The sequence below is a fragment of the Camelus dromedarius genome, chromosome 12, assembly GCF_036321535.1.
Source record: "Camelus dromedarius isolate mCamDro1 chromosome 12, mCamDro1.pat, whole genome shotgun sequence".
Classification (NCBI taxonomy): domain Eukaryota; kingdom Metazoa; phylum Chordata; class Mammalia; order Artiodactyla; family Camelidae; genus Camelus; species Camelus dromedarius.
The window spans coordinates 28,176,213-29,311,749 of NC_087447.1; the positions used below are offsets into that span (position 1 = coordinate 28,176,213).

General features: G+C 39.2%; 5 protein-coding genes, 1 long non-coding RNA gene and 1 other non-coding gene across 19 annotated transcripts; 5 read left to right on the plus strand and 2 right to left on the minus strand.

The window, feature by feature from the left end:
* Positions 1 to 68,450: 68,450 nt before the first annotated feature.
* LOC135322661 (uncharacterized) lies at positions 68,451 to 330,469 on the minus strand. 4 transcript variants are annotated; one of them, XR_010383374.1, is made up of 7 exons: positions 330,324 to 330,469; positions 323,997 to 324,071; positions 226,166 to 226,292; positions 81,151 to 81,215; positions 80,293 to 80,435; positions 73,861 to 74,065; positions 68,451 to 69,450 (listed from the first exon to the last, which is right to left on the minus strand). It is a non-coding gene; the product is annotated as an uncharacterized LOC135322661 (long non-coding RNA). The 4 variants fall into 4 exon arrangements; XR_010383375.1 differs by lacking the exon at positions 323,997 to 324,071; XR_010383376.1 differs by lacking the exon at positions 73,861 to 74,065.
* Positions 330,470 to 335,552: 5,083 nt separating this feature from the next.
* On the minus strand, positions 335,553 to 536,578 carry METTL15 (methyltransferase 15, mitochondrial 12S rRNA N4-cytidine). 5 transcript variants are annotated; one of them, XM_064492485.1, is made up of 8 exons: positions 536,408 to 536,479; positions 534,314 to 534,551; positions 531,208 to 531,494; positions 455,675 to 455,811; positions 400,396 to 400,587; positions 396,198 to 396,376; positions 353,296 to 353,363; positions 335,553 to 335,804 (listed from the first exon to the last, which is right to left on the minus strand). In XM_064492485.1, exons 3-8 carry the CDS (start codon positions 531,475 to 531,477, stop codon positions 335,790 to 335,792), a joined length of 861 nt encoding a protein of 286 aa, XP_064348555.1. In that variant the 5' UTR covers positions 531,478 to 531,494; positions 534,314 to 534,551; positions 536,408 to 536,479; the 3' UTR covers positions 335,553 to 335,789. The 5 variants fall into 5 exon arrangements, with proteins under 5 accessions (XP_064348555.1, XP_010998605.1, XP_064348554.1 ...); XM_011000303.3 differs by lacking the exons at positions 335,553 to 335,804; positions 353,296 to 353,363; positions 536,408 to 536,479 and adding exons at positions 366,267 to 369,408; positions 536,509 to 536,578; XM_064492484.1 differs by lacking the exons at positions 335,553 to 335,804; positions 353,296 to 353,363 and adding an exon at positions 366,267 to 369,408 and having other exon boundaries at positions 536,410 to 536,463.
* Positions 536,579 to 536,754: 176 nt separating this feature from the next.
* KIF18A (kinesin family member 18A) lies at positions 536,755 to 610,060 on the plus strand. The gene is made up of 17 exons (XM_064492486.1): positions 536,755 to 536,882; positions 545,006 to 545,378; positions 547,637 to 547,794; positions 550,704 to 550,808; positions 551,222 to 551,332; positions 552,428 to 552,625; positions 554,535 to 554,711; positions 556,136 to 556,210; positions 556,423 to 556,535; positions 560,698 to 560,860; positions 567,461 to 567,625; positions 572,500 to 572,621; positions 577,896 to 578,128; positions 600,628 to 601,066; positions 601,764 to 601,871; positions 607,102 to 607,211; positions 609,502 to 610,060. Exons 2-17 carry the CDS (start codon positions 545,054 to 545,056, stop codon positions 609,582 to 609,584), a joined length of 2,685 nt encoding a protein of 894 aa, XP_064348556.1. The 5' UTR covers positions 536,755 to 536,882; positions 545,006 to 545,053; the 3' UTR covers positions 609,585 to 610,060.
* A 16,330-nt stretch (positions 610,061 to 626,390) lies between these two features.
* Positions 626,391 to 626,463, plus strand: TRNAA-UGC (transfer RNA alanine (anticodon UGC)). The gene has a single exon. It is a non-coding gene; the product is annotated as a tRNA-Ala (tRNA).
* Positions 626,464 to 851,641: 225,178 nt separating this feature from the next.
* BDNF (brain derived neurotrophic factor) lies at positions 851,642 to 902,502 on the plus strand. 6 transcript variants are annotated; one of them, XM_064492487.1, is made up of 2 exons: positions 851,642 to 851,765; positions 901,239 to 902,502. In XM_064492487.1, the coding sequence occupies exons 1-2, from the start codon at positions 851,763 to 851,765 to the stop codon at positions 902,001 to 902,003; spliced, it is 768 nt and encodes a 255-aa protein (XP_064348557.1). In that variant the 5' UTR covers positions 851,642 to 851,762; the 3' UTR covers positions 902,004 to 902,502. The 6 variants fall into 6 exon arrangements, with proteins under 6 accessions (XP_064348557.1, XP_064348560.1, XP_064348559.1 ...); XM_064492490.1 differs by lacking the exon at positions 851,642 to 851,765 and adding an exon at positions 852,519 to 852,764; XM_064492489.1 differs by lacking the exon at positions 851,642 to 851,765 and adding an exon at positions 852,800 to 852,847.
* Positions 902,503 to 1,017,158: 114,656 nt separating this feature from the next.
* LIN7C (lin-7 homolog C, crumbs cell polarity complex component) lies at positions 1,017,159 to 1,026,662 on the plus strand. The gene is made up of 5 exons (XM_064492494.1): positions 1,017,159 to 1,017,220; positions 1,020,398 to 1,020,516; positions 1,020,782 to 1,020,853; positions 1,022,406 to 1,022,615; positions 1,023,205 to 1,026,662. Exons 1-5 carry the CDS (start codon positions 1,017,184 to 1,017,186, stop codon positions 1,023,358 to 1,023,360), a joined length of 594 nt encoding a protein of 197 aa, XP_064348564.1. The 5' UTR covers positions 1,017,159 to 1,017,183; the 3' UTR covers positions 1,023,361 to 1,026,662.
* A 12,956-nt stretch (positions 1,026,663 to 1,039,618) lies between these two features.
* Positions 1,039,619 to 1,132,963, plus strand: LGR4 (leucine rich repeat containing G protein-coupled receptor 4). The gene is made up of 18 exons (XM_031459859.2): positions 1,039,619 to 1,040,354; positions 1,088,562 to 1,088,633; positions 1,105,969 to 1,106,040; positions 1,107,321 to 1,107,392; positions 1,115,332 to 1,115,547; positions 1,116,420 to 1,116,491; positions 1,118,247 to 1,118,315; positions 1,119,206 to 1,119,277; positions 1,119,465 to 1,119,536; positions 1,119,876 to 1,119,944; positions 1,121,479 to 1,121,550; positions 1,122,718 to 1,122,783; positions 1,123,654 to 1,123,725; positions 1,125,374 to 1,125,445; positions 1,125,723 to 1,125,848; positions 1,126,662 to 1,126,777; positions 1,127,048 to 1,127,131; positions 1,129,369 to 1,132,963. Exons 1-18 carry the CDS (start codon positions 1,040,170 to 1,040,172, stop codon positions 1,130,643 to 1,130,645), a joined length of 2,856 nt encoding a protein of 951 aa, XP_031315719.2. The 5' UTR covers positions 1,039,619 to 1,040,169; the 3' UTR covers positions 1,130,646 to 1,132,963.
* The last annotated feature ends 2,574 nt before the right edge of the window (positions 1,132,964 to 1,135,537 follow it).

Consider the following 1,135,537-nt stretch of genomic DNA (forward strand, 5'->3'; position numbering starts at 1 on the left):
AAGCACACAGAGAAACCACAGAGAAGCATGACATAAATACATGCATTTGTCTGTACATATATAAACGAACTATCAAACTTTGAGTGGGGACCAAGTACCACAGTCAAAACAGATGAACATTCTGGGGAGAACTCTCTATGTAAGGACAGTAATTCCCAGGGGAAACAGATGATGCGTTGTCAGAAATGGCTTGAAGACAGAGGAGGGAAGACATGAATCTATTGGCCCTGGGATATAGGGTAAGATACAGCTTAGAAAGGTAGGATTTAGAGCAAAATGTCTCAAAGAACTTTATAAATTCTAAACGTAAATTGATCTTTAGATCCCATCAGGGCGATGTTGTGCAGCTTAAATATTACAAGGCTCCTTCCCTCTCTCTTTGAGACAACTTTGGTCTCCCTTGCCTTTTTCACTCCTTAATGCCATACCAAATCCATGTGGCCGTTAACCCTGAACAGTTGAGAAATTACTTCTTTTGCAATAGTTTGAAATTCGCTGATGTTATGAAGTTTTCATTATATGTTAAGGTGTTTGTCACCCGTATCTCTGGCTTGTGCTAAAAAATGAATTTCAACATCTGATGTTTTCATTTTAAAAAATAATGCCCTGAATCTAAAATAATGAAAACCAAAAAGTCCAAAGTTTTATTTTTAAAACTATGGGAAGGGTATTAGTCGTCTTTCCCATGAATGACTCTAAGGATGCTTTCCTTTCATTGACGGTGGGCACGTCTGAGGAGTTGCTACAGATTACCCTCTGTGGAGAGGCAAACTACTGGGTGAATGATGAGGAGACTAAATGCAACTACTGGGGCATATTGTGCCACTTAAAAAACCACCCCAAGACTTAATGTCTTTAAATCACTAAAGATTTGTTATTTTCTATAATTCTGAGAGTTAACTGGGCAGCTCATAGTGGGCCAGGGCAGACGGGGCTGAATGATGTTGGAAGGACTCACTGACATCTCTGATGACTGACTCTACATTAATTAGAGGGATGGTGGTAACTTGGTTATATATCTCTCATCATCCAGAAGGCCAGCACAAGCTAATTCACATGGTTGGTGGGCTCAGTGCTTCCCCAAACAGCATGAAGATAAACTCCAAAGTGTAAATGTAAGCACTTTTCAAGACTCTGCTTGTGTCTCATTTGCTAAGAACCCTTTGGCCAAAGCAAGACATGTGGCCAATCCAGAATCAAGAGGTAGAGAAATAGACTCTGCCTCTTGATATAAGTTGCATTGTTAAAGGCATGAATACAGGAAGGAGAAGAGTTTGGGGTCCTTTTGCAATTTACCACAGGAACCACAGAGGAAGGATGACTTGTGAAACTAACCTTTTTCTAGGTACCCTACAGAAAGCCAGTGTCCAAAAATTGTTTTAGAAGATTTTTTGTGGTTTCTTGGTACCAGGAATTTCCCTAGAATTAGAAAGAGAATTTCCTGGCATGATTCAAGGACATATTACAAGTCATTATCATTCCAAAAAGAAACTTTGATGCGTAGATGAATACAAACAAAGCCTAATGGAAGATAATGGAACTTCCTGGGTGGAGAAGGGATGCAGTAACTAGTTGGAGACTAGCAATTCCTGGACTGTAGTCATTCCATCTGGTGTTACTTGCCCTAAATTGCAAATCCATCTAGTCTAAATAGTGGCTTGAGATATTTCAAAAAGATCTAAATACAAAGACTCAATATTAAAATAAACAAACAAAACTGTACTAAAGTAATAAGTTTATTTGGTCACAGTAGCTAAACTTGCTATTAACATATCACAGTGAATTCTAGGATAGATTTTTGACCTGTTTCAGATTCTGTATTCTATAAATTTTAAAAGACTACTTAAATAGTAGTTTCTTAACCATTAACAATATAATTTGTGGTTAATGACAATTTCTTTACCATTAACAATATAATGTTATATTCATTTACCCTCAATAATATAATTCATAGTTGTAACCTCAGACCAATATCTTGTTTTTCTATTGTTCAAAGGATAGTCTTTATGAGCTCAGGACTTCCTTGCATTGATGACAGAGGATGAACAGCACATTCTACAATGAAACAAAGTGTTCCTTCAACATCACCACATTCATAATGAAAGCCAGTCAAGTTTGAAAATATTTTCTTTCCCTTCAATCAGATATTACTGGATTCACTACTTTATGAATCTATTCTCACCTGGTCTACTTTCCTTCTAATTTTTAAAAAAATAGTTAGACTAACAATACTTCCTAGTCCTGGAACTTGAAAGAATATTAACACTTTAAAAAATGTAATTAACCTCTAGTTCAGAGATATTTGCAAGGTTTATCTCATTTGTCAACTCTAATAATTTAGTAGTTGCTGCCAGAATACTATATTGAGAAGGATTCTGAGGTCATGTCTGATCTCAGGAGACCAGAATGCAGTGATTGATTAGTGATGTCTGCTATGCAAACTAGTAGAAAGACAATGTAAGTGCCATCTACCTGCTAATCTTGCTCTGGATTAAATTTGTCATTTTAAAGCCTGAGGAACAGACAGCAAAAGGGACTCATCCAAGGTCTCACAAAACTCAATGATAAAAATAGTCCAATCTAAAAACCCATCTTGACTTCTAAGCCAAGATTTTTTCGGAGTAGACATCTGTTGTTTTTCAGCTGACCATAATCCACTTTGCACTATTGTTATCAGTTCCTCATTGTGTGCCAATGTAGTTGGAAAACAATTCCCAGTGCTTGTTCCCATCTCAAACCACAGAAGCTGGGGCCTTTCTCTACCACTCCTGGCTGTACCACAGGACAGGCCAATGAGCTAGGCTTTGTTGACAAGGCATTTGTTCTGGGACTCTGAATCTTGGATGGAGAACACAAAGAATGAGGAAGTTGGATGATTCTAACCATCGCAACAGCCCATGGATCAGACAGTTGCTGCAGTGTGACTTTCACTGCACTTCCTGCAGCCTGGCCTGCCAAGCTCCATTTTCTAAGCTTGAGGATACCAGCCAATTGTTAATTATGGGCATCCCTGCTATTTTCCCAGTGCATCTCCTTTTAGTTAAGGCCAGAGATGGTTTCTATTGCTTCAAACCAGGAATCTTGACTGATGCTTTATTCAGCTCTTGTCATGAGCAAGTATTAGTGATGGAATGCTCTCCTCAGTCAAGTCATATATTTACATGTATAACCTCTGAAATTGAATAAAATTCCATTTTTTCAATGTGTTCCATTGGAGAAAATGGAAGATATGGTTATTGGATGATTAAAAACATCTACAACCATGTCATCTCAGTTGGTGGGACCAGTGCAATTATTCCATGACATTGATCTTCAAGTCTCATCAATATTATCTTATTTATTCAACAATAATCATGAAAAAAAAGCAAAAATTAAGTAACTGAATTGAAACAAAGACTTTCTACATTTAATGAGAGCTGCTTGGAGAAAATTCCCTCACTTTTCTCTACTCTATGCTCAGAATATATCACATCTGTTAACTGTTGGTTGTAAAGAATATGTATTTCTAAGATTAAAGGCTGGTTTATAGATCTCTGTTCACATAAGTTATAGCAAACTCATAAAAGTCTTGCTATGTACAAATTCTGTGCTAATGCATTTTTGGCAAATACTCTACTCCTAAGCTCTGGTTTACCTATCTGCTGTCAATGAGAAAAGGTAAGAGGACGTGTTGTCCTGGAAACTGATAATGTACTTCCATCACATTGGTATCTCTTTGAGGCCAACTCATAGAGTATATAATATTCTTCTTGGCTATTTACATTAAGACTCCATTTAAAAAAAATGTCCTTTAGCCTTTCTGTCTTCATTTATGAAAAATGCTACATTAAGAAATTTCTACTTGCTTTTCCTTCTTGTCTCATATAGAGATTCATGTGTAATCTTCAAAGCAGTCTAAAAAGAATGGCACAAGCAGTCAAAATATTTACATATTTCTCTGTAAAATATTTCATAGAAAGATTTAACAGGCATAAGTAAGCAATGACAAGCATGTTCACTTATCTGAATAAAAATACTTTGAGCCGATTTCTTGGCACTGAGAGGAAAGCTGGTTAAGTGACATCTCCCGTTGTGGAATGCAATGATTAAACCAACGAGCTCTGTTTACCTTCTCTAGGAAGGTCAGTTTGATACAGAGTTGTTTTCAGTAATGCTCAATGTACTGTACCTGAAATTGAAGAATCTGTCACTAATGTCAGTAAGTAAAGCAAAGATAAACATTGAAGTTAAAACAAAAACTACAGGAGAATAAATAGAGGGAAATAAAGCAAAAGCAATAAATCATCACCAATCATAAAACAAGCAAAAAACGAAATTGTATGAGAGTATAGTAATATATATGAATAATTTCACATAAAACTGAGAAAACAAGGAGTGCTCAAACATTAAGAAATCTTACATTTGAAGGTGATAACTTGGGTATCTCAACACAGGGTTTTATGCAATGATTTTTCTACAGATGAAGTGGAGTGTTTTTCCTCTTCATGAACTGTGAGAGAAGCATGACTGGAGAATGCTACCATGATCTCTTGCAGGATCTTTCTTCAATAAAGAGAAGAATGAACAGTGGCACTTACTTATTGATCCCAAGAGATAAATGCCCAAGCTCACAAAGCCCTGCTTATTTCCCAGAGGAGCAAGATCTAGTTTCACAAGCTATGGAGAAAGCTTCTAGATTCTCCTATGCTGAAGTCGCCAGCATCTAACAGCAGAGAGCATGCTGAAGGGTGTAAAATGATAAATACTGGGCATCCGGAAGACCACATTCCAGCCCAAATTCCTAACCCATCACGGTGACCTGAAATTCACCTCCACCTCCCACTCTTCTTTACCTGGCAATTGAAGAAAATTCCTTTCCCTCAATGTGATTTCAAAAGTGGAATGAATCAAAAGTTGATAGCCTTTGCAAAGTACCCTATTTTGGCAAGGAGTGGTGAGTTGGAATCAAAATGCTGGATCCACTTCCTATTATGCCAGAAAGGGCGGGCTGCCACAACCTCTTCCCCGACTCAAGACTATCATAATATATTGCTTATTGGTGAGAAGCCTCCTTGTTAGCAGCTCTGATCACAGAGGTTTCATTCTAATCTATCTTAAATTGCTCAGCTTGGAAATGCATAGGCAATAATTCTTGTCTAGCAGGATTTCAATAGTCTCATAAATTCTACCTTGGAAAATATTCAAACCAAGGCATCCATTCACATTCTTCACCACCTTATCCTCATTTGCACAGACTAAGATATCAAGTCAGGTCTCTTAGAAGATGAAGTTCTGGTTGTTTAGCATCTAGGGTTGAGTCTCTGCCAGTAAAAAAATAAATAAATAAATAAATAAAACATGGTCAAATGAGGCAAGGTTTCCATCCTAACCCAACTGCTTGGGATTTAAAAGTTGACAATCTGCCCCTTCCAAAATGACTCTCAAAGGAGTTGATGGCAGTTGTCAATTTTTGTCTTGCATTTAATTTGTTTTTGGAGGCATTCTTTAAGCCAAATGGAGTTGCCTCAATCTTTAAAAATATAAATGTGTTTTCTCCCTGAGTTCAGAGATATATTAAATGTTTTGAATTTTTTTAATAAAAGAGGAGATTAAAAAGCAATGTACAAATATTGAACTGTGGTCAGGATTTTTGAAAAACTAAGAGAGAAGAGACAATCATATTTCCCTGAACTTTCCCTGCCTATACTCCCCCATTCTGCCCCAGACTATCCTGGGCTGTAAAAGAGATTTGACCATCAGGAGATGTCTCAACTCTTTGTTGAAACAAGATAAAATATTTGTATAAAAAAAACCTCCTTATCTATCAATTTGAAAGGCAGCATGTGTATAGGATCCATTTACAAGATGGAGCATGGAATTTGAAGTCCGAGAGATCAGGGCTGTAGTCCCAGCTCCAGCAAGTCATAGCTGTGCTATTTAATTGTCTGAGCCTCTTTCTTCATCAATACAATGGGATTAATAACGGCATATACTGCATGAGTTTGTTGTAAATATTAAATGAGATGTCAAATGTACAGTGTTTACTAGTTGTTTTGGATAAGGCATTTACAAAGTATTAGTTTTATTAGATAGCTAGATAGGCTGATAACTGTTCCTACGAGCCTGTGCCAGGATGCACGCCCACCTTCCAATTCCCCGGGTCCCTAGGCTTCGTTTACTTCATCTCCCCTGGACTGCTGTCCTCCAAAAAGTGGTAAACTCATTTATTCTTTTGACATTTACTGCCAGCCCTCTGGGTACCAGGCACTGTGATATGTGCCCTGAAGGCAAAAAGAGCCCGCTGTACTGTAGTCCCTGTCCTCAAATAGCTACCTTTCAGGTGTGTATGTGAGATGGGGCCGGCGGGAGGCGGGGAGTTGACAGCATTTATAATGTGTGCAAAGATGATCATGATAGAGAGGCATAGGAGCTACTAATCTGCCTTCTGTGGGGTGGGGTGGAGGAGGTGGCTAACTTTACGAAGAAAATTTTGGCTGAGGTGAATATGATTTCAGAGTTAATTCCCAGGCTGGGGAGCAGCAACATACAAAGACAGTGGTCTCCTGCAAGAACAAGGGGGTGGATGCGGTTGGAGTTCAGGGATGGTTCAAGAAAGTAGGAGTAAGCATACAGTTGGGGTACCTCCTGGAATTACTGAATTATAAAGCTAGAATGAACTTCATGGAAAATAATAATAAAGGCGGTATCAGCGTTTGTTATATGCCAGGACATTTTACATATTAACTCCTTTAATGCTTAGAAGCAGTCTATGATCTAAATAGTATTATGATCCTCATTTTAGAGAAGAGAAAACCTGAGGTATAGAAAGGCTAAGCAATCTTCCTAAGGATATCCCATCCAGTAAGTAGCAGAGCTGAGACTCAAACCCAGTCGTTCTGGGTCCCGAGCCAGAGTCTCACCCACAATGGTATTCTGCCACTTTGTTTTTGTGTTTTCAGTTAAGGTAGCTTGTGGCCAAGATAAATGATTGGAGCCCTTGGCAAGTGAGTGACCTCCTGCTACAGTGGCCTTATCAGCACTATCCTGACAGGCTGCCACCAGGGAAACAAAATTACCTAACTGCCTAGCCATCTAGAGTTAAAAGTAACATTAAATCCTGGTGGTTAAAATTAGCCCACAGAGTGTGCTCATGATGGTTATGGAGAAAAGACAGGAAATCAAGCCAAAAATACAAACCAATGAAGAAACAAGGTGTGGAGGATTTGGCGGAACTTCATGCTCTGTGTATCAGTGACCCCTTAGAATCACATTCCTTGCACGGGCACTGCGCTGGTATGTGTCTATAAAATGGGGGAAATTCCTTCCTCATAATGCTGTGAGGATCCAATGTCATGCAATGTGTTAGCCTTAGACAGAGACAGAGTAAAAAATGACTGTTAGTTTATTTCCTTCCTTTTTTCTTTTTTCCACGTCTTTCCATTCTTTAATTCTTTCCTTCCCTCCTCTTTGTTCCTTTCCTTTCTTTCCTTCCTTCATCTTTGTCTTCCTCCCATCTTCTCTTCCTTCTTAATTTCCTTACTCTTCTTCTTTCTTCCAAATTACCATCTAGTAACCCTTCCACTTCCCTGAATCATTTTTTGTCATTGCATCTAGTTATAAAACTTTACTGACAAAAAATAAAAAGAAATATACCAATTCTGAGAACTGCTGATGATTATTCACAAGACTACAAGATGACTAAGATAAAATTATGATGATCTAATGTCATTTAAAAAGTTCAGAATCCTGGTCAACATTGAGCTACATCCATTCATGGTGTCCACTATGAAATATATTAGACTCTCAAGATATCACTTATTTATAATATTGTACCCCTGCCCTACCACTCAAGGTCAACTGTCTGTTAACTGATGTAATAAAATCATCATTGAAAGAAGAATTTCAACAGTGTTACAATCAAAGATTTCACAGTTGAAAGGCATCATGACAGGAATGCATTCCCAAACCTTAGACTAACCAAGTAGTGAGTCTGAGTTCAAAAAAATATACAGTCATTCTGAGAGGTCTTTTCTTTACCTTAAATTGATACATGCATTTTATGCAGGGAAAAATACTTTTATGATATACCATCCTAGTTACATACATACTTAATGATCCATGAATATGTATTATATCCATCTTTTCATTTATATACACACAATATCAGTAGCATGTATTTTTACAACACTTATCTTTACAAGTTTGAAAGTCATGATTCCAAAAGAAGTCACAATTCACCTAATTTTTTTCACATTCTATCCCTTAGCTATTTGTCTTATGAGTGAAAGTACGAAGCAAGTAAGTAATGTATTCATATGCCATCTCCTTGGGTGTATAAAGGTTAAGAGAAATTGATTACAAACAAATGAGATCTGTGACAAAGGCAGAGGAGTAAGGTGCCCAGCCCCCCCCCAAATTAATCAGCATATAAATTAATCTTGCTTCCAAACAAAAAGTGGAACAGGAAACATTGTCATCAATAACCTACTATGCCAAGACATTCTCTAGGTCGAATACTAATGCGTATAAGCAAATAGTAGCTAGATAAGTAATACAAATCATTAAAAAGTTAAAAGAAAAACTCTGAACATTTTCTAGTCTGTAAACTATACATATTTTAAACATTATTATTATTACCAACAGTAGCGCTGTCAGTAATGGGTCACCATTTATAGAGCACTTACAAAGTGCCCCATACTGTGCAAAGAACTTTCCGTATTTTTTTTTTCTAGTTTTCACATTCACCTTGCAAGGTAAGTACTATTACCTTCATCTTATATCCAACAACTGAATCTCAGAGAGTTTGTGTTTTACACATAAAGCTGCGAACTTATGTCTCTCTGATTTCCAAGGCTAGCCATACTCCACAATGTAGAGAAAGACTGAAAATATCTTTCAAAATCATATGATTTTGGTGACAAAGTCTGTTTTTATAATCCTGGTGCTCAATGACCGACTGTTACCTTCAGTTTATTTCAGAAGTTATACATACTATTTTTAAGAAAAGTTCCATATTGTCTTTTAACTACCTAGTTTGACCTGTTCTAGAAATCAACTTCTATAAAAGGATCTAGACAAGTGAAGGCTGGAGATGATCACCTGAGGTGAAAACAGTTTCTAGGGGAAGGAACTTTCCTGAGGAGGAAAGATTCTTTGACGGTGACCTCACCCCATTTCACTTCACACACGGAGTGTTTTCCCCAGTCCCTCATATTCTTCCTCTCTGACTGCACCTCAATGCCCTTCTTCTGTTAAGGATAAGAATACATGGAAATCTTATCATTTCAAGCCCAACAAACACGTATAATTATAAAATTTTCTGAGGAAAAAAAAGTAGCCATTCATGGCTAGTAATTTTTAAACAGACTATCATGCATTAGGGATTCATAGGAAATTTGCAGTTTTGAAATATTGACAGTAAAATTGCATACGCTATGATTGAGAAAGAAAAGGAAGAAATTAAATATTTGTGTGACTATGAATAAACTATCTAAATCAGTTAAAATCATATTTTGTAAGTTTCCAGTTGCAAGGTTATTCAAAACATCCTTGAATAATATCTTTAAAAAACGTTAGATAGCTAAAACCTCAAATAACCTAAATGTCCAACACAATACATTATGGTATCTATCCATGTCATGCTATATGATGTAGCCACCTATATGGTAATGTTGAGCTGTGTTTATAAGCAAGAAACACATGGGCATTAAGTCATTAAATGGAAAAGTAAGATTATAAAAATATTAAACATAGTATGAGCCCATTTAAAAAAGCATATTAAAGATCATACTTTTTTCATTAAGGTAACATTACTTTTATAAGTTTTGGATGTATGAATTGTTTTGATAGTTTTCTTAAGTCATAATCTATTGTATTTACATATTAATGGGGACAGTTAACATGTAATTTATGGTAAGATATATCTAAGGGACATTTCATAAAATTCAGTAGCCACTCTTAATATAAACTATTTTAAGAATTGAAGAGTAATTACCTAGATATGGTGGCAAATTTTCACCATAGTGAAACAAGCAATGAACATTATATTAACTATTAAAATGCCAAGGTCACTCTCATTAAAACAAGGGGAATAGTGGAATGACCAACATCCCAAGTATACAGCATTGCAGATAAGCCAATGCAATAATAAAACCAATTAGCTGTATAATTCTTGTAAACAAAAAGACAAACATCTCTAGTTGCATGATTTTATAGTTGAAATAAACACTATAAAATGTATAATAAATACTAGAAAAATCTGATGAGCTAACTGGATAAAAGAAAACTATTTTATATTATTTTTCTTCATTCTAACAACCATTGAAATATGTGTACTTCAAAAATATTTATATTTCAAATATATATATATAAAGCCTTGTTGACAATAGTGGTAACACTGTAACACATCTTGTACTAAATTTTAAAAGGTAAAGTTATTAAATATTTTAAATAGTCATAAATAAATGACCTGAATAAATAGAAAGACTCAATGACATCTGTACTCTATTCCTGAATTATAAGACAATATTATAAAAATATAAATATTCCCTTAAGTTAAAATATATTAATATTAATCAATACATATTAAGATTAAATTAAGAAACCCCAAAATTACATTCAAATCCCCCCTTCCCAACAGCTGACAGACTCTGAAACTACATTTATATAATATTATATATATAATATATAAATATATTATATTATATATTAATATTTATATGGTATGATATGATATGATATTATACATAGGGTGAGGTCTAAGTAACCCAAAATAAAACAGCAATTGAGAGGCTTAATTTAATGTGATTCCATTAAGAATTCAAAACTTTAAAAAGAAAATGGAGAGATTATTTTAAAATACATACAAAAAAAATAAATATGTAATAACCTCTAAGAAACATTTTGTTATAGAGATGAGAGTAAATACCCTATCACATATAAAATTTACTCTTCTGGTTATTGAAATCAAATCAGTATGTCATTAGCATAAGCAAGGACCGAAAACAAAGTAAAAGAACAGGAGACAGTTAAAAAATAGACACATAAATCGAAGTATTTGTGGAAAGAAAATCATAATTTATTTAATCAATGATCTTATTATAAATAGCTATACATCTTAAAATGAAAGAATTAAATCTCAACTTTGCAGCATAAAATATTAAATTTCAGAAGGATTAAAATATAAATGTAAAAAAACAAAAGAATTGTAGTAAATTTAGGGAGATGTTTATATAACATAAAAGGTAAGGGAACTTTTCATCAAACAATAAACCCAGATGCCATAAAAAGCAACATTAATAGATAACTGCATGAAAATCAAAATTTGAATAGAAAGATCATTGAAGCAAAGTTAAAATAAAAATAATAGACTATAAGAATTTTTTTAAAAAAGCCTTAACATTCCTTTCTTCACAAAGAGTTCCTATAAATCAATATTAATGAGATAATATTTAATGTAAAAAGAATATAAACTTAAAAATCACACACATAAAGGTAGGCAAATGGCCAATAAACTTCAGAAATATGTTCAGCTCAAGGGTAAACTGAAAATATCATCAAATCAACGTTGACATTCTATCATTAACCCACTTGAGTCCATTAAAATTTTTAAATGTTAATCACATTTTCTTCTGGGAGCTGTGGGAAAGCAGTAATTAAATATATTTCTAGTTGGAGAAAGAAAGCACTGTGCAAAGTAACACAGCAGCAGCTAATAACATTTAAAACATGCACCTTGACTCAAAATTTCTATTTTGGCAAAGCTATGCAACAAATAAAAGCATGTGATTGTTATTACAATCAGATACTATGACATGTGATAACTGTAAGGTATGTCCACAAATATTAGTTTTTACAATAATTATGTTATTTTAATAGAAGTAGTCAAGTTTTAGTAAAGAAAAATACTTAAAGATGGTGCTTAAGCAGACAGAAGTTTGAGTTCAGGGCTGCCAAGAGAGATAAGATAGATTTTTAAGAGAAGAAGCCTGGAGAGTGGAGAAGTTCAGAGAAGAAACCCAAAAATCTACATTAAAATCCCCCTTTCCCAACTGCTGACTGACTCCTAAACTGCATAAGTATATGAAAATAATATATATTATAAATACCCATGAATAATATGTAAATTCTATTATATAGAGAATGAAAGTCCAAATAACCTGGAATTGAGAAGCTTAAGAATGAATCTCAGCAGCCACATGGTACCAAGGAGACAGAAATTAAAGTTAATCCTTGCCAAAATAAAGAGGCATTTGCAAAAATGTTTGAATTTCTCAATCGTTACCTCAGAAGGGTGCCATCCTAGGATTAAGTGCTGTACTCTATGTAAGGGCAAAATTTAAACAGACCTATGTTGACAAAGCCTAAAACCAAGTCTGACCAGGACTCTAGTGATCTGCCAGTTACCCATGGACCTGACAGAAAAATCTTCACCTGCTTTAGATAAATGTCCATCACAAGAGCACCTACAATGTTTCATCCATCAAGTCAAAAGTATGAAGCATGCAACAACAAAAAGCAAAACCCACAAAGAAACAAAAAAACATAATGAAATGATTGAAAGTTTAAAAAAAAATAGGCAATAGAAATAGACCCACAGATGATTCAGATATTACAATTATCTGACAGGGACTTTCAAATAACTATGATCAACACACCCAGAGAAGTAGAAGAAAATTTGAACAAAGTAGAAGAAAAAGGAAAGAAATTTAAAAGAGAATTGTAATTTCTAAAAAGTAACCAAGTGAACATTCTGAAACTGGAAAATAGGAAGTTAAAGATCATAAGTAACAAGTTCAGAATTAATGTGTTAAGTCTACAAATAATTATCTTTATTGCTACAAGGACATTATTATGGGGATTATCTTTTTTTAAGTGTAGTCAATTTACACTGTTGTGTTAGTTTCTAGCATATAGCACAGTGATTCAATTATACATATGTGTGTGTGTATATATAGATATATATGTATATATATATCTTTTCATAGTCTTTTTCATTATAGGCTATTACAAGGTATAGAATATAGTTCCCTGTGCTATACAGTTAGACCTTGTTGTTTATTTCTTTTAGTAGTTAGTACCTGCAAATTCCAAACTCCCAATTTATCCCTCCCCACCCTCTTTCCTCCCTGGTTAAGTTTGTTTTCTATGTCTATGAATCTCTTTCTGTTGAAATCTGCAAGTAATTATTGAGCAACTACTCCAGCCACTGCTATAAGAGAAAGGGTTAAAACAGTGAACAAAACAAAATCTTCTTCCCTCTTGGATATTATGCTTTAATGAGGGAAACAGAAAATAAACAATGTAAGTAAAAAAAATCATCTAGTATATTAGAAGATGATAGCCGAAGGTGATATTAGAAGGGAAGGAGAGGCTGAAAGGGTTACGGTTGAATGAAGGAGGTAAAAGAAAATGACATATAAAATATGAAGAAAGGCCATCCTGGCTAAAAGAATAAAAGATGTAAAGAGAGTGCTGATTTGTCTGCTGAAGGAAAAATAAGGAGTTAAGTGTGGTTATAATAGTAGGCGATGAGATTATTAACTACAAGGGCTGTGGCTTTACTCTGAGTGAAATGAGATGGTATTACAGGGCTTTCAGTGTAACAGTGACACTATCTGACATACATCTTAACATTCTGCATTTGAGATTACACTGTAGGAATTAAGAGCAAATGTGGGTAGAATACTTTGGAATCTATTGGTATAATTCAAACAAGAGATGATGGTGATTAAACCAAGACGGGAGCAATGAAGAAAATGAGAAATGTTTATATTCTGGGTATATTTTTAATCAAGGGCCAACAAGGGATATCAGATAGCAGGGACTTATGGGTGACTCCAAATTTTTTGCCTGATTAACCTGAAGGAAAGGAGTTACCACTGAATAAAATGGAGGAAAAAGAAACAAAACTGAGTACAGAAGGTTTAAGGGTAGAGGAAGATCAGGAGTTGGGTTTTGGAAATGGGGAGTAGGAGACAACCATTAGACATCTAAGTAGAGATGTCAATGGCCAAGTAAAGAGTTAGGTACATGAAACAGAAATTTGGGGGAAATGTCCAGACAGAATCCAAATCCCAGGAATCTGGGAGCTATTGACATACAAATTATATTTAAAATAATGAGACTGGATGAGATTTCCAAGGTGTAGTAAGCAGAGACATGTGAAAGATTTAAAATTATTATTCCCTGAAAATGAAGAATAAAACAAGGATAGAATATATGTTTGTGGAAAGTAAAATGGTTTGCTGTTAGAAGTGTCTTTTTATTGTCACATTCTTTTTTGCTGTGAGCTACCACAAGATCTTGTATATACTGAAAAATTGTGCTCTACACTGGAGTTTGACACAACATTGTAAAATGACTATTACTCAATAAAAAATGTTAAAAAAAAAAGAAGTGTCTTTTTAGATACCTTCTCTCATTTTATCTGATAATACAGTACCACCTAGATATACTTTTAATACTGAATGATCTTTTAGCATAGGTTCATCTTTGCAGGATTCTTGTGAATCAACTTATTATTTGACACCTGGTAAGTAAAGAGGGAAATAAAAATCACACATTTATTCTGCCTTTCCGATCAAACTTTACCATGCAGTAACCAAATGGTAAGTAAGAGGAAAGTTTTCCTTAATAAAAGTATTCCAACTAATAATACAGAAGAATTGGAATATCACTATTTGACATCCCCCTAATTATAAGCAGATCTAGGCATTAAGAATCCATGACTACCAAACTTTAAAATGAGAAAGAAAATGACAACATGGGCCTCCTGATCCAGGCCAAAAAAAAAAAAAAAAAAAAAAAAAAGAATAAGTAAATCTAACCTAAATCTTATCAAACTATGAAGTCCACCCGCCAAGTCCCAGGAAATTCAAAAGTCTGAGAGAGAAGTCGATTGTTCAGAGAGGAGGAAGGAAAATGGGGTTCATCTGAAATGTCCTGAGCAATGCTGATAAAGAAGGTAGCATGTGAGTTAGACTCTGAATGGTAATGATGATTTCAAAAAGAGAAGGAATTTAAAGGGGTTTTTCATGTTGAAGGAACAGGCTGAGCTGGGACAGGCAGAGCGTGATGTATCTTTGAGATGTCAGTTGTCTACGTGGCTGAGAAAGCAGTTTAGCAAAATAGTTGAAACCTTGCTAGAAAGTAAGGTTGGAAGCGTGTGTATGTGTGGGGGTTCCTAATCTGTACTTTCTAAATTTCCGAAAGCAACCAAGGAATTGTTACGTAATTATATTTCTATACTTACATACATTCAAGTTTTTAAATGTGATTAAATAGAGTTTTGAGCCAACTAATGGAAGACTTCAAAAGCCATGATCAAGTTGTGTTACTTTTCCCTGCCACCAGTCCTGGTTGTGCAGCTAAAGAGACACTTAGCTGCAATTCTGTTCCATTAAATGTTGATGCTATGGGTGTCACTAGTCATAAATTTTAGAAAAAAAAAGTAGCTTTTTCAGGTACCAAAAATCATTACCGTTAGTGAAATGTGCAATTTGAAGCCTAGTTTAAGAAATACAAAATTCCTGCTTTATCCTCAGGGAAGTCTTCCAAGCATACTTAATGTTGACACCAATACATTTTTTAAATATTTGGTGAATGTAAACAGAGTCAATACAGTTTGATATAAGCTCCGATTAAGACAGATATTAGAGTTATAGCTTGATTTCCAAACTGCTCTTCATCCTGCAGATTGAGAATGACTTAAAATCTGATGACTGATAAAACATGGCTGGCTAGTCAAACGGAAGGAACGGAGACAAACGTGGGAGAAAGGATGAAAATGGAAGGAGTGATCAGCTAAGAAGAGGGACGCTTTAAAAGACTTGAGAATTACAGGGACTTGAGAAAAACACAGGTCTCTTAGTCTGGTTGCTGGCGGAGGGAGGCCAAGGTAGGGTTCAGGGAGCCAAAGCAGGTCTGCTTAGTCTGTTACCCAAACTGGCTAAGAGCAGACACACTTCAAGGGGTATGAACAATTTTTAGCTGAAAAATGGAACTAAGGTCCGTTCAAAGAAATGGTGACTGACTCAAGAGCAGTGTTTAAATCAAGAGATCTGGGTCCAAGGAGATGTAAACTAGATGGAGGGAAAGGATAGGGACATCAAAAGAAGACAAAAGAGATCATGACCACCTTTGAGGAGAGCATAGATGCCAAAAACTTACTGGGTTTTTTCTACAGGGAAAGTAGTTCTGCTGATACAAAGGGACAATGTCAGAATAAACCCTTGTATTTACCATTAATATGTTCTATCTTAGGAAAATCCGCCCCAATTTTGTGTTTTCTCAAACTTTCTGACCCTTATCAATCAATACAAACTTAATGCCAAGTAATTAATATTCATCTATGTTTCTCCATGCCTATGTTATTTGTATAATGTGAAATTATTTATGGACATTTGCAGTGTCTTTCTTGTTGAGGGCACCATAACATTCATTCATCCAACAAACATTAATTGGGTATGTACTCTTTGTAAGCTCTGTTGTTACTGTTGGATGTGTAGAGGTGAATAAAGCAGACTTCACCTCTGCTTTTATGGAACACATTCCAGTTGAGAGATGTGAGCATTAAATAATTAAGATGGTAACAAATTCAGGGTAGAGACTTAGAATCATTGGATGTGATGGTGACTGCATGGCTACTTCAGGTTAGGGTGGTCAGGAAAGATCTTTGAAAAGGTGGCATTCAAGCTGCATCTTGAATTATAAGAAACAGCTAGCTTAATGAGTGTGATTCAGTGTCTAGATGAAAGACAGGGAGTTAAACAAAACATAGGTTTTGTGATCTGATACCTTGGAAAATGTTTGGGAAAAACCACAGGTGTTTGAGTCAAATCTCATGTATACCTTGAGCCTCTCTTTTCAGAAGTGTCTCTAAAAGCAAAATGCCCAGAGGGAGATTTTTAAAAGTTTGGAATCTCCTCTAACAGAGACATATCAAGAACAACTACTAACTTGAAAAGAAAATGTAGATTTCTGCAGAGCAGAAGAGGTGCAGCCATCCTGTTTTTATTGTATAAGCTGAGCTTCCTGGGTGAATTTGATACTTGCTAACATCCCCCGCATGCCTGAATGAAATAATGAGACATGTAGGAGATGAAGGTACAAATCCAATTTCCCTTTTGCAACAAGACAGAGTCAGTAAGTCTTTGCCTCTTTCTTTATTTGAAAACTCATCCATATTTTACCTTCCTTCATAAACAATGTTTAGATAAACTCAGTGAATAATGGGGTTGAAAGGAAATTTTAAAGGTCATCTTGTGTGTACCCCTTGCTTCAGGCGAGACTGCATTCATGCCCACCCAAGAAGCTGTCTTCTCTTCTGTCAAGTTTTGTTTTGGATAATGTTTATTTCTTCCAGGGGGGAGTTGGGGTAGGGAGGAGAGTAATGAAGAGCATGTTTGCCTTAAAAGCACAGGCAGAGTTATTTTTAATGTAGGAGCCCCCCCCTCCCTGTAATGCCAGGGGCAGAGTATTCTCCAAACGCCTTATACACTTAACTTGCAGCTCTAAATGTATTTGTGCAAATCTCATGAATCATCAAGGCTTTTGAAAATATTTATAGGGAGAGAAACTCTACCCTTTTCATTAGAGTGAGTAAAACTCACATTTGTATCTCGCTATTGTTTAAGGAGAACAATGGATGGGTGGATGAAAGAGAATGTCAGCTGGATCAACAAACAGCTGTTCCAACAGAAGTCCTGCTATCCTATACAGTAGAGCAGTATTAATTGCTGCCTTCCCGGAGTCTTTTAAGGATGCTCAGCCAACCCACAGTACCCTATTGAACTAAAGTCAAAAGTTAGGGCTGGAACAAGACTTTCATCATGGTGGCGCCTCATCTCCAGAGAGAGAGCCCTGAAAGCCTTATCTGATCTCCTGAGAAGACTCCACCACCTTCCAAGGCAATATAGTCTAGTGTCCTTTTCAGATGACGTAATTGAAACTTCTGCTGTGGCAGCATAACAGAGCGGCCTCATGCCCAGGCTTTGATGGAAGAAGTGACTCCCATTTCATGTATAAATATATACCCCTTATACTATTTATAGGCGCTTGGAATATTGTTTTTTTCTAGGCCAAAGAAATCAAATTTCTTCTGAAGGCACTGTGGTATTGGATAAAGGTTATAGCAATTGGACTCAGTTTTGGATGAGAATCCTGGCTCCACCATTGTCCAATTGGATGAGTAACTTACTGTGAGACCCAGTTTACTCAGCTTTCTCAAAGGGCTGTTGTCAGGATCAAATGTGACAATGAGTAAATCATCTATAACAACATGCCTAATACATATTAGATGCCAACTTTTATCACTGTCTACCTACCTTTTTCCTTTATCAATGGATGTTTTTCTAGTTTTTAGTTGTTGTTAAGTCATAGAATTTAGACAGAGGTTCAGTCATCTAAAAGCCATAAATGATAACTGTATACTTCATTACCAATTCACAGATGTTTTACTTAATTAACAATACAGTATGAATATTATGAATTCCTGTTTTGCTGATGATCCCAAATGACCCACAAATTCTTTTCTGCAATCTTCTTAAAGCTTGCCCTGTGTAATATATATTCAGAGATGATTTTTCTTTTCTTTACATAGTAATTACAAATAGTATTATATCACATGCTCACATTGCTCAAATTCCTGAGATATTTAATATAAAATATAAATATATAAAATATATATATAAGTATATATATTTTTTATATATAAAATATATTTATATACATAAAATATAAATCCTTTTCTTTTGGAGTCAGGTAAAATATTATTGCCCTAACAATATTGCTGGTCACCACTCTGTTATCCAGAATATAAAAAATTAGTAAATAGGGCCATTGTAAATACCAATTTTGGGGGTAGAACACAATATATTTTGTGGACACTATGCCTAAAAATGTGCTTTTAGATCAATTTTCTTCTACTTATGAGTCATGCCACATTTTTTTTTTTTTTGGCTCACCTATAATGTGCCAGGCACTGTGGCAAGAAATTTGAAATGACATATACTTGTAGACTTCAATTTAAAGAGGAAGAAAAAGCTGCAAGCTTGTAAGTTATAACACCACTTGGCAGATGTAAAAGCAGATGTACAAGCAACGTGCCAAGAAGCCATTGAGATGGGATACTTGAGGTAGTGTAGACGCAACACAGTACAACAGATTTACCAGCTACGAGATTCTAGGCTATCAATCCACATTTGTAGTTCTCAGTCTCCTCATTTGCAAAGTGAAGATTATTATTATTATTATTATTTTTATCAGGGAAGTTCTAGCACTGTTTCGGGGTCTGTTACAGAGTTCTTTTCTTTCCAGAGATCCCAGATCCCTGATAATAGCAGGGAATTCCAGACAGCTATCACAAAATCAAGTGTTTTGATCCAAGATCATCTGAATCGTTAGTTTTTGACCTTAGGATAAAGTGCAAACTTAACAGCTTTCCACCACCCTCCTCTGTGTTTCTCTCCTGCCTCATGATTCACCACCTTCCTCCGATGAGGAAGGAGGCAAAAGCATTTCAATCAGAGAAAGAACATATGCAAGTAAAATCTCAGAGACATGAAAAGTTGAGGCACATTAAGGACTATTTGGAAGCTTAAGGTGGCTGGAGAGATGGGAACCATGGAAAGAGTAGCAAGAGGTGGTCCAGTGAGGTAGGTGGAGGTGAGATCACATATCAAGATAAAGAAGACGAATTAATTTAATAGGCAAAAGAAAACTAAAAGAGAGAATTGGTTTCTCAGTTTTCATTTTGTTTTGTTTTGGATAGAAGCAAGTTCTCATAAGATTTTTTTTTTTTTTTAAGATCCCTCTGATAGTGGTGAGGATGGTGAACAGAAAGGGTTAAAGGTGGAGGCTGAGAGGTCAGACAGTCAACGAGGGAAGAGTTCCAGGTAAGGTATGATAAAGGTCTGATGAAAGTGTGTGCTAAATTAACCTCCTTATCACAGGGCCAAATAATAAAGTGTTTTGACAATTATAGGCAACCACCAAATTCATGTTATAATCTGTCCCAAGAACATGTCTTAGAAATACAGGGCTGGGAGGCATCCCCCACTTTTCCATATCATCTTTCAATCCTGTCTACTTTGGGCAGTGAGTTTTCAGAACCCAATTCTTCAGTTCAATAAGACTGCCTAAATTTACTGTCCAAATTTCCAAAGATGATACATAGATTCTGATACAATCTTTTTATAATCCCTTTAACAATTACATCGTCCTGGAGAGCCCTGCTCCATCCATCTCTTGACAATGAGACTGAATCCTATGATACTATAATGTCAGCTCAGTTTTAAATACCCTGCCCTTTGCCAGCAAATTGCCTACACAAAGACTCAGAAACCAACCCCAGTTTTAACCCTATCACAGTGTATTGTGGAGGCTGTTTTCTTCACTGGGTTTACAGTGGATGACTATTATACACCACAGGACTCCAGAACCTGGGACTCTTCTCAGATAAAGAAATATAACCTAAAGTGTCTGCCGGATTCAAGGCTCTGTTAGCTGCTGATAAAGCTAAGAGGATATACAGATCATCACAGCCATTTCACTCCCGCTAAAGTAATAGTCAAATGTCATCTAACAACAGGCCACCGGGATTAGACTGGATGGCTTGCTGCGATGGTCCATTTTAGCCCTGACCCAGTCAGTGTTTCTTTCGGCAGTTTAAGACCAGTGGTGTCAGAACATTGCATGAGTCTATTAAGATATACCAAGATATTTACTCTTTGCTCTCTGTTAAAATGAAAGCCTTCTTTTTTAACCTTTCCCTCGATTTATCTGACATGCTTTCCCATTAAAGCACCTACACACTCCTTGGGAACAAATGGCGATTTACCATTTTCCACTACTAACCTTCACGACAGCTATAGATGTTTGACAGCGTGTAACTTAAACATTTCCGCAGAGCTTAGCATATTTTCTCAAGAGCAATTGGCGGAAGTGAAAGGGAAACAACATACTTTTCAGTAAGCAGTCTGTACGTAACTGCCTGCATCTCTGCCTTTTTCCCTTCCTCTTCTGGGATGTTGCCATGGTGCTAAACTATATATGTTGTGAGTGCTGCTGTTTACAATTTAAAATGAAGTTATGTACCTATTACAGGAAATCTGAGGGAAAATATGGAAAACTGGAAAGAGCAAGAAAAATACTATCTCTAATAAATTAATAATCATTGCTTTGGAACAGCTCCATACAGTATTTTTTGGTATTAGTATTAATAAAATTTTGGAATTTTGGTGGATTTTTGTTTTGTTTTTAGTGTTTTTATTTTGGTAGGATCCCACACTAATTGGTTATACTCCGGAATCTTTAGGTTGCAAGTGATAAAAATCCAAATTGAGTACAAAAAAAATAGAAAAAAAAGAAGAAAAAAGTTCATTCATGTAACTTAGAAGAACAGGGGTAGATCAGATGTTCTTCTCAATTATTACAAATAGGAAAAGTTCACACAATGTGGCAAAAGAGAGAAAGTGATTTGATATCCTCTCACTTACAATCTCAGAGGAATGAGCTTTCCTGGCTCTCAGAGAAGGACCCCGGTTGATACTGGATCCGTTGCTAAATTGGGGTTGACCCCTCTGTAATTCTCTGCATTAGGAAGCCAATGGTAACGATAAAGGTGTTACACCCCTCAAGTGCGTTGTTGTAGAAAAAAGATTAAGGATCAATTGTTCATCCACAAGTAATGAATCAAACTTTATAAGCCAATATGATATCACTTATATGTGGAATCTTAAAAAAAGAGGGGGGGATACAAATGAACTTATTTACAAAACAGAGACAGACATACAGACATAGAAAACAAACTTATGGTTACCAGGGGGGAAAGGGGTGGTGAGGGATAAATTGAGAGTTCGGGATTTGTAGATACTAATTATCATATATAAAATAGATAAACAACAAAGTCCTACTGTATAGCGCAGGGAACTATATTCAATACCTGTTATGGCCTATAATGAAAAAGAATATGAAAAGGAAAAAAATATATATATATATGAATCACTATGCTGTGCACTGGAAATTAACACAATATTGTAAATTGACTATACTTCAATAAAATAATTTTAATTAATTAATTTTAAAAAGAATTAAGTAGCTTGAGAAAAACTCCAAAACTTATATACCAGTTGACTTATTGTTGGAGATTTGGGCTGTCTCCATTCTTTTACCATTTTAAATAATGCTACTTTGAACATAAAATGTTTTCTAGATTTAGAATTAAATAAGACCAATTTCTAGAAGTAGAATTACTGGTTTAAAGGATATAGTTCATTTTAAGACCCTCAGGACACTGAGTATCACCAAAACAGTTTCCTAATGCTGGCTGGACCAGCTGGTTTATTTTAGCATGAACTGTCCAGTGGTCTGCTTGTATCAGCTCGTGTATTTACAGTTGTTAGCACTAAGCACAGTGCCTCACACATGAAATGCATTCAACAAATGTTTCTCAATGATGAACAAAGTGATGCTGGTGTTGAGAGTCCAGGGATTTTCCTAATTAATCTGTATTTAGGATGAAGGCATGAAAAGGAAATTCCTTTTATACACAAGCAGGACACTGAAGACAAATGACTCAGAGTAAAGTAACTCACCTCATTCATTAACTATAAAGGGTAATTTAAGTTTTACCTGCCTGTCTGCTGCCTGCAGGAGCTTAACCTACTCCATATGTCCAAAGAGGATTAAACAAACCAGTGTTTAAGGAAGGAAGCCATTTGGTGCATGTAGTGGAAAGAACTCTGGAGTCATGAGACTTAATCGCCAGTGAGGCTCTTAACCTCCCTGAGTGTGCATTCCCCTGTTTGATCAATAGAGCCAAGAATACCTGTCGTGGCCACTTTTCCTGGCTGCTATAAAAATGAAAAGGTAATTCATGAGGAAATTCTTTGTAAATTGTAATTCTGCACAAATAAATTATTCTTACAATAAATTATTGCAAGTTCAGAAGAGTTGCTCTGAAGTGATTTGAGGTTGTAGATTTCTTTGAAATCTAGTTCAAGTTATCAGCTCTGTCTCCCCAAAAAGGCACATACTTTTAAAAATTATACACAATTCCAGGGCGTTCATGAGATTCTCAAACTCAAGGGTACATGAAAATACAACAAAAATGTTTTCCTTGCTCATAAGCCATTTGCACAGTAGTCCAACAGACACACATTTTAAAAAGAGACAGAGAAGCAAACAGGATGTGGTGATTATGGATGATTGTAAAGAAGAGCTCGCACTGGGAAATCAGAAGCCACGCAGAAGACCATGGAGGGGCTTCATGTGGGGTAGTTTTTAACAAAGGGCAAATGATGTATGGTTTAGAGCTATCTGGTATACAACAGAAGTCAAGAAACATATATACCCTGTTATGTCTGGGCACTACGCGGGGTTTTGGACACATAATATACATAAATTAGACATATTTATTCATCTTTAGTTGCTTCTGCTACAGAAAAATATAAATAAAGAACAAATGAAGAGAATGCAGTAAGATAAAATCTAGTACTTTTGCTGGGTGGGGGGTGAAAAAAGGTTTTTGAGAAAGTGTCATTTGAGGTTGGTGTTAAAGTGTGGATAGAATTTAAGTAGAAATAATAGCATTTGGAAATAAATAGCACACTGAAACAGTACGCTACTATTACTGGAACATTATGAGGGTACGTGGCAAATGAGGCCATGCACCAGGGAGTGGGCCCAGAGCGCCTTTCTAAGGAGGAAGCACTTTACCCTGAAGACAAATCCAGACTTGCTTGAGGATAAGGATAACCAAATGTTTTACTAAAAAGAAAATAAACAGATTCCCCAACTCCCATCTTCCAAGATTTTCATTCAGAAGGTGGGTAGGAATCTCTAGTGTTTACCAGTGTCCTGGGGGAATTATTATTTTCAGGTAAGTTTAGAAAACAATACTGGAAATAACAAATATTCAATGAGGGATTCTAAGCTGGGACAGGGTAATGTCAGTCCTGGAATTTGTGATTATTCCTTTGATGGCAGTGTGGATGATTATTAGATGAAGTTTGAAACAAGAACATGCCCCATAGTAACTCATCACAAGATGGAATAACTTTTTTATATCTTGCTTAATCCTTGTTCCATTGACTCCTGCTTTATCCTAGTGGAGATAACCAATGACGGGTCATGACTCTCTTTTTCTAACCCATTCTTTATCATCTCGCATCCAAGTTTCCTTTCTGACTTCCTTTGGCCTTCAGGGACTCAGCCAAGTTTTCTAAAGCTTGATTTTAGGAACAATTTGCTTTAGCTCAAGCTTTGGCCTCCTTAGGTCTTCTCCACATTTACCAACTTCTGAAGCTTATTTACAACACTAAGCCAGTTTCTTAGTTACTTCTGCGCTCTTTTTATGGCTTGACATTCTGTTTACATTCATGTCTTAAACAGCTAAACAACAACAAAAAAATGATGATGCATAGTCAGCCAACTCTGTCATTTATTCATGCAACAAGTATCGCTTGACTTTTGCATGCTAGGCACTATACTAGACTCTTGGAACCCAAGGAAAAGTACCAATAAAAGTTCATGCCTTTCTGAAATCCACAGTGTTGAGGTGGGGGAGCAAGAAACAAATGAAATTGCCAAAAACAATGTACTTACTTTTAGAATCGACAGAGATGAAGTATTTTGGAAGCACAGAGGACAGGATTATGCTAATTTGTGGGGTCAGGGAAAGTTTCACGAAGAAGCTACCATCTGAATCGAAGGACTAACAGCAAGTTTCAAAGTGCATGGGGATGTGGAAGTAGGGAGGGGAGCAAGGCCAGCTGCTTTCATTTTAGATTATCCCCGATTCCTGTTAAATTTTCTCTAGACACTTATGCTCACGTTTCCTTTTTGCTTCATAGTTTTAAGTCATAGTTAGGTAGGACAACAAATATTTCCCTGGGTTTAAACCAGGAGAAATATACAAATTTGCCCAGGTTCAGTCAAACATTCTATAACTATTGTCTGAGCCTTGCTTTGGAAACCAAACCTGAAACCAGAGAATTTTCACGTGGTTTAAAGTTTCACCATCAACAATTCACATGATACGAGGCCCAATTCATGTATAATATAAGCAGGTGTAAAATTTCAGCCACAAGTCACTATAGACATATGTTGGATGGGCTTTGAACTTGGCTTCACAAAAATGATTTGTGCCGCCACAGGTGAAATATTTCCGCTTGCCATCATTGCAGGGATTCTCCCTTCCAACACACACACCAATAGCCACTGGTCTAACTGTGGAAATAACACTTGCTGATTTGCAAAGCTCCATCAGCAGGTGCACCATCTCCAAACTGACAGCCTGGTATGTCGAGGCATAACCATGGCCAGCCACAAGCTTCGTGAAAACTAACACAACGTTTTAGAATAATGGGAGATGATGAAATGGATCTGCCGTGAGGATTTAATATGTGATTTTAAAAACCACTAACATATGAGGAACCTTTCCAACTTACAACCGTGTGGAAAGTAATGCAATAATATGTTTGATTAGAAACTACTTCAGGATGTATTAATGTAAGCACTTAGCAAGTCTCTCAAACACACCATTCTGCAGTGAGCATATAGATTTTTTCAAACATCTCCATTTCCACGGAGGTTCTGATCTAGCTGATTGCTCTAAATGCAAGGGAATTTCTACAAACTCTTTCATGCACACTATATTCAAATCCCTTGATCCCATTTTGTTTTGGTATTTTTAAGTGGAAAAAAACAGAACATACTTAAATCTCTGTATTTCTTCATAAGCTGTGCACATTAGCCTGTTTCTGAAAGTATTTTTCCTTTTCGAATCCTTGTAAAACAGTCATTTAACACTATATTCTTTCCGTCTGATTCTCTGGGGATTCTGATTTACTTTGAATTCAAAAGAGCAAAAAGGGCAAAAGACTCCATCAGATAATAAATCAACAGTTAACCTGGAAAGACTTATGTTTAACTAGTCTCCGTGGCAATGTTTGAGTTCATCCAGTCTGACATAGGAATATATGAGAGCCAAGAAGTAGAGAAAAAAATGTAAGACCCAAGGGAGAAAGAAAAGAAAAGGAAAGGAAAGGAAAGGAAAGAAAAGAAAAGAAAAAGGAAAAGGAAAAGAGAAAGAAAAAGAAAAGAAGATTTATTTCCCTAAATAAGAATAATTGGAAAGTGCAGAACTTCAGAAGTTTTATCAGGACTATGTACCACTAAGGTGGGTTTGGGAAAACAGAAAGATAGGTAAACAAAAATGAGAAAAACTTGCAATAGTAAAAGTAAACATAGGTTTCTCATCCATGGACAGAGCCTCATCAGGAATGAACCAGGACGCCTGACAAACTCCCACTGCAGTCTGACCATGAGCAGAATGCACACTGAGAAGAGAAGGCAGCCTGCAGGAAGGCAGGACCACCCGCGCTGGGGCCCGCCTGCAGCTTTTTATAAAAATGCACATACCTGGTCACTAATCTGAAAATCGAATTCTCTGTTGTAAACTGTAGACTGTCCCTAATACTCCTACTCCAAGAATCTGTTTCTTTAAACAAACAAACAAACAAACAAAATACAACAACCACCAAAAAAAAAAAAAACCCTATAGTAATTCTCTCACCAGCCATGGTTGAAAACAATGCTTGAATTTCTGCCTTCCTGATGTCCATAATCTTCACGAGTGCCATGAGCAGTCTTCCCACAGAGCCACGCCAGTGCCTGGACGCAATGAAACACCTTCCTCGTCATCCCCAGATGCATCAGGGCTGCTGTAACAAAGTACCAGGCACTAAATGGCTTTGAGCAACAGAAGTGCATTGCCTCACTGTTCTAGAAGCCTAGAAACCTGCGATCAAAGTGTTGGTGAGGTGGGACCCTTCTGAAAGCTAAGAGGGTGGATCTGTTCCATGACCCTCTCCTAGCTTCTGCTGGTTTGCCAGCAGTCTTTGGCATCCCTTGGCTTGTGGCAGCATAACTCTTCACCTGGCACTCCCCTGGCACTCTCTCTCTGTGTCCAAAGTTTTCCTTTATATAATGACCCAGTCCTATTGGATTAGGGCCCATCCTAATCATCTCATCTTAGTCTGATTATCTACAAAGACCCTACTTCCAAAGAATGTCACATTCATAGGTCCTGGGAGATAGGGTTCCGATATCTTTTTTTTTTTTTTTTGGTGGGGGGGACACAATTTGAAATAACAGTTTCTTTATTCATTCAGTCAGTGAGTATTTATGAACCAAAGTCTATGAGCTAGGAAATGTCCTAGGCAATGAATGTACCAAAATTATCAAGACAACGTCAATATAACTGAATTTTCTATAAGGTGTTGATCTAAGTATGTATAATAAGAAAAATAAACACACTGTATTCCTGAGAATGAGAAGCTTATTCATTAATTAATTCACTGATAAAGTCTATCATGTAGAATACTGTGTTAGGATCATATATGAAGAGAGAAAACATGGTTTCTGCCCTCAGGATGCTAATACTCTTAAGGAACACACACACACACACACACAGGATTGTCTATTACTGTGTGATACATGCTAGAATTCAGGAATATATATTATGAGAAAGCAAAGAAGGTACATGTAAGTGAAGCACGAGGAATCAAAAATTGCTCCCAAGAGGGGAGAATACTGGAAATGTGTCTTGACAGGTATGTTAGGTTAGGGGGACAAAGGATTAAGGGTATTCTAGGAAATAGAGGCATCGAAAAAAGCATGTAGAACAAAGCAAGAAGACAGGAAAAAGCATGAAATATTTGGGAAACTGTGAAGGAATCAGTTTGTGAAGGTGGACATGGGAATGTGATGGGAGAAGAGGCCTCTGACCTTCATCCGGGAGGTTGTGGAGTCAAAAGAGGGGAGTGATGGGACTGGATGTGTGTTTCAGGAAGCTCGTCTTGAGAACAGGGTTAACGATGGGATGAAGGAAGGCAAGGCTGGAGGCATGAAGGCTTCTGAGATAGTCCACAGAAGAAAGAAGGAGGACTTGAACTAAGGATGTGGCCACAGGGCAGAAAAGAGAGAGAGAGAGAGAGACAGAGCTTTGGGAGATCAAATTTCCAGTGACTCATTAAACATATGAGGAAATTTTCCACCTGGGACAGGAATGAGGGAGAAGGCTGAACCTAGAAGGCATATGTTATCAGAGAATTCAAATTTTGTTCCCTACTTATGGATGCATTGTATACTTGCTCTCTGAGATGTTTCTTCCATGAACAAGAAAGAGCTCACCTTTAAAATTCAGTCCAACATCACATCTAGAAAGTTCCCCAGTTCATCTCTCCCTACTCTCTTCTCCTAGTACCTTTTCTGTCCTTCTTGTGAACCTGTGTCTACATTTTTTGAAACAGCACATTCATATTGCCCAGTGATTCAGTCACTTGTAGATACTCAAAACATATTGATGGAAAGAATTTATATGTTTGATATACTTTCCTCCAGGCCATATAAGTTTGGCAAGTTAGACAATATTCCATTAAAATGAATACATTAATACAACCTAAACCCTGTATGACCGGAAGAGCTAAGCTACAGTTATCTGAAAAATCGGATAATTTTAGCTAAATGTAGCATTGCTCTCTCGTACTTGATAGAAATTAATCAGTGTTAGTACTTAGTAAGTGTTGACATGGGAAATGATTATAACAAGACTTTGGCCTCTCAGTTCCTTCTCTTTGCACTTCAAGCTGGAATACAGGAGTAGGAATACTGGATTACAAATGAAAGTGGGTTCGAAATTTCTGCTGTACAGCACAGGGAACTATATTCAATACCTTGTAACAATCTTTAATGAACAAGAATAGGAAAATGAATATATATATATATATATATATATATATATATATATATATATATATGCATGACTGGGACATTGTGCTGTACACCAGAAATTGACATCTTGTAACTGACTGTACTTCAATTAAAAATCATTAATTTTTTAAAAAGTGAGTTGGATAGACTCTTTCAAAATATAACAGTAGCAGCCACAGCACCTTCTCCCTTTTAAATATTTTTTTCCTAGCATACGATCCGCAGGAAAGTGGCTTCATGTGTGCCCCCAACATTTCTACTTTAGTTAGGCTTTTAATGTGTTAATGAGGTTCGTTGTGGAAGATTCTCCCAATGGTTAATGCTGGAAGCACAGCCCACCCAGTTTCTTTAAACCTTGGTTCCAAAGGCATTACAGGAATATATGAATGAAATGAAAATGTTTTGAAACCCTATTCTCTTTAATAGCCCAAGCAATCATCAGTAAATTGCAGACTTTACAGGTATAATTTTCAGTAAGGGTCAGGGAAATTCATTCATTAGAATTACGGGAGATAAAAGTTTAAACGTCTCTGTAATATTTATAGGAAAAGTGTCATCAGGATAGAGCGGCCTTAAATCACATTCATTCATTATTAAGCACTCCTCTACATTTCTGAGTGAAGTTTCTAATGGGATGAAATCTCCTCAGCTGGGATAACGTCATGACCGTCTATTTATAGCCAAGTTGTCTTTGGCTGTGGAAGTGCCTTTTTAGGTTGGGTATTAAAGCAGGTTTCCCCTCTGAAGGGAGACATCTAACTTTCAATGAAAGTTACCCATTCCTTAGTAAACAGGAGCGTTCAGCACAATTGGAGAGACCTACTAACTATAACCATGTAACACCTGGCATGGAAGCTCAGTACTAAGTCAGGTATGTCTGAAGCGCCGTCTTTGACTGAGTTTTATTACGTTTCAGTTTTAAGGGTTAGGGTTCCACTTTCTATTTTAAAATGAAAAAACAAAAACAAAAACAAAACTCAGAGACCAAAAAGATTTTTACTTGTACAAGAAAATCACGTTGAATGTGTTTCCTCTTTACCATTATAGCAGTCTGGAGGTCAAGCAGACCACGCTCTCTCCATATCATTAAAGGTCAATTATCACTCTATTAATGTTAATTCACTTCCCACACATACCTGCGCTTCTGACAATAACAGCCCTCTCAAAACCCTCACTAATAAATTGAGTACATGCTGTTTAAATACATAAACCTGAAGACCCGTGATCCATCTGTTCATTTCCTATTCATAAACGATATCACCTATGCAATTATTTGCTATTCAATTTGCAAATTGTGCCTTTTGCTGAGGAAGCCTCAGGGTGCAACCAAGTCATTAATTATGATATGTAAAATATTTAAAGCTTGTGACAGCACTACTGAAACATAAGAAGAACAATACAGCAGGAGCAGAACTTAAAAATAGCAATAGGCAGCATTCTTTGCCTGTGCATCCCCGTCCCAATTACACTGATAATTCAGGCATGAGCAAGGATAATTAAGTCGTTCCTCCACTTTGTTCTAAGTTGTAGATCTGGCCGAATACCAGCATCCGTCAGGGTGGATGGGGATCTTCTTTTAAATACGCCCAGAGGCTAACAAATGTTAAGTGAAAAGAATAATGAAATGTACCCTCAACAACTGGTAGGAAACATTCAACTTCATACAATAGGTATTTAGTCCAGGTATCACCTTCTTTATCAGACCCCTTTGGCAGTATCCGCTAAAACTTTTATCACATGGAAGAGTTTAAGAGCCAGCAGCCAATCAAAGACATTCCAAAAAGTGTCCTTATAAAGGGTGAGAAAGGCAGATTGACAAGCCAGCCTATAATGAGAAAAAAAAATGGGAACCAGAGGATCTGAACTATAAACTCTGCAGAAATGAGATCAGTAGAGGTTAGACAGAACCTTCATGAGCCTTTTAAAGATTGTTGATCAGTCTGGATTCCATGATTTCATTCCAAATGATCTGGTGACTCAAAACATAAATTCTATGGACTCCCCCACCCCCGCCACCAAAGAGGACATCCCTGCAGCAGCCTGGTCAAGTCACCTTGGAAACAGGCCCGTGATGGGTGACCTTGGAGAAAAGATGGAAAGTCAAGGAAGCTGCAAATACAGTCGCATTTTGCATGTAACCTGTTCTGAAACCAAAATGTGCCCGTGGTAACTTTTCACCCTTCAGAATGGTACCCCAAACTAAGTTAAGAAGAGTTCTTATAAAATGAACAAAAATTATGTTAAAGTGAGAATTTTTCAAAGGGGATGAACCTTCACTATGCATTGATCGTATCCTGGGCCTCAACATCAAAACCTTGTATCATCCTCACAAAAACCCTGGGAGGCGGGTCTGAGACACCCACGAGGAGGCAGCCAGAGCCCCGAAAAAATTCAAATCAAAATTGGGTTCCAGAGTCCTCTGTGCTTAAAGTAATGGTTTTTATAAATAGAAGTTCTCCTTTTCTATCTAATATCTGATACCAGATTGTTATTGGCAGTTATTCCCGTGGCAAGGGATCACTCAAACCTATTATATCAGAAATTAAAATTCAGAACTCAGTGTGTTGGTGTTCACTGCATTTAACATTGGTTTTCTGCCACAGTCTGCCATCTCCCCGTGCGAGTGTAACCAGGCACACAGACACTCAGGCCTCCACGCCCACCGCCCACCTTGCTCGTCCCTTCTGTGCATGCAGCTGTCAGCATCCCTCACTCATGTCAGTATCCTGGTACACCATCTACTACAGAGATGCTTTTGTTGGTTTATCTTCATTCAGGTCTATAATGTTATCGGCCTTTTAAAAAGCTCTTTCTCTAGAATAAGCTTTCCTTTAATACTTCCTTCCCGTCCTCTGTCATCTCTTCTTCTCTTAAGAGACTTTTGCTACTCATTGTTCAAGGCTCAGCGGTCAACTTTTCACAATGGTTAGTCTCTCACACACTTGGAAGCCAGTGACTTTGCCGGAGGGTCAGCAGTTAAAGGCTGGGATATGCATGGGATGGGCCCTGAGGTCCCATGTTACATAAAAGAGAACCAAGAATCCCTGCCGACTGGGGATTCTGTATCATAACGTTGTTCACACTTTGCCCACAACGAAGTTTTATAAGCTTAAGTAAAATATAAAGTTCCAGACTTATATCTCTTTACCAATATGAGACTACAGACTGATTACTACACCACCTTCCACCCATAGCTTAGTCTCTATTTGGAATTAGTTCTTCACCCCTGACAATTTCCCTACATAAATGTGTCTACGTTAATGCATTCTGCAGGGTTTTTTTTTTTTCCTTTCTTTTGGCATTTCAAAACCAAAGCACACTGTAAGTCTGGGAACCATGTGTTTTAGGGAACAAACACTTCTCACTCAGGGTACACCACATCACAGCTACAGATGACCCACAGCACACAATCGCCAAATGTGTTTGACAAAACCCATTCTTGTTCACTATATAATGTATGAGCAGTAAATCCTGAAAACATTTTGAGCCACTTGCCTTTTCACTTAATGCTGGGAACATTCAGATAGAAACCAAATAGTCACTATAGTGCTCTTCTGTGCTCCAGCCAAGTGTACTTGCGGCCTTTCATTCCTTTCTCGTGGTCACGCAGTCGGTCAAGCTGATTCAGAGCTGGGTCGCTCTCAGCTCTCCTGTTCACACCTGGAGAGGGATTCGTTCTCAGGTGACAGAGCTTGGCTCCACCTCTGGCCACAGAGATCATTCTATGGAAGATGCTGTTTCCTCCACCTTCCAGCTCTTTTAAGTCCCCACCAGGGCTGAAGTAAGGGATTAGCCCAGGGCAGGAATAGTTCGCTCTGGCTCTGAAAGTATGTTTAATGTCTTTTAGTGAAAATCTTTGCAGGCTTCATCGGATGGATCTCAGCTTCCTCGGTATACAACAGCTTCCTTGGGGAAAACGCAGTCAGAGAACACGGGCAACCGTGCCTCACGGAGATACAAAAGGGTTTTGATGGAAACCAGAACCAACCATGTGACAAGGCGAACCAGAAAGAGAACTGAGTCTGACACTCAGGCTAGGCGCAAAAGGCTCTCAACAGACCTGGGGAGGGTGGGAAAGGGTTTATGGCGAGCTGTACAGTGACTGAAAATGAATAAGATGCGTGCATTTGACGATACGGGCATCAAAAGACCAATGATCCACTGTGCATGGACAAGAATTCAGAAAAGGCCATCTGTTTTGGAAATATTGCATGGAAACTGTCTTAATACCCCACAAGCATGAGAAAATGCCTGAAAAGCTGGCAACGATTGAGAACTTTTCAAAGAACTTTTCCAGTTTGGCCCAAATTAATTAGAATTAACAATTTCTCTCAAGGAAAAGCTAATTTGACAAGGGAAATGTAGGAGAATCTAGGCAGAACAAGAATTAATATATTGAAACATTTCTCTGCACGTGTACACACACACTCACACACATAAGTATTTATGAGACTTAAGCACTGAAAAGCCAACTGGGATATTTATTCTTTAAATCAATATTTTAGGCAAATAAACAGTCTGCATCTGATTCATCTTTCACATCTTTTGAAAACCATCTTATACTTTCCACTATAAGATATCAAAATTTCTTCCACTCCTCTAAAAGACACCTGTAGCAATGTCCTGTTGACGCTATTTTTTTTTTATTCTCCACTTTGTCCACTTGTCTTCATCAAAAGAAGTGATTATAAAGTCTACTATTTAAATCAGATAGCCTCCCTAAATTACTATATCTATTCCTCAAAAATGAAAGATATATTTGTGAGGATTTTTTTAAAAATTGCAAATTCACATCTCCAAATAAAACAGCAGCATATTCAATCTTCCTTATCACTCTCTCTTCAGGTTTATTAAAGAAGCAAAACTAGTCAGGCAAATGTCTGCAACCGTAACTTTCCTCATTGTGAAAAGTCATGTTGACCCTTCATTATTTCATTCTAGCCTGCTCTTTTCTAGTATATTCAAAGAAAATCCTCAAAGCCCCCGAGTAAACTTTTGACAAGGATGTCACAAAGAACCAGCATTCCTTTCATAACCCATTCTTTCCCGCCCAACGAGACGATTCTAGTTTTTTAATATTGTAATTTCCGATTATAGATCTCGTGTGGTTTCACCAGTGTTCTAGTTTCTATCTTAACAAAGTAAAGAAATACATTGGAATCAGAGGAAAAGGAAGTAATAAGTGTGAAGATAGCTATCTTCAGAGTCATGAGGATTAAGCAGGATAACAGCATAGAAGGTGACATTAAGTGTATTGAAGACATTCCCTAATTTCCCTCCCCATTATTTGCTTCTTACAGTGCTCTCTCTCTGTTTATTACCTGAGGCAGCATACTCTAGTATGCTAAGAATATTTACTTTGAAATCAGATAAATCTGTATCAAACTCTGATTCTGCCAAATGACAATGGATAAGCACTCAACCTCTTTGAGGCCAACCTTTATTATTCCTAAGAGATGGAAACAATAATGCTTATGGCCCAGAGTTTCAGCGATTAATAGAGTAACACACTTAAAGTTCCTAACCCAGGCACTGGCCTATGGCAGATATTCAGTAACTTGTACCTATTATTTTTATCTTGATTTTTTTCCCCCTGATGCCCTTGAGATTATCTGCATTTTATACTTAAGGAAACTAAGGGCAAAGAAGTTAAGGGACTCCCCAGTGGCTAGAAAGAGGATGAGGAAGAAAAGAACAAGCATCTTTTGACCTCGGGCTAGGTCACCTCTTTCCCAAGGGAGGGATGCAATCATGGTGGTCCAGATACACAGACATCATCTGGACCGCGCTATCCATTGCTGGCAGAACCAGAGGACTCCAGGACAGTAAACAAAGAGCCTGAACCACATAAAGACATTCCATTCAATCGGTGAAAAGCCCACTATTCATTTAATGAACGAATTTTAGTCAGGTACATATTCAAGGGGAAAAGTCACTGTAATTTTTAGTCTACTGTGAATTTAAAGACTTAAGAAGAGCCATGTCAACTCTTTTAAACAAACCTTACAGTCAGATGCTGAAATAATCTCCTCCGTGTCATTCAGGTTGATTGTCTGACATCGTTAGGGTGCCGAATATTCAGATTTTCTATCATTCTTTTCTTGGTGTGCTTTTTTTTTCAGAATTTTTCTCTTATTTAGTTCTCATCCCAACTAACGTGGACGTGAGACTCTGTCTCTGAATTATTCCCAGTACAGCTTAAAAGGGACAGGTGAATGCCATTATTTAGGCTTCTACTATCAGCTGGTTCCATGTTTGGTTTACTAACAATGATAGTCAGGTTAGAGAATTAGCATATGTAAAACACTGACTTTCTCATTACTTCAAATCTGACATTCGCTGTGAGTTCACTGAGTAAGCAGACAGCAAATTTCCCCAATGAAAATGTCAGATAACAAATTACATAATGGCAAGGTCCAAGTTTCAACTATTGATTCAACAAAACTCCCCAAGCACATGTACATACCATTCTTTAACACCACCTTATCATCTTTATCACAAGCTCATAAATTACTTTAACAAGTGCCATGGTCAAATAAATCCTTTTTTTTTTATTGTTTTCAAAAAACTATCAATCACATAGACCAAAGTTAAAAAATATATATCCATTCCTACTAAGTTATAGCACAAGCATTTAACTCCCAAGAATAGATATAACCCAGCGTGTCTGACTGTTTTTAATCCCAGCTTGATAATTATTTTAAGTTGTGTTCATTTCATTTTACCAATGGATTCTTTTCTCTCTTATTTTCTGTCTTTCCAAAGCAGTGAATGCCCTGGACTACCTCTGCCACAGTTTACTTGGGAAAGTCCTATCATTGCTCAAACCTCAGTTTCATCATCTCTAAAACAGAGGCATTAAACAAGATGAGCCTTCAAGATATTTTCCGACTCTAGTGCTCTTGGATTTTGCCTCTATTGAGGAAGCCAAGCACAAGCTATGGAGGTTACTGGGAACTCTAAATCTGCTCTTGGCTCTCTATGTCCTCCTCCGTTTCTCTAAGGCTTTACAGACATGCTTCATGTGCTTGCTGAATCAAATAATTACTTCTAGGTGTAATATGATATAGAACACATAAACAAGCCAGCACTTTGAATAGCATTGATGAGAAGAATAGATTTAGGGGTCAGACCAAGATTAGAGTCCTGGTTTTGCTATTCAGTTAGTCTATGATCTAGGGTGAGTCATTCAATTTCTCTAAACATTAGTTTCCTTATGTGTGCCTAATAATAATATTTACTCTATGATTTAAGTGTTAAATGAGAAGTTGGGCATAAGGTTCTTAAGTGGTTCCTGGAACAAGGACCCAACCACGAATAATTTTTTTCTTTTTTTTAAATTTTAGTACCTTTTCCTATTAACACGGAGGATATTTATTCCCAAGTCTTTTTCACTCAAACTAGTTTGAAATGAACATATTCCTTTCCCATTGGAATCCCCCACACTTTATCCCCAGAAGTAAAGTGTTCTGGTTTCTTCAGTGTTACACTTTTACATGGAGCCTTGGAATACAGGAAATGTTGGGGGAGAGGATTCACCTTTATAAATGGTTCTAAAGGTGGCAGAGAATAGTCCCATAGAACCTTGAATTTAGGGCAGAAAAGGAAATTATATGAGCTGATTATGGCTTAGAAGAACCTCACCCCATTTTACAAAGACAGTACATATTCAGCAAATATTTAATGAGCTCTTGCTCTGCCAGCAATCCTGGTTCCCGCCTTCATGAAACACATATTTCAGTAAGTAATCAAGAGAATTCCAAGGAGTCTGATGCATATACCAGGGTGAAGTTCACTGTAATAGGAAAATGCATGGAAAGGACACCCATCCCAACTACCTGGGTCAGGTAGAGTGTCCTGGAGACCTACAGGATGTGTAGGAGTAGTCAAGGAAGTAGAGAAGGATTGTTTTGGGGAAGAGAGTTAATGTATTTTCTATTTTCAGTGTCCTATATTCCCCTTTTAGAAAGAACTAACCTCAAAGAATATCATTTGTTCATCTGATCAAATGATTGTGCATTCATGTGTTTAACATACGTTTCACCAAGAATGTCCTACATTCTAGAGTCAGCGCTCAGTGAGCAGAGCAAAAGAGTAAGTGAACAAAGTAACAAATGCCCTGCTCCCTTGAAGCCTAATTTCTAAAGCAGGAGTCAGACAAGAATGCAACTAATTAGACATACAACACAAGGTTAGTTATTGGAGTTTTCCAGGGAAAATACGGTGGGGAAGGAAATGCTATAGTTTTTGATAGTGTACGGGCAGGATAGGTTTCAGCGGAAGCAGCAGTTGAGTAGAGATCAGTCAGAAGTATGTTGGCCCAATAAATACCTAGAGAAAGAATATCCTAAGCAGAGGGATTCCAAGTGCAAAGGCCTCGAGGCAGGAATATGCTTGGTATTTAAGTAAAAAGGCCATGTAACTGGGTTGCTTCCTGTGCGCCATGCACTGTGCTGGGCAGTGAGTGGTCAAGGGTAAGACAGAAAGCTCTGGTGATCACAGAGCCTGGGGCCGAGACCGGACAGAGCCTGGGAGATAGACACAGGCATTCATTGACTAATAACAAATAAGACTGGAAGTTTAAAAAAAGCTACAAGGGAGACAGGCACTTAGGACAATGACTGCACATGGTAAGGTGGAAATGACAAGGTCAGAAGATCCACGACAGACCTCTCTAAGGAAGGTAAACATTAACTTTGTCTGTTTTCATGGAATTATGGGATCACAAAGGCACAGAATACAGGGACCAAATCTGCTTCAAATGGCACATTCTCTCTTCTGATAGACAGACAGATAGATAGATAGACAGACAGACAGAGAGATGGATGGATGGGTGTTACAGACTGAACTGTGTCCCCTGAAAATTCATACGTAAAGCCCTTACCCTCCGGTTTGATTGCATTTGGAGATGAGCTTTTCAGCAGCTAATTAAGGTGAAATGAGGTCATAAGAGTATAATCTTAATTCAGTAGCTCTTGTGTCTTTATAAAAAGAGGAAAAGACACCAGAGCTTGCTCACTCTGTGCATGTTCAGAGGAAAGGCACTGTGAGGACCCAGTGAGAGGGCAGCTGCCTACGAGCCAGGAAAGAAGCCTAACCAGAGCCAGCCCCAACAGTATGTACCTTGATTTTGGACTCCCAGCCTCCAGAACTGTGAGAAAATCAGTTTTTGTTTAAACCACTCAGCCTGCGGTATTCCGTCATGGCAGCCCAAGCCAGCTAAAACACGATGCATGTATCTATCTCGATATATGATTTGTCTCCTGTCTCCCATGCCCTTGCTCGACTTCTTCTGCTAGCTGCTTCAATGAGCCGGGCTGCCTCTGGGTGGAGGGAGGAATTACCTGCTCCTGCACTCATGTGAGCAACAACCCCGTCCCAGCCTGGACTGCGGCTCACGCAGCCACCAGCAGCTGCAGGAGGTTGTCTTCAAATGGAAGTCACCCGAGCCTCTGTTTACTCACTGCCTGAGGGTGCATAAAGGGAAAAAGGGGAAACAAAGAAAAATAGACGAGGAAGAACACTGTGTCCAGGTCAAAGCCTGGACACCAAAGGATTGTTAGCGGAGTTACTTTCTGAAGTCAGCACGTTCTCTCTACTAAGGCAAGAGAAAGGTAGGAGAAACCCTTCATCTTTATGTCCCTCCGGAGGGGTGAAGAAAAACATCTTTCTTCACACCAGAAATAGTGTTGGAAGGTTTAAAAATAAGACCTTAACTTTCTGCAGAAGACAATAAGAATAAAATGGTTAATGTTTACTAGATCTTTTCTACGTGCCGGGCACTGTGCTGGGTACACAACATAGATGATCTCATCTGAAACAAATAAACAAAAACAGCTAACATTTATTTAACCCTTAAAATGTTTCCAGCACTGTTCTAAACACTTCTCACATATGATCTCATTTCATCCTGCACAACGCGTCACAAGTCCCACGTCATAAGGGAACTGAGGTTTAGGGAGAGTGCGAGTAATTTGTTGGAAGGGCAACAGCTGGCAGCCTGCAGAGCCGGCCTTCCATCCCCCGGCTCCTCTCCAGTATGTGGCCTCCGTGACTCAGCAGAATGTGGGGAGAGAGAAACTCAGAACGCGGCCGCACCAGTCATGGTGAGGACACTAGATCCAGAAAGAATTTAGCAAGGACATCTCATCTGAATGCAGATGCATCCGTATCACTAGGAACTTGCTACATTTGATCAGAAGAACCATAAAATGTTTCTTCTCTGCCTTGATCCTGAAGGCAGCTACCGAAGCACATTGAGAAATACACATGGTGCTTTATTCTGCCTTTAATAGCGCCCCCCCAAAAAAACTGAGGGGGCCAAATAGGAGATTTCTTTTCACACTTGGCCAGATATAAAATGACAAAAACAGCTGAAAATACTTTGGGGAATTATATGAGTCCCCTGAGGATGGATGTCAAGGTCTGCCACTAATTGTGTCAAATTTTCTATTGCTCTGCAAGAGGAGCATGTTCAAAATAATGAACATTTGTACTGAGGGTTTAGCTGGAGGAATAGCTCACTGCTGTTGATGATGATTGTTTTGTTTTGTACTTTTAATAAGCAGAAAGTTGTGTACATCCAGACTGTTAAAAAGACCCTTTCTGACCTCAGTACAGCTTTCAAAGCAGACACATCAACCCCGTTCAAAATATCCTTGTTTACTTTTCTCAGTAATCCACTCAACACTAGTAATGCTCTGGAAACTTGTTTTTGAAAAAAAATAAACTAACAAGAATGAGTCGAATTGATAAAAGCCTACAAGATGTAATTTCAGAAGGCAGAACAGAGGTTTGAAACTACCTCCTCAGAGGCTGTAAACAATAAAAAGAAAACCCTCATTGCACAAGAAAACAAATTGATTTACATAATTAAAGGATGCGTTAGGTTCAGGATATAGATCATCTCTGCTCTCCATTGCCTGGGGACAAAATATCATGTGAAATGAGATAATACATTTTCACATCTTATTTGCACTAAAGACATTTTGAACACTCCCCAGATCCAGAACATTTGGTGGAATTTGGTGTGTTCACAGCTGTGGCTGAGTTCTTGTTTTGCCTCGTAATGCCGTGCAAATTCCATATGTTGTATATGTCAAAACTGAAGATAATTTTTCTTTTGATTGAATAAACAAACAAACCCTTCTTCTCAAGGAGAGTTTTACAGAATTGGGCAGACTTTGAAGCTTTGTGTGTGTTGAGAAGTATTAATAACCTGATAAAACGCACCTGTGGATCGTGAATGGCAGCATATGGCACGCAGATGTGCGAAGCACCACCTCCCAGGGCATGTCTCACTGGCTCTGAAGAGCCAACTAGATGCTGACGAACCCTGTGTATGGAGGCAGAGAATGGCTTTCGTCTCAGGAAAGCAAGATCTCACAGATTGTGGCAGTAAGTGCAATTTCAAATGGGCATGAAAACGAATATATGTATGTATATGTATGACTGAAGCATTATGCTGTACGCCAGAAATTGACACAACATTGTAAACTGTCTATACTTCAATAAAAATAAAAATTAAAAAACATAAAACTGACAGTCAAAAATGTCAGACTATCCCATGACCCCTTCGTGTGAGCTCATGGAAATTAGTGCGGAGAAAAAAACCTCAACTCGGGTGCCCGTTCTATCAGTGATTGAAAATCTAGGTTTGCATATCTGAGGCCTCATTCCAGCTCTGCCCCTTCAGCTGTGTAAGTTTTTTACCTTCCTCAGCAAAGAACTACAGATAATCATAGTGCCTATTTACTGAGCTGACAGAAAGTTTAAAGGATACTTTTATTTTAAAATGTCTATCACATTATTTAATATTTAGTATTGAAAACTCTAAGAAGTCCAGTGATAGAGGATCTGTCTAATACACTATCTGTGCAATACTTTGTTATAATTCAGTGTTTTCACCTTATAGATCGCAGTACAATTTGCAACCCTATACTCATAACGTATACATTTAATAAGAATTGCAGGGAAACACACCAACATGTTAATTGGGTTTGTGTCTGGGGAGTGAAATTTTGAGGGTGTTTGATGTTTCTCTTTGTTGGTCATGTCTCCTATAATGATCTTATAATATATTTAAAAATCAGAAAAAATATATTACCTTATAAAATGAATGAATGAATTTTGCTCGCCAAGACAAAATGTGAAATTGGCAGAAACAGCCCTCGAGCGTTGCAGGCAGTACCACACTATGCTGGTTAAAAGTCAGACCTTCTACCTGAACCTTTGCTCTACTACTTACTGACTGTGTTACCTTATGCAACTCAGTAACCTCCTTGTCCCTGTTTCCTCTTCTCTACAAGAAACAAAAACAAAAACAAAGACAAAAACCTACTGCATGAGGTTGTTGTGAAGGTAAAATAAAACTATACATGAAACCTTTTTACACACTGCTTGTCACAAAGGAGATGTCCAATAAACACTTCATAAATATTCCACATTCCTAAAAAAAAAAAGAGAAAAATAAACTGATTTATAAAACAGAAACAGACTCACAGACATAGAGAACAAACGTATGGTTACCAGAGGGTTAAAGGGGGTGGGAAGGGATAAACTGGGACTTCGAAATTTGCACCTCTCGGGGAGTGATGGAAATGGTAGCTGTCTTGATTGTGGTGGTGGTTTCTTCAGTGTACACATCTATCAGAATTCATCACATTGCTTGTCTGAAATATGTGTAGTTTACTGTACAGGCATCATATAACAGAAGTGTTTTTTTTTTAAGTTCAATAAATAAATAAATGAATATCCACAGTCAAGTGTATTGCAGCATTTTAAAAACCTAGGAAGATCATCCCTTAAGCATCTATCTCTATCGTTTTATTTCCAATTTAAGAAAAATGATGTAAAACTTGAAAATAAGGCCAAAACATTCCTGCATTCCCTTTCAAAGCCACACAGGACTACTGTTGAACAAATCCACATGAGGGTCCATTTTTGCTCTGGGGAAAGACAACTGTGCTGGATCTGTAATTGTCTTGATTAGGGCTGGACTTGGTAGAGTGAGATCTGAACTTGCACAAGATGGATAAGCTGCAAATTATTTTTGTCCAGTAGAGAAGCAAATAATTTCTCTTCAGTAGGAAACAACTCCAAAGGTTAAGATTTTATTATACTGCAGGACATTAATCAGTTTGGAATCCAATTTTGCTGCCTGATTTTAGCATTCTTTTTTTCCACTGACTATATATATATAATTTCTTTTTCTCATTTTCTCCTTTGAACTAGGTTTACCATCCTGCTGCTTCCCTTATTAATGAGCTAAATAAATCTTTGACGCATGCTTACCGTAGATTGGTAGGAGAACCATGTTGTTAACTTATTGAAAATTATACTTTAACACTGCTTTTTGACATTTTTTTCATTAGAGATTCAAAATATATAAACAGACATTGACCTTTCTCAGCACAGCTGTGAAGTTTTATTAGTGATGAATATAGCACCGGGAAAGGAACACGCCACGTGGATCTCATATCGGGACACCTGGGTAACCTTCTGGGGAGTCCTATCTCTGACAATGAAATACACAGGAAACATATTTTGGAATGGGGAGATGGGAGAAGGGAGCTGATAACGAGTAACTTTAAGTATGGACTTCGACTCAGGAATCCTACTTGAGACTGTATCTCTTGGTCTATTAAGTGTGCTGGTGGCGGGTGGAGGCAGGGAGGAGAGGGGAGTGGGGGAGGAATGGGAGGAAAAGAGCCATATGGAGAGAGAGGTTGAGTACCAAAGGCAATCCCTACCTGCTTCAAACTTTAGCCTGGATTTAGTCATTCCTCAAGATATGAACATTCTTGAAGTGTGGTCTGTGGACCCACAGAGGTGCCCAAGAACCTTTAGGCACAAAATCAAAGTGATTTTCATAACAACACTGTGATGATATTTGCTTTTTCATCGTGTAGACATTTGCACTCGTGGTGCCAAAGTAATGGTGAATTACACTGCTTTGTACCTTAAAGTGACAGTAAACACTAAACTCACTAAACCTGTCATCATTATGGTCTTGACGAAATGAACTCACAAAAAGAAATCCAGTTTCACTTAAAAATGTCCTTGACAGAACAATAAAAATTGTTCATGTTAGTCAATCTCAATCCCTGAATATATATGTTTTTTAATATTCTGTGTGACGAAATGGGAAGGAATAAAGCAGTTCTGCTAAAAATGAAGATGTCTCTAGAAAAGGTACTTGTGTGAGTGAGTTGCAAGCTGAACTAGCTGTTTTTTCTTTTCCCTTGGACCATCATTTTTAACTGACAGAATGACTGACAAACTATGGTTATTCAGACACGGGTATCTGGCAGACACTTTCTCAAAAATGAAAGAAGCAAGCCTGTCACTTTGAGAAAAACAGCCAGCAATGTCTACTGTCAATGAGAACAATTCAACTTGCAAACAAATATTAGAATTTTAGAGAAGTTGTATCCACCACTGCGAGCCTGACAGCTTCATCAAACTTAGAGACTTTCCTGGTGAAATAAGTGGTACAATTTATCTTGCTGTGGAATGGAACGAGTCCACATTTAGAAGCACTACATAACTCAGTGAACTAATATTTTCCAAATGACCCTGAGTTATGTTAAAAAAAATTATGCATGGTAAAGAAAAGGATGCATCCATAGATAGACCAATGGACTTTAATATACTAAGTCCCACCTGTCAAGTTTTGGTATAGTATTAAAGAAAAATGTCCTCAGTGATACATGAAAGATACTTAAAGTGAGTCACATAGCATTAGTGGAACAGAAAAACAATATAGCAGGAACAGAGCTTAAAAATACCATTAGGCGTTAGGCAAGGCTATCCACAATAATCTGAAATGGCTAGTAAAGTACGCTCCCCTTTTCTAACTACATTATCTGTGTGATGTTCAGTCTTCTTTCTATGTTGATATGAAAACCACGTAGTGTGGTAGATTGAGTGCAGAAGCAGATATGAGAACCCAACTGTTACCTATTAGGCCAGATATGAGGAGCATTGGAAAGAATTTAAAACAATGCTATTCTCCTCATTAAATTTTTTTTGTTTTGAAAAAATATATCTACATTTTACTTTAAAATGTTATTTATGTTAACATACACTGTTTATTATTGTTTGAAAATTATTTTAAAATAAATATGTATATTTTTAATTGTATTTATATTTTAATATAGAAAGTATCAATACATATGACATTAAAAAAAAAAAAGCTCTTTGGGCATCCTCAACAATTTTTAAGAATGTAAAGAGAGTCCTGAAAACAAAAGGTTGGAGCAGCACTGCTCTAATATACCAAAGCAATAAAGATCTCTCCATGGTCAGCTAGGTTTTTCATCTAAAGCACAAAATAATCTTTTATCTGACTTAGCATTAAAGAATAAGAAGTTTAGGAACCTGGGACATCACATAGCTTGGGAATAATTTCAAGTCTAAAAGTTCTCTGAAGTTTTCACAACAGGTTGGAAGGCAAACAATGAAACTATGGTTTGATGAATAATTTTTATTTGTTAGATGTCTGGGAACAGCTCATATTAAGTCTTCCATTTAAACAGACACAATGCTTTTTAAAAAAAAGTATTTACTTTATGAGGATCTACATAAAGGGCTTTCCTTGACAATACTGTTGATATTAATTCTATTCCTGTGTGTTAATCTGTGTCCAAACATACAAATGTACCCAAAGTTTGCACAGATGTCTGGAATAGGAGGCCGAGGGGCTACATTTTATTTTCAGTTGGTTCCAAAATGGAGACAACATCTTTATCAACCTGGCAATAGAGGTTTTAGAAATCCCGTCATTAAAACTCCTTTGTTGACTTTATTTATTGTAATGAAGTTTCCATAATAGTCAAGAACCACCGTATTTCATTTAAGTGCCAGTTAAAGTCCTGGAAAGCGATCGGTAACATCTCTTACACAGATAAGCTTCCCTGATACGGTGGCTATCACCTTTTAAAACTGACGTATATGTGTTCTTCAAAAGCCGAGAAATAATCTCTTAGAATGTGAATCCAGTACATTGAGCCATGCTGGTCATCAGAAAAAGAGTGAGGAAAAAGCACAAGGGTACCCAGTCTCACACTGACTGAAAAGGTCTTTTCACAGTTTTCATGGTCAAGTAAAATTAAAAATGATGCTGCTGCTGATTGAGATGATGAGAGAAAAAGACTATGAGGTGGTGGAGGAGGAAAACAGAGGATTTCTTACTTCTCATTTTGCCAAGTAAGGGCATTAAAAACAAAACCAAACAAAAGAAAAACCTCTTCTGTCTTCTAGCTCCACTATTTAGTAAAAGAAAAGGCATTTTAACATCCAGAAATATGTAAAGGATACAATTTCTGAATAAATGGCAATCTTTCATAAGTTAAGTTAGTTTATACTGATTGGATGGATGGACAGATAGATAAAATGTGTATGTATAGTTATATACCGTAGGTATATAAGAGCACACACACACACGCACAGACACAGCACAATGCCAGGCACTAGAAAATGTCTGATGAAATTACAACTACTATAACTGGGTTTTGTACAGTTAGCCTTTTAGTGGAGGAAGGAATAGCAGGTATAATGCTAACAGGAAAAGGTGGTTATAATTAAGAAATATGTCTGGACTTCCTGGAATTTGCTTCATTTTATATTTTTCACTTCAGAAAAAGTTTGAAATCACTGAAGATAAATCTTCATGTTTCCCCTGCAATCTTCTAAATGGGTTTCCAAGAGTACAGAGTGAGGAATCTAAAATAACATTAAATGATATTTCCGGATGTACCTACCACTGTCGGAGACCTTGGAGTTATGTCAAAGCAAGAGTTGTTTGTATTTTCTTTGGAAACACACTTTTCAAGAGATTACCGTCAAGCAGAAAAACTTGCTCAGAAATGAAATTAGCAACAGGTCCTCAACTTGTGTATAAATAAGTTGCTAGTAGGCATACAATTAGAAAATAAACTTTCCATACCAGGCCTTGACGTTATGTGAATTTAGCACAATATTCTAGCCCCGGGAAGTTCAATAACTTAAAATGAATGCCTTCACTTCCCTCTCCCATATCCACCTCAGACAGCATATTAACCATGCCTCTCCCTTCCAATCAAGTGCGGATAAAAGAACCCCAGAATCCTTTTTTAATTTGACACTCGAGGCTGAGACTACCAACTGACCAGATTTGGCGGAAGGGATGAAACGCATTGGCTGTTCCTAGTCTAAACTTTTTATTTCAACATCTATAGACATTGTCAGTGAAGATTTTTACTCAACATTTTTCATCTACGCATTGGTTTAATACATATTTATTGAGTTCCTCATATGTGGTGAACACTTGGCTTAAGTGCCTGGAATATGGAGGCAGTTAGGATGAATTTACCTCAAAAAGCTTACAGGCTGGTGGGAGAGATAGAAAATAAATTACTAATTACAGTGCGGGGTGCTAAGTGCTGAGTGAAGTATACTAAAGGCGCGGTAAGGACACAGAGGAGAGATACCAGGCCCTCTTTTAAGAAATAGTTTTGGAAGACTTTTAAGAAGAGATGACCCTTGTCTGAGTCTTGAAGGATGAGCAGGACTTCACTAAAGTTAATGGAGGTGGCAGGAAAATGCATTTTAGAGAAACGGAAGAGCATTTGTGAGTCTATGAAGTTGTAAACCAGAACGGAAAATTCTGAGATGCGAAGAATTGCTAAGACTTGGAGGAGTGGTGTTGAGGCTTATCTATAAAGAGTGGTTTAGGTCATAAAAGCTTTCAACGCTGAACTGAGAAATTACAAGTTCCTCCATAGCTTAACAAAATACAAATGTGTTCAGGATCTTATGCACAAGAAACAAAATTTTTCAACAGGTTTAAAACAACAGGTTAGGAACAAAACATACATAAAATTATATAGAATATCTAGAATATAAACACAGATACCCATGTAGACATAGATATAGATATACAGCTACCTTAATATTGATTTACAGTATTAAAATGAGACCCCAGTCTATCCCACTGATCTGACTACATGCTCTGATCGAGCATGTAGATATACATTTACTCAGATTTCCCTGTAGTTTTTTCCATTTTATGGAGGACAGTGTTGCTGGTGGTAATTCTACATTGATAATACAGTTGATAGGAGCGCTGAGTCCTTCTCTGGCAGTTTTACACCAGCCCCTTTACAAATTCTACATTGGGAGTTTTACTCATTGCTAAAGTAATTTAGCCTTCATGATGCAACACTTAAAAATATGTTAGAAACTAGTTAATCACTAAAGCAGAAGAATAGAAGAAATTTGCCCTGTAATTATCAGTGTATGGTATCTCTCCTGGGGGTTGGGAACCAAATGATCTGGAGCTGTTTCCTGGGATGAGCCGCCTAACATCGCAGAGCACCAATTCTGTATTTTTGAAAAGGAGCCTAGTAGCACGTTCCTGGTAGAGCTGCTGTAAAGACCAAACAATCATGATACTTAGGATAATGTTTAATGAGTTCTCCTCTCGAAGTTTCTACCTCTTTGTAAATTACAACTTCATCCTTAAGACAGTTTCCCACATTAAAACCTTTGGCCCTCGACGCCTTTCTCTCTCTTTCACACCCCATGTCTGGTCAGTGAGCAAATCCTCTTGACTCCATTTTCAAAATACGTCTGTAATCTCATCCTTTCTCACCTTCTCCACTGCTTCACTCTGATCCAAGCCAGCATCCTCTCTCCCCTGGATCATTCAACAGCCTCCTTCTCCACTCAGTGGCTGGAGTGATCCCACTCACGTGCACATCAGATGACACCTCTCCTCATCTCTAAACGCCGAGCCTGCTCAGCACTGGAGACCGCCTTCACGGCGACCCGCAAGGCTCTACCTGGTCTGGCCCCCTGCTCTCTTTGACCTTCTCTCCCTCACTGTCTCCCTTGCTCCCACCATTTCAATCATCTTGATCTTCTAGCTGTTTTGTAAACATGTCGAGAATGCTCTTGCCTCAGGGCCTTTACCCTGGCTCCCTTCTTGGACTAGAAAACTCTTCCTGCCAATAACTACGAGACCTACCATCCTTATTTCATTTCTCCTCTTGAATATCACCCTGTCATTAAGGCTGTCCACAGCTGATCTGTATAAAACAGCATTCTCGCCCCGGGGGTCCCCTAGTGCCCACTATCCTGCTTTATTTCTCTCCGGGGCCTCTTCTCACTATCTGTAATCACCTTCAGGGCAGTTCTGCACTCCTTCCAAGCATGTGCCAGCATCATACTTGCTACGCCCTTTAACATTAGGCACAGATATAAGACTTGCCTTTGCCAGTGGAATGTGGCATCTTGGTAGGAGCTCTAAGAGTCACTGAACAGTTCATCCTGTTTCTTTTGAGGATCATGGTGCACAGGTCAAGACGGAGCCTCTGTCTGAATCCCTATATAACTGTGAATCTCAGAGCCCCTGTTAACTTGCTTTAAACATGTAGTGTGAGAAATAAACTCTTAACTGGGGTAAGCCACAGAGATTGGAGGTTATTTTTTACTGCAGCACAATCTAGGCAATCCTGACTAATACATCACCCGACACATATTTACTTTTCCATTTGTATATTGTTTGATTCTCTTATCAAAACATAAGCTTCATGAGGGCAGGTTCTTCAGCTATATTGTTCACAGTTACATCCCTGGCACAGAGAATGATGTGTGACACCTACTGCATTCAGTTGACTGAAGAAATGAATTGGTCAAATAAATGAATATATGAATGAATGACGTCTTAATATGAGGCAAGCACTATTCTAAGGGCTTTGCGGCTCCTATTTGATTTCCACACTACCACCCTCTAAGATCCCATTTTTCAGTTAAGAGAACTAAGACAGAGAAGGACATGGTGCCTGGCACAAAGTAGAAAATCAGTGAATAGACTTCGTCTGTCTTTCCTGAGAGGGAATAGGAGTAATTGGTTTTTGATTCCTTCACCAAATAAGTGCTCAGTTAATGCTGCTTAAAGAATTTGAATAAATATAGTATCATAGAATCTAGTACTACAACTTGAAAGATGATTCATTTCTACCCTCAGTGTTCTCTAAAAATGTCATATATTAAGACAATTTTATGAATTACCTGAATTATTCTAATTATACTGGTATTATATATTCACATTCAAGTTAATAGTCATTCATAATATTCAGGGCCTTCCTACGTGGGTATGTATTTCATTTTCAGGCTAAACTCAGGACAGAGGCAGTGGGCAAGTTTTAAAAAGCTGCTGAGGTGTCTGGAGGGCAGACACTCCTAGATCTGAATTCCAGCATGGAAACTTCTAGATGTGTGACTACAGATAAGTGACTTAATAGCTCTAAGTGTCCATTTCTTCACTATAAAATAAAGATATTAACATCTATTAATAATGTCACTGTGATAAGTAAATAAAATTGTGTAATATAAAATGCTCAATAGAAAGCTGATCCATAAAAGATAGTAAAAAGATAAATAAATAAATAAATAAATAAATAAATGTGAGTTCCTCCCTCAACCCCTGCCACTGCACTGCTCTATGCAGTGTTTCCTAAAATGTTTTCTGGGAAACACCAATTCTATGGGATTTAAATTGCTATTACTATATGAAAATGAATATGTATGTGTGTGTGTATGTGTGTGTGTGTGTGTGTGTGTGTATGTGTGTGTGTGTGTGTGTGTGTGTGTGTGTGTGTGTGTATGAGACTGGAACATTGTGCCGTACACCAGAAATTGACACATTATAATTGATTGTACTTCAATTAAAAAAGAGGAAAAAAATAGGAAAAAAACCCACTGTTACAAAAAAAAAAAAAAGCTGTTTGCTGGAATTGTACATTTAGGGGGCTATAGTATTATTCCCAACTGCATGGGTTCTGGAGGCACCTTGCTGGGGGACCCATCCTATTTACTAGACGTGCACTATGGGCCACTTTCTCAACCTCATGGTGACTTAATTCTGTTATCTCTAAAATGTACATAATAACTGTAACTTAGAGAATGATTTTAGGTATTAAATAAGATCAATATACACTGGATAACCATAGAATCTGTCATTCCAACCAGGATGTTTTTTTCCCAACATTTTATTTTGAAAAGTTAAAAGAACTTTTATCCACCATCATTCAGATATATATAAATTATATATATATATAATCTTAAATTCTATGATTAACATTTTTTCTAAATTTCTTAATCACATGTATATCCATCTATCTATCTTTTTTTTTTCTAGGAAACCTTTGAGAGTGAAGGAGATGATATATTATGCAAGGACAGGCAGGTAATAATGGGACTTTCCCAGACACACCTGGATATATGGTCTTTCTATGTGTAATTTACCCAGCACAGTAATTGGCCATGGTGAACACTTAATAAATGATAGATATTATAGCTTCTAGTTAAATTTTGAAAATTCTTTTATAGCTTCTAGTTAAGTTCGGAAAATTCTGGATTAAACAAAGACACATAGCATTTTGTCCTGTAGGAACAACCCTGAATAACTTTCTGATTACTTAATTCAATGACTGTCTGAGACTGCCTCCATATGACTGCAACTTTTATTTTAAAGTAACTTAAATAGTCAATGATTTTTAGTGGTCACTGTGGCATCTCTGTCCCACCTCTGCAACCTTGAGAAAAGTAATGAAACCTAAAGACCATCTTGGTGAAGAGGCATAAAATGGTATCTACACAGCTCACCACATTGCAAAACAAAGTTCCCTTCTGCTCGCAAAGCTTCCCAACTGGCCACTCAAAAGCTGTCCTACTCAAGTTCAGCTTCCAGCATCCAGACACTTGTTTGATTGTTTGCAGCTGAGTGGTTTACTGGGGGATTAAAGAGTGGGCTCGCTAGCTGGGTTTGTAGACATCAGCCAACTTGGCCAAGGAGAGGTCTGCTTAGAAATCAGTGTGATGTAGAGAATAACAATAAAAGTAATAACAAAACACAACTACCATGTACTAAGCACTTAAGATATGCCAAATAGTGAGTTCATCTTTCCACGTGGAGGATCTCTGGACTTGACATCTAAAACCGGGGTTATGTCTCTTCTGTGTGATTATGAGACTTTCACTAGGTGGCTTAACCAGCTCATCTATAAAACCTAGACAAGAACACCTGACCACCCTGCCCCTCAGGGTTGGTGGGAGGATCTAATATGATACTGTAGATAAAAGGCCTCTGTTAACCACAGATTGCTATACAGAAGGTGTTGTTTTATTTTGGGTTTTGGTCCTCTACCAGTATTTGGCAGAACCATTTATGGTTTCTACCAGTTCAATAATAGATACTAATAAAAAATTTTAAGTTTATATGGTCTAGGGAATTTTTACCTGGGAAAGGAAAAACATGCTTCTTTATTATAATAAATAATAAACATATAATAACATAATAAACACACTTTTCCCACCACACATAACTCTTATGACACATCAGCTTTAGGTTCTGCAACCTTGAATAAGTCCTATGATCCCTAAATTCCTCATCTTTAAAGCGGGGATGCTGTCACCTACAATACAGGTTTGTTATGAGAATTAAATAAGACAGGATATGTAAAAGCAACGATGAAACTGAAAGCATTACCCAGATATGATATAATTATTCTTTCCACGTACCTGAATGTCCACAGTTTCTGCAAGGTAGATAATTTAGACTCTAGAACTTCTTATAATTAGCACTTATGAAGCTCCCAGAATGGATATATTTTATATTCCATTCAAGGAGGCATTTCACTTAATTTTTAATAGTCTGCAGCATTTCTAGACAAATCCAAGCTGGACTACAAAAAAAAAATGTAGTATGTCATAAAATGTTCTGCAAATGTGCATTAAATATCCCAAAGACCCTCCCAAAGTAATGTTTGTAGCCTGATCCCATTTACCACTACTAAGTGACACTACTTGGAAATATTCCTGTCCCACACAGGATGTGTTAAATTATACTGGCTGAGAGATCACGTTTGCAGGCTAAGTTAAATATGAAAAACAGTGATATTGTCTTGTGTCTCCACCCAATATGTTGTTTTAAGTTTGTGAAATATGCTTTCAACAGAAATGAATCTTGCAATGCAAAATTAGCTTCTGGCCTGTGACTCTGCAGCCTTTTTGCTAATAAATATCTTTAAAGTCATCTTGTACTGGCATTATTATTAGTGAAAAAAAAAAAAAAACCAAAACAGAGAGTGAGAGGTCTGGAACAAGGAGAAAACTAGGAAGAGATAAAAGCTCTAAGAGTTTTTGGTGCATAAATTCCAAATATCCTCTGAATGTATTTCCTTATTTAGTCTCTTAATTTTACTCCAGAAGGGGGTATGACATGGCAGAAGGAATGAGTTTTGGCAGTAGGGTTTTGAGGGTGGGTTTGCATCTCACGTTCATCTCTTAACCTTGAGGCAATCTGTTAAACTCCCCACCCTCAGCCCTGTCCATACGATGGGTATTGTGATTGTTCTTCCTTGTTGAGAAGCTCAGGTCATGAGGGATCCAGTCCACAGTCAGCAATGAATGACTATTGATGAAAGAATAGCAGTTACCTTCTTTTTCCTCTCTTTTTTCATTTAGTCATTCATTCTTTTTATATAATGTAAACAAATTCCAATATTTGGGGACACAAATACTTGTTTTGTTATTTACTTCTTGTATGAATTGACTCTGAATTTCAAATTCTTCACTGGTAACACTGGGTTCCACGGAAGTGCCTCTGAGCTGCCCTAGGGGTAAGCATAGGGCCACTGAAGGAAGAGGATGGGCATATGGCCAAGTTCAATTTCTTCAAATACCTTTTCAATCTCCTTTTATCTTTCTTCTCCTTCTGGGACCCCTATTATGCATAAGTTGGCATGCTTTATATTATCCTATAGCTCCCTTATATTGCTTTCATTGGTTTTTACTTGCTTTTCTGTCTGCTGCTCTGATTGGGTGAATTCTGTTATTCTGTCTTCTAAATCACTTACTCATCCCTCTACATTATCTAATTTGATTTTGACTGCATTTAGCTCAGCTTTTATCTCAGCCATTGAGTTTTCTGTTTTTAATTGTCCCCTGTATATAGTTTGATTTCCTTTTTATAGTATTCTCTGTCTCTATTCATTGTGTCTCTTATTTAGCAATGTTCTCCTAGGGCAGTCTATCCAGGAAATGAATATATGGATGTTCCTATATGACTGAAGCATTGTGCTGTACACCAGAAATTGACATAACATTGTAGACTGACTATACTTTAATAAAAATATAAAAAAAGAAAAAAAGAAATAAAAGCAAAAACAAACAAATGGGACTTAAACTTACAAACTTTTGCACAGCCTATGGAATGGGAGAAAATATTTGCAAATGGTGAGACTGACAGGGCTTAATTTCCAGAATATATAAACAGCTCGTACAACTTTAAAAAAAAAAACTGAATCCAAACATGGGCAGAAGATTTAAATAAGTGATTCTCCAAGGAAGAAATACAAATGTCCAATAGGCACATGAAAAAATGCCCCAAACCACTAACTATCAGAGGAATGCAAATCAAAACAACATTGAGGTATCACCTCACACCAGTCAGAATGGCCATCATACAATAGTCCACAAATGATAAATGCTAGAGAGATTGTGGAGAAAAGGGAACCCTCCAACACAGTTGGTGGGAACGTAGTTTGGTGCAGCCGTTATGGAAAACAGTATGGAGATTCCTCAAAAGACTAAAATTAGACTTACCATATGATCCAGCAATCCCACTCCTGGGCATATATCCAGAAGGAACCTTAATTCAAAAAGACACCTACACCCCAATGTTCATAGCAGCACTATTTACAATAGCCAAGACATGGAAACAACCTAAATGTCCATTGACAGATGACTGGATAAAGAAGCAGTGGTATATTTATACAATGGAATACTACTGAGCCATAAAAAAGATAAAATAATGCCATTTGCAGCAACATGGATGGCCCTGGAGATTGTCATTCTAAGTGAAGGAAGCTAGAAAGAGAAAGAAAAATACCATATGATATCACTCTCACTTAGCATAAAAGCCAAAGTTCTCACAATGGTCTTCAGACCCTTGTTTACCTCCTTCCTGTTCCTGCATCTCCTACTTCTTCTCTACCTTACTCATTCTCACTTTAGAGCTTTTTCTGTAAACTGTTCACTCTCCCTGGAATGTTCTTCCACCAGATAACCACATGATTTATCCCTCATCCTTTTCAAGTCTTTATGCAAAGATTATCTTTCCTTATTATTTACTTAACATTGCAGCAATTACTTCCAACATCCCATATCCACTTTCCCAGCTTTATTTTTCTCCATGGCTCTTCATCTGCCAAAATAGTCCTCTTTTTTTTTAAAGTTATTTATTTTATTTATTTTCTGGCTTCTCCCAGAAAGTAAGCTTCATGAAGACAGAATTATGTCAGTTTTGTTTGTTCCTATAATCCTGTGTCTAGAAGAGTGACCACAGTAAGAGCTCAACACAGATTTGTTTGGTGAATGAATGTTTCTAAGCTAATAAGGATTTGACTATGGTGGCAACAGTGACTTGAAGGAAAGAAAAGTAAAAGCCAAGGGAAAAGCTAAATGAGGAAAAAATCAGAAGTTCTATGGCCTGCTGGACATAAGTTAAAAAGGAGAAAGACAGAGGCTGTCACCCTAGCAACTCATTGTCACTCATACTTCTTATTGTGGGTACATAAAACTACTATTCATATAGGTGTCACCTTCTGTGAAAGTAAAATTACTTAAATGAAGAGAAGGAAGCTTCCTGTATTCAAGAAAAGATCACTTTTCATAAGGCAGATCCTCTCAAGGAGTTAAGGAAGACAGACAGTAACTCAGCACTCCAAATTTCAAAAAGTTTTATATATTTTTTATGACAGAATTATTGTCCCCGTTGTTTGGGAAGAAAGCAGGTCTGAATGTTAAATGACTTACTTAAAGATAGTGTGACCATTCCTTGAGCACAGGGAACCTGAGCATGTTCTTGGTATTTCTGGTACCTAGGAGAGTGCTCCGCATTAATTAGCACTTAATTAATTAATTAGCACTCAATTCATTATTTAGCACTTAATTCAGACTTGGAGAACTGATTAGGACTAAAATGCATGGAGAAAGTGAAGAATTCAGTCTCCATAACAACATCAAAATGCTATGATCTCCACTACTCTGGTGGTTTGACAGATGAGTTGTATTTTTTCAGGTGATGTCATATGCTACTCAATCAGTTGTTAACAAAGGGTTTTGTAACATCTAAATTTTATGCTCAGGACAGTACAATGGATAGAAATAAATCATAATATGTGCCATAAACATCAAAAGAGCTTGATGAATATGTATGTATTTATTGAAAAGCATGTGGTCTCTTGTCCTCAAGAAACCTCCAATTCAGTTGGGAAGGCAATAGTTGCATACCAGGGAAAAACTATATAAAAGTCTGATACATTACCCAAACAAATTATTTCAAAGACGAGAAAGACTGTAAGTTGTCTAGACATTCATGCCGATAAGAAAAAAATAACGTAGGAAGAAAGGCTTTATGTAATAAAATAAACTAGTCCCCATTGGGGAAATAAAAGGGAGGAAGCTAGGAACTGATAAAGTGTCAGATGGGGGGAGGGGGTTGGGGAAGAACATTCTAGACAGGAGGACCATCAGGAAAGAGTATTCTAGAGCACATCACAAACAGTGAAAAAGATGGCTCTTCCCCCATGCCAGAGGAAGACACAATCTCTCAGAAGACACAATGGCCAGCACTTACTTGAGAAACAGCCTCTGGGTCCTCAAGTCTTGCCAGTCCTCGAGGTGAGTGATGACAGTCAACTCATTTTTAACTTCTCCGTGGTACAGGGAAGAGCCAGAGCCACAGAGAGATGGAGAGAGGGAGCAGCTCTCTGAAAGCCCTCTTGCAAACTAAAGGAAATAAAATCATTGAGGAGGGAGAAAAGGAAGGCTGAGTACCTCTAAATCTTGACTTCCCTCAGCAAAGCACCTTGCTTTAATAAAAATGAAATCTTCACAAGTTATACATATTTAATTTACTGATTCAAAGATGAGTCAGAAGAGGAAAACAATAGTTGTGAACCTTTCAGTGGTAGAGAAGGATGCTCTCTAAAGTGTTCCCAAAGCCTTTCCGAGGTCAGACTCATCCTGAGGTTGCAGGAACACAAAGGATTTGTATGCATAGATGTGGCTTGGTGAGCCCAGAGTAATCATAATTCTTGTGTAGTAGATGTCATTAATCAATAAGAGGGGATATAAAAAGTCACACTCCTCCCTCCCTGTGCCAGGAAAGAGGATGGCAGTCCATTTCCGGATGTATGCCACAGCCGGCACAGTGACTCATCCTGTGCCAAAATACCACAGGGACGTGAGGGGAAAGGGAAGAACTGAGCACTGAGACCGGCCAAAAAAGCTGTGGCTACCACCATCAAGCTGAAACAAGCCTTGTCTAACAGCTGCTAGAATAAGGGTTCTGCTGAATCAGGGGCCAGGAGGGGCTTCAGTCCAAACCCCTGGTTTTACAGATGAGCAGACTGGTCCCAGGGGAGGACATGACTAGTCCAAAGTTAGAAAGCCAGTGAGGGGCAGAGCTCAACTTAGAGTCCAGATCCCCAGAATGGGTCTTCTGTGCCGCATGTAACATACTTCATCATGGTTGCACTAACAATGAAAACATCTCAGCCAGCTGTGGTCCAGAAACCATTTACATGTTGGTTGTTCAAACTTCGAACTATTGCCCCTGTAGAAATCACGGTGTGTGTGATGGTAGTTTGGGGAGCTGTGATGGAGATTTAAAGGGACTGGAGCTGAGGATGGAGCTCATGATGATAGTTTCTAGGTTAGCCTCAAAGCTTACTTAATTCATAATCTATTGGAAGCTACAAATAAAATCCCATTACTATCAAACCCTGACCATAATATTTCTATGGAACGATGCAGTTGGAAGACTGGTGCAGAAGGCAGGCATGTACCTCATACCCTGAAAGCAAAGCCAACCACTCTTCCCAGAGTCTCTTGGGAGACTGAGGCTTTGGATGGAGGAAGGAAAGAGGAGACAGCCATGTGTTCCAGTAGCCTGTCAACCCGCGCATCAATAGGAAAGGCAAGTCTGTCAGCCCTAGGTGTCCTGACAGGAGGATAAAAGAGAAGCCCAGCAAGGGGAAGAGCCTGGCTATGCCAAGTTCCTATCCAGACATAGGCTTAATTAATAAGTCTGGCTCTCCAGGTCCAGATGTTTGACTGACCCACGACATGAGCTTTGAACTGAGCTGGATTCTTTCATACAGTCCAACTTATAAACAAAAGCTGACAGTTGTTAAATGGCTGGGGAGGATTGTCTCTAATATCACTAACAATAAAAAATAAAAACAGCTAAAGATTATTATTTACCTCTTATGTGCTAGGCAGTATGCTAACCGTCTTCTGTATGTTATAAATAGTCTTTACAACATGTTTTAGGTTGATGAGATCTCCATTTTATTGAAGATGAACCTGAGGCTCAGGGTAATGAAATAATTTATCCAATAAAGCTAATAAATAAGAGATGGAGGATTCTAACTCAGGACCACCAATTCCAAAGTCTAGCCTTCTAAACATGTCATAAAGACATCCAGGCCATATTGGACTCTACCAGTATGGCACTGGACACCAGCCAAATGTCATCAGCCTCCATTTATACCCGGGGCAACACTGAGATAACATGTGGCGAAGCTAGAGAGTGGTGTACTTCCATTCATCAAATGTGTTCATCAAATGTCTGGCTGTGAGGAACCAGACATTGTGGAAGTTACTGGAACAATAAGACAGACAACGTTCCTGCCCTCAGAAAGTTTCAGAACCTTATCTTTGCCAAATGTACTCTGCTGAAGTCATAACTCTTTGTTATCCTGTATTTACAGATGAAGAATCTGGGGCTTAGAGAGTTTAAGAAAATTGGCAAGATTGTCACATTGGCAAGAAATGGAGGAACATGATTCATCTGAGAGTTAGGTTCATCTGACTTTGAGTCCATGCTCTTGCTCCCACACCCCATTCCCATCCTCGAAGCTGAACTTGAATGGTCAGAAAACCACCAGGTCGTCTTTCATTGAGGAGCAGTGGGCATGAGGGAGTCTATCTTTAGCTGATCAGAGGAAATGCATCTGTAACCTCTAAACAGGCCCGCCATTCAGGGAAGGTGAGGCAAGCTCCAAACCACAGAATGGAAAGATGGAGGCTTCTTGGAGCAAAAGAGAAGGGGCAATAGAGCACGCCTTCTCAGAGAAGAGGGGACACGAGATGGCAGCTAAAACCCATCTCTAAGGAAGCAGGGAGCATGTCTCTATTTACAAGGCGGCAGAGCTCTGTGTTAGAACCTGCCTACCCAGGAGCCTGCATAGAGAGCTTCATGACCAAAGAGATCCATGGTAGCCTCTATAGTCAAAGCATTAAATCTCTGAACAGTGTGCTTAACTGCTAAGCACACACTACTTGGTGGCTTCAAGTTTGTTGTTTGCTTACAACTGTGGCATTACTATTATTTGTGTTACATCTTCCTGAGACGGGGGATTCTGTCTTTCATTCCTTTGTCTCTCCATGATGAGTAGTTTGCACAGAGTGAGGGGAAATCTTCACCAAATGCTTGTTCACTGATGTATGCACTGGTCTGTCCACAAATCAGGCACCATGTGGAGCCAGTTGATGCTCTGAATAGAAATACAGAGGTGGCCCATCAGTGGTTACACTACAATGCCCCCTACTTACTTAAGATTGGTGGCAGCAGCATCTATCTGAAACACAGCCACAAAGCAGAACTTGGGAGGGGAAAAGTGTGGAAAAGAAAGAAAAATAACTCTCACCAAGGCCAGGTGCGTTTTGCCACAGGATGAACTGGAGTCAACCTCAGATCGCTACAAAGGGTCAGAGGGCTCTGGGATTTTAAACGTTTTTGTTTAGTACCATGGACAAATTAGCATCAGTATTGGTTTCCCAGACCCAAAGTTTAGTATCACCAAGTAAGATGAGGGAGAAGGGTGATCAGTACTTGAAGAGAGAGACCAGAGAGCTAACAGCCTATCAACTGCGTAGGTGACAGAAATGGTAAAATTACTTAAAAAGAAAGAAACTCTAAAATGTATCACTTAAAGCTGAGATCGTTTAGTTTTGTTACAACTGGTATTCTACCCCCATTCCAGTAATCTCTGAGGCTATACCTTTGTACAGTGAAATTTAGAGTGTTTAAGGACCATATCGATCTGGTCCAACCAGTTCATTATTTAGGTGATAAAAATGAAGGCCAGAGAAATAAATATCTTGTCCAACATCATCCTGTTAGTTACTAAAATTCAATACGCTTTTAGCACAAACAAACTACACTCTGGTATATATTCATACAAAGAGAAAGACACGGAACATTAAAAAAAATAAAATTCCATCTTTGCCCTCAAGGGGCTCCGATCTGTTCAGCGGAGCATTGATACTACTGTACAATCCCCTGGCTAACATTTCTCCGGCTCAGCATGGGTAGAGAAGGGATGGACACACGACAAAGAAAAGGAAAGGGGGCGTAGAGACATCAACCAAGTCTAAATTCCTTACAAAACCAATGTGACCAACAACTGCAGGATTTTACTAATCCAGGCTAGCATTTCTAACCTAAAAGAAGGTAGGGTTAGTGGGGTTAATATGTTTCATGTGTGTTTCGTGATCCGTTACTCACTCCACATGACCATGAGTTCTTTTTAAGGGCTCACAAAACACACATGTAATAATCCACTTGGGAATTTTGCTGACAATTAATGTGACATCATTTAACTTATACTTTCCAGAATCTATTGTCTCTTCTGTAGAGAGAACTAATACAAAATTTGAATATGAGGGATTCATGCAGCCATCAAAGGGTTACGGAAGTACCCCCCTCCGCCGCCCCCAACTGCAAAAGTAGAAAGGTACTGCCACCAGGTGCCAGCAGGGGGCAGCAAATAGCAGTTGAGGATGGGAATTTAGGAGGAACTCTTGAATGAAGGATGGGTAGAGATTTGGGGGTAACCAGAACAATTTAGTTATCTCGTCACAGAGAATGAATAGAAAAACTAAGAAAACTGAAACTCAGAGAGTTTATGGATGTACCCCAAAGTCATCATCAACGTAGTGGTGGAACCAGAAGGGTTAAGTTATATTTATTGCCCTTTATAAAAGCAGAAAAGTGTACCAAACACTGTAGGAACGTTCTCACTGAAAGTAGTTAGTCTTTGTATAAAAGTTAATGAGTATGAAGAATTGACTTTTTGTTATCCAGAAAGCTCACTTTTCTGGAACACACTAACCACCAAGGTCACTATTTAAGTGAAGTTCCACTGAACTAAGATTCTCCGTGTGTGTGTGTGTGTGTGTGTGTGTGTGCAAGTCTGTGGGTGCCTGCATGACGAGGGAAGAAGGGAGGGACAGAGAGGCAGATGATCTGCCCAAACCTATTTTCCAAGTTTTCCCACAGCTTCCTTAAAAATCAGTTCTTCTTCACCTAAAGGTGTCCACACTTCATCTGAACTCTAAGGTGAATTTCTTTTAAAAGTTTTATGTGATTCCATTCAGTGACTTTTTCAGCTACATCAGGATGAATAAAAAAAAAATTTTTCCAGTCTAAAAAAAAAAAAAAAGCGTGCTATGATTTTTCTCTCCACTCTTCTAACTTAACAAACAGTAGAGGCTAGGACGTTCAAGGCTGGCAGAATCCCAGTGCTCCCAGAAGGAAATCCATGCCAAATATTCAGGAAAACCATGGTTAAGTATTTTTTTTTTTTTTTAAATTATGAAAGCTTGAAATGCTAGGTCTCGGCACAGGGAGCACACTTCATTTCCAGTGTTGTGGGGACCCTTTGTAAAGTCAGCTCTGCTGAGGGGCTCCTCGGGTAGGGTGCCAGCTGTTCCGGTAAGACCGAAGTGCTGCTTAGAGGAAAGGACAGAGATAGTAAAAACAAATAATTTTAGGGAGGGTTGTCAGCTGTGGATTTGCTGTGATAAATTGCCTTCATTTGGTTTCCTGAAATTATGAAAGCAGAAACGCCTAGGTCATTAAAGATTTAGGGAGTTGTGGGAAAGGAGCAGAGGTGAAAGGGAATTTGAAGTTGTTCAAAAGAACTCCTCAGCCCGTCCTTCTGTCTGGTCCCTCACCTCTTGCTATGCACTCTACATCCTGACCACGCTCCTTTTTCCTCCCAGGCCATCCCAAGCTTTCCTGCCTCCCAGACTTTGCTCTCACATCGGTGTACAAGGCTCCCGCCCCCACCAGACTCACGGTGCTCTTTCTGGCAAACTCCATAAACTTCTATTCATATTTCAAAGGCTGATCTGAATATCCCCTTTTCTGGAGGAATTCCTTGATTTTTCCAAGACAGAAACAAAGACAGAACTCTAAGCACACCTCTGTTATAATATGTAAAATTATAATACCTAATATTATGATTAACTTGGATATGTTGTCTCCCCAATTAACTGTCCCCTCTTGGATGTCAGGGACTCTGTCTCATGAGTCTCTGTGTCATCAGCATTGTGTTGTGTGGCACATGGCTGCTGCTTAACAACTTGTGAAGTTAATGAACAAGCGATGCTCTTAATTACTTCTGACAAGTGTTCGACAATGCAGATTCTATCAACCAATAGTTCTTTGCAAATGTACTGGTAAGACTGTATATTTTTAACATCATGAGAATTAATACTCAAGTGTTTTGAGTAGACCTCATTGCATCTTGAGGTATTGAGTGGCTTCTCAAAGGAGATTCTGTTGTATTCCTTGAAAATTTAGTATTCTAGGATTTAGAAGACTGATGTGACCACAGCCAGTCAGGAAAGAATATTTAGTAATATGCTGGGAGCATCACTAGAGGAGTGGCGTGGAAACTCGTTTGCAGAGATGGCCTCAAGTCTCTATCGAGGGGATATAGACTTAATTTAGCACATGCTAAGAGTTCAATAGAAAAATTAATGAAGGAATAAATAAATGACTAGAGAAGAATCTGGGAAGGGAACTGTGCTTTCTGTATTCTTCTCCCAGTTAAGAATCTGGGCAAAGATTGTTATCATGATATTTGAACAGAAGGGCAGGGAGTGGGACTTTGGCAAACTCTTGGATCATTTGTCAGCAAAGCTTTCAAATTCACCAGGAGGACTTGAGCTACCAACTGGAAAGTCTTCAATGTTCAGTAGGTGTGTTAAGGAAAATAGAGGCTTATCCAAAATAAACGATGTCAGGACCAAATAGGATGATAGGGTATTTCATAACAAAGGGTGAACTTGAACAAACCATTCACATCTCTGAGTCTCAGTGTTCTCACATGCTAAGAAAGAGCCAATGTTAGTAACTTTTCAAAAGGTTTTTTTTTTGAATTAACTGAGATAACCCATGTAAATAGCACAGGGCCTGAAACACAGTGAGCACTCAAGTGCTAGCTAATCTTGTTGCTAACAACAACAATAATAAACCTCAGCTCTGAGAATGCTAGTCTGCCCTTACAGAATAAAGTACAATTATTTTAGTTTGATATCCCTCAGTGATCTAATTCCAATTTCCACATAGTCTGTTACTTTGGGATCTGCTGGACTTGAGGTGACTTGTCTATTTATTTTGCTTTTTTCCATGGACATGAACAAGGAGATTGAGACAGATCAAAGAGTTTCCCGAGCCCTTTATGTTTTATCACATCTGATTCCAAGCACCACCCGCACTAATTCATCCCATTGAAGGAGGTGAGAATCTTCACTAGCTGGCTCTGCTCAGTGGGTAGCAGTTGGGAAAACAGTAGACAATACATGGAGAGGTTCTGTCTGCAGCTTACAGCTTGAGCCACTCTATAAAGACCTCTCCAGCCAAAGAAAGGGTGCTCTTAAACCGTTTTCAAAACGTTCCTTGGGGAAAGGATTATGGGCCCATAAATTGGATGTGGTTTTCAGAAATTATCCCCTCCAATGCTAAAATTTTATTACAACTTCCCTTTAGCTCGTTTCCTTCATGTAGTTTGGATTCAAAGATACGAATTCTTCCTTAATCTATTCAAGGAAATATACATATTGGAAAGAGCCTTATCAAAGGCACCTCCTGTAGGGAAAACAAGAAATGTCCCACGTTCTTTTTTAGCATAGTGATAAGCATATTGTACAGAAAAAGACACAACCACCAAGGCCTGTGGAGCTGAAAGTATCAGTTAAAAGGGTATTCAGTCGCAGGTAACAGGGATTGGATTAGAGCAGCTTAACCAAATAGGACTTTGTTTCTCTCCTGTGACAAGAAATATGAGGCAGGCAGCATAGTGCCTGCGTGGCCCTTCAAGGGTCCCATCAAAAATTCAGACCCATTCTACCATCTTGCTCCAACTTCCATGGGGGTATGGTTTTTGTCCTCATCGTGCAAGATGACTTTTCCTCCTGACACTGTTTCTGTGTTCATGGCAGAAGCAAGGAAAGACGGAAAAGGAGTGAGGGCAAAGTTGCTTGCCAGTTGAAATGGTCCCTTTTGGACAGGAATATAATTGCTTGCCCAGAAGCCTCCCACCCCGACTAGATCTTTGCTTGAATTTCATTGGCTGGGACAAGATCATATAATCTTGCCTAGCTGCAAGGGATCAGGGCGGGTGAACGTTTTTCAATGGACACACTGACACCAAAACAGAGTTCTACTGATAGGAAGAGGAGGAATAGTGACATCAGATAGGCACTTAAGGACAATAATAATCCATTTGCTCCTGAAGGAGGACAAAATTGTTACAGTGTAAGTGCTACTCGTCAGATTACCCTGGGATCTCCGACAACACCAACCCTCTCTTCACGACAGAATGTCTACGTGATGCCCTTTCCTTACCTTGACATTCATAACACTGCCCCTCTCCTCCTGGGGAGGCTTTCACTGAAATCTTTCTCCTGTTTTATGAGCCAAATCAAAAGGAATTCAGAAGCCTCGTGCCCACACCCTACCCCTTTCCATTCACAGGGCAGTCAGCATAAAGTTTCTCATCTCTCTAATAGCTGCAGAAGGATATATTAACATGTTAGCTACATCTCGTTTTATCATAATCACTTGTTCATAGTTAATTATTAATAACTAATATTTATGATCTGCTATGTTCTATTATCGTGTGCTTCATATGCATTATTTTATTTTATCTTCACAACAACGCTATTCTTACCTTCATTTTACTGATGAATGGGGGACCTGAGTTTTGAACCCAGTGTCAGAGCTTCATCACTATACTATTCATTAATGTCTCTCCTAAAATAATTATCATCTTTTCTGAAGATAAAGTTTAATTTACATATGTGTATATATATATATAATGTGTATATATATGTATATATTGCTTTTTTTAAATTGAAGTATAGTCCATTTACAATGTTGCATCAATTATTGGTACACAGCATAATATTTCAGTCAAACATATACATGCCTTTTCATATTCTGTTTTATTATAGGTTACTACAAGATATTGGATATAGTTCCCTGTTCTCTACAGTAGAACCTTGTTGTTTATCTATTTTATATACAGCAGTTAGTATCTGCAAATCTTAATCTCCCAATTTATTCCTTCCCGCCCTCTTCCCCCCGCCCCCCCGTAACCATAAGTTTGTTTTCTATGTGAGTCTGTTTCTGTTTTGTAAATCAGTTCATTTGTGTTAAAGACTGCTTCTTAAACTTGAATTTCTTCATTCTATTCTTCATAACCCTGAGCTTTGTTCACTATAGAAGCTCAATTAATGTTTCATTTTACAGATAAACAAATTGAGAGTGAGGGAAGTTATTAGTCACAGAGCCTGGGCAAGAACTGTGTTATTTTTTCCCCTACTTCCAGTCTACTTGTTTTTACACTACACCGTAATGTACTATTCAAGCTTTCAACAACTAGTTATTAAGCACCTATCACGGGCCAGGAAGATGCTACATTTTGCCTAAGTTTAGGGTCCCAGACTGAAGGATTATAATCTCACTCACTAGGAGAGAACCACCACCAAAATCCTGGAAAGGATGAGAAGAAATGTTTTCATCTTTCAGCGTAAGGCTGTGAAATTGTTCCTACTTTGGGGTCCAAGGGAATGCTGGGATGAAATTTATCAACTTTGAGGACATTTATCATTTTGTGGGGTTTTCTGTCCTTCGTTTCTCCTCTACTCCCTATAGACCGTTCCGGATGTCATAACAGCAAAGCAGCTCCACAGAAGACATATGTCTGGAAATCCTCTGTGCTTCCTCTCCTGGGCCATGAGTCACACCGCCTCTCCCCCCCAGCCTCAGGATAAGAGGACCTCACAAGACTTTGGGTATGTCAGAATTGTCATTATTTGCTAAGCAACTTTTTTTCTGGGCTCTGTTGTCTTTGAAACCCTTTGCAAAAAGAACTTCAGACAACCCAAGCTTTTATGCCAATGAAAAGGTAAAGAGAAGCCTTTGCTCCTTGCCTTTGGGGAAGCCAAGCCCTCCATCCCCTCTGACATCCCAGAGGGCCTGACCAGAGGGTAGCTGGCATTGAACTCTCTCTGTGAAATCTCTTCACTGCAGGGGACCTTGCTGACATCGAAGTCAGCATTGAGATTGTCTATTTCTTCAGAGCTGAAGTAAATGCCCAGGTATACTGATGCCCTCACTGGGGAGAAGGGAGGAGGAGAAATTCAACATGGCCCAGCCAACTCCCTACAGAGAAAAGGACACCTGGCTGGGTGTGCGAAGTCATTATGAACATGGCCTCCAGAGCTCCTTTTGTGATCATTGCATAAGTGACAAAATATACTTCCTACCTCTACAACATGGACAAACTCTTCACTTTTTCTTTTTCTTAGTCCTTTTTTTAGAGAAGCTGAGGTGAGGAAAATGCAGACTTACCGAATTACACATGCTTCTAGAAACACATTTCAACAGCATTTTTTTTTCCTTTGAATCTTCACGTCCACTTTTGAGAATACAGGGGGATTTATGCAAGGCTGATGAAGATGACTTCTTTTAAAAGATCTGGCTCAGTTTGGCACTCACTTTGGGGGAAGGAGGGTAAATAAGATGTCTGAGTCGGAAAAGCCATGTGTGCTCACAGAAGACAGCTTTGGTGCCCCTTTTCACATGCCCTTGGCCCACCCTGATTTCAGCTGTGGCTGTAGAGGGCAGTTTCCAGAGAACTGAGACTCACCTCCCTCTGCGAGCACCCCTGTCTTCAGCTCTGCCTGACAACTTTCTCTGAGGCGACAGGAGTCCATTCCCCTGGAACGACAGCCTAGAAACGCAGGAATTAACCCCCTTGGGCTAATACTCAACCAGTGGAGGCAGGAGCTGACAGGTAAAAGCACGCACCGGCCTCCTTCCTTCAGATGGACACTTCTGAGGAACACTTAGATCTCAGCTGCCCCAGGAGCTTCCTCAGTAACTTCCCCTAACTTTGACCTTTTCTCCTTCCCTGTCTCTCTCTCCCAGATCCGTCATCCCTGCTTCCTGGGACCACCTCGTCGGCTCGTAAGTCCCTATCATAAGTTCTTTTTTTCCAGTAGAATCCAAACTTAGACACTGGTAGTAGATTTAGATCAGTCATCTGGAGAAATTCATGATGGGAGAAAAATAATCAAATCACACTCATTATTTGACATTATATAGGCTTAGAAAAAAGGTTTGATTAATGTTTTACTCACCACGTTGACAGCACTTGAAAGCAGACTACAGGTGATGCTATTCCTGGAACAACTAGTCTACCATAACAAAGGATAATGTAAAATGAATTAGCGTGAAGATTGCATATACTAAACCTCCCTGGTTCCTTTCTACTCTTACCCAAAACAGACCTTTCTGCCAGGCATAATGTCTTCCAATTTGGTGGCCAGCCGATTACAAAATCATGCGTTCTGAAATTTAACTAATTTCCATAGTACACACATGTTCTAGACTATCAAGGTATTCGTAATTCCAACAAGAAAATGCAGTAGTTCTCACTTTGCCATGATCAGGCCTTTGTCATAGGCTGATATGATGCTTTAGGACTCTGATTCAGATGCAGCTTGTCTGACAACATGTGATAAGAGACTGGTTAAATGCAGTTCAGCTGCACATTGATAATTATCCTCATCTGGTCTGGACACAGCACAGGAATACTGTGATTGTCCTATTCATCTTATTATGTTGAGTCAGAATGAATTAAACATCAAGCAGATTAAAAACATGTCACTGAGGTCTTTGTTTTTCCCTAGTTCCTCCCCTTGAGGTCTGCCTGTGAATGACATTCCATGACATTTAGCACAACAAACCTTAATAATTTTATTTACTTATCCTACATAACTAGATGCATGTTGAGGGACAACATGCTTCATTTGGAGTTGGCTCTCCATCAGTATATTCTGAATGACAAGTCAATCCATTAAATAGTCAATAAACCAAAATAGAATTAGAGGGAGAGTCCACTTGAAGACTTGGGAAATCCCAGCCAAGTTCCGAGCACCAAAAGGGTTGAAATTGCTATAGTCTGTCTATTTCTCCTCCTCAGAGTGGAAGGTGAAGTCCCCAGAACTGGGGAAGTTTCTCAGTTAAAGCTTCCTTTCCTCCTGTCCAGAGCTGCAAATATGTGTTGTCATCAAGTCCCAGAGTCAGCTCCCAGGCTGCTGTGGGATCCTGCCCCTGGCCCTAGGAGCCTGTCTGTCTGGGACCAAGAGTTAAGTTAAATGAAGCCAATTGGCAATCCAGTCTGCTACCAGCACGAACAGCTTTGTTATGTCAAAATGGTTCCTCTGCTTATTTCTCCCGAAAATTTATTTCCTTGAGATTTTGCCAGTCTTGCCAAATTTGCTGAGCTGGGAAATGCTTGGAAAAGACCGGAAGGAATGCTTCAACTCTGCCATTGTTGAGTTCTGTCTCCACTTAGAGAATCCAGCGGTACACCCCAAAGTGCAGTGTGTTCATGAGCTTCTTGTAGCCACAGCATGAAGTCTGTCCTTGTAATCAAGCTACCCATTCCCAGGGAGCTCACAGATCATGATGTTTCCTTTTCTGGCTGTAACTTAGTGCTTGCCATAGCTCAGAGTAGAATAAACTTCACACGGCTTATTTCATTTAATCTTCATAAGGCTCCTCTAAATTTGCTCCATTCTTACTATCTCCCTTTAGGAAACTCAGGTTGACAGAAAGTAAGGGATGTGCCCCCAAATAATACAGTGAGAAAGAGGTGAAGATAAAGCTGGGATGTTTATGAGGTCTGGGTACTTGTTTTCAGGTGGGTCTTTTGATTTGATTGGGTAAGGGTTATGACATAGCACTTTAGGACTGGTGGATCTAGCAAAGGAAGGATTTTAAGACAGGGTTTCAAAGAGTCTTTGAGAGTAAATAATTATTTCATGCTTCCATGGCCTTGGAAGAATAAAGTCATGGTAACATAGAACAGTAAGGTGTGTGGATGCGGACATTTTGGGTTCTCATTAATGTCAGACGATTGGTCTTGACTTACTATTTGGGAAATACAGTTACAAGACTTATCATTAAAGGATCAAAGACTATGTGGAGATGGATGTTTCCTAGGCTTAAGTACCTGCTCGAAGTGAAAATTAGCCACTTGTGATTAAAATCTATTTGAATAATAGCCTCCAAATTCACAAACTTACCCGCAAACCTCCAGAATGAAGATCTTTCAAAGGAGAAAAGGGTCTCCCATACCTGGAGATTGGGAAGGAGCAGACTCCTGGAGGAGAAGAAAGAATCCATTACATTCGTTCAATTCATTCTATTCATTGAGGATTTCCAGACCCTAGAACTGTGCCTGCCGTGTAAGATACGCTAAAAAAAAAAAAAAAAAAAAAAAGATATGTTGAATTTCTCTTGAATGAACAGTAAGATGATAATAAAAGTTAATATTAATATTTAATGAATGCTTACTCTGTACCAGGTCTCAAGCTAATCATTGATACAGATGATTAAATTCATTCCACCTAGCCACCCCAAGAGATGGTTATTTAGTTCCTATTTTCCAGAGGACAAAATAAAATTATAGACAAAATTAAAACACCCCAAACTCACAAACAAAGATGCAAAACCAGGATTGGAACCTAAGTTCTAACTGTGGAGCTGAGAATGCTGAGGCTGGCAACTTACTTGCCACACTATGAAAAGAAAAGAGCAAAAGAATATTAGATTGTGAGTTGGGAAGAAGAAAATTACACAGTGTAAACCTTGACTGTAGGATTTCTGTGTTTGGAGTGTGTGTAAATTCCCATCCTTGCTGTTTCTATTATGGCATGTTTTTTTTTTTTAAAGTTTCCTTCATAATTTGTACAAACTTTTATTGTCATAACAAACATAACAGTGCAAGGCAATTCCTGTTTCACAAGGTCCTTCCTACTGGACCATAAACTATTTGAAGGAATCTTATCTCTGTATCCGTAAAACCTGGCATAACGCTGGGCACAGATTTTACACTTAACAAATGTATCTGTTGAATAAATAGCATGACGCTCTCATAATAAATAGCAATAAACACTGTGAATGCTTTTCAGTGCTTAGGGTGTTTGTGTGTGTTGGGGTTTGAAAGAGTCCTGTAAATAATACTGTTAACTCTTTACTCCCCAAATCCTGAACACATTGAGAAATAAGACAGAATAATAAAGCATCCTTGTAATTGGGAAAGCTGACTTTGGAGAATGCAGCTTATACTTGCTGGTGGATGGGCTTCTTTATCCTAAACTCCAAAATGAGCAGACATCTGTGCAGCCACAGGTAGTTCTGGAAAGCTGTCGGCTTCTGCATGTAGGACAGGGTCTTTCTCATTAAACGCACACAGGCAAGGCATTTTCCTGGAAGAAAAAGGAGAGAAAGGAACTGAACTATTCAAATACACTCATCAGATTAAGTCTCTCCTGGATCTGGGGAAAGAGCCAGTGAGAGGCAGGAGGACTGTGTTTCCATCCATGTGGAGGAAAACAGTAGGAAATGGTTATGGTTTCTCCCAACTATGTCCCAGGACAACAAAGACAGAGGGCATCCTGAGACTACTCGTCCACTGATGGAAGGTCTACTAATTTTCCTGATGAATCTAGTGTCTATTGGTGTAATTTCCAACACTATGAGGCCGATAACAAAGGCTTCCTCTTTCAGATTTTATATAAAATACATAGAGAATGCCAAATCTGCTCCCTTAAGACCATATTCTCCCATTAGAGACGATTTCTTACTCATCCTATGGTAGGTGCTGAAGGAATGCAAGAACCCAACAATCCATCAGTCAACCCATCATTTACAAGGGCGACCTTGCTTGCGATGGAAACGGTTGCAGGTTAGTTTAGAGCTGCAGTTTCCTCCCAGGAGAGGCTACATGAAATTTTCGACCACCATGCAAGGGGAGTTCCCCCGGGGCTCACAGCAGTGATGTCAGCTTGGGCAAAGCGCTGGTACCATTTACTGGCATTTCAACAAATAAAATGAGTGAAGGAGGAAAGAGCAATTTTATTTTTCAGATAAAAAATCCCGAAAACCAGCATCACAGGGAGACTTAGACTTCAACTGTTTCTCTTACTGGAAACCATCTCTTAAATAATGCAAAGAGAAAGCTGCATGTACATCCTCAAAGAGTGAGTGTTATGGAAACGCAAAAGGCAGGCCGACCAGATCCCGGAAAATCCCAGCGCTGCTCTGGGGCACGCCCAGGCTGCCGGGGTGCGCTCTGCCTGGGCAGAAGTTTGTGCAAATAAGAGCAGCCCAGTGCTCAGGCCGGAAGCAGAAGGATCCACTCAAGCATTCTTATCACCTCAAGGTGCAAAAGATGCGTGAGATTAGCATCAGATTCTGAACACATCAGCCTTTGTTCTTGGGACTAGTTTCTTTGTTTAGTGATTGGACATAGCACTTCAAAAGGGAGACATAGAAGTCATCATAGAGAGGGGGAGAAAAAGGGACTGTGGAGTTGGAAAACTCAAGATCTGAGTTCTAATTCTTTACTGATTGTCTGTTTGACCTTGGGCAAACTCCTTAACCCCTTTGGGCCTCAGTTCACAAATTCTTAAAATGGGAATACTGGCCCCTGCCATGCAGGACCATTGACATAAAAAAGGGAATAATTATGTGGCTGCATTTTGCACACTGGAAGGTGTGTTAAGACTGTCCATGGTCAGCAACTGCCTAGAAAACCACCCGGAAGTAGATCTGAAGTCATAGCCAGGTCTGCCGTTAACAATAAAGGTGGTTGCTGAGCTTTGATTTTGATCTTCCTCCCTTTCCTTTCTTGTGACCTACCCACTTGTCTTAGCATTTCTGTACCATTCATTTCAGGATCTACTGCCCCTACAGCTTCCCCTGGCGTTTGCCTGGGTGACAGCATCTTAGCTGATGGAGTGAGTAGCTTTCCCTTCTCCCTTTCTTCCTCTAACCAGAACTGTCTGCTGTCACATTGCCTCAAGACCCCTGCCTTCCGTTAGAGAGAGAAGACGGGGGACTCATGCTGAGTGAGCTACTCACTGAACTAGGCACTGTATAAACACTGTCTGATACAAGCCTTCTCCAAGTGTGCTCCCTGGAGTGTCAACACCTCCTGGGGACTTGTGAAAAATGCAAATTCTCAGGCTCCACTTCTGGCCAGCAGAATCAAAAACTCGGGCGTGGGGTCAGCCCTCTGTGTTTTAACAAGACTTCCAGGTGATTCTGTGAATGCTCAAGTTTGAAAACCACTAATCTGATGCAACTCTCCCAGCAAGCCAGCCAGATAAGCACGGCCGGCGTTATACAGGTGAGGAAACTGAGTCTGAGAGGTTGAGCGACTTGTCTGAGGTCACCCTGCTTATAAATAGCAAGGCTGAGATTCAAATTCAAGCCAGTCTGGCCACAGAGCCTGGCTCAAGTCCATGCTGCCTCCCACAATACCGGGACAGTCATGACTGGAAACGGCATCCCATTCCTCGGAGATAACGGTTGTATTCCAGCAGCCACCTGGCGTAAAGGCTGGAACACAAGGTGCGGGATCGCCAGCATAAACACTCACATCCTGACCATGCACCTCCTCGCTCTGCAATTGCAGGGAATTCATTCACCCTCTGAGCCTTAATTTCTCCATCTGTGCAGCTTTAACTTGATTCTATTTTCACAAACTTCTCCCGTCATTTATGGAAAAGTACATGACACTGAGGCACTGCTGCAGATAAACTTTTTGTGTTTTGATGCTCTTTCGGGGCATTCGAGTTCAGTTGACCCAGAGGAGGAGCATACTCAGCTGTCGTGTCCAAAGGAAAAGGGGGAAAAGCTATGAAATAAATGTGTTGTCCACCCCCTATGCCCATTATGAGCAAACAAACTCAGCTTCTTAATGATCCGAGCTTAATTGGTGACAACAAGATCTCTTATCCAAGACAGGAGGAGGTGGAATGAACACTTTTGTGCTTAAAAACTGAAAGGGAAAAATAGCTTAACCTCTAGCTGATGTAAAAAAAAAAAAAAATGTGTTCAGGTCTGCAGTGGACAGACACCAGAATGGAGCCTGACTTGGGATTTCCCAGATGGCTGGAGCTGTGAAGTCTGACCCCAGCCTGGGACTGACAGACTCAAGGGCCTAGAGTTGTCATCTTGGGAGAATAAGCAGGGGTACTTTTTTTTCTCCTTAGCTCAGGTCTAGATGGAAGAAATTTAATCTTTCTCATTCAGTGAATCTCAATTTCCTCATCTGTAAAATAGGGATGAAATAAGATAATGTTTCTTGAATTGCTTTGAAAACAATGACATTTATAAGTTCAACTTCATTGGCAATTCATGTTCATTCTTATTGGCTACCGAGAGAGATGTGTTGAGGAGGATTCTGAAGCTCACTGTCATAGCCAACTAGTAATAAATAGCACGGGCATGGTGCAGTGGGATAGGCGGTTGCCTTTAAGATAAAATCCAAACTCCTTAACGTGGTTTGAAATAAAGATCTCTGTAATTTGGCTGGAGTCACCTTCTCCAAGCTCGTTTCACCTCTCAGTCACTCACTTCATCCCCGACCATGCAGTATGCTCTAACGAAAATGAGTGATTTCCATTGCCTCAGAGGCAGCATTTCAATCCTGTTTCTTCAGACTGGGATGTTCTTGCTCTCTGCCTCTTTTCCTCCCAACCTTTACCGCATTCTTACTCCCCATATATATACCATGCGCCCACACACATGCAGCCCACACACATGCAGCCCACATTTTGCATGGCTAGTACCAAGTTTATAGCCTCCTGTGATACACTCCCTGGCACCCCATCATAACCCTGAAAGGTGATTATCTGCTTGCTTGTCTTTCTCTGAGCTGCAATCTCTTGTGGCCACTGATTGTGTGCCTGCTGTCACTATACTCACCCCCAGAGCAAGCCCTGAGTAAATATTGTTGAATTAACTAAATTAATGTATCAGTGATATATACGCAAGATGGTCAAGGTTGCAAAGGAAGGAACTGGAATCTTTGTATTTTTCCCTACGCAAGCCTGAAGCTGTATGCAATTGAGTTATTACATTCGTGCCTCAGTTTCCTCAACTGTAAAATGGAGAAATAGTAGTACCTACCTAGGGGTGTTGTAAGTATAACCAGAGAATACTTGGAAAGTGCTTGGCACTTAGGGAGCACCACATAAATGTCAGGTACTAGTGTTACTACTTGTGATCAACCAGTTGTTTTGAAATCACCAATATCTGGACAATTCCTTAATCTTGATCATAACAAAACAGTGAAATTTAATATGTAAAAGTCTTTAAAGTTAAGTAGTAAAATGAGAAATAGCACCTTGAGCACCTAATTCTGAAGTCTGAACTCTCTCCACTGACGTTACACCTGCGATAACCAGAAAAGCCCATTTCATAAGCACTTACACACGATGCATGGTGAGTACACAGTAAACTGAAACTGACCACAACACAAAGTGCCACACACAATACAGCCTGTGCATACCATTTTATTAACATTTAAGCCTATGTTGCTTTCTACCTTTGCCTGCTCTAAGCTGGTAGGCAAAACCAGTGCCTCATATTACATACACCACATACTGAGACATTAGAATATTAAATAATTGTGATTGTCTATGGCCAGTAAATTTATTTTCTCACTTCATCTGTTACCATCTATTATCATCTGCATTATCAGGATTTTAATGTTCTCGAAACACAATTACTTAACAATATTAAGCATAATATTAAGTATACATATGGTACTGGATTTTAAGGAAGGTAAATATTGAAATCATGGCTGAAATCTGGTCCAAACTTACCTCCCTAGGGCTTTGCCTGATTGACGTTCAAGTTCAGCATAGCCTGAAACTCTGCACTAATGGTATGTCTCCATTTCACACAACACATGTAGAAACAGCGTCAGCTGAGGAGTATCGAACACCAAGGTCTTTAATCAGCTTAAATTTAAATCAAAGTTCTCATTTTCGCCCCACTCTGTGGAAAATGACACAATGTCCAGGTTCCCTGCAGGATCAAAACTCAAATAATATCTCATATGCCGATAATAAGTGAAAAACTCAAATGCAGATCTATTACTGTAAATCTACAAAAATTATAGATTGTAAAGAGAGTAAGAAAGTGAAAACTCATGTTGGGCTGTATTATAGCTGATAAAGCTATAAGTTTATGCACTCTTACCAGCATGTTGGCTTTAAGTAAGTTTCCTTAAAAAATAAATCTGTTGTCATTTCATATAAGTCAAGGTGTGAGAGAGAAGTGCTAAGTTTCCAAGAAATGATAGACCAGCCCTGTAACCCTTGAGCAGAAACTATCTGAACTTTTTAGCTCCACACTTAGCAAAGGGAGAGGTGCTTAGTAGGCCCTCAGGAAATGTCTGTTGAGTGGATCTGAGCTATTAGAAAGGAGAATATCTGATTCCTCACAGGATCAGCCCCTTCTAATCGGACATGCAATTTATCTTGAAACATTTCTCAAGTGGTGCTTAATGTCATAAACTCCTACATCTTCTCCATGGAATGCCTTTCAATTTGAAAACCCAGCAAGTCTAAATCCAAAGTTTATCATTTCAAGTGAGTTTTCCTTCAAACAGCATAGAGGGAATCGGCACTTATTGGCAAATAAGCATCGTAAGCAGAGTTCAACTCTCAGGATAATTTCATTTTCTAAAGGAAAAATGTGTCTGCGCCTGTACAATGGATAAAGCTAATACTGTCAAGTCAACAAGCAATGAGTAGGGAATACTGATATCGTTCATGGTACGATAGGAAGAAAGAACATGGAAGGAAGAATGATTGGACAAGTTCACTCCCTCAGAACCCTCTGTATGGTATTGACACGACCTTAGCGAACAGGAGGACTAAAAAGGACAAAAGACTTGGTTATTAAAAAGGATCTGTGAGCTTACAGAACCCTGCAGATCCTACAGAATCCACTTAAAAATGTGCCGAGTAGTGAGTCTGTCACCACACACGCTCCAAAGACATATGGCCAATAGGTTGTTGGTAAATATTTAACACACTGAAATGCAAGACTCCGACACCGGCTGGCTAGGGTTACAAAGACGTGGAGCCATGCTGACAAAGCCAGGGCCGGCTGGTGACAGCGATGCCCTGTTACAAAGCTCATATCTGCAGACTAAAATTAAAACTCACTCTATTCATATAACACAACTCCCTGCAGGAGACCTCAGTGGATTTTCTCTTTAGTTAAAGCTGTCTTCTACGGTTCAGCAGCTTCAGTGCAGGGGGAAATTATTTTGTTGGACCTTCACATCTGCCTTACATACTCAACAGTAACTCGAGTTACTGTTTGGTCTTGGAATTCCAAAGTCCCCAACCCAGTAGGGGTGTTTACCTTTTGTCAAATTTGTCACACTCTCCTTATCCTCATAATGTGAGAAAGGGTCTGGGCTAGCTGGTCCAACATGAGGGAAGAACACTGATCAGTGATGTATTAATTCTCTTTTATTAAAGATCTGAATTTTGGATGATGATAACCATGGCCCAAGTGATGCACAGTCCTGAAGAAGTTTTAGAGAAGAGGCTCAATTCATTTTACTGCGCTTCACACATGTTGCATTTTTTTTTTTAATGACTCTGTGTGATGGCAACTCTACATTTAGCCAAGTCTATCAGTGCCATTTTTCCAACAGCATTTGCTCGTTTCATGTCTCTGCGTCACATTTTGGTAATTCTTACAATGTTTCAAAACTTCCACCAGCAAAAGGATTATGACTTGCTGAAAGCTCAGATGATAGCATTTATTAAGCAATAAATTATTTTGAATTAAAGTATATCTGCTTTTTTTAGCTATAATGCTATTGCACACTTAATAGATTACAGTGTAGTGTAAACAATTTTTATGTGCACTGAGAAACTACAAAGATTCGTGTGACTCAGTTTAATGCGTTTTTCACTTTATTGTGCTGGTCTGGACCCAAACTTGTGGCATCTCCAAGGTACACCTGGTATTCAACAATCCACTAATTTGGAACATTCATCTCTGACTCCTACCATCCAATACTATTGACTTACACCAGAAATTAAGGTCATAAGGAAAGTAACTGGAGAAGGAGAGAAACGTTAATAAATATTATTAGTTACTATTTTTGACTGCCTGTTTTGTACCAGCCCCATGCTAAATGTAGGGTATATATTATTTCCTTTAATCTTTACAATAACTTTGTGTAGTAGGTATTATCTCCATTTTATAGAGAAGAAACTGAGACTCAGAAAAAGTCATCCGTCCCAGTGGAAAAAGCCCAAAATTAGAATGATTGGTCTGTTGAAAGCCTATGCTCTTTGTCACCAAACCACGACGACAGATTCTCTGAGTCCTCCAAGGGGGAGGGTCTTATGGGCCAGGAAGCTAGTACAGATGCGAGAGGCAGGCTGAGAGTAAGACAGAGACACAGACAGAAGACCTATTTTTCTCGTTTTTAATTCTAAAGGGAAAAACCAGATTAATGGTGATTGAAACTTTGTCTTAATATCAGGGACCCAATAGGGGCAGGGAGGTAGGGGAGCTGCGGTGAAGCCAGAACTGGCAAAGAAGGGGTGAGTCTCACGGGACTCGATCGTGCCCCAGTGCTGACCGTGTGCTGAGGTCAATCCCAGGACAAGGTCCCAGGACCAGGTAAAAGAAGACTGTCAAGGGTCTGGAGTCAGCACATACCAGGAAGAAGGCTGGTATGACGAGCAGAGCTGAAGGGGGAGAAATGTGCAGGAGTGGGTGAAGGGACTACGTCCTGCCAGGAGTGACCTTTGAATGTGCTGGAGAGGCTGGCTCTGCATTCGAAAGTGTACATTTCATGGTCTTACCAAGAGGACATTTTCCAAGGTCACTGGAGAGTGGTGGCCACATAGTATATGAGATTTATCTTTGGCTTCAGTCTTTCCTTGTTTCCCGGATACCACATAGTTATGAGACACACATGAGTGCACTCAGGGGCTAGTGGATGAAGCCCTTTACTAATTATTTATGGCCCTCCTAGTGTCAGGCTTTGGCATCTGTTCTGATCTCATTGCAAGTCAAAGTATACCCTGTCTGTCCACCTGTCTATCTGTCTATCTCTCTCTCTCTCTCTCTCTCACACACACACACACACACTCGTGATAGATTGGCCATTCTGGTCAGTACTGTCATCTTTAAGACCAGCCTGACTTACAGCCTCAAGGTTTTCACTGGGATCTTATCTCCCAGCCAACCAGCACGGCTGCCTGGGGGTCAGGTGACCAAGTCTGTGTTGCATTACTCATTGTCAACATTTCAGCCAAACGAGGAACATATGTAAAACTTATAAGCATTCTGGCATCACTCTTAATTAGTAACCACGATCTGAGCATTTGTTATTTAAGCTCATTTAATTCCAGCCAGATTACAGCGTGTTGCAATGCAGGCTGCCTTCTGCATCATCATGCGAGGTTCCATCAGCAGGCTTCAGGGAAGCATGAAAAGTCACATTTAATCAGTTCTCAGAGCATTACTCTCCTGAGCTGAGGGTAACGTGAACCACCAGGGACTGCAGCTCCGGCCACGGTAGACCAGCAGGCGGCGCCAGCAGGGAGGAACGGCTGCGGGCCAGTGCACCTTAGTGACTGCACAGGCCTTTTTAATTTTCCACCATATGTTACATAATAAACATCATTTAGGAACCATGCTCTTGTGAGTGTGGATACTCATTCACACAAGTGATCAGAGAAAAGAAATAATATTGTTTCCAATAAAGATGGTGGGGTCAGGAAATGCCATCATCGACCTGAGAGGAGTGTAGGATGCTTAATGAAGATTAATGAATTTTTAAAAATAAAAACAAGTGTCATGTTATGGATTCAAAGGCTCTCAGTTGGTCATGTGGTTGCATGTCAGGGGACTTGATGTACTGTGGTCAAAAAAGTTACAGCTCTTTCTAATAAAAGGCAAAACTTTTGAATGCAGAATCTGGCAAGGGTTGTCTCTCCACAGACACGCAGGGCAGTCTGTGCCAGGGTGCAGAAAATCCGGAGGAGCCAAAGGGATCAGGAAAGAGAAAGATGTCCAGTAAACTCTCTCTCTTCTCTCTGCCAGGGGGAGATTATTCCAGGACCTTTGCATTTGGAGAATGACCTGGCTGCAAGGTCCATCCTGTGAATTAGGGGGGGAAATGGAGAACTGGAGAAGTAAGGGATGGAGCACAAGGGGAGAGAGGAGACAACTGAATGTGGGTGGGAGCAGTGCAAGTGTCCTGTGGTCTGTCTCAGCACCTCCCTGGGAAGTGTGAGCCCTGGATTCGAGTCCTAATTCTACTCCTGTAGAACCTGGGCCAATTTCTTCATTTCACTGGATCTCATTTTCCTTATTGGTCAAATAAAGAGTTGAATTGTAAGACCTTAAAGATCCTGTCTAATTGGAATATTCTCTTATTATTTTAAGTGTTGAAGTCTGACTTCTCTATAATTCTTAAGTGTTTGAAATAAAGCCCTGTTTAAACAAATTTCCTCTATTTTAAAGCAAAAAAAAAAGTACATATACATACATACATAAATGAGCTTTAAGAAAAAGGTTTGTTATACCTTAAAACTAGTCTCAGTGAATCAGCATGTATTTAGGACCTTCTTTGTGCTCCATCCTCTGATAAGAGCTGCTGGAGAGATAAGAGACATACAAGACAACTCTCATCCTCAGGAAGCACACAGACCAGCTCAGAGAACACATAAATACATGGGAAGCAATGAATAAATGAGACAGCGTGGGACAGAGTGACAAATTGTGAAGGGTCAGTGCAATGGATGTCAGAGAGCTGACTGGTCAGCATGAGCTGCGCCAATCTTAGACAGATCTTGGGGGAAGCAGAACTGACACTGGGCTTTGAAAAATATCTACAGAAGAGTGAGCAGGGGATGGCTGATGTGCGGGTGGGGAAGTCATTTATAATTCATATCATGGATATAGGCAGGGAGAGGGGCAGAAAAACAGCCTAGATTATAGAGAAAGAGTCATGTAATGAAGCAGTGGGAAATATGAAAATTATTTGGAACCAAAAGGAAGGCCTTAAAAGCCAGCAAAATTCAGACTATTTATCTCTTTCTAGTTATTATATATACTGCATATATGGTTGGTTTTGAACATACCTTTGACTTAGGCTATTGTCTCACAATATATTGGGCTATTTTAATATTTTCATAAGCGTTTGTCATGTACTATATATGCTGTATAAACCTATTATTAAATATCTGTAAAATATCCTATCAGTCTAGGGCTGCTTACATTTGAATCCCCGCCTCGTCACATGCTACTTGGGTGACTTTGGGCAGGTGATTTAACCTCTCTGTGCCTCAGTTTCCTCATCTGTAAAACTGGAATAGCAACAAAAGTCTCTGTGAAAATTAAATGCATTAAGATAGCAACAGGGTCTAGAACAGAATCTGGCACAAAGTAACCTTCAATAAATGTTCGTGCTTAAAGTAAACCAGAGAGGGAAAGAAAAATATCATATATCACTTATATGTGAAATCTGAAAAAAAAAAAAAAGACACAAACTTATGGTTACTGTGGGAATGGGGGTGGGGAGCGATAAATTGGAAGTTTGAGATTTGTAGATACTAACTACTATATATAAAACAGATTTAAAAAAAAAAAGGTCCTACTGTATAGCACAGGGAACTATATTCAATACCTTACAATAGCCTATAATAAAAAAGAATATGAAAAGGAACATATACATACATGTATATAAATGAATCACTATGTTGTACATCAGAAATTAAAATAACATTGTAAACTGACTAAACTTCATTTTAAAAAACAGATTAAAAAATGTTAGGGCTTTGGTAGATTTACCATAATTTACTTAACCGTTGCATAAATTCAGGAATTTACATTGTTTTCAATTTTCCACCATTAAAAAAGGCACTGCTGTTCACCTCAAAAAGCTTTTTTGTTATTTAGAATTAGCCATTTCTTTAGGAGAGAGGTTCCCAGAATTGGAATTACCAGAGTCAAAGGGTGTGAATATTTGAAGATGCTTGTTACATCTTGCCAAGTAACTCCCCAACGGGCTGTGCAGCCTTGCCTGCGTGAGGAATTGTCTTCACAAAGAAAAAGAGAAGTCACCACGTTGACAGAGAGGACTAGTATATTGGTGGTGTTGGTTTAACTTGCATTCCCTTGATTACTAGTGAAAGTGAACATCCTCCCATCTTTGTGAACAAGCAATATTTCACTTTTGTGAATTATCAGCTCATGATTTTTACCTGTGAATCTGTTGGTCTTGGTCATCTTCATATTGCCTTTTCTTAGCATGATTTATTCAGTTTGTACTTGGATAATACTTATCAGACACTGATGCATTCTTCCATAGCTGACCTCACATCATTTAATCCATGTGTTTCCTCTTCTGTGTGAGCAAGAATATTATCTCGTTAAGTCCTTAGCATCTATTCCAGACAATTCTTAGTATCTGAATCAATGCTCTGTATACAATAGGTATTCAATACATACTTGATAAACCACCCGAAGAGTGTCATTTTTCTTCATCATGCTGATCAACAGTTTTCCAAAATTTGAAATTCATTTATATTTGTAACCCTTAGTGCATGAGTCTCAACTATAGCCACGGGCTCTTTTTAGTGTAAATGCCACGCTTGCACCTTATTACAAAGAGTGTATTACTGAGGTTTGGTCAGGAAGAATTTGTGTCAGTTTGAACTGCTGTAACAAAAATACCATAGACCGAGTGGCTTAAACAAGAAACATTTATTTCTCACAGTTCTGGAGGCTGGGAAGTCCAAGATGAAGTCTAAGATCCAGCAGATCTGAGGCCTGGGGAGGGCCTGCTTCCTGGCTTGCAGATGGCTGCTTTCTTGCTATAGCCTCAGCTGGCCCAGGTTGCAAACTCTCACCTCTTTTTCGTCTAATGAGGACTGTAATCCCACTGTGGGAGCTCCACTCTCATGACCTCCTCCAAACTTAATTACCTTCCAAAGGCCCCACATCCTAAAACTATCTCATTGGGAATTGGGGTGTCAAGATATGACCCTGGGAGAAACACAAACATGCAGTCCATAGCAAATAGTACTCATTGATAAAGCCAAATAGTATAATCAGATTACCTGGGCCCAAAGTATCACTTCCTCGGTCCAAAATCTTAATTCCATTATTCAACAAACTCTCCAGCCTGAAAAAAAAAAAAAAAAAAAAAAAGGAGAAAGAGAAGGCATTATTTCCCCCTAATACTTTTTGGGCACGGAAGTTTTGATGGATAGCAGCGGAATAATGAAGTGCATATTCTCCTGGACAGTCTGACGTAGGCAGGGGAGGCAGAGTGGCCTATATTTCATGAAGCGGAACGTTGACAAGGGCCAAACTGCATGCTCTCAGAACTCAGGTCATTTCATTAGCATTTGTTATTTTTATACATTGGTAGTTGTGGATGTCAATGGCATTTTAATATCCCAGAATGTTCACAGCACCAATACACTCACTCCCACTAATATTTCATGGCTCATGGATCATTTCCAAATCAAGAGCCTGGCTAATAATATGTCTTAACACTTTCCATAACAGAGTGAGGAGGAAGAAAAAAAGATACCCTCTCCTGGGTACACAATATACTCTCCCACTTAGTTTATGATAACCAACATTATTTTTCATTTATTTTTATGAGGTTTATAGGACGCATTTCCTCCAGAGGATTCTGTTCAGAATTGCAAGTACTTAGGTGATTTGCTCGCATGCTATTAATTTTTACTTACTCTTTTATAGCTTTAAAGTATTTTAGACTCAGGGATTGCTGGACCATATCCTTCCTAAAGCCCCCACGCAGATACCAAGCTCCTCTGTCAGTCTTTATTTTATGACCAACACTGCCATGCCACATAACTTAAAAGCAGAATTGGTATGAATTAAACTCTCTTCCCTACTTACACTACATTACTGCACCACACATTACACCTTGTTATATGGGAGACATCTGTTGGGTTGGCCTCCCGGTTTCCTGCTGTGACAAACAACATCGTAGAAAGTCACAGATCACAGAGTGACAGTCCCATACCCACCTTTCACAATGTCACCCATCCTGTCTGCAACTGATTGGCTCAAAGGGAGCCACTTGACATGTGGGGCCAAGCAGAGTTTTTCCTAAGAATTTAAAATTAGGAGCAAGACAGAGTGGGGGAGAAAAGAAGAGTGAAAAAGCATTTAAAAGATGGATAGGTAGAAGATGAGAGAATGGAGGGATAGAGAGATTCAGAAGCCCTGTAAGAGGCTTGACTGTGATATAGAATCACCTTTCTGTCACAGGTGGAGCACAGGTGCCTGTGTCCCCGAAGAGCAGGGATGCAGACCGGGAGGGAGGAGCAGAGCCCAGGGTGAAAAGAACCTTGATGGCTTTCTAGGCCCTGTGTCTGATCTCTTCTCTAGTTTCAGTTACATCTTTGCCTTTGGCCTTAGTAAGACAATCATTTCTTCTTTTAATAAATTTGCTCTCTTTAACTTAGTCCAGATCAAAGTGGTTTCTACTGTTTGCAATCAAAGCATCCTAATACATATGACTGCAGTCAAAGCATCCTAATACATATGACTGCAATCAAAAGCATCTCAATTCCTATGACATCTGTGTCTCCCCCGTTGGACCATGAGTTTCTTGAGGGCAAGGACTCTATTTTACCCATCCTGATTTTACCCTAATTGTCTTTTAGACATTTAAATGTCATTTAGACTCTTTTATAGTACCTGGCAATAGTATGTGCTCAATTAATATCAGTTAAAATGTTGTTAAATCATCGAATTATTCCACAGATAACCAAGAACGTCACATTAAAGAGACCCATTGAGAACATTTTGGGATAAATTTGGCAAATATTTAGCAATTGCCACTTCAGCTTGCCACCTTTGAATGATGAAGAGGTCAGATATTTTCAGATTATTTCAAAATTCCTTTCTGGCAAAAAAGAAAAAAAACCCACAGTATTACAGTTTTTTCTTCTCTCAAAATGCTCCTGACTAGTTTAAAACAATTGATACCTACACATAAATTTTTTTTAAAAACTATGACTCTGCAATTTTCCAATTCATAATAGGTGGCTGGCTACTCATTTATTCTGCAAACATTTGCTAAAACCTTACCTCATGCTAAGTTCTGTATCAGTAATGAAAACGGAAAGGGAAGAGATTAAGAAAGTCTCTGATCTAGAGGTATTTTCTGTTCAGTGGGAAAGAGAGTTACAAAAACACATAATTACAATGTTTGACAAGGTTCTGGAATGGAGGTCCCTACGATACGTAATGCAAAGCAAAACTCAGTGGAGGGAAGGATGGAGAAGCCTTTCCAAAGAGATCAGTTTTGAACTGGATATTCAGTGATAAATAGGAGTTTACCCATTTCAACAAATTTTAAAAGTCTGCACTGGGTTTTACAGAGCAGGATATAAACTAGCAAGGGTTGGGAGGTGGCTTGGGTCAGTTGTGAAGGCCCACATTATAAGTCACACTTTGGAGTTCAGAAGTGATGATGAAATGATGACTTTCAAAAAAAAAAAAATTGAGGGTACGAAATAATCACACATGGGTTTAAGTAATTATTTAATAGATGTGTTTCCTGCGAATTTTCTAGGTGCCAGGCATTGTGGTAAATACGTTATAGATGTAATACCGTGAATCTAAGAGGGAAAAAATAATTCACTTAAAGAACTATAAGGGACATTATCCAAAATGATACACACTGAGCATATGCTGGCTGTTCCCAAAATGCTAGTTCCGTTTCTCTTGATCTTAGCCTTAGAACTAATCCACTGGACAGCTAGCTCTTTAAGGGCTAATGCTGTGTTTTATTCCTCTTGGAATTGGAGGTACACAGTAAGAAAGTAATAGAAGTTTTGATGAATAAATTGGCTAACAAATTGCCCAGCTCTAGTGAGTGGCAGAGGAACAATGGCGAGTGATCTCATGTACAGCCAGAAAACTCTCACTGTATCTTCTCTCGTATTTTCTGCTCTCATCCCTTTACTCCTCCCCAAAGACACTGCCGCATGATGATAACAATTAAGTGTAAAAATAGGGGCATCAGGGGCACATGGCCAGGATACCAGGTTTCTGGTCTCATCTTGCTACTTACGGGGCACACACACCTTGGACGTGTTAATCACCTCTCTAGAAGCACCCTTGCACCTCATGGGAATCTACATTCCAGAGCAGTGGGGTCACTGAATAGTATGTAATGTAAGTGAAATATTAAACTACTGAATGAATGAAAGTAAGTGTGTGAAATGATAAAGAATGGGTTAAAATAGACAGAGCCATTATTAACACAGCATCTTGAATGATATGGACATAGAAGGAGGAGACGACCATGATCAGGAGGAACCAATTATTTTCAAGCACTTCCCCAAATCTCTACTTCCTGTGTCTTTTAATTCCTCCTCAACCAACAGACTTTAAGCACCTCAGACTCCATCTCCGGGGATGAAGTTTAACCAGCACGAATATTTCTACATAATGTGTGCAGGGCTGTCTTTGGTGGGGAAAGTCAAGATTAAAATAGCATGGCTGACCCGCCTCTTCAACTTGACCATCCTCAATCGATAGCTACACCGTGGGGCTTCAGGACAACCACTGGCTGTGGGCGGAAAGTGTCTTCTGCCCGTAGGTCTGGCATATTGAGCCAGGAGCCCCAGTGGAGGAGAAGGTTCATCTTCTTTAGAAATATCTAAAATAGGCACTTGCCAAAGGCAGGATGGCAGGCCGCAAGGCCTCCTGGCCTGTGAAATATTTTGAGAACTGACGGAAATTGTATTTCCAAATGTGAAGTTAGCAGAGAAAGAGGTACTTCTTTTTTTTTTTTTTTTTTAAATGGAGTCCCTGGGGACTGAACTGAATGCAGGACCCTGCCCATGCCCAGCATGCGCTCTACCACTGAGCTATACACTGCCCCCCGAAAGAGGTGCTTCTTATTCCTAATGGCCTAACTTCCAAAAGAATCCAGAAAATCACAGTAAGGTCAAATAGAAAACCGGGGAACCATTCGATAAAGGCAAACCAATGCTTGTGGCTCATCCCTGAAATCAAGACATCCAGATTCCAGGCCAATGCCACCACTTACAAACCTGGTATCCTGAGGCCAATAATGTACGGTCTGTGCGTCTCTATTACTTCTTACATAAAACAAAGATGTTGGATTAGAAGACTAGATGTTGGGATAAGTGGCAGCAGTAGACTGGCTAACTTAAGTCTGGAAGAAACCCACTGGAAAGATTCGGGTGGCTCACAGAACTGAGAGAAGTCCTGGAGACCCAGGCCAGGAAAGAACAGGGACCAGAGAGGCGCTGGGGACCCTGGGAGCAAGAACTCCCACAGAGCCTAACCAGGATGCTCATGCTGGGACACAGGAGCATCCGCCTCCCTTCATCCTTCCTTCTCTTCTCTTTCTCCTTCTTCTTCTCCTGCTTCTTCTTTTTCTTCTCCTCCTTCTTCTTCTTCTTTTTTTCTTCTTTGCTGTCTATCACTTCATATATTCTTAAGAGGTAGAACACACTAACCTAATTTACCATTCTGCCTTCCCATTGCCAGGTAAGAGCGATAGTATATTATAAATCCAATTAAATCTGCACATGATGCAGGGAGAGAGCATTTCCCAAAATGAAACACAGCTGCTGTAATCAACAGAAGGTAGAGTGGACTTTGGGTGACCCCAAATTCACAAGTGGTAGTAAGCAGGTGACAGGTAAGTTCTTTAAGGCTATATAATGTCCTAGGAGTCCATTTAGACTTATCATGCTGTAAAAGAATCCCCACAGAGGTAACCAACAACACAAAAAGGGGGGTATACTTAAAGGCAAATGGCAACTCCCCCAAGGGTCTGATTTAGTGAGACTTGGGTGGGCCCATGAATGTGCATTTGGAACATTCTGGTTCCCAAAGGGGTTCTGATGTCAGACCAGGTTTGGGAACCACTACTCTCCTGTTTAACAGGAGAGGATGGAGCTAGAGACAGGGACAGGGCTGGAGATGGCTGTCATTACATTAGATAATATGTGAAAGTACTCCAAGGGGAGACAGTATGTATCTCTCTCCAGATGTGACAACCAGACACCATAAAATCACAGCTCCCTACCCTTCTTCTCTACCTTACATGCTAGGCCTGGAGGGCAAGAGAGAGGAGTATTACACAGTACAGTTCAGCCAAGCAAAAGCAGCAAATACCCTCCCACTCTCCTTTATTAGAAACACTTGATTTAGCAGTCCTCCTCCCTCCGGCTGTGCTCGCTGCTCCCCCTCCCCACTCGTACACCGTATGCTTTTAATCATGCCCCCACGGCCTCTCTTCCTGCAACATCCCGGGCAGATTAAACATGAAAAACAGAAATCTGAGAACTTGGAGCAAACATGGAAACTTGTGATGATGGTGGTAACCAGCAACCAGGCTGAATTCTCCAGCCTACAGGCAGGCGAGGAGATTGTTTGGGGCCTCAATATAACTAAGCCCACTGTGTACAGATTTTTGGTGAAAGGGGTTAATTGCACTCCATGTGCCTTTTCTTAAAGATTTCCCTCATGGGCTTCTAAAAATCCATTCTAGAAGGTGCTCTTAGAGAAAACCTAGCTCAGATTTGGATGTTTTGTTTTGTCATTCTTTTCCCCCTGAAGTTTTATAATTGCTATGTTTAGGGAGTTTATGAAATCTTTCACGTGCTCCAAGATATTAAGTTATATAATCATCTTAATTTTTCTAGAGAAAGTATATCATAACTTTCATTTTCACAAAGACTTCAAAAAACACAAAATCCAGTCCAACTCACACATCTCAGAGGCTATAAACATCATGGCTAAAGTCTTTAAATTCACAGACCAGAAAGATCTGCTTCAATTCCTTTCCCCACCACATCCAAGATGGGAGATTCCAGGCAAGTCACTTCTGAATCTGTTTCCGTAGTCATTTGTGGTAATAATAATATCTGACTCATAACATTATCTTACAAAGTAGATGAGTTAAAAATATAAAGTGATGGCACAGTACCTGGCTGTCTTAGCCCATTTAGGCTGCCGTAACAAAGTACCATAGACTAGGTGGCTTATCAACACAGAAATTTACTTCTCACAGTCCTAGAGGCTGCAGAGTCCAAGATCAAGGCGCTGATGGAGTCGATGTCTGGTGAGAGCCTACTTCCTGGTCCGCAGACAGCCATCATTTTACTGATTCCTCACATGGCAGAAGGGGCAAGGGAATTCTCTGGGGTCCTCCTTCATAAGAGCACTAATTCAATTCATGAGGGCTTTGCCCTTATGACCTCTTAAAGGCTCCATTTTAAAACACCTCCACTTAGGGCTTTAGATTCCAACATATGAATTTGCAGGGGCTGCAAACATTCAGTCTATAGCAATGGCACTCCATGAATGTTAGATTTCATTCTTATTATTACGACTACTATTATTATTATTGGCATAGGAGAGCTTGAAAGCCAAAGGTGATCACAGATCATATGAAGGCAGGTCTTCTTATTACCAGTAAAATCCACCAATAGGAACAGATGCCTAATTTTACTGGATTTATTGGGATTCTCTGGCTAAGAAGGAAAAAAAATCATAATATCAGAAGAAACATGTTTGTGGCATGGCCCATATCACATATGACAGGCTCTGCTTCTCTTAAAGATAAGTTCACCTAAAACACCAACTAATGAAATTCACAGATTCATAGCTTCACAAGATTCATGGGACTTCAGGAGTCATTAATCCCAAGCATTGCAATTCAGAGATGGGAGACTGAGGTTCAGACAGGTCAAGCATCTGACACAATCAAGGCCAGTTTGGGGGATAAGCTAAGGGGCCAGTTTATAGTGACCTAAATCATCATCCTGGGTCCCTGTTGTGTCATCTACAACTTTGCCTAAGAGTCAGAAGAATTGAGTATGAATCTGGGGCTGCAATATATACACTAAATCTTCATTATCAGAATATTTATCACGTGTAAGGCCCGTGAACATTGAGGAACTGAGCAGTAAGACAGACCAGGTCTGCGTCCTTAGGGAACTTACATTCTAGAAAAGGAGATACACACTAAGCAACAAATCACATGGGGAAATGGACAGCTCAGGGTGCTTGGCATGCACAAGGTCCTGGGCTCAGTCCCTAGTACCTCCATTAAAAAATAATAATAAATTAAATTAAAACTAAACTAAAATAAGAAATTTAAAAAATAAAATTAAAAAAATGACAAAATTGTGACTTAATTAAAATTGTGTTGAACCGACTGGGTGGGTCTCATACACAGGTTTAGTGTGATCATGACCCAAGCTAATGCCTGTGGGCACGTAACAGAGTCAGCGCCTCCCACTGGCTAGCTATTACGTCATCATACCAGCTTCCCCAGCCCCTACCTTGTTTGCCAGCTGCTATTTTATGTGTCAGATACTTCAAGTCAAGACATTTCATTTCATGAAGTGAGTTGGTTTTGAGACCAGTTTGGCAGAGGTCACCAGGATTTTCATTTTTTCCACAGACATCATGGAAATGCTTTCATGTTTTAGATTTCTTTAGCGATCTTCTCTAGGCTGTATTCATTTTACCCCTAAGTTCTGAGGAAGCTTGTGTCCTTTGACAGGTGAAATCATGAGTGACTTAAAATAAAATAGCTTTAAAAAAGAATTAGACACAGAAGGATGTTTCTTTTCCTTCACTATTTAAAGAGGTGGGGCAGAGAGCAATAGTCCAGGAGGTTCTTTTTTTTTTTTTCCCCCCAGTGCTGACCTAAGAGGCCAGGACTCTGAAGTTAAATTGTATCTACACTGTATCTCTAGCAGCCTGACTGAAGCACTGCCATCCCAGGCTTTATTCATCTTGCAACCGTCTCCCTGCATCTCCATTCTTCTCTCTGCTCCACTCTGACACTGCGTATCCTCCCCTGCTTCTCTTGTGAAACCCCCACCCTGCTCAAACCCCCAGTTCTCTCCCTATTTGCTGAAAGATCAGGTTGAACTTCTGCTGACTTTCTAATCCCAGCCTGGCCTTCCACTCTCTTGTGTGGCCTTGGGCTAGCTCCTAATTGTTCTAAGCCTATTTGCTATGCATGTAAAAGGGACAAAAATACCTGCCCCAGGAGGTGACTGCAGGATTACATGAAATGCCATGAAATAGCTCACAAGGCGGCATTCAGAAAGTGTTAGGATGTTATTCCTTTTCCTTCTTCTAACAGAGCATCTGGCCACAGATGGCGGTTTTCTGAGGATGTGGGCATAGCCTGAGGCCTCAGGACTACCCAGGCAAATGAGAGAAAGGACAGCCAGCAAGACCTGGAGCCTCTGGCCGGCTGCAATTACAGCAACTCCCTCTACACCTCCTCCAGGCAGTGGGGCTCCATGGACTGGTTTTAAAAAATAATTTTAGATCTAAACTGAGCTGGAAAGTGGGAAAGTTCCATAACTGTGAAGGTAGAGGTAGGAGTGCACCCATGACTTTCCTCACTTCTGACATCAGCTGCAAGCTTCTCAAAACCACCCCCAGATACAGTTCACTGGAAGGGCTCAGAACACACTGAGAGCAGGTGTAGTCACAGCTACCATTTGTTATGACTAATGGATACAGATTAAAAATCAACCAAGGTACAAAGAAGACATACAGATGGCCAACAGATGCTCAACATTGCTAAGCATTATGAGAAAAATGAAAATCAAAACTACCATGAGGTATCACCTCACATCAGTCAGAATGGTCATTATCAAAAAGTCTACAAATAATAAATACTGGAGAGAGTGTGGAGAAAAGGGAGCTCTCCTACACTGTTGATGGGAGTGTAATTTGGTGCAGCCACTATGAAAAGTAGTATGGAGGTTCTTTAAAAAACTAAAAATAGAGTTACCATATGATTCAGCAATCCCACCCCTGGGCATATAGCTGGAGAAAACTCTAATTTGAAAAGATACATGCACCCCAATGTTCATAGCAGCACTGTTTACATTAATAACCAAGACATGGAAGCAACCTAAATGTTCATCAACAAATAAATGGATAAAGAAGATATGATACACACACACACATACACACACAGGAATATTACTCAGCCATAAAAAAGAATGAATAATGCTATTTGAAGCAACATGGATGGACCTAGAGATTATCATACTAAGTGAAGTAAGTCACAGGAAGACAAATTATTATATGATCTATCAGTTATATGTGGAATCTAAAAAACAGTATAAATGAACTGATTTGCAAAACAGAAACAGACTCACAGACATAGAAAACAAATTTATGGTTGCCAAAGGGGAAGCAGTGGAGATGGATTGCTTTGGGAGTATGGAATTAACAGGTGCACTATACCATATTTAAAATAGGTAGAAACAAGGATTTACTGTATAGCACAGGAAACTGTATTCAATATCTTATAATAAACTATAATGGAAAAGAATCAAAAAAGAAGATAGATATATGCATATATCTGTATAGCCAAATCACTCTGCTGTATACCTGAAACTAACACAGTATTATAGATCAACTATACTTCAATTAAAAAAATCAGCCAAGGTAAAAGGTGCATAGGGCTGAGTCCAAGAGGGTTTCAAACATGTAGCTTGAAATTGTCTTCTTCCTGTGGGGTCAGGGCAATGTTATTCCCCTGCAACCAATACTCAGAACACTGCCATTACCTGAACCTCAGTATCCACAGTTTTTATTGGGGGCCTATCGCCTGTAGACGTGATTGATTACCTATGTGGCAGACCTCAGTCTCCAGTCCTTCTGGACATAGACCATGTGACCCAAAGACTGCACCCTAAATCTCTTTGTTAGACTATCCAGTGTTGCCCAAGAACCCCAGACAAATAAAGGCATTCCTGTCAGGTAAGACATTTCAAGACTACCTCTCAGAAGCTGAGGACAAAGGCTAGACCTCTCTTTGAGGAGGTTCAAATTCTTTGCTACATAGAAATCTACTCTCAAATGCACACTAGCTACTCTAGATAAGTCATTCAGGATCTGCCCCACCTTGATCTTTTATTCATTTCCCTGCCTGGAATTCCCCATCTCCTTCTCTCTATTGACCCTTAGTTCGAGACATATTTTGAATCATATCACCTCCGTTACAACCACTGGCTCATATTGCTCTCTCACTTTTCTTATTTCCAGTGATGTCTTTTATCTACATACTTTCTAGCACTTCACTAAACATTTATTATGTGTGCAATGTTTGAGGCAAAGACAAGGGAGAGAGAGAGAGAGAAATGACCATATGCTGATCCCTAATTTAAGGGAGCTTAACACCTAATAGGGCAGGCAGGTTCTTTTCATTCACTTATTCAATGAATATTCATTGCATATCTATTCTGTACTGGGATCTAAACTAGTTGTTAAAATACATAATTATCTAGAATTACCTACGAAAAAAAAAAAAAAAGAGAGCATGTGAGTGATATGATCAGATTCTAGTGGATCTGGGCATCACATTAAACAGTTAAGCTTTATTCTAGAGTCCTGTATGTTCTGAACGGTGAAACATTTACCCTAAAATTATCTTTGGTGGTATGTTAATAAGTCTTTTTAAAAGTTAGTACTTACGTATTTATTTTAATGAGTCTCATATAAAAACATTATGTTCCCAGCATATTCCAACCTTTGATTTCAGTTATTATTGCTTAGATCAAGGAAAATTTATAAAGAGTGAGCCAATTTACTTTATTTAACAATTACTGTGGCCATATTTGCTGCACATCAGCAGAATCAGCTCTGGGTATTGATGATACGCAGCTATGACTAAACTCAGGTAATCAGGATTAGAATAGCTGGAGTTTGGGAATTACTGCTAGAGTAAATGGAATGGTATGCTCCGATGTGGCTTTACGGAAGGGCTCCAAGGGCCCAGGGTGGAACATGGATCAGACTGAGACTGAGCTAGAAAGACCAGTCTATTGGAACCATTCTGGTAGGAGATAAGGACCATCTGATTTAGAGCAGAGAAGTGGGGTTGGAAAGGAAAGGAGGCGATAGACCTTTAGCAGTCTATAGGACTTGGAGGATGGACCAGAAGACTTGAGAAAGAGAGGAAAATTTAGGAAAACTCTCAGGTTTCTAGTTTGTGTGATCCAAAAGATTATAGTCATAACCAAGATAAAAAATATGGAAAGAGAAACAGGTTTGGAGGGAAAGACAATGAATTTGTGTAGAAGGTACTATGAGTCCTCAGCACATTCAGATTTATGAAATATTATCTGTTTCATGTGAACACATTTTCTCTTCAATTAAAATTGAATCAAAACAAGAAATAAGTGATACTTCTTTTTTAGATATGCCAGAAAAATGTTTAGTGAAAGAGCACAAGCTTTTTATTGGAAGGCTTTGAGTGTCCCAGTACAAACTACCTGTGTGATCCAGCCTAAATTGTTTAACCTGAGTCTCAGTTTCCACATCCCCAGAATGAGATAATCATATTGATATCTGCCACACAAAATGTAAACAGCTACACAATTTTTATTTGGGTGGCGGTTGGGAGGTGGTCTGATGTTGAATAAGAATTTCTTCTTGAATTGTCATGGCTCACTTACCAAAATACCAGGACCACAGTGGTGAGAGGAGACCAAGTTCAATAACCAAGTAATATTTCTCTCCCAATCTAACTTTCAAAAAGCAAAGCTGCCTGGTGACTGTATCCAGACGTCAAAAAGGAAACAGATGTTTCTCTACTTAATTTCAAATTTTCTTCATCCTTGAGAAAAATAAGACTCCGTACCTCAGATTTACTGCATAGTCAAGAGGGCTTCCTCCCCTGCCTCCCCTGCCTCCCCCTCACCCCCTGGGCTTGGTCATCTGAGGCTATGCCCAAGCCTGGTTCTGATTTGTATTGTATGTTTTAATGGCTAACTGATGGGTAATTCTCTAATATTTAAAAAAAGTCAGACTCTCCAAGTATAAAATAAAATCCATCCAGACACAACTTAAACAGTGTGTTTCCAACGTGGGAAAAATGTCAATAAAAGGCTTCCCGGAGCCTCTTTGTGAGAAGGCAGAAGGAAAACATTAGGCTACCCAGGGAGAAGTGAGAGGATTCGCTTTGCCTGCTTCACTCAGTAGGTCAAAGACCGCAGTGCTGGAGAGCACAAGTCATTTCTAGTTGCCAGGTAACCCTGCAGATCCATGGCCCATCCTTCTACACCTGACCTTAGTGGATTACACTAACAGATTCTCTCACCTGATGGCTTTCTTTTTGGTCCAGCCAATGGGAATCTATTATTAAACTCTCCTCAAATTGTCCAGTCTGCATGTAGTGTCTGTGTCCTGCTGAGACCAGACTGAAACACTCATCACAGGAGTTAAATAAGACTCAGGATGTAAAAGCCATACCCCCAATATCAGTTTCCTTGTTGCCAAGGTGTCTGAAATCCCCACACTGCTAACTCCTTTGGATCATAGAAGGCAGCATTGTTCAAACCACATGTGGCTACTGAAAATTTGAATATGACTAATACAGCTGGAGAACTGAATTTAAATTACTTAATTTTTAATCAAGTAAAATTTAAATAGCCACATGACCAGTGGCTATCACACTGGACAGCACAGCTCTAGAGAAAATGCAATTATTATTTGAAAAGAACCATACCTTAACTCTTTGCTGGTTTTTTTTTTAGTGTTTATTGCTAGTATTTCAGGTCACTTCTAAATCCTAAAGTCATAGGCAGGGGCAAAGGCATCCTTATCTATTTCTTTCATTTTTATCTCCCAGGATTAAAACCCAAACCCACTGTGCAAACCAGAATGGGCTGCTCTGTTTGCTCTCCTGGATTTCCAGCCACTTCATCTCCACCTCAATGTCTTTAACAAACTTACTTTCTTCTTTCTGACAGTGAGAAGGAGTAGTATTTCCTGAGTCAAGGTCTTCATTCCTCACTTCCTTTGCTGGACCACCCTCCTGTCACTTACCTACTTCACCTACCATCGCTCTGTGGGTGGCTCCCAGGTCTGGAACTAACTCTCTTTCTAGATGCATTCACTGTTCCTTTGTTATTCTTTCACCAAATACTTTTTGAGTATCTACTCAGGTATTGAGCGTTATTTTTCAATAATAATTGCTACAGCTTAATAACACTAGCATCAACAATAATAATGGCTAACAGTTATTTAGAATTTTCACCTGTCAGGCGTTTTTCGAGAGCTTTACCTGTATAACTCATTTAATCCTCATACGACACTGTAAACTGGGGGCTATTACTATCCCCATTTAAAGGACAAAAAACAGGTACAGAGAAATTCAGAAATGGCCTGAAGCCACACAGAGAATAGGTAATAAGAGTCAGCATTTAAATCTGGATAGTCAGGCTCTAGAAGCCATTCTCCTTTTCTGACACTATATTGCCAATGGCCACAGCCCTGGAAGGCAGCAGACCAGGAGAATCTCCATCCATCTCTTCCTAGAAACCATGTGCTAGTATCTCTTGTACTAGGCACATTCACACTGTACCCAAATCCAGAGGCTAGGACTCTTTCTACAATTTTCTAGAAGCCAGAATATCTGAATTAAGCTTCCATGTAAGACTTTTGCTTTTCTTTTATCTAAAGGCATTGGTGATAAATATTATTAATGTGGATCCAGGCAATTCCCTTAAACTCAGAAAATAGCATTTGGATGGGAGAAATCTGATATTATTAAGACAAAATGTTGTGAGAGAAAGAAAACCACCCTCCCCACCCTGGAAGGCAATATGCTGTGATGTATAAAAGTTGTAAAAAAAAAAAAAAATGCATGCTCTGTGACTTGGCAATTTAATTCTAGAAATATATTCTGAGGAAATAATCAGAAATGTGCAAATATCTATAAACAAGGCTGTTCATCTGCAGCATGATTTATAATAATGTCACATTTGAAATAACTGAAATGTGTAGCAAAAGGAAATTAAATATTTTTGTATCTATAAAATATGTATCAGGCAGTGATTAAAAATAAATCTACATATACATTTATAGTAAAAATGATCATAATTTATTTTTAAAATAGCTTATAGAGTCCATATTACTATAATCACTTTTTTGTTTAAAGAATTATACATATGCATAAGAGAATTATAAAAATCTGAAAGCATATATACCAAATGTTATCTCCAGATTGGAGAGTCGTGGATGGGTGATTTTTATACTCTTCCCTTTTCTTATCAGTATTTCTAATGTTAAAAAATGATGTTATTTTTTAAATTAAAAGTCACCAGTTTCCCTAATAAAAGACATACTAAATTTTCTACTGAAGCCAAGTCAGAAGTGAGTGTTTATTTACCAGGGCATGCTTATTTCTAAAAGTCATTGTTCTATAGAAATCAAAAACAAGTCTGTCCATTGTAAATGTAAAGCCACCAGTTACACAATAGTCAGGGTCTAATTTATGGATACCTTTCATTGCCTTTTCCCTTAATTAAAATTTGATGAAGGAAGGCTGATCGACTGTTTCCTGACTGGATGGATAACAAGGGAAAGAAACACAGATAAATAAATAAAAATAACTGGAATGCAGATCTCTGTCTGGTATTTCTTGGAGATATGATCTCAGAAAGAGTTATTTAATCTTTTATTACCTCAAATTAGTTTCCCTGTATGTATGCAGAGATAAAAATTGCATATATTTTAAAATAAATTTAATGAGAGTAAAACAGGACACGTATGGAAGAGGCATTCTGTAAATGTAAAGTGTCACATAAATGTTAACCCGGGATGGGTGATGACATTATTGGTTTGTTTCTTTCTCTTGTCACTAACTTTTTCTGGACCTTGAGCAAGTCACTTAAACTTGAGGATCTTCATCCTTTAAACACGGGGTTGAATGGGACTGGTGACCCCTTGGGTTGTTTTAGATTCTGTCATTCTTATTCTGAGATTCTACTGGCCTTTTGTGGGTCATGACAGTTTCTTCCAGAGCCCTGGAAGATGATATGGAAATTGAGCTCATAGAGCTTGGCAAGAAACACCAAGCAGACTTCAGTGCTGATGTGATGATGGGGAGGATGGCTTTAGAAGAAATGCTCTGTCCCAGCATCCTCTGAATCATTTCCTCTCCAAGTGAGGCCAAAGACAAAGAGCAAAGAAATTCTGCAGTGACTGTACACGTGGAAACAGAATTGATCCCCAAGGAACCTCTTGGAGAAAGCCATGCCCGGAGGGTGAGCTCTGACCCCTTGAAGGCTGCCTGTGCCTTCCCCAAAGGCTGACTGACTCTGTCACTGTTTAACTTGGAAAGCCCTATGGTGAAACTCAGCGGTAATGACTCTTTAAATGTATTTATGGTAGCAAAAAAAATGTGTGTGAGAACACTGAGCAGAAGAGTTCTTCTGACCAGAGGATATGTTACTTATAGAAAATAACTTCTGGGGGAAAAATGCTATTTTCTTCACTTGCAAAAGGTATAAAAATGCCCAGAAGAATAGAATATCAGAAAAGAAAAGGTATTTTAGTGATCAGTTGACTCATTCAGCCTTCTATAAAGGCGGAAACCAAGACTAAATAGGGGGAAAGAGGAACAGTAAGGAAAATGAGTTACTCAGTGCCTTCTGTGTCCCACTGCTGAACAGGACCTTAGTACATATCTCTCATATGTATGTATATATAATATGATATATATATCACATCGTATAAATGTGTCAGTGGGCATGATACTGAGATATGTAGATAGATTTTATGATTGTATACTAACCCATAAAATAGATATAATTAACCATCTGTTTCTTTAGCAAAGAAGCAGAGGTTAAGCTAGACTGAGTGACGTCTCAAGGTCACAAATCTAATTAGTGGCATTTTGGGCCTTTTGTCCTTGACAATCAGAATCAGAGGAGAGGAAAACTTTTTTTTTTTAACTTTTTTTTTTTTTCCAACTTAGAACATCCGGCCCAGAGATGAGTAAGCAGACACTAAGGTACTTTTTTAACTTCCTAAAGATATAACAACTTGGATGCCTCTAAGTATCAGCCAGCTATTCCTTTATAGTCTTGCTTTCTATCCTGGCCACTGGCAAAGTGGCGTTATTATCCTGTGAGTCATCACGCTAATAAATAAATCTAATTTGAAGATACCCCGTCTTCACTTTCTGGCACGATTTAACCCTCCCCACTTCTTCTCATCCTTTTCCTCTCCCAGCAACAATCCCTGGTGTCTAAGAACAAAATGTCACTGAAGCAGTTGCACGAAATAAAGAGAGGACAGTAAGATCCTAAAATATTGCAGAACCATGACTTTGGAAAGGAAACATTGGAGCTGTTTGAGATGACTTAGAAAGTGAGTGTCTCTGATGACAGGAAGAAAGCAAACATGCAAAGAATGCAGAAAGGAAGAAGTCTAAGGCTGTATGAGAGTTTGCAATGAGACGGCCATCTAAAAATTACTGGAAATGGTACACGGAGGAGTGGTCACGAAACAAGTCCATATTTTTTCAGTGCTTCTTCTAAGCTCCCAAAGCTATTTCTACTTTGGTTTGTGATTTTATTTATCTTTTTTCCACTTTGGCCATTTTTCTTCCCATCTATATCTTCAAGGGCAAGTCAAGGATTATTGATTAAAGAGGTGATATCCAGGGCCGATCCCGGAGCTTGGCTTAGAGAACATTTTCACAAATATTTGCTGACTGCAAAAATAAGGTTTACAGGAGTAGGACGTAAGTGAGGTGGTTGAAGAGTTTCTGTCTTCTTAACAGTCCTTCCTTCAGGGAAATGTCTCTCTCCAATGCTACAATAATTCTTCTCACTTCACAAGATCCAGGCCCACACTGGCCCCAGGGCTTTGAATCCCACAACAGCTCAGGGCCTCCCAGGCCTCCCAGGTCTGGTAAACACATGTGGAATCTAAGCCAGACCAATCAAGACTCTCCTCAAACATGTTGCAAGTACAATCGGGACCATTCTTTCTTTTCCTGACTTCACGAACTCTAACGACCAGGTACCTTGAACTGTCATAGGGCCTTTGGCTAACAAGAGAGAGAGAAAATGAGAGAGGGTGCTGGTGCAATCCTGCAAGTACTTAGATGCAGCTCTACATGAATAGTCCCCTTTTGCTTTTCCAGTCACCTGAGCCAATATATTCTCTGACAAGCTGAGTTGGGGTTCTCTTACTGGCAACCAGAAGAGACCTGGCTAGGACAACAAATCACATGGCTTCATACAGCCCGTTTTCACAGTTTAGATTCTGTCATCCCATTCAGAGATAAATGGAAAGGATGAGCTCCAGGCTCATAAAAAGTCTGCGTAAAGGAACCAACTAAAGGTTTCATGAGTGGTCTATGTTAAAGACAAATATAAAGAAGACTTTTCTAGGCCTGTGAGAAGAGGCTTAGTAAAAATCGTAACAGAATATTTTCTTTCCAAGTCTCAAGTGATGGAGCGTATATATTTAATCTCTCACGTGCTCTCCTAGTTACTGGACAGTCCATGTGTCACGGAAGGATTACCAGAAGTGAACTCAGGAGACCCGGGCTCTGTCAGCCACTAGGCTGTAGCTCACTCTACCCTCAGACAAAAGCACATTAATCCTTTCATGTCTCACATCCCATACTGGTGACAAGGAAATAATAGTAGCCATTTCATGGGTAGTTGTAGGAGTTAAATGAAATTATATATGAAGATAAAAGGCTGACTCAGTGTCAGACATAAAACATTTTGTGCACATCTCTAGCATATCAATTGAATTATGCAAAAAAATATTCACTGAATGCCTACTGTGAACCAGGGTCTATTTTGGATGCTCAGGTAAAGTGGTGATCAAATCAAGGCTACTGCCTTGGGGATGCTTACATACTAATGGAGGAGAAAGGCAGTAAGAAAAAAGAAATAATATAGTATAATACAGTATGATGTGATACGATGTGATATAACATAATTATCAGGAATGGATAAATGCCATGAAGGAAAATAAAGCAGAGTAAAAAAAAAATACCACTTTACATAAGGAGGTCATGGAAGACATTACTAAAGAGGTGACTTAAACAGAGACCTAGACGAAGTGATGAGCATATGACTCTGTAGGGTGGAACATTCCAATGACATGGCTGAGGATCAGGTAGGAGGCCTCTGAGGCTGAAGCAGAGTAAATAAGGGAAGAGTGGCAGGAAATGGCACATATATCTGATTTTAATATAATTGTCCCCTTACTCATCTGTTTGCCACATTCAACTCTAAGCTCCTAGAAAGCAGGGACAGCATCTTCTGCATCCACATTCCCACTGCCCAGCGTAATACCAACAAAGAAGAGATGCTAAAATGCTCAGTGAGTATTTGTAATAAACTGTGCAGGATCTCAATAAGTGATCATCAGGTTTGGATCTGAATGATACATTTGTTTAGGCCAGATGTGACATGCTTTAACACTCATAACTACAAAAACAATATTACAGGAACAATAGTCAGTTTTGTGCTTGGTGTTATTCAGTCAAATGAGATCACCTACGTGAAAGACGCTGAAGTGTCACACAACTGCTAGTGGGCATATTTTTGTATGTGGCCCCTGATGAATTTAATGAGCTAAATATGCTCCGGATGTTATCTTATGGCTTCTGTGACTGAGCTATGCTAAAGGCAAGAGAAAACACAGCAATGAAAGGTTGTGAAGTGAGGTGAATCCACAGGACTGATTTACACAAAGTCATCCTTGTTGAAAAACAAAAATGGTTAATTCCACAAGTGACTCCTTTGTCACTGAAATGACCAAGCAAATTCACACTTGCCTGATTCTCTCATTTCATCTAGATACCGCCCAAAGATGATGTTCTAGATATTTTGGGGAATAGAGAATCTTTTCTATTTTAATATACTTTTGAAGTTTTCAATGCTATTTTAGTGAAATCTCAAAATATTCTTCAAACAAGACTCATTCAGAGAGGATCCATGAAATGACTAAGGTTCCAAGTCAGGAAAGAACATCAACTCAAGTCTTACAGTTCTCAGTCTACTGCTTTTTTCATTCAAGAAGGATTCAGTCACTAGTATGGATTGAAAAATCACTAAAGCAAATGTGAAATTAAAAGTTCTAAAAGTAGATCAATGTAATCATTTAAAAATATTTGAGGTAGGATTATTTTAAGTAGGAGACACAATCATTATCTTAATTTTATAATCATATTGAACAAGTCATGAAAAATGCAAACAAAAATTGCACCCCAAATATAACAATTTGTATTTATCCAGAATCTCATCAGAATAGAATAAAACTCAGTTAACTGTAAGTACATGTTTATTTTCCTTGCCTAAGCTATACTTTAATGAATTTACATGGTACCTAAACAAGGCAGTATAGGAGGTCTTCTTCCTGTCAACATATATTATAAATCCCTGTAATTATAAGACTGTGTGGGAAAGAAACTCATTATAAAATAAAAATATTCTTCTGTGGTCACAGAAGAAATTTTCTCCAATTTAACATTGCTTCTTTCTTACTAGTAGTGTCTTTTCCTACTTTTTACATTATCTATGAGGGTCACATTCTTCTGTTTTTAAGATATTAAACATCCAAAAATACAATGCAAACACAATGCAAATATACTACAAATAAAATTACAAATCTTGCAAGAGAGTCATGGTTCCATGAAGTATACCTAGTTCTCACTGCAGAACTTCTCAAATTCTCCTAGTCATTGACTCAGGAGAATTTGGTAAAATTAGACCAGTTAGTTAATATAAAAGAAAAAAATTAGCATGGGTGATGAGATATGCATTCCAAAATAGAAGCTGTTGAATATCAAAGGATTAAGATCAGTTCTATGGAAAATTAGTGCCATTCAAGAATATTTTCATCAAAGTAATCCTCTTAATTATCATAATGCAAAAGTCAAATGTGAAGTAAAGTTTGTAATATTGTACTATCACAGAATTATGCTGGAAAAGTATGAAAAAAATGAAGTCAATACTCAATATAGTCTTTGTTCTAACACTGAGCACATAGTTGTGATTATAATTTAAATGTTAATTACAAGATAAACTGTCTTCAAGCTTTAAATATCATAGAAAAATATAGAAGCTGCTTTCTGATCCTTCTAGAAGTCACCTCCAAAGCAACGAGGGTGACACAAAATCCTTGTTTAACAAAACCATAGCTATTTAAAATGTAAACCAAAATATACAACCAAAGAGGACAGAGACACTAAAAAACATACTAGGGTATGGAAAAACACCAAATAAGAATATCTGTAGCTTTAGAGTTCAAACAAAGCCAGCATATATTACTCTCCAAAGTATGTGGCATATTTTGAAAAACAAATCTCATCAGAATACAAGGAAGGAAAGAATGTATAAGTGGTGTTGGGAGCTTCTTAGAATCAACTTAAACATGAAGCCTAGAGGAGCTGGGAAGAGAAAGACCAAGTGTAAAATATATTGGAAAACAGCCTGCTAGTGAGGCAAGAAAAAGAGGTAGATTTATATTATGAACAATACTAGAACACAAACTTAAGGTTAAGAAAATTCACTTGTACTTCTGGTTCAGACTATAACTTGTGACTCTCCCTTATATTAGCTACCTGCAAAATTTCCCGTTCCTTTTCTTCTTGTAATATCTTTAGGCTTTCAGGTGAGAACTGAAAGAGAGAACTCACCTGAAAGCCTAAAGATATTACAAGAAGAAAAGGAACAGGAAAAAAAAAGTCAAACAAATGTCATGCACCAGAAACTTAAAAGCAGAAAAAATTGTGACAGAATATATTACTATGATTTTTAAAAACAATATAGCAACAACTTCTATAAAACAAGAGCACAAAGGAGAGATACAAGAGTTTAGGAATGCTATATAATAAGGTAACAGAAGATAAAACACTGGTGTACAAAGTTTAGAAAAATGTAGAAGAAAAATTAAAGTTAAACTAAAAGTAGCACAAAAAAGAGTAACACTTGAAAACACAGTTACGGACAGTGTACAGGAATAAGAAAAGTGAGGAAATAAAATGAAATGTGAATAAGAGATAAAAATATCAGAGAAAAATGATAGATATGAATTAAATGTATGGAGCTACATAAATGCACGATTGGTGATCTCAAAGAAAAGAACAGAAATAATAGGCAAGAAATAAGGTATATAGAGTTGCAATTATTAAAAAATTCCAGAAATTTTACAAAACAGAAATTTAATTTTACTCATTAAAAGAGAATAATGTGTCCCAGGTAAATTTGGCAGAGAATGATTAATACATTCCAGCAAATTTTCTGAACTACAAAAATAATGAAGCATTCCTTTGAATACCTGGGAAGAAAAGATGAAGTTCTTTATAAGGGGAAAAAAATATGGGCTGGTCTCACATTCTTCCACAGCCTCATTTAAAAATAGAATATAAGAATCTGATGCCTTTAACAATCTTCAAAGAAAAAAGAAAAAGAAAGACAGAAAATAAAAGAAAGGGAGGAAGGAAAGAAAAGGAGAGAGAAGGGAACAGAAGGAAGGAAGAAAGGAAGAGCAAGAAGCAAACAAACCAGAAATTAACAACAAAAAGAAAAAACAAAAATTCTCCTCTTAGAAGATCATAACTTCTTTCTTGACAACTATTAAATCAACGAAGCAATAAAAATTAAATCTGTAAAATGTCTTGAAAATAACCGTAATTAATTCTATACCTATTGAATTCATGGAATAAAACTAAAGCAGTGATTAAAGAAAAATTCATAGTCTTAAAAATTATGTTAATGAATAAGAAACAAGGAAACAAGTGAGTCATTGGAAAAATATGATTAACCATTACTTAGTAGATAATAAGATTTAAAAACATAGTTATTTCCATAGATGTGGCAAAGGCAATTCAGAAAGCTTAACATTCACCCTTGAAAATATCTGTTAAGAAAATAGGAAGAGAATTCAGAGCCAGCATCTTAAGTAATGGAAACATCAGGACCATAGCTATAAAGTAAAAAAGTAGATAAGAATGTCTTTATTATCATCAATATTTAATATTTTTGAGGAGGAACTAACCAATGCAATTAGGAAAAGAAAAAAAGAGACATATATAAACATTTAAATGGGGAATATAAAATCATTATTACTTGCACACACACAAAAAATATTTTGGAGGAAAACACAGAGCATAGATGAGAAAATAGTATAAATTTAAAAGAACTAGTATGGTAGTTATATACAGAATTCATATATAGAAAACAATAGCCTAAATAAATGCCGATAAAAACAATTAGAAAAAAATGAATAAAAATATCTCATTTACAAAACCAACAAAATAGATAAATTCCAAACTTAAGAAAACACTTGTAAGGTCTACATGAATAAAACTTCAAAATGCTAATCATGGACTCAGAAGTAGTAGAAAAACAAATGGAAATGTTTGCCATGATCTTGAATAGGAAATCCAAGATCACAAACTTCATTTTTCCTTTAATTAACCAATAAACTCATTTTCAGAGTTTACAAAAACAAACAAACAAAAAGTTTTGGGGAAGAAAGAAAATAGAAAAAAATTATATTTTATAGGAACTAAATAATAATCCAGTTTTTTTTTCAAAAGAAGGGTGCTGAAAGCGCACAGCCTTATAAAATATTAAGACATTATAAAGATGCCATAATTCAAACAACATGGTGTGTTCATTGAGATGGTCCTTTCTGGATCTTTCCTTGAAAGAAAACAGAGTAGCTTTAGATCCACATAACCTGGGATCCATTTAGAAGAAACTCTGGGATCTAGGAGCAAAGATTCCCCATCTTTTGGCATACTGTAGCTTAAGAGTAATTTCTGAGTTGGTGAGAAGAGAGACAGTTAGCAGGCACCAATGATTATTGAGGGATTGGATCACTTCCTCACAACAATCATTCACTGGGCAGTAGCAAGCCCGGTATCAGACACTAAGAGACAGAGTTGTATAGCATATACATAGACCATCTATTCTAAAACAACTATACTCCTCTCCTCTTCAAAATGTCTTTTATGAAGTTGGAAAAGCCAATTACATACTTTCTCAGTCTCCCATACAGGGGTAGCCATGAGTAGTCATTATGAGGGGAAGTACAATGGGGGCTTTCAGGAAAAGATATTCCCTCCCTGGTAAGAAAATGGTGAGGAGAAAGGCTCTCCCCAGTGATGCAGTCCTCTTGATTTCTGACTTTGATTGCATCTATGACTTTTAGATCCATCACAGACATCTTGGGTGTATGAGTGACAACATATGGAAGCTGCTTATCTCCAAACTTCTTTTTACGTTATGGGAGGAAAAAAAGTGCTATTTGGTTAAGCTACTGTGAGTAGGTGTTCTGTTATCTGAAATGGAAAACACTCCTAGCTGGAAAAACAAAAAACAAAAAACTTTAAAAAACCCCCCAAAACTAGGCAGATATAGTTCCTACTTCATGGAGTGTAGCATAATGAGAAATATTAAAATACAGTGTCAAAAAAATCTGTTCCAATTTTGTTACTAACCATTATTTAAAATTGGTCTTTGACCATGTTTGAAAATCATTCTTATTCACTGATTTGTTTTAACTTATATAAATTCCACAAGTAGGTCTAAATTATGGGCTTGTGCATGTGTGTATGTGTGTTTGTATGTGTGTGTTTGTGTGTGTGTGTTTGTGTGTGTGTGTGTATACATGCATGCACTAGTGCCCTACATCACCAAATTCAAAGAATAGGTAAGGGGTTGAATGGATGTCTGTGCCCCAGCTGCAAATGGTATGAATAAAATCACCTCTCTTAGGTGTTCTGAAGCGTGAATTCCAAATTCAGTAGTTATACCATTGAGTTAGTGGGTAACTGGAGGGGTCATCACTAAATTCTCAAAAAGAAAAGACATGGACCACCTGGCTTTTTCATTTCATGTCCTTCACTGAAGAGGCATGAGTAAGCAGCTCCAGCTTCAAGTTGGCTTCCCTTCACTGGCGGCCTAAGGCTTCAACTAAGAGGCTGCAGTTTTTATGACTCACTCAGGGGGAGAGGATTTGCCCTGAAGGGTACAAGGACAATCGCTCACATGTATGCCCAAAGCCAGCCAGATTCTCCATGCAAAACTCTCTTCACCATCCTCTGTCATGCTTATTATCCTTCCATCAGCTGGAAGACAGAGGGCCCCCTAGAATGCCAAGCTGGATGAAGTAGGCACCCCATTCATCACTGGACAACTGGCTGAGGTTGACATAATATATACAGATTAGATTGCAGGCAGAGATAACCCTTCATGGCAAAGGCTCACAGCTGTGTGGTTTCCCAGACACCCAGTGCTTAAAAGACAGGTTGATCTTTTCAAGTTTGGCTTCTCAAGATACATGTTCATCTTACCAAGGGAACAACAACAACAAAAGAACATTCTGCTTATGAGTTCAACACAAAGTCTCTGCCTCACCTGTGGATATGCCATCCACCTTCAGATTTCTAGTCTAAAGTGAAGTCAGCAAGACACTGTATATAGTTCAAGATATAGTCCACTCACTTGCTGAAGTACATGTACCATGAGATCATGTATTTGAAAAATCCTTTGAAAAGGCTAAAACAATGTATTGATACATGGTATGAGTACAGTGAATCCTAACAAAGCAAAGATGGCGTTATGCCCTTGTTCAAAAGACTTCAAAGCCTCCTATTCCTTACAGAATGAAGTCCTAAGTCCTTATTAAGAGGGACTATTTATTCCTCTTTCCATGAGTCTTTACAAAAAACACGAGGGTACTTCAGGTCCACTTTCCAAAAGGCAGTGATGTTAGAGACACACTCTTTGCCCTTCTTTGGTGAAATGATTAACATAACTGGTAAAAATCATAACCAGAGGTGAGGCCACCCCACTGCCCAAGAGAAGATCTTCATTTTTGTGCTTCAACTTCATCTCCTGCAAAGAGATGGGGGGAAGTCTGGGTCATGTGGCCTCAAGACTTAGGCTTAGCTCTTTTCCAATCTAATTATTTCCAGAGAGTTTTATCTAATGGTGGTTCCTTACCCCATCTGGCTCTTCAACCAGAAACCTGGAAGTGAAAAGCGTGAGAAATAGTGCTCAAGGACAAGCCTATGCTGAGGTCCCAACACCATCGAGGCTCTCTGTAGATGAGGGAGGGGCATTCTAGGCTGAGGAAACAGCATAAACAAAGGCAGCAGACAGGAAAGAAGAGGTGCATTTTGGGAATGTTCACTAAGCTGATGTGACTGTAGCATTCAAGAACCCAGAAGGTGCAGTGACAGATGAGAATGGAAACATGCACCTCTGTGGGTTCTGGAACAGATCTATGTAATAGATTGTTGAAGAAACAAATTAAATCATTTAAAGTTTACAACAGTCCTGTGACACTGGTGATGTTATACCAGTTTGAGTGGTGACTTCTTCAGCTGAAGAAACTGTAACAGTCTACCTTCAGAATTTGTACTCTTAACCATTATTAGGCTAGCCCATACGTAGTGACTGGGAGGTCTACATCGAGCACTAAAATTGAAGAGTAGAGAAAACAGAAAGGAATAGAAGAAAGAAGAAAAAGTGGGAGAGAAGAAACCAAAAGCCTGAGGTAATAATTAAAAGAATGCATGATCATGTATCAAGTTAAGTTCTCAAAAGAGAGATGTGAGAATAGCTGGATTTCCACTGTAGACAACATAGTAGTAACAACGTTGTGATAAAAATGACTTAGATCTTTCCCTCCCCAGAGGTTCTCCAATAGTAGGGGCTATAATGGCTAGAGGACTCTGTTGAAAGCAAAGTCACTATATTCTCCCAAATCAAAATAGTTTAGTTCCTGCTTTGTCTCTACCCGAGTACAAAGCAGCTGAAACTTGCCTGATGGTCTTTTCCAAAGAGACACAAGATGGGACAGGAAGTCCCTAAGGCCACCACTGGAAACTGCAGTAATTGAGGAGAGATGCTATCTCCTGTCCTTTAGAAGGGGAAAGGAGTGCTTCACTGGCTCTCTTCCTGAAGCCATCTCAGGGGAAGGGCCCTAAAAGAATGTTCCTAGAAGTTGGGAGTGTGGATCAAAAGAGGAGACTGACACCTCATTCCTGATTGGGATGTCCAGTCAATGTCTGGTTTTGCTAACCTGTTTCTGAGTTGTTGGGGTAGAAAAAAAGAACAAGAGGAGACAGAATTGTGATCCACTTGGCAAGGGTCCCCAAGTTTACAAGAGGTACAAAAGATTAATCTCCCCTTTGTCCTAGAGTCCCTCAGAAAGGATATTATGCTGGAGCTGCAAGTTTGCTGGAGGCAACTACCTTGTGGAGCTAAGAGGAACAGCCCTCAAAGGACTGAGTCCTGAGGTCACCAGCTGGAAGTTACCAGAAAACCAAGGGGAGCTTCACAAGTGGCCCCTAAGACTTCCTAAGAAAGATGATATCATAGCACACAAGGAGCAGAAGCTACAAAGCCTATAAGGTAGAAACTACTAGGAGTCCTACCCTTGATATTGATTGAACTGATCCCAGACACTTCAATGGCTCCCGCCAGGTCATGAGGCTGCCCAGAAACAAAGCCAGTGCTAATCACATCTTCTTATTTATTGCCTAATGCTCACTTCATCCCTACTCTTCAAGTCACCTTGTCTCCATGTCAGAGCCACAGGAAAAACTTGGTATTTCAGGTTATTGCAACAGAGTCCCAAAGCAAATACTGGCTAAGCCACAACCATGGTCACTGCCTAGAAATGTTCTCCTCAAAGCTAATTCTGGTTTGTAGAATGTCCAGTCAGAGCTATACTTCCCCATCATGCTGAATTACAAAATACAGCAATATGACTGACCTTCCTCTTAGCACCAGCCACCGTGGGCTAAATGGCAGTAAAAAACAGGCTCTCACTGGCATCATTGCTGTGAAAATGCCAGCAGCAGGTAAAGATGGGGTGGAGCTTATCTGAAAGGTGCAATGTGGCCAGAAGTTAAACTTCAGCTCCAGAGTGGTTATGATGAATAAATTTCTTATACTGAAGCATCAGGAAAAATTTTACAATATGCATTACACCCCAAATCATGGTAGTCTTCTGAGTCAGAAAGCCACAGTGGAAGAAGGAACTGGATTCCTTCAGGCACTTAAGCCACACATTCTTAAAATACCTGTCAATAATCTTCCTAGACTGTAAGAGGTTGGCCAACAGGGACCAAAGATGAGACTGTAAACCATATTAGTATTTTCATTTCTATCTTTTATAGTATATTTCAGGTAATACCAGAGAAGATTTTTGTGGAACAAAGCCATGTAGGAGGCTCAAGTGACCTTTTCCCCAACCCCTGTGTTAGTCCATTGCAGACTGCTAGATGGTATCAGAGGGGAGAGAGATTTATTAGGGGAGGGAGCAGAAGAAGGTAAAGAGCGCCCTCAGATCAAGATGTAGGTCTGACACCTATACACGGAGAGAAGGAAGGAAGGAGGATTGGGTAGAGTCTTAGACAGCAGCCCAGTTTCAAGAATGTTTTGTCCAGGCCAGTGGGGAGTCCTCCAGCCAAAGCTGCCCACTGGAGGAGTCCCACATCTCTGCAGAGTATCTAGAAACATCCTACAAGAAGAGTACCTGGGAGTCAACACATTTAGAGGGGCAGCAGCTCCAACCACCAGTCAGTTGTGTTCCTTATAGTGGGAGACCTGAATAACACATTTTCATGGTCACCACATTCCCAACGATAACAGTCAGGGCTCAGAGTTCAAAAAAACCAGAAATCAACTCTGGCTCAAGTGTATCAAAAAAAGGAATTTACAGGAAGGTACTGGGTAGCTCACAGGATTTATGGGAAGGCTAGAGGAAAGACTTAGGAAATGGGCTGGAATCAAGGTTTTGCCTCAGAAAAAGTCTGATCAGAATGCTGCTGCTGCTGCTGCCACTGGACGCCAGACTCCACCACTTTCTCTGCATCGTGGACACCACCACTCGCCCCCCCACTGCCACGACTAGACATTGGATGTCACTGCCTCCACTGCCACCGGCTGAATAAATTCTAAAGTGCTGCCATTTCTCTGTACCACTGATATATATTCAACATACAGGAAGGGAACACCTATTTGGTTTGGCTTCATATCCTGGCCACCAGGTAGGGTTGGCAGATTTAGCAAATGAAAATATAAGATGCATAATTAAACTGAAATTTTAGATAAACAATGACATTTTTAGTATAGGTACATACTATGCAATATTTGATGTATACTTATACTGAAAATATTATTTGTTATTTACCTAAAATTCAAATTTCACTGGGTGTCCTTTAATTTATCTTCCATCTCTACCCCCACGAACCAGCAGGAAGGGAGAGTGAGTGTCTGGTTTTTAGTGTCTGGCACATAAGGCAGTAAACCCTGCCTTCCATCAAGATTGACACAACGGTGAATTCTCCAAACGTGAGAAAGAGATTATTATGCTATGCTGTCATTGACAGGAATATCTACTTTTCAGAGTCAAATCAATGTGCATCCCTTACCATAATCAATATAAAGGGAGACCCAGTTATCTAGCTACTCAGGAATACATTTTTAACCCAGATTTCTCAAGAACAGGATGAAATGGGCAGAAAGCAATGTTTGTTCTTGCTTCTCATGGAAACTTTTTTTTTTCTGATGTATAAGTACAAAGCATTTGATATTTCACATATTTTTTAATGTTCAAATCTGAGCTTCATCCAGAGACAATAACCTGCAGTGGCACAGATACCACTGACTACAACTCCGCCTGCCAATTCCTTTCGGCTGGTGAGGGTTTTCCCAGACATAGGTTCTTTGAAGAATTTTATAGATAGAGTGAGTACTTTGGGCAGGGGCTGTTACCCTGGGACTTTGATGAAACAAGGTTTCAATGAGCACCACATGCCCTGCAGAAGCGTGAACTCCGGGAACCCAGCTCTAGTCCTAACAGAGAAGTACGTCCGCTAGACCCCAGCACCGTTCTGCCTGGGGCTGTGCTCTTCGAGTGGATCCGACACCTGGGCAGGAGTTAAGCCCAGGGAGGGCTAGAAGCCTCTCTGAAATAGCGCACATACAAAGGGGAAATATTATTGTCCTTAAAAAACACAGTTCCCAGATAATCAGAACCATGTGTCTCAAGCCTACGGGGCTTTGTTCTCAGCAGGGTGTCAGATGCTCTCCAGCCTTGGAATGTGCTTTCTCCAGGCAACCAGTACCAGGCGGAGGAAAGAATCCACACTGAGCCCTTCCCCCAGGGCATCTCTGGCTCCAGGGTTCCCCCCAGGGCAACCAGATCACTTCATCTCTGTCTTTTACACATTCTCCTATCAACCTTTTCTAAACAGAAAAGAGGAAAATGATGTTTTCGTTGTATTGTTCCTTCCCAAGTGACACCTCACCTTGTCTGGTCAGTTTCCAAAAGAGCCTCTTTTCAGAGCCCTCTTTTGTGTGCTGGGTGGAGAGAGGAAAAGGGATTTCAAAACTCTCACTGTGATTTTACAAATCACAAAAGTATTTAAGATGATCCTATTTTGTAATCACCCTCCAGCCCCCGACAAACACACTTAGATAGGTATCAGACTTAAAATCATTTTTTGCTTATTTTTATTCACAAATATTTAAGTATATTTATCACTAAGTGCTTGTCATTATGCTAAATAGTAGTGATGTAAAGATGAAAAAGATAAAGTGATCCCTGCCTTCACAGAGTTTTCTTCTTTAATATACCCCACAGAAACAAATATAAAACTTTACATACAGTTCATTTTAATTAAACTAGTATTTGTTGAGTGAATTGGAATTCCCTAGGAGATTAAAGTGTCTAGGAAAATAAAATCTTATTGAAATTGTGGTAGATGTTCTTCCTTCTTCTCCTCTTTTCATCCAGTAAATATCTATTAAATGTTCACCATGTGCCCTATGAGCTCTGTGCTAGAGTCTGGATATCCAAGAGTGAACAAAACCATTGCTCTTGTGGAGATTTCAGACTAGGGGGAGAGAGACACATTAAAAGATCATTCTCCTGCACTGCTGGTGGGAATGTAGTTTGCTGCAGCCTTTATGGAAAACAGTATGGAGATTCCTTAAAAAACTAAAAATAGACTACCATTTGATCCAGCAATCCCACTCCTGAGCATATATCTGGATAAAAACTCTAATTCAAAAAGATACACGCACCCCAATGTTCATAGTAGCACTGTTTACAATAGCCAAGACATGGTAACAACTTAAATGTCCATCGACAGATGACTAGATAAAGAAGTTGTGGTATATTTATACAATGGAATACTACTCAGCTATAAAAAAGAATAAAATAATACCATTTGCAGCAACATGGATAGACCTGGAGATTGTCATAGGAGGTGAGGTAAGCCAGAAAGAGAAAGAAAAATATCATATGATATCCCTTATATGTGGTCTAAAAAAATGACACAAATGAATTTATTTACAAAACAGGAACAGATTCAAGGACATAGAAAACAAACTTGTGGTTACCAGCAGGGAATGGTGGGTGGAAGGATAAAGTGGGAGTTTAGGATTTGCAGATACTAACTACTACACATAAAATAGATAAACAACAAGGTCCTACTGTATAGCACAGGGAACTACATTCAATACTTTGTAAAAATCTATCATGAAAAAAATATGAAAAAAAGTGTAAAACCGAATCATTATGCTGTACACCAGAAATTAACACATTGTAATTTGACTATACATCAATAAAAAATTCCTTAATTAAAAAATTTAAAAAAAAACAAAAAAAAATCAAAGATCATTCTCAAAATGAAATCTTAACTGCAAACCGTGATACCATTTATGATGGTCCATATTGGTGGAATGAATAAGTGAATAAGGGGTACCATGAAAGCATTCAACAAGGATGTCTGATAAAGCTGATGAGGCCAGGGAGTTTAATTCAGCATATGAGAGTAAGAACAAGTGATGGAGAGAAGGAGGAGTGGGAGAGAGCCAGGTACCAGGCTACAAATTCATAAATTTTGTGTCAGCCTTTTGAGGTATTTATTATTATCCCCATTTTGTGACTAAGGAAACTAAGACTCAGATTTGACATCATTTGCCCACTGTCACGGGGCCACACAGTCATGGCGGAGCTCGGATGCAAACCTGGGACTGCGTGACTCCAGAATTCATGTTCTTTCCATCACACCTCATTTCTTTTCCCTACACTGAGCAAGAGTAAACATCAAGACCTCATTTCCTACCAGCCCAGTGGACTCAAACACATTCCCCTCTCGGCAAATAACTCACAAGCTTATGCAGATCGTGCTCCTTCAGTCAGATGATTGCTCCAAAGTGACCTCCTCAGAGAGGCCTTCTCTAACTACACTCACTACAGTAGTGCCTGTCACCCTGTTTACCCTGCTTTATTTTCTCTATACCACCTATCTACATGACAATGAATTTGATATTCATTTGTTGTCTCTTCTCCACTAAAATGTAAGCTCCTTGTCAGATGGGGACTGCATCAGGCAGGGTCTCAGCAGGACAGAGAATTCCATTCTAAAGGTCTAACCCAAAGGATTCAAAAATAGAAGTGGACATTTTACCCAGCCAGAAGCAGTTTTGAGGAAAACAATGAGAAAGATTGAGACATCCAGAATCAAACCAAAGCCAGAAGGCATTACCAACCCTAGGCCTCGGGGGAGGCTCAAAGGGAAGAAATGATGCTCCTGGAATCAGTGGTTGCTGGAGCTGAGAGGAGGGGCTGGGGGGCAGCAGCTGTGCTCATGGAGGAGACGACCAATGCTGGAGCTGAGAGCCTGCGGCAGGGAGAAGGCCCAACCTCTCACCACTCTACCCCCAACCCTGTCTTCTGCACTGACTCTCATTGGCCCAACCCAAATAGAATCCAGCCAGCAAGGTTGTGCAGGTGGTGCTGTCTGTTGTGGTCAGCATCTCAGGTACAGAACAGGGCAGAGAAGGCAGAGGATCGATCTGGGAGTGGGAAGGAGTAAACAGAGAATAACCAGGTACAAGGATTTTGTTCATTTTGTCTACCTCATTTTCTCACCAGAACACTGCCTCTCACACCTTGAGTGCTCAATAATATGTATGAATAAATAAAAGAGAAAGAGAAAGACAAGAGACTGACATCAGAGCACCCATCAGTCACCCAGGAGTGGTTCGATGGGGACTTCTAACCAAGTGGCAGACTTGAGCCTGGAACAGAAAACCAGACCTGAAAGCTGCTTCTAAGGAGGGAGGGACAAGTTTTGTTGGTTCAGTATTAAACACTTCTACAGAGTGAAAGGCTAGCTGAATTGAGAGACATGAGTCACATGCACAAATGGTAAAGAATGCCTTCTGCATGCAATGTAAACTGACACCCAGTCACTCAGAGGGTCTAAGCTGGAGTCAAGGGGGGAGCTGGAGGTCAAGTGTTCATGCTGGCTGGGATTTAGTTGTGGATCATCAAGGTGCAAGCAGTGGAAACCCACTCAAATCAGCTACCTAACAAAAGAGGGGAATATACTGTGAGGACACAGGGCTATCTCAAGAGATCTAAAGAAAGGGGATGTAGAGAAGGGACCACCACAATTACTCCCCATCTCCAGGGATGGATGGTTCAGTCAGTCATTCAGCAAACACTTATTGAACTCCCATGGTGTGCCAGGCAATGTGCTAGATTCTAAAGAGGACACAACAAAAAGAGCATCATCTGTGCTTCTCCGCTCACGTTTGAATCTTCTTTTGCTTTCTCGCTACCTCTCTCTCAGTGGTTTTACCTGACATTTTTTTGTAGAGACAGCCCAAATAGTCCTCCCTCACACCATTCCCTTATGCCTTTTGAAGTCTATGCCTGCAGAAACATGAAGTTTCTGCGTTTGAATTCCAAGTTCCAAGGAGAGAATCTAAGGAGCAGACTGGATAGTTCCACTCCAATCATGTAATTGAGTAGACCAGGGGTCAGAGCTACTTGTTTCTCTGCCTGCTCAGCAGGGATGAGAGAGGCATACTTTGTGAAGGGAACACAGGCAGCCTTTCCAAGAAGAGCCTGGAGGGAGGAGACATCATTAGTGCAACGGAGCATCTTCACCCAGTCAGTCTTTATATGCCATTTTCATCCATTTGTACACTCCATTGGAATGTGTTTGAGTCCAGTGGGCTGGTAGGAAATGAGGTCTTGATGTTTACTCTATTGCTCAGTGTAGGGAAAAGAAATGAGGTGTGATGGAAAGAACATGAATTCTGGAGTCACGCAGTCCCAGGTTTGCATCCGAGCTCCGCCATGACTGTGTGGCCCCGTGACAGTGGGCAAATGATGTCAAATCTGAGTCTTAGTTTCCTTAGTCACAAAATGGGGATAATAATAAATACCTCAAAAACTCAAGGCCAGGAAATTAAACAGGAGATGAGAGGGTGCACAGATGAATGAGACACTCTGGCTCTGTTTGTGAATACCCTGTGAGAGGAACGCACACCCTCTGAGGACTGATTCCTCCACTTGTTTATTGCATGTTCGGCATAACTCATCTAATAACCAATCAACACTGCCCTTTGGGGCTGCCACAGACAATAATCAGCATGATATATGGCAAAGGAAAAGGAAGGACATTTGTTCCTTTGATTAAGTTCTGACTAAATGAGCAACTATAGTGAGGGCAGGCAGATTAAATAGAAATTCCTGGCATTCGTCCATATTAATGAAAACATCTATATTATAATTAAATGTACAAAAAAACTCCTCTAAAATGTGGAGCCTGTAGAAGACGGGGTGGTTCACTCTCTGGAATCTTACTTGTGTGGCATTCAGTGGATTATTGATTCTTGCCAGTGGCAATAGTGGTAATGTTCAAAAATTTTTAAAATATTAACTATAATTTAATTCACTCAAGCTTTGCCTTGGAAGAGCTGGAGAGAGGCAGAAATCCAAGAGAAGAAAGTCACATGTGATTGTGCCAATTTCTCAATTTCATTAAAAAAAAAGGCTCCCAAGATGCTCCTAACCATAGTAGGTATTGTCAGGATTAGAGGAATTAGAATCACAGATGAACACACAGGCCCTTATGTGTATCTTTGCTTTCAGAGGAGTCATATTAAAAAACAGGAGGTAGACGTTGAAGCTGGAATCAAAGGGCTTGGTGAGGCTCATGGTACAGAAAAGGCAAGAATAACTCATCCCTCCACCCTTAATCTGATCTTTAAAACCTGTAAGACCTTGCAGGAGGCAATAGACAAACAAATATCTGTTTCTTAAAGACTCCTAGAACCAGCAGCAACCTCAGCCTTATCAACAACAGTTCCCTTATTTTAAAGGTGAGAAAAATTGGGACCCAGAGAGATGAACACACGTCATCCAAGGTTACAGAAAGTCACAGGTCTGCCTTGAGATCTGAATACACCCACTACAATATGCCTTGTGGTAGGCAGAATTCTGAGATGACCCCCAGTGACCCTCATCCTTGTATAATTCTCTTGCTTTTGAGTGTGGGTGGAACCTATGAATATGATAGCACTTCTGTGATTATGTTACATTTTAATGTAAAAGGAAGATTATCCTGGGTGGACCTGACCTAATTAGATGAGTCTTGTAAAAGGCTGGTCTTTGGCTAGCTGCAAAAGAGGAAGCCTGAGAGATACAGTCTGGCTTGCCTAGAAGAAAGCAAACATCTACTTTGAGAATTACCCGAGGGCACTGCATGACACGGAGCTGCAAATGGCTTCTAGGAGCTGAGAGCTGTCTGTGGTCAACAGCTAACAGGAACACAGGAACCTCAGTCCGACAGCTGTAAGGAAATGAATTCTGCTAGCAACAAGTAAGCTTAAAAGAGGACTCCAAACCGCAAATGAGAACTGAAGCCCCAGCCAACATCTTGATATCAGACTGGTAAAACAGTGAACAGAGAATCCAGCCATCTCATGCTTGGACTTCTGACTTATGGAAATTTTAAGACAATAAATGAATGATGTTTTCAGTGGCTGAGTTTGTATAAATCTGTTATGCAGCCAAAGGAAACTAATACACTCCTCAAGAACTTATCCAGGTAGGGCTTTTCTGATTTCAAGGAGCCAAAATTTTATCAAACCAGCTTGAGTAGAATAGAAAATGGTTTCAGGAGAGGAGGGGCAGTTATGATAAATACACAGAAATCTCATAGAATCTGAGAATGAGAACAAAACAGCAAAATGAAGCTTGGGTTCTTATAAAAGTTTTTGCAGTGGAATCAGCCACCTCATCCACTCATGCTTGGACGCCATGTTCCAGCCACAGGAACTAGTCACAGTTACTTAACTACACTTCCCTTCCTCTATGCCATAGGAGTACACAAGTTTAGTCTTGGATGCACAGTCTGCTTGTCTGGCCATAGTTGCCTGGAGTGTTGTATTGAGGAAGGGTTTGAGACGGATATTTGAGATCGACAAGAATAATGAACTAGGGTAAAGTAACAGGTAGTGACGGACTGAGCCAAGGCAGGGGATGGCTGATAAGCCTGCGTGCCGTGGATCTGCTAACTCCACATGTGCCATTGTTCATGGATCTTCAGCTGGAAATGGCCACTCCTTATGCTATCCTGCTACCCTGAACTCTACTCATTAGTCAAGGCTTCTCCAAGAAGCCAATCCCAATTTCTCTTTGCTCTCAACCATTCACATTTAAGAATTACTTTCTTTCCTCTGGATCCTAGAGTACTTTCTCTCTATCTCCATTTTCAGATTTAATATTATTATCGGTTGAATTGTGTCTGCTATAAAGATATTTGAAGTCCTAACCCCTAGTGCTTCAGAATGTGATCTTTTTTGAAAACAGGGACTTTGCAGATATAATTAGTGAGGATGAGGTCATACTGGAGTAGAGTGTGCCTTTAATCCAATAAGTCTGGTGACTTTAGAAGAAGAGAGGAGACACAGAGACACAGACAACCTTATGGAAAGATGGTCATGTGAAGACAGAGGCAGAGATTCCAATTATGCAGCTATCAGCCAAAGAATGCCTGGGGTTACCGGAAGCTGGAAGGGAAAGCAAAGAAAGATGTTCCCCTAGAGGCCTCAGAGGGAGAGGGAACCTACTAACACCTTAATTTTGGACTTCCAGCCTCCAGAACTGGGAGAGAATAAACATCTCTTATTTTAGGCCATTCAGTTTGCGCTACCTTGTTATGGCAGCTCTGGAAGTGAATACAGATATTCTATTGGTTTTGTGTAAATTTCTGTCTTCCTCATAAAACTCTAAGCTCCTGAATACAAGGTTCATGTTCTACTCATCTTTTTCTTTCATGACAAATATGCTCAGTAAATTTTGGATAGATGGATAGATAAGTAAGTGGATAGATTTATTTATTAACCTATTTATTATTTGGCAAATATATAATGAGTACCTGGTATGTGTCAGACACAACTCCAGGCCTTTGGGTATGTGGCAGAGAACACAATACATTTTTAAAATCTGACCTCTAGAAGCTTACAAATGAATGAATTAAATATGGATGTATGGATAATGAACAATTGCCAAAAGGAACTTTAGGTCCTCCATACTGAGCAGGACTGGTTCAGGCATCTGAAATCACTAGACCTGCAGAGTGAGTTTAATAAATTCAGTTTCTAAGGTTAAAGCAGTTGTTCTCAATTGGGGCCATTTTGCCCCCCCCCCCCCCCCGCTCCATCCCAGGGGATGTTTGGCAGTGTCTGGAGATATTTTTGGTTGTCATAATGGGGAGGGAGGGCTACCAGCATCTAAAGAATACAGGCCAGGGTTACTGCAAAATGTCCTTTGATGCACAGAACAGATCCCACAGCAAAGAATTAACTGCCCCCAACTGTCAGTACTGATGAAGCTGAGAAACCTTGAGCTAGAAGAGTCCAGGGCACTGCTGTAGCTTTTATATTCTCATGATTCCATTTCAAGTATCTCTTCTAGGGAAGATATAGGAAAGCAAATGAATCTGCAGCATCTCCTATTAGCTAAGCCCTGTGCTGAGATATTTACATATGCCAGTGTACTTAATCCCATTTTACAGATGATGAAACCAAGGCTCAGAATTTAAATAAATTTCCTAAGGTTGAACATTTAGTAAGTTGTAATATCATCATTAACTTAGGTCTGATTCCCCACATCACAGCTGCCTTGTTCAGTAGAACTTCCCTGACTTGAAATTGGAATTGAAGTTGAACCCTGGGGGTGAAGATATTAAATCCCAAACAGTAGACAAAACTCAGGCTCCTGGGAACATTGGGGAGGAAAGAAAAGTCTGGAGTACAACTAAAAGAGGGCGTGGGGAGATTGAAAATTTACATTTACTGATGCTCTCCTAAAGACAGGAACCAGATACAGACATAAGTAAGGAAAGGTAATTCTCTAATAATACAGGAGTTCCAGAAACGAGTGAGAAAAATGGTGGAAGAGGAGGAGAGATACTTGAAATGGAATCATGAGAATACAAAAGCTACAGCAAATAGAAAAAGATAAACAAAAGAATTTACTGAGTAGAGGGGCTAGAAATGCAATTGATATATTTGTCCGCTCACCTGGTATCTAGGAAGTACCGACTTTGTGCCAGGCACTGTGCGAACACTGGATTATATATTGGTGAACACATAAATGTGGTCCCTATTATCATGAAGCTTACAGTCTGGCGAAACACTTCAAAACATTGTCCTATAATAGGGCTATGTGTATGTGTGTAAATATAGACATATTTAGTCTCATTTAGATTTAGTGGCAGTCAGGAAAGCAAGAGGCTATTATGCAACCTCGAGTTTCCATGTTTTCTTAAATTACGCATCTTCTGTCAGTCTCTTTACATGCTTTCTTCAAGGGTAACAGCGTAATGATGATAATGATCTTCTTTGTGTTCAGAAAGATTGCTCAGCGGCCTCTGATGAGGCTTAAGGAGTTAGGGAAAAAAAGAGAAAAAGAAGACTGGGTTTGAAGTGGCACATTAGAGGAAATTATCTGGGAGGATTAAGCTCTTCAGAAACAGAAAGGCTCTTTCTAGAGTGACCTAGTTGAAATGATTTAAAATATATAATCCTAATTTTCTTGCTTTTGTTCCCATCCTCATATCCCCCTCCCACAGAGAATTTCATAACATTCAGTTTGAAAATAAGTGATTAAGGAAAATTATGGATTATTTTGGAGAGGCCCCTGATAAATCTGTGAAGCAGGTAAACTCTGTCTTCAGAGTCCATTCATGCCCAGGGACTAGAAAGGAGCCAGCCCTTTTCTAGGGGTTGTGCTCACTGAATATTTGCTGAATGAATGAATGAATTCTCCTTCCCTTCAGGAGCTTCTCCCATCCTTGCAAGATACTCAGTACCCTCTCACTCTGATGACTGCAGGGTCACTCTTCGGTTTCTGATACCAACCATTCATTCACGTATTCAGTGAGAACTTACTGTGTGTCAGACACTATGTTACCAGAAACTTCATGACAGAGGCATCATTATAGCCTCTGCCTGTATTGGCTTATTTAGCTTTGTCACCTAGGAAAACACTTTAGATGTGTAGATGTGCACTTTTTAAAAAGGAAAACATCTATTTTTTAAAATCTAATATATTTCACCGAGAGATTCTTCCTACTAAAAGGAATAGATCTCTACCATGAAAGAAATGCAGTAAAGAATGCATTCTTCCAAAAGAACACATCCCATAGCCCCCCATAGCCCTCCACCCCCCACCCCCACCCCATAGCCGATTGCAGGAGAGAACAGAGACTGATACAACCCAGAAAGCTTGGGTTCAACAGAGACAGCATCTGAGCGGCCATCTGAGCTATCCAAACTCAAGCTAATACAGAAAACAGGCAGTTGAGCAATTTTCTCAGTATAAGACAGAAAACCAAAGCTCATGATACAGAATTATGATGACTGTATTTAAAGGGAATTTCTATACAAGGCTAACAGATTGCCAACTCCAGAAGCACCCTCATCCCACGTGCAACATTAGTAGCCTAAACTCTGATGCAACAGCTTAACATAGATCCATATGTAATGACAGCAGAAGAGGTCTACAGTCTTTTATTAAGGACAGAGAGCAATCTGAAATAAAAATGTATTAAATAATGCCTTGTTTTCATATACATAGACTATATACATATATATAAGTATATGTTGTTAAAAGGTAAACTTTAAGAGTTTACTTGAGCAAAAATGAATTTGAATCAGGCTGCATCCAGCCTAGCAGTTAGAAAGGAGCACCAAAGAGCTGTACAGAATGAAAGACTTTGATGGGCAGAAGGGAGCAAGGCAGCTATACTAGGCAGAAAAGTGGGCTTCTTACTGCAAGGTTATTTCCCTTTAGGGGCTGGCAGGGGTCTATCTGGCTGATTACCAGTGATAAGGAGGGGATTCCTGATGGACTGGTGTAAGGTTCTGTTTCTGGGCGAGCCAAAACTGTAATTAATCCTTCAGTTGGTGACTTGGGGCTTAGTGTAAGTGACTCCATTTTGGGCCTGTTATCTTGTTTTCAACAATATGTACAGATGTACATGTACATAAAATTATTCATTCTCTATAATAGTTTTAAATCTTCTGTGGCATTTATTATTCATTTTTAAATTTTAAAATTATTTCTTAGCTCTGTCTACTTACCTACCTACCTACCTGTCTACCTCTACCTGTCACCAGAATGTCAGCTTCAAGAAAGTAAGAACCTTGCCTCTTTCTTATACAGCAGTATCACCAGTCTCTGAACACAGTCTGGCACAGAGTACACATGCAATAATTATGTACTGAAAGAAAAAAATAAATGAGTACACGTGTAAAAGCATAGAAAGTATTTTAGAAGAAAACTGTAGTCACGTTGGGGACAGGGAGCTTGGTAGGTGAAAAGAAGGTATGAAGGAATCTATTTACTTAATATTCTTTTATATTTGTGAATGTTCTACAATAAGCCTGTATTTTAAAAACTAAATAAGTAGACAATGGAGTTTTATAAAGATTTTTATAATGGAATTTGATCAGTTTATACAAAGGTTATAATCCAACTTTTTGCGGTTGAATTGAAAGTCTTACAACATGCAGATCACCACTCCTAACAAGAGTATGCAAGAAGAAGAGGATTCGATACACAAATAAAAACGGACAGAAAATGGGATAGGAGGAACACAAACAACATTCAGTCATCATCAATGAATAATTTTGTCATCTTTAGAAATTCTTGTTAAAACTTCTAGGTAGGTGGATCCTTTTGGAATACTGTGGGGAAGCTTCTAGAGCTGGAATGCAGTTAAACCATATGGAACTCTGTCTTTTAAAAGGCTTCTGAGTATGTGACACAGTACATTAGACCCATGAATTACAAAGATACATAAGATTCCTTTTCTGCCTCAGAGGAAGAGCTGACAGGTAAGACAGATAAGTGAATAGAAGTAATGTGATACAATGTCCCAATATTTGCACAAATTGCTATTGGAGCTGAAACCACATTAGTTCAAAGCATGGCGTATTGTATTTTGCAATTTAGTGTTTTGAAGAAGGAATAGGAGTTTGCATATTAAAGATTGTTGGATAGTTCTTGGTAAATAGTCACAGCCCTGCTTATGGCAGCAACTAATGCTCTTGAACTTTTGACATATAGACATTGGCCGGGATCCTAATAGATGTTTAGCAAGGAAAGGGGGGTCTCAAGAAAGTATCCCACTTCCTCAAGCCTTTCTTGTCTAGATCCTATGTGATTAGCTAATGTGAAAAAAATACATAATAAAGGCTAATAATTCCCTTGCTGTTTACTTGCCTCAAGATTAACATTTTAATTTTTGCTCAAAACCCTAGTCCTTTATCCAGAGGATGAATGAGAAATGATGGGTAGGTCATACCCATGATGGATAGGTAAAATAAGGGAAGAATAAAGAGCTTGCTCTTATTCAAATTGTACCACGTGGAGAGGTGAACACGCTGTTATGCAGAATAAGGGTTATCAGTGGCAAAGCACCTTTCTAATGCCTCTACCATTTCGTGTTCTTACTACACAAAGCCACTTGCAATTTTGCAAATATTTACATATTATTTAGGGTTTCCACTCTTTTTCCCACTTGCAGCAAAACTCTATTTAGAAATTACCTCCTCTCTCAAGAATTCCCCAGCTCTCCAATAGAGTCTGTCACTAGTCCCTTTGGGGTCCTCTCTAATAGTCCCTAATCCACTGTAATGCAAGTTTCTTATTTATATTTCCCTTCTTCCCGACTACACGATCATCTCCTGGAGGACAGAGATCACTGTGGATCACTCATTTGTATTTTCAGCAACTACCACCTTGTGTGGGACAATGGCAGTGCATAGAACAGAGAGGAATTGGACAATAGGAAGGAGTTCTTCAGCCAGCATCATCAGCTAAGAAATGATGTTTGTTTAAATAACAAATCCCAGGCACAGGTAATTCTCCAACCATACTGAATATCACATTCTAATACTCAAAGTTCCAATGTACTAAGGGATTGTATTTTAAACCTAATTGTCGACCCCCTCTATACTCAAAACTCACAACTGTTTCAATGGTTCTAATCTCACTGAATGGTACCATGACTCACACAATTGCCCAAAAGACTATCAGGCATCATATGAGGTAAATATCAATTATTAACCTCCCCAGCTGCTTTTCACTCTCATTCTGATAACCATGCCATGAGTTCCTTGTAGAGGAACCATTCCTGGTTGACTCTTGGCCTAAGTGTTTTGGGAGAGCCATCACAGGGCATGGGCAGATAACCTGGTCTAGGCCAAACCAGGCATATTATTCCACTGGTCACAGTGATTTGTTTCAGGAAAGAGCATGACCTAAGTCAGAATAGCAAAGTGGAAGTCTAAGTTTCTTGACAGTTGTTTGGCCCACTGGTGAAGTGGAACTCTCCTCTGAAGGACTTAGTGCGGGGATAATGTTAGCCTAAGGCTACCAGGGGTAAAACACTGAGCCTGGCACATTAGCACCAACCCAGAGGAAGCAGTGCAAAGATGGCTCCTGAGAACAGCATCAGTGCGATGCTACACCTGAAGATATTTCAATTACTTGAGTCAACATACTCCCTTTTCATTTAAGCCTTCAGTATCTCTCCGTTACTGCCTGGAGTATAACTTCCAGAACTAATACCACATTCAGGGTGTACATATATATTTTAAATTCTTGATACATTTGAATATGTTGACTGCCTAAAAAACCATTCTGGCTGGGGAGAGACTGCCCTTCCAGGGCTAAGCAATTCTTAGAGAGCAAGGATTCAGCCTGCAGCAACCCTTTAATCTACAAACAACCTAACCCAGAGCTTTACCTCCTCTCTCTGGCCCACATACCCCAGGAGACAATATTCCTCTGCCTTAATCATCCAACCTACAGTCAAATACCAGGCAACTAGAGACCACCCCTGGAGCCTAAAGTCCCCTGTAACTTTTCCAACTAACCAGTCTCTTGTCCTGTCTTGCCTTTCCCGTGGAAACCCTGTAAAGTCTGTGGCCTAAACCTTTGCCTGGCTCCAGTCTTCTGCTTCCTGACCACCCCAGGGTCATCCCCTAAAAGCACTATGACCTCTGTCATCCCTTGATTTTTGTCCATGCAGTTCCCTTGCTTTGGAACTATTTCTCTGCTGCTTCCCCTTTTCCAACCTAATTCCAGCTAGCATCGCCTACTTGTTCATAAAACTCTGCTTAGACAACAGTGTATCTGGAAGGCTTTCCTGCTGCACTACCCCCAAGTCTGGGTGGGGCACTCCTCCTGGCTGGTACACAAGAATCTTGCGCACACATCTCTCACAGCACTTATCACTGAACTATAATTCGCTGGCTTAATTTTTCTGTTTCCTCCATTTACAGGAAATGCCAGGAAGGCAGGAACTGTGTCTTATCCAGTGTCGTATCCCCAGTCTCCGATACAGGGCTTGGCATAAAGTCAGTACCTCATAAGCATCTGTTGACTCCATGATAAGTGACACAGTAACTTGAAAAAATATTTCATATGAAAGTTGATAAATATTTCCTCCTAAAGATGGGAGTCAACCTTAGCTGCTGCCTCCCCCAGAGCTGAGAGCAGGTCTCATTGCAGCAGAGGGAAAAAATAAGCAGGAACAGATGAGGTGGCATATGCAGCTCTTTGCTCTTTTCCTGCAGCAAGAATCCACTTTCGCTTTCAGGTAGCCCCCCCAACGCCCCCCACCCCAGCTGCTGGGCGGTCTGTTCCGTGGCCTCTTCAGGGAGCCAGGAGGGAAGACAACTTGGCATGGAGTGAATGAACTGCGTTCTGAGGAAGAAGAGGGGAATTTCCGCTGCATTGCTGGTCCAGCCACCCTGCCAAGTGCCTGGATTTGTTGGGTGATGGGGAGGAGTGAGGAAGACTAACAGACAAGCCCAAGCCAGTGGTGCATTGCAGCTTCCAGGGACGAAGGAGCAGCAGATGTTCCCTGGCTGCAAGCTGTGAGGAGGAGTGTGGGAGTGAAGAGGATGGGTCCTTTAGGAAGCCAGCCTTATCCCAGATCTGGGCAACTCAAGCCTTTCCGTGTAAGTCTGCTCGAAGAGTGCCCTTTGCTGAGGGCCCACCGCTGCCAGTGAACCTTCCCCAGGTGTCCAGACCACAGTAATCTCTCTGCCTCTCCTATCAACTACTGTAGCACTTACTGACCGTACATTTATTGCATTGGTACCAAGTACTGGCCACTCTGCCACAAACAGCAGTGGGTGAGCGGCTGTGCATTTTAATTAACTAAAAAAGCAAGTCCTGACTTACCTCGCCAACTGAATTAAATGGTCAGGGACCACACTGTGTACCTCTTTACATGCCTTTTATATATTTGCGGCATTAAGTACAGTGCTGAGTTTGAGATACTGAGAATCACTTAACAGATGAGTGAATAAATCAGACTCGAGTATGATTTATTTATTCATCGAAAGGCTCACTATAGAGGAATCTACTATATGGACACAGTCCTATAGGAATCAGCCTCTCCAGACCTGAAAACACTGGCGTATCAGTGGCCAGTCTTCCCTTTAGCCTCAGCCAGATGACATCTGATAGACTGGATCAGGTGCTGGAAAATATGAGCTTCTCCACAGGTCCTATACCATATGCCATCTATCTATGTCCTCTCGTGTTGACAGTTAGTTCATAACCTGCAAAGCTATCCCCAGAGTGCCTGGGCTTAGGGTTAAGGACTACTGCTGCTAGTTCCTGCCTGGTCTAAATCGGATCAAGATATGGCTTACAAACCCATAGTGCAATTTCTGTTGTTCCAGAGAAAGCATGTGGCCTCAGTTCTTTGGCAAGTGTGAGTGGACCCTACCCTCCTGTAATATAGAAATTGTTGTATAATTAAGGCTTCTAACATATTCAGAGAAAGATGCTCTAAGCCCTTAGGGCTTCAAGGATGATCAAGATATTGGTCTCCACTCTCAGAGAGACTGCAGTCTAGAACTCACTCTTAGCAAAGGGTGAGATGACCAGATAACAGGAGTTCAGAAAAGGAAGCAACTACGTCAAAGGCAAAGGGGCTTGAGTCGAGCCTCAGGTAATCCTTGGGATTCAGTTAGTGAGAGAGGTCAGTTGGTGAGAGGTCGTTCCAGCCAAGAAAACTGAGAAAGCCCAGGTATATAAGCAGGAATGTGTTAGACTCTTCAGGGGACAGTGTGAAAATCAATCATTTGTGCAAAACAGCTATGTAAATGGATGGTTATTCACCTAACAAATATTCACTACAGAAGTCCCTCTGTCAAAACTTGAACCTATTACTACAGCTGTTTTAGGGAGCTGTTGGAAATCTGCACTCCATCTTTTAGGTTCTGCAGCGCGAGATGCTTGTGAGACACTGCATTCAGCGCTGAGAGCTAGAACAGTGCTTCTTGAACCTTAATACGCACCAGTCATCTGGAGATCATGTCAACATGCAAATACTGCTGCACTGGATCAGGGGACGATCCTGAAACCCTACATCTCTAACTTGCTTCTAGATGACATGCTCCTACTGTCCACAGGCCACACTTTGAACAGCCGAGTACAGGAACATCTTTCACGTTGCCGATGTAACAACACAGATTTCCCATGAAACACACTAGATGATTGACTCTTTGAGGGAAAAGATAATATCTTGTAAACTGTGTACAATGATGACTACATAATCAGCTTTCTTAAAAGGTGTACAATAATAACTAGATACTCAAACGTTCTTGATGGCTGCTTACCATTGAACATAGAGTTCAGTTAGAACAGAAAAAAAGGATTTTTATGGCCTATGACAGGAGTCAGCAAACTTCTACCGTGGATGAAATCCAGGCCACCACTTGCCTTGTAAATGAAATTTTATTGGAACACATGGCTGCTTTTATACTGTAATTGTTACTGAACGTGATACGGCTGCTCACCGCTCAAAAATCAACACCCGAGAGAAGCAATATTGATAGAAAGGAAAGTTGCTTTTAATTACAATGCCGGCAATCTGGCGAGATGGTGGGCTCAGTATCCCCTAAAGATCATGCCCGAAGGTCTGCTCAGCCATGAAAGTTTAAGAGGAAATAGGGGAGTGATCTCAGTTAATCATTCAGATAGGGGGTCAGAGTCGTCACCACACCCCACTGCATGCAGGCTGGCCACGCAAGCTTGTCAACTCTTTGTGAATTTTCCTTAATGCTATCTTGCTCACAGTTTGTTCACAAGGTGAGATTACTGAAGGGGAAGCTAAGGAGGAGATCCGGCCATCTATTAATTACTTATTCTCCTCTACTTCTATGATCTAGGAAAGAACCAACATGTTAGGTAAGGTATTGTGTGATCAGAAGATCAGGGGGTGCCTGGTTTAAGGTTAGTGGCAAGACAAAAGAGGCCTCCTGCCGAGAGCTCTTTCCTGCAAAGAGTTCTTTCCTGCCAAAAGTTGCTTGCAAATCCCCCCTTGTCAGAAACAGCATTCCATCTCTATGGGATTATGGCCGGAGGTCTGTCTTCTGTAACTTCTTCATGCTGACATAGGGCACTGTATTCTCAGAATAGAAGATGTCAACATGGGTCTGTAGCATCTCTTTGCTGACAATTTTCATTGGCCACTTACGTATATGGCCAGAACAAACCACAGTTATTTTGATGCCCACAAAGACACAGATCATTATGAGTGATAGTGTGAATCCCATTCTCTGGAGGCCAGTTCTTCGGCACTGCTCAGGATGGAGCCCCTTATATCATGGCTGTAGTCTGGTCTCCACGCAGGTAGCTTTTTCCCTCTGGTGCAGTTATAGTGTCTGTAAAGCAGCTCAGGAAAGAGCATCTGACAGTGGAAGAGTCTTGTTGTCTTAATCATAATATTAGAGTTAATTAGTTGCTACAGAGACTCTATGAGGCTCTCAAGGTCTAAAATATTTACTATCTGGCCCTTTATAGAGAAAAGTTAGCTGACCCCTGACTTATAAGTTGAGGACATGATTTCTGAGCATCTCACTTGTTCTGAACTTGGACACCCAAGCTGCCCTTTCAGCTTTCTGCTCTGAAATCCAAAAGTCTTTCTCAGGACACTGCTTTGAAGTGGCATAAAGGCCTCCTCAATTCTCTTGGCAGGAGAAGGGCTGGACTTGCCCAGGAAACACCCACATCGTGTGGTGGGTTGGGGAGACCTTGGGAGACCTGAATCAGGAAGGCTCACATGAAACTCTCAGCAAAAGTCCAAAATCCTTGTAATCCTTGTAACATATTCATTTCCTTGGTATCAGGTACAAACTAATACATGCTGGTTCATGAGGGGCAGGCTGGTTCTGAGGGAAACCCAAGCCAAGGCAGTCTTACTCTGTGGGTGGTTGGTTACTCTTACCCATCCTGGAATCTGGACCAGACTTTGTGGTTTGGCCCATCTCACTTGATAAAAAGCCAATCCTCCTGAGATTCCTTGTTTCAGGTTAGATACTGTCTGTTCCAACTTGGCATAGAATTGCGAGAGCTTTAGAAACACAGGAAACAAGCCCCTGACCAACTGCTGGGGAAATGTAAACAGTCCAAGAAAATAGCCATTTGCCTGGACTAGCCTGTGGCACTGGCCTAGACTGGCGGCTGGTGGAGACCCAGAGAACATTAGAAAAGATGTGTGGTAAGGGGGGATGGGGGCAAACGTAAGGTTCCCCTCTGAGTTTGATATAAGGAAAAATAGAGGCCTCCTGAAAGGTAAACTATAAAATCAACAGAAAATCAGAATAAAAATACGAGAAGTCACATTAAAGATTCAGAAGAGTTCTTCCAGGCACCTAAGACTTGACACCAACCCAGAGGAAATCATTAGCACACTGAAAGGGAAGAACGTGTCTGACAACACAAGGGCTGCCCAGCAAAAGGAGCAGAGTGGGGGAGAGCTGGGGGAGAGCTGGGGTAGCCACTACTGTGATGCCCATCTCTGCCCAAACCAGGGAGGCGGGTGCCCGGGACAAGGGCTTAGCTCATCTCTGGGGGATTTCTTACTTCCTTTCCCCTCCTGCCCTCCTTCCCTCCCCCCTCAGTCCTCTTGCCCTCTCCCTCATCCACGCCCCCCCTTCCCTTTCTTCTTCCCACACGCATGTATGAACGCTATACTACCCGGCCCTGTGCTTTAGAGGCTAAGAATACAATGTTAAAAAAAATCTGAGGCTCTGCTTCCAGAAAGCCTGGACGTCTAGTGGTAGAGACCAGCATTAATAACATAATAAAACATACACGTGTATAATCACTATAACTAACCCGTGTGATAAATGTTACAAAGCAACAAAGTACAACCTGACATCGGGGTCTTTACACTTGTTGCTCCTCCTGCCTGGAACTGTTTTTCTCCAGATAATGCTTAAAGCTCTCTCCTCACTTCCCTCAGGTCTCTGCTCAAACATCATTCTCTCAGTGAGACTCTCCCTGGGAATCCTGTGAATAAAAGAGCAGCGTCTCCCTCCCCCTCCTCCCTGCCACCACTTACATTTTCTCCATCATACTTACTACTTTCAGATATTCCATGTATAAATACGTATGTATTTAGGTGTGTGCATGTGTACACACATGCGCTGTGTGTGTACAACGTCCTGTTATCTTTTGGTTGTTCCATCCTGTGCTATGTCTCTCGTCACAGGAGGCCACAGGACATAGACTGCACTTTGTTCATCACTCTGCTGTCCCCGGTACTCACAGGGGGCACTAATACAGCTTTATTTAAAGAAATGAATAAAACTACAGATGACCTGACACACATTTTTTAAAGAGTTAACTAGGCTATGGGAGAGAAAAGTCACCGCGGGCAGAGCAGAGCAGGTAGGGAGGCCTCAGAGAGAGAAAGCAGGCCAGGAAGATGGAGTGAGGCTGAGGGAAGTCATGTCAGGCTTTACGAAACAAATTGTTTCTCCCCCTCTATTCCAAGAGCAATTCAAAACCACTGAAGATTTGAAGCCAAGAGAGGATATGTCCCGATTTGCAGTTTTAAGATGTGATCCTGGCCACCCGTCGGACAGTGGCTCAGCGCTCAGCGAGATGCCACAAAGCATTTGAATCACGCGACGGGCTCCCCTTTCTCTGATTCCCTGCTCGCCAAACACTGTTTGATAAGAATTTGGCTTTCTAGACTTTGACAAAGAGACCATGATGTGCGTTTCCTCACGTACATGAGAGAGATGTGCGCCAACATAAAGGGATGAATATTCTGTGTTGTTTGGCAGCCTCTTTGAGCTCAGCTTCTGTGAGAGCCTCTTGAGAGATGAATCCTGCCTCCTTGAGCTGAAAAGCCAGGCTTCTGAAGCAACAGAGATGACAGTCAGACCTTGACCTCAGTCCCTTGGCCAAGATGAGCATTTACACTGCAGCCCCTTGGTGGCCCACCAGCAGGCCTACCCTGATGAATCCCCACCTCCAACCCTGCCCTCCACCCATATCTTTGGGCTGCTAAGCAGAAAACCACTGTTTAATTCTAAACCAGGCCGGTGAGAGCTTACATGAAACGATGGGCCAGGTAGAACTCAGTCACCTGGGGGCTGACCCTCAAAGAAGGAGGGGCCATGCTGACAGAAATGTAGTGGTTTGACAACTCTGGGCTTTCTTCGGGGGACCCCAAAGGAGCACCCATGAAGATCATTACTCTGGGTGATGACAAAGGTAACGGATAAGGCGTTTGTGTGACAGCAAATTGAACTAGTTACTTTGAGGCTCTACTGAGCTTATTTGGAAAGAAATTTATGTGCTGAAACCGTGAAACACAAACAATGAAGTAGCCACATTCACAAACGTGCGGAAAGGGCCTTCTGAACAATGCAGTGCTAATGACGGTTCTGAAGAGTAAACAACATCTCATCTTAATGCAGCCTGACTCCTCCAGGTCTTCCTGCCAGAACATCTAAAGAAAACAACCCTGCACATCTTCCAAGATGTTCCAACACTCACTCTGAATATGGCCCTGAAATCCAAGTTCTCCTGGTCAGCAGGACAACCCCATAGTTATGCGACACCAAAGTAAACAAGACAACACTTAATGAATTCTTTATACGCGGCATCCAGGACACTCATGTCTGTATAGGGATTTTTTTTTTTTCCTTTTAATTACTAAAGAAAAGAGTCACTTCCTTCAAGACTGGAGGTGAAGAGACATTAATTCTTCTCCCAGCCTTGCCACCAGCTGGCTATGAGACCTTAAAAAAAATCTTGAGCTATATAGTACATGATATTCATTTGTTTCTTCATTCGACAGCCTTTGATTCTTTACACAATGCCAGACCCCATGCTATGTTCTTAGGGAATAAAGATGAATACAAGAAATCCTTCCCCTCAAGTTGCTCCAAGTTCCTTCAGGGAGATAGGCAAGGAAAGCAAATGTAGCAACAGCGGCACAATGAGCTCTACACCAGAAATATGTCCAGGGTTTTAAGTGGGCTTAGAGGCCAATGCAACCCTGCCTGCGGGAGGCTGGGCATGCATCCAAGAGGAAGTGGCAGCTGAATTGAGGTTTGAAAGAAGAGTCAGAGTTCATCAGGGCAGTAGGGTGGGCCTTAGGGAACAGAGGAGATTCCAAGCAAAAGGCACAGCGTGAACAATGGTGTTGGGGTAAGAGAACAAGTGTTTTGTTGAGAGAAGCAACACATCTTACATCTTCAAGAGTACCATGGGTGTTCAAAAATTTTCTCCTAGAAGAAATAAAAGCAAGAATAAACAAATGGGACCTAATGAAACTTACAAGTTCTGCACAGCAAAGGAAACCAGAAGTAAAACAAGAAGAAAACCTACGGAATGGGAGAAAATTTTTGCAAGTGAAACCGACAAAGGCTTGATCTCCAGAATATATAAGCAGCTCATACGACTCAATAAGAAAAAAATAAACAACCCAATCCAAAAATGGGCAGAAGACCTAAACAAGCAATTCTCCAAGGAAGACATACAAATGATCAAAAAGCACATGAAAAAAATGCTCAATATCACTAATTATCAGAGAAATGCAAATCAAAACTACAATGAGGTATCACCTCACACCAGTCAGAATGGCCGTCATTCAAAAATCCACAAATGACAAATGCTGGAGAGGCTGTGGAGAAAGGGGAACCCTCCTACACTGCTGGTGGGAATGCAGTTTGGTGCAGCCACTATGGAAAACAGTGTGGAGATTCCTCAAAAGACTAGGAATAGACTTACCATATGACCCAGGAATCCCACTCCTGGGCTTGTATCCAGAAGGAAATCTACTTTGGGATGACACCTGCACCCCAATGTTCATAGCAGCACTATTTACAATAGCCAAAACATGGAAACAGCCTAAATGTCCATCAACAGGTGACTGGATAAAGAAGATGTGGTATATTTATACAATGGAATACTACTCAGCCATAAAAACCGACAACATAATGCCATTTGCAGCAACATGGATGTTCCTAGAGAATGTCATTCTAAGTGAAGTAAGCCAGAAAGAGAAAGAAAAATACCATATGAGATCTCTCATATGTGGAATCTAAAAAACAAAAACAAAAACAAACAAACAAACAAAAACAAAGTGTAAATACAGGACAGAAATAGACTCACAGAGAATACAGACTTGTGGTTGCCATGGGGGTGGAGGGTGGGAAGGGATAGACTGGGATTTCAAAATTGTAGAATAGATAAACAAGATTACACTGTATAGCACAGGGAAATATACACAAAATGTTATGATAACTCACAGAGAAAAAAATGTGACAATGAGTGTGTATATGTCCATGAATGACTGAAAAATTGTGCTGAACACTGGAATTTGACATAACATTGTAAAATGATTATAAATCAATAAAAAATGTTAAAAAAATAAAATTAAAAAAAACAGAAATCCTAAAAAAAAAAAAAAAAAAAAAAAAAGAGTACCACGGGTGGAATGAGTTGTGCAGGGTGAAGAGGAACAAAGGGCAGAGGAAGGGACCTTGTACATTACGCTGCAGCCTCCCACCATCTCCCCTTGGCACTCGCTGTGCCTGTACGTGCTGACTCCCCTTTCTGCCAGCACCTGTTACCCCGTCTGGGTGCTTTCTCTGGTCTGGGAGCATGTCCTCCCCATGCGCAGAATGAACTGAAGTGCTGAGGTGCTGAAGCCAAAGCCCAGACACCACAATGATGATGGTAGCTGGCTAAAAAACGCTCAACAAACTCAGCCTCTGAGATAGCTTCTACACAGTGCCCTGTGGTCCCCAGTGTATTCATAAGCACATGAATTCCTTCCTTCCCTGAGTCACTTCCCCTCTCGCCTAACATTGCTCCCTGGAATCTTTGTCCCACCAGTGGCTTCCCTCATGGATTTCAGCACAAGTGACTTATTTGGTGATGCTCACAGCATGCACAGCAGAGCAATTACTGAGACGTCCGCCTCTTGAGGGTTGGGATGGAACACCAGTGGAAGGCTTATGTGAGAGCTCTAGCATCTTAGAGGCATGGAGGCAACATTAATTATAAAGATGGTGAAATTGGCTGGCTTGTTTCAGTGGCAAGTTTCACAGAACTCGGAAGAACAAATGATAGATCAGCCAACTGCCTACTCAGAACATGATGAGAAAGGCAGAGGGTCTCCATGGCAGCGCTGAAAGGGACTTAATTTCTTGCAGGTGCAAGGCAAACTGTGCTGAAGAGTCAGGCCCAAGATTTGGTTGTAAAGAATGATAGAATTACCAAGGAAGCTGAATTCTCAGCTCCTGCAGGTCCCCTATGTGAGGGTCAGGGCCCCAAAGGGAAGGAGTGGGACCCCGAGACCAGGAATAGGGCTATTTTGGTATATCTGGAGAACATTCAACCCTCACATCCACCCTCAACCCTCTAAGCTGATAGAAGAAGCTGCTTCCCTGTAGATAGAAAAGAGTGAATTTTCCATCACCTGGAAACCATGCAAAGCCCTGATTTGAGGCAGACTCATTATAAGATGATATCCCCCTTAGGATCCACCCTTGTCTCCCTCATTGTTTTGAGAAAAGTTGGAAATATATATATTTGACCAATCAGAAGATTTATTTTTGGATTATTTGTGAGTACAGCTGTGTCTTTTACTGTATACTGTTAAAAGAACTCATATTTTTCAAATATTTTGTATGAATTCACTGGAATTTAAGATAGATTTCATTATAAAGAATTATGCCCCTCTGCATTATTTACTTAATGAAGGTAAAAAAGGGGCGAACAGAAACATGGCCTTAATGAGTTCATTTTTCAAATAAGATAGTACAATAATGTCAAAATACACAGAACATTTCGATCATTAGAGAAAATTTTATTGGACAACACTGGCCTATAGATATATAGGATTTACATCATCAAGTCTCAGCATGGCCCAAGCAGGTTTTTATTGAAATGGGAAGCAAGACCAAAACAGCAAAATGGCAATTACTTGGGATTTAAGGTTATTACGAATAGATTGTAAATGTTCCAGAGGCAAGGTAGATGGGCAGCTAACAAAGATGCTGCTTGACTTATAAAATGAAGATATTAAAAATAAAAATACACTTCTCAAAACTCATGAACAACTCTCAAAACAAACCAATAAAAAAAAATGATTATAGATGTGGACGGATGCATCGCCAAAGATGATGGATAGCAAATAAGCATGTGAAAAGAGGATCAATATCATTAGTCATTAGGAAATGCAAATTAAAACCACAATGAGATACCACTACATACTTAATTAAAAAAACTAAAATTACAAATACTGACCATACCAAGTGTTGGAGAGGATGTGAAGGAACTGGGACTTTCATGGATACATCACTTGAAAAACCAATTGGCAGTTTCTGAAGAATTTAAACACACACCTATCACGTCATGTAACCATATACTCCTAGTTTACCCAGGAGAAAAGAAAGCATAGGTCCCTCCAAAGACTTATACATTGATTTTTAGAGCTTCTTTATCTGTGATAGCCCCAAACTGTAAAAGCCTAAATGACCATCAGCCTGTGAACGGATAAACAAACCATGATTATCTTTGTAATGCAATAGAACCCAGGGATAAAAAGGAATGAACCATGGATACACAGACAATATAGAATGGATTTCAAAATAAGGCATCAAGTAAAAGAAATGTGGCTATTTCTCTCCCTAGACAATGTGTAGGCTTGTGTCTTCTTGCTATAAAAGCATTAAATTCCCAAGCTCAGTGTTCCTCAGCTGTGTTGCAAACCCACCATGTACAGCATCTGCCTAAGATCTGCCACGTTGGTCCCATGGGATTTGAGCAGTGACAGTGGCAGGAATAGAGGCTATGCAAAGACCCAACAGTGTGGTGTCACATTCACCAAGGCTAATAATATGGCCAACCCTGTTGCTGAATATTCAACCTATTAGCATCAGATACCAACACTGAGTCCTTGATGTAGTACCATCCTTCAAGGAGACCAACCAGCCATTTGTTAATAAGCTGATTATCAGACTCCACTCTAGAAAAGACGATTCATCCCGAATGAAATTGATACATATACTGGGTAAGGATTTTCCTTTCCTGCTGGTAGTGTCTTGGCCAGCATCACTATTTGATGGTCCACAGAATGTTTATTTTACTCACCCGTGATCCCATATAGTATCACCTCCGGTGATAAAATACTCATTTTAAGACAAAGGAAATGTGAAAATGGGTGCATGTCTGTGAGATCAGCTTTTCTACCATATATTGTATCATCTGGAAGCTGCTGGCCTGACAGAATATTGAAATAGCCTCTCAGGGAACATCTAATGGACCAATTTGGGGATGAACTCTGCAGAACAGGGTATTACTCTACAAGATGCTGTATATATTTGTAACCAATGGCCACTATATGGTGCTGTGCTTCTAGCAGGGAGGATACAAGGATCTGGGAACTCAGGAGTGGGGACAGGATCTGGGGATGATTGCTTCTGGTGACCCACTGGGTGAATTTGTGCTTCCCATTTCTACAATTTTAGATTCTGCTGGTTTCCAGGGTGGGAAAATACTTCTACCAGGGGACACAGAAAACTTCTTCTAGCTCTAAAACTACAATAATTGTTGCCTGGTAGTAGGCAGGGCTCTTTATTGGCAGAACCAATTGTCAGTTTCTATATCATTGGCAGTAATCAACCCAGTTATCATGTGAAGGTAAGACTGCTGCTACATGACTGACGTACTAAAAATTACATATGGAACTCAGAGGATTCACTGGGGCACCTCTTGTTACTTACAGACTGTCGATAAACACAGAACCATTAATTTCAGCAACAGACTGACAAGGGCCCAGTAGTAAGGAACTTGAACCCTTCAGAGATGAAGGTCTGAATCACCGTATGAGGCAAGCAACCTAGACAAGGAGAAGTGTTGGCTGAGGATGAAGGGACTCTAGGTGGGTGGTAGAGGAAGATGATAAATATCAGTAGTCGCTTCAGGACCATCTATAGCAATGGGGACAGTAGTTTATGCCACTAATCCTCTTTTTTATCTTTATTAAGAAATTGTGACCATCCACCACATTGAAGAATCAGTAAAGGAACAGGATAAACTTAATAGAGGGCACTAGTCAATCCAAGAGGGGAAAGTGGTGGTTTGTCACAAACGCTGTCGGTTCCCTACCCACTACTCAATACACTCGTTGTTCCCGCGTGTGCCAATAGATTCGTACTGCAAACTCCCATGATTTCGCCTGAGGGCTTTCCCTCAATTGCAAGCCTGACCCATTTGTGGGTTAGGATGAAACTGTTGGAGAGCAAACCTCCAACTACAGAAGTATTCCTGGATGAAAGTAAACAGAAAAATATTTCAGCTTCCTGGGCCCTCAAATGTAACAAATCAGAAGCAACTCCAGCTGGCCTCCCCGAGGTTCCCTGTAAGACTGAGCACCAACTGCCTACAGCAGTAAAACTCATATTAGCCAATCTTATAGCCTCATCTTTTCTTTGTCTTACTTCCCATCAGGTGAGGGATGTGAAAGGTTTTGTGAAGGATTTTGAATTCACTGACTTCTATTCTAAAGCTCTATAGTTTGAAGACCAAATCCAAGACTTAACCCCTTCAGGACATTTCCCCTCACGAGCCCCGTATCAAAGGGAGCACATCTTAGTTGTCCTGCTTTCTCCACACCGACAGTACGGATTACTTTCATACAGACTTGTTTTGCTTTCCTGTTGCTTTAAAATGCCTGTCTGGTCTCCCCAGCTAGATACCTTCTCAAATCATATCATCTAAAGTAGTGAGTTTCCAAGTATTTTAGCCTCAAAGAAATAATAATAGCTTCACCCAAGTGCTCACAACAATCCCGTGAAGTGGCTTCTATTATTATTGTTCCTATTCTGTAGAAGCGTGAACTCTAAGACTCAGGGATATTAAGTCATTTCCCCGAGGGCACTCAGCTGGTAAGCGGAAGGGTCAGCCTTAGAACTCAGGCACTCTGTCCTCTTAACCATTTATCCTCTACTGGTTCTCAAGGACTATTTTTAATCTTGTTTTTCCTTCACAAAAACTTTGTTTTGAAACATTTGTCTGTATAAACTAATTAGCTATAAATTATCTAATTTTATTAAGTAATAATCAATTTGCTTTCTCATTTTTTTTAAACCAAAGATATATAGAATTTCTAACCACGGGGTTGCGCTAACTGGTGTGATCACTAGACTGTAATCTCTGTGAAAGCTATTTCTTGAATGAATGAGTGAATAAATGAATGAATGAATTTAAAAGCTTACCTTATATAATCCCATCCAAAATGAAATACACTGATCTTTAAATTAGCCTCTACAGCTTGGAAGTAGATAGTTTTGTGTTAGGCTATTCCAAAATCAAATATCCAAATAAAATTCAAGGAACCCCATTATCACTTCGTGGAATTTAAATGATCCAAGGATTCAAAATGGTAACGCCTCATCTGCTGGGAGTGTTTTTTTTGTTTGTTTGTTTGTTTTTTGGTTGTTGTTTTGTTTTATGTTTTTAATCTTTTGTTCTATTGGAGATCCTCAAGCCTTTTTGCAAAGAGCAAAATGGGTTCCTCAGGAATACGTGGGCCAGGCCACAAGGGTGAATCATGGAGCACTCAGTCTCACTCGCACTACTCCTGATATAACTGATTTCTCTTATTTTCCATTTGTTTCCATACGCCACAGGCACAGTGATCACTTAAAAATATAAATCAGGCCCTATCACTCCACTACATAAAACCCTCAGGGGACTGCCCATTATAGTTAAAATTAAATCTAAATTCCTTGCCATAGCTAAAAGACGATGAAACATGCTTTCCAAGCAAATTACTGAATGATTCTTTTTTCCCTTGTAAAATGGAATAATCCCCGGAAAATCCATGACATTTAATGGGTCTTCCTATCAAAGAGACTTATTCACCATTCAGTCAGCCAACAGCAGCCCACTAGTGCATTTCTTATACGCACAGCTTTTCAATTGGTCTCGTAGTGCCTCACACCTGAACATGGATTGATAGTTAAAGATTAGCAGGCCTTTTAGGAAATCTTCCAACATGAAGGAAAAATTTCAAACAGGCAAACAAACAGGAGAAAACCAATCAACCTATAGTTAATATCTTTGCAATTAAGAAACGATATTGAAGGTTTGCCTTCAGTAAACAAGGAGAGGATGTCATGAAAAAAAAAAAAAGGAACAGGTAGGAAGAATAATATACTCTTGGCAATTAGAAGGATCTGAAATAAAACATCCAATAGGAGATTTAGAAGAGAGAGTCACGGAAATCACACAAAACAGCAAAGAGAAAATGGGAAAGAAGACAGAAAAACAAACAAGAAAAGAATAGCAGAGTGTCAACAGAAGAAGTTCAGCATCTCACCAATGTGGTCACTAAGGAGGTCTAAAAAACAGAGAAGTGATGACCTCATCAGAGAAGGGACATAAGAAAACTTTTCAGAAGAAAAAAAACATGAATCTCCAGAACGAAACAGAAGGGGGAACCCTAAGAGAGATAAATATTTATTTACCGTAAGACAGGCAGTTAATAGCTAATGTCTAAAATTAAGAAGCCAAGAAGTAGCAGTAAAAGCATCTTATTTAAAAATTTGGAGGTAAATACCTAATAAACAGGTATGAGAGTTGAAATGGATCTCTCCGAGAAGCAGATCTGGAGGTTAGGAAAGGGGCAGCAAGAGTGGGGAGCAAGGGATTGCTGGTTATATATGTAAACACATGTGCATATTTAAGGCACCAAGGAAAGCATATCTTTGAATATGTATATATGTATATACATATAGAGTGTAGAGAGTGTGTGTGTATGCACATGTATTACTTTGATTAAAAAATAAAAATACAGTAGAAAAACAATTTTTTAAAAGACATTTTTCCCAAGACATGGTTTCTCTATCCTAGCTCTATTGGCTTTTTTGTGGCAACTTTTGGGACTGTTTCCATCACGGTATTCCTTTGGAAATGATGTGACTAATTTAATTTGGGGTGTCCTGACAGCATTCTGATGGAAGTGATCTAAGGACCATGCTTTGGGAAACTGGTCTATTCCAAAGAACTCCCTCCAACTGTAAGCATTTAAAGCTCAGCCGGGCAATTTAAGGCAAACAACAACACAACAGAAGTAAAAAACTTAGTTAAAAGTTACTTTAACTGGTTTCTTTCTTTGTCCATATTTTCCCTCGGAATTTTGTGGGATTAGCTGTGACTATGCGAAGTGGCTGGTCAAGTGTTCAGGCCCCTGGGCACCACCATTTCTTCTGTCTATCCTGTGTAGATATGACTGACAGCATCCAACACAGAAGTTTCTCTGGTATTAATAACTTAGAAGATACCCAAGAAGTGCTTATGGAAAGGAGGAAAGAAGGGAAAAGGAGAATGGAATGGAAAGGAGTGATATGGGGAAACCAACCAACGTTTTTATAGCTGAGATGCTGTGAAATTAACAGCAATCCAGTAGTTGGAGGTTGGGTGTACACATAGAAAACAGTCTGATTGTTTTGACTTTGATAAAAGACCCTCAACCTGTAGTTATTGAGCATTTAAGTAAGTGCCCAGTACAAGATACAGAAGAAAACAAACAGAAGCAATGACTAATGCCCACAAGTATTTTAAATCCTCTTCTGGAAAACAAAATTCACAAACGTGAAACAACAAACAATTGTGTAGCTACTATACAATGTCATACAGGCAGTAAGTGCAAAAGGAATTGGAGGTCAAACCAGCCAGAAATTAATGGAGAAAGAACCTTCAAGAAAGAATTAAAGACAATGTGTGGTCTGGGAGAAAATATTTGCAAATGGTGCGACTGACAAAGGCTTAACTTCCAGAATACACAAACTGCTCATACAATTCAACAACAAAAAAACAAACAACCCAATTAAAAAAAATGGGGAGAAGACCTAAACAGACATTTTTCCAGTGAAGACATATAGATGGCTAATAGGTACATGAAAAATGCTCTATAGTACTAATTATCAGAGAAATGCAAATCAAAACTACAATGAGGTATCACCTCACACCATCAGAATGGGCATCATTAAAAGTCCATGAATGATAAATGCTGGAGAGGGTGTGGAGAAAAGGGACCCTTCCTACACTGTTGGTGGGAATGTAACTTGGTGCAGTTAAAACAGTATGGAGTTTCCTTAAAAAACTAAAAAAGTTAACATATGATCCAGCAATTCTACTCCTGGGCATATATCCAGAGAACACCTTCATTTGAAAAGATACATATATCCCAATGTTCATAGCAGCACTATCTGCAGTAGCCAGGATGTGGGAAACACCTAATGTCCACTGACAGATGAATGGATAAAAAAGATGACTAGATAAAGAAGTGGTGAGATACATATGTATATATACACACACACATATATATATAATATATATATATATATATATACATATAATGGAATACTACTCAGCCATAAAAAGAATGAAATAATGCCATTTGCAGCAACATGGATGGACCTAGAGATTATCATCCTAAGTAAAGTAAGTCAGACAGAGAAAGACAAATATCATATGAATCACTTACACATAGAATCTAAAAAAAGACACAAATGAACATATTTACAAAACAGAAACAGACTCACATAGAAAACAAACTTACAGTTACCAAAGGGGAAAAAGAGGGGCAGGGAGGAACAAATTAGGAGTTTGGGGTAGCATACACAAACTACTATATATAAAATAGATAAACAACAAGGACCTACTGCGTAGCACAGGGAACTATATTCAATAGCTTATAATAAACTATAATGAAAAAGAATATGAAAAACAACATATGTATGTATAGCTGAATCACTATGCTGTACACCAGAAACTAACACAATGTTGTAAATCAACTATACCTCAATTTAAAGAGAATTAGACCTGAGTGGTAATAAATGTATACCGTCTCTATGAGAAGCACCAGAGAATGCATGGCAGAGCCAGTGTAGAGAAGGATTCAACTGGGAGGGAACTAAACTAGTTGAAAATTTATGGGCTTTGGAGCCCAAGGATATAAACATGTTGCAAGGGTTTTATACTCTAGCTGAGAGTTTCCTATGAGCCCTCCTGATTCAGGTCTCCCAAGATCTCCCCGACCTGCTACACTATGTGGGGGTTTCCTGGGCAAGCCCAGTCCCTCTCTTGAGAGAAAATTGAGGAGGCCTTTGGGCCCCTTCAAAGTTGTGTCCTGAGAAAGGCATTTGGATTTCAGAGCAGAAGGATTAAAGGACAGCTTAGGTGCTTAACAGCCAGCGAAACACTGAGAAATCATGTCTTCAGTCCTATATTAGGAGATAAATGAGAGTCTGCAGCTTACTGACAGCATGGGGGAGGGGGGAGTTCCCCAGGCTCTCCTTCCTCATCTGCAAAATGGGATAACTGCTCCCCAGATTTGTTGGGGGGATTTGATGGCACAACTTACATTTTTTTAAAGCATAAATTCTTCTTTCTCTTTTCCGGATTGGAGCAGAGTTCTACTCATGGTGAGAAATCGTGGGAGGCTGTTGGTCACAAACACCTGGTCTAATCATCCGTCAAAACCACCACCTGCACAGACAGGGCTGTACATTATTCATTAGGTTCTGACAAGTTCTTCGGTTGTTTTATCCTGACCAACTCAAGTCAGTCCAAACAGTTTGAGGAAACAGGCTGGGCCTGCGCATTTTGGCATCCCGGACAAGGGGATCGTCGGGGAGAGGATGGAAAAGTACCCGGCAGTGCCTCCTGACTGCAGCTTCCTACCGGCGACATCCACCTCTTGCTGACTCTGAGTCACCAACAGCAGGCCTTCCCTCCCCTGCGGCCCATCCGCCCGTTAGGCCGGCAGCTCTCCTGCGATGCTGACTTCCCTTGCTCGCTCCCACACGTGTGCTCAAGGTGGAGGCAACCCTAATGAGGGAACACAGCAGCTGCAGCAAGCGTTTCCTTCTCAGCCAGCAAAACGAGGCCTGCGACAGCCTCACCGTGGAGTCTGCCGGCCTCAGGTCACCCCTCAGACAGAGGAAGCTCCCGTCCTGGGGCTTGGGGCCCTCCCAGAAGACGGGGAACCGCCTGAGCCCCAGGCTGGGCTCTTCGGGCCCAAAGGCACCGGAGCTGCCTCTCTGGGAGGGAGGAGCCCCTGGAGACGCTCCGGGGACCTGTCCTGGGTACGCCCGATGCCGTGTGATAAACGAGCACCGGGAGGAAGTTCACCGCAAATTCTCCTTGAACTTCCTCAGCCTGACAGCAAGGTTCTCCATAATCAGCCTTTTCTGGTCTATTTCCCAGAACGTCCCTCTGCTCCCCATCAGTGTTTCTTACGAACCTGACTAATCAGTCATCAGGCTGCCCTGAAATGCTTCATAAAAGCACAGGTGCCGTGATTCTGATTCAGTAAATGGGAATGAAGCTCAAGGACTCTGTACGTAAGAAGTGCCTCGGGTCATTCTGCTCAGACAATGTGGAAACATGGTGATAGCCCAGCGGTTGTCAGCGTTCTTCGTAGGCTGTCCTAAGGCTGGTTAAGGTGTTTTGATGGTCACTTTAAGAGAGGGGACTAGTTGCAGCAGGGAAAACTTAGAATCTCAAGAAACTTCCCTGTTGTGTGTTGTACGGTGTCCCCACAAAAGATGAGGTGACATCATAACCCCAGGTGCCTGTGAATGTAAATGGGGTCTCCACCGATGTAATTTGTTAGGATGATGTCTTACTGGCTTAGGATGAGCCCTAAATCCAACATGGCTGGTGTCCTAATGAGAGGAGGAAGTGGAGATTCGGATGCAGAGGCACACAGAGACACAAGGAAGATGGCCACGTGAAGGCAAAGGCAGAGACTGAGAGCTGTGCTGTTACACGTCAAGGAGCACCAAGGATTGCCTTCAGCCACCAGAGGCTAGGAAGAGACAGGAAGGATGAAGTGTTCTTCCACAGAGCTTTCAGAGAGGGAACGGCCCTGCCAACACCTTGGTGTCATCCTTCAAGCCTTCAGAACTGTGGGAGGATAAATGTGTTAAGTTACTGAGTTTGTGACAACTTATTACAGCAGCTGTAGGACACTGATACAACCCCTCTGGCTGCATTCTCTCTCTCTCTCTCTCTCTCACACACACACACACACACACACACACACACACACACACTTTAACTAGGGCAGCTTGGTTAGTTTGATTTATGTTATATTTTGGAGTTCAGCATAACCTTTCATTGGGGGAAGGAAAACAAAGGTGTTTTACTACTAACCAAAGTTTGAAAACCTACCACTTTGGCCAGACAGAACCCTAAACCATCCCCATACACATTCTGAAATTTTTTGATGCCATATTTGTACTCATGATGTTCTTAACATCTGGATGCTTCACCTGTTTTTCCCCTGTTAACATATTACCCATCCCTGAAGCACAATTGAACATGATCTTCCCCACCAAGTCCCTGATAGCCCTTCATTTAGACGTGGCTTCCTGCCTTTGCATGCCAACGGAATTTTTAGACCCTCTCCTACTGCATTTACTTTATTCAACATTGTGAAATGTCCCCATCTTGACTGCATTCTGGAATCTATGTCTTACCCAGTTTTGTATCCTGCTCCTCAGTCCCACCCAGGGCCTTATAAAGTGTTTTCCACATACCAGTTGGTTTCCTATGAACATTTATTCACTAGAAGCTGATGGTAAAATTTTACAAAGGTCCCTGTTACTCTGGGTTAAGTGTGCTGCTTAGGTGTGAATGTTTTCTGATGTCTCACATACAGCAAGCTGCTATGAATTACTTTATCATAACTTTAGTAAAAACTGCGAATAAGAATAACTGAACAGAGTGTCGAGTGGGGGCAAACACACTTTAACTTTGTAATCTCGCTTTATTAAGGAATTTAAAGGGAGAAGGGAGAATGAAGTCCTTTGAAAATATGATGTGCCAAATAGACTTTATCCAATATACCCCACTGCTAGAACATAATTCAAAAGTCCCAATTCCAGTGCTTCTAGTTTAAGGAAATCACTTGGTGCATTACAAACACAATCTATATTATCAACTTTTCCCATGATCTTATGAGAAAACAAAGTTTTTGCAATGTCTCTCAAATAGATATAAATCTCAAATTCCCCCAAATCCTTTCTGCTCCAAAAAATATGCCTGATTCTCAAAAAGATTCCCTGGCCATTTTCTTTGCTATAAGATTGTTTTTCCTTATTGAAAAAATGGTAGAAATATTTGATTCCATCCTAATAATCCAAGGCAATGGATTCTTACCATTGGAGCAAAGCAAATAATAAAAAAGTTTAATCCATGAAATGGTATGATTAAACTTGAAATTGTTACTCTCTTCATTGTATTTTGATAATGAAGCTCAACCAGCTAGAATCTAGGTAACTAGAGCCTTCATTCTGACATATTTTACCTTCTACATTTAGGAGATGGAGTCTGATGATCACAAAACATGTTGATTTAGGGATCTTAGGTCAAATTCCAGGATGTGTCAGTTTCGTTCTATAGTCATCTCTGTATCTTTCAACCTCGATGGCTACCTTTACTGTTCCTTAGAGGCTTCAAGAGCAGGTTCCCCATCTTTAAGTCCCCTACACCTACCATAAAACCTGCTATATTGTAATTGTTCAATGAAAACCTGCTCAGTGATGCAGTCTTTATTAATCTAAGGAAATTCTGAGGCCTAGCAAGATTTTCAATCTCCCATTAGACTGAAACGGGAAAGGAAATTTGGACATTTGTGAAACAAGCCAATCAAACAAATCATCAGAAAATATCATTGCTAAGAACCCCCCAATCCTCAAAAATTCAAGTTAACTGAGATTTTTTTGTTACCTAATGACCATGAACAGAACTCAAAAAGGGCTCTTAATGTGCAGCATACTTTCATCCCAATGTGCTGTGGAGGAAAGGGGTGGGGTTTCTATTCTGGTTAATTGGCTCACAGCACCATTCTTCAGGTAGCAACAATATTCTCTATTTAGTCATCAAATGATCTCCATCGGGTTACCACGTCCTGGTGCTTTTCTATTTTCATAAGTGTTCTTTCGTCACCAACACATTTTTATCCTTCTTAATATTTCCAATGGCATCACTTCACTCTACTAACGTAAAAAACAAGCAATCTAAAAATTACCCTCTGCTGTTTCCCACTCATCCACAGAGAGTGAAGTTGCCATTTACGGACACTTGCTGTTGCCATGTTTTTCAGAAAGTTTGCCATTCCACAAGCTGTTTTTAGCCCCCATACCCACGACACTTCTACAGGCATTTAGTATTTCTTTATCTGATGCTTTTCCAAGGCAATACCTCCGCCTCCTCATTGAATCATGCGGGCTGTCTCTTAATCAAATGATATTTTTTGAAGTGTTTCCTCGCTGGAGCCCACAAGGTTGTTTCTCATATTTCCCCCTACACCTGCTTTGTACCCTAACCCAAGGAGAACTACTTACGTCGTTTATTGTCCTTTTTGGAACAGAAATATGATATTTGTCATTTTCCCATTCTCCACAATTTCGCCCAACAGTTGAAAGTATCTAAAAATACCAACTAATACTTCTTTATTTTCTCGCTCCCCAGAAATGATACGTTTTCTCTGTTTGTATCTGATGTTCCAAAAAAGATTGGCCAGATTCAAAATTGGGTGGTACAGTGAAAACAGCTTGAAAATTAGCAGCGGAAAGACTGGTTCCAATCTCATTTGTTAGAGGTGTGACTTTGGACACAAGGACATCTGAACCTCAATTTTCTCACCTGCAAAATGGGAAGCAATGATTTATTTAACAGAGCTGGGTAAGTGTCAAATGCAATATTGCGCTGGAGGTCACAGGTCTAGCATACTGTGTGACGCATATCAGGGAAACAAGAGTGTCTCCAATTATAGAGCTGTCATGACTGTGGCAAGATGGTAAAACTAGTGCCTGCACAGAGAATAGCTATTCATGCTCACGATGCTATGGTGTTGACATAAAAAGAAAGTATTACCTTAAGGTTAGAAACAGAATTCTTAAGAAGGAAGCAGTTTTTATTTAAGAGAACATCTTGATATGTCTCTTAGGGGTAAGAGATGAAACCTATCATGAATGTCAGAAAAAAAAAAAAACTGTAAGTAGCTCAACCACTCAAGATGAAGAGACAAATTTGGGGGATAGGAGAAAGCAGAGAAGGGAAAAAGGAGGAGAGAGGAGAATGGAGAGAGCAAAGGATCTTGTTGAGAGATTGGCATCTGAGTTAGCCAGTGTGGTCAAGGGACTTTTCAAAGAAGAGAAATGGAAGAATGGCCAATAATCAATTTTAAATTATTTTTATTTTGTCATGTAAGCCCCTTCTGTGTCCTCAAAGCCTAACTCTCACACAAAGTTCTGGAGGAGAGCCTGTTAATTCGGGTTTTGCTGTGGAATGGTTCTGGACCCCAAGGAGCGGAGCTAGGATTCTCCCTTTATGGAAAGAGTACTGAGCAGGTGGGGCATGTGTGAGATGATGGAATCATCCATTTGTGAGTGCAGGGACTCAGATCCAGAGAGGACCATGAGAATACAAGCCCCCTGGGGTTTGCAGAAAACTTAGAAAAGATCATCGATTTCCCACCGGACAGGAGAAGAGAGCTCAAGTACTGTCATCTAGACCAGATTGGCAACTGCTTTCTCTGAAGGGTTAGATAGTAAATCTTTTAGGTTTGTGGGACATATGGTGCTATGCACTGAACTGTGCTCCTCTAAAATTCCTATGTTGAGGCCCTAGTTATGTAGCCCAATGTGATCCAGTGTAATGATATTTAGAGGCAGGGTCTTTGGGAGGTCATCAGGTTTAGATGAGGCCTCATGGCAAGATTAGTGCCCTTATAAGAAGATATACCAGAGAGCTTGCTTTCTCTCTCTCTCCCTCTTCATACACCAAGGAAAGGCCATGTGAGCACATAGCAAGATGGAAGCCATCTACCAGCCAGAAAGAGAGTCCTGCCCATGCTGGCACCTTAAATTCGGACTTCCAGCCTCCGGAACTATGAGAAAATAAATTTTTGCTGTTTAAACCACCCATTCTATGGTATTTCATTACGGCAACCCAAGCAGACTAGGAAATGTGGTCTCTGTCATTGAAGCAGGAAAACAGACCTAGACAATATGTAAACAAATACGTGTGATTATGTGTCAGTAAAGTTTATTTACAAAAACAAGTGGCTGGCTAGATTTGGTCCATGGACAGCAGTTTGTCAACTGCTGTTCTAGCCCATGGGTCAACAAGCCACCTTCCAAAGACCAAATCCAGCCAGCTGCCTGTTCTATTTATGGTCTTATAAGCCAAGAACTGATTATATTATATATATTTTATATGAGCACATTTTAAGTGATTATATAAGCATCTATGTAATATTCAATATTTTGTTTCTGGTCCTATAAAGCCTAAAATATTTACTATCAGTCTCTTTAAGAAAAAGTTTGCCAAGCCCTGAAACATAAGTTGACATCTAAGTTCCACGTACATTGGGTCAGAATTTCTGTCCCTTATGTTAAGGCCCAAAATTGATATTTTGAGAAGAAAATGTGGTGGGAAATGTGTTGTGAATTCTTAAACTTCCCCTAAAATTCATCTGCATCTCAATAAAGGCACCACCAAACACACAATTAAGAAAGCACATAACCTGGGAGTTTTCATTAACTCTCTCTCAAGCCTTTAAGCAATCGGATGTTACAGTGGTCCATGCTGTCATCCATCTCTTACTCAGATTACTACCGTACCCTCCTCCTCTTCCAGCTCTTCTTCCCATACCCACCACTACCTAGTCCATAATAGAAGTCAGAGGGATTTTTTTAAAGTTCCATCTTAACCCTTTACATAAAATCTTCCAATAATTACCCTATTGTGTTTAGAAGAAAAATCCAAAGTCTTGATGATGGCCCGCAGGATCCTGGAAAATGTGGCCCCGACCTGCCTCTCAAAAAGAAGATTCTGTGATCTGAGCCCACTTCATTTTGGTCCCGTCTTATTTTCCTTCTGTCAGTTCTGAGGACCTGGACATGCTCTTTCTTAAAACAAGAGCTTAGAACATGCTTTTCCTTTTGTTGTACATACTCTTCCCCTAGCTCTTCACATTGATGACATGCTTTCATCATCTCGTTCTCAAATTAAATATCACCTCCTCAAAGAAGACTGTCCTCTCTCTGTAAAGTAGATCTCCCCTGATCATTCTCCATCATAGTACCTTGTTTACTCCTAAACAATGAGTTTACTTTGTAAATTCCATGCACAGTATCTCCTTCACCCAGTGCCATGCTTGGCACTCAGCAGTAGACACTCAATAAGCATGTACTGAGTAAATGACAGCACATAGAAAATTCACATGAATAGTCACAAAGCCACCCAACATTTGTATCATGATTTAGCGGTTTATAAAATTTTCCAGGTGGATTAACTCATTTAATCCTCATGGAAAATGTGCAAAGCCTCAAGGGTGCACAGCTTAGTAAGAGAGATGAAAGAAACTCTGGTAACAGGCAGAATGTGATGAGGGCACTGAGGGTGGTAAAACTAAGTTATCCTGTAAAGAGAGAAAAACTCTGGGGCCCGGGGTCATTAGGAAAACTATGTGAGAGTCCAAGGGTCGCCGTATCAAAGTGCTACAAACTGGCTGGCTTCTAAGAACAGAAATGTATTCTTTTATAGTTCTGGAGGCTGGAAGTCCGAAATCAAGGTGTCAGAAGACCTCTGCTACCTTTGAGACCCTGAGGAGAATCCTTCCTTGCCTCTTCCTAGCTTCTGGTGGTGTTCGTAAACCCTTGGCATCTCTGGTCTTGCAACTGCATCACTCCCATTACTGCCTCTGTCATCATATACTGTTCTCATGTTTCTCTATCTGCATTTCTGTTTTTAATTCTTATAAAGATACCAGTCATATTGGATGGGGGCCCATCCTAATCAGTTATAACCTCATTTTAACCCAATTACATCTGCAAAGACCCCATTTCCAAATAAGGTCACATTCAAGGTACTAGAAGTCAAGACTAGAAGTCTTGAAGTCTTATCTTTTTGGGGAACACAGTTCAACCCATAATAGAAAGCTTTCCAGGGGAAGTAATAAAGGCAGTATCTGGAAGGCAATCATACTAAAAATGATGCAAAAGAGGATTTTATCAATCAGATTTCTGAAACAACTGCAAAAGCTCAGTAACTTACAACAATAAACATTTTCTTGCTAACCAGTCTGTGGGCTGGCTGAGGGAGCTCTGCTCCAGGTGGCAGGTCAGGTTCAGGTCTTCTTCAAGTCTCCCATGCTGGGACCACTGGCTGCCTGGGGCTTGCTCTTCTCACGTTGGATTACCAAAGTGCATGAGGTCAGGCACTCCAGGCAAGCACATGTGAAGCCTCTGCTAACATCAAATTGGCCAAAGCAGTTCACCAGACCTAGGCCAACATCCAACAGAGCCAGGAAAGACACCCTGCTTACTTTCATGGGAGGCCACGGCAAAAGGAATAAAGAATTAAGAATAATTGTCCAATCTTCCAAAAGATTATCACCAAATGTATTCATTGTCTCTTGGGGCTCTGATACTTCCCGTGAAGCTCAGAGACAGAGACCCTGCCTTGAACTTTCTTCTGCAAGTCCTCAAAAAGTTCTTGCACATTGGGATCTTTATTTACACTGTGCCCCAATTACATGTCTCAGATGAGAAATGTCCCAGGAATTTAGGTGTGATGGAGAGGTCTCTAGAACTGATGAGAGACTCATATTCCCAGGCACTTACATTATATAGATGTGTTTTTTTCTTCAGTAATAGCCAAAATGGGGTTTGCCAATGTGATATATAAGAAGGGTATTGGAGGGAGAATGTTTCAAGAGCCCAAAATGAGAGGACAGATATACTTTGTACGGTCATTTGGAAGAGAACAAGTCAAAGAACTAAGATCCAATCAAAGCTCTTAAAGAAATGTTGAGTCAGAGTCAGGCAAAAATTACAAAAGTATCAAATCTAAAACACGGAATGGGTTCAAGTAGAAACCAGACAGGAGAGTGAGGGAAGTCACACATCCTTAGTTCACCTTCAGTGACTGGGATGTGTGCGGTCCACGGGCATGTCAGACTGGCTGAAATATATACTCAGGGTACATATGTTCCATCAGAATACCCAGATTGCAGAATAACATGCAAAACTAGTTTTGTTTCACGGAAAGAACCCACTCCACTCCTGGAAAGAATGTACTATTGGAAGGTGATGACAGGTTAGAGCTTTAGGGAGAGAAATTCCCTATCAGTTAGTATGAAATGAGTCAAAGGGATCTGACTGTGTATTTAAATAAGTTATCAGGCCACGATACTGACAAAGGAGCTTCATAGAGCCAAATGAATGCAAACCTCTGTGTTTTCCAGGGTATGATTATTAGGAGGTGAAACAGCAAAATGAAGGGCCTAGAAACTGTGGCATCTGGGAAATGCTAAAGTTACTGGAGATACTTCAACCTTGGGGGCCCACAGTGAGTGTCTACCTGTATGTTAAGGGCTTTTTGATGGAAGAGGGAGCGGACCTGTTTCCATATGTCTCCAAAAAGTAGGTGGATGCTACATTATCATTCCAACCTACAGAATGAGAGCAAGTGAGCTTTCTGTAAAGTCTATATGGTGGGGGTAGGTAGGATGAAGCTGAGGGGTATAATTTAGTCTGGGTCTCACATTCACAAGAGCCTTGATCAAAACTCAAGGTTGTGAGGTTGTGTGTTTAATCACTGTGTTTCCTTTGTGTTTTTATATGTGTGTCAAAAAATATTTATTTAGTGTAATTATTATAAATGTAAAATAACCCTTGGCATTCTTTTCTGTTTATATTTTACAAATCTCCAAAGGAAACTGACTCAAGTCTCAATCTCTAAGAAGGGCCGGTTTCCTGTTACTTACATGGTTCAAAAGGAGAAGGGCATCTCTTTATCTAGGATGTGGTCAAAGTGATATGTGCGCTGAGTGTAGTACTGGACTAGATGCCTGAGATTCCATTCAATACTGACATTTTTTCATTCTAACTTCTCCAGGCTATACTTTCTTGTCTACAAATGAAGGAGGTTAGACTAGCTCAGCATTTCCCAATTTCTTATCTGAAGCAACACCACCTATTCTTGGAAGGCTCTTGGTCCTATCTTCCCAGCACACAACCCCACAAGAAGGTAGATAACTTACACTCCTCCTTCTGGTTTTAATTTGAATGTCAGTTCCTCAGAGCTAACTTTACTAGTTTTTCAGATTAGGCTAAGACCTCTGTTAGAAACATGCCTACCTCACTTAAATTCCATGAGCGGCTGGACTGATTTATCATCATGCCAGTATCTAGTGCAAGCACAGCATCCTATAAACAGCAGAGACCCAACAAATAGTTGTTAAATAAATAAGCAAATTGCTTAGAATATTAATAGGTGTTAAATGAAAAAGGGCTTTCATGGTCAAATTTATTTGAGAAACATTAAATATTCTAACAGATTTCTTTATTACTATTTTTAAAGCCTAGTATGTGAACAACTGTAGAAAGGATATATATTGTGTTTGCTCAATTCTAATGTTTATGTTTAAAACAATTGCTTTTAAAGTAATTTTTTTACTTAAACTGTTAAACAATTTACTTAAACTTTTAAACAATTTACTTTTAAAAACAATTCTACATTTCTCAAATTCTATGTGTTCCTCATAATACAGTATTTGATATGCTTCTTCCCCACTCTGCCACAGTGCTATCAAAATCTGTTATTAAATCTTAGTAACCATTTCCTGCAATTCATGGTGTCATAGAATTAAAGAAATCCATTAGTACAGAGTATTTCTCAAATGTAGCTGATTATGGAACCCTTCTTTACAGAGCTTCCCCTGGGACTGTGTTCTGTGGTGTACATTTTGGGAACTAGTGGAATAGAAGGCCCCTCTCTAATTTACTAACCTTTGAGTCTATTGGCCAGAATTAGGAAGCAATAGCCACAGGTAAAAAGAACAACAAACATGACTACTGAGACTTGAACAGTCCAGAACCCACTTAGTAATCTCAAACAAATCACTTAAGCAATCTGACTCTCAAATATTTTATCAGTAAGAGGGACAATGATGTCTCCCTTGCTTGCCTCATAGGACTGTTATTAGAGAATCACAGAAAAGTTAAATGTAGAGAGGCCAGATTCTGGTTAAAGACATTAGAATGAACAGTTTATGCTCCTCTCTTCCCAGAGATAAACTGAAATGAAAGTAAAGTGATTATTTAAAAAAAGAAGAAGGAGGAGCTGGATGAAGAGGAGGCAGTAGAAGAAGGGAAAACAGCAACATTGTGGAAGCTGGAAGGCAGAGGCATGAGTCATAACTGATTCAGCAGACCCTAAAATGCTGAAACCCACAAAGGAAAGCAGGTAAGGGACTTAATTTGTACCCCTTAACCTCAGGATGTATTTGTAGGAATAGAATCCTTGAGAGGGTGAAAGCAAAAACAAGACTTGAAGTTCTTCCCATTTGAGGAGAAAATGAAGAAGACATTATCTCCTCCAGAAAGAGAGAGATAGAGAATGAAAAATAAATGTCCTAGAACTGACACAGGTTTCCTTATGGGAAGTTATCTGCTGAGTGCCCAATGCAGTGGATAAAAAATACACGTGGCCACTATACGTCATCATAAAAATTTTAGAATTCAGAAGATGAAGATAGCTGTAAAGCTCTCTGGGGTAGGGGGTAGGTAGGAGGGAGACTCAGAATGGAATCTAACTTCTCGACAGCAACAAGTAAGTCGACACTTTTCCTGACATGTTTGATGATATTAATAAGAGGTTTACATTTATACAGAGGGGTTAGAAATGAATTAGTGACAGGTACATAGAAAATAAATCAAAGAAAACTAAGACATTTATTTATCCTGGAGAATAAAAGATTTAAAAAGAAAAGACAACTGTAAAAATGTGTTCATATAATTATAATACTATAAACATGGAACATAAATTTAACGGTAAATTTTGATGTGACTGTATTCAAAGGAAGATTTATTATTTTTCTATTGTGATGGAACAAATTTTCACTAACTTAGCAGCTTAAAACAACATACATTTATTATCTCACATTTCTGTGGGTCAGGAGTTCAGGCACAGCTTAGCTCTGTCTCTGCTCCAAGTCTCACAAGGCTGCAGTCAGGGTTTAGCTGGGCTCCATTCTCATCTGGAGGCATGACTGGGGAAGAACCCACTCTCAAGTTCATTCAGGTTGTTGAGAGAATTCATTTCATTTCCTAGTGATTGTGGGATTCGTAGTAGCTTTCTTCTTCAAAGCCAGCAAGGATGGAGAGAGTGTGTCTACTACTAAGAGGAAGTCTTATGTAACATAACATAACCATGGGAGTAACATCCCACCACTTTGTCATATTCTATTGGTAGAAGCCAAACACGGTCCTGCCCACACTCAAAGGAAGGAGACTATGGAAGGGCATAAACACCAGGACATGAGGATCACTGGGGCCACCTTAAAGTCTACAATACACCAAACAGCACACAGGGCAGCTTCTTTTTTTCTGATCTTCATAGTAGCATGACACGGTGTAGTTAGAAAGATCTGGATAGAATCGTAGCTCCTCCATTAAAAAAATATGTGTGAGTGTGTGAGTGTGTGTGTGTGTGTGTGTGTGTGTGTGTGTGTGTAAAATATATATTTACACATACCTTTAGTAAATTTACAAAGTTGTGTAACTATCATCAAAATACAGTTTTATAACATTTCCAACCACATCAAGAAGATCCCTCATGCTCATCTGTAGTCAAATTCCTGTACTCACCCTCATCCCTGGGCAATCACTGTTACGCTTTCTGTCCTTATAGACTTGTCCTAGCTCCTCCGTTTTTGCCACTTAAATGACCCGGTCTTGTGCCTAATTGCCTTCAAACCCATCCTGTATCTTGCATCCTCTCTGGCCTTGAGGACAATGGTATCCTGTTGGTGGCTCTTACCATCTCATAAGAGTCAATAATTAAGTATATGGGAATTTTGAATTCCTGTTGTTAAACAATTGGTAACTTAAAACTGGCTCTAGTGGGGGTATTTACATTCTAGCAAATACTACGAATCAGGATATTTTTGTTCTGTTTTGTTTTGGGGGGAACTGGCTTATCAGCACACCACTGTTTGGCTTCCTGTTATTGCAAATTCCTGGATTACCTCCTGTTATATCCATCCTCTGAAATGTCTCCCAAGGACCTTTCCCTCCTTGTATTCACATCCTAATCAAGTCCCCCCTCACGATGAATGGGGCTGACTTGTGTAACCACTAGATTATTTCAGAAATAATGATGCTTGACTATCAAGGCTAGGTCTTAAAAGGCATCGTGGTTTCTGCCTTACTCTCATTTGAATCATTCTCTCTGGCTGAAGTCAGCTGCTCTGTCATGAGTGGACCCAAGTAGCCCCATGGAGAGGTCCACGTAGTAAGGAACTGAGGCCTCTGCCCAGAGCTGTATGACTGAGCCGCCCTGGAAGCAGCCCCTTCAGCCGTGTCCAGCATTCAAATAGCCACAGCCCAGGGTGGCATCTCGACTGCAGCCGAGTGAGAGGCTCTAAGCCCAAAATCAGTAATATTATCTAACCCACAGAACCTGTCAGATAATGAATTATTACTGTTGTTTAAGTAACTAAGGTTTAGCGTAATCTGTTATGCAACAACAGGTAACTAAAATAGGTTTTGGTACTGCAGGGGTCCCCCAGAAGGACAACCAGTCACAGCCCTTTTTTTTGACATCAGAGAGGCCATTTTGGGCCTAAGCCACCTTGTGATCTAAGTCAAACCTGGCCACAATGCTTGCCCTTGAACAGGTCTCAGTAACTGATGATCTTTAGAGAACAAAAGAATGCAGAAACAGTGTCTGTTATCAGGCGAGAGAAGTAACAATAACAAGGATAACATGTCAGTTGTGAAGACGCCCAGTTCTGTTTCAGTGGTAAAGTGCTCAACCACCAGAGCACCTGGAGCCTAAGGGCTGATGAGGTTGACCTCTTCTGACCCTGGTGACTTCAAGAACTAAAGCTTGGACTCTGTCAACTGCCCCAGCCCCTTCATGAATATGCATGTCCCTTAGCTTAAAGCTTCCCTAATCTTGCTGCTGGGGAGACAATGCTTTGGGAATGATCTTCGGTGTTCTCCTTACCTGCTGCAAGTGATAATAAATCCTTCCTTCTCCTGATCTTTGGCTTGGCGTGTCTTTTGGCTCAACACTCACCAAGAGGCAAACCCAGTTGTGGGGTAACAGAACCAAGAGTGGGGTACTACCAATTCAAAGGCTAAAATATGAGAGTGGCTTTGAAAATGGGCAGTGGGCAGAAGCTGGGAGGAAAGTGACAGCCTGAAGCATCTGTTAAGTAGAAGCCTTTGTGGAGGTTGCAGGTAAGGGCTTACAGGAAAGCGAAGACAGTATTACTCAGACCTGGAGGAGAGGGGAGCCTTCTTACAGAATGACAGCAAGCTTAGCAGCACTGTCCCCTCTGATAACATGAGAAATAGGAAATGTACCTAATGGACTGGGTGACCTAGCTAAGGAGATGTCCAGGCGGAGCAGGAAGGTGCTACTTCACTTCTGCTGTTTATAGAGAAATGCAAACAGAGAAAGGCTAAAGGCAAGACCAATAAAACAGAGACAAGGATTGTTGAGTTTAAAAATTCTCAGTCTCTCCAGATGACCTATGATGCTAAAATTAAGAAATGGCTTCTGGGCAAAGATCAAATGTAGGACACTTTCAGGGAAACACAATCTAAAAATGAAGCCAAAGGTATGTCCTCAGGAAGATGCAAGCCTCATAGAACCACTCAGTCAAACAATAGAGCTTAAGGATATTGACCCTGAGAAATCTCAGCAGAAGCCCAAGGGAGAGAAATCCTTATCTCAGAGATATTTGCTGGTGTGACTTTTGTCTAATATCTCAGAAAGAATAGAAAAAGAAAGTGATCTTTATTCCTTGGTCCTATAATACTCACCAACCCTGACTCAGGCGGTTGACCTGGAGACTTTGCAAACCCTAAAGAGACTTCCATCTCAAAGACAACTGAGCAATGTATGCCAAGTGGCTCCAGAGGGCCCAGGACAAGTCACTGTGCCAAAAGTACATATCTGCTTCTCATCTATGCATTTAGAAATGAATTTTTAACTGTTACAATAGTCTGAATTCACTGGCAGAGTGGTCATTCCAATCACTGGCCCTTCTTTCCTCAGTGGCCCCATATCCACATTAAGGGGAAGATATACAGCTAATATGAGGAAGGGGTTAGCTCCTTGCAGCCATAATATTTTACTCATACACAAAAACAAACCATCAACTACATTGTTCCCAGAAATTACAAACATAATGAGATAGAGAGGGAGGGGAAGGAAGAGAACAGGTTGGGAGTTTTTGGAAATTTTAAAATAAGCTATCTCTACCCTCACCTCCAGTGCCTCTCCCATATGCACTAGGAGTCCCTGAAAGAATCAACTAACCTTAATTCATGAGTAGTGAGATAATCCAAAGCAGCTCGAAATTCAACTGGACAAAGAAGTTCTTAAAAAATGCAGAGCGAGAGTAGAGGCACTGTGCTGTCCTAGCAGAAAATCACATAAAATAGCAAGTCCTCCCCAAACACCAAAATAGAAGGCTGCTGTGTGCAGGATCAGTAAATTACCTCAATTAAGTATGTACAGTAGAACAGGTGTCAAAACCTGCTACTTGAGTAAAAGAGTAACTTAAAGGTCTGCTGGCATATTGAGGGCTGTCTCTTTCAGATATAGGGTTAAATGAGAATTTCCCCAAATGACTAACATAGTTCCCCAAGTCTAGCTTCTCTAAGGAGTGGGTATTTTATCCACAAGAACAAAGAACTTCATGAAGTCAAGAGACATTGTAATTTTATAAATAAATTGTACAGAGATTTAAATTAATCAAAGATGTCCTTAACTATGAATGGAGGTCCACAGAATAGCTCAGGTAAGGGGAGAGGGTGTGGCTCAGTGGTAGAATACATGCTTTATATGCACAAAGTCCTGGGTTCAAGCTCCAGGACCTCCATGAAAACAAACAAACAAACAAATCTAATTACCTCCCCTCAAAATTTAAAAAAAAAAAAAAAGAAGAAGAAGAGCTCAAGTAGCAATGGCTGTGGTATGAAACCATGAAAGAAGAACCCCCTGGGCTACTCAAACCATTTTCAGCCATAAGCAGCAAATGGCAGGCATTTGGGAAAGCATTTCCAGGACATAAGCTCATTTTCTACAGACAATAATAGTAACAATAATGATGCTGATAACGATAGCTAAAATTTACTGAATGCTGAATATGTACTAAACCCATGTAATCTGCTCATCAATCCTCACAATCACACAATGGGCTGAATTCTAGAAGGTTTCCCAGCTTGCATATAGGAAGAAACTTAGATGTTAAGTACCTAGTCCAACATCACATGGCTAGTAAATGAAAAGCCAGGCGACGAATGTAAGCTCAGGCTCTTAACCACATCAGAGGGAGACAGTATACAAAACTAACTTGTGAAAAATTAGACAAGTATCAAACTATTCTAACCATAAACATTAGAGCTCTGGTATAAGAAGGCACAGACCAGTATAGAACACACAGAAGAAGATAAGCACTTAATAGTTTCCAAAATTGTTGGATGTAAATTTTATTTCAGTTCACTGTAAGACTGCAGAAAGAAATGGAGTTCCTTCCAACACGTAGATCCATTCATTTATACACAGAGTCTCTTTTTGTCCTCGTAAGTCCTGAGTTTGAAAACCACTCCAGGTATTATTACCTTTACATCTGAAATAACTAACTAAATAACTAGTGTAAAATACCTAGGATGATGGCTTAACTACTACAATCATGATTACAGAACAATTATAAAGCAATGCGGTCTAACCTGATGTGACCAAAATGAAGTGCACAGCTCTCTAAGTTCATTTAATTGAACGTGCTTATACCGCTCATACAAAATATCTTGTTTTTACTGACTATTTCCACTAGTGTCATTTACTAAAGTTTAGCAAAATATATGAAAAGGATTATACCCATAAATTCCAAAATTACCTAGACTTTGAGCTATCTTCTAAATTCAGGGCTATGATTTTAGTTGACTGCGTCTCTAAAGAAACTTTCCGCACAAGTGAGACTGGCCTCCTAAATATACCTTGCACATTCTTAACCAGTCCTCTTGTGCATACCCTCCCTGACTCTGAAGGTCATACCATTTCATGACTGGGTGGACAAGGAGGTAACATGCACCCTCAACAAATCACTCTCAAGAGTTGTCTTCCACTTCCCAACCCTAATTGCTACAGATGGGGCCACTCAGAAAGCATCTGTAATAACAGCTGAACATTATGAAGGGAATTTTGCCACGCTGTAAAAGGGCCTAACTGCCAAAATAATTTCCATCCAACCACTTCGTTCTGGGAAAAAAAGCAGGGGTGGGCAACCTAACTTTGTACTAATAGGATGGGGTGGATATTTCTTTGTTGGGAGGAGTAATCTAAAATTGAATGCTCAGTGTCATTTGCAGCAACATGGATGGACATACAGATTATCACACTAAGTCAAGTTAGGCAGAGAAAGACAAATATGACAACACTTGTACATGGAATCTTAAAAAAAATGGCACAAATGAACATATTTATAAAACAGAAACAGACTCATAGCCATAGAAAACAAACTTATGATTACCAGCGGGGAGAGGAGGGAGGGATAAATTAGGAGTTTGGGATTAAGAGATACTAACTACCATATATAAAATAGAAAAACAACAAGGTCCTACTGTATAGCGCAGGGAACTATATTCAATCCCTTGTAATAACCTATAATGAAGAAGAATGTGTATAACTGAATCACTATGCTGTACACTAGAAACTAATACAATATTGTAAATCAATTTCAATAAAAAATAAAATAAAGCAAAATAAAATAAAATTGAATGCAGATTCTAGTGAACGATTAAACTCTCTAATAGGACATCTTGAGGCTTGACAAGTATAGGAATGTAGATTTTTCTTTCTTTTCTATAAAACACTATAGCTATGCTAACCTAAAATTTATAGAAACCAAAACATCTAATTCTCTTATGAAAGAGAAGGATCATTGGGCGTTTCTGTGGCAGGTATTGCACTAGGCACTGAGGACTATGACGGCTATTAGACAGTAAGCTCTTTAAGGATAAGGACGATGTCTGATATTCTTCTGTATCCCAGGTGTCTAGTATGTTGCTTTGAACAGTTTAACGAATTAAATAAAATAGATTTTTAAAAACTATCCCTAGTTTTAAAACACCTGCTTACAATTTTAAAAAAAATTATTTCTAAATGTCAGATAGGATATAGCTTGTTTTTCAGATGGGTTTTAATTGGACTTCAATCCTTTGACACAAGAAAGGAGAATCTAAAAAGTTGACAAGATTGGCCTTGGTAAGATGCAAACCTCAAGGCATATTCTGGTGGATCAAATTCTCTTTTATCTTACTTAAAACGCAAGTGCTTAAAAGAATGTGGCCTTGGGAAATTGTTTAGTAAGACATGAAAGTGCAACTCAAGAGGTTGACTTTTGAGAGGACAAACAGGACAAGCACGGTCCTGCTTCGCCTCCCCTATGGCAGGTCTCCTAAAGAGTGCCCAGAATTCAGAGAAACCCCTGGAGGAGACAAGGTGCAGCCAAGAGACCTTGTATGGAATGAAGAAGACATGGGAGGCATAAATGTGAATTTTCCGCAGAAATAGAGAATAACAACGAAAATGCTCATGATCTTTCAAAGTGGCAAGGTGGTAGTGGTGGGGAGGCAATTGAAAGAGATGGAAAAGTTCAACCATGATATTCCTCTGGAATTTGGGAATCTTTTTTTAGGTAGTAAAGCAACTCACTAAACAATGTGTTCAATTTTCTCTGCATCAGGTTAAGTCCTGAGGGATACAGAATTGAATACATACCATGCAATCACTCACTAAGACATAGGAAACCTGAAACATTTAACATCTTTGCCCTGACTATGGTTATTTATATATTTAAGGTTTATACCCCATCGATTCCAAAAGAACTTAAAGCAACCCACTGGCTAAGACAAAATGTAACTTAAAGCAAACCAGAGATTCCCCTTAACTAAGAACAATTTCAAGGTAAAGATGCTCTTTGTGCATCTTTGGATACGTTGAGCAAACATTCTAATACATTTGATAAAATTTGGCTCTAAATGTTCTGATAAACCTGACAAAAATGCAAAATCATTAATTTATAGCAACCCCACTTCTCGTCACAGGCAAGGATTTAAATATAGAGTCAGAACTTCTCCTGGAATTAGAATCAAGGAGGAATTTATCATGTAAAATTAGCAAGAGGGATACATGCTATCGGTCACCTCAGTTCTATAAATGGATAATTTTTATATCAAACCTCTACAGAAGTAGAGAGTATCATAAACTAAAAGTCATTTAGGGCACTTCATCAGAATAATAAAAATTACATATTTCAAATACTTTGCTTGACTTAATGCAGAGATAGAATATAAAGTTCCACAGGTAATTGGCATGTTTATTAAATATCAGCTGTCTTAGGAGAGCATTTGGCTAAATTTATAATCAAATGCCCTAGTAATTGTCAATGGTATAAAAAGTCTATATTACTAATTAATGACAATAGTAACTAATGAGTGCAGAGGTTTTTTTTCAGTTTATCAAGCACTTTTTACAGCCATTATCATATTAAAATTTTATTGTAACCCTTTAATCAGGCAGGTATCAGTATCAGCCTTCTTTTAGGGACAAGAAAGGAAGGCTTGGAATTGTTATGTAATAGATCAGGATGGTGTATCTGGTAAGGAATAGTCAGAACGCAAACCCAGGTTTTAAGTTTTACTATTTTATGTCCCTAAAACTGCATGTCCCTTTTACTACATATTTTCTTGTCATCTCTAGTTAAATATCAACCAAAAGTACAGTTGTCTCATGAAAGAGGCAGATGTGGTTTGCGACCAGATAGAAGCCTTACTTTAGTAAGCTTTTATCAACAAGGTGGAAGGAGATGGGAAGAGGAGGAAGGTCCTGAAAATATAATTTGTTGGGAGGTGATCCAAATTGTGCCAGCCTTGTAGGCTGCTGTAAGAAAGAAAACTGTCCTCTTCTCAATCATGGAAACCAATCGTTGAGAAGTCAGAGTTTGATAACATATAATACAGACCAAAATATCTTCTTTTTTTTAACACCTTTATTATGGTGTGGTTCCTGTACAGTAAACTACATATATTTCAGATGTACAGTTTGATGAATTTTGATAGATGTGTACACCCATGACCACCACAGTCAAGATAGCTAACATTTCCATCTTTGTTAAAATTGCTTAACAAAGACATTGAAACTGTCCAATTTTCCTTAACAAACTTTATCCTCACTTCTGTAATTCTATAACAGTTTTTACTGCCATCAGCAACTTCCTTCTTAGCACAATTGCTGGAATGTTCTTTTGGGGAAGACATAATTTTCTAGCTCTTTCCTATTGGTTGAGGACAAAGGTAAGTTCTGCCAGATGACAAACTCTCCACTCAGTGCCCCTGAGCTAATTCTCCAGGAAACTGGTGGTATTTATTCCTCCAACAGACTTTCAGAGGTAGAGGCCAAGTTATAGGATTCTATAACTTGTTACAGAGGACACTATATTTGTTCTTTTAACTTATCTTTTTGCCCTAAATCTACACATTCCTCTTTTTATTCATTCACTGACTTATGCTGCTAGGCCTGCTAGGATGGGTTAACTCCAAAAGACAAAACCAAATATGTGATTCTTGCAGGGAAAACAGCTCCTGATAAACTGCTCTTTAAGGCCTATCCTTGCTATAAGCAACAAGACCACTTTACCAGTGTCAAAGGACCTAGTCTTCTCAGGAGGGTGTGTGAATGCCATGCACGTCAAGCCTGTGTGCCTCAACGCTGCAAGTGCTAGAGGACCGATGGTGAACCGACTCACGCATGCTGAATAATGTTATACGTGCTGACTGCAAGGACGTGATGTAGACAAACTTTTTTTTGACAAGGCAAACTGTAGAAATGAGAATGCCAAATGACCTGAGAAAATTCATGAAAATTCTCCCTCACAGAATGCAACAGTCTTTGTGTATTTCTGAGGGATCTTTAAACAAACTCATTTAGGATGACTGAGATTTTCCAGGTATAAACCAGGGATGTTCAGATGACTTTCCCACAGTTAGATTAGAAACAGACTGCATCAGAAGAGACCACTGTAAGATTTACAGAGTAATCATTTATTAATTCAATAAACATGTATTGCATAGGTGGCTACAACATATAAGGACCAATCTTAAGGGCTAGGGATGTAGTAGTGAATCAGACAGATGAGTTTTTTTCCCTCACCAAGCCTATGGTCCAGTAGAGAAGATAGCTAGAAAAGGATCACAGAGAAGCTCTATACTTGGAATTATTCTGAGTGCATTGCTGGAAAATTAGAAAGGGGCTGTTAGCAACCTGAAAGACAGAACTTAGACTGGAGAACTGAGTGATCAACATAGACCTCCTTGCAAAGTTCCTTCTGAGGGAAAGCCTAAAATGGTGTGGAGGAGTTAGCTAGGTGAAGGACGCAGGGATGTGCGTGTGCCTGTGCATGTCAGGCACGCAGCTGGGAGCTGAGAAGACGAACATTCCAGGAAGAGAGCACAGCAATGTGTGATGGCACCAAGGGGGAAATGGGGAAGCTTAGAGTGAATACAAGGAAACAGGTTGGAGGCTATGACTAGAGCTCATGCAAGAGATTATTACTGAACTTAAGTTGTGGGAGTGCAGATGGAGAAAAGTGGATGAACTACATAGGAACTGGGAAGTGACTGGATGTGAAGGAGGGAAGACTCTAGGATTTGCCCACGAGTAACTCTTTGGAGAGAGGGGCCATTTTCTGAAATACAGAATAGAGGGAAAGACGTATAGGAGCAAAACTGAAGTCCTAAGAGCAAATTATGAGTGTATACACACATACACACACACACACACACACACACACACATATAAACTATAACTTTTTGGCAAACAAAATTATAGAAAAGTTGTACGCAAAAACAAGCAATACTTGAATGTGAAAATAAACGGAGTAAGTATACCAACATACAACCAATCAACCTAAGGGTCCTTTAACTAATATTTTATGAGTAACTTGCTTCTTAAAGTACTGTTCTAATGTGGTTGTTAAAACTTTCTCTAGAACACCTGAGAATATTCCTAGGTTAAAAGAAAACATGAAAGGGCTTTTAAACCCTGTGTCTCAGATACCAGCTTTCCAGATGATAAAGTGTTGGTCTTGCCCATCTCTGAGAGGAAGGGCGGATGTGGTCTGAAAAAGTTAAGATTGGTCTAGCCAATGCATATTTTTCATTTTCTTGAGGCTGTAGCTCCCAAAGAACCTCTTCTGTTGCAAGTAGCATTAAGACAATGTCACATAACTAGGTAGGCTATTTGAAAAAATGACTAGGACTTACAAAGTGTTTTGGATGTGAAGTGGAGAAGATGTCCAGGTTTTGAACATGAGTTAAAAACAACAGTAAAATTTATAAAAACTTTATAACTTACAGAAACATCACAGTATCCAGAACATCTTCATCTTCATCCCATTTGATTATAGTTATTATATTTCTCATGGGGAAAACATGATGATAAGCTAAAAATCCTACAGAATGAACTAAATTCTGGAATGCTATAACTACTGTGCCCCCTTAAAGCTTGAAAAAAAAAACATTAAGTGAAGGATAAATTAAAGACATTCTACTCCAGACAGTGGATAGCAAACTTGCCAAACCAAGAAACACTTTCTCCCAAGAAATAGCTCAGGCCGAATTTATTTATAAGACTGAAATAGATTAAAAGATGACACATCTACAGTGACTTATTAAGGGAAACCCAAGATTTCAAGAGCAAAGTCTCCAACATTAATGGGGGGGGCGGTGCAAGGAAGATGAAAACCTACTCTCCCACATCACAGCTGTTGGTGTCTGTATTATCGATGGTTCTAGGCTGGTGGGACAAAAGGTCTGCTCCGAATTGGCAGTCCTTCTGTTCTCATTATGCCTGTTTCATCACTGTGTTCTAGAAGAAGATAGACCATCAGCACCAACCAACATCTTCTCATTCTGGAGTCATCTAAAAATACCTGCAGACGGTATTACCCTGCTGTTACCTCACACTCCTGCCCATCAGCCATAGCCACCTCCTACCTCCCGCTCACTAATAGCACAGTCCTGTATCACCTCCCACTCAGCCAAGCAACACTACTGTAGCTGCTTTAGATACACTCATATCTATATATACAGTCTCATATATAAATATATATTCAGACATATACTCATGTGCACGCAAAAAAAAAAGTGGTTTTACAAAAGAAAAAGGAAAAGCTAGTTCTGTGAAAGTAGCTGCACTTTTTGGAAAGTTAGTGTGATACACCATTTAGGATGCAGTTCCTGTGCTGTCTGGGTGTCCATCCAAATGCCTGTAGAGAGGCATTTGCTAATCCCAAACATGAGAAGCATTTGTTTTTATTAACCTCTGACCCTTGAGCAACTGAGGCTTTTATTTCCTAAATATATTGCATTATACTTCCTGTTTCTTCCTTTTAAATATTGAAATCATATTAATTTTTGGATCAGGCTGGTGCCTCTTCTATTTTAAGGATATTTTTATGCATATTGTGAGTACTGAGTAGCATTCAACAAATATATATGCTACTACTATTTCTTTTTACTGTTTTCATTTATTATTATTATTATCATTACCATCATTATTATGTAGTAACCCTCTGAGTTATTGCTATGTCATTTGGAGACAAATGAGCGAGATAAAAAGGACTTGGGGAGCAGAAACAAGACAGAGAGATGCTTGTTCTCTGACAGCAGCAGCAGGCAAAATCACTACAAGCAGAAGCAGAGCAAGCACGGCTGCAGCTAGGAGCAGGGATCCCATGACTCCTCAGCGCTCCCCAGCACCCAGCAACAAGCCCGTGTGAACAGCGCAGAGTAGCACCTAGGGCTATGGGGAGTAACTGAGATCACAGTTGGGGAAGCACTTAGCGGGTGAGAATGTCATGCACTGGGGGGGGGGGGGTTCTATTACTGCTTCATCAGATCATCTGCACTGATCATTAAGCAGGCAGTGGAGCGGGCACTGGGAAGAGAGAACTAGGCTGGTTGTCAAAACCCAGGATTCAAATCCTAACTCTGACACCAACTTCCTCAGCAGCAATTCTGGGCAGATCTCTTCAAATATCTGAGCCTTAGATTTTCCCATCTGGGCAATAGATACAACTCCCATCTGCCCTACAAATTATTGTAAACATTTCATTAGATTTGTACTGGAAAAGCTTTAGAAAGTATACCACAGGATATGGCTGTGTGTTTATGGTTGAAAGATTCTACTTGGATACAGTCCATATCCCAAACAAAAAGAAGTATCCTCCACCCCAACCCCCATCCTCCCTGTCTCAGTTAATGACACCGTATCAGCAGAATGTAAGCTCCACGGGGGCAGTGTTTGGAACAGTACCAGGCATATACTGGTCCCTCAATAAATATTTATTACATTAAAAAACTGAATCTACCCAATTGCTTAAATGAGGGCATGTTGTCTTTGATGCATTCTTGTCTTTTGCTCTGACTTCTAATAAATTGCCTCCAAATGGCTCTGACACCTGTCTATGCCAGTCTTTTCCACTCAGCAGTATACCAGCAAAGGTTTAACAACCAGCTCTCAGGGAAACATTTCTGGCATTTGCCAATTTCAATAGTGTAAATATTCCCACTATGGCCCATTTCAAGCAACCAACATGATGACATGTTAAGTTGGGAATAGGTGCCCACAATAGACTCTCAGGGCTGATGTGAGTCAGCTCCAGCTCATCACGGCTTCCACCATTCACATCCTAGTCAAGATCCTCACCTCTAGTAGCCTGGCTTGATTCCTGGATGGTCCTCATGGTAACCCACCATCCATGCTGCCAACACCATGATCTTTCAAACACATACATCTGATCGTGCTGTCTTCCTATTTAAAAACCTTCAATGTTTTCCTCTTACTTACATAATAGATGTCAAATACGTAGTATGACAGACAAGGCAATTCCTAATCTGAAAGCAGTTTCCTGAGACTTCTTCAGTGCCAACCTGTACTCCAGCCGCACTGAACATAGGTTCTTCAACACCTTCTGTATTTTTATTTCTCTCTGCTTCGGCTCATGCTGTTCCCACTTCCAGTGAGCACTTCCCTTTCCTCTCCACCTGGTAGACCACCTACGTATGTACTCTCCAGGCCCAAATAAAAAATCATTTTCCTCCTGAAAACGTACTCTGATTAGTACTTATTTCCTCTTCACCCTTCAGTTACCTCTCAGCCTGGGCAGAATGAATTCCTCACCCATTTGCATCTCTATATCATTGTATCTATACTCACGATAGGAAAACAAATAGGAACTTTTCTTATAGTTATTTGCTTATTTCTCTCTTTCCTGCTGATCTGTGAACTCTTCTTAAGCAGAACCTCACCCTTTATGAACCTTCAGAAGATACTTAATTGATGTCTTTGAAAACACTGCTACTGAAAAAACTCTGTGGACTGCCAGCGTCAACTTCACCTGGGACCTTGTTGGAAAAGCAGAATTTCAGGCCCCACCCAGACCTACTAAAGAAGAATTTTCATTTTGAAAAGACTTCCTGGTGATTCATAAGCACATTAAATTTTGAAAAGCTATATTAAAACTTGAAAAGGTCTAAAGAAAGATAACTAGGGCCAATTATTGATGAACTTGACAGCTAGGCAAAAATATTAAAATCTTTGGGAAATAGGAGTCTACTGACAGTTCTTGAACTGAGGACAGGAAGCAAGAACACTATTCATAGGTAATTAATCTCTCAGCTTGGGTGAGATGGTTTAAAAGGACGACACTAGAGCAGCGGTTCTCAACTTCAAACAATATATCTCCCCTCTCCACATCAAGGAGTATTTGGGCATTTCTGCAGGCATTGATGGTTATCACAGTTGGGAAAGTGCTACTGTCATCTGGTGAGTAGAGGTCAGGAATGCTGTTAAACCTCCTACAGTGCCCCTCACAATGAAGAACCTAGAATATTAATAGATCACAGGTTGAAAAATCCTGGAATAAGAGGAAGTAAAGGCAAAAGGCTAATGTAATCATACAGGCATGTGGTGACGAACCATCACTGGTATCGAGGTGGTGGTAGATCAGCTCAGAGGAAGGGGAAGAATTAAGAGTTGCTGTGAAATAAATTAGCAGAATTTAGTGATGAAGGCTGAAAGAGAGGGAGGTAGAAGACAGCTCCAAGTCTTCCACTTTGGGTGAAAGGAAGATGGCAGCAACGCTGGCAATAATAGAATCAGCAATAATAGATGCATGAAAGCAGGATGCGGAAGGCTTCAGGCAGGTCACAGGGGTTCCAATTTCACTAAACTTCCTACTGAGCCCCTGCTAAGTTACTGGGGCTGTGCCCTTTCAACAACAATCCTTACAGTAGCTATGAGGAGATTTTTCCCTGCTGAGGAAACTGAGGTTCAGAGAAGTTATCTAACTTGATAAAGAAAGAATTAAGCCTCAAACCTACAACTTTTGACCCCTAAACCCAATATGGTCTTCTCTCTAACAGAGCAAATGGAATTTTATCAGCTGCTGCTCGTTCATCACGGCATGGCTGCCTATTTGAAAAGGTATTCAGAGGCAGTTTCGAACTCATCATCAAAGAATGTCATTATTGATTAGAGATGCCTGTCATGGAACGGGAGGGAGGCATGAGGGCATGTATGCTGTGTATTTGTGATGTTTGTTCTGTATTATGTGGACTCAGTCAGAGTCAGCGACTATAGACTCAGTCTTTCATATATTATATGGCTCAGACATAAACATTTGAAATTAACATCATTTTAGTTCTAATAGTTAGTCAACTTTTACTCTTCCATATAATATCACTAAATCCCTACCCAATGAACAAAAATAAGGTGGCATTCAACACACGTTATTAATGTCAATTAATAGTGATATTATCAATATGGACAAATTATTCATGCCATTGGAGCAAGAACAAAGCTCTGATTTTGCCCAATTTTATAATACTTTATTCTTTAGAATATCTTTTCTATTAAGATAAAACCAAAATTATTTTAAGTTTATGTCAGAACTGGTGATTAGGGGATGAACCACTAATTGTGGGGCCAAGAGAAGAGATCTGAATTAGCAAAAAGGAAAGGGAAAGCTGAAGACATTTACCTGTTCTATGCTTTCTTTACCCCATAAAGTTGTACTCCAATTTCCTCCCTGACAGCCTCTACTCTTTGTTTAGGGCCAAAGAAAAATGATACCTCCTTTTTGTATCCTACCTTGACCCTTCTGGATAGAATTAGTTTTTCCCTCATTTGAGCTTTCATAGCACAAAATATATACTTCTGCATACTACACTATATTAATGATTTATTTTTATGTTTCTATCTCTTCTAGGGTATGACCTGCTTTAAATCAGGGGTTGTTTTTGATTCATTTTGTAGCCTTAGCACATAGAGCAGGACCTGACTCCCAGCTGGTACTCAATAAATGCTTGTTGAATTCAATTAGTACAAAGTCAGTCCCAGCAAATGAGTGTTTCAGGTTGACCTTTTGCTGCATCTTTTGCTCCTTTCAAATGTACCTCATCTTCCTAAGCTCTTTGCATTGATGTACACTGTTTAAATGAGTTAGGGAAGAACAAAGAGAGATGGGTATCTGGTTCTTTCACTTAGAATGATGACTTTAAGGTTTATTCACTTTGTAGGATGTATCAGTACATTTATTTTTATGGCTAAATAATATTCTATTGTACAGATACAGCATTTTTGAAATTCGTTTGTCTCTTGTTGGACATTTATTTGAGTTGTTTCCAATTTTGACTATTATAAATAGAGCTGCTGTGAATATTCAACCACAAATTTTTGTTTGAATACCTGATTTCACTTATATGAACTAGCCAGATTAGGTCAATCCATAGAGACATAAAGCACATTAGTAATTGCCAGGGCCTGGGGGAGGGGAGGAATGAGGAGTGGCTGATTAATGGGTATAGGGTTTCTGTCTGGGATGATGAAAAAGTTCTTGAACTAAATAGTATGTGGGTTGTACAACACTGTGAATTACTTAATGCTGCTGATTATATACTTTAAAAGTGTTAAAAGTGTAGATTGTAAATTTTACATGAATTTTGCCACAATAAAAAATATTTTTAAGAGATAGATAAAAAAAACAATACAATTGGACCAGGATTAGCTACCAGGAGAATAATTCTTTTGTTCATGAACAACATTCCATCTACACTTCTGCAGTTCCCCTAAGTTTGCATGGAGAATCTGCAGTTCCCCTAAGTTTGCATGCAGAATCTGAGATATTATTTCCAATGCTGATGAAACCCTTATCTAGTGCTTCTGTTGGTATCAAGGCAACAATTTTGTACAGCAATTTTCCAATATATGTCAGGAACTATGACAGCGTTCATGCCATTTAAACTTAGAATACTTCCACGGATTTATTTTAAGGAAACATTTCACAAGAATAATATAGCTATGTGCAAAAAAATGTTTATTACAAATGCCTGGAATAATTGGATGCTGAGAGGAAACCCAACAGCAGAGAAGTGTTATTTAACACATGCAACATTAACATGATCAAATGTCTATGTAAACTAAATATCTTATGTTAGGTAAAAAGGACAGAATACTAAGTTTTTAATTTCCTGTGAGTACAATTCTGTTAAAATGTATGCAAGCAATTGGAAGAGAGTTGCACAATGAGATGGAAAGTGCAGTAGGACTTAAAATGACTTTTTCCTTTTTAAAAATTCCTCGACTATCCCTTCAGTTAATTTTTCATTCAAAAAGTTATTTTTGAGCAACTATAATGTGCCAGGCACTGTGTTGAGAGTTGTGGCCACCATGATGAACAAGGAAGTCAGGTTTCCTGCCCTCAGCAAGCTTTCATTCTAACAGAGAAGATAAACAGAAGCAAATAATTTACAAAGTTAATCATTTAATTGCAATTGTGACAAGTGGTAGGAAGGAGATGTATAAGGATTCTAAGAACAAGTGCACGTTTCATTTGAGGTCTCTGTTGGATTTTTTTTACTGGAAATGTTTAGCAAACCATTGACTATAAGTGTCTAGAGGTGTAAGATGGAAGGTCAGTACCATCAACACAACTTAGGAGGTAATTAGCCTTTGATAGTAATTCAAGCCACAGCAACTTCTGTGACTGCCTAGAAATGAAATAAAGTGAGAAGCTGAGAAGTCTTAGGAATAAGATCCTAAAGAATTCCAATAAACAGGAGCAGTCTAGAGTAGTTGTCAAGAATAGGGATTCTGAAATTATGTTTCCTAGGTTCAAATCCCCAGCTCTGTGAGTCGCTTAACTTTTCTGTGTCTCAGTTTTCTTATCTATAAAGCCAGGAAAACTTCTCATAGGGTATTATAAGGATCTACTGATATAATATACATTGGGTGCTTAGAAGGGTGCTTAGCATATATTAAAAGCTATATAAGTGTTGGTTGTGTGAAGGTCAGATATAAGATGAGAATCTCCCACAGAATCCTTAAAAAGAGTAACCAAAGAAGTAGGAGATAAAAATCAGGAAAGTAAGGCAAAAAGGCGTAGATAAGAGTGTCAAATATTGCTGAAAGTTTATAAACAGTGAGTATGGGAACATTTACATTTCATTTATGAACAGAGATGGTGGTGGTGTAGAGGATAGGGGAGCAAGATTGGTGTGTGATAAGGAGGGAATTCTGATTTGTTGTCTCCTTTTTCTAACAATAATAATATTGTTATGATTTTTTAAAAGGAGATAAAAGAAGAAGTAAAGAAAAACTCGGAGTTAAAAGTGACTTATATACCGTCACTACAGTATTAGAGCACTGTGAATCTGACTACATGTCCACTTTACAGTGAGTTTTGTACTTTCATATGTTTTCATCTTGCTAATTAGTTTCCTTTTATTCCAGCTTTAAGAACTCCTTTCAGAATTCCACTCCTGGATATACATATCAAGAAAAAAACAAAAACACTAATTCAAAAAGATATGCATCCCAGTGTTTATAGCAACACTATTTACAATAGCCAAGGCATGGAAGCAACCCAAGGCCCAAGCTGCAACAGACAAATAGATAAAGAAGATGTGGTATATATGTATAGTAGAATATTACTCAGTCATAAAAAATAAAATCCTGCCATTTACAGCAACACAGATGTACCTAGAGAATATTATGCTTAGTGAAATAAGTCAGACAGAAAAAGACAAATATTGTATGATATTACTTATATGTGGAATCTAAAAATTAATGCTGATGTATGTACAGGCAAAACAGAAACAGACTCACAGACACAGAAAATGTACTTGTGGCTCCTAAAGGGAAGAGGGGAGGAGGGGACGGACAAATTAGGGTTACGGAATTAATAAATGGAAACTACTATGTATAAACTAGATAAGCAACAAGGATATATTGACTTGCCCAGGGAATTATAGCCACTCTCTTGTAATAACTCATAATGGAGTATAATCTGCAAAAATACTGAATCACTCTGCTGTACACCTGAAAATAATATTGCAAATCAACTATACTTCAAGAAAGAAAAAGAACTCCTTTCAGTAATTTCTTGTAAGGCAGGCCGAGCGATGATGAACCCCCCTCAGCTTTTCTTTATCTTGGAATGGTTTTATTTCTACTTCATTTCTAAAGGACAGCTTTGCCAGGTATAGTATTCTTGGTTGGCAATTTTTTTTTCTTTCAGCACTTTAAATATAACACCACACTCTCTCCTGGCCTGCAAGGTTTCTGTTGAGAAATCTACTGAAAGTTTTAAAGGGGCTCCTTTGCAAGTTTTCTGCCATTATTTCTCAAAACAAGCTTTCTGCCTTTCTTTTTTCTCTGCTCCTCCTGGGAAAACTTTCAGTTTTATAAGATAAATAAGTTCTGGAAATCTACTGTAAAGCATAGCACCTATAGCTAACAATATTATATTGCACACTTAAAATTTGCTAGGAGGGCAGATCTTCCACACACACAAAAATGATATTAATATCAAAGAGGCAGGGGGAAACGTGGGGAGGTGACGGATATATTTATGTCCTTGATGGTGGTGATGGTTTCACAAGATTATACTTATTTCCAAACTCATTGATATGAACAGATTTTCCATGTCAATCATCCTTCAATAAAGTTGTTTTTAAGAAATCTCGCAGAGAGCATCTTACACAAAGCATCAGTGTGGTCTCCAGCCCTAAATGTCACACAGACTATAGCAGCACGTAAGAAATTACTCTTTAGAATGGTAACTGTGATCATAACCTTTTTTTGCTCTGCCACCAGGCCTGAATGTAAAGGCTTAAACATTTCCAACATCTCTTTTAAAGGCCAGCCCTTAATTGTTGTCCTGGCTTTTCCCTGAAGCCCCTACAATTCCCTTTGTTACTGTCCAACTGATTGAGTTACAGAGGAGCTGGCCAGATTGATCATCACAATTGCTCTCGCTGTAATCACATTTGGACCCAAATCTGACTGGAGTGAAAGTGTGAGAACTGAGACCCTTTTGCCAATAATGAGGAATGCTTTGGGCATTTCTAGTTTGAAAAAAAAAAAAAAAGCTAACTGCTGAGTGCCAAGAAACAAAGGGGGTTCCATGATATGAGAGCGGTAAATGCGACAGTGATAGAAGGGCTCTCAAGTACCCTAGCCATGTAGGGACGGGCAGGAGCTAGGAACAGGCAATCTTGGGTCTCTGGGTAGGACCTCAGGGTCCAGCATCACCAGTATCAATGGGACCAGTCAAAGCAGGGAATCAAACACTCACAGGTCAGACGAGTCCTGCCCGTAGCAAATATGGACTCTGGGAAAATCCTAAAGCACACAGCCTGATCCAAAATCTTCAAAGGAAAAATGAAAAGGAATGAAAAGGAGAAGGAAGGGGAAAAAGGGGAAGAGATAGGAAGGAAAGGGATGGGAAAAGAAGAAAAGAGAAAGGAGAGAAAGACAAGGGAGGGGAGAAAAGGACAGAAAGGAGAGCAGAAGAAAAGAGAAGAGGAGAGGAGAGAAGCACTGAAACTAAAAAGGGCTTAGACTGGCTGGCAGCTGGGCAGCAGAGAACTGCTTGTTTATGATTTCAGCCACTTCCTCTTTTGTAAAATGGGAGCGGGGATGATGACGACTTCAGAGAATCGCCCTGAGAGAATTAAGTAACACAGTGAAGGTACCTGGCACGCAGTTGCTCCGCAGGTGTTGGTTTTCTGCCTTCCTCAATGGCAAGTATTGCTCCAGCAGCTGCCTAAGGATTTTTATGTTGCTATTTTTAATTGAGGCAGCCAGGCCTACATGTTGGGCCTGTCCAGAAAGACAAGATTTTAATTTCAGAGAAACTTTAACCCATGTGAGGAATTGGCTCTACTGGTTTCAAAGAACCTAATGATCTGACCCAGTGGCTGTCAGTTCTATTGTAGCACAGACCAGAGGGGAAATTCTATCCCTATATAGAGCCATCTTAAGAATTTCTGGATAAACAGCTTAGACATTCAACTTTGTCATTCTGCAAATGATCATACTTTAATCCTATATCCAGGGTCCCTCAAATATGTCTTAGTTTCATTCCTCTTAGGTTTCATAGGGTCTTAGGTAAATCAAACTTGTGTTAAATTTTTGATGCCCATACTTCTTAGAATACTGCTCAGCCTATAGCCTTGAACCATAATATTCATTCTATGTGCTCTCACGCTTGATCATGGCTGATTGGACCAGTGACAAACATCTGCCCAAGACTGGCCAATCAGATTTCTGTTTCCGTGCATTTGGAATCTGGACACAAAAAGTTACTACACTTTGTGGCAAGCCAAGCAGAGAGACCATGCAGAGCAAAGACCACCAAGTCCGGGAGGTACAAGCCAATTGTAAGTGACTGGGTAGATCAATCTCCTGTGAGAGAGGGATGAAAAATTTGCCTGGAGGAGTGATGAGAGCCAGCATGCCTCTAGAAACAGCGAGGACAGAGAGAGTGGTTGGCTGATGATTTTCCAGATCCCTTGAGGCTTGGCTGCAATTCTAGTATTTTACTTATGGATAATTTTCCTATGGCCACACAATGAGCTCCCTTGTTCTTAAGTTATATGAATGGATCTCTTTTGTTGTTATCGTGTTTCAACCAAACATGCCCAAGACACCAGGCCAAGAGTACTATCTTTGAATCAGTCATGGCGTTGAAGGTCTCCTGCCAGACTGTCTTCACTCTACCTCCCACCTGCTTGCAAAAGTTTCCTTCCAAAGGCAGTTTCTGCCCTCTGGCTGTGCTCAGACCTTTTCTGAAAGAAAAGGCCAACTGCCTAGCTTCACGACTTTTGTCCGCTGCATCAGTCATCCTCTTAACAAGGCTATGAGTGACAGAGGGTGGGACTGCATTTTGAAAATAAAATAGAAACTTCTGAGAGTTTTCAGAATATAGAAAGAAAGAATATAAAATTACATATGATACATGTGCTGTAATTTTCCATTTCAGGAAGGAAATGCTGAAAATTCTAAGAAAGTGTCTTTAGCTCTAATTCTAGCCCTGCTGCATTCAAAGTAATGTGACCTTGGGCAATCACAGCTTAGCAAAAATTCAGCGTTTTCATCTTAAAAACAGGGATATTATCCATCCTATGTTACTGTAAGGATTAAATGAGAGAATGAATATGAAAATAGTTTGTGAGCCATTCAGTGTTATACAAAAATAAGGCAACATCATTTCCTGTACAAGAAATATACATAAAGATCTGGGCTAACAGAAGTATCTCAGATAGTAATACCAGTAAACTCAGAGGCTGACATTTTTAAACTGAGATATAAGTGACATAAACATTGTATATGTTTAAGGTTTACAGTGAGTTGATCTGGTACACTTATATATTGCAATATGATTACCACTGCAGAATTAGCTAACATGTCTTTTATGTCACATAATTATTATCTCTATTTTGTGGTGAGAAGAATTAAGATCTAGTCTCTCAGCAACTTCGATGTTTTTAATGTAATGTTGTTGACTATAAGCACTATGTTGTGCATTAGATCTCCAGGACTTATTTATCTACCAGTTTTAAGTTTAAACTCTTAAACAACATCTCTCTGATTCCCCTACCTTCCTGGTAATCACCATTCTACTCTGTTACTACAAGTTCAGCTTCTTCAAATTCCACGTGTAAGTGAGATCAGACAATATTTGTCTTTCTCAGCCCGACTTCTCTCACTTAGCATAATACCCTAAGGTCAATTCATGCTGTTGCATTTCTTATGGCTGAATAATATTCCACTGCATACACAGGCATATATCAGAGACATTGCGGGTTCAGTTCCAGAGCACTGCCATAAAGGGAACAGCTCAATAAAGCGAGTCACAGAATTTTTTTTTGGTTTCCCAGTGAATATAAAAGTTATGTTTACACTATGCTACAGTCTTTCAAATGTGAAATAGCATTATGTCTAAAAAAGTGTACATACCTTAATTTAAAAATAATTTATTGCTAAAAAATGCTGTCATCTGAGCTTTCAGCAATTTGTGATCTTTTTGCTGGTGGAGGGTCTTACCTCACTGTTGACGGCTGCTGACTGATCAGGGTGGTGGTTGCTGAAGGTCGGGGTGGCTGTGGCAATTTCTTAAAATAAGGCAATGAGGTTTGCTGCATTTATTGACCCTTCCTTTCACAAATGATTGCCTTGTAATATGAAATGCTGTTTGATAGCATTTTACCTACGGTAGGACTTCTTCCAAAATTGAGATCAATCCTCTCAAACCCTGGCTCTGGTTTACAAACTAAGTTTATGTGACACTCTAAACCTTTTGTTGTCATTTAAACTGTCTTCACAGCATCTTCATCAGGAGTACATTCCATCTCAAGAAACCATTTTTTTACTCATCCATAAGAAGCAACTCCTTATCCATTAAAGTTTTTCATCATGAGATTGCAGCAATTCAGTCACACCTTCAGGCTCCACGTCTAATTCTAGTTCTCTTGTTATTTCCACCACATCTGCAGTGACTTCCTTCACTGAAGTCTTGAACCCCTCAAAGTCATCCACGTGGGCTGGAATTAGCTTCTTCCAAATGACTGTTAATGTTGCTATTTTGACCACTTCCCCTGAATCATGAGTGTTCCTAATGGCATCAGAATGGTGAATCCTTTCCAAATTTTCATTGGACTTTGCCCAGATCCATCAAAGGAATCACTACCTATGGCAGATACAGCCTTATGAGATGTATTTCTTAAATAATAGAACTTGAAAGTTGAGATTACTCCTTGATTCATTGGCTGCAAAATGGATGTTGTGGTAGCAAGCATAATACAACATGAACCTAGTTGTCCAGCTCCATCATGGCTCTCGGGTGACCAGGCACATTGTCAGTGAGCAGCCATATTTTGAAAGTAATCTTTTTTTCTGAGCAGTAGGTGTCAACAGTGAGCTTAAAATATTCAGTGACCATGTTGTAAATAGATCTGCTCTCATCCAAACTTCATTGTTCCATTTATAGAGCACAGGCGGAGTGGATTTAGCATAATCCTTAGTGGCCTTAGGATTTTCAGAATGGTAAATGAGCACTGGCCTCAACTGAAGGTCACCACCTGCATTTAGCCCTAAGAAGAGAATCCACCTGTCCTTTAAAAGCTTTGAGTTCTCCTCCATAGCTATGAGACTCCTAGAAGGGATCTTCTGCCAATATAAGTCTGTTTCATCCACATCGAAAATCTATTGTTTAGTGCAGCCACCTTCATTAATTATCTCAGCTAGACCTTCAGGATAACTTGCTGTAGCTCCTACATCAGCAGTTGCTACTTCAGCTTGTACTTTTATGTTGTGGAGATGACTTCTTTCCTTAAACCTCATAAGCCAACCTCTGCTAGCTTCCAACTTTTTTTCTGCAGCTTCCTCACTTCTCTCAGCCTTCACAGAATTGAAGAGGCTTAGGACTTTGCTCTGGCTTAGGCTTTGGCTTAAGGGAGTGCTGTGGCCGGCTGCATCTCCTATTCAGAACACTCAGACTTTCTCCACACCAGCAATAAGGCTGTTTTACTTATCATTCATGTGCTTACTGAAGTAGCACTTTAAGTTTCCTTCAAGAATTCTTCCTTTGCATTCACAACTGGACTAACTGTTGGGTGCCAGAGGCCAAGCTTTTGGCCTGTCTTGGCTTCTGACCTGCTTTCCTCACAAAGCTTAATCATGTCTAGCTTTTGAGTTGAAGTGAGAGATGTGCAACTCTTCCTTTCATTTGAATAATTAGAGGCCATGACAGGGCTATTATTTGGCCTAATTTCAATATTGCTGTATCTCAGGGAATAGGAAGGCCTGAGGAGAGGGAGAGAGTTGAGGGAATGGCTGGCTGGTCATGAAGCGGTCAGAACACACACAGCATGTATCAGTTAAGTTCACCATCTTACACGGGAATAGTTCATGGTGCCGCATAATAACTACAATAGTAACATCAAAGATCATGGATCATAGATCACCCTAGGAATTACAATAATAATGAAAAAGTTTGAATATTGCAAGAATTACCAAAATGTGACACAGAGACATAAAGTGAACAAATGCTATTGCAGTGTACACCAGTAGACTGGCTCTATACAGGGCTGCCACAAACCTTTCATTTGTTAAAAAAAAAAAAAACACGCAACGTTTGAGATGCACAAATGTTAAGCAAAGCATAATAAAACAAGACATGCCTGTATTTGAAAATCATTTACTTTCAAAACAGTAGAGATTCTCTTTCCCTCCACCATCAAAAAAAAAAAAAACAGAAACAAAAACAAAAAAACACACACAAAAAAACAGCTTCCACTGACACACCAGCCACTGCTATTTTGCTGTTTAGACTAAGATGAAGAGAAGGGAGAGAAACTGAGCGTCTGTGTGGATGTACAATATTCCTGAACCAAGAAACCACATAAAAATATTCAAAAAGTTTTACTGGGCAGTGATCTCTATGACCTGCTCAATTATCCATGCATCAATTAAAAAAAAATGTAGGGGCTTACAATGAGCTTACTACCATGAGAGGCATAGTAAGGGACTAAGGGAGAAGAAGGAAACGACCCTGTTCTTATCCTCAGAGTTTCTTCTTAAAGTCAGAAAGCAAGACAATTTCATTTAATTCAGCACTCATTCATGCATTCATTGCACATATATTCAATCATTCAATCAACTAACATTCATGAAGATACTACTCTGTGCTAAAAATAAATTGCTTCAACTAAAGTGATTTTTAAAGAACATCCCAGTTCCTATCTGCAAGCAAGAAATAATCTGGTCAGGGACAGAGGTAAAGAAATAACTATAATTCCTTCTTTTCTTCATCGTTCTTTCCTTTATCTCTCATTCCTTTTTTCCTTCTCTTGTCCTTCCTTCTTCGTCTTACTTCCTTTTTTAAAAAATCCAATTACTATTTATAGAGCCTTAAATATCTGACAAGCTCTAGGCTCTGTGCTCATAACCAACAGGACAGACAAAGGCAAGTATAGGCCATGGTAATTAGCCTCAAAGAAGATCCCTGCCTCCTGGTGTTCACACCCTTGTGTAATCCCCTTCTGGACTGATCTATGCAACCAATAGGATATTATGGAAATGATAGTTTGTGACTCTTGAGGATAGATCTTAAAAGACACTGTCACTTCTATCTTGCTATCTTGGATTACTCATTCTGGGGGAAGCCAGCTAATGTTTCATAAGGATACTCAAGGAGCCATCTGGACAGGACCATGTAGCAAGAAACTTAGGCACCTTGCCAACAACCAGCAGTGATTGGGTAGGTATGTGAGTGAGCTACCTTGGGAGCAGATCTTTCAGACCCAGGTGAAACCATTAGATGACTGCAGTCCCACTGACATCTTGACTGCAACCTCATGAAAGGTTCTGATCCAGACATGCAGAGAAGATACACACATTGAACACATAAGTACAAATGTGAATAAGTAGGCATATTATGAGATATGTTATTGTGGAGCTGGGAACAGAGTACACACACAGAAGTGGGTTACCCAACCCAGCCTAGCAAGATTGAAGGATGTTTCAGAGAAAGAGGCAAGAGCCAGGTCTTGATAGCTGATTTAGTGTTAGCCAGGCAGTGGGACCTGCAAGTGTAAGGCTATAGAGTTGTGAGCAAACTTGGCAGAATGTAGTTGATAAGAGTGACTACTATTTTTGAAAGGAAAGAAAATAAGATTGCTTTCCAGGTATTAAACCATAAAATTCTTACTTATGAATTGGAATTGAGATATTCGAAACAAACTTTCAAAGAAAGAATGGCTCATGTTCAATATTATTAATTATCAGAGAAATGCAAATCAAAACTACCAGTCAGAATGGCCATCATTCAAAAGTCCACAAATGACAAATGCTCGAGAGGTTGTGGAGAAAAGGGAACCCTCCTACACTGCTGGTGGGAATGCAGTTTGGTGCAGCCACTGTGGAAAACAGTATGGAGATTCCTCAAAAGACTAGGAATAGACTTATCATACGACCCAGGAATCCCACTCCTGGGCATATATCCGGAAGGAACCCTATTTCAGGATGACACCTGCACCCCAGTGTTCATGGCAGCACTATTTACAATAGCCAAGACATGGAAAGAGCTTAAATGTCCATCAACAGATGACTGGGTAAAGAAGATGTGGTATATTTACACAATGGAATACCATTCAGCCATAAAAACCGACAACATAATGCCATTTGCAGCAACATGGATGTTCCTGGAGAATGTCATTCTAAGTGAAGTAAGCCAGAAAGAGAAAGAACAATACCATATGAGATTGCTCATATGTGAAATCTAAAAAACCCAAACCAAAACAAAACATAAATACAAAACAGAAATAGACTCATAGACATAGAATACAAACTTGTGGTTGCCAAGGGCATCGAGGGTGGAAAGGGATAGACTGGGATTTCAAAATGTAGAATAGATAAACAAGATTATACTGTATAGCACAGGGAAATATACACAAGATCTTACGGTAGCTCACAGAGAAAAAAATGTGACAATGAATATATATATGTTCATGTATAACTGAAAAATTGTGCTCTACTCTGGAATTTGACACAACATTGTAAAATGATTATAACTCAATAAAAAATGTTAAAACAAACAAACAAAAAAACCAGTCCAAAAAAAAAAAGTTTAAAATTATAAAAAAGAAAGAAAGAAAGAATGACTCTGATACCTGTAAACAGCTTAAGAATATTAACATATGTAAAGAAATAATCATAAGATGTTCCCAGAGGATGAGGATGAGTGAAACAGTAATAGGTCATTGTCTATCCAAGTCTTGTCTATAAGGGTGGGGAGGGGAGGATGCTGTCACGCTAACACAAGTACCCTCAAAGGGGGATCCCGATAGTGGAGTGGGATCCAACAGGCAGTCACAATTTGAAGTTATGGAGCAAATGAGAACCATGTAACTTATTCCTTCTGCTCTGATACTATGTTCTTAAAAGGGTCATATGTTCGTGTAATCTACCTAATCCAATGGAGAGTTATGGATCTCATAGTAATTTAGTAAACTGGCATTCTGGCTTTATATATCAGGTCGTGACTGTGGGTAGGAATAGTCTTGAGAACAGATTTCTGGACCCTGCAAGGATGTAGGCCAGACTAAGGCCTCCTTAGCCAACTGACTGGGTGGTGAGCTGGTCTTCCTCTAAATACATTTTTACTGTATCAGCATACTTTACCTGCTTTTCCAGGCATGATGGCAAAGAGCAAGAACTCTCGAGCCAACACCACTTAGATTTAAATCTAAGCCATGTGAAACTGGGCAAGTAACTTAATTACTCTGTGCCTTTTTGTAAGCTATTCTGTACCTGTGTGCAGGTGGTTCATTCACTTATAAAGAACAAACAGGGAAAGCAGAAGACAAAAGATGAGAGGCCACATACAGATGGCCTTGGAACTTAGACTTTATCTTAAAGGCAATTAAGACCATTGAAAGATGATAAGCTAAGGATTGGTGATTAAATGTGCTCCATAGACAGTTCATCGTGTAGGAGGTAGAGGATGACTTACGAGGGGTGAAAAACTGGGGTAAGGGAAAGTAACTAGGTGATAGTGGTCGCAGTCCCATGAGACAGCGGTGGGGATTGAAAGAAGGGTATGGATTCGAAAGCCACTTAGGAAATATGGCAATCATATAGACATGGGAATCAGTTAGACATGGGGTTGAGGATAGCACTGCGGCCAAGCTGGGTTAAAATACAAGCTCCTCCTCGCGGGACCGTATGTCAGCTACTTTTTCACTCTGTGCCTTGGTTTACTCATCTGCAAAATGAGGACATTAAAAGTACTTACCTCACAGGACTGTGTGAGTATTAAGGTTTCATTAAAAGGTAAAATGTGAATTATAACGGCACAGACGTCATATGGTCGGTATGATGAAGGGCTTCGAACAGGGTGTGGCATATAACAGATGCCATGGGAATGAGATGAGCCTAGGTGATTGGCTTGGGTGAGTGGGTGGGTGGTTATGTGAATGGCTGAGATGGGAAGGGAAGAAAAGAAGCAAGAATTTCAAAATAATGAGTTTGAGGTGCATGTGCCATCCAGGTACACAGGTGCTGCACGTGTGTGTGTGTGTGTGTGTGTACGTGCAGGCTCACACATGCATGCTTACTAGTGTCACACACAGTGATAAATCTGCATACATTACCTTATTTACAGAAGAGGTACCTATTACTGAAACAGCAATTACTGTAAATAATATATTTTACAGATGAAGCTGAGATTTTGACCAAGCATTTCAGTATCAACCTCATAAGGTCATTATAATGACTGAATAAGAGAGTATGTATAAAGTAGCTGCACAATGGCCTGGCACCCAGGCAGAACCCAGAAAACAGTCATTATTAACATTGGCAGTGCGGTTTTGTTATTGCTAATGTGCTGTGTCTGAGGTTGGACAGCTACTGAGTAGCACGGTAGGGATTCAAATCCAGGACTGCCCAATTATAAGGCAGAGGCTCATAAGACCTTAAGTCTCACTGTTGTTGCTGGACAGTCTGGTTGAAAAGAAAAGAAGTTTTCAATTGGGATGAAGACTGCCTTGACTAGAACAATGAAACATCAACTCAGTTTTAAAATTCAATCGGGAGAGGGGAGTTGGGAGAGTGCCCCAGGCAGGAGCGTCAGGGTGAGCCGAGTCCTGAAGGTGTGAATGAATAGGAGACAAACCATGATACAGGGAAGCCCTGCTGGAAAGTGTCAGATCCCCAAATATAGATCTGCAGACCAGCTGGGTACTAATCTAACTACTCCAATGCCCTACAATTAAGTTCAAGCATTGCCTCTAGGACTGACTTGCAATGAAACTTTAGCTGTCAAAAGGAAAGCAGCCAGACCCGTGTTTGCTTGGTGCTGCTTGCAGGAGTTACACTCGTAAGAACTCGTGGGAGGTGCACATGGAACTCCCCACCCACTGGGGTTGATAATCCGAGCTAATTGTACACATTTCCAAAGCCTCACGTGTGAGAAGGAAAAAATAAAAATGTTCTCTCAACATTTTTGAAGTTCATAAATGTGGCAAATGTTCAATAACTATATTTAACTCCCGCTGCAAATTCCCTGGCTTTTGAAATATACCAAACCGACAATTTCATGTGCTTGACAGGAAAGGCACACTTTCCTGCTCCTTTTTCTTTTATCTTTCTAGGTGACCATCCATGCCCACCACTGTCTTGAAGATCAGGCTCAAGGTTTACCTTTTCCAAAAGTTGTCCCTGGCTAAACACACCATGATTTGAGATTTTCCTTCCCTTGCTTAGCATTTTGGCGTTGGGTGTGAGAAAGGTCCTGGGGGCAAGTAGGGCCATGGAAGAATGGGAGGAAAAGCATCCACAGGCAGAAAAGCGGAGGTGGTCAGGATTGGCTGCACCTAGAATTTTTCCTGTTGCACTGTCAACATTGCTTCAGGCTTTTTCTCCTCAATGTGGGGTCCTTGGACCAGAGTCATCATGAACGCTTGCATGCTTGTAAAAAAATGCAGACTCTTAGGCTCCGCCCCAGATCTATTGAATCAAAATTTTCATTTTTACAAGCTTATCACACTACATTACAGTTGTTTGTTTCCCTGCCTGTCTCCCTCTACGCTGTGAGTTCCTTCAAGGATGAACTGCATTCTGTGGATCCCTAAAGCCCAGCACCTAGCCCAGTGCCCAGTAAATAGAAATAGCACACATTTTGTGCTTATTTGCCAGGTGGTGATATATATACTTTCTTTCTCTTTCCTTCTTTTCTTTCTTTCTTTCTTTCTTTCTTTCTTTCTTTCTTTCTTTCTTTCTTTCTTTCTTTCTTTCTTTCTTTCTTTCTTTCTTTCTTTCTTTCTTTCTTTCTTTCTTTCTTTCTTTTTCTTCCTTCCTTCCTTCCTTCCTTCCTTCCTTCCTTTCTTTCTTTTTCTTTTTCTTTCTTTCTCTTTCTTTCTTCTTTCTCTTTCTTCCTTTCCTTCCTTTCCTTCCTTCCCTCCTTTCTTTTATTGAATTATAGTCAGTTTACAATATTGTGTCAATTTCTGGTGTACAGCATAATGTTTCAGTCACACACATACATACATACATACATTCGTTTCCATATTCTTTTTCATTATAGGTTACTATGAGGTATTGAATATAGTTCCCTGTGCTGTACAGAAGAAACTTGCTGTTTATCTATTTTATGTATAGCAGTTAATGTTTGCAAATCTTGAACTCCCAATTTATCCCTCATTGAATCTTTACAACAACCCTGTGAGGTCACCATTATTTCCATTTTGCAGATAAGGTAATCAGGGTTCAGAGATCATAAGTAACTCACCTAAAGTCACAGAAATAGAAAGCAACAAAACTGGCATTCAGATGGAACCCTATCAGACCGTGCAAGGCCGGCCTCTTCACCAGGATTTTATACTATTTCCCTAGATGTTTGACAGATATCTATGAAATTAAATAGAATTTGCCAGGCAAAACCACAGCTGAGTCTGTGCTGCTTTCTGTCGTGAAGTGAAAGGACTGTGGCTGCAGTTTTAATTTGCCACGCAGTTTCCCAAGTGCAGAAGCATCATGTCTGCATTCACTGAAATGGCCAGTAACTATACTAGGAATTCTGTATCTCCCACCCCTCTCCTCTTGGAAGATCTGCAAGTGTTAGTAAGCCCTGCAGACAAGCAATCCGTCAGGGAGAAGGCAGCTCAGAGTCCTTAAATAAAACATTCTCACAGCCTTCCGCGGAGAGCATGGAGACAAATACCGCGGATGTGAAAGGTGTCGCTGGGATTACCAATGACGTGCTAATGGCTGCTCAGGCAATCTCCGTACCTCCTGCGCTCTGAGTCACCCGCTCCCTTTGGAGCCTGCGCTCACGTCATTAAGGGACCAAGAGCTATTCACAGATCACTGACTAAAGGCAAGCTTGAGCCGGGCCTGCACCCCCCGGCCCTCCAAAAGACTAAGGTCACCGACAGGAGGCCGCGGAGCTTTTTATCACGGCCACAAAGAAGAGAGAGGGAAAGATAAAGCTTCCTCTCTTCCTCTCATCCATCCCTTTGGCTGTAGTTTTGCAGATGCGAACTTTCCTCTCGTTCCAGAACATGTGGGAAACTCTTTGCAAGGAACAAGCAGAATCTTGAGGAGGGTGATACACTTTTGACGGTTCGTTACTATTCGAAAAAAACTTTGATGCTATTTTTAATTCTACAGACATTTCATTACTAATCAACCCTGGAACTTTCAGTTTCTAGAATACGTACACACATTTCCTCTGTTTAGATTATTTGTGTGGCTGCTTGGTTGAATTTACTGTAATTTCACTTGTTTGTTCTCACCACAATGGGAGCATCAAAAAGACTAGGAAATATAAGTGTAATATTTCCGGACACCACTTTCTCTACTAGCCTGAATTAATCCTTTGAGGTAAAACATCACTTAGTTTTCCCACTGGGCACTTCTCCCTGAAATAAAATCACAGGTCTGCTTTGGTCATTCTGTCAATATCTGTGACACTTAGATATTTCCAAGTCAACTTTCAGGGAGTCACAACTTGGCAAGTCCAGAAAGTACTATATTTAGCTGCAGTTTGGGAGTGATTTGGGAACGAAGACTGAATCTGAAAAAGCAAGGTGGGGTAGAGTATTTTGAGATGAGGGAAACAGGTAATAACTACAGGCTTATTTTTTTTTCCTGAATAAACCCAGGATCTGTTTGATGGCCACTTTTATCCTTTCTCAAAATCAATCCAATGATTTATACAAGTTTGAGTTCTTCAAGGTTAATCACAGGTTTTATCCTAGAAGATAATTTTCCTAATTGGCAGAAAATAAAGCTATTCGTTGTATAAAGCAGACTAGCTGGTGATACATTTTAGTTTAATTTGCTTTCTGTGCTAATACCCAAGCATGTGAAGTTAAGCATTTGGTTAGTGCAAAAAAAATCACCACAGAACTTTTAAGATCAGTCATCAAAGTGATAAGAAAAGGGAACAATTTTTTCCAGACTTCTTGAGCTCTGATATCCAATTTGAGCGCAGAGTTCTCAGTGCCAATTACATGGTTCAGTCAAAGAATGATAGTGGAGAAAAAAAAATGTAACGTATTTCCCACTTCTATTAAAATAAGAGTCAGGTTTAATATAGACACGTTTTTCCCTAGATGTGGTGAATAGAACTTTCTCCTTTGGGAAATGTCATTTGGAGAAAAAGACATCTTTTTGAAAAAATAAAAATTTTAATTTCTAAAAGAACTTTTACAAAGGCATAATGGGATCAATTCTGCTTGTAATCATGGGAACATGATCAGTTTATTTAGGGAGTTTGAGGAATCTGGTGTGTTGAAGAGCCATAGGGGATTTCCTGATTATATGCGCTTGATTTTTGGTTTTTAGGTTTATTTAAAAAATACAAACACATATACACCCAAATTATAAATTTTCATTGTTTTAGAGTTACGTATTTTAGAGAGGGTCACCAGAACTTACATTTCATTCTGTTTTCCCCAGTGATTGATGGGTCCTGAGAATAAAGTCACGCTAATATATAGCATCAGACTGTTCTAGAATCATCTCAAGGATGATTTCCAGGTGGTTGGAATGGTGATGAGAGAGCAATTTTTGCACAATTCATCTGCTGACAATGAACTAATAATTTAAAGAGGTTCCTTGGAAATCCACTAGAATGATGGGGCAATGGAGTATCAACAAAATTATCTTCACATGTGATACCACTGTGGAAACCCAGGGTCCCTGTCCTCTCTGAGGATCTGAGAAAGAAATCACCACCAAATACTTGCGCTGTTCTACACTCTTATCCCCACAAACTTATTCAATACTTTCAATAACCCTATGAAGAAGGAATTATTACTCTCATGTTACTCGTGAGTTTAGAAAACTTAAGTAATTCACAAGTGAGCATTTCAAACTGAGCATTTCAAACCTACCTTGAGGAACGTGCATAAGTGTGAATGGATAAGGGGAAGCTGTTTATAGAACTTCCCGGAAGCCCCTTGCAAATGTTTCTCTTGAAAAGAAGCTAGATTCATTACAGCAGTTGCCTAGAGCACGTTTAAACTACTTTTAAATATATTAGCTCAGGAAATAAATGTTCTTGCTGCTTCACTGTTTAAAAAAAAAAACTGAAATGGATCTTCAGTCTCTTTTGCTGCTTACCATATTTGCCACATATTTTATGTCTGTTCTTTTAAATAGGGGGAGGAAGTACCTGGGTAAGGGAACACACCTACAGATAGCCAGAGCCCTCGTAAACAAGTATCAGATGGAGAAACCAAAAAGAATTGAGGCTTTGGAATTAAGGCAGACCCAGATTCTATGTAAGCCCTGCCCCTTTTATCTTGGTGATCCTGCTGAAGTTACTAACCACTCTGAGCATCAGTCTCCACATCCATAGCATTCACTCGTGGAGAGATTGTAAAGATTAACGAAGAAAAGGATAGACTTAAAAAAAAACCCCAAACCCCCGGCATTGTGTTGTTGCTTGACAAATGTCAGTTCTCTATTGCATGCTTGGCGGTGGGTGGGGGGGGGTGGGTTGTCCAATGGCTGCCAGAGGTCCCAGGACCAGACCAAAGAGATGGCTTTTAGAGAAACGCTGACAAGTCCACATCCAACTCTACCTTAGCTGAGCCCCAAGTCGAAATTCACCCCCGAGAGAGCAGAAAGCCCTGAGGACTTAGAGATTCACAATATATTTTCTAATTTCGGGTGACCTTATGACAGCATCTTGAACATTATACTAAAAGTCTTTTAGCCAGCTTGATAAATTTTGGAGATTAATGATTAGAAATAATTTTGTCAAAGATTTAACACTTCACCACATGAGCTGGAAAGATTAACCTCTTTTTTGTGTTATTATTATAATCTTTATTATTATTGCTAAAGATAACTGGGCAATAATAGAACATTTAAAAATTAATTTATCCTCACAATCTGAAACTGATGGGAGCCCATTCACAGTCTAAAGAGAAGGTCTTACGTTTCTAATGATGGGGATAGAGTCATCAATGCTTCAAGCGTCAGTTCTTCCTTGTTAACTCCACATTACAGCTTGATATTTTGGGCCAAGGCAAGAGTACCTATTTATGTCTTAAATATATTAGGAACTTCATCATTACTGTCTTGAAGTGTCACATGCTCATCGGTCCAACAGAGACGCTATTGAAATAAAAACTGAAGATAAAGCCGGAATCACTCCATTTTCCTAAGTAACCTCATGAGTTCTTGAAATGTGGAGTACACTGTTCCCTCATTCTTCCATTCAGTCGTACATAACAAGTGCCTACCTTGTTCTAGGCCTTGTACTAGGAATTCTAAGAAAAACAGATCCCTGGCCTTAACGAGCTAACATTCTAGAGAGACTCCCTCTGAATCAAGGTTTTTCAAAATTGGCACTATTGACATTTTGGGTCAGCTGATTGTTTGCTGTGGGAACTATATCCTTGCACTGAAGGATATTCACTCCTGACCTCTACCACTACCACTAGTGCCAGTGGCACCTCCCTTTCCAGTTGTGACAATCCCAAAATATCTCCAGACATTGACAAATGTCCCCAGGGAGGGAGTTGGGGGCAAAACTGCACCGGGTTGAGGTCCTCCAGCCTAGATGCATGTACCACTAAGTCACTGCTGGTGGTGGAAGCTCCCTGTGCTGTTCTTGGCCCAGGTCACCCAAATTTCCTGATTCAAAAATAAATCCTAGGCTATTTTTGGTTTCCTGGAAGTTTATGACACAACATCTCAATATAACTCAGATGAAGTCACACACACACTTCAGAAATTTAAACCTTTCCCCAGAAACTTATTATTTTCAGGAAAAAAAAAAGTAAGAAACTAAATACAATCGCCTGGGAGGCTTTGATATCTATCAAACCCAATAATGGACACACTTTAGGGAACACCGTTGCTTACAATGTAGCTTTTGCAGAAGGCATCATAGAAGAGCAGGTACCTTGTGACCACTGGAGAAATTTTTACCCACCCATACAACTCTGTAATGATCTTTATATATCCTTCAACTGTGTTCCAAAAGTGTCACACAACTTAAAATATATTATCAGTCACCTGAAACTAAAACAAACAAACACAAACAAAACAGAAAAAAAAAAAAAAAAAACAGTCCATCGTTTGGGATCATTAGGATGTGAGGTGCAGCAAGTGGCAAGTGGACTTTCTCCTGAGCGTCAGCTCAGCTCAATCGGTATGGGCTGCCTGGAGGACTGGGCTGGGAAGCGCTCTCAGATTGCACCTGTCAGAGGAAAACAATGCCATGTGTGATTAGTGACGTCTTTTCTGTCCACTGAATAAGAGAGTAAGTTGTGTATACCTGCTCTGTGCCATCCCCATCCTGGCTCCAGACACCATTTTCAGTGATGATGTCCATTATTTACACAGACTGGCTAACTCCATAGATGAGTCCATCAATGGGCTTGCTGGATCCAGCTCCGCCTAGCTCTTCAGTATTATGCATGTTATCCTACTTGTTTCTACTAAACAATTTGTAGGACTGTGTTTTTCTTTCTAATAGGTTATATCACAAGCAAGCAAAACTAAAGCTTGCATCTCAAGAAAATGATTAGGAGTGATACAGGCTTCTTTGAGAATTTATTGATCTTTCTTCAGGTTTTCATTTTTGAGAGGTATAACCTAGGAGCATGGATGTATGCCATCGATGTGATTTCTAGATTCTCCTTAACAGTGTGTTATTGAAATCTATATATCCCTCCCTCCATTTAAATATTTACTTATTAATTTACTCACTTAATAAATATTTAAGGCCATCAATGTGCAAGTACGATGCCATATGACTGAAACAGATTTGAACTCTTTCCATAGGGACCTTAAACTCTAGCAGAAGACATACATACACTATAAGGTTACAGGTAAAATGACAAATGTCATTGCAGAAATTAAAAAAAAAAAAAGAATTGCAGGAAGACTAGAAGGTCAAGATTACTTTCTGGATGGGCTATTAGCAAAGAGAATGCCTTGGAGCAGGTCTTGAAGTAGTGGTAAGATTATACTGACAGAGACAGAAGACCTTCTAGGCAGCAAAGAAGGCTGCAGTAAAAGCAGAGAAGGGGAAAGTTTGGGGATACAGATTAAAATAAAAACAGCAAGTAGCTCATTCTGAATGGAATACAGTATTAAAAAAAGAGGTAACAGGAAATAAATTTAGAAAGACAGAGTGAACTCAGACCTACTATGAGTCTAAAATCAGAGTAGGGAGACATAATCTTTTAACAGATGAAGTTCCAATTATACTGATTGGCAGAGAGAGTTGGGTCATAACTCCCTTCCTTTTTAATTTATGTTTTGTGAACATGATTCAGTTGTTAGGAGAATGGGCTGCTTGCCCACTTACCAAAGGAAACCAGGCATCCTCATCCTCCTCTATGCTGCTGACAGTTTTATTTTTATAAACTGGGTGTGGCCTTAAGAAAAGAACTGATTTTTTTGGCTAATTACCAGGCACATTGTTGTTTAGTATACTGTACAAAAATAGAAATCATTTTATTGGGTATTCATTCTTTCATTTTAAATGCAGACTTAAATATTGACTTAAACTCTACACGAGACAGTTTTTCAGCTATCTGGGGGTTTCTTGCTGTCTGCTCTTGTAAAATGGTAGAGTCCTTGAATATTCTTTAGGGAATATATATACTGAGGTGATATGACAACTGAAGCAGCGAAAAGATGAAATTGTGATAATTACTGTGATTGAGAGTTTACTATGTGACCAACATTATGTGAATTCTCATTTAATTGTCCATTCTGTAAATATTAACAGAACACCTACTATGTAGAAGATGTGCTAAGCACTGGGGATAGAATGGTCAGTAAAGACAGAGAGATTTCTACTTTCAAGGATCATAGAGTCCACTGGGTGAATTAATCAAATGATCATAGTAATAATGTAAAATTACAAACTGACAACAGAGCTGTAAAGATTCAATAACAAGAGTCTCAGAAAACACATAAAAAAAAGAAAAGAAACTGAGAGAGATAGTGAGGTAAAGAAAGGGTAATTCAGGAGGGTTATTAAACAGAAGTGGGATGGATAGAGGGAAAAGCATTGTGATCAAAGGGAACACAAAGGTTCTGAAGCAGTAGGGAGCGTGGCATGTTTGAAGAATTCAAAGCAAGCCAGTAAGTTGGAAAACAAAGAGAGGTGGAGAGAAGAATATGTGATGAGATAGGTAAGGTGAGACGAGGTGAGAATTTGGGAATAAATCTATGAACAAAAAGAAAACAGAAAGGTTTATAAATTGGGGAGTTTAGAAGAAAGGAATCTGATCAGATTTCCATCGTAAGAACATTATTTCCACTGCAATGTGGAAATGGAGAGAAACAAGACCAAAGTGCAAGTGTGAATTCTTCGAAGGCTATTACAGTAAGCTGGGCAAGAGCTGAGGGTCTGTGCTAAGGAGTGTGTAGGAGACACAAAGGGAAGAGAGAGAGAAGTGAATGGCTCTGATAGACATATACGTGGTGACATTGGCAGGATGGAAGGATGGGGAAAATGAGGAAAGCAAGAGGGGTGGTAAGGATGGGATATAGGTTCTAGAATACAGAACTGGATATACAGTGATGCCAGTCATCCCTACGAGACAGGAAACAGCAGAAGGAGTCTGATTTCATAAGAAAGGAGCAACAATCTCCTCATAAGTTCCCTTTGATACAGTGCAATTGTTAAGTCCATTTTACAGATAAGGAATCTGAGAATCATATAATGGAAGTGCCCCTAGTTTCTTTTTATAAATGACAGAGCCAGGATTGAAGCCTAGGTTTATATGACTCTAAAGTCTTCAGAATTTTGTTTTTTAGATTAATACATTGACTTCTGGTTTTTAAGGTGCAGAACTCTGGGATCTCAACCAATGACTTTTCTAAATTCTTGAGCAGACATAAACTTCCTTTAGAAAAAAAAAGTGTGGAAGGGGGAGGGGCTTTTTTTCCCCTTTTTCCTGGATCTACTTCTATATAAAAATGACTTACCACTGTCTTTTCATTCTTCTACAATGTTGCAATGGCTGCCTTTATGCATAACTCCTTATTCATATTTAAGACTTTACATGGGCGCCGCAGCACAGGCAGTTTCTGACTGAATACTCTGTTGTGTGCTGGAAGGACCAGGAATCTGTGTGGTTGCTGGTTGTCTGTTCTTTCAAACGTTCAGTTGGACAAATGAACATTAGTAGTAAAACTGTAATAGTAACTGCCTAATAGCATCACTGCAAGAATTAAATGGCTTAAAATAATCAAGCACTACCTGACACACAGTAAGAGCTCAGTAAATACTAGCTGTTGTTACTATTACTTTTATTATTAGTTATTTATAGATCTGGGTCTTGCTCACTTCCAGCTTACTTCCTTATAAGAACCACCTCCTTCCTCAGAAATGCCCCTGTTTCCTCCTCTATCAATCCATCATTTCTTCATTTAAAGCCTCATTTAAGATTCACCAACTCAGAAAAATCCCTGCCAGCAAAATTCTCATCTATTAATTCTTTTGACACGCCTACCCCTGTTCCAGGTACTGAGTGCTTCAGTCCACAAAACAAAGTTGTTGCTTTCCTAGAGCTTATAGTCTGCTGAAGAGGGAGAGTCACTAGAATCAACAAACATCAAGTATATAACTTGTCATCTGTCATGCAGTATAAATTCTGTTTAAAAGGGAAAGAAAAGGATACAGAGAGCTGTGGTGGGACAGGGGTGCTATTTTACCTACGGCAGTCAAGGGAGGTCTCTTGATTATGTGACACGAGAGTCGATAGCCAAATGAAGCCACAGGGCAAGACAAGTGGGGAGAAGGCAGTGGAGTGTGCTTGATCTGATCAAGGAACAGCGAGGTGGTCGATGGGACTGAAGTAACAAGAAAAAGAGAAGGAGGTTGGCGATGAGGTCGGGGATGCAGGCAGAGTCAGATGACCGACCAAGCAAAGAACACGGCAAGGTATTCTGGGTAACATGGGAAACCACTGGAGTATTTTAAGGGAGGAGGAATGTGATCTCACTTAGGTTTTACACTTAAAACACCATCACTCTGGCTGCCATGGGTAATAGACAGGAGGAAGGTAATTGTGTAAACAGGGAGCAGCACCATATCCAGGGGAGAGGTGGTTTTGGATTGTCCCGGGTGATGGCCCTGGGAATAGTGTGGGGTGACCAGATCCAGGGTGCACTTCAAAGATCCAGACAACACGACTGGTTGATAGATTAGATGTAGATTAAGGTAGGGCATGAAAGAAAAAGAGAGAGAGAGAGAGAGAGAGGAGGATGAGAGAGAGAGAGAGAGAGAAAGAAAGACAGATAGACATCATGTATTATACCAAGATTTGGGACCTATGCAGCCAAAAGAATGGGGTAGCCATTTACTGAGATGAAGAAAATTGTGAGAGGAGACGGTTTTGGAAGGAAAAAGAAGATTTCAAGTTTGGACACATTAAGATGTAGATGGCTATTAGAAATGGAAGTGGAGTCCAATGGGCAGCTAGATAGAAATGACAGTATATCAGGGGAGAAGTCAGAACTGAAAATAAAAATTTGAAGTCATCACTGTCAAGGTGGCATTTATAGCCAGGGACTGAATGAGATCACCTGGAATGAATGTGGAATGAGAAGAGGTCAGAGGACCAGGTCCTGAGGCACCTCAGTGTCTGGAGTTGGGGGAGAAGACGGCTGAAGGAGGCTGAAACAGGAGGAGAATGGCGTTCTGGAGAACATGTTTCAAGGAGGAGGCAGCAATTTTCTCAAATGCTGGTGATGATACAATAAATAGTTCTAGGTCTGAGTGCCTCAAGTTCTGTGTCATTTTTCTACATTATTTTTTCACCAGCTTACAGAAAATCTATTCCAAGGTTGACATCTGACAGCCATTGGGCCAGATTTACAAACAAAATATATTTTGTTTGACCAGTTCAGACTTTGTTTTAAAACATTGAATTTGAAAGACTTTACGTTAGTCATGTGCTCTGCAGTGAACCAAAGGCCTTGAGGTTTTGTTTAAAACAGGTGTATGCGCCTGGGTCTCACAGGCATTTACCACAATGATATCAAACACACACACACACACACACACCCCCGACATGGTAATTATTGTACTTAAACTTCTCCTCAGCCATAATGTAAAAAATGTAAAGGCATATATCCTTTGAAATTTCCCATTCTGTCTAGTTCTAGTGTCTATGGCAAGGAGAATTATAGCCTCCAAGAATATTCCATGCCCTAATCCTAGCACTTTGAATGTGTTACCTTCCCTGGCAAAAGGGACTTAGCTGATGTGATTAAGGTTAATTGGTTGACCTTAAAATCAGGAGATTATCCTGGATTATGGAGTGGGCCCAGTGGAATCACATGATCATCTAAAAGCAGAAGAGGAAAGAGAAGTCAGAGAGATTTGAAGTATGAGAAGAATTTTCTCTTGCTTGTTCAAAGTTGAAGAGGGCTCCGTGACAAGCAAATGGGGACCTCAGATCCACAACCAAAGAAGCTATATTCTAGAGGGGTAGGGTGTAGCTCAAAGGTAGAGTGTGTGCTTAGCATGCGTGAGGTCCTGGGTTCAATCCCCAGTACCTTTGTTAAAATAAATAAATAAACCTAATTACCTCGCCCCAAAACAAGCAAACAAACAAACAAAAACAAAGAAACTATATTTGACCAACAGCCTAATTGAACCTGTCAGAAGATTGCTCCCCCAGAGCCTCCAGGAAAGAAAGCAGCTCTGCTAACACTTTGATTTCAGCTTTTAAGACCCTGAGCCAAGAACACAGACAGGTTATGCTGGACTTCCAACCTACAGAACTGTGAGACAATAAATGAAGGTTGTTTTAAGCTGCTAAGTGTGTGGTAATTTGTTAAAGAGTAATCAAAAATGAATAGAGTGCATCCTTTAAGAAGTATCAACACTGAAGTATATCCCTGGTTATCCCAAGTCTATCTTCTTCCAGGAAGACTTTTTAGATCACTCGCTCTGATTTTCATCCTCTAAGTTCAGAGCTATTTGTACCATCTAACAACAAACTTGTTGTTTGTCTTGTTTGCCTAGTCAGTTTGCATGTTATTTCACTTTTCATGTTGATTTTCATAACTTCTAGTATATAGACTGGAAGTTTTTTGAAGGCAGGGACTGGGTCTTCTATTCTCAAAATCAACTTCTCCAAATCTGATCTGGTCAGGTCACTGTGCTACTTAAATTGCTGCATGGCTTTCTGTCACCATCAGCACAAAGTTTTCCAGGCATGACCAATACAAGTGGCAGAGCATGCTCTGGTCCCTCCTGCCTCTCTAGCTCCATCTCATAAGGCATCATGGCACCTTCCTGCTGGATCTGCAACCCCAGTGGCCTCATCTCAGTCTGTCTTATTGGCTACGTTCATTCCTGCCCCAGGGCCTTTGCACAGGCTGTTGCTTCTGTATGGAACTCTCTTTCCTCCCTTCTGTACTTGGTAAATTCCAACTGCTCCTTTAGCTCTCAATTCAGTAGTCACTACTTCTTAAGAGAAGCCTTTCCTGGCCTCTTTTACTAGGTCAGTGAATCTGTTTATAAGTTTTCATAGTATCCCTCTTTCCTTATTTAAGTAAGCAATTTAACACTCGAATCTGTGATAATCTAATTAATGCCATGTTACCTCCCAGTGAAAATTTCAAGATGGTTGAAAACAATCTTTTTTTGTTCTTTGGCATATCCCCAGTTCCTAACAGGGTGTCTGGCACATAATAGTTGTTTAAAAAAAATATTTGTTAAATAAATGCATATATAACTGTGGTCAATCCCCCCAGCCCCACATTGTCCTAAGCCCTGGAACCTGTGATATGGTAGATTACATGGCAAAGGGGAATTAAGGTTGCAGATGGAATGAAGGTTGCTTATCAGCTGATCTTAAAATAAGAAGACTATCTTGGATTATCTAGGTGGTCCCAGGTAACCACAAGTGTCCTTGAAAGTAGAAGAGGAAAGCAGAAAAGAAGAATCAGTCAAAGGAAGATGTGACTTGGGAAGACAGTCATGGACAGAGATGCAGCACTGCTGGCTTTGAAGACAGAGAGACGGGGCCATGAGCCAAGGAATGGGGCAGCCTCTAGAAGCTGGAAAATACAAGGAAACAGATTCTCTCCAAGAGCCTCTAGGAGGAACACAGCCCTGGCAAGGCCTTGATTTTATTCCAGTGAGACACATAAAGTGTCTTTATGTGTCTAACCTGAAGAACTGTAAGATAATACATTTGTGCTGTTTAGGCCCCTAAATCTGTGATAACTAACTTACAGGAGCAATAGAGAATTAACACATTAACCCACACCATTGCTTTGGCCACAGAAATTCAATCCATTTCCTGATAGACTTCAGCTCAAAAAATATTTATTGAGTAAAACTGAATTGTTAACAATCTAGTGCACTGTGACAAAATGTATACAACTTAGAGCTGGGAAAAAGTCTTTAAAAATGTTACCTCTAACCTCTCTCCTGTAATACAGATTGAAGCTCAAAGAAGGAATGTAACTAGCAAAAATTTATACATCTAGCTGGTGGGAAAGCCTCAGGGAGACCACCTATGCTGTGAGACAATGAGAAGAAAAAAATGTTGAGAAGAGTTAGGGAAACAGCTTTGAATAATCTGTTCTGCATATGGTGATCTCCATGAGTGACAAGTAGTGCTGTATTTTTCTGCCTTGCAGACCAAAAAGCTAGGATGTCTCTACTCAAGTTTTTAAAAGAATACTAAATAACAAATACAATAACAAATAACAGATTGGCTGCAAGAGGAGGAAAAGTACTCTCTGAGTAGGATTTGCCACATGGGATTAGTGAGTGTCTCATTATCTGTTGCTTGAGTTTAAAAAAAACTGCTCACATCATATAAATAGATTCCTTTACTCTTTGGAACAAAAATTATGTGTGTTTAGGTTGTAAAATGCAATGCTGGCAAGCCAGAGAACTAGCTACGATGTTAATGAGTATCAGCGGTTTCTTTCAGGTCGTAATGTAGTCGGCCATCGGTTCATGTCAATAGTGTGACTTGCTTCTTGCCAAAGAGTTAATTTTAAATTGTACTGTTTGAGACCCAGATACGTGTGTTCTGTTACCTACCAGATCTAGAGGAGTTTCAACAGATAAATGACAAGCTGGTGCAAATCATCAGCGTACTCTGAGACTAAGGCAGAGTGACAAATACACAGATCACCTGCGTCAGCAGCGTCCTTAATGTCAGCAGCGGACTTCAGTGGGAAACAGTCACGAGAAGGAAAAAGTCTTGGGACTTTCAAACAGTGGACATTCTAAAAAGACAACCAGTCACTGTGGAATATGAATATTCTAGTCTTGGTTTTTCTGTTAACTCAGTAATTTTTTTAATCTGACAAACTTGAATGGAAAACATAATTCCTGCCATAACACAGGTATTTGCAAGCCTTAGTAATGTCAGTAAAACTGACTCTGGTTAATAGAAAGGGTTATGCAAGTGCAAATTATTATTAAAAAGACTGTGTACAAATTAGAGAAAATGACTAATAGTAACATATTGTTCTGGGATGTCCTCCCCCAAGCAAGGCAAAAAATACCAGTCAACTAGTCAGCAAGGCTTTATTTAGTATTTAATCTGTTCTCAAAAGTATCCAAGCCTAGAGATGCAAGAGAAGCAGGTGGTCACCACATTTATGAAATCAATTAATTCTAATGGCTAAGGCTTATGGAGAACTCACTATGTGCCAGAAAATTTTACCTGGTTTAGTCATAATCTTCACGCCAACACTGCAGTGTGTAAATTTCCATTCCCATTTTACAAACGAAGACCTATGGGAAAGTTGCAGAGAAGTCAAGCCTCTTCCCCACTTATACAGCCAGCACATGTGGAGTCCAGACTAATTCCAAAGCTGGTGTTCCTTCCACTCACTCTGCTGTTTCACTTGTTTCTTTTCAGAAATGGTGCAACACGTTGCCAAGAACCATAGATTTCAGAGGTTTGTCTTAAAGCAGACTGTATACAAGTACTTGCACTGCTCAGTCTATCAGCAAGCCTGTTTGCTGTCTTTGAGAACCAGTAGAGTGTGGTGGCTAAATGGTAAGACTTTGGACTCAGAGTGCTTGAGTTCAAATCACATTTCCTCCAGTTGGGGAAGTTGCTTGATGGACCTCAGATGTTTTTATTTCTATTACCTCACTCATAGAGTTTTGGGGAGGAAACTCACATGCACCGCCAGCTTCCTTATAGGGTGGTTTTGAAGGTCACACAGAGACAGCGCTGCCTTCTTCATTGTGTGCATATGTGTTATGAGATAACTCAATGTGTGTGTATGTGTTATGAGCTAACTCACTGTGTGTGTATATGTTATGAGATAACACATACACAGCACTAGAGCCACACCCATAACTGACATCCTAGGATTGTTAGTTATCACCAGTGTGAATCAAAGCACGAGGGAGTAAATAAGGGCATTTGATAGACAGGATTGAATGAATGAAGCAGAAAAAATTAAAAGGTTGGTCAGATTTGCTCCCTTGCTGAGCAGTCATTGAGCAGGAGCCCAAGCATGTAGTAGTCCATGGAAATTAATAAGATGCATTTTTGGTCTTCAAGAAGCTTCTAAATCTACCTGCATTTACCATTAGGGCCCCGGTGAGCTTGTGGTTGTTCTCTGGAGGTTCAGTCAAACCTAAAATCCACTTGTTTCAACACCATACTTATTCTTTATCTTCAGCCTACACTCCGATTGCCCCTCTCCATTCCTCCTGACCTCCTTCTTAGAACACCAGCTCTCTTCATCTATTCCTACCCTCCAGTCAATCAAAATTGCACCTTGAAAATCACAAAATACCTTTCAGTCCATGTACAGAGACCTTTTCCAGTTTTCTCCCAACCAAATCCTCACACTCAAAAGTTCTAAGTTATGAAGCTTTTCAAACATGTTACTGTTTTATTCTCCCACCTCCATGCCTTCTGATATCAGGGCTCTGATCCTTCCACATCATCCTGTTGTCATGTAATGACTAGTTCTTCCAGATCCAGCTTAAACAAAACTCCTATATGGAGCTTTCTATGATTTGTTCAAGGCAATTCCTCACTCTTCTGTGCCCCTTCTGTAGCCGATACTGACGTCTGTGATGCTCTCATCAAGTTGTAAAGCAACGGCCTTGGTTTCTTGTCTCTGCCAAATTCCTTAAATGCTGACTATGCCTGGTACCTGGCTCAACAGTGGCCATTTGGACCATTTAATTAATTTCTACTGCACTCATATTTTATCCCACTGAGTTAGCACTTGGCTTTGCATACACTACTTGATAGTAATGTTGCAGGAGTACGACTCATTGTGTGGGCAAAATCTTAATCAGTAAATCAACAAATAATTGGTGGAGTGATGTTTATCTTTCTAGCTCAAGTCCTCTGAGGCAGAAAAAGGAAGTTTCTAAAGAACTTAGTACATAATTGGGGGAAAACAAAACTAGACCAGACTTAGGTGACTAGATTCTTAATTATAAATCTCTTTCATATTTTCTTTTTTATCTCCTGAACTGTTGTCCACAGTGATAGTGCTTGGAAGATAATCACTAAGACGTTGACTTGTTTTATCTGTTCTACAGTTAGTATCACTGGAGACAAAAATTTTCTGTGCTTAGATACCAGAATTACAGAAAGGCATATGAATGCACGGATGGGTGAGCAACTATTAGAAAAGGAAGACGTTGGGGAGCCATTAAAAACAAGAATTAATTCTGAATAGGAAAAGGAAATTACCCTAACGGGTAAGTATAAAAGCAGCATGAGTGCTCCTTACATGAAATGAGAACATTTTATACAAGAATTTAGAGCAGTAAAATCCATCCTTACATTTTACTATCTTACAATCATCCTTTCTCTTTGATCATTGTAAGACTATAATTTATAACCATTATTTAGCTTATCCATATAGATTTTTCTGGTAAAGAGTGGCAGAAGACACCTAGGTAAAAGCATATAGATCAGTGCCTCATTCAACCTGGAAGAGAATTGTGAATATGTTCTCTCAAATGGGAGACAAGGAAATCCTTTTCTGTTTTCTGCTCTGGCATCTCAAGAATGCAAAGTGACTGGCAAATGAAAACTATGCTCTTCTCTTCTAAAGCTGTCTGGTCCAAGGAATATTCCAGGGTAGACCTTCTGGTCCATCTACTCTTGACTCTTAAGAAAAGCTAAAATATGGATATTAATACATCCATGGTATTTTTTTAGTCCTGTACTCAAAAAGTATTGAGTATTTCCTAAATGTGAGGCAGTGTGCCAGTTACTAAGAATAATAAATGGAAAACTAAAGATAAATAATAAGAGTTAACAATTACTGAGTGAAGAACTTTGCAGGAATTATTTTAAGCCGTGTGACAATCCTTGAGATATTAGTATTTTCCTTATTTTACAGGTAAAGTAACTGAATCTTAGGAAGATTAAATAACTTTTCCAATGTCATATTACTTCTAAAGTGATAAATTTAGGATTCAAATCCAGGAATGTCATATTATGGAGGTAAGAGATTTCATGGAAGAGATGACATTGAATTAAGCTTTGAAAGATGAACAAGCGCATTAGTTAGATTATGCTAGGATATGCTGTGGTAACAACCAATCCCAAAATCTCAACAACAATTTCTTTTTCTACTTGTATTTCATGTCCATTGTGGTTCAACTGTGTGTCTTTTATATTCTGCAACGACAAAGCATGCCCTGTTTGGAGCGTACTTGATTGATAGCAGAGGGTTAAAAAAAAAAAAAAAAGAGTAATTGACAGGACCATGCAATGGCTCTTAAAGCTTCTACTCAGAAGTGACTTAATCTAAAAAATACAGCACACTTCCAGTGAATGTAACAACAATAACAACAACAACAAAAACCAGACACAAATATAGAGAACAAACTAGTGGTTACCAGTGGTGGAGCAGGGGACAACACAGAAGTGGGGAAGTAGGATGTTCAAACTACTGGGTGTAAAGTAGGCTCAAGGATGTATTGTACAACACAGGGAATAGAGCCAATATTTTGGAATAACGGTAAGTGGAAAGTAACCTTTAAAAACTATAAAAATTAAACATTTTTAAAAAAGAAGTGACAAGTAACTTTCATTCACATTTCATCAGACAAAGCAATTTACAAGTCAAGTCTGCTAGTGATGGTGTATGGAGGTAGAATTCTCTTATGGAGAGAGACAGGTCTTTGGGAATTCTGTTGCAGAAGGTTAAGACACATGGAAATGGGGAGTAATTTTCTAAATAGAGGAATATTCTGAACTTGACTCCAATCCCCATAAAAGGCACCACGTCAGCACTTAAGGACAGTGTAATTCCAAGCCCATATGAAGCATTATTCAAGAGGTTCACAAGCGGACAATGGTTTGGGAATATCTGTGGGCTGATCTGATTCAGTCAGTTTAAGAGACAGTCACTGAATGAGCAGGGAATCACAAAGAGAGAAGGCTTAGGCTTTGCAGCAGAACAGGAAATTTCTCCTCCCTACTGTGTGCCTAAATGTCTGGCAATCATGACAGTTTAGACAGTGACACCAAACACCGCCATCTGCTCTGATCTACTCTCACAGCTTTGAGATGGGCTGGGCATCCAAAACCACCTGTCTAAGCTCACAGCCCTCAGATCTGAGTAAATTGGCCACTTACTGTCCACAGCATTGAAGTAAGAAAGGCAGTTCTTCTGTTAACACCATGTTTTCGCTAAGGCAACCTACACAGCTGAAAAGATTTTTCCCTTGGAGAACAACTGAGCCCCTGAAAGGCTGAGATTGCCTTAAGGTTAATTTCTGAATTTGATCCTGGGATCAAGAATAACATATGGGCTGTTTTCTTTAATTTTACAATGAATTCTTCCCTCCAAGGGGACCTCATCTAATACAATGCCAAAGAATCCTATGATTATAGCAGAAATACCAGGCAAACTGAAGTTTGGTTTTGACATCAGATAAATCTGCACCATCTATGTGGTGACTGGTGACCTGGAATGAACTTCAGCTTATCTCTGTGCCTTCATGGCTCCCAGATCAAAGTCAAAACTGTCTTACCTAGAACGTTTCAAATCTCCAGCAGTAGCTTAATTATATTTTAATTTTGACACATTAGAAACCAAAAAAGGATAACAGATGTCATTAGAAAATCAGTTGGCCTGTTGGAGCTTCCATGGCCTCATCTGAAAACCGTAGAGCAAAGACTTGAAGCTGTATGACCTCGGTCCCATGTTTACCCTTTTTGGTTACTTGACAGAGAAAGCCCTGAGGGGTTTGCTGCTTTGAGGAAGGACAGCCAAACATCAACCTTCCAGGATCTCTGAGTGCTCAAGCAAAAGTAGAAACCATTTCACACAATCCTCTAGGGGTGAGAAAGCAATATTAGAAAAACCAAGTGCCTAGGAAACTGGAATTCTCATAAGTGTTTCTTTAGTCTGAAGGGAATTATTTTAGATAAATTATGATCCTACGGACTACTGGGGGAAACTTTTCAAATTGTAAGACTTCCCTCAAGCTTACCAAACAAACAAAGCATTAACCCCCCAAAATAATAAAAGAAATGCCCTTTTAATCTGAAAGAGGCCCCCTGAGCCTTACCCACAGAGTGTGTTCAGTTCATAGAAATTTTCAAAGCTCAGTTGCATGAGAAATTCTATCTCCTTGACTTGAAGCAAACTTTGGAAGTATTTCAAAGAATTTTCACAGGTTCTTAGCAAGCTCCAAGTCAATGGATTTCAAATATTTCTCCCCTCTCTGTGTCCCTCTGAGCCGTGGGGAGAAAGGAAAGTCTGGATGATCAGGATCTGTTTTACCCCTCTGACCCTTCCATCAGAGCACGCTGCCACCATATGCATTACACCTCGGACTACCATCCACATGTTCTCTTGAAGAAGGGATTCCAGTATTCTAGTGCTTTGGGGAAAAACAAAATGACTTGAAAACCACTGCTCCAAGTAGGAAAAATTAAACAGAGAGGTTAAAATGCAGCAGGTTCCGGTGTTCCCTAGCTCCACCAGGTCTGTAAGGAACAGCCAGGGATGGGAGAGCGGTAAAATGATCTTAGGAGAAAAGGCAGCAGGAAAGGGAAAAGAAAGCAAATGCGCGTTGCCCCTGGCAGCTGCTCAGAAAGGTCCCATTCTTTGCTAAACATTATAAGCAACCAGCTGGGCTTGTCATGCCCACTTAATAGCAGCACTTTAAGAAAGTGTTGTCATTTCCTTGTCAGACTCATTTCTCTACCCTCTATTATCTTTTCAAAATCATATTACAAAATATTATGAGCTTCCTGTATCAGACACTTTGGTTCTTAGTCACTCAATTATTAAAATTGTATGATTTTTTAAATTGCCATTATGTGTGGGCTGTCTTTACCAAAGCGACAAAGCAATTGAGTTAACCCAAATGGTGCTATGATTGCAGGATCAGAACATGGAAAATTATAGCGTTGGAGGGGAAAAAAAAAAAAAAAACAGCTATTTTGCATCAGTGCCAATAAAATCCTGGGAAACTCACCATGACACCATTATGCTAGACAGAGCAGAGCAAATGCTCCCAACGAACGTATTTCCATGCTGAGTAATAGGAAAACGACGCTGTGTAGGGCAGTTAGTTCTGCACCAAGTTACTCGTCTGTAGTAAATGAGGCCCTCCGGGAAAGGGCTGGGCCCCGCGTCCCACGGCAAGAGCAGCTCTGGCCCACTGTCAGCCACTTCTCACTGTACCTGTGCCCATGCGCCATGTGGCGCACCTGCCGTCAGAGCGGCTGGCCTCTGGGGCTGGGTCCTCCGCCTCTCTCCCTGGACAGCTGTGGGCAGAACTCCACGGACACTGGGTCGTGCAGGACCCTTCCACAGGCTGAGCTGGCTTTACAAAGTCAGCTCCCGGGGCTCGATGAGCTTCTGACAAGACCAACCTGAAACGGATGGGGAATGCGCACATGCCCATACAACATGACTTTTTTTTTTTTTTTAAAGAAGCCAAGCAATATTCCCATTGCCTGACATTGGCTTAGGTCCCGCTTAGTTCCCCAACAGAGACAGCTGGGCTTACTTGACACCAACCTGCAAATTCAGCTGCACTCCAGACTCTGGAGCCAATCTTGCTGCGTGTCAGAGAGAATGATTTACAATGGCCCAGGCAAGGAGCTTAACCTCAAATGACCAAAGGGGTTCATGGGATGTAAAAATGGAGAGAGACGTTACCTAACTAGCAGCACGGTGGGTGGTGGAAACTATGGTCAACCTGAGAGTCCATGCTCATCTGAAGGACACAGCCTAATGCAGCTCCGACAGACTCTTATCAGGACAAACACAAGACCACCTTTGGCAGAGCTTCCAGTGTGTTTGTTTTTTAAGACATCAGACATGCGGATTTTCATGTAAAACTGGATTTGAAGTAAGCGAGGGTTTTTGTTTTTTAAAGCAAAACGTGTTTGCTCACTGTATTAGTCTCCTATTGCTACTGTAAGAAATTACAAGTGCAGTGGTTTAGAACGACACAAAGGTGTTATCTGACAGTTCTGTAGCTCACAAGCCCAAAACATGTCTCACAGGGCTGAAAGCAAATTGTTGGCGGGACTGCATTGCTTCTGGAGGCTCTAGGAGATACGGGGTTTATTTGGTTTTGTTTTGTCTTGCCTTTTTCGGTTTCTAGAGGCTTCCTGCATTCCTCAGCTAATAGATCCTTCCTTCATTTTCAAGGAAAGCAACAGAGCATCTTCAAATTTCTCTCTGACTTTGACACTCTTATTTCCCTCTTATAAAGACCCATGTGATTACAATTGGTCCAACTGGATAATCCAGGATAACCTCCCCATCTCAAGATCCTTAACTGAATCACATCGTTGAAGTCCTTTTTGCCATGTAACATAGTCACAGGTTTCAGGGATTAGGGCGTGGACATCCTGAGAATGCCTACCACACTTCCGTTTTGCGGTGGTCTAGGCAGCTTAAAAAGAGCCCAGAGGCTCAGCCTCACAACAGCCTCGTGCCCTGTGCTCAGTGACTAGATTCTAGTACCAGTCACGTCTCTATTCTCTGCCCCCAGTCTTGTTAACACACCTTCTTGCCCTTACCACATCCCCTAGCTTCAAAGGCCATACAGTGATCGTCCTGACCCCATCTAGAGTGTGGGATTGAGTTTACCAATAGGAAACTCTTGTTCCCAGGCTTTAAATTTTTACCACTGTGACTTTTTCTTACTGCCTGGATCATCTCCAGAAATGTCTGCTACTCTCTCTACTAAACAGATTTCTGCCCCAGGAGTTGTAACTTCGTTCTTTTGGGTCCTGAAGCCAGTAACTCTCATCTTCAAACCTCTGAAATTACAAACATCTTGGGAAGGATTAGACCTTTTTACTTTGCAGAACTTCACCAAGCATCCTTCGAGAATAGAGCCTGGGATGGTTCCTGGGCCTGAGTGGGTGCAGTGAGGATGGAGGAATGGGGTACTCCAAGAGCTGCTCTAAGGATACATTCTTACAGGATACTTCCTTCACCACACTGACTACACAGGCTCAGATTTTGACTCCAGTTACCAAATCGAAAGTATTCTAATGATGTATTTAAATGCAGGGATGTATCTCTTCTAATAAAGGCAAGATCTCCCTGGACCTCCCTGCTTATAACAAAAGTCCCCTTGTCTCCTTCTCTCAGGGGAAACAGGGGGATGCAGTAGCCAAGCAAGGACCAGATTCCTGCAGGGGCAGAGAAGAGAGAATGAATATTACTGACATTGGGCTATACTTCCCCTTCAAAGTGGTAATGAATTTACCAAAAATTGAAGACCAAGGCCACAGTGTTTTATTGAAAGGAGTTCTAGATTTCCAGGCTGATCAAGGGGAAGCAGAATTTAACTTTGCTTCATGATAGACAGTGGACCACCCTTCCCAACAGAAAAGGAGAACGGAGTCCAACCAGAGGCTGCTGCCGCTGACGCATCTTTCTTAGTCTCTTCCCTCCCCCGACACTTCCTCCTTCCTTATTCTCTTCTCTGGGAACTTCTTTCCTCTTGGAGTCACTATATAAAAGGAGTATTTGTATTTTCTCCATTTGAGAGTGGGTTTTGTTAGATGCCCTTTGACCTGCAGCCTCTCACCCAGAACATAGCTGTGCTTTCCCTGAAGAGCCCGTGGGACCCCATGAATAAACTATTGCATTCAGCCTATGCCCACAAATAGCAAAGACTGTACACAGAAGTCACCGACTGCTGGACCCTCCGCTGTGTCTGTCCCAAAGACATGTCTGAACCACATTGTTTGACTGAACTGTCAACATTTATAAAATCAAGACATTTCAGTATGAAAATCCAGATAGCCAGATTCTCTTAAAGCAGATGATCTGGCTTCACTAGATCTGCATTCCTGAGGGCAGTACACTCCTGGAACTAAGTGGTAGCTGACCTTTTAACAGGCCGACTCTCCAGTTTGGCCCAGGTAACCGAGAAGCCCAGTTTGCATTTGAGTTTGTAACCCATGTGGTCGAATGTAGTGGTTAAACGTATGCAGTTAGACAGGTCTACGTCTGATGCCTGACTCTATGTGTAACAGCAGAGGCCTCGGAGGGCCTTGGGAAAGCCATTGGTAAGAGATCAGACTCCATTTCCACACGAGAGGAAACTCTCTGAATTCTTTTATTACATCTGCATATTCTCACACAGAGAATTTCTAAAAACTAGTTGACATGGATTGGTTCTTGGAGATCGCCTTGTCATCTACAGATTAGTGATTTGAAATGACTTCTCTTTCCAATTATACTTATTACATCTGGCCCACCTCCAATGTTCCATGATGCAGCACTGTGAGTGGGCTGTTGCTTTTTCTGTTTAATACTTGCAAACTCATAGCATGGCCAAGATGATCATTTCGTGGTGAAGGATACAATAACAGGGCCAGGCCACCTCACCCACACCACTCCTGGTGTCAGCTTCCTGGGGTACGGATTCCATTTCAGACTGCAGCATCTGCTCAGTATCACTTTCAACAGAGTCCTGAGGTTGGGGAGGAAACATTTCATTGCCAGATGCATATTTAAAATTAAAAAATAAAATGTTCTCAAGAGACTGTTCATTGGGCCATTTTATTTTCAGGATGCACAGGAAATGTCTGTCTGACCAATTTGAAACAAATGCAATTGACCTTTGAAGCACAGAACCTGAGTGATTTAGAGAAAGGAGAAAGAAACAGTTCAGCTTAATGCTATTAGAATGAGTAACAATGGTGACTCTTCTATAAGACCTTTAGCTAATAAAACCAGAATGTCCCTTCTCATGGTTATTAAAAGACTGGATATATAGCGATATGAAGATGGAAGAATTAGTAGCAGGAGTCCAGTTACCGTATCCCAGAGTGAGATCATGAGGGAAGCATGACATTGCTAGGCAACGCTGTGCAGTTAAACAAGTTTTCAGTGGCTCAGCGTGGTGGAATAGGTAGGAAACAAGATTCAAGACAAGCACAGGGAAGAAGGATAAAATTATTTATTTTAATAGGGTGAGGATGGAGGGAACAAAGATACCCAAGTTCGTCACAGCCAGATTTTTGGGATATAAAATGTGAATTCTAGGGGGGGAAATCTAAAAAAATTAAGGACTCTAGAAAGCTTTAAACATTCCTTTCACCAAATTAAAGATGATTTTTAAAAAGGAAGACTGGACGTATTAGCCAGGTGTTATGCTTTATATCCATCAGATCATGGTAAGAGTCATTACACCATGTTTTTTACAGGTGAGGAATGAGGTTTGGGGAGGTGAGTCACATGCCCAGGATTAGGAGCAAGAAACAGAATCACTCCTGTGTGATTCCAAAGGTCATGCTTTTCCCATTATTCTATGCTAAGCCCCTTCATTTAAGAATAACTCTTAAATAGTTACTCCAAAATGTAATGTAAAAATAACTCTTAAACACGGCTCTTTAGCTTTTCTGAACCTTCAAGATTTCCAAAAGCAACATATTTTGCCAGGAAAACACGTTACTGTGAATAGTCAGTTATCATTCATTCATTCATTCATTCAGCAACTACTACCTTCTCTTGCCCAAGCACTGCTTCAAGCACAGGAGATACAATAATGGAAAACGAGTTTCCTGTCTTCTTGGCATTGAATTTTAAAGGTTTGAGAGACTTGCAATAAATTAGTAAAAAGAAAAAAAAGATTATATTATCTTAGGTGAAGATATATGCTCTAAAGAAAAATAAAGCGGGCAAATGAGATGGGGCAGGGCGGGCTAGATCACAGGTGATCAGAGTCAGCTTTCCTGAGATGTTACCAGTCTACTTTCTATTACTAAGAGCACTTTTTTTTTTCTGCTATGACTCTTTTTTTGATTATTTATTTATAAATTAATTTGTTCATTTAGTTGCCTGTTTTTGCATTTCTACTTTGAAGAGTTGTAAAAATGTACTTCTCTTCTAACATCTTGCCTTGATCTACAATTGCATTGCTCTTCCCAAAAGAATACTCTGAAAACCAGGATTTCAAATGCTTTGAGACGACCTGCTCCACTTCAGTCATCACCTCCTAATTGGTGCCCTGCTTTCCACTCTTACTCACCCACTGTCCATCCTCCACACAACAGTCATGGTCTTTTAAACATACAAATCAAACCATAGTTCCCATGGAACTTAGAAGAAAATCCACCATGCTAATGTAATGCTGCTATCTGGCTTCTATCTCTTCTCAAACTTCGTCTTGTACAACCTTTCCCTGTGCTGCCTACCTTATTATTAGGCACTGCTATAATTAGGAATTTCATTGCAACCATGGGTTGAGGTCAATATTCGAATGGGTCATCTTAAACATTCTTTCAAACTAATTTTTCTTACTCCTCTGTTCTGAAAAAGAAAAAAGCAAGCAAACAAACAAAAAAACCTAGTAAGTAAAGTTCTAGTTCTTCTGACTGGAATTCAGAACTCTACCTTTCCAATCGGGCTTCTCACCTCCCTCCCAGCGTATGTGTTTCCTGCCACCCAAACTCACATGTGATTAGTAACCTATTCACACCTTCCAGTTCCCCCCTCTATTCTTTTATTTCTACCTCTGAAGTAATTACCCACTCTGTCCCTTTCTCATTTCTAATTATTTACATCTTATCTAAAGTTTTAATGCCTGGGTCAGCTATCAACTCCTCCAATAAAATCTTGACTTTCCAAAGAAACAGAAGTTCTTCATCATCTGCCATACGGTACATCTTACTTTCTAATTTGTATTACCATTTTCTATATTCATCTTATTTTTTCTACCAGCCCATAAGTTCCTTATATTGAGCAGGGTAAATGATAGCTGTTGTGCTAAGCAATCTCATGATCTCAGTGGCTTCACAAAATGAATATTTGTGGCTCGTATCACGTTTGAGTGCGATTCAGTAGGGACAGGGCAGAGGGGGTTGGGGAGGACAACTTGCCCTTGGTCATTTAGGATTCCAGCTCATTTAGGAAGCTCTCTGGCAGCAAGGAAATGGAGAAAGCACAGAGAAACTGTACTCACTCTAGACAGCCTTGGTCTCACTCATGAGAAGCGGTTGCATAGCCTTGCTCTAGTACAAGTGAGCTGGGAGGGTAACTTAGCAATGTGCACAGAAAGAACAGGGGATGTATTTGGTGAATTAGCCAGTCTCTGCTACAGCCCCCAATTAGAGATTCAGCTGAACTCCCCCAAAGGCCTACTGTAGTGCCTTCAATATTAAATATTCTCAACATTTACTCCCCAAAAGGGCAAGATTAATATGGTAAGAGGACTCTGATGAAGCTTTCATTTCATATCCTCTCCTCATGCTTCTCTTACCAACTTTGAATTCTCCATTCTTTCACATGGAAGGTTTGAAGGATAGATTTCTGGATAATTATGCCCTCCTGTTACAAGCAACAGAGTCAGCACCATATACAAATATTCTCTGAACCCGGTCATTTTCCCTTGTGCCCTCCTGTGGTGCCTCAGATGTATATATCATTTGTGTTATGATATCTAGAGCCAACATCACATAGAATATATTTCTATGAATTACCAAAATATAATGAAATTTAAAATGAACTTAAAAAATATATAGCAGGTAAATAACACTAACTTACTCTTCAGTAAATGGAAAACCATGAAAGAAATTTCAAAACAATTTGGGAAGAATAGCTATTAAATACTACATGCCAAAGACTGTGAAACGTAGCTAAAGCAATACCTAGAGGAAAATGTACAACTCTGAATACATTAACCAACAAACAAGACATATTACAGAAGGGAAACAACCAGGATGTTAAAAGGGACAGGTCATGATATTGAAAGGAGGCCACAATGGACAAGGCTGTACAATCAATACATCTGAGTGTACCATAAGCCATGAAGACACAACGGAAGGTAGATGGGCATGAACTGTCTTGCTCAAAAGGGCTCTATGCCAAGGTCAAGTGCCCTCCAGAAAGAGGGTGTGGGGTGCATTTCTGAGAGCACAGCTAGGAAGAGTCACACTATGTCACAGCAAAGCAAGTATCCCTGACCAGGAACCAGAGCCATGGGAAGAGTCCTTCAGACCTTCTGAGAAACACACAGAGGTACCCCATGAGCGAGCCAGCATTTAGATCTTTGTTTCCTAGAAGGAACCACCAGTCAAAAGAAGATTAAGACATCATATGTGTGGCAAGCATTTGATTTGGTTTATAATCTTTTCTCTAATCTCACCTTCCCATTTCCAACACCAGAGAAACTAGAATTAAAATAGTGATGAGGGAGAAAGGAAAAGGCAACAGACTCTCCTCTCCACTCAGACTGAGGCCTGACCAAAATCAAGCTGTCAAAAGTGTGAACACCAGATTGATCTGAGACTGAATTTTAAACTACACCAAACAAGACTGGACCCTTTAATACCTGACCAGGTGTGTGACCAGGACGTGACGGGAGCTGCCTGAGACCTTGCTAAGGGCTGGGGAAGGGAGATTCAGCAGAAAATGTTTGAAAGAAGCAATTGGAAAGATAACAGTAAAATTGCTTTGTGTTTGTATCATGCAGGAATCAAACTGTTCTGTAAACTAGATTTTATTAAAGACAAATGATCTAAGCATTCAACTCAGGAACTAGAAAAAAATTGCAAAAGAGTAAACCAAAGATATGAAAGGAAAGTAATAAAATGTTAGAAACTGATGAAATAAAGAACCAGAGAAGAAAAAAGACACTATAAACCAAATCAAGAGCTGGTTCTTTGAAAAGAATAATAAAAGACAAAAGAAATTTGACAGATTTGTGGAAGCAAAGATACAAATAAACAATTAAAAAAGAGGAAATAACCCTAAAAATGAGAGATTTTTTGAAGTTATGTAAAACATGAACAACTGAACAACTTCACTGAGTTACATTGAAAAATGTAGATGAGATTATGTGATGCTGGGAAAACTGGACAGCTACATGTAAAAGGAAAAGATTAGAACATTTCCTCATACCATACACAAAAATAAACAAAAAATGGATTGAAGACCTAAATCTTAAGACCTGAAACCGTAAAACTCCTAGAAGAGAACATAGGCAGAACACTGTCTGATATAGTTCATAGCAATATTTTTTTTTTGGATCTGTCTCGTAAGGCAAAAGAAATAAAAGCAAAAATAAATAACTGAGACCTTAATTAAACTAAAAAGCTTTTGCACAGTAAAGGAAACCATCAGTAAAGTGAAAAGACAATCCACCATTGGGAGAAAATATTTGCAAATGGTATGACCTATAAGGAGTTAATATCTGAAATACATAAACAGCTCATACAACTCAATATCAGACCAAACCAAACCAAACAAAAAATAAAGAACCCAATTAAAAATGGGCAGAAGACCTGAAAAGACATTTTTCCAAGGAAGATATACAGATGCCCAACAGGCACATGAAAAAATGTTCAGCATCACTAATCACCAGAGAAATGCAAATCAAAACCACAAAGAGATAGCACCTCACACCTGTCAAAATGGCTATCATCAAGAAGTCTACAAATAACAAATGTTGGTGAGTATGTGGAGAAGAGGGAACCCTAGTACACTGTTCATGGGATTGTAAATCGGTGCTGCCACTATGGAAAACACTATGGAGGTTTCTCAAAACACTAAAATTCCACTCCTGGGAAAATATACATGTACCCCAATGTTCATATTATTTACAGTATTATTTACAATAGCCAAGATATGGAAGTAACCTAAGTGTCTATCAATATATCAACAGATGAATGGATAAAGAAGATGTGATATATACATAGATAGATACAAAATTAAATATTACTTAGCCATAAAAAGAATAAAATTCTGCCATTTGCAGCAGTGTAGATGGACCCAGAGGGTATTATGCTTAGTGAAATTAGTCAGACAGAGAAAGACAAATACTCTATGCTAGCTCTTACAGGTGGAATTTGAAAAATAAAACAAATTAATGTATATTACAAAACAGAGACAGATTCACACATACAGAGAACTAATTAGTAGTTTCCAGTGGAGAGAGGCAAGGAGGAAGGAGTGAGATAGGGATAGGGGATAAAGGGACACAAACTACTATGTATAAAATAAATAATCAATAAGAATATATTTATTAGCACAGGAAAATATAGCCACTATTTTGTAACAACTTTAAACAGAGTATAACCTATAAAAATATTGGATTTCACTATGTTGTACACCTGAAACTAACATAATTTTGTAAATAAATTCTACTTCAGTTTAAAAAAAAATGCTCTCCAAAGAGGTATAGTGGAAACATCCAGATGTGGGATTATGATTAAAAATAGAATGAAAACAGCCTCCCTTAGAAGAAGTAAAACTTGATTCAAAGTTACTGGATAGCTGATAATACAAGTAAAAAATGCTAGCATCTATAAATTTTGGGAAGTCTTGAGATTTGAATTTTATCTTGACCACCTGATTATATTCATATTTACAGAAAAAAATATAAACAGCAAAAAATTCATTAAAAGCCTGAAAGGAGCTCATTACCAAAACAAACAAACAAACAAAACCCTCAAAAAACTCAAAACGAAACTTAGATGAAATTACTAAATATGCTGAAAAAGATGAAAAAAATGTCAAAATAGGCATATGATAAAATAGAATATATGAATATACAAAACTCATTAAAGAAATTATGATGATAAACATTTTTAAAGCTTCCCATCTTCTAAAATCTCCCTCAAAACTCTTCAGACCCAGATAGTTGCATAGGTGAGTTCAGTAAACTTTAAAGAAACAGATAACCATCATATGCTCAAGTTGTTCCAGAAAATGTAAAAGCAATAAAAGTTACTCAACCTATTTTAAAAGGCTAGTATAAAATCTATATTTAAACTACATAGTCATAAAAAGGAAAGAAAATTTGCACTAATTTTATTTATAAACATGGATATAAAAATCCTAAATTAGCTAATGGAATTCAGTAACATACTTTAAAAAATTAAGATAAAAGGGTTTTATTTCAGAAATTCTTGGATTGCTAAATATCAATCAAAATGTAACTTACTACATAATGCATTAAAGAAGATAATTCATGTGGTCACTTTAATAGATACAGAAAAGGCATCTGATAAAACTAATGCTTTTTTTTTTAAACCCCTTAGAAAACAAGGAATAGAAACTCTTAACTTGATAAAAATAACAGTGATGATAATAATAGTAATAATAGTTTGCCAAAAACTAGAGCAAACATTGTACATATTGTGAAACTTTAACTATATCTTTTGAGGTTGGAAGTAGACAAGGATATGTGCTGTCATTTCATTTGTTTAACATGGTGCTAGAGGTCCTGACCAGCACAGTAAGATAGCATTCAAGGAGAGAGAGACAGAAAAAGAGAGAGATTAAAAAAGAGAATGCAAAGTCATTACCATTTTTAAGACACAACAAATGATGTTATTTACATGAAAAAATAAAGAATACCAAGAGACAAACCATTAGAATAAGATTTGACAAAAGTAGCCAAGACAAAATCAATTAGTAGCATTTGTCTTTAACAGTAACAACCAGCAAATAACATGTCAATTTTTAAAAATGTCCAGGAATTAAAGTAACAACACTGCTCAAGATCTGTGTGGAGAAAAATTTTAAACTTTTTTAGATGACTTCGTCCACCTCTCCCCTAAAAAGTTGAATAAATAAATATATTTCATTCATAAAGATGACAGCATTGTAAACATGTCAACTCCACCAAACGATATACAAATTTAATGTAGTTCCAATATAAAAAAACACAGAGAAATTTGACAAATTTATTCTAATTTTTTAAATGATGAATAAACATCCATGAATAAGCCAGTAATTAACATGTCATAGTTGTCAACAGTGTGGTCCTGGTAGAGAGTATTAATAGAACAATGGAATATGGTAGAAGACCTAGAAACAGATCCATTAATACGAGACTCTACCATATGATAGAGGTGGCATCAAAGATCGGTGGGAAAAATATAAATTATTTAGAAAATGATGACAAGAAAAAGTGTCATATTCCCTACTTCACATACTACATAAAAATAACTCTCAATGGATTAAAGACCTAAATGAGAAAAGTGAAGTTATGAAATGACACAAATTGAGGTAGATGATTTTTGTTACTTTGGGACCAGGGAAGGATTTCTTTAAAAAGACTCCAAAATCACAGACTGTGAGCCAAAAAATTAATGACATTACATAAAAATTAAAGACTTTTGTTTAATGAAAATCATTGTCAAAGTTAACAGATGGGTGGCAGACTGAGGAAAGATATTTACAATATAAAAATCTGACATGAGTTTAACATTCAAAATATACAAAGAACTCCATAAAATCAGTAAGAAACCTATAGAAACACAATGACTAAATGGTCAAAATTAAACCTACACAGTTAATAAAAGGTGATTCAGAATAATAAAGATTAAGTGAACAGGTCTTCAATCTCACTAGCACTCTGAGGAATCCTGAAAGCAATAATAATATATCAATTCTTACCCAAAAATTTAAAAAAAATTAAAAAGATGGATATGTAAAGTGTTTCTGAGAACATCACAAATGGGAAGAACTCTGACTTTGCTAGAGGAGGGTAACCTGCTATAATCACTATGAAAAGCTACATAGATTATAATTTAGTAGTCCAGCTCCTGAGTAAATAGGCCAAAGAAATTTTCACACCAAGTCCACAAGAATACATGTGCAAATGGGGTAACAAATATAATCCTACCCTATATCTAGAGTAAGAAAATGGACATTTTTTAACAGTCCTAATGACCATCACAGTTCACTCCTGTGGTCACAATGTTGGGTTTATTCTCCTTTGTACAAAGAATCCTTAACCCTCCCTTTGGGGAAATAATTTTATGGTTTCATCTAATCATGATATCAGTTTCTATATCAATCAGAATAGGATAGGTTTTGCTACCGTAACAAACATCTTCCAAATCTTACTGGCTTATAATAGCAGTTTATTTTTATTGGTGCAGTTTGTGTACTCTGTGGCAGGGGATGGCTTTGATCATAATCACTGCCTCTAGGACCCAGGCTGACAGAGCAGGAATTATCTGCAACATGGTTGGTCACAGAGGCAGAAGCAAAGCACAAACTACACATATTTCTACCTGGAAGTGATGTGTGTCACTTCCACTCACATTCCATCAACCAAATTAATTCAAATGACTAAGTCTAAGTTCAACACAGTGGAAAGGAATACTCCTCCACAAGAATGAGCAGTCATCGTCCACCATAGTGAGTGTTCACTGAGTTAGTGTATGTGTCTACCAAGAAGGGCAGTGAGTGAATAATATATGACATACACCTGTTGTTTCATGGAGCCCTTAGAGCTGATAACACATTTCAATATATTAGCAAAGATAGATTTACCTGTGTATTAAGTTCAAATTTTCAAAAGAAATAATCAGAAATTACAATGTGTTTTTTAAAAACTCATTAATGAAACAACAGTTACATATTTCAAGGGAAAATACATATCTTCATAAATATATGGAAGGTCAATTGGAAGAAATCAATACATACATTAGATTGGGGTGGGTATAAATGAGGAATAGGGGAATAAGTGAGTATTGAGTGATTCATATAAAAATAACAATATAAAAAATAGTGCCTCAAGTCTATTCAATAGATAGTTATTAAAAAAGACCTCTATGTCCCCTTTCAAATATAAATAAGTGATTTGAGAGAGGTCATTTATTAAATATTATCTATCATATATACCTTCTGTTCAAGAAACGAGCAGATGTGCTTTTATCTCCATCAGACTCTTAAAGAAATGAGATATGGGTAATGTAAGTTTTTTTCACAGGGGATAGGAGTGTCATAAAAATGCCTGGCACAACAGACATTTAAGAAGTGGTATCTCTTTTATACAGAGAGTGCTTTGCTATCTATAAGGTATTTAATCATTGTAACAAAGTAAGGGTTTATAAGTGCAATTTCATATATGAAAAAACTAATAAGAAAGGAGGCAATGGAGTTGTCCCAAGTTTATAATGACAATACAAAGCCAAATTATAATAGAAATTTCCAACTTGTGAACTATTTTATTGACAAATAAAATTACAAGGCATAAGAAGTGTATATCATGGTTTGATATATGTATAGTTATGAAAAGATTCCTTCTGTCAGGTTAACACATCCATCACTATGTACGGTGAGAACTTTAAGTCCTGCTCTTTCAGCAAATTTCAATTATATAATACAGTGTTATCAACTATAATCGCCTATCAAAATTCCAATGACATTTTTCACAGTAATAGGAAAAACAACTCCAAACCTTGTACAAAACCACAAAAGATCCTGAACAGCTAAAGCAATCTTGAGAAGGAAGAACAAAGCTGGAGGCATCGCACTTCCTCTAAACTATATTAAGAAGCTAGAGAAATCAAAACAGTATGATATTGTCATGAAAAACAGACATATAGATCAATGAAACAGAATCAAGAGCCCATAAATAAACCCATGCGTGTGTTGTCGTTAATTTATGGAAAAAGAAACAAGAATATACAATGGGGAAAGGATAGTCTCTTCAATAAATGGTATTGGGAAAACTGGACAACCACATGCAAAAGAATGAAACTGGACCCCTACCTTACAACATGCACAAAAATCAATTCAAAATGAATCAAAATTTAAATTTAAGATCTAAATCTCTAAACTCCTAGAAGAAAACATACTGGGGTAGACTCCTTAACATTGGTCTTGGCAATGATTTTTTTTTTTTTTTTTTGATTCAACACCAAAAGCAAACGCAACAAAAGCTAAAATAAGCAAGTGGGACTACATCAAACCAACTTGTGGTTTCTTGTATAACTTTCATTTGATCCCTAACACTGAGTCTGACACAAGGAAAAGAATTCTTTGCAGCTCCACAGAGAATGAGGTTTGAGTCTGGTATTACAAGAGTCTCTAAGTAGCTCTCAACCCTCTTTCTTGTTAGCTCTTGAATAGTTACCTCAAGGATAGTGCAACCACAGCCTTGATGGACACAGAAATGACTTGTGGAACTCTTCTTTTCCACACTGTTAAACATTGCCCCCAAATACAATTTGTTCTGGTGCAACTTCCCACAGGCACAGTAAAGGCATTACGGTTAAGTAGTTCACATAGCTCAAATACTGCCACACCTTACTAGGAAAAACAAGTGTATACTACAAACACTTAAAGGCATGCTGCCAAACATTTTCAATAAGTAAGAAAATGTTTTGCTTCAACAGACATAAATATCTTTAAGGCAACATCTATGGTAAAATGTTAAATTAACTGGGCCAGGCAAATAACTATAGAATGGCATACGATTTGCAAAGAATAAAAGGTAAAATATATTATGAAATGCTAAACTGGGATCCAAGAAAGATTAGGTATTTATCCGAGCATGAGAAAACCTTGAATTATGAGTATATAAGACTATATGAGGGTAAGGTCAAGGCAATAAACAATTCGGCTCAAATAGCCACACCATGTTGGAAAACAACCGAAAAACTATAGGTGCAATTTAATCCCTTCAAGTGTGCCACTAGAATCCCCAATATTTAAAACAAACACTTTTGAACCCAGTCTTCTAGATCAGGAGTAGGGAAATCACAGTCCATGGTCTGTTTTGTAGGACCTGCTAGCTGAGAAGGATTTTCTATATTTTTAAAGGGTTAAGAAGAAAAATATGGGTAAGAAAGAGAAGAAAGAAAGGTAACAGGGACAATACATGGCTCACAAATTATAAGATCTTTAGAACATAACCCTTTACTGAAGAAAGTTTGCTGACCTCAGTTCAAGATCAATGAAAGACTGGCATGTTTCTGCGTTGGCAAGGTATAGCATTAAAACCCGAGGAAATTAACACAGTGGTATTGTATCATTTACCCAAAAAGCAAGATAAAAGCCTATAGCAAACTAACTTGTTTACTTGTTTGCTATTGTCTATGGCTGCTTTAGAGCCACAACAGCAGAGCTGAGTTATTGTAATGGAGACAGTCTGGCCTGCAAAGGCAAAAGTGTTTGCTATTTGACAATTTAACAGAAAGTTTGCCAACTCTGTAATAAAGCACAGTAGTAAGACTCTTGCCACCATGTAATGTCCTTTTTTATATTGGTAGGTTCTGCCTCTGAAGAACCGAGGGACACAAAAGCTTTTTCTAAGTGTTGTAACCATGATGGCTACATCTCCTTTCATGGCTTGGCCCTCTTAGCTTCTCCTGTTCTGTGCTCCCTCACGTGGCTCTATTCTTTGCTACTGGAAATACAAACAGTTGTGAAGGCACAATCCTGGTCAACACAGACACCAGTCCTGTTGATAACATGGTTGGTAAAATTCAACCAGACTTAGATATGCCTACCTCAGACGATAACTGAGATTCTTTAGTGGAAACGTTATATGAGTAAGACTTGAGTTGAATAATTCCACAGTGGATAAATGGGTGTGACCATATGGAGAAAGGTACTGTAAGAAATATATGTATATATATATAGTACAATACAATCATCTTTTCTACATGGGTTTGGTTAAGGACATTGTCATTTATATCATATTATTACATAATTGAATGTCTCCTTTAAGGGGTTTGTAGGAGGACACTTGAGAAAATGTCTCAGAACTTGGGAACTCACATGCTTTTATTGTGTGGACCATATGTATATGGTAACTGATTGTTCCATGTATCAATTTGTTGCCTCTCAGCTCTAAATTCACCCTTCATTGCCTGCTATGCAAAAATGGATACAGGCTCTTTAAAAATGTTTCCTTTGCCAACTAGCGGGATGTTAAACTTTGTCAATAGAAGGCACTGGAGGGACACTGCAGAGGGAAGGGTTCTCATGTGTTCTCTCAGCAGGCTCCTGAAGGGCACACGGCTTCCTTGGTGCCCAGAAACCATACTGCAGTCAGCCTCTTCATCATCAGACCTCTCAGCATGTTCAGCTTCTCTAGTGTGTGTCAGCCAAAGGGACCCACTGGCCAGCAACTTCTCCTGCATCCCTCTCAAACTGTGGCTGGTGTACATGTTCCTATGTACAGCTTTCCTGAGCACTCTAGAGAACAGATTTTTGGCAACTTCCAAGAGGCATACTACCAACACCACAGTGACCTCTCTGCTATCCCGGGAGCTGCACTATACCCTCTCCACAAGGTCTGGATCTCAGCTCTGAGGGTAAAGAAGAAGGTATCTTCGTTAGGTACTCTATCTCAGCCTTAAGGGCCATGTCTTCTCCTTATATATGCTATTCCTATATTTTTAGGTGTTCCCTTTATTTCTTACTACCCAATGCCTTTTTACTCCAACCTCCAGGTAGAATTAATTATTCTTCATATTAAACTTTCTCTGTTAAAATTACTTCATGGTTTCTCTCTCTCTTCATTGGACTCAGACTAATACACTAATTATTTCTCTTATTTATTAGGGTGCTGGAAAATTTAAGAGTTAAAATGCCTATGTACGTGTGTGTATCCACTTAGCGTACATTCACATACACACTCATATAATGTATAATTTGATACACTGAAATATCTTCTTTTATATATGGTTATATATTCTGTAGTCTACAGAGAAATGAATTATTTTGAAAGTACTATTTGAATGCTTCCTATGATGCACGGAATGATGCAAGTATTAAATTAGTATACAAACAAATACATCTGAGAAGTTGTGCTAAGTATAAACCATTAATTATACACATATTAGTGTATGCTTAGCTTTCACCACCAATCCCTGAAAAGTTGATAATCCAAGGATGACTATTTAAGGATTTTAGTCCTGCCTCTGGGGTTGCCACATTGCACAGTTGGCTCTTATGCGTTGAAATCTGGATTCATTAAAGTCGTCTGACTCATTGCCGTGACTCTTTCTAACACTGAGCTCACATATGCTCTTACCACCCGCTTTGTGCTAGTGGCACCTGCTTGGCTGCTTTGACTACAGCCTTCTCATCTGCGTGAGCAGTTCTGTTTCCTGCAGGAAATGCTGCCACTTAGGCAGGAAAAGGAGTGGATTTATCTAAGAATGCCGAGAGAAAAATCACCACCAAGGAATTAAGCAAACACTCTTCAATGGTGTTTCCTGCTTCTCCTTGTAATATACCCCCTGGCTACAACCAAGAAGCCATCCCTCATAGCTTTACTTTTTTTTCGCTGTTGACTCTTTAGGGAAGGAAGTACTAAGGAACCTTTTAAGATCACCAAATACAGCAGTATCATAGTTGGAAGATCTAAATCTTATGCCTGAGTGTAGACATTGAGAGATTAGGGTAGTCTTGATTGCATCAACCTCTAAACCATCAATTTAAAACTAAGTACGAGCTTATAATCAAGAACAAGAATATGAATTTCAGCATTTTAAAACATCTAAAGTTGAGAATTTACTCTAAATTCTACTGTAAATGTCCTACAATAGACAATTAGTCAAATAAATCATGGTTTTGCCCTACAACACTGGCATATCATTGTTAAAAGTGAGGTCACAGAAGAATACTGAATGACATGAAGAAATGACCTTCATATATTATTAGGTTAAAACAAAAGGTATTATGAAGTAGTGAATATAAATTTTTTAAAACATATGTATACCTACAGATACACATGCATACCTACAGATATCTTCATGCAGGTGAAGCAAAAAAATTTGGATGGCCATTTTCTGAGTTATAGGACTGAGTGATTCGTACTTGCTTGTGCTTTTCTGAAGTGTTCGAATTCTATAATTAATTTGAATTTTTTCTATAATTAGAAAAAATACACATTTTTAAAAGGCACAGGAATGATTAAATTCAGGCAAAATTTGCATATTCAGGGAAATCCTATAATCCTAGATATAGTTACGAAATAGAAATGCTCCCTTGTTTGGTTTTCTTGGTATTTATTTTAAAAAAATACTTCCTAATGAAGATTGGTTGCTGATTTCATCAGATCAGGGAGCAAAAAGTAATCTCCAGAATCAAGGCTTTTAATCAGTTAGTCTCAGTTAACCAGTTATTCAACAGAATAAGTCCCCAAAATCACAGTCAGCATGGGATGGCTTTAGTCAATAGATGCATGGATAGATTAGAGAGATAGATGATATATGTAGATGAGATAGATAAACAGAGATAAATAGATGATAGACAGATAATGTCCAATAATGTATTTGTCATGGATTTAAAGAACAGGAAATTAATGTTTTTAAAAGGCTCATCTCCTCCATGGAGGCAGTGTTGTATTTGCCTAACCAGAGATTTTCCTCATCTGTAAAAGGGAGACAAAAATAGCCATGGAAATGAGTAAATGAATGCTAATACATAGAAACAAAATATTAAAGCAGATAAGTTGCTCCTGATAGGAATTCATGTCTTAGGGTTAAGGAGATGTGCATCATTCTCTATCTTTTGCTATTTGTTATTTGATCATGTGCTTGTGTAGGAACTAATCTTAACTGAGCACCCATGAAATTATGAAATGCCAGATATTCAGCTAAGCATTTTAAGAATAATAGCAATAACTATAATGATTATTAATTAAAACTACTACTGCTACTATTTTTAAGTGTTTACAATATGTCAGGCATTCTGAAAAACAATCAATACCATCGTATTTCATGTTCTCAACTTCCCCATGAGGTAGGCATTGTTATTTTCAGAGGAGGAAACAGAGAATCAGAGAAATTGAGTGATTTGCTGAAAATCACAAATATTTGAAGCAGTATGTAAATGACTATATTCTTGATTCTCAGGTCTGTTCTCTTTCCACTGTATTAAGCTACTGATTTTCACATGGCTCAGTGTTTTGGGGTGATCTTAAAGATATTCAAACTAGACACCTGAGTTCCTTAAGCCCAGGGATGTGAGGATCATTGGCAGAAATGAGTTACCAAGGGCTATCAACATTGGTTAAACCAACAAGAGAATGAGACAAAGGGAAACATGGGGTGGGATATAGAATCAGACTCTACTCTTATTTTCCAGGTCCATGGAAGCTCAGAAGGGGTAGTGGTTTTTGTAATTATTTTGGACCCTCACATAGATAGCATAGAACTACCCAGGCATAAATTGCTTTGTGAAGTCAGAAATCTCTGAAAGAGATAGCTGTAGATAACCCTCTCTGTTCAAAGCAGTGAACAGTAAACACCGTTGTTGAATGAAAACTGTGAACGCAGTTAGAATGCACAAATTTCAGTTGTAAATTGTCTTTTTAACATCTATGTGAAATAGAAAAATCACTGGATGAACAGCTAGAAAACTAGATTTCTAGGACCAGTTCTGTATTTCACGGCCACATCCTTGTTCTTCAGACCCTTCCTCTGTCAAGTGGTTGTATGAAGATCTACTCTATGTACTTCACAGAGTTTTTAACAAGATGCTAGTGACATAATGAGTTTGGAAACATTTTAAAGACTATTAAAGATTGTGAGGTATGTGTCACTAGGAACATGTGTCGATATGAAAGACATTTTTTATTATAAATAATTTCTTCAGTGGAACTCAACTTTTCAAATTACTTTTGAGTTTTTATTTTCTTATTACAAAAATAACATATTTTCACGGCTCAAAGTGTCAAAGCTACAGGAAAAAAAGTAATTAGAAGTCCTTTATGTCGTGGTGGGCTGAAGCTGCCCAAACCAGTTTGTGAAAATCAATTGTGTGTGTCTCTTCCCAATTATGTGTTCAATGACATTGTGTTGGTAGCTTGAAATCAACCATGATGAGATTATTTACACCATGGAAATTGGCAAAAGTCACAAAGCTGGGATTTCTTTTCTGGAGAACCAGTTGTTAAACATTTATTAGTGCACCACTGCTAGTAATCCTTTGCACTTTCAGTTTAGTGAATCTTAAATCACATTGCTATCCTTGTAGTAAGTCAAAAATTGAAGGAGATTCAAAAGAAGAACCAGATAGTCCATCTTCAGACTTTAACATGCCATCCTCCAACAGAGAAGGTAAAGAATATCTAAATAAGCAATGAGAAAACATGCTTTATGAGCCCTAAAGACCTGCATTGGGTTAGTTCTTTGCATTAGTTGAGCATGTGAGTGGGTTACACAACTGATGTGATTTTTCTTCTTCCCTCCCTCCTTCCTCCCTCCTTCCTCCCTCCCTTCCTCCCTCCCTTCCTCCTTTCTTTCTTTCTTTCTTTCTTTCTTTCTTTCTTTCTTTCTTTCTTTCTTTCTTTCTTTCTTTCTTTCTTTCTTTCTTTCTTTCTTTCCTTCCTTCCTTCCTTCCTTCCTTCCTTCCTTCCTTCCTTCCTTCCTTCCTTTCTCCCTTTCTTTCTTTCCTTCTTTCCTCCTTCCTTCCTTCCTTCTCTTTTCTTTCTCTCCCTCTCTTTCTCTCTTTCTTTTAATTCTAACCACTAAACACCCACAGTTACAGATCTTTAGCAACTTTGCTTGTGCCCACATTGTTTCATTAGTGTCTCATTCCTAATGAGAGCATTTAAGAATATGCATCGATGGCCAGGAAGTAGGGTTATTAGCTTTCCCTTAGACATTTGATCTTCCTGTTCAGGATCCAAGTTATGCACAGTTCTAAGACACTATTTTGGTAGCAAATAGGACCTAGAGTGCCACCCCCACTTGCTTTTTATCCCTTTATTTTATGGAACTATTTTCATAGCTGTCACCACCCCAGAACATGAGGAACTAATTTTCCAGGGATTTCAGAAGTTCAGTGAAGACATTTGAAACATAAGACTTATTTTCTCCATACTTACGGTGTTCAGTCCATATACACAAAACTTTAAAATGACATTTTGTCCACCAGAGGGCACTCATATTGTTCCAAGTACAGAGTTAAGAATTAATGGCGATTTGAAGAGAAATCTGAGTCAGAGAAACGAAAGAACCTTCCCAAACTACTCAAGTCTCAATTAAATGTCCAATAGGAGAATAAAAGAAAGCAAATTTTCTTTACTCTTTTTTAATTTTCTCTCCTTCTACTCTGTTACCACCACTGCCACCATCCCTGCCCCACCATACACAAACAAAATCTTCTTAAGTATCCTAGTTAATAAGAAAAAAAGAGAAGGGATCAGGGTGAAATTTTGTGTTCCACACTTTCAAAGTGCCAGCTTTGCAGGAGGGTATATTTTTCTTTCAAATGTGGGAGTGTTGGAAATGTGGGAGAATATCAAGAAACTGGTTTTTGTGAAGTTCCATCCATGGCGCTTTAAGACGATACAGCTCAAGTTGCTTTCCATCACGAAGCTGATGCTTTGATGACAGGGCTTCTGCCCTTGCCTTGGAACTTTACACTTCTCGGGCACTAGAAAAACCAGAGGCCACCACAAGATTGCGGTCTGGCTTGTTGACAGCCTCAACCACAAGTTATGACGATGTCTCACTAAAGCAAAATAAACTTGTGATTTCTGAGACATGTTGTGTAGCTCATTAGTGGTTTCAACTAAGTGCTGTTTATTGATCTTAAGATCTCTCTCTCTCCTCAACGCAAGTAGACTTTCACCTATGGCTCCATCTTTTCCAAACACTTCAGCATTATGAACCCACCAGTAGACCCTAGTAATTGCTAAATTTGAGCCACTATATCTGAGGTAAGGATTCTACCTCATTCTGGCTACGTTACCATGTCAAACTTCATCCATCTGTTTTTCTACAGTAGGGGCATTTTTATTCACACCTTTCAAAATTAGGCGGATCAAAAAATCCATTAAATCTTCTCTGCGTCAGAATTGCTCACCAATGAGAAGTCTGAATTTCTTCTCTATTTTAAAAAGTGCTCAGTTAAGCCTGTTTAGAATGATCTAAAATCTACTTAGTATCTGTCCAGTGCAAACACACATACCAGAAGCATTTTACAAAAGGAGTAAGTAGTGAGACAATTTAAACTTTGTGTCCATTTAGAAAGTTGATGTCAAAGTAATTATCAGAGAATTGCTAATGAACACTTACAAGCTTGAACTTTATAGCCTGGCCCAAAGTTGCCAGGTACTGAAAAGCTTTGAAAAAATTGGCCCTTTAGCACTGCCAAGACCAAAAGCAAAATTGGCCCACCTTCCACAATTCACATCTGGGTTCAGTTTGTTCTCAGTTAAAAGAGCTTAAGCCATAGTGCTGCCTTGGTCTCTGTTCAGATGGGAAAGCAGCAATGTTATAAGAAAGGAGCAGAAATCGGTGAATATCTTTTTAAGTCCTTGCTTGAGGGGAAAATGGTATTTTATGTTTGGATATTCCTTATATAATTGCCTGGTATTAGGGAACTGACTGGTTTGTTTTTGGATAGTGTGTATTGGGTTTAGATGGTCCTTTTTTGAAGTATGCAGTTTACTGGTCAGAAGCCTTCAAAAATAAAGTACATTATTACAAGGGCTTTAAACTGAGTAGGATTAAGATGAAGAGAATTAACTTTCTTTCCAATGCATGAGATGAGATGCAGAAAGAATTCCATTAATTCAGGTTTAACATGAGAAATACAGTAGATATAAAAGCTATTTTTTAATATACATAGAGAGTGGGGAATAGCAACAAGATTAAGCAAAATGTAAAAGGGCCATGATTTACATGGAGTTATTTTTTTACTAGATCTTATGAATGTGACAGTTGGCAATTACTTTGAAAGTCTGAATTTTTTGTGGGTAAATTGACTTCAAGTTTGAACAGATTTATTCCAGAGAGAGAATTATCATAAGATGTGTTATAATTTCAGTGACTAGATGAAAAAATCTAAGTAGGTCTCTATTTATTAAATAACAGTAATTATAGTAAGAAAATAGTACATCTCACATCCATTGCCTCTTTATCCTTCCAGTGCCCTAGTTAGCACCTACACCTTTTGTCAGATCTCAGTTCAATTATCACTTCCTCAGGAAGACCTTCCAACACCTTGATTAGTTCAAATCTCCGCCTGCTCATTACCCCCAGCCCCATGATAAGCTTTCAAAGCACCATGCCTCTCTCCTTGTAGGAATTAGTAAAGTTGCAGCTTCACATTTATTTGTGTATTTCTTTGACAAATGTCTATCTTCCCATTGAGGTACAAGCTGCCCAAGGACACAGACTAGTTTTGCTCTCCATTGAGTCACCAGCATCCAGTACAGTGCCCGGCAGGCAAGAGGGACTCAACGCTTATTTATTTATTGAATTATGAATGAATAATCAGGGGAGGCAATCGTGAGATTAATGCCATATTACAAAGTAGTTAATAGACTCAGAAAATCCATTTAGCTAACCAGAGATAACAGTCATTTAGTAAAAGAACTGGCTGGGACTCAACCCTTTGTTCTACTTTCTTTTCTCAATGTGTGTCTTATCAGAAAAACTATGAGCCAAAGCATTACAACTCAAATCAGTACAACAAAAAGTATAAATTGACTACCAAATCTGTCTTCTAGCAGGGTAGTAAGATAAGTCAAGTGACTATCAGCAACATTCTGGGTGAGTGATTTTTTGCAAATTGTATCATTCAACCAAATGAAAATAACACCTTGGAAAATTTATATTTATTTTTTAAAAGAGAAGAGAAAGTGATTGTATTTTATAAAGTCTGCATCTGCTTCCTAAAAATAGATTTGTTAAACAAGAACAGGATTTTGATTTTTTTTTTTTCGCTATACTTTCAACATTTAGTTTTGATCACTTGACACTTAGAGCATCTAACAGACAGGAAAATTACGACTCAGAAAGGAGACTTAAATTGCATGAAGCTTGTAATAGGGCTTGTACTAATTTTCTAGTTTGTTTGGGCTGCTGTAACAAATACCACAGACTGGGTGGCTTAAATAGAAATTTATTTTCTCACCGTTCTGGAGGCCAGAAGTCCAAGATCAAGGAGTCAGCAGGGTTTATTTTTTCTGAACCTCTCTCTCTCGCTTGTGGATGGCCATCTTCTCCTTATTGCATTCATGTGGTCCTTCCTCTCTGTGTGTCTGTGTCAAAGATAAAGGAAGAATCTTGAAAATAGTAAGAGAAAAGTGACTCATCACATACCAGGTAGTCTCAATAAGATTAACAGCTGATTCCTCATCAGAAGCTATGAAGGTCAGAAGGCAGTGGAATGACATATACAAACTCCTAAAAGAAAAATTAAGAAAATTATAAGGAAATACTATGAGCAATTGTATGTCAAAAAATTAGATAACCTAGATAAAATAGGAAAATTCATAGAAAGATATAAGCCGCCAAAATTCTCACCATAAAATTTGAGGTCCTTTATATTCTTGTCTATACCTAGTAGCTTCATCTATCATCACGCCCCCTTTAATTTACTATATCGCAATTAGTTTGACTCTCATTCAGTTGCTGGCATTAGGGAGAACACAATGCTCTACTCCTTTAACTTGTGGATTGTTCCCTTCTACTTTTGAGAACTTAATTTAAATGCAATTTCCATAAAGATACTTTCTTGAACATCTTATCACTGCTCATTAGGTAATACTACCTGCTCCATCAAAGATAATTTTCTTTCCCTCAAATGCTTGGTAGCTTACTTGGCAGGCTTCTAATCTAGTTTACAGTAAGTTCCATGTTCTAATAAACATGTCCAAGTTTCTTTCCTAGATGGAATTCTCAATGCTGATTTGAATCTTTGCTTCTGAGCTCTCAGGGCAATGTATCTCAACTGAATAGCACATATGTTGAGGCCAGCCGAAATTACAGACTTGAGTGGGAAGGCCACGTATCCTTAATCTGATCTTTACTCCAGAGCACTGTATAAATTAGATGCTGCCACTCAAAACCTCTTTATATCTCACTTATTATGTTTGGGGGTCTTGAAGCAGGACTTTTTAACCTAAATTTGAGATTCTCATTATTCTCTTATTGTCTGACAACTGTTCAGTTGTTCCTGGATTTATTGTTTTTCTTGGTTAAAGGAGGAAGGAAAAGCCAATATACATGATTATTCTGAGTCTTTCCAACTATGTCCAACTACATCTGAGAAACAGAGTTTCTCAACCACAGCACCGTTGACATTTAGATCAGATAATTATGTATTTAAAGGATCTATCCTACATATTATTAGATATCTATTAGCATTCCTGGCCTCTACCCACTACAAGCCTATAGCATCACCCTCATCCCTAGTTGTAACAAACAACAATGCCTCTAGACATTGCCGAATGTCCCCTGGGATATAAAGTTATCCTGTCTTTAGGTTATCATAAGCAATATGTTTACTAAATATCTGTTCAAATTTAGAGCATGGGCCTCCATTTTCCCAACCTCTGAAATTTTCCTAACTGCCTAGCACATTACTGAGAGGTCACTATCATCCATTTAAAATATTTGTTATAGAAAGCATCACATTCCAAGTTCTGTGGAATCATAACTAGAGAATTAGTTTCTTTATTATGTAGTAATTCTAGCTTCAGAATAAAGAAATACCAACATTTCTATAGTTTGGCCAAACCCAATATAAATTCATTTTTCACATGTAATATTCCAATTCTGGTATTTGGTGGGAGGCCTTCTATGTGGGGTTTCAGAAACTCCAGTTGCTTTCAATGTGTGGTTTTGCCATTTTCAACACAGAGCTTCAAGAGTTACCATGTTCACGTGTTTCAAACCACAAGCAGAAAGAACATGAACTATCATATAAAGGAGGATGTTACGGGCGAGGCTAAGGTACAAGGAAATAGGTTTAATGATAGCTCTCAGTGTCTGTTATTTTTACTCATCACTATATCTTCCCGCTGTACATTGTACTTCTTCTTCATGCCACTGATCAAAATTATAATAAATTATTTGAGCAGCTATTGGTTTCTTATCCATCTTGCTTGAAGGGCACTACACTCAGTAAAGACCAGAACCACATCCATCTTGCTTGATGCTGTATCCCTAGAACCTAGCAAAGTTCTTGGCATTTAGTACTTTCTAAATAGGTTTGTTAAATAAATGAATAAAATGGATGACTCTTATGATAGATATGGTCCTCAAGTTAAATATAGCCTAGTAAATATTTACAATAATGAGTTGTTCTTTGTCATGCACAGATCTGGGCATTGGTCAACAAGAGAAAATGTCTGTCTGTCTTAGCAGAATAGCAAAATATCCTAATGAAGAAGCAGGAGGATGGAGATTCCTGCAAGCAAACCTCTGAATTGAGTGCAGCAGACTAGAGCTTCCTCTCTTGATTTCATGATTTTATGCTTACCCTGTTTAATTCTAGTATTTGCAGCTGGTAAGAAGAAAAGGGAGTCTGTAGTTTCCAGGGTCCAGCTTTTACTGATCATATTGGTTCCTGAGGCTCCTCCTGCTGTTTGTGATGCTTAATTTTATGTTTCAACTTGGCTGGGCCAGGGTGCCAAGATATGTGATCAAATATTATTCTGGATGTTTCTGTGATGGTGTTTTTAGATGAAATTAACATTTAAACTGGTAGACTTTATGGTGGTCAGATTGCTCTCCACAATATGAGTGGAGAGCAATCTCACCTCATCCAATCAGCTGAAGACCTAAATAGAACCAAAGACTGGTGACTCCCGAGCAAGAGGGAATTCTGTACAGATAGACTATTCAGACTTGAACTGCAGCACTGGGTCTCCAGTCTGCCAACCCACCCGGCATATGTTGGACGTGCCACCCTCTGTAATCATGTGAGCCAATTCCGTAAATAAATCACAGTATCCTATTGGTTCTGTTTTTCTGCTAAAGACTAATACACTGTTCAGATACATGTTTTGATTCCAGACTTCCTTCTAAGTAACAGTATTGCCCTTATTCTTTACATGAATACCAACTTTCAAAAGAGTGCATAGAATTGCATTCATGTCTGGAATGAAAAGTAGTCTTTAAATCTGTAGGAATTAGATTCCACTTATCTATTCCCATATTTGTTTATTTTAAGAGGTTTTCAAGGCTCTTGAGGGCAAATACTGTATCATATCCATCTGTGTGTCCCCAGAATCCAGCCCATAGCAGATTTTAAAAAGTGTGTTGAATTAAGTAAATGAATGAATGAATGGCTCAATACCTATATGCTAAAATACAGGTCTTCATCACAAACCTTTCCTCTCATTTGGCTCAAGGCAAGAAAAATCCTAGTGTGACCCCCCAAACCATCAGCTTTGTCCACTTTCCCAGATTTCTGATTACTTTAAGTATATTGTGGTTGTAGAAAATTTTTTAATGTGTTCCTTCAGGGACAAACTGAGCCAAACATATAGGGCCTGGGTTTCTTGTTTTTTGTTTTTTTCTTTGTGTGTGTGTGTGTGTGTGTGTGTGTGTGTGTGCGCGTGCGCACGCGCGCGCGTGTGTGTATTTATAGCAATACTATGGAGAGTCAAATGGTATACCTCATGCAATTTTTCCAGCATGGGCTGACCTGAGTTTAGTTCTAACTCTGCCACTTTTTAGTCATGTGAACTTTCAAGCCTTAGTTTCCTCTTCTGTAAAATGGGCATAATAATAATAATGATACTAACAAAAATAATAATAATACCTACATCATAATGCTGTAGTGTGAATTGAATGAGATTAAGAATATAAAGCATTTATCAAAATTCCTGGCCACAGCAAGAGTAAAACAAACACTAAGTATTAATAGCAGTTATAGGTAGACCTTATTTTATTGTACTTCACTTTACTGCACTTCACAGATATGGCATTTTTTTAACAAATTGTAAGTTTGTGACAACCCTTCACTGAGCCAATCTATCAGCGTCATTTTTTTCCAGGAGAATTTGCTCATTTTATGTCTCTGTGTCACAATTTGGTAACTCTAACAAGATTTGAGGCTTTTCCACTATTATTCCATTTGTTGTGGTGGTCTGTGATCAGTGATCTTTTTTGTTACTATTGTAATTATTTTGGGGCACTATCTTTTGTGCCCACAGAAGGCGGTGAACTTAATTGATAAATGTGTGTGTTCTGACTGCTCCTCCGAGCTGCTTTTCCCCCATTTCTCTCCCTTTCCTCAGGACACTCTTTTACTGAGATACAACAATATTGAAATTAGGCCAATTAATAACCCTACAATGGCCTTTAAGTGTTCAAATGAAAGGGAAAATCACACATATCTCACTTTAAATCAAAAGCTAGAAATGATTAAGTTTAGTAAGGAAGACATGTCAAAAGCTGAGACAGACTGAAAGCTAGGTCTCTTGTGCCAAATAGTTAGCCAAATGGTGAATGCAAAGAAAGTTCCTGAAGAAAAATAAAAGTGCCACTCCAGTGAATGCATCAATGACAAGAAAGCGAAACAACCTTATTGCTGATTAGAGAAGGTTTTTAGTGGTCTGGATAGAAAATGAAACCAGCCACAGATTCCCTTAAGTCAAAGCCTAATTCATAGCAAGGCCCTAACCTCTTCAATTCTATAAAGGCTGAGAGAGGTGAAGAAGCTGCAAAAGAAAAGTTTGAAGTTGGCACAGGTTGGCTCATGAAGTTTAAGGAAAGAAGCCATCTCCGTAACACAAAAGTGTAAGATGAAACAGAAAGTACTGATGTAGAAGCTTAGCTAGAAGATCTAGCTAAGAAAATTCATGAAGATAGCTACACTAAACAACAGAGTTTCAATGTAAATGAAACAGTCTTTCAATCGGAAGAAGATGCCACTTAAGACATAGCCAGAGAGGAGATGTCAATATCTGGCTTCAAAGCTTCAAAGGACAAGCTGACTCTCTTACTGGGGACTAATGCAGCTGGTGACTTTAAGTTGAAGTCAATTCTAATTTACCATTCTGAAAAACCTAAGGCCCTTAAGAATTATGCTAAATCTACTCTGCCTGTGCCTATAAATGGAACAGCAAAGCCTGAATGACAGTACAACCAATTTACTAATTATTTTAAGCCAATTGTTGAGAACTACTGTTCAGAAAAAAATATTTCTTTTAAAATATTACTGCTCATTGACAAGGTACCTGGTCACTCAAGAACTCTGGTGAATATGTATGAGATAAATGTTGTTTTTATGCCTGCTAACGTAACATCAATTTTGAAGCCCACAGATGGACTTCAACTCTTATTATTTAAAAAATACATACATTTTATAAGGCTATAGCTGCCACAGATAGTGATTCCTCTGATGGATCTGGGCAGAGTCAAAGGGAAAACTTCTGGAAAGGATGCACCACTCTAGATGCCATTAAGAACATTCATGATTCAGGGGAAGAGGCCAAAATATCAACATCAACAACAGTTTAGAAGAAGCTGATTCCAACCCTTATGAGTGACTTTGAGGAGTTTAAGACTTCATTGGAGGAAATAAGTGCAGATGTGATGGAAATAGGAAAAGAACTAGAAGCAAAAGTGGAGCCTGAAGATGGAACTGAACTGCTATAATCTCATGATAAAGCTTTAATGGATGAGGAATTGCTTCTTGCGGACAAGCAAAGACAATCGTTTCTTGAGATGGAATCTATTTCTGTGAAGGTACTGTCAAGACCATTGAAATTATGACAATCAATTTCAAATATTACATAAATTTAGTTTATAAAAACAGAGGGAGGATTTGAGAGGACTGACTCCAATTTTGAAAAAAGTTCTATTGCGGGTAAAATGCTATCAAACAGTATTTCATGTTTCAGAGAAATCATTTGTAAGAGGAAGAGTCAATCGATGCAGCAAACTTAACTGTTGTCTTATTTTAAGAACCTGCCACAGCCACCACACCTTCAGCAACCACCACGCTGTTCAGTTAGCAGCCATCAACATGGAGGCAAGACCCTCCACCAGCAAAAAGATTATGACTCACTAAAGACTCAGATAATGATTAGCATTTTCTTAGCAATAAAGTATTCTTAGTTAAAGTATGTATGGTTTTTTTTAGACATAATGCCTTTTAATAGTCACAGAACAGTGTGAATCTAACTTCTATATGCACTGGAAAAGCAAAAAAGTCATGTGACTCCCTTTATTTTGACATACACTTTATTGCTGTGGTCTTGAACCCAAACCCTCAATATCTCTGAGATATGCTTGTGTTGTGTCCCAGAAAGGTGCCAAGGTCAAAGGCAGGACATCAGTCCCAACATTCTTCAACAAAAAGGTAAGCTAAGAATAAAAGCTATTACTTAAGTAATGGTGAGACAGAAGAGGTTGAGGAAGCTAAGAAACTGGGATCTGAGTGAAGCAGTCAAGTGGAAGTTGGTCTAAATGAGTTCTGAAAACAGAGTGATATCATCTAAGGCACTTTGTGCATATCTAGGATGCCTTTATTTGAGCAAACCAGTTTATCTAAAGATACCAGAGCTAGATGGACAGGCCCAGTGTCCTAACCACTTTTCAACAAATAACTGGCATATCTGGGGTTCAGAGCTAATGCCAGAGCCCATACCTCCCCAGAAAACCGCTTCTTCCCATCCGTATTAAGGCCCAGAGCTTCCCTACCTCGGATGCTCTCAGTGTCTGATCCAATTGTTAATGATGCAGTGTTCATTTCACTGACTCATTATTACACACCTGCAGGAACCAGATGACATACTCAAATTGGGAAAATGAGGTGAGTTTAATAAAAGGAAACTTGCCAAAGTTATGGGGAGCACACAGGGAAACTACACGCACTGCCCCAAGCCAAGTGACAGAGGATCACCATACCCACCCCTAGGCCTGAAGAAGCAAGGCAAGGGAGCCACGAGGGAACCTGGACTGACAGAGAGAGATAGAGAAAAATGACTGACAGAACTACAGCCTTTACTTGAGGGAAACACCCGGCCCGAGGATGTGGATGGAACCAGAGTGGTAACTGCCTGACCTCGCTCCTCTCCCACCTACGGGTCTGCTATTGCCCCACCCATGCCCAGCCAGAAGCCAGAAGACAAAGGAGCCCAAGGTCAGCTCTGGGATTCAGAGCCAGGCAGGAAAGGGTAGAGAGTCAATCGGGAAGAGCCACAGACATCAGATCTGGCACATTATTGCACTTTCCCAAACCTCTGACACGGCCCCAGAAGGGACTGTAATTTCCTATGGCTGCTCCAAGATAAAGCCAACAGCCTGTCTTCTTTAATATCCTCCTCCACATCACCAACCTGTACACCCAACTCTCTCACATCAGAGTGAAATCTTCCTGCATCCGTACACTGCTCTTTGGGCTTTCCTTTTCCCAACTGCCTCCTTGTTTACTCATAGAAAGACAGTACTAGTGTGCACACCCTCCGCTGCCTTGGGACAGGCTCTGACAGGTCAGAACTGGCTGGATGTGTCCATGCTAGGACCTCCATGCTGGGACCTCCATGACACAATAAAATATGGTAAGAGGTATTTGGCCCTAAACAGCAACTGATTACAATGGAATCTTCCTTGGATGAATTATATACATCAAGATTCTGCAGGGCCTCAGGTCAGGATTCCGAAATGTCAATAGTCATTGCACAAAAAACTGTACAAAATATTATTCTTTTCTTTTAAGGGATTGATTATTTGCATCATGGATAAATAGCACTTTACTATGTGTTTCATATTAATATCTCCAAAGGTTTTTATGTTGTTGTGTTTTTTTTTTTTTTTCAAGTTTCATAGTTTTGTAAACCAGCCTTGAAATTCCTAGTTCTCAGTACTGGCCAGAACCCAAAATGGAAACTGAAAACAAAGAAAAGAAACTGTTTTCCTAAGTCAGAATACAGAGGCATCAGAAATCATGAGAGATGTTGGAAAATATTTTCAGACTGCTTTCACAACTCTTGTTAGCCTAGTTCATTGATACCACCATTGAAATTTACCTTGACTGAGCTTTGAAAACTTTTGAAGTTCCTCTTCCTAAATGAATACAATTCTAAACTCTGTGAAGAATGCTAAGTGTTCCTCCTCCCTACCATTACACTGAATTGAAACTGTATACCATGTCAGAAACCCTCAAGTCAAGTATAAAGAATCACCTTGAAGCCACTAATTACCAGATAATGTGCAAACCAAAGAAAAGATTTATATTTATAGATGAATAAAAGAACTCACAGGGTGGCCTAGCACTAAATTATTTTCTTGGGACCCTTGTGGAGGCAATGTCTCTTGGGTGCCAAGCCTGGCACTAGGCAAGATGGCAAAGCTGTTTTCAGTCACATGTGCTCCATCCAGTTGTCCTTGTAACTTCTATCAGGCTCCCAGGGCTGCCTCACCCAGGCCTCCCTGATGACTCAGTTTCCTTCTAATTGGAACATTTTGAGGCAGGAAGACTTCTTTCTTTGGTTGCCTATCTTCCTTCCTAGATAATATGTTGAAAATTGTTGGGTATTTTAACTCTAATATGTGGCTTTAAGGAAACCTATCCATGATGGAAAAGTCCTGGGCAAGGGATCAGGGGGGCTAGGTTCTCATTTTGACCCTGCCACTAAAGGGGACTGTGATCTTGGCATAGTCACTTTATCTCTCCGGGTCTCATTTCCCTCTTCTGTCAGATGATGGTGTTGGATTATGTCAGTGACTTCCATACCATTTTTCTTAACCTATGTTCAAATGAAATAGTACATGGAAACTCAGTACGTGAAGCAGAAAAAGGCAGAGCTACTCTGGTTTGAAGGGAAGGTGATTTCCACCAATCCTCTGCACTTGGCCATAACACTTCCCCTTACCTCTTAAATTCATTTGGCATTCAGAGTATTATCTTTGGCTTGTGTGTGTGGTTCATGATCTCTGAAGTTCTTATTAAGCAGAACTCTGGGCCCCACCCTTAACATCTACTAAATAAGCCTGTGTAGAGGTGGGGCTCAGGAATCTTCTTTTAAACAAGCATCTCAGGTAAATCTCATGGACACAAAAAGTTGAGCACATTGGAAAGCACCAGACCAGATATTTCTGAAATCTTTTTCTATTCTGACACTCTAACTGTGGTTCTCAGTATTTAAGCCCTTTGAAATCTGATGAAAGCCATGGATCTTCGCTCTGAGAAAAGTACAAACACACTCACACACATGCTTGCATGAGCACATACATGAACTCTGTCTAGAATTACAGCAAGCTTAAATATCAGTTATGTATCTCCTTTGGTGTCCATCGTGGACACTCTGTGAGCCCATAGTTAAAATCCCTATGGTATTTATGATCTAATAGAAATATTTCAGGATGAATGTGATGATTCATTAGAGAAGGAACCCTTCTAGGATTAAATCAAACTTTCTTAGCTGCTGATATTGTACTAAACCAAATGCTGTCTCCAACTTAAACCTCTAACCCAATTTCCAACTTGTTCAAAGTACTTAGTACTTCCTTTTCGTTTTTTTTGTTTGTTTGTTTGTTTTTCTTAATTATCAGGAATAGTGTCATCCTGAATTTTCCTCAAATATTTCACTACAGGTATGAGGATGGAATGGCTGAACTCCAGCAAACCAGCTGACACTGTTCCAAGATTCTTGCTGTAAGAACTTTCAGTTCCCAACTGCTTTGTTTCTCAAGTTGGATGCATAGGCATTCTTAACCATGGAACAAGAGGGTCATGTCTTCCAGTAGGAACGATGAAGCCACCTCATTGCTGAAAGCCCAGACATTCTTTTCAGAGAACCGAAGAATGTGCTTGGAACTACTCTTCAATCTGTCAAACAATAAAACTATGTGGTGGTGCCAAGCACCCTTATAAAGGGCTGAGCCAAAAATATTCATGGACCATGACAAGGAGCAGGACGGTCCCTTCCCCAGTCTCCTTCTGTTTTTCATATGTCACCCAGATGTGCCATGTGGAGTGGGAACTCCAGCACACAACATAGGCGAGATTCTGTACCACCTACATGAGTTCTTTAGGCTTTTTTTAAAAAAAAAACTTTCTCTTGCAATTTGACCAATTTTGGCTTTCATTCTTCTGCTGGCCCAACAGCAAAGCCCCTCTCCAAGTCAGCTCCCCCACCTACATACTCCCAGTCAATAGGGAACCACTTAACTACATGAACATTAACTAATTTGAAGTTCACTTTTCATCTCAACACTAATAGGAGAGGAGGAATGTGTTTGTGTTTGTAAGTTTTCCATGTGGGTTAAGTAAAGATTGTTTGCTCAAGTTTGAAGCTGGGAAGACAAAGAAAAAACAAGGCCCGTGTCTTGTCTTGTCCTTTGGAGGTAGGCAGAAGAGCCATTGTTCCCAGTGCAGCTGAAACTTGTGGGCCGAGAAACCACCGGATTCTATTCTCTGAGGTTTCTGAAAAATCTCCCCACAGACTTATCATTGTCAGCGACCGTGGCGGGCTGTTTTGTTTTGCCTTTCATTCCTTATTTATTGCCAAAGCAAATAGCAGTGACAGTTGAGAATGGAAAGAGTGGCAAGACAGAGTGAAATATAGGAATAAGGCATTGATATAAACAAGAGCAGTAGCTAAAAAGGGAAAGGAGTTCCTTCTCCTCTAAAAGCTCAAAGTGCCTTTCATCATCCAGCAAGGCTGGACTGAAAGCAAAATTATTTTTAAAGGTAAACAGATAGAAAGTGGCTCATCCAGAACTCCAGGATAGATTTCTACTCTCTCCCACAAAGAAAGTGTTCCCTTTTTATTCTTAGTAGGTAAGACGAGGCCCAGAACAAGGGGGAGAAACATGTTGGGAAGTAACAAATGGGATATATAATATTAAAGGAGAAGCTACAAGGTGCTCAAAACATAACCCTACCTTTCATACTCTCAAGAAAAATTATACCCATGTAGTGGTTCCCCCCCCCCCCCCCCCCGTAGCTGAGTTATGGCCAACATAGGGATGCTGCTGTTAATCAGCTTACTGGGGATTCTGAGTTTTTGATGTTGGTTTAGTTGTTCAGTGGAATATACAGCACCTTCTATGTTTCTCCTTACACTATAGTTATCATGACAGGTCAGCAGTCTGTATTCTGAATGCCCTGATTTTGTCCCATTAGGAAAAAAAGAAAGGTAATATAAAGAAGGAATAGGAATAGGGGGAGGGTATAGCTCAAGTGGTAGAGCACATGCTTAGCATGCAGAAGGTTCTGGGTTCAATCCACAGTACCTCCTCCAAAAATAAATGAACCTAGTTACCTCCGCCAAAATAAAATAATTACATAATAGAGAAGGAAGGTTTCAGTGTCTCCCATCACCAAAGTGATAGACTCCTAGGTCCTCAACACGGTCTACATGGACCTCCGTAATTTGACCCTGGCTTATTGTTGCAGGTTCAGGTTCTAATATTTTGCCTCTTGAACTATATGTTCCAACAATTTCACAAACTTCAATTTCCTCCCAATCATTGTTGTACTTTAGGCCTCTACAGGTTATCCTATGACATTCTATCTCCCTAGGTGGCCCTCTCCCCTTACTCATTCTTTTCCCTCTATCTAATCCAACATATCTATCAAGACCTAACTCAGGTGTCATCAAATCTAAGAAGTCATCCTTTTTTTCCTCTAGTATTTTTTAATTGACATATACAATGTTGTGTGAGTTTACAATGTTGTGTCAGTTTCTGGTGTACAGCATAATGTTTCAGTCATACACATACATACATATATTTGTTTCCATATTCTTTTTCATTACAGGTTACTATAAGATATTGAATATAGTTCCCTGTGCTATACAGTAGGACCTTGTTGTTTATCTATTTTATATATAGTAGTTAATATTTGCAAATATTGAACTCCCAATTTATCCCTTCCTATCCCCTCTCCCTTTGGTAACCATGTTTTCTATGGCTGTGAGCGTGTTTCTGTTTTGTAAATAAGTTCATTTATACCTTTTTTTTTCAGATTCCACATATGAGTGATATCATAAGGTATTTTTCTTTCTCTTTCTGGCTTACTTCACTTAGAATGACAATCTCCAGGTCCATCCTGCAACATCCTGCTGTAAATGGTATTATTTTATTCTTTTTTGATGGCTGAGCAGTATTCCATTGTATAACTATACCATAACTTCTTTATCCAGTCATCTATCAATGGACATTTAGGTTGTTTCCATATCTTGGCTATTGTAAATAGTGCTGCTATGACCATTGGAGTGTATGTATCCTTTTGAATTAAATTTCCCTCTAGATATATGCCCAGGAGTGGGATTGTTGAATTATATGGTAAGTCTATGTTTAGTTTTTTAAGGAATCTCCATACTGTTTTCCACAATGGCTGCACCAAACTACATTCCTAACAACACCCTCTCCAGCATTTATCATTTATGGACTTTCAAATGATGCCATTCTGACTGGTGTGAGATGACACCTCATTGTAGTTTTGATTTGCATTTCTCAGATAATTAGTGATATTGAGCATTTTTTTCATGTGCCTATTGGCCATCCATATGTCTTCATTGGAGAATTGCTTGTTTAGGTCTTCTGTACATTTTTGGATTGGATTGTTTGCTTTTTGTTATTAAGTTGTTTGAGCTGTTTATATATTCTGGAAACTAAGCCTTTGTCAGTCGCATCATTTGCAAATATTTTCTCCCATTCTAGAGGTTGCCATTTTGTTTTGCTTATGGTTTCCTTTGCTGTGCAAAAGCTTATAAGTAATTAGATCCCATTTGTTTATTTTTGCTTTTATTTCTATTGCCTGGGTAGACTGCCCTAGGAGAACATTGCTGAGATTCATTTCAGATAATGTTTTGCCTAAGTTTTCTTCTAAGAGGTTTACAGTGTCTTGTCTTATGTTTAAGTCTTTAAGCCATTTTGAGTTTATTTTTGTGTATGGTGTGAGGGAGTGCTCTAACTTCATTGATTTACATGTGGCTGTCTGGCTTTCCCAACACCACTTACTGAGGAGACTCTCTTTTCTCTATTCTTGCCTCCTTTGTCTAAGATTAACTGACCGAAAGTCTGTGGGTTTATTTCTGGGCTTTCTATTCTGTTCTGTTGATCCATATGTCTGTTTTGTGCCAATACCACACTGTTTTGATTACTGTAGCTCTGTAGTATTGTCTGAAGTCTGGAGGGGTTATTCCTCTAGCTTCATTCTTTTTCTTCAGTATTGCTTTGGCAATTCTGGGTCTTTTGTGTTTCTATATAAATTTTAGGATTACTTGTTCTAGTTCTGTGAAAAACTTCCTGGGTTATCTGATAGAGATCACAGTAAATCTGTAGATTGCTTTGGGTGGTATGGCTATTTTAACAATATTAATTCTTCCAATCCAAGAGATTGGTATATCTTTCTTTAAGTCATCTTTCATTTCCTTAGTCAGTTGTTTGTAGCTCTCCATGTATAAATCTTTCACCTCCTTGTTCAGATTTATTCCTAAGTATTTAATTTTTTGGATGTAATTTAAAAATGGATTGCTTCTTGTCTTTCCTTTTCTGGTATTTCATTGTTAGTGTGAAAAATGCAACTGATTTCTGTATATTAGTCTTATATCTTGCTTCCTTGCTGAATTCTTTTATTGGCTCTAGTAGTTTTTGTGTGGAGCCTTTGGGGCTTTCTATATATGGTATCATGCCATCTACATATAGTGACAATTTTACCTCCTCTCCTCCAATTTGGATCCCTTTTATTTCTTTTTCTTGTCAGATTGCTATAGCTAGGATTTCCAATACTATGTTGAATAGAATTGGTGAGAGTGGACATCCTTGTCTTTTTCCAGATTTTAGTGGGAAGGCTTTCAGCTTTTCACTGTTGAGCATTATGTTGGCTCTGAGTTTGTCATAAATAGCTTTTACTATGCTGAGATAAGTTCCCTCTATACCCACTTTGGTTAGAGTTTTTATCATATAAGGGTGTTAAATTTTATCAAATGCTTTTTTGGCATCTATTGATATGATCATGTGATTTTTGTCCTTTCTTTTGTTGATGTGGTGTATCACATTGTTTGATTTGCATATGTTCAACTATCCTTGTGCCCCTAGGATGACTCCAACTTGATCATAGTGTATGATTTTCTATGTGTTGTTGGATTCTGTTTGCTAATATTTTGTTGAGGATTTTTGCATCTATGTTTATCAAGGATTATGGCTTGTAATTTTCTTTTTTGGTAATGTTTTTGTCTGGTTTTGGTATCAGGGTGATGGTGGTTTCATAGAATGAGTTTGGGAGAACTCCCTCCTCTTCAATCTTTTGGAAGAGTTTGAGAAGGATTGGTATGAATTCTTCTTTCTATGTTAGGTAGAATTCCCCAGTGAAGCCACCTGGTCCTGGATTTTTGTTTGCAGGGAGGTTTTTTCTTATTGCTGATTCTATTTCCCATAGGAAATCATTCTTAATGCACCAAATTACTCCCTCACATGGGATTAGACACCTGGGCCTGACATCCTCAGAAGAATTACCATATTTTACTGAAACTATTTTTGTGTTTATCTCCTATACTAAATCATGTGCTCCTCAAGGACAAAGATGATGTTTTATTTTCTTAGTATTCCCAATGCCAGGCAAGAAGTAGACAGTCAAATTTAATCAAAGAAAAAAGTATGGAGTACTAGAGGCAAAAACAATGGAGTTCAATTACAAAGACATGATAAGCAAGTTTGTCTTGTATCCTCAACACATGTTGAATCTAACTTTTATGCTGCCATCTTCATATTTAGTCTTCCCCGGTTGCTAGCACAGTTCCTTGGTAAATGTCATGGCATGGTCCCTGTAGCCTGGCTTTCCACGCGCAATGCCCACTGAACTCCAATTCTTAGCAGTCTCTGCTCCAAGTCTTTTAGTCTGAACAAACTCGTTCTCCAATAGTCCCACCCACCCAATAACAGCCAATAGCTGGCATCTATAGCAGTGCTGACCTAGGGCCAGAGAGAACCCACTTTCCCATTCCCTACCAGTCCATGATTCCCTTCACAATTATTCTAAATGACTGTCTTAAATTTGAGTTTCCTTTAATAAAAATGTGAGAAATCTGCAGGCGGTAGTTTCACTTATTTGACTGAGTCTTGTTCATCTCTCTTTTTTAAGAATTCAATGTATTGTCTAAAACACAGGATACACTTGATGAATAGGAATTAATTAAGTAAGTATAATTTACATGGTCCCTTTCAAGGTTATGATTAGATGTTTTGTAGCAGAGCTGAGTACTTGTCTACTAAAGTGTTTGCTCCACACTTCACAGTGTCACGTGGGTGATACAAAGAGGTTTCTTAGCCAGGGACTACATTTCCCAGCATCCTTCACGTCTTTTACAGCCATGTAAACAGATTTTACCAATGAAGTGGAAGTAGAAGACACATATGACTTCTGTGATCCAAGGCTTTAAAGGAGTGTTTATAACATCTTGCTCTTTTACACCTGCTGGTTCAGTGCCGATGACAAATGAACCCTAGAACAAAGGCTGGCAAAATCTCTATGTAAAAGGATAGATAGTACACATTTTATGCTTTGTTGCCATATGATCTCTGTCACAGCTACTCTACTCTGCCTGTATAATACTAAAGCAGTCACAGACAATACATAAACAAACATTTGAGGTTGTGTTCCAATAAAACTTTACTTACAAAAACAAATGGAGGGCCATATTTAGCCACAGGACACAAATTGCCTATTTCTGCCTTAGAGAATAGCAGAGCATGAGATGGAAAAACCTCGAGTCTCTGACCCCCACGTAGAGGAAAACCAGCAACACAGACCAGGATTACAAGTCCTGGCTTATTACATGAGTATAATAGTTAACTTCTATTTTGTTAAGACACTGAAATTTTAGGGCTTATTTATTTAAAAAGTCAGTATTACCTTTACTAATATATAATCCTATTATAGAATAAAAGAATTGAGAATAAATATGTAAAATTAGAAGAGCCACCAAGATGAGCTTAAGGCAAGGCCACAAAATTTTGTTCTCTTGCTCACGTGTTCCCTGGTCCATTCTGATTCCTACGATCATTTTTTTTTCTCATGTTTTTCTTCCTACTCTCCTGTCGCCTATCTCATAACCTATGATATGTTCAAATCAAAATGAGGTTAAACATGATATCTTACTTTAAGACTGTACTGGCTACACTTAACTCTGTATTACACATTATGTCTTTAAACTTAGTAGCAACATGCCATGGATAACCTGGTAAAGGAATATAGTCCCTATGTGCCACACAGAAATGCACTGTGGTCCTCTGTGGACAAAGCCGTTTGGTGATCTGTGGGAAAAGTAAAGGCCTAGCCCCTTCTTTTGTGTTAATGTCCATTAGAGGGCCCTAAAGCAATGCAGCTTGAATTTAATGTGCCCTGGAGTGTAGTAAAATTCTCGTTTAACTTCTAATTACAATGCTATCTCAGCCAAGGCATCAAACATATGTCCAAAGTCTGGAGGGAGGGGGGATTAGGAAGTTGGTGGAGAAAGGGAGATGGAGGGATTGACATTTTTGCCAGAAACAATTTGAAGACAAAGACTCATACTAATCTCATAACTGTTCCTTCCCTCTGTAAACTAAAGAATTGGAAGTTGGGTATACCTTACTAGGCTTTCAGTGCAAGTAATAGCAAATTCAACATCCAAATCAACCAGATCTAAGCAACAAAGGGAATCTGTTACCTCATTTAAGTGAAAAACGTTAAGGTGGGGTTTAGGAATGGTTTGATCAGGGCTCTGGCTCTGTTTCCTTACAATTCACTTATCTCTGTCCTACTTATGCTAGTTATGTCCAAATGTCTTCCCCTGTAGTTGCAGCAGCTCCAGGCTTTACAACTATACATCATGCCATTTAAAATGAGAGGGTGGTCGTATCCTTTTTCTAATCATAGGTAAAATAATCCCTTGTTCTGACTTGATTACCCTGGTCAGGTAGGTGACGTGTGTTCCTTGGCTTAGACCTGTGGTCAGTCCCTGACACAACTGCTATGCCAAAGGGGATGAGAGAATGCTAATTGACTTTTTCTAATTAGGACCCACCCAATCTGCATACTAACTATGTAAAAGGAGAAGGGTAGAGCAGATCTGCAAAGACAATCACAATGTCCAGCTCACCAAGTCAAGGTCACCACATCTGGCCCCTTCCCTGGAGTCTCCCCTAGGACATGCATCATGTCCTCAGGCAGGTAGATTCCATGCTACTGTACCCTGCCAACTTGCCAGACCCTGCTTTGCTGCCTTGGGAATGAAGAAATCATTCCTGTTTCACTGCTGAAGGAATTGAGGATGAGAGTTAAATCATCCTCCTAAGATGTTGCAGTGAACAAGTGGTACAGCAAGAGGACAGATACAGCTCCACCTGACTCAATTCCATGTTCTCATGCCCCACCGTGATGTCACTCACCCTAACATAAAGGTAAGTCAAAGTTAGAGGATATTATTGCCCCAGCCTGGCCTACCATGTTAGGAGAGGTTCCATCTGAACTGTGAGCTCTGCTCTGCTTCTTTACATTTAATTTTTGCTATTAAGTAAGTCCGAAAAAATGCATTCTTGGTCCTTGCAATCATCTAGGTGTCTAAGTACAATCCTTGCATTGGAAAGAAAGTACATCTGTGAAGGTGTGCATGTGCATATGTCCTACTTCCCAGTGTTCTCAAAATCTTAACAGTAGGTGGCTTACATGGATTTTGTTTAATTGTGAAAAAGTTCCACAAGTCTATGGCACACGGCTAGCCTCCCTCCAGAAACTCTCCAGTGTGCCCCACAGAATCACCCTGGGAGTGTTACGTAGTACTGATACCTGCCTACCTAACTTGTCATTTCCAAATTAGTGCCCACATATATACCTGTTTAACACACAGTGCCTGGAGAAAGATTTTCAAATCTTCTCCAGTCTTTAACTTCATCATCCTCAACAGTCTGAGCAGTTCTAAGGTGCGCTCAGAGTATATGAGTACTGTGTAGGGCTAAGCGTAAGAGGTGAAACAATCCCAAATTTGCTGTTCAGTTTACCTACCTGATAGACACGACTTTGGGCAGATTGTTAACCTCTCTAAACCTCCATTTCTCTTATCTATATAATTGGAATAATAATAATGTATATTCCATATGGTTGGTTATCATGAACACAATGTCTGGCATATTGAAAACATTCAAAATATGTTCACTGCTACTGCTATTATAATAAATACTGATGTTTATTTGTATTATCCTTATAATTATTAATTAGAATTGGCATTTTACTCAAATGACCACATTCATTCTACTTCCTTGCTGTTGATTATTAGCTGTGTATAATTTCCATCTTCTTAGTATACTGCCTTTGGGAATCTACGCTTTAATTCAGATAAAGGTCCATTTTCCTCTTTCATATAACAGGAAAATAAACAAACAGATACAAAACATATTATTTTAATATCTTGGCTATTTACTTTCTGATTTATGCTATCCAGCACTGTGCTTAAAGTCTTTCTCCCATTTCTCTTTTTGTTAGCTAAAGTAGCAGATCTTCTTACAATTTCCTTTAGTAATTACTTTTGGTACTTACCACGTCTAAGCAACTAAGACACGGGCCCTGTAAAGAAAATGTCATCTCTACACGGTCAATAGACCCAGGTTTCAATGGGCTTAACCTGAAGCTCTGGTCCGCCCAGCTCTTCAGTGTTACATCCCAAGGGCCTCGGAGCTAATGAAACATGTTGCAACCCTAATATCTACTTAAGCAGATTGAATGTGGCCATCCAGGAAAATTACTCCGTTGTCATAGTAACTTTTTTTTACTACTTAGGTCAAGAAGAATAGAATGTAGGAAAAAAAGAAGAAACCTGGCAGCAAACCCTACAACCTAAAATAAAGTTGTGGGAGGTCTGAGGCAGAGGCAAAGACAAATGAGGGATTTAATTCAATATGGAGGAAAACACCTGAAATGCAACGAGCTCCCCATAACATGCTCTCACTTAGTCTGTTTAGCCATAAGGTTGGGGGTGTCTCAGCGATAGATTCACAGACCGTGAAGCATGGAAGAGCTCTTAGGAAATCTAATTCGAGCCCCTCATTTTACAAATAAAGAAACAGAAGCCCAGAGAGGTGTAAAGCAATGTACGCAAGTTCGCATGCTCAGTTATTGGCCCATGCTTCAGCAGAAACAGCTCTCCTGCCTTCCTGCCCAGGGTTGTTCTATTCATTCTGTTCCTGAGATTTAAGGGCATAAAGGAACCATCCAAAAGACCTCTTGGAGCCTTTGCTATTATATTTGTTTTTAAAAAATTATAAAAGATTGACTCAGTGCAGAAGAAGAAGGCAGATTAGTTCTTAAACTGCTTCCATGATTGGCCAGTTATTGAGAAGTTGGCGAGATGGCATTCATCATACATCAACCACACACTGACTCTGTATTAGGCACTATGCTGGCTCCTGGAGATCTAAGATGACGCGGTCAAATCATGTAGGCCACTCACAGTTCTTGCAAAAGTAGAACACCTTTATGTTTACACTGAGAGCCAAGAGTTTGAAAATCTCCATCTCTAAGGGATTTATTCTCCATTTCACAGACCTTAGAACATATGGCAAAGTTATGGTCCTAACAAGAAACAGATGCGGCCTGATTTTAACTCTATGGTGCTTTCAGTGCTGAGAAACAGTGAAAATTGCAAAACAAGTGCAGAGAGGCATTTTAATGTTATTATCACCAGTGAAAAGGTGGATACTAGCTGGTCAAAAAAGGGTGGCCCAGGAAACTGAGCCAATACATAGCATGGTCCAGCAATACAATGACGGACTCCTCTGTGTACAACATTTAAAAGATGTGTATGTAGGTCAACATCACTGAACCATGTCCATCTTGGCTCAATGCCAATTCATTTGATTTGCCAGGCAGGACCAAGTATTTTGGTCTTATCCCTTAATGGTGCCCCTTGCCCTTCTTGGCTGAACTTTTTCTTGGCTAGAAAGAGTCCTTTGATTCCAACTAATTGCTGAAGAAAGTAATCTTGGTACCCATTCTCAGGCACTCCTCAAGGTCAGGAGCAATCTGATGATGATTATCCAAACTTAAACCCAGCAGGACTTGCAAAAGTTGAAAGGGAACCTCCCTGTTGATAGCCATGAAGGCAAGTGGCTAAGGAACAAGGAGATCTCATAGAGATGTGGAAACATCAGTCTACACCACATCAGTGTAAACACCAGTGAAAGCATGGTCCTGCCATGATACTTTGTAGTGGCTTCTGTTTCTTTAATCAGACTTTCAACTGGGAAAAAATTGATATTGATATATGTTCCTTGAGTAGACAGGTACATAGCTGGAAAAGAACAGAGTAATGGTAACAAGTGATAGTGATGATAAATTCTAGAACAAGGATAACTGATGGTTGTAGTCATGCAGTCAGTCACTCATTTACTGAACCAATATTTGTTGGGGAGCTACTATGTACCAGATTCTGTTCCGAGTGTTAGAGCTACAGCTGTAAACATGACAAGGTTCTGTCCCTCATAAACCTTATATCCTACTGACAGGAGTTATAAAATAAAAACTGACTAAAATAAAAATTCATGTTGTAATAAATGTGATGAAGAAAATAAAGCAGAATGAGGAGGTATGGGATGATCCAGGCAATAACATAAGTAATTAAAGACGGCCTCTCTGAGAAGGAGATTTCCAGGTGAAGGGAGAGCCCTGAGGATGGAATATGCTCGGACTGTTTGAAAAACAGAAAGACAATCATGACTGGAACTGAGAAGGCAGGAAAAGAGTAGCCGGTGGTGAGGTTAGGGATTGGGCAGAGACTAGACCACATATCACTTTAGGGGACACGGTAAGGATGTTGGATCTTTTTATAATGAGCTAGGAAGCTACTGGAGGGTTTTGAAGAGGTGAGTTAGGTGATCTGATTTATATTTAAAAACATCACTCTGACTGCTTCATGAAGAATAGACTGAGGAGAACTAGAGCAGAGTGAGAGAGAAAAATGCAAGGGAAAGTTTATGATAATCTGGGCAAGAGATGATGGCATCAGAGCCTGGGAAACTGCAATTTAAGGGGTAAGAAGTAGTCAGAGGAAGAACCAACAGGACGTGTTGATGTACTGAATATGAAGCAGAAGAGTAATTCAAAGGTCATTTCTAGGGTTGAGAACTAATCAAAACTATTCTGAGATGGGAAAGAATGGTGAAGATTTTTTTGAAGATGGTAATCAAGACTTTTTTATTCGAAGCACTGAGTTTTGGAAGAGTACTGAATGTAAGAGGAGAGGTCAGGTAGGTGGCCGGATAGATGTCTGGAGCTCAGGGAAATGGTATGGTCTCAAGGCGGAGATCTGGGAGTCAGAATGTACACATTGATTGCTTGGTTGTGGCTGCTGGAGCACTGTCTTAAGGATTCTGAAGTAATGTCTGAACCCAGTGGGAAAGAACGCTGAGCTTGGTTAGTAAGTCAGGTACCAGTAATCCCCGTGATTCAGATAATTTGAGCACAGCAGCAGGGATTACAGGTCAAGGTTGCTGCTAGGAAGGCATGCAGCAATACATAAATGGGAGAGGTGTTTACACAACAAGATACAGACGAAGACTTCAGGTCAGACAGCGCTTCGGTATCAAAGGCGGCAGAATGGGCTGTAGAGTAGAGTATTAACAATAGTTACCATTCACTGAGTGCTCACTTTGGGCCATCTACATCATGACTTCATTTAATTTTTATAACCATCTTGAAAAATAGGCATTATTCTTTTGCAGCAACATGGATGGGCCTAAAGATGATCATATTAAATGAAGTCAGTCAGGCGGAGAAAGACAAATATCGGATATCACTTATATGTGGAATATTAAAAAAATGATACAAATTTTATTTACAAACCAGAAACAGACTCACAGACATAGAAAACAAACTATGATTACCAAAGGGGAAATAGGCAGAGGGACAAATTAGGATTTGGAATTAACAGATACACATTGCTATATATAAAACAGATAAAAAACAAGGACCTATTGAATAGCACAGGGAATTATATTCAATTTCTTGCAATGAGATATAATGGAAAAGAATCTGAAAAAATATTTCTGTCTATGTATAACTAAATTGCTTTGCTGTACACCTGTAACTAATATTGTAAATCTACTACATGTCAATAAAAAAATAAAACTAAAAGCAAAAACAAAAATAGGCATTATTTATCTTGTTTTATAGGAAATTAAAAGAGGATTTCAGCAACCAAGTTTATGAAGCTAGTAAGTGGTGACGTTGAAATTCAAAATCGTTTGTTTAACATCTAAGTCCATGATCATGCCATTATATGAAAGGAAATATCAAAATAGGGACCAAGTCAGAATAGAAACTGAGCCAATATGATGAGTACAAACAACTATAAGATAGAGGCAACGAGGCCCCCCCATGAGGGAGACCCTATGTCACTCAGATGACAGAGGCAAGAGGTGAGCACACTCTGAGAACTCATTTTCATTCATTTATTCCACTAATATTACTCAACTCAGAACAGCCATGGTGGGAGAAGGCTAGAGAAAGACCGAGTCTATGAGTTAGAGGGGCCTCAGTATGAGGAAGCAAGGGCTCCCACAAACTTAAGGGCAAGAAGCTTCCACCAGAGTGAAAAAACATCATTTCCTTCACCATCTCTTGGCTTTGCAGCCAGGAGCTGGCAAAAGCTTAGGCACAAGGGTGTGCACCCTTCTTCTCATGGCTCTTTAAGGAAACCCTAGGAGCACACAAACACCCAACCACTGCCATCGCTCAGCCAGACCTTTTCGTAGACCAGGAACCTACAGTATTTTATTAGCTACACCAGCTGACGTATGGATCCAACCAGAGAACAAAATTCAATTCAAATTGGCAATTAATAATTGAGTTGCCGGTAGCATGTACTAGCAACTATCCTGTGATTTCCAGATGAATAAGGCATCCTTGCTACCCTCATGGAGGTTACTATTCTGTTTTTAAAAAATGGTAATATATGGACACATGCATGCATACACACACACACACACACACACACACACTCACACACACACAATTATAAGAGGTAGAACAGTAATGTCTTTAGAAAACTACAAAGAACATGTTCTCAGAGCTTAGAGGGATTAAAAATGCCCTGTAAGGAGACTGGGAAATGCTTTCTAGATTAGTATTTGGGAGGTTTTTGTTCTGTTTTTAAGGAGGGGAATTAGCTAGACAGAGATGGCCAGAAAGAGCATTCCAGGTAAAGAAAAGCGGCAGGAAACTATAGCTTATGTTTAGGAATCAGTGAACCTTCCTGCCTTAATGCTTTTTTAAGGAAGATGGTCTGGGATGCAGGGAGGTATTTCCATATCCTTCTTGATGTTTTTTCAGTTTGAAAGGCTTGATGGCTAAGTATGTTGGAGGTGGCAACGCCTATTTGAGAATTTGCTGAAAGCGATAGATCTTCCTTCAAGAAACATATACCTGAATCCCCAGGTGAAAAGTCACAAGTTAGACTCTTCCCTAACTTTTTCAAAAACTCTGGCTATCACTTTTCCAGGAAAATCCATATCCAGCCAACTTTCTTCCAAGCCTAGTCCTGACTGTTTACACCAGAAGCCAATGTGATTAGCTTTAACCGAGACTGGAAATGGCCCTTCTATTTGTTCTGTTGTAATTAATGCATGTCATCTACGAGCCTGCTTAGTCTGGTGGCACAGCACGAACTGAACTGGAGGGCATTGAACACCCTCCTCCTTAGAAAGGCTCCCCAGGGAATGATGACAGTTCCACTCTGGCCAGAGAAAGGAGGAATTAGTGTGTGTTACATGACTGCAGCCTGCAAATGAAAATTGCTCCGTGGCTATTTAAACATTTGAATTGGTTCAAAATCAAATGTGTGTACACAATCTTGTCCCCAGTGTATATATACATTTATGCATCTTGAGGATAATCATTTGAATTCAGCCTTTGCCACACTGCACTGGTTCTCCTGCTTAACAGAGATCACACATAGACTTGGGTCTTACCTAATAGTCTGAGTACATTATCCTCATTTTTGTGTTTCCCCAATTAGACTTCACCAGAAGCTCTAGGTAAGAGTGTAAACTATTAGCCTACAGGGCTTGTTTGGCTCATAGATTTATTTTATTCAGCCCATAATTTTTTAAAATCTTAAACTGTCCTTACATATTAAAATCAGTAAATTACACATCAAATTCCAGGTTTCTAAGGACATTTTTTAAGAATCTGGAGATCTGAAGATAATAAGCATATTTTTACATAGCAACAATCAGTTTAAGATGAATTACAATTGGCCCCTTTAGAAATAGCAGGGGCTCTCCAGTTTGCCACAGCCCTATTCAATACTGAATTATGTCTGAACTGCTTCACAAATTTGTATTAACTGCCTGGCCCCTGAACACATTGGAGGTTGTGATCCCTAATCTAAACCTTATAAATGATCAGGGTAGTATAACATAGTACTTAGGAATACAAGCTATGGAATCAGACCTACCTGGATTTAAATCTTTACCATTTATTGGTTGGACAAAATGAGTTACTTAATTCCCAAGATCCTCAATTTTTTATCAGTAAAATGTTGAGAATATCTATCTTACAGGGTCTCTGACTAAGGATAAAATTAGGTAATGCTTGAACAATGCTCAGTATGTTGTCACCTGGTAATAGTAGTTTATGGATATTAAATAACTTTTCATTAATAACAACTTTTCCTCCCTAGAAAATGATCATACCTTTTTTTGCCCATTGATGTAAGGCTTAGTCATGTGACCGGTTTTAACCAATGAAATATAAGCAGAAGTGAGGTATGTCACTTCCAGGAATGGCCAATTTGTGCTTTAACACTTTTGCTGTACCACTGCAACTGACCATACTCCAGACAGTGGTCCATCCAATGCCAAGTCCTGCAAGGAGTTCAAGGACAATGTGGAGGAGAGCCCCTAGCTGACTCTTGACAGACATGGAGAATTAATGAGAACGAAACCATTTTTCCTTTAAGCCATTGAGATTTCAGAGGTGTTTGTTGTTACTACAGTGTAACATAGCCCATCCTGACTGATATTGTAGTGGTAATTATTATTTTTATCACTATAATTATCATAATTATGACTGTTATTCAAAATTATTTTCCTTGCCAGGCCTCTCTTTCCTTTATTTCCTGGGCTGCTGGCAAAGAGAGCAGGAGATGCAGAATCTCTGCTCTGTTCTTTGTGGTCAGCTACTCGTCCCCCTCCTTATTGCATCACCCACTTTGAGCTTAATTTGCTGTCTTCTCACAGCCCTCAACACTCCCAGTGATCATGAGGCTTTAGAAAAGGGAAAAACACCAAATCATTCCTCTTTACACTAAGATTGCCTCTCCCCTTTCAACGTGAGAGGGACTACAATTTTATTTATAATTCATAAAGATGTGCAAAGAAAATGCCAATTATTTTTATATTTAATTTCACTTTTCTCCAAAGTTCCTATCCTTTCAGGTAGGAGTAGAAAATTATCTTAAGACAAATTCAAGAAACTTAGCTTGATTTAATGGTATTGACCCAAAGTTTGCAAACTAGCACTTGTAAGCCCACTATTTGTGTCAATAAAGTGTTACTGGAATGCAGTCATGCCCATTCGTTCACATATTGCTATGGCTGCTTCCAGGCTATAAAGGCAGAGTCAAGTAGTTGCAATAGAGTTCATATAGCTCACAAAGTCTAAAATACTTGTTATCCATCTTTGTGTAGAAAAAGTTTGCTGATATCTAATAAAAACTTTCTCTTTAAGTAAATGACCAGTCACTTTGGAATAAAATTTAGTCTTTCAGATTTTTCTTTCCTCATTCAACTACTTTCCAGGATGATATCTGGGTTTTAAAGGGTATGTGGTCTCTGTGACCATAGTATAAATAGAGGAGGAGAGACCAGGTTCTCAAGTGCACGTGGTACCCTCTGGATTCTTGCTCATAGCTACTGTACAGTGGCTAGTATGGATGGTTCCTGGACAAATGACCACTGACAAGAGACTAGTCTTATCACTGAGTGGCCTGTTGATATTCAGTGTCAAGTTTACAACTGGCCTCTACAACCATGAGAAGAAACTCTTGGTCTCTTCTCCTTTTGCCAGGTCAGTGTATGGTAACTTTCTTGACTACAGATGATTCTGCAGATTCCATTGAGGGCCAGCTGGAACTCTCCTGCAGTCCTCAACTTCAGGACTACCTTTTCTTTATGCCAGGAATCCCTTCTGGCAAACTCCCCAGATGAAATCTCAAGTAATCTCTATATACTATCTCAGGAACATGTGGGAAATCCTAGGTCCTATGCAAGCTTCATGAGAAACAAGGATGGTTTGAGAGGGCTATATTCAGGCTTTCTCTCTGTTTAACCATTCTGTGATGTCTAGTTTCAAGTAGGGTAGATGACCTATAAGGAAGCCAGTTTCCAGCATCCTAAGCAGAAAAGGGAGCAGAAATCTCTCAGCCTTCAGATTTCCTCTCATCCATCTAATATTCTGTTATTTCATTCTAAAGGAGGGAGAGTGGGACACACAGTTGGCCATCTGCTGCTTCTACTTCTGTCTCTCCCCAAATCCCTTTAGCTGATATGAGTATTTCCACCTTGTTCTTCCTGTAAATTCAGGATGCCTATGAATTTCCATAGAACCTTATAATTGAGGCTCCTAGCCCAGGACCTTAATATATCAAAAGGCAAGATGAGGGAATGTGAAGATAAAAGACATTTAGAATATTAGTTTTCTCAACAAACTGGGGCATGAATACTATTGTATTTTTGAAGCTTTGAAAAATCCTAATTGGGATGTCAGAAGCTGAATGTTACCATTTTTTTTATTCCTGCTGAAATATGTAATTGATGTAGCTCTTGGGCTTGCTGGGGAGAAAGTTAAATACACTGAAAGGCATTCGAAAAATGCTGCTCACATTACACTCACACAGGATCAAGTCCATCTGAAGGGATCAAGCATCCATAAAGAATATAAAAGAAATTACATATGGAAACCCTACCACCAATGTAGAGGGACCACCTTCAAGCTTCCCTTTAATCAAGGTTATTGGATATACCTCCATCTGCCATATGTGGAGTAGGTATTTTGCAAGGTGAGATTTTCATTCAATTAATGGGCACTTCTTAGCCCATCTTTCCCTCTCTTTAAAATAAGGTGGTTGAACTGGAAGCTAATTGAAGTCACTCTCAGCTCTGGAATCAATTTCAAAGTGAGGCAGTGTAGAACAGTAGTAAGAGGACACTGTCCAGGGTCTTACAGCCCTGAATTTGAATCCTGGCTCTGCCACTTAGTAGCTGTGTATAACCATTCACAGCCACTACCTAAGTTTTTATATCATGGGCTTCTGCTCCTAAGGGATTAGGACTACATGTGGTATTTGATTATTTCCTCCCATCCAGACCACATTGTTTTACATTATGGGTTTGCCACGGGCAAAAAATAGCAACCCCAACCACCTGCCCTTTAAACAAAAATATATTTATCACTTTTAACTAAAAGGACAATTGCTCTACCCGGAATACCACATGCATCAGCGAAGTCAGATTCTGACTTGGCAGACTGTCAGCATCTCGTCGAATATCCCTCTCTTCTTACCTTTCCCATTTGATTGCTGAAGGTCTAGCCCTGGTTCCCGGACTTGAGCCATGCAAAGAACTCAGACCCTGAAGCTCTGTAGGGTTCCCTGTATTTATAGTTCCTGATTCCTGAAACCCTCCCACAGTGTCTTTTTTGTGATTATTTTATAATATCTCCAGACTGTGAAGTCACAACTCAAAATGGTCATGTATTCAGTGATCACTCTAAGAATTATTTTGCTGAGTAATAGAAAGTTGGGAAGAGATGGTGATGCTAACTATCATCAGGCTTCAGGTTATAGGAAGAATCTGGGATTGGCCACCATTTTGATTGGCATCAATCTTGGCATGGGGATTGAAAGACAAGTATTTTCCAAAGAGTAAAGAGAGCTAAGGAAGAAATGATATCTGTTTTTTATCCTTTGCCGAAACATACCAAAATACTTCTTTAGGTTAGAAATCACACCGTTTCCATAGTTACTTATGAAGACCTTTTTATTACTAGGGAAAAGAAAGGATGGACAGGCCATACCTAGAAGTCATAATGACAATTATCATGTGAGCATGTTTGCATGTATGTGCCTATGTTCACTAGATGTCTGCAACACTCCTCAAGGACTATTACCCTTGTGACCCTGGACACAGACGTTCCCACTTTCCTGGATGGAGAGGACAAGAACAGCCTAGGGGGAATATCAGTTACACTAGGGAAAGGTTCAAGGGCAGGGTAGGATCAAACAGGTCTGCTTGAAACCAGCAGATGTACAGGACAGGTATGATTAGAAAGCAAGGGAGAAAGCCAGAGGTCATATGAGGGGCAAAATAACATATGCCAGATCTCACTTTCTACTCATATCAACCCTGTGAGATAGGAACAGACAAGCTTGCCCATGGTTGTATGGCAGAGTCAAGATACAGAACCAAGCAGACAGACTTCAGACCCTGCTCTCCCTCTCCATCACTTTGACTATTCCCTCCACCTCCTAGCATGCAGAATATAAAATCATAAGAGGAGAAATAAGAAGTAGCTGAGATGAGAAAAAGTTGAGAAACGGAGTAAGACAATTGTAGGGCAAGACAGTGCAGGATGGAGGCCAAGCACAATATCTCGGTTTCTATGAAGGTTGTTTTCCTTGCAGGTCTCTCACTGTATCATGAAGAATCTAAAATGCATCAATAATTGAATGTTAGGAATTTCATAGATCGTTAGTCCCAGAACTATTGCCTCTAATGAAAAGACACTGAGAAGGAGGCAATGCTTTTATAAATGAATGAATTCCCAAATAATAAAGGTATCTGGATTAACTGAGGGCATTTTAGTGAGGCCAATACAAAGGAAAAAGACAAACAGTGTCAGGAAGGAGACTTGAGGCCTTTGAGGAATCTTTGTTTCTTTGATAATCACTAAGATGGTTGTTCAGTTTTTTCCAGATATATAGATAATTCAATACTACTGAGTACCTCTGTTAGGTACTTGAGTAAAAGAATTTGAAAGAAATATTGATAAGAAATGGTTGTCTCTGCACTCAAAGGACTTATAATCCAGTGGGATACGTATATGAAAATTTACGTAAATTTTTTTCTTTAAAAAGGGGACATGTGGAAGGACATTCAAAGTGTATAGAATGTCATTCTCCCTCCTTTTTTGGCACTGATTGAAATTAAGCTTCTCTCACCACTTATATCACACATATCCTTATATTACAGTTTCCATGGGGACTGAGAATTTATGTGGTGTGACAAAATGTCATTATATTTAAGAACCTTGGTGTATGAGGCAAACACTAATATTTGCACCCTTTGGAGCCACCAGGAGAAGGTTTCTGAGGAGTAGAAAGCTAAAGAAAAGTGAGTAACATTTCACTCCACTTTGTTACGATTTGTCCTTTCTCTGAACTCTGAAATAGAATTTAGCTCTTTATCATAGCGTCTGCTAACTGTTCCCCAGTTGTTAACTTGGTGTCCTTTGTCCCCAAACTAGGTTATAAAACTCTGAAGAGCAGAGATTGAGTCTTCAGTGTCCCCTGTTCTGTCCTCGATGCCCAGCTCAATGTCAAACGCAGAGGCACTGCCTGGTACTGGCTCCCCTGAGCTGACTTAAAGGGGAAATACCTCAGTCAGGAGAGAGAATAGGGAGGTTCAGAGGAATGTGGTGAGGAAAGATTAAGATAGGTCTTGCAGGCTTAATGATACAGCCTCGTATTTCGGAAAGACCTGAATTTTCAGGGAAAGGTATGCAAATTGCACAAATCAGAAACAAAGTTAAAGGCAGCCTAGAGAGTCAGGTGACTGGCTGAGCCTCAATTTCGTGCTTACTTCATGATTTACTGGCACACAAAGAATATATTGGCCTTCCCTTAGTGCTGTTTCACTGTAGAAATTATTAACCCAGGAAAGACACAATCACTGAGGTGTTCACTGAATATTTGCTCAGCCTCTCAGGTGTCCAGCAGGGCACTGCTCATGTGCCCATAAGCTCTCAGGTGGCCACAAAGGGCAGCAAAAGTCACAACCCTTGTCCTTGGTAAGCCTGTATTTTAGTGGCGGCTCAAATAGCCCCCAGGATATTCACCTGTGTTTCCCTCTGCCTTTCTCTCACTCTTTCTTCTTTTCTTTTTACAGCAGTGTTGAGAGTCTGCTTGGTGCCAGGATCAATAGTGATGCTACATGACCAAATAACATTAATAAAAAGTTTGGAGTCTCCCATGCATTCGGAAGCCAATGTCTGAGAAATCTGGTGAGCCATAAGGGAAGAAGGGCAGAGACCAAAGGAGAGAAAATATTGCTACATTTGGGCTCATTTCTCAACAAGGATCTTTTCACGCCTTAACTTATTTTCCCTTTTCACTGAGCTTTCCAACATAATCTCTTCTTTGGGCCTGGATTGTGCCTGAGTTTTTCTCTAACTAAAGACAGCAGAGATTCTGGTGGGAGGGCCTCATTTGGCTTTCAGAAAGATGGTCTGTTTGGGTTTAAAAGTTATTAGAAAAGACTATGGGTCTTTGAGCTTTCTTCCCAGTCTCTCTCTCTTTTTTTTTTCCAAGGGATTTGTTTGAAAATTACTTGAAATCCTTGAGTTTTCAATGAATAACTGAAACATACAAGCAAACATAAACTTTCAGGCTCTGACTTGGAAAGAGGATGTAGATAAGAATTCCTCATGATTGGCTGGAACAAGCCAGAAATGACGTCAGATGGGGGCAGAGATGCTGGTGGAGACACTCATGACTAGCATGCTCAGCACCTACATTAGGGGCGAGCTCACAAATTAGGGGGACCAGCTGGACTTTAGTTACTGGAGATTCAAACCCAGTCTGCCCTTGTCCTCCTTCATCCTTTGCTGTCACCCTACAGCCCACGCTCTGGTCCTTCTAAACTACTGAGAGCTTCTCAAAGACTTTTCGTGAATTATCTACTTAGCATCAGTTCTTACTTCCGCCTGTATGTGTATCTCACTCAGAGCCTCAGCACAAGCGATTACACTGCTTTATGTGTCTTTGTACTTGAATGTCTCTGTGGTTTCTCCCTCCTACTAACCTAGGATGTTCAAGTTGGAACCATGGTGGTTGTGGAACCATGTAGTGTTCACTCTGAATCTCTAGAATTTAGCACAATGACCAACACAAAATAGATGCACAGTATATATTTGGTAAATAAATGAAATTATGATAATAATTGATATTTGTTCAGCATATACTATGGGCCAATTACTATGATAAGTGTTTTGTACACATTAATTAATTAAATCATCACAAAGCCCTATGAGGTGGGAACTGTTATCCCCCTCATCTCAACAACTTCTTTGTGCTTTTTGTTCTTCTTTGTAAAGGGAGATGACAATAGGACCTACAGAGATAACCGAGGCACAGAGAGGTAAAGTGAATGGCTCAAGATAGACAGCTAGAGCCTGAGGCAGAATTTGAAGTTGGTCCATTCGACCCCAGAGGCTAATGTCCTGCTCACCACACTACACTGGGAGTGCTCAGGTCCCTTCTGAGATCCAGGTACCTTTTTATAAAATAAACTCAGAATGAGTAAAAATGTAGTTAAAAATTGTCAGTGAATATTTCGATGATATATTTTCAATAGTAACTTGACATCTAGAATAATAGAATTTTAGAACCACAAGAAAGGTGGGAAAGCATACTGTCCAGTGATATTCAAACTTTCCTAGCAGTGGGACCTTTCCTAGGCAAAGTCTTTTCCAGATTAAATCTTTAGCAGAAGCTCAAGAGGTAAAAAGAAATGGCAATGAGTAGTTGAGTAGGAGAGACCTCCTCCTGCTCCTCCATGGGCAAGCCTGAAGCATCTTAGTGAGTACGTAGAACTCAGTTTGGATATTACTGCTCTAGCCCAGATCCCCTCAATTAAAAGATGAAAAATCTAAGATCCTAAGACACTGAATAATTTGCCCAAGGACACACAGCTAGTAAGTGGCAGAAACCAGGTCTTCTGGCTCCAAGATCAGTGTTCTTTCCACTGCATCATGCCAGTGGAATTGACTCCCAACCCTAGCTGCGTGCTACCAAAGGCTGTCCTAGTTATCTCATATTGTGAAGGATGTAACAAAATTCTCAAAGCGATAATTCTTGAAGTGATAATTTACTTTAAAAATCTGTGACACCATATTTTTGGTGTTGATCAGAAAATGGGACAAACTTCATAGACTCATGATAATAAGATAATGCCAATGCTAAGATATTGCAAATCTGAAAAGGCTGAAGTTCACGGTAATATTCAACCAGGAAAACTATACCCACATATTCAGACTCTGACCTTGAACAACTAATCCTTGGCAAATCCACAATCCATTAGTTTTACGCAGTTGTATTTGGTGGGAGCAGCCAGTGAGTCGATGTTTTTCAAAACAAGGTAATGAAAGCCCAGTGTTTACTGTACTAACGTGGGCTCCTCTCTGCCCAGAATTTTCAGAATTTTAATAATAACCAACGTCAATGTTTAATTTAAAGCTAGAGCACGCTGGTTAAGAAACTGCTAAAAATAATCTGCTTCATATTGACGGCTTTGGCTTTGTTGACTCATAAAATGTCAGGGTTGGAGAAAAATAACTAACGGAAGCTTCAGCTATGATTGTACCTTTAATTATTGATGCTCCATTCTTAGTCTTCAGGCCCAACAGCTAAGATGCGATGTGACGGAACAGAGGCCATGTGATGAACGAAGCATGGGAGGCTCACTCTTGAGGCTGTCCACAAGACTTCTAAACTTAACAGCTTACAATAAAAATTATGGAGTCCCAGTACCAACTGACTTCATAGTATTCCTTCACATTGGATGGTAAGAGAAGGTGCGGGAGCATGTGAGCTGGCAGATTTGGGAAGCAGAGAAGAACCAGGAGATGCCTATGACCTTAGTACAGCCAAATGTGAGGGTCTGTGCTTGTGAATTTACAAGACTGGGTGCCAAATGGACTCCTCTAGTTTACAGCAAAGACTCCAGAATTACCCACGAGATTCAGGACTCATCAGAGTTGAGATGGAACAGTTATGGGATTAAGAATCAGCAGACCTGAGTTCAAGTTCTAGCTTTGCCTTATATCAACTACAGAGCTGTTCAACCTCATAGTGTGCCTACCTCATCATGTACCTGATGTATCTAAAAAGTCCTCACCGACCTTCAGCTACCAATTACTGAAGCCAGGCACCACGCTAGGTGCTTTACATACATTAAACTGTTACGTGCTGTACTCATAGAAGGGACTAACACTTTTATCTTTGTCCCCAGGTAATGCTGGCCAACTCCATGAACCCTGTACTTGCACTCATAAAATGAAAAGCTAGGATTGATTTCTGAAAATCCAAATGGAGACATGACATAGGCTTTCCAGGAGGTATCTACGTGCAGGTGAATCACGAATGGCTCATGACAATGGGAATAAGTCAGCATTTAAGGTTTTTTTTTTTTTTTCCTGGTTTCCAGTTTCCTTTTCTAAAATTTATCAATTTCTGACATTTTCACACAGCAAGAACACACAGTCAAAGGAAAACTGCGCACTCGTCACCCCCCACGGAACCTGAATCAATGGCTCGCAGCTTTGAGGTTCAGCAGGCGCACGAAGCCCTTGGACACTTCAAGAGCAGTGAGAGAAGCGCCTGCTGCAAGATGTGCCTCTCAATTCTGCCGGCCTAACAGCCCAACCCCAGGCCCACCAGGGGGTGGGAAGGCATCACAAGCTGCTTCATGGAGCTTCTAGAAAGCCAGAATAGAGAGGGTGGGTCTGAATAACAATACCTGGACCGGCCCCAGAAATATTTTCATGTAACACCAGTGCCAGCTGCACATGGAAGTACTTCTTCCAAATCAGGAAAGAGACTGTCCTGAACCAGCCGCATTCTTGGGTTCAGATATATTTGCTCCATTCATCATCCAGCCAGTCAGCTTTTCCCGAGTGCTACCTTGTGCCAGCCTCCCGAAGGCCCGTACTCTATACAATAGAATGGGGGGAGGCGGGAAGTATAAATAGCTAATAGTGGTACCAGGGGTTCAATCCTAGGTGAACAAAGAAGAAAGGAAACTAAGCCAGATTATGGGGGAAAGGGGGTCCAGAGGAGTGTCTCAGATACGGTTGCCAGACTTAGAAAATAAAAATAGAAGGCACTAGTTAAATTCGAATTTCGAACATACAACAAATACTTTTTTTTTAATATAAGTATTTGGGGCCAACATGAAGCATACTTATCTCAAAAAAATAATTATCTGTTGTGTATCTGAAATTCAAATTTACCTCGTGTCCCACATTTTATTTGGCAATCTTCTTCCCAAAGGAGTTACCTGGCTGAGTCTTACTTTGGGAAAGGACTGGAGATGTTTCAGCCATAGACTTAATTTATTAAGAATGAGGTTGAGGTGACTCCTGATTGTACAGGAATGACCTTTCAGATTCTGTCTCTCTATCCTTACAATTTCTGGTGCTGTTTAACCTTAGCCTTCAGGTTCAAACCCACCTAGGCTCTAATGCTATCTCTTCTGATCAGAGAAGCCAGTAACCCAGGTGACTCAAAAACACTGACCTTGCCATTGGCTCTGCTCAGGCCGCGCACCTGCCATGACCAAAATAAGCTCTGTGAGATATATGAACGAGCGATGACAGTCCTAGTTACTGAGTGTTTTCTCTAGTCTTTGTATCCAAGCTCCTATCTCGTCCCCCAGTCTCAGGAAGAGGGTCCTTGCTAGAATCAGGTACATAGCAGATACTCAATAAACATTAAACGTTTGGTTCAGCAACATGAAGAAATGGGCCAGAAGTAAAAGCTGGGCCCAGCTTTGCATTCTTAACACAACTCTTCCCCCTCACTGGCCCTTGGTTTACTCATCTGTAAAATTAATGGGTTAAAAAATACACATCTGTCTCCCTGGCTCCTTTTAAGTCAAGTCTGAGCAGTTTGCCTATGAGTATATCCAGAGACAGCCCTATGTATCAAAAAAAATCCATAAAGCTATTTAATTTCCCTTTTAGGAAGGCCAGGATTTAATGTGTAAAGATAATATTGAGCAATAACTCATTGGGAAATTACTTTTGCTAAACTTAGGCCATGTTTTAATTTCATAAATTAACACAAATCCTTCCAAATTTCTAATCCTGGGACCAGTTTCAAATCCTTAGAGCCTCCCTATCTATACAGTGCTCCAAATAAGCCAAGCCTTTTGACAAAAATTATCTATTTATGCACAGTCTTGGTCATGAATCCTGCCTTCTTAGCCTCATTATTTTAAAAAGCAAACACTTTTCTTGAACAAATAAGGACTTATTTTTTCTCCTTTAGTTTTCTTCAGTTTCTTATGTTAGAATTAATAGGCAAAATATGGCTGAGGTTTTCCTCTTAACATTTATTCAATTAAATTAGTGGCACTTGACCCAAACTACACATTAAGAAATACCTGGGGAGGTTTTAAAATGACTGAGGCCAAGTTCTCACCTTGGATGAATTAAATCAAAATCCCAGCTGGAGGAGACCCTGACTTGCCAGTGATTCTAAGGGGCAGCCAAGATTGAGATATACTGAATTAAGACACCAAAATTGTTTCCACGGCATTAGATGTTTATATTATCCTTGTGAAATATGTGAGGCCAACAGTAGGTCGTCTGGTCTGGGAGCATTATGCAGAGGTGGATTTGCAGGGAAAATTAATGTAGATGTGACTCTAAGGCTCTCAGGCCACAGACGACATTTAGCTATCATGTTGGTTGGGTAGAAATGAAGATCACTGAGAGGTCTCTTGGGGTTTAGGAAGAGTACAATTCTAAAACCACCACACCTGCAACGACACATGAGCATGTAAGAGAAGAAACTGACATCTCCTCCCATGCACCAGATTGCAGACCCTTTCAGAACCCTCTCTCTCAGCCATTACACCTCATTACTCATCACTGAAAACATAAATACACTTCTTCAAGAAAACTGACTTTCTCCCTCAATCCTTAGGCTTTGCAAGCTTCCTTTGACTTCCTCCTCCCCTTTCTTCTTTCTTTTCCTTCTTCCTTTTTCACTACTACCATTAGCACCACTGCTAGCATTTCTGAAAGGGGACATACAGTGAAGGGAGAAAAGGCAGGAGCAGGGTTAACTGCACAGAGAGACCAGTAAATAGAAGTTCACTTTTTTTTTTCTTCTCCCGGTCCAATTCTGGGGGTATTCTGAGAGTTAACATGTATCGCACACTTACAGTATTCCAGATTTCTCTTCACTTTCTCACCTTCATCTAACCCTTGCTGAATCCTTTGCAGAGTTACCAATATTATCCTCACTTTGAATTGAGGAGCCTGAGGCTTGAAGACGTGAGATTACAGGTCCAGGGTCACACACCTAACAATTAGCAGAGCCAATATGCACCTCGATTACTATTTCCTCCATGATCAGCATCCCCAGCCATTGACAGATGTGATCTCTCTCTCTGAGCTCCCACAACAGTTTCCCTTTCTAGGTACAAGTTTTGTCCTGTTTCATGTTGTGGTAATTTCTGAACCCCATCCTATAGATCTTTACTCTGTCACGGTACTGACTATATCCAATTTATTTGTGTTTCTATTGTGCCAGTACAATATTTGGCATGGGACATATCCAATCAATAACAGGTGAGAGCTGAATGGATTTGGGAGTGAAGGAGTGTATGTTCAATAGCTGACAATTTTCTCTAGCAGTTTATTCTCTGAAGTACCAAGGAAGCTTTTGAGGAAAGGATTTGAGACCTGGAAACTCTTGTTTTAAAACCACAAGTTCAATTAATCAAAGATGTTCACTGCACAGGAAGGGGCTGGGGTACCAATCAAGTGGCCAGTGCTGGAACTGGGTTTTAAAGGTTCTAAATTTAGGAAGGATGCTATGCTAGCAGCTGCCTAAAACAAGAAGAGCTAGCAGGATCAGTTCAGAGATGACAAGTTTATTTTACATCACATATCTCGCCCATTGCATCTGTAATGATGGCTTAAGGAGCTCTTTTGGAAATGATCAGTGACTGCCTCCAGGCTCAGCAGGAAAGAGTATGGTGATTGATTAGCAATGTCTACCAAGGGTATGGGAAGGGGAGAGAGGGTTGCAGCCATGCCACATAATTTATCTCTAAGCTTATTCACATTAACATCTCTTAGTGAAGGTCTTCTTGGCATTTGATTCACTAGCCAATACAAATACTGAATTCTAAAATCCAGCAGATTAAAGACAGAGAAGCAGGAGATAGCATAAAGAGGAAGTAAGGAGAGCAGGTCTAGGGATATCCACAAAAATAGTCTTGTGGGGTCAGAGCTATTAAGAATTAGCTGAGGTATCTGGGTGCACCAGGCACACTTAAAGGACCAGAATCAGCGTGGATGGAAATCATGTAATAGGAACAACAGTTCCATTACAATAGAAATCCAGCCAAGCTGGACAAAGCACAGCCACAGCCTCTGCGATTCCAACTTGCACATCCCAGAGACTTAACTTCTGTGAGTGTAAATAGATTAGATTCTGTGGTGAGCTAGGCTGCTATTCATTTAAATTAATTCCAGATGACAAACCAGAAGTGACTAAAAACAACATAACACTCTTATTGCAAAACTCAGTCTTGTGTTATCCTTTAGAGATAGAAAACATTTTAAATAAATGTAAGAATAGAAAGAGTCAGTGACAGAATTTAAATAATTTGCTATCAATTGGTTTATCATAACTACTTAATATTTAAATAAGCATAAGTTAGCTCATGAAATGTGTCTCATTTTAAAATTCTATTCTCAAAACTAAAAATGTAAAAGACAGTAATTTTGCTTTAACTGGAATTGCTACCTCCAAGCATGGTAAGACTTGTTCCTGAAGAGGAAATGCAATTTGTTTTGAAAATATTGGTGAAATAAGCGTATTTCTAAGTTGCTAATAAATGTATCTGTATAAATGAGTGTATATGTGTAAGGCTACTGGTCAAGGTGAGACTATAATGTGAAATTGCTTGTTGCCCTGACTTTGGTGTGGATACTTGGCCAGAGTTCAGATGTTAGTTATAGTTCTCCATTGTACCCAAAGGAGCTAAAAATTCTGGCTTTTTGTGATACAAATAGAGATAAGTTGTTCCTTTCTTGTGGCTCCAATCATCTTAATAAATGTGTTCTCCTTCTTGCTTCCAACCTGTAGATAATTTATCCAGAAGTTTCTAAAATTTCATGCAGTGCAACAGTACAGTGCCACAGATGGCCAAGGAAAGGATCTGGAGTGTGAAAGAAGGGACAGAAAATGAAATGGAGAAAAGAGAACTGGGTGGGTAGCGATGGGGCATTAGGTAGGGCTAGATTCTATGCCTATGCCTGTGGTCCTGTCTACTTTCTAGGCAAGTGTTTCTTTCTATAACTTTAAAATAAACTTTTTTTCCTATTAGAAAAATGAGACCCATTTACTGTATTAAAATTTTTAATAAAAATATAGGAAGGCAAAGAAAACTGCAATCATATCTATATAGCACTATTGAACAACTTAAGTATATAACTTCCCAGTCCTTAAATACATATAATAAATACAGTATGAACAATAAATGATACTGTATATACTTCCTTGTAACTTTTAAAAAATAAAAACATATCATAAATATCTTTCTAGGTCAACAAATATTTAATATATACCTGATATACTATTCCATTGCATTAATGTACCATAAATTGCTTACCTATGCAGTTACAAGCATTTAGTTACACCAATTTTCACTATTATAAATGCTGCAATGAATGTCATCTAGTAAAAAGTTTGTGCAGATGAATGATTATTTTCTTAGACTTTTTAAAAAAGTAGGTTCACGTGTTTCAAAGGGTGGTGCCTTTTTAAGAATTTTGAAATATGATGCCCTTCAGAAGGGCTGTGAAAATACCAGTCAGAATGTCCATCATTCAAAAGTCCACAAATAATAAATGCTGGAGAGGGTGTGGAGAAAAGGGAAGCTTCCTGCACTGCTGGTGGGAATGCAGTTTGGTGCAGCCATTGTGGAAAACAGTATGGAGATTCCTCAAAAAACTAAAAATAGACTTACCATACGACCCAGCAATCCCATTTGTGGGCATATATCCAGAGGGGACCTTAATTCAAAAAGATACCTCCACTCCAATGTTCATAGCAGCACTATTTACAATAGCCAAGACATGGAAACAACCTAAATGTCCATCAACAGATGACTGGATAAAGAAGTTGTGGCATATCTATACAATGGAATACTACTCAGCCAAAAAAATAATAAAATAATGCCATTTGCAGCAATATGGATGGCCCTGGAGAACATCATTCTAAGTGAAGTAAGCCAGAAAGAGAAAGAAAAATATCATATGATATCATTCATATGTGGAATCTAAAATAAATAAATAAATAAATAAATAAATAAATAAATAAATAAATAAGACAAATGAACCTATATATAAAACAGGAACAGACTCACAGACATAGAATACAGACTTGTGGTTGCAAGTGGGGAGAGGGGTGGGTAGGGATAAACTGTAAGTTTGAGATGCACAGATATGGACTGGTATATATAAAATAGATAAGTTTATACTGTAAGTTTATACTGTATAGCACAGGGAAATATATTCAATATCTTGTAGTAGCTTATGGTGAAAAAGAATAGGAAAATGAATATATGTATATTCATGTATGACTCGAGCATTGTGCTGTACACCAGAAATTGACACAACATTGCAAACTGACTAAACCTCAATAAATAAAATAAATAAATGAAAAAAAAAAGAAGGTCTGTGAAAATAAATGCAGTTGGCATTTCACTGCAATCTCACCCAAACTGCATGTTTGGTGTTTAAAAAAAAAAAAAAACAACAACTCTTTGCCAGATAAAGGGAAATGACACTGTATTTCTTCTCTTAATTTTCATTTTATGTGTACCTTCCTAAAGGTCCTTTTGCAGATCTATTCTTAGTTTTCCACGCCTGCCTGTCTACAGTTAGCACTAAAGAACGTGGCCACAGCTGACATAGCTTGGTGCTTTTTCATCCTTTTATTCTCATGGAAGGGCTGATTCTTCCTGACAAGGGGAACAATGCCCATGTGCACACTTCCAAGCTGAAAGGGTAAAGAAAGATAAGCTATCGTCTACAAATTCCTGGCATGGCAAGAAGACACTCTGAAGATACATTATGGAGAAGACAGCTGAGACTGTAAAAGTTCTTTCTGTCAGAGAGGCTCCCAGCTTGGATTTATTGCCATAGACACTGAGAGGTTACTTTTGGCCAACCAGGTAGATGGCCTAGAGGGCAGATGGCCACCTCTGCCACCAGAGAGATGCGGGCTTCATTAACAATCCTGACAGCATCAGATGAAAGAGAAACAGAAAAGGCTCGTTCTCGTTGGCACAGACAGGAAGAAATCACAGAAGTCCACTCAGTATCTCCAGGGCCTGTCAATTTCTCAACAAAGTGACAGAGCATCTGCTTGAACCAATAATCTAAGAGAGGCAGAGGGAAAAAAAAAAGAGAGAGAGAGAGGAAAAACTTATTCCCAAGTTCCTCACCTGAGAAGTCATGCCCAGGTGAAAAAGGTTAACAGAGGAGCAGGTCTAGGATGACTAACTCAGCCCCTGGACCACCAAGGGCAACCACAGAATTGCCCACACCAAGCACCAAGTGGCCTCGGATGAAGGAAAGCTCAGGAGTCAGAGCTTTGAACCTTCCTTTGCCATATCCTATATGTGAGACCATGGATAAGTGATCCCTTCCTCTAAGCGTTCATTTCTCATCTATAAACTAAAATTAAGAGTACTTTTCTCATAGCGCTTGTTGTGGATTGAGCTGTATCCCTCTCAGATTCTTATGTTGAAGTTGTCACCTACAATGTGACTATATTTAGAGATAGGAGTCTTTGAAGGGAATTAAGGTTAGATGAGTCATATTGGTTTGGCGGTCTTATCAGAAGATGAAGAGAGAGAGATCTCTCTCTCTCTCCATGCACATGCACTGAGGAAAGGCCATGTGAGGACACAGTGAGAAATCAGCCATCTACAAGGCAGGAAGACAGCCCTCTCCAGAGCCCAACCATGCTGGCACTCTGATCTCAGACTCCAGCCTCCAGAACTGTGCGAGATAGAAGCCTGCTGTTCAAGTCACTCCAGTCTATGGAATTTTGTTATGGCAGCCAGAATTGACTAATACAGTATTGTCAGGGGAGAACTAAACCAACCTTTGTATAGGAAACACATATCACATATTAGGTGCTCAATGACGTTAACTTTACACCTTTCCTATTCCCTCCCCCCCTCCTCCCTGTAACCCTCTCACCCAGATATTTTGCCAAGCATGGACTGGAGTTCCAATACAATTTATTCTGCCCCTACCTCTTCGCATTCCTCCTCTGACCTTAATGTTTCCATCCTCCCTCGTCCTAACAACTAGTCTGAATTTCTGAATGTTCCCTAGTTTTCAACTAGTTTTCTTATATTTTCTAGCACTCAATAAGAGTAGGCATATTTAGTCATACTTTCCTCCAAATAAACGGCTGAAACAAAAATGCTCATGCCGGCTATGACCCTTCGCTGTGGGGTGAGGAGGAGGAGAAGGGAGAGGGGAAAATTCCTCTACAGATTGTAAGATGTCACAGACCAGGACAAACTTGACAGCAGGGACCCAGCACCAGAGCAAGAGAGGATCTGAAAAGAACCCAAGGGAAGTCCCTCTCCAGGTCCCAGCTTAGCCCCACTTGCCTGGAAGACAGAAACAAGTCATCAGAGATACCTAAGTCTCATGAACAGAGACAGCAGGAACCTGGGACACTGGACCAACAGCAGCGGCCAGTAAACCCTGAGGCAGGACACCAGACTCTTTAGAAAGTCCTTGCTAAGTATCTTAGGGAAATCTGAGCTGATGTCTTGGGGTCACGTCTCACTTTCTATGCCTCTCATTTCTCCACTCAGAACTACTGAGTTCCCGATAAGAAAAGCAGGAGGTTCTGGTAAAAAATAAGTGAGCGTGCTGGTGGGAGCCAGCAGAGACACTGTCAGGGTGATGATGAGAGTGCCTTGATGTTTTGAAGCCAAGGGAAGTGGACCCAAGATGCAAAGCCAGGACTAGATCCCCACAGGGAGCATCCGACTAGATGGCCTAAGTAGAGGCTGAATGGAGAATGGGAGGAGCTGGAAACCCCCAGCAAGACCCTGCCACGGGCAGCTCTCAACAAGCCAAGTGGGCTGAGCACCCACTGGGGCACCACTTCTCCATCGTACTCGGTGTGTATCATCAGGGCAGCACGCCTGTGAGTTGCATGAGAGAGGCAGGATTTCCTAATGGTTAGGAGAGTCGGCTCTGACACCAGACTGCCTGAGTTCATGTGTCAGTCCTGCTCTTTATTAGTTGTGTTATCTTGGGCAAATTACTCGACTTGTGCTTTGATTTCTTTGCACATAGTGGAGGATAAAATTAGTACCAATTTAACAGAGTTGTTTGTGAGAATTAAATAAAGTATAGGTAAAATACTTAGAATATTTTCAGATTTAGAGTAAGTACTTAATATGTGCTATTACCATTATTATTATTACTATTGTTGTTATTATTGTTGTTGTTTAATCGTCATCATCAGCAACAGTGTATATATCCCTCTAGATCCCAGCAGGGAGGAATAGCTAATTAAAAACAAAACTTGCAATCTTGCCCTTACTCAGGATGACAGTCCTATCACCTAGCTCTCTCTTTTCAAATATGTACCAATGTACCATTTAGTTCAGCTTACACAAAAATAATACATACTAATTGTTATGTATCTACTTTATACTAGGGACTGGGTTTATATAGATTCTGATATTTAGTCTTCACAGTAAGTCTAAAAAGAAACACAATCATCATCTCTTCCAGAGTAGGCTTCAGGAAACTGAATTGCAGCCCAAATCCAGCCCACTGCCTATTTTATAAACAAAGTCTTACTAGACCTCAGCCAGCCCAGTCACTTACATATTGTCTGTGGCTATGTTCGTGCTATGGTGGCAGAGTTACTAGCTGGGACAGCAATTTTCAGAAGAAGTTTTCTGATCCCTCCTCCAAAGAGATGAAGACACGGAGACTCAGATACAACCCCCTGTCCAGGATCACGCGGCTAGCTTCAGAGAAAGTGTTCAAGCCCCAGCCTGCCTGAGCTCAAGCTCAGGCCCTCAACCACTATTTTACACTCTCCAGAGTTATTGGTCTTCATGTAAAGGCCAGGACAAGTCTCCAGGGCTTGATGAGATAAGCAGAGGGTGCTACGAACATCAATTAGTCGTGTAAATATCCGACATCAGGCCCATGAGTCAGCAGCATTTCCCGCCATTGCCACCCACCAGACAGGCTGGCTGTCTTCAGTCATCTTGTCAAATACCAGGCAAAGCATAGTGAGCTCAAAGCACAGACTTCCTGTTCTGCCAACCGTATTGCTCCAGGCACACTGGTCTCAGGAATAAATGGGAAGAAATTCCTATTAGTGCCCCTTCTTCTATAACTCATACAGTTCCTGGTCAGCAGCATTTTTACTTTCACACGAATATGCCCATGTGTGAGTAGGAAGGAGAAAGGAGAAAGGAGGGAGAGGCAGATCCCACCTGAATCCCAAACTGGTCAGTCCCACCTGATTAGCTTTAGATTAAGTTGTCCTGGATGATGGTTCAACTTGTAGCCGGAGCTAAGAAGGCAGCATGCTATATTGGAAAGAGATCTGGATCACGAGTTCAAATAATGCCTCTTGAACTTTAGCATGTTGACAAATTATCTGGGGAGCATCACTTCCTGGGTTTGGTGCCCAGAAATGCTGACTTTATAGACAGGGGCCAAGAACTTGCATTTCCATCAAGCTCCCAGGCGAAGCTGAGCTATGCTTTGAGTAGCACTGAGCCAGAAGTACTGGCTCCAACCAGTGACACACTATTCACTACTTAAGAAATCACCAAAATTTCCTGGGCTTTGGCTTCGTCACCTGAGAAATGGAGCTAACAAGCTAATAAGCAATGGAAGAGGAGACCAATGCATAAGTTGCTTTAATATTTACTAGTAATGAGAATTAGGAGTTCCTGAACTACTAAGTTCTGTGCCCCCCAGCATCTTACCCGACACGTTATCTCTGATCTTCGTAACAACCTTACAAGGGAAACAGAGTCATCATTAACTCAGGAATCCTGAGGTTCCAAAGAGATACCTTGTCTAAGAGCCGCAGCTAGGAAGTAAAAGAACTTCAATTCTAACCCAAATTAGAATGTCGCCAAAGCACACTTTTAAGTCCCTCAACTAGGCGTAGTCTCCTAACTCTACCTAAAACTGCTTAAGTGGTCACTTGTACCCAGTATGCAGGAGAAAGTGGGGGCTCCTGACTGCAGGTAGCAGCCACAGCTCCCGGCCAGCAGAGGGGTGAAGACAGCTTCCCCACTTGCCCTCTGCTGATGATGTTATTTGACAGAGTGCTTGAGACTAGTGATTACCCACTCTTAGAAGCAATCATTTCATCCTTCATCCTTCAATGACCAGCAGCAGGGGTGCCTAGGGCTGAGAGAACTTGCAGCAAGGGCGGAAAAAAACAAAAAACAAAAAACAAAACAACTTTCAAAATCCAGGGAGCTCAAATGAACACCTCTTGAGAAAATATATTTCAGAATTAAACGTTTAATGCTGGGTTTTCATTTCCTAACAGCAATGGGCTGTGGAAACAAGTGCCAAAGAGCAGGAGGAGACTCGCAGCAACCCTCGCCAATAACAGAAAATTATTTGTTGCTTCCCAAAGTGGTATTTGAGCCCAGCGGGCTGCACTTAAGATGTGACTGGATAATGGCTGTGTGACACACCCCTCTAATGGAGCTGTCACACAGGCACCACAGAGCAGCCCGAGCTGCAGCTTCCAAGAAGCTCCTCCAATGCCAGCCTCTTGCTTGTGCTGCTCTGGGCCGGCATGGAAGGCGAGCCCCCTGGACGCTTCAGTGACGCTGGGGGATGTTATGCTTAGGTGCCAGAACGAGCTACCCCTCTCATTTGATGCGTGGGAGATCAGAGAGTAAAATCCAACCAGAGTCACCAGAGCCAGAGACAGAGATTGGTCCCCTTGTGGGGACATAGTGATGCTCACAGTAACTAGAACAATTGGATGGTGGCCCTAACAGAAACCTGTTCTGCCGCTTATGTTATTGGGATAATCTCTACATGAAATCCCTGCAGATAGAAAAAAAAGTGTATTCATTTCCTGTTGGGCTGTAACAACGAATTACCACAAATGAAGTGGCTGAAAACAATGCACGTTTATTGTCTTATAGTTCTGGAGGTTGGAAGTCCAAAATGGATTCCCCAAATCAAGGTGTCAGCAAGGTTGCCTTCCTTCTGGAGTAACTGTCCTCATGGATATGCATTATGGAGCCTTAACCAATTATGCCATAGTTCAAAGGGTATGTAACCTTAGCTGACATCTGGATTATAATTACATCAATAATGTGACACTGTCTGCCTAGAACTACTTGTTCATCAGCACATTCCTTGATGACTTCTTTTCAAGAAGACTGAAATTACGAAAACATTCTAACATTAGCTAAAGAAGCCTTATTCCTCCTCTCTCATCTTCCTGCTTAAATCTTGCCTCTTCAACCAGGTAAGCCTTGTCCTCCCCGTAAGTCACAACTCCTATCCGGGGACTCTTTTCTCATTAAAAGTACAAAGCTTCAGGAATATCTTTAGGGACCAAGATCTATGCATCAGGGAATTATGAGTGTGCAGACTGGACCCAGTGTCTCTTTCTTTCTGACACTGTCACAAGATGAAAAGCTTACGACCAAAGCAAATCCACTGTCTCTTCATTGCCTTCAAATTAGTATTAGTCACAGCTCACAAACTGGAATTTTAAAATCTTAAAATCTTAAAACAGGGATGAAGATGTGAAACAATAATAAACAATTGCAAAGCTGTACCACTGGTTATATTACTCTTATTCATTTTGCTCTGGGGGATTAAAACTGAGGATCACTCTGTTAAAATCAAAAGGCTACAAAATGCTGGAGCCAGCTTGTTGTTCGATTTCCAGGAATTTGGTGAGCTGATAAATACAGCTATTATTAAGATGCTTATTATATAAATTTATAGCTAAGTAATATTAAAAGCAAAGTCAACACATTCTCAAATCTCATCACTCCTAATGACTGATTTTACTACATTTCAATATGATATATGTTCTTGAGGTTATTTATATTTTATTGCAGCTGTGAGGTGGAAATATTATGTAATGGTGCCCTGCTACCATCCCTTCCCAATTCTGCATTCCGTGACATCATGTTGTAACTTAAAGTCAGCCATGGTGGGAGTAGTCACTGCCTGGAAATCAGCAAACTCCACAAGTCAGGGCTTGCTTTTTAGTTCGGCTGACTATCTAGACTTAAGAACACAGTGGAGAAAATGTTAATAATGAAGATTACACTTCAAAGTATGTCATGTCTCTAATTGTTCAAGGAAATAATCTTCCTGTCTTCTAAAACTTTATTCAATTCAGCAAATAAGCTGTACACATCACATCACTGTTAAATCACTGAAGTTCCAACATACGTCTTCATTTTTTCACTTTTATCTTATTAGCTAAAGTAAATGAAAATATCAAACCACATTCACATTGGAATTCTTCAGCTGCAACAGTAGATCAGGTAAGGATAAAAGAGTTCAGCAAAAATCAACAAAAATACTCTGTGAGAATCAGTTCACTATATGGAATTTAGGAAAAAGGTGACTGTATATTCCACTATTTGTAATGCCCATACTTTGTCTCAGTAAAAAATTTTAATACATTTATAAACATGTATATATCTATATTTGTATATACACATACTCTTTTTTTTTTTTTTTTGTAGAGCTGGTGATTAAATATTTACTGCCACTTCACTGGTTACATTTTTCAGAAAGAGAAACTTGCCCACTAAGACAAGACACAAAGAAGAAAGTGAGTACTCTAAGGCCATATCATTCATTTCTAACAGAGGTTCGTGAATATGGACCTAGAGATGAGGAAAGAGATTAGAGGGAAACTGGATGGAACCTATCTTAGAATTATCGTAAAACCTTCTGTGTGCAGAGTAATCAGAATTCAAAACTATCAGAGACTAACTTTGAATAAAATCTTCTCAGAGCCCAACTAAAAAGGCTCTTGAGAAAGCCAATTCTCATAGAAAAGGGAGCTAATGGGAACTCTACAAAGGTTCCTCCATTTTTTGTCCCTAAGATGTCACTTCCCTCTTTGGATTCTGTCACTTTTACACGCTTTGTCCTTTTGGGTTATCTGGCTTTCCCTCCTCTCTTTGTCCTACAGAACATTTATGGACTGTCCCTCCTCCGAGGGCAGGAGTTGTATCTGTCTTATTCATCCTGTTAACCCTAGCACCTGGCATAGTCATGACATACAGTAAACATTAACAAATATTTATTGAAATAATCAATATTTAAAACAAAATGGAAACATGACCCTTTCTTTTATGCTTAGTTCAACTGATCATGGCTGGAATTTTGTAAAGATATCACAAAAGCAAACACATACACTCACACACATGCACCCACAAGAGAAATAAACAAAATTTTAAAAGGTAGAGCTCACGAAGCACAAGTTTACTTTCCTGTAGTAAGTAATAAGAATGCCTGCCATGCACAAGACCTCTGTTCTGTTTTCATACCTTGCCTTAACCACGTGGCCTCCCTTGGCAGGTTCCATAGTTTTCTGCCTCCTAGGAGCTAATCTGACTTAATCCTTTTACAAGTCAAAGGCAAATCAAAACCCAAACTCTTTTCTATTCTAAACCATCCATGGCCTCTGGGGGACTCCCAAGAATTTGCAGCTCATTTGTTAAGTAGCTATGATAACATACTGAACTTTCTTCAAGTTACCAGTTTCACTTAATCCTTTGTGGTTTTTAATGTTCCTGGAGAAAAAATGAATGTCAGGTGGTTACCATGAGTATCCAGAACAGAACAAGCCAGAGAATGCAAGAGACGTTTCCAGGCAAACCAAAATCAAAAGCAGGGACAGCAGCTCCATTGGCAAATATGGGACACGGAAAAGTTGGAGACAGAAGCAAGAGGCTCTGGAGGTAGGTAGAAACTGAGAGGTGGTGAACACGAACAACAGAGACAGAAGTAAGTCCAAGAGGCAGCATAACTGCCATGACTGAGGCCACAGACCCATCTCAGATTTGTCTTGTATTGGCTCCTGTTTGAATGATATGGTGATAGGTTGTCTAATTTAAAGGCAGAAAGCCATGTAGATTCAGGCCCGCCCATTACCACCTCTATGAGTAGTCTTTAGATTTATAGCTTTATGCTAGAAACAGAGCTTGAATTGAAATATATATAGTTGTATATATTTTATTTTGGTTACATAGTTAGCATTTTTACCAAGGCAAGAGGAAGGTAATTTCTTCACAGGATATCTCCTTAAGCTCTACAGCTTCATTAATGACTGGAGGTTCCAGATTTTTCAGGAGTTCTATTCTTCATCTAATTAAAATGTTAAGGTCACAGATCTAGGTCTAAAGGAATAAAATTACAAGTTTATAGGTGGGATAGAGAGAGTTTGGTCATGGTAATGAACAGGTAAAGGATAAAACAACTTTGAAAAGAAAATTTAGGATCAGGATGTGGCATGCATCCATCAGAGAGATCACTAGCATGTAAGAACCAGGTCTTCATGGAATCAATTACCACTGGATGCATTTTAAAATGGAAAATAAAATTGAAGGGTGACAGCAGCTCGAGGTTGATCCTCAACAAATTCCGTAAAGAAAAGCCGAAAAATCTTGAAATGATAATAATATACTTTAAAGTGGAGTTCAAGGAAAATGGGTGGGGTTGAGATGAACATGGGAAAGTATGAGGGGCTGTTAGTGGGAAAAGGTCTCAGGATTGATTCTCCGAAGTGATTAAAGATGAGCTGAGGGGGCAGGTTATAGCTCAAGGGGCAAAGAGCATGCTTAGCATACACAAGGACCTGGGTTCAATCCCCAGTGCCTCCATTTAAAAAATAATTAAATAAATAAACCGAATTACCTCCAACCCACTCCCTGCAAACCAAAAACTAAACTAAAGTGGGCTGGGGCTTCTTGCAACGGATAGCACCTCAATCTTACAGGTCTTTAAGCAGAAAACGTACACATTTTTGCCAGGGATGCTACAGAGGATATTCTTATATGGATGAAGTGGGAAATGAAGGCTGTTATATTATTTTAGTGGCAAGACACAGAGTTCCATTCAGGCTAACTTATGTTTGTATGAGGATTATTGTGGCAATAAGGTAAAGAAAAATTTGCTAGATATTCAAGAATAGAAATTGCAATATGGTCACACCTAAAGAAACTGGAACAAAAGGTTATTCTGTATTTGCTGAAGTTCTAGGGACCTGAGAAGCACAAGTCTGGGGAATTTAGTCTCAAGTCGGCTATCAGTAGTGTGATTAAACTCTTGGCTAGCTTCCCCGTTTGTTTCTCTATCTGTCTCTTGCTTCTTCTCTTATTACTACCTGACTTCATTTCCAATTCCATTCTCCGCTTGTCCATAGTCTCTGCTTCATCACAGCTTTGACTCACTCGTTACTTTCTCAGTCGTGTCTACCATGGTCCTCCTCTACTCCCACCGCTCACAAAACAATTTGTTCTATAGCACAAGAAAGTGCAGTACAGAAAGGGAATTGATTATTCCATTAAAAAAAATCATTGTTTGGTTGAGCTTTTAGCACTAAGATATAGCGTGGAACATCAGTTAGCTGTAAGGCTTGCCTACATTTGGGTCATAGCCTCACATCTGACCCCAGCAACAGTGTCCCGAGTAGAATGAGGTCACGTGGTAAAGAACTCAGCAGCCCAGGGCTGGCCACTCAATGTGCTCTGCAGACAATGTAGTTTCTTTTAGGAAAGAAGGGTGAGTGTCCTGATTAACCCATTTAGAAGAGTGGGTGGGAAGAAAATGGAATAAAGATGTCTCTAAGGTCTGTCTCAACTCTCAACCTGTAACTCTGACAGCTGGAAGTCAGTATACAAGGAAGATAAATACAAAAACCACACAGCCAAGCTCTGAAGGGACACTCACAGACGATATCAAATAAGAATTCTGGCGGTCCTGTTAGAGGCACCACTATCACCTTACCTGCCATCTGGGGCATTTGAACAGCAGCCAAACACTAAGAAAGTGAGGTTTCACCCCTGAATGATAGAAAGCATTCCTTTTTCCCAGGAGTGAAAAGACAATAGTCCAACCCTGCAGCCTGATGTTTCTGTCAAGGTAATAGCTCAGACAGTGTGGAGAGGCGGGCAACGGGCTGGACCCAGCACACGCGCTCACGCTGAGACGGCAAGCCAGGAATATTTTTCCTAGAGAGCAGTCCGGTGGGGAGCCTCTGTGAGAAAGTGAAATATAAATTATTCATTTTCTTTTCTTTGTCAACTACCCCCAGCAAGCCCGGTTTTGCAGAGGCAAACAGCACAGAAGATGGTATCAGGACAAGATTCCCGCAGGAAGCTCAGCGGAAGATCACCGCTTCCCAACAAGGAGACGCAGCACAGGGGCCGGCAGGCAGCCTGGATGGCAGCAGGGAGGAGAGGACTGCCCCCGGTCTGACTGAGAGCCAGACTCACACACTCGTCACGGCTCAACCACTTACTGACTGGGCACATCATTTCAATTCTGGCGAGCTCAGTTTTAATAGCTGTAAAGAGAGAGTTATCTGAGGGTCTCCTGGAAGAGCTGGTTCTGAAAAAGCACGTGGTCAAGACAAGAATTCCTTCCTGACCAGCCAGCCTCCTTGACCCAATGGAACTCTTTAAATACAAGAAAATATCAACTAGACCCTGCAACCCTGGGGGCCCCCAAAAGAGCACAGTTCACAGAGCAAAGCACTAAGGGGTGGTGAAGAAATTCACTCCTGAAGAGTGGCTGCTGCCTGCAGAAGGATCCGGACCAACAATGGCATCAGCAGCTGGGTGCAAGGAGGCATCAGACCACCAAGACCATTTTTCAACAGCAAAACCATGTGCTTGGGACAGCAGCAACCTAGATAGAACCTAGGTCCTGCTTCCGGACTGATCATCTCTGCAGGTCTTTATTCGTCTGCAATTTGAAAGGAAGCCTGGGCTCCTTGGACTGAGCAAGTAAAATTCTTGGACAATTTATAGGGGAGAACCTAAAAATAATCTGGTGAACACTGCAAAAGAACAAGAAGTTGCCTTATTCACACCACCAAGCTGGTTAAGAGGGTCACGTAAATTTCATTTGGCAATTCAGACCTTTGGTTAAGGCAGACTTAAGGCTTCTGCCTACTTTGAGAGCCTCAGGACCTTGCTGCAGTCCCCAAAAGGAGGTACAAATGCTAAGTGACCTGTAGACCCCTCGCTAATCCAGCTCCAGTTCAATCACCTTCTGACTATCAAAACATGCTCTCACGGTTAAATAAGTTAGTATACAAGGAAGATGAATACAAAAGACACGAGGGGAATGGGAGACCTCTGCCTCTTAGTCATCTGCATTACCAGCTAGTCATGTTGCCTTTGTTGTCTCCATAGGTTAAGTATGAGGCACTCATTCTGAGACCCAGGAGGGTCAACGAGCAAATATTACCAGCAGTATATGGGAGCTTAAGATTGTATTGACACAACAGACCATTCACCTTCATTTGACATGTTCATTTAAAGTTCACCCTTCACTGCCTGGCCAAATCCTACATACAGGGAATTTCTGAGTCAACAGCATTTTCGAACCAAATTTCGAACCATTTTCTCATAAAAGTGTAGTGCTCTCCTGACCATCTTCCACTTGTCTCTTGGTGCAAGGACTATCCGGCTACATCATCTCTGAATGCCTACAGTTTACACCAGCAGTCATAGTTTCATCTCTTAGTAGCCTGCCTTAGACTTTAACACTGTCAGGCTATTTGTGAATATTCTCCTGGAAAAGCTGGATTTTGCTGCTTGGGTCACCTTCAGCTATCTTTGGGAGCTGACTTTCTCACAGCCACGCATATACCCAGATTCATGAATATCTATTTATTTCTACAATATTTTAAGGGGGCTTGCTCATATTTTTCAATTATGGTCTTAGTGACTTATTTTACAGAGTCCTTTGCGACATCTAGTTATCTTGATATTTTTTTTAAAAGTGCTTCTAACATGTAGTTTCAGAAAAAGAAAACTTCATAAACTTTTTTTTAAAAAAGTAACATAAATTCATTCTTTAAAATAAACCAAATAGTTGAATCTGTTACCTAACAGGAGCATTATAGATATGTCTTGTACACTATAAAATGCAATAACATTTATTTTTTGGATTAAACAAAAAAATTACGGTTGGAAAACTTAAATTAGTATGTATCAAAAGGGGATAAGACAGGATGAGAAAAAATGGAAATAAATATCTGCAAAATCTATCCCTAATAATTGGAAAAGCACACAAAGTTATGTTAGTTTATTCCATAAAAACTAAAATATACATACATATGTGTATGTGTGTATATACACATGTATATGTGTGCATCTTTTTATGTCTGTGACAGTACGTGCCCTGGAGCTCACTGCCATCTGGGAGGACAGAGAGACAAACCAGTGGCATTCTAGAAGACTCCTAGAATCTTCATAGAAGTGGAGTGGAGGCACTGAAGAGAAGATGTCAGTTCTGCCCTGGGGTGTGGGAATGGGGAAAAAGAAGGGGTGTGGTACTGAAACTTCAGAGAAGGTGATGCAGAGAAGTGGAGTCCTGAACAAACAGTGGTTCTCAGTAAGCAGTCGGTGATGGAAAGCAAACACCCTGCCAGGTTATAGTGTGTAGGTGGTTCACCAGCATTAGATGAGTGGAAAGGCCAGGACAAAGACCAAGATAAAGCCTGATGAGACAAAAGCAAAACTACACGGAAGTTTTAATGTCATTCTTTGTCTTTTGTGAAGAACCTTCTATTCCATTCTTGGGTGACATCCTGAATCCTGAATCTGATTGGCCCACAGTGGTTAATGCCATGCTAAAAGGGATTCTGGGACCTCTTCTGAGATCCCAGGGGAAAACAGCTATGATTACTCATACCATAAACATGTCCAAGTTTATCGTGAATGCTGGAGTGGAACATGACAGAACATCCGTCAACCATTGGGCATTGCAGCCAAAACAGGTTAGACATGTGACAAATATTCCTTGACTGATGAACAGGGAAATATCATCCAATTTGCTCCCCCTAGAAACAGGAAGCCCTAATTATCCAGGATTGGTTTAACACACAGCATCCGTGACACAGCAGTTTCAGCTGCATTCCCCAGGTGATTAGTTTCCTGACTTTCCTTGGTGGCATTGTCACCATTTTCTAGGTACTCCTGAGAATAACTGAAGTTCAAGACCAGTATGCTCTCCAGAAAAATTTGTTAAAATACCAACTGGAAGGAAATCCCTAAGTAACCTATACACTGAACAATAGTGTCTGAGTAACATGTAGACATGGGTATTTCAGGGTCATCTCAGAACCATCTCAGATGTCATCTTACTGAATGTCATTCACATCACCCTCATCCACTTGCACTACAAGTTTTTCTGGGAGGAATCTTAGGCTATGTGTGCCTTCCTAATTTAAATCTCAGAGCATTTTTCTAGCTTGTCTTCCCCCATCATTTATCCCTTCACATTTATTTAAAACCTATGATGTGCCAGGCTCTGCAACCTACCAGGTCAGCAGATCTAGAGCCTGCCCTCTTGGAACTCAAAAGTCTAAAGAGAAAATAGACATTTAAAGAAAAACTTATGTTTTCCACTGAATGTTCAGTCTCCAGACTTCTCCAAGGCCCATGTTAGCTACAACTTCACAAGGATGTCTTGCTCATGCTTCCTTTTTCAACCACAAGGAACTCTTATTTCATTTTTTTGGTATGTGCCATGATTTTTGTTTTCTCTCCTTTTAATATCTCTGCAATAGTTTCTTTACTTTTTAGCCTTTGGCATTACATCCAATCTCTCCTTGAGATTCTCTCTCCAGCTAGTCCTCTAAGGGCCTTTCCCTGTGTGAGGTATTATTATTGTTGTTGTTGTTGTTGTTGTTGTTATTATTATTATTACAGGCTTGATATAGACAGATGTCAAGAACTTGACCTAAGATAGAAACCTGGGAGGTCAAGGAACAGGAGTGAGCAGGATAGAGAATAGTACAATGCTTTTAATATTTGGATCAGCCTACAACATTATAATCCCAGGCTTTACTGGAGATGTTAGAGGTTAAACTCAGCTCCCTAAGAAGAAGGAGGCAATGGTGTAACAACCGTATCTTCTGTTTTCTGTATTTGATGCCTTACCAAGTTGGGGCCTTGGAGAGGGATCACACCTCCCAGAATTAGCCAATCCCTAGAGATAGTAAAAGACTGGTTTACAGGCACACCTTTCATATGCAAACCAACCAATCCAGAGCCCATATCCCCACCCCTCTTTTGTCAAGCTTTCACATTCAAGGCCACAATCCTCCTGTCCTGATCACCCCAGATTCAGGTACCACTAGATTCAGACCACTAGGCACAGCCCCTATGCTCCAGAGACCACCTAAATTATTCAAACTATCCAGTCTTAAATCTGTTTACCCTGTCTTGCCCATTCCTTGTCACAGAAACCACAGTAAAAGCTCTTGCCCACGTTTTCCCATGAATTCCCTCTGCCCCTGGCCAATGCTGTGCTTGCTCATATGAGCCCCATTGCATGACATGCCCCCTTCTCTTGGGATCTGTAAGTATAACGATTTGTTTTTTCAATGGCAACTGTCTCCTGGTTTTTTGGCCTTGATGTACCTGAATTACAACACAACAAAGTGCGCATTTGAAAACCAGTGGTTCTTGGACTGAGCTGCTTTCCTTAAGACTTTTTCAACTGGGAATGACCCAAAGGTTGCCACAGACCTTGGGCTTCTTCTAAAAAAACACGTCTCTGGTTTACCCTATGAGAATGGGTTTTGTGGTGGCTGTGAGAATGTGTCTCTCAGCCACCTGACTGTAGGAAGTATGATGGACTTTTGGTCTGAATTCCATCAATCCATTTTCATGCAGGCCATATTTCCCACAGGCTACCCCCAATCAATGACTAAGGACTGAGCAAGGCAGAGACATTGGGGCAGGCCCATTCCCTAGGAGACCAGGGACTCCTCCGACCGTCAGCTTTGGCTTGGGGACACCCTGACTGCCTTGCCTAACTTTCATTAGGATGCCACTGCAGTCTAAGATGCTTCCACCACTTCCCTACCTTCCCTCTCTCCTTCACCCAGGTTCAGACCTGGATCATGTTCTGCCAATTTAAGCAGCCTTTCAATTTTCTCTCAGTTGTTTCTCCCAATAAAATTCTTACTCACTGAATTCTCTACTTGTGTCTGTTCCTTAGAGGAAATGAAATACATAAATGTAGAACCAGTAAGAACTGGAATGATTCCAGAACAGCCTGTTTTTTGTCTGCTCATCATGAAGAGATGAACTATGCAAAATAAATGATCAGTACCCCATTAGAGAGTCAATCAATTTTTAGCCTGGAGTGAATTAAATTCTGGTTAACAGCGATTCAGAATGTTTCACATGTATGAATTTTTCTTTCTTGGGGGCATAGAAAAACTCTTGTGTCAGAGTCTGTTCTTAATGCTGAAGTCTTTTAGAAGAATGAAAGAGAGAGAAATAAAGAAGGAAAGAAGAAAGAAATACTAACTTTAGCAAGGTAAAATGCATAATGCTGTCCAGGTGGTCCAAGGATTTAATTTCCACTGTCAACACTGAGTAATGGGCTCAGAATCCAGTGACCCAATGATTAGGCTCTGACCCATGCATTTTTAATAACAGCAAGTGTCCCAGACATACATTTTATTTCCCTAGGCCAAATTCCTGCTGCCACCATCAGGATGATGACTGCATGTTTGAGATGATATCAACATGGAATTTATTCCCTAAGCAGGAACAGTGGACACCAGATAAACAGGCCTCGGCACACCAACAAAGGCCTCAGCTCCCTTCTAGGCTTCCCACCCACTATTCCTATTGAGGGCACCACTTTTATTTGCTTGTTTGGCTTTGTATCACTAATTTTAAGGTAGGAGGCAATGTGTATTCCTATAGCACCATTCCACCTTGGTCACAGCTGGCCAGACCAGAGGAGGACAGCTTTTCCACATTCAGCCAATATGTAGGCCAACTAGAAGGCTAGGAGACTGTAAGACTAGTGGGCTTATTCAAGACTTCTGCCATGAGGATGAGAATGACAAACTGTGTACCAGTCAGATCATCTCACTCAGAACTGTGAATTTAAGAGAAAGAGAGAAAGAGAGGTAAGTAGTTTTACACCTGGAGGAAAACTCAAAAAAGAAGAAGTGTATGCAAGAAACGATGGGTCATGAAATGGCGAAGCATCAGTCTGGGGAGGTGGCAGAGGTAATCCTGCTGTTAGAACGGCACTAATACTCAGAGACAGCCTGCTTCTCAGACTTCCTTCCCACGCCAGCCTGGTTGTAGGATAATTCCCATACTGCCTTAGGCCTTGACATCATCAACAATTTACTGTGTCTTACATGTTATACTTATTTTTACATTTGCAAATTTTGAGCGAGACTCTGCTCCTTGAGGGGAGATTACAATTACCTGGAGAGAGAAAATTATTAAAAATACAGATTGCAGTACTCTCTCCTGGAGATTAAGATTCAGAAAGAGGCCTGGGCTGGAGAACCAAGAATATGTCTTTTTACAGTCTTGCAGATGACTATGGTAATAGGCCAGATGTAAAAACGACTGACCCAACACAATGAACAGACAATTCAGGTTCCATAAATGACAAAAGATTCGTCAGAATGGGTACACGATGGAGAAGGGCAAGGACGCATACACCCCATCCCTAAGTAAAGGGGCAGCAATATATTAGTTCTAGGAGCCTCTTCAACAACGTGGTGGTTTGGATTGTCATTCACAGAACAGGCTCCCTAGAGAAGGGTGACACCATCACACAAATCAAAAGTAAGGACGTGTTTTCCAGCAAGCACGAGGGTACTTATGGAGGCAGTTGTATCGAATAGCCAAAGGGGGACTGTCACGGGAAAGTTAAGATCTATATTCACTGCACAAAGACCACGTACAATCTGTAAGTGAATCCAATCATCTGAGGATCAGTGTCTAAATCATGCAATTAAGAGCATGGGCTCTGTGACCAGACAGATGTAAATTCAAATTCCAGCTCTGCTCTCCACATACACAATGTACAACTTTCGGCAAACTTCTTAAGCCTTCGTGGCTTCAGTTTCCTCATCTATAAAATAACAATAACACTGGTGCTTTCCTCAAAGGGTTGTTTTGTAAATTAAATGGGGTAGCCCATTTAAAGCATTCAGAACAGTATCCAGTGCATCGTAATTGCTCATTAAATGTTGTTTTGTTGTTGTGCTGCTGCTGTTGTAAAAATAATAATAATCATTACTTGTCCTAAGACTCCTTGTTCCTTCCTGTCCTGCTTGTCAGTTCAGTCACATACGTCTTTGTCCTGTTCTTAGCACTGTCGGCCTAGATGTTTGCCTCTGGTAGCTCTGCGACTCTGACTTGAGTTCCCTCATGGAATCTGCTTGACGTGTACCCCAACTAATTTCCCGAGCCTCATGAAAACTCAGGTAGGATAGCTTGGCCAGTGTGCCCCTGCAAATCCAATACCAGCGTGGCCTGCCTGACCCCTGTAAGATAGAGATTCAGAAATTGGGTAGGTTACAGCTTTCTTAGCAGATGAATGACTTCTTCATTAAGTGCTTTAAAAGCAATTAAGTCCCCAAGCTGTTATCTTTCCATGGTGAGCTCCACAGAATGCCAGGTTTCTCTAGTTTCAGATATCTGATGTAAATAAAAGAACAAAGGCTTATAACAAATCTTTTATCAAGTTCTCCATGTGGCAATTATGGGGACCGTTCCTTTTATTCATTGTCTCCATTTAAATTGCTTGACTTTCTCTGGAGAACTTGTACTTCGAAAACGCCATATTTTCACAAAGTTTCTCCTGCAAGCCTGTGACTAGCAGGAGTCCCAGCTGGACATTCAGTCTTTTTCAACATCTTAGTCTCTTTCACTGTATTTGATCTACCTCTCCTGAGCCCAACCTTACGTCATTCAGGAAAATCATTCAAATAGCTTTCGCCTCAAAGTGTTCCATTGAGTTTTTTTTCCCCCACAGAGAATGAGGTCTGCTCTGATTAGCATAGATTCCAGCCAGTTCTTTTTCTATGATCAAGGACAATTTTTTTCCACCTGTACCAGGAGGTTTATAATCTACCAGCTGGAAACATTTCCTCTAAAAACAACGATGTTAAAATCTACAGGGGTCGGGGTTATAAAGAAATATCTAGCACTACCTTAGAGAAGCTTATATTATATCCAGACCTTGATTCAGAATGTGTTATGTTCTGTTCCAGAGATGACAAAAGCTTTAGCAAAAAAGCAGTCTTGTGGGATGGGAGAGCTGGAGGGCCATAACACCCACGTGAAGAGATGACTACAATCAGAAGCACGCAAATCCCAGAAGTTCTCTCAACCACTTGTGCTCAAACCTTGCTTCACAACTCAGAGTAATGATTGGTTATTCTATTGATTCAGACCACAAAGGGGAACTGGACTTCCCTGAGAATAAAAATGAACAAAAAAAATTTCTTATAGCAGTTAGTGTTTAAAAATGTCCCACAGTGAACCACAGCTTTCAGTATCCATTGCCTTTGTGAGAGCCCCTCCCCTTGAATCTAGGTTGGGGCTTTGATTTTCCTGAAACAAACAAGGTATAATACAAAGAATGCTGCATGTCTTCAGTTTCTGCCTTGCAGCCTCTGCCTTGGTCTCTTGTATGCTTACTGTAGGGGAGCAAGCCTCATGTAACAAGTCTGGCCTGTAAGCGAAGACGCCATCTTGGACGTCCAGCATGGTTGGACACCTTCTGATGCCTCTAGCCCCAGGTGCCACCTGACTGCAACACATGAGAGGAACCAAGAACTAGCCAGCTGAGCTCATTCAACCCACAGAAACATGAGTGATAATAATAAGTTGTTAAGCCACTAAGATGGGGGCGAGGGGAGAGAGATGTGGTTATACTACAGTAAATATTAGAAAGAATATTCTAAAAATTTGGAGTACTGACTCTAAAGCGGCACCAGCCCAGCATTATACAGGCATTTTTAGGTGAAAATCTTGGAAACAAATACATACTGACTCAAGCAACAAAAAGAGGATTTACTGGTTCAGGTAACTGAAAACCTTAGCTGCAGAAAATTCCAATCATAACTAGATCTAAGTCTCAAATGATGTAGTAGAGGACTGATCTCACTCCTTTACTTTTGCCTTTCAGTTGGCGCTACTCACAAGCAGGCCCTTTTCCTGTGTTAGCAAAGTGACCATCAACAGTGCTATGCTTGAAGTTTAACCTTTGGAAGTCCCAGGGAAAGAAACCTTTTTTTCCTCAACAATTCTAACGTTGGTGTAGATTGACCTGGCTTGGGCCACAAGCCCACTCGACAAGCCAGAGATGAAATCAGTACTTTTCATATGCACACAGTCTAAGACCAAAGAAGGCCTAAGAAGGAGTAATCTCCTAAGCAAAATGGAGGACTTACGGTGGCTGAGATATCACCTCAGGTTCAGTAGCAGAAATTCCAAATTTAAAACGGCTTAAAAAATAAGTTCTTTTCTTTCTCTCACATAAGTGCAAGCAATGTAGCACCTTTCTTCCTTGATGGCATCAGGGGCCCAGAGTTTTTTTTTTTAATCTTATTGTTTTGCCATTATTAATACATAGGTTCCATCTCTTGGCTTAAAATGGCTGTTCCAGCTTCATCATCATGGTCATATTTCCTCAAGTAGGAAGGGAGAGAAAGTAAAGGGAGGGATGCAAAAGTCACACATTAAACTTCTGCTGACATTCAGTTCACCAGAACTGAGTCACCTGACCATGTGTGAGTCAGGAAATGCAGTCTTTATCAATGATCCTTTGCCCAATTAAAATTTCTGTTACTACATAAGAAGAAATTTCTGGGAGACAGCTAGCAATCTCTAACGTGCAATTACCAATAGAAAAGGGAATAACAGCTAAGTCAGAAACAATCATTCATTGCATAAATATTGAAATGTCTATGATTCTAAGATTTTTTTTTAACACTATGGGACTGTTTCTTTCTTGAAAATTGTTATTAATGGCATCACTAGTATTAGTGACCCTCCATTTCTCTAATAAGAGAGACTGCATGGTGATTCCATTTTATTTATTTTTATTTATTCTCTCTTGTTGTTTTTGTTGCTTTTGCTGGGTTTTTTTTTTTTTTGAAGTTTGTGCATAAATTTTCCTTTAAAAAAGTACACCATGTAAGTTAGAATGTGTTCATGAGCCTGACACTCAAACTTAGCAAATGTTATTATGTTTTAATAGAGGCTACAGACCTCTTTTTTTAGAAAACAAAATATTACAGATAAAATTGAAATCCCTTGTGTTATATTCCCATGTCCCACTCCTCTCTCTTCCTCTCTAGATGCATCCTACTTCATGAATTTTGTGTGCATCAATGCACATTATAACACTGTCTCAAACAATAATAAATAATGATAGCAAACATAGCACTTATTGTGTGTAGGCATTCTTACAAGTGCTCTGCAAATACTAACTTATTTTATCCTTATAATAACCAAAAGGTAGGTACCATTACTATCATCATTTTACAGATGAAATCTGAAGCAGAGAGACATTAAATAACTTTCAAAAGATCACATAAGCAATAGTGGTGGAGCCAGTATACAAATCCATGCGTGCTGACTCAGGATGGAGTAGATGCTTTTAAAATTATTAGTAGAAAATAGTCACCATGCCTCAGGAACAATAAGTGGTATTGTTCTGTGCAAGTCCTCTCTTTAATTTCAATAAACATTACCATTTGTAGCATTCTGTGACATGACATTTTCATGAAAATTTTATCTTGATTCCCTGTACTCTTTCCCAGGAGTTACTCTCAGCCCATGAGGGAATATCTCAGTTATAGAATTTGTGACTGGAAAAAAAATCTTAATAAAATATGTAGTATCTTTATTTTATAGATTAAGGAATTAAGATGAAACATAGGCTAAGCACTTATCCAAAATTTCCAGAGCCAATCAGAGTCGGGATAGGATTGGAAAGCAAGTCGCTTGGGGTATATCAGTGTTAAAACACATAAGGATATTAGCTGCATTGGAATGGAATGGTTGAGATGTCGTTTAAGTTTTATGCTGAGATTTCTAAGTTCAAGCACTTAAGGGGCTGTTCATACACAGTCTGCAAGCTAGGTAGTCGAATAGTAAAATAGCCATGCCCTAGATCTTGTTTTATTCAGAGTGGTAAAGTGCAACAGACAATATTTTGGAAGGGAAATTCACCTCTCTGGTTCCTTCTCCTTCAAGTCACAGCTAAAACTTCACCCCTTCAGAGAAGCCTTTCTGTCCATGCCACTAAAACATTCCTCTGGCTCTATGTCATATTATTTTCATATTTTCTTCATAGCATATACTGCCTTAAAAAATTAATTTACTTGCTTTTTTCTCCTCCCCACCCGCGCCACTGACACCCCCCCCCCCACTCAACCCTTGCATCAGAACATACAATTCTTCTAGTCTCTCTTTTCACCATTCTGTGCCTGTTGCCTAATATAGCATCTAGTTCAGAGAAGACACTCAGTACCTGAGTGGGTGAAGCCAAATCCAGATGGCAAATGGGAGTGGAGGGACAAGATAGCTACAGACCCTCCGCAATGTACGAAGGTGAGTGATGCAAGAAGCACACTGAGGAGGACTTCCAGACAAGGGAGCAGAGACCTGACGGATTACGAGCAGGTGACCAAAGGTTAGACAACAGGGGCTGCGCCAAGGAGGATGAGACATGCAGTGAAGGGAGGGGGCGCAGTTAGGAGCCCTGGTTGCTGAGCTCTTCCTGAGTCAGCAGGGTAGGAGTTGTCTACAGAGGTGTTAGGCAGTTTGAGCTTTGTTTAGGCTGAGAACAAAAGTGTTTCTGATACACCAAAATCTTTTTCTCAAATCTCTATGTTGCCGCGATCTGGGGTCCCTCACCCCCACCCTCTTACCCGCTGCCACCCCGGCATGAGCCTGCCCATGACTAGAAGTAGTCCGGAGGGTTGAAGTGAGTCCAGCCGTATTTCACTCCCCCACAGTGCCTTCTCCATCAGATGTCCTCTGCACTAACTAGAATAACGGACCGATGATCATTTAGAAAAGTTATCTGGGGAAATCCTCAAAGGCAGCCTGCCAGAGTCTGGGAAAGAGACATTTCAGGGCAGGCCACCAGGGAGATACTCTCATACACTTTCCACCAAAAGGACTTAAGGTTTTAAAAACCTTCCTAGGGCAGAAAGTGGGTCTGCTGTGGTAGTCTTCTGCAACGCCTCCTCCCCAGCAGACCAAAAGCTCTGTGTCTCTTGCTGAGACATAAGTCTCAGCTTCATCAGTCTCCAAACCACGGAGCCTGAATACTTCTCTTTTACCCACCTCCAACTGCAGGCATGCCCCAGACCAACTTCTAAAAGGATAAACTAAACCTGTGTCAGAATAGAGGGGTGACAATTTGCAAATAGCTGAGGGCGAATGAAGTTCTGGAATTGTTGCAAATATGCAGACAGTCGGGCCTTATGAATGTACAGAGAGGACCATGGCACCTCAGTCATATGGAAAGAGTAAGATCAGGATTGAGACTAAATTTGGAGCACAAAATTACCTAGTTATGGAGACAATCAGCCTCTAAGGCTTTCTTGTCTATGCTGAAAATTGCACTAATATACCCCAGGCATCTTGAGGAACTGTGCTGACCTACAGTGTGACCGTGGTCTCTGTGTTTCTCTAATGAACTGATGTGTTCTGATGGTTTGGGCCAATATTTAAGTGAAGATAATTGTTTTCTTCATTTCAGGAACCCATTCTATTTCTGAAATCTTTATTAAACTGAGTTTCTTTTTTCTGTGGTTTATCTGAAAAAGAGGTTTGGCAGAAATCTGTTGTATATCAGCTAGGCATCTTCATTTGGAAACAGTCCTCCAATCTCCCATCACCCAATTTATCAAATCTCTGCAGGAACTCCCTGCCTCACCCTGCACTCTGACACTGGCCGCAGGTGACTGATCCAGGTGTAGGCACCTGACCCAGAGCCCATGTTGTGGACCCAGCTGTTCTCAGACCTAGTAATATTCATATTCTTGGGTTCCTACCTTTTGGTCTAGTCTAGTTCAGGTTGAGTTTCTGTCTCTTGCAACACAGAATTCTAATTAACACAGGAAAGAACGGGGAGATGGAATTAACATATAGTAAAATCAATGAGTACATAATCAAAGATATTTGAACATAGTGGTTCGCAACTGGGGGCAATTTTTGCCCCCTCAGGGGACATTTGGTAATGTCTGGAGACATTCTGTGTGTCTGTGTGTGTGTACAAGTGTGGAGACAGGGTGCTACAGGCTAGTAGTGGGTAGAGGCCAGGGTTGCTACTAAACTTTCTACAATGTACAGGAAGCCCCCACAACAAAAAATTGGGCGGCCCCAAATGTCAGTAGGACTGCTACTGAGAAACTCCATTCTAAAGAAAGCCTTTCATTCATTCAGTTTTTCTCTTATTTATTCAACTAACATTTGTGAACCATTTATAATGTTCTAAGCACTAAGTTAGTAGCTTTGTAGGCATGGACAATATGACCTAGTCATTGACTTTGAGTGGCTCACCATCCGAAGGGAAGGACAGACAAACTGACCAATAATTATAGTACAGAGAATATGCAATATTCAAGGTATGCATGGTGGACTAAAGCAGCAGTAGAAGGGTATCAAACTCACACTGCAGAGAACAAGGAAGCTTCCTGGAAAAGATGCTAGCTGAGCTGACTTTTATGGGATGTGTAATGTTGAATGAGACAGAGAAGAGGGAGAGACAGAAAGAGTTTCCATGTACAGAAACACAAGCAGTTGCTCAAACACCAATTTATCCATTCGTTTAGCATTCATTCATTCATTCCACAAGCATTTACTGAGAAAGGAAGTACAGCATAGAGGTTAAAAGTACAGACTCTGAATCTAGATCCACTTTGCTTCAGATCTGAGCTCTGATTTACTTCCTAGCTGTGTAACCTTGAGCAAGCTGTTAACTTCCCTGTGATTACATTTCCTCATCTGTAAAATAGGGATAATAATAGAATCTTCCTTCTGGAATTGTGCACAATAAGGGAATGAACATGTGTAAAGTGCATTTTAGAAGTGTTTGTTATCATTTACCTTGTTATTCAGTGCAGACACTTGCTAGGTACTGGAGATAAGAAGATAAATAGCAAGCATTACCTCAAAACATATAGTCAATATGAGGTACAGTAAAGGTGGAAGTATGGAGTGCTACCAAATTATACAGGAAGGAGCACTGTATTAATAACCAGAGGCTAGATTAAGTCAAGGCATCAAACAACCCTCAAATCATAGTGCCTTAGAATATCAAATGGGTACACATTATATTTCTGCTAAATTGCTGGAGCTGTGCTCCAAGTCTTCTCTCTCAGGGACCCAGATCAATAGAGCCTTCAATAACACAGAGTTGGGCAGTTGCCTTGAGAAAGGCGGGTGGGTATTTATTATAAATCACACCCTGGTTCTTAAAGGTTCCTGCCTGGATGTGACACACTACTTCTGCTTACATTTCATTGGCCAGAGAAAGTCACATGATCACAACACACTTCAAGGTTGAGGGAACATGCAATCCAACCAAGTGTCCAAAAGGAAGGGAATGAGAGCTTTTGGGAATAGCCTTAATAATGACCACCTAAGTTAGCATTACAGGGTCAGAGGAACATCTTTTAGGATGTAGCTGAAAGCCATAGTAAAACAGGAATTAGCTAGGCACAGGCTGGAATTGGAGTGATTCCAGGCATAGTGTTGCAAAAACCAATTAGGCAGAGTCCAAAAGTTAGGTGGCCAGAGAGAAGGCTGAGAAGCTGTCGGGCTGGATTATATAGGACCTAGTACATATATGTGGAATAAACAGAATGAAAACCATCTTGAAGCAATGATGGCCACGAATAAGTTTGAGCATTAGATTTGCATTTCAGAAGATGGTTCTGTTTGTGATATGTAGACTGGATTAAGATAACTAGACAGGGGGTCTAGATCAGGGGATACCTGTTAGGAGAATCTTGCTGTGATGCAGGATGAACCAAGAGCTCTCCAATGGGAGCAGAAGCATCAAGGGTGATTGCCAGGTTTCTGATCTGGCAACCAGTAGATGGGCTGATACCATTCACTGAAGAGAAAATGTAGGATGAAAGGAAAGATGAAGGGCTTAGCCTTAGAAAGATTATGTATGAGAGGCTTTTACATTATCCAAGTGGAGATGTCTCATAAGCAATTAATTTACTGGTGTGGAGCTCAGAAGGGACACTTGAATAAGAAAAATAGACTTGGGGGTCATCAGGATGTGAAAGTTAATTGAAGATACAGGGGTAATAATATTGTTCTGAAAGGATGTGAAAGCAAAAAGAGAAAAAGGCACAGGATCTCCTAAAGAACACTAATATTTAAAGGGCAAGAAGGGGAAGAGTGTCTCGGTGAGGAGGCTGAGAAAGCTGGCTGGAATGGGGAGGAGGGACTAGGAGAGAGTGGTACCAAGGAAGTAAAATGAAGAGTGTTTCAGGGGGGGGGGCACTAGGGTCGATGACGCTCAAAGATTCAAATAAGGAAATAGCAAATGGGAAATTTCTGATAAGAAAATGCCAATTGGAATTTGGCAAGAAAGAGCTCCTTGGCCGTGTTGCCAAGAGCAGCATTCATGCAATGATGAAGGTGGGAGGTAGATGACATTAAAAAGATGAGTAAACAGGAGAGAAGGAAATAGAGCCTGTGTGGCCAGATCTTCCAGAAAGCTTGGCTGTGATTGGGAAAAAGGTTTAAATATATCTATTTAATGTTAGGCCATGAAGTTAAACCTAGGACAGTTTTCTTGCCTTCAAGGAACTTACAATCCAGTAGGAAATAGAGGATATATCTACCCACAGAGAAAAATAAGGCAAAGAGACACTGAGCCAGAGAGTTTGGAGCTCAGAGGAAATAGTTCTCCCTGGTGGTAACGCCTTCAAGAGCAAGTCTCAAAGAGGAAGCAGAACTTGATCTGGTCCCTAAAGAAGGAGCAGACCTGAAAAGGAGAGGACATTCCTAGGAGGGGAAAGAATATAGACAAAAGTACAGACATGTGATAGCATTGGAGGAACAGAACGCAGTCCACTCTGGAGCAGAACAGTAAATTTAGAGAGGATCCATATTTCATCATTTTCAAAAGGTGCCCTGGGGAGCCCTAAGGTGCCCACAGAGGTGTCCATAAGAAAATAAACATTCTAGATCAGGGGAGGGTAAACTATGGCCCATGGGTCAAATTTGGCCTACCAGCCACTTCTGTAAATCATGTTTTATGGGAACGCATCTATTGGTTACCCACTGTCTACAACTGCTTTCACAGTACAACAGCAGAGTTCAGTAGTTGAGACCGAAACTCTATGACCCACAAAGCCAAAAAATCATTACTATTTTCAGAAAAAGCTTGCCAACTCCTTTCCTAGGGAATGGAAGTCTTTCTGTTCTTATGGTTAAATCCTCTTTATTTATTTTCATCATTATTGGTAGGATCTTTTACAAAATACTTCATAGATGGTCTTGCATAGACAAATGATGATAGCGTGACATGAACTAAGGCCTTCTGTACTATTTCACAAATAAAACGAAATAAATGCCTTGCATTCTTCCTTTCCTTCTAAAGTACAACATAAGCAAACATGACTGCATGTTGCTGAGAGGATGCCAGCATTGTCGTGAACTTTCATTATCCCATGAGGCTGCAGTGCAGGAACGACTGGGGGAAAGCTCTTCAGTGCTCACCCAGATCCAGTTTTACTCTCCTTCTGGCACAAGGGAGAACTACACTTGCCCCACCTCGCACTTCCACAGGGTTATGTGTTTAGTTCTACTCAGTGGTAGATGTGTGTGTTTCACTATTGGACAAAGCACTTAATTGCCTGGAGGGAGGCCCTCCAAGGATAATTTTTTCCCCTACCATGGCATTCATGGTAAAGGTGTTGAGAGCCAGTATTCAGTATGCAGTAGACTAAATTAGGAAGCCTCCATGTGGAGATTAGTAGCCCGAGAGAGCCACCCGGGCCAGAAATAGACCTTGTATAAGGAGTTATCTCTCATGGTCTTAAGTCCCTGAGATTCTGGCAGTGTTTGTTACTGCAGTAGAACTTATCCTATCCAGACTAATGTAATGTCCTGCGGATTTTTTATTGGCAGAAGAACGCTTTCCTCCACACTATAAAGTCCCATATTTACATGCTTTAGAGCATTTCAATATTTGAAACGTCATAGTTTCTCTCTTTCTTCAATGCCAGGCTGTCATTTTAAGCAGTTATCAGCATGTCCCACATTCACGTTCACTTATAATTCTCTGATCCTAATTTTCTGTAAGCTAATAAAGCAGACATGTAATCATTATAATCATTTCTAAAGTAAAATGAATTTGAAAGAAGTCCTCGAGGGAATTTCTTGGGATCAAAATGTTTTAGTAGCATGAGTGGGTCCTATGACACCCATTTTGACCATTCAGAGGTCTTTTTTTTTTTTTTTTTTTTTTTACTTCTTTTCTTGTTTTGGGTGGTGTTCTAGATCAGAGAAGCTAACAACCAGTAATTTTTGGATAAGACATAAATGAATTACCATATGCTTAATAAAACTTCATGGGATTGTTCTGGAAATTTTCAGATTCATCTTAGGTAGGTCTGATATATATATATGTGTGTGTGTGTGTGTGTATAAAATTTTTCCACATCTTCACCCTACATGTCTGGCAGGCTTCTCAAAATACACTTATCCCCCTCTTTATAACAACTTTCTCAGTAACATTTTTTATTATCCATAAATTCATTCATCATCAAAACTCTGTTGTCTTCTTTGATTCCTCCCTTATCATTCCCCCAACAGACAGTAGATCATGAAGTTTTGTTGATTCTGCTTTTGAAATATGCTTCAAAAGCCTCAGCTGACATACAAATCCCTCCACAAGTCAGCTTCATCTTACTTTTAATGGACGTTTGCTATTTTTCTGACCAGTATCTGTTTCCATCTATTTGAGTAATAGCAACCAAATAGATAATGGAATTTAAATTTCCCCCATCAGTACCATTAGTTTGATGTGTAACAAAGTTGTAAAAAATCACATGCTGTCTCACTGAACTCTAATGTTTAAGGGAATTAACTGAAAATGATTCACCTTAGGAGGCTGCCTGAAGAGACCACCATTAGTTTCTGATGCCCCAGTTCCTGTCTACTTGGAATCCTGGTTCTGCAGCATTTCCCATGATTCTGTGTTTGCTTCCAGTGAATTGAGTGTCTGGGTGCAATTATGAGTGTGTGTGTGTGTTTGCATTCATGTGTGTGTGTGTATGTGTGTGTGTGTGTGTGTGGTGGGGTTGGTGGTGTATGTGTGTATGTTTGGCCTAAGTTCTTCCATTAGTTTCTGTTGCTTGTAACCAGAGATTTCTAACTGGTACACTCCCTTCTAACCTCCTCCCACAGCTCTCCTCACATATCCTAGATTCCAGGACCATAAGAACTTGAGTAATTTTCACAGCATACTATATACTTCATTCCACTTTCAAGCTTTTGTCCTTAATAGTCCCTCTTCCCGTAACACCTTTTCTTCATTTCTGGAAAATTACAATTCATCCTTTAAACATTAGCTTAAATATGGAAGGAAGGCAAAATTAAGTGTCCTTGTTTTTCATGTACTCATGGCAATTTTCACATCTTTATAACTTACAACAGGGTATTATAGCTAGTGATTCACATGTCCAACTCTTCCAGGAGATGCTGAAATCCTCAAGGACACACAGGCAAAGTTCAACAAATATTTGTTGAACTGAATGAACTAAATCACATCCAGAGATATTTTTTTCAAAAGATGGCTCTCTTCTTTTCTTTGTTAGTTTAAATGTTTTAAAATTTCCAATCGTCTTCTCTTTTGAAAACTGTATCCTATTAACACTTTATAGTGTTTAGAATTAATAACTGATGAGATGTAGAAAGCAAAAATAGTTGTCCGACTTCTCTCCCTTCTGTGGTTCCCTGCCTCTCTCTTTTCCACTGGCATATCACATTTTGATGCCATTTTTTGTTTCCTTCCAAATTCCCTTGGCCTCTGTCTTTGCAGAAATACACAATGACCCATTATGCAGTGAGTTACGTTGTATAACAAACAGGATTTCCCTCCTCTCCTGAGACCATGTGGAAGAAGAAAAAAACCCATGAAATCCTTAACAAGGCTGCTAATATGAATGAAGGCCAAGGATACAATCCCTGAGGAAATTCTGAAGAATGGATACAGTTGGACTCCTCCTGTTAAATCACTAGTGAATTATTCAATAAAAGCAAAACATAAATAAGAAAATGCCAGGGGTTCCTGTCTACCTTCCTGAAAAGATTGATCCAAAGCCCCACTTTGCAACTGTTCAAATGAATTACCTTCAATCAGAGAAGCAAAACACTAATCAAAACTAGGGAAGAAATAAATGGAATTGGTTTTCTCTTTGTACTACTTAATGGTGTCTGTCCTGTCTCATCTGCTGCCCTTCCTGATTGACCAGGGAGTTAGTAAATATCTCTTTGGTATTACAAGTCCCCATTCTTGAAGAAAAAAGAAGTAATCTTTTTCACCTGACCTCTTGAACCTCTTCACCTTAACCCCTCTGCCTATACAATGAATTCCAGATTCCTGACCTCAGTACACAAGGTCCTCCATGATTCCATCCGGCCCCAAACTACGTCCTCTCCCACTATCTCTGCCATTCTATTCCAAAAGCCAGTAACTTTTCCAGTTTATCCAAAGTTTTTTGATACTCTTACTTTCAAGCCTGCTACATTTTTAAACTGGAAAACCTTTTCTCTTTATCTTGGAGTCATATCCTCCCCATCCTTGTTTACTCATTTCAAAGACCTAGTCCCTTACTCCTCTGAACCCTCACAGTGCTCTAAACACATCTCCATGTTCTGTGTAATTTATCTCTTGATCTGTTTTTCCCTACTCAGACTCGGAGCTCCTTGGGAGCTGAGAGCATATATCAATCACAGTTCCCAAAATAGAATAGATGCTCTAATATTGGTTGGATGAATTAATAGTTACTTACTTCTGAAATAAGGTCACGGGTTGTTGCTGAGGGTGAAGGAAGTACCCAGTTAACGGTACACATACAGTCTTTTTTTTCCTACCCAGTATGAAAAAGGAAACCAAAAGTTAAGTTTCATAACACAGACCATCAGCTCTGAGCTAGGCACCACAATACAGAGATACAGTCTCAGCTTTGAAAGTTCACAGTTTTGAAGGAAAAAAGCTTTAAACTGGTACATGTTACAAAATAATAATGGGGTTAAAACGTGCTTATTTTACCTTTCTTATCATGGGAAAATAAATACGCCATCTCTGAGGCCCACTGAAAAACAATTCAATGACCCATAAGCCAATGGGCTTCATGGTGCCAGAGAGAAATTCATTGTTTTTTGCTATGACAGTTAGTGATCATGGTATCTGGAAATTAACACCAACAGAAACTGAAGGAAATTTCTCTATGTGCCCATAAGGGCATAAAGGTGCTAATCTATAAAATTGTAATGGACACCAACAATAAATGACAAGGGATAAACATATACTTATCTCCAACTGGTTCTGTTTAAAGGAAGAGGAAAAATGAGGTCAATGACTTCACTCAAAAAGCTATTCTAGGTAAAGCCTTTCTAACATGAGCATAGACAGAAATTGGTTATTTCAGCCCAGATTCCAACAGCTTTAAAGAGCTCTCCTCTTTAGAGGGTAACATTCATTTAAGGGATCTTTCAACCCATACAATTTCCCAATTCCTAAAATTGATCATACGAGCAACTTGATTCCAAAAAGTGTTAGCACTTCAATAATGGTGGTAGACAAAGAAACAAGAAATCACTACAAACTATTTCACTGGTCCTGAAGTTAAAATATAATACGGCACTGTGAAAAGTGCATAAGCTTTAGAGAGACACAGTTTCTGGTTCTGGCTTTGTCTTTCTCTGGTTTTCGCTTTCTGCCTATGGAAATTTGAGTAAGATTTTTAGTCCCAGTGGACATCAGCTTCCTCATCTGAGGAACTGAGATTTTTTTTTAAAAGCCCACTTCATAAAGGCTTGTGAATATTGAAAATGGTATTATAAGGAACCTAGCCTAGTATTTACCACATGGTCACATATCAAGTAATACATACTTTATAAAAGTATACTGATTATCTAATTATAATTAATTGAATTATTTATTACTGTTCTGGATAGGGAAGACCAAAGTATAAGGGAGACACTACCATTGTTCCTGATGTTTAGTAAAGACACAGTAGAGGAGAAAGTTAAGGATGAAGAGTTGAGATAAAGAACAAGACAGGAAGGAAACAGGTTGAGAAAGCTGGAGCATCTCAAGAGCACTGGCTCATTGGAAGGGGGTTTATAAACATGTCAGAATGGCTAAAAAGTCCAGGATCCTAGGAAGAACATAAACAGAGACTGCATAGAAGAGTGGATTTCTGAACATTTCACCTGACTTTTCACTCCACTAATGGACATCCTTCCTTCAACAATAATCCTCTAAAATGTCCTGCATCTACAGTGGTGTAAAGAAAAGAGAAATGTATTTTTCTAACCACAGATGGTCATACAGATGGACGGGAAACCCCTCTGGATAGATATAGGCTACATGTTGTTGTGAAGAGCATCAAAGAAGTAGCGTAGGCAATCAATTTGTGGACCAAGTGAGATAGTGCTCCAGGATTTGTATGTGGTGATACCTTTTCCCCCAGTGCAAGGCCCTAGGAAGTTAAGGAACAACAGTTCTAAGGTGAGAATGCAACACACCATGAACTGTCTTATTACCCTGACTTGAAAGAGACACAGAATCTTCTCTCTAAGCAGCTGTGTGAAGAGCTCCAGGCTTTGGAGGGAGAAAAGACTGAATTCAAATCCCTCCTAAGATACTTGAGAGCTGTACGATATTGGGCAAGTTTTTCTATATCTAAATTTCAGTTAAATGAATAGAATAATCACTACCTCACAGAGTCATGTACAGATTAAATAGCATAATTATGTAAATTACATATCACAGCCCCCGACTACACAGTATACACTCAAAACTCAACAGCTGTGTCTGTTACGTGGAAGAAGAAAAGAAATGAAACATTGTCGTTTGTCCATTTCTGCATTTGGCACTAAAGGAATTCCACAGAATCTTGAAGATGAGGCTTCACAAAAATGAATAAATCTAACATCTAAACCTCCACCAGTTTCAGTGAACCCCACTGGAGCAAAGACTATCAGAGAATATTGGATGGAATATGAGCACAGCTTTAAAACTTCCCCAATTTTCTCTAGGGAGATGAACTCAGGTGTGGTAACGTTCTTCTGCCCACTCAAGGTGAAGTCTTGCCAGTTGTAGGAAGCCCTAAGTGGGGGCTTTTCAAGACTCCTATATACCCAACAAGACCACTCTGAAACTCTAGTATAATCGAATTATATATTTGTAAAAACTGTCATCTGAAATTAACACCTGGGTCTGGCTACAAATTCGCCTCACTTCATTCTGCTCACGTTATGTTTTAGTGACCAAGCGTCACACTTGCTGATCTGCTGGCAACTGTGCAGTGATGCCCAGTCTGCAGGTGTGTGCAAACAACCAGCTCCTCCTTACAGCACCTGTGGAGGGCGGAGCGCTGCTGGCCTGCCTGGTGAGAGCCTGACTACCTCAGCAATGTGGGTGGCTCAGGTACCTGAGTTCTAGGGGACATCTAGCAAATAGGAGCCTCAGACTTGGGGATCAGAGCACATCACAGCCGTGTGAGCTTTGGTGTCCTCACGTATCAAAGGTAGATAAAAACATCTGTCCTCATCAACCTTTCAGACTGCTTGGGTGGATCAAAATATAAACAGATAGACATTCATGCAAATTCGGTATAAATTACGAAGTACTAAGGATTAGAACAATATAAGCAACACTGTCACTATTTCTTCTTACAGGTGTTTAAAATATATCTTATAAGTGCCTGGAAACAATATATAATCTAGCATTGAGAGAGGATGAGACATAAATGAGGATGGAATCTGTTTATGTGGGTCTTCCCTAATACCATTAGTATGTGGTGCTTATATCTCAGACATTTGTTTTTGAAGAGGTAATATTGTGGCCCTAGAAAGCCCCTATCAGAGTAACGGGAATGATTTTGCCTCTCCTCCGTGCTTCCCAGAAAATCTGTGAGCACCAGTATCTTCTCGGGACATTTCCTTTTTGCTTAAGCCAGCGTGATTGGCTACTAAAGCTTGCAACTAAGAACTCTGACTGGTATACACGGTATAGTGGAACGACCTTTGGGACCAGGCAGAGCTGGATTGACATACCAGGTCATCACTTACTAAACTTGGACAAGTCACTTAATCTCTATGAGCCCCAGTTTCTAATCTATAAAATGAGAATGAGAGGCCCCTCGTCACAGAGATTGTGTAGATTAAACCAGCATGTGTGAGGAGAGGGAATAGGGTGGTTGGCACCTAAAGAGGTTTAATGTATCACAGTTGCCTTTATTCTCCAGATCAAGGATTCTTTACCTTGCAGGGTCACTCACACCTTTGAAAATCTAATGAAAGCACTGGGTCTCTGATCCAAAAGTGATGTGCATATACATATTCACACAGCCTCTTCCATAGAGTTCCAGAAGTTCATTGGCTCCACCGAAGTCTAATAAGGGGCCCAGCAAAATCGAACAACACCTCCTACTATACATGGTCACTTAAAACACACACACACACACATTTTCACTTCAAGTGTTAAATACTTGCTTCATCTCTGAGCTCTTCTGCCACTGCTACTACCAAGACTCAATAAATGCTCTTCCTTTCACAACGAATAACTACGTACAAAAGGCTTTTACATTCACCATATCACTTAATCGTCAAAAAAAAAAAAAAAAAATCCTGAGGTCTATCTTGTCACCCTGTTTTACGTATTGGAAGAGTAAATGTTTATTTTTTATTTCTCCACCGTAAATAAGCCTCACGAGGACATAGCCAATACTGTTTTAGTCCCCGTTGTTTGGTCAACAATTTATACTGCGGCTGGAACATGGCAGGCACTCAGGTGCTTATGTGAAATAAATGAATGGAAAATATAAAAAGAGGACTCTCGTTTCCTGAATGATAAGATTCAATAATTTGAGGCTAAATCAGCACAAAGTTGCAACCCTATTAGAACTGCCTTGTGGACCTACCCCAGTACCATCAGAGATATAATGAACTCTTGGTAAATGTTTGGTTGATGGATAAGGGATAAATGCATTAACAAATATCATCTCCTTTCTAAAAATGGAACCTTGAATTTCAACAAGTTTCTGAGTCCTTTATATATTACTGCCCAAAATGTAGCTGCTTAAAGCAACCCTTTTATTTTGCTTTCAGTTTTGTGGATCAGGCATTTGGGAAGGGCTCTGCAGGCTGGTTTATCTCTAAGCTATATGGCACCAGCTGGGGTGAATGGGACTTAGAAGATCCATTTCCAAACTGACTTCTTCACCCAATTGCCTCTGCCTTGGCAGGAAGTGGTCTCAACTTGGCCTCTCCCTCCTCATGCAGTGCCAGATTCTCCTGACTTTGGTTCTCTAGCAGGGTTGTCAGACTTCTTACGCAGCAACACGGGGCTCCAAGATGAGGAAACAAAACCTGCAGCCTACTTAAGCGTTATGTCTAGAATTCAAATAGCATCATTTCCACTGTACTTTATTGGTCAAAGCAGTCACAGGCTGGTCTTAATTTAAGGGGTGGGGAAATAGATCTCATGTCTTGATGGGAAGGATAACAAAGAATAGGAAGCCATTGTTAATCTGCTAACAGTTTCTTTAACCAAGAAAAAGTTCACAAACATTAAACTATGGAGTGGTTCTTGTTGCCATCTTCAATCAGACTTTTGTCACGGAGTAACTTTCATTTCCCAAATATCAGTAAATAATTCTATAAACCCTTAGATTAAAATTCAATGAAGTTTGGATGCATATCTGAATTAATTTCCATGCTTCAGTGAGCAGGTCTCAGGAGTAACATAGGAGTGCCTGTGTTCTAGTTATTTAAGGTAATTTAAACTTCTCCAAATCTGGTGGGATCAAGCAGCCCAAAATATCATTACAGCTAAAAATTTACTCTACAGTAAAGTGTCATTGCAAATCAACCAACCTCCTAGGCATGCAAAAAATTCAGCACTGCCACTTTTAGGATATTTTAGCATCTCAACAGGGAGTATGGCTAAGTAAGAGCTAAAATAGCACAACAATCCCTGAAACCACACAGAAAAAAGAAAAAACAAATAGCACAAACAAGCACAGGGCATCATGGACAATCCCAAAGAGAACTGACGTTTATTCTCAATGCCAGTTTCTAGAGGCTCCATATTTTAAGGAGTTTTACTTCTGAAGGTTTTAGCCATACCTATTCCCACAAATTGAAATTACTTCCACAGGCACAAAGATTATTTTCTTATTGTGTCATGATCTTAATCTCTACCTGTGACAAGCATTTATACTGCATATTTATTTTCAGTGACCCAGGCCTTTTGCTATCTATTAATTGCTCAAAAAGAGGAACTGTTTGATTTTGTTAAATGCACACTTGGATTATTTTGGTTCATTGGAACTTTCAAGATAATGGCTGAGTATATCGGGGAAGAAAACACTTTATAAATATAAGACTTGCCATAACTAAGGTAGATCTAGACACAAATGTGGAAACCTTAGAATATAAGAGCAAAGGAGAGAATGAACAAGATGGGTTTAACAGAAGCTATAGATGTTAATCCCAGAGAAAGCATCTGGAGAACCGTTCTGTTTCTGATGGGGCACAATGTCCCAGCCCCAGCATCACAATCTTTCATTCTTGAAACGTTCACTAGAATGCAAGATCCATGGGGAGTAAGATTTTGGCCTTTTGCTCATTAATGCATCCTAGACACTTAGAACAACACCTGGCATGTAATGAGCACTCAATAGATGTTTGTTCATTTTTTAACAAATGAAGCTCATGAGGACTGGCCGAAAAGGATCCAGGAGGCTAACTGAATGTGGGTGTAGTTACTAGGTATGTATTCATGCAGCAGGAACTCTGTCCATGGCATAAGAGAATGGAACCAAGATACCTGCCAACACAGAGGCAAGCCTCAGGGCCCTTGTCCACTGGATAGTGTGTAATGAGGGGCTCCTCAGTGCAACCAACCAGAGTTAAGAAAAGAGGACACAGGCAGAAATCTTATTCTATGATGAAACTGGGCAAAGAGGACAAGTATGAGGCTGTTGCATCCCTACCATCACTTGGACACTCAGATCCTAAGCCCGGTGAGTAGAAAGGGGAATGGGAACAGAGTGGAGGAAACACCATATGATCCAAAGTGTGATACATGACATAATGCCAAGATTTACTCCACTCAAAGGATAAGTGCAATGTGAACAACATCATTATTCACTCTCTTTTTCATTTGATCGACTCAGGAACTAGGAGCCATGTGTGAGACAATTTGAAGCAGTGAGCAGGCATAGGTAGAAGGAAAAAACAGAGATTGACATAATCCATCTTAACGCCTAAGGCAAGACATTCCATAGTCTCTCTCTCCTCCTGAGATATTCTGAATCTGAAGAATTTTTCAATAAGAAAGCCCATAATATCCAGCCTTCAAACATTTTAATGCATCAAGAAGAACTGATTTGGGAAATTATTCATGGTAAGTTTTGCATGAGAATTAATACAAAGCAGTATAATATAATAATACAATTAATATAAAACAATATAAAACTAGAGAAGGAAACAAATCTCAAAATCCCAGTAGACCACAAGCTAATGAGATCTAGCCATTGGTTTCTATGGCACAAAAAAGAAAACTAAATGGCAAAAAAAAAAAAAAAAAAGTCAAAGCTCATGCTTATCTTATTCAATGCTCTATTATCAGCCCTGCCAATAGTGATGAATTTATAGTGAATGAAGGGAGTCTGGCCTTGTATATGCAGGACACCAGCCTAACGCTGTCAGAAGTTCTGTTCACCAAGGGTAACAGATGCTGTGTTCCCTTTTAGGAGGGAAACCTTTCTGCATGCCTGATCACCTGACTCTTTGCCGGCCTGTCCTTTCCACGAGCGTCTCCTTCTTCCACTGCATCTTATAACCTGACCTCATTAGAGAACTACATCCAGTTGGGCCCCAAATTAGGAAGAAAAGCATTAAACAATCTCAGATGCTCAAAGCTGATCAAGGACAAGAACAATATGAAAAAGAAGGACATACAGTAACACACATGCTCAGGAAAAAAAAAATCAGAAAATATCCAAACGATACCAGAGGTAAGTAGTGCAATTATAGGTGATTTAAAAATTTTTTTTCCTTTATGCTCTTTTCATGTGTTCCATAAAGAACATGTATTATTTTTATATTGAGAATATATCATCAAATTGAAATATATGGTATATGTGTATACGATCCCATTTTTTTAATAAAAAGAGTGTGTGTAGGCATATATGCTTGTGTTTGTGTAGAAAAATTTGGAGCTTCAGACATCAAAGCTATAAATAGTAGCCATGTTTTGGAAATGGGATTGAGGTTGGGGGAAAAAAAAGAGACAAATTTTACCTCTTTTCTTTTATTTTTCTGTAATGTTTGAATTTGCATTTTATAATACACTGCATTATTTTAAAATTTAAAAAAGTAGGTGACTAGAAATGATATTCTACAGTGTCTCCTTGGTAGTCAGACCCATGGAAAATAAATCCAAATATACACTTAAATGTATTATTGCTATAATAATGTGTAGTTTTGAATGATAATATGTTATTATACCATTATTGCTATTATAACAACACATTACACTTGTATAGGTTAAGTTCCTTTGTTTTATTCCTTAGGGTAGACTAAACAAAACAAACCTGAGGGACAAGTGATACAATACAGTTCTCTAAACATAATGATGGGCTTGTGACTTATACATGAGTCCTTCCTAAAAACAGAATGAGAACAAAGCTTAAGACCTGCTCCTTGAGGAACTTAGCTGAGTTACAGGGAAGACTTCACGCAGAGAGGGCAGTGGCACCGGTGTGGGTTAGCAAGAAGCACACACAGAATTGCTTTCCCTGGAGGACTTTAAAAATAGGCTGGCATGTCTGGGTGAGTGGAAATGTGCTTCTGCTGAAGGCCAAGCAGATGGACTTAGTGACCCCTCAAGGTCGCTTCCAGCCCTGGGACTCGGGTTTACAACCCCTGCTCAGGCATGAGAGCCCTGCTTCGCCCGAATGGCCTCACCTGTGTTCCCTGGCTGCCTTATCTCCATGGGTTACAGATGCTTCCCGCATCCTGCTACATCTAGAATCCTTGGGCCCAGCTCCTATCCAGATAGGGACCTAACTGCAATCTCTAGCAAGAAGATGGTTGTTCAGAAGCAAATTCAAAACATGAGGTCTGCAAAACCCAAATTAAAAGACATACTATAAGATGACTGACCTGTAATCTTTAAAAAGTCAATGCCATCTAAAACAAAGTAAGGCTGAGACACATTCTGGACTAAAGGAGAACAAAGGAAACTGAAAGGAAACTAAATTAATGGAAACTAAATGCAGTATATTATCCTGAATTGGATTATATAATGGGGGAAAGGACTATAAAAGACATAATTGGGCCAATAAATGAAGTTGGAATGTATTGTATCAATGTTCAATTTCCTGGATTTGATAACTATACTATGATTATGTAAGAAAATCCTTGTTCTTAGGAAACAGACACTGAAGTATTAAGCAGTAAAGATTAGCTAGGTAGCTGGATAGATAGAGATATAAATAAATACATACACAGATGATAAATAAAGTATGACAAAATGTTCAAAATCGGTGCATCTGAAAAAGGATCTACAGAAGTACTTTGTACTAATATTTAAACTTTTCTGTAAATTAGAAATTATTACAAAGAAAAAATTTCTAAAACTGGGCTCTAATGTTGGTACTATGACTTAGGTTTCACTCCCAGGATTCCTGCCTTCTTATCTGCTCCTAACCACTAGAAACCACGTCTATCTTGGCCAGCCTTGGACTCCTCCCCATTTTGTCCTAATCTCTGGGACTGCCACAGTTCTGCCTCTCAGCTTGTGTCCGCTGCTCACCCTTTCACGTCTCTAACTCCATCCCTTTAGGATCAGAATGATGGAGGTGAATCGGATTCAGGTGTCAGTGTGGGACGTGGTGAGAATCTGTCAGATTCTCTGATACACTCAGAAATTATGCTGACAGGATTTCCTAATCAATTTGTTGTATGTTATGAAAGAAAGAGTGGAGTTAAGAATGCCCTCCAGTCCTCTGGTTCAAGAAATTTGAGTTGCCATTTTCTGAGACGGAGACACGGAATGGGAGCAGGTGGCGAAGGATAAATCAAGGCTTGGATTTGGGGTATGCTACCTTTGAGATGCTAGTTAGACATTCAGGGAGAATGTTCTAGGCTGTTGAATATAAGACTCAATCTCATGGTTATGGATATAAATGTGAAAACTGTCCACTTAGAGACGGTACTGAATGCTATGTGACTTGATGAGACCACGAGGAATAGTGTGCAGGTAGGGAAGAGGTAGAAGAGAGTCAAGAACTGTCCCTGTTCAGTGAGACATGAGGACGAGAAGGACAACTGAGCAAAGGAGACAGAGAAGTAGCAGCCAGATGAGTGAGAGGAATACGGAAGTAGTGCTGTGCCTCAAAATCAAGCTGAGGTGTGGAATATCACGTGGAAATGATCAATGGTGTCAAAAGCTGCTGATAGCTTAAGTGGTGATTGCCAGTGTGTGGTAGGACTGAGTTTTTTGTTGTTGTTTTCTAACTCTGCCTTTCTGATAGAAAGCAGAACAGTAGTTGCCTAGGGTGGGGAAGGGAGGTCATGCAGATAATAAGAAAGGAATATCAAGGAGCTTCCGGGGTGACAAAAGTGTTTTCTATCTTATCTAGGGTGTGGGTCACACAGGTGTGAACACTCTTCAAAACTCATCGAACTGTACACCTAAGATCTGTGCATTTCACTGTGTGCAAATTACACTTCAATAAAAAATAAAAATAAATTCTATTTTTCATGTCTTTGCATTTCCAATATTACTATAATGAACATTCATTACTTTTATAATAAAAACTAAACATTTAGAACCGAAGGTTGGATTACTGCATATGTCAAACGTCTTTGAATTGTAAAGGTAAGAATTAGCAGGATATTATTTCTTCCCTCAACCAAAAGCCAGTGTAAATAATAATTGAATAGTGTACATAATGAAAATTTTGCCACGAATTTCCCTAGGGGAAACCCACCTCTGCAAGTGAAAAACTAATTCTTATAGATAAACCAGGCAACATCTACTTTGTCACAGGTCAAGACTGGACAGTTCAGGTGATGAGCGAGTTTTGCATTTCACAAATCCAAAGCAATGGAAGCTAATATCAAAATATAGTTTTGTGTCCTTGAGTAAGTCAGCTAAATTCTGTGTCCAGATTTTCTCCAAAATGGCAATAATGTCTGCATATATCAATCTCACAGTCTTGAGACAATTCTATGAGCTAATGATCATGAAAGCTATTTGGAAATCATACAGAATTTTGCAAGTTCAAGGCCTGGGAAATATTAATACAACCTAAGGCCATGGGCAGTTCCACTTATTTCAGTAAGCTTACAGGGAATCTTCCCACTGAAGGTAGACCTCAAAACCTCCTTCTTTCCTGGAAAAAGAGTGCAGAGCAAATGCCCCAATAACTGTGACTCTGAAACACTGGCTTTCTACAGCTAGTGAGTTTTTGCAGTACAATGTGAAGCTTGTATCTTGAGACTTTTCAAATGATCCCTTCCTCTCTTTTGCTGTACATCCTCCTCTGCCTCCATTCTCATTAGAATGAGAGATTCTTGTCTTCTTGTAAGTTAGTTGAGAAAGAAATTTAATTCATCTGAAAGGCATATGAACTTCCATGTTCAAAAATGAAATTTCTTCCTTCCCTTGTAAAACTTACTCCATTTCCTGTGTACAAAGCATCTCAGTACATTTCTATCATCTCCAGAAGCTGCATTTGAAAGATAGAAAATAATTAGTGTTTTTCTAGAATAAAAAAGCTGGACCAAAGAATTAGAGAAAGGACAAGAATAATACCAAGCAACTTGGTTGTGGGTCTTATCTTACTGGCAAATGGGTGTCATGGAAGGTTTTTTAAAAGAAGATTGACATAATTTTTAAGAAATAAGTGATGTGTTAGCAATCTTGATTCAGTCAGCAGAATAGACTGAAAGGGGTCAAGTAATAGAGAAGCTCCCAGATGAAAGTCTACTGACATGGTAGACCGTGAGGTCTTGAGGGCAGTGAGAATAGAACAGGAATAGGAAAGTCAGAAATAGAATACAGGCATGAAGAACATGAAAATATGGTTTAGGACATGGTGAGTTCAAGATCACAGTGAGATGCACACAGAAGCATCAGGCACATATAACCGAAAGTGCAAGGCTAGGAAGCAGAAGAATGGCTTCACGCATAATTACTTTGGGAAGAGCGTTCCATTCAGTGTGGTCATTGAGGGTCTGTAGAGTTGCCTTTACCAAAAGTGTATATGGATTCTATTTATTTAATAACACATTTAAGCTAAGATATCAGAAATATCTTTCAGGATGTAAACAATATTGAAAATTACTGAGCTACTTTACATTCTTTTTTCCGTATTTTTCAAAACCTTTTTTTTCCCATAGTCTTCAAAATTCAGTGTGCATATGTGTTTATCTGAATTTATGTGTGTACTTACAATGACATTATCAAGTTTTTAGTATATGCCAGGCAATGAATATAGCATTTTAGATATATTAATATAAATAGCTGAAACAATTTTGTGAAATAAGTATTATGAATATTATTCTCATTTTATGAGTTAAAAGTCCTAAGATTAAGTAACTTTTTTTCAAAACTATTCAGCACTTAAGTGTCTTTGAAAAGGTTATCTAACTTCTTTAAACCAAACATTCTCATCCTAGAGATCTTGAACTTAACTTATATTAAGATTTGTGGAATTTTTTTTTCCACTTTCTTTTCTGGAAAAAAAATTAAATGCTAAAGCTATTATTATCTAATAACTATCATGAGCAATTTTTCATATTTTAAAATAATATTCATATTATGATTGTAATGACTGTGCACTAGAATTCATATGAATATACAACAACTTATTTAATCATTTCTACTCACAAGTGGGCCTTTTGTATTTAACAACACAAATAACTGGCTCATCGGTTTGACTGGGTATGCAAAACTACAACAAAATACATGTTGAAAACTAGATTGATGATCTCAACTCCCAATATAGCTTTCCTTGGGGAACAGCAATATAGCTACAGCACTCCATCCCACACCACACTAATTGCCACAGTCAGTGTCTTAGCCCAGACATCAAAGAGACTTGGCAAAAGCCTCCATATCTGGCCAACATAGGCACAGTTGACAAATACAAAACCTTAGGAGCAGACCTGAAGACAGATATGCCAACTAAACACGGAAAATGATGCCAAGTCAGAACCTTCTCTTGTATCTGTCAACTCCACAGGTGGGCAATGAACCGGCATGCTCTGCTAGCATGTGGCATGTTTCCAAACCCAAGGCTTCTCTTCCAATTGAGAACCAATTAGGCTGAAAGTGCTTAACGATTAAATCCCTCCTCTTGGTATGTCCATAGTCCTACAAAATTCCAACGGATAATTACAGTAGGAGTAAAAGAGATCAGACTTACGAGTGCTTATAAAACACATCTGCAACTACCCAAGGCTATGTGATGTTAGTAGGATTATTGAGTACTCAGTGAGCACCTTTTCTCCTCTGCCTCCCATTGGTCTCACCCACAGGGATAATGGAGGTAGACAGATACAGAGTTCTAAGTGAAATATTGCACTATTAAGTTTAAGTTTTATGCACATAATCAGATATGGTACTCCAATAGATGAAAGTCAGTTATTCTAAATTGCATTAATTGCTTGGCTTGGGAATGAGTTTTCCTGAGATCTCATGAAGCAGACCTATCCCACATACCCCTCCATTTCTGGTCTCCATATCTTGGATACATGCCCAGCATAGTGAACTTCATTATTGTATAATAATATATATATGTATACTTTTTTTTCTAGCAGCAAGCTTAGTGGGAGGATTCTCAGAAATATATAACACATGACTGACAACCTCCTGGGATTTCCTAGGAAAGAAGTAATCTTAACAAAATTGGAAACTTTCCTGCACACCTTAGTCCTTTTACAACGTCAACGGTTCCCTTCATGGATCCTAAAAACCTATAAATTATTACAAAAAAAGAAAATGCTCATCCAGTCAAGATTCTGAAGAAGTGTCCAGAGACTTCTAGTAAAAGGTGACGATTTCTCTTCTGCCCCAACTCGATCCTAAACGGACATTCACCACAGCACCTATAGCACCTTACGGCATTTTTATTTTTGCATTCTGCACACACACGCATGTGTGTGTACACATGCAGACAATTACTGTTTCTAAAACTGTGGGTTTACAGAGCACCAATAGCAGACTCATGGGAGTGGAGTGGTTAATAAAGTACTTTCCTGGGACCTGCTCCAGCCAGTTCAGCTAAATTAGAATATCTGGAGAGTGGGAAGTGGGATTCAGTCAGACAATAAAATCTAATGACCACTGCTCTGAACTGTAATTCTCTAAAGCACAAGGAATAGAAGACATTTGGGATCAAAGGAAGGACTTTTGAGATCTACCAGGTTACTCCACCCAGGACACAGGTACTAGTCCATTCTGCCTACAAGGACCAGACCAGCCCCACTTGGCCTAAAAAGTCTCCAGCATCCCATTTGTCTTGTTAGAAATTCTTTCCCTTTGAATATGAAGCTCCTGGTGAGCGCAGTACACAATTTCTCATTCTCATTGTCTGGGAGAAGGTCTCTGAGCAAGAATGAAATTTGGGATAATAAAAGAATTGAGTTCCTAAGCTGTTTTAAGGAATTACCTTTAAGACTAATCACAAAACAATGTCCTAGTATAACGTAGACTGGAACTGCTTAAAATAGGAATGATGAATCTGGATTTCCTTACTTTCAATTCATTCAGTAATTCATTTACTCCCTCATTTATTCATTTTCAATTCAATAAATATTAATTGAGCACCTACCATGTACCAGGCACTGATAGAATGGCTAAGGATAAATTAGACAGACAAAAGTCTCTGCCCTTGTGTGGTGTAAATTTGGTTCATTTATTCACTCATTCATTTACTCATTCATTTGTTTAACAAATTTACTAAATACACTATTTGGAAGCAACTGTGATGTATATTACGAAGAATCTTTAGCCAAATTATGCACAGGCCATGCCCTCAAGCAGCTTTTAACCTAGCTGCTGTATCAGAGTTTGAAATAATTCTTTCTAGTACTGGGCAAAATAAAATAAATACTAAGCCCCAGAATGAAATTACTTCTGACATCTGAGGAGGGGTTTGAGCTAAGCCATAATGTGCAGCAGATTTTGTCACACAGATATGAGAAGAACATTCATCAGCTGAAATGAGAAAAGGCAAATATGAGTATCTAATATTTGAGAAAAGGTGTAATAGGATGAAGTTTTATAGAGTGGGCTTAAGAATTGGAGAAATAAACATCAGAACAGGTTGAAGAATAGCTGGCTAAAGATTTAGTCTACATTGCATCTCTATATGTATGTATTCTTTTTCCATTTATTCACTAATTACTTATTTAAAATATTCTTTGGGCACCTAATATGTACCAGATGTCATACTAGTGAATAAATATAAATGAGATCTGATCTACGCCCTTGAAGACCTCAGGGACCAAGAGAGAAACAGTGGGTACAGGGCACGTGTGCCACTTCTGCTCCTCTCACGCATGGATGAAATCACTAATAACATAGTACCCCTTTCTATGGAGCCTCTGAATGTTTTAAAACATAGTCTTCCATGCAGGCATTTCAAAAAAATCAATTTTAGTGTATGAGCCATATGGAGGAGGGCTGAGATTTCCCAGTCAAAGCTCCTCTCCATCAGCCAGATCCCAGAAGATCCCCCAACCTACCACAGATAAAAGAGCACAGAGGCACTGAGATTAGCACAGATCTGCAAGATCTTGTACCAATGCACAGACTTGTAAGAAATAATACATGGTTGTTACTTTAACTCACTAGGTTTTGGAGTGGTTTGTGATGCACAGTAGCAAAATGACAAAGAATCTGGCAATGTACTTGGGTTCTGCCATAACAAAAACTTTGTGTATGTGATATTGGCTTTGGGTCAGACCAATCAACAGAAGCTGGAATAATGGGGAGGAAACTGTTAAAAGAAACTGGAAAAATGGTGATGCATTCCATATAATGGTGAAACAATTGGTAAAAATGTCATGTATTGTAACTAAGAAGACAGAAGATGTAGTAATGAACTTTTGGACTTGAACAATGAGATTTCCCAGGCAAAACCTTCAAGGTGCCAAACAGCTCTTATTGGATGTATCTGATAAACTGCTATAAGGAGATGTTCTAAAGAAAAAAAAGAAAACTAGCTAGTTTATAAGCAGAACATAGAGGAAATAAAGAGGGTTCATGATTTTCTGGCAGAGAACATAAAACTTTTTCATCTCTAGCCTCTCTGGGAAGCAGAAAATTTCTCAAAATAAAATACCACCTGGGGACAAAAGATCAAATTACAGGTGTGGCTATAAGGCCCTGTGTAAAGATCTGTGAAAGAATTAAGGGAAAGCCTGGTAGAACTTCTCTGCAATACTGAAAGACTTTTAAAGTTGTGGCTTTTAGTTCATGGAATAAAATCACATCATATTCAAAGGAAATCCGCAGTGTTTTTAATTAGGCTGGATTGGCAATGTTCTGTTAGTATGGACTAAAAGGAATTGAGACTGTAGAAAAAAATGTCTCAAAATTGTAGAAAGACCTTTGTGCCCCCACCTCTCTACAGGCAGAAAGTAGAAATGCTTCCCAATGCCCTCTTCAGAAGGAGCTAAGGAGGGTGAAAAGGAAATGACATGCCAGAGAGCTGAGCCACAGAGGACCATGGACTGGGAGCCATTCCCAGAGAGCAGAACTGAAGTCTAATCAAAGAATATCCCCATGTCCACAGTAGGGGAAATTGGCAGAATTTGCACAGAAAAAGTTTGGGATTGCTATGGGTGACTGCTCTGTACATTCTTTTCTTTCCCTTTCCAAATGAGAGTATTAATACAGGTTATTCTGTTCTCATTTCATCACTATATGGTGGGTATACATAGTGTGGATAATTTTTTTTAGTGTGTAACTTTCTGAATCAAGAGGAATTTATATGAACCTGATGTAGATCATAATACTCTAGACTTCCAGCATGATGCCATGACTTGAGATATGGGAGGGTCTTGGGATGGGAGTGAACATATTTTCCATGTGACATCATGTTAGTAATTGTGGCCAGAAAACAGACTATGGCAGATTGTTTGAATTAGAGGCCCTAGGTTTCCATGCCTCCTTATATCCATGTTTTTTGGGAATGTTTTCTCATTCTAACCCTGGGCTTGACCAGTGACTTGTTTAGACCAATGAGAAAAATCTTATACCAGCAGAGACTTGAAGAAGTTCCTGTGCATTTCTTCCTTCTCTCTTTTGATCCCTGACATTGCCATTAGAACATACCTGGGCTAGCCTCCCAGAAGGAATGAGAGACACATAGAAAAGAACCTATTGTAGATGTGACAACTCCTAGTCAGCCTGCCAGCTGACTGCACTCGCCCAAGAGAACCTAGTCAAAGTGAGCTGAGCCTGGCCCAGATCAGCAAAACCACTCAGCCAATGTGTAAACTCATGAGAAATAATGGATACTAAGTTCAGGGTGGCATGTTACACAGCAAAGGCAAATTGATATAGATAGTATGTGAGATGAAATCTATTTGCCATCTCAGTACTAAAAACTCCCTTTAATTAGGCTAATTTGAAAAATATTCCCTATTAACAGGTTCATCTTGTAATGATACCATAAAATGTCAGCCAGATAGACACCTCTAACTTACAAACATTAATAAGAATAGCAGAGAGACTACTACAGTGTAAAAATTCAACAAGTCAGTGTCTGAAACCTTGAAAACAACCATGGTCAGAGATGTGATTATTCTATTTGCAGCCTCTTCACTATAGGATGATGCCCAAGGAGGCCACCCGTTCCTTAGGAATAAGGCTGGTTTAATTATATTTGGTAATTAGATATCTCTTTAATAAAAATCACACTTAGGACAAATGGGGGATTCTTAGTGGGATTAGAGAAGAAAGGATTGACCTATGAGGCATAATCAAAGGAGAAACCAACTAGTCTTATGGTCTGACTGTGGATGGGGAAGCATGAAAAATGAGGAATCAAAGATGGTAAGAACCCAGTAATTAATCTGCTTAGAAACCTTCGATGGATCTTTGGGAATTTCTGTGATATCCCTCTAAAGTCTAAGCTTCATGAAGGACTGGGTAATTAAAAATCATCATTATTATCCTCACAAAAGCTAACATCTATTGAGTGTTAATGTTTGTTACACACCAGGCAGTGTACTGAGAAATTTCCCTTCATTAATTGTCTTGTTCACTCTTTACAACAACCCCAAAAAACAGGAACTGATATTACCCCCATTTTATAGATGAGAAGCTGAAGTCTTGGGAGCTTGAAGTAGCTTACCCACGGTCAGCCTGCTAGGACACAGTGGAGTTTAGAGTTCAAACAGAGGTTTGTCTCTGACTGCAAAGCAGTTACACTTTTTTTTTTTTTTTTTTAATTGAAGTGTAGTTGATTTACAACGTTAGTTTCAGGTGTACAGCAAAGCGATTTAGTTACACACATACATACATATATTTTTTCTTTTCAGATTATTTTCCATTATATCTTATTACAAGAAATTGAATATAATTCCCTGTGCTATACAGTAGGTCCTTGTTGTTTATCTATTTGTCTTACTCTTAAACATTACCTATGCTACCTCTCATTAGAATACTTATTAGCTCCCCAGTGTCAATTCAGGTTTAGCAAATGGTAGATACAATACATATTTGCTGAATGAATGAATGGAAAAAATAAATAAAAAAGATAAATGAATAAAAAAATGAGTAAGAAAATGATAGTACCAATGACAGAGGGGGGAAAAAAACTGAGAGAAGGACCTTAAGGAAGGAGTAGGAAGACTTTGGACATTGTTATGCTAATAAGAAAATGACAATTCCTGCATATGTTCAAGAAGAAATTAATAGGATGGGATTTGAGAAAGAAATTAAATGAACATGGGTTTTTGACATTGTCAGTATAAAGGTAACCAGGTTATTTAAACAGGAGTGACTTTTGCAGATGTGGAGGCAAAAGGCAAAAACAGAGGGAAAGGGGGTCACCAAAACGAGCCAGTGGACAAGTTCTGGGAGTTTACTGCTAAGAAGGACTATTTCCCAGTCATGGTCAAATACAATCATACTATAAAGCATTCTTCCCAGGGTGCACCTGCTTCCATGTGCACTGACCCAAATTAGCAAGAACAGCTGAGAATTCATTGATTATGTCCCTACTTGTACTATTCACTGTGCCAGACCCTTTATATGCATTCCATAATTTAATCCTCACAGCAACACTTTGAGATTGATACCATTCCTTCCATTTTACGGGTGAGGCTCAGCCAGAGAATGATCGTTCAGGTAGAAAATGGCTGAGAGGTTCAAACTTCGATCTAACACTAAAAACCCTTTCTTATTTTCTTATACCATGCAGACAGAACTGCCAGGTTACTGACTGAAAGGGAAAAGTTCCCCCTTTTGCCTTCAATGGACAATGTTGAAGAAGAAACACCTCTAACACATTCCCCCTCTCCCCTCTAACACATTTCCAAGGAGAGAAAAGAAATTGAGTGGTTATTTCCAGTCAATTGAGTGATTATATCAGCAATTATTGATCCTTATACTTAATTCCAAAAAGAAAGAAATACACCCAACTTTGATTAAACTACCGCAACACCATGCAGACTATGAGACAGAGAAATAAAATAGCAGTGAGCTGCTTTTCTTTTCCAGCTCAGTGTCTTTATTCTTTTGCATCCTCAATTGATATCCAAACCACTTATTTTGCCCATGTCAAACTATAAGGTTTGACAAAGAATTTGGTCATCCTATTATAATCCCTTGCATGGCACAAAAGAGCATTCTCCATGAGGTGGATGCCAAGTCACATAAGGTTTTGGAGTGGAAAATTGGAGTCTTTCCCGCACCCATAGTTACATACTCTGGTGTTAATGGAAGGATTTCTCCAATCCTAATAAGGGCTGGGAGGGAGTCAAGAATCCCGTGACGAGCTCCCTGCAGAAACACAGTTTGCTTGTTGTCCAATAAGCTGTTAGTCTGACTTTTTCTTGGACTGACAGTATAGATTTCACTAGACATAAACATCCTCATTCCCCTGTTTAAAGTATTTTTATAAGCAGACAACTTCCACCAATGTTCTAAGGCACTTCTGACTTTCAACCTTCTTTAACTGTCATTTAAGGACATGCATTATGTCCTCTAACATTATAGATTTTGATAGCAAGAACTCTCTAAACAGGAGTTTCAGTGGTGGCAAGATAAAACTGAGAATAGAGTCTTAGTTTGAGGGACTTGTTATATAAAATAGGGTAAGGTAAACAATAGGAGGCAGATCCAGCTGTAGTTCTGACAGTCCATCAGAAGTGCAAACCGTTCTGGAAAGGGGTAGCTGTCCAGGCAGGCAGGCAGTGTCATAGTGGGTCAAAAAGTCAGGCAGGTAGAACAGGGTGATGAGCACTCCAGACACAGGTAATACAAACAGGTGGTCAGCACCGAGGGTTAGCCTGGCCCCAGCAGGGACTGGGCTTCAGGAACAGAACTCTAGTCATCAGGATATGGGGTGGGGGGATCTGTTGGTGACAAATGCAGGCCCCATTCTCAGAAGTACCAGGGTCTTGGAAAAGAAATAAAGACACAAGGGAACAGGACAGAAACTCTAGCAGTGATTTGACCTCATGAATGCGGAGGAGTTGGGCTTGTTAAGGAGATCATGCCTGATCAGAAGGAAAAATGAGGTCCTGAGCTCTGAAGCCAGATTTAGGGCAAGATGTCTCCCCAACCCCAAGTCTATGCTGGTCCTCAGCTTGCCTCACAGAGTCATTTTTGTGGTTTAGAGGGATTAAGCCAATCCTTATAGTGACTTATTGATAACACAACTTTTTATTTCATGCCAGGTTCAAGTCCAGAGCACTGAGCATGTAGAAGACACAATTACAACCATACGTAACTAAGTGTATTCTATGTGCTAGACACTAGTCTAGATGATTGACATGTAGTTTCTCATTTAATTGTATCCTAAGAAATATACACTATGACTCCTATTTGAAAGACAAGGAATCCAAGGCCAGGTAGGTGAAGTAAATTGTCCGAAGTCATGCATTTAATAAATGATGATGCTGGAATACAGATACAGACAGCTTAACAACAGAACCCAATCTTTAAACAATATTGCCAATCTTGTTGGTATACACTTTTTACAGCAACAATTTGCTGAATTCGTGTTATATGGCAAAGTCTATGCTAGATATTATAGGTACCATTAATGCCCTTAAGGAGCTTGGATTATAGTGGGAAGAGAGATGTATTAAAGATAGTAACACTTATTCCTGGGCCTGCTGGGAGGCTAGAGGGTGCTCTGAGAGCCCTTGACACTGGGACCAGACACTCCCTCAAAGTGAGACCTTCTGAGGGATGATTAGTGACAGAGGATTAGTGGTCATGAAAGCTAAGGATGGAGAGCAAGAGGAAAAAAAACCCCAACTTCCTCAAAGTCCCAGACGTAAGAAAAAGCTTGATTTCTTTCAAGTTACTGTGGACAGGAGTGAAGGGTATATAAGAAGGTGGGAGGAAGAGATAAGAGATGTCACCAGAGAGATGGGCAGAGCCTCATTATGCAGGAACAGGGAGGCCACATTCAGAAGTCTGAATTTCACTCCAATGAAAAAGTCAGAAAGGAGTTAAGAGGAGAGTCACGTGACCAGATGTGCATTTTGAGAAGACATTCTGGTTTCTGTGTAGAGAGAATAGATAGATGGACAGATGGACAGATGGACAGATGGACAGAAAACCAACTCTTGCTCTTCATACTCCATGAAACCAGTCCCAGTAGGTTAAACTGCTCCTGTAGCCCGCCTGCCCCTTCGTCTTCTAGTAGGGCCTAGAGCACAGAAGACAGCCCCAGAGGCCAAGTCTACCAGCAGCAATGCTATCACATGGAAACAATGAGTGGTTTTCATTTAATGATGGTTTCCTTCCATGCTCAGCATGGCCCCTCATGCTCCCATCCCCAGCCAGGTAGCCCTCACTGGTTTCTGAGTCTCCATGCCCAGGTTTTATAGCTCTGACAGGCCATCTACAACCCTCCAAGGCTACTCAAGTAACTGTAAACGTATGTTTTCTGCTCTCCCCACATCCCTGCAGTAGACCCACAGACTGTGGCTCAACACAGAGGAAAAAAAGTCCAGAAGAGGTCTGGAATGTTCATTGTAATCCCAACCACACAAAAGGTCTTGGTCTAATGTGATAAGTCATACCTTCGACATCTGTCAGGGGAAGAATTGAAAGGGCCACATCTCTTGTTCTGTGTGTGGCCAAATGGTTTTCTCCCAGCACTAAGCAAGCCCATTTGAGGCACAGGTTGGCCAGGGTCAATTCCTTTACCATCACACACATTTCAACAATCCAGGTGCTCATGGAATATAAAGTTCTATAACCGACAACAAAGAGAGAGCTTTGAAGAGCCTTTTAGAAGGAATTATGTCTACAAAATCCTAATTGTTGCACTGACCTTATGCCTCTCTTGTGTTCCTACCACCTTCTTTGTTACAGTTATGTACCTTCCCTACACTTTTACCCCATCTTATCCTCCATGCAGAGGACCAAATAGGAGGGAGGGGCCTACAGTAGTTGCTCACTTTGGGTACCTGTAGGCAAAGCAAGAGGTGATGATTTTAGTTCTTTTTCACAAGATCATGCAGCCTAGAAAAAGAAAGGGCAAATGTTTAGAAAGAATAAAACAAGCAACAGGTTAGACATTTTCACTCCTTCTCTGTAAGACTAAGTTATTTTTATTAGCAAGATTAGTTTAGAAAACTTTATAACCACTGTGACTACAAAAAATGATGCAATATTAGCATCATACCAAAACGACAGATGTAAATGCCAGTAGAGAGAACACTCAGAATAGCGTAAAGGGCCCTAAAAATGTAAAGATCCATGATGAGATTTCTCATTAGTCCCATGTAGCTATGACATCGCACCTGTAGTCAATATTTTGTCATCCACATTCAAAATAGAGCTGATTTAAGAACAAACAAACAAATAAGCAAGCAAACAAACAAAATAAACCTTCACTCAGTTTCCTGAAATAGAGAGAGGGAGGAAGGAAAGGAAAAAGAAAAAGAAAGGAGGGAGGGAGAGAGGGGGAGAGAGAGAGAGAAAGAAAGAAAGAAAGAAAGAAAGAAAGAAAGAAAGAAAGAAAGAAAGAAAGAAAGAAAGAAAGAAAGAAAGAAAGAAAGAAAGAAAGAAAGAAAGAAAGAAAGAAAGAAAGAAAGGAAGGAAGGAAGGAAGGAAGGAAGGAAGGAAGGAAGGAAGGAAGGGAAGGGAAGGGAAGGGAAGGGAAGGGAAGGGAAGGGAAGGGAAGGGAAGGGAAGAGAAGGGAAGGGAAGGGAAAGGGAAAGGGAAAGGGAAAGAAGGAAAGAAAGAAAGGAAGGAAGAAAGGAAGGAAGAAAGAAAGAAAGAGTCTAGCCACCGATCAGGCTAAGGTGATGGGATAAAGCCCATGCACTTCATTCACACAGGAATGTTCCTGGGCTCACATTTGGAGTCAATTTACTTATATTTTAGGCAAAACTTTAGAGAGATGATGGTCTACTTTCCCAGTTCAAGGTATCCTGGAGGCAGCAGGTCACCAGGGAGACACACACTGGCAGCATGAAAAAGTGAAAGCTGGCAGCCCAAGAGTTGATGAAGATGGAAAAACTCTGAAAAGTTGATACCAGAACCCTAATATAGAGCTCTGCACTCAACAGGCTCTATTACAGCCTGTTAGAATAATTTATGATTGAGTCAGAAAGACAAGATCGAATTAGAATGTTCTATTTAATAAAGCAAGGAAATATATATACATTTTCAAAGATGTTCACCAAAAATAGTTTAAATGAACCTATTTTTATACATATGAACCTTGTAACCAGAACAACTCATTTCCTTAATATTCTAGATGGAAAGTTAACATTTTACTGTACATTGGTTATGTCCTAATTTCAATCTCAAACTACCTGCCCCTCACTGACCAGGGAGACACATTCAGGAAGCACAATGTCATTATGCTAATACTGCCCTAAGCTTAACAAAATTAGGTAAATGTGCTGCCACCACCCCCAAAATAGAATCACACATTGCTACCCCAGCCCCAAATATATGACTCCAGAGTTATCTATGCCCCTGCCTGCTGCCAGTCATAACCAATATATTTTAGTGTATGTGCTGATCAAGTTTAAATCTGATTTTAGCAGACCACTTAAGAAGACATCCCTCTAGCATTTTGTGATTCAATTTATCTTTGAATCCCTTGAGTCAGAATCTCAAGAAATCACATCACTTGAACCTTGAAGAGAAAGACAACAGATTGACTGGGACCTAGAAGATGGAGCAAGAACCTACAGAAATAAGATTTTGCACGAGTCTTTTCACAAACATTAACAGTGGAAAAATCAGGGTCACCAAAGCCAGAGCAAACTAGAGATAAGAATGCTGTACTAATGGTCAAGGTTTCTAGACACCATCAATATTGAAGTGAGAGTGAAAAGGAATAAAAGAAGACAAAAGATAAGTGTACAAACACCAGGAATCACCATCCACTTGGGGACAGCATGCCAAATTTTTTAGCACAGTGTCAAGGAGGAAAGAACCCCACAGAGAAAAGGTTTGCAAGGTCATTCATAAAGACTCATGGGCAGTGCTATAGGTTGGAGAAAGGGGGTGTTTCAGACAGGATAATGCTATAGTGAACAACTTCCACAGTTCAAAGCTTAAAACAACAAAGGTCTCTTTCTTTCTCATGACACATGTCCACGTCCACGGTGGGTCAGCTGGGGCTCTGCTCTATGTTGCCTGCTCTCCTCACCCTAGGATCTCGGCTAACAAACCAGCTGTTATCTGGTCATTACAGTTTATAGTGACAGAAGGAAGGAGAGGAAGTAGTAAAGCATGTGTTGACTTCTAGGACCTCTACCTGGATGACATTTTGGAGGGAGGGAGGTAATTACGATTTTTAAAAAATTTTATTTAATTTTTATTTTTTAAATTAATTAAAAAAATTTTCAATGGAGGTATTGGGGACTGAACCCAGGACCTTGTGCATGCTAAGCATGCACTTTACCAGTGAGGTAGACCCTCCCCTCCCCTGACGACTTTTAAGGGAGTAGGAAGTACAACCGTCCTGCAGAGGGGCTTCCAATATTGATGCACTGGATTGTGGTCACTGGAGGCAGTTGGGTAAAAAAAGACAAGCTGTCCACCAGAGATCAGGGGTCTTCACACTTGAGCATACGTAAGAACCCTGTGGAGGGTTTATTAAAACACAGCTTCCTGTGCCCCAGCCCCAACCGTCCTAATTCAGAGATCCTGGGTGGAGCCCAAGAACGTGCCTTTCTTTTCATACAGGCACGCCTCGTTTTGTGCTTTGCTTTACCGCACTTCCCAGAGTCTACATTTTTTACAGATTGAAGGTTTGTGGCAACCCTGCCCAAGCAGGTCTATCAGGACCATTTCTCCAACAGCATTTGCTCACCTCACAGCTCTGTCATGTTTTGGTAATTCTCGGTAATTCCTGCAATATTTCAAACTTTTCTATTATTATTCTATTTGTTGTGGTGATCTGCGATGAGTGATCTTTGATGCGACTATTACAAAAAGATTACATCCTGCTGAAGGCTCAGATGATGGTCGGCATTGTTTTAGCAATAAAGCATTTTTAAATTAAAAAAAAAAAAAAAAGAATGTGCCGTTCTCACAAGCCCCTAGGCGATTCTGACGTTGCTGGTCCACGGACCATACTTCGAGTAGGACGGATGCAGAGCCATTGCTGGGAAGCAGCTGCCCAGACATGTGTCCCAGCTTCACCCTTGCATCCAGGTGGGGCCAAATAACAAGTTCTCACCAAAGAAATATGAACAAAAACATGGTGTGTCACTTCTTGAATTAACGTGGTTAAAAAGCCTTTTTTCTCCCACTTCCTTCTTCCGTCTGTGTTCTCCATGTTGATGCCCGCGGCAATGTTACAGCTCATGTTTGAAGTTAAAGCCTTCATCAGCCTGAGCCACCTTCCCCCCACTGACAAGAAGCACCTGCATCAGATTACTGTGGGGAAAAGAATAAATTTCTATCATGTGAAACCACAAAATCTGGGGGTTTGTTTTTCACAGCAGGTCATATTACTTTAGCTAACAGGGGAATGGGAAGAGGGCAAGAGACTCTGGACCCCCTGCTCTATATTTGTCATTTTACTCTCCTTCAATTACGTGAGAAACCTCTTCTGCCTCCTTAACTTCTTCAAATGTCACCTCCTTTTGTCCCCCTTTACTGTATCTGTTTTCTTCTCAAACTCACTGTGGTAACAGATAAAATTAAATGGATTAGGATTATGAGGTGGAAACACTCAGAATCATTTTAATTCCTGCCTAAGGTACTATCTATAATTTGCTTATTTATAGTTTATTCATTCATTTAACAAAGCCCAACTCCATGCCTACTTATATATCTAAGACAATCCTGTTTCCAAAAACGGCATGAGTGTCGCCCCGGTCCCTCCCATAACCATGGTGGATATTGAAAATATAGAAGTGCTTTTTCTCACTGAGTCCTGAGGAAAAGCCTCCAAATCCTTTACAGCAGGGTGCTTCAAATAGCCACTACTAATAAATCCATAATGGTGGTTTTACCATGAAGGGATAAAAAGCAATATGTATCCAAGTCATTTCTATTTCTATCACTTGTATCAATATATGGATTTTCCCAAAGATGTTGCAAGAAAGTTTGGTCTCCTGTGGTCACTCAATCTACTTCTAATATGTTTTCCTGAGTAATGGAAGCTGTAAAGGCCAAACTACATTTGCAGCTAAGTTTCCACATGGACTTAGGTTCCACCAAGCAGATATACCACACAAGACTTGAAATGCAGAACTCAGCACTGTGAGATAGCAGTCTTATATGAAGAGACTGGGCCTTCTGGCAGACACAACTGCAGAAGTGTTTGGTTCTTCTAAGGCATTGTGAAGAAGGTTCTACAGGCCCGGATCTTGCATCAAAGTTATAGATCAACAGGTATCTGAGGCAGTCGAATTTCTCTTAGCAAGTCCCTGGTATGGTTGAGCAATTCATCAGGCTACATTGTTCCTTAGTGAGCAGGTTCTGCCCTTAGATCCAGGCAAGAGGGGCTCCTATTCTGGGACCAACACTTTAGAGGCTCTTACTCCGGCCACTGCCTCCCAAACGCAGAGTGAGAAGTATGTAGGGCCAACCGGACACACTTAACCGGAGTTCTAGCCCCAGACTGTGCCCCAGGAACATGGACCTGAATTCCTTACCCAAAGAGCCCTGAGCTTTCTTCCAGGATCTTTGTGGGACTCTTTCCTGAGGCCATTCTTCTGAAAGTGTACCACACTACCCATGTGGACACCTTTAGATCTGAGAGTGGCCGCAGAGTGGCTTGTTGCCAGGGGTATAGATAGATCTTGGACCTGTGGGCTCTAGCATCCACACATATGCAGACGAGTGTCTCTTGTAGCCCATGGAGTCAGAGATGGGAAGAGAAGGACTGAGAGCCTGGGCTGGGGGCTGAGATCATGCTTTCCCCATGCCACTGTGCTTTGGTGAGGAACCCCAAGGAGTCTGAGAATTCGAGTTAATCTTGACTTTTCGGGTCATTTCAAAGGTAAATTTCCCAAGGTGTGAACACAGCACATATTTAATTTAAGTTTGAAGCGTATGTCTAAATTTTAAGTATTTAGACATGTTATGTGGGTATCTTCTTGAGCTCTTGCCCCAGATCCCACAAATTCTTGTAGCAGGACTATTTAGTTCTCTAGCCTCTGATATGCTCTGTAAGCTACTTTATGCTCTGTAATAAATCCCTTTCTGTCTAAACTACCCAGAGTGTATTTTGTTCTCTAAAGCCAAGAACTCTGCTTGTTATGCTTCCCTAGATGCTTAGAAAGGGGCTGTATTTTCCTTTTCTTGTAGATAAGTCTACATGAAGTCCAAGAATATGGTTCTCTTTCGGTATCAACCATAGCTTCTAATTGTTGTGACTCTTCCTGATCCCAAGGCTCTGCACTACAGTAGAGAAAGTATGGAAGGTTGGATGAGAGCCTGGGTTGAAGATTCAGCTCTGACCCTTACCACGTGTGCACTCTGAACAAGCCATTTGTAATCTCTCTGAACGCTAGTTTCTCATCTGAGAATTGAACAAGATAGTGCGTGTGCCTATCTTTCATTGACCAGCAGCATTCAGATGCAACACTGACATTTCTAATGCTCGAACTAAAGAAAAGAGTTAATAATAACTGACTCCAGAGGTATATCTCCTGTGGTGTATTTTCAGATGCTTTTTCTTTTGTTTACTTCAAAAACCTCTGCTCCAATCACTTCCCTCTGGAAAACTAATTCCACTGACCTCACTTATGACTCCATTAGGAAATACTTCTAGAAAGTCATTCAAATGTTTCCATTTGCCAATTCCATTTTGGTACTTTGAGTTCGAACTCCTTATGCTGCAGGAAACCATTTTCTTCCTTGCTTTCTATTTAAACTCTTCAACACTCGTCAAGCATTATTATGTCATACTCACGCTACTCAGGGATTTAATCACACACTCCATCCACTTCAAGACATATTCATTTTCTGGAGTATCCAATGACACGATCTGCAATAGCAGAGATAAGGTTTCAAGCATTTAAGGTCCTCTTGGGTTTTCTTGACTTTCTGAATCTTAAGGAATCTTTTTGAGTTAGTCCTGTAGCAATGCAAGCTTAAATAGCTTTCACAAAATGTTATGTTTCCTTTCCATTATATTTTTCAGATTAAGAAACTACTACAACAGTAGCCCTATGCTAGCAGGAAGATAAGCTTTTTGTGCCTCATAAACTTGGAAAAGGGAACACACAAAAGTCATTTTATCGTAATCCTTCAGTTCTGTATCTAAAAATCCACGATGGCATGAGCAAGAACTGCATCAGGTGATTTCTATTTTTGAAAGATTTTTCTAGTTTCTAATAGTCAGTGTAAAGTTGCCCCCCACCAAATGTGATTGGAATTGTAGAACCATTGAGATGTGGCATCAAACTGTTGAAACTCCATAGAACCTTAGAGAAAGTGCTTTAAATTCTGGAAACACTCGATACACCTGTAGCTGGGAGCTTGGGCATGTTGGCTCCATCCTTATCCTCCTTCAGTTCAGCTCTCTGTGAGATGGGGAGACTGAGCCCTGCAGTCTGTTTCCCAGGATCCTGTATCAGCTGTCTTCTGGCTGAGTTTTAACAAAGCAAGACACTGGAAGGAGATAGAGAAGCCAGGGCATTTCTCCTCCTGCCTCTCTAGGGAGGCAGCTTCTCAGCAGTGGCCTCTCCTCTGCTGCTCCAGGTCCTTGGTTCCCTTGCTTGACGGGTTTGTTAATTCCGCCTTCCGTCTGACAACCCTCTAGGCAATAATACTGCTACATGTTTCATCTTTCCAGCCTACAGATGGTAGCGGTTTTCTGCTGTTTAACTTTGTATTACTTTACCATCCGCTCTGTGGTTCTCAGATATTCCATTACCTTTGTAATAACTTTCCTGAATTCACTTCACTCTATTGAAAAATCTTAAAGCAATTTCTGTTTTCCTGGTTAGACTCTGACTGATAATATAATTCACTGAATTTTGAAACAATGCACATAATTATTAGTGCACCAATAAGAATGTTAATGAACTTGGGTAGGATAAGTCACCTTACAGACTTCTTAGGACCTAACATGAAGTGAAACATAAATTGTGGAAAAACTGCCCCAGCAAGAAGAGATCAATGGAATATAAGGTAACAGTGTAATCTAGGGACTTGATGGTCAATTTTTTTTTCCTTCCAGGTAAAATAATATCTAGGTAAGTAGTGAATGCAACAACAGTTACTGACCTATTTAAAATTCTGAACTTAGGCCAATAGGCTTATTATCTAGTATGGACTGCATTAAGATGTTCATTACAACAGCTCACAGTAACACCTGAAAACATTATGTCTGACTTGTTAACAAAACGAATGCCAAATATGTAAACCAGCACGTGGAAACATTTGATTTCATTTTGATCTCATTCTTTCATTTATACATTGAGTACCTACTGTATACCAGTCATTCTTTCTAGGTCCTATAAATACACCCCTGAGCACATTAGAAAAACCTATCCCTTACTTGCGTGGAGTTTATGGTCTGGAGGAGGTGGTGGCAGTGTTTGGACCAATATCAACCAACAGTTTAAAAACCTCAGAGGAAAAACAGCCAATCCCCCCTTTCTTTTTCTAAGTCTAATCTGTCATCTTAAATCCTAAAATGAAAAAAAAAAAAACAGATGATCTTCTTACCTTCTAAAATATAATAATATATAAGGGAATTAGATTTGAAGTTTGGCAAGTTTTGATTTGAGTTCAGGCTCTTTACTTTCCTGGCTGTTTAAATTATCACGTTTATCAAGGATTTCTCATATAGGCTCCCTAGAGTAATTCTAAAAATAGAAAATTCACTCCTGGGCATATATCCAGAAGGAACCCTAATTCAAAAAGACACCTGCACCCTAATGTTCATAGCAGCACTGTTTACAATAGCCAAGACATGGAAACAACCTAAATGTCCATCGACAGATGACTGGATAAAGAAGATGTGGTATATTTATACAATGGAATACTACTCAGCCATAAAAGATGACAACATAATGCCATTTGCAGCAACATGGATGGCCCTGGAGAATGTCATTCTAAGTGAAGTAAGCCAGAAAGAGAAAGAAAAATACCATATGATATCCCTCATATGTGGAATCTAAAGGAAAAAAAAGAAGACAAATGAACTTAAACATAAAACAGAAACAGACTCACAGACATAGAATACACACTTGTGGTTGCCAGAGGAAGGGGGTGGGAAAGGACAGACTGGGAGTTCAAGATTTATAGATACTGACAGGTATATATAGAATAGATAAACAAGCTTATACTGTATAGCATAGGGAAATATATACAAGATCTTGTAGTAGCTCACGGTGAAAAGAGTATGAAAACGAACATATGTATATTCATATATGACTGAAAAATTATGCTGTACACCAGAAATTGACACACATTGTAAACTGACTATAACTCAATAAAAAAAAATAGGAAATTGTGTTGAGAATAGAGATATTTAAGTTTGGAGAACTGAAATAAGTTTTTCATTTCATTTACTTTCATTTGATTTTTGCTTTTCAGCAATTGACCATGATGTGCTTGTGGATTCATTGTTTTTGTTGTTGTCATTGTTTTTAACAAATTTGGGAAATTTTAGGTCATTAATTTTTCAGATATATTTTTCTGCTTTATTCAGTATTTCTACTTCTGTGACTTTAATTACACTTTTATTAGACTGGTTTATATGGTCCCATGACTCATTAAGAATATACCATTTTTTAAAAATCTTTTTTGTCCCTGTTCTTCAGGTTGGATAATTTCTATTTTTCTATCTTTAAGTTCACTGACTTTTTTTTTCAGTATCCAATCTACTATTAATATAATCCGATCAATTTTTAAATTTTAGATAGTATACTTGTTAGTTCTAGAATTCTATTTGGTTTTCATAGTTTCCATTTTTCTGATGAGATTTACTACTCTACATTTCCTAAAGACATCTTTTCTTTTAAATTCTTAAATATATTTATAATAGCTAATTCAAAATCAGTATCTCTAATTTCAACAACTAAGTCATCTGGGATCTGTTTCTTTTGGTTGGTTTATTTTCATGATTACTGTTCACATTTTTCTCTTTCTTCATATATTACACAAGACATTTAAGACAATACATTATAGTGAGTTTGATTATATTATCTTCCTTAAAAAGCTATTAAGTTTTGTTCTTGCAGGCAGTAAAACCTCTTTATTAAAAAAAAAACTGCTTTTATGATCTCACAAACTGCCTCCTATTCCTTTAAATACCTCTGACATATTCTTTCTGCCATAAATATTATCATGACTACAGTCAAAGGAAAAACGGCTATACAAATGCTCAGCAATTCAGAAGTCATGAGTGTTAGAATTTAAAATCCATTTCATCCTTTTATTTCAAGGTTAGCTTCTATGTGGAGAACTCACTGTACAGATTTGCATATATATTATTTTGTATTACCTATAAAAATCATATTCTGAAGAAAGCAATATAAATTTTAAGTGTAAACAGCCTTAACAAAATCAGTTTGTAAGAACATCTTAGTTTAAAAAGCTTAGTTTGTAAAAAATAAAAATAATCTAAAACAATTCCAGGGAAGGAGTCTTAACACGTTCACGGCAGCTGAATTAGAGGAAATAAGAACACTAATTTGGAGGTAAAGGAAACAAAACTACTTGGCAATCTCTGTTTGATTGACATATGTATAAGGATTAAGTGAGCCCATATTGAACACCTGTTCTATTCCAGTTTGAGCCAAAGATTTAATAGTATTTTTGTTGTTGTTTTAAAAAGAACATATTTGTTGGAAAAACTCTTAGATACTTAAAAGTATAAAGAAAAAATTTCAGTCTTCTCAGAAATAAATGCCTGAACATGTTAAGTTATTTCCTTCAAGTTTTGATATGTATGTATAGTGTATATATGTGTGTCTGTGTGTGTACTGGGTAAAAATCACATATATATAACAAAACTGGAATGATGCTCTCAATATAATGCTTTATCTTATTTATGTCACTAAAAACATTACATGGACTTTTCAACAAGATTAAATGGCCTTTGAGAAATGTGATCTTTAGACGGCCAACAGGCACATGAAAAGATGCTCAACATTGCTAATTATTAAAGAGATGCAAATCAAAACCACAAGGAGGTATCACCTCACACCAGTCAGAATGGCCATCATCAAAAAGTTTACAAATAATAGATGCTGAACAGGGTAGGGAGAAAGGGAAACCCCCATACACTGTTGGTGGAACTATAAATCGGTGCAGCCGCTCTGGAAAACGGTATGGAGATTCCTTAAAAAACTAAAAATAGACTTACCATATGATCCAGCAATCCCACTCCTGGTTATACATCCAGAAAAAACAAAAATTCTAATCTGAGAAGATATGTGCACCCCGATGTTCATAGCAGCATTATTTACAATAGCCAAGACATGAAAACAACCCAGGTTCCAATCAATAGATGATTGGCTTAAGAAGATGCCACACACACACACACACATATATACACACACACACACACACACACATACACAATAAAATATCACTCAGCCATTAAAAAAAGAAATGAAATATTGCCATTTACAGCAACAGGGATGGACCTAGAGAATTTATACTTACTGAAGTAAGTCAGCCAGAGAGAGACAAATACTATATATCACTTATATGTAGAATCTAAAAAAAAAATACAAATGTATCTATATACAAAACAGAAGCAGACTCACAGACATAGGAAACAAACTTATGGCTACCAAAGGGAAGAGGAAGGGGGAAGGAACAAATTAGGAGCACGGGATTAACAGATACAAACAGATGAAATAGATAAGTAATAAGGATTTACTGTATAGCACAGGGAATTATAGTCAATACCTTGTAATAATGTATAACGGAATATAACCAGAAAAAATAACTGAATCACTATGCTGCACACCTGAAACTAACAATACATAAATCAATTATACTTCAATTAAAAAAAAGAAAAATGTGATCTTTGATAGTTGTCTAACATTATATGGATAATTTACTTATCCATCTCACTAATATACGAGATTATGTTGTTTCCAACTTTTCATTATCAAATAAATTAAATATGATTATTTCCATACAATATATTTCTGAAATGGAAATAGTAGGTTGATGGATGTGAAGAGAGTTAAGAAGGCAGGACATAAAGCCAGTGTAATGGAAAGAGAAAAGCTTGAAACAGAAACAGAGGTGGTTTTAGTTAGCATTGTTTATATAACTCAATTGGAAAGGATGGTATGCCAAGGCAGCAGGCTTTCATAAAATAGTTGCTCTGCACTTCCAACAATCATTGGAAAATGGGAGCTTAGACTGAAGACTTGTAAAGCTACAGCAGGATTCTTTATAGTATGTGCCGTAGAACATCCACTGTGTGGGATTTTAACAAGTGTTGTATTAAAGAAGTGGTGTGGGTGGGGGTGGGTATGGCTCAGGGGTAGAGTGTGTGCTTAGCATGTACAAGTTCCTGGGTTCAATCCTGGGTACCTCCATTAAAAAAAAAAAACTAATAATAAGTAAATAAATAGACCTAGTTACCTCCTTCCCCAAAAACAAACAAACAAACAAAAAAGGAGTATTGTGAGATACATTGACTTTGGGAAATACAGACAAAGCCAAACAAGATTTTCACTGTTATGTTTTACTGCAGGACTTCCCAGAGCCTTGAAGGTTCTTATGTGCTTTTTAACACGTCAGAGACTAAAACATAGAACATTTCCCAAAATCTTTTGTTCATTAAGTATCTTGGGAGAAAAGCGTTCCGTGGAACACCAAATTGGGCAAAAGTACTCCAACAGAATTGAGGAGAAGTACATTATAGTCAAGGTCGGTGGAAAAACCATATTAGATTAAGTTCTATTAGGTTAAATGGTTTTACAGCAACATTGCCACGTCTTGAAATCTTGCTTTCAATTTATATTCCTTATTTATCTCTTTCAAAATGCCAAATGACCTATACCTTTCTTTTGTCAGTGCATAGCTCTAAACAAAGGTAAGATTTGGCGGACTGTGAATTTTATTTCCCTATGACAAATTTTTGTGGAGTAACATAGTCACAAAATCCCGGCCTAGTTGTTAGGACAGAGTGGTTGGCTCTGCCACCAGCTAGCTTTGTGACCTTAGAAATTAACTTTGTTTGGCACAGATGTAAAATAAAAGGTCTGTTCAATGAATGATTTGAACTAGATGTTCAGACACTTTCAATCATTCTCACCTGGTGTCATTCACGGACTTGAAGATCTAACCAGCTTCTCTCTCTGGGATCTGTCTTACGTATCTTAGGCTGTGATGGTAATCTTATTCTCTAAGTCCACAGCATTTTTAATAACGAAGCTATCCTATAATGACATAAACCAAGAGAAAGACAGTTATTCAACTTCCTATCAAAAATTCAAAAATAAAAACATTTCTGTTCTGCCTTTTGCCTTCAAAGATATTTGTGCCCCAGAGATCAGGGACCTTGCTAACCTACATTTTCTGCATTACCTCTGTAGTTCCAGGTTGGCCAATGGGCTACTTGTGCTTACAGTAGAGATGTTTAACCTGGATCCTTGAACCCTATGAAATTGTGTGTAACATTTTCTCTTTATATGTGGGAATGTTTATCTTTCTGGGAACACACTCCAACTTTCAGTAGATTTTCAAATGGCATTTTAAACCCTTCAAAATAGTTAAAAATTATTGTTTATAGGTGTCCTAAGGTTTTTGAAGAGGTACATGAAGTAAAAAAAAAAAAAGGCACAGATTAATGCTGGTCTAAGTTATTACTACACTAATTTACCCATCATCAGAATGTGTGGGAGTAGAGACCTCAGGCTATAGAAATCAGCATGATTGCAAAAAGACAAAAAAAAAAAGCTATTTAGAGGCATCTTCTCTTCTTCTTTGCTTCTTCAAGCCCCAACCACTGCATGGAAAAAAAAAAAACTGTAGGAAAAATGTCTTAATGGTATGTTGTAAAAACAGCCATTAACCAGCTACAAGATGTGTCATCACTGGCAAAAGCAGAGATAACAATATTTGTCCACATATTAACCTTGCTTTTAGAGAGCTTAAAAAGAAACATTTCTACAGGATTGTTCAGTGTCATCAGAGTGCCTACGTCATAGTTCACTGTGACTGGTCCTTTAGGGAAAGGATTCTTAAGAAAGCCTGGCTGTAGGATACCTTGGCCATCTTTACTTAATCTGATTATTTTCGTCATACGCTGTCTTCTGCATGCTCTCCGACTGCAGGTCTCAATTTATTGATGCCTATTCTAGATTAGAATCACACATATATCTCCATACACCTCTGAACATCATCACTGTGTGTGACAGCAATGATGATGAAAGTGTGAACAATGATGACTACAGCTAATATTGAGCTAGTATTTAGTATGTGCCTTACAGAAAGCTTTTAAGGTAGTGATTATTACTAACATGTTCACAGACAAGGAAACTAAACTATAGAACGTAATTTAGCCTGGATCATAGGTGGCCAAACCAGGATTCAAGCCCAAATAGTCCTAGGCTAGAGCTTATTATGCTATTTGACCTTTAAGATGTAACTCGGGAATTTGCTTATATCCTCCTCATTTTCCATTGTTCCAATTTTCCCCATGTTTCTTCTCCCTCAGTTCTCCCACCCAGAATGCCCTCAAGTTACTTCTAGATTCAACTACTAGAAACAGCCAGCATTTTCCCTTGGCCCAAAAGACATGGTCATCTCAGTTCATGATATAGGACCTTGACTGCCATACTCCTTGTTGGCCAACTGTGTCTGAATCTAGTCTCCTGTGACCAGAATGTTGCAATGGCCCTATCGAAGTTGGAGTTAAACTCTGAACAGTCACATTTTACAGATTATATGTTGAGGTTTTATAGATCATCTGCAGAAGACTCAGTGTCCTGGGCTTGCCAGGAATAGGTTCTACATCATATAAGGCTGTTTCCCAAACATTGGCCATTCCCATAATACTTTTGTGATATTTTTCAGTCCTGTGCCATCTCTCCTAGTATTTATGTAATATTTGGATTTAAATACACTGTTTTTTTAGGTAAATAGATATATTTATAAATAAAAGTTTATTTCATCACAATAAATTGAAAACTAGTATCATCCAATCTAAATAGAGAGCAATTCAAAAAGCAAACAAGACAAAACAAAACTATGTTGTTAAATTTTACCTAGACTTTATTGCTTTCTAAGACTCTGAATATTGAGGCTTCTTTCTCTTTGTTAAAAAGGGAAATTATGTAGTATTAGAAAAAAACCAGTACTAAGCTGATATTTCTCTTTGATCTAATCAGAAGGGTTAAAGGGGAATGAAAAAGAGAAAAACTTTTCATACTATACAATTTATTCTTATTAATTCTCATACTATACAATTAATTCAATGCCCTGTCTGCACATTACCTAAAATTCATCGTGAACAAACCTGTTTGGTAGAAATACAATGCACATCATACATAATTAAAAATTTTCTACTAACTACATTAAAAAATAAAAATAAATTGGAGAAATTAATTTTAATATTTGATTTAAACCCACATATCTAAAATATTATCATTTCAACACATAATCAATATAAAACTTATTTATGAGATATTTTACACTGCTTTTTTATATTGTCTTTTATATCTGGTATGTATTTTACACTTATAGCACATCTCAATTCATATCAGCCACACTTAAAGTACTCAACAGTCACATGAGGCTAGTGGCTATAGGATTAGATAGCACAGAATCTCTACACTGCACACTTTAGGAAAAACAGGCTGTATAAGAACGCCTGATCTCCAGGACCCTTTGTGGTTAACATGGTTATGACCCCTGGAAGCCAGTTCTGGACCTTTCCATACCTTGGTTTCTGTGCCTTGAAAATGAGAGAATTTCACTGACTGTCCCTGGGGTTTCAAGCTCTCCTGCTTTACTGACTGCTATTTGTTTCTTTCCTGTCCCCACTCCCTTTAAAGCTTTTTTCTTTAAAATCATTTAAAGCCTTATTCTTGGAAACCTTCAAACAGCAAGATGCACCATCACCCTCCAAAGAGTACACATTGTTGCCACAGGAGAGCAGATACAGGGATGAGTTACATCTGATGGTTACAGTGCCTGAAAGCAGCCTCCAAAGGAGAAGCAAAGCACATCCCAAGAGTCAGTGTTCATTCATTCATTCATTCATTCATTCATTCATCTATTCATTCATTCATTCAACAGCATTCATTGAGCCTGCTCTGTATCAGGCTCCATGCCAGGTGTTGAACATAGAAAATTGAATAAGATATGATCTCATCAGTGGGAGAATGGGTTGGGAAAAGTTTGGTGAAACAGGTACTGTTGGCTGAACCCCAAAGCTTCAGGAGCATAGAAGTGTGACAATCGAGGACTCCCTGGAGAAGGTAACATTTAAATGGACTCTTGAAGAACAAATAGAAGGTAGCCAGGCAATAAGCAAAAAAAAAAAAAAAAAAAAAAAAAAAAAAATGTGCTAAGCAAAGGAAGCAGCAGGTGCAAAGGTCCAGAGGCAAGAGTCATATTTGGGGATCTCAAAGCAATTGTTACCAAATTTCAAGGTGGGGATGGTAGTGAAAGTTGACAACGGAGAGATAGGATTTGAGGGGTAGATCTGGAAAGGTCTTGGATGATATTGAAGGATTTAGACTTTATTCTGAGATCAGAAAAGAACTGGAGACTATAAAAGGGTAGGGAGAGAGGTGTGTAATATTTATATTTCATTAGTATCTCTTTGGCTGCAGATCAGAGAAGGAATGAGAGACAGCCAAGGCTGAATGACAGCAAAGGAACCAGTTAGGAGGCTGCTTCAGAAAAAGAGGCTGATGGAAGGAAATGCATTGGAGAGACATTTAGGATGAGAATCCATGAACTGAATTGACTCATTACCACCGGTAAGGGACAGAGAAGAGGCAGAATGAATGATATTCCAGGTTTAGGCTTAGACAATGGTGACATGCCCTAAAATAGGGACCGGAGGAAGGGGAACAAATCTGTTCATAACAGATTTGGAATCTAGCATAATGTGTAGAAGTTCTGGAATCTCCCAAAGCAGCTTAGGTAGGCTTTGGAAGGCGTCAAGCAAATAACTGGATGCTTTCCTTAGGCGAGAGTTAGACATGTTGATTTCACATTTATTAACAAGGAAACAAATGGATCATAAATACAGTAATGTGAAGCTCTACTTTATAGTTTAAAATTTTAATTTTTTTTCATGGAGACCTTGAAGCATACTGAAAAGAAGATAAAGTTTTTATAGCAGTGACTTTTCTGAGCTACCTTTGAAGTCTCTTCCTCTAGAGTAATTTAGACTCTGGACTCTGGAGGGAGCAGGGCTTTTTCAGTTTCTCTCAGGCAGCCAAAATGAGGATTGAGATCTTCATCAAAGCCAGAAGAGAGTGAGGAAGGGCCAGGTACAGATCTATAGAACACTCGGAAGGCATTCAGCTATTTATCCCCAAAGTGTGGCTGTTTACAATCCTTATTGCAAAGACAAATTAGAAAAAGATGTTAAACAGATGAGATGGCAGTCATCAAAATGATTACAATAAAAGAGCAGAGATAATACAAAATAAAAAAATCATAAAAAGAATCCTGAATGATAATTAAATAAAAAAAATAGGTTAAGGTATTACTTCTTGAGGGAGGTCTACAAGGAAAGGCCCCCCAAAAGATCACCCCAGGCAGATATTCTTAGGCAGAATCAGCTAATTCTTCTTCATGGTAAACAGTTCTAATGTCTCTGAAAGTCACTGATTCCCTAAATTAGGGATTTCATTAGACTGAAACCACAAATATGGCTGTCTCACATTCACTTGAAATCAGTAGATTTTTGTCAAAATTAAAATGACAAGACACACCACTGGGCATATCATTTATTGGGGAAGGAATTACACCAAATTAAAATCTTCTGTTTGCTGTAATGAAAACTTGTTGGCTATTTTTAAAACAGAGATTGATAATGACTTCCTCTTGACAGCTGTCCATGTGCACTAATTTTTGGTCACCCTGGTCCAATGGAAATCTTTGCAGTTAAAAAGACTTCATATAAGTTACTGCTCTCAAGTGTTTCTAATTCTGTTCAATTCAATGTGAGAGAAGCTGTTTAGGGGGAAGATGCTGGTCTTTCCAAAGTTAGTGTTCTGAAAACACGTTGTTGTGGTTAGTGAGCATTATACGAGCCATCTAAATTTAGCAAACACTTTCATTCCCTTACCCAAGCCCACCCACAACAGTGAATGAAACTTTGATTTCCTCCACACTCATCTGGATAATGTAAACCCCTCGGGTTCTACAAAGCCTGTGAGCAAGAGAGCTAAATGCAGAAATGTCAGGAAAATATGTAACCTCTGGACCTAAAGAAGGGTGGGGTGGGGGCAACTCAGCCTCCACTGACTAATTCAAATTGGTTTTTAAACTGTTTCTCACCTTATCCACATCAGGTCTTCTTTGTTTGCCCAGAGAGCACCTGGAAAGATGCCTAATTCAGGGAAGCTAGCTTGCTGTTTATCTGAGGAGCTGGACCTCAGCGTTCACGGTGTCTCACCTTTGAGCTGAAGGTCAGTGCAGGACTTCAGAGCTTCCCTCCATGTTGATGACTTTGAGGGCAGTCATGCTTTCTTAAAGGCTTAAAATTGTGTAGGCTTTAAGTGGAGCTTGGATTACTGAGGTTGAATGGAAGCTGTCATACGGTATAGGACTGCAGCGGAGAAAAGAGGAGAAAGTTTTCTTTATACAATGCCACACATAGCATGTTATCAATAAAGGATGGTTGCATAAATAAACGGTGGCCATCTCTAAGCAAAAGGCCAAATGTATGATCTAGAATCAAATCTGCATAGCAGTTTTTCTCAAACTTTACTGCTTAAGTGCAGCAAAGAATGTGAGGAGGGAGAGAAAAAGAGAATAATCTAAAGACTAGGTAAAACCAGCTCACTGTAGGAATTTCTTTGAAGTTTTATGTCCTCTCTTAAAAGTTCATGCAAATTTTATAGTCTATACTGTTCTGTATAAATATTTAGTTTATGACTTCAGGTACCATCTTGACAAACAGTCTGAGAAATGGTAATCTGTCATTCTCTCTGATCATGTTAACCAAAGAAAAGTTTAGAAAAAGACTTAGGGAAGGACTTATACGTACTTTGAATTTATATACCCCAATGTCTGTTACAAATTACGTGTAAAATTTATTTTATTTTATTTTTGGCATTTCATTATCAATCAGCAGATGCATTTTGATGTTTTCAAAGATTAGAAAGATTTTATATCTTAATATACTGAATTCTTTATCATGGTACATAACAAATTAAGTAAGTAGCCTTCTATTAAGCACTTGGTGTGTATCTGTCACTGCTATAGTATTGAATCAGATATTAAACAACTAACTAATATTACAGAATACATGCTATGAAAATAATTGATTTTTAAAGAAAAAAAAAAAACCTTGAAATTTGTACACATTGCTTTATAACAACACCTTTGGCAAATACAATATGAGTGAATTATCTAGAAATTTTCTCCAGAGGAATAAAAATAGTTTCATTTCCCGTTCTTATAGCAGCTGCTACAGGAGAATAAAATTCCTTTAGTCTTAATACACTGAAAATGATCCACACTTGCACCATAAGTACTGAGTTCTAATACTGAGTATACCTTCAGTACTGAGTTCTAGTTCTGAGTTTTAGGCAAGTGTGATAAATACTAAAAGAAGTAAATTAGATTTCTATTGTTGAATTAAAGAATGCTTTATTAGTGTTACCCAAAACTTATGGCTGAAACTAGTTTCTTCCTGTGAAATATATATATATGACAAAACATGATTCACAGCACAGATGTAAGTCAAGACTCTAACTGCTCCTATATATATGTGTACACACATATATGCTTATATATACTTATATATATATATACACTTCACTTCATGTTTATATATATATTTATATTGATACATATTTTCATGGGGTTATCCCATAACAATACTCTAAGTATAGTGACTTTCATAGGTCATGTTTACCAGGAAGCAGACAAGCAGATTTTTGGGGGAGTACTTGCAAGGACAACACATAGAGGGGAGTGAAGGAAGCAGAATGGGGCAGGGGGGAAGTCAAACTGCAAAGCAGTCACTGCAAAGGCCCAGTTGATCCTACTGGGAGCTTTACAGCAGGTAAAACCCTGCAGAGCTGTCCCAAATCAGGGCCAGGAGCAGACTTTTCTATCTCCTTACTGACCAGGGCCATAACCTTGGGTGTGGTGGCTCCCTTTAAGATGAGTCCAGTCTCCCAGGAGGCCTCAACTCTAAGCTGTTAGTCACCAACACACAGCAGGCAGGGGAACTGGTGCTTCAGTCCTGAAACAGGTGGGATGGGGCATCAGGCCAAGGCACCACAGTGACCACTACAGTAACCTCTGCTCAGTCTCCAGGGCTTAGAGAGGAACTCAGCTGCTTTTTCCTAGAAGGCACACACAGTATTAATTACCTTGCTGTCCCCGTGCCTTAACATAGTATTTGACACTACGGAAATGCTTAGTGAAACTTTGCTGACTGGCATTCCCTTGAAGACCAGAGTCAGGCTTATGTCTCACTTGACACTAAATTCCAAAGACAAGAAATCTTGGGTCCCTGAATCCTGAAGGCAGAATCAGGTCTCTTTTGAAACCGACAGGAATTGTGGGTAAAGGATAATTGCCCGACAATGTCAGAAACTGCAGCATATACAATAGACATGTGGAGGAAACTCCTCAATGGATTTCATGATATTCAGTTTGATTGTAACTATGCCTGATCAATAAGGATCAACTCACTGCTTCTACAGATTTCAATAAGTGGTGTGTTTGATGGGGAGGACTCTGTCAAGGTGAAATCTTAAATACGATTATTTTCCATAAATGATTTAATCCATCTGCTCATACTTGATGCATATCTATTGTGTATCAGGCTCTGTGATATGTACATAAAGATAAGTAATACATGACTCTTTCATAGTCCTGGGGAAAGACCAGCGCAAACTAATGATTTTAGGAAATCAAGGTAAGAATTTTGTCGGAAAAGCTATAGGAGCCATGGAACAGCAACAGTGTCATTAAAAAGATGAAGCATCATTAATATATTTAATGTGTAAAGCTCTCTTTCGGCGGAGAATCTTGTTATAAGAAAAAATCTAATATCTCCAGTGCATGCGGACCTCCCAGCATGGGAAGATTATAACTGAAAAACTCCATGAAACATTCTAGGAATGCTTTAGTGTTGAGCACTTTTGTCCTCTGCCATCTCCAAGACCGCACTCCTTTTTACAACTTCCATCCCCCGCTGCTTGTGAGCCAGAGTATGTCAGTGAAATATCAAAAAGAGAACAGAAAAGAAAATTAAACCCAAATATGACTGAACATGATTGTCAGAGCTGTGCCAACTGAATGACGCCAAAGGTCACACACATTCCTCAACATTTGTGTTGTTGTGGATGGAAGTTTTTCTAACTCTGCCTGCTCCTTTCCAACTGCCCCTACAAGGATATTTTTGTTAACCATCTGTTAATTAACAGAATTGGAATGCTCGTGTGTCATGAAACCTGTGACAACCAAATCTAATTACTCAAGATCGCTCCTTCTTTCCTTTCCCTCCCTGTCTTCTTCCTTTTCCCCTTCCCTGATTAATCTTTGAGAAAAACACGACAGACAAGGATAATAAGGCATGATGGACGTCAGACACATAAAGAGGTAACGTATACATTTAAAAATGACCTACGTGCATTGTATGTACATACATATATGCATATATATGATGCACAAATATATACATGTATATGTATACATATAAAATGCACACATTCTGTGTTAAATATATGTCATATATATCATATATATTATGCACATATATAATATATGGCTTCTGAGGAAAGCTGGCCCCTGTGCAGTGAAGTCTTTCAAACAACCCTGAAGAGAGGCCTACATAGAAAGGCCACCTGCCAATCGCCAGCCCCAACTTGCCAGCCATGTGATTGTGCCACCTTGGAAATAAATCCCCCAGTGCAGTTAAGCTTTCAGATGGCTCCGGCTGACATCTGGCTGCAACCCTGGAAAAACTCCCAAGGCAGAACTACCCAACAAAGCCATTTCCAAATTCCTGATCCATAGACATTCCCAACAATAATAAATGATTATCATTGCTTTAAGATACTAAGTGTTGGGGTAATTTGTTATGCAGCAATAGGTAACTAATAGAGTTGGACAAGATTAAATAGGTTAAGGTCACATAAGCTGCTGAGTGAAAAAGAAAAGGGTTGATTTCAAGGATGAAAACAACAGCAGAAGCTCAGGATGTGTGGGGAGCTAAAAGTGAAGTATATGGCTGAATTTCCTTCTTCTTTAAGGCTGAATAATATTCCATTGTATGTATATATGTATATACTATTTTGTCTTTATCTGTCAATGGACATTAGGGTTGCTTTCAACTCTTGGAACTTAACAAATAATGCTTCAATAAATATGGGTGTGAAAATATCTTTTCAAGATCCTGTTTTCAATTCTTTTAGATACAGAATCAGAAGTGATTTTGCTGGATCATATGATAATTCTATTTTTAATTTTTTGAGGAACTTCCATACTGTTTTCCATAGCACTGCACCATCTTACCTTCCCATTAAAAGTGCATAAAAGTTCCAATTTCTCTACATCCTCACCAACAATTTTTATTTTTTGTTTTCTGTTTTGTTTTTTTGATAGTGGCCATCCTAATGGGTATGAGGTGATAGCTCATTATAGTTTTGATTTACATTTCCCTAGTGATTATGATGTTGAACATGCTTGTTGGCCATTTGTTTATCTCCTCTGGAGAAACATCCATTTAAGTCCCTTGCCTATTTTTTAATCAGGTTGTTTATTTTTTTGTAGTTGAGTTGCAGGAGTTCTTTATATATTCTGGATATTAACCTCTTATCAGATATATGGTTCATAAATATTTTCTCCCATTCTGTAGGTTGTCTTTTTATTCTGTTAAATGTTTCCCTTGTGGCATAGACGTTTTTAAGTTTGATGTGATCTCACTGGTCAGTTTCCACTTTTGTTGTCTGTGCTTTTGTGTCATATTCAATAAATCATTACCAAATTCAATATCATGAAGCTTTTTTCCTATGTTTTCTTCTAGGAGTTTTATAGTTTCAGGTCTTACATTCAGATTTGTCTTTGTCCATTCAGGCTGCTGTTACAAAATACCTTAGACTGGGTGACTGATAAATAACAGAAATGTATTTCTTATAGTTCTGGAGAATGAAAAGTTCAAGGTCAAAGCACTGGCAAATTTGGTGTTCAGTGAGAGTCAACTTCCTGGTTCATAGACCGCTGTCCTCACATGGCAGAAGGAGCGAGGGGGCGCTAAGGAGTTTTTTTTATAAGAGCATTAATCTCATGCATGAGGGTTCCATTTTCATGACCTAATCATCTCCCAAAGGTCCCACCTCTAAATATCATCACTTTGGGGATTTGTTTTCAATGTAAGAATTTTGCAGAAACATAAACATTCAGTTTTTAACACTGGCCCCCCAAATTCATGTACTTCTCACAGGTAAAATACATTCATTAATCCCAGAAGCCCCCAAAGTCTTAACTTATTCCAGCATCAACTCAAAAATCTAAAGTCCAAAGTCTAATCTAAATTTCATATAAATCAGATATGGGTGAGACTCAAGGTACGATTCATCCTGAGGCAAATTCCTTTCCAACTGTGAATCTGTGAAACAAAACACGTTATGTGTTTCCAAAATACAGTTGTGGTAAAGGCAGAGAATATATATTCACATTTCAAAGGGGAGAAATATGAAAGAAAGAAATGACAGGTCTCAGATAATTCCAAAACCTAACAGGGAAAATTCCATTAGATCCTATGTCTCAAGAACAGTACCCTTTGGCTCATTGCTCTACCTTCGAGACTCATGGGGGTAGCAATGTTACCCCCAAGGCTTGGCAAGATAGCCCCACAGCAGGTCTCTGCTAAGGCCCACTGCAGTGGTTCTTTTAGGTCAGAACTGAAAGCCCATGGCTCTGGGCAGCTCCATCCTTTGAAACCTAAGCAGAGGCAGCCATGTCCCTGGACCCATGTACTCTGAGGGCTGCAGAGATGGCACCACACAGATGCTGCCAAAATTTGCTGCCTGCACCGTGCTGCACTGGGGTCGAGCACAGCAGCACCTGGGGTGGCTGAAGAGCATGGCGCTGGAGAGCCCTTCATGTGAAGTAGTACTGATGGCAAGGGCTGAGGCTCTGCAAATGCCAAGAATCTTCCCTTTGAAACTGCCCTGCCTTCTGGGCTTGTGATGGGAGTGGTAGATCTGATGATCTCTGAATTGCCTTCAGGGTCATTCCTCCAGGGTCTTAGAGAATAACTCCTGGCTTCTGTTGAGATGGCTGATCTCTACCTATTTCATTAAACTGTCTCTTGGTCACACCCTTAGTGTTTCATTTTTTACAATATGGAGAGGCTGAGAATTTAAGTTCTACTTACTGTTTGTTTGACAATTCCATCTTTAAGTCAGTTCTCTCTTCTCAAATTTTACTATAAGCAGTTAGATGTGCCAAGCCATAGCTTCAATACTTTGCTTAGAAATAGTTTTAGCTTTAGCTGAATTGGATATTTATATCCAATTTCATTACTTGAAAGTTCCACCTTCCACGAAACACTAACATGACACAATTCAGCCAAGTTCCTTGTCACTTTATAATAAGGATGACCTTTCCTCCAGTTTCCAATAACATGTTGCTCATTTCCATCTAAGACCTCATCAGAATGGCTTTTACTATCCATATTTCTACTAACATTCAGTTCAAGATTATTTAGGTAATCTAAAAAGATTGAGTATTTTTCTGTGGTTCTTTTTTTCTTTCTGGGCTCCCACACGAGTCACCCTTAATGGTCTGTTCATGATAATGTTGGCTTTTTCTAGCATGCACTTTGAAAATCTTCCAGCCTTTACCCATTAACCAGCTCTAAAGCCACTTCCCCATTTTTAGGTATTTGTTAAAGAAGCACTGCACTTCTTTTTTTTTTTTTTTTAACATTTTTATTGATTTATAGCAATTTTACAATGCTGTGCCAAATTCCAGTGTACAGCATAATTTTTCAGTTACACATGAACATATATATATTCATTGTTACATTTTTTTCTCTGTGAGCTACCATAAGATCTTGTATATATTTCCCTGTGCTGTACAGTATAATCTTGTTTATCTACTCTACATTTTGAAATCCCAGTCTATCCCTTCCCACCCGCTGCCCCCTTGGGAACCACAAGTTTGTATTCTATGTCTAAGAGTCTATTTCTGTTTTGTATTTATGTTTTGTTTGTTTGTTTGTTTGTTTGTTTTTAATTTTAAATTCCACATATGAGCGATCTCATATGGTATTTTTCTTTCTCTTTCTGGCTTACTTCACTTAGAATGACATTCTCCAGGGCCATCCATGTTGCTGCAAATGGCGTTATGTTGTCAGTTTTTATGGCTGAATAGTATTCCATTGTATAAATATACCACCTCTTCTTTATCCAGTCATCTGTTGATTGGCATTTAGGCTGTTTCCATGTCTTGGCTATTGTAAATAGTGCTGCTATGAACATTGGGCTGCAGGTGTCATTTTGGAGTAGGGTTCCTTTTGGATATATGCCCAGGAGCAGGCATATGGTAAGTCTATTCCTAGTCTTTTGAGGAATCTCCATACTGTTTTCCATAGTGGCTGCACCAAACTACATTCCCACCAGCAGTGCAGGAGGGTTCCCTTTTCTCCACAGCCTCTCCAGCATTTGTCATTTGTGGATTTTTGAATGATGGCCATTCTGACTGATGTGAGGTGATACCTCATTGTAGTTTTGATTTGCATTTCTCTGATAATTAGTGATATTGAGCATTTTTTCATGGAAGCACTGTACTTCTTAGTACCAATTTCTGCCTTAATCTACTCAAACTACTGTAACAGAGTACCACAGGTGGGTGGCTTTTATAAACAACAGAAATTTACTTCTCACCATTCTGGAGGTTGGGAAATCTAAGATCAAGGTGCCAGCAGATCTGGTGTCTGGTCAAAGTCAGCCAACTACCTGGCTCATGAACAGCTGTCTTCTCACTGTGTGCATATAGGGTGGAACAGGTAAGGAAGCTCTCTAGGGTATCTTTTATAAAGGCATTAATCTTATGCATGAAGGTTCCATCCTCATGACCTAATGATCTCCCAAAAGACCCACCTCTGAATACCATCACATTGGGGATGGGGGTTTAACAGATGAATTTGGGCGAGGGGCACAGAATTCAATCTATAGCAAGATGTTTAATCTGTTTTGAGTTACTTTTTATTCTGGAGGTGGACATTCAGTTTTCCCAACACCATTTGTTGAGAGACTATCCTTTTCCTATTGTGTAGCTTTGGCACTCTTGTTGAAGATAATTTGACCATACACATTAGAATTTATTTCTGGGCTCTTGATTCTGTCCCATTGGTCTACATGTCTGATTTTATGCCAGTGTTACACTGTTTTGATTACTAATGACTTTATTTTATGTCTTGAAATTAGGAAGTATGACACCTCCAACTTCATTATTCTTTCTCAAAATTGTTTTGGCTGTTTGGGGTCCTTTGAGTTTCCATATGAATTTTGGGATACTCCTTTTTCTATTTCTGCAAAAAGTGCCATTAGAAACTTGAAATGGATTGCACCGAATCTGTGGATCATTTGGGTAGCCTGGACATTTTAGCAATATTGTCTTCCAAACAATTAACACGGATGTCTTCCCAATTATTTATCTTTGATTTTTCATCACCTTTTCACAGTTTTCAGTGCATGCCTTTTTTCTTTTGTATTAGTTATCTTGTTGTGTGTGTGTGTGTATGTGTGTGTATATATATATATATATGTATTTATTAACCAGGGACTATATTATCAACAATTCGTATATATTACTCAAGTTTTCCTTGTCTCTTTCAACACTATCTTATTTAAGGAGTGTTGAAGTTTAGGAAAAAACACTATGGCTTGAGCAGGTGGCAGGCACAAGGCTTTGCCAGTAGCCCCAGGTGTCCTCTCACAGTCGCCCACATTAGAGTTGTAGGCAGCCAGAATCAGTGGAGTTGGTCTCTGTGATTCCCTTACTTCTTGACCTTCTAACCTTAGCTCCCCAGCCTCAGTCTCTCTGTATTAAATGTCTTCCTGCCTAACGTTACTCCAACGGTTTTGATTTTCCTAACCAAACCTTATTTATTAAACTGAAGATGACTGGAGGAGAGATGGGCCTATGTCCCATCCTCAGAGAACATGCCCATGCATTACCATCAAGAAGAGACAGAGGTCTCCTGAGCTGCATTTCAGGACGTGGCAGAAAATGAAAACTCCTTGTGACAGTGTGGAAGGACCCTCATGTCAGTGCCTGAAATACCTCTTCCCAAATGAAGGCTGCAGGAAATTCCAAGTGCCCCTGCTTTGAGGGTTTGGCCCTCCCTAAGGCTGATGGATTAGGGCTCACTCTGGAGCTCATCTCTTCTCATTTGGAAAAACTGTCCCAAAGGCTCCCCAGAAAAGTAGGACTGGAACTGCAGGGGCTCCTCATACCTTTGGGGCTGAGATGAGAAACCCGGATTGGGCTCCATTATGGAGCAGGTGTTCTTCACTTTCTGGAAGGCCTGTGCCAGGCCAAGGCCTTGGTGCTACAATAGGTGGGTAGTACATAAGACATTGGAGCAACTGTCATCTTTCTTACAGTAGACAAGGCAGGTTGCACCCAGTGCACACTGCAGCCTTCATGGTGGCTAAGGTGGGCTCCACGAGAACTAGCAGATCCTTGGCTGGTCATCAAACCCTGGCATTCCAAGGTCAGCTACACCCAGGTGGTCAGGGCCAGGCTGCTAGCATGAGACACTGATGCAGCAGCTCTGTCATGGTCACTGAGCATAAGTTCCTGGAAAATAGCAAAAGGACTATGTGAGCCAATGACAATGGTACAGGTAGGGAGGCCCCAGTGGCCTCCCAGCAACAGGTTTTTTCCAGGTCCATGAGTTCTGAGTTAAGTTTATTCCTAAGTATTTTATCATTTTTTATGCTATTGTAAATTAGACTTTTTCATTAATTTAATTTTTGGATTGTTTATTGTTAGCTTATACAATGCCACTAATTTTTGTGTCTTGATTTTGTGTCTTGCAACTTTGCTGAATTCATTTACTAGTTCTACCAGTTTTTTTTTTGTGTTAAATCTCCTGGGTTTTCTACATATAAAATCATGTAATCTGTGAACAGAGGTAATTTTACTTCTTTCTTTTCAACTTGGATGCCTTTTATATCTTTTTCTTGCCTAATTGCTACAGCTAGGACTTTCAGCACTATATTGAATAGAAGTGTTACCACAGAGTGGGCATCTTTGCCTTGTTCCAGATCTTGAAAGAAAAGTTTTCAGTTTTTCACAATTAAGTATGATGTTAGCTGTGAATTTTTCATATATGGCCTCTATTGTGTTGAGGTAGTTTTCTTCGATTCCTGGTTTGTTGAGTGTTTCCATCATGAAAGGGTGTTGGATTTTGTCAAATGCTTTTTCTACGTCCATTGAGATAACTATTTAATATCTGTCCTTAATTCCGTTAAAGTGGTATATTACATTGATTTTCACATGTTGAGCCATCTTTGCATTTCAGTAATAAATCCCACTTGGTCATAGTATATAATCATTTTAATGTTCTGTTGAATTTGAGGATTTTTACATTAATACTCATCAGAAATAAAGGCTTGTAGTTTTCTTATATTATTTTGGTCTGGCTTGATATCAGAGTAATGCTTAACTCATAAAATAAATTTGGAAGTGTTCTTTAAAAATTTTTGGAAACATTGAGAAGGATTGGTGTTAATTTTTTTCTTTAAATATTTGGTAGAATTTATATTTACCTTTATCAGAGAGCTTTCTATTTTCTTATACTTTCATGTTACATTTAGTGTCCTTTGGTTTTAACTTGAGACTACATTTAGCACTTCTAGTAAGGCAGATCTAATGGTGATGAACACCTTCAGGTGTTGTTTATATTGTTAGATCTTTATATCTCCTTCATTTTTGAAGGACAGTTTTGCCAGATAGAATATTCTTCTTGACTGGCAGCTTTTTTTTTTTTTTTCCTTCAGCACCTTGAATATATCATCATATTCCCTTCAGACCTGTAATGTCTCTGCTGATACATCCGTTGGTAATCTAATGGGAGCACTCTTGTATGTGACAAATCACTTTCTCATTCTGCTTTCGAGATTATCTGTCTTTGAATTTTGACAGTTTGATTTTAATATATCGCAGTATTGGCCTTTTTGAATTCTTCCCAACTGGAGTTCTTTGGGCTTCTTGAATTTGGATGTCCAATTCCTTTCTCAGATTGGGAAGTTTTCAATCATTGTTTGCTCAGATAACCTCTCTGTCCATTTCTCTCTTCTCCTTTTGGATGTATTTATTGTTTCATTCAATGGTGTCCCATGAATCCCTTACGCTGTCTTCATTTTTCTTCATTCTTTTTTCTTTTTGTTCTTTTGACTCAATAACTTCAATGTTCTTTGAAAACCCAGTATCAAAATATTGCTCACAGGAAGCCTCACTACACAGGGTCTACTTTCTTCCTATGTAAGGGGCTCACTGCCCCATGAATAAGCTCATTCTAATTGATGTACAGTTCTAGGTTTCAGAAATTGAATTCTTATTTTTTTCTTTTTCTGCAATCTACTTCTGTATAGTTTCTACTCATTGTTTCTATAGCTACCCTTAGGAGAAATTAGAACCAATAAATCTGGGTTTTTTTTTGAAATCACATTGGACAGTTCTTTGTTTAAAGATGGATATAATGACTCACTCTAGTTTGGTCTGGTTTTAGATGAACATCTCCCAGCCTTTCTGCCATATGGATCTAAGGCCTTCTCTCCATCTTTACGCCTTCCAGAGTCCAGTTTGCTTTTGCCCTTCCTAAAATTTTTCTCCAAAAATCCCCAGAACTGAACACAGAATTCCAGATGGCATCTGACCAGTGTGAAGTACAGGAGAACAATTATTGCCTACCATGAACTCACTGTCCTCCTGACAATGGGTTCCTTCTTTAAGTTGGTTGTGTGTTTTTTCTTTAAGCAGTTAACTTAAGTTAAACTTGCTTTTTTTTTGATTCCTCATTTATTTTTCATATATAATGATATCAATCCATATCTTCATTGTTCTGTGCTTGCGAAAGGAATCCCACAATTCCCAGGCTCAGAGTCCCAAATGAGGAATATGGTTAAAGTAAATATTTATTAAATAAAATAGCAATACCATAAGACTTCATGACCCCTTCTCCTTTTCTTTCCCAGGAAGGAAAAATGTGCTTAAAGAGAGGATAAATTTCTGGTAGTGTATTTATTAGAATTCCTCCTTAAGAAATAACAGAAACCAAATCTAGTTAGTATAAGAAAACAAAAGTGGGGAAGAGGGCTGTATTTTAACAATAAACAGATGCTTTACAGATCTTGAAAGCGGCTTATATCTAGGTCTCATCAATTATAGGAAGGCTTCTGGAACCAAGGATTTTTCCTTCTTCACATCATGCCTGAGCTTCCCTCTCTATAGCTGATTATTTCCATTTATCTACAAGTTGGATCTCTTCACTTCTCTTGTCCTCCAAGGGAAGTGGGTATCCAACAACTTCTGAGTCTACATTGTGTGGTTACAATACAAACTAGCAAGCTCCTTCTCAGGTCCAAATATGAATTACCATGAGAAGGATTAGGATGGAGAATCTGCTTGGTTCATCTTGGATCATGGTTTTAACCTAGTTCCAATCAGCCATGGCTGGGCAGTGAAGTAGGATGGAAGGTGAGGTGGTAGAATCATATAATGCAAATATACCTGCTAAGTCCATCTCACACTTGTATGGGGGAGAAGTTCCAAGGGAAGGAAGACAGCAAGTGAAAGAATAAATTTCTGAATCATTAGAGATGGGCTACAAAGAGATGTTATGGTGATTGTATCCCTGGAAATCATAAAGAATGTAAGGCTTTAGGATGTGGTTTAGATACTCCGTTAAAGGCAAAAGAGACTGTCTCTTAGCATCTCCTCCTGCTCCATTACTCCAGATCATGCACCCTTTCTCCTGAGGGGTGATATTTTTTTTCCTATGTCCTTAAACACATCTCCAGAATTAAATTTGTTTTTGGACCAAACAGATAAATTGACACAGGCATCAAAGCAAAAGAACTGAACTTCTTAGAAATCACTCAAGAAAACTGATGTTAGTAGGACTTGGAAGTTAACATCTATATAAATATAGGTTAATTCATTGTTTCATTTAACAAACCCCACTTCAATGCCTCCAGCTAAGTCAGGCTCTGCTAGGTTTGGGAGATGCAAAAATAAATCACATATTCTCTCTTAAGACACTAATATGTTGTAAAACTTGTCACATAGTTAACTATAAAACAATGAAAAGTACTACAATAAAACTATATAAAGGTGCTGACAGAGTCTAGAGGAGACAGTAGCAAATATCAGCATGAAGGTCTCAAAATCTGGATATCTGAGATTCCTGGTGGAAGTGGTATACTGTCTCCATCTGACTCAAAGTGCTCTTTTCAACAAGAAGCGCTTCTTCCCTCTCCTGAATAATTTTTATTGTTATACTTCATGCTTCAGGGAAAGTTGCAAACCTGGCGCATTATTGTTTTAATGGATTCTGCAACAAATTACCACAAATTTAATGGCCTAAGACAACAACTTTTATTATCTCACAGTTTTGGTAGGTCAGAAGCACAGCATGACGTGACTGGAGTCTGTGCTTAGGGGCTCATGGGGCTAAAATCAAGGTGTCAGCCAGGGCTGTAGTTCTCAGCCTCCGGAGGCCCAGGATCCTCTTCCAAGCTCGCTGGTTACTGGCAGAATTCAGTTCCACGTCGTTGTAGGACTAAGGTTTCCATTTCCTTGACACATGGTTCCTTTTATCTTTAATCCAACAATAACACATAGAATCCTTCTCATATTTTGAATATCTCAGATTTCCCCTTCTGCTTTAAAGGGATCATGTATTCTCCCTATCTTACTGGTTAGTAACCTTAATTACATTTATGAAGTCCCTTTCGCCATGTAACATAATATATTCATGGGTGTAACACCAAAGGGAGAAAAGGTCTTGGGGCCAAAATTCTGTCTACTATATCTCACATACATACAGTATTCCTCTGTTTGCTGGCTGATTTCTTTTGAATCACTACAAGAAGTGACCAGTACCCTAGAGAGGGGTTGTACTAAACTCAAAGGCAATGCCTAAAGAAATTGCACTAGGTCAGATAATCAAAGTCACTTGGTCCTAATTTGTGGTTTACTCTCATTCAAACCTCTCACCACATCTTAGGGTAGTCAGTGAAGACAGAGGCTGCTAACCGAGCTGGTTGATATTTGCTGAGCAATTGCCATGAGTCAAGTACATATAATCTTCACAATACTCCTGTGAAGGAGGATTATTATGGTGATTATGTGACAGATAAAGCACTTCAGGTATAAAGAGTTAAATGGCTTGCTCAAGTCTGTACAGCTAGGACGGGGAATCCTGGGATGTGAACGCAAGGTTATGTGGCTTGAGAGCCAAAGTTTCTGATCACCAATACTGGTTCTACTGGTAACCAGACAGAGACATTATACATCAACTTCAAGGGAAAGAAGAGGAGAAGGGAGGGAAAATTTTATGTGTCAAATACATTCACACACACTATCTCATGGAATCCTCAGAAATACTCCATTTAGTGATACCTTCCACATTTATAGAGGAGGAAAACTCAGTCAGGTTAAGTGATTTTTCCAAAGATCCTAGAATTTGCAAGTGGTAAAGCCAGAGAGCCATGTGTAAATCCAAGGTCTATGGTCCTTCAGTCTACTGTACCAGCCCTGGAAGTGACACACTCCTTCCAAAGTTAAAAGCAAAAGTTCTGCTTACCAGGAGCAGAAAATGAAAAGAGAAAAAATGTTCTGTGTGCAGTGAGCCAGGATATTATTAGCAACCGTGAGGTTCTGGACATGTCCATGGAGTCAGGCCCAAGTGTGGAGCCAAATGTACCCAGTCTCCTCAAGAAATGAGTCCTGAGGCCAGCATACCTGGGCCTGTGTCAGCCGTGGCCATGCCAGGTAATGCTTCTTCTTCCCAGGAGTACATTCTAGTTCAGCCAGGATGCCATCTGGGTCTCCGATCAATTTCAAGATGAAAAATGATGGCTTAAATGTAGGTTAGCTTGAAATACCAAGAGATGCTGGCATTAACTTGTAAAATCATTCAAGATTACTTTACAAAATGATATCATTAGAATGATGCTTTGTTTCCCCAGGCCTTAGTTTGGCATGGTTCATCTGGTCTGAAAATGCTCTGCCAAATGAAAATTCATGCTTTGCCAGGAGCGGCCTTTGGAGGTCAGAGAATGCTGGGCCACTGTCCACCCAAGCCAGAGCTTCTGGGTTGGCTTTCTTTCTGAAAAAGCCCCTGGCCTTTAGAACCTCTCCTATAGAGAGAACTTTCTCCTACCTCCTCTTTATGCTTTCATATAAATATGCCTAAGCAATTTTTTTCTCAGAAAGAGCATAAACTTTAATTTTCTTTACTTTTTCGTTACTTCAAAATGTTCAATCTAACCTTCCCATAGACTTTCATATACAGTGGACTCATGTCATTCATTCTACGAATAATTAGTGAGTGTCTAATGTGTGTCAGGCACTGTATTAGCTACCTTGGGCATTGCAGTAAACAAGACAGACAAGGTTTTTGATCTCAAAGTTCTTAAAATCCAAATCTTCAGGAAAATGCAAATCAAAACCACAATGAAACATCATCTCACACTTGTTAGAGTGGCTATTATCAAAAGACAAGAGATAACAAATGTTGACGAGGATATGGAGAAAAGGGAACCTTTGTGCACTGTTGGTGGGAATGTAAACTGGTGCAGTCACTATGAAAAACATTATGGAGGCTCCTCAAAATTTAAAAATTGAACTACAGTGTGATCCAGCTATTTCACTTCTGAGTATTTAAATAAAGAGAACAAAAAACTAATTTGAAAAGATCTATTCACCCCCATTTCACCACAGCATTGCAGTCAAGATAGGGAAACAACCTAAGTGTCCATGAATGGATAAATGGATAAAGAAAATGTCACACACACACACACACACACACACACACACACACACAGTGGAATAGCATTCTGCCATTAAAAAGAATGAAATCTTGCCATTTGTTACAAAATGGATGAGCCATAAGTGAAATAGGTCAGAGAAAGACAAACACTGTATGATCGCACTTATATGTGGAATCCAAAAAGAAAAACATGAGCTCATAGATACAGAGAACAAATTGGTAGTTTCCATAGGCAGGGAGTCGGGAATGGGAGAAATGGGTGAATGGGGTCAAATGATACAAACTTCCAGTTATTAAATAAATAAGTCACGGGGAGGCAATGTATGGCATGATGACTATAGTAACACTGTGTTGCATATTTGAAAGTTGTCAAGAGAGTAGATCTTAAAAGTTCTCATCATGAGAAAAACAATTTTCAATGTTGTATGATGACAGATATTAGCTAGATTTATTATGATCATTTGGCAATATATACAAATAGCAATTCATTATGTTGTACACCTGAAACTAATATAATGTCTTATGTCAATTATGCCTTCATAAAAATATTGCAAAATCCAGTGGGAGGGTACAGAACATAACACAATAAATACATGGACAACATGATTACAGATTGTAAAGTGATATGAGAGATATAAGCAAGGTTATGAGCTACCAAATATTCAACAGAGGCAACTTTAGACAGAAAGCAAGGAAAGACCTCACTGAGAAGACGACATTAAGCGAAAGCCTCAAAGATAAATAGCAAAGAGCTGGAGGAATAAATACGACATACAGAGAGAAGAACACTTGCAAAGGCCCTGGGGTAGGAAACAGCTTCGTGTGTTTGAAGAAGAGAAAGGCAACTAGTGTGCCAGGAGGGTAGTGAGTAAAGGAAAAAGATGGTGTGAGATAAAGTTGGACAGGTAGGGAGAATCCAAAACAAGTGCAGCCGGCAGGCAATGGCATATATTCTTTCATTTTGATCCTTCTACAAACCTGTTAAGTATTAATAATTTTTCTAGCAATGAAGAAACCAAGGTTCAGGGATTTCTACCAACTGAATGGTGGATTTCCTCCAAAGACAAAGAAGGTTTGGCCTTGCAGAGCTACTATTAACCTACTAAATAGTTCCAAATTGCCACATAAGTGTAATTCTTCAAGTGGAATTTTTGTTTCCAGGTCCTTGGATTGTCGGGGCCCAGAAAATTCCCAAACTTATTGACAAGTAAGAATTTTTGCAAAATCTTTCAAGAGAGCCACCTTTAAATTGGTGAAGTAGGGGTGAAATTATATGTCTATGTGTATCTAAAGCTGATAATTGAAAACAGGTTCAGGGACAAGCAGACAAGATCATCTCAATCACCTTTGTGCCGATGATTTTTAAGGTCCTCAGTCTCAATATCCTACCCAACGCCAGTTCCATTCTTCCTATGCCTTTTCACACTGGTTCTCAACACCTTTTCTTGGTAACATAATTTGACATACTCAAAACATACAGGAAGAGATTAAAAGTTCAACACTGATTTTAAAATAAGTTTCATAAAATTGAAAAAAAAAATGCACCTACTTATAGCACCACTCATCGATTTCCCTTAAGCTCTATGTAACTGAAGGAGTAGTCATGTTTACTGCTCTGACCTTTTTTGCTTCTGTTTGTGGAATGAACTGAAGTAAAAGGTAGTTTTATTTTTTTATTAATACTGTTGCCCTCAAACCATTCTACCGGATCTTTCTTCTCTGTCCTCTCAGGCCAATTCTATAGCTTTTATGGCCATTTCTAGATAATAATACAACAGTATCATTTTCAAATATTAAAAATCAACCTAAAACAATATCTAATCTCTCCTCCCATTTTAGATTCCTCTCCTCCTTAGTTTGGAATGACGCAAGAATTCTATAGATTAGCAGTGGGAAAAGGGATGTGGCCAACTTTTTTTACTACTCCAATATCGCATTTACCATCTTTCCTTCTCCCTCGACCGCGATGTTCCTGTAGGAGCACTAAAGTGAGAGCACCATGTTGACTGACTCATGGGTCAACAATTTTTGCCTAAAGAAAGGTCAAGCAGCATTTTCTTACCTGTGCTGTGAAGAGGTGCAGGCTAGGTCCTGGGGTATCTCTCAAAGAGCCCGGTGTCTCAAGCTCAGCTTGCAAAGAAAGAAAGTAAATTTAATGTAGCCAGAATAATAAATGGCACCATAATATCTATATCTTATCCACAACCTTATAATTTTCATCTATAGAGCCAGTTTCATCTTTGTAACCGTGACATCCTTGTGAGGAAACTGAGGCAAAGAGAACAAGTAACTTGCTTCATGGCTCCAGGCCACGTGAGCCTTGAGCAGAGCTTATAAAACATAGTCCCTCTCAAGCTTTGGCTTTAGAACCTTCCTAATCAAGAGCAGTCCTCATGTAAGATCTCTCAGTGTGCCTATGATTAGTTTGCTCAGTTGTAAATTCCCTGTCATGCCTCATTCAACCACTATATATGACTGGTGAATATTGTTCTGTCACACTAAACTGCCTTAAGTTTATACTTAAATGATGCTCAAATGCAGGACACATGTGTACTACAGCTTAGGCAGCAAACTGTACAGACTTATGAGGATTTTACTCACGTACACGTGGATAGTGTGCCGTGATTTACAAAACACTGTGACACACACACACACATACACCCCCCCCCATCGATTTCCCTAGTGAGGCAGATGCTCACTAGGGTATTTTTTAGCTCTTTGAAAAAAAAAAATTCCAGATATTCATGTTGTTTATTTATTTGTGTTGATAAAAGATCGTTTCTGAATTTATAGCTTTAAGTTGTCTGTCTCAAATTCCATTAGGTTTTCCTAGTAAAGCAGATTCTACTGCTGTTGCCCTATACTCTGTAAAAAGAAATTACTGGAATTTATTCCACTTTGCAGGATGGCTAAAATTCTCAGATTGAGGTAGGATATGGAAAGTGAGTGATTTCTGTTAATAGAAGTTGCTTAGTAACCAATGACCTAATGTGAGCATATTTTAATAGTTAAGGTAGGGAATGTTTATGTGGGAGTTTATAATTCCTTTCTCTCAAAAATAAAATAAAAAATGCTCAGTGTAGTTTATTTCCCTAAATAGAGCATAATCTCCTTGGGGACACTGTCCAGACAGTGAGGGAAACCTGTTGACTGGCTGACTTTATCACTTTGTGCTCATCTTTGTGTTTTTTCACAATGTGCTAACTGCAATACAAAACTGGGTCAGTTGCTGGACAACAATAAGATATGAACGCAAAAAACAGGTAGAGCAAAAGAAGGATTATATTACCATTTGACTTTTACCCCAATTTTTCAATTCAAAGTAATTTTCTTTCTAGCTGGACTTTACCATAGGAGGAATAATTGAGTCAGCACACTTAGATTGATAGTGTTTAATTCGCTGAAGTTGTAGAGTATGGTTGGCTCTTTTATTTTGTTAATGCTAGTTGTAATTTTATAATAAAACAATGTTTATTAAAAATCATATTCAGACTATGAAATAGGAGTTTTACTCTCGTTGCTTTCCCTTTTTTCTTCCCATTTCTTTCAAGTGCCTTTGAAATTGTCCTCTTGCAAATCAGTGGATTTATGAGTTTTGACCATCATCCATAAGGTGGCAATAAGAATTTGTGGCCAGTTTTGTAAACAGTTCCATGGAGATCATCTCTATTTTGAATGCAGCCATTGTTTCTTATTTATCTATAGCCCCTGGAGCACAGAGCACAAAGTAGGTATATAAAAGATGCTTGAAGGATGAGTACATGTGGAAAGAGTAGAGAAAGGAAGGCCGTAGCTTGTATCCAATACCTTGAATAACACTGGTGGCCATTTCCACTGTAGCAACAGCAACCTTTCTAAAGGCAAAAGAGCAACTCTGCAAGAAGTCCATGAAACAAACTGTTGTGCTCAAACTCCCACCGTTTATGCCTCCTGTGCTGCTCTACACTCCTTACAACATCTTTACCATTTTTAATCCTATTTAATTTATTGATTAACACTTTTCTCTTCCCTTAAAATATTTACAAAGGAAGCAAAATTAATTCTGATATAAATAAGAAGAGTGGATGCCTACAGTGGATGGAGATTGACTGGCCTCTTTTAGGGAGATAAAAATACTCTGTATCTCAACGTGGCATATATCTATATTTGTTTAAACTCATTGAATTGTATACTTAAGAACTGTGCTGATTAAAATATGTAAACTTTTCCTCAAAATATAGTTTAAAAAATCAGGTAACTTTAAACTCATTCACAATTAAGATAAAATAATGTTGTTAAATTCTAGATAGAGCCTTACAGAAGGCTCTAAGCCTGAAGCCTGCTCTCTTTTTAATAGAGATTGATATGTGTTAAAAAGGTCTAAAGAATGCTAGCAGTTATGTCGCTTCTCCTCTTCTGCTTTGTTTCTTTCTTTTCTTTAAAAAATATTTATTAGCATCCTTCCTCCTGTTGTGAAATAGCCATAAATCAGGCCTGACATGGTAAGTTGCAGGCCTGTGCAGAGGAGGCCAACCTCAGCACGGGGCAGATCCACTGATAAAGAGGGTAGTGGCCCAGCAGTATCAGAAATTGGCTACATCCAGAGATATTGAGCAAAAAAATAAACATGTCAAGAATAATTAAGAGTTGGGGTTCTCACTATTGGAAAGGGAGTTACAAATACAGAAGAAGATAAAGCTAGAATAAACACAGCTGGCATTGGATTAGAATTGGATGTACCAAGGTAAGAAATAGTTCTTATAGACAGACATAGAAATAAATGTAAATGTAAATGTATAATTAGTTCCTAGCTATCTGCTAAAAGGGCCTGGGAAAAGCGGTGTCTCAGTAGAAATGAACACCTAGTGATAATATCTTGGTTTCAAATACTGAAATGACTGGGACTCCCCGAAGAAATGACTGAATCCAGGGCAGAGACTGGGAAAGAGCATGATGACCCTGGAACATCTCTGCTAACAGAAAGCAAGAAAATGATCAAAGAAGGATGAAGACATATCAGAAAAACAGAAGTAAACTTGAGGGGGTTCCAACTGGTCAAATCAAGGACAGTTGGAGCATTAAATTAAATGATATAATAACAAATTGTTAACTCATTGAATAAATTAGTACTCCACTGCTATCAATACATAAGTGACAAAATGGGGAGAAGAGAAAGTTCTTCCTTATGGTAGAAAGTCTCTAATTAAATGTAGAAAGAATAATGGTTTTAGAAATCCGCCATTTGGCAACAAGCATAGTGATAACTAATCCAGGTAAGAAATCTCAAAGGACACTAAAACTAGTGGGTGAAAGTGAGATAGGGAATGAGGTTTTTACACGGTTTCAAAGTATCTCCCCATAAAATATTTGTTGATTACAAAGGGAAAAATATTAGAGAAACCTGGTGGATACCCTCTTGTTCAAGTGATCAAAATGACCACCACCAGTAATGGGAAAAATAGACTTCATGAACAACTGATAAGATATAACAAAAAGAATACAATGTGATAGTCTGACCAAAATTACAAATATTGGACAAATCCAAATTGAAAAATATTCTAAAAAACAACTGGCCTGTCTTTAAAAATGCCAAGATCATGAAAGCTAAGTACGGGTCCAAGAGGAGGACACTGTAGTCTTATAACATGACATTGTATAAACTAGAGAGTGAATCATTTTAGGCACAGAAGATGGCATTTTCAAAGATGTAGAGTCCTAAGTACTGTAGCAAGTTGGGCGTACCCAGACATAGAGGGATGATAGGGGCAGCTGGGGAGATGAGGTGGGACCAAATGACAAAGGGCCATTTCCTCTTCTCCTTGTGTATTGTTATGAGTACATGCAGTCTGAAAAATTGAAAAAGGTATTTGAGTTGATGTGTTCATCCAGGCCCTCTGAGAAGCAGACTCAAGGACAGAATTAAATGTGCAAGGAGTTTATCAAGAGAGGAAAGGAGTTTATTATGCAAGGAAGTGAGGAAGCTGAAGAAGTCTGGGAGAGTCATCAGGCTGTTAAGTCTGACCTTGTGTGAAGAAGAGAGGTAAGGAAGGTTGGATGGAAGGTTCAACAGAGCCATTGGTGAGTCCTTCAGCCCAAGTTGGCTGTCAAGTACTCCTGTGTCTCCCAGGAACAGGTCTGCATTAGCATTCCTACCGCACTCAATTTGTGATGGGAAGCAGCCCATGGTAGGCACGGCCTGGGTGCAAACACAGAGATGAACTTCAGAAAGCGGCAGCTTGGACCTTAGTCAGTTATGCTCCCTGTAGTAGGAGGTAGCATGCTCATGATCACCACCTTTGAGTTTTGGATGATGAAAAGGATTTAACTGGCAGAAGAGGTGAAGGTTATTACAGGGAGAGTCGTGAAGGAGCTTAAATTCAGGCATTTAGTACTTCACCTTGTTCTTTTTGAAGCAGCAGTTTTCTTTTAGTTACTAAGAAGTCAGGCATTTTTGAGCTGAGCTGTGTGCACATTTATCAGGCTGCAGTAAATAAACATGGACACCTAATCCTGAAGAACCCACCAACTTGCTTCGGCTTCTTAATGTGGTTAAGTCTTCTGTTTTTTGTCTGGGTCACCTGTGGGGGCTAACTTAAACATCATGTAACTGTTTTCCTTTTCTCTGGAATTATTTTGATCCATCATTGTAACACACATTGTTTTACACTGAACAGAAATTGTTTTTTAACTGCCTTTCACTAATATAACAGGGAAATACATTCTATTTATATGTGGTAGAAAAACACATTTTTTTCTTAAACATTAGGTTCATGTTGTAAAAGCTGGTAATGAAGTTTAGCAAAAGGGTTCTTTGATTTTGAAAAGGTTGGGAACAACTGAAATCAACTGATCCTGTTAAGGTCCTATTGAGTTCGAAAAGACTGAATCTGTAACACAATTTCAGGTTGCTTTAGTCTATTTTTAATTGCAAATTTCCTAAACCTTATTAAAGAAAGGAAATTATTTTTCTAGACTCATTTTATCAGGTTTGGAGTCCCCTCATTCTTTATCAAGTGCTTGAAAATTTCTCCAAATTGCGTAAGTAACAACTATAAATTGTGACTCACTGCATTTCTTTCAGTGAGTAATGCAATTAACACTGCAATATTGTACCCACTATTTTTTTTAAAATTCTTATTAGCATTTATTAACTGCTAGCATTGAGATTTTTTTTTTCACCTTTGAGAAAAAGATTCAAGATGCCCATTACAGCTTTAACTTAACAGTAACAAACTTAACAACTGTGCCCTTTCCTCAAAGGATGATGTGTCTGTTCCAAATGATGCCATTTAAAAACACAACAGAGTACTTCATTGGGTAAAAAACTGGTGCCTGGAAGAACTTTGGGGAATTTTTTTCTTTCAATGGCAAGAAAATTGCTACTCTAAAGACAAAGTGCATATGAGAAAAAGCTTAACTGTGAAATCATGCTAAAGATGTGTCTGTAAACTAGCTTCTGCGTATGAGCTACAGTTTTGGCATTTAGTCTTCAAGACTATTCAGGTAAGTGCTCTAAAAATACCTGAGTAAAACAGCAGTGTTTCCTTGGTGTGTGTGGTGAAGGGGATGAGGAGGGAAGAATAATCCCTCCCCCTCTTTAAAAAGATAGTAATTAACTTCAAATATTTTTCATTGCAAGCACCATTCCTGGCTTCATGTATGCCGTGGCTACTTGTTCCTGGTCAGGAATGCACTGTTTTATCCAGAATTTACACTCAACCTCTAATGCTGATCTGAATGGCAACCCTGGTGTAGTCAGCCTGAAGCGATTTTTAGGGAGGATGTTAGGATGAGTTCGCTTGATTTAGGACGTGGATACAAAGATCTATTTGGGCTATTTTATTTTTAAGGCTGCTCTGTAGCTGCACCAAATACATTGGTCTTTTAGAGAGGAGGAATGAAAAGATGTACCTTCTTTATGGTCAGGGTTGCTTCACTGCATGACTTCAGGGACTACAGCTTGTATCTTCCTCCATGTGTGATTCAGTGCAATAGAAGAAAACATTTGTTCATCTATTTCTGGATAGTTATTATGGGGGAGAGGATTTTTTAAAAGGCGAAAAACTAATCACTGCTATAACAAAGCCAGATATACAGAAAAATTGTCATCTACTCCAATTTTAAAATTGTGCTGTCCAATACAGTAGCCACTGGACACCTATAGGTTTCAAGAACTTAAAGTTCCTGAAATATAGCTAGTCCAAATTGAGATGTGCTGTAAGTGTAAATATACATAACAGATTTCAAAGACTTAGTACAAAAAAGAATCTAAAATACCTTATTTTTATATTGATTATATGTTGAAATATATTGGATATGTTAGTTTAACTAGGTTATACTATCAAAATTAATTTTATTTATTTCATTTTATTTTTCTCAATGTGGCTTCTTGAAATTTCAAATTACAATGTGGCTCAAGTTGGTAGCTTGCACTATATCTTTATTGGGCAGCACTAGTCTAGAACATTTGATTTACTTTGGTCCTCAGAAATCACTTCATCCGTTCTATTCTTTGCATCTAGCACAAAACTGCAACAGGGGCCCAGATTAGCCTTGTTGGGACACTCAGTTTGGTTGATGCCAAGATTGAAATCCTCTAAAGGAATGAAGGAATCAGATGAGGTTAAAAGCTAGAAATTATCAACATTCATCTTTTGAATACTATAGGGAATAGAAGCAGTGAGAGTGGGCATCCTTCTCTTGTTTTGGATTTCAGCAGGAAAGCTTTCAACTTTTCACCATTGAGTATTATGCTGATTGTAGGTATGTCATAAATAGCTTTTATTATGTTGAGATATGTTCCCTCTATGCCCACTTTGTTAGAATTTTTATCATAAATGGGTGTTGAATTTTATTAAATGCTTTTTCTGCAACTATTGAGATGATCATGTGATTTTTGTCCTTTCTCTTATTGATGTGGTATATATCATGTTGATTGATTTGTCCTAGCCATAGTAATTAGTCAAGAAAAAGAAATAAAAGGGATCCAAATTGGAAGAGAAGAGGTAAAATTGTCACTATATGAGGATGACATAATACTATATATAGAAAACCCTAAAGGCTCCACACAAAAACTACTAGAGCTGATAAAAGAATTCGGCAAGGTAGCAGGATACAACATTAACATACAGAAATCAGCTGCATTTCTTTACAATAACAATGAAATCCCATAAAAGGAAAGAAAAGAAGCAATTCCTTTAAAAATCACATCCAAAAAATAAAATTATTTAGGAATAAATGTGACCAAGAATGTGAAAGGTTTATACATGGAGAGCTACAAAACACTGACTAAGGAAATTAAAGATGACTTAAAGAAATGGAAAGATATCCTATGCTCCTTGATTGGAAGAATTAATATTGTTAAAATGGCCATACTACCCAAAGCAATTTGCAGATCTAATGTGATCTCTATCAAATTATCCAGGCAGGACATTTTTCACAGAACTAATCCTAAAATTTATATGGAATCACAAAAGACCCAGAATTGCCAAAGCAATACTGAAGTAAAAGAATGAAGCTGGAGGATTAACTCTCCCAGACTTTAGACAATACTATGGAGCTACAGTAATCAAAACAGCATGGTAATGGTACAAAAACAGATATATGGATCAACAGAACAGAATAGAGAGCCCAGAAATAAATCACAGACTTTTGGTCAATTAATCTTTGACAAAGGAGGCAAGAATATACAATGGAGTAAAGACAGTCTCTTCAGCAAATGGTATTGGGAAAATCAGACAGTCACATGTAAATCAATGAAGTTAGAATACTCCCTCACACCATACACAAAAATAAACTCAAAATGGCTTAAAGACTTAAACATAAGATAAGACACTATAAACCTCTTAGAAGAAAACACAGGCAAAACTTTATCTGACATAAAACGCAGCAACATTCTCCTAGGGCAGTCTACCCAGGCAATAGAAATAAAAGCAAAAATAAACAAATGGGACCTAATTGAACTTACAAGCTTTTGCACAGCAAAGGAAACAATAAGCAAAACAAAAAGACAAGCTATGGAATCGGAGAGAATATTTGCAAAAGATGAGACTGATAAGGGCTTAATTTCCAGAATATATAAACAGCTCATACAACTTAATAATAAAAAAACAAAAACCCAATCTGGCCAAAAATGGGCAGAAGACCTAAACAAGCAATTCTCCAATGAAGACATGTAAATGGCCAAAAGGCACATGAAAAAATGCTCAATATTGCTAATTATCAGAGAAATGCAAATCAAAACTACAGTGAGGTATCACCTCACACCACACAGAATGGCCATCATTAAAAAGCCCACGAATGATAAATGTTGGAGACACTGCAGAGAAGAGGGAACCTTCCTACACTGTTGATGGGAATGTAATTTGGTACAGTTGTTAAGGAAAACAGTCTAGAGATTCCTCAAAAGACTAAAAATATCCATGAGTTTGTTTCTTTTTTGTTTTATTCATTAGTTTGTTATATTTTTTAGATTGTACATAAAAGTGATATCATACAGTATTTGTCTTTCTCTGTCTGACTTATTTCATTTAGCATAATGGCCTCCAAGTCCACTTATGTTGCTGCAAATGGCAAAATTTCATTCTTATGGCTGAGAAGTCTCCCATTATATTAGGTTGCTTTCAAATTTGGGCAATTGTAAATAATGCTATGAACACTGGGGTACCTGTATCTTTCCAAATTAATGTTTTTGTTTTATTTGGATACATCCCCAGGGGTGGAATTGCTGGGTCATATGGTAATTCTATGTTTAGTTTTTTGAGAAACCTCTATCCTGTTTTCCACATTGGCTGTACCAATTTACATTCCAACAATGCACAAGGGTTACTTTTTCTCCAAATCCTTGCCAACTTGTTATTTGCATTCTTTTTGTTGATAGCCATTCTGACCAATGTGAGGTGATATCTCATTGTGGTTCCCAAATATTTTCAACCTAAGGTTGGTTGAGTGTGCGGATGCAGAACCCACAGATATGAAGGGCTGAATGTAAATCCAGTTCTGCTTGGAAGAAGACCACCTCATTCATTTATTCAATCCTTTGTGGTCTCATATTATTTTAACCTCTACTATAGAATTAAACCTGTTATATTCCAACTTTTTAGAACTTACATATCTGTCCCAATTTATATTACAATGTAGCTCTTATAACAAGGGGCACATCATTTCTTTTCCCTTTTACCCACAGCACCTAGCAGAAAGATAATAGATATTGCTGAGTCAGATAATGAATTAATGGTTGCCTGATTTCTACACATCTCAGAATAAAGGATAATCAATGAAACAAATACGGCTTTAATGATTAAAATTTAATGGCGGGCTAAGTAAAAGGCTAGAGTGGTGCAGTTTTAGTCAAATGGCCAGATTGAGCATTTGACCCCAGCTCAATGTTCACAAACTGAACTAACGTACAGAAAGATTGCACAGAGATTGTCGCTGTGATACACTTCTCACAGGCCTAAACAGTGCTGATTCATTCACCACAGTTTGTTTGCAAGTGAAGGAAACAAACTTTAAAGTTAGAGAAATATAAGCAGTCTTAGATCTGGGAGTCATCAGAAAATGTTTGATGCTTTAAAGAACTGACTGAAAGTTAAACAGGTTAACGTGACATTTCAAAGGGATTTTGAAATTCAATAGCTTTCTCTAGCAGCTGATGTTTATTCTCTGGTTGGAAGGCAAATGTTGAATTTCTTCAAAGGAACAATGATAGATTCTAGAATAACTAGATAGGTTCAACATTCACAATAGTACTTTTTTCCCTTCTCCCTAACCCCTCCCCACTCCATGAAAATCATATATGTATGTACATAATAAGAAACAGGAAAACCATATGGCTGGCTCTTAAACATGCTTTTCTTCATCATCAAAGGGGTTTTTGTGTGAAAACAACATAAATTCAGAAGAAATAGGTATGGTGCCATTAAAAAAGAAAAGAAGGCTCATAAAGAATATATGTAAATCCAGGAAGTGAACATATTCTTTTTTCTTACCATATCAGCACTGAGCAGAAATTTAAGATGTTTCCCATCATTTGAGTGAAAGTCCATGAATTGCACAGTCTCTTTCAGTTGTATATTTGTTTTCTTTATTTTTCTTTATTTATTTAAGTATGGTTGATTTACAACATTAGTTTCAAGTAAACAACATAGTAATTCAAAATTTTTATAGATTTTACTTCATTTAAAGTTATTTAAAAAGTTGTATTTCCCTGTGCTATACAATATATTCTTATTATTTATCTATTTCATACATAGTGGTTTGTATCTCTTAATCACTTACCTCTATCCTGTTGTTCCCTCATTTCTTCACCCTACTGATAACTACTAGTTTGCTCTCTATACTTGTGAGTCTGTTTCTGTTTTGATATATACATTTGTTTTCTTTTTAGATTCCACATATAAGTGATAACATAGAGTACGTGTCTTTCTCTGACATTTCACTAAGCATAATACTCTCTAGGTCCAACCACCTTGTTGCAAATGGCAGAATTTCACTCTTTTTATGGCTCAGTAATATTCCACTGTATGTCATACATCTCTCACATCTTTATTCATTCTTCTGTTGATGAACACTGAGGTTGTATCCATATGTTGGCTATTGTAAATAATGCTGCTATGAACATTGGTGTACATGCATATTTTCCAATCAGAGCTTTCATTTTCTTTGGAATATATGCCCAGTAGTGAAATTGCTAGATTACATGTTCATTCTATTTTTAATTTTTTGAAGAATATCCATACTGTTTTCCACCGATTTACATTCCCACCAACAGTGTACAAGGGTTCCCTTTTCTTCACATCCTTGCCAACGTTTGTTATTTATGTTCTTTTTGATGATGGCCATTCTGACAGGGGTGAGGTGATATCTCATTGTGGTTTTCATTTGAATTTCTTTGATGATTAGTGATGCTGAGATGAAGCAATTTGAAAATGATACCAGAAAATGGAAAGATAACCCATGTTCTCGGACTGGAAAAATATTGTTAAAATGGCCATTGTACCCAAAGCTACCTACAGATTTAATGCAATCCCTATCAAAATACCCATGATATTTTCCACAGAACTAGAACAATCATATCATTTATATGGAACCACAAAAAAAGGACTAATCCTATTTAAAAACAAAGCAACATAAAGGAATGAGGAATCATACCATTTGATTGTTTAACAATACAAATCCTCACCTTGTGAAAGGCAGGCAAGTATTATTGGCCAAAGCACAAAGATGGAGTTTAATGGGCAGGAGCTAGAACTGAAGAACTAGGAATGGAGCATGTCCTCCTCTTGTTTGATTTCAGTTTTGTATTCTAGCTTCTGGGCAGGGATCTCTTTAATAGGGTGTATGCTAATGGTGGAAAACTTGTACTTAAATACCTTGTATTTAAGGTAAATAATTGCCTAAGGAGATGTGACATTACTAAAGAGGCAAACGTCTACTTTGCATATCAGAGCATTACATTTTATTTCTTTACTCTGATGAAACAATCTTGGTAAATCATGTGAGAAAAGAGTGAGGTGACAAAAAACTCTGTGAAGAATTTTAACGTCCATCTAAATGAAAAGTATTGTGAGCTATCATCATCGCATGCTGCATAAATAATTCTACTGAACTTCTCATGTTTTTGAAAATTTATGCTGCAACAAGATCTAAAAAAATAAAATAATTTGTATTTAAACTTTCTCTTAGTATTCCTGAAGATCACGCTGTGTGTTACCAAACATTAGCTGGAAATAGTAGCTGTAAACAGACGAAATTTGAGAAAATAATATAAAAATAGTTACGCTTGTTATACAATCTAGCCTCTTTAGAATATGATGCTGATATTTTACAAACCATGCTTCATTCAACATTGAACATATGGCATTGTGCTTCTGAGAAAAATGTACCTCTGATCAGGATTTCTGTCAGTAAATTTATATTTACCAAGCACCTCACAAAATTCCCTTTACATTTTAATGCTTATCTCTTGCTATTACTGAATATTGCTTACATCAAAAATATCTATTAAAATACTGCAGCAATCACAAAAACTCAATAGAAAAATAGCTACATTAAAATAAATATTACAGGATTTTAACCAGAAGCAATTTTTAATTAATTCTTATCCATTACTAAGAATCTAACATGGAGGGCTTAATTTGTGAGAGTGCATGCTAATATTGCCTAATATATTTTTTTCCAGAGTAAATGTGAAACATAAGTGAATGCCATCTCAGTAGACATAAGAAATTCACATATGAATGTGGACAGAAAAAGGGATAGGGAAGGAGTATAAAAAGAAGGAGAGAAGAGAGAGAAGTGCTTTTGATTTCTTCCTAAATGCTCAGTCTTTAATATATGCTTATTGAATGAATATATACATACATTTCTTTTTTTTTAAATGAAAGTGATCATACAGATTTTGTATTTGTTGTACATTTGAATTTTCCATTAAGAACTGTCTCATACTTCTTGGATAAAAGACTTCAAATAAAATTTAAATTGTTTTTTAAAAGTCTATAATATAGACTCATTATTATCTCTGCTTCTTATTTAAAAAAATTAAAAAAAAGGAACTTTATAAACCTCTTAAGATATGTAATATTCTGCAAAGACTAAAGAAAATACTACTTTCAAATATTTGCAAGTGAATTTTAAGAGATTTTAGTTAACCTCAAAAACCCAAACTGAGTTAGGCATACTGTATTCTCTTATAAACTGTGGGCTGTATTATAATAACATAGTTCAATATAAATGAATTTAAGCACAAACCACATATCATATATTATATGAAATAGGAAAAAAAATAGATACCATTAGAGTCTCCCCCCAAAATTTACCCTAGAAATTTCAAAAAGAAGATTACATAGTAACTAACATATTTTCAAAACGAAATGAATATACAAAATAGAGAAATCAACTAAAAATTGTGTGCCGTTATTAAATTTCATTTCATAATAAACAATGAACTAAAATCTGTTAAGCACTGGCGTCCTACACAGTGGAATCAATGCTATATTAAAATGATTAGTAGAAGGCAGCCAATACAGAGATTCAGAAATACAAAACAATTGCTTGTTTTATATCATTTATATTTTATTGAAAAAGCAATGTACATTTATTTTAACAATCAGTTTTTATTTTCCATATGTATTGTTGGAATTTCCCCAAACCATTCTCCAGAGTTAATCACTTGAAGCTCATTCACGTATTTTATTATGCATCCGACAACTAAGACTAAGAAGCACGAAAGATTGTGGTAAACAGTCTAATTACAGAAAATAGCTGATTTACTTTTATACTACAACATTTTGAAACAAATTTTGTGTTTACTGAAGCAGGATTTTTTTCATGCATATCATTCAAGATGTTTTTCACAGTATTAGTTTCCTAGGGCTGCCATAACAAATTACCACATATTGGGTGGCATAAGGTAGCAGAAATTTATTCTCTCAGTGTTCCGGAGGTTGGAAATCTGAAATCAAGGTGCCAGCAGAGTTAGATCCCAACTAAAGACAGGGAGGGAGAATCCATTCCATGCTTCTCTCCTAGCTTCTTATGGTGGCCAGCAACAATTGTCCCTTGCTTGCAGATTTATCACTTCAATCTCTGCCTCCAGCTCCATGTGGCACTCTTCCCTTGTCTCTGTCTCTCTTCTCCTCTCCTTATAAGGGCACCAGACATATTGGATTAAGGGCCTGCCCTGTTTCAGTATGACCTCACCTTAACTACATATGTCTGCAATGACCGTAGTTCCAAATAAAGTTACATTTTGAGGTTTTAGAAAGGACATGAATTTTGGAGGGATGTCATCTAATCTAGTTGGTCAGTTTCCAATTAACATTAATGAAAAAGTTCCCGTATTATATAGGATGCAAAAATGATTGATGAATAGGTGAATCACTGTTGAATATTAGATGTGATCTTTTATTTTCTAATCAGATATTCAAGAGATGGGAACTTTGGGAATCTTTCTCATTCGCAAATATGACTGACATACAGAGAAACTTAAAAAATTCTTCAGGAAGGATTCAGAGGATTAAGCTAGGTACATTCATTTGTTTCTAATTTGAGCATATTGTTCTCTAGAACATTTTATAATTCTGATTTCACTGTAGAATTGCTCAGATTTGAATAAAGCATATAAATCAAAAGTGGCAAACAAACTTGGGAACTAAAGCGAAATATTGCAGAGGCAATAGATAAATTCTGATAGTGCAGATAAATTCTGAGGTAAATCCAAGCAATTAATTCTTTTGCCCATAGAGTTATGTTGATATTTTATTCACTTGAATTTCTAAATTTACAAATTTAGAATCTGTAATATAATTGAGAAGATGAATTTTTCCTGTATTTGAATAAATAGTTTCCTGAGCAAATTAATAGTATAAATATGACTTCAAAGGGAACGAACTACATAAGAAAATAATCGTTTACATGCACCTTTAATCAGCATGCCCATCCACCCTTTGACTGTCATCTCATTCTTCGTCCTGGTCGTAAACCAAGCAGCATATTGTCAGACCTGATTTCCTTCAGTAGATGAAATCCCTACTAGATGTACTTACGATACTTTGTACTGCTTCTTTATGGCACTTACTACTGTGTCAATTTTATATAAATTTTTGTGTTTATTTATCTACCATTGCCCTCCTCCACTAGACTATAAACTCCATAGGACAGGTACTGTAGGCTATGCATATTTTACTGCCTTTGTTTCTGCCTAGTTTAGTACTTGATGAATAATTGAGTTAACTAGTAGTGCATATTTACATATAAAAGTTATGTGAATTATGAATTAATTTCAGAAACTTGTTAAAGAATCCTTGACCAAGTGAACTTCTCCTGAATAAACATTATACAATTACAGTTATTATATGTAAGTTAAAAAATTAAAGGTGCATTAATTTTAATATCTGGAATACATCATATACTTTTCCATTTCAAATAGACTTGGTTTAATTATTTTGAATAGCTCAACTAAAAATGCAGAACTCAAATGATGAGAGATTTTATTATTTATCAAAAGCATTCTGGGCTATTATTAAAATAAACATGACTGATTTTAAATATAAGTTGTGTGAAATATTCTCTGTGAGGGCTATTAAAGCAATTCTACATTTTTAGTTTATGAAAACATGGCATATATCGTACTGAAAAATCCCTTGAAAACAATAAACACTAATCTCAATAATGAAATTTATCAGTATGATACATTTTAAAAATAATACTTGAAAATTTTATATTTGCATAATACCTATATTTGAGAAAGTTAGAGTAGTAATTAATTACCTCCAAATAGGAAAATTAAAATTCATTGTATGATCATAATTAAGTATTTGATCCATAGAGAGTTTGTTGCAAATCTGAATATCTAAATTCAGAATTTGGGCATGCAGATATAATCTCTTTTAACAGCTTGAATTTACATATTTAGATAAATACACAAGATTATTCTCCTTCTTCTTTTTAAAAAATTTCCTGGTTAGAGAAAGGACTGCATTTCAGATGTCAAATAAAATGCTAAGATGAACACATTTTTCCAGTTTTGAGATGCTGTTGTTCCTTGACTTGAACTTTCTGTGTCATGCTGATATTTCCTATATTTTCTTTTTGAGAAAAAAAATGCTCAATACTCCCAATTTCCACACATATATAGTACTTTTCTATATATATCCCACACTTTCTTATATTAAGCTGTTCAGGATTATCACATTAAAACATTAGGAGAAACTGTGAGGAACAACTTGAAGGATCAGATAATAACTTTCTCATAATTTGATAGCTGCTCTAAGCTTAGCTGAGCGCCCTCTGGGGTTATCCTGTACATCTTGATGTTCTGGAGTAAGTACCTTCTTGTGCATCAATTCCCACATTAAAGGGGCCTTTCCTATAGAGACTCCATCCTTGTTTCCATGATCTGAATCCAGCTGTGATTTTTGTATCACCTTCTGTCTAGCACTTAGGTTAAACCTCTCTGTCATGCTTATCCCAAGCAAGAATCGTTTGATGATGCGATCCTCCAGTGAATGAAAGGAGAGGGCAACAAGGCGACCACCAGGTCTCAGAAACTTCTGAGCTGTCTTCAGTCCTGTGTAAAGTTCATTGAGCTCATTATTCACAAATATACGAAAAGCTTGAAAAGTCTTGGTTGCAATATGAGTAGGTCGTTGTAGCAAGTCTTTTCGTGCATAAATAGCAGAGGGAGGAAATGCACCTACAAGCAGATTACGTAAAAACAGGAAAAGAGGACAAACAGGTAACATTAGTATTTTCCACTGTAAATTAACTGGGTTGTGTTGTATGTATGTTTAAGAAACTAAGTTTCCTTGGAAAATTATGGCATTTCATCCATGCTTCCCTGTTTTATTTCCAAGCATTCTATTAAAGTTTAAAACTATTGTGTCAGAAACATCTTTCAGAACTCTTAAGGGTAACTGGAGTAAACAAAAGCAGAGAAAGAGAAAAGGATGATGAAATATTTGAAGAAATAATAATGAGTCACCTCCCATCTCTGATTAAAAAAAATATTAACACTCAGCTACAAAAATTTCAATGAACTCCAAATAAAATAAACAAAGAAAATTGTATTTAGGCACATCATAATCGAACTACTATAAGCCAAAGATGATAAGAAAAATCTTGAATACAACAAAGAAAACAATACACTAGATAAAAGAGAACAAAAATAAAATTATCAGCTAATTAATCATTAGGATAGTTGAGGCTATAGGATACTAGAATGACATTCAAATTGTTGAGGAAAAAAAGCCTGTCCTCCAGAAGGCTATTCTAAAACTAATATTCAAAATAAAACATTCAAAGACATTTTCAAATAAATTAGAAAATGAGAGAATTCATTGCTAACAGCTCTAAATTCAAGAAATGCAAAAAAAAAAAAAATAGTTCAGGCTGAAATAAAGTGACATCAGGTGATAACTTGGATAAACAGAAAGCAATGAAGATAAGAATGATAGAATATGAAGTTAAGAAATACGTCTTTAATTTCTTAAAAGAGAGGACTGTCTTTCTGTCACATTTAATTCCTTTAAAAGGCAGAACTCTTTACGTACAACTATAACACAATATTCCTGGGTTTATAATACAGCTATAGATATGTACTGTATATGACAGCAATAACACTAAGGATGAGAATGGGTAAATGGAACTACAATATTACAAGGTTTTCATATTTTATTGGAAGTTGAAGTTGCATATTGTGGTCCCTAGAGCAATCAATAAAAATGATGCAAAGAAATAAAGTTAGTAAGTGAACAGAGAATAAAAATAATCCACAGAAATATTGTTTATCACAAAAGAAGGCAGAATAGAAGAACAGGACCCCAAAAATGAGACAAAGAGAAGATAAACAGCAAAACGGCAGACAATAAATCCAAATATAAAAGTACTCACATTAAATATAAATGTACTACACTCCAATAAAAATGCAGAGACTGTCTGACTGAAATGTGCTTTAAATATAAAAACAAATAAAAGTAAGCAAGAGGCTATGCCGTGTAGAGAATATGCATAAAAAACCCAGAGAGATTATATTAATACTAGATATAATAAACTTAAAAAAAGAGAATTACTAGGCCCCGAAAGAAGCATTCCCTACTGAGAAAATGGTCAAGACAGCAGGAAGACACAATTGTAAATGCATATGCATCAAATAACACAGTTCCAAAGAAACTTTAGACATCTCAGGAAAAAGACCCACATTTATATAGGCAATTGTATTTTGACCCAGATATCAAGTTAATTCAATGGAGAAAGAATAAATCTTCAACGAAAGTGATTATCTATCCAAAACAAAATGAACTTCAACCATTACTAAACACCACACACAAAAATTAATTAAAAATGGATCATGGATCTAAGAGTAAACACTAAAAACCCTAAAGTATATTATCTGACAAAATTTTCTTGTTCAGAATATATAACGGGAATCTCACAACTTAATAACAGTTCACATTTTAGTAATCTGTAGGTCCAGCAGAAAAGTATGTTAAGACGCATCTGATTAATCTTCTTAGGGAACTGGATGAGAGAAGGGGAGAAATAACATCTTACATATACCAAAGAGCTGAGAACCTGGCTATGTAAAGATAACTGAATCAGTGTTATGGGTTCACTGTTTCCTCTACAAATCTACTTTGCTGAAAGGCCAGAAAATGTTACACACTAGGGAATTTATCTTCCAACAACCAGGTTTCTCAGAAACAAAATGTCAAAGTCAAAGCTGAGGAAGGAGGTAACTTCTTTCCATTTGCTATTCAATTTTTCTCTATTTTCTAGAGAAAGAGCTTTGGTCACTGAGAAATATGCTTCAAAACATTCTAGGTGATATCATATGGTACCATATGGATAAACAATAAGGTCCTACTGTATAGCACAGGGAACTATATTCAATATTCCGTAACAAACCATAATGGAAAAGAATCCAAAAAGGAATACATATATATGTATAAACAGACATGTGTTTATATACATATCTGAATCAATTTGTTGTACTCCTAAAAACTAACACAACATTGCAAAATTAACTATACCTCAAAAAAAAAAAAAAAAGACCCTCAAATTCTAAGGATCTGAACAAACATGGAACTTTTCATAATTTAGAGCCAGGATTAAAGAAACCTTCAGGAAGGTTGCATTCCTGAAGACTGTATGTAATTCAAAACTTGCATAATTCAACACTAATTTTCTCAAAGGGGAAATGTAATATAAAATACATTTTAATATACATGGATTTTAATGTGAAATAGGTAAACATTCGTGGAGCACATGGATCAACAAATACTGTAGGATATTTTTGCTTTAAGACTTAATAATTTTTTTCTTAGCATTTCTAATATTTTGTAGAAATTAAAAACATGGCTCAACATGGTAACTGCTTAACTTTCTTTGCATTTATCACACGTCAAAAAAAATATATATATATATATATTTAAGGATATGGTTTTTAACATGGCACACTTAATTAGCCATGCCTGGCTAAGCCTTAACTAAATTGATGTAATGATAGAAAAGCAGAGCTTAATTAATGCTTCCTTGATATTATCACTGAACATATTTTTGAAAACTAATAATATGAGAATATGTTAAAATAACAAAATAATGTCAAAAACTCCCATCAAAGTTCTAATATAAACAATAGCATTGGCTTATTTGACATGACAAAGTATGGTAGGCACTTCTGTTTACCCGCTAAAATGGCACCTTCCTGTGGCAGAATTATAGTTTATAATTCATTCAGCCAGCTAGCTGTGAAACGATGAGATTCTTGACTACTTCTTTTTGTGAGGGAATCTGTTTTTATTTCTGAGTATTCACATAAAGTGAGACATTATTAATATTTTATATTATGCAACCCCAAGTTTATATAATTCATGCTCACATTAAGCATGCCTATACTATATATGAATCTGGAACTCACAAATTAACACTACTGTGATCAGATGAGCTTTTTTTTTTTATAAGGTGTAATTAGGCCTTCCCTTTGCCATACCATAGAGAAAGAAAATAAGAGCTTTCATTTATATTTAGGAATGGATTGTCCTGAAGATAATTCCGATCTATGAAGCTTTTTTTCTGGGGCTTTCTTACTTCTGTTTAGGAAATTCTAATCTGGACTATGTCCACTGGGTTTCCTGGACAGGATTTCTAGGAGTGGTTCTATCAGCTTCCTCAAGTCCCATCTTTAGGAACCAGATCACAAGGGACAGCAACAGGCAACATGTTTCATGGAGCTTTTTGGTGCTATTCTGGGGATCAAAGGCACATATCTTCCCTTCCTTTACAATGGCACTTTTGTGTCTGTAATTTGTAGGAAGAAAGGTTGATAATGCAGATTGTGTAAAATGAAATAAAAAGGAAACGAAGGTATATAAAACAGTATATGGTAATGAAAATTAAAGTAGCAAAAACAAACCAACTGGCACTGATACAGATGAGAATATAAGAAAAGACAATCCTACTATCAATCATTGAGCGAGGTTCTTTGTCTGAATTAGAGAGTTCAAAGACAATCAGTAAATGTCCCATTCCTCTGAGGTAGCAAAGATGAGTTTCACTGTGAAAGTCACTGGTCCGACAGCAACTTTGCCACAGAGTTCTCTCAGGAATGTACAAACTAGGTAGGCACATTTGTCTGCAAGTTATCAGTGGGGGGAAGATTCAAAAATTATACGAGGTCCAATGCCTGCCTATGTGCTGGACTCTGAATTAGGCCATGGGAAGAAAGCCATTAGTGACACTCTGTCACTGTCTCTGAGGAGCTCACTGTTTTGCAATCCTTCTTTACTGCTTTCTCATCTCCCATATCCTATTATCAGAAATAGAAACTGGTCTCTCTGTTTTTCCATTTCCTGGGTTTAATCAGTCTTGTAGGGATAATTTATTTGATTAAGGCACAGAGTAGGTGGTTGAGATGGACTCAATCACTGTTTGGATCATTTGGTTTGGTACTGAGAGGAATCTCCTTTCTCTGTCTTACAGTCCATCAGTGGACTTACACCAGGCCAATGTCTACCAGTTCTGCATGGGAAGAGGCGTACTCATCCTTCATGTAGCACTTACCACACACTACTGTAATGACTAGTTCCCTTGTCTGTCTCTCTCACTCGACTCTGATCTCCTTGTGAACAGGAACTATTTTGTGTTAACTCTTATATCCCTCCCACTTAATAGAGGAACTTATGATTCTTAACCCTGACTGCACATCAGACTCCCCTGCAGAGCTTTTTAAAAAATAAAGGTACTTGGCTCTAGTCCAGATCTACTGAATCAGTTTCAGGGTTTTATTACACAGGGATTACTACTTTTAAAAAGTGTCACAGAGGATTTTGACTTGCTGCCAAGATTAAAAACTACTACAGTAAACACTCAGTAAATATTTGTTGAAAAGATAATGAATAGATAATGAATGAAAAAAATGGGCAAGTGAATAAAAATCCAGGACCATAATTACAGTTTCATTCACATCATTGGATGGATATATACAGAGTATAATATTCACTCACATCAATCAGTGACTAAATTTTTAGTAACAGAAAACATTATGAATAGAATTTTAAAATAATGTCATGAAACAGGCTGCATCCTATATCCTTTTTGGCCAAATGTGACTGTGGGTACCAAATTATGATTTTAATGGGGCAAATGAACTCTCAAATTTGCTAGCAACTTCATTTTCTCAATACAACTGTATGCATGTATTTAATGATATCTGATACTGACTGAAAATGTCCTTAATGAATTAATCATTCGCACATGCAATGGAGCACCTGCAAATAATTTGAAACTTAGGAAATGTAAGCTTTCAAGCCTTTATTATCTGAAATGAGCAAGTGTGCAAGGTGAACTTTGCTGTTGTGTATTTTCTCTTACAGAATAAAATGAGACATGAAAATGTCCTGGTAAAATTTGGAAATTTACATTAAAAAATTCACTGAGATCTTCAGTGATTTAAGTTCAAATTTTCCTCCAAAGATTAATGCTCAATATTGTTGAGATTTTTTTGTAAATTTTTTTCACTTACTACCTATGAAATCCTAAACCACAAGTTTCCTCAGTTCTTCAAAACAGCAGAACTGTTTTCCTCCTAATACTTTAGCAAAATTATGTCAGTAAAACATACTACAAAAGGAAGTTAAAAGCTAATATACATGTGAGTAGCAAGTTGTTTTCAAGTTAAGTATACTTTAAACAAAATGTATATTTAAAAGTAAATGAACATTAAATCCACTATGGGATGACAGAGTCTAAGTTCAATACAACTTTGAGACATTTTTTGGTACTTATCTCTCTAGAGCTAGAACCTAGCTGTTCGAGAAAATTGTTGAAGTATTTTGCCTCATTCTCATACTGCACTCCATTTTCACATTCCAGATCAGGTTTTGTGTGTGTGTATGGTGTTATTTTTAAATTCCTGATAACTTCATATCCTTACTCTTTTCTTTCTCTCATATCAGCAAATTCTGATGGTTCTTTATCTGGAATCATCCAGAACCCCACCACTTCTCACCAACTCCACTGCTCTCACCCTAGTCCAAGCCATCATCATCTTTCACACATAACCACCAGACACTTTTTATACAAAAATTACATGCCATTCCACTGTTCAACACTACGAGTGTCTTCCTATCACAGGAAATGGGAACTGAAGTTCTTACCTTTGCCAAGTGTTCCTACGTCACATTCAACCTCTGCTTCTTACCACCCCCATTTCTCCAAACTCATCTCTTGATCTTGAACCCTGTACTCTTAACTGAGTCTTGGTATGGTCCAGCCTGGGTCCCCTGTGCCAAGAGTACCGATCTGCCTACACATACCTGGATGGCTTACTCCCAAATTCATTCAGGTCTCCTCTCAAACACTGCAGAATTAGAAAAGAAGAACAGCTCCCTGTCACTAGAGTTCCCTTACACTGCTTTATTTTTTAATAATACCTTATCAGGGATAAATATTTATTTATTTACCATCTGTCTTCCTCCACTGGACTATACAATCAGTGATAATGGACTTCATTTGTTCACTGCTATAAATCTTTTACACCGAGAAGAGCTGATGGATTGAAATAGTGATTGTATTTGTTCATTAAACTTATAGTCATTGTTCAAAAAAAAAGCAAAAAGACATATTATCAGTTGTATATGAAGTAAAATATTAACATGACTACCCCTTAAATTCTATCCCAAGGCAACCAAGAGGTATACTTTCTAAATTTTTTCTTATAGGTATACATGACATTTTATATATAAATGTATGTATATGCATATATGTATTTATTTGTAAGAAGGGAATGATCTGCACAATATATGTAACTTGTTCTGTTTACTTGCCTTACTTTTAAAAAAATAACTTCAGTTGTACAGGTACATTGTAATTCATTTTGTTCCATTTAACAAATGTTTGTACTGTCAAGCACATTACCAGTTAACTGGGAATGGTAATTAATATAGAGGCAGTGTCTACTCTGGTGGAGCTCATATTGTCACTAGAGTAGGAATATTTAGGATGTTTTCTATTTTTGCTATCACACACAAAAAATGCTGCAGTAAACATGTGAACTACATATTTTAAAATTCTACCTGGCAGAAAAACTTTACAAAGTAAAAAGTCACAATCTGGGAAAAACACTTTAACTAACAGTATGAACCTGTGGTAGTATGTCTATAGATTAGAGTTGTTAGGTCAAAGGTTGTTTACGCTCACTTAAATTTGAATCAATTTCTAAATTTACTCTCTAAATAGATTGTACCAATTTACCTCCATCAACAGTGTTTGAGAGAATCCATCTCCCCACATCCTCACTAGTACTAGAAATGATCACTTTAAAAAATCATGAGTAGTCTAATAGTAGTCAAATGATAGCTTAAAGTTGTTTTAATTTGCATTTCTTTGGCAATTAGGAGAACTGGGCATCTTCTCAAATCTAATGACTATTTGATTTCAGCTATGAACTGCTCGAACAAATCTTTCGTCCATATTCATAATGTGATGTTGCCTTTTTTCCTTATCAATTTGGAAAAGCCATTTATAAAATAAAGATATTAACCCTTTGTCTCTCATATATAGTTGCAAATATTTCCCTGGAGTGTGACTATCTTCTCACTTTGTAGATTTTTTTTTTTATTGTACAAAAATTAAAGATTTTCTTATATAGATTTTTTTCATGTCTTTTTGATTTTATGAAGTTTGGAAGGCTCTCTCCAGTCCAAGATTATAGATATAATCAACTCTATGTTTTTCTGTTATCTTTCTGGTTTTAATTCTTAAATTCAAATATTTGAGATTAAAATGTTTGGGATTAACAGATACACATTACTATATATAAAATAGATAACAAGGACTTGCTGTATAGCACAGGGTACTATATTCAGTTTCTTGTAATGAGCTATAAGGAAAAGAATTTGAAAATAAATATATATGTGTGTATGTTTAAAACTGAATCACTTTGCTGTACACCTAGAACTAACATTGTAAATCAACTATACTTCAATAAAAAATAAGACTTATAAAAAAAATTAAAAAATAAACTGACCCACAAGAAATTTGTTTTTTAGTAGGGTATGATGTAAGGATCTCACTTTATTAAAAAAAAAAACTATATGGCTAACTGCCCTATTTATTAAATAGTTTATTCTTTCCTTACTCATTTGAAGTATGGCTTTGTACATACTTGGCATAGTCACTTTATGAATGTCATTCACACATTTACTTATTTATTATTCTCAGCTGTAAAAGGGAGTAAGTGATGAGGGGATTGGATATGTTAATTTGAGGTTCTGCCAAAAGAATTCCACCTTCATCCTGGACTAACAGCAGAGTACTTGAGACAGAGGGCTGCTGAAAACCCCTGAAGCACCTGAGTAATGCTTATTGGATTTGGGCATCAGACTAAAACACCTCAGCATCCAAAATGAAGTAAAACATTTTCCTTATGTACAAATTAATGGTGTACTTCTAAGTTTACAAAGTAGTATTTAGGCCTTAAAAGTATAGAGACTTAGCATGGCACAGGAATGGGAAATCACTCAATTTTCTGTAGTTTGATCTTGACTTTAATACTGATGCTAAGAATTGTAAGGTCCTTAAGTTCATTAATCTAAACCTTCCAGGTTGCATTCACCTGTCTAGGAGATTATTTTCTATAACTAAACTTGTAGATTCTTCTTGCCATCCAACTATACATAACACATTTTAAGCACATACTTTTTTTCTCTGCTCTTTTTTTATTTCTTTGCTCCAGTTTTCATGGAACATTTTTCTGTACAGGTTATCTCCTTTCCTAAGCATGGTTCCACAAGGATAAAATATATTTGTGAGTCATTTTAAAACAGGCCCTTTGTTTTTCACAGCTCCAAAAAACCCAGTAATTACACCCTGAATGATGCACATCAGTAATCACATCATTCATTCATTTAGCCAATATTTACTATGCACAATGTACTAACCACTAGGGATCAAAATGTTTATGAAGACATAGTCCTTGCCCTCAAGAAATTCAAACCTAATGAAGAGAATGATATGTAAATATCAGATCAATAGGATTTTCTAAACTACTGTTTTGAGGAACAGTAACCTTGTAAACTACAGCACTTGCACATGCAACCAAATACCAACGTGTCTGTTGTCCAGTGAGTTTGAGAAACACAGCGTGCTACGCTCCTCTTTTGGAGACCCACAGTTATCTATTATCGTGGTAAAACCCTGAAGGTAACCATTTAACTTTGTTTACCTAGCATGTCCAAACTTTTCGTTTTTAATAACAACTACCTATTCCACAGAATTTGTCTTCTGGGTAACACAATTAGGAAAATGTTAAAAGTAGGTTGGGTGTTAATCACTTTCCACATATCTTAATTATGTCATTAAATCCCTATAATTCTGAGAGGTAAGAAATAAATATCATTATTTTCACTTAAATGCAAAAAACAAAGGGGTTAAATGTATCATCCCAAGTTCATAGGAGTAAAATGGGAACTCAAGTCTTTTAAACATGAAGTCCTCTCCAACACCTCTTTCTTTCTGTAGTACAGAGTGAACCTAACTTCCCCAGAAAAAAAGGCATAACATTTCTGGCTAGTTCATCTGAGACACACATTCTGAGAAGCCCAGATTAGCATTAGCTCATCTAAAAAGAAAAAAAAAAAACCAACTTATTTTATTATATAGGTTTTTAATTTTTCAGTTTCCTGAGGATTTTCTTGAGTTTTTAAATGTGCCCAAAACAAGGCAACAAATTTAAGGTTGTATGTTCACTAAACCACCTCATCTCCTCTTTCCTGATTAGAATTTAAGGAAGTTAAGATGAAATCACATGGTTTAGAGAGATTTCGAGAAGCTCTGATTCCATGTCTGGTGTTTTATATAACAATCTCATTTTCTGAAAGAAAATGAGTGTGCAATCTTTACTCTAAGCCTGAATAGCCTTTTACTGAGAGATGTTGTAATGGAACCCAAATCACTTTGCATCAAGTTGCAAGAGTTTGGCTTTCTCTCCACATTTCCCTTGGGAAGATGTGCATTGTCAGGCCTAAAGACTGCGCATCTGGTGAAGGCTGCAACTGCCCTGGTCTCTTACCCTGGGAACAGTAATGAATACCTTTGGCTTTTGTCCTTTTCGTTCCATTGAAAATAACGTATTGTTAGCTCAGGTTATTAGACTGGGCATTTGTCTCTCTTTTTCATCAGCTTTCTTGATAGTGGGTTTAAAAAAGAAACAGTTGCTGCTGCTGCCATTATCAAAAGACTTCTGGGCAGGTACTAATTACATGATTTTGATTAAGAATCTAGACTCATCCAATGCAGTACATACTGGGCTTTTCCTGACTCACTTGATGGAAGGGGACCCCTTACAGTTGTTTTTATGTCCTAAAAATGAATGCTTAATATTCTCTGGCTAAACAAAATGACAAAATGAGGGGACAATCTTGTGTACGATTAGAAATAAAGGACTCAGATGGCTAAAATCTTGGGAAATTAAACCCAGTTCTTTCTATTTTTTTTTTAAAGTTTCTTGAGAAGTGGTGAAAGGGAAGACTAGAAGATTTTTCCATATGTTTGCTAGTATGCATCTCTTGTAGATGCACAGTTATAGCAATGGCAAGGCGTGCTCCTGCTCTCATTCTGTCTAGAATGCCCTTCTCTTTTTTACAGTTTATGTCTACTCATCCTTAATACTCACTAAGGGGCAGCCTTCTCCAGGAAGCTTTCGCATTGACCTTTTAACATATACATTATCCAACTATTTACTGCTCAATACTATTTGTTTATTAAGCTCTACTAGGTTGTAAAGAGTCCAAGAACATTTCTTCTTTTTCTTTATATCTCCAGTCCCAGGTCTAGGGCCTGGTGCACAGTAGGTGGCAAAGGGGAAAATCCACTAAATAAGAGATACTCTTCCAGTCCCAGACAAAGATCAAGATGTACCATAAATGGTATTCGGATATGGAAATTCAAAAAATTCCTGAAACCTTGGTAAGATTTTGTGTGCATGTGCAGATTTATGTGGAGATACTCTAGGGCGTCCCTCAAATACTCAGATATACCAGGGACTCCAAAGTAGGTAACTTCCTGATGAGAACATACTGAGCTTACTGAGTTTTCTGCTTACAACTTACCACTTTTAATGATACCACTAAATAAGCCTCTACATTTATCGAGCTTTAATCTGCTGTATTTTTCTTTAACTCTAGAAATACCACCACTTAGCTCCATCAGAAGCATTGGTTGAGAACCCCCTTTATGCATGATGGCAGAAGTTGGAAACTGTATCAGTGAATACTCGGTTTTCCTCTGACTCACAAGGAATTTCATATTAAAAGTAAGAGAAAACCTTGCTTAGTAACAGTCTGCACTATATATAATAATAGAACACAATTTGTATGTGGAAGTCATTTCATTCATAAAAAACACCATGCTTCTGGCTAAATAAATGACGTGAGGTCTCAGAGAGAAATTATCATTTTTAGTTCTGGGATACCCTTATGCTACTTACACTTTTTAAAATTTAATACATTCACATGTTCAAATGTATTGAGATTTTTAAGCTTGTGAATGAAATTAGCAACGTGCTGTGCCTGTCAACGTGATGCATTGCAATTCCCCCTGAGTGGTAGGGTTTAAAAATTAATTCAGCTCTTGCACCTGTTTGCCGGCATTCGTCTGTTGAATTTCCATCACATTTAATAAGTCTCTGTGACGCAACTCGTGTCCTTTTGCCTGGGCTCCTTTAATATAGTGTTAAATTCTCACCCATCTGAAATTCAAGTAATATTACAAATTTCAAATTGTTAATTAAAATCTGTGAACTTCAATGGTTCTGGATAAAACTGGCTTTACTCAGTGAGGTTATTTTTAAACTTCTTCAGAGTCTCATCTAATCCTCCACTCCTACCAGGTTAAACCTGATGACAACATGATCTCACCATGGGTGGCTGAGGCTTACAAATCTTCATACAATAGGGAAAAATCAAGTTATAGGCTTGAGCAAAAAAGTTAACAAGGAACATTATCCACTCAGATGAAATAAAAAAGATGGCTCAGAATTAAAAGAATATCAAATTAAAGGATTGATATTTTTCACATATGATTTTTCAATAAAGCTAATTCTATACTACCTCTATCTTAAAATGCTTAGCATAGATGGGGCAGCTCAAGCTGAATCATGATTCCTATTACCTATTTAGGTGGTCAGTATTAAATTTACTTGTTGTATCTTTAAGCCAGTATTGAGGCCTATTTGCCAGATACTGTGAACACAAAACAGAGGTCTAAGCAGGATGTTTGAGTGTATTTAAAACCCATAATAAGATACCTTATTTGAACCTTTAGGAACAGACTATCAGGCAGGCAGTACTACCCTCAGAGTTGGGCCATACACTCTCAGAGTCAGGAGATGCTAACAGGAAAAGGTATTTAACAATGCCCTTCCTTTTCTTGTGAGGTCAGCATATACTCAGTTAATCCTCATGCTCCAAGATAAAGATGCTTGCACTCCTGTAGCAGCATACTTCACCTGCAATGGAACACTTCTCAACTGAATTACAATTATTAAAATAAAAAAATCTCTCCCACTGAAATATGAGCTTCCAGAAGGCAGGAACTGTGTGTTATTATCATTTTTCTCAGAATATGCTTGTTGAGAGACTAACAGACAATCTCACTGAATTAAACAATAGAGGATCAATTTCTCCAAGGGCCAATAGCATATGAATTTTACTTAATCATAGTCTATAAAAATCTCTTTTTTTTCCTACCATATCCAAATCCAACACTGAACTTCCCCCTCCCATCGTTTATTTTTTCTGGATGCTCTAGCCTACTAAATTGTTCTGGGGGCAGTGCTTTGGATAATGTCCAGTGAAGGCTACTGGTTTTTAGAAGGATGTATACTAATTTTGAAAAACAACATTTCAAGGGCTAAAGGCATATATATAGGACATTAATCTCGCTTAGGGGATTTAAGCTAGAAGGAAGTACCTCTCCCTGCTCCCAAATCCCTTAAATATGCACAAAAATATTTATTATGTGGCTTTCAGTAACACTCTCCGCTAGGAGGTAAGCCAAATACTCAATAATGAAGATCTGATAAAATTAATTGTGGTATTTATTTTAATACTTAATGTGTTGCCATAAAGTAAGTAACATGTAAAACACTAAGTGAATAAACTTCAAAATTATGTACATTCAATCATTTCAACTCAAAAAATGTGAGCATAAATAAAATTAAGAGATAAAGAGAATATGCAAAATTATTTATGTGTTATGGTGGTAGAGTGGTATAGGTTTTTAAAGTTTTCACTTCAATTTCTTAATGTTGTAAGACTTACAGATGAGAATGCTTTTATAAGACAGAAAATCTTACATTATCTTTATGATCATGAATTTTAATTATTTTTTACATGTATTTGTGAAGAAGGTTCTATCAACTAGATAGAGAACAACTAGATAAGGTAAATTCTTCATACTGGTTAGCTTTTGTCAAATTCTATCATGTGCCAGACACAAGGGTAGGTAGTTTTAAAATACAATTTCTAATCATCACAGCCTTCTTATATGTTAGGAAACATTATTCTTACCTTAGAGAAGATAAGAATAATTATGTAACTTGTCCAAGTTCACACAGAGAGTAAAAAGCAGGGCTGAAATTTGAATCTGAGTTTTGTATAATTCCAAAATGAATTTCTTTTTCCACTATTCAGTGACACAATAGAATGAAGAGACATGAACCCTGACTAAAAAGGCAAATGGGTAAGCAATATAGCTAGATAGCAAACTGGCTTGATAATTGAGTCTGTCATCAAAGTTCATTTTCCAACTAAAGAGTACAGTGATGAAGTCAACAACTTATAAACCCTACCTGTCAGATTATCATTCTCAGCTTCAACTCCTGAGATAGGTACCCGAAGCACACACAACTCCAGATTAATGCTTCCCAGGGGACTTTGCATACAGGTTAATGTTCTCTTTTTTTAAAAAAGAAGAAAATGTAGCACCTTCAACATTATTGCAATGATGCTCCCTCTAAAACATTTCATTGGATAATAATAATTAGGCAATAGAAGCCTCCATTCAACAATAATAATTTATATTATTATTAATAATTACCCACGTTCTCTTTTCAAAATCAAGCCTAGAACTTACTGTGTGAGGGCTAATTTTTCTCCTGGTTAAAGAGATGCTGACGCACCTTGAATGAGTTAGCAGCCAGTCCGTCTTTAAAGTTTTTTAATGTGATGAAGAAAAAAGGGGGGGGGGAGGGTAAAGTAAAAGCAGGGAATAATGTTTTCAACAAAAAAGGGATGCCTTCCCCAGTCTTCGCCTTTTCTCACACTACTCCTCAAGCTTCAGGTTCCCAGTTCATTGACTGCTACATCTCTGCCTGCTGACATCTTAACCATCCCTTCAAAGAGCAAGATAGCTGCTGCTTGTATAGGAATTCTCTCCTGGTGAATCTATTTTACACTTTTTTGTAGCATTTGTTCTATTCACTCAAATGCTCTTACTCACTCAATAACCTGCTCACTCACTCATTTTTATGTGTCTATTCAAAAAAACTTAAAAAAAAATAAATGTCTACTAGAAACGAGTCTCTACTGGGCATTTAAAATACATTGACTGATTTAGATATCCAAGAGTCCTGTGGGCTGCTTGTTATCATCTGTATTTTGCAGATTAAGAAACAGAGATTCACAGAAGGTAATAAATGTCCAAGTTTACAAAGCTAGTAAATGACAGAGCCACTTCAAATCTACCTGATTCAATAGTTCTTGCTTTCTCTAACCCAGTATGTTGAGTCCTTTAACACACTTCTTAAGAGATGGATGCTGAGGCTATTCTGGTAAATTAGATATGGTCACGCCACACTTAAAGAGTTTACACAGTTCATGACGGAGACAAAGTATAATGAAGAAAATGCTCATTAGATAAATGAACAACATACGGAAACGTGAGCAACTTCAGGAGGATGGTAAAAAGGAAAGTCCAGGAAAGATCCAAAGTAATGATATATAAACCTGGTCTTGAAAGAAGTGGAGGGATTTTTTTTTTCTTTTTTGAGGGGAGGGAGGAGAAGTGAGGAAGGATATATCTTGCAGAGAACGATCATGCACAAAAGGAAGGAAGTGAGAAAGCAGAAAGTGAGTTCTCACCCTGAACAGTGAGCAGTTTGGTGTAGATATGGAGGGCTGTCGGGGGGAAGGTCAGTGGAAAAACTAGGTTAAAAAGATAGGCAGAAGCCAGATCACGAAGGGCCTTGTTTTTCATGTCAGGGAGTTTAGATTTTGTCCTAAAGATTATAGGGAATATACTATTACTATATTGTAATATTATATTATTATACTGTAGCAGAAAAGGTTAGTTAACCATTAGAATGGTTTAGCTTAACAGACACAATAAATTGATGCTTCCAATTATCAAGATTATATGCTATAAAATGTCACATAATAGAAATAGGGCAATGAGAATTAACCTTCTAATCAAACACAAATTGTGACATGAAACATGAAATTAAAAAAAAGTAGGAGCAAGTGAAGCCATACGTAAGAGAGGAGAAGAGAAAATATTAGTGATGGAGTAAGATATAGGAAGGCCTCAGTGTCTTTGTTTATGCTTAGTTTCTTCGTCTTGGTAACACTTTTCCCAGACTTGTCACTTGCCTACTTATTCTTCCAGATTTTGCTTAAAGGCTGCTTCTTCACAGAAGCCTTCCTAAAATCCCTAACCAGGCTAGGTTCCTCCTACTGTGCTTTCTCTAAACCCTGTACATTTATACTAAACCCTATATGTTTATACTAAATCCTATATGTTTTCATCATAACATCTATACAATTTATAATTATCTATACAATTTATAATATATCTATAATATTTATAATTATCTACTTGAATGATTACTTGCTTATTACTTATTTCTCCCTCTGAGGCATGGAAAGATTAAATAACTTGCCAAAGTTACACAACCATTAAGTAGCAAAACCAGAACTTGAAAGCAGTTCTGCCTGACTCTAAAGCCTATATTCTCCCATCATGCCATGTTGCCACGAGGAAGTTAAATGTTAAACAAAGCGCTTTGGTAAGTTTAAATCAAAGATCATATCCAACTTGGGAGATCAAGGATAGGATCATGAAAAATACAGAGTGGCATTAAGCCGGACCTTAATGGTAGAGAGGTTTTCAACCATGGAGATAGGAGAGTTTTTTTCCCAGGCAGAAGGTACAGCACAATCAAAAACATAAGTAAAGAAAGTGAAGGACATATTTGGGGGGAAAAGGATAGAACAGTTAGGCAAGAATATGGAGGATGATGAGAAAGAAGTGTAAAAAGAATATCTCAGATAAGAGAATGGGCCCAAAGCTATCAAGCCTAGGAGTCTGGGATCAAACATATCAGCAATGGAGAGTCACTGAAAGTCACTGAAGTAGGGAAATATGACTTAGGAAAATTGGACTGGGACAGTGGGTGGTGATAAAAATCTGGACCTTGGCAGCGGGGGTCGGGGGTGGTACTTCAAGATTCCCAAAGAAATGGACAAGAACAATACTCCATAGGAAGAGTTAAAGATGCAAAGTAAAAGATATCTGTGTTAGCAAAGCACAGATGAAGGAGTAATAAAATTGGGCACTGAATGGTAAAAGATTAAGTAGACACTGTCAGGACTAGGGCTTAGATGTGTCTTTGACTTCTACAACCTAAAAGAGCTTACTAACATGACACTTTGGTTGGTGATTAAGTGGGAATGAGGAAGGGAAGAGATGAAGCAGCAAGTATTAAACCACATGTGGTGTTCCCAAAAGGGATGTGTTTCTGTCTGCATATGTGTATAAAATTAGCAGATGAAACACATAGGAAGAATTAGAGATAATAGAAAAAAGGAGCATAAATGTGAAATAACCATATATGTTGACTACATTTAAAATAAATTAAGATTTAATCAGTAAAGATGATAATGAAAGAATAAGAGTACTTAGAAAAACAACAGAACTTTAAGAAACAACTAATGTATTTAAAAATTCATCAAATGGGCTAAACAGCAGATTAGATACATCTTAAAAGAGACTTAGTGAACCAGAAAAGGATCTTACCCAGATGGTAACACAGAGACAAAGACATGGGAAATGTGAGAGACATGCTGAATAATTGTTGCACAGGGGTTGAGAGAATAAGAGAAAGTAAGTATGGGAAGAAATAATGTCTGATATTTCCAGGATTGAAGAAATATTAAAGCATTTCATTCTGTTTCATTGACAAAAACAAAACAAAACAAAACAAAATAAACAAACAAATGAAAAAAGAGTCACAACCAAATATATCACAATTAAATATCAATGATAGGAAAAATCTGAAAGGTAACCAGAGAAAGAAAGGACCAACTGTAAAATAACAACAAGTAGACTTTTCATCAGCCATAATCGGTATCAAGAGACAGTGGAATATTATCTTCAAAAGTAATGAGCGATAGTCATAAACCTGCTGACTCTATAACAACTAAATTACCATTCAAAAGTTAGGGCAAAATAAAGATACATCTAAGCAAAGTATGAGAATGTACCACTCGTAGATCTTCTCTGAAATATCCCCAAATATATACTTGGAAGGAAACTCCAGAAAGGAGTAGGAATTGTAGCTAAGAGGAAAAAAAAGTAAACATGTTGATAAATAAGCACTAATTGTGAAGATTACTATCAAACTAGGAAAGAAAAATTTGTGTTAATTCTTAGAAGATGAAAGCTTTGTCTTGATCATTTATGTGATGGCATTAGTGCCTAGCACAAGTGGACTCACAATAAATACTTGGTGGTTAAATTAATATATAATGTGTATATGAAACAGATGTCTCACCTCAATGTTAGGTCAAATTCCTGCTTTGCTAATGAAGAAATTGAAAATATAGAAGACTGACAGTACTGTATGACATATTAAACCTGACTTATCCTTTAGAGAACAGGAAAAATATTACAAATGTCAAGAAAATTATTACAGTTTCTCTTCATATTGAAGGTCTGTCTCCCTAATAATACAAAGTGCCTAAATGCTGAAGAAATTACTTGGTTATGAGACTTTCTATTAGTTGTCTCTAGGCTCATCTATTCTCTAAACAACACAAGAACTATGAAAAAATGGACATTCATTTATTCATTCAAATATATTAATTAAACACATATTATAAGCCAAATACTGCATCAGGTCTGGAGGATGCAGCAATGAAGAAGACATATCTAATCTTTGCTCTTATAGAATTAATAATCTAGCTGATGAGAAAGCCATTAAATGAAAAACCTTACATTAGGAGATTATAGAGTCAGTAAATACTTCCTGTTGCTTACTATGTGTTATATGTAAATAAGCACTACATACAAATGTAGAGGAAAACTACCTGTTCTCCAGTTTATAATATGGTAGCAGTGATCCCAAGTAATTAAAAATATGAGACAATACATAGTCACATAAAGATTAAATGGATAAAATAAATTAAAATGTTTGAAAAAATCACACAACTGCTCATATTCTTGGCCAAAAAAAAGAGATAAGGGAAATATAAGAACATATGAAAAATTAATATAAATTCCTATTTTTTTAAATTTAGACAAATATCTTTTTCAAATACTTTTTTTCATAACTTCTCACATTCAGCACAAAGCAAAAGATGTCATAGAAAATAATTTGGAAGTATTATTCTTAAGTTTTAGTTATGATTGAAGTGTGGCCATCAAAATTACTCTTTCATTGACTATTTCCCCTCCCAGCCATAGGAAATAAAGTCTTTGATCTCTGCCAACCTATTAATATTTGGGGTTCTCATTGTTTGACATTCTTTTGGGATGTTTGAACATTTTAAACTTTGAAAATGAAAGCAGAGGCTTGTCTTCAAAGAATGTTCCCAACATATAAATATAATTGCTGATGCCCGAAACCACTACTTGTAGGAATGGTGCTGCACACTGTTGATCTTCCCAGTACTGTTGGGTGACATAAAGACATGTTCTTATACTTTTGATCTAGACAAGCTCTGAATCATGTCAATCTGGTAGTACAATTAATATACAACTGCTTGATCTTGATTCTCAAATGGAGAGTTCTTGTAAATATCTACCATCAAATTCTTAAAACTTCTTAATAACTAGTTATAGAAACAAATAACCTTCCTTTTTTTTTTTTAAGAGAGAAAAACAAAATGCCCAGGCTATTTATAAGCATCTTTACAAAATTACTATCAATGTGAAAACTGCTAATATGTAGAACATACAATGCCAGCAGATCACTTTAATTGTCACTTGCAGAAGTATATGAAGTATAAAATAATAAGAAATGTAGTAATGAGGTAAAAGAATGCATTTCCTTTCTCTTGTTCCATAGAAACAGTTTGAATTCAACTATAATTAGGAAGACGTAGAGGACCTGGTTACGCTGAATCAAGAATCTGACCCAGCTCAAGGTCACATCTAGGACAGAAGATCCCAGGATAATGGAGGAATTCCAGAAATTTGGAACTGTATTGGGTCCTGGAATAGGATCCTGAATCGTCATCTTCTATTCCTCACAGCCTTCTGAAATCTTGTCTGCTTCTTCATTTATTTGTTCATTTATTTTTTTTTCATTTCTGCAATAATTCTAATGGGTGTTAGGGACTTTTCTATAAATAGCCATATCTCCCCCTAGAAGGCCCAATTCAAAGGTCTCTTTGTCTGTAACTTCCATCCAACCCCTCTCCCCAATAACTCAAACCCTCTCGCCCTATCAAAATCATTTGCTCTCTTCTCTGGATTCCCATACCTTTTTGTCCATGACTGTTACATGCATTATTTATTACAGGGTGGCAGAGTGAGTTGCTTATATGACTATCTCCTATACGAGTATGTGAGATCCTGGAAGACTGAGCTGTTAGATTCTCCAGCAACAGGTCATGCTGTACCTTAATCAGAAGAAAGGAATTTACAGTAGTGTTGTAAGTAAGAGCACAGGGTCTAGAATGAGATTACTAGCTTCCAGGTCCAGCTCACTGGAGAAGAGACAAATTTCCTAGCCTCTTTGTGCCTCCGTTTTCTCATCTGTAAAATGGGGATAAAAATAGTACCTACCACATGGGTTGTTGTAAGGATTAGGGTTAATGCATGAAAATAATTTAGGATAGCACCTAGTATTTGCTCAAAAAGTGTTAGTTAGCATCATCATTATTATTACTATGATTAAATTAGGGTTGGGCCACAGTCACTTGGGATTGGCATTTCCTGTTCCCCACTTGGTACTTCAAACTGGGAATAGCCACATTTTTTTAGAAGGAAGATTTTCAGGTTTTATCCTTTCTTTTTTTTCCCCCTTCACATTTCATTTCATTCTCTTCTGAGTTGTACTTCTTGTACAGAATGTCTCTTGGAAAGATTACTTATTAAAATAAGAAATAAGTTTACTTATGAAATGTCATTTGATAATTTAGTTGGCATGAAGTTACCACATCAATACACACAGTGTGTAACAGATTGAACTAAAGAAATTTAAAATAAATGAAGAATAAGTGTATTATCATAGGCAGTGGCAAAGACAACTATGACTCACTGGCAAGCCATTCAAATTCAACTGTAGGTTTCACCAAACCATTTTTCACTAGAATGATAATCGAACTCTTTGACATCTTCATTTATTTCTTAATCATGGCAATGCTAATATAGTGCTTTTTGGGTAAGATGGAGGAAGCAACATGTAGGTTATTAAAACAATAAAATAATGGCAAACTAGTCTGATTAACTTTATCAGGAAAAAGTTTATGTTCCATTAAAATTTGATAAGAATGCCTATTTCTTAATGAATGCTTTATTTTATTTTTTTTTACTTAGAAAATTTCTCTCTGAATTAATAAAACTTTGCTGGGAAAAGGTAGTAATTTCAAATGCAAGTTGAGGCATGAGCCATTAATACTACTGTGGAAAGATACATGTACTAATGCAGAAAAAGACGATTATCTTACCCTTTCAAAAACTCACATAACCTCTAAGGGAAGAATAGCTTGGAATGACGGATCAGTCTATGAGAGATCACACTGATTGGCTGTAGACAGGTATTCCTGGGTGGAAGATCACACTCAGGGTTCTAACTAATGTACTGTTTGCTCTCCAAATCACCCCAGGTCTGGATAGAGAGAACAAAATGCTTACAAGTATATTTGCACTTTAAAATTCACAGAGAACTTTCCAAATACCATGTCATTTACTGATTGTAACAAGAATTAGTTATCTTTATTTTCCAGATGAGAAAATAAGGGTCAGAGAAGACAAGTAACTTACTCAAGTTTACAAAGCAAATAAATTGCAGAGCCAGAAATAGAACTTGAAGATTTTTGATCCCATGTCCTGGGGAGTCTCACTTATTCCCCAAGCTGCTTTAATTGATAACTGAGGACTGATGTTTAGGTCCCCGAATCTTCAATGTGAAGGGCAGAGTACAACTGATTCTCAGTAACACCTAATAAACTATACGTTTTTCCCCCTGAATTTTCATTTTACTTTGGCTGAGAATGTACACATCTTTTTATTGATTTATTTGTTCAACAAGCATTTATTAAGCTCTGGCCATGTACCCAGTTCAAGAGTCAGAATAAAGGTTATATCAAAGTTTCAGTCAGGGAATAATAAGTCTATATGTTTAATCAATAAGGATCAAACATCTAAGAAGCTTCCTCCTCTCTCCTTTTTCCCATTTAAAAATTGCAGTGATGAGCCTTCTGTCACTGTTTGATAATCAATAGAGTAACCAACTACTTTGTGAATTTGAATCTAAATTCCAATAACCTGAAGAGGTATCTGCATACTTTGATTTTCGCATGAGTTTGGAAGCTGCAAGTGAAAATCACTATTAATTTAAGTGAAACATAATGAGTAGGGTTATGTTTACTAAGTAGAAATAACAAAGATCATCATCATAAATATTCACTTTCATTTTAAGATGAGAAAGATAAGGTCTAGAATTGTTCAAGTTTACACAGAATGCAAGTTGTAGAACCAGGATTTGAACTAACATTTTTACATTAAACTAGATTTAATAATTAAGATTAAATGGTGATTTTTTTTCTTGATGTATCCAGAGACTGGAAAGAGAGCAACAGATTATAGAATAACTCTAAAATAAAATATCAACAGCCTATTGAGGAAAACCATCAGACTTTATCCAAAGGGATGCCCAAAACCAATAAGGCTACACAAACCAAATATACATCAATTCTGCAAAATCCAGACCACAGACATTTTGTTAAAATTAAGTGCCTACATTTTCTTTATCCTGAAGAGCTTGAGAAATTTTATATGTATCATTTCCCATCTTTAACCATTCTTAATAAAAATATTTTATTAGAGTATTGTTTTCCTTGATGGTATCCTAAAATAATAAGAGTGGAATAAATGTCATTTCAACTTAAAGACGAAAAAACTAAAGTACTGGGAAGCCAAGGTGTTTTTTCTAATTTAGCTGAGTACTTTAGTGTTAATGTTGTTAAACCATATTGGTATGGGAGAGTCACTGTTTATAACCTAAGAGACAGAGCATTAATTTATTACTAACATGGATGTTACCTTACTGAGTACAAACTTTATAAAAGGAGAACCAAGTCCTGATCTATATGCATTTTATATTATGCATAAACCTTCAAAAAAGTATTTACCAAATGTCTTTCAAGGGTCAAAACTATGGTAAACACTAGGGGCACAGTCATGAGTAAGAGAGTCATGGCAGCACCCTCCCAGTGCTCACCATCTAGACCAGCGCTGCCCAATCAAAATATAGTGTAATCCATGAATTAATTTAAAATTTTCTATAGCCACATTAAAAAAGTAAAAAGAAACAGGTATAGTTAATTTTAATACTGTGTTTAACCCAATACTATCAAAAATATTACCATTTCAACATATAATGAACATAAACATTTTTGATATACTAAATTCTTTATTCAAACTAAGCCTCAAAGTCTGGTGTGTAATTTGTATAGATGGCACCTCTCCATTTGGAGCAGCCACATTTTAAGAGCTTCACAGACACACGTGGCTCGCTGCAACTGTATTGGACAGTACAGGTCCAGGGGAAAAGATGAATAGTAAGCAAGCATGAGAACAGCATAAATGCTATGGGGGGGAATGCAGTGCTATGGGAGCACAAAGGAGAGAATCTCAACTAATCTGCGTAGGGCTGGGAAAAACTTCCTTAAAGGATGTGACACATCAATTTGGTTCAAAAGAAGAGCTGACATTAGCCACAGGAAAGGGTCAGTTTAGGGAACCTTCGCGGAATGAATATCATACATAACATTGCATATGTTAGATATTTATATGAAAATTTCTAGTAGTTCTGAATAGTATGTATAGTCAGTGAAGTCCTACAGGTTCTTTTGGGAATTATCTTATAAATAACTAATTTGGTAATTTACAAAGTAATTCATAGTAGTTGTAAGTCTTCTGCTCCAACCTGGAGCCTCAAACCTGTCTTCTGGAGATTTGGAAGAATAGCGGAACCGTAGTTATCTGTACTGGCAAAATTCACTAGGCTTTATTTAGGTTTTATAAATACAGCTTAATAACTTGAATTATTATATAATTCCACTAAGTAAATTGTGATTACAAGTGTGGTGATCTTTCTTGTCCTAATGGCTTATTAACTTTTTGAAAGCAAAGGAAGTGATTTATATATTCACCCATACATGGATTTTACTATATGTCAGGAACTGTGGCATATTTCCCAGAGTGCTTGATAATATTGAACATATTTAGTGTGAATTTATTAGGAACCAGAAAAGGCATTCAAATATAGTCACTGCATATTATAGCCTGCCAAAATACATGTTGGTCAAATAAAGATACGGCTTGGGAACTGTACTGGGTTGAATACTGTCCCCCAAAGTTCATGTCCAGGGAACCAGTGAATGTAACTTTATTTGGAAATAGGATCTTTGCAGATATAGTCAAGCTAAAAGGAGTACATACTGGATTAGGGTGGGCCCTATATCAAACATGACTGGTGTTCTTATAATAAGAGGGAAATCTGGACACAAAGACAGATGCACAGGGAGACTATCACGTAATGATGGAGGCACAGACTTAGTGATGCCTCTGTAAGAAATACCAAGGACTACTGGCAATCACCAGAAACTAGGAATACTCAAGGAAGCATTCTCGCCCAGAGCGCTGCTGATACCTTGGTTTTGGACCTCTGGCCTGCAAAACTGTGAAAGAATAACTTTTTGTTCTTTTAAGCCATCTAGTGTGTGGTACTTCACTACAGCAGCACTACTAATACAGGAAATTAACACAGGAACCTTCTTGGGCATGCCACTGCTTCCCATAATTCCTTCATGAAGTAGCTCTCTTAAGAGACTTCTATTTAATGGACTTGACAGATTAATCCCTTTCTCTACTAAGCAAATTGTCTCAGGGTTGTAGCCCACTCTCTAGCGTTCCATACAGTACTGCTCCCACCAAAAGAGCAGTATGCTCACAGCCCAGAGCGCTCACTACTGCCATCACATAATTTAATCAAATAGCACAGGAACTCGTGAAATATGAATGCAAAAGGAAAGACAGCTGCTATTTCCATGAGTACTAAGTTCGAGACTGAAAATTTTTCTCTTGATTAAGGTGAGTCATAAAAAATGAAATCATTTGACATGAGTGAGGTAATTACTAAGATAAAAATAATGAAAATCTAGAAATTATGCCAAGATTGCTTTGTAAGTACCTTTAAATCCTTACTTCATTTTAATAAAAATAAAATCACAGCTTGTAGAAGATATGCCATAGGTATGGTTTATATAAGAATGGACTTCATGGGACGGCAATCAGGCCCCAGCCACGTGTCTCTGTCTCTCTCTCTATATATATAATTCTTTAATTCTTCACTTGAATCAACTTTTTCTATTAGCCACACAGTCATAACTTCAGACTACTTTAAGTAGAGGTTTATTACACCATGTTTTTATTCCGTCACTTATTAGCCTGTAAGCTTCATGTACACAGAGAGGCTCTATCTGAGTTGTTCCCCTTGTACCTTTAGTTCCCAGTAAAATGCCTGGTATACAACAGCCTCTCCCAAAATATGTTTTGAATAAATGAGCATAAAATGGAAATTCATTTTTTTCCTGTTTCTCCTTTTCTAAAGAATTATATCATCAATTAAGTTGTATTAATATGGGCTGATTTGAGCCATAAGAATGGACTTACAGAGAACTCAATTTTTTAATGGTATTTTCTAAAATGGTGTTTTACCTACGCATATATGAATATTCTCATTTTTAGTATATCACTAGTCTTAGTGCTAATATGTTTTTCACAACATAATCTTTCTGAAAATATTTCAACTGTTCATATCTTATATCTTCATATAATCTCTATCTAATACCACTGTGTTATTTCCCCAAGTTTGCAGATTAGGGTTCTGAGACAGAAAAATCAGCTTAATTTCTTTAAGGTAGATTCTCAATTATGCTTCAAGCTCATGAACTTTCAAATTCTAGATTAGTATTGATGTTGCCATTGATGATCTGTCCCCTTGAGGAAACAGCTGACCCTCCCTGAGCCTCAGTACCTTCGGTTATTAGACGAGGTTTTTAGACAGGATGATCCCTAGGATGCCCTCTAGCTCTGAGTCCTCATTTTCAGCACTAGAAAATTCTGGATTTTCTTTTGCATAAAAAAATGTGACTTCTCACTGTTCTTCTTTCCAAAATGGAACACAGAGAACACAGCTAGTTAAAGAATGACAGAAAGGATAAGGTGGAGATGTGTTAGTGAGTATGGAGTGGGAAGGAAGAAAGGGACACAAAATAGTGGGTAAATGTGATGTCAGCCTGCTAAAGTAATCTCTTTTGGGAAAGAAAATCATGGAGTATTTTATGCTCACATAGCCTACAAGAATTTTACTTTTACTTGCCAAAAGGAATCTCAGTGGTAAGTTGGAAGTGCCTTGAGGTATGTAGCTTAAAAAGTAAAGACGTGGTCAACTCTTTATTATTAATAACTAAGTAGAATATAACCTTATTAAATTATGAATTTATTATTAAGTTTTATTCCTTAAACTATGCATAATATTAAGACAGAAGCAACCAATATTAGGTTCTTTTTATAAGCTACAGAAACATTCCTTTTGTTCTACTCCTTTAGCTACTTAAAGTAACTTAATAGGAGCTATTGAAAGAAAACTTGTTACATTTGGTAAATAAAAATGATGTAGGGTTTCAGATGGTCCAACAAGATGAAGAATTTACCATTGGAATTCTGTTAAATAACTGCAGGAGTTGTATTTTTGCCTTGGAAAACTTTCATCATGGAACACAGCTGTGAAACAACTTTGGCTTCAAACAGAAAGGCTATAATAATGCGCCTCCTCGCTAGACTTAGGTTCAAGAGGTTTATGGTGGCGAGCAGCAGAAAAGATGAAATGTTTCAATAAGCCCCTCAGGCTGATTTAGTTAGCATTCACAAAGTGGAATAACCTATACATCACATACCCTTTGTTAGCTGGTTGTTTAGAATAGATGTATGAGTCACTGGATTTTATTTTAGCAGTTGGGCAATGCAATTCTCCTTTTGCCCAAAATATTAAAATGCAGAAATGTGAAACTAAGAGAGGTGATGTCAGATCTTATACAGGATGCTTATCAACCACTGTGATGGACTAAGAAATTCTGCTCTTGTCATTCCACATTTCACCTGGGTAGGCACAAATGATAAATCACATCATGCAGAAAAGAAAAAAATTCTAATATTAAACTAATCAGCAGACTACAGTATATTTTTAAAAAATTGTGTGTGGAGGAGAGGTGTTAAGGGGGAAAGCTTGCAAAACCAAAAGAAAGCTGGCGTAAGAGAAGGATAGGCAAGATTCTATCCTTCATGATTTCAAGTATAAATGAATCCCTTTGGGAGTTTGGGGGATTTATATATATACATATACATACACACACACACACACACACATATATATATATATTTCTCTCAGACACTGCTCAGAATTAATGAGGGTACCTGCAACGACGCTGGCAAGCTGCTGCGTCCTGGTGATGGGGTAGATGCTGCGTGCCTGAACGATTGCTGAAGCGATTTTCTTGGCGTGCTTCTCCTCCCCGTATGTTCTCAGGATGGATGCAAGCGCCTGTTGATCTAAAGCGTTCACAACATCAGCTGCGGTGGGCATGTCAGGGTACCTACGCATAAGAAGAGCCAATTAGTTCACTGACGTCAGTTTTCATTAACAAGAGGTGAAACTTTAGAGTCCTGAGACATAAAGTCAGGCATACACGCATAGTCTAAGAGGGCTTCTAAGGTTTTTAAAGTCACAGGCTTAAATCTTACACAAATGAAATAGATTTTCCATTTGAAATACCTATCATTATGGCAAAGTGGGGCTGTGTGACATTCATCAAGGTCAAGGGCAGCAGGAAGATAAAATATTTTACTAGCCTTAATTCAGAAGGAAGTCATTATTGCGTATGCAGATTTCCCCTAAACTAAAATAATGGGAAGTGTTCTGGATTTAGTTTGTTCAAAATTTAAATTACTGTTTGAATTTTTTTTCCCTACTGTAGAAGATCCAAGGCTGACTGATATTTAAATAAGCCCAGATCTCAGGAATTTAACTAAATTCAAGACTGTAATATAACTGACTACTTATATGAGGTCACGAATTGAATTTAGAAAGTCTACACAAGACACTGCTGGTCAGTTTCCCTCACAAAAACTACAACAACCTTAACGGTAATAACATGTATTATTTCAAATTGTTAACAACATTACCTTATATATCCATGACTATAGTCACCATGGGGTAAAACCTGGTAATCAATAAACAGTACTAAACAGGCCTAGATGATGATTTCAGGTGGAGGAGAAAATAAATACCAACTTCTGGTCAAATAGAATAAATCATAGTAACAGGAAATAGCATTCACTCTGTCAGACCATTCCAGTTTACCTTACTTTAGGGAAATGGGTCAAGGAATTAGAAGTCATGAGCTAACTGAGATCTTACTTATTAGAAAGACATCTTTGCTAACAGTACAGTTACATCTCTTGTAGTTAGTATGTTGGATTGATTGTTGGTACCACACTGGGATGACCTTAGGTAACAAGGATATGGTAGCTTTAAGGTCTGAGTATTAAATCAGAGTGGGCTTGCCAAGCAACACCTGAATCCCTCCTTGAAAGTACTATACTGCACCTTATTAACATGCCTAGTGCCTCCAGGGGAAAATTTTGTTGTTGTCCTTGGCTTGTCCCTATTTTGCCATGACCTGCATATCATGCTCTCTCTCCCTCCCTCTGAAGTGTGTGTGTGTGTGAAACCTTATTTTCCAGATCCTGTGATTCTTTTTTTTTTTTCCTGGCTGGCATGGTACCCCCAGACCAATGAACATGTTAAAAGGTACCCTGTTTCCATCTTGATAGGCTTTGCTCCTTCAATAACAGCTTTAAGGATAAAGACTGGTCTTTCGAGTCAGATCAAATTAGATTAGAATCATGGCCTTACTACTCATATTGTGTAAACTTCTGAATCTATTGGAGCCTCAATTTCTAACCTGCAAAATGAAAGTAACAATGTCTGCCTCACAAAATTGTTGAGAGAATTAAGGGTTAGTGCAATCATAAAATACATAGTAGACTTGGCACAGAGAAATCAATGAATGTCAACGTCCTTTAGATCTTGTTCATTCCTAGATATGCCAATTGTCACTCTTTGCCTAACTGACAAAATCCCTGCTAGATCTTATCTAGCTGCTAATTTAACAGCCCGAAGCACTGAGCATCAGAATGAACCTTGTTAGAAATGATGATAAATTCAGACTCACAGGATATAGTCCAGTTCTACCAGGACAATTCTAAGATTAGTATGGATGTAATTAGCAGCTTTTTAAAAATAATACCTTTATATTTTTCAGCGAAAAAAATTAAGAGCATTTTGCTCAAGTATAGTTCAGTGGATAATAGGCATAATTTTATTTTATTCTCATGTTAACATTAACAACAGCGTAGAAGTTTCCATAGGGCTTCGTGGGAAAACTCTGGAAAGCCAACAGGCTGCTAGGAGGCTTCAGATAGGCATTCATATAGTGCAAAACTCAAGGAGTCAAAATCTGCCCCTCTATAACAGTTAATAGATCTTCTCAGTCCTCCAGAGATCACCAGCTTACAAATGACTACACTCATAAGAGAAAGAAAATATTAACATAAGTGGCAATTTATTTATTACCTTCTAGTAAAGAACATAACTGACAACAGAGCTAGACACACAAGTCCTTGAAGCTGAGAATTTCTTTCTGCTACATGAGAGCTTTATTATAATCTGAAAGCTGGTGTTGAAATTGAGATAGTACAGAATAAACTATGCTGTAAGATTCCAGGGTTCAATGGCAATGGGCTAAGAAAGGCTCTTGCATCCATCTTCATCACAGGGAAGTATCACCTTCCCAGATCTGCTGGTCACATTTTTTGGCTTGGACTTCCTCTCCCCATAACACCACTTAGGTTAGCACCGAACATATTTGCATCTCTCACTTTCCTTTTTCTGTGAATTCATGTGAACCAGCTCCTCCCTTCTGAATGCCATGTAGTTTCTTCAGATCTGTTAACATCTCTGATTAGGTTACAGTCTATGGTATCTGGAAGCCATCCTGCTTTTTAAGATGTATTTGATCAACACCAATCTTATCCATTATGTAATGACTTAACAGTTTAATTCTCAAGGGTACTCTTATTTGCACGTTCTTAGGGGAGAACCTCAGGAACCCTCATACACTTTGCTGTTAAGTCTTTACATTAACAATATGGGGACTTACTACTATTAACTAGAAGCTTTGTTCATTGTATTTCAGAAGGCATCTTTCTTAGCAAGACATAGGAACAGCAGAAATTTGCTTGACATTTTATTACCTCTGCACAACAACCTCAATCTCCAAACATGAGAAGATATTTGACCTTTACTGTTAGTCACTGGTCTTTAAAGGACTTTTATTATTTTCTTTTATGATCACATTCTTCACTCTATGAATGCCAATTTGTGTGAAAGAAGGTATAAGACTCAGAATAAAAAGGTTCCAACAAGTACAGGTCACACTCTAAGTTAACAGGTCGTATCAAAACATGGGGAAAAGGCTATATGAGAATAATTACCATGAGACAAAGAAGTGTGTGGGGAAAAAACTCAAAGTCAACTCAATATTAAATTGCTGACTTAAATTTCTTATATATAAGTTCCTCTGACAGATTGGAAGAAATGTTGGAAAACCTCTTTGTTTCAGTAGAAATGTTTGTGCATGTCTAGAAATGCAGATTGGTAACAGAATAGATTACAAATTTAGATATAAGAAAGTCTAATGTTCTTCTTAGAAAGTAAGCTTTCCAAAGGTAGGGGCTATGATAATAATTTGGTGGAGGGCAGGGGGCATAAAATGAGAGAGAAAAGCATGGTTAAGCTCTGTTTTGTAGGTACAAGCTATTCAGTCCCTGGGCCAGTGTTGGGCATAGAGATAAGTGCTAATCTAAGCTTTTAAAACCAATTTAGATTTAAAAGAAATTATCCTATGCTTTCCTAGAGAGTGACCCTCTTTGTGTAATTTAATACATATTACCGATCTGAATAATGGAGAACAAATGTGTTTCCAGGGTGGAGAGGAATGAATAGGAGGTGTAAAGCTGTCTAATACACGTATTATGTCTGCTATACCTTAAATTCTAGTTTCTCTAGAGAAGGAGGTTGAACCTAAGTGACTGTACAAGAAACAGGACAAAACACAGAATCGCTGACCTCTAAGATCTTGCCTTTTATGCAGTATTCAAAAGAATACACATTAAATATAGTTCCTTTCACTTCTCAAAAGAGGCATAGGTGGGCCTGCATAAAAAATGGAAGCATTGTTTCAGTATCATATTTACAATATTGTTAGTAGTCTAAAAGATCACACTGTATCTGTAAAAAAGAAAACCAGTGTGAAAGTTATCCTCTTCACTATTCTATGTAAAGACAGAATAAATTTTTTTTTAGAACTCTAAATCTAGAGAAACACCAAAGTCTATAATGAGTAGCAAACAAAACTGATTTATTATGTATGGATAGTGTTAGGTGTGGGCGTGTGATGGGAATTCTGCAGTCTTAAAAGGAAATTAAATTCAGAGTGTTTTTGAGAAATTGATTTCTTGTTGTGAGAAGAAATGCTTTATCAATACTCACCTGTCACCATCCATTCTCATGTCCAAGGGACCATCCTTCCGAAGGGAAAAACCTCTTTCAGGGGCATCAAGTTGCATGGAGGAACACCCAAGATCCAAAAGGACTCCATCCAAAGTCCCTGGCTGCACTCCAGCTTTGATTAGTAAGGCTTCTGCCTCGCTGAACTGGCCTAGGATGGCTCGAATCTGTTTACTGGAGACCCAAGAGATGGAAAAAACACTTCTGTTATATTGATGTCTTTCTTAAAGGTCTAGGATCAATGAAGGGGAACACATTCTATTATTAGTTTATTTAACCAATATGTATTTACTAACCACATGCTTTGTACTATATAAAGACATACGAATGTGCAACTCTACATCTTTGGTTTTAACATCAGAGGCGATTTAATGTGATCTTATTCTTGCTAATAAACACAATTTATTTTATAACTTGATGAAGGTATATAATAAATTCATGAATTAGAAAAATTCCCTTGTCAAACCAGTACTCTTATTTTTTCTTAAAAAAAAAATTCTTAAATCTATAGGCCAGGAAAGAAACAGGCCAGTCTATCAAAAGAATAAACTCTCATGCACCGTTGGTGGGAGTGTAAACTGGTATAGCCACTATGGAGAAGAGTGTAGAAGTTTCTCAAAAACTTAAAAATAGAACTACCATATAATCCAGCAATTCCACTTCTGGAAATACATCCAAAAGAAACAAGAACACTATGCTGAATCAATACCTGCACCCTCATGCTCACAACAGCATTATTTACAACAGCCTAGACAGGAAAGCAGCCTAAGTGCCCATCAATGGATGAATGGAAAACGAACCTAGGAAATTTAGATATATACACATATATACATACATATAAAACAAAATATTATTTAGTCATAAAAAAGAAAAAATCTTGCCATTTGTGACAACATGGATGGACTTGGAGGGCATTATGTTAAGTGAAAAAAGTCAGACAGAGAAAGACAAATACTGTATGATTTCACTTATATGTGAAATCATAAAGAGAAAGAGAGAGAGAGAACTATACTCATAAAAAAAGAGATTAGATTTGTGGTTACCAGAGTTGGCGAATGAGGAAAGGGGAACTGAATGAAGGTGGCCAAAAGGTACAAACTTCCAGATAAATAAGGTAAATAAGTACTGGGGATGTAATGTACAATATACAATATGATGACTAAAGTTAACACTACTGTGGGGTATACATGAAAGTCGTTAAGAGAACAAATCCTGAGAGTTACTGTCACAAGGAAAAAAACATTTCTTTTTCTTTTTTCTATTTATATGAGATGATGGGTGTGAATTAAGTATTGTGGTAATCATTTCCTAATATACATAAGTCAAATCATCATGCTGTACACCTTAAACTTATACAGTGTTATATGTTATAATCTCAATAAAATTGGAAAAAAATAAATGAGTAAACGAATTTAAATAAAATAAGTAATAAAACAGAAATCACAGGAAAAAAGATATGGCAAACATCTTCAAGACAACCATTTCAGCTTTCTCTATTTTTTCACATAATTTAGGATAGGCGTACCATGCAGCTGTACACTTGAAGAATGAAACTATGCTTAAAATAAATGCCTTCTTGAAGAAGCAATGTTTTAGCTCTTAGCAGGGATTTTGAAGTGAATGGAGCATTCAGAATCAACAGACAGGCAAGGAGTTGGGATCACCTTACAGCTATATTAATTCTCCTTCCTACACAAAGTGAGATGCTGCCTTCGGGGTTCTTCAGAAGCCTTAAGGCAACTGGCATACATTTTGGAAACGGAATGAGAAGAGCAAAGTTGGGCAACACTCCCAAGACCTCATTCCCTCTGTCTACAGGTGTGTGGAGTGTGGAATTCAACAGTGTTGGGGAATTTGTATTTATGATATTGACTTACATGTTATGTTGTTTAAAGAGAACTTCACAGCTCATTGGTAATTTTTTCTCAGATTCTGAAGGAGAAAGTGATTTTTGGATTCACTCACCAAATATTTATTGAATATCTGCTACGTGTCAGGCATTATGCTAGTCTGAGGTATATACAGATTAATAATGCACGGCTTGGGAGCTTTGAGCTGAGAGGGAGAGATGTATAAATAAATAGTTTGCAAAACAACCTGATGGGTGCTTATAGGAGAGAAAGACAGAAATTGCTATGCTTGTATTTGGAAAATATAAAATGAATCTTAATCCTGGCACTGAAAACAGAAATAGTAGGCTCTTGGGATTGGAAAGCAACTCACCAATATTTTTTTCTAATCATTTAACTGATGTTTGAAACTTTTCCCTCTCCACCGTCACTGCTAGGGGGAGGAGGGGGAAAAGAGTCATTGTTTTAATCACTTTTCATTCACCTCAGTGAGGAAGGAAGGGAGTCCCACTCTAAGATCATGGAAATGGTTGAGCTAACACATGACACCTGACACTGGACAGATGAGATTGACAGGAGTTTACTAATTACCTATTTCTCACAGTCCAGGGGAGGAGGGCACCACGTACCATGCATGCTACTCAGGTGCCACACTTAGGAACAGAGCAGACAAACAGAGGATGTGGGAAGCAGATTTTATAGTATCAAGAGGGTGGGATGCCCCATGCCCATGAAAGGATGCATTGGCTTGTTTGAGTAATTCCATGGGCTGGCAGGGAACTGAACCCTGCTACTCAGGGATCAGCAGGTATTGTGCCTGATCCATTTAATAAGGAGGGGTGTTTGGCTAGGAAGCTTCTCTGTGGAAACATAGTGCGGAGAACTTGCAGATAGGCCGTTCGAGGTTCTCCCAGTTCTCCCCAGATGTCAAGAACACAGAACTTCAGGCTTAAGTGTTAGACCTTTCACCTAGTACATGTTTGAACATTTCCAGTAATAAGAACTCACTATGTTTTTTTTTTTTAAGACAGTTGTTTTTAGTTTTTTTTTTTTTTTTATTTTTTGGTGGGGGGGTGGTAATTAGGTCTATTTATTTTTAATTTTTTTAGAGGAGGTACTGGGGATTGAACCCAGGACCTTGTGCATGCTAAGCATATGGTCTACCACTTGAGCTATACCCTCTCCCAAGACAGTTGTTTTTTAGTTAAGTTGATGGCTATCTCCTCACTATTTCTAGAACTTTTGTCCCTGGTATCAGTCCATGTAAAACAAGTAAAAACCCATGGCAGCCTTTCACTTATCTATTGTTAGCTATTGTAAGGGATAGTTGCCAGTCTCTCTATTCCAACAGGACCTCAAAATTTCAGTCATGTACTTTGGGAGAGACCAATCATATCTATGATGGTTTATATGTCAAACTGACTAGGCTGTAGTACCCAGTTATTTAATCAAACACTAATCTAGGTGTTGCTGTGAAGGTTTCTGTAGATGTGGTTCACATTAAAATCAGTTCACTTTAAGTAAAGGATGTTACCTTCACTAAGTAACGCACTAAGTGTGCGTCATCCAATCAGATGAAAGGCCTTACGAGCAAAAATGAGGTTTCCAGAGAAAGAAGAAGTTCTATCTCAAGACTGCACTAGCAGCTCCTATCACAGTTTCCAGCCTATTGGCCTGCCCTACCATTTCAGACTTGCCAGTCCCCACAATCATGCGAGTCAATTCCTTGAGATAAATCTCTTTTTATATATATACACACACACACACATATTACTTATAAGTGTGTGTGTATCTCCTACTGGTTCTGTTTCTCCTTAGAATCCTAACAGATGTGATATCTCAGCTCGAGAAGTACATTTCTGATTAGCTAAGCTAATCTGCACACATGATCCCCATGGTTTCTATAATTTGTTCAGAGACTGGCATGTGTCACAACTCTGGCTAATGAGATAGATACAAGAGATATTTCCGAGGGATTTAAGAAAAGAAAATTCCTTCTTCCAATGAGCTATTAGAGGAAAAATGTTTCACTTGATATAAAAAAGCACATAGCCCTGGTCATTGCCAGCAGATATCTTGGTCCAAAGATTGCAGAGGGTGGCAGCCAATTTGGCCAAGACTGCACAAGTCAAAGTAGAGAGAAAGATTAACCAGACCACTAGATTGAACCTCACCTAAAATCCAACTTGTCTCTGAACTTCTGAGTTACACGAGCCCATAAATGACCGTTGTTATTTAAAACCAGTTTGAGTTGTTTTGTCTTTTACTTGCAAAGGAAAACATCATAACTATTACAGCGATCAAGCTCAAGTCTTCGTTTCTCTAAATCATAATCGCTTGTTTCTTCTGCTATTCTCCACACAAAAATCTCTCACCATGCCAGCTGCTCTTTTCTGAATGTGTCCCTATATTTGAACTCCACAATGCTCAGCACAGAATAAATTCTTGTCTCTTTTGTTCTAGTTATTATATTAGTACACCTCAAAATCAAAATAGTTTCAGAATTTATTTCACACTGTTGACTTATACCCTCTAATACCCTTGAGTCTTTCTCATGCACACCACTGCTAAGCTTGTTTCCTCCATGCTGTACTTGTGCAGTTTTGTCTTGTTGACTGTAGTAGTACCACCCCTGCCCTACACATTTTCTACAACCCTTTAGGTTCCAGGTATTATCTTTAACCACATAAACCTTTACACTGCAGCAAAAGCCTCAAACAAATCACTACTGCCCAGTCTTAATTCCCTAGGCATTAGGCCTATTATCCTGCTTGAAGTAATAAGTTTATAAAATAAAAATCGTATCTTATAGGGGATGTTTGCATTCTTGGATGCACCCAAACATAACTATTTAACACATAATATTCATATCGCTTTATCTATGACTATGAGTAACAAAAATGTAATCCTTGTAGTTCAAAACTAAGCATAATCATATACAAGAATGAGAATATCTTACAGGAATAAAAGCAACCATGAAGCAATACCACAAAGTAAATCGTGTGTTTAAGGCAGTTTTCTTATGCTGTATCAGTTATACGTTTCTAAAATTAGATTACTCTCAGAGTAAAGAAATCATCCACAAAGTTTACCAATCAAATGTAGCCTCAACTTCAGACCCTGGGGCATTATTTCATATATGCAATTATATTGAAGCTAATTTTTGTGGATTTCATACCCATTTTTGTTTTCCTTTTTCTTCTGTCTTTCCTCTTTCCCTTCTTCCATCAGGTCTTCTCTCTTCCTTCCCTCCCTTCTTCCTTTCTTTCTTCCTTCTTTTAGTCAAATTTAAATTTTTTAGTATTTTTGCATATGTAGTTTACAAGCGTTATGAAAGAAGTAACTTCTGAAAAGTGTGAACTGTCCAGAGAGGATCATGATGGTCACAAAATTAGAGCCAAACAAGGGCATTCAGCCATAACTACAAATGCACAATTTGTTCAAATCATTGTCATCATCATTCTAGTATCTCCAGAATGTAAGCAAAATGTTGCTTGAGACTCAAAGTACATGTTACATGAGAACGATTCTACAACCCAACCTCAAGAAAAGTAAGGCACTGAGCAATAGCGTGCCAATAATACCATGGTTGCTGGAAGCCACTTTTAAGGCTCTCGTTATGATAAATACTGTTACTCTTGACTCTGGGAAGTCATCTGCACTTGGAGTACAAGTCTGTTTGTACCGTTTTGTTATGAAATACTCTAGTATATGCTGAGGCTGGTGACATAAGAGTAGCTACTATTCAATATGTATTTGATTTAGAATTGAACATGGAACGTCATTATTCCCCTAGCTGCATACAGTCTAATGACAGGGGTTAAGGATAATTATAAAAGTGGATCCAACTCATAGGGTTGAACATCTTACAGTTAATGTGAGTACTTACCCATCTTGGATTTAGAATCCCCAAAATCCCATGGTTTATAAAATACTTGATATAAAGAAGTACTTTTGCTGCCCAGGGATAAATAAATTTTAGTTTCATGGACAGAAGATTTATTTGTGTAGAACCAGATTTAAAAAAAAAAAACTGGGCTCTTGGATAAAGTAATTTAAAAAATGTGAAGCCTGAACAAAATTTTCAGGCAAAACTTTGATTTTGAAAACTAATTCTTTCCGAGCAGGCTACAGAAGAAAAACATCACTATCATATTTATCCTTCTAGGATTTAATACTCCTCCATCATAACCAACAATATTAAATAAATGTTTAAGTCATAATATACCTCTAATCTCAAGTACAGTAGTTGATCTCACCATAGTACACAAAGGTGGAATTCAGACATACACAACTGAAAAAAATATAAAAATGGTCCACAAAAATGATTTATAATGATAGTCTTAATTCTCTCTGTATCATGTAACTTTTGCTGGTTGACAAACCACCCCAAAACTTAGTAGCTTAAAACAACAATCGTTTATCAGCTCATGTTCTGTGTGTTGGAAATTTGAGTTGGGTAGCCGAGTGATTCTTTTGATAGTGGGCTGACTGAGGCTTAGTTGATCACATTTGGCCTTACTTAAATGTTGGGAAGTTGACTGGGATAAAGATGGTGACTGGACCATCTGTCCTTAAGCATTTATCTAGCTAGTCTAACTTTATTCACAGAGTGGTCTGGTTCCAAATGTAGCAAGGTAGGATGACCCCAATACACAAACAGTTCAAAAGTTTCTGATTATGGCCTATTTTCTAATATCCCATTAGCCAAAGCAAGTCCATTGCTCAGTTCATATTTAAAGGTTATAAAAACAGACTTCACTTCTTGATGGAAAGAGCAATGAGAACACATTACAAGGGGGTACATACAGAGAAGAGAGAAATTATAGTGGACATTTTTTCAAACAACATACCACACTCTGTATTTAGAAGTGAATTTGACAGAAGGAAGAAGTAAACATTTTTTCCCCCTCTAATCTCCTAGATTCTCTTCTGCTGATTGAGACTTCTGTGCTACAGGGTAGCTTCTTACAGGCATCACAAGAAATATGTGGTGGTGGTTGGTGATTGATGCTAGAATTCAGAGGTAGACTAAGGGTTTGGGTTCTAGTGCCAGAAATACAAATCTGAGCAGAGATTAACCAGGAGTCCATGGCACAGGGGTCTGACAAGGACTAATACATAATAACCTGGGGGAGGGGGTGCCGTGTGATAGTTTGGGGTCTGTAAGAAAGCAATGAGCAGTCATGTTAGCATCAAGTAAATGTGGCAGCAAATAAGAGGGCTCTTTTAGTCAGACTTTTTCTAAAAAAAAACCCAAATCATTTAGCTAAGAAGGAATTGAGGTCTTAAACAGGTGTATGGAAAGAGATTCAGGCATGAAAGGATAAGTTAGAGACGTAATTTAGTAGAACTGGCCCAGTCACTAAAACTGAGGCATCAAGTCAGAATCAGCAGCAAAGGCAACTTGATGTTAAGTCACCTAAGCTACAGACTATGCGATCTTGAGTCCATTATCAGGAATTCCGTGGTGAAATATGAGGGTACGGGTACACTGACCCAGCAGGTGGATATGCACAAAACTCTGGTCATATGGGCCAGCATGACAAACAGAGCAATATAAGGCAGAAGAGAACTAACATTTCTTAAGAAGCTGGCAGGAATAGTTCCCAGATACTTAAATTTGTTTCAGGGCTCACTTCGACAGACACTTTAACCACTCATTTTCTTTGTGCATTTAGGGGCATACCTAGGTGATAGCATTCCATAAGAGGATAAGAAGAGCAAAATCCAAACTGGTTTTTTTGGGGGAGGGAGGGTGAAGGTCTGCTTATAGCAGATCCAAGCTCTTCTCACATTCGTATCAGCATTAATCCATGAAATCCCAGTGTGCTACCTGTTTCCTAGTCATTAAATTTTATTGGTCTGTGGGCACAAAGGAGGGGCTTGGCTGCTTTTATCACATCATTAGGCCCTCCACACAAGGAACTCAGAGGGAGCCAAAGCGGTGGATGAAAGTGTAGTTCATATTTGAGCAATGGTAAGAGCAAACATCTGTAGCACACTTTCTAGGTGCTAGACCATGTGCTACGTGCTTTATACTCATTAAATCACTTCATTGTTATGATAATCCTATGAGGTAGGTGACATTATAACCCACATTTTGCAGATGAAGAAACAAATACAGAGAACAAAGTCACTAACCCACATCATATAGCTAGTAAGTGGCGGAATCAGAATGCAAACTCAGTCCAGTCTGGCTCCAGAGTCTGTGTTTTAACCACTACATTGTAATACTTCCCAAGTTTCTATTTATTTAGTGCAATTTCAGATCTCTAACTCTTCACCACTATAACCTTGTCGTGATCCGCAAATCTGCCTAGTTTGTCTAATTTTTTTATTGAAATGCTTTAATTGTTTTTAATATTTGCCATCTCTTCCTAGCTACAGGTCTGCAGATTCAGCACTCAACAAATATTTGCTGAATAAGGATTATCTACCAGGTGCTAGGTACAGGAATATAAAAAGGAACAAAGCACACAATATAGACAAGTGTATATACAGATGTATATAAATCACTGAGGAGATGGTTTACTTCTTAACAGTGGTAGAGTAGAAAGGGGAAACTGCATCATAAGGATTATGTTTTTATTTATTTTATTTTTATTTCGGGGGGAGGCAATTAGGTTTATTTATTTATTAGTTTATTTATTTATTTAAATGGAGGTACTGGTGATTGAACCCAGGACCTCATGCATACTAAGCACATGCTGTATCACTGAGCTATACCCTCCCCTCCTTAAGGCTTATGTTTAAATTTTGGTTCTGCTATTTATTAACTCTGTGGTATTGAGATTAGAAATGTAATTTATTAGAACTGGCCCCATCACTAAAACTGAGGCATCAAGTCAGGATCAGTTATTTAATGTCCCTCAGTTTCTCATGGTGTTTAAAACAGTTTTTCCTCTTTGAGGTAGCCTAGTATGGTAGAAATATCTGAACAAGTTGTGGAGTTAGACTGAGTCAGATTGTTAACTTTTAAATTATTTATCTCTTTAAGATTCAGATTCTTCATCTGTACCATGTGGACAACAGAGCAATTCCAAATTCACAAAGCATCTGTGAAGGGTATGTTAACTAATGTGCATGCGAGAACCTCCGAAGATACCTAGGCAAAAGAAGGCCCTCCATAAATGTTCTCTCTCTCTGCTCCAAGCTACTGTTCTTAGACATTCTTCTTATGATCTGGTCACTGTACTGCCAATTGAAAGTTGAGAACAATGGCAAGGATGTGCTCCAAGCGCACCAAGTATAGGGCATACTGGCTATGACCTTTCGACTATAAAGAATTTTCCTCCAACCTCTTTTATACTCTGCTATTGGACTGTATTTCTCCTTCTGTTTCGCCATGCTCCTGTTATAGTTTGAGAACTGTTCACTTTTTGATAGGTTAATGCTTACCATACCACATAAAGCTCTGAGATATTTTGATTTTCATATTAATTATGATAACTTTTAATATATTATTTAAAGATATCCTTGCTCAAAAATTATTCCCATATACTGTAGAGGTAGAATGAAAAGACATTATTTTTGCCCTACATGATCTGCTGAAAATCTCTGATAGTGTTATCTTTACTGGCCATTGTCTTTCCCATCAGGAAATTCTTTCTAAAAATTGATTTAGTCATTCATTCACAACTCATATATTGACTTGAATAAAATAAGTTTTAGAAATAATAAAATGCAATTGTATTTCTATCTCACAGTAACTCTTTCAAAATTTATTCAGTGGAGTAATATTCCCCTGTTCTGGAATAATAGGTTAGCAGGACCCATAACTTTTCCATTCCCTAATATTTAACAGACAGCCCTATGGCTACTGTGAAGTGCAAACACAGTCAGCTCAGAAATTAGACTACCCAGTGCTCAGTCACAAAAACAAACAAAAAATGAATATTAACTGAGCAACTACTAAATGTTAGGGACTGTTTTAGGCACCAATGATTTATCTGTTTTATTTATTTAGGCACAAATAAATAAAACAGATAAGTCCAATGACTGCAGAGCTTATGTTCCATGGGATGGATAATCAAAATCAAAGACTTTAATTTCTGTCTATAGCAAGTTAGCTTGATCAGATCAACCTTCCCACTAAAAAAAAAAAAAAAAAAAAACAACTAGAAAAGATGGATAAGATAATTAAAACTATCTATCTGAAGGGGCCAGAGAGCTATAAACGTAGCTGAGACTTGAGGAGACAAAAGGGAAGTGTAAACAAGTGAGCCCAGCACTGGTGTGGTTTTTCCCTCAAGCCCTCTGTGTACAAGTGGAAGCTGAGAGACGGAGAAACTGAGATATTCCGGCAGCCTCAATGGATAAGGGAGAGAAAGACTGAGTTTAGAACCCATCTAATGGATGAAACCGGGTAATAGCTGCAGAATTTCAGTTGCAACATAGAAGGGCTAAAACTAGTGGAAGGGACCAAAAATAGATCATACAAAAACTGAAATCCAGTTTTCAAACAGTTCAATTCATACTGAAATGTTCCTAGATGAACTGTCTGCTAGAGGAAACAACAGATGATATCTGGAGAAAACTATCTTTCAGACTCTAAAAACAACTCTAAGATTTCTTAAAAATGATATGTGAAATCAAATTAAAAACTACTAGATAAACCCACCTTAAGGAATTGATAGTAAAAATAGATATACAGGACACAGAATACAGTTATCAGAATGGACTTTAAAATATTAATATGTTCATGAGAAGAGAGGACACAGACAATTTCAGCCTAAAAATGCCTCTACAGAAAATACCAAAATGAAAATCAGACCAAATGGAAATAGAAAAATACAATAATTGAAATTAAGAATTCAATAGATAGGTTTAAGGGCCCCTTAGAAATAGCCTAAGAAAGGATCAGTGACATGGAGGACAGTTCAGTAGGAAGTAGTAAGACTGATAAGGCAGTGGAAATGATTTGGAAAATACAGAACAGAGCATAAAAGACATGTAATATGGTAAGGAGATCTAACATATGTATAACTGGAACTCCAAAGGAGAGGAGATAGGAAATGAGGTAAAAGCAATGTTTAAAGACATAATGGCCAAGAATTTTCCAAAATCATTCAAGATTTCAAAACCACAGATTCAAAATGCAGAACAAATTCCAAAGAGGATACAAACATACTTTAAAAAATATCCAGGACCGTGATGGTAAAATTTGTGAAGACAAAAGGAAATTAAATATTAATAATGACCAGAAGAAAAAATTACATTAGATATAGAAGCAACAGTCAGAACAGAAATAATAAAAACCAAATGACAAAAATAACTGACAAATTGCCTACAAAAGTGAAAAGTAAATAAAGATATTTTCAGATAAAGAAAATAGAGATAATTCATCACCAACAGACCCATACTAAAAGACAAACTAAAAATGGTTTCCTTTCGGTAGGAGGAAAATAGTTTCAAATGAAAGAAAGGAAATGCATGATGAAATAAAGAGCAATGATATCTGTAAATCCAGGTGACTTCTGACTGTATAAGATAATAATAATTTCCTGTAGGTTCAATATATATGTAGAGTTAAAATATACAGCAGTGGCACAAAAGGCAAGTGTGTGGTAAATGTAGTGAATGTTATCCAGTCCTTGCAATTCCAATGTTCAGGAAGAGGTTAAAGTACTAATTTATATTTGACTTTCATGAAACAATTATGCGTATTTTGATCTCCAGGGTAACCTTAAAATACAGTAAAATAATGTGTAACATATGAGCAAACAGAGAGAGGAGATGAAATAATAATAACAAAAAAACTGGCAGTAAAGAAGAAAAAAAGGAACAAAGATCATGCTAGACACATAAAAACACATAGAAAGATGGTACATAGAGATCTAATCCCAAAACCCAAATATGTCAGTAAATTATATTAAACATTTTTGTACTAAATGCTTTAATTTAAAAAAAGATTTTCAAAATCCAATGACATACAGCTTAGAAAAGCAACTTAACCACTTAGACAAAGAGAATTTGAAAATTTAAAAAATGGAAAAAATGTTCTGAAAACACTACACAAAAGAGAGGTGGTGTCAAATACAGCAGACAGAAACAGTACTAGAAATAAAAAGAAGTATTTAATCATGATAAAAGGGTCAAATATATTATATGACATGCCAATTACAAATCTCTATGCACCTAATAATAAAGTTTCAAAATATGTAAGCAAAAAATGATAGAACTAAAAGCAGACAGATAAATACATAATCATGATGGCAGACTTAAAAATATATCACTCTTCCAAAGAAGACATACCAGTGGTCAATAAGCACATGACAATATGTTCAACATCGCTAATTATTAGAGAAACGTAAATCAAAATCATAGTGAAGCGTTACCTCACACTGGTCAGAATGGCTATTGTCAAAAAGTCTATAAATAATAAATGCTGGAGAGGATGTGGAGAAAAGGGAACCTTCTCACACTGATGGTGGGAATGTAAATTGGTACAGCCACTATGGAGAACAGTACAGAGGTTTCTTAAAAACTAAAAATAGAACTATTATATGATCCAGAAATTCCACTCCTGCGTATACACCCAGAAAAAATGAAAACTCTAATTGGAAAAGATACATGTACTCCAATGTCACAGCAGCACTGTTTATAATAGCCAAGACATAGATGCAACCCAAGTGCCCACCAACAGACAACAGGCTTAAAAAGATGTGGTATATATACAGTGGAATGTTACTCAGTCATAAAAAGAATGAAATATTGCTATTTGCAGCAACATGGATGAACCTAGAGAATATAACGTTTAGTAAAATAAGTCAGACAGTGAAAGACAAATACTATATGATATAACTTATATGTAGAATCTAAAAAGTAATACAAATGAATCTATATAACAAACAGAACAGATTCACAGACATAGAAAATAAATTTATAGTTACCAAAGGAGAGAGGGAGGAGGGGAGGGACAAATTAGGAGTGTGGGATTAATTGACACAAGCTACCATACAAAAAATAGATAAACAACAAGGAGTTACTATAGCACAGGAACCATATTCAGCATCTTGTAACAACATGTAATGGAAAATAATCTGAAAAACTGTATTTGTGTGTTTGTGTGTGTGTATATATATATATGTATGTATATATACATACATACATATATATATATATAAACTGAATCACTTTGCTATACACTTGAAACTAACACAACATTGTAAATCAACTATACTTCAATAAAAACAATAGTAATAAAGACAACAGCAAGTTAAACTCCTGAAAAGAGGCAGAAAATTATAAACATAAGAGCAAAAAATTACAGGAAAATAATAGAAATAATTAAACAAAAACCAAAAGCTTTTTGAAAATACCAAGGCAATTGTTTAATCCTTTATAAGGATGATTTAGAAGAAAGAATGCACAAGTTACTAATACAAGGTGTAAAAAAAAATGTTACTAAAGATCTTACAGGCATTAAAAGTATAATAGGGGGGCATTATTAAGAAATTTATGCTAATAAATTTGAAATTTAGATCAGATGAAGAAATTCCCAGAACAATCATAACTTACTAAAACTGACCTATGAAGAAATGTAAAATATAAATAGTCCTAAAACCATAAAGAAATTAAGTCTGTAATCATAAAACATTCCACACAGAAGACAAGAAGGCTAAATGGCTTCAGCATGAATTCTTTTGAACATTTACAATAACACCAGTATTACATAAACCCTTCCAGAGAACAGAAAAAGAGACATTCACAAGGCCAGCATAACATTAATACAAAATTAAACAAATGCATTACAAAAAAAGAACTAGAGGCCAATTCTCTCATGGACAAAACAACAACAATTATACAACACAAAACAGGAGCATTTCAAATCCAGCTACACATATGAGGGATAACATAAGGGATAATATCACTAGGTTGATATTCAGTTGGCAAGATTTGTGAAGCTGTTGAGCATGCAGTACTACTGAAGCTAAGGAGAGATGTCAAGGCTGGAGAGACAGTTTTTGTAATTGTCTTAAAATAGTAGGAATTTGACAAATGTTCATTTAATGAATATATAACAAAATTTTAAAGAGGAGGAATTCTTCTGGTATGAGGCCGATATTATCAGGAAATAGATATGATACTAAACGAACTGTTGAAAAATGCAATTTTCCCAAATACATGATCTAGAGACGGTTTCATTATACTTAGGCCCCTCATAGGGATGTTAATCTAATTTTATATTATAAAAGACTTTAAAAAATGAACAAGAAATAATTCTAATAAAATTTTCTTGGTGAGAACTGCTTTCTTGCTTAATTTTCTTAACATTGTACTTCACTTTTTTTTACATGAGATTCAAACACTGAACCCTTGGTTGCATGTAATTCTCACAAAAAGATATCTATTTCCTCTGCACTTAAACTCCCCTGCCCGCCCTGCCCACCTCATTCTCTCTCTCATTAAGGACTGTATTGTTCCAATGCTTAGTGATCATTTCTTCTTCCAGATCGTAACTGTGCTTATTGATGATTCATCCGGCACACAGTACATGCTTTGTAATGTCATTGGTCTTTTTATCGGTCTGCCTAAGTCTCTTAAGGGTCATGTGGGCCAGGCTATACACTACTTGGTATCTGCAGTAGATTATCTGAAAGATTATTAGTGTTCAATGAACATTTTTTGATGATGAAAATGGTGATGATTTTAAAGGCAATAATATTTTTTAAAGACTTCAAAGATGAGAACACTCAGTAATAGTATAACTCAATGTTTTTTTCATCATACTTAAATGTGATCAAAGGGCTAAGAAAGAGATGTAAAATACATAGTACGCTGATATAAGCTTTGGAAAGAAATACTTATGCACTTAAACAGTGTGGATCCTGTAAATTTGATGCAATACACACTTATTAGGGAATACGTTTAAGACATTTATTTTTCACATTTTTAAGAGTCATGAGTTGCTTTATGGAATCACCTTATAACCACAGTCAATCATGTTAGGCCTTTGTTCATGATATCTTGCCACTTACATTATTACAAAAGAACTTTAATTTTAAGTTTTTGTTCATGATATCTTATAACCTGTATTATCACCGAAGAACTTAAATACAGTCAAAGGAAAAAAATGCTGGCATGTTCTATTAACAAAGGAACTAAAATTCACAATTCATACTAACCAAAGCCAGGGAATTCAGTTAAGGTTAAATTTAACTCATTCAATGAGGAAGAAAACTTTGAAGTGTTTTACTTTGAAGGATGGTATTACAATACTATTTAAATAAAATTCCTTTTGGAGTATCCTTTTTTCCCTCCGGGGCACTTTAAAAAGTCCCAGGAAAAAATAGCATTTTCTTTTATATATAGAAGGATTTATTTTATGTGCAGTCTGGTTTTCCATGGGTAATAATTTTCAGACAGTATTTGCAAAAATGGCCTTTAAACTGTTCCTTCAATGATTTCTAATATGTCCAGTTCCTTATGCTGGATAATCCCACTCCCTTCATACCACCCTCTTACACAATTTCCTATAAAGTTTAGTGTGGTAGTTGAAGTAAGAAGTGTCCATCTCTCTGAAAAATCAGTTTCTAAAACTTACACCTTCTGAAGTAGTTTTGATGAATTCAACCTCTAAATAATCACCATGCACATACACTGACTGCCAAAACATCCCATTGATTCTATCAGTATTCAGGAACTTTTCTCACGACTTAAACATTAACAGTTTTGAATGTTTGGCATTGTTGATGCAGGATGCTTGGATGACTGCCTGAACCCAGGTCTGAAGAGGCCAGATGATTTAATTTAATGGTCTCTAATTAAGGTGAATATCAACAATCATCTGGAGAGTGTTTATAAATTATGGATGTTTTACTACCGACCTAAAGAATTAACATCAAGACAAATATGCTGTATTTTGGGGATTGTTCTGAAGGGTTCTCATTCATAGCCCTTCTTAAGGGGCAATGGTTAAACATGGCCAAAAAGAAAAGAGGTTTAAGCACGTCTATCAAGACCACAAGGAATGGTAAATTCTTGAGGCTGATGGCAGTTTTTATACACTAAGTATGCATGACAAGTATGAGTAAGACACATTAAATGCTTACTGTTATGGTAAAGGATAACAGTTGCCACATAGGGTAAGGGATGGCAGTTGCTAGAAACTGAGGCTTGGGAATTACGTGAGAAAAGAGAAATTCTACTTACTGGTGGTGAACAATAAGATTACTGACAGACAGTAAGTCCTATAGGAGAACTAACTTGTCCTCACGCATCAATTCTAGTTGTAAGCCATTGGCCTAATTCTAGAATGTAAGTCTGAAATTACCAATTCCTACCATAGTATCTTTTGATGGATGGACTTTAAAATGGCACCTTAAATTCGGTATAAAGAAATACAAATCACTAAATACAACCAAGTATTTTAAAATGAAGGTAAAATCTATAATGGAAGTCAGCAGTGCCTTTCAAATGAAGAGAGTAATCATTAGCTAAAAATTCAGACCATGAGTCTGATGTTTGAATTTTTAAATTAATGTACCTTTTTAATCTACTCTATACCTGTATTCATATACTCTATGAATGCCTAAAATAATATTCATTTTAATATAAAATAATGTTTAATTATAAAACAATGCTCAGTTTAACAAGTCAAACTGATGCTCCAGGAAGATACACCATGTTTCTCCTGTAGTTTTTGAATACTCACTGGCAACACTTACGACAACTACTAGCATATTAAAATGATGCATCCAGAGAAGGAAAAGAAAGCAGGCAAATCTTTCTGCTGTTGGCAGTTTTCAGTAGCTCAGAAGATTATGGGAAATAGCTATAGGTTTTTAGTCTAAGGAAAAGAAAACATGGCCTTTCTGACCTCTTGAAAAAAATTCATTAAAATTTTAAGAAATTTCAAGAAATTGATAGATTTTAGTGGATTTTCATTGCCTTTTTAAATTCAGTGGTACTAACAAAATTCATTCCCTCTGTAAATGCAAAGTAATTAGCTGGGTGTGGGTCAGAAGCAAATTTTTTAGCTATATTATTTTCCAGTGGCATCTTGCTGAAGAGACTTTTCTGCACTTTTCAGTTGCTTAGTTTTACTTCTGTGACTACTGTGCATCATTTCTCATTTCAAAAGGATATTTGAGTGTATACTAACAGGAGATGACCTCACAAACCAAGCATGAGTTTAGTTTATGTATATCTTGGGTGCTGTTATTTTGTAAAAGGGTGATTGGGTGATTAGTTTCAAATCTGGAAGTTCAATGTAAGGATAATCCCTAGTATCTGATGTTTTTTGTGTCAGGTTAATGTTGCCTAATACCAATATTCTCTGGTCTATACGATTTCACTTCCTACATTATTAGCTTAAAATACACTACATGAAATGAAAGATTTTTGTATGTGGTTCAGTATGCTGAAGTTTGTATTTGTAATCCATTTAATAAATAAACATATAGTGTTCAAATAATTAGAAAGATTTTTAAGGAGTTGACTACTAAGCCAATTAAGTAGATTTTATTATTTAGATATTATTATTAAGTTCAGATATAAAATATATTTTCAGCTACCTAGTATGTTTATATATGACATATAAGTTAAATTATTCAAAAATCTGGTGACTGTGGCTTGAGGAACGTAAAAATAATGTCAATTGTTGGCCATAATAGATTTAACCTTATAATTTCTCTTAATTCAAACCCTGTATTACACTGCAGAAAGTAGAGACTGCTGGTAACACTGGAAATATAAAAATGACTTTGTCTAACACAACTTTTTTTTCTTAAGGAAATTCCATAGGAAGTTTCCACATAACTCTGAGTATATGTGGAATCCAGTAAGAAAACCAAATCAAAAGAAAACATCATCTATATTTTTAAGTTTAAATTTTGAAATGTTAATATTCTTTATGCACAGATATATTCTTTTGAGATTTTTAAGGGAATCAGTCTGCTATAGACATTTTCTGAACACACTTATGTGACAGGTACTATGTTAGATATTAACATATTGTCAAAGAGTTTTAACAGTAAATAATAGTGCACAATTTTATGAGTCACAGAATGTTTTAACTTGGATAATCACATTTTGACCTTCAACACAATCCTATAAATTATATAATATAAACACTTTTCTTCTCATTTTATAACTATTAAAACTTGAGTGTAGAGAATATTTTTCTAATACATCTTTCTATAAAATTATCTAGCACACTAATAGGGAACAGAATGGGTGCTCAATAAATATTTGATAACGAGTGAATTGTTCAAGGTCACATAGCTAGTAGTGATAAAGCTTAGAATTAAACTCAGGTCAGTTAATTCCAAGACCAAGATGTCAAAGTATTACTATAGATAGCCTTGAGAGGTTGATTCAGGGCATCTGTGTGCACATCTCTCTGATGAAACTGATTCAACAACTTCTTAATATAGTAATTCTTGAGCTATGTATACATTTTTTAAAGAGGTGGAATGACATGCCAGGAGAAAAGGTCTATTTATTGCTCTAGTTTTAGCATTCACCCTTGAAGAGGAGGAGGAGGCAATAAAGAAATGGATTTATAGAGATTTAGCATCTGTGTCACTAATGTGGATGGTTAGGTCACAGCAGGTATGATCAGATTCAAATTATCTGCCTGATGAAAAACGTATGTGTGCTTGAGAACAGCAGCTATCCAAATATCAATCTTGAATCAGAATTAACTAGGTTAACTTCATACGAGCACAAACAGGATTGCTGAAGGGACTACGTATCTCAACTTTAAATAGTGTGACAATAAAATCTGAAACAACATGGTTTTTCACTAAGTACTAAAAGGAATTCATTCAGACTTTGGTGTCATTTATTTAGCTTATTTCATTTGTGTTTAAATGAGTTTTGCAATAAATATTTATTGAAAGGCCATTTTCAGGATCTCTGGGCTGGATGTCAAAATGTCCATAAATGCGACGTGTCTTCAGGCAAATCATTTCTATAGCTGGGCCTGTTTAATCATTATAAAATGCCAGAGCTATACTTAATACTTCTAAGATACCAGGAAGCCCAAATCCAGTAATTTTTATACAATAATAGCTAACATATTGAACCCTTACTATGTGTCAGGCACTGTTCTCAGCAGTCTCTTTGAATAAACCATATAATCTTGAAACACACCTGAGGTAGGTGCTATTTTATTCCCCCATTGTACAGATGGGGAAACTGAGGCAGCAGAGTTCAGAAACTTCTTGAAGGTTTACATAGCTAGGGAACAGGAGAGCTAGGGTTCTAACCCAGGCAGTCAGGCTCTGAAGCCTGTAGTACTAAGCACTATGCCATACTGCCTCTACAGACAACAAGAGTTACTAAATCCAACAGCACAAAGGATAGCTGCCAGACAGTGAGTTAAGAGTTTTATGTTTGTGATTTCATTTAATCTCTCCCCAGAAAAATCACCTTTATTATTATATACCTATTTTTAAATTCAGGAAACTAACTCAGAATTTTGAAATAATCTGCGCACTGTCAGAGGTAGTGGCAGGCTGAGATCCTAATCCTATTTGCTCTCTTTCCATTGCTTCTATTCTTAACCACTAGGCAATATTACGATGCTTCGTAAGAAATACACTTCTTTCAGAGTTGCATCTCAAGAAAGTCTTGGTGGGTTGCAGGAGAAAACGATGTAGTTGGAAAAATTATAATATGCTGAAAGGGTTACCAATATGGAGCTCTCTTACTAAATTTATACATAAGCATTTGAGTTTTCCAAGGAAAAACAATCATGGGGTTAACAGATACAAACTATTGTATATAAAATAGATAAGCAACAAGGATTTACTATATAGCATAGGGAACAATATTCAACATCTTGTAATAACCTATAATGGAAAATAATCTGAATATATATATATATGACTGAATCACTTTGCTGTACACCTGAAACTAACACAATATTATAAATCAATTAAACTTAAATAAAAATATATGAGAATTAATAACTAGATAATACATTAAAAATAATAGTACTAATAATTATTGAATTTGGGGGTCTGACATTGAAGTTTGAGAGAATAACTTTCTCTCCTCAGATTAAATGCAGGCATCTCCTTAACCGATACAACTGAGTTATTCCATACACACAATTCTGGCAATGTTTTATACAGGATTTTGAGAGCAGCTAGGTTACTAAATAAAAAACTAAAATCTTTTTCCTCTTCTTAATGCCAAATGGTGGTCCCATCAGATTCAATTTGAAATGCACTGGCAGAGCTCAGCATGTAGCTGGCGCTTGGCTGGCTCAGGAGTCAAGGGACTTTAACTCCATGCATGGATGCACAGCGCATATTTTAGTACCTTTGGGAAAAAAAACAGTAAAGCTAAGTAGGAGGAAAACCTGTCTGTAACTGATTACATTGCATTTGTACAAAATGGTATTACCCCCATCACTTGCAAAGAACCTACTGTTGGTAGTAAACAAATGAAATCCTAAGGAGTCCTCTTAAAACAGGAGCAACAGTAATAATGCCAACAAACAGAACTATGCAGCAGCCACACCCACTGTAATAATAATAACAACATGCAGCCAATCCCCTTCCATAAAATAGTAATCAGTCATTAAGAAAAATAAAACCATAATATTTGGCTTTTGAGAAAAAGTTTGTAAAAGGCTTTATATGTATAATGTTAGAATATATACACATATAAACATGTTTAAATATATATTACACATCTGAGGAATATAAAGCATGTGCATATTATATCTATACACATGCATATATATTTATGTATTACATATAATTGTTCAGTTGTAAGAGGGAAAGAAATCTAATTGGTCCAAATCAGTCATAAAATTTTAACCATGTTTCTGCAAAAAACAGCAGTGCCAAAGGGTAATGCATCGCTAATGGTTTCCAGTGGAATAAATAGCTACTCTGACGTCAAAACTTTGTTACACTCCAATAACTGGCTCACTTGGGGTTTCAGGTACAGCAAGTTACATGTCAGTTTTAAATAAAGTTACAAAAATAGAGTGCCTGGTGAACCATATTGTCGCTATGCAACCTGATATGTTATGATTTATATCCAATAAAATGTTAACAAAGGTGATAGATTATACCAAAATAGTATCTGGTGATTTAAGATGCCCTGCTCCTTACATATCAGATTAAAAAATGCCATATTTCACTCTGCCTTGTCCTAAAGTGCTATGTAACTGAGTTACTCACTATTAGCACAAGTGTCAAATTAGAAATATTTACATGTCCCAAAGACAAAGTGATTCATGTACTAGGTAAATATCCCTTGATAAATATAATAATAAGGTTCTAACCAGGGACATAGAGCAATAAGGAACAGTAAATCTACAGAATGCAAAAAAATGGGTTATTATGTAAAGTCCGTGCAGGAATATCAGTCATTTATTCAGAAAAGATATTGCTCAAATAAATATAGGAATTTACAATCAAAATAGAGCAATTGTACTGCCTTATCCTAGAATTAGACTTGAAACTGTAAGCTTAAAACCCCTGAAAGATGTGTTCCAATTATGTATTATATTTAATAACGAAAAGATGCTAATTAACACAGTCGGTTTCATTTTAAAGTGGGTGTAAATGAGATCTTACAAGGCTTGAAGAATCCATCAAACAGAATATACAACCAGAATGACAATGATTTTTCTATAATGGTGTCTTGCTATGGACGGTGCAGAGGATTATTTGTACAGAGAAGGGGGGAAATAGAATTCCTATTTCAGAAACAATATTCACTGAAATAATATCAAGCTAAGCAATATATATTCAAGCTACTGATGACAGAAATTTATGTGCAAAAAAACATTAAAATTCTAGTATTATTTCTATATTAAAATAGAAAATATTTTATTCTTATATGTAGGCATTCATATCAAGTTGGTTTAACCATGCAATAACTTATAAATCCACCCAAATATATGTATTTACTCTATTTCCTTATTTTCACTTAATTTGTGTAAGAGAGACAAAGAGAATGTGATTTAGGCAGACAAATCTAAGTCTCTAGAACAGCGCCCCTCTCATGCAACGTTCCAGGTACTGTTACAGGCTACTGAGAATTATCACCACACAAAACAAAGAATTCTGCCTTGTGAAGTCAATATTCTAGTAGAGGTGGGAAATAATAACAAATATTTTAAATTGTAAGGTTTAACAGGTGAGAAGTGACATCAAAAAATAAAAAACAAAGTGGAGAAGAGTAAGGTCAGAAGTATTAGGGTTGTGATTTTAATAAAGTGGCCCGGTAGGCCTCACTTCTCGAGAAGGTGATGTTTGAGCAAAGACTTGAAGGAGGGAAAAAGAGAGGCAAGAACATTCCAGGCAGAGGAAATAGCTAGTACAATGGCCTTAACCCAGAGGCATGCCTACTAATTTTGAGAAATAGCAAGGAAGCCACAGTGACCAGAGCAAAATGATAAAAAGACAGAGAGGAAATGAGAAGGCTGAACATTGTAGGGCTTTGTGAGCTACTGTAAGGTCTTTATTTTCTATGAAATGGTTATTACTGCAGAATTTTGAGCAAAGGACTGACATAATCTGACTTAAGTTTTAAAAGGATCGTTAATGGCTGCTGTGTTGAGAATACACTGAGGAAACAAGAAGGTTGGGTAAGAGGTTACTGCAGTGATCCAAATAAGAGATGGTAGTTAGAACTAGGGTGGTAGCAGTGGCAGTGGTGCAGTCTAGATAGTCACAGTGTGTTTTGAAGTTAGGATTTCTGGTAGACTGGATGTAGAGTGAGAGAGAAAGAGAAAAGTCAAGGATGACAACAAGGATTTTGGCTAAACCAATAAGAAGAATGGGGAAGGCTATAAGTAAAGCAGGTTTCAGGCAAAGGTCAGGTGTTCAACCTTGCTCACATCAAATTTGAGATCTCTTTCTATATCCAAATGGAAATGTCAAAGAAGCTATTTAACTATACAAGTCTAGAGTTTCAGAGTGAAGATTAGTATGAAGATAGTATTTGAAGCTGTTAAACTTGATGAGTTTACCAAAAGGGGGAATCTAGACAGAGAAGAAAACCAGCGAACTACAACATTAATGCTGAGGAAGGAATACGGATGAAATTATGACTGACGTGGTATATTTATTAATTGTAATAATATTCATTAAGATGCTCATCAGATACTGTATCTGGGGCCCTCAGGCATGTGTGACTAGATGCCAAGTAAAAGATAATAAAGAGAAGGCCTATAGGATTGACAGTCTCATTTACTCATCAAGTCTCTCAAGCTTTTCTCAAAGAAAGTTATTTATCTCTAGTCTTTCTAAGATGGTGCCAGTGAACTTCTACCTAAGCAAGGTAGAGACTTCGTCATCACATTCCACAGGCTATTAATTTGGCTGGATAATTCATATCTTGTAAATTTAAGGAATTCAAGGAGAAGAAAGAGGAAAGGTGTGAAGGGAATGAGGAACACACCTGCCTATGATTCATCAAAAAGAGCGTGATCTAAATTTACATTTATAGACTGTAAAGCACCTATTTTGTTTCATCACTGTTTTCTATAGTATCAGTCATCTTTGGTAATTTGCCTTTACTCCCATTGCACCACAGAATTCATGTCACTTCTCTGATGGTCTCATTCCATATTTTACAATTGATCATCATCAATCACAGAGGCATGTACTTTAACTGATCAATAATACAGCTATTATTATACCAGAGAAATAAGGTGAAAGAAACACTTTCATATTTTTTTCTTCTAGGTTTGTTGGGAAATAATTGACATGTAGCATTGTATAATTGTAAGGTGTACAGCACAATGATTTAACTTACATACATCATGCAATGATTATCCCAATAAATTTAGTAAGTGTCCATTATCTCATACAGATACAAAATTAAAGAAATAGAAAAAAATTTTTTCCTTGTGATGAGAACTCTTAGAATTTACTCAACAATTTTCACATATAACACACAGTGTGTTAATTATGTTAACTATGTTGTATATTACAACTCTAGCATATATTTATCTTATAACTGGAAGTCTGTACCTTTTTACTACCTTCATCCAATTACATCCTCCCACCTCATGCCTCTGGTAACCACAAATCTGATCTCTTTTTCTATGAGTTTGTTTGCTTTTGAAGTATAATTGATCTACAACTCTACGTTACTTCCTGGGGCACAACATAGTGATTCCATGTTTCTATACATTTCAAAATGATCACCACAAGTTAAGTTACTATCGCCATACAAAGATGTTATGTTATTGCTGACTATATTCCTTGCACTGTACATTTTATACTCTTGACTCATTTATTTTGTAATTGGAAGTTTGTACCTCTTAATCTCCCTCACCTATTTCTCTCATCCCTCACCCATCCCACTCCCCTCTGGCAACCACCTGTTTGTTCTCTGTATCTATGACTCTGTTTTGTCATATTTGCTCATTTGTTTTTGTTTTTTAGATTCTGCATATGAGTGAAATCACATAGCATTTGTCCTTCTCTGACTTATTTCACTTAGCATAATTCCCTTCTAGGTCCTTCTAGGTCCAACCATGTTGTCACAAATGGCAAGATTTCATTCTTTTTATGGCAGAGTAATATTTCACTATACATATATGAATGGATAAAGATGTCATATATATGTGTGTATATATGGTACTTTAAATTTTATATATATATAAAGCATAGGTATATATACATACATACAAACCACATCTTTATCCATTCATCTGTTGATGGACACTTAGGGCGTTTCCATATCCTGGCTATTGTAAACAATGCCACAAAAAAGATAGGGGTGCATATAACTTTTCAAAGTAGTGTTTTCATTTTCCTCAGAAAAATACTCAGAAGTTGAATTGCTGGATCCTATAGTAGTTCTTTTGTATTTTTTGAGAAACCTTCATACTGTTTTCCGTAGGAGCTGCACCAATTTACATCCCCACCAACAGTGCAGAAGGGTTCCCTTTTCTCCTCATCCTCGCCAACAGTTATTTGTTGTCTTTTGGATAATAAGCGTTTTAACCAGTGTGAGGTGCTATTTTATTGTGGTTTTGATTTGTATTTCGCTGATGATTAGTAATGATAAACATCTTTTCATGTGCTTGTTGACCATCTGAATGTGTTTGGAAAAATGTCTGTTCAGGTCCTCTGCTCATTTTTAAATTTGTTTGTTTGTTTTTTTGATGTTAAGTCATATGAGCTCTTTGTATGTTTTGGATTCAGTCTCACTGGAAGTATCATTTGCAAATATTTCTTCCCATTCAGTAGGTGGCCTTTTCATTTTGTTCATAGTTTCCTTCGTGGTGCAAAATCTTTTTAATTTGATGTAGTCCCATTTGTTTACTTTTCTTTTTGTTGTCCTCGCCTGAGACATATCCAAAAAAATATTGCTAAGACCAGTGTCAAAGAGCATACTGCCTTTGTTTTTCTCTAGAAGTTTGATGATTTCGGATCTAACATTTTAAGTCTTTAACCCATTTTGAATTAATTTTTGTGTATGGTGTAATGACACTGACTAACACACAGTACATCAGTAAATATCGAGGAGAAATAAGAGTATACTCTTACCCAGTGATGTAGGGGGTGGCTACCTGAATGTCTAACAAGCAATCTGTGAAGGTCATTAGGAGGAGCCATATTAATATACGTTCTCAATGCATGTCCACGCACACACACAAACACACAATAAGCTCTCTACACTTATCCATACATACGCATGTATATATTGTGTGTGTGTGTATATATATATATTATTTATCTGTCTCTGCCCACTCACTCATCCACCCATCCATTCATTTGTCTATCCATCCTAATAAGACCATATTCTCTGAAATGGAAAGTGGCATATAAGGAGAGTATCAAGTTTCAAAATGATCTAGTAAGAGATAACCTGTTTCTAATGGTTTATAAATGTAACACTTCTTGAAAGTTCAATGGAAGGTTATGAAAGATTTAGAATTTGGGGATTTTAGTTTGTGGGTCTGATATTTATTTCAGTAAACTCATTTATTATCTATTACCATGCCCAAAGAGAAGAACTGTATTCTTTGGGGGGTTCTAGGAAGTAATGAATAAACTGATACAGTGATAGGGTCTAGGTCTTTAGTTAAGATAAGACACAATTCTTGAAATCCAGTAACTAGAACATTTCTGGTGAAAGATGGCAGGATTTTAAATCGATTTACCGACCCAGATTAGGAAGAAATAGATCTATTTATAGTAGTCACATATTTTTTATTCCTGTCTCTAGAAGACCTATAAGAAATATTAAAAATCTTAGGTAATGTGCTCTCTTAAAAATGGAGGAGTTATCTTAGGAGTGGTAATATGAAATATTTAACCTCTAAATGATGAGCTAAAAGTGAGAAACTCTCATGAACAAAATAGCTACCTTCTGCAAAGAAATACTATTTTAAGTACTTTCAATAACTATGACAGACAATACAGGAGTTTTTGATATAATTTTGTTTTGGTTTGGTTGGTACTTTATTTTCCTTGAGCCAGAGAAAATACAGGTCTAGGTCAATGGGGATTTACCAGCAGGGAAATAAAAATACCAGAGATTTACAGTTTCAAGGAATCCTCAGGTGTCATATTCCCATCAAGGAACCTTGTGAAATATCCCATTTTGTTTATGGATTCCAGATAATGAAAATCAAATACATGCCTTTACATTACCACTCCTGCTTTCCAAACCTATGGGAAGTCTTCCTTCTAAGGCCAGGACACTTGTTTAAAAAAATGAACCAGGGACAGCAACTACTAATGAGCAGGCTTCAACACTCCAATTAAATTCCATTTGCCATTCCTACTCTACAGACTATGATTATGGTCCAACCACAATAAATTATAGGACTTTTTTTTTTTTTTTTTGACATCTAGGTAAGAAGTGAGACTGCCAGGCCAAAAACCTATAATTCCTCCAGGTCTCAGTTGCACAACATGTGTTCTCATAACCTGGGGCTCCCACGTTCTTCCCTATTTTAACAAAAATGTTGTTAATTTTGCTTAGAAAGGTATCAGTTTCCTCTTTAAACCCATGTGTTCACTCAACTGTAGGGAGCTCTTTTATGTCTTTAGTCTTCTCTGGGAATCAATCAATTAACAAATACTTATTGATCACCTACCATGTCCCAGGCAACAAACAGGAGAGACAAATAAGGACAACAGGTCGATGAAGTGAGGGGGAAAAAGATACTAGCCTTTACACACATAAATAAATAGGATAATTTCAGGTACAGGTAAGTGTTACAAAGAAAGTAAGAAGGGGGAAATGGTAATTTATGGTGAAAAAATATGAAAATGAATGTATGTATGTTCATGTATGACTGAAGCATTATGCTGTGCACCAGAAATTGACACAACAGTGTAAACTGACTATACTGCAATAAAAAATATAAATTACAAAAAAAGGCGGGGGGATGGAGAACAGTGACGGTAGAGATGAAGAAAGAAGCTACTTCAGCTTTAAATGAAGGAAAAGTCTTCACGAAAGGCTGAAATGTTTGAGCTTGAATGATGAGAAAGAGGCAGCCACGCATTGGGAAGGGTGTTCTAAGCAAAGGAGTAGCAGGAGCTAAGTACTTGATATGGAAATGAAATTGATATGTCCTCGGTACAGAAAAGAAAGTATGGCTGGAACATTGTGAACAAGGAAGAGCTTGGAGAAACAAGAAGTTGCATAGATAGGTATAGCTCATTTAAGGCAGACAGAAAAGTCAGAAGACTTTTGCAGTAAGCGAGGCTAAAGGTGATGCAGATATCCTAAGTTCACAGAAATAGGGATGGTAAGAAGCAGCAAACTTAGGACTATATTTTAGAGTCGTCAACACGCATTAGTGAGGGAGAGGAGTCGTAGATGACTTCTTGGTTTTTTGGCCCAAGCAACTGAGTGCCAATGACTGAGACAAGAAATAGAAGATGATCTTGGTGGGGAGGAAAACATATTTAGGGTTTGGCCATGTTAAGTGGCAATTTTAAGCAGCTAAATAGACTAAACCTGAGTTGAGTTTAGGGGAAAGGTAAGGGCTAGAAATACAAGGTATAGAGGCATCAGTGAAGAGACGGACTTAGAAGCCATCAAACTCTGAAAGAATGTAGGCAGAAAAGGAGGCCAAAGACAAAGGCCAGAGGCACTCCAAAATTAGAAGTCTCTTGGAGGAGAGGGATACCAGGAAGTGGATTGATGAAGAAAACCAGTGACTCTCAGGTCATAGAAGCCCAGAAAAAACATTATATCAAGAAGGAAGAAGTAGTTATTTCAGCAAAGTGAGGAGGACAGGAGCTCAACTGGAGTGGTTTAAGGAGCAAATGGGAAGAGAAGAACTGGAGGGAGTGAAGAATATGGACAACTTTTTCAAGGAGCTTTGTTGTAAAGGGAAAAGAAAAACAAAGCAAAGCCATAAAGGAATGTGGGGTCAAGAGAGGATTTTTTAAACTATGATATTAAAAATTCTTGTTTACTGATGAGGATACTCCCAGGGGGACAGAGAGACTGATAATGCAAGAAAGGGAAAATTTCAGGAGCAAAGACCTTAAAAAAAGAAAAACAGAGTGGGATTCAGTGCTTCAGTGTAAAACCTTACTCAAAAGAGGCATTTTTCCATTGTAACTAAAGGGAAGACACAGTGGCTACAAATACGGTTAAGACTGTGTAACTGATGGTAGACATATGACACAGTTCGTATCTTACTGCATCTCTTTATCGGTAGGTGGCAAGGTCACTGGCTGAGAAAGAGAGCAAAAAAGATCTAGAGATTTAAGAAGAGTAGAGGTATAAAATACTTGTCCAGGAGGATGGGAATTTACTGGCAGAAATAAATGTCCATTTGAAATTAATGATGCCTTCTTTGTTAGCTAAAATTTCAATCCTTCCCCTTTCCTCTCATAGATACTTCCTACTCCCTTTCTCTACTGCATATTCTTTTTAACACTTGTTGATAACATATATTTTACCTCCCACTAGAATGTATGTCCTAAGAAGGGAAGGATTTTTGTATTTTTTTCTTCACTAATACACCCCAGCATGCCTCACACACAGTTGGTGTCCAAAAATATGAATGGATTGAATGAATTTGGGGTAATAAATTTGAAATAGTTCAGTTAGTACAATTATAAAGAAATTTGTGGGTTATGTGAGACAATATGACAGAGGAAGAAAGGGAAAAAGACGAGTAATGACATAAAGGGGCTGATGGATAGTGAAAAAGAATTGCGGTCATTGGAAACTGACTAGAAGTTGGAGTTCACCAAGAGGCTGAAAAACAGTGGGAGTATTTGAGAAGGGGATCTAGAAGGACAGGAAGTCATGGTCAGAGAGTGGGATATTTAAAGAAATTTTAGAGAGCTAGGGTATGATCATGTGAGTAAATGATTGAGGTGGGATTAAAAAAAAAAAAAAACTGTCATTAGAGTTAAGGAAGCTAGGAAACTGAGACCGGGATATTGAATAGAATTCTGGTGTGTAGACTGGTCAGTGACATATTTCTAATGTTGATTCCTGGAACACCAGGTACCTAGTAAATATGAAGCATCTAGGGCTTTGTGAGTTATTACAGGGTAAGTCTCTTACAACATTATATTACTTCTGAATGGCACGGGGAACCTCAGGGCCCTGGAGTACTGACTCATTTATAAAAGAAAACTGATGACCTAGCAAGAATCAAATTGACCTTCAACAATTTCTTGAGAGAGAATGTTACGAGCTTGGAGTTAGTTGAGAGGCTTGGTGTCCTTAAAGCTAGCAGATTTATTAATTATAAAATATACTGCTGAGAGGGTTATGTGTGAAGAGTGAAGCAAAGTTCTGGCCAAAATATTAAGCTTATAATTTAACAACAGGGGGCTGGGCCAAAAAGTGATCATTCACTTTCACCCTTTACTTGAGAAGAGTAGATACAGTGGGGTGAGAACATGGTATGAGAAACAAAGGTAGTAATTCGGCCGTCTCTTCGAATTAGCTTCAAATATTCCTCTAGTTAGTAAAAATACGAGAGATGTGCACTACTAAGAAGCAAGTGGAAGGCTAGAAAGTCACAGAGCCTTAAAGAACAAGATATATTTCAGATGTGACTGAGGGAAGGCTTTGTTTAAAAGGATAAAAGAAAAATCCAGATGTGATAGTTTTGATTCAAGAATCACCCCTTTCCGAAAATATCTGCAGAAATCCTTGAAACTCGTTTCTTACACCCCAACCACAAATAATGCAAGTAAGATAGGAAAGTGAAGAGCTAAAATTGACAGGGTGGTTGACCTCATACATTTTATTAGTGATGCAGAAATAACAATGTTTTGAATGCTACTGACAAGTCAAAGGTCACTGATAACAAGAGAGAAGATGCTTTTTCTGGCAGGTGAAAAAAAGAATTGAAGGTGAATTTCTAGATAAGAATACCAACCAAGAGAAAGTTGCTTTGGCCTTTGTATCAATAATTAATTTTGCTGAATCAGCCATGCATACTGCCCAGAAAGTTACACAGTTAGGCTCTTCTACCCCTACTTTTATGAGCAAGAAGCAAATGTTATAAGAGAAACATCATTTTTTGATGGAAAATAAGTTCTAAAATATCTCCTTAGTGTCGTAGCAAATTAGTACAACATCATATAATAACATCATTTGTTTAATAGGGCAAGGAAGCTAGATTATACAACATAATAATGAGCATAATGATGAGCATTACCCGTTTAATGATGTAAAGAAAGGACATATCCATTAATGAACACTTACTGAACCACTAACAAAATACAAAGCAACAAGAAAATATCAATATTTAAGAAGCATGAACTTAACCGTCATAGAAAATAAAACCTAATTTAAGAAATGATATATTTACATGTTATAATGTAGTATTAGGTGGAGTACCAAAGGGGTATTTTAATTTTTAGCTAAGTACCTAATGGTGAGAGGTGGAAGTAGCAATTCTAATTTTTATTCACCTAATAACAGAGCTTCAAAATATTTGAAGCAAAAACTAATAGAACTGCAAGAAAAAAAAAAAAAAGACAAATCCACAATTATGGTCAGAGATTTCAATACCCAACAAAAAACCAAAAACAAATAAATAAATACAAACGAGCAGGAAAGAATACCACAGAGTTTACAAGGATGACTATGAGTGAATTTTTCCGTACGTCTTTCTTTGATTTCAAAATGTTTTCCATTGGTTTTATTACTTTTACAATAGAAGAACTATAACTGGAAAAGTTATATAACTTCAGTAAGCTTTTCTGGGTAAAAAGTATCATGCTTTGAATTTAAAACCATCTGCAGTGGATCCATCCCCATGTGAAATGCCTTATTCTCCAATTTATTCATTGTCACACACCTATTAGATCCTTTTATACACCACTGTTTTAAACAAAGAGGATTGAAAAAAAAATCCTTATGTCAAGATATTCCAATGTAGAAGAAGAGGCAAATAGGTAAAAGCTCTATAATATAATAAATGTTATGACAGAGATAAAAAGTAGGTGCTAAAGGAACACAAAGAAGACACCTGATTTCGACTTAGGAAGCCAAGGAAGGCTTGCTACAGTAGTAGGAGTTTCTTAGGTGAAGGAGCAAGAAAGGTGTTATGGATACAATATACAGAAGCACTGCCGTTGGCATAAAAGAAAGATAGGCTTTCGGAATGGAGTGGTAGACAGGGACTATTTCATAAATGGCTTTTTAGCCCCTGACAAAAGGACTTTAAATTTCATCCTTAAAAGATGAGAAACCACTTAAGGTTTTTAAACCTGATGAAATTTATAGAATAAACTAATAGTGTTCTCTTTCAAATACTCATTGCGGTCTTCAACTTAATATAAATTACCAAGAATTTTATAGAAGCTATTATCAAACTCAAAAATATTATTCTGAACAAGTTAAAATTTTAAAAAAGTGACGTTATAGCTACTCTGTGTTAATTTATTTTAACCAGCCTTTGTTGGTTAAAATAAGCTACTTAACAGTTTTCCTTTGATTATATTTCTGGTTAATTTCAATCCCTCGGGTGACTTGTGAGTAAATCATTTTTTTAAAAAGTGATTTTAAAAAGCCTTGTAAAGGCTTATTAACTGTTAACTAACTTTATCTATAAGTCAACTTCTGTACTTCTAAAAGTTGATTATGGGACAAAGATGTCAGTAGCTGAATAAGGAGAGGATGAATTTTTACTTCTGGATTTACATCACAGTATTTTCTTTCCTCCGTAGGAAATTCTGTTTGAATTACCAATCAATCTGAAAATACTCTCAGGTTCTGGCCTTATATAAGGCTTAATTCGCGGGTCAAATTATAAAAGATGTTCACTGATGTTTACAGCATCAAAGTATGAATCAACTCACTTCATAAACCAATTAAAAGGTGTACTTAAAGTTTTTTTTGAAAAGTTTCTTTTCTTGAACAAATCTTGTCCTAAGAAGTTAACAAGTCACAAAACAAAAACTCTATTACTATAAATTGTGACAACTGTGGCAGTATTTACCACACTTCAAAATTTTAAATTCACATATTCCATTTTCAATAATTTTCCTCTTGAGAAATTATAGGCATGTACAAAGTTATAGGAAAGAATATGTCCATCATGGATAACTTAATAAATACAAAATTATTAATGAGATCTTTTACATTCTGTTTCTCTATACCAAATCTTTGAAATCCAGTGTGTATTTTACATTTCTAGCACATCTCAATTTAAGTGCCAAAATTTCATCAGAAATACTTGATCTGTATTTAGAGTCCATAAAATTTAGTCAAAAGAATAAATTCACATGTCTTCAAAAAGATGTGAGATTTCCAATAATTAAATCAAGTGTTAATTTTTTTAATTTAAATTAATTAAAGTTAAAAATTCAGTTCCTCAGTCACGTGAATCTCATGTCAAGTGCTCAGTGAGCTGCCACATGTGGCTAGTGGCTACCATAACAGACTGAACAGTTCTTGAAGAGGTCTTCCTCACTGACAGACATCACCCATGTGCTTCACTAACTTATCATAGTAGGAGATGTAAGCTTGAAGTCTGAAAGGTGTTCCATAATAATATCATAAAAATTCAGGTTGGTTTTCATGGGAACAGTAGGAACAGTGGCTAGAGTTCTATTGCTCATGTCTTTTGGCCTATAATATGTGACATATAGAACCTATTACTTGCTAGGCACTTTTAAAATCATTTAACATTTATTGGCTCAGTTTATCTTCTTAACAATGGTATGAGGTAGACAAGAGGTTACCAAACTTGTTTGGTTCACAGTACACTTAGTGCCTCAGTAATTTTTTCACAACACCCCCAGAACAAAACAAATATCGAAAAATTCCATATTAAGTAATTAAGGCCAAGCAACTTAATAAGTATTATATCTTAAAATTTATTCACTTGAGATATGCATTAATTAAAGAAGAAATGCTATTTTTATTTTATTCTTAATCATAATTACTTACTAAAAGTCTGTGTACACCTGTTAGACAATGTACAACTTTTCAAACCTTGGCATCAGGTTGAACAGTACTATCCTTACTGTTTCATATTGATTTTCACATGGTGCTTATTTTTTAAATCAAAACAACCAATGAAAATCCAGCTTTGCAAAGATATGACATTGTTGAAAGAAATAACGTGTGATGTAATGCTGAAACTGTGAACTAACTTGAACTAATAGTTTGGCTATATACAACAGGTGTTGGGTATCACTGTTTCCCTTGAAAATGTAAAACATGTTTTTGTGGCCACATGAGTTCACTTAAACTTCTTGGTTCACAGTTCCAAAAGTGGAGAGGTAGTTAATTATTCTCACCGTTTTACAAATGGGGAAATAGGAATGGAGATTAAGTAATTTTCCCAAAGTCTCCTAATGAGTAAGGGTAGAGCTATGTCTTGGCAAAACTATGTTGTATGGGTCCATCATCTGCAATTCTTTATTCTGCTTTTCTGATTTCCAGCCCAAACTATAAGAAGCCAAATCAGTTAAGAAGGCATAACAACCCTCATCTAGCTGGACATTGGATCTATCTTCTGCCCTTCTCTTGCTCTGCTTTGTGTTTTAGGAGAGCTAAACTCTGTAGTCTGCACTCCCCAGGATTCCATCAGGGTCATGCAATAGAAGATGACAACAGATCAGAAGGCAGGAGGAAGAAAGAAGACAGGATATTTCCCTACCTCTTCTCAGTCTCTTTCCCACAATTCCAGCTCTGGACAGGTGACCTGGGTTCTTGAACTCTACAACTATCTCTTTGCCTTTGTCTCTCCAGCCCAGGATTAGCAGTGGCTTCTGGCCTTGCTAATCCCTAGGTAGCCTCCCTGTTTGGCTTCTCAGATCTTCAATTACTGTGTACAAAGGCCCTCAGTCAGAGAGTCTCCTTTTGTCCCCAAGTCCTTCTGATACTTGCTTATAAATACTCTTTCCAAGAAGTATAAGATTTAAATGACAGATAGAGTAGTTCTCAAACCTGGACATACCTCAAAATAACCTGGAGCAGCTTTTAGAAATGCAGATTCCTGGACCATAATGAAAACAAAAAAATAAGGGTTAGACCCTAGGAATTTATATGGTAGGGGGTGGGGCAGGAAGGAGAAGCAAACAAACAAAAAAAATCAGCCCCAATAATCTTATGTAGCTGAAATTAGAACTATTTAATCCCAGAGCACATGCAAAATGATTATTAAATTGACTCTTCTGTAAATGATACCATATTAAAATACAGGCAGAGTTAAAAAAAAATTCAAGACAAGAGAAAAACAGTAGTTATAATAAACTGTTACGATTAAAGTATAACAGTGAAATAGATAGCCTTGCATACACTTGCCAGATGAGGAAATGGAAAATTATCCTGACTGCCTGCAATCTGATATGCTTGCCTAACTAACATATGCAGCCAAGGTTCTGAACTGAGCACTAACATGCCGTTGCTTTTCTTCATAGTTTTTTTTTTTTTTTTACAGTCTACAAATACATCACCAAATTTTTATTTAGTTGCTTGTTTTTGAACTTCTTAAAAAATGTGTGCTAAACTGGCTGTCCTAGCCATTTCGTAATTTGAGCAATCGGCTGAGGCCTCAGTCATTAGGAACCAGAAATGAAATATCCCCCATTGTGTCCTGCTCACATTTCTGATCCATAAAATTAGCAACATAATAAAGTGGTTGTTGCTTTGTTGTGTGATGGTTTGTCATGTACATATAGATAACTAGAACAAGGTTTTAGTAAAAACTTATTATTTGTTCTTTGAATATGACATTTTCCTGGGGAATACAGAAGAGGAAACAATCGTCTCAGAAACATATGTATTGAATTAGGCCAAGCTATGCATGGTTAGGATGAACTTTCTTTCAATGATCAGTAAAACTGAAGACTTGTCCCTTACTTTATGTATTGCTACCATAACCCACCTGGACATCCTGGAATGCTTTTCTTAGTTTGAAATACCCTTTAATACTCATATCTTTGCTTAGGCATTTGAATGCTGTAACACTGGCCACAGGAAGGAAACGAGAATAAGACAGTTTTCCTCTTAAAAAAGTAGCTGAAATGTCAACAGTATAGCATTTTATTAAATCAGGTAGAAAGATAAAAGGACCATCAACTACAGCAAATCAGGAAAGCAAACACATCTGTTTAAGTTTTTAGATATTCTTTACCACTTGAAGTACTTTAATCATATCAAATACCACGTACCATAAATTCTATTGCTAAGACAGAAAAAGTATGACCAAAAGAAGTCATGAGACTAATGCTAACCACACCAAAATTTCTGTTTCTACTGGAGCGGACCTAATGGGAAACTGCTATATTTACACCAATGATGGCATCAACACTCCATACAATTTAGGAACCCTTCTTTGGCATTTATTTTCAAAATCATCCAAAAATCCCTCGAGAACGCTAGTTTTAAACATAATATTTTTACTTTGATGCGTTTTTTTCTTATCCTTCAATTATGATACAGAATTATATTTTTCTTAATAAGGTCTCCTATTAGTAAAGAAATAATAAAAAAATGATCATTCTCAGCTAGAAAGTTTAATCCGTATCACCCCTTTCAAAAGAACAAGCACTCACTCAATAACAGACCTATGTTTACAAAATTATTAAAGTAATATGATGTCTGGGAAAACAATGTAAGAAATTTGATGTCTGCCAGTAACCAACTCTTAGAGAAAGCAGGGCTAGATCTGTGGAATTTAACTCTCTGCAAGCTTAGCACACGCCTCCCCTTTATAGCAGACTCAAAGAAATTCCTCCAGGGTTCACAGAGAACACTTTGAAAATTACTAATTAGATCAGCCCTGGAGGTCCTTTTCCCTAATTCTTCAAGACTGTTGTTAATATTTATTTTATCATGTGGAATTAAAAGAGATACAGAAAGTCCAATTAAGGTAAAACTGCAGTTTTATCTACCAAAAAAAGGAAAGACAGTGATGAAAGTGAAAGCTATAACGGACAGACATAGAAACTCTCATATGACTGATAAAATTCTTTTTTTACATATGAAGAAATGAAACTCTTATACTCTAGAAATGATGCTTTCTAAATTATCATCAACTAAAGTTTACTATTTGGAAGTGACCTTTAGCTCTCTCTCTTTCTAAGATAATATCTGCACATTAACAGTATATTTCAGCTATTCTAACTTAATTCAAGAAACATATTTTGAGCACTAAAAATACAGAAGTGAATAAGACATCATTTCTGTCTTTGAGTTTCTGTCTCATACTCCAAAGTAGAGATGGTGCAAAGCACCAGAGGAAATCAATGAATCTAAATATAGTAACAGGAATTTTAATATGACTAAGAATAATTGACAAACAAGTGCATGTTAATAACAGGTAAACGTGTATAGTACTTTTATCAAATGCCTAGTTTTGACATTCTTACAATTCTAGTGAAGACTGGAATTTTAAACAGAGTTTTACTGATATTATTTTAATAGCCCCCTTGTTTCTACCTTCCTTGCTTCTGCCTTTGGCCCCTTGAGAGTACTCTCAACATAGCAGCCAGAGTGATGCTTTTAAAACATGTCAGACAATGTCACTCATTCCTGTGCTCAAAAATCTGCAATGACTTCCCATTTCACTCAGAAAAAAAGCCAAAGCTCTTTCAATTGCCTACAAAGCTCTGCCTGATCTGTCATCTGAGCACCACCACCCTCCTTCCCACCCATGGGCTTTCTGACATCATTTCCTACTCTTACTACTTTTACTTGTTCATTATCTACTTCCCACAGACTTTCTTGCTTTTTTTTGAACAGATGAGGCATGTGTGGTATAACCCTCATGGCTTCACCCTGCCCTGGCTGCTCCTCTCCCTCACTGCACATCCTCTCAGAACTATCCTGTGCTAATTCCTCACCTCCTCTGAGTCTTTGCTCAAATTTCCTCTTCTTAATGAGATCCTATTTACCCTACTGAAAATTGCAACTAGCTTTGTCTACATTCCCCCGCATTCTCAATCCCCTTTGTTCTGTTCTGGTGATTTTCCATGGCATATATCACATTTCTCACATAGACAACTCACTCATTATATTTATTATGGGTTCTGCCATGCTAAGATTAATTCCTCGGGGCAAGGCTCTTTGTCTGATTTTTTTTCACTGAGTTAGCCCAAGCACAGAGTAAACTGCCTGGCACATTGTAGGTGTTTAACAAATATATGTTGGACAAATGAACAAATGACCATGCTTCTAGAAAAATATTTCAAGAAAATGTTTCCAGAGTACTCTACTATTTTGAAAAATCTGATAAGCTCTTACCTTGCCAAATAATTCCATTTTACCTTTTTTTTTTTTTTTTTCAAGTCTGGGACACATCAACACATTAACAGGGTTCTCCATTATCTAATTTCTCACCCAGGTATCTTTTCAAGCATGCTTGGAATATTCAGAGAATAGGACAAGAGGCTGGGAGGTTGGTCAGGCTAGAATGGAGTAAAATGAAGGTGGGCACAGAGCAGAGTGACATAATCGAATTTGTTTTTTTTTTTTTTTTTACAGATAATTTGTTCTAGTGCTGAAAAGACTACAAAAATATTATAATGGCAGAAGCAGGGAAACCAGTCAGGAAGCAAAAAACCAAGTAGGAGATGATGGTGGCGTGAACTACAGCGATATTGCTAAGATGGTAAATAAGGGTCAGATTTTGTATATATTTTGAAGGTACAGCTAATAGGAATTTGAGACAGAATTGTATGACAATGTGAAAAAGACAAAATATTTTTTTTTAATTAAAAAGTATTTTATTTTATTTTCCCTGAGCAAACAGAAAAATAGAATTGCCTTTACCAGATGGTTAGATTCAGGGCAAATCAGGCTTTAAGGGGAAAATCAAGAGCTTTGTTGGATATGTTAGATTTGAGATTTCTATTAGACAGCCAAGTGGAAATGTTAACTAAGCAATCAGATGGATCTGTCTAAAGATAAAAAAAAAAGAAAAGAAAAGAAAAGAAAAGAAAAGAAAAGAAAAGAAAAGAAAAGAAAAGAAAAGAAGAGTCATCAATGGGTAGATAGTTTTTAAAGCTCTGAGACTGGATAAGATTACTAAGGGAGTGAGTGAAAACAGAAAAGAGGCCTATAGACTGATCCCTGGAGAAGCACAAACTTAATGAGAAGATGAGAAAAAACTTGTAAAGGAGTTTCAGAAAAAGCTAACCGATCAGGAAGGGGGAAAGCCAAAGAATCCAAATAAAATAGTCTGAGGAAGGAAGACATGGTCAACTACATCACATGACGTTGATGGCTCAAGTAAGATGAGGACTGAGAATTCACTATTAAATTTGGTAATGTGGATATCACTGGTGACTGGACAGGAGGAGTTTTGGTAGACTTGGAAGGTGGGGCAGTTGAAAGCCTGACTTGGGTAAATCCAAGAAAGAATGGAAGGAGGAATTCAAAACAGTGAATCTAAACAGATCATGAAATAACTACAACAGAAAAGTGAATACACCACTCATGTATTTGTACTTGAATGTTAGCTGGGGGATTGACTTCAAAAAATAACAACAGAAGAGGTAACAACAATTAAGATTTATCTAAATAATTAAACCTTATTTTTTCACTTATGGTATCTCATTCATCCTGAAGAAGATGAGGTAACTGCCACTAGAGTAACCTGCCCAAAGCCAGATGGTCAATAAGAGGAAAAAGCTAAAGGTAGTCTTGTATTCCAAAGAGACTTTTATTCTTTAGATAAAAAAAAAAATCATCCACAATCTATATGAGTACTTGAATGCCACAGGGGAAAAAAATAAGAGCTACAGTTCAAATGGATACAGAAATCTAATACTGAGATTTGATCATTTATATAAGCAAAATCATTTTAAAAGTACCTGTTCTTATTCTCTATATTTTACTTACATTTAAAGAATTCTACTAATATTAATATTCAAAGTTTTAGCCCGCATTTATCTATTACTATCTATACTATTTAATCAGTAAGGCAAATACTTTGTGTCCTAATCTAAAACAGTCAGACTCAGAAGTAGAGAATAGAATGGTGGTCGCCAGGTGCTGGGAGGAGGGCGCATTGGGGAGGCACTAGGCAAACGGTACAAAGTTTCAGTTATACAGTATGAATAAATCCTACTGTACAGTAGAGAGCCTATAGTTAACAATATTGTATTATGTATTTTAAAATTTGCTAAGAGGGTAGATCTTATGTTACGTGTTCCTATCACAAAAATGATAATAATAAATAAAGAGGATGGGAGTAAGCTTTCCGAGGTGACGAATATGGCATAGATTGCGGTGATGGTTTCATGGATGTATACTTATCTCCAAATTCATCAAGATACTTTGTGTCATAAAATCAGGTACAAAGGAGTCTTACTGACTTATAACGTGCTCCATTTTTGGTATTTATGTTCATTGCTTTTGATAATATAAATACAAATTTTAAGCCACTCAAAATAAAACCATATTCATGCCATCAGGTGTGGTTTTTCTGTGTGAGAAATCTAGATTGTTATTAGGTGTATAATAAGAAAATAAAGACTAATTTTGGTTTCCACTTGAACTCCTTCCATATAGGTAGATAACTTTCTGAAATTCCAAGCTGAGACAAGCTCTTATTCTATTTTTCTCCATGATGCGTATGCTGCTACTTTAGTAAGAGAAAAAATGGGTCAAGCCCTGTTAGATATTCAGAGAGTGGGTGGAAATCCTTTGACGAACTTTCTGGGGATGCCTCTAACATGGGAATTGCTGTTGAGATTCCAGGAGAAAAAGAAAAAATTCTGTCGGTAGCAGTATCTCTTACAAATGAACCCTTTCACACCCACTAAAAAGAAGGTTAGAAGGATGCCTGAAATCTAGCAATTAACCAATATCATTGCAAAGTTTTAGTGCAGAAAATCCTACGCTGAGCCTACACATTGCACACAATATGTTCCTTTTAATATACATGCTGATATGAAAAATAATTCTCCAAGATACAAAATAAGTTAGGGTGTTAATATAAAAAGTATTTTCTAAATTATTCTGTGTATCCCAATATCTTTAATTATCACATGATAATTTAATGTCAGATAGATAGTATTAACTTTTTTTTCCTTTAAAAGACATGATTAATTTTATTTATAGAAGTTTGACATTTTAAATATGAATTTTTCAGTATCAGTGAAAGGAAAATAGACCAGAATTAGTGGAGAATGGAATAAAATTTCTTATAACATATGATATCTAAAGATCTTTTCACAGTGGGAATATATATTCTCATATAGGTTCCCTTGGTGTGCAGGACCCCAAGTGGAAACAGAAGTAACAACTAACTGGTTTCTAGATAGTAAAAGCTGGTAATAAGGGCTTTAAGCTAACTGGGAGGTATACTGTATCTAATCTGAGTTTATCTCCTAATATTTCTTAATAAATATTTAGTGGAGTTGAATCTGCAGTTAGCTCCTTAATTATCTCTAGAACCTAGATCTAGACCAACAACATTATTTTAAACAGTGGTTTGGAGATTTAGAAGGGTTCTATTTATGTTGTGAAAGAGAAAGCAGATAAACTCAGCAAACTGCATCTAATTTCTTCTTCTACACATTAATGCAGAAAATGGAAAATCATCATCCATTCATTTATCCATTCATTCATATGACATTAACTGAGTATCTACTACAGAATTTTGAAATTACAAAGTCAAGTAAGACACAGCCATACTTTAAAGAATGTAAAATATATGGAAGTAAACCAATGGAACAGTGTGTTAAGAGCTTGGATAAAGATTGTACGTGGTGTGATGGGGAAAAGAAGAGGGATATTAAATCAAACTGAGAGAGTCACTGATGACTTCCTAGAGGACACAGTGCTTAGTCTTGAAAGACAAGTGGGGTAAACAATGCTCCAGGTAACTGAACATCACGGAGACGTAGAAAGCAGTATGACACAACATGATGAGTATTTTATATAGAAGTAGTTTAATATTTCATGGAGGATATGAAAAGACTGGTATGGACTCACAGGAAATAAATGCAGACAAAAGACAGTAGCCAAATCCTCAAAGGCCTCCAGGGTAAGTCAGAAAGTTTAACCTCATCTGGAAAGCTATGGTTTATCATTGAAAAACTCTAGGAATTTTACCATGGAATAAAGCCCGTGGTATAGAAGTCTTACTTGAACAGCTCACTTAACTTGACCAGTGATACCCAGTTATCATAGACATTTTACTTGTCCTATGAAATGTCCATAATTTGTCCTATGTAATGGGTATCCCTCCTTCTCACAAATATATGTAGTAATGATACTTTATTTAAATAATAGTCAGTTGTACCAGGCTATAAAAATTTATTTCCATGATAGCTAATATTTCTGGGTCCTAACACTCATTATTCTCTACTGTAAACATCTGTTTAATATCTAGCTTTCCTGATAAAGTAGAAAGGGATTATATTGCTCTTTTAACCAGCTATATTCCCAGAATGTGGTTTAATATCTGCCCTAAAATAAATTTTCTTGAATTGAACTAAATGAGCAACAAACAATACTTGCAGAGAAAATAAGAATACATATTCCAAAAATAATTTAAGTTTGGGTTTAGACTACATTTGGCATTTTCACCTTCCAGGAGATTTAGCTACCTGATAGCATCATTGGTTTACCTATCTATTAGATAATGAGCTCTCTCTCGTGGTACTGAGGCCTTCTCTTGGGCTTCTGAGTATTCCCCAAACCCAGCCTATTTCCCGACACACAGCAGGCACTAAAATGAATGTTGAATTGTGCATTAACCTTAGATTGTATTCTCTCAGGAAACAAGCATAAAACACTAAAGTAGATAACCCAATCCAACAGCTGTTTGTTTCAGTTTTACTTTAAATAATAGGCAAAAGTGAGGGTGTAGAGAATAGGAGGATTATACATGTAATTATAGCACACTTATTTTGATTTAATTAGTTTATGACGCTAGAGAAAATACAACTATTGTTTTCATTCTTTTAATAACTCAGAAGCCCAAACATAAAGGGTTTCACTAAAATTTTCTCATATGTAATAAAATATGACTCTAAATATGTATTGCTTACCAAGATAAAATAAAATGAAGTCTTTCTAGGTATAGTCATTCTGGTGCTGAACAAGTTGCTATTCTTATCCTGGTACCATATGGATATGTTCAAATGACGTAGGCAATAAAAATGGATTATCTTAAGTTTGTGAAGAGGTAATTCATATTCTCATAGTTACGATAATATGCAACATCATTTGCATTTCAAATATACATGTTGACCTCCATGTATCAGTTTTGTAAACTTTAAATCAAATATTCTAACTGAAGAAATAAATCTACAACATAACTTGGGAATGAGTATAGAGGTGTTAATTATACAGGTCTATACAGGTCTATAGTTAAGTCTCTGTTGTCAGAAAACAAAAATCAAAGAGTTTATTTGAAATAAACACTTGCAGACTTTCTACTCATGCCAGTAATAAGCTAAGTAATATATAAGAAGAAATTAGGTCTACAGAAAATGAAGATACCTCAAGAATTACTCTTCCAGAATTTTCAGTTTTCAGAAGAAGGAGGAGCTAAAACTTAAATCTGGAAAAACTTCAACCTTCTTTAATGTGGAAAAGGTAGCTTTTGGGAAGCCAGCAACATATGGATATAGGAGAGAGCCAAAGAATGGGAGACACATAGGAAACATATTGTGATTGGTTGATGACATTCATAAAATATTAGTTATTTTGACCTGAAACCAAAAATTGATGGATAAATCAAAACTGATAAAATGTTAAGTCTGGGCTGGGAGTGAGGAGGAGGAAGACAAGGATACAGCTCATTGGAGCAGTGCTTGGAGCTTTGACAGATGTAGTCTTCAGTATTTATACTAACAATGGGAAAGAAAGCTTGTAACACAAGGGAGATGCCAGAACATTGTGCAAGGTGAGGAAAATTGGATGCAGTGTCCCATACCTCAACTCTTAAATCAGTTTTGATATGTGCATGTTAAGGAACCAAGCAGGTTAAGACAGGAAATAAATGCCAATCATCATTTGGTGTATGCCACTGACACTTTCCAGACTTAGAATAATGATGATAGTAATTAGTGTAATTATATATTATCTTATATAATAATTATTATAAGAAAGCATCTATAGATAATATCTATTAATTTTATGCTAAAAATTTAATTACATAATATTATTTAATCCTCATAACATATCATGAGATACATATTAACAGTAACTCATTTTAGAGATAATAATAAAAACTCAGAAAGGTTAAGTCACTCATCTAAAATCCTATAGCTAGAAAGAGGTAGAATTAAGACTCCAAACCAAGACTTTGACTCCAAAGTCTAGACTGTTTCTCCAACAATGCAGATGGATATTTGTCACAAGTCAGATCTGGATCAATCCAAAGGGGAAGGATCCAACTAGAGATAAAGAAGGTTCAGAGAACTTGTGAGTCTGTAAAATTTTTGGCAAGAAAAAAATGCACATTCAAGCAGAGTAACTAAAAAAAAATTTAATAAAGACACTATTTACAAAGGTATGACTAGGTTAAGGAGCAGCAAAAAAGGATGTGAGAAGCACCCTGAAGCTAAGAGGTGAAGAGGCAAGAGCAAGGAGTGGTGACCAAAGCCCCAAAGAGCCAGAGATGCATGTAGTAGGAGAGACTATGGACAATGAATTTGAAGAGGAATTGGCCACTGCTAAGACACACTCTGAACTCTTCTCCTCTGCCCTCTGATTTCCCGCCAGTTGTGTCGCATTTGCTGAACCCAACCAGAAGCCAGAAGACAAGGAAGCCTGTTGATAAAACCATAAAAGTCATCTTCCCAGGATCAGTGTGGACACGGGCAGAGAGAGGAGACTATTCAGCACACCTGGTAAGAATTCAGGAGACTTAGAAATTGAGAAAAGCAGTTCATTTGGTAAACATGGGATAAGGAACCATTTTAAGCCTATTCATCATCCTTTCCTAAGGTACTATTATAATCCCAAGTCAGGAGAAAAGTTCAATTATTCTCTGTCTCATACACTGTATATGTTTTGATTACAGATATTAGGCCTTTATCTCTTACTTTATTTTTACTTCTATTCCAGTACCCAACCATATTTCCTTTCTTCAGAGTCAGTGTATCTATTTTACATTCTACTTCATTCATTGCAAGACAGTTAGGCAAAGTACAGGTTAAGAGATAGCAATTTTCAGGGGGTTCTAATTCTCTACACAAATTAGGGTTTCCAGGCAACAGGATCCTAGAAAGCGTAACTGTCATCCACACCACTGGTTTCTGTTTTGTTTGAACCATAAACAAACACTTGTTAATTTCCACATACATTCCAACCATAGAACTGGGTTCTAGGGATATGAATATACACTAGATGAAATTTCTGTCTTCAATGAACATTTAGTAAACAATGTGAACAAACGTGGAATGTAGCCATTTGGACAGCCAATTTTCAAGAAATTTTGATCAAGATACATAGACAAAAATGGTTTAACTGAAATCCCATACACAAAAATACAATATATATATGTGTGTGTATATGTATATATACATATTATTTCATTGAAAACAAAACTTAATTTAACTTCATGTTATGCAATAGGATATTTCCTCTTCTATTCCTTTCCATTCTATAAAATGCTGATCAAGGCCCAATACAATGATTTCATGACTCACTAAAAGGACATAACAGTGTTCTAAAGCTAATTTCCAAAACATTCCTAGGAAACAGGTACTATTATTATCCTCATCTTAGAGATGAGGAAACTGAGAAACAGAGAGGTTAAGCAATTTATCCAAGTAAAGTTTTACAGTGAGTGAATCATAGCTGGTATTAAAATAAAAGAAGCAGTCTAGCTTCAGAGTAAAGAAGGAAAAGAAAGGTCAAATATTAAAGCTGCCAAGACTTGAGGGAGAGCTAAAAGGCCCTTACTGTTGATTACACACAAGAGATGACGGAAAGGAAACAGTTAAGTAAGACTAGTGCCTGGACTCATTCACTGGATGAATGAATGTATATATGTTTCTCAGTTGGTGCCATTCTCCCAGAGAGAGACAAGAAGAGGTGGAGTAGATTCTAGAGAAATGGAAATTACTGAAAGTCATCTGTAAGAATTCAAACACTCTGCAGGAATCAGGAAAATGGCAGAATTCAATGTACTTATTCCTTGTCTTCTTTATACTGACCGAGTCAGGAATTCTTGAAGGTTCTTTTAAAATTTAGTGTCACAATACTAACTTCAATTTCACCTATAAACATGCAACATAATTTTACTTTGGAATGAATTATTTTAATCTTTTAGAATGCTATTAAAATAGGAAGCTAGGGACCATTAAAGCAAAGTAGAAATTCTAATAGGATGATCAGGAAAATAAAATCTTCAAGGCCCAATCACCATCAGCTTTTAGGTAGAGTGGCAATTCCTAGCCTTCTAAACAATCTTATTGAATCCTTTCCAGTTTTACTCTCCTCCAACCCATTCTTCATGTAGTGGGCAGAATAATCCCTTAAAAATGCAAATGTGTCAGTTTCCTGTTTCAAATACTGGTGCCTTCCCATTGCTCTTAAGATAACATCCAAAATCTTTAACAAGGTCCTGTATGATCTAGTCCTAGCCACTTTTCCTCTCCCTCTATCAACCCTTCACACTGCTCATTTTATAGTCCCTTCAATATGACATTCTCTTTCCTGCTGAAGATCTTTAAATACTGTTCTCACTACTAAAAGTGCTCCCCCTTGCTCTACCGTCCCTTCCTCTTTACCTAGCTATTAGTCATTAGTCTTGCAGTTCTGACTTGAATTCACATACTCAGGTAGTCTTTCCAGATGCTCTAAACTAAATTAGAACATACTGCTCTTAAAACATACTATACTCATATTTGCTCTTAAAACTTACTGTATTCATTCTTAGCCATAATCACAACTGCATTTAAATAATAAATAGTGAAAGTATCTGTTTGCTATCTATTTTTGCTTCATTGTAAACTCTGTGAAGGCGCAGACTGTATGTCCTAATCCCCTTAGAACCACTAGAACTGTCAGACTTCCTGAAAACTGCTTAGTACGATACATGTTTTCTAAAGCCTTGGAACTAAGTGTTTAGCAAACCAGAGAGCCAAGTACTTTCAACCACCGACCTCCGCTCCAAACACCTTCATTTTGCAAGATTGATATCCCTGGTACAAAAGTTATATTTAATAGTACTCAGTGGGGCAAAATACAATATCCTGTTCTAGTGATGTTTTTATTATCAAAAAGAGTGAAAAAGTGACATCTTGAATCGTTTAAAAATATCTGGTTAATTTTTCCAAGTTTTCTTTTTTTCATGCTTGTTTATTATATTTATAAAAATTCTTTCACTTTGATGATACATCGCAGAACTGACCTCCTATGGGTTAGTAAGATTAAGAACAGCTATGTTTCATATCTTATCCTTGCAGTCTAAATTTTAACGAGATAGGGCTATTTAAGATAGTGTATTCCTTTACATGATTTTCACATTGGTCCTAGAGACAAAATGCCTGGGTTTTAGTCCTGGCTCTGCTAGAGAATGTGACTAAATTGCTATTTTACTTATTTATGTATATATATATGTATTTTTTTTTCTTTTTTTAGTGTGGTAGAAAGAACACAAGCCACAAGCCTGAAGAAATGAGGTCTAGATTTGCCTTTACCCAGGTTTCCTGTGTGAATTAAAATAAAAATAATAAATAGTGGCTGAAAAGAAAGAGAAGGTAAATGGTAAAATTCAAGCACTAGAGAACAGACTGCACAACTTGGAACGGATCACATATATGTGTAATTTAGAATAGATCATATTATATAGGTAAATGTACTTATAAATCTCCAAGTTAATGACCATGGACAAACTGTAATAGAAAAGATGGAGGCCAGCTACTGATACTTATTTTCTCTTTAAAAAAGCAAAACAGTGGAAGTTCAAATAGTATTAATAACTTAATGTTCCTCATGGATGACAGAATACAGGAAAAATACCTCTTCTTACCAAAGATAAGATTAAATCTTGGTTAAAGGGAGTGAAGCTAGTTAGTTAAAAGGTTAAGATTGTTCCATTCACAGTCATTGGCTCAGAGACACAAGAGAGCACTTGAAGGAATCATTTAAACTGTGTAGATATGAATACTCTGAAGATGCTGGGGCCATTTTATCCCATCACCTCTTCATATCCAGCCACAAATACCTGTATCATTTGATCTATTTAGGGATCATAATTATATAATGCGAGGGCAGAAGTGGGTAAGTGCTGTAAAAACGTGCCCTGGATATGAAGAATCTCTCTAGTATGAGAAGTCTAGAAGAGCCAAGAAGTAATACATTATGTTAATAGTAGCTTCTATGAACTGAATTCTCCAGTTAGAAAAAGAAAATAGAACTCTCTTTCCATTGGCAGATCCTAGAAAAGGAATCCCAAATGCTAAAATTTTTGCAATAAGAGACAATGTACCTCAAGTAATTTTCTAGCTTAAAATCTGAAGTGAAGATTCTAGGCCCACATGACTGAGCAATGAGTATCTCAAAGGAGAATCTACCCAAACAGTAAAAACTACACACATAAATAAATATACAACCAAGATGGGTGTATGAAGAGATTCTGGAAGACAGAAGGAGAACTCTGTACTCAAGATACAGAGCAAAAGCATACTTTTGAAAGGATTTATTACACACACACTAAAAGTTTAGAATGCGTATACTTTGGATTTCATAAATCTCAAGACAGGTCTGATGACTATAAAATAAAACATTAAAACAAGATGATAGAACAAGAGGAAATAAAAAGGAATTGACAGAAAATAACATGATGAATTAAGTAAGGTTACAGGGAAAGAAAACTTCCAATAGTTGAATTAAAACTTAAGAGGCAGTAAAAACCGTAAGTCACAGTGTAGAAAATCAAATCTGTAACATACAGAATAACTTTGAAGAGATTCCTATAATACTGGGGCAAAGCAAAAGTAGTGGAAAACACTAAAAAGAAATAAAGGACGTGTGGGGCAGATAATACTCCAATCAACAAAGAAAAAGTGCTCACAGGTTAAAAAACAGAAAATAGAGTAGCGGGGGAGTAACTAACACAAAAACTTCTTTGTGGAGAAAAGACTTGATCAATAGACCAAAATTACTCACACAGTATATGGAAAAATAATAAAAAGAGACCAATTAGTAATATTTCTTGGTGAAATTTATGAATATCAAAAATATTCAAAGAAATATATCTAGTAAGCATCCATCCTGATAATGGAAAGAAGTGAGAAGCAGATTACCCAGGAAAGGAAAAAATACAGTGGGTTGACCTGACTTCTCCACAACACTACATTTTAGAAAAAAAAGAGTAATATCTATACAACTCCCAGAATATTACACTAAATCAGTTGTTGCCCATATGAAAAAGCATTAGTAACACAGTCCCAGGTAGACAAAGGCACAGATGCTTTTCTTTTGCATATTTATAGAAAAACGACATGTAATCGACTGGGTGAGAAATGAGCCTACATAAATAACCAAAAATGGGGTTTATAGTATTATAAAAAGGCTAGTGGAGTGCATTGAAACAAATTCAATCAACTTAAGTAAAATAACTATTTTAGACATGACTGTTATAAACAATGCAAATGCTAAGTAATAATTATCATAACAGTAGATATTAATGTTTAAAATCCAAAATAATATTTTAAAAGGCAGGAAGGAGGGTGAGAAAGGAAAGGGAAATAAAAATGAGAGTATTACATTTTCACTTTACATGTGGTTGTTAAACAATAAATATTTTTTTCTGCATATTTAACAAAAAAAGTTTAAATACTTTTAATCTTAAAATTTAACACTAACATCAGCCAGTAGTAAATTAAAAAATTTAAAAAGTCATCCAAATCACTAGAGAAAAGTCAAAAACAAATACATATACATGTAAAATGGACAAAAGAAATTTTAAATAACAAAGAAAATTTCTAGAAAATATAAAGCAAGATAACATAGAAAGAGCAAGCATATCTGACTTAATTATCCTTTACAGAAAACATACTCAGATTTGTTTACATAAAGTATATCTGGTATTTGTTGTTTATAGGAAGTACATCTAAAATAATAGTAAGAATTAAAATAGTAGCGATATGGATATGGATAAGGCTATATTAGAATTAGAATTCTAAAAATGTAAGTTATAATTACATTAAGGAAATATTCTACACCAATAAAGTTATTCTTTAAGGTAATTTAATTAAATACGAATGTGCTGATAATGTATAAGTAGAATCAAATATTGTAAGCTATAAAAGTATATATGTATGAAAGCATATATTACCAAAAAACTTAGAAGGAAAATATTCCAAACTGTTAATATTGGTAGTGAAATTATAAATTATTTTAATTTTCTTCTCAGTGCTTTTCAATATTTTATCATTTTAATTAAGAAAAAACATTAATAAGAAACAAAATGCTGTAATCAATCGAAAGATATATCATGCTTCTGGATTGAGATATAGACTAAAGATACCAATTCCTTCTAAACTAATTATATATTTAATATAATTGATCAGAATGGTTTTCTAAACTTGGCCAAGATATTCCAACATTTCAGAAGTATAAAAAGCAAAAATACTCAAAAAGTTCAAGCAAGAAATAGCATACACAATATAAGGAAATATCAATAATTAAAAAGAAGGAAATACACAAAATCATTATTACTAAAGTGGTAATTACTAAGTGAGTTTAATTTTTTTCTTCATAGTTTTCTGCATAAGTTTGTCCCAATAAGCTTATCTACTTTTATAAACTGTTGAAAGTAATAGATTATTATATTTTATAATCTGTCTAAACTTACAGTCAAATGATGGACTCAATTATGATTTTCATTTTTTCTTTATACATGTCTATATTCTCTAAACTTAGTATACAGAGCACATATTATTCCTAAATTCAGAAAAAAATTGTTTTAAAAAATTGTCTTCCAACATCCATCTTACACTGTGGTGAAAAGTCAGCCAACACCCCACTGCTCTAATTTAATGTGTTTCCTCTTGTACAGTCTTCAGAGGCAATGGAAAAAAGTTTCAGTTTTCAAACAACAGGTGATCTGACCTGTCATCTTTTCTGAAAGAGCTAAAAACAGTTAGCCTAAAATTCAGCCTTCCTATGAATTGCTTAGTTTTCTGTGAAAATGTTAGTTTCTATTTTTGACTTACTTTTGACAGAGTGAAGAACATGAGATTTTTTTCAAGAGAAGCACAGCCTCCTCTTTGACAACAGCAAAATAAATAAATAAATGAAAGAAAGAAAGAAAGAACCATATTTCCTCAAAAGATATGCACATTGAAATGACAAAAGGTTTCCTTTATTGTGCACTTTACTACAAGTTGTAATTACATATGTATTTTTAGGAAGATAATCAATCTGTCTATCCTTCTAACCAACCATCCATCCATCTATCCATTATCTTCAGCAATAATCCCTAGCCCAAATTTGTGTTTTTCTTTCTTGCGTGTATTTTTATAAATGTATACATAGATATTTATAAATAATGTATAGCATCAATTGGCATTTTCTACTTCACATACATATGAAGAAATGTGATCATACAATCTCACGGTTTATTTCTTTTAACCATTGTTTTCTCTTTCTCCATACTTCCTCCTGCCATTAATTTCTTCTTTCTCAAGTTCACCATGACTATATATATACACAAACTATATATATATATACACAAACACACAAAGTCTGTAGTAAGTCTAAGAATGTTTCCTTATATACTGATTCTTTTATTTGGATGGGATAGATTCTAAGGAGGTTATGTATTTTTTTCAATAATAAAAGAGATTCATGAAAAATGGGTAAGTATCTTTTTTCCCATATCTTCACTTTCAAAATTATTGTCCTTCCAGTCTGTTAAGTATAAATTATTATATCATTACTATTTTAATTTCATTCCCCTCCTCACTGCTACTTATGTGAAGCACCTTTTCATACCTTAACTTTATATGATTGGCCCTTCTATCCTTTACCCATTTTTCATATAGGATTTTGTTGTCTTATCAATTTTGAAAGAACTCTTCCTATATGATAAACATTGATGGGGTTCAGGACAAGCTACCTCAAATATATGGTACCTTGGCATACTGAATATTTTTTAAACTGAAGGAATTTGAGAAACAGCACATGCAGGAAGAACTTTCTGACCTTTCCTTAAAGCAGGTCATAAGACCCTCCTGTGAGAGAGGCCCTCCCTACACCCAAAAGAAGGAAACCTTCTTATCTCTGAAAATGAAGAGACTAGAGGCATCTGATTAAATGGGGCTTGCAAAATTTTCCCTAGGTGACTTAGCTCATACCCTTTGTCCTATCATAATTTTCCATAACTTTCCACTCTTCATCAGATCTAATATAAAAATGATCTGGTTTAGCTGTGTCTTTGAGCCCTCATTTCCTTATGAAGTCTCCTGTGTCATGTAAAATTTGAATTTATATGTTTTTCTCTTGTTAATCTGTCTTCTATCAGGGATCCCAGCTGAGTACTTAGAAGGGTAGAGAAAAAAGATATTTTTCCTCCTCTATAATATTAATCCTTTTCCTATCTTTTATACTACCAATATTTCTTTTCTAAGTTAACTGTTTAGAAATTTTACCATACTACTTTTGCCATATATTTTAAAATTTTTTATATAAATAGATATTTCTATTATTTACTTTTATAGATTTATGATTTCTCATCACAACTAAGACAGTTTCCTACCCTTAGACTGTGTGTATATATATGTATATACATAATCTCTTCAATTTTCTTATAGGGATTTTATTTTTAATTTTTCATACATTTTTACTCTATCTGGAAATTATTTTTGAATCTGAATTATAATAGGGATCCATTTTATTTTCTTCAAGTTTGACAGGCATTATACCAACACCATTTATTTAATAATGCACTATTTTCTCAATGAATTAAAATATCTTTATCTTCTACTAAATCCTTTTATATAGTAGAATTCATATCTGGATTCTCTCCTCCACTAATCTACTTGCCTTGTCTTATGCCAATACCATATTGATTTCATTATGGTAACTTTATAGCATGATCTGAAATCTGGTGAGGCAAGTTCTTCTCATTTTTTTCTTTTTCTCAAAAGACCTTGTCACTTCCCCCATATGTACTCAAGAGTATATTATCCAAATTAAAAAACACACACACACATCAGTTAAGGTGAAATCAATTAAGACACTTCCTGGAAGTACAATAAATGCATATATGCAAGTGTGGAAAACTGGCTTTTTAATAATTCTAATCCATTTTACCCCTAAACAAATATGTTTTCTTTTTCGTTCAGATCTTGTATGTCTTTCAATAAAATTATATAGAATATATATATATAATTATCTTTACTTGGAATTATGTCTTTCTTGTTAAATTATTAAATATTTATATAGTTTTAGGTACTTTTAAGAATGGAATATTTTTTCCCATTTCCTTTTCTAGGTAAATACTATTTGAGTAGATTTTACTTGTTTATCGAACCATCTTATTGTATCATCTTAGTAATTTTATAAGTCCTTTTGGGTTTTTAAGTACTGAGTCAAATCATTATAAAAAAGAGACTATTTTAACTTTTTGTTTTAGTTTCTTAATTACATCTGCTAGACTTTCCAAAATATTGATTAAAACACTTATAGAAGTTAATCCATACTTACAACCTGATTTTGACTTAGATTGTTACAGTATTTCACCTTTTGAGAAAATAATTGCCATTTGCCCTTGGTTATAGGATATGTGTATTTAAGCAGTTTATTTATATTCCCTTTTAACTTAGAGATTTTAATAAGAATAGCTAGTTGATAATTGTGATGCTTATCAACCATTGATTGACTGATATGGAGCCATTCCTGTATTCCTGTATAAAATCCTAATAGGTCATAGGTATCACTCTTTCAATTAAATAATTAAATAATGTGTGAATTAGATATGCTATTATACTTTGAATTTTGCATTTATATCTTCAGTGATGTTGGACTTTTTCTTTTTTCTTACATGCTAGCAGGATTAGACATTAAAAAGATACTGGATTCAGTATACAATGAACTTTAACAGCTTTCCATATTTACCATGATCAGGTAAATTCTTTCTTACTCTTTAAGAGCTAAATAACAATTGCAAATCTGGTCATAGTGCATTTTTCTATGTACTTTAGTTACCTTTCTAATCTCTTTTATGATAATAACTTATGGAAGTTTTATAATTATTGAGTCAATTTTAATAATTTATATTTTGCTAGGACATAATTCACTGCATCTAGATTTTATATGTTGCCACAGAATTGCAGTTATAATATCTTATAATTTATCTTGTCTATGACTGGGTCTTCTCTCTCAATCTTAATCATTATATTTTTGCTCTCTGTTTCCTTTAACAATCAGGCTGAAAAGGGATTTTGTCCTTTTCAAAGAATGATCACTTGGGATATTTTTATCCTTTATCCTTTCTTTGTCTGTTTTCATTTTCTTTGATTTGAGCTGTTATCTGTATTAACTCCTTCTTCCTGCTTTATATTGATTTATTTCATTACTCTTTAATTAATTTATTAAATTAGGCAAAAGAATTATTTTGAACTAAAGAAGTCTCAGTAAGATTTGAGATAAGTAGTATAGTTTAATAAAATGAGATTATTCGGTAATGGGTAAAATACATCCTAAATCTGCCTCTATTAAGAGATGTATGTCTTTTAGCAAATCATTTAATATATGTAGCTAATAGTTTCCACATGTGTAAACTGAAAAGAGAATACAGAGTCTCAAGATTCCTGTTAGGTAAAAAATTGCACCTGATAAAACTGATAAATTATAAGCTCCATTTGAGAAAGTAAGGTGTTTGAAGGAATGAGATACCTTGGGAATCACTGCCTTCAGAAACAATAACATCTAAGAAAAAATCAATTTTTTCTATGATAGTGAAATTTAATGGAGACTTATACACATTCTATAAATGTTCAGGTCATAATCAAGTGAACTCCTAAGATGTTTCACAAATATGAATGCCCTAGTACAAGATCTTTTTAAAGAAGGTGCATCTAAGTTGGACTGCTTAAAATGACAGAAAGATTTAAAGAAAAAAGTTAGTACCAGGTCATAAAACTACATCCTCATATTTTCTTATAAAAAAAGAACCTAATGTTAAATAGTTTTTAGGTACCCCATAAACCCTGTGATCTTGCTAACAAAAACCTTGGTATGTTTATTTACATTTTTATTGGGAGAATTCATCACACTGATAGATTTACAAAGAGTCTGGGACCTGAGAGAAGCTGAAAAACTATTCTTAGATTAGTAATCCAACTTTCTACCTTTAGTCTGTGATTAAACCTTTCTATGGTTATAGTTCTGCTACTTCATGAAAGAAATCTTTCTATTGTTCGACAGTTACAACTAGTAAAAAACTCTAGTTCACATCAAGTCAAAATTTACCTCTAAAATTTTCATCTATTTTGTTGATTTCAGTCTCTGGAGCTTGAGAGAATAGAACAAGTCCCGATTCCAGAAAATAACCCTTTACATATTTGGAAATAATCGTCTTAATTTTCAAGACATTTTTCTTATTCAGGCTGATTACTTTTAAACAATACAGCATAAGGATGTAACTTACTAATTCGGATTTTTTCTTCAAAGGAAGATGCTTTTACCACTCAGGAAGATAATATTTTATATTTTGTAAAAGTTCTACTTCTGCAGAATTCTTACAAATTTACTCCACTAAATCTGTGGTAACTGTAACTCATAAAATACCTTAAAATTATTTTTAAACTATGGGTTATTTGTCAAAATATTATTCATGGATGGATTTCAACACATCTTCAAATTTTAGCCAAAAATCACTTTTGTATTAATATTTACTAATTCACAAGGAATAAATGTAGTAATATTATTTTAAGTGGTTCTAAAAATACCATGTACATTAATTATTTTGCAGAAAAAAAGGCAGAAATACTTAGTGAAGCACATCAAATAAGAGAGGACAAATTCCAAGATGGTAAACCAAACTCTGTAATAGCACCAAAATGAAATAATTATACAAGAGCATTACTTACGGATAGAATTTTGAAAGCTGTTCAGCTATTGCATAAGCTGCTGGGTCTCTGTCTAAGGCATACAGAGTAATATCTGACTCCTTCTGCAAGATGGCTTTTGTATGTCCTCCTGAACCAAATGTCATATCTAGAAAAAACTAGCCAACATAGAAAAAGAAAATTACCACTTAGCATGAACAAAATTTACTCTTGCCAGCTACCTTAATTTCTAGATACACATAATCCTATTCAGAGCTGATAGCAAACAGAAAAACAATTACAATTGTTTTGCCTAGAGTTTGGTTTGTTATACATGAGATGTGAATCAATTATGAATGATCAATCCAAGAGAATCTGCCAGAGTATCAGAAAATGATAATCTCCGGCACAAGCTGGACAATTCAAGACGAAATTTATATTTCCCTCCATAAGGTCAAACTGGCCACAGTGTTGTGTTGTTAGCTTTTTAATAATGCTTTCAAGCACCTGGCTAATAATATTTCCAACAATTTCTCATCATTTGGAGGTAGTTTACAATTAGTGTGGCTGAATTACCTCAAGTTCTATAAATGCTTAACATTAAACATAAAGATATTCAAAAATACAGAGAGAGCTAGAGCGTGTGTGCACAAGAGAGATTATACCTAACAATAGTCCCAGGACAGGTCTTTAAAAATCTAACCTGAAAAAATAGACAAATTAACAAATCAGAACTGGAAAAAGCCCTAGGCTTAAGGTAAAACACCTGGGGTAAATTCTAGCTCTGCCACTAAGCAGCTATGGAACTTAGGAAAGGTCACGTAAAATTATAGTGTCTTTAGACTTCTCCAGAGTTTAAAAAGAAAAAGAAAGTCTGGAAGATACCCCAATACCTACATAACTGATAAGGTGACATACAGTTTCTCATCTAAATCGAGACACTTTTGAGAGGGAAAGATTTGCCAGGACAACAGGATATGATGTTTGAGAATATGTATATTTAAATGCCTGGATCACTCTAGATACAAAATAAACTTAATTGGATCTGAATCTATTTCTCGGCTATATCATTTGGCCACACTATTTTAAAAAAAAATAGGTCACATTTGAGCAAGAAACCAGACCTGGACCATGAGAAATATATGTGTGAACAAAGCAGTTGATTGTAGCTAGTTTGGAAGTCAAGACACTCAGCACAAACCCTCAAAGTTATGCTCTTAGTTGAATGTGCCCTCTCAATAAGCTTTACTGCTCTGATGAAAATAAAAACAATTATTCCAATAACATTGAATACTATGACAAATAACACACTATAAGCCAGACTGTTAAACATATTTAAACATATAATTTTTAAAAAGTTCATGTGTACATTGCACAAAGGAAATTCCTATAATGGATGTGAACATTTCCCTGCTCTGAATGTTATAATGTATTTCAGGGGAGAATGGTCAGAGACAAGGCACAATTGTGCTTTGATTTTTTTGTTACAGCTACCATGCTGAGTCCATCCTCTGATCAGGTCCTCAGAAAAGTTAGCCTGTTATTCAAAGAATAATATGGGAGAAAATCTTCTGATCAAAAGTGAGAAGAGGAGGGATGTAAAATAAAGGAGAGATGTAAATGTGGTAAAAATGGACAAGCACTGCTTTTTAACATAAATGTGTTAGCATAACTTAACCTTGCACTTCTATTACTGTCCGCACAAAAGTTATGGCTACACATATTTTTTTACCTTTTTAAGCAGTAACTTTAAAACAACATTTAAAGTCTTATTATTTGTATGGATGTTAGGAGTATATTCTCAAGATCAAATAATTTCCTTTCCTGGTCTATACACTTATTTTATGCATCTATGAACAGGTAAAAATCTTCCACCATAGCTTACCTTAGTTTTAAAATTGCTAGAGGCTTAGCCTAATTTAAATAAAGAACTTTGCCAGGCAAAACTATAAACTTCTTGTTATGCCTCAATTGTATAACCCTGGATTTAAACTAAGAGTATATCAAATAAAATAATTTACATATGATTACCTTATCCCAAGCCAGGAAAGTCCCAATCAATATTTAAAAAGAAAAATCCTCATTATTAAAAATATTCTGGAAAATATGAGATGATGCTTATAATTTACATGATTATTTTTTATATATCATGATTATGACCTTGGAAATGTACTGACAATCAAGGAAGTTTCCATAGGAAAAAAATAATCTATTATTACCAGTCAGGTGGAACACAAAGCAAAAAGTGGGAAACAAATGGGACTTATGAAACTAGAAGTGAACCCCACCAAATGTCCCAGGTTAATAGGTGATTAGAGCCATCGATTTTCAGTTTTTAAATTCTAATATACACTGCCCATCGAATATAGTAAGAGACCTCTAGGCCTTGTGAGTCACTCAGCACTGCAACTGAAAGGGAGCCAATTACAGCTTCCTTTCTCCTGGGTCCTTAACTTGACATAAGAGCGCATCTTTTAATTTGTACAAGTTGATAATAAAATAAGGAACTGGACAAATTTTTTGTTTAACAAAAGCATAAGAATAAATAAATCTGAATGTTTCAAAACAATCCTTTTATGAGTCTCAACTATGCATATATTCAAGTGTATAGCTTATGCTCCAACTATATCTGGAACTCTTTCTTTGAAATTATCTGATATAATTCATTTAAAAAGCCAAACTCATATTTGATACGAAGAGATTTTTCTGGTAATTTCACTTATCACTTGTATAACTCTGTCCAACTCAGTTTAATTCTCTGAGCTTCGGATGCTTTGTCTAAGAAATGGGGATAAAATATGACCCTGTTTACCTGAGAGGTTTATAAAGATTATCTTATTTCTTCCTTATAACCACTGAGTAGATGTTAGTAAATTTTACCTACACAGAAACTAAGATTACACTAAGCTAGTAAGTGGCAGAAGGCAGGAATTGAATATAGGTGTATTGGGCTCTAAAACCTGTGTTCTTTCTGGCACCACTCTGCCTCTGCATTAAATCAATAAAGCCTATATTTGCACACTGCTTTATGGTTTCCAAGCATTAATGTTTTCCTACTTGGTCTAACAAAAGCTCTGTAAGAGCATATGAACAAATGGCATTATCCCCATTTTTACAAATAGAAAAGTCAGGTGCAGAGAGATAATGTGCCTTAAAAGATCGTATTACTAGTAAGTGAGGGAAAGAGAATTCTAAACAAGGTCTCACCAACTCTGAATTCTGTGCTCTTCCTGAAAAAAAAAATGAAAGAGAAGAGGGGAGTGAAGGAGTGAAAGAAAAAAATAAGAAAACAAAGTGGATGGTATAAGAAAGAATCATGGCAGAGATGGCTTTACAAAAATTATGCAAGAAAAGTTTAATGTTTTATAGATGACTCATTCCCATTGGAATTTAGGCTCTTGAAAACCAAGTTCTTTCTTTATCTTTATGCAGCAGGTTAACGCTTGAGATATGTATATATGTCTCTCTCTTCCTCTTCTCTTTTAAGCAGCTGCCTAGGTATTCAGAGCTTTAGAATGTATATTCTTTGAGGATTTTTGCATAGAAGAAAGAAAAAAAAACTTTCTATCTTTCCTGTCATTTGAAAACAATCACTTTTGTACCTTTTAGTTACAAAACAACAACAAAGTTCAGAAAGAGAGAATGCTAGTTACTCTGGGTAGGTGGTGTCTTTAAGGAAAAGAGAGATTTCTTTGAAATTGGGTAAAAGAGAGAAGGAAAACATGAACAAATTCCAGAAAGGTGTAGGACCAGTGAAGTGACTGACAGGTGATAAGATCTCAGAACAGCTGGCTAGATGATGAACTAAAGGAGGATGGACGCTCAATCATGGGATTCCCAGTGCTACCAGAGATTTCCATCCTCTCTGTAATACAGAAGTAGAACCTTTGGTCGTAGAGGGTCTAAGCAGGTTAAAACAAAAGGCATCTTAGGGTAACTAAGTGTGGCATGAGGTGAGTAAGAAGATGCAGGGCCTCTGCATAGCTCTGGATGGTGTGTGGGGTCTGGGGGATAAGTGAATTGATGATTTCTCAGCACAGGGACACTGGGGATCAGAATCAAAATGAAAGGGATTTAAAGGGAAAAAAAATCCTATCATTTGAGGAAGAAAATTCATCACAATTCTCCAACTTTGCCTCCAGTTTAATATGGTAGTAGGTGTTAAGTATATATTTAATGATGTGATACAAAAAATGAGCTCAGTCTCCCAATGGAACTACGATAAAGACAGCAACACTCATTTGTGCATATGAATTCAGAAATACTCCTCAACATATAAGACTCATTATGATAAGATCACATAAAATAGTCATAAGATGCCCAACTTTAAAGTCATTCAATATCAATGTATTCCTAATATCACTGTCATTAGTGAAGAGAACTTTTTCAGAACATTAATAATGATCTGTAATTATATAAATCTATAGCATCATGTTTTTATTTGCTGATCAGTCTCCTTTACATTTGAAATAAGAAGATGAACATCTCTTATTTTAGGTTAGCTCTTTTAATCAAAACAACTAAATGACATTTTATCCCCATGGTCTTCTAAATATCATAGAAAGGATTAGATTCTACTTTTCCCCAAGATGAGTCACACTTGAAAAGTTGAGCTACGGCTGTGGATCTGATACGGACAGGATACAGATACAGACTTTCAGAGCTCGGAGGGATATAACAGACTATGCCACCTCCTCATTTCACTTATTAGGAGACATAGGGCGAAAGAGGGTAGGAGGTAACTAGTTGAGGGCAAAGCTAATATTAAAACCCAGATCTCTGCTCCTTCCACTTCAACTCATAATACTCCCCCATAATAATCACACTGAAAAGAAAAACCCAATTATTCTTTGAAAATGTATTTTTTTCTTGTTACAAAGATAGGTACAAGTGGGAACTCTGCACCTTAAGCCTCTAACACAGCTAAAAGCAGTCACTGTTCTACCATTTTAATTTTCTTAAGACTTTATGATGATAAATCTGTTGAATTAAATTCCAAAGACAATTATGTTTTATATGTGGGCTAGAAAAAAATGTCTGTCCACTATGTGTAACAACTGGTGAAGACTCACTTCTTAAGTTACTTTTCAAATTGATCTTGAAATTAAAAACAAAAAAATTAACTTAAAATCATAGACTCATGGATGATTAAACCTAGAAGTACCCACAGAAATAACCCAAGTTTAATTCCATCGTTACATACTGCTTTTTCTAGACTCTATCTAGCATTACCCTTTCATATCTCTCAAAAGTGATATCCTTTAAGACAGCTAAGGCTGCTCTTTGAAGGGGGAAGACTGACAGGAATCAAGGGATTTGCCCAAGATCATCCTGCATAAATAGTTACTTAATTGATTTTTTCCCCAATCTAAGACTTCTAATCATTGAAATTTTCACACTGGAACAACGCTGTTAAAATTGGACATGAAAACATTTTTAGCCATGAACAGTTCAAGGGCAGATCTTCCAATTTTGTTTAACTAATGTTGATTAGTCATTTCCAACCTGTGCAAATTTTTTAAGTAAGTTCTTATCTGAATTTGGAAACAATATGACCTGATTTCACTTTAAAATTTCTTCCTATGAATATTTTCCTTTCTGGCAATTACTAATTCTAAGTTTTTAGAATTAGTCTTCTGAAAAAATTTTAGTTAAATCACCTATTTCTAACTGGTTTCATTTTGAAATACTAAAATGTCTCAGGCATGTACTTAACTTTCTAGATTTTTTTCAGGAGGTAAATGAATTAAAATGCACGGCATTAATTAATAATCTGTATATTTACTGAACATTCAGTAAGATAAGGCCATATGAGGTAATACAAAGATAATAACTTATGGGCCTTCCAGTTTGGTAAGAGAATTTAGACATGTACAGAAGTAACAACTAGTAAAGAGAAATCAACAATATAAGAAGTGTGTGTGTGTGTGTGTGTGTGTGTGTGTGTGTGTGTGTGTGTGTGTGTGTGCATATATATATATATATATAAAACATTTTACCAGGAGTAAAAAAACATACTAATTTTAATTACTCACACTTTCTTCTCACTCTCCATATTCTCCAAATCAAATTAGATACCAAGTCCTGTTGATTTTCCATAAAAATTATCTCTTAAATCTTTCCACTCCTATTTTTTAACTCAGGCCCCCATATTTCTTTGCTTTATTATTGCTCATAATAACTCATATCCATGCCTCTAATCTCAATTCTAATTCTTCTTGCTACACTGTTAACAGGATATCCTTTCTAAAATAAAATTGTAGCATGTGACATTCTTATTTAAACTTCATCACAGGCTCTCCACAACTACACGATAAGAGTCCAAACTTCTGGGAAAAATGGACACTAGTCTTCATATTCTGGCCTTTACATTTCTTTCCAACGTTATCCCACTACTCCCAGACATGAACTTCACAATGTATTCTCTAGCCATACAGGAGTACATATAATTATCAAGCATAACAAGCTGTCTTATGCCTCCTCTCCCTTTGCCTTTCCATGTCTCTCAAATTTTATTCTCAAACAGTTAAGAGAATCCAATACATCTTTAGCTGTATTCCAACTATTCCAAGAGTTGAAAGTACAGTAGCAGGCCAAAATAGGCATGGGTCTTACTCTCATGTAGCTTTCAGCCTGGAGGTCTTAGTATCTTCAATATACTGTTCCTTCTTTCTAGAATAACCTCTGAAAGATGCCCCAGATATTTGTGTCCCTGGTGCCAAACAGTAACACATGAAATATAATCAACAAATAGCTGCTACATAAATAAATAAGAACAAGGAGAATTAGATCTTAACAAAGGCAAAGACATAGGAAAGGATATGTCAGATATAAGGAAGAGTAAGGTTGACTGGAATCCAGGATTTATTAAAAAGAAGAGGGTGGAAAGGAGAAAAAGGGAGAAAACAGAAATGGAAAAATGAACAGCTTTCATGTATGCTCCAGATAGTGTGTTATCTGTTGTGATATTTGTTCCCTGTCTTAATCCTCACAGTAACACTGCTGTAAGATGGACAAACCAGGAAGTAATGCAGGAAAGGTAATGTGAAGTCAAACTGCATCAGTCCTAAAAGGCCGCGATAAGTAATTTGCACCATATTTACTAGACACTGAAGAGCTTTGAGGACTTCTTTTTTTAAGCACAAAAAATAATATAACTGCCAATATCAGATGGAAGTTAGGGTGTGAGAATACAGAGGTAATCCGGGTAAGAGAACACAAGACCTTGAACTGGCAACAGGAATGGAGAGTAGTAACAAATGTATGTACATTTATTTCTTGTTTATTTTATGCAAAACACGGTGCTAAACATTTTTTTTGTGTTACTCATTCATTTTATACCTAGGCATAAATACACACACATACACACACACACACACACATTTAGTTAATTGAATGTGACTGTCCAAACTGCACTCTGAGCCAAGTTACTATGATTATCACTATTTTACAGAGGGGAAACAGGAGGTTTAGAAAGGGTCAGATAAGTTGTCTGAGGCACAGTTAATGAATAGTGAAACCGGATTTTAAGAACAATTCTGTCTCCTGAAACTGTACTACTAACTACTTTTTTTTGGTTTTTTTTATAGAGGTACTATAGTAATTAGATGTAGTGTGTGGAGAAGTGAGAAAAATTGTTTAAATGATCACAAAGCATGCTATCTAGGTAACTAAGAGGACAACAGGCACGATTATGCAATTATTGTGTGCCAATGCTCACTATGCCACACACTTTAAAAACCTGATCTAATTTAATTCTTACCACAGCCTGTACGGTAGGTAAAATAATTCCACTTTACAGATAAGTATATTGGAGCCACTTTCTTAGGAAAGCATGAATTGCTGGTACAATTAGAGACAGAGGCAGAAATAAGTTAAGCATACCCTGCCACCTCCCAGTTAGTGTTAGAGAGGCCAAGGAATAACTTCTTAATCCAGAAGAGAGAAAACTGAAAAATATGTGAAGACACAGGCAGCTTGATAGGATAAAGAGGTTTAAGAATTTCAAATGGGAATAGAATAACTCTTTGCAGTAAACTTGAAACAGTGAAGTGAGGGACACTGCCAAACAGAGATTGTAAAGTGAATAATAAAAAATAAAATCCACAAATGTAATAGGGTCAATTATAGTAGCATTAATTCACAGAGGGAGCAAGAAGTTTGGTTTCCAAAAGTATTTAAAGAACATTCAATTCTAAGTGTATTTTTAAAAGCTCATCCTAATAAAAAATATTAATACATGCAGAAAAAAAGTAAGATAAATAATTTTCATTATATAGATATACACTATGCAGCCTTTGGGAATATTGTGCCCCAAATACAGTGTACCTGGCATACTTTTACCAAAAGCAACAGCAGAACTCCTTTGATGTAACTAATGAGACAAATGTTAACAGAGAAGAGCTAGTTATTTGGATATGATATGATATATCATGATATGTGATATATAATGGACATTATGACTACAAAAATTCACTAGAAAGAGTGATCTGCTCTATAATGCCACTGAAATGGTTATAATTGCTAAGGAGATACTGTTCTATCATGTGTACTTAAATCACTCAAGACTATCAGTGACTTCTCTCAGGCTTTACTTAGGTTTTCTGTCTAATCTCTTGACAGGCAAGACACTGATGCATTGGCAGACCTAAAATAAATTAGAACATGTAACTGTGAGCATAGAAGGCCACCAACCTTATAGTCAGCTAACATTCTGAACAAACCTTTTTCCGACAAAACCCCTTGATTTATTGTCTTGTCAAAGTCTGTTGAGTATCTGTCTGCTATGCGCTTATTTTGTTTTATTTGTATCTATTACATGGGCTTACATAAAAGGAAAAAAATCTCAAAATAACATAAAAGTCATACCACAAACAAAATAATCCATGTATTGCAATAAATTTATCTCCTTTCTCATTTTGTGAAGAGTATTGGTGTCACTATGATGATTCATTCTGCCTAAATTCTGCAAGCATTTCATCTTGTAGCTTAAACTCTAATTCACAAAAGAAATCTTGACTTATAACAAAACTTATTTTTTCTCTTCTTTATAAAGTATGTTCTTCAATTGTATTAAATTAAATATTTGGAGTATTCATCCTTCCTGGTGATGAGTAGCTTTTACTTCTATCTGTAACACAGAATGAATTTCAGTCATAAGCCCCAGGCTCATACAAGGGACTGCCACGTGATCAGCTTTCAGATACAATGGTTGAATTAACACAAATAGCTAAAAATAATATGGCATGGGTGGTCTCAACAAGCGCAATTTCACAAAGGTCTCAGGCCAAGACAATGAAAATCTGTCAGTAAGTTTTTTAAATAAGAAAAATAGTTTTTAATCTACACCATCAAGAAACTCATATACCATATTCTGGACACACTTTCCCATGAACAGTACACAACTACTGAGAATGCTATACAGTTATTTTCTTCTAATAATAATTAAATATATACTGTTTATAGTATTTGGAAAAATGTGAAAATAATGCAATACTGAACTCGTTAACAAATGTGTTCAGCATATTCTCTTTTCAAAAAATTTTGGTGGGGGTAAGACATTTTACTAAAGGTGGTTTCAGCATGGTTCTAATATTAAATTCTTAACATCATTAAAATAAAACCAATAATGGAAAGATTTTCTATTACTTGGCCTCCAAATAACATTAATTCTATACAAATCAAAGCAGACCAATACTACACTAACATGAAATCCTCGTGTGGAGTAGATGTTAAGACAGCAAAATTTAAGACATGAGAAAAAGTCTCATAAGTTAAGAAGAGAAAAGTCAATCAAGAAATTGCCTTTAAAATAATTCAAAATGATTAGAAGAGGCAAGTTTAATAAAATCTAAATATTTTACTGCTTTTGTGACTTTCAAGTATTATTTGAATTGAAAAGCAAGATATAAATGAGGCAGCAGGGTATAAAAGAAAGAGACTGAAGGTCAAAATATCTGATTTCTGATCCAGAATCTATTATTTAATGGTCATAAAAGTTGGGCAAGGTACTTAACTTCTCTGAACCTCAATTTCCTCATGTGTAAATAGAGATAAAAATACATTGCTCTAGTCCACATCACCAGGTTACTGGGATATGCAAATAAGACAATATGCATGAAGGAAATCTGAAAATGGTATGGTGTTATATAAATAATATTGATAAGATGTATTTTAATAATTACTCTCAAAAGGCCTAAACTCCATAGTAATTTACACTAAATCTAAAAGTAACTTAACACACAAAAAACATTTCATAGCTTCTGAATTTGAAGAAACACTAACGAAACCTTCATTTGGCAGATGGTCTTTTAAAGAAGCCTCTCAATACTGTTAACACTTCTAGATGGAGAAATTTCAAAGAATTTTAAATGCAGTAAATATCACGTATGATATATCTGAAATAAGAATATAATAAGACAATTTCATAATTAGTCTGACTTTCCTATATGCCTTAAAACTAAGAAAATATCTTTGAATTATCTTATTCAGTCCAAATTAAAAGAATACAGCTTACTAGATGTCTTTTACTTACTATTTAAAATCGTATTTTAAAAATGTAAGTATTATTATTACTTTTCTTCTTCAGAAAGTAATACGTTTAAAATTTTTATTATTGTCGTTTAAAATTTTTATTATTGTCCTTTAAAATTTTACCACACTACTAATCATATTTTGTGTGTAAACAACTCCATGTAGGGACAATGAATTGGTCAGTGGGGTTAATTTAACTATATTGGTATTCTGACCTATTACTAGAAACAAAGCATCCAAAATTTCTCAATTTTTAACTGACCAGGAAGAGTTAGCCAATGGGTTCATTTAGAAAAGGGTCTCAGAGGGAAGGTATAACTCAAGTGGTAGAGGGCATGCTTAGCATGCAGGAGGCTCTGGGTTCAATCTCCAGTACCTCCTCTAAGAATAAATAAATAAATAAACCTAATTACCTCCCCGCACCAAAAAAAAAAAAAAAAAAAAGGTCTCCACTCTACATAACCTTGGAAAGGTCACTTAATAAAAGTAAGTCTTAATACTGCTGTGTGAAACAAAGAGATACTTCATATGAAAATGCTTTGTACACTATAGATAACTACATAATACATTATTTTGCCATTAAACACTTGATGGTGACAATAATGGCATATCTAATTCTACCTCAAATGTATTTAGAAATATTGTCTTTCAAAACACCAGAGATCAAAAATCAGAAAATTAAGTCAGATAGTCAAAATGATTTATTGCCTATAAAAATAATTTAACAACATGAGAGTCTCACTATAACAGATCTACCACCTGTTGAATTTCACTACATTGAGAACCTCAAAAGCCTACATCATGGTCTCTGTTCTTGGACCAGTGACCATGAAACCTGTGTTGTGTGCCTCTTGAACCTCTCCCAGGTATGACACCACAGCCCACTTTCAAAAAGTACGGTTGGAATACTTGAAGCAGCAATAGTCCAGAGTTACAAAGGTACTTAAATGCTAAATATGAGCATTACTGCAGAGGCCATTTAGATTTCTAAACAATAAGTGTAACATGCAAACCACTATATTTCTAAGCACCAGGACTATATAAGGTTGGAATACAAAGGGAACAACTTCTTAAAACAAAACAAAAACTATAAATTGCTATAACAAAGGGAAGCCAGTCTTCCCTATGTATGTCCTACTTTTCAGGTGGTTTTTCTCAGTTAATTCTATTTATTAAACAACTAAAAAAGCCCAATATTTCCAATCCATTTTAAATTAAATCATCTTAAATCATGCCTTCTGGATTTGAGGAGGAAACACTAAAAGTCAATTTCTCCAACTATTCTTTCAATCCTTCACCTAAAATTAAACTTCTAATCTCAACTCTCTATCTCCAGTTCTTTATTTATGTTGTAATAAACATGACTCCAAAATAAGTCAGAAATTGCTTAAAGCCTGGAAATCTTTTAGTTATGCCAAATTATGTACTACAGAACGTGTTACCATTTGCTGTGAGACAATACCATTTATGTCTTCATAATACAAAGTATCAAGCCCACTTATCTGATATAGTCCTAAGATACCACAAGATAGACTATGTGATCTTTGAAGGAATCTGTGACCCTTAAAAAAAAAAAAAAAACGGAATAATAAGTAAAGAAGAAAGTTCAGTAGCCTATGTTTGAGGTAAAACATAATATTCCATAAAATTTCAGATGATCTGGTTAATCACTTGAAAAAGGCTTCAAATATATAATCACTGAGTATATGTTTGACTTCCAAACAAAGGTCAGGAGTAAGCTAATGTAAAATAATAAGCATTAAAATATTAAAATTAGATCAAGAAAATTCTCCTTATTCTTGCTAGAAAGAGAAAATCAGGCAGAAACCACCAGCATTTTCTGTTAATTAAGATATTTTACTGTTAGAACACAATGCTAAGCTATTTTCTGACCATTAGTTTTCACAATAGGCTTAAAATAAACCCAACTTTGCCTTTTAGGAGTTTATCATATTTCAGATATGTAATTGTTGTTACTTCTTAAAATGTTATTGTGCCAAAAGAACTCTTCCATAATATATTACTACTTGCCTTTTTATACTTGGAGTTCATAATTAAACACTAGAATATTACCCACAGACCTGAAATATACCACAGATTTACGTCCATATACTATTTTTATAAAAATATTTTTAAGTTGTAAAAAAGAATACTATTGACTGCTCTAAAAAATTTTTTCTTTTACACAAAAAGGTAAGCCCTTGAGAGGTAAATTTCTTTATGCTAATATAAAGTATAAACAAAATTTAGGTCTTTTTGTCTCTAAACTTCTATTCCAGGTTTTTTCTAAGTCTTCTAATTTTAATTAATTGTTGAATTCTCAAGAGTGTCTCACAAAGGACAAAAAAACTAAAACACAAAGGAGGAAGTAAAAGCAATTTGAATTACCATGATACACAAACCAAAGACATTATAAGAAAAGAGAAATTCACAAATTTCATCAAATTATATAGAAAAATCAATGTTTGCGTTAAAATTTCAGATAAAATTTTAGGTAAAAGTATTGTCACCAATTTTAAATTCTACAGGCAACTGTAAAAACATCTGTGCTAGAGTTCAATTCTATAAAATGCGTTATAACTTCAGGGATAACTTTAAAATGTAAACCTTAATATGATAGTCACACGAAAGAAAGACCACTTGCCCTCTGGGAGATATGCAGTAACTCTCTGCTGCCAAGTAAAGTTATTATTAGTAGGCTCAGTGTTATACCTTCGTTATACAGTATAATGTAAATGAAATCTAGGATAATTCTCATTACTGCCAGTCTGCATCTATTGCTTTGTTTGAACAAGTGGTAACTAAAGCAAATGAGCTAAGCATAGCAAATACTGACTTCATCATTAAAAATGTTTTTTAAAACATCACTTAATTTTATTAAGTATTTTACTTTGCATTAATTCACATTATAATTCTACCTAATGTAAACATTAGTTTTATGTCTTCTGTCATGATCATTTATCTAGGTTTTAAAATACATATAATTGAACAGATAATTATTAAACACTTCATTTATAAGCAACATGCTTTAAATATATATATAAATGTGGCTATATGACTTCAGACAAGACACTTTACCTCTCCAGGCCTGAATTTTCTCAACAAAAAGTCAAGAAGATTTGAAAAATGATCTCTTCAAGCTCAAATATTCTGTAATTCTAAAATAAATCTAAAAAAAACCCTCTAAAATAAAGAATCTAAACACATCTGTGACTATAAATTAAGAGATATCTCCTTTATATTAAAAAAAAATTTTTATGTCTGCAGCAAACTGGATTTTTTTTTTTGGAGGGGGGATTAGATTTTTTATTTTCATTTTTATTTTTATTTTATTTTTATTTTTATTTTTAATGGAGGTACTGGGGATTGAACCCAGGACCTTGTGCATGCTAAGCATACACTCTACCACTGAGCTATATCCTCCTTCTTCCTTTGCATTTTTAATAGTGTTAAATAAACTTGAAATAACTCTAGTATAACTTAACAAGTCAAGTGAGCAAGAAATTTAAATTTAAAGTTAGTAATTTATCAAAATACTGATAAATGTTTGAAATGGTGATTTTTTTCCCTATAATTTTGTAAAATAATAGTTGATCTTTATTCATCACCTATGGAAATATAAATTACCTTTGTTATTGTAAGCCACAGGAAAAAGGGATCATGTGAGAAAGGGATTTTATTCATGTTCTAGGATAAATGCAAAAAGAAGCCATCTATGTCCCTTCTCCAAATAAGTGATTATTGTCACAGGCAAGAGAACTATTAAGGGAAATTAGAAGCCAGAGGTTTCTCTTTATAAGAAGTAATCTTAAAATCATCAGTAATAAACAACATTAAATCAACTTTTGAATAACTATTGATCAAGAAAAAAATTTAAAGAAGTCAACAGTGTATAATCAAATTTAAGAGCAGATCAATTGCATTAACTCAAAATAAAGAGCACTGCAGTGGGCTCTAGCAGGATTCCTGAAAAGAAAGATTATAAATCAATAGCATTGCAAATTTATATGAAATCTGTTTCAAAGAACTTTGTAGTAATGGCCTCATAACTAAGTGCTGTTGCAATGAAAACACAGCTGATTATGATCTATTTGGGAGTCTCATTTTATTGAAATTTCCATTACAATGTTATTTGAACAAATCATAAAATACTCTTGTATGGCATCCTAGTGATATTTGATAAAATGTGAAGTTTACTGTGCTGGCTAGCTAATCACTGCAGGGAATCATCAAATGGAAATGACTCACTCATGAAAGTTTACTCCTATAATTGTTCACCAGTTGTACACTTCAGCTGATGGAGTACACATGGAGTCAGGAAGTTTTAAAACTGGTCTCTGTTATTTACTACCACTTGCTCCGTGGTTAATTGACACTTTAATAAATTGATCCAGATGTGTTTCACATTTGTCAAAAGAACTCAAGGTGTATATATAAGGAGTTTATAAATAAAACTAAAGAATTCAATTTAGAATTGAATTTAGAAGTTACAGCTTTAGGAAAAATCCTTAGAGTTATTTCATGGTCTCTTTCTCCACAAATAATATTTGATATTGACTTTAGATATAATCCTATCTTTATCTATTATAACATTCTGTAGGCTTCATTTCTTTCTTTGGGAAATAAAAAATGAAGATACACAGGACAGAATGATATTAAATTAAACACACAAATCTGATTTGGTAATTAAAGATATTAGTGACTTTGCAGTAAGGTTTATATCCCCAAATTTCAATATAGTATGTTAAAGAAAGAAAAGAAACTTGGAATTATGAATCCACATAGAATAATTTAACATTTCTTGTGGGGCTCTGAGGGAAATAAAAATTCAACAATACTTACTAGCACAGTATTTCAGTCAGCTTATAGTACCACTCACATGCTATATTTTATTACAAGTTCAAATATGTTCTGGGAAATAAAACAACAATAAAATAAACTACATACCTAAATCAGACATTGAGCAGATGATGGTAAATGATATTTCATGAATGTAAACATAAAAAATAAGCTAAGGTAAATGGGTTCTAAAAAATAAGTTTACATATTTTAGACTATTATTTATATGAATAATCACAGTTTCCCTTAGAAAATAAATATTATTAGTCTATACCAAAAGAAGTTATTGATGACATTTCCCAGGATAAAAAGAGAAAACCTAAAATTCTATCACTTGTGTTGACTTGGGGGAAATTACAATAATAATCATACTTCAGACGATATTGTAAAAATTATGGCTCAGCCTAAAGAATGTATGGGTAATAGCAAGACTCTGAAGCTAGGTAGTGGAATATAAACTCAAGTGAGTCCTAACACAGGCTTTACAGCTAAAATTATGCATCCTTTTAAAACAGACATCTCGTATCTTTGTTTCTTCTGTACTTCTACTCGACAATTATTTATTGTTATAAATATAAACTAGTAAGTTAACATTCATGCATGAGTCAAATTTTTACACATTCACTTGATATCATTACATCATTAACTTTTAGTTCACAGTAAATGAATTCCAGTAAACAGTATCTCTAAATAAATCCAAAAAAAGATCAAAGTTATTTAATAATTTACATTGTCAAAAATCACAATGAATTAAATACCATCTAGGCCTTGCTTTAAGACACTGTCAGAATATTAAAATATCTTTCCAATGATGTATTTAAATTTATTTTCAAATGACATATGTGATTCATATATTGTTTGGTGAATCAAATGCCAAAAATAGGCTGAGTCAAGTATGATACATCCCAGAATATCTTCCCATTGAAAAAGTTAATTTTGTGATATGGTATATACAATTTTGTGATATGGTATTCATTGTATTTTCAAGTGTCATGAAAACTAGTATAACAAAAGACAAGGAACAGAATATTAATCAATTCTGGTTATGGGCCAGGCTTGTGGGAAGTCTAAAAAGAGAACACGGCTAAAGATGAAAAATATCCAAGACAGCAATGCTTGAATGTCTAAACTATATTATAAATATTCAAATACAACCCTTTTATAAAACAAAAGGTATATTTTATCCATAAACTTGATCACTTACTTGTGTGACATAAGTTAAAACCTTACACTTTCTCATACACAAACAATATAGTAAAGCTGTTTCCCAAAGTATATATGTGTATGTGTATGTGGACATATATACTTTTTATATATGTGAAATAAAGTGATGAAACTACAATCTCTAAAGATCTTTCCAGATCAGAAGAGATACTTTTTTCTTTTTCTATTATTATTTTTCAAGTTAGAAAATACTTGTTATTTGGAACACTTCGAACAATAAATAACAAATAGTGTCTGATATGCTCTACCTTTTTCAATCCTCATAAGGATCCTGTGTTACACTTTATTAATATCACCTCCTTCCCTACCAGCCCCACTTCATCCTTTCTAAGAACTATATGGTATACCAGTGTGCAATCTTACCATTCTATTTAAGCATTTCCTGAATGGTACATTTTAAAAGATTCTAAAAATCTCCAGCAACCTAACTAAAGACATGCACACAAAGCTCAGCTGGGATTTATTTAGCTAGTCAAAGAGGATCATAATCAATGTGAAAGTTTACAAACTTACCTACTTCTGTTCAGAAGAACCTTTGGATTTGTGAAGAAAGCTTAGATACTTTTATATTAATTTTTATTTTTAAAGAGCTATCACAGACTTCAGAAGCTTTATATTATGTATTTCTAAGAAATTTCCAGAAAAAATTTATTTTAGCTTATTCTGTTTAATTTCATCAAGAATAGCACTGTTACATTTTTATGAGATTTCTTTCCAAGTGTATTAATGCAGAATTCACCCTGTGTGATTACTAGAATGAAGATACGTGATTGGTAAAGTGGTTTATTTCCAAAAATACATACTTAAAGATTCATCAATATGAGTATGTTTTCACAGGTTCCACCATCCTATTCTATCCAAAGAATCTCCTTGCTTTTGACACGTATACTATATACATGGATTAAACTTACTTAACCACAGTATCATCTTCCTAAAAAAAACTTTTTTAACGCTCTTTCACTGTGGTGTTGGGTGAAATTAAGACTGTAAAGGCAGTTATTAAAGATAAACAAAAATACTGCATTTCCAAAAGATTTACAAAGAATTATTATCCAACTAAATATGATCAAGCTTAGATAATTTAAAATTTTTTCCACACTGTTAACCTATGCCATTTGCATCCATAATATAAGTACTATATATTATTGTATATAATGAAAAACAAGACAATTATGGTTATTCATAATTAAGCCAAATAAGATTTATGAGACAATATGTTTTCATCTAAAGGGGTGAACCAGTAAAACAATTTTTATTATAAATATAAAATCCAAATTCATAAAATTACCCTTCTAAAAACTTAGTATTATATATTGAAAAGAAAGATTATCAAGAAAACTTTAATAGATTTCTTAATCTATTGAAGAAAAAGAAATCTTAAGCATGTAGACATTAAGAAATCATGTATTTTTTTTGTTGACTGTAAAATATTTCACAGTTATTGACAATAATACAGAATTTTGTGAAATAGGTCGCCTACATTTGCTTTCCAGTAACTTTCTCTTCAGCCCACTCCAGTCAGGTTTTCAATCCCAACCACTTTCCTAAAGCATCTCCTTACAAAATGACCAATGACCTCTATTTAGGTGAAACTCTGTTCTTATCTTACTTGACCTCAGCATTTCACACAATGGATGATTCATTCCTCAAATTGCGTCTTCCTTGGCCGTGGTATTAGATATCTTCTATGGCCTAACTTTTCATTTGTTCTCTAAAACTCAAAAGCCCATATGTCATATTTGTCATTTCTAGTTGGATTTCTACCATACATCTAAAACTTAACACGGTTGTAAAACAGAACCCTTGATTCTACTATATTTAAAAATATATACATGTATGCATATATAAGTATTTATATATTATATGTAAGTGCATATATAACATATAAATGTGCATATTTTTATATATTTATTTGATTATGTATTAATTATGTCTCCCTTAGTAGATCATAAGTTTCATAAAAACACAGATATTTCTTGTTAACTGTTATATTCTCAGGGTTGCAATCAGTAACTGAAACATAGTTAGAGCTCCATAAATATTTATTAAGTGAATGAATAAATAACGTGCAGGATTAGAAAAAAATGATTCTTCACTTTTCTTTTAACTTGGGCCTTAAAATAATGTTTCAAACAGTTTTAAACCTAAAACCATTAGTGGGTAATAACTGATAAATTATTTTATTTCTAAATGCAGTATAGGACAATGGATTGCTTTGATTTTAGTACAGAGTCAAATTGATCCTGAAGTATCAATAATAAAATAATGACGATAATTATGATGATGATAGCTACTAATTGTTCAATGGCTATTATATCCTAATTTAAAGATGCTTTTTTATATATTTAATCCTAATAGCAATTCTAAAAGACAGGTATAATCATACTTCCAAATATAAAGAATAAAAACAAGACATAGACACTGAGGTTCAAGATGAAGCAACTTGCCCAAGTTTTTAAGAGGTGGGGCTGGGATTCAAGCCCAAATCAATCCGACTCAAAACTCAATGCTTTTAGAAGAAATTTGTGCTCCAGTTGCCTTTCTTTTAAATGCTAATGTTTACTTATTTGAAACAGAATTCAATTTAATAAAAAAAAAAAAAGAAACTATCAGTCAACTGCTACAATACCTAACACACTGCAGGACAGTAAAACAAATACAGAAAAAATATGACCCCTAATCCTAAGGACCTTATTATATGTAATTTGAGACCATTATAGGTAGATTTCAAATCAGAAAATATTTTAAGAATATATAAAGCAAGTATTTTATGCTTTCTAAAAATGCAATATTCCCTTTTCTTATAATACTTGTTTTAAACTTAAAGACATTAAGTAAAATGTGGATTAAGTAGGATTAAACATTAAGAACAAATTTCCAATATATCTCCTTTACCCAGGAACTGCCTATCAGAGCAGTCACAGATTTTCTCGGCCCATTTCATGAAAGATGGCTTTCATGGGTTACACATACTTCTCAGGGCCAACTCTGTAAGGAAGATAGACTATGGTTTGATTCCAAGCCAGTACCTATTATTTACCCTTTCTCTCCCCTATAAGAGTGTATATTGGCATATTAAGTGATACATTACAGTAAAATTAACTTGAATTAGCTACAGTTTTTAAAAGTTTAAGTAAAATATTGCAAAATTTTGGTAGTAATGATAATAAGAATAGGCTAGTTGACAATTATAAGTCAAGCACAGTCCTAAGTACTTATATGTAATGTTTTTAAATATTAGCGACAAATTACTTACAACTGGTTATGACTCATCAGTGTGTCTCTGTACATATGTTTGAGACCATGTCTTTATATAACAGGTTAGTTATTCATGTCTCTCAGTATGAATATTTTCTTTATTATTTATCTTGCCTTTTGCCTGTTTTCTAGCTTCACAAGACAAATAGAAAAGACAGAAAAGTAAATTTACATCAATCAGTATTATTACCTCCAATCGGTATTGTCAGAGTTGAGACGAAGGAAACAAAACCGAGTGAAAAAAATCAACAATTTAGCGTCTATGTATAAATTTCATTTATTTATGCTTTTACTTTCTTTACCAACAACAACTAAAGAAAAACTGGTAACAAATACTCAACAGCAATTTATTAGAATTCATTTTTCTTACTCAAGTCTTGGAAACCACCAGTAGAAGAAAAGGCCTAAAAGTTTAAATAAAGTACCAAGGAACTGGGGAAATTAGTGTTTAAAATATGTAATTCTTTTCATTTGTATTGCTTATAAAAATCATCTTGTTTCTACCTCACTTTTTGTCAACCTCAGAAAAGAAGACTGTTAAGAAACTTTATGCTAATTCTCTAGGGAGGAGACATACAAAGAGAGGATTGAGGATTACTATACTTAAATGGCAGAGGTCCCAGGCCCTTCTTAGTCATTAAATAACAACCCTCACTGATTGGGCCAAGCCAGTGGGAAAAAAAAAAAAAAAAAAAAAGGAAACAGAAAGCAAAAACTTAATCACAGTTTCAGATAACTTTTTTAAAAATAAACTTTATTTTTAGAGCAGTTTTAGGTTTATAACCAAATTGGCCAGGTTACTTTTAAGTCAGTTTTGTTGAATCTATATCATGGAAAGATTAACGTAACAGCAGTGATAGCAGAAAAAAGAAACAAGATATTAAAAAATGTTTCAGATCTACAATTGCCAAAACATATCAATTTGAAATGAAAGATGTGGAGGAGTCAGTATTCATTTGCTCATTTATTCACTCAATAATAAAGACTTCATGTATACACTTACAGAACATTATAGACTACCATAGCAAACAGGGAAGACATCACAAGCTCTCAGTTTAAACAACTGAGTTGGATTATGCTTCTGTCAGCTGAAAAATGTAAGATATGAGGTAACAGGATAAGAACTTGACTTGGAACCTTTTGAGTCTGTCAAGAGTATTTAACATCATTATTCATCAATGAAATACAAATTGAAACCAATGAAATACCACAACACACACACACAACAAAAAAATCCTAAAATTAAGAACACTGACAATACCAAATAGTGTTGAGTTTGAGAAGCAATTGGGACACTCATACACTGCTAATAGAATTGTAAAGAGATTAAACTACTTCGTAATACTGTTTAGCAGCATCCACCAAATGGTAAATATTTACTTACGCTATGATTCAGTGATTCCACTTTTATGTACATATTGCAGAAAAATGGCTGCATATGACTACTCAAAGATATGCCCCAAAATGACCACATTAACTTCATTCAAAATAGGCAAAACTGGTAACTACTCAAAAGCCCATTAGTAAGAAAATGGACAAATAGATTATTGTATGTGCATAGAATTGAATACCACACTGCAATTTAAAAAAATAATGAATTACTAATCCTATCAAAATATAAATGACTATCACTAACATGGTGAATGCAAAAATCAGCCATAAGTTAGTATATATTTTATGATTTCATTTAAATAAAATTCAAAAACCGGGAAAAGGAGGTGATAAAGTGAGAATAGTGGTTACCTCTGAGGTAGCCTTCTGGATACCAGGATGTTTTATACCTTCACCTGGGTAGTAATTATAAGCATATACTCATTTATAAAAATTCATGAAATTGTACACTTAAAATATCTGTATTTTCATGCCTGTATGCCAGACTTCACTTAAAAAATGTTACTGAAAAAAGAATATATATATATACAGAAAATTAATAAGGGCTAAATGTAATAATAATATATATCGAACCCATCTAAATAGAAAAAAAAAAAGAGGTAAGATTATAGATTTCAACCCACAGTTATCAGTGATTATATTAGATGCAAATGAACTAAAAGTTCCAATTAAAATATTTCTCGATTGGGTTTTAAATATACCCATACATGTGTGCACATGCATACACACAGTTTGAATCAGTTCAAAAAGATTTTCTTTTATCATACACTGGGTAAAAATAAAATGCATTTGGTTTATAGAATTAGTATTTTAAAATGAAACATTTAAAGTACAAGGAGAAAATATAAATGAATATCAATATAATTCTGGAGTGGGGACAGGCTATCCTAGCATGAAAATAATAACAAAAAACAGTCAAATGAATGGAAAACAGACTGTCTTTCATAAAAATTAAAATTTCTGAGACACACACACAACAAACCTATAAGGACAATTTATAGATAAATTTTTAAAACTTGGTAAAATACTTTCAGTGAATACGATCTGAAAGTATTCACGTCAATAATATTAAATTTTTGCTGGAAACAATAATAAGATTATTAACACCTGAAATTTTATTAAATGGGCATATTAAAAGACATACATATAGACAATTAAAATGTTTAACTTCTGACATAATAAGGGAATGAAAACAAAAATAGAAATAACATGCTCTTGATAAAAAAGGATATTACTTATTGGTCTTGCAGGAAAGACCCCCAGTAACACTGCTGGTAGAATGTCAACAGGTAGGTATTTTCTGGAGGGCAATTTATGATGTATCAAACATCATAAAATGTACATAACCTTTGGTCTATGTCAAGTAATTATTGCCAGTGTAATAATTACATAAAAGAGTTAACAGTTTTCCATGAAATACTGAACAATAACAAAACGTGGAAATAAGCTGAATTTCTAACAGCAGTAAATTGTTTATGCGTGATATATTTTTATAGCAAAATACTATACAGTAAATGCACTTTTTATTTATGCTTGTTAATATGAAAAAATATTAATGATGCTTTGCCATATAGAAATATGCTGGTTCAAGAGCAGTGTGTATGTGTATGAATTCTTACAATGGCAAATCCTAAATAAGCAACCACATAGCTAGTAGAATGTCTGGGCAGGCAAAGGATAATAGAAGCAAATTAAGCAGTCAGGCATCAAATTACTTCCACCTCTATGGAAAATGAAAAGCAAGTAACTTGTGTTAAGTATTTCTTCTGAAAGCAGAAGTACTGAAGCCCTAAATCAGAGATGTGATAATATAGTAAAAGTTATAGTCTTAAATTAGTCCCTGTCTTAAATTCCTGTCCCATATGCATGCATACAACAAACTCATGAAGGGTTGTCCAACTCTAAAACAAAAATTCATCTATCCATCCATCCACCCAAAGCAATTGAAGCCATAACCTCTCATCAGGCTTTTACATTGTATGTTCCTTCTCAGAACCTAAAGAAATTCTAGGAATAAATTCCAATAAACTCCATCACTTTTATTACATCAGATGGGGAAACTGATGCCAAGAAAATCAAGAAAATTAAGAAAGTATCGAACTTCAAATGCTTTCCTAGTTCATCTCATCCTGTGAGTAATATAATTTTCTAGTTCCCAGAGTTCTGTGTTCTGATTTTCACTTTTTATTTTACTTAATCCACACAACCCAAATGTTGTGCCTACACTGCCATATTTCCTATTAAATACAGCTTTTTATATGCACAGAAAACATTTTAGTTGGAGTCATCACACAACCTGAAACACCTGTCTCAAATAAAACATCTGCTCTACCAGAAAATGTTTCAAATTTGAAGTCATTTGCATCAATCATCTTTGTAGAAATCAGCATTTTTGTTGATTCAGAGTCAAGTACTTTAAAAAAATTTAATTCTACTGTATATTTTCAATGAAGAGCCCCTATTCACTGGTTGATATTTATACAATAAAATGTTAGGTATTAATTCTTTCTTTGCAAAATATACATTTCATTTGACTATTTCAGCAAAAGTTTATATAAAAATGTTTTCAAAGTTTTGTATGTTCTTTCAGAACTTATCAAAATGTTTCATTTCTAAAAAGACTTACCAAATATCTTAAATAACGCAGAAATGTAAGAAATAAGTACAATATAAATCAGCTTTTACTTACATAGAACTTTTCTCCTAGTATGTCCACCTCAGAATTATTAAATTTGTAAAAGGCAAGACGTTTATGAAACTCATAGCTTTTCAATTTTAAAAAAACACTATTTAAAAACTTAGACTTCTGATGCCCTTTATGCAGCTATTTTATGTTGACAAGAATAACAGGTAATATTTATTATTGGGTATGTAATCCGTGCCAGGAAGTTTTCTAAGTTGGTGTTTTATATGAATGCTTTAGTTTATTTTTTACAAAAACTCTACATAGTACTGCCATAACCCCATTTTACATGTAAGATAACAATCTCATAGCGGTAAGATCAATGGCCCAAGGTCACACAGGTAATAACTGGTAGCACAGTCAGGTCCGCTTGGCTACAAATACCAGTACTACTCTACCTCCATTAGATATTATATGATGTACCATCAAAAAAATTAATAGTGTAGAAGAATAGTGGATGATAATAATAATTGCAGACAGTTATTTAGAACATTTTCTAAATGTTTAGAAAACTCTAAACACTTTCCAACACTAACTGATTTAATCCCTACTGTACCCCTATTATTTTATAGATAAGGAAACTGATGCACAGAGAAGTGGAGTAACTTTCCAAGGACACAGCTAGTAAGTTATAGGGCCAGGAATCCACCCCAGACACTCTGGCTCCCGAGTTATATTATTAATGATGATATTATAGAAAAAAGATATTTAAATTTTTTGCTAACATATAAAAAAGTATGAATAGTATGATTCCAATTCTGCAAGAAAAAGAAAAATCATATAAACACAGGAGTTTGGAAAGATATATGCCAAGAGGATTAACAGTGGTTATCTGATTATAGGGGTACTTTTGGTCTTCTTTAAACTTATCTGAATTTTTTAAGTTTTCTAAAATTAATATATATTTCTTTTGAAATGTCAAAGTAAAACAAACATTTTTACTATTTTTTTTTTTAATCTGTGATTTCCTTCCACCACTATCAATATTCTGGCCTTCACTGTCTTTTATCTGTTAATTAATCTCCCCCTGTCCAGTTTTCTTTCCTACCTCTAAACACCATACTAACACTAAGTTAACATTCCTATAACAAAATGTAGAACTTATATTATCATCACCTAAAAATATATATGCCTACATATATTTGTTTACCCATTTATTTTCTATCTCCTTCAGCAAAATGTGCGCTCTTTTGGGGCAAAAAATTTTCTTGTTCATCAAGAACAGATACTGTATGGTATTACTGCAGTGATCTAAGAAAAAGATGGTAGTGGCCTAGATTCAGGCAAAGGCAACAAAGCAGGTTGAAACAAATATATTTGAGACATATTCTAGATGTAAGTTCAACAGGGTTTAATGACTATTTATTAGGTAAAGGGAGTGAGAAAAGATAGAAATTCAAAGGTGATACCCAAGTTTTTGGCCTACACAATTAATTGGTCACACCATTCACTGAGACATGAGGAAGTGCAAGTTTGAGAAAGTTAGTAAGAGTTGTGTGGAATAATTTTAATAGATGCCAGCAAGAAATTTAAAGAAAACCTCCAATTCAGAGACAGATGTATGATTCAAGAGTCCAAAATGGATGTCTTAAAGAGAGAAATGTTTGGAACAAATACCTGAGTTAATATTTCATAATGTACGTATTACAATAAGTTCTAAATAGTACTTATATTTCAGCAAATTCCAAATAGATTCAGTATTTAAAGGTAAAAATAAAAACACACAGTATTAAATAAAACTTGGTTATAAAAAAAATGAAGTAGGGAAGTCCTTGCTTACTATGATTAAAAAATCCAGAAATAATAAAACAAAAATATCCTCTTTAAGCAAAGCCAAATGTCAAATGGGGGGAACGTATTAACAACTCATATTACTAATGAATAAAAAATCTTCCTAATATCTATAAAAAGGCAAAGATTTGTAATTGCTTGCTTATATATTAAGATTCTCTAGAAGACATATAAGATATAAAGATATTAATAAGGATGATTACCTTTCTATAATTGGAGAATTCAAATATTTAAATTAAAAATAAAAAAATTTAAAAAGCATATTAGCTAGAGAAGAGGGAGTATAAAACAGGGAGAGCAAATATGCTAGAACAGAACCTAGAAAGAAATCTCAAAGGACTTTAATTTGTGAGAACAGACAAAAATAAAAAAATAGAGCAGAGACATCAGTATGAATTCATGGTTAGCTTAATAAAGATACACATGATTACATATAGAAATGTTTATAGATACGTGTATAAAAACAGGTTAGTATAAACACATTTATTTCCTTTCTTTGTTCTGTCAGTTTAGTGGGTATAAAATCAAGGACACCCAAGTAGCAATGAACACACCCACCACCCAGACCTTGGTTTTTAACACCATTCTCCAAATAAAGGAGAAATAGATGATTCTAGGACTCAGGCAGGATGTATACAAAGTGAACCTGTAGCATTTCTAGTGATAGGAAGTAAGAAATTAACTAAGTAAAAATACAAAAAGCAAAAACCTTCATTAATGAGGGTGTGTCAAAGGGATATAGGAGCCAACTGACAGAGCTCCCAAGAGCAAAACAGAAACAAATCTGAGCAACAAAATAAAGTACTGAATTATATTCCAAATATAAAATAGATACCCATGAGTCCATGCTGGTATAAATAAATGACTGAATTAATTTAAAAATGAGGGAAAAGAGAAAAATATTGCATGCAGAAGAAATCCAAATAATTTATGTAGTTACCCCACTCCCAAGGAAGGGAGCATAACTCTCCCAGCCCCTCGAGTGTTAGCTGTGTGTAGTGATGTCCTTCTGAAAAGTACAGCATGGAAAGGGAAAAAAAGTAACTTAATAATGGTGAAATCTGCAAATATTCAGTCAGGTGATGAAGTTTAAATAAATCGTGTTAAATAGTATTGATGATATATACTCTTATCATGATGTGATTAAAACAGCAATTTACCTCTGTGGTCTTCCTTCCCCAAATCCATAAGCCCAGTCTAACCATGATAAAAATACCAGACAAATCCGCTCCCCCCCACAAAAGCATTCTACAAAATGCCTGGTTAGTATACCTCAAAACTATCAAGATCTTCAAAAACAAGGAAAGGATGAAAAACTGTCATAGCCAAGAGGAGCCTAAAGAGACGGGACAACTGAACATAGTGTGGTATAATGAATAAGACTCTGAAACAGGAAAAGGACATTAGGTAAGAGCTAAGGAAATCTGAATAAAGTATGGACTTATGTTAATGATACTCTATTAATGTTGGTTTATTAATTATAAACAATATACCGTATTAATGTAGAATGTTAAATAACATGGGAAACAGATGCAGGTTATATGGGAACTCCCTGCAATATCTTTATAAATTTTCTTTAAATTTTCAAACCTCTTTATAAAGCCTAGGTTCAAAAATCTTTAAGAGTTTTCATGTCCAAATCAGCTGCCCCAATCACTCATTAATTTCTTAGAGTCTCATAATAAAGATGCAAACTAAAATAAAATACCAACGTGAAAGGGGGGAGGAGGGAAGTAGTCAACAAAAGATAGATTTTCTTCTAAGCCCTTCATAACTTGCTTTTCTTTCCTTGGGCTGCAAAACTTTCTCATAGTCCAATACTGCTATTTTCTATTTATTCTTCTTTGAGAAATGCATATAGACCTGATATTAGGAGACAATCAGAAATTAAGAACTGTTCTCAATCCCCTCAAGAGGCTGGTAGTACCTAACGCAGTGTCTGAGGCAATGGAGAAACCAACTCAACATCTCTCAGCATCAGTCCCCTCGTCTCTAAAACAGGGATTTAATAACTATTGGGCTATTGTGAAGATCAAGTGTAATACAGAATATAAAGCAGTTAGTAGAATGCTGAAACATGGTGTAATAAATGGAATCTATTAGAAATAACAGGAAGGTAGAAAATAGTGATGGATCAAATAAAGAAAATTAGTATTCTCTAATGCAATAAAAAAAAAGTAAAAAGGTAATAATATATGAGCTTTCATCATCAAATTAGCAACCTGAGACATAGTTGCCATGATGCCTTTGAAGGTATTATATTCAATAAACCAATCATCCCCAATATAACACAAGCTGCCAGAACAATATGAAAAGGGGACTGATCTATTTATGTTCTCTTAAAGTAGATCAGCTCCAGTGCATTTAGATGGGCTTGATGCTAAAATTGTGCTGCATTCCTTTAATTAAAAGTGGATTATCAAAACTGAATAAAAAATACAAACATATCTGGAAATTTAATCGCTTTAATCTATATTAATGATCTAAGGAATTTAGAGTTTCTATACGTTACCTAGACTCACAAATATGCACAAAGGAAGAAAGCAGTTCATTTTATGACATAACACTCTGCAAAGGTAACTACCTTTTCAGATAGTCTGGCCAAAGTGTTCATTTCTTAGTAGCAAATACCTCTTCACATGCCTAGAAAAGATAATGAAAAGGAAAAGAAAAGGCAAGACAAGGCAGGCAGCCAGACAAAACACAGCTCCCTAGAATATTTATTTTAACTTTCTTCATTTCCGAAGCCATATTTATTTCGTGATGAAAGACAAAATCACGTTTTTCTGAATCAGAAATATCAATTTCTGTAATTATGGCTGAACTAAATTTAAAAAGAGCAAAGATTTGAAAGTTTCTTAAAATATGTAAATAATCATAAAAATACTAAAGAAATCAACCTTAAAGAGTGAAATTTTCAGTTAGGATCTTTACTATGTCACTATATTTAGTTAGCATCACTCCAGTGATGATAGTCTACTAATAATAAAAATGTGTTAAAATGAAATGTCACCTAAAATGTTTAGAATATTATTCATTCTCATTATTAAAAACTATGATTAAAATAATCTCAGAATTACTTAGAAGCAGGATATGCTTTTTAATCATATTTTTAAGCTATGTTAAAAAAAAAAGAACATTTGTCAAACTTTTCACATATATTCTCTCTTGTGAGCCTCACAACAATACAAAGTGATACGTAATATTGTCTTGCAGATAAGTAAACAAAGGCTGAATAAAGTTAAGCCACTTACCTAGCTGCATGCTACAAGTCACATAGAGCCAGGACTAAACTCAGGTCAGCTGATCTTAAGTTCAGTGTTCTTTCCATGCTCCAATCATCATTTTTTACTTACCTTTCTCTCATTTTAAAATTAATGCATACTCCCCAAACTCTATTTAAGATCATTTATTAATAAATGAAAAGGAGTAAATTCCCCAAAACAAAGATAAGAGATGTTAATACCTGTTCAAATGACAGTGCAAATAAGTAAAAACTGACTTGTCAGAGCCTAAGAAGCTGAAGTAGGTGCCAGCTTCCATAGAAGATGGGGAAAGAGATAGGATAGAGAAAGCAGAAGCAGTTGGAATTCATATAGGATCAGTCAGAGCCCGTCTTTCCTCCCACTACCCTTTCTAAAGGACAGAAAATTCATTCTCTGGAGAAACAGTCCAAACAGACTGGTCTCGAAGCACAGCAGAGGGCAGAGAAAGGTGTACAATGAAATCGAGGCAGTTGAATGCAAGTCCTCTTCCCTTCCCTAGAGACCCCAGGAACTCCCCTCTACTCAGTGTGAGTGGGTGGGAGACTGGGGGACTCTTCTCTGGAAAAACTGACAAGCCCAAAAGAAAAGACTCACCAGTACTGATACTTGGATTCTCCCAACAAAATAACCAGATCTTGGCCTGGTTGCTCTCTACAGAATTCCACAGGCTACATGCCCTACCCTCACAATCACAGCAGCCCCATTCAACGACCCACAGATAGCCCAGGGTCACCAGACTAGGAGAAAATCATTAGTTCACTAGTAAACAAACAAGCACAAACTTTGCTTCTGTACAAGTTTTAGGAAATATGCTCAGAAATCACTTGATTTAAAACAATCACCACTCTGTTGCAGCAGAAAGAGAACAAGTAGAATTATTCTCATCTGGTAGGAGTTTGCACTGAATTTTAGAAATTATGCTTTTTCCAGAAACACCTATATTGACTTTGAATCATTATTATTAACAGCCATAGATTTATGGTTAATGTAATTATTAAATATTTCACAAATCTAGTTACTTAGAACAAGTTTTAATTTTAAAAAACATTATGTTCACCATTAAAAATGACTAAAATTTTTTTAAAAATTTAATAGAAATCACCTCCTGTGATTCTACAGTCAGTAATTTTGGTATATCACCTTTCTATGAACCTACATCAGTGTTTTAATGGGTGTTTAGTATTCTTCTATATCACATTTGCCTTGAATTTCTAAATTAATTTTTAAAATAATGTTCATTATAGAAGAATGTAAGTGGAAAAATCCCTTACATTATAAACATTAATTTTAAATCTGATGCTTTCAAAGATTTGAATAGCCAAGATAAAAAAACATCTGGAGAATCTTTCTTCTGTTAAGTTTTCAAAACACATAAAATGACAGCCACATCTGATTTTCCTTGAAACTTAATATCCAATTATCTAGTTCTTTGAATTCATCCTCAGAATTCACTCTCAAATCTACTTTCTCCTCCCCATTGTAGCAGTTATTCCATTAGTTAAATTCTCAGAATCATCATCTAGATTATTACATAAGCATTTTCATTAATTCTCTACCAGTCTCTCCCCATTTTGATCTAATCTCTGCTTGGCCCTCTTTTCTTGTTAAGAAAACAAATCTAAGCATGTTAATCCCCTTTTAAAAGATGCTAATGACTGCCTCATTGCCTACAAGTTAAAGTGCAAATTACAGCTGCCCTTGGACAAAAGGGGTTGAGGATGGAACTGTGTTTGTTAAAGGGAATTTCATTGTGTCTATTAATGTTGTATTTCTTTAAAAAATCAACTAAAGGAAATTAAGACAAAATATTAACTCAGGGGTATGTGAATAGGGGTGTTACTTGTCCTATAATTTGTGTTTTTCTGTATTTTAAAATTTCTCAGGGGAGGGTATAGTTCAAGAGGTAGAGCACATGCTTAGCGTGCACAAGGTCCTGGGTTCAATCCCCAGTACCTCCTGTAAAAGTAAATAAATAAATAAGTAAACAAACCTAATTACCTCCCCCACCAAAAAATAAATAAATAAAAATTAAAAAAATAAAATAAAAATAAAATAAAATTTCTCTTTAAAAGAAATCATCACTTGGATTAATAGTTCTAAAAAAGAGTGAAAGCAGGGAGATTATTCTTCTTAATTTCCCTACCATATATGACATACATCACCAGAATTTCTTATTTTGTAGTATTTTTTTCATTTCTCACTTATAACAGTAATCACTTGCACTTAGTTTACGTACACACCCAGTTCTACACTGGTCAGGCTGAGGGTGTCATTGTCTTATTATTTTTTATATTTTTAGACATCCATGCCTGAACATAGAAGTGTTCCATAAATAAGTGACAAAGGTAAGAAAGGCTAGAAACATAAAGAGGGAAAAAAGAGGAAAGGAAGGAAAAAGAAAGAATAAAAAAATGTGAGTATAGGAATCTTTTCTTAAAGGTAGGCAAAAATTGAAATAAGGGTTTTAAATAGTTTTCATTACAATTGGCAAATGACAATCTTCTAAAACACAAAGTTTCCATAGATGGATGCTAACCAGTTTTTCTCCATGTTTTCAAGACTACACTGAGGAAATAAAATCATTTAAAAAGTTAATTTACACTGAACAAAAGAAAATCCATGTAAGCAGAACACAATGATAAGATATTGAAATAACATCTGAGAAAGAGTATTATGATACAACATAGCTCATAATACCAGAAATGGGAATGCTAATCAAGAAGAAAGCTAAAAAAACAAGAACTGGGGCGAGAAGATATATTCTGTACTTCCCCCTAGTTTTCCTAAGATATTTCCTGTGCACTTACGTTGTTTTCCAGATTAACCAATTTAAACTATAAACTCACACTATCATTGAGAACACAGAAACTAATCTTACATCATTATCCAAGATCACTAACAGCAGAGAATTAGATAATCAGCAATAAAGTATAGCGTTTGCACAATGCGGGAGAAAGAGGAAGTGCAAATTAGTTATGTATACAACTAGACTCAGAAAACACTGAAATAATTATAATCTAGGTTTTCAAAGCAAAAGAAAACCACATATGTCTAAATTTGGGGAGACAACTATACACCATGATACAATATCTGTTTTACTCTCCTTCAAGCAGAAACATTTTTTCCAGATAAATACATTCTACACCACCAATACTGGAATGAAATCCGTGGTTACAAGGTAGTCAGACTATGGGATTAAAGGCAATGATGCATTATTTCTAGTTTTATGATATCAAGAGAATGATCACATCATGATAACATTACCTTCTAATGTGCCTTTTGGTTTAAGTAATCATTTTGTTAACAGATAAACAGTTTTTAAATGCTTGTCTTAGTTTTAGATCAGTAAAGAAAGATACAATAGTGAGATTGTGTGTGTGTGTAATAAATTAAATACCAAAATAAAGTACCAATGAAATACAGTGATTTCATTTTGGCAGTGGTTAATCCCCAAGGATAACTAATATTTATGTTTAAAGAGCTGTATATGCGATAATTTGATGCATGTATTTTCTTCAGACTTTACTATTATCTCTAAACTTCATATCAAAAATTTTTAGATGATTTTAAGCCCATTAGAAAAATATTTTGGCTTGCTTCTTAAAAAAAAAAAACTTTCCCAAAGAGACATAAATTATAATTTGGAAAATGCATTAAAATTATAATGAATAATAAATAATTCTAATAAAAGAAGTTATGTTAGTTGTGGCAGGTTTTCAAATTGAAGTTCCTATTTTAATGAACAAGGAAAAGGGATCTGATAACAGATAGAACATTGAAGAATTAACAAAACAGCTCACTATATTTTAAAGATAATTAAGTTCCCAAGGGAATAGGCCATTTTGGGTCAGGTGATTCTGGGAAATATATATATATATATATATTTATATATACATACAAATTTTTATATATACATATATAAATTAAAAATATATAAATTTATAAATATATACAAAAACAAAATAATTTTACCTAAGGAACTAAACGTTAGAAAATGTGTTTGCTATGTGTAATGTTTTCTGTGTGACATGTAAATGCTATGTATATACTTTGTGTTTAGTTTCAGATATACACATATGGTTACCTTCATAGTTATATATAAGAAAAGCATCCTATTAAAATTAGATAATCAAGTAACAGCATGTGGAGAGAGTTTTGAAAAAAGAAATGTGGAACAGATTTCAGATGACAGCAAAAGCAGTGCTGCTGTGGAAAGAAGTTTTGGCAACAAGTGCAGAAAGATGAGCACATGGGAAGGCAGCCATGAAGCCTGACAGCATTCTGGGAATAAAATAATAATATTTAGAATTTATGCCATACTTTTTTTTTCTTCAAGCATTTTACACACATCAACTAATTAATCATCAAAACACCCACATGAATATTTCTCTCCTCATTATCACACCCCAAAATGATGAGTTACTTCTTCTTAACTACATAGTACAAATCATATTTAAAATTTTTTACTTTTCACACTAAACTTTTCTGCAATATTTGTCTTTCCATCTAGAACTAATTTAATCATTGCTTTTGGTATTTTCAACAGATTCTGTTGCCCCAAACAAATCCAAAATTAGATTGCTTGTTTCTGATAGATTTCCTTTGAGAGTGACATCAGGATTTATTAAAAGAATGGCTACAGCATGGTTGCTACGGCTCACATTCAATTTGATAGAGTATATTCAAGTTCAGAATGGGTATTGGACAAATAAATAGAATATTAAAAATTTCTAGAAATTCTGGAGGAAAAAACACATGCTTTGATAATTTTCTTGAGCTTTATAACATTACTGAATGACTGCTTCCCAAGAACTTACTCATCACCAAATCCAATGGCCTTTTCTAAAATGCTCTTAAGCCTGTGATATTAACTACCATACTCTTGTCCTTGGCCTTCCATGAAAATGTACACTCCGATTTACTCCATTCACCAATTCCTATTTCTTTCTTTTAACTGCTGCTTTTAAAATGAATGCGCTCCTCCATAGGAATGGGCTACTTCATAGGAAGTAGGTTCTTGAACCAGATTTGCCTGAGTTTGTATTCAAACTCTTCCACTTAATAGCTATGCGAATTAAGGCAATCTCTCTGTGTTAGCTGTTCTATCTGTAAAAAGGAGATGTTGGTAATAATTGTACTACACCCATTTCATAGGGGTTGTGTGAGAAAAGGTATGTCAAGGAGATGTACAGCGCATGGCACATAGTAAACACGAACAAATGTTAGCAGTGATGATGATGATGTTAATTTCTATTATTACTATTGTCTTCTTTATTATAATATCATCTAATCTTACAGCTTCAATGATTCCTCCTTTGTGAATGATCTTCAAAGGTAAATCTTGTTGATGTAACCTTTTTCTGGAACTCTAATTATCATTTTCACCTACCTGCTGAATATCTCCATTACAGTGCCCTGCCAACAGCGCAAACTCAATAGACACCAAACTGAACTCATCATGACACTAAAATTGTTCTTCTTAGGCTTTTTTATACATGTATAAGAATTTCAAACTACAAGTCATAGTTTATTACTATACCACCCTATGTCACAAACCAGACAAATATTTTAATGTTACATTTAAAATAAGGCCTTACTCATTTTCTCCAATTTGATTTTGTCTTCTCATGTTTTCCTACTTTGGCTAGTGATTACCTTTTTACTCAAAAAACTAAGAAATGTGGTCTGTTACTACTTATTCTAACATCACTTTTTATTCTAGTGTCTGTCTGTACATTAGCTCTTTCAACTTACTATCTTTCTTGTATGAAATATTATATGATCTCTGATATATCTTAACTCCAAACTTCCACTGTATCATTGTTTTCCAGCATTTACATGTAACACTTAACATTTACTATGATTTGCTTCCCTTTATTTCTTTAAATTATAGTTGGTACATTACATTTATTTGTTATTGTATATACTTGGCTATATCTTTAGGATGAAAAAAGATACTACAAAATATTTATAATAAAAAGGGGATAATAGGTCTGACAGAATTGAGAATCAATGCACTAAATGAAGAGCTACATCACAGAGTTCTATTGCCTTGCTAGGTTTATTAACGGAAGTAATCTTTGCTATTGGTTTGTATATTTTAATATTTTGGCCATTTAGTACATTTTATATACTAGGAGTAGGGCAATGATAAACATTACCATTATTATACTAATTTACAAATGCCTATGGTTTATAATTATTGCAAAATCTCAATCATCATACTGATTTCATATGCACAAATTCTATGCCAGAATTAAGTATATCCACTCCAATATTTAAAGAAAAAGAAGTTTTTGGAAAACAGTAAGGGTTACTTTTAAGCAGCCAGGGTCACACTGAGAATAAATTCAGCAGATCAGTATATATTCCTGCACTTATGAAAGATATCAAGGAAACAATTCTTGAACAGATTAAATTTCTACAAAAATTTGAAATCTGAAACTTAAGCCAGGTCATTAATTGTAGAATCCTATTGTCTTAACAGAAGCAATTTTGAAAGTAGAATAATAACCTGATATTAAGAGAAAAATCATGCCATCGGTTCCTCCTTAATTGATTACTTTCCAATGATAGACCTGTAGCTAAGAATCATTACATCTTTCATGAAATGAGGAGATGGGGGTTTATAATTTCATGAACAAGGGCTAAATATCATTTCTTTTATATCTATCATGGATTAAACAACCATGTTTTTCAGAAACAACTAAAGTGTCTGTTTTTGCAGAATTTTGATGCAAGGATATCTTCTATTCTTTTATGTGTGTTTGAAAGCCATTATCTTCTGGGTAGAGCCATCAGATTTGCTGACTAAAGCTACCAGAGAATAAAAATAATTATCCATACTATCATTTGTAAGTTTCTCAAAAGATAATACATAATTTTATAATACAAGAAGGGAAACAAATTTGTCTACAGACAAGTTTGCCAACTCACAAAAATTATTTTTTGGGAGTTTGTATCATTTAAGAAAATGACTTTGTCCAAATGTTCATTCATTGTTTTATTCCCTCCCCCTCCCCTGGGAATAAAGCACTGGTAATTTTTAACTTTCTTCAGAAAAAAATGAGAGTGACTTAAAACATCTACAAAGTGATGACATAAATGTTTATGGGCAAAGATATTTATCTATTTGAAAAGGTCATTTTTAAAGACTTCAAATATTCTACTGTAATGACTATCCACAGTCAGGAAGAATTACGGCATATTGAACTGCTGAAGATACACCTTCCTAATACATTGAGATATGTTAATGTTGAAAATCAAAAACAAAAAATACATTTATAACATGAACAGAAAAATGAATTTCTAACCATTCTAGCTATTTTCAAGTTAGAAAATGTTCCCATGTTGTATATGCCTTAATAGAAATTTCAGATCTTCATCTCATTTTTCTTCTCCAAATAGGTACTTTTTCCAAGATCATGTCTCCATAAGGTAGAAGAGATGAATGAGATTTTCTGCAAGGTCCCTTCCAAATCTAATTTCCTACCCTAGGGTACACTTTAAACCCTAAAGAGTAAGAGCAATAACACATTAGAAACACGTGGGAACATACAAATTTTTCCAAGCAGAAATCTTTCTTCCTAAAGAGGAATATTGTACATATTCCCACACATAGTCTTCAATTCCAGTCATACTGATTTCTAGTAATTCATATTTATCACAATGAAGTCTATGCTATTAATTACTGCACTTATTCTCAAATGGCATACAAATAAACTTAGATTGGTCAATCTGCTTCTTGATATAATCCTGATAAGATTCTTAGTTAAAACCTTTAAAATAATTGTTAACTCTAGCAAGCATTTATTCAATGCTTACCAAGCACTGTCTTAAGCTCACCAAATAATCTCCTTGGTACAGCTCTATTGGAGTTCTTATCCTCATTAAACTTAAGGAAACTGAGGCACAGGAAGAAGACAGGATTTGAACTCAGGCAGTCTTCCTCCAAGTCCCATTCTCTTAATCTCTTTTCTGTGTTGTCCTCTCTTCTTTGGCCTTTACTCAAATCTCCAGCTTCTAAATTCAATATGGTCTCCCTATCCCTCCATCTCACACCTCCTAAGAGGGCCTATGGGCTGTTAACTCAAGCAGAGACACTCCAAGAAATCTGACAGAGGAGGAAAGGAAAAGACAAAGTAAATTCTAACACAGTTAAAAGAGAAAGGATGCATTACTCAAACTGTAAAGTAGTAAAGGCTGGTTTTGTTTGTTTTTGACAGATCAAGAATTGGCTCTAAAGGCAATTTTGCTGGAATAAAGGTAGCATTTCCTAAGGTTGCTTATTCTGTATTAGGCAGGATAATACATTTAGATTAGTATTAGGAGCCATAATATTTTAGAGTTGTAACACATTTAAATCATCTAATCCAATCTCCTTCTCTGTCTACCTCTTTCTATCCTCAAAAAGAAGAGGCTGAAACTTAGCAAAGTTAGGTGGTTTTTTTTTCCAAAGCCTACAAAGTTAGTGGCAAAATCAGATGAAGAACTAATGTCGTATTCTTATTGGAGGGTAATACATTCCACAGGTCCTTATCATTGGGGAATTACTGCATATAGTATAATATTGAGGCAGAGAAAGACCTCAACAAAATGAAGAAGTCAAGAGAAGCTGGGACTGGTGTTGCCTACAGTATGTCACATTCATACTACAGACACCTAGAGATCCACCTTACTCTTATCCTGCTTTCTCACTTCTCTTTTCCCTGTGTTCTCAATTCTGATCCTGCCATAATAAATGCCATTAGGAGGTCCTTCTTTCCAGCTTTTGTAGCTTTTTAATTTTCAGCAACCTTAATATGGCTCTCTGTTCCTCAAAGAACTGGATAAAACTTGCCTACTCTTATCTCATAAATTCACTATCAATCCACAAATTCACTTAAGTCATATGCTAAAATCATCCCGTATTGAAACTGACACAAATTCAAATGCACAAATTAGAACGAGGTTCCTCTGAGAAAGAGAACTGAGAAAAATAGAGAGACTGTGTAAGAGGGAGTTAAAGGCAGTAGCATTTGTAAATGTATACTATATATCAGGCATTATAATTGGCATTTTGCATGTTATTTCTTAAAATGAACACACCACCATGAGATAGCTCTTATCAACCTATTTTATACATAATATTACTAAAGCTTAAAGAAACCAACTTGTCCAAAGTAACATAATACTAAATCACAGGCCTCTGAGATCAGAAATCTGTTTTATTCAAACTCTTATTTAACATCAAAATCTATATACTTGTCATACACTCATTCAAAAGCTGCTACATGTCTATTTCATTTTATTAAAATTAACTCTAGAACCAGAAGCTGGAGCTTATTTAGCTCTTCATACAAAATAATAAAATAAAGCCCAAGAATATAAAGTAATTTACCCAAGATGACATAACGAGTTAATGGCAGGGCAGAAACTACAAACTGCTAAAATTTACCATGAACTTACTACCCTATAATATAAGTAGGTATTATTACAATCCAAATTTTATAAATGAGAGAGCTGAAGCAAAGGGAAGGTAAGTGGCTTGTCTAGATCATAAAGCAAATAATAAAAGGAAAAACAGAGGTTTGTCCTATTTAAGGACAGTCTGCTTCCACAATCTGTGTGCTTAACCACTGTGCTGGAACCTGACTTTTAACTGCAAGTTGGATCTCCTAATTCCCTTCCCAGCTCCCTTCACTGGAGACTTAATGAATAAAAATGCCTGCTTGAAAATAAGATAAACTTTGCACTTATGAGTTACAGATAAAATAATCAATAACAGAAACATCAGATAAGACTCCTCAGCTGAAATTTCAAACAGCTCCATTATTTCAATTGATATTAGATATTCATATTAAAATGCAAATGAGTCAATTTATGGAGATTAACAGAAGCTCAGATTTTAAACCAGAACTTTCCCAAGCACTACTAATTTCTGCACTTAGCTCATGCTTCCAACTCTACCACATGGATGTTTGCTAAACGAGCCTAACGATTAGAGGCTCTGTCCAGAATCATTCTAAATTGGGACCTTAATTGTTTCTGTTTCATGAGTCAGTGGGTGTAATATTTTATCTGTTGAATTTTCTAAATGCCAGTTCCATCATGTTCTGAGCACACTCTTTTGCCCACTCAGTAGACTGGGTCACCAAGACAAAACTTTGGGACAACAGGAAGATGAAGTTTTCTAATTCTTTAATTATTCTCCTTTATAAGCAACCAAGAAACTAACATTTTCATGGGCTCATCTCTCTCTGTCTCTCTTTCTCTGTCTCTCTCTCTCTCTCCCCCACCAATTAACCAACCTCAACTATATAAATCACATGTTGGAACATTTCTTTTTAAAAATTAATTTCTAGAATAAAAAAAGTCCCCCAAAGGCTATGAATTTAAAAAAAAAAAAAGGTTTCATAACATATTTTTTCCCTTTTGCTCTCTGTGAACTGTCAAACTATAAAAAGAATGTGGTATGACCACCATATGGCTATCATTAAATACATAAACAAATCTCCATTAAAACTGACTGGAAAGAAAATTTTCCATCCTGAACCCCAATTTCTTCCTGCCATCTATTTGGAAATGAGAAATGAATTCAAGAGAGGGGAGGTTACAGGACAGTTTTGGAAAGCAGCTTAAGCATAATGCTTATGAACCAGAAGGGAACCGGCAACGTGGTACAGCAAAAACAAACGAACAAAACATGCATAAGCTGTGAGGCATATAAAACTAATTCTATCACTTTCCTCTCTATGAAGTTGGGCAACTCACTTTACTTCTCTAAACTTAAATTCACTTGTCTAGAATGTACATAAGGTAGCAGGTGTAGCCAAGGGGACAGAAGGAAAGTATAAAAGTCTCGGGAAACAAAGCAGAAATAGAGATATACTAACCAAGGTTATATAATGTGAATAAAGCAGACACTCATGCCAGGGGTTGACCCTATTTCAGGAGCAAGTAACTATTCCTGATTATTGAAATCTAAAGGAAGATGGTGGGACCAATAATAGCAGGGGTAAAAGTTAGAAATTAAAGACTCCTTTTCAGGAGAAAATTCAGAAAATACAGGTCTTAAAGAACAGCCATAAACCTACTTGCAATCCTAAACCTTGCTGAGCAGAGAAACAGAAATTTACAAGACTCAGGAGTAGTAATTCAGTAAATAGTTACTGAGTGAGGCACTGGGCTAAATGTTGAGAAATACAGAGTAGATATGATCTCTCCGGTTGTAAAATAGGAAACAGGTAAGTTAACAGACAATTACAAAAGTGTAGTAAATGCCAGTGGCGAAGAAAGAACAATGTGATAAATGACACCATGGAAAAAAGAAGGGACAGGGCACATGGGGAAGTCACAGAAACATCACAGGTCTGATGGGGGTGGCAGAAGAGGAGGCTGAAGTGGTAGAATGGGCCTCATGATAAAGGAACTTGTTTATATTTGCCAGGAATTTACAGTCCATTAAACCAAGAAATGCAATATGATCAGATGTAAAGTTAGATCCGTTCAACAGCAAAATGGAAGATGTATTGAAAGTAAGTGATCAATTAAGAGGTTCTTGCAGTCATCCTGCTAAGAGATGAGAAGGTAGTGATGTGGTGTTTTTAAAGTGAAGGAAGGGTGAGGATAATCCAACGAAGAATACCTATTGGGTTTTGAATTCAAGCACCAACCAAACAAATAAATTATATAGTACAATACTTAGAGCTATAAGTTAGCTTTTAATTCAGGTCCAAATATTTGTCTTGTGAAAACCAAGAATTTCTTCCAATGAAAAGCTTACAGCCATAAAAAGCACATTTCAAATAGGGAAATCTTTTCTTATTACCTATTTTTTGATTACTGTTCTTCTGTCTGAACAGATGGGAAATTCCTTCTCTTAATCCAACTGAGGGCAGAAACTTCAAATGGTAAGAACTTTCTGGCATGGTTTTACAGAGTGCTTAAATCTATTCCAACAACATAGTGTGGGAGTATTTCTGCACAGGTTGGAACAGTTTCAGGCTCATCACTACCTTCTGAGAATACCTTTGATAAATAAAGCCTTAAAAGACAGTTAGTCTCAACTCTCCTGAATAGACAGCAATTATTCTCTTCCGTTTTTAACACTCTAATCCTTATGGGTAGGACTCCCAATCTGCTGATACCTAGAAGTGATAGCAACATATCCTCCTCCTTTACAACGAAATTATATAAATGTTAGGGGGTTTTTGTTTAGTTTTTTTCTTCAGGAGGTGTATAGGGGGGAATCTTTGATTTATTAAAATCATCCCCACTTCAAATTAGTATAGGTATTCCTAAAGTACCTTTCCGAAATCAATATCCTCAAGTTTCTCTTTAATTTTTGTTCTCACTGTCTCCATTTCTCTATATCCAAAAGAATAGATACTGGTTTGTGTGTTTGCATGTGGAAGAGGTGTTAGTGAGAAGATATCAGTCCATTTCCTTTGCTCCCACAAGATCTCTCCCACAAATCCACCTCAATGCCATGGCACAAATAGAGAGAAGTGAAAAGAAAGAACAAGGAAACAGGCAATAACAGGGAAGGGAAGGCAAAAGAACCAGTAACAGTGAAATATGGACCAAGTTGATGACGGATCAGTACTATACTGGTGCAGTATAATTATCAAATTGGAAGATATCTTAAAATTTTTCTAGTCCAACTACTTCGTTGACAATTTGTCAGGAAGGAACAGTAGGAGACTAGAGGGTGTGAGGAGAAGAGAGACTGATTAAGCCTTTCAAACCTAGTCTGGCAAGGAGTTTAGGACTGCCTGCCCAAGAGATGTATCCTGAGCAATGACAGGCCTGTAGTCTGTATATCTGAAATTTGAAGAGACTACATTGGCCCTAGGTGGGTAAGGAACGTAAAAGTATCAGATATTACCCAACTTCTTTTTCTAAATTCCTCAGTTATCTCAATGAGTGGTTTCCAATTGTAGGGATGTTTTCTTGCCTCAGAATTTTATTTATTGATTCTCAACTTATGAAATGCAAATGAACTTTAAATGAACTTTAAACTCTGTTTTGCTATCATTTTTTTTTATATAGGTCCTTTTTGTAGTTAAAATAAGTTTTCTGTTGGAAGCAGATGAATCCTAGGCAGTCATTTACCAGTTTGGTTTGAGTAATCCATCAGAAATAATCCAATGAAATAAAAGGGATCGTACTCTCATACGATCTTTAATCCATCCTCAACTACTACTTGCCTAATCTCCCAAAATCATGTATTTTCAATTTAGAATCATACCTTTCAATAATTACTAATCCAAAACAATTATTTAATCTATAAAGGCACAGTGTCCTGGAAGGGAAGATGATCTGCAAAGTCACATAGAGTTGGCACTGGAACCCAGGTCTCCTGCTTTCCAGTCTCAAAAATTGCAAGCTACAAGAATGGCCCTGATGTAGTACATCTGCTAACTGGCTAAACTTGCTAGATTAGAATAAATTATGTAGTTTCACCACCTCACCTCCCCACCCCAACACACATGCATGCACGCACGCACGCACGCGTGCGCGCACACACATACACCCCCCCCCCCGGCTACATCTATATTCCAGTATGTTTTGTCATCATATTATTGTCATTTCTGTATCTCTATCTACGAAACACTGTTTATGAAATGCTTCATGATCAATGTCTACTTTGATCATCAGAAAATCCTATGACATAGGTTCTTCCAAGTAGAAAAGGCTAAAAAAATCAGAAAAGAGACTGAAGCCAAGATATGCTGGTAACAAAACTTCAAGCTACTTGAAATAAATTCAAGTTTTGGGGCTAAATAAATAGCAGGATAGGAAAAATGAAGAATATTATTCCCTTGCCCAAAGCTGTCGCACCTAGTAGTGTCTTATCCTGGCAGTCAAATTGCTAAAATATCTGGCACCAGTCCACATTTCTGATCTCATATCCCACACCCTTTTATGCAGTATTATAATTCTTTAGGTTCCCTTTATATGCTATAGATTCAGTAAGTTATAAATTAATGGATTTTTCCTGAGATCATAGGGTTAAGCATAGAATATGTAAACTCTATGATCGCCACTACAGTTCTAAAACATAACACAAACTCAAGAATAGTTTCTGACATTAATGATGACCACAAGCAGAACTGTGAATACCATAGGTAAGAAAGGAAGAAACTGGAAAAGATTACAATAAGATCAGTATATTGAATGTGTTGGTGACTAAAGGAACATGGTGATCTATTGGCCTACAGCAAGACAGGTATGAAGAAGCTAGCTTAGCTTTGGTACAAAAAGCCAAAGACTTAGGCAAGCTCTTTTGTACAGAAGTGCTAAGAATAGGGCTCCAGAAACAACATTATTATAATGAAGAATATTATTGGGAAAAGTATGACCAAATATTACATGATTAAATAATCCTGAAAAGAACATAGAATTGGTAAGTATACTGACTCCAGATATTAGAGAGAGGACAAAAGAAAATGGGGAGTGAAAAGGAGGGAAGAATCGAAGTAAAGAGATAAAAAAGAAATATAGTAGGGAATGGGGATTTCCTCCTTCTTAGTGAGTCCTTGAAGATGAAAAATGTCATGTCTTTGAAGAGAGCAGCATAAGATATGGTAATGAGGCTCCCATAACCTACTGAACTTTAGATGTCATAAAATGGCCAGAAAACTGAGCTTTTTCCTTTGTAATTTAAACATTACCAAGAATCATCCAGCTGTTTAAAATCCTTAACAAAACTCCAAAACACCTGGTTAATAAGATTCAAGTATCACAATTTTGCTAGGAAAAAAAGAAAAACTATACATCAAGACATGACTCAAGCAAAGAAAAAAAAAATGCAAGGAATTGGTAAAATTAATCATTGGCTAAACCATGAGAGAAAAGTAAAAATAAAATGAGGGTGGGTAAGAATGCTGAAAAAGAAAAATCTGTTGTGGGGTAGGGGAAGAGTGAAATAGCTGAGGGAAACTAAGAGGTACAAACTTTCAGTTACACAATAAATGAGTCATGGGGATGAAATGTACAGTGTAAGGAATACAGTCAATAATAATGTAATATCTTTGTATGGTGACAGATGGTAACCAGACTTACTATGGTGATCATTTTGTGATATATAGAAATATCGAATCACTATGTTGTGCATCAGTAACTGACACAGTGTTGTAGGTCAATTATACTTCAAAAAACAAACAAACAACTCATAGAAAAAGAAGTCAGATCTGTAGTTATGGGTGGCGGTGGAGGTTATAAAGGCAGTCAAACAGTACAAACTTTCAGTTATAAATTAAATAAATACTAGGGGTGTAATGTGCAACGTGATTAATATAATTAACACCGATGTATATTATATATGAATATTGTTAAGAGAATAAATCCTAAGAGTTCTCATCACAAGGAAAAATTTTTTTTCTTTTTCTTTTCTTTTATATCTGTATGAGATGGTGGATGGTCACTAAACCTACTGTGGTAACTATTTCATGATGTAAGTCAGTCAAATAATTATGCTATACATCTCAAACTTACACAGTGCTGTATATCAATTATACCTCAATAAAACTGGAAGAATTAAAGAAAACTGTTGACCCTCAGAAAATAGACTCTAACTGGTGATACTCTTAGGCAAAAGAGTGTATAATCCAGCATTTTCCAGTATTACATGTGTAGAGCATTAATTTCTTTAGGCACATTTACAATGTTCTTTGAAAAACAGACAAGTAAGAAAGAGGTGGGGGTGGGGGGAATTCTTTGGTTACATAAGTTTGTATAACAACATGCTAAACAAACTTAAAAACTCTTTGTTTTTTCTTACCTAAGATTTTTATATCTAGCACACAATGAGTCTCCAAGAGAAGGATAGATTACGCTGTGTTTCTAAAACTTATTTAACCATAGAATTTTTTTAAAGCCTATCTCATTAGAACAGACTTAGGGGAAAATGAATGAAAAACTGAAAGGTCAAATGGTTGCCTTTGTTCTTAAACATTTCGAAAGAGTGAAAAGAACAAGGACTATCTACTGTATTCCAAAAAAATCTAAGATCAAATTGATTATAAGATGCGGTATTAATCTTATGTACCATGAAATAAAGATGCTGCCAATTAAATTATGACATATCATCAACTGTAAAATGTCTCAATTTTAATCAAATAACTTCAAAAGCAATATTTAAGAGGAATGATTAAAAGATATATAATCTATTTACTGTCATATAGATTGGCCATTGTGTGTCTAGATCAAATGCTTTTCCTAAATTTTTCTTTGGCATAGTACCAAACTTGCCATGAGACAGCACACAAAGGGCTGCCATAAACTGCCTAATGTGTTTATTATACAGATATTGTTGAAGACTTTGAATAAGTTACTTACTAGCTGGGCTTCAAATTCCACATTTGATTATGGGTAAATAATTCCCCTGTCCCAGGAATGCTAGGAAGATTTAAAGAAATTATATATGTAAAGTGCCAGGAAATTAGTACAAACTTAATATGTGAGTTCTCTTCTTTTTCTTCCCCCAGCACTTTATCATTTTGCCAGAACATATTTGACCGCTTTAGCCAAAATCTCTTCCTGGTCTTGATTTCTTGTTTAATCTTCCATGAAGAAAACCTAATCAATTCCCCTTTGCAGAATCCTTCATACAAATAAGTACTTGTAAACAAATATAAGTACAATACAGAAACAAAACCTTTCAAAAACATGTACTTTTTAATCAGTTTATTAAGGTCAAATTAATGAAATGTAAAGGAATCTAAGCCCATGCCATTAAATTTGTTTTTATTAAATAAAACACATAATGTTTAGTTGGAAAGCAGGCTCTTATTTGACAAATCAATATAATATTATTGTATGAACTAGTTTCTGTGGAGCATAAAAGACTTCTCCCATGGACTGATAAATTAGTAAGCTAAAAAGAAGGAACTGTATTGAATAATTTTTAAGGGGAAAAAAGGCATAGAACAAGGGAGAAATTAAACATAAATGACATAGGGTTCATCAAAGGGCTTTAAAAAAATCAACATGATAACTATAGGTCTATTCAACAGATTTTTTTTTTTTTAAATCATAAAGCAAAACAAAAACCTAAATACCAAAGAACCATTAAGCAAGTTGCCAAAAAACAAAATACTTTGGTGGGATGTCAATCAGTAACACTGAGCTGACAACTGTGCCTTAATTAATTTTGAAACTGTTTCCAATTAGTTAGTATAGAACAGGAGAGGCTTCATGCTGCCTGTGACTCAGCACGCTGACTCATCCACCAGAACTTTTCTTACAGAAGAAACATCCAAGCACCCGCCAGGATGCAAGATCAAAAGGAAAGAGGGTTCACCAGCCTTCTTAGTTAAAGGCCTGTGATAAATTTAGATGACCGGAAGGATATGCAACAACTTTCCAGAAAGGTTTAATAGTCAGAAATAACTTGAAAAGTTTGATTTGTTAGCAAAACAATGAAAATATATTACTTTAAAATCGCTATTGCAAATATTTCCATAAAGAATCCTAGTTTTTAAAATTATATAGAGGATATAAATAACATAACCAATATTAAAGTATTGAATTAAATTCACCTATTCATATGTAAATATTTGATATTTCCTAATTTCTTCAAATAACAGTGAAAACAAAATTTAGACATTAAAAAGGCCTAAAATCATCATATACAGTTAGCCCACAGAAACTTTCTTATAATTTTTTTCAGGTTCAGTTTATCTTTAAGAGTGATCCAAAATTACTGACCTTTCTAGAATTAATAAATGCCTTAAATGGTTCTTAAAAAAAAAAAAAAACTACAAAAAATAAATAAAAGAATGCAAGTAACTAGCTTTCCTCATTTTTAATCGCAAAATTTACCTCTACCTAACTCAAATATTTTGTTAACTCACAAAGTTACAATACAGGTAACTATTTTTAAAATAGTTTAGAAATGCTTTTGGGTTGGGAGAGAGAGAAAAGAGAAATGAAAGACTACACCCTGCAGGGAAAACAAAGAAGACCCTTTATTCAGAAACTGGAATCTAGGAGAGGGGTGCTCCACAGGACACAGCCAGTCTCAATATCCTGGAGAGCCTAGGGGATCCAATGAGAGAAGTCAAAGTTAATACCGAATCAGTTCCTCAACAAATTGCCAATAAGAGATCCATTATGCTGTAGATGTCTATATACAATTTTTAAATGCCTTATGATTAAAAAAAAAAGAGATGATTTACAAAAATAAATTAGTACAGAAAATTAAAAAGTAAAGAAGTGGAGATATGAAGGAAATGAAGATGGCAATAAAGACAGAAGAAATAAAAAGGTAAAATTAAAATCAGCAATAAGACAGTTACACAAAACATAACATAAAATACTTATGTCCTTTGATAAAGACAGACCACAAAATTTATCTGAGTTTCCTAGAAGCCACTGCAAAGAGAGAAACATATGCAGTTTCATCATTGGTTATATCCACAAAAAATTAAACATACTTATGAATACACATACAAAAACAAACCCTTAGTCATTCAAATAAGATCGCTCACTACTGCACATTAAATAAATTTTTCCTATCAGTCCTCATAAAGAAATCACAGAAAACTATCTCCTCTTCCATCCCTACAGTAAATATAACAATGAATTTGAAAGTTGCATTACTTTTAACATCCCTCAATATAAGCTATGGAATAACGGCAAAGCACAGTTCAGTTAAACTAATTGTAAGAATGTGAAAATGATATGGTCCAAATACACTGCAGCCCTTCATAAATTTTATTTCCCCCAAACTTTTTATAGGTATTAGATGGCAGACAGTTCAAAGTCATAATCTAAGACAAGAACCTGGAGTTTAGCTAGATGTTATTTGCTAAAGAGCAAGTCTATATATTTTGACAGTAAGCTAAGCAGGAAAGAAATGTGCTTGATACACACATATGAAACCTACTGAGTCTAATGAGAATATCTGCTTGAATTCATTAAACACGTGCTTAATAATTTTCATTACATAAAAGGTAAGACAGTACTTAGTGGAGATACAGCGGTGAACTTGTCCACCATCTTTCCAAAATGGAGGTTAGAGTGCTGAGGACCATATGCAATTAAATAATTTCAGCAATGATAAAGATAATAATAGAGCTGAGCAGCTGCTGGAGAAGAGTATAACCTGAAAAAAAATTGTCAGAAAAGGCTTCCCAAAGAAACCATTATCTAAGCTGAGACCTGAGACCTGAAGCAGCAATTAGCTGAGCGGTTTAGTCAGAACTCAATGAAGATCCCAATCAGTTCTCCTCTTGGCTCATCTTCCTTACCCCAACCATTAAATGATGGAGCTACTTAAGGATCAAGATATTCTTTCATTTACTCAAAGACAGAGCAAAATAAGCCCATGGCTTCAATTTTTACTCATATGCTGAAAACTCACTGCCATGACAAAAATCATTAAGGGGTCACCGTTCCCAGAGGCACTCCCTAACTCTCCTCTCCCTAAGCCATCAAAGGAACATCTGGCTCTGTGTTCCCAGTTTCTTTCCCCACCTTCCAGCGCAAGGAAAGCCCTATGTTATCAAAATAGGAAAACACAGTTACATCAATTTAAATACTGAAGAGCAAAGAAAATGAAGGATGAATCAGAATAAAAGTTAGCCTGGATGGGGCTAGACGGGTAGCTCTTCAGGATTTTTAAAGAAAGAGGTGGTAGAGCAACTGCACTTGATGAAGACAGAAAATGGGAAAAGGAACAAGAAATTATTATAGAAAGTACTGCTAGGAATTAAGAGCTCCATTCATAGTTTTGAGAAATGCATTAAAAATTTGCATTATTTTGAAATAACTGTTATTTTAACAAATTGTGTTCTTTTGACCACAACACTCCTCAAAGATTGCATCACATGAATTATGACTTCATAAGAAATAAACCTGACAAATTTTGGTCTCATGCTCAGACCTTTCCTGAGTTCCCAACTAGCTCTTAAAACTCCATTTTGGCTATCTGAAAAGCATCTAAAAATATGTCCAAAACAAAATATAAACTCTTTCTCAAAATACTGAGTCTTTCTCCATCCAATGACAAGGCAATAAACCCACCTTTAACAGCTCCCTCTCTCTACCTCTCATGTCTATCTCCTCATCACCACATTCTGTTTAATACAAAACCTCTCAAACCTGCCTACCTCTCTCCATCAAAATTGTCACCACTCTAGTCCAAACTATCAACATCTCTTTAGATAAATTCAATTTTCATCCACTCTTACACAACCTATTTCCAGCCTATTGCCTTTATTATCCACAAAGCTATCTGAATGCTCTTCACAAAATACATATCCAATCTGGTTCCCCCATGTCCCCTGCTGAAAATGTTTAATGGATTCCCACTGCTTTTCAAATAAAGACCAAAATCCTTAATATGGCCTCAGGCCTAGCATTTTCTGATGAAGACTTCACCTCTTTCCAACTTTTCTTTGCTGTCTACACTTAGACACACTGGTGAGGTTTCTCAAAAGTATCCTGTCTTCTTCCACAACAGCATTTCACATGCTGTCCCTGTCAGGAATGTTCTCTTCTGTTCTTCAGATCTAAGCTCTAAGACTCTCCCAAACACCCATACTAAATCAGACGTCTGTAATTTGCTCTCACAGTGATGCATACCTTTCCCTTATGGCAATTACCACAGTTGAAATTCTGTTCTTATTTACGTATAGTATTTCTCTGTGCCGCTAACAAATTACCCTAAATTTAGGGGTTTAACACAACAAACATTTATTATCTCACAGTTTCTGTGGGTTAGGAATATAGGATCATCTGGCTTGGGATCTCCCACAGGTTACAGTAACAACTTTGTCTGAAGCTGGGACAAAGACGGCTTCAAAGATGGCTCACTCACCTGGTGATGGTGGTTAGCAGTAAGCCTCAGTTCCCACAGGATGCTTAAGTATGGTCACTGGCCTCCCAGAGCAAGCAATGTGAGAGATAGCAAGAAAGAAGCCACAATTTCTTTTCTAACCTAGCCTCTGAAGTCATGCACCACCATGTCTGCAATGTTTTATTGGTTACACTGGTCAACCCAATTCATTATGAGAAGGAATTATGAAAGAGCACAAATACCAAGAATTGAAAGATCAATGGAAGTCATTTGTAGACTGGTTATCATAGTGTGTTAACTGACCTTTTTTTTTTCAATCTCCCCTAATAGATAAACTCTAGGATCTAGACTGAAGTGACTACAGTTAGCCTGAAATTACCTTGAAGTCTTGTGCTTAATCTGAGTCACAACTGCCATCCCTAAGGCACCCTATTTCCTGCCATGTTCCAAAAATATCCTCTTTAAAGCATTCTACACCTGCTTCCTACCCTTCAACCACTATTTCTAGCCCAACTACTCCAAGAGATGTTTTTCAGTCAATTTTTCTAAATAGTCCAAGAGAAAATGTTACAAAATTATGTATCCTAAGATTTACCTTTTGTATTTTTCTTAAATCATATTACTCTTAAGTAATACTGCCAGGTAGAATTTTCTTTATGACATGATACATTTTAACAAATATCATATATTAAAACGTTTTATTCTGTAAGATTTAGGAGCTGCATTTAATTTCCTTATGCATCATTATTCCAATTTCTGTGTACTTTCAAATCTGAGATGAAAATTGAAAATTAAAAAATATACTTCCTTTTAATCATATCAAACTCTAATTGATTTTTGGAATAAGTATTCAACATTTTATTCAAATAAAACATACTAAAATTATAATATAATTCAGTAGGGATGTAAGAGTTTTTTTAAAATTTGATTTTCACAAATCTTTTCAGGAACTTGTCTAAAACAAACAAGCAAACAAACAAGCAAAAATACTATGTTATGTATCAAAGATAAAGAAATAATTCTCATCTAATGTACCACATCACATACCAAAATGAATTTTCAAAGGACAGATGTTTGAAAAATTCACTTTAGGGTAAATAAAAACTATTATGGCTTATAAAAATCTCATAAGGGAAACAATGCCTCCCACCCATGAACTTAAAAGCAGCTGGAATTACTTTAATTGATTTAATAAATTTATTTTCAAGATTATTAAGGGTCTATGATAAAATGAGAAAAAGGATGGAGAACAAATTATTTTCTACCAGTTTAAAACATAGACTAAGTAACGTATTAAGGTTAAGGTGTTAAGGGACAAGAACAAATTGGATTTTATGAAATATCTAATTTTTCTCACTTAAAAATGATATATACTTTAATATAAAAGAAATGTAATGTAATAAAGATATGCCACCTGTGCATAAAATAGTGATATAATTACATAGTGCCATTTAAATCAGCTATGTGACCATTATAAGTGTTCCATTTCAAGACCAGCTCTGACCTTTATGGGGAAAAAAAAAAGGTTCCTTTTTTTTTTTTTTTTAACAACTCTGGCCTCTCTGCAGGGAGACCCAAGAAGCATAAAAATTAATGCTAATCACAATAACTTCCATGGCATGGGCATATCCCCCAGGAAATAGACTGAAATAGGAATATATTTCACAAAGCATGTGTAGTTCAGGAACTACTCATCTTCAATATCAGGGATTTTACTTCACAAATAAAGCTAAAAACCTTATCAAACCTCATTTAACTATCTGGGCAACCTTTTTTTTTATAATGTTAATTTTTATTTAAAAAAAACTGTTCAGTATTACAAAAATCACCTACTTTAAAATAAGCACAATATCTAAACAGCACACTTGACTAGGTTTTAAACACTGATCTTTCAAAAGCAATACTTCTATTTGATTAGGATCACCAGAATAAAATTGCTGCAAATGAGATGATTCTTCCAAAATAACAAAAACCCTTAACAGTTGACAAGGGTGGCACTACTACAAGTTTATCAGTTTGAACAAAATATGAAACTACAATGATTCCACTGCATTTTAGTGCATTTGGACATGTTCACAAGCAAACACAAAAATTCAATGATTACATTTTTATGCAACATATTTACTGATGGCAAGAAAAAAATCGAGAATTAAACATTTAAATGGGAAAGATCAGGTATTTGCACCTGTTTTCAGGAATGCTTGGAAGTACAGTAGAAAGAAAGGAAAATGTTAATGCAGTTTAAAGAGAAATTATGCTGAAATTATACTCTTCACCAAATCCAGTCAAGAATTCTTACTGCACCAGGCAACTAAACGTTAGCATAACATGGCTACCAGCTACCTCTGAGCTGGAGTGGCTTGGTGGAAGGAGGTAATGAGGACAGAGGGTGAGACTGTAAGAAAACTTTATTACTTTGCACCATTGCAATTTTATATCAGGATTTTACAGGTTTTTTGTTTGTTTGTTTGTTTGTTTTGTTTTTGCCAAGTAATTCCCTGCTTCACTTCCCTATCAGACTAGATCACTGTGCAAATCAGGACCCTTTTCCTTGGGTCTAATCCACATGCTACTGTGTCTTCTTTGCCCTAATGCAGTGGTGCTCAATGGGAGCATTGAGAAATTCTATTCAGGCTATAAAAAAGAATTGGAGGATGTCACCAGCATTTAACATGTGAGGTACAGGAATGCTGCATGCCCTGCAGTACACAGCACAGTGCTTCAATATAACCTATACTCTACATAACACACAGTTCCCCAAGGGGAGGGGGGAGAAGGAGAACAATGATCTGAGCCTGAAACCAAATTTTTATCTCATTCAGTACTTTTTATAAGGATTGAATATATACTGAATTTCCAGGAATGCAACTATTGTATACATTGAGAGAAACTGTACCAAGAATAGCTCTCCATTTCAGAAAATCAAGTCATGTTCAACAATACCATTTGCCATATTTAAGTGGTCAATACAATAATACCTCTTTGTTGGCCTGCATGTGCAGATTTGCATTCCGTCATTCTGCCTGTAAGTACAAACCTCTGATATTTCGATAATATGTCCATCTCAAATCCAATGACCTTCACCTCTCACAGTCAGCTGCTAAACCTTTTCATTGGCCCAACATGTTCTAACCGAAATTTTAAATTCAAATATTCTTTGACCACAACTACTTCACTTCTCACACATGAACATCCCCTTAACGTTCTTGTTCTCTATCTCTCCCTCCCCCAACCATACTACTTGTTCACTTCATCTCTCATAATTCAAGCATATATCAACACTTGAAAAATATCAATAATCAGAACTATAGATTATTTTCTCTGTACCAGGCATACTTCACACACTAAACATTTATTAACCCTCACAATATTCTAATGAGGTAGAAACTATAAGTATCCCCATTTTTAGATGAAAATTGAGACCCCGAAAAATAGTGTAATTTGCCTGTGGTCACACAACTAATCAGTAGAAGAGTCCCAGATCCCATGCTCTTAACCACTATCCCACACTGCCTCATTTCTCAACGACTATTCTAAATTTTCAACAACCTCCTTAAACCCCTCTTCAATAATCTCTTCAAACAACCTTCTGATTTACAGACAATATGGTCTTTGATCTCTTCCTGAAATTAAAGGCACTCAGACTAGGTTCCTCTCAATTTTTTTTGACCCATTACCCACAAATTTATCTTCAGTCACACCCATCCTATCTTCAAGCCTCAAAAGAGGAAATAACTCTCTTCTACTCAAGGCCTATCTTGTACCTGTGCTCTTGAACCAAGACTCTCCTCTGGCTTTTAGCAGACATCTCCTCTCCTATATCTTCAAACTTTCATTCTGGCCTACTTTACCCTCATAAAATTAAGGAGGATGCTACCTACCCACCTACCCCGACACATACATACATACATACATACATACATACATACACACATAAAACCCTCCCATGATATACTACTCTCCATATTCTCTCCTACTTTCTTCATCCAGATTCTTTTCATATCAGTTAATACTTGCTCTCTCTTCCTGTCCCTTCCATACAGAAATCTGATATTCAATGAACTATAACTCTATTGAAACTACTCTCCCTACGGTAATCATTTAACTGTCAACTCCAAACAATATTTTCTAGTCTCCATCTTTCTGAAATCCGAGCGCATTTGCCATTGTTGATGGCTTGAGTCTTAAAATTCTATTTCCTTGGCTTACATGCAGCCAGAAGTCTTCTGGCTCTCTATTCTTTAGAGAGAGAGCCATTCCTTCTCTTTCTTTCCTTGGGTCATTTTCTTCTACCAAATTCATAAAACATTAGTTTCCTCTGGGTTCCCATCTGTGGTGCACAATTTTTTTACATGCAATAATTGAATGACTTCATTCTTTTTTTTAGCTTCAGTACTGCCTTGCTGAAGACTCCTTAAATTATTATTTCTAATCTGCTCTTCTCCTTCTTGCTTCAGACCATTCCAATCAACTGCCCTCTGGACAGGAACACTTAGATGTCCTTTAGGCATCTCAAACACACAAACTCAAAATTTAATTCATCAACTTCCCCCAAACCTGATCTTCTTCCATTATTCTCCAAATTGTGTAGCAGCAACACTCTCCATCTGGTTACTCACACAATAATGACAGCAAGGTTAAGCTTTTTTCCATTTATCCAATCCACTGCCACAACTGCTGATTTTTCAACTCCTTTCTTCAATACACTAATTATTGCTGTTTATGTTCAGATATCTATTATCTTTTATTATCTTAACTGAATATAAAAAAATCATCCTCATTGCTTACAAATTCACCCAGCATGTAGCCATCTGAGTAGCCTATAAAAAATGGAAATTTAACCAGGTCACTCTGTATCTTAAAACTCCTCAAAGATTCCCCACTGCCACAAGAAAAAACTTCATGCATCTGGATCCAACTAGCCTACTGGTATTTTCTATCTGGAAAATAACTTAAAATGTTGAACTCTCATCTGATTACAAAGCAAGGAAAAGGGGACACACACACGCATACATACACACATCTCTATAACAAGCAGCATACAATTGTAACTACTGACATTTAGCATATTAGTCAGAAAGCTTATCATGCAGTCCCTTCCAGAATATTTTCATTTTATAGAGACTCTTGATGACACTTATTGGTAGTATATCCTTAAAATACAGAGACTGATGACAAGTCATTCCAAGAGAAAAAGCGTGCGGTCAGTTCTGGAAAGGAAAAAAGGTGGCATATTCATACTTGGTAATCTGAGAATGATAGTTTAATTAAGGGACTATTTTCAAAGATGTGGACAGAGTTTAGGGGACAGAGAACAGGGAATAGTGCACAGTTCTAGAGGATCGTGCAACAGCAAGAGACATTACCATCCCTAAGCCTGAATGGCAAGAAGAGTAAGTGATTATCAATATCTAGAGAGGGTTAGCTATATAGAGAGGGCCTCCTGACAGGAGGTAAGGCTTTCGGAAGAGGAAAGCAGCCAACTCAAGGCAACACAAGGAAGTGCACCAGTGGATAAGTATCATGACTTCACTTCCCCCTCACCCTCTATCTCCACCTGGTATCTCCCATTGGTGTAATTCAACCAGAAGCCAAAGAGCAGGGGAATCAGATGATGTAATTGGTAAAGGTCAGCCTCTCAGGACACATACCATGATGGAGAAGGGTAGAGAGTGGTTCTGGAAAGGTAAAGAGAAGATATCCAGCCATTTATGAAATCAACTCTGATAATTACAAATAATCTGTTACAGTTTATAAGAGCCCTTAAAGAGGATATAGTTCCAAACTCTTCCTTTTCCCTATTAGGAACCAAGGCTTAGACAATCAACTGACATTTCCAAGACAGCATCATTACTTAGCAGTAACACATGAAATGGAGGCCAGGTCAGATGACAATTTCCATTCTGGTAACTTCGCTGTCCCCCAACACAGTGCCAGACACATAAAAAACATTCAATACTTATCAGATTGAATTTGTTAAAGTTCTTTTAGAGCATACAAAAGAACCAAAAGTAATTTGATATGACATCATTATGTTAGAAAAAAAAAAAGTACACAAACAAGTATCAAATTATATGAGTGTGCCTTTCTTCTGCAGTCTAACAAAATCAATATATAAAATGTCATGAAAACTGGGGGAAAATCTAAACAATTTGAAATGTTCAAGATAACTGTCGACCTAAAGTCCACTGATCAGCTGTGTAAATAAACAGTATAGAAAAGATCCCTTATTTCTGAGTCTTGAGAATAAATTAACATAACAAAAAAGAAAACCATCAAAGGCTAACTGACATAGTGCACACAATTTAATGTTTTCGTACTCTTCCAAAACAACATTAGTACTACTTTAAATTACAGTCTAAAAAATTCTGTTGATGGTCACCCAAATCATTTAAGGTAATAAAGTAATAAAGCCTTACCAATAAAATCTGAATAATCAAAAAAACTCAGAAAATTTATAGGAGAATCTACACTCACATTTTTACAGGAAATCACATATCCCCAAAATTAAGCAAAAATAAAAATAGGGAATGAATAGTTTCTGCTCACATTTGAACTTTTATGCAAAATACTAGAAAATAAAACCACAACCAGAGATTCATATAAAATGTCCATTGAAAAACGTTTCTGTCTCTAGCACTGATATTATTTGAGGGAAAACCATACAAAATGTCCAATTTTTAAGAATCTTGAAAATAAATGTTTATAGCAAGCATACACATTTTATGTTAATGTTTAGCAACTGACAATACATTTACAAAAACTGTACTCTCTGAATGCCTTTCTTAAATATCAAACATCACTTTCAATTTTGAATATTAGGTAAATTTAAGCTAACTTACACTTATTTAAAATATTCTTATAGACAATGAGTGTAGAATAAAGCACCTAATAGCAACATCCATTCAATTAGAATTCATCTAGAAATTAAACATTATTCCTGGTTAATTGTTTTTCTACTCTTTCTTTTTTTAACTTGGTCTATTTAATACAATCAATACATAAATATGAAAAAAGGGCGTTTTTTGCCTTGGTTAAAATAGTTACCATAAGAAAATGCCTGCAGAGCGTTCAATGGAAACTCACATGCAAGAAGATCCTTCCTCTTTTCCATTAGGTATGAACATTATAATTCATCAAGTAGATTAGGAAAGATAAAATTAAGAAATCATGTTCACAACTCAAGTGGGTGTTCCCTGCCACTTAATTTACACTAAACACAGGCTAGTCTCTGAAAGGTAATAAGGCAACTAATAGGTTGAACATTAGCCAAAGGCATTGAAGCCATAAACACATGAAAAGAAATACAACAAAATTCAAATAATTGACCAGAGATGGGTAATCTCCAAACTAGCAGACTTTGAACTGCCTGTGCAATTTCTTTAGTTTTCTTTTTTGTAAATAAATCTGTCAGGATTAGTAGTAATAATAGTGTTAGTTTGATTAGTTGGATCTACGTGGTAATGTTTATTATACATAAAACAACAGCAATGAAAAGTTCAAATAAACTAAAGTCACTTTACAACATTTAGATCTCTAGTTGAAATATAATAATGCATATATTGTGGACTACCAAGTGGGTGTCTTAGAATTTGGATGAAATGTTTTTAATTATAGCAAGGAAAGAGTTAATCCTAAATAAGAAAAACAGTCCAGGTATTGAAGGTATTAAAAATCATTTTTACGTTTTATTTGCTCTATTCACAGAGCAGGGAAAACAACCTTTTTCTTCAAGACCTTGGCCAATGGGCCCAAAGTAATGAAGTAGATTAGAAGAGGCAAGCATTCATATTCCAACTTACTCCACATATTTAGCCACTTCTCTTATCCCTTCTTTTTCCACCTTCCAAATTCTTTTACAGTTTAAATATTCAATATAAGTATTATCCAAGGTTTCCTTCTTTTTGCCTTGACAATTACATTTATTCTCAAAGGTTTAAATGTCACCTGTGTGGTACATTCAATCACCGTATCTAGTTCCTACCTCCAGTTTCTCATTTCTGTTAGGGGACATGTCAAGTGAAAGCCCCCTCTTCAAACACAATCATCCATTTTTCCATTTCTAATCCCAGGTGAGCTTCAATTTTAAAGATTTCTTGACAAACCTCAGGGCACTGAGAGAGAGGAAAGTATCAAGTCTCCCCAACTCCAAAAGGTAAAGTCCCATATCATTAGCATGCCTTACAAACTCCCTCATGTTCTGAACTTTTGCTTTCTTGAACAAATGTTGCTTTCTCATGACTTTCTGCCTTTGAACAAATAGTTCTCTCTTCCTAGAATTCCCTTCCTCTCCTTATCTATTTAGAAAATTCCTTGTTATTTCTGAAGATGCATATAAGCATTCCTCTCCTCTGTGAAGCCCCAGGTGGAAGTTCCCCTTACTATTATCCCAAAGCGTGCTCGCTCGCTCATGCGCTGTGTGTGTGTGTGTGTGTGTGTGGGTGTGTGTGTGTGAATGTTTTATTCCAGAGAGCTCTTCTACTTCAGGCTTTTACTAGAACCTAACAAAGTGTCTAACATAAAAATGGTACTTAATTCATGTCAGCTTCATCTTGTATTTTTTGCCTCCTAAATCTCTCTCTCAAATCTTTCCATTCCTCTCCAAATTCACAACTATCACCATTAATTATCTTCTGTTAGGACAAAAGCCTTATAGTGTAGACAGAATAGTCTTCTTAAAAGGCAAACCTAAACCCTGACCTTCATCTCCCTCTCCAGCCTCATCTTTGACCACCTCCCCTTTGCATCTTTAGCTCATTCAGTGGCTTATTTATAATCCTTCATTCTTATCATACTCTCACCCAGCATAAAAACTTTACACATATTCTCTCTTCTATCTGAAGTGAATTCAACATTCATTTATGATAAAATACTCTCAACAAAGTGGGTATATAGAAGGAATATAACTCAACATAATGCAGGCCATATATGACAAGCCCACGGCTAACACCACACTCAATGGTAAAAAGTTGATAGCATTTCCTCTAAGGTCAGAAATAGGACAAGGATGCCTACTCTTACCACTTTTATTCAACACAGCATTGGAAGTCCTGGCCATAGCAATCAGACAAGAAAAAGAAGTAAAAAGAATTCAAACTGTAAAGGAAAAAATAAAACCATCACTGCTTGCAAATGACATGATACTATACATAGAAAATGCTAAAAACACCACCAAAAAACTAGTACAACTCATCAATGACTTCAGTAAAGTTGCAGGATACAAAATTAATACATAGAAATCTGTTCTGTGTCTATACACTGACAAAATACTATCAGAAAGTTAAATTAAGAAAACAATGCAATTTACCAGCACATCAGAAAGAATGAAATACCTAGGCATAAATCTAACTAAGGAGGTAAAAGAACCGTACTCAGAAAACACTGAGAAAAGAAGCTGAAGATGACACAAACAGATGTAAAGACATACCATGCTCATGAATTGGAATAATTAATATTGTTAAAAATAACCATGAAGCCATAAACTTCTAGAAGAAAACACAGGAATTATGCTCTTTGACATCAGCCTTAGCAATATTTTTTTTATGTCTCCTCAGGCAAGGGAAACAAAAGCGAAAAAACAAATGGGACTACATCAAACTAAAAAGCTTTTGCAAGGCAAAGAAAACTATCAACAAAATGAAAAGACCATATATTGAATGGGAGAATATGTTTGCAAAGGATATATCCAATAAGCAGTTAATATCCAAGATATACAAAAAAACTCATACAACTCAACATCATCAACAACAACAACAACAACAACCACCCAATTAAAAAATGGGCAGAGGATCTGAAAAAACATTTTTTCAGAGACACACAGATGGCCAACAGGCACAAGAAAAGATGCTTAACGTCACTAATAATCAGGAAATGCAAATCAAAACCACAATGAGCTATCATTTCACATCTGTCAGAATGGCTGTTATCAAAAAGATAACAAGTAAGTGTTGACAAGGATACAGAGAAAAGGAAACCCTTATACACTGTTGGTGGAAATGTAAATGGTACAGCCACGATGGAAAACAGTACGGAGATTCCTCAAAAAATTAAAAATAGAACTACCATAAGATCCAACAATCCCACTCCTGGGTATTTATCCAAAGAAAACAAAAATGCTAATTGGAAAAGATATATCTACCCTATGTTCACTGCAGCATTATTTACAATAGCTGTGATATGGAAGCAACTTAAGTGCTCATCAACAGATAAACGGATAAAGAAGATGTGGTATATACATACAATGAAATAATACTCAACCATAAAAGAATGAAATCCTGTTATTTGCAACATGATGGCCTAGAGGGTATAATGATAAGTGAAATAACTTAGAGAAAAACACTGTATGATTTCACTTAAATGTGGAATCTAAACAAAAACAAAAACAAAAACAAATGAATAAACAAAACCAAATAGAAACAGAGTCACAGACACAGAAAACAAATAGGTGATTGCCAGAGAGGAGGGAATTCGGGGAAGAAGAGAAATAGATGAGGGAGATCAAGAGGTACGAACTTCCAGCTGCAAAACAAATGAATCACAGGGATGAAATGTACAGCATAGGTCAATAATATAGTATTGTAGTATCTTTGTATGGTGACAGATGGTAATTAGACATACAGTGATCATTACGAAGTGTATAGATATACTGAATCACTATGTCGTTTAACAGGAACTGAAATAGTGATGCAGGTCAATTATACTTCAAGAACACACAAACAAATAAACAAAACAAACTCATAGGGAAAGAGATTAGATTTGTGGTAACCAGAGGTGGGAGGTGGGAGAGAGGTGGAGATTTATACCTCTAAAGGCAGTCAAAAGGTACAAACTTCCAGTTGTAAGATAAGTAACTACTAGGGATGTAATGTACAACATAATAAAAATAATTAACACTGCTGTATGTTATATCATTAAGAAAATAAATCTTGAGTTCTCATCACAAGGAAAAATTTTTTTACATTTCTTTAATTTTGAATCTATATGAGATGATGGATATTTACTAAACTTATTGTTTCATGATATAGGTCAAACCATTACAGTGTACACCTTAAATGTATATAGTGCTGTACATCTCAATAAAACTGGAAAAAACAAATGGTATAGTTTTTGCATATAACCTAAGCACATTCTCCCTTATACTTTTAAATCATCTTTAGATTACTTAAATACCTAATACAATGTACGTGCCATGTAACTAGTTGTAAATGTTTTGTAAACTGTTGCCCATGAGCTACAAAGTCAAGATTTCCTTTTTGGAACTTTCTGGAATTTATTTTTCTGATTATTTTGATTTACAGTTGGTTTAATCTGTGGATGTGGAAATGCACATATGCAAATATTTATTCTCTTTCACAGCTGTGGAAATTTCATATTCACCTTGACAACTATTTGATAAATTCCTGTCTCCTTCACTAAATTTTAGTAAGCTCCTCAGAGGCTAAGTCCAGTTCTGCTCTACACTGTATCCTCAGCATCAAGAGCAGGCGCCTGTTACAGTGGAAGCTCAATAAATATTTATTGACTAAATGAGGAAATCATCTCATTTTCACACAGAAACTCAGACCTAACAGCTCACTGTCGTGTTTTTCACTTTTCCCTATCCTTTCTTCTCTTCACCCAATCACTTGCCATATCTATCTTCTTAATATCTCTCTTACCAGTACTTTCTCTCCATTTCTCCATTTGATAACTATTTCAGCAAATATTCATGGGGCACCTTCTATGCTTTGAGGATACAGTTGTAAAGAAACAGACAAAAACTCCATGGAGCTTATATTCTAGGATGCCACGGAGGCAGGGTATGGGGGAGGGGAACAGACAGTTAAGAAGTAAGATGAAAATGAAATACATAGCATGTTAGTGATAAGTACTAAGGAGAAAGATTAAAAAGCAAGGAAAGGGGTTATCAAATATTGCAGGATGCTAGTTGAAATTTTACATAGGGTATCCAGGGATGGTGTCTCTGAAAACATGTCATTTGGATAAAGATTAGAAGTGAGGGAGCCAGTCATGTGGATATCTGAAGGAGGAGTATTCCAGGTTTTCTGACTTAATAGATGTACTAGCTACTTTCAACTAAACTCTTCAGTTTGCTTAGATTAGCTCTATTGGAAAATTAAGCGGAGATGACTTTGCTAGAAGAGCACATACTAAGAAATGAGCACCAGGAGAAAAGATTAAAAAGGTACCCAGAAATACATAGCCATGTAGGGATTTAGGGAAGGGGGAAATTAAGGCACTTAGAAAATCACTGTTACATAGTACAGAACAAGAATGGACGTTCAAAATTACTACCTTAAATCAATCAAGAAAACTTTAATTTAGCTGAATATACTCTAAGGTAAGTAAGGTTACATTTTGGAAAGACTTAGAAGACTTTTTACCTAAAACCCAAAACAAAACAAAACAAATGAATAAAATAGTTATAGTACTTTAAGTAGTAACTGCAATATGCAATCATCCTAACTCAAAATCAAACACAAGTGTTCAAAACGGTTTATTGTTTTCTCACTTAACTAGTTAATTCTTGTTCCCCCATTATCACAGAAGTTCAGTGAAAAGTATCAGAGACCTGCAACACTGTGATTAACATCCTAAACTGACATAAAGATCCAGAAAGGAATGCAGTATTGAATCTTATTTAAAATGCAAATTAATATCTTGGTTTTAATATCATAATACAAATATCTGCCTTTTCATATCATAAAATCTCCTACTTTGTGGATATAATTATATAGTATTAACTCAATTAGAGTTTGCTCCTGTATCAGCAAAACGAGCATCCATAAAATAGATTACCTTTGATTTTTCATTTCCTATTAGTTCTGTTAACCATAACTTAGTTACTTATCCTGTCATCCAGGCTGCCTTTCCCTTACCTTCTTTAGGAAACTCTAAGCTATTTTTGGAGCATGCCAGGTCATATTGTTTCTTCAAATGAAGAAAAATGTGTACCCTTCTGTGGTCTGAATGTCTGTATCCACTCAAAGTTCATATGTTGAAATCCTAACCCCCAAAGGTGATGGTATAGGAAGTGGGGCCTTTGGGACGTACTTAAATCATGAAGATAGAGCCTTCATTAATGGGACTCGTTCCTTATAAAAGAGGCTCACAGAGATCCCCAGGCCCTTCCATCACGTGAGGACACAGCAAGAAGGCACCTGCTATGAAACAGGAAGAGGGCACTCACCAGACCATGCTGAGACCATGATCCTGGACTTACACCCTTCAGACTGTGAGAAATAAATTTCTGTTGTTCATAAACTACCCACTCCATGGTACTTCGTTATAGCAGCCCAAATGGATTAAGATATATCCAGTGCATGGTCAATAAATATTTATTGATTAAATTGGTCATGAACAAACAAAATTTTGATTTGTATGGTTACATCTTCAGAATAGTAAAATTCATTCATTAATCATTTATAAAAACAATAACTTTTTGGATTTTTTGTTCCATGAGTAATTATGGAAAGTCAGTTACCGTAGATGTATCAGAACAGAACATACTGAAAACAAACAAAAAAATGAACAAACAAAAAAATCAGTTTTAAACTGATACTTGTTTATCTTTATCCAATTGCAGAAGGCTTGGAAATAATATATTCAGCATAATTGAACCAAAATGGTGTTAATCTACACATAGAGATTTTACAGGAAATGGACAATTTGTCACTAACACTATTTCTCACACCTGGCTTTCAGAAGGCATAATCACATTAAGAAGAACTGACTGAATATTCCTGATACAAGTTTCTCAAAGAATTTCTAAGACTTCTTTGAAGAAGTCCTGAATTAAAATATTTTATTTTGTATGTTATCAATTATTCAATTAAGCTAATGGCTCTTCAGGAGAAAATTTAACTTTAGAAAAATCTGGGCAGTTTCTATTATGAACATGATGTTACGAAAATATTATCCCAAGAAAACATTATAAAACATTTCTCTCTCACAGTTATCTAAATTCTCCCTTCTGAAATATCTCACTTTGTATTTAAATTCTCAAGTAGTCCCTAGCAAGAAAAGTTGGTTTCATGTTCATTCATTAAGGTAGTTTACTATTTTAAAATTAACTTAAAATTAGAGCAAAATCAAGCCTTTCTATTAAAAAAAGATATTGCTCAAAGAAGAAATCATCTTAGTGAGAATATTCTGTACTGGTAGAAAAGTTAGTCTTTATAAGTCTTTTTTAAATGGTGGAGGGGAAGGTGGGTGACTGGATTTGCTTTAACTCTTTCATGATTTCTGCTACAAAGGAAAAGTAGAACCAAAACCATGGAGAAGAGATACAAGGTAGTGAGGTGCTGGAAAAGAAGGGAAAGCATAGAGAAGATGGAAATTCACTAAGTCTGTTTCCCTTTCTAGTATTAACACTGTTCCTTGAAAACAATCTCTTATAGTTTCCTTCTCTTGACAGCACCCTTTCTCTCCATCTTCATTTCTAAGCCTCAAACACCTGATGGCTCTAGTCAATTTATCCTATACCTTTCTTTGAGCAACTCATCCTCTTCTCCTGTCCTTACAAATAGAAGATTTCAGTGTCAAAGTGAAAGATCAATCTTGGAACAAGCTCTGAAAAACCCAGTGAGCTAACCATTGAGATGACCAGGACTCCTCTGCAGGGTATTATGATAACAAAAGCAAAAAGCTCCAAATGACTATGCACTGACATAGCTCCTGGCGTGCTTGGGAAGCTAGTGATCTATACTCTAGGGATATTAGGCCAAACTGGCTGAGCTAACGTGTTAAGGGGTCTAATACAGGCCCTTAAGATCTTGTAGGCTGGCTACTAGATATATAATAATTAATACTAACAGTGGATGAAAAAAAGCACACCGTACAATCTGGTGATTAGCTAGAAGTATTCAAGTCCAACCAATATCATTTATTACCACGTGGTTCCAGTAGAACAGAAGCGCTAGACGTATTTCATCTTCCTATTTCTACATTTAACATGATACTTTGTACAAAATGCTACTGAGATCAGCACTAATGAAAAGCAATGACAATAATATATGAAAGTGGTTTGCAAACAGTAAAATCTTCATCCAGAGTTAATTTATTTTGCTTTACAAATAGAAAAAAATATATAACAAAAGAAAGAATTTTTTCTGGAAATTTAATTATAAATATAGAAAAATACTGTATACTACACAGAACAAATGAATATGACCAGGATATAATATATTCTTAAAATCAGCACACAATGCAATGTAACAATATCTCATATATTAAATACTCAAACCAAGTAAAAAGTTTATACAACACAAGAAAGTAAGCAGCTATTAAAAATGCATATAAATACTTTCTGAAACAATATTCACCAAAGTAAGTAAAATCTTTAAATGCATATTACCTCCTGGTAAATGGTATTTGTTTCAACCAAAGGACACAAAAACTAGCACCCACAAAAAAGAAGAAAGAGAGAGTTCACAGATTGTCACAAGATGAGTCACCACAAAGCTCCACAACTTGGTTTATCATAAAATAACGTTTTAAGTATGCTACTTACAGCTAAGTAGTTTGTTATATATGAGGAGAAGGTAGTGGAAGAAAAGTAAAACAAAATGTTATTAGAACTCACAAGGTCAAGGTACATTTCCTACCACTTTTCACAAAAATAATATGGAACCCAGAAAAACAATAGGAAAAGACAAAACCACTGAACCTAGCCACTTGCAGTAACTATGATTAGACTATTGATCAGGGACTAGTGCTGACCTAAATAGAGAGTAACCAGTACTCAGGATGACTCATGCAAATGTGCTTTGTGAACAGAAAAACCTAACGCTTCTCTTTCTTCCTATGAGCTTCCCTTACAGAACTGACCTTTGTTTTCTTCCTGGGTCTCTATCTACTGAACTAGAAGAATGGCTCAAATAAATTTAAAATTCAGTACATATGTCTGACTTTTTGAAATGGAAGATCATCTTTGCATCCATGGAACCACATTTATTTTGGGGTTATATTTGAACCGGAAGCTGTAATTTCTAATTACCTTTTAAGTTAGACTTAAAACAAAAAATTCTTAAATTTTTATATTTTAATAGCAAAAATACAGTAAAGATTTAGCTTCTGGACCAGAAAGAAGATTATAAAATTATAATTATAAAAATTATTAAAAAATTATTATAAAAATATTTTAAAATTATAATTTAAAATTATAAAATTATAAAAAATTATAAAAAAATAATTTAAAACCACTGGATAGGCAAGAGAATCAGTTAAGTTACTGATCTCATCTATCCAATGTCCTTTATTTATAATGAAGAAAATTGTACACAGTGATAAAAATGCATTAGTTCACTGGAGGAAAGGCAAGAATATTCTCATGGAAGCTAAACTTACTATAAAGGGTAGATATACATTCAGGAAATACATCGTAATTATTAAAGATTTCAATATAAAAACTAATGTAATTATAAATATTTATTTACATAAATGCATATAAAATATATATGTAAAATAAATATTTTAATAGTACCACATCATCACAGGAAAATAAGCATAACAAGTTATTTTCCTTTTAATTATAAATGATGCATTTACTTCTAAAACTTAAAAAATTGTTAAAGAAAGTAAGCAACATTTCAGACATGACTGAGTAGCTCATTTAGCTAGACTTCACTTTTTCATACATGCCAAATAAAAATTGAAAAAAACCAGAAAACTCATTTCTGCATTTTTCACATTTCTTATAACATAATATGAACAAGTATTTATAAATAATATTAAATATACGCATTCTCATTAGAGAATATGTATCAAATTTATCAGTGGGATCCATACTCCAATATGGCCCACATCAAAATCAAAGAAGAATTTTGAAATTTGATACTTTGAGTAAGATGAGTTTAACTAATACCTATTAGAGCTTTGATAAACTGTAATTTTTATAACAAAAATCTTTGATAGAAAAAATTTTAATTAAATGATCAAATATAAGAATTCAATATTTAATTATCTAATAGTTTTGTGTTTACTACTGTTGACTCCCTAAAAAAGATTTTAAATACCTTAACAACAGTAATGTAAACTGTTCATCACATCACTGGTAGTGCAGGCTACTTAAAATGCTACTAATAGCTGAGATATCAGATAACAGATAAAATAAATATGGTACTAATAAAATATTGCATATAATAAACACAAAGCTAATCATTAAATCTAATACCAGTTGGATTTTTAAATATATATTAAAGACATCCTTTAGAAGTACACATAGAAAAAATCTGCAGGAAAGAATCTGCAATAGTAAAATAAAAGCAAAAGTATTTATTTTACTTAAATGTTTGCATATAATTATAAAATAATCACCTACTTCTAGAAAACATAAATAAATATTAAAAAGAAATGTGTTTTCTTCAAAATGGCAACTTGCTCTTTTTTAAAACAAAATTTTTATTGTGTTAATTAAAATACACAATGCATGTAACATAAACTTATCATCTTAACCATTTTTAAGTGTACATTTCAGTGGTAGGGATTAAATATATTCATCATATTATATATAGCCATCACTACCATCCATTTATATAACTCATTTTATCTTTTCAAACTTAAACACTATACCAATTAAACAATAACTCCCCATGCCCCTCTCCCCAAACCCTTGGCAACCACCACTCTACCTTCTGTCTCTGATTTTGACCACACTAAATACCTCATGTAAGTGGAATCATACAGTATATGTCTTTGTGACTGGCTTATTTCACTTAGGAAAATGTCTTCAAGGTTAATGTATGCTGTAGCATATTGCAGAACTTCCTTCCTTCTTAAGGTTGAATAATACCCCATTTTATGTACATGCCACATTTTGCTTCTCTTCATACATCTGTGAACAGTTGGGCTAATTCCATGTTCTAGCTATTGTGAATAATGTTGCTATAAACATGGGTGTACAAATATCACTTCAAGACCTTTCTTTCAATTCTTTTAAGAATATATCCAGAAGTGGAATTGCTGGATCATAGAGTAATAATGAATTTTAAATTTTTTGAGGAACCACCATATTGCTTTTCACAGTTGCTATACCATTTTACGTTCCCACCAAGAAAGTATGAGTTCTAATTCCTCCATATCCTCACCAACACAGTTTTCTGATTTTTTGGATAGTAGACATTCTAATGGGCATGGGGTGGTATCCCATTGTGGTTTTGATTTGCATTTCCTTAATGATTAGTGATGTTGAAAAGGGTTTTATATGCTTATTGGCCATTTGTATATCTTCTTTGGAGAAATGTCTATTCAAGTCCTTTGCCCATTTTTGAATCAGGTTTGTTTTGAATTTTAAGTTCTCTATATATTCTGGATATTAAATCCTTATCACATGTATGATTTGTAAATATTTTCCCCCATTCTGTGAGTCACCTTTTTAACCCTATCTTTTGACCCACAAATTTTTAAAATTTTCATGAAGTATAATTTACCTATTTTTCTCTTTTGCAACCTGTCCTTTAGTGTGTATCTAAGAAATCACTACCAAATCCAATGTTGTGAAGCTTTCGTCCTATGCTTTCTACTAATAGTGCTATAGTTTTAGGTGTTATATTTCGATCTTTCGTCCATTTTGAGTTAATTTTTTTCATTTTGAGTTAATTTTTTATGTAGCGTTAGGTAAGGGTCCAGTTTCATTCTTTTGTGTGTGAATATCCAGTTTCTTAGCACCATTTGTTGAAAAGACTGTCCTTTCCCTATTGACTGGTCTTGACACCCCTGTCAAAAATCATTCAACCATTTATGCAAGAATTTATTTCTGGGCTGTCTTTTCTATTCCATTGGGTTATGTGTCTGACTTCATGCTAGTACCACACTCTTTTGATTACTGTACTTCTATAGTAAGTTTTGAACTGAGGAAGTATGAGCCCTCCAGGTTTAGATTTTTCAAGGATTTTATCAAAAGGCTTTTTCTGCGTCAATTAAGATCATCATATGGGGTTTTCTTCCCCTTCATTTTGTTGATGTGGCATATTACACTGATAAAATTTTGTATGTTGAACTATCCTTGCATTCCAGGAATAAATCCCACTTGGCCATGGTGTCTTATTTCTTTTAATGTGCTGCTGAATTCTGTTTGCTAGTATTTGTTGAGGATTTTCGTGTCAGTCTTTATACAAGATATTGGTCTGAACTTTTCTTGTAGTGCCTTTGGTTTTGGTATCAAGAAAATGCTGGCCTTACAGAATACGTTAGAAAGCGTTCCCTCCTCTTGTTTTTTGGAAAAGTCTGAGAAGAACTGATATTAATTCTCTGTTAAATGTTTAGTAGAATTCACCAATGAAGCCATCAGGTCTGGGGCTTTTCTTTATTGAGAGATTTTTATTACTGACTTAATCTCCTTACTAGTTACAAGTCTATTCAGATTTTCTATTTCTGCATGATATATTTTTGTAGGTTTTGTGTTTCTAAGAATTCATCCATTTAATCTAGGTTATCCAATTTGTTGGCATACAACTGTTCATAGTACTCTCATATGATCCTATATGATTCTATTGCTGTAGAGTTGATAGTTATGCCCCATTTTCAATTTAGCAATTTGAGTCTTCTCTCTGTTTTCTCTTAATTCATTGAGCTCAGATTGTCAATTCTGTTGATCCCTTCAATTTGGTTGTATTGATTTCCCTATTGTTTTTCTATTTTCTATTTAACTTATCTCTGCTCTAATCTTTATGATTTTAGGTTGCTGATTTGAGAGCTTTCTTTTTTGAATGTAAGCATTTGTAGCTATAAATTTCTCCCTTAGCACATCTTTCACTCTGTGCCATTAGCTTTGGTATGTTTTGTTTTTGTTTTAATTTGTCTGTAAGTATTTTCTAATCTCCCTTGTGATTTCTTCTTTAATCCACTGGTTGTTTAAGAGTGCTATTTAATTTCCAAAAATTCATGAATTTTCCAGACTTTGTTCTGTTATTGATTTCTAACTTCATCCCACTGCGACCAAAGGAGATACTTTGTATGATAATCTATGTTTTAAAATCTATTGAGACTTAATTTATAACCTAACATACAGTCTGTCTTGGAAAATATCCCATGTGTAGCTACAGTGTTCTGTACATGTCTGTTACATCTAGTTGGTTTAATGTGTGAAGTCCTCTATTTTCTTATTTATATTCTATCTGGTTGTTCTACAGACTATTGTGAGTGGGGTACTGAAGTTTCTAACTATTATTGTAGCATTATCTCTTTCTCCTGTCAATTTTGTCAGGTTTGCTTCATATATTTTGATGGTCTCATATTAGATGTATATATAAATAATTATAATTGCTTTCTCTTCTTGTTATATTGAGCCTTTAATATATTTATTACTAAAATGCCCTTTTAAATTTAATTAAAAATTCTCTTACTAGCTCTATTTAATTAAAAATTAAGCTGAGATTCCAGGAAAAAAAATTTTTTTAAGGACAATGATGTTGATTTCAAAGTTTTTAATTCAACAAAATACTTCACTGTTCTGTAATGCATAATGGACTTTACAACAAGTAAATTATATAAACAAATTTATACAATACTGGTTTTATCTGTTTTATATTTTGGATGGATTGTTTATTAGAGACGGAAAAAAGGAATGCCACTGTTAAAAAAAAGTGTATGAGAAACAATATTCCATGGCTACTCCATGGTACCTTCCAGGATAGAAAAACATAAAACACAGGCCTTAACTAGGGAACATCAAATAAGCCAAAGGAAAAATTTACAGACTGTACTAATTTTCATAATTGTCAGGCAAAATTCTTTCCATTATATAATTCACAGATATCTAATGGCATCAATCATGAGTCATAACCAGTGTTATTCACAACAGCTGGAGAGAGCCAACTATACATATTTCTTCCTAATGCTACATTCAGTGACACCAGGTTAAAAGCTTGAAATGGGCCATGGTAGGAATTTGTATTTCATGGAAATTAGCAAACAAAATTATTCAGGGTTTTCATTTTTTTTAAATCCATACCCTATCTTGACCCACAGACCAAGTGTTAAATATTTACCAGCACTACACTGGAAATATCACTCTTGAAGATACTTTGATACAAAGGTCACTTAACTAGCTACATGAGGTTTTAAGATAGAAATATTTTTCAAATAAACAATGGTAGAATTTAATGTAAAAAAAAAAATTGCCTCTAAGAAAGCTATATGTTAAAAAAATAAAGGAGAGGAAACACTACATCTTAACACAGTCCATTCCATCTGACATTTAAAATGTTCTTTCTTCAGAAAAAAACATGCATCTCCCTACATGTGCTATAGTACTGGTCCTGTCTCTTATAAAAGTTCCTAACTTTTACAATAATTTGAGGTCAAACAAAATAAACTCCTCCTTTCTGTGATTGATCAGCCTTTAATATTTAGAGAGAGTAAACCTTTAGTCCCAGGATTTTCTTTTTGATGTTTATTCTCTATTTAAAGATTATAAAGATTTAAAGTGAAACAAGTGAAATACTGCTACTGATCTTAAGAAAAATCCATTATATAGAACACAACAATTTTTTTATAAAGAAAATTATCATATCTTGTACCATGACAACTTTGGTGAACCAAGTAATTATGAAATTAATATTAAATGTTAGAATACCAAAATAGGTAAAATACTTATTTTGAATGGTTAGAATATTCTTAGCCTGATATTTATCGCAATCAATTTTGCATCAATTAGATACTAGCTCATTCTCTCAGCCCTCATATCTATTCCTTTACAAGGTTTCTCCAGTTACTTCAACGGACTGAGCCACAGAGGCTGGAATCATATAAAAGTCTCAAGCTTGAGAAGCTACCTCAGTACCCAAGGGAAATTCCTTTTACCTGTGACTTACATCTATCCTCCAGTTTACTTTGGCTTTTACTCATTCTCTTAAAAATTGCAAACACACCATGTTACAGGCCTTGTGCTAGGCACAGGAGATATAATGATATAACGGTAAAAAAAAAAAAATAAGCATGACTCCGTGGAGGGCAGTCTTCAAGGAGAGATGTCCATTGAATAAATAATCTCATTAAAAATTATAATTATAAATTATTATAAGTGCTATGAAAGAAAAGTATATGACTCTACGAAGGGAGATTGGCCTCCTCCGGAGGCTCAGAAAAAGCTTCCCTGAGAAAGTAAAATTTGACTCAAGACCTGAAGAATGGCAATGAGGAAAGTTCAGGAAGAGAAAACAGTACTGTTTCAGTTCTAAACATGTCGGTTCCATCTTTGGTGGAACTTTTATTTCCACCTTTGCTGTCTCCTGGCATTTTCTCCTGAATTTTACTATATCTATCCCCCAATGCTGACCCATCCTACACCCACAATAACAACAACTAATGTTTATTGGGCTCATACTACTTAGGCGACATCATTCTAAGCAATTTACATAAATGAATTCATTTAACCCTCATAGTGACCATATAAGATAGGTTGTATTTCCTCATTTTACAGATGAGAACTCTGAGGCACAGCTATGATAAGCTACCTGTAAAAAATGACACAGTACTGGTATTTGTCCTTGCATGACCATCACGTCCCTCATAACTTACCACTCTTACAGAAACTGTGAAGCACCAAACTACATTGGCAATACTATTGGGCAAAGAATACCAAGTCTTCTCTATCTCCCAAACTGCTACCATCCTCAACTAGGCAGGATTATGTTTATTTTCTCCAGCTTTCAGAAATTAGGAACAAGAAATTGACCAACATAGCCTATACTAAAACATCTCCAAGAGCCAAGAAAAGTGTTTTTAGAACAAGTAATACTTCTGTCTAAAAAGTTACTCACCTAGAATATAAAATAATGAAAACTGGACAAGGAGAATTATAATTTATTTAATTTCTTCTGTACCTCCCAAGGAAGAGGAAGATAGGAACTTTTTTCTTTTAAATTCAAACTCATAAATACTTTGCCTGTATTTGTAAAACTAAATTAATATGCAGTGAATTGGCTATGATGCAGAAAAACATCCCAAAATCAATTACTTTCTTTAGGTAAGCACCTTTTAAATATGAAAGAAAAGGAAATAATTATTAAATGACCAAGGTCTCACTCAAAAATACATTTAGGTATTTTTTAAAGTTCCTGTCATGATCAAAAGTTTCATTTGTAAATTCATCACTGAAGGTGATATGAAAAACAGTAATTAAGTGGGTGATTGATACAAGTGGATGTATGACTCATAGTTTGCAAAGGAAAATGATTTTTGGGAAAAGGCTTAGGAAGAAAAGAAGCAAATAATGGATTTTGGAAGAAATGAAGACCTTTCCTGTCCAAGGACTGTCACTAGTTCTTTATTACTTGAAGATTAAGGGAATAGTGAATAAAGCTGTCTGCCAGACAGCAGAAAAGGAGAGAAATAACAATGGCTCTAAATGTACCTCACATTAAAATTTTCAGAAGTAACATTCACAAAATTAAACTTTCTATAAAAAGTTACTAGAAAACCAACTTAAATCAGAACAAGGGAATGTCAAAATAAATCAAGATTACATTTGTCAGGAACTTGAACAGAATGAAACAGCCGGGTAGGTTAAGTTGTAGAACTGCCTAATTTTACTCCACTTGGTTTTTGAAAAAGGCAGATCCAATACTGAATTAGAAGGAGACTTAAGGGGTTTATTTTTGTTTGGTTGTTTTTCTACTTCATGGGTTAATGCAAAATAAATATTTGGTTTTTGATACTAGGGTTCAGCAAATTTATACAATAAGCTTTGGTTTCTGGCTCCAGAGATCAAATTCAAGTATAGAATTCAGTTCTACTCTTTTAATAACTGCCCTTTCCCTCTTCACATATACCTCTAATGTATCATATATTTATAAATATTTTTTACTCGTATTTAGGTATGAGTATTAACTGCTATCCTTGCCCTCTGAGTCTTTAAAGAAAATGAAGAGAATTTCATTTAGATGAAGTCATATTTAACAGGCAGTTTTATCCAATTTAATTTTTTAACTTACATTTTAATGTGTATTTTGGAGTCCCTACTATGTGACAGCATTTAGCCAGATGCTTCATACACACATTCTCATTTAAGAACATTGGATTTATTTCATTATATATATACTGTCTGAGGATAAGGTAAACAGAATATTTTTATGATGAAGCCACCTAAGTCCTATTACTGATGGTTTCTTAAGAGCTGTGTGGGGAGGTGGGATGGGGGAGGATTGTTCACACACCCATGCATGTTACACAATGGATTCAAACCTAGACAGCCCTGTTATTGAATCTTTACTCTTAACAATTAAGGCACTGTATATTGGAAAAAGAAGTAAGGTGTGACTTTTAAAATGAAAATAACTTTTTAAATAATAATAGTAGCTTCTAGAAAAGAGACCATAGTTCTGAAGTCTGTATGCTGATTATTATCAGCACAAAGTTATAAACAGATATTAAAAGAAAATGTACTATGATAGAGGTTTCTTTTCCTTTTGTAAATGTGATTAATTTTCAGAAAGATTCTTGCTTTTTCTTTTTGGATATTGTATTACCTAAGATTTTTGCAATCTCTGTATTGATTTTAAAGATTTTCATATCTGATCTATATAATCCAATCAGCAGCACTATAAATAAGGCAAGTGTGATGGTTAATTTTATGTGTCAACTTGGCTGGATCACAGGTACCCAGATGTCTGGGCAAACACCATTCTGCATGTTTCTGTGAAGGTATTTTTTAGATAAGATTAACATTTAAATTGCTAAACTGAGTAAAGCAGATTACCATCCAAAACAAGGGTGGGCTTCATCTAATCAACGGAAAGCCTTGCTGGAACAAACACTGACCTCCTTGGAACAAGGAGGAATTCTGCAGGCAGACCACCTTTGGACTCAAACTACAAATCTTACCTAGGTCTCTAGCCTACCAGTCTACTGAGTAGATTTTGAATTTACCAACCCTATATAATCAATCAACCAATCTCTCTCTCTTTTTATACTCATACACACACCATACACATTCTATTGGTCCTGTTTCTCTGGAGAACTCTGAATAAGACAGCAGGGTAGTTGAAAACTAAGCCTAAGAAAACAGGGAACAGGAATTCAGACCCTTACCTTTGTCTTTAGTTATTCCTAAAAAGATACCAAAATTCTCAACAAGCTATAGTAGAATTTGGCTTTCATACCATAACCACTCAGCCAGCATAATGTTCTTTTCCTCTTAAAACTGTTAATTGATAAAACTAATCAATTCTGGAAAACAATCTGGCAGATCCTCAAAAAGTTAAGCATAGAGTTACCATATGACCCAGCAATTCCACTCCTAGGTACATGCCCAAGAGAACTGAAAACACGTCCACACAAAAATTTATATATGAATGTTCATAGCAGCATTATTCACAGTAGCCCAAAAGTGGAAATCTAAATCTCATAAATTGATAAATGGATTTTAAAAATGCCATATCCATGCAATGGAATGATTGAGGAATAAAAAGAAATGATGTAAGATACATGCTACAACATGGATGAATCTTGAAAACATACCAAGTGAAAGAAGGCAGGTACAAAAGGTCACAATGTATAAATTCATTGATATGAAATGTCCGGATTAGGCAACTCTATCTAGGTAAAAAATAGATTAGTGGTTGTCAGGGGCAAGGAGAAGGGGGTCAAAGAGGAGTGAACGCTAATGGGTATGGGGTGTCCTACTAGGGAGATGATAGTGTGTGTTAGTGGTGATGATTGTACAACCTTGTGAATATGCTAAAAATCACTGAATTGCACACCTTAAAATTGTGAATATTAAGTGAATTCAACTTAACAATAAAAGAATAAAACAACCTAACAATAAAAAAGTGTTAGAAAATAAAATAACTAATCAACTTACCTGCCCTTTTTGTGGTGCCAAACAACGAATGACTTCATCCACCATTACTGGAACATGTAATTTAGTCATCGCTTGAGAATCTCTGTCTTGAGATCTGTGTAATTCCTGAGTTTCAGTTTGATCTGTTTGCTCCTGGGCTTCATATTCATTAGATCTTTCTGCAGTAGCATGTATTTTTTTTGGCAAGACACCCAAATTAAATATGCCAGATTCCAACCAGCATGAAAGAAAATTTTTAGAGATCCTATAAAAATCTGGGGATCGAAGCATTCTGTAGATCAACAAATCTAGAAAAAAATTTAAAATATCATGATTGTTGGATTTTTTAAAAAAAGAATGTTACAATACTTGGGGGAAAGCAATTAGTATGCAATATTTTACACAGAAAATATGTAAAACTCATCATCTCAAACAAGTGAAGGTGACTACTCTGACCCTAAACCTGGCAAAGCAAGGAAATCAAGACAACCCCAGAAACTATCTGAAAATACAATTTTTAATGTGACCTGATAAGCTCTGACACCATCAATGTTTTAACCATCAGAGATGTGAAAATTGATTAGTCAGCATTTTTCTGAAATACGCTTTTTTGAATTTTAAGTAAGTCTAAAGAATGGGTTCAATGCATCAGAACTGTTAATTTGAAAGTTATCATGACTGAAGGGGTTATGGGAAGTGATCAGTCTGTGCAAATCTTAGACTTGTTATGGATATTCTCTAACGAGATCACATCACTGTAGCCTCTATCAGTGAATACACATCATTTGAAACTATAACTTTATAAACACTCCACTGAACACTTTTTGGCATTTCACTTTCACCTTTAATTATCTGTTGCTTGCCCCTCAAAAACAAGCAAATAAATAACTGATACATTCCTTCACTTTCTCATACTTGCTCCATTTTATTCTGTAATTCTTTAAAATGCAGAGGAAAAAAGTATTTATGTAAACATCTTAACAGAAGACCTTTTGAAAACATTATGCTCTTTATCCATTTAGTTGCAAGCAATATTTTAGATATTACCACAGTAAGTAGCAAGTTAACATCACTCTTCCCTTTATAGTCACAAAATCAGAAGTACACTAGGTGCTTCATAAGTGTTTTCTTAAAAAAAAGGGGGGGGGGGTTGGGGAGAGTCTACAGGATTAACATTTTTACCAAACCCTGTTTCTTGAATCAGGAAATTTCACCTGTCTCAATGACCCTACCAAAAACCATTCTCAAAATATTTCAAGAAATACAAATCTCACTTAAATTTGCTTTCCCTTCCTTTAGCAGTATAAAATGAATAATGTTAAAAAGTCAATCACATGTAATGACCAGAAAATAAAATATATATTTGCTATTACATAAATATAATATCAATAAGATGTTACCTTGAGGATAGTATGTCAACTTTATAAAAGCCATAATCCACAGAATTGTTACAAATGTGACACAAAAAAAATGTGGCCAAAAAAGTTAGAAATGAGTGTTTTAAGAAAAATTTTGGATGTTCAGCAGTAACAACTTAGCCAAATTATGAACTATGCCTTATGTTTTTCCAGAAAGCTTACGTAAGTAAACCAAACTACACTTTAACCTAGTATTTCTAACATATTTCAAAATAAAAGCTAACACTTACTGAGCACTAAGTATCACTTACTATTCTAAGCACCCTACATGTACTAACTCATTCCATCCTTACCCCAACTCTTAGATGACGGTACTATCATTATTTATATTTTACAGATGAGAAAACAGAGAAGTGGTTTGTCAAAAGGTCAAGTAACCAGAAGACCCTTAAAGCTAGAACTGTAACACCAGCATTCTATCCCCAAAACCTTTTATCTTAACCTATATGCTATAAACATAGCCCACTGGCTCTATTTAATATACTCATGTAATTGAATGGTACTTTGATTACTCTATGTAATTGTAGTATCCCATGAATTAAATTCTTTTTTTTTAAGCAACAATACCGTATTGCTTGGTCCTACTCACTTGGAAATACAGAATACTGGGGGGCATCCCACAGAGAACATATGTACAATAGTGGACTCTGGAGTGTTTAAACAGTATGACCAATAACTTATTTGATTCTTTTGCCTATCCAATGTATTTAAACAATCTACACTGTATGCTCAGATTTTGAATTTTTTTAAAAAAACAAGCAAACAAATAAAAAGCCCATCAGTTCCAATGTAAGAATCAGAACACACAGGAAAAAGCAAGTACATAGAAAAATAAAATGTTTCTTTGACCAGCATTTAATTCTTTTCTTCCGCATTCAATTTCTTTGTATTTACTCAAATACGCTCAAGGTACAAAGCCTGTAGATTTTACAATGCACTAACTGGCTACTAATGTGGGTAAACATGGAGAAAAGGGTTCAATACTTGATCTTCCTCTTCGGTCGTTTCTTTAAATACCTCCCTAAAAATGGAAGGGGGCACGCCATAAAGGGAGCTTTCCTTCCCCCTCCTCTGCAGCCCAACCTCCTACCAAATAACCAAGAGCACTCCTGCAGTCCCCTAAGAACTAGCCACCCTAAATGATTTAAGAGTTCAAGTTCTCTCTGGTCACAGTATAAGAAGCAGGAAGTCGGGAAACTCAACCTCTAGAGCCAACTCTGTAGTTTCCTAGGTAAGCCATTTAACTTTTCTCTGCCAGCAAAACTCAGTTTAAACTACTGAGATTACAGAATTAGCCAGGTTACTCTTTTAATTGTAGGAGCACAAAGATAAGTGAACAATATTTCCTCAACGGTGCTCCCAATTACCGTCATTGCAGTTCAACTCTCCCAACAGAGAAAAAAACCCTTTGAAAACGTAATTCCTAAAGCCAAAAGCCCGACCTGGAGGCTGGCACCCGAACGCAGAGAAAGTGAAAGAGGTCCTAAAGGAAAGGGAAGAATTCATCCTTTAGCCTAAGAATTACACTGTGACGAAGGGAGCAGTTTAGAAACTTCAGAAATCAGCAGGAGTGTGTGTTGAAGGGAGGAAGCGGGAGAGTGAGGCGCGTGTTTCCTTTGTCCTGTGCGAATCCGGCGACCCCTGAAGTTCCCCCAAAGGCGTGAGGCGGGCTCCAAAAGGGCTCCGGGACTCGGCCAACTTCTCCTCACCTGAGGCATGAAGATTTCTCAGTTGGCCTCTAACTCGGGCCAGCGACGACCACTATGGTGCCGGAGAACCTGAATTTGCCGCCAGTCCAAGTCCCAGCCCTGGGGGAAACTTGCAAGGACGGACAGATTGGGCCCACGTCCGCCCCAGTAACCGAGGACCGTCTGCCTTTGGTTCCGCCGCTTCCAGTCCCCAGCTGCCAAAGGGTCCTGCAGGCGCTGGGGTTTCCAAAGAGTGTTCCTGGGGGAGGGGTGGGATGTGAATAAGTCCTTACCATTGCCAGGTTCAAATTCACTTTAACTTTTTTTTTTTTTTTGGTCTGATGCAACTTCAAATCTAACTTTCCATTTTATCCTCTCTCCACTCTTTCCAGTTTACTATGAACCTGTGTTAAATTTGTGTTCTCAATAACACGGCGCATTAGTTATACTCCAATCTTTAACAAAAGGTGGCGATTTCTGTCTTCTTAGCACTACGTGTTTGTAAAGTTTGGAATCTTTTCCCTTCATTTCGTACAAAATACTTCAGTCTCTTAATCTTTCTGTTATACTCCTCAATGTCTTGCCAAACTAAAGAGAAGCCATCTGGCACAGTAATGGCATTGATTACAACGTTAAAATTTCTCTGCTTTGACTAAATCTACAAAACCCTAAGAATATGAACCTCATCATCTGAACACTGCTAAATGGTAAAAGTTATACTTAAAGTAAGTACTTGGATTAGGTGTGGAAACACCTGAGAGACTAGTCAGCCTTATACAACGTGAGTATCAAAAACGACAAAATTAAAAACACTTCCACTTATTCACCTATAAACAATGCAATTTTACAAATATTGGTAAAACATGACTATTTTCAGACTAGATTAAGATGGTATCATAATATCATTTAATCTATAAAGTATTTCAGAGACAAATGACTCAGTTCTGAATTGGCTGGTTTGTACAGTTCAAAAGAAATATTTTCCTTCCGAGAATTTCTGAAAACTTCAGTTTTTTCTTCAGTAAAATAAACAGTATCTACATCTTACGGGCTGTTTTGAGAATTAAATGATTATATAACATATATAAAATTGGTAAAATGCCTAGGACATCAAAAGTAAGACACTATAGAGTGAGTGCATATTTGAAATAAAATTAAAAGCTTTTCAATTTCACTATCAAACTCAGCACCACACAAATCACTATCTCATTAGCTAAAATACATGTAATACAGCCAGCAGTTAGTAGCTTTATTGATGCTCTATTCAGTGTTCAGAAACATGCATCATATATAATGAATCATATACAATACATAGTGCTTCTGATTTTCTTCAATAGGAAACATCTATAATATGAGGGTTTCCCCTACATTGTTTCACTTACAATAGTCTGCATTTGGTGTTGTGCTGTCCTAGATATATGGTGATATTGAATCATTAAAACATAAGCTCCAAGTGGGCAGGGATTGTGACTCAATCATGTGCTATTATGTCCTTAAAATCTACAATATATAACTGCTAAATAAATGGGTACAATAATAGCAGTATAAAGAACAACAATGAAATTCAGAGCATACTATTAAAAATACCCTGAGAAATAAAAGATGAAGTCTCTTAGCAAACACATTTCCTATTTTTTTCCAGTTATTTCTTTTCTTTTTAAAGTTTACATTCTAAAATAACACCTACAACCTAGGACTTAAAAACCCATTGCATTCAATAATGAACTAGGCCAATAAATTTAAATGAATTTATTTTGTAATGCCATCATTAGAAAGAAATGTAAAAAACAGCCATACACCAAATAGTTTCCGAGTCAGCACTAAGGGAGAAGGCCTAAGGATCCTGAGAAATGAAGCCTGAGGCCTCAAACCAAAAGCACTGGACTTTAAATTAGTCGAGGCGAACTGATCCTAGTTCGGACCAAGTGACAGTGGCTGAAAGGAAGGGTGTCTTTACAGCTTCCAGATCGTGGAACCTGTGGCCTGGAGGCCTCATTATTCAATAGAGAAAAGGAGAAAATAAACACCCAGATCCCATTAATCCACCCATCAGGCTCCGCCTCTCCCTCTCGCAGAGGACACACGCCAACCCCTACCCGCACCCGTCTCACTCACACCCTGAACCCTGGGACCGGGCCCCGCGCCCGCGGTCTGAAGGCGCCTGAAGATCCCAGGTGGCCGCCTCCCACCTGCAGCTCCGGCCTAGCCCCGCCCACCTCTGCCACTGCCTCCGGAAGCATCCGTGCGCGTTGCCACGGTGACGCGGGGCCAGCCTGCTTTCACTGTAGCGCGCGGATGCGACTCCTGGCGCCAATCTGCAGCGCGCCACGGCAACGTCCTGCGTGATGACGTCAACGAAGACGGCAGCCAATGAAACGAGTCGCTGAGGAAGCTGGCTTAGGTTTGAATCTCCTGGCTAAGTTTGAATCGCCGGGAGGAGGACATTGAAGAGAAGTGTCGCGGTAACCTCTTCTGGGCCTGAGGTGAGTGAGAGGCAAGAGGAGAAAAGTCCAGCCTCGGAGACGTCTTTTTGGATGACTTGTCTCGCTGGAAGCGGAAGGGTCCCGCCGCCTTAGGGATAGAGGACCAGGTGGGCTTGTTGACAAACGGAAGCGTTGAGTAGGGGCGGTGGGGGTGAGGATGAGGGTGGGGATGGTTAGGGTCCCTGGAGAGAAAGTGAAAGGGAGAAGGAACTCGAGAACCCGTTAGTTAGTGGCTCTGCCAGATCGGGAGTCCTCGACTGTCTGCAGGAAGGGCAGGGATCGCCACCCTGAAATTCTAAGAAGTCGGAAGTTTTAAAGGGCATCCTGGCCCCTTTTCCAGACTTTGGCAGAGGACTTTAACTGTCCAGCACCTTACAGTGTGAAGTTCCTTCCGGACTCCAAATTCACAGTATTTTGTTTCAGACACAGATGTAAATGTAACTCTGGGCGTAACTATCAAATGAGGAGCCTTGGTTAACCGACTTGGAAACTTTTCATCTGGCGAGGTTCTGCTGTTAGCCTGGCAAAGATCAATCGGGACTCTGCCCTGAGCCCCAACTGTAGCATCAAAATAAGACCTGCCAGTATTTCCTGACGGGATTACTGAGAATTAGATGGGCTATGAAAGAGACACTGGTTGACAAAGTGCTCTGCAAATGAAAGGGACTTCTAAGCACTTAGAATCAGCCCTTCTGAAGTCTGCTCTTAGTTTCTGCAAGACTCGCCTTGAGGAGCTCATTAGGCTCTCAATTTCAGAGAGGTCAAGGCTGACTGCTCTTTATGTGAAGAGATTATTTGACCAGAATTGAATAATTTTGTTGTATGATATATAGTTTAGATTGCCATTAACAATCAGGTAAAATAAGGCATTCTACAGGTTTTAGTTGATTAATGTTATTCCACCCCAGTCAGCACCCCACCTTGGATTCTGGGAGGTATATATGAACTTTGTTGCTAGAGAGTATAAGATCCGAAAACTAGGTAGTGCTTGTTATTAAGTTTCTACTTTTGTAAGTTTTGTCAGTTTGAGTAAACAAGGATTATCTGCCTTTAACAGTAATAGTCTCCTGTTATTAGACAAGTATTTAAAAGTTCATAAAATTTTCATTTTAAAAGTGCATCTTGTCCCTCTATAAATATACTATGAATCAATTAAGGTACACGATAAAATGACTTTTGTGCTGTCAACTCTATGACAATTAGGAGGAAAAAATAGTCCATATATTTTCATTCTTCCCTGATGCTTGTAAGTTAGTAGAAACAATGGCTTTAACACTAAGTTTATTTCCAATAAGAAGTTTAAATTGCTTAGAGACTATAAATGATAGTGTGAAAGGTAGTTCCTGGTCCTAAAAATTGTGGAATCTGAATGTAACTTAGATTTGAGTTTGTATTTAAGAAATAATTTATAACTGTACCAGTCTACATTCAAGAAAATGTGTACATTTCTGTTCCATTGCTTGAAAGCCCTCTGTTCTGATTCCAGTAGAGCACAGTTGGTAAAAACGTGGACTTTTTGGATTTAGACCTGGATCCACTTTCTGGCTCCTCACTTTCTAGCTCCTCACTTTCTAGCTAGGTCATCTGGGAAAAGTTCCTTACCCTAAAGCTAACTCTGTTTTTGTAAAATGGAGACAGTAATAGAATCTATATGATTTCTGAGGATTGAATATGGTGATGAATGTCAAATGTTTACCAGTAATGCTGGGCATACAGAGTGTGCTCAAATGATAATCGTTGTTCATTATTACTAATTATCACTATATCGACCTAGTCCAAGCATTCTCAGTTAATAGCATGTTTGCTGAGAAAAGATACTGTGTGATATCCAACAGGCAATGAGAAATCATGGACTTCCAGTTTTATTTCAACATTCCTTCAAGAGCTCCTACACTAGGCCCAAAAGTTTCTATCAAAAATAGTAAATAAATAATTTTAACTTCTTCTATTGGAAAATTTCTGGGGGTTATATATTTGCATCATGGAGAGCAGTGATTAAATAAATCCCTGACCTTTAGATTCAGTCATTCTGAGTTCAAATCCCATGTCTTGTGCTTCTAATAGTGTGATGTTAACCAGTTAACTTAATCTCTCTATACTACAGTTCCTCCCTCTATAAAATAGACATGATAATAATACCTGTATCATAGGATTGTTACAGGGATTAAATGAGAGCATGTAAATTGCTTAACACATTTCTGTTTGTAAAATAAGAGCACAGTAGAAAGTATGCCATAATCGTTAAGTGAGAGGTTGTGTTTAAGGTAAACTTTAATGTTTTTTGTTTTGTTCTGTTTTTGAAATAAAAATACCTAGACTTGTTTAAAATCCTAACAGTACAAAAGGATATAAAGTAGAAAGTGAGCCTGGCTGACACCCAGACGTTCATAGTTTCCCACCATCAAGCAACTGGTGTTTTCAATTTCTTGTGTTCTCTTCCTGAGAGAGCCCAGGCATGTACAAATATGTATGTATCATTTAAAGATACAACTGGTTGAATGCCAGGTCCACTATTCTGCACTTGTTTTTTGCACACGTATCTTGAAAATCTATTAGTTTATTCGTTCAGTTATTCAACAAGTAGGTAATCAATCTTAAATACTTGACAAGCCCTGTTCTAGGTTTTGGGGTGCAGATGAAGTGCATAGTCTCACAGTGCTTACATTTTAGAGGGGAAAAAAGCAATAAATATGTAATCAAATAACATATATTATCCAATGAGTCTAGAGAGGAAGAAAATAAAGCAGGAGGGGATTGGAAAGGCAAAGGCAGGGTGACATTGTTTTGAATGGAATCTATAGGGAAAGCCTCTGTGAAGTGACATTTGAACAGAGACCTGAATGACTAACTGAGGGATTAAGATTTGCCAAAGAGAAGAGAAAGTGCAAAAGCCATGAGGTGGGAACAAGACTGAAGTGTTAAAGGAACACTGAGAAGGACAGTGTGACTGAAACAGAATAATCGAGGGAGAGGATAACATTTGAAGACAGGAACGGAGAGGTAGACAGGGGCCAGATGTCGAACTTACAGGGCAGGCAAGGAGTTTGCATTTTATTCTTATGCTGAGAGGTCATTGGAGAGTTGAGCGCAGAACCACATGAGATACATAATATGACTGCTTTTGACAAAGTATCAGTATATGCACCCAATAAATTAAATAAATATTATTACTATACTTGCATATAATCTTTCACTTAATTGGCTTAAATTTTTGTCTAGGGTTAACAGTACCTAGAAATATAAGCTAAGGATTTGGTTGTTCAGCTTGGTTTATATTAACTTGCAACTATTGAAGAAAATTAGGTTTTAACACCTCTTTATTAAATATAGCAAAAGAATGAGCTGTTCTATATAAGTCAATCTCCCAGAAAATTGAATGTTACCCTTTTTAAGTGAGTGTTTTAACCATCTTCAGTGATTAACATAAAAGATGATCTTCTCATTTTCCTAATTTTGTAAATAAGAAGTTGGCCACATACTCAACTTTTTTTTTGATGCATCAGGGTCCTCATTGTGCTTTCCTGTCATTGCCAATCCTTGTACAGTACTGTGAGATGTTGAGATGTGATCTCTTAGAGAGATATATTGCTTACTTGCCTCCGTCCATTTAGGAGTAAATTGCTTCTTGGATTCTGTGTCTACTTTTTACAGTTTATTAATTAATTTATTCATTAATCAAATATTTGAGAACTTAGTATATACCAGGCACACTACAAGAGATTAGAGATACAAGGTAAAGTCATACAGTCCTATTAGCTGTTATTTCTTGTCACTTTCTTACACCCTTTCCTAATCATATGCAATAGTCACACAATTTCAGAGCTAGAAAAGGTCCTTAGATATCATATAGTCCAACCTTATTGTTTTATAGATTAGCAACCACAGCCCCTGCATTAGCTCCTTCATTACTCTTTCTTTCATATTCTACCCAATCTAGACTAGATAAATACCTTTCTATTACAATGGACAATGATGTTGGAAGTGTTTATCCTTAATGTTTTAGTCCCACCAATGAAATCCTACCAGCTTGCTTTTTAGATTCTATTCAACAAATACCACTTAAAAGTAAATATGACAAAACTGATCAGGGGCTGTGATACTGTCTTCTGAATGGTTATCCAAAAAAAAAAATTCTTAAATCGACACTATTATTATTATCGCACAGATAACAATATTTAGACTTTTCTTTTGCCACTTCTTAGTAAAGATGGTCAAGGAATATGTTTTCTGTGTGCCTTTTTCAGAATCAACTAGATGTCCATTTCTTTTACTTAACCATGTTAAAAAAGAAATCAGGCATCATGTTTTAATGTAGGAACAACCTCATTAATCTCTGAAATCATCAGTTTATTGAACATAATTGAACATGATTTTTACATTCAATAATTGCCAGTTAACTTCAAAGTCAAATGTAAGCTCTATAGCCTTGCATTCAAGATTTTCTAAATCTGGTCCCACCCTCATCCAGTTTTATCTTTTTCATGTAACCCTTTCCCTTCCCTTTTATTCTCTCCAGCTGCAGTCAAGACTAAGCACAGCTAAACTGAGCATTTCTTTAGATGCTGCAGATAGAATTAAAACTATCTCAAACTAAACTGTTGAAAGAAATGAGATTTAAGCAAATTGACCACATAGCCAGCTATGTCCTCTGCACAAGCTGTTTCCTACCACAGGCTTTTGGACTGGCTACCTGAAATATTCTTGCCCCAGAGAGCCACTTACTTGCTTGCTCCCTCACTTAAGTCTCTGTAAAAAGCTACCCCACTAGACAAAATTTTCACAACTGCCTTATCTAAAATAGAATCCTACACATACATACACCCTTTTGACCCTCTCTATCCCAAAGTTCAGAAAAATGCCTAGCATGTAAAAGGCACTCAATAAATATTTATTGAATGCAACACTAGTTTTCTTTCCTGAAATGTTCTTTTTTAAACCTACTTAGTAACTCCATCCTTCAGCTCTCAGCTCCAGTCATTCCTCTCGGAAGCTTTCTAACTGTATTAATCCCCCATTACAGTCTCACACAGCACTATTAACTTTTATCTTATAATGCACGTCACAGTTACACCTTTGCACATTTGTGTTATTGTTTTATCAATGTCTATTTCCTTTACTACACTATAGATGATGATGATGTTGATGATGATGATAATAATAATAGCAGTAATAACAGTAATAGTGCATACTCTGTGCCAGGCATTGTTCTAATGCTAATCCTCACAGGAACTCTATGAGTTAGCTATTAATGTTAGTCCCACTTCACAGATGAGGCAACTTGCCCGCTGTCACAGCCAGTTAGTAGCAGAACTGTGGGGTTAACCAAAGCTCTTTACAACTTTAACATCTAACAGTTAACTTATTGAATTAATGAGTTAATTAATAAGAGGTACTTTCGAACCTTGAGATTCTACGATCTGTTTTGAAATAATCACCTGATGTTTTATATATGTTTATTTAACCATTTCATTTGTGTATATTTTATCTGTCACTTAACGTCAAAGCACTGTTGAATATTTCTAAAAGCTTTTAGAAATGTGTATGGAGGCCAGTTTTTGGTATCACAAGGAATGTGAAACTCTATTATTAGCCTTTAATACACCAGGATCAAAAATGCTAAAATCCTGTAATATTGAGACAGTTCTGAACAAGGAAGAATTATCCTACCCAAAATGCTAGTCATAAGCCTACTGGGAAACACTAAAAAGATAGGCCAGTATCTTTGGGAAGAAGAGGCAGGAATGGTGGCAGATAGGGAAGATAACTGACATTTATTGAATGCCTTAATACACTTAATACTCTTTTATCCTTCACAACAGCTATGAGGTATTATCTCTTTTATACAAATTAGAAACCTGAGACTCATTGAGGCTAAGTAGCTTGTCCAATGTCATAGAAGTGAGGTATAAGCGCTTTGTGGTACTTGGCTAGACAGAAGTTCAAGGATGAAGAAAGAGAAGGGTACTAATTCACCTGGGACCTAATTGTTAGAATCCTAGTGACCAGCCTTTCCATTTCAGTATTCTCTTTTGGGAGAAGGACAGAGTCCTGAAAAGGGAGTGCAATGTCCAGTGTCTTCTGCTTTTAAATTGCTTTGGCCTTACTTAAATTCTTTCCAAAAATATATGGTTTTGTGACATATTTTAGCTTTATCATTGCTGTTTTTCTCCCTTTCTAAAAAACAAACAAGATACTTTTCTTTTAAGCCTTCTCCTCTACCCACACCAACTAACATTTCTTAGTTCACTTTTGCAGTAATGCTTCCAATATTTGCTGTCTGAGTCTTCTCCCATTCAGGCCTTTGTCCTACCATTTCCCCATAATTTTCATTCTCCTTTGCCCCTGTGTTGCCAAATCCCTTGGTTACTTCTTAGTAGGTACTTAACCTATTAGCAGTATTTAGCACAACTGACCATTCTCTCCTTGATTTAAAAGCCACTGCCTGCCCGCCCCCTGCCAAATCTTAATGCCATGTTAAACTTTAAAAACAGTGAAAAGTTTCAAACGGTAATAAGACTCTGAGGACAACCTTTACTTTCTTCACTTAGCTGCCAGCTGTCTTGACCTTTCTGCCTGGATGTCAATTAAAATTCTCAAATTTAAGATGTCCAGAATGAACTCTTTATCTTTCTTACCCCGAAACCTGCTCTATCCTCTGTTCTTTCCAGCTCAGTTGATGACTATTCTATTCTTCCATCATTCAGACCGAGAACCTCGGAGTTATTTTTGAGCCCTGTCTTTCTCTTATTCCCTACATCTATCAGGAAATTCCTTTGTCTTTACTTTCAGAATGTATCCAAAATCTGACCCCTACCCTGTTCTGAGTTGACAACATCATCTCTTATCTATATTACTTCAGTGACCTCAGTAGTCTCTATTCCCAATAGTATGTTATCTGCATAGTGATCACATTATATCACAATGTAAAACATTGAATGGTGCACACACACAAAACCTGATAAATCTCTGAAATATCAATCAGACCCTGGGCTTCCACTTTAACTCAAACACTGTAGCTAAACCATGTATAATCACAGCTAGGCTACCCAAAAACGTAGCTTTGACTTTCACAAGAGCTCTGGGAATATTTGGGTCATGGGAATGGACAGGAAAGGATCTCTCGGAATTATATTAAGGTAATGAAGAGAGAGCTTTGGCTTACTATTTTTAATAAAAGTGATCTTGGCTGCAAGCCTCTTGGCAGTGGAAATTGACACAACCAGGCTTGTCTCTACCTGCATCTCAGAGACCTATAGTATTAAAAATAGTCCCAAGGATGTATCAGTTATCTACCCCATGTATAAAGGTGATAGAAATGGTGTATTCCCCCATTGTGTGTTCAGAGGTCCTAATCTCTGAATATAGATCCTAGTTTCTGTTCTATAATGATGCAAATTTAAGATTCATCAATGATAGCAGGGTTAAAAATTATACTCTGACTATATGACTACATCAAATAAAAACAGTAAAGATAAACTAATAAAGATCAACAATTTGGGAACCTCAGCTATCTGGAAAATAATCTAGGATCTAAAAGTTAAGACCAAGTTGGGGGGAAGCCTTTTAGAATTTACTAACTTAGTTATTCAAGTTTTTATAGAGCGTCTACCATATCTAGGCAGTGCTTTAGGCTTGGAACACATTGATAAGCAAAACAGATTTTTTTTTAAATGCCCTTAAAGAGTTTATAGTTTAATTAAAAGAGAGAAAGTAAACAACAAAAAGTAAGTAAGTAAAAAATACATATTCTTTTAGGAAGTTGTAGTGCTTCGGGAAAATTGTAGAGTAGTATAAGGGTGATTAGGAATAGGATTAGCAACTGTAATAAGAATGGGCAAGGGGGCAGCATTTGAGCAAGGGCTTAAAAGAAATGAGGAAGTTAGTCATACAGATATTGAGGAAAGCACTTTACAATAGAAGAAATGGCTCATGGAAAGACCATACTGGAGTGCTTGATATGTTAGCTGGAATGGAGTGAGCAAAGGGGAAAGTAAGTAAAACATGAAGTGAAAACTGAAAAGCACTTCGACTCTGAATATGATTAAAGAACCATAGGAAGGTTTCAAACCAAGGAATGAACTATATATATAGAAATATATATAGAAATATATTTCCAGTAATATTTACCAGGTGAGTGGAACAGAATTAACACCTTTCTTATTTTAGTGAGTACTACATGCTGGTCATTTTGCATACAAGTAGAAATAATATTAATATTTCTTAATTTCAGAGAAATATTCAGGCATTCACATAAACAGAGGAATCAAGGTAATCAACAATGTCCGTCACAGAGGAAGACCTGTGTCATCACATGAAAGTAGTTGTTCGAGTGCGTCCTGAAAACACAAAAGAAAAGGCAGCTGGATTCCATAAAGTGGTCCATGTTGTGGATAAGCATATTCTAGTTTTTGATCCCAAGCAAGAAGAAATCAGTTTTTTCCACGGGAAGAAAACTATAAACCGAGATATTACAAAGAGACAAAATAAGGATCTTAAATTTGTATTTGATGCTGTTTTTGATGAAACTTCAACTCAGTTGGAAGTTTTCGAACACACTACTAAGCCAATTCTTCGTAGTTTTTTGAATGGATATAATTGCACAGGTAATTGCTGCAACTGGGTTTTAATGTTTCCGTCTAATTTCAGTTTTACATTAGAGGGGACATCTACTCTTTCTTCTAAATATGATCAATTTTAAGATGCTTGTTTGCTTTAAAAAAAAAGTTCAGCAAACGTTCACTGGTAAATGTAGATTTTCTTTGAAATATAGTAATCATATATAACATATATTGTTTGTGAAACTTTTTCTTCCTGGGCCTTGCTTTGGTTCCTGTAGATGGTCATCCTTTCAGTTTCCTGTTATAAAACCACATGCTTCTCGTACTCAGTGTCAGATTTGTCACAATTTGTATTCATAAATTTACCTATAGAGCAATCCCGGAGGAATAGTGGGGCATTTCTGAACACTTGGCAATTTCTTTATAGCACCATTTTTCTTTATAGTACCTTGAAATAAAAAATATTAAAAGCCCGTGTTAATTGAATATCATGTGCTGTTTTAGCATATCTTTATCCCAAAAATCATCTCTAGTGCTCTAGATAGACCTCTAATAATTTGCCTTTCAAAACAGCCATGTTGATTTCCTAGAAAGAGAGATTTTAATTGAATGCTTACCAGGCACTTCACACCATTATTAATACCTTATTTTTGTAATTACCATTATTTATGGCATTTTCTTTAAGATACCCCCAAACTATAACATGTTTCACTGTCTTTCACTGACTCATTCACTTTTATTACAGAAGACTTACCCTCTAGGTCAAGCAAGAATGGAATGTGGTTTATTGATTAGAACTGCTTTGATTTTCATTTTTAAGCAGGTATTCTTTTTCCTCATTCATGAAACTCCGTATTTTCTCTAGAGATTTAAAATTTTTTTTCTTGACTCCAAATGAAAAAATCTCTACCAAAGTAATACTGAATCTTTGGTGTCTTCTTGGTTTCACTTTATATTCTTGCCAGCTATCTTAAGACTTCTTGACGTACTGCTGGTTTACGTGAAATAGAACAAAATGAAACATGCATCAGTTTAATTCATTCTACTGCAAAGTATTTTTGTAGTATGTTAACAAACTTAGCAGAGAGGTGTAACTTATAAAAATAATTCTCAAAAGCTTATTGCCCTAGCTAGATATTCTGTTGGGTATGTAATTCAGAGTGGATTTTTTTAATTTTATATTTTTTGCACTTGAAGAAACACATCACTTTTATGTTGTACTGGATAGAATCTTGAAAACAAAGTAATTTGCCCAAAATAAAAATTTTAAAAGGAATTTTGTAAATGACTTCTATCTAAAATTCATTCATTCAGCAAACTTGTCCTGAGTTACAAGTTTCTAATTCTTCCCAGCTTCCTCCCCCAACTTCCCTGTGACGTGAAACATGGTTATTGCAGGGTTGCTTTTTCGTATTTTGGTATGTTTGTCACTTTTATCTGTTTTCATAAGTATACATTCATCTATTCAAAGTTATTTATTATTGAGTATGTCAGGCACTGTGCTAAGCACCGGAGTCTACTCTGTGCCAGTAGGTGTGAGGGATGCATGGCCTTTGGTGTGGTGGAGCTCATGGTTAGAAATACAGTGTGGTACGTGCTCGAGTAAAAGGATGAGGGCTCAAATGAGGGAGCAGACGTTTTGACTGAAGATGATTAGGGAAGGCACAGGAAAGTTGACGTTTGTGCTGAATATTTAGAGCAGGTAAAAGTTTTCCAGCTGGATTCAGTAGAGGGACTCTCCAAGACAAAGGCAGTGGAATATAGAAAAGGAACAGCACCTGCAGAGAACTTGAAATAACCTAGTATACCTAGATCAGAGGTAGAAATAGGCTGGAGCGATATCCAGGTGTCCTCTCTTAGAGTGCCTAAAAATATTTGTAGGTGAAGCATTTGAACTTTCTCATATAGGACTGGAACAATTAAGAAGGTTTAACATATTCATATTTTGTTTTCTTAAAAATAACTGTACAAATTCTAAAGGACAGATTAAAGAAGACTGAGACTAATAGATGAGACTGATAATTGATTAAAATTTGTAAGATTGTTATAGAAGAAAGGGAGGAGGTGGGGGGCAGATGGGTGGATGATAACACCATCTGCTGTATTCTCAATATTGAATATAGGAGTAAGTCAATTTGTGTTAAAATTCTCAGGTTTTAAGGTTAACACTGTACATTAATTTTGAATCTGGTGGATTTATAGTTACCATTTAGGATAGCCAGATGGAACTATTAATAGACAGTAGGTACTGTAATGTTATATGTCATAACAAAAAGCTTTGATACCTTTTCATAAAAACTCAGTCCTTGCGTATGGTGCCACTGGAGCTGGGAAGACCCACACAATGCTAGGATCAGCTGCTGAGCCTGGAGTGATGTATCTAACAATGTTAGACCTTTACAAATCCATGGATGAGATTAAAGAGGAGAAGATATGTAGTACCGCAGTTTCTTATCTGGAGGTAAGTTCGCAATGTCATTTTTTACATTAATCAATAGTACTGAGAAATCTTTTTTTAAGAAGGTCCGTGGTACATTCAAATTATTCCATCATGCAGAAGTCTTCTCATAAATATATATCTTTAAAATTCCTGGTCTTAAGTATTTGTTATGCATCTTACTCTTTTCCTGTTAAGTATTTTATTCTGCCATAACTTCTGATTTATGCAAAAGTAGCAAGATTAGTACGAAGAACTTACAGATAACCTTCACCCAGAGTTCCCAAATATCAACATTTTACCACATTTGATTTTTCTCTGTATGTGTGTATGCAATTTTTTTCCTGAACTATAACTTAGACTTATAAAAACATGCAATTTTCTTTTATAAACACTGAATAATTATCAAAATCAAGAAATTAACAATGATATACTGTTATCTAATCTATAGACCTTAATGCAATTTTACTAGTTACTCTTTGTGTCCTTTATTGAAAAAGAAAATCTAAGATTATGAATTGTGTTCATTTGTGAACTTAAACCTTAATCTGGATTTTTATTTCTTTGTATTTTATGTTACTGTCATAAAGCCCTTAGTTTGGATTTGTCATGATTGCATTCAGGTTATGCACTTTCAGAAATACCATAGAAGTGGCAATGAATTTTTCTTATATGACATCATATCAAGAGGCCTATGTAATTATAATTAGTTAGTCCCATTACTGACTATGTTAGCTTTGGTCAATTTTGTTATGCTGGTGTCTACAAAGTTTTCTACTATAAAGATACTACTTTATCCTTTATAATTAATCAGTAACTTATAAGGAATCAATGTAAATATCCTCTTACTCCTCAAACTTTCATCTATTAGTTTTACCATCCACTGGTGACTCCTGCCTTAATTACGATTATGTTGGAAGATGATAGTGATTTTTGAATTCCATGATTTCATATACATTTATTCATTGGCTTTCTAATATTAGGAGGGCTTTTCCTTTCCTTTACTGTATCATTGTGGATTTATGGAGTCTTAACATTATTCAATAGATTATAATCCCTTTCTCTAACTATTTATTTATGTGCGCAAGTTGTGCCAGATTTGGCCAGATGCAGCTCCTTCACACTGTGTCTTGTGTCCTTTTGACATACCCTATCGTTCTTTGAGGCTGTTACCCTCTTAATAGCTGGCATTCAGCAAATCATAACTAAGTGATTGACATTCTGACTTTGTGTTCAGATAGTGTTTCAGAAACCAGTGCAGAAACATAGGTCCCTAATTTTACTACCTGTCCTTTGTGGTATCGAGAGTAAATTTCTAGTTGTCACTGCTGTTATATTGACGTCTTATAGCTTGGTTTCTACTGGGAGAGTTTCTTCACTTTTGAAAAAATTGATTATGTTGCTAAAAATTTTCTTGTTGGTCTTTAGAACTTGGTGATAAAAGAAAAGTAAAACTCATTTCTTATAGTTAAGTACTGAAAAGAATTGTTCTGAACTTAATTAGGAAGGGAGCATGGACGTACTCATTATTTCTTCCTTAGATACTTTTGTAACTGTGAGAATTTTGAAGTTTGGTTGTTTATAATGTTTTTGATTGTTTTTCCTTTTTTAAAATCTGCTTTCATTTTATTAATGGTAAGGCAGTGTCCATTCTAATAGTTTTCTACTCAGGCTACACACCAGAATTGGCTATGGAGCTTTTTAAAAATAGACATGCCTAGGCCTCACCCCCTGGATATTTTAATTTAATTGGTGTGGATTGTGGCCAAGGCATCTATGTTTTTTGAAGGCTCCCAGGTGATTCTGATGCACGGACCAGCTTGAGAGTGAATGTTCTAATTGTGTATTTTGTATGATTGAAGGGGGTAAGGGGAATCATTTAAAAAGTGGCTGCTGCTTATCAGAAAAATGAGAACCAAAAAATTTATCTTTCATATTATCTTTTTACTACTTTTAAGAGTTTATTACATTTAAACATGGTTATCATTCATTGTAGAAAATTTTACCAGCAATGAATTACCACTATGGACTATTTATTATAATATAGATATTACACAAAATAATTCTTAAAGACTTAATTTTATATGTGGTTTTTTAAAAATATAATCAAGTAGTTGTAATTGTCATTTCATTGGCAAGAAGAAAACTTAGTACCTTTAGTAAATTCATGAAATCAGGTCAATAGTACTATTTCTGTGCATTATTTATAGAAATTACTAAAAAAAAGTAATTCTCAGAGACTTAAAATACAGATGTGTATTCAGTGCCATGCAGTAGAGTGAGGATATCAGGCTCTGATCCCTGCTCTGCTATTACCTTTGTGACTGTGGACAGATCACTTAACCCCATCATTCAAATTGGGATGTGGGTGTGTCCCATTATGGAACTTATCATAGAATTATGTGTTAAACTTAATGTAGTTGAAGGATAATTGAAATAAATACTATCCATTTTTGAGTGTGGGTGTTTTTTAACTTTTAAGCTTTAAAATTTAAAACGTTTGGACTAGGGCATTATGAAACAATTTGTATCTTTTCTAGTAAGAACCATGTGACTTCTATATAACTTACATTCAGATTGCTAGAGTTTTCCAAGACAGTGTGTCTCTTATATTTCCAGGAAATAAGAAAAGGCAATTTCAGCTATCTTATTTCTTTTTCACTGTAGTCATCAAGTTGGTAATTATGGAGGAGGGTATAATGACTGCACCTTTAAATTTTAAGTCCAAGTGTAGGTAATCATCTGTTTGCTCAGATGTTAAGCAAGTAATGACAATGTGTGATAGATGGGGTGAAGTGAATGGAAATGAGCTGCTGCTTCTCTTTGAGATAAAATTCTAATATAACCTTAAATAAGCAATATGTACAGGTGTGTGTGTGATGCTGTCACTGTTGCTTTGACATCAATGCTAAAGTTGTCCTTTTTATTTTAAGGTATATAATGAACAGATTCGTGACCTCTTAGTAAATTCAGGGCCACTTGCTGTCCGGGAAGATGCCCAAAAAGGGGTGGTCGTTCAAGGGTTGACTTTACATCAGGTGTGTTTTATAAACTTCTTTTTCCCTCGTTTGAATAGCAAGTGTGGTTATTTAGCTATTTACTTATCTTTAAATAACCAAGTGTAGAGTTAAAATCATCAGGGTATATCTTTAGTCTTACTTTGTTTCCCTTGGAAATAACTGAATGGACTTTTCTCTTAAAAATCTACTTGAACATTTAATATAGTGTATTATTCTGCTTAATGTATTTATATTTTATTGGAGAGATTAGATGGTATCTTTTATTTTTCATATGGCACCAAAATACTAAGCAAATGATACATAGTATTTCATGGGATTTAAATTTATGGAAAGCATTTTCTTAGCTTTTATTTTGCTTGTTGACAGTTTATTTAAAGACTTAAAGATAGATGGCTAATTTGTATATTTTTCTTTTATTTAAACTTCTTTAGCCCAAATCCTCAGAGGAAATTTTACAGTTATTGGATAATGGAAACAAAAACAGGACACAGCATCCCACTGATGTGAATGCTACATCTTCTCGCTCTCATGCTGTTTTTCAGGTAACAGGTTGCTAGACTATTGCTCATAAAACTGAATGAGAAATAAATGAACCCAAATTTATGGATGGTAATTTTCACACATACAAAAAAAAAAAAATCTCTTCATCTGTGGACCTCTCTACTTCTCAGCGATCACTTTGCAGCTTTGAGAAGATTCTATCAAAAGTATTTAGATTTGAGATGACTGTCAAGAATATTTAGAATTGACATGTTGTAAATTAGAAATGTAAATTTTTATCTGTAAGAAGATAGAGAATAGTAAAGTGGTAGTGTTAGATGTTGCAGTGTTTGTTTTTTTTCTGAGTTGGTGAAAATATTTAATCTTTCCAAAAGATAATCTTAGATTCAGAGCAAACTTTCTCTTTATAGATCTAGATTTACAGAACAAATAAATGGGGAGATACTGATTGAGTTTTCAAAAGATTTCACCATAGTGACCATGTAAGTAGTTGCATTCTTTAAGGAAGCATGTGATTCTGTTGATACAGTACTTTTTAGGAATACAATTCTAGAAAAAGCTAAAGCATAGGGTCTTAGTTATTATTTGTAGTTTCTAGTCCTTTTAAAATCCAAATGATTATATAACTTAATTCTGGATTATGCTATGTGAAACTCATCTTATAGAAAGAAATTGTTGAAAGTTATAGTTGAAAGAATTTAGATCTGAAGCAATCAGGTCATTTAGAAAGTCTTCAGGCCACAAAATTTTAATCTTTTCTTTTCTTACCACTGACTCTTGATTTATCAGTAGTCTTGAGAGAAATGTTTATCTGGGACACTGAGATTTCCCCCAAAATGTCTTAGCCCTTGCTTTATAAGGGTTACCAGAATACAAGTGGCAGTTGTTTTTGACCTATCAGGACAGGAGTTAACTTGCCTTCTGGTACCCATATAGGAAACCTTCTTATTTTCAAATTTTTCTTAATGTTGGTGATTACTTTTGGTACTCTTGGTTATCAGTCAGTCAGATTATACCTTGTTCTTTTAAATGAAAATAATTAATTTCCTGCTGTTTTAAAAATAAAGTGTACATTTCCCTTTTAATTTTGTTAACTCTAGTTCTCATTTTCCCTATTCTCCTGTAATTTCATAAAGATTTATTTGAGACAACAAGATAAAACAGCAAGTATCAACCAAAATGTCCGAATTGCCAAGATGTCACTCATTGACCTGGCAGGGTCTGAGAGAGCCAGTTCTACCAGTGCTAAAGGGACCCGGTTTATAGAAGGCACAAATATTAATCGATCACTTTTAGCTCTTGGGAATGTTATCAATGCCTTAGCAGATACAAAGGTAGGTACTATATGCTTATTTGTTTAAGTATTTTGAGATATTGAAATATGTATAGTTCTTAGAAAGTTATTTTTAACATAATTTTGTTTTTAAGGTCTACTATAAATCAGATTTTAAGAATATAACAATAATGTTTATATACAGAGCAAAGACCTCAGAGAGCCTATTATTTCAAATAAAGCTATGGGGAGTGCTGTTTTGTTTTTTTAACTTCTAGTTTTATAATCAGAATTTGATGAATATAAGATTGATAGTTAATATTCTATGGTACATTCTCATCATTTATTTGAATTTGATTTTTTAAAATTCCCATTTAATGGTCACTACAGAGCAAGCAAGATAATTGAACTGGCATGAAAACAAAAAACGCATTTCAGAAAAGCTTAATTCTGGTCTGGTTAGTATTTTATGTACATACTGTAAAGTTGTATTAAATATTAAAGTGTTAGTTTTTCTTAGAGAGAAAGAGGAGTTTTAAGGTAGAAAATGTAATTAAATCACCTAATCAGATAGTGTTTGCTAGATGACTTTAAGGCATTTAAAAATATTTTAAATCTACTGTATGCTAGAAGTACTTATTAGAACAGAGCATATTTGATAACTTCTGTATTTGTAAAAATGACTTCCTTGTTTTAAAGTTAAAATATGGTAATTTAAGTTAAAGCCAAACTCAAAAGCTTTAGGAAAGTTACTGTTAAACTCTTCAAAATGTTGCATTTTGATCTAGTATGAAGTAAATTCAAATGATTTGGGAAGTCTTTTTTAAAAAGGCAAGTTACTAAAATCACATGAAGATTACAAAAGCGAGATATATTTTATATTCTAAGTTAAAATCTCAAACATGTAGGCAGACAGCAGGGTATAGAGACTGACTGTCTAAACTTAAGCCATTCATGATATTTTTTCCATATACTTATTTAATTTTATTAGTTGACTCCATCTGAGCCATTTACTAGTCAGTGACAAGCAAAATCATTCCAAGTAGCACCAACGGTGCATCTTCCCCAGTGATTGGGAAAGACTGCTATCTATGGTGGACAGCATAGTGTACTGGGAGTTAGGAGACCTGGGGCCCATTCCTAGCTTTGTGAATTACCTGCCATGTGACCTGAGGCAAGTCATTTCACTTTTTGCCAAGCTTCATTTTTCTCTTCTATAATATGAAAGGTTTACATTGGATAGCATAAAGTTGCTTTAAGCTTAACACTGTACTGTTCTGTTTGTATATAGAAGTGGTAGTGTTTGAAAAAATTATTACTTTAAAATCAGAACTATTAACTTTTAAGTAAAAGAAAACCTAGAAAAATTAAGTTCTCTTAGAAATGTTGTGTTTTCAGATAAAATATCTGTAAGATTTTAATTATAATATATTTTGTATTCATGTTAGATGGTTATTTAAGGAGAGAAGTAGCTCTATGCCATGCAGAATTCTTATTATTCCTCTAGTATATTTCTATAGGGCATATATTACTTTTGTATTTTAATTTCTTTTTAAAAAATGAATGGAGTTTTTTTTTTTAATAGACATTTTTGTTTCTGAATAGTTTTATAGAAAAGTTGCTATAAGGATAATACAGGAAGATTTTGTTAAATATACCCCACACTCAATTTCCTCTGTTAGCATCTCACATTAATATGGTCCACTTATCACAGCTAATGAAGCAATACTGAAATTTTATGATTAACTAAAGTTCATATTTAATCAGATGGAGATACAGTTTTTCACTGGGATATTTGTTTTATATATTCACTGAATAGTCTCATAAGATTCATTATCATCGTTTCAGTCACTAATTATATCATGAGTCTGGAAAAAGTTGGGCAGTGCTTAAATTCTTATAGTGAAATGGTAGCAGGTTTGCATTTGAATGTGGAAAATGACATAAGAATTCTTTTTTTGTTCTTTCAGAGGAAGAATCAGCATATTCCTTACAGAAATAGTAAGCTCACTCGCTTGTTAAAGGATTCTCTTGGAGGAAACTGTCAAACTATAATGATAGCTGCTGTTAGTCCTTCCTCTGTGTTCTACGATGACACATATAACACTCTTAAGTATGCTAACCGTGCAAAGGACATTAAATCTTCTGTAAGTGTTTACTCTGCCTTTGTTGTAAGGGTATTGGGTGCATTTTCTTCTTTTCTATAATTCCAGCAAAATATTAGAGTTGTATTTCTACTAATGAGTTAGGAAACAGTTAGAAATGTGTTTACTAACCTCATTAATTGAGTATTAACTGAGACACTTAAACCATTAAGCATCTTGATTACATATATAATAGATACTGTTACATTTAGTCTTTGGGCAGCTAGGATGCTTTAGTGCCTTTCTTTCTAACTCTTTTCACATCATGGCATGTGATATTTTGATGGCAGCTCAAGTAATTGCTGAAGGCTTTAACATATCAGTTGCAGCCAAGGCTGGTACTCTGCCTAGCCCAGCACCAACACTTTCTACCTGAAAATCTAGGGCATGTTAGCTAATCTCTCCAAACCTTAGTTACTTCATCTGTAAAGCAGATATAGTATCTGCCTCAGTTTGTAAAGTAAATAGCCTTTTAAAAATTATTTCCACGCTCATGATACTGATGTAACCAGTCTGTGTAGCTCCAGCAATATAATCTTGATTGATTAGCTCAGTAATTTTGCCAGTAGTTTGGGGTAATTTTTTAAAATGTAAGTTAAACATGATGTATGTGTAAAATCACAGGATCTCAGGGTTGGAATAGAACGGGAGTTCAGCTGATGTGATGGCTTCTCTTCCCACTTACCCTTCTGCTACTCCCATTGCATGAAGATAAGGAGGTTGTTATCTTCCTTAGAGAAATGTTTATATATTGTTTGTACAATAAATTGGGAAAGGTTGTACTATATGGATGTACAAAAGTTTTTCACACAGGCTTTTCATGCAATCCTTACACCAACCCATTGAAGAAGTCATTTCTACCTCTACTTTACAGTTGAGGAATCACATGTTCAGAGTTTTTAAGTGTTAAATTCTAAGTTCAGTGAGAAGTGGGCAGGGCCTCAAAATCAAGTATTTGGATTACATGTTGAATATTTTTTCCACTGTTCCATAGCTGCCAAGAGGGCCATACTTTTATAAAATGTATTAAGAACTCATTAAAAACTACTTGAACTTATAAATGGATGGAAATTAAAATTACCTGTTTCTTAGAAGTGAGGGGAAAAGATAAAGAAAGTGGGCAATTTTTATTATAATGTGAGTGAATGCTTTGCAAGTTCTTAAAAGTACCTTTTTTCAGATAGTAAGGCGATTTCTTTATAATTTCATTTATATTATTGATGTGCTAATGTCCACAGCACATCCTCTTGTCATAGATTTTAAACATCAGCATAATTTATCACGATTGTCACATAATCATAATCGTCACAAATTCTGAATTTATAGAGAACTGAATTAATGAAAATATAATGCCATTTTGTTTGTGTATATAACTCTGTGATTGTTATCTCTATATATACATAATCTTAATTTCTATTTTTCAACAGTTGAGAAGCAATGTTCTTAACCTCGACAATCATATAACTCAGTATGTAAAGATCTGTAATGAACAGAAGGAAGAGGTATGTCTGCCCTTTACATTATTGCTAATCTCCCTCAGTTCGCCATTTATGGGATTCTGCAATCTTTATTGTCTAAAACTTTGATGTGCTTTCCTATTACAGTTGAAATCTGGCTTGTTCAGTTATTTTTCACAGCTAAACTTTTTCTGTGGCCATGCATTATGAAGACAAATAATTTGTTTTGTATTTTAACTACTGTTTCTCTTTACTAGATTTTAATGTTAAAAGAAAAACTAAAGGCCTATGAAGAACAGAAAGCCATTACTGATGAAAATAACAAAGCAAAGTTAATGATTTCAAACCCTCATGAAAAAGAAATTGAAAGGTAAAAATGTCGTTAAGATCTCATTTTGAGGATTTTAAAAAATTTAGTCAGATATTTAAAATTTTAAATTTAGTCTGATGTTTTACAGTATCATCACCATTTGTTGTTTGTCTTTATATATTCTCAACTGAATTCAGGAAGTCACCGTTTGGTCTTATATTGCACACTTTGGAGATCAGGTAATTTAATCGTGATTATACAGATAAAGAGAAGAAACAAGACTTAGGTATAAGTTGGAGAAAGTAAAGCCAAGTATGTTACTTATGAAATTAGTTTTTAGTAGATTTCATATTTTTCTTCTGTGGTGTCTTAGTCCGTTCTGGCTGTTGTAACAAAATACCACAGACTAGCTAGCTTATAAACAAACGAACAGAAAGTTATTTCTTACTCTTCTGGAAGCTTGAAGTCCAAGATCCAGGGTGCCAGCCTGGTTGAGTGAGGGCCTTCTTCCAGGTTGTAGACTTCTCACATCCTCATGTAGCCAAAAGAAAGGAAGGTCTCTCTGGAGGATCTTTTATAAGGGCACTAACACCATTCATGGGGTCTCCACCCTCATGACCTGATCATCTCCCAAAGGCCCCACCTCCCAATACCATTACCTTGGGTATTAGGTTTCAACATATGAATTTTAGGGGACACAAACATTCAAGCAATTGCATCTGGCATTATCATTATTTATATGATTCATGTAAATCCTATCTACCCTTTTCTGACTTTATGTAACTCTTAATAATATACTTACTGAGTTTAAGCAGTGAATTATTTGAAGGGACATCTCTCAGTGATTTAAATTGATGCAGAAATTTGGTAGATTCCCTCTAAGCTTCTTAGCTGGTAAATTTAAAAAGAAAGCTGTTAGTAATATAGTACTCACAAGTCCTTTTTTCTAAGCAACTTAGACAATTTGTAGGTTGTCCTGATGGGACACTAGTTCAAAAGCTGTGAATCTTGAGTAGTTCTAAGAAGACATTAAGAAATTCTTGGATCAAGCAAGTTTGGAAATTATGTCTTACTTATGGAATCTAAGAGATTTCTGAAGTATATTAGCATATTAAAAGCTCTAAGAGGCCCTGTTACTAAAGGAATCTGTTCAACTTTGATTAAAGTTGAATAAAGTTAAACTTATCTAACATTCTCCAAAGGTAATTTTCTATTATCATTCATATGAAAAACTAACCACAACTTAAACCACTGATTATTCACAATGTTTTGGAACAAACTCTAGAGTTTGTAGAAGATGTCTTAGTGTACATGAGGAAGGCTAGTCAACAGTGACTAAACCTATTTTCAAGTACAATACCTTTTTAAAACTGGATTTGTATATTAACGTTTTCATAAAATATCCTTAATTTTGAAAAAAAATCATTTCTTCTGCCTCAGTTGACCCCAGATGCTAAGATAACTACTTCTAATAATAATAATACTTTATTTTTGGAGTTGGCTTTGTAGGTTTTGATGATTTTTAGTCCCATGTTAATTTCATCTGATCTCTACAACAACTCTGAAATTTGAAATGGAGTATTGTTTCCTCAATTATCAGTGTAAGATTAGGGCGAGAACTATTTATCATCCCTTTTTAATTCTAATTCTTTTACTCCCATACTATCCCATTTTACAGAAACCAAAAGAAGTAATTAAACAGTTATTTCTCTCTGTCAGTGACAATATAGCATAAAGTTGACCCACATATTGTTATAGTAGAAGAATTCTGTTCATACCGGAGATTTTCTAAAGTGTTTAAATTATTTTCTGTTAATCCCCTTAGCAGCCCATTGTCAAGATAAAATTGTTGTATTTTATAGTCTTTTGAAGCTTTTTGTTATATCCCACCAATTTTACAGTGTCTTTTAAAAAATAACTTAAGTAAAATTGATTCCTCATTATTCATCTAGTCTTAACAAAGAAAGCTTTTAACTCTGATATATTATTAGTTGTTGTATTATTATTTCATTTTGTTAGTCAAAAATGGTATTGGTCCTCATTCAACCAGATATCTCTTTGTTGATGCAAGCTTCTTGACAATTAAAGCAGTCACCAACTGCTCACATTTGGTGTCATTGCTTACATGGAATTGCTCAGTGCTGCTTAACCAGATCTTGTTACCAATTAAAAACCTTACCAGTTAGTAGACTTTTCCAGAGTTGATGGCTTTAAATTATTAACTCTTTTTTTCTGGTAAAATGGCTCAAAAGGGAGATGGCCTGAGCTATGAAATAAACTTTGGTGCTTTTCACATTTCAACCCAACCAATAATAAAACTTGAAGTTTTAATTCACTCAGCAGGTTGAATAATTTACTTGTATTTATAAAGAAGGTAATAATAAAATTATGTATCCCATAGCCTTTGTCATTTTCTCTCAAAAAATCTGTCTTCTGAAAGAAATATATGAAATACTTTTTATCATATCAGTCATATAATGTTGCATAGAACTTGTTTAAAGCCATGAATTTTCAAGTGTCTTTAAAGAAATAACATTTTTATGAGGTTTAAATAAAGGAAAGAATGTGCAATATTTGCTTTCTATCAAAGGTCTTTGGAAAGATAATATTCAAAAAAAGCATAAGAAGAAAGTACAGTTGTTCTTTATAAAGACTAATTATAAAACTTCACTTGTGATTATACCAAGAAAATTGTCTAGAGTTCATCATGTGTCACTTAAGATTATTAGTAAAGATTTTGGTTTTCTAGCTACTTGAATGTTTTAAATGACTAGAAAATAGTTATTATTAGTCATTCCCTTAGAACTCTTTTTTTTCAAATGATAGTTTTTTTTAAAAAACAGCTCTCTAGAAACCTTTGATACTAATTCCACTACTTCCATCCTAAACACTAAACACCACCAACTACAAGTCTGAACCATAAACTTTCAAAATTGACCAATATTTAACTATGTCCTTGGGTGAAATGTTACAGAAAAACTAAGAAATTATCTTTGGGCATAACCTAAAGATAACTTATCAAATCATTTACTGGCATTAGCATTGTTGTAATATAATACAATGAAATTGCAATGTCTGTACATACTTCCTATGAAATATTTATCAGTTTGACAAAACTGCAGTGAAGTCGATGTATTGTGGTTTATATTCATTCCCAACAGAGTTTCATTAAGAACTACTGACGTAAATTGTCAGTGTTTTTACCATAGATTCTTACAAATATACCTAAAATTCTGGCCAAAGAACATTTATTTTTAAGTGTATCTGCTTTGTTACCATTTTATTTTAAAAGCTTCACAGCTAATCTTTCTTTGAGAATTTTGCCTAGGTATAATTGTTTTACTGTTTCTGTAGCTTAGGCCTGATTTGTTACTTAAAAGTGTAAATATATTTTTATAAAATCAGAGTATTGCTGTGACCAATGTTCTGCTGACCCTGGGGGATGCAAGACTGCAGGTTCCATTTAGGGCTTTCACCAAAGTGAATCCGCTTTAGGTCTGTATGCATTTGAGGAGATGTGAGTCACACTCCCCAACTTTGATTCCCTATATCTGCATTGCCCTTTGGAGGAAGCACAGTGGAGCGGCTTTTCTAGATTTACCACATTATAAACTTGAATGTTTTGGGTCCTGGCAGTGTCAGCTGACTCTTAGCCAGACTGTAGGGGGTACCTAACCGTATGGTGTGTTTTCACTGTAACAAGTTCTGAAGCTAAAAACTGACTATCTCACTTTCCCTAGGGGGCCATAGAGGTACCATATGATTATCCCTCCCACTGCTTGTTTATACACAGTGAGCCAACAGCAAAACAGCACACAGTACTGTGTTGCTTCTGGGGCCTTGTTCATTGGGATAGTGCAGGTCCAGATTATCATCCTTTTCTTAAAAACAAAATATTTTCTTTTTGGTTAGCAGGTAGATTATGTAAACAAAATACAGTATATGACTAACACTAGAGGCCTTATAATACCTATATCTTTTAATAACATGATCTTATTTGGAGGAGAGAGAGGGAAATCCAGTGTTATAAAAATAATTTTCATAACCCTTTCCAAACATTTTTGTAATTTAATAGGAAACAGTCAGTCTAACCTATTTGCCGTTTATCACTGAGTCTAATTCTATGGGTGGAATATATGCTCTTGTTCATATATTTCTGTTTAAGTACACTTGTATTATCTGTCACAAAATAGTGAGATTCTGTGTGTTTTATTTTTGGTAGATTTCAAGAAATTCTGAACTGCTTGTTCCAGAATCGAGAAGAAATCAGGCAAGAATATCTTAAGTTAGAAATGTTGCTTAAAGAAAATGAACTTAAGTCATTCTATCAACAACAGTGCCATAAGCAAATAGAAATGATGTGTTCTGAAGACAAAGTAGAAAAGGTATTTAACAACTTTATCATTAAATTTTAGAGAAGGTAAAAACATGGGGGCTTATAATTCCAGAAATTTAACAGGATATGTTATTCAATCACCAATTCTCCACAAACATTCCTCTAGAGGAAATCTAACAAATATTGTTTTAATTGTATACTTAAATGTACAAGAAAAAAATTAAATTCCTAGGTGTCAAAATCAAAAAGGAAACAAAAAATCTCTACAATCTCAGTTACAATTACAACAATTGCTTCTGTGAGGGTTAGTGAAACTGAATGAGAAGTTAACACACTCAGAGAGAGCTGGGTACCAAGGTAGGGCAGTGAGAGCAGTCCACTCCAGATGTAGGCAATACTTTGCAACTTAGACCAATGGGATATTTTTTTCCCCAGGGAAGAATATTTTGTCACTGGCATTGATAGAATTTCCATTGCAGAGTGCTAAAAAAAACCCAGATCAACTTCCAATCAGTTTTATTATTTAATATAGTAATGCACTTCCCTCCCCTTCTGCATACACAGACCACTTTCACTACCCTGCTTTGATGTACACTACTACTTAGGTAAGGGACTCAAGGGAGACAGGGAGTTGGAAATAACAGCCCCCACCAGCCCCACATAAAGCCAGGAACCTTAGAGGCCTTCACCCTTCGTTTTGGAAATGCACCAGGAAAAAAACATCTTACCAACTAGCACAGGAAGATGAGGAGCCAAGATTAGGGTAAGAAAAAAAAATCTCATTTGAATACTGTCATAATAAATACACTTCATAGGATTTGAGGTTTGAATTTCTACAATCCATACATTGTTTAGCAAATCCCTAGAGTGAGAAATTAACATAGAAAATGGTATCAGAGTAGTGATAATCTGTAAGGAATTGGACAGAAGCAATACAAACTCAATCTAGTGAAATAGATCCTCAGTTCTAACCACTAATGAGAACTCCCTATCCAAAATTACAAAACATGTGGTGAAACAATCCACCACAAGCAGGTCAGCTGACTTAGCAAATATGACAGAATCCCCAAACTTCATATACTATAGCAACCTGATAAAAACTAAAAAATGAAAAAGTCATCAAAGAAAGAATTAACAATAAAGGAATCAAAGAAAAGAAGGAACATATATATGAGAAAAAACAAATGAAACTTCCAGCAATTAAAGATTTATTTACTGAAATTTAAAGTTTCACTTCATAGATACAATACTAGGCAATGTTTTAAACACTTTACATACATTAATTCATTTAATTCTGAGAAAACCCTATAACACATGTGATATTATCCTTGTAATTAAGATGAGGAAACCAAGGCACAGAAAAGTTATTCTGACCAAAATCGCACAGCTCATAGAGTCAGAGCTATGATTTGAACTCCAAACAAGCTGCCTCCAGAGTCTGTGCTCTTATCCCTATGATTTACACATGTTAGATATAGCTAAAGAGAGAATTAGGGAACTGAGAGATGTGAGGACATCATACCAAATATAAAAAGGTAGCAAATGTGAACAAGATGTTGTTACATGAAAGATAGACTGCAAAGTCATCCATTTATCTAATAGATATTCTGAAGGAGATCTATTAGGGGAAAGGATAATTTACAAAATTTAAGCCTTAGAATTTTCAGGGCTAATAAGATGTCAATATGATGTAAATTCAAGAAACATGTGCTCTAAGCAGGATAAAAAAAATGTGTACTTGGAAATGTGCCACTTCAGATTATCAAAGATCAGAAAAATAAACATTTTGAAAATATTGGATTCCTCTAGTTTTGGTGTTCATTGATGATAAAGTTAATTGTGTTTTTATGTATTTTATGTAGTTTAACCATGTAGGTAATGCATGAGATGCATTTACATATTACTTGTTAAAACTTTCCTCTTGTAAATAACTTCCCCGTCCACTTAGACTTCTGCCCCAAGTGAGCCTTCTTTTTCTACCTTCCCAGAAGTTAACAATACATAAAATTTTTATTTTTTTTTTAATGTCTGAAAGCCATCAAATTTTAAATAGTGCTTTAAAAAACTAGCATTTTAGGGTTTTCTTCAGCATATGAAATGGGAAAGATGTGATATGCTAAGAAATTAATTATAAGATGTTAATAAAAATGTATTAATACATGAGTTTATCAATAGCTGTTAAACTACATTATAAAATTAGTTAATCATTTACTGAATATACATTTGCTATGCCTTATTGAAAATGCCTTTATTTTTAAAACCACTTTACTGGTATATATGATTGACATACCAAAAAAGCCCCATAAATATTTAATGTAGGCAACTTGACGGGTTTGGCGATAATATACACTAGTGAAACTGTCAGCACAGCCTATGCCATAAGCCTATACATCACCTTCTAAAGTTTCCTCCACCCTCTTTATTATTAATAATAGTGTCTTAGTAACAACACTTAGCATAAAATCTACCCTCTTAACGTTTTTTAAGTATACAACAATAGAATATTATTCAGCTTTTACAAAAAAAGAAAGAAAATCCTGCCAATTGCAACATAGATGAACCTGGAGGACATTATGCTAAGTGAAATAAGCCAGACATAGGAGGACAAACCCTGCATGATATGTACCATTTATATGAAAAATCCAAACAAGTCAAACTCAGAAGTAGGGTCAAATGGTGGTTGCCAGGGGCTGTGGGAAGGGAAACCAGCAAGTATTACTCAAAGGGTACAAAGTTTCAGTTATGCAAGACAAATAATCCCTGGAGATCTACTACTGTACAGCATAGTGCCTATAGTTAATAATGTGCTGAATACTGAAAACTTGTTTTTAATTTTGTTTTTCAAATGCATTTAAAATGTTCTGCATATCCTTTTAGAGCAGAAGAAAAATGGAATTTATATCTTTGAGATTTATTGCTATGTTTGTACTTTAACTTTCTTGAACTGCAAAATTTTTGCCAATATTTTTGATAATCTTCATGACTTCCAAGTAACAGACTATCTCATATTTAATATATCAGTTTGTTGTAATGAACCCCTTTCATATATTTACTAAGTGAATTCTGAAATAGTACTATATTACATGTTCTAATAATTGTGTATATTATCTTAATTATTTGCATGTATTATAGAGTAATTTTCAATGAGGATAATAATTCTTTTCAATTTTATGTAGGTATCCATTAAATGTCAATTATATGAAGGTGCAATTATCTGATTTCTTGAAAAAAAAACAAGAAATTTAGTCATGAGAAGTTAATACTAGCTTAACATCTCAACTTTTGACACCAGCTTTTTTTGAACCTTTTTGTTTCTATGCAAAGCATTGTGCTAGACACAATAGAGGTAAAGAAAAGTAAGAGACATTATATAAGCTTCAATTATTTAAAAGCTAGTTGAAGCAATGAAATTATATAAAAATGACATAGCACTATATGATTGTCACATCAGTAGTAGTATAACAATAAAAACAGCTAATATTGAGCATTAATTATGTGCCAGACACTTTTCAAAGTGCTTTTGCATGGGTTAATATATTTAGTATTTGTAACAAGCCTATGTGGTAGATCCTATATTATCACCATTTGTGAGCAACAGAGGCAACTGAGAATTCAAGTAAGCTATCTCGAGTTATATACCTAATTAACATAGCTGAAATAATATTAAGCCTGGCCATCTGGCCTCAGAGTCCGCACTTTTGATCATTTGGCTGTACTATAAGTACTTTAAGTGTTATAGCTATTCAGAGGAGAAAACTGTGGCTTCCAGTTGTGGTGAAGAAAGGCTTCTTGGTGGAGAGATGAGATTTATGCTGGGCCTTGCATGAGAATATCAGTGGGGGGAAAAAAATAAAAAAGAATAGTGTATTCTAAATGGGACATCGGTTTGACCAGAGCACAGCATATTTGTAGGACAGTGTGTGTGGAAGTGCGTAACTATACTCAATGCTTCCTGCGAATTCCCACTCCTTTACTTGTATCATTGATTGATTGCAGTACTCTTTGTCTCTGAATCTGAAGTTGCCAGAGTTAACCACTATGAATAGATTGGAGATGGCACATGATATAAGACTATTTGCCATATTGGGAGTTATTGACAGTCAATTCCAGAAGGGGTAGTGAGCCAAATTGTGGAAGCTTTGGTTGCCAGGAATTTTACAGTCTGTTTTTGCAGTCAAAAGGCAATCTTTGAAGCAAAGGATTATTATATTACCAGAGCTTAGGATCAGACTGCCATTTTTTGAACCTTAGAATATTAGTACAATTAATGAGTTTGGTCTATTTAATCCCAAGATAATTTAAATAGTGTTTATTTTACTCTCTTTGACTTACCGCATTGAATTTTGAATGTGTGTACTTAGAAAAGACACAGAGTAAAGGAATGGGTTTGGCTGATTTCTTTAATTATTTTCTGTTTGCATGTTTTTTCTTCTGCTTTTTTCAACCCACTTACCTTTTATGATATTTTACTTTTGGTCATTTCAATCCACGTTCCAATTTGTATAGTCGTTCTTTGAGACCAGATAAGCAAAGGAGATAAAACCTCTTAATTTATTCGTTATAAACTATTGAAAAACAGAGGAAGCCATCTAGAGGCTGAGTTTGTTTGTTCTCACAGAAGTGTCACACTATAGTTTTACCAAACTGCTTGCTGGGGCAAGAAATTTTATATCTGTTTGGGACCCTCCAAAGAGGTTTACTATCGTAATTGCTAAAATAATCTCATTGATTCAGCTATAAATGGCTCTAGAGTATGGACTCTGAGATTAGTATTAAAGTGAAGCTCCTAAGTAATTTCATGGTAGTATAAAGATAATATGCAAATTAGTTTTAGTGAAATAATGAGTTTATTGTAGTCCTTTAGCACAAAGCAATAATTAATACTTTAGAATTATATGTTTATTCTTACTCAAGACCTTTTATGGTATTCTGGAGATTTGTTAATAAAATATATGGAGCTTTTTAGAAACCTTAATGGGAAACAATTTACTTTAATGTCATGGTTTAACATACATATTTTAGAATTTATTTCCAAACACTTACCTGCTATTTATTTCAGAACAGTAATTCAATAGAAATTACCCTGATGGAAAATGTCCCCATAGAGAACCATTATAGAGAATACAATTAATGGACATTAGAAGTAGATTTTTTGAGATTTTCTGTTGGAATCTTTTTGATATTAAATATTGACTGCCATAAGACCTGCAGATCATTTCCTGCTCTGATTTCTAAGACTTGGTACAACATTTCTAAATGTTAAAGCAAAATAAAGATAATTTGATTTAATTACCTTTCTTCAGGCTGGTACAATACTTTTATGTTCATTTTTTCAGATGAGGTGACTAAAGACCCACTGAGATTGACTTACCTAAGTTTTCACACTTGCTGAATAGCAGAAGAAAGTCAAGAAACCACATATTCTATCTTCTGTTATATCAGTGGTTCTAAACTTTTCAGGTTTCAGGACCTCTTTCTCCTTTAAAAAATTTTTTTAGGGTCTCAAAGAGCTTTTGTCTATGTGGATTTCATTACCAGTATTCTATTAGAAGTTTAAACTGAGATTTACAGAAATATATTTATGTTTTAATTAAAGAATAATTGATTACCCATTGCATGACAACATGAGTAACACTTTAATGAAAAATAACTGATTATTTTCTAAAACAAACAAAAAGAGGTAGTGAGAAGAGCAACATTGTTTCATATTTTTCCAAATTTCTTTACTGCTTACTTTTCTCAAAAATGTCAACATATCTTTTTAAAAGATAATAAGAAAAAATTAATCTCCTAAAGAGAGTAAGATCTTTAATCAAGTTCAAATGTAGTTCCTGCTTTTTTTTCATTCTTATATTCCCTACTTCCCAAATGAGCTTCAAGTGCTTGTTCTAATCTTTGGAAATTTATTATCTCAGGATCAGCTATCATATCTGATGAATATTGAGTTCAGTGTCTTTAGGCAAGTTCAGAGAGGTCAAGCTGTTCTGGCCCACAGTGCTCATGATAGTATGCAAGACCCTTTGGGTGAAAAACCAGAAGGCCAGTTTTGATCTCAATTTATGTCCAGATGAAACACCAAAAATATTTGGAATACCCATTATGGGTCCTGAACCAATGATAAGATATTTATGAGCACTGTGATATAAGCTCATTTTCTCTCATTTGCAATAGCAGTCTAAAGGACTTGGAAGCAAAACCAGAATTACTGAACACCTCACTTCTTCATATCTTTCAAATTGAAGGAAAATAAGAGCAGGACTTGCATCCGCTTTGTTTTGAGTAAGGACATCATGGGACTTACCAGACCTTGTATGAACCTTTCAAATACAACATTTAAAGGAATGTATTTTAGCACCAAAAAAAAAAAAAAAAAAAAGTTATACACTTCAGTTTGGCCACTGTATTTCTTAAAGCCATAAACTCTCAACATGTAATTTTATAAAAATGACTCACAACTCAATTTCCTGTTTTCCTGCAAGCACTACTATTGTGAGATTTCAAGGGAGAAATAGCTTTAAGTACAAAAGTATAGCCTAATTTAATAGACTACGGTAGCAAACTTAAAAGGAAATATACCACTGTACTAATAGTATCACATACATCAAATATCATAAAAATTAGGTTGACTATTAAGTGCATTATTTTTCAGGCCACTTGCAAACGAGATCATAGACTTGCAATGTTGAAAACTCGCCGCTGCTACCTAGAGAAGAAAAGGGAGGAGGAATTGAAGCAATTTGATGAGAATACTAATTGGCTCCACCGTGTCGAAGCCGAAATGGGACTCTTAGGTCAGAATGGTCATATTCCAAAGGTATGTATGTGTTTGTATATTTAGATTTATTTTGTAAGAGCTGAGCTCTTTAAACTCATTGTCTTCATTATTGAGTAAATATCCTTCACAACTTTTGCTCCATCTCCCTGAGATTTAATTGACTCATTTTACTGTTTTTAACTGAAGATACCTTCTGTCTTCCTAATTACCTACTAGATTTGCCTTTTCTGTACTTTCAGAAGAGTAAAGTTACTTTTAAATGTTATTCTTAAGTGAATGCATCTTTTTATGAGGTACCTCTTAGGTTAGAATGAAGTAATTCTATTTCAAACTGTACTTGAGTTTTTATCATATAGGTAATTTAAGTTTAATACTTGATATTTTGTGCAAAAATAGTTTTAAATGTCATCAGCGTTGTTTGTATTATGGCTGAAGAAAGCTGGTTTGAAAGCTGTATGTGTGTATGTTTATGTACTGAACTGAAGAGATTCCATCTAGAATGGCAAAAGGTTATATTTATTAAGAGTAGTGATGAGTAGTGATGGTTAATGGCTGAGTCAGATCCGAATTGTGTTCAACTGCAACACTGTAGAAATCTGACTTTAGTGCCCTTAGCAGTTAGGGCTATATTTTGCCCACTTAACAATAATTATTCTTGAAAGTATGCAGTTCATTCCGAACATAGTACCTCCCAAATTTCATCAGTGTCATCATTATACTTTTCATTTCATAGTTGCACTATCACTATTCCATCTTTAGTCTTAAGTTCACACTTAGGCCGAAAGAAGAAAAGTAAAAGAAAGAGGAGAGAGAGATCTGTATTGGGAAAGCAAAAACTTTTCCAGAAATCCCTAACAGGCATATCTTATTGACTAGAATTGTCATGTCGCTATCCCTAGATGCAAGGGAATCTGGAAGGATGAGTGTTTTTGCTGGACACATTGGCATCCTGAACAAAATTAGAGCTCTCTTAAGTAGAAAGAAGGGGAAAATAAATATGGAATAAGTAGCTAGCAGGCAACTGCTTCAAAGTAATTTTTATCTAAATGCCTAATACTTTTTTTTTTTTTTCCCCTTCGCTGAGGCACGGGGGATTGAACCCAGGACCTTGTGCATGCCAGGCATGCACTCTACTACTGAGCTATACCTCCACCCCTCTAAATACCCACCTAGCACTTTAAAACAATGACTTCTTTATATTCTGTTTTTTTAAAGGAGGGACATCTAAAGTCTTTACTTTGATGATGCTTTTCTGAAAGTCTATATTATGTATTAGCTAATTGGCATCTAGTCCTCTGGAATCTTCAAATTTCTAGAGAAGCACTAGACTGAAAATAAATACAGGTGAAATGAAATATTAAATATTCAGTACAAAGGAATGCAGCTAGTGATGATTAATATTCAGAGATATTACCCAGTGCATCATGACTAGGGAAGTGGATGTAAATGGCCATCCTTTTGGCATTAAGACTCAGACTGAAAGGAGAGGAAGACTAGCAGAAGTAGTCAGTGATGACAGTTCAAGGCAGTGAAAGGAGCAATGAGCAGCAGATACTCTGTCTCCTAAGAAGAAAGCCAAAGATAGAGACTGAATAGTTCTTTAGTGGGGAGATTCATTGAGGTCAGCCAACAGCTTAATCTATACCTCAGTAATTCTACAGATCCTCAAAATATCTTGATAAAGCATGCAAGGCAATTAGCTCAGTAGATTGGGAATTAAATATAGTACAAAGCATACTGTAATGAGATTTTATAATGTAACTTAATTGACAAAGCTTTAGAATATTTCCTACAGGGAGAATGTAAATATGGGAAAGAGGATAGACTTTGGTCGTAGTGTGGTTGATATTATTTGATAGTTGTGTTGAATACTAATTCTAATTGTGTGACTTTAGACAAGTTATTTAACTTCATTGTCTTAATTTCTCATCTTTAAAATACATTGAAAGCGTTATGAGCTTAAATGAAATGCTGTACACAAAGGCATAGCACCACTTAATACATAATTGATGGTTGATAAATAATAGTTTAATAATATTCTAAGCAACAGCATCATAAATATCAAGAGCCAAAGAAAGGTGTACATAAAAGGGGTGCAGCAGAGTTAGCTGCATTGTAAAATTCATTTTCTGTTTTGACTGCAGAATAGTGTTTCTGATCCTTTTGGGTCATAGATGCTTTTGAGAATCTGATCAAAAGAGCTTTATAGATCTTCCCCTAGGTAGGAGATTGGGGGAGTGGGTCACATTCATACAGTTTTGCTTTTTTTTTTTAAGTCATTTTTCCATTAATACAAAATTAGAAATATCTACTCTAGAATAAAACTAAAGCACACTTATTTTATTTTATTTTATTTCCTTTTTCAGTTTTATTAGGTAGAATTATTACAGTTTGACTGCGCATATACATTATACTGCATGTAAATACACATATACAATATACTGCACATTTTTTTAGGTTTCATATATGTACTGATCATTGTTTCTAAGAACAGATTAGAGCTTTAGCTTTTTAAACTTACATAGTTATCAAAGGAATATAGCCAACCACAAAATAAGAATCAACAGAGTGCAGTAAAGCTCACTTATTTTAAAATGTCATATTCATCTTGAGATTATATAATATATTACCTGACTTAAAAGAAGTAAACCAAAGAAGACACTGATTAATCAATAAATTATAATAGGGAATAACTGGGCTTACGAAAGGTAACTTCTGAAATCCCATGCTACATCTGAGGCATCTAAAGCTGAGGAGGCTCATCATGGAAGGTGACAGCCTCCACCAGAGTACTAGGAGAGTATGCAGGCCATGCTCTGGATGTAAGTTTTCAGAGAAAACAGCTGATGCCCTGGCCAAACAAATGTTTCTCCTTTGGTGCACAAGAGCTGGTTCTCTTGAAAAGGTAGCAGGTGCTGAATTTATAGTAGTTTTTGGTTTGCTTCACCTATCTATAACGTTCCACTTCTTTGTTAGAGACTATGTGTTATCTACTGGAATCTTAACCTCTCAAATGTATTCAGTTCTCTGTACCTGCCACCACCACAACCCTAATTCAGACTCCCAGCCCCCATTATTGGACTGCTACACTTGGTCTTGATGTTCCCATTCATATTCTACTGCAGTTCATTCTCTCTACCACAACCAAAATGAGCTTTCTAAAAGGTAACTGATCATCTCACTCTTCAGTGCTTTTTCCCTCGTGTAAAGTCTCCGTGATGATTTCCTAGGCCTCACATGGCACCCGGATACCTCTCAAGTTTTATATATCACCTCTTGTTATAGTCCTTGCTTCAGCTATTACTAACGTACTTGTAGCTTTCATAATAGGCCATGCTTTTCCAGGCAGATTCAGTCATTACTGTATCAAGACAAGAAAAAGATTCAAATTATAAACTTGGTTTTCCAAAGATGACAAGCTAGCCAAGACCTATTATTGACTAAAATAATTATATAATCAAGGCTTACCTCTTTAAGAGTGATTTGAGAAGATAATATCAGAGAAAGTATATAAAGAAGGAATTTTTTTTAAAAGAAAAGATAGAATATTTGTCAAATATGTTCATATTTTTAGGATCATTGAATTTTCTGACTGGAAGAAACTAAAGAAATCATCGAGTCAAGCTCTTAAATTTTAGTCAAATAAACTGATCTCCATAAACACCATATTTTTGGTTTAAGGTAGTATTTGTGTCATGGTTGAGCCGTCTCTAAAATCACCTGACTCATAGGCCAATGCTCTAACTCTATTATCCTGACTCCCTAAAGAGAATTTTCTCTAAAATACTTGCTGTATTTCTTGAAATATAATCATGAATCATGTGAATAAACAACCCTCAACTTTAATATATCTCAGACATTCTTTTCCCTGTCATAGTGCCTATCACTGGCATAAGAAGTATTACAAAAAAGAAAAACAAATAGTAACTTTAAGCTTATAGCGAATCTATGGCCAGCTGCAGGTTGGGAAGGAATATTGAAAACCTAACATGGATTATGGGAATTATCCATAGGAAGAAGCTTCTTGGCACAAATCCCCTGTTTATGGAATTTTTGTCTCAGCTCCTAACAGTGTGTGAGACATTTCACTCCCTTTTATTTTATTGACTAAAGTTTTCCAATTTGAGAGTCTAAGAATGCTATTGGATTATTACCATTCACATTTTAATGTAACTATTTAGCTGATGTTTTCCATACTTAAAATTTAGTAGATTTGAAAAAAAAGAACATTAAGTAATTTTAGGTGGTGGATTAGGGAACATTTGGGCCTATGCACATTAGGCTTAGGAAATGGGAGCCTACAAAAATGTTTTTACACTTTTGCTCTAGGATGAAGCTTATACCAAGATTGGGTGAAGGTAAGAAATTTTTATTGCATGCATCTCCAGACACTGTTCACTAGGGCTGTAACACTGAACTGGTTTGACACAGCCCCTATTCTCATGGTGAACCTTACATTCTAGTACAGAGAATCTATAAACAAATAAATAAATGGAACTGTTACTGATCAGTGCTATGACAGAGACTATTGGGGGTAGACAATGGCCATCTTTAAATGTAATGCTTAGAGAAGGCCTTCCTGAAGAAGTGACATTTAAGCCAAACTGGTCATATTCATGTATTTTCACAGTATTATGAACAAGTTGGATAAACCAAGAAACTGTCATTATAATAAAATTATTCTGAGTTCCTGACATTCAGTTTCTGAGAAAACTTGAAGCTTAATCTCATTTGTAAGTTATAGACTACCTGTACCAGAACAGTTAAGTTTTTCAAATTGTTTTTAAATATACTATTTCATATGAAAAGAAATTGAAACTATTGATACCAATATAAAGTAAGGTTTATTCAAATTGATTGGAGTTTAACATTTTTAAAGGAATCTGAAGTATAGTTTATATTATTTTCTCCAGGAACTCAGTAAAGAACTTCATTGTCACCATTTGCACCTCCAGAACAAAGATTTGAAAGCCCAAATTAAACATATGGTGGATCTAGCTTGTCTTCAAGAACAGCAACACAGGCAGACTGAGGCGTAAGTACATGGATTTACCTATTCTAAAAATTTTAACACTGTAGATCTAAATAAACTGAAGCATAGAAGTTCAGTTTTTCATTGCCAGAAAATTTAGTTTTATCTAATACAAGATATAGTATTTTTTAAGTGTTTGGCAATATCAGAAAGCATGCAGAGTTAAAAAACACTAAGAAAGTATAAAAACTATGGTTCTTTTCTTCTAATTTTTTACAGTGCTTTATAGTTTCAAAAGCATTTTTCTTTAAAAATTTGTAATTTTTATGTATTATATGTCATATAATACAAAATTCTAAAAATGCCTCTGCAGTGAAAAGCAGTCTCTTCTGCTTGTCCTCTGGCCATCCTTTTCCCCTCTTAGAAACAATTACTGTTAATACCAACTGAATTTTTGAGTAGCCAGGTTTTTTTCATAATTCCAGAATGATTTTTTTGCTGTCATTAAAATAAAGTTATTAAAAATGTATGTTTTTTTAACATCAAGTGTCCCAAATTTTAAGTGATGCTATGGTAGCTTTTTCATGCTCCCTCTACTAACTCAGTAGTAACATCTTTTAATTTTTGAGATATAATATTAAAAAGGTATGACTTGATCTTTATTTTATTACCTTGGATACATCAGTCAACTTCTTAGGTGTCACTTTCATGCTTTGTAAAAATGAGAAATTTATTTCTCTAAGGGCTTTCTGCCAGTCTAAAATTCTTCTGGAGTTCTTCTAGTGTTCTCAAATAACTGGTAATTAATTTTCCATACTTTCAATTTAAGGGAAATTATATTAGCATAGTTATTTTAAAAAGAAGAAGAAAATGGAAAGGAAAAACTTTAGGGAAAAACTATCCTGGGGACAGAAGCTCCCCCTGAACTCCTCATACTTTCTATATCTGTGCCTACAGTAGACACTGAACATTCATTTACTTGCACTCACACCAGCTGCAGGAGTTATCAAAGAAACATTATTTTAGCCATACTGTATTTGATGTATCAGACAAACAGATTAATACATATAAGATAAATTTTTGCCTCAAAATGGGCAAAAAGATTTCTAACTCTTACTTATTTAGAAAATTGGTGAACCAAAGCATTACAGAGGCAATTCAACATAATAGTAGGAGTATGAGTTTTGGAGTTGGTCTTCAATTCTAGTTTATATTAGCAATAACCTTGCATAATTTTTTTTTAACCTCAGTAAGCCTTCATTTTCTTATATGTCAAAATAAATTTAAACTTTCTTTATAACAATTTTGAAAGGCTTAAATAAGATCAAATAGTAGATGTGATAAACCATCTTAGCCTGAGCTCATAGAGTAGAGGTAAAAAAAAAAAAAATTTAGTGTAAATTCAAAATGCTACAAGAAAAAATTTTCAATCAAGAAAACTACATAGCAAAGTTATCATTCAGAATTGAAGAGAGATGAAGAGTTTTCCAGACAAACAAAAGCTAAAGGAGTTGTCATCAATAAACCAACCTTATAAGAAATGTTAAAAGGACTTCTTTAAGCTGAAAACAAAGGGCACTAATTATTAACAAGAAAAATATGAAAGTATTAATCTCACTGATAAAGGTAAATATATAGTAAAAATAGTGGATTAATTACTTACAAAGCTAGTGTGAAGGTTAAAAGAAAAAGGTAGTTGTTGTAACTACAATAATTACTTAAGGGGTACACAAGATAAAAAGATAAAAATATGACATTGAAAACATAAAATGTGTGTCAGAGGGATAAAAGTCAAATGTAGACCTTTAGAATGCATTCAAACGGAAGTGGTTATCAACTTCAAATAGACTGTTGTAAATAAGTTGTCATATGTAAGCTTCATGGTAACCGCCAAGCAAAAACCTTTAGTAGATACACAAAATATAATGAGAATGGAATCTAAGCTTAACACTAAAGATAGTCATCAAACCACAAAGGAATAGAAAAAGAGGGGAAGAAAGGAACAGAGGAACTACAAAACAGGCAGAAAACAATTAACAAAATGGCACTAAGTACGTATCTATTAATAATTACTTTAAATGTAAATGAACTAAATGCTCTAATCAAAAGACGTAGAGTGGCTATCTATTGCTGCCTACAAGAGACTCGTTTCAGACATATAAACATTCACAGACTGAATGCCAAGGTATGGAAAAAGGTATTCCATTCAAATGGAAGCCAAAAGGAAACTAGAGTAGCTATACTTATAACAAACAAAATAGGGTTTAAAACAAAGACTGTGTGATAAGAGACAAAGAGGGAAATTGCATCATGATGCATGGAGTCAATCCAGCAAGAGGATATAATATTTGTAAATATTTATGCACCCAACATAGGAGAACCAAAATATATAAAGCAAATATTAATAGGCATAATGAGAAATAGACAGCAGTACAGTAAGTATAAGGGACTTTCATATCCCACTTATATCAGTGGATAGATCATCCAGACAGAAAGTCAATAAGAAAGCATCCACCTTAAACTGCATGTTACACCAGGTGAATTTAACAGATACGCACAGAACATTCCATACAGAAGCCACTGAATATACATTCTTCTCAAATCTCAAATAAGATATTCTCCAGGATAGATCATATCTTAGGCCACAAAACAAGTCTTAACAGAAGAAGCTTGAAGACTGAAATTATATTAAGCATCTTTTCTGATGACAGTGATATAAAACTAGAAATAATTACAAAAAGAAAACTAGAAAATTCACAAATAAGTGATTAAACAATATGCTACTGAACAGTCAGTGCATCAAAGAAGAAATCAAAAGCATAATCAAAAAATATCCTGAGATGAACAGAAACAGAACAAAGCCTAAAGTTAGTAGTAGGAAGGAAATAACAAAGTGAAAGAAATAAGTGAAATAGATGAAAATAAGTAAAATAAGAAATAAAAAGTGAATTTTAAAAAGTTGGAAAAAAAAATCAGTGAAACCAAGAGCTGGTTCTTTGAAAAGATAAAATGGACAAACCTTTAGCTAGAATCACCAAGAAAAAGAGAGGCAATATGCCAAAGAATAAGACTAGACTTCTGTCTTATACCATGCATAAAAATCAGCTCAACGTGGATTATTAAAGTCTTGAACGTAAGACCTGAAACCATAAACACTGAGTAGAAAATATAGACAGATAAAAATAACTGTCATATAATCCAGCATTTCCACTTCTGGGTTTTTATCCAAAGAAAATGAAAACACTTAACACAAAAAGATATATACACACCTGTGTTCATTGCATCAAAAACCAAAACCCAAATTTATAGATACAGAGAATAGATTATACAGATTAACAGACTGGTGGTGGAGTATTGGAGGTGAGAGGGTGGGGAATTGGTCAAGGGAATCACAAAATACAAACCTCCAGTTATAAAATAAATAAGTCATGGAGATGTAATGTACAGCATGGCAACTATAGCTAATAAACATTATATTGCATATTTGAAAGTTGCTAAAAGAGTAGATCTTAAAAGTTATCACAAGAAAAAATAACTCTGTAACCATATATAGTGACAGATGTTAAATAGACTTAGTGTGATGATCATTTTGCAATATATATCAATATTGGGTTCAAAAATTTTAAAATGAATGAATGCATAAATATATACATACAAACAAACATACGTACATGCAGAAATGCATACATAATTAACGTGGGTCCCTAAGACCACCTCCATGTTTGAGAATTTACTGGAATGACTCACAGAACCCATCATATAGTTGATCCTATAGTTATGATTTATTGGAGTAAAAGCATGCAAAACAAAATTAGCAAAAGGAAAAGGTGAGTGAGGTAAAGTCCAAAGGAAATCAGTTGCAAGCTTTCAAGTGTCCTCGTCCGGTGGGCCTACACAGGATATATTTAAGTCCCCTGGCAAAACATTATGACACATGTGAAATGTTGTCTGCTTTGAAATCCCATTAAGGCCGACATTTATTAGGGGTTGGTTGCATAGGTACCCTCTGCCTAGCATGGACCAAAATTCTAGACTTTACAAAAGGAAAGCAGTTGTTCAGTGTAGACCACGTTGTTCCTACCGTTTAAACACGGAGAGCCACTCTTAATAGTCCTGAAAATGATCAGAACCCTTTCAGAATCCATGTTTCAAGATGCCAGCCAAGGACCACCTTACTGACAATCCTTTCCTACGATGGCAGCTTCAGGCCTGCTATGCTAACTCTTCTCTGCGCAGCACCTGATTAGTATAGGTGCTCAGTCAATAATTGTTTTTATGGACTTTCTGACTAATGAATTTTCCCAACAGTTGTTACCTACTTGGCTTATTAAATGGACTACTCCACACCATCACCAAAAAGGAAAATGTCACAAACAATTTATTTGTACTGCTATCCAAATATTTAAGATTCCTGGATAATAAAGCAGTTATTTTCTTGTGTATTAAAATTAATGCCTATTCCTTTCCCACTTCCCTATCCATATTTCAAATGTTCTATTCTCCTGGATGTTATGAGTCATGTAGAACACTAGGACTAAGTCATTTCAAGATTATTCATGTTGTTTATCTTCCTATATAAAATTTAGGAATCATTTATAACTTTTTAGCTGTGGCATTTCTTTAGTGAACACTCTACATAGAGGTCTAGTACATACAAAAATACATTTAGTACTGCTCTGCTTAACAATGACAGGCTAGATTCTGAATCAGAGCTAAGAATTCAGTGCCATATCAATTTCCCATACCCACCATACTTTTCCACAATTTTCTTCTTTGAATGTCATTGAAAGCCATTGTGTTAGCCCTTGAGGAACTAACTTCAAGGAAAATGGAGTTTTGTTTGTTTTTTAAATCTTACATGGCTAAGATGAGTCTTATCATTTTAGAGTATATTAATATTTCATTTCAATCTCATGGCATTTAGTAACAATAAAACCAATATCTTTGATTTTGTGAATCACATTATGCTTTGCAGAAAGCTTTTATATGAATTTAACTCATTTAGTTCTGAAAACAGTCCCCTGTTGAAAGTAGTGACTGTCCAGTTGTACCCCACGTTACAGAGGAGAAACCTCAGTTAGTGCCTTGTCCAGGTCACATAGAAGCAAATGAAGACTGAGACTACAGCCCGGTGCTTGTAATTCTCATCCAAGATTCTGTCCACTCTATACTTAACGTATTAAGAGTATGTGGAAATATTTGATTGAAATATTCTTAAGGAAAATATGCACAGGGAACCATTTTAATCATCTGCAAATACTTTGGATGTTACATAGAACTGTAATAATATATTTAAAATTTAGTGTTTATCTCTCTTTTGTCACTTTTTGTATGTAGAGTATTGAATGCTTTACTTCCAGCCCTAAGAAAACAGTATTGTGCTTTAAAAGAATCTGGGCTGTTAAATGCTGCTTTTGAGTCTGACTTCAAAGAAATTGAACATTTGGTCGAGAGGAAGAAAGTGGTGGTTTGGGCTGACCAAACTACTGAACATACAAAGCAAAATGATCTACCAGGGGTTTCTATTCTTATGACCTTCCCACAGCTTGGACCAGTTCAGTCTTCTCCTTGTAAGTACAGCTTTTATTTCAGTAAATAAATAAACTTTATTTCTAAGGAGTAGCCTCTGTTATAGTATCAATCAACAAGACAGTTAATTTTTTAGTAGATTTGCTGTTTTGTGAGAATTAATGGGAGAATTAACTTAAGAATCATTTTAATTAACCAGCATCTTTCAAAAGTGTAAGAGTAAGTATGCTTGATGGTTTAAATGACTAGCATTAATTTTATTTTACCTGTTTTTGATTAAATAATTTATTTCCACCCTTCTTTAGAATTTAACCTCTATTAATAACTGATGATTATAATTAAGAATATTATATTCTCTAACACATAATAATCTTGTATGTCCTTGAGATCAACTAACAGTGTAGAATTTACTATTTTTCTGTTGGAAGATCACTTGATGTCCAGAAATTACCCAGTTTCTCTTGTTAGTAAGTATTGCTAACTGTCAGTAGATTTTAAGAGAGTTATCAGGTAAAATCTCTATAGGTTTGTGTCTTTGATTTTCTTTCTTTTAGTATGATCCCTTCCTGGAAGAACTGTCATTCAAATATTTGCTTTGTGTTTTTTTTCCTCTTGTATGCTTACTTTCTGTTTCAATGTGGATTTTGTCTTCTAGTTCATTGAATCTGCTCTTATCTTTACGCTTACTTTTTTCCTCTACTTTCACTAGTTTATGTTTCTGTTTTTATTTTTTTTTTCTAACTGATAAAGATGAATGTTTATTAATTTTCACCTGATTTTTCTAATTTATTCATTATGTAAATAGATTTCTCTCTAAACACAGCTTTAGCTTCATCCCACAAGTTCTGATTTTCCATTGTTTTTCAGTTCAAAATATTTTCTGATTTCTATTGTAATTTATTCTTTGACCATTGTAGTATTTCTTAATATTGAAAAGCTAAGGCAAATTCCAGTCTTTTTTTTTTTTGGTTATTGATTTCTAGCTTAACTGAATTTTATTTAGAGAAAATACTTTGTATGATGTTAAACCTTTGAAGTTTATCTCAGAGCTCTGTAGGTCAGAAGTCTAACAGGCTCAGTTGGTTGCTCTGCCTAGAGTTTCATGGGCTAAAAATCAAGGAGTCAGCCAGTGGGGACTCCTACCTGGAAGTTCTAGGGGAGAATGTACTTTTAGGCTCATTCTGGTTTTAAGCAGAATTCAGTTTTGTGGGGTTGTGGGGCTGAGGTCTCTGTTTTCTTGTTGACTGTTGGCAAGGCAGCTTGAATTCCAAGCAAGTCCAAACTTGCTAAAGTACCTGGAACTAAGCAAGCACTCAGTTTTTAGAAGTCACCCATATTCCCTATCACATGACCCTCTTCATCACTTCATCTCCTAGCCAACAAAAGCAGGTCAAGTCATTCTTATGCTTTAGATCTCTCTGTCCTTCCCTTCTGCCTCATCTCTCCTGCCTATAATTAGAGAAAGTTCTTCGCTTTTAAGTGCTCATATGATTAGATTGGGTCCACTGGGTAATCTAGGATAATCTCCCTATCTCAAATTTCATAACCTCAGTTACATCTGCAAAATCCCTTTTGCCATGTACTATAACATATTCACAGGTTCCGGGGCGAGGGCATGCGCATCTTTCTGTGGCAGAGAGCATTCTGCTGCCACCCATTTCTCCTTATAGTTCTGTCAACTTTTGCTTTCTATATACTGAATTTGTATTATTATTCCTGTATATTTCAGAGTTGTTACATCTTTTATTGCAAAATGCTTTTCTAGTAATTTTTTTAACTTGATGTTTACTTTGTTTAATATTAATGAAGCAACCCCACTTTTCTTTTGCCTGATGTTTATCATTTTCCATTTCTTTCACTTTGAATTTTTCTATAATTTTTATTCTAAACGTGTCTCTCATAAACAGCACATGCATAATTTGGTTTTGCTTTTTGTTCTTATTCAGTCTTTATCTTTTAGTTGAACTATATTATTTTTATACTTGATGATTTTATTGATATTTGTGTTCAAATCTACCATCTTGTGATTTGCTTTCTAATTGTACTGCTTATTCTAAATTCCTTTTCTTTTGAATTTTCCTTCGAAATGATGGAGTAATATTTAATATTCCATTTTTTCATTTCTGTGAGCTTGGAAGCTATAACTGTTTTTATATTCTTTTAGTTGCCCTTGGGTAATATTATGTATCCTTGCTTTATCAAAGTCTGTTTATCAAAGTAACCATTTGTTACTATAACCCTCTTCTCACTGCTAAAAACATTAAATTCTTTAATTACATTAATCCCTCCCCTCAAGATATATACATATATATATACACACACACACACCCCATATACATTGTTACAATGTATTTTATTTTTCTATATATCAAACTACAGTATTATTTTTATTGTGTATACAGTCAGTATTCATATTTACTCTTTTTGTTGTTCATTTTTTTAGCATTTCTGCATCTCCCTCCAAGAAAATTTTTTTTCATCTAAAGAACCTTTTGCATTTCCTTTATAGTGGATATGCTGATGTTGCATTTTCTTAGTTTTTATCCATCTGAAGTTATATTTTTCTGACCTACTTTCTTGAAGACTATTTTGCTGGGTATAGAATTCCAGTTTAGTATTCTTTTCTTGTAGCACTTTAAAGATATCATTTCATTATCTTCTGGCTTTTGTTGTTGCTGTTGAAGTCAGCTTTCATTCTAAGTGTTGTTCACTTGAATATAACCTTACTTCTTCAGGCTTCCTAAAATCTTTTCTCTTTGTCTTTGAATTTTAGTAGTTTAGCTATATTGTGTCTAGATATAATTTTATTACTATTTCTCTTACTTGGGTTCACAGAACTCTGAATTTGTCTCTGCATTATTTTTCATCAGTTTTGTGAGGTTCTTAACCATTATATCTTCAAATATTGCTTCTGCCACTTTTGTTGTCATCTCTACTTATGGGACTTCAATTATATTGCATGGTGCTTTCTCATTGTCTTATCTATGCCTTTTACTCTCCTGCTTTTCATTGTTTTTTCTCTTCCAGGAGATTTCTTTTCACATATTCTATAATTTCTCTTCAACTGTGTCAAATGGTTCTTAAATCCATCAAGTTCTCAATTTCAGTTTTGTTTCAGTTCTAGAATTTCCATTTGATTCTTTCTGTAGTTTCCATTTCTTTGCAAAAATTCTTGTTGAATATTGTGGGTGAAGTCTGTGTCTGAGAATTCCAATCCTGGAACCCTCTGAGTCTGTTTCTATTCTCTTTCTCCTGGTTCTCTTTTACGTGGTCTCATTTCCTTGAATGCATGCTAATTTTTGTGCATCACACATGTATTTGCAGAATTGTTTATAGAAATCCTTTGAGGCTTCTGATAATGTTTTTCTCAGAGAGGATTTACATTTGCTTATTCCAACCCCTGGTGGCATTAGCAATCTGAAATCATTTCAGTCCAGTTTTAGGGACTGAGATAATTTGAAACTGAGCTGCAGTTTCTGCGAGGGCCTGCCTGCTCCTAGTTCGCACTCTGGAGATTAGCTGTTCAGGACCCCAGTGCAAAGCAAGGAGGGTCTATGAAGAACTCCCTCCAGTAGGCCCTAAGTTCCAGTTCCAGCATCCCAGTCCTATAAAGCTCTCAACAATGTTGCTAAGCTTTTCTGCCACCTCCTCCAGCATCAGCCAATAACCTCGAAGGGAAAACAGCTGTAAATGCAGACAGTAGTCTCCTGAGTCTTCAGCTTCCTCCTGATTCTTGCCTATAATTCTTCACAGTCTTGTTAGCTCTCCTGTGCCTTCAAGCATATGTTTTTTATGTTTGGCCCAGAGTTTTTAGTTGCCTTCAGTAGAGAGGTTGGTATAAATTACCTAGGTCTCAATTATTAGGTTTCCTATATCTTTACATTTAGATGACAGAGAAGTTGAAGATATATGTATATTGTATTCTTTTTCTCTTAATAAAGCATTATCACCATTAGAACTGACCTAACTGAGATCTTTGGAAAGAAAACTTACGAATTTTTTCAGATTCTCTCATACCTTTTGGGCCTTGCTTCTTTATAATGTATTCAAGATGTTGGAAAGGAAGTAGAGTTTTAACACGAAGATTGAGAAATGCTGACCACCTGCTATATGATGGTCATTATCCCTTATTTAAAAATTTATATTTCACTTACAGTGTCTTTGCATAGACTATCCTTATCAATAGCAAAACCAAATATTTCTTTGGTTCTTCTTTTTTATAACATGTTCAAAAAGAAATACTACTGAAGTCGTGTTACATTTTATATGTATGTATTTCCTTTTGATAATGTATCAGAAGGTGGGTTTTGTTTTTATTATGTTTTGTTCTTAGTTTGTTATTTTAATATTCAAATGATTTTATAGCTTACCTGTTTGCTTAGTATATCTTGTTCATTCCATGAATTATGTGTGTTGTTTTCATTATGAAGAGAGTCAAAGATGAATAACAGGGAGGGGGGTATGAAGTGAGTCCACTTATAAATATTTATTTTTCTTTGTCTTAGAATATTGAAGTACCCCATTTAAAAAAAAGTATAAATAGAGAAATTTATGTTTGCATCTCTAAAGACATGAAGCAATAGCCAGATAGCATATGTTATTAAAATTGTTATAAATGGTATTCTTAACAAATTTTCAAAATAAAATTTAACTCGAGCAAAATATAAGTCAAATGTGTCTCATTCATCTTAAGCTTACATATGTGTCACTGACTTTTTCCTGTATTCTCATAATGTCAAGTGGTTTTGTTGTTAAATTTCAAAAATACTAAATGCTATAGAGTTTGAATATTTTATTGGTGCTTTATAAAGCACTTACTAGACCAACTGCATTGTTCTTATTTAAAACACACACTGTGTTTTTAAAAGCCTGGTGAGATTAACCGTGGCTGATTTAATATGTACTCTTGTTAGGCATTTAGGTTGTTTAATAAACTTTTATTATTATAAGTAATATTGCTGTGAGCAAATTGTCCTGGTCCTCATGTCTCTTTACCTATATGATAAATTCCTAGAATTGGAAGTTTCTATTATATATTGCCAAGTAATTACCCCCTTCCCCTTATAATTGTACAAATTTTAACTCCCATCAGCAGTGTAAGAAAAGAACCCCTTTCTCCTTTAACCTCACCACTTTTTAGTGTTAAAATATTTTCAATTATTAATTTTTAAAAAGTCATTTTCAAATACACATAGAAATACAAAGAAAACCATAATGAGGCCCATGTACTGTACCCATCATCTAACTTCAAGAATTGTCTCATGGCTAGTCTTAAGATCCCCACGTACTTTCCTCTACGTTATCTACATCTACACTAGATTATTATGAAGGAAAATTCAGGCAACATATCATTTCTTCCATTTACATTTTAGTGTCTCTAAAAGAAGACACAATGCCCTTTTCATACCTAATGTTATCAGTGTTCAAATTTCTTCCATTGTCTCATATAATAATTTCTTTTTAATATCAATATCCAAATAAGGCCCATACCTTGTCATTGGTTGATGTATCTATTAAATCTTTTTAAATTTGAGGTTCTCGCTCCCTCATCTGTCTTTGCTAATTGCTTATTGATTCTTTGCCAATTTAATAGTCATAAATAATATCTTTCCATTTTTCTTTTGTTTACTAGTGTATGTGAGTGTATTTTTTCCCATGTATTTAAGAACGTATTTTCTTTTCTGTGAATGACCTAGCCATCACTTGAACATTTATTTCAGCATTGTCATGTATAGTAAAAATTGTTACTTATTTACAAGAGCTTAAGATATGGATATTTACTCATTCATACAATAATATTTCTTGAATTTCTGCTATGTGCCAGGCACTTCTCTGATGTTAGGCATACATCAAAGTACAAAACAAACTTTCTCACACTCATGGAGCTTACATTCTAGTGCAGGGAGAAAGACAATGAGTATAATAAGTAAACTGAACAGATTCTTAAGATGGCACATGCTAAGGGAAAAGCAGTAAAGGAAGTTCAGGAGTAGGATAGGAGACAGGTTGCTACTTTAAATAGCATGGTCAGGTTAGACCTCAATGATAAAACCTGAAGGAGTTCACAGGGTTAGCCCTGTAGGTATCTGGGGCAAGAGTCATTTTCAGGTAGTGAGAACAAGCGGTACAAAAATCTCTTAACACAAGGTGTTTGCTTGGCCTTTTCAAGGAATGGCAAGAAGGACATGTAACTGGTATGAAGGAAAGCAGACAGTGATGAGATCATTAAGATAAAAGGGAAGAAGGCACATAGAGCCTTGTAGGTCATTATAAGGACACAGCCTTCTACTCTGCACAAAACAGGGAACCACGGCATAATCTAAGCGCAGAAGTAACAGTCAACGTTTTAAAAAGATCCCTCTGGTTTCTGAGTTGAGAATAGGTTGTCATATGACAGAAGTTTGAAACAGGACACTACTGCAGTAACCCAAGTAAAGGATGATGCTGGCTGGGCCAGGTGGGTAGCAGTAGAGTCGGTGAGAAGTAGTCAGATTCTAATATAGTTTGAAGGTGGAGCCAGCAGGATTTCATGACAAATTGGATTTGGGCTGTGAGAGAAAGAAAGGTCAAGGATGACTCTAAGATTTCTGAACTTAGCAACTGAAAGAATCAAGTCACCTTAAAAGAGATGGGAAAGACTTCAGATGGAGCAAGTTTCTAGTGTGGAGATTATAGACGATATTAGTTCAATTTGGAGCATTTTAAATTTGTCTAAGATACATCCAAGTGGAAATATCAAGTAATCAGTTGGATATAGGAATCTTGAGTTCAAGAGAGAAGTCTAAACTGAAATACAAATTTGAAAGTTGTTAACATTTAGATGATATTTAAAGCCATAGGACTGGATGAGATCACCAAAGGATATTAAATCTTTCCAGTAACATACGTGTTTCAAATATATTCTTCAAGTTTATCATTTACTGTTGTTTATTTGAGATGTCTTTTTTAATACAGAAATGTAATAAAGCAGCCTCATTTTTTTTCCCTCTCTGCCTTTGGAATTATTCCTCAAAAGGCCTTTTCATCCATAGGTTTTTAAATGTTTGCTTCCATTTTCTTCTAATTTATTTTGATGTAAGATAACAGGCAAGACTCTAACTTGATTTTTTCCAAAGAGCTTGTCATTTTTATATAATTTAATATTGTCAGTCTATCCTTGTAGTACCTTTAATTTATATACAGTAAGTAGTCATGTATAATTCTGCTTATTCGATTTTTATCCTAGTCTTTTGTCTATTTGTCTATCCTAGAGCTAGTAACTATTATTTTAATAACTAATAGTTTATAGTATTTTTTGATATATAGCTGTACTAGTCCCCCTTTGCTATTCTGTTTTTTAAGTGATCTTGGCTGTCCCTAAGAAGTAAATGTCAGAATAATTTTTTTTCCAATTCCAAGGAAATAAGATCTTTTAAAAATTTATAAATTAATTTTGTCTTTAAATTTTCCCACTATCAAATCTTCTAACTCTAGAATAGTTAATCTCTCCATATTTATATCCTCTTGTATGCTCCTCAACAAAGTTTTAGAATTTTCTTCGTATATGTCTTGTACATTTGTTGTTAAAGATATCCCTAGATTTTATATTTTTGTTATATGGACTATTTTAATTTTTCTTATATTAATAAGCCAATATTACTTCATATTCAAGAAGAAACTTTTTAATTTTGTTAATTTTCGAGGGGAGTGTATAGCTCAGTGGTAGAACACATGCTTAGCATTCACAGGGTCCTGCGTTCAACCACCAGTACCTTTGTTAAAAAAGAAAACAAAAAGAAAGGAAATAAATAAATAAATTTTGTTAACTTTAATGCTTTACCAATGTTATTACTTAATTTTGAGCTAGATATTTATTTGACTTGAAATCTTTGCCTCCATACTGCGTGCCTATTGACCTCAAGTAAAACATGCATCTCTTTTGGGTGGGAAAGCAGAAAGTACACTCACTGAGTGCCATGCAGGATGGGGGTGCTGGCAGCAGGGTTTATTTATAGAACTGATAAGATTTCTGACATTAAATGAAAAGTCAAGATTTCCTCATTATCCATCTGGAAACTCACAGTAATATTTCTGTCTCTAATCTTTTCTTAAATTTTGCACCCCATGTCAGTGGTTTCTATCTTAAAGTACAATAGAAGATAGTAGTAGAACCAGAATCTTATAATACAGATATTCTGATTGAATATCGAGTTCCAATGTAAGTTTGAGTTTCCCCTTTAATTACTTGACTACAAGGAAATTTCATTTAAAAAAAAGAAAATCTCTATATTAATTCCTCATATAATAAATACAAAGCAGCAAAGTGTTTATAAACTAAATCTTTGATATATCTTCCTATTTGGCAACAAAATTTAATCATTACCAATAGACATTGGAAGTTATGCTTGAAGCCCTAAAAATATTTTATTTGGCCCTTATCTGCTTGTACATAAGACAGTGTTCAGTTATTCATCTGTAACTGCAAATATTACTGTAAATTAAAAGGTTCTTTGCATTGTCTTTTTCTCTTCTCCATCTTAAATAAGCATAAATACTAGGAAATTGAGACTGAGAAGAAAACATAGGATCTGTTTCCCAGAAACAAGTATTAAAAGATTATGGTTGATTTATTATTAGACCGCTGGATTAATTTAAAGGAGTATGTCAATTCTTTAATATTTAGGAATATGTATTCTCTATGATATTCATAAACAGCTGATATTATCTTTATAGGCATTAATACTACAATAACCATAATAGTGTCTTATGAATGCATTATAAAATGTTTATTAGTTTGGTTAATTCAGTAGTGCCTTAAAGTTACATGTCTTTTAAATAGTTAAAATTCATTCACCTGTATCATTTACAACTATGAATTCCATGAGTCACAAGGCTGTTAAAAAGAATCTAGATTTATGATTAGTACAGTAATTGTATCAATCATTTGTAGCCTAGACGTGTTTATTGAAATGCATATATTAATATTTGATTTCACTTTAGAACTTTGCCAACTAATTTTAATTTAGTATCGTTTCCCAAAATACTTGCTCACGTACATATTAACTTGAGTGCTAGCAAAAGAAAAATCCTTGCCATCATTTTGTACCAAACCTCAATTAGATCTAATCCCATTCATCAATGTCTCCCTGTCATGAACCCTACTTTGCAGACTGTGACTCATGTTTGCTAAATACTGCTTTCTGCTTTTTACTGTACTAAGGTACAGCTCTGTAAATCTTCTAACATTTGCAGTCTTAAGCTTTTGATAAATTAGTTCCTCTGGGTAAAATCATTCAGGACACATGATATGGCACATCAAAAGATGACCCCAGAAGGTCTGCCCATTTTTTAAGAGGGGATTTTTAACTCATTAGTGATAAATTATCTCGTCTCTTTATTTAAAGGAACCATCTGTGGAAAATTTCAAAAAGCTGAAAAAAAAAGTATAGACCCCTCCTACCTAAGAAACCACATGAAATTGACAGTTCTTGTGTTTTAGAGATTTATTTAAACAGAGAGGGAGTGAATAGAATGATGTTTCTTAATTCAGTTTATTTTAAAACACTTTGAGAAAAATCTGATGTAAGAAATGAATAATTATAGTGATATCTAAACTATACTCCGTTTCTCTGATCTTGCCCTCTCCAGAGCTACTCTTCACACTAAAATGACCTTCCTAGTGGAGTGCAGACCCCTTACTTAGGAGAGCGTTAAAGGCTTTCCCAGTCCAGTGTCAAGCTGCAGACTCACTTCCATATGGCACTTGGTGTCCCAACCTTCTCTTAAACGTCCTTTCATTTTCTTGCCTCTGCAGTTTCCAAGCTTTTCCCTCAGTCTTGAGTGCTGCTTCCTCTCCATCCCACATCCTAACCCATTAAAATCCTTAGGCTCATTGAGAGTCCAATTCAGGTACTGCCTTTTTTGTGAAACCTTCCCATTAATAAGTTCTCTCCCCTTTCCTGCACTCAGTCTTGTACATTTCCGTTGTATTTTTCATTCCACTGTTGTAGCAATTATCATACCCTGCCTTCCCTCTGCCCAACAAACTCTTGACTTCATTGACAGTCAAAAACAGTTTTTTCATCAATTTATTTTGAGGTTTATTGCTCCTTTCACTTATGTTTTAACCTTGTTTTGCTTTTTTTCACTGAACCACTTGTGATACACACATTTTCCTATTAAATATGAATTTGTCATTTTATTAGCTGTGTATTACATTTGCCTAATCAGTTGCTAATGAACATTTAGCTATTTGCACTTTCTTGCTGTTATAAGCAACACTCTACTAAACACACTATATCTCTGTGTGTGTGTGTATGTATTTTGCAAATTTGTCTAATTATTTCCTTAGGCTAAGCCTCTAAAAAGTAGAATAGTTAGATCAAAGGGTCTGTACATTTTTAAAGCATTTGATATACATTGTCAGGTTATTCTCCAGAACTATTCTAACTGTATAGTCTACCACCAAAAATGGGTAGTGAAGGTGAACATTTTTTTTCATGTGCTTTTGTCTATTTGTAGTTCATTCTGAATTAATTACCTGTTCATTTCCTTTGCCTTATTTTTCTGTTATCTTTCATTTTTCTTATTTTGTGAGAGTTCTTTCTTGATAGATGACCACACACACACATATGTACATATATATATTCATATAAGAGCTCTAAACCCTTTGCTATATATGATACTTTTTTTCTCTTATTTATGGTGATTTTTAATTTTTATATAACTCAATTTTAAATTCTAAAGGTATTTATCTGCATTTCATTCACACTTATGTTCTCTTCTAGTGGTAGTAGTCAGGTGATAGAATCTCAGTTTTGGGGGGTTGAAGTGGTATGTTGCCTTCTATTCATATTTTTGGGTCTGTGAAGAAAATTTTGTATTTTTAGGTCTTTATTTTAATTATATTTATATATGTTATTACTTTGTATTACTTGGTTTCTTTACATGACTTCCCCCTGGTAACTTAACAAGAGACTTCAGTTCTGCCAACAACAAATATGATTAATATATGAGCATGTTACTTTCTTACTATGAGCAACAAATTATAAAATAAGGAAGTTTTAGTGAACATTAAAATCATCTAGTACTAAATTCTGGTTCTATTTATGAGATGAACCCCATTGTGATTTTCCTGGTTGGCTATAATTAATAAGGGATTAGGATGACCATTTTAAAATGGGAACTCAGTAAAATAAATAGATATTGCTAAACTACATGATTTTTATGATGTGAGAATGTCATAAAGTAAGAGTTTATATTGCTTGGGCCTTTCATTTTTTGCTACTATGAAACATTTATGGGTAAGTTTTAAGTTCCTTTTTCTCTGTAATAGGCATTGGTTTAAAATTATTTAGTTTGTTATTAATAATACATTGATTTAAGGGCATTTCTTATAGTAATTAAAAGAATTCATTTAAAAGTAAGAAAATACTGACATTTCTTAAAACTACTTTTAGGAAAATTGACATAAAACAAGTCTGTTTTTTCTATTTTCTATTAAAATACATGACATAACAAACTTCTAGTATTCACTTAATATTTCTGAACAGTGTGCTTATAATGCTGTTTCTTGATTTATCTATGTTTAGTTATTATCAACTCATTCTAAGGGATGAAGATTTAGCTCATTTACAGGCAACTTTGTTTCTTCCTGATCTGCTAATGTATGAGGATATTGTATATAATGTATAATTATCTTAAATTATGTAATATCCTTGTATATTAGTAGGATCATGTAAGAAGTGAAATATATGTAATATTATATATATACACATATTTATGTAACATTTAATCCTAAGGGCTTGTTAAGGAAATTTTTTATGCTAAGTACAAATAAATATCATAAAAAATCTTTTAAAAGTAAAACTATACTGACATTTCTTAAAACTACTTCTAGAAAGATAGACATGAAGCAACTCTGTTTTTTCCTGCTTTCTACTGGAAACATTTCAGAGTCCTTGGCCAGATCTGTGGGATAGGCTTCTTGGAGAATTGAAATATTTGAAAGATAGAAATAATGAAAAACAGCTAGATTGTGCTCACAGGTCGACTTAAATAGCTTAAAGAACAATACAGCCAGTAAACACAATTTTAGATGTTTCCTTTGAGGTATAGGCAGTTAGTTTCTCAAATGTCTTTTTCATATACTTCTTCATGAGACTCTCCTATATTTCACTAAAAGAATCAAAATATCTGATTTATTGCTTTTATTGCATTGCCATTATTTGATCATATTCCTTAAAATTTCAGAAGTTTGGAGGGTGATAGCAAATAGATTAATATCTAAACTTTGTTTACTTCATTAACCATTTAACCAGTCATCAAATATTTACTCATAATTTCTTTTAACCACTTAGCAAATATAATTTAGTGGGCATGCAAAGTAATTCTAATTTCATTATTATTTTCACTGTTTTTGTTTGGATATTAAGCTGTTGTTTATATTGATAGCATATTTTATTCTATGCAATACAATACGAACTATGCATACATTAATGTACTTATGTTGTAATCTAAGTAACGTATTAGAATTTGGACTATTACTGATGAAAATTGTATTTTTTTCACCATCTAATCTACAACGTTAGTGCTTGCATTTAGAGTTCGTTTTAAAAGTGGTTTTAATCCTTAAAAGTATTTTGAAATGCTTCTAAAACTTGGCAGTCTCAACAAAATGTTTTTGTCTGACTTCCTTTTTAAGTCTCTGTATGGACTTACAGTAAACAAACTTTTTAAAACGGGAATCTCTAGCCATAATGCGGGAACAGATGAATAGAACACTAACCACTTTATCCTGAAATGCACATTTTCAGTTGTATATAAGATGTCTTAAAACATCATATAAATATTTTAAGATGTTTCCTAAACTATTAATGGATAAGTATTACAAAGACTAGGGTTGGATTCATTAAGCAAAACTTATCCTAGGGCTCTTCTATCTTTCAGTAGCCCTATCTCTGATTACTTTTAAAATCCTGGTTTAAACTGTAGTACGTAATCATTTTGAAAAGTTATATTATTTAATCATATAACTTCATTGCCTATCCTCTTCCCTAAATTAGGAGTTGATTGGTTGATTGATAAATCTCTAGCATTATTATGTGCATTCTTGCTAAATTGTCACTTTTAAGAAAAGCTTCATGACTCTAAAAATAGCAATAGGGTATATGATATTGTTTTTTCATTAATATGTGCCTTTAATTATGTGAGATATTAATAAGCCTTAAGATACTCTTGAATTTCAAGATAGCTGTATTAGACTTTTATAAATAAAGCAATATCAAAGTTGTTTTTCAATTAACAGTTTCTCTCTGGGTAGTTCCCAAACTGTTCTTTAGAATTATTTAAATCCCAGTTAATTTGAAAATAATAATAGAAAATTTCTTGATCCTTAAAGTGACATCCTCTCAGTTTAATCATCTGAATATTTCTCAACAAACCTGTAAAATTAAAGTATATCTTATCTTAATATGGAATCTAAATGTGAAGATAGGTCTAAGAAATATAACTAAAGCTGGAGATCTTTAGGACACTTAAAATATCTGAGAACAGGTTGATTAATCCATATCCTCACAGAAAATGTGTCTTTTATCTCTTAGCAGTTTTTGCTATCTACACTTTATTTTTATTTCTACCATTATTCTCTATAAACTTTATAGCATATCAAAATTACACATGCCAACACTCAGATTTCAGAAGTGGTGTACCTGTTCCCTGAAGAAAAGGAATTTTTCTGCATTCCTGGGATTTATAACTTTTAATCCGTTCTGCCCATTCTTAACGTAGTGAATGATTTTCCCTTTTTTGCTGATTGAGTCACATTTTTATTGGCTCTCTTTAAACGCTACTAAGTAGATAATTGGCCTCTTTCTTTTTGTTATATACTAGGGGAAACATGGGTTGGAGAATGAGGTGGTAAGCCAGTGGTGAATGGGACTAAGTAAAGATCTTCCCCACCTCCCTTAGGCCTAGAATGTTCATTTTACCCTTCTGTTTGATTGCCCATTTCATTTCATGCTATTTGCTTACACCTTTCAGTTAGACTTTTGAATGTAAAGCTTCACAGTTTTGACCCTACTCACAGTCCACAGATTTTGAGTAAAGCTCTTCCAGGACAAGCAAGAGATGTAATCTTGGTCTGCTTTTTCCTTTTATAGTCCCAAAATTTGACTATTTTTCTCTTCATTAAAAACCCCTGCATGTTTGTGCATATATATGTGTCTGTTCTTCTGGCCCCCTTCCACTCCCCCTTCCCCTCCTTTTTCTCCCCCTCTCCACCTCCACCTCTTTTAAAATTCAGTTTATATTTTTATAAAAATAATACCTGTATGTTGTTTAGAAAGCTAACAAGTACTATAATATTTGTAGAAGTATTCTTTGCCCTATTGCTGCCCGCTCCCAATTCTTATTCCTCTTTTAGCTATTTCTTTTGATTTTTCCTCCTAATTTCTAAATTTCAAATTTATATTGCTGATTTCTGTTTGTTTAAATTTTTTCCAATTTTAGATATTATCTACTCATTTATTATTTTAGAAGATAAGAATTTAACTCATTTACAATGTATATACATTTTCTTCTCTCCCCTTTTTGCCCAAGCAGTCTTTCACTTTTTTCAAAATAAACCCCTAGAGTGTTTTTAAGTAAATATCATTCCCTGTTGAGCCAAGAAATGTGTAAATCCTCTTTCGTGTACAGTTTTACGATTTCTGTATGTAGTATTTGACATTTTCTCCATCCTCTTTCTTGTTCCCCTTTATTCTACAAAAATACATCCTCCAGTAGGTTCCAGATAATGGGTGCATAGGAAGTAAAATCTTTTTAGACAATACATGTATGGAAGTATCTTCATTTTCTGATTGTTTGACTAGGTATAGAATTCTGGGTTGGAAATAATTTTTCTGAGAACTGAGAAGACATTGATTTTGTGATTCCAGTGTTGCTGTCAACTATCATGCTGTTTTTATTCTCCATACTTTGTATGTGACTTTTTCTCCCCGAGAGATTTTGGGATCCTTGGTATTCTGAAATGTCACAGCGCTATTCCTTGGTGCTGGTCTTTTTTAAGTCATACTAAACAGTTTGTGGACCTTTCTTTCTCAGAAATGTTCGTCTATGTATTTATGACATATACATGCTTACATGCATAAACCTCCATAATACTTTTCTTCCTTTCTTTCCGTTCTGTCTTTGGAACACTTAGTAATCTGATGTTGGATCTCCTGGATTGATCCTCTTATTCTGTTATCTGTTTTTTAGTATTTACCTCTTTTGATTTATGTTTTTTATGTTTTCTTCTTTCTGGGAGATGTCCTCAACTTTAACTTACAACCTTTATTTTTACTTTTTTTTCCCTCTCATTTTAAATTTCTCAGAACTCTTTCTTGTAATTCAGTGTTTCTTTCCATAGCACTTTGGTTTTGTTTCATGAATGTAATAATTTCTCATCTCTCTAAGGATATTAATTATTGTTATCCTAAGATACTTATCAATTTCTACATTGTCTATTTTCTCTCACTTTTTTTTTCCTGTGTGTAGTTGTATATCTTGATTATCATGTTGAAATCATATCCTCAAATATCTGATGATCCTGGTTGTGTTCTGTGTACCTAGTTAGGTCTTTCAGCTAATGAGCTTTGCTTTGTGGCTATCTCCAGGAAATTCGTTAGTTTGAGGAAGCCTGAAAATGTCAGTACTTAGTTCTTTTGTTGTTTTTATGGTTTATCTAAAAAGAAGTATTTGATTTCCCATTTAGGGGATATATAAGATTGGCTACCAGTATTTTAGAGAAGCAGGAGAAAAACCTGCATACATTCATTACTGAGAAATTATTTATTCTCCTTAGTGTCAGCTGTGTATATGGGCCCCAGGTCTGCAACCTGTCCAGAGAATAAAACCTCATGTCTCTTAACACGGTGACAAAGGAGCAGTTATCTGGCAGTACAGGTGATGGTGATGGGGCAAGGAGGTTCCTGAGGGAGAGGGGGCCCTACATTCCTTATACAGACTTTCAGCCAATTCTCCGGTTTTTAGCTTCACCCTTTGCCTTCAGAGACAACCTCATGCCTCCAATTCCTGAGAAAGTCTGAGGCTTGAAAGAATTTGGTTTTTTAATTGGCTTCTTCCCTCCTATCCCTAACATTCCTCTTTAAAAAAAAAAAATGTTGTTTGTAATTTTATAAAAATAGCATATATTTATTATAAAAAGTAATTAAATCTTTAAGGAAGGAAATTAAATTGCTCAGAATTTCCCCAGCCATTACCTATATAAGTGTTTTAATGGATTGTGTCGTATTTCCTTCTGCTCTGTTTCCTGTGACTTTTCTCCCCTTTTTGTTCACAGGATCTGTATGTACGTTTTGATTTGGTTTTGATAGTTTTTTGTTTGTTTCTTTTTCAAAATTGGGATCATGCTGTATGTAAAATTTGTTTACTATTTCATTTCATGAACATTTTCCCAAATCATCAGATAATCTGTAAAATGTGGCTTTATAAACAGTGTAATTGTGAATGCCCCATGTTTTATTTAGCCATTGTCCTAACTGATTAAATTCTCCCTGTGGTAGGAGCTTGGTATAGGTAGAACATGACACCTGGATTATCAAGAAAGCCTGAGTTTGTGTGCCAGCTTTGCCACTCCTGTATATTATCCTCTTACTGGTCCAGTGAGTTTCCTCTATGCTGATTAGTAGTATGCTTTTGCCCATAATTTGCTGATAATCAAGTAGATATTAAGGTCCAGAAATAGAGGGGAGAATTCATTCCTTTTCATGGCTTTCACAGCCTAGGGAGGTAGAAAAATCAGGTCCTCAGGTAACCTCAGCTAGAAACTTTGCCTCTTTGCCCAACATGTGTGGTGTGGCCACCAAGGCTGGGAACAAGGCCCATGGGATTAGGCACTTTCTGTTCAGTGTTCCTTTCTGCACTGAGACAGCTGGACCAGGACCGAATCTTTGGGCCTCTTAGTGCTGCTGCTAGTGTTCACATATCACCATTTTACTTTATAGCATTGTCTCACCCTTTATCCTACCTACCCCCTCATCCCTGTTCCTCATTTAAGGAACTTTAGTGCCATCTGCCAGTGTCTTTTACTTAACTCCCGGGGAGAGCATTGAAGGATGAAGTGAGGGAATATTATATGTTATTCTCTCCATGCCTTCCTGTATTCCAGTTCTAGCTACACAGTACCCTTCATGAAGGCCCCTAGAGTCCTGGTGTGCAGATGATACTCCTCCGTTGTTACCAGCACCAGGGCAAGTTTTCTCCTATTTCTTTTTTTTAAACACCTTTCTTATGGTATGATTCCTATACAGTAAATTATACATATTTCAGATGTACAATTTGATGAATTCTGATAAATGTGTATACCAATGAAACCACCACCACAATAAAGATAGCTAACATTTCCATCATTCCCCAAGAGGTGCAAACTTCAAATTCCCAATTTATCCCTTTCCACCCTCTTTATCCTCTGGTGACCATAAGTTTGTTCTCTGTGTCTGTGAGTCTCTTTCTGTTTTGTAGATCAGTTCATTTGTGGCCTTTTTTTTAGATTCCACATATAAGTGATATCATGTGGTATTTTTCTTTCTCTTTCTAACTTACTTCACTTAGAATAATAATCTCCAGGTCCATCCATCTGCTATTTCTGTTGTATGGTCATTTTAAAGGGAATCTGGGAGGGGAGTTGCGTGCTTCTACTTAGGTTACCACTGTGGTTAAAATTGGTTGTCTTTTGCAAAGTTAGCCTTCATATCCCTTCTGATACTACGGAAGTTTCAAAGGCAAGGCATATAAGGCAGAGCCAACCAAGGGCTGGTTCTTCTAGTAAGAAATACTTCAGGTATTCAGTGCCTTTCTAACTTCCTCCTCTACCAAAAAGAAAAGGTTCTAATATCATGTATGTCATGTATATTATTTGATGAATGTATTCTTTACAGGACCACATTTTGCTTTTACAAACTTCACTAAACATGGGTTTAAAATACATAGGTTCCTTTTTAATGAATTGAATGCATAGGATAATTAACAAGATATCGGGAATGGGGCAGTCAGCTTTTGTATCTGAAATCATAGTATGTCTGTGTCTGAACTGAGGGTGAATCTGTTTCAGTTGTTTGGGGATGTCTAGAGACGAATTTGCAGAGAAAGTCCAGTGCTCAACCTAAAGGGAGATGCCCTTTCCCATCACTCCGTTAACTTAAATCTTCCCCTCACGTCACCCTTTGTACAACTTCCTAGGAGCCAAAGTCTATTTTCAATAATTTTTCTTCTGTCTGCCACCCTTGTTCTAGAACCATTTCCTACTTAGCCTCCTTCTCCTTCTTTCCTTTTCCCTGCCCCAGCATGATAAGAACACCCATCATCTCTAAATAAGAAATCATATCCTCAAACCCTAAAGTGTATCTACTGCCTCAGGTCCACGAGCATCCAAACTAGAAAGGGAAGGAAGCAGGTTCGAAGACACCTGCATTTACTTGGATCAGAGCTCCTCAAGGGGGCAGGACCTCAAGCCTGATGAGTAGGGGTGGGGAGAAGAGAATGTCAGTAATAAGAGAATGCCAAGTATGAGGGAATGATGCTTAGGACCTTTTGAACTTTTCTGTAATTGTGCATGTGGAAATGATTCATGGTTTCATGGAAAGTTGTCAATTTCTGTTAAGTTGTGTAAAATTAATAAATACTACTCCTTTATATGAATGCCTTATCTTTGTTGCTTAGTGTCAGGCAGCTAATCACACCTATGTATGTCATTGCGTATGTTCTGGATTTACTTTATGTAAGTTTACCTGATTGTCTGATTACAACACCTTTCCACATCTCTGCATCACTGCTACTACCACTCGAGTCCCAGCTCTCATTATTTCTTGCCTGAGCTATAACAATAGCCTTGTTACTGAGTTTCTTGTTTCTTGCCCATTCGTATTCTCTTCTCCACCCAGTAAGCAAAGCAATCTTTCTTTAAAACATAAATCAGATCACATCATACCCATGCTTAAAATCCTTCACAGATATCCCTTTGCACTTGGAATAAATCCAAGCCCTTATCTTATAAATAAACCCCAAAACAAGCTGGCCACTGTCAATATCTCTAGCTTCTCAATTCTACCCTCCCTCTAACTCACTACACTTCAGTCACACTAGCCCTCTCTCGTTTTCTTGAGATCAACAAATTTATTGTCACCACTGGCTGGACCTGAGTTTCAACCAGTCGTTCATGTACCCATGGATCATAACCATTTAAGGGCAATAGAAATGCAGTACACCTACAATACATTGGGGAGTTAAAAGTTCCAAGAGATGGTCTAGAAATAACAGAATTTTTCAGACCATAAGATGTGTACTACCTTCCATACTCAAGTGTATGATGTGTAGAATGGTTCCTTAGATGGAGAGACCCTGGAGAGAAGACTTGCCGTCCTCCCAAGCAGCTGCCACTCTTTTCCATCCCAGTTTACAAGAGCCTACCTTATAACAATGCATATTTAAGTTCCTTTTCCCTCCTGTGTGGCACGTCCACTGCTGAGGTATTTCCTTGACTAACTATCATCATCTAGAAGGGTCTCTTATTCTGAAAGTCTGTAACTACATGATTCCTTTTCTCACTTTATGGGCCCTTCTTTAAAGAATTATAATCTGCCTCCAGGTTCATTGTTTGTCATTTCCATTCTATAGGCCCAAGAATTGCAGAATCCTCTTAGATAGTATTTTCCCAGGCTGACTTGGGAAACTTCACGTGCCCCAAGCCTGCTTTTCTGGAAAGTTACTGCACATGCTGTAATGGAAAAATACAGCAAACCTCTTTTATAGACATAGACCCAGCATATCCAATAGCCCCTAACCCAATACTCTCCAGTTTGCCATACCTGCACAAAGTACGCCACTACCTAACTAGCTAAAGGAGAATGACTATTTATTATTATAATTATATATTCTGGAAATCATATTCAAAATAAAATTATGTGCTTTTAGTTTTCACTGAATAAATGGAGTCATTGTCCCCTTACAGTTAAAGTGAGTTGACTGTTGAATTTTAATTTAAGCCTTTAAATCATGTTTTGCTCTGGTTATCTTTTGAACCTTTCTTAGCAACTAGTCAGCCTAAGTAGTCCTAAATTGGCCATCTGTTTTCTGCTCCCTTCTTACTATTTTATCTGTACTTAATAATTGAAAGGATCAAAGGAAAAGAACCCTCTGGATTTGTATTTTGTACATGCTGTATGTCTGTAGCATCTCTTTCAGGCCCAGTAAAACAATGATATTGGTCACATCTTCATCTTTCTCCTTCAAGTTATCATATCCTATCAAGAGAGCAGAATTATGGGTAAAGATATGTCATTGTAAGATTACTATTGCTTTCATTGACAAATTGTTAGTCAGTCTGATTATATCAAAACTTGATATTGAGCATATGTTTAAATTATCCCATAGAACAGGTGGATATCTCTTTGGTGTATAGAAGACCCCCCCACCCCCGCCGCCTTTTCATGCTCTTTGTAAGCAGCAGGGAAAATGTGGTCTGCTCTCATGGGAATTTGCCCACTGCCACTCCAGAGATTACCCCTCTGTAGATACATGCAAGAAAAATAGTTACTCTGGATAATCCTTATCCCTTGAGATGTTCTATTCCATTGTGTTCTAAGTTTTAGAATGTTGTTTTGAAGCCTGCATGTTCAAATAACACTTAGATGTGCCTGTTTTCACACCACCTTTGGTTTATATTACAATTTATCATCAGCCTTGTTGAACTGGATATCTGATAAAACGAAAGTGAGCTATTGTTTGAAATGTATTCTCTTAGTGATAACGATGCATTAGGTATTGATGGAACACTGGAAAGAAAATTACAACTTACCTTGTGAACAGCGTAATAGTAGCAGTTGAAGCCTATATTTCTAGAGCCTTTCCTTGAACCTTAAGTGTTTTATAGATATTATCTAATCCTAGAAAATTCTCTGTACACAGAAAGGTAGTATCCCCCTTTTTTCTAGGGGATATTAATGCCTATACAACAAGTGAGTTGTCCAAGGTCAATAAAGTGAGTCGCTGGTGAAGCCAGAAATAGAATCCAAGTCTCCTGACTCCCAATTCAGTTCTCTATCCTTGATACAGCTTTCTATCCTCTGTGTACCCCTGCTGCCTCTCACGGGAAAAGAAGTTAATCTTCCCACTATTAATAGCCACCAAATTGGTGGTAGCAGCACAGTGGAGAAAAGTAACTGTCTTTACACTGCAGCATTAGTATAAAAATATCTGGTAATGGAAAATTTGACAAATGTCATGTTAAAGGGAGTGGAAAATTATTTTAAGATCTGGATCTCATTTATCTAGTTCTCAGAAAAGTAAAATTCCTTAGTAGAACAGGGATCATATTTTCCTTCCTGCTTTTAAATTGTATTTCCTAGAGGGTAATTGTCAACCTAGCCATCTCAGAGCCTATTGTCAACCAACATAATAAGAATAATGCACGTACTGTTGATGATTGTTACAAGTGTACTTCTGACTTGATTGAACATTTGAATTGCTTTATTGAAATACATAGCACTTAATCTATTCTGCTTTCAGTGTTATTTAAGTTAGTATTATATTGTAAAGCAAATATAACATTAATTGGAAATTTTACTGCATGATTTGAAAACATGGGCAGAACTACACATTATAGTCACCTCCCTAGATAGCACACTCCAAGCAAAGTTACTTCATGTCAGATACCATGAAGTTCCCCAGAATGAAATAGGCAAAGCAGAAAAAATAAAAATTAAGAAATGTAACATAAGGACATTGGAGCTGATCAAGTTTATTGTTATGTGTGTAATTAGGTCATTATTTTGTACATTTTTTTAAAAAAGATATTTGAGAAGTCTTTAAGTACTTAAGTATTTAGGCTTGTGTGCTTAAATATTTAAGGTTGTGTAGTACTGTGGGAATTGACACTTAAGTTTAAACAAAACAATTTGTCTCTTAATTTTGGAGCAAGGAACAAGAATTCCCCTACTAAAAATCTCTAATATTATATTTCTGTTTAAAGATTACTAAGCATCTTTAAACAGAAGAATGACATGATCAGAATTATTAACTGTAAGTGTAGGAAAGGTGGGATTGGTGAAGATGAGAAATGCAAGGAAAAGGTAAAAAATGCCATTATTTGGGGACTCAGGTAACTGAAAAGGCAGTGGCAAGAGGATAATTAGAAATAAGAGAGTGTAGAACAGGAGAGTCAAGTGCAAATCCTTAGAGAGATGCCTACATTTACTGGTTGGAGTTTGTTTCCATAATTACCCAACATCTCAGGATAGCTATATCTATAATTTAAGATTGAAATTAGCCATTTGGTATTATTTTCTGTTATAGAATCTCTTTATGATGAGTTTATTAACTTTTTTAAAGTTACTAGCAGTAATTTTCTTCTTTCTAACTTACTTTCTTTTAAACTTTTATCAATTTGGCAGAATATATACTGTATCATTGTGTTTTTGTTTTTTTTTTTTTTCCTTTAACTGATAGGGTTATTGGAAAACTGTTTAAGCAAATTATTGAGCTTCTTTTTAATTCTGTTGAACAGGCACATCTTCAAGTGAATCTAATGTGGTTAAAATTCCTCCACAAAAAAGAACCCGAAGAAAATTAATGCCTTCTCCCTTAAAAGCAAAACATGCTCAGAAGTCTACACTGTCTGAAAGTATGCAGCTCAATGATTCTCTCAGCAGAGATCTTCAGCCCATTGTGTATACTCCAGAAGACTGTAGAAAAAGTTTTCAAAATCCATCTACAGTGACATTAAAACCATCATCACATACTACCATCTGTCAGTCCATCAGCTCAAATGTAAACAGTGATAATTCCCTGAAAATGTTACGTGAAGTAGATCTCCCTCTCCGCAGAAGAAAAGAGTATGGACAGGAAGATTTGGAGTCTACATTTATTATATGTGAAGACAACAGGAGCTTGAAAAGTGAATTACCTGAACAAGAATCACTACCAAACAATAACATTTTACAAAGGTACAAAAAAGGAGTATTTGCCAATTCTTTTGTTTTATTTACATAGCCTTAAACTATTAGCTTGCTTTTTCCTCTGTAGCTATGTGTAAGGTCTATTTCATAGATCAAGTATGCTATCTTGATTACAGAAGCTGGTGTTTTACCTTCATTAAATCTTAATTGTCTTTCTCTCTAAATATTAATCCACTAACACAATATTGTAGAGTCTTTAATTTTAAAACTTAATTGATTGATCTTCATTAGGCTTCAAAGGAGACCTTCAAATGCTAGAAGGCATCACTGGAGGACTACCAGATGTTTGTTATTATTCATTAGTGTCTTCACTAAAGGAACTACCCCAGTTTCTATGATGTTTAACAAGTCTCAGCTTACTCTGAAGTAGTCCTAAGTCCTGTGGTTGACTGGATGTCATCCAAGCAAAGACATATCCTTCTCACGTAACCTGAATATTCACAATTAATCCAAATATGGGAAGAATGGTATCTTCACCTTTCTATGCTGCAATCTCTTGACATATATCTATGGTATAAAAAAAGAGAGAAGAAAGCCCCTGACAATCCAGGGAAGTTTTATAGTATTAAATAATGTTTATCTGTTAATACAAAGTGGTGTTTTAATTATGGAAGTTTATGCCCCCTTTTTGGTCCATAGTACAAATCAAAATTACTCTTTTTATTTTTTATTATTTGATATACAGGCTTGCCCCTTCTTCATTCTCAACTAAACATCCTCTGCCGATACCAAGCATAGTACCATCCTACATGGCCATGACTGCTGCTGCCAACAAGAAACGGAAACTGACCAGGTACGATTAAATACAAGCTGGTGCAGTCTTCATACTTACGTAAGATCATCTTCATATTTTGTTTCCTGTAGCTTTTTTAATTTCTTGTAATTAGACTGTCAGTTCATATTTAAGCATATATATAATAAGTTGCTCTGAAGGTGGCACTAGATTTATACTGTCAAAGGGAGATCTTGATAAAGCCCAAGTATTTCACTTATTATTTGTATAAAGTATTCCATATTTCAGATTATTAAAAATAAATCCAAAAGTCTCCTGGCCTTCAAAAGGGTCATTTAATTTTAACTTTTCTTCTGCTGACAATTTTTTACTCACTTGGTATTTTTCCCTTTAGCTATTACTGAATTTCTTCAGTCCTAAAATTATATTATTTTAATGGATTTGGATATATGAGTAAAATATAATGAATGAATAGACTTCTGTTTCTGGCTCTGACACTGTACCTTGTATCAGACCAAGCCACCCATTAAGAACAATTATAAAAGCTGATAGAATACAATGAACAGCTGCTTGAAGGCACTAGAGAACAACCAACACAACCAGGACTTGAGGGTCTAAGATCCCAGAGAAAAGGAAAAGAAGGTGTGCCTTCTTTTTTAAAGTTAGGATTTGCTATTTCATGGCATCAAGCATTGAGGCCAAGCAGAAAATAGATGCTCAGAGCTATCAGCTGCTCAATGAGCTATGAAAACAAAGTCGTTCTGTGTAGCTTTTGCCCTCAAGATACTTGCCAGGTAGTAAACTCTATGGGATGAGGGGCCGAGAAACCAAGCTAAAAGTAGCTGCCAAGAGGCTAAAGTAATAAGCAGAGTTTTGATCTTCTCATGGGGCTGGGATACAAAAATTGTTGTTCAGGGATCATCATGGAGAAAGATCCTGTTAAACACCCAGCATATTATTTAAAACTCCTAAAGGCCTATGCTGTAAGAAAGAATAGGGCATATTGGCAATAGACCAGTTCTTGAAAGCCTCAAACAGACCTTAGATAGTTCAGTCCCTTTTTGGATCAAGGTGATCTATTTCTATTCTGCATTCTTGCAGAAGAAAATTAAATTGTCTCTGAAGAGTATGTCATCTACAGCCCCTACAGTTTTTCCATCCACAATGCTTAGCACTTAAGCAAACTTACCAAGTATGCCAGGAGATAGGACCAAAGGACTGAAAATCAAGAGAAAAAAACAAATTAGAGAAGTAGTGGTGCAGATTTTGAGATTATCATATAAGGACTTTAAAAATTTAACTGTGATTAAGCTCAACAAAATAGATGATAATTTCCCAAAGAACTGGATTCTATTAAAATGAATCAAATGGATACTCTAGAATTGAAAAATAGAATTTACTGACATTTCAAACTCAATAAATCAATTTAACAGATTATGTGCAGCAGAAGAGAGTTTAGTGAACTGGAAGATAAATTATAGAAAAAATACAAACCAATATGCAAAAAGATAAAAAGATTAAAAAAAATAGAGAAGAGTGAAAGAGACACATGGGTCACAGTTAAAAAGGTCTAACATATATGTATTTTGAGCCCCAGAAAGAAAGAGAAAAAGAATCGTGGAAAATAGTATTGAGAAGATGTTGGCTAATCATTTTCCAGAACTGACAAAAAGGTAACAAATTGCAGGTTCGGCAAGCACTGTACACCACAAGCAGCATTAATAAAAGAGAAACATACCTGGGTACATAGCAGTAAAACAGCTAAAACTCAAAGACAAGGAAAGAAGTCTTAAATAATTGAGTTCAATGACATGAAGTCTATTATATGGTCTTTATATCCTGTAATGCTGAGTGCAATGACAGGATGGAGTGAATGGATATATTGTAAAATGGATCTGCCTTGCTTTACCTCTTTTTCTTTTACATATGATTATGGAGAGAAGAGTATATCTTAAGATAACTCTTTTTAAGTTTTGTATTTTCCACCGTGAACCTGTTATCTGGGTTACTGTAAACAAATTTACAAGTAGCCTATTTATTTGTGCCACATAGAGTATCATCTCCTGGTTGCTTTTAGGATCTGTCCTTTTCCCTCCAAAGTACAGCAAAGCCTTGGAATGTTTAAAATTTATGGATTGATTTTTCCTGAATATCTCTGACTATCCATGGCACTTACAGTTTTGCATTTTGCTATGTCACAAACTTGAATTCTGTAGTTATTCTGGCTCATCTATGGCAGTCAGTTACTGACTGAGTGAGCCTAGCTAACCAGCAACATCTGTTTCAACCATCTTATCACTAATTTTCATTGTGTCAACAATGTCATTCTCTTCATTAATTAATATGGAGGACGTTTTTTGTTCTTCACTGGTGGTGTGCTCTGTTGTATTAACTAAGATGTGGCAGAAGTTTATAGCTAAGAATAAATTTTAAGTGTAAACATAGTCATGTCAAAATCAAGTGATTTTTCAAGAAATGTCCAGGTATGTAAATTATGTATTTGGAGTGGTTTTAGAAAAGTTAAAGGGTTTTCACATGAGCAACTAACATTGTAAGATAATATTAAAGGACATATAAAGAAAGTGAGATTTCTTATAGCCTATTAATTGCTCTATTACATTCCCTCTGGTACCAATAATTAGATCCTGCCGTTAACTAAGGTTAAAAGAGATTAACCCTAGAAATGTACATAATTACTTTTTAAAAAATCTTCCTTTCTCCCAATTAAATCTACACAAGCTTGAGAGTAATAAACTCTGGTATTTTCCACTTAGCAGCTGTATGTACATACTTGGTGTGTATATATTCTGTTATGGTTTTTTTAAATGAGGAAGGGAAGGCTCCATCTATGTATACATTTATTTTGTATGAGTTTTTCTCATCAAAAAAAAAAAAAAATAGAGTCCAGAAGCACTGGGTATTCCAAAAACCCACCAGACTGAATTTTTTGGTAACTACTTAACCTGAGAATTTCAGGTATATAATCATTTCAACTTGTATAGTCACGGTAACATAAGACTATTTTAACCAAATGAATCAGTTTACCAAATATACAAATAAAATAGATATATAAATTTTTATTTATTTTTATTAGTCAATTTGCTGTTTTGCTTGCTTTATGCTAGTTTGGTTGGTTTTTTCGTTTGTTCCACAGTCTTAGTACCCAGAAATGGTCTCACATTTACATACATTTTTGGTTTGTTTTGCAAGATGTATATGATTCCAACTAAAAGTTATCTTGGCATGAAAGAATATGGACATGCATTATATTCATTAAGCAGAAACATTCTACCTATGTAAGGGAACAAAAAGCTAAATCTTAACTTTTATTAATAAGTATGGAAATATATGTGGCATACAACTAGAAGACTCTTTAGATTTCTTCTCAAGATAGCCTTTAACATAATTTGAATTTGTAACCATACCAATTTTAGGTCTTTTTTATTTTATGATTGAACATAAATTTATAACATAAATGTTAAACATTTCATCAGTGGGCTGACTATGTTATCTAAATCCTAAAAATGTTTGAGTGTGTTTTACTTATATATAAATACATTACTTATTTTATTAGGCTTTGATTTTATTTCTAGAAATGCGAGTTTTATTCAAATAAATTTATTCAAAACCCTAATTTTCAAGTAAAAACAAAGTGAAGAGTCATACCATAAAAAAAATAAAGACAACTTTTAAGATAAATAGCAGGGAAAACAACCCTTTTCAAAAATAACCAATGACATTAATCTTTATTGAAGAAATAAAATCACCAAATGACCAAAAGGGATTTTTTGCCTTAAACAGCTGATACATATGCTATCAAAAATGTGTGTTTAGTATCCAAAATAGAATTATAGTAACTTACCAATTTATAGTTTATTTACCAATTTTTAGGAATAGAATTTTTCTACAACTGAATATGTTTACTTTCATAATACAAGTACTTCTCTATAACCATTTTGGGAAGGTAATTATTTGCATTCTTGAGCAGTTTAAGCAAAATCACCATTATAAACACCATAAACATTTCTCTTATAAGTTCTAGAAAATTGAAGTACATAGGTTAACCTATTTTTCCCAGCATTCACTGTGTTCATGCCTATTTCTCTTTTTCTTTTTTGCTATGGTATTAAATTGCCATTTCAGACTACTTTCAATGAGCATGTAACTAACCTGTATTCTCCCTTCTCCACAAACATAAACCCACGTAGTTAGGATTGCCGGAACAAGTTGTTGCCATAAAAGGGAAGCCTCCAGTTGTTAATCCAACTGACAATCCAATTAGTATCAACCTGTAAAATGGTATATAATATCTTGACTAGCCAGAAATTTCCTAGAATTAGCTTATTTGAATCAGTGTGGAGGGGGGAATGTCATCCCCCACTCAATCCCCAACCCTGCCTATTAAAACTTGATCCTCTTTAGGGCTGAGAAGGTTTGAACTGCTGTTTTTCAGGGCCCGGATCAAATTCATCTCATCCACAAAATCTTCCATTTTTCTTCCTTCTTCTAAACTCAGGAACCTATAGCTTCTTGTAGTTTGAAAACCTGTGGCACTATTTTTTACTCTACCTTGTGTTTTGTTTATTTGTCTTATAATTCCCCCTCCCCACTGTGTATCCATTATGTTAGTTTTCAGGACATAGGTTCTTTGTGCCTTATTCATTTGTATATCTTGTGATATGAGGCCACAATAGGTGTTTAGTAAAACATCAACTCAAATTGAGTTAGAAATTTGACCCATTGATAATGTGAGATTGATAAAAATTTTTGAAAATCAAACAAATGAAAATAGGTCATTCTTTTCGTTTTTCTTTCTCTAATTGCAATAATCAGAGAGAGAGTTGCAGTCGATTACCATGCTTTGATTTAGAAGCAAGTTTTCCCAACAATGTCACTTGTTTATATTCCCCAGATTAGGAGTCTTGCTCCAAATGTGTAACATGAGTTTAGTTTTTCACCTCGTTGCAATGTGCTCCTTATTGCTATACTTTGAATAACAATATTTGCTTCTATTCCAGCCCAGCACCCTGGAAATGTTCTGTTAAAGAATTGTGACATACATCTGTAATTGTAATCTCTGATTTGAATAAAGCATCATTAAAATCACATACAACTAAATTTCCCTATGGGCCAAAAATTTATTTTGTGTCTCCAGTTACATCTGTGGGATTTTACAACCTAATATTTTAGAGTAATCACTTTTTCTTTAATCATTACTGCATGTAGAATATGTGTTGGAACTTAGAGACATAAAAAATGCTTTACTAAAATAGAAATTTTTCCCCTGAAGTTCTACATCAAATACTTCGTTAACTGCTGAGGTAAATTCTGGATCTGCCAAACGTGTTCATCAAGATAATTCAAGTGATAAACATTTACAAGAAAACAGACCAACAGTGGGTATGTCTCAGCTCTTATTTTGATATTTAATAACATGATTAATTAACATATGGATAATACTTTACATTTTTTGCAGTGTTTTCATAAGAATCTCCTTTTATATACTCATCACCTTTATTATACTGTAAGTGTGGTTATCCCTGTTACAGATAAGAAAACTTAAGACACAAAATAGAAAACACACTTATGCAAGATTACAGAGAGATTTCATGATAGAGCCAAAACTCAGAGCTGGATCTTCTAACTCTGTATTCTACCACCTTTTTGTTTTCCATACTGCCTCATATTACAGAAGAGTGGGTAAATAATTTAACTAGTAATTGAAATAAGTAGCTAACTATGTTATTTAATAGGTTAGTGATTAAGTATATTTTACAGATAACTATATCCACTTGACATTTTTCTCTTAGCCTATTATTTTTAGTAATTTGGCCTCTGACTCATTGGGCAATTATTGTGAGGCTCCAGTCTTTACCCAGTTACAATTATATTGCTACTCCCATTAGCAAGTTGAAAAAAATACTGATAGAGGGGACTGCATCCTCTCAGTTTCATATGAAGGTCACATGAGTCCATGGTAACAAACCACATCTTCAGTGAAGCTGGAGGTGCGTAGCGCCAACCCGTTTCTAAGCCTTTGCGCCTAGACCTCTATCTTTCTGATGCTGTAGTTCCTAAGACTTCAATCAGGAAGTATTTATTTACTGCACACTCTCTATGTGCAAGGTTTTTTGTTTGTTTGTTTTTATGATAAATACGAAGATCGTTAAGACCCAGTTTGGTTTTTCTGTAAAGGGACTTATTATTATAGTACTTGAAATTTAAAGATTTCATGAGATAATGTGTGTTTCTAAGAATAACATGAAAACTATTGTTACTTTTTTTTCTGTCCGTGCTCTTTCATTAGAGTAATACAAAATTTCTCAATCGTTTTGCCAACCTGTATTGATAAATCCTTACTTCTTGTGGTGGCCAGTGACAGTTACTTTAAGTTCAATGAAAATGTCTTTTGTGCAGATTTAAAAGCCAAACAGTAAAGTCCTGAAAAGTAAAATTTACTATGATTATTTGGTTTAACATGCCATGTTTAATAATGTTTAATAGTGTGTAACTGCAGTTGGTGATATGTCCTGCCCACTGGTCTCCTGAAAAAGTTCTCCAGGAAGTCATAATCCTGCAGCCAAGTAATACGTTTGTAATTCTCAAGTGATAGAGATTTAGGTTTCCTAATATGCTTATTGTCTAAAAGTAGTGTAAAATGCACCAAATACCTTATCTGTAAGGAGAGATGAATTTTTTTAAAAAGTCTATAGAAGAAAATGTAAGAGATAATACTAAATACAGTACTTGCCAAAGAGGAAAGAAAAGCTAAAGCTGGTTAAAAGAGTATATGTTGTTAAGCATAATAGAGCACTTAGAAAGAGGCATTAGTTTAAGGGAAGATAAAGGTTTATGTACATCAGGGTATCCGAGTGAAAATGCCCAGGTACACATCAGGAATTACTTGAAAAGCAGGAGAGAACTGAAACTGCCTTCCTTAGAATGTATTCACCTGCGTTCTCCAGCTAACAGTGTACGAATAAAAAAGCAAAGGAACGTCACTGGGAGAGAAGGTCACTCTGTTTACTGAGCAGTTGGAGAAACAAGAAATAGTGTCAAGAGAATAATGTGCCCCTAAAGCTAAAACCTAATGTGACCAAGAAAATGGATGGGAGATTAGACTGACCCATAAAGAAGGCACCTTGTTGTAACTACACTTCAGTGAGTAGAGAATCATTGTGAACATTGACAAAGAGCCAGAAGGATGGACATAAGTAGATAGAACACAGTTGAGAGGCAGCCATGAAAGGATAAAAGGCTGTGGGATCAGGATCAACACATTGGGAAGTACTGGATTCAAATGATACTTCTAAACTGGTAAAATGTAGCAGTGTGAGAGTCCTAGGGAAATAATCCAAAGAATGAAAAAAAAATGATGATGCACAAAAGATAATGTACAAATACAGTCTTTCCTTTGTTCAGAAAGAACAGAAGTCAATGTGGTGGCTTATTCACTGACTTTGCCTACTGTCTGTGGGGAGAGGAAGGGTGTACTTATGCGTGCACTGAAACTTTAGTTTACAATGTGGAGAAATGAATTTCTACTTTCAAACCAAATGTATTAATATTTCTTTGTTGGTGCTATGTTTTAAATCATGCTAATTAACAACTGTGAAATTTAACGAATGGTGAAAATTCTTTTTGAATGATACTTTTACCATATTTATATATCTTTTTATTTCTTCTCTAGAATATAAACGAAACATCCATAAAGTAAAGCCAAGCATGGTTAGAAAATTTGGAAGAAGTATTTCAAAAGGAAATCTAAGATAAGTCTCTTCAAAATCAAGGAAAATGAAATTGATGAGGCAGCTTTTAAAAGGCTTTGTTTGCAGTGCCCTCTCAGAAACTTGTTTGAAAGAAGACCATCTTAAAAGCTAGCTTTACCCAAATACCTTCAGCAAGCAGAAAACGAAATTCCTTCTGTTTTGTTCTTTTGTATTCCAAGCAAATATAAAATTTCAACAGAAAAGGTGTGTTTTACATTTCTGACATATTTGCTACCCTTTAAAATCCCTTGGTCAGCATGGTGGCAGCTCTGTTTTACTAAGCTACAAGTTGATTAGGACATTTTAGAAAACAGTAGAGTTATCTTTTCCTTACTGGTTTTTTAAAATAAGGAGAATTTAGAAGTGATAAAATTACGACCTAGGTCTTACTTTTTTTAAAAATCATATATGACTTTTCTTTCCAAAAATACTTGGATGTACAAATGTACATATATGTGCCCGTAAAGTTGTTGTAAATATTATTTAACTAGTCTTCATGAATAAAATACTGATATTGTTTCTTGATAATTGATATATTAAAGACATAGATTTTATAGTGCTTGCTTTTCTGTCTCGTTGCTACCCCTTTCACACCTTAAACTCTTATTTTATATGAAATGAATTTTGTAGATTTGTGTTTCAGATTAGATCAAGATATGTGGTACTAGAACCAAGTCTGAAAATAATGCATATGTTCCTTAATGATATGAAGAAAATGTTTTAATCACTTTTTTCTACTACAGGAAGTATATGGAGCTGCAACTTAATCATATATCCTTGTTCACCTCCTTTGTTTGGACTGTTTATCTTCTGAATACAACAAATATTTGGTTAAATGCACTTTGAATTTTATGTGGCCAAGGAACTGTCCCGTCAAATCAAGCAACCATTTAACAACCAGCTGCAACATTTTAGGCCTTTTAGTTATTAGCATGTTTTTGACTTGAAATCTAGTTGGAAGAGTGTGAGATGGAATAGTGATCCTTGAAGTTCCTTCCAGCTCCAACACTCGTAATTCCGTATCCATAAAAGCACACACGGGATCCGTCGTAGGGAGATCCTCCGTGCGTGATTTGTGTTTTCCCTTTGTCATTAGGCCTTTGGTTGTGTTGCCTATTTATCAGTCACTCTAGCCTCTCTATTATTCCTTTCCATCTATTTTAGGTAACTATATGTCTCAAAAGACATCTTTTTACCACGTACTGCTGAATGGCTAGCTTGCAGGATTAAGTGACCCTACCTCATGGTCCACCTCATACCATACGACGTGAGTGATTTTCTTAGATGCCATTTTTGTCAGCTACAGATTTCGCCTAGTTAATAACAATGCCTTTGCAATGCAACCATGTTAAGGAGAAATTAGAGGGGATAAATGTTAATAAATGTGGGAAAAGAAAGCTGTTGAATATATGAATAAGGAGAAAATATATGAATTTAAACTAGAACAAGGTACTGTTTAAGTCACTATAAAACAGTTTTGAAATGAATTTTACTTGTGTGAAAATTAGTCCGGTAATAAATATACAGCTCAATGAATTTTCGCAAAGTGAACAAACCCATGTAACCAGCCCATCGATCAAGGAATAGAGAATTATCAGTGTCCTAGAAAGCTCTCTTGTATCCCAGCTCCCTCTAAGGATAACCACTATCCTGACACCATAGATTGATTTTAACTAAGATAATCTTTATTTTTCTTAAAAAATATTATCTTGTTCCAGAAGGAATGGTAAACAGTAAAATATGTGCTTCCTTCCCCGCCCCCCACCCAAATATCATTACCAGTTGTAACTACTGGTAATAGTTATTTATTTTATTTGCATACGAACCTATATACTTGGTTTGCGTCATACTATTTCTTTTGCAATTTGTTTTTTTATTCTCATTTGAAAGCAGCGTTGACATCTTTGTAAAATTTTTAGGTATGAATTTCATAAATACTGCTATCAAAGATTGATTGCTCTTAGTGACCACTGACAACAAATAACTTTAATGTGGGAAATCAAAAATAAGAGAAAAACCTAAAGAACATTCTCTTTTGACTAACACTGTGCAGCACTTCTGAGAATATTTTGAAGTATGCACTATTAATTCTACACCATGATGTCCAAAGTGTATTCCACAGGACATGGCTTACCTGGGTACTCCACCAAGAAAAGTTTCCATGTCAAAGAAGAGTGGGAAATGGCAGCCTGCTAGGACGTTGATCATGCACATTGACGATATAAGCCCCTGGAGTCTTGCAATCAGAATCTTACTTGATTTAACACAGTAATTCCCAAATTCTTTTGAAACATCAAACTTAAAAAAAAAATTTTTGAGGCTAGTACAATGAACCTTCATATAATCATAGTACTGAATCCAGTTACCAAAATTCTCCACATTTGTCTGGAACATTCCTTTTTTCCCTTGTCTTTTTTTTTTTTTTTTAATTTTCTTTGCTAGAGTATTTTAAAGCACACCCCAGATGTTTCATTTTCATCACTACATACTTGCTTATGAATGTGTTAATATATGGCCATTTTCTTATTTAATACCAAAACAAATACATCCTTTTATTAAAGCACTCCTAGTAATATTCCTAAAAACACGCTTTGAATACCAATGTTCTAGATTAATAATGGCTATAAAGTTAACAGAGGACTAGAGAACAGGGTTACAATGATAGAGATTTAACTCAAAAGAGTTACTTACCAGTTTGAAACAACCACTTCAACACATTAATGCTAACTCCAACCTTTCTCCTTTTTACTAAGTTAAGATAATTAAAACAAAGTTTGGTTTTTATAGAGTAACATTTTTATAAGTAAGTTTATATTATGCTCTCCTACTTTTTTAAATTAACAGAAGAACTTGTTCTTATGTGCCTGGATACTATAGTAACTTTGCTTACCAGCCAAAAGTACAAAACACATCAAGTATGATGAATGACAGTTAGCCCTGCTATACCAGGGCATATACGTTCCTAAAATTCACCACACTGTGCAGAATTGTGCAATAAACACTCAAAAGCTTTGCCATTGACATAATAAAAGAAAGACCGGAACCTAATATAAACAAGCCCAGTTTCACACATTAAAACATTTAAGAAACACATAAATACTACTATAAATATGGCACTTTGCCTTGAAAAAGAAGTTTGCTTGTGAAAGTGAGTGTCGGAGGGTTGTAGATTAAAGTGAAGTGATGGAAGGCCAGGTGATATGAATCAGATAGAAATTTATAACACCACCTGGTGTGGATGGCTGTGGCGCATTGTACTTGAGAGCTGGCTATGTTTTGTTAACTCCTACACGACTGGGTTCAGCTACATACAATTTTCTATGTTCACCTAGTATTTCATCTGGATGAAATCTCACATAAACAAACACAAAATGCACGTTATGCTCAAACTGTTCCCATATATATTAGTGGTGTCAGCAATTTCACATTTTCAAAACATTATAGCAAAAGTGACTATAAATATTGAATTTATGTTTAACAATCTGAAGAGAGATTGGTATTCATAAGAAATGTATTTTATTTGGAATTATTATTTGATTCTTTCACACTGAAATAACTCGGATATCTAAGATAACTGCTCAATTAGAGCTTTAGTGTTGATGGAGATGCAAGTTCTGGAATCAGATAAAACATTTTAACCTTATTTTGAGAGAGACTTCCAGTCAGGAGCCTTATAAAGTGTCCCATCACTTGTGGAGGGCCTATCAGTCAATAGCTCTTAATAATAATCTTAATTTTGGGGGCTCTTATCATGTGATAAGTGCTTTAAATGCATTTTTCATTTATTCCTCATAACAGGCCTTTAAAGTCAATGTTACAGATTCACAGCCCCTCGTTTACTATTCTAAAACTTCACAGATTTTGAAAATCAGAAGTTTTTTGTTTTTGTAATTTTTGGCAGTAAAACCTGACTTCCGCTGATGTGAGACTATTGATGGTCTTTATCCCACTTGGTGTGAATGTTCAGAGGTTTCACTGCAGAAATATTAATGCCCGATTATGGAGTGTTGCCTCAGACCCCCCCAGATGATGTTATGTAAGTACAGCATATATATTATATTGCCTTTCTAAAACAAAAAAAATGTGAATTTCCAAACTCCTAGCCACAGTTATTTCATGTGATGGTTTATAGACAAAATATATTTATTTTTCTACTTAGAAAAGAAAAAGAAGACACTTAGAAAAGTTAAATAATTTGCCAAAGATCTCAATAACCAGACAATAGCAGAGTTGGGACTTTGAACTAAGCTTGGTATAAAGAGTTGCCGTCATCCCTAGATAATTCACTACCTCCATCTGCAGTGGGGCTAATACTTTGCATATAGATAACTATACAAAAAGCATCTACTGCAAAGAGCAAATTTCACTCCCATGGTCATCTGTAACTTTGTGGAAAGATTTACTCAATGCACTTTACAGTTCTAAATAAACTCTATTTAGTTCATATTGTTTACATCAAAAACAAAATTTAAAGTTTTACTAGTAAAGTATTATTAGTAGCAGTCTTTAGTATCACCAAAGACATTCACAAATCCTATGGATTGATTTTTCAAGGACTATTCTGTGTCTTTTGCAATCAAAAATCACATACTACTACTTGTTGCATATTTACAACTTGTTGGCAGCTACTCAAGGTAAGCTATATTATAAAATCACTGGCTTATATTCTGAATGTTTTTGTGTTAAGACTCTATAATCAAAGTCTGAAGACACAACTTGGACACTAAGACAAAAATATAATCTTGTGTTTCAAGAATCAGCACAGGACAATTGTTTTTGAAATGTATATATAGAGTACTAAGTTCTTCCTCTCCTGTAACTTCCCCCAAAAGGCAGTAATTGACAGATAGTCCATATTTCTCAGAGTGAACATCATTTAGGAAACCATTCAAGCTTTGCAAATGGCAAGTTCTGCATAACAGCCACTGTAGGGATTAGTCCATCAAGTTAAGAGCTGTCAGGAAAGGTTAGTTCTGAGATATTTCTGTCGTGTGTGTGTGTGTGTGTGTGTGTGTGTCTCTACCTAAAGCAGATGTAAGACAAAATAAACCAGCAGCCATAATAAAATTTCAAGAATAAAAAAGTCGTTTATTATTCTACTTTTAAAACAGATGGGAGGTGAAAGATGTCTATTTGGTATAATTAAGAAGATTAGTGACATGAGAGGAAAACAGTCCTATGATCAGAACTTTGGACAAAAATACTGTCCTCAGCCTCATTTCTCATCCCTGCAGAATATTCTTATTTTCTGCAAGCCACTTCTCAAATATGAAATGCTGAGAATCCTTTCTAACACACCACCCTTTGCACACATCCCTTTCTCATTCTCCCTTCATGTGGCTGCTTCAGAATCAGTATGTTTTTTTAAAATTGTTATTCCCTCCCATCCTTCCCAGTAAAATTATTAATGTAGGTTAACTCCCACCCCAATTTTCAATCAGTTCAAAATGCTACTTGAAAATGTTCTTTCATTCCAAGTACATTGCTCCCCTGAACTTCGTATTAGGTAAAAAATATATATATATATATATTAACCTATTCAAACTAAGCCTGAAAGAGCACCATATTGAAAAAATATTAATCTATTCAACCTAAGCCTGAAATATCTTGCTGTATGTTCTCTCTGCCTGCTTCGTTTGCTTTCTCCACATAAATCTACTTTCATTCCACTTCCCCATTCAGTTTCAAGACAGCGGAATCATTATTCCCCAGTTAGCTCTGCCCCTACAGTTTGAAGAGAATCTACTTACTTAGAGTACATCCCTGGCCATGAACAACCTTTTTACTGTCTTGGGCTACAAAACATTACCTAAAATGCCCCCAACTCAGAAAAAAAGTCCCCAGCTACCACTGAGCTTAACAGAGAATTACAGTGGGGTCTGTGCCTATTAAAAAGATACTTTCCAGGTTTGAGTATGTAAGTCCAAGTTAGAGGGCCTCTACTTTTTTTTTTTCAAAACTTCAATTTAGCCTATTTCAGCTATTTATCATTTTACCTATAAAATTTGGTTTTCTGTATGATTTAGAGATCGAAGTAAATTTCTAACTTTTCATTATCAACTTCACTTGTGTTGCAGTGTTGTTGAGATTTATATTGCCACATGCCTTGGGATCATATTTCCTGTAGGTTTTTAGTTATTTACTAAATTTTGTTCATTCCTACTAGCCTTTACTTTTCTTCCCAAAAATGCATATAATTTAAAGCATAACCTCTTCTCATTATAACATATAATTATTCAAGTGTTTTGCAAGTTAGAGGATCAAGTATTCATACATGTCCACAGAGTTGTCATTGTGACGTTTTAGTTCTATAGCAGACGTTTGTTTTGCCTGGTCCACCTGATCTGAGTCTGATGAAACCATCTCACTTGTTCTTTCAAAAACCACTCTTCCTCACTGAGTCCTAATGGAATTATCTCTGTGCATGTGTGCCCTCTCGTACACACACGCGCGCGCACGCGCTCACACACACACACACTCCCCCAGCCCATCCTGACCACTCAGTGTAGTGCATCTTCCTGGTAATGATGATCAGTTCCAAGAGGACTTCTGATCGAAAATTCAGAGTCTTCTCTAAGAATGGAGGAGAATTTGTTTCCTTCCTGGGTTACAAGATACTAGGATCAGGTAAGCCTAAATCTGACACCTTCCCCAGCTTCATGGAGAAAGCTGTCTTCAGAATGAAGTCAACAAAGAAAAGCGAGCAGAGCTGAGAAAAGGAGAGAGAAAGCTCTTGGTAACATTGGTTGAGTTCCTTTATCCAGATTTACCTGAAACTTGGTAGATTCAACCCCTGTACTACCCAATTCCATAACCCAATGTATTCCCCTTTTTACATGAATCATCTTTTTTCTTTCTTTTTTTTTTTTAACTTTTTACTTTGAGATATAGATTCACTTGAGGTTACAAAAATAGTACAGAGAAGTCCTGTGTACTCTTTACCTAGTATTTCCCCAGTTGTTTGTACATAACTATAGCATAATATCAAGCCAGGAAATGGACATAAGTATAATATGTATGCACAGTTCTATTCCATTTCATTGCATGTGCTTTTTAATCTAACCACCATTGCAACTGAAATTCAGAACTGTTCTATCACCACAAAGACCTTCCTCACGTTACCCCTTTACAGTCGAACCCACCCATCCACCCACCATCCCTTACCCTTGGCATTCACTGATCTGTTCTCCACCTCTGTTATTCTGAGAATGTTATCTGAATGGAATCATGCAGTATATGACTGTTTGAGATTGGCTTTTCTCAGCTTAATGTCCTTGAGAGATTCATCCTTGCTGATGCGTGTATCAGTAGTTCATTCCTTTTTATTTCTTTTTTTACTTAGTATCCCATGATGTGGATATACCATAATTTAACTATTCACTTTTTGAAGGACCTTTTGGTTGTTTCCATTTTCGGGCCGTTACAAATAAAACTGCTATGAACATTCATGTACAACTTTTTGTGTGTCCAGCCACTTTTTATTGATTTTCTGTCACTTGCAGCTGAAAGCATTTTGAATAATACAAGCAGAAAAATGACAGAACAGTATAGGGGAAAAAAAATGTTTTCTCCATCTTTACATATTCCTTCATTTGATCTTAAAACTTTATCCAACATTTATTTTCTCCAAGAGGAAAGAGAGAAACTTCTTCTTCCCCATTCTTATTTTTTCTCCCCCAAAGAGAAGTAATTTGTCTAACTGGGGACAGTAAAATCCCAGCATCCATCATTCCACATTGTTCTGCTGGGCTGGGTTAAAGTGTGGAATGTTACTACTCTACTTCATGTGTAGCCTGGCCTCTCACTACATTCTCTTGAAACTCCGCTTGCCTCCTCATGGCCTGTGTTCTGTCAGACTTTATCTCCATGCAGTAAACAGCCAGGGTCAGGACGTAAGCCGAGAGCCCCACCATCCTCTCATCATTTCCATTCTTGCTCATTTGCACTCAAAGAGCATTGGGTAGGCTGTGTTCCTTCATGAGACTGGCTGGATTAAAACTTCAAGATCTAAACTTGGAGAGAAGTAGTACTTCATTAGTACTTCATCCAGATCTCATGTCTACTTCTCAGTGGGCTTTGAACCTAGAGGAGAAGAGATGTAAGTGATTAATTTTTCCCAAATCTCCCAACATAAAATGCTTAGTTGTACTATGTAACTTCTCAAAGATAAGGCAACATTTAAGTTCTTTACATAATTAAACTGAAATTGCTTTTGTAGTATATCAGAGTGATCACTTAAACTCAGATCTTTTCATATTTACCCTATCCCTTCTCTCCTTTTATGTATAAATAATATACACCAAAACTTCAAACATGATCCTCTGAGTTTCTGAGTGAAATCACTCCCCATGCACAGGTGACCCTTAACGACATTACCCAATTTCATCTTTTGAGTGCCTATCCTCAAGTTTCCATTCCCAGTTCAAACATACTTACCTTTTTTATAATGATCAGTTCTGCCACTTTTTTGCATTGTTTATGCTACTGAAATGTACAATTTTTACATTACTATTCTTTACTTATTTAGCTAATAAAATCCCACCAATTTTCCCTCATAAACATCCTTCCATCTTTTCCTAATATACTGAAAAAAAAAAAAAAAAAACCCCAAGAATTGAAGAATGGGCATCAACAAAAGCTTGCATTTCTCTGTCTAACCATCATTGGCACATAAGCAGCAAAGCCAGAAGGAGACAGAAGATATTAAAAAGAGATATGTGTGCTGGGAAAAGATAGAACATTCATCAATAATTATAATAACATAGGCCTATATATTTTGACCATCTTTCTTGTGGATTTTTCCAAAATCAGTGTTTAGCTCCAAGCGAATGCATCTGCTGAAGTCATCTATTTTGCTGTTAATTTGACAAAGCCACCCTGAGACTTTCCCACTAGAATATAAATCATTCAAGCATTCGGGTACTTACACTACTGAAGGCCCAAACTCCATGATTCTAGTTCTTGCTTTCAGAGCCTATGATGAGAGAGGCTTCCCTCTTGCTTACCTTTTCTATTTTAAAGCAGTGACCAAGCCTGTTAGCTCGTTGTAGTACCCAGATAGTCAAAGGTACTCTCTTAAATACTTTAAATACCTGAATGATCTTGACTCTAAGAAATTTACTGTTGCTATTCTCCATTTCATAGGAAATTTAAAAGACAAGCCTTGAGGACTAATTGAACTAGATAAACTATGCAGGTGAATTTTAGTGCTTCTTTTTGACCGACAATACTTTTTGATTCCTGTTAACAATGATTTTCCCCGGGAGACTGCTTCCTCATGACTGACTGTAAGTTTAATTCTGTAGGAGATGAACTTTGGTTTTATTTAGTAGTCATTGTAACTCCCTAGATCAACTCATTCTCCCTCCCCAAAAAAAGAAATGATGGATAACAATTCGTGATATTAAACATCTTTTGTAGGTATTGGGTGGGTTTCATCATCTTTCTTTCCCACTATTGGAAGTTAATTTTTAACTAAGGGTGGTGGGAAGTGATGGCTGTCAGAATTAGTTGGAACTCATTTCTAAATTCTCCATCTGTCAGTAGTTCAGCATCATTGCTCATAGGCCCAAGATGATACAGTTGATTGCAGAGAAATGACATTTCCAGGTGAAATTCATTTACAAAAGTAAACTAATTCCCAGCAATGACCTTAATGACCATTAGAAAGAGTTCCTCATCAACCAAAAGCAAGCTGCAAAGGGTAAATGAATGCAATCATTCACTTGGCACGCACCAGACATGAAAATTTTCTAGTTTTTTTTTTCCCAATTCATTTAATGCTCATTTAGAAACATGCACCCAAAAGGACTTGATATTTCATTCTTTTATAAACTGTAAACACATCACAGTGGTATTTGGATATCTTACAGACTTTGTCTGTAAACAGAAGTTGCTTCAAGGCATATTCCAGATACTTAGTGGTACAAAATTTTAGATGCTTAACAAATTCTTCAGATAAATGGCAGCAATTTTTAACATTTGGATAGGAAAAGCACATTTGGTACAATGACTGTTATAAATGTTTACCTTTTCGTGACCATCACAAAGAACACGTAGAACACGTTTGCAAGATAAATCCTGAATTATAGGTAGTTTCGTGATACCTTGAAATATATTTATATTTAAATGAAAGTTCAAAATTCTAGACCCTCCCATAGTATCTAATGCCAGATGGAATGTAACATAATATTACACAACTTAGCATGACTCAGTGATGCAGGCAGCTTGGATGTAGAATATTTTTCAATTAGAAGTGTCATTAGAAAGAAAAATACTGGGGTTGGGGGAAGGGAGAAAACCTATTCCTGAATAGCCAATTCTTCAGACTATTATATTGATGAAGTCAGTTGTAGCTTTAGCAGACTTGTAGCAAAATGGACCTTCTGTATTCAACCATGTCTGTTTGTGATAGGGCCAATCAGCCTGCACACAGGTGTGTATTAAGAAGCTTTCATAACTGGTTGAAAAGTCAAATAAATGAAAATAAATCATTGATGCAAACATGAAATGACCTATACCTTAGATGAAAACAAAAAGCTGCGTCCATCCAGTGGATAAGCTCTTCTGCATTCCTTACCCTAAGATGACCGTTTATCTGGGACAGGGATCTCAGTTGTGTCAGTTCAGGAGCCTAGGTGTCCCTGGTGCCTGGAACCCAGGGGAGTATGTGACTAAATGTGACAGAGAGACTCAGGAGGCTCAGGGGAGACCAAGTCCACCAATAAGATAATAGATAGGGATGAAGTGAGACATTTAGGAAGCAGAGCTACTTCAGTGTAGCAGAATGTAAAGATTTGTGCGGATCACTTAGATTTTGATTTTGATATTAAATATAATTAAATTCAAATATCAGTAATTTAAACAAAAAAGTATATATATAAATATTATGTAAATATTCATAAGGCAATTACACTTTGAAACCTTAGATTTGGCATTATAAGATTAACCTACACACGTGAAGTTCAGAATGTCATTCATGTGTTACTTTATTTAACTAAAATCAGAGCCGGTAGTCTAAGAGGTTTGTGTAGCCATGAATGTTGTAAATAAGCTTGCATTTCTTCAGGGTGAGCTGTTTCTATTTAGAGTGTGAAAAACAGGAAAGAAATTATTTTACTTAAAAAGAATAAATCAGTATTTAATATTCTATCGCATTCTAGTCATGCGTTGTTCATGGCAACAAGACTATAAGCTCTAAGAAATCCAAGATCATGGTGCTTTTGTTCCCCCTTGTGCCCCAAAACCACAGTACCTGATGCTATGTTTTCCTGTGTTCAAGAAATCCTATGGGAGGCCCTACTATGTATGGTTCATGTTTGGCATTTCCCAGAGGAAAGCAAGCTGCTTAATTACAAGGAACGCAAGTCCAATGCTGTACAAATGGCACAGTGAATTTTTTTCACCCGCTTTAAAAAATAAGTAATTTATATCTTACAATTATCTTTTAAAATATGTTCTGACTTCTCCAGAGTGGCCTGGGTCGTATGTTCTATATCTCTCAGGTGGTGAATGAGTCATGTAACTTGAGAGGTCTGCCATTTTTCCCCTCTGTGTGGGCAGTGGGACATGTGGCCATGCCATTCTTGGCAAGGCTCTCATTTTAGCCCTAAACATTGAATTGTTAAGTAATAGCTTTGGTTGAAACTTTTTAAAAAATCACATCTTAATATATTGAACTTTCCTATAATGTCAAGATTATTAAATAATCATGTAGAGTTATAACTGTAATTGTTTACAGGATTTTTTAGCTAAAAGTATTCTTTTATTTTGTTGAATTGAAACACATGCTACATATCTATTAGACAGCTTTTTAGTAGTTCTGTGTAAGTTTACCACTTTAATATGTTTAAAAGTCTAGGTTCTGTGCTATAGCCCAAGTTTCCTATGTCTATTGACTCATAGAAGAAAGAAAAAATAGTCAGATTTTTATGTGTAAATAAGATGTTTCAGTTTTATGAGTAGGAATCAGATGAAACTGCTATCATCTCTAACTGTCCAGTATAATTTCAATCAGAATTGAGGAACTGGGGTGCCCTGGTTATTTGAATTTGGATTTAACCATTTTTTTAAAGTTTCTGATGTAAAGGTTTCTTGATTTTGACACTCATGTTGAAAATTGATACTAGAACCTTGGAGTCAAAAAAGGAATATTAGTAGTTTCTCATCTATCCCTCTATACCGTTCTGGAATCCCTTCTATGGTGTTATTGCCTCTTCCTGAAAATTTTAACAGATAGGAAATTAATCTCTTTGCAGGATAGCACACTCCATTAATGCAATACTTTGTTAGAAAGTTCTAATTTATGTTGAATCCAAATCTAGCCCACTGAAACTTTGGACCATTTTTTCTATTCTGTTCTTGAAAGCAATAACGCTGTATCTTTTGCGCCCATTTTACCACTTAACACTTAGTGTAAAATCTGTTGTGCGGTATCCTTAACCATTATTACAAGTACTTGATTACATCACTGGGAAACATTCAGTTTGTGATTGCTTATGTTGTATGAGTCAAAAACACCTCATACAAAATGCGAGGAAAATACCTAACTACTGTTAAGGAAACGACAGGCCAGCCAAGAAACAAGCACCACTCGGAGGGTTGGAGTACTCAGATGTATTACGCCGGCGGGCTCAGAGGGGCTTCTGCTCCGAAGCTCTGAGCACCTCTAAGACGTGCGCATGAGGTTTTATAGGGTAAAGTACAAGCTTGTGGTATTCGGCCAATAGGCATGGAACAGCTTTAGCAGTATCATTATCACAAAAGTGGAGGCAGGGAGGCAGCAAACCAACATTCCAAAGCCAGATATGTATCTTTGAAAACCCAGCTGGCTAGCAAAAAAAACATGAACAGCAAACCAACACTAATTAACCTAGATTTACAAGTTAGTCCAGCAGAACTCAGATCAGTATTCTGATACTTAGATTTGTGTGTTATCTTGTTAGCCCAGCCCAGCTTTTTTCACATTCTTAGACTTGTGAGTTATCTTGTTAGACCAGCCCGGCTTTTCCTTCACACTACAATAGCTTAAGAAATGAGGACTGACTTTCTCACTTACTAGAAATCTAGAGAGAACTAATTACTGATATTTGTTCAGCTGCTTAGCAATGCTCAGGAATTCTTTCTCTGCAATCCCCCAGGTCTTTCTTGTCACTTCTTGTGTTCAAGGCAAGAAGAAAAGGAAAGTGTAAGGTTTTCCCAGGTTTGTCTCTTTTTTTCTCAAGAAAGCAAAAGCTTTCCCAGAAAGATTCCAACCAGACTGTATGGCTTATTTACTGTTCTGTTCCCAGCCCTTAGCAGAATGTGGCACCCAGCAAGTCATCACTAAATGTGAAATTAATACACGAATGAATGTTTTACATCAACATCGCCATATGAATGAAACTCTAGCTTTAGAGGAATTCAGGCCAGAGCAGGGATAAATATAAAATCGAAATATACAAAGCAATCAAAAAGCTCTCACTCCTCTTTGAAAGAGGAAAGAAAACCACCATAAGGAAAATACTAAAGTGAGACTTGTTTACATGTTATTGCTTGCTTTCTAGTCATTCAAAACTGACAAAGGGGGTTCTAACGGAACACATTTGGTAACAATTGTTTTCAAATAAAACAACAATAGTACACATAAAATAGTGATCAATAAGTTGTTGTTGTGGAGATTTTCCTGGGGGAATCTCAAAACACAAAGGATAGAAAGAAAATACTAAATGTTTCCAGGAAGAATAAAACCTGGGAGCTTGTTTGAAATTCAAATCTCAGACCACACCCCAGACCACCTGAATCAAAATCTGTATTTTAACAAGGTCCCCAGGTGATGTGTAATGTGCACATCCTTCCATCTATCTTTTCTCCACCATCACTTTTTCTTCATTAAATTATGATAGAATAAAAGTTCTGTTCTTTTACGTAATCCTCCTGGGAGTCTCAGTATGGTTACTGTAATTTTGTAGACATCATTCATAAAGAACTAAATAGTATGACTTGATCCTAGTGAAGGAAATGTAATACTCGACATCGGAGATTACACTATTGACTTTTGGGGCCCTCTTAGCTTTTGGGGCCAGATTGCTTGTTGTTACAAAGGGCGATCCTGGGCACAATAGGATGCTGAGCAGCAATCCTGGCCTCTACTCACACGATGCCAGTAGCCATCCCTGCTCCAGTTGTGAAAACCAAAAATGTTCCCAGATGTTGCCAGGTTTTCATAGGGAGCAAAATAATCCCCTATTGAGAAACAATGGTGAAGGAATATAAAGCCAACTAACAAACCGACTTCCCTGATGAACTGTTTGCTGGTTCATTCTTTACGGAGAATAACTTTAACCCAGAGGCTATGCTCCAGGAAGGAGATAACAGGCGGATAATCTCAGAAGAATGGACAGACCCTCCGGAGTTCCTCCTGAAGATTCACTGAGGTTAAGAGGAATGTAGCACCCTGTAAAATGCCCTGAGTGTTACCATGTTTTCTGTTCCATCCAGTTTTTCTATAAAACCTTAAGACCCCAACCCCAAGAGGGGCTCACAGTCTTTAAGGCATTATCCTGCTGTGACTCCCTTTGCCTGGCAAAGCAATAAAGCTGTTCTTTTCTTTGCTCCCGAAACTCTGCCTCTGAGTTTGAATTCGCTTTTCAGGGTGCAGAGGCTGATCTCTCAGCAACAATTGTCTCTACGAAGACATTGCCCTTTGACAAAGATTCTTCCCAGAGGCTTCTCTTAGTTTCTTTCTAGCTCTTCCTTTGCTTCTCTGTTTATATCCAGCCACCACTGGGTACAGTATTGCATGTTAGTCTGTTTAATTAGAAATGTTTTCTATTTTGCAATTGCATCTTCTTGAGTAATTTTTTTTTAAATAAAGGGCATGTGGACAGTAAACTTTCTGAGTTCTTACTTATCCAAGAATATCTCACCTTGGCTCTTACTACTGATTACTAACTTGGCTGAGTATAGAATTCTGTATTCAAGTACCTTTTCACCCAGAACTTTGAAGACATTGCTTTACTGGCTTATGCAGTGTTAATAATGTAGAGTCTGATACCAGTGTTATCACCATTTCCTATGTATTTGGGTGTAAATCTGCTATCTCACTATAAGTTGAGTTATATGAAATCCACCAATATTTGACCATTTTCTTCCTACAAACCAACAATTTTTTATGGATCAATCTAATACTTGCCTTCTTGCTTGTTCTATATTTCCCTTTGCCTTCTTGGTGGATGATTTTTCTTACATTTTGGATTATTTTTATTACATTTTTCTCTCTTAATTTGAAAGTATTTCTATTAGTGATCACATTAGAAATTACAATATGCATCACTGACTTACCAAAGTCCAATGACTTATTTTTATCTCCTCCCAGACAAGACAAAGATCATCACACACTCCTTTTACCCCCTCTGGCTTACGTGCTTTTGTTTTATATATGCATTTGTCCTATACATTAACTTGCAAACACAATTATCATTGTATACAATGTTTATTTAGATTTAGTCTCATCATTTTACATTTTGGTCAATTTTCATTCCTCCTATATCGTCTTGCTCCCATAATGGGCTTTTCTTTTGGCCTGAAAACTCCCCTTTAGTCCAGTTCCTTTTGTGAATCCTATGAATTTTTATTTACCTGGGGCTGTCTTACTGCACTTTTATTGGTTTTTTTTAATTGAGATATAATTAACATATAACATTGTAGTATTTTTAGGTGTACAACATAATGATTCGATATATGTATATATTGTGAAATGATACCACAAAAAGTTTAGTTAACATCCTGCACCACACAGTTACATTTTTTTCTTGTGATAAGAACTTTTAAGATCTACTCTCTTAGCAACACTCAAATATACAATAAAGTATTATTTACTATAGTCACCATGTTGTACATTACATCTCCAGAACTTATCACTGACAGTTTTTATCTTTTGATCAGCTTCACCCATTTCACTTTATTCTTAATGAATATTAACTAGATATAGAATCCTGGGTTGCCAAGTGTTTCTTTCAGCACATTATGACTTCATTCATTGGTTTCAATTTTAGCTTGGGAGAAGTCCCGATGTCAATCCTACTGTTGCTCTTTTAAAAATAATCTGTCCTTTTTTCTGGATGTTGTTAAGATTTTCTCTTTATCTTTGGCCTTCTACAATTTTGCTGTATGTGAATGTAAATTTTTTTCTTTTCTTTTGTAATCCTGTATGGAAGTCACAGGACATCGTCAGTCTGCGCATTTTGTCAGTTGAGGGAAGTCTTCAAGAAGGATTTTTAAATGTTCTCTTTAACTACTATGTTTCATCATGTTCATGATACCATCAACGATAACTTGTACCATTAATTTATGTAACCAAGAATAGAGAAAATAAACCCATGCCCAATTGAACTCTGACATACACCTTTGTCATTTAAAATGACATTTATCTTATACTTGTTGTAGAAGTTTTTTTATTAGACAAAATTGTGTTATATGTCATTGTTCATACCTATATTAGTCAGAGTTCTCCAGAGAAACAGAACCAATAGGGCGTACATATTTATAGGCAGAGATATATTTTAGGAGTTTGCTCATGTGTTTGTGGAGGCTTCGTGAGTCCAAAATCTGCTGGGGAAGGCTGGCAAGCTGGAGACTCTGGAGGGATACAGTTAGAGTATTAAAGCAGTCTGTTGGAGAATTCCTTCTTGCTTAGGGGAGGTCAGCCTTTTGTTCTATTCAGACCTTCAGTGGATTGGATGAGGTCCACCCACACTATGGAAGGCAATCTACTTTACTCCAAGTCCATCGATTTAAATATAAATCTTGTCCAAAAAAAACTTCACACAGAGGAGGGTATAGCTCAGTGGTAGAATGCGTGCCTTGCAAGCACGAGGTCCTGGGTTCAATCCCCAGTACCTCCATTAAAAATAAGTAAACAATATGAAAATGAATATATTTATATTTATGTATGACTGAAAAATTGTGCTGTATGACCAGAAATTGACACAACATTGTAAACTGACTATAACTCAATTTAAAAAAAAAAAACAGTAAAAATAAATAAACAAACCTAATTACCTTACCCCTCCTCCAAAAAAAAAAAAAAAAAAACTTCACAGAAACATCCAGAAAAATGTTTGGCCAATCAGGGTACCATTGACACATAAAATTAACCATCATAATACCCAACAAAGAAAATAAAAGCTAAATGAATTACCAACACAGGTATTCCTGAAACTTCTTCCCATGAAGAATCCAAGTCTTCTGAATCACATTTTGGCTACTGTCTATGTACAGCATTTCCTCAAAGATTCCATAAAGGAACTAAAAGCCATCAGTGATGGGCTCTTAATCTGGCTTTGAAATTATGTACAACTAACCTATTACTGACTAGTCCTTGGAAAATGTTGTTAAGCACATCTGATTGATCTGCTTCACCCCCTTCACCACAACTGTTGGTTTACTAGTGGTTGAAAAGAGTGTTCCACAGTAGTCTCTGGAATTTTCCTCCAAGCCACTGACCCCTATTCTGAAAGTTTTGTTTTCACTTTTGATATTCACCTACACAGGCAATGATAATTGATAACTGCTGTACAGCCTCCAGAAAAGTAAAACACATCCTGATTTTAGAAAAGATAAAATGTGAAAAAAAATACGCATGTTGGTATCAATGAAATAACTGATAACCTCTGCCTTTTCTTTCTCTCCTCTCTTTCCGGAACTCCCATTAAATGCATACTTAATCTATATATTTAAGCATCTTTCTCCTATATCTTCCGTTCTTTCATTGGTGCTAAATCAGAGCTTTAGGGTCCTTAATTTTCATTATTGCATTTTTCAAGTTCTAGTATTTCTAGTTGACTCTCTTGCAAATAAGCAATATACCAATTTTTATGGTTTCCAGTTACTTGCCAAAGTATTGCAGGTATCGTTTTGTGGTTATGTTTTATGAAAAGACAAAGGGTTTTTTTTATTAGTAACTGAATGCACTATGTGAAATATAAACCATATTGCATGACTTGCAATTACATACAATGTACTGTAAATATTTACACACAGCAGATCATAAAGGATTGATGATGAATTCTGCTATCTGTTTCTCATTTTCCCCTGCCAAGGAAGTAGTAGAACTTAGTGGTTACAAGCAAAGCAAGTTAGACAGGCATGCATTTGAGTTCTGGCCATCGAATCTTAGGTAGTTACTTCTTTGAGTCTCGCTATGGGTTATCAATACAATTAACATAATAACAGTCGTGATCTCAAAGGGTTATCTTGGATCAAGTTAGAGAAAGTAAGTATGGATCGAGTATGTAGAGCACTAACGTAGCACCTGGCACATAGTCAAAGTTGGATAAGTGCCCTCTATAGTTATTAGGAATTTGGTGATAACCAACCCCTTATCTGGAACAATCTTTGTCTTCCTTCCGGAATCCTTCACTCCAGTCACACGTGCATCACTGGTCCTGCAATGCTTGCTGTCTCTTCCAGAATCTTTCCACTGACTCTTGAGCTTTGTTGATGCATTTGCCCAAAAGTTAGTGCTTAAGGTACATCTTTGATTCCTAGGTCTTTATCCACTAATTTATAACCTAGAAAGTCTTGCTTCCTCCATCCTGCTCTGCAAAACCCTGGCCATGCATCACACTGCAGCTTTCTGTCTCTCTAATGGGAATATTCTCATCTGCAAAGAGCCTTGCTAATTGAGGGGATAGAGAGGAAGAAGAAAACAGCAATGGGAGGAATTGGAAAAGAATGTATAAATTCCTTCTGGCAATGTGTCACTTCCCGTGCAGGGTCCAAATCAGAAACAGATCCTCCAATGCACGGAAACAAGGGTGGTGAGATAACTCCTGGGCCATTCCACACACCTGACCCCCAGGAGAGATCCACAGGTGTTTCCGTTGTGCTTTTTATTTACACACGCATTTCAGATCTCCAAGGGGAGGGGGCTGTGTGCCCACTAGTGCAGCCTGAAAGAATTATATGGGAACCCTGGGCCATTAGAGAAATGGAAAATGTCAGCTGCTGTGTGGAAGACTGTGTTCAGTGTGGACTAACCCCAGGAGATACTCCACTGCTGTAAAAATGCAGATTCCCTAAAATGACCTCACCTTCTTTTTTGCCTTTTTCTCCTTAAAGTTGACTACAAACAAGTTCCAATTAGTTGAGTCTAGGGTAATAAAAAATGTAATTTCTATGAGTATAGAAGTCATGCCTCATTTATCTCTATATTCCCAGGGCTGCCCCAAGCCTGGGACATTATTGCTGCTTCTTAATGCATAAACAGTGGGATTGTTGGATTTGGTCTACTCCGAATGATTTAATCTATGACTAATCTGTGTTTAAAGGGAAGTAACAAGACATGCTTCATTACCTGCAGCATAACTTTTGATGAAGAAAAAATAAAATGTTTCTAAAAATACTACTAGGTAGTGTCAAGATATTTACTACAATTATTATTTGCATAACTTGGGATCTTTAGTAACTCATTTCTCTGCTCTGTTGGAGCTGTCCCATTCTCACAACATTATGTAGTGAAGATTAATATTGTGTGAAAAAAATTGTAATTCTTTCTTTAAAAATTCATATTTGGTTTAACCTATAACATAAACACAAATACTGGTCCCAGCCCTCTTGGAGGAAATTTCACTGTACTATTTCGTTTTGTTACAAATGTTTTTCCCAGTCCTTGCCTGGGAATAATAATCACTGGGAAATATTTAGTGCCTGGCTGTGTGCATAGCCCTAAAGGAAATGTGATAATGGTCATTTGGGGGCAGAAATCAGATCCCACTCGTTATTGGCATTCCCCCATCCAAGGCTAATCCCCCACCTCTCCCGCCCCCTCCTGCAACCTTTTCCAGCAGATACAACATTTCTAACACTTGCCTCCCTATCTCCTGCCTTCTTCAGGCTCCTTTCTCTTAACTTGGTTCATTAGTTCAATACACTTTCAATACATTTCAATGAAACACCCACCATATGCCTAGCACAAAGCTGGGCACTGGGACAGGTGCAAAGAATACTAAGACATTGTCTCGCCTTCTAGATTCTAGAAGGCTGCAGTATAGTCTGAGAGATTGACATGTAAATAAAATACCAGAATACATATGTGTGGTAACAAAAGCATCTAAAAAGTTGCCATGGGAGCACATATGGTCAGGTACCTCACATCTGACCTAAAGCAATTAACAGCCCTCCCTTCTTCCTTTTATTGTGAGCTTCTTGAATTAATATTAACATACATATATCTTGCTAAGTGCCAGGCACTGTGGTCAGTGCTTTTATCTATGTTATCTCTTTATTCCCACAACAAATCCAGAGCTAAATTCTATTATTATTTTCACTCCATGGATGAGGGAACAGAAACAAAGAGGTGTTCTATAGCTTGCTGTAAGATCACAGAGCTACTAAGTAGGATGTTAGTGCAGATGTTTTCAGTTGCAAGGAACAATGAAAACCCTCAAACTGGATTAAATAATCAAGGGAATTTATTGGATTATATAACTGAAAGAAGTAGGATGGGCTTCAGGTAAGGTTTGGTCCAGCAGCTCAGTGATGTTACCATGGGCCTGAGTTCTTTCTCTCTTTCTCCTTTGCCTTCCATCCTATTGGCTTTATCCTTAAGCTGACTCTGCTTGTGGTAGTAATAGAATGACTGCTGCAGTATCCTGCACTGCACGCCTCCTGCTTCTTATCCAGAAGGAAGAAGTCTGACTTCCGGCATCAAACAAAGATTTTGAGCTTCCCTTTGGTTCAGTCACTTCTCTCCTTGAACCAAACACAGCCTCAGGGAGAATGTAATGCCGGGAGATAATGCATGTTGCCTCCTGTACCATAGAGTTACTAGGAGGATTTGGTGGGATAATATATGTCAATACTCAGCACTGTGTTGGCATTTGGAACTGCTCATCAAGGTTAGTTATTGTTGTTGTTGTTGTTGTTGTTGTTGTTGTTGTTATCATTATTAACTACTCTGGCAATGTTATATATTATCATGAATGGACTATTAACGGAGATTCTTGTGAGGGTTCAGAAGAGAATTCTACCATCTGAATGTTTGTGTCCTCCAAAAATTCATGTTGAAATCCTAATGCCCTATATGGTGATGTTGGTAGGTAGGGCCTTTGGGAGGTGCTTAAGCCACGAGAATGGAACCCTCATAAACGGGATTACTGCCTTATCTAAAAGGCTCCAGAGAGTTGCCTAGCCCCTCCCACCATCTGAAGACACTGCGAGAAGGTGCCGACTATGAACCAGGAAGAGGACTCTCACCAGAAGGCAACCATGCTGACAATTTCATCTTGGACTTTTCAGCCTCTAGAACTATAAGCAATAAATTTCTGTTTTTATAAGCTACCTAGTCTATGGTATTTTGCTATAGATGCCCAAACAGACTGAGATAGCCATTGTTATTGTTACTATTTATTATTAACTACTTCGTTACATATTCTTGTATTCAACATCTATCCATTCATTCAACTAGTATTTACTGAGCACCTTTAATACACCATGTGCTGAGGATACAGCAGTGGAGAAAACTAAGTGCCTGCTCTCCTGGGGCTGACTTTCCAATAGAAGATCAATGAATAAATAAACACATAATTTAAAAAATAAAAATTGAATATGTACTCAGTGAAGAGTAAAGAGGGATGTGGGGATACAGAGCGACATGAAGGGTGCACTTTTATGAAGAATGATCAGAGAAGACCTTGCTGATGAGTGACACACAACTTTGAGCCTAAAGAGTGAGCCTGTGCAGTATGTGGGCATCTGAGAAAAGAGCGTTCCCAGAAGAAGGTACAACAAATACTTTCATTCCTGTGTTTGCTTGCTTCTAGCTTTCAGGGATCCAGGAAGATGCAGAAATCATAGAAAATTTCTGGCAGTATCCCCAGTACCAAGGTGGACTGTTCACAGCAAAGTGCCTGGAAGTCACTGTATTATTTCATGTGTCTTAAAGCCCGTGGATCTCTGCCACTGCCCAGGAGGCAGTAACATATCTTCAGCTTGTCCTCCTCCTTCCAACTTTGCACACTAGTGCTCTGGGGGAATCTGTGCTAGTCCTCTGCTAGCAGAGTTTCTCAGAAATGTAGTTTCCAGTCTTGCGACCTCTTCACTACAGAGGAAAGCTTAGAAGGGGAAATGGAGCTGAATTGGCAAAGACGATTATGGGCACGTTTATGAATGCTATTTTTGAATCTTATAAGTGGATCCTAGAGGGTTAGATGAAGAATATGCCCCTTATACTTATATTCCATGAATACCATTTTTCTCAGCTAAGATTTTGATGGGAATTAGGTTGCAGACAATTCAAACTCTGGTGCGTGCCTGGGACCTGGAATTGGGGGTGACTGAAGGGTCATCTATTTTTGGTCCTATCTGTGAGAATGATAAGGCCAAGAGTCTATTATATAAAGATTTAAAAGCATGGCCAGTGGTCTCCATCGTGGGCCATACTCAAGGTGAGCCATAGAGTTGCAGTAACTGATTGTATGTAAACCCTGGCCAAGTGTCAGGTATTAGTCTTGCTGGATTATGAGTAACTGTGATCAGGTAATACAGTTGCCCTTCAGATATGTGAAAACAGCAAAGCCCTGGGGATAAGCTGGTAGGTGATGACAGCCGACTGGGTCTGTGTGTACACTTGACTCGCAGTAAGTATTTACCAGATGGTACCCTCTGACATAGTGACAATGAGTGAGACATCCATAGACCTTCACTCTGTTTATTTAATCTGATTATAGCTTCCTGTTGTTCTCTGACCTGAGAAATACAATCTTCCATTTAATTCCACCAGGTGGGATTGATTATTCTTGAGGCAAAAACTACTAGAACTTTGAGTAGCTCTACCCAGTCAGTCTATGTCCCTGACATTAAGGGTCCTGAGGTTAAAACATGTTTGGTGTTGAGTATTTCACTGTATAAATCTTTCAACAATCAATGGAAATAACATTGTGGCTGTCTTGAGTGTTGCTTCCGTATTTCACATCCGTTGCTTCCAAAAGCAGGAGTCCACGTCTTAACAAACCACATAAACAAAGACTCTGGAGAAAGCAGCACTTGGACACCACTTGACATTTGCCACCAAGAAAAGCAAGCCAAAGCAGTATGCTGTCTTCTGCCTGAAAAACTCAAGGCCTAATTCAAACGTACCTTCTTACTGAAGGCCGTTCCATCTGTTCAGGTCAATACTAACTCCCTGTTCATGCAATTGATGATGCCCACAGCCATAAAAGTGATGGAAGTAGATGACATAGGTTCAAACACAGAACCACGGCCCAGATGGTCAACCTCCATTACCACACCTATAATGTAATTATCTTTTGGTTTTTCTTTTGCCACTACATATGAACTCTGTAAAGACAAGGTTAATGCCCTGTTCATCTTTAAATGCCTTACATCAAAACAATGCAAAAATAAGTGTTCAATAAATGAATTTTCCATTATACATGGATGAGTAAATGAATGATGTTTTTCCACTTGGACTGGGGACATGAAGGAGCTTAAAATTCTTGTCTAGAAAAAAATGGTATCCCCTGATCTCTGCTCATTGAACCAGCTGTGGCCTTTTGACTTCTCATCAATCCTCTTGTTACCTGATATCCCTTAGTAACTGGGCTCTTGAGGAGGAGAACTAGGCAAAGAGCCTGATGTAAATAAGTAAGAAGTGAAGGGGGATAATATTATGGAACTAAATCTTAAAGAGTTGTTAGGTATCAGTTGTTTGAGAGGAGAAAAAAATCTTAATTTTAAATTTGGGGAATATCAGTGCAAAAAAGATGATAATGTTTCAGATTCTTTTCACTGATCTCAAGGCTTTTTCCTATCTGTCGTCTAATTTTTGCTAAGGCAGAAATCATGTGCCCTGTGAAACAGAGAGGAGGCTATTCCACACACAAACAGCTATGATAAGGAACACAGCTGAGCCTAAGGAAAGAAAAAAATTTTTTTCAAAAAGGAGGAAGCACTGGAGTGGGAAGATTGGGGTTCAGTTCCTGGCTTTGCCCATTTGTAGGTGGTGATCACAGGGAATTTACTTTCACTTCATTAGCCTCAGTTTTCTCATCTGTAATATGGAGCTAGATTTCTATCTAACAAAGTTGTCATAAGAATTAAATGAGACTTTAAACATGAAAAATACCTTCTAAATGATAAAGTTCTATATAAATGTGAAGGGTTTTTTTTTTTCCAAAAAACTTGATGACGATGAAGGCAGACAACATTTATATAATGAGCATCTATCACCTTAAAAATCAGAAAAAAATATCGTTATACTTAGCTACATGTGTGTACCTCGTGTAAATTTCAGTCCAGAAGCTCAGGAGCACAGCATTGCAACTTTGCTATAGTCAAACTTAATCTACATGTAGCATCCTTCATCTCAACTTTGTGGCACAAAACTTAGTTTTGGTCAGTTCAGGGTAAATCAGCCAGGTCAGTGGTTGCATCTGTGTTTCTGAGGGAGCTTATGAGGTGTCACGAATCAGAAGTGGTTCCTGGTCCTCAGTCATCAGTTGTCCCTGCTGGCATCCATCCATAACATATGTGTCACCTATCATCAAGACTCCACCTGGCTTCACTGGGAAGACTGCTTTCTGGAATCTCTTTACTGGAAAAGCCCTATTGACAAAAATATGTCCTCATTTGCTCTGGGTGGTGGAGACTGCACAAGGACACATCCCATTCTCTGTCAAACTGAGGCCGGCCCTGAAATGTGTGTTATCTAAAAGAAAACAGGGACAACATTTAAAACAAGCCACCGTAGAAATCTCTACCCGTCCAAGGACCTTAGAGATCTGGTGAACACTCACCCTCATTATGCCAAAGGAGGCCCGGAGAGCTTTGACTTTCTCATGGTTGAACTGAGGGCATGGCTGGAATTTCCTCTTTGAAACCGTCATGCAGTGTGTGTGTGCCACCATCCGAGAGAAAACAAGTAAGTACACCAGTCCTCAGAATTCAAGGAGGCAGCTATCCCATAAATGCTTAGTAGTTTTTTTTTTTTCTGGTCTTCTATTTAAACAGCAACTACAATTTGAGTTTCTTTGGGATAATATTTATATTATTGGTTTGAATAGTCTTAAATCCTTTTCAGCATATGGTAGACTATAAATATGCAAACAAATGTGTAGAAGAATTTGTGCTCTGAGCACAATCTAAAGTCTTACGATTGAATGCAGCAGAGTAAGTCAATTAAATTCAACATTTTACTGAGTATGACCATGGTGACAAGTCCTGAACTAGTTTCCAGTTCTTTACAAAATAAAAGAGACTGATGTGGTCCTAAATGTTCACAATGCAGTGTAGAAGTGTTGAGTCCATGTGTCTTTTCTGGCCAGGAATGGGGCATAGGGTACAGTATGTGGGAATAAAAAGGAGGAGGAGAATCAAAGCTACCATTTATTGAGCACTGATGACACACCAAGCACTGACCATTCAATCCTCACATCTCTGTATGGAAAGTACCAGCACATGCTCCCCAGGCTCCCCACAAAAGACATCAATGCGAACCCTGCACTTCAAAACACTAAATACAGCCTTTGTTGCCTCTCAGTGAAATATGTTTTTAATACAATATATTCCCTTCAAAGATGGGATGGAGGATGGTAGGGGGTGGTTTGGGCAATGTATTTTTATTTTTACATTTTAGTTCAGACTGGAAAGTTGGATTATTGCCAAAATCAATCAAGAACACATTTATTACTTAACAATGTTTGAAATAATATCTGCAATGTTTAATGTTTCAATAAAAACCATGAAATTCTTTCAAGCTCAAACCAAAACAATAACACAAATATAAACTGCATTTCATGCTCTGTTAATATTTCACTGTGTGACCATAGATGAATACTTCTCTCTCCCGTTCTGTCTGTCTCCATCTCTCTCTCTCTCCCGCTCTCACTCTCACGCTCTCCACCTTTGTTTTATCACCTGGCAAACAAGGAAATTGAAGTAGTGTGTTAAATCATCTCTAAGTTCTTGTCATGTGATTAAGGATAACTATGTTATGCTTGTAAATAGCAAGTGATGATGAAGGTTTCTGATCCCCGCCGTTGTATATTGTGATGATTATGGGTAGAGTTATTAGATGTGGTTTCTCAAAGGGGTAATTTGATTGTGACAAGAATAAGGATGCAGTGGCAGCGCTTCCCTTGTGAAGAGGGTACCAGCATGTACTCACAACCAAGTCTTGAAAGTAATAGCTGCTGCCACATACTGAATGACAGCCACGTGCCGGGCACTTGCAAGAACTTCTGAGAGAGCTGTCTTGGGTGCTGAAACAAATGCCCAGAAAAATCAAATGACTTGCCCAGGGTAACATAACTTGTAACTCATAGCCAGTCACATTAATACTTTATACTCATTCAGAAGGCGTTGCCTGGGTGGTAGCACCAGGGATCGCCTGGCATCTCTCCACACGACACTGGGCCAATGTGACTAATCCTGAAATTGTCTTGGAGGCAGGGATTATAGCTTCTCTTCAAAAATCCAAAATCCAAGCCTACATTTGAGCCTGGCAATAACAAGCTGGAACCAGGGCTGCTCCCTGCCTATACTGAACCTTTGCACAAACTAGAAAAAGGGCTGATGGAGGCCAGTGGCCTCACAGCTTGGTGAGAGGAGGACAGGCTGGATTTCACCCTACAGGTGGAGAACATCCTCTCTGGTTGATACGATCCTTAGCATTCTCTTTATCCTTCCCAGCTCCAAGGCCCAGTGCCAATTAAACAACTGAAAATCTATGGATTTTCAGAATTCTGTACCAAGCCCACTTTACTCATTTCTCTTATCCCCTGGCACCTGTAGGTTTTTAAATTTACAACCCTCACTCTAATGAGTTATGGAAGAAGAGTAGCATGTTGGTGTTCATATGTATCTACAAGACACTCAAAAGACATAGAATTGCCAACAGGCAGGCATAGGCTAGAGTTACCAACCATGGCTGCAGTTGATCCCAATCGTCTCACAATTTCCTCTGCTGAGCTTAAGTTCCTCCATTCCATGGGCCTACTTAGACTTCCAACACCTCTTGAAGGGCCTCTGAGCCAAAGGCAGCTCCCCTGCTCACTCCATCTACTTTGCCCCAAGCTCACAGCTCTGACACTATTGATTTACTCTTACTTTCTCATAAATGCCCTGAGGGTTCCCTTTACTGCGCTCTCCTCATTCCTCGAGTAGTACTGGCTCATACTTCAATGCTGTCGCTGCCACGTTTTGTCATTCCAACTGGATGCTGCTCTTTTCTCAATTACAGTAGCAAGCCCTTGGTTCCATTAAGCCTCTTGTCCCCTGTGATTGGTTGAATTGTGTTCAGGAAGATATGTGGAAGTCCTAAGCCCCAGTACTTCAGAATGTGACTTGATTTGGAAATAGGGTCACTGCAAATATAATTTTACTATTTAAAAAAAAATTTAATTGAAGTATAGTTGATTTACCATGTTGTGTTAGTTTCTGGTGTACAGCATAGTGATTCACACACATATATATATTCTTTTTCATCTTTTTTTGATTGTAGGTTATTATAAGATACTGAATATAGTTTCCTGTGCTATACAGTAGGACCTTATTGTTTATCTATTTTATATATAGTAGTTTGTATTTGCTAATCCCAAACTCCTAATTTATCCTTTCTCACCATCTTTCCCCTCTGGTAACTATAAATTTATTTTCTATGTCAGTGAATCCCTTTCCATTTTGTAAGTAAGTTCATTTGTATAATTTTTTAGATTCCACATATAAGTGATATCATATAATATTTGTCTTTCTTTGTCTGACTTACTTCACTTGGTATGGTAACCTCCAGGTCCATTCATGTTGCTGCAAATGGCATTATTTCATTCTTTTTATGGCTGAGTAGTATTCCATTGTGTGTGTGTGTGTGTGTGTGTGTGTGTAGTCTTCCACCTTATTTATCCAATTTTCTGTCAACGGACACTTGAGTTCTTTCCATGTCCTGGCTATTGTAAATACTGCTGCTATGAACACTGGAGTGCATGTATCTTTCCAATTAGAGTTCCCTCTGGATATATGTCCAGGAGTGGGACTGCTGGATCATATGGCAACTCTAGCAAATGTAATTATTAATATGAGGTCATAATGGAGTAGAATGAGCCCTTAATCCAGTATGACTGACATTCTTATAAGAGGAGAAGAGACACGTAGAGAGAACTCCATGTGAATACAGAGGCAGACACTGGAGTGATGTATCTGGAAGCCAAGGAATGCCAAGGATTGCTGACAACAGCCAGAAGGCAGGAGAGAGGCAAGGAGAATTTTCTTCCTCAGTGCCCCAAGCAGGGACCAACTGCCAACACCTTGATTTCTACCTTCTAGCCTCCAAAACGATGAGGGAATAAGGTTCTGTTATTGTAAACCTCCCAGCTTATGGCAGTTTGTTAGGGCAGCCGTGAGAAAAGAGGATACTCAGCTTCATCAAAATCAGTTGCAAGTCTGGCAGCCCAGGCCTGGACTGGTAAAGCGTGTGCCTGGGATCTGTTTTTAAAGGACAAGGCCCAAAGGGGACCCCTTGGCTTTGGCCTACTTTCAATAGTCTGAGTGAAGTGAGCAGACAGGGAACTGTAATTTTTCCTTTCTGTGTCTTAAACATAAAAAAGTCTTTGTTTTTCCCTAACTCGCGGTCTGCCCCTCCACTCCCCACCCGCCCCCAGCATCTCGCTCGGAGTGTGTTGAGAGCCGTGTCTGCCTGCGTGGATGTTCTGACTCACTCCCTTTCAATAACACCCTCTTCCTTGATAAATCAATACCCTAACCAAAGGGATGGCACATTTAGGTCATTAAGCAAAGTGGCCATGGCAGAAGAAATGAGATGCAGCTTCGTTTCCGAGGCGTTTTTGCTTTTGCTCTTGTTTACCTGGAAAATGTAGTAAAGGTACAACTTCTAAAAACTGGCTAATGAGGAAACTGATTATACGGATCTGGGATGATTGAGCAAGGAGGCCAAGAAAAGGTAGAGAAGGAGCTCTCATGGGATAAAAGGGATCCTCTTGGGCAAACCACATCCCCTCTGTGAACTTCAGCTGTCTTGGGGTGAGGGGTGGAATAAAGATCCTCTTTTCTGAATCTCTGCTCTAGAGTTCTATGACTCCACTGTCTTAAAATAAAGGCAGCATTCAAATAATATGCAACATCCTCAGGCTTCAGGTCCACTCCTCTTTAGGGCTTGTTCATTAAAGGCATGATCATCTTTGGATGATGGCCTTTGTCATTCTTGAGACACATTACGGATATTGACCTACAATGCCTGCCTACCAGTGGTACAGAGAAGCTACAAACGGCACTATCACCAGTAAATGGAGGCACAGAGAGTTTCAGGGAACAACATTTCAAGGAGGATTGCAGACAAAAACTACTAGGTAAAGAAATTCGGGTGCAGATTTCCATGTTGAATCTTTTCAATTCTCTCTCTCTGTTTCTCTGTCTCTCTTCTCTTTCTCATACCCTTTCTCAGGAAAATGCATTTTATACATTTTTATGAAAAAAAGTATCAAGTGAAGATAAGCAAAAGGAAGACACAAGAAACATGCATAATCTCATCACTGAAAAAGAAATACTATTAGCAGTTTGGTATTTGCTTTTGGATGTATCTTGGCGCACTTACATGAGAGTGTGAGTGACACAGAGAGAGAGAGAGAGAAATACAACTTCCAAATCAACTTTGCAAAGAAATATAAGAATTTTCATGAACTTTTATAAACCCTCAAAAGTTTCAGGAGCACAACTTCATTCCAGTTAGAATATACTCAGAAAGTCAATAATACATTTTAATCAGCGCCAACAGCTCCATATTTATGGGGTCTCTGAGAAAAGCAATTTATAGTGTTGATCTTTCATAAGGAGACCAGATGGCCATCTGTGGGCAGGTCATGTGTCATTTGGGATAACCAAAATAGGTAGATAAATACACCAAGCTCCGCTGAAGACCAAGAGCCACAAGGAGCTTTTAGTTCCATCATTGATTGGACATTTACTTAACATCCACTGTATGTACGGTCTCATGGTTGACACTGAGGAATGACCCAAAAAAAGGATCATAAATTTTCTCCCCTCTGAAGAAACTTACAGTGTAAGTTTAAAATAAGTAAGTTCTGGAATACACTTTTTTCAAACTAAAATCTTATACTAAAATCAATGTATAAAATAGACGAAAGCAGACTGTTCTGGAGGACGCAGAGGTAAAGACCTGGAGAGCCACCCATAAGTTTTTCCCAGGTGGCCCCTAAGAACTCCATAAACTATAGAGTGAAAACCAAGAGGTCCAGAAGGTGCAAGAAAGCAGAGATGGGTTTGTGATTATGAGTGTTGTTGGTCGTGGTGAGGAAACCAGTCAATAGGCCCCCTCTGTGTGCTGAGCACTCTTACTGGGGTTTTGTCTCTAGCAATTAATTTAATCCTTCCAACAATCTAGCTATGTAGTTACAAGCATTCCTGTTTGATGGCTAAGGAATCTGAGGTATGGAAAGATAAAATGACTTACCCAAAATCTCATAGCTATATTTGGCAGGCCTGAGATTCAGACGCTAGTCTAGCTGACCCCAACATCCATGACAACTCTCACACCTAACTAGAATGCAGGAGTTGAACACTACACATGGGAAGCAGTAGAATTACAGCTAAAAGTCTGAGCATAACCAAAAAATTCTGGGTGTAGCCATTGGAACATGACATAGAAAAGAATGCATCTTCCAGGCAGACCGTACTGAACAAAGGTTGATCTGTGCTGATATACACACTGTATGAAAACCCTTACTGTTTAGAAAATCTGCCTGGCGGGGGAAGGACTTGATTTAGAGTTAAAATAATGCTTGGTAGCCTCAGAAGATCTTCCTCCCAAATACTTAATAATTACTATGTTTTTTTAATGTATGTCCACAAATTCTTTGATACTCCTCCCTCCAGGTATTAGAGCTGGGTTCCTCATTCCCCAAAAGTTACAAGATATGGGGAGTAAGTTAAATACCAAAATAGGGCACTGAATTAAGCTGTTCTGACAATTAAAGCTAAAAAGGAAATATATTAGATTTCTTCAATGATGCCGTTCCCTGACAAAAGAAATCCAAATGATTCATTTGCAGAAGCAGAAACTTTTTTTTTTTTTTTCCAGTTACCACCTTTAAGGTAGTAACAATCATGTAGGGTTCTTTATTAGCTCATTGCTGACCAAACAAGAAACTTTCTAAAAGACACAGAGAGGCTGTCCAGACAGCTGATCCCTGTACAGCTCTTTATAAAAGGTCTTCCTGTTTACAATCAAGTTGTAACTCAATGAAGGCATTCCTGCAGGGGGGAAGATAATGTGAACCAACTCGTTTGTTTTATGACTCTCTGAATTGATTCAGAGAATATTGCCTTGAAGAATCGAAAAGAATGGATAGTTAAGCACTGCTTTTATCACATCTCTCTTACTAAAAAGGTTTGAATGATTCTCTATTACCTACAGGTTTAAAACTAAATATTCTAGTAAAATACTAGATACTAAATACTCTAGTAAAAGAGCTGTACCTCAGAGACTTGTTAGAGAATCCCATCATAAACTATTTGAACCCCAGCATTTGCCAGAGGTTTGTACATTACTGACTTGGCTGTTAGCAGTATCTCGTGGATTTGTTAAGGAAGGGATGGAGAGAGGCTCAGTTGGATTGGACCACAACAGAGTAATGAGTTGGTTTGCTCCTGGGTGGTTCTTAGTGCCAGGTGATATAGGGTTACCCTGGAAAGGTAATGATAGGAATAGAAGGGATGATGGACATTATATAACTTCCTTTATTTATTAAAACAAAATACTTAAAGGGGAGGGTATAGCTCAGTGGTAGAATACGTGTTTAGCATCCACGAGGTCCTGGGTTCAATCACCAGTACCTCCATTAAAAATAAACAAACAAACAAATCTAATTACATCCCCCTGCAAAAAAAAATAGAATTTTTAAAATACTTAATGAGTGCCTAACAATGTTCTAGTTTCTTAGGTTGTATCCATAAACAGAATACATACATACACACCAAGACTCTACCCTTGTGATATATTCCAATGGAGAGAGACAGAGAGTAAATAATTAGATGAATAAGTAAGTTTTATAATGTGTTTATAAGTATGGTGTAAGTGTTATGAAAGAAGAAGGAAAAAAATAGAGGCAGGTAAGGAAGATTGGGAACACAGGAGGGCAGGATGGAATTTTAAATGAGCAGTCAAGGAGGCCTTCTTACAAAAGGCCAGGGCCCTGGCAGTGCCAGGAGTTGAGTGAGCTGGGGCAGAGGAGTAGAAGACGAGGTCAGGGAGGTGTGGCAGGTCTCACAGGCTCCTGTAGGAGCTTTGGAAGCCCCAGTAAGTTTCTGAGTAGAGGGATGACTTGCCCTGACTTAGGTTTTCAAAGGGACTCTCTGGCTGGGGCAGATAGAAGTAGGGAGCCCAGTTTATGAAAGAAGATCCATGGTGCCATGGAATTAAAGGTCAAGTGCCAAGGACCGTGTTATGAATGACCTCATATGAGCTGGCCAAAGAAGCTGTCACAGCGTGAAGGTGACGAGAACAAAGCTCTTTCCTAGCCTTCCTGGTTGCACACTTATTATGTGGGTAGATTGGACTGGAGAGCAGTTTCTGGGTGGCCTGGTGACCGTGATGCTGGCAACCTTCCCTGCGCGTCAGGCCTCAGTCCTGTGGTCATATGCGGATGCCGTATTTTCACATTTTTTAACACATGGGAGTCTTTAAAATCTCTTCTGTGGCTTTTTTCTCAGGGCAGAGATACCCCCAGTGGGCTTCTTTATTTGGCCCTAGGGCTGGGGAAAGGGAGCATTTCTCTGGACAATTCCAGTCTGTTTACTGGATTCTTTTAAAGTGATTCTCAACACTGTTTCTATGTTGGGGAAAGGCCAGTTAAAGACGGGTTAAGGAGGTTCCAGCTAGCTCATCCTCCAGCAGGCCTTTAGAGCAACGCTGTCCAATAGAAAGATAATGCCAGCCACGTACATAACTTTAAATAGTCTAGCAGCCACATTTTAAAAAGTAAAAGGAAACAGATGAAATTAATTTCAATAATTATTTTCTTCCACTCAATAAGTCTAGAATATTATTTCAGTATGCAATCAATCTGAATATCACTAAGAAGATATTTTAAATTCCTTTTTATACTAAATCTATAAAATCTGGCATGTACATTTTACACCTCTAGCCCATCTCAGTTCAGACTAGCCCATTTCAAGTGCCTTGTGTGATTAGTGGCTACTGTACTGGATAGCACAGCCCGAGAGCTTCAGATCCCAAGACACATGTGTTTCTCCGGGTCAACCACCTTTGCACACAGCCGTTTGGTGCACCCAGTACTAATGATCCATAAAGCTTGGACTATGAAATTGGAATTTGGTAATACATCCCTAACTGCAGTCTGTCTCCTACTCTCATACATAAATGAGAAAGAGTTTTTCCCAAGCTTATTACTGTTATTACAACCGCTGGCTCTATCTTTGGAACGTACACACTGTTCCCGCCAGTACGTACTTAAAGAGTGAACAGGTACTCAAACCAGCAAAGGGTCTTCTGGGACAAGGGTGATGGGCTCACTTGAGGGGTTTAGCCCCCACAAGATGTGAAACTCCAACACAGGGAAAACAGATCTTTATTTGAACCAGGTTTTGTCTAGTTCCTACTGTCAGGTTAATTTATGGCTAAGGTTTGGTGTGTTTTCGACCAAAGCAATTTATTTTCAGGCCCCGTCAAGAGTCTCCATAGTGCCTGTCAATGATGACTGGTCCTGGCTGGGGGAAGTCACTGCCATGAACCCAGCAAACAGAGCAAGAACGCGGGCTCTAGCAGATACTTGTCCTGGGCGAGTTACAGTCTGAAGTGAATGAAAGGCAGCTGAGAGGTGTCTCTGCATGGCTTAAAAGAGTACTTTTTACTTCCTCCTGAAGTCAAATTCAGATTGTTGAATAAATCCAGGAACAAAGTGCTAAAGTTACCAAACGGGTCAAATCAGTAACAAGGGTGTGGAGGACAGCAGAGGAAAGAATTAAGGAGATTTATAGGTATTTTACTGGGCTATATGCATCTTAAGGACTGGGTCCAATTTGTCCCCCTACCTTTTTGTTGAGTGAATGAGTAATTAATACATTTTATTATTCTGTGACTCAGGACAACAACTGGTTTAAACTCGTGTGCCTTTCACAAAACCACGTAGAATTCTAAAGATTATATAACTGGACCAGATGAACTTTAAAGTCTTTGTGAGACTCTGTGACTCTGTAATTTAACTGAAAATGTGTTAATGAGTATTAAATATCATTAGGCCTGAGAAATGCAAGCTTTATTTTAGTTTTGGGGTAGTTACTGGAATTAACATTTGTCAAATTTTTCTTGACCCATGCTAGCCCAAGAGCTGACCCCAAACTAATATAAATATGAGACTCTACTGAGTGAGGAGGGCTTTTTTGGCAGTTATTGTGGGTGGATCAAGCACTGGACGAGGAAACCCACGATGTAAGGCCCTAGCCCTGAAGCTTTGTGTCGCAGGAAATCACGAGGACCTCTGTGAGTCTGGTATTCATAACTGGAATAGATGATCTGCCAAATACGCTGGGCTCTAACTTTTCATATGAGCTTAAGTGGAGAAGCTGCCCAGGGGCTGTGACAAAGAATTTTAGGTCCCATAATTCCTCAGGCATTATATAGGATCCTTTATTCTCACCAGCTTCTCTGGGTCCAATGTAAATATGCAGAGTGATTCATATTTGCAGCAGTGAAGGCCATCAAATTCCAGGAAATCCAGAACATTCTGGGGAACTCAGGAGAGAAGACATCAGTTTGAATAGTGAGCAGTTGACAGGCTCAGGAGCAGACATTCCCAAAACTGAGCAGGGGGGCTAGTTTTCCTCTAAGCTGTCTCTCCCCACCCAATCCACCTTACTGCCAGAGTAATTGCCCTAAAATCAAAGTCAAATCTAGTCATCCCCTAGTTCACAAACCCTAAGCAGTTTCTCAACACCTGCAGAATGAAGTATAAACACCTTTGTGAGGGATTTCACGCTGTCACCATCTGACCCCAAGTCATCATTCCAACCTCATATCGTGTTACAGCTCTCCATGCACTCTGGGTATATCCCAGCCCACCAGACATCTCATCATTCCTTTCCCCCCCCACATCTGTATCTGAGCTACAGAGGCCTCTCTTGCCTTTCTGGTCTATCAAATTTTTCCTCATTCTTCAATGACCCTCTCAAATAACTGACCCACTCAACGTCTACAGTCCACCAAGCACCCTTGTCTCCTGTAACACACTGCTTACATCTTAAAGTTGATTTAATTTAATTCTGCCTTTGATCAGGACTCTTCATACATATCTGTTCCTCCCTCGCCTGCAGCTTTATTTCAGATGACATAGATAGTGTCTTCTTAATTTTTGTTTTTCCACAGCTCTTATTATTTGGTCTTAATCATTGCAGGTGGTAAGATAATGTTCGTTGGATAAAAGAATGAGGAGCTGATGTATCTCCCACTTGAACTAGCATTCCACCTGCCATTGGTGGGATCAGATTTGTGGTAAATGCCTCACTGTTTGAACAAGAGGGGTCTATCTGGAAGAAGGTCTTTGTGGGAGGAAGAGATTCAAAAGATGTATTTGGATGCTGGCTGGGGAGGCAATGTACCCAGGGGTTAGGGCCAAAGACTGCAGGAGCTTCCCCAATATCCATTCTCCCCTTCTCTCTTGATAGTAGAACATCCAGGTTTTAGCTGAGCTCATGACTGTCTAGAAGACTACGCTGCTTAGTCATCCTTGAAACCAGGTGTCAAGGTTTTCACAAAGGAATGTGAGTGAAGAATATGAGCAGCAACATCAGATGTGTGCCTTTAAAACAGAAGGAATGTCCTTTACTTCCTGTTTTCTCCCTTTCCCATGTATAGGATTGTGGAATCAGAGGGAGTGGCAACATATATTTGATCATGAGGATGAGGGAAACTTCGTAGGGTTTGTTGGTATCACGTGTTCCATCTGCAGCCTTCCCCATCTCACCGTGATGGCAGCCTCATCTTTCTAGTTGCTCAGGCTAAAAATCTTAGAGTTATCTTTGTTTTTCCTCATTTTCTCCAAGAAGACCTATCCTGTCTATCAGCAAATCCCATTGTCTCTGCTTTTGAATATATCCAGAATCCATCCACTTCTCACCACCTCTAATGATCCCAGCCACCATGTCCTTTAACCTGGATTATGACAACAGCTTTTTATGACTTCACAGCATTTACCCTACCACTCCCTTCATCAGTCTGGTTTCAGTAGAGAAGCCAGAGTGATTCTTTTAACCCCTAAGTCAGAACAACTCACCCCCTCGAAACCCTCCCAAGGCTTCCCACCTCACCTGGAGTTGAAAAGTCCTAGCAATGGTCTGTAAAGACCTTCATGGTCTGGTCCTTTTACCTCTCTGACCTCACCTACTACTTTCTACCCACTTTTCTGCGCTAGCTTGCTGTTTCTTGCTGCTCCTTGTCCACCTGGTACACTCTGGTCTCAGGGTCTTTGTCCTGGTTGTCCCTCTGCTTGAAATGATCTTCCTCCATTTAGCCATATAGTTAACTCACGCACCTCAAGCTGCCTGTTCAAATGTTAACTTCTTAACCATGCTTACCCTGAAAATCCTATTTTAAAATTGTAACCCTACCTCTACCCCCATCCTCCTCATCACTTACTTGCTTTTTCTCCTTAGCACTTAACCACTTTCTTATATACTTTGCAATTTATTTATATATGTATCTATTGTATTTGCCTCCCACCAAAATATAAACCCCATATGGGCAAGTATTTGTGTATAAATATCCATGCTTATATATTTTTTCACCAGAGTATCTCCTGTGCCTTGGTATATAATAAGCACTCAATAAATATCTGTTGAAGGAGTGAAAATCACAAAGACTCTGGAGCCCCAGTGTCACAGAGCTGTAGTGTCAGCCCCAGATGGTTCTCTGACACAGAGAAAACTTTCTGCTCTTGTCAAGTTAGGTCTCAGTTACATAGCAGCCGACTCCAGGTCCTAAATAATACGAAGGTTAGGAGCTTGGGCTTTGGACTCCAGAAGACTCCATTCAATCCGATCACTCCCCTGCTTGATACCCTCTAATGGCTGCCCATCACAATGAGAATAATTTCTGATTTTCCTTATCAGCCAGTAAGACTTGATTTCATCTGACCACCAACTTCCACTTCTTTACATACTATTCTCCCCCATGTTGGTTTCTTCTTGAGGGTCTTTGTATCCACTTGTTCTACCATCTTTCCCCACCCCAAGCCCCAGCCCTGGACAAGACTACCTCCTTGACATCAGTTCATCAGCCACCACCTGAGAGTGGTCCTCCTTAGAGATCCAACCTAAAAATAGCACCTTACCATCCCTGCCCCAGGATCACTCTCCATGCCTTCACCCTGCTTTGCATTCTTGATAGCACTTAGCATGAACTTCTAATTCTTTGCCTCCTTGTACTGTCTGCCTAAATTGGAAATTAGAGTTTTATCCATCAGCTCCCATCCCCTGTTGGTTGAAGTTTGCATCCATGGTGACAGTTCCTTGCACACTTGTGAGCTGTTTGTAGGCCAGCATATATCCAGGGACAGAAAACAAAGATGCTAGGTGAGCTTTTGAGATGAAATGCTGTCAGTGCCAAGTAATGGAAGCCCTCAGGGAGCAGCTTGACTCAAAAATCTGGTTGAGAGCTGGGAGGGGGTACCAGAGGCTTCTGGTACATATTAGTATTTCCCAGTGTCCCCCAAAGATGTATGAGCTTTATGAGAAAAAGGGCTTTGTCTCTAGACCTCAATTCTCAGGGCATAGAGCAGTGCCTGGCCTTCGCAAGTACTCTGTACATGTCAGTTGAATGAATTAATTACATTCCTTAGCCTTTTTTTTTGTCTCTTTCCTCACGTAAAAGGGGATAATGATCCAATTGATCTTGCAAGGTTGTTGTGAGGGTCAAATCAATAAACACGGAAGGTGCTTAGCACAGAAAAAGATCACAATCAACTGTAAGCTATCGTGATTTAGCTGTGTGCTTTCGAACTAGAGAAGATCACTTACTTCTTCTAGGCCCTGGTTTTTAAATAATCATAGTTTTAACTTTCTCCAAGTTGGAATAAGAGCAAAATTTGAAAATACGTGTGGGTGACAGTGTTGTATAGATATACATTGTTATTATTACTCATTATCCATCCTTTCAAGTTGCAGAGGTTAGTTACAGCTGGAAAGGCAGGCAGAAATCCTTGTTCTCATGAAACTTCTAGTCTAATGAGTGAGACAGACAAACAGAATATATATACATTGAACTGGCCCTGAATCTTTGTGTCCTCAGCAATCACTTCACTTCTGTGGACCCAAGTATTCATAACAGAATTAGATTATCTGCCAAATCCTATGGGCTCTGACGTTTTAAAATATAAGCTTAAGTTAAGGAGCTGCCCAGAAAATGAGATTCTCACAGAGACCTGACAGAGAGGAGGGAGCAAGCTGAGTATTCTTTTCAAATGATATCATTTAATTTACCAATCATGATACACTGATCAATGCCACGGCAGCAAACAGCTCAGTCGCTCTGAACATCAAAGGTTTACCTTTTGCTCATACTACATGCCCAGCCTACTTCATCAGGGAGCTGTTTGATGTTGTCCTCACTCAGGGTCAAAGGCTCTACCACTTGAAATGCCATCAGTTACAGAGATAGTTAATAAAGAAGGCTGGAGAGTTGCACACTGGCAATTAATTATTCCAGCCTGAAAGTGACACACACCGCCCCTGCCTACATCTGTTGACCGGTCTGATGGCCTTGCCCAAGTGCAAGGGGGCAGGAAGTACAGTCCTCCCATGTACTTGAAAGGGGGTGGCAGCAGAGCGGGGCTGGATACAGATGAACAGTGGGCATTTCTACTACATTTAATAATCTGCTTTTTCCACATAACAAGATATCACAAAAATATTTCTAAGCTGGTCAATATATGTATATCAGTATTTTTAAAATCTTTTATTATGGGAAATTTCAAACACACACAGAAAAAGAATAGTATAATGAACCCCAAGATGTCCATCACCCGCCAACACACCACTACTTCTAACCACTAAAAAAGCTTTTATTGTACAAATACACTTTATTTATCCAGTCTCCTGTGTTGGACATCTGGGTATTTCCAAATTTTGCCACTATAAAGCATACCGCCATGACCATCCTTACTCATAAGTTGTCACTTTCTTTATGATAAAATCCTTAGGCCCTTTTAATGACAACCTCCAGGCCCACCTTCCTCCCTACGTACTGACTTCCTGGGTCACTACTCATTCCCAAAGCAATGCAGAGTCCCAGGATAAAGGAAAGGACAGGGCAGCAGGTCATGTCCAAGCAAACTGTTTTCCTATTTTCAACAATACTCTAGACCTATATGTATTTCAAGCAAAAGATGATTAATACATGATTTTTCAGTCTGAATCAAAGTATGATTTGTGATTTAAGAGTTTAGCATCTCTTAAGGGATTATTTAATTAGAAAATGTTTTAAAAGTTTCATTTCTTCCCAAAGCTTCCACTCCCTAAATAAATCCCCTCACTGGAGAGAACACTTGGAGTGCGAGCTGCCTCATAGTTTAATAGAAGACATGACTCTTGGTTTCAGGCACACACCATCTAAAGCTACATGACTTCAGTCATGTTATTTAGCCTCTCCAAGCCTCTACTTTTTTTTTTTTTTTTTACATTTGTAAATTGGCTTTTCTAACTCACAGGTTTATTTTAACGTGTAGGTAACATGGTGGTTATGAAAACATCTGTCACTGGGCCTGGCATATGATGGGTGCACAATGAAAACTTCCTTTCCTTTTTTATTCATTCTTTTCCCTTTAATTGGCGGGATCTACTCAAGGCACAATCAGTGCCATGACTTTGAACGACAGCGTTCATGTGATAGTTCTTAGCAAGCACATATCGTCTGGAGAACATGTCTGGCAATAAGCAACATTGTTTGAAAATGAGTGTTTTTCCATGACACCAAAACTAAATTTTGGAAAATTCTTTCAGGTAAGCCTGCTCTCTGGAAAATTCCCATTCCCTCATTTGCAGCAGCCAAGTGCTATTTACCCCAGGACCCAACACCTTTCAATTTGTTATTTTCAGTGTTAATAAATGATTTAGTTCATTTCCTGTTTTCCTCAGCATCCCAACCTGCCAGCAGCAGTCACATGCCGGCCTTAAAATAACTGTACTGGTCAACAACTGAGTCAAATTATTAGTAGGAGACCTGTAGCTGTGTTACACAGCCAGCTCAGCTGGAAGTGGGCAGACATGGCTGCTAGCGTGCAGCTGTGTGATTTGGTGAATGCAAGTGAAGAATAGGTTTAGGAAGGTTAGGAAAAAAGCGTGTTGTAAAAGTCGAAAAGACATGTTCAAGAAGGCTCCATCTGGCTCTCTTGGTCTCCTGAGTACCTGGGAAACCCCAGTAGGGGTTAGTAAGTGCACCTGGGTGAGTGGACACTGGGAGGGGAGTGAGTCTTCTCCAGATTCAAACTTGCTCCCATCTATTTTTCAAAACCCTTCCTATTTTTTAGTAATTTTCATCATTTGGGATTCCTTTGCTCCCATTACCAATTTTTTCTTTGTGTTTCTCTCCACACCTAGTGGAGAGGCTAGCCCACCTGGAGAGTTTAGTAAATGTTTGTTGAATGAAAAAAAAAAGGTACAGAAGAACTTCTGCAAAAGATACAAGAAGCTAAACTTTGTTTGTAAGAGAAAGAGAGAGATGGAGAGAGGGAATGATGGAATGTGTACCTTTGTGAGGGAATACTTATATGAGAGACTTTGAAGTTCTCCCCACAAGGTGGACACCAGACCACACTGTGGTGCACTAAGATGTATACTTATCCATGGCTTTCTGACATTGAAATTTAATTAAGAAAACTCTAAGCAGCATTCAAATCTGGTTTTTCACAGTGATTTTTGATGACGAGCTGTGTTTTTTTCATCCTTATTGCTTTCAGATAGACACAAATCTTTGCCTCCTCTCCATTTTTATCCTGTGTGTGTGAAATATGATTCTTTTCAGTATTCTTGGGTTCTTTTGGAATCCAGACTTTTCACTTCCTCCACATCTGCTACGAAACCAAATATTGATTAATGTGACCTATCAACCTAACCAGTTAAATGAGACCAATGACCAATTTCTATTCTTGGATTTTTTAAAGAGCTTCTATCATTTTTTTCCAATCTGTCTCTTAACTGGGTGGGGTTTTTTGCAGGGGAGGTGGTGTGCTATAAAAAGATTAAAGGAAAATGATACTAGCAGTAAAGTTCTCAACTACATATAGGGCTTCAATTCCAAACCTTTTGACTAACATTCACCCAGATCATCTCACTAACTTCAAGATAGAAATGTTCCTATCTTTGCCACTTTTGCCCTATAAAAATTACAATGGGATGTGAAAATACACAAAACCTAAACTTCTGCAGAAAGTAGCTCCTATTTCTTCAAAAGGCTCATAAATATGACAAAGAATAATTAGCAATAAAATAAGGCCATCACTCAGTGATTCCACAGGATAAAAATATACAAGAGAAAAAAACTGTAACCCTCAAAGTCTGATATTCAAACTTAGACTAGGGAAAAGATGCTTAACTAAGAAGACTAGGAGAGTGACTCTTAAGTTATAGTATTACTTTTTCCTAGAGTAGGATACACATGGAATCTGTGTGTGACAAGGAGGGGCTATTTACATAGAACACGATGAGACCGGGACCTTCTGTGGTTTGTCCAAAAAGGAGACCTGAATGTATGTATGCAAATAAGCAATCTTCCTCAAAGTAGCCACCTCCTTAGAAAGGCTTAATCCAAAATAATTGCCTTCTTTAAAACTTCAAAATTACCTTAAAGGTCTGTGTTACAGTCTTTGGTATGCCCTTAATAGCTGCAAATAATCCTTTGATGGGGGATTTGACATTTGGAAATATTAACAATCTTTAGGTACCAAATTGCATAGAAAGAGTAGAACAACCTAGGGAATGTCTTTTTTTTTTTTTTTTTTTTTTTGGTTTAAAAAAAGAAATAATTCTGAGGTATTTGGATTAATTTTTCCACACATGTTAAGTGACTCAAAGCTCTTCCCAAGGAGGTAAGAGAAGGTTTAGAGCAAGAGAAGCCTCAAGCAAGTGAACTTGTGGCCTCCTAATGACATAATTTTGAGGGAAGCAATGTTAATTTTTTTTTTTTTGTATTTTTCCCAAGTTTTATGTTGTTAATAACTGCACATCCATAATCTAGCTTGATGCTTGTATTGGTAGCCCGGTCTCCTCATGGAAAACATGGGAACAATGTAGTCTAAGGAGGCTGTTTCTAGGAATGTGTATGTTAAGCCACTGAGAGGTTGCTCTGGAGATTTCAAATAACAATTTAGATGGCGAATTCTCTTGGAAAAACTTCTGTCTGGAGGCAAAGGACTTTGGGCCCACTCCAACACCACTATGAATTTACCAGCACTAAGTGGTCTGCATTCGGTATCACCATTATGCAGAAAGGATGGTGGGAGGAAGCAATTATGAGTTAACACGGTTCCTAAGGAGGCTGCATGCTACACTTCCCTTATTGATTACAAATGAACAATTCTGCACAAAATTTCGAATTTTGGACAAAATAACCAACCAGCCAACATCTTCTTCTTGATCCTTTTGGTTTGATAATGAATCTAAGGACTAGTAAGTCTGAACCTATGAGACTTCCCTGAAAACGAGAAACCACCCTTGCCTTTAGCAGAAAGCCACAAACTCAGCAAATAGAGTCAGTCTTTGCACACGGCATGTTTACTTCTACCAACTGAGAAGTCACCCTATTTCCTGTTCGCTTCTGCTGAAAGTAGAATCTGTTAAGGTTAGCCAGAGCCCCGGGGGTGGGAGACACCTGTCTGTCTGTCTTGTGTTGCTCTGCTATAGTCATGGCACTCCCAGGATCCTGGGAGGCAGTGGTGAGTGATCCCTCTTATGTCTAGACAGATATTCATAATGAAATAGATGTCTGGCTCTTGAAGCTAACTTCTTAGTCTGCACTTATTTAGGTTTACAAAGGCCCAAATAAGAATGGATGACATTGTCTTGGGTGAAGCCACAGAGACTAAGAGGAAAAATGAACAGGGGATGGGGAGAGGGGAAGGAGATCTGCTGAAAGTCAAAATGTCACCGAAGGCAGAACAGCGACTTTAGTAAGAATCCTGCGTGTTAAATCGTATTGACCTGGAAACTATTCTTCAAGCCCAACTTTCCCAGACATCCACATAACCTGCCTTGATCTTCTTAATGCCCTCAGAGGACTGCGAGTTTTCTTAATGGCCTTCAGCATTCTTAGGACCCTTGATGTTAGCAGAAGCTAGAGCAAACCTCTGGTGTTTCATATTACAAAGCGTCCATGACCATTTTATGAATTTCATCATAAGCAAAGCCAGTTGGTTGAAGAATGGGCTTTTGCTCCCCCCCAGCCCCTCACCATTTTTTCTCGTTCCCAATCTTCCATCCTCTGGCATGACATTTGAAAGGGTTTTCTCATGACCAATCCACTTCTGTTAATGAAAATACATCATCCACTAGTTGGCCAAATTTAATATCTCTGCATTACCTAGAAATAAGGATGAAAGACTAGAACAAGTTAAAACAGAGTGAGATGAGATGGAAGTACTTTCTAAAAATGCCTTTTTTTTTTTTTCCTTTTTAAGCTTTACCGTCATCTGCCTGCCAGGTGGATCTTATTTGGATAATATAGCACAGATGTACCTTGTTGTACCCAACAGATGAATTCCTGAAAAGCTGCATTTGATAGAATTTTTATAAATTGAATCACATTTGCCTGTAGACTTGCATTAGAGTAACAGAAGCCATTATCCACATTTGACTGATCTTCAATTGGCAGAGGCCTCTAACTCTCGAGCTTCAGGTTTCTCAGCCAAATCTCTATGTCAAACAGTTAATGATCTGGAAATAATAAGCACTTATGTGAGCTAGGGGAGCACTATACTTAAAGGAAATTTGATTGTATTCCTCTGAAAGTAAAGAATCTTTATTGCATAATGTGACTTCTCACTCACGGAGCCTGAGACCATCAGGAACTTTAGAGACAATGCAGTCCAGACCTCTCTCTCTTCCAGATGAGGAAACTGAGGCCCTGCATGTTCATTCATCGTGACAGCATGTGACAATAATATAATATGAAGGGAGGTACACTGATTTGAGGTTGGAAGCATGGCATTCAAATGTTCTTTTCCCAGTGTACTAGCTGTTTGGTTTTGAGCAAGCTATCAGAACTTTCTGAGTCCAGTTTCCTCCTTAAAGTTTCCTTTAAGACAAGGATTGTATTACCCACCTTGCAGGATTGTTGTAAAAATTAAATAAGATAATGTATATGAAGTGGTAACGTTGCCTAGGTTTAATGTGTCTTTCTCCTCTCCTCGGTTTCCCTTTTTTTGATTTTTCAAGTGATGTGTTTTTTAAAAATGCATTTATTTTAAAAGTTGCAAAGGAATAATGCTGGTTACTGAAATTTAAAGAAAGTTTAAGAATATTGAAAAGCAAATGGTCCCCCTCCTGAGCGCATTTCCCCAAACCTCTTTCTAAAGGAAAGCAGTGTTAACGCTTTGGTTTGCTTAGTATCTTTTCAGAATTTTTTCTTCACCATCTTTTTAGGTGAAACACATTTTGCACTAAACACATCCTATACTAATGTCCTTATGAGGACCTTTAAAAAGTTTTGTGTCAGTCTGCTATTGCCATAAAAATGCTGTTTAACAGGACAGCCACAAAGTCTCAGTGGCGTACAACCATTAGCATTTATTTCTCACTCATACGTCTGAGGGTCAGTTGGGTGGCTCTGCTGATGTCAGCTGGGTTGCTGGGCTTGGCTTGACTCTGAGTTCAGCTCAGGTCTGCTGCATGTGTTTCTCTTTCTTCTGGGACCATTAGGGCACATAGAGCATATTCTTTTCTTGGCAGAGGGTGGAGGTTCCCTAAGAGATGAGTGGAAACATGTGCTGTCTCTTAAGGACGAAGCTTGCCATGGACCTGCTGTAACTCTAAGCCAAATTTCATTGGTCAAAGCAAGTCACATGACCAAGCCCATCCAAAGTTGGGTAGGGAAGTAACTCCCTCTCTAGGAAGAGGAACCGCGTCCAAGTCACATGGCAAACAGCATGGCTAGAGGGAAGAGTGGACAGTTAGGAACAGTAATGCAGTTCTCCCATGGTCACAGCAAGGGCAAATCCACTTGAAAGCAAAATGTGTCCCCGTAGTCAGACTATAAACTCTTGGTGGGCAAGAACCATGATTATTTTGTGCCTTGCTCTACTTCCAACATCAGATTTGGAGATTGTCAAAGGAAAAAAAATTGGTATTCAGTAACTATTCGTTGAATGAATATTGAGAATCCTGGTCCAGGAGGGTCCAGGAGTGTCCAGGGGAGTCCAGGAAAGAAACCAGGAAGAGTAAACCAAAATGTTACTTGCATATATTCATGAAGCTCACTTTTCCTCCAGAGCTCAACATGCATTTATCAAAATGTGGAATTGGCAGCCAGTCTCCTGAGCAGGCCAGAGGTTCTGGAGTTGGCCCTCCATCAGAGAGCAGTAATTTTTATGCCAGTGTAACCTTTGCTTAATTGCTCTGGCCTGGCCATCTGAAAATGACAAGCCCATCAGTGACGTGTGGAACTATAGAACGACCCGCGGTTTGCTTTTAAATATCAGCAGTGTAGCTGCGATGTTTGGCTTGAAATTTTGATGTGGTTTCCAACCCAATTGTCCTTTATAAACTGTGGTGTTAACAGACAGAGATGGCAAAGGGAACATCTGGGGGTCACCTGAAAGGCAAGCAGCCCAGACTATGCAAGGGATTGTTCCTGAGCAGAGAGGAGGAGAGGCTGGGCAGGAGTCTGGAGGCTGGTTCCTGGCCTCCAGTGCACAGGGCTGGGATCCCAGGAACCTGCCTCGATGGCCCTTCAATCCCCTCCCCCGCTCCCCTCAGGTTTACCTCCCAGCCATCCATCCTTTTAGTGTGTTCTTAATGTTATCTTTCAGATAATCATAGTGTCATTATATAATTAGCCTATTGTGAGTCATTGTGTTTTGGCACTTTGTCATTTTGCAACCTAGCTTCCAACACAGTGGCATAACCTGTAGGCAAGAGACACTGTACATGCAAAGCAGCAACTCGATCCTTCTTCCCATTCAGGGATTTTTTTTTTCTTTCCTTTCAAGGTGCCAGGAAGAAAGAACAGGCCTCTTTGTAAATCCATTATCTGCAAAACAGGGCCCCTGACAAACACGTTTGCAGAAAAACAAGAGCTTTGTAAAAAGCCTTGTGTTTTGGCACTGGAAGTCAAAACCATGTGCCAGGGGAGTGCTGTGTTGCTCTGTAACTGGCAAAGGTTTTCATTCCTACACAGAGCAGCAAGAGGGTCGAATTGCAATCTTGCCACTGATTCCCTCCCTGGGACATCTCACTGAGGGTGATTCTGAACTGAGGCGTTGTACCTGCCGGCCTTCACATAGGCTAATTAGCATGACTGGGGGTGATGGGAAGGCCTCTTCTCTCACAGAACATCTCTGAAATCAGCCTGCCCACAAATGCTGTTGTCTGGGCCTTGTATTGATCATAATAGCAACCATGTTTTGAGCATTTAAAATCTCAGCCAGGCAGCGTGCTGAGTATTGACATATACAACCTTAAAACTCCCCCTGAAGGGTAGGTACTATCGTTATTGTCCCCATTTCACAGATGAGAAAGCTGAGGCTCCAAAAAAATTGAGCAATTTGACCCAAGTCTCACAACCAGTGAGTAGCTTCACAACCATTTGAATCCACATTCTCTTGAGCCCAGAGCCCCGTGCACACCACTCCTTTGGGATGAAGGTTATCCATTAGTGTATATTGACTTTTAGTATTTACTCGACATGCTTACTTTCACTGGCTGCTTGTGGGTTTGGCAGGGATTAGGGAAGGACTGGTATGAGTAGGGGCCAGGCACACCACTCAAAGGACACGAGGACACCAGTGAGGAAGGGATGAGGATAAAGCATTGAATGGGAAGGTGATGAGGGATGAAGAAAGTCAGTGGTATCAGCATCCAGACTTGGTGTGGTCCGTACCGGGGAGAACCATCAACTTCACCAGAAAGTCAGCCTCCCCAGGGCAGCACACTTCTGTCTATATTACCCACCCTCGGAAGAGTCCTGGCACTCCAAGAGATGCTCAGTAGATGCCGCTGAATGAATTAAACTCCCAGGGAAAGGGGGAGAAGCAAACTCAGATGCTTGCAAGGTCCAAGTGATTGTGTAGTTGAGTGATGCTGGCCAGATTAAAAATGAACACACAAACATGGCACAAAAGTGGCAAAGGCTAAGAGGGACAAAAGCCCAGAGAGTCTGTGTGTGACTTCCCGAAGTCACCAACCTGGTGAGTAGCAGAACTGTTAATAGCACCCAGGTCTCCTGACTTTCTTTCCAGCGTTTTTTCCATGACCCCTGCTCCTCAAGCTTACAGATGTGTACTTCTTGCTCCACAATCACAGATTCGCTGAATTTAACCCATTGCTCTCATTTTACAGTGGGGAAACCAAGGCCCAGAGGAGGAAAGGGACTTGCCCAGGACCATGTAGTAGGCGAGTGGCACAGTGGGGTTGCTGGCTATTAGCCTAAGACTCTTTCTACATTTCCATGGGTTCTCAGGAGGTACCCTGGCTCTGTGAGCAGCCAGAAGCCTGGGAGAGTAGGGTGGGCTGTTCTCCTACCTGAAAATCAGGACACATTTTAAATTACAACTGGGGAAGTAAAACACTGTTAAGACAAAAACTGGATGTATATTAATGGTGGTTCCCTCATTGAGTCAGAGAATGTTAGATCTGGGAAGGGCCTTTCTTTAGAGAGCAAAGAATTGGCCACCTTCATATTACAGATAAGGAAACTGAGGCCTAGAGAGATCAATGAAGAATATTTTTGTCATTTACATTATGATACTGTCTCTTCAGTGTCATCCAGAAACCAAGGAAAGAGAGACAGAAAACTGAAGCCTGATAGAACAGAAGTTAAGCTCTTATCCCCTGCAGTGAGCAATTCTCTCCCACTCACCAATGCCCTTTTCCTTTGGAGCATTTAAGGAAGAGTAATCACCAGCACAGATGGGATGGGGTTTCATAAAGGGATGCTAGCAGGAGTAGATGGTGGCTGGTCTCTTTGTTTCTGCATGAAGGAGCAAAGACTTTGTCCTCATAGACGATGCTCTTCAATGCTTGAGAGATGGGAATAATCCCAGGAAGGCAGAAGCCTTGAATTAACCTTGGAAAAGAAAATTAGAGAAGACAAATTTGTGGCAGATGCTCCTGCAAGCCCTCTTGCAAGCCCTCTTGCATCGTAGAATGGTCAACCAGGAGTCTTTAATGGTGAAATCTGGCCTGGAAACTCAGGAGCTAGCAGGTCCATAAATTGTCTCATCTCATTATCACATCTGGTGATTTTTGCAGTATTGGCTTTTTGTTTTTTCCCCCAAGAGAAACTAGGCACCAGATTTTTTTTTTTTTTAATTAGGAACTGATTACATTTTTTAAAAATGCGGCCTGGGGCAAAAAAACAAAAACGAAATCCTGTATTTGAGATCAGAGTTGGCTGCTGGATTGCTACATTGGAATCTCTGTTTTGGAGCTTGGCTGAGCTGACCAGTCAGGGCAGAGGTTAGGTCCTCAGTGATTAAGATAGGACAAACGAGCAAGACGTGTGGGAGGTTCATTTGGAGCCTCTGGAGACATTTAAATTGTTTTGAAGTTCCAACTCTTCTTTCCTTCTGGGAAGAGAATATACTATTTGTGCTGGAGACACTTTTGTTGTATAGAAAGAGCACTGGCTTAGGAGACAGGAATTCTAGTCCTGATGCCTGCGGTCTTTGGTTTAATGACCTTGGGCAAATCTTTGTCCTTTCTGACTGTTTGATCTATACAGTGAGGTCCCTCACCCTGCCTTAACCACCTCAAAGGTTTGTTGGTGATCAAATCACATAATGCTGTGAAAGCACTTTGTAATCTATGACACCTATGCAAACAAGATGTCTTAAAATTCTGTGGATCACCTTTTATAAGAGGAAATCATGATATAATGGAAAAAGCATAGATTTTGAGTCAGATGGAGCATGAGCTCAAATTCTAGATTCCCCACGACCAGCTCTACTCCCTTGATGTTTCTTTGTTTTGAGGCTCAGTTTCCTCATCAACAAAATGGGATAATAGTGTTTCTCTATATAACACTGTTGTGAGGATTAAATGAAACTATGTGTAACAATTAATGTCCATGGAATACATTAGTGGGCACTTGATAAATATCATTTCCTTTCTAAATTTATAATTAGAATTCATTGACTCAGTGGGGCAGGCATTATGAAAGAGAATTAGTATTTAGTAACTTTCCCTACTCTGAAGAGATATGATGTTGAAAAAAGAAAAAGAAATTTAGTAGATTAAAAAAAAAAACCCATTAAACTCTGAGAATGAAATGAACGGTGGTAGAAGGCTGTTGTGGAGAGACATTTAGGGAAAGCTTTAGGCAGGAGGTGATATTTAACCTGGTTTCTTGAGCATGAGAAGACACTCCCAAGGCTTACGACGGGCAATGGCAGTGAGTTTTCCAAGCAGAGGGACAGCATGGGTAAGACCCAGAAAGAGAGCTAGAGCAGGCTACATCTAGGAAATAAAAACGTGGGGCACTCAAAGTATCTAAAGCATAGATCCTGGGGCTGTGAAAGGGAGGAAGGACAACCAGAAAGATAGCCAAGACTAGTTTGTGTTTCTCAGGAGTTTGCTTTATTCTGTAGACCATGCGATGCCATCCAGAGGTTTGACACAGGGAAGAAACATGATCAGACTCACTTTGTAGGGAGAACATTCTGGTTGGAGCATGGAGGATGGGATGGGCGAGATGTAAACTAGAGGCAGAAGGACCCATCAGGAAGCTGTCGAACTTGGGTAATGGTAGTGGGGAGGGGCGGAGTCAGGGAAGACCGGATAAACATCTTGAAGACTAATGCCAGATTTGAATTATACTTCTGCAATACGGAGAAATTTTGGTATATTATTTCTGGGGGAAACATTTCCTTTCCCAATTGGACTACTTTTACAACGATTATTATTCTGGTCAATGAAGGAGAATGTAGGAGGCTTTAATTGGCTTCCTGACTAGACCAATTTTTATTAAGATGGTTGACTAGGGAGACCAGTGGTAATAGATTCCATCTTACTAACTTCTGTCTATGTCTCTACTTCTGGTAGCCTCTTGAAATAATAGTATGTGACTTCAGTATGTTTCATCATTCTAAAATAAAGTCAAATGATTTTATTTTACTGTGAAACTTAAAGCCATCAGACATCATTAGTAATACCAAAAGGGGTTATATTAAAGTTTAATGGTAAAATTTTAACATCTGTTATGGTCTCAGGCTTTACTGAACTTTTCAAACTTTCAAATGAAAAAATATCAGACATAAAGTGAAAGTACCCTGAATGAATAAAATAACCTTGTCTCCTTGGCAATTCAGGAAGAGAATGGGAGATAAATTCTATCTTCAGGGAGAGATAAAAAGTAAAAAATTAAAGAGATCTTCTGCACTGAGTATATGAAGGGCTCCTGTTAGGGTTGGTCTGTGCCATGTAAATTCATTTTGTTTTAGAGGGAAAAACCTTGCCTACGTAGTTCTTAGGTTCTGTTTTCCAAGCCTTAGCAATCAAAGTCCAATACAAAACAGATGGCCACTGGAATGGGGCAATTCAAGAGGGTTTAATGAGGGATAATTACAAAGGTTTGGACAGGATTAATGAAAGTCAAAAAGAGATGGTGAAGCACCGTGTGGCTAGTAACAGCCTGGGGCCAGGAGCCATTACCAATGTGAATCTTTACTTTGGAAGTTCACCTCTTAACCTTTTCCTAGCCCAGAATTGAAGGAAGAACAGAACTAATCTATCATTTCCCTAGGAGAATGTAAGCTTATCAAGGGCAAGGACCTTCGTCCTTTTTTGTTTCCTACCCTCTCTCCTGCTTCTAGCTGGAAAGAGACACCCAATATGGATTGATGGCGAATGAATGAAAAATTTATTTTGAAAAAAATGTATTGAGAAATCAAGACATCTCTTGGAACTGTAGCAGTTGAGAATTTACCCATTTACAGTTCCCAACAATGTATGTTGAATTTGTTATACTCATTTTGGGAGTTTGAGAAGCTATGTCCAGATAATGTCCAGAGATACTGCGTCTTTCTGAAATTGTCTCCAAAATGTTGACCCTGACCCATCTCAGAGATATGCTTGTTGGTGTGGCATCTGGGAGGCGGAGACCTCGGCCTTGGCTCTGGGGCCATGGCTGCCCAGGGGAGGAGAGCTGAGCACTGTTCAATGTGTGAGAATGCCAGTGTGCTTGCTGGCTCCAGCCTGAGGCAAGTGTCCTGTCTCACTAGCCAGGCAACCCCTCTCTCCGGGCCCTCAAACTCTCTCTCTTTTGTGTAGATAATGTTTTAAGGTTTACTAAGGACCAAATTCTGTGTTTCACCTGAACTGACAGCTTAAAACCTTGTTATTTTTCTAGTCTATGATGAAAAAAGAAAGATTGGATTCAGGTGGATGGATTTGGTTACCAGTTCATCAAATTACAGGTATTAATTGCAAGTTACTACACCTTAGCATCTGATACCCTTAAGATGTTTAAATAGGCACTATCTCGTTTCTCCAGGGGGCTAGCATTCCATAGCAAATGTATTCTCTAACTAGTTACTTCCTAGAGAAGCAGCATCAGAAGGACATTTAATGAGAGTCATTTTATTTTTATTTTGACAGCACAAAAAATGTGGTTAAAAGGTCTTTAAAGGGAAAATATCCCACTAACAATCCCCACCCTATGTTTTTCTTACATCATATTTCCTTCTAAAATGTGTTCACTTACGTGAATATTTTACACAATTAAAAATCACACCTTGGAAATTTTATTTCTCTTTTTTCCCCTAATCTTATCCTGCAAATGCCTTTTATGATCCTATGTATACCTTAATTTATTACCGACTCCCCCTGTGTTAGACAGGTAGGTTGTTTCTAATTCTTCTGCTACTACAGGTCAAAATAGAAAAAGGCATTTTAATCCAAAGTTTAAAATAAATTTATTCTGTTATATTATTTACGAAGGCTAAATATACAGAAGAGAGATAGCTCTGCCGGATGGAATTAATTTGAAATTTGATAGCCCTCTGATTACTGGTGTTATTCTGCTCATCTGGCTCTGGGTAGCTCTTCTGTTTCTCGCCGATCCATTTGTATACCATGAGTAGACATAACTCAGGTTCAAAACATCTACCATCAAATACACATTATTAATGTTTTCCCATGTTTGGTTTGCATGAGGGAGAAATACGTTGTTGTGAGTTAAGCCTTACATGTTACTTCAGAAGAACCTAGCCCATGCTGATACACATGTGAATTCATCTGAATAAGCTCTCAAAGCATATTTTATTTGGAGGATCGAAGAGTATTAACATCGTTAATGATGCTTGGTGGGTGTATTGGTTGGCTAGTGCTTGAAACTGTGTAAAAACACTCCGAAACCCAGTAACTTCACACAATGCTCATTCAACCTCATGGAGCCAACCTCTAAGTTGAGCCCAGCTGGGCTGACTCTGTGTATCTCTGATCCTCCTCCCAACAGCAGCAGGTTAACCTAGTCTTGTTCTTCAGAAAATGGTAAACGCATTAGAGGTCACACTTAACCACCCAAAAGCACACTTCAAGCCCCTGTTTGTATCATACTTGCTAATATCCTGTTAGTCAAAACAATTCACATGGCTGAGCCTGAAGTCAAGGGCAGGGAAATACACTCTGCTTTTGGGAGAAGAGCCAAGGGGAGAAGTAAAGAATTGGGACTGATCATTCAATCTACCAAAATATGCAATGCTGCAGTGCTTACCAAAGATTGTACCAAACTGTTTTTCTTTTGTAAATGTTGCATTTTCCCGCAGTCTCCATGGTGTCACCGATGTTTTCTGCTTGCTAACACAGTGGATGGAAAGTAGTATCTCTGTGTTACTTTACTTTTTATTTCTTTAAATAGCATAAAGAGAAACATATCCCCCATGCATTGGAATACTTCATTTGTACTTCAATGGGGACAATTCTGGAATGAAAAAAAAATGCCCTTTTCTTTTTTTAAACTTTGTCCTTGTAGCTGGTTGTTTTGAATGTTACAGTTAGACAATGAGAGCATTGCAGCTTTTCTTACTGCTGGCGCCCTCTGTGGCCACAAACCCTGTTTGCAGACCCCTTTGAATTTCTTGAGAACTGACCTGATCAAGAAGTGCCCTCTAGGTGGGATGTTTCACGGGACATGGCGACTTCGTTCTGAGCTCCAGGAAGCAAAATTCATAACCTTCATTTTTGTAGAGACAATGACAATGCCTGACACTTTGTGGAATGGAATAAAGTAGAGTGATCTGGGCTGTGCTGGTCTTGACAAACGTTTGAAAAATATATTTGGGTTAATTTTGGACTCGTTAGGATACCAGAACTCACTCATTTACCTGAAATAATCAGTAACAAGTTCAGAGGGTCCTAGTCTGAGAACTACTTTTAACTCTACAGGAGAGCTTCCTTTCCCTACAGCATTCTGCTCTTTCCCTATGTATTCTGTCTATAGTGTTAACTAGTATAAACGTCCAAGTGTGGAACCAGTTCACCTTGTGACTGAGACAGTGCTTCCCCTCAGTTACATACAAATTTCTAGCCTGTTCACTTCCCGGACATCCTACCTGCTTTTTTCACTTGACTGTCTAGCAGGCATTTTATATTTAACCTGTCAAAAATTGGGCTCTTAGCGTTTCTCTTTTCAGTAAATGACAATGCCATCCTTGCAGGTGCTCAGGATGGAAAGTTAGGGGTCATATCTGACTCTACTCCATCCCTCACACTCCATATCCAATCCAATATCAAATTCTCTCTGCTCTTCCTTCAGATTAGAACCAGAATCTGACCACTCATCACTACGACCACTGCTACAATTGTTTCTCATCTAGAATAGTTCTGAATGAATCTTGCTTTCACTCTTGAGTGAAACTCTGTTCTCCACACAGCAGCCAGAGTCATCACTCTAAACCCTCAATCAGATCAGACCACTCTGCTCAAGATCCCTCACCAGCTTTCACTTCACTCTGATTTAAAGCAAAAATCCTTACAGGGGATGGAGACATTGTCTGTCTCCCTCTCCCATCTCTTAGACAATATCTCTTACTTCTTTCCTTGTTGCTTATATCTCTCCAGCCATACTGCCTCCCCATGTTTCTGTGAACATTCCAAGGATGATTCTGCCCCAATGCTTTTTGCCCTTGTTTTTTCCTTTGCCTCTCCTGAGCTGTTCTCCTGGATAGCCTCCTTCAGACGTCTTATGTTAGAACCCCTCCCTAACCGTTCTTAGGGCCCTATGTTCCTAACCCTACTTTATTTTTATCCATGGTACTTACCACCACCACATTATGTAGGTATGCATTGATGCATTATATGTGTACTTGTTCACTGTCTGTCTTTCTCACTAGATTGTCAGCTCCATGTAGGCGGGGCTGTTTTGCTCACGACTATGGCTTCAGTTCCTAAGCTCTGGTATGCAGTACATGCTCAGTTAATATTTGATGAAAGGAACAGTGAACGAAAACATTGAAATACTTCAGTGAAATGCTAATTCCTGGAACTTTCAGTTCTTCTCATACAAGCCTTTGGAAATTACCTGGTTGGCCCCAAAACTGATAACAAGGAAATCATAGCACAGTTCAGTCCCCGCTGAGAAGATGAATTCCATTACTCACATCTGTATAGGGTTTGGTTTGCAGATATTTAAAGTGTTCACTCACGCAGACAGTTCCTTCCCCCTCTCGTACCTTCCTGAATTCTAAGAATTTCTTTGTGACTCATGAAGGTTAACACTTTTTCTATACAGTTCCCTGTTGAATAAAGTATCATAATAAAGTTAGCATTGAAGAAATTGCTAAGAAAGTACTTTCATAGCCATTCTGCCCATAGAGTGACTATGACAAAATGATGGAAGGGATGCTGGAAGAGCAACTGAAAGCCCTTAGGTAAAGTATGCCTGGGAAGGGCATGTATCTGATATGGATGAGCAAACGCATGGATGCACAAATCATCACCAGCAGGTTTGCTGAATGGCTGTTTCTTCCCTTTGGGAAATGTCTACGATGTTTTAGATCCTACAGTGATGACCAAGGATTCTCTTTCTCTTCCCCAACCCACCCTTCATTCTCCAAGCTTAAGTCTTCCAAAATCATATTCACTCCATTGCCTGCAAGCTTTTGTTCCTGCTCTTTACTGTGCCCAGATCCTCACTACTTCTCACCCTTAAACATCCTTTCTTCTGTAATTGGAGGACTGAATGTCCTGGACCCCTTCTGTTTGGGTGGAGCTATGACTGGATTTGGCTAATGAGTTGTGACCAGAATTGACATGTGTCACTCCCAGGCTACATTGCAGGGCATGGGTAGCTCGAGACCCTCCTGAGCTATAATCCCTGTGTCACTGCTGGTTGCTCCATTAGCTTGGATCCCTTGCCAGCCTGCAGTGGATCCATAGCATGAGTGAGAAATAAACCTTTGTTGTCTTATGCCATTGAAGTTTGCAGATTGTTTTCATGACACAGCAAAACGTTGGCCTACCCTGACTAATTCACAAGTCAATGGACCCATCCAATGTCCCTCCATAGCACTGTGGAATTTTCCCATTCTTTAGACTTACTACCTCTTTACCAGCTGGGGTAGGGGTTATGTTGATCATCTTTGCTTATATCCGCAGTACTGGGGACAAAATGTGCTCAGTAAGTATTTGTTGAGTTAACTTTTGTGTTTTTACCTAAACATCTCTGAGGGTTTGAGCTTACAAAGAAGTGGCAATGATGTGAAATTCCTAGCTAACAGAAAGCTTCAGTTTGATTCTTTATTTGAATTAGATCCTTACCTGTCTAGTTAACCAAAACCAAATTGGCCAGCATCAGATTCTCCTTCTCTCCTCTCCGTGAGACTTCTGCCTTTGGGAATAGTTGGGAAGTCCCAATACAGACCGAAAGACCCAGAGGGGAAGATGAAAATCTACCTCTGTCCTCAAAATGGGAAGGACCACTCACTGGTTCCAGAAGTGATGGGCAGAGCATGGGGTTTGCATGAAAGTCCTCCTCATTCAGGAGGAGTTCAGGAAGAATAAATGGTGACCCTCAGCCTGCATCACCGGGCAAAATTTCAGTGCCTTCCTAAGAAGCGGAAAGAGGAAAAACAAAGTAGAGAAACTAGCTGTCAGCTCATCTGAGAGACAGCTTTGATAAAAACCTTGAGGACACACACAAATGAGAAGGCTTATTTCATGAAACTTGATTTATAAAACCAGAGATGACAAATGGCATGATTGGGACAGGTTAGTTACCAAACATGTGTCCTTCCTTCCTTCTTTCCATCAATAAATATTTACTCAACAGAAATAGTGGTAGACACTTTGTATAAAGAGAGGAAAAATTCACAATTTAATAAGGAAGGCAGACAAGTAGGAAACAGCTAAATAATTTTACAAGAGCCAAGAAGTGGGAACCACAGAAAGCGGAATCACGTAGGAAGGGTCCCCAACCCAGCCTGGAGGGTCTCACATTTCCCTGTGTGTTCTCCTCTGTGAACTACTTCGATCCTCATGAAATTCAGGATGGAGGGTCAGAGTGCTGGAACCAGCAAAATGTGCTCATTCTCCCCTCCCTCACCCCTTTATAGCCCCATCAGCACGGCTCCTGACACATGAAGCTCTTTTCCTTTGTACTTGGAGTTCCTTCACGCTGCAACGATCACTTTTCCAGCCTCCTTTAGACTGGTTCCTTCTTATCCAGGCCTGTGCTCCAGTGTCCTTTCCTCAGACAACACCTTCCTGACATCCCTGTCTGGAGCAGCCTCTTCCCATGCACACTTAATTTTCTCCTTGCACTTCTTTTTCTTCCTGTTCACTTCCTTACCACGAGCAGTCATACTTTCGGTGACTTGCTTACTTATTAATTGTCCCCCAGGCTTGAATTAAAAGTCGATGAGGGCAGGGAACATGTTAATTTTGGACCCTATCCCATCTCCAGTACCAGAAATAGGACCTCAGGCATGAGGTGCCCTCAATAAACAGCTATGGAATGACTGACCTACTGAATGAGTGAATGAATGAATGAGCAAAAGAACAGATCACAGGAGACCAGAAACAGGGCATGGATCAAGTGCATCAAGGTCAAGTAAAGCAGGGAAAGGTAGGGTCAGCAGGTAGGTCAGGCCTGGGCAGGAAAATCTCAGACTCCTGGGGGACCAATCACGGGGTCCAGGCAAAAGGATCAGAGATGGAGGCTGAAGGCTGGGAAACAAGTGGTAAGGCTCTAGCCAGGGAGCTGGGTTCGTAGGTCATGGTCCCCAGCAATGAGCATGAGCTGAGTGAAACCAAAAGCTTTCTGCCTGGGGCCTGAGCTCATCTAAAGCAAGCAAGCAGAGACTGACAGGGACCCAGGGTGGGATGCCCGACTACCCCATAGCAAAGAACTTCTGAGTTTACAGCCACATTGCCTCAACATCCTTGCCCCACTAGGTAAAACACCGACAGCCTCAGCTGGGCCAACTGTGGCTAGCTTCTGACATACCAGAATGACAAGAACTGGGGGTGCTGTGACTTTTGTCTGTATATATATATACACACATAAAAGGACAGATTTTTGCAGGCACACAGATGTTCGATTTAATCCTGGTTCTATCACTTACTAGCTGGATAATTTAGGGAAGTTTACTCAACTTCTCTGAACCTTAGTTTGTTCACTCGGTGGTACCAATACCTAGCTCTCTCAGTTTTTGTAAGCCTAAAAAAAAGGAATAGCATAACCCATGGACCGAAGTGCTTCACCTAAGGTAAGCACAAAACAAACGGTACTTTTGTAAGATGGAAGTATGCTTACATGAGGGAATATGGTTCGTGCCTGCTTATAGCAATGGGTGCAGAACTACGTGTATAATAGCTACTCTCCCAAGACCGCTTCCACTGAGCCACTCCTGCAGTGCCCACACTCCGGTGAAGTCCCTTCCTGAATACAGGTTAGCCCTGGGACTTTGACCAGCGAGTGCAGCAGCAGACGTGACACCATGCCAGTTCTGAGCCTCAGCATTAAACATGGATAGCTTCCACTTTGGGGAGCCCCAGGCCACCGCTTAAGAAGTCTAGCTACTCAGGTGAAGAGATCACCTGGAGACTCCGTGCAGAAAGGAAGAGGCCCTGAGTATCTGGAGAGACAGGCCTGACTGCCGTAGGGTCCCAGCTGAGCTCAGTCTTCCAGCTGCCCTGCCAAGGTGCCAGACATGGGAGAGAATTATCTTGGATATTCCAGAAGACTTCCGCCCCTGCCAACATTTGATTTCAGCTGCATGACAGACTCCAAGAGAGACAGCAAATAAACTCCCATGCTGAGCCCAGCGGACCCACAGAAATGAAAAAGATAACAAAACAGCTGTTGTTTTAAGCCGTGAAGTTTGGGGGTGGACTGTTTTGTTTCCCTGCAATAGACAACCAGAGCACGGAGGTACCTAAGATTTAGTCACCAGGAGCTGAGTTTTCTCATGGCTCCTTGCCTGACCTCGGGTGAAGACAAGGGGCTCCCTGCAGTTATGTTCCAACATGTGTCCACACTTGCTAACTGCCTTAGCAAGTCCAACTGATTTGCCAAGGCTCCATCTGCTCTCCAAGCTCGAACCCAGCACAATTTGAACTAGTTGCCTCTTTCAAGGTCAAGAGGTAGCAGCTCAACAAAATGGGTTTCAGCTGGAGTTTGTCGCTCCTGTTCTCAACCTGAAAAGTAATCCCATGATCCTATCCTGAGTTTAGCAGGCCTGGGACGTGAGAAGCAGGAGAGAGGTTAGGGGGATGTCACAGATTGCTCCTGTCTAGCAACTGGACAGTAAACCTGAGACTGAGGGACCTTGTTGAGATGAAAACCAAGTCGTAAACGAGGACCGCCCGGCCGATATTGGATTTCACCCCTCAGACAGGAGGGTGAGTGTTACCGGTGTTCAGCCCATTCTGAATGGCTTCAGAAGCCTGTGTTGTTGAAAAGCTAGTCGGGGAGCTATTATATTCATTGGGCAGCAATTAGACTAAAAGTGCCAGGGAACCAGACGCCCATCGCTTGTTCCTGTGGAGGCAGATTTCATTTCATCAGGCGTCATGGGGTCGTGCGGAGAAAGGGCGGAGGGAGGCTGGTGCCTGTAGCAGGGGCTGGGGGGTAGGTTGGAAGGCGCCCTGTCAGCCCCCTTTCTGTCCTCTGTCTTGGCCTCTGAAATCTCCCCCTTTCAACAGGGGTACCCCTTCAGCCCCAGCACCCTCCACACCATTGTTGTCAGCCAATGAGACAAGCCGGGCCAGTAGAGACAGACTGACGGGCAAGCTCTGTGAATGTCTGGATCTCAGGGTCTAAAGAATCAAGCACCGAAGTGAGGAAAGTTGCTTTCAATAATTGTGGGTGGGACAGAGAACCACTAAAACGTAACTTGACGGTTTAAAAAGTTTATTCTGACATCAGCATCATCAGTTCAAGTCCTACTTTTGTCACATACTCGCTGGGTGGCCTTGGGTGAGTTACGTAACCTCTCTGTGTCTCTACTTTCTCATCTATCCAATGACCATAATAATGGGGCCAAATAAATGAAATCACTATTTAAAATTTTTTTGAATCACTATTCAGAGGATTAAGTGAAATGGCTCACGGTGAACACAAGCACAGGGCCTGCAAACAGTGAGCATCAATAGGCGGTAGTTGTTTTTCTTCCTAGCAGTGATAGTACCATCTGCCTTGCTTCCCGTGAAAGAATTCACTATTCCCTCCTTCGTGCCTTGGATTTACTTCTGTTACTGTACTTCTCACCCTGTCTTATGATAGTTTCATGGTAGCCCTTCCCTTGTGCTAGGGATTATTCTAAACACTTTAAGTATTAAGTCACTTAATTCTTGCAACAATAATATAAAAGGTAGGACTATCATAGAGGTAGAGAATGTCATAGCTCTGCCTTCACAGGTGAAACAACCAAAGCACAGGGAGAGGTTCAGAAATGTGTCCCAGGTCATACAGTAAAAGCTGGAGCAGGGATTCCACCCAGGCTGTCTGATTCCAGAGCACACATGGTATGCTGCCTCCATCTCTTCCCGTTTCTTCCCATCCACCTCCCCTTTTAGACTGAGGGCGGGGACAGTCTTCCTCATTTTCGTGTTGTCAGTGCTAATGCCACACCTGCCACAGGAACAGCGCAGTGTGGAGACCTGTTGAATTGAATGGCATCCAGTCTGAGGCCCGTCTCAAAATAAACCAAGATAAGCACAGGTGCGCACAGACAGGGTTCAGAGGTATGGGGCTTGAGGCTGCGATGCCAAGTGCATTTTCGGGAAGGAGAGTGGCACTCTCCCTGCTCAGGGTGCCTGTTGCCTCTGGAACAGGTCCCTGCAGAACAAACACTGAACACTATTTTCTCTTTCAGTCTTTTTTCCTAAAAGCAAAAAATCCTCTACAGATTTCTTTCGGTTAGCAAAAACAGATACTAACGTTAAGTCTTTTGTAAAAGTGAAGTGATGTTAAAGCGAACTTGGAAAAAGTAGGGGGTTACCTGTACCTATTCCTTAAGGCCATTGTGAGGACTGAGTGATGCACTACATCTGAAATATATTTGAATGTGGTGCACTTTGTGCTTGTTAGCCCTGGTGCAAAGAGCTATGGACCAGTACACTTTCCCTTTCTTCTAGTAACCATGTCCAGCCCCCATCTCCTTGCTTTGGGGATCTGCATCTCCTCTTCTACCTGTGATTCTAATGGGGTACCATGGTTAGACATATGACCCATGACTGGACAGTTGTGGTTCCACAGCTCCTTGGCTAGTTCTAGAAGTTCTAGAAGTATGTATCCAAGGTGGGCCAATCAGAATCTAGGGAATCCCCTGGGATTATTTTTTTTCACACTAAAATCAGGTTGGAAAAACTTCCCTCCACCCAGGCCACAATATTGCTGAATGTAGGGCTGGGAGCTACTCATGGTTAGGTTTCCCACCATGTGGAAAATGCCTTCTGTGAAAAGTGAGGTCTTGGCAGCTCTGAACCTGGTTATTTCCCCTCTTGTGAGTTAGGTACTTGAGACAGTTAAGTCACTTGGTTATGAACTGATATACAACTCAGATTCAGTCTGGATTGACGCCTTCCACCTGGACCACCACTCATGTGACCTTCATGCGCTCCTCTGAGACTTAAGCACGTCATCCAAAAAATCCTGGTGTGCTTATCCCTCAAGATGTTGAAGGGTTAAAGTCAGATAGTGTATGTGAAGTGCTCACCCCTGCTTGCCCCCAATATACAGTCTAGTATCTATTCAGTCATGAAAGCAAGTCCATTTAGATCTCAAACAGCATTTACTTGTCAAAGTCACATATTCAGATTTATTTCACTCTAGCCAATTAGTTGATATTCCTGAAGTTTGGATGTCAGAATGGAAGTACTATACCACCAAGATACAAAGAGGAGGACTAGACACTTTTTGCAAAGTATATTCTCAAAATCACTTGCATCTATAGATCTAGAGGAAGAAATTGTGTTTATTAAAAAATCTAAATTCCTGAGTTCTACTCCAGACCGTTTGAATAAGAATCTCTAGCCTTGGTGTCTGCAAATAAACATTTCCATAAGCTCCCCGAGTGATGCTCATACCTGCTGAAGTTTTAGGCCTACCATGTTAGTGGAAAGGGCACCAGCAATGAATTAAGAGACCTGATGTTCACTTTAAGGAACCGCTTAATTAAGGATGTGTAGAAAGTTTGATGTCGAACTAAGAATGTATATAGTTCATGATGTTGTATGATGTATTAAGAAAAAAGATGCAGAACAATCTGCATAAGATGCTTTCATTTTTAAAAATGACTTAATTTTTTATAGCAGTTTTAGGTTCACAGCAAAACTGAAGGAAAGGTGCTTTCATTAAAAAATATATGTTGCATAATTTATGGCATAAGCATGGAAAAAATTGGAGGATTCTATATCTAACAGTAGAAATTATTTCAGAGGGCTTACAAGGCACCCTGACTTCCTACATCTATTCTGCTTGGGTATTTTTAGTGCGACTGTGTTACTTATATCATCAGAAAGCAATTATAAAGAGTCAGTCTATCTATCTATCTATCTATCTATCTATCTATCTATCTATCTATCAACTTTCTATCATCTTTCAACTTACCTACCTCCCTATTACCTGTTCATCCATCTACCATCCATCCATCCATCCATGCAACCATCTCTGTGGAAAAAACATCCATGTAGGCTGGAGACTGAAGTCCCAGTTGGGCTTCCAGCTTATTGGATTACAGAGAAACAATGCAATGGTTAAGAACTTAATTCTTGGATTCAGAGAGACCTGAGTTCCAAACCTGATTCCATTCCTTTTTGGTGACATGATTCAAGGTAATTCTCCCCATTCCCTGAGTCTTTGTTTTCTCATTTGCAAATGAGGATAAAAATACCTATCTCATCTTCCAAAAACCTTTAACCTTACTCTAATCATGAGAAAAAAAAATCAAACAAATTCCAGTAAAAGGGCACCCTGAAAAATACCTGAACAGAACTCCTCAAAGCTGTCAAGGGCATCAAAAGCAAAGTCTGAGAAACCACTGCAGCTGAGAGGAGCCTAAGGAGACGTGACCACTGAATGTAATGTGGGTGCCCTGGATGGGATCCTGAAACTGACAGAAGCACATTAGGGAAAAGTGAAGGAGATCTGGGTAAAGTATAGTATTTGGTTAATAACAGTGTGTCAGTATGGGTTCATTTATTATAACAAATGTTCCATATGAATGTAAAATGTTAACAGTAAGAGAAATAGGGTGTGGGGTATATGGAAACTCTCTGTCCTGTCTTCTCGATTTTTCTGTAAATCTAAAACTGTTCTTGGAAAAAAAAAAAAAGAAAGAAAAGAAGTACCTTCCTTATAGGGTTTCCACGGGGTTTTTTTGAAACAAAGTTACAGCTAAGTCCCTTGGTCATCGTGAAGGCCAAACAAACAGTATTAGTTACTATTATAGTGTGTCCTGTCCACTGACTGGGCTCAGTGCTTTGTAAAACCCTTCCCAGCTCACAGATTCTGGGGCTCTCTCATTCCCTCGCCCTTCGCCTTTCTGACTTCAGTTCCTCAGACACGATTCGCCAGGCGTGATTCACGTCACCATCCTTTCAGCCTCTGTGGATTTGTCTCAGAGACGCTGTACCTGGCTAGTTACTTTCTTCATTATCCAGCCGCGCACTGCACTTGTGATCGTTCAGCAGGTTCTCTTATAAAAAGATTGAGAATTAGAATGACCAGCCACACACACATCCCCTCAAAGACCTCAGAGTGTTTCCAACCACATCTAGATTATGATGTCAAACAGAGGGGGCCGCTACTGTCCCTATTACTTCATCAGCTTCTGCGCATCCGTGCCTGTGAGAAAAAAGGCCGCAGAGAGAGAGGACAGGGACCAAAATGTGTTCCAAGAGAGAAAGAACTCCCCCTTCTCCCCTACCTAAATCCAGGGCCCTCAAGCCAGCTTCACATCCCAATGGCTCCCTTGGAACCGAACTATTTTGTGGGGCCCTATCAGCTCGACCCCAAGGAGGGACGTGAACTAAGTGCAAGCTGAAGTGTGTGTGCTTTTCTGTGGAGCCCCAGAATGACTTGAGTCTCCTGAATGGAATTTCATACATGTGTTGGGTGAGGTGATTTATTGTGGGAGGTAATGGAAATTAATTTCACTTTGAACCCGGGGCACCAGAAAATGCCTAAGTGCTGAGCCATTTTCTGTAAGTAGGCTATAAAGCTGCTACTAGCTTCTGACTGGGCGGCGAGGTGGCGATGACCACTTGTAAAACAATGAGCTGGGGGAGGAGGTTAATGGGCCCTGGCCGTCAGGCAGCCTCCAGTGCATGCCCTACCAGCCCCTGCTGTCACGGGACTCTTAGTCTTCTTGGCGCCACAGATAACAGGGATGCTGGAACAGTCCCTGTATGCAGAAGGAGAGCCAAAGGAGAAGAGAGGGGAACATTCTTCAGGGGCCAATGACCGTGTTTGACCGGGGGTGTTTGGTTGGGTGGGGTGGCCCCATCCTGGGAGTTTCCTTAGTAGGAAGCAGAATGGCTCAGAGCTAAAAATGGGCCCTGAGGAAATTCTGTTTCTAAAGATGGCCTCAGTCAGGCTGCCACTGCTGAATTTGAGAAGGACAGTGCTTCCCAAGAGAACTCTTCTGGGCTCCAAGGTCTCCCACTCCACAGTCTTCTTGTTTTTGTATTTGTTTTTTTTTAAATTGAAGTGTAGTTGATTGACAGTGTTACAGGTATATAGCAAAGTGATTCAGTTTTATGCATATATATATCCTTTTTAAAATTATTTTCCGTTACATGTTATTAAAAGATATTGAATGTAGTTCTGTTTGCTATACAGTAGGTCCTTGTTGTTTATCTACTTTATATGTAGTAGTGTGTATCCATTCATCCCAAACTCCTAGTTTATCTCTCCCCCTCCCTTTCCCCTTTGGTAACCATAAGTTTGTTTTCTATGTCTGCAAGTCTATTTCTGTTTTGCTGCAAATGGCATTATTTTATCCCTTTTTATGGCTCAGTAATATTCCATTGTATATATATACACACCACATCTTCATTGATTCATCTGTTGATGGACATTTAGGCTCCTTCCATGTCTTGCCTATTGTAAAAAGTGCTGCTATGAACATTGGGATACATGTATTTTTTCAAATTAGAGTTTCATCTTTTCCAGGTATATACCCAGGAGTGGGATAGCTAGAAAATATGGTACCTCTATTTTTAGATTTTTTAAGGAACCTCCATTCTGTTCTCCATAGTGGCTGCACCAATCTACATTCCCACCAGCAGTGTAAGAGGGTTCCCTTTTCTCCACACCCTCTCCCCTATAGACTTCTGATTTAGGATTTTCAAAAGATATCCCAGCCATTATTAGAAGGCACAAAATCCAGAGAACATTCTAAGGCCTCCAGTGAAGCTTTTCCACAGACCCTGTTGTTACGTCACAATTGTGAGGCCTTGGTTAGAAGACCCTCAAGGGTTTTCTGAGGAAGGAGGCTCCTCTTGGAATTCATATGGAATTCAAACATGTGCTTACTGTATTAAAGAGTCACTCACTAACATGCTATATAAATATAAATACATACGTGTATATAAATTATCTCAGTTATGTTTTTCTTCATTGGAATGTTTTGATCACTATCAAATTCCTAGAGCTTAGAACAATGCCTGGCACATAACAGGTCCTCAGCTGCTTGTTGAATGAATGAATGAACCATACTAAATGGGGGAATATAAAGATGAATGAGGCACAGTACAGGCCTTTAAATAAGTTCCAACTTATTGGAGAAAGCAAACATTGATTTCATTCATCTATTTATTTATTTTTCCAGCAACTATTTAATGAGTGTTTACTAAGTACTAGGTGCCACTCTGGGATTTAAACAGTGAATGAAATGTATCCTGGATCCCACTCAGAACCAGGAAAAGCTGAGCTTCTGAGAAATCATGATGATTTGATCTGCTCAACACTGTGTATCTTATAATGAATCAGGTTTCCCTTTTTACATTTTTCACATAGAAACTCAGAGTTGATTTACTAACTCAGATGTGGTCATCACGTTTGCATTTCTGCTTTTCTGTGTACAAACTTTGCCCTCTGACTAGTGTACACCATTTCCTTTTCCTCTGAGTTTTTTCATTTTCTGTTGTAGTTTTTTTTTTTCTCTTTGTAAGAGAACAACATAAAAATTATAATCATATAGTACCTGAAATCCTTTAGGGAATGATATGGAGCATGGAACCATACAAGTAAAAGTGTTTTGGGTCTATTTGTAGATACATCATGTGACAACAGTGGTCTAGATTTTCACCAAATTTGGAGATTGTTTGGGACCACTAGCCCCATACAGTCAATGTGTTGTACATAAAATTCACTCTAGGGAGTCATGAGGGGTACTTCAAAAGATGGGCATTTACCCTTTTGAGGAGCCAAAACTGAGAAACCTGAGGTCTACATTACTGACCAACTAGAAAAGATGTACCATAAATATTAAGATGCCACAGTCAGAGATAACAAATGTTAGTTTTAGACTGAAGTCCCAAATTAAAAGTCACAAGTTCAAGACCCTTCAAATCGTTCTTTCTGCCACGGGCCACACTCTGTAATTTGCATTAGGGTAAAGAGCAGCGGGGATTCATTATTTAAATAACAATTCAATGACTAATGATCTATCTCAGCAATCTAGGAAGGCCATCTCAAAAAGAAGTAAAATAAAACTAAGAAATATTTGGACACTTTTAAGGAGACCATGAACACTGAAGAAAAATGGACCATGAAGAGGAAGAAGTCTAACACCCCAAATGCAAGACAGAGACAGGTTGTGAAGCTAATGAAGCTTAAGGTTATGGCTTATTTGTATCAGTCACTTCCAGGTCTCTGGGGAGAAATCCTGTAATGTGTTCATGCTGTCATGTGTCTTGTAAGATTTGCAGTTCTTTATATTCAACTGCATTCAGTTAAGAGCACCCTTTCGCCCTCACCCTCCTCTCTCACTCTTCTGCATGTTGAGTAGTATTGGAATGACCATGTGCATCTTGGAGATCCTATGGGGAAGTTGAATTGGAGACACGATGAAATTGGGACAGCTGGTACCTATTCACATGGGTCAGGGCCACGTCCCTATACAGTTACATTATGATTGGCCATCCTGTTGCAGAGGGAGCTTCAAGGAATAGTTCTACGGCCTTCTGTGCTGACTTACTTGGTGTCGTGACATAAAGATTCAAGGCCAGAGGTCAAACCACGATATGAATATTCCCTCCGACACCCAGCACCAGAAATATGTGCAGAGTGGAGAATATGTGGAAATGAGGTTTGGAATGTATGCAGCCAGAAACTGGTCTGTGAACACTTCTTCCCAACTTTTACAGCTTCATGAAGTTTTTCCTAAATTTGACAGTTACCTAAAATGAGCTGTAAAGCTGAAAGAAACTTTTCTAAACTATCAATAACTTGAAGATATTTATATTAACTGAACTCCAGAAAAATCACACCTGACCTTAATATAGTGAGACCGCTGGGAGGAGCAGTAAGTGACCTTAACCCTATATTGTAGCGGCAGCTGGAGGAGTCTAGGCTGGGAGGAACCAGGCTCTTGGCGTCTCCGGGGTCCCCTAGTGAACATCGCGGCAGCAGAGAAGGGGGGAATGGGCAGCCCTTTCACAAAAGTGGTCCCTGCGTTTGGGGACTGGGCTTTCTGAAAACTGAGGGCCTGGGCGTGTTTTAACTCTAACTTGTCACGTGATGATTTGAGGCTTACAAGTTTCGTGTGTTGCTTTCTCGTGGAGAAGAACAAGGGAGACGCAGAAACTGGGGTGAAGAGAGAGGGAGGCATTGGTCCTTGTGCTGTCCTTGCCGCACCCACTCTATTCTGGGAGGAAAGGATTCTCCCAGCAGTAAGACTTGGACACCTCAGCTTCCTTGGCAGAAAATGACATGTAAACCGAGGAAGGAAAAGCCTATTTTTTCCCAGGCATATTTGGATCTACAACTAGTTGAGGTCATGAACCCACATGTGAAAATAAATGGCAGTATTTCTTCCTTGACACAGATGGGTTAAGGAAAGAAAGAAGCTTCAGTAGAAATGCTCCTCCAGCAAGAACCGTCAGAATGCTGAGAGCCAGCCCTCTCTCACTGCCTCAGCCAGGGGGGTAACGGTGTTAGTCAGAGTTCTCCTGAGAAACAGAACCAAAAAGGTATATGTATCTAGACAGAGACTTATTACAGTGAGGGACTGTAAGCAGATAGGGTTGGGGGATCCCTGGAGAAAGAGAACCAGACATGGCTTTCTTGACGTAAGAGAAGCCATTTTGGGCCTAAGCCACTTTGTGATCTAAGCCTGGCCATAATGCTTGCCCTTGAACAGGTCTCAGTAACTAATGATCTTAGGGAATGAAAGAATGCAGAAACATCACGTGTTATCAGGCAAGAAATGTAACAAAGCAAAGATAATATGTCAGTTGTGAAGACTCCCATTTCTGTTTCAGTGGTAAAGTGCTCAACCACCAGATCACCTGTAGCCTAAAGGCTGATGGTGTTGACCTTTTCTGACCCTGGTGACTTCAAGCAACTAAAGCGTGGACTCTGTCAACTGCCCCAGCCCCTTCATGCATATACATGTCCCTTAGGTTAAAACTTCCCTGATTTTGCTGTTGGGGAGACACTGCTTTGAGAAAGATCCCCAGTGTTCTCCCTACTTGCTGCAAGTAAGAAATTCTTCCTTCTCTCTATCTTTGGTTTGGCTGTGTCTTTTGGCTCAGCAGTCACCAGAGGTGAACACAGTTCTCGGGGACAGTATTGGCTCACACAATTATGGAAGCTAAGTCCCATGATCTGTTCTCTGCAAGCTGGAGTCCTAGGAAAGTCAATGGTGTAGTTAGAAGGCCTGAGAGCCAGAGAAGATGGTGTAGATTCCAGTCTGGGTCTGAAAGCCTGAGAACCTGGATCACTGAAGGCAGAAGAAGATGGAAGTCCCAGCTCAGCATGAGTCAATTCAACCTTCCTCTACCTTTTTGTTCTAGTCGTGCTCTCAATGGACTTGATGCTTCCCACCCACTTTGGGGAGGGCCATCTGCTTTACAAAGCTCACCAATTCAAATGCTAATCTCTTCTGAAATACCCTCACAGACACACCCAGGAATCGTGTGTAACCAGCTATCTGGGTATCTCATAGCCCAGTCTAGCTGACACATAAAATTAGCCATCACAATAACCCAGCCTTCAGGCCTTGTCCCTCCGAGCATCAGAAGCCAAGAAGTAGTCAGAGAGGCCTTTCTGGTCTTGCCTTTCCATTAAGGCTTGCATTCTGGAATTCTCAGGCAGGAGTTTTAGTCGTCGGTGTCCATCTCAGAGCTTGCCTGTGACTTTCAGGGACAAAGCAATAGTGCAAAATGATCAGCTTCTGTTTGCTGGGTTCTGTGAACTCTGTGGACATACCCTCAGGATTCCATGAATTATTCACGGAAAAAAATTTTTAAATTTATTTCTATAGAGCTCTAAAAGAAAATAATACAGGTAAAGCCAGGCAGCCTGGGTGGGAGCCCCGGCTCTGCTACTTTCTAGCTCTGTGACTGTTGGCAAGTTATAAACTTCCCTGAACCTCACTCTCCTCATCTGCAAAGTGGAGAATAAGGCCACCAGCTGATGGAATTGTTATGATGGTGGTGTTTGGCCCTTAAAGGAACTCCAACACTGTTAGTTCTGTATCACCCTACCCACCTCTGGCGCTTCAGTTTTCTTCCATCATAGGTACTTGGTCTTTTCCAGATGCACCTTCTCCCAATTTCCTCACTTGGATCCTTAATCTCATGGCTGAGCCTCCCTGATTCAGGAGTTTCAAAATGACTACCACCAGCTCCCTCGTGGCTGGCTGTGGACAGAAGTGGCCCGTCTTATGTCTTTCCCACTTAACAGCTACCACCGAGGACAGTGCTTCATTAGGGAAAGAACTGCCCTTGCTATACCAGTATTTCTCCAGTTTGAGTAATGCATGGATCTACTTTAGAGGGGAAAATTATCTCACAGATTTTCAGCGTTGACAAATTATTTTTCATAGCATGTAATTTAAATTTGTACAACATGAAACCAAACAAACTCCACATGCTTCTAGTCTTTGTAACATATAAATAGAAAACCAATTTAAAATCAAATATAAGCAAACTATAAAAGCAGTAAAATTTAAGTGAACGTTAATATGACATATGATATAGTGAAACTAAATTGCCACTATCTGTGTTGTGGGGTATGTTTACAGTATGCGTGCCTTAGAATTACTTAATTCTCTTACTGCTTTATATATCGCAAGTACTATAATCCTTTGTACAACGTGCTGTGATACTGTTCAGTGTTCACTTGGTGCATAATGATTAAGATACATATTAATTCTGTCTTCTGTTAATAGCTGGCAATAGTTAAGTTAGTACTGTCTAATGATACTACCAAACATTTATATAGCACTTACTATGTGTCAAGCATTGTTCTAATATATTAAATCATTTAACCCTCACAACAGTCCTATGAATGAGACACTTTAATTATCTGCATTTTATTCATGAGGAAATTGAGGCACGAAAAGACACCATAATTTGCCCTAAGTCACACATATAGTGAGTTACTGATCTGGCTTTTCAACCCAGGCACTCTAGATCTAGTATCTTTGTTCTTAACCAATAATAGTCTTTCAAGTAGATTGTAAATATAAACACAAAGTGAACATGGCCATTGAAAACAGTACTCTGTTCTAAGCACTCTATGGTCATGGAAATCATCCTACTGGATGATTGAAATATACCTATATTTACCTGTATCTTTTTTAGGGTTCTGTAGAAATAAATTTCTAAAAAATTTTTCCATGAATAACTCATGGAATCCTGAGAGTATGTCCATAGAGTTTACAGAAACCAGCAAACAAAAACAAAGACACTGAAACAGATTAAACTGTGGATAACACCTTTTAGCACTCAGGAAAGCTAAAACAGTGATCATAACAGCATATTTTCTTAATCTGCTTGATTTTCTTAACTTCTTTGTATTTGCAGGAGATACTGGGTTTCCTGGCTCAAATGATTTCAAGCCCAGCGTGGACAACCATTTCACAGAAATACTGCTCCAGGGATTCATGCGTCATTGGCTGGAAGGTAACACTAAATGATCTCTAAGTTATTTTCAACTGTGAGAAACTATGATTTTAAAAAAGCACCGTGAGCTCTAGAGCTGGGAGGAGAAAAGGAGGAGGTAGGATTATGAGTTGCCCAGAGAATTGACCCTGAGAAGTTGTCCCCTAGGGACCTCTGAGAAGGGCCTGCATACTTCAGGGTCTCAGAGGAAGCTGGTGTCAGACTTCTGAGGAAGAGGTTCCACTCAGCTTGCTGGTTCCTTTGTTGGGGCAGCACAAAGCTGGTCTGGGACTGCCAGCAGGAGCAGAGTCTATCTCAGAAATTCAAATTTGCTCTAACATGTGAAAATCAATCAAATGTATTTGCCACATTAGCAAACTAAAGGGGAAAAATCATTGGATAATCTCAATAGATGTTTTTTCTTTTTAAAAAGCATTTGACAAAATTCAACACTTATTCATGATAAAAGCCGCGAGCAAACTAGGAGTAGATACGAAATTCCTCAACCCGATACAAGACATCTGTGGAAAACCTTAGGCTAACATCAAAGTTAATGTCAAAACAGTGAATGCTTTTACACTCAGAACAGAAACAAAATAAGAATGTCTGTTCTCATCATTTCTATTCAGGACTGTACTGGAAACCTAGCATATGCAATAGGCAATAAAAAGGAATAAAGTTCATATAGCTTGGAGAGGAAGTAATAAAACTGTCTTTATTCACAGACAACAAAATTGTCTGCATAGAAAATTCTAAGAATCTGTAATAGAGCTATTAGAACTAATAGGAATTTTAACAAGGCTTCCGGAAGCAGTGTTAATATATAAAACAATTGTAATCCAGTGTACTAGAAACAATTAAGAGATAACATTTATAATTATAACAAATATAATTTACAACAACATCAATAAATATTGAATATTTAGGGATAAATTTAACAAAATGTGTGCAAGACCTGTCCAGTGAAAACTAAAATACATTGCTGAGAGATCAAAGACCTAAATGATTGGAAAGAAAACGTATATTCGTACACGAGAAGTTTCATTATTATTAAAATGCCCATTGTTCCAAACTTGACCCATAGATTTAACATGATCCCAATTAAAATCGTTTTATTTTGGAGAAGTTGGTAAGCTGATTCTGAAATGTATACACAAATGTGAAGGACCTAGAAAATCCAAAACAATTTTGAAATAGAAGAACAAAGTTAGACCTGAAGTCTTACTACAAAGCAACAGTAGTTAAGATGTGCAGTATTGACATAAGATCAGACATATGGAGCAACTGAGCCAAAAATAGACTTCCATAACTTCCATAAATATGGTCAGTAAATTGTTGACAAAGATGCCCAGGTAATTCAATGGGAAGAGTCTTTATAACTAACAGTGCTAGGACCACTGAATGGCCACCTGAATCAATCCTGACCCTTACCTTATATCATATGCACACAAAAAGAAATCTTAAAATTAGTCATATACCTAAATGTAAAAACTAAACACAAAGCTTTTAGAAGAAAACGTAGGAGAATTTTTTTTTTTGCAACTTTGGGATATCTTCGAACACAAAAATCAATAGTTATTAAAAGGAAAAATTGATAAATATAGACATCATTAAAAAAGTTAAAATCTCTGCTTATCAAAAGACACCATCAAGAAAATGAAAAGATAAGCCATAGAGGAAGAAATCTCCACACATATATCAGATAAGAGACTTGTATCCAGAATATATGAAGAACACTTAACAATTCAATGATAACCCAATTAAAAATGTACCAAAGATTTGACCAGCCATCTCTCCATAGAAGATGTACGAGTATTCAGTAAACACATAAAAAGATGTTCAACATCATCTGTCACCTGGGAAAACTGAAATTAAAACCACAATAAGAGACCACTACACAACCATTAGAATGGCTAAAGTTTTTAAAAGCGACAATACCTAGGTTTGGCAAGGATATAGAACAAGTGAAACTCTCATTCATTATTGCTAAGAAAGTAAAATGATAAATTTGTCATTTAAGACAGTGAAATTTGTACGAAAGTAAAACAATTTGAAAAACAAGTTTAGCAGGCTTTTCCTTTTCTCTTTTTTCTTTCTTTCTTTTCTCCTTTCTTTGTCTTTCTTTCTCCCTGTCTTTCTTTCTTAAACAAATTAAGCATACACTTAACCTACCACATATTATCTGATTCTGTCCCTTTGCAATTCTAGAAAAGACAAGATTAATCTGTTATAACAGAAAGCAGGTCAGATTTTGCCTGCAGCTGGGTAATAGGGATTGATTGCAGAGGGACATGAGGGAACTTTTTGGGTTTCAGGAAATACTTTATATTTTGATTGTGGTGTGTTTATATAGGTATATACATTTGTCAAAATTCATTGAACCACAGACTTAGAAGATACATTTTATTATATGTAAATTAGCCCTCAGTAAAGTTGCTTTGAGAAATTAAAAGAATTTGAAAGGGATGATAAATTGAATGGATATAAGATAAACTTTTTATTAGTTTGTTAGGGCTGCAAGACAAACTACCAAAGATTAGTAGCGTAATCAACAAATATTTATTTTCACAAGATTCTGGAGGCTAAAAGTCCAAGATCAAGGTTTCTTCCGAAGCCTTTCTCCTTGGCTTGCAGGTGTTCTTCCCGTTTGTCTTCATATCATGTTCTTTGTGTGTGTGTCTGTGTCTTAATCTTTTCTTCTCATAAGGACACAAAGTCACATTGGATTTGAATCCACCTGAATGATCTCATTGAACTTAGTCACCTCTTGAAGGGCCCTATTTCCAAATGCAGTCACATTCTGAGACACTGCAGGTTAGGACTTAGACCTATGAATTTTGAGGGGATGTGAAGGAAAAGCTGGGCTGGTCTAACAAGATAACTCACAGGTCTAGGAATGTGAAGGAGAGGCTGGGCTGGGCTAACAAGATAACTCACAAGTATAAGTATTGGAATACTGATCTGAGTTCTGCTGGACTAACTTGTAAATCTAAGTTTATCAGTGTTGGTTTGCTGTTTATGTTTTTTGCTAGCCAGCTGGATTTTCAAAGATACATATCTGGCTTTGGAATGTTTGTTTGCTGCCTCCCCACCTCCACTTTTGTGATGATAATGCTGCTAAAGCTGTTGCATGCCTATTGGCCAAATACCCCAAGCTTGTACTTTACCCTATAAAACCTCACGCGCACGTCTTGGAGGCGCTCAGAGCTTCGGAGCAGAAGCCCCTCTGAGCCCGCCGGCGTAATACATCTGAGTACTCCAACCCTCCGAGTGGTGCTTGTTTCTTGACTGGCCTGTCGTTTCCGTAACAGGGACACAGGTCAGCCTTTCAAGCTTATGGAGGCAAATGTATATTTTTACTTAATAAACTTATGGTGACTGTAATGTTGGTGAGGCTGAACTGGGATGCCACGGGACTCTCAAAAAATGGCCAGAAAACTTCGTGTCCACTTTGTGGATCCTAGCCCAATCAAAAAATGAAAAAAAAAAATCATAAAGTAGGGGGAGAGAAGGATGAGAAAACAGTTGCTTGAATGGTAAACTTTCAAGCAAATTTATTAAGTGATGAAAAAATTTGGGAGTTTAAGATTAGGCTGCCCATTATTATCCTATTGTAAGGGAACGTTTGAAGGACCCCCTTCCTGAGCCATAAAGTTCCCAAGTGCTTAGGGCTGACACTGAAGTTATACCCTCTTGAAGTTGTTTTTTTTTTTCACCCAGAAGGAACCAAAAAGGTTATACTTATGTTTCATGGCATAAACAGAACTCTTCAAAAAGGTGTTTCTTGTTCAAGAAAAATAATATGAAGATAAAAGTCATTTCAGATGTCAAATGGGAAACCCAATAAGCTGATTTTCTGTGGCACATTCCCATGGAGGGAAGAAGAGGAGCATCTGAGGGAAAAATGAAGGGCATCACAGTATAAAAGAAACCTCTCTGTTATTGATAGTCTCCTCAGAAAGGGTAAGAATGATTTAACCCTCTTGGAAGAATAGTTTGGGCTGAGCGATTACCTTTGCAGCAAAGGTTAAGCAATAGTGAACACTACCTTTAGAATGAAATCATTAATAAAATCCCTTCTGAACTCTGAAATATGTTATTTGAGGCCAATTAAGATTTCCTTGCCAGTGACACCAATCCTCTGGCACCTTTGAAAGAGCATTAGCACCCACAGACATGTGGGGGAACGTGTTCAGTGCCTCCCAATAGCTGTTGGAAAGTAACGAAAAATCAATCCATTTACAGACACAGCAAGGATACAGGAGACACCTTCATGGCTGTTTCCATTCCCAGTCCACATCCTGGAGTCCCAAAGCAGCTCACTAAAAATCAAATTTGAATAATGACGACCTAGGCTTCCTAGCAGAGAGAATGAGGAGCTTTTCAACTGTCCTTTGGGTTCACAGACAGTGAGATTAAGAATATTATTTGGGAAACAGAGCTCGAACAGGGAAAGGCTGACTCTTCTCTTGGAAGTACTGGGAAGCCACCCTAAGGAGGGAGAGAACCAAGACGCATGGGTTTCATGTTAAGGAAGTGGTTTGGTGTGGCAGCGTTGGGAGTGAAGTTAGAAGACTTGAGTGGGGGAGGCTCAGCACTCCTCAGACTACTGGGTGGTGATCTGTTTAAGGCCACTGCTATTGAGGTTTGCATATTCTTGGGGCTAGCTTGATGGGCATGCAACCAGGACCCTGCCATCAGAAGAACCCCACTTTTGGGGTATAGTGTTCTGTGGTCACCATCTTGAAATTCTTAATAACTTTATCTTTGATATTGTATTTCATAAGTCAAGTCCAATGAAACAATAGAGTTTGTTCTAAGGACTTGGAGTCTCAACTCACATTTGTCCTGCCTCCTGCTGCCTTCCTGCCTCCCCAGGGTGGGTTCTCAGTAGCCCACTCCCCTGCCCCCAAGTGCCAGCCTGATCTCCCTTTCTCCACCTCGGCCCAGTGACTACCGTTGCCCTCTGCCTCTGGTGGGGGGGCCGGGCTGCAAGCACAGTAGGAACCGAGTTGAGGTGGGCGTGGCAGCACGGTGCCAGCCGTTCCTGGCATTACCTTGGCTGCCCCACTCCCAGTGCCGAGCAGGTCCTGGGGCAGCAGTTGCAATCCCCTGGACACCAGCTGTGCGCTGTGAGTGAGCTGGGACCCTGGGCCTGTGGGAAGGGCAGAAGGACTCCCCTGCCTCAAGACTGGGCTCTGCGCTTGGTGGCAGGTGGGGACCCCCTGCAGCAGGTGAGGGGCTCCTTGCAGCAGGTGGGCTGCTCGTGCACCTGACAAACTGCAGAGCTGAACTTCAGATGCCTGTGAGGGTCTGCACTCACCTGGTGAGAATTCCCAAGCCTGAGGGAATGCAACATTAAATAGCAAATAAAAATACAATGACAGATTGAGAAAGAGAACCAAAGGCTCGGGGAAGTATTGTATTCTAATACACCTTTAACACTTTCTTCCTGCTTTTTTGGGTAAGTGGCACACATTTTCCTTTTGTACTGGGATCCTCTAATTATGTAGTCATGTCTGCATATTCCCCTTAAGAAGCTGAGGCAGTAAATGCCTTTTAGAGAACATTCTCTATCCCTTAACATGTGCACGTCCATCTTGGTGGTCCTGTGACATCTCTCTGAGGTGGACCTCACCTCTGAATCCAGGCCCCTTGCTAGACCCATGCCTTGGAGATGCCTTTCTGTAATCCCCCTTTGCATCTTCAGTACCTCCCTGGCTCCAGCCCATTTCCAGGTACTGGTGCCCACCATCAGCCTGATTCGTTCTGTTCATTAACATCTGTCTTCTGATTTGGGAACCCAGAATTCTCACCTCTCTCCAGACATTTGTAAAACACTTGGTATAATGGAAAGGACATGATATTTAGAGTCACATGGCCTGGATTTACTCCTGGCTCTGTTATTCACTAGATGTATGAACCTGGGTGATTTGTTTCACCTCCCTGAGCCTGATTCCTTATCTGTAAAATGGGCCACTAAACCCTGCTGGCCATTGATTGCCCAGGAGGGCGGGGCATCCAAAGTCAGATCCTGGTATCTTTGCAGATAAGATCAGGACTTCCATAGCTGCTTTACCAGATGTGCTCGAAGCCTTCGTCCCCAAGACCTTTAGGTCAGCGAGCTTATCTAGGCTTCCCATCCTCATCAATTTTTTTTTTTTTTTTTTTTTTAACCGCTAACCAGTCTCCTCATCTCCGTCCCAGGGCTTAGCATCTAGAGTCGCTCTCTTTGCCTACTCCTTTCCAAATGACCTGTGGTTGGGACCATCTGGCAGTGGATTGATTTTGGTTTGACCCAAGATGTCTCTCATCAGATAACCACCTGTGAATTGGAAGGAGGCAACAGGCCAGTGAAGTCCCCCCCAGCCCCAGAACCACCCCCTCACCTCAAGCCCCTTGCCTAGCTCAGATTCCCAGACCCTGCCCATTGCCGAGACCCCGAAGACCTCTTCTTACACGAAGAGAGATTTAGCATCCTTGCTGTGCTTTTGTTTTATTGCGTTCCTTGCCCAATCTCCTTTTTACCTGTGATCTGTGCAAACTAAAGGCACAATGTTTAATTACACGGTCAGCTAATCATTGTAAACGTTTAAAAAGAAACATTGCTGTTGCACCAGGAGACATCACATTTCCAAGAAGCCCCTTCTGCTAATGAGCTCAGAGCTGGAGATGGTGGAAACATCCACACAGGCGTCTTCCTCCTCCCTGGGAAGAAGACCGCAGCAGCCAGCAGGCTGTCCCCATGGCTTTATAGGTGGGGAACCACAGGCATTCAGACGCTGAGTGAAACTCTTGGAGATCAGAGAGATTTTGTGAATGAGGCTCTCAAACATGGGCTGGCCTGCTTCCCGCATGGTTTTACAATGGCTGAGATTTATGTCTTGGCTTTTCTTGTCAGAAGCCTCCAAGTCACCATACGATGATGAGTCTAATCCCCAGGGATTTGGGTGTGAAGACAGAATGGTTTTGGCTGCCCTCCTGTCCCCTTCACGTCTCTGCTTTACAGCAAAGGCAGCGTTCTTGAGTCAGGCGGGATTCAGACAGGAGGTCTGCACCTGGTTGCCAAACCAGCCTGGGGGAAATCTGCGTGATTATGGGTTTTAAAAATGACCTTCCTGTGGTTCTGGCTCTCAGCTGAAAAAACCCACAAGTTAGAGGGTCAAGATTACTTGTGGTCTTTTGACAATACACAATGAGATAATCCCAGTAGAGGACATTCACAGTCTACTTTTCTTGCCTAGCGCAGGGCCTGCCACAGTATTAGGAACTCAGAAATTTGAGTTCAAAGGATGAATCTATTCAGTCTGACCTGAGAGTCAAGACAAGGTGGTGCTTGCAATGAGGACCAAGGGCCCTGTCATGGGCATAGGAATCCGAGAGCCCTCAGCCATTTGGATGCTTTTATGACAACCCCCTTCCATCTGTTCCACCATAAAGGCTATGCACCCTCCTCTCCGCCTCCATGACCACTCCCTTCATTAAAGCCCTAATAACCTCTAATCTGGACCATTGCAAACTTCTCCTATTTGTCTGTTTACAGCATTCAGCAGCTTCTTCTGTCATTCCAACACTTCCTTTCAAACTGCCTCTGAAGTCCTATTTCTAAAATGTAAGGCTAATTACGACTCTCACATGATCACAATCCTTCAATGGCTCCCTATTTCCCACTACGGTGTTCTCAGCCCTTCACATCGCCCCCACAGCCTCTCCTTTCTCTGAAGTGTCAGATTCCCCCAGACTCTGAAGACAGAGTGCCTTGTGTGCTGAGAAGAGTTTCCTGCCTTTGTATTTGGTAGTGTACATTAGCAAAACAGTGGGGATTTAGAAATTTGAAAATGCTTTGAATGAAATATACTGCCTACCCAGTGATTCTGATATTTCCTTCTAGAGACACATCATGTTGAAGAATAATTGCCCTAGGAGACAAAATCCATGCCTTGAGTACAAGCTTTTTCATGATTGGGTCCCTGCTGTCCTCTATAGCTTCATCTCCCACTGCTTGCCAGCTCACCCCTCCCCTCGTGTCCCCATCAGCTCCTCCTACTGGTCACTGGGAATTGCCAGCAGTTTACCCACTCTACAGTGCTGTTTCTTGCCTCTGTACCTTTGCACGGGCAATTTTCTCTGCCGGAGCCAACATTTACTGTATGCTTGCAATGTACTAGGCACTATTTTAAGAGATGTACATGTTTTAACTCTTCTAACCATCAGAACAATCCAACAAGGCACCTCAATTGTTGATCCTATTATAGAAAATGAAACTGAGGCTCGGAGAGGTTAAGTAATTTACCCCAGACAACAAAGCCAATGGTGATAGAACTGGGGAATGGGATACATGTGGTTTGCTTTCAGATTGCATGTATTTAACCACTGAGTGGCATCTGTCTCTTTGGTGGCTTCCTAACAAACACTTCTTCATTCTTCAATACTCCACTGAAATACCACCTCTTCCTTGAAGTCTTTCCTGACCTCTTTGAGTAGAGCTGAACATACCCTCTCTTGTGCCCCACTGAACCCCGCCCATAACCTCTGGGATAGCTCTTAAAGGATGGAAGGCAGTTATCAGTCCCACATCCCACCCCTGGACCCATGGGGATTTCATCTGTGCATCTCTAGTTCCTAGGCTGGCACATCCCAAATGCACAATAAAGTTTTGTTGAATGGAACTGCACATCCTTAACATATGAATCATTTCCTCTTTTAGCTTCAGCTTTGTGAATCAGCCCTGCCTCTCAGTTATACTCAGCATCCTTCTTCTGGAATATGTTTTTAGCTTTAGAGAACACAAGAGCAAACTTTCCAGTAATAGGAGGAATCGTGAGGTTCAACTCTAGTTAATCCTCTTTATTGAAACATGAGGGCCTGCAAGGTAAAATAACATAAACCACGTAGCCCGCAGGTAGTGGAGCTAGAATTCCAGCTGTGACGGCCCATCTTCAGGGCTGATGTGCTCAAGGCCATTCCATATATGCTTCTATCCCTAAAATCGAGGGCATTTTTTCTGTAGTGTCTGGACAGGTGGATTGAGGCGGAGCATCTTCTCATCTGGGGGTTAAGTATTAGTCTTTAACTTAAACAGAGATTTTTATCACATTTATCTGGGATAAAGCCTGAGTCTATGTACTCCCCAGGTGATTCCAGTGGGCAGCCAGTGTGGAAGATAACTGGGCTAAGCCATGCTCTCTGAGACCCCACATTCCAGTAGTTAGCCCTGGTTTCAATTTGATTTGATCATGACACCCAGGACCCTAACTTAGGTTAGGCTTACTTACCAAGTGGGTTAAACCAGTGCTGTACGTGCACATGGATGGGCAAATCTTTATCCCCATTCTGCCCGGTATCAACTCATTTCTTGCTCAGCACCTTCCCCAGAGCCTGGAAGCCCCAGGAGAACAAGGACTGTGTCTGACTTGTTCTGCACTCCATCCCCAAGCATCCGACACAGTTCCCGGCATGTTGCAGACACCTAGTAAAGAGGTGTTAAATTAACAAGTAGATGACTCATAAGCACTTGTCTACAAGGGTCTATGTGGTAGAAAAAGCAAGGTCTTTGGAGTCAGGAAGACCCAGGTCATAATCTCAGTTTTACGTTTCAAGAGAGTTTCAGGGATGTTCTAAAGTGTGTTAGACAAAAGTAACACAGCATCAGAATTACCTTGCAAAGTCTTTATGGGAGGCTTTGAGTAAGACTAACACAGCCAGTATTTCTTCTGGAAACAACTCTTTATTTCTCCAGTTGAGCAACAGACCGAGTTGGCCTGCATTTCAGAGGCAAGTCATGAGAAATTGCTACCTTTAAATCCTGGAATCATCCTCAGCTTGGCAAGTGACTTCGTCTCTGAGCAGCGCACAGGGGAGGGAGAGCCCCGGGCCAATAGCAGTCACAGCTCCCTGAGCGTGGGGTAGGAAGACGAATGGCCCACACGACTTACACGTGTGTATGAATGTCATTCGTACTCCCTATTTTATAATAACATAGTTTTAATATAATATATCTGTTTATTATTTTACATTTCATTTTATTGTTTTATTTGCATTCATGTAAATTGAATGCTCATATAAATTCCCAGTTTGCTTCTTTGTCAAGCAATATAACTAGTCTGCTCTGCAAACTAAACCAGAGAGGGAGAAGGGGAGCCACGGGAACCAGCCCCAGGGCAAGAGAGCTGAGGCGTGCTTTGGACAGCACACTCTCTTTTCTGATTTGCTCCAGCAAAACTCCTTTGAGAATTCTATCTTATCTTCTCCATTTAATTAACAAAATGCTCTTGCAGTGTTAATAGATGCCAGGCACTATTCTAAGTGCTTTATAAATATTATCTCATTGAAGCCTCATAATATACCCCCCCACCATGAGTATGTTATCCCTCTCATTTTACAGAGGAGAAGACTGAGGCAGGGAGGTAGAGTCATTGGTCCAAGATCGTTAGCAAGTAAGAGACAGAACTGGGATTCCAACTGGGATAGCTTGGCTGCAGAGTCCGTGCTCTTTACTGCAGCTCTAACCTGGCCCCCCTGCTCCCCAGCGACCTTGCCCTGGACCTCACCGTCTGTCACAGGCACCATTCACCAGCCTCTGTACTGATCCCCCGTCTTCAGTCTCATCGCCCTCAATCCATCCTCTGACTTTACATCCTTCCCATTGTTTAATGAAACTGCTTAAACGCAGATCAGAAGATGCAGCCTCTGCTGTCGTACCTATAGCGGGATTTGCCTAGGTTTCTCCGCAATAATATTACAGCGTATGGGACAAACTTTGGGGGGAAATGCTGTATATGCTTCCTCTTCTTGGGGAGGGAGGCCTCTTAGTGTGTTCTGGGAACTGCAAAGTCTGGGAGCGAAGAGCTCACCTCGGTACTACCCAGCACGTCCCGAATTTACTGGCGGGCAGACACTGTTCTTGCAGTGGCTGCTCCCATCTTCCAGTGTGCGTGTTTTACAGAACAGATCTTGAGAAATATTGGCCTACAGGATAAAGTATAAACTCCATATTTTGTCCAGAAAGGTCTCCTTTAAGATCCAGCCTGATTTACCTTTTCACATTGTCTCTGACTACTCTCTCCCTTCTTTGCCTCACCGAATTTCCCTTCTTTGAACCTGCTATCCCCTTTCTTTTATATATATATAATTGAAGTATAGTTGGTTTACAATATTGTGTTAGTTTCAGGTGTACAGCATAGTGATTCAGGTTTTCTGGCAGATTACATTTCATTAAAGGTATCAGGTATAATTGCCTGTATTATACAATAAATCTTTGTTGCTTATCTATTGTACATATAGTAGATTGTATCTGTTAATCCCTCATTCTTCGTCTCTCCCTCCTTTCCCCTCCCTCACCCCTTTGGTAACCATAAGTTTGTTTCCTGTGTCTGTGAGTCTGCTTCTGTTTTGTATATAGATGCATTTGTATTTTTTTTTAGATTCCACATATAAGTGATATCATATAGTATTTGTCTTTTTCTGTCTGACATTTCACTAAGTATAATATTCTCTAGGTCCATCCATGTTGCTGCAAATGGCACTATTTCATTCTTTTTTATGGCTGAGTAATATTCCATTATATATATCACGTCTTCTTAAGCCAATCATCTGTGGATGAGCACTCGGGTTTCTTCTATATCTTGGCAATTGTAAATAGTGCTGCTATGAACACTGGGGTGCCTGTATCTTTTTGAATTAGAGGTTTTGTTTTTTCCCAGGTTTTTGCCCAGGAGTGGAACTGCTGGATCATATGGCAGTTCTATTTTTAGTTTTTTAAGGAACCTCCGTACCATTTTCTGGACCATCCCCTTTCTTTCCTCTGTGCTTTGCTTCTGGCATTTCCTCTGCCAGGAATGTCCCCTTCTTTCTCCCCTGGTGAACTCCTAGTCACTTGAAGAGCCAGCTCCAATACCCCCCACTCTCTGCAGACTTTCCTACTCAGTCCCCTTTCCCTCACTGCACAGTGTGATTAATACTGACCCCCTCTGGCTCCTCATAGATCTTTATTCATATCACTGCTTCTTTTAAAGCCACCATCTTTTCTGTTACTCTTCTTTTATCTATTATATCACTTTTCTTTTAAAGCCATAATTATTGAGTACGTCTTATGTGCTAAGCTCTGCATTAGGCATTTTCTGTGAATTATTTTTTCATTTCTCCTTCATAAAAGCTTTGAATTATATATGTTATCATTATTATTATTACTATTTTATTTGGATTTTAGTGAAAAGGAATCTGAGGTTCAGAGAAGTCATAAAGCTAAGGTCAGTTTGCTCATCTGTCATTGGATTTGAATCCAGATATTCTTGGGAACCCATTGTATTTATGTTAATTCCACACGTCCATCTTCTTCCCTGTAATATGATGGTTTCAAGAGTACCAGCTCTTAAGTCATTTCTCTACCCTTAGCTTCTAGCACAGGACCCGATAAGAAGAATGTAATAGCTACTTGTGTTTCATAAATGAACAACTGGAGGTAGGCATTTATAGATGGGTGGGAAATGATCCAAGTGGTGACTCTCCATCCTTAACACTTCTTTCCCCCTGATCTCCAGCCCATCAGGCGAGGCCCTTCTCTCTGGCCGGTAACCTCTGACTGCAGAGAGAAGTAACCTACAGAATCTCGTCTCCACAGCCCTCATCAGAGAAGGGATGTGCTCTGGGTCTCATGTACTTTGCTAAGATTGTTTATTTAAGTTAGTGTTTATCAAGTACTTCCAGTGTGTCAGGTACTGTTCATAGTGTTGCACGTGCATATTCATCGTTACCAGTCTGATGTCAGTGCTGTTACGACTCTCACCTTATAGATGAGGAAACTGAAGCACAAATTGGTGAAGACACCTGTCCCAGCTCCCACAGCTCATGAGTGGTACAGCCAGCATCCCAAGGCAGACAACCTGGCCACAGAACCCACACTCTCACTCACTGCTCAATACAGCCTCCCAACAGCCTTTGCAAAGAGAAAATAAAAACAACCCCTGGACAGAAAATGAAGTTTCTGTTCTGTTTTGGAATTTGGGTGGTCAGTTGGCTGATCTCCTCAGTGGATCTACTGCTGGCTTACCCACATTTCCAAGGAACCCCGCTGAGGTGGGTGCCCTCTCAGCAAGAGGTTATATTAAACAACAAAATGATCTATCTATATGTCTCTGCCTCTTTCTGTCTCTGATTCTTTCTGTCTCTCTCTCTCTGCTGACCCCACAAGGCTTTCTCTTCTTTCTCCCTCTTTTCATCTCTCTCTCTCTCTGACTCCTTCCTTAGTCCCATAGCTCAACACACATCCTTAATAACTTGGGAGATTCACTCCTTAAAAAAAATAGAGAATTCAGGCTTTACAAGCAAATTCCTTTTGGTAGAAGTGGGTGGGAGGAAATCTGCCTCTGTTTGTGGAGGGATTATGTTGGAGGGGCAGAAGTAGGAGCCACGTCAGGGGAAATGCAGCCTCCAGAGCCGGAATGAGCCTGTCGCCAATTGGATAATAATTGTGTCATTTATTACCTTCTTGTCTCAATTGTGTCTTTTGAATTTCCTGACTCTTAATCCAAGAAATCTCTTCTCAGTGCTCAGGTGGTAAATTATTTATCTGCCTTTCTTCCTCTTTCAGTAACCTCGTCTCCCAGTGGGAATGCAGCAGTTACTAGCAACTTGCCCAAGACAGAGTGCTGTAGAGCAGAGCCAGGGGTGCTGAACCCCGAGCATTCCCAGGGATTTCGAGTCACGGTGATGAGTTCCAGGGAGGCAGTGATGAAGGGTAGATAGGAACCCAGGCTTTAGAACCAGACTGTCGGTTCAGATCCCAGCTCTGGCCCTTACATAGACTGTGGTTTCTTGGGTGAGTTACTTGGTTTTCTCATCTCTAAAATGAGGATGTTAATAATGTCCACCTCATAAGGCTATGAGGATTGTATGTATTATGTATGGCACTTAGAAGGGTTCCTGACACAGTAAATGCCTTATAAGTGTTTGCTTTTGCTGCTATTGTTATTCTTATTGGTAGTAGTTGGTGAGTGGGGCTGGTTAAAAGGGAAGGAATTCTCTAAAAAACATTCTATTTATTTTCATTGACCCTCCTTGGTTTCATCTCATCAAACATTTCTTGATCAGTGTCTGGCCTAATGTTGAGAATTTAAAAAGAAATAAGATCCCAAATTAAATAAATACATAAGTAGATAAATAAATAAGTAAATAAATAAAAAGATAGATAGATAGATAGGTAGATAGATAGATAGATAGATAGATAAATAGATAGATAGATAATTTATAGGGACTGTCTCATCACCCAGAGGCTTAATCCTCCTTGAGAAGCTGGATGTATTAACAAGTAACTCCAATAAAATGTGTTACCTGCTTAGATAGTGGATGCAGAGCATTCAGGGACACCTCATTGAGAGGAGAATGTCCAGTCTCAAAATACACCAAAGATGAATGAGATTGGAGTAGGTGAAATGAGATAGGAATGGAATTCCAGGGTGAGACCATGACATGAGAACACCATGGTGCAGGAAACAGCTCACTGTCAGTGAGGCACTAAAGCCATGAGGTACTGTCAGATCACAGCAGAGAGTTTAGGAGATGAGGCCTGTAAGCAAAAGGCCGAATCATGGATGGAATGCCAAGTATTCTTGGAATTTACCTTGTTTTGTTCCATGAAAAGATCCCAAAGAACTCACAGTTCTTATCTCAGGTAATAAAAACTCAGAAGAATGGTTTCCCCATTCATCACCCCTGGGAAAGAACTCTCTTGACAAAAGATCGTTCTCAGTGGCTATAATTAGGAGGTAAGCACTTTACCCCAATAGGGAGGTCCATTCCCACCTTGGACTTGAAGAGAGGGTTCTGGATGTTCTGGTTATGTATTTCCACCTAAAAAAGCCACTCCAAAACTTAGTGGTTTAAAACAAAAATTTATTATCATGTTTCATGGATCCGCGGGTTGACCTAGCTCACCTGAGTCATTATCACTTAGTGTTGCTTGTGAGATTGCAGGTGAATGTTGGCTGAGCTACAGTTATCTGAAGGCTCAATAGGGTTGGATGTTCATTCACATGACTGAGACTTGGTATTCGCGGTCGGCAAGAAGCTCAGTTGGGCTATTGACCACATCCTCTCCAGATGGCTGTGACTTCTCACAGCATGATGGGGATGGAAGGTGGATTTCCAAAACGGAACTTCTTAAGTTAAGTAAGCATTCTAGACAGCCCAAGAAAAAACTGCAAAGAAGTCATGGTTCATCTGCATTACTTCCACCATATCCTCTTGATCAGTGCAGTCATAGGGCTCACCCAGATTCAAAGTGGTGGAGAAATAGACTCTGCCTCTTGATGGAGGAGTGGCAAGAATCCATTGTAGAACAGCATGTGGGATGAGAGATATCATTGCAACCTTCTTTGGAACATACAATTTGTCGCACTGGTACAAGGAGGACACTCCCCAAGCATGCTTTAGAAATATACTGTCATTAAGAATAAGTGCTCTGCTCTGAGTGGCTCTGATATTCCAGGCAGGGAGGAGAGCCATGAACTCACACTGAAAGTAAGTCATCACTTCTAAGGGCTCTTGCATGGAGGAAAGAACCCTGGATGAGGGGACCAGAGACATGGGTTTGAGTCCAGCTCTTCTACTTATTCTCTGAGTGAACTTGAGCTAATTACTTCTTTCTGAACCTCAGTTTCCTTGTCTGAAGAATGAGGACATGGAAAAAATAATCTAAAAAATTTCTGTTTTAGAGTCACCTAGGATTTCAACCATACTATAAGGGGTTTGTTTTGCCACAATTGTGTCCAACCTCATTAATTCTGTTATCAACAGGCTCTCTTTATGGAGGTAGTGTGACATAATAACCTCAGTTTGTCCAAGACAGTCATGGATTAAGCCTGTTGTTTCAGTGAAATTGTGAATAGCACCCTCTTTCACTCCCAGAAGCATCACAATTTGGATTATAAATTATATGGTCACCCTCACGATGGGGCATAGGACAATGACTGTTACCCTCTGTCATTCTACGTTAGCCATGGGCCTGTGTCGTTACAGAAACTTCATTAGGTATGAGTACTGACTCTGAGCCTAGTGTCTTCTGATTGTAAGCAACAGAATTCAATTTAAACTAGCTTAAGCCAAAAATGGAATGTATTGACTAGATACTAAAGTATCTTGCAGAAGTTAAGGACAGCTATGCTCTGGGGGTCTGAAACAAGGGAGATAAATGTTATCAGGTGCCCAGCAGTAGTATCTTTAGGTCTCTGCTTTTGTGTTTCTTTCCAGATTGACTTTCTCTGATTCATCAAGTTCATGATGATCAGAAGATGGCTGTCTGTGGTTACCATTTGTTACCCTCACTCTTGGTTACAGCCATGCACAGAGACTAACTTATTACTAACTCCAAATTCCTTGAAAAGGAAATATGATTAGTCTACCCTTGGCCCATTTTGCTAGGAGTGAGTGAAGGACAAAGAAGACCCTTGGGGCCCACCCAATGGTATAGAGGAAACTCTCAGAGTAAATGGTTGTGTTAGTCCAGGTCCTGCGAGAAGTAAATGCCAAGACAAGATTAAGTTGAATAAAGTGTATTATGGGAAATATTTGTGTGACAGAATGGTAAGGGAGCCAGGTGAGAGCCATCAGATGTAAATATTATCTCAAGTGAAGGGGAGAGAAAAGGAGGGAAGGGGTGAAAATATCTCAGACTAGTTCTAAGTCCAAGTTTGAAGTTTCAAGGAGAGTTCAATAAGACCACTGTGGAGTCCCCAGGCCAAAGCTGCCCATCAGGGGAGACCCATGTCTACCAGGAAGAGATCTACCTTAGTATCCCTGCTGGATTCAGTCATTGGCTAGAAGGTCTTAGAAAACATGACAATTCATTTCATAGCTCAGCAGCTTGGGCCCTTGGTTGACCATACTCTCATGGGTGAACATCTGAGAGGCGCATTCCCATGGTCACAACAATGGTCATGAGGAATACAGTGAACACCCAAAAGGTGTCTAGTGTAGCTGATTCCCCAAAGTGTCACCCAAAGCTTGAGTAAAAGCTTTTTTGAGTAAAAGATAGCTTATATCCTAGACCCAATGGGAAGGCAGGGGAAATAACAGAAGGCAGAAAAATGAGACTGGAAGCTGGCATTGGGAAGCTCTAAGATCAGCCTTACTTTCATTCAACAAATGTCTATTGACTATGTGCTACATACAATGCTCCAGGTTCTTGGAATACAGTGGTGAATAAGGCAGGGATTCTATCTGCAATGTAATGAGGACTAATAGACCAGGGAGGCAATGGCAATATTCTATGAGAAGCGTTATTACAGAGATAAACCCAAGATGCTGAAGCTTCACAGAAGACGACACTTAAGCTTGATGAATCTTGGTCTATCACGGAAGGCTGATGGGGACCTTAATGCTGTGTAGTCTAACCTACCCTCATGTTACATCTGGGGTTGGTAAAGCGTCTTGTTCACAGTCAGGTCACCCTGCTGGTTACTGAGGGAGTTTCAGAACTCAAGACTCATGAATTCCCCCTTGTCTATGCTCTGCATCTGATGGCAACTTAATTACTGCCAGTCCTAGGTGAGCATCCGTTCCTCTCAGCAGAGCCAGGGGTTGTTATTATTTGCTTTCAACCTATCAACACCACCACCAAAAATATAGATGATTAAAAACCAGGCTGATGATGCTGCCTTTTAGAACTCTTTGAGGGTTTCTGAACAATCAGGAAACTTTAGCCTGTATTTTCAGAATATGCTGTCAGGGAAGGTCATCTGAATCATATCCATCAAATGTTGGGGATGACTCACTGTCAAACAAATCTCACTTTTAAAAACTTGTCTTTATAAATACACAAGAAGAAATCACTCTTGTTGCATTTGAAAGGGTTCTTCATTTCCTCTACCTCCCCTTGTGGCTGTCACTCTGAGTCCCCTAAACAAAAGGCCTGCAGGAGAGGTGCACACCCCCTGGCTGCCACGGCTTGACTGGCTTCAGGCACCCAAGGTCCCCTGGCGCACCTGCCCTCCCCTTATTTTGTTCTTCTCTGGCCCCTTCAGGGCTGACTCACTAAAGCCTGAAGGCTTTGATTCCTCAGGGTTATGGCCCGTGGGGAAGGGAAAGAGCTGCATGCTGGAGCCAGGGGTAATTAAAGAAATGCGTGTAGCCTAATGAGCGGCTATTGCACCAAAAAGGCCTACAGTCAGTATAGGCCAAATAGTGAATGTTCCCAAAGAGAAACCTGGAGCTGCCTTTCCCTTTGTTGGGTCATTAGCAGGGAGAGGGTCTTCCAGGCCATTGTATTGGGTACATTTTTTTCCAGACTCTTCTGTGTGGTTCCCATACCTGAACGTCTCCTTGATGGAAGGAGGGGTTTGCAGAAACAGCCCACTTTACTCATCCTCCAACCATTAGATAAGCTTTGTTCAATTTTACCGGAAAAATAGACACATCGACTGCATCAAAGTTCAGATGATGGCAGCTCTTTGGCATATAACTTCAGGAGCAAACACGAAACAAATAAACATGAACAGGCAAATCCCTTACTCGTTGGCCTAGTGTAGCACATCCCTCTCCTCCCACATCTGCCTTTTTCTTTCTTTCTTTCTTTCTTTCTTTCTTTCTTTCTTTCTTTCTTTCTTTCTTTCTTTCTTTCTTTCTTTCTTTCTTTCTTTTCTTTTCTTTTCTTTCTTTCTTTCTTTCTTTCTTTCTTTCTTTCTTTCTTTCTTTCTTTCTTTCTTTCTTTCTTTCTTTCTTTCTTTTAATAGAGGTACTGGGGACTGAACATAGGACCTTCTGCTTGCTAAGCATGTGCTCTGCCGAGGTATAGCCACCCCACTACCTTTTTTAAAAATTGTATATTCCTGTATAAAATAAGGAAACAAAGGAAGAAAAGAAAAGCCTGTAATTCTTCCCTCCCTAAGATTTTCACTGCTAACATTTTGGTGTATATCCTCTCATACCTTTTTGTCAGGGCCAAATATATATACATATATACACATACATGCTTTTAGAAAAATTAATCTGGAGCAGGTTTCCATGTTAAAATATTTTTACACTATTTTTAATGGCTATGTAACATTTCTTTATATAGATTTACCATGAATAATTTGACCAATCTTTTATTGGATATGTGTAGGTTGTTTCCCATTTTCAGGAAAGCCCTATCGAACTTCACCCCCAATCCCTCCCAGTACAGTGGAAGTTTAGTTCAGCAAAATGGAAAAATACTGGCTACTTTCCTCTAAATCGGTAATTCTCAACTAGGGGTGATTTTGCCCTCCAGGGGACATTTGGCAACATCTGGGGACATTTTTGGTTGTTAAAACTAGGGGACTGCTCCTGCCATCTGATGGGTAGAGACCAGAGATGCTGCTAGACCTTCCACAATGTATAGGACAGCTCCCTATAACTAAGAGTGATCCAGTCTAAAACATCAGTTATACTGAGGTTGAGAGGCTGCTTTGAATACTGGTCTAACTGTAGTTATAAACTCAAGTGAGCTGTCCATTAGAAGATCTCCATGCTGGTCCCTTCCTTCATAGTTTCTTATCACTACCTTTCACCTCAATCCGTCAAATGCAAATAAAGCATTGCGCCAGCCACAGAAGTGACAGAGATGCGGCTCCTTTCGCGCACTGAATCACACCTTGCATCGCAAAAGCTCTTTTTCCGGATCAGTGGAAACTGCTTTTCCTTGTCCATGTTGCTCTTAGCAACCGAACTCTCAGTCTTTATTCAATTACTCAGCCTGCAGTCATGTGCTTTTGAGCTACATGGTCCATCTTAGAGCCACACCATTTTCTACTCTGGCACCCAGAAAAGCTCCAAAGCCTTGGCTTTCCTTACCAGTCACTCCATTCCCCATGTCGGGATGAATTTACTCCTTTCCCCTCTACAATGGGGGCTCTATAATTTCTACCTTCCCTTCTGTCTGTGAAGGTATCAGGGCCACAGGTATCCTTGCCACCTCCCTTTTTCTTCTAAGAATTCAGAGTCCATTCTCCTGTCATTGGCTAATCCTTCCACGTGTGTCTAGGACTGCTCCCCTTTGGGCCTCTTTTGAGCCCTTGCCTCAGAGCTACGACTTTGCCCTCTGTAGCATTCTCAAGGGCTCTCCACTAAAGCAAAACTACCTCCCTGTTTCCTTCTATGCTAGACTGGGTTTTCTCCAACTTGACTAAGGCTAGACGCCATTTTCCCCAGGATCCTCTTCCTCACGTGGCTTTGGTCATTGTTTGCCAGTCTAGGAACTAGCATAAGATTTGGAAGGCAGAGGTGAACGGGAAGGTCGCCACAGTTAGACAGGGTGACAGAGGAACAGATGCAGAACCGCCCAGTGGGCACCAGCTTGTTCTAGTTCAGCTTCTTGGCTGCCAGCCCTGCTGACCAACACATTCCCCGGACCCGCCCGCAGACCCACAGAGCCGGCAGTCTCCACAGACCTCTCCAGGAGCCCCGCTTAAGCCAGCAGACCTGCCCCTAGGATCGCCCTGCCAGTTCCAACTCTTCTGCCTGCACTGGCTCTTTAGGTAGTTGGTTTAGTGACTGCTTCTCTGACCCTCCAACTCCCTCCTTCCCCCGCTCCTCCCACATTTGTAGAGGGGCTGATCTCCGTAATAATTTCCATATTACTCATGGTGGCTGTGCTTTCCTGAGTGGACCCTGTCTGATACACTTGTACTGACCATCTTCAAAGAGAGAATTCATGTCATAAACTCATAATCACTCTAGGCTCCTCGTTCTGATCTTCTCTTCCTACTGCTTTTACCAAAATCACCAGCACCCTCCTGTTTTCTGAAACTGTCAGACATGCTACAGTTTTATTCTTACCTTGTACCTTGGCAGCCCCTGACCCTAATGTTCTCTCTCCTTCTTAAAGGTCTTTTATTTTTAGCCTCCAGGAGCTCACTAACAGCAGGCTTCCTTTCCCTGTGGATGCTCCTTTTCCATCTCCTTTGGAGATTTGTCTTCCTCTGCTAGACCCTTAAATGTTAATATCCCATGAGATCCTCAAATCTCTTCCAGTTTGGTATTGTCTCATCTCTACTCACCTCTTGTCAGCTCCTTTTCCTTAACTAATCCCTTTCACTCTTAAGGCTTCCTTCCATTACCACTCATTTGCTGATAACCCCTACATCTATGACTCCAGCTCAAACTTCTTTCTTAAGTTTCAGTCTTCCATATCCTACGAAAGATGGAATGTCTCTACCTGGATAATCTTAGCAGAAGCCTAGTTTGGGGGCTCTGCTGGAGAGCTGAGCTCATTCCAGATCCCTGTTGGGCCTTAACATGGTTAATTCATGCCAAGATAATGAAGTTTTGACTGCAGGTGCAGGAAGATCCCCAGCTCCTGGTCCTAGGCCACCTTGGTAATAAATGGCCTTGGGCAAGTTTCTTAACCTCGTTGGTTTTAGTTTAAGTATCTTTAAAATGAAAAGAATAATAATTCCTACTTCATAGTTTGTTTTGAGGATTAGAACACTGCCTAGCTTTTAGTTTGCTATGAAATTGTTTGCTATCATGATATTACTCGTGTATTTTCAAATTTCACTGCTCTTCATGTCCAGTGGCATTGCCTTAGTTTAGGCCATCACTATTCTCAACTAACACAGGAGCCTCTTAACTGATCTTAACTCCAGTTTTAGCCCCATAAAATTTATCCTCCACAGGGCGGCCTGAGCAAGGTTCCTAAGATGAATCATTTCTGTATAAAACCTTTCAATGGCTCTCCATGACCTAAAGAATAAAGGGCATGGTCCTTTACTTGTCTTACATAACCCTGCACGTTCCGCCTCAATCTCTCCACTCCCACCGTCCCCGTGGATGTCTTGTGCAAGGTCTGTGGGTCCTCAGGGTTCTGCATCCTTGTTAAAACCCCCTCCTCTTTAGCACCATCCCAAAATCACTTCCCCCGTTTAAATTGACAGACTCCAATTTGAAGTTTGTTTTAGTGTTTTCCCCTCTGAAAGATTATCCTTCAAACCTCAACTCATTCCCTGAGGCCTATTACACTCACCCCTTCCTACACACTCCCAGGCCTTTGGTATAGAGTTTTAATAGTAATGATCTGTTTACTACCAATCTCTCATATTAGACTGTGAAATTTTCAAGGGAAAGGACAATGTCTCATTGATCCCTATGTCCCAGAGTCAGCTCAGTGCCTTAATAAATGTTTGGTGAACAAATGAATGATTGAATGTAAGCCCTTTGGAAATTCAGGCTAAGTGTGGGATGCCTTCAGGCAATGCTGTCCAATGCTCAAAGTGAGGACCGAGTCTTGGCAGGGAAAATTTCCTTCAGAATAATGCTCTGTGGAATTTGTTTCAGTACCACGTAAGATCTGGAAGAGCTCATCCTGTTTCCTACCTGCATTAGCCAGCTTTAATACTTCCCAGTTGTCAGTATTCATCCCACTAACATTTATGGGAACTCCTCTGGAAATGCCCTCCTGTAGCCACAAAGGCAATTCACCTTCTGCAACAAAATCCACATGGCTATTTAGTTTTCGCATATTTATTTTCCACTCATAATACCATTGACTACTGAAGTTAGGGCACTTCCAAAAATTAAAAACCAGTTGTGGGTTGAGGCTTCCAGAGATCAGTTCAAAAATTTCTTCCCCTTCCCCACGTTCAGACTTACCTTTCCCCTATCCGCTATCATGGCCAAGCACTTGCCCCACACAGGTATGGTTGTTGGCCATCTCTCAGCCCCTTGAAGACCATGTCCAGGCAAAGTAAGCAAGGACCAGCCTTCTTCCTAGAAGCCACAGGAGTGAGAATGAAGGGTCTTGGAGTATAAGTGGAAGGATCTCAAAGCATAATTTGCAAATCTCACGGTGCCTCTCAGTTGAGACATTCTGCTGCCAGAAGGTCCTTGCTGATAATACAAACATACTCACCGGAGGTGGTGCAGGAGAGGGCTGGAATGGTACCTTTGCAAAAAGAAATAGAGCCCGAGGACATTTGTAAAGAATAAAGCACAGAGAAAGATCCCGGCCAGGAGAGGTTTGGAAATTGGAGGGTGAACATGAAATGGGAATAGGAGGAGAAGTGGTTGTGATGGGAACTAGATAGTAGACTATTTTCAACATAAAATGACTAATGACTTTGGTGCCCCAAAAAAAGCAAAAGCCCACAAACTCCACTAGGGCTACTGTTGTTTCCAGGTTAAGAGTGACTGTATTAACAAAAGCTAACATTTTGGGAGCCTGATATGTCAGGCATTACACTTCCAAGTATTATCTCATTCAGTGCTTATTGCAACTTTATACGGTAGGATTATAATTATTTCTGTTTTAAAGATGAGAAAATTGAAGCAAAGAGAGGTTAGGGAACTTGCCCCAGGCCACATGGCAAGTTGTCAACCCAGGGCGTCAGATGCCCACCTTAGCAGCTCTCAAGTGCTAAGCTCTACTGTAAATTGAGACTGGAGCCCAGTGGTAAAATAAACGATCTCCAAGAAAAACTGAGCCAAATCCCTCCTCTGGCCCCACCGTAGTTAGAGCCTGGCTATAGCCGTGCCGTGCATTCTCTCCCTCTAGCAGGCAATACACAGCAGCACACCCTTGCCTCTTCAAACAAAAGTTAAAAGAGGGGTGCAGGCTTTATCCAGGTTTTTGCTCTGCTCGTTCTGTTTTTGCTGGCTTTCTGAAATTTTGAATTCTGCCTCAACCCTTTTCCACTTCTCCTCAGTGCTAGAGAAACCAACTTGTCCCATTTTGCCCAAGAATATCTCAGTTTTAGCACTAAAAATCCTTGGGGCCAGGAAACCCCTCTGTCCAGGGCAAACAAGAGCGGTTGGTCACCTTACCCCCGACCCTCCATTCCAACCTCTTGCCCTTCTTTCTACTCACTTGATCTGACTTCTTGTCCCCTGGTTTTCCCATTTATTGGGCAAATTTTGGTTCTACTTACACCACCCAGTAATGTACTTTCAAATTTTTACACAAAATATTTCAAACACTCTTAATATCTCTCTGAATATATTCCCAGAATGCCATATATGTGCATGTCCGTATTTTTTAATGTAGTTTCAATTCCTATGCATGCACCTGTGAGTTCCCTCTGTTCTTACTGTCTTTAACCATCGTGTCCAAGGACCCACACACAATGAATGTGTCGATCTACATCTGATTGATATTTCATCTAGCTTAACCTACTGTTATGCATGTAGACACTTCCAACTGTACTATTCTCTCATGGTGCAGGGGAAAGAGTACTGGCCTTAGATGAAGAAGTCCCAAGAATTAATGCCAGTTATGCCCCTTACTACTTTGTTTTCTCGTGGATACAAGTGGATGCTGAAAATATTTTCCCCACTCAGCTTCCTGAGCTGTTACATGGCTCAAATGATACCGTGAGTAGGAAAGCCCTAGGTAAACTCTAAGTCACATTGAAAAGGATATTATCATCATGAGAGGAGTCACTGTAGGAGACAGGCAAAAAGAAGAAAATGAACAAGCAAGCTTATTTCTTAAAGAAAAACATCACTTAAAACCATAGTTTGAGTCCTGAACATTTTTCTAGGGGTATGGAGATACATATTAGTTTTATAAAAACTCTATTCATATTGCTTTGCATCTTGTTATTTCTTATTTAGGGAACTATGGTGAATGTCTTTTCGCTTCATGTTAATAAATATTAGCCTGCATTATAATTGATAATGGCTGCATAGTGTTCTGAAGTATGGAAGTAGCATGACATTATAACAATACCATAATTGGAGCATTTAGGTTATTTTTAACATTTTCACTATTGTAATATATTAAGCCATGTTACAATGAATACTTTTATTTACATTCTTAATTATTTCCCTAGGATACATTACCAAAAGTGGAATTTCTAGGTCAAAAAATCAAAGATACATTAAATCGCAGCCTTGGCACATGTTGCCAAATTTCCTTCTAGAAAGACTGTAGCAACATACATTCACATGAGAAGTTCACATGGAGTTTATTTCTCCATACCTTTGACAACACTAGATATTATAATTTTTATTTGCTTGTCAGTTTGGTAGGATGGAAGTGGCATTCTTGTTATTGATTTAATACCATTACTCTTCATTGAGGGCAACATCCTGTTTTTTATTTTGCTTTTCTAACGGGGTGATCTGTAATATTAAAAGGTCTAAAGTTCCCTCTGTCTGTTTGTGTTACTCCAACTATTATAAAGAAATACATATTTGTATTTGACTTTTCAGTGGTTCTTCTGAAAATTTTAATATACATATTCAAATATACTTTTAATGTGTAGACTTAATAAGTATTTCTCTCCTTCTGACAAGCTAAGAACTTTAACTTGCTTTTTCACATCCCTCTGGTTTTCCCACTTCCACCTCCCAGTTCAACAGGTTTTCCCCTACCTATAGCTATTCAGTCTATGGTCCATCAACCCACAGCGAAGTTCTTATAGTCCACAATGAAGGAGGATGAACTGTGCAGTGGGCAAGAGATAGCAAATTACTGTGCCAATTAGCTCAAAAGAGGCAACTTAAGCAAAATAAAGTAGACTTTATTATTTCGTCATCTCATCTACCTCTCCAAAGTGTACTAGTCAGTGTGTTTCTCTGGAGAAACAAAATCAGTAGTGTGTGTGTGTGTGTGTGTGTGTGTATTTATAACAAGAATTAGATCATGTGGTTATGGAGGCCAAGAAGTCCCACAATCTGCTGTTTGCAAACTAGAAAATTAGGAAAGTCAGTGTTGTAATTCAGTCTACACCCAATGGCCCGAGAATCTGGGGGCTGATTATATAAGTCTCAGTCTGAGTCTGAAAGTCGAGAACCCAAGCGCCAATGTCCAAGAGCAGAAGAAAATAGATGTTTCAACTCAAGCAAAGAGGATGGATTTGTTCTTCCTCCACATTTTTGTTCTGTTCAGACCCTCAGTAGATTGGATGATACCCATCCCCATGGGGAGAGTGATCTTTACTCCCTCTATTGATTCAAATGCTAATCTCTTCCAGAAACACCTTCATACCCAGAAATAACATTTTACCAGCTATCTGGGCATCCTTGAGCCCAGCCAAATTGACACAAAAAATTAACCATCACAGAAGGGCGTAAAGGAAACAGGCATCCAGAGGGACCAGAACCAAGAAATCAAGAACAACTGAGAACTCAGTGTGCATTTCTCACCTCCTATCTCTCCTCTTTTTGGTGCTTCAGCTTCATCTTAAAACTTTTCTCTGTTACCCAAACTTACCATGCAGAAATCTCCACTGTGACTCAAGAGATGCCCAAGATTGAGACTGGAATCTCTTTGTCCCAATTCCCAGTTCCCAGGAAAGAATATAATTGACCTGCTTTGAGTCAGGTGACAACTCCTAGACAAACTGGCTAAAGCTAAGGGTGGGAGTTACAGGACAGGCATTTGGCTGCCCACTTCCGTGGAGTGTGGTCATTTTCCAGGGAAAACTCAGTTCGCTGGACGTCCAACAGAGTGGAACCCCTAGAAAAGCAAAAGCATTATAGCATTAAAGTAAGACCATTGGAGAGAGAATGAGATGTAAAGATCAGCAAGTACATTGACTTCTATCTGAGTAGCTTTTTCAAAATAAACCTGCCTGGGCTCTACCCACACCTACTAAATCTGAATCTCTGGAGTAAAGAAAAGTGTGGATAATATCAGCTAGATAAATTGAGGCCTACGAAAGAGAAATAATTTGTCTCAGATCACTTAGTGATTAAAGTTGCAACTGGGATTAGAACACAGGACTCTTTGCAAAGAAGTCTTGTCTGTGCCCACCGTGCCAGACCCATACATGCAAGAGCCAGGACCTGGGTGAGGCAGAGGACTAGGAAGTCCATATGTGATCTTGCAAGAGGGAAATGAAGCTGGAAAAATGCAAAAGTTCTGGGCATGCAAAATTGCTCCAGGAAGAAGAATTTTCCTAGATTTTATTATCAAAATGCTCTAAGCTTTTGTGGCTTTCTTAGGTCTGTACAGTTTGTCCTCTGGGCTCCAACCAGTCAGACATGGCTAAAGGAACTGAAGGATGTGGAGTGTTTGGCCCCTTTCATATAAGCACAATCACTGTTGCTGGGGCTGAAGGCAGTAGTTATTGGGGTGAACTTAGTTCTTCTCTTCCAGTCTCCAGTATCTCTCGGCTACCTATCTGTCAATCAACAGTTAACTTTTAGAAATTGGGCCTTAAGTGCGTAGAATGGGATTAATCATAATCAATGGTTCTTGACTCACTGTCACCATTAGTCCAACCATGGCCATCTTTTACTTCTTGCTTCATTTGTTTTTAACAATAAAACAAGCCCCTCTGAGCCCACCACCCAACACAAACACCAGGAAGTTGGCGATAACTTGTATAAACCTGTGCGTTCCTTCCCCTCTTATCTCCTCACCTCTCCTCCTTCTTCCACCTAACGTAGTTGCCAACCTGAATTCTGTGTTCATCATTTGTTTGCTTTTTTTAAAAATGTGGTTTTTATCTCATCTCTATATATTCCTAAAATCTAGTTATTTTTAACTTTATAAAATGGCATTATACTGTTCAAAATTTCTGGACAGACTATTTTTTACCGAAAATTATATTGCTAAAGGGAAAAAGGGCAACTTCACAGCAGAGAAGCCTGGCAGACACTGTCTTAATCAAGGGATCAAAGTGAGCTTCATCAGCAATGGGGCAAATCAAAATCATGTGCTTGGGAGGATGCAGTGAAAAGAACACAGCATTGCTTCTGGGACATTCTTGCCAAAGATACATAACCTGAATCTAATCATGAGAGAACATCAGACAAACTCATGTTGAGGGACATTCTATGAAATAACTCTGCTGTAATCTTCAAACATATAAAGGTCATGAAAGTCAAAAAAAATTGAGGAACTGTTTCTGATGAAGGAGACTAAAAGGATATGACAACTAAATGTAATATGTGATTCTGAACTAGACTCTTTTGCTCTAAAAGGCATTTTTGGGGGGAGGGGAGGGTATAGTTCAAGTGGCAGAGCACATGTTCAGCATGTACAAGGTCCTGGGTTCAATCCCCAGCACCTCCATCAAAAAAAAAAGTAGATAAATAAATCAACCTAATTACCTTCCTCTGCAAAAACAATTTTTAATAAAAATAAAAAGAATTTTGGAAGAACTGACAAAACTTAAATGAGGGTTGAGGATTGCATGGTGGTCAAATATTAACATAATTTCTTGATTTTGATGATTGTGCTGTGGTTATGTAAGAGAATGTCTCTGTATGTAGAAAATGTACTATAAAATATTTGAGGCTGATAGAGTATCAGACTGGCACTTATTTTCAAGTGAGTCAGGAAGAAAAAAAGGCATCTGGACTATACTTCCAACTTCCCTGTAAGTTTGAGTTGGTTTCAAAGTGAACAAAGTGAAAATAAACACAAAAAGTGTATTACTAAGACGCACCCAGATTTTTGCATATCACTGTTATTCTTCTATTTTGACTGCTGCATAATACTTCACCATGGTTCATTTATTCTGTCTCCCATTGATGGAGAAAATAGACCTGAGAGTTTAGGTGACCATCCTCAGGTCATGCAACTAGTAGTCATCAGAGCAAAACATCAGCCCAGGCCCTTTGCTTCCCCAAGTCAGTGCTTCTCCCACCAGGTTGTATGGAAAAAGCCTATTGGAATGATGATCATCACTAAAAAACCTTGATGGTAAACTACACTCAACTCCTGATTGACCAGAAAGGGGCGAGGGAAGGAGACCCTCATGAAAGTCAAAGAAAGATTGAAGAATCATCAGCAATCTAAATCAGGCTTTAAAATATTCCACAGTTGAACTCCTATTACCTGAAATCAGAAGGGCTGGGAGATCAAGGAGGAAGCGGTATAGGTTCTAGACCCTGCTCTGATTCAACAAGAGAACCAACTCCATTTTCTGAACCCACTTAGGTAAGAGAGCTCATTTCAGGTCCCTGTTGCACCTTAAGCCATGGTTCACACAACCCAGATAACCAAGCTTTGACTGCAAGTGCAATGACAAATCGACCCAATCATTTGTCTAGGTTTGGAAAAGAGATAAATGTTCTAACGGAATAGGAAGGCAGGTTAGTCAAGACTGCCCAGGGCCAGGAAGTGAGAATGTATAGTGTCAAAGAGACCAGTGTGGATTCAGTAGGTGATACAGCGTCTGGTATATAACTAGGTCAAAGTTTATGTCAGGGATACTCCCTCAAACATCAGGAATCATGAAGAAATTCAGGACAGGATAAGAGGGTGTTGCCTATTACTGGTGGCAAGGCAGCTAAGCTACAAGAAGCCCCAGACATCCACAGATAGGGACCAGAACCCAGCCTCTGCCCAACCTCAGTAGGTCATTTTTAAAATTTCTGATCGTCTGTTTTCTCACATCTGTATGAGAGGATTTCATTGCTTGATCTTTCAGCAGTTTTCCAGTTTAGATATTCTATGAGCGCTTCTATACAATACAGAATGAGATCAGAACTACTCACCTCTTCCAAAAGCACAAGAACGGTCTTCCTCCTACCCTTCCTCACATGGTCTCTGGATGCTTTGTGGAACTGTAATTTCCCCATCCAGGATACACACTATTTAGAGCACAAAGGATGCACAAAGTTGAGCAGGATTTCCCAAGGTGGTCCTACAGACCATGAATCCCATAATATTCCCTTCAAATAAAGCTTCATAGTAATAGCAGAAAAGACCCCATTTACAACAACCACAAAAGATGAAATATCTAGAAATAAATTTAACAAGAAATATGTGAGATCCATATAATAAAAAATTTAAAACTCTTGAGGGATTCAAAAAGGCTTAAACAAACGGGGAAAAAAGCATTCTATATTGTTAGAAAGGAAACTGCAAACTCAAAAAGATATCAACTCTCTGTAGGTAATCTACAAGGTTAGAACAATCCCATACATATACCAAGTAGAACTGTTTTAATCAGACAAGCAAGTTTTAAAGTTCATTGTAAAAATAAACAAAAATGTATAGCCAGGAAAATTCTTAAAAAGAAGGGTGACAAGTGAACAAGCCTACCAAATAGTAAAACACACTATCAAGCCTTAATAAATTAAAACAGTTTGCTATTGACATATGAATGAAAAGTGACCCATGAAATTATTAAAAGTTTGGAAAGAGACCTAAATACAGGAACTTAATAAATAATAAAAGTTGTATTTCAAATCATTGGAGGCAAGATGAATTATTGAATAATTGTTGTTGGCACAACTGGTTAACTATCTGGGGGAAAAATGGATGTATAAACAATATTTTATTTCAGTATAAATTTCAAAAGAATCAACTATTTAAATGTAAGAATGAGAACATAAAAGTATTAAAAGAAACTATGGATGAATTCTTTACAACTTCAGAGCAGAAAAAGCTTTTAAACTATGATTTTAAAAATCTAGGAGTCTTTAAAATGAAATTAATAATTTTGTTTACATTTTAAAAATCCTGGATGGCAAAAAAAAAAAAAAAAACACAAAACAAAACAAAACAACCCATCATAATCAAAGATAAAAGGCAAAGAAATAATTAGGAAAAATATTTTCAATTCATATAACAAAAGGCTAATTTCTATAATACATAAAGAACTTTACAAATCAATAAAAACAGACCAACAATCCAACGAAGGGCAAAGTTCATAAAGAAATCACAGAAAAGTAAATGTAAACAGCTCTTAAATGTATGAAGAATGTTCATCATTCTTAATAAGAAAAATATAAATTATTGCTACACCAAAAAACAAACAAACAAACAAAAAAACCACTCTTCACCTATCATTTCGGCAAATCTCCAAAAATTTGATATGGCACTTTCATACTCTCTGTATTATATATACATTGAGTGAGGATTTCACGTCGGAATTTGTCTCACACATACAAAAATATCTACATATGAGACTATGTATTACAGCAATGTTTCTAATAACTTAAAATTAGAAAAAATTACACATTCACAAAAGTTAGAATTGGCACATCCATGAAATGGAATGCTAGTGTCATTAAAATACAAGGCGCTTTGTGACGTACTAACATGGAAAAATATTTGGTAAGAGAAGTAGGTATATCCTGATGTTTATAATATGACATCATTTATTTAGAAGTAGAAACTATACATACATATTTGCTATGTATGAATATAGTATTTCTAGAAGGATATACAAGAAAATAATGTTGCTTGTGGAGAGATGAACTAGATGAAGAAAAAAAGACTCTTGAAGTGTATACCCTTTTATACATTTTGAATTTTGAACCATATGACTGTATTACCTACTCAAAAATTAAATATATGAGACTTCTACAGAATTATCCTTTCTCTAAGAGATCAACAATGAACACCACCGAGATAAAGGCTCTGAGAAATCCTATAATGAACTTGTTTAACTGCTTATTCCAGCATTTCCCAAACATATTTGATTCTGAAACTCCTCTGCTTAATACCTGTTCACATCCTGTGGTGCACGCTATGGTGGGAAATGCTGTCTCAGGCCCTTGAACTGTTCAGGGTTGCCCCAAGCCCTATGTCCTCAGTGGAGAGTCCTACTCAAAGGACCCCATTCACAATAACTAACTCTTAAGTGGAATCCTATGGGGAGGGAACCAATTATAGTTTCATCTCCTCCTCTGAGTGAATGGGAGAAAATCTCTTTCCTCTATCTACACGCTCTTTTCTATACCAAGCCAGAATTTTCAGCTGTGTTTTTTTTAAAAAACCAAATGTACTACATCATTTGATAAGGAGAATGCACATCTAGCCTTTGGCCATGTGAGCTTACGCATGCATAAACAAGGCATCAGGGGAGAGAGTTGTTAAACAATAAACATGAAGTGGCCAAGTAAGTGAAAGTCCTTTTTTTCACATTACAACCCAAAGGAAAAGAAACACAACACTTCTAATGGTATTTCCATATTGACCTTCCCTGTTGTGCAAGATTTCCATATAATTTACACACTTGACATCCCCCTGGCTATTGAGTTTAAATGAGCTTTTCAGATTGAGAAGTCAACTTTTTTTTGGAGCATGCCTAAATAGGGTCACTCTTTGGTACCGTTTGTGTTGACTCTCAAAGGGAAATTGTTGCACCATTTGGAAAAGTCAGCGTCAGGAAAAGCCCAACTAGAGACCATTCCTGGTCTTAATTAAGAGCAGAATGTCACAGAAGTGAGAATGGAGAGCTTCCCAGAATCCTAATACAGCTGGCTGAACTTCAGCAATGCAGAAGTAAAGAGATCATCTTAACAAAGTGGTTCTCGAAGGGGTCCCCAGTCCAGCAGCATCAACATCACCAGGGAACATGGTAGACATTTTAGAAACTGAGTAATTATAATGCATGCTAGACTTTGAGAACTATTGCTCTAACAGAAGAGCCCCTAGTCATCATCCCCATGTAAGAGTGCTCAAGGTCCAAGAAATGCTTCTTGGGAATTTGTTTTTAAGTATCCTTTAAGTCCTGGTTTAGGGATTGAGTCTTTAGACTCATATTAGCCATTATCATTTTGGAGGAAACAGTGGGGCTTTATTTCTGGAAGACCCTGAGATGCAATTACTCCTATTTGAAAACAAGAAGAAGGATGAAGTGGAGAGTAAAGATGAGGAAGAGAAGAGGAAAAAGAAAACAAAAAAAAAATCTGGGCTTCCTGGCTAAGAAAATTGGCTTGTAGAGCTGGTACCTAAAAGAGTAACAACAGTAAAAATATTGCAACAGGGGAAACAGCTAGACTGGAACTGATATTCAGGGATGACTAGAAAGTGGACCCATGTAGCCACCTCAGCATGATATCTATGCCATGATGAGTTACTTGGAAGTTGAAGAGAGGAACTTCATTTCTCTCTCTAGAGAGGAAATGACTCCCAATCCTTAGGGTCAAGCCCCCGTGGGCACAGGTTTCATGTGGAAGTGTGGATGAGTGGGGCGTATTGGGAGCAAAATAACAAATGGTTGTAAGTGGACACCAGAAAGAGAATTCATCACAGTGGTAGGAGTCTAGCTAAAGGAACTGAACATTGTCCCAGGGCTCGGGGATGGAGGGGGAGCTGTTGGTACTCAACCCTTTCGGAAACTGGTTCTTGTATCTATTCTCCCCACTTCTCTGCTGGTGTGTAATCCCCTTGTGCAGAAAAAGGGCTAAGTGTGACGGTACAGAGCTGTGTCTTTAGTCTCTGAAGTCTGGAAAATTCTCCTGGTAGTTCAAGATTTGCAGATACTAAGTACTATATATAAAATAGATACTACTTACTACTACTCTCCCTCCTGTACAGCACAGGGAACTGTATGCAATACCTTGTAATGACCTATAATGAAAAAGAATATGAAAAGGAATATATATATATATATATATATACATATATATATATATATGTATAAATGAATCACTATGCTGTAAACCGGAAATTAACACAACATTGTAAATCGACTATACTTCAATTAAAAAAAATGTACTGGGAAAGGCACATACTTTGGAGTCAAACAGATAAAAGTTTAAAGTTCGACTCTGCCATTTACCAGTTTGTAATCTTGGATAAATTACATCATTTCCCTCATTCTCATCTGTGGAATAGACAAGCCAGCTTTGTGGGTCTGTTTTGCACTGCAATAATAATAAAACAAATGATCACTTTTGAAGAACCAGCCAGGTGTTCCACATACATGATTATCTCAATCTATCTTCATAACCACACATTGAGATAAATATCTTTTTCCCTTTCCACAGATTGGGAACAGCCCCAGATGGGTTAAGATATTAGCCCAAGATAAGTGGCAGAACCAAGATTTTCAAAGTCAGGTTGAATCTGACCCAGTATCCATGGTGCTTCCACTGTGAGGCACTGTCTGTCAACAGTGTCAAGTACAGTGTCTAAAAGGAGGGGTCTACAAAGCTTAACTTTCTTTTTTTCCCCTTTCCTGCAATACTCTTCCTTTCACCTTCCAGGTCTGGCTGGCACTCTATGCTCTTCCAGATCACCTTTGTCAAAAGTGATGTTCTTTTGCCTTCTAACAGTGGTGACCCACACCACTCATGAGCTGTCTTTTGATTTCTCATCTACAGCCTGTCTACTGAGGCCAGAGAAGGCTACTTAAAGTGCCCACTGTCATCTCTCTTTTCTCTAGTGCCTGCCTCTTCCTCACCCCTAAGCTTGTAGACTTCTTATGCACTGGTCTTATCTTGTGTTCTCTGCCCCCGGGCCTCCCTGGTGTCTTGCATACCCTGGTCGCACTGAATTTGTTTAGCTCCACCTCATCTTGTGTGTTGAGAGCTGTGGGTGGGAGGACCTGGAACCTCTCCAGTTGCCTGACTTGAAGAGAACTGCCCCTGTTTTGGTGTCCCTGTTTCCCCACCACCATCACCGTGTTCTCTAGTTTTTCTATGTGGAGGCCCATAGTAACAGATCTCCTAACTTGTCCTCTGCCTCACAGCATTCACTGTTCATACATACCCAGTAATAAATAACAACCTAGATGATTGTGTCTGGTAGCTAATTGACTGTGTGACACAGGCTACCAGCCTCTGGGGCAGCACAGCTGGCCGCTTGTAATTAATCACCCTTATCCCAGCCTGACTACCCAGCTATGTCGAATCACAGAACAATTAGGCGTTTTCCGAGTGGGTGTCCCTGCCTGGGTTGGGGAGGTGGAAAACATCATATTAGTGTAGCTTATTGTACGTTTTCAGAACCATATTGATTCTATGGGAAATCAACGCTGTGCTGTCATTGTGGTAAATGCTGTAGGAATTGGCAAGATCTGGAAGAAATAATCTGTACCCTCCAGGACCACATAACTAAGTTGGGGATAGAAGACAGAATTAGAGTAAGTCTAATATGATAGATGTTGTGTAAGAGGTATGGGTACATTCCTCTGAGGTGAAAGGGTGTGTTTTGATTGAGAAATGGGGTAGTTAGCAGCATGAAAGATAGAATCACAATGTAGTACAGAGGTTCACATTAGAATCACCCAGGAGAGCAATTCAAAAACATAGGTTCCCAAACCTACCCAGTACCTACGGAATCAGAATCTCTGAGGGAAGATAAAGTCCGTAGTCACTATCTAGGTGTTTGCGAAATCCTGATGTAAACATGATTTAGGGCAGCTATTCAGCCCCGGGTTCTGAAAGCTTTGACCTACTCTCATAAGGCTGGGTCACACCAGTTCCTTGAACCATGGACCCCCTCCATCCCAGCCTGCCCCTGCTGTAGCTCACTGAACCAAGGATGGGTATTCTATTCAAGCTGAGTTCCTTTAGACTCGAAATCAGAAATTCTAGCAGAGTAGCTGAGTATGCTGGACCTCAAATGTGAGCTGGAATCTGGGGCTAAGGGGGGGCAAGCATTCGAGATCCATGCACAAAGAGGAAGAGAGACAAAGTGGTTCTGGCCCTGAAAACTTTTAAGTTTCCAGTCCCAGCCCTTTATGAGAAATTTATACTTTTTGCACTAAGTTTCATGAGCATCTCTGTTTCCTTATAACTTTATTAACTAAAATTTGCTTGCATACGTTTTCCTTTCTCATAGGCATTATAGTTTATGGGGGACAGAACCTGAAAACTGGAAAGATTTCAGAAGCCAGCTTTTCCAGCTTCCCACCCAATGCAGGATTGATTCTCTCTACTCTACTCTACTTGAAATTGCTTGACACCATGTTTGACAGAGTAGATGCTCAAAAATGTACCTGGGTCTTACATCTTCTGAGAAAGGAAACTCAGTCCCTCAACTTTGGATGCTCTGACTATTAGAAAGTCCTCTTGTTATTGGTCCCAGATCTTCCTAGAGCCATGCACAAAGAGGTAAAACCAGGTCATAAGCACAGCAAACATACAGATCTCTCCTGCTCACCAACCAGAGGCAGTGGTCAAAAGTGTCATGGTCAAAAGACATGGTCAAACGCGTCAACTCTGCATTTAGGCCATTTGCATTTACCCCTTGGCTCTGCCATCTGAGAAAATTGCTTTTGTTTGGAACCTTATAAAATGAGGAGAGTACCTAACTTATACGGCTGTTGTTAAGATTACACGAATAGCATGTAAGAAGTACTTCAAACACTGCCTAGCACTGAGTTTTCATTTAAAGACATACTCACTCTGTGCCAGATAGTGTTCTAAGCACTGTACAAATTAATTAACTTATTTATTATTATGTCTGCTCAAAGTAAGTGCCAATGTTATCCCTACTTTACAGGTGAAGGAAATGAGCCATGGAGAAGTTAAGTGATTTACAAATGCAGGGTAAGAGGCCGAGTTGAGATACAAACCCCAAAGAGAGACCATCCTCTAAACTACTATACAACGTAGCATTTGGTAAGTCTTTCTTATTGTTATTGTTAGATGTGTGATCTTGAGCAAGTACTTTGGTCCCTTGGAGCCTCCATTTTCTCATCTGTGAACTGGGGAGAGCACCGATAGATGTTGCAAGGCAATGCATGAGGACCATCTGACATAGAATGTGAAACATACAGTAGTTGTCAAAGGATGTTCACGCTCTCTCTCTCTCGGTCTTCTCACTTCTTTAAATCTCCTTAGATTTCTCTCTGTGTTTATAAGAACATTCCCCAGCCCAAGGAGGCAGAGTCTGATCTAGCATAAAACATGATTAGCTCCAGTTTTTCAGTGGCTGGTAGCTTAGCTTCACTCTCCTGAGGCTGTGTTGTCTGTACCTTGGCCCCTTGGACGCTTGGCTTCAATTTCAGGGGGTTCAAAAGATTACTCCACCCCTCTCCCAAGCTGGAATGCCCCAAAGGCCGCTGTGGAGGACTCTCCTAGCGCTAAAGGGCGTGTCTTTCCATTTACTGAGTTTCTGCTTAGATGGGAAACTTCTGAAATGACTGGAATGCTCTTTAAAACACTCTCCATTCTCACTTGTCTGTTCAAAGTCTTTATCCTGTGGACACACCCAAGTCTTTCAAAGTGGTTTTAATGTTGGTAATTTACAAAAGACCCCAGAGTCATTCATTGCCGCTTTTGTGGTTGTGCAGGCTTTCATGGAATGGTTTAGCACATGGAAAACAATGTGCTAGTGACACCATTTATTCTAGATTTTGCTAGTTTGATCTGGTCTGAGAAGACAGAGGGCCAGCTGCAGATTTGGGGCATGACTGTGTCACATCTTCTTGGGGGCACATTTCCTCCTTTCCCTTCCTACCTACTGTCTCCCAGAAATTGATAGTTGAAAGACAAGGATTCTAGTTCCCTTGTTGCCCTTCCAAGCTCGGTGATGATTAAAATCAGGGGTCAGCAAACTTTTTCTGTGAAGGGCCAGGCAGTAAATTTTTTGGGGTGTGTGAGTCATATGATCTGTGTCTCAATTACTCAACTCTACCATCGTGGCAAAGCAGCCACAGATAATATGTAAACGGATAGACCTGGTGTTTCCCAATAAGACTTTGTTTATAAGGCAGCAGGATGGACATCCAATTGAAATCGTAATGAGAAGCCCCGTCATTGCAGAAAGTTCAGAAAAGACAGAAAGGAAGACCAAGAAGCAGCAGGCAGCTTATTGTAGTGGTCAAACACAAGGACCCCGGAGTCAGCCTGCCTGCATTAGTGTTGTGGGGCTTTGAGTAGGTAACTTAATTTCTTCAAACACCAGCCTCTGTATCTATAAAAATGGGAATGATTATGGTATGTTCCTCTTAGTGCCAATAGGAGAATGAAATGAGATAATCTAGGTGAGAAGTGGAAACCTATAGGCAAGCACTCTGTGGGTCTTGGCTGTCAGAGAGAGGCCAGCAGATCACCGTGGGTGAGTGTGAGCTCACAAACCAGAACACCTGTGTTTGCAGCCCAGCTCTGCCACTTACGAACTGAGACTGAGGGAAGTTACTGTGCTTCAGCTCCATCTGTGATAATAGTCACTGTCTCATAGGAATATTAGTCAGTCTCAGTCAGTTGGAGTTGCTATGACAAATATACCATAGACTGAGTGGCTTATAAACAACAAAAATCTATTTCTCATAGCTCTGGAGGCTGGAAGTCCAAGGTCAGGGTTCCAGCAGGGTCAGGTGCTTTCAGGCTTCAGACTGTTGACTTCTCATTGTGTCCTCACATGACAGAAAGAGGTCTGGAGAGCTCTCTGGGGTCCCTTTTCTAAGTGTCTTAATCTCATTTATGAGGGTTCCACTCTCATGCCTGATCTTCCCAAAGGCATTGCCATGGTGGTGGTTTTCAGTTACTGTTCTTTCAAATAATATTGTGATCATGATCTTTGAGCACACAGCTCTTTGTTTGTTTTTAGATTCTCTCCTTAGGACAGAATTCCACTACAAAGTGGAATTACTGGGGCAAAAGAATTTGCATCCTTCTAAGTTGTTGTATGTGTGTGCAAATTACTTTCCAAAATGAATGCACCAATTTACAGCATGGCCATAGCATTTGCATTCACTGGACATCAATTTCCTCATCTGTCAAGTGAGGGTACTAAAGCCTGCTTGGTCTCCTTTACACAATTTTATTGTGGGACTCCACGTGTATGTTAATATGATTTGGAAACTGTCATGAGATCTATCACTGTAGTCATTTCTCTTTGGTGACAGCGTCTGATTAGGCCAAGTGGCATGAGAGGTAGGAATGGTGTTCTAAACATGACCTTCCTCCGGGCAGCTGAGACTCCCCGTGGTGCACACTGCCGACACATCCAATTCAATTCAGGTGATGGTACATGGCGGCCCTGACCAGCCTTTCAGACTAACCCCAGTAAGCAACTGTTGCCGTGATTTCGTGACTGGAGTAACTAGTGTCTTAATTTAGGCTTTCTAAAGAGGAGCACTGCTCACTTAATAAGAATGATGTGGAGCCTTCTCCCAAGTGGAAAACAAGCTAACACAGTGGCTGAGGAACCAGCAACTCTCCCACTTCCAGATGTATGGGTGCTTATGAGTTTTACATACTTTATTACATATTAAGATAACTCTCTATCAGGTCAGCCAAGGCACCAGAATAAGCACCAAATTTTGAATAAGGAGACCCAGGCTTAATCCCCTAACTATGGCTTATTTGTTTGACCTTGGGCATGTTGTTTCTTTTCTCTGAGCTTCATTTTCCCAACGTTTAAAATAAGACAACTTTTACTAACCTCTCAGAATTCTTGGGAGATTTAAAAAAGATTAGACTGTCAAAGCACAAATTGAAAATCTAGCAAACTGCCACATATTAGGTGTTCAATAAAGGATAATAAAAGATAAACATGTTAAAACACGTATATATTGCATATTCTTGGCAGTTGCTCAAGATTATTTGTTAATGTTGTTTCTGTAACAATCATTTGTTTGTTGAGCCAAAACTTTGCTTATTTGTCAACTTGTCCAGGAAGCATTTCTGGAATCCTTCTCCAAACCTTACCTCATGTAGAACTAAAACCCGATTGAATAGATGCACCATTATTTTTTAAATAATTTATGGTTTTTAAAAACAAATTTGAGTTGTTGTTTGATTTTATAATAAATAATATTTTGATGAGTATCTGCATAAAGCTTTCTCCATACTCAGGGATTTATTTTGTCTTCCTTCATTTAGGATAGATTCCCCAAAGTGGAATTACTGGGTTGATGTGTATGTCTGCTTTTAATGCTTTGGCTATATATTTTCAAATTTCTTTTTAGAAAGTTTTTAGTAATTTTCACTTATATATCACTCACGTGACTAGAATTTTAACCTGACCCTAATATATGTACCTCCCACTTGCATCGTTTATAATACCAGTGTATCATACTTTTCCCATGTTTCCCCCATGCAACTGGGATCTCCTGGGGCCAGATTTATTGAAATATGTTGAAACGTGAATGAATGAATGAAAAGGAAGTAATGAAAGAAAGGAGAAAGAAGGAAGGGAGGGAGAGATGGAGGAAGGAAGGGGCAAGAAATGAGAGAAAGAGAGAGATCAAAGAGAGAAAGAGGAAGAAAAGAAGAGAAAGAAACAGAAAAAGTGAAAGAAAGAAAAAGAGAGAAGATAAAAAAGGAAAGAAAGGATAGCTATAAAGAAAGAAAGATTGACCTAGAAGACTGTGCAGAATGAGAGAGATTAAGTATAGAAAGAGTTTCTGCCCTTAGCTGCCAGCACTAATTAAAGCCTCCTATAGAGCACTTTTCCTCGAAGAGAGGGAGGGCGACATGTCACATACCATAAGGCGCATATGCATGAGTAAATAAATTGCCAACCAATACATTTTTAAAGGGAAGCCATTATGCTTATTTATTGAAGCTTTCAAGTATTACGTTGGATCCTGCAATGAAGTAAATTATTAAGCATCTCTGTATCTACTCTGAAACGTATCATGGCTCCTTCTTTTGAGCTGTGTTTCTGTTTCGACTGAGTCCTTCTTCTGGGGCACATGGAGCACCTTCTTCTATTTATCACCTGAGCTCTTCTTAAAAAAATGCCGGAGACCACCCCCTCCCAGTTTTTGCAGGAACCCTAGTACAGAAATTCTCTGTGCCTGGTTGATATGAATGTTGAAAATCAAAGGAGTGTTTGTCTTATGTATTTTTCCTGGGGCCGCTTTCTCCCAGTTCCCCCATTTTTCTACTACGTTCTCTTAATTTCTCCTCAGAGAAGATTGTTTTTTTCCGAAGCCAGACATTGAAGATAGCCGACCCGGACTTTGAATGCAACGGGAGTTGTCAGTCATATGACTGCTTCCCCAACCTGCAGAGATTTCACTGTCAAAGTGAAGGCAAAAATAACCACACGACTCAGTCAAATGAAAGCAAATGAAAGGGCTAGAAAATTAGAAAAGGTTTCCAAGTCTATTTTTATAAATGCTCTAGCTCATTGAGTTCAGTGAATTCAAGTTTACCTTCCTGTCCTACCAGCTCCCCTGCATACAACTCTGGGGGTTCAAAGTCCCACAACCAGTTTCTGAGACGGGCTCAACCCCTTTGGTGTAGGATGTCTGTGGGCAGGGGACTCAAGCCCGCTGAACTCAGTTTCCTCAAATGCACAGAGAGGGTGTTAGCAGGACTTAACCTCACTACACGCTCTTGAGGACGAACTTAGATGAGGTACACATGTCAAATCATGGCACAATGCCTCTCTCTTCTCTTGTGCTCACACTTTTCCCCATACAGAATCCATTTACCCTTCAAGGCACGTTCAAATACCACTTCTCAAGTGAATTGTTCCCTGACCCACCTCTGACATCGCAGATCATCAGTTACCTGCACATCTCATGCGGTTTGTCACCTATTTTGCCCTGGAGTTCTCTGTGACAGTCCTAGGCCCCAACACTTTTTATTTTTAGCCCAGAGTGATAGAAACATAGATCCATTCCAATAAATCAGTGTTCCTTGCCTAACCAACTCATTCAGCAGGGCAATGGGATTTATAAGGCAAAAGCTCATGGCAGGGTGGCGGGGGAGGCAGAATACCATTTATCAAAAATGAGACCTGGCATCTCATTTTCTCCAGTTGGATGCTGCTAATGTGATCTTTCTGGTGGATCTAGGCTTTATCCCCTTTACTAGAATGTGAGCCTTTTGAGAGCCGAGATCAAATCATACATTTCTGTCCATCTCCCCTTAGTATCTGGCATAGTGTTTGCAGTAGACTTATTAAGAGCATTCCAACCCAATATTCCAAGATATCTAGGATGTCAGAGGAAAAAGTACTTGTTAAGCAAGGAAGCAAACTTGGATGCAATGCATTAAGATTTATTCGGGGAGACAATCACAGCACTTGTCACAATATGAAAACAACCCCAGGCAAACTCTCCCACTGAAGGAAAGTTACAGCGCCTTTTCATTCATGCCTTCATCCGGCAAATACAAAGTGATAGCCTACTACTGTACAGGTCTCTGATCTCAACAAGTTTGCACTCAAGTGGAGGACCCACAAAACTGATCCTGGAAGCACTCCCTAGATGAATGAAAATGAAATGCCAGCTCTTGTGCTTGATAAATGGCCTGACTCATCTCAGATGAGGTTTGGTTCTCATTAGCTGGTCACAAATCTATGTCCCTCATTCATCTAGAAGCTATTCAAGGGCAAGAGCCATGCATTAATCATCTTTCTATTCCGGCATGTGGAACAGCCCTTGACATTCATTCATTCATAGACTTACTTACTCAATACCTTCTTAATGAGCAGCTACTATATGTCAGGCTTAGTAGGTGTCCATCCTGGCTTAAGTACATCAAGGTCCACATCAAAGGAATATTACTTTAATTCAACTAAACAGCACATCTATAAAGCCCCTACTGTTTGCTAGGCACTGGGGACACAGCAACTCAGACGGACATGTTTCTTGCCCTCAAAAGGCATTCAGTCCAGCAAGGGAGGACAGATGCTGAACAAGCAACAGGTATCCTAGGGAACATCTGTATTGACGTACTAAATCCAACGGACCATCACCTGGTCCCTTCTTTCAACTTGCTGTGCTGTGTGACTCATCTTGGTCTCCACCCTCCTTATTCCTTCCAGTCTGACCTACCTCCATGGCCTCCGTGGCCACGACCCAGCTTTATGTACAGGCAACTGGCCCTGGCTCCCTCTTGGTTTGGCAAACCAAGGGTTTGGGTAATACCAGTCGGTTCACCTTGGCTCTGAAGGCCTCCCCCTCCCATTTACCTCCAGGGTGTGAGCCCCCCGGCTGCCTATGAAACAGTGTGTAGTAGAAGACACTAGCTTTGTAGTTGCTAAATGAAGGCATGAATGAAGAGGCAGCGTAACTTTTCTTTCAGGGAAAAGGTTTGCCAGGGGTCAGCCTTCATGTTATAATAAGTCTAAGTGCTGCGATTGTCTTCCCGGCAGTAGAACCCTCTAGCACTCGTGGGCGAGGGGGAGGAGTGCTTTAAAAACCATTTTAATTAGGCAATTATGACAATTAAATATTTGAGACTCGGGGTTCCTAATCCTTGTTTGATTTCCACTTTAATTTCCTAATAATGTACGTCTCTGTTCTCATTGTAATCTTTGCCTTTGAATATGTGTGGAATTCATTTGCTGGGGATAATTGCTTCTCTATAAGGCTCTCTCTTGTCACGTTCACAATGATCCAACAGTAAGGGGAGGGGGACATACATTTACTGTCAGGAGGAAAATTTTTTAAAGACGGGTGAATGCCAGCTCTCTCATTATGTCCCATTAGAGACGATGAAATAAAGAGGTGACAGGAGGAAAGTATAGCTCTGTTCTGATCAGGAATTACATCAGTCTGTTGCCTCTATGTCAGGGTCCCTGAACTCCAGATAGAACTAGAAGAGGCCAAGAAGAGGAGAGATGGGAACAGTCCCTTCTGGAGTGAGGACCTACCAAGTGTCAAACTGTGTGCTTAGATGCTTTGCAGATACAGCTCATTGGATCAGTAGAATAATCCAGAGAGGTCGCTGCCATGTTCCTTGTTCTATAGATAAGGCTCCTAGAGTATGTTGTCCCAAGTGAATCGGCAAATTAGTGACCAAGCCCATAACCTATGTCCCCTCAACCCCACTGTGCCACTTCCATTGGTCTTCAGAGGCTGTGTTACCTCAAGCAAGTTGCTTAAGCCCTCTGAGCCTCAGTTTCTTCCTTTGTAAGGGGGGGATGAAAGAAACTTCTCTGTGAGAATTAAGTACAGAAAACACTTGGGACAGATATACAACAGCTTTGTCATTCAAGCAACAATCATCGTTACAATGATCCTTTATCAGGACAGGATCTTGCCACTCCAGAGGCACCTGAAGCACTAGGAAGTAGCCACCTGCCAGGGAGACATAGCTCAGGCAGCTAGAGAGTGGCAGCCTCAGCCCAGGCATTATCTGAATGCCCCAGGCCCCTTGCACGTGCAGATCATCTTAAGCTCTCTGTGTTTGCCTTCTGGCATAGGCTGGGAGGCAGGGGCAGGGTTCAGCTTCTGCAGGAACCGGTGGGAGTAAGGGAGGACACTGGCACCCAGAAGGAAAACCTGGGGTGGAAGACAAGTCCCTGAGAAGAGACTCCAGCAAAGGTGTGGGGAGAGGCCGTAAGACAGAGATCCGGGTAAGGAAAGGATTGGTTATAGAAGCAAGGCCCCAACTCAAAACCTATCCACTGCTGACTGGCTGTCACCTGGGTCCCAGGTGCCGGGCCAGGGGCTGAGGAAGCAGTGTAGACAAGATAGACATACTGCCCCTAAAGAGCGCCAGGACCAGGAGGCGGGAGAGTCAAGCACATTAACAAATTTCTGTAACACAACATGACAAATAACTCTCATAGAAGCAGATACATCAAAAGCCTCAGGAAGAACGAGAGAGGAGCAGTTGCTGGAATCACCAGCCGTTAGTTGTTAGAACTGGGACATTGAAGTCTGAGACTGATGAGTTAGCCAGGTTGCCAAACATTGCACTAGCTCCTTAAAACACCCCTCCCAGCTTCAGCTGGAAGTAGGCCCACAGGGAGAGAAGCCAAAGCTCCAAGCCGGATGGTTGGGGCAGGGGTCGGAGCGATGCGGGTGCGGGGGCAGCTAGTCCTGGTAGGTGATCCTCTGTCCCCCACACCTTCTCCACTACTGTGTCTACAAACGCCCTCACACATACTTGGCTGCACCCCTTCCTCTTACAAATACCATGGCAGAGGTGAGGCCTTTGATCTCCACACAGCGCTCAGCGACCATTGTAACTGGAGCCCTGAAAGTATTTACAAAGCCACCAGAATCATGGCTCCACATCAGGTCTTGCTTGGATCAAACATGAGGTGTTGGCTTTGTAAATCGCCGCACGTAGCGCCGAGAATGGACAAGAAGCATGCGTGACATCAAAGACATTTCCTGCGTCTGCAAATCACGCGTGTTTGCTGGAGCACAGGATGTGATGGCAGCAGTGACCACACAAACAGGTGTGTGTGTGCTCACGTATTTTTCAGACACACACTGTGGATCGAGGCCCATAGGTGCACCGTTGCAGTCACGTGCCCATAATTTCAGGTGCGCGCAAGCGCGCACGCGCATGTGGAAAGACAGTCACGACGGTCTCCATGGTTACCGCGGCACTGTGCCGAGGCTGGTGGATGGGAGTCCATCCTAACCCCCGCGGTCCTCTTCACTCAAATGCCAGGTTCAGCGCAGCTTTAAAAGCGCAGCAGGCTCATTACAATGCTATTACCTGGCATTTGTGCAGAGATGGGTGTGATTAGCCCAGCCACAGAGGCGGTGGAGCCTGCCTGCCTGCCTGCCGGGCCCACCAAACGCTTCCTTGGAGGAAACGGTCAGCACGGCGTCTCCACACCTGAGATGAATTGCTCCCTGGATGCCCTCCTGTTTTGACATCTAAACTCCACTGATAAATCTGTGAACTTGGGGCTAGAGCCTCAAACTTAACTCCAGGACCCTTGAATTCTGTTCTTTCCTCTGTCCCTGCCTTGCTTTGTGCCCTTGATGGGCCCCTTCCCATCTCAGCACTGCCTGATCTATAAAATGAGGACATTGGTCTAGATTGAAAATGTCTGTTTATCAAAAACTACTGGGGAACTTATAGATGTAATAAAAATATAGATCGGTGGGCACCAGACCTCATGAATTCAAATTTCCCAGGTAGGGCGCAGGAATATGTATTTTCATAAGTTCCCAAAGAGATTCTGATACAGATCTGTGAACCAGGGCTTGGGAACACAGGATTAAATGTTTCTAATTCCTGTTTTCAACTGCTTCTCTGATTCTAAATGTAGCCCTTCAATGTCAAATGCTTTCCACTAACGTGGGAGCATATTGTTTTCTAGAGATGTTCTATATTAGTTATTTATTACAGTGTAAAAATTATCCCTAAACTTAGTGGTTTAAAACTATAATATTTATTCTCTCTCACAGTCTTCTGTAGGTTACAAATTCAGGAGTGGCTTGGGTGGGCAGTTCTGGCTCAAAGGCTGTTTTGAAGTTGCAGCCAATATGTGGGCTACAGTCATCTGGAGGCTTGACTGGGGCTAGAGGATTCACTTCCAAGATGACTCACTCACAGAGCTGGCATCTTAGTGCTGGCCATTGGCAGAAAACCTTCGCTCCTCTCCTGTAGGCCCCCTGCAGGACTGCTTGAGTCTTCTTACAGTATGGTGGCACCAGAGCAAGTGATCCAAGAGACCGAGGTGGAAGCCAGGATGCTTTTCATGACCTAGATGTGTACATCACACCTTATACCTCTATGACAGTTTATTGGTCACGCAGATCATCTCTGGTTCAGTGTAAGAGGGGACTACCCAAGAGTGTGAATACCATGAGGATCATGGGGGCTTCACAAAGAAGTTTTGTGAAAACCAGGCCTCGGGTAGGAGACGTGAATATCAATGAACTAATGAACTGAAAAAAAATGTACTGGGGCAACTTACCCATGCTGCTCTCCGAGCTCTGAAAATTCCCACATCTTTCACAGGTCTGCTTAAGGGATCACACACAAGTTCCTAATCTGTGTTTATCAGGCTTTGACTCTATATACACATCCAGGAGGGCAGGGCCTCCTGTCTGCAAACACAGCCCTTGTTAAGAAGGTCATTCTGAGAAGTTCATTCTGTAGCCTCCTCAGAAGCAGTGGGCGTCAACAGTGAACCTGAGATACCGGCCCAGCCATCTTTACAGAGAAGGAAACCAAACACTATTGCCCCTGCTAACCTCACAGTCTTTTGACGACCCCTGGTCTTATCTAGAGATTTTGCCCTGGGGCCCTTACATGCAATATTTGATTTAACCTTCATATTAACCTGGACAACTTGATATCTTTATCCTCATTTATGGACAAGGAAGCTGAGGGTCAGAGAGACTAAGTAACTTCATAAAGTCACACAGCTTTTTGGAGGTGGAAGTGCAGGCAGCTTGGCAGCAAGGCCCAGGAGATGGCAAAGTCTAAAACAAGTCTTCCCACTGCCTTGACATCAGCAGACCACCCACCCAGCATCTGACAGGAGCATTGACTTCTCCCCAGCAGGGAGGCCCACCCGAAGTCTCCCCAGGGCCACAGGTCATAGGTAAGCAAGGGGTTTAGACTTCCTCCAGGGCAACAAGGCCTCCCCACATAGGCAGGCCCCTAGACCTGGTGACTGGAGGGTCCTCAGTTGCCTGGCTTTAAGGGCCAGGGCAGAGGTCATGCCCTCTTGTAACCAAAGAGCCCTGCTCGGCCGGGGCCACGTGTGTCAACTTGCTAATGTTTCATGATTGCGACTCAGTCTCTCACTTTGACACAGCCTCCCAGAGCAATCATCGCAAAGCGATACCCACCGGCTGCCCTCTGATTATTTTACAGCCCTCCCTCCCCGGCTCCAGCTGCACCAGCCTCTCCTCTCTGGTTTCTTTTCTCTCCCTGTTCCTGGCAGGTGTTGGGGGTCAGGACAGAGAGGCAGGACAGGGAGAAGGAATTCCGCAGCAGCCCAGCAGGGAGTGACGGCCAGTACTTAACCCGCACCTACACTGGGCCAGGCGTTGTGCACAGGGCTTGGCATGTATGTTACACCAGATCCCCACAGCAGCCCTGGAAAATGGGGGGCACTTTCCTTGCTGCCTGGCTGTCACAGAATGCTCTGAAGAAAGGCTCAGGGTGGCAGAGTTGAAAGAGACCCAAGGGATCCCTTTCGTCCAGTGACCTCATTTTACAGTGGTGGCCGGCAGTCCCTTTGCCCAGTCAGATGGCTTCATGGTTGCACAGTCAGGCTGAGAAGCCAGCTTTTCTTCCTCTGGCCCACGGTCTTTCCAACACCCTAGGCTGCTTGCTGTCATCCCTGTCCTTAGAATCATATCTGTGGGGAACTGTCAGGGAAGTGAAGGGCAGCAGGGGCACGGAGGTAAATGTGTGAAACAGTTATTTGAACATACATTAGAAAAAGTAACCAGAACACAAAACCTATGATTATTTTGGATTTTTGTTTTAAGGTGAGGTAAGATGTATTAAAGTGAAAAAAAGAAAGGGGGGGAGTCATTTGAAAGGAAAAACATCAAATTATAAGGTTAATGTATGAGGAGGATATGGCCAAAAAAAGAATGAAAGAAAGAAAAAGAAAGAAAGAAAGGAAAGAAAGAAAGAAAGGAAGGAAGGAAGGAAGGAAGGAAGGAAGGAAGGAAGGAAGGAAGAAAGGAAGAAAGAAAGAAAGAAAGAAAGAAAGAAAGAAAGAAAGAAAGAAAGAAAGAAAGAAAGAAAGAAAGGAAGGAAATGGCAAAATAATTAAAGAAAGAAAGGAAATGGCAAAATAATGAAAGAAAGAAAGAAAGAAAGAAAGAAAGAAAGAAAGAAAGAAAGAAAGAAAGAAAGGAAGAAAGGAAGGAAGAAAGAAAGGAAGGAAGAAAGAAAGGAAATGGCAAAATAATTAAAGTTAAGGGAATGCAGTGTAAGGCATGGCATTTGAACCACACGATTGGTGTTCAAATTCCAACTGTTTACCAGCTGCCCAATGTTGGGAAAGTCTAACCTCTGTTTCTACTTCTATAAAAAGAGAACAATAGGATTTTTATGAGACCCAGATTGCATGTCAAACCCCGTAGACTCACTCTCTCTTCAGGAGGGTGCCAAGAGTGAGGCCCAAGCCGAGGTGGGGACTCAGGGTCCAGGGTGTGGTGGGTCTGGAATGTCAAGTTGGCACTTGGTGTAATGTGAGCTGTGGGAGCTGCTGAGGTGGTGGTGTGACTGGTCCTGAGCTGATCTGGTTGCCATGGAGCTGGTGGAGGGTGAATCAGGCAGTGCGCACTGGAAGGAGCAGGATGGGTCCCAGAAAGCTTGCGAGCGTGCTGTGGCACTCATCTAGAAGAAAAAGGTGAAGTTCTGGACTGTGGTCTGAAGGCTTGGGAAAGGAGGCAGCTGAGAGGTAGTGGGGAGATGGAGACAGCAGAGCAGCAATTGGATGTAGAAGTCTATACGCGAAGGTGAGGTAGGAATACCAGGTACTCAGCCAGACCTTGGAATAAACATCCCTCTGGGCATCTGATGCCTTGGACCAGAGTGGCCTATGTAGTATGGTTCTGAAGAGCAAGAGTTCCAAGGTCAGAATGCCTGGATTCAAACCCTAGGCCACCTTCTCTGGGCATTAGTTTCTTTACCTATAATATGGGATAATAATTATACCTACTTTGTAGGATTGTTGTAGGATTAAATAACAATGCACGTGAAACATTCAGTGCTAGGCATATCATAAATACTCCACAAGTGTCATCCCTGCTTTATCATAAGTTCTTAGCACTGTACCTGGCCAGTAGGAGGTGCTTAGTAAATTTTGTAAATGATTGTCTAAGTTAATTCTTTACCATTGACCACATCAAGCCTCAGCTTTGCTTAAGCAGCAATGCTAATCATGCTGCAGTTTGATGTCAGAGAAGAAAATGAAACTGGCCAGGATAACGAAATGTCTGATATCCCAACCATCGCTTCTCTGAGATGCCTCCCAGATGGCCTGAGGTCCTGGTTTTCTAGAATCCTAGGTTCTTCAAAGGAGGCAGGATCTTTGGAGCTTTTGTTTAAGCACTTAGCATACAGATAGAGCTCAGATTGGAGCTTTTGTTTAAGCGCTTAGCATACAGGTGGAGCTCAGAGAGTGACTCCACGGGCTCAGAACGCCAGTGACTTGAGGCGAATCAGTGACAAAGCGAGGACTAGACCCTGGATTGCTCGCTCCCAGCCAGAGCCCTATCTACCATGCCAAATGGCCTTCCTTCTGGGTGTCATCTGCTCCAGAGAGCTGGACTGGGGCCTGGATCCCTTTGTGCAGTTGCCCGAGACAGCTGGAGTCCCGCCCTCCCTGGATCTTTCAGCGGGGAGCCTTGTTTGCTTTCTGACTTTGAATAGACTGGACACCCTACTCACACGTCTAAATACCAACCCAGGCCCAGCAGGAAACAAGTGCTGCTCGTCCTTGTTCTACTGGGAAAGGGAAGCAGAGTAAAACATGGGGACTGCACCTGCAGGAAATGACTAGTTAGATGCCTGGTCCTGGATCTGACAGAGCTGAGCAAGGGAAGGGGAAAGCTGCAGCCGATAAGGCAGGAAAGTATATAATAGGTTCCTACCTTTGAATATTCACTAAAATTCCTCAAGACCACTCCCCATAATGACTCCCTTAGGATGGGACCAAGAACCTGCATTTCTATCAAGCACCCCAGTTAGTTCTCATCACCGTGTTCTATAGACTACGCTTTAAGAAGCAAGAATTTGACTAGGTCTGACTTTGCCACATATTAGCTGTATGACCTTAGGCATGGTTATTTTAGGCTCTGTGAGCCTAAAATTTCTCATCTATAAAACTGATATAGCAGTACCACATTTCTGGGAGGACTGTTGGGAAGATAAAATAACAAACTTGAAGGACTTCACACAAGGACTGTCATATTGGAGACCCTCAAAAATGGTCTTTATTAATGTAACAATTAAGAATTGTGTTTTCCAGTAATTCTCAAAGAGAATGCCTCATTAAGAAACAGTCAAAACAAGAAAAGAACTAAACTTCCTGGAATATTTTTCTTCTTCCCTGGGGTGTGAGCAAAGAGCAGAAGACCCAGAGCGGCCAAGTCCCTCAACAGTCCAGGAAGGGGATCTCCAGATGCCACTTTTGGGAGGAGGATGGCAGAGATGTCAGGGAGAGATTTGGGGGAGAGAATGAAAAGTGCAAACTGGGAAAGAGAGGAACCGGAACGGCTTTGAGATATAAATAAATCAGGAAAGAGAGACAAAAGGATTTTTAGAAATCTGTGTGAGTTAAGAAATGTAGCCCATTTAATTTTTTCAGGAAGAAACAAAAATCAAAATGCATTTATAATTATTTTGGGCTCTGGACTGTACTTCTTTGTATATGACTCTAGGCATGGACTGGACCATATGGGCCCACAGCTATATTAAGGTTATATTATGCTTCCTTGAAGCATTTGTCCCTTATTCCTCATTTGGCTGTGGATCTACTAGAGAGCCCTGCTTTGAGTACTTTGGATAAAGTACTTCCTAAAGCCATCCATGAGCTCGACAGGGGCCCTGGCAGAAAGGGCTTCAGCTTCACTCAAATACTTCCTCCCAATATGTGAAAGATTTTCATAAAGCATCTTCTATGTAGGCATTTTTGCCAATCCCCCAGGCCAATCCAGAGAAAAATAGCATGAATTTAGCTATAAGAGTACAATGAGCTCAGGATGCAACTCAGGGCAGAGGTTTAAATCACATATCTGGAGATAGATTGTTGGGGTTTCTGCCTCTTCTCTGCCACTCACTAACATGACCTCAGGAAAGTTCCTTAAGCTTTCTGTACCTCAGTTTCCTCCACTGTAAAATGGCAATAATATTAGTACCTACCTCCCAAGTATTGCTGCAATGATTAAATGAGTAAATATTTTTGTGGTTCTTAGAACATTGCTTGGAACACAGGAAGCATTGTGTATTACTGTTGGCTGTTCTTTTAATTGATTGTTAAGGAGAGGGAGCCATGAGATAAGCTCTCAGTGGAGGTCACGGTTAATGAATACCTTGCTGATCTCCAAGAAGTAAAGGGAGTGGTTTAGACCAGGGCTTGGCAGACCGTTGTCCACATACCCAAGGATGCAATTTAAATATTATTGGTATACAGTGACCAGAGCTGTGGAGAGGGACCTGCATAGCCGCAGCTTTGTGTGCACAGCTCATCTAGGCTGATGGCACACGGAGGGGGGCTTCTGCATTTTGTACCCAAGACTGTGTTTAGCCTGACTTCATTTCTTTAAATCAAGTAACACACCCATACCCTAGTCAGCTGGCAGCCAAGAAAAACCACTGGGGAGACCCGAGGGTCTATTTCTACTCTCTCACTCCACCTTCCATTCACATTCTACACAACTTCTGACTGCTTATCTTTCCATTCTGTTTCCAGCCCTGCTTTGCCCTCTTAGAATTTAGCCTCCACCATTCAGACCCACTCAAAACAATCAACTTTTGCTCACCTGATGTTTCCTCCTATTCCTGGCTACCTTGTTAAACATGGCCTCTTAGCCCCAGGCATCAAGATTTGCTTAGATCTACACAGTCCTCCTAAGTGGAGATAAGATGTCCATTACCACCTCCCTCACATTCTTTCCAGGTAAAGGAGGGAAGAGAACCACTTTAGGAAGCTGCCTGCTCTCTGACTGAGAGAATCTCCTGCCCTGAGATCTTAGCAGGGCCAGGTGTGCCTTCGAAGCTCCAGGGTGGGGTGCAATCCGCTCCCAGACTTCATCACCATTGCCTCACTTGGAGCCTTTCCTACCTGCCTCCCACTCCAAAGAACCCCTGGGTAGCCCATCCAGTCAGTTCACAAACTGTCTTACCTGCCTTCCAGTGGCTCAGGTGCAGGAAATTTGTGATCCTAGCGGTCTCCACGCCAAGTGGTCTTGGGCAAGTCACAGAAGCCCTTGGCATCTAACATTCACCCAGGTGGTCAGTTCCCAGGGCTCCATTGCTGTTGCCAAAGGGAATTGCCCAAACCAGTGGCTCCCATAAATGCCTCTTTGAGGCAAACACCTGGCATTGCAGGATTGTGAAGGGCATCTCAGTTTATTCCAGGATTGGGTGGAATCCAAAGCCTCATTAACTCTTTTCTAGGTTGGTTTCAAGATGCTGAAACATGCTCTAATTTGACTGGGGCTGACATCTAGCCACAGCAGCCCCAGCTCTGGGTTTTCACCAGCTCTAAGGGTGCTCAGGAGCAGTCCCCTTTAGCAGCACTAGGAGTAGGAGCTGGGTGGGAGGAAAAAAGTGGTTAACCAGCAGCTCGCTTGGCCCCATCCCAAACCCCAGAACTCCAAAGGTAAGACCCATATGGGCAGGGTGTTTTCTGTTTCTTACCGAAAGCAAATACTGTAACGAGGGCTTGCTCTCCATGGCAGTTACAACTTGTTTGACATTTGAGTTAGTGGTGCTGAAAAGAGGAAAATCCACCCTGGAGGAAGGAATGCTGTTTCCCTGGCTAATTGCCTGGCTGACACCTCCTTCCCTGGGTCCCTGCCTCCCGGCCTGCCAAGCAGCCAAGCTGGGTTATTTGCCACGGATGATGGCCTCAGCAATTTACCGCACCAGCCCAGGGGACTGTCAGACTGCCGATTCTGCAGTGCGTTCTCTGTGGTTTACGGGAGCCATCCTCCAGCTCTCAGTGGGCACATTCATTCTCTAGCAAAAGATGGTCTGATGGCAGAATTGGCATCATCTGAAGCAGGCTTTTCAGTGACTGGTACCAAAGTGGGCCCTGAGCATTAGCAGGGGAAAGGCATGGCAAGGCAGCTCTTGAGGTTGGCCCTTTCTCTTCTTCTTGGGGAACATGTTGTCAAAAGACTTGTTGGCCCAAGTGGCAGGCCACCGGGGGTGGGAGGGATCTGTCTCCTGCGCCTGGAGGCACCAGCCTGTTCTTCTCTGCTCTGGCTTCATCTGCTCACTGTCACTAAGCTTACACTGCAGGACTTCAGACCACCCCACCCTCTGAGTAGCAAGGGCCTAGAGCAGTTTCCCAAATCTATCCTATCACTGGCTCCAAAATTCTGATTTAATGGGTCTGGGATTGAGCCAGAGGAGAGTTTTGGTTTGTTTTAAATCTTCCTGGTCTATACTAGGGAGACACACCTAGACTATAGTTTTGAATAGACATCAATTATTTCTGGAAAGAGACATGAGTAAAAGCAACAGTAGTTGTTTCTGGGAAGGGGAACTGGAGGACTGAAGCGATTTTTCATTATATACCATTCCGAATTGCTTGCAGTTTTTGAACCAGTGCATGTATGTTACAATTTTTTTTTGAAGAAGCTCTTGGAGTGATTTTTATAATCCTGGAGGGCTATGGGCTGCATTATTTGCCCTCCAAACTCATATGTTGAAGTTCCAGGCCTCAGTACCTCAGAAGGTGGCTGTATTTGGAGACAGTCTTTCAAGAGGGAATGAAGATTAAATGAGATCATATGGGTGGGCTTTAATCCACTGGTGCCCTTATAGAAGAAGAGATTAGGACACAAACACGCACCGAGGGAAGCTCATGTGAAGACACAGGGAGATGGAGCCTCAGAATGAAATCCATCATGCTAGCACCTTGATCCTGAACTTTTAGCTTCCAGAGCTGTAAGGAAATACCGTTCTATTGTTTAAGCCACCAGTTTGTGGGATCTATTATGGCAGCCAACACACTAAAAGACTGAGTTTCACCATCACTGACCTAGCAAAGGAAGCAGTAGATCTGGGAGCATGGAAAGACTGCATCTGCTCAGTCACCAACTTGCCAGAAGGTCTTGGGCAGGTCACTTCTGCTCTGGGTCTCAGCTTCCTCACATGTCAAAGCAAGAAAGTCACCTAGGTGATCCCTGCAGTTCATTCATGCTCAGAAGTGGGGTTCTCTATGTATGTAAAAGGAGGTGGAAAAGGGCCACATTGTCAAGTGATCAGCTATTAGAGCCCAGAGGGTTTTCAATTTTTTTAATTAATTTATTTATTTAGTTAGTTATTTGGTGGGGGGAGGTAATTAGGTTATAAATAAATGGGTTTCATGCTTTATTTATCTATTTTTAGTGGAGGTACTGGGGATGGAATCCAGGACCTTGTGCATGCTAAGCATGCACCCTACCAGTGAGCTATACACTCCCCTCTTGAATCCATTTTAAAATATAAACCATTATGCCAAAGTCCAATATATAAATAAGTTGATTGAAATGGAGCAATCACATTGTTCCAATCCCTTTGTCTTTCTGGTGGACCCTGCATCACCTCTCCATGAACCGTTCGGGAGTCTTGGGTAATAGTCTGAGAACCACTTATTGGTCTAATCCGGTCCTATTTCGGGCATGGAGACTAAAGTCTGTACTGTTGAGTAACTCACCTCAGAGTCACCCAGTGACTCAGGATGGAAGCTGGGCTCTATTCCTGACTGTCTGGCTCATTAATCTTTTCTCTGCATTTGGTGAGGCATTAAGAATAATTTGCTGTTGCTGATAGCATACAAACTATAACTTCTCTTCTTTTCCTATAAAACAGGCTCAATATTTATTTGTCCCAGAGGCAATATTTTACCAGGGGATCAGATTACATTCACCCCAGGTGAAGACATCAGTGAGACTGTCTCCACCAAGAATAGCACAACTTACTCACATGAAAACTCCCCGTTCTCTTCTGAAGCTCAGCAGGCTACCCCGGCTTAACGGGGCTAACCTCTCTCAGCCTCATGTGATTACGTGGGTTAGACAAAAGCGGGGAGGTACAAGTGCTCAAATAGATTTGAAAGAAGAGAAAGTAGCCAAAATACATCATAAGGAAGAAAGAGACCTTGAGGAGAGAAAGCGTCACATAATATGGACCTTGTGTTTCTTGTCTCCAGCTTCCATTTTCATACCTTGTTTCCTTTGAGAAAACCTAATTTTCTCCCAAGCTGTCTCCTGATTGACTTTCACTTGATATGGTCACTTGATAGCACCGATCAGTTAATCCTTCCAGATGGTTAAAATTAAACCACCAATCCATGCTCATTTCCCCCCTCATGCTTGCTAATTTCTTGTGAAGATTATCCTTCCAGCGAAATTACCCTCCTTCCTTTATTATCACATCCATATTTCCCCTGGAAACTGCAAGGGTTCTGGAGAATGCGAGACTTGTTGGAGCCTTTCCTCTGTCTTGACAACCTGCACACTTTGGTGTCCATCCTGTATCAGGAGAGAGCGTGGCTGGGACTGTGGGCTCTACATTCCACGATCTCTGAAATTTCCTGTCAGCCTAGGGACTGGTTATGTGAGACCTTTGCTGTGATGGAGAGGTCTTGCTCTTTGGATTCTTCACTTTTCCTCTCAGCTCTGAGGCTTAAAGCAAGACAAATAGTCTTCTGTGTCATCTTGACCCTGAAGGCCAACATTGTGAAAATTATTTCCTTTCGATGGTCACAGATTTCCATTCCTAATACCTCACCACAGTTGCCCTGGAAGAATCTGACCTGGCCCTGCAGTCCCCGCCTTCATGTTTAGATAAGAACTTTTCATAAACCAGCAAGATGTGAATATAGGGGTAGGAGTAAGGTATTCTGAGCTTTTTGACATCTAACTCAACACCTTACCTAATTACTGACTTTACCAACTGACTCCATTGGCTTTCTGATGGAAAACTCACAATTTATGAGATTTTCAGGTTTAGCTTGAGTCCCGTGAGGCTGGGAGGCCCTTGACCCTGAACAGTCATGGCAGACACGAATGGTCCCATGCCCCAAGGTGGGATAAGCTTTGGGTCTTTATAAGTTAAAATTTTGTGTGCTAGTTTCAATTATCTGCTCCCAGGATTGTTCCTCATTCAGGCAAAACCCTCGTTGGCATCAACAGGACCAAGCCCATTGTTTTTGCTTCTTTTATGTCTCTTGTTGTTTCTTTCTGCCCTGGCTGGCTGCACACAAGCCCAGCCCTACACAGTACAAGTAAAGAGAGGATTCCTGCCCCAAGGCTTTAGCGACCTCACATTTTCCTCTCTGCTGCGTCTATTTTTGTTCCAGGGTACCATAAGTTCTGAAGCCTTGGCGGTCCTGAAACACTTTACTGTGTTTTGTTTTGTAGGAAAGACTTGGGTTTTATGGCTGTGGGTTATAAAAGGTTTTTTTCTCCCCCCTCCACTGCTTCTCCCGGGAAATTTGATGGGTGTAACCGTTACCGATGAGCCCTGCTGGGAAAGTCCAGGCCATGGTCAGCTTTCAGCCTGAGCCCTGACTCTTTCCTTTTGGGCTACATCCTGGTCCTAATTTTGTCCCCTCTGGTTGGCTTTGTTTATTGGCATTAATGTTTCATATTAAAATTTAATATTTAACTTTTGCTTTCAATATTTAATGTTCTGCATCTTACATTTGGATGTCTCCCTTCTGGGAGCGGTCAGTTGCACTGCGTGATGCAAGAGCTAATCCCTTGATTTCCAGTAAAATGACCCCCCCCACTCCCGCCTTCCATTCTTTCATTGTTCGCCATCACTCTGCATTCAAATCCATCACGGTAAATACCTGGAGAACCCTCTTGTCTTCTGCTCATGCATTCATTCAACATATATTTCTTGAATCCAGCTCTGTCAGATATTATCAAATGTACTGCTGGGAACCCCCCGACACACAAAAATAAGACCTAAGTCTTACTTTGAGAAAGTCAGAGAGAAAACATCCTATGAGTAAGGTGACAAGTATTACACAAGGTTTTGTGGGAAAATATAGAAGAGAGAGACTAACTCTGACTCAGGAACTACGGAAAGTTATTATGGAAGATAAGCCATTGAAGAGGGTCTTAGAAGAAACAGAAGGCCTTATCAGATTGGGTGGAGGGAGGAAGGGCGTTCTATACACTGGACAAAGGCATCAAAATGTAAAAGCATTCATGATGATTAATAATGATGGTAATGATGTATTTGTGGGATGGTGAGGAAATTATTACTGGAAACAGGGCTGCGTACGTGGGAGAGGGAAGCAGGAAGAGCCTAGTGACAGAGTTTGGTATTCAATTATGAAGGACTTTGTAAACCATACTAGATAGTTTGAGCTTAATCAATTATCCAATAAACCGGGCGAGAGATTCTCAGCAAGTGGAAATCTCTCTTGCAGAATACTGCAGAAACACGCCCTTCACTGGAAAGGATCTGGGTCCAGAGCATAGAAAAGATATTTAGCTCCTTCTAGGTGGGATAAAGAGGACTATTATTTAACATCTGCTTTTGAGTGATGTAAAATACAGCTAGAAAAATAAGGCAAATACCAGGAACCAGTGAGAAAACAATTGGGTATATAACCTCATGGCTGCTTGTGTGGAGTCAAAGAAGGAAGCTTTCTATTCCAACCATCTTTCCTTTGGCACCTTCCCCACTTGACGAAGATCAGCTTCCGAGGTCATTGGCTCTTCCACTGTGAAGGGAGTTGTAGGGTCAGGTAGGTATAAGCAAAATGAGGAGAACTGGAACAAACAAGCTGGGGGAACAGAACCAGAGCTTGATAACTTGAAGGGACCAATGAGTGAACAAAGCATGCAGTGGACAGAGTGGAGCAGGGTACAAGTGAACGAGATGGAACAATTCAAGACCAGTATTTTATATCCTAGTTGTCTGCTGGAGCATTTCCAGTATGTTTCACTAAGCAGATGACAAAACTCTTTTTTAAAAATTGGGTTGAAAAGATCTTTGTTTATGCTGATTATAAAAGTAACAATCTTTGTTAAAAAAAAAAGTTGCTTTTCTTTCAGTTCACAGATACATAAAGTAGAAAGTAAAAATCTCTCGTACCTAACTTTGGACAGCGATTGTCAAAGCACGTGCACTTAAAATGTATACAAATTTGTGTTGTCAAGTGGGCTGAATGTCAAAGGCCTTAGGAAGAAATGACGCTGTCACCCTGGCTCTGTGGTTAACCAGAAAGTTGATAATCCTATCACAGCCAGGTATGAGAATATGCTGGAACTGGAAGGTAGGAGCATAGCTTAGCAGGTTTACAGATTGACAAACTAAAGGCTAACTAGGTATCCGAAGCTAAGGCAGGCCTAGAGCCTAAAAATAAGCAAGGCCCACAAGTCAAGTCAGGAAGCCACCATGAAGACTATCATCACAGTGAGAACTCCACTTGGAGGAGCTGTTTCTCTCCATGAGGAGCTTCTCAAACAAGGCTTCAGAGGAACTTCAAACGTAGTTGAGGAAATAAACATGGGGTGAAAGATGGTTTATTGGAAAGAGGATGACTCAGAGGCTACCATCAAGGTCTGTGTCTCAGCTCTGCTGTCCATCAGCTCCCTGCCTCTGAGTATTTATGCCTCCAAGACTCCCTTTCCCTTGCTGTAGGTGTGGACGGTCAGAGTAACACGTGCCCCACCAAAGCCACAGAGTTGCAGTGAGAATCACGTGACACAGTCCTTCACTCAGTGAGTGGGTGTCGAGGACCAGCCCCTCTTCTAGGAGCCAGAGAAAGAGGATAAACAAAATATACAAAAACTCCCTTCCCTCAGGCAGCCCACCTCCTAGTTTAGAGTACGTGGAAGTGTTCCGGGCACCGCAGGTCATGGACTAACATGAGCTGCTAGGTCCCGGGCACAAGAGGACTCCTGTGTTCTCTGATTAACCTGCTACATCTGACCATGAGGAAAGGGTCTCATTGATGTGGGGCTTTGAAGGGTGGATAAGATCTGATTAGGCAGAAAGGAGGGAGAAAGATATCTGGTAGTCTGGCTGAATGGATGGAAAGGTGGGAATCTGTGGGTTTTCTGGGAAAAAATTCTGGCTTTGAATGGGATGGGCATCTCTTCATGGACTCGCTCTAGCAGTTTACTTATGGGTCTGCTCTGAATCTTCTTATAAGAGGCCATGATCACCACAGATGGGATGGAGTTTCCCATAATAGCTGGTACATCAAGATGTCCAGGTGCTCCGAGCAGCTAGCATCACAGGGAGGAAGCCTGAAGATTCTGGAAAGAATCCACTACCACCCAGGGCTCAGTGCCAGCCTCAGTGCCCTTTTTCTGAGATCTATTGGACAGATTGATTTTACTTTAACTTACAAATCCTTGACCAACTTGGAGCAGTAGAGATGTCTGGATGGAGGTCAAGGCTAGGTGAGAGAGTTTTGAAGAATTATTCATGGAGCCGGGAAAGGAAAGATGGCGGGAGAAACTAACGCCAAGTAAGCAGCAACTATGGGACTGTTCATAACCGCACTATTCCATTTACTCACTCCTTGAACAGTTGAGAAAACTAGAACTTGGAGAAGTTAGTTTTTCAGGTTTACTTAATTAGTTACAGAGGTAGGACTCAAAGTCACATAATTTGAATATATATATATATATATATATATATATATATATATATATATATATATATATATATAACTTTTATACATTTTGCTATGTAATACATTATAATTCTGGCATAGCTTAGTGCTCCAAAACATTAGGTGTTATTTCCTATTAGCATCATGATTATCCATATTTTCCATATGATGCACTTGAGGCCCAGATAGGTGACAAAACCTGTGCAAAGTCACACAACCAGAAACTGGCTGAGATGGGATTTGAACCCAAGTCTCTTGGACCCTACAGTCTGCTCTTTTTGATGCACAACGTTGCCTCCTTCAAGCTCATCCCCCGCTGATTCAGGAATCCTTCCCCTTTTCCATCCCTTCCCTGTACACATCTCCAAACGTCATCACAGCCTCTTGGGTACAGTTGCAAACACAGTGGCCAATGATGGTCAAGGGGTCCTGACTCTGCCGACATTGTCACAAGACAAGTCCACCCTTCTCTCTTGCAGCCCCTATCTGTTTCACACCCTGACTTCTGGATTTGCCTCTGGCCGTCACTGGTGGAAGCACTGGGGGGGCATGGAGACCACACTGTTTTGACTGCCCCGAGTGAGACCGAGGCTGACATGATTGATCCCTCAGACCAAGCCAGCCCTAGTGTCCAGCATGTTCCACCTTTGCTCTTCCTCTCTCCCCAGCCTCACCCGGCTCCACGTCTGTCCTAGTGTGTTTGATGTGGTAGAGCTGAGCTGCAAAGGAGGAGTAGAAACAGGTGCTGTGGGGTGACCTGACCCTACGGTCACATCCATCAGCCAAGCCAGCCGACAGCGGAGCAGTGGACACTCTGGGGTTCTGAATTCCCTCTGGATTATTCATGAGTGCACACCATCCCCTCTGACAGTCACAGGTAAATCCCAGATCAAATTTTTCTCTTCCCCTGCAAAGGACCATATCAATATCCCTGGGGTCAGGCAGATTCTCCATCTAGCCTTTCTTACCTGGGCTGGGGGTACTTGGAGGCCACTTGGAATTTGCCAGGCTCGATTAGGTTTCCTCCTGCTCATTGTGTCCTGCTGAATGAGATCTGGAGCTGGGAAGGGGTTGGCTCTCAGAATAAGCTAATGATTTTGAATAACTCTAAGGTGGATCTGTATTTTTCCAACCCATCTTATTGCTGTACAGCCCTCCCTGCACCCAGCCCCTGGCCCTCCAATATTTCGTGCACACTGATGCCACATTCATCTTCCCTAAATGACTTTGCACATGTCGCCCCACATCTAATGCCCTGTGGCTCTGCATCGCCTACAGGTTTAGCCCAGCACACTGATCTGTCCCGGTCAGGATCAGGTACGCCTCTGGTAACTGACACCTTAGCATAATGACTAGTCATATATGAAAATAATCAAATTATTAAAACTGATTAGAACAAATTTAGGATCATCCTTCTCTCATGTTCATGTAATTGCATTTTGATATGATTCTTTATCACACATTTGAAAATACCATCCTATCACAAAGCCTAGCCGTGTGATCCTTAAAAAATGAACTAAGACTCAGTTTCTTCAACTGCAAAAGGAAGGCAGAAGGGGCACACAGCTCATAAGCTTATTCACTGAAGCAGTATTTATTGCGTTTCTACTATGTTCTAGGCACTTCTCCTTACAGTATCCTCGTGTGTAATTACGTCAGTCACAGAGGCCAAAACAAGCATCTCTGGGCTGACGGTGAGGATGGAGTGAGGTAATGAGAGCTAACACTGGTTGAGGGCTCGGAACAGAGCCTGGCAAGTGCTAAAACCTCAATGCCTGTTCTACACACTTCATTCTTACGCAATCTTATGAAGTAGGTGCCGGAGTGATCCCTGCTCTGTGGATATGCCTAAATGATGAATCGTGGTTTAAATAACCAGCCTAGCAAATGGCAGAGCCAGGATTTGAATCTATGCATTCTCTGTTCTTTTTTACATCTGGATTTGGACTGAAATCATTTAGCACAACACCTGGCATATGATAAGCATTTAGTCAAGGCTATTACTCTCAGTCTCATTTTCATTATTATATTTCAAACTCTAGGAAGTGCTGATAACTCATTTAATCTGTTGCTTATATTCTTTTGCATAATTGTGACCATTATAGATTATAGTAAGGCTAGTGAGCGCCCCGTCATACTATTTGTTTGCTTTCATGCAAAATACTGTTTGATTTCCATCAGACGCTGAACACACCATGAAAATGTATTGCATTTGTGTCCTCTGCTGCATTTGCTGTGGTTGGGGAGGAAAAAAAAAACAAAAACTGCTGCTCCAAGTAAAATTTCAAAAAGGAACTTGTCTTTCAAGGTCACAATAAGGAAGTGTGATTAAGTGGGAAAGGCATGGGTTTTGGCATCAGGTAAAGTGTTGTTCAAATTTCCAACTCTGTCACTTGTTAGCTGTGTGTGTTTGGGTAAGTGGTTTACCTTCTCTGAGCCTTCCTTCCCCTGCTCTGCAAAATGAGAGTTGCCTCAGGTTATCACTCTGGTCCTTCCCAGCCTTCAAGTGCGTGATTCAAGGTGTAGGTACAGAGTCTCATAGAGCTTTTCCTTAATCCAATTTTCTTAGGACAAGTTGCTGAAGAAAGGCTATTAGGCTAGAGGCAAAGAACATTCAGTGACAACAGCTCTGAATTCCACTACTAATAGGAAACCAATAATGAACATGGAACTTTTTTCAGGTGCCCTAAAAATAATTGGTCATGGATTTTCTTTCAAAACGCAAGGGTTTTTAACCTCACACTTTGGGTATTCGTGTTGGAAGTTATTTGATAATGGGAGGCGTGTACTGTGGTGATAATTCATTTCCAGGGAACTTACCCAAAGCTGAGGTGAGCATTTCAGAATAAAAAGAAGCAAAAGATTGTTTATCTGAAAGTGGTGTTGAGGTTCAAATTTATGATGGAGCTTTGTGATTTTACTTTCTTCCTTTGAGTCATGGATAAATAAACCCATCTTTTCAAACAGAAAGACATAGATAAATTTTCAAATAAAAAGACATACTTTTGAGGGGGAAAGAGACCTTAGGGATTATTTGGCTGAAACCTTTTCATTTCTACAGATGATGAAATTCAGCTTCTGTGAACCTCATCCATAAAAAAAGAGCTAATAATAGCACTTGCTGTGAGGATTAAATAAGGTAATGTTTATAAACCACTTAGCAGAGCACGGGACATGAAATTAGTACACAGCAATAGCACCTACTTATTATAAATTTTGCTTAATATTTTATACTTAAAGCCACACAGGGAGTCTTGGCATAGTGAAATGGGAAGCTAGGGCTCCTCAAATCCAGACCAGTGCTCTTTTAAAAACATCATTCATTCGCACATATTTGTTGAGTGTCATGCACTTTTACAAATACTGGGCCTACAGCTGTGGGGAAAATCAGACCAAAAAGAAAAAAAAAATTGTGGCCTCATAGAGCTTAAGTTCTAATACAGAAGATGTAACAACATAAATATATATATATATATATATCTAGTACATAAGATGGGAAATGATAAAGCAGAGAAGAAGTAAGAATTTTGGGGAAGGAGATGAGGGTGCAGTTTTAAATAGGGTGGTCAAGACAGGCGGGAGGTGAAAGAACAAGCCGTGTGGATTTCGGGGGTGGGGAAGCACTGCAGGTGAAGGGAACAGAAGCTCACACATCCTGAGGGAGGAGCATAAAAGGACCTCATAAAGGACCATTAAGGAAGTCAGTGCAGCTGGAACAGGATGTTAGGGGGATGTGCATATTAAATGTGCAGGAATTTGCAGACCATCACCAGGCCTTTGGCTTTTATTCCTGGAGATGTGGGAAACTGTGGAAAGGTTTGAGCAGAAGAGTAACTGGAGGAGACAGGCTGGAAGGAACTGCTTCTCACCCAGCATACATGGGCTTCTGGGGTTGACAAACCATATATTAAAAAGAATACTAAGCAGATAGTATACATGTCCTATACAGTCTGAAATATTTATTATCTGACCATCTTCAGGATAAGTTATCTTAGGGAACTAGATCAGGCCAGAAAAGAAAGAGAGAGAGAGTGGAAGAGACAGAGAGAGAAAAGGAAAGACAGAAGGAAGGAAGGAAGGAAGGAAGGAAGGAAGGAAGGAAGGAAGGAAGGAAGGAAGGGAGGAAGGGAGGAAGGGAAGAAAGAAAGAAAGAAAGAAAGAAAGAAAGAAAGAAAGAAAGAAAGAAAGAAAGAAAGAAAGAAAGAAAGAAAGAAAGAAAGAAAGAAAGAAAGAAAGAAAGAAAGAAAGAAAGAAAGAAAAAGAAAGAAAGAAAGAAAGAAAGAAAGAAAGAAAGAAAGAAAGAAAGAGAAGGAAAGAAAGAAAAGAAAGAAAGAAAGAAAGAAAGAAAGAAAGAAAGAAAGAAAGAAAGAGAAAGAAAGAGAAAGAAAGGAAGAAAGAGAGAGAGGGAAAGAAAGGAAGAAAGAGAGAGGGAAAGAAAGGAAGAAAGAGAGAGGGAAAGAAAGGAAGAAAGAAAAGGAAGGAAGGAAGGAGTGGGGGAAGGAGAGAGGGAGGGAAGAATCTGTACTGGTTATCTATTGCTGTATAACAAATTACCCCAAAACCTAAGGAACTAAACACCACATATTTATTATATCACCATTCCTCTGGGTCAGGAATCCAGGCACTGCTTAGCCAAGTCTCTATTATGAACCGAATATGTTAATACATTCAGGATATCATGAGCTGAATGTTCCCCCAAATTCCTGTGTTGAAACCCTACCCCACAATGTGATGGTATTGGGAGGTGGGGCCTTTAAGAGGTAATTAGGATTAGTTGAAATTAGGATTAGAGGTATGGAATAGAGTGCACTTAGAAGAGTCACAAAAACACTTTCCTCATGCTGCTTTTCACCATGAGAGGACATATGAGAAGTCAGAAGTTTACAACCTGGGAGCGGGATCTCACCAGGACACAACCGTGCTGGCACCCTGATCTCAAACTTCTGGTCTCCAGAACTGTGAGAAATAAGTTCATGTTGTTTAAAATTCCCTCAGTCTATGGTACTTTGTTATAGCAACCTGAGTGGACTAAGACAATGTCCCCGGCTCCAGGTCTCACAAGGCTAATCATCGGGGTGTCAGCCAAGGCTGCAGCCGTCTCAAGTCTGCACAGGGAGAGGACCCTCTCCCATGCTCACTCATGTGACTGTTGGCAGCCTTGGGTACTCCCCAGCTGTGGGCCAGAGATACCAGTTTCTTGCCACAGAGGCCTCTCCACAGGGCAGCACACAGCTTAGCAACTGGCTCCTATTTCCTTGGAATAAGAAAAAAATGTGAGAAGGGACTCAAGATGGAAGCCACAATCTCTTGTAACCAAATCTTGGGAGTAAAATCATTGCTTCCACCATATACTATTCATTAGAAGCAGGTCAGTAAGTCCAGCCCACGGTCTAGGGGAGAGGGTTACCTGGGCCTGAATACCAGGAGGTGGTAATTGCTGGGGGCCGTCTGAGTGGCTGCACACACATATTCAGGAGCTAGATCCAGCTCTCACCCAAAGGGGAATGACAGGCACAAATTGTAGGAACTCCAAGATCAGCCTCCCCTGGTTTCTGAAAATGATCAGTTTGGAGAGCGAGCCAGGGACCCACCTCTAGCAGGAGCAGCAGCCAGGCTTCGTTTCAGTGACCCCAGGGCCCACAGATGGGGCCCATCCCACATCACAGGCAGGCAGTCAGCTGAGTCTGACAAGGTAACTGTGGTGGCAGAACAATGATGGCCCGAACGATGTCCACATCCTGATCTCCAGAACCTGGGTACATGTTACCTGACCTGGCAAAAGAGACTTTGTACACACGATTAATGTAAGGGTCTTTAGAAGGATACTTATCCTGGATTACTCAGGTGGGGCCAAGGACTTACAGGGGTCCTTGTAAGTGAAAGAAGAAGGCAGGAGAGACAGAGGAGGTGGGATGACAGAACCAGGGGTGGGAGTGATGGAATTGCTGGCTTTGAAGATGAGAGGAGGCCATGAGCCAAGGTGTGTGGGCAATCTCTGGAAGGTGGAAAAGGGAAGGACATGAATTTTCACCTAGAGCCTCCAGAAAGACCATAGCCCTGGTGTTATCTTGATTTTAGCCCAGTGAAACCCACTTTGGACTTCTGATTGTCAGAAAATAAATTTACTTGTCTTAAGCCACTAAGTTTGTGATAAGTTGTTACAGCTGCCATAGGAAGCTAACATCATAACCTAGTTCTTGTCTTTGTTAATTCTTGATTTTTACCTTCAGTTTTTCTGGTTATAAAGAGCCATTATCTTCCTTTTTATCTTTAAAATTATTTTTATTTATTTTTATTGTGCAAGTAATAGCCCAATACACAGGAAAACCAAAGGACATACAAAATGACAACATAACACATGCAAAGTTCCTTATGATCACTCTCTCCAACCTGTCCTTTCCCCAAGTAACCACTGCAGTCCTCTTGGTGTCTATCCTTCCAGACCATTTTCTATGCTCTTTCCTTCGTAGGCAAAACACACAGCCATTCAATAATTAGCTTTTTCAGCAAATATTTATTGTGTCATTACTACCTGGTAAGCGCTATTCTAGGTGCTATAGACATATCCCAAATCCCTGCAGTCCTAGAACTTACACACACGAAATAGAAACCCTAGACGGGGCAACTCAGCAATGGGAATCGCGGAGGTGATGTGATCCACCAGGTGTGTGCTGTCCATTGTGGTAGCCACAAGGTGTGTGTGGCTACTGAGTGCTTCCAATGCGGCCAGTCCTAACTGAGATGTGTTGTAAGTGTAAATGTATGTTGGACTTTGAAGACTTAGTACACAGAATGTAAAATACCTCATTAGTAATTTTTCCCCGTTGATTCCATGTTGCAATGATAGTATTTTTGATATCTAAGTGATATACTTCATATGTATTATTAAAATTAATTTCACATGTTTCTTTTTACTTTTTATTCATGTGATTGCTAGAACATTTAAACAACATATGCGGCTTGTATTAATGTTTTTAACTGGACAGCGGGTGGTACATGTTTGGGAAAGGTCGCACTGGCTGCTGGGGAGTGGACTGCGGCAGGCACGGGCGCTCTGGAGAGGGAGACTGGCTACAAGGCGCTTCCTGCAGCCTGTTCAGGGCTTGGTGAGGGAAAAGGTTGGAGGGAACCTAAGGTAAGTCCATTGCCCTCCAATCCTTCTTGAATGAATTAGAGACAGTAAAGAAATATGCATGCAAAAATTACAAAATAATACTAAATTGCATAGATCTATTGTTGTGTTTTGAATGTCAGAGCTTTATGAAAGATAACAGACTCGAAGTTTCTTCTTTCAATCCTATCAGAATTTCAGTGGCATAAGGAAAGGGAAGGGTGTAGTCACCCTACCTAGAACATGTCAATACAGTCCCATTGATTGTTTGTTAGTTCCAAGAAATTAGAAGTCTTAGCAGATGGGGTCCCATTCTGCACCTTGACTGGGCCCATCCAAGGTAATTTCCTTAACAGGACTAGATGCGTCATCACATTTAGTCTCCTCTGTTCTACCAACAGTGTCCCCTCCAAGTCCCAGCATTCGTACCCTGATCCACAAATGTCTAGGGCTTCTCACTATGGCAGAATGTCAGCCACCCTCCCCCAAAACCCAAGCAATCTCCAGATTTTCAGGGGCCGTGGGCCACACCTATATTCACAACTCTTCACCACTTACTTTGATGATTCCACAAAGTAGGGTATATGGACTGGGATCTCTGTGCCTCTTAAAACAATATAAAATTATCATTCTTTGAAAGTCACAGAGAACATTCGCAAATATCTTTTTTTTTCTTATTGTAATAACCCTGTGAAACAGGCAGAGAAAGAAAAAAGAAAGAAAAGAAGGCATTTAAGAAATGACTTTTTCTGAAGCCTTTGGCACTTGTCAGGGCATTTCAGACCTGATTTGGTAACAGAGTATTGATGTAATCATTTTAAGATTCACATATCGATTTGTCCATGGTGTCCTGTAAAAGTGTCATGACTTCCTAGCTCTGGGACACCTGGGCAGGTGTGTGTGAACCTCTGGCACAAACACACTCAGCCTCCTAGTGTTGGACGTACAAATCCCTACCAGGGACAGTGTGGGGCTGTGAAGTTTTCCTACCACCATTAGCCATTAATGTGACTTGGAATAAGTTCTCTGGCATTCTCCAAGATATATATATATGTATATGTAAAAAAACTAAAGAGACTTTAAACCATAACTTTCCAGTGTAGAGACCACACGTACAGTTAACTATATGGATATCATTTAATAAAGGATGGGGGGGATATGAAACTTCTGTTCCTTTCATATTCCCCGTGCCTCTGGCCTTTCGTGGCATGAGAGGTGGGAGCATCTTGCCTTGTTGAATATTAGTCTAACCACGTTCTACATTTTCCATACATTCTTTGTTAGGTACTATTACAGATTGTCAAATATATTATAGAATTATACAGGCAGGTGCAGATGTATACATGCAGGGTTGTACGCAGCAAACCATATGCCCCGTTCTACATTAGTTATTTAAAGGCTCCTTCAAGGCCACTTTGACCTTTTTTTTGCCTTAGGTGTTAACTTTAGAACCTAGCTTGACATGAAATGGAATGCCACTAAACTTCTCTACAAGATTTCTCAGGTCCAGCGTGGGCATAGGCACAGAGGAAACTGCATGAGGAATGCCTGTTGGACAACAGAATCTTCAGGCCCCCTCTGATGCTGATGCTCTCTGGCCTCACGGGTTAATCAGACTTTCGCCTGGGCCTGGGAAGCCTGCTTCCATTTTAGAATCTTCTAAGGCCTTTGAAGTCTGGGGTAATAAAAATCCTCCAAAAGAGAGCCAAAGAGAGCCAAAACAATGAATGTTCTTTTGATACATTTGGAAAATGAATCGATCCCCTATCTCTAGAGGAAAAACACACGATGTTTTCCATCTGGCAGGGCTGTGGAAGAATAATGTTGTGGAAACAAGGGTCTATTCACTGGAGCCACTGTGGCCCTGTCCTGTCGCTGGGCGTGGCTAGTTTATACATCACTCCACCCACTTACGGACACTCAAATAGGGAGTTCTGTTTACTGGCAAAAGTATTTTCAAACTCTCTCCTCCTCACCCCACCCCCAAGTAATCTTTGTCTAATAAATGACTAAATATCATTGTTATCTCAAAGTTGGGAAGAGGGTCAGAGGTCCATGGCCCTCAGCCTCTGATGAACAGCTAGCCACTGAGTCCTGGTTGGGATGCTCTGGGCTCCATGTGACATTATGCCCTGACAAAATGTTAGGCCAAATTGTCTCCTATGGCCAGACACTCAAAGGAGAAAGAGTGCAGATCTCAAGCAAGGTAAAACAGTCATTCAATGATGTCACAAAGGATCCATCTTCCTTCTGTTTCTCTGCTCTACAGCAGCTTCTTTTCAAGACCAATTCCCCTAATAGTCACAGATTTACAGATGCCATTTACAGATGCCACAACCAGGGTCTTGGGGCAGCAGAAGGGGACTTTTTCTTTCTGTGCACCTTCTCAAAAGGAGACATTTCCCAGGGCTCTCTCCAACCCCAAGCAGAACTCCCTCCTCATCTCACTGACAAGGACTAAATTACATGCCTGCTCCAAGATCAGTCACTGCCAAGGGGAGTAGGACTCCCAAGATGGGCTTGACTTGCAGATGGTTATCTGGAGAGGATGAATCTCTGGAGGGAACAGAAAGAATGTGCTATTAGTAAGAAAGAAGAGAAGAAATAAATGGGGTAGACAACAACAGTGTCTTCTATATTCACCCAGTTGTGGAACACAGATAGTGGGATAGCTGGGCACATGCTTTTGTGATCATGTACAATAAAAGTCAATAATTTATGGAGCTTTGGGTAGTGTTATGGACTGAATGTTTGTGTCCAACACCCCAAATTCTTATGTTGAAACCCTAGCCCCCAGTGTGATAATAGTAGGAAGTGGGGCCTTGGGGAGGTAATTAGGTCATGAGGGTGGAGACCACATGGATGGGATTAGTGCCCTCATGAAAAAAGACCCCAGAGGACTCTCTCACCCCTTCCTCCCACCATGTGAGGACACAGTGAGAAGACAGCCATCTGTGAACCAGAAAGCCAGTGCCTCGATATTGGACTTCCCAACTTCCAGAACTATGAGAAATTGGTAAGTCACTCAGTCTGTGGTATTTTTGCTATATCAGAACACATGTACTGAAACATGTAGAAACAATCAAAACCTTTTTGTTTGACTTTTCATCCCATTTCTCTCACTCTTGGCTCTGAAATTATACCCTTTCACCATCATTATTATTTTCATCTAAAATTACTTAAGACTTAACATGTGCCAGGCACTGTGCAAATCATTTCCTGTGAATTCTGTCCTTTAATTCTTCACAATGGCCTTGTGAAGTCAGTACAGTTATCCTTTTTTTATAGAAAACTAAGACCAGGAAAAGTTAAGTAACTTGCCCAAATTTACACAGTTAGTGAAGAGGCCTAGATTGGAGTCAGATTATTAAAATTCCAAGTGAATAACTGTTCATGTAACAGATAAGACTCCATCCTAGGTGCTGGGAATAGTGGTAAAGAAAATAGACATAGTTCTTGCCTTTATGGAATCTACCATCTAATGGAAAAGAAAAATAGAAACAAACAGATTATACAAATTCTACAACATTTTGGTAAGTATTATAAAGGAAAAGGAATGAAGGAATGAAAGAGGACCCTCATTTATACTGTGGTGATCAGAAAACAGCCTTTCTGGAAGGTGACTTTATGCTGAATATGAGTGATGAGTAGCAGCTATGTGATGGGAGGAAAGAAAAATTCTAGGAAAAGTCCCTGAGGTGGAAAAAAGTTTGACACTTTCAACACATAAACAAAATCAGTATGACTGGAGCAAAATGAGAAAGAAGAGGGTGGCATAGGTTCTAGAGAGGTAGGCAGGGGCCAGGTCATTTGGGCCTTGTAGGTCCCTCAAGAATATTGAATTTTATTCTAGGTGCAATCTGAAACTATTGAGGAATTCTCACTAGAAAATTAACATGATTAGATTTGACCTGAAAACTGGATCACAAACTACTACCTGGAGAATGATGACTTGGAGAAAGAATAGACATAAAGAGATTAGTTGGGAGGCTGTTGCAGCCACCAGGAAAGCAGTGATGGTAGGTGGCCATGGAGATGGAGATAAGAGGATGGAAACTCAAGAAATGTTCTACAGGTGGAAGTGACTGGAGTTGGATGGGATTGAATATAATGACAAGGGGAAGGGAAGCACTGAAGATTCCTGGTTCTGGCTCCCACAACTGATGCTAAAGAGGGAAGCCACTGACCAGAGATAAATGTAAGGAGAATATAGAAGTTCAGCTTGAGACACACTGAATTTGAGATGTAAGGTGTCAGGTAGGCTATTGCATGTATTACCCAGAGCTGAGAAGTTTGCTGGAGATGCGTATTTGGATATAGTTGGCATTTTGATGGCATATTAATGGTATTTAAAGACACAGGAAGGAAAATATTTTAGATAAGGAAAAACAGAGAACTCCAAAGACAAGATACAAAGGGGATTAAAATGGAACCATCAGAAAACTGGGAGGAAAACAAGAAGAGTGAGACACAAGCCAAGGAAAATGCAGGAGTCTTTCAGGAAGGAGAGAGTAGCCAGTTATACTGCTTGCTGCTGAGGGTCAAATATGATGCAGCCTGAATTTCTATATTAAAAAAAAACCCATCCATTGGCCAATACTTTGAATTTAAATGACCCACACCAAGGCACATTGTTATGAAATTCTGTTGCATCCCAGACCAAAAATAAGATTCTAAAATCTTTGGAAGTGGTGAGAATGGGACAATGAGACCAAGCCACAATGAGACCAATCTTCAATTAGATTCAGAAGAGCATAAGACATCTCTAGAGCAGCATTAAAAGCTAACGTACAAATGGATAATGCCTTCAAAATTCCAAGGGAAAATTATTTTCGACACAATTACTTTTATAATCAAGTAAAAGTTGAAGAAAAGCTTATGTAAATATGAAATATTTTTAAAAGTTGATCTCTCATACGTCATTTTCCAGGAAGCTACTGAAAGATGCTATCCCACAAAATAAGGGCATAATCAAAGAAACAATTCAAGAAGTGGAATAAGGAAAAGGAGAGAAGTGAAGGATATTCGCAGAGCGGTGATAAAGGGAAGTTCCAGGATGACAGTTCTGCAGCAGGCTTAGAGGGTAACCAATCCCAACAGGAGTACTGGGATTGAGGGGTCCAGAAGAGATGCTGGCAAGTAGGGGCAGAATGCAACTGATAAACTACCTGGTGTGATTTACCATGTTAAATGAAGTTTTAGAAAGAAAAAAAAAGTAGACTGAATGAGTAACAGGTTTGCAGAATATAACAAATAAAAAACAAAACAGGTTTGCAGAATATAACAAATAAAAAACAAAACAAAACATTCCAGTGTTAGAGCAATTTTCAAATAAAAAAGTTAAATTCCTAACTATAGTACAAATATAAATCGAGCACATGTCAAAGAATTTTATTCCACTCATCCCTGTAGGAACCAGTAAAATGTTACAACTAGTACAAAGGTGAATTCAAAGATCAGAATCACATATAAAGAAAAAGGAATCCTGAAATGAATTCACAAAGAGAAGCAAAATGATCTATTCACAGGGCAATAATCAATTTCGTTCATAATAGTTTTCTGTTGCTGCATAACAAATCATCACGAATTTCACAGCTTAAAACAACACACATTTACTATCTCACACAGTTCTGTTGGTGGGAAGTCTGGATGGGCTCAGCTGAGTATTCTGTTTAGAGTCTTCCAAGGCCAAGATCAAGTTGTTGGCCAGCTTGGACTCTGACCTAGAGAGTCTAGGAATCTGCTTCCAGGCTCACTTAGAATGCTAGCTGAATTCAGTTCCACGTAGCTACAAAACCGAGGACCCCATTTCCTTGCTGCCTATTGGCTGAGATTGCTGTCGACAACTAGAAACCCTTCTTTGGTTCTTGTACACAGTCCCCTTCGTCTTCAAAGCCAGCAACTACATGTCAGAATCTTCTGGTGCTTTAAATCTCTCAAACTTCCCTTTCTGCCATCAGCTGGAGAAAACCCTCTACTTTAAAGGGCCCGTGAGATTAAGGCTCGTGTGATTAGATTATGTCTACCCCCAAAAATCTCCCTTTTGCCATATAACATAACATAATCACAGGAATGATATCTCATTCACATGTTCTGCCTACATTTAAGAGAAAAAGATTATCCTAGGACATTGGGAGGTTATCTTAGAATCTGCCTACTACAGCATTCCACCATACACAATCATCTGCATTTCTATGTATAACGATAACACACATCATTATTAGTTTTCTGCAACGTACAGAATTATAAAATAGGTCAAAGACAATGAAAAGCAAAGACAGCCTGGATGGTTGAACTAGATCCACTTAATCTTGTTTTGCCAACTAAAGCCTTTCATAATTTTCTCCGACACCTGTTACACAGGAAAAATATAACATGCCACACGGTGGGTCACTTGTGAGCAATATGTAGATAATCATTGGGTATTCATATAACCAAAACTCATGATGTGGCTGTATGTCTACATACAGCTACGTGTGTTGGGCTCAATGACTATTTGTTAGTTTAACTTGATTTTGCAGAAGAAGCAATAACTTACAAAGACTAAGTATTATGCCTATTATAGATATGTGTTGTTTTCCCCTTCTTAAATTCTCTACCCTTTTCTTCTAGGAATAACATCCCGATTTTCAGCTGGAAAACCACTCCTCTTCCATTAAGGAGTGTAAGCCATGGCCAAGGCTAATATATAAATGCTAACGACAAATATAGTTACAGCACAGAAAAATGATCAACCAATTTAGGGTAGTGGAGGCAGGAAAAAGGATCAACCAATTTAGGGTAGTGGAGGCAGGAGGTGACAAGTGAGTTTGATTTTGAAGGACCATAAAAATGATAATATGGAACACTTACTATGGTTGTCACATGTCAGGCACTATTTTTCATGCTTTTCATGCACTGCCTCATTTAATCCTTACAATTCAAAAAAGTAGAATTTGTATTACCTCTGCTTTACAGATGTAGGAATTGAGGCACTGATAAGTCATTTGCTCAAAGTTACACAGCTAAAAAGTGGTAGAGTCGAAGACCTCCCTCTTATGCTCCACCATATTGATTTTCAGAAAGTAAACTCGGTTTGTGGGAAAATAACTCCACTCATACAACAAAGAAAATCACGTTCTTATACTGAGAATGACCAAACAGGTTCCAAAGTCTGCCCTCCTTGCCTCCACCCTTGGTACTTAGGGATTCACTTCACAGCCTGCAGGAGAAGCCCCTAAATCTTGACTACAGAGAGCCTCTACTCTGTTGAAAGATTCAAACTTGAGTGTGAATCAGAAGCACCTGGAGAGCTTCTGATTGCTGGGTTCTACCTTTAGAGTTTCTGGTTCAGTAGGTCTAAAGAGAGGGTCCAAGGCTTTGTATTTCTAACAGGTTCTCAGGTGATGCTGTTGCTGCTGGTCAGGGAACCTAATTTTGAAATACCACTGGCCTCTGGTATAAGTAATAGAAGCATAGGGTAATCGGGGATGGGTCCCCACCCACCCAGCTCTTCGCTTCCAAACCTAAAGAACAGCCACAGTGACAAACTGGTGTGGTTATTGGCAGGTCGCCCAGGGACAGAACCACTGGGTGGAGAAGCTGGCTTGGAGAGGACTGCATCGCAGCTGGTGGAGGGAAATTCAGTATCTGTTTGAAATGAAATTAGGTTGGGTCTTGCCTCTCTGTGTATCAGGCGGGAGGAAAAATGCTCATACAAATATGGAAAGAATGTATTTTTCTGCAGTGGTGAGTTGATTCCTTGGTATCACCAAAAACTCCTCCTTAATTCTTTGTATTTCTATGGCAGTCTTTCCTGAAGAATTTCAAAGTTACCGACAGAACCCAGAATGTTCCAAAACCTCTTCCAAAACCTCTAAGCGGCTTCTGGGTGTTGTTTGATTTGTCTTTCAAAAAAACCCAACCATTCAGAGCTTGGTTTTTCTCCTAGGTTCTATAAGAAGGAAAACTTTTCATTACGTTTCATATGTTGTGTGTTTCCTGTTGCTTTCAAAGGGTCCCACTTGAAAGCCTATAAACCATATCTTGTAGATCTTAATTGGAAATATTTATGTCAGATTTTTTTCCTCTCCATGACTTGAAATTTTATTCCTTCACATTTCTGGTTCGTATTTCCACATAACTCTGCCTACTGAGTGCATCTGGAAAATATGTATGTGCATGTGTGTGTTTTGTTTTGTTTTTTAAAAAGCCGCTTTTAAGCATTAAAAAAAAACCCAACCTCTATCAGACTATTTATTGTAGACTGAGAGTTCATTAGAAGCTGCCAACTTCATCTTCTTTGGAAAACTTTGAACTACAGTATTTCAAAATTCATGGGTGGTGAGTGTGGACTGACAATAAAAAGGCCCAAGACCAGAGTTGGCTATAGAATAAAATCCACGCAATACAGAGCAATTCCTTAAGACTAGTCATAAAAATAATACAATGTATTAAATGCTTTGTACCATGGTTTTTTTTTTTTTTAAACCCTCCAAGGAAATTTCCGAAATTACTTAAAACCGTGGTAAATCCAAGTTGGTTATCCATCAACTTCACAAGCATTTCTTTCACCGCTTCTAATCTTATACAGATGTGACATGACTATCGAAGATTGGGTTCAACACACTTGGACCTTGCTTTAAAAGAAAGCAGAATTATTAAATTTTTTTGAATTTCTGCCACCTACTGGCAACTTAGTGCTAGAATTGAGCACAGGGTAAAAACACTTCCTGTTTGAGACTCGTTACAGTCTTCTTCTGGAGGATAATTAAGGAACACATGCTTTAACTGATCTTCAGTACGTGTTGCTGATCTAGTGAGAAAACAGGGTGGACTGAGTTATTTAGGGGAGAGCTTCCAGGCCCCAGAGCAACCCATAACCATCCCTGCCTGGTGGACCTGATTACAAAGTTAACTCAGTCAGCATTTTGGATTCCATTTCCTCTGTGGTGTGAATCACGTGGCTTCAGGGTTGACGAGCTGGTGCTCAGATGGCGCTGCTGTTTGTGCCTGTTGCCTAACTCTTGGTGGCAAATCACGTTTCTCTGTGCAATTCTAGAAGGCGGATAGTGTGTGCTTGTGGACTATGCAAAACGCATCTGAATATTGACTTGTCTGGCATCTGGAATACATTCTGGAAAGTTCTTAGGGGGAGAAAGTGTTACAGTGTGGGATTGCCACCGTGGTGCATGTAGCCAGGAGGATGGGGGAAGAGCATTCAGCTTGAGTTATCTAATTTCTGATGCTAATTTTGACAGCCTAAACCTAAATGAGATTCTTGGAAAATCTTAAATCCTTTAACAAAGTAACCTACACACAACATCATCTTGGTCTTACTAAACCTTGTGTCTCCGCTGGTCCTGTTTTCTCATTTCTAGGTGTGACAAACTTCAAAGACTTCGTTTCATTCAAAGGGGTAACCAGAGAGGGATCAAAGACTTTCCCTCATTTTGCAAAGCTCAGGCTGGAGAGTTATTACTCTGGGATCAATCTCCCTTTTGAAGATTGCTATCTGTGGGTATGAAATCTAAGTCCCAACAAAGGCAGATGAGAAAAGCTTTGGGGCGGCCACCAGACAGGAAGGTGTCATTTTCACCAAGATAGGAAAGCAGAGTTAAGGGTGCTGCAGAAGATCAAAAAGTTGAAGGGATGTTGGACACATGGCAAACAGTGGTGACCATCTGGAAAAGTGGATATTAGAACGGGGCAGGCAACAACCAAAAAAGGGAATTGAAATGAAAAAAGCAGTTAAAGGCCAAGAAATACATTGAGTGATCTACCAGTGAGCATGTTTGAAAAATGAGGGCTGACAGTGAAAGCCCCAGCATTACGGTCCAGCCATGTTCAGTTTCTTCCAGTTCTGCAAGCATGGCGTCCTCTGTCTTGCCTCTGTGCCTTGATGCATGTCCTTATCTCTGCTGGAATATTGTTGTCCCTCACCTCCCTGCATTTTTTTTTTTTATTAAACCGTCCTTCCTTTTACAAAAATTCCTACTTATTGTTCCTACTTATGGTTCAGATCTCAGCTTAAGTCTCTTTTCCTCTCAAAGTCCAGGGAAGTCCCTTCTCCACCTAAGTGATTGACTCCAGCTTTCACGCGGGAGAACTTCCTTTACCGCAGGACTCTTACTTCCTCTCATCGTTTGAGGTTCTTCCTGCCCGAGAGCTCTGTGCTCCATCGTGGCAGGATCCTGTCTGTCTTGCATCCATCACCACTACAACCTCAGCACCCAGCACAATACCCGCCACATGGTATGTTGTTAATTTTCATTTCTGAAATGAATGAATACTTGAGAGGACCAGCTGAGCTCTATGTTTTGAAAGAATAACCTATCACTTTGCTATTTCTGGTACAACTCCCTTTCCACTGAGTGAGTACAGATAAAGACAGACACCATGTTGGTGCCTCATGGTTTATAACTGCAGTGGAACCAGAGGGCTAAGACGCTGATGATTTTAACAAATCACAACGGTTCTCTCTTCCTTCAGGCTGGAGGAAGGACATTCCTTCAAATAAGACAAACTTTACGTCTTTGCATATGTTTGGAAATGTATGAAATTAAATCTTATCATTGTCTTAAACAGAGTTAGATAAAAGTAGTCACCAGCATCTCCCCCCAGAATATGTACCCTGTGTTCCAGTGAAATCTCTCCTTAGAACCCCAACAGAGCGAACAGATACCATTTTGCTAGTCTAGCTTTAAATTAAAAATTTAGATCATATCATTTACTAATTTGTAAAGTCAATGCAAGTGGAACACACGTGTCTTGCTGTGGGTTGGTGCTGATGCAGGATACTTTTGAGAGTGCATCTTATTGAAATTTGCAGTTTTGAAAATAGTTTAGAATGTACTTTAAAATTAAACATATAGGGGACTTTGGGGAAACCTCTGAGTACCTCTACAGTGTGGAGTTGAAAAACATCTCTGGTCCCAGCATGGTTCTAAATGTTTTGCCCCTATCAGCCCTTCTACTCTCCAGAACAACCTCATGAGGCAGATATTAGTTTCCTGATTTTTACAGATAAGGACACAGTGGCACAGAGAGATTAAGCAGTTTACTTACAGCCAGTAAGTTGTAGAATCATGGTTAGAATGCCAAATCTGGCCCCATTCATTCATTCTTTTAACAAATATTTATTGGGTGTCTACTGTGTGTCAGACACTGTTTTAGGCACTAGGATACTGCGGTGAACAAAACAGACCCAAATCCCTGCCCCCGGAGCTTCTGTTCCAGAATCCTCACTGTCTCCCACTGTGCTCTACTACTGCTCTCCTCTCTAACTGGCTGCCCTGGGCTCTGTGGGAAGAGGGCAGTGACGAGAGAGCTAGTGTCAGGAACAGACACATGGTCCGAGACCCGAAAGTTGAGTAAGAGTAAGCTAGGGAGGCAGTTTGGGGAGGGCACTGCAAGCACCAGAAACAGATGGAAACCATGAGCCCACCAGCATCTCAGCATCCTTACCACTGTTTTCATCGGTGTCCTAGCCTAGCAAAGCTTGCATAAATGGACTGCTGGTAAACTTTCGATTTTACAGAGGTTAATCCTAAACTCCCTGACTTTTCTTCTCGGTGTCTTGCTGTTGCTCACCACTGTCCCTACTTCCTGCCTGCTCTGCTTTGGTGTCCAACTGAATCAGTTTCTACAACTTTTGGTCTTCCTGCTACCTTCCCCAGCTTGTGACCTCCTCTCTTGATTCCTGTCTCATGGACTCTCTGCACAAGTCTATCATTCTCTACACACTCATCCCTGTGTTCACAGGTTAGGTGCAACTTTACTCATTCACATAACATTTAACAAAGTGTCTATAATGTGCCAGGCACAGTTCAAGTGCTGGGTACCTGTGGGAGGCTGAAAAATGCCACCCTCCAAAGATATCCACATCCTGACTCCCAGAATTAGATTGTTACTTTACATGTCAAAAAGAAGACTATAGATGTGACTAAATTAAGAGTCATGAGGTGCAGTCACATGTATCCTATAAGAGGAATACAGTGGGAGATTTGACACATACTGAGGAGAAGGCAATGGGATAACAGAGCAGAGAGAGTTCTGACGATTGTGGCGTTGAAGATTGGAGTGATGCAGCCACGAGCCAAGGAAGGCTGGCAGCCACCGGAAGTTGGAAGAGGCAAGGAACTGGCTCTCCCCTAGGGACTCTGGAGAGAATATGGCTTTGATTTTTGGACTTTTGGCTGCCAGATCTATGAAAGAATAAATTTCTGTTGTTTTAAGCCACAAATTAGTGGTAATTTGTTACAGTGGTATCAAGAAACGAATACAGTACCCTTTCTCTGGTTCCTTGTTAGACTTCCCAAGGCCATTTTTATGGTTTCTCATAGCATCCCATGTTTTCCGTGCCCAACAGCTTAGCACATTGTATATTAAATGCAATATTTCCATGTCCTCCATTGGACTACAAACTGCTTGAAAGCAGGGACTGGCACCTTATTCATCTTCCTACATCCCCAGCATTTCATATGTTATATGCTCAATAAATCTTTGTCGGCACATAATAGATGCTCGTTAAATTTTTGTTAAATGAGTGAGTAAATTACAGAGCATTGTAGTGTTATTTAATCTTTTTATTTGTGAAAGCATTTTCTTTCCAATTAGACTGTGAGAAGCCACGGGTTTGTACCATCTGTCACGCAAATCACAACGTGGTTCACTGTTCCCAGCCAAAGGGGTGGCACAGGGGCTTTGTCCCTCACGATTAGGAGAGCCTGCCTGGTTACCCGGCAAAGTAGGACACCGTGAACAGTCAACGATGTCTGTCATGGGTGTGACAGTAGGGAGGGGTGGCGTATGGACAGTTACCATCCCTGACCCAGTTTTTATCCCATGGATAAGATCTCTTCTATCTAAACCTGAAATAAATGGTGTTCCTGCCCTCCAGAATCTTAGAGCTGAACTAGGGTATCTGTAACTCACCTGTGGTAGAGGTGGGTCTCACATTCTCAGTCCCTGCTGTGAAAACTGACCAGTGTGCGTGTCATTCTTTCATTCAACATTTCCACCGGCAGACTGTTCTAAGTGCGGGAGCCATACGGTCCCTGCCCTCAAAGAGGGTAAAGACTAATGGAGAAGATAAACGTGTTTAGAGCAATCCCGGTCACCAGTGTGAAAGGGGCTATCGTGTCGGGACTATAAGGTGCAGCAGGGCCATGGTGGAGTAAATGGCTTGTGAGAAAGGGAAGGCTGAAACCTGCAAGCAAAGACCTTGCAATAAACCTGAAAACTGGCTGTTGAGGCACTGACTGGAGGGAGGGGGAGGTTTTGCCCACTGTAGGTCAGGAGGAAGCGTGTGTGACTCAGTGGCTCTCCGCCTTCAGCTCCTGGTCCCCAAGGAGGCCTGGGCTGTCTGGCTGATTTTGCAGTGAGCCTGGTAAAAATTTAGCATTTCAGTCACTCCCTGTCCCCTGAGCAGAGCTCCGGAAGTGGGATCAATAGAGAAACATCGTCAGCAACCAGAGGATGCTATAAATCTTTTCAGCCCCGAACAGAACCATTTGGGAGCGGACTGGCTGAGGCTCCTGGGAGGAGCTAAGGCAAAGCTTTGGGGTTCCATTCTAATGAGCAGTTTCTCCCGATTAAAGCTGTGCTGTTGGAGGGTGAGGGCAGGGAGCTAGTGTTGGTGATTATTCAGACCTCAGAGTGAAAACCAATGCCTTAACAGACAGTTATAAAAATGCTGCTTTTGTTCAGCATGTATTTGCCAAGAACATAATGTGCATTATGTTAAGGCACTGGGTGTTGCCACAAAGGTAAATGCCCCCTGCTATGGTCTGAGTATCTGTGTCCCCCGCAGATTCATACATTGAAATCCTAATGCCCAATGGGATAGCACTAGAAGGTGGGATGTGGGGAGGTGATAGGGTGATTAGATTAATGCCCTTATAAAAGAAACCTGGGAGAGTGTCCTTGCCCTTCCCCCATGTGAGGTTACCTGTAAGGAATCTGTGATGCCCTGAGGGCCCTCACCTGACCATGCTGGCACCCTGATCTTGGACTCCCAGCCCCTAGAATTGTGAGGAATGGATTTTTGTTGTTTATAAGCTACCTAGTCTGTGGTGTTTTGTTACGGCACCCCAAACTAAAGTATACTCTACCCAAACTGATGTGGTGGGGGGGACTCAGACCACGGAGCAAAAATAATCAGAGATAGAATTAGCCTGCACCTCAAAAGCTGTGTGACCTCAGGCAAGTTCCATCACTGCTCTGAGCTTCAGTTTCCTCATCTGTAAAATGAAGATGATAATAATACCTACATCACTGAATGTGTATTAGACAGTAAAGGAACTTAGCTAAGTGCTTGGAAGATAATGAATGTTAGTTACAAATAACTTTAATGTGCATGGGGGGGGCGGGGGTTGGGATGTGAGTTTAAGGCTTATCCTGGAGGCCAAGAATAGGTTGCAGGACAAATAGAACCAGTCCTGCCTGGGGGACAGTCTTAGGGGCTGAGAGTTGGTCCATTTATGGTAAGATTGGAAAGCAGTGGTGTGGTTAATATCTGCTGTTCCTTCTTCATTTATTCAGCAGACATTTACTGAGCTAGAGTGAGCCAGGTGCCCTCCTAGGTCCTGGTGGTACAGAGACGATCGAGCATATCCCCCTGTATCTTAAGCTCCATGAGAACAAGGATTGCGTCTGAGCTCTAGAACACGGCAGAGCAAGGTGGAGCTAGGTTAGTAGGTATTGAATAATTATTTTTAATGAGAAAAGTAGGTGTTTGATGATTATTTTTAATGCAAAAAGGCAATAATATAATTAATACCTATCAGAAAATGTGCATGTCTGAATTTGGTTAAATACTGCCAGATGTTTCTCCCAAACCACTGTGCAGTTACCACTCCCCATCTCTCCCCACCAGCCACGGACAAGGACCTGTATCCCTCATCTCCACCCGCACTTGGCGCTCTCCAATTTTCTAATTCTTGTCCATCTATAACATGTAAAGTGATAGCTCATTTGTTTTAATTCACACTTGTCTGATTGCTAATACATTTGAACAAAACTTCAAATGCTTGCTAGTCCTTTGGGTTTTCTAGTCTGGAAATCACCTGTTCTTGTCCTTTGCCCAATTCTGCTCCTGGGCGTGTATTTCTCAAATGTGATCATTGCTGTCATTTGCAATGGCTGGGAGTCAGAGGCAGTGTGAAGGCTCTTTACTGGGGAAGTTAATTGTTGAAGATGGGGAAGGCTTATTCTGAGATACTAGGTGGCAATTCTACGTGATTAACTAGATGTATAGGTAGCAGCACAGACAATCCTTAAAAACACAGAGATGGTGATAAAAGAAACAATATGAGATCTAGCAAACAATGCCATTTGTATGGAAATTACAAACCCATGCACATAAAACACCCATATGTGTGTGAATGAGTATGTGTGTGTATTTTCTAAAGAACGTACTAAACACAGAAGAGTGGTTCTGGCAGGGGCAGGGTTGGGGGCCGGGAAGTGGCAGGGAATAGAGATAAAGAACCAGGATCAAAGAGAATAAAGAAATAAAGTATATAAGAGAAAGAGCCTTAGTGATGATAATATGTCAAGAATTGAGAAGTATCGACAATTCAATCCTGTGCAACTCAGATCTGCTGATAATAAAAATAGCAATTAATAGCCATAAATAAGATCCTTTGTATTTCTGTGGCTCTTTGAATCTTTCAAATCATTTCACAGCTATTTTATTTGAGACATTCCTCTCCCCAATGTAAAGAGAAGGAAATTCAGACATGGAGAGATTAACTATGCCTGAGAAGGTACTAGGACCCAGAAGCTCCCACACCGAACCTGCCTTTTTTCCACTACAATGGATTGGTCAGACGCTGTCACTGGGCTCCCTGAAGGCTGGTGAAATTTGAGTCAAGCCCTTCTCTTATCTTTCTTCACATCCCTTCCTGCCGGGTAAAAACCCATGTGCCTGAGCCGGCTTCCCACTTCCCTACTACATCTCGGCTATTAAGGCTGTTTCACACGTAGGGCTCCCATTGACCCTGGCTCTCTCCCTAATTGAACCCAAAGACTAAAACATCCTTTACAATAAGCACTTCTTTGTAATAGACAGATTTCCTGGACCCATAAAACAGCTTTTAGAAAGGCCGAGCTGTATTTAAGGAAGACATTAATATAGTGCCACAAAATGAGGTTTGCTGACATATGACTCTCTGAATAATTTACTTTAAATAAATTAACACTAGAATTTACATTTACCTTTGAAAGTCCAATTTACTGGAGGCACTGCGGATGTGCTCCCTGGAGAATGGGAATAGTGAAATAACGCCAGCCTTTGTTTGACTGCCTTGCTAAGAAACATAATGAAATGGCTACTTTTTCCAGAGAAATCTCTCTCTCATCAACACTCACTCAGCCCACCCATTGGAGGGGCTCCCCATTTTCCCAAGAGTCTTTCTCTTTGCCAACAGGATGAGTTTAGCACTCCCATGGGCACAAGGGGCTGGAGATAACATGGAGGAGAGAAAATCCAGTAGAATTGAAAAGTTAATAATTATAATAATAACACAGCTAGAAGTTATTGGTAAATTATTTGCATATATTATCTCATTTAATCCTTATAAAGATTCTGTGAAGTAGGATCTCCTAGAAACCCCTTTTCACAGGCAGGAAAACTATAATTTAAATAGTAAACTTGCTCACGGTCACATAGCTAGCAAGTAGTGAACCTAGCATTCAATAAAAGGAGCCTTAAGTCAGAGTCCACACCTAGATTTGTCTTTTAAATAATTATCAAATTATCCATTATTTAAATATACAAGCTTGCAAGATCATTATTAAAAATGGGGCAAAAAAGAAAATTAAAGAAAGAAACAGAAAAAAAAAATCACCCAGAGTTAACTATTACCCAAGACACTCAGGGCTGATTAGTTGGGCATATTCTCTTCTTGTGAGAAGATTTCATTTCTATTTTTCAAGGACTGAGAATATTTCCCTATGCTTTAGGGGCAGGGGCTGCTAGGGCGGGCCTTTGACCGACCAAGCAGAAAGGGAAAGCAGGGACCTTTTGGCCCATTCAAATGAGCGCATGATTTGTCTGTCCTTTCCAGCTGGCGGTTGACCAAGGAGGCTGCTGGGCGTAGCAGGCTGCTTGGGCGCGTGTGGTTCCAGCATATGGAGCTGCAGTGCTGCTCGGGCCTGCTGGTGACGTCTCCCCATCATGGTCCAGGGCACGCAGCAGCCCTGGCCGGCATCCGAACCCGGGGCGAGGAAGCCGCCTGAATCCCCAGCCTGGAAATGGTACCCACAGTCGGAAGATTGACCCTTAGTGGCCTCCCGCCATCAGTAGCCCCCAGCCAGCCCCGGGCAGGCCATGCCAGGGGGCTCCGTCTCGGATGCTGTCCGCCCTCAGAAGGTCAGGACCCAACAGCAGAGCCTCAGGCCAAAGAGCCTGAGCTTTGAAATCAGAGCCGGGGTCGAATTCTGGCTTTGCCCCATTCGAACCGCGTGAATTCTGGCAGATTATGCAACCTGCTAAATTTCCATTCCCTCGATGATAGAATTAGGCAGCAGAGTGCTCTGGCCATGCCGAGTGCGGGCACCAGAGTCAGGCTCAGTGTGGCCACATCCTAGCTCCATTACGTACCAGCTGGGTGACTGGGGGAAAGCCACTTAGCCCCTCTGGGCCTCCTGTTTCTCTTACATTAAATAGGAGTAATGACACAAGTGATGTTAACGTGTGCAGTACCCAGTGAAAATACTCAGAAAACATTAGCTGTTTTTGCTATTACTAATAAAATGGGGTGACTGAAGCATTTGACTCATATTTTTGTGAGGATTAATTGAAATAATACAAATAAAACACGTTAAAAATGTATTCTGTCAGAAGTTCAGACATCTCAAAGTCATCCTCAGTTCCTTTTTTCCCTTCCTAAAATTGTCCTACCAGCAAATGTTGTCAGCCCTTCCATCCAAAAAGGTCCAAACTCCAGACCCTTCTCACCTCCTTCCTTGCTACATCCGAGTCCAAACCACCATCGTTCTCACCGGGATTATTTCCATTACAGCCATCTAACTAGTTTTCGGACCTGTGTCCTTGCCCCCATACAGTATACTCTCAATCCAGCAACATTCTGTTTAAGGCTTTCTAAGGTTTTTTTTTTTTAATATAGTTTTTAAAAATTGAGATATAATTGACATATAATATATATCAGTTTTAGGCATACGACCTAATGATTCTATATATGTACATATTGTGACATGATTAACACAAGAAGTCTAGTTAAGTTCTATAGTTTTAAATTTTTTGTTTGTTTTGAAATACTGACTTTCAGAAAAGTTCCAAAACTAGTACAGGGAGTTCGGGTATATCCTTTACCTTTAACATCCCCTCATCATGTTAACGACTTACATAGAAGGACAAAACCAGGACATTAACACTGTTAACCACAGTTCCTATTCAAATTTCATCATTCCCTCCCACCCCCGCTGTTTTTTAAAATTTCTCCTCTTTCTGGATGTAATCCGGGATCTACATGGCTTGAAATTGTCATTTCTTTTGCCTCCTCCTGTCTGTGACAGTTTCTCAGGCTTTCCTTGACTCTAATGATCTTTGGAGGAGGACGTGACAGTAATTTTATAGAATGTCTATCGACTTGGGTTTGCCTGGTGTGTTCTCATGAAGGGATTGACATTACGCATTTTTAGCAGGCAGCCACAGACGTGCTTCTGTGTTCTCCATGCATCGTACTCAGGGCTCCGCAGTATCACTACTTTGTTGGTGATGTCAGCTTTAACCTCTTGATTTCAAGTGGCACGTACTGGGTTTCTCCACTACAAAGTTATTGTTGTCTTCTTTGTAGTTGGTCTACATCTTGGAGGAGACACTTTAAAACTGGGCTAATACTCTATTCTGTTCGAATTTCACCCTCTGATTTGAGCACTTATTGGTGGAACCTGCCTGCAAAAACCATTACCGTGGGATTCTAATGGTGAGCTTGTATTTCCTTCATTCACTCTACATTTATTATTTCGAATTCTTCTGTCCTTTCTCCCCCATTTACTAATTTATTCAATGCTATGTTTAAATTACTATTTTTATTTTATCCTATGGATTTAATCTGATTCTATTATTATTTATTTTGCTGCTCAAATTGTCCTAGATTTGAACTTCAGCTTGAGTCCCATCCCCTTTCAACATGCCTCCAACCCTTTTTTCAGGCACTTCGTTTATTTCTGGCACCAGAAGGCATCCCATCTTATATTTTTTTCTGCCCTAGTCCTGGAAATAACAACTTCTCTGAGGAGCCCTGGTTTCTTCCATTGGGAAAAATGGCATTTAGAAGCCAAGATCTAGGTGCTAGATGGACCTATTAGTATTGGGGTGTCATTGCTCCTGGGTCCCATCCACAGACAGAACTAACCATATATATGTCCACTAACCTACACGCAGCTGTTTTCAGGGTATATCAGCTCAACTCATTCCTCTGCTCAAAACCTTCCTTTGACTTCTTCTCATATCACTCACACCACACAATGGTTTACAAGACCCTGCTTGATCTGGGCTCCACTTCCTCTCTGACCTGATTTCCTTCTATTTTGTTTCACTCTAGCTGCATTGGTTTCTCTGCTCCAGTGCCACGCGTATTGTCACCACAGGGCCTTTGCACAGATTCCCCCAACTGGAACTCTCCTCACCTGAATGGCTCACTTCCTTAAAATTAGATCTTGGTTAAGGTGTCTCCGTATGAGGATGATATTCCCTAATGCCTGACCAAAAATAACAAATTCTCCTCTCTCCACTCCAATATTCCTTACACTCCTTCCCCTGCTTAACTTTTCCTCCTTAACTTAGCATCTAACATCTGCATCATTTTGTCTTACACATCGAGGTCTAACATACTATAAATTCACTCATTTACTGGTTTTTCTCTGTCTCTCTGTTAAAATGAAAGCTCTGTTTTGTTCACCCCTATATCCCTAGTACATCCTTAGAAGAATGCCTGGCATATGGTGGGCACTCAATAAATATTTGCTTAATAAATGAATGAATGAATGTATGAATGAATGAATCGCTAAGAATACGATCTTTGGAATCAGAAAAAAAAATGTACTTTGAGTCCAGCCTCCAATATCAAAGCAAGCTGAGGTAAACTGGACACATTTCATAAGTGCTCTCCCCTTCAGTTCTATCATCTGGAGAAAATAATGCTTAGCTCATAAAGGGTTATTGTGAAAACGAAATAAGATAATGAGGAGCCATCTTGATGGAATGAATGAATGTGTTAAGTGCTTGGCAAATAATACTCACTAAATGGTAGCTATTAACATCGTCACCACCATCATTAGCGTCTAATAAAATAATCTATTTTGATCACAGAACTAGGTTCACCAGAGAGTCTCCCCCCGTCCCTTTTGTGGGGGTCACTTTGGCAAGTTTGCTTCTCCAACTGGGGGGCTTCAAAGGCAAGTTCTAGGTCCCACCTCCCACAGCTGTCCAAATGAGTGTTTTTCCAGAGGGTCTGGGACCACTGGGACACTCTCCAGAGTGCTAAGGCATGTTTTGATGTGCTGGTCTGTGTGAGAAAACCCAAAAGGTGTAACTAATTTGTTCAACAGAAATATAAAACAGGCCTTTTCCTCCTACATCTGGAAAGAACCAGCAGGGGAAACAAAGAGAGACCCAAAGTTTGCCAGGATGATGCCCAGATCCCCTCGAAAGAACAACCTCTCCATGTGACCCTCCAGCAGAGGGACTAGGCTGAGTTGAGGGACACTAACACCCCACCCCCCATGCCACGCCCCCCCAGCATGAATTTCCTACAACAATGTCCAGCCAGTCTTTTGGGGTCTCTGAGGGCAGCTGAGAACCCTGAGAGGTTTGGAGTTTGGGTCAGGGCTTTCCACGACGCCCGCCAGACAAGTCTCCACCCGGGGTCCCCTGTAGGCCTCGGTTTGCTTCCTTCTTTCCTGACACTGCCACAAGGAGAGCGCTTCCATCCTCCAAAAGGTCCCTTATGTGGCTTCCCAGTCTGATGCTGAAACATTTATGCAGGCGCTGCCACGGCAGCTGTGCGCCGGGAAGTGGGCCCAGACGCCCGGAGGCCTCCCAGCCGTCCAACCTCAGGAAATAAGAACGCTGGCTCCTCGCCATGCTGTGTTGGTCAGTCTCACTGGGGCCTTAGAAATGTGGAGGGAAGCCTGGGTGATGTCTGGATGCAGCATTTGAAGCAGGAGCCGTGGACACAAAGTCATCATTTTAAAGTGTGGCTAGAAGATTTAAGGCAAAGACAGGAGCCTGGAGGAACTTGTGGCTAATTTCCTCGAGCAGCAATCCTGTGGTAGAAAGAGGGGGACCTGACCTCGGGGGCCCAGAGCTCCCCTCCCACTTGGCCACTTTGTTAGTTGCACTAGTCCTTAACTCAAATAAATGATGAGGATCAAAGGAGTTAATGCACATAAAAACTCTTCGTAAAGTACCAAGTGACGGCAACGGTCGAGCAGGACTTCCCTCCCAGTCTCTAATATATTCTGATTTGCAGGGGGTTGTGTTCGTTTTTTAAAAATATATTCTAATTTGCCTGCTTTTGTTGTGCCTCTTTCTCTGTCTCTCTGCCCATTTGCACACGTGCTCAACCATCCCATTTGTCCAACTCGGTTCTAAAATGGGTTTTTCTGGAGGATTCATCGATTCAGGACTAAACGGTGATGGCTGAACATAGAGGCGAGTTGCTGGCTCCTGAAAGCAGAGTTCTGCTGCTGTCTAGCTGAGTGACCTCTGGCATGTTACTTCACCTCTCTGTGCCTCTGTTTCCTCAGCTTAAAATGGTGATGATGATGGTCACAGCTCCTGCCTCCACTGAGTTTTTGTGAAGTCCTCAAGCCACGTGTAGTGTGCCTAAGTACCAATTTTCCTATACTTTGAAAATACTCTATTGTCAAAAAAATGGACATGTGATTACTTTTACTTGATGCTAAAACTACACTGTATGAATCTGAGTCTTACTGTTTGGTTCAGAAGTTGTTCTAAGGTCTTAAAGGGGTCCCAGCTGATATGATGAACTGAAATCATCACTGTGTGAGGTGGGGAAAGAGTTGGTGATTTGAGCTCTTGTATTATGTGGATTCTGGCTGCCTAAAATGAAACTCCGTGATTTTAATCTGAAGTTGAAGGGGCCAAATAGGAACAATATTATTGCTAAACCAAAGTCACCAGACAGTGCCTTCTTTGAATGCCTGAGGCTGGCGTTCACAAATCCTGTCCTTATCATGTGGCTGAGAGCCTGGTTTCAATGACCAGAATTCCATTGGCACAGTGCATTTCCCAAAGCAAGTTATGTGAGACACTGGTTCCTGAGAATTTTAACAGATGTTGCATGAAAAACAGTCCCTAAAATAAAACAAAATAAATAAGGACACAAATGAACTACTTATTATTTATAACTTAGATGATTGATTTCTTGAATATGTGTATGCACATCTGACTGTCCTTTATGATTGGATTACTGCATTCTGTTGATTCTTATTTTGTAGTTGGCTTTATTCTTTTGATAACTATGTAAATTTAAAAAGCTAAAGCTCTAATCTGTTCTTAGAAACAATGATCAGTACACATATGTAAACTAAAAAAATGGTGCGATATATTGTATATGTGTATTTACATGCAATATAATGTATATGTGCGGTCAAATTGTAATAATGGAAGAGGGGAAAAAAAGAAAAAAACAGTTCCATGTTCCCTGTTTAGAAAACTTTGTGTTCAACGAAGGTAAGCAGGTTCCTTTAACCGGAGGACTTCACAGAGCCTTTTCCATGCTGCTTTTCACTGTGCACCCCCAAGAACATTCCTCAAACATCCTTGACCCCAAACCTTTCTTGTGGCTCTTATAGGACCTTGGTAATGCTGGCTTGTTAGGATTTAGAGTCAAATGGACCTGGAAGAGTCAAGTTCTAGCTCTATGATTTGCTACCTATTATAGTCATTTGCAAGGCAAATTACTACATTTAAGTTTTTATTCTCTCATCTACAAAATGGGGATAAAATACATACTTCCTGGGTGGGGGTACAGCTCAGTTGGTAGAGAGCATGCTGAGCATGCACGAGGTACTTGGTTCAATTCCCACCACCTCCATTTGAAAAAGAAAAAAAAAAAGAGAGAAATCATAATTAAAATATATACCTCCTGATTGGTTACACAGATAAACCATATTGTGGAAAGAAAAGTGATGTGTATATGTGCTATATGTATGGCATGAAGATAAAAATTAATGTTGCTATTTCTTGCCAATGGGCTCTGGTGGTGACAAGATTCTCCCAACCATCCAAATCTGTGCTGAGCTATACCAGCCACGGGTGACTCTTAAGCATCAAAAATGTATCTAATCTGTAAAGGAAAAATCTGTGCCAAATTGTGAAGACCTAGCACCCAAAAAAAAAAGGTGAACCATTTCCATTTTTCCATTGATGACATGTTGAAGTGATATTTATATTCAGTGAATTAAACAAGATATATTATTAAAATTAATTTTACCTGTTTCCTTTTACTTTTTAAAATCCTTTTACTTTTTAAAATAAGTTTACTGCTCTACAATTTTAAATCATATAGTGGCTCATGTTTGTGGTTCATATTATGTTTTTTATGGTCCAAATGGTTGAGTCTTAAAATTCTTCCACTCTCTATCCTTGTTTGTACCACTTAACTATTGTCTGAGCCACTGACCACTTCCCAGGCTGCTGGACAATTCTTGGAGGGCCTGGCAACCAGGCTGAATTTCCAGGATGTGGACTTGGAAAGAGTTAATGAATTAGCTTAAGATGAATAAGCTATGCCTAATAGAGACCGATTTCAGAGTCAAGTTGGGAGAAAGCATTATTTGGTCTGGAGTCCATTATTTTGGTCTGGGCTTTGATTTCATAACAACCCCACACTCCGTCAGCCTCTCGCAGACAGACCCACACTGCCAACTTAATCGCCAATTAAGAGTGTCTGCATCAACTGGGTACTTTCTCAGGGCTGTGTGAGAGATCAGTTAAACAGATCTTTGGCTTCAAGGGCTTCAAATAGGTATTTGCCTTGAGACAAAGCATCTTGGGGTCCATTAAATGTCAACCTATCCAAGAGGGCCAGACTTAAAGGTGTAATGAATACCTGCATAGCATCCCTGGGCATTAAACATGGTGGGTGAGATGGGCAGAGTCCCACAGCTTTGGCTGTGTCTGCTTAAAGACACAACTCACTGTCTACCCTACATGGTTACGTGTGGACATACCTGATTTCCCTTCTTAGAACATAGTCCCAAGTTTCCAGTGAAGACTCATACCTGCTTTACTTTTGTGTTGTCATCTGACCCAGAACCTGGAGCTTGAATGTTCAGTGAAATGTATAAGGAAGCGTGAGAAAGGAGGGAGGAAGGAAGGAAGGAAAGGAGGGAGTGACAGAGGTAAGATCAAAAAGCACAGCTAGTCAGTCTTAATCTGAGAGCTCTAGAAAGTGCCTGGCTACCCCAGGCTCCCTGAATGCATCAGCAGAAATTATCTGTTTAACTTCCAGAATTGCTCCCATAGCAAATAATCTCCGTATGTCCTCAGAGGAGAGCATCCAAATTGGGTTTGACAGCATCAAAAATCCCTCTTTTAAAGCCGCCCTACACAAACCCACCCGCCCCTCAACATCACGTTACCCGCTTGTCGTTTTTATTGCCACACAAATAATTGTGATTTCGTTTTTATCTTTATACTTGGTCTCATTCCATAAAGATCCGAGACGGTTTATGACAGACAATGACACCGATAATGAAATAACATACCTATAAAATGAGAATCAAGTGTAGAGAAGCTAGCAATAGAAAAGCAAGACCAGGGAGAAATAAATCCAAAGGCCAGACAGGGTGTCCCCCTGGGTGCTGGCAGGTGGCTTCAGATTTGGATCTGAGCCCGGTCAGGTCGGTTCCAGCTACAGAACAATTTCTGCAAGGCTTTTCCCTCCCAGGCTTTGAGGCCTTTAAGCCTCCTCAAGCCACATCCCTTGTCTTCCTAGGCCAGCCCCAGAGGACAGACTGGTCTCCTGGTACCACACGGCAGTGGACAGAGAGAGGAGGAGGGGCAGGAGATGAAGCAGGAGCAGCAATTAAGAAATACCGATTACTGCCTTAATTGAGCTGAAGGGAAGCAGGGGACAGCCAGCAGCGTGGTTTGCGCCAGCATCCTTCCAATAAGCTGTGTCTGTGTGGGGAGGAAGTCTGGGCCTTCCCCTCACCCATTCTCAGCATTCCCAGCAGAAGTCCTGGAAGCACAAGCCCGGAGCTGCTGGCAGGGCCAGGCGTGTGTGGGTGAGAAGGCCTTCTCTGCTGCTCACCCAGTGCCAGGCCAGCCTCGCTTTTCCCTCCCAAGGCCCAGGCCTGAGCACGTCTGCTCTTTTCCGACAGGCTAGGGGGATTGGCTTCCCAAGGAACCAATGGCACCGTAGAGGGGCCTAATTAAGACCTTCAAGCACGGTGCCCTCGGAGGTGGGTGAGTGACCAGAAGTGTCACTCCCAGCAGCTGACTGCAGCCGGCCCTTCGTGCCCTGTCACGTCCGCCCCTACCCTGCCCTCCCAGCCCACGTTCCTGTTAAGAAGGATCTGACCCCTGGCTCCTGGGCTGATTAGAGATGATGATGCTATTTTTTAAAAAAACATTCCTCCCTAATGAGCTTCCACATCCCGGTTTGCAGTCAGAGCCCACACGAGGTTGGAGCTGGGCTGGGCCTGTGTCCTCCGCAGCAGGCTCAGCCCGGGGCCCTCTGCAGCCTCATTATCACGGTTCCCAGAACCAGTGCAGGCCTTTGTCTAGGAGCTTGTCCCTTGTTAGTGGCTTGAGGCTGATTCATTCCTCCTTGGCCTACTGGGGAACAGCATTGGCAGCTCCCCCGAATAAGCGTTTCTCCAGCCCCATCTGTGTGAAGGACTAGGCACCGGAGAAGCTATGAAGAACCTGTTTTCAAGGATCTCACACTTGGGGTGGGTGGTTGGAAGGAATGTAGGGATGTGTACCTCCAGTTATATAATTCATGCTCTAATGGAAATGTAGCATGGGGTACACTCAGTCTAGAATAAGGTGAGTGTAACCCAGAGCTCATGATCCTGAGTCCTTCTTGTCCCTTGAGATCCAGATAAGATTGAGCCCAAACTCCCCATTCCGTGCCCCCAATTCAAGACCTTCAAGACCTTCCCTGGATTTCTCCAGGTACCTGCGGGCTTATGCATCTCTGTCACCTCTGGGCTCCTGTGTCCACGCACAGTGTCTCTGTCTATGTAATGCGGACCTTGGGACCTGGTGACAAATCCAGTTCTTTTCCTGGATGTTCACACCGATGTGAACACACTCACACCCTCCCTGGAGGCGTTCCTGAGTGTAATAGACTCTTCTAGGGTCAGGGATCTGGGGAAGATGGAGAAACAGCGCAAGACCCTTCAAATGGAACATTGGGCATCTTCCAGTCTTAAAAGGCCAATGACCAGGCTCATTCCCATGATCCACTTTCCATCTCCTCTCTTCTACCTGTGATTTGGATCTCCCTGCCCTCTCTCCACCTTTGAGGAAACAGAACCCAAACCAAACCAGACACAAATTTTTCTTACTGCCTCCGGCAGAAAAGCTTAAAAATCTCATTTTATTGTGAGGCCTCCTGTGGCCTCCTATACTCCCAGTACCTTATAGCCTCCCCACTCCCGAAATTTTTCAAGAGATTTTCCCAGAGACAGTCCCTCCCTAAGATGAATTCTATGCTAACTATTCAGAGAGTAATATTTTCTCTTTATTATATTTGTTAAGGTGCCATTGTACAAGGCAGGCTGTTTGCCTAATTCTTCTAACTCGCACTAGAATCATTCATTTAACATTATCCTGGGAACTGTGTCTCCCAGCCACATTAGGAGCTGGCCCTCAGATTCCAGTCACAGGTTTCGTAAGAACTCTTCCCCGATGTTTAGAATCATACTTTCATAGCGTTGGAATCCACCTTAGAAGTCATTCCCAATCGTGTTAGCTGTCCTTGTACGCGGTCACAAAGCATTTCGTGCTTTCATCTGCTCTGCCGCTCACCATCGTGTAATGTAACTGATACGTGCATTTTCAATGTCCCCCACTAGACTCTTCGTTTTTTAAGTTGGTTCTAAGACTCCATATTGTTTACTGCTATGCACAGCTGTTATACCTTGCCCATTGCAGGAGCTCAAAAAGTATTTGTTGAATGAGGAATAAAGAAATAAATGTTTACCAGCCGCCCCTCGTTTAGTAACTGAATTTCCCTGTAAAACACCCTTGATAGGTGACCATACTCTCTTCTGGGACCTCTAGTGACAAGGAAATCATGGTTTTCTTACTGCTAGAAAGTTTTTCTTTTTGTTTCTTCTATAACCAACCTACTGCAGCTACTAGCCATTAGCTCCTATAGTCCAGTGTTGCCAAACAAAATGCATTCCATTCAACTGAACAGCTCTCCAAGTACTTGCAACAGTTCCCTTCCTCCTCAGAGCCTTCCTACATGTTCCTTTTTCTACCAAGGAGGTTTTGTCTCCACTTTGGCTTCACTAAAGCCGATTCGTCTTTCATGTTGTAACTTTAATGCCGCTTTCCCAACAACCTCATGTGAACCACATGCCCACTGTCATCCTCTTTCATAGTCTCATCTTTGTTTCCTTCTTAGTCCCTGTCACATTTGGTGATTATGTAATTCTCTGTGTATCAACCAGGACAGAAATCCAGTAATAACTAACTTAACCCACGAAAGGGTTGCCCTACCAAACCCAAAAGACATCTCTAGACCTAGGAGTTCACGTGAAGCTTTTGCTGCTCTTTCTCTCTTAACTTCTGCCTTATTCTGTGTTACACTCATTTCTTTTCAAGCATATATTATTTTCCCCATGGGATGGCAAAAATGGTCACTATCTCTTCCCATGTTATACCTCTTTGCAAACCAAGGTCCTTCAGAAAAGGATGCAAGTATCCTCCACAGTGGGGCTTCCACAAAACACCCGGATGTGATCACAGCCAGACTGAAACCAATCACAGAAGCCAGGAGTGACTGATCGGCCACCTCTAGGCCAGGTGCCCACTCTGGGTTCAGTGGATATACAGGAAAGTTGACAAGGCCAGTTCTTCAGGAAATGTTATGCTTCATTGGGAAAAGGGCAATGGACCATTTTTCACAGGAAGACATCCTGAGGAAGCATGAAATATGGAAGTCTTTTGTTGAATACCCAACTTCTCCCTTAATTGCATGTGCTCTATTAGCAAGAAGCATTTACCTTTTCTCCATCACCAGTGAGAGAACATAGCATATAGTAGATATTCCAATAAGTTGTTGAACAAATGATTGTTTCAAATGTGTTTTCTCTTCTTTAGGCTGAAGACCACACCTGCCCTGTTCCGGCAACTTTTCTTCACACCACCTGGTTTTCAGCATTGCCGGAAATTGCTAGCAAAACTCTGCATCAGGACCCATGACTTCCAACCCAACCCCAACGATGAACAGGCCCCGTGACTCCAGGCAAACCATGCTGAACTGGTCTCCTCGTGGGTTAGATGAGAAAAATACTCCTGACCACAGTTTTGGAGAAGATTAAATGAGGTAACGAAAGTGCTTTGTGGATTACTTCATATGAGACGTAAGCTAACGACCCTGCTAACTGCCAATGAGGCTTTCCCTAGAAGTGCTTTCAGTTGATTCTCCAATGAATGCACTAAAATAGGTGGTTAAAGATCGTTTGCTTTGCACTCAAATTCAGTGTCTCCGGGAAGCTCCCGGCTCCTTTCCTGGTTGTTGACACTGCATTTTTCATGATCCCAGTGCCTTCTGGGGATTCTCAGTGTTGGCCTGGACATCAGAGAGGAAGGATGTTGCTTACTTCTGGAAGACACAGGACCATGGAGGAAAGGGGAAGCCTGCAGAACAGATTGGCAGGAATAACGTTGCACATTTACTGCTTTAGTCGATTGCTTTAACCTTCTCTCTACTGTAAATAATGCCTAATCCATGTTATGGGAGAAGAAAGAGTCTGCAAATCTTAAAGTATATGGTTTCCTTTCTGGCAATGAACATAAAAACCCTGAATTAAGAGAGACTCACCTTCCTATTTAGACATGTTTATTGCCCTCAAAATAAAACCCAAGTGTCTAAACAACTCACAAAATCCTTCTTGTCTTGATCCAAACATCTCCTAAGACTCCTTCTCTTACAGGCTCTGATTTAGCCTTGGGGAAATACTTGTAGTCCCTCAAACTTGCCTTCTCCCTCCATTCCTTCTGAGTTTCAGTGGTCCCTCTGCCAACACTTCTCCCTCACTACTTCTTTTTCCTCCAGTTTATTTCTTCCAGGAAGTCTTCCTTGGTCACCACCCCAAAGATTAGGCTAGGTGCCCTTCAATACGCTACCGGAGGGTCCTGGACTTACTGCCTTATCAATGAGGGCAGAGACCCTGTCTATCTTTTTCAATGCTCTGTTTTCATTACCAAAAGTGTATGGCACAAAGTAGGCGTTCAGGTTCAGGTTTTGTTTTGTTTTTAACGTGAAAGGGCTCCCACCTCCAGATGTTAAGAAGGTAAACATTCCATTCTGAAATAAAATTTGGGGCATAACCCATTGTCCTCTCCCCTATCAGCCTGGGTCTTTTCAATGAGGTCATTAAGAGCCATCATTTTCCACCCACATATGTGGAATTTGAACAGTGGCTTGTGACATTTGGAAGGGATTTAGAGATCTTGGTGATTATTTGGGTGGATTTGCATCATGTTGCAGGCCCCACAGCATGGCAAGCCTTTGATCAACCTGTGGGCCAAAAGCTACGTGCTAGTGAGGAGCCCGGAGCATCCTTTTCTGGGAACTAAGACGCGGGTGGCTTTCTCTGTGCTCTTTGATTGTATTCTTGAGTGCTGGCTTTCTCTATAACTGGGGCCATGACTTTTTCAGGGATGTTGACAAATACAAACTCACCGGGGAAATTGTAATCATCCCTAATCTAGCTGGAGCTTTCTGGCCATGAGTCGTAACCTTAATAAGTATAAGCAGATGCCATCTGTCTATCCACCTCCGCACTGCTGCCCCGGCCCCTTCTTTATCTGCTCAGTCTGGGAGAGCTGCCAACTTCCTGTTAGGGGCCGTTCTCAGAGCAAGGAGCGGGCCTCGTGCTTCTCACTAGGTCCAGGTCCTGTCCTTCCAACGAGTGAAAGAGCAGCGACTTATCTCGTTGGTTTGAAGGTATTTCCCAGTCTATCCTGCTTTTCAGAGATGCAAAGATTCGTAGCTTTGGAATCATTCCTTTGGGTTAGAGTATTATTTGCCCCCAAGTGCCCCTGTCAATGTGTTTATCAAATAGCATTTTAAAAATTTCAAGTGATAGAAACCACAAACCAACTGCCTTAAGGTAAACAAGAAAACATATTTGTTCACATCCCTGCAAAGACTAGGGGTCGTCTGAGTTCAGGCGGAGCCTGATGGAGGATACCTAGCAGTGTCCTTGGGAACTAGTTTTTCTTTCTCCTTCTCTCTCTTTGCCTGCTCTGTGTTCACGCCCTCTCCCGCAAGCCCCCTTGGGGGACCCAAGAAGCAGCGAGAGGCTGCCATTTCTCCCAGTTCCACATCTAACAGTAAGAGGTTGTTTTAGCTTCTGCGTTCAAGCAAAAGTGCCACGATTGGCTCTGATTGGACACAAATGTCTCCTCTGGGGTCCTGTGTCCAAAGGAAAGTTAGCTTCACAAAAGTGCCTGGACTGAGAATGTGGTACTCACCGTTCCTAAAAGCAAATTTAGATGTTACCACTACACAAGACAGATACTGGGCAGCAACAAAATAGCAAATTCTTACCGCTAAATAAACCCATGCATCAAAGCCTCAAAAATGCTTCTGTCTCTCTCTCTCTTTCTGTGCATAAATATATATGTATATATGCATACATAGGTATATTCTAAGGAAGTAATCAGCTATACAAAGGTCTGTGTCAAAGACACAGACTTGGTCATTATAACATTATTATCCAGGTAAGAGGGAGTTAACTATATAAAAGCCAAATTATGGACTATTGTGCTTATGCTAAAATGATGTTTTTAAAGAACATTTCATGGCATAAACAATGTTCATAACCTAAAAAGGGGCAGAATAAAATGAATATATAGTATGTGTAAATTATATTTAAGAAACACATCCACTGTAATTATGTGAGGTGATGGATCTGTTAACTACCCTTACTGTGGTAACCATTTTGCAGTATACATATAAAATCATTGAATTGTACACCTTAACCCTACACAATGTTATTTGTCCATTATATCAAAAAAGCTGGAAAAAATTTTTAAGAGAAACATATCACAAAACTATAGAAATATATAGCAATGTATTAGCAACAGTTATCTTTCGTTTTTAGAGTTGTAGGTAATTTTTTTCTTTTTATTTCCTAAGTTCTTTTATAATAGGAAAATTAAAAAGTTCTTTTTTAATCAAAAGCAACCATGTTACCTGGGGGTGGATGGTCATGTCGCACAGAAATACCAACCCAAAGCAGGGCCTTGAAGTCACGGATGTGTTGATGGAGAGATTTCAGGGAAGGTTTGTTTATATAGAGTCCTGCCTTGATAGGATGGACAGTAGAATCTTCTGCGGACCTGCCGGAAGCACTGAGAACCTGAGGCAGGAACCAAGGGGCACTGGGAAGGCGGACAGCGTTATCCGATTGGGCTCCAGTCAGCTCTGGGTGGGCCCCAGATTGTCTTTGCTGAATCTCTGCCTCTTTAAGAGGTATCCACAGGAGTGGGCACCATCCTTAGCTCATTAGAGAGACTGATGTGTGAGGCATGACAGAAACGACCCAATCCCAGGATTTGGGGCATGTGAACGCAGCACAGGAACTAATTTGCTGTGGGTGGGTGACACTTCCCCTAACTTTCCCCAAACCTGCCACTAACAGTTATAGAACAGCTTGAACAGTTACAGAAACCATCGTATTAAATTCCTTATCCATGTCTTAAAGGCATTCTATACTTTTCTTTTTTTTAAATGGGGGAGGTAATTAGGTTTATTTATTTATTTATTTATTTTTAGAAGAGGTACTGGGGATCAAACCCAGGACTCTGTGTATGCTAAGCATGCACTCTACCACTTGAGCTATACCCTCCCCCTTAAGGCATTCTACACTTTGCAAAGTACTCTCAATATCCTACCTCATCCTATTGCTACACTGACTCTGTGGAGTAGGGAGGGCTGCCAATGTTCCCATTTATCAGAGAAAGAAAGTGAGGCATTTAGAGAGAAGAAAGCTTAGTTAGAGAGAGTCTTAATAAAAGGTGTTTGAGTTGCATGCAATCTGATTCAGGAAATTGGGGATGTACTGTAAGAAGAGAGCGGGCAATCCTGGGCCCCTCCAGAGTCAGGGATGAGGTTTAGCCGTGCCTCTTGGAGCCTACAAATAGCGGAGCAAGTGCCACCGCTCACTACATTGCATGGTTTCTCCTCTGCCTCCCTTTGCCTGGGGGCCCCATTTGCTTGTTACTCTCAGGAGATCTACCTACTCATCTTGTACATACCCTAACATGGTCACCTGCCCTAAAGACTCAATGACCTTACAGTTCCAGGGCCCACCACCAACCAACCACGGGGTCTTAGTCCAAATTCTCAAGGGAGAGAGCCATACTGACTCAAGGCAGTTTTAAATGGGGCCACGATTGAAGTAAGATATTTAGAACCCCAAATACTGAAAAGATCACATTGCCCACTCAGGGGTAATTCAAAACAAAGACAACACTATTTAATATAATAGTCTTTTAATATAGTATTTTATGTAGTCCTATATATATTATATATTTACATTTTATATAATATTATATTTGGCAATGTTCCCTGTCCCTCCAAAAAAATCCTTTAGAAAAGATGGAGTTCCCTTCTATTCAGTTCTGTCAAAATGTCTCATATTAGCAAACATCCTCTCTCATACTTCATTCTGAACATAACGTACTGTTTAGGGAAAGGTATATTAGCCCTAGAACTTCCTCAGCTACTACTGGCTTGAGATGATTACAGAAGTTACCTGGCAGAATTGGTTGAAAAGGAGACAAAGAAATTCAACACAGACTTACTAGGTATTATAATTATTACAAGCCCCTAATTCCAAGTGTTGGATATGGTTGTAAACAAGCTTTTTAAGGATGACTTTAATATGCAACAGTGTGGAAATTGCAAAGATAGACATATGAAAAATGCAAGGATCCTGTTCTAAAACTGGCTTCTTGCGTGCTTAGAGATAAAATACTCAGTGACCATGTCATGTAAGAATTCAGTTAAGTGCTCTGTTTCCCACAACTCATGCAGAAATACAAATGATGTTTTCTGGAAAGGAATGAAATTCAATGACTCAAAAAATGGCTCCAGTGATAGAAAAGATACTGATGTCAAAGATACTTTTTGAAGAGTTTAAGTAAGGTTGTTTTGTGACGTATGAGGGGGAAAAAAAGCATACTTCAAAACTGATACAGTATTTTATATGTGATTCACAATAGTTAAATATAATTAAATGAATAGATTAGATACAATAGGCATGCATTTGTATTATTCCATTCACATACCTGGAAGTTTACCTGTTCATGTTGGGAAGCAAAATTTTCTTGATTTTCTCCCTGGGAGAATAGGAAATAACCTCATTTTGTGGGCTCATATTCATGTACATATGATAATTGTAAGGAATTTGAAAAAAAAGTTCTGATTTTTGTCATTATGGTTATTCTTATTTTTTTTTGCTATAACCAAAATCAAGATATTTCAAGAGCTTCTCTGGGTATTTTGCTTGTTAATGTTTGATCTGTGTCTGCAGGTCATCTACTTATTAGCTCATCAAGGTCTCCATGGGTCTGTGGCCAAACATTATCCAATAACTGAAATCCAGGAGGGACAGGATCCTGGGGTACAAATGTGGCCACATAATTGCCCGGGGTAATTCAGAGCCTGGGGAAGAAACCATATCAAAATCCTGTCATTCTCTGTTCGCATCAGGACTCCCTCATCCCAATTCCTGGTCTCTTGTCTACTACGGAGTGAGACTATAGCAAAATCTCATTAACCCTCTGATTAATTTCCAAGAGCAGGCGTAACAAGGGATCAAACATTTGATGGCTTTAAACAACAGAAACTTACTCTCTCACAGTTCTGGAGGCCAGGGGTCTGAAATCAAGGTGTGGGCAGAGTTGGTTCCTTCCCGAAGCTCCGCGGGAGAATCAATTCCATGCCGCTTCCAGCGTCTGCCAACTGCTGGCATCCTTGGCGCTCCTCGGCCTCTGTGCTGTATGACTCCAGCCTCTGCCGTTGTCTTCACAGGGCTTTCTCCCTCGCGTGTCTGCCTCAAATGTCCCTCTCCTTTCTCTAATAAGGACACCCATCCTTGGCTATAGGACCCACTCTACATCCAGGATGGGCTCATAGGAAGATCCTTCATTTAATTATATCTGCGAAGTTGCTTTTTTCAGTAGGTCACCCTCACAGGTTCTGGGTGTTAGAACTTGGACATATCTTTTGGGGACAACCATTCAACCCACTACATCCTCTGACTTCCTAAATAGCAACTTTACTCTTAGTTCTTCAGTGACGTGAGCTTTGAAAACAATACCAGTCAGCTGCCCTTCTATGGGGCTTGACAGCGCAAAGGTAACTTCTTGATTCACCACTGAGGTCTGAGCAGGTTTCTGGGTACGACCAGCAGGGGCTTTTTATCCCCAGGTCTTTTGACATCCTTCCTGGTCTGCACTGGTCGGGCGTCGGAAAGAGTAGCTGAAAAAGTGAAATCAACGTAAAAATAAAACCTCAGTCTGGATTGCGTGCTCCTTCCCTGTATTTTTCTTTCCATCCTCTACTTGTCTGTATTCTTCACCAGACTAAGGTCTGAGAGGACAGAGATCTTTCTGTTGACCATTGCGTCCCTAACACAGGTGAGCAGTATCTGTCAAAGAAAGAATGAGCAAAAGAAAGGGAAGTTTTTGGCACACCTGGCTCTCATCCAGGGTCTTCCCTGCCCAGCTCACACTCCCTCTCACTGGAATGTCCAGACCCTCAAGGTGTGGGCTGCTCCAGGGCTTGGTTACCTTGGAGATGAAAGCACCCAACCTGTCTTTATTTTCCCCTCAGTTTTTTCCCCAAGTATGCCTTCCAGAAAGCACAAATTTAAATGAGGCCAAGTCAAGAAGCCTGCTCGTTAATGAAATCCTGGCCTCACAGAAATAGATGCAAATGAGAGAACGGAACAGAAAATGCCTTTGTAAAACTTCTAACAGAAATAAACTTATTTAATTAACGAAGGCCATGCTGGGGTGTGTGTGTGTGTGTGTGTGTGTGCGCGCGCGCGGTGTACAGGGTGTATTCCTGAATACCATCACATCTGAGAGGCCACAGGAGAGATGTGCTTCCTAGAAAATCCAACTGGAAGTTGAGACCTCAGAGGACAGAAGCCCTAGTGATAACATGGACACACATGGAGCAGTTGTGTGGGTTCTGGAAAAGTGCAGCTCGGGAAGTCTTGATCACTCTCCTCTGCCTCCACTGACCCTGCTCGGAAGGTCTCACTCTCCCATCTCATTGGCCTCCTCCCCCTCCTGCGATCTGTTCCTGCCTGGCCCTGATCTGACTCTGCCAATTAATGATGTCTTGGGTGCTGGGAGTATGCAAAATCTGGTAGGACGGATTGATGAAGGCCCCTTAGCCTTCCTGCAGGACAGCCCGTGCTGGGGTGGTGGGGGAGGGGGCGGGAATGTTTGCTTCACACACTGGGGCAGACATCTGCCATCCTGTAGGACCAGTACCGGGTGGCAACTCCCCCGCCACCCTCTCACCTTCCTTCTATGTCTAACCCAACAGTCCCTAGTTTCTACTATGCATCTTCATGACATTTTATTCTATAAATATTTCCTCCCCAGCTCAAAAATGATGAAACAAATCAAACATGACTTACCTTTCTGCCTCATTCCATTTGGACTCATTCCAGAGTGTTCATAGCAATTCAAAAATCACACCCGGCTTCATCTTTTTATCTCGGTTGCCGTCTTCTTCCCTGGCATCTAATGGAGTTTCATCTTAATACGTTGCAAAAAAAAAAAAAAAAAAAAACTGGATTGAATGTCTCTAAGATAAGGAATGACTTGAATTTAAGGTAATTGTAATTAAAGTAGGAAGAAAAGAGCATAGTAATTTTGTAGCAGGACAGTTTCTGGGTCCAATTCAAAAGCACAAAATAGTCTGTGACTTTGCGGAAAGTTGTGTAAACTGAGGATCAGTTTCCTCATCTGTGAGATGGGGCTGTGAGTAAGCACCTCAAAAGACTGTGGCAGGCCTTAACTGAAAAAAACACACGGCAAAGGTCTAGCATATAACAGCTGTTCAGTAAGTGTAAGTTCTCTTCCCTCTCAGCCCTAAAAATGCTCTGATATTGACTGAGTTTCTTTCATAATAAACATTGTCTCTAGACACAGTTGTTCCAAGTTTCAATACCTAGTCACATCCATACTTATTTCAAATATTGCGGCAGGAGCACATATGATTTTAAATATAGGCTTGGGCTGTACACATAAGATTTGGGCATTTGACAGTATGCAAATTGTACCTCAATTAAAAAAAAAAAAGTCTGCTTTCTTTCCGCCCAAAAGTGTGGGATTGTGTTTCCACTCTCTGAAAAGCCCCCTGACATCCTAGCTTGGCTTCCAGCTGCAGATGTGCCCCAGCTGGAAAAGGTGAGGACAAGCTGCTTCAAAGTTTATGTACTGCATTTCCTCAGCTGTGAATCCACATGTTCTCATTTTAGTATTTCCAGAGAAGCGACTTCCATTTGATACCGTGTTTCTTCTCTCCGCTGCCCTTCCAAACCATTCACTCCCTTATCTCTGGAAAGCTACCCTTAAATTGTAGGGTGTTTTAGATCAGTACCATCAAGGAACCACTGAGATCTGCTAATTCAATGTAGATCATCGGAGGATAAGTAATGACAAACACATTTTGAGCATTTCCTACATGCCGGGAATTAGTCTAAGGTTTTACACGTGCTAACTCGGTCTTTACGACAAAACCTGTTGAGATGGTAAGATCGCTATCCCCATGTTACAGATGAGACAAGTGAGGCTTACAGGGGTTCATACAGTGTGAAAGCGGCAGAGCCGGGATTTGAGTGCAGGCAGTTGGGCTCCAGAGGCTCTGCCCTTAACCACTCCCTGCACCTCACCGCCTCGCTGGATGTGATAATGTCAGTAATAGGAAAATGTAGGTGCGTGTGCTGAAAGCTCACTGAGCGTTCTGAGAACAAATGCGGGGGCAAATGTTGCAGTTCTGGCCCTGGGAATTTTTCGTCCAGGATAGGCACATGCGGAAACCTAAACATGGAAAATGTGGGGGACCAGGAACCATGTTTGGTATCACAATTCAAGGCTTTGATGATGAGCCGAGAGGGAGGCCCTGGGGAGGACACCGTCCACTGGTCACTTTGCTGGAAAGAGGTTTTGAGGGCTGTCTAGTCCACTCAGTTTGCTCTAATAAAATAACAGAGACTGAGCGGCTTACAAACAACAGAAATTTATTTCTCACAGTTCTGGAAGCTAGAAGTCCAAGATCAAGATGCCAGCAGACTTGGTGCCTGGGGAGGGCCCCCTTCCTGGTTTCTAGACAGCACTCTTCTTGCTATGTCCTCACATGGCCTCTAGGGTCTCTCTTATAAGGACACTGGTTCCATTCATGAGAGCTCCAACCTTATGACCTCATCACCCCTCAAAGGCCCCACTTCCAAATACCATCACACCGGGGATTAAGTTTCACCCCACGAATTCATGTAAAGAGCATGCTAAATTGGCTCCAGCCCCCTCCCACCCCCACTAACAGAACCCAGTCCCTTCCCAATCGGACTTCACCCGGAGAGGCTCCACTTTCATTTTGCATCTGTTCTTGTCGAGCTCGGCAAAGACTTTCATTTTGTCAGTTCTCAGTCCTCTTCTTAACTTCAACTCTCACCACTGCCCTTGGTCACTTCAGCTGGCAATGACCATGTTTGCAACTCCTACAGCTACTTCCTATAGCATGTTGGTGCTTATCACAATTACTGTCTCTGGGTATATGTGTGTTACCTCAAGGCTTCAAGTTCCTTGAGGGCAGGAGTACCGTTCACCTCTGAGCATCCAGTCAAGCACTTAAGTGCTTCTCAAATGCTTAATGATGGCAGTCAGACCTGGGTCCACTTTGTGCTCTGCCACTCAACCTTAGGCAAGTCACTGGACTTCAGTGCCTCAATTTCTCCATCTGTCAGGTGCCCAGGCACTGAACACATACTTTTGAAGGAATGAGTAAATCTGTGACTGAGTGAGCAAATGAATGAATACCCATCTCAAACTGCTTACACATCCCTTGAGTCAAGGAAACCCCTGTGAATGAGAGCCCACTAGAGAGTTAATGGCTTGGCAACAAGCATCAAATGTTTTATTTTGTTTTGTTTTTTTAATTTTCAAAAAAATGCAGTAGATGTAATCAAATACCTACTACAATGGCTATCACAATGGTCCAAGTTGACCCCCACCTCCATTAACCTCCATTTCCTGGTTTTCAACCCTCGTGAATCAAGGATGAACTGTACGGCAAGAAAAATATAGTAGAAGTTACAGTGTGTTATGTGTGACCTCTGAAGCTAGGTCCAAAAAGTGCAGTCACTTCCACCTTGGACCATTGCATTGCTTGCTCTGGGGGATGCCAGCCACCTGGTCATGAGAGCATTCACCTCCGTGAACAGGTCCACACAAGAGGAGCTGAGACCTCCCACCAACAGCCAGCACCAACCTGCCAGCCATGTGAGTGAGCCGTCTTATAAGTAGACTCCCCCAGACGTTGTACAGCACAGGGAAATAGAGTCATTATTTTGTCATAACTTCAAATAAAGCATTATCTGTAAAAATACTGAATCATTGTGCTGCGCACTTGAAACCAATATACTACATACTGTACCAACGATATAAATAAATAAATAGAAGTGTATCCTCCAGCCTCAGTCAAGCCTTCAGATTACTGTAGCCCCAGCTGACATCTTGAATGCTACCTTAAGAGACCCTACGGCAGAACCACCAGCTGTTCCTAAATTTTTTAAAAAATTTATGATTTGTGTATTTTGTCTCAAATTTTTAAAATTAATTTCTTTACTTTTTTAATGGAGGTACTAGGGATTGAGCCCAGGACCATGTGCACCCTAGGCATGAACTCTGCCACTGAGCTATAGCCCTCACCTGTTCCTGAATTTTTGACCCACAGAACTTAATGAAAGATAATAAATATTCATTGCTGTTTTAAGCCACTAAATTTTGGAGTAATTTGTTATGCAGTAATAGATAATTATTGCAAAGGAAAACCAAAAAGAAAAAAAAAAAGGTAGACATGTCACATGAAGCACACAGAGGACTCAGTATCTGGTAGTGTGCTTTACCCATCATGACAGAGAATCTCCACATGTAGGAGAGATCACCTGTGCCGGGTGTTGGATGCAGGTGCCCCAGGAAGCGTCACAATGGGTACAAGTACAGCAGGAGGCAGAAGACCCTGACTGAGAAAAACAGGCTCTGAGCACGTGCTTCACCTCCGCCACCTCTCCCACATCCTTTCACCGCTTCAGCAAGCCCTTCATGGGGAACAGTGATGCCACGAGATGATAAGAGAAATAAAGGGTACAGTGCTGGGATCTGGGAGAGCTGGGCCAAACTTCTTGCACTGGCTACAGGACTGAGATAGTCCATATGGTGACTTAATGCAAATCAAGAAAAGGCACCCCTTCCTCCCCGCAGCTGCAGCCCCCTCCAGGGCACTGGCGTGAGGAACAGAGTATGGCCTGGATTTCACCCCTAGGGTGCTCTTGGTTGGCACCCCTCTGCAGGGCACAGCCAACCCTAGGGGGGATTATATCAATTGGTGGCTACCCAGATTCTAACCCTCTATTGCCAGCCCCTTCCCTTGACCCCCACGACGCTGCAGAGAGCTCCCAGAGGTAGGATCAGAACTTGACGAGGGGTGGAGGCAGGCCCCGCCCACACTGGAAGCAGAGGAGGCGCTGTGGCGCAGAGCACACAGCCTCATGCTGCCTGGGCTGGTGCCAGACTTGTGAGCCCAGGCTCAGAGGGGGCAGGCTTTATTTTTAGCAGGTAATCAGCCCTCATTTTGTTCCTCTCAGGGAAGCCCCGCCCTTGTCTAAATGGCCTATGTAATTAGCACCTCTCCAGCTCTAATTCCCTCCCTAACTGCCTGTAATTATCATCCAGCTGACCTTTGTTCCCTTAATTGCTGTTTGACTCCTGATCCCTGTACACTGCTTTGCCTCCTCTTTCTCTCCCCTCCCTCCGGACTCACGGAGTTATTGTATACAGCCAGGTATTTGTTTTTTCTAATCCCAGGGAGTCTTTGGCATCCCCACTTCTCCCCTCTTTGAAACGGATCTTCTTGGAAACAACACTCATTTGCAGAGTGCTGTTTTAAACTACTTTCTCCTGCTCAGCCTTGTTGACTTCTTAGAAATCAACTTCCAAGTCAAGAGAATGGGTATTGCTAGCCTCCTTTTACAGGAGAGAAAATTAGATGAATAAGATCATTTAGGGACTTGATTATGCAGGTCGTTACTGCTGGAGAGATCACACCTAAGCATTTGACACAGTGGCCTCTGGCTTTCCTGCTTCTCCTGGACAGAGAACTCAAACCTGGACTGCCCCAGTGATCCCGTTCTATGATCTCAGTTTCTAACTCATACTTTCAACACTAGACATGGCCACTTACTTACCCTTGTTTTTTATTTCAACCTCAAGTTTTCTGAATTTGAGGATTGCTTTTTCCCTCTCCCTGCCCCAAGATGATATACAGTAACAGTAAATGCATCATCTGACCCCCCAAAGTATATCAGATACCATTTTGATGTCTTACAGAGAGTATCTCATTATATCCTCCCCTTGACTCTATGAAGGATTCCTATTCCATCCCCACTACATACCACCCAAAGCCTTCTCTCCAGCTAATGTTCCTTCCATCTCCTGCAATTTCAACTTCCCTCACTCTAGCGGATCAGCTGTGACTGTTACCTACGACCCCATCTAGCTGTCAGTCTCACTCTAGAGACCTCCCTTGCAGGCTTTGAAGAGGTGAACATCTATGTCAGGAGGCTCCGTAGCAAGGAGCTGAGAGCAGCTTCTATGTTAGGGTGACCTCCAGTCAATAGCAGCAAGAGACTCAATTCCACAGCAACAAGGGAATGAATTCTACCAACAACCAGAGTGAGCTTGGATGTGGATTAATCCCCAGCTGAGCCTCCAGATGAGAACACAGCTCAGCCCACACCTTGAGTGCAGTTTTATGAGACCCTGAGCAAAGAACTCAGTTAAGCAATGACTAAACCCTTACCCTGGAATCTGTGAGGTAATACATGTGTATTTTCCAAGCTACTGAGTTTGTGCTAATCTGTTATGCAGCAATAGATAACAAATACACCGCCTCATAAAACCTCCTTCTCTGCCATCCCCTTTCTCTTTCCATGTTTTGTTTTTCTCTATATACTTACCACTACCTGATGTTTAATTTTTTTAACTTGTGAATTTGTGTATCATTTCTCTTCCACCACAATGTAAGATCAAAAAAGAATCACGGCTGAATTTGTAACTCCCCTGAAGATTTCTGGTTCATAACAGGAATTTAATAAATATTTTAAAATGAGTAAGTGAATGAATGCATGGTTTTCCATTTTGATAGCTACATTTTTTTTATATGTACCGCAGCCCAATGGTACATAAATAGTGATGGACCAGGGTTGTTTTTTTTCCCCTAATATATCACAGATCAATTCTTTTGTAAAGTGCAAATAAAGTGAATTACTAGAAAAATAAAATAAAATAATGCTAATTTTCAAAATTTATTATAATATTCAAAAGATATTCAAAAGATATAAAATTACTCTGTCAAATTGCTAGATATTTTTCTACATGCTGGCTTTTACTATCTGTACTTATCTTGTCACAGACCAGCAACAGTCGTTGGACAGGTAAAAGTTCAGGAAACATTTTAAGTGTCACTACTGAGCAAATGGCCAGTGCCTTGCTCAGATCTCCTCAAATCTTTTTTCCCATTTCCATGTGGCTTTCCTCCTAACTTTGGTGTGGAAGATCACTCAGTAACTTCTGAGATGGACTGCACTCAGGCTGCTAGAGCCCAGCTCCCCTGCCTAATCCAGAATTTTAGAATGAAACATAATTCAGAATTTTCCTGTGGGATTAGACTGAAGTCACCTTCTTTGGAACTTTACCTAAAATTACACCCTTGCTTAGCTCCCCATTTTGCTGCAAAGGAGTCTAGAAAGGAGGGAGATGAGGGTGGGGATGGATGGCTATAAACTAAAAACCCAGAAATGCTTATTGCTCCTGTGAGGTTACATGAGATTCTTACTCTCTTCCCTCTGCTGTTGTATAGCTTCCAAATTTTCCATGATAGATATATGTTAGATTTGAAACAGAAAACAATACGGTTTGGGGGGAAAAAAATCAGTGGCCATATATATAATAAACAGCACATAGAGTGGAACTGTATTCCTTTTCCCATTTTTATCTCTTGCCTTTTCCATCCTGACCACCTCATTATGTCTATTGCTTTTCTGTTGCTTTGAGACTTTTTTCCTTTCGAGGCTGGCTTTACTCTTTCCAGTATTTAACACCCAGTAGGCATGTAATACATCACCATTGAAAGACAGAAGGAATGCGTTAATTAATTCATAAGTAAAATGAATTTCTACCAGATACAAAGTAAATGGTTGAGAATGTCCTTGAGACATTCAAGGACATTGAGAACCTTGAGAACCTTGGCCCTGGGACCACCCTTGTACTTTCCCATATCTGACTCTTTCCATAGTAGATTGCAGGAAAACTGGGGAGAAAATTTGGCTTTCTGGGGTCCCAAGTGTAATTTCACTCAAGTGACTGCCACTGGTTGCTGTTTAGAGTCTTCCCAGATGGTAAACATTCACCCGACCTTTGTGGAAAAGGCACTGGTGATATTGAGATGAGATTCTACTGAACAGGATGCATCCTTCCCCATCAGCTCTCTTCTCTGCTCTGAGGAACCCAGGAGAGTCCAGTTTGGATGTTGGCAATGAGAGCCCTGCCCTGAGGCCCACACAGGGAGCCCCCGCATCAGTTTGGCTCCCAGCTCCAGCTCTGTGAAATGATGAGGTCATCTTGATTGTTTTAAGAGCTTAGCTTTATTTACCCCACCTCATCCCTAGAATGAAGAGTTTCTAATCACTGAAGGAGCCCTCACTGACCTTTACTTTCCCCAGTACAGATTCCAGATAGCAATTACTCTGAAAATTGCTACAAGATGGACTTAAATGAGAGGCAATTTGCCAAAGGTTCACTTTCTGTTTTCATGTCCTAACTATGTTGAGCGTCAGACCTGTCTCAGATGGAATAGGCCAGGGGAAAGAGGTAAAAGCAGTAAGAGTTACATGTATCAGGCCAGCACTGGTCCAGGCCTTGGCTCCTTTTAGCTTATTTTCACACATCTCATCGAGGATGTATGAAGAAACCAAGAGGAATGGAGCAAGAGGAAGAACTGGCACCTACCATGTGCCAGATATTTTATCTGCATAACTGGATTTATTCCCATTGATTGGGCACCTGTTATGTGCTAGGTACTTTCATAAGAACATGTCCTTTTAACCTTCACAAATCCTAACAAAGCAGATATTAGCCTCATTTATTCTTTAAAAAATGAAGAATCAAAGAGGGAAGTTACTTATTATGGCTAAGATTGCTCATTCTGATCTGATATTTGGCCTCTTAATCTCTCTCAGTAAAAGAACCCCCACATTTGAACTGGGCAAATGGCTGCTCAGAATAAAGACGACATTTCCCAGACCCCTTTGCAGGTATGTATGCACATGACTAAGTTCTAGCCAATGGAATATAAACAGAATTGTGTTCAACTTCTGGAAAATGTCCTTAAACGAAGAGAGAAAAGTTTTTCTCCTTCCTATTGATTGGGATGTTAGTTGTGATGGCTGGAGCTAGAGCAATCAATTTGAACCATGAGATGGAAGTCACATATTGAAGATGGTAGAGCAATAAGATAGACAGAATCAGTGTCCCTGATGGAGTATGGAGCTACTGTACCAGGCCTCCATGGTCTATCTTTACATAAAAGAGAAACAAATTTTGATTTACTTAAGCCATGGTTATTTGGGTTTTTTCCTAAATCACAGGCCTGAGATCCCATAGAATGTCATAGAGCATGTAGCCCGACCTAGGTGTGATTTCAGACCTCCTGAATTCTGTAGTCATTCTGCAGCTCTAGGAGGAACTCTAGGAGGCTGGTAGTAATAGTTAGAAATAGTTAGAAATACGGCTTAACTGAGCACTTGAGATTATAGCTTTTCCTTGAGATTAAACCACGCTGGGCCTTTCTTTACACTGGTTAGAGGCAGATGCAACCAACCAACCAACCAATCATTAATGTAACGGAAACCGTATCTCCAAATCCAGTGCTCTTCCCACATTGCCAACCTAATGCAAAGTCATCAGTCCAAAGGACTTATGAGTAAGTGACAGAACCCAATCGAAGGTTTGATTTCGTGATTTCCAATCCCACATTCTTTCCATCAGGCTGCTTCAGTGGCATCTGGGCCAAATCTGAGAATGTAGGAACCTCTTCTATCTTCTCCAAGAACAATGCAAGAAGATAACCAACAGATTGGAAAGAAAGTAGGAAGACAAACATCACCATCTGATCCCGCAAAGGCAAGGACTGCATTTTATTCGTCTGGCCATCCCCAGGGCCTCAGACAAGACATGGCACACACCAGGCATTTAATACAATATTCTTGGAAGGAGAAAAAAATGAAGGGTTAAAAAGCTGAAATCAATGATCCAAACAGACCTAAGTCTATAGTCTACCACAGTACACGGTGGGCAGCAATGGCCCTGATGAGGCTGTGAGCAATATACTTTATTGGGCAAGAAACCAAGGCTGGGTTTTAATAAAACGTCCACATTGACATATTGATTTCTCTTGCCCAGACTCCTTGCTTTCAGGCTGTTGTCTCAGGCAAGGCAATCCATAGAGGGTACAATCTATCTCTTACTTTTGTCCCCTGGTGACTAGTTGACACGTGAGCCATAGAGCCCAGGGCAGTTAGGGTTAACCTCTGCTGGCTCAAACACAATATACACCGACAGTATCACCCACTGACAGGGAGAAATAGAAACGTTTTTAACATCAGCATGATTTGCTGTCTCCTGGCTGAGCCATGTTGCCTTGAGCTTGGTCAAGGTACTGTCTCCATTTGACTCAGTTTGCTTCATCTGCAGAATGGGACTTAATGGCATTTGCCTGGTAGAGTTGTTGAGAAGGTTTAGTGAGTTAATAGACATAAACCACTTAGAACAGTGGCTGCCATAGAATAAATGCTCAGTAAGTATCAGCTGCCATTGCTGTCGTCATCATCATCCTCATCATGAAGTCTAGTGAGCTTTTTTTTTTCATGGAAGAACAGATCAACTGCAAAGAGTCTTTCCCTATGGGTGCTCAGTCTCCATCACCTATAAGCTCACAATTGAGATACCATATAGTAAATGCCCGGACACTTGAAACGATGCCGGATTATGCCCATTTAAAAACTTTACATATCTTAACTGAAATATTAGAAATCCTAGTACTTTTATTTCAGACTGCAATTTACAAATTGCCTCTTCCATCCAGTTTCCAAGTCCCTTAATTGTCAAGATAAGCCTTATTTTTTTCTGCCTCTCCATTCATTGTACCTTTTTAAGTTCTCTAAGATCCCGCATGTCCTGCAGAACTTGCTGCCACGTTCTCTGTTCTTTCATTGGCTTCTTCAGTCTCCACCTGCCTTCCGGCCCCTCCGCCACTGCCCTGCTGGAGCTGACTCATCCTTCAGGCCTTGACTCAAGCAGCACTTCTTCCAGGAAGTCGTTTCTCGCTCTCCAAGTCTGAGTTAGTGAGGCTGACGCTGTAAGCGTCCACCCAGCCAACATTCCCAGCCGCCCTTCTTCCCAATGCGCCTCTCACTGCGAAGAATGAGAAAGCCAGATACTTGCTCTCCCGGCCTCTCTGACAGTGGAAGTGGTCACGTGACCTTACTCTGGCATATGAAATATATAGGAAAAATCTGCTGGCTGTAATTTCTGGAATGATTTTCCCTCCCTGATCAAAGCAGAAAGCATGCAAGGAGAATTGTCTTTTGCCACTCTTGCCCCCCCATATCCTGACTTTGACAAATGATCACTTGAGGAGACCTGAATCTACAACAGTCATCCTGTGACCATGAAGAGAAGACCTAAAAATAGCCGAGATATAGACCCAGGGACCCACAGACCACAGAACCGCTGCATCAACCTAGGATCCACCTACCTCCAGACCTTTTGCTAAGTAAACAGTCAGTGTCCTATGGTTTAAGCCACAATTAGTTGGCTTTTCTATTACTTGTAGTGGAACATAACCTAACTGATATAGCTAACAACATAATAGCATCACCTCATTTGTGGCCAAAAGCACCAGGTCAAGACATCTTTCAAGACCAGGCTGTGTTTAAGCCATGTGCCCTAAGTTAGACTGCATCTGCTCAGAAGAGGAGGTCCTTTTTCTTATTCTCATGAAGGTACCACATACGGAGGCACAATATATTCTCTTCCCAGGTGCTCCCATAATACCACCCTGTATTTCTCATCATAACACCTCTCCCATACTGTAATTGCTAATTTCTTTTTTGGATTCTCTAGAAGACTGAGTTTCTTGAGGATGAGAAGCATTTCTGATTTTATTCTGTACCCTCAAAGCCTAGCAAAGTCTCTGGCATGTAATAAAGCTAATAATAAAGATGTTTAAACTAGTTTGAATTAATTAATTAATCTTTCATTGGATTTTGTCCTTATTTTCAGTTTAGGAGAAATGATCGCCCAAAAGGAAAAGGGCCCAGGGATGGACCATGTTGGGTTTCATCAGCTAAGTCTGTCCTAAGGCCTGAAGTGTGCATCTTGGTGATGGCTGGATCCTATGCTTCAAGAAAAAGCTTGACTCCAGGCCCCTCTCATAACGTGCCACTCTGCTTTCATCTATTCGACAAAAAATTTCTGAGCACCTACTATTTGCCAGATCCATGCCTTCCCTCCCAATCCATCCAATTTTGGACCTCCCACCCTATCCCGGGAGTAAGGATACTGTCTTTGATTTCAATGTTGAATTCATCCTGTCAACTTTTTACATATGTGATTCCCCTCTCAAATGTATTTACAATTTCAAAGAACCCCAAGAAAAAGGACAATAGCAGCCTAAAACAGAGGGTCACAAATTTAAATGTCTACTGAGACTAGACCTGAAATGCCAATGACTATAACACAGTGGAGAGTGTTGGAGACAAGCTGATTGGACGTCTCTGTGCCCAAGTCCAGCCAATGACTGATGGGTAGGAGGAAGCCCAATGTGGCCAAATCTCCTGATCTTTGAAGAAAGGACAAAACTCTAAATTTTTTGTGAAGCCCCCTCCCCTGCCAATGTTAGGTGCTGGCAGCTAACTCAAACTTCTTTTTTGTTTTAATGAAAATTCTATTTTGGCCAGAGAAAACATATCCGAAGGCCAGATCCAATCTGTGGGACACCATTTTGAGATCTCTTACTTAAAGGAATGAATGGAGGCTTCCTAGTGATTCTGTGATTCCCAGTTGGGGAAGCTATGAGGTAGAGCATGGGGAGAAACAGTGGTACATACGGCAGAAAAGGACAAAAAACAGGCAAAGATTTGCTGGGAGGAATGGAAGGCAACTAGCTTGCTGAGCTGTGGAGTCACTGGTCCCTCATGTACCTAATCTTGTTTCAATCTTCACATCTCCCTCAAGGTGAGTCTGTTCTCTCCATTTCACAGATGTGTCCATCGAGAAGCAAGGACCAGAACTCAGGTTCTTTCCAGTTCATACCACTGACCCAACAAGTAATCTCCAGATTAAACATTTCCCTTCCTCACTTCCGTCTCTCCTTTTGTTCTCATTTGCTCTCTTTTAAACCTGTGCTATGTGGTCCATCTCCATGAGTTTTAATTTGAGATGTCACAGTTTCCTCGTCCACGATACTGGCGTAGCAGCAGTACCTGCCTCGTAGCGTTTAGAGCCTGGCATGCTGTGTGCACTCGATCAGTATTAGCTTCTCCTTTATTCCTATTATTTCATTCCCTTTACTTTCCTTCTCTCTCTCACTCTATCTTCTTTTTCAAGAAAGAGTTGGTTTTTTTTTTTGTTTGTTTTTTTTTAAAGTTACTGCTCTCTTTTCTTGATTCCATTCCTTGGAAAGGGTATATTTTCTGGGCCTTACCCTCATCGGAATGACGTATTGATAATGTTGCCAACATTTCCAAAGGAAGAAGAGAAAGAAAAAAACAAAGAAAGAAAGAAAGAGGGAGAGAGAGAGAGGGAGAGAGGGAGGGAGGGGTGAGGAATGAAGGGAGGAAAGAAAAGGACAAGCAAGAGAAGGCAGAGTATGTCCACTCCCAGAACAGGACGTAGCTTCGGGACAGTGTCAAGTTCCCGGGCTCACACCTCCCCCAACAGCCTGGGGTTTATGCTTCAGCCCAGAAATGACCCTGACAACTCAATGGAAGCTAGAGATAGCAATGCTTTAAAACGCTGGTATACATCCCACTAAGAAAGCCCATTCTTAGGCAGTAAGACCCCACCTGAAGGAACAGTATCAAAAAATGATACATTTTTGCTTTGGGAAAGAATTCCACTACATGATCATTTTAAAATTCACCACGGGGTCCCCCTAGTGTATTTGAAATACAATTTTACTTGTAAAATTTAATTAAAAATCTTTAATTCATTCTAGAGCCAGGATGAATTGCTGAGATGAAGTTCTTCCCTTTACGGAGGAGAGGGAATGAGGCCCAGACAGGAGAAGTGACTAGACTCCATGCAGTAGGTCCGGTTGTAGCAAAGTCAGAGGCTGATTTGCTGTGGTGGTTGTCATTGTTATAAAGAGACTGAGCTCAGGTACTGTGTTACCGGGATGGGAATGAATCTCGCCTGGGGGCTAATAATAAAGGTAACAACGTTCGCTTTCAGGGGGCCGTTGTGGCCCTGGGCCCTGTGTTCAGGGAGGTGGAGAGACAGCAGGGGACAGGTCAGCCATTCTGCCTTCCCGCATGGAGTTGACCGTGAGACTTCACTTCCCAGGCAAGCAAACCCAGTTGGATGGGTGACTTGCTTGGGGCCACTCAGCCCATCATCAGGGGACATCAGACTGAAATACCCAGGTTTTTAACTTTGAAACTCCCGGTGTTTTGCACTCCATTACATCATCTCCTAGGAGTCTAAGATGCCCCTACTGAGTTAAGGAAGAAGCAGAGGTTTCTCCTGCATCCTCTCTGATTCTATGAGGAATCAGAGGACCCAGCGTTAAAAGATCCACCTCATTGGGTCCAAAGACTTTGAGGTGAAAACACTGGTTAAGTAAATACTGTTGTTCCTAGGTCACCATCACAGACAGAAATCGCCCCTGACAATTCAGCGGAAACCTTCGCTAACCACCCTGGACAAGTAGCTCCCCATTCCTACTTCCGATCACCCATCATACACTACTCTGCTTCACTGTTAGTACCTATTGCTATAGATAATTGGCATAAATAGTGACCCACTCATATCTGTTTTGTGTCATGGAACTGCCTGCGAGGAGGCCTCTACCTACCTTGTTTACTGTTCTAACTGAGCAGGGAGTAACTGCCTGGATCATAGTAGGTGCTTAGTAAATATTTAGGTGGTGAATGAGTGAGTGGCAGTTCTTGACTTCAGCCATGGGATTTATAACAGAGCCACCCTGCTGCTCAGGCACTGTACCCCTTAGGAGCATCCCCCAGAGGGGAAACAGTGTCAAGCCCAGAGGTGAAGAGTTTGGTGGGAATGTTTTCTTAACAGAAATGTTCACTGCCTGTCAACCTTCCCGCTGAATCCAGCAATCTGTTTCCATCTCAATAGGGTTGTGATTTTTTTTTTTTTGAGACTACATCTGTAGTGCTGAGAAGTGTTAGAGCAATTTCCATAATAGCAAGTTTCTTACCCTACTCTCACCAGTTTACATGAAGTGACAGTGTTTATTGTGTAGGATACGTACATTATGGCTCCAACGTCATTTTCTTGGATGTCACCCACCCCGCTATGTTTCTGCCTGTTACTCCAGCAGAACGCTTCTCTCAGGAGAAAAACTAAGATTTTTTTTTTTTTAATAAAAGCACAGCATTGTAAAACAGTTTTTAAGGGAAAGTCATTTTTCATGAACTGTGCTAACTGCCAGACTGCTGAATATATCCCATTTCTTTTTCAATACTTTGTCCCTTCCTGGGGTAACTGTCTTATGGGGCCTATGTTATATTTGCCTTTGGATCCTGCAGCTTAAATGTAGTCCAGGCAGCTAAGGGATGCTTAATTCACATTTGCAGTCGATGAGGAAATAAACACATCTGCCTACGGTACACCTGGTCGAAACAGCAACTGCCTTAACTTAATCCCTGCAAGTTGGGCTTCACCAATATGTCACAGGATTGATGACAGTGTCTTAAAAATGGTACTAGAGTGTGATGGAAAGAAATACCTGGTTTTGAAAAACATTTAGGAGGTAGAATCGATGGAGCTTCGAGACTGATTAGATGTGGAAGTGGGGAAAGAGGTAGTTGTCAAGAATATTTCCTGGGTTTAGTCCTGAGCAACTGGATGGGGTGCTGATCAATGAGATTGAGAACACTGGGGGGCCAGCCAGCTTGGCAGAGAAAATTAATGAGTTGCGTAAGTGACCACATCTACCTTCACAGCAGCACTTCAGATGAGAAAAATGAAGCTCTGATCTTGGGGAAAATTCCAAACACATTTTTGCTTTCAAAAAGTTTCATAAGCCTATTCTTTTGACATTTATCTGGGTACACCAGATAATTTTTTATACAAGGACGCCTTATTTTATGTGTCCTTTTTATGACGTACACCTTATTTTCTGACTTGCTCTTGTCTTACGCAGTTACTCTCCCAGCTTCAGCTTACCCTCCACATTGCTGGGACAAACTTTCAAGAGCAGAAGTGGTCAAATACTTTCAACGAACCCCTGTTGCTTACAAGAATGTGTCTAAACTTACTATGGGGCATGACAGGGCTCTTCATAATCTGGGCTCAAATTACTTCTATAGTGTCATTTCCTCCTATTTCTCCCCATTCAATATATACTCCAGGCCCACTAATTTACTTATCAGTCTCCAGGATCCCAGGCTTTTACACGTATCTTGGTCTTATACACACTGTTACTAGTACCAAGAATACTCTCTTTTCCATTTTTTAAAATATGATGGACTGCTGTTTATCCTTCAAGACCCATATCAAATGTCTGTTACTCTTGTGAAGTCTTCCTCAGCTCTCCCAGACAAAGTCAGGCTTCCAGCTCTACATGGTTTCATGACATTTTAATTAATTTATTGATTAATTTATTTATTTAGGGGGTAGATAATTAGGTTTTTATTTATTTACTTATTTATTTATTTTTATGGAGGTACTGGGGATTGAACCCAGGATGCTGTGCATTCTAGGCACATGCTCTACCACGAAGCTATAACTTCCCCTCTTTTTCATGACATTTTGAACATAGTCTATCAGAGCATAAAGCAAATTCTATTAGAATTAATTATATATGTGTCTTGTCTTTCTTACAAAGCCATGAGCTCCCTAAAGGTAGGAACTATGTCTGAATCATCTTTTTATCACTGGTAACAGACAGATCAGAAGAGATTTCTGGGTGGATGATCTCTTGGACCTTTGGTTATCCAGTGGTAATTGAAACAGCAATATCACATTTTTGACACTCAAGCTGCCACTCTCTACTTCTATACCAGTGGCAGACATCACTAGTTGATCAAGGCACTCTTTCCAGCTGAGCCCATCCCAAGCCTTAGTGCAGACATCACTAGTTGATCAAGGCACTCTATCCAGCTGAGCCCATCCCAATCCCCCGGCAGCCACTTCTAATTGCTGAGAGCTGGCACTAAAAATGAAATATATTGACCATCTCTTTGAGACCCTAGAACTTCTTAGATGCTCCGCAAATGTTTGTTGAACAGTTACTGAGTTTAGAGCCATTTACCACAAGTAGCAAACATCTTTTTAAAAATGATAGATCATCCTTTTGGTATCACTTCAACCAAAATGCTTTTAAGAATCAAGCATTTCCTAAATCACCCATTCGTTTTTCTGACTGTGCCCTTCGCCGCAGCATCACGCCTGAGTTATCGCCTCCCTGGACCCATTGATAGTCCAGCCACCTGCTCCCTGTTGAATTGACCTCCTGTTTCTTTTGAATGCACATCTGAAGTAACCATCTCTATATTATAGTTTAAATATTTGCTCTTGCTTCTGCTTTACAGTCCTAGCCATTCTCTCTCTCTAGTTTATGTTCTCAGTGACTCATTTAAAAATTTTGCCTGAATGAATAAATGAACATTTATGCTTCTGAGAAAGTGGTGTAGGATGGTGAGTGCATTTGCTCATTAGAGAATTTCTATCTATACAGACCCATTTTTCTAAATCTATTGGCAATAACATCTAAAGCTGCCCCTTTTTTCAGCTGTTTACATGATTTTTTACTTCCATCGTTTTGTGGATAAGAGGATACAAATTATCTAAAAGGATAAGGAAAAGGAATAGGATGTCTAGTTAATTTGATAGTCTAGTAATCTTGGGGAAAATTCCAAACACATTTTTGTTTTAAAACAGTTTAAACTTTTAACAAAAATTTACCTTTCTACCTTAACAATTGTCTTAGAAGCTCAGATGATAGAGCATTTTCCAGGACCCCAACTCATCACTTTGAGTGTCAATGCCCTTTGCCCAGTGAGGCAGCAATTTAAGAGGTAAGTAAGCTAACTGCGTATTGGTCCTAGGGCTCAGCTTGTAAACATCTTTCATCATCAGTTAGCAATGTTTCTCACTAACTCCCTGATGTCTGCCTAATTTTTTGCCACTTATCAGAGAAAAAAAAGATCCCACAACTTGAAATTTCTAGAGTCTTCTTTTTAAATTTTCATATTCATAATTCTTTTCTTATTTTAAGGAGTTTGGTGTTGGAGTTATTAAATATCAGTCCATGGAGTCTCACCCACTCTTGTCCTAAAAATCACAGTTGGGATTCTCACCATGTACCTTCTTCCCAATCCAGTGATGCTGCAGGTCCAGATTGGCACCTGTTGTTCTTGTTACAAACAGAGACATTTATATGTGTATGCTGCCTACGAGAGTCTCCTGCTACAGAAACAGGGAAGACAACCTGGAATCATTTAATGTGAATTCTGGTGATTTCAGCACAGCTGACAGCAAAAGCACTGCTGTTCTTCAGCTCAGAGAATGGAGCAAAAAGATTCAGACACATACAGTCAAATCCAAGCCTTACCATGAACCAGGTGTGTGCCCTTGGGCAAACCACCTTGGTTCTCTTTGAGTCACTACCTGAGTCTGTAGAGTGAGGGGGTTGGATTAGATCACTTTTAGGGTCCTTTTTTTGCTAGCGGATGCTAAATCTGAACTGCCTCAGCCCTAATTTGGGGAACGATTTCTCATTGCCTCTTCTACTCGGGCACCGTATTCTAAGGCATCCTATATAAAGACTGATAGTATTTCGTTGTTATTTTTCCCTTGCTTTAGTGCTATTAAGTGGGGTGACTCACAGGGCTGGGTTCCAGCTGGGGGCCTAGAAGCTATCCATTTCTGAGGGGGGGAGCTCTGAGACTCAAGGAGCACCGATTTGCCTCTCCCAACTGGTTGTCTCCTCGACTGATTCCCATGAAATGCACAACCCGGCTAAAAATAAAGAAAGAAAGGGAAAAGAAAGGCTCTCTGAGCAAAGAGGACCCCACTTCCAAGGCCCAGAACTTTCTGATGAAAAAAAAAGGGGGGGCTTTCATCCCTCAGGGAGTCAAGTGACACAGAGAAGAGAGGTTTGGAGAAATATCTAAATGGTATTTTCGTGTTTGCCATGGAGTGCATGTTGTAAATCCTCTCTGGCTTGTACACTGCTAATGAATTTGTGTCACTTTTACCCTGGAGGGGTCATTTTGCAATGACTGTCTCCTAATCTTTATTTGCCATAGGGTTTTTTTTTTCCCCGATGATAATAAAAATACACATTTGTTGTGGGAAACAGGGAAAAGTTTAAAACATTTTAGAAGATTATCCACAGTGTCACCACCAAGCAATTCCATGTGTTTCATTTCAGTTCTTTATTCAAGATTCATAATTGCAACCCAGGCATCAGCTGTCCCCTCTTCCACTTATTTCACTTGCAATAGGGAACCCAAAATCTTCTTGTGTGTTTGCCAGAACCCTTTCAAGTTACAGAAAACTCAGCTCAAACTGGTTTGGGCAGAAAAATGAATTTAATTGGCTCATAGAAAATTTCAGGACCTAAATGTCCAGCTGAAGGGGAAGGGATAAATAAACTGTGGTGTAACAATATGATGAAAAACCTTTGCCACAGAGAAAAATGAGTGAACTGAAACTGTACACTGGGACATAGACAATTTCCACAAATATGTTGAATGAAACAAAGCAAGTTGCAAAAGAATGCAAGTACCGTAACACCTTTTGGATATATAATTATTTAAGAGTACTTACAAACATAGATCAAGAATACCTGTATATCCAAAAAGGGAAGAAGAGCGATTGGAAGAAATCAACCCCGAGTTCTAGAGGGAGGGAGAGGGTGTGATCAAGAAGAAGCAAAAATTTAACCTGTTTTATATATGAGGTTGCGTGGTGAGTATCCAGGTTCTTATTAAACTAATTCTATACATTTTGGTAAACTTGAAGTATTTCATAACACATTTTTAAGAATCACCCACACACATGCATGCACACTCTGAAAACAGGTCCAGAGGTAACTCTAGCATGTGAAAGAGCTGTGTCCCAGTTTCAGTCTGCCTCTCAGCTCTGTCTTCTTCTAGATTAGCTTTATTCATAGGCAGGCTCTCTCCTTGTGGTGGCGAGAAAGGCAACAAAAACTTTAGGTTGGCATCCTCACGATTCTGGTTTTAAGCTCACATTTTCCCTTCAAAACTTCTAGGGGAGAGAAAGCTTTCCACTCTCTTAATAGTCCGAAGGAGAAATCCCCAGTTCCATTCCGTAGGATCACAAGTCCATCCTTGAATCTTTCGTCCCGAGAGGAAAGGATGTGAGATGCTCTCGTTAGCCTCGTCTGGGTCATGTCCCCACCCCTGGGTCTGGGGAGTGGGTGGCTGGGTCAATACCACCCAAACCACATGGACCAGGTGGGAGGGATGGGTGGTTCCCCAGAGGAAAACCAAGGTGTTAGCAGAAGATGAAATAGGTTCTGGATAGATATCAACAACAGATGTCCACTCTAATTAGTGAAAGATTGCTAATTTACTGAAGATACCTTAAGGGACAAGGAAGTGAGGCTGTACAACAAAAAGCCTGCTGCAAACAAGCTGAGGATGCCACTGACTCATCTGCCAGAGCCCCCCTTCTCACTGGGCCGCCCTGCCCCCAACTAAGATGCCCTTTCTCTTTTTCTTTCTTTCCTCCTTCCTTCTTTCCCACAAAATAGACTGACTTCCTAACTGCACTCTCTCACTTTTGCAAAACAATACTGTTACACCCAGACTTGTGTCTTTCCTTTGTCTTCTGCTCAGCAAAGCAAAATATCTACAATCAATAGGATAGTAGTGTTTTTAGAAAGCAGGAAAAGTTAAGGATTACCTTTTTTTACTTGAATATACCCTGAGGAGGGCGTGTCTTATACCCATGCAAGCAATTTATCAAAGTACAACTTCCAAATGTTTGTAAATGTTTAACCCAGAGACATGTTAATATCAACTGCTCAGAGGACACAGTTTCTCCCTTTTACCACCTCTACGCTTGTTCACAGAATGCTTGCTTTATAGTTTTGGACTTCGCTTTTGCATTTTTCTCAAATCATTCATTATTCCTCTAAAATCTTATTTTTGTAATGGTTATATAATATGACATTATACAAAAGTATCGGTTTCTAAAGCGATCATCTATTATCAGACATTTAGGATATTTCCATTTGTTGCCATTTTGTAAGTAATGTTGACGTTAACATATGTTCATAACCATTATGTTTTTCTCTGTGCCTTAGGATCTGTTCCTAGAATAGGAATTTCTCAGCCAATGAGGTGTGAACATCTTTATGGCTCTTGATACAGTTTGCCAAATAGCTCTTCGGAAGTGCTAAAACCATGCACCCTCCCCTAGCATCCAATCGTAAAGCAGGGTGGTGACGCGGTACTCTCCCACTGTAAGCATTAAACCCTTCCAAGAAAAAGCAAAATATAGAGAAATTAATTATACCTTCTCCTGCTTTCTTTTTTACCTTTCTTTTTATACACTCAGTTTCTCAACCTGCCCCACTTGTAGATTATTCTTGACTCCTCCCTTTTCCTCCCCACTCCCCATATTTAATCTTGAATCAACTCCAGTCATTTCTATCTCCAGCATATAACTGGAATCTCTGTGTTTCTCTTCACTTCTTTGGCTACCAGGTTGGGTTAAGCCACCATCAACTCAGGCCTGGACTATTGAAATAGTTTCCTAACTGTTTCCCAAACTGTTCTCCATCTAGCAGTCAGAGTGATCTTCTCAAAAAGTAAAGCTGTAAAAGCACCTCCCTGCTTAAAACTTATTTAAAAAATGTTTTTATTGAAGTATAGTTGATTTACAATGTTGTGTTAGTTTCAGGAGTACAGCAAAGTGATTGTTACACATATATATATTCTTTTTCAGATTCTTTTCCATTATAGGTTATTATAAGATATTGAATATAGTTCCCTGTACTATACAGTAGTGCCTTGTTGTTTATGTTTTATATATAGTAGTATGAATATGTTAATCCCAAACTCCTAATTTACCCCTCTTCCCTTTCCCCTTTGATACCATAGTTTATTTTTTATGTCTGTAAGTATACTTCTGGTTTGTAAATAAGTTCATGTGGACCCTTTTATTTTTTAGATTCCACGTATAAGTGATATTATATGATATTTGTCTTTCTTTTTCTGACTTAACATCACTTAGTATGACAATCTCTGGGTCCATCCATGTTGCTGCAAACGGCATTATTTTGTCCTTTTTTATGGCTGAGTAGTATTCCATTGTGTGTGTGTGTGTGTGTGTGTGTGTATAATTTCTTCTTTATCCAGTCATCTGTCAATGGACATTTAGGTTGCTTCCATGTCTTGACTATTTGTAAATAGTGCTGCTGTGAACATTGAGGTGCATGTATCTTTTTAAATTAAAGTTTTCATCTTTTCCAGATATATCCCCAGGTGTGGGATTGCTGGATCATATGGTAACTCTGTTTTTAGTTTTTAAAGAAGCCTCCATACTGTTCTCCATAGTGTCTGCACCAATTTACATTCCCACCAACAGTGTAGGAGGGCTCTCTTTTCTCCACACCCTCTCCAGCATTTATTACTTGTAGACTTTTTGACGATATGGCCATTCTGACTGGTGTGAGATGATACCTCCTTGCTTCTCATGACTTATCTATACCACCTTCCTTTCACTGGCTCCTTTCTGCAGTAGAAGCACCTGAAGCAGATTTCCACCTTAAGGCCTTTCAGTCCCCAGATCTTTGTATGACTGGTTCTCACAGGTCATTCAGATCTCAGGTCAAATATACCCTCTGCAGTGAAACTTCATTGGCTATGCAGTCTAAAGTCATCTCCCCCCATCCCTCTCACCTTTTCCATATTCTCCTGCCAAAAGCGTTATCCAAAAACATTCCTGATCAGGATGCCTTATGGCATATGAGAAAAAGTACAGCTATCTTAACATGAGTTTTCAAGGCTCTCTATGGACTAACCCAGTCTAACTTTCCAGTCTTTTTTTCCTGAAGACAAATTCCCATCCCCCACCAACATACAAGTATAAATGTTAGAGCAGGCAGATAGCTAGATATGAGCAGAGAAAGGCGGACACAGACCAAATGGCAGGAATTGGGCAGAAAGGAGGGGCACAGGCCAAATGCAGGAAAACATACATCATATAAGCACCAGGAGTCCCTGGGCAGAGAAAGAAAAGCAGGAATCTTTGGGCTGATAAGGGGCCACACCTTTTGGCCTGGAGACCAGACCAACAAAGAACGGTCAGAAAAGGCAGGGATTTCCAGTGTCTGAATGTAACCTTTTGCTCATTATGCCCTCATTTCAATAAAATTAGCCTTGCAGGTCGGAAGTACCAATCATGCACTGATGCCATGACACTTCCAATCCAGACTAAATAAGGACAAAAATCCCTCCTCCCTTTGGAAAGGTGGAGTTGGGATGAAAATCAGGAAATACGACCCCAAGCCCTTCTTTCCTCAATGAATATTCCACCCATTCATTTTTACACCCTATGTAACTAACTTGCCAAAGAAACTCAGGGCAGCCACTCACCTGAGCCTGTCTGCTCTCCCCTTGAGAGTGTACTAGCCATCCTTTAATAAAGCCTCACTTTACTTTTCTTAACCTCTATGTCTTGTCTCTGAATTCCTTCTGGGATGGGACAAGAACCTGGAACACCAGTTGGATCCACTGGCAGCATAAACACACACACACATGAACGCACACGCACACACACACACGCACGCACACACACGAGATTGCTGATCAATTTCTTCTACCCTCCTGGCCCCCGTGAATGTTCTCACATTGTGATTCCTGGATGAGTATTCCCTACTCACTCCAATACTGCTCATTTTTCAGGCTTGTTCTCAAATACAGCCTCTTCTGAGACAATTTTGCTGCTTCTTCAAGCCAAAATGAATAGCTTCCCTGTAACACATAGATGACAGAGAGATTCCAGATTAACTGAGGAAGACTTAAGAAAAGATCTGAAGTAGCGTTCAGTTTGTCAGAGAAAGACATCTGAGGAGGAGTTGTGTTAGATATATACATGTATATATACGTATTTATTTATTTATATTTATATTTATATACACACACACACACACACACATATGTAATATGTATAGTATTGTAAAGTATAATTCTTCTTCCTGGGCATGAAGAAAAGGTAGCAGAGCTAAACATCAAGTCTAGCATTGGGGTCTGAACATTAAATTTCTTACCACCCAGAGTCATTGCAAAAGGTCCTGGGAAATGGCTTCAAGGTGTACAACAACCAGCAGTGCCACACATCAACACGGGCTGAGCTAATAAAAGAAGATTGCTTGGATTTGTGGATCAGGTTGACTTCAGAGTGTTCTGGAGTGGAATCTTCATCTGCTGTGCAGGAGACTCACACATGCAGTTTCTCAGATATGCCTTCATACACACTTTCCTAAGGTAGCCCAGAGAGCAGCGGAAAGGGCTTTGGCAGGTCTAGGTTCAAAGCCAGGTTCAGCTTATTATCTCTGAGAACTTGGGCAAGTTATATGTGAGCCACTGTTTCTTGAGCTATCCCAAGATACGCTTCCCTCGAATGGTTGTTGTAAGTAATAAAGATAATGTATGGTTACACTTCTCAGATTAGGTTGGCAAATTCCTAGGAGTATTTGGCAGTATGCTTGGGAGTATGGGAGGCCATGGCATAAATACAAGGCGTGTTCCCAGTGTTTCTCTTTTACTCAATGGCAAATCATTTACAACCTATTTTTATAGTAAGCCAAACAGGGATCCGTTATTGAGTAGAAAGAAAAATCTGCTGCCATTTTTAAAGCTCAAAGTGGTGAGGAACTTCCAAGACACAGACAGCTGCTGCTTGGGCTATGCTCCTAGCTCCTTAGGAATAGACGCTCACTTTCTCTGTCTTCAGGGTACTTCAGCAGAAAATTTAAGATACTTTGATGCACAGGAAATACCTAGCATGGACTCTAGCACATAGTAAGTGGCTGATAATTAGTAAATGTCATTTTTGGGATTTCTGGAATGTGATCAACCGATTCACCCCTCCACTGGTCAGACCACACATGTGTATGGCGTTAGGTCCAGTAAGGAACATCCCTTTTTAAGAGGGAAAAAATCTAATCAGAATGTGTCTAGATTAAAGGTTGGTGAGGGGTCCGGAAACACTGTTACATGAGAAACTGCTCTAGTCACTGGGGTTCTTTAGCCTGGAAAAGAGAAGAGAGGACAAGAGAGATTCTTCCAGTGTCTGAGGGGTTGAGAGGAGGGAAACAGAGTAAATATTTCTGAATAAGCAGATGACCAACCAGGTGAAAATAATAAGAAGTAGATTAAACCTCTATAGAAAAACAACTTTTTTTAACGTTGGCGTTCTCTGGCAGTGGGAAGCAGAGCATAATGGTCAAGAACTCAGATTCTGAATCAGACTCATGGAGATCACATCATAGCTTTGATCTGTAATAGCTCTGTGAATCTGAGGCAAGTTAACTCTCTTTGGCTCACTTTCCTTATCTGTAAAATGGTGATAATGAGGTATTCCTCGTAGGGCTGCTGTGAAGATTAACAAAAATATGTAAAGAATCTAAAACAGTACCTGATACATGATAAATGCTCAAAACATTACTTTAGAAGGAAGTTGGCTGGAAATGCACATTTGGAAGTGTTATGGACGGAATGTTTGCATCCCCTTGGAATTCATATGTCAAAGCCCCAACTTTCAATGGTACTAGGAGAAGTAGCCTTTGGGAGGTAATTAGGATTATGTGAGGTCATGAGGGTGGAGCCCTCATGAATGAGATTAGTGCCATTATAAGAGTCAAAAGAGAGCTTGTTTTCTGTCTCTTTTCTGCCATGTGAGAACACAATGCTAAGATAACCATCTATGAAGTAGAAAGCAAGTCTTCATTAGACACTCAATCGCAATTGCCTTGATCTTGAATTTTCTAGCCTCCAGAATTATGAGAAATAAATGTCTGTTTGTTTAAGCCACAGTCTATGGTATTTGTGTTATAGCGGCCCAAATACACTAAGACAGAAAGACACCAGAGTACAGGAGATACTTGTGGCCCTGGATGCTATAAGATTGTCCTAAAAGGGAATATACAGGAAGAAGAAAGAGAAAAGAACCAAAGAAGAAGAAATTGAAGCCCTGCAATACTAGGATTGCAGTACTAGAGTGCATTCAGCTGCAAATAGCCAGAAATCCAACTAACAGTGGCTTAATTTATTAATAATCTTACATAATAAGAATCATGCAGGTAGGTGGTTCTGATGTTAGTCTGGGTTCAACAATGTTATCAAGGATCTAGGCTCTTTCTCCTTTCTGTTCTGCCATTTTCCACACACTGACTTTTCATCTTCACAGTTGTTGCCTCCTGGTCTCAAGATGGCTGCCAAAGCCTAAACTCTATGACCTCACTCAACTATGTTCAAGGCAGAAATATGAGGTAGGGACAAAAACTTCCACTCTGCTTAAACAACATAATGTATGTTCCAGATCTGAGGTAGGATCTCACCTTCCCTAAAATCAATATATCTCTGCCTAAGAGCTAAACAAAATTTAGGGGCAAAGACTACAGGGTAGCTGTCACTTGTCAACACCAATATTTACAGTTAGGAGAAGTAAAGAAGATATTGAAGGACACTGAGCAGGAAATACCATAGAAGTTGGAGGACAGTGAGGGGAAGGGTCAAGGAAGTGAAAAAAGAGGAAAATTGGAAGGAGTGAGAGGTCATCACAGTCACATATTTCCATCTTCAGATCAGTAAAAACTGAGCAAGTCCTCTGAACTGGCAGTTTATAAACTGTGCAGGAGCAGTTTTAGTGGAGTGGTGCAAGAAGGAGCCAGAGGGAAAGGTTATAGGAAGCTGAATGGAGTGAGGGACTGAAACAGGGAATGAAGATAACTCTTTCTAGTTGTTTAACTGTAAACAGAAAGATACAGGGCCAGTAGATGGAAGAGACGGCAGGGTTGAGAGAGGAGTTTCTGAAAAAAGGAGAACACTTATTCAGGGGAGGTAGAGTCAAAATAAAGGGATTTATTAAAGAGTTAGGGAAAGGAGGAGGAAAGCAGATGAAGATAGACTGAGAGGCAGGGTCAACCCCATGTGTGGACAAGAAGAACAATTTTCTTCTGAGAAGTCATGGAGAGAGGGAGTTGGGGAATTGAAGGGGAAGGAAAATGAAGTAAGGAGAGGTATGGATACAGATAAAAATTGTATTTTAGGTTCACAGGAGATACTCAGAAGGGCCTGTAGTACCAAGTACATAGGAAAGGAAGTGGGCTAGGGAATAGCTGAAAAGAGACATCCATGAACAGTTTCCCAGCTGTGGACATGGAAGGAAGGAGAAAAAGGCCATGTGTACCCATTTTCTTGGGAGGGCTTAATATCAGTCCTCTTAGATTCTGAAAGAAAATGGGACCCGGTAGGACCAGTGAGGTATCTGGCTGAATTGTTTCTCCAGAAAAGGTCTCTGTGCTCCCAGAAAAGCATTTCTTCCCACCCAGCTTCTAGTGCAGAGCTCAAGACTCCTGCTCTGCCAATCAAGCCCTTGGCATTCATGTTGGGGGAGATGTTGGAGCCTGTAACATCGCCATGTGTCCTAAGTGATGGCTTTATTGTTTCCAGTAAGTCAGACCTCATGAGTCTTCAATTAAGAGAGCATTTCTTTTCATTCCCAGACACATTTTAGGAAAAATGCTCAATCAGTTGGAGATGATACTGGCTCATCTTCCTCAGGAAAGTTGCTCTCAGCCCAGTATTTCTATAAAACAGCCATAACTCAGACAAAATACTCCATTCGGGACAATAAAACAAACCATTGATAGACTGGAATCAAACTGTAGTTGAAAACCAGTTTTGTTCAAAATTATCCATTTTTTTACATTTTGGCTTGTATGGAATTTAGGATTGGTGGGGGATGCTAGGCTCTAATTTTTTTATTCCTTTGAAATAAATATTCCTTTTTTTTTTGGAGGGATAAAGTCACAATGATGAAAATAAACTTGTTTAAGAAACATTTTATTACATCTAGAAGATAGATGATCACTGCCTGCTTTTCAAAGACAAACACATGAAAGCAGTAAAAATATTCTCCCAAAGTCACAAAGTTGAGTAGCAGAGAGAGGATTTGAACCCAGATGTTTTTACTTACTTCTATTAGCCTAGATTTCCACATCTTTAAAAATGGGAATGATGATGACAGCTAACTCACAAATGTGTATTAAACAAGATGAAGCCTTTAAATGTGTCCTCTTGAATGGATTGTAGTTAGAGAAAAGGTTGGAACAGGTCAAACAAAAAAACTGTTGAGAAATTCTAGCAGGGAAGCAAGAGGCTTCAGTGCCTGGAGGCACACAGGTCAAGATTTTTGATGACAAAGGATTCATACTGACTCTGGCTAAATGAAGCAGCAAAGAAATTTGTTGGCTGGGCATTGTGTGGCTCTCAGACTCAGCAGGAAGGCTGGGGAACCTGGTTCGGGCAAGGGGCAGGAGCTAGGGAAGCTGAGTGGCCACCTTCACCAGCCTTGGGCACATCCCAGAGACAGTGCCAAGACATTGGACACAGCCCCTGCCTTACTACCTCTGCCACCACCGGACCTAAGACGCCATACTTCAATCACCCAAGTGAATTCTAAATAAGTCAGTTGATTAGATGTATCATCTGGTTGGAGTGTCTAATCACCCACCATGTCTATGCAAAGCTTCCAGAGATGAGACGAGCAAGTATCTAGCCTCTGTCTTTATCTCCATACACTAATGTGGAGGCAAACTCCTCAAATACAGGAAAGGAGTTTCAGATCCTAGATAGCAAACAAAATGGCAAGTGCTCACTGCAGGTCGTGTACCTAAATAATATTCTCCTTAATCTGACTTCTCTTTTCCTAAGGAGCTCATCCTCTAGAACTTCCTCATCTGTAACTATTGGGCTCCTCAGTTTGGTGGAGTCTTCACGTTTTCATGTCTTGATAGAACGTTCCCATCCCCATGTCCATGCTTTTGTTCTCTCTTTTTCTGAAAATACCTTGGGTTTGATCAATGATTTCTCAACTTTCCAAATTCTGCTTATTGAAAACTAAGGGCCTGGCACGTTTGTTGAACATTGTTGCAAGGAGCTCTATTGCCTTCTGAGAACCTTCCCTGAGGAAAGTGGTTTATATCTGTTTCTATCCAGATCTCACTGTGTGCCCCTTCCTCGAAAGCATGTCCCATCTAGTTCACAGAATTTATGACTTGACTGCACATATTACTGCTTTATTAATCAGTTGATGGCCACGGCAATATGGAGAAAGGACCGGGAATCAGATTCTTGTGTACCACCAACCTGATGTGCTTCCATGGGCAAGGCACCATTCTCTTAAGCCGTTGCTTTGGAAATGAATGGAATAGATGAAATCGTGGCTTCCAACTTAGGTCTTCATTAGACTCACCTGGGGAGAACTCAGATATAAATTTCCAGGATCCAACACAAACCTTCTAAATAAAGATCTTCTAGAGTGAGTCCAGAAATCTATAAGGATTTTTTGTGTTGCTTTGTTCCTTTTTTTTTTTTTTTTTTTGCTTTAAGTGCACCTAATTATCCTGCTAACAAGCCAGGTTTGGGACCCAGAACTGAAAAATTTCTTGTCTCTTGTAGCTTAAGGAAGTACTGAGGTAGTAGTGCATTGCAGTTAAGGATTCCATCTCTGGGGTCAGAAAGAATCCGATGCTGACTCTGGCTCTGGAGCTCTCTAGTTCTGAAACGCGATCAAGGAACTCAACATCTCTAAGCATCAGTTCCCTTATTTCAGAAATGAGAAGGACCAATGTAGCCACCCTATGAGATTTTCACAAGGATTCAGTGAGACAAGGCATTTGATGCTCTGAGCCCCAAGCCTGGCCTGTGAACAGCACGCAGTAATGCTAGCTGGATTATTGTGATGAGAGGAAGAGAGCTAAGCCATCCGGCTGTGTTGGGGGAGGCTGGAGGAAAGCTGGTGGAAACATGACTTTCTTTTTTCTGTTTTTGTGCTTGATTTAACTGTGTAAAAATATAACTGATGAACTTAAAATGTTCAGGATGTTGGCATTTTTCCCCCGTTTTGCTGGCTGCAGCTTCTCAGAAGATGCGTTCCCAAAGAGGAACATCTCAGCCCCACCAACCAGTATCTGACTCGCTCCTGCGTCTTGGCTCGGGCCCGAATGTGGTCCCTAGTAAGCTGCTTTGCTTGAGTGACTCAGCATAGTAGGCCCTTTTTCATTTCTCTCTCATTCCCCAGCCAAGAAACTCTCCCACTTCTCTCTGCCGTCTGCTACTGAGATTGCGTTCTGTATCATCTACTGGGTGATAACACAGTTAAATTGATGCTGGGAACCTTATAAGGCTATAAACACTTCTTTGCAGGATGGACGTCAAAATAGCAAATTGAGGGCGAGTGCCAATAATAGATTTCTTGGGTTTCTTTTTTTTCTTTTGCACATTCTTCAGGGCTCTCCGAGGGGGGACTGGGATGGCATGGCAGCCCTGAAATAGTCCGGGGAATCAGACTGAGGAAGGAGTCTTGAGTCGGCAGGCAAACCAAATACAGCTCACACCATCTCAGCCCCCAGTTCCTCCCACCCGGCCAAAAGAAGTGAAGGGGGCTTCTTGGTGGCCCTTGGTTGGAGCAGTGGGAAGATGGCTTTGGTATTGCACAGCTCTAGGTCTTATTTCCTGTCTCATACCAGCTACATGACTTTGAGCAAGTGGTCTACTTTCTGAGCCTCCCTTCCCTGGTCTTTGTAATGATCAGTGTGCTGATCAGACGAAACAGCACAGTAAACCCTCCTGCCACATAGTAGGGGCTCAGAATGTGCTCACTCCATTTGCATTCTTTATCTCCTAAAATAGCCTCACGTGGGCAGAATCAGGCTGTGTCAAGTATGCAACTTCCACAGCAGAGTGCGTCTAGATTGTTCCAACAGGAAAGAATTCACTTCCCCAAGACACCCCTTGAACCGGCTATGTGGTGTAGTAAAACACACACTCAGCTCAGAGCCAAACTCCAGCGCTAGTCCTGTTTTGTGACTTACCATCTTTGTGTCCTTACAAATGTTATTAAGTTTCTACATTAGCCGAGGGCTTCCTGTGTGCCAAGCACTACACTGAATGCTTAGTACATTTATTTTACTTCATCTCATAATAATCCCTATGTAGGGATGACTATCATCACATTATAGAAAAAGGAACTAAAGGCAGAGAAGCTGGATAACGTACCCCAGGTCACATCAGTATAAAGGGTGAAGCTTGGATCGGAACCCAGTTCTGTGTGGCTTCAGAGTCCATGTTCTAATCACCATGTACCTGGCTCCTGCTTGCTGTTCCCGACCTCACTGTCCTCAACTGCAAAAAAAAAAAAAGGGGATAATAATCCATGCCCATACCTCTGGGGATTTCTAGAGAGGACCATATAAAATCATGGATAGAGGGGGCTTTATCCACTAAAACGACAACTTAATTAAGGAACTGTAGTTATTGTCACAAAGGGTGCAGTGGTCTCTTTGTCTTTAGAAAACAATCTCTGTTTCTAAAGAAAACCAGAAGTGTAAGGCTGATGGTTCTTGCCTGCGCCCAGCAATGTGAGACTGAGGACAAGGTGGCTGTTGCAGCTACACGATCGTATATTGAGCAGGGTAGAGTACACACTAAATCTGTATTTATACTTGGGAAACCACGCTGTGCTTAAATTAGCACTTGAAGAATAAAAGCTTCTCTAAAGCTGCCCTTCTTAAGTAACACAGACTAGCATTCCTATAACTACAGACAACAGTATTCAAGCAAGATGCTTTGAATTCGTCCTTAATCCTTACCCACCCTTCTCCAATCACACCTCCCAACCTCACACCCTCTGACAACCAGCACCCATCTTAAATCAAAGCTCTGTTCCAACATTTGTGGTTCAAGCAAAGTATGAATAATAAAGACTGTCAGAGATTTCCCCAAGATCGCCTGGCTTATTCGATGGTGCGTTACTCAGAAGTCACAATGTTCATCACAAAGGGGCTCAGAAGCATTTAATTAATCAGAGATGCCCAAAGCATCATCACACTAACAAAGGAATCAATTTTCCAAATTCATGAAAACCGTAGAAGTAGCATCCAAGCTTTGTCCTGAGCTTTGCCTTAATTTACTAGGCTCACCTTACCTACTGCCCGGTAACCCCAGAACTCCACCTGGCTGCCTCCTTGGGGTTCGCTCTGGGCAGTTTATCCTTATTTAGGCCTTTTTGCCCAGACGTACATTTATGCATGCCACATACACACGTGCTCATGCTCGCACCCACAGACACACACAGACGCACACACATACACACACACACCCTGTGCACATCACCGATTCCCATGGAAACCAAACTAGGGGGAAAAAAATCGAAAACCAGTGCAGAAACTACAGAAGAACTCTCTGACCCTCTCGCCTGGTTCTCCCCAGACCTACAGCTCTGAGACGCCTCTGAGATTTCTGTGGAGTTGGGGGAATTCTGTTACCATTTAACTTAGAGACGAGAGGCGATGTCTTTTAGTTGAGAATAAATAACCACATAATTGAGCATCACAATGAATAACCAAGAGAGACACTAATTTTAAAGCAATGACATGGCCAGTGGAGCAGACAGAAGTCACTTATGACTTTTGATCCAAAAATCACCTTTGTCCAATAAAATATGACAGGTGTGGAAAGCAAGGAGCAATAATGAGGAAAAATAGGAACATTAAATATTTTCCTCCCTTCCTGAATAGCTGTAAGTAGGGAGTGAATGAGCACATTAAAGTATATCCATACAATAAAAAAATTGTGCAGCCTATAATGAATGAGAGTTCTAGACACTGGCTGGGAGAGATGTCTAAGTCATATTGTCACAAAAATAAGAATTGCAGAGCTATATTATTGCATTAATCCATTTAGGTCAAAGCAATCATATGAAGAAAAATATGCCTTTACTTATATTAGCATATATGTACAGAAAAAATTTTGGAAGAATTTAAACCAAAGACTTTCAGTGGTTGTATCTATAGAATAAGATGATGGAGAATCCTTGTTTTCCAAGCCATTTATTTCTGTAAAGTTTTTCTTTTTTTTTTTTTTAAGAGTGAGAATCCACAACACCTATAATCAGAAAATGTGATAAAGCTGAGCATAATTATCTTTCCCTGCTCTAGAGGACTGATAACCTTGAGATTTGGGGGACCCCTGTAACGATCTCTGCAATAGCACACTCTGGGGCCTCCATTTCCCTGTATAAGTAGATGTATTTGGGAACCCAGACATGCCACATTCTAGCGAAATCTCTTTTCTTCTATTTTTGAAAAACCAAAAAAACCACAGTGACTTCTGTTCATCATTTCTGGTCCAGCAGCGGCCAAGTGGGTGGGTGGCAGAGTTCCAGGTTCTGATGGATGACACGACATCATTGGCCAAAATGTTAAAGACCTCTCCTTCTCCTCCTTTTGTGGGTTTTTTTCCCGCCTTGAGTGCTGGCAAAACACATTTACAAAGCTGTTGTAATGACAGTTCATCTGTCATCAATCTGTAACGTTGCCAAGGACCAGCCCTCTTGCCCAGTGTGGACTCTGGTCACTTATCAAAAGAGAATGGTACCTGGAACATACAACGTATTTTGACTGAGAAGAAACATGAGAGGGGACACCTGGTCTGAGGTTTTCCTTCACCCCATTTTTTGGCAGGACTTCCCATTAGAGAATGGAAGACCAACCCCTCCCCACCTTGGACAGTCAAGAAGAAATCATAGATTTAAAAGTGACCACAAGTAGCCAAACTGAGTGCTAAACTCTTTTATTGTACACACTTTTGTTGGTGGTCTGCAGAAGCCGCGTGAACCCCCTCTCTCCAGGGACCGCCATTATCTACTCTCGGCAGCCATGTTTGTTCTACGTAAGTTTCCCACAGCCTCCCAATCCAAGTTTCATCCAGGATGAGCACCTGACCCACTAGGACCAATCAAATTTTTCTGGCTATTTGTGATTATAAATCAGATTTCTCAGTTTCCTTATGGGGGCTAGAGATGATAAGCCCCAAACCCAGGAGCTGGGGTACTGGTACAAATCAAAAGAATGTGCTGATGGTGCAGCCACTGTGGGAAACAGTTTGGTGGTTCCTCAAAAAATTAAACATAGAATTATTATATGATCTCACAATCCCACTTACGGGTATGTATTCAAAAGAATTGAAAGCAGGGACTTGAGCAGATACCTTTACGCCCATGTTCATAACAGCATCATTTACTATAGCCAGAAGGTGAAAGCAGCCCAGAAGTCCATCAACAGAAGAATAAATAAACAAAATGTGATATGTATTTGTGTACACATACATGCACAATGGAATATTAGTCTTAAAAAAGGGATGAAATTCTGACACATGCTACAACATGGATGGACCTTGAAGCCATTATACTAAATGAAGTAAACCAGACACAGAAGGATGAATATTGTGTGATTCTACGTAAGTGTGGTATCTAGAGTGAGCTCACACAGACATAAAATAGAAAGGTGGTTACCAGAAAGTAGAAGAGGGGAGGATGGAATGGGAACTTACTGTCTAATGGGTACAGAGTGTTTCAGCTCAGGACAATAAAACAGTTCTGGAGATGAATGGTGGTGATGATTGCACAGTAGTATGATTATACTTAGTACTACAGAGCTGTACCCCTGAAACTGGTTGAGAAGATGAACGTTATGTTGTGTGTATTTCATCACGATTTTTTAAAAAAAGAATGTGCCCCCAAGCTCTGGCCACTATTGGAGTTGGAGCTCTACAACTGTGAAGCCCAAGTAGCAGCTTGGAACAAAATGCATTCAGTTCAATCGCACAGAAGTTTTCTGAGTGCCTGTTCTGTGTCAGGCGGATGAGAGGCTATACCGAAGATTTAGGGGCCAATGAGACCCAGTCGAAGCACCAAGAAGCCCACAGTCTAGGGAGATTTCAGAAAGTGCACAAAGACAAGGCAAAGTGTGATAAAACCATAAATGAAAACCAAAGACACCTTGGAGGACTGAGAGCTCTAGGAAGACCTCACCGCATGTTTGACATTCAGAATGTGCCATAGGGTGTTGGCAGCTGCTGTAGACTGAATGTTTGTGTCTCCCCCTAAAATTCATGGTGAAACTGAATCTCCAAAGTGATAGTACTTCTAGATGGGGCCTTTGGGAGGAGATTGAGTCATAGGGGTGGAGCCCTCAGGAATGGAATTAGTGCCCTTATGAAAGAGGCCCAGGAGAGCTTTCTTCTCCCTTTCCCCAGAGGAAGACACAGCAAGAAGACAGCTTTCTGTGGACCAGGAAGCAGGTCCTCACTGGACACCAAACCTACTGGTGCCTCCATCTTGGACTTCCCAGCCTCCAGAGCTGAGAAATAAATGTCTGTCTGTGGTCATGAATCACTCAGCCTATGGCGTTATAGCTGCCGAAACAGAGTAAGGCAGTAGTTCTGTGTCAGGAAGGGGGCATCCTAAACACAGAAAATATGGGTGAAAACTCTAAGCCAATTTGAGGACGAGCAAGCAGAAGATAGTTGAAAAATAAAGGCAGAGAAAGTAACATTGAACTCATTCTCTGCCAGGAACTACGCACAGTGTTTTTCACGTATTAATCATTTAATCTTCACAGCGGTCTTGGGCAGCAATAGGTAATACTGTAGAAGACACTCCTGCTCACCTATCCAACAGCCTGTTCCCCTTCCTCCTTCCTTGTCTCCGAGCCTGATTTAGTTGGAGACATTCCTCCTGGACAGACTTGTCTTGCTGGAAGGGGCTTCTCCCAAGCTCCCAGGAATGAGTCTTCATTAGTCTCAGCCGGTGGTAGTAATTAGTAATGCCATTCCTGTTGGCATAGCTTGTTTGAGCTAAGGGCAAGATGCGATTTGACCAAAAAAGAAAAGACACAGGAATAACTGTCAGAGGACTAGTGGGAAGTTTTTTCCTCTGATTTAAAACAACAGCAACAACACTTCTTTCTGCCTTTGGGAAATCTGTTTCAGAATGTGAAGCCTGGGGCTGTAGTCATCTTCTCGTGACCATAATTGCATGACTCTGAAGATGAAACTAACCCTCTAAAGGTAACAGTGGAGAAAGATGGCAGGAAGCTACTGCCTTTGAGCCCCTGAGTTAACCAACCCTGTGACCAACCACTTCCCTCCCGCTCTCTTCTTACTTAAGATAACACTTTTTTTTTTCCTTTTTTAAACATTTAAGCCACTTTAAGTTGGGGCTCCAATTAATTGCAGATGAAATGTTACATGAGTCTCCAAATAGGAGACAAACTAAGTTGCCTTTAAGTTAAAGATCAAGGACTATGACTCCAGGTGACTGGTGGGATGAGATTAAAACAGTAGTTTGGAACCTCAAATTCCTGGGCCAGGAGTGTGTGGGCAAATTGGAGGGCAGGAGGGGCAACCCTCCCCCGAATGTGTGAGCAGCTCAGGAATGCAAAGCATCCGTCACATGGCTTTAGAGTCAGACCTCACTGCCTATGCCCCGGGGGAGGGACAGGGATGGTGTTTCCGTGGTGACTCAGCCCTTCCCCTCGAAAACTCAAGAAAACGTCAAGTGTGTCCTTGCAGGCAACCTTTCCTCCATCAGGGCTGTGCTTATATAGGGCGGTGCCTGGAAAGTCTTGCTCTTCCTTTCTGCTTGACTTGTCCCATGTCTCCCACCTCCTCGGCTCTCTCGGTGTGGGGACCCGAATGTCATTCCAGTCCCCTTCCTCTGCCTCCCACACGTTTCCAGTCCTTTGAGGCAACCGCCGAGGTGGAGTGACCTCCCTTGCCAGAATTTTTACCCCCCGTTGGGAGGCGGTTAAGATTGTCTTCTCTAAAAATACAACTCGCAGTACTGGGAGAGGTTAGAGGAAGGTTTCCACCAGAGGTGACCAGAGGCTGCCAGATAGGCCAGTGGACCAGCGGATGTGAGTCAGATAAAGCTGGACACTGTGAGCTACATGACCTTGAGCAAGTCCCTCCCTGATCCTCGGGTTTATTATCTGAAGAATGGGAGTAATGGCCCCTGCTCTGCTTACTTCATGGGGTTAATATTAGTCTCCAAAAAAGACAATCAAAAACAAACACAGCCCCCATGCCAACCTCAAGACTGGACCATGAGGGGCTAGGGGCTTCTGAAAACTGAAAAGAACTTTACATCTGGGACAGAGGAAAAAGTTCAGAAACAAGAGTTTAGTATACCCAAACTGTCCAGGTGGGTCCTCACAGGAGTCTGGGGAAACAGAGGGCACATGTTTACCGTGGCAGAGGAGGGAAGATCCAGCTGGCTGAACGTCTTCTATAAAGCCTAACGGCAGGCCTGGGGCTTTGCACTCATGGTCTCATTCAGCTCTCCTGACAGCCTAGTGAGACGGCCATTTTCATCTTCATTTTATAAATGAGGAAAAACCACACCAAGAAATAAAAGTTACCAATTGAATGTAGATCCTGGTCTCTTCGTAACACAGGTTATGAGGGATTTTTTAAAATGAGAGGCTTAAAGGTTTTTTAAGTCCTTTGCACTCCTTAGGAGGAACGAGAGGGAGCAAAACCTTGGAACATAATCTTGAAGCATTATGAGAATTTTCATGCCCTATGGCTGTAGCCTGCTCGCGGGCAGAGGGTCCTAGAGCGTCCAGTAGAAATAGCACCAGAAGTGTAGTAGCTTTTCCATCCATTGTGCTGAATGATGAAACAAAGAAACCCACATTACAGTCTAAACAACTTCCTAACTATATAGCCTTGGACAAACTATTGAATTAGGCCTCACTTTTAACTAGAGAAGGAGAGTTGACATCTGTCAGTCTTATGTCTGTCCAGTTGATGGGTTTGGGTTGTTACCACAGATGAAGAACAGTCAATTTGGAGAGCTGAGGGGAGGGGGAAGAGCTGGACAGTAGAGCAGGCACTGGTGTGGGGGTCTAGGGATCTTGAGTCCTCGGTCATCTTATCTGTAAAATGGAAGATTATGCTAGAGCCATGCTTTTCAACTTTCTTTTTCTTTTTAAGCAACAGTTAGAAGGTTTTACTACCTGAAATCTGACATGGAGCCCTGAACATTAGGTGAGTATGTGTGCTGAACAGACTTAAATAGCACAGAGGTGTGGAGCCTTGCCCCACCAACAGGGCCACCCCCTGTCACCTTTCCTTCCCTGCTACCAAGGCCTCTTTGCAAGATAGGACATGCCACAACTCTGGGGGTGGGGGGTCTCCCAAGCTTGACTTCAAATAACTATTCCAAGTGCGTTTCTTACCATAATTCTATCCCTTCACAACACTCCTTTAGCATAGGTATAAATATTAACCCCTTTTTACACATGAAGAAACTGACGCACAAGGAGCTTAATTAACATGGCCCATGAATTAAGAATTAAGACCCTTAACAGAGAGTGCCTACTTCCATCATGGAAAGAGAGGTCAGATGCCCAGTGGCATCTGTTCTCCTGACCCAAACAAAATTAAAATCAGGTTGAGAATATAACCTTGGTTTTAAAGGAAACACCAGTCACAGATGAAGTGTTATTTTCCAGAAAAGCTTTTTCACAATAGTTCTTTCTGAAAGCTCAGCAGAGGTGGTGACATGGGCTTGGTATATAGATAGCGGAGGGAAATGCCCAGAACAATGCCTGATGTCACAGGCTCCCACAGCATCAAATGTGTCAGAAGTCTGCCCTGCGGGCTGACGCAGTGCTTCTGTGTATGTAAACAAAGCCACTCTCCAAGCATTTTGAGCCGGGAATGACTCTTCTGGTGGCTCTAATGAGTGTGGACATGTCAGCAGCCTGGACCATACCCTTGCCTTAACAGGGGAGCTTGCACAAATGAGTGTCCGTGTGCCTCTGAGAAGTGATAAGAAGAGACACAAAGCTATCGTCACTCAAATGAGCAACCCAAGTTTCTGGTAACGCAGTAGAATGCACAGATTTACAAAGAAAGAAATACTCCAGGCGTAAGGACCCTGCTCTCAGGAAGTAACTCAGCATGTTTTCATTACCCCTTGCGGATACTAATTTGTGCGGCAGGGAATATGACTGCTTGTTCATTCTGCTGTCATTCTGCCTACCATGTGCCAAGCATTTATTCACATCCCCACTCGACGTTCCCTGAGGCTCTTGGTAGTACTTTTCTAATCAGTATGACAGATGCAGTGAGGGTCCTGCCTTTTTCCCTTCTCTTATCCAACCAAAGATTATTTGTTGAGGTCCTATTGTGTATCCATCATCCAAACACTCATTCCATGCAGATTTATTTAGATGTCTACTCTGTGCTAGATGTTGAGTAAGGGCCTGGAGATGCACACGGCTCAGACAGTGCCCCCTTTCTCTGATAACTCCCAGCACACTGGTTTTGCTTTCGGTAAGTCCGTTTGTCCAATGCCATTTTCCCTTAGGTTCTAGGCCAATGGCAGCCTACAAGCAAAACTTTAACAGCAATATCCTGGATCCTTGGAAAATCCCCCATGCATTTGCAAATGCAAATCTATAAAGATATCAGGTTTAAGTGGAAATTAATACAGCACAGGTTTTACCTACATTAGAGACTTCAAAGAATATCCAACCCACAGATGCTTGCCTCCATATTAGAAAAAAAATAATAAAACTAAGAATAGAGCAATGGATTGATGTTGCTATGAAAACCCAAAATAGAGAAAGGAATAAGGAAGAAGTGGAAAGGCCAGTTGACGTAATCTCCCCATCAATATTCATGGTTAAATTGACCAGATTGCTGCAGCATAATTTTAGGAATTTGCTGTTTGGGGTTTTGCCTGTATGTGTTCAGGGTGTGCAGTTCCAAGAACAACTGTGACTCGATTTCAGAAGTATATATATTTATATATTTCCATCATCATCTTCTCCATCACCATCAAATGTCACTTCTCTTCCCTGAAGGCAGTGGTACCCATGTGACTCGCTGAGCCCACAGTTATTCATGCTTCCTGGTGCCCTAGCCAGGCTTTTGCCAGCCCACGTCCAAAGTGCCCCCCAGCCCCTGTTTCCAAGGTAGAAGTTGGCAAGTTGGGACTTCATCAAGGTTGGCTCGGGCCAGTGTCTCTGAGTTGAAGCCACTGAAAGGGCATTTACTTCTCTTTCTGAGGGTTCCCTTGAGGTCAAGACCTACCATTCATCATCTCCAACTGTGGAAACTTGGCATTTGTTTCGGAAAATGCCAAATGTGTTTTCCTTGCATATCTGCTGCCACATCAGTGATCTGTCCTTAGTTAGATCCCTTTGAAAAAAACGAAAGAAGCAAGCAAGCAGATCTTTCTGCCTCTTTCTTATTAGGTGATCTTGGGTGAATTAACTGGCTGAGCTTTAGTGAGTGTAACAATGGAAGCATTAATACCCACCGAATAGAATTATTGTGAAGATGCAATCTAGCACTTGTTACATAGTAGATAGTAATACTGTTGTAAATACTATTATTACCACTCAGTGCCTATAATGTGGCACTTGGTAGTAAATGTTAATTCTTCCTTACGTTGTCTGAACTAGGGTACTTCTCTAAAATTTGCCTTCTTTATCTGTGTAGCAGGCCTGATAGAGTTTTACATGTTTGTTTTAAGGCAGCAGTTCGCAAACTTAAGTATGAATCAGAATCCCCTACTGAGATTCTTAAAATATTGATTGCCTGGCTCCCCTGCCAGGGTTTTTGGTTTAGCAGGTCCAGGCTAGAAACAGAGAATTTGCAGTTCCAACAATTCCTGGTAGAGGCTGATGCTAACCCTCTAGGGTCACACTTCAAGAAACCCTGCTCTAAGGATTAAGCTCATTGAGCATTTATTCAACAAATATTTATTGACTACCTACTGTGTGCTAGGGACTGGTCTAGGTTAGAAGGAGAAGCCGTATAAGACAAAGTCCCCGTCTTCATGAAGCTTACATGCCAGCGGGGGGGAACAGACAAGAAGCAGGGCTATAGCTGAACACTGGCATCCGGGACTCTGAAGGGAAATAAGGCAGGTTAAGGGGGTAGCGAGTGACTGGGCTTCATTGGGAAAGATATTTCAGATACAGCAATCAGGGGAGACATCTCTGAGGAGGTGGTATTCGGTTAAAAGATGATAGGAAAGGAAGAAGGCATTTAGCCCAGGAGAAGAGCTCTCCAGGAAGAAAGAACAGCAGGTGCAAAGACCCCTGAGGAAGAAACAGATTTGAGGACTGTCAGGGACAGCCAGTGGCCTGAGCACAGTGAGCAAAGAGAGAATGAGGAGACGGAATCAGAGAAGCAGGCAGTGAGCCTACATCGTGTAGAGCCTCATAGGTCATAGCAAGCAGGCTGCACCTTACTTGAAGGGGGACAGAAAGCACCTGCAGGGTTTCAGGTAGCTGGGTGATGTGATCCGCCTTCCACTTTTCAAAGAGCGCTCCGGCTGCTGGGCAGGACAGGAGTGGAAGCGTGTGTGGAGTTAGGAGGCTGCCCAGATCCTCCAGGTGAGGGTGGAGGGGACGTGGCCGAAGGCCGTAGTGAGGAGGTGTCAAGCAGTGATCGGATGCACATTTTACTCGGTGAGTCCAGCTCACAGGACTTGCTACTGGGTTGGGGGTAAAGCGAGGGAAGGAGGTGACTCAGGAATGGCTCCTGAGATGTTTGATCAGATTTCATAAAATAACATCATCTGTGAGAAAGCATCTGGCTCATCATAAGGGCTCAATATTCATGTACGGATTTTGGAATTGGGACATTTTCAGCCCATGCACTGCCCAACTTAATACAGGCAGTGATGTGAATGGAGTTGTTCAAAGCTGTTGCTCTGGGCAAGGTCTGACTTTCCAGACTCTGGCTCTTTGTCAGTGCTGTTCCTCAGATTTTTCCACCTTTCTGCAACCAAATATAACTCCAATAAACTGAGTTGTGTGTCCAGTGTGAAAGCCACTGCTCCAGGGCTGAGCATGTCACCCACACAGCAGTTGGGAATATTCTAGAACTCGAGGGCTTCCCTTTGGAGTATGAGCGTGTGCCTAGAAAAGGAGCCATCATGCCACTAGTGATCAGCATTGATGTGGGGGCCTTCTTGTGTGGCCTTTCCCTAAGATTCCTCACTCAAGGACTTTGGGCCAGTTGCACCTCTTGATTGTGGGGGTGGCTTAAGTGATTGTGACATGTAACCTACTCGAGACAGCCAGCCTGGGCCCACCCCCTCCTTGAGCCGGGCTGGCAAGCTTATTGTCACACCAGCAGTGACAAAACTCATGCCTTCTGCGGGAGCTATCACGTCTGGACTCTGGGGCTCTACAAATATCATCAAGAAAGAAATAAGACTCATTGAAATTCAGTTGTATTTTTCGTAAGAAGTTTATTCTTGTTGCTTACAGCGTAGGAGAGAGATTCAGCCTGTGTTCACGCACCACAGTTGTGACGAAGGCACAGTTCGTCCCCCTCAACTTCTGAAGCCTGCTTTGCTGCCTGTGCTTGCTTTGGGCATTTCTTGCTGGATGCCCAGGGTCTCCATGAATGTCTCCATCAGTTCCCTGCTCCTCTCCTCCCTGCACGTACCCCACTGCCAATACCCCACAGCTGAATTTACCAACACCCATAAACGTTCATTCAGAAGGCATTCACAGATCATACTGTGTGTGTGTGTGTGTCACAGAGCCCCCACTCTGGGGACTGCTCTTGTTTGCAACAGCCAGGATTTACTGAGCGCTTATTATCTGTCAGGCAGTGAGCCAAATGCTGTCAGTAGAGTATCTCATTGAATCCTCACAGCAATCCTACGCTTTTAGCCCTATGATTTCATTAGCCCCACGTACAAATGAGGAGCCTGTGACGAGGTGAAATAACTCCGAAGATCAGGCAGGAAGCTTGCAGCAGGTGGGGGGCGAGCCCAAACCTTTCTGATTCACAGCCCCTGTGCTTCACCACGGCCATCTTGCCCTTCAAGGCAGAAGAAAGCCAGCATCTGTGGAGCTCCCATTGTGAGACATGCCCTTTACAAATGCCATCTCATTTGATCCTCGCGGCAACGCCTCGAGATAGATATTATCGTCAGCTAAATGGAAACAAGGGTCACAGAAAGGTTAACAATCTTATGCAAGACTCACAGTGATGTTAAAAGTGACTGAGCCAGGAACCCAAACCAGATTTCCTAGTTGTCAATGTCCGTGTGCTTTTCACAGCCCCAAACAGCCCAAGTTCATAGCTTCATTGAGGAGCTATGGTGTCTGAGCAGTTCTTGGAAGGCTGCATAGGATTTCAAATCTCCGGGTGGAGATGGAGAAGCAGCCTCTGGATGTAAAGAACAGCGCAAGCAAACACAGCAGCCGGAACAGCTAGAAGGGCACGGAGGACCCACCAACAGTCTAGTTTCCCCGAAGTGGTAAGTCAAGGGGCAGACGGCCTGGCCTTTAGCAGTTCTATACATCTGGTCTCCCCTTCCCCTTGGTTTGAAATCCTTCAGTGAATTGCCATTATGCAGTGGTTTGCAAGATCTGTCTCCCCACCTGCTTCCCTTTCTTCATGGGTTTAGTCACTTCCCTCTGGCCTCATTCGCCTCTCCTCTGGTCCTCACATGGATCAGATCTTTTGCACTTTGGAGATTCCTGTATTTACTCTGTGCTCTACCAGTAACTGTCTTTTACCTCATCCTCCCACAGCAAAGATCAGTACAAACGTCACCTCCTCAGAGGACTTCCTTGCCCCCATCGTTACTCTGATTATGACATTCCGCTTAAGTGTTTCTTGAATAAATAAGTCCATGCATACTTGCCATGCATCTTGAATGTTTGCAATTCGAGAGAAAAAAAAAAATGCCGTGTTTGTTATAGGCCTTTTCCCAAAATTGGCTTGCCTGCAGAGATCAGTCCTGCCCAAGTACCAGGATCAGCATCCAGTTGAATCTTCAGGCAGTTTCAAAGCAGCTCCTTGACTTATGAAGTTTCAAACTGAGGACAATTTTGATGAAAACCAAAATCCAAGTGACAAACCCCATTAGAAGGTGACTGTGAGATCTCAGGCTTTAAAAACTTACCTTGATAGATTCAAAAGACAAAAGAACTCTTTGCCCCTTAACCTAAAACTGATCGGTCCTGCTGACCTGAAAGCACAGCCAATCATCCCAATGGTCCGGAACAGCCCCCTGTGCTCCCATAAGGACAGGTTTCATAGGTCTCCGTGCTAGGAGACAGAAGGGTCTCTTTCCTGTGTGTGGTTTACATTGCAACACAGTCTTAACATTTCCTGGCTTCTTTTATTTATTGCAAGCCTTCTCCTCACTTTTGGATTTTGAGAGGAAGGGGGGAGAGATTTTTTTCTGTCCAAAAAACCAGAAAGTTTATTATTGGCCAGTAGGGCACCCGCAACTTGTCCAGGCAATATTGTTTTCCTACGTCTCTTTCACTTGGAAGTGATAGAGACCCAACTAAAAATGTCCTCGGCAAAAAAAAATTGGAATTTATCAGTTTGTGTAACTCAGTGGTTCCTAAATATTTTGGCTCTGGAATCCTCTTACACTTAAATACTATTGATAACCCCCTCCCCAAGAGCTTTTGTTTATATAGGTTATATCTGTCAATAGTTATCATACTAGAAATTAATACTGAGAAATTATTTTCAAGTATGTATTAACAAATACATTTTGAATTAACAATGGTCGGGAGGAGGGTAGAGCTCAGTGGTAGAGCTCATGCTTAGCATGCACGAGGTCCTGGGTTCAATCCCCAGTACCTCCATTAAAAAAAATAATAATTAAAATAAATAAATAGGTAAATCTAATTACCCCCCAAAGTAAAAATTAAAGGAAAAAATTGTAAAAAAAAAAAAAAAAGAAACTAAAAAAAAATCAACAGTGGTAAATCCATTATGTTATGAGCTAGCATATTTTTATTGAAAAATAACTATATTTCCCCCAAATAGTGAAAAGAGTCATATCATTTCACATTTTTATAAATCTCTTCAATGCCTGTCTTAATAGAAGATATCTGCATTCTCATTTCTGCTTCCCCATTCAATCTGTTGCCCTATCATACGTAACTTAGCTCCTAAAACTCCACTGCAGACTCCTGAGGGAATGAGAGTGAAAAAGACAACATCTTATTATGAAAGTAGTTTGAGCCATACCGACAACCTCAGAGGATCTTAGGATCCCCAGTGTTTCTTGAACCAAAATTTTTAGTTACCCACTAATGTAAAGATTCAGAGATGGAGCTGGTTTCAGGCATATCTGAAGCCAAGTGCTCAGAAGATGTCATTGAGAACCTGTCTCTGTCTTTTGCTTCTGCTCTGTTCTGTGTGGGTTTATGCTCAGGCAGATTCTCTCCCACCATCAGCAAAGATGGCCACCAGCAACTCCAAGCTTACACCGGAGTAAATTAGCAACCCCAGGCCAAACACCACCTCTTTTCCCACGGAGCTAACAGAAGTCCTAAGTCTGACTCTCATCGGAACAACGTGGGTCGTGTTCCAATACAGTAAGCACAGTGTCATAGCGAAGATGGACTGGGGTATGCTGAGTGATCAGCTCTGGATTGCTTGCTCAGTCTGGAGCTGAGGGGATGAGTTAGTACCCTCTGAACCATCTGCACAGACAAAGATGGTGCCTCAACAGAAAACAGAGCTGCTATCACCACAAAAAGGGAGATGAATGCTAGGCAGGCTAAAATAGCAGATGTCAACCTCACATTTGTTTCTAAGATGCTCAGTGACCATAATGAGAAAAAAAAAGTGTTTATATCTCCATCTATTCATTTGCTCATTCATTCAGTTCATATAGAGTCCTTGCTCTCCGCAAGGCCTTGTGCTGGACATTGATAATAATCATAAGAATAACAACAGTAGCTAGTGTTATTGAGCACTTCCTGTGGGCTGGGTCCTCTTTTTCAGGAGTTCTAACAGTTTCTAACTCAATCCTCACAACGACCTCTGAGGTAGGTACTACTTTTATCCCTAGGGACACAGAAATGAGAAGGCAGTGCCTATCCCCAACAGGGGCTCACAGCTTTTTGGGCAAGTTAGTGATTTCCAACCCAAAGGGAGAAGCTTTATCTGAAAGTGATGTGAACAAAGAGGCTGTGGATATATCCAGAGAGAGGAGGGACTGTCTCTGGCAGAATTTGGGGAGGCTTCCTGGTGAAAGGAACAGTAAACCCAACAGCAAAAAGGCTTGAAGATACACTTGAAAATGGAGAGTTCAGTGTGACGGGAAGCCAGCACAACTCTCATCCTTTCCATCGTGATCTGTGCCGGGAGCCATGCTGAACATTGTACGTACATCATTCCAGCTGGCTTCTCCCTGCTGCATTGTGTTAGCCCTTAGAGCAGGAAACTAAGGACTCAGATAGCGCAGCTAGTAAGGGAGCGACCCAGACGCCTCTCCATGAGACATGTTATCTCTGCATAAACTTACAGAACTGGGAAAAAAAATCCTCCTTTCTCTGCTGACTTTTTTTTTTTTTTTTTTTGGTTGAAAAAGTGGAACATGGGAGTAGAATAACAGGGGTCTCTCATAACTTCCAAAGAAGGAGACAGCATTGCGTGTGCACAGAAGATTTAGTTGTATGATCAGGGCATGCAGATCAGAGCAGAGATGGGCAAAGCTATCTAAAACGGAGAGGCCAATGGTCAGAGCAAGCATTTGACTAAATGCAAAAATTTATCTAAAAAGAGAATTGTTCATCCTTGTAACCCCAGGCAAAGGGAAATAGCCAAGGCAAATCTTGGGGTTGTGATTCTAACCACCACCCAGGAGAGAGAGTCCTGCCCAGTGGACTTTGGGTAACATGACCCCGTTGCAAAACCTTTCCTATTGTGGAGGCGAATGCGCCAGTGGTCTCAACCCTGACTGACCAAGAGAATCGCGTTTTTCTTTTTTTGGGAAAAAAAAAAATACAAACGCCTGACCCTAATTTTAGGTCTGAGATGGATCCCAAGCTTCCGAAAATTTCGTAAAATTTCCCCACTGGGTCTCAGAGACACAGCCTGCGTGGGGAACAGCCATTGTGCAGATAAGCTTAGCCTGACACTGGAATCAATTTAATCTCCTTTATACTGTGTTTGTGCTCACCGTACAATCTTCTGGTTATAATTTGATTTCATATGTAGGTCTTTGAACAGGAAAACAATGTGATCGTTCTTGCTACACAAGTATTTCAGTTCAAATGATTATTACACGTCTTCTTATGAATTAATAAACTGACATGGCAATTTATACAGGAATCTTAGTATACCTAATAATTTAAGACTGTCTTTGAGAGAATAACACTTCTCTCTGGGTAATGACAAATCAGGTTTCAGAGGCTATAAGCCTTAAGGACTATTTAACTTCATCAAAATAATATCATCATTGAGGTTTCGTAGGAATCAGCTCACAGGTGTTACTGACTTTTCATTAACCTTACACAAATGGTTTCCCTCCACCTCCCCGCCCCCAGAAATGATCAAATAACAATATTTAAACTCAAGCATGTACAGTAGTAGTTTAGAAGCCAGAATCCAGGTACTGGGACATTGAACACATTCCTTAATGAGTCCCCTGGTTATACTTAAACTAAAAGCCCCACTTACCTTTAAAAATATTGTTTTCATCATCAAGGGAAAGTGTTCCCTGCAGTGTATTAAGCTGCTCGGGGGAGAGAGAGAAAATATTAGAACTTAAATGTGGAAATGAATATAAAAGATGCATCATAAACTTCACAGACCCAGCAGCAGGTACTAAAAGAGGTCTTTATTTTATTAAAATATTAAACTACTGTTCAATTGAGTCAGTGGGACGGAAGCCGAGGTTCTGTAGGTATTGTTCCAGCTTTACAAGAGAGATGCTACCCTTTTTCAAATGTAAATGGAGGGTATCTTTTGTCATCAACAAAAGTTACAGGGAACAATGCAGAATGGAGGAGATGTCACAAAAAGCAAGGGGGAGAAAGCACAGAGGTGGATCATTCAGCTGCAATATCCTTGACAACGTGCCAAAAACCCTTCTCTCCTGAGGGAGCTCCAGCGGGGAATGAGAAGTCTCTTACCCCAGAGAGGAGGGCTCCTTGTTCTGTGGAGATGGCGTGGGGCCAGAGTAGCCATCCAGAGGAAAACAGAAGAATAGAGTTTACTAGGAGGCCCAGGTGAAAAGAGAGAGAACTGTGAGTGAAAGGAAAAGAAAAAAAAAACAACATTGCTGGCTATTTTCCACAGCCTCCTAAGAAAGGACAGCCCTGGAGGCAGGCGGGGCGCCGGAGGGTCCCTGGGGCTTCGGTAGGAGACACCTCTACTGGATAAAAGAAAAAAACTGACACCCTGCTCTGGCTCAGGTAATGAAGAGAAGCTGGGTCTCTTATCATTCCAGCAATCCATGCACACTTACCACACTCTCCAGGCTCGAGCCAAAAGAAACGGTTCACCCTATAGCACCAATTTATATGCATCTTGCATTTAACCTGGTATTAGAAATACAGAAATGAGGTAAAGGAGAAGGCATAGCCTGTTTGCTCAGAGTGCATCTCTCTGGGCAGGTAAGGGGTGGTGAATAAATGAATGAATGAATGAATGAGCAGATGGCTTTGGGAATTAAAAAGTCACTTACTGGTTGCATTTGCATGATCTTGTACATGTCCCTTAACCTCTCTGGGCTTCCTCTGCCTCATCTCTTAAATCAGAAAAATAACACTTTTCCCACAGCTGGTTATGAAAGTTAAATTAGATGCTCGATGAAAAGTACAGCCCAGTGTTTGGCAGCATATTAAATGGTATTAGGGCAAGAGACCATTTCGAACTGTTATCCACTGTCTTGCCACTCCACTGACACCTTCATTCCTCATTCCATTTCTTCACATGAACTCTGTGACCCTTCATCCTTGGTGGCTACACAGGAATTAACCCTTGTCTAAAGGAAATGTGCCAGTATGGAACTAGGGAATAAAAGTATAAAAGTGTTTGGCTGTTGAGTTTCAAGAACTATGATACATATGTAAATCAGTGAAGCCAAACAAACCTAAATGGAAGAGTTTGGAGCAGAGAAAAGTTCATTGTAGGGCCAGGCAAGGTGGCTCAAGCCCCCAAAGCCCCGACCGCCCCGAGGGGTTTTAGCTAAGCATTTTTAAAGGCCAGCTGAGGGAGAGGGCATCCCGGGGTGCACGATCAGCTGTGCACAATTCTCTGATTGGTTGACGGTGATCAATCCTTAGGCGCCAGAAGGTCTGGGGGCTATGTGCTCATGATCAAGTAGTTACTTTCTTTCACTTGGTGGTGGTTTTTAGCATCTGAAACACCCAGAAAACATACATGAGATACTATTATCTGGGTACCTCAGGGAGGAGCTACTGCAGAGGATATGGAGGAGAGGTTTACCTTGGAAGGCCCCATAAGGCCCTGCTCGGGTACATGGTGAGGATCACCCAATGATAGCAGTCTGTACGTGTCCAATGATCACCCAATGATTGTCCAAAAGCGATCCACTTTCGTTCCCCAAGACTTTGTTCATTCCTATCCAACCCACTTCATGACTTTCCTTCAGTGACCAAAACACTCATTAGCCCAGGCAACTTAAAAGGGTAATAGTGATTCAAAAAGAAAAGTCTTCCAAATCTAGCAAAGATGCTACTTGGTAGAATCAAGTGAAAATCTTCCACTGAGCCAGAACATGTCCCATGTTACAATACATGTTGTTATTTATTATTTTCATCTGTACCCATAAATCCTGAGGCAAATTCTCACTGTCCACCATGCCTAAATTAATCTCCAGAAGCAAAATAAATCTCAATACTTTATGATTGCAGGGAACTACCACTAGCTAGAAAAAAAATTGTGGTTCTATCTTCTGACTCTTCGAACCACACAGCTGAATGCAAGATGACCCATTTCTGCAGAAGCAAAGTAACCAATTACTGTTCAAAACCATTCCTGAAATGTCAATGAGCCTTAAAGGAATTCTGAAAGTTACCTCAGCTCCTTCTCCTCAGCAAGCCTCCTGCAATGGGCTCTTCATGCCCTGAAGTGTTTGGAGAACTGAGGAAAATCCATTGTCCCTAAATAAATCAGCTTTTAAAAAGTCAGACAGGAGAGGGGCAGGGGAGGGCCCACAACATTTCCAGGGGAATGTGGAGAATAATTTTCAAAATTTCCATCTTGTCCCTGAAAATTCAGGCAGCATGCAACACTCCTGGGATTTGGTTCATATGGAACATTATTCACATGAACAAACCAGAAATAGCAGGTAGATGTTCAGTGAAACAAAGCAAAAAGCAAGGTGTGAATTTTCCATGCAGAATATGCTCTAAGAACAACGTGGGGTAAAGTAAGCATTTGTGAGTAATGCCCACAAGATAAGCAACCATCATGGCAGGTTGGCTTGACTTTGATCTTCCTTCCTTTGGTGGAACATCTTAAAGAGAGTCCACAGAGCAAACTTCAGGACAGGCTGTATCCAGCACCTTCCTAACTGAGCTCCAGTACTGATGACCCTAATGGAGTGCAAGGAATATTAAACCACATTGTGCATTAAAACCTTCACCCTTCCTTCTCCTTAGCCATCATCTTACCATACCACAGTATTTTCCTCCCCTTTTGTTCATTCTCTATTTTCACCTGACCATCAAAGAGATGCTACATTCTAGAAAAAATAAGAATGCTGGTAAGCAATAGAGTGTGAGTCACGAAGGCAGGAGACATGTCTGTCTTTTTCATGGCTGAGCCCAGTGTCTGGGTCACAGTAGATCCCTAATCATTCATTCATTCATTCAATCATTCAGTCATGCAATCATTCCACAAGTATTTGTTGAGCAATGACTACATGCAAGATACTGTTCCAAGAGCTTGAAATACAACAGGGAACAAAACAGATGAAGTCCCTGCCCTCACTGAGCTTATATTCTGATGGTGCAATTCAAACAATAAACAAATGAAGATACAGCATGACAATCACTGATAAATGCTTCAGAGGAAAATGAAGCAGAATAATGTGACAGGAAGTGTCAGAGGAGTGAGGCAGTGAGGATATGGTGCATATTGTTTGAGGCGGTCTAAAACTGCTCTCACAAAATGACCTTTAACCAAAGAACTAAAAGAGTCAGGGAGTGAGTCACGCAGTTGTTTAAAACAAGAGCAGCCAGGCAAAGGAAGAGGCCATCCAAAGGTACTGAAGAGGGACTGTGTTTGGTATGTTTAAAGAACTGTAGGGAAACCAGCGTAGTTGCAGAAAAATGAACGAGGGGAGAGTGGAAGGAGCTAGTCCTAAAAGTCACGGCAGCCTTGAGGAGGAAGAAGAAACTGTAGGCCCTCACAGGTCCTTGGGGGACCAAGTCATAATAAGTCCTGTAAGAGTACCAGCTTTTGTGCCAAGTGAGGTTGGAAGCCGCTGGAGAGTTTTAAGCAAAGGAGCAACTTAACCTGACTTTGATTCTACAAGGATCTCTCTGAGTGTTATGCTGAGGGACCCTAGAGACACCCTGCCGGAATGGGCCAGGGTGGGAGCAGGCAGACCGATTAAGAGGCTGATGAAAAAACCCAGGTGAGGGGTAATGATAGCATGAACCGGGGGAGTGTGGGAGAGGAATGAAGTTGTCAGAGTCAGGTTATATTTCAGTAATAAAGAGCTGACAGGATTTGCTGATGGGTCGGAAAGGGAATGAGGTAGAAAGGGAGTTAGGGGTGACACCAAGACTCTTATCCTGAGCAACTAGGAAAATAAAATTGCCGTTTACGGTGTATGAAGTCCCTGGGAGAAGCAGACTTTGGACGCAGGGGCAGGAATCTGTATGCGGGTTGGGGCGTGTTTGGTTTGAGTTGCTTATTGAAGCGTCTGTCAAGTAGACAGTAGTTATATGAGATGAGTATTAAATGGAGTGGTCCAAAGTGAGGTATCAATTTTAGAGTCAAATTATATAAAAGGTATTTAAAGGCATAAGGCTTAATGAGTCAACTGAAAACTGTAAATAAGGGAAAACCCCAAGAACTAAAACCAGGAACTAAACCCCATGATCTAGAAATCTGGGGGTGGAGGGAAAAAATCAGCAAACTGAGGCCAGGGAATAGTCCCTGGGATAAGAAACTAATGGAGAGCACTCCAAAAATGAATGTTTGTTGAAAATGAATGAATGAATGGGATCATGGATTTGTGGGCAAATACCAAGTTTTGGTCATCCTTGTATTCCTACTTACATATTGTCTTAAAAGGACAAATTTAATTATAAAGGCAAAAAGTCCTAATGGTCACGTTTCGAAATGGAACTATCCCAGGAAACCCAGAATACCAGGTTGTGGCCTCAGTTCCCAGTCTGAGGCTGTAGAGCATACCAGTTAAGAATGCAGGCACGGGGACCAGGCTAGGAGGGTTCTCATTCCAGCTCTGCTACTCGCTAACTGCATGACTGTGACCAAATTGCCCAGCCTATCTCTGCCTCAGTTTCCTCATCTGTAAAACGAGGACAATAAGACTGTTAATGATTAAGTGTTAAGACATGCAAACTCTCTGAACAGTCCTTGGCATTCAGAAAGCATCAGGCTACTATTATTATTATGTGAGAGGCAGTGAGAGGTGATCAATGACTGATTCAAATTTAAGCTAAGAATTCCTTCAAAAGAAAAAAGGCGCTAGAAAATACAACTATTGTGGGACGTTCCCAGAGGCCCCACATTTTCCACTTAGTGATAGGCACGTCAATTTTATTTTTTAACACATTTTTAACATACCTAGGACCTTTTGGCTAATGCAATATTTCTCTTTGTATTGTGTGTACACTGTTATCTTTTTAGAATCTGCTATGGGTGCCAAGGAAAGTCCTTGGGTCTTAGGTTGTTCCAACTGCTAGGGCAGTACAGCGTAGACTGGGTGGCTTATAAACACGGGAATGTATTTTTCATAGTTCTGGAAGCTGGGAAGTCCAAGGTCAAGGCTCCAGCATATTTGGTGCTGGGTGAGAACCCACTTGCTAGTTCGTGAACAGCTGTCTTCTCGCTGTATCCTCCACATGGAGGAAAGGGTTGGGGGAGCTTTCTGGGGTCTCTCTTATAAAGGCACTAGTTTCATTCATGAGGATGCCACCTTTACAACTTAATTATCTCCCAAAGACCTCAACTCCAACTATCATCACGTTTCAACATAAGAATTTGGGGAGGACACAAGTTTTCTATCTATAGCAGCTTGTTAAGTTGAATGTCTTACTTTAAAAAATATTCTATGCTTTGTTAACATAGTAAGGATTAAAATTCCTTACAGAAGCTAATCTAACAGGAATCAGATTTTTTTTCCATCAAGGAAGAAAAGGAAAAAGAATTTTTTTCCCCTACGTCAAATGGAGGGGAGAAGAGATTCTTATAACTTTAGTTTCAATATTCTTTTCTATTTACTCCCATTCAGTGATATTTGTTTTCCTCCTGTGAATTGTTTTTCCTTGAAAAACCACTCCATTCTACTTGTTCTGCTTCATCTCATACTCCAGTGAAGGCAATTGAAATTGAACCTTATTTTCCTCCTTAGGTGTGTGGTACACCTAAAAATCCTAACACAGTTGATCTCATCAAACAGGTCAATTAGAAGATGATGATCTTCTTTCAAAGTGATTTTTTTGCTTTTCAAAAGAAGGTCTCAATAGGATTTCCTTAAGGATATCACTACCACAATCCATTGTTGAGAATTTGATCCAGCACATAGGAAATAGTTAAAGAATATTTTTGTTGATAATATGATCTGTCTGACACCATAGGTATTTGTGTATATATCTGCCCCTCCCTTAGAGTCAGAATGGAAAATGGATTTTATTACTTGTTCCAACTCAGATTGACTGGAAAGTGCTGCCTAGAGCATTGAGCTTGAAAGGATTTTAAGACTTAGGTCTAGGTTCAGACAGAAAGAGCACCCCGATCGATTAGAAATGTCTGATGTGGGAGCAAGAAGGGATGGTGGCTACACATGTGCTTACCAACCTGCACTAGCAGTAAATATCTTCAGGGAAAGATGGTAGGTGTCCTTGAATCACTCAGAGAGCATAGCACAAGTTATGGCATGTGTAGAGTGTATATTCATTGAATTAAGTTAAATAGAAGGTGAGTAACTTTCAAGACTATTTGCAATAAACCAAGTGGCTTCCTTATACATATCTGGTACTTTTGTCACCCAATCAACACATTTATTGAACATTTACCAGTTAGAAGACATCCCCCTATAAATATAAATTCACTCAATCCCTCCTCGATGAGATTAAAGGATTCATACACACACACACGCACATGCACACACGCACCTCAATCATAAACCCATAATAAAACAGATTTTGATTTTAACTTGGTTTGTCTGTAGGACCAAAGTGCCTCTAGGACTCTGTCTACAGTTACCTACCCTATTCATGATCATCCTTGAGCATTTTGCCTGCTTCTTTTTGCTAAAGTTGTGACAGTAGGCAAATAGGCAAATAAAATAAAAGTCTGGCCTAAAAGTTGTATAAATACCATGTCACACTTCTGACTTTAGTCTTCTAAATTAAAGGGTAAGTGTTGACAATCCTTCTTTTTCCCTAAGTGGAGGTACCAGGGATTAAACCCAGGACCTTGTGTATGCTAAGTATGTGCTCTATCACTGTGCTATTACCCTCCCCAACAATCCTCTAACTAAACCAGATCATAATCACTGAAAAAGTATTTAATCCAAAGGCTTTCTAACCATCAGTAAAATGGTCACAAGAGTAGGAGAATTTTGACAATTATAATAATGATAATAAATTTAAGGTCATAAAAGCACTCTGGAAACTTCCCATCTTGGGTGACATGCTGAACAATGCAAGAAACTCTGGGGCAAGGTCAGTAGTCAAGTGGGAAATCTTTTAAATAACATATGGCATGCTCTGGGTAGCTTCACCCAAATAAACTGCTATGCATCTGTAACTACTTTAAAATTCCAAGCAGAGTTTGGAAAGTGGGGTTCATTTTTCTAAGAAGAGATTTCAGAAAAAGTCCAAAAAAGAGTTCAGAAAAGAGTTCAGTCCTACAGGGACTTTACTTTGTAATTTATTATCAGCACCCCTTTCCTCTTCCCATGACCCAACTTCATTCATCTTAACTCCACGTACGTTTTGTGAAATTATTAGTTTTTTCCAGGATATATACTATCTGTGTCAAGGAGGAGATGGGTAACAGGGTCATATCCGGTAGAGCAATCTTTTCATCACTCGTACTTAGCCAAAGGAAGTACTCAGTAAACATTTGGTGATGGAAAAAATGAACTGTCTATTTATAATACCAGAGTCATTGAGCTGTTCAGTAAGATTATTACAGGCCTTGAGTTAGGGTTTGATTTGGTGTCATTGTGTTCACAACTTGACTTTCTTAAGAGCTACAGATGAAGGAAGAAAGTCATTCTAATTCTGAATTTAAATATTACAAGAGATAGCAATTAGCACAGACATCAAAGGAGTGGAGAAAATTTCATCATTAAGAGGATAAGGATGTTATTATTATAACCAAAGAAAGATGATCTGATGTGAACCTATTATAGCATCTGCTAATAAAATAAAGCTTCATAAAATGGGTTAAATTACCTCCTTAATATTAAACAAATGATTTTACAGAGATATCTTGCTGGAACTGAATATGAGGGCAAGACGTGGCAAGTTCCCTCCCCTGTTTCTGCATTCCACGATGAAGACAGAAAATAAACAAATTCATATAATCATGATCATAGCAAAATTTATGGGGCCTCATCAATTTCCAATACCTTTCATGTGTTCTTACTCCTGTATTAGCTCAGAAGGTATATCAGGTCAGGTTCAGGGTGTCTAAGACACAAATGTACAATGCACTGGACTCTATAGTTATTTTACCGACGAGGTCACACGAGAGGTAACACATGTGGCTCTTGGCAATTTTTATAGGCAAGCCTGTGTGTCTATCAGAAGGGGTGTTCAAATTCTCATCGCATTTCATTCTCCTCCCGTAAATACACAGATCAGTCACTGCAACGGAATTTTTTTTGTCTCGGTGTCATTCTTTAGCACCGGAGGACAAATAATAAGGTTCCAAAATAGCTCTAATATAGTATGCGGGAACAGCCTTTCATCCATGGTAATTGCCTGAAGTCCTACAATGTCTTCACTGGTCAAAATTATTATTAAACCTCAGCACAACTACTAGGCCTTCAAAAGAAAGAGCAAACTGGCTTACAAATGAGGTGGCATCTCTTTTTAACAGCCAAGGACAGCAGTGCAAAATAATTTGGGATGGGAAGCAAAGCCTACCTTATCCAATTGAAGAGTGCAGGGGAACTTGAAGTTGTCAGAATGCAATTATTCCTGCTGGAATTTGGGCAGGCCAGCATCTGACACTTCCAAGCAATGCCGTAGGCCTTTTTAATGAACATGAGCCCTCCAGATTGGATTTCACCTCAGTCTGAGGTAGGGAGCCTGCACTTGGAGAATACAGAGTGCAGAGATGTTAATTAGTTCACTGCTGTCGGGTTCGGAATTGCCCTCCTAAGAGATCAATAAGTCTAATGCCTTCATTTCACTGAAGGAAACTGAGGCCTGGTGAATATCACACAGTAAAGAAGTGAGTTAGGAACTTTGCTTTTTTGTGCTCCCTTTTGTGCCCTTGAGTCCGCAGTTCCCTCAGTTCAATTTAATTCAGCAACTATTTAACTCCTCCTCTGTGCCAGCTTGTTGCTTCGGTCCTGGGAACGTGCAGATATGAAAGAAATCTGGTTTCTACTTTCTAAAAGCTGCTACTCTAGGTAGAGAGACAGATAGGGACACAAGCAATTCTATCAAGAGACAGAGTGTGCTAGGGTTAAAGTAAAGGACAGCTAGGGCCCTGGGGATATATGCCAGAGGGGGACAGTGCCTTCCCTGGAGGAATCTGGGACAAGTTCCTGGGGGTGAAGGGGAGGGCTGCCTTCCTGTACTTCCAAGACCCCACCTTACTTCCCAGGGGGTTTGCCCTCCTGATCAGAGTCTCTGCTCTGCCATTTCTCAGACCCAAGTTTTCATTCAAATAACCTATAATGAAAAATAATATGAAAAAGAATGTGTGTATATATATAAAATATATATAAATGAATCACCACGCTGTACACTAGAAACAAACACAACATTGTAAGTCTACTACACATCAATTAAAAAAAAACAAACAAAACTTTATGGAATTCATTCTCATGGGCTTTCTTGAATTTTCACCTGGGGCAAGGGATGGATCTAGATTTTGTGGGACCTGAAGTATGCACAATTTGGGGACTCTCTTTAAGAAAGAATACAATGTTCTGAACACAACCTTATGTCCAAGAGTGAATATTTTAGAATAAGAAGAGAAATCACAACAAATTGTTGAAGTCGTGAGAGTGGAGTCCCTTTCTTCTTGGGTCTCTGGTAAATTTGCCAGAAATGCTTACATAGAAATGCTTCCTATCCATTTCCTCTCTACCCCCACACCATACCACCTCCAGGGCACTACAGCTCCCCGAAAGTCCTGTCTCTCTACAAGGGTCCATGCAAGTAAGGTGTTTCACTAGCTTCATGGTAAATCTGCCTTTTCTTGGCAAGGTGACTGGCTCAAGGTCACACAGCGAGTAACCAGCAAATCCAGGACTAGAACAGGATTCCTTGAGTGAAAAGAGCATAGACCCTGAGGTCACACAGGCCTGATACCAACCTGGCCTCAGGCACTAAATCAGCTTCATCCTTCCCCTCTCGTAAACAAGAATAAGAATATTAAGCACATAGGGCTGGTAACGATTCTAATTGCATAGCACTTGGAATAATAAATGCTCAATAAGTAATAACGATCACAAAGGCTACTTCTTTTCCTCAGTACTCCTCTCTTCTTCCTCTGTAATAAAATTCCCAAGTTTAAGCTGGGCATACAGATATCCTAAATCAAATAGGCATTTCCCAGCCTATGTATCAGATAGATTTGGCCACGTGATTAAATTTTGGCCCGTGGAGCATAAGCAAAAGCAGTGTGTCCAGCTTCTGGGAAAGATCCTTAAAGTGATGGAATCTTTCTTATTTCCTGATGGTGAAGAAGAAGCATCCAAATTATACCCTGAAGTGGTGCTGAGAATGGGGCCCCACCTGGCATTACATGGAAGTCAAATCTCTAATACACTTAATCTACAATTTTTTGGATCTTGAGCCCCTTGCAGTCAAAACTAATTTGAGGGGGTGGGTGTAGCTCAGTGGTAGAGCACATGCTTAGCATGCACAAGGTCCTGGGTTCAATCCCTGGTACCTCCATTAAAAAAAAACAAACTAAACTAAACTAATTCTGGCTTACATGAAGTCTTACGCTCTTTAAACTTTGCTACATGGCTTCCAGTTTTTAATGTCTTTGCATGTCTTAATCTCCCCAGGTGAGACTGGAATTAGCATCGTAATCAGCACCAGCAGTGGCATTACTATTGAAGTAGTTGTGGTTACCCTCTGTAGGATGCTATCTGCATAGCAATATGATGTCTAAATATAGGTAATACAACACACTCAATTCTCACAAGACCCCCACCCAGCAGGGGGGGATTAGCCCTATTTTACAGATGAGTAAACTGAGACCAGAAATATCAAGTGATTTTGAAACAAAACAAGGGACTTGACAAAGGCAGAACCTATCGAAACCCAAAGCCCATTCCCTTAGTAACTGCACGTTACTTCTTCCCACAAAGTGAGACCTGGTAAGAGCAGGCTTGTACAGAGTTGACAGACCCATAAACATCCAGTAAATCAGTTTAGAAATGTTTACTACATCACTGTAACGAGGTGGCTTACTTACAAACCTTAGTGGCCCACCTACATCAGCAACAATGTTATATCTGATGATTTTGTAAGATAATAATTCAAAAAGGACTTGACTAGGCAATTCTATCACTCTCCCTGACATTGACCAAGGTCATTTGAGGGTCTTCTGCAGGAGCTGGTCTTCAGTAGGAGCTGGTCTGGTCCAGGGCAGTTTCACTCACATGCCAGCTGCTTGGCAGGGTAAACTGGAAGGCTGGGCTCAGCTGGGCCCTCTCCTTGTTCATGTAATCTCATGGCCTTTCAAACGGTCTTTCTGATATGGTGGCCAACGGCTCCAAGAGATAGTGTTCCAAGAGACAGGAAGGGGAAGCTAAGAATCTCTCAAAGCCTGGACCCAGAAACAGTCGCAGTGTCTCTTTTGCTATATTCTATTGGTCAAAGCAGTCACAGAGCCCACCAGGATTTGGGGGAGGAGCACATAGATCCCACCTCTTGATGGGAGAATTGTCCAAGCATTTGCAGTCAACTTTAATCAGTCCCAACACCAAACCTATTGAGGGAAATTTCACAGAAATAGGAAATAGCAGATAAGTTGGCAGTTTGAAATATGTATGAATATGTATTAGTTTGCTAAGGCTGCTATAACAAAATACCAAAAAGCTGGATGGCTTTAACAAAAGAAATTTATTTTCTCACAGTTCTGGAGGCTGGAAGTCCAAGATCAAGGTGCCAGCAGGGTTGGTTTTCTCTGAGGCCTGTCTCCTTGTAGTGTAGATGGCCAGCCTCCTGCTTTGTCCTTGCATGATCTTTCCTCTGCACACACGCATCCCCGATCTCTCTTTCTTCTTACGAGAATGCCGGTCATATTGGGTTACAGCTCCACCTGAACATCCTCATTTTAATGTAATTGTCTCTTTAAAGACCCTGTCTCCAAATATGGTTACATCTGGGGTACTAAGGATCAGGGCTTCCAAAGATAAATGTTGGGGGGTGGGGGAGGAAATAATTTAGCTCATAAAAATGTCAACTCTAACACCAGTACATAGGTAGAAAAGCCGAGGCCCCAGGAGAGAAAATGCTTTGCCAAGGTCAGACAATACAGTTAGTAATGGAGCCAGGATGAGAGTGGTTTTTTTCCTAGTGTAGCCTTTTTCCTTACAAGAGGCAGAAAACAGAGGCAGAGGAACCCAGAAAGGCCTGATGTGGGGGTTAGAGATTCCTCCTTTTCTCTTGAAATTCCAGGCTTTTCACAATTGTTTTATTCCAAGTGATTGGGTTCCCAGGCCTGTCAGCAGACCCAGATCTCTGGCCTGCTCGTTTCTTTTTCCATTTCTTGGCTGACATTTGTGGCATTCAGGTCACTATTTAGATTCTGAATCACAGTAATATTGGTGAATATGATGTCCTTGTTGCTGCCTTAACATAGATCTGTCAAGACTTTGGGAACATCTCCTCAGTGATTTGCAAACTCAGACCCATTCTGGGACTCTGAGTCATCGCATTAGTGCCCCCTAATTTGCAGTGTATACCCCATCTTGGATATGCAGCTCTTGGATTTCAAGAATAACCTGCACCTTAGAGAGGAGTTGGCCTGTGTTCTGTGGAGGCTTCTAGGATGCGTCTGCTACCTTCTAGGATGGAGGTGGGGGAAGGGGAGACTCCAGATGTGGTTTAAGCCTTCCCGGAACACAGGACAGTTAGTATTCAGCGCTCTTCTTCCTGCCCCATCTTGCACTCCAATCTAGGTTTCTGTGTTATATGAGATTAGAAAACAAGTCTCCCCAGAGGTAAAGGGATCAGTTTAATTCCAACTCATGTAACAAAATTATATTGAGCTTCAATTGTATACCAGACACTGTGTGTGTGTGTTGGGGAGGGAGTATAGTTAATTAAGACTAGCTTGTTTCAATATGCTAACACAAAATAGACTGCAGTAAAAACAATAATGAATGTATTAAGGGAGAGAAGACAAGGAGGGGTAAATGTAGTCTAAGGCTTAAAAGCATAAGCTTTGGGATATGAAAATCCTGGATTTTATTTATTTATTTATTTTAATTGAAGTATAGTCAGTTTACAACGTTGTGTCAATTTCTGGTGTACAGCATAATGTTTCAGTCATTCATGTACATACATATATTCCTTTTCATATTCTTTTCCATTATAGGTTACTACAAGATATTAAATACAGTTCCCTGTGTTATGCATAGGACCTTGTTCATCTATTTTATATATAGTATTTTGTACCTGCAAATCTGGAGCTCCCAATTTATCCCTTCCCCCTCCTTTTTCCCGCCAGTAGCCATAAATTTGTTTTCTATGTCTGTGAATCTGTTTCTGTTTTGTAAATAAATTCATTTGTGTGATTTTTTCAGATTCCACATATAAGTGATACCATATGGTTTTTTTCTTTCTCTTTCTGGCTTACTTCACTTAGAATGACCATTTCAAAGTCCATCCATGTTGCTGCAAATGGCTTTTTTTAATGGCTGAGTAGTATTCCATTGTACAAATATACCACAACTTCTTTATCCAGTCATCTGTCGACGGACATTTAGGTTGTTTCCATGGCTTGGCTATTGTAAATAGTGTTGCTACGAGCACTGGGGTGCATGCATCTTTTTGAATTAGAGTTTTCTCTGGATATATGCCCAGGAGTGGGATTGCTGGATCATATGGTAAGTCTATTCTTAGTTTTTTTAAGGAATCTCCATAAATCTTTCCATAGTGGCTGCACCAAACCACATTCCCACCAATAGTGCAGGAGGGTTCCCTTTTCTCCACACCCTGCCCAGCATTTATTGTTTGTGGGCATTTTAATGATGGCCATTCTGATGCGTGTGTGGTGATACCCCTTTGTGGTTTTGATTTGCATTTCTCTAATAATTAGCAATATTGAGCATTTAGAAACTTTTAATTACTATTCTGTCCCTTACAAGCTGTTTGACTTTGGCAAAGTTTGTTAACCTCTGCACACCTTAGTTATAATAGTCACTTTATTGAGAGGATTAAACAAAAGATTGTAGGTAATGTCCTGAACACACTGCCTGGGGCAGAGTTAGTGCCCAATAGATGGTGGCTATCATTTTAACTAGCCTCCCAGGGTGGCTGTGAAAATTATGTGACTGAGACTCTTGGTTTCCTCCACCCCCTGCCTATCCTGCAAATCTGCTTTTCCTCCAATCTTCTCCACTCAGTGAATGATTCCTTCAAACATGCCTTTGCTCATGCCAGAAGCTTCTCTCCTCCTCATTCCCCATGAACCAATCCATCACCAAGTCCTTTGATTTCCCTACAAAATGGATCTCTTATCTGCCTACTTTTCTAAGTCTAAGCCTCTGTCATCTCTCACCTGGCACCTGTAATGGATCCCAACCAAGATTCTATACCTAGATTATTCTAATGCAGTTTTCACAGGGCAGCCAGAGTGATCATTCTTAAATGTAAAGCTAATCATGTAACTCTTTGCATTTAATGGTTTCCCAAAGACTTGGGGCTAAAAATCCAAAGTGTTCTATAGGCCTGCAAGATCTAACCCACCTTCTTATTTCTTCTGCCTGCTCTTACACTCTTCCCTCCCTCTTCCATCATGCCCCAGTTGCACTGACATTTTTGGTACCAGATACAAGTTAAAGTTTTTCCCACCGGTGGTGGTTTTAAAATATGTTATAAAATTCTTTGACAATCTTCCATTTAATAGAGGAAGTCTAATTTTCTTCTCTTTGCGTATAGGCTAGACTTAGTTCTACATGTAGAATGTGGCAGAAATGATGCTGTATGACTTCCTAGGCAAGGTTCTACAGAGGATGGTGTCTGCCTGGCTCTCTGTTTCTGATTGCTTACTCTTTGGGAAACCAACTGCCATGTTGTGAGGACACTCAAGCAGCCAGTGGAGAGGTCTATATGGGGAGGAACAAGACCTCTTACCAAGAAACAGCAGTAATTCACTATCCACATGAATGGCTTAGGAATGAATTCCCCAGCCTCCATCAAGTCTTTAGAAAACTGCCGCTCTGGCTAAAACCTCAACATCATAAGAAATGTTGCCCCACCTCATCCCCCACCCACCCTCTTCCCTTGAGCCAGACTGCCCAGCTAAACTCATCCAGAATTCCTGGCCCACAGAAAGTGTGGGTATAATAAATGTTTATGTTAATTTTAAGCTACTAAGTTTTGGAGTCACTTGTTACACAGCAATAACTAACCAAAACACCACCTCAGGAGCCACACAGAGGCTACTTTCTCTTCTTAGTACACCCTTTGCTCCTCTCTTCTCTAGGCTAAACTTTATTCAGGGTGCAGAGGAGGGCAGGGTAGCATGAAGGTGGGGATAGGTAATCTCATGTTGTCTTGGTGGAGGAAGAAGCAGTTAGAGATAATAGCACACATATGAACATCATGTATTTCCAAGGAGAAGCTGGAGAGAATTGCTTTCTTCTCCCACCTGATTTCCTAAAATCCTAACCATTCACGGCAGCCTGAGATCACTTAAAGCAGTGGACCTAGAGCAATTCCCACCTCCTTCTGTGGGTTGTCTTATTGAAAAGATACAAAGCTGAAAATGGATTTTGACAGAGGACTCGAGTTCTGAGTTAACTCATGGCATGACTGATATTTTCCGGAGAGTTCAGTGGGGAATTTTCAAAGTGTCTGGAAAGTGTATATATTCCAATACCAAATAGACAAAACTACATGATTATTAACTCAATGAGCTCTATATTCCCCTGCTGCAAAATGGTGGGGTTAACCAGAGTGACCTGCAAGTCATTCTATCTCTGAGCTTCAGGGGTCAGAAGAAGATGTTAGGATCTCATTTGCAAAGTTATGCATGATGCATTTTCCAGGATTGATGCAGAGGGAAAACTTAGCAGAAGAGCCCTACAAATTGTAATTGATTGTTTACTTTTTTTTTTTTTTTTTTTTTTTTTGCTGAACGTATAGGAAAAGAACCATTTGGGGATGAATAGGAAGCAGAAGTGTGTTACAGAAGCGAAGTCTTGATCCTGGGGAGTGCTGGTAAAGTTCACCATATGCTGTGAATGCAGGGCTTCTATAGGATTAATAGATGCCCATTTGAACATGCTCTCAGTGAAGAAAGAGATGAGGTGCCCTCTTGCCTCTTCATGTTGTATCTCTCACTTATTTCCTGATCTAAATCCAGTGTTTACCGCTCCTTTTGTGACTAGTGGAATTTTGCCAATAGGAACACTGCTAACTGAAGGCCTTTAGAAAAGCTGGAGCCATTCTTCTGGCCTTCATTCCTTGCCAGAATCCTTCTACTCTTGTTTCCATAAGGCACTCTTGTCGCATCCTATTACTTCCACTAGTTTTAGAATGATATCACCTCAGTGAGGTACCATCTTTCCTCTCCTTACAAAAGAAAACAGACCTAGTTTCTTTAACCTTTCAGCAGAAGCAAATTCCCCAAATCCCTCTGTCATTCTGGTTGCCTTCTGCTATGCCTTCTCTAGTTCCAAAATATCCTATTTATAGAAAGAAACGCAGAATGAGCTCAGTACTCATAATATGACCTAACCAATCCCCTTTACATGACTAGAATCATTTTCTCTGACTCCTTTTCAGTTTCGCAATGTGCCCAATATATTCCAAGCTGATCCTCTTCTCTTTTAGTCTAATGCCTATGAAATGACAAACATTCAAACTATGACAATGTTACTGATAATAAGAGGTTAATGCTCATTGTATTCAGGAACTTTCTGGAGTTAATGGGTTCAAGACTAAGCTAGAGTTTGTGATTTGTGTAACATAAGGTTAAAGGAACAGGTCTCTTCCTTGATTTTTGTTGTTGTTGTTGTTGTTATTTGGCATTCACTTCAGTTAATAAAGGGATTAGCTAGTTTTCAGTGAAGCTGTAACATAAATGATGGCTGGAGCAGCCCGTGCAAAGTGTGGTCAAACCTCATCACCTAGGAATTTGTTAAAAACGCCAAATCTTGGTCCCCACCCTAGACTCAGAATCTGCTTTTAACAAACTGTCCAGGAGATTCATGTGCAAGTAAGTATGAGAAGCATGGTTTGGCACCTGTGAAAGTTTCTCTCCAGATGTTCTAGGCAGATTAGACCTGAAACATACCTTGTCAGGCTCCATCACAATACAGACTCTTTCACTTGTTTTCACTTGCCTTTCCATGGTCCTAAGTTATATGACTCTTCGAGGATTTGCTTTCTCTTTTTATTCAGTTTCTGATATGATCTTACATTTAGCTCAGCGTATTTTCCTGCAAGCCCTGACCTGACATGTTCCTGACCTGTCTTAATCTCCCATCAACTTCTCATATTAACAACATCACATCTCTACTTGCCACCCATACTTCCTCTTATTCATCTCTTGTCTGTAAGATGGTTTAGAAACAGTCATTGAGTTCTTCCTCAATATTCCATGTGGTCTTGCTTCAGCCTCATTATGGGGTTGTCTGGTTTTCCTGAAATTGAGTTAAGTCACATCCGGATCTTCTGTCTCATGCTTACTTGTCTGGCTCAGGAATGCACAGAGGTTATGGCCACTAAATCATAACTTTTCCAAGGCTTTCTCTTGCTTGCTTCTTTTTGATACTCTGATTGTTTCCTTTCTAACTAAACTGGGTTTGTAGATGGAAGATTCCTTGAGATCTTTTTAAATATGAGCTCAACACCAGGTTCTTGGCAATCGTTGCCTATTCTTGTTTTCAGAAAGCTTTCCAAATTGTGCTTCGTGATTCTATGCTTCTCCTTCTATTGCCTGTGGAGAACCATTAGAGATCAGGAAGTGACTAAGAGAGCCACTCTTTCTTCCTACCTGGTCAGAATCACATCTTATATCATAAGCAGAACTCTTTTGCTACCTGTTTTTTTTTTTTTTCTCTACACCTCCAAGACAGCAATTATGTCACCATCTGAAGCCATTCTGTGAACACTTTTCTTCACTGATTATAACAACTGATCCTTAGGTAATGACTAGGAGAAGGCAGATCTTGACATATTGGCAATAATTAACCAAGTGCTTTTCAACTGTATCATCTTCACCTGACTCACTGACTTCATAGATTAGATCCTGTGTTTTTTAGACTCTGAAATGCTTTGGGCTAGGGGATTATTCATACGTTGACCATCAGCCTCTATCAAAGTGCAGAGCATAGAAGAAGTCCTAAAGGTGAAGGGGAAGAAATAAGAGTAAGAAGGAAGGAAATAATCTATCCAACACAAGGTGAGATGGAGAGCTTGGCAATTAACTACAGACAGATTTTGGGGAGAAAATTGGGAGGAAAGAATGGAGTACTGTCTCATCACTTCTGCCTTGATATGGTGGAGGGAGTACCCAAGCCATTATTTTTTAATATGACTTGCTAAATTTCCTTTCAGAAATTGAAAGAGTAGACTTTATCTCAAGGTATTCCAAGAGTCTGTTAATTTCCTAAAGAAAAGAAATCCTTTTTCATTTCTGACTTTGTAGACTCCTGTTTTGTTACCTCTCTCCCATTAATTCTGAGACTCTTGACACATCGACTTAATGATCTTTTTGTGCCTCCTAGTTTTGATAAGTCCCTTCTTATTAATTTTTGTACCCTTCATAAAGGTATAGTCAGCGGGCAATCTTTATAACCATGGCTTTGGTAGAAAACTGCATGTGAACATCAAACAATTTGCCAATAAAGAACACAATACTCATGGTTTGAAAGCAAAAATCCTTCCTTCTAGGTTGTATTAATATACTTTGCTTTCAATTTGGCTACATTGTTAGGTAGTAATCTTTAAGGAACAAACCTTGTTTACTGTTCAGTTTGAAATGTCCTTACCATGACTAAAAATGAATGGGGTCAGATGAACCTGGAGAGGTGTGATATTCATATCACAGCCGACTAGGATTTTGAGGAGAAAATGAGATGACCTCTGGAACAAGTGCTCCTGAGATTAAAACTGTAACAGGTCCAGTGCTTGGCATCTATCTTAACAAATTGAATGACTGCAACCTTTGCTTATATTAGAAACTGGATTTCTGCAGATGGAAAAAAGAAAGTATGTAAGTGACTGGATGGAGAGTAAACGGTGGAAAGCTGATCATGCACCAAGAGAAGAGAATTCTTTCTCAGATAACTGAGAAATTGAGAGTAAAATATACATATGTCAAGCACCATCTCTTCACTCCTCTCCCCAACTCTCTATAGCAACTCTGGTTATATAATAACTCTTGTCCCTCATCTTGGTCTGTGAGTTGTAAGTTTTAGTAATGATTCCAAGGAGGAAGAGCAATGGTCAAAAATATTCCTTGGGAAATACTTTCCGTACAATCATGCATTGTCTAAATCATTTCAAACTAATTGGTAGATCATGTTTTGAATCCCCAAAAGAAGCTAACAATTCAGGGTATTCCGCTATCAAATATGATGTTAATTTGCAGAATTAGGTTCCATCAGACAAGTAACTAATAGTCTCTACGTGGACCACAAACTGCTGAGGAAAACATCACATGAATATATCACATAAATGATGATGGGGAATACTTATGTTCATATAGTAATCATCCCCCTGTGTAATTCCAAGATTTCAGATCTGTACTGGAGACACTGAATAGACAATGGTACTTAATTATAGCATTATGAACTGCATTCTCAGGAAACCAGTTTTGCCCACAAAAACGGTACCCCAAGATCTCTGAGGATGGTATGTGCCAGCTGTTCCAGTCCTAGGGCAGCATCTGCTGGCTAATTCATGGATCGACAAGAAGTGGCAATTTGTGGACAATCTGAGCAGTGTTTTTAGTTGGAGAGAACTGTGGTGTTGGTGACTGTGGAGGTGTCTGGCATCCTTTTATGATGACCTACCTCAGGACTCTAGGAGCTTGGCAAGTCTAGAACTGTCCCTTATGAGGTCAGGCAAGCATTTGAATATATGTACCTTGGCTGGAGCCTAGGATAAACAAGGTTGGCTCTGGAAACGTCTCTAGAGTGATATCACCTCAACACTGGACTTACTTATAGTAGTAATAATCCAGTACTAATGGAGACTCCAATGAACAGAAGTCCTTATACAGAATCACGAAGTAAAGCCTGTTTTCCATAAGGCAGGCATTTCTGGGATGGGAGGGGGAGGGGAGCAGGACCTTGCAGCAGCCACTGAATCCTAATGTTCTCTTGCTTCTAATCATCCTATCGTGTAACTGAGGTTTATACACTTAGGGAAGCACAAATGACATCCAAATATAGCACTTTTGATCGGCATAAAGAAACGGGAAATTGGAAAGGGCTGGATGGTCTGAAACTTAAGAGCTATCCACCATCTTCTGCAGCATCTCTCTGCCTCATCCCTGCAGTCAATAGCGCCACGGCCAGGGCCTGTGACGCTGTTGGTGGGCTCCCCTTTGTGGGAACTCTGGGTGGAAAGTAAAATCTTGGTGTTGGTGCCAAAACGACGAAACCTGAAATGCGTCTGGGGACTTTCCAGGGCAGTTGCGCTCCTCGGAGCGACCGTCATCTCCATAACAACTGGTTTACATTCATCCTCCGTTTCTCTGCTCGGCTGTGCAGGCGCCGGCTGGGGTAGAGGCAAAGGGCAGCTTCAGTGGAAAGATACCTTGGGTTAGCGCCTCCTTAGGCTGGGGGGACTTTGCCAATGACCGAGTTATATAGCTTGTTGCCTGAGATTTCTGGAGCTCTCCCCAGGTCTCCAGCGGAGAACGGCGCGCATCTCCCGCCTCTCGCTCCTTTATTTTTATTTTATACACTGAGGGCGAGGGAGGTGCGGGTGAGGGGGTGGGGACGTGGTTTATTTTCTTGTGATTTTTTTTCTTCTCCTTGAAGTTCATGCTATCCGTTCTAAGTTACTTTCCGCCAACACGTGACCTCTCCACTTCCCAGCCTGCGCAGCCACTGGTGGGGAAGCGCGGGTGCTGACCGCAGGGCTTCCTGGGAGAGCCCCCTTCCGCTTCTCTCAGCTCCAGCCTTGGCTTCTTCGGTGCGGGGCTCTGGTTCCCCGCCGCGCTCGCCCGGGCACTCTGGTGGCCCAGGAGCCCCCGAATGATGCGGAAGCGACTCCGGGGAAGAAACACGGAGCGGACGTGGAGCACCGAGCCGCTGCGGTGGCACCCCTCCCTGCCTTTGCCCGAGACTCCACACTCCGCCGCGCGCCATGCCGACCTAGCTGCGCACCGGGGCCGTTAACTCACATTTGAGAAGCCATAACCCATTAGAACAGACGCAGTCACAACTTCATTCAACTCCGCCGCTCGAGAGCTCGGTTTACACAGGTTCCTGTGGGCAACTAGTGGCTCGCCCGGGTGCCTCTCGCCTAGTCATCAGTCCCTAAGAGGGAAAGGGAAAGTTGCCGGGCTGATGCGCGCTTCGACGCATGTAGTTGTTCCCAAGGACAAGTCAGTCATCCACATCCCCCCTCCCCCGCCCGACCTCCCACCCCTCCTCACTTGATCATCACTCACGACCTCATCAGCTGGAGACCCTTAGTCATTGGGGAAGGGGGAGGGGCACGAACTTTTCTAAGAAGTTTCCTTTTTACCAAAGGAGTCACAGTGAGTTGGTCACGTAAACAGCATGGATAGTCGTCGTTGCCGCCCCCCGCCCCTTCCCCCCGCGCTTTTGGTGTTATTATTAAAGCGGTAGTCTGCTGGCGCTGATAAGCAACAAGTTCCCCAGCGGTCTTCCCGCCCTAGACTGACCAGCCGAAGGTTTTCTTACCTGGCGACAGGGAACTCTCCCGAGTCGAGCTCAGCTTTGCCAGAGCCCCAGGTGTGACCTGAGCAGTGGACAAGGGGGCGGTGTGCAGGCTGGGTTATTTTTATGAGGGTACCCTGAAACTCCTCACTTTCCCCGGGAACTTTCTGTGCCAGGACCCAGTGACCGGCGGGTGGGAGGCAGTCCCAGGAACCACCCGCTATATAGCGGGGCACTTGGGCAGTCATTGGTAACCTCGCTCATTCATTAGAATCACGTAAGAACTCAAAAGGAAACGTGTCTCTCGGAATGAAGGCGTTTGCATAAATCTATAGGTTTTTCAACATCGATGCCAGTGGCTTTGTCTTCTGTAGTCGCCAAGGTGGTTGAGAGTTTAAGCTTGCGGATATTGCAAAGGGTTATTAGATTCATAAGTCACACCAAGTGGTGGGCGATCCACTGAGCAAAGCCGAACTTCTCACATGATGACTTCAAACAAGACACATTACCTTCCAGCATCTGTTGGGGAGACGGGATTTTAAGACACTTGAGTCTCCAGGACAGCAAAGGCACAATGGTGAGTAGCAATAAACCCTGCATTATAATTGAAAAATCTTGACATGTTGCTTAACAACGGGCATATCACAGCTCTTCCTAGCACTTCACAAGCCAAAGAACAGCAGCTACTCAGGCCAGGAGAATCGGGTTTTTACATAGTGCAACTTTAATTGGAATCATTTGAGATTTAACACAGCAATGTGGAACTGCGTGGAACAAACTTGGAGCTGGAAGGGGTGTGTATGTGTGTGTGTGTGTGTGTTATATTGGCTGTTCAAGGCTGATGCTTCTCTCCCAGCCTTCTTGCATTCCATTCTTTGCCTCTATGTGTGTGGTGTATGAGCATATTCTATGATTTATATGTGGGCATGTAATTGACATTTGCAAGGAGGTTAATTTCCATCTAAAAACAGTGATGCTATTACAGATTGGGATTAGGGGTGGAGTGGGGGTAAGGATGGGGTAGAGACTGGGAGTTTGGGTGCAGATGGGGGTGGGGTTGGTAGGAGAGAAATAAGTCAGAAGGGCATATCACCGGTGATGAAATGGGTAAGCCTCTCATAGAAGAAAAGGGTCTCATCAACATGTGATCAACTATTAACAGAATGGCTTTGGCAAAGCCACCCGCACGTGACAAAACGTAAGGAAGTGGAAGAAACCGTCTAGAGCAATATCAAGTATCACTTAATTAGAGATTTTTTAGCCTTTTCCTCCCGCTGCGCCGGGTGTGTAATCCGGGAGATACGAGCCCATTCAGCACCTTGGACAGAGCCAACGGATTTGTCCGAGGTGGTGGTACCCTAGGTAGCCGTCTCGGCCCCGCAGTAAGCCAGCCCTGTGTCGCCCTTAAGAAGCGTCTTTTCGGAGGTTCGGCTCACACTGAGATCGGGGCTGGAGAGAGAGTCAGATTTTGGAGCGGAGCGTTTGGAAAGCGAGCCCCAGTTTGGTCCCCTCATTGAGCTCGCTGAAGTTGGCTTCCTAGCGGTGTAGGCTGGAATAGACTCTTGGCAAGCTCCGGGTTGGTATACTGGGTTAACTTTGGGAAATGCAAGTGTTTATCTCCAGGATCTAGCCACCGGGGTGGTGTAAGCCGCAAAGAAGGTAAGCACCGGGGCGGGGACCCCCTGCAACCCCAATTTTTGAGCTATTTTGATGTTGGATCTTCCTGAGAGGACACGCGGTGGAGGGGAGGAAGTGGTAGGAGAGTGTGAGAGGGGGGTTGTTTCTTGATATTTGCTCAGTTTGAATTGCCCTAGGTGAGAGCCTTGGGGTAAAGCAAAAAGGGGGGTGGGGAAGCTCAGTTTTCATGCGGATATAATGAGTTTAGTTAACTTGGACCTGCAAATGTCTGATTCAAATGTAAGATTTCTCTCTCTTTTTCTTCCCTTCACCTCCCTCTTTTCCGTTCTCTTTGCCGGTGTGTGTGTGTGTGTGTGTGTGTGTGTGTGTGTGTGTGCATGTGTGTGTGTACAGTAGATTCACTACTAATTATGAAGCTTTTATACAACGTTCGATTTTCTAAATTTTGACTTTGTACCGTTTAGAATAAGGCAGTGGAGGTGGTATGCGGGAAGGAAAGGGGTGGTGGAGGTTGGAGAGAGGGTAAGAGCTAACGCTAAACCTCCAACACAAAATGAATCAAGGTAATTTCAGCTCTTCTAGGGAGAAGGATTCATTCTCGCTGTATCCCTCCCTCCCTCCCTCCCTCTCCCCCTCCCTCCCTCTCCCCCTCCCTCCCTCCTTCCCGCCCCCCCCTCCTTCCACCCCGCCCCCTCCTTCTGCCTCCATCCCTTCCTTATTCTATCTCTTCCCCTCCGTCTCCCTTGCGCCTGGCTGGATGTTTCTTTCTGGGTGGTTTTTTTTTTTTTTTTTTTTTTTTTTTTTTTCCTTCTTTCCTCCCTCCCCACGAGTTTCGGGCGCTGGCTTAGAGGGCTCTCGCTTTCTCAAGGGAAGGGGAGTCGCCGAGACCGCGCTCCGCTCCCCCGCCGGGCGGGATGTCTCATTGAGCCCAGGTCCGAGTCAGTCGGGGTAACTAAGGAAAAGGGGGCCTCTGCTTGGGAGGAGAAGGTCCTTTCCGGGCCAAAGAGCCAGGGACCGGGCCGCGGGAGGGGACCTTGGCGGCTGGAGGCGGTGGAGAACACTCGTAGCTCCGCGCCGCTGCTGGACAGAGCCACCAATCAGCTGGGCGCGCAGACCGCCCAGCCAACGCGAGGTTGCTCCCGGAGGCGCGGGTGGAAGGCTACCGGCTCGTCGTGGGGCAGCCGCCGCCGCCCGGGTGGGCCGGGGGTGGGGGTGATCGTAGCTGCTCAGAGCCTCCCAGCCTTCCGTTCCACCTCCCCGCCTCCGCCCCAGGGGGACTGCGAGCCGCCGGAGCGCGCGGCAGCGTTGTCCTGCCTCTCCTCTGGGAGCCCGGGGACTTGCGTGCCTCTGCACGGGGGCCACTGCCCTTTCCCCTCTCCTACAACTCTCAACCCACCCCCTTCCCGGGCCCTTTGTTCCGGCCGCTGGGCCGAGCCTGGTGGCAGCCTTCGCCCCAGGGCTTGGGCGTTCTGGACTCCTCCTTCCTGGATCAGTCCTTAATTAAGAGGCGAGGCTTGGGCTGAGGGTGAGTGGAGCGTAGGGGAAAACCTATTTCCGAAACTCAAGTCTGGACTGTTCTAGTGAACGAAAAAAGAAAGAACCCCAACTCTGCTCAGGTGGAAAGGATGGATTCGTAGGCAACGCGAGGATATTGTGGAGATTTAGAAAAAGGAAAAAAAAAAAAAAAAAACAGGCACGGATCAGATGACGGTGATAGGCTGCTCCGCACACAAAGGGAGCGTTCGTTGGGCAGGGTTTACGGAGCAAGCCTGCAGCGAATGGGGCAGATTGTTCCGAGATCCAGTCATTTTCTCAGTCAGATCTACGCGAAGGGAGGGGAGGGGAGGGCCTGGGAGGGGAGCAAGGCGGGAGGGGTTGGGCTTGGGGGCGGGGGGATTTCTGATCAGTCTGATGCAATTCCAAGCGTGCTGCAAAGGAACTCCAAGGAGTCCGCATCACCATCGCCACCCACCCTTCCCAGATGGTGCTGTTTTAAATACGGATCTGCAGGGCTGAACGCAGAACTGGGAGATTTATTGCAAAATCCCGAGGGGGGGGGGGGGAACGGGGAATGGAGGGGCAGAATTTAAAGCTGCAACGCTTGCTTTTCCCCCAATCAAGCGGCAACCGGTCTGATTTTTCCCCCCTTGTCTGCGTGTCTCTGGATTCTAATTCACCAGGGAAGAGGTGTAAATATTGTGACATTTTGAGGCGGCTTGATGGATGAGAAAAAAATCTGTCACTCTGAAACGCTAAGTTCCCTCTCTCCTCGAGACGCCTTGCTAGCGAATACCCGCTGCTGCCTGATACAGTTGCTAGGGCTTCAAATGACTGCATCGTTAAGGGAATATTATCCTTTTAGTCAACTTGCCAATTTATCTGACAGTCGAACGGAGAAAATTGTAGATTTCGCGTCTTTGGGAGACAAGCAGGGAAAATGCTTAACTAATTCTTGTAACCTCGAGATCTTTAACAACTTAAACAAACCTCAAAAGTGTCACGTCATCCTCTCTCACCCGCGCGCACATCACATCCTCGACTTGTGAGATGAAATGATTTCGCCTAAAGTGTCGTGAAAATGAGTATCACTTTAAGAATGGTGCACCTGATATTCACTGTTTATGTGTGTTTACATAGAGCTCTTCAACAGGAAGGCAAGAAATTTCAACTGTCCAATGTGAAACCAGACGGAAGATTAGAAGGTGTTAAAGAGGAGAGGGGAAGAAAGAGGAGAGGGATATTTTTAACCTTAAAAACTGTACAGTAATCTAGCCTACTTTTGTACCCTTGGTCTTGCATATTAATATGTCTGTGTGAGATGTTAGCTTGGTCTAGCTCCCCCAATGGAATATATCAGTATTGATTCAGATGAAAATATATTCATTTTGCCTGTAGCTTTTTCAGTGTCATTGATAGTAAGACCTACAACACAGCAATTTTTGGAGGATAGAAGACAATATCTGAAAGAGCTTTGCAAACTGGGAAGCAGACACTCCATAAGAGGGAGGTATCACCATGTCATTCTCTTTGCATACAGCATTTTCATTTAACTGAACCAGAGTGTTAGTTATGTTTAATTATCATCTAATTCGTATGGTCAAGGCAGTAAATGGGATATTTAAAGCAAGTTTTTTGCTTGCTTAAAAAATATTATCAATTGCCTATCAGTATAAGTTGGAAAGAATACCTTTAAAAGATCGAAATTCAAAATACATAAGCCTCTTTGTTCATTTGCCAGATACTTTCCCAATCGAATCTGTAATTTATATTCTTAATAAGAGGAGAAGCTAGTGAATTTAGTTTCTTTCCTTTTCCTGGCCTGTCCTCTAGGGGAAGCTTAGTAAGAAACAGCATTCCAAAACCAGGCAGTGTGAGAGGCAAGGGCCTGGATGACCATGAAATAGATAATCAGCCACAAAAACCAACAAATAGAAATGAGGAAAAATCAGCATTGAGGCATGAGTTACAAAGGGTTTTTCTTTTTAATTCTGTGATTTGGAGATGAGGGCCAACTTGCTCAAATGATGTTCACTTGATTAAACTGCTTACCAACTGTTGGTTAAGATGATGTCTAAATGAACATTTTTTTTTTATTAAATATACTCCTACCAAAGCCCAGTAAAGCTAATCTTTGCCTTTAATTAGGAAAAAAAAAAAAAACTAACCATTTACACGATTCTAATGAATATGATCTGATATAATCTGATTTTAAAATTCTGCTTAAAACTAAATTTGTTCTGAAAAGCACTGACTTGCCAGAAAAATATCTATTTTTGTAGCTTTCTTTTCACTCTATGGATAATTTAATGAGTTGCCTATTTTAATTTTACAACTGCTACCTCAGAAGCATCTCAAATTATCTTTCTTTGGCTGGTATCTTTCTCTGCTGGTTTGCTACTGCTGTGTGTGTGTGTGTGTGTGTGTGTGTGTGTGTGTGTGTGTGTGTACACGGGCATGTTTGTCTCTGTGTTTTTCTAGTGGATTTAACAAGCAGTGAGTCTCTTTAAATTTACATGTCATAATCCATGTAAAGAACAGTGTGTGATATTTAATAAATAAAAATAAACATTAGCATTTAGTGAGAGCTTACCCTTATTGAATCCTATGGAAATGAGGGGGGTGGTTACCTTTAAGAGAGAGAAAGATTAAATTCTTAAACAATAAAAAGAAATGTTCTCTCCTCTTTGGCAGAAGAGTGACCATAATTTCAAAAATATGAAATCTTTCTTCTTTTACTTTGGAAATTAAAGCTATTCCTTTAACAAGTGTGACTTGAGAGAGATAAACATGTTCCCTAAGAACTAATACCCCAAAACACCATGGTGCAAAGATCAAAATGTTAAATTCTTTATCCTTGCCTCCATTCTCCTCTGGCAATTTTTGGAGTGTTCATTCTGAGTTTTTTAAAGTTCAGATGGACCTTTTCCCCCTTTGCTAACATTGTAAAGGAGTTCTCTAAAGAATTCTGCCACAATGCAGACTTTATGTGTGCATTTCCTAGTAATTTTATTTTATATGCACGTAGTGCTGTGAAAGCTCTTCGCTGGTTTCTTTATCTGATCTCTTCAGTGTGTAGGGTAGGAACCATCAATCACCTTTTACAGATGAGGAAACTCAGATTCAGAATTTCCAGAGATCATATTGCCAATAAGAGGTGAAGACAGTCTCAATCTAGTTCTTCGAATTTCCAGGACTGTACTCACAGCTCTCCAGATCATGCCAACTCAAACCCCATGCAAGCATCTGAGGGGATTGATGGCATTATTTCCTCCTGTTTCGATTTCTATACTCTAAAAGAATAAAAAGTTATTTACAAAGAGTTTCCAGAGTTCTGTAAGCCTAATGAGAAGTTTTGACCAGCCTATGACCTTCTCTTCCTGAGCCATTTTTCACTCGCCCACAACTGGAGGCTCAAAGAAGGCAAGGGTCTTCCTAAAGCTGGTACACCATCTAAGGCATAGTCACTAATTCCTCTCCAAAACCAACACAGAGGATAGGAAGAGCCAAAGGCAAGAAGCACTTTACTTTTACTTGTGAGCCAAAGAATTTGGGGCCTGGGGAGCTTATCTGAGGCCACTTAGCCATATCTGATTCATATCTGATGAAAACTCTCTGGAATTTCCTCCCAGTCTTGGATGCCTGAGGTCTTGTTTTTCTTGGTAGATATTCTGATATTTACGGTGGTCATGAGGTTGACAGGCCATTTCCCACTTGCCTAAGAGGTATACTTTCTATAGATACTCTAATATTCATAATCTTATTCTATAGACACTAATTGACAACCTACTATGTGTCAGGAACTGTGCAGAATGCTGGAGATTCAGCAATGAATAAGACCGAGGTACCTATCTTGGTGGCGCTTAGAGACATAAATGGTCCTTTAATCTGCTCTTTTCGCTAGAATAAGACAGACTTCTGGACTCTTGCCTTTATCAAGAGGACACAGTGAACCAGACTTAAAGCCTGAGTTCAAGCTTGGCTCCCGACTCATTGCTAGTAGCTGAAAAATCAGTTAGTCCCTCTGGACCCCTATTTCCTCACACATAAAACAAGGGTGATGTTCTCAGGATAAATTCTAAATTCTACTTATCTCCAAGATTGAGTGATACGATGGATAAGTTATTTTTTGGATGATAGGAGGGCCTCAGTCATCCTAACTTTTGGTGATTTACAGCTTTGGGTGCCACTGGTGCTTAACTTGTTTGTTAAGAAGCACATTATGAAAAATCAAAGCAACCCAGCATAGAAAGACTCTACATGTTGAACCTCTAGTTTTCTGAGAAATGATGACTTGGGAAGTTTTCGTTTGGACAATGATCTTAAACTTCTGCAGATTATTTTTTAAAGGGATGGGATGATGAGAGACTCATTATCAAATTAAATGCTTATTTTACTTTGTGCAAGGAGAAGTTTTCATTTTTCAGGTCATTTCCTTTTAAAAATCAAAGATACTACACCCTGAAATTGTTGGGGCCTCATGAATGATGCATTATATACACATGATAATAGATAATTAGATGGACCAACCAGGAGAAATATAAAAGGGAGCTGGTAACCCAAAGATTGAAGAAGGTGTGTGGGCATTGTGACATCCAGGAAATGCTATAGATCTGTCCTTAGCTAACTCAGCCTGGTGCAGATAATTAAGAAAAATGTGGGTGTAGAAAAACTGCAAGCCAATCCCTGGGATTGGCTAGATTGCTGCAGTAGTTCAAAAACAATTGGCACAGCCACCCACACTGGACATGATTGCCCTTTGATGAGGCAGCTATTGACTTTTATGAAGATGCCGTATTTAAAATAACTTCTGATGCACTCAGGATGACATCTATCATTCTTTTTTTTTTTTTTTTTAACATTTTTTATTGATTTATAATCATTTTACAATATTGTGTCAAATTCCAGTGTAGAGCACAATTTTTCAGTTATACATGAACATATATATATTCATTGTCACATTTATTTCTCTGTGAGCTACCATAAGATCTTGTGTATATTTTCCTGTGCTATACAGTATAATCGTGCTTATCTATTCTACAATTTTGAAATCCTGTCTATCCCTTCCCACCCTATGCCCCCTGGGCAACCACAAGTTTGTATTCTATGTCTGTGAGTCTGTTTCTGTGCTTTCTTAATGCACTAAATAAACTCAAGCAGCAAGGTGAATACTGTAATTCTGTAGCAGTGATAAGCACCAATGTATTCTGAGATATCTGTCACCATTGACATGTGATATGAAGGTGACTGTGACTCCTGTTAGTCACAAAGTCTGCATATACTGCGGTGCAGCATTTCCCAAGCGTATCTGACAACAGAACACTTGGGGAAGGGGGCACTTACTAACGTAGCACAGATTCAGAAATGTTAATTTATTCTCTTCCTGCCTTTCGGTATTCGCCACTGAGTTTTCCCTTCGGGCAAAAGGAAACCGGCATTTGGAGAAAACATTTGAAATTCACTTTTGCCGTTAGATGAGTTGCCAAGTAGAGAAAGAACTGACTGACGAGACGGCTAGGTTGTAGCAGACATCTTTCTGTTGACTGAGCTTGCTATTATCTGAAGTTTATCCTTAGTACTACCAGCACTACCCCACTGCCCAAGAAATCCATCGCTCCGTTGAGAAAGAGAAAAAGTTTAGACTATGCTCATTAACCCAGCGAGCATTGTCCCAGATAACCTGGTGTGACTGACTTCACTAGCCTCAATAGGTTATAAAGACTTCATTTTTCTCATTGCTAGACTATGGGAAAGTTTACACAAATTATGATGGGATGGGATAACATTCACTTTGCATGTACTAGGTTTTTTGCTTTGCATTTGACATAGATTATTTAACCCTCAAAGCTACTTTCTGAGATAGTTTATATTCTAATTGTATAAATAAGGAAACTGGAGCTCAGAGCGTTTAAGTAATTTACCCAAAATTATACAGCGAATCTTAGATAGAAAAGCTAAAATTCAAACCTAATGTTTTCTGGTTAGAAAGTCCATTATAAAATCACACCTCCCTGTCTGATGGCTACCACTCAGATTTGATTTGGGTCTCTCATTTTCAGTTTTGCATATCCATTTTATTAAGAGATCTTCAACACAACCTTTTGAATGGCTGAGAACCTCAAAATCAGTGGCCCCAAATGCTGCTTTATTCATTTATTTATTTTAGAGACTTAAAAAAAAAAGAAGTATAGTTGGTTTACAATGTTGTGTTAGTTTCTGGTGTACAGCATAGTGAATCAGTTATATGTATATATGCTATTCCTTTTCATATTCTTTTTCATTATAGGCTATTACACAAATGCTGCTTTATAATTATATTGAATCTTTGCTAACTAATGGAGGACTTTCAAATGACTAGTTTTCACCTATCCTTTTGGAAGCCCCATTTTCACAATCACAGACTGGAGAGAGTGATACTACTTAAAAGCGTTTTGGTAGAATCAAATCTAACTTAATAATACTGAGTTCACTGTGGCGAGCAGTCTACATTTCCATAGTTAGTTGAATCCTCACAACGACCTTTCTAGGCAGAGATTATTAATATTCCTATTTTAAAGATAAGGAAACTGAGGCATCGGTTAATTAATTAAGTCTCCCAAAGTAGCAAAGCCGGTAAGTGGCAATACTCAACCCAAACCCAGGTCTGTCTAATTCCAAGACCGTTCTTTCCATTGGCAAACTATTCTGTAAGTCCCTATGTAATCTTAGCTGCTATTATGATGATTGCTGTCCTGTTTAAAACACTAGTGAGAGACAGAATTGTCCAGAAATAAGTATGAAGTCACTAAGGAGAAAGATGAGTATCTGGAACTCTTCACCTGCACATTCTTCCTTCCACTTACTTGAGTTTATTAACCCCATGGATAATGTCTAACTCCCTTCTTAACTTGTTTAGGGCAGTTCCAAGTTAGTTGACTTCTGAGAGTTATTGAGTAAGAAACGTTATAAATTGTTTAGATTAGGATTTGGTGTGTTTAGAAGCCTTTTCATAAATTTGCCTTTTCAAACTGTTACTGGCTACAGCACTGCAGACGCTGTGATGAGGAACGCCCCTTCCAAAAACACAGTGGATGACAAACCCCCAAAGCTAACATGTTGTTTACAGATATGGAGAAGAAGAGGATGGACAAGCACAATCCTAAACATAATTACAAGGCTTACAGTCCCTGCTGGGGACTAAAATGTTTATTGGCTTTCCTTGTGCAATTTAACATTCTTCTTCCCAAAGCCCTGCTCCAAACTTGGAACTCCTCTGGAAAGAGCATCTCATTTGGGAGAATGCCAAGTATTGGTGTCTGGGTCCTTTGCATCTTTACACCAACTCAGAACTCAGAATACCAGCTCTAGAAACTAAACCAGGGGGACAGTCTAGGTAAGGGATTGTACATCTACTTGGGCATCTTCCTAATAAATTTCATCCATCTTCCTCCTGGAAAGCAACTCTTAGAAAGATGTGGTTTTCAATGAGAGATTGGATGCATACTGGTAAACCTAAGATAGTACAAGTCAGTGGTCTTTGCAGAGCTGCCAAAGTCATTTAAGGAGTTAAAGATGTGGAAGCCTATGGGGAGACCTCATCCTGCCTCCATTCTGAGCTACAAGAGGAAGGATGGCCTGAACTCACAGTGCATTTGTTATGTCCCCAGAGCTCAGAATCCAGCCCAGCAGGAAAGGATGATCTTCAAGGACATTTTGGTGTATGAAGAAGTCTGCCTAAAGCCCTGTCACAGATGTCTGTGTAATAGAAAATGTAGAAGAGTATGAAAGCTTACCTTGACTCAAGGCTCTAATTTAAGGGGAAATAATTACATGAGTTCCAAGTTTTAGTTTAACAAATGATCACGCAGTTCCTGAAAGCAGTCCAACTTTAGAAAAAAGTACCATAAAGATGACCTAGTTCACAGATTCCCCAAATACACTGAAATCACCTGAATCATTTGGTCCTTCTTAGTTAAAGTCTGTGCCATCAGGCTTGACAACCACGGCTTATAGCCCACTGCCCTCATTTCATTGGTCAGGCAACTGAGGAGCCCAGTAGTCAAGATCTTTCAACTTATCCAGCAAACATTTCTATGAAACTGACGGTATTGATGTGAACAGGCTTAGGCTAGTGAAGCGACTTACCTGAGTCACACGGCCAGAGAGGGATACAGTTTAAACTAGGACCCAAATTCTCTTGACTACTGAGGGCCTTAAAATCGTATTATGTGACAATGACATTTCTCCTATTTCCCAATAATTAAAATATAAGCAAACAATGAACAGTTTGTGCAAGATTTTAATTATCTTGATTTTCAAAATAAAGTGTTTTGCATAAAAGCTAGACTAATTTCTAAAATATAAACATAATTAACAAAATCTTGACAGCATTCCAATAAGACGTTATTAATCTCAAGTTGGTAGGACAAAACTAATTACAGTATTTTAAACTTCTTCAACATTCCATAGTTTCTTTACGATTATTGAGATACTCAAAGACAAGATCAATTGAAACCTCAGGTTTTCATTGATTCCTATATTATTCTCTCTGTTTTCAGTTACTTCACCTGGTTCTAGGTTTTTATCTGAAATTTGACAACAGCTTTATTTATTTATTCTCGTAGCTTCCTACCCTCTCGCCCTAGGAAAACAAAACAAAAATTGATTTATTTCTTTCAAAACGAAAATCAAGAAGTAAAGGGGAAATTCTAAAATTTCTTGAAATCTCTAGTTTTAAACACATTACAAAATGTTTACTAATTTAAACTTCATATTTTTAAACTCACATTATTTTCCAAAGACATAGTCTTTAAGACTGTTTCTTTTGTTCTTCATATGACATCTATGCATATAATTTTGCTTTGGTGGTTAACTTCTATTATTACATAGTGCTCTGAAGTTGTGCTCTTATTAATTAATTGAAGGGTAAATTAGACACTTTATAAATTCTTCTAGGAATGGACGGCAAAATCATATAGATAAATAATAATACAAATTGTCAAAAACATAAAAACAAAAAGTAAAATTAGAAAAAAATGTTAATTAGTGAAGCAAATAGTTAAGAATATGTCAAACTTCGACATATTTTTTGAGATAAATTGGCATCATGTCGGTTAGCATGATTTTCTTTTATGGAATTCAACTTATTTTTACTCACTTTAATTAGTTTTTGTGTGCAGATAAAATGGAAGGCAATGGAAATTTGGCTTGCAAAGTAGTTCTAAGATGATCTACATCCACAATCTGCTTGTAATACCATAAAAATATGTTTATTATGTGAGAATGGTAATTCAAGTTAGCATTCAGTATAGACAAAGCAATGCAAGCTAACTTCAGTTATTTATCCTGGGAACTTTTTCCTTTTTTTTTTTTTTTTTTTTTTTGCTTAAAAAGGCCAGAATATATGATAGCATTGGCTCATTCTTCCCAAAGCCTCCTAGAAAATGTGTCTGAGATAAAAGATTCTCAATGCTAAAGATTTTACTGTATTTGGGAGAGGCATAAAGTTTGGTAGTAAAGAAAGTCTTCACTTTCTTCATTTTACTTTTAATATTTTTTGGGGGGGTATTCTGGTTTTTATTTATTTACTTATAATGGAGGTACTGGGGATTGAACCCAGGACCCTGTGCATGACTACTGAGCTATACTGTCCCCCCCTATTTTTCTAATTCGGTGTGGATCCTGTCTTGGAATATTTTGGAAGGGCCAAAATATTCAGTCATGTTGGATCGGAAGATCCTAACGGAGATATACCTGACAAGCGAAATCATTGGTGAAACATGATTCTAGGAATCATGGAGGTTAGCATGATCCTCTTTTGTGAACTTCAACTTAGTTTTACCCTGTTCTAATTAGGTTTTGTATACAGACAAAACAAAAATAAATGGTTCAATTTAGGAGAAACTTCAAGCTTCAAAAGTAGGGTAGTGTTTCATAGACCTTACCTTCTGAGAAAAATTATTTCAAAATGAACACTTGAGAATATGAAAGCACTCTCCTAATTTAACAGTTAAAGGCCCATAACTTGGGATGTTAATTGGAGAACAGAAAAATCACTTGTTCTTATATGATTTTGTCGAGAACTAAACACAAAATGTCCTATTCAAGATCTGTTTCTTTTGAAAAATGCTTCATCTGAAAACTAAGGATAGAATACATAGCTTTGATGTAAAGGCTCATCTTTTTTGTGAAATAACCACATCTGTCTCCAAGCTGCAAGGGAAGGATTTATCAATCTGATTGAATCTTCCCTTTAGTTTTTCACAACAGCTGTGTTCAGATAATTCATGGCTCCCATGTTTCCTGAGCCCTGGATAATTTCACAGACATGTCTAATACGGGGCCTCCACATTTTCAGAAGAATATGGAGATCTTGGAGAAGGTCCAGGGTAGACCAAGGGACATGATTAATGAATGGATTGGAAGTTGGAGTTTATGAAGAAAGGTTGTGAGATCTGATTTCTCGCTTTGAGAAAAGTCTGAGTGGTGACTTAATAACACAAGAAGGTTAGTAAGCAGCTGTTCTCCATCTTCACTAAGGTTGGATGAAACGAAATAAGATATAAATTGCAACAAGAACAAAAATATGTTACAAGTGGGAACTTCCAAGCACTAGAATTGCTGGATTCTTAGAAAGGTCCTCAGAAAAAGGATGTGTAGTCTACTTTCCTGGTCTGCAGTGATGGCCCCACGAGTTGTGAGGACAATGAGATAATCTCTTAAGATCCCTCCTGGATCTATCTTTTTGTAAGTCTATCTAATCATAGTTAGAAAAAATGGTTGTCCTGATGTATGTCTCATTTTCTACCCACCACTATCTCTACCCTGATGCTTCATTCTCTGACTACTTTCCGTAAAGCACTGCTAAACAAAGATGGCTAAGGCATTGATCAACCACGGTGGGCCCTCCCCAGCTGCTAGCTGCCCCTCCAGCTTTAGGAACAAATTTCTTGCCCATCACAACTACCATCTGACCACTAGGGTCATGCTGATGGTCATCTTTCTATACACCAAACTTATGGCAAGGGAAAACAAAACCAAACAAAGCATAACTTCCTACTTTTAACTAATGCACAAGTGGCCCAATGGATTGAAAGACAAATCTTAGGTCCAGAATTTGAGAAGCTAGGGAGCTGAAATGTGCTTTACTCATATGCCTGGATCATAGCCCACAAGGCATTAGGAAGTCAGCAAGTTTTCATCAGTTAAATGAATGTTAACTACAGAGTGAAGGTAGTAAACTGAAGTTGAGAAGGTTGAGAGTTGCAGAGTTCTTCAAGTTATTCTGTAGGCAAGACCAGTCTAAAGCTGAACCCTTGCTGTCACGTGTGTATCATTGAGGATTTTGTCCCCACTAGGCCTGGGATATCCAGAGGACTTGGACAAGACAGCTGATGGCACAAGTTGCTCATGTCCTTCATCAAAAAACAAAAAAAAAGAATACTAGACTCTGTATAGATTCAGAATCACGTAAAAATAGGCCAAATTAGGGTGATTTTTAAAATACGACTTTAGGAAGTTGGGTAATTATATTTTTTTCTAAATTATCTTTTTACATATGTTGCTAACTTTCTCCATGAAGAATATAAAATTTAGGACTGGGAAATCTGTCACCCCAATCATCACACAGCCTAAATGGTTAGGTCTCAAATATGAGGGAATCTGATCCTCGCCATCTGATTCAAAGTCCTGAAACCCTTTGGTTTAAACCTGCTAACTCTTCTCATGGCTCTTCTCCCAGCAAGACCAACAACTGCCAGTCTTAACTCTTGTCCTAAGTCCACAAATCACATCCCTTTTGACCATGTTTACAGAAACATTATAATGAGTAAACCAATTTATTGCTCACTATTCATCTTTAAATGTTCTCAGGGAAAATCTGGTACCTTGGAGGGTTACAAGTTGATGACTCTCATATGCTTGGGAGTGAGTCTCAGTGGTTTCATAATGGTTTGGGGGGCTGTTTTTCATGATCCAACTAAATATTATTCCCAGATGGGATCAGGTTTTGACCTTCTCCTTCTACTCTCCCAACCTTGGACCTTCCAACATTTTCTTACTCTGGTTCCTTTCTTTTGTTTGCCTTTAATGGCCATGCCTGGTTACATAATTCCTGGAACAGGTGTTGACCAATTTGGACACATTTCAGTAGGGCACACATCTATGCTTGTGGTTCATAAAAAGCTTTTGGAGAAGTACACCTCATAGTAATGTACCATGTAATGAATAGGGATATTATTTCTCACTTAAGGTTTTCCTCAGGACAAGCCTGACTCAATAATTTGGAGGATTGTGAGTGACAGTTGGATGCTGGATTGGGTCTGTTAAATCATGCAGCATGAATTTGAAAACATCTTTGCCACTCTGCTCAGCAGGAGAGTTTTCTGTTTTACTTCGTATTATCCCCTGCTAATTACTCTAATTTTCAGCAGTTTTTGAGGGCAATTCATTTGATTGTAGACAACTTTTTTTTTTTTTTATATAAGGACGACTGAAGGCAGGGGTAACTAGGAAACTTAAATAAACATAATGAAACATAAAATGCTTATAGTGTTAGTAGAATTGACCTCAGCCAATTAAAATTATTAATAGAAAAAATATGTCAGTGTCAAATCTGAGCTTACTGCCTCTGTTCCCCACTTAGACACTAATGAGGATTAGCTTCTGTTTCCTGATAAGAATAGATGGGAATTTCTTCCTGACCTTTGTCCATCTAGAAGATTGTATTGTGATGGTATTAGACCATAACCAAAAATAAATAAAGATTTGGACAAATTCAAAATTATTTTTTTTAAGTCCTACAAAAGTGAAATAGGGAGCATTTTCTTTTCAAGCAGTGAAGTTTTTCCTCCTTTTGGTGATGGAGAAAACATTCAGATCACACATTTGGAATCTTTGCTGTATTTCAATCATGTCAGAGGTCAGTCTTTTAGAAGAATCAGAAATATGTACTCTATACTTTCAGCATCACCATTGATCACAGCAGGAAAATAATTTTGTGAAATTTTGACCTTAGACCTCTAACACTATCTCTATATGCTACCTGAATTAAACAAAGAAAAAAATTATTCAGAATTCCATGCAAGACACTGGTAGGATCTTAGTTTATCTTGGCATTGTCTTTGAATGTAAGATGTATTTTTAAGGCAAATAGGCAAGTGTTTCAAGTCTGGGCTTTTATGCTTTTGGTAACACTATAATCACCAATCAGAAAGTTTGGAAGTGCTTAAAAGTGTTCAGAGGTGTGATTCATCTGAGGATTTATTTGAAGTTGGTGTTTTTCCTTTATTTCTAAATATTCCTGCCATTTCTGACTCGTCTGTCTTTTCCTCAGTAGAACTGCTCCACACACTGGAAAGTAAAGATACATCTAGCTGTTTAACGTCAGGGGAGAGTAGGAATAAGACTGGCCATGGACACAAACAGTGTTTCAGAAATAACACTCCTTCCTTCAGCAGAAATGCTGACGTGGCAATGTAAATTTAGCAGGTAGATTTGCTATAACTTCTCATTCAGCAGCATTGAGAATGCTAAGTTTCTGGATGTTCACTGGCTAGGGATTTTTCAGGAAGGAACTAAATTACAAATTAAAAATCTGGGGAAATAACTCATTTTCAAGCAAATTTAAAGTTGGAAAGTAACCATTGGTTTGAAGTTAGCATTAAATTATATTAAAACAATTAGGGTAGGGCTCCTTCAGTACTTTATAAGGTAGTACAAGTTTTTTTTTTTTTAATTTATGAACAAGCCTCTCAAATTATTTTGCAATATTAAAAGAAATTACGTCTGCATTCAGCCTACACTCCTAGGAATTAATACAGAGGTTCTTTGAGGTGGCCAAGCCAGGCTTCATGGCCTCTGTCCTTTATTGCTTCTGGCTAGCCTGCATATTTCCCATTACATATTCTGCAGTTTACTTCCCCATCTGTGCAGTAGGGTAGCTTGTATTGGTCATGTATACTATCAAGAGGTGCAAAGTTAGATGTGTGACACTCTAAGAATATGCATATATTTGAATAATTTGACTACTCAGTCCAACAATGTGCAAAGATGCCATGAAAGATCACACATCCTGGTAACACTTTCAAGAAACAGATAGGTTCCCTTTTGGGGGGCTGGGGAGAGTCAGGGATATTTCTAGCTGGAGTTTCTGACTGATTAAAGCCTTGTCTCTGGCATTTAGCTGTGTGAACTTGGGCAAATTATTTCGTGGCACTGAGCCTTGGGTTCTTCATTTATAAAACAAGAATAGTAATTTCTGTTACGTCTTTGGAAGCTCTAAAATAGCTAATATAAGTGCACTCATTTTTTTAACTGTCAACCCTTAGGTAAACTCAACTGAGTATATAATATTATATATTCAGTTCAACAGCACATTCCTGATAACCACAAGAGGGTCCAGAAAGGAAACTGTTTATAAATCTTTCCCTTTCCCCAAATTAATGTTCGCGTGTTTAGAGAAATTCTTAAAAGCAATGAGTCTTAGCAATTTATTAGGTCAAACCCCTTTAAGATTACAGAAAAAATGCACATACACAGAAAACTGCCTACCAAATTTTGGGGGGATGGGAGATTTCCCTAACACTCATCTATGCCTCCCTTAAGAAAGGATATTTCTCAAAATGTAACCTCAGATAGTCTGCATTCCAGTTGCATGGGGTGCTTGTTAAAATGCTAATTTCTGGACGCTGCCCCATCGTTACTAAATCACAATTTCAGGAGGAGAAATCTGCATTTAACAGGCACCCAGGTGATTTTAATGCTCGGAGGAGGTCCAAGGACTTCAAGTTAAATGCCGCTGTTTTGTTCCCCATTCTAAATTATAAGGTCTGTCCTAGTGCCTACGAACCGGTCGAACTAATGGGAAGAAAATCCAGCTTTAAAGCTGGAACCTAGGTAGACGGTTGAAAGCGTTCGTCCAATGGCAAATTGAAAACGGTCCTTTGGACCCTAGCCACTTAAGTTCTCTCCAAGGGTCTTGGCTACCGGCAAATAAGAATCCGAAAGACTGCTCTTCTGCTGGGGAGGGGGGGGGGGGCGAGAGGAGAGGAGTAATTGAGCCAACTACCCCCTAACTCCTACCACCCCCACAACACACAAATACGTTAGAACAGAAGGCTTTTTATTTATCTTTGCTGCCCAGGTTCATTATTAAAAGGGTTGGTTTATGTGTGTGAGTTTGCTAGGGAGGGAAGTGGAAACATCTGCAAAACCGTGCAATGCCCTGGAACGGAACTCTTCTAATAAAAGATGTATCATTTTAAATGCGCTGAATTTTGATTCTGGTAATTCGTGCACTGGAGTGTCTATTTCGAGGCAGCGGAGGTATCATATGACAGCGCACGTCAAGGCACCGTGGAGCCCTCTCGTGGACTCCCACCCACTTTCCCATTCACCCGGAGAGGGCTGCTCGCGCAGCCGCTCCCCCCGGCGAGCTAGCATGAAATCTCCCTGCCTCTGCCGAGATCAAATGGAGCTCCTCGTTCAGGGGGTGCGGGTATTACCTCCGCCATGCAATTTCCACTATCAATAATTTAACTTCTTTGCTGCAGAACAGAAGAAGTACATACCGGGCACCAAAGACTCCCCCCTACCCCTTCTTTTTAACCAAAGGAATCGTGAAAAAAATAATAGAGTCTGGGAGTTTCGGGGCCGAAGTCTTCCCCAGAGCAGCTGCCTTGATGTTTACTTTGACAAGTAGTGACTGAAAAGGTGGGTTTCTTTTCTTTCTTTCTCTTTCCGTTTTTCTCTGTTTGGTGGGCTAGAAAGCGTTGTGGATTTAGTGAGGTCTGTCATTGCCTCAGCTTCCTGGCTGGAGCAAGTAACTTGGTGTAACGTTATCTGGGGGTGTTCATTAATAAAAAATGCCGTTATTATCTTGATTGAATTCCTATTAGGCAAACTCCAGAGAGGTCAGTGCACGAACTCTGTTTAAGCCGGCGCGTTTAAGGCAGCGGAGTAAACCAATAGCCCCTATGCTCTGTGCAATTTCATTGTGTGCTCGCGTTTGCAAGCTCCGTCGTGCGGGAAGGTGCGGGAAGGTGTGTCTGTGGCCCGGGAAACGCACGCCCTCTCCCGCAGAACTTGGGTGCTGGGATGGGGCGGAGGGAGTTGCTAGGGAGGGGAGCCAGATCCCGGGGGCGCTGGATTCGCGCTGGTTCCCTCCCGCCTCCGCGCGCACAGCCGGGATTTCCACGGAGGACGCGGGATGCGGGGTTCCCCGGGGCGGGGGCTAGGGCACCCCCACAGAGCGGCGGGCGTGGCGCGTGCGTCCTGTCCAGGCGCCCTGGGGACCCGCGCGGGGTTTGCGGGACTACGTCTTGGGGCCCCGGTGACAGGCGGCGCGGGGCGCGCGGGCCAGGGAGCCCCGGCAGCCCTGGGAATTCCGGGGGCCGAGCGGGGGCGAGGAAAAGGCTCGGCGTTCCCTTTAAGCGGCCGCCCCGCACGGGTCTCGGTGGCGCGGGCGAGCCGGGAGGGGGGCGGGGGGCGGCGCCGTTTGACCAATCGAAGCTCAACCGAAGAGCTAAATAATGTCTGACCCGAGCTCTAGGCGCAGGCTGGAGCTCCGGGTCGCCGCCGCGCCGGGGCGCACCCGCCCGCTCGCTGTCCCGCGCACCCCGTTGCGCTGCGGGCTTTCGGGCGGGGTCGAGGAGCCCAACCGGCGCGCCCCCCACCTCCTCCTCGTGAAGCTTTGATGAGACACTTGAACTGCAGCTGCCACCGCTGCTGTGGGGCCGGCGGGGAGCGGCTCCACGACGGGGACCGGGGCTGGGCTCAGGGGCCAGGAGCGGGACAACGATGTGACTCCGCCGCCGAGGACCCGTGAGCTTTGTGTGGACCCCGAGGTAGGCGAGCGTCGGGCATGGGGCTTGGCGCGGGAGACGCCCGTCTGCCGGGAAAGTTGGCTGATGGGGCCCGAAGTTATGGGAAGAGGCCAGAACGCTCCCTTTCCTCCCCTCCACGAAAAGGGGGGATTGGAGTTGCTCGTGAGGAGCTTTCCCCTTCCATCTTACAACCCTGAGGGGCAGCCAGGGACCCCCGAGAGAGAGGGACCCCGGGAAGCCCTGAAAATGGGGGGCGAGAAAGCCAAGAGGAGACGCAGAGCTGCGCGACGGGAGAAGACGGCGCCCCGGGGTCTCCCGAAACCCTCCCCAGCAGAGGAGGGGTCGTGAGAGTGACTTAGGGCGTCAGCTCTACGGGGCCCCGACTGAGGTGATGGCGTTGGGACGGGGTATTAATTTTCACATTGTCTGAGCGGTCCCCTCGCATATTTTGGGGGGCCCTTTGCTCCCGCAGCCAGCATCCCCGTCCCCGAGGCTCCGGCAGGGCTGCACACGATCACCTGCTCCCGAGGAGTTGAGATCAAAGCGGACTTATCCAGGTCCAATGCCAGTGTATCTAGGGAAACTTGAGACACTCCTCGAACCTGAAAGGGGCTGCGGGGCTCCGGGGCCAGCTGTGCTCACACCTCTTCCCATCTCGTGCCCTCCCTTGGGACACCTTCCAGGGAAGTAGAAGTTTTGACTTTCACGTCTCGGGAGGGATGTGTGTGAAGGCTGTCCTGACTCGGGTGGGTCTCTGAGGATGCAGAGCTGGGAAGGGGAAGTGGGTGAGAGAGCTGTGCCTGGAAGGAAATAGCTGAGGGTTGGAGGCTTTTTGCCCGACGGGCAGAGAAAGGGAATTGCAGACTGGGGGCACCCCTGGGGAGAAAAGCCTCAGAACTGCTAGGTGTGCTAGAGTCACAGTCACAGTCTTAGGATGCTGTGTTTGTGTGTTGGGGGTGGAGCGGGGTGGAGTGGGGTGGAGGGACGCGGTTGGAGGGGCCCGAAGGAGGAGGGGGCAGGGAGAGCGGCGCTAGGGAAGGTAGAGGGTGCCCTCTGCCGGCCAAGCTGCCCACAGCAGCTCCTGGGGGCGGGAGGCTGGGGGTGGGGAAGTGGTTAGGGATGGCACTGAGGGATCCCTTCGGTAACAGGGAGGAGGGACCTTGTTGAATGACGCTTCTGACTCCCAACTCGGATGAATTTCGACTCTTCGCGCCTCTTTGGTTCCAATGCAAAAAGTTTTCCTCGAGCCAGGGGAACGGACTACGATTGGTGGTGTGTTAGGGCTTCTTAGTTAGATCTTATTTTAGGGTCCTTCGGATCTCTTACTCTTATTCCTCAGTGTCAGCAGTAAACAGCGAACATTTCCTGACAAGAATGCAGGAATGTTCTTGGCCAGAAGCAAAGAAAAGCATATTTCTGAGTGTTTATTAATTCCTTTAGTACAGTTATCTTTTAAAGCCAAGCAATATTTAATTGGGAACGTTGATTTTTTTTTAGCGTATAAAACTGCGCATTGAATTTTAATAGCATATAATAATGTTAGTAAATGAGACCCTGATATTGGCTTGACTTCTTGGAAAATATCCCCTCTCCTTTATTTTTATCCAAAAATGTCTATTTTTATATGAGTTTGTTATAAAGTCAGGGGTCATTTGGCCTTAAAATTATATTTATATCTACTTATGTTTTTTGCATGTTACTTATTAGGTTATGATTACAGATTTAATTCGTCTAAACGTCGGACCCCTCAGTGTTTACCTCATGCAATATTATAAATTTTATGTTAGAGGTTTCTGAGATTATGGCATATAGCACTTCAAATTATTATTATTATTATTATTATTATTACCATCATCATCATCAAAATAAAAATAGTAGATCACATCGCATGTAAAATTTACAAAGTTTTGACCCTGGGAACCACACCCCTTTAAAACAGTCACTAATTCCTGTTCCTTGATTTTGCAAATACCTTGCTTAAGATTCTTTTTTAAGTTCATTGCCAGACTAGCAGTGGAGGTGAGAAAGGAAAGAGACACTTGTTGAAATATAACCGTAACCTTAACTGGAATTTAAAACACGTTGGTCACCGTTACTGGAATTCCAGGGTCATACAGTCCTCTTTTTTTTTTTTCTCTCTCACTTTATTTTGCAAAAGGTGATAAAAGTTGGTAAATATAGACCAGTACTAAGTATTATGACAGGAGAAACATTATGTATGTAGAGCTATTTTAAGTCATTACAGAACATTTCTATTTATAAATGATATAAGCAGAAAGAAATGATTTCCAGATAAACAAGACTTACGTACATGTTTTGAAGCATTAGAACATTGCATACACACTTAGACATCACATTTTTTTTAAAGCAAAATAACAGAGTAATTTTTCACATACCTTTGGAGCCTTTCATTGCCCATTCAGAGCTGGATTAGTAACTGGAAACCTTGTTTATTTTAAGGCGATACTTAAGGTCATTTAAGTTTTATAGTAGGTTAACATTTGAGTATGCGGAAAATAAAGCATTTAGGAACTCTGTTTTATGATGTCTTTTCAATAAGTATAACTTTTACTTGCAATCAGAAGGAACCAAGAGAAACCAAGACAGTGATCATTTGCCCAAAATGTAATGACCACCTCAAATGATTCATTTTTACTATATGAATTAATTGTCTAAATCTTAAAATGACCAAAGAGGGGTGGGGAGGTGCTGGGATGCTGCTGGTTCATCTTGATTCACCGGGAGGGGGTGAGGGTGGGGTGGGCGTGAGGATCCTGTAAATAATGCAAATTTCTAAAATCCTGGATCAAAGTCCTTGGGCTTCCTGTTTAGTAGGGGCACCATTGGAATGTAAGTTATTCTCTTCCTGGAGTCTTTAAGAGGCCCAGCTTTTCAATAGTCAAAATGCAGATGATTGATAATCTCATTTCTTTCAAACATGAATAGCTCTGGTTTGTAGCTTAGCACACACCGAAAGCTGAGCACGTCCACCTGATAGTATAGCAGAGAGCTTGTTTACATTTTTTGTACATTTGTCTTTAGAACCTTCTGTGAATACCCACACCCACCCCCATTCACACACAGCTCTATATCCAGGTGGTGAACTTGTGGAATGTAACAGCCAGCAGCTTTAGGTCTTAATCATTGACTTAATCTTCTACTAAGCTTAGAGAATACTGAAGATGTACACAATGAAAGGTCATATACAAGTAGTTCATTAACATTTTAGGTTTAGGAAGTTAGTCCCAGAGTAGAGAGAAGAACAATTTTAAGACTTATTGATTAAAAACAGCGTGGAGAGTATATAAGAGCTCAACGCAGAATATCTTTTAAAAGGAAAAGCACCGCCACTTCAGATGTCCCTAATACTGAATTTATTTTAATGGGTTGAGACACAATTTTCAACTTGCATCTCCCTATATGGAAGATTTCAGTTTGTGCGAGGGGGCTAGCCTCGCCCAGTGCCAGGGAGCATATCCCTTTAATAGGGTAATTGCTAACTTGTCTCAACTTGTTGTCAAAAGATTATTGTGGAGCCCTCAGTTTCCACTAATTGCAAAATTGCTGCTTAATTGAAGGACTCTCAACCATCTAGTGCAGCCATTCAGCCACTGGCAGGCTCTGTAATCTCAAGCTGTGAACTGCATTTTAACAGAGGAATGGAGGAGAGAATCTGGGGGAATTCTAGGCTGAAAATGCTGTCTGTTGTTAAATGGAGGAAGAAATCATTTGAACCAGAAGCCCATGAAGTTGCGTCATGATAAATTTTCTTAATTAGGATGAATAACATGCCCAGATGGGCTTCAGAAGTGAATGAGTGAACTTCTTGGTTACGCTCTGCATCCGTTTACTCTGTTTAGGATGGAGTAATGTTAAGCGATAAATGATGTTGGCAAATGAAATCCGTATGCCATTTGTAAGTGGGGTTCAACCCTGGGAAACAGAGGAAGGCTTTGGTGTTTTTAAACTTAGCCATATGTGTCCTCTAAGTCTCCTTAAACTTCCATGTGAAGTGTAGACTTGTGTAATCCTAAATAATTTTATACTTTAAATGCATCTCTGGCTTTCCAGAATACTTATACTAAAGCCTTAGAAAAGTCATGGACCCAGTTTTTAAATATATGGAATCATTGATTGATGATAGACATGAAACAATGGCGCTTACTGATATATTGACTTCGGAAAACTTTTTGGGGTGAGGGAGTGATAAATGGGCGTGTTTTCTAAGTGAAGGGGAAGGTGTTCTTTCTGTAAGAAAACTGTGAGTATCTGGTTAAATAAGAGGTGTAGGAGCTTTCATTTAAATGCAAGCACTCAAATTCAAGTATGAACTCTGGGACATCTATGGTCTTGGTGAAACAAATCTGACCCAATAATACTGGAAGCTAAGCAGTGACTCACTGCCCTGATGTCTCACTCATAGACTGCCGGAAGTTTGAGGCTGGGTTCCAGTAGATGAATTGGAGACTGGGTGTAGGACTCTGGGGAAGCGAAGTAAACTCACAAGCCTCAGTGACAGCCATAATAAAGTGAAAGTTTATTTCCAAAGAGCCCGGAGAATAACGAACGTCATGCAGTTTCCCCCAAAGGTCCACTTGAAAGGACTTTTCATTGGTTGTCATGGTAGTAATGTCCTGATTTTGAAAGCTCGCAGAACCTAGTAGCTCTTAAATGTGCTTTCATGTTGATTCCTTTGGTCTGACTGAAGCTTTATGACGACCGTCTGTGTTTTTGACATGCCTCTGCATTTTAGAGGGAGGAGGGCAGGCAAAGGGAAGATTCCTTAACTCTAAGACAGTATAACTAGGAAACGTGTAAAATCATATGGTAAAAAAAAATCACTGAACTTCAAAATGGCTTCTTAAAATAAAGCTAGAAGGCTATCTGTCAGTTCATGACAACTAGTATGTATAAACTGAAGACTTATATGATGGAAATTGAAGGAAGATAAGTGGACAGCTTCAGGGAATTTAAGCAACTCATCAGAAGTTGAAGTAACAGTGCCATCTAGAGAACAAATCACCAGCTTTACCAGCCAGACGGCTTATTTGCCACATGCCCCCTTTTCCCAAGGCTACAGCTACTGGGACTACCTTGCTGCTCTGTTCAGACGTGGTGAGGGTATGTGTTGGGATAGTTTAGGATGCACTTGGGATTGTAGATGAGGTTCTAAAACAGGCAGATCCTTAACTCATTACCTACACTAAGTCCTTTCAGCATTTTAAGCCAAGTGTAGAATAACCTGCCAGGAGTAAGGGCTGGCCTCCTTTTTGACATTTATTATTTTCCAGGATATATCCCTAAGCGCTAAGGACAAAGGTTCTGATTTTATTTACTTGCTACAGGCAATTCATTGTCCTTTCTGAGATATAATAACACCAAATAAATTGAGTAGAGTGACCTTAAGAATGTCTTTGATCTATGATCTAATTTTAGCTTTCATGATTTGAGAAGAATTAAGAATAAAATAAAGGTCATATACGTAGGAAGACTTTAAACACCAAAAAAGTTGACTGGGGAGTGGGGAGAGAAAGAACCAGAAGAAGGAAATTGTGAGAGTTGCTTCAGTCTTAGGATAAAGATGTACATCTGAGCCAGCACCAAAAAATAACAATGGAACCAGAAACCAATAATGACAAATCAGCTTAAAATTCTTTGATGGCAAAATCTACATTTAATTCATTTTTACTCTGCTCCCACAAGAGCATCCAAAACAGTTGTGGTAGCAGAAGAGGCTCTTTGACAAATATTGTTGAATGAACAAATAAATTGATTAATAGTTGCCTCAGGTCCTGAGCACCAGTGTAGACAAGGAAGAAACGTTATCATGGGAGAAAAATGCTTATTTGTTTTGCTGGCAGAGAGGCAGAAATTGGAGGAAATACATGCAACAATACTATTTTTTGTTTTTCTAGTACCTACTACAAATGTCCTTTTGTTGGCTTAGCTCTAGAATGTCTTAGGCACAATTTGGTTCACTCATAAAAGTATCATGTTTGGAACATAAGAATATTAACATTGATTTAGACAGTGGCAGCTATATACCTACTGGTGGATTTTTGTTTAAATGTTTTCAATTTCGGGGGTCCCTGTGGAGATGCCAGTCATTGTGCTTCAGGGAATGGAAAACAGTATATGTTAAGTTTGTGCCAATTTCTGGTAAGCAGATAGCCAAAGAAAGTCATTGTATTGTCTGTATACTGTGTCATCAGTAGAAGCATCAGAGAAAAAATTGCTTTAAAAAAAAGTGTGTGTGTGTATCACACATACACAGAGAGAGAGACAGGGAGGGAGGGGAGAGGAAGAGGGAGAGAGAGGGAAAGAAGGAAACTCATTGAGTAAAATGTTTGCCACATGGGATGTAGTCTAATCACTCTTGGTTTAGAGCTGCTACCATCAGCATTTGCTGCATTTTCTGATACTTGCTTTCTGCTTTTGGAAACTGAAACTCTGCCCAAGCTGAACAAGTTTCTCTATCTTTTCACATGTTCATTTATTTCTTAAATTATGGGGAGTGTTTTTAAACACAGATAAATTTCTTTGACATCACGCGGAATCTGAAGGTCGAGAAATTTGCTCCATGCCGCTGGAAGAGATGCTTGGCATGGGCCCCAGGCCACATTCCTAGACCACACCGTTGAAGGTGTTCTCTCTTATGCAACATGGGGAAAGTACATCCAGCATTAACACGCTGGCTGATGATGGCTTCTGAAGGCACAGACGATATGCTTATCATTTTGAAACATAAAGCCAGCAGACATTCTGTCGAATGATAGAATCTGGATCATTTGCATTTACTTACATGTAAAATACTATGATTAGGTTAAAAGTCAATTGTATAACTGAAGGGTAGAATATGGAGTTGGGACAAGGTTTAGGGGGCTGACTTAGACTGTAGAAAGGAAACTTAGATGTTTTAAATAAGCCGAGGTTCAGGGTGAGCCAGTGGTATGTGTATATTGGGGTGGGGGTGGGGGATGTGAACAAAGCTACTGTAATTTTGGTCTACACCAGTAGAAACATAATACTCAAATGGGGAAGCTGATAATTTTCCTCCATTTTTAAGTTGACTGTATATAGAATATTACCTTCAGTTGAGGAACTAAAATCAGTTGCTTTAGGTACATCATAGACAAATTGGTACACGTTGAGGTCATTGTGACCAGGGTGCCTAGGGGAGCTTGAAACTGATTGCAAGTGAGAAATGGTTGAGGGAACTTGGAATGAGTGGCTTGGGGATGAGAAAACTTAGGCTGGAATGGTGAATGTATCTTTTCTCCCTGAGAGACTCGTGATGGTAGGTATACCCTGGAAGGCTGGGTTAAGAAGAATTCTGAAGCTGTCCAGCCTCAGTGAGAAGGAATGTTCTGATGTTAATGCTGGGTCAGGGTGGCGGCATGTGGGATATGTCTCTGACATCCTGATTTAGAGGACAGTCTTCACAAATGGGAAGAACTAGCACAAGGAGGAGGGAGTAGGTTTATTTTATGTTGCCCCAGAGAACAGACCTGGGACCAGCCGTAGAAATTAAGGTACTGTACGTAGTATCCAGAATAATGTTCAGTTCCATTTAATTAGGGAAATAGTGAAGGCTCACTACATACAAAGCACTGTGTTGGGGGGGAGTTTATACTCCAACAAAAAAAAAGAAGCTTCTTTGGAATATGATCTGTTTCCTGCTATAAACGTGTAAGCCAAGGCTGAAACCCTTGAAGGAAGGATGGATACTGACATGGAAGGTTGGAGTCAGGTCTATTCTGAAGTACCTTTGTACTCCTAAGTTTTTCAAATATTTTGATCATGTAAGTATAAACATATAAGTATGCGCCTTATTTTTAGTGGACATGCACTCCTGATGACGACAGTCATGGGTTTCTGTTTTTGACTCCTCTGCCTGGACAGGTGCAGCATCGTGAATTGAGCATCAGAAGTCGTCCCCGTTTCTTTGCAAAGTGCTAGACTTATACTTTTTCCATACTTACGAATGGGTTCTCAAAAGTAGTTATTTTTCATTTGGATCAGACAGAATGAATTATTTTAAAAAAGAGTTCTGACCTGATTCAGATGCCCAAATAGCTTAAGAAATTAAATTTTGACATAGATTTTTTTTTAGAGAGTTCAGCAGCTGAACAACAACAACAAAATACCCAAAACTCAACATTCCCCTTCCCCTTCTGGGGACCATGGAATCCTCAGATACTACAGTTTTCCAAAGAGTTTCTCTTTTGAAATGTTAACTGTCAAAGAAACGGACCTCTCCCCCAACCCTATCAGGCTTCAACAGGGATAGAATTAACTTTTTAAAAAACACTTACTTATAGCTTACTTTGCTCTTGTGTAGAACAGTCAGAGATTCACCAACATGGAGATGTCGTTAAGGTGCAAGTTTAGACCATCAGTGGCACAGCTCACTCCTAGTACTTATGAATATTTATTCTTTACAGTCTCTGATACTGCTTTCAAGTATTCATATTGTCAGTCAGCAAAGCAAACAGTTTATTATTTACATCCCCTTTAGAACATCACATATCTTATAGTTTATGTTCTGCATCTATTTTCTTTTTCCCCTGTTTCCAAGCTGCTTCATTTTTAAAAAGATAAAGGTGTTATACACAGGGAGTGATTCTCTTATTTATTAACTGACCAAGCATTAATTGTGTGCCTAGTGGGTGCCAGGCACTGGGTGGGCTAGATGGATCCATCCATCTTCAGGTGCTCCTTGAGAAGGAACTCCATTGACTCCCCCAGGTAAGGCTTCCATGACCTCTTTGTATACTAGCTTAAAGGAGTTTTAAAAAATCTGTTGAACACATTCTCTGAGTTATTTCAGAACTTCCTGCCCATACTGTATTTTCAGTTATGGACTGTGATGTTTTGGAACAACTTCTTTCTCTTCGAAGAGACTGATCTTTATATATATATATAAAACTGTATATATAGTTGAGGATATTTCAAGAGGAACTCTAGTAATGATGCCAGTAGAAACCACAGCAGAAGGAGAACTTCTGGACTAAAGATGCTGTTCCTTTCCACTGATGCTATGATGGATGTTTTTCCCTACTTACAAGGACATGTTTGGGCCTACTAGTATTTAGGAATATGTCTTTTATTTGACAGTGTTTATAAATCCTGTGTGTTTCCCCTCTAAAGAAACTTAAAGTGTGAGACTGCTTCTACTTACTAGAAGCTGGTTTCATGATTATACGGAGTAGGGGAAAAGAGAAGGAAAAATCCGTGTAGTGAATATTCTTTTACCTTTAAACATTAGTCAATAACATGTTTAAGTTTAGCAATGGTATTTTTTTTTTTTTTTAGGGTTTACCAAAAACTGCTTTTCAATCCTTTGGGTGGTCTCCTTTCCCTGCAAAGTTAGGAGGTGTTTTTGCTCAAATACATGGTGGAAATAAGAATCTGTATGTAGTGTTCGTGGATCATGTAAATATGTCAGTGGAACTGGAGGATGGTTTGGCACCATCAACTCAGAAATGTTTAACCTCTTGATAGGTTAAACAACAAAGAAGCAAAGTTTCACATGGTTCCCCTATGACACCAGGATCAGGAAGTGGTCATAGGTCCCACTTTCCTTCCAATCCCAAACCCAGAGCCACATTCGCACCCTTGTCTTTCACTCCTGAGCAAGGCAATCAGAATAGTCATAAATAAATAGTACCAGAGACCGTTCCTTTCTTTGAGAGAACATCAGAGGGACAGAGCCATGTCCACTACCCTCCACATTAGTGCCGTAAATGTAAATAAGCACATTTGTAGGACTGCTTTTTTTTTTCTTCTTCTTCTAACAGAATCTTATCTGGAACCCCAGTGTGTAAAACAAAACTTAGCCCTGCTGTTCTGGTTGAACTACAGCTGAGAACATCCGTGTCCTGCCTCTTTGACCTCCATTTCTCCCTTTACAAGAAGTCTCTTGACTCCTTTCTCTGCAAAACCCAGCCCAAAAACTATCGTTCTAGAGAAAAGTCAATAAGCAGAAATCCCGAAGTCCTCAATCTTCCTTCCTTCATCATGATGCGACTGTCCTCCTGACGGTCCCCGTGGCCATTCTCTTGAATCAAGATCTGTGTTTACCCGCCTGCTTAAAGTATTCACAGGTGGTAACTTGGTAAAGTAGATGCTTCTACGTGAAACTTTCCCCACTGCATTATTTTTAGAGGTAATTGTAGACGTGTAACAACTGAGAAGCAATGCAGGATGACCTTATCTTAAAGATTTTATTAGTCATCAAAATTTATCATTGTTAATAAAATTTGCTTTGAAATGTTTTCCCTAAAATTCCAGTGTATTTTTCTGGTTTTCACATCACTGGCAATGGTTTTCTTAAAACCTGGAAGCATCTTGCTATTCCAGAGCCTCTGACTGTCCTTCGGAGTCAGTCTCATGTGAAAATCTAGGGGGGCCCTCTCCACCGCTGTTCGAGCAGCATCAGAGGTTATGCTGACTTGTCCTGGTGCAAAGCCCCGGTAGGCCTTGGTACTGGGACCAGAATTCAGTTGGTTAGTCATCATGATTTTATTGTCACGTGTAGGCAAGATTGCAGACTTGGCTAGTAATCTCATCCGCAGGTGTGGTGCGCCATGCATTAAGAAAAGGCATCCACATCTCATTCGATTTGATACATGATTCCTATATAACAGATGAGGAAACGGAAGCTCAGAGTAGTTACGTGACTTGATCCAGATGCACAGCTCTAGAACCAGAGTAAGGATTACAGCTCAGTGACTCCTAATCCAGCCCTCTTACCGTCAGTCTGGCTGCAACCATGACCTGCAGAAGTCAAGTAAGAAACTGTATTTCACCCTTGACTCGTTAATGTGAGTGCCTGGCACAGATGTAGGCCAGTGTCAACACCCTGGCTGACTGTCCATTCTCACTAGAGGCGAGGTGGCTGGCTTTCTGTGAGCCAAGGAAGATACCGGTGATGAGAAGGTAAAAAAAAAATGTTTATTCCATGGAGTTTTTAAATTTAGTTTCCTTTTTTAAAGAAAAATTAACTCTTGAAAAGAGGAGGAAAGGACATACGATTTTTGATGTCTTGTTCCTTGAACTTCTTTTTTTTTTTTTTTTTGAACTTCTTGGTTATAATTTGGCTTAAAGCTGAGGATCCCGTAAGTGAAGTGTTGGAGAGCACAGTGTGGAGCAGTGGTTCTGAAACAGGGTGATCATCACAATTACCTTTGAAACTTTTACAGAATACAGCTACCGGGTCCCCATCCCTGAGATTTGCAGGTTTGGGGAAGGGCCCGGTTGTACGTTATTTTTAGAAACTTCCACAGGTGGTTCAGATGGGCAGGAAGGTTTAAGAATTGCTGAACTAGAAACCGAATAAATTGGAAGAGTTAACATTTCCTTCATTGTCCAAATACTTGGATTAGAATGTGGTTAAAAGGGATTTGCAGCCTTGTAAATAATCAGAAATTCAGAAGCTTTGAAGTGGGAGGCCTGTTGAAGATATTCTTTTGACTCGAAATGTATTTCCTAATCACAGACTTACTTTCATGTGGGAGCAGAAGGCCTGGGACAACATTCCTGGGCCCAAGGAGCGAGTTGGATCCCAGGTCCACACTTAACAAGGTCTGGGACCTTGTACAAATGACTTCGAATCTCTGTGCCTCAAACTCTTAACAGGGTTGTGGTAAGGACTAAATGTGTTAATCCATGTAACATGCTCAGAACAGTGCTTGGCATAGTAAATGCTGAATGAATTTCAGCCACTGTTGTCATTAGTGGTACTTCCGAGCCCTAAAAGAGCATTTTTATGACTTCTGTTATCAAGACAGTGAATCATTGTATCAGCATGCTTCCTGCTCGAATCTGCCTCACTTTATACCAACACTGACAAAACCAGAACTCTTCTGTTATCATCTTTGGAGTCTAATTTGTTTACTCTTTGACTTTGTTTTCCTTTCATCTATCTAAATCCTCCTCATTCTGGAAGGCCCAGCTCGAATTTGACTTCCTCTAGACAGACTCCTGCCCAAAAAGGGAAAACTTGCCCTCTCTGGATTCCTAGATCATCTGTGGCCTGTATCTGACAATTTGATATCTAAACAATAATTACACAACTATGAGATCATTGTGAAATCTTCTCTGTATCAGGTTCTCTGCTCGGAGCTGTGGATATGATGTTTTAGTCTAGAAAAAATATTCTGGAGTATTCTGCCCAGGATAGGTTTAACTTTAAAGAAACATTTCTTAAATAGAAACTAAATGAGGCAGCCCAGGCCTGGGACCTACATCCCTGGACCTGGTGATCAAGTTGCATTCCAAGCCTGTCACTCACTAGGTCTGTGATCTGGGACAAGTTACTTACACTCTTTGTGCGTACAAATGACGTATGAGGCAAGTCCTTTCCCCCATCCTGTGTTTCCACAGGGGACTTGCTTCCCAAAGCAAGAGACCACTGCACTGAAATGAGCCCACCCCTCTCTTACTCTGTGGGACCACCGTGGCCAAATGTGGCGGTTCTTGGCGTTCTAGCCATTATGCAGTGAGCAGTAAACATGTGGCTGGCTTCTCACATGTCCTGCAAGACCTCTGCCCTCAGTCCCCATTTTCCCACCTCCAGCTCTGTGGGTCCCAGGACCTTGGTTCAAGGTAGTAGGGAGTAGACCCCACCCCGTTTTCTAACACAGCTTTGCTAACTTGACTCTGACTCGCTATTGTGATTCTCATTTGACAACTTCATTCTGTTCTTTCTCAGTTCAAAATCCCAAGGGCCTCAAGGAGGTATGGTTACCCCCAGTTTGTACTAGGGGGATGTTGAGTAAATGGTAATTTTTTTCAAAGTTGAATGAGGCATGTGGTCCTTGTCCCTAAGAAGCTGCCTTACAAGTTAGCTTTTTGCTTTCATGTTCTCTAGTCTTAACGCAACAATTGAAATCATCAGCCCTTTGAAAGCAAGAACGATGTCTCCCATGACGTCTTTAGTCCCCATGGCACTTAGCTGACTGATGGGCACATATGGACTAGGTGATGCCACAGCTATTTGCTAAATAATTTAGCATGTCCCATGGAAAAGATGAAGGTTTCAGCGTTGGCATATTCAGCTAAAAAAGCACTCTAAATGGGAAATGAGTTCTAGGTAAGTATTCCTAAATGAGCCTTCTGGTTTCCAGCTTACATGCCTGAGAAGCTCACCAACTTTGAATTCTTCATCGGTCCTCTACTTTATGGGCCGTGGGTGCTAAGAGATTAGCAGATCAGGTAAAATACAATAATTGTATTATTATAGATGATAATCTTTTAGTCTATAAAATATGGTCCATTTGGAACAAAAACCTGGACCAACAGCTTCCTCTTCTGCTACCTTCCCTCCCTTTTCATTCTCTCTTTGGGGAATGCCCCTGTGCATATATCAATTGCAGTGTATACTGCAATGAACTGTAATGGTCTGTTTCTGTGTCTTACCCGTTCTCCATCCCCTTTCTAACAGTGAAGTCCCCAGAGGCAGGGATTCTGTCTCATTAGTTTTGGTGTCCCCAGTATCTGTGCTCAGATGTCTATTAAATGAACAAAAAGTTAAAAGATTAATTTTAGGAGAACACTAAGTTATAATCATCCTAAGCTGTACGTCTGACAAGTTGACATCCAAGTGGAAGGCTTTCATAGATAACCCAACCACAGAAAGTTACGTGACCTTTGTGGCTCTGAAGGGAGAAGAGGTAAAAATGTAGCTTCAAAAACATTTGTGGGGTTTTTTAACTCATGGGATAAACATGGACTACAACTGAGTTTTCTTCACATGATGAAATGACAGAAACACAGCAGGTTGTGACCTTCAACTTCGATCAAATGACCAAAGCTCTGTTGATGAAACATGAGCTTATATACCTGACCCTGGCTTGCTCCTTGGAGGTGTCAATTCATTGTCCCTGTGCTTCTGTAAACATTTTTTTTAAAGAATTGTTTTTGATCTTGTGTATCTCTAACTACATGATTAACCACGTAAAACTGGCCACTTGGGGCAGCACTGACACTTCCTTGAAAGTTATTGACAATTAGCTGGGAGTGTGTCCACCTCCAGCATTGATTTTCTTGTTATATTTGAAAATCTGTGAGGATTTAAACTCAGGATTCAGTCTCTTGAAGAATCCATTAAGAACTTCCAAGTTAATTATTCCCTCTTTACGTGAAGCTTCTTTGAAAATGATTTTCCTGAAGCAAAGTACATCTGCACTTGGTGAGTTCTTAAAAACCTGTGCTGAATGAATAAAGCAATCCTTAACTTAATAGATCACATTCTTATTGTTAATCAGAGGTAGTTCTGGAGTACCAAGTTAGGGCACCACCAGTGACTCTCCTGGGTTTATTTTCCTTACCTCTTGGAATGTTTCACTTCAGGAAGGTGAGGAAAACAACCTTTGGATTTTCATGGCACATTGTGGTACAACTTTGACCGTCTGGTTAATGGGAGATCTGCTTTCCAGATGACCTTACGTAGAGAGATGAGAAGGGTTTTTTTGTTTGTTTGTTTGTTTTTCTTTTTTGCCTTTTTGAAGAGTGGTTTTTCATGCAGTTTTTAAATTTAGGGTAAAAGGTTCTCTAGGGAGCATTTTCAAAAGTGTTTGAAGTTTGCACCTGATTTTGGAGGGGAGTGCAGGCCTACCTGTGTGTTGACAGGTGCACGACTCCAGCGGCAGCACTGACTGCAAGATCACAAGGATGAGAGCCATCCTTTTGGATCTTTTGTTTTAAAAGTTTTTTGAGGTGGGTACTTAGGTTTATTTATTTTTAATGGAGGCACTGGTGGTTGAACCCCAGGACTTCGTGCCTGCTAAGCGTGCACTCTGCCACTGAGCTCTACCCCCTCCATCCCCCATCCCTGATCATTCTTTCCACCTTGATCTTGCATCTGTATGCAAGTCCGTATCCTTTAAGTGTGTTCCACATACATCTCTTCAATTTCCCTTTTAGACTTCTGGAATGTACAGCATATTCAGTTGCAGATGACCACATATGGAGTCATTTAACTATGTGTCGTCCTCTTCAAAGTCTTTGTCTGCCTGCTTTTGTGTTCCGTTTACATTTAGATCCCATCTTTTGGAAGTTTGCCTTCCTCCTCACTATCTCAGTGTCTCAGAGACTTTTGGGAGTGGGTCTTGCTCTCCTCGTATGTTTGGCCGTGCTCACCCCTCAGCTTGATGTTGTGTTTCACAATGGTTGTTTGTAGGGTTGCTCTTTACAGTTTATAGAACCCTTTCCCACGCGTTGGTGACACTGGGCATGATGCTGCGGCAGGCAGGGTGAGAACACTTACCCTCCTCTTGTCACAGAGCTGAGGCAGCAGGGTCCTTGCATTGAACTCACCCGTGAAGGTTCACCCACAGATTCACCCAATTTGATGGTAAGATATGGCAGATGATCAGCCATTTCATAGGGTCAACCTAATAGCAAGTGGGAGAGAGAGAATCAGAACTCAGGTCTTCAGCCCCCAGCCCCAGAGACCATCCTCTGTCCCCAACTGTCCCACCTTATCCTGGTTTCTTCCAGGAAAATGTCCCAGAAATTGAGATGGTACCCCCCACCCCCCAGACTTTTGAGTTTAGTCACCATCAGGACCCAGAACTGGTGTAAATCTCTTGAGTGTCTCTTGCATCAGAGCCGTGTGGGAGAGTCTTTGCTGCCAAAAGCAAAGCCACTAGGTTAAACATTTTTTTAGTTCGTTATTTTTTCATTTAATTTGTGATCATTTATTCACATGATTCAAAATCAAAATAGTATTAAAAAGTCGACATCGAGAAGTCTTGCCCACCAGTGTTGTGCCTGCCCCAGTTTCCCCACCCAACATATACCATTTGTGGGTGGTCATTTGTATTAGTCTCATGTGAATCCCTTCTAGTGTGTTTTATGGAAATACAAGTAAATATGAATATTATTATATTCCCCTATTTTTAAAACAAAAGAGAATCTGTATGTGTATACATACCCTGAGCTGTATTTTGCTTGGTCACTTATCGATATATTTCAGAGAGCTTTCCATATCAGTATGTGGGAGCTAACTTGTTCTTCACAGTTGCACGAATTCATTGTAAACATGCTCTGTGGCTTATCTACTTTATTTTAGATGGAAATAGTATGTTTGCTATCCTATGCCTTGTAGCAATTGATAATCCTGTGTATGCATCTCTGCGTACATATGTACCTTCCTATCACTGTACGTTTATTCTCAGAAGTGAAATTGCTGGATCAGCAGGAAAATTCATCTATAAATTGATAAGTGTTGCTTCACTGTCCTGCAAAAAGATCTTCAACTGTTTGTACTCCCACCGTCATTAAGTGAGAATGACTGTTACTCTACAGCCTCACCAACAGAGTGCATGTCACGAAAGATGAGAAGCGAACTTCTAAGTGAGGTCTCAGTCTCTTACCTCGCCCCTGCTTTGCCGTGGGAATACTGCCCAGTTTCGAGAGCCGGTGCAGGCATCAGTTCCAGTGGAAACAATGCCTTACCATGGCCATGGGCTTCCGCCAGCCCCAATGACACACATGGAATGGACCCATGTTGCCACTTGCAGAATTTCCTGCAGTGGAAAGTTGAGCGTGCATTCATTATTCACCAAGCTACAATACTGGGTCTAAACAGCACCGCGGTGTTGAGTGGAACAGAACCGCAGCGCACCATGTACCAGGCTTTCAATGCTTATTTCTAGGGACTGAGTTCGGGAGAGATATCCCAACTCACAGAGGAAGGAAGTCTTTGTAAGCTTGGGACTTTCATACCCAAGAGGATGCTCTTTTGAGAAGTAATTTTGCACTTCCCCCAAGATTTGTAATTAAATAATTAGTGCTTTATAAGATAAATTAAAACTACCGGGATACGGTGTCGCAATATTGCTAGGCTGGCTTCTCGCTGAAAGTTGTTGTGTAGTGTCCTGAATGAGTTTTTACAGGGTGCCCTCTTTGTAAGATTTATAGCCTAGGTAACATCTCCACATGTTAAAAAACATACATTCCAGGTCATCCTCACATAACTCTGCCATTCTCACTGGTAAGATTGATTCTCAGTCTTATTTTTCTCTAAGGACAGTGCGCTCTGTTTGGAAAAAAAAAACAAAAAACAAAAACTTTAGTTGTACTGCACAGAGAAGTGTGCTGTAGGAGCCTGGCAGAACGGTTATTCAATCCAACCTTCTTTTCCATAGAATTTTTGATGGGGCCACTTTAACAGGGCAGCCACTCCTCTTCCCCTATGTGGACTAGTTTTGCTTGGGGAGTTGCACTGATGACTGTATCTGGCCTACACAAGAGACGGGAAATAAGTCCTGGGTGTAAGGGTGGAGCGCCAGGAGCTGGCTGACACACCGCTGACAAACACGGATACACGTTTTGTTTTGTTAATACCTGTGAAGGCTTCACAACAGGCATTTCCAGTTTTGCTCTCAGGCTCCTCGCGGCTGCTTCTCTAGGAGTCTGCTCTCTCCCGAGGGTTGACTGTGGCCGGAAACTTGGGTGTTTGTTCTTTCATGCCTTCATCATCTAACCAGCCATGCGCACATTCAGGATGTCATCCCGCATGTATGTTCTGCATATAGTGTGGCCTTGGGGTCCACTTTGCCTCTGTCGTTGGTGCCGAGGGCCCTCGGGTACCAGTTTGGTAGCAGGGACCTCGTATGAGGTCTCTACTCTATCACTCTTTTTCCCTTCGTGTTTTGACTTGATCACTCTTATGTGCACAGTCTGAGAGTCCGCTGCTCTATCCGTGCTGGACCATCTGTTCTCCTAACTAGGTGTCTGAACTGCTCCCCAAGAAGAAGCTCAAGGCTGTTGGCATACTTCTAACTCTTGTCTCAGCCCCTCAGCTCTATTCTGAGTAACAGGACAAATGTGGTGGGTCAGAAGTGGGTACCTAGGGTACCAGGTCTCCAGACTTGGAGGGTATTAGCTTGGGGGGGTAGTAAAAAGAATGATTTTTATGCCACAGGTATTTCTCTTTCTTGTCTTCTTTTTTTCTTTTTCTTTTAAGTGGGGGTACTAGGAATTGAACCCAGGACCTCATGCGTGCTAAACGTGCACTCTACCACTGAGCTATGCCCACCCTGACAAGTATTTTTTCAAAGGCACATGGGCACTTGGGTCTTGATTGAAGTCATTCTTAGTTACGTGGAGTTGACACACGCGTATTTGGCAGTTGTGGTTCCTTGTCTGAAAAGCACGTGGTTGTGCTCCAGTGCCCGAAGAGATCTTCTCAGGGGAAAATGTCCTGCCATTTCAAGCAAATAAACTTCATGCGTAGTTTTGACACCCTGCCCTATTAAGTATGCACGTCTGTTTAGTGCCTTGAGGGAATAACTCAGTATGGGGAAGAGGGTAGTGAAGGAGAAATACTAGGATTATATTCAGCCTCTGTGGAGTTAGTGTGGAAACAAACTACTTATCAGGAACGATCATAGGGTTCTTTGCTTAAATAAATATAGAATTGGTGCCTTAAGGTATGCAGGATGTCTCTGCCAAATAGACCTCCCTCAAAACGTAAGACACCACATCCACATCTGACCCCGTATGGAAAGAAGCATGCAAACCAGCCCTGGTTCAGATTCCATTTCCGCCACATGCCAGGCATATGGTCTTGGGGCAATTTACAGAATCTCTGGGAGTCTCAGTTTTCTCAGCTATTAACCATCAATAATCAGATTATTTAACTCACAGCTAATAAATGTTAACTATTACTATAAATCACTTTTTAAAAAGAGAAGTATAGTATTGCTTATTTATCCAGCTCCCCGGGGCATCTTCCAAGAATACCCCCCATATACACCACGACTAATACCGTATTTGTTTAGGGCAGTATGTAGAAACACAGCCCTCATCCCATTGCTTAGGTTAAATACGTTGGCATTTGAGTTTGTATGTCTTCTGTAGGAATCAGTGTTTAATGAAACAGGATGGAGACAAACAGATGTTCTCACAGCCCTGATACTCATGGAGCCACAGAAGTGAATGTTTCCATTTAGGTGCATTCTATGATGTGGATCTTTTCTGACCAGCCATGTGGATCTCTTGTCATCTGAGATGTTAATATTTTCCCTGTATTTTATAGTAGCTCTGGAGCGCAGCCCGTTTCTGGAATAGCGTCCACATGGCTCCTTATGTACAGGGCCCTGGAACAGGCTTCCTTGTGCTTGCTATTCAGATGAACAGTGACACTTAGAAGAGTTGGGAGCTGGGGTAGCGCAGTGGGCGGGGGAGCGCATTCAATTATTTTTGCTCCTGCATTAAGCTACGAATAATGAGCACTTCCCTGTGCTTTACGGTAAGCAATTAAAAGAAATTATAGGGTTGGATGCAAAAATAACCCGAAGGACAACTCGATGTGTGGAACCACCAGTTTTCTCCATGTGTGCAGGAGGTTAATCCTCGTTAACGCGCAGAACACGGCGTTGCTGCAGAAAGGGTGGCGTGTCCACACACGTTTTGGCCTCTGCCCACACGCTCCTGTTTGGTGTGGCTGTGCATCGCAGAAGAAGGGCTGTGATGTGTGCATTTGTGCTTCAGTGGAGTTTAACAAACTGATTCAGAAAATGGTCTCATAAAGGTGAGCGACAGAGAGCTACTAAATGCCTTCTCCTACTAATTTCATCTTTCCCCTAGGATTTCTTGGTTGTAGCTTTTAAAGGAATGCTAATCTTTTGATTCCAGGGGCAGCTTATCTGTCCAGGTTCTTCCCCCATCTCTCTCTCTCTCTCTCTTTTTTTAAAGTTAATGTTCTGCATACTCCCGAGGCTAGGGTCTAATCTGGAGAGAGGTCTCTTCATCAGGTGAGAATTACCCACCCCATTCTCTTTTTACCCCGACTTAATGATGTTGAAGCCTTCTAGCCAGAACCTAAGCTGGCTCTAATTATATACAGATATTCTTTCTGTAATGGAAATTGCTCAGGTAACTAATTAACCACAGGCATACACTGGGTATGGAAATTTTCGGAGCACCATCTGTGGAAAAACTGGGAAGCTTTACTGTATCTCTGGGGTCCACAAAGAGTGTGTCTGTGTGGCGACAGTGTCTAGGGGGTGTTGGCTAACAGCTGTCAAAATTCCCGTAGCATCCCCTGGCAGGAACTCTGCTGTCCAGCTGCACCCTGAAAGCAACTTGTTGGTTTGAAATTGCCAGTTCTGAAGAAAGAGACTGAAATGGGACGGATGGGTCTTAACTTTCTTCCTTATTTTTTTCCCCTCCGACGGTAACTGTTCTGGCATGTTCTCAGTCACTACATTATGGTGAACTTCATTTCTTAAAGGGGGATTTTCTTTATCCTCTGGTTTGAGTTAGTGCATATTCTCCCCTTAGGGACAAAGAATGCAGTTGTGTCAACCTTGCACCTTTTTTTTTTAAGATAGATTCCCGAATCTGGGAACGTGGAAGACGGTGCTCTGCCGTGCTTTCACAACATCGCTTGTTAGTAGGTACGCCCGGTTTGTAACTGGGGAGGCAGTCCCTTAGCTGTGTTGACATCTGGGCTCTGTGGGGCTCAAGGTGGAGGCCAGCAGCACTGGGGATGCTACCGGGGGAAAGAGGGCCCTGTGTCGTCTCAGCCCCACCCTTCTGCAAGTGACTTAACCGCAGCAGTCTCAGGGTTCCCAGTGTGAGTCATTTGCACTTGTACTGGTGAACTTGGTGACTTCTTGGGGGTTTGGAAACTAGCCATTTTTGCAGTCCTTCGTAAAAAGCGTGGACCAGTCTCCAGTTCTGTTTGTGAATCGACCCCATCAATTCCCTGATAATGTTGTTCATCTCAAATGTTTTACTTTTCTTTGGAAATCTTTTTTTTTTTTTTAAACCATCTTGGGTGCTTTCGTTTTGAAGCAAATGATCCCAAATGTTGGAACCCAAATGAGAAATTAGGTTGCCGCTGGTACCTTATGGAAGGCGAAACAGATTTGGGTTTGGAGAGGGGATTTTGGTGCTTGATACTTAACACTAATATATTTTAGGGGTTTGTTGTTATCGATGGCACTGTTGTTGTTTTATTTTGTGAGCTTTTTGTTTTCTGTTTTAACTTCATAGGACTTGGTAGGACAGAGCTGGATCTGTTGGTTTTAGGGCAAGCCTGTACATAAGAAATCTCCACTGAGTGGGTGAATCAGTTCTCTCTGCCTGTGTCTGCGTTTCACCATTTCAGGACAGAAAGAACTCAGAAGGATCAGAGACATCTGACTGAAAGTAACGCTCATGTGTGTGTCTGGAAATCTGCCAGCGGCTCTTACTGGTCATGTCATTTCCAGTATCATTCTGATCGCGTGAGTGATGTTGAGACTGTAATGAACAGGGAGGCCACTTATGCTTCTATTTGCCTTGTAGCACCAAGATAAAAATTAGTGATTGAGTGGAAGTCCCGATTTAGATCAGCAGTACCCTATAAATTCTCATTCAGCCTGTCACGTTTATAGGTATCCTACACTTGATGGTATAAACACAATAGTGGAAAAGCCAGTTGACATAAAGGGAACCCAGATTTTACTTAACATCACAAAAGCAAAAATATTTTCCCACATAATAAATGTCCCAGTGAAACAAGTTGAACCAAGGAGAAAAGATGACAGCTGAGCCCATGGCAGACGCTCAGAATGCACCACAATCCTTAAGTCGGCGTTAACCCTTTTGTTTCCGTGTCTTCAGGAGCTTTCTTTCTCTTTATCATGTTAGTCCAGTGCTTCTCAACTGTACTATGAATCGCCTTGCAGTTTATGAATCTTACTGAAATGCAGATCATGATTCAGTGGCTGGGGTGGGTGGGATACAAGAGGGGAAGCTGAGAGTCTTCATTTCTTGTAAGTTCCCAGGTGATGCTAATGCTGCTGGCTCGCGGGTCACACTTTCAGAAACAAGGCTTCCTTTAATTGCAGCCCATGGACGTTTATCCCATACCTACATTTCCAAAACCAAATTTTGGCCCCACAAATTTCTCTTTTAGTTGTTGTATTCTTACTAACAGGAATTGCATTAATACACTTAAATTTATAACTCTAATGCTCAAAAATTATCTGAAGTTTGAGGCTTTAGGTTGCATAAGATGAATTTTGTACTTGAAATTTTTCTGTAAATTCAAAGTCTGTATGTTTCCATATAACTTAAATGCCTGTGTTGCACTGAAGCTTGTATCTCCTTATTTATTATTTCCAAAGTCATTTTCCCTTTATAGGAAAGATTTCACAAAACTTGTAGAAATCAACCCCTGTCATTAAATGTGTGATGGCTACTTGATACTTACTTCAAGACCTTCCTTACACAGTGGATCACTGAAACTTCATGGAACCAGGTAGACAATATCTTCTTAATTAATGCTACTGTCTACCACTTTTGGGAATTTGATAAATAATACTTTGCTTTTGGCAATGTAATAGTTAGAACATTGCTAAAAATGAACTTTAGTTCACTATGACAGATTCCACCTGAAATTCTAAAGAAAACAATCCTAATTCAAGAGGTTAGGCTTTTTAATTGGATGTTAGCTGCCATTTGGTTCTTGTAATCTAAAAATTGGTGGTTAAAAAAAATAATTTAGAAAGCATTTCTCGACAGTCTACTCATTTGATATGCAAGTGATCTGTGTATGTTTGAGGCTTCCTTATTATGGACTAGAGATGTGTGCTGTTGGGGCAGTATAATTCTTTGTAGACGGGAAAATGAACAGGGCAGAGCATGGATAAGACTGCCAGCTCTGGGAGGCTCCAGTTTTTAGGCATCCTCCCTTGGTTACGGTAGAACATTAGTAGGTTTCCTAGGGCAGTAGTGATGGAAGCACTTAGAGACCTTTGCATGGTGGCAGCAGTACCTGGGTTGGAATGCCAGGAAGGGGAAGGGTGGGGTGGGTAGCAGTGTTCTCTGCCCAGACATTTTCTATCTCTTACTCCAAAATTCACTCCATCATTACAGCTCACTTGAAGACTTAGTGCTCTTACTTTAATTGCGCCTCCCTGAATACTATGCAAATATTACCAGCACAAAGGGAACTGAGTCATTCAGCGTGCGTGGGAACCTAGTTTGTACAAGGTACTGCACGAATTATGGTCATTCAGAGAATGCCCAATCCCTATCCTAGTGGAGAAGATGGTCTAGTGTTACTTTTGGGTAAGGTAGGTCCAACAGGACCAATGAAAAAACCCTTTTTCAGAACTGGGGTGGGGAAGAGAAGGAGTTCACTGGGGGCCAGTGCTATGGTGCTTTCTATCAAAGATGTATGTAACTCTACCTATCAGATGTATGGTTCAGAGAAGTACCCTTGTTTTTCATGTTTCCTTACAAGTCTGTATCATTCCAGGTTTGAACTAAGAGCCAGCAGTTTGTCTGAAGCTCTTAGTGAAGCCAAGTCATGTCCGTAAGTGTCACTCAACACCATGGGCACACTCGGGATCAGAGAGTACTCTAGTATGAAGGGTTGTGCTTTGTAGGAAGTGTAATTGGATACTCTTGGACATAAAATACATTATGATTAAAAATTCCATTTTTAGAGGAACTTAGGAGATGAGCGTCTGTAATGATCATTAGCTTTTTCCCCTCCATTTTAATTGTAGATTCCAACTCCCCATTATTTTCTTTGAGGAATGTGAGGGGTTTTGTTTTTGTTTTGTCTTGTTGGCTAAGCAGTATATCCCTAATGGGAGAGCAATACAGAAATAATGCAGAGCGATGGAAGAAACTGGTCCCTGGAGATGAAGTCCTAGTTTTCCTTTGGAATCGGAGGATCTGACCTTGTTCTATCAAGGGATCCACAGCACATGGACGAGTTGATTAAAAACTGTGGTCCTCTTTCCTCCTGTACAAAATGGGGATAATTATAGTTACCTGCACCTCTAGGGTCCTATGAGTCTTAATTACTTAATATTTGCAAAGCATTTGGAATCTTTGAATTAAAAGCGCTGAGCCGTGAAATCCAAGTTCAGGGTCATCATGGTTGAAATCAGAGTTATATTCCTGTCTTCCCTCCACCTCCCTCCTCTTTGTTCCTTTGGCCAACCCAGACATGGCTTGTGGTTACCACCCAGCTCTGCACACTTCTCTCTAACCCCTTTGCTTCTGGCAACTTAAGCCTGAAAATAAATCCACCCATCTATCCATCCATCCATCCCTCCATGGATTAAGTTAAAAGATGTATCCATGCCCTTAATCCCAACTCCGTACTTAAGTAACTCCTTTATTTATTTTCAAAGCTCAATAGCCACTAAGAATAAAATCAGTGAATGGACTTGCCCCTTCCAGTATATCATTCTTTCAAATTCTCCTGTACATGGTGATAAACTGGGCTTTTTGAAGCATTCCTCTGGCTCAGAAATTCTCATTGATTTTTCCCTGCCTGTATGGTGGGGTCCAGACTCTTTAGCATCGTCCTCAATCTTCCAAAACCTGATCGTCATTCACTCTTCTTTCTCACTATTCCAGAACTCTTCTCTCCAGAAATGTACTCCGTGCCTTTAACCAAGCTGCAGTCCATCCACAGGCATCTTTTCTGGGTACCTTTAAATCCTTTCCATCCTTTACTACTTTCTTCAACAAAGCATTCTTCATTCTCTAACTGGAAGTAGCCTCTTTCTCATTATAGAATTTTATCTGTGCTTTCCTGGGTCATTTCTCCATTTGTATTTTGGTTACTTTGCATATACGTCCTACCTCCCTCCTAGACTGTAAGACTTGGAAATAGATTCCATGTCTGATAAATGACAACAGTAAGACTATGCATGTAGTGAAACTGGGCGCAAATTAAAGATTACTTATATTGACTTGCAAGATTGCATTAACGTAGCTTCTTATTAGATTTGCATCACTGTTAAGAATTAGATATTGATAATTTAGTCAACCTTGCCATTGTCCTGGTTGCTTATAGGACTGTCTAACTTGAGCAACCATATCTTTAAACTGTGTTTTCTTTGACTACATGCTTATAGACAAAGCCTAGAGGGACTGGGAACAAAGCTTTGTATTTCTTCCCCCTAAGTGCCCGAGTTATCCATATTCTTGTTTGGTTTCCCATCTTAGCTTTGACCACGGAAACTTGGTTTTAACACGCCTAAATCTTTGGAGAACTTTCTTTTAGAAGAAGACTGAATTGTCTGAAATTCCATCTGCTGAAGTAATCAAGCCTTAAAGGTGAAGGGTCGTAAAGGTCAAAGTCTTAACTTAATGGTGCTGCCTTTAGAAAGTTGGGCTCCAGATTACACACAACTGCAGCAAACCAGTTCCTTCTTGGACCACCTTTCCTAGCACAGCTTCTCCCCTCCCTGCAGTTAAACATTTTAAACAAAGAAAAAACATTTAAAACATGGTCCTGATGGTAAAAACTTGGACAAGGAGGCAGGTAACCATTTAGCTTTGTGATATCTGATAGGTTACTTAACCTCTCTGAACAGTAATTGTCTCATCTATGTAATACCTGTCCTTTCTTCTTGTGACAGTCAAATTAGATGATGTTTGTAAATGTTCTGTGGCCTTTTAGACAAATGTAAGTTATTAGTACAGCCTGATGTCATGGGTATTCATCCGGGTTGAACGTTTAAGCCTTGTAAGTCATGCTTAAAACTAAACCTTATTTCTGTTTTGTTGATTTCCTTTTCAGCCCTGTGCACTATATTTAATTTTTCGAGAATGGGGCTAAAAACAGCCTTCCTAGCATTTTATAGATGTGGCTGAGCTGATTGTTGTAAGCCTTGGAACAGAATTAGCAGCAGTGAATTTTATTATGTAGACTAACGATCTACTTGGCAATTTTGCACAGCCTCTTTATCTTCTTTTATAATAAAGACTCATCTGAAGAGCTAAAATGTAAGAGTCGTCATCGACTCGCTTACTTAACCTTTTATGGTTTCCTAATACGGTATATACAATTACTCATTGAAGAGGTAAATAGGGAAAGGGGACATTAAGAGTGATACTTCCAAATTTTGCTGTAATTATTAGTATTATGATTACTGCCCCCTTTCCAAGTTTTCTATTAGAAACAGAGCTATACAGGAAGTAGTAGGGGCAAGTACTATGTTATAGTGTTACTTGCTTTTGAAAACTTATTATTTAAGTAAAATTTTACCCTAGAGAGAAACCCCAGAGATTCCTCACTTTCGATAATTACCATCTACCAAATACTTCAGAACTTATCATTTGAATTTAGCCCAGCCTGTACTTGACCTAATAATTTGCATGAGTTCACTGGTGCTTTCCAAATGGAAAAGCTTCCTATGAAAATGATGTCAGAACTGGGTTTCCTCATGGTCCGATAGACCCATCAGTGGGTTTTGACTGAGCACTCTTATATTATTACCTATATTACATCTGTGTTAAGCATCATGGGGGAATCACATTTGATCCAGTCCCTCAGAGAGTTGATCATCTAACTGAAGACTGACCATAATTAGCAAACGTTTAAGACCCTTCAACTTTAAGGCTTGATTTCTTCAGTAGATGGAATTTCAGACAATTCAGTCTTCCTCTAAAAGAAAGCTCTCCAAAGATTTAGGCATGTTAGAACCAAGTTTCTATGATCAAAGCTAAGAAGGGGAACCAAACAACAATTTGAACACGTGAGTAGGGAATGAAGTATTAAATGAGATGTCATGTAGAATTTTAGAGGAGGAGGAGGGGAGTGTGTGCTAGAATAATTAGGGAAGGTGGCATGTGTGGTTTGATACTCGCACCAGGTCATGAAGGATAAGTAAGATTTAGTAGATAGAGAGAAAAGAATTTGCCAGAAGAAAGGAGCAAGTTGCTTCTAGGCAATAATGTATATGGGGCTCCGAGGACAGTGGCCTGATCAGAGCAGAGGTGATGAAGCATTGAATAACATGAGAAAATGAGCTAAGTTGGGTGATGCCAGATTTTGGAGGGTGTCAAAAACCAGGTAAAAGAGGTTAGATTTTATCTGGTGGAACAGTCATTGCAAGTTTTTGTATAAGAGCATGGTAAGTTGAGGGGTTAGGCAGGCAGTGGTCCTCAGAGTTAAATAAATGGAGCAGAAAGAATGTCATGTACATTGGGAAGGGAGGCATTAGAATCAAAATGAGATGGCGAGGGCTGAGCCTAGGTGGTGGTGGTGGTGGTGGGATGGAGAAACAGGATGGGCAGGAGTGATATTTTAGATAAAAAACAAGTAGACTTCTTTACTGACTGGATTTGTAGGCTATATCAGAAATGTATTATCTAACTTGATTCCGAGATTTCTAGCCTGTAGCCTGGGTGGTCCCAAAGCATCAAGAAACCATTGTCAGAAACAGAAAATTGGGAAGTAACTTTGATTCGACAGAAAGTATTGGCCTTATAAGCCAGTAGGCAGTTAGCATTATAGAGATGTCACTCGGGGGCAGGGCTGCGGATGGGGGCTGGGCTTTATCACCAGGTAGTTAATTGCTGAATCTCTGTTTGGGTGTCAGGATGAAAGACAAGTAATATTTACTCAGATGCTGTTTGTTCCTCTGAAATATTTACTGGTGAAACTGATGAGAAAATGATAAAGTACTACTTTGGTAACCGAAAAGTTATTAATAAAAGGGTACATGAGACAAGTAAAAGGCTGTAACTTTTAAAGGGTAAACTTCTTTAAGCCAAGTATAGAAAAAATGTATCATTAAAAGACTCATTACTGTGATAGGGGTAATAAACAATTAAGATGTCTCAGTACCTTGGGTCCTTTCAAGCAGTGAGTAGTATGGGCACTAAGTAAATACTTACAAAATTTACTCTTACTCTGTTTCATTAATTCTAAGATACACATTTTCTTATTCATTTTTTGACGTCTCTGAAATTGGGTTCTGTCTTACAGTTGATGTCATTTTTTTTTTGTCATTGGCTTTGCAGCAGTTGCAATATAGTTGTCATTGCCTTAACCAATTTATTTTGCTTAATTTTCTTTTTTACATATGCACAAAAGTTTTATATGATAAAATATGTCCAACTAAGTCTAAAGGAACTGTTTTTTCAGTTCTAAGTAAGAAAGAAAACAATAGTTTAACTGGCTGCATTTTTTCCATATCTTAGCGGTACATAAAATGGTGTGCTTTATAAAGATGGTATCTTTGAGTATTAAAATATGGCATTAAAAGATGGCTGATCACAGCAAATCTGTACCAGTGTGACAGAGAGGGCTGGAGTAAAATATTCTAAATTTGCCTTTTTTCCATCGGCCTACATTTGAGGTGCCCCTTGGGTTGTTTTAATTTGGACTGGGAACACTAGGAGAAAGGGTTCTTCATTCAGTGATGTAAATACTGCCTGCCAGGAATAGAAACCTCCTTGGAGGATCCATTTCTTTGATGGTGCAGAATGCAGAACATCCACAAAAGTGCAGGTACTAGCAGAATGGATAGCTGTGTTCTCTTCAAACTGGTGTGCCCTTCCCAACCTCAGCCCATGTGCTCCAAGCAGCTCTGAGCTTGCTTGCTATTTGCACAAAGCGAGAGTGAATCTACCAGGACACTGGCTGGTGTTCGTGATGGTGACAAAGTCTGGGAGTGGTAGAAAATGTGATCTCTGATGAAAGTGGAGAACAGAGTCACTGGGTTCTCACTCCCAGAGTTTCAGCTATTTCTGCGATATGACCTACTGGCTAGGGGTAGATTACCTTCCTGTTGAGTGACACTTCGTGGACAGAGGAACAGTCCCCTTTCCTGCCGATTGGAACAACATAACAGCTGTGTGGTGCATGCGTGTCTTTTTGTTAAGTCCTCACTCCAGAGCTGAGAAGTAAGAATAAAGTTAGAGTGTTGGAACGAAGGGGGGAGATGCTTGTCTTTACTACTCAGGGACACGATGCCTCAGGTAAGTGATTCTGAAGTCCTTCACCGTCCGATGGTCACCTTGTGTTGGTCTGTAGGTAGGTTTTCATTTTGCTTATCCGTTCCTTCTCACTGGCTTCATGGAGCATGCTTGCAGATGCAAGAACCAAATTTAGAGCATAGCAACCCTCTGGCAAGCAGGAAAAGGTTAATTTTGTGGTGTGCTGTTAAGGGACTTCACAGAAAACTTCAAAAGCTCAGAAAAAAGCACCAGCTCCCCGTACTAAAACGCGCACATTGCCACTCAACTTCCTAAAGGTACAATGACTTCCGAGCTTGCACACACACCTACACACAGGCCACATTCCAATAAGTAGAGAAGCTGGGCTCTCTCAGATGGGTCTGTATATAAGCCAGAAGAGCCAAGGGGCGAGGGGCTCAGAGCGTTGGTGGAGGATAAGCTGGATGTGCATATAGCAGGTGGTTGAAGTTGCCTCCCGAGCTTTTGGATGCTGGCTCTTCCAGTTCTCTCTTAAGCCAACACGTTCTTTTCATAATACCCGCCCCAGGCATGGACACGTCATTGACATCAGTGTGTAGAAAATGATTTCTGTTTGGGAATAAGCAAAACTCATTTTCCCTGTGACCACCCAGGTGTAGTAGAAAGACTTTGGAGCTGGAATTGAGAGCCCTGAGTTCTACTGGAAACTTCCTTCCTTACAGGAGGCGAGTCCTCTGTGGCCTTCGCTGTCCTTATCTGTGAGACAGGATGGCTTGATGAAATGATCTTTCTCCTTGGTTCTGATAGATTATCTCTACAGGAGGAAAAAAAAAAAAAAAAAGGCAATGGGAAGGCTCCTGGTAGCTCCCTGACTTCTGTTTTATTGTGCTGTTCATGCCTCAGGAGCCCAGAGCTCGAGAGGCCCACTCAGACCTCAGAGGCCACGACTGTTCCTGTCACACGTTCCTGCAGTGGGACCATGTTGCCAACTTGAAAAAAAAAAATTCCTATCAGCCTTGCAGTGGTTCCTTAGTTACATCTCTGGTGTTGTGTTTCTTGTGACAGCCTGAGCAGAGATCATTCAAAATTAAACTGAACAAAGCTGCTCAAGTGGGAGGAAGCAGGTACACTTGAAGCGAAGGTTTTGGTCGCTTGCTCCGGAGTCACCTGATCTCGGGTTTATACGCTAAATCTTGGGGCCGAGGCGGCCCGTCCCTGGTTTACATTAAGCCCCGTCCAGCACACCGCTGATGTTAACCTGTATCTGGTGCAGCTGGAGTTTATCACCAGGACATCAAAAACCCTGACCCGGCAGAATGGCCTGGAATTACAGTCAGAGGGCTGCGTTGTGTCCCTGCCAAAGAAAGTCCTAAAGAGTCTTGTGTCCTGTTTCTGCTTTCTCCCTACAGTTCCACCAGGTGAGAAGAGTGATGACCATCCTTTTCCTTACTATGGTTATTTCATACTTCGGTTGCATGAAGGCTGCCCCCATGAAAGAAGCAAACGTCCGAGGACAAGGCAGCTTGGCCTACCCAGGTGTGCGGACCCACGGGACTCTGGAGAGCGTGAATGGGCCCAAGGCAGGTTCAAGAGGCCTGACGTCGCTGGCTGACACTTTCGAGCACGTGATCGAAGAGCTGTTGGACGAGGACCAGAAAGTTCGGCCGAACGAGGAAAGCAGCAAGGACGCGGACCTGTACACGTCCCGGGTTATGCTCAGCAGTCAAGTGCCTTTGGAGCCCCCTCTTCTCTTTCTGCTGGAGGAATACAAAAATTACCTGGATGCTGCAAACATGTCCATGAGGGTCCGGCGCCACTCGGACCCCGCCCGCCGCGGGGAGCTGAGCGTGTGCGACAGCATCAGCGAGTGGGTGACGGCAGCGGATAAGAAGACTGCCGTGGACATGTCGGGCGGGACGGTCACGGTCCTTGAAAAAGTCCCCGTCTCCAAAGGCCAGCTGAAGCAGTACTTCTACGAGACCAAGTGCAATCCCATGGGTTACACAAAGGAGGGCTGCCGGGGCATAGACAAGAGGCACTGGAACTCCCAGTGCCGAACTACCCAGTCGTACGTGCGGGCCCTCACCATGGATAGCAAAAAGAGAATTGGCTGGCGGTTCATAAGGATAGACACTTCCTGTGTGTGTACACTGACCATTAAGAGGGGAAGATAGTGGCTTTATGTTGTATAGATTCTATTGAGACAAAAATTATCTATTTGTATATAGACATAACAGGGTAAATTATTCAGTTAAGAAAAAAAAATAATTTTATGAACTGCATGTATAAATGAAGTTTATACAGTCCAGTGGCTCTACAATCTATTTATTGGACATTTCCATGACCAGAAGGGAAACAGTCATTTCTTTCTTCCTTTCTTTCTTTCTTTCATTCTTTCTTTTTTCTTTCTTTCTTTTTTTTTTTTTTTTTTTTTTGCGCACAACTTTAAAACGTCTGCATTACATTCCTCGAAAATGTTGTGGTTTGTTGCCGTTGCCAAGAATTGAAAAACGTTTAAAAAAAAAGTTTAAAAAATACTACTAATAAATTGCATGCTGCTTTCATTGTGAATTGATAACAAACTGTCCTCTTTCAGAAAACAGACAAAAAAAAAAAAAGAAAGGAAAAAAAGTCTAACAAAAATTTGAACCAAAACATTCCGTTTACATTTTAGACAGTAAGTATCTTCGTTCTTGTTAGTACTCTATCTGTTTTACTGCTTTAACTTATGATAGCGTTGGAATTAAAACAATGTCAAGGTGCTGTTGTCATTGCTTTACTGGCTTAGGGGATGGGGGACGGGAGGGGTATATTTTTGTTTGTTTTGTGTTTTTTTTTTCATTTGTTTTGTTTTTTAGTTCCCACAGGGTGTAGGGATGGGGAAAGAATTCCTTCCATCTATATTCTGGTTGACAAAAGATGTTGGATGTTTTTGAGATGTTGGTGGTGTCAATCAGATGACCGGAAAGCGAATAAAAATTAAGGCAAACGAATGAAGTGCTCACTCCACTTCCCATGACGGACGCACCTTCCAGGCGCCCCCTCCCCCGCTGGGCCTTGGTCAGGGGAAGCTTCTCTGGTCCAAAGATCTACATTTACTTCGAGCACATTCTTTCCCCCCCTCCCCCTCTGGTCCACTCTCTGTTTTGTTTTCCCTTAAGGGAGGAAAATCAGTTGCGCATCTGAATTTGACCACTGCTGTGAGTGAGTGGACAAATTTTGTCACGTCTTGGCACTCATAGAAGCATGGAGAACAGTGATTTCTTTTCTTTTCTTTTTTCTTTTTTTTTTTTCTTCGTTTCTTTTTTTTTTTTTTTTTAGATGAGGGGGAAAATAGATTCTTTTAGGTGAGGGGTTAACATTTGGGTAAATCTTTGTAAGGCTTTAAAAAAATTATGGTAGGGCTTAAAACTGCCTTGCAAGTGAGAGGTGGAGTTCTGTATGGACCTAGAAACACCTAGATCAGAGCAGGAGTCCACACTGCCAGTGAAATGAGACTGGACAGCCACCTGGAGGCTGTGTGGAGCTGACATATCATTTCTGGGCGGTGCAGGAAGAATTTCTGAGTGGCCATGCTGAGGTCTAGGTGGGGGTGGGGAAGGGTACTTGAGACATTCCAAAAGGGAGGCCTCTGAAGGACCCTTCAGGGGTGGCTCTGGAATGACACGTGTCAAGTTGCTTGGACCTCGCGCTTTAAGTGCCTACATTATCTAACTGTGCTAAGAGGTTCTCGCTGGAGGACCACGCTCAAGCTGATTCACACCCTCCATCCCTGGATAATTATGCATAAAGCTGGATTAGCCTGGAGCAGTTTCGGAACCACAGGTGTGGCATCGTGATCATGAAATTGATGCAATGAGATGGGAGATGTTTGCTGCATGAACACTTACTGCTTTGAAATTAGACTTGAGGAAACCAGGGTTTTGTCTTTTGAGAACTTTTGGTAAAGGGGGGAATGGAACAGGAAAAGGCCCCCAAACTCAGGTTGGATGACCATGGCTACCAATAGAAAAATCTTGTCCAGAGACAAGACTTCGGGAGGTGTCTGCCCTTCCAGGACACCAAAGGCTTGAAGGCTCCTTGCTCGATGGAAGACAGAGCTGACAAGGTTTTGCTGCCCACAGTGAAGGCAATGGCAACCTCCCATCCATCCTGTCTGTTCATAGAGAGGGCCCCTGCCTTACCTCTGCCATCTTGGGTTGGGAGAAATCAAGTTGGGAGCCTGGAATGGTGGTCCTGGGTAAAAGGGATCCCAGGGAAAATTAGTGCTAAGGCTTATTTAGCCCATTGTGCAAACCTGAAACTGTCCTGGACCAGTGTCCTTGAGTAGCAGAAAGCCTCAAGAAATTGCTGCATCTTAGTAGGGTGAGGGAGAAACAAGAGAGGCTGTCCATCGTGACCCAGGGAATGAAGATACCATCAGCAAATAATTTCTACTTGTTCAGTTTTTCATTTAGAACGAGCCTATCTTTTACAGCATCATATGAATACCTGTCTTTGAAAGAAGGAATACTTTTGTGTAGCATAGGTTTGTTTTGTGTTGTTTGAAAAGAATATCTTTGTAATTATCTTTCACATGGAATGAACCCTTGGAGTATCTGCTGTCTGTTAATTTTTCACAGTCTCCTTTCGAGGGACAAAATGATAACAAAACAAAAAAAGTCCCCATCATGGTCTTAAAGTGTCCTGCAAAGGCCAGATCTGTTAAGCGGCCGAGTAGGAGACATTGAGCAATGGTGTGGTCACTGGCACTCTCTTACTCAATAAGCTACATCACAGTCATATGCTTGGTGGTTTACGTTGACCTAAGGTTTATTTTGTTAAACTCTTCCTCTGTTGCTGTTCATTTTGGTTCTGTTTTGTTTTGTTTTTATTTTAAAGTCTTGCTGTGGTCTCTTTGTGGCAGGAGTGTTTCATGCATGGCAGCAGGCCTGTTGCTTTTTTATGGTGATTCCCATTGACAATGTAAGTAAATGTCTGTGGCCTTGTTCTCTCTATGGTAAAGATATTATTCACCATGTAAAACAAACAAAAAATATTTATTGTATTTTAGTATATTTATATAATTATGTTATTGAAAAAAATTGGCATTAAAACTTAATCGCATCAGAAGCCTATTGTAAATATAAGTTCTATTTAAGTGTACTAATTAACATATAATATATGTTTTAAATATAGAATTTTTAATGTTTTTAAATATATTTTCAAAGTACATAAAATCTGGGGGTTCTGGGTTTTTTTCTCTTCACTGTAAAACAAACATGCAAACGTGTTTTATCATAAATACGTGCGTCCCTTGCTTTAAGACCAACCAGACCAGGTTTAGCCATTGCACAGCCCTCCAGAGAGGGTGCTTCTTTCAAAGCCCAGGAGGCCAATCCTGCAGTCTGTGAGCTTTCAAGAAGCTCTAGGATTGGGCCCATCTTCCACAGTGGAAGATGGGATTGTCATTTTCCAGGACTCTTGAAAGTTTTCCCTTTTGAAGTGATATCCTTTCATCAGATACTAAGCTGTGTGTCCTAGCAACATCAGGACCTGTGAATCAGGGCTGGCCAACTCTATTTGATTATAAAATAACTGTTAAAAAAAATTCAAAGTAGGTTTACTTAGGGATAATAAGGATAAATTGGCCCAAACTTAGAAAGTCAGTGACTGAAAAAAATAAAAAGAAAACACAGACATTCAATATTTAGAGGCAGGTCCTGTGCCCTCGGTTTGGGAATGGTGCCATTTGCATTATGTACTTGTCTCCATTGCACTGATTTAATTTTTGTCCGTGGGACACGCAGATTTTTATATCACAGAACCCAGGGTCTAACAGATTGCTAGGATTTCTAAAAAGATTTGCCTCTGAGATGGCTGCCAAGCCGCTGGGTAATTGAGTTAAAGTGTTTAAAGTTATCACTAAATCTTAGGGAAATAAATGGAAGGGTTTTTAATGAGAGAAAGGGCCATTAAGGGAAAAAAAAGCATCTGTTCCTACTCTTACGACTCCCCATTTGAACACTGACGACCCATGGCAGAACGTGGTGAACTATATCTCTGCAATGTATCATTTCTATCTCAGACACACACACATGGTTTCCTCTTGTATTGTCTTATAAATAAGGATCAAGAAAGTCATAACAAACATAGGCTTGTGGTTTGGGTATGGGAGAGCAGATCGAGTGAGAGGAATTACTCGATCCTAACCCATCCAGTGCATTTGCAAAATACTCTAACCTCTAAGAGGAGTCCCGACTGCCAGGCAAGGCGTGAGCCCAGCCATGGAATTAGAACTTTGGCAAAATTTCAAGTTTAACCGATTTTCGCAGTCGAGGAAGACTAGAAGATTTTTGAAAGGGTTGAGTAAGAAAAAAAAAAAAGTGAGAATTCAATGTGACGTCCAAACCCCTTGAAGTTAAAGGAGTAAAGGAGTTTGGTAAACGTGATGCGAAGGTGAGATCAGAGAAACAAGCAAACAAAACATGGAGACATCTACTGAATTAACTAACTTGAACTTAGCAGGAGTAGCCAGTTTGTACTCTGTTCCTTGGGTAAGCAGCGAAACCTCTGTAATCATTAAGGTGCCTGAAAATAACCCAGGTAGTTGCTTTATCTATTGTTTTTCCCCTTACTGATAAGCCTCTGGTCATTAGCAGTGCCTATGAAGTCCTTTTATTAGCTATACTAATTCTATGAATAGCACAGTTCTGAGTGAGAATGTGACCTAATTCTTAGAATGGATCATTGTTAAGCTTTCCCTCATTCACTTAAATGGTTACTAGACGTGGGATAAAATGTTGCACACCTTATGAACTGCGATAGAAGCCTTCCTGCCTGGGCTCAGTTCGGCCAGCACCCCTGCCATGTGAAGGCTTAGGCGTGATTAAAACAGACACGTCTTCTCCACGTCCACCTCATATTAAGCCTGTCCTTTAAGTCAGTTAAAGCGGAAATGGCTGCACATTTCAGTAAGCCGTTGTTAAGTAAAGAATGTTAATAATTGGCATCAGAAAAACTTTTATGAACATAATGTAGGTAGATGATGTATTTAGCCTGGAAAGAGTGATCCACAGATTTGATCCAACTTAAAAATGTTGAACAGCAAAATTAATGATGGAATCTGGGCCTTTTTTTTTTCTTTTTTTTTTAAGCTGTGAGTTGTTTTAACTTGTTTTAAACGTTGGTCGGTCGGTTGGTTGGTTGGTTGGTTTGAGGGGAGGAATAGTTGGGACTCTTGACTTGTTGGTTTCAATAAGCTTAACAGGTGGTTGGTCCTGTGAATTCTCCACCTAAGAGCCAAGCTCGGTGGCTAGAGTAGGTGTGGCCACTCTAAACCAGCCAGCCTTTGGGTCCATCCCAGCTAATGCATGCCCTGCCTGCACCTCTGTCCCCAGGCTTTTGTGTTTCTTCATCTAGTCCCTCAATTCTAGCCACCACTTAATTCTTTGTAGGAAAAAAAAAAGAAGGCAACATCTTTACATTTTGCTATGTGAATAGATGTAGGAAATTGCCTGAAAAACATGTGTAAATATTAGAAAAATATTGTGACCTTATCCATTGTATTCCTCATTAAGAAAAAGAGCCATTCACGTGGCGCTTTCTGCAGGATCTCCATAGGCCTTGACCTCAAACCCCTTGAATTCTTTGCTGGGCACAAGACACTAAATCAGAAGCTCCCCAACCTGACATTTGCTTTTCTGAAAAACAATAACCCTATATGTTTGGTAATGTCAGTAGCATGGAACTGTAAAAACAATTTCATTCCAATTAATTAAATTTTATCTCCAGCCCCCCAACACACACACACACACACACACACACACACACACACACACACACACATGCAAAATAAACAAATAGGACTTTTACATTCATTGTATATTTAAGTGTGAGCTGCTAATTGTTTATATCTGGCAAAACAAAAGTACTTTTCCTTTGCAAAATTAAGCCCTTGTGTCCTAAAATACCCTACACGAAACACTGTAGTTAGTGACAGGGTGTTAACAACCGTAAGCTTGCAAACAACAACGACAAAAAAGTTGGTTGACAGGCCGAGTTTGAGGTCCATGTTCTGCATTTAGACATCACCCCGAGGAGGCCGCCGCAGCACTGCACTTTGGCACTGTACGCTGTTCCCATGGCTTCCTAGAAACCAGGAGCTGGTCTGCAGAGGATGGCTGAACCCAGGGGAAAGACTTTTGTCTAGCTTAAGTGCTCACATTTTGGAAAAATCCATATCAAGTACTAAGGTACACATTCAAATTAATTTAGTCAACATTCTCCGTTGAGCACTAACATTAAAAAATAATAAGTTTCTAAACTTGAACTTGATGTGTATCAAGGGGGAAAAGATGAAAAAGGTTCAAAACAGTAGAAAGCCTCTAAACATCAGAGACCTCTGAAAGGTACCAAGCTGCATTTACTTGGAAATAGTACTACCCGTGTTCTCCTCCCATTGGACTAAGCCATGGTCCGCAAGGGTGTGCCCTCCAACCAGCCGCCGTAGCATCTCCAGGAACTTGTTAGAAATGCATGTTCTCAGGCCCCACCCTAGACTTAATCAGATGCTCAGGGGGAGCAGGGCCAGCAACCAATGTTTTTAACAAGTACTCCAGGCGATCCTTATGTCCACCCGAGTTTGAGAATCTCTGGATGAAGGGGAGTAGACAGTCAGCCTGCTGTGTACTCTTCCAGACAATAGGAAGACAGCCCAGCCCAAGAAATTGCAACCGAGTTCCAATCCCAGCCGTGCCACTACCTCTTTTGAGGGCCCTGAAAACATCATTCAAACCGTCTAGATTTCCATTTCCTGAAAAACACAGGAGCAATGGGTACTCCCAGGTGGAGCCATCTCTTGGGAGATGGCAACGACGATTTAAAAAGCCAGCACAAAAATGTGTGCCGGGAAAGCTCGCTGCAGTTTATAGTCAACAATTTTTTTTTTCCTTTCCTTTCAAAGCTACGGCAGTAGTGGATTCAGGACCCGGAGCATGTAGTCGTTTGTAACATATTTGGAAAGACTGCGAGAAATGAGAAACAACATGCAGCAAATTAATAAGAAAAAGATTATTCCATCTGGGGAGCTGGTCTCTGCATCTGCCAGCATGGCCCCCTCTCTGTGAGGCAGAGCTATATTGGTCACAAATTAAATAAGCTTCCTGAATTAATCAGCTATTACCGTCCAGCTGAGAAGTCCGAGGCTCACCCCTCCAGAATGACCAGACTGTAAACGCAAAGGGCTTCTCCAGTCTCAGTGGCAAACCTCTTCCTGATTGTAGGAACTATTTCTGGAAAGGAGGACCGGAGAATAATCTATTCCCACCCCCACCCCATCTGTGTATGTGTGTGTGTGTGTGTGTGTGTGTGCATATTTCTGCACATTTTAGACACTCCAAATTGTATTTGAAGATTCTCTGTTTATGGGCTGGGGTGGAGGGTGTCCAAAATGTTACCCATCTTTTAAGCAATGTGGAACCCTGAATTCTGACCAGCCTACCTTAGGAGCCTGGAGTCCTGCTGGTTCAGTCTTTAACTAGGGCGGCCAAGCCAGTTATGGTCTCAGAACTTCCAAGCCTTCGTCTGTCTTAGGAAGAGATTGAACCGGATGGTCTGGGAGGTAAATTCCAGCCCTAAGGGTTTATCATTCTGTTCTTCCTACTTCATCATTTGTGGTAAAAGAGATGAAAGAGGTTTCTGAAGCATTTAATGCCTGGGGAACATTCTGAGAGTTCGCTGTCCACCTCCTCTCTCCTCCATCACTGATGTGCTTACTGCTCAGTACTTGCCATGGGATTGAAATCAGGAGGCACCTGGGTCAAAATGGGAGTGGAGGAAGTAAAAACCCAGGGAAGGTTTTTACTTCATACAGAACCACACAAATTTACCAATGGTTTGACAATCAGGCTGAAAGTGCCTTGGAAACAGTGCCTAAATATCCTTCAAGGTGCAGACATTTTCTACCTGGCTCTAAACTTTCTTTCGAAGCCAAACAATGATATTTGCCTACACTTTATGTCGTTGCATGACATCAGTGGTGCTGGCAAAGAGAGATCTGGCATGCTTTGCTGCGTTGTGGTTGGGAAACTCTGGATCCAACTGCAGGATTTGCATCCTGTAAAGTCACTGTCTGTAGAACCCCCTGACACGGGTGGGGCTTGCCTCTAGCTCCTTTGGGTTTACAGCTTCACCGAGGCCATGCAGCTCCCAGCCTACTTCGCTGCTACCCCGCCAATCTGGGTGCAGCCTCTCTCTCGAGACAATGGCCTTGAAGACAAGGGTGTCACATGATTAATCACGGCAACACCACCTCCAACAGCAGACTTCTTCACAGCAAACCTTTAGGGAAGTCCATTCTGAGCAGAGCTTTGGCCAGCTTAGGAGACAAAGCTCAATGGTTAGGCAGAGTCTGGAATTCCTCCTTCAAGCCACCCAACTTTGGCTTATTCCTGGCCCAGAGACCTTTGGGCCTGAATCTCTGAGAAGCCTATATTCTCTTTCTAGTTGAATCCACATCTGCTCCCAGTTCATGTCCATCTTTCCTTTCTGGTGACCTCAGGGCTCTGTGTCTTCTGGGATCCAGCTTCTCACCTCTCAGAGGACAGGACTTACAAAGGGCAGGTAAAAAATACTACCACCTGCCTCATAGGATTTTGTGACAATCGAATGGGTCAGTGCACATAAAGCACTTAGAAAAGTGATGGACCCATGGCAAAGCCTCAAACGCTGGCTCTGCTGACCGCGGACAAGCTGGGCTCACCTAGCGCAGCTACCAGAGACGGTTCTCTAACACTGTCTGACTCTTAGAGGGGATCTTATTTCATCTGCTTCATTAGCATCCAGGGCCACTTTGCCTTTTCTGGAAGACTCAGGGAGGCGACTCTCATGCTGCATCCCCTAGTGACACTCCTTGGCAGTAAAGCTGTGGCCAGTACACATACTTAGGCAAATGGAGAAGGCGAGACACTACAATAAAAGGCATGTTTCTAGATTGTACCATCCAAATGGGGCCCATTATCCTTGAGTGTCCATCCCAACTGAATGGAAAAGACTGAAGGTGACATGGATGAACTCACACAGTCTGAAAGAAAAATAAGGAACCACGGCCACATTTCTTAAAATTAGCCGTGGCACGGCCGGAGGACGGTCCCTTGCCGTTGAGCTGCATGTCCTCCAGCCCTTCACATGACAGGAATGACCAGTGCTTACTGCAGGCAGGCCTGTGCGAGGCTCCTTGTGCCCACTTACTTAATCCTCACAGCAGGCGTAGACTAGAATCCGCAGAGCGGGGCCTGGGCCTGGAGCCATTCTGTTAACCACTGCAAAACTGAAACAGTGGCAGGCCGTCGGGCAAATGTGGAAACAAAAGAAACGGAAACAGCCAAATGTCTAAGAAGATCTGGGCCTCTTCAAAAAGGCAGAGCGCTAGTGGTGCTAACAGCACTGAGCTTTGAGGGGAACACTGGCTCGCTGGTGTAAGCGGTGGCAGGCCGAGAGGCTCGTGCGGCGTGGAGACACTTCCAAAAGTGGACGTAGCAACCCGGACAGCCTGCGGGCAGGGTTGCTAGAGCTTTGTGCCAGCTGTTTCCAATGCCTGGAAGTCGGGTGGCTGTCACCCGGTCCATCTCGTAGCGGATCGGAAGGGCTTCCTGTGAGCAGCCAGGATGAGGTGATAGGCAGAGTGTTTTGGAACCACTTGCTAAACTCAGGAATGCCCAGTCTTCCCTAGGCCGGAAATTTACAAAGTTCTTTTGTGTCTGGGCTTCGTGGAGGAGAGGAAGGGCAGTGAGCCAGGTCCTGCTGAGTTGGCATCAGGAGAGGGGCCGCCGTGTGCCTTCTCTCCCCTACTCTTCTGGGGATGGCAGACCTCGGGAAGAAGTCCCCTCTGAGCTTTGCTTCAGCCTCAGAATCCTTTTTAAGGGTGTGGTCTGTGTGTAGTCACCACCAACAGAACAGAACTGACCCAAAAGATGAACTCGCTTTGCTCTCCTGATTGCCTCAGTTTCTCAAGAACAGATCCCATAGGTGGTGGTATAGATCATTCAGGTGAGTCAAGGATCTGAGGACTGGGTGTGCCCATCAGGTTGGAGCAGAATTTGGGCGTGCAGGGGCAAAGAATGTTCTGTCAACGTGTTCCCGGTGAGTGGATTCCGTGGGCTTCAGACAGATAATCCATATTGGAGAAGCCCCAGTAGGGAGTGATTACTCTAGGAACCAGCTGAATATAAGGAAGAGAAGTTGGCAATAGGCAATAATATTATATCCCTATTTTGCCCCAGATGCCACACTAGATCCTTTGCGTGCTGTCTAAAATACATGCCAACCATGAGATACATATAATTTTAGAGACAAGGAAGTTGACAGCGCACAGCCTAAATAACTTGCCCCAAGGTCACACAGTTAATAAATGGTAAAGTCAGATTTGAAGCCACATCTATAAAATCCCAAGGCCCCCCAATTTTTTCAAATCAGCATTGTTTTATTTCCTTTCATTGTTCATACGCTACCCACAATTCTTAGCAAGTTTGCTGCTGCCTCTATGTTAATCTGTTGGCATTCTCAGTATAACCCTATGTTTTCTCACCCCCCCACAGCTTTATTAAGATATAACTGACATATAACATTGTGTAAGTTTAAGTACAATGTGTTGCTTTGATACACTTATATATTGCAAAATGATTACCACCGTAATGCTAGCTAACACCTGCAGCACATCACACAATTACTGCTTCTTTTCTGTGGTGAGACCATTACAGATCTATTCTCTTAGCAACTTTCAAGTAGACAATACAGTATTGTGAACTATAATCACCATGCTGTGCATTAGAATTCCCAGAACATATTTGTCTTATAGCTGGAAGGTGGTACCCTTTGACCAGTATCTCCCCATTCCCCCGCCTCCAGCCCCTAGTAGCCACCGTTCTAGTCTCCATTTCTATAAATTCAGCTTTTTTTTTAGATTCCACATATAAGAGGGAGCATACAGTATTTGTCTTTTTCTGTCTGACTTATTTCACTCAGCATAATGCCCTCCAGGTCCATCCACATTGTTGTAAACGCCAAGGCCCCCAACGTTAATCACCAGATAAGTGGCTCTTAATCCTGACATATACATTTGAATCACTTAGGGAATGTTTAATAAGCTCCTATGCCCAGGGCTCACCCTAGATGAGCTAAATTGGAATCTCTGGGAGTGGGACCCAGGCAGCTGTATTTTTTTAAGTTTCCCAGTGGTTCTTTGGACCAGCCAGAGTAGAATAATCACTGCCCTGGACTCCTCTTCCTCCAAGCAAGCATGAGGCGGAAATATCAGTGAATTCTGGTCCCACCCTGGTGGCTAGGACTTGGGTGTGGGAGTCTAATACCTGAGGATTAACCAGCTAGGACCCTAGACCTAGAGGAAATCAAATCAAGTAGAAGCCTCACCATGGAAACAAAACAATTCTAGATAGGAAAATCAACGTTCAGCATCAGGATGGGATGACCAGAAAGCTCAATCAAACGCTGAATCCTGAACTAGTAAGGTCCTCAAATTCCTTCAAATTCACTGTGATCAGGAACAGGAGAGGGGCTAACTCTGCAGGAGGGCTGAGCCCATAGACAAGGCTTGAGCCAGCAGCGTGGAGAACACAGCTCCACAGGCCAGAAGGCAGGCGGGGCATCACCTGTCCCACCTCTGGGCAGCGTGCTCTGAGCCAGAGACAAGCTTCCACTCGTCATTTCACTGAAGCTTGGCTTATTCTGCTGGACTCCAAAGGACGTTATAAAGTTCAAGCAAAGAGAAGAAAAACAAGTCATCCCTGATGATGGTTTGGAGCATCTTTTCTGTTTTCAGAAGTGGCTGTTAGATTCACATTTAGCTTTGTCCTCTGCTCCTTCTAATATTTCGGTCTCTCCCAAACCCCTGTCTCAAACTGCCAAGCAGTCAGTTTGATGGACACTTACTAGGAAAAACATCTCCAGGTCTCCCGGCCCCTTCCTGGAGGGCTTCTTTGAGCTAAGCCAGGCCATGGGGCTAACTGAAATCGGCAAACACTCTGTGTCAGCGTCACCAGGGGCTGATGCCTCGGTTGGCTGGGGAGATGGTAATTGGGCAAGTGCCCGGCTTCTTCTCTGGGTTTTCAGAACAGGAATCTGAGTCCCAGGAATCACTAGCCTGTGGGCAGAGGCTATTTTGGGCCTCCCCTCATCCAATGGAAAGTTAGGGGTGGTGTCATCTGAAACTGCCAAGGAGCATCGGTTTCACCCATAGCTGGGACACGTGCCTAGGGAAAATGGAAACAATGTCAAGGAGACCAAGTACCAGTGTCAGGACTCCCCTTTGTTTTTATTCTGTGCCATTTCTTTTCATCCGTTCCTTCCATTTTCAGCTCCCGCTTTCCACAACTCTGGTTCAGGTCCTTGTTCCTTCTCGCCTGGACTCTCATAGTAGTCTTCTAGTGGGCTCGCTACCTCCATTCTGTTACCCCCACCTCAGTCTGTCCTCCCATGATAGCAGAAGGATCCCCCTGAAGGTTCCGTGGAAATCAGGTGAAAACATTTGGGAGCACTATACACAGAGCAACGCCCACGTACTGACTTGGCAGGAGACAGGGATGCTGTCCTTACTCACCGGTAAGGACACAGGGGTAAAGTCCAGTGCTTTTGCAAAAGGATGAAACGGACAGACTGAGCGGAATGTTTTAGAGTAACAAGGGTATGAGTTGGTACACACAGTATCGGAACCTTCAAAAAAAGTCCTCAAGGAGGCATTCAAGATGGACTTGTCTGCTCAGCAATTACATGACAGTGTGATAATCCTGATGAGTAGTGCAGGATGAAGACCTAATTATGCCCATTTCTCAAGGAACTGAGGCTGAGAAAGGCTGAGCATTTTGCTGAGCATCCTTCAGGGAGCACATAGTAGAACCAGAATATAAATGCAGAGGATATGTGCTTTCCAATGTGCCATATTGATACAGATACATTGATGTAGATGATGGATGGATGGATGGATAGAAAACATGATTGCCCCCCCCTTTAACATACTGCAGGGATTTTCAGTGCTGACAGAGCGTAGATCATTCAGACTGGCATTCATACCTTCTAAGATGGGGTTGTAGATTATTTTCTTACTTTATTGCCCAGACAACTCCCAACCCACCCCTCCCTATTCCCCAGATACACTTTGCACTCTCCCTCCTTTGTGCCTTCATTCATTTTCTGATTTCCTCTCTGATTGTAAAAATCCCACTGAAGCGTAACTCACTGCTAGATGCCCAGTTAAATTTTAATTTCAGATAAACAGTGAATATTTGCTTACTGTAAGTTGGTCCAAATACTGCATAGGACATACTTAAATTAAACAATTATTTGTGTTTATTTAAATTCAAGTTGAACTTGGTGTCTTGTAATTTTACCTGATAATTCCAGCAACCCTACCTGTAAGATGTTGCCCCATATGTATCCCCTGATTTTACTCAGCCCGTCTTAAAGTGGGATCTGGCACTTCTTTGTATTTCCCATACAGAATTCACTCTTACCAAATCATTGGTGAATAATGTGTATTTTACCAAAGGTTTCTTAGTAAATATGGAAAGTGGGGTTTACATTCCATAAAACCTAACATTTCATCTAAAAAAACTTATTAAAAATGGCCTCATGAGCCTCTATTCGTAGTGAAAAAGTCACCAAGTGTTCTTTTGACCTCTTCCCTACCCAGTGTCCAGCCCTGCTCCCTGGCATTCACTCTCTGTTGTGCAGGGAAGCATTCATTTTCCAAACCCACACTGGCCCAAGGTTCTTTTCAACACGATGGAGGACTTGTCAAAAAAACCTTTCCATTAAGCAGGCCTCTCCCTACAAAGAAATCGTCTACTAAGAAGATAAAAATTGTTCCCACATATTATAGAATCTTCAAGATTCAGTTTTCTGAGGGCATCAGGATTTTCCCAGGAAGAGTAATTGCTCCCTTCCCAGGCAGTAGTTACGTGTATGGGTGACTGAGCCCCTTGTTTTGCCCTATGCTCTCCTGGGGCCATGGGCATTTTCATTCATCTTTGCAGCTACTACAGTCCATCTGGCCACCAAGCACTCAACAAATATCTATTAAAATTGAATGATGCAGTATATAAGTGCATTTAGCCCTAAGTGACTACGAAGAAGTTAGCAGCAGTACAAAAAAAATGGGTTCCAGCAATCAGAGAAAGCTACTGAATGGCCCAGTTGAGTGATTCTCTGTCTTAGTTACATGTTAGACATCTGGGGAGCTTTTCAAACAATCGTGATGTCTAGACACCACCCCAAATCAACTGAATCAGAACACTTGGGGGTGGAGCTCAGGCATTGGTATTGTTTTCAAAGCTCCCGGGCGATTTTACTCGGCAGGCAAAGTTGAAAACAATGGGTGGTTGCTAGGTTTTTGGACCGATACCCTTCTTTGGGTCTAATTCCTAGCAAAGGGGAGAGAATCGGATAATGAGGGTGAGTGTCTGGATTCCTTTTCCTTTTTTCCATACCATGTGTTTTATAGTTTATGCGATGCTCTCACACATGCGTGGACTCAGAGGCAGAAGCCGCACCCACGACACAGTCCAGCCACTGAGCCTTCACCACGTGTCCCCTCTGTGAGTGTGAGGAGCGGGCGGCTGTGGAAGGTGCTGTGCAAATCTGAAGCCTTGGCTTTGACTGGGCTGGACACTGCTTCGCCAGTTCCTAACCCCACCTTCACTCATTTGGGTTCTGGTTTCACGAAGGAGTTCATAACTGTGATGCATTCTGGGTAGAAAAGGATGAAGAACTTGCTAAAGATGAATTGGCCGGCTTCCCACACCTCCACCCCCACCACACACCAACCTGAACTGACCGTCAGTGGAAACCAAGGGCGTGGCTTCCTCCTGGTTTGGCTGCATTCCACTTGAAGCCCTTCCAGGTGGTGTGCGGTAGAATTCCTTTCAGTGTGTGTGACTATAAAGAGACGGATTCAATGGAGACTTGGAAAAATAAGGATCATCATGTACAGAGAGAAAACATGGGCCTGAGTGTCAGCAGATTGGAATCCCTGACCTTGCTCTGCCCTTCTCCAGCTGTGTGAGCTGGGCGAGGCCCCCTTCTCTTCTCTCAGCCTTGGTCATCTCCTCTGTGAAAAGAGGACACTGGATTTGATGATCTCAAAGTTCCCTCCAGCCTTAAATACTCCATGGATTCTAATTCTTGAAACAGTACATGAGAAGTATGTTGAGACTCTGTGAACCAACCACTCCTAAGAAACTCAATTCTTCCCCTAAGCCCTGCTTACACATGTGCTCAGACCATGCACTAAAATGAGCACTGGACGGGAAACAGGGGACAAGCTCAGGTCCCAGCTCCGCCTTGAACTGGCTCCATGTTCTTGAGAAAGTCATGCTCTCTCTTTGGGCCTTAGTCCTCTCAGCTCCGACCTGACGTTAGACTCTATCCTCTCTGCCATCCCTCTCAGCTCGGCCATTCTGGGGATGTTGGGTGCCCTGGTGGCTGAGAGTTCAGATCACAATGAATGTGAAATTCAAACATAGACAACATTCAAAACGTGAAGGAGGAATCAGAATTAAAGATCTGGAGAAGACACCACTTGTCCAGGACGAAGGAGTGAACTGAGCTTAGACACAAAGAGAAGGAAGGGAGGGAGGGAAGGATGGAAGGAGGAAAGGAAAGAATTCACAAATGCAATTTAAGTTCTAGGTATGCTTAGCCAGGCAAGGAAAAATATCTAAGATTGCATTTTCATTTAAATATGGAAATTATATCACATTTCAGAAAGAAAGCTCTTCCAGTGAATAAATATTTATTTGCAAAATCAGCTCCCTTTTTGGTTAAAAAATCTTTTTTTCCAAAAACTGATGTGACTTTTTCAAAAGAGAGCTAGCTCAATAAATAAGCCCACATTTTACCAATTTCACTGATAATCACCGTGTTGCAAAGTCTTATTTTTTTTAATTTTTAATTTTTGTTCTTTTTTTCCATTTGGTCTTTTTAAGTGCCATTTTAGGAACCTCCAGTTTTAGATGCACACTTTTTAGCTTCACACTTGAGGCCCTTGTGATCTGGCTTCACCTAGGTTTTCAGGCTCCATCCCTCCCTGCTCTCCTGAATGAACCTCAGGATCCACTTTCCTGAAACACCCACTGCCTACCTCCCATCAATACCTTGCCCTTCCCACCCCTTACCCTTTGCTAGTCCTTTCTCACTCCTACCTCTCGATAAATAAATCCTTCAAGACTCAATTCAAATGCCACCTCCTCCTTGACGCTTGTCCTGATTTCCCAAGCTAGAAATGGTCTTCCACAAGCCTGTCGTGAAATCTCCATCCCATTTTAGTTCTAGCTCTCTAGGGGCACTTTGTGTTCTCAGTCCTGCTGTACCACTCCTAGAACCCAGCCTTCTTGAGAGCAAGATTTGCTTCTCGGGGCAGCACACAGCGCAGTGGGTGTGACACCAGGCCAGGCTGTCAGATAGACCTGGGTTTGCACCCTGGCTCTATGCATCTGTTTCTGGGTGACCTTGGAGGGGTCACTTGACCTCTCAGCTTCAGTTTACTCCTCTTTGAAAGATGGACGGTATCTACTTCATAGAGTTGCCAGGAGACTTAATGAGATAGGGCACCTGAAATAATACTTAATATAACACTTACTGTCTGTCAGACACTGGAAGCACCTGATATGTATTAAGCTTGGGAACCTCCCAGCCGTTATTATTAAGCCCTGCTGTACACATGGGGAATCTGAGACAGCAAAAAACTTAAGGGCCTTGCTCCAAGTCACATAGTAAGTAGCTCATTTGGCTCTGTGGCCCGTATCTCGGGCATTGTGCTGGATTGCCTCTGTCCTACAGGTGTTACCTATTTTTGTCTGTGACTGAAGTTTATTTCCCTCAAGAGCCTAGCACACTGTTGACATGAAGTAGATGCTCAAGAGATAATTATTTGAATGAAGTGACTTGATGTTTAATTTGAAGAAAGTCACCTGGTTAGATGCCTGCTGGCTGGGTTGTGATTAGCTACTTGAGGGGTGTATTTGTGGTGAGCTGAGGAACAAGTGGTGAGCCTGCGGGCTTTTCTGGTTCCCCTTCCACCTCCATCAGCAAGTCTAAGATATATGGCATTGGGCCTTGGAAGGAAAGATTTCATTCTTAAAATTGTTTTCCTTCCAAGGTAGTGTCGACATATTGAAGACATCAAAATGTTTCCAGGGAAGAAGAATGACATACGAAGGTGACATTTCACTGTGTGACCTTAGGCAAGTCATTTTCACGTCTCTTAGATTTAGTCTTCTCATCTGTGAGGTGGTGGGGCTGAACATAATAATCTTTAAGCTCTAAATTTTCATGATTCCGTGTTGCTATATGTTTCTTTCTTCTTTTGATATCTCAAGATGTGCCCTCAGGCACACAGGATACAGAAATGTAGCAGTTTGACCCATATAGGATGTTTTTGCCAAATGCAGAGAACAAAACAGAAATAAAAGCATTTTTGCTTCAAGAGTTATTATTTCCATTACTGCTCATACATCTGCATGCTATTAGTAACAACAGCATCTCCTGCAAATTTAATAATACCTTTGCATTTGAACAGGGCTTTCTGAGATTTTTCAAAGGCCTTTATTGGTAGGAGGTCTCCAGACTATTGAAAACCACTGCAGCAGAAACATGAAAGACAGATGCATAGAAAGCCTGAATTCTGTCTGTATATCTAGCATTTATTAGACATCCATCATTTCTAAGTTCTGTAAAGAAACTTGAAAGACACACCCTAGACTCTAGACTCATGCCACCTAAGTGCTGCCACCTAAGAGGTAAGACGAGCAAACATATCCGGCTACGAATTAAGAGTGTGAAAGTACTGGGCAAACGATGGCCTGCCAAAAACATCCTGGGAACCAGGCAATAGGCCAAAAGGTCATTCTGGGAGTTTTCTGCCCTAGTAATAATCTCTTTCAAGTGTGTGGCGCCCCTGCGTTTCTCGAACATGTCACATGCATCTCTTATTTAATCATTAAGACACACACACACCATCAGCCCCACCACTTCCATATCTCTGCAGGACTCTAGTCTTATTTTACAGATGGGGAAACTGTGAGTCAGCACTGTGAAAAGACTTTATCAAGAAATTAGTATAATGCTGACACAAGATTCAAATCCATGTCTTCTGACTCCAAATACTGCTTTCTTGTCACTTTTTTAATCTGAGGTTTCTTGGAGTTGGCGGGGGGCGTGGCTGGAGAGCTCTGGAGGTTTCAGTTATAGTCAGGTTGAATGAGAGAAAAAGCAGGGGTGCTTGGGATGGGGTGGGGAAGCCCAGGTACATGGAGGGAAAGAATGATGGTCTTTAGGTGCCTGGCTTCAACATTTTAAATTGGAAAGGTGTTTTTCTCTCCATTTACAGATGAGGAAACTAAGACTCAGAGGGATTAGTCCAGAATCACATAGGTAGTGGCAACCTCAAGATCTGAAACCAGGTGTGCCTGACTGTAAATAAAATGATTAGAAGCATAAGTTTGGGTTTAAGCTCTGTTCTCCACGGAGATCTTGGTCCAGCCAGCTCCCTGAGCCTGGTGTCTTCATTATGAGATGAGGCTAAGATCTCATTGTGTGTCTTAGGTGAGATAATTCCTCTGTCACACTCAGTGTGGTATCTGGCATACGGGAAATTTTCTGTAACTATTAGCTACAAAGATTATTTGCTAGATCTCACTGCTTCTCTTAAGCACCATCCCTCCCCTCCTCAATGCCTTTCCAGAAAGGTACAAGTGAATGTCAGGATGGAAAAAATATTCTCAGGTGGCATGGATGTGTTTCCAGCTGTCAGCTCCCACCAGCCTTCTCTGTGAACTGCCTTGGATCCACAGACACAGACATGGTGGGTGGGGCAGACTGATTAGATCAGAGATAAACATGGATCTGAGTGGAAACAATCAGGCTCTCCTCTCTGCAAATTCGAAAGTGAGATTGGGAAAGACATGACTAGTTTTGCTTATTTCTGGAACTATTACATGTAAACAGGAGAACTCTGGGGGCGGCCATATGCCATCCTATGAACTGAGGAGGGCTCTCTGCAGAGGAAGGCAGTGATGAGAGGGAGCGTGCACTGCCTCCGTCCCTTTCTAAGATGCAGCCTAACCCTGTCCTTGGGTTCCACTTCCATGCCCTCATTGTCACTCCGGGCGGCCCCAGGGTTTCCACCTACTGCAGCAGCCACTGTGGTCCTGTAGCCCTGTGCCCAGCCCACACAGTACGGGAGTCCAAACCCCTAGTCCCCTCTGAGTCATGAGGCTTTCTTCGGGAAAGAGGACACAGGAGCTGCACACCCAAGCACCCAGAGGAACACTTAAGCCAACCTGTGTCTAGATTGAGGCTGTGTGATAGCCTATTTCAGATGATTTGGGCTTTAAGGTCATAAGATAATATAAAACGCTGCCACCTAAGATTTCGGGGGTTCCGACTAGACTCTGAGCCTCCTTCATCACTGACATCCAGTCATGCCGAGTGTGGGTAAGATAGTAAGGATTTGCTCAAAACACTCAGTCTCAGGGACAGCGGCATTAGGCGGACAGTCTTGATGCAGTAATGCAGCCTTAGTCATCAAAGGAGAAGGGCAGACTCTAGCTCCGAATTGTGCCTCCCAGCCCAGTTCCCCAGGCAGCTCCTCTGGGTCCAGTAGAGCCGTGTGAGGATGTGGACGGGGGCAGAGGGATGCTGTGATTAAAACCAGCCAAGCTCAGTCTCTCTAAGAATTGAAGCTACCAGCAGCTTGGTAGCCACACCGAAAGACAGAACGTGAGGAGAGGCATTTGTTTTACCACTGGTGCACAGAACCCTATGTGACCATGACGCCTCTCGGCAGGGGCATCAGGTGGAACATGGTGGAGTCCAGCAAAAGTAGCTCCCCAGGACCTTTGACAGAACAAGGTGGATGCCATGTGGAAACCCAGAGGAGAGATGTCTGCTACATGCCCAGCAGCCCCTGTCGGTTCTTGGGAAGAATTAAGAGGACAACTCTAAGTACTGCAAGAACGACTAAGGCTGGCGGGGAGGTGGGAGCAGAAAAGCACAGGTTAGAAAGGACAGTAACTCCTGGGACGTAAGGCAACCACAAAGATTGGGACCAGATGACCTGAAAGAATTTAATGAGGCTAAAAATTCAGGCCAGTGATGTGAAGTGCAGATGGCCGCTGACTTGTGCGACAGAGAGTCATCCGACTTCTTACCCCTCACCTCTTAACCTGAATGCAAATGTTCACCTTGGTGATTCACAAAGCAGTTGCTCCTCTCCTATTTGAGTATCACAACACACATCCTTCTTAGGGATTCAGAGAGCAGAGAGGATTCTAGCCAGGGCAAGAGACTAGCAAGACTCCATTTGGATTTTCCTGGTATGAAGTATGGTGATCGATATAATGGGAACTCCGAGGGGCCTGACAGGTGCCCTGGGGATTCAGCAATGCGTGGGCATCTATTCATCAAGGGGCGGCAGATCCCAGGTGAGGCCATCATGATGGAAAGGCAGAGTGGAATTCTGTGGTCACACCACTTGGAGCCAGAGAGCCCCAACCTCAAATTACATTTCTACCACTTACCAACCACATAACGTGAGCGTTTTAACTAACTTCTCTGATCTCCAGTGTCTCTTTCTGCGAAACTGGGACAACAATATATAAAGGCAATAGTTAGAAAGTGCCTTTTACTTTTCCTGTCTCAAACTAGGAATCTCTTTTAACTCCATTGTTACTTTTCTTTACTCTTTCAAAACCTGGGGACCAGGCAGATAACCTGAGGAAGTGTGGGGCTGCGTGGGGACCGGGCCTGGGCAGACAGGAGAGTGCCTGTCCCACGTGAAGACGCTTCCCTCCATGCAGCCTACACTCGCTGTGGAAATGCCAGCTTGGGATCATCAGATGTGATTCTTCAAGAGATGCCAGAAATGTGGAGTTTCATATGCAGCCTCTTGTTTTAAATGTCGCAACTAATTCAATTTCTTTAACAAACACATTATAAGGCAAATCCATGACAGGCTGCACTGAGCCCGCGGCTGCTGGCTTGTCTTGAGAGGAGAGGGAACCCTGAGATCCCAGCCTTAATCTCTCCTCAGAAACCCGTTCAAAGCACCAAGGCGTCATGGCCTTCCCCCATAACAGAGGGACAAACTGAGGCGAGGGGGAAGACTAGACTCGGGGACTGTTCCTGGGGCTCTCTAGAGGGGCTCTTGGTTATCCACGTTGGATCAAGAGCTCCCATGCCCCACCTGCAGCTTCCAGAAGTCCCAGGGGATGACACCTCCTCAGCCCCTGTCTTCCTGCACTGGGACTCAAATGCCATGCGACGCACCTTCTCCCGTGCATGACGTTCCATGTTCTAGGAAATGTTCTGACCTCCTGGTTCTCATCCGGAGGACCTCACCACTCCCGTGAGACTCAGGTAGCAGAGATTATCCTTCATGCAAAGTTGAGGGATTGGATGTGCAAAGCTTCTCAGGGAACTGATTGATTTTTGACATTATCTCCCAGGCTGCTCAAACTCAAATGAGAAACAAATCATCTTGGGACTCAGGAAGTGGAGGAAATGTCACAGACAGTCAGCCACAAACAAATGCAGAGGGAGGTCCCTGGAGAGACACTGGCGGCAGAGGAATTCAACAGGTTACGATAAGGTCATGGCTTCTGTAGATTAAGAAGCTACCAAATTGACAATTAACATGGTGATTGCTTAACAAATCCTAGCCCAGCAGAAGGGGACACCCTCCCAAGGATTTTATCTCCAATAATCAGATGATTTTAACATTGTCTGTGGCTAGCACTGCAGGCGGAACGAAAGCTGAGAACGGACCTGTGTTAAACACCCACTGTCCTCCATGCGCGATGGTTATATACGTTGTCTAGCTACGGGACCTGGCACAAGTTACTTAACCACACTGAGAATCAAGTTGCACCTGGAAAATAAGGATGACAGTGTGCCTATCTTGTAGGATTATTACAGGAAATGAGGCGAAGTGTATGAAAGCCCCTGGTACTGGTTCTGGTACGTATTCAGTATTCACTAGTCATCATGATCGTTATTGAATGACCTCACTGATTCCTCACTACAGCCCAGGGATATTATCTGCATTGCAGGTTGAAAACTTAAGTGCAGACAGATTACTTGTCTGAACTGCTCGCCCAGATTCTTTTAGCGAGTAAGTCAAGAAGCCAGGATGACAATTTGGGTTTGCTTTTATTTTTTTTTTTTTATTGAAGTGTAGTTGATTTACAGTGTTTCAGGTGTACAGCAAAGTGATTCAGTTATACAGATTCTTTTCCGTTGGAGGCTATTACAAGACATGGAATACAGTTCCCTGTGCTATCCAGTAGGTCCTTGTTGTTCATCTACTTTATAGATAGTAGTGTGTAGCTGTTAATCCTAAATTCCTAATTCACCCCTCCCCAACCTCGGGTTTGCTCTTGGCCTTTTTCTTCTACAAAGGCCTTTTTCTGGTTTAGTGGTATTAGCAAGCCCATTTGCTATTTTTTTTTTTTCTAGCCAGAGTTATTTTTCTCTTCAACTAAAATTGAATGAGGCAACATTTGGTGCCTGACTAAATCCTCCCAAGGCCCTTGGTTCTTCGTCAATGTCTTTCCCTCCTCCACCCCAAACAGTTTCACCCACCTGCTGCCTAGGACCACGTCCTTGACTGTCAGTGCCCTCGAGCCTTGGATCTTGGTTTTGGGGTGTCCATCCCAGGCCAAGTCATTCCCACACCATGCAGCTGTCACTTCAGGCTGGATGACTTCCTGGATGGGTCTGCACCTTGACACTGGGCTGACACGACCCCGGCAAGGCTTGTTCCCATCTTAGGACCCCCTTCCCAGTCTTCCCCGTCCATCCTCAATCCAGGTGAGACTGAAACTCAGCAGATCAGTTCCTGGGACTGTGCTGGGGTAAAGATGGGGCTGTGAGAGCCACAGCTTGGGCGAGGCACTCCAGAAACTGAGGTTTTCAAGTTAACTCCCACTTCAGGGCCTGAAGTAGGTATCATCAATGTTAATAGTAGAGCCCACCATTTATTTAATAATGGCTGATTTTGTGAAAGAAAGGCAGGTGAAGATAAACCATTTCAGTGTTAAGACCAACTTAACCTGATTTCATAAACATTAAATTGTTTTGTGTGTCAGTGTGTATGTGTATGTGTTTTCAAGGGGGCACTGGTAGGAATTCATGCATTAGGATAAAGGAAACATATTGCTACAATTTAGTGAAATTTTCATTTACCCAGAGTGATTCTTAAAGCAAAGTGATTTATCTGTGAATAAGTAAAATCAGAGTCTCTGTTTATTACCTGTTTACAGAAAGACAGGCTAAGCCCTGCACTACTTACCCAGGGGATTTAGACCTGAGTAAGCTACTGTGGTGTCCTCCCAGAACTCTGTCCGTAGGAGAAGACAAACTCATATGTGGAAGATGCCACCTCAATGCATTAAGATGGGTCCTGAGCCCTTAACCCAGTCTCAGAGCTAATTTCTTCAAGGAATTTTCAATTGAAGAAGCTTTTGAAGGATAATAAAAATGATAACTGACACTTACTGAAGAAGCATTACTTGATAGGCTCTAAGTGTTTTCCATCCGTTACTGCTTAATCCTAGAAACTGTTTTATCAGATAAGGATGATCACTATGCCTGTGGCACAAATGAGGAAACTAAAGCCCAGAGAGCTTAAGTAACTCGCCCAAAGTCACACAGATGGTAAGTAGCTGAGGTGGGACAAAACTTAGGAAGGGTTGTAAGTTAATTAGAAAAAGGAAGGAGAAAGGATAACACAAGCAAAGGCACAGAAGAATAAAACAATACGAGCTTCGAAGGGGACTACGAGAATCAGGCAGCAGACACTGTTGGTGCCCACATCCTGAGGTCATGTTCCACAGAACTCCTTTTACATTCTTGGCTGGATGGCTTTTCTTTCAACCAAGGGAGGCAGTGCTGCTGTGCACGGCAGGCTAGATGTGCTGGTACTTAGCACGCTAGGATGTGCTGGTGTGTGGTGGTGTATAAATACCCCAGCTTCCTTGCTCTTCAGGTAAAATAACTTTTAAGGCATGTGTTTTACACCATTACCTAGCACTTCCTTTCAGGATGAAGCTTCAGAGACCCATAATGACAGCTGACTTGATGACACATCCTATATCAGCCACTTTCGTTCACTGCATGATATCTTTACTCCCTTATAGGTACTTCCTGAACTTCCCAAAATATAAACTCCTTGAACTTGAATCCTTGTCCCAGGGTCTACTTTGGGGGAAACATAAGCTAATACAAACTCAGTATTGCTAAAACATAAAGTAAGAGGCTGAAAAGGCATAGTAGGGCCCATACATCCCAAAGGTGGCCGTATATCCACAGACAAACACTGGTTACTGCCCCAGGGTGGTGCGTGTTCATGGACTCAGAGAACGTGTGATACATATGATATCATCGCAGGAAGTCCGTAGATCATTTGTCTGTTCCATCCCCATTTTGCAAACAACACACCTAAACGTGGAGCAGGAAGTGGCTTGCCTGTGTCACTTCGCAGGTTCGTGGTAAAGCCCAGGTTCTTATTGCCTGAACACAAATGGTGAGATCCAGCTCATGCCGGAAAACCAAGGTGCTAGTTGGAATAATTTTTGCACCAACTGCACCACCTTTATGAAAGTTACAAAGATTAGGAACTTGAGAAATTCATTTTTCAGGCTCTGTCTGTCTCAAACCATCTTGTGCTAACCAACTTACCAGGGCTTGCCAGAACCCAAGGTGCAGGAAGCAGAGAACTTTGCTGCAGTTTGCAAATAAACCCGAGTGTTTACAATTCCTTAACCACTTGGTCAACCCAGTCAGTTCACTCCTAGGAAGCAATGGCAGAAAAATAATAACACAGAGACACAGTTATCTGTGCATAATACAGCATTGTTGGTAAGAACACAATAATTGGAGTAGCCTGATTGAATAAAACAAGGTTAATCTAGGAAGACAGCTACGATATACTAAATGAAAAAGGACATCGTGACTGCAGATGTATATAGTCTGATCTTTTTCTTTAAAAAATAAAAAACGCTTATGTGTAGATAGATTTTTCACTTTGTAAGCACAAGAATATTCTGTAATGGTACTCATCAAACTGTCAACAGTGTGTGGTGGTTAATTTTTGGAATTCTACTTTGTGTTTGGTCTCACCCTGTGTTTCTTCCTTTCCTGCACTGTAAGCAGATGGTCAGGCCTTTTTGTGGCCTCTTGCCACAAGGGAGATTTTTGTCATAGGGCCAGAAGCCAAAGTTGTCTGCAAGACACTTTTGATCTTGGTCCGGAATTTTCTAAAACCTAAACCCATTGAGGAGATTGCCTCTGGTATCCTGGAGGAGCAGGAGAAAGAAGGGAAGGCCTTTGAAATGAAAATGGGATAGAAATCTGTGAGTCCTGGAGGACTCCCAGGAGGAGGAAGACCTCAGATGGACTGGCCTAGGGAGCTGGGATTTCTAAAGCCTCACCAAAGCTTTTCCTAGCTTTGAAAGAGGCAGCAAAGGAGTCAGAGCTGGAAGAAATCATATGATCTGAGATCACGGGTGCCTCAGCTGTAAACAGCATGACTTCATCCAATAGCTAAAGAGACCTCTCTAGGACCTGGTGCTACAGGAAACCCTGGGACCCTTCCCCACCCCTGAGGGTGACAATACTGGCTGGCATCAAACTCCTAATAACCTGAGAGGACGAGGAGAGTGACAGTAGGCTCAGAATTGGATGTAACTTGTGTAAAATAAATAAAGTACTATTTCTTGCACATCTGAGTTTGTAAAATGAGATTCATATTCACCACAAGAAGCAGGGCTGGAGATTTAGAGGGGAGAACTTCCCTTCTTATATTATGTCAGTTTCAAGTAATAGGATTATGTATAGTTTTGATTTTTCTTTTTTTGCTTCCCTCTACCCCCAGTATTTTTCTAATAAACCCATTTTTAGTATTCAGTAAGCCATCCCACCCTCTCAGTCTGGTGGCAGCTTCTCCAGAGGGACAGAGTCAATAGCATAAACATCATTTCTGACCCTGAGACACAGGTCCTGTTTACTCATTTAAACATCACTGGAAGGGTCACTTGCTCAAATGGTCTGTGACACTTGCAGGAACAGGAATGCTCACTCTCCTGGGTCCTGAATCTCTGGTTCTCCAGGACTCTGACTTTCTCTACTCTCTGAGAGGAGCCCTCTTTCCACTACCTCTTCATGCATCTCCTGACTCAAGTATTCCCCTCAACATTTGTCACATTGTGAATTTACCTTCACACTCATGCTTCAGATTTCCTCAATGAGATTCTTTTAAAATTCTTTAGAGGGCTGTCTATTTAGGAAGAGAAAATGCCTCTAGATGTGAGTATGAAGGAGAGAGGGTGTGAAGATGGCTGGGGACAGCTGGAGACAGTCTGATGCGGGCACTGCTGTTGGAGTGCTGCAGAAAATCGACTCCATCATGAAAAATGCAGTAATTCCACCTAAGCCACCTGCATGGAAGAAAAGGAAGAGGCACTTTTTTTTACACATCAGCCCTTGGGTCCCACCAATCCATCCAGTCTTAGTCCCCACTGCTTTCCAGAGCACAGCCTCCCAATATCAGGCTAAGACACCCGCTGATCCTCTCAAGGGCACAGGTCCAATCTCTAGGTCTTTGTACAAGCTGGTTCCCTCTTGATGAACCACTTCCATCACATTTCTAATCTAATTTACTTCTCAGTGAAGGTTATTCTACCTCCTCCTGGCCAAAGTCAACTTCACCGAACCCAGATGTTAACTATACATGCTGGTATTAGGGTTAAACAGAACTGTATGTGTGTGTGTGTGTGTGTGTGTGTGTGTGTGTGTGTGTGTGTGTTTGTGTGTGTGTGTGTGTGTGTGTGTGTTCAGTTTACCCTTGGACAACTTGGGTTAGTATTTTTCACAGCAGATATTTTTCAGTAATAAATATTACAGTACTACGCAGTCTGCGGTCTGTTTACATATGTATGTAATACATATAATATGGATGTAACATATTATGTACACAATACATAATAATATATAATATGTATCTGTCTTTTTCTGGAGAGAGAGAGAGATTTATTTTAAAGAATTGGCTCACACAATTGGGTTGGCAAGTCCGAAGTCTGTAGGGCAAGCCTGCAGGTTGCAAATTCAGATAGGACTTCAGTTGCGGTCTTGAGTCAGAAATTCTCATTTAAAAAAATACCTTCACAGCAACATGTAGACTGGGCTGGTGTTTGCTCAAACAACTGGACACAATAGCCTAGCCAATTTGACATTTAAATTAACCATTACGATACTTCTACTATTCTATTATTTTACACATTTGAATCATGTCTCCTCAATAGGGTTTTAAGCTACTACAAGGTAAGGAACAGGATGACATCATGAATCAGGCAGCTATGAGACCACTGAAAGCTGTCATATAATAACCAGAATCTCGAATACATTTCCTGTGACTGTGGACTTAACCATTCAGGGCTAGAAAATGTGGGTTTCTTATTCTTTCTGCTACAGCCTTCTGGATGCTTGCTATGGAAGTGGGGTTTTCATTGAAGTTTAGTTCAACAAGAGATAAGGAGGCAATCTCAGCTATGCCATTGAGTTAGCAACTGTCCTAAGGGGTCAGTGGGAGTAGATTGTTGAAACTTGTGATTGATATAAAATTCATGATTACGTCTGGATTTCTTGAAGCCAAGATAGCCATGATGGAGAGCACATGGGGCCAGTTAGTGTACTGGTCAACAGTAGGTCAAACATTAATTGGGTCACCCTCCTTCCTCCACCTCCTTCAGCCTCACCCCTGCCTCCGAATACACACACACACACACACACACACACCCCTATCTTGATCTGCCTGGATTTTTGCTTGAATTAACTGAAGGTTGACCAACTAATGTGATGTTAAGTCTGAAGTCTTAATCTTAGGAACTACCTTCATGGAAGCTACTGGGGCTCTGAGTCAGAGAAGAAGAGTACCAAAAGCAAAGGGACAAACTGCTTCACAGCTTTGCTTCTGCTAGCTTCCAGAGTTAACCATCATTAATAGCAGTACTTAGAAAAGGGTTCCCACTCAGAAGATCTAAATAGACATTTTCCCAAAGAAGACATACAGAAGACCAACAGGCACATGAAAAGATGCTCAACGTCACTAATGATTAGAGAAATGCAAATCGAAACTACAATGAGTTATCACCTCACTTGGGTCAGAATGGCCATCATCAAAAAGTCTACAAATAATAAATGCTGGAGAGGGTGTGGAGAAAAAGGAACCCTTCTACACTGTTGGCAGGAATGCAAAATGGTGAAGCCACTATGGAGAATAGTATGGAGATTCCTTAAAAAACTAAAAATAGAGTTACCATATGATTCAGCAATCCTATTCCTGGGCATATATCCAGAGAATATTCTAATTCAGAAAGATACGTGCATACCAATGTTCAGAGCAGCACTATTTACAATAGCCAGGACATAGGAGCTACCTAAATGTCCACTGACAGATGAATGGATAAAGAAGATGTGGTATATATAAACAATGGGATACTACTTAACCATAAAAAAGAATGAAATAATGCCATTTGCAGCAATGTGGATGGACCTAGAGATTACCATACTAAATAAAGAAAGTCAGTTAGAAAAAGACAAATGTCATATGATATCACTTATATGTGGAATCTGAAAAAATGACATAAATGAATTTATTTACAAAACAGAAAGAGACTCATGGATATGGAGAACAAACTTATGGTTATGAGAAGTAGGGGGAGGGAGGAGAGAGGGGCAAATTGGAAGTTTGGGATTAGCAGATACAAACTACTATATACAGAAGAGATGAAGGACAAGGTCCTGCTGTATAGCACAGGGAACTGTATTCAGTGGCTTGTAGTAATGTGTAATGAAAAAGAAGATGTACATACATATATATATGTATATGTGAATCACTGTGCTGTACACCAGAAACTAGTACAACATTGTAGATCAACTATACTTCAATTTTTAAAAAGGGAAAGAAAAAAATAAAATAAATTTTTAAAAAATGGGTCCCCACTACAGTTGACAATGAGTGTAAATACAACACTGTTACAGAATATCTCTAGTGCGGCAGGATTGAAATATCTCCTGGCTTTTCTTGTTCTCTCCCTGAGACCTGTCATTTCCCAGGGATGGTACATATAATACTTTAATTGTTAATATAAAACACATTCCAGTAGTACTTCGTCTGCCTGTATCGTGTTCCTAGAAGTATATTTAGAATTTTAAACTGTTCCAACTATTACACATTTTGCCAAATTTTAGTCATCGAGGGAGTTGTGTTTAAACATCTGTTGACTGCAGATGTTAAGCAGTGTGAAATAGTCTTTTAAGATGCCAAAATGCAATTAAAATCATAATATTTTTCTTAGTAACCCATCACGCTACATCAATGGAAATTCAGAAGGATAAAACTCAATGAACAATGAATGGTAATAATTCTCTAAACAAATCAGCCGTAGCTCGCAGCAGGGGAGAATTAACTTTTAACTAAATTATGTTAAATTATCATTGCCAATTTGCCCAGCTCTTGAAGAGAGCTAGTTTTTTTTTTTTTTTTTTTTCAAACCAGGCATTGGACAGGTAGACTTAAAATGCAAGAAAGGACATCTTTTTTTGGCTCAGAAGATGAAGATAATTGGAGAACAAATTTTTTTCCTTACGTTTGGCTGGGCCACTCATTCATAAGATGTTGGTGTTTAAAACACTGAAATGCCAACACGGGGGTGTCTATGTACCTGGGCTCCGGATTCCAAGGAAGGTATGTGGAACATGACCTGGACATGCCTCAACCTGGGTGATGATCTCCACCCCAAAGAGTGGAAGAAACCCATCACACAGACGGAGAGCATCCTTCTTCTGTACTTCTTAGGACCTGAAGCTGCCTTGTTTTGGTTGCTGGGTGGGGAGGTCGGAGCAATACTGGAGCTTCCAGAAGGGAGGAGAGCGCTTTCTCTTCAGCTTTAATTAAGCAACATCAGGAGATCTCAGTGTCCTAAATAGCTCTCTCCCCTGCCTGAAATTCTACTGCTTGAGTTTTTCTTTAGGTTTAAAACCTTGAAAGCTCCATAATGTTCCTAAGTAGAACAATGAAGCCATAAGTAGTCAATGCCTTTCTTCAATTTTTTTTTCCATTTCAATTTTACCTACTTCCTAAGAATATGTTTCATATTTTCCTGAGGGCTGGGCCTACGTGTGTAGTTGGTTCTAACATCTTCATTTGTTGACTAAATTAGTCCAAAAATCAGTTATAATTCTTTTTTTGGGCAAAAGTGAATTTGTCAGATTGGGTGACCCAGTATTTCTCATATTCATCACTGACCAAGCATCTGTTATGTGCCAAGCTCTACACTTGTTTCTGGGGCAACAGGGATGAAAGTCCATAATCCGTTTCTAGCACCCAATCAGTCTGATGGGGACAGAACCAGACCATCATCGTGTGGTGTGGTGACAGGTGCAGGAAATAGACACAGGGTGCTTTTGAGCACAGAGCTATAACCAGCGTCATCCTGGCAGTGTATGGATGACTCTGTTCCTGAGTTTCCAGGTACATTGGAGAGGTATAATGAGGAGGGGCATAATCAGTAGAGAGTGTTTATATAAAGTTCTGCTATGTTTCCACTCCTGGGCCAGGTGTTTGGGTTGGGGATGGGTGTTAGAAAGAGAAGGCTGGAAGTTGGAAAGCAAGAAAACATATCAACCATCAGCGTTCACAACTTAATTTCAGGAAATAAGACGAAAGTGGAGGGAATCAAGACATTCTACAGATTTGTCAGGTTTAAGCATCCAGTTGTGTGGGCAAACAGTATGTGATGGGGGTGAAGAGAAAAGGAAAAGAGTGTGGTAGGGTGGGATCATCTCAGAGAGGTCTTCCAGGAGGAGACAGGCATGAGACAGACATGGAAGGACTGTCCAGTTGACATTGGTGAAAAGAAAGGGCCCACAGTATCTATGCAGTGCGGGGAGTGGTAGCAGGGCCTGATGTCCAGAGCTGAGAATGAGGGGAATGCTTTTGTTGTTAAATGGGTGTTGCAGGGGAGTGAGGAGGGGGTTGTGCAATAAGGGACCAGATTAAGGGTCGGAGCTGAGTTTTGTGCAGGGTCTTTTATTCACCCATTATTGAGGGCCACGCTCTGGGCTTCCTACTTTGGTTCCAGGAATTAGTGAATTCCTGCCATCTTGAATCTTATAATCTAGTTCTAAGAAGATGCTTGGATTTCTCAGAGCCTGAGTGTGTTGGAGTCTATGCTTCTTTCATTTCATCCTTCAGATAGAGTCCCCAAGGGAAATTTCCCTGATCTGTTCAGCCAAAATAATTTGTAATGACAATAATAGTAGCTAACATTATCAAGTACGTTGTAGACCTGTGTACTGCACGAAACACATCTCGTGCCTTATTCACAATAATAGTTCACATCTAAATGTTTCTCTGTCCCAGCACTGTGTTTCATTTACAGAGTACATCATTTAATCCTTACAACAAACTTAAAAATATGCACTATGATTATCTCCATCTTCTGTGAGAAAACTGAGGTGCTGCAGGGCCAAATGGTTTACCCAAGGTCACCTTTGACTTTCGAGGGGAGAGGGAAGATGCTTAGAAAATGGAATGATCAACACTGGGCACCTTCTGATGCGAAAAAAATGTGTAGCACACGGCACCACTCAGGAAGCATGCTTGCTAAAAAACGTTGAACGTAAATCTAGTTAGATCTTTAAAGCTAACTTCCGGTTTTTTGAAAATAGACAGATACAGAATCAAAATAAATGATACTACAAAGGAGTAAATGGAAAAGTTTAGAATCTAGGAGTGAGGGTCTGTAGGACAGCTGACTTGATTTCTTCAACATGTCAATGATATATATTTTTATTATAACATAATATACTAATAATAAATAGGTAGGCAGAGAGAAGAGATAGGAAATAGAACTTGGTTTGAATTGAGTTAACTTAATGTTTGGGCTTTGTTTGCTTCCTAATTTGAGCAAACCAATTTTATTTATTTTTGTAATTAATTAATTTTTTATGGAGGTACTGGGATTGAACACAGGACCTTGTGCATGCTAAGCATGTGCTCTACCATTGAGCTATATCCACCCCCACCCCCCCAAGCAAATCAATTTTAAAAACACTTTTTTGAGTATGTGGGGAAATCTGAATGTGGACTGGTTGTTGGAAGATTTAAGGGAAATACTCCTAATTTTCTTGGGTGTGATCACGGCACTAAAGTTATGGAAGAAAATGCTCATATTTTTTGGAGACATATACAAGTGAGTTAGGAAATGTAGGATTTGCTTTAAAAATATCTAGCAATAATGACTACGACAGAAAAGGATAAATGATGCGCTCACAGCAAATGTTTGCAAAATTGTTGAATCTGGGTGATGGCTGCTTGGAGGATCATTGTATTAGTCTCTCAACTTTTCTGTATGTTTCAAATTTTTTAAATAGAAATTCATTTTTTTAAATGCATAGCTTAAATAGTTAACAAAGCTGTAAACGGAATCCTGCTGTACCACTGAGCCCCGTTCTGTGGCCAGAGCCGGAGATCAGTAAGTACACGGTGCGATATTGGAACTGGACCCTGGAAAACAGCTGCAACATGAATGGAAAGCGCTTTGTGCTCTGAACAAATGTCACAGCAGTAGGGGCTCCGGACAGGAAACCTCTCTTCTCTTCCAGAATGCCGCGTGCTGCTTTTTAATGAAATGCTCACTTCCCCTTTCGCTTTCAAGGCTGCCCTTGATGTTAATTTTGACCAAAATTCACACCGATAAGATTTTACATGTGAACGAGATGAGCCCTTACAGTGTGGCTCACCTTGTGAGCTGGCTTGCTTGATCACAGAGAGCTTGGAATGCAGGCTGAGACTTCAGCCTTGTCTCTGAAGAGAGCACACAGCAGCCACCACTTGAACAGGGACATGATGGAATCAATGAGATCACTTTCCAGTTCCTCTGCCCAGCATACCTTTCACAAAGGCGCTTCTCTTGTGCTAGGGTGAAAACACCTTTAAACATGATGGCAGGGGAGTGGGGACTACAGCTGGCAGAGACACTGCCCATGCTCATCTACTGCTTTGAACATGATCTACTCTGCAGGAAATGACAAAAATGATGTCAACAAATATTCTTCCGGAAATTGATTTATTAGATTGAAGGTGATGTTACTGATACTTCTCCTAGGGGAAACAAGACAGAAATCTCTCCTTATACCAAGATGCTTGTGTCTCAATTCTAGAAGCTGGCGGTTGAACTCCCAGAAATGAACTGGCACCAATTCCTATGAATGAAATAACTATGAATCATTTCATTCTTGAAAATTAAACAAAGATATGACTTAACAGGTGATGAGTTGGATGTGCAATATTGCCACAAACACTCAGCCACAATACATGCTCAAAGTATTGGTATGATTCGGAACACTTTAAGCACTCCTGCATCTGAGCCTTATGAGAGAGAAGAAACTGATTGCATCTGTTCAAACATGCTTAACAAATTATTTTTGTGGAGGTCTGTCTTTCAGTGTCTCAGGTGAGGTGTTGTGTAGTTTTTACAGCATGGAATGTCCGATGTAGCCAGGGCAACCTATTAGAAACCAGTTTCTGCTTTAGAATAGTTCCCTCACCTACACAGAAATAAAGGGAGAGAGGACCTGTGTTATTCGTCACTTCTTGACTCCTCTTACACAAATCCAGAATCCCATCCATCCATCACAGCAAATAAAGCTCCACTGTGAAATACAGCAGCCACTAGCTACATGTGACTATTTAAATTTAATTAAAAATTCAGTTTCTTGGTTGCACTAGCCACATTTCAAGTACTCAGTAGCCACACGTGACTAGTGGTACCATATTGAACAGCCAAGATTTAGAACATTTCCCTTGTTGCAAAAAGAATGGGGTCATTGACATCATTCCCACTTCCCCACTTTTTTTTCAAGTTAGAAGAGCAGCATTTGTCTCTGTAGCCCTCACAGAAAGATACTGTAGGAGCAATAAGACAATCCCTGAAATTAGTTTCTCTGAAATTCACTCTGAAACTCTGAAGATTCAGTTTAAACAGCGTAAGAGTTTGATTAAATAGGTTTTGAAATGTTCTAAAAGAATGACCAGGTTGAAAGAGTTTTGGAGTCTACTTAAATGGTTAATTGGATTTTTGATATTTGATTAAAAAATTAGCATTTTATTAGATCCCATGTGAAGCTAAGGGAAAAACCCAGTTTATCTATATCTGTATCTGTATCTGTATCTGCATCTGCATCTGTATCTGTATCTGTATCCTACTGACTGGAACAGCCAAGACATGATGAAGACGTGCTCATGTAAAACTTACAGTCTTTTATCTTATGTGTTGTCCTTGAGAAAAAGACAGAACAGGACACAAAGTAGCAAACGAGAGTTTCTTCTTCTTAAATGTGATATGAAAGGAATTACTCACTTGTTAGGTGAGTGAGATGATCAGGGACAGGAGAAAGGGACCCGGAGGCTGGAAGCAAAGTTACTTTCAAAGCTCTAGAGTTGGTAGTTGATGTCTATATCCTGGAAGGCCTCTAAACCTAATGAAATGACTTGGGTATATTGTTTTATGCAAAGATAAAACAAGTGTTGGGTTAAGCAGTGTCTGTTAGCCAGTGCTGATAGTGGGAGAAAAGCACCATTGTAGGGGAAAAATATCTACCGTTATTTCATCAACAAAGAATGAAGCACCCACTAGTACCAGTTGCTGTCCTAGGCACTTAGCATATGTGAGGAGGAATAGGCACTAAAGAGATAATCAAATGAATAATTAATTGCAACTGAAGCAAGTATCGTAAAGGAAGAGGGAAGGGTCCTGTAAAAGCATGTAACAGGAGGACCAAACCCACTCTGGGGAGTCAGAGAAGGGTTTCCTGCAGATGTGACATTCAAGGAGACAGCCAAAGGATGGGTAGGATTTATCCAGGTCAAGAGGTGGCAAAGGAATGTATTGGGAAGAGGCTATGAGTGTAGACTTCGTAAAACAGGAAACAGAATTAGGAATTTGTTGTGTGGCAGGGTGTGGCCAGCAAGAAATAGGATGGTGACGTGAGGCTGAGAGGTAGGTGGAGACCAGCTTATGCAGGACCTTACATGCCATGATCAGTGAATAAATTAATAAACTAAATTTACATTTTTATCAGTATTATTATTTGTATTTTAATGAACAGTTATAACACACGGTAAAAGCTCTAAGGATGCAGAAGTCCATAGTATGGAATGCTGCTTAATTACCCAGACTTATGAAAAGAAAACACAGTTGACTTTCAAATGGAAGGCAGCCGTGTTTTCAAAGTTGTGGAGGTAAGGAAGAATATGGAAACAGTTTTCTGGAAATAGTTTACCGGAAGGGCAAGAGAAAAAGTTAAATTGTAGATGAGGCCAGATTGCTGACATTTTTAAAGGACAGGATAAAATGAATGAACTTTACCTGCTATGCGACAGGAAACCACTGATAATTTCAAACGGGATGTTTATTTAGGATGATCTAGCAAGTGAGAGTGCACGGTTGGGAGAGAAAAACGTAAATGGGTATTAGAGTTTGAGTTGGATGTTGTGGCCAAAGGCAAGTCACATTACCTTCTTGATGTGAGGATGAAGACTTCAATGAGCAAGATTGTTCCGTGGGTCAGTGGGATAAAGCTGCTGCAACTGTGAAGTAAGGGAGGGTTAAAGTGTGTGCGCTGGGGGAGGAGGATGTTGAGGGGATGTGACTGAGGAGCCGGAATCTGGAAGCCAGGGAGAATGGGATTGCATGTTGTTGGCGGCGTCTTCAGCCTCCGTTTTCCTCTTCTCCCACCAAAGCATCTGAATTTCCCTTTGGAGAGCCGCCCCCACCTCAGCTTCAAGATGTCTCCAGCTCCTGGTTTTAGTAACTGGCTCAGGAATATGCAGGTGGCCCTTTTTGAGCCAGTGAGAAGCAAAGATTTGCAGGAGTTTCCCTGGGAAAGAAACTTCTTCATGGGTCCTCAGGTGCTATGACAGGTGACTGTCCTTCTCTGAAGAGCGAAGGATAAGGATGTGAAGCCTGGAATAACTGCAGGCTGTCGGTAGAAAGAAGAGTGAGGAACCGGGGTGAGAATGACAAGCCTGTCACAGGGAGGAGAGCACAGGCAAGCGAATCACAGAGAAGCAGGTCCAGCCCCTGAAAACACCAAGAACATCTACTCTCCAGTCACGTGAGCTAACAAATTCTTTCTCTCTCTCTCTTTTTTTGAATGTGCTCATTTGTGCAGTGATTTATGTAGCTTGACACCACCACAGTAAGGCTAAATGATACAGGAAAGGCAGACAAAACTGAGCTCATTTTTAAAAATAGAAAATTGATGAGAAAGTATCACCAGGCAGGGTTAATTTTACCTCACCTATAATAATATGAGAATTGGCTTTTACAATCAAAAGGACGGATTATCATTTGTAAGTGAGGCAGTGGCACGGGGGTCAAACCAAAGATCCCACTTACAGTCATGTGCGTCTGCTGATCTTTTTTTTTTAATCAAAATTGTCGCTTGCAATAAAGAACCATGACTTAAAAATGAAATTAAAGCATGTAAAGAATACCAAAAAGGACCGGTAGCTGATATGAACATTTAGGGAGTCTATCTTTCCAGCAGTTTTTGCACCAACACAAATTTATTTTTACAAAAATGGGATCCTAATGCAGGCACTGTACTATACTCTGAGTTTTGCACATGACATTATGTAATAGGCATAGTTCCATGTCAGTAAATGAAGATTCACATCCTCTTCTCATTGACATTTTCACACACATGTGTTCACGAAGAATTATCCTCAGGGTGGGAAAAGGAAAAGATTGAAAGCCAATGTACGTTTTGTCCCTTATCTCTCAAATTCTCCCTGAGTCTTCACTTCTGTTTTGCAGTAGAAATGAAATGATGCCCTGCAGTCCTCAGTACAATGCCTGGCACAAGGCAACACTTGATAATGAGAATTAGTATCATCATTTTTAATATTATTAATGTACCATGTGCTAGAGGGGCCAAGGTGATGAGGTATGAGAAGATGTATTTTTAGATATAAAAATAAAATAGAATTAGGCCCAGTCTGTACACAATAGAAGCAAATCAATAAGAGAAATAAAAAGAAATAACCAAAAATGATCATATTCTTTTATTACTAATTTGAAGGTCAAATCATTTTTACAGCATAATTGATATAAAATGTGAGTGATGAGATTGTTGAAATAGCTGAAAGCTTAAAGCCCCTTATTTAATTCCTTCCCACCTTCCACAAATTAAGATGAACAGAAACCTAAGAGTGGAGTTTATGGTCTTTGTGAAAAAGTGATTTTCTCTGTGTCCTTAGGCAAAATGCCTTCAATTGACACAGGCCCCATCTGCACTCCAGGCAAAACTGCACGTTCTTCTTTTTTTAAATGTGTGTTTTTAAAATATCATTTGGCACCCACCCTACAAAGCTTAAAAATTAGCTTTTGAAAAAAAAAAAAACAACACCCAAAATGTTGCCTTGCGTGTAGCTGCAAGCAAATTGAGTTCATGTAAATGATCCTTAAGAAATGTCGTTAAGTCTATTCCAACAACTGCATTTTTTAAAATACACATTGATTTGCTTTTAAAATTCCAGTCTCCTTATATTTTTCTTCCTCTTTTGGAAAAGAACCTGAATTATGCAAGTATATTTTGCATTAAGAAACCTAGTAAATGAAAATTCCTATCTGCACCGTAGAAAAATTGGGGAATCATGACTTGCTCTTCAAAATGATTTTCGAAAATCATTCAAAGTAAAATCCCTTTAAATAGAAAACTTGCCAAGGAAATTCAAAACATGATTTAAATTTAATACAACTTTTCTGAAACGCATCCACTATGTATAGTAAGGCAACAATGAACATGAGAAAATTGTTAAGATATCCTCCATTATACTCTCAGCAGTATATGGATGTCTTTAGTATCTTGAGCTAGAAAGAGACGGCAGTATCTCTAGCACAAATGGACCTGGTGATTCAAGAAGCTGATCGTATCCAATGCAGATTGGCAAATGGTAATAATGTAAGTCCTTTGTTCACTGGGCTGTAGCATATTCCAAGACAGGGGCCAGGTCTTGTTCATGTTTGTGTTAGCTCTCTTTTCCCCATAGCATGTTGGCTATTTGCATCCTAAGACTTCCATCTTGTGAATTATTCAGTACGTAATTGGGGTAACTGGATGACATTAGAAAAAAATAAAGCAGGATCCCTACTGCACTCTTAAATATTTAAAAATTAATTCCACATGGATCAAAGATTTAAACACAAAAAATCGTAGACTTCTATTTCAACAGGAGAGACGAGGTCCTTGGAGACTCCTTCATGGTACAGAACACCTAAAACTTTGAACTGAATTGTGGAAATATATTTAAATGCATGCATGAGCTGTTGGGAAATTTCAAAATCCTTGAGGCTAGAATCAACAGTAAAAAGAAATAATCTAAGTACGAAATTGCTTATCCCTGGTGGTCCAAAGCCTTGGCATTAGTGGGCCACACATGCGGCAGAAAGTTTGAAGGGCACAGAGCAGAATGAGAAAGTAAGGCAGAAATTCTGGAGTAAAGGAGGGACCCCATACTCCAAAGGTTGACATCCTCATTGGATAATAAGTAAACTTGCAATGAAAAGGAAGTGTTGGCCTGTCTCAGACTTGACTCTAAATGGAACCGGGGGCAGGCAGGACACCTCACCCCAAATTCTTAACCACAGGCTCCCACTCACATTAGTTTGGGGGATGAAATTACAGGCATACCTTGGAGATATTGTGGGTTCAGTTCCCAACTACCACAATAAAGCAAATATCACAATAGAGTAATACAAATGTTTTGGTTCCCTTCCACTTAACAGTTATGTTTATACTATATTGTAGTCTATTAAATATGCAATCACATGTCTAAAAATATTACATATCTTAATTAAAAATACTTTATTGCTAAAAAAATGCTATCATCTGAGCTTTCAGCAAACTGTAACATTTTTGCAATAGTAACATCAAAGATTGATGATCACAGATCACCAAACAAATCTAATAGTAATTAAAAAGTTTTGAACTGTGCAAGAATTACCAAAATTGTCTACGTTATACCTAGCACAGCAATAAGTCCTGAACATTCTCAAGAGAACCAGACTGGATTTAAAAAATTAATGTATTTATTCATAAAGGTATCTATTGAGCAAATACAAGATACCAGGCACTGTTCTAAGCACTGAGATACATCAGGGGAGAAAATGGAAGAATTTCCTGTCCTGTACAGATTTTACTATCTGGTGATATCTACTGATACCATATGAACATTAATATCTAACCTTCTCTACACTCACCCTTACTATTCACCCAAGAATTTCAATCCCTTGAAAATTCGACCCCCCATCAAAGTATTTCTGCTGGCTAACAAGGGGGTATCATTTATTCCATAATTCAGGAATTATGGAATTCACTACTGGCTTTTGCTCTACCATTCTGAGCCAATCGCCAAGTTGAATGCCTTAATTTGTCCAAGTTCTGTTAATGTTATTATTAGAAATATAAATTTATGTAATATTAATAGCTACCATTTAGTACATTTAATACGTATTAGTAAGTCCCTAATATGCATTGTTTAATTTTATGAGGAAGTCTATGTAGTCTTCAACTTTAAAATACATCAGCATAGATCAGTAGTAGGTGTGTGTGTTGGGGGGTTATCAATTGGGTAATTAGGGTAATTAGCCTAATTCAGACCACCTTAAGGTGATTAAGTAATATTCAAAGGTCTCTAATCAGAAAAACACACTCCAGGAATGGCTGGTTAGCCTTTGCAAGACCTTACTAGAATCCCGCATCCCAGAGGCAGTTACTACTAAACTCCTTTAGTCCTTTAGCTACCATGATCTGTAGTCAACACCAAAAGCTTATTAATTAGCATAACAGATTCTAGAAATCCTTTTTTACTGAAATGAGGTTAAATGAGGGGTGTTCCAGATGCTGCATTGGCTAAAAATATGGTACACTCTCTCTCCACCCCTAAAATAGAATGTAAAAGTCCAGTCACCCAATAGCCCAGCGGCTTCCACAAGGAATCACTGGGTTTAGGATTCTGAAGAGAGGATGGTATTACCTGGCTCCTAGTAGACATTTAAGCAGAATGCTACCCCTAAAAATGGTCAGGGTCACTGAAAGAGAATCAGAGACAGCTGAGATCTTGTCACACTCACAAAATGGGTTCCATGGCTATTTTGTGCCTACTTACCTGGAGCAGAATTTGAGAATTTGGCCTGAGATTTGCTCTCATTGCGAAGTAGCACTTGATAGTGAGATTTTGGAAGGTGAACCCTATAGCCCTCATCTATCTGTAACTATCACAAGCGGCCGACTCTCCACCAAAAGAACCTAGTAATAATAATAATCCTTGGAGGATCTCATACTTGTGAGCAACTAAGTAGACTTAGGTCTAGTTGCCACAGGTAGGTATTATTATCTCATTCTAAAGAGGAAGAAACTAACACTATTTAAGATGTTAACTCACTTCATCATGGTCTCAAAATTAATAAGGGAACCGGGATTTGAGAGGTGGGTCTGCGTGATTCTATGATCCTCATACCAACCTGTTAACAATTATAAAAGTGTGAAACTCGGCCTCACACAACTGGACGTGCGGCCGTCTGTCACACGCTAGCCTTTGGAGGCAAACCTGGCTCACAATGCTTGGGTGAGTCTCAAGCACACCTGTGAGAGGTTTACCATTCAAGAGTGCATACTCCTTCTGTTAAGCCTCCTGTCCGCATGACCACTCCCTTGACTCTGGGCTTTCTCTGAAACATTTTTTGAGGGCACAGGTGGTTCTGGGCAGCAGACATGGAGGTCTTTTTCAGCTGTGCCTGCCTCAGGATGGAAGATGCGGGGCATCCTGAAAGTCTGCTGCTTCACTAAGACACTCTTCTCTGAAGGATTCTGAATGGCATCCCGCGGAGAGGAAAATGTAAGAAGGGGAGCAAGTGACTAATCCTATTGAAATAGTCCAATTGTTTGAACTGAGATACTTGACGGCATATGAATATGCACTGGTCAGTTTACAGCCATGTAATCCAATCCACATAATGTCCTGAGATCACTCAGACCTACTCTGGCGGCAGCCCAGGCGGGAGGCTTTCCGGTGGAAGCAAGGTGCCCCGGCCAGCGGACTCTAGGGCTTTATCCCTGCTGGGTCGGATTGTTGGCTTCTCCCCACCTTTTGATATTCTGTATGTATTTACAGTCCTGCCAGGACGGCGTCTCCTTTCTGTTAACTCCAGTGCCGCACAGCTGACGGATCTCCCTCTCCACCCTTAAGCTTTAAGTCACCTGTACACATGGCCCAAAAGCTCGCTGGGTGGTACCTGGTGTCTAGGGGAAGGACCCATTTACTTTGGCAATAATAGTAATCAAGCAACCATTTACTGAGTGCTCAGAATATGGCAGGGACTAAGGTAAGTTCTTCACATAGATTATTCCAGAAGCACTCACAACAGCCCTTTGATCCAAGCATGATTATCATTACCATCCTCATTTTACAAATAAGGAAACTGAAGCTCAGAAAGTTTAAATGACTTGTTGGAACAAGAAATAAATCAGAGTTTGCTTGACATTTACTCCTTTTAACCACTATTCTTGCAGGCAATCAACTGATGGTACGTAAGACTCTTTTTTATTGCTGTTGCTCTGATTTAAGCCATCTCTTGTGAAGAAAGAAGTAGCGATTTACCTCAATATGGTACAGAGAGCATAATATTTGGAATCAGGGGGCCTGGAATCATTTCTGGGTCTGTTATTGGCAAGTCATCTAATCTTGAACAGATTAATTTCCCATAGTCTGTTTTTTTCTCTTTTTATCTGTGAGATGGCAATGACACAACCATCAACCAGTGACTGTGTGAATCAAATAAGTTAACAGCTCCATAAGGATCAGTTGTCTCCCCTCCCCGCCCATATCTTAACTTAGTAGCAGCTGCGTTAGAAGCTAATTCCAAGTCCTCTATGCTTTCTAGTTGACTGGGGAACTTTTTGATGCTTCGGTCACTGTAGTATGATGCGCTAGTGTCTTTGACTCTTGTCTAGTTTGATATGTTGAAGAAGCCTTAAGCACATTTATAGCTGAAGCCTACTAGTCAGTGAAGAAAGCGGAGGAAAGCCGAACAACCCAGGCACAAGACACGATATGCGGAGTCCATTTAGCACGGGGGCAAATGCCTCAAGAGCTTCTGAAAGCATCCCTCCCAAGCACGCAGAACTAGTTACGTTTATTCACAGTTGCAGATAATAGTGTAACACGTTGTCGAAAGCTATCCACTAAACATGCTCAAGTTTTAAAATAAAAAAGAAAATTTACTTCCTGGTAAGCTATACCTGCTACCTGGTAACGCAACTCTCCAGAAAAATCTTCCAAAGCCTCTCTATCCATTTATCCAATAATTATGAGGCACCTACCATCTGCCAGACACTGATGTTGGTGCTAGGAATGCAATGGTGAACCAAATACTCAAAAAGTCCAGCTTTTACGAAGCACACACTCTTGTGGTGGGGAGGGAGGCAATGAATGGAGAGTGCTGATTACAAAAATAAAACAGGGAAAGAGGCTATGAAACACCGAGGTTGAAAGCTGCACCTTTGGACAGGGCGGCCAGGGGAAGACTTATGAGGAGAGTGGCTTTTAAGTAAAGACAGGGAAGAAGTGAGGGAGCTAGCTCTTTTGATGTTGGGGTAGCATCATCCTAGGAAGGTGGAAAAGGGAACGTCTCAAAGTGGGAGCATGTATGGCTGCTGAAGACCAGCAAGGCCAGTAGAGCAGGGTGAGAGAGGGGGATACGGTTAGAGTGGAGACGGAACTGGGGAGATAGATTAGGTAGGTCAGAGCTTGTAGGTCATACTAAAAACTTTGGCTTTTACTCTGCATTAGAAAATCTGAATTGATGTATTTACAAGATCAGTTTGGCTGCTTCTTGAGAACAGACTACCAAGGGGCAAGGGCAAAAGCAGAATAACCAATTAGGAAGCTATTTCAATAATCCAGGGAAGAGGATGGGTATAGCTCAGTGGTAGAGTGTATGCCTAGCATGCACGAAGTCCTGGGTTCAATCCTCAGCACCTCCATTTAAAATAAACTTTCTCCGTGCCACTCCCTATCTCAAACTCTCTTTCCATAGAACTCGATCTAGGACAGGGCACATCTTTCCAAGGGACAGCTCCACGGTGGGCTTTGGCAAGTGAGATCCCTCTGTGTATCTCAGGGGCTCTGGGAGCCATGGCAGCCTTGAGAGGTGAGATAGTTGTGAAGCTAACGCTCTAAAAATTGGAAAGGTTCATTAGTGAAACGATGCAGTATAATTTCATAGAAGATTATTCTATCTGGAGGCTAACAGATGGCTCTGAAGCCAAATTCGGGAGTCTAATTCAACAGAGAGATTCTGCTGATGTCACCAGCACTTGAGCTGTGTGTTCTAGTGTGGGCTTTTTAAGGGTTTTGGTTGTCTTTTTTTTTTTTCCCTTTCCACAAACAGCCATAGAGCTTCGAGAGTTAATTCAGCCTTGTAGTCACTCCAAGGCCATCTGTTGTTCAAATTAAAATACATATTTTTAACTTTAACCTTTCAATCTCTAAAGTTTTAAACCTTTGCAATAGAAACAGTCACTTTGCAACAGCTTTTCAGCTTCCTGATTCAGTGACATCAATGAAAGGGTAATGTCAGTTTCGAGGACGTCAGTAAGGAACGTTGGCAGGGCTGGCATCGGTGGGGGGACATGGAGAATTTACCAGGCTATTTTCTGTTCTTGCACGACATGGTAACGTGCTAAGCTCTCGTTAGCTAGAGTCAATCGAAACTCTGAATAGATTTCAAGAAGGCTAATTTAGGAATTCACATTTATTCTGAGATATTAATAAATAAAGAAGGATCTAGAAAAAACACAGCAGAATTTAGGCTTCTTTGTTAGTTCTATTAATCTGTTGGCATAGTCTAGGGTAGAAACCAAAATAAAATATAGCTGAAGTGTTAATTTCTTTGTGAATGATTTTTATTCTCATTTAAAAAGTCATGCATGCTTATTGTAGAAAATATGGAAAATGCAGAACACTACAAAGATACTCATAAGTCTGCTGTCGAGAGATGAATGCTTTCCACATCCTTGGGTATTGCATTTGTATTTTAAAAGATTAAACACCTCCTGAATGCGGAGATGAGGGGGTGGTTATAACCTGTGATCTGTTATCCTTGATATTTGAAGATGCTCACGCTAAGCCCTGACTGAAGGGGGCATATGTCTTGAATCTATTTCATCTTCTCTCTTTCCACCAAAATTCATGATTTTTTAATGCTATTCCACCCACCTTGCCTGGGACAAATGAATAAATTTGCTAAAACTATTGAAACTACACAAATTAAAATGGTGTCATCATTTTGAGTTCAATTTAATTCAAGTCTTTTTACTTATAACAGGCACTATGTGCTCTGCACTGTGCAGGGTGACGTAGAAGGAATGGAGTGGGACAGGGAGATACACATGTGAATACAACCCAGCTCCTGACTCTAGAAGCTCATATGTGTTCATTCATGCAACAAATGCTTATTGAGCACCTACTACACACCAGGCATTGTCCTAAGCACCAGTGATACAGTAAAAAACAATAAATTTTCATGGGGTTTACCTGTTTTTGGAGTAGAAAAGAAAATACATAAATAAATGAGATTATTTCAGGTAGTGTGTATTAATCATGTTTTTTATCTTTTGTATCTTATGACTTTTTTCTTTTTTAAAAATCGATTACTTTTTATTAAGGTATAATTGACTTACCATGTTAGTTTCAAGCGAACAAGGTAATGATTCGGTATTTGTGTGTATTACGAAATGTCCACCACAGTAAGTCTAGTTAATATATCACTGTACACAGACAAAAAAAATTTTTTTCTTGCAGGGGGAACTTTTAAGATCTACTCTCTTAGCAACTTTCAAATATGCAATACAGTATAGTCACCATGCTGGACGTTACATCCCCAGGACTTTTTTATTTTATAACTGGATGTTTGTACCTTATCTTATGATGTTTTAATATCGTAAAAATCTTGCTAGCAGGGGAGAGACTGCTCTAACCAATTCTTAGAGACAGCAAAGGGCTCAACCTAGGGCACAGCTTTGGTACACACACCGACTGATCCTAAGTCTATACCCCTCAACCACCCTTCTTAACAAACTCTTACACACCAAGTCAGTACGTCCCTTGCCCTGAATCATCCCAGGGATGGGTACCAGGCAACTAGAGGTCACTGCTGCAGCCCAAAGCCTGCCAGGAGTCTTCAAACCAGCCAGTCCTAAGCTGTTTGCTCAGCCCTGCCCTGCCCTTCCCAAAGAAACCCAGTACAGGCTCTGGCCCGGGCCTTCCCCTCACTCCTGCCCTGCTTCTGGACCAAAACCAAATGCTTCCTCTGTGGCCATATGTGGTGTGGTGCGCTCCCACCCTGTCTCTTGGGAAATGTAAGTAGCTCATTCTTCCTTTAATGGCACTGACCTCTTCATATTATCAATCACTCCATCACCTCCATAACTTAAAGTCATCCAGACACAGTGGTAAGTGCTATGAAGGTAATAAAACAGGAGTGTTACAGAGAAAAGCTGGGGTCTGCCACTTCAGAGTGGCAAGAAGGAAATGCTTCTCTAAGAAGGTGGCATTTTCTCTGAGACCTGATGGAGGAGTCAGCCAGCAAAGAATGTTCTAAGCAGAAGTGATAGCAAGTGCAAATGTCCTGAGGCAAGATGAGCTTTGCTTCCAGTGAACAGGAAGGCCTGGCTGGTTGGAATGGAGTGAGATGGGGCTGAGTGGGACAGCAAGAGGTGGGAGGGGTAAGTGGGGCCAAGTGCATGGAGGGCCTTGGGATGGGAGGGACAGATACACATGCAAATAGGTGTTACTGCATATTGTAAACAGGGCATAATAATGCACTTGTCTCAAAGCCTCCGGAGATACTGGTGACCCGAAAGGTTTGCATCCCGGGTGCAATTCCAGGAAATGTGGCACAGCAGTGAGAATGACAGTTCCTGGTGGAGGCGTTTGGTGGTTCTCATTAAATCATACCCTGACCTCACTCGTGTATTTCCTGTAAAGCAAATCTTTGTAAGTTGAGAGAGGACCACTTTCATTTTGCTGAGTGAAATTACAAATGTCACCCTGTACATACGAAGGGCAAGAGCCAAGTACCAGTGGCAATCCCTGTGTGGGTGGAGGGTGAGGAGGGGCGGTCTCTTGAATAAAGTTCTGGTGGAATCTCAGCTTGCCAACTGCTGGGTTCAGAGCCTACACGTGAGTCGTGATCCACAAGCTGGGCCCGAGTCCTGAAAGGCAACTAAGAGGCTTAGCCCTCAGAGGTTTTACAGTCAGACACAGGAAGACAGGGTCACCCGTCTGGTTTAGCATGACACCTGTGTTTTCATTTACCTGCTAAGATCACAAGAATGTTCAGCTTCTGGGTTCAGAGAACAGACTCCAAATATCACAGGGGAAATTTCCTTTTAATTCCTCTTTCCCCATAACGCAAATTTTTTTTTTTTTTTTTTGAGCCAAGTGTGGGTTGCGGCTTTCTTCAGACGAAAGGGTGTGGTGGGAGTAGTTCATTAATGAAATGATACGGGTCAAGCTTTACGCTTGGGGCCGTAGAGTTTAATAGCTTTATTATTCTTACAACTCTGTTTTCTAGCTGCTGTTATTTTCCACATTTCATAGATGAGGAAACTGGGGCTCAGAGAGTTGAAGTTACTGGCCCGAGACGGAACAAGCAGTGTGGACCAGGATGCCGGGTGGAGCCTGCCTTCGACCAGGTCTGTTCGCCTCCGGCCCGCACGCCTCCCGGGCCTCACTTGCCCACCTGCGGGCCAGGGGCGGGCCTGCCTCGGCTCACACAGCTGTGCTGGGAGCGGAGAACAGCCGTCAGGTTTGCTGCAGCTGGCCTGTTTTAAAACAGAGAGAATAAAAGGAGGCCTTTAGACAGGCCCACTTGTTGACAGGCCTCCCCCTCCCCCCACCAGAAGCAAGGCAAATGGCTCTCCTGGTGCCAAAATGGGCGAGAACAAACATCCTGGGAACATGGGCTCAGCAGGGACTCCCGGTGAGTTCTCCCTTTTACAGAACTGGGTGAGGCACACGGTGCAAAGTAAAGGAGTTTCCCAGTCAGCAGAGAAAGTAACATTTTTAAAGTGCTTACGCAAAAGCCTAGACCAATCCTATAATACGATATAATAGAATATACTCTGTAACATGTTCTCTCTCTAATGGAGTCCCTGTACAATATATTCTATGTAGAATATATTCTACGCATAGCAGAATCTCTGCATATTCCCTAGATGGCACATCCCATGTCTAACCCCCTTCATATATTTCCCCAAGACAATAGTAAGCATAACTATCCATTCAATCATGACTTTGTGGGTGTTCAGAGTATTCCACATCATGTTTCAAAAAGGATAGGATGTACCTGAAAGTGTACAAACAACTTCACATTACACAGAAGATTGTAAATATAAGTTTTGGCACAAAACAGAGAAAGCTAAAGGCAGGAAAGTAAAATCGAAGCAGAGACTGGGTAGATAGACCCATACATGTGCTTTAAAGCCCTTTGCCCTTGTTAAAATGTATGTGCGTTATCCCCTTTGATCCTTATGGCAGTCCTACAAAGTAGAAAGTTTAGGCACTATTCACCCAGTTTTACAAGTGAGAAACTGAGGCAGGATGAGCTTAAATGATCTTCCCAAGGTAGCAGAACTAGCACAGATAGGCTGGGACCAGATGACGGTTTCCTAACTTCCAGCCCAGTGCTCAGTGAATTCTGGAGCCTAGGGCACTGGAGTTGGGGAGGTCCCAGGGAACGCAGGGACTTAACGGTCCACTGGATTCTTTTTCCCGGCCTTTCCCCGGGTATCAGTCAAGTCCCTCCAGCTGCTTGTCGGCTGCCTACGCCCCTGCAGAGCTGCTGCCCCCTCCGCTCCTGCGGGTCACCCTTGCCCAGTCTCATTTAGACCTGCCTCCTCCGGTAGCCAGTCTACACTCCTCTTGTGTCATGAAAATCACCCAATCCCATTTTTAGGTCCCTCTGATACAGGAAAATGGGGTGTGAGAAGATGGCCAGGTCCTAGACGAGTCCCTGGGATGTGTCCCCTCAAGCGAGGGTCCTTGGCTTTTGCCAAGGAAATTTAAGAGCAAGGCTTAGTAGAGTGAAGGTAGATTTATTAAGAGAGATACGTACTGCATAGACAGAGTGCAGGCCATCTCAGAAGGCCAGAGACACCACGGGGTGTGGGGCGAGGGGGAGGTGGGAGCGGTTAAAGTGGATACATAGTCCATAAACGCACAAGGAGAAGAAAGAGCCACAAGGCTTGGGGTTGTTAGTTTTTATGGGCTCAGTACCTTTATATACCAACAAATGTGAGGATTCCAGCTACCTTGGAGTAGGGGCTGGGATTCCAGGGAATTGGGCCATCACCCACTTTTTGACCTTTAATGATCAGCCTTGAAACCGTCATGGCACCTGTGGGAGAACCACTGAGCATGCTAATGTATTACAATGAGCATACAATGAAGCTCAAGGTCTACTGGGAGTTGAATCTTCCTCCATCTTGGTGCTAATTGCTGTGTCATTCTTTTAATGGTTGGGCCCTGCCCCCCCTTCCCTCCTGTCTCACCCCGGGGGCTAATTCTTGGCTGAGTGAGGACCAGCTGAGTGTATACATCTAGGATTAAACATCTGTATGTTATGTTTGCATATATATGCAAACCATGGACCAAAGGTGATAATTATAGACAATGATGCTTTGTTCTTAAGACAATAAAGACCCTTCTAACCACAAGGCTGTGTAAACCCCGAGTAGGCTGCGTTGGGGAGGGGAGGCATGGATGGGTGTTTAGCTCCCTTCCTGACAGCAGCTCCTGCACAGGCTGAAAGCTCACCTGGTCAGGGATGGGCGGTGAGGGGTCCCCTTGGCCATTGCCAGTTGGATTAGATGCCTCTGAACCCACTTCCAACTCCTCCAGTTCTCATGGATTCTAAAGGAATCCACGTTGACGTGGGGCTCTAGCCCAGCCTCAATCCACCCTGGCAGTCTTTTCACAAGAGCCTTTTGGAGTTAACACCCTCAATCGAAAGTGTGGCTGCACGTGGGAGAATCCCCCAGGCCTGCTGCAGCTGGGGTTGGGGAGATTTTTCACACCCGTTAATTATACTGTGGAGAAGCCATCCACCCCATGTAGCCTTGCCTCCTGGGACAACCTGGCTCTCTATATAGGGTCTTGGCAAAGCTTTTTTTAGGTTGGTGTTTAAAGGTTCTCCCTAAAAGCAAGAGATTTTATCTGTATTTTTTAAAGTTTAAAAGCATTTCCCAGTGAATCTGAATTTTGGGAAATGTCTGAGCATTGAAGCAGCCTTAAGCTTAGTCTCCTCTGATGTCACAGTGCTTGTCCCCAGCAAGCAACAGCAGTGAGGTTGGAAAAGGAAGGAGGGGAGAAGAGAAAGAGCAATTCCTCAGCCTGCACACCTTGCCCAGAGGCGCCCATTTCCATACAGTCTGCCCTTCTATCCGGGGGTTCGCACCTTCAGATTCACCAACCATGGATTCAATGCACCTTGAGTGGGAAATATTGGGGGGAACCCAGAAAGTTCCAAAAAACAAAACTGGAATTTGCCTGGTGCTGACAACTATTTACATAGCATTTCCATTGAACTTACATAGTATTTACATTGTTTTAGGGATAACAAGTAACCTAGAGATGATTTAAAGTACGTGAGAGGATGTGTGTAGGTGTGTGTAGGTATATGCAAATACTACGCCATTTTATATAAGGGATTTGAGCATCCTTGGGTTTTGGTATCTGAGGGTGATCCTGGGAACAATCACCTGTGGATATCCCAAAGATGACTCTATTTTTAAGGTAACATATGTTGACAAGGCTATTCCTAAGACTTATGAAAAGCTACTGGAGGAGGCAGAGTGAATGCAGAATCGTGAAACACTAAGATAAGTTCTCCAAAGGCTGCTCGTGGTTTTGTTCCCACATCACCCCAGCCAAGGCGCAGGCACTTGCTGCCTTCCCTCCACAGTCACCTCACCCCCAGGTTAGACATCTATGTGACTTGTGCCTAGAATACGTGTGTCAAACATCTCCTTTGTGCCAAGTTTTTTCTGGGCACTTTCTTTAAAGAGCTTGTGGTCTTGTTGATGATGAAAAATGTGAATGTATCTACTTATACTGCACTCTGTTCAGAAAAGGATTGAAGGCAGTTTATCTAGAAAGGGCAACCATAGTAAAATAAGATGAGTCCAGTACAAAAATGCAGATTGTAGATGAATGAATAAACAAAATGTGTCGTATGCATACAGTGGAATATTATTCAGCTTTAAAAAAGGAAATTCTGACACATGCTACTGTGTGGATGAACCTTGAAGCCATTATGCTATGTGAAAGAAGACAGACAGAAAAGGATAAATACTGTACAATTCCACTTATATGAGGTACCTAGAGTAGTCAAATCCTCAGGGACAGAAAGTAGAATGATGGTTGCCACAGGCTGGGGGTGGGGATGGGAATACTTATTTAATGGGCATAGCACTTCAGTTTGGGACGATGAAAAAGTTCTAGAGATGGATGGTGGTGATGGTTGCACACCACAAATGTGCTTAATGCCACAGAACTCTACATTAAAAATGGTTAAACTGGTAAATTTTAAGTCATGTATGTTTTACCACAATGAAAGACAAGGACACTGGATTCCAAAGGCTTAGTAAAAAAAAAAAAAGAAAGAAAACCTCATTAATACTTTTTAAAACATTGACTGCAAGTTGAAATCATATTTTGGATATGGTAAATTAAATAAAATATGTTATTAATTTTTTTTAAAATGCATACCACAGATGAAGAATCATCAAATCAGAGACTTTCAGGGAGCCAACCGGTACCATACACTTGTGAAGTGACAAGTTGTATTTATATCCGTGAGTGGGTGTGTTTGTGGCAACAAGAGACTATATGCCTAACCCGAAGGCATTTCAGATTCCATTTTTTAAGAAACCCCAACTAAACAAATAAAACACATCCTTGGTCTCCATTAACCTGGAGGCCATAGTTAGTGACATCAACACTGTCACACATCTGCTAAAAGGGTGTCATAGATTGCCTTGAGCTCTCTGGCAGCCGATGTGAAGAGAGAAATTTAGCCAATAACACAATTCACAATGTGGTGTGATAAAAACCAAGCCTTTGTTCAGAAGCACACATGCTATGGAGATGGAGGTAGGAAAGAAATCTCGCCTGAAGATTTCTTTATAGAAAGAACACTGAAGTGTAATGAATAACACCTTTAGAGGCTGGGTATTTTCTCATTCCATTCCTCACTGAGGTCCATTATTTCCTAGAACGGTGTCACAAAAACAGTCCCCCCGGAGGCCAGTAGTCCAGGGAGGGGCAAAGTAGAGCTGAGTGAAGGGTAGAGGCCGTGCCTGCCATTGGCTTTCAAAGGAGGCGAGCTAGTGGTGGAGGGGGTGTGGGTTGGGATTCAGCAGTCGGGAGAGGCTTTCTCAATGCCGTGTGGCAGCGGCTCAAGCTTTGGGAAAGGCAGGCCTTAGATTCCTGCCTGGTACATAGTAGATACCCAGGAAGCATTTGTTGCATGCATGAGTGGGTAGAGAAGGAAAATACAGAACTTTCCTGACCAAAGGAGGAGAGAGGGTTTTCTGGGGAATGATCTGGCTGGGGGATATTAGGCAGGACTTTCTTGGTGGCAAGTGGTCAGGGTCTAGTTTGACCTCGATTTGGCAAAAATAGAAATGTATAGAAAGCATATTGGAGTGCCTCACGCAATCAAAAGAGCTGAACATTAAACAGAAGGAAGGTGGGCCTCTGGTGGACCTGAGAGGGGCAGCCACATCCCCTTCACAGAAGGACGTGCTGTTCCAGATGTGGCTGTGCAGTCAGTGGACTGTCTTCAGCTGTCAGCTACTTCAGGGTTTTGCCTCAGCTACGGAGCTGCCTCACCCAAGAACACGCCCTTCCCTGGGTGGCCCGCCTCCAGTGACTGGTCTCTGCAAGTGTATGAAGACCAGGCCATCTCGGCTCCTGTAGGAGAATGCCAGTGGGCCGTGTATGCCACAGAGCTCTCCGTGGGGCTGGCTGAAGCTTTGTGAGACCAGCATTGCAGTTCAATTTCTCCTTCCACCCAATCCTCCTTCCTCCCCTCCTTCCTCCTTCCTGTGTGTTTCCAAGTAATGTCTTGCACCCCTGACTCCATCTCAGGATCTGATTCTGTAGAACCCAACCTCTGACAGACTAAGAAACTTGTAGAACAAAGGGCTCAAAGGCCACCAAGGATGCTCTGTCTGCCTGTCATCTGTCCTCTCCGCGTCTTTGTTTCTGTCTCTTCCAGTCCAAACTGACTTTCTCCAATTACTGGAAAACCTAATCATGGAGTTTCTCACAGGTTTCACCACAGAAATGGACAGGCTTTTTTTTTTTTTTTTTTATTGCTTAGTTTCTGATTTAAAGAAAAATGTTTTAAATCCCAGGCAAGGATAAGAGCCCAGCTGGGGTTAGCTGCCTAACAAAGCAAATCAGCTCTGGCCTGGGTGTCAAGGCAGCATCACTGGCCAGGAGTGAGTCAAAATCTGTTTCTCAGGGAATAGGCTCATATGGGAACAAACATGGCAGCCATGGGGTTGGGTGGGGGTTGCTGAGCAAAAACAGGACATCCTTTACACTTCTAGGGAGTGGTAGCAATTGCCTTTGGAAGATTAATTGGGGTTTTGAATGTCAGATATGAGAGAGAAGACATTTTAATCTAGTTCATTGATTTTCAGACAGACAAAGCAGCAGGACTCCTTTTCAAACAAATTTAACTTGGGGACACCAACCTAATTAGTAGATAACCGTGGAGCTGCTGATTTGAGAGGAAGCTGGAGGCCCAGAATCCAGTCTCTTGGTCTTCTCTAATTCCAGTCCCCAGCAACCTATGAGTCACTTCATTATTCATTCATTCATTCATTTTACTAATTATTACTGAACGCTTATCCTGCCCCAGGCATTGTGTTGAATTATAGAAAGACAATGCCTGAGTGAAAATAAACACAGTCCTTATTTCTGGAGCATGCCATGTACAGTCCTGAGAGGACAGCTTGAAACCCACTATTCTGGGCAATTTTGAGGGGATAGAGAGGAGAATAAGGGATTGAGATCGAAGAGTGACACAATTACAGGGTTGCTTTAGAGATCCTGACCTGTTGGTTTTAGGTGTGGTCAGTTGGCTTTGGTGAAGACTGGCATGTTGATTAATTGGGAGATGACTGCAATAGGCAAGACGTGAAATGCATGCATTGCTGGGTTTAAACTGCGGAAAAGGCAGAGGAAATGAAAAAGAAGCGTGGATACAAGAAATGTAATGCAAGAAAAATTGATGAGGCTTGGTGACAACCTCTTAATGGATCTGGCTAGTGTCTATTAATGCACAATATTAAAACAATCCCACGTACATTTATAGGTACTAGGCGCCCTCCCCCACACACGCTTTTTCCACTCAATCAGATGTGCAATATATTCTGCTCCACATCACCGCACTTGTGTATTAATCATTCATGCCTTCTTGACAGCCCATTTCAGTTTCATTTTTTCAGCACCCTGACCACTCACACATATTTCTCGTGGCTCCGAGTACCACACTCTGGACCAACAGCAGCCTGAGCCATTCCTTGTGTCCTCTTCCCAGACAGCTGCACTCAATATTAAATTCCTGAACATTTACAGTTCAACTAATATAGAATACTCCTTTCCTTAGCCAAGACATTGTTCTCTAGTTTTTCAGGATTTATTTTCTGTTGTATGAAAACAATTTTAATATCCATTTTACATGTTTTAAGTTCATGTATAGTTCAATGCATGATTATACGGGATAAGGTCTCTTTTTCTGGCTGCCTTTGTGATGACTCAGAGTATTTTTAAAGCATCTTTGGGCTGAAGATGCTTGCCCACTTACCCCCTTGTGTAAATCCTGTAAGGTATACTGAAGATGGAGCTAAGAAAGTAAGCAAGATGAAATAAATAGGAAAAAAAAGACAGCACCATAAAAGCCAGTCAAAGTTAGATGAAAACGTGCCTAACGGGGATCCTTGGAATACAGATGTTCAACTCTGTATACAATCAGGATAGCATTAAAAAAAACAACAAAAAAAAAATCAAATGTACAGTGTTCCAAGAAAATAAATGTAAAATAGTTGACACTAAGCTACAGCCTAGAAGTTTCTGGATTTTAAAGATAGAAAGAATCCTTTGGGCATCCAGACAAAAAGGTCAAATCATTAATGCATGTAAAGGAAAGGTAGATGGGAACCAAGGTGACCTCTGATGTCCCCACAACACCATTTAACATTGGAAGATAGGGGAGCAATGCCTATAAATGTCTTACAGTCCAAGGATTTTAAAACTAGCTACACCAGGGGTCAGAAAACATTTTCAATACAGGATATTTCAGTAAGTATCTTCAGCTTTGAGGGTCATACCATCTGTCACAACTCTGCTATTGTGCCTGGAAGCAGTCAGAGACAATACATAAATGAACGGGTGTGGCTGTGTGCCAATAAAGCTTTATTTACGAAAACAGGCAGCCAACTGGATTTGGCCCATGGGCCATAGTTTGCTGACCCCTGAGCTAAACTATCACTCAGGCTGAAAGGCAAACGCAAAATATGTTTGAAGTTGTGAGATCTTCAGGGATATAATCCTTATGATCTAAAGTTTTAGGAGACAAACTTCAGTGGACAAAAAAGATAAATGAAGAAACTGAAGCAAAAGTGCTGGCAAGAAATAAAAAGCCAAAATATGCTGCACTACCTGGAGAACGAAAAAGGAGACATACCTTCCGGCTCTTTGGCAGCAAGTGCCTCAGAAGCCCCGTGACGTTAAAGGATAATTCAAGAAACCAAGACATCTGTTGAAAGCCATAAAAATTATGATCAGTTCTAAATAAAGAAGGTGATGTCATATTCACAGAGCCCTTTAAAAACATCTCACAATTCCCAGGGAAATTTGGATTGTTAACCCACAGTGACAGCTGATGTAAGAGGGCCTCAGTGTTCTCAGATGTAAAATGAAAAGAGTTGAATGAAATCAGAGGTTCTCAGTCCTGACTGCTCATTAAAATCACCTGAGGCTTTTTTTTTTTTTTTTAAAATGCCTGTGCCTGGGGTCCTTCCTAGACCACTTAACTCAGAATTTCTGGAAATAGGAAAGGCAAAAGTAATTTTTACTTTTTTTATTTTTCATTTTCATTGAAGTATAGTTGATTTACAGTGTTTCAGCTGTACAGCCAAGTGATTCAGTTATACATATATATGTGTATATATATATGCATACATATATATTCTTTTCAATTATAGTTTATTACAAGATACTAAATATAGTTCCTGTTCTATACAATAGGTTCTTGCTAGTTATCAATTTTATATATAGTTATGTATATCTGTAAATCTCAAATTCCCTATGTATCCCTCCCCCTATTCCCCTCTAGTAATCATAAGTTTGTTTTCTATGTCTGTGAGTCTATTTCTGGCTTGTAAATAAGTTCATTTGTATCACTTTTGCTTTTTAGATTCCACATATAAGTGATATCATATGATATTTGTCTTTGTCTGACTTACTTCACTTAGTATGATAATCTCTAGGTCCATCTATGTTGCTGCAAATAGCATTATTTCATTCCTTTTGATGGCTGAGTAATATTTCATTTTATATCTATCTATCTATCCATCCCCTTTATCCATTCATCTGTTGATGGACACTTAGGTTGCTTCCATGTCTTGGCTATTAATGTAAATAGTGCTGCTATGAACACTGGGGTGCATGTATCTTTTTAAATTAGTTTCTGGATATACGCCCGGGAGTGGGATTGCTGGATCTTATGATAGTTCTGTTTTTAGTTTTTTAAGGAACCTCCATGCTGTTTTCTATAATGGCTGCACCAAACTACATTCCCACCAATAATGAGAAAGGTTCCCTTTTCTCCACACCCTCTTCAGCATTTATTATTTGTACACTTTTTAATGATGGCCATTCTGACCAGTGTGAGGTGATACCTCGTTGTAGTTTTGAATTGTATTTCTCTAATTATTAATGATGTTGAGCATCTTTTTATGTGCCTGTTGGCCATCTGTATGTCTTCTTTGAATAAATGTCCATTTAGGCCTTCTGCCTATTTTTTTTATTGTTGAGTTATAGTCATTTTACAATGTTGTGTCAAATTTGAGTGTAGAGCACAATTTTTCAGTTATACATTAACATACATATATTCATTGTTACATTTTTTTCACTGTGAGCTACCACAAGATCTTATATATATTTCCCTGTGCTATATGGTATAATCTTGTTTATCTATTCTGCATATGCTTGTCAGTATCTACAAATTTTGAACTCCCAGTCAGTCCCTTCCCTTCCCACCCTCCTCCCCCTTGGCAACCACAAGTTTGTATTCTATGTCTATGAGTCTGTTTCTGCTTTGTATTTATATTAATTTTTTTTTTTAGATTCCACATATGAGCGATCTCATATGGTATTTTACTTTCTCTTTCTGGCTTACTTCACTTAGAATGACATTCTCCAGCAACATCCATGTTGCTCCAAATGGTGTTATGTTGTCGGTTTTTATGGCTGAATAGTATTCCATTGTATAAATATACCACCTCTGCTTTATCCAGTCATCTGTTGATTGACATTTAGGCTGTTTCCATGTCTTGGCTATTGTAACTAGTGCTGCTATGAACATTGGGGTGCAGGTGTCTTTTTGAAGTAGGATTCCTTCTGGATATATGCCCAGGAGCAGAATTCCTGGGTCACATGGTAAGTCTATTCCTAGTCTTTTGAGGAATCTCCATACTGTTTTCCACAGTGGCTGCACCAAACTGCATTCCCACCAGCAGTGTAGGAGGGTTCCCTTTTCTTCACAGCCTCTCCAGCATTTGTCATTTGTAGACTTTTGAATGATGGCCATTTTGACTGGTGAGAGGTGATACCTCATTGTAGTTTTGACTTGCATTTCTCTGATAATTAGTGATATTGAGCATTTTTTCATGTGCCTATTGATCATTTGTATTTCTTCCTTGGAGAATTGCTTGTTTAGGTCTTCTGCCCAGTTTTGGATTGAGTTGTTTATTTTTTTCTTATTAAGTCGTATGAGCTGCTTATATATTCTGGAGGTCAAGCCTTTGTCGGTTTCATAGTTTGCAAAAATTTTCTCCCGTTCCATAGGTTGTCATTTTGTTTTACTTATGGTTTCCTTTGCTGTGCAGAAGCTTATACATTTAATTAGGTCCCATTTATTTATTCTTGCTTTTATTTCTATTGCTTGGGTAGACTGCCCTAGGAGAACAAAAATCCTTACCAAAATATTAGCAAATAGAATCTAACAGCACATAAAAAAGATTATACATCATGACCAAGTGGGGTTCATCCCAGGGATACAAGTGTGGTTCAACATATGCAAATCAATCAGTGTAATACATCACATCAACAAGAGAAAGGACAAAAACCACATGATCATCTCAATCGATGCAGAAAAACCTTTTGATAAAATTCAACACCCATTTATGATTAAAAAAACTCTCACCAAAGTGGGTATAGAGGGAACATATCTCAACATAATAAAAGCTATATATGACAAACCTACAGCCAGCATAATACTCAACAGTAAAAAACTCAAAAGCTTCCCACTAAAATCTGGGACAAGATGAGGCTGCCCACTATCACCACTCCTATTCAACATAGTCTTGGAAGTCCTAGCCACAGCAATCAGGCAAGAGAGAGAAATAAAAGGGATCCAAATTGGAAAAGAAGAGGTAAAAGTGTCACTATATACAGATGACACAATACTATATATAGAAAATCCTAAAAAGTCCACACAAAAACTACTAGAACCAATAGAAGAATTCAGCAAGGTAGCAGGTTACAAGATTAATGTACAAAAATCAGTTGCATTTCTTTACACTAACAATGAAGCAACAGAAAAAGAAAGTAAAGGAACAATCCCCTTTAAAATAGCACCCAAAGTAATAAAATAGCTAGGAATAAATCTAACCAAGGAGGTAAGAGACTTATATATGGAAAACTATAAACCACTGATGAAGGAAATTAAAGAAGATTTAAAAAAATGGAAAGATATCCCATGCTCCTGGATTGGAAGAATCAATATTGCTAAAATGGTCATTCTGCCCAAGGCAATCTACAGATTTAATGCAATCCCTATCAAATTACCCAGGACATATTTCACAGAACTATAACAAATCATAATACAATTTATATGGAACCACAAAAGACCTAGAATTGCCAAAGCGTTACTGAAGAAAAAGAAAGAGGCTGGAGGAATAACTCTTCCAGACTTCAGACAATACTATAGAGCTACAGTAATCAAAATAGCATGGTATTGGTACAAAAACAGACATACAGACCAATGGAACAGAATAGAGAGTACGGAAATGAACCCACAAACTTTTGGTCAACTAATCTTTGACAAAGGAGGGAAGAATATACAATAGAATAAAGACAGTCTCTTCAACAAATGGTGTTGGGAAAACTGGACAGCAGTATGTAAATCAATGAAGCTAGAACACTCCCTTACACCATACACAAAAATAAACTCAAAATGGATCAAAGACTTAAACATAAGATAAGATACAGTAAACCTCCTAGAAGAAAATATAGGCAAAACATTATCTCACATACACCTTCTGCCCATTTTTTTGATGGGGTTGTTTTTTTGTTTGTTTGTTTTGTTTTTTGATGTTGAGCTGTATAAGCTGTTTGTATATTTTGGAAATATACCCTTGTTGATCACATTGTTGGCAAATACTTTCTCCCATTCCAAAGGTTGTCTTTTCATTTTGTTTATGGTTTCATTTGCTGTGCAAAAGCATTTAAGTTTAATTAGGTCCTATTTGTTTATTTTTGCTTTTTTTTCTATTACTCTAGGAGATGAATCCAAAAAAAATACTGCTGGGATTTATATCAAAGAGTGTTCTGCCTATGTTTTCCTCTAGGAGTTTTATAGTATCTGGTGTTACACTTAGGTTTTTAATCCATTTTGAGTTTATTTTTGTATATGGTGTTAGAGAATGTTCTAATTTCATTCTTTGACATGAAGATGCCCCAGTTTTCCCAGCACCTCTTATTGAAGAGTGTCCTTTTTCCATTGTATATTCTTAAACCTCCTTTGTCATAGATTAATTGACCATAAGTGTGTGGATTTATTTCTGGGCTTTCTATCCTGTTCCACTGATCTCTGTGTGTTTTTGTGCCAGTACCACACTGGTTTGATTCCTGTGGCTTTGTAGTATAGTCTGAAATCAGGGAGCATGATTCCTCCAGCTCCATTCTTCTTTCTCAAGGTTGGTTTGGCTCTTCAGGGTCTTTTGTGTTTCCATACAAATTTAAAAATTTTTAGTTCGAGTTCTGTGAAAAATGCCATTGGTAGTTTGAGACAAAAGTAATTTTTAAGCTCCTCAAATATTCAGATATGCAGCTGTGTTGGAAACCTTCTGGATTATGGGTTTTTGAGATACATATCAATTCAGATATTCTATGATTATATATGTAAATATAAAGAATTATCTCAAACTTGGAAATTTAGTAATTGCTACATAAAAGAGGCTAAACTACTTAGTCAATTTTGCATGTATGTTTCTATAACAGAACCTCAAATATTAGTTCAGACTGGGTCAGGGTACAGAGGCTTCTCAAAAGAACTTAAAGACCTAACATAAAAACTGGTAATTACTCATGAACAAAGAAAGAAGTATATCATTCCTTCTGACACTGTTATCAACTGCTTATTTTAAAAAGAAAAATGTCCCTGCCCAGTAATTAGTGCAATGTCAAATGTTGCTTATTTTTGAAAATCTAAGGTCCTTGGGATGGTATTTGCTTGCTTTTAAGGAGCATTTCAAAAAGTCTGGTCCTTAACCTATTTCTTGAATCACTCATTTCTAAAAATGAGCAAAGTCAAAGAGAGATGTAAATACATCAGGAAAAATAAATGAATTTCAATAGAAAAACATTTCTTAGAGAAATCAGATAGTCACTAATGACTAGAATGACAGTAGTTCTAGCTTGCCCAGCAATCTTGATGTGTACCTGCTACTTCAGAGTAATTATTAACAGTGCTTCCCTTCACTCTCAGATATTTCCTAGCATAGGCAATACGTTATATGGTAACTCTGCCATTGAGGTTAATAATAGTAAAGGAGACATATCCCCTCATTAGAGCAGATTCAGGGACCCATGCTTGGAAATGTATTAATGACTAATACTGTACCCTCAGAAGAGGGAACGAGATCTGTGACAGGAGTGTGTGACTGGGAATCAGCCTTCGTCTGTAGCATTGAAGGAGTCTGTAGCTAATGCATGCAGTCAGATCACAGTTAGTACTATTACAGGAGGATGCCTAGAGATACTGAAAGATAAGTTTTAGGAAATAAAATTGGAGTTGTTGGGAATAGGATTGGAAGAGTTTGTTTGGAAATCAGGAAGGACTTGCTAAGATGCTGACAGAATGGCAGATTCATGAATCAGGGTCCCAGGGACCAAACCTGATCAGGAACAATAAGGAGAGGGAGAAGTCTGAGCCAGGGAGGGTTTGGTATAGAACAGTTTCGCTAAGGAGCTGCCTGTTGCTTCCTCCAGCTTTAATTGATCTGATTTCACCACCAGGGTCTCTTAAAGCACTAGGTGTTTGGCACGCAAGTGGAGGTGAAATTTGTACAAAAAAAATGTTTTTTAATGAACTCTACTCTTAAAAAGATCTCCTTAATTTGGATCTTTAATTCAAACAATTAGATTATTTCAAAAATAATTTTTCAAATCAGGAAGCCTGGCTTTCAAAGAGAAATGGTTTTCCAAGGTAATTACCCTGAACTAGTGTTATTTGATCTTCTAAGACTTTCATGCAATGTATGGAAAATTAGTGTCTGTAGGAAACACAAATTAAGTGTCAGATCAGTTAAATCAATCCTATCAGTCCATAGAGTGATGGATGTCACTGTCACATCTTTTTCATAGCCAGGAAGGAATATGTGACAGTACTCTAAAAGTGAGGTATAACATTTATTCAATCAATAAATATTTATTCAGCATATATTATGTACATGACATTATGCCTTCCTAGTAGATTATGGGGGTTTGTGAAAACATATGAAAAATTAACAACACAATAAATATTTAGACAAGGATAACAGAAAAGAATCTCATGAGACCTTTGAACCATTCATTCTGAGAATGGTTCATTGTTTATGGCTCTTCTAGAAGGAGTGGACCTAACCACCAAGTTAGTAGCCCACAGCCCCACAGAGTGGAGAGCAATTCCGCAGCCCTTGGCTTCCCATGTGGTGTTTCCAGAACCTCAAAAAGCTCAGCCTTACTTCTCATCCTAGGGTTTAATGAGCCATTCCTTTTCCCTTCCAGTAAATTCCCCTGTTGCTTAACCTATTGTAAGTGGATTTCTGTTATCTGCAAATAAAGAATTGTGACTAAAACAGATAACAAAGATAAATGTGGTATTTTAAGAAACTATAACTCAGAGACATTCTTGATATTTGGTAAAATTCATGTCAAGAATATGGCAAACAAAGGGAATATCCACCTGGAAAGAAATGGATTGAATATAAAAGGAAAGGGAACGTCCAGGGATAAATAAGGTCTAAGATTAGTGGGAATTCTTAGATTTGACTCTGGAAGCACAGTGAAGACTATTTCAGTAAGGCTAAAATGAGAAAGAAACAGAACTGATAGGTATGGAAGCCTGCCACTGCCTGTTTAATCACATGGAAGTTACAAGTAATTAATATTAATACTGTCTTAAAGTAGACTAGCAGTCCTGAGTTTTCATAATTACATGTTGAGCTTTCTTTTCTTTACTTTTTTTCAGTGGAGGTTTTCAGCAATGTAGTCACCTTTGCCCTTACTACAGTGTTGGTGCAATTATTTGGATATTCTATTACATCTTGGTGATTATTTCTAAAATGTGATTGGGAAATAGAAAGGTTGATATCAGTAATACTAATAAGTAGTATATTTTTCATAAGCTTAGTGCAAATAACATCAAGATTGAAACCACAGGTTGTTTCAAAAATAGCAGTTCTTTACCATCAATTCATTGGAGTAAGCTGTCGCATTGATGCTCAGTTGTAAAGGAAAAAAAAAATTAAAATATATAAAAAAGCAGAACCACCATCAACTTTTTTAAAAATAAAAGTTGTGCTATAATTAAACTTTTTAAAAATTATTCTGGAAACAGGGTCATCCGTTATAATGTCCAAGTGTACTATTTAATATCTGCACCTCTGGTTTCCTGCACAGTCTTAGGGAAGTATCATATGCTAGAATTTGGGCTGCCTCTGTGACAGTGCTGGCACAGGGACAAGCTCTGCATTGATGAGGAATCTCAACTCTCTTGACATCTGCTAGAAATCTTTTACAGCTCAGAGTAAAATGGTTGAAAATTATTGCTCATTGACATGATCAGGTCTTAAGTGACAGAAACTACAGCAAAGAGACTGCTATTCTGGACCACCTTCTCTCTAACAAGGAATAACTGAATGGTTACCATGTCATCTTGGACTCTGTAATAAGGAAAAGAAGTATAGGGCAGAGGCTGACGTGTGCTGAAGAATTTAAGAAAACAAATGTCAAAGCTTCAAAGGAAAGGAAGGAGTTATAGCATGGGGGTGGGGGGTGGGGGGAAGTAAGGAGCTCAGACGACAGACTCAAGAAAAATGTAGGTTTGAATCTCAGGTGTGCCACTTGCTAGCTGTGTGACATTGATCAAGATATCTAACCTCTCTAAATCTCAGCTCTCCTTTGCAAAGTGAGGATGGTAAAGAACACCAAGTGTCCGTGAAAATTACTTAACCTCTAAGCTTCTTAATAAAAAGAAAACAAAACAGTGATAGGAATTATATATCCCACATAGGTTTGTTGAGATAATTAACTAAGAAAATTCATGTAAAATACATAACACTGTGTTTGGTAAATAGGAAGCATTTTAAAAAAATGCACACACATTATATTTTATGGACTCCAAAATCCTAAGAAAGTGAGAGATTCATGAAAGAAACCAGCTATCTCAGTTTTTAAATGAATAGGAAGTGGATTAAAGGAGGACATGACTAAGAATGAACACCAAAGGCTGTCACAAACCTCTAAGTATGGAGTTTTAAAAGGATAGTGCTGTGGAGTAAATGAAGTTATATTTCTAAAGACAAAACTTCTTCAGCTACATTTTATAGGAAGAAGATGTGGAACAGAATACATGCACCCTTTGGGGACTATTATGCAAAGTTACCAGGTGAAAAAGAGATGGCAGAGCTGAGTGATTTCTATTTGAAGTCTACATTTCCCAGCAAGAAGAATGGTCCTCGACTGGAAAGGAAAGAGGGAGTCACACAGGTACGTACCAAAAGATAGGTTAGAAGAGAGAACGGAAGACAGTATTTTACTACTTTACATGGATTCAAATCTCCAGATCCATAGACTAGGTGTCCCAGATTTTTCCTGGGATCATAAATGCAATTGCTTGACATAAAAGGATTTGTTATAGCAATGAAGATCTGCAATTATTTTGACAAAGAAACATTGATATGGAGATAGAGATATGCTCATGTAAATAAATTGGCCATCCACATCCCTAGAGATTTATTGGGCTTTATAAATCATACATAGTTTACTTTGATGCATTCTTGTGCAGAATATTTAATTACTTAAGCCAAATAAGATGCTGCTGAAGCCAGTCAACCATTAGTAGATATCAGCCATTACAAAAATTTGCTTCATCCTTCCGAAAACTGATAAGTAGGTCCATGAAACTAATTCTTAATCATCCAACAAGGATTTGACCATTTATTATGTACCTAGTGAAAGATGATTTCTTCTTTTTATATAGTGAGGAAGACAATCATGTAAGCAGGTTGAAGTTCAAAACATAGTTTGAAATACTAATCATAGGTTCAAGGAAACTGCTACAGGCACACAAAGAGAAGAAACAATAATTTTGAGTTGAGAAATCAAAGAAAGGGAAGGAGTGTAGGCAGGGTTACTACTAAAAACATGTAACAACTTATAAGATACCACTGATCAGAATGGACTTCTGAGAAATCAGAATAGACTCAGGCATTAAGTATCCAGTACGGTGATAACAGCAGTTGGCTGCTGAAGCCTTCCCCAGGTTTAGAGGAGGGTGGGTCTCATAAAGGCTGAGCCTCAGTTGATTTGTGGAATTTTAATAGGGGTGGAATAGCAGGAATAAAAACTCTAACCTCAAGGAATAAAACATTGGGCCAAAAAAAAAAATGGATTACATAATGTGAAATCAAGTGGATTGGTTAGACTGGTGTGGCTGATGAGTATAAGTTGTGCAAAGGCGTAGAAGGAGATGTGGCTTGGAAAGCTGCTGAAGATCACTGATGGCTTTAAATACCAAAATAGGAAGTTTGGGTTTAATTCTATAATAATCACTATAATAGTTATGATTTATTGAGCACATGCTATATAATGGAAACTTTATATGCATTATCTCATTTAATTCTTACAATAACCCTATGAGAAAAATACAATTTTGACCTCCACTTTACAAACTGAGGCTTAAAGAGGTTTATAAACATACCCAAGTTCACACAGCTAGTTAAGTGTTAGAATTTAGATTCAAATCCAAAGATCTCTAAATCCAAAACCCATAGCCAAAATGACTAAGCTCTACAACCTTAATTGTGGTGAAAATGGGAGTGGTGAGCACGTTTTAAGAGGGAGATATGATTAAAATTCTGTTTCTGGAAGAAAAATATAGTGGCAATGGATTTCCCCGAAAAGTGAGAAATTGATAGTGAGAAGCCTAGTTAGAAAGTTATTAGTTCAGGTGAGGGACATGAGGGCCTGAATGAGGACAATAACAGTAAAGAAAGGGGGATAGATAAAGATACTGCAAAGGGAGAATTAGGAGAACTTAATGTATTTGTTTTCTATGCTGTGTAACAAATTAACACAAACCTAGTCACTTAAAACAACATATACTTATTATCTCAGTTTCTCTGGGCCATGAGTCTGAGACAGCTTAACTAGGTCTCTGCTCAGAGTCTCACAAGACTGCAGTCAAGGTGTCACTTGGTCTATGTTCTTTTTTTTAATTTTTATTGAAGTATAGTCAATTGCAACGTGTCTGCCTCTGGTTGTACAGCACAATATCCCAGTCATGGATATACATACATATATTCATTTTCATGGTTTTTTTCATTAAAGGTTATTACAAGACATTGAACATAGCTCCCTGTGCTGTACAAAAGAAACTTTATTTGAAATCTATTTTTATATATAGTGGCTAACATTTGTAAATCTCAAACTCCCAAATTACCCCCTACCACCCCCCCCTTTCCCTGGTAACCATGATTGTTTACTAAGTCTGCGAGTCTGTTTCTGTTTTGTAGATGAGTTCATACTGTCCCTTCTTTTTTTTTTTTTTTTTTTTTTTTTTTTAGATACCACATATAAGTGATATCATATGGTATTTTCCTTTCTCTTTCTGGCTTACTTCACTTACAATGACGCTCTCTAGATCCATCCATGTTGCTGCAAATGGCATTTTTGTTCTTTTTTATGACAGAGTAGTATTCTATTGTATAAATATACCACAACTTCTTTATCCAGTCATCTGTTGATGGATATTTAGGTTGCTTCCATGTCTTGGCTATTGTATATAGTCCTGCTATGAACATTGGAGTGCATGTATCTTTTTGACTTAAAGTTCCCTCTGGGTATACACTTGGTCTATGTTCTTATCTGGAGGCTTGACTGGGAAAGACTCTACTTCTAAGCTCATTTGGATCGTTGGCAGAATTCATTTCTTTGTGGTTATATGACCGAGTTCTCGATTTTCTTGGCAGTAGGGAACACCTCTCAATTACTAGAGGTCACTCTCAGATCCTTGCCACAGGATTCCTCTTCTCACAGCACTGTAGCTTACTTCTTCAAGACCAGCAGAAGAATCTCCTGCTGTTTCTAGTCTCTGATCTCAAGGTCAGGCCATCCCAGGATAATCCCTTTCAAGTAACTCAAAACCAACTGATGAGGGACCTTAATCTCATCTGCAAAATCCCTTTCCCTTTGCCATATAGTGTAATCTGTTCACTGGAGTGACATCTATCATATTCCCAGGTCCTACCCACAACCAAGGGAAAAGGATCACAAAAGAAGTGTTAACCAGAGGGTAGGAGTCCTGGGCCTGCCATATTTGCCTACCACATTTAACAGCTGATTTGACACAAGGAGACAAAGATCACTCAAAGATTTTAGCCTGAGTAATTAAGAGGATAGTGATGGATATACATACATATATTCTTTTTCATGGTTTGTTAACTGATATGACACATAAAAGAAAAAGAGGTTTAATGGAAAGATCATGAATCTTGCTTGGGATTGCCATCCTGGGGTTTCTGCAGTACATCCGTTTGTCCTAAACCAATTGCATCAATTTGTTTCAACAGTATCTAATGTTTTATTAAACAGTGTGGAAAGGAGGGGCTTCTTACATCTGGAAGTGATTCTATCACAAAGTACACAATTTTTTTTTAATGTTACAAATGACTATGAACTTGAGAATCAGTTAGCAAATTGATTATGTTTTAGATTCATGGCTTCTTTTTATCTCAGCAACCAATCACAGAGATTTTTTTTTTAATTGAGTTGTTTTGATAAATGCTCCTTTCAGGCTCTGTTATTTCTGAGAAATAGCCAAACATCTTTTTTCCACCATGAGTGTTTATCTTAAAATATATCCAGTAATAGCCGAATGAGTAGTTCAGCAAGCAGACAAATGAAGTACTCAACCAAAGAAATAATAGGGTTAGTGCTAATATAACTTAGAATAAATAATCTAAATTCTCATTCTAAACTATCTGAATTATCCCATGGTTTTAGGGTTAATGTAGATCACATGTTCCCCAGCACATAGTGAAATGCAGAAGATTATTGTTTGGCATAGTGTAGAAAGGAAATATTTACCCAGTGTCTTCCTCGTGCCAAGTCCTATGCTAGAACTATGACACATTTCATTCTAACAGCTCTGAAATGAGGATAATATCAACCTCATTTTCTTCGTAGATAAGGCCATTGAGGCTGAGAAGTCAAGCATTTCACCCCAGCTAGGAAGTGGAAATAGCCAGATTTCAGACACAAATTTATCTTATTCTTCAGGTCTTATTCTTTCCACTATTAATCTTTCTTCAGTTCTCAGATTAGCTGTAACTTCCCCTAAGAAGCCTTGCCTGACCACCCACTAGCTCCTCCAAGACTATGCTAGCTGCACAGTTCCCATCGCCGTGTTTGCCCACAAACCAGCTAGTGTCAAAGTGCTTGAATCCTACGACTTCTCGGACAGAATCCAGATCCCAAACTTCAGCTCTACACTCGCCAAGTGTGCAAACTTGCAAAACTGACTAAGCCTCTAGCTTTTCACTTGTAAAATAGGAACAATATTAGTACCTGGCTTAGGGGATAGTTGTGAGAATGACTTAATGAACATAAATCCTTATTATTGTTATCATTATCCTCGTAAGATGTTATTCCACTCACTCTCCTAGGTTGCGGTTGCCTGTTTATTCTTCTGTATTTCACACTGAACTACAGAAATCATCCTTTAGACAGAGGCTGCATCTTGTTAGCTGTGATTTCCGCAGAGCCTAGCATAGTAGCTATCTGCCACATGGCTTGAACTTCTGTGGATGGAGAAAGGAAGATAGGAAGAGACGGGAAGAAGGAAGGAAGGAAGGCAGGAAGGCAGGAAGGCAGGCAGGCAGGCAGGCTTCTCATTATATAGGTATTCTTGCTTTTCCTTGACATAGGAATAAAGGCATGAACTGCCATCTCTCTTGCAGCATTATTCACAATGTGGAAACCACCTAAGGGTCCACCAACAGATGAATGGATGAAGGAGATGTGGTCTATATATCCATGCAATGGATACTCTTCAGCCATGAAAAAGACGGAACTCCTGCCATTTGCAACAATGTGGATGCAACTCGAGGGTATTATGTTAAGTGAAATAAGTCTGACTGAGAAAGACAAATACTGAAGACTGTATGATATCACTTACATGTGGAATCTAAAATAGCCAAAACCATAGAAACAGAAAAGAGTGATGGTTACCAGGGCTAAGGGGTGAGGGGAATGGGAAGATATCAGTCAAAAGTACAAAGTTCTAGTTATAAAATGAATAGGGTCTAGGGATGTAATGTACAGCATGGTGCTTGTGTTTGATAATACTGTATTATATGCTTGAAAGTTGCTGAGAGTAGATCTTAAATGTTCTCACCACAAAAATAAAAGTAATTATGTGACATGGTAAAGGTGTTAGCTAAGCTACAGCAGTGATCAATTTACAATATGTAAATGTATCAAAGCAACAGGTTGTACACCTTAGACTTACACAGTGTTATAGGTCAATTATATCTAAATAAAGCTGAAAAAAATAAAGGCATGAGAACGTGTGCAGATGAAAATGAACAACTACTTCTCCTGAATTATATTTAAGGATTAGAAACCTTAGAAAGTGGAGTTTGTTATGACATCCTTAATGCCACATGTGACCTGGAAATCCCAATACTTAAATCGTGCCTGGAAAAAGCCAAAGGCAGTCCCTTAACAGATGAGCGTCCTCCTGCCTCAGGAGAAAAGCTCGCCACCCTCACCCCTACAACCGGAGAGTAATGTGCTCCATTTAAATGACCTCCCTCTGGCTTCAAAACCACCCACAGGACAGTAGCCAGTTCCCAACCACCACTGACTCGTGTTTTTATTAAAGATGCCCCAGGTTTCCACTGTTGTTTTTTTTTTTAATGTCAAATAACCAATTGTTTTAATTTAGACATAGTTGACATATAACATTGTATACGTTTAAGGTGTACAGATGAGTTGATTTGATACATGTATATATTGCAATAGGACTACACTTTTACCACTGTAGCATTAGGTGTTAAGAACATTTAAGGTCTAGTCTCTTAGAACCTCTGAAGTATATAATATGGAATTACTGACTATAATCACTATGCTGTGCACTAGATCTCCAGAACTTATTTATCTTCCAACTGCAACTTTGTACCCTTTGATCAACATCTCCCCAAAGTCACACCACTAGTTCTGGTAACTGCCGTTCTACTCTGTTTCTATGTGCTTGGTTTCCCACTTTTAATTTGCTCCAACTCAGCTACACCTAGTTCTACTTTGTCACCTTCAGCTCCTAACAGGTCAGTGCCTGTTTTTATTCTTCTGGGGAGAAGAGAACATTTGGATTTCACTGCATATGACTTGTACCTATTTGAAGCCCTGCACTCAAGTGAGAACAATAGATCCAAACAAGCATGTTTAATGAATATAGGGTCAACTAGTCTGGGCACTTGTGCACCATGGTCATGAAAGAGGATTCTTCATATTCTTCACATTTCTTGTCATAAAACCAAAGTCACAGGTAGAAATGCAAATTAGGCGGAGTAACTACAGGAAAGAGAGATGAGTATGAAGCCCTATTCATTTGTGATGCAAAAATCCATTACTAGGAGCAAATTTCCTCGGACAGCCTTGTGGATACTGCATAATTCACCAAGCCCAACTCTACTTAGGAACTGATGGTTAAATATTGAAAATCTGATTGGAAGACGGAGGTGGCTTCCTGTTCTTTCCTGTAATTGCTGTGTCTGATTTTTCTCACGAACAATGTATCACTGGAATTTTTGACTATGATGGAGTGCACACCCCCCCACCCCACCCTAGAGAGCTCTACCCTGAAGGCTAGGACTCCAGCTCCGCAGGAGGCATCTGATGGAGGACTTCATCTATCTCCTCTGCACCTGTCATCCCGTCTCCCTTTGTCAAGCCCCAGGGTGTTGTGTGAAACTCACGAGGCTCCCCCTAGCCTGTCCCCCTCCACCCTACTGCCTCTTGTACATTACAGCAGCCTAATGAGTTGAAGAGACAGAGCCAGCCCAGGTTTCTTATTACAATCACATTCCATTTTCTTCAAATAAACCCAGCTCAGAACAAAAGCGGGGCCTTCTGGGCACAGCCTTTGTTGTGAATGTTTAATCATAACATTTTGGTGGGGCCCAGAATATTATGATGATCGCTTTCAAGCAGTTTGTGATGTACGTGCTTAGCAGATGATGTAACTGCACGCAGCAGCCGTGCTTTTTACTATGACAGTGTACTCTACAAATGCAAACAGATGTATTTCCCACGGCCTTAGCCCTGACAGATAGAGTTGTTTTCTGGACTTCCGAGTTAACATTTTCTGAGAGCTTCAAAATGCAGTCTCCTAAGGTTTCTCAATATTTGCGCTTTTTACACTTTTTAACTATTTTGGGTGTCTCAGGAATGTGATAACACTAGTGAGATATTAGGGTAGGAAAAATAGTAAAAAGTTTATAGGCTCCAACTTCTTAAAAAGCTTATTTTAAACATACTGGTTTCCCTTCAGTTTGGTTCTCAACTGACTAAAATGATAGGAAACAGCTTTTCAAAGCATAACATTTTAGAAAAAAAAAATATTCAAGGGACAAACACCTAGAATGAGGTGCTGTATGAGTATAGATGTGAAAACCTAGCAAGAATAATTCATAGTGCATTATAAGATCACTTTACAAGCAAGTGGGATTTATCCTAAGAGAACTGATATCTAAAGTCTGTTAGAACCATCCCACCTCAAACTGTCTCAAGTACCCATTTCCTCTCTTGTGTTTTGTTCTCCTAAGGTGTAAGGGGACAAAAATAATGTTGAGTAGCTGGGAGAGCCCTTTATTTGTGCCTATGGGCACTTTCCCAGAAGATCCTTACTAGCAGGTAAGAGTAGTGGTTTTCAAGTCTTGAGACTGGAATATTTTCAAAAACTTGTTACAACTGATTTTTTTAAATTAGAGTGTCTCATTTTAAAATAGGTTTAGGCTCACAAGAAATTCTAGAAACAGTACAGAGAATCCTCATGTCCCTCACTTAGTTTCCCTTAATGATAATGTCTTTCATAACCATGGTGCATTGTCAAAATGCTACCTGGGTGAAATACTGTTCTCAAAAAAACAAAACAAACAAAAAAAAAACACCTATTTGGACTTCACCAAGTTTTTTGGTCTGTTTTTGTTTTGTTTTTTTCTTTTTATTGAAGCAAAGTTGATTTACAATGTTGTGTTAGTTTCAGGTGTATAGCAAAGTGATTCAGATATATATATACACACACACATACATATGTATGTTCTTTTTCAGATTCTTTTCCATTATAGGTTATTACAAGCTACTGAATATAGTTCCCTGTGTTATACGATAGGTCTTTTTTGTTTATCTATTTTATATATAATAGTGTGTATCTGTTAATCCCGTACTCCCAATTTATCCCTCCCCTATTTTCCCCTTTGGTAACCATAGTTTGTTTTCTATGTCTGTGAATCTATTTCTGGTTTGTAAATAACTTTATTTGTATTATTTTTTTAGATTCCACATGTAGCTGGTATCATATGATACTTGTCTTTCTCTGTCTGACTTACTTCACTTAGTATGATAATCTCTAGGTCCATCCATGTTGCTGCAAATGGCATTTCATTCTTTTTTATGGCTTAGTAGTGTTCCTATATATATCTATATAGATAGATAGATACAGATATAGATATAGATATAGATATAGATAGATAGATAGATAGATAGATAGATAGATAGATAGCTATTTTTATGACAGGATATGTGCAAATCATTTAAAATAGCCAAATATTCTGAAGTTGCTTTTCTTCATGTTTTACTTAAGATTATCCATTTTTCTTTTTTTCAGGGGGTGGGGAATGTCAACTGGCTTCACTTTAAATTCATTCTCATTAAGTTCAAGTGGGCATTTATCTATTGATGGAGATTTAGGTCGCTTCCATGTCTTGGCTATTGTAAATGAACATTGGGTTGCATGTATCTTTTCAAATTATAGTTTTTGTCTTTTATGGGTATGTGCCCATGAATGGGATTGCTGGATCATAAAGTAACTCTATTTTTAGGTTGTTAAGGAAGCTCCACACTGTTCTGCACAGTAGCTCCACCAATTTACATTCCCACCAACAATACAGGAAGGCTCCTTTTTCTTTACACCCTCTCCAGCATTTATTATTTGTAGACTTTGTAATTATGGTGTGAGGTGATACCTCATGGTAGTTTTGATTTGTACTTCTCTAACAATTAGTAATGTTGACCATCATTTCATGTGATTTTTGGCCAGCTGTATGTCTTCTTTGGAGGAATGCATATTTAGGTCTTCCCATTTTTTGACTAGCGTTTGTTTTTGATACTAAGCTGTATAAGCCATTTGTATATTTTGGAAATTAATCCCTTGTTGGTCACATCATTTGCAAATATTTTCTCCCATTCTGTAGACTGTCTTTTTGTTTTGTTTATGATTTGCTGTGCAAAAACTTACAAGTTTAATTAGATCCCAGTTGTTTATCTTTGCTTTTATTTCCATTACTCTAGGAGATGGATCCAAAAAAATATTGTTGCGATTTATGTCAAAGAGTGTTCTGCCTGTGTTTTCCTCTAGGAATTTTATAGTATCTGGTCTTACATTTAGGTCTTTATTTTCAGTTTGTTTTTGTATATGGTGTTAATGTTCTCATTTCATTCTTTCAACACAATAGGATTTAATGTATTACTACATTTATTTAGATTTATAGAGTAAGTCAGGAAAAACAGTATTATTTCCACTGGGGAGGCCCTGAAGCTATATACGTACACAGCTTCTTGTCCTCCTTTTACGTAAACAAAACGTGTGCAGCAAATAGGGATCACTTCAACATGAGTGTGGTTAATTTGGCACAGAGAAGCCACTGCCTTGGTTTCCCAGCTACCTGCTATATTGTTCCCATCACACAGGCCCAAAGCTTGTACGCCCACTTATAGCAACCTCAGTCCAGATGTATTCCCACCAGTCAAGAATTTTATAGTAAATAAGGCAGATTATTTTCTCTTAGCATGTAACATTCCACATTTATCTTAATTCAGCATGTATCCAAAGGAATGATACTATGAGAAGACATAACTGAGACATAAAAACTTTTCTTCTTCCTGGGAAAGCCTTATTACATTTAGGTCCCAGGACTGATGCTAATATTTCACTCTCAGATTGTTTAGCCAGGCATAAGATTCTAGACTGAGAGTGATTTTCTCTCAGCAATTTGTAACTATTACTCCATTGTCACCTGGGATCGATAGTTGCTGATGGGAAGTCAGCTGCCTGCCTAATGATCATTTCTTTAAGAATCTGATTTTTCTAATAGATTTTACTATTTTCTCTGTTTTTTTTTTTAATTTCATTATGATGCATCTAAGCATGTATTTGTTTTTATATATCCTTCTTAGAAGCTGGGTTACATTTCTAATCTGAGGATTTGCATCAACACTGAAAAATGCTTAGCCAGCATCTCTTCCACTGTTGCTTGTCCGCCCGTTCCTCTGCTCTAATGCTTTGGAGCTTCTACTAGACCTCAGTTTCACCTCCACAATCTATCCTCTGTTTCTTCAAACTACTTTTCCTCAAGTTTCTCAGTTCTACTTTTTTGATTTACTAATTATCTCTTTGACTGTGTCCTCTCTAAAGGTTATGCCATCTTAGTTCCAGTATTTCTAATAGGTGGTTTTTAGACCTGACTATTATTGTTTTACTTCTGCAAGTTTGTTCAATATTTTCTTATTCTTCATTGTAGTTGTTTTCTTTATCTTGTTCATGAGAGTCCATAATTATCTTGCCATAAAAACTTTTTCAGATTGTTCAATAGTTTACACTTCATCTGGAAGGGAGTTAATAATTTGTTAATAAATTATAAATTATCAATATTTTGATAACTGTCTTTTATTAACATTTTTTTTCATGACTTATGGAATTTAGATTTTCAGGTTTATCTTGAGTAGGAGGAAGTTTTGTCAATATTTAGGGGTTTCTTCCTTCTATCCTCTCTCCTTCCTTTCCTTTCTAGTGGTTTTTCAATTTCCCCCACCCAGTCCTGGTAGGCTTCCAAGCTAGAGCTGGATCTGACACTGTTATATCAGGTATCTTGTCCCATAGGTATAGGCTAATGGGGCAGGGATTGGCAAATGCACCAGGAATTGTGACACTAGAGATCTAGTCTCTGAGGTAGAAGTCTTCTTGGCTAACATTCTGGCTTCAAAGTTGTGTCTGCATCTTACCTTCCTGGATATTCAGGTAGTGGGTAGCCAAAAGCTTTCATTTTAAGCTTCCTTTCATAGAATGGTACCTCATCCTATACCCTAACTTTAAAGAATGATCCCAGATCTGATCCCCACTTGCTTGACACCTTTATAGCCCATCACCCCATGGGAGCTGAACTCCAGTTGCCTCTGTCTTTTTACAATGCCAGAGCCCAGCAGACCTTCAGCAATAGCCTCACTTATTGCTTTGGGTTTCTATTCTCTTTCTGATCCAAAGAAACATTAATTTTGTTCTTTAGAATGTTACTGTCCTTTAAATTTTCTCTTTTGTCATTTTAAATAATAACTGTTACAGAAGAAGGGAGTGGCTCAAAGATCAAAACTATAGAACTAATAGAACTAATATAGCTCTCAGTACCCAATATAAAAAGTATTCCACTTCTTTAGAATCATTTTTTTCTTGTTTATACATTTAGTAAATTAATGGAAAAGTACTTTAGAGGTAGCCCTTCAGAAGTAGACATGTCTATACCATCCTTGCATCAAACCAGATAGTAGATTACTTATATATTATCCAGTGATGAAATTTCTAACGGAATTAGAGCTGTAGTCCAAACAAAATTTTAACTTGGTTTAAGGTTAAACATAAAGATTGAATGGTTAGCTCCAAATATCCCTCAAATATCACTCTTCTCAGCTAAGCTTTTTGACAGGGCTGAATATCAGTCAGGCCAAGATTGAGCTCTTTAGAGGAAGTGAAGACATTGCATTGATTGAAAAGAGACCCATATGCTTTAGGCATATGTTTTAGACTGTCAGGTGGCAAGGCTGACATTCCGTTATGAAAATTCAGGAGCCTGACTTGTATTCTCACCCCAGCAGAAGGCCTTGCCACCCTCCAAAGTGAGCCATAGCAGTGCCTGTGAAAAAGCTAAACTTTTTATTTAAAAAGAGCTTCAAATTTTCTCAGAGTCTTAATAGAAACCTCATTTAAGGTCTGCCAAAACACAGAAGGAATTTTTTAAAACCCAGAAGGAAAATATTGTTAAGAGTAGACCTTGATTCATAGGGAGTATCAAAAAGAGGAGACACATGTGGCTCTGATTGTTTGTTTTATTCAGAGGTGAATGTATATTCAACAAGGAGCTTCCACATGCCCATCTCATACTCAGTTCTGAGGACAGGAAGATGACGGTCAGTTGGTTCCTGTTCTTGAAGGCTTAGATCAGAACAAGACCAGAGGCAAAGAGAGAAGCCAGGAAATGACTTATCACTGTGAGACGTAAAAAGACTAAACTAAGACAGTAAGAATGTAGAAGCATGTAAAATGTAGAAGGAATATTTTTAATGTACTTAAGAGACAGCATCTTGATAAATTGTAACAGAGTAAGGATATAGGAAGATTTTATAACTCCAGGATGACTCTCGCATCTTTTGCTTGTTTGAGGCGGTGATTGATGGAGCCATTCATCAGCACAAAGAATATGAGAGGAAGAGAAGGAAAAGGAGTGATAAGGCCAAAGATTTGGTTTTTTAGACAAATTAGACTTTAAGCGCTTGGGAACATCCAAGTGGAAGAATCCAGTGGGCAGTGACTATATGGTAGGTTTCAGGACAGAAACTATAAATTTGGGAGTCATCAGCATATAGGGATACACAATGAACAGAGAAAGAACTCTAGAAGGGAGAGCAGGAGAAAGTTTTCCTCCTTCCACCAAAAAATTCTCAAACAGTTAAGATAAGTGAATAAAAAGCACAGAACTGACATTTTTTAATATCATGAAGCCACAGAACACCTACCTACCTTTCTTTATGTTTGTTGTGTCTTCACATTGGCTCAGCACACCTTAAGTACCGACACAATAACCAGGAAACTGAAACGAAGGATTTGAAACTAGATTCATTCTTGAAATACATCATTGCTAGCAAAAAGCTCAGTCTGAGAGAGAATCATGGAAGGCTACAGAGGTTCCAGTCCATGACAGCAAAAGACAATGCATTAACTATACTTCAATTAAAAAAAAAAAGACAATGCAAATTCAAGTAAGTAGTATCTTCCATATACGGACAAAGGCCAGACACAGGGCTGGGGAGGGTGGAGCGGTGAAGTCCTCTAACTGCTTTACAGAAGGTCCTCAGGAGGCAGTAGGCCCCCAGCAATCAGGCAAAAGTAGAGAACAGTGCTCTCGTGTTCAGGAGGTAGTCAAGAGCAGACTCAGCGGAGCCCCAGGAACAGGGGGACTCCAGAAACAAGGCAGAATATCCGTTATCAGAACTCTGGTACCCAGAGCATGGGGACTAGCTCTCAGAGAAGAGGCACTGAAACACCTGATAAATGACCCCCTCAGTCCTTCTCCAATCAGTGACCTCTCCTTACTGCCACCGCTGCTGCTTGGGTTCAGGCCTCCGTCACCTCTTGCCTTGATGACTAGAACAGCCTCTTACCTGATATTTTCTGCCTCCAGTTTTGCTCTCTCACCCTGAGTTCACTCTCATCACTGCAACTGCATACTTTTCAAAGTATGAATCTGATCATATCACCCACCTTTTCCGTTAAGAAACCATTCCCTGTAGCCCTGTTTCTCTCAGGATAAAGTCTGAGTCCTTAGGATGAGTTAACGAGTCTTTCAGGAGCTGGTCCCCACTTATTTCTCCAATCCTGATTCTCACCACTTGCCCCTTAATAGTCTGTGGTCCAGGCATATAAAAAAAATGAGCAGTTCTCTGAACTCTTCTCTCCTCTAGGCCTTTGAAAGTGCTGTTTCCCCCACCTAGAACACTTCCAGCTTCTTCCTCTGGGTATGCCGGATCTCTTTTAACCCCAGCCAAGACACCACTTCTACACAGAGCAGAGTCAGTTGAGCGCCTGGGCAACACACTCCCAGATCGTCACCTGTTTTCACATCGTCCTGCCGTGCTATAATTCTCTCTGTCTAGCTCCTCTATGGCACCACGGGTTCCAGGAGAGTAAGAACTATCTTCGCCGTTCCATCCTCAGCACTCAGCCTGGTTTCCTGAAAATGGTCAGTAGCTATTTGTTGACCGAATATTTCATTCTCCCACTGAACTGCAGAGTAACAGGTTATGGGTGGAAAGGTGTTCCCCCATCACAGCTGGGTGGTGCAGTGACTCGGGTAGAGCAGGGCTATTATATAGAGTTAGGAGCCCCCAGCTGAAGAGAGAAGAGGGCTGCCAAAGCCCTGATACCTTCAGACCCACCTCAGGAAAAATATGTTTGTATCTGCCTACCTTGTCTGAGGAACCTCTCTTTTTCAGTTCATATTGTGTGGGGCTGACTCCACATTCAAACTCCAGGGTTGGCCTTTGATCCCAACATGGTCAGTTAGAACATGTATTCCCTATGCATAGTACTTCCTTTCCAGTGATGGTCACATGGTCATAGATGGGCCAGTGGGCACCTTCCATGGGACTTTGCTGAAGCAAAGGTGAAGTCTTTCTGGAGAGAGTGTAAATTAGCACAGAGGAGGTTAAAATTGTCACCTGCCTAGATGTATAGTAATAGAAGACTTCTTAAATAAATAAATAGTGAAACCACTTAAAATAATGATATCTCTGATTTGTTGTTCAGTGAATAAAGTTCTAGTCGTATTTTTGTATGAAAAATATTTTGTTACACGGATATATATGTGTCTGTGTAGTTCAAATTATGTTTATATAGATATATGACAGGTAAATAGAGTAAGAGAGATATTAGGTAGAAAGAAAAGCTGCTAACATGATTGTGTTAATACTATTGCTGGTTTTACACAAAAAGTATAAATAACAAGGTTACCATAAATAAGGCTGAAAAGCACAGCTTTTAGAAAAATTATCGCTGTATTTTCAGAGTGAGGCTGTTGGGTGGAGTTCAGGAGACAAGCTCACACCTTAGCGAGGAGGAACGTCATTTTCCACTGAAGGGAGTGGCGTTCCCACTGGCAGAAGTTACTCTCTAGGCAGAAAATGTGGCAGACCTAATGACTAGATAAAGCGTTGGCAAACTTCTTCTGTAAAGAATCAGATAGCAAACATTTTCAGCTCTGCAGGCCATACTGCCTCTGTCACAACCTTTCCATTTGGCCACTGTAGAGCGAAAGCAGTTATAAACAATATGTAAATAAACGCATGTGACTGTATTCCAGTAAAATTTTATTTACAAAAACAGACAGACAATGGATTTGGCCCCTGAGTCATAGTTTGCTGACGCCTGGACGATAGCAACAAGAAGCTTCCTCTCTTTCTGTGGGGCCAGTTGGACCGGAGTCCTACACGCGGAGACACTCAGGGAAGTCCCATTGCTGAGTGTAAGCTGCTCTGGTACGAGAGAGGAGAGTGGAAGAGGGTAGTAAGAGCGAGACTTGGCTTTCTGCAGCATCCGTGCTGGTGCTGTTACATCAGCCGCCGCTATAGAGGCAGAGGGGCAGATGATGCTAGCTGGAGGGGAGGGCAACCTCAGGGATGTGACAGGGCCACCCTCCAACCTTAGGAGGTTGTGCCAGACTTCCAACACAAGCAGAGAGCAAACTCTGTGAGCCTTTTCTATCAACAGTAGTGATGCTGACATGACTGGTGGGGATGAGCAAAGCCAGCAGGGGAGACATGAGTGATGGGAATGCATAAAGCAGTGGTGGGGTCATGGCAGGTGTGAATGGACAGAGATGGGCTCAGAAGTGCAATGAACTGTGAGGGCAGCAGAGTAGGGACAACAGTGTGGAGACAAGATGAGAAGCCCAAGAGACCTATTCCGTTCCCACACAAACACTCAGAAATAGCCGGGTGATATTTTGAGTGGGGCAATTTTCAAGCCACAACAATTTGTGGAGCAAAAGGAGTTGCAGCTGTATTTGACATTAGAGAATATGAGGCCAGAGATGCAGGGCTTGTATACATAATAGCCCAAAGCTCCTAAGAATCCGGGAGTCCTTTGAAATAAATTTGAGTTTTATTCATTATGATATCTATATTCATTTGAAAAATTAGTGATACATAAAAGTGCAGAACATGTTATTTATTCAGGCTAAGACGAGTGTACAGAGGGGTTTATGTATTTAACAGTAACCCCATGCCCTCGCCCTGCGCTTGCCACCAGTGGCTCAAAGGTTGGTACCTTTGGCTGTAACAAAAATCCAGAGAGTGTGCTGATACCACTGAGAAGGGAGTCTGCTGATGGAGGTAAGGAGATGCAGCTGACGAGGTGGCAACTAGCCCTCAATGCCCTTCCTGATCTGTCCTCTGCTACACATTGAGCCTCACCTCACACCAATGCCCATGTTGCCTTCCGTGCCAGTCTTCCTAGCTCCCTCTTGGTTCTCAGGAAACACCATCTCTCCCCTTCCTCAGGGCTTTGCAAGTGCTGTTCCTTCTGCTTGGAACACTCTTCCTTGCCCACATTCTCACCTTTGCCTCATATACTCCGAGACTTCCTCCAGACCAGAAGGGCGGTTTTAGGTTCCAGTGTCGTTATGACATAGTGAGATAGCCTCGGTTTGCTTCTAATCTTGGACCAAATTCTATTGGACCGTGTACTTTGGGAGTGATTTTATCTTCTCTGAAAGTTAATTTACTAATTGAGAAAACAGAGCTAAAAATATCAACTATACGTAACCCAAAGCGTAGTCAGAGAATGCTATGAGCTAACAATGAGGGAGTGAGTTGAAGAGTACAAGGCACTATATTTGGAAACCCCCGCGAGGACTTTATTATTACTCAACCCAAAGGTCCTTCTCAGCCTTCCCTCAAATTCTCTTTCCTCTTTACCACAGAGGCCAGAGATTCACCTTGCTTTCCTGTTCTGGTGGGTTCTGCCACCACCACCCACGTGATGTTTGGAATCATGTTGCTCTAAGGCTAGTTGCTCTCCCTATCCACAATCATATTTGATGACCCAAAACACACAAGTTGTTTATCTGCTAATTACCCTCAAGAAACAAATATAGTAGTCTTGGTGGTGTTAGTCACAGAGTTCTGGAATCATTTTATAGTTCTTCACCCATGTTTCATTTCAGAGGAACTGAAACACCCTTGAACCTCTGTCTTCTTTCTTCTCCAAATGAAGCTCAACCAAACTTCCTTCTCCTTTGACCTTGATGATCTTTTCCTCCAGGATGTTCCTCTTCCTTGATTGAGAATGCCATCCAAGAAGAAAGGTCATCTATCTCCTTGTCTTAGGCACAGTTTGCAACCTGGAAGCCTCCAGCTCGGGTGATTCCGTGGAGCCTTGACCCACATGGGAATGGTCTGAAAGACGGGAGAAAATACACAGCTCATGGGCTGCCACCCCCATACCAACACCCACACTCGCATCGCTAAATGAGTGCTGCGCTCTTTCCAGCTGATCCCCAGCCAGGTCCCAGAGTCCTACCCCAGCCAACCGTTTAGACAGATGTCATCAATCAAGAGCTGGCAAGTGAGATAAAGCCCATTAATTGTAAACACCACTGGGGCAGAACCTTTCTCCCAAAGTTCATTCCTAGAGTCTCAGAGCAACTTTTACATAAAGACTTCTTTTGTGCCGAATTGGAAAGTGTCTTCAACTCTGTAAGTTGTCCTTACTCTGGCTCCCTGCAGTGCTGTTCAGTTCAGGTTGGTAGATTGGGCTGAGAAAAAAATATTAAGACTTTTTTTTTTTTTTAATGGTGGTACTAGGGATTGAACCGAGGACCTCATGCATGCTAAGCATATTCTCTACTACTGATCTGTACCCACCCCAAGAAAAAAACATTAAATAAAGCAATTCTCTTTTGGATGACAAGTTATAGGCTGGAATGACCCTTATGAAGTGATTCTCATCTTCTTCCTTGTTGGCAGAATCAGATCCCACTTGGGTATTCGTAGAGTTTCATTTGCTCTGTTTAGGCAGCATTTCCGTTCTGATTGGTTGGTGCCAGGCTGTATCTGATACTGAATATTTTGAATAGAACTCTTGTTTTGCACCCTCCATAGAAAAAGCTTTGGGAAGGGGCTCCTCCTCACCCCTAAGAGTGAATTGCAGGTTGTCTAATCCAACCCAAGTGATGTCATTCCCCTTGCCAGTGATTGGTTTCATATTAGCAGGTAGCCCCATGCTGGCCAATAAAAGGAGAAAGGTCTAGTGGGAAAAATTCTGGAAAAATGTCTTCAGTCTTAAGAGATGTCCAAAAAGCTTCACAGCAAAGTTGGTAGATTGAATATGTGTGTTCACCACCAGTTCCTTCCAAAGTCCCACTAAAAAGACAGTAAAGAAACTTTTTTTAGAGGGTAAGTCTGTAAGAACAAGGGAAATAGGAGAGAAGACCAACAAAACTTTAATGCAAAAATTTTAAATGTAGGAACTGACTGCAGACCTAAGAAAGTTGAATCCTGTCATCAGTGGAGAAAGCTGAGAAAAAAGTCAACTTTACAAGAATGTTGAAAAATATCAGGAAATGGAAATTCTGGTCACAGGAGTAAAGAACAAGCTGAAAACAAAAGAATTTTTTAAAAAATCCATTAAAGAAAAAGACAAAAGACATCTGCAAATCCCCTCTGTGCATCTACTAATTACCTGTCCCCACACTGACGGGTTACTTTCCAGAAGGAGTCAGAGGATCTCCTGCTCAGGGGACAGCGAGGAAAGTTGAGGATAGGGGTGTACCTAGGAGACTGAGTGAAATTCTACATATTCAATATTGAGATCCTCAGGACTCATCCACAAGTTGTGTCCCCAAAATGCTGGCAGTCAGGATTACACCCTCCAGGCAGGAGACTGGAGTGTTCTTCTCTGGGTAATCTGTCTAGCCAAGAGATAAAAATTAAATGCCATGCTATCAAGGATCCCTCCAGTAAATCTTCCCAGCCAGGTCACAGAGCATTAAAGCTCGCAGTTCACAATACCCACTCATGGGCAAAGAATATCAATTAGCTCTTCAGTGGCCCACTCTTAAGTAAGATTAGACTTTAAGTATCATCAGAGGAAGCCTCAAAACAAAGAACAGAATCCAAGGCAAATATGGAAAAACAATTTGGAACCCATGGCTATGGTATGAAGAGGAAAAAACTTCAAAGAACTATCACTAGTGGCCTCAGAGAGGCTATTTTTCACAAAAGGGATGAGGGGGAGGGTCAAAGAACAGAAAAGGTCACTTGAAAGCTAAACATAAGAGAGAGGAAATGTTTCAATGAAAGGATTAGATTTGTTAAAGCTGGGGAAATCTTCCTAGAAATAGGGCAAAAAGTGAAATAAAGGTGAAATAAAGAGGAGCAATAGTCAAGTAAAACACGTGCAACATCCTAATGATAAAATCTCTAGAAAGAAAAAGGAAAACCATAGGGGAAGATAAAATGAAGGGATAGTTGGTTTTTTTTTTTTAAATCCCAGAACTGGAGACCATAAGTTTTCAGATGAAATCCCCTACTAAGTGTCAGAAAATAAAAATAGGTCCACACTAAGGCATTAAGACACAGCATCATGAAATTCCAAAACACTGGGGACAAAGAGAGTCTATTACAGAGGTGGGGAAAAATTATATTACATAATAAGATTCAAAATGACATTGGACTTCTCTACAGAAGCATGGCAAGCTGGAAGGTTGTAGAGCAACGCCTTCAAACCTCTCAGTGAAAATTACTTCCAAACTATGAATCTATACCCAGCCCAACTATCAATCGAACATTAGGATACAATATATGTTCAACTATTCATGGCCTCAAAATTTTTATTCCCCATGTACCCTGTCTCAGAAAGCTACTACACGGTTTACTCCACCCAGAGAATAAATCGAGAAGACTGAAGACAGGAAATCTGGGGAGCAGGGCATTCAACACAACAAACAGATGCAGGGAACTCCAGGATGATGGGAGAGAGAGAGACAGAGACAGAGGGAGAGAGAGAGAGACCTCAGGATGGGAGCTGAACAGGGGACCTAGGGAGAAATCAATACAAATTGGTGTGGGATACGCTGCTCTGGAAGATGCATCTACGAGAAAGTAAAGTTGATAAAGTTGCTGGTAAAGGCATCTGGCATCCATGATGGAACAAGCCTTAGCCAAAGCCAAGATGTTGAGCATAGAAAACAGCAAAGACAGACGAAATTGTGTCCCTGACGACATCACAGAACCATACCTAAAGCCATCCTGGTTTCCAGAATTCACGGGATGTGAGATAACAAAGCCCCAGTTTAAATCACTTTCAGTTGGATTTTCTATTCCTTGTGGCCACAGTCATCCAATTGACACAGAGACTCAATTTCCTTCAGAAGAAATGGGGGTAGGGTGCTTGACACAGAGTCTGGAAGACCATTGTGAATTAAAAAAGCTCTCTCATTAGTTGCATAAACACTTACTAGCTTTCTCTCTCCTGCGTCTATTCAATCTCCTTTCTTTAACCATCATTTCCTCTGTATTTTTTTTTCTATTTAATGGCTTCTTTTCAACTTCGGCTGCCATTGTTAAAATGTAATTGCTTGTGTAAGTAAATAGGATAGATCCAGTTTATATTTTATTGCCAGGTTGCGTGATGTCTCTGACCAGCTTTCTGACTGGTTTCCCTTGGTTCAGTCCCCATCTCCTGTCAGATCAGCTGGTGTTCCTAGGGGGGGTGGGCAGAAGGAAAATAGTGTCAGGGTCATAGTGATATAAAACTGGCTACTGAGACCCACCCACCACCTCAACAGAAGATTATTGAGAGAAGGAAGGAGCCATTTCTTCTTAGCACGGGCTATGGAATAGACTGACGTAATTAACCTCAGATAACTGGTTGCCTTTTTGAAACATCAAAAAAATTCCTTCTACACTACCTCACAGGACAGGCATTTTAAAGCCTAAACCACAACTTCCTGCTACAATCATTTTTCTCATGGTCTCATTGGAAATGAGATACAGCAGCCCCTCACCACTTGTACTGTATCCTTTCTGGAAATATTATACCCCTTGGGTAGTTTCATCTCCAGGCAAAAGAAATCCAATTTCTTTTATACTGTCATTTTAAGGACTAAGGGAAAAAAAAATCCCATTCATCACACTGATGAAACTTATCTCCACGAAATGAATGTGTAGATCAGTTTTTGTTCAAAAATAATGAAGGTGTTACATAACTCTCAAAGGCTGTATTTTAAGTTATGTCACTTTTATTCATGGACTGTGTACTGAATACAATTGAATATGCAAAATCTTTTGTCCTTGCGTCGGTCATGAAATACACAAGCCATTTCCTATGGGAGCCAGAAATTCATGATGGGTGACAGGATGATATATAGATCTACATATAGTACATTATAGAGAGATATATCTAGATAAAACTCACGTGCCTTTAAGTACATATAAACTTGATGACAGCTTTTGAATGTGTATCTATTTCTAGGTAATGCTAACATGCCCCATGCATATGTACGGAGGTTTGAGTGTATACACAGATATATATCTATATGGAGATATATATATGTATATATACACGCATATGTTAAGAAAGGGAGAGGAAGAAAATAACGTGTTTTTAAAGAGCATATTAAAGGTACTAATATGTTCTAAAAACATGTTAGCATTATTATATATATTTAATATATATTTTAATATCGTTTAATGCTAACCCTGTAGAAGCCCAGCAAAAACATAAACTTGGCTTAGCAATGGGGTCATGGCAGAATCATTAAGGCTTACTCAAGTGTAGGGGCTTTACGATCAGTAAAAGCTCCTGTTTACTGAGGATCTACCAAATGCAAGGAACAGTGCTAAGGGCTTTTCATCTCATTTAATTTAACAAAAAACAGAGGAAGCTGGTCTATACTCAGATGTGGTACAGTCTTCCTTTATGTTCTCATACTTGGTCCTTACTCCCCATCTGAGCTACCATCACCCCAGACAGACCTGGTCACCCCACACCCAAGCCTGGCGATTGCTTTGTTTGCCAGTCTGCTCCCCTCCCTCCCTTTCCCCTGCCACTTTCTCCTTTTTCACAGTGAACACTCTACGGGAGCTCCTCCCATCAGCCTTTGAATTTTGAGGGACAGACACTGTCTTCTTCCCTCCAGTTCTCCCCACTTTCATTGTGAGAGATAGCATTGTATGGGAAAGAGAAATTGCTTGGAGAATGTGGACTTACAAAGTTTGAATTCCACCTCTCCCACTCTGGGCACCCTTGGCTAACTGGGTGCCAGCCGCATCATCTGGGAAATTACACGAATAGGTAGATGATCACCAAGACGCATTTTCAGCAGTCAAGTCTGCCCTCGCCAAAGCTCGCCCCGTCTCTACTCACAGGGGCGTCCGTGGCTCCAGTGGTTAGGCCTGGGAAGTCATCGCTGACTCCTCAAGGTATCACCAGAGGCCTGCCCCTTCAAAATGTGCCTTTCCCTTTGAGAAAGGGGTCCTGGGGACTTTCCGGCTCCATCAGTTTGGAAACAAACTTATCTCAAGATCCACAAAACAACTAAGAAACATATACCAGGGAATGAGAATATTTTCTTCTCTTTCCGTTTTAGCCCACAAAGGTCAGCCACAAAGGTTACTACTAAGGTCAGCCACTGCTCATCAGCTCTCCTTACACAGGACAATGATGTGTCCCCAGGCAGTGCAGCCTTGAACGCATCCTTGGCTTCTCAGCTGATCTGAACTCCAGTTAGTCTGGGAGAAGGGCGTCTGCTCACTTCTGTGAAGGTTTACATCACTTGCCCAGCCAATTAATGTTACTGTGTTTTCCCCATCTAATGTTGAAAGACATTTTATAGGGAAATGTTAAGGTTACACCACTATATCTAGTTCTTCCACGGGACACTTAAATTACGTGTTTTATAGCAGAAGGATACAAATGTGCCAGCCCTCCTCCTTGTCTATTCTACCAATTTATTAACTACAGAGATAGATTTAACTTCCAGGGATAAGGGGTTGAAAGGAGGAAGAAACCTCTTGCAAAGCTCATAGCAGCTGTTCCTAATTATAAAACATTAAGGAAGAAAGCAGCCCATTAATTCAGAACAACAGCAAAAACCAATCATGGAGCATAAAACCCCATCTTCCTCTGTCTTTGCCCAGTTAAGCCAGTTGTTCCAGACTCTCCTTCCTAAGTCAAAGTCATATATTGTACAAGGACCCACCTCTGGTTACCTTCACAGAAATTCAAAGTTGCTTCTGTAAGGTGATTTTACCTGTGGAATCTATTCACACAGGTGGCATACACAAAATGAAGATGTCAGTTACTTTAAACACAAAGTGAGTGGCTCCGTAGAGTAGTATTTAAACGTAAATCTCCTTTAGATTTCTATAACTATGTTTAATAATATTTTTCTCATCATTAAAATCTAGGCTTAGTATAAAAAAATCTAGAAAGTAACATTAGGTTAGGAAAGAATATAAAAAAATTTCATTTTCCATCTTATTATCTTATAAATGTTACTATTTTAGAATATAGTCCTCTTTTTTATATTCATATAGGTAATTTTTTTACAATGTACCTCTCACCATTCATATTATGATCTTGAGATCTTTCATGTTGAGATGAAAGATGTTATCATGTTTCTCTTAATGAACTACATGCATGTTGTATGCATTAAGTATTTCTCTTACAACATTTTGTTTTCCTAGGTGAAAGATATATGATAATTTTTGCTACATTCTTTTTTTTTACATTATTTTTAATGGCTGCAAAGTAGTTGGTTAAATGGTTGTACCATAATTTAAAAAAAAACACAAAACTCTTGTTGTTACACATTTAGATTGTTTCCAGTTTTTACTATTAAAAACATGGTTTCAATGACTCATGGTTGATACATTTTTGCCTGCATCCACGACCATTTCCTTCTGTTCAATTCCTCAGGATGGATATGCTGGATCAGAGTTTGCAAAATGTTAATACTCTCGAAGTTATTCACAGAAGACTCATTAAGCCAAGAATTTTGTTTTAAGAGCTAGAAATGTTGTGCCAATTCTATTTTTTAAAATCTTAGATTCTTTGAGTAAATTAAAGGAAATTACTTCTGGAGAGTCAAATTTAAAGGCTCTGGAGTGGAGCCCAGGCCAAGCACATATTTTTTTTTTAAGTTGTAGAGCTGATTTTATAGTACAGCTAGGGTTGAGGACCACTGGGGCTCATTAATGTGCGCCCTGACCTACCCAGGAATTTTATTTACAGGGGAGAGGTAGCTATGTGCTGATACACAATTGTTTACAATCCCATAATTTTTTTTTTAAACATGACTGGAACAGAAGCTTTTTGAGAGGTGCAACTATGGATCCTCATAAATGAGTTCTATAGAATATCTTTTGACTGTGTGCATCTGTAAGCACACACACTAAATATCTAAGTTACAGCAAAGATTGAGGAAAAGAATATAAATTGCACTCCCTGCTCCATCACCACCTTACTTTTCTTTTTATTTAATGGAAGTACTGGGGATTGAACCCAGGATCTCATGCATGCTAAGCATGCACTCTACCACTGGGCTATACCATCTCCCCCACCTCTTACTTTGGAGTCCAAGAGTAAAAACCTACAACAAACAAACGAGGTGAGCATTTTCACCTCTATTTTGTCATCTCAGTTTAAAATAATTTTTTTAGAAGAAATGGATGAATAAAAAGCACTGGAAACGTGGCATCCAACACGTAAATTCTCAGGGGCAGGAAGATGAGATCCCACTACTTCCTCTTTCTAAGCTTGAGTAATCTCTCAGAACGTTATAATCCCCTCATCGTCCTAGAGAAATTTGATCAGGAGTTCACTCCCCTCTGCTCTCTGCTTCAGGCCCCTTTTCCAGCAGTAAGCACCCTCCAGTCTCCCCTCCTCGCACTGGTCCAGTCTGCCGTGGACACGGATGTCACTTGACAAACAATGCCTATACCCCATCCCCAGGCCCCTAGTAGAGTGTGCCTTTCCATTTATATCTTTAGAATCAGCTCATCATTTCTCCTATTTGAGCTCAGGCCTTTGTATTCAGCTCTAAATCTCTCTCCAATTCCCATTGAGAGGCCTGGCCATGCCAGCTTAAGCCACATAAAGATCAACTTACAAAAGACAGGAACTATTTGCATCCAAAAATACTGGCTTGTATTGTCTTTGGCCATTTCCTACAGAATAGAGCTACACTCCTGATTAATAATCAAAGAGAAACCTCACATTTATTAAGTGTAGCATTTAGTAGGCTTGGTGCTAGAGGAAGGACATCGTATGTACACTTTTCAGTATTCACACATTACTTTTTTTTTTAATTTTATTGAAGTGTAGTTTATTTACAGTGTTAGTTTCAGAGGTACAGCAAAGTGATTGTTATAGATAAACACACAGACATTTTTTCTTTTCAGAGTCTTTCCCATTATATGTTATTACAAGAAATTGAATATAGCTCCCTGTGCTATACAGTAGGTTCTTGTTGTTTGTCTATTTTATATGTAGAAATGTGTGTCTGTTAATCCCCAACCCCTGATTTATCCCTCCCTGCCCTTTCCCTCTGTGGTAACCAGAATTTGTTTTCTATGTCTGCGAGTCTGTTTTCGGTTTGTAAACAGAAGTTCACACATGACCTGTTTTACGATGGAGGGAGGAAGCCAAGGCTTAGAGAAGTCAAGATACTTATTTCAGGTTACACAACTGGCGGGTAACAATGAACACAAGCAGAGATCCACCACTGAACATGAACACCAACATGCTTACTCACTAGGCTTCTGATTTAGTCTCTCATCAGAGGTTATCCATTTTCCCTCTCCAGTGTGTCTTCTAGCCAAACTGTCCCCAGAAAACACTGTCTGGAATTATGGCAAGGCAACAGTCTCTCTTATTAGAGAAAACCACAGAAACTTTCAGTGTGTTAGCAAAGAATTCTAGAAGGATAGTGTCCAGTTAGGGGGGAGAACAAAATATCTGTACATATGTGCTACCAAGCACAGTATCTTTCTGCCCAAGGTCTTGTTTTCCTTTCAAAAGGCAGTCTGTACCCTCGTACGGGCATGCCTCATCTGATTACACTTTGCTTTATTGCACTTCGCAGATTCTGCATTTGTTACAAACTGAAGGTTTGTGGCAACCGTGCAATTTCAGATGATGGCTAGTATTTTTTAGCCATAAAGTATTTTTAAATGAAGGTATGTAAATTTTTTTAGACATAATGCTGTTGCAAACTTAATAGACTACGTATGGTGCAAACATAACTTTTATATGCCCAGGAAACCCCCAAATTCATGCACTTGCTTTATTGTGATATTCACTTTATTGCCGTGGTCTGGAAGAGACCCCTCAGTATCTCCGAGGTGTGCCTGCACCTCTTCTTTCTGTTTATACCAAGTCTATGAATCCATCAAGGCCATACCCATGGCCGGTACACACAGAACTTACTGCCCACCTGCTGCCAGGGAAGGTAATTCCCATTTTCCCATACATTTCTGGTTCACCCAACTACACAAAACCATTCAGAAAGGGACCAAACACAGACCATGAGTATCTGCTGTACGTGTGCTGTACTCATGGTGGAGAACAGCTCCAAGTAAAGGGAAAGATACAGAAACTAGCAAAATACGACAGTGGGAGAGGACGGAAGGATTTTAAGTTAACTTGGCCGTGTGACCCCGTTTCTGAGTCTCAGTTTCTTCATCTTTCAAATGAAGAGGTAAGGTTAAATAAACAATTCTAATTTCTTGTGCATTTTTATACATCTTTCATTGTCTGCAATGCTGTTAGAGCTCAATTAGCAGTGTAGAGTTGACTCACTAATTTTGAATCTTGCAAAAAAAAAAAAGTGTGTCTAAATTCTAAACACAAAATTTTTACTTGGCTTCAAGGTTTGCCAGAAATGCAAAGCTTCACTGAAATTCTGATTTAGCTTGGCTTGGTGATTTGAGATGAGAGTAATCTTCGCACCAGAACCTTACTCAAGAATCTCAATTCAGATTAGCCAAAACTTTATGAAGACACTTCCTTACTTTTCATTTACTCCTAAAGCTATGTCCCTCTGGCTCTTACCATAAAAGTGCTTTTACAACGTTACAGTGACCTTCTAGTTGCCAAACCCAATGGTGATTTTTCAAACCTCATCTTGCTCAACTTCTCCATGCCATCGGAGATTGCTGACTTTCCTCTTTTCACTCAACTCTCCTGACCTGCAAGATCCTTTCTCTACTCCAATGCCTTATGTCTCTTCCTACTCACAATTCAATCTCTTTTATGAGTACTTCCTCTCATTTTCCCTCAAATATTAGTATCCCTGGGCTCCCTCCTTAGTCCTTGTCTCACGCCAAGCATTCTCCCTGGGTGACCTCATCTACACCCCGAATTTCCTAAGCACAATTTTCCATCCTCGCCTCCCTCCTGAGTTTCAGGTCTGTACAGAACAAATGCCTCCACCAGTAATATCCCACCAATTCCTTAAGGCTAACATATGTAGAACCAAATCAATATATTTCATCCAAAAACTGTTCTAGCTTCATTAACATGTATATGTATATAAACTAATAAACTCTCTGTAGGTAATAGATGAGTATAAACAAACCAGGGAATACATGCAACCAAGTTTTATAAAACTTTAAGCTCCAACTCCTTTAGCCCTTCAGCACCAAAAAGTCCTTAAGTAATGATTTTATTTTATTTTTACATTAATCTACAATGTAATTGACTTTTTAAAGTACGGTTCTTTGAATTTTGACATAGGTATAGATTCGTATAACTACCTCCGCAATAAAACAACAGAACAGTTCCCTACCCTCGCCACCCCACTAACAGATTCCCTGTGTTAGTCCTTTGTAGTCACATCCTCTCTTTATGCCTTCTTCCTGGAGGTAACTGATCTTTTTTCCTGTCACTGCAGTCCTGTCTTTTACAGAATGGCATATGAGTGGAATTACCCAATACATAACTTCTTGAAACTGACTTCTTTCCGCAGGTACGATGCTTTCTAGATTCATCCAAATTGTTTTGTGTGCGATGCAGTTTGTATTTGTATTTGTATGATGTTCCTTCTGTTGCTGAATAGTATTCCACTGAATGGATGTAGCACAGTTTGTTTAGACATTGACATGCTGAAGGACTTTTTGGTGTTTTCAATTCTTAGCGATTATGAACAGAACACCTATAAATGTTCAAGTTCAGGTTTTGGTGTGAGCTTAAGATTTCATTTCTATAGGGCAAATACCTAGAAATGGGACTGCTGTGTCATATGGTAAGTATATGTTTAACTTTATAAGAAACTTCCAAACTGCTACCCAGAGTGGCGGTTTCGTTTTGCTGCCAGGAGTGTCTGTGAGTTCTGGTTGCTCTAATGAAATCCACTTACTAGTTTAGGAGTACTTTTGTGGATTCTTTAGAATTTTCTGCACAGACAATCACATTGTCTGAAAATATTCTTGCCTTTCTTTCTTTTTTCTCACCTTATTATACTGGCTCGGACATCCGATACCATGTTGAGTGTTGAAGGTGGACATCCTTGTATTGTTCATACTCTTAGGGGAAAAGCGTTGAGCCTTCCACCATGAAGTATGATGTCAGCTAGGTGTTTCTGTAGATGTGAAGCAAGTTTCCTTCTATTCCTAGTCTGCCGGGAGTCTTTCTCATCAGTAGATGTTGAATTTTGTCAAATACTTTTTCTGCATGTGATATAATCACGGAATGTTTCTTCTTTAGGTTATTCACAATCTAACTAGTGGATTACATGGACTGATTTTTGAAATACTGAACCAGTCTCACATTCCCAGTCTAATCTCAATTTGGTTATAGTATATTATTATTTTCATATATTGAAAGATTTAATTCCTTAATATTGTATATTACTGAGTTTTATTGCACTTACGGTCAAGAGGCAAATCTGGCCTAGAGTGGTTTTTTGTTTTGTGTTGTTTTGTTGAAGTGCTGTCTTTGTCTAGGCTTGGTATTCTGGGTAATGCTGGCCTATAAATTGAGTTGGAAGTGTTCGCTCCTCTTCTAATTTCTGGAAGAGATTGTGTGGAACTAGCATTAATTCTTCTTTAAATATTTGGTAGAATTTGCCAGTGCAACCATCTGTGCCTGGAGATTGCTTTTTTGGAAACTTTTAACTGCAAATGTAATTTCTTTATCTGTTATAGCATTATTTGAGTTATCTATTACATCTTGAGTGAGTTTTGGTATGTGTTGTTCTCAAGGAACTGTTCTATTTCATCTAAGTTTTCCGGTTTGTGTCAATAGAGTTGTTCTTGGTACTCCCTTAATACCTTTTTAATGTCCATGGGATCTGTACTGATATCCCCTCCTTTATTCCTGATGTTAATAATTTATGCCATCTCTTTTTTTCCTTGTTAGTCTTGCTAAAGGCTTATTAGTGTTATTAACCTCAAAGAATCAGCCTCTGTTTTTGATTTTCTCTACTGTTATCTGTTTTTAATTTTGTTGATTTCTGCCTTTACTTTTACTATTTCCTTCTTTCTGCTTTCTTTGGGTTTACTTTACTCCTATTTTTCTAGGTTTTTTTTTTTTTTTAATGGAAACCTAGATTATCGATTTGAGACCTTTCTTCTTTCTTAGATAAGCATTTAATGGTATTTATTTTTTAAATTTTTGTGGAAAATTCTGTGTGGTAGAAAAACACTCAGACTTAGTGTTAGGGGGCATCAGATTTCACTTGAATGCAGACAAGATATCTGCAAATTAATGAATCCGTCACCTCATCTGAGAGAGGGGAACAAAGTGATTCCAAATGCGAAAACTCTAGATGGTCCAGTGCAGAACTAATCAGAGAATTATTGTAGGCAGGAGTTGTCAGGGAGCAAAGAACAGAAGCAGCATTCTCTCCAACAGAGTGGGAGCCTCTTCTGCAAAGTTCTTGATCTTTTTTGCCAAAAACGATTCTGATAGCCTCATGTATTTTCTTCAGCCACACATTTTCCCACCTTTGTGTCTTTTCTACTAGGAAATGCCGGTATGCATTGTGGAAGTGTCCATGGTATGTTGTTTATAATATACTCAATTGCACTTTTTATGATTCACTCCATAAATATTAATAAATACTTATGGTGTGTTCAAGGCTACAAAAGAATTACTTTAAGCCCCATATTTTAATCAACTTATAGTTCCCTTAGAGAGAAAAACAATATATAGAAATGAGATACACGTCAATCAGTAATAGTTATCACTTATTTAAAACATACTATGTCCCAGGTGTTATATGTGCTGGGTACATACATGTAATTTCTAGCACCATTTTGTAAGGTGTAGATAATAGGGAGGGTACGTCCATAGAAAGAATGTAGGTTTGAGGCTCAGAAACCAAGTCTGAATCTCTGCTCGCTCGTTCAACATGACCTAAGCCAGTTATTTCAACTCTCTGAACTTCAGGTTTTTAGCTGAAAAATGGGGATAAAATTTTTGTGAGAATTAAAAATGAGAATGTGTATATGCAAAAGCCTAGTTGGGTATGGATAGTAGAGGGTTTGAAATCTAAAATACTTCACTTTAAACCCAATATGGGCACATATTAGGTCTGAGACCCTCAGCGAATGAGACATCCTCTGCATTTTGGTTTCATACATAAAATTGGGCTTAATAGATAGACAGAGAGAGAGACAGACAGGTCATCTTCCCCTTCACCATAAAACTTCTCCTTTAGGAGATGTTAGTCCTCCTCTCAATTACAGCAACTCCATCCATCCATCCTCTCAGGTGTTTAGATCAAACAACTTGGAGTAATTTTTAATTCTCCTCATGACAGAATCAATCTGAGAGTAAATCCAGTTCGTTTGACCTTCAAAATTTATTCAGGCTTCTTCCACCTCTACTGTCTCCTCCTCCATCGTCATGGTCTGAGCCACCTCTTCTATTTTCATAACTTCCTAACCTTTACCCTCCCCTCCCACCCACGATTGTCACCTCAGGAGCCAATGACCCTTTTTAACATCAGTCAGGTCGAAGTCTCCAATGACTTCCCATCTAAGTCAGAGGAAAAATTGGTCTTTCCAATTGGTTAAAAGGTCCCTCCAAATCTCGCCCACCCCTGCCACCCATCCTACCCCATCCAGCCACCCCTATGATCTCTTCTATATTCTCACCTGCACCTGTCCCATGCCCGGTCCACTAGCCTCCAAGCAGATCTGGGAACATCCCAGGTTCTCTCCCACCTGAGGGACCTTTTGATCTCTATTCCCTCCACTTGGAATGTCCTTCACCAGCATAGCCTCAAGCTTCCCTTCTTCAGCTCCTTTAAGTCTGCTCAAATTTCATCTGCTTACCAAAGCCTCTCCTGTTCATGCATTTAAAATTCCAACAGCCCACTCTTCACCCCATACTTCCTGTTCCCTTACCTTACCTCTTTTTTCTCTATAACATTTATTGCTATCTAACAGTGTTACATTATACTTATTTACTTTTTTGTTATTATTGTCTGCCCCTCTTCTCCCCAACATACTCCTCGAGAGCAAGTATTTTGGGCTGTTTTGTTCATCATCATATCCCCAAACCCAGACTAGTATCCAGCATGCAGTATTCTCTCTCCCCTCTCCCTCCTCTCCCCGCCCCTCTTCCCATCTCCTCTCCTCTCTTTTTCTCTCTGCTTCCCCCCTTTTACCTCCCATCTCTTCTCCTCTCTTCTCCTCTCTGTCTGAAATATATATGTGTACATATCACAGCAAAATTTCCATAGTAATGGAACCCTAGAGAAACAAAGCAAATCTTGGTTTCCTTACCTTGTTAGAAACAACCCCCTTCATTGGGAAAGAATAAAATTGTAGATTTAACACACGTGTCATAGACCCTACTATGTGTCAGCTACTACTTCGTTTAAGATAAATAAGAAATAATCTGTTTCCAACTCGTTGTCTACTTTGAGAAAGAAGTGAGTAAATATATAAGAAATAAGATAAAGGTACTCACACAAAAAGAATATTTTACTTAAGAGAGGAAAGAATTGGGAGAGGTTTAAAACATGTCTGATGTGGTCCAGACAAAGCTGGCAATGACAATCAATTAGACAGAAGAACAACGGCACAGCGTGAATTTGGTGCAGAAGTTTCCCCATTTGATGAACCTGGAGGGTTGACCAAGATGATTCAAGAGTTCCTTTGACAGTGAGTCATCCCTGATTTCATGATTGCTTCTGCCTGTGTTTGTGGTTATGAAATGATCCTCACGCTACCATGCCTAATATTAGAAGATTCCGTTCTAACCAGTACAAATTGTTAGGCCAGAGAGTGGGTGTTTATGGTACGGGTTTATTTGTTCTCCAGTGGGCTGGGGTTACAGTGAACTCAGCATTTACTGGATAATAAACACATACTAGAACCTTCCCTAATTTGCTGAATGAGACTAACCAAGAGGTGTTTGGGGGCACATTCACGGGGAACTCAAAGAGCTAGATGGAGGAATGGGGAAGGTGAATTGTAATAGCTAAAGTGTTCCTGTATTATGAAAACAAAATTGCCCTTCTGAGTAAACATTTAGCAAACTGGCAGATTCATAACTCCAGTGTGCAGAGGGCTGAACATGCCAATAGCAACAGCTAAAAGAAGCCTTAAGGACATCCATCCAATTTCCAAACCTGATTTTATTAGTGGAAACTTTTGGAGGGCTGCATCATGCCCTAGAGGTCCAAACCTGTGCAAGGTTGAGGATGGGATCTTTGGACACAAAGGGAACATCTGGAGGAAGAAGACACATCTTTCAAGGAGCTCTTTGGGAAGTGGTAGGAATAGCTGATAGCTGGATGGAACATTGTGATTTCATATGCCTTATCTCTGAGAGATAGATGCTACTACCATTTTTTCTTCATTTGATTAAAAATAGGAAAGTGAGAATCAGAGATAAAGTGACTTTCCCAAGAGGCAGAAACAGGACTTGAATCCTGGTCTTTTCACTCCTAATCTTACACTTGTCTTTCCCTACTTGCTGTGATGAAATTCAGGAAAAAAAAAAAAAAGAGTTTGCAGAATTCTGGTCTAGAGTAGCATTTCCCAGCTGTGGCTGCACCTTGAAATAACCTGGGGATATTTTCAGACCCTCATGTCTGGGTGCCAACACCAGGAATTCTGATTTAATTGGTCTGGGGTACAGTCTGAACAAGGGGATTTTCTAAGGCCCCTGGGTGATTCTAAAGTTTAGTCAGAATTGAGAACAGCTACAAAGAAATTATTTTAAATTAGAGATTCCCTGAGCTCCAGGCCTACTGAGTTAGTGTCCCACAGGTGAGCTGGGGTAATTGTGTTATTTTATCGTCTTCCCAGGCTGCTCTAGTAAGTGGCCAGATCTGGGGACCACTGGTTTACCATGTGACCTTTAAAGCCGCTCAAGGTGAGTAATATCTAAAGATTCAGTTACCAGTCCTACCTCTGTCCTTGTCCTTGTTCTCGTGGGGAATTGATTCATCTCCACAGCATCTCTGTTGTCTCTTTGTCCTAAAACAAGGCTACCGGTATTTGTGCCATCAATCTCTTTGCAATGTTCAAAGGAAAAGTGATGGATACACAAGTGTTTTAAAAGTTACAACATGTCCTACACCCGTAAGGTATTATTGTGATTGCTCCCCACTGGTGTTCTTGGTTTTTATCTTTAAAATTGACCGCCTTCTAAGTAGGCCACCTCCATAGGAGAAGGAGTCTAGTCTTTGCTTCCTACTCTCTCTTTTGCCCTCTTTACAGCTCACAAGGAGGCAGCCTATGGCTGAGAAGAAGGGTCACTGCAGATTCTCCTTCCCGTCTGAGGAACTAACACACAGAGGAAGCATGCCCCAGTGAAGGGAAGTGGAAAGAGATGAGAATTGTGTAGCCCCAACAATAAGCATTTGTTGTCAAAGATATAAACTCAACCAAAGGAATGAAATATTAGCCAATATGCTTTCCCAGCACTCAAAGTCAGTTCAGAAATAAGACTGCTCATTACCAGTAACATCCCATCGAATTGGGAGAAACAGCTTCTTCATCGGGGCTATGCCAGGGCTTTCTGCGAGCAACTCTGTAATGGGGGCATTAGGAGTGACTTGCAAGTAGAGGGGAGATACAAGAAGAAACATGCATATCATACAGATGCTTTCTCAGTTCAGCCCTGACTCCTTTCAACAGGTCACTGCTCTTTAAATTTTCAGAAGGTTGACATAAGGGGACTGATGACCTGCTAAGAGACTTTAACCCTTTCAACCCTAGGGAAGACTTTGCAAATCACTGATGCCTAGGGTCCAGTTCCAGAGATTCTGACTTAAATGTTTTCAGGTGCCATCATGTGGTTTTTCAGCCTCCAGGGAGGTTTCAGTGGGTAGTCAGCGCTAAGACCACAGGGAGAGATGGTTGACAGAATAAGAGGGGTCAAGTCTGCATCCCCAGGACTTTCCTTTCCCCTGGGGGTTTATCTGTGTGAGCAGAAAAAAAAAACTCATAAAATTTGAGTTCACAAAAGCAATGTTTCTAAATAAATATTTTTCTATAATATTGCCATTATGAATACCTATGTCAAAAAAAAAATGAATACCTATGTCATCTAAATTTATAAATTAAATATAAATAGGCATGTTACTGTTTCACTTATCTCCAAATTTTACATATGTAAGCTCCCCCCAAATCTTTTAAAAAACATTTTCATGGCGAAGATGAGGGCATCACTCATGATCAGGCATAAATGGAAGAAGGGTTGATTCCTACAGTATTTTTAGAGCCTTAAATGTCTCATATGCATTGTGACTTCCTAACGTGGGAAAGGAACATAACATGGTATATTTCCCATTCTCACTTGACCGTGGAAACTTAATCCACATGAGACAAGAAGTCTACAGAATGAATATTGGGAAACACTACTTTGGCCCAAAAGGATCCAACCCACCTCAAAAATTCCTTCAGCAGCTTCCTTTGATCTCCAAGCACAGTGTCTCCACGTGTGGATGCCATCTTACCACCCATCACGAAGAAGTTATCTCCCAGGGAGCTAGCACATTTCATCCAGGAGAAATTTTCTCTTTGACCTTCTCTGTCACTCACTGGAATTCCAGCCTTGATGGAGTGATTGACATAACAAATGAACTCACTCTTCAGAGGTGATCCTCATCCCTCCAACAGAGAATGCCTGGGTCATTTTCCAGCTCAACAGTATAGTAATCCCTCAACCGTACAACATCCAAACCATTCACCCCAAAATCATACACCAAGTTATGGGGAGTCGTGTAGTACTTATCATCTGCTAGGTGATGTGTGAATACACAATGATGAGTAATAATATGAATTGTAATTACAATGAATTGAGCATCCCATGGGCTGCGATACTGATGCAAAGTGAATAATAATAACTATGAGCGATGTTAATGGCCATATTTGGAGCATTTATTATGTGGTGGGCTCTGTACTAAGCTCCTCACATTTAATTCTCACTATAAGGAGCCCCACAAGATTGGCCCTGTTATCTCCATTTTACAGCTAACAAAACGGGGGGTGAAAGTCAACCTAACTTGCCCCAAGTCACATAACTACTCGGTAGCTAAGCCCAACTACTTAACCCCCTATGACACTGCATCTCTCAATCTGTAATTTTCCAGAGTTTATCCCAAGCTGTTTGAGGGCACAGGCAGTCTAGCTCCATATTCCAGAGCTACACCTTGAGATCTAAGTGACTGGCTTTTATACAGTAGCTCCAGCCGGTGGCAGATGGAAGGAAATAAAATGAATTGGTAAAAGGTCTTTTGGATATTAACTTAGAATTTCAAAAGGTCCAACAATGGACTAGAAATGGTTTCTATGAACATTTAAAATTTTCATGTTATTTTTTAAAATGTACTTGTTCTGTTATATTTGACGACTCTTCTATAAAGAAAATCCTGGGAAGTGTTCCCCCAAGGAGGAACTATTAATGTAGTAGGAAGAAACAGGCTGACCTAGGTTTGAATCTAAGCCTCCCCATGACTGTGGGTAAGATGCTTAACTACTTCTTGTTTTAAAAATGGGAATAGTGATATCTTCCTTGCAGAGTTGTTTTGAGACATAAATCAGATAATGGCATCTGGAGAGCCAGGCACAGAGTGTTTGTGCAACAAATTCTAGTTTTCTTCCCCCCAGGAAAAACAACAACAACTGAAAAGGTGGGAGTCCCTCTGCTCTTCTGCCCTTTAGCTTCTTGGTATTGATATTATTTGCAAGTTTCCACAAGGGGTGATCCCACTGTGCTCATAGTGGCATTTTAAGTGGCGCAGATTTGGCTGAAAAAGGTAACGCTAGCTCTAAGGGCTTACCTTGGGCAAAGATGACACACTTGGTGGGGAAGGGTATATCTCAAACGGTAGAGCACATGCTTAGCATGCATGAGGTCCTGGGTTCAATCTCCAGTACCTCCTCTAAAAATAATCCTAATTACCTCCCCCTCAACAACAACAACAAAAAACAAAACTAAAAATAAAATTAAAAAAAAAAAAAAAGGTGACACAATCTTCCTAGCCATGAAGAGGCGGATAAGTGCATTGCTGGAGTGTCAGTGATGAAAGCTGTAGAGCACAGGATGGTCCCTGCACTTGGTACAGTTTCAGCAGTGTGTATGCTGGTGGTTCCCCAACCACTGGGATACTCAGAGGATCTTTTAATTCAAAGAACAACTATGGGGACTATTTGCATACTCTATTAAAACCATACACTGCAATCAGAGGTATTTAATATAAGTCACAATTAAAACTGCTAAATCTTGATGTAAGCAAGCCCACTAATATGTTACTTTATCTTTATAGTTCATGAAAATTATTCGTATTATTAGTATTTTTGCAGATTTATATTTAACTTTTAGACTACAACTAAATCTTTACTACTTCATAGATTTTTTTTTTTAAATCAAAGGCAGTGGGGTCTCTCAAGGTGGGGAGATGTGACTATAATTTTAGAAAGATTATTAATGTTTCAAAAATGCAAATCCTGTGGACCAGAATATCTAGGGAATTAAATATTTCGTAAGCAGATAACAGAGATAGTTTAATCCTGATGCAACTGACTAGTCTCAGGGTATTTGTCAATAAAATGAAAATAATTTTATATAGTCCACGGAGTTGATGTGAGGATTAAATGGAACGACCTGTGTACAGAGCCTAGCACAAGACCCGGCATGGAGTAGACACTCGATAAATATTGCTCCCTTTTGTTTTCTTCCTGCGTGAAGATGGGCTTCACCTAGCAGATCTGATTAGGCGGAAGTGGTTTAAATATTGTTTGGGGACAGAGAAAGCAGCTTTTAGCAGGCAGCTTTCAACCATCAGAAACCTAGAGTGAACACTAACCAAAAATTAAGTAAATTAAAAGTCAGTGTGAAAATTGTAAACACAGACTTACTCAGTTATTTTTTTCATAAAGCTTGTAGAAAACATTTGGAATGTGTAAATGAACAAAAGGAGGTGAGGAGCTGTCACAACTCAGACTTTGGGGAGTTTCTGCTCCTCCTCAGGCCTCAAGTTTATCCATCTTCCTCATGGGGATAAAACAGAGAAAACAAAGAATATGCTGAAAAGGCTCAGAGCTCTTCCCCTCAAAACTCATTATTAGGATATAAAAGTAGCTATTTGCAAAGCAAAGCTTAGAATTCCTGTTGCGATATAATTAGAACAAATCACTTTCTGTTGTTGTCCATTTATTGAAAATCAAGGGGAAATCCAATTTTAAGTGGTGGCCATTTGGATGGAAAACTTGATCCCCAATGAACTTATGATGCTGCCTTTTATTTCCCAGTCCTGGCAGCCACATTCAACCTATGCCCCCAATGAAAAAGAGTATAAATAATGTACATAGTAAATGAATGAACCATCCAGTGAGAAATTTTTCTTATAGGGTTTCATTTTCAGGCATTTTCATGGGGCTTTGAAATGGTCCTCCACTTACCAGGACCAACAGAGCTTCCACATTTGATACACAAGTCAGGCTACACCAAGTAGCTAGTGGCGGGGAGTCAAATTTGCCAACTCAGAATGTCTCTTTGGCATGTGGATTATTTCCAGCTGAAAACAATCAAGGCCCAAAAGGCTCGAGAAGAATATTTGCCCCTGCCCCTAACTGCCTAAAGAATGTAGACAGAAGACCTGTTGCAGGAAGGGAGCTGTCCCCATGGATCATTCTAGTATGAACTAGGTGTGTAGACAGGAAGGATCCTAACAAATTCTGCTTGTTAAAATCCCTCTCTGTGTCCTATTGTCTCCACCTGGTCCAGCAAACATTTGTCTACCACACATTTGCTTTTCCATCTCCATGTCAATTGCCTTCCTTCCCTTTGAAGTCCCAAAGCATGCTCCCCAACATCCTCTTTTGTCTTTAGCTAAAGATGGTGCATCAGGTGAGGGTTTCAGCCATTTTGGTGAGTGAGTCATTCTCCTGGGTCTCTCCCATCCACACAGGTTATTAAACTTGTATCTGATTTCCCCCAGTTAATCCATCTTATGTCAATTGAATTCTCAGACCAGCCAGAAGAACCTAGAAGGGGAGAGGAAAATTTCTACCTCCCCAAAACTAGCTAACAAAGAACAGTAAGCAAATGATATTGACAACAGCCTACATTTGTAGAAACAAAGCACTTTCTTAGCCATTATCTCACTGGATCTTCAGTGACTCTGTGGCCCGTGGCAAGGCAGTTATTTTATTATGAGAAACTTACCAGAAAACTGAGGCTTAGCCAGATATGTAGCTGGCTGTAAAGCAAGAATGTGTGAATGAGGTGGGATGGGAAAGGAGGGAGAGAGGTGATGGGCAAGAATGATATTAGAATGGCCTCAGTTCTACATGGGGCTGAGACAAGATATCATAAATGCAAGTATTTAGCAAAGCTGGGAGTGGCTAACGTGGCAGCAGTGATGTCCCCAGGCATGCCGTCCTCCATCGGTTCCTGGGCTCTAGAATCTGGGATGTTTTGCAGTTACTTACAAGAATGCAAGTAGGGAGGTGGGTATAGCTCAGTGGTAAAGTGCATACTTAGCATGCCCAGCATGCCTAAGGTCCTGAGTTCAATCCCCAGTACCTCCTTAAAAAAAAATAATAAAAAAAAAAAGTTTATTTAGAAAAAAAAGGATGCAAGCAATGCGATTCATTCTGGCACCATTTAAACTTTAAGTTCAGCTCAGATATAGGAACAAAGGACAATATGCCACCAACCTGGCTGATTTCGGTGAACATAAAAGCAGATTATTCAAAGTTTAAAAAAAAAATAATCTTAAATGGCAGCCTTTCTTACCCCACCCTCAGGGAGTATTGGCTAGAAGAACTTACCTATTATTTAGGGTAGTATGACAGAAGGGGAAAAACACAGTGGGGCAACCCAAAGTCAAAATCAACAACCTTTGTGAATCTGAGCCATGGACTCTTTGCCTAAAGGGGATGAGGGAGGAAACAAGTTTCCACCCTCTTAATGCAGAAATGAGAGCAATTGTCGATGGAAAAAGGAAAATCTTTTCCTCTCCTCCCCACCCCCAGGAAAAGCATGTAAATAACAGCACAATGGTGCCACTCCAAATCCCCAGCTCCTAATGAGAATACAAAAACAACATGCTTTTTAAAAAATTGTACACATTTCAGACCCAAAACAATAATAAAGTAGGGTGTCTCCGAACTTGGATCTAATGTGATTACACGTGGTAATTAACAACGAGTTTGTAACCAGCCCTGTGGGCTCTGGTCAGACGCCAAGAATGGGAGCCCAGTGGATCGTCAGTTATGGGTGTAGATCTCCAATCTAAAGGCACTGAAACTTCTGGGCGATGAGAGATGGATTTCAAATATCTGCAGAGACTTGAAGGAAAAGAACGAGGCTTTTGAGACTGAAAACCAGGAAGACACCTGGGTTTCTTGGTGCCAAATGTCATCCCTCAGTCCATAGACATTGATGGGACAGAATCAAACTCAAGCCCAGTACATGCAGCAAAGCAGAGACACAGCCCAGCATTTAACTCTCTGCTACGCTGATATTAGGCCTGAGGACATCTGTCCCAGCCAGGAAAGGAGGGGCACCAGAAAGCCTGAATTCAGCCTGCCGTCCTGCGTTTGCTGGGACTTGCAGCATCAGTACCAACAGAGAGAATTTTGATGCTGGATGGCAAATTCCTGGAGGCTTGGCTTTGAACAAGGCTGAACAGAAAGATCTCCTTAATGAAGGATTTGGAGGCTGGATTATGGTCCCATGGTGATCAAACCATTTCAGCCATTCCCACACAGAGAGATCACACCACATCAATGGAAGCGGGCCAGCCAGAGGCCAAATGACAAAGTAGGCCAACTCTGTCCTTGGCGTGTTCAAAGCCGGTGTCTCTACCTGCCTCCCTTCTTTCAACACACTCCACCTTCCCTGCCCTCTCTCTACCCTCCACCCCAGCAAGACCCAAACCCTCCTTATTTACTGCCTTCGGCTCTCCAAGGACCCTCTCCATAAACCAGTTATCTGAAAGGAGGCTTTGCCCCACCCCAACAGACATGTGTTGAGTCTCAGTTATGGGACAGACAAAATGCGACCTGCAAGAAAGACAAATATGTGAAAAACTTGCTCTCGAGCCTTGATGAGTAGAGTCTTATCATTCACTCAGTAACATGTCCTGAGTCTCCTGCTGCGGGCAGGAGGTAGTGTGACCCTGCTGGAGGAGAGAGTGGAGGGGAATATCTTTTTTTTTTTCCCTACCGCCAGAAATCCCTTGAACTCAAGAAAAGACTTAGAACAAGACAGGTAGAGCAGGGCCATGGGAAGGGCCGTCGCGTCTTGTCCAGTTCCTGGAAAAGCTTCTAAGTGCTCTCCCTGCTTCTACTTTTGTCCCCTCTAATAAGAAGAACAATAATAACTACTGTAATATAATATAAATCCATTCACCACTTAGGAGCCAGCGTTTTCTTGGTAAAACGTTAATTGGATCATGCCACTTCTAGCTTAAAACCTCCCAGAGGCTCCCCAGTGCACAGAACACGGACTCCAAACTCCTCTATCACAGCTGACAAGGCGCTGGAGGGCAGGCCCCTGCCCACCTTTCCATCTACTCATTTCAGATGCATTGGCTGTTTTTCCCTTCTTCAGCCATGCCCACCTCAGGGTTTGTTGTTGTTGTTGTTGTTGTTGTTGTTGTTGTTGTTTGTAGTCCCCTCCATCTGAGATGCTTTTCTTCCAGATGTTTGCTTGGCTGGCCTCACTCCATCATTCCGGGCTCAGCAAATGGCCCTTATTCTGAAATGCTTTCAGTGATAAGCCTGTCTAAGGAGCACACTACTTGACAGCTGTTCTCTTGTTCTTAACAATCTATCACTATCTGAAACTATCTTCTTTTTTTAAATGTGTCTAATGGAAAAGCCAAACCCATCTGCCCTCCCCAAACCTGGTCATCCTCAGCCGTCCCCATCTCCCTTAAAGGCAACTCCGTTCTTCCAATGTTTTCAGTAGCTCAGATCAAAAACCCCGGAGTCCTCCTGGACTCCTTTCTTTCTGTACAATCCGTCTAGAAATCCTAATTGTTCTACCTTCAGAATACCACCACTTGTTACATCTCTTATAATATAACTTCCCCACTGTCTCCCTGTCTTCCACCTGTGTTAGCCTCCTATCTGGTCTCTCTGCTTCCTCCTTGTTCCCATCGTCTCTGTTTTCAACGTGGCAGCCAGAGCGACCTTTTAAAAAGAAATCAAGTGAAGTTCTCTCCCTCCTCAAAACATTTCAGTGACTCCTCCCCTCACTTAGTAAAAACCAACATTCAGTATCTAATCCATGCTGTGCAATACAGAAGCCACTATGGCTAGTGAGTACTTAAAATGTGGCTAGTCCAAACTGAGATGTGCTCTAAATGTAGAATGCACACTGGATTTCAAAGGCTTAAGTATGAAAATAAGAATGGAAAACATCTCAATAATTTAATATTGATTACATATTGAAATGCTAAAATATTAGATGTATAGAGCTATGGAAAATATGTTATTAAAAATCATCTAACCCTGTATCTTTTTTACTTTTTCAAATGAGGCTACTAGAAAATTCAAAATTACATCTATGACTCACATTTGCAGCTCACATTATACTTCTATTAGACAGCACTGATAGAGTTAGTATGTACTTATAAGACTGCAGTGAGAGGAGAGAGAAAATAGAAGAAGTCTAAGGATGGAATTCTGGAGGCCCTGCAAAATTAAGAGGCCAGGGAGATAAAGAGGAACCATTAAAGAAGGCAAGAAGGTGTCTGATAAGGTCAGAGCAGACTTGAGAGGTGATATCCTAGAAACCAAAAGAAGAAAATGTTCGAAAGTGTTTCACTGTTTCAAGTGAGATGAGGACAGAGAACTGACAATTAGCTTGGACAACGTGAACATTATTGAAGACATTGGCCCGGGCTGTTTTGGTGGAATGGTATAGATAAACGTCTAATGATAGTGGTTCAAGAGAGAATGAGGGGAACAGAAATGGAGACTGCAAGTATGGGCAACTCTTTGATGGAGTTTTGCTCTAGAGGGGATAAGAGAAATAGCAAGGTGGCTGGAGGGAAACATGGGACCAAGGGTGAATATTTTCATATGAGAAATACAGTATGTTTACATGCTGATGGAAATAAACTGATATTGAAGAAGAGAGAGCCCTTCCAAAATTTCTAGAGAAAAACTGCTAATCTCCTTGAGTAGATGTGGGGTCCTGGGACCTGGTGCACCAGAGGACAGGTATACCTTGAATAGGAACATGGTCAGCTGCTCACAGTAACAGAATGGAAGATGGACCATGAGCATGGATGCAAGTAGGCTGGTAGAAGTGATGGAGACAGCATGTGGAAGATCTCCTCTGATTGCTCCCATTGTCGCAGCGAAAAAGGAATCAAGGTCATTAGCCCAGCATGATGAAGAAAGAAAGTGTTGAGAGTCTGAGGAGAGAGAAGGTTTGAAATCTTGTTTATGGACTCAGAGTGAACAGACTAGGGAAATGAGTTATAATTGCTGGGCCCACTTGAGTTTAGTGGTTCATGAGTTTAAAGTGAAACCATGCAGTAAAACTGGTTTTTTTCCTCCAGCCAAGTTCAGCAACCAGAAAACAAGTGCAGAATAGGAAGAGAGTTGTAAATAACCAGGATTGCCATTTGCCAAAGACAGACCAAGAAGTAAGAGAGGTGCCAGGGAGGTAAGTGTGTAATGTGAGTGATGATTAGGATAGATGACCAAATCTAGGATGGATAAAAAAGGTGAGCGAGGTAAGTGAGGACATGTGGAACAAGAGGGGCAGTGGGGAGATGGCAGGACATGCACATTATCTGCTCAGAGTATTTCCAAGTCAGAGTGCTTTCAAGTCAAGACAACTGGAAAGATATGAGGTGTTGGGCCTAGAGCGGAATGCTTGAGATTAAGATGGGGGGTGGGGATAGGAGTCACTGATAAGGACAAGGACTGGGGTAGGGGATGAGTGGCCCATTTTGGGGGGATGAGTGGTTGAGACTGAGAGAGAGGGACATTATTAGGGGAGAAGAGGTCGTGGGAGGCAGAGGCCAGAGTATTGAAATGATCGTCTATGTGGAGATTGGAATCACTAAGAATCATGAGAGGCACATTATTGGGATGAGGGAGGGTGAGTTCCAAGCTTCCAGGAATATGGGGAGTGACCCCAAGTAAGCAGATGACAACAGTGATGAGGGGTAGCCAGTCATGGTGTCATAAACTTCACACCAAAATTCTTTAAGAGGGAAGAGAACTTGATCTGGTTGGAGCAATGGAAACCAAAGAGCCATCTCCCCCACCTCTGGGTCCAGCTTCTATTCCAAATTCACATTCCAAATAGAAGTTTTTGATGCCAGAAGAGATATGCTCTGTTCCAAAAGGAGGGAGACTAGAAACTTCATGCTTTAACTCACGGGAAATACTTATTAGTTGTTGAGACCACTGACCTTGCACACCACGAGTGTGGGAAAGATGTTTTGGGAAAAGGGACTTTAAACTGTACCTGGGCATTGTTCCACACGTGCAGCTGCTCCTGCGTCGAGCCCTCTTCACATCAACAACAACAAAAATACATAAAAATCAGCCCATGGACAAATGTTTACTAATGATTAGAAAAATTAAACTTTACCTGATACTCTGAATGAGGGATGTTCAGCTCAAGCTAATTGAGAACCAGCAAGATGACTCAGTGGCTAAGATCCATAGAAATGCCCTTAATGATTTTTACAATTGTTTCCTTAATAATGGAATCTTAATAAGCAGGTCGATGTTAAATTAATAACATAGAAGCATTCTAAAAAGCATACTGAAACATGATTTTAGCCCATTCACTCCGGCTTAACGCCATACTCTGGTTTTTTTCCTTCCTGATAGAATATCAGACATCGGAAGGAAATATTCAAGTTGGGAGATGAAGTTTACAACATAAAACTAATCAGAAGGGAAAATAAAGTCTTAACAAAAGCCATGCAAAGGCCAGGTAGGTCCAGAGCTGCCATCTTTCTGCCACTCACTGGCCTCACCCACGCTTCATACAAGAAATGCTCGCTGAGCGTGGGTAACACACAAGATAATTTGCTACCTGCTGGAGAGTCAGGGAAGCACGAAGGACCATTCCTACCCACTTAGTGAACTGAAGCTCTCACTATCTGATTGGATAAAACACTTCAGTAAACACAATACCCTATTGGTAACTTGCAGAAAGGGCCGCGTAGGGAATGGAAATGGGCTTGAAGGGTGGGGGAAATTTGTTAGAGAAGAAAAGCAAGCCAGGTGGGAAAAAAGCAGGGAAGCATGGGGCATTTGGGGAGCACGAGCCGTTCTGAGCAGCAGGACTATGGAACCTGAAAGAAAATGAAACTGCTTATTACAGAAGCATCCAAATCCTTTGCCCCACCTCTGGCCACCATTGCCCCACTCTCACCTCCTGTTCTTCGAACCCTCATTCAATCCGAATATAGTCATCTTCCACAAGAAATCCAAATACAACAAGCACGTTGTGAGTTTTGTAACTATTAACTGCAGGTTTAGAGGTCAGGGGGAAGGATCTCAGTATAAAACTCAGCAGCATACTTCTTTCTTCCATCTGGCCCTGTCTCATCTCCCTACCCATCCCCTGTCATCCCACACCATCCCACCCTGGTCCCATTATCCAGAATTTCTCCTTTCTTCTTGAAGTTTTGGCACTTTCCAAGAATCAGGGCTTAACAACAGACAGCCTTCAAACAAAGGTGACTCTCTCTCAAAGGAATTTCCTTACTGTCTACTGTGAGAGTCTAAGCTTCTCCCTCTGATTATATTTCTAAAATACAGTTCCAATTGTAGTTCTTCAATTTTTAAAATCCTCTGGTGGCTCACTCTAGCCCAAAGAATAAACCCAAACATTCAGGAGCCCCCACAATCCCCCTCAACCTACAGGTTAACCCCTGTGTTCTTCCACACCCTCCCCAACCCCAGCTGTACACCTGCCCCCCACTGAAGCCTTCTGCATTTCCTAAACAGAGAGTACATTTTTTTTTTTCCTGCATGGCTTTGTTCACATAGCCCTCTCTCTGGCATTCCCATTCCCCACTTACCCACTTGTGAACATTCTGATCATTCCGGAACAAATGTTTCCTTCTTTCTAAAGCTGGATTTCTCGATCTTGCACCATTAACATTTAGTGCTGGATCATTCTTTATTGAGGGGGCTGTCCCACACATTGTAAGATGCTGAGCAGAATCTCTGGCCTCCACCCACCAGATGCCAGTAGCATCCTCACCCCCATCCCACCATCTGCAGTCGTGACGATTAAAAATATCTCCAGACACTGTCAAATGTTCTCTGGGCTTCAAAATCACCCCTGGTTGAGAACCCCTGCTCTCCAAAGTTTTCTCAGTTACCCCCAGTGAGAAATCACTTCATCTCACTCTTTCCAACACTACACTTTGCACCTCTATTAAAACTCCTGCAACTAAAGCAACAAGAATGGCGACAGTAAGAATTACAACATTTAGCACCATCTCTCTGTTGTTTCTCGGGTTGCACATATGTCTATACCCTTATCCCCTTCCACTGCATTGTGAGCTGTTTGGGAGCAGGATAGCTTCCTGGTATCTCTAGGGCCCAGCACAGTGCTTTGTTACAGTGGGTCATCAGAGCTTATTTGGGGAATTGATGTGATAAGGCTCCTGTCTCTGTCTTCTGACTAGCCATTTGATGACCGCATCAGTTGAAAGACTGAGAGGCTAATTATTCTAATGCTGGTTTGCAAAGCTCTGTCCATACCTGACAAGTTATAAGAAGCAGTCAGAACAATGGGCTCTAGAGAGTTTGAGCTTTTATTTTGTTTTTTCCTAAATCTTCACACTTTGGAATGGTTTGTGGTTGAAGGCATGTTAATTTTCACACTTAATTTTCATTAACATAGTACTGTGGTTCATTTCAGTAAATATTTTAGTTTGAATCAGTTTGCAGACGGAATGATTTTTTAAACTTTAAAATGTAAACATACACATATATATTCCTTTTCCTATTCTTTTTTATTCTAGGCCATCACAAGGTATCAAATACAGTTCCCTGTGCTGTACAGCAAGAATAGTAGTAGCATCTGTTTTATATGTAGTAGTTTGTATCTGCAAATCCCAAACTCCCAATTTATACCCCCTAACCCCCTTCCCCCAGGTAACCATAAGTTTGTTTTCTATGCTGTACATTAGAAATTAATACAACATTGTAAATCGACTATACTTCAATTTAAAAAAGAAATAAAATAAGATAGAATAAATTTTTTAATGTAAATATTAAAAAAAAATTAGTAGGCCAAGCTGTAAAATGTAACACTTCAGTAAATGCTCATAGAAAGCAATCCAGATAGTTTCATTGCTATGGGTTTCATTTGTCCAAATTGCTTGACATTTCCTTGAGGGGAGGAACACACCTGGCATTTCTCCCGTTTCCTGTAGCACTTGCTAAGTAAATCCTTTTGAGTTGAAACTCAACTGGTTGAAACTTTCTAATGGGAGAAATAAATCTATGGACCTACAATGCTGCAGGAACTAAGTTGAGAGTTAAGTTTTAGAGGTTGTGGTATGGGATGGCAAAAAGTCTAGAGGCTCATCCCAGTATTCTTTTTCTTCTTTTTCTCTACGGACAGAGTTTAGATTTTGTAGCTGGGCCCTGTGTCATTCAAAGTAAAACTCTGTATTTCCTGGTTCATTGTTGCAAGATAGAGCCTTGTCACTGAGTTTTGGCCAGTGAGATATAGGTTAAAAATATTAAGCAGGACTTCTGGAAAGGGTACTTAAAAGATGCTGACTCCACCGGGAAGGGTGATTTTTACTCTTGTGTCATACCTTATTCTTTTTTTTTTTTTTCCTGGCCTGCAACTCACATGCAATAACTGGAACTCTTGCAGCCTTCTTAAGTCATGAGTACCTTGAAGATGGCAGCCATGTCTTTAGGATATTGGTGTAAAGTGACAGAAGCTGGGCTTCCTGATGGCATGGTGGTGCCATCATACTTGCCGGCAACAACCTCTCTCTGGAGTTCTTTTACTTACTTTAAGTACACTATCATTTTGGAATTCTGTGTTTATATGCAACTGCACCTAATATTAACTAATACATACATTGTTTTTGAATGTCTATTATGTGCTAGGTCAGGAATTCTCAACAAAGACAGCACATCACAAAAACTGTCACAGTTTTCAGAAAATACAAATGTTCATTTCATACTTGAGACTTTCTGAATCAAAATTTATGTGGTGGGCCTCTGGCATGAAAAAATATATGTATACATATACATACTCATATACATTGTTATATATATAAATAACAGATAAATTACATATATGAATATATATTTATATATATATATAGTTATATATAATATATAGTGAGTATATATGTATTTGCATAGTTTTTAATAGCATTCCCTTATACTCCTTTTTATTTCCGTAAAGTTAGTAGTAATATCCCCTCTTTTATTTCTGATTTTAGTAACTTGAATCTTCTCTCATGTTTTCCTGAACAGTCTAGCTAAAGGTTTGCCAATTTTGTTGATCTTCATAAGGAACCAAATTTTGGTTTCATTGATTTTCTCACTTTTTTTCCCCTAGTCTGTACATGTACACACACACATAGAGAATAGAAAATAAATTAAATACATATTTAAATTCTACTTTTGCTCTAATCTTTATTTTTTTTTCCTTTCTTCTATTTACTTAGGGTTTAATTTGCTCTTCTTTTTTGAGTGTCTTAAGATAAAAGGTTAGCTTATTGATTTCAAGTCATTCTCTGTTTTTAACCTAGGCTTTTATAGCTATAAATTTCCCTCTAAGTACTGCTTTAGCTGCACAATTAATGCATTTTTAAAGCCTTGCAGAGAATTCTGATGTGCACACGTGATGAGAATATGCTATATTTCTTTGCCACTATAGATCTTTGTTTGTTTGTTTTTTCCCCATTTCCCAGCATGGTTGCTGAACTTTTGAGTCAACAAAGCTTTTCTTATCAAGCAAAATGCTTGGTTTGGGTTTGGTTCGCTTTGCTTGCAGTTCAAAGATTCTTTTCACAGCCTAATCTAAAAAGCAAGGGCATGTTTGTTTTACTTGATCTCTTCTGTGAAATGAAGGCTTTTCAGGTTATGTGGCCCTTCTTTAAAAACTGTTTTAGTTGGAAGTTTCCTTGTCTGCTTTTAATTCTACTAGGCATATTTTTGGCAGCCCCAACACAATGTTTATGTCATTTAGGCAAAGGTCAGCTAGTAGTAAAAGCTTCCTGTGCTGCCATAAACCCTTTCCCCTGGCCTCTGTACTTTGTTATTTGCCTTGCTTTGTCCATAACTTGGCAGCATTATCACTCACTCCACGTGACAAGTGACATCATTGCTATAATGAGAATTCCAAGCAGCACCACTGGATCAAAGCCCATCTGTGTGCCTGCTCCCACACTTGACAAGACAAATTCCAAATTCATTCAGCATGCCGGTGCCATTTAGTCACTGTGACATATCCCAAATTTTGGACTCTGTGCAAAAACCAATCTGTGCCCACAAAATTAATCATGGAACACATTTTATGACGTTTGACAACAACTTAAAAGGTTCTCATCTTTGGCAGGTGGCTCTGCCAATCTGCAAGTATGTGCACGACAAATTCTGAACAATATACTGTGTGGCTGAAAATACATCGTGCAGAATGCACACCCTGGAGAGAACCAGAGTGAGTCCAAACAATTCTGAAGTCTGTTTCAGTGACACATAAGCCAGACTGCTGTCTTGGTAAGGAAGGATGATGGCCTTAGGTACACATAGAAAGCCAAAGAAAAGGCAACAGCTCGTGTGCCAGTAAATGCTGAGAACATTGGCACAATTGCCTGTGTTGGCAGGACCAAGAGTTTGAGATGGCTAATTTAAGCAACAAGATCCTGGCAAACAGATTTATTTAGGGCAAGGGTGCGTCAGGAAGATGCCAGAAAAATACATCAATCTGTGCCTTTACATGTACTGTAGAGTGATGATGAAACAATTGACATTAAAAAAGTAAACCCTTACACTTTAATATAATCTGCAACTCATTCTGACAACAAGTAGGGTTTCCTTTAGATTTCTGGTACTTCGAGATGGGGTTTTGTGTTCTGAGCTGAGATCTGTGACCAAGAAAAATTCCCTTCAGAAGGTATTCTTGAAGAGATTTCCCTGTGTTGTAGTATTTAATTGATTAGACCAAGTGTTTTTATATATTGTTTAACTTATTTAAAATGCAGGCTATCTCACATTTGACAAGATCATTCACTTCAAATGAAGAAAGACATTTATCTAAAAATTTGCTTTTCTAAGGAGGATATTATAGAAACTGTTGGAAAAAGAAAGGACTACTGAGACTCTAATTGTACTGAATAGGTCCCTTAAGAGTAAAGTTTTACCTTGTAATAAGACATAGCTGTTTTAAGTATCTATTCTGTATGGTAGTGCCTGTTTGTATATGGTTCAACAGGCAATGAAATAGTAAAATATTCCACTTGGAGTGTCTGGCTTCCTCATATTACTTTCCACGTTCCTAGCTTCCCTAGACAGCCTCTTACCCCCAGTTTTCCCCACCCACTCCATTTTTCTCTTAATCGATGCTGTCTTAGTACATTCGATCTGCAATGTCTTGGGTTAAGAAAGGTTTCATACCTGGCAGCCTACTTGGGACTTGCATTTCTTAGAGAAAGATTAAATTTGGATAATTTAGCTTTCACTGGGATTTGTCTAGACCCAGACTTCCTATTCTAATTTGTGTTCCTCTTCATCTCTGAGGCAGGAAGTAATATGAGGAAGCAACAGGTGAAGAGGAGTTCTTCCATAGGAAGGGCAATTCTTGATTAGGAAGCCGGGGGATTTAATAACCTGGCAGAGGCATAAAAGCAAAAGCACCCCAGCTTCATTTGTGCTCACAATTGCCTCCGCTGAGACTCAGGACTGTAATTAGTCTCCTCTTCTGTAAAGTGAAGGAGCTGGAAGTCTCTAGGTCTCTCCCAACTCTAATTGTCAAAGATATATGAATTAGGGAGGGACATTTTAGGAGTTTTCTCCTTAAGAATTAACTGACTCCTTCATTTATTTTTTATGTTGACTATAAATGGGTTGTTAGTTAATTGAATCATATTTTCCCAGCTCAGAAATAGCTCCTAAGACTTTTTTCTTCCTTACCTATGCTTCAAATAATCAATGATCTGTAATGTTCTGATTCCCAATCCTGAGAATGTGACTTTTTATTCATTTTATTCTCTCTGAAAACTGGGTTCAGTTTGAGGATGTATACAGTTTGGAGAACAGGAAAAGATGAAGAAGGGCATTACACATAAGAACAACATAAATGAAGACTTAAAAACAAGAAGAAACGTGGTTTTAGAAACAGACTCACAAACATAGAATACAAACTTGTGGTTGCCAGGGGGGAGGGGAGTGGGGAGGGACAGACTGGGAGTTTGAGATTTGCAGATCTGACAGGTATATATAGAATAGATAAACAAGTTTATACTGTATAGCACAGGGAAATATATTCAAGATCTTATAGTAGCTCACAGTGAAAAGGAATATGAAAACGAATATATGTATATTCATGTATGACTGAAAAATTGTGCTGTACGCCAGAAATTGACACAACATTGTAAACTGACTATAACTCAGTTAAAGAAATAGAAGAAATGTGGTTTTGAATATTCAACTTCTATTGGTTTTTGTCTTTGAGGGATAATGCGAACTGAGGTTAGATGGATGAGTTAGGCTCAGAGTATGCAAGGCTTTATAAATAGGAAATATGGGGAGAAGCCACGGAAAATTTTGAATAGGAACCTTTGATAATGCAACCCAGGTTCAAGGAGGAAAACGGTACAATGGTGGTACTCTTGATGGATTAGAAGTAAGTATTATAATTGAATAGAACAGGTGGGTCGGGACAACCAGGAGGTTGTTAAAACAATCCTGTCATGTAGTGTTGAAAACTTGTTTGTGAAAGGCCCTAACCGGTTAACAACACAGACTAGAGCTTGAATAAACATTAGTAAAATCTAAGTACTGGGCAAATTAGTATTTCACTTATTCACTTATATTCATTAAGGATTAAAATTTTTCTTGGTTCATAAAATTTTAAAAAGTGGCCCTAAGAATCTACAATGTATTAGGAATATTATTTGCGTCTTCGTATTTCATTTACATAAGATTTTGGATCAGCTTTTTAAAACTGTTACTTTGGGGTGCACCAAAGTGCCTCGTTCTCTCGCTCCTCGGGTATTTCATGCCTTTTGCACTTTCCATCCTTATTCACAAACAGATTTCTAGGGAAGACCTGTGCGTTGGGTTGCTAAAGCAAGGTAGCCACAAATGGAGAATCTACATCTCACTCACACACTTGTCACCGAATCTCATTGTTTAAGAATGCTAAGAACGTCGGAGACAGGACTCTTTGTCAGACAGATGGGGAAACTGAGGCCAGAGGAGAATTGAGCAGTGCTGGCTCCTAGGGCCACGAATGGCCAGGCTGGAACTAAGGGTTCCACGTGGGTGGGAGACGGCTTGAATCCAGCGGCAGGCCGTAAGAATCGGGAAAGGGACTCTTTTCAACCACAGGAGGAAGGGGGAATCTGAGAACGTCACGACCGCTCACGGTGCAGCACAAAGCCGACCTCGCGAATACCGACCCGGGTACTCTCCACTCCGGGAGCCCCAAAGCTGCGGCTCCCGCTCTCGCGATACTGGCCGGCTCTCGCTCCGGGCTCCCGCTAGGCCCCGCCCCTCCACCGCAGCCCTTCTGTCGTCATTTCCTGTGGGTCTGCAGGCAAAGGGAGAAGATGGCGGCGCTTGGGGAACCTGTGCGACTGGAGAGGGGTGAGTGGGGCCGAGGCTGGGACCGACGTGGGCGGAGGGGGTGGGGGGTTCCGTGTCGCCAGGGGGGTGGGGCAGCCAAGCTCTGAGACCCGGAACCAGGCTGTCCCTCGCGCTGGCGCCGGTGGCCGCCGCCGTGGCTGTGCCGGGCCCCAGGGTGGGCGCTTGTTGCCCTGGGCTGGTACCCAGACCCCTCGGCTGTTCGCGCGGAGCGCCCCGGAGCGCGGCACACTTCTGCACCACATGTCTGCGTTCGCGGACACACGCCGCACACGCCGTGGCTGTGCCGGGCCCCTGGGAGGGCACCGCAGACGCAGCGTTCTGAGACGTGTCAAGCTGTGCACACATTACACGCCCAGTTCGGACAGACTACACGCACTGCCCGTATTGATGCGTGCACAAATCTAGCGTCCCCGCCTTCCCCCACACATCCCGGACACACAGCACATTCCCGCGGAACTCCCCTTCTTTACGCACAAATTCTATCATTGCTTCCACTACAACCTCAGTTGTATTTGTAATGGGGTGTTTCCTGGCTGTGGTGCTCCTCCCAGGTAAGCAGAGGGTGCTTTAAAAACAATTCTTCTGATGTGGTCCTGGGAAGGAGGTTACATAACTAGGAGGAACAGTGGTAGAATATAAAAGCCTTGAAAAGTGCAGTCTTATTCTTTCTTTACAGATGCGACCTTTGCTAACGGGCTGGTTGCTTGCTTTTTAGAGTAGGCTGTCGAGGAAAATAAAACCCGTTCTGCTGAGCGATTAGAAACTGAAAAGCCAGTGAAAGTACAGGGCCTAAAAGAATCCTGTTGCAGATTTTCAGCATTTCGCTCTTTCCTCCCCAAATCCTTTAGTTCAAATAATTTCAAGCATACTTTTGACATACCAATGTTAAGTCATTGGTAAGAGCCAAAAAGTACAAACTAAATATTTTGAGTACTAGTAGTAAACAAAGTATAGGATGGAGATTGAAACTATCTCGCAAATACTAACTTTCGCAGTTACAGTCTGAATAGTAGAACTTCCGCTCTAAGAAGGGACTACATTTTTTGAATTATTATATTTGGAAAAATGTCTTTCCTCGTGCCTTCACACAAACAAATGCACACTTTGTCTATTCCCTGTGGTGTTCACTGTTTGTAAGTCTGTTTAAAATGATGTTGTTTTCGTCCGGCCCACCAGGCTATTAAAGCATCATTTTTGCCAGAGGAGTTGTTCACTTTGGGAAGACTTGCTAAGTTAGTGCTAAGACTGTGACATCTTTCTGAGCACAATGGCACTGTGCTTTGTGGATGGGAACAAATCTGTTTGGTGTTAACAGGAGTAGGTGTTTTTCTTTGAAAGTCATTTGTGGGTTTCTAACACGTTGGCGGTCTTTTGTATTTTTAAATGCAGTACAAAATGTGAAACTTTATCTCTGGCATTTAGTTTTGGTAGTCATGGCTTTGTTTTTTTTCCTTTTTCAGAGTTCATTTCTGTTCCACAGTAGAAGGTTCAGCAACCTAGTAGGATAAATTACTAGTGGATGCCAGTTAGCAGGATGAGAAAGTCAGATTACACCAAGTCTGGTTCTTATTTAGCATTCTGTTTAACAGACTGTTAAGAAACTCTCCCAGCAGTCCCACAGTATAAAATTAGTGCATACGATCAAGATCCTGAATGCTTTCAACATCATCAAAACGAGATTCAGTGGAACACATTTGAGCACATCTTGGGTACAGTAAAGAGTATTTTATGTAATAATATATGTAATAAAGAGTATTGCTTTTTCAACTCTTTGTTGGAAATTTTTGTGTAGCTTGCATATTGTAACTTTGTAAATCAAAATAGTTGATGAACTAACACTCCCCATTCACTATCCATTCTGATGGTGGGAGACCAGAATGGGGAAAGTCTTGTTTCCATGGCATTTGATTAACATCAGTTGAAGCTTTTATTACCTGAAATTGAAGAATCTGCTTCTTTTTTCACTATATGTATTTCTACTTCCCCAGCTGCAGGCACAAGGAGGGCCATACTAATTCTGTACAGAAAAAGTTCCAATCCTTTAGTATAATATAAAATTCAGAACTTCTTCCACTTAAGACAAAAGGAGGCAAGGAAAGTAGAATGATAGGTACTCTAGCCCCCTGTGGTGCAAAAACAGTTTTAAAAAAACAAAGTAGAGATAGTCAGTGTTGAAACACGACTGAATTTTACAAAATTTCTTAATTCTTAAAACATTTATCCTCACACTTCCCAATGAGAATTGCCTAACACGCTTAATATATTTGTATAAATGTATACAACCCCTTAATAATTATGATTGATTGGTGCTAATGTAACATAACATTTATGTTTGCTGTATGCCAGGCCCTTTCTGTGTATTTTTTGTTTTAGTCGTCAAGTAATTCTTATAAAGGAGATACTGTTAACTTCCATTTGCAGTGGAAAAACTGAGACATGGGGAGGTTAAGTAACTTGCTCAAAATCCCACAGCTGTTATTGAGACCAGATTCACAAAACTAATTGTTTTCTATTCTGTATTTTGTAAACATGTATTTGACTGAGCTTGCCTTAATTAAAACACTGTGTTAATGATCCTAAGTTGAAAACAGACCAGTTAATTTTACTCATTTGTATCATTGTTTTAAATGTGTCCCTGCTACTGACTGCACCTGTTATTGAAGAGTTTTCATGTCTACATATATGTTATGTTTTCTTTTGGGAAATAAACAGTGATTTCACTGGCACACAGTGTTTTATACTGTTCAGTGCTTTGGTTACTAGTGGTAACCAAATGGTGGTAGGTAAATTTTGACTAAATAGTTTCTGATAATACTGTCAGCTTTCCTGAAGCAGTACGGTGTTCATGTGTCTGTCACATTTGAGCTCCAGTCCTTTCCTGTGACACTTAATACTTTTTATTTCATTTCCCTGTGTCTCTCAGAGATGCTGTTTTCCAAGTTTTATACTTGTGCAACATCAATATTTTCTTCCTAATCTGCTGTAAAATTTACATTCCCATCCTCCATACGTGAATACACACACAACACACAAATTCACACTCTTAATTCATTTTTCCTCTTAGTTCTATATATTGTTAATCATTGAGGAATAGACCCTTAATGCTCCACTGTTATGTAGGCATTTAGAGAATATTCCAAGAAAATTATCTATCACAGTGTGTTTGTTTAACTCTAGATATTTGTAGAGCAATTGAATTGTTGGAAAAACTACAGAGGAGTGGAGAGGTACCACCACAGAAACTTCAGGCTTTACAGCGAGTCCTTCAAAGTGAATTCTGCAATGCTGTAAGAGAGGTGAGTAAATGGGATTAAAATTTACAAAAAAAACCCTGAATTAATTAGGTAAGATAAAAATTTGGATTCAGAATTTCTTAAGAAAGTGAACTTTAGAAAAGCATTAGAACCTGCCCCTCTCATTTTTGGAATTTCTAATAGAAAAACACTTTACAAAGATGTATAACTTTGTCTGAAATTTTAACACATTCATTAATTTCACTAAGAACTCAAACATGGTATATTCTGAGATTTAAAATCGCAGTGGTAACTTTGGGTTTTGCAGGTGTATGAACATGTCTATGAGACTGTGGACATCAGTAGCAGCCCTGAAGTAAGAGCTAATGCGACTGCAAAGGTACATTTTTTCATTTACTTAAAGTGAGAGAACTCTTCATCAATTAGAGGTTTAAAATGTGCAATTATTAGATTCATAATAGGTTTATTTTGAAAACTAACAGTATCTTTCAAGCTATGCTAAACTTCTCAATTACTAAGAAACAGGACTTTTTATTGACTTTATGAAAGCTATTTTATGCAGTTTAGATGATGCTTAAAAATGTACTTGCACACAAATAATACACATACCATATACATAGTTGCTATATATAAGATAATTTATCATCATGTAAATATTCATAAAAATTCTGAGGTATGAATTATGATCCTCATTTATTGGTGAGGAGGCGTCAGATTAGCTTATGTGCCTCAGACCATGCAAATGGTAAATGGGAGATCTAGGGCACTACCCTGTGTTGCCCTTTCCTCTTCAGAGCTGCAGGTAGCAGTTTTTATGTAGTTTTTCTGAACCACTATTTTCCTCAAACCAAATGTTGACCTCAGTGTCCATCATGTGTTGTTAGAGTAAGTTAATATCAGCAGTAGGTGACTTATACTAGAGTTAGTCATTATTCATTGGTAGTTACTGGTTCACAAAAGGAAATATTAGATTCTCTACTGAGTACAAACACTTAAACATGTGAATATAGTTTGACAGAGTAGAAAAAAAAATTAAAACTTGGGTTTAATTCCTGACTTTCCCAGCTTTCTGAATTTGTGAGCCTTGGTTCCATTGTCTCTAAAATGAGGCCTCTTTTAGAGCTTAGAATGTGATGATAGTGGTTTTCAACAAATCTTGATTTTCTTTCTCCCTTCCTTCCCATTTTTGCTTATGTACCCTGATCCAACACACACACAAAAAAATAGTTCCCAATTACTTAATTACCTTTGAAAGCAAGATGAAACCAAAAATCTCAGCTTTGTGTTAGAATTAGTCTAATTAGTTTAAATTTTAAAGTTTTAAAGATGTGGCTCTGTTTCATTTGCTGTGGAGTTTCAGTAGTAACTAGATAGTTAACTAAAGCTACAAGAAAAATTCACATCAGCTAGAGGTACACCTCTTTTTCTCCATGTTATTTCTAGATGAGTGAGTTAGTACACAGTACAGATAGTGCAGCAGCCAAATTACTGCATACAAGGACACCTACCTCCTTACAAGCTATGTAGGTAGGTTGTGCCCTGCCCAAAAGCCCCTAAAGGAGCCAGAATGACCAGCCCTAATGCTCAGGGCTGCTGGCATGCTGGGGAGGGATTCTCCTCTTTAATGTGCATAGTGTTCATCTTTCTAGCAAACCTGCTTGCCAAGCAGGGCACAGAGGTTCCAGGCACTGGAAGGACTAGGAGTGGTCTAAAAGATCTCAACACTTCCTGCATAGTCCAGGGTTGGCTTTCCTGTTGTCCTCTTTAAAACACCATCTGGTTAGCTTTCCTTCTCAGAACTGTCAGTGAGTTTGTGGACATTCAAACATCAAAAATACTGACTTCAAAAGTAGTTTCTAAAAAGGGACAAAAGAATGAAGTAAACAAAAGTCTTATTATTACTTTTTTTAATACGTAAAATTTCCCTTCAGGCTACTGTTGCTGCATTTGCTGCCAGTGAAGGACATTCTCATCCTCGAGTTGTTGAGCTACCAAAAACAGAAGAAGGCCTTGGATTCAATATTATGGGAGGCAAAGAACAAAACTCTCCAATCTATATATCTCGAATAATTCCAGGTGGAATTGCTGATAGACATGGGGGCCTCAAGCGAGGAGATCAGCTCCTTTCTGTTAATGGAGTGGTAAGGGTACTTTTTATTTCTACTTGTAGTAATGTGTTGTGACCACTTGGGGGTGTATTTGAGTTAGAGAAACAGAAATTGTAGGGAAAAACCAAAGAAGCTTTGTAGTTTAGAAATCCTTTGGGGGAATCTTAGGCACTACTATTAGTACAGTGATACTTTTTTAAGCACTGTACATGTGTGTTCTGCTTCTTTCCAATGTAAATTAGCAAGGCTTAGTGTGATTTTTTGATGTAATTAAGCTCTTTCGTAGTTAAGGCAATACATTAAAAGTCTACCCTCAATTTTATCTTATAGAATGGCAGTTACTTGATTTACTTCTGATCTGGTGAAATAATAGGATGTGTAGACTGATATGCTAATTATTTGGAACTTAAAAACCATTTCCTGGACTACAAACAGAATGACTTAGCAGAGGATTTTACACTGATTAAAATGATAAAGCAGGATTATCTCATAGGTTTATAATTTGAAATGATACAATATTAAAACTTTTTTAGTTACACTTATTTTAAACATTTTTCATTTTGAGTCGCTTAGAAAGCCTAGATGCTAATTGTGCTTATGTCTTTGTGTTGTTTTTTCCTAGAGTGTTGAAGGAGAGCATCATGAAAAAGCTGTAGAACTGCTGAAAGCAGCTCAAGGAAAGGTTAAATTAGTGGTGCGGTACACACCCAAGGTCTTAGAAGAAATGGAGTCACGCTTTGAAAAGATGAGATCAGCAAAACGCAGGCAACAAACCTAATGCAGTTAAAAACTTTATATTCCATTTTGCTTTTAGCTAGAGAAGTTTTACTTGTGACCTACTGATGGCTACAATGCCAATGATTGTAAAAAAACAAACTTCCCATGAAATCCTCCCTGCCATTTTATACCTGCCTGTTTTAACATCACTTATGGTTCCAGAGATGCATACTCTTTTTTCTGACAAGAAAAAGTAAAAAGGTGATGAGGGCAATTGTGTCCTGCTGTTTTTACAGGCCTTTTTCAAATGCAGATTTTGTCATAAAGTTGTTATAGATTTTTAAAAATGCTTTTTTAATATTCAAATGTACTTTTACATTCTTAATCTTTTTTTAGGGAAAAAAAGTTTTCTTTATTTGGCTGCTTATTTAAAAATAACAGTTCTCCATACTTTGTTTGCTTTATTTTTCTTTAACCTACAACATTTCTTTATGATTTTCCAAGAAATTACACATGACAGTCTCAGCTACAGCAGTTCATCACACTGCTAATGTTAATTAACATCGCTGCTGCGTTTTGTATCTGGAACACACACTATGTATAATCAATGGTAAATTATAACCCAGCACAGTGGAAGTTTTTTACTTTTATTTAAACATACTATATAATGAATACTCATTTATACTGATTTATAAAAGTTTTTAAACACTGAAACAATCATTGCTAAAATATGTATTCTTTCATAATATTTGAGCAGTGAGGCAGGAGAATGTAATTTGATTGTTAGCATTACTGATTACATCTCTCTTTATATTCAGCAGTGTATCGTAAATTACAAATGCAAAAGAGGTTTAGGTTTTATCTTTTGCAAATTTTTTTAATGCTACTCATTTTTATTTAAATATACTTCTTATATTTTGGTCCTTCCGTTCCTAGAAGTGAGCCAGTTAGTTTGTGGTGGGAGATAGCAAAGAAGAAAAAGTAATACTTTAACCTCACTCAAGAGTTAACATCTCTTAAGTAGCTCAATTTAAAGAATTGATGCTAAATAAGAAAAAGATAGAAGGTATGTTTAAGACATATAGAGATTGTAAGGTGATGCATTTGTAAGAATCTGCAGACTCTTGTCAAAATGAGTAGGAACTCATTCATATTAAAATGGTTGGATTTAGAGATGTGATCTTTGTTTATGATTCAAATATAATGATGAGAATTCTGAGAGATACTTTTCATTTGTCCACTGGATGTCACTGTTCTACTGAAAGGCAGCTATTAGTGGATGACTGTGACAGGTCTTTTTAAAGGCAGAAGTTAAAGAACTAAGGTTCATTTGTATGGCTTTTTGAAATTTTAAGTGACAGGTGCTAGAAAGAAAAAGTGGATTAAAATATATAAGGAATTCAGTATAATTATCAACCCTGTGCAAAGAGTGGGCATTTTGTAACATTCCTTCTGGAAGAATGGAAATGTGTTATCTTTTTCTGCATGTTTGTGAGCACTGTGAGTCTTAAAAGATTATTCCAGTTTTCAATGATTTTTCAGAATACAAGTCAATCAGCATTGTTATTTATCATTTAGGTATTGAACACTGGATTGCATGGTTGAATGTGTCTTTAGTCCACTGCAAAATGTGCTTGTTCTTGATAGGATCATGTTGTTAAATTGTATATTTCCAAAATTAATTGATGTTTTAAAATGTTGAGACCAAAGTAGTGTAGAAGAATTATGGACTTAATTTAATTGTAAAATTATTAAAGGTATTTGTTGTAGAGCTTTATATATTAAAGAGATGTGTTGGTGCATATGAAAACAGTACTGTTACTGTTATGCTCGTGTTCTTGCATTGCTGGTAAACCCTGAGGAAATCTTATTTTAGTATTGCTGCAGCTGCAGTAGCTTCTAAGGGTGTGTCAACATTTCATTATAAATTATAGCTTCCTGGTTCAGTATCTCAGCTGTTTCAGAACATTCAGCCAAGTTAAATCTTTTTTGGTGTTGAAACTTAGTAAGTTGAGTAAGCTATTTTTTTTTCCTTCTACAGTAATCCACAATCTGTTCTTTGTGTGGGTTGGCACTTATTTATAATTCTTAAAATATGGGTAGCTTAAAAGAGCCAAATACAGTAGTTTTGCTTGCTCCTGTTCAGCATGAGTAGCAGTAGTTTATTTTCGTTAATGCAGTTTTCATAGTGTGTCCCAGAATTTTAAATCCTGACCATACAAGAATTCAGTCATTCGGTGGCAAAGATGTACAGTAGTGGTCTAGTATCATGAGGAAATGAAGGGAATTTTCATCTTATAAATGTATGATTCATGAACATAACTAGGCACATAGTGTATAATAGGTGTTTGATTTGTAAATTATAAATATAAATTGTCTTCCCTCTCCAGTTTCCATTTATTTTCTTGGTTTTTCCAAATGAGTTGACTCAGTGATTCTCAGCCTCAGCTGCACATTAGAACACCCTGCAGACCTTTAAAACATGGTGACACTGAGTCCCATCCCACACCAACTAAATCAGAATCTTTGAGGTGGGGCCAGATGCTTGTTTTTTGGCTTTTTTTTTTTTTTTTTTAAGCTTTCTAGTTGGTTCTAAGGTGCACCTAGGGTTGAGAACTACTAGTTTACCCCTTTGTAAAATGCTCTAAGTACACTGGACTCTGGAAGTATCAGAATAGAATAATTCAATTTACAGCTACTGTTAAATAGCTGTAAATGTAATGATTGGTTATATTTCTTAGTAATTTCTTTAGGAATAAAAGGTACATGGCATTCCTTATTTGGAAAGTAATTACAGTCTACCTTTTTCTTCCTTCCTCCCTCCCTCCTTCCTTTCGTCCCTTCCTCCTGTCAGTAGTTTAAATGTAAACTTTCAATATCTGTCACCTTTCTGCCCCCTTTGCCTTTAAAACCTATAAAAATAAATATTTATTGTTAAAGAAAGCATGTTTAAAAATTGCAGATGAGAAATATTGTTGTTGATAATTACGTGCTGTCTTAATATGGCCACTTTATCCATTAGTGTCATACTAGATTATAGTGGCCTAGTGCTTTGAGGTTTGAGAATTCAGATGTGTTTTTTAAAAAGTCACTGTCTTCCTCTTCTAAATTTTTGAAAGTTACTTTGCTCGAGGACTTAAATAATTTGGCTCAAATACTTTGTTTACAATATAAATGGATATTACAGCATTTAATAGAAGAAATGGCTATGGCTTATCTGAAAAGAATGTCAGCATGACTTGGTGTAGACTTAAAAGAATATATGTTGTGAATATTTTATAATGTGGAATGATCATTGAAATATCAAGGACTCCAGTAATTGTATTTCTTGAATAAATGTATGTTTATGAATTTCCTAACTTACATTTTGTTGTCTCCTCTGCTAACAATCTGGTTTTATACTTTTCATTGTTCAAAAAATGTCACTAATAGTGTTTCTTCAAAGATTTTGCAGCTCTGTAATGATGAAATAGTGGAAAAAACCAAATTGCTTGCTCATTAAATTTTCAAGAACTTCCAAACTAATTTGTATCTGAACATAGTTTTTAAAAACATTAGCAAACAATATGCTTCTACTTTAATTCTTAAGTTTGAGGTAAAGGAATATAATAGCCAAAATGGATTTAACATTTTTTTCAGTAGATGACTTCATTTATCAATTCAGTTCTGATTCTTAACACTTACTTGAAATAAATCTGTATTACTTATATTCTTGGTCTTTGGATTTGAAAAAAAAATGATGTAACTACACAATAGATGTGTTTCTGAAAGACATGTATAAAATAACTTTTAAATGAGGTGAATTATAATCTGTGGTGGTTACTGGAATGAAACCTCAAATTCCTATATTTTTCTTTGTCTTTCATAAAATATAACTACAGAAAAAATTCTCTTGTGTTATTTTAAGAGAGATTGTATGGTATGTGATTGAGAGGACAGAATCTGGAGCCTGCCTACGCCAACTTGAAGCTTAGACTCGTCATGACTGTGTAACCTGACACGAGATACTGCTCTGTGCCTTAGTTCCCCCGTCTCTCCTGTGTAGTAGGATGCCTGTAGGCGTTATGATCTGTAAAACCCTTCGAAAGATGCCTGCAGAGTAAGTCTTGTTTGTGTTTACTGTTACTTTCATATAAAATAGCTCAGGACCTCAGGTAAAGGAAGACATTGTGGCCAATTAGTTAAGACCAGCAAGTTTTTATTTTTGATGCTTAAAAAACAGATAACCTTTAAATTATGCTTGAAAACTTTGTAGGAAATAAGATTCATAGGAATGTTCAGATTTCTCTTCACTGTGATCAAAGAAATTCAAATTTTGGAAATAGAGATGTAGAGTTGAGGTCTCACCAGAATGAAAATCATAAAGTCAGTCCCAGGATGGGGTTTGTTCAATCAGAAAAGCAGTCTGTAGGAAGGATATGACCCAGCTCTGGAGACGGCGGATTGCTGGAATGGGTCTTAGACAATACAAGGCATAATTCACCATAGTGAACGTTTTTAAGACATAAAAATGTACAGGCAACCAGGGTACAACGAAAAGCATTTATTGTCAGACCTCAGTTTCTTCAAAATTTCAGTGAAACAGAATATCCATTTTTTAAGTTTTTTAATTCTGGTTCTGTGCTACTTATTACTGTTGACTATTCTGGTTTTATGATGGAGTGGTGACCCAGTTTTTTGTACATTTATTTCTTTGATGACAGAACACCTGCACCTGCTGAAATCTTTAGGACTTAACTTTATTTACAGAGCAAAAGTAAATCATATAGAGCCCATTTGTCAATCTTACTCTTTTGATTTAAACTTTAAAAAGAAAAGGCAAGCGCTTCATGTCAATAATAAGTTATGTGTAAGAACTAATTCTCAACTACAGAAGCGTATTTTGGACACAGTTGAGATTTAGTCCTTTTTAAAAAGTTTTCTTTAGGAGAGAAAGTATGGAAAAATTATAATTTCTTGTGGTCTCTCCAGAGTTGTTCTAAACAATTGGGTTAAAAATTTAGCCACCGGGTGCAGATAAGATCCCTTTATACAGCAGTCATTGAAAGTAACTCGTTTTATCAGAAAGTAACAAGAACCCAAACCTTTTATTTTGCTTTTGTTTTTTATTTGGCAAAGAAGTGCAATCTGAAAGCATAATAGCTAAGGGGAAATTTTTATTTCTGGTGTCTCTCCCTTGATGGACTTTGAACCAGAGTTTAGATGCTCACTTTTGACTTAATGTTTTAAGGTGTTGTGGGTTGAATTCCATGCCTGGTTCCCCACCCCGAAAAGAGAAGCTACAGTCGTAGCCCCTCAGAAGGTGACTTTATTTGGAGATAAGGTCTTTAGAGATAATTAAGTTAAAGTGAGATCATTAGGGTGGGCCCTAATCCAATATGGCTGGTGTCCTTATAAAAAAAGGTAAACTTGGACACACAGGGAGGACACCACAGGGAGATAAAGGCAGACAGTGGGGTGATAGTTCTACAAGCCAAGAAATGCCAAAGATGAACAGCAAACCACCAGGAACGATGAGAGGCATGAACAGATTCGCCCTCAGCCCCTCAAGGAACCAGCCCCATGGACACCTTGATCTGGGGTCTGCTAGCCTCCAAAACTGAAACGATATATTGCTTTAAGCCTCCCAGGTTGTGGTACCTCGTTATGGCAGTCCTAGAGAACAAATGGGTAAGAATCCGTGTTCCAGTAGCGTCGCTAAAATGAAGCAAAATTAAATGTGGCTTCTGTGTGCGATAAAAGGGTCTCAGTAGAAATGGTTTTGGTTAAGAAAGGAGGAGATTCCTGGCCTTTAGGGGTGAAGGGAAGTATTCTTTGCTGTAATGAAATGCTTTCTTACAACACCTGTGTATCTGTGTGATAAAGCTTGTGCCTCCAAGTGGCCATCTGAGCTTATCAGCCCCTCGGAACCTAGCCTTTTCCTCATTTTAGGCTGCCAGTTCCTGCACTGGCTTTATCCTTCTCAGGTTGAGGACTGCCCAGGAGTTGGCAGTGGCAGAATATTCAGCAGAGAGGCGTCTCTGCAGAGGCCCTTTCTCCAACTGGAACGTGATGAGCGTTTGTCTTTGGCCGGGGGTATTTCACTCTAAAGGTTTGCGCTGGCTGCTTGTGCACGCCTGATGCAAAGCATTAATTCAGCCAGAACTGATTGTGTTGTCCCCTCCTTAAAGCTCCCTGTTGTACGTAGAAGACCCCTTGCCTTGGTGTAAAAAGTTCTACATAATGTACTCCCCACTTCCTCTCAAGCCTCATCCCATCCCAGCACCCAACTTGTTCTACTCCACACTCAACCCCCCGGGCTGGAGGGCTCCCCTCTGCTTCACACCCTGGCTGGCTGCTCCATTTTCAGGTGTAAAAGGCTTCAGGCCGAAGGCCCCGCCACTGCTAAGACTCTGTCTGTTCCATCGAAAGGTCAGTTCCTCATCCTCTTCTAATACGGCAATGCCTTGTTCCCCTGTTAAATTACGTGCTTAATTATGTCTTGCCTTTAGAATGTAAGTTCCAATGGCAGCAAGAAGTGTCACAACCGTATGGTTCACATTTGCTCCCCCACCACCCAGCACAGGACCTAAAACCTAGTGTAGTGACTTGTTACACTGTGTTGAGTTGGCGTACATTCCTTCATTCCACAGATCGAGAACTTACATCAGAACCATATAAAAACAATAACAGTGATGGCGTGCATCAAGATAGGTGTCATCCCATAACTTTCACGGAATTAGAGAAGCCAAATAGTTCTTCCAGAATCACGCATCAAGATCAACACAGCCAAGGTTCAATCTCAAATTTGTTTTCAAAACTCCTTTCTCCCTAGTGCCACTGTGCACTTATAACTAGTTTTTTCTCTTGTTCATTTCATTTTATTTAGGTTTCTTGGTATTTTTGGTTTAGATGTTTTCATTTTTGAGTCCTGTGTCTCTCTCTCTCTCTCTCACACACACACACACACACACACACAAGCAGGAGAGTCAGAAGAACAAGAAAACATACTTTCAGGTGGTGATGAGTGTTAGGAAGTCCAGCAGAGGAGGAGGGCTGGGAGCCAAAATGAAAATAAGACTCAGCAACATTAAATCCCTCCGTCCAAGTTCACAACCAGTGACCCCACAGTCCCTCTCATACTGGGCTGTCTGCGGTGGGCTCAGGGACACAGGCCCACCGCATCTGAGTGGAGAACAGGGCCTGGCACATGGCGAAATATCAGTATGTGTTGGGAGAACATATGATGGAACGCAGTGGTGCTGTTGTAGAGAGGGAGGACAGGAAAGGCCTCAGAGATGACATCTGAACAGAAACCTGAAGGGTGGGAATTGAAGTCACCCGGGTGGATATCTGGGAAGTTGGGGTTTTGACTGGGCCCAGTAAACAGCATCTCTCTTCTGCCTGTGGTTCTGAATACGGCAGGGAATAAAACAAACGAGTTGGCAGATGCGAACAAAAATAACATCTTTATCAATTATTCATTCATACTAAAATATGTACCAACTACTATGGGCTGGTCACGTTCTAGGGCGTAGGGGTGCAGTAGAGAACAAAAATGAAGCCCTTGCCCCCTGGAACTTAACTTTGGGTTGAAGACCCTGGGGCAGGCATGCATACCTTACGCTTAAGAAGAAAACGTGCTTCATCAAATTAGCCAGACTGACCGAGCTCATCTGGACCATGACTGAATCCTCGTCATCTCCACCCCTCTGGGGCAGAGCTTGTTCACTGCCTAGAGGCCCCTCCCTGGAAGGGCGGAGGTGAGACAGCGGTGCCTCTTCCTTCTTCACGGATTTACAGTCTCCCGTGGTGCTCCAGCAGGGGAAGCAGTTAGGACTAATCACTGAGACAGAAATGAAACCTACCAAGTGTGTTGTCACTGAAGCCATATAAGAACATGACCATATGAATAATTTGTGAGCAGAAATGGCTGGAAACAAAAGCAAATGTTTAAACCATCACTTAAACATTTCTTAAAATTTGAGAATATTGGCAGAATTGGAATTTTTAAAATCCAAACGTGACTTCTTTTATAATATTCATATTTTTCTTGTAAAGCTGATTAAGGGGGGAAGGAGTCGACAACACACACTCCCCCTTTTTCCCCACCTCCTGTACCTAGAACCTCAGAGATTTATTTAACTGTATACAACCTTTTTCTCCTACCTTTTCATATTTTACCACAAGGTGGCACCAACGTGCCATTGGTTCTATTTTAGAATTTTCTAGTAGTTACGGCTAATTACAGAGCAGGCCTAAGTTTTAAAAGGTACCTGATCTTTCCTTTTAAGCCCCCAATTAATATTTCAATGTATTTTACAAAATTCAGAGCTTTGTAAATGTGGAGAGAAAACTTTCCAAACACACTCTATTAAAGAAAACCAAACCAAACCTATATAAATGACCGAAGTGCATGAGTATCTACGGTTCACTAGACAGGTTTTCCAGGGGTGGGGGAGGATGATTGATTTAGGATTGTCTTGGTCCTTCTACTAAGTATGAACAACCTTAGTTGACTGGACATCATCTCTGGTTTTACATCTTTCAGCTCTCTTCACCCAAGCTCAGACTGGATGCTTGATCAAGAGAAAAGTCGTTTCAGAGGGGCCATGGTAAGTTCCTTTAAACAAATCAAAGACTGAGGCATTGAGATTAACTTGCTTTATATGACACTAAATTTGTCAAAAGTGTTCTCTTTTCTATGAATTTAAAAACTACGTATTAAACCAAGTGGAGAGTGGAGAGAGCAACTGGCCTAGATATTAACTCCAGTTTTGCCGGTAACTGGGTTACGTTTCCTTTGGTAATTCAGTCATCCTCGGCGAGTCTGATTTCTCGCTGGTAAATGAGATTTAACCCGTGGTCTCCAAAGTTCCTTCTCTTTCTGAGGATTTCAGAAATACCAAGAAGAAAGTTTGGCCCAGCATAAGACAGAGCTTTCTAACATCCAGAACTGCCCAAATATAGAGTCTCCTACCAGTGGGGATGTGAATATGCTAACTGTAGACAGATTCAAGAGAAGCAGAGATGCTGTTGAACATTCTTAAGCTTTAGGCAGTTGGTTGACGAGCCTTAAAGTCCCTTTTAAGCCCAAATTTCTTTAGTTGTTTCTTTTTGGGGTGGGGGTGGTGACTGGGTTTATTTATTTATTTTAATGGAGGTATTGGGGTACCAGGACCTTGCGCATGCTAAGCATGCACTCTACCACTGAGCTATACCCTCCCTAACCATAAGCCTAAATTTCTAAATTCCAAAGTTGAATTGTAAGCTGCTTGAAGAGAGGGGCTCCAAATCACACCTTATATTCTGAGGCTGCCATGAAATGCACCTGTCAGATCTCTGACTGTAGGGAGACTGTTAACAGTCCTGCTGGGAACTCTGTCACCACATCTCCCAAAGGCTGGTCCTGGTCAGTGACTGAGCATGGCAGAGATACTGAGGCAGGAGGCATGGGACTCCTCTAATGGGTGATTTTGTATTGGGGTCCCTCCACTGGTCTTCCTGAACTCTGATGGAAGCACACTGCAGCCTAAGACTCACCCAACCTCTTTTCCTTCCTTCTCTCTCTGGCCTGGAGTCAAACCTGCATCCAGATCTCACGGCTTTAAAGTCTCCCTCAGTTCCCTCCTCATTTTCCCTCACAAACATTTCCCCTAATAAATCTTTTGCATGAGCCATCCTGTATTGGTGTCTGCTTCTCAAAAGACCCAAACTTGCCCAATCCTCTATCTGAGGGTCATAAATTTGGGTGGGTTGGACCTACATCAGAATCAGGAACTTTTTTTTTTTTTTTTAATGGAGGTACTGGGGATTGAACCCAGGACCTCGTGCATGCTAAGCATGTGCTCTACCACTGAGCTACTTCCCTACGCCCCAGAATCAGGAACTTTTTAAATATTGAGAATCCAGGGCCCCATCCCCAGATCTACTTTATCAGAATCAATGGAGATGGAATTTCTGTTTAAAATCTTCCCCAGGCGATTTACTGGTGGACTGACCTGCATGAATCTAAACTCTTCAGTCCCCAGCAGAGTTGATTCTGAGGAGCAGTGCGTGGTAAATATTTCTTGAAAAAAGAAATCAAAAAAAAATGTTGAAAGCTTGAAAAGTTTGTGTTATTTTAGAAGAAAAGGAGCAAACTGGCAAAGTTACTATAACATGTTTCCCTGGCACCTCGAGGTCTTCCATTTTCTCTTTCATACTGAAGCATTTTTTAAAAAAATTCCTCATAGTGTCCTTTTTTTAAAATTCCAGTTTTATTGAAGTGTAATTGACATACAGCACTTTTTAAGTTTAAGGTGTAAATGATTTGGCTTACATACATCATCCTCATAGTGTTCTATGAACTGAATTCATATATTTTTAATAGTAACATGAAGCCAAAAAAAAAAGTTTAATAAATAGTACCAGATTTTGTCAACCAGACCTGAAGAAAGCATTTTTAGCATCACCCTGACATTCAGCACCATTGACCCAGTCTTCATGGCTTTCTTTGCTTTGCCCCTTTCCAAGGTAATCTTGAAAATTACAGATGGTTGGTAGTTTGCCTGAATTTTTAGAGCGTTGCCTCAGAGTTTTTTTATTTTGAAAATGATTTTAAAGACATTTTCAAAAAACCCTTGGGATTGTTAAACTCTTCATTCTGATAGCAACCAACTCCTTTTATTTTGAAAAGAGTCATGGTAGCTGTCACTAGACAGAAAGAGAATTACCCAAGAGGTCTTTTTTAGACAGTACTGAGTGTCCAGGTCAGGAAAAGAAGGACCATATACACAATGTAAAGTCTTTTCTCCACATCCTCTCGTGGCTTCTTGAGTCTAAAATCTCTTGTTGCCTTCTTTCCTAGATTTCTTTCCACATATGTACTTGTAGACAAAGAAGAGCTTTCCAGGACACATCAGAACAAAATCACCCTCAACGCCACCCCACGACCCCACCCCAAGTGCTAGTTTTCTGTATACACAGTTCTTGGGGGATGTACAGATTTTGCACGTAGTCTTCTGAAAAAATTATCTCATGCTAAAGGTTTTTCTCAAATGTTCAAAGATTTGTTTGGAATTCTGAGGGAGGGAAAGGAACCAAATCCCATGACTGAACTCTGTGCTAATACTCTGGCCCTAACAAAGCCTCAGCATGGCTCAGTGATAATCTCCCCAGTTTTCTACTATGAGTTTCCTACCTTCACTTTTGTATTATGATGCCTGGTTTCTTTAATGCTCATTTACTGTTTGGCCTCGTTCTGTTTCTCACCGGCATTTGATGCACTGGGAACTTGGAATCCACGTGAGGGTCTGGAATTCAGAAGTTGTCCCCTTGAGTCTCATTCTCTTTTTGGGTTAGGTTTGAAAAGGGAAGCTCAAGAAAAGAAAATCCAATTTAGAAAGGATTAGGGATATTTATTAGGAGTATTATAAATGGGAAAATATTTCTGATATTTGTCCTAATGTTTTGAAGTTTGGGGTCAATATGGGTCTTCAGAAGCCCCAACAAGGGTATCTGACCACAGGATATTCGACCAGTTCAGGAAACTAAGAAACTTTTGGGCGATGTTTTGAAAAGGGTCGGCTTCAAGAGTGGCCTTCAGTCAGTCACATCAGATGCCTCACTGCCAAACCTCACGTCCCACAGTCCGGTGATCTGGTGCAGGTGGCAGTAAAGGAAAGAGGGCTCAGCAGCCCAAAGTCAGCCACTTGTGTAGATTAAAAGGCCATTTAAAATTGTTCAACTATTTTTTATTGGTTTTTTTTTTCTTTTTGTGCTTCAAAATAATGGTTATAAATCATCCTTTAAAAAGAGGTGTTATTTCCTAAAAATCGGACCACTCTAGAGACATGGAGACTCAGGAGGAAAGGATGAGTAAGTGAAAGCACCTGTTGACGACAGCGAGCCTGGGGGCCCAGTGGGGCAGCGCCTCCAGCCCAAAGCCCCGGATGCAAGTGTGGAGGCATCAGAGCATCAGACAAGTGCATTTACCTCGAGGACTCAGTTGTTAGGCAGACACATATCAGGTGTCTGATGGGAAGGGATCAGAACTAATATTCTTTCTTTATTCCCTGCATCTATTATGTTTTGAGATGTTTATGTATATATATATATATATATACATATACATATGCCCATAGATCTGTATGTATGTGTGTATATACATGTACATATTTTAATGTTCACATACAGCTTCTAGCTTCAGGTGGCAAGCTTAGCCCCTATGCTTTCATAGAGTCAATAGCTATTTTTCACAGTTCATGTGATTGCATCAGGTCAAATATTTGGGGTGTCTTTTCGATGGAAAGTATGATAAACCCTAAGTGCCCAGGATAACTTCTGCACCATTCATTCTAGAAAGAGGGGCATGTTTAAGCTTGTAATGGACTTTTGGGGGGCTCTTTCTGCAATACAATCTTCGGCATGAGCTCACTATGGAGGTCAGAAGTTTAAAAGTGCTTGATGTCAACATGCAAGGAGAGATGGTTACATTTGAGGTGTGTCCTTCTGAGTTTTAGATAATCCTGCAAATGGTTTTCAGAAATAATTAGATTTCAATGAAGGATTAGTGGCTATAAAACAGGGCTGGGAAACTCTATGGCCCACGGGCCAGGACTAGTCTAACATGTGCTTGTGCCAAAAAGGCTCCACTGGGAAACAGCCACATCTGTTTGTTTATGTGTCATTGATGGTTGCTTTCATGCTACAGTGGCAGAGTGGGATAGTTATGATGGAGACCATATGGACCACAAAGCTCCAAACATTTACTATCTGACCTTAGCAAGAAAAACAAAAACAAACAATCCAGTCGAAAACAACCAGGCAGAGGAAATGAACAGGCAATGCACAGAAGGGCACACCAAACGCACAACAAGTGCATGAGAAGATGTAGCTGTAATCAGGGAAATTCAGCTTCAAACTACCTTTTGATCTCATTTCATATGCATCAGATTCACAAATGCCTGCGTCTCACAATATTGGTATTGGTGGGATGTAGAGTAATTACATTAATTTATTCTCATTTTTATTCTCTGCTGAAGGAAGCACAAACAAGTACAATCGCTTTTGAAAGCAATTTGATATCCAATACTGGTGACTGCATATAACCTATGACCCAGCAATTCCACTTCTAGTCACACACACACACACACACACAGGCATACATGTGAATAAAGGAAACACCTTTTAGATACTCTCTTGCATGTATGAACAAGGAGGCTTGTAAAAGAACATTCATGGTAGCATTGTTAGAAAAAAATAGAAATAAGCTTAACATTAACAATAGAATGGATAATTAAATATTGGGTACATTCTTTAAGTGGAATACTAGGTAGTAATGACAATGAACTAACAATAGCACATATTTCATGAACATGGATAAAGCTCACAGGTTAAGTGGAAAAAACCAAGTTGCAGAAGAACACAGAATGATATTCTTTCTATATGCAAACCAATGCTATATATTGTTTAGGGACATACACATACAAAAAGCATGCAAAGTGCACAGGAATTAGTTATGACATTTAGGAAAGGGCTTACTTCCCCAGGAGAGAAAGAAGGCAAGAGATATGATTGCAGAGGGGTACAAAGGGAACTTCAGCTCCATTTGCAATACTTTATTTCTTAAGCTGATTGCTGTGAACGCAGATTTTTGTTCTTTTTGGAAGTTGCACATATTTTATAAAAGGTGAAACTTTGTATATTTGAGGACTTTTAATCCAGTTATGATACTGCTGCTGGAGAACACCTACAATCTCCCAGTTCTTGTTTCCTCAGTGGAGCAGCTGGTAGGTGTGGCCTCTGCATACACTTGTGTAGGCTCTATATTTACAGGAATGTCTGGGCGAGGGAGGTGAGTGGGACCAAAGTCCAGCTTGTCCACGAGTCAACACGCCCTGTGCCCTTTGCACAAAAGCCCCACAGTGAGCATCATGGGGAGGGTGCCTCCTTCACTGCCCAAAAGCACCTGCAATGCAGAAGTGCTTTAGCCAGATGCCACTGACTCTCACCCAGCCTGTGGAGGCTACAAATTTACTCCCCCACCGCCGTGAAACACTAGAAAGAGGAACCAGTCTGAAGGCAAAGTCTCTCTTAAGTTTATTTTTTTGCTTGCCATCAGATTTTGGTCTATCCTGTTACCTTTCTAGGTCCTTGTGGTGTATATAAGAGCTGATCATTTTCCTCTAGTTGCCTGGATAGTATCTTAAAAATTAGGGTGTGTGTGTGTGTGTGTGTGTGTGTGTGTGTTTCTCTCTCTCTCTCCCTCTTAGGGAATCTTATCCAAGAAGTAAAGACTCATTGGCCAGTTTATCTTGAAAGCAAATCATACATAATGTAGCAACTACAAGAAACGCTAACGCTTTAACAGACTTCACCTCTTTTCTTCTCCACCCAAGTCCATTGTTCCCGATATTTTGTCTTCTTGGACAAGCTGCAAATTCGAATCCTCCTTTCTTATCTTCTTCATTTGATAGATAAAAGGAATTTACTCTTCAATAGAATCTACATCTCTCCTTTCTCCAACATCCAAATCTCTTCTTTCACTTAAGTTGTCAGCCCTAAGATTTTATTCCTTGGAAGCGAAGAATAAAGTTCCCAGAGTGTGATTCAAGGACCACCTGGACCACTTTGACTTGACATGCATCAAAATGCTGATTTCAAGGCTCCACCCAGGCCTACTTAAGTCATTTTGCAGTTTTAATCAAGCTTTGCATGTAATTTTTATGCTTACTGAAGTTTGAAAACCACTACTTTAAAAGAAAGGAAATGAATTATTTGGCCAAAATAAAATCAATCAGTATAATATATAATTGTTACAAGAAAAAAATCAGCAGAAGAGAGATATTTTGGCAAGAAAAATTCTGTCACCTTTCAGTTTCATTACAGGAGAAAAGGAATCAATGAAAGAAACTAAATTAACAATTTTCTCCTCATTTCACTTGCTCGTGACAGTCACTAGAAAATAATGGAAATGATTTAGACAATGGAAGCCAATTTAGGGAAGGCTCCAAGGGCACCACCATTCAAGGAACCAGGGGCCCAGGAGTTGTTGTGTGATGATCTTGGGCAGAGCACAACCTCTGCAAGCTTCAGATTTCTTATCTGTAAAACCATAGAGTTGGCCATCTACCTTTGAGTTCTCTTTCAGACCTACAATTAGAGGAAGTTGGTCATTTCTAAAACTTAAAGTCAGGCATGCCTGTATTTATTGACTTCTCCAGCATGTATAAATAAATGTATTATATGTTAGCCATGTGCCCAACTGGGCACTATTTTTAAAGATAAACTCCTGAATGTAAAGATGATGGAAAATTTTCATTTTAAACTTCTTAGGTCTGCATCAACTTGTTTCCACTTTCTTTAATTTTACTTATATGATATGAGCAATCAAGTTGATGAAAATGACATTTTTAATCTGCCTGTCTTAATTTAAAGTATTCATGGAAAATGTCTTCAAAATAAAATAAAACAACCCAAACAACCCAAAGGCACAGTAGAAAGCAAGAAAGGAGGTGCCCATAAAGCAGTATTTGATACAATGATAATAATAATGTGGGGTCTATTAAGCCACAAAAGTCCAGAAGAGGAAGGAATGCTGATAATTACCTAACACCTAAGTGGCTGCTGGCTTCTCAATGGTGGTCACCTAGCACTCAAATGTTTTGTTGTCTGGAGAAATTGTCCAGTGTTCAGAAACATCACCTCCTTTGACCCTGGCAAGATTCTTGTGTCCTAGGACTTTAAAATATGTGAGAAAACAGTCTGAGTTGCAGTCACCAAAACCCTGTATTGTGGATGGTTTATTCATTGCTAAGACTTAGCTACCAACTGCATGTCAAGATATGTATAAAGATGTCAGGTGAAGTGAGAGGCTTGTGGGAGTACACTGTTTTAATTTAGTATATAGCTAACCCCCCAAATATTTATGTCAGATTCAGAGAAACCTTTTCCCTCCTCTTCAAAATCTTTTTTCCATTTGCACAGCTCCCGAAGTCCTGCCGTTTGGAACAGTGGAGAGTCATTTGAAAGTTAACTAAATGCTGGAGGCAAGTTCTATCTTTCAGGTCATCCAATTTAGAAGATTCAACTTCTGCTTAGGGAAAAAGACGGGTGGGGAAGGAAAAAACCAGATTCTATGTCTTCAGATCTTTTTACCTTCAGTCCACAACCTGCCACGCAAATCGAGCCAAGTCAGGGATTTTTGCCTTGAACTACCACCACCAACACCACCTTGTCACTCACGCCCGATAAACACGCCCCTCTGGTCCCACTCTTGGCCAATGGAGGCTCCCCTCCTTGCATAGTAATAAGCTCGAGACCTCCCCCGGCCAATGGCGCTCTGGGAGAGGGGTTAGTTTTGCATGTACCTAAGTGATTTGCATAAGCCAGTGGCTGGGGGCTTGGGAACCCGAGCGTGCAACCCTAGAAGGGAAAAGGACGGGAGGAGGTTGAGCCGCGGCTGCGAGAGAGCGAGAAAGAGCTCGGGTGTTTGTGCGAGAGCCGGGCGGGGGCTGGGGCGCGGGGCCGGCATGGCTGAAGGCTGCGCTCCGCAACCTTGAAGAGCGGCTGCGGCAGGAGGCCGGGGACCGGGAGGCGGGTTCGATGGCAGAGCGCGGCCCCCGCAGCTGCGCCCGGCCAGGCCGGCTGGCCTGAGCCGCCGGAGGAGCGGGACTGCCTCTGCGCGTCCATGGAGCAGCGGGAAGGGCGAAACTCCGGAGCGCCGCGTCCCTGCGCTGCTGCCGCGGGCCGTTGAAGGGGCCGAGCCCGCGCTACTGCCGAGAGAGGAGAGCCCCCGGCCCAGCCCGCAGGCCTGCCGCCCGTGGCGGCGGGGGGCGTCGGAGGGCGGCGGAGGCGCGCCGAGCGAGCGGCGCCGCGGGAGAGGCCGGCGCGGGAGGCGGCCGCAGCAATGCCGGGCCCGCTGGGGCTGCTCTGCCTCCTCGCCCTGGGGCTGCGCGGCTCGGCCGAGCCCAGCGGCGCGGCGCCGCCTCTCTGCGCGGCGCCCTGCAGCTGCGACGGCGACCGTCGGGTGGACTGCTCCGGGAAAGGGCTGACGGCCGTGCCTGAGGGGCTCAGCGCCTTCACCCAAGCGCTGTGAGTGCGGGCGGCGGGGGCGCCGGGGAGGGGGCGGCGGCGGGGGCGCCGGGGGCGGAGCCAGTGGCCGATCCCACCCCGCCCCCCTGTGTCCCGAGGAGGGGGGCGCCGTCACCTCCTTGACACCGACTCCCGAGCTTTCGAAGCTTTGCCGGTGCTGGTCCGAGACCCGAGTAGCTCTTCTCCCCAGACTTTTCGGGCACGATCACCACCCCTCCAACTCCCAAGTGCATCTGGGGCCAAGGAGGAAGGAGGAATCTGGAAACGCTTGTCCCTGGCAGCCTTTTCACGCGACCTTCTCTTCTCACCCGGGCCCCTGCTCAGCTGGCAAGAGCTTTGCAGTCGGCGGGGGTGAGGGCGCCTAGAACTTGGCCTGAGTCTCAGACCAGGCGAGGCACGTTTCCTGGGGAAGCACCTGGAGCCTCCTGGGTTCCAGCGTGTGGGGAGAAGCAGCACCTGTCCCGTGGCCAGGGCGAATCGCCATCCGATTTGGCCCGGTTCGGGGAGAGCGACCTGGCACCTCGGTCCAGTTGCACTCTGGACTTGCCAGCAAAGCGCCTAGGGAAGCCGGGAGAAAACGAGGGAGAAGGAGGGGGAAATTGCAGGTTTCTCTCGGTGAAATAATCTTCTTACCCAACGAGGCCTTTTAAAGAAGGAATGCTGACCTGAAGTACAGGGTGTTGGGAGAAGATGAACGTTCCAGAGCATGAGCTCTGCCTGCCCCAAGAGGGAGGCGGCAGTTTTCTGCTGTACCTGCTTAAGGTACAACACAACTTTTCTTCTGAGCTGCCTGAGGTGGAGAAAGTCACTCGGATGGTTCTGACTTTCCAGAACCCCCGTCCACGAACGGGGACGGAGAGCTTTAGACTTTCGCTTTGGAAGAGAAGAGGAATCTGAAATAGGTGTTGGAGCGGGTGTTTGCAAGTGGCACCCACAGAGGAAGAATAGGGTAACAGAGTGCAGCGCTTGGTGTGTGCCCTGTTCTTCCTGGCTGCGGTGTGCGGCCAGATTAAATCAAGCGCAGTGAAAGAGCTGTTTCAGAGCGGAAGGGATTCTGTGAGGTTTTGAGTAAGGCAATTTTCTTTTACCTTATAGCTACTGAGAAACATCCCATAGAGATAGAGTTTAAAGGGAGGAACAGACCCCGTAAAGAAATCCCTTCTGTGCAGGCCAGGGGGCTGCTGTTTCCAGGTGGGTGGTAAGAGGTGTCCTGCTTGCTCTCTGCCAATGGGGTTGTTTTGTTATTTTTTTTTTTTTTTTTTTGAGGAGTGTGGTCAGTGACCTTGGGACCTGTGTCATTCTTTGGCCACCAGCCTCCCCCTCCCCGCCGCCCTTCCCCCCACCCCAGGTGTTAGTTCCGTATTAGAAGTCACTTTCCTTCAATATGGTGAAATGTAACTTTTCACTGAAAAAAGGTGACTCTGCAGTGAAGAGCAGTTTGCCCACACAAGGTACATTAGGAGGGACAGGTTGAGTGGGAGTGAGGCGAAGTGAGGGAAGGAAGATTGGGTAGAGGGGATAGGGCTACATTCCCCCCTCCACCGCCACCCCCAGACTGCTTCACAGTTTTAGGGAATTCATGCAGGAGAGGTGCCTTTCCCTGAAACCTCTTTCAAGCCTCTCTCTAAGAGAAAAGCATAATTTTACTATTTCGACCAGTTACAAAGATCTTGTTTAGCAGATTCCTCCAGTTTTAATATGTAGACTTGCCCTATAAGGAAAAGGGCTGTTTTATGTTAGTACCTTAAAACCGCAAAGAAGTATCGCACTTTTATGAGAACGTGCTCCTTGCTGTAGAGCATCAGGCATCTTTAGAATTCACCAAAGATAGTGACACCCTATATTTCCAACTTTGAGCCTTACAAAAGTGACTGGCCATGGCTTGGGAAACAGACAGAAAAATAATTGGCACCAGGGCAGATCAGATTGCCCAGTCTGGCGGCATCATAGCACTTTCTGAGCCGTCGTGGTGGGCAAATGTGTGATATTTACTTCTGTCCATGACGTAGAGAGTAATTGTACATCCTGATAACTCCTTATTTCACCTGAATACTCTTCATTCCACCCTTAAAAGTATACGTTATATGACAAGCCCATGCAAAGGGCATTTCAAGGGCAATAGATTTGCATTTGGGGAAACCAGTGATCTCCAAAGCTATGTGGGCTTGGGGTGGGGTGCAGGTGCTGTGGTGTGCCCTCTCCAGTTTATTTTCTAGGATACCTTGGGCTCACCTGAGGTCTCTTTCCAAGTGCTTCTGCTTTGCTGTCCCATCACAGCTTTAGTGATCCATGGTTACACACCAAGGGACTAGATCCATGGTCCCCAAACTTTTGTTCACCTTTTCCCAATTTCTGGAGCATGTGCGCCGAGGCCTGTTTAGTTATACATAACATGACAATCACAAAAATAGAAGTCCCCCAGACGAAACTGTAATTATTAATCAAAAGTCTTTTGTTTTCTTGTCATTCCTCGATGGTGTCTACCTTCATCTCACCCAGGGGTGTTCACATCCCCCACTGGAGACTCCAGGTCAACAGGGCAGGGATTTTATTTTACTCAACTTGGAGCCTATAGATCCCACTACATAGGAAGCAGTTAAAAATGTTGCAGTGAATGAATAAGGACTTCAGGCCACACCGAGGGGCAGAGTAGGGGCTTGGAATCCAGACCTCATTCCCACGCGGGATTGCCAAATTCAGCATTCTCAGCAGTTAGCCTTTTGTCCAGATCTGAGAAGGCCCCAGAGAGAGGATACCTGCTTCTTCTCTTTAGACTCGTTTAAACTTGTTTGGTCTGACAGTGTCTATTTCCTGCTGAAAGCTGCTTTATCCGAGTCTGGGGGCAGAGTCAGATGTAATCCCCAGGATTGTTGATGGGATTCCCGTGTTCACACCGTGTGCTGCACCTGTAGCGGTTATTTATATTTTGCAACAGCAGTTCTTGATCCTGCGTCACAGAGCACTGGCGTGTCACAATTCACCCTGAGGGGTTTTAAAGGAAGTTTTTTTTTAAACTAGTATTAAAATTCCGGACTGTATTTTATCAAAAAGACACAAGGTTATTCCTTTATTCGAGCTCATGAGGTCCCTCTTAATCACCTGCATTCCACGATCCTTGACTGGGAGAGAAAGTGATGATGTCACAATGGTGGTGGGGAGGGAATTGTGCATGTGTGTCCTCTCATTTGTGTGTTACTCCCACAAAATCTGAGAACTGTGGACCGGGAGTACACATTTCCACGTCCTAGATTATACCTGGTGCATAGTTTCAGGATTATAAATGCTGTTTCTGTGGCTTTGTGGAGAGGGTGGTGGGTCTGATCCTTACCCGGCCACTAAGTAATTGTTTGGCCTTGGGCAAGTCATTCTCCTTTTTTAGGGGGTGTCCATGGGACAGTTTCTTCATTTGAAAAGTGAATTCACTAGATTATAGTTAAGGCAGCTGGTGGCTTCCAGAAGTTCTGTGGTTTTATAATTCTTCCACAATGTTGGGATGGCAGGGGGATGAGGGCATTTGGCCGCTGTGGTAAAAAGATCCCAGAAGTAGCAGAATATCGTTCAAGTTGAAGTTGCACTAGCATGTTTATTGCCACTCACTCGGAGGAGGAGTTCTTTGTGTTTAGAAGTGTGTGTTAGGAAATTTGCCATGGAGACTTGTCACAGAATGCATGACTGGCTAAGGCGCTCTGCTCGGGTGCAACAGCCCCGCGTGTTTCCTGTGGGTATGGCTTCACACTTGGAAAATAAAATCACTCTGTTTTACTAATTTGGACACCGTACAAAAAGTTACTCAACGTCCTCACTTCAGTATAATTAGTCATAATCTCTCCAGCCTTCACAGTGTGCGTATCCTGTCTGTGGGCAGGTTATCAAGCTTTCTATATAGAATTGATGGTTACCTGAGGGGCTTCGAATGGTTTTTAAAAATAATCTGTTGCTTTGTCTTCTTCTTTAGGAAGCATCGTCTCAGATTCTTCCTTAAGATGTTTTGTTTTGTTTTGTTTCTTTTCCATGACATTAAGCACCTTTCTTTTAATAGTATTATTTGAAAGTATTGTCTTACGTTTCCTCCAACATCAGTTGTGTTCCCTAGCAGGTCAGTAATCAGTGGCTAAAGGTTTATACCTTTTTTGATGATCAAGTTTGGGTATCTGAATGTCTGAACTACTGTCTATGAATTTCAGTGTTAGCTCATTTTGTGTGGTGTGTCTTTTTAGAGATGTATGTGTATTACATAGATGCGAACTTTGTTTTAAATGAGGCCAATATATGAACATCTTTAGCTATAGGTCCTTTATTTTACAAATTGCTGGGTTCTCTTTAAATAAAGAGAGGCAAGAGCCTTCTGCTGGGAAAATGGAGAGCTGATCTCCAGATCTGTCTAGAAGTCACACAAGTGACCTTGAGGAGGCGACAAGCTTAACCCTTCAGGGCCTTGGTTTCTTCACCTGAGAACAAGGAAGTAAACAACTCTTTCTGCCAAGAGTTTTCTTTCTATCTAATTTGATTTTCTTACCCCTGTGTATTTGCCTGATCCTCTCTGTTGTGTTATGTGAAATATAGGTTTCTCCATCCTGAAATCCCTCCTCCACCCAAGAAACTTCTCCAGTTGTCCAACGCTGCTGGAATGTATCCACTGAACGGGGAAGGCACTGCCTCACAAGGCAACAATGTGCTGGGTGTGGTCTGAGCGATACCTGGGGCTTAAACCAGTGACTCTCTCATTCTGGGCTCCTTAAGGCTTGCGGTAACCGCTAATATTTTATGATTTTCAGTTGAACTAAATGTTAATGACAGTTACGGTATCGCAAGCATTTAATGTCCAGGCACTTGGCTCTTCCCATTAGAATTGTAAGGTAACATTTGACAACTTAATCTCTTAGGGAAGATGAAAGTTCTGTACTGGTAGGTGGATCCAGGCAAGTTTGGGCATTTTCTTGGCCTCTGTCAGTTTATCTCTCAAATTCATATTTTAGTCATCTTTATAAAGGTGGAAAGCACTGACAGCCTCCAAGTTTGCATTTTGGTCTTTGGTGTCCTTGGTTGTCCTCTCCTTTTAGTCCCATTTTTCTTATCAAGAAGTAATGGGTATTGGGCTAAATTAGTCCCATTTTTCTTATCAAGAAATAATGGGTATTGGGCTAAATGATGACTGATGTCTCTCATGGCTTTGAATTTCTCTGAATCTGTGTAGGATGTCAAGCAAGCAAAGTTGTAAGAATCCTTCAGTGACTGAAATTTTTCTGAGACTGTTCTCACTTTTTCTTTATAAAAAAGATAACAAATTTATATAAAAGTACAATATTTATTGGTATAGCTGGGTTAAAAGTTAAACCCTGCCCAAATGTGCCTTTAATTTGGAAAAATGTAACAAATGTAGCTTGATAACACAGCTTTGCTCTTTTAATTTTTTAAACCAGAGATCAAGGTTTTGGCTTTGGGAATGTGTTGTCCAGCTTGCTCCTTAACTGCCTCCTGCAGCCTTCAAGTTGTCGGCAATGCCAAAAGCTTGGTTTCCTATGTAGAAAAGAATATGGATAACTTTTTCCTTCCCCTGACCCCCCACCTTTGTTCAGTGAACTGTGGTTTTTTTCAAAAGCATCACTGAGGATAATAAAACGCTCTAGTTTAAATTCGGTCTGTGGGGAAAAAAAAAAATCTAGGGCATTGAGCAAATCAGTACTCTTCCACAATGGCTAATTTGTCTGCCTTTCTAGGCATTTCTTTTGTGTCTTTAAATACTTGATGGGCAACTTATAGACCAGGTAGCAGCCTTACTGTCTGAAATCAGATGAGATCAAAATTGAGTTTAGAGATGATTTTACTAACATCTCCACTTTCTAAAGACTTAAGCAAGTTACTGCTCAAATAACCCCTTTACACGGCAAGATTGCCTAGTGTATACTCTGGATTCACCCACCCGCCCATTGACAAATATTTGTTATTAAACTTTGTATATGGCTAGGACTATTTTTAGCTAGTTTATTAAAATATCCAGAAGTATTCTATGTCACGTATGGCAATTAAAACTCTGAATGGGTTTTTAGTCTCTAAAGTTGAGTCTCTCTCATGTTTCAGTACTATTACATGTGTTAATTGTCAGAAAAGCACCCTAGCCAGGTCCTCCCCCTCGGCAGTAGGTCTATAGGAAGATTTGACATTTTCATTTCTTATTTTAGATGCAAGTGATTGGGGTTCAGGAATGCCCGTCTAATAGTCTAGGTTTCAGAAATGAACATTTCAAAAAATAGATTTTGCTAGTTTTCTTAGCTTTTCTGTACTGAGAGATCTTATGGGGAAAGCATTGAATCGCTCCCCCTACCCCCAACCCCGCTGTGGCAACATGTTGGCCCATAAAAATATAAGAATATCCTTGTAAGGAAATGTAAACCATAGATATTTTGGGAGGCAGCTGGGCCAAGACTGGGAATACGTTTAGATCCCGGGCTGGACTGTTGTCTGTGCTAGTGAGAAAATACATGTCGGGGAAGCTTCTTTACTATATTATGGGATATTTAATGACCCTTTATCCTTCATATTTCATTTGTATTTAAGTATTTTGAGTCAAGATAAGTAAAAGGTTATGTAAGCCCCGTTAGCTAGGTTTTCTTTTCTTCTGTCTATTTTTATACTAGGAGAATACAGCCTTTTTTAAAAAAAAAAAATATAAAGTTGATCATCAAAAGAATGGAAATCTCACTGCATACTGACAACAGAATACTTTTGCTCTTTGAATCAGATTTTAGAACCTGATATCCAGAAAAATCCTGAGATGGATTCTCCCCATTCCTGGATATATATATATATATATAAAATATAAGTTTTCTGTGGGGAAAGTTTCCCTCCCGGGAAGAGTGACTTGACTGTGACGGGGAGGTGGTGCCTTTCCCTCGGTGCTGGGGGAAGCTTGGGGTCCCTCCCCTCAGGCTCTGAGTTCCCTGGGAGCCCTCAGCGTAAGCGGCAGAGTAAATTAGTACAAGTGGTGACGTCAGAACTCCCCTGAAGAGTTTGATCAGAGCTGCTTTCCTAGGAGGGAAGCTGGAGTGACCTTAGAAGTCTCACTGTCTTCCCGTTTCTCGTTTTGAAGGACAGGAGACGAGGTGTCCTTCCGAGTTGCCAGGCTTCTCTCCGAAAGTGGGCTAGGATGTTGATTACCTTCTGGCCTTTTCCATTTTCCTCCAGGGTACGCTTGGTGCTCAGAGGCCCTTGGAGAAACTAGATGGATAACATGAGAAGGGCTTAGCGGACTAGATTCTTCTCAGGAAAGAGGAGACCCGTGATTGCCACTCAGTTCTAGGTTGTCACCCTTCCTGTGTGGACGCCACCTCCGAGAGCCTCTTTCCTGCCAGAGAATCTCCAGAAACCCAGAGTACTCATCTGTCTCTTGAATACCTTATGCCTTAAGAACTCTGAAGTCTGTCAGCTCCTGAGGAGGTGGGGGGAGAAAGCAGAGAATGCTGATTAACCTTTAGGCTCCTAATGTTCTCAAAGACTATCCACGTCCCCTTCTGTTTTAGGCACTAAATCCGTTTTTTGCATTTTCGGAATCTGGTAATTGCCCCTCGGGTCCTCTTCCAGCTCCTTATCTCACATCAAGCATGTACAGAATTCTTATATCGTTTGATCAGAGTTAAGAAAGGAATATTCAGTGCATTTAATATTTTAGTATCATGTTTTAAAAGATTACACATGGCTTTACTAACTGCTATTTAGCAGTTTGTCCTAATCCCAGTTTTCATCCATTCTGTGCTACTGGCTAGTTCATTCTCACGTGACTAGTGGGGTTTGTTTTAAGCTTTTCATATTTTCTTATCTTTGTAACAAAGAAAATTTTTTTCTTATTGGCCTTCTGTTCTCTCCGAGGTCATTTTGAGTCCATGGTCATGTAATTCAGCTTTTTATGTCACTGTCTACTCTCCAGTCTTCTTTTTATGGGCCTATTTTTATCAACAGGCCTTCAAAATTGGTTTTATTTTTGAGAGTGTGGCACAAGGAATCAAGAGCCCCTAAGTTCCTGAATCTGTGTGCTTGGGGATGTCACTTAACCACACTGGACATCGGTTCTTCCATCTGCAAAAAGAGGTCAGTTGACTTCATCTTCAAAGGTCATGTGTAAGAAACTCTTCAGTATGAGCTGTTTGATTGACAGGGAGGACCCAATACATTGTCATTTCCTTGGGGAGTGACTAAACAGTTGTCTGCGTGTGTATCCTTTTAAATCACTTAGATTTAAAACTCCAAACCCGATTTCTCTGGTTTTTTTTTTTTTTTTGAATGTATAGCAGTTCCATAGCCTGTTGGAGACTTCACAGTGAGCCCCGGTGCTAATAGAACAAAGGCTCCTTGTCTGGTAGGTTTTTCACGCAGAAAACCAGAAAGATCCTGCTGGAGAAAGGGTAGCGCATATACTTTTATCCAGATCCTTTCTTATACATGGTGCTACTCCTTTTCCAACAAGAGCGCCTAACGCTGGGGAGTTGCCGTTTCTCTAGAGGAGAGAGCTGGGAGAAAGTCATGTTTTCTTGCGTTGGTCTCTAGTCGGGCACTACTTTCCTGAGATGACCGGTCAAGTGGCAGGTTGCTCTCCTAACAGGGGACACATTGTTTGTCCGCATAGCAAATGGTCATGCAACCTTGGACAGTGTCAGTGTGATCTTTAGCTGCTAACTATCTAGGTCCAGACTTTGGAACACTGGGGATTTTCATGAAACCACACTTAATTCTTGAAGAAGCCTCATGCTGTGGGTGCCCAGTGTGGTTTCTCATCACTTTCCACGTTGCGGGTGGATACAATTTATTCACGATTGCCAATTTAGCTGAGTTTTCGTTTCTCCACATCACTTTGATTTTAGCAATATGCAGATTATGGGAGAACCTTTTCTTTTAAGTACTTTGAAAATAATATTTTATTAGTTATTGGATGCCTGTGGATTTTTTACATTTGAGATTAATACTTGTGTTTTGTGGATAAAGAAAAGCTTATTATCCTAGAGGTAATTTTAGAACAAAAATCCTTCCATCATAATTTTTCATATTTCTGAAAAGATACACGACATTCTTGTGAAGCACAGTTAAATCTTTCTCAGAAGCTTGGAAACCTTTTCTGGGTTTTGATTCAGATCTGATTTGGAAATGAATTATAAAGCCAGAGCAGCAGCTCACAGATGCAGGAGTGCTCACAACCTATTTAGATGTCTGAGTATTTCAAATATAGTTGTGCATTTTCTACTCTGGGTCTCTTTCTTAAAAAAAAAAATGTTTTGAGATGTTTTTCCCATTACCGTCTTGACATCTGCCTGGTTACACATGAATAGCTTGACCCAGTCCCTCAGCAGGGAGACTACCGTGGCCTTGCTTTCAATAGGCATGTCACTGACAAAGAAAACATATGGAATATTTCATTCCTGTCCTTTGCAAACAGTCTGGGGCTGTGAGGGCATGCAGCAGAAAGCTTCACACTTCATGACAGGTTGGCACGTTTCTGTGCTAACCCCAGGCTCTGCTGTTAGCAGTCAGTCTGTCTTCTGAAGCCCCCTTACCTTCTGTGAAAAGCAAATCTCAGGTTTGGGATAAATCAGTTTCTAATATCAGTTTGAATTAAGTTGGTATGACCTGCTTCCATGGTGGAGTTTCCTACTTGATCAGATATGTCACTGAAGGGAATTTGTGTGTGTGTGCGCGTGCACGTGTGTGTGTGCGTGCAGGTGTGCAGGACGTTTCGAGTTTGTTTGTGTTTGATGAATACACAGTTGAGAATGAGGCTGCTTTATTCCCAACAGAATGTGCCTTGAGGACTGTCTGACTTTCAATTTGTCTTGTCGTCACTCTGCAGCAGGAGCTCAACTGATCAGTCTCATGGTGGCCGAACCCTGCCACGTTGACCTTTGAGGTATCTGTTGTGTAGTACCAGCTTCTATGGGGACTTGGTGTCAGATCAGCTGGCATTAACGGCTTTGCTTTGTGGCATCTGAATCCACAGCGTGGAGGCTTGTCAGCAGCTGTGGCAGGAGAGGGCTAAGAGCGTGGAGAAGAGGAGTCAATCAACTACTGTCTTTTTCAGGTCGCCCTTGGCACCACCCTGGCTGAGGGAGCATTCCAGAAGGAGAAGGAAAAAAAAAAAACCAAACAAACCCTATGACACCAAAGATGAGAAGATTCATGACTTTGGTGGAGGAAATAATGACATGTATTTCGTCAGGGTCCTTTCCAACCCCTGCAAGTTACCCCAGCCTGAATTTCTAGTTCTATTGTTTCTTAAACATGCGGGCTGGTTTTGACAGGAGTTGCTGATTTATTGAAAAGGAAGCTCCTTTTTCATCCCAGATATAACCAGTGTCTATACATCTCATCTAGAAGGTATTTCTGGTGGTTCGTGGTGTCAGTCCTTAACATTCGCTGTAAAACAACATGCCTCTCCCATTTTCTTGTAAGAGTAATTCCTTTTGTAGTTCTTGGTTATAAGAGACTTTCTTTAAATTTCTTGGCCCTTGGAAGGCTACACATTTAAAAAAGATTTGGTTTTACGATTGTTCACAAATGAGTCTGATTGAGGTTCCCCTCACTTTCTTTTAGTGACTCCATGTTTGTCCTGAAATAACCATCTCCGGTGTTCCATCTTCCTTCTTTGACTACGTGACTGATTTTCATAACTGAATTCATAGGGGGAAGTCCCCTCTCAATCTTAAAATTCACCCTTTTTAGTGCACAGTTTTGGAATGTATACAGGAATGCAACCACCACCGCTGTCAGGATCTAGAACATTTCCATCTCTCCCTCTGTGCCCTTTGGAGTCAACCCATCTCCTGACCCCGGGCCTCCAGCAACTGATCGACTTTCTACCTTCAGTCTTCTATTTTATATTGTTTTGCATTTAGCAGAACGTCATACAGATGGAATGTACTAGGCTGTAGTCCTGTGCCTAGCTTCTTTTACTTCTAACGCATTTGAGGTTCTACCATGTTCTTGTGTATGTCAGTAGGTAACAGTCCCTTTTATTGCAGAAGAGTGTTCCATTATATGGATGTAACCACAATTTGTTTATCCATTCCAAAGTTGAGGGACACCTACCGTGTGTCCAGTTCTTGGCAATTTACAAACAAGGCCACTACAGATATTCAGGTAGAGGTTTTTGCATGAATGTAGGTTTTTATTTCACTTGTGTAAATACCTAGAAGTGAGATCCTGGGTTATATGGTAAGAATATGTTGCTACAAAAATGTTGTATAGATGTTAATGTCTTAGAGCTATAATGAGGTTTGATATCACTCATTACCTAAAGCTTTAATATGTTGTTAACGTGGTATGTATGTGGTATTCACGAAAGCTGTTAAAATTGATTATGTTTAAATGTATGTACTTCTACAATAGTAGAATTCTTAGCCTTCTTTTTGAGACCGAGCAATTAACCATGATGCCCCAAGGACTTGTGTAGAAATGATACCAGTGTGGAGCATTTTGCTTACAGTGGAAAAACGTTGAATGATTAGTTTATTTATGTTTGGGAAGTCTGATTCAAAAAAATGGAAATTTGGTGAGTAACTGCTAGGCCTGCTTGTGTGTTAGGCATGTCATAGATGGCATGTGTCCCATTTGATAGCTGAGCATACAAAAATTGGAAAGGGTTAGGTAACTTGCCCTAACATCCTAGCAGGTGGGTGGTAAGTCAGTGTTGGGTACTTGTCCACCCTGTAGTTAGCTTGGATAGTTGACAGTTTATCAGAAGAGGGAAAAGGTTAAAATGAGAAACAAAATGGTGAGAAGCTACAGGTTATTATCGAGAAAAAAAACCCCAGAATTGAAAATGAAGCCTCCCCCGAAAAGCATACACATCTATATATGTACGTACAGTGGGGGACTGTGGTTTGATTTAGGAATAACTTGTATTCAAAATCAATCTACTGCATAAAACTAAGTTATCTTTTATTCATGGAAGAATTTTTTTTAATTTTCTCTCACTCGGTCTCCTGGCTTTCTGTACAACTTTGTTTAAAAGCTTTCACATCATTTTCTATGTTAATCGTGTTTTTCCGTGTCAGGAAAAGAATGACCAGTTGTGTGCACTTTGGCTTGCTTTTTCTTTGGTGGCATTCACTTAGATAGTACGTGAGGATCGGCTCCGTTAGCATACTCACTTTTCTGTTTCTTAAGGAGAAAATTTCTGAATGTGCTTCTTTGAACCAAGAAAAAAACCCTGAAGTAAATTAAAAAGCAAAGTGAGCAGTATGATGGTTTCCATATAGCTGCCCCCTTTCACTCACTGGAATTTCCTGCCTCTCCTGTTGAAGATGTTTTTATAGGGAAGTCAGCATAAAAGTGAATCACCCATGAGCCTTTTTTTCCCCTCAAGGCGTTTCATGTAGTCAACTTGGTATTAATTTCGCTGGTCCTCTTCAGGTGACTTGAACACCGTGTTTTTGGCTTTATTAAGCTGTTAATGTTTTACAGACTGGATGGGTTCCTGCTTGGATCCGTGTGCGCTTTCCTTGAGCAGCAGGGCTGCGGACAGTGGAATCTGTGACCACAGCCCCATCTTGGAGAGTCATTTACTTGTTAACGCTAAAGGCTGTCTTCTCCTGGAAGCATTTTTCTGTTTTATTTCACCTAAGTTGCATTCTTCATCATGAAGAGCTTCCTCGAGGTCTGTCTTGCCATTCAGACAAATCACCATCATCATCTTGTTATTAATACAGTTGCTAAAAATAATGTTTTTGAGTCCCAGACATTAAGTGGAGCGCCTTTACATGCATTATCCATTTAATGCTCCCAGCAGCCCAATAAAGCACATGCTTTCACTCTCCATGTTAGAGACGGAGAAACCCCAGGGGGCAACACAGGTAAGAAATGAGGTTTTGTGGGTGGGTTGTTGGATCTTGTTTTCTCAGACCATGGTTCTTTGGTTGAGTGGGTTGTAAGACAGTGTCCTTTGGTGCTTTTCCTAGATGTTTGCATTCATCTGTCTTGTATGTGGTGGATATCATAAATTGCACATTTTATAGATGAGGAGTTAGTTCTGGAGAAGTTAAATCTCTTTTGTCCTCCACGTGAAGTATTCTTGGCTCCTCAGAATGTAGATTTGGACCCTTCTGAATCTTAAAGGTCTCTGGTGCAGTGGTCCCAAAAGTCTTGTGTGTGTAATGGGCCACCCATCAGAGAGGCTATATTTACATATATGTCCCCAGTAAATACACACACACACACACACACACACACACACACACATATCTATACATTTACATACACTTACATGTTTATAGACCTGCTACCTGTTATTATTTGCTAACCATTTCAGCTACATAAATCATAACCAAATTCTTGCTAATATTTTCCAACCTTCCCTCCTTTCTCCACCCACTTCTTTTAGGAACCGGTAGAAAACAGTCGATCTGGCTCAATTCTCCATTTGACATGGAGGAAATCCAGTTATGTTTAGTGGTATGACTTGCGCAGGACCATTGATAGCTCTTCAGAGCATGCTGACGAAACAAAGCAGAAGGAGGCCCATGATCAGAGTTGACAGTCTTTTCCTTGATTATGTAAACCATTAGTATTTAGTGAGACTTTTGACTTGTGTTGCTTGTGGCTTATGCTTCTCAGATGGTAAGATTTCCTGTACTTGCTTCTTGCCTTTTGTCCAGTACTTTATTGAAATTTCAGGAGATAGTTAATTTGTGGAAGTGAATAAAAAGCTTTCATGCAAATAATTTTATCAGTTCAAACTATTTTCTGGGAGCTACTAATATTTGTATGATGGTTTATGGAATCAATATCAATCAATCAACTGTAAAGTAATAATTACCTATTGAGATAAGTCATTACTTTTAAAATTAATTTGGTCAACATAAATTTATTAAGTATTCTGTGTGTAAAGAACTGTTCTTGGTGCTGGGGATACAGATACATGACAATATCTGACAACATCCCTGCCCTCTGTAACTTACTGGGCATGGGGTTGGGTAGGGGTGGTGGTAGACATAAAAAAAATAAACACAATCAACACATAAGGTCAGGTAATGTTAAGTACGGTCAAACAAAATAAAGTGGGATGAAGGAGGCTTGCTATTTTAAGTAGGGTAATCAGGAAGGCTTGAATCTTGGAGGGATTAAGATGATTCCTGATTAAGAGAATCAGTCAGTATCTCTTGGAATATGAATCCATTTTAAGCAATGGCAGGACATGATTTTAAAAGTTCCTCCCCACCCCATAATTATAATTAAGTTAAAACATAAAAAGATTAAAATCCATATGCCACAATAAACTGGTAGATCAATACAGAAGACTAGCACACAGCAATAAGATAACCAACTGTTGATACGTGCAGCAACATGGCTAGCTCTCCAGGGTATTATACTGAGTGAAAAAGCTAATCTCAAGAGATTATATATGCTGTATGATTGCGTTCAAAACACTCTAGAAATGACAGAATTATAGTGATGGGGAATAGGTCGGTGGTTGCCAGGGTTAGAGATGGGAGGACAGTGAGACTGTAAAGAGGTAGCAGAAGGGAGCCATGGGGTCATGATGGCAAAGAGGTGTCTTTGTCTTATTTCATTTAGTTTTTAATGTAGGTGTGGTTGCATTTGGAGCCCTAACGCAAGGAATAGAGGTGAGGGCGAAGTTCTCCTTGAGAGTATTTTTTTTATTTCACAGCAACAGCATTACAGGAGGTTCTTTTTCATTTTCCAAGTGGAAGTTGGTGGAATTGAAAGTGTCTATTTTCTCAAGGAATTGAAAATATTCTGCCAGGAGGAACTGAAATTATTAATTCTGTCCAGCGCTTTGTTTCAGGTGGAGTAGCGTGCCCATAGCTCTCTTGTGGTGAGGGAGCAGCTCCTTGTTCTGATTGCAGTGGGGGTTATATGAACTCGTATGTGTGATTTACAAAGTGAGTGCATGTAAAAAGTAGTGGAATCTGAGTAGGGTCTGTAGCTTAAGATAATAATGTTGTACCAAAGTAAATTTCCTGGTGTAGCTCATGTATTACAGCCATGTAAGGTGTTGCCTTTGGGAAAAGCTGGGTGAACGATGCATCTCTGTACCATTTTTGCGACTTCTGGTGAGTCTTAAAATTATTTCCAACAGCAGTAGCAAATATACCAGATCCATTTAGAGTCTTGAGAAATCTTAGTAGAAATCTTAGTTTGGGTCCCACTCCTTAAATAAGCTGAGGAAACTCTTGTCTCTGCAGTGAGATAGTCACCTGAGGTTGCAAAGCCCCAAGTCTGAATCTAGCCCTTGTAACTGTCTATTTCGCTCCCTTCTTTGGAGCTTAACCGGTTTTGATTGCCATGGAGCAGTTGTTGGAGATGACGCACCGGTCCCCCCGCTTTCCCTCTGCGTCCCGCCTGGCTTTATGCTTGTGTGCATGTGTGCGTGTGTGAATTCGCTTCGGTGCCCTGCAGCTCAGAATGTGTAATATATAAAGTGTGCATTAGGTTTATGGTTTAAATGGTTTCAGCCATAGATTTGAATGAAATCCCTGTGAGTCTCCCGTAAATGGACCGAGTGCTAGGTCCCATGTAAGGAGTACGGGGAGTGGGGCTGGATCTCTGCCTGTGAATTAGGAGCTGAGTGGTGTTTTACTTCTGATGATTCACTATATTTGCCTTAATTGCTGGATTAACCAATTTCTTGCCTCCCACAAAAAGCACACACATTTGTATAAAGAGGGGATAAATGAATGAAGTTTTAGGGACTAATTTTTGTGGTATTTAAGCAACAATGGTTTAGATTACCCACAACCTTAATTTCCTTTCATGAGGCCTATAGATGGGCTTTGTCACCATTTACACTTGATTACTTCATTGTTAACCCTGGTGATGTGATTTAGCATGCAAGGGCTTAATTATTCCTTTCTAGCCTAGTGAGAAATTTCCTTCCAATAATTGCCTCCACTGCCCTTTCGCCCCCTAAGCATTGAGTTTGTTTGGAGCAAGGCGGTTGCTCGGTAAGCGATTCCCAGCTCAGCAGTGCCTGGAGCTGTCTTTGAACCATAATTTATACCTTTGACATAGTGACCGAGGCCTCAGTTCTTGAGTGATGTGACCGGTGGACACTGTCCGTTAGAGTAGTGGCGTGATGCGTTTGTCTGAAGTCGCAGGAAGGGAAGTTCATGGCTAAATGTGACTCAATAATTTCTCTGTGGCCTCTCTTTTTCAAGTTAACATTTCCTTATTTAAAGCGAACAGTTATGCCAACTTCGGAAATAAGATTAGACTCTTAGAAGAAAACTTGAGTGTTTTTAAGACTTGTTTTTGTAAGGCAGTCACATGACGTCAGAGGCACAGTACAGAGGAGATTGTTACCTAACGAATCACTGTCAAGATGAGGGTCAGACGTGATGGGTGAAATTGAGAGGTTTATGTGAGTTTGGTGAAGAGATAGCTTTGTTTTAGTTCATTTAGTTTTTAATCTATTAGTTGCATCTGGAGCCCTAAAGTGAGGAATGGAGACGTGGGAAAAATTTTCCATGAGAGTTTTTTTTTTTTTTTTTTTAATTTCGCAGCGACAACATTGCAGGAAGTTCTGTTTCATTGTCCACGTGGAAGCTGGTGGAATTGAAAGTGTCTATTTTCCTGCGAGGAGTTGAAAATATTCTGCCAGGAAAAATTGAAAGTATTAATTTTACAGAGCTTTGTTTCGAATGGAGTAGTATGTCCATGTCTCTCTAGGCAAATTATAAGGCTTGAAGTGTTTCATGTCATTTTGCGGGGTGGGTAGTAGGCAACATAGTTGTAGAGCATGCCTCCCCAGGCCCCTGTCACCCAGCTTCAAAATTCTATCCTTTCCCATTTCCTTAAACAATATTAACTGCTCCATTCCTCTCAGAGGAGGTCTAGAATAACAGTGGCATTGTAGGCTCACTGGATAGTCTACAATAAAAATACTTGCATGCCAGTCTGTTTGGGGTACAGCTGCATGGTTAGAAAATAAAACAGCACATTAAACACACTCGTTAAAAATGTTTTTAAGGAAGGTGTTTTTTGTACCCATAAATAATTTCAATTTCCATGCTTACAAGACATTTTTGCTTTAAATGATCAAGTTTTAGGAGAACTGACTCATTTCGCTAAGATAAGGAGTAAAGAGAAGAAGTGCTTACTGAAGTAGGTAATAAAGCAGTTCTGGCTGTTAAAGAATTGGCTGGAAATCACAGCAGAAACAATTTAAACTCTCCTGTAATATATTTCCTAGAGTATTTTGAGAGTTTTAAATATTCAGCACAGTATAGACAATTGCCATTTAATTTCTGTAAGTAGCATCTCAGAATTTTGCTCATAAGTGACATTTGCAAAATTTCACATGATTGAAATAGATTTCTGCTAAACTTTAATTATTCTGATACTATAATAGATTAAATGTTATTCTTAGTAAAGTCTCAGAGATGTTTTAAGGGCACATTCTATTGAAGTAGGTGTTGATTGTTTTACAGACAGCCAGTAAATATCTGGACAGTGGTAAGATGCTGGACACCACTCTTTCTTGGATGAAGAATATAAGACTCTTGACATAGTTTGAATTATTATTAGAGCTTAGTTAACTTATCGTAAGACATTGTTAACTAGGTAAGTTTTCCCCCCTCTATTTGTATACTTCCATGGAAAAATAAGAAAAGCAATCACAGTTTATCATGGTGGTTTGTTTTGTTTCATTTTGTTTGAATTTGCAATATCCATGGGAGAGTGAGAAAAGATATTTGCTGGTGGTCTAGCCTGGTGACTGGTGATGGAAGAGGGAAGAGGCAGTGCCCCTGCTGCCCTCAGGGGGCTTGGTCCAGTGGTTGGTTTAAGTTCATTTCTGTTCCTGTGTCATTACTTTCCTCTAAAGAGAATGGGATGCAATAAATCTACCGAACACCGTCAAATGCAAATATTTATTGGAAGCTTTAATACCTTATTCAGACTCTCACGAAATTAGTGTTTTATGACAAAAGAAATTGGGTCAAGGGCAAATGTGTAGCAAAATTATTTTGTTTAACGTTCTTTCCAACTACAGAACAACTGAAACACTGAATGGTTTATTTTATTTAAATTCCATAATGGTTTCTAATTAGCAATGATTTCGTTAAAGTAGGTCTTACTAGAATTGCAACATTTAAGCAAGCTGTTCTGTATTTAACGGTAAAGTCTTTGCAAAGAGCATAATGGAAACAATGATTTTGCTACACATTTGTTTGTGACCCAAATTTTAAAATTTCATGCATAAGTAGTTTTGACTCTTACAGGGCTCCAGAGAGCAGTGACCGTTGTCATAGGACAGGCTGGGGACTTGGAACCAGTGCACGTGCTGTATTAGCATGAGGGTTGGACAGAATGAGAGGCTTCACTGAAGTATATGAAATGTAACATCCTTAGACTTGCCTACATGCTCTTTCCTTAGCAAAATGAGACACACTGTTGTACGTAAGTCTCTTAAGTACTGGATGATGTACTGCACTGATGAGAAAATGCCTGTCAGTCAAATATACTGTGAAAGCGGAGCCATAGACATGCGGTTAGTCAACCATCACTGCCACAGATACCTACTTCCAAATGCCTCCTGTGCAGAATTGCTTATTGTAAGCTCTCTGAAGGCAGGAATCACGTCTCGCTCTGCATCTTTTTAGCGCTCCCCTTGCATGCATTTCTGCCTTTGCCCATGACATCCTGTTCTTAAAAAAAAAAAAAAGTTTTTTGTTGGAGATACTGGGGATTGAACCCTGGACCTTGTGCGTGCTAAGCACACGCTCTACAACTGCATTATGCCCATCCCCCAGCATAGTTTTAAATGTTAAATAACTTGAAAGACACGGAAAGATTGCCTTTGGAAACTGATATTTTATTAATAAATTGATATGCTTAGTAAAAGTTTACTCCAGGAACATCGAGTGTGTGCTCGTTCCTCTCCCAGCCGTGCTCCTGTCTTTGTCGGGGGAGGAGGGAAGATGAGGGTGATGCTTCAACACTGGTCACAGCTCTCCTGCGTGCTAGGCATTGTGTGGAAAGCGTCACATCTGTAAGTTCACTTGTGGTCATCACAACAACCATATGAGATCAGTATTCTTTATCCCCACTTTAAGTTCCGAACACTGAGGCACAAAACGCTTAAGGAACATGTCCAGCGTCACATGTTTTATAGTCTCTCACCAGGATCTGAACCCAGTGGTCTTACTCCAGAGGCTGTTCCCCCTTCTACGCTACGATGCTGGCTCACAAGTGGCCATGGGTGATCCGGTTTGGTGGAGATGACAGACATAAACACAAATAAAGTACAGCGTGGGAACAGCGTAAGGAGGGATGAACACAAGGCTGTAGAAACAGAGGAAGGCAACTTGCTTTGCCTCGGGGAGTTGGAAAGCTTCGCAGCAGAGGTGACATTTGAGCTGGGTCATTTAGTCTTCTGTGGGGCAGCTGCCCAGTTCTGCCCTGTTTGAAATAGGCACATTTACAAGAGAATCGTGGCACACATTCTACTTGATGGATTGGATTGACAGTTTGGAAGTAACTCCCCAGAATGATGGCTTTGTTAGGTATTTGTTCTCCAAGAACCCTACCTGCCACTCCCCTTTGGTGAATTGTGGCAAGAAAGCTGTCACATTAAGCTGTCACTCAGGATATTTGTGAGAGGGGGAGGGAGGGACAAATTATGGGCAAAACTAGGTATTTTCAGAGCAGCCTTAAACCCAGAAAGATTATATTTCAGAGCATTTAAAAATGAACACAACGGCCTTTTTTTAAGTTGTGCAAAAAGAAAATTGAATAATGAAAGGTTAATTAGGCTATGGAGATTTTAAAAGTAAGACATTCTGATTCTTATCCACCGTAATATGTGAAGCTTTGTTAAAGCCAAGATAGAAAAAAAAAAAGGCAGAAATCAATCATAGAACTGCACAAAGTTCTTACAGAGATCACTTAACTGTAAAAATGTTTTATCTTTTTCTCTGTGATTTTTAAGGAGTTTGTAAGAAGCAGCTTCAGTTCCACTTCTTTGTCTCCGTTGTCTAGCTGTTTGCTTTAAGAATACCCCATGAGTTTTGCCGTTTCTTTCAGGGTGTATATGTTAAGCTAATGAAAGGCTTAGGAGCCTGATCTAGACCTTTCTAAATGATGTCTGCTAACAGTTTTGTTTCTGGAGAAATGGTTGCACAGCATTTCCCCGAGCTGGCACTGTCGACTCCTGCTCCTGCCCCCCCCCCACCCCTCTAAGCCACCCCTCCTTCAGCCTCTGCTCCCCAAGCCTGAAATGCAAAGAACTTGCTTTGTTACCGATGATAATATTTAAGCTCTAAAATTTTAACAGTATTTCAGTTGCAAATAAATGGAAATTGTGTATTCTGTTTAATGTGTCTCAGAAAATCCCCACTATTTTTTTTTCTTTAAATACAAGAAAACAGGCGTGTAATGCCTCATTGAAAAAGGCCCGTAGGGGTGCTTTGTGCAGGTCTTAATTAAGGGCTTTGAAAGACCAAACAAAAGGGAAGAGGAAAATGCTACAGGGTTATTGTTATTCCACCCCATTGGCTCAGCTAGCTGACCATCCATTGGAGCATTTTGTCCATTTTGAAACTGAATGACACTTTTGTTCGTGATTAACAGAGGTGAAAGAAGCCAATTATTGGGCCGTCTTTTTCCATAGAGCAGCTGCTGTTGGATTTAACTGCAGGCAAATATGGCCTTTTACTACCACAGGGATGTTGTGATGACAGTTTATTTTTATAGAACTATGCAGTGGAAAACAAAATCTGTCTGACTCCCGTTATGAATATGCCCTGGAATTTATCACAAAAGGGTGATTTTCATGTTCTAGCCGTTCCACAGTTCTCCTTTGAAAAATACCATCTATATGTGCGTGTGTGTGCATGCGTGTGCGTGCATGTGTGTGCGTGTGCGTATATGTAATACACGAACACATTTTTAAACAGCTTTTAGGTATGAGATTCCAACATTAAAGCTGTGTATTTGTTAATATGTACATCTGTTACCTGCTTCAACTTTCCCCTGTTTTAATAACCTCCACCCCCACCCCCTGACTTGTTAAAGTTGCAGCATAATTAGTGGGAGGTGGAGTGGTGCTTAGCTGGGTCTCAAGCTATGTAGATACACAGACTGCTTAGGTGGGGCAAGTGCGTCTCAGAGACCACCTACTCAGTAGTTCAGACTTCCAGCCTCTACTTTCTGTACCAGGAATGTAACATGGGAGGAGTCTCCCATGGGCCTTGGTATTAAGTTCACGTGTAATATTAGGGTGTGGCTGGGGGAAGGGTGCAGGGATCAGCTCTCAGAATCCACCCCACTGGGATACACTCCTAGATAATGGGTCAGGAGACAGGGCTTGGGGCCCAGGGTCAGCTGTGATTTCCTTCAGTAAGACTACAGGTCTTCGATTTTTGTCTTTTGAGGCAGCCTAGTGCAGTAGGCAAGGTACTCCGTGGTGCCCAGTCTCCTTGGGCGAGTTTCTTAACCTTTCTGAGCCTCAGTGTATTCCCCTAGTTGGAGTTATAACCATACCCGTCACTCAGAGTCGTTGTGAGAATTAAATGAATTGAGCATGTTATGTGTCTAGCACAGGGCCTGGCCCCTAGGAAGTGGGAAACTGAGTCCCCCTAAAACCGAGTTCCCCTGCCCAGTTTGTGATTAACTTCTCTGTCCAGAACTTTCTTCCCTTTCTTGTCCCATGCATGGTCTTCTCAGAAATGAGAAGTGTCAAAGTATCAAAGAGGAGGGATTGAAACTGAGCAGGACCCTGAAGGGCCCTCCTGGCTGCAAAAGTCCCTCCTCGTCCCACATTTCTTATTTTTAGAAAAAGCCTTTTTAGTCTCCTTGTTCTTCCCTGGGTTCCAAAGCGTGGACTCAAGCCGTTTACTAATCAGAGAAGTGAGGGAATACAGAAACAAAGGAAAAGTGGCTAAACCAGAAAAGTAATAGCTCGAACAATAGTTCAGCAATAAAGCAGAGTCTTTGTTCCTCCTCAGGGGATACACATAACAATCTGATGCATATCTTTGAGTTCTTCTGCAGAAACTAAGACCTCCACACAGGTGAAGGATGGTGACTACATGCTGACCACAAGCACATAGACCCCAGACTGGTTGGAACCAGAAGGTCGATGGTTTAGATTCCCAAAACATCACCGTGTTACCACCAACCAGTCAGAAGAAATCTCACAAGCTGTAACCCTTACCCCAAAGGTTGCCTTTGAAAACCCTCCCCGAAAGCCTTGAAGGAGTTTGGGTCTTTGAGTGCAAGCTGCCCATTCTCCTTGCTTGGCTCCCTGCAATAAATGCGGTACTTTCCTTCACCTCAACATGGTTTCAGTACATTGGCTTTGCTGCAAGGTGGGCAGGTGGACCCAAGTTTGGTTTGGTAATAAATGTTTAATCTATGCTAATTCCCTTCCTCTTTTACTGTAGGTGACTCCTCATACTAAAATCTGAAGCCAAGGGGTAAGAGTCCAGTAACTTTGCTTCTTAGCCAATTCATTTTTTCCTTACCAGATTTTCTAATAGCAGAGGGTTGAGATTTCAGGGATGATTTAATGAGAATAAATGGCTTCCCTCTGCAGCCCTCTCTTCTTCCTTGGCTAGGACAGAACCAGCATGGTTCCTCCCTGCTTTGTACACCATTAGTGAATATCCCAGAATATTGACTTGCTCTTTGAGGACTGCTGTCTTAATTCATTTAAGAGTCTTCTCAGGCCTGACTCTGTCTTGCCCTGTAACCCTGGGAAAGTCACTTGACTTCTGTTTCTTTATTGGCAACATGGTGGTAATAACACTTACCTCATTTGACACTTTGCAGGTCTGTTCTGAAGATGATTACTTCTTAGGTGGTTTTAAAGAACTCTGTAGAAATCTCTACATTAAATTGGAAGGGCAAGTTCTCCAAAATTGTACAGCAAAGTAAAACATAATTTTACGGCAAGGTAGGTAACCTATTTGTGTAGCTACATAGGATTAAGTTTCTCTTGGACAAACTGTTTAACATTGAAGTTCAGTTTGGGGCCCACTGGGATCTTGGGATGGCATTTTCATTTCCTGGGGAGAGTAATTTTGCTTTGATTGTAGGCTTCTCAGAAGAGATGGTGTTGGGGCTGGGTTGCATGTCTCTTCTCCTCTGATTTGATTTCCCATTCCTCCTTTCCATCCCAAACCCTTGCCCCGTATTCTTTCTAACTCTCCTTCTCAGGTTGATACGCTCTCCTACATCCTCAGTCTCTTCCTGGGTCTCCCCTGAGGACCCTGCTTCCCTGCAGCCTTGTGGTTGGATGCTGCTCATCTTCCCACACCGTCAGGAGAGCAGCATTGAGTTCTCGCCCTGCCCCATTTCTGCGTGCAGCTCGCCAGGCTTCCGCCTTCACTTACAGCCTCTGCTCCTTCCGTGGTGCGCGACCTTAGGTTCTGACCCCTCACTGGCACTGTCATCACCTGGCTTCTCTCTTGGCTCCTTCAAAGAAGAATTAGGAGCTAAGCTCATGGTCTTCTCATTTCTGCCACCCCTACGCTACTGTAAGTCCTTTTATCCCACACGGTATTCCTTCCAGCACCCTTGCCTCTCCTTTCATTCCTCTCCATCACACTGGCGAGCCTTGTTTCAGTTTCATTGTAGCCATGTTCTCCCATGGCCACGTCCTGGACCTTGCCAACACCCCAAGCTGCTAAACGCCTCTTGACCATAACATATTATTGTTATTATTACATTTAGCCTAGTTTCTCCGTGACTGCCACCACACAGATTTTTCAACCTCATCAAGTCCCCGAGCCCCTGAGTCCTTTTACTTTCTCGCCATCATTTATTCATTTCTTTCCTTGGTCAGATTACAGTCTACCATCCATTCCTTAGGTCTCTCTCACTCAGTCTCCCCGACCTTTTTGTCCTGTTGCTCCTGTTGTCTTATCAAAGGACTTTTTGTCTAATGATGAGAAGAGTTTAGTTAGTTATCTGTGCTGCTTTTTTTGGTGAAATACCTGGTAGGTCCCAAACCAATAACTGATCACATGAATCTCAGGGGAATCAAAAGCGACTTGCTGTTTGAGGCGCTAGTTAACTTGTTAGAGGCTCACTGCTCAGAGGGGATGGTCTGATGGACAGTGAGTTTCCCATGATGATGCTGTGTGGTCTTGCCCAGGTGTAAAACCTGCTCCAGGTTCTAGTTGCCTTACCTGTGTAATGAGACTACTTGGCTATTTCCAGTTTTTTTCTACCTCTTCACATGGCATGATACTAATTACATTACTGGTAATGTAACTCACGTTCCTTGATACAAAACTAGTTTGTTCTAACTCTCCATTTCCTTAGCTGTATCACCTGAGGTCAGTCAGGTGACTGCTCTGGGCCTCAGCTTCCCCATTTTTAAAAAGGGACACTATCCCAGCTTTCCCCGCCTCCCCAGGTTGTTGCAAAGTTCAAATACTATCTGGAGCGTAAATTAGGATCTAGGTAGTGGTTCTAAATTGTGCCACTTGTGTGTGCATGTGAATCAGCAGGAGGGTCAGTAAAACTCAGATAGCTGGGCTCCACCCCCAGAATGTCTGATGCAGTAGACAGGGGGTGGAGCCCAGTACCGTCCAAAACCAGAACCTTTCTCCATAAAGTATCTGTAAATAAGAGATCTCAAAAGTAGGAAGGCCCTTTATCTCCCGGAAAGTGGCACACAGAGAACTCAAGATGATGTGGGAATCACATCTACCAGGTTTCACAGACTGGAGCCAGAGGTGGCTTTCAGAATGGGTTTGGAGAAGTATCATCTCCTGGACATGCAGGTATACTCCTTCCCACATTCTCTGTGCCTCTCCTCACCCTTTGACCCTGGTTAAGATGCATTATAGAAATTGGACCTCAAGGAACATTAGAGAGTAATTATTCACATTAAAACCTCATCCCCTAGGGTTTCTTTGAGGGTACTTCACTTTTTATATATGAAAGCACCAGGCTATGAGCAGGGACGTAGTGCAGAGAGAGGTAGACAGAAGAAAAATTCAGGCATTGGGAGCCTTGCCAATTCAAAATAAACCTGAAGGAATGTAAAATGGTGAAGCCACTGTGGAAAACAGTATGACAGTTCCTCAGAATTTCAACACAATTTCCATATGATCCGGCAATTCCACTCCGAGTTATGTACTCAAAAGATTTGAAAGTAGGGTTTTGGTTTTTTTTTTTCCATTCATCTTTTTTTCCCTTTCTTTCTTTCTTTCTTTTTTTTTTTTAATTGAAGTACAGTCAGTTACAATGTGTCAGTTTCTGGTGTATAGCACAATGTCCCAGTCATGCATATACATACATATATTCATTTTCATGAAAGCAGGGTCTTGAAGAGTTATTTGAACACATATGTTTATAGCAGCATTGTTCACAATAGTCAAAAAGTAGAAGTCACCCAAGTGTCTACTGATAGACGAATGGACAAGCAAAACGTGGGACCTAAATACAATGGGATATTATTCAGCCTTGAAAAAGAAGGAAATCCTGACACGTGCTACATCATGGATGAACTTTCAAGGACATTTTGCTAAGAGAAATAAGCCAGTGACAAAGGATAAATACTGTATGATTCCATTCTATGTGAGGTACTCAGAGTAGTCAGATTCATAGAGACACACACAGAACGGTGGTTGCCAGGGTGTGGAGGGAGTGAAGATCGGGGAATTATTATCTAATGGGTACAGAGTTTCAGTTCTGCAAGATGAAAAAAGTTCTGTGGATGGATGGTGGTGATGGTTGAATGACATTGTGAACGTACTGAACTATACACTTAAAAATGGTTAACATGGTCAATTTTATGTTATATATAACATAAGGTCTCCATTATGAAAATGTCAGTATTCTGATCCATCGTGGTTTTTCGACCTCAGCATTGACATTTTGGGCTGGATAATCCTTTGTTGGGGGCCCTGTATTGGTCTGGGCTCTTCCAAGAAACAGAACTCATTAGGATATGTATAGGAGATACATGAGAGATTTATGATCAGGAATTGGCTCTTTTGCAGTTACGGAAGCTGAGAAAAGTCCCAGGCTTTGCAGTTGGAGACCCAGGGGAGCCGAGGGTGTGGCTTCAGTGTGCACCCAAAGGCCTGGCTGTCAGGAGAGCTGATGGTTTGAAGGTCTGAGCCCTGAGAGGGCTGATAGTAAAATTCCAGTCCAGTCTGAGCCTGAAGGTAGGAGAATAGAAGACTCATGTCTCAGCTTAAAGACAGGGAAAGAGAGTGAATTTCTCCTTACTCCACCTTTTTGTTTTATTCAGGCCTCTGACAGATAGAGTGAGGCCCACCCGCCTTGGGGAGGGCAGTCTGCTTTACTCATTACTGATTTGGATGTTAATCTCATCCAGAAATACCCTGACAGACACATCCAGGGTAACATTTATCCAAATATCTGGTCTAGTCAAGTTGACACATAAAATTAACCACCCCAGGGACCGTCCTGTGTGATAGAGAAAGTTTAGGACCATTCCTGGCCTCTGTTCACTACATGAACCCCTATTTCTCCAGTTGTGACAACTAAAAATATCTCCACACATCGCTAAATGTCTCCTGGGGATAAAAATCAACCCTGATTGAGAACCATTGCTGTACATTCTTGAAATCATAGCTGTTCTTTCTAGACTTGCATTTGTTCTGCTATCTGGCATGTTTTTAGATTTTGATCCTTGTATATAATACACACTAGTCACTAATTTGGGAGGAACTTGGGAAAGGCGGAGACCTAGATTCTGGTCTTGATTTTGGTTGCGTAGCTTTGGAAAAAGAAAGTATCCACAAGGGGCCTTAGGTTTGTTCCTCAGTCCAAGTTCTGGGGGTGGGAGTGAGATTGGAGGCAGCTTGAGCTAGTTCATCCCTGTGGCTTGTTTTAGTATAAACACACGCACACACACAACTCTAGTCCTTTAAGTAAGATTCAGGTAAAAATCTATAAAGACTATTAGAATTAGAACCGTCTTCTTCCCATGCCCAGCATGGCAAGGACTGGAAGGAAAGATCTAATCCCTCTTCCTGCAGGAAATACCTGACTGGGTGGCTTTCAGTAAAAAGAGCCACTTTTTAAAAAATTTTATCTGACAATTTATAAAGCGCTTTGTAAAAAGTGCACATTATGGAGATACATTGGTTTGAACAATTGCTCCGAGGTACTACTTTGAAACTTTTTTCGACACTAGAAAATAGTAGTGTGTCATGGGTCCGTTCTCCGTCCACCACACATGGAGAGTTATGATTTCTTTTCAAAATAGCAATTTATTTTAAAAAATTGGTCAAAACAGTAGGGTTCCTGGGCTATTTTTAAGGAAGAAATTACTGAGATGCAAAAATCAGTTTTAAAATAAAAATGAGCGTGTGTATATTTGGACTAACTTACATGTTTACATTGGTTGTCCCGGCTCCGCCACATAAGTGGCAGTTTGCACTCTGGCCCAGGCATTTCAGCCCTGCCGTCCTTCCCCCAATTTTAAACCCATCCCAACTTTTTTATGGCTCGTGTTGCTGTCTAAATATTGGGTGGAAACAACAGAAGAATCAACATAAAGTGGTGGGGGGATTATTTGAAATTAAAACTAGTTAGGAACCAAACCAAACAGGCAAATGTGTGCCAGGTTTTCCAGTGTCTCCCGCCTTTCACCCCCTCAACCTCCTTTCAACACCCCTCTTCTCCTGGGCGCAGGGCACAGCCAAGCAGGAGGCACATCATAGAGGTTTGCAAACACATGATATGTCGACTTGGAGTTCCTTGCAAATCTGTGAAAGTTGCGTGATAACATTATGAACAAACAATATTAAGTTAACACCTGTGACAAGGGCAAACACTCCACTGGCGATTTTCACTGCCAGGCTGTAAACTGTAATTAGGGAGATGGTAGAGCTCTCAGAAAACATCTTTACTGCTCTGATTTACTTTCCTGAGATTTTTTTTTTCCCTGCACATATGTGATGAAAAGCTATGGTGGAAAAACTATGCAGTAAGCATTTTAATTATGTTAAGGGACTTTACTTTTTTTCCCCCCTTAATGGAGGCACTGGGGCTTGAACCCAGGACCACATGCATGCCAAGCCTACGCTCTACTACTGAATAACCCCCACCCCACAAGTGTTTTCACTTTCCATCAAACCAAAGGACACTCCCATTCTTATAGGATAAATTTCATGGATAAGAAAATGGTTTGGGAACATTTCTTAAAATAATTTGTTTGTGCCTGACAGTTGTGTGTGTGTGTGTGTGTGTGTGTTTAGTTTAGATTTTTTTTAATTGAAGTATAGTTGATGTACAATTTGGTGTGCTATAGACACTCCAAATTGTACATCAACTATACAGGGGTGTGTGTGTGTGTGTGTGTGTGTGTGTGTGTGTGTGTGTGTTTTAAGCACAAGGATGTAGTGATTATGGAGACAGAGTTTTGAAGACAGGCTGCCCTGTGTTTTTGGATCCTGGCTTGATAATTGTGGGCAGGTCCATTGCCCATTCTGTAAAATGGGCATAGCAATGATATCTACCTCTTATGGTTGTTGTGAGGATAAGGTATGTGAATCACTTGCCACAGTGCCTGCACTAAATGCCAACTCTTTATTGCTGAATGTAGTGTTGATTATAATGTGGGAGTGGCACCTGCTAAAACAAAAATGTTATCTAGAAAGGATAATACTGCTATTAGAATTTGATCCTTTAGAATAAAAGGGTTTGTATTTGGTTGTAGCATCATAATCTTTGAATTTAAAAACCGTATGGAGTCAGAAAGGTCACCTACGATGTTGGTTCCTACCTGCCTATGTGACAGATGAGTGGTGAAATATGAAAACTAGGGGTAATGTGGTGACTTTTAAATAAGTTATTTAGTCATCTTAAAGGACATTTTTTATTCTAAGATTATGTCCTTTTGGTTTATTTTGGTATTAAATGCCCCCCCCTACTCTTAAAACTAGATGTTTTATAGATGTTCTCACATGTCAAAATAAGAAGTTAGCAACCCTGCTTTGGGCTCTGAGTCGTGTGGGATTTAGGGGGAGGGTTGGGTGCTTATTGACGTAAGGTACCAGAATCTGGGAGTCGAAGTCCTGGGAGGAATGCTCCCTCGTGTCCCTGACAGGTCTTCTGGCCACTGCCTGAGGTCGCCAGGGACAAGGCAGCGGCTTCTCTTACTGAGCTGCCCTAGAGCGTGAGCAGTGTTCTTTTCTGTTACAGTTTGTGATATACTCTGCCTCCCAGTTCACCCTAATGGAAAAGGATTCTACCCCAAATAGTCTTTTACTTTGGGTATGTGAGGCCGGAGTTTTATGAACATTAAAAGGGGGCACAAGGGGAAAACAATGAGCATATATTTGACAGTTAGGCATTGTTCCTTTCCTTCTTTCTTTTCCATCCATACCTACTTCTCTCATCTACATCTCCCCTGACCTCCAGGAGAGCTCTCTGTGCCCCCTGCCAGCTCATCTACTGCACACCCACAGAGCCTGCATTTTCCGTGGCTCCCATAGTCAGAGTTTCAGCGCGCTTCAGCATCCCAGCCTTCAGCTTTGGAAGCAGATGGCAGGGAGTCTCTATATTTAGTCCCTGCATTTTGCCTGGGCACCTGGTATCTGCAGAGTCATAACAATAATCCTCAAGTTCACAGAGGCCTCTGTAGTTGTAAAACTGCTCTCCTACCTCCCCAGCCCCGTGGCAGGCAGACGGGTTCCCATGTGCCGGTGAGGAACCTGAGAGCCTTTCTAAGAACAGACAGACAGCATTTAATTTTAGAGTCGGGAAGGCTCTGCGTGCCATGCCCGCCTCGCATCCCAGTAGGGAAACCGGAAACGTGGAAGAGTGAAGGGACTCGTCTTCGGCCACATGGCCAGCGCTTGGCAATGGCCCTTGGAAGCTGGAATCCGTTTTGAAGGCTGGTTTTGGTCCCGAAGTTGAAGCGCTACACGGTGCTGCCTTGTGCAGTGGGTGCGGAGAAGCATAAAGCAAATAAAACAGGGCTCCTTCAAGCCAGGAATTTGCCGGTGACTTACTTTGCCTTTCTCTTCAGTTCCTTACAAAATTTCCAGCAGCTGAAATGATGATGGGGACAGACTTTGGAAAGAGGGTCCACACTGAGCGGGATTGCTCAGGGAGGACAGTTTATAGGCGACCTCGAAGAAAATCAGATTAAGGTGTGGGAGAAGAGAGGAGAGGGGCATCCCACGTGAGGGGTCTTGCACAGGGGTCCTTCAAGTATCTGGGATGATGGACCAGTTTTGTTTCATTTTATTTTTAAATTTCTAATCCAATGTGGCTTGCTACTTTTGTAAAACAAAATCACGATTCACTTTTTAGAAAAATAAAATGGAAAAATAGAAACCCAAAGTTTTTATGATTTGATTTGAGTCATAAAATGACTCTGTCAGGTTGCTAGGAGGTGAGCTTTAAATATCTCTGTGGTCTAGCTGTGTTTTGCTAACAGGTTACACACTGGCCCCGTGTTTTGAGGAGCAGTGTTGCAGGTGAACAAAAGTGTGAAGGCTTCGTCCTTCGGGGCAGGGAGTGGGGATGGGGCACTGGAGGTCCGAGGGAGGAGGGTGTTGTCAGAGCATGTGCCCGTAGCAGAAGCTTGGGAAGAAAAAGAAGGTGCAGGTGGCCTTAGCTGATGGAGAATCTCAACTTCGAAGGGAGAGGGGAGCTTAAATTTGGCACCATAAGCAACACGGAGCAAGTTCTTAAGCAAGGGTGCTGGCTTGCCCGTGCTCTGCGAAATGGTACTCTTGGATATTCCCTGAGATGAAGATGCTTGCTGCCATCTGTAAGCGCTGTGTGCATCTAAAACTCCTTTGATGCATGCCAGTTACTCTTCCCCAGTTTCTGTTTTTCTTCATTTTCCTCTGTTTATATCATCCCGAAGAGTAGAAATAGGCAGCTCTGCAGGATCCTCCTTCTTGAACTTGGCCATCCGGCCCTTCTTGGGGGGCGGGGGGATAGGGGGACACTCCTGTCTAGAGAACAGCAGCCAGTTTCCCACTCTCGCTCTCCTGTCGCCTCCACTCCTCTGTACAGTTGCCTTCAATTGCAGTTGTCTTCCAGAAAAGTTCTGATTTTTTTTTTTTAAGCAAATGCAGTTGGCCCTCCGCGTTCGCAGGTCCTGCATGCCTGGGTTCAGCCAACCGCAGATCATGTACGATGTTTACATTGGTTGAATCTCTGGATGTGGGGGGCCTGCCTCTGGGACTTGAGCATCTGTGGATTTCACCACTGGTCCTGGGATCCACTGCGAGTCCTGGAACCAGTCCCCATGGATACCAAGGGACAAATGTACTTGTCTTGTTTCGTTTCTGAGCATTTTGAAATCAAGATCAAGATGGAGGTTGGGGAGAGAGAGTATGGAGGTGGAAAATGCCAAGTAGGAAAGGTATTTCGGGAACTGTAAAGATAGCCCATCTTAGGATCGGTGCTTCTAGCATGTGCCATGCCTTTTTAGTTTTTGCCTGCAAAGGAGTGGCAGTGCTCTTCTATATAAACCCCTACTTGGCCCTGAACTACCACAATAGAGAATTTGCCAAAGACGGAGGGCTAGTAACCAGCAGGGTGTGACGTACAGCAGCCAGTGTGGATGGAGTGCATTCTGTATGACAGGCATGATCCCAGCCCGTGACGTGTAGTCCCTTATGGACTTCTCCCAGCAACCTTCTGAGCTGTGTGCGGACACTCATTACTTTCTAGGTGAGCACAGAAGTTGACCATTTTGTTGAAGTTCATACAGCTAATATGGGGCGGAGCCTGGATTTGAACCCAGGCAGCCTTGCTGCAAAGCCAGCTTTTTACCTGTGATGTGTGACTGCCGTGGCCCATGAGATCTTACAGATGTGTGGCTGGAGTGCTGTGAGCAGTGGCCACGTCGCCTGGTTCAGCCAGCTCTAAGAAGGCATAATCCTTTTCATCCTGAGTGCTGAGAAGTCTAGGGGAAAGAATAGTGAGCTAAGTTAAGAAGGAAGAAAAGCAGAAGAGGAACCCAAGTCAGCAGTGTCTTTGGAGAATTGAATAACAATAGGCATTGGAGCATTCATGACGTTTGCTTAGTTTTCGCTCAGTAATCAGGCATGTTCATTATGAGATGAGATGCCTCGTCCCCTCAGGTACCTCTAATGTGTCAGGTCTGGAACTAGAAGTTAAAAGATTGGTGGTGGATCAGGCAGACTAGATCTTTACCCATGTAAAAGTCCTGTTCTGGTAGAGGGGACCATGAACATGTAAGGAGGCAACATAATATACTGCAGCGGCTCTCACGTTTGCATGCGCATCAGAATCACCCAGAGAGCTTGTAACACCCCGAGAGAGTCTGATTAGTGGGTCTGGAATAAGACCTGATATTGTGCTTGTCTGTCAGATTCCCTGGTGATACTGGACCACTCTTTTGAGAACTCCCAGTCGAGTGACCGGGGCTGGCTTATAGTAAGTGCTATGTGGGAGTTTTAAAAATAAATCAAAAGGTAGCGAGTAAGATAATTCAAACGATGAGCTAGAAAGAGGAAATAAACTGGAATGGTGAGTTGAGAGTTAAGTGGGAACCATCCTCAGGGGGCTAAGGACAAACTATCTGAAGGGCTGACATTTGAGGTGAACCCAGAAGGTGAGTGTGAGCCTGCCCTGAGAGGAGCAGGGGGACCAGGGCAGCAGCAAGGCCTGGAGGGAGAAAGGCTTGGAGCTCGGGTGAGCTGGGGGCGGGAGGGCAAATTGTTCGGGATGGGGTTAGGGAGGAGTGCGGGGACAAGTCGGCTAGGGCCCTGATGGAGAGCAGGTGGAGTGCTAAGGAGAGGAGTGGCATGAACTGTTTTTTGTTTTGTTTTGTTTTTTAATTTTAAAGAGATTGCTTTGGCTGCTGATTAGCAGGTTGAGTTGAGGTTCTCGAGAAGCATGGAAGCAGGGAGAACAGAATAGAGGCGACTGCAGTGGTCCAAGGAGAGACGCGGATGGCGATGAGCTAGAGGAATGCATTTGCTTTTGTGTCTGGTGGTTCTTCACAGCATTGGATGCTCATCCTGGGGGCCCCTGAAACAGTTCAGTTATATCTGATCTGTGCTGTTTTAGAAAGCAGAGACGTGCAAAGAACATTTTAAAGAAATCATCATCTAAAGTTGTTTGAAAGCTGGTGCCCCCTCCCCTCCAGCCCTTGTTTCCCCCGAGGGCACACCCTCAGCTAGCTGGGAAGCTTGACCATCCAGGACAGCTCCTTCTCCGAGCTCTCTGGTTTAGCTCTATTCATGTGAAGTGCAGTCTGTGTGTGTGTGTGTGTCATTGCTTAGTTGTTAGCATGTAGTGACTCAACTGGTAATTTAAATTAATAGACTGTGCATATAAGCACACTGTTGTTCTTCTCAGATCTCGATGGAGCTTTGATTGGCACTTAAGTGATGGTGTATTTGAATTAATTACTGGAGCTGAGAAAGAGCTGGGAAAACACATTAGGAAAAAGACTACTGTTGTGATGGAGTGGGAGTGAGTACTCTGGTGGGAGTGAGGGGAACATGTTCAGTGTGAGAGCGAGCCCGGAATCAAACCTCCCAGCCTTAGAGAAGAAGGAATAGATGCCAAGTAGTCCCACACCCCTGGGGCCCTGTCCCCACCACTGTGCCCTTAGCAGGTGTGGTCGGCCAGGAGCCCCACCTGTTCCCTGCCGGGGGACCCACCCTCTTCCCGCTCCGTCCCAGTGGGAGGAACAGTCCCATGGTGGGTCCCCAGCATCCCAGCCCAGCCATTTCCACCTCAGGCAGTGTCTTTCCCACATGTTTACACACATCCTCTTTAAACCTTATGTCTCTTTTCCTTTTCTCTTTTAAATCTTGCCCAGTTACCTCAGGAAATGCTCTCCCTTTCTTTGTTCTATTGCCGGAGCCAAAATAAGGGGGGAAAAATTCTAGTCATGGTTAGTATTTATGAGATTCATGCTGTGATAAACCTATTGACAAATGATCTAATTACCAAACCCTGTGGCTAACACGTTTCCCGATGACGCGGCGGCGTTTGACGGAGTGTTACTTGATCCCCTTGAAGCTTTTCCTTCAGATTCTCCGCCCCTCTCATTCCTGATCACTCCTGTCCTGTTTCTGTTCCTCAAATTGACTTATATCCTAACTTTTTTTTTTCTCAGCCATGTTCTTTATATCTCTGCACGTCCTCTCTGGGCGATGCCATCCACTCTGGATTTTCTATTCCTCCAGGCCTTCACCCCTCCCTGACATCGTACCTCAATTCTGGGCTGGAATTTACTACCATCCGAGACAGGACACCGCAGGACCCAGCAGAGCCAACACACCTTTCCCTCCTGTGATGCCCCCAACTGGTGGCAGCATCCTTCTCCCAGACCCGTGGACCAAACCACCACGGCGTCATCTTCGAGGTTCACCTTTACTTTTTCCCACCCCCTAATCACCATCTGCTGCTGGTTCTGCCTCTGAGTTGGGGGGCTCTTCTCTGCCTTTCTCCTCTGGCCTCTGTGCTGTAGTATCTCTCCACCTCAACCTTCTTGCTTCTGCAATCCCCCTTTGATAACACCTCCAAAACGGGCTTGTGCCTCTATTGGCTTCTGCATGCCAGGCATCTAGGGAGTGCTCACCAAATTCTCATGCAATGCTCCTCATTCCAAAAAGAATTCAAGATAGCATACACACAAAAAAGCAAAAAATACAAAATAAGTGGCTCAAAAGACCGGGAGTGCCTCCCACCCCCAAGTTAGGACCAGAAAAGATCAACTGAAGACAGGAATTACTGAAGCTGCCCACCTAATATATATACATTTGTGAAGGGGAGGAGGTTACAGTCGAACGGAGAGTCCACTTCTGTGATTCTATATTGTCTATAAGAGAAAAAGGACACGTTGTGCAGGAGAAACACAGCTGTTCTTGGAATTGAGGTCACAGAGAGCTTCATCTCAGGGGCTCTGATAAAGGGAACACTGTGCAGCTTCGTGAACCATAACCTCACCACATTCCCACCACATGCATGGCGAGCCGTCTCTTGGAGCTGCTGCATCTGACGTCCCTCGGTGGGGGCCGGGAGCAGAGGGCCAACGTGCGAGTTCAGTGAAGGTGGTTGTGAAGGTGGAGGGAACATAAAAATCGTGCCCATCCACCAGAATTTCTTTGTAAGGCAGCCTTCTTTATGTTCCTTAAAAAAAATTTGCCACAGCTTCTCATTTCTGTCCTCAAATCCATTATTATACGGACATTCAGTGCGCTCCGGAATGGGAGCCTGTGTTATCCTTCTGGGTTTGCCTCCGACCTGTGAACTCCGCATCCCAGCCAGGCCATTCTCCTTGCAGTTTCCTGAAAGGCTCTGTCCTTCACACAGGCTGTGCCTTTAGCATCAGAAGCCCCACCCTCTCTCTCCCTTTTTGCCTGGCTTGCATACAGCTGTTTCCTCCCCACCGCTGTCCCCCCGACCCCCCAGACCAGAGGGGATGTTTTACTCATCAAGCCAATAAAGATTTGTTGAACAACAACCACAAAAGCTGTGAGTTCTCTAAGTAAAGCTGAACATATCACCTACCATCAATACATCAGCACCTTTTAAAGGCATCCAAAACTCTGTTTTACAATTTTGCCTCATTTAAACTTCATCCTTCTTCAAGGACCTGCTTTCTTAACAAGCAGAAAGAGACTTTCGCATTTACTTGGTTAAGTACGGGCAGTACTGGTTTGTTTCTTTCAACGTGTTGGTTCTAGCAGGAGTCCGTTAGTTGAGCCGCATAGAGTTGAGGAGCTCGGCCAGCTCTCACCCGTTGACTTCAGAGTCTTAGCGCCATTTAACGTGTTGCTTCTGGGGAAGTTATTTTCCCAAGTTCCAAAGCCTATTGCTGAAACGTTCCTGCCACATGCTCTAGTTTAGGGTCATAGAAAACCCCTGAACTGGGATGTAGCGTTTTGATTCTGATCTTGGTTCTTGGGTCAGCTCGCCCCTCTAGGCCTCAGTTTCCTTATTATTCAGGCGAGAGGGTTTGATTAGGTGGTGATGGGGGTGGTGATAACAGTGGAAGTAGTAAACAGCTGACTGTTTGCTATGGGCTATGTGCTGCGCTGGGCGCTGGCTGGCACTTACATCCTCTCATCCTCACAGTGACGTTCTGAGGTCAGAAGTATTGTCCCCGTTTACTCGGGAAGAGACTGAGGCACAGAGACATTAAGGGACTTGCCCAGGGTTATACAGCTGGCCAGCGAGCAGAGCTGCATTCAAACCCAGGGCTCTTGGTCAGGCTTCTGGGAGGAAATTTTAACCACCATGCTTTCTAGTTCAGCGGTTCTGTCGATGTTATTTATAGGACAAAGCCTGTATTTTGAAATTTTGAGGAAGAAAAATTAGTTTTGCTGAAATCCAATTTTACATCATTCCTCCCAAGCTATTTTTAAACCCAGGAACTTGTGTTTAAATGAAAGCTTTGCTCTCTTTCTTGCCTTTCCCCAAATGTGTTTGCATGCAGGGTTATTATTTGGTTATAGCAATAGACTTTGGGAGGAAACCTGTCATTAATGCTCTTTGCTATCTGTAAGAGAAGTTGTGCCCTTGCTGTCTGTCCTGTCACTTGTAAGGATGGGGCTATTTTATATGCTCCTCCTTTCTTTTCTCTTGCAGCCATGTCTTTGACTATCTTTAGATGGTTGGGAAATTACGCCTTTAAAAAAATTTTTTTTTTTGAAATGGTGAGTATTTGCAACATGACTGCTAAAGCATTTAACACAGTGTCTGGCATATCATTCATTCAGCTGTGGCCACACACTGTGCTAGAGGCTTGTAGTGAACAAAACCCAGACCTTGTCCTCATGGAGCATAAGGCGTAGGTGGAGGAGCAGGAAATTGATCAAAGCGCTATTTACAAACACTACGGATGCTTGCTTGATAAATGTTTTCCATATTATTATTATCGTCTTTATTTTATACAGATGAGGAATTGCCCTTTTATCTAAGCCCTCTCCAAGGAAATCCAGAGCAAGGTTCCCACTTTCTCCCATCACAGCTCACCCAACACTGTTCAGTCGTACCTACTGCTGTGAGTGAGATGATGATTTAATTTATCATCCAAATGTCCATACCTTTGAAAGTGGAAAGGAACCCTGCTAATAATTATGCTGAGACAAGGGGCGTAAACTGGGGTTGTCCAAGGCAGCCTGGAGTGTGCCGTCCTCCTCCTTGTTGATAACTGAGTTGGTCTCCTAATCTTACTTTCTTCAATTATGGTTAAGATCTTTATGGACTCTGTGTGTGTGTGTGTGCGTGTGCGTGTGCGTGTGCGTGTGTGTGCACGCACGCACAAATGAATCAAAAGTGTGGACCTGATTTTACTGGAGGTTGGGGGAATAAAATCTCCTCCTTACAGGAACTTATTTTCTAAGACATTATTTTATTTTCTGCTTTCTAATTTAGTAACAAAACTGCTTCAACACAACATCAGGTGCAGAATTGAGAGATGAACATTCTAAAGCAGTAACTCTGAATATGTTTTTGGCGTTCTAGTGTGTACACGTGTCTGTCTCTCTCTCTCTCTTGCTCTTGCTCTTCTTAATAAACAGATTTCAGGGTAGCCCATTGTTTTCTGTCCAGGGTAAGAAACAAAGGACCATATGACCCATAATGATTGCAAAAATTAAAAGGAAATTGAAGTTTTTTGTGTCCTAGACTTTTTTAGAACTCAGAGACTTGTCACAAATGGAGCTGTCCAGAAGTATTACAAAACGAGATTTGAGAATCTTTGTCTCAGAGATCCAGGATCTTCTCAGATCTGATTGTCTAGCTTCTTCTATATTGAACAAATCATTAGTGAGTTTAATGAGTTGCAAGTCATTCCCAAGGGAATATCTTGAATGACTTTTTATAAACCTGTCATTATCAATGTCTGTTCTCCAATAATCAACAGAAATGATTGAGTCAGCCCAGTTACAATTTTGAGTCATTCCTTTAAGGATAGAATATGTTTTATAAGCCTTTTTAAAAATGGTCATCAGAGGGGAAAAGGAGGAGTGTGTGTGGTGTGTGTGTGTCAGTGGGGGTGTTGCAGGCAGGCCTCCAGGCTTGAATGGAAGCAGTTGCCCTACAAAGCCTGCATTACAGGGACGGTGCACTCCCGGAGCACCTGCCCTGGGGTTCAAGGCCTTGCCCGTTGGCAGCTGGCCTGCAGGGTATAGATGGCCTCATCATTTGAAATTTTCCTCTGGTCTCAACATAATGAGGTCAGTGCCTCAGGGTCTTGGAAACTGGGGCTCCCCTTGCATAGGATGACTACTGGATATGCACACTGCGCCGACTGGGGGGACCCTTTTGGACTTAGGGACATTAGAAGGGATTTACTTGCATGTAGGGGTTTTTTTTGGGGGGGGCCTTTTTTGGGTTTAACCTTTAAATCATTACATTATTGAAGGATGGTTTTGTCAGGTTACTTCTAAACATTTTGTGCACATACGTGAAAATTTGTCATGCTGTTACCATATACTTCTAGAAATCGTGACAGAGTCCAGAGTAGCCAAGTAGAAATTTAGCAAACTCAGCTGATTGATCGACCGTTCTGCTGAAACGGTGGGAAAGTAATAGTGTAGTAAATCCTGTTAAATGTGTGTGTGTGTATGTCTCTCTCTTTTTTTTTCTTTTAATAAAAATATCTCAGGGTAGCCCATTGTGACATTCTCTCATACTGCTACTGTCAGTTTTACAAAACCGATGTCACTAAAATATGAAAATACTGGGGTGTGGACACAGATGAAGGAAGACTTTAAAGGTTACTAAATCCATTATACCAACCTGGTGGTGCTAGGGAAGTGGCCGTAGTTTTGGCTCCCTTTGGATGGAAGAATAAAAACATTTGGCTTGAATAGCTGAGTCCTTGAACTCATGGTTCTCATTATATTTCAGACAATACGTATGAACTTGAAACTAAACGATGTATCTAAAGTTGAGACTTTGCAATCAGGAAGACAGGAGCCCATATGTGCTGACGCAGAATTCCCTGAAACAATACTTACCTTTATTCCATTTGATGAATTCTGATATTCTTCTATTTTATTCTCTGTTCCTCCCTGTTCCAATAAAGGGAAGAAAAAAAAGTTGGCTATGACCCATTAAAATGATTTCACAACCCATTAATTGGTTGAGCCGAAGTTAAAAAAAAAAACAACACATCTAAACAACAGTTTTCACGGGTGGGTGTACGTGCTTGAAGGCAGGGACCATGAAGTCATGTTTTCCCATCAGAGGTGTTAGTAAGTGTAGCCATAATAAAACATAAACCGTTTAGTTAATTAGAATATTTACCATAATAAACGCCGTGGGATTGATTTCTTTATGAATAGTTCATTTTGTCTGTGAGGATGAAGTCATTGAATGTTTCCAGTCGGCCCCGACGAGACAACCCTTACAATACTTCTTGCTGATGCTAAATGCACTATTGAAACAGCATTTTGTCTGTGTGCCTTGGCTGGTAATGAGCACTGTTTTGTCATCGTTAGGGTTACCAGAACAGCTGTTGACACCCAAAGAATGCCTGAGAACACCCGTGAAGTAGCGAGAAAACAAGGAAAATTATAGTTTAACCCTTGTCTGTTCCATGTGATGCCAGATGCCAGGGGGACCCTCGTCAAACTATGGAAAGGAAAGTAATGTTCTTTTTGTATTTTTTGGTATTCATTTCTCTTTGCCAGTTAGTAAACACTGCTCCAGATTTAGAGCATTTTATATTTTCCTCTTTAGAGCACATCTCACACTTGGAAACAGGCTCTGTTTAAAAAGAGAAAACAAACAAACAAAAAAAAACCTCCCAAAACAAGCCCCGAAAAAACAAATAAGCCCCCACAACATAATTCTTTCAACATCAGAGAAATCTGAATTCGCCTAACTAGTTTTATTTTTTAAAGTTACCCTTTTCAGGATGCGTAATTTCAGTCACATGTGATTTCCATTGTGGTGTGGTATTTACAAGCCCGAGTTTTGCTCTGTCTCTTTTCTGCCTTGTTGAGTTAGCTTCTCCTTGAAGAACACACCCTTAAGTGTCTCCTCGGCTGTATTGCTTCACCAAGAGTGTAAACAATTACAATATTACCTTTGGAAGTGAAGTCATGCGTCTTTCTTAATTGCTGAACGCTTGTAATTCTGAGGGGGCTGTGGTGTGTTTAAGTCTGTCTCATTCACACACTTGCTAACACAAGCGTGTAGTACACGAAACACGTGAATCTCGGGGTTCCTTATTTTCTACTAATTATGCATGGAATGTGCAGGGGCAGGAATGCCAAAGCAGGAGTCATGATGATGGATTTGGGAAGGACCTCAGGAGTTAGCAAGTACGGAATACTTTCCAGCCAGGGAAGCTGAGTTCCAGGGGAGCTGGGGTTTCTTCTTCCTAACTTGCCTTCCTTTCCATCGTCATAGATGGCGGCCAGAATGATCTTTCTACAGTAAACGTGACACGCCTACACGTCCTCTGGCAGCCTTCCCTGCTTTTAGAATTTGTGATTTCTAGAGGTCAGACTCAAGGCCTTTGGGGATGCACTTTCTGCTTGTGTTGGTAGCTTCTCTTGCCAGTTACATCCACACTGCTCGCGATGCTCCAATTCCTGTTGTATCTCTTAGTTTTATCTCTTTGACCACTGATTTGATCTCACTTAACAAACAAACAAGGGGTCTGATTCAGAGGCTTCAATTTTTTTTCCTTACGAACCCAGTGGCAATGATGTTTTACATCACGGATATATGAACTGCAAGTAATTGTCGTGAAACAGTATTTATTCTTTTTCTATGTGATGTGCTGAGCTTTGATATTAACTCTGCATTATATTTCTTTTTGAAAAATGCCATTTGTCACCAGCTAAATAAGATTTCATGTCCTTCTCTGTGCTGCCAACTTCCTACAAGGAGGTTGGAAGTGTTTGGGGAATGTTTTTGGCTGCACTGATTGGTGCACCAGGGGACCAGGGATGCCAGGCACCCTGTAGTGAGTGAGGCTTTCTTGAATAATGAAAAATTAACCGGCTCAACATGCCATCGCATCTCTGCTGGGAAACAGTGTCAGCCTAACGAGTGAGACAACAGATTAAAATAGCAGCTCTCAATAAAGTAGCATCTGTCCTTTGCACCTGGGTACCACAGCCCTGCCTGTGGAACCTCTCTCCGGCTCCAGGTTCGGCTGACCGTCTTCTTGCCATGCCACACGTATCACAGCATTTACTTGCTGCTTTGTGACTGCTGCTGCTTCAGAACACCCTTAGGGTAAACTCTGTGTCTTGTCTTTATACACCAGGTACCTAGCACACAGCCACAAACCTAACAGGTGCTCAGTAAAGACAGAATGAAGAGGCTTGGCTCAAGGTCCTGCAGGTGGATAGCAGAGGCTGGAAAAACCACACACACCAAGAAAAACACCAAAAAGGCATAAAAAACCCCAAAACTGCAGGTCGTTTGTCTCTCGAGCCAGTGCTGTGCATCACATTCTTTGGTTTTGGGAAGGGCTAGGAAAGAGGACCTCCAGCCACAGGATAAATTATTTTTTCCTGTGGGAGAAATGCGAAGAGGTAAAATCATATGTGTACTTATTTATAAACGGCCAACACATATATTGAGGTTTAATTCACATACAGTAAAATACATATTTTTTAATATACAGTTCTAAGAGTTGTTTTTTTTTTTTTTAATGGAGATACTGGTGATTGAACCCAGGACCTCACGGATGCTAAGCATGTGCTCTACCACTGAGCTATTTCCCTCCCCCCTCTAAGAGTTTGGATAAAAAATGTACAATCATGTAACCACCATCAAAATGAAGATGTAGACCATTTCTATGCAGCCAAAAAGTTCTCTTGCTTCCCTTCGTAGCCAGTCTTTCTCCCATGGCAGTATAGCTTTGCAAGTCTTTAATGGAAGAATGCTAAAAGGTCCCAAAGCAGAGATTTTAATCCATGAAAGTAGATGATCATAAAATGAATTAAACATTCTTCTCTGACTCACCTATGGCTCAAACTTTTTATTGTATTTTTACTATTTTTTAAGATTTGCCACAGGCATTTTCTCTAGCCTTCCTGTGTTGTTAGGAAGATTTCTAGGATGTTCAAGTACCTTAAATAGATAACAACTTTACAAGGTAGCTTTACTTCTCTGCAGTAATTAGCCTTTATTTTTAAGTGTCAGTACCGTTGTCCAGCTCTCCTCTTAAGGATTGCAAGGCTCAGAGAATCAAGTTTTGGATTCTTTCCCCTGGGAAGCCCTGAGCATTTGTGTTTGAAACACCAGAGAAGATGCCAGATAATGTGGAGACAATTTATCCCATTGCCTAAAACAGTAGTAGAAATATTGCACCCGGCATCAGAAGGGTGTCCATCTAGCAGTGCTAAAGCACGTACGGTTAGAAAAAAATCTCTCTGGAGCAAAATCTAACTAAAATGGCATCCTTATGGTTTTGGCCCCATTTCTGCAGCATAAATAAAGAGCAGTGTCTTCACATACATGGAGCTGTTCTTAATTCTTTCCAACTGCAATCATGCATTTTAGAAAGGTTAAATTTAATTGAATCGTGCAATAATGTCTTAAGCAGTAATAGCAAATTAAGAATAGAGTGGACTGATGGATTTTAATTTATAAAAAGTAAAGGAAAAAAGAACTGTGAACATATCTCTTGATACAAAAGTTTCACCATCCTTGCGCAGTGCCTTGCACCTGTGTGGATAAAGGGTGCTTTGTACATATTTGTTAAATAGATGACAGTATGTCTCCTTGTCTCTTGAAAAGGAAAATCCTTAATTAACCTCTTTTCCTTTTGGCTCAGTGGCTTCCAGATGCAAAGACGTCCCCATCCCATGATATATGGCCTGCTAAAAATATCATGGAGATAGATTAAATACTTAATGCTTTTATTAAAAGATATTTTCAGAGAATTCTTCTTTCCATTTTGCAGATGAAGCCTCTTAGATGTCAAGAGATAAGTATGTTCAGAACTGTAGGATTTCATATTTGTAAAAATATATACCACACACAGAAAGAGAATCTGTAATGACCTCCTTGAAGTATGACAGTGGTTATTTTGGAGTATTGATACTGTGGACAGTTTCCTCTGTATTTCAGTTCTTTAAAATCAGGGAACATCGGCTGCTTTGTTATTATAAAAGTGGGGAGAAAAAGAGATCACTTGCCCGAAGATACAGAATACTGTGAAAAAGGAAATTAAACTCTTCACAAGCTTTGACTAGAACTTTGGTGATATATATATGTCTACACTACTTGTGAACGAGAGAGTACTTCCCTTCCAACTGGTTCCACGGTGGCATTTTTCAAATTCAGCATTAGTTTTTTTGTCTTTGTTCATACCATAGACATCTGTTCGTTGGAGATGGGCCTGAAAATTTTTGGTGGATGACAAGACCCTGGAAGAGTCACTGGAATAGTATTAGTCCTTAATCATTATTAATCTGTGTCTGTTGAGTTTAAAGACTTCACCAGCATTTTCTAGAGAACGTATTAGAGGATGCCGTGTTCTGTAGAACCTGGCTGTAATTTACTAATTTATCGACTGTTTGGAATGCCGGGTAATATTTGAGTTGTTATCAACATCATGGCAACAGCAGTGCAGTTTTATCTAACACACATAGGAGAATTTATTCAAATTTGGATCACATTGGGTCAATCACAGTATATTTAAAATTAAATAATTCCATGGCCAAAGGCCCAGACGGGCAAACACGCAGTGGCGGAGTCCACGGGGTACATGCTGGGCCGTCAGCAAACAGGTTAGGCTCGCTTTGGGAGCATTTTACAGGGATTTTAAAAGGTACCTTGTTGAAACATGATGTTCCTCTTCACTCTGTAGATCCTTTAGCGTTGGTGAATTTTATGACGGCAAAAAAAAAAAAAAGATGATAGTTGAACCACTGGGGAGACTTAGCAGTTTCAATTAAACAATTGCACCCTTTCGATTTTAATTTTGAAATCAGTGACCGCTGGAGTTGGGGCGTTCCCCTTTATTTTCCTAGTAGCGGGGTGTGCTTTTGCATTTTCCATCTCTGTTGTAAAAATTGGGGGGTGGCACTGCATTGTGTAGGTGTGATATGCAGGTGTGGGTGTGTGCCCTGTTCCAGCTGTTGTCCCTTCAGAGACCTAACCATAGAGAAATCTGTTACAGAACCAGTATGCATAGAAAAGATGCATTCAGGCATTCCCCCCCTCCCCCCTGCTGAGTAAAAGCTCTGGATTCTGTCCCCTGCTTTGTCACTTAAGTGCTTGAAGTCACCGTGATCTTTTTGAAAATGGCTCTTGTCTTCCCGGTCCTTCTAAAAGTTTCCTATAAGAATGTAATTTATTTCTTCCTCCTTCCCTCTTTCTTTCCTTCCTTCCTTTTTTGACTGTCAACAACTGGGCCTCAACTTTTTTCTTTTAAAACAAAGTATTTCATCTCAAGTTGCTCCTCTATCTTGACATCTTCAACTCCTGCAGTTCTGGAGTTTCAAGTCCAGTTTTGCGGTGAGGAACACCTCTAGGGTCTAGGCTGTCTGCACCATTTAGTATTTCTCTCATGTAGGAGTGGATTCTTTTCTGGGAAGGAAGGCCACCATAGGCAGTGAGATTCTCGGGCTCTGGCTCTCAGTCCCCTGGATTCAGACAGCTTCCAGGAGCAGCAAGGAGGATAAGCTGACACCTGTTCCTTATTTAGCTTCTTCTCTGCGACTTGACATCTTCTGATCTTCACCACATTCTACAGGGCTTAGTTATTACTGCCTCCATTTTTGCAAATGGAGAAGCCAGGGCTCAGAAAAGATGAGCAGCTTGCCCCAGATCACACAGCTCGTGATGGTGAATCCACGCATGAGCCTTGGTCTCCCAAGCTTGGTCCTACCAACCACGCCCAGCCAGCCCCATGTAAGGCCATCAGTTCTCTTGAAATTACCCTTCAGAGATATTTCTGAGTCAGTGGTGCTCTGACCTTGTGTGATGATTTTATTTTCTGTGTTATATTTATTTTCTTCATAGGAACCCAGGATAGCAGATCTCTGGGTTTAATTACTGATGTTCCTGGCAAGATTGTGTTGCTCATAATGAATGTCAAGGCAGTGACCCAGAGGTGTTCTCTTCGAGCTGAAAAATGTCTCTCCAGCTCTCTTTGACTTAGGTATTTTAATAATTTATATGGCTGATGAGCTCAATATACTTGTAATTATTGGCTTAGGGCTTCTGTTTGGGTGTTAACTCACTCCCAGCATCCTTGTCCAGCCTTAAGGTTCTCTTGCCTAAGTTGGTGATGTCAGGGCTGGAGTCTGCTGTTAAGGCTGCCTGTAGGTTGTTTATCACCATTAGCCCTCATTAGTTTAAATGAGTACCCACCCACCTTATATGCTGTAACCACATGTTTCCAGAGCTTCTCCGGAGATAACATCTTGCTGGTCCCCCCTCCCTTTCTTTCTTTTATTTTTATTTTTTCCTCTTCCTTATTCACAAATCTTTGGCAACTGAGGCCCAGAAAATAGGAAGGAAAACACCTAGAAACATAGAACTTCTCTTCGTCTTTGAAATTCAGAACAATTTGGAAGTGAGTGTTCGCTCTGAATCTGAAGCTTTGAAACAAAACCTCACCACGTGTTTAACACGTACTGGTTTGTAAATATGGAGTGCCACTAATTGCTTTTCTAGCTCACAGCAAAACTGCCTGTTATGTCTTGTTACTCTGAGGGGGAAAAAGTGAGTGATAGAGGTGTATGCATTTAAAAAAATTGGAATGCAGAGACGAGCACGGTGAAAATTCTCTCATAATTATGAGTCTTCCTGGTGGGGCAGTTAGTCAGTTCTTCTGTTGCTGCGAGACTCACCTGAATTCAGGTAGAGGGAACGGTATGCTGTACCTTCTTTTTAGAGTAATAAATTATGGTTGTCCTCCTTTCTGCTTTACTGGAATGTCTACAGAGCATCACAGTTGTGTGATATTTTACAGAATCACTGCTGACTCAAATTATCGTTTGCTTTTCAATGTGATTAAAAGTTTGCTGTTTTCTTAAGAGTGATTTTATTAGTTCAGGGCAAATGTGTTTCCAGGGGGAGTGACCCCAGTTTTATAATGGCAAACTAATATATAGTCTATAAGTTTTGTGTTATGGTAAATGTTTCAGAAACATGCTTTTTCCGTAAAATGAACCTCATGTGTTTTCATTTCAAGCCCCTCCATGAAAATTACAAAAAAAAAAAAAAAAGGGTGAATCACAGAAGTGTGTAATATCTGGTCAGGAAGCCCCCGGTCAATCAGTTCAACTCCCTCATTTTACAGGTGAGCAAACTGAGACCCTGGATTAAACAGTGCTCCTTCTGGCTCCTATTCTGGCGCAATTTCTCTAGTATCTTGCTCCGGGGTTTCTGAAAAACCAAGAGTTCCACCTCCCGTTCCCCAGGAATAACTTTAGGTAACTGAAGTAGTCTCCGAGACGGTGTTTAAAAATGATCATTCCTTGAGGAGTATATTAATCTTTCTATAAGTTATCCTTAGTAGCACTTAAGTTGTTTTCAATGATACACAATTTTGAAATGCACGTGAATCTCTATGGTCATAGGAGTCATCTCCAGAGAAATTTCAGGCTCTGAGAAATTTATATGAACTTTGTTTCCTCAATTGCTGAATTTATTTATAGTTCATTTTTTTAAAAATCATCTAGCAGAAGTGCTTTTCCTGAAATTCACTGATGATTGTGCCAAAGTCTTGGGGTCTGTCTTCCGCCTCCTCCTTTTTTTTTTTTTTTTTTTTTTTGTTAAATTTCCCTCCCTCTTTTTAACCTTGGTAGGACGGAAGGTTTGCTGTATGTCTGGACTACCACTGGAGTTAAAAAGCAGGATTCAAATGGCACTTCAGAAGGGCTCCAAGTTTGCAGTTAAGATCTTGGACTCTGGAGCTCACATTTCCTGTTACACCACTTGTGAGGTGGCCTCAGGGAGGTTATTTTGCCCCAGTAAGCCTCAGTTTCCTGATTTGTAAAGTGAGATTTGATGTGCAGTCTTATCACATGATCAGTATTCCCCGCATTTAACTGCTCCTGCTGGTGCTACTACAGTTAACGATTATTCCCAAGCCAGGACGTGTTCCAAACCTGACTTGGGACAGACTAGCAAGAAGGGATGCAAATTCCATTTCTAATTTTTTATTTTATTTTATTTTATTTTAATAGAGGTACTGGGGGATTGAACCCAGGACCTCGTGCATGCTAAGCACACATTCTACCACTGAACTCTACCCCTGCTCCCTCATTTTTGAATTTTAGTGAGAAGAAAGATGGGAGAAGGGACTCATCTTCTTCTTTAGAGGAAATTTTTACCCAGCCGAAGTAGTGAACAGCGTTAGTGTTGCCAGCTGGTTTTTGTGTGCTTGATTTCTCGTCCACCTCCTCAGACCAGTATGTCTCATCTAGTCATGGGAAGGTCACAGGTGTGCATTTTCCTGGTGGTTTCTAAAAAGGAGAGGCCTGCTGGCTGAGCCACAGAATTTACCACCAGAGAAGAGGCAGAGGCACCTGAGTGAGGCAATCGACCCAGTGCACCCTGGGACTAGCCCTTCACCTGGGAGGCTGCCTGAACCTGTCTCTCACAGGTAGCATGGAGTATGGAAGGAGGAGGCCAATTCAAAAGGCAGCTGCCAGGGAAGAAGGAAATGTTAATAAAGTATTTTTTCAGCTGTTGGAACTAGTTAATTGTCGAGTTGAATCGTCAGGTCAGTACCCTCCTCTCTGCTGCCTCTTTAAGGAAAAACTGGAAATGGACCACATACCTGTCATGTATGCACTTGTCTGTAGCCTGCATCTGTTCATTTCTAAAAATGAAATCTACTTGCAGCTATTACCTGGAGGACTTTTACAGGTTTTGCAGAAAATACGACTGGGGCACAGTTAGGACCTGCTTTATTGTCGCTGACAGTGGCTTAAGAAGCCACCCATCCCTGCAAATTTCTTTTTATCGAGTACTGGGTATCCATTTGTTATTTTTATCAGGAACTTCGAATACCAGAGGCACTGAAAAGCCGCACTGGCTCCCTCACTGTAGGTAGTTCAAGACTTTTTTCCCAAGAATACTTAAAGGGCAAAATCCCAGGGTCCGGGTACATTATAAATTATGAGACATAATTATGTCTCATAATTTATAATAAAAGATTCAACTTTTTTGCTTTCTGAGCATTGCCTCCTGAAGCTAAATTATGACTATTCCTATGTCTGTCTTCTATGCCCATTTTTCTTGCTTTACAAAATTTCAACGCCTAATTAGTTTTCTGTTGAATTAAGTGCTTTAAGTTAACAATCTTCTTAACTTTATGTTTTCCAGGGATATCAGTATGAACAACATTACTCACTTACCAGAAGACGCTTTTAAGAACTTCCCTTTTCTAGAGGAGCTGTAAGTATTCGTTTGAGAAATGTCTGTGTGTGTGTTTCTTCCGTTCTCGTTGGATGCTCTCACAGCAGAGAGTCTATTGTTTCTAAGGGGGCACTCAGATGGCTTGGTTCTGTGGCCCTTGTGCAGAGGGAATCATGCTTTTAGAGGGGAAACAAACTCGATCTTTTCAGAAGTGTGATTGCTGAAGTTATTTTTGAAAGCCAGAACTAAAAATGTTACTTCCATAGGACTTTTTTTGCCACAATTGTTATGACCATGAATGCTGCAGTGACAGAGATTAATTACAGTGTTATTCCGCGATAACAAGGCTGCTGTGTAATTATGCTGGTTGCCATAGGATTTGCTGTGTGGGTAACACAACCGTACAGAATAATCCAAGGCATTGCAGGGTCCTGACAACGTCAGCGTGATCGAGCAGAAAACTGTCTCCTTGGACATTTGCAGGTGATCTTTAGAGATGGGGTGAGGATGTGGAACATCTTCCGGGTCTCACCTTTAACTTTAAGCGTGTTTCTGAACTTGTCAGCGCCATCTCACATTTCCAATTTAACAGTTTGCATGGTGGAGAATTTCTTTCCACCTGTTGTGACCTCCATTTAAAAAAAAAAAAATTATTTATTTATTTTGTGGGGGAGGAGGTAATTAGGTTTATTCATTGATTTATTTAATGGAGGGACTGGGGATTGAACTCAGTAACCTCCATTTTGGTTTGCTCTCCATACTTATTTGAAGTTCATAATCAAAATAAGCCCTTTTATATTTTAAAGGAATCGGGAACAATGTGTTTTAAGAACCCAGGTGAAAAATAAAATAAAATCAGAGTTGAAGCGAGTTAAATGTAGGCTTTTAAAAATGGCTAAGTGAATGGGTTATGTAAGATGTGGAGGCAGGAAGGTGACAGTCTGATGGTTAGAACATCAAAGAGACATAGCCCTGGAGGAATCTAAATTCATATTACAGATTGTGCCCTACAGCCAGCTGTGGAGTATTAATTAGATCCAAGTCAGTGACGGTCTCCCAGCTCAGCTCAGCCCCTCCCCGCGTGTGGGGAACAGGCATCAAGTATAGGACACGCAGGTTGTGCCTCCCTGCTTCCGACAGCCCTGAAACAGCAGTTAAGGATTTAATGAAGTTAAGGGGACATTTTCCTTCCCACACTACTTAGTTGAACATAATGTTCCCACAGCCAAAATGGGACGGAGATCATTTGCCACTTCCAAGCTTGTGAACTGGGTCAAGTTACTTAACCTCCCTCTGTTCGGTTTCTTTGTCTATAAGGTACTGATAACAACAGAAACCTCTCTCATAGGATGCTGGTGAAGGCAGAATGAATTAAAATAGATGTTAAGTACTTAAGGCAGTGCATGAAACAGAGTCAGTGTTATGTAAATGCAAGCTAGTATTTATTTCATGATTTTAAAAGTGCCTAAGAGGGAGGAGGGAAAAAAAAAGGCAGCAGCCCATATACCAAATGCTGTCTCTGGACACCAGGGTTAAGTGTATGTTTTATTTTATTTTTGCCAATTTTTTTCTATAGTGAACATTCATTATTTTGTAAGACATAGTTATTCATTTCTAATTAAATTTTTTAAATTGGATGAGAAGGGAGTGAACTAGGTATTTGAAGCCCCCTACCTCCCACCCTCCCAAGTCAAGCTCTCAGATGCTTTACCTATTTCTTTTTAATTCACATGCAGTTTTAGCCTTAAGGATTAGTCTCCCTTTACAGAAGTAATTATACAATGAAAGGACATTAATGAGTGGTGATTCAGTCACTGTATAACCGTTGGGGATGTGAGCCGTACCCCCACCACCCTTCCTCCGGTGGGAAATGGAGACGCTGTCCTTACTCCGGGTGGGCCAATGTGTGCAGACCACCTTTGTCCACGCCTTTGATTCCCAGCCAGCTTCACTCAGAGGGATTTGGTAGTGAGCTCCAGGATGCGGAGTCCTCCCTGGTTAATCTCTGCTTTGTGAAGTTCGCATCTTGGATTTCTGAAAATCTCAAATGACCAAGCATATGTCAAGCTCCTGAATTCTGTCAAGCGAGAATTTTAATTGGAACCAAATTGGATTTGACTGCCAGTCCTTTCTAGCGAGGTCGCATTCTGTCCGTATTTGGCATCTCACAGTGAGGAAGCCCATCAAATCAAGTCAGTCCAGCTCCTCCAAATACCGTATGGGATTTCAAAAATGAATTCAGTCAGGAGCGCTGATGGCTGATTTTAAAGAATCTTTCAAAACAGTCTTTAATACGCTAGGAATACTTAAGGCATTCAAGGGAATTTCTTTTCCATGTTAATATAATAAGCAGAATAAAAATCCCATGTTTTTTCTTTATAAAACACCATGGTTGATTTTGACATTCCAGAATGATGCTGCCATGAGTATTGTAATATTTCATAAACAGCATCACCATTTGTCCAGAAGTCATCTGGAAGTCATTTAAGAGTGAGTGTGGAGCTGAAGTACCCTGAACAGAAATGAGGGATTTACTGAGAGGTTTTTTTTTTCCCCATGATCATTAATGTGGTGCACTTTATAAGATGTGAGTGGTTTGGCTGAATTTTATACAATAATCCGGAATGCTCAGAGTATTGAGTGGAATCACTTCCCAAGTAAGGTTAGGAAGTGTTTATAGATGCTTTCTTTGCACATTCACTTATTCTTTCGACAAGCACTGAATCCTGCTCTCTGCTAGGTCCTGTGGTGGGTGCCAGGGACACAGAGGCAAGTAAGTATGGTCTTTGTCCTTGGAGTTGACTGTCTGGAGCTGTGCTGTCCAATAGCATAGCCACTTGCCACAGGTGGTTATTTAAATCTAGATTTACAACAATTAAGTGAAATAAAATTTAAATCTCCAGTTCTTTCATTGAACTAGCCATCTTTCAAGTGCTCAGTAACCACCTGTGGTGAGTGGCTGTTGTCATGGATAGTATAGATATGGAAAGCTTCCACGTCTGTAGAAAGTTCGGTTGGACAGCATCAGTCCAGAGGAAGAGATGAACCCAACACTCAGTGCAGCATGGTGAGGACTGCTGATGAAGTGTGTGCAGGGTCAGTGGAAGCCTAAAGTAACCCATTGCCTTGAGACTGGAGGACTTGGGAAAGCCTTTGCTGAATAACTTCAGCTGAGTCTTGAAGGACACGCGGGAATTAGCCAGATGAGGTTAGGTGGTAAAGGTGCTCCAGGAAGACCCTTATAGCATGTGCAAAGGCACAGAGGTAGACATTTCAGAAGCGTTAGCATTCAGGAAGTTGTTAGCTATTCCAACTGAAATACAGAGAAATTTGAGCTATTGAAAGCTAGAGAAATCTTAGGAGATGGGGCCAGATCACTGAGGGACTTTTTAAGCTAAGGAGTTTAGACTTTATCCTGAAGGAGCTGAATTGGCTGTGAGTGTGAGTGAAGGGAGGTGACTAGGATTTTTGTCCTAAAAGACTAGAGGCCATTCACTGATTCCCCCCCAACACACACTTTTTCTCTGGGAATCCAAAAACATAGGATCTGGCCCTCAATTCAATAGAAAAAAAATGTTCAAAATCTTGGGACAGTCTCTTGATTTTTCACCCTTCAGTTTCCTCCTCTTTAAAATGGGACTTCACAGTAGTACTGTAAAGGGAAAAGGCAATTATGTAAAAGTGCTTCATGACCGTAAAGTGCTCCATCCACACGAGTCACGTAAATGTCACTCAATCCTCTCGCACACTGCAGTCTTGAGGTATTAGGGGAAGAGGTGGTTTTGCTTGAGATGGGAATTGGAGTGGGCCAATATAGGTTTCTGTGAGTGATGTGAAAGGAAAGGCAGAATTTTTGGAAGATGTGAATTTAGCATCCACAGGGTCTATTGTCTGCTGTGATGCTGCCACAACTATTTTCGGCTCTCCCTGAGACCTGTCAGGGCGCTGGGAGCCATGCAGGGAATGGCTGAAATGTGGAGTTGTGAAATTGATTTAATTAGAAACAGCAGAAGGAACGTCCAACTCCTTTTCCATAGGCCACCAGTGAAGAATCCATGGATGTTGCTTTGAGCTTCGATATTGCAACAGCAGTGGAAACCGTTGCCAGCTCTGGCACTTATACAATGATTGTTTAATACATACTGCAAGACTAGGATAATTCCTTCCATTTCAAAATGTACTTTGACTTGGGAGTGCATAACAATGCTAAAGTGACAATTAGGTCTCTGAGTGCTTTTTTTTTTTTTGGTCTGTAGGACAATTAATTCTAAGTGGAGGCCTTACTTTACAAAAGAAGGTTAGTAAATAATTTGAACAGGGAGATTTCAAATCAGATTTCAAATCAGATAGAAACAGAGTGCATCAAAATTAAAAACTTTAAATAATTTGGCCAATACTTATATATAAAACTATATATACACACACACATATACATGCACACGTAAGTATATAAATTCAGACTTACAAAATGTTGCAAACGTAAAGAATTTTTACATGTACCGTACACTCAGATTCCCCAAATGTTAATGTACTCTGCATACATACACACACAGGTACCCATACTCACAATATAAAATGTGAAATGTATGTACATTGTTTTTCTGATCCATTTGAAAGTAAGTTGCAGTCATAATGCCTCTTTACCTTAAATAGCACCTTGGTTATTCCAAAAACACAAGGATATTTGCTTAAATAATTGCAACATAGTTGTCAAACTTAGAAAACTGGCATTGGTATGTATGATCTGATCTGTGATTCTTAGGCAAAAGTAATAGCTGTTCCCCTAGTATTCTTTATAGTGAAAGAAACCAATTTCTGGTTCAGGATACAATCTAAAACCACAAGGTGCTCCTGATGGTGTGTGTTGATAATTCATTTTAAATTTCTGAAACCGATTTTTGTGGCCTCTGTCTGAGTTACTGCACATGATTAAAAATCTTCAAAGTCTGCCCTTGGTAAATGATTTTAGGGTTCTGTAGAATTAATAATGGCAGCCCACATTTATCAAGAGCTTGTTATGTGCTAAAAACTTAGTATGCACTGTCTGATTTAATGCTTGCAAGACTCCAATGCCTAGAATGTAAACAGAATTTATTATCACCCTAATTTATAGATGAGGACATGGGGGCTTTAGAGAGGTGAAAAACTCACTGTGGTCATACAGTGACTAGCGGAGCCAGGATTTGAATCCACATTGACCTGATTCAAGTCTTTCCTCTTAATTTCTGAGCAATGATACTATCTTGAGAGGCACAGAATTGGAGGGAAGCTTAAGAGGACATCTGTTGACCCTCGTCTGCAATTCTAAGTCTGTCCACAGCTAATGCTCAAAGGTGGTTGGTTACTCAGCCTTTCCCTAAGTAAGTTCATTGGACGAAAAGCTTGTTAGCAAGGGGTTCTTCCTAGAATGAGGTTTTCTTGTCCAGTCGTGCCATTTTATAGAGGAGAATATGAAGGCCCAGCATAGGTGAGCAGCGTGCTCCACGCCCCACAGCGAGCCTGCATCCGAGCTAGAATCAGACCTGCGTAGTTCAGTGGTGTGTCCATGACATCCCGTCAGCTTCCATGTCTCTGCGATGCACATACGTCATCTCAGTCTTGCAGGTTGTTTGCAGCTGTAGAAAGCAACTGACTATTGCTCTCTTCCAGCACTTGCAAGGAATTTCCAAACTAATGTTTGACTTGCTTAGCACTCCCTTGATGAAGGCTTCTCACGTAAACTTCATCAACTGCAGTAAATCCCTCCCCCAAACTGAAAGAGCTCCTCAGTTGCTCCAGTGGTATTTGACACTTAAAAATCTTGTATTCTTGGAAGCGTTCTCTTGTCCCACTTCATGTGTTTGAGTAGGACGACTTGGTAGCCAAGCTCATGGCACTTGCTGTTGGGAAGTACAGAGTGATCTCACAGAGGAGTATTGATGTTCTGATTCATACCATTTGCTGTGTATCATTTGGGGAGCTTTGAGATTAGGGAATGAGGGTGAAAAGAGAGGTGGGAGGGACCTTGTACTAATTGGACCTACTATGTACCGGATAGGCCCTACCAGAATATTGTTTTAACTCATGCAACTCCGTGAGCTATGTTTATTCCCATTGTGCTGATGAGGAAGGAGGCTGAGTTTTTCCTCAGAGAGGTTAAGTAACTTTCCCAAGATCACACAGCACGTTAGTAAAGGACCTGGTTTCAGTCCCACGTCTGACTATGCCCTTGTCTATGTGGAAAGGATGAGGAAAGACTTATTAGGCAATTCATTGATTCAATAAACTTTTGTTAGGTAAAGCACTGTATGCAGTGTTGAATTAAACTGGGATGCTTGCCTTCAAGAGAGACAGTGGTATAGTAGAGCTATGGGAATTCAAAGGAGAAGGGAAATACCTTCCCGCAAAGAAGATTAAGGAAGGCTTCATCACAGAGTCGGCATTTCTGGAGAGCCGTGAGGGATGGTCAGAGTTATTCCCGAAGGGATGTGGGAAAAGCAGGATGAGCAAAGCTGTGGAGACAGAATGGGGTAGGTAGGAGGAATGCTTTGGTGTTTGGTTTGGTTTTAGGACTGAATTCTTGAAAGGACATTACAGGAAAGAAACCTTGAAAGGAGTTCGGGGCCAGGCTGAGGACCTTTCTTGGCCGACTAATGGAGGAGTGTCAACTTCTGAGTGGCTATTGAAGTTTCTTGAGCTAGGGAATGACTTGATCAGATGTGACCTTCTGTCAGTGTAATCACCCAGCAGAGGGCAGGATGCTTGGGATTGAGCGGGTGCAAGGAGACAAACGAGGACGATAATGGCAAAGTCCAGGTGAGGATTGGGAGAATCGGAACAAGGGTGGCTGAGAAGCGGGGAGAGGGAGGAGGAAACTATGCAAAAGCGACTGTGGGAATAGAAGGGTGTCTCAGCTGGGATGAGGGCGGTGCGGTGGGTAACACTTCATTTTAAGATTACCAGGAGTCCGGTGGTGCTTTGGCAAAATTAAAGACTACTAAATTAAAGAAAGAGAAATTGTTTCAGAAGAGAAGCTATTGCAAGCCATTTTGAACATACATATTGAATTTAGGTGAGAGATGGATCAGGGCATCTGGAAATACAGGTGTGGAGCCCAGACTAGATGTTCATGGATGGAGATTGTAGAAGAGAGTTTCATGGGTATGGATTTTAGAGTCCTTTCTTTTGAGGGGATTATTGGAAACATTAGGTTGGAAGAGCTTGCCAAGGGAAAGAGGGTAGACGGAAAGACAGCTCGTTGGGAAACACTCGAATCAGGGTGTGGGAAGGAGACCAAGTGGAGGAGGAGCAGGAGAACTAGGGCAGGACTGTGCCCCGGGACCTGTGGGAGGGGAGGCTTTTCACAAGAAAGGAGTAATCAGCATGGCTGTGCTAGAAAGTTGCCTGTAGCCAGATAATGTGAAAAGGTCCTAAATTTAAGTGGTTGTGTGTGTGTTATGGGGGGTGGGCTTTAAAGAATCATTTCTACTGAGGGTTGTAAAGAGTGACTTTGGAGTAAAGAAGTTCATCACAAAGCAGACATTTGGGGACTGCTAGGAGATAGTTCTGGTTTAGGGAGAGTAGATAAAGTTTAGAATATATACTGTATCAAAGAAACCCACCTGAGGCATAAAAGAGGATTTATTATTTCACGTAGAACTAGGAAGATCAGAGGTAGAGTTGACTTCAGATGGTCTTGGATCTCAGGGTTTCAGAGTTATGCGAGTTTTCTCATGCTTGCCATTTCTCTCGGCTTCAGTTGTCTCTGCTTTTATGTTTTGGCTTTGTTCTTTCCTGTTGCAAGCAGCCTGTCTCCATGTAGGGGGAAATATAACCTTCCAGCAGCCCCACGGACGTCTTTGCATCTTGAGATTCAAGATGGACATCGAAAGTCTTCCTTGCTGCCTTCAGCAGAAAATTCCCAGTAGGACTCTGGTTGGCCAGACTGGCCTCATGTGCCTGTCCTTGAGCTAGTCACTTGACTGTTCTGGTTGGTATGGTCCAACCTGGGTCCTGGACTCACCCCAGCTAGGACTACCTGGAGCAGAGAAGGAGTCCCCCAAAGGAAACAGAAGGGTTGGAAAACATGCCCAAGAGAAAGAAACCATAGTTATGACAGCCCACTGGAATCTAGTGAGTAGACACACTGTGGGCAATGTTTGTTTCCTTGGGTCAACCTGAAATGAACAAGGGATCACTGAAGAATAGGAAGGTTAAAGCTCAAATAATTTAGGTTTACAGTGGAACCAGCAGGCTCCTAAGTGCTTAGCAGCTTCGAAGTAGAGGCAATAAGACATGTGATAGACTCAGAACTTGGGTAAAGTCAGTGTTTCATAAGCAACTAGGGAAAATCCAGTGGGAGAATCAGCAGTTCATTGTTAAAGTGTCTGACATTGAGTTCAGAAAGTGTAGAGAGGCAAATGAACCCACAGTTTGCTGGCTCACGTATCCATGGTCATCAAAGCTAATTATTTGTTCTTTGACTAAAAGGAGTACTGACTTCAAGTGAGTGAAAATGTATTTAATAGTCTACCAGCACGATCGAATTTTCCAGTGAGGAAAAGTCATTTCTTTCATGTATTGTCCACTCTTAGTCAAGCCATGCTTGTTTGACACAATTTTATATGCTTTAGTGGAACTTTTAACTCAGGATTTGTTCATCGTTTTCCCCTGTTGGACTTTATAGATACATCAAAGAAGGTTATGTTAGAGATGTTAGAAATATTTGTATCATTGACGCACTCGGTTTTGTAAGTAAATGATCCTAAAATCAATGAATACTCAATTTAAAAAATCTGGATGCGTAAAAAGATAAGGAGAAGAGAGGAAAAATAATCACCCATCATCTTACCACTGAACGATACCCATGGTTAATATTTTGTTGTATATACTTCCAGACTTTTGGTAGATGTGTACAATTTCTTTTCTCAGCCTGGTTGGTTAAGACCAATCAGAATTTACTCATGGAGCTGAGTCATATTTGAATAAATCCAGGCTCTGCCAGGAAGGAGGGAATGAGTGTTTGGCAGACAACCAGCAGTATGTGCCATGGTTCCTCTGCATACTATGCACATCTCGCTCGTTTTATCCGGTCCGTTTTGAGCCCTTACGGCCCTAGGGAGCCTTCCCTGGTCTTTCTTTTCCCATTTGCTCTTGCCCTTTCTCTGCTGCTCACCCCTTAGTGCTGGGCTGAGGGCCTTGTTATTCTGTGCTCTGCATATGTCAGGATGCACCTGTCTCTTCAGCTCCACTGACTTTCCTCTAAAGGTAGGGCCTTTTGTCACCCTTCTCTCCTGTGTGACCTTTGCTGACAGTGACCATGTTTTTGACCTTGACATTGAGGGAGGGGCTAAGACAAAGGATTTCTTCTTATTTTGAGTTTATTGATGTAATAAATCTTATCAGCCTATGTAAAAATTAAATTCCACTGAAGTTTTATGTTTAATGAATTATCCTTCTGTGAAAGAAAAGAAATGAGAAGTGTCTTGGGAAAACTCAGTATTTACTTTGCCTTACCTATAGCTTGTCACAGAAGGTCAGTCTTTGTTGGCTGATGTCAGCTGTAAATGTGTTTTAAAGCTGTAACATGTTTCATCCTATGGGTGGATATTGTGTGTGTTTATTGCCAGAGGATAAATGACTAGGTTGTCAGAGTAAACTGTGCTCAGGAAATGTAACCATTGCCAGGGTTTTTACTGATTTATCTATAAAATAAAGTCTTCTATGGGTTACTGACGGTACGAGGAAGTGGAAAACACAAAGGGCAATTGGGTGCTGGTGGAATGTAAGTTTCTCTGAATTGAATAAAGCTCTTGTAGTATGTGGAAGAGTTCCAGGTGGCCCGTAGGCTGAGTTTTAGCAAGGATGAGTTTATTTTTTGATAAGCATTACTGCTTTCGTTTTTGTGCTTTTAAACAGAAATATGTAAGGTAATATAATATATATGAAATAATTTTTCCCTTCTCTGTAAAGGAAGACTATATTAAAAACTTCGGGAATTTCCATAATAAGGATTCTTAATACATGCATGTTCATAAAACACATTTGAATTTTACATATGAAACTTACATGAAAGTTATATGAAAATATAAAATGCTTCCCTGGTATGGGAAGAAAAGGGTAAGTGAAACATGGTTAGTTGATTCTGGGCTCTGATTTACTGTGTCCGGTGAGGTTTATTTAACCTCGGTAAGAAGGCTGTCCAAGGGGAGCTGTGAAGGATGCGAGTTAGCTGTTGGCTCTCTGTATTCATTAAGAAAATAGCCACACGCATTGGTCCTTTCGGAAGTCATTTATAGAAAATAACGCGAAACAACATTGTTCTGCTTTTAGCGTTTACATCATTTTATTTTTAATTACCTCGCTTTATTTCTGAGATTTACATCGTTTGGCTGTGCTGCAGGACCTTGGACCAGGCGTGGAGGCAATAGGCTCACTTTCCTTACCTGTTTACAAAGCAGCAGGAGCAGGCCCGCTGCACGGAGTCCCTGTCAGGGCCAGTGGAGTCGGGCGATGACAATGAAAGTGCTGCACAAGGGCTAGTTTTCTGTAACTGTGTGCTGCTACCAAATGTCCCAGCCTGGGAACAGTATCACTTCTTGCGCTCTGTTTTCCCCGGGAACCAGCAAAGTTCTGAGCACTTAGTGGGGCCTTAAGATAAAAATAAATTGATGATTAAGGACTTATTAGAGGTATGCCCTATCATTTTAAAAAAAATTTTACCTTGAAACTGTTGCCAGAATTGGGGGTCCTGCTGACCTCAAGTTACATTTAGTAGGAAGACGCCACTCACCTCCTGTTGGGCGCTTTCCCGTGGCCTCACCTGGCCAGTTGGGTTTTGAACTGGAAACGCCATCTCTGGGGGCGAGTCTCGGGCTGGCCAGGAGCTCGACGCCGTGCTGATCCACCCGCTGGAGAGAACGTGATGGCCTCTCAGGAGGGGCAGCCCGGACGTGTTTGGGTTACAAGCAGTGAGAGATCATCTGTGTGGCTTCCAAGGAGAAGCTGTTGGGTAGGGAGACAAAGGTGTGGAAAGAAATGGTGAGGGAGGCGAGAAGACGTGGCTGAGGGGTAGATAAACATGGCTCAGAAAGAAGGAAGGGTGGTGCACAGAGTCACGTTCGGTTGGGACTTGACCCAGTGCCAGGCTGTCTGGTAACCACCTCTGCAAAGTGGAGGGAGGCACCACGTGAATGGACAGGAAGCTATGGCTGTCACCTACGCCCGGACCACTTCTCTCGGGGATGGAGAGGTGGCCCCGAGCAAAGCTCCCGATTGTTTGCGTGCAGACCATGCTGGGGCCTGGGCCTTCCTGCTGCGGTCGCTCGGCCTGCCTCTGCTTGCTTCACCCCACGGCTCCTCACAACAGCTGCTGGAAGCTTCTGACCCCTCACCGCCCTCCCCCCCGCACCATCTCGGTGCATGTGTCTAGTCAGTGCGGATATGGTAGTCCTTCCTCCATTGATTCTTGGCTGGAATTCCAGCTAAGTGGCTACAATGACATTTCTGTAATGAACCAGAAGAAACCTAAACCCAGGCACTTCTCAAGGAGTTAACACCAATTGGTGTACTCTCTCTTTCACACGGCCTCTCTCGTTTCTTTAAATTGCTTCCCGCGTGCAAAAACCCCAGTCTAATTCTGCATGTTTCATGAAGATACGAACCCTCCGACACAGATGACCGGGGATCCGTGTCCATTTAACCAGCGCCGTTCCTGTCTTACTTCTGGGAGGGATGGCAGATAGAAACTATCATATAGCATACGCATTAAGAATCGAGGATATATTGAAAACTCTAGCCTCCCCTAGAAGGAGCCCCTAATGTGAATTTATGGTCCCTATGAATAATAAATGCACGCAAAACAGATCCATAAAGACATCAGACACTGAGCCTCTTGTATCCTGTTTCCTGGAACGGCTCCAAATCCGATGGGAGAGGAAGGCTGATGGATGGCAGTTTCCCTCTCCTCCACCCTTTTTCCATCCCTCCCCAATCCGCCTCTGCCTCTGGGACTGCTGTAACAAGCAGAATAAATAGGAGTCGCCTTGAGGGAGAGCGTGTCCCCGTTTGAAGTCCTGCTAGACTTGTTTTAATTCTGTGTGATCCTGTGCACGAGCCAGTGTGTGTTGAGATAACACCACTGACCAGTGGACTGGTGTCCTTCTGTTCAAGGCCCTCCTCACTCCCTGAAGAAAATACACCAAGGTTAAGAAAGAACACTGTGGCCACAGCACTTAAAATCAAGCCAAGCAGCTCTGGCCCGTTAGGAGAGGGAAGGGTAGAAGTGAAGGAGGGAGGGGGGGTCGCAATGGAACAAGAGGAGAAAACATGCAGAAACGTGGAGATAATGAGTACGCTTTCCCCACGCTTTAGGTAGCAGCGTCACTTGTTTTTGAATCCAGAGGCTGATCCTGGGGCTTCGTTGAGGCATTCCAGCGAACGCTGGAGTGTCTGTTTCACATGAGGTCCCATGTAAGAGGACACAAAATGAATATGACCTAGTTCCTGCCCATAAGGCATGTGTAAGACACTTGAAGGAGATGCGACACGTTCATAGTAACCAGAAGCAAAACAAGATGCATCCAACAAGTGGGGGTTGATACCTGTGGAATCAAAGGAAGGTGATATCATACTGCTGTCACAGGGAGGTAGCCTCCAGTTTGGACAGTGATGATGAGTAAGGTTCCAGCTGGGGGGCACTGGAGTGGGGGTATTTCGAAGTATCAAGGGCAAAGCGTCAGAGGGGGAAAAGCTTGATGTACTAACCTTTAGGACACAAGGAACGTTGGGGAGTAAGGTGAGAAAGGAAGAGAGGCCCATACTGAAGTCCTGCTAATTCAGCGTGGGGGGAAAAGCCTTTGGGAAAATGCTCTGAGTTGTGCTGTTTAAGATTTAGATCTCACGGTATTACAATCAAGTGGTTTGAGGCAGGAGTCTTGTGAAGGTTCATGGCAATATTCCAGGAGGAAGAAAATGAGGGCTTAGACTCAGGTGGCAGCAGGAAGAGGAAAAGAGTGGATGGACTGAAACTTTGCGTGAGGTTCTCTCTGGGCTTTGGAGACTGAGAAGCTACGGGGCACAGAGCAGGAGGCAGTGATGCTTGGGACCCTCTTCCCTGAGCAAGTGGAACATTTTACCACTGTTCATTCTTCCAGGCTCACCCTAATGAGTTTTTTTCCTTAGAGCTTCACAGTCATCAGAAGAATAACAAAAGATACAAATATCATCATTTACCAAGTTATATTCAATTTCTTGTAATAACATGTAATGGAAAAGGATCTGAAAAATATACGTATATATATATATGTATAACTGAATTGCTTTGCTGTATCCCAGAAACAAACATTGTAAATCAACTACACTTCAATAAAAAACAAAATTAAAAAAAGGTGGAGGTGTCAAAAAAAAAAACCAAAAAAACGGTTTTCTGGACCCAGACAGTAGGTCCTCGTGAAGTGGGATGCTAAGAAAACCATCAGGTGTAGCACAGACAAATGCAGGCGTAGGAGAAGGAGCTGGTCTTTGCTAGGAGAGGCCGTTGGTGACAAAGTCTTCCTGAAGATCAGCCACCTCTCTTTCCTCGGGCGTTCCTATAAAAGCACATCAGAGAGTGCTCTATATCTTACATAGAATCAGAGTGGGTTTAGAGCATGCCCCCTGCCACCCGTAGCCACTCAGGGGTCCTGTCTTCCCTCCTTCCATCCCCCTGGTCATCTTTGGCCGTGGGGAGGATGGCAGCGTTGGTCTGTAGAAAACGCCTCCGTCCTTGCAGCTCTGAGCTCCTCACCCATAGTCCCTGCTGTGAACGCTGGTCTGCTGCGTGAGAGCTGTCGCTGCTCAGACACAGATACTGACTCGCCTGTACTCATTTTGTGTCACCTTCTGGGAGTCATTGCCCAGCCTCTTGGTGACACACCAGAGGCATTGCCACGCAGAAGGACGTGGGTGAGCGTGGGAGCCAGCCAGGTGAGAACTGGAGTGCTGGTTCCCGCACTCACCCACTGTGTGACTTATTCCAAGTCACCTAGCCTCCTGGAGACCCAGAGAAGTGGGGCTATGGTCCTGAGATGATTAAAACAAATGCACGTAAACGGCCTCACCCAGTGCCTGCGACTACCTACCTGGGTGCATTTGCTAGTGGGGTTTTTCTTCCAGAGTTTTGGGGACTTGGTCCCTTACCCTGTTCTTTAATCACTTTGCCCTCTCTTGCATCTGAATTTTTGGACGTGAAGCACCCGCAGGATTTACTGTAAGAAATACTGGCTCATGAAATAAGCAAAATGTGAAGAGGCTCGGGAAGGTGCCCTGGCTGAAGCTTCAGCGCATTTACCAGGCGGCTGTGTTTATTATTCATTAACCCAGCTGCTTGGTAAACGTGGGTAGACACATTCCAGAAGGCTCCACCCGATATGTTTGACTCTAGGAAGCAACGAAGCCGTCGGAGTGGTGTGAGTAGCGTGTCCCCTTGCCCAGCGTGGTCACCACTCACCGCATCCTAGTGGTGTTTACTTCTCCAGATAGCGGGCTTGGATTCCAGGATAAGCCACATGCAGGCTCATTTGGTCACTTCTTTGAACGATAAGTAGTGGAGAGAAGGAGAGGAGACTTCTGGAAGCTACTTTAGTTTTCCCAGGGCTTATAAAGAGGCAGGTACTTGGGGAAAGGAAGCAAATATTTTGGCTAATGTGGCTCAGCACCCTTTTCTGTCGACAAGTAAAGGAAATCAGACGCTCTGCATTTTGCCATTTCCTTTGCTTCTTTGTAAAATACTCTTTTCATACAATAGACTGAACTCCTCAAGGAAAGCCCATAGATATGGGGACGTTCAAAACTAATATTAGAGACAAGAGAATGTGAATCCAGTGACAGCTTTGGTCTGTTCATAGTGTTGTTGTTTTGTTTGTTTTGCTTTGTTTTGGCTTTTTCCCTTTCAGATACCATAGTCATATGACTACTTGCCGCCCTTGAGGGAAGGAGGTTATTGCCCATTGTGGTCCTTATGGTCCAATTTGATCTTATAAAAATGTGACCTTTTAAACAGTGCATTACAGCAATGAGCTTTATCAGCTGAATGCGATGAGTGAGTGTGGTGGTGGTGGGGGGAAGCCCCTCGAGAGAGCTTGTCCTAAGCCTGCACTAAGGGAGACTGTGGGACGCTATCTGTTTTCAAGGAGGAGATGCTGAGAAAGCAGTTTCTGACTAATGGGTTGACACAGTGGTGAGTGGTAACAGAGTTACGAGATGTGTGCCCTGTTCTTGGAAGCTTTTGTACTTGGCCTATTAAGACTAATGTGCAAGAGACAATCGGCACAAAGTGGCCTGTTTCATTGAGTGTTCCAAAAGTTCATAAGGCATGTTGATAAGAAGTGCAGTTTTCACAGAAAGTCACAATAGAGTTGGGTGTTTAAGGGGTGAAGATGAGATTGTGAGGTGAGGCATTTAAAGATGTGTTGGTGAAGCTGGCTAGTCTAGAACCCAAAGGATTTGCTGAGGAGAAATACTTTTAAATAGAAGCATTGAAAAGCCTTAAAACCATCTTCTCCAATCCTGCATTTTCTACGTGGTACAAAGTAGGCAATCATGAGCCTGGACGGTGGGAAGCCCTCAGAAGGCGTGCGGTTTGGGGCCTAGGTGCCAGAGAGCCTTGTGAGAAACACAGCCCTGCGTGCTGCGCGGGCTTTCTAGGAAGAATTTAGTTGAGGGGCATGAACCCTGGTGTAAACCTGTGGTGTTGCCTGAGAATCCAGCATTGTTGTCCTTGCTATTAAAGAAATAATTCTGTGTACTTTCACTTTCTGAGTCCCTTTTCATTTTCCCTGCTCCCACCCCACGACTGACACACATCTCTGTACACATTTCTGTGTTAATGTTAAGTAAGGGTCAAGTATTGTCCTTTCCAGGGCCGTTTGCATTTTAACTGGGACAAAAACTTCAAGGGAAAAATAATGCATCTGAAAAGCAGGGTTTCAGTCACCTCAGTGACTTCAAGTTTTAGGAAGTGTAAAGGAGCCTTCCTTATGCCCCTTAGATCAGGGTGTCTAGGACAAGCAGGTTGAAATGAGGGGACTTGAAGTCTAAGAAGAGGATGTCGTGTGCCTGGCGCTGAGTAGACACACATATTTGTCCATCGGTAAATGCAAGGGTTTAGTGAATGAATGAATGGATGAATAAGGCCCAGCGGTGCAGGGTGCTTACAGAAAGAAGAGAGCGGATAATGGAAATAGATCTTTTAAAGGAGGAATTGATATGACTTGATGACTATGATCCCATGACATGTTGGGGAGAAAACATTTTTAAAACATCATAGGTAACAAAATCTCGTTGCCTGGGAGAGCACCCCTGCCGGAGCCAGGAAGCTGGAGCAGTCCTGTGTGTGATCACACGGGCACACAACTGGCATTTTTAAGTCGATACCATTGACCCTTGAACAATGCAAGACTTAATCCACTGATAACTTATAGTTACCACGCCACCTCATCCTTATCCGAGGCTCCTCCACATCCGTGGAGTCAACCAGCCTGCACTGTGTGGCATGCAGTGTTTACTGCTGGAAAAGACCTGCCTGTACATGGACCCATGTGGTTCAAATCTGCCATTATTGAAGGGTCCTCCTTCAGTTCACCTGTTTACAAATTACTTCTCTGAGTTGTACGACTTCCAGCTGCTTCTTCCTAAAGTCCTCTGTCCAACTTTCCCTCACGTGTCTGTGGGGCCGGGAAAATGGGAGGAAAAGTGGCACTCAGTATGAAGTGTGTGCTCCTTTCTTACAAAAGGACTCAAAGAATGCTTATCCTTTCCTTCCTTCACTCTTGCTCCCACTTAAATGTGTCACTTTGAAATTTCTTTAGGACAAACTGTTTAAAAAAAAAAAATGCCTTTGTTTGGCAAGTTATGCTTACAGTGACTTTCACTTTTTGCCTCTCTTTCTCCCGGAGTATGCTGCCCTTGGTCATGGGGAGATAACCGGCTGCCTGGCCTCCCCAAGGCATTCCTCCTTGACAGACTGCTTTGCTCTGATCTGTATAAACTCCTGCCCGCTGACCAGCGGTCTGTATTTATAAGGCACTTGGAAAATACCGCAAACTGCAGAGAGTGACCATGAATAGCAAACTTAATTTGGTCTAATGTGTTTTAGCTTGCTTGACCTCACTGGAATAAAAATGTGCCTGCTTAAATTACTGTATTGGAGTTAAAAAAAAATTCTAGAGACATTTATCTCATTGGAGGAAACTTGGGATCACTTTAGCAAAGGTTTAAGTCCACGTTTAATGTCAGACAGACTTGAGAAATGTTTCATGGAGAGCTTCAATAGGAGATTGGGTTTTTGTGAGTTCTGAATTTTAAGAGTCTGAATTACTATTTTTCTCTTGCTACCTTTTTTTTTTTTTCTCCCTAGGCGATTGGCTGGCAACGACCTTTCTTTTATCCACCCAAAGGCCTTGTCGGGGTTGAAAGAACTCAAAGTTCTGTAAGTAATGCAATTTTAGAGTTTCACAGCTGGCTGTGTATTTTCTTTCTGCATAGTCAACATGCTCGGAGCTAGGTTAAGCACAGTTTCTTTTAGTTCAGGATTAAAAGATTTAAGGAGTGGCCAATGGGTAGTGTGGGAGGCTACAGCTGATTTAGGCAACCCCGGGTCTAGATAACAAAAGTTAACGTCTAAGTAATAGGTTTTCTGACCTCCAGTGCATGACAGTTGAATGTTAGGCTCTTCATGTGGCTAATGCACTGAATCAAAATTATATTTCAACTTTACTGGTAAGGTTTTGTGTCTCCTTCTTTGATAGCTGTAAGAATTTTAAATCAGCTGACCCTGAGGGGAAAAAGGCTTATCAGAGCTCCAAATGGTAAAGTCATTTTAGAGCTACAGGGGATGGAGATGCCTATGATTTATGTAGCCTGTGAGGGATCAGGAAATAAATTCCTGGCCGTGGTCAGAAGCTTGGAGGCTGGCCGAATGGGGAGCAGGTGAACTGACTGCCGGCCCCACTTGGCCACTGCCTCGCTGGGTGATTGTCTGTAAGTCACTAGACCTCTCTGGTTCAGTGAACTGGGTGGGCCCTCTTCCATTCCAGTCTGTGGTTATGACTCACGTCAGGCAGTCATTTTGTTGATGTGACCAGGAAAGGCATTAGGCAAGAATAACAAAGACTTCGTTTTCAGTACTGATCAATACCTCTGTTCTCCGGGTGGTAACGATTGGATAATTAAAGCTTTATTTCTGTCCTGGCCCTGCGTTCACTGAGGACCTGGCCACTGCTCCCTCAGAGCTCAGGGTCTGCTGTCCTTTTGGTAAAACTGTCTTTATCTAATGCCTGTGTTCTGGGCTCTGCTTTATTTCAGTTTGTAAACGCACTAGGGATTCCAGTGGGTTTGCTTGTTGTCTCTCCCAGTTAACTTGTTATACCTCCCAGTTAACATGCACAGCATCTAAGGTGATGAATATTAATTAGGGCGCCTTAATTCCCGAGAGTGAGACAACCCCAGGTTACCCAGCAGGTCTGTGTCGGGAGGTGGCTTGGGGTGGGGGCCCAGGGTTTATTTCCAGCTTTAAGACAGGTGCCCCATGCTCTTTGGCAATTCTCTTGTCTTGGGTGCTTTGTGCCTAGACACCCACCTCCTCCCCCTACCCCCCACCTTTTTGCTATTAGGAGGAATTTTTTACTTTGAAAGAAATGGTTCTCAATTCTTCTAAGGAAAAATGTCAACAATTGCTTATTATTCACTAACCAAAACTTTTCCTCTCAGAACTCTCCAAAACAACCAGTTGAAAACAGTACCCAACGAAGCCATTCGAGGACTGAGTGCTTTGCAGTCTTTGTAAGTAACTTTTTGGTTTTCTGCCTTCTTGAACCATTAGGAGACCACTCTGGCTGCTAAATTCGTAAAGCACTGGAGTCCGAGGGGAAGAAGAGATTTAGCCTCCCACCTGGGATAAAAATGGCGATGGCGAGTTGCTGTTACTGAAATGCCTTTTGGTGAGAGCGAAGGTTTACCTCCCCTCCTGTGTTTGAAGCTGGGAAAGCTGCCGGCGTACAGTGCTGGGTACACTGCTGCATACACTTCTACGTGCTGGCGTGTGGCCAGTGGTTGTTCCCTCTTTGGAACCAGAGTTATGTGTGTACAGAAGTTCCAGAGTCTTGTGCCATGATGCTCAGGAAACAGCCACAGAGAGGCTTCTGTTTCAGGTGGTCGTGATCATCAGCACAAGTTGATCATACATCCTCATTTGTGGACTTTGTACACACATTGGGGGTGGTAACTTAATTGCCTATGCTGTCTTCTCAAGTTTTTTTGAGGAAAGGTTGGCTTAGTTTGGAGTGTTGAAGATTTCGGCTCTAGGTTTTTACCATGTTTAGCCACTATTTTCAAAAGCACTTCCACCCAGCTCTCTACTTCATTCTTGCTTGCCTTCTTTCCCACGTCTATGTCCACGTGTAGGTATGTGAACCTGGAGCACGGGGGCCATTGCCTACGTGGTTTGGGTTTGCGCACCTCACTTCCGCCCAGAGTGGGGGGATCAGGCAAGCAGCAGCAGCGTCACAGAGACCATGCAAACCCACAGAAGGTTCTAAAGAAACAACCATGTTTATGTTACGTGAACAGATACTTGTCCACACTAGAGTGTGTGTTGTAGACTCGCGTTGTGAGGGCTACAGCTTTAGGTCTCCCCGGCCCCAGGGTGGAAGATCCAGTTTCTCTGTCTTCAGGGCCTCTATCTTGGAAAAGACAGAGAAGCATCCAACTGAAGCAGGTGGTTATTGTAATCTTTTGCCAAGATTCAGAAAAACCCTTTGCGTATTTATCTGTCAGAATGTTTACGTTGCTCTCAAAAGAAATTCAGGTAAGTTCAGATTAATTAGAATTCTGAAACAGGCCTGTCCGGTTCTGAATCCCCACTTTGACACTTCCCAGCTACGGGATGTTGGGCAAGTTATTTAAAATTCGCTCTGCAGTAGTTTGCTTACTACCTCCCATGTGCTGTAATGCATGAAGAGCACTTTTTACCGTATCTGCCATGTAGTAAATGCTCAGTAAACATTCGTAGACTCTGTTGCTGTTAATAATGGTGATGACTGTTTTGTCTGTTCTTTCCCTGGATTACTGGTTTACCCAGTTTGCGTAACAGGTGAAGGGAATGTCTGAAAGTAATGAAAAAGTGTTCTTTGGAACAGGCAACTTTGTTGTTTGTTATTTTACTAGAATGATAAGCACAGACTCACATGGCTTTAGTTCATGTCCTAATACTAAATACAGTGGAATTGGTGCCTAGTTTCTCAAAGTGTGGCGCTTGGACCGCCTGCAACAGAATCACTGGGGGGCGGGGGGGGGGCGGTAATTGATAAAATGCAGACTCCTAGGCCATATCCTCCAAGTCAGGATATTGTCTCTTTAAACGTAGGATCCAAGAAGCTGCAGTTTTTTAAAATTTCCCTAGATCATCCTCAGGTACACAGAACTTTTGAGAATCACTAAATGAAAAATTATAGTAGTTATCACACGTGTTCTGGGTTATAGAATTAGGTTTTAACCACATCACGTGTTTGTATACTAATCTATCTCTTAGGTTTTTTTTCATTGCCCTTTGAAATAACTGTAAACATAGCATTTGTAAAAATGCGTGTGAGCTATAGAAGGCTTAGGTGACAGTGACTGACTGCTTTGTCCCTCCACTTGCTAATATAAAGCCATTCTTAACTGCACCAAAAGCACATCACTGGAAATGGCAAACTATAGATTACCTTTTGATTCTAGATTAGACAGTCTAGTAGTTAATGGGCAGTGAATGCAAAAATAAAAATATGTACTAATAAAGCATGTCATATGCTGTAAAGGTGAAACTTTAAAATGTATCTAACGTCATAAAAAGGAGTATCTGGGGTATTGGCTATTTAATTTCTAGTTTCAATAAGTTTAACTTGAAGTAGAAATATGTTAAATAGCTCATTTTGCCAGAATGCCAAGTTGTAGAATATAAGGATTTGTTATTTGCTGTGACTAATGGAATAGATCCCGGATAGACACTTTCAGTAAATAGACTGGAATGAGTTTCTTTCAAGAAACGTGACATTGCCGCCTCTGCGCGCTCTGCGCGCTCTCTAACCTTGGACAGATGTGTGCGGAGGGGGCCATCTTACCTCCCTGGGATTGGAATTCCTTAGACATTTTATTATTTTTTTAATGCAAAATATTTTAGACATTTTAAATAGTTCTCGTTTTCTTTTGCTTCTTCAGAACTTGTTTTCCTTCTAAATCTTCATACAGAATGTTTCTAGAGGGGAGGTTCTAGAGGGGAGGGTTCGGTGGTAGAGTGGGTGTTTAGCATGCACAAGGTCCTGGGTTCAATCCCCAGTACCTCCATTAAAAATTAATAAACCTAATTACCCTCCCACCCCAAAAAAGAATGGTAGTTATTTCCCAAGATTTAATGATCAAAATATTCAATGATTTTGTCTAGTTGGAAGTTGAAAATGAAAGAAGGCTAAAATCTTTGAACGTTAGAAAAATTACCAAGAAAATACCCAAATAGAGTTTTCCTAATTTGTGGCCCATAATTACATTAAGGTGCACGTGACTTTTTTTTTTTTTTTTTGGTAATTTAGATGACTTAAAGTGTTTCTTGCAGAAATCGTAGGTTTCTTCCTCTAAAATAATGTTTTAAACAAGCCTCCTGTGCTCCTCACTCACTGAGTACATTGCATAGTTTACATTTCCAAAATTGGGATGGGGGTTGGGGGTGAGGAGGGGGGTCAAACTATTTCCTTTAATAAAGACATTGGGATTTTTTCCTATGTATCAGAAACACAAGGAGCTGTGTGTCAGGCCTGTTTTACTTAAGAAGGAAATGTTCATGGGTTTGTTAGCATAGTGGGTGTAGTGGTCAAGTTAGATACAATTGAAATTCTGTCCCGGTGTAAAACAGTCTTATCAGCACTTGAGTCAGTTTGAAAATCTGATCTTCAGATCTGAATTACATGAAAGATTTCCTTGTGGTTTTGAAATAGTGCTTAGAAGGAGCAAAGTTCATTAGGGGTTGAAATCGACCAGAAGTGGTTTGATGACAAGTGTGTGACTATAGATGGCTGTAAAATCTGAAAATGAATTGTAGATATTAATAAAAAGCTAACTTAACAGCCTTCCACAAAGCCGGGAAATGGCTAGAGCATTGCCTGAGTAGGATATTAAAAGATTTGTCAGAATTTTCTCCATTAGAATTTTTTTCTCTACATTAGTCTATGCTTATATTGAATATTAAAGGATTTCAAAGACCAAATGTCCTAGGTTTTCTACAACAACAGAATTTCTTAAGTGTTTTAAACTCGAAACTGGTAACAGAGTATAAGAGTATAATGTTTACATTATTAATATGTTAGGAATAGAGAGAAAAGGGGAGAGTTTTGATTATTCAGAACAAGCGTTTATGATAACATAGACATTCATCAGTAAATATCTGTGTATAGAATTGTTACTGTAATTTCATTTAAGGCAGGGAAAAAAAGTATGTGAGTCTCAGTAAGAAATAAAACAGGCTTTTGAGCATAGGGACTAGAAGCGTGTTTTAAAGATGAAAATAGTAAGGGAATTCATCTAATAAATTGTCAACTGTTGAACAACTGAAGTGCACTGAAAGCAATAGTTACCTCTTGCCGACTGGAGTCAAAATGGTAAAATAACTGAAACCACATAATCTCTTCACTTTTGAAATATCTGATGCCATTTACTGCATCTGTTGAAAGAATCATTTGTAGCACTTTTTTTTTTTTTACCTGTTAGGATGAATAATTAATAGTGTAGGTCAGCACAAAGCCACGCTTTCTAAAACCATTTCTCTGTGAAACACTGATCCCAGTTTAAGTGCAAACTCATTACATTGATGGGTGTGCCACCAACACCCACCTGTGAAATGAGGCATAAGGATTAACCATTTGAGTCACTACAAAATCCTCTTCCTCATTAACTTCTTATTTAAGGGTTCCATTTTTCCCAAAGTTCTTCCTTTTGACCTCTTGCTTATGTGTGACTTCACAATTTGGGGACATTTTTTAACGAGGAACTTGGGTCTGTGCATTAATTGTTGTATTATTACTGTGCATAGAAGACAGTTTCATTTCTAGCTTAGTGCAACACTCACCTGGTTTTCTTGCTGTCATTTAAGACCACCCCTTTCCTTTCTGTGTGGTGTGTGGCACAGAATTTTGCAGGAGCCTCAATGACGTATAGAACACTGGACTTACGTTTTAAAAAAGTCTAGACCACTTTGCATATTATAGTATTTTACCACATCTTTTTTCTTCTTCTTCCATTTTTTGAGATGTAATTGACATACAGCACTGTATAAGTTTGAGTACAGCATAATGATTTGACTTACATATGTCATGAAATGATTACCACAGTAAGTTTAGTGACCATCCATCAATTCATATAGATACTTAAATAGAAAAATTTCTTTTTCCCTTGTGATGAGAGCTCTTAGATTTACTCTGTTAACTTTCATATATAACATACAACAGTGTTAATTATATGTATGTTGTACATTACATCCCTAGTACTTCTTTACCTTATAATTGGAAGCACATCTTACTGAAACACTTACAGAGACGACCTAATGTCGGTGGAGTGTTGCGGGTGTGTATGTTGGGGGGGCAGTGCTCATTATTTTGTTGAATAAGAGTGCACGTTATCCTCATTATTACAACATAAGCAGTTGAAATTTTTAAACTGTTGTGATGCTGAGAAACTGGGGCAGGATTTCAACTTGTTTTTTGTTTTTAACGTTTTTTTTTTAATGGAGGTACTGAGGATTGAACCCAGGATCTTGCACATGCTAAGCATAGGCTCTCATCACTGAGCTATGCCCTCCCCCTCAATTTGTTCTTAAAATACAGTCCAAACCCATTACCTGGCCTGTGGGGGTCTGCACCGTCTGGCCCCTGTTGACATCCCCATCAGTGTCTCTCTGGCGCCTACACTCTCTTCCTCCTGTGTTCTAGTCACTCGGCCCCTCTGGGAGTTGCTGGGACCACAGCTGGTTTCTGCTCCTGAGTCTCTGCCCTCGCTGTTTGCTCTTTCTATCCCCTTGAATGCTCCTTGCCCAGCTCCCCTTGCCGCTCGCTCTGGGTCTCCGTTTAAATGGCACCTTCTTAGAGATGTGTTTCCTGATCAACACATTTTAAGTAGCTACCCTCCCCCTCAGCCTCTGCTAATTTTTATCTGAGTTCCCTGTGTATTTACTTCATGGCACTTTCTACACTCTACAGTCATTTTTTCAGCTTGTTTATTATATTATATTATATCATATCATATCAAATTATAAATATATATATATTGTATATTCCCACTGGAATGTCAGTCTCCTCACGCTCGTCGGGTTCACCATTTTTACCTTTCTTGCCTCACATGATGCTCATTTACATGTGTTGAATGAATTGCAGATAAATTAGCTACAAGTAGAATTTAATGGCACTATTAGTTACATTTTATGATGAATTGTATGATTCTATGTTCAGTATCTCTCTCGCTCTCCCGAATCAGAAGTTCCTTGAGGTTTTGAAGTGGGTGTGTGCGCGTGTGTGAGTGGTTGAACAATCTCCTGTCTACTCATTAAAGCAAATCTGGTAAGCAGCTCTGTAGCCAGACTTTGCCAGTCTGTTATGTAAAGGATGCCTGTCTCTTCTCAGTGGTAGGTTCTACAGAGTCCAAGGAATAAACAAGCCTAAAACTGTTTGTTTCTAAGTGAATTCTTAAGGCAGCTGTGCAATTTCTGAAGATCTCCCCTTTTCTAATGTTCTTTTGGTTATCTTGACTATCAGACAAAGAGCATCCATCAGATCCTCACCAGGAGCAGGGGTCTGTGACCCCAGCTAATCTGCCTCTGGGAAGGAGACTGCATCCGGGGCTGGGGCGGTTGGATGGGAGTGGGGACTCAGCACATGCGTGAAGGGGAAAAGGGACAGTTATGGCTGGAACCGAAGCTGGAGCAGCATGGAGACACAGGAGGCACAGAGACCACGCTGATGTCCTGGACCTGAAAGCTGCTGAAGTTGATTTCTTTAAAAACAGGCTGCCATTTTGACCTTGCACCCATTTGTGTGTGTTTGTGTGCCCTAATTTCACCAAGTGGTCCACGCCTGTGAGAGATGGATTTATAGTGAAGATATATCAACCAGGGACTTGCGAAGAAAGCTGTCATTTGCCTGGTGCCTACTGTTCCTCATCATATTAATACTAGCTTGTCTTTTTGTTAACAAGCAGTTATTCCAACAATTATGCCTGGTTGTGTCAACACAAACACCTAGATTTTCAGCTGGGGATTTAATTTTTAAGTATGAGTAATCCTATTAGTAAGGTGCCCTTAATTCCAAAATTTGGGGGAAAAACAAATCAAAGAAACTCTAAAGCAACAATAAGGTTGATTGGAGGAGCTACTTAATTTTTCCTAGAGACAGTTTGCCCTTTTTAAATAACTGTTAATTTTGACAAACTAATTTTTCAAACATACTTAGTTCTAAGAGTAGAGGAGAGGATTGCTTTGTCAGTACCTGATGCCTGTATATATATATATATATATATATATATATACACACACACACATATACATATATATATATATATTTAATTGAAGTATAGTCAGTTACACTGTGTCAGTTTCTGGTATACAGCATAATGTCCCAGTCATGCATATATACACATATATTCATTTTCAAATTCTTTTTCATTAAAGGTTATTACAAGATATTGAATATAGTCCCCTGTGCTATACAGAAGAAATTTTTCATCTATTTTTATATATAGTGGTTAACATTTGTAAATCTCAAACTCCCAAATTTATCCCTTTCAACCCTCTTTCCCCCAGTAACCATAAGACTGTTTACTATGTCTGTGAGTCTGTTTCTGTTTTGTAGATGAGTTCATTAGTGTCCTCTTTTTTCTTTCTTTCTTTTCTTTTTAGATTCCACATATAAGTGATATCATATGGTATTTTTCTTTCTCTTTCTGGCTTACTTCACTAAGAATAACAATTTCCAGTTCCATCCATGTTGCTGCAAATGGCATTATTTTATTCTTTTTTTTAAATCACCGAGTAGTATTCCACTGTATAAGTATACCACAACTTCTTTATCCAGTCATCTGTCGATGGACATTTAGGTTGCTTCCATGTCTTGGCTATTGTAAATAGTGCTGCTATGAACATGACACCTATATTTTTAACTTGACTGGTGAGAATCTGTTGAAATGGTTTGTTGCTGTAGGAAAAATTATAAATAAATTCCTACTTTTTCCCCTTTGGTACCAAGTCAGAATAGCAATTAAATTTAATATGAAATATTAGTTATAAAATTGTAAGTAAAATAGCTTAGTTGCTCAACTTAGTTTCCTCTTGTTGTTTTTCTGTGTTTTTGATAAGCACGTTCTCAAGTATAAAATCCCAGCTTGAGCTTTGTGGGTTTCTTTTTTTTTTTCCCCAACATATCATTCTGCGATAAAATCATGCTTAGCCAAAGATTCTTGAAGGATTCAGATTTTTATGCATCCTTTTGTTGTGAATGAAGGGAAACCAGTACCTTTCATATGCTGGTTGGGGAAACATTCAATTTTAGGAGAACTTCTAGTGAAACTAAGAAGGCAGGGATGCTGTGGCCCTGGTCACTTTTATAACTCATTTTTTTTCCTGGAAAACTCTGAGAGCTGTGTTACGTGCCCATTCCTTGACTCATTCCGCTAGAATCCATCATTGAACGGGGTTGTTTGTTTCCATCAGGCGTTTAGATGCCAACCATATTACCTCGGTGCCCGAGGACAGTTTTGAGGGGCTCGCCCAGCTGCGGCATCTGTGGCTGGATGACAACAGCTTGACAGAGGTGCCTGTGCATCCACTCAGCAATCTGCCGACTCTGCAGGCTCTGACCTTGGCTCTCAACAAAATCTCCAGCATCCCTGATTTTGCATTTACCAACCTTTCCAGTCTGGTAGTTCTGTAAGTACCCCCCTTTTAATACTGTGTTTTGGTGTTAATTTAGGGGCAAAAGCAGAGTTCTTGTGACAGATTGTTATGAAAGTACCTCACTGAGTATGCTTCTGGAGAACTAGTGTTTGGGGGATCTGCCTTTTTTTTTTACAAAATTAAATGTGCTGACTTTTTAAAATACAAAGAATAATTTTAAAAATTACCATCTGATGATAACTGTGGAATCTAAGATAAATGGCCATTTGTAATCATGAGAAGAAAGTGGATTATTCAGCAAACACTTGTACAGCTTTTACTTGTGTCTCAGCAATGTGTTCAATGTTAAAAGAAGCGGAATCCTCTTGGAGACGCTCATAGAAACGAAGTGTCAGTGATATTTCATGTTTTTACCATCCTGTCTATTCATAGAGTATGTGATTCATTGTTGTTTTTAATCTTCGAAAATTTGGACATAATAAAGTGGCATTTCTTGTATAAATCTGTTACCAATTCGCACTGGTGTAAGCTGACGTTTACCCCACCTCCCCATAGGAGAACTCATCTAAATTTTGCTTCATATAATTAAAAGCTCATCAAAACTTTTGTTTGGATATGGGTAAATACTCAAGAATCTTCCACGTGTGTACCCTTTTGCCACTAGAGATTTGTTCCTTTTCCATTAGCATCCTATGTTCAGTGAATCCAAGTCTGTGCAGTGTTTATCAAGAGATAATTACCCAATGCTGTTTGAGATAACTACCCAATGCTGTTTGTTTTCCATTAGCCAAGTGTTGCAATATTTAGCTGCACCATTCCTTTAAGCTATACCAATTTAGACATCTAAAATGTTACGATAGTTGCTATGGGTAAGGCTAGAGTCATTTTGATACTTTTTTCCATAGGCATCTTCATAACAATAAAATTAAAAGCCTGGGTCAACACTGTTTCGACGGACTTGATAATCTGGAGACCTTGTAAGTTTATTTGTATCTTGGACAATCGCATTGGGATGTTGATAGTGCAGTTTGGCATTTCAGTGCAGAAGAAGGAAAAAAATAAGGGTCTTGAGTTCAGCTCATTATTTAATTTGCTTTAATACATGACTAAAGTTTTGCCTTCAAATAACACAGTCATGAAAACTAATCTAGGTTTCTAGTTAAAAATGGCACGCAAGTTTCAACTTGATATTTCTTACAAAAGGACATGGGAAAAGCAGCTCAATCTGCCAAGCTGTATACCTTTTCAAAAATTTTGGTTTTGTTGAAATGTATGATAGGCAATTTTGGAACTTTGAACCTTATAAAACTAATTTTGGACAAGTTTTTTTGTTTCTTTGTTTTCTCCATGATCTCAGTTGCCTTACTAATTGTTAACAGTGAGTTTAAATACTATCTCTGCTTTCATATGCTAAATGCGATGGAGGTTTCCATTTTGCTTAAGATATTTTTGTTGTATCTATTTGCTGAAGTGTTTGGAAATTCTGACTGTTTTCAACTGTCCCTTGCACCATGATAGGAGCAAAGACATTGTGCAGCTGTGTATAATATATAATAAGAGTAGGATCTTTATTTTTTGTTGTTTTAGTTTAGTATTAGTTGCCTTTATTCAGAGATTTATAATATTTTCTATTGTGATATGGTAAATGATTCAGAGAATGTCCCAGTTAGATGGATTTGCAACATCTGATTAGAATGCTTAGGGTTTGTAATATTTTGTTTAATTGAATTTTTCAGTTAACCATCAGTTAATGAGAAGACTTAACATCTTTTAATAATCTATTATCACTTTCCTCAAGGATAGTAAACATCAGTGGCTATTTGAAAGTTTAAGCTCTTGAAGAAGATACTGCCAAACCCAGTCCTTCTTCTCAAAGTGTGTAAATACCAGTGGAACAGAAGACTGGACGTGCCTTCTGACCCTAGACCATATATGCTATTCCAACTATACTAAAATTAAACCTTTTCTTTCCAGTCAAATTTTGATTTGCCTTTTTTCCCCCCTATGTAGAAAAGGAAAATAAACAAGTCTCCAAGGATCTGGACTTTTGATTTTGTTTTGCTCTCATTTGAAATCAATTGTGCCAATCATAAGCTAATATTCTCTTTAAGGTTAAAAGAAATGAAAGTTTAAACATTCTCAGAATTGATTTTCTAGTACAGATTACTATGGCTTTTCTCTCTCTTAATTAATGCAGCTTTTCCAACAGTTTGTCACCTCCTTGAGGACGGTAGTTGTATGAACCCATCCTGGTCCTTCTCCTTGTTCATACTGATCTCAGGTCATCCTGCTGATGGTAGAGATGAGGTCAGCTGCTCTCACACCAGAATTTCAGGAAGCCATTCTGAACCTCAAATAGAATCCTCAGTTTCAGGCTATTGTCGTTTACAAATGGATACTCAATAAATTCTATGTTATGATGAATTTCCTGAGAACTGTTACTCAGATGATTTGTTTCTTTAATGTACCAGTGATATATGATTCTGAGAATTCTTTCAACGTTTAAAGTTGTTGACCTAAAACATCAGAGAAGAATTAAGATTCTTTCTTTCTATTCAATATTCTAAGAAAAGGTGTACATTTAGTTAAAGAGAATGGTAATTGGTTGATGAAGAAAGAGTACCATCCAGAGGATGTGATTTAACAAGAAAAAAAAACGATTTGTACCAAAGTACATAATAAATTGTGACCACTCTTCAACATTCTTATGTATTTTCCCAATTTTTTTCTAGGGACTTGAATTATAATAACTTGGGGGAATTTCCTCAGGCTATTAAAGCCCTCCCCAGCCTGAAAGAGCTGTGAGTATTGCTTTGCCCTCTCTATGCCTGAATAGCCCTAGAACCATTTAATGTTCCAACAATAAGACCATAGAACATCTTTGTTCCATTATATAGACCATGATACGCTCACATACACACACATGATCATACAGTATAGATTGTGTTGGCTAACACAGACAGTTTTGATCATAGATTACTGTGTAGGGCTGGACTCGGGTGAAATAAGCCACAACTTATGGACTCTGTGTTGTAGGAACTGTGGTCTTAGTCTCACTGGGGAGGCTGACCACATAAGACAGACAGACAGACAGCAGTTTCTAGGTGGAAATAAGTGCTGAGTAGGGTAGGTAAATCACTGCAGAAAAAGACCTCATTGAGGTGTAGAGTCATTGGAAAAGGCATCACTGAAGAGAAGGAGTTTGACTAGACTTGAAAGAATGGAAATACTTGAGTAAATGAAAGAGATTAGGGAGGATTTTAGGTGCTGGATTTGTCAGGGTCAGAGATAAGAATGCATATGGCATAACGGAGATTGTGTGTCATGAGTTGATAGCTAACACTCTTAAGATGCACTGCTCAAAGACTAAATGCAGGTGATGTTGAGAGAGATTTGGGGTTAGAATACCTTATGATTCTTGTGGTCTAAAATTCTTTGAGGATGAAACAAGCTAAATGTATGTAAGGGACCTGGCAGATACTAGGTTGAGCAGTGGGTTTAAAAAGAATTAGGTATGGTCCTGAAAAAGATGAGATGGAATTAAAAATTTAATTTCCCCACATTTTTGAAGTTTTCACGTAGTTGTTATCAGCTGTATTTTATGTCCTACTGAACAGTAGTAGGTATTTGGGTTTTAACTTATTTCACAAGGGGATAAGTGTTTCAAAATATTTTTCTCCTATCTTTTTAGGTTATTTCACAGTAATTCTATTTCTGTTATCCCTGATGGAGCATTTGATGGTAATCCACTCTTAAGAACTATGTAAGTAGTTTTGAAATTTTCTTTTAATATGCCATCTTGTAAAGCAATGTCTGTATGATGCCAGACATCTGGATGAAGAATGAAAATTCAGGCTGTTAGATATATGAATTTTGTGAACATAGATTTAGTGTTGGCGTACTGGCAAACGTATGAAAACTTTGTGTTTTTCTTTTGGGTATTTTTACAGACACTTGTATGATAATCCTCTATCTTTTGTGGGGAACACAGCATTTCACAATTTATCTGATCTGCATTCCTTGTAAGTATTATAGAAATTCAAAAACAAACTTGAATGCTTACACAATTGCTTTAATGGAAAACTAGAATTTGTTATCGTAGCTCCAGAAAACAAAATCTTTTATTTTCTTTTCCTTGGGTGGAAGTCCAAAGGTCAATTCTGAAAATGTAGGATGGCTCTTATTTATATAAACACTTGGTCAAAATGATCACATTTTTGGGTACAATCAAGAGATGAAACTAATCTTCTTTTTTAGGTATAGGGGTACTGTAATTTTAAACTGCTTAAAAAATAAAATGAAAATATTATCTATGAAAATTTTTTATTTTAAATTACCTTTTCTCTCCCAATTTCTTAAAGAGTCATTCGCGGTGCGAGCATGGTGCAGCAGTTCCCCAACCTGACCGGAACTGTCCATCTGGAGAGTCTGTGAGTGTGACCTTTTGAGGAGGGGCTGTGTAAAGATAACACACAGGCCTGCTAGTGGGTTGCCAGTGCTTTTTGGTGATGATGCTGAGTTAACGTTGATTCCTAAATATTGCTTTGTGAATATCATCCGTGGAGGTTTGCATCCATAGGGTCTGAAGTCAGCCAGTGCAGGTAGAATATAACCTATTATGTGAAGAGAAGATCTGAAAAGGTCACTGAAAATAAAAGGCAATAAGTAAGTGCCAGATTAGAAGCAACGCTCTAGGAATTCAGAAGTGGAGCAGTCAACGTATACGTGAGAAAAGGCTTTATGGAAGAGGTGAAACGTTTCAACATTGGATGCTGTCAAGTTTCCCAGAGCTGAATCTTTTATTTAGAAAGACAGGATTTAGTAAAATGGGGAATCCTGAAAATGTACTCAAGTATGGCATACAGATGATCAAATATAGTTAGAATTGCTTGTTTATATTAGAATGGGGGATGATATGGAGAAATTTGGAAATCTGTTTGGATTGTAATTTTAAAATGATAAACCTTGAACACTTGGTTATGGCAAAGCTTCTCAGTGGTGGTCTGTGAACGGGCTGCAGGTGCATCTAAGACCTTAATGACTTCAGCACCCCCCCCGCCCCGAGACAGCCCTGTAGGGCCTGACATGGCTGGGGTCTTTGCCACAATGAGCGTCACCACAGTATGCCACATAAAAGTGACAATTTTCATGTGTGCCAAGACGTAAGAAAAGAAGTTGGGAAGCACTGAGCTAAGGCATTTAAACTTGACTCTTAAGGCAGTTTAGGGGTGTTGAAAATGCTGGAGGAGGCGGTGTATGGAGGGTAAGAAGAGAGACTGGGGATGGAATGGTATGGAGGCCATGGAATACTCCACTTGGATGAATGAACACATTTAACCATGAGAGTTCTGTGTCCTCAACCCATTGCTGGAGCTCCTCCACGTGGCCCACCTGAGCTCCCTCCACCCCTCTCTGCATCATTTTACCCTTGATCTGCACAGTAGCCGTAAAAATGAAGAGAAAAGGTCAGATGCTGAGACCCCCAGAAGAAGAAAGAACAAGAATTGGTGACTGACTGCAGATGGGGACATAGAAAGGGAGAGGATGAAGAGAAAAATCTCAAAACATGGAGCCAGGTTGATTGAAAGAAAAGATGCAAATAAAGTTTGGGGGCAGAATGCTAAGTTGGTTTTGAATGTTCTGGATGTGAGGATGGGGACAGAACTTGCAGGTGATTGTGGTCAGGCTGTGACTAGGGGTTAGTTTTTTTCTGTTGGTTCACATGTTGTCTGGACAGTAGTAACATCTCATGTCACAAGCTTTTCTGCATTACTATGAAAATGATGTGGGTATTAGGGTTAATTCACCTTCCCACAGGCCTAACTTTAGGGAGTGATTAGGCAGTGGGACCTACAGACAAGTCTGTATGCAAATATGTGAATATTTATTTTTCCGTATGAGGGTAGCATTTTGTTTACCATCTCAACTTGCATCATTTCTTAGATAAACAATGTTTTTCCACAGGACCTTAACAGGTACGAAGATAAGCAGCATATCCAGTAATTTGTGCCAAGAACAGAAGATGCTTCGGACTTTGTAAGTTGGGTTCCTCTTCCCTTCTCGTACCTTTCTTTTACGTACTTCACACGTGTTGAGTTTTATGTTTAATGAACTATTTTCACTAGGTTGTTTCAAGGTATAAGTATTTTGCATTTGTTCCCTTCATGGAAATGAGCAGGTGGTTTAGTAGCCCCCATGGATAGGTCATGTTTACTTGAATTTGGTTTTACGGTTATGTGTATATCTTACATCTTGTGGCTTGACTTTGAACAAAGTCAGACCAAACTAGGCTCTTTCTGCATTTCTTTTCTTATCCTGACTCCTCGTCCTTATTCTGGCTGCCCTGGGGTGGGTGGAGGGGGTGGTTAGGTCTCTGTATGCTGCTCCTTCATCCATAACCTAAGTAAGAGCCCCAATCTTTCTTGGATCAGGAACCAACTAAGCATGGAGCCTTCCCAAAAAATCTCCAAGCTGCCCTGGAAATTAAAAGTAAATAAAGGATGTAAAAATGTCACAAGAACAAACAATTAAGTTACTAAGTTGTTAATAAGTATTCAGTGGAGAGAGAGAGAGCAACAAAATAAGTGACTGATTGATCAAGCAAGTAATTAAATGGTGTCACGGAGTATCAAACACGGTGATCGCCACTGAGGAAATACTGCAGTGGGATTAAGTAAGAGTTAACTAGTCCTGATTTTTTATTTAATATAAATATTTTTAAAAATGTGAGTGTGCATACCACTCCTCTTATAGCCTTTTCATTAACAACATAGAAATTATTTATGATATAAGCAATATATAGATAATTATGGTATAAATAATATAAATATAATATCTAAATATATTTTTATATTATAAACATGTAAATTTAAAAATCTACAGCGCTACCATTTGAACATAATTTTTATGTATTTTTGTACTATATTTTTCTTATTTGTGTTCTATCCTTAATGTTTTAAAATATATTTTATATTGTCTATGCTCAACATTATGTACTTGAAGTTTGCTAGTCTTAAGCCTGTTGTGTTCTATCACTGAGGTGCTCTAGAAAGCTTACAAGTCTTAGAAAATGACAGTTGCTTTTCTTGTTCAGCCGTATCTGTTTATTACAGATCTTAAACTGCTTTCAATGCTTCCAGGTACAACTCTGTTAATATTGTATTCTGATAACATAATTAATTTGTTAACTTCCATTGTTTTAAGGGACTTGTCTTACAATAATATAAAAGATCTTCCAAGCTTTAATGGCTGCCATGCTCTGGAAGAAATGTAAGTTGGTCTTTGATTTACTCTCTTTGCTGTGGTCTATTGTTAATTCATTGAGCATTTCCTACTTTAAATAAATGGCTTTCCCATTAAGAAATTAGAAATGCATGTAAGTGGGTGTTCTCTATGAATAAATGTCCAGTTGTACCAGGTGTGTTCATGCGACCAGCATTTATTAGGCACTTTTCTATGAGGCAATATGAGACACTATGGGGGGAGGGTAGTGTATACAAAAAGACATCCAACCCCAAACTGGTCCTGGCTGTTGAGGGAAAACCAGACATGGATGTCTGCTGTGCAGCTCTATAGGACAGCTCTGGTGGGAGTTGGGGAGAGGGGGGCAACCGTATCTCCGTTTTCATCGCCTCCTTCCGCTAACCTTCCTTCCATGTTGCTTGGTATAGCTGTGTTGTCCCGGATCCTTTCTCACTGTGTTGTCTTCCTGCTCGCCCCTGAGTGGGGGTGATGAGGAGTTTAGATAGTGTTCCTTAAACTCTCAGTATGATTTTGGATAGAATACCAATTAGTCTAGCCCTTTCATTTTATAGATGAGGAGCCAGCAGTTCTCTTTCAACAGGATCGATTAATATTACTTATGAATGAATATTTAAGCTTAGAAAAAGTTTTATTAAGGAATGTTATTTTTACAAGGGAGGGTGTAGCTCAGTGGTAGAGTGCATAACTAGCATGCTCAAGGTCCTGGGTTCAATTCCCAGTACCTCTGTTAAATAAATAAATAGATAAACAAATAAATAAATAAACCTAATTATCTACCCCCATTGAAAATATTTTTATAAAGTTATTTCTCAAAAATAGAAAATGTGTTTTTCTCTTTTTTCTCTCTTTTCATTTATCTTTCATATCTTTTTTTAGTTCTTTGCAACGTAATCAGATCCACCAGATCAAGGAAGGTACTTTTCAAGGCCTGATATCTTTAAGGATTCTGTAAGTTTCTCTCTGATTATTCAAGATACATAAAATTTTTGTCAAGCTATAAATTAATATATCATTATAATTCCCATGTTAGTGGATATACTTAAAGATAGGATTTATTAAGCATAAATATTGTTTTTCAAACTTTGCCATGTGGTACTTTATAAATTATTTCCTTTTAGCATTTTTTTTTTAACCTTAGCTCATTCATGAGATTGTCCATTTGTGAGTGAAAAGGTAAAATGTGTAAAGCCTGAGAAATGCATCTTGTGTGTTTTCAAGTATTGATAATGAAGTTTGTCAGTTTGTTAGGGCAGGGGGTAAGCAAACTTTAGTCCATGGGTCAGATTCAGCCTGCTTCCTGTTTCTGGAAATTGAGTTTTATTAAAACACAAACATGCCCTTTTGTTTAAGTATCATCTAAAGCTGCTTCCACCATACTACAGTGTAATCAAATTGCTGCAGTAGAGGCAATGTGACCCCCAGAGGTGAAGGGTATGCACTGCCTGGCCCTTTGCGGAAAAAGGTTGCTGACCCCTACACCGGGGTATCTGTCCTGGCAAATATAGCTAATGTGCAGCAGAAGCACTCACTTAAAAAGTGACTTGCATTCGAGTGTATATTTGAGTGAATATAGTGGTGACAGAGACAAACCACGTCACTGCCTCCATAGAACTTCAGCGCATAAAAGACAATACACTGAATTGGGGAACGATTTTTTTTAATACAAAAAAAATTTGAAAAGTTGACAGTGAAGTGATATTACATATATTAAAATCCTATTTTCTAGTGGATCCCCATTAAGAAGTTAAACACGCTCTCTACTAGAAAATATTTTACTGGTAGTTGGGTTGCTCACAGGCTAACTGTGGGTCTGGGCAGCAGTGGGGAAGGGGACTGGCTCCTCGCGGCTGTCACTTCTCGGGCACTGATAAGAGACAACAGTGAAAACCCAGGGGCCTTTTCATGATTTGGAACCAAGTTCGTCGAATTTTCCTGTTATACAGGAGATGTGTCGTGGAATGAATTGACCCCTGTCTTTACATTTCCATTAAGGCTCAGTTGTAAGTGTGACTTCAGATTATTTCTCTGTTTCATTAATTCTGTAATATCAGAAGTCCTCAGGGTGTGTTCCTGAGTATAGTATGTGGCTTTGGTGTTGATATGGTCTTTATTTCCTGCTTGGGGAAGTAGTGATATCTGAGGCCCTTCTGGAATGCTCTTGTTTGCCCATTGATTATTTGTCTTCCCTCAACGGCCTTATCACTAACCTTTGAGAAGGCAAATAACACGAAGCCTGTGTGTATTCTCAGCTTTGTCAGGTGCTGAGCTTTCCCTCACCTGGTTAATAGTACCAAAGGTTATATCGTATCATTTATATTTTTGAACTGGTACCAGAATGATAAGGTGGAGAAAATTCACAACTGTTTTGAAACAGATACCAACTAGAATGACTGCTACCTGGACCACATTCCAAGAAATAGATTGTTGTGAAGGGGAGGCATTCAGCATAAACATAAAAAATGTTGTTGAGCAAGATTAAAGACCTCTGTTATCTTAATCAGGGTTATTGTGACTATAGCAGACTCTAATGCCTTGTCAAAGTAACTGTGTTTTGGGTTTATTGGAAAAGAGTAATAGTTTCTTTCTATAATTGCAGGGATCTGAGTCGAAATCTGATCCATGAAATTCACGACAGAGCTTTCGCCAAGCTTGGGTCAATAACTAACCTGTAAGTTGACAGGTTTAGGCTAGCAGTATCATGAAGGCAGGAAAGAGTCTGCAGTAACTTGTGTTTTAGCATTACCCTGTCAAAAAATCTTTTTTTCTCTTTAGTGTTCCCTTGTATAAATGCTAACCTGCTATGATGTAGTGACAGCTTCTCAGAGGGTATCCGCACACCTAAACTTCATCTTAGTGCTCTAGTCTTTCTGATGTTAACACACGTACAGATGTTTTTGTGTGATTTGTGTCTTAGGAATTAATTTGAAATCTCATTCACGTTTTAGAGATGTAAGTTTCAATGAATTAACGTCATTTCCAACGGAAGGCCTAAACGGGCTGAATCAGCTGAAACTTGTGGGCAACTTCAAGCTGAAAGAAGCCTTAGCAGCAAAAGACTTTGTTAATCTCAGGTGTGTTTTTGCTTATTCTTCTTTTCTGTGGAAGTTTTGGTAGGCCTCCAAATTACAGTGTGTCCTGGGTGCTTTTGCTGTGGTTCCCAGATTTTCTGAGAGGCTATCATTGAAGAGTATTTTCAATCTCTATCCTCACAAATTTTGGGAAAAAAATAGAACAGGAGCATTATTGCATAGGTTTGGAGAACATGCATTTCAGACCTGGATGCTGTTAGAGAGATAATACAACTCTTCATCGGAACGGTTTTGTATATACAGTGGGATTTGTCACTTGTAACAAGATGGCGGAAATGACACGTGAACCTTCAGAAAACAGATACAATGTTATGGGACTTAATAGAGACATTAGAGTTGGGGGGTTCTCATTAGAGAAAGTAGAGAGAGGGCTTGGGAATATTATTGTGGGGGAAGAGAAAAAATATTTTCATTATACGTATGTAAACAAATTCACTTAATGGTGTAAAGTCACAAGTGACCTGGGACATTAATTTTAAATGAAACTATCAGTTTCATATGATAAACTGGGTGTGGTTAATTCATTTATAAAAGGAGTCTGATAAGATTTTACTTTAAATTGCACTACTTCCATTACATTTTGAATCTGGCCTAATTTAGATTCAGTGTTTAAAAGTGTACTTTATATAAATGGAGAAACTCATGGTGTCATTTGATACCAGAGCATTTTTTTTTTTCAGATGAGGAAACTGAGTCCAGACAGGATAGTGACCAGCTCAAAGTATTTTCTTTTTACAAAAGAAAAGCATGTCTGTGAAGTTGGTATTCAGTGTAGATTTTGCAATTTTTTTTTAGGTCTTTATCTGTACCATATGCTTATCAGTGCTGTGCATTTTGGGGTTGTGACTCTTACACACATTCAAACACAGGAGATAACAGCCTCCAAGACCACAGTGTGGCAAAGGATAAAGGCAAGTGCATGAACTTTTAAATTTAAAATAGAACACTCTTTACAGCATTAATCAAAGTCTTTATTATTGTAAACGGTTTGTAAAGGAGCAATATGAAATCTGAAAAATGGCTTCCGTGTGCTGTGTACCTGACATCTTTTATGTGATATTAAGCCTCTTGCAAGCTGAACTTAAATGTATGACATGTACAAGAGGAAAGACTGCAGGAAAATCCGGTTCTTTCGAATTGCACGAAGCTTGAATTAAACACAGTTTGTGTTACACATTCAGGTCCCGCTGATGTAGCAGGGGTCACAAGCAGCGCTGCAAGTGAGGAACACAGTCAAATCATTATCCACTGTACACCCTCGACAGGTAAGCCCCACACGTTTGGCTGCAGTTTCTCACTTTAAACAAACATTAGGCAAGTACGTCTAAAACTTCCGGGGATAGATAATGATTTCTGTAACAGGAGGGGGATGAGCTGGTTTCATAAGGCCTGACTCCAAGTGTGGTCTGTATACAGGCACTTAAGCATCTCTTGCAAAATCTCAGGCCCAGATCCAGTGACTCAGATCTTTGTGTTAACAAGCTCCCCAGAGGAGGGTTGTGCACATTAAGGATGGAGAAGCTCCTTCTTCATGCAACTTTAACCCTAGGTCTAGTTCTGGAAGTTACTGGTCTATAAGGATGTTTAGTGTTACCCACCTGCCCTCTTTTTTTTTTTTTAATGCAACCTTGCCTTTCCTTTTATTTCTATTTTATTTCATTGAACTTTATTAGACTTGGGAAAGTTACTAAACTGACACCGCCTATTTGGTTGTGACTGTGATATTGTCTTCTACCTAATCTATCAGCGAAGCTGGATTTGGAATTTTACTGGTAAAGAAGCATTTAAATAGTGGCTAAATTGTGTGCTATGAGGTAGATTCCTTCTTTAATACAATCACACAGGATGATCTGGGAACTTCTTATTGGGGGGTGGCTTGACCTGAATATGCAGAGATTCCATTTCTTCCACACTGAATTTAAACCTCGGGGGTCAACCAGGGGGAAAGCTGGTCTGAGCTCATCTCCCCAGGCTGCAATGGGAGTGAACTGCAGGCCTGCCTCCTCACTCTACTCAACTGTAGTAACACAGAGGCCCCTGTGCTGACTCAGAAGCAGGAAGCGGAGGAGAGCAGGAACCTTCTGTTGGAACTGGAGGAGGCAGCAGGTTTCCAAAGACAGGCTGGGTGGGGCCGACCTCCCAGGCTTTTGAGGGAACGTAACTCCACCCACTAGTCAAACACTTTCCAAAGGGAGGTGGCCCGTCCTCCCAGGTCAGATGAGCTGTTCCTTGTTCCTTGCAGAAGGATGAGTTCAGATACTGAGATAAAGGTGAAAGCTTCCTTTTAACACTTCCCTGGGGTGGGGGGGAGGATAAAAAAATTAATTAGAAAAAATTTTTTAAGTTTTTCGAGTCAGATCAATATAAATGGTACAAAGCTGGGTAGTTAGGTCTGTGAATATCTCAGTGACTAAGCTGCCTACAGTAGGTATCAAACTTCAGGACAATCCACAAAGATAAATCAGAATGTGTCTTTTAGGCATTGTAATACATAGTTTTCTTGTGCTTTGTAGACAAAATTTTGTTTTTCTTTACTAACTTTTAAATAAGACAGTTGCCATTTGGGACATAACTAGCATGCCGAAGTCAGTTACTAGAATGTATAACTCAGCTACTAAATTAGTCCTTGCAATCCTAGTTGAAGTTATGCAGGGTTTTATTGGACATGGCTTTATATGACTAGTTAACTTCAATGTGGTTTAGTTCTCACTGTACTATCTTACTGAATGACCTTTGTCAGGTCAACCAGACACTTTGAAATCTCAGTTTCTCTGGATGAAAAATGGGGATAATTATACCTGTCTTAACCTGCTTCATCAGATTGCTTTTGAAAGCAATAAGAAATGTGTAAAAAATTTGTGTATTATACATACATATAATACATAATTATTGTAAAGTCTATTAGGACTAGGAAGGAAGAAGAAAAGGATTTAACATTTATTGAAGTCCAGCTAAGTACCCAGTAGCCCGTTTGAGTGCCTTATGTATGTCGTTTTACTTACACTACACAACTCTATGAAATAGGTGTTATTATCCACAAGTGAGACAATGAAATTTGTAGAGGTTCAAGTTGCCCTCTCAAGCAAGAGCAGAAAGTTATGAACCCTAAACCCAAACCCTGGTCTATCTGATTCCAAGTCTCCAGTATGTGAGGTCCCTTTCCTGTATTAGACATGGTGCTATGCATATTAACTTAGGTATAAGAGAAAGTGAAATTTTTCTTTTAAATATCACGGTATGGCTTTGCCAAATAGTAAAAGAAATGAAATAAATAGATATTGAAATATGATCTTAAAATAAATTTTAAAAATAGCCTAGTTCAGTTACAAAAATGTCTAAGAGATGGCAGTCTTTTAAATTTGGTTTACTTCAGTTTGGTAGCAGATTAATTATTCCAGATTCACTATCTTTTAAGTTTCTCGCTCCAGCCATACCATACAGAATATGGTCTTTTCTAAATTGCCTTTTATTTCTCTCTCTCTCTCTCTCTCTTTCGTTTTAGGTGCTTTTAAGCCCTGTGAGTATTTACTGGGAAGTTGGATGATCCGTCTTACCGTGTGGTTCATTTTCCTGGTGGCGTTGTTTTTCAACCTGCTCGTCATTTTCACAACATTTGCATCGTGCACATCCCTGTCTTCCTCCAAACTGTTCATAGGCCTCATATCTGTGTCTAACCTATTCATGGGAGCCTATACGGGCATCTTAACTTTTCTGGATGCCGTGTCCTGGGGCCGATTTGCAGAATTTGGTATTTGGTGGGAGATCGGCAGCGGCTGCAAAATAGCCGGGTTTCTTGCCGTTTTCTCCTCAGAAAGTGCCATATTTTTATTAATGTTAGCAGCGGTCGAAAGAAGCTTATCTGCGAAAGATATGATGAAAAATGGGAAGAGCCGCCACCTCAGGCAGTTCCGGGTAGCTGCGCTCTTCGCCTTCCTGGGCGCCGCGGTGGCAGGCTGTTTCCCACTCCTCCATGGCGGGGAGTATTCGGCCTCCCCCCTGTGCTTGCCTTTTCCCACGGGAGAGACGCCGTCCTTAGGCTTCACCGTCACCTTAGTGCTGTTGAACTCGCTGGCATTCTTATTAATGGCCATTATCTACACTAAACTCTACTGCAACCTGGAGAAAGAAGACCTGTCCGAGAACTCCCACTCCAGCACGATTAAGCACGTTGCCTGGCTCATCTTCACCAACTGCATCTTCTTCTGCCCGGTAGCTTTTTTCTCCTTTGCGCCCCTGATCACGGCCATCTCCATCAGCCCCGAAATAATGAAGTCTGTTACTCTGATATTTTTCCCACTGCCTGCCTGCCTGAATCCAGTCCTATATGTTTTCTTCAACCCAAAGTTTAAAGAAGACTGGAAGTTACTGAAGCGACACATGACCAGGAAAAGCGGGTCCGTGTCCATCTCCATCGGCAGCCAAGCCGGCTGCGTGGAGCAGGACTTCTACTACGACTGCGGCATGTACTCGCACTTGCAGGGTCACCTGACCGTGTGTGACTGCTGCGAGTCATTTCTCCTGACAAAGCCCGCGTCCTGCAAACACTTAATAAAATCGCACAGCTGTCCCGCCTTGGCAGTGGGTTCTTGCCAAAGACCGGACGGCTACTGGTCCGACTGCGGCACGCAGTCTGCCCACTCCGACTATGCGGATGAAGAAGATTCCTTTGTCTCGGACAGTTCGGACCAGGTGCAGGCCTGTGGGCGAGCCTGCTTCTACCAGAGTCGAGGGTTCCCCTTGGTGCGCTATGCTTACAATCTACCAAGAGTGAAAGACTGAATCGATGTCTTTGTGACTGTTTCCCCCATGAACCGAAACCACAGTGTTGATAGCATGAACCCTAGTCTGACCCTTCATCTGAGAAGCACCTCTGTGATCACTGCCTGGTGTCACTTAGAAGAGGAAGGTGGCAGTTTGTTTCTTAAACCAGACCTTTTCAAAGAACAAGTGCCTAAACTATCAACTGATGAAAAACACAGTGTCCAAGCAATGGGTAGTCTATTTGAAACAAATTTATAACTTGAAAAAGATTTTATGTATATCACAGCAATATAACGTTAGGTTTTTCTGATCCATAAGAAGCAAATTTATACCTATTTCTGAATTAAGCACGATAAAGAACAGCTGTTAATATTTTTTTAAGAATATTTTAAATGGTGATTTTTGCATAACTGAAGAAAAAGTCTTGCTAATTTTACCTAATGTTTCATCATTAATCTCAGGACAACTTACTGCAGGGCCAAAAAAAGGGATTGTCTCCCAGGTAAGACTCTGAGAGTGTATGTAGGCATTACCTTCTTGCATTTCCTATTTCCATCTTTGGCATAATAGAATCATCAAGTTTAAGAGATTTATAACACCTAAAACCTGAAGATGTTTTTAAAACAATATTAACAACTGTTAAGATTTTTAAAAGAGTAGACGAATACATTTGTTTTCAGTCATTATACATTGCTTTGTTTTGATCACAGTAATTTTTTCTTCAGTGTTTTGTGATCATACTACCAGGAAAAAGTAAAGGGCTAATTGCTTGGGTGGGTTTAGTAGATTTGGCGAAACTACTAACGTGGGATTTTAATAGCATCAGAGGGATTTGATCGTGTAATGTTCTCATTGATAAAACACTTCCTAGTATCATTGGCTCTACCAGTACCTTCCAGTTTTGTTGGTACATTAGCTACCTATAGATTGAATTATACTGAAAGTAAACTGTGGCAAATGGTTTCATTCAGTTGGAAGAAATTGGGTCCTTAGGACACAAAGCACTTACATTGATTTCTTAGCGAGCTGGATTCTCCTGAACCTAAGCTATGGCGTGGAAGGTTCCATACGTTTTTTTCCACTGACTGTGATTTACAAGAGCCTGTGCAACAGCTCGGAAACTGTGTTCTTGTGAGACAAAATAGATACTACGTCACTAAGAAAAGAAAAAGGAACAAAACTTAGGCCTTTGTTTTTAAAAATTAAAAATTCTTACTTGATTCTCATCTATGGACTTTTGACATGTCATGACGTGGAGTCTTAAAGTTATAAAAAGTTCAGTATGTTTTTTTTGAACAACTTGCTAAATCAGTAGCAAACCCACTGCCATATTAGTTATTCAGGATATACTAAAAACCATTAAGCTAGATTGCAGTTTAATAATTAAACTGTATATAATGTGCATATAATGAATTTTTATCTTATGTAAATTATTTTTAGAACACAAGTTGGGAAATGTGGCTTCTGTTCATTTCGTTTAATTAAAGCTACCTCCGAAACGATAGTGGCTGCCAGTAGCAGAATGTTAAATTGTGGTTTATATACTTTTTGCATTGTAAATAGTCTTGGTTGTACATTGTCAGTGTAATAAAAACAGAATCTTTGTATATCAAAATCATGTAGTTTGTATAAAATGTGGGAAGGATTTATTTACAGTGCGTTGTAATTTTGTAAGGCCAACTATTCACAAGTTTTTTAAACTGCTACCATGTTTGTATATTTACACATCTGATAAATATTAAATCGTAACTTGGTAAAAAAAAATCTAGCTAAAAGTTTTTTTTCCAAAAGTCATGTTACTGAAAACTTTCATTGCATTCATTTAAAAAATAGAATAGCAGGTATCTAAAAGATGTGGTAAACTGTGCTATGCATATGGTAGGAAATACAATATTGTATGCAGTGTCTTGAATTATTAAAGTTTCTGGAAAGCAATCTATTTGCCTTAATTTATAACTAGGTATATTAATGAATTTGCTTAGTGTTTAAGTAAGTAAATTAAAGTGTTTTTAAGAGTATTAGAAGAAATGTTGGGAGAACACTTTGCTGAAATTTAGAAGTGAGGTTGTTTTCTATCTTAAGTCTGAACCATACTCATGGAAAACAAATTGTGAAATTTAAGATAATACCATCAATTAGATCTTATTTAAAAGCAAATGATTAAAAAACTGGCATGATTCCAAAGGCAGTCTATTGCCCGAATGCAGTAGTCCTCCCTTTCTTCCCTTATCTGGGGTTTCACTTTCCATGGTCTTAGTTACCCATGGTCAGCCGCAGTCTGAAAATACTGAAGGGAAAATTCTGTAAATAAACAACTCATTAAGTTTTAAATTGCACACCCTTTGAGTATTGTGATGAAACCTTTCGTTGTTCTACTCCAAAATGACTCATCCTTTTGTGTAGTGTATCCTGCCTGTTAGTCACTTAGTAGCTGTCTGTGACTCTCTACTTCAGTGCTTGTGTTCAAGTAACCCTTATTTTACTTAATAAAGGCCCCAAAGCGTGAGAATAATGATGCTGGCAATTCGGATATCCCCTTACTGTGCCTAATTTATAAATTAAACTGTATAGGAAGAAAACGTTATACATAGGATTCAGTACTGTCTGCAGTTTCCGCTGGGGGTCTTGGAACATATCCCCCGTGGATAAGAATGTACTACTGTGCTTACAAGTAACTCAATATTCACAGTCATCAAGCCTTCATTTTACAGATGGGAAAACAGAGGGCCTAATGAATTTTAAGTCAATACCTGGCACACGAAGCAAATTAGAACTCAAACCAGCACCCAGTTCCTCTCAATTTGAGACATTTTTTTGTTTTTGTTTGTTTTAAACTTCAGTGTATTTCTGGAATTCCCATCACAAAAAGCAGAATAGTATAATCACCTGTCCTCCCATCCCTTCGGCCCTCACTGCTCATATCCATCATCCAACTTTGGCAGTGCTCAACAGCACATGGCAAATCTTGTTTCATCTTCATCCCATTCACTGTCCCTCTCTGATCCCTCTGCTCCTTGGATTATTTTGAAGCAAATCTAAGACATGTTTCATCTGAAAATATTTCAATATGTCTAGGGATAAATTGTTTTTAAGTTGTAAAGTATACCGCTGTAGGACTCACTGGTAATGGTGTTATTTTTGTAACCAAGTCAGAGATTTTCAAGCAAAGGTCACTCTTCGCTTACACAAGGTTACAAAGCCAGCCAAAAATATAAATTATTCCAAATAAACCATAAAAGTGAAAATAAATGAGTAGTAAGAAGAGAAATTACGAAGTTAATACCCTGAAGCTTAAGGGGAGAGGCCCTCTTTTGAGCCTATTTACACGCTTTATATAATTCTACCAAACTTGATTATGGTTTCTTAGTCCCAGTAATGAAAAGGCACTGGAAAAAAGACGACCACAGGACTTGATTATGTTCAAGCACCAGCACCAGTGCCGTGTGGTTCTTCATAGCTCCAGGGTTGCTCCAGCGTAATGCAGTAGTTGGTCATGAAGATGACTCTGAGGCATCTAGGAAAGGGCATAATTTGTTTAAAACATTTTAGATTCCCACAGCGAGGGGTTACAGTGGAAAAATTTTGGAGTTTAAATGACACAAGTTACCACTTACCATTTTCTCTTCAGTCCTCTGCTAGAAGCTTTAGAGTTAATGAGGTAATATGACTGGGAGATAGATTATTTCCCTATTTTACAGAGGAGGAAGTCAGGACTTGGAAAGGCCAAACATCTTGTTTAAGGAAATCTAGTGAATAAGAGGAAAACCGCTGATTCAAATCCAGGTCCCTTTCATACTAAAACTGTACTTTTTCCTACTATGCCTCAGTAATGTTGGGTGATGTCTGTTGGGAATAGCTTCTCAGGTTTAGCCCCTTCCTTATGAAGCCCTAAATTGTTCCAGGACCTTCTGACTCTGTTCTTATTGATTCTAGAGAAGCTCTCCTATAAAGGTTTTAACCAGATATGCCAATACTGAATAACAGGGATAGAGGATGAAAACTCAAGTAACTTTTACTCCTCCATCAATTTTATTACTCAGTTAAATTGCTCCAATGTCCGTCCATGCTCATTGTTTTCACTGAAAATTTTAACAAAATTTACCTTCTATTTAAATAGTTTTAACTTCATCATATTTTATTAACTATAGCTTTTTGCCTTTTGAATTGCCCGTGGTTACTATTATTTCTACCGTATCTAATTCTTCCGTGTCAAATTTTGCAGATCTAAATTTCATCAAAGATTTTGTACCACTCTTTCGTCAATAACACCTTTTATGTGCTGTTTTAGCCATTGTCAGTGTTCATTTTGTGATACTTCCACTAGCGATATGCATTATGAGCTGGACAAAGCCCATTTATTTACAAGAGTTTAGTTTTGTCAGCACGAACAAAGCAACCAGCTTTATTGCCTATCATTTCTCTGTTACTACATCCCCAACCCCTAAGAGGACAGGGCTTTCAAGGTCCCACAAAATGTTTTTATCCCTCATAAAAGGCACATCATAGAATATTAAAATGGTATGACTCTTCAGCACAAAATGAGGAACTTGTAACGGCAAGACTTTTATATTATAAACGTGCTTAGCATATTCTAGTGAACTAGAGGCTTCAGAGAGGCCCCAATATTCACATGCACAAACGAGTTCCTTTAAGACGCCAGGCTGACGAGGTGCTACCAAAAACAATGAAAGACTGTACCGAAAGTGCATTCTTGGATATTCTTGTAAACGTGGATAAGTTCGCGCCTCCACTCCTAAAATACCGCCGTGCGTGTGTCCCTGCGCTGAGAGAACTCACTACCGATCCTTGTAACCCTGACCTTGTAATGATATGGGGGTAGTTTTGGCTTCTGCCTCTTTCCTCCTCAAAGCATCTGCCTTATTCAGTGACAGCACACTTCCTGTACCAAT

Excerpts from the sequence above, each read along its gene's own strand:
- METTL15 (XM_011000303.3), bottom strand. The coding sequence starts at position 531,477 with ATGCTTCGATCCCCAGATTTTTATAGGATCTCTAAAAATTTTCTTTCA. Across the intron at positions 455,812-531,207 it reads TGGCACCACAAAAAGGGCAG|TTTTTTCTAGATATGACATT; the intron begins GTAAGTTGATTA and ends TATGTTGGCTAG. Across the intron at positions 369,409-396,197 it reads GCTTGCCAGCGTCGTTGCAG|GTGCATTTCCTCCCTCTGCT; the intron begins GTACCCTCATTA and ends ATCTGCTTGTAG.
- KIF18A (XM_064492486.1), top strand. The coding sequence starts at position 545,054 with ATGTCCGTCACAGAGGAAGACCTGTGTCATCACATGAAAGTAGTTGTT. Across the intron at positions 550,809-551,221 it reads AAGGGTTGACTTTACATCAG|CCCAAATCCTCAGAGGAAAT; the intron begins GTGTGTTTTATA and ends AAACTTCTTTAG. Across the intron at positions 551,333-552,427 it reads GCTCTCATGCTGTTTTTCAG|ATTTATTTGAGACAACAAGA; the intron begins GTAACAGGTTGC and ends AATTTCATAAAG.
- BDNF (XM_064492492.1), top strand. The coding sequence starts at position 870,277 with ATGCTCTGTGCAATTTCATTGTGTGCTCGCGTTTGCAAGCTCCGTCGT. Across the intron at positions 870,343-901,238 it reads GTGCGGGAAGGTGCGGGAAG|TTCCACCAGGTGAGAAGAGT; the intron begins GTGTGTCTGTGG and ends TTCTCCCTACAG.
- LIN7C (XM_064492494.1), top strand. The coding sequence starts at position 1,017,184 with ATGGCGGCGCTTGGGGAACCTGTGCGACTGGAGAGGG. Across the intron at positions 1,020,517-1,020,781 it reads TCTGCAATGCTGTAAGAGAG|GTGTATGAACATGTCTATGA; the intron begins GTGAGTAAATGG and ends TGGGTTTTGCAG. Across the intron at positions 1,020,854-1,022,405 it reads GAGCTAATGCGACTGCAAAG|GCTACTGTTGCTGCATTTGC; the intron begins GTACATTTTTTC and ends ATTTCCCTTCAG.
- LGR4 (XM_031459859.2), top strand. The coding sequence starts at position 1,040,170 with ATGCCGGGCCCGCTGGGGCTGCTCTGCCTCCTCGCCCTGGGGCTGCGC. Across the intron at positions 1,106,041-1,107,320 it reads TTGAAAGAACTCAAAGTTCT|AACTCTCCAAAACAACCAGT; the intron begins GTAAGTAATGCA and ends TTTTCCTCTCAG. Across the intron at positions 1,118,316-1,119,205 it reads CTCCCCAGCCTGAAAGAGCT|GTTATTTCACAGTAATTCTA; the intron begins GTGAGTATTGCT and ends CTATCTTTTTAG.